The 1085032-nt window shown below is 37.0% G+C and overlaps 2 protein-coding genes and 1 non-coding gene across 5 annotated transcripts; 2 read left to right on the top strand and 1 right to left on the bottom strand.

The window, feature by feature from the left end:
- Positions 1 to 207661: 207661 nt before the first annotated feature.
- Positions 207662 to 918420, bottom strand: Plcb1 (phospholipase C beta 1). Of its 3 annotated transcripts, none has more exons than XM_047539543.1 (33): positions 917992 to 918420; positions 900704 to 900781; positions 692636 to 692704; positions 464516 to 464653; positions 435854 to 435933; positions 434032 to 434085; positions 432899 to 432974; positions 426485 to 426585; positions 425094 to 425260; positions 402016 to 402162; positions 391000 to 391157; positions 380100 to 380182; positions 372108 to 372192; positions 370677 to 370854; positions 366318 to 366385; positions 364243 to 364339; positions 361917 to 362001; positions 360346 to 360470; positions 357303 to 357457; positions 354640 to 354804; positions 353895 to 353994; positions 352524 to 352628; positions 351191 to 351300; positions 331199 to 331331; positions 329329 to 329382; positions 325685 to 325904; positions 317596 to 317776; positions 295492 to 295568; positions 295292 to 295381; positions 294770 to 294827; positions 293471 to 293557; positions 224780 to 224949; positions 210699 to 210830 (listed from the first exon to the last, which is right to left on the bottom strand). In XM_047539543.1, the coding sequence occupies exons 1-32, from the start codon at positions 918088 to 918090 to the stop codon at positions 224782 to 224784; spliced, it is 3591 nt and encodes a 1196-aa protein (XP_047395499.1). In that variant the 5' UTR covers positions 918091 to 918420; the 3' UTR covers positions 210699 to 210830; positions 224780 to 224781. The 3 variants fall into 3 exon arrangements, with proteins under 3 accessions (XP_047395498.1, XP_047395499.1, XP_047395500.1); XM_047539544.1 differs by lacking the exon at positions 224780 to 224949 and adding an exon at positions 282097 to 282218 and having other exon boundaries at positions 917992 to 918418; XM_047539542.1 differs by lacking the exon at positions 224780 to 224949 and having other exon boundaries at positions 207662 to 210830; positions 917992 to 918417.
- Positions 282671 to 282774, top strand: LOC124978419 (U6 spliceosomal RNA). The gene has a single exon (XR_007107440.1). It is a non-coding gene; the product is annotated as a U6 spliceosomal RNA (small nuclear RNA).
- A 124319-nt stretch (positions 918421 to 1042739) lies between the features above and the next one.
- Positions 1042740 to 1083950, top strand: Tmx4 (thioredoxin related transmembrane protein 4). Its single transcript, XM_047540467.1, has 8 exons — positions 1042740 to 1043103; positions 1052176 to 1052291; positions 1060721 to 1060766; positions 1062357 to 1062485; positions 1064204 to 1064249; positions 1072217 to 1072318; positions 1077321 to 1077384; positions 1078508 to 1083950. Exons 1-8 carry the CDS (start codon positions 1042928 to 1042930, stop codon positions 1078870 to 1078872), a joined length of 1044 nt encoding a protein of 347 aa, XP_047396423.1. The 5' UTR covers positions 1042740 to 1042927; the 3' UTR covers positions 1078873 to 1083950.
- Positions 1083951 to 1085032: the final 1082 nt, after the last annotated feature.

Genomic DNA, 1085032 nt, shown 5'->3' with positions numbered 1-1085032 from the left:
TCCTTGCCCTATGACAAACCCCAGATGCTTTCAAGTTACACTTACACTCAGGCCCTAACGGTGAAGGGTCTAGCATCACCCTTTGTGTGGACCCTAGCTAGGAGCTGCTCCAGGACTCCCAAAGGGTTCCCTCCTCCCCGGGGCTACTCTGCCTCCTCCTCTTCTCGGTCGGCGGCCACCAAAACCCGGAGACGTGGCACCTGCGCATTGGGGACTGGGGCCACCACGCTTACAGCTGTACTGGGCATGCTCAGCCTCCGGAGCAGGTCCGGCTGGCCAGGAGGAAAAAGGGCCTGACTGCGCGGGTAGCTTAAGAAATAGAGGAGCAATGTATGAGCAAACAGTAGTCCAGAATTGCAGTTAGAAATGCAAAGGCTTATTCCCCTAGTACAGTTTGGCCATTTCCAGGCAGTACTAAGAGAGGGACATCATCATCAAAAGTTAACCAACTGGGCACTCTTAAGCAGGAGGGGGCTGAAGGCCCACTGACCGCGCCACAGATAAACTACTAAACTGTAATTTTAGATGAGACTTGAAAAAAACTCCCCAGCAGCTGAGCCCGTCTGCCTGTGAGGAAGCCAAGAAAAATATCCTAGATCAAGTTTCCCTACAAGCCTGGAAAGGAAAAACAGATCTCAGGATAAAGCTGGTTCTTGACTGTTGAGGGGTCTTCAAGGTGCGAATCCAAGGTAGTAACGCAAACTAATAGGTATATAAATTGCCTGATTATCTTCTTAAACTGCAGATTTTTATTCAATTTAAATTCAGGTCTAGAGGAGAACCTGAGATTCTGCATTTCTAACAAGCTCATATCATGCTCACGTTGTTGGTCTTTGAATCAGACGGAGTAGAAAGAAGTTAGGGCAGTATTTGAGTTCTGTTCTTTCTGTATGAGAAAATGAAGGTTAAGAATGGTCCATGGTCATATGGCCAATAAGTAGTATAGTTAGGTTCAAACCGGATTCTCCAGAGTTTCCTTTATATGTTCTCATATTCCCCAAGTATCACCCATAGCAGAGAGCAAGAAGCTGCCATCCATGTGTCCTGACAGTTTCAAACAGCAGAACTTAGTACACAGTGCAGCCAAACATACTATATCAGTAAGTCTTTGCGGTGTAACAAGCATGTCAAAACTTTGTGACTTAATACAACAATTATTAATTAGTTCACAATTCTGTGAATCAGCAGTTGGCTGAAATCAGCAAAGCAGTTCTCTGCTTTTCTTGGGCCCATTCATGTTGCTGCAGATGTGTAGCCTCATCAGATGTATAGGATGACAGGTTGGTTTCTAAGAAGCTTCTTCATACATTGAATTCCTATTTCCTAACATCAAGAAAGGGTAAACCCCAGGTCAAAACAAGTGTTTCATGCCCACCTGTGTTATTGACCAAAGAGAGTTGATTGCCCATGTTCACAAATTCAAAGCATTGAGAAATCAACTTCATTTTTGATGGAAACAAATACAGTGGTGTTTTGTTCTTTTTCTAATACTGGGGATTGAACCCAGGAACTCTCCATCACTGAGCCATATCCCCAGCCTTTTCGTTTTTTCTTTTGAGACAGGGTCTCACTAACTTGCACAGGCTGACCTCCACCTTGCCAGTTTCCTATCTCAGCCTCCCAAGTAGCTGAGATTTTGCTACTGTTAGGTCTTCAGTCTGATACTGAGTTTATTAATGAATCTCAGTGGAGTATAAACAGTGGGTTTTTTTCTAAATCCTAAATTCAATTTAATTTCATATGAAGTTCCCTTTCCTTCCCCTTAATGACGTCTTAGTCATGCCCTCAACAAATATTTTTGAAACCCTTTACGTGCCAACACTATTCTTTGCCCAGGATACTAAGGTAAACAAAAGAGAAGCATTGCCCTTGTGAAGCTTGGATGCTATCAGAGGAGAGAGACAATGGAATTTTAAAAACATGTCATTTGAGTAGTGCATAAGGAAAAGGAGAATGCTCCCTGAAGTGAACTTCGGATGGCTACATTTGACAGGAGGCAGATGCTTTTCCAAGGACGCAACATTTGAGTAGAACCTGAATGAAAAGAGAAATGCAAATATCTGGGAAGCAGCATTTCCAGAGGAGCAAATAGCAAAAGCCCTGAGATGAGAAAGTGCTTGGCATGTCCAACAAACAGAGAAGAAGCCATAGTGGCCAAGAGATGCATGGAGTGAGCAGAATTGGAGTCCCAAAGGCAGGAAGAGACCAGACCCTGTAAGATCGTGGAAAGGACTTTGGGCTTTAGTCCAAGTGTGTTGTGAAAAACGCTGGAAGACATTAAGCAAGGTTGTAATAATGACCTGCTTGATAGTTTAGAGAAATTTCCCCTGAGATGACCTGTAGGAGCAAGAGTAGAAAGAGAAGGGGTATTCTTTTTTTTTTTTTTTTTTAACCATTCATGGGGATTGAATCCAGGAGCACTCTGCTACTGAGCTACATCCTCAGCCCTTTCCATTTTTTTTTTATTTTGAGACAGACTCTAGCTAAATTGTCCAGGCTGGCCTCAAACTTGACATCCTCCTGCCTCAGTCTCCCTCAGTCATGGGCCCCTGAGTCCAACAAGAGGTAGTCTAGTCTAAGAATATAGCAGTGATTCCAACTAGGGCACATTTGATAACTCTTCAGTATTAGAATTCAGAGTAGGTTAAATCCTCAACTTCAAACTCAACTTAAATTCAGTCTTCCCCTGTATCCATTGTTGGCCCAGTTAGGTCCTTTGTCCTTGAAGTGGTGGGGAGGATGGGATAGGATATAACCATTAGACACTTTCCTACACCCACTCTCCCAGTTTCCCATTCCTACACTTGGCCTTCATGATCTAGTTCCTCCAACATGTTGGACAGGAAGGGAGAAGAAAAGGGATGAATGTTTCTACCCTTGATCTGTGGCCATGTGATCCTCTGTAGGTTCACAGTGGCCAGGAGTCCAGTGCTGCTATCTCTGCCAGCTCTCTGCCACAGAAAACATGAGGAAAGACCCTGCAGGGACCTCTGGAACTCCACTCCTGGATTCTACTTCTTTTTGACTGAAATCCACAGTCTCAATGCTGTGGTTCCCATGCTTCATTAGCCATCCTATTGAATAGAGCATCTACAAAATAGTTAAGCCCACCTGCCTTCCTCCTGTGCACACTGAAAGTACAGAGAAATTTGCCTATCCTGGCCAGGCTAAAGGGTTGGCAGGGAGGGAGTAAGGTAAAATGGAATGGTTTCTGCCATAGGAGGAAAACTGGACCCAATTATGAAGGCTCTCTGTGCAATATAGGTCCCTGAACACCTCTCTGTGCCTAGTCACACACTCTACTTATCGGTTCCCTGGAAATATCTTGTTATTTAAATTAGCATTCACCACAGGAAAGGCTGAAGCAACCACCCATGTGACCAGTTCCTTACTTAGGTTTTATAAAGTCTTACTTCTTATTGTAGCAGAATATGAAAGTTGGATAGCAATGATGAGGATCTTTAAGAGAATAGTCTTGACCATATTAGCAGAATACCACAGTATATCCTTTTCATTTTTCCATTTTTTATTGTATAAAATGGTACAATTCGTCATTACATATTTCTGTGTTCTCATAACATAACAATATAATTTGGTCAATATCATTTCCCAGTATTTTCCCTTTCCTTCCAGCCTCCCTGCCCTAATCCCTTTGCTCTACTCTGCTGATCTCCCTTCCATTTTCACAAGATCCACCCCCAGCCCCGTCACACACCCACATCTTTCTTTTCCTTTTTTCTTTCTACCTTCCACATAGCAAAAAACATATGACCCTTGATTTTCTGTTTGGCTTATTTCACTCAACATAATGTTCTCAAGTTCCATCCATTTTCCTGCAAATGACATAAAATCGTCTTTCTTTATGGCTGAATAAAATGCACTGTGTATATATACCACATATTCTTTATCCATCCATTCATTAACAGACACCTAGACTGATTCTATAGTCTGGCAATTGCAAATTGTGCTGCTCTGGACATGAGTATGCTTGTATTGTTATACTGTGCCATACATGATATCCTTTTTAGAGAAGGACGGTACTTCTCTTGTCCGGATTTAAAGTGACCCATTAATCACAGCTTCCACCTAGCTCTTAACATCCTGTCCTTTGAAAATGAAGAGGTCACCAGTGGCCCATTTGTCCAGTCTGCTTTAATTAGAGACATACATCTTTGAAAATGAGACAGCTCACAGACAGGTCTGACATGAGTTGTCTGAGCCCCAAGGGATCCCCCTCCTTAACCTTGTGTCTTTGCCACTTGTGTGCCGGGGAACAAAAACGACTCATTGGAGGCACTGAGAACCAAAGAAAATTAAAAGAAGGAAAATTGCCCAAAGATTGAATTTATTTACACTTTAAATGCCTATGAGAAAAAAACCCCACGAAACTTTCTTATTAAACTGATTGTTGATTGAAGTGTGGAGAGAATAAAAAAGAAAAGTAAAATGAAGAAGATGGTTTTACTCTATTTCAAAGTTCTTTCTTTAGAGTAGAATTTTCTGTGTGAGACATGCTTAAGATATGATTAGACCAAAGAGATTCAAATATACTGTGATGATGATGATGATAATGACAGGATAGCGGTGATGGTGAGTGTTCTTATGTGTATATACCTTGAAGAATGAAAATATTAAAAGGGAGCTCAATGAATTTTCACTTAGAGAAACACTAATGTGATCAACTTCTGGATCAAGATGTAATACATTTCCAGCAACCCAGAAAGTTATTTGGGGCTCTTTCCCAATCATAGTTTACATCTGGAATCTCCCCCAAAATGTATTGAAGGCTGTCTCCATTGCAGCAGAGGTTTGGGGAAAGTGATTGAACCAACTAATCTATTTACAAGTTCATAAATGACTGTTGGCAGGTGGTGGAAACTGTAAGAAGTGGTGTCCAGTTAGAAGAAGTAGGTCACTGGGAGTGTAACTTGTTGTTGGTCTCTTCCTCACTGTTTTCTCTCTGCTTTCTAGTCACCATGAGGTAAGCAGCTCTGTTTCACCACACCCTCTCTTCCATGAAGCTCTGTCTCACCAGAGGCCCATACCAATAGAGCCAACTGATCATGAACTAAAACCTCTGAAACCATGTGCCAAAATAAATCTCTCCTCCTCTAAGTTGATTTTCTCAGGTATTTTGTCACAGCAATGAAAGCTGACTAACACACTACCCCTTCTGGGTATGCAGGCCCTGTTGCCACCACCACATCTGAGGTAAACAACATCCTAACACCATAGAATTGCTTTATCTTGTTTTTGAACTCTATAAATGAAATCATGCAGAATATACTCTTTTGTATCTGTTTTTTTTTTTTTTCATCATCAGTGTGTCCTTGAGATTCATCCCTATTTCAGCTTGTATGTGTGCTTTCTTTTTTTTTTTTTTTTGGTCATCTACTATATCATCATATGAATATAATAAAATTATTCAATTTATTATGATGGCAAAATGCAAGGATTTTTCAAAAGAGTACTGGAAGAACCATAAAAGTAGTCCCTATCCTAGTATGCTATGTCTTTGGTTTTCCCTCTTACTAGAACAACATAGTATGCTAAGTACTTAATGCTTCTGTTAATGGGTTGTTCTGTAGAAATAAGGGCTATTCTGTGTCATGGTAAAATGAATTCCTAAGCGTTTTATGCAGATGGCAAAAATAAAATGATGACATATGTCTGGATAAAATATGAAGGATTTTTCCAAAAGAAGTCAGCAGACAATTCAATCATTTTTCTAATGCCAAAATATTTGTAAGCCTTCCCTTGAAAAGTGAGGAATATGTGCTATTAGATCTAAACAAGAAAACCTTAAGAGTGGATGTCAGCATTTAACCTATGGGATGTGATTTATAAACAAGTGTGCTGTTTCTACTTACCTGATGTTTATGACAAGATTACATAAAATGAAATGAGAGCATATGGAGAATGTACACACTTCTTTAATGAGGCTACTCAACTTTTGGCCTAATTGCATGATTTTTATATTTCTCTCCATTTTTAAAATGTGAACAAGTCAGTTTTATAAATACAGTGATTCGTTCCTACCATTTCTGTTATGCTGCAATAAGATTAGAAAAATACATTAACTTACAATATAAATATCAATTGCACACTCCACAAGACTCAATGTTCTTTTCTTTCCTTCACTGACTCCATGTGGTTGGAATCACAACAAAACCACAATTCAGTTAAATTTATATTATTCCTCTATGTCTCAGGAAGCCCAGAATTTTCACCCACACAAAAATAATTTTTTGACCTTCCTTTTTCAGTCAATTTTGCCCTTTTGATTCTTACTGACCAAGATAAAAATAACAAGCTTTAGGCATAATGATACAGGCTTCTTATCCCATCTATTTGGGAGGCTGAGATAGGAGGATCACAAGTTCAAGGCCTGCCTGGGTAACTTAGTAAGACCTTATCTCAAAATAAAAATAAAAAAGATTGGGAATGTAGTTCAGTGGTGGAGCACTAGCCTAGTATGTGTAAGGCCCCAGGGTTATTCCCAATACTGCCTAATTATAATAATAATAATAATAGTGATAAATGCCTATAGCTTCTCACCTAGAAATGACTTAGAGGATCATGTGATCTAATCATTTCAATTACTTGATGGACATTTTAAGTCCCAGAGAGGCCATGACTTGCTCAGGTTGCCTTCCCAGATGATGTCATGCTGGGATTACACTTTCATTTTCAGAAATTATAGTCTCATTAGTTTAACGAAACCCAGGACAAAGAAGTCAAAGTAATTGAATATTGACAGAATTCTATAAAGTCTATATTTTAGCTCATGATCCAAAAAAGTGAAAAACATTTTTCTTATACTTTAGATGTGTCTCCTCAAAAAAAAAATTTTTTTTCTCTTACCTAGCTTTACAAAATGAGCTGTCAAATGCTCTAGCACTTAATCAATGAGGTGAATGAGTTTTTAGCACCACATGAGGTTCTGACACTAAACAAAGTCCTATCTAGGTTAAGGCGGGGCTACATATGTGGTTAGATTATCTACTGCACAAGGACACCCAGTCAATGGGGCAAGTGCTGCCTGAGATTTTCCCTGGTCAAGCCTTTTGTCAAACCCTGAACCGAGTCAGTGCAAAAGAAGGGGCGCCTTTCTCTACTTTATGGAAATTCATGACCTATGTGAGACTCCAAGGAGGAGATGTGGCCATCATTCTTCCCTCATACGTACATTTTGCTCAGTGTAACAGATTTGCAGATAATTAAGGGCAAAGGATCCATGGATAATCATGCTTTTCCCCCATTTCAAAATAATGTTAAGGCAACCAAAAATGAATGTGTCCATTTTGACTGGTTCACAAAGAACTTTATTCCCTTTCAGGCTCATGGCAATGGAGGAAATATTAGAGAAAGTATCAATACAGAAGCCCAATTCATGTCTCTCCTTGTGTCCCATCTGCCTAAAGCAAGTCACAGGGTTTAAATACAGCATTTAAGCATAGGCAAAGGGAAAAATAACAAATTTTAAATAATATATACATTTTACATATATATATATATATACACACACACATATACATATATACACACAAATATATAAATAAATTTCCCATGCTTGGAGGGGACTACATAAGATATGAAAACAAAAAGTGATGAATAATTGAGATCATCAACCATCAACCATGCCATATTATTAGACTTCACTTTCCTTGAGGCCAGGAACTATTGCTTATCTGACTTCTAATTTCCAGGGCTCGATATGGTGTTTGGAATATAGTGAGGCAGTGATAAACATTTGCTGAACTAAAAATGAATGGCCTTGGAATTCACTGAGTAGCTGGAAGAAAAGCCAGTGAGTCATTTTTAAACTTCTTCCAGGGTCTCACATTACACCCCGAGTCAGTCATTAAGTAGTATTGATTGACACTGTTTTATAAATATCTCTTAAATCATTCTTTCCATTCAAAACTCAGCTTCTCTAACCCTTTCAGGAGGAATTAAGACTCTTGTTTCTGCAGACCACAGGCAACATTCCTATCATAGAGCACTTGCCTCACCATTTTAGAATTATCTGTGTCTCACTTCAAAGGAGTGTTAAACTGTGGAGGGCAAAATCAGGATGCAAACTCAGTTTCTCCTTGCAAAAGAAACAACAGTATATATTGTAAAATAAGAAACACACACACAAAGTTACAAAATTCGAAAGTCATGTAAAAGGTGTACAGTGAGGATTGCCTCCCTTCAAGCATTCAAGTACAAAGAAAAAAAATCATATTCCTAGGCCTTATTTAGCTTGCCTGTGGGTGTGTTCCAGTGTGTGTATACAAATTTATATACATATTTTTTCTTTTTCTTCTTATACACTATTCTTTTAAAATTTAATGTATTTTAGAAATTTTATCTATACATGTAGAACTATAGAGCATCATGATCTTTTTAATACTATTTTATCATTGCATAGCTGTCCCTCACCCCCAGTTTTTGAGAAAGGTCATGCTACCTTTCTGACCTCAAGCTTATGGACTTAAATAATTATAGCACCTCAGCCTCCAAAGTAGCTGGGACTACATGGCTATGTGCGTGCACCACTCTATCTGGCTTTTGGATGAATCATAATACGTATCTGTAGGATTAAAAATCTCCTTTCAGTCTGGGTGTGTGTGTGTATGTATGTATGTACATGGGTCATACTGGGGATTGAACCCAGTCTACCACTTAGCCACATCTCCAGCCCTTTTCGTTTTATTCTGAGATGAGGTCTCAGTAAGTTGCCTAGGTTGACATAGAATTTAAGATCCTTCTGCTTCAGCTTCTGGAGTTGCTGGAATTACAGGTGAGTGCCATCACCCCAGGCCACAACCATTCCTTAGTATAAGGAATAATCTTAAAAAAATATATTTCCACTTCCTGCTTGCTCCTTTTCCTCCTTCAACATCCAAAATTTTAGTTGCTCATAACATTTTTTTTTTTTTTAGTATTTATCTTTTTAACTTTAAATGTCTCTTCACTTGTATTTCTTTCCTTACCTAGTTTCTGATAATACTTTTGATACCTGGCTAAAATTGATACATACACACACACACACACATATACACACACACATACATATATATGTGTGTGTGTCTAAAACTTACATATATAAATATATATATATATATATTTTTTTTTTTTAAATAAATAAAAAGGGTTGAAGATGTAGCTCAGTGGTATATGGCCCCTGGGTTCAATCCCTAGTACAACACACGTACATTCATACACACAGAGATTGAAAGGAGTGTTTTTTAATCCTACAAATACGTATTATTTTACAACAAAAGCCAGATAGAGTGGTGAACACATGTAGTCAGGTAGTCCCAGCTACTTTGGAGGCTGAGGTGCTATGATCATTTGAGTCCTTGAGTTTGAGATCAACAAGATAGTATGATCCTGTCTTAAGAACAGGGAGTGTGGAGGGCATCTATGCAATGATAAAAAAGTATTAAAAATATATGTGTGTGTGTGTGTGTGTGTGTGTGTGTGTGTGTGTGTGAGAGAGAGAGAGAGAGAGAGAGAGACTTTCCACCATTCTCTTCCTTCCTTACATTATTCTTACATTTTCTGAGTTTGACTGGCATTTGAATTAGTCTTACTCTTACCATTAAATGGATTCACTGATAGCCCAATTGCTGCATTTTCTCCATTTTTATCTTGATTTGCTGACATTTGGCTTATAATAATTTCTTTTTAGAAAGATTATGAGATACATATTCCTGAAAGAGTTTGGGTCAAGATGTCTGCCTGCTCACTCTATATTTAGATTATTGCTTGACTTTACATAGAATGTTTCTTTTAGCTTTACTTTTCTTTCCTTGAGGACATTATGAGCATTGATTCTAGAATGAAGTGTGGCTCTAAGGAGGAAGTTGAGTCTAGATTCATGGTTTTCCCCTTAAATATGATTAATTTTTTTTAAACCAAGATTCCCCAAAGATTCTTCCCTTATCTTTGGGGTAACATAATTTTACTGGAATATTTTTACATCAGCAATTATATTTAATGGTGAGATACAGCATGCCTTTTCATCGTTTAGATTTGAAGTTATTATGACACTAATATTTTCTCAGATGATATCTTTAAATATTTTATATTCTATGATTACATCTTTCTATTTCAGAGATGAATTACATGAGTATTTGGTTGAGGTTATTAGTCACTTTCTTTGTATTCCTTCTTAACTCTTTGTTCTTTTAAAATTTTATTTTGCTCACTCTTAGTTCTATCGGCCATGTCTGCCACTGTGTTATTTGAGGGAGATTCTTCTCTCCGTGTACTTATTATGGCCTTCATTTTTTGTGATATTATTTTATTCTTCCTGTATTCTCCCTACCTATGCTAATTTGTCTCCTGGTTCTGTCTGATGACATCTTCTTTAAGATCTTTGTGAAATAGGGTTGCATTTCTCTCTTTCCAGTCCCCAGAAAGGCAGCTTCAAGGCTATCCCCAAAGTGAGGGCTCTCTCTTCCAGGCTGCTACACTGAGAGCCCCCTTTTTACATAGATAGCAGGCCTGTGTGAATCATCAGCCCTGACTCTTTGTAACAAACTGTATTGGGAACCTCTCACTACCCATGATAATCCTCCTTCCTGCTGGCCAAATTAAAAATCGTAAGTAAATTCTAATCCCACTTCAAAAAAACCCCAAAAGTCCTCAAAAGTAGGTCATACTCTCTGGACAACTCTACTTTACTGTTTCAGCTTTAGATCTACAGCTACGGGGTTTCATCTCAGAATCTTCCTGGATCACTATTTGATCTTCATTGACTTTTGAAGTCCTTACTAATACATGTAAAGATTAAGGAGTCACATTTCTTCTGCTTGTTCTCTTTTGTTTTAGGGTGACTTGTAAGAGGGAAGAGGAGATATTTCTTCACTAGGAAATTTTATAATATAAAAAGAACAGTAACAATTTCCATCTTCTAGTTCATCTTTCATTAATTTTCAAGATCAAGCATGGAATGTACTTAATAAATATTTGTTAAAAGAAACTGAAAGGGGAAAATGCATTTGTTTTCTATTACTGCTTTAACAAATAATTTATAAACTTAGTGGCTTAAATCAACATATATTTCTTATCCATAGTTTTATAGATTAAAAGATTGAAAAACCAACAACAAATGAGTCTCTTTAGCTAGACCAGAGATGCTGGAAGGATAGTATCACTAATACCGCCTTTTGAACTATCTAGGGGAAAAGCCACTGATTTCTCCACCTTCTAGAAGCAGCCCACCTTCCTTGGTTCATGACCTTCTTATATCTCAAAGTCAATAATGCTGGTTTCAGGTCAAGTACTGCTCACATGGCATGGCTCTGATATACTTTTCTTCCTCTTCTTCCACTTTTAAGGAAACATGATCACATTGGGCTCCCTAGGTAATCCAGGATGATCCCAAATATCTCAGAATCTTTCATCACATCTGAAAAGTCCTTCTTGCTATGTCAGGAAACATATTTTTAGATTCTGTAGATTGCAATGTGGATGGTCTGGGACATTATTTGCTCTATCACAGAGGGACAATGAGGTGAAGGGGAATGTATATTACTTATTCTTAGGCTAATTTAATTCTTTATTACAACAGTAACATTCTATTCCATATTAATAAGAGCCCCAAATGTTCTTAGTGTTCAAGTACTTGGTCTGTTGGTGAGATAAGTGAAAACCTCATGCCTTACAGTGAGACTGAAATGATATTATGGCTCTTATGAATAGAAAGATGTTTTGATTAATCCTAGTTTTAGGAAGAATAAATATATATACTTTTTTTTTCCTTTTATATATTCATTATATTTTTACAGTGCTGGCATGGAACCCAAGGCCTTGTACGTGCTAGGCAATTAATACATCACTGAGTTGCACTCCTTTCTCCAAAATATATAATTTAAAACATTATTTGAAATGTATGTCTGTTAAGCATTTCTTAGAGGTACTGGCTGCCAATATAATAAATAGTATAAGAGATGAAACATATATATATAAAATATATATATATATATAATTAGATATAAATAAAAATAGTACTTATGGTTTAAATATGGATATAAAATACAGGTTAAAATATGCCATATAGAAGACAGAAAGGTATACAGATAGATGTAAAAAGAATTATATACACTAAACCTTGAGAATAAATGAGAAAATATTTCAAATGTATGATGATGAAAAGTGGCATTTTTAAAATTATGTGTTGAAATATGAATTTATTATGGGAAATAAGATAAAACACAGAAACTGATAACAGGCTTACAAAAAGTGTACACAGTGACATTCAGAAATTATGCAAACTAAAACATCTAGAAACTAGTTGTAAAATGTACTTAAAGAGATCAACTACTGATTACAACTTGAATTAACTCTCTGACACCCTGAAGAAATAAATAAATTTATTACTGGTAAAAAGACAATGAAAAATAGTTCTGGGAATTACCATGTAGTACATTGAAACTCTCAAAGAAAACCATCTCTTTGAAACTGTTTGCTTTTCTTGTTTTAAACCCTATTCAAAATGTCAACAGCTTCTGTGATGCTCCTTTAAAGTCATTCTATTGCTCTCAGTGCAAAATGCAGTTCTAGATCCTTGGAAATGACAACTGGATAGATAACATCCATTGCTCTCTGCTCCTTGATAGGTGGCAGACAGACATGAGCATCAGGAACACCGGGTTAAGAGGATAATTATGTAAATTGGCCTACTGTGCTGACTTCCACATGATTTCTTTTAAAAAGCAATTTATCTAAGGCCACTCAGACCCTGTCCTGGCTTAAGTCAATACGATGTACTACATTCCTTAGCAAACAACCTGTTAACTGCAGAAGAAATACAGACCCAAAGACTCCTCTCTCCACATAAGAAAAGCTCAAGGTACCCTGAAGTGGGGGTTTCTGTGACCTTTACACAGACCAGATTCCAGAACTCAGGGAGACAAGATAATTAGAAGCAAAGCCCACCATTCATAAACTCTAGAAGAACAAGTTCCAATTAGAACCACTCATCACAGACCAAGGTGATCCAGAGTTGCCTTTGGACCTTTAGTATATTATTAAAATAGTAAAATTTCCCCTCCATGGAATAAGATCATGTGTAGAGAGAACTTGAAAGTCTGATGTAATCCTGCTATCAGTCCAAAGTCAAAAGGTGAACCTGCATGGAACTCTCTGGAACTTTCCCAGAAACCCCAATAAAATTCAGGGGATAGAAGGAGGGACATATGATCCCTCCGGTTTCTGAGAGGAGCCATTCTCTCCCTTTTTCCCTAGAGGGTGTCCCCTTTCCTTTCTTCTTTCCCTACTTCCTACTACTGTATGCTACTTGCTTGAAATTCTTCAGGTCAGATGAAAAGACCCCCATGGTAACTTTATCTCTGTGATCAGATCTTGCCTCCAAACTCTCCTCACTACTTTTTATAGGGCACTGAAGTTTTTCATCTAGTTTCATCTAGTTAATGGCTTTGGACTCATTTTTCTTTTGCTACTTTAATGTCATTTCCATGAGGGCACAGCAGTACTTTTTCAGTGAACCAGGCCCAACTGATTATGGGCATTAAGCCTAGGTTGACTCAGTCCTTGTTCTAAATTTAGAAAAATAAAAATAAATAGAAGTAGAAATGAGTTAAGTGGAATTAAATGTAGGCATGGATGAAGGACTCACTAGTGCAGTGGAGTTTTCCAGGTGCAGCTTTGATGAATCTAGGTAAAGAACATCAAGGTGGTTTCTTTCATTTTAGTTTCTCCACAATTTTGTTAGATTAGGAGGAATAACATAGGTCCTTTAATTATAGGCCCAGAAAAAAGTTGAGCTTTATGGAAGGCACAGAGAACATGCCTCAACAAGATTTTATCCTTTATTTACAAACAATATTGCTGGACTGATTTTTTTCTCCTTGTAATTATACTGCAGAAGATTGAAAAGTTCCTTTTTTCCGCTTACGACCCCTCCCCCTACCACCCCTCCCCAAGAAGACACCATTGCAAACATCATAGGGACCTTAGGCAGGGTGTTATCCTAGAATCCTTGACCCACATACATTTTATCCCCACTCCCATCCTATTGAGTATCTAAAGGGAATGTCCTCTCTCCCTTCTACATTATCCCAGATCTTTCTTTCCTCTTTCATAGAGCCAGAAGTCACAGACCAAGTGATGCTAGAAATAAGCTCACCTGAGTCTCTTTCTATTTGTGTGAAATGAACCTTGGTTTACTCATCTGCAAAAAAAGAGATAATTCAATCACCTATTCATTGAGCTAGTTTGAGGATTATATGCTATAAAGTGCTGTATTACTTAGGGTTCTTTAGAGAAGCATATCAAAGAATGAGAGAGAGAAAGAGAGAGGGAGAATAAAGAAATAGGTCACATGATTACGGAGAATGAGAAGTCTCAAGATCTGTAGTCAGCAAGTCCAGCAAGCCGAACGTCCAGGAGAGCTAATGCATATTTTCAGTTTAATTCAGAGGACCTGAGAACCAGGAAAGCTGATGGTGTAACTCCAGCTTGGGTTGGAGACTCAAGAAGAGCTAATGTTTTAGTTAAAGTTCTGAGGTTGGAAAACCAATGTCCCAAGCTCATCAGTCAAGCAGAATGAGCTTCCTCTTACTCAAACTTTTGTTCTATTCAGGTCTTCTATTGATTGGATGAGTCCAACCAAATTACATGGGAAATCTGCTTTACTTAGTCCACCAATTTCTATATTAATTTCATTCAGAAACACCCTTTCAGACATAACCACAATAATGTTTGGCCAAATATCTGGGCATCACTTGGCTCAGCCAAATTGGCACATACAATAAATAATAATACACTCTTAGCACAGTACCTGGCACCTGTAAGAATTCAATGAATGGGAGCCAGGCACAGTGGCACACACCTATAATCTCAGCAAGTTGGGAGATTGAAGCAGGAGGATTACAGATTTGAGACCAACCTCAGCAACTTAGACCCTAAGGCACTTAGGGAGACACCGTCTCAAGATAAAAAAATCAAAAGAACTAAGGATATATCTCAATGGCTAAAATTTCCTGTGTTTAAACCCCAGTAGAAAAAGAAAGAGGAGGAGGTGGAGGAGGAGGGAGGGAATGCGATGAATGCTAACTCAGGAGTCTTTTCCTACTTATTTCTAGTCTCATTAATCTATTTCTTCCTCTGAACTTCCATAATGTTTAAGTGGTAGTACTATAAAGGAATTACTTTATATAGCACTTATTGCACTGTTGGGTGTTTTATTGATTATGTTGATATTGTTTTCCCAGAAAGATCAGAGAGAGGGAGAAAACATTGACATCCTTATTGCTGAATTAGCAGGGGGAACTACAACTTTGTCCTTATTGTTCATTAGAGAAGAGAGACTTTAGTCCCATGCATGTCAAAGAAAGAAAGATGCTTGGAGTAAGTCATTCTTAAAGATTTGGGTTTGCCCATCAGAGAGGGGACTGGCATCTCATTGGGCATCTAGATGGGAGATAGCTGGGCTACATAACATGTTGGGGCACTTTGTGGTATTATAGCTAACTGGAGCTTCAGGAGGAAGTTCTTGGGAGAGCATGAGATGTAGCCCTAGAGTTATGGAGGGCAGATGGACATTAAGTGTAATGCCTGCTTCTCACCTAGGAATAGATAATGTTGACAAGATCTTGGGCTGCTGGGGGTGGTAAAGAGGACTCATAAAGGAAGGGACTATGTTAGAGGTAGCTGGCAAGAAGATGGCAGCAGTCTTTACCACTTTCCATTTCTCTGAGTCTCTTAGAGGAATGTCATAGTTTGGATGGGAGGTGTCTCCCCAAAACTCCTGTGTTAATGCAGGAATTTCAGAAGGGAAGTGATTGGATTGTGAGAGCTGTGACCTAATTAGTCCACCCTAGTTTGAATGGACTAACTGGGTGGTAACTTTAGGCAGATGGGGCATGCCTGGAGGAGGTGGGTCACTGAGGATGTACCCTGGAAGGGTATATCTTCCCTGTGGAAGGTGAGGAGCTTCCATCCATCATGCCTTTCAGCCATGCTGCACCTTACCTTGAGTCCAGAGCAGTAGAGCTGGCCAATCATGGACTGAAGCTTTGAAATTGTGAGCCCCAAATAAACTTTTCCTCCTTTAAGTTGATCTCATCGGTATTTTGTTCACAGTGACATAAAACTGACTAACACAAGGACACATAAAAAGGCTTCAGCAATTCTCATGCATGAAGAAGCATAAAGATAGAAAAGAAAACAAACCAAATGTCTACTTCAAGGATTGCAATATTCAACCCACACAATGAGCCAGAGCAAAGGCAGACTTCCTTGCTGCTCTCCAAGGGATGCTTAGTGAGGCAGTGCCAGAAAATACTGAGCATCCATCTAAGAAACAGCACAACACCATCCTAATGAAGATCACCTCAAATAGGTGATCAGCAGCATCCCCATCCTGGGGAAGACTGGAGAACATTCCATTACTGAATAGACAGTCATATCTGTTTCCATTTTTCTTATTCTTCAACATTCTAATTAAACAAAGAATTTGGAACACAGCAGGTCGGAAAGAAAACATTCCTATTCTTTCTTTCCAAGTTCCTAAGTCTCAAAGTCAGGTGGTAGGAAAAACTCTAAACTTGGATTAAATTGAAACTGGAGATTTAATTGGAGTGGTGTAAATTATTCCCTTTTTTTTTTTTCTTTTGGTACTGAGGATGGAACTCAGAGACTTTACTACTGAGCTAAATTTCCCAGACCCTCCCTGTCTTTTTTTTTTTTTTTTTTTTTTGAGAAAGGGTCTCCCAAAGTTGCTAAGGAGCTCAATAAATTGACCAGGCAGTCCTTGAACTTGAGATTCTTCACTTTAAGTCTCCCAACTTGCTGGGATAACAGGAATGAGCTGCAGTGCCAGTTTGAATTCTTTTTAAATAACAAAGTGTAGAAAGACATTACTAGTGACTACAAATATCTAATTCTTCCCTTTGGGGCACACATAAATAGACTACATTTCTCATCCCTCTGGGAGTTGGGGAAAGCTGTGTATTAATTCTGGTCAATGGACTATGAGTAAGTGTTGTTTTTGAGCTAAGAGTAAAATCCATGGAGAAACTCCAGTGTTTTCTTCCTCTGTGGTGACCCCCTGAATGATATATATTAGATTAAACAGAGTCATAAAATGTAAACAGTCTGGTTCTCTGAGTCACCTTTGGGAAGGAGATGCCCTGGAATTTTGCTGGAACAAGAGCAGACTTTCCATGAGAAGGAAAAAAACTTGGTCAAGACACTGTGATTCCTGGTTAGTTCATAATCATGGATAATTTAATCTATTCTCATTAATAGAAATTGATACTGGAAGGAGGGGACCACCAAAATGGAAACCTATAATACTTGGCAGAAGCTTATCAGTTAGGTGGTGGGCAAACACGTGTCAGAGTCTGTAGAGACAGCGATGCATGTACACAGGGAGCAGAATATTTGTTAGAACTATTGTCAGAGATAAGTTGGGACATGCATTGAATTTCTATAACTGCAAAAATGAGTTAACACAAATAGGCCAAAAACAATGCAAATGCATTACTTTAAAGTTCTGTAGTGCAGAAGTCCTATAGGAGTCTCACCTACCTAAAATCAAGGTGTCAGCAGGCTGCATTTCTTTCTGCAGACTGCAGGGCAGAATACATTCCCTGGCTGTGTTGAGTTGTTGGCAGAATCCAGTTCCTTGTACTTGTAGGGCTGAGGTTTACATGTCTTTGCTGGCTATTGACTGAGGGCTGTTGCCATCTTCTGGAGGTCACCACATTCCTTGAGTTGTTGTCTCCTTCCTCCACCTAGCCAGGTCTTTTCATGTTAAATCTGAACAACTCTTCTGCCTCCCTGTCCCACTCATGGAACTCATGTGATTAGATAAAGCCCTCCTAGAGAATACAGGATCATTTCTCCATTTTAAGGTTATGTGTCAGGAAAAACATAAAGTAAACACTACAATCCGAACATTTCTATGACCTCAAAAGTTGTGGGGATTTCTCCTCATCAGCAAGTAAGCAATTGTGCAGTAGACACCAGTTTGGTGTCTTCTAAACCCATTAGTTCTGATACCATATAAATGAAAAGAGTGTCAGATCCAACAGGTGGAGGCCTTAGTCCCCAAGACTGCTCCTCCTCACATTTTAGATGTCAATTGCAAGCTCCAGGTTATTTTACCCATGCTTTTAATCCAAGGCTATACCTTGGGGCTCTTGCAACTTTCTCCTTGGGTTCAATTAGTTTCCTCCAGTGGATTACACAACTCAGGGAGACATTTATGTTTATGGGTTAACTGTAAAGAATATTACAAAGGATACAAATGAAAGGATGTGTAGGGTAAGGTTTGGGAGAAAAGAGCTAAAACTTCCATGTCTTCTTTGGGTGTTCAGCTGTGTGGAAGTTTTCTGTCCTTTTGAGATTTTATGGAGACTTCATTGAATGAACAACCAGGTTGAAATGAGATTAAACAAAATGGATGTGATCTAATGCTAATAGACTGAATGGGAAAACCCAGAAAGGCCTGTCTGTTCAGATTCTTCTTGACCTCTCTGTGCAGCATTCCTTCCTCCAGGGTACGGGACAGGACCCCTCTGGAATGAAGACGGACTTATGACCTACTATCAAACAAGGACACGTCAAAGAATCTCTTTATGCCCAGTTCCAAAACAGAAAGGCATGGCAAGATTAGCGTTTCTATGACTTGTCTTGGGGAAGAGAAATTATAATTTCTATGGCCTGATTTGTGGAGAGTTATGAGCCAAGAACCATGGATAAAAATTTATCTATCATAAGACATCACAAAAGTTAACTGGCAACAATCTTATTCCATCGGCAAACTTGATTCCCTTTTGCCATGTACAATAACATTCACAGCTTCTAGGGATTAGAATATAGGCATTTTCCAAAGCAATTAGTGTACCTACCACAGAATGTATAAGAATCTAATTGATTTGTATTCCAGAGGAGGAGTATGGAAAATATAATGTTAGGAGCTGATTGCTATTGGCTGCATTTGGCAAAGGTATTAAAAGACATAAGCTCAGAAAACTATTGCCATTTTGCAAGAAGAAATGAGAGAAAATAGAAAGGTTGTCGAAATTCAGACACTTGTGGGTTTGGAAAGCTCTCTGCTTCCAGTCCTCCCCAAAAGGGAGGAGGCTAAAAATAAAAAGGCTCTTTGCAACAAAATACACATATAATCTTTCAATTGGTTAAAGGACTCCCAGGCAAAGGGAAGACTAAGGGTAGGGTGTCCAGTAAAACTTTTTATTCAGATGGAATGACTCAAGGCAAAGATAAGTAACTAGGTTACCTTCTTTTGGAATGACTCTACTAGACTCTAGTTTGGCAAAATGAAATTGAAAATGGGACATGCCACCTGAATCACCCAAATGAAATAGGGCTTAAATATCATAACTAAGTAAGAGTTTTTTTTTTAATTAGTGCATTTTAATTATATAGAATAATGTATTTTGCCCTCCAACGAAGACCTTGATTGTGGTCATTGGTCACATGGCCACATGGAAGTGATTGAAAATAAATAGATTACTAGTTTGCTAGGTTTGGGGGAGAAACATATTGCCAAGCAAATCATAAGTCTCTTTCAGATATGGCACAACCTAAGGAGGGTCTTTTTCCAAACTCTGGCTTCAAATATGGCTGAAAGGATGATGGAATAGGAAGAAGCTCCAGAGTATAAAGCTCATGGCAGTAGATCCCATGGACAGGTTGCTGATCAAGGAGCATTTCCACCTGAGCATAGCCAGAATTTAAGGAGTGACAAGAAGGCATTTGCCTCAGGCACAAAACTTAAGGGGCCACCAAAAAATTCAGGAATCTGGATGATAAATGCTTTAATGCAATATTTTACAAAATTAAAAACTAAAGCCAAGAAACCCATGATAAATAAATCTTCAACTTTGAAATAAAGAGAATTCCAGGACTGGGATTCAGTGGTCAAAATGCAGGTCTCTGCCCCATTGGGAACCATATGTTGAAATGAAGGATCTGTAACGTGGAAACAGATGGATTAGTGAGTCATCTTTTGGACACCTGCTGCTCTGCAGTATCACCAGTGTCTCAAAGGACTTTGTATGAGGGAAACATGCACGTTTGATGTGCTAAGCCACTGAGATTTTAAAATTAATTATGTTTCTCCCCCAAACCTAGCAAACTAGTAATCTATTTATTTTCAATCACTTCCATGTGGCCATGTGACCAATGACCACAATCAAGGTCTTCGTTGGAGGGCAAAATACATTATTCTATATAATTAAAATGCACTAATTAAAAAAAAAAAGTTCTTACTTAGTTATGAGTGTAACTTAGCCTATTCTGACTGATCAGAAAGTACCAAGTTTTAGAATCTATCCAGGATGCTAGTAAGAGCAGAAAGTGTGGACTGGTGATGTGGCTCAGTGGTATAGCCCCTGCCTAGCATGTCCTAGCAAGGTCCTGGGTTTCATTCCCAGCACTGCAAAAAAGAGAGTAGAAGGAGCAAATATATATATATATATATATATATATATATATATAAAATCACTATAAAGTACATATTATTTATAAATATATATTTTCAGCCTGTATTTTAGAGAATTTTCAGGTTCATTGCAAAGTTGAAAGGAAAAGTACATTTTTTCCACCCATTCTTTGTCCCTACCTATGCATAGCCCCACTCATTATCAATATTTCCCAACAAATGGGTACCTTTATTATAAACAGGGAAACTAATACACTCATTAACACTCAACACCCATAGTTTACATTAGGGCTCACTCTTGGTGTTATGTGGGTCTGGACAAATGCTTTGATATGTATCTACCATTTTAATATATTATAGCATATTTTAACTACAGGAGAAATCCTCTGAGTCATATCGTCAACCCTTGAGTGGATTTTCTTTTTTTTTTTTTAAGTTTGATATCTGTTGATAAATCATTTTTAACCATTTTTTATTAAAATATTTTTTTATTTTTGCAGACACATTTTGATTCATTGTACACAAATGGGATACAACTTTTCATTTCTATAGTTATACACAATGTATATTCATGCCATTCATGTAATCATACATATATATAGGGTAATGCTGTTTCATTCTACTGTTTTTCCATTCCCACCCCCTGCCACCCCTTTTTCCTCTACACCATCCAAAGTTCCTTCATTCTTCTCTTCTTCCCGCCACTACCCATCGTTATATATTGTCATGCACTTATCAGAGAACACATTCGGCCTTTGGTTTTTTGGGCTTGGCCTATTTCACTTAGCATGATATTTTCCAACTTCATCCATTTACCAGCAAATGCCATAATTTTACTATTCCTTATGGCTGAGTAATATTCCATTGTGTATATATACCACAGTTTCTTTATCCATTCATCAATTGAGGGACATCTAGGTTGGTTCCACAATCTAGCTATTGTGAATTGAGCTGCTATGAACATTGATGTGGCTGTATCTCTGTAGTATGCTGATTTTAAGTCCTTTGGGTATAGGCCAAGGAGTGGGATAGCTGGGTCAAATGGTGGGTCTATTCCAAGCTTTCTGAGAAATCTCCATGCTGCTTTCCAGAATGACTGTACCAATTTGCAACTCCACCAGCAATGTATGAGTGTGCCTTTTTCCCCATATCTATGCCAACACTTATTATTGCCTGTGTTCTTGATAATAGCCATTCTAATTGGAGTTAGATGAAATCTTAGGGTGGTTTTAATTTGCATTTCTCTAATTACTAGGGATGATGAGCACTCTTTCATATATTTGTTGGTCACCTGTATATCTTCTTCTGTGAAGTGTCTGCCCAGTTCCTTAGCCCATTTATTGATTGGGTTCTTTGTATTTTGGGTGTAAAGTTTTTTAAGTTCTTCATAAACTTTGGAGATTAGTGCTCTGTCTGAAGTGCATGTGGAAAAGATTTTCTCCCACTCTGTAGGTTGTCTTTTCACATTATTGATTGTTTCCTTTGCTGAGAAAAAGCTTTTTAGTTTGAATCTATCCCATTTATTAATTCTTGCTTTTATTTCTTGCGCTCTGGGGGTCTTGTTAAGGAAGTCTGGTCCTAAGCCAACATGATGGAGGTTCGGGCCTATTTTTTCTTCTATTTGGTGAAGGTTCTCAGGTCTAATCCTAGATCCTTGATCCATTCTGATTTGAGTTTTGTACAGTTTTGTACTATTGCCCTATAGTAAAGTTTAAGGTCTAGTATAGTGATACCTCCTGCATCACTCTTCCTGCCCAGGATTGCTTTGGCTATTCTGGGTCTTTTGTTCTTCCAGATGAATTTCATGATTTTTTTTTTTTCTGTTTCTATGAGAAATGTCATAGGAATTTTAATTGGAATTGCGTTAAATCTGTATAGCACTTTTGGAAGTATGGCATTTTGATAATATTAACTCTGCCTATCCAAGAACATGGGAGATCTTTCCATCTTCTAAGGTCTTCCTCGATTTCTTTCTTCAATGTTTTGTAGTTTTCATTTGATTGTAGAGATCTTTCACCTCTTTGGTTAGACTGATTTCCAAGTATTTTATATTTTTGAGGCTACTGCAAATGGACTAAGCTTTATTTTATTTATTTACTTTTATGTGGTGCTGCGGATTGAACCCAGTGCCTCACATGTGCTAGGCAAGTGTTCTACCTCTGAGCTACGACCCCAGTCTATCCCTTGTCTGTCTTAACACCTAGCAAGCTATCGCTGATCTTTTTCCTCTCTTCATAATTTTGTCTTTTCCAGAATGTTATGTAGTTGGAATCATGTATTGGATAGAATTTTCAGATTGGCCTTTTCACTTGTGTTAGGCTTTTAAGATTTTTTTCATGCCTTTCATGGCATGATAGCTCCTTTCTTTTTGGAAATGAATAATATTCCATTGCCTAGATGTAACATGGTTTATTTTTCCATTCACCTGAGTGCTTTCCTTGTGAATCTCCAGGGCTCCAATGACAGTGAAGTTTTCTTGAGAATAAATCAGATGAGGTAATGCTGAATACCAGCCTCTTAATTAGTTATAAAATATACTGTCAATTAAGGAATCAGCCTGAGCAAGGTGGCGGCCAGTGTGACCCAACATACAACTTCATGCTGAGATGATTGAGAACATCACCTAGATTTTACTGCATTTCTTCAGCAACATTGTACATTTTCAACATTATGTAGCCAGTCAAAAATATTCATTTTTATTAAGTTTTTACCTTTGAGTTTCTTAAAAAAATACACACAGGGAACAACAGGAACTGTCATTCATTGCTAGTGAGAAATAAGAAACCAGGGAAGAAGGGCTGATTTTCCTAGTTTCTCATTGCTTTTCATTCTATGGATAATTATCCCTTGATATCCACTAATTAGCTATTAAACCCAGTATGAAGTTAACCCCTATCATCATCATCATTGAATTTCAACCCATAAGATCCAACTGAATCTACTTAGTGACATAATCCTGAAATGTTATAAAATTTGATTGTTTTGCTATCAAATCGTATTTATTTTTAGATGTCTTCTGTCTTACACAAGGTCAGCATCTTTTAATCTGGTAAATTACTCTCTTCTTAAATTAATCTGCCAAGAAGATAGAGCTATAAATAAATCTTTAAATACACCAGGGTAGTTAATTTTAAATCATTTTGTAATAGAATCACTGATCATGCAGAGTTTTTATTCTTCATGTTGTTATTATTTAGTTTTCATTTCATATACCCACAAGTTTTTTAAGACTCTCCTACAGGATGGGAATGTGACTCAGTGGTAGAGCATGTGCTTAGCATTTGTGAAGCCCTGGGTTCGATTCCCACCACACACACGCACACACACACACACACACACACACAAATACAATAAAGAATCTCCTAGTTCTTAGAAGTTCAAGAATAGTGAGCTACGTTGATGATTCCTAAACATTTGGTCACCTACCCATATAGCTACTCAAGATACACTTTTTTAAGGCTCTGAATTCAAAAAGGAAAAAAAAAAATTGAACTAAAAGGCTAACTTCTTTTTGATACACTTTTTCAATGGTTTGCAGGCTCTGAAGATATAAAATCTCAGGACTTTTAGGGGATGGGGATATTATGGTCTAATAAAGGAACAGGAATAGACAACTTGAAAAAATAAATAAATGGGAAAAGGTTCAGTCTCAATTGTGGTAATTAAATAAGTACAGATTTTAAAACAAGTATTTTTCAAGTCTTTGAATCAGCAAAGACATCCTTAAATAACCACAATTTAAAGTAGATATAATAGTTACTATCTAACCCAATTGAGAGTGTAAATACTCCTGAAAAGAATTTGTAATATTTATATATGCTTTCACCATAATTTACTCATATAACCTCTTTAACATATATATTTAGTTGTGCAGACAATGGCTTATATTTTAAAATGTTCATCTCAAAGAATAGTGAGCCCTGAAAAATAAAAATAAAAGAGCTGAAGTCAACATAAATGTCAAACTATACAAACATGGTTACATACATTATACACCAGCCCAGATTCTCAGAAAACATTGAGATTTTGGTGTCTCTCACCTAAATTCACATTCCAGCTATAAAACCTTGGGCGAAAAACTTATTCTCATTAAACATCAATGTTCTCATCTGAAAAATGACAATTAGAGTTAAGATTCAGAGATGTCATATGATAAAGTCCTTTCTATAAAAAAGATCTCCACTTTTGGTTTTCTCCAATCAGGCATATTTTAGTTTTCTAGATTTGTACTTTTCAAGAGTTATTTTTCACTTGCCACAAATAACTAATTAGTCATTCTAGCCATGCTTTCAGCAATCAGTAGCCAAATGTGGACAGTGGCCACCATATTGAAAAGCATATGTAGAGAATGTTTCATTATCTCAGGAAGTTCTTTTGGTTTATGACATTCTAGAACCTTATTGTGGTCACAATAAAAAAGCATATTGTGCCAGGAATAGTGGCACACACCTATAATTTCAGCAGCTCTGGAGGCTGAGGCAGGAGGATCACAAGTTTGAGATCAGTCTTAACAACTTAGTGAGACTCTAAGGAACTTAACAAGACTTTGTCTCAAAATAAAATAGAAAAAGGGCTGAAGATGAGGCTCAGTGATAAAGTACCCCTGGATTCAGTCACCAGTGACAAAATAAAATGCAATATAAAATAACTCATTGAAAGTGCTAAGGCAAGTGAAAGCATTAAATGACAAGGACACTTCTATTGTACATAAGATGTAAATTCTCAACACACTCTTTTATGCATATCTATACATATTTAAACATAAACCTTCATTTCTAAATGTTGTTGCTGACATTTAGTTAGGAAAAATAGGTTCAGTTAGAGCAGTATAATCACATTATAAGCATAGAAGCATAAATTTGTTAATAAAACTTCCATTCTTTGTCACTTGGGTTTCCTCATTTGTCTTAAGTTGCATTGGACTTAAGATTACCTTGTGGAGGCTGGTTCAACATACGGAAATCAATAAATGTAATTCATCCCATCAATAAGGACAAGACATAAGGACAAGAATCACATGATTATCTCAATAGATGCAGAAAAAGCAATTGACAAAATTCAGCATCCAGGGGCTGGACTTGTCACTCAGTGGTAGAGTGCTTGCCTAGCATGTGTGAAGTGTCAGGTTTGAGTCCCAGAACTGCATACAAATAAATAAAATAAATGTCCACTAAATATAAAGAAAAAAATTCAGCACCCTTTCATGCTTAAAATACAAGAAAATAATTGGGGTTGTAGCTCGGTGGTGGAGCTTGCCTAGTATGTATGAGGCACTGGGTTTGATTCTCAGCACTGCATATAAATAAGTAAAATAAAAGGTTCATTAACAAATAAAAAAGTATTTAAAAAACATTTAAAAAACTAGGGAGAGTGGGAACATTCCTCAACATTGGAAAAGCTATATATGGTAAAACCAAGGTCAATATCATTGTAAATGAAAAAAAGAAAGCATTCCACTCTAAAAACTGGAACAAGACAGGGGTGCCTTCCTTCACCACTTCTATTCAACATAGTCCTTGACCTTAGCCAGAGTAATTAGACAAAAGAAAGAAATTAAAGGGATATACATAGGAAAAGAAGAACTCAAATTATTCCTATTTGCCAACAACATGATTCTATATTTAGAAGACCAAAAAACTCCAATAGAAAGCTTCTAGAACTCATAAACAAATCCAGCAAAGTAGCAGAATATAAAATTAATACCCCAAAATCAGTTGCATTCCTATATACCAATGATGAATCAGCTGTAAGAAAAATTAGGAAAAATATCCCATTCACAATAGCCTCAAAAAAAAAAAAAACAAAAAACAAAAAAACAAAAAAACAAAAAAAAAATTTGGGATGCAATCTAACAAAAGAGGTAAAGGCTCTCTATATGTTTGGTGTTTCTTTTTAAAATTTTTTAGTTCTTTATAAATTTTGGAGATTAGTGTTCTATATGAAGTGCCTGTGGTAAAGATTTTCTCCACTCTGTAGGCTCTCTCTTCACATTGCTGATAGTTTCCTTTGCTGAGAAAAAGCTTTTTAGTGTGACTCCATTCAATTTATTGATTCTTGATTTTATTTCTTGCACTTTAGGTGTCCTAAGACTACATGATGAAGATTGGGCCTAGTTTTTCTTCTATTAGGTACAGGGTCTCTGGTCTAATTCCTAAGTCCTTGATCCATTTTTTTGAGTTGAGTTTTGTGCAGGGTGAGAGATAGGGATTTAATTTTATTTTGCTGCATATGGATTTCTACTTTTTCCCAGCACCATCTGTGGAAGAGGTTATCTTTTCTCCATTGTATGTTTTTGGCACCTTTGTCTATTATGATATAACTGTATTTATGTGGATTTCTCTCTGTGTCTTCTATTCTGTACCATTGGTCTACCTGACTATTTTGGTGTCAACACCATGCCATTTTTGTTGCTATTGCTCTGTAATATCATTTAAGGTCTGGTATTGTGATGCCTCCTGCTTCACTCTTCCTGCTAAGGATTGCTTTGGCTATTCTGGGTCTCTTATTTTTCCAAATGAATTTCATGATTGTGTTCTCTATTTCTATGAGGAACATCATTGGGATTTTAATTGAAATTTGAATTAATCTGTATACACTTTTGGTAGTGTGGCCATTTTGACAATATTAATTTTGCCTATCTAAGAACATCAGAGATCTTTCCATCTTTAAATTTTTTTAATTTTAAATTTTTAAATTTCTTTCTTTAGTGTTCAGTAGTTTACATTGTAGAGATCTTTCACCAAAAATATGCATAACCCAATCAATAAATGGGCTAAGGAACTGAACAGACACTTCACAGAAGAGGATACGCAATGGATCAACAAATTTATGAAAAAAATGTTCAATTTCTCTAATAATTAGAGAAATGCAAATCAAAACTACACTGAGATTTCACCTCACTGTAGTCAGAATGGCAATTATCAAGAATACAAGCAACAATAAATATAGGTGAGGATGTGGGGAGAAAAGTACACTCATACATTGCTGGTGGGGTTGCAAATTGGTACAGCCACTCTGGAAAGCAGTATGGAGATTCCTTAGAAAACTTGGGATGGAACCACCATTTGACCCAGCTATTCCACTCCTCAGTCTGTACCCAAAGGACTTAAAATCAGCATAGTACAGTGATTCAACAACATCAAGGTTTATAGTAGCTCAATTCACAATAGCTAAATTGTGGAACCAATCTAGATGCCCTTCAATAGATGAATGGATAAAGAAACTGTGGTATATACATATGCAATGGAATATTACTCAACTTTAAAGAAGAATAAAATTATAGATTTGTAGGTAAATGGATGGAGTTGGGGAATATCATGCTAAGTGAGATATGCCAATCCCCAAAAACCAAAGGCCAAATGTTTTCTCTGATATGGGGATGCTGATTCATAATGATTTGGGAAGGGGTAAGGGAAGAATGAAGGAACTTTGGATTGAGGAATTTTGGAATGAGGGCAGAGGGTTCGTAAAAATGATGGAATGAGACAGACATCATTACGCTATACACACGTATGATTACACAAATGGTGATTCTACATCATGTACAACCAGAGAAATGAAAAGTTGTACTCCATTTGTTTACAATGAATAGAAATGCATTCTGCTGTGAAGTATAACTAAATAGAACAAATTAAAAAAAAGGACCTGTACAATGAAAATTACAGAACACTAAATAAAGAAATTGAAGAAGAACTTAGAAGATGGAAAAATCCCATGTTCTTGGATAAGCAGAATTAATAATGGCCAAAATGGCCATACTACCAAAAGCACTATGCAGATTTAATGCAACTCCTATTATAATTCCAAAGATGTTCTTCATAAAAATAGGAAAAACAGTCATGAAATTCATTTGGAAAAATAAGACACCCAAAATAGCCAAAACAATCGTTAGCAAGAAAAGTGAAGCAGGAGGCATAACAATACCAGAACTTAAATTATACTATAGAGCTGTAGTAACAAAAACAGCATGGTATTGGCACCAAAACAGATATCAAGACCATGGTACAAAAGAAGACACAGAGACAAACCCACATAAGTACACTCCTCTCTTTCAAGACAAAGGCACCATAAACACATTGGATAAAAGATAGCCTCTTAGACAAATGGTGCTGGGAAAACTGGAAATCCATATGCAGCAAAATGAAATTAAACCCCTATCTCTCACTCTGCACAAAACTCAACCCAAAGTGGATCATGGACCAAGGTATTAGACCAGAGACCCTGCACTTACTAGAAGAAAAAGGAGGCCCAAATTGCCATGATGTTGGCTTAGGAATCAAATTCCTCAAACAAGACTCCTAAAGCACAAGAAGTAAAATCAAGAATCAATATGGCACCAAACTAAAAAACTTCTTCACAGAAAAGGAAAAAATCAAGAATGCAAAGAGAGAACCTACAGAATAGGAGAAAATCTTTGCCACCTGCACCTTAGATAGAGCATTAATCTCCAAGATATATAAAGAGATTAAAAAAAAACACTTAATACCCAAAGTGCAAACAACCCAATCAACAAATGGGCAAAGGAACTGAACAGACACTTCACAGAAGAAATATGAAGGTCAACAATATATGAAAAAAGTTCATTTTCTATAGCAATTAGAGATGCAAATTAAAATTACACTGAGATTCTATCTCACTCCAGTCAGAATGGTAGTTGTCAAGAACACAAGTAAGAATAAATGTTGGCAGGGATGTGGGGGAAAATGTACACTCATACATTGCTGATGTGACTGATCTACCACTGAGTTACATCCCCAGCCCATATCTTTCAATTGATTAATCAATTTTACATCTTGTATAATTATATCAAATAAAATTATACTTCTGTAATTTTTAAAATGAAGTTACTTTTAAAATTACAAAATAAATATAATTTTTGATTTGATAAAAACTCTAAACTCTATAGAGACTAGTGTTAATTCTCTAAAGAGCCCCAAATTGTCCTCTTTCCAAATTGGTTTCAAGTATATAAAATGGGACAGGCAGAGTATGGGTGTCAGGGGAGCACTTCCTAACCTAGCAATTTTCGTACAGTAAACCCAGCCTTGAGATTCAAATTGAGGTTGAAATTTAGACACAAGTTGAATTTATTTTTCTTGGACAGGTATGAAGTGTCTTTTCTTCTCTTCCCCCACTCACTTCTTGCCCATCCTTCCACATCCCTTTCCATCTCCAGTTCCTCCACATTGCAAGATCACTTAGTTTTACAGACTCACTTACTTGGGTTTAAATTAGGCTTAATCACTTTCTAACCCTATGACTTAGAGCAAAACTTAAATTCCTGGAGCCTCACTTACTTTTCTCCATCAATGGGATAATAAAAGTAATTGCTTGTGGGTTGTTTTGCAAATGAAATAAAAAAGTGCTTGGCATGGTTACTGGCACCTAAAAACTCAGTGGCAGCTTTGAGAATGAACCTTTCTACTCCATTCATTTCCAGCAGGCTACCATCTTGCTATTGCTTTGGTTTCCCAATGAGCCCAATTCCAGGAAGCAGGTGTGTTGACAGTCTTTAAAGTATTATGCACAGCAGAAAGGTCTCTTTCTCATCATACTCCTGTGAGTTTGGGAGCTATGAGTCAGTCCTTGAAGCCGATCTATTGGGTGCACAAGCACAATTAATTTCTGAAAATGTAAACTTAGGACCAGTCCTCAAAATAGAATAAGCAAATAAGACATGCACCATCCATAGCAAAGAGATTAGCCTCCCTAGAGAAATCCATTCTTTTCAGTTGCTTTAGAGTCAACACAGTAGCCAGATAGTTTTGAAATTCATTTACATCCATCTTCTCAGATGACGATGTCTTCCACATGCCGACTGATTTTTATTGTAAGGATGCCTCCACATTTACTATTTGCTATGGTTTGAATGTTCCTTCAAAATTAATTTTGAAATTTAATTGCCATTGTAACAGTGTTGACAAGTGGGACCATTAAGAGGTAATTAGGTCATAAGGGTTCTGCCCTCATGAATGGATCAATGATACTATTATAGTAGTGGGTTCCTTATAAAAAGGGTAAATTCAGCCCTCTCTCTGTTTCTCTCTTCCCCCATGTAATTTCTCCTTCCATCATCAGATGCAGTCCCTTGATCTTGGACTTCCCAGCCTGCAGAACCATAAGCCAAATGAATTCCTATTTATAATTTGCTTTATCTGTGATGTTCTGTTATAGCAGCAGAAAATGACCAAGTCACAATTAATCCTTTTTCTTTCAAAATGCTTTATATCGCTGCATCACAGAAGTAACTCAGGGAGAGTTAAATTTCAAACAAAACAAATCAAAACAAAAATCTTTTCAAGGCTAAAGGAAGCATCCAGAACCATTATCACTCTAAATGCGCCATATAAACAGCACTGAAGTTTCCCCTCTTGTCTCTTTCCCTATGGAACATAGTCATCTTTTTGACCCTCTTATATCACCATCTGGTGATCATTCTTTTTTTATCTTTTCCCTACTTCTATCAAAGATTGCTTTAAAGGGGGGCGGGGAATCCAATAACCTCATTCACATTAAGATGTAAATTAGCAATTCCCTGCAAGGCTTAATAGGGTCTCTCCCATGGGGAATTTATATTTTAATGTGACGCAAAGGACCACATCTATAAAAGTATAATTTCAAGGATCAGGAAGTTAAGTAGAGAAGGTCACTCAAGGAGGCAGTAGGCACTTCTCAAACCTATATATGTGTCAGATCCTAGGCAGTGGAGCACAGAAAGGTCCGTGAGGGAGCAGCCAGGAAGTAAGGATAAGCCAGGATAGTACGGATGCTCCTTGGTGAACTGGAAGTCAACGGTCCAGCTTCTCCAAAGGTCAGCATAGGACGGACGAGCAAGGGGAAGCTGGTGGGAGTTCTGGTAGACAAGGAGGGAGTAAAAGGCAATTTGCAGACATCTAGACAAAGACAAAAATATCAAGGAGCATGAATTCCACCAGGGTTGATTAAGGTAGGCTCAGATTTTTAGAGGACCAGGATGAGAGGTTGGTTATTTATTTATTCATTCATTCATTCATTCATTCATTCATTTATTGATACTAGGGATTGAATCCAAGGACGATCAACTATTGAGCCACATCTCCAGCCCCTTTTTAATTTTCAAAAAAATGTTTTTTTAAATTTTGAGACAGGGTCTCACTAAGTTGTTGAGGATGGCTTTGAACTTGCAATTTATCTGCCTCAGCATCCCAAACTGCTCGGATTACAGGCATGCACCACTATGCCCTGCTTAGTGTAATAGATTCTGAAGCTGAATTTCAGAGGCATGGAGGTCCAGATGGCAACCAGGCAAGGAATCACCATTGAAATTGGGACACCTAGGACATTAGTAATACATACTTCCAATTTCTTGGTTCTAGTGCTTATTGAAGAACAGATAGTATCCAGCTGAAATGGCTTCAAACAAGTGGGCTACAAAGTTGATCTTGACATAAACTTGCTGTCTCCTTTGCCTGTTTTCCAAGACAGACTTCCACTTGGTTCTCTGTTCTTTAGTGTGTGATCTCAGTGCTCACTCTTTCAGGGTTTTCACCTTCAGTTCTTATTGTTCCAGTCCCCATTCCTATGAGTACATTCAAAATCCTTGGCAGGCATGGTATAGATTACATCTTCTCACATTCCATTGACTGAAGTAAGACACATGGCCAAGCCTGAAGTCCACAGGATGCAGAATAATATACCATCATCATAGTGAAACGTAGTTCATTAGATAACAAAATAGAATTGTGAAAAAATAAAACAATCTACAATATTGACCTATATAGAGATAATGTAAAGATAAAATAATATGAGGAAGAAGAAGAAGAAGAGAAGCCAAACTTTGTTGGGTGCTTTCTTTGGGCCAATCAATCATCTAAGTACTCTATATATGTTATCTCATCCATCCTATTGACATATCTGAAATAAATGCATTTTTATTCCTTACTTGGTAGATGAGGAAACTTATGAATAGAAACATCAAGGAATCAAGTAAGAAACAGCAACAAAAATGACTATAAGAGATTTCAGTTATTGCACATTAAAGGTCTTTTTTTAACTATAAATTATAGAAAATTGAACTAAAGTTGTTTTAATCCTGCTATTAATTATGCATTGTGCAAGAGGTCTAAAGGGAGGGGATTCCACATTTGATTCCCTGTGGTTCATTATCATCCCTCAATGATCCAAGTGCTTCCCTGTGTCTATCCTGCTATCCTCAGTTGCTGGTATTGCACACCTCGCAATTTCGAAACAGTTGCACCAATTTCAGGCTTTGTGCCAATGGCAGCCTCCAAAACATCCCTATGGTGAATTCATTGTTAAAGCACCAACAGAGCCCTTCTCACATGCCATTGATCAGAATCACGTCACATATTTCTACCTAAACCAATCACTTGTCAAAAGATCAATTATGCATATTGACTTAGATGAGATTATGATTCATCAATTTGGGCTTAGGAAAATCCTGGTCTTCCTATCATTCGGGGTTCTCTGAAGCAAGTAAATAAAATTGGGGTTCTGTTAATGAGGAAGAAAGAGAAGAAAGGCTGGCTAAGTGATCAGAACATATTTTTGGTTCTCTTTGTGTCCACCATTGTTCTGAGTGTTGTACTTATATCCATTCATGGAATATGTTCAATGACCCTGGAATTTTTAAAGGTTGATTTTAATCTCAAAAATTTTAAGGGCTGGAGGAGATAGCTCAGCTGGTAGAGTGCTTGCCTTGCAAGCACAAGGCCCTGAGTTCCATCCCCAGTACTGCAAAAAAAAAAAAAAAAAAAATTTTTTTTAGATGTAATTCTAGAAGTTTAAAGGATTTTCTAAGACTATAATAGTAAATGGCAGAGCCAAAATTTAACCCTTGAATCAAAATTAACTTCCAAAGCCAGTATTATTTAACTATTCCAATATTACGTTGCTTGTATGATATATAATATCTTCCACATTTGAATCTCTCTGAAATTAGGATGCATCTAACAACCAATGATATTTTAAAGTCTTACTGACTGCATTTCTTTTCCTGTGAAGGTACATAAAATGATGCAATAAAATATTCTACAATCAAAGGCATAGCTGGCAAGAAATATTCAAATATTGATCACAACTGGGAATATGTGAAAGGACTGTCTTTGATTTGTCTCTTATTCCTGCTTAAGGGGGCACAGGGAAGTCTAGACACAAGTTACGGTTGCATACTATCATAATATAATCTTCCTTTTCTGAGTTCAAACCCAGAATGACACTCTATTATGCATGATTGTCTCCTACCTTGTATTGTATCTTGAAAACTCATGGGGAAAGAAGACAGGGAGCCTTGCCAGTTCTTGCTGCCCCCAGCTGGTCTCACTTGCCTGGGGACTATGATGCTGTTCATCTAGACCATAATTCTTATCAGAGCTGAATTTACTGTGACCACACAGTAGGTACACTAGCTGCCCAACCTACCAACACCATATTCTTGCCATCTGGTTAACCTGGAAGAACACATGAATCCCATCTTCCTATATAATCAAGGCCTTCTCTGTCCACCACCCTATTTGGGGGTCATGCAAATCAGGACTTCCTTCCAATTTATCCCTCTCCCTGTCCTTACAATCTCCATACCAATTGGGGTGAATTAGTCTCCCTTGATCCTTCTGCTTTGCACTGGGCTCTTGTGCCCAGCCCTGCTAAAAGCCAGGGGTTGGTCTCTAAAGCTACAGATAAGGCATTGTGTATTATCGGTATGTATCCTAAGGGGAAAATCACACACACACACACACACACACACACACACACACACACACAATTAATATTGGAGGAAGACACAGATAAAAGATACACTCTCTGAAGTAAGACATACATGCAAACACTTAACTACAATAAATGCAAAATACTAAGAATACTATAAGGGTCAAATCAAAGCAAAATGCTTTATAAACCTGGTTTGGCTAAGAGATGAGAGTGAGAATCTAGAAAGACTTTATAGAATCCTTTAAACTAAGCCAAGTTTTTCGAAAGCATTTTTAGTAGGGGTGTAATATGCTAAAACTATGATGTACAGAAAAGACTAGGGTTAGATACTTTGAGAGGTGGAGGATGAGGGTAATTTCCGTAGAATTCCAAAGCAAGAAATGACTATGGGCAATAGTTCTCAACAGTGGAAGGAAGAAAGGTGTGGGGAGAGGGAAGGAGAAGGAGAGGTACTGGGGTCTGAATTAGAACAAGACATAGTCCATGCTTGTATAATTATGTCAAAATGGATTCTACTGTCATGTTTAACTAAAAAGAACCACTAAAAAAAATTAAAAAGCCATAATTAGGAAAAAGAAGAAAAACACAGCTATCTGCTATTATAATTAATTAAGCAAAATTATTAATTTGTGAGATGCACAGTTATTCTTCTGGGTTTCTATTAGGTAAAATAATCAGCTACAGTCGTAGAAAAATTCATTATTAGGACAACTCAAAGAATAGCACAGCACTTAATGTATATTATTAATGTAAAGTAGCTTGAGAATATACAAGGCACCTAAGCTCTGGATACTTTTCTTTCATAAATCACACAATTATCAACAGTGTTGTCTTTTATGTAGTTTTATCTTTTTGTATATTTCAAATTACTCTTCTAAGATAAGAATTAATAGATTTTTTTTTTTAGCAGAGGGGAGTACCAGGATTGAACCCAAGGGCACTTAACCATTGAGCTACATCCCCAGCCTTTTTTATTCTTTATTTTGAGACAGGGTCTCTCTAAGTTGCTTAGGGCTTTCCAAAATTGCTGAGACTAGCTTTGAACTTGTGATCCTCCTGCCTCAGCCTCCCAAGCCCCTCTGGGATTACAGGCATGTGCCACCATGCCCAGCTAGAAGTAGTAGATTTTTTAACAATAAAAATGACTGCTTAAAAAAAAAAAAAAAAAGAGCAAGAGATGATTAAGAAGTATGATGGGGTAAAGATGATGCATTTGATTAGATTTTGTAGAAGAAGAAACACATGTTTTCAGGAGAAACTTTCAACATAGCACCAGGAGGAAGGGAAACAGGGTCCGTGTCAGCCCAAGTCTAGCCTCATCTGATTCTACCCCTGAGCATGAATGGTACCATAGTTGTTCTCCCTTAAAGCAAGGGAAAAGTTTTCTGCTTTTTGTTTGTTTTTCACTACCTTATCAGCCACTGACTAGGCATTCTAAGAGATAGCCCAGCTTCCCAGGCTTTTCTAGGTAAGGTGACTGGTGGTAAATGGCCAAGAGACAATTTTCAGCAAAGGGTGTCTATGAACTGTGGGCACATCATCTTGGTGTCTGGCTGAGGCACCACAATTATCCACAATAGAATAAGTTTTATAAGACCAAGAGGCCCAATAGATGTTGGTTTTTAAAAATGAGTTTCTTATGTTTATTTATGTATATTACAAATGAATGTATTTTTTAAACTATACGGTTACAAAAAAAAAATAAACAGAATGAGAAAGATTTACTTGCTTCATGTTAAAAAACAAAAACAGAAGACTACCTTCCTCTCTCTTTCCTTTCTAACAGACACATAGAATTTTGAGGACTTAAGGATTAGCTATGTATGTCAGGGAGGAAGTCAAGCATTTGACCAAGGTTGTCTATGTTAATGACCCACCTTGAATTTGCTTGAAAAAAAAGAAACCTATTGGTTCAGGTCACTAGATGGAATGAATTTGGAGTTAATCTGTAAGTTAATTGATACAAGACCCAAAATAAAGTGGACAAGACTCACTTAGTACCTCAGCACTTGTTCTCTATGTGTTAAGTTCCTTTATTAATTTGTAATGCAGTAGACAGAAGCAGTGTTGGGCAGGCAACTTCAGGCATATGCTAGCTAATGACCTCAGAATTTGGCAGCACTTACACAGCCCTTCAGCATAGGCAAACCCCAAGGAAGAACTTTGCCTTAGGTTACAGTCCACCATACAGACAAATCACTACGTAGTAGGGTACCTGACACAGACTGCTATGGGTTGACAAATATAATTTTCCTTTGTCTCCTAGTACATATCCTTACCTCCTTTCCCAACTTCCCTTGTATTTCGATGAAGCCATGTGACTTCATTTTGGACAAAGGAATATGGAATCATTCATATGTTCTGTCTTTCCCTGTGTGTTGGACAGATGCAGGGGACCAAGTTGAAGACTCTAAGGATGAAGGTACTAGAAGGAAGGAGACTAGGTCCCTGTTTGGCTGCAAAAGACTGCCTCCTGTCCAAAAATGTCTATCTTGGCTCCTACATGGTCATAAAACAAATTGTGCCTGTGTTAAGGCACTGAATACGGGGGGTTTGTATGTTACAACAGACAGCATTTCTTGCCCCAATTAACACAAGGAATATGAACAGCTTAACTAGTCTTGTGTTTAGCCTTGTGGACAGGTGTACAGATATCTGTGGCCTTTGGGGCCGTGTCGCTTAGTCATTGACTCTGATTGGCTTTTGATTGACTGTGCTTGAGTCACATGTTTTTGCCCATAACTTAATATCCCAAGGATAGATTACCAGTTTCAACTGGGTCTGAGTCATGGATCTTTTCTTGTAACCAAACGTATGGTACTCCGTGATTGATGGTACCTTTGAGACCATATAGAGGGGAGGAGGAACTGAGTTCCAAGGGAATAGGAGGACTGCAGACAAGGGTAACAATGTAATGACATCACGTAAAGTGAAACAGTCAATACTAACTACATGCACATATTCATAGATAATATGGTTGTCTTCAACCAGGTTCGATTCTTTAAAAATTTTGGTCAGAAAAAAAACATGTTGCCTTTCTGTATGTCTGAAAATAATCCTCTTAAACTAAGGGTTGGTTACTTCACTTTCTCTAAACGATTTTGTGTTATTGTACCCACCAATATGTACTCCCTGCTCCAACCAGATATATTCCCATGATGCAATTACCCCTATAGCTCTCGGGTAGTGGTTCTTAGCATCAGTATGCATCAGACTCACCTGAGGTGCTTGTGGAATAACAGATTCCTGATCCTCGTATCCAGAGTTTTTCATTCGGTAGGATTTGAGAATTTACATTTCTGGTAGCATTCCAGGTGATCCAGATGCAGGCTGGTGTGGGGATCAAATTCTGAGGACCACTGTTCAAGGCAAAGTGGCTGTAAAAGTCAGCATGTTTGTGTGGCAACCAGAGATGGTTTTTAACAAGCTATCAGAAGGCCACAGCAGGCTTAAACAAGAAAGGGGTGGTTTGAAAGCAAATATCACAGAAAATTAAAAGAATCCCTAGTATCAGGTAGCATCCTCACCTAGTAATAGACAAAACTGAGTTTTAATTAACAATGTTCTAGGGAGTCTTCATAGTTGAACAGAATGATTCAACCAGAGAAGAAGGTCAAATAAACAGCTTTATCTTCTTTTCCTCCTAGCTTATTGTCTCACATGTCCCCAAAGTAGCTGCCCTTACCAACAAACACAAAAACAAAAACCAAAGAAAGAAAGAAAGAAAGAAAGAAAAGAAAAGAAAAGAAAAGAAAAAAAGAAAAGAAAAGAGACATTGGGACAATGATACAAACTAACAAAAAACAGATTTCAGAACTATGTTTAGGATCAGAACTATGTAATGACGTGAGCATACTACATTTTTGAAGCACTTGCACTGCCAAAGAAACTGTGAGCCAGGACTGAAGTAGTTTGGGTTGTTTGAACTTTAAAACAACCTCCAGTCTATCTCCTTCACTAGAATATAAGATTCATGAGAAGAGGAGCTTGGTGTTCTTAAACTACTATACCCACTGGCTGGTTTTCACACAGAGTATAAGCTCAATAAATATAATAAATATGTATCAAGGGAAAAAAGCATCCCATAATAATACACTCTTCTGAGGTCTGAGATTTGCAGATAGAATCTGGCAAGGAAAGCTGCATACTCTCCCAGGAAAGATATAATCTCCACTACGCTCCTCAGGTACAGCTGTGGAGGTTTATGAACAAGAGAGAGATTCCTTGAGGAATCTGGGTATATGGGGAAAATGGACAAGGGAGTTTTTCCCAGAGAGCAGATTCAAGGTCTGTTCAGGAAGTTCCCCGCCCTCAGGGTACTCAAGCAGGGAGAGTATGACGTGCACTTAGCAGGATTTCGTAATCGCTTTGTGTGTCTCGGCATTCCCTTTCATGAATGGGAGATTTGGTTATTGCTGGATCATGCTGTATTGTGTGGTAGGGTACCTTTGGTCAGAGGGGTTTGCAGATAATAACTTTTTTAGATTATAGATCATAGGACTATGACTATCCACTCTGGATGGAGTGGTATGTGTCATCACCTGTGATCTTGTAATTGAGCTGGAGGTAGTGGTTGGGGAAAGCTTTGAATTAGCTTGTTTGTGACAAGATCATTCTAATCTTGAAGGCCAGTATCTTCAAATCTCTCTCTGTTCTGTCTTCATCCTGCCTTCTCTGCGTAAGGGACTCTTTCTCTGCCTCCCTCTTACATAGATACTTATGATGGTATTTAGTGCTCACCTGGATAATCCAGGATAATATCTCAAACTCAAAATTCTTAACAAGTATTTATTGAACATGTGCTGTTGTAATATAGGGTGGTAAAGGTAAAACAACCATATTAAGGGAATTCATAAATTGGTAGTAGATAAGCATAACTATGTAGACTGATAATATGATATGGTGCTAATAGAGGTTGTCTGGGATACAACATGCCATGGAACACATGGAGCCGATATGTAATAAGCTAGGCCTAAAAGAACTACTGTGGTAAAGAGGTGTTATGTTTTGATATGTCCCCCAGAAGTCCATGTGTTGGAAGCTTAATATCCAAATTCATACACACACACACACACACACACACACACACACAGTATTTGGAGGTGGGACCTTTGGAGAGTAATTAGGATTAGATAAGATCATGAGGTGGGGCCATCCTGATAGCATCAGTGACTTTATAAGAGAAGGAAGAAAGATCTGAACTAGCACACTTGCTCTGTCTCACCATGTAACACCTCTACCATGTAGTAAGGCAGTAAAAAGGCCCAAACAAGATGCAGGCACCAGGCTCTTGGATTTCCTAGCTTCCAGAACTGTGAGCTAAATAAATCTCTATTCTTTATAAAATTTCCCAGTCTGTGGTATTCATTTATAGCAACAGAAAGTGGACTATGACAAGGAGGTAGAGAGTGAGGAAAGAATACAGACAGGCTAAACAGAATGTGCTAAGGCATAGAGGTTCTCATGAGCACAGTTTATATAAGGAACTGTATGTAGGTGGCTTATGCGACTGGAGTAGATTGAAAGGGCTAGGGGTTTCCAAGGAATGCTGCTGGAGGGGTAAACCAAGGCCAGATCATTAAAGAAGGCCCTTGAAAACTGGGATAAGGATTTGACTTTATCTCGAAAGCAAAGCTGGGGTAGGGGAGGGGAGCACTCTGAAAGATTTTCAACTGAGTGTTACACAATCAGATTGGAACTTTGGAAAAACCATTGCGCTGTGCCCTAGAGCATGGAATTATATCAGCATGGTTGCAGGAAGAACGGTGAGGGGAAATAGCAGTGATCCAGGGAAGAGGTGACAGTGGGTGAAAAGGGGAATTGAGTAACTATCTTTTGCTTCCAGCTTCTCCTCTCTAGGCAGTCCCTGTAATGTTCAATGCACATGCTCAAGCATAGGGTAAATATTCAAGATGTTCGCGTTCAATGGAATCCCTGTAACTGCTCGAAGTTTGCCAAATTCCAGGACAAATTTACTCCATTTAATAGTAGACCTATATAGATACTCTAATTCTGTGTACTCATCCAGGATACTATTCAAAAGTAGATTAATTGCTATAACACAAAATTTCTAAAAACGAAGTGTCTTGACACACCCAATGGAGATTTATTTCTTAAGAGAGAGAACCATCATTCCCTAATGACTCAGAGACCTCCACTGACTCCTTTGAATTTGGCTGGCAGACAGAGAAGCAAGAAAACATGGACAATATTCATCCACTGATCTTCATTACCTTAATCAGAGGGAATCCCCATCCCTTGGCTCATGCTCCATTGTGAGAACTTCTTATGTGTCTTCACCTAATGGCAAGAGATCTGGGGAGGGTAGTAAAGCTGTGTGCCCAAGGAAAAAAAGAGAACATGGATATTGGTGAATATATGCTATCTTGGCCATGTGTGTTCCTATGCATAACTTTCAAGAGGACACTCATTTAATATTATATTTAATTAAAACACATCTTTCTGTTTTGAAAGTTTCTTATTGAGGTAATTGGGTAAGGAGTGTGTAGAGAGCCTGGTTTTTTGAATTTTAATGTTTTGCCTTTCTGCAATTGCAGAAGTCACTATGACCATATATAAAATTAATTCTGAGTCGCACATTTCTCTTAAAATTATCTTCTAGTCTCAGTCTTCTGATAGATTGCTTTCAATCATGTGATGTAAATATAAATAAGTGACAAAATTATAAATTTTGCAAAAGGTGCTAGATTTTATGCTGCTACTAAACATGATATTGATAATCTTTTTGAATTACACTTCCACCTCTCAATATGATAAGGAGTTTGATCAGGATTTTGATCAAAAATATACTTTAAAGATAGATGATTAGAATATCAAAAATTAAGAGAAGCCATTGGAAAATTTGGTGAATCTCTCAATTTGTTTTCAATTTTATTTTTAATTTGTCTTTTTGTGATCATGCTACAAAAATCAAATACAACTTGAAGGGTGTTATTCACACTTACAAAATTTCACTATACTACCTATACATAAAAGTAAACATTTCATGTATTCACATCTGGCATAAAACTGTAATTTTAATCTAAGTTTTAAAATATATTTAGATGAGACACACACATGCACATGCACACTAAAATAAATGATTGAATGATTTGTTTTCCTTTTATTTCTCAGAGTTATTTCAGTATCACACAACTTTCTCACTATTTCCAAAGAAATTTTGGTCATTACTTTAAGTGGGATTAAATTTTCAGTACCTAATGTGTCCAAATAGTAAGGTTCCCAGTCATGAAGAATCACTGTACTTGAACTGAGAAAGGCTCGGGGTGTGTTGGCCCATTTACTGAGAAGTGGAAAGTAAATCATATCTAATCTTGGTTTAGACTATCCAGTAGGCATGTAGAGTTAATGATAAATGCTCTGGAATATTGTTATGCATTGCAAGGGAAGCCATAGAATGGGCTCAGGTGTAGAAATGGTGGGTAAATGAAGAGACTATATGGCAAGACGAAGCCAAGGTAGGAGGAAGACAAGATTATCTTCACATGGGGTTGACCAGCAGCCTGACAGGCCTCTACCATTCCTCAAAAGTGTGAAGATGGTCAATGTACTTCCTGGGTATATAATGATACCCATTTATATTAGCATCTTCTCTTCAGTGATGAAGACAAAATGTCAGAATATAGATAAACTGTAAAGTGCTGTACAAACCTCAGGTGTGTTTTAATTTTAGTTGTTATTATCTTGGTATATAGTGTTAGAAGATTCCTCCACATGAATTTCTTCAGATCCTACTTCAATCAGTTAGAAATATGTTTTATTATTCTCTATGATTCTTCTTTGATCCATGGATTGCTTATAAAAACTTCAATTTATAAATATTTGAATTTTAAAGGATACATTTTAATCTAATTCCATCATGGGGAGAGAATATATTTTGTAGAATTTCATCCACTTGAAATTTATTGAGAGTTGTTTTTCTTCCTGCCCCCACTTCCTCAGCATGACTTATCTTTGTGAACCTACTGCTTGCACTTGAAAAGAATGTATTTTGCAGTTATTGGGTAAGATGGTCTATAAATATCAATTGGGTCAAGGTGGTTGATACAGACTCTTTAGTTTAAGAAAAAAATTAAATGTCTAATCATTTGGGGAATAGAAATTAAATATGGTAAATTCATATATAAGGCTATTTTTTTTTTTGCTGAGTACTCATGAATAATTGTATTCTGTTGACTTTCTCAAACGTAGAAAATTCTCTTCATTAGCTCAACATAACTTACTGCTTTCTTCCTTTAGAGAAATTTCCTGAGTGGAGGAGAATGACTAGACACAGTTGTTGATGCCTAACTATACAAGTCACAGAGAAATATTTATTGTCAGAACTTTTTTTTTTTTTTTTTTTGCGGTGCCGAGGATCAAACCCAGGGCCTTGTGCTTGCAAGGCAAGCACTCTACTGACTGAGCTATCTCCCTAGCCCTACTGTCAGAACTTTTGAAACATCACAGCACTATAAGCCTCAGCTTTTCAAGAATTTCCGTGAAGGGCTATTCAAAGTTTGGATGACCTAGGAAATCTGGAAATGTTTACATTGTTCTCTTCTTAATTGTGGAAGTGCATGATTTATTGAGTCAGCTAATTCCTCAAAACAAATAAGAAGTTCAAGGGTAGGAGCATTCTGACTTTTACTGAGCATTCTGATTTTTGACTATAAACTGTATTTTCCTCATAAACCAGAATGATGTCCCAGTGATCAAAAACACTGGAAAATAAGCATTTAAAATTGAAGAGTAGTGGAATATGCCACCCCAAAATATGTCACTTTGGCAGGAGGATTATGTGGAGCTGAAGGCAATTAAGAAAAGGCAAATAGAGGTAAAATTATTTACCTTCCCCCTATTTGCCTGTGTTGAGAACAAGGTGACATCTGTGCAGCCATGTTGTATGAACAAGCCATTTCGGGAACTGGCCCATAAAACCTCCCCCCAGGAAAGGGCGCACAGGTACTACCTTCAAGAGCCAATACAGGACAAACAGGACGTACTGGGCCCCCGGGGTTTATCAAGGCTGTTAAGAGATATCTGTCTGAGAAATGGGCAGCTGCCCGGAAACCTTATCTATCAAGGTCAGGGGAGGGGGCCTAGCCCTGACTCATCTCCTGCATAGTTCACCCCCTCCCTCCTCCCTTCTTCCTCCAGGACCATTTAGTTTTGGCAGGACCCAATGAGATTCAAATAAATTGGCAGGACCCAACCAAAAGAGAACAAATGTTTAGCTGTTCCAATGTTAACTAATAATGTACAGGTCTGTGTATGTGAATGATTGGAAATTTCTTAAGTAGAGAGCTTTCTCATCCCTCGGGGCCGCTCCCCACTCAGCCATGGTAGTGGTCTGAGAGACTTGTTGCGGTCCAGGCTCGAACTTGCAATAAAACCTCGTTGTGTGATTTGCATTGCCGTGTGTGCACTTTGACTCTCTGGGGATCGGTCGATATTGAACCCCAATACCTGAAGACAGGACCCAAGTTTGTAAAGGTATCCCCCTCCAGAAGTGAATACCAGAGACAACTCTAGACCCTTACCAGACCAGAGATGGCATCAGAGAAATGATGCCATCATTCAATAACAAACTTTGAAAAACTAGCTCTTATTACCATTAGTCTCCCCTTAAATTTAACTTCCCACTCCCAGAAGCTCAAAGTTCTTCTTATTGTCTTGTCACTTCTCTATAAACTTATTGTCCTTCTTCTGCTAAGATGAAGCCCAGGTTCTGATCATTCTTTTTGATCTCCCATTTCTGCCTGCTCACCTGCGTATGTGCAATGCACATTAATAAACTTCTTTTTCTCTTGTGAATCTGACTTTTGTCAGTCTAATTTGGAGAGCCACAACTACAGTCTCTAAAAGTGGAAAGGGGAAAAGATTTTTTTTTTCTCCCCTACAAAATCGAGTGAATTTTAACCTGATTGTTGCATTGCATCAGGCAGGACTTTTAGTTGCAAGCAATAGAAGTGAACTCTGGATAATTTGAGCTGAGAAAAAAACATTAGGAATAGTAATAGCTCACACAAAAACGGTAGGAAGAATAGACAGTAGGGTTTTAAAGTGTACAGAAAATAAGGTGAGTCTGAGATGAAGAACAGTTCCATGATACCACAGTTGTAGGGTCCTGAGGAAATTTAAGTGGTGGCTATATTGCCTCTAGAGCTGCTATGTAGAAGCATTGAATTAGCCAAGGCTGCTTACAAACCTACCAGCTACCAGGTAAAGTAGGGAAAAATATCCATCTGTGTTTTTTCAGCTTCTAAAAAGGAGTGAAGCTCTGCATTTCACTAAGCCTCATACAGAAGGAAATAACTCCCAAGTAGGGAAAGAGTTCATACAACAGCAGAAAAAAGGACAAACGCTTATTAGACATATCCTTTTTTTCAGTCATTATAATTGAATAAACTCACACCATATGGAAGAGTGAGGTTTTATTTTATTTTTTTTTATTGTTTCATGTTTTTATTTGTCTTAAAGAAGTGGATAGCACTTCAGTAATTTATTTTCTAATTTTATTTTTTGTGGTGCTGGACATCCAATGAAGGACCCCAAGTAAGTGGGTAAGGGATCTACCACTGAGCCACACCCCCAATCCATTAGTCCATTTTCTGTTACTATACCTGAATACCCACAGGCTGGGTACTTTATACAGGACAAAGCCTTATTTAACTCATAGTTCTGGGGTCAAGAATATCAAGTGCCAGAAACTGCTCAGCCTTCTAGTAAGGGACTTCTTCCTGCATCAGAACATGGTAGAAACACCATGAAGAGACAGCGCAAGCATTCCAGAGACACCTGCTTTTATAAAAAAGTCGTTCCTTGGATAACCAGTTAATCCACTAATGGATTAAGTCATACATAAGGGTAGAGTTCCCCAGTACAATCACCTCCAAATGGTGTCATTTCAAATGTCATTAACACATGACTTTGGTGGTTAAGTTTCTAATCCTTGAATTGTGAGGGACATGCATTCAAACGATAGCAGATGGTGAAAACTGAATGGTCACGTTGTGACTTCAAAGGTAATGCTGGTGGCATTAATTAATGGTATGGCCATGGACAATGAGAAAAAGAGAAGAGGCAAAGATGACAGAGATGATTTTGGCTTGGACCATTAGAAGAATGGAATTGCCATTCACTAAGGTGGTAGAACTGTGAATGAAGCAAGTTTGGGGAGCAGACCAGGAGTTCCATTTGGTGTCTAAATCCAAATCTAGAATGAAGAATAAATGTGCCATCTGCATCTTTCATCTCCAGCAATGGAGGAATCCATCATGACAGCAGAATGTGCTGGCTGTAGGAATCAAGAAAAGCACGGTGCTCTGGAGCTTGCTCTCCTGCTCTGTGAGGTTGTGGAGAATCTCCTTACACAACTCCTTTCCTACCAGAACCCCAGTTCTCTTAAATTGTTGATTTCCCAAAGGACAAAGCACCCAGCTATGCTGGCCACTGTTTATTCTGCCTGAAGGAAGCTGTCTAGACGATGTCTTTCTCTCCTTGCTAATACAGTTGTGTTTTTTTTTTTTTTTAATTTAATTTAATTTCAAAGTGATGAATAGAGAGAATACATTGTGTTTTTCCCCCCAAGGTACGTATCTTCCACAACTAGAAAACATTACACAATTTTAGCACAAAAAAGATGTTGATAATGTATAGCCTGGGAATGAAATATTAGCTATTAGTGAGAACATTTAAAAATAATTTTGTCTTTGTTTTAAATAAGTTTGTTTCAAACCAGAACAACATGATATAGAAAATAAATGCCATTAAACTTTGAAATGTGTTTAAAAAAACCAAATAACTGGAAGTTCCTTTTTTTTTTTTTTTTTTTTTTCTCTTTAACCTTGGAAAGGATTTTCCAGGTTTGGAACCTTTCAGTTTATGAAAGTCTGACAGTCTGGCATTGGTTCCTTCTTGGGTTGACGCCAACAAAATGAGATGTTTGTTATCTGATAGGACAGAAGGCCTCTTTGATTTCCTGGGAGAGCACAGATTTGGAGAAGACTGTAAAAAAAAGTAACTGGAAAGGGAAACCCCATAGAATTGGCTGCAGCCCTGCCAAGCTTTCTCTTGAAGGATTTACAGAACAAGGACTGCATTGTTAGGCCAATCAACTCCCCAGGATGTCTTCCTATTTTCCCCAGTAAGTTCCTAGCTGAGGCCCTATTTAGAGATTTGCTTCTGGGGACTAAATGTGCCCATATTTCTTCTGTCATCAGCAGGTACTCAGGCTTGCTGTTTGCTTTTCTTATAGCACCTCTCTGTATCTCTCTTGCCTGTGACTTCCAAGTCTCTCCTAAGTGCTTTGTATGGAGAGAGGTTTGCTTAGCAACCCACGAAGTGGGGACCATATTTTAAGCACTCTGTGTCCACTGATGTACCCATTCCTACTCCCAGTGGGTGATGTTGGTTTCCTGCTTAGGTCTCTACTATCCTGTACACTTGTCCCTCAGCTGCAGTGAGAGCCACTGCTAATGACTTATAACTACACCTTGTTATGAAGCATTGCCCTTGGTGGATGGCAGTCACTGGGTCTCAGATTAACACTCCATTGACGCTTTTAGATAACCCTGCAGAAGTCCATAGTCCCCCACCCTCAATCACCTGAGATTAAGATTACCCTTCTTTTTTTTCAAATTCTTAGTAATGATACCGCCATTTACTGGTGATGAGTTCTGCTTCCTCAAATGTTGAAGTTTGAACATTAGAGAAGCATGCCAAGGCAAACATATTAAGCAGGTTTTATTTAAAGGCAATAATACAGACTTCTCCCGAGAGGGAGAAGGGGGATGCGGCTGATGTTCTAGAGTCCCTAGAAGTGAGCACGCCCTACATCTTTTATAGGTTAGGGTCTTTTTTGTTCTGTTCTCTACCCCCTTATCTCTCCCTCCTGCTTATGTGACTGGGTCCAGGAGTTGCTGGTGACATAGCAAAAAAGGTAAGCAGCAGATGGCAGGGGGATGGTCAAAGTGATACAGGCAGGTAAGGACCTGGGGACATTAAGTAGCAGCTCCTAACCTGTAGTCCTTGACAAACGCAGGTAAATTTGGTAATCAATGGGCTCCAGAGATCCTTGACATTCCATTCTCCCAGGGGCAGTCTCCAACTTCCCAGACTCTGATGACCTCTATTTCCTCGATTTGACCTTATCTCCTGTTTCTACACTAATTGCCTGTCCCCACTTCTGGTTTCAGTAATTACACATCAATTTCATTTGGGAACAGGAAAAATGTGAAATTGCAGATAATCTTAGTAAAGTAATATGTGATATTGAAAAATTTTTTCCTACACAAATATAGGATTATAATGTCTCATTCTATCGTTCTTCCCATCTCCACCACCCTACCAGTCCCTTCACCCACTTCTGTATAATCCAAAGTTCCTTCATTTTTACCTACCCACTCCCTACTATGGATCAGCATCTGCATATCAGAGAAAAAATTTGGCCTTTGGTTTTTAGGGATTGGTTTATTTCACTTAGCATTATGTTTTCCAGTTCCATCCACTTATGGGGAAATGCCATAATTTCATTCTTCTTTAAGGCTGAGAAATAATCCATTGTGTATATGTACCACATTTTCTTTATCTACTCATCTGTTTAAGGGTATCTAGATTGGTTCCATAGTTTTGCTATTGTGAATTGAACTGCTATAAACATTGATGTGGCTGTACCACTGTAGTATGCTGATTTTAAGTCCTTTGGGTTTAAACCCAGGAGTGGGATAGCTGGGTCAAACTGATCAAAAAACATATGAAAAAATGTTCATCATGTCTTGCAATTAGAGAAATGCAAGTCAAAACTGCTCTAAGATTTCATCTCACTCTAGTCAGAATGGCAATTATCAAGAATATAAGCAATAATAAGTATTGGCAAGGATGTGGGGAAAAAGGTACACTCATACAATGTTGGTGGGACTGCAGATTGGTGCAACCCATATGGAAAGCAGTATGGAGAATCTTAAGGTTACCCTTCTTGAGACTACATCCTTGCTGGGCTCTTCCCCTTCTCTATCCTGCTTCCCTCTCTCCTGTAGGTCTTCTGATAATTATGTGCTTGCATATCTCTGGTTTCGGTTCAGCTGCCAGGGAACCCAAGTGAACATTCTCTTGATCCAAGAATGAGGAACACCTACTGTGATATCTTATCCTGGGGGAATTAACCCTAATATTTTTGATCCCATCAGATTTCCATGATGTGTACAAATGCAATGTGTAGTGAGGCTGCAGAAGATCAATGGCAACTGTCTTTTGTCCCTCATTGAATATTTGGATAAATGCCATCTACCTTTGACTGCAACCTGTGTATGCAATATATCCTTCAATTGCAAGGATTTAAAAAAAAAAAAAAAAAACTTTATCCTGCAAATGTTTTGATATTTTTGAATTTCTGCTAAGTCTTTTCATGATGCCTTATTTAAAAAATCAGTTCAATAACTAATCTGGGAAGAGTTCTCCAAATATAGTACCTAAACCCTTTTTTCTTCCAGTGTGATCCATGGGTCAGCAGCATTAGCAGCACCTAGAGGATTGTTAGAGATGCAGAATCTTGGGCCCCAAACCAGACCAGCTGGGTCAAAATTTGCATTTTTAGTAAGATTCCCCAGTAGATTCTCATGCTTATGAATGTTTGAGAACACTTACTTAAAAATGTCTTTTTGGCAGAATTTGCAAGGTTGTGATAATTGCAAAAATTTAACAGAGACAATTGAAATCCTTAAAAACCGTAACTCAAGGCAGAATAAAAGCTTAATCATCTAGAGCTTATTTATTTATTCTGTGACCAAAATCATTCATGACAGAGCCTAAAACTGGGAGGATACAAAAGATTGCTGAGGAACAAAAATAGGTGTCATGAAGTTCATAAACCAAAGTTCATCTTATAGAAAATCTCCTTGGAACCTTTTTATTTTTTAAGTTTTGCTTTTTTATTCATTTACAAATTAAAAAAAATTTTTTTGCAGGAAACTTTTTTTTTTTACAGACTGTATTTTGAATTATTGTACACAAATGGGGTACAACTTTTCATTTCTCTGGTCGCACACAATGTAGATTCACACCATTTGTGTAATCATACATGCACATAGGGTAATGATGTCTGTCTCAGTTCACTATCTTTCCTTCCCTCACCCCCTCCCACCCCATTTCCCTCTACACAATCCAAAGTTCCTTTAATGTTCTCTTACAGCCACCCGCCCCTCCCCCTTTCTTAGTGATGTTTAGTCATCCGGTTTTAAAGTCTTCTGGAAATTCGAAAGAATAAGTAAAAGAGGAAAAGTGATTTCCTGGAGTTTTCAACATATAATTCTGGGACCAGCAGCACCAGCATGCACTGGAGACTTGTTGGGAATGGAGAGCTTTGGTTTACCCTGACCTCCTGAAACAGAAATGTATGGTCCAACCATTGTTGGCTCTCAACCAGCCGTCTAGGTGATTAGATGCACACTCAGATTTTGCTTCCACTATCCTGGAGGAAGCAGAGTGAAACTGTAAAAAGGGAAAGGGCAAAGGGGACAGAGACATTTAATAACTTGAGGGATCATAGGATCATCTTGGCTTGATAAAGGGAAAAGTGAGCAGAGGTAGATTTCAGTAAAGAGGCACCAGTCTCTATAAAGATACAGTCATGAAACACTTCATTGCATGACCAGGGCATGGATTTTAAAGTAAGGTAGAGAAGATGGTAGAAATGTGAGGAATCATTGCAGGCTAATTAAAGGATTTGGCTTTTGTACTTCCAAGTTAGTTGGAACCATTCACCTCTAAAGTGGTTATAAACAAGGTTAAAAAAAAGTATAGTTTAAAGTGATTGACCAAAAGAATGAGAAGTTATACTCCATTTATGTAAGATGTGTCAAAACGCATTCTACTCTCATGTACAACTAATTAGAACAAAGTTTTAAAATAATGGGGAAAAAAGTGATTGAATTCCATTATCTAAAATTTTAATTTATCCAGGAGACTGAATAAAGGAGGCATTATTACATCGAGTCAAATCATGAATAATGCCACATATATTACACTGAAGACATAGATACAAAGTTCTGCTGTAGCAGGGCCCTATCTACCACTAATCATGTATCTGGAACTTTATTTTGAGATAGGAATTTGGTAGAAAATGAAAAGTGTCTCCTTAACATTTCAGGGCACTTTTTAGTGTTGCAAAACATTGCTCTTATCTTTGTTAAAAACAAACAAACAAACAAACAAAAAAACTTTTCTATTTTGTCCTGACAATATTTCTATAATGTAAATTGAGACCGACATCATTACCCTATGTGCATGTATGATTACACAAATAGTATGAATCTACATCATGCACAACCATAGAAACAAAAAGATGCACCCCATTTGTGGATGATGCAGTATGTAAAAATAAAAAAAAAAAAAATTGTGGTTTTCCATGTTCTCTTTATACCTTTGTGCTTTTGACCCAAACCATAGTCAGTTTTGATTTAAGGGGTGGGGGTAAGGCAAGAATGGAGGAAGGTTGGATTGTGTAGAGGGAAATGAGGAGAGGGGAGGGATCAGGGGAAGGGAAGAAGGTGGAATGAGACAAACATCATTACCCTATGTACATGTATGATTACACAAATGGTGTGACTCTACATCATGTACAACCAGGGAAATGAAAAGTTATACCCCACTTGTGTATAATGAATCAAAATGCATTCCATAAAAACAAAAAAAATTATTTGATTTTTAAGTAGATTCAAAAATTTCTTTAAAATATAAAACCACAATTACAATTTTTGTGCACACTATAGTGAAATTCAGCCTATGGGACACCCTGACTAGTAATTGAAGATGATTTCATTTTACTTTCTCACATTTTTATTTGTTTTTGATGAATTATGTAGACTGACACCAAACCATACACCATGTTGCTCTGTTCAAAATATCCATTAGAATGGAGTAATACAAAGAGTACATGAAGATGCATAATTATATGAGCATTATTCAGTGACTACACGGCTTAGTACTTTATGTTTCAATTATTGAGACATTAAAGAAAAAACTAGATAGTACCTGTGTGACATCAGGAAGTGAAAGTGTCTGTTTTAACCATGGATATGAAAGGTAATAACATTATTTTAAGATAGTTATGTTAATTCAAGGAGGACTTTTTCCAGGATGATGGAACACCTACTCTGCTATGCTTGGGAGAGCCCATACTTCTCTACTTGTTAAATGCAACTCTTTGGGTATTTGTTTATGTGTCATGACAACAAAAACCTAGTATAGAAAAGGCTTCCAGCTCTGATGCCTAGCAAAATCTCCATGTGTTTTAGTTCTCCCTGGTACAAATCTTCTTTAATAGTAAAGAAAGATACAGGTCACATTTGATGGCCTTTGCTAACACTTCAAAAGCATTCTTTAAAAATTCACAGAATGTTCTCTGCAGTTTTACTATCAATGGTGGTCTTTATTGCAAAATAGAACACCCACTTACATAACTAAAACAAATGAAAAACACATTACTGGAATTTTGTTGTAGTTGTGTAGTGGTTGTTACATAATCTTTCAGGAATAAGCAAATTGTTCTTTTTGTATGAGGTTACATAGAGACATGATAGAATTTCCTTTCATAATATAAAATACAATGTTTATATAAGTGATGTGCTGCATACAATTCTTGCTTTTACAATTATTATTTTATTACTTACAAATAAAACAATTTAATAATAACACAATTTGAGTCTGTTTTGCAAACCAATTCTGTAAACATATGTACATATATATATATATTTTTTTTTTTTTTCTTTACTGTCTTATTCTTGATCAGTTGGGATGTGCAAATGAGAGAGACTAAGAAAAAAGACTGGGCACATTCAATCCAAATTCACCTGCCCATCTTCCAAGACCACAAATCACCCTATCCATTCTGCCTGTGGCCAAGCAGAGTTCAAAACTCTTTTTATCCTGACCCCAAAGTTCCCTTGTTTTCCTGCCAAGAACTCTTCCTGGGTAGCATGCATGCCTAGGACAGCCAAATTTGAACACTACATGACCTTGGTGGGGTGGCAGACGTGGGTTCTCTGCCCTCATTTTGTCAGTCGAATGCAGACAGACCCAACTTGCATGAGTAGATCACTGGGCCGAGTGCAGTCCTTGGTGCTGAGAACAACTCACAGAAATACCTGTGCCAAATATTTTAGGTCAGGTGCAACTTCCATCAAGAGCACATGTGCGAGGAGATATCAGAACAATAAGAGTGTCTCTCCATGGCCCTTCAGATAGTTAGTCAAGGAACTCCCTGTCCCTTCTGCACAAACACAAGCCCCAATAAAGCCTTGTTTGCTTCATTCTATTGGCAGCTGTGTAATTTCTATTTTGAATTGAGCAAAGAATTCTGGGTTGATTGTCCACAAAAATATAGACTCTGATTCTAATTTGTGATCACATTTATCTTCACATAAGTATTTTTCCTTAATTTTTCTTAACAGTAAACTCTAAACCCTCTTTGCACTGGAAAGAATCTCATGTGTTGACACAATTTGAGATGCAAATTTGATTCAGCTTCTACTGTTATTTTCTCTGGCTAGAGCATTGTAAACTCTGACAAAAGAGGGTATTATATGTACCAAATCCTCAAGCCAAATATATGTGTCCTCTGAGTTTGGTATTGTGAGAATAAGATCAGTTATTATTATAAAGAATGCACACAGGTGGTGTATACTCAGTGCACGCCCTTCATGGGCAAGAAATTTCTTTGCAAAATTTTGTCTGATATTTATGTAAGGAGATCTGAGATGGTTTAGTTGTCAAAAATGTTCAACTTTAAAATTTTCCTACATGTTCCTAAGCTTAAAAATTTAGAGACCTCAATAGCTTTGCATGTGATCTTTTATGGTACTCACTTTTTAAAAATATTGCTCATTGACAAATAAGCAACTGTCCCCATGTTATAGCAGCCATCCTCCTATATCCTTTGACAAAAGATGGTTCCTACATTAAGGAACATGGCATGTATCTGTGTGCATTGCCAACAAAATGATTGCAGAAACAGTCACCTTTATAAAGCTTTCCCCCGCAACATATCAAGATTTACCATTCAGTACAGAGAAGCCATTGTTCCCATTTGATACACTAATAAACCAGAAAGCATGAAAACAGGGTCACAGGAGAAGAATCAGAGGGAGAGACGGGGAATGAAGTTTCTGGGGCTTCCTTTGGTTAAGCAACTTCTTTTTGTTCATCTGCTTTGTCAATTTTCAATAACAGTATTATTTTTGTCTGTACAATCCTCAACCCCAAAATAAAAAGCTAACCTTGAACATTGATAAAATCACTTAAAAGTCTATTCCACACAGAGATATAAAGCTATAACCTTACCAATTATCTGTGTGTAACTGCAGGGTTAAAATGTTGAATGAACTTCAGTGAATACACCATTAATAAATATGTCTGTTCTCCTCCCTTGGAACATGAATGTATAGAAAAACTTGTGAACAACACCTAACTGAGGGCCACTTAAACTCTTTAGCATTACTTGAGTAGATAAGGCTTTATAATCTATGCTTGCAGGACAGAATTCTAAAAAAAAATAATTTTCTACTGCTCTGAGTTGACCAATTTAAATGAAAGAATTTCACCATAGGCATAGATTTTGTCCCAAGAAAATGAAAGTTTTAATGTAATTCTCAAGGAGTGTATGGAGTGGGGGATGACAATTCAATGCCAGAAGAACGTGACAAAATGAGATCTCCAAGTTGGCAGCATCAGTATTATCCAATAAAATGAATAATGAAAACATGTTATAAAATGTTAATTATTACCTTAGGATAATTTAGCCATCTTCAGATGGCATTGACAGCCTGTTTTATCATGCATACATTTTGTTTGTATACTGTTGTCTCTCAGAATCTGTGCATTAATTCAATGGTTCCTCCATGCACCTGTCTCATGGTTTGGAAGATCTGTCCATTTGACATAGTGACTTGCATTTTCTTGGATGCAGATATCAAGTATCATAAAAACTATTTATCAGACAATATTTTCAAAGTTATTGAGTTCATTTATGTGGGCTACTTCATTTTTAGGCTTATTACAAAAGTATTTTCAAAACTATTCTTGTCTGACAAAACGGAATATTACAGAAGACAAGTAAATTGTCCAAGACCTTGCACTTAGGAAATAACAAAGTCATTTTGAAACCAAGTGGTCTGACTCTAAAACTGGTGGCTTGTTAGTAAGTCACAGATTTAAATCAGTTATACTTTATTTAAAATTTGAGGATTATTCCAAAGGAAATTAATCCTAATATAATTTGCTGCATTCATTGGATATCAAACATATGCTATGTTATAAGAAAATAGTTTTCTGATTTAAGGTTAATACTTAATTTTTCCTACAATACCAGCCAATATTCTGATTATGTATAAATTGCTCTATATGGGAACAACTCAACTTCAATGTCACAAAACCATTTATTATCATGAATATTTCTTGTTCTAGGGGTGGCTAGGCCTCGTCTGGGTGGTTTTCAGTTGCAGCCTTTCATGTGGTTGCAGTCTAGCAGTGGCTGGATGGTGGGGTTAAGGACAGGGCCAGGGCATCTTGCAACCTTCACCCTCATGCCTGGACTTGGGCTAAGAAGATACTGGCACCTGTGGGCTGGAGCAGTTTGGACTCTATATCTATTTTCTCTCTCCCAAATGGCAGGTTCAGATAGCCAGATTTCTTACCTGGTGCTTCATAACTCCAAAGGCACATGATCTGAGAGATCCTAGAAAGTCATGCAGTGTCACTTCTGAGCTGCATTCTCTTCATCAAAAGGGAGCTGCTGAGATCAGCCCCATTTCAAGGGAAGGGGAATTAGACTCCATCTTGTGACAGCAAGACTGACAAAGAATTTGCAGACATGTTTTAAAACCACTACAGGCAGGGTCATAAGCACTTTGCATACACTATTTCCTTTGATTGCCAAATTATCAATGCAAAAATAGAAATCATTATTATAGTGCTGTAGAGGAAGCACTCTCTCAGGTAGGAAGTGACAGAAATCAGATTTAAACTCACATCTGCCTGAATCCATGATACAACCTCGTTATCTTATCCACTCAATTCTAGACCAGAATATGATATATATGAAGTGTCCAGAAGAATTAAAACAGGAAATTTAGGAATAAAAAGCAGGATCATTTCAAGAGAAGGGAGTGAGTCAACAGTAGCAATTATTCACTCACTTAGCAAAAATGTATTGAATAACTCTTATGTACCAGGCACTAGGGATACAAGGGGATAAACATAGGATATAGGCAGAATTTAGATATAAACTTATGGATGGATATATCAGAACCAGAGTGTTTCCTGCATTTTCCCTATTCTTGTGAACTTCACTGTCTAGAGGAACTGACATTTAACAGGTAACCAAGACTTAACAACATTTTTGCAAACAGTAATAAGTGCACAGCAAGAGAATAAAGGGTATGATGAAATTTGTAATGAATGTTCCCATTCCACATGGTTCTTGAGAATTGACAATTATATTACCTTACTTACCCTCATAAGGAAAGTAATATAGCTCAGGCTAAGCCAAAAATAGTATCTCATTGCACTGGCAACAGTGATTGGTCCAAGAAATGGGCCTATGATTTCAGAAAAGCCCATCAGAATCCTTCCTGGAATGCATATACACACAGAGGAAAAAGAAGTTTCTTTCTACTGCAGTTGCCAAGATGGAAGAATATTTGTATGGGTCAGTAGGTAGTTATACTAAGTGTTATGGTTTAGATATGAGATGTCCCCCATAAGTTCCTGTGTTAAGCAGGAATATTCAGAGGTAAAATGACTAAATTATGAGATTTGTAATATAATCAGTCCTTCCTAATTTAAATGAACTAACAGGATCATAACTGTAGGGAGGTAGGGTGCAGCTGGAAGAGGTGGGTCACTGAGGGTATGACCTGGAAGGGTGCATCTTCCCTGTGGCCCTTCCTCTTTGCCTCTCTCTGCTTTAGGGGTGCCATGGAGTGGATCAGGTTTCCTCTGCCATGTCTTTCCATTATGATGTTCTGCCCTTTTGGGCCCAGAGCAATGGAGTTGACCCACCATGGACTGAACCTCTGAAACCATGAATCATGTAAATTTTTCTTCCTTTAAGTTGTTCTGGTCAGGTATTTAGGTCAAGTGATGAAAAGCTGACTAACATATTGAGGAAGCATATCTGGAAAACAGAGGAAACAAAGTCATGAGGGGTGGGGGAAAGGAGATCAGAATACAAGAAGGAAAAGAGAGACAGGAGAGGAGAATGGGGAAAGGAGAGAGAAGGAAAGAAACAGAGGGAAAAGAAAGAGAAAATGGATAACATCCATTGAGCTTGGTTTGGGTTACCATGGTACCATGGCATTGTTCAGAGTACTCTGTACTTGGCTTTCGCAGGATTGTTCTACAACTGCCTGTCACCCTTTTTTAAAAAGTGCATTTGACTGTGGAGTTGGTATAGGGCTTCTTTTGCCCACTGGTTCATTGCTGTCCTCTAAAAAAGTGTCTGGGCATAACTAGTGTCCAAAGAGTATTTATGTAATAAATAAATGGAATGAAATGTATGGATGAGTAAGTGAATGATTTGGGAAAGTAAAAAAACATACATAGGCAATTTATTTCCCTCCATCTAAACTCAGGGAAAGAATGCCTAGGCAAGCTGAGGAATCAGGTAATATTTTTGCATTTTCATATGTAAAATTACATTAAATTGCAAAATCATATAGTATTGATTCAGATACTATATTATCAATAAATAGTCATTATACAGGAATGAAGTGTTTAATCAAGGAAGAAGTTGAAATTTTTCTTCCATATGAATACAAATATAGCCAAATGTTCCAAATTTTTAAAGTACATATAAGTTTAGGGGTCAGCTTAGTTCAAGGAAACTAAATACTGACAGGTGGAACATAACGTTATGAGAAAAATAAGAGATCATTAAAATCACCATTCCTGGCTTCCCACCATTATACACTGCAAGTCTGTAAAAATAATGGAACTCCCTTCCAAATCAAATAGCAACTGAAGTTAGAAAAATCAGGGAAAACTCAGGAAGTCAGAGCTTCAGGACCAAAACATAACCAGACTGGATGTGCCTTCATGAAGCCTCAGAGGTATAATTTAAAAATTACTGGGTTAATTTGCTTTTCTATAACAAATGACCCCTGAAAATGCTAGTGTAATTTATCAACCAGGCAGGAGGATGAAAAGTTCCTGGTGGGCAGCCAGGCCTGGTCTGATCTCATAAATTCTCGAGTTGTGAGATTTCCTCCATTCTTGTTGAGTTTATGGACATAGTAGATTTCTGTGTTTTCAACTTTCAGTTCCAATTCTGGCAATTCCAGCCTTTCTATTTAAAAAAAAAAAAATCAGTACAAACATAAAAGCCAATCCATATTCAGCAACACAGCTTCTGAAAGAATCCAGTCATAGGAGAGGTTAGTGTTTGCTGTGACTTGTCATTATAGTTAGGTTCTTCTTCTTTTCCACTTAACTTGGAAGACCAAGATTGCCACCATCCATCCTACCCCAACTTCTTCCATCCTAACTTTTCTTATCCACACAACAGAACACATGATATTGAGTCACTACATTTCTCTTCCAAAGTGTTTAAGGAAAACTTAAAGATGGGGCATTGGGTTCTGATGGTGAAATCTCTGATATTAGTGAGAAGATAGAGGACATGTTTGGGGGTCCAATGGTTTTTTCCACATATTTATTTGGTATTGTGAAAGAGTAGGTTTTGAAAGTCACTCCAGATAGGAGGATTATCAGTGAATCACAAAATAGAGAATAATTTCTCTGTATTAAATTATTCATCCTTTCATATATTTCATCTATTCAACAAACACCTGGGATCCATTCTTGATTCTATTCCCTTTCCAACTGAATGAATTTGATAATTATGTAACCATTTTGCCTCACTTTCCTTTTCTATAAAGTGTGGGTGATAATACTTATTCAAGAGGGCCAAAGTGAGGGCGAATTAAGTTAATATTCATAGAGTAAATTTGTACTGATACCCGATGACAGAGTTCCAGATTCTTATAAATGATTGAGTGCCACTGGCTCTGCTAAGCACTACGTACAAATTAATATAATGTTATAGTTTTTCAAGTGCCATTATAAATGTTTTACATTTAATTAAACATGGATTATTTTTAGAAACAATAACAAAACAATACCTTTTAAAATGTTATTATTTTTAAGTGTGGTACACTGGAGAAAAATCCTTAAAATATGTACTGATGTATTTGTTAATAAAATAATGTAATAAAATAATGTCTATTTAGGATTAACTTTGGAATAATATGTCAAGTTTGGGATAAGGGCTATGAGTGAAATCATATTTGCCATGACTTGATAGTCGTTGATGTTGGATGATAGGTACAGCAGGGAAATTGTATTAACTTCTGTTTTTTAGTGTATACTTAAAATTTTCAATATTAAAAATTTGAATTAGCTTTTATAAAATAAAGGAAAAACAGATATTGGCAGAAAACAGCAATTTCTAACACATTACATATAGTCACTTATATCAATATCCATTTTACAAATGACAAAAATGTGACTTAGAAAAGAGAAATGGATCCAGTCTTAAGGTACACTAACTTGTAATGGAAAGAGTTAGATAAAGGAACAAAGAAGGAAGCAGAGATGAGGAACCAGTAGGAAGATTATGAGAGAATGCTCCCATAACAATTAAGTTTGGATTAAGAGGGAGTTTGGAAAGGAAGAGTCTCAGAACATAAGTTATCTGTTTTTTTTTTTTTTTTTTTTTTTTTTTTTTTTTAAGGAAAGAAAATTCATTAATCAAGCACTTTTAAAGAACATGTTGTTAAAACTCACTGACCATCAGGAACACACTTTAAGCCAAACAAAATGAGATTTATTTAGCTTGCTTCAGCAAAGGAGAACAACCCTCTGAGGAGTTGCTGGGACTTTTGGTAAGGGAGTTAGAGAGGTCTTCTTACAGGATTTGGGCTTGTCTTGGATGATGTCTAAGTCTGTTTGGGCAGCTATAGCCAAATGTCATAGATTAGATGACTTATGATCAATAAAAATTTATGGCTCACAGTTTTTGTGATAGATTAAGGAGCCATCAGATTCAGTCTCTTATGAGGGCTGTTCCTCTTTGCTAGGTCCTTCTAACTGTGTCCTCACATGATAGAAGGGCAAAAGAGTTCCCCTGAGCTTCTTTTATAATCACATGATCTAATCTCATGATTTAATTACCTCCCCAAAGGCCCCACCTCCTAATACTATGACCTTGGTGATTAGGATTCAATATATGAATTTTGGGGGGACACAAACATTCAGACCATAGTAGATGATGCTAAGGAGGGTGTTTTAGTCAGCTTTTCATCACTGTCACCAAAACACCTGACCTGAACAATTTAGAGGAGGCAAAGTTTATTTTATCTCATGGTTTCAGAGATTCAGTTCATGGGTGGCCAACTCCATAGCTCTGGACCTGAGGTAAGGCAGAACAACATGGCAGACGGGCATGGTGGAGGAAAACAGCTCAGGGCATGAAAACCAAGGAAAAGAGAAAGAGAGCTCCACTCACAAGGGACAAAATATACACACCAAAGTCTTGCTCCCAGTGACCTAATTCCTCTAACCACACCCTACCTCACTACAGTTACCACTCATTTAAGCCATATCAGTGGATCAATCCCATTGATTATATCACACCTCTGATAATCTAATCCATTTACCTCTGAACATTCTTGCATTGTCTCACACATGAGCTTTTGGGGGATACCCCATATTTAATCCATAAATGAGGGTTTAAGAAAATATAAGCCAATGGTTCTGGATTTGTTTCTGGAAGCTAGAGTATCTAAATAATTTTTCTTGAGGAGCCTGGAAGGTTAAAGCAGGGCTAAACATATGATTGGTAAAGAAGCAGCCACCAGTCATTAGTCAGAAGATGGCCACAGTTAATCACTTAGTGAGGGTGCCTAGTGCCTTTGTCTCTGTCCTGTTTATATGCTGTGAGCATTGTTTATGTTCACAGAGGAACATCATGGCCCAGTTGTCAGGAGGATAATTTTTCATTTTCTTAGTTCTCTATGCAAAGTTTTATGATGGGGTTGCAAACCTAGGTAGCAAGGGCTCTAGCTCCTGAGGACATCAGAATCAGCTTGTGGTTGCAAGGCCAATCAGATGGAGTTTAGGGAAGACATCTTAACACCTCACACTTGGGGAAAACTTTATTTATAATTTTGCTCTTTAAAAAGAGCACATATCTGCATCTAAAAATATAAGGGGGAAATGACAAAGACAAAAATATTCCCCAAATGATGTGAACAAGCATAAATCTCATAGCTATAAAGTGAAATGAAAATAGCTTAATCAATTACCCAGAAAATACCACACAGAGAGAATAGATAACCCATTAAAATAAAAAATTAAAAAGAATCTCATTAACAGTTAGAGCAATATTGTAGATTGTTTTAGAAACTGTTAACAGAAATCCAAGTTGTTTTTCTTTAATGTACTTCACACCATTAACTTTACATAAAGAGCAGCACCATCAAGAAATGAATGAAACAACTCAACTGGCACCAAGTGCAGGATTGTTCAAGAAAATCACCACTTAAAACGCAAAAACTCCAGATGCTTTTCCATTTATATTTTGGTATTGGCCATCTCAAATAATTTCAGCTAAAAGGAGAAAGACTAAAGTGATTAAAATGACTTTCCTTGACAGTGTAGGTAAGGGGACTATTTTTGTCATTTCCCCCTTATATTTTTAGATGCAGATATGTGCTCTTTTTAAAGAGCAAAATTATAAATAAAGTTTTCCCCAAGTGTGCAGCAGCTGGTTGTTTTTATCTTCTCAAATGCAGATGTTTATCAGATCGTTTTGTTCTTTAATTCATATGGGATATTCAAATTTTGTGATAGACAGATGTTCTGCCCATAACTGTTGCTATGGTCTGGATCTTAAATGTCCCCCAAAGGCTTAGGCCCTGGAATGGTGCACTTGGGAGGCCATGGAACCTTTTAGAGGTGAGGCCTAGTGGAATGCCTTCAGGTCATTGGGGTATGCCACTGAAGGGTATGATGAGAGTCCAACCTCTTCTTTCTCTCTTTTGCTTCCCAGTCATGAGGTGAGAGGTTCTGCTCTGCCATGTGCTTCTGCCATGATATGCTGTCTCATCACAGGCTTAAGAGCAACGGGGTCAACCAATGATGGACCAGAACCTCTGAGACAATAAGCCCAAAAGATAAGGTGATTATCTCAGATATTTGCTAGAGTAACAAAAGGTTCACAGATATGAAACCAATTCTAGAAGCTCCATGTCCAAAAAGGGACCCCCCTTTTCTGTGAAAATTCATATACTGACAATCCTAACTCCAGGTGATGGTATTAAGAGATTGAGCCTTAGGAGGGGATTGGCTCTGCCTTAATGGACAGGATTAGTGTCCATAAAAAGAAGCCCCAGAGAGTTCCCCTGCCCCTTGCAACATGTGAGTCCAGTTAGAAACTTCTGTCTATAAACAGGTCCTCACCAGATTCTATATTTGAACTTCCCAGCCTCCAAAAATGTGAGAAATAAATTTCCATTGATTATAAACCACCCAGCCTAATATCCTGAGACACCCTCTTTCTCCATGTATCACAGTGGTTGAACAAAGTCTGTCCAAGCTGGAGTTGGGGGTGGGCTGATTTTAGTCCAGGAGGGAACACTGTCCTTTCCAAGAAGGAAGAGCTGAGCTCAGAGGTCCCTGAAGTATGAGGCAGAGAGAGGTAGGAGAGGAGAGGGCAGAATGATTAGTAGAAAGAAAAAGATCACACACACACACACACACACACACACACACACACACACAAAGTGGGGTGGAGTGGGGTAGAAGAGAAATGGATGGAAGGAAGAAAAGAAAGGAAAATAGCAAGATAGGACAAGAACAAGAAAGAGCAAGAACTCTGAGTACCTTCAGATTTGCTATTCTCCTTAATTCTCCCCCAATCCCCTAAATTAGATGTTACTACTTGTAGTTCAGAGGAAATAGAGACAGAGAAAGGGTAACTTGTTCATGCAGTAGGTGACTGGGGTTGCTGGGAATAAATGGGTGGGGAGTTTGTGTTTTAATGACTTCTCGGCAACAACCAAGGATTGCAAACTCCAATTTCTAAAAGGAAGTAAGAAGGTAACAGGAAACAGGGATATGGGTTGGAAATTGGTAACTTATGGTCAAATGAAATATGTTTGTCCCAACTAAAGGCTCTGTAAAAATTTTAGCTCCTGTGCTGGTTTCACAAAGCTATTCTAGGTGCTAGTTGGTAGAAGTTCAGTTAAGACCTATGGATAATGCTGCTCTCTTCCTATTCCTGTCACTCTTCCTTTTACACACTCTCCCTTACTAGATATCCTCCCTAACCTTGCTTCCTTCTTTGTTCCTCTCTCTTGCCTCTCATCTCCAAATATTAATTTTAACTAGAAAAATTTCCTTAGTCCCTCTTATCCACCAAAATGCCTGGGCCAGTTAGAAGATTGAGAGATGCCATTCTCAGCAGAGGCCAGCTCCACATTTCTATAGCCAATACTATTTTCATCATATCCTCTCACTTAATTTTTCTCCTAATTTATATTTTTTAATGCTTCTGGTTTCTATTTTCAATTTTTTTTTTCCCACTCAAAACAAAACTCCTATGTCTCTATTTCTGGAGTAATTTCCAGAGTTGTTACTATCACTTACATCATCACAACCATCATTAATTATTTACTCTTAGTAAGGTGCCAGTAGCCAACACTCTCTCTGGATAAATATATTCCATCTGCTACAGTGTTCGCTATCCTTGTTGCCATGGAGTCCCCAAGCCATAAGCCCCTTACACCTGGCTACTTTAGCAGCAGGTGCTAAGAAAATAAGAAAACATCTGATCCATGTACCTAAAAAAGGAGGTAAGAAAGCATTTCTGTTAATAGCTTTTTTTCTTTTTTTCAGGGCTGGGGATGCAACCCAGGACCTCATACATCCTCAGTACACATTTGACCATACAGTTACACTCTACAGCCCTAGAAAGCTTTTTCATATTGTGCCCTTCTGGTAGTGGTAGGAGACTTTCCTCCCCTGATTTCTCTCATTCCCTGCCCATTTCTTTCTGGGAGAAGAGTAAAGATTGAACAATAGAAGAATTAAGAAGGAAAAGTTGATCATGCTTCACTCAATTCCTGCCCTGCAGGACCAGCTTGCTAGCAAACAGCATTTATTCTCAATGCTTCCATTATGTAAGCTTCCCTGGGAGAGGCTGGTATTTCCCCACGTACCAATAACTCATAGTAAGTTCTAGTCAGAAAAATCATATTAGAGAGCAGATATCAAGCATTTTCTTAAACCTAGCATTTTTTAGTCATAAAAGTTGTATTTTCATCTTTATCCAATCAATGCCTACATCTATCTCTCAGTTAGTTCAAAATCTGGGTGGACTCAAAAAAACAAAACAAAACAAAACAAAACCAAAAAATAACAAAAACAAAAAAACTAAACATTAACTTCTTAGAATCCCCATGAGTTTGTTTTAAAAGAAAATTTCCTATAGTCTAATTGTTGGTGTCAACCTCAATACATAGATCCTCAATTAGACCCTAGAATGGCTGGATTCCAACCTTTCTCCTGCCTCATGTCCAACCCCTGTCCCATAACATGTTAAATGCATGAATCCATGAACTTTATTAGGATTGCCACTAATTGGTGAACTGTGGTGTTCTGGATAAATACCTGTATCATGTTTTATTCATGAGCAGAGGGTCAAAGACTATTAAAGGGAGAAATATTACCTTCTTTGACCTGTGATACAGTTACTTATATAGCTATTCAACATATATGCATGCAGCACATGTTACAGGTACTCTGCTTTATTTATACCTTACATCCCCAAATTATGAAACCTAAATAGACTTCTGCTGTGCAACTTACTATAATAACTTTTGCTTTCATGTAAATAAATTCTAAGCCTGGCTGGTATTTCCTTTTCTTTTCCTGACTTGTTAAGTATGATACCTGGAAACATAGCAGGCATCTTATACCTATGAGGTTAATATAGTAACAATAATGATAATAATAATAATAATAATAATATTGAAATAAGATCAATCAAGAGTTAAAGATGTTAAAGCAACAAAAATAAAGAACTAAAATTTCTATTTCCAATTTATATGAATTAAAGCCACCAACTATCTACTTTCAGATTCTTGTTTATTTTGAGAAGGCAGGGAATAAGCCTTTATTTATGAAGGGAGACTCTACGGGACAAGTTATTATCACCTGTAGTTAAAATGCATTCCTGATATACTACATGAAATAATAGGGCATTGCTTTTTTATTTGGAAGCTTCCCAGAGATTAGAGTCATATTAATCTAGGTGAAAATCATTATGACAAATGATGGGGAGTATAAAGATGGGGAGTATAGAAATAGAAAATGGACCACTAGCATAGTCTGGTATGCATTTTCTTGAAAAGATAAATCCAAGATAAAACCTGAAAATAAGGAATTAATTAAGTATAGGGATGTGGGAACCCTCACAAAATATTTTTCTTTTCTTTTCTTTGCGGTGCTGGGGATTGAACCCAGGGCCTTGTACTTTCGAGGACAGCACTCTACCAACTGAGTTACATCCCCATCCCACAAAAGATTTTTCTGATGATTTACTATATAAATCCCTTAAGACTTCCTTAATGCCTGCTTGGGGTAATCCAGAAAACAAACTTGATCTCTGATGCTTAACATTAGATATCCTACTTAATAATCTTCTTTGAAAACATATTTTAGACTCAAATCTGCATTATATTTTCTTTGAAGGTTTCCAAACTTTATGTGTTCACGGTTCAGGGCTTGTTACCTGATGGTTGGGTGAATCCTGAAAACTATTGGTAACTGGACCTCTTGACTAAAAGGAGAGAAGGTGGAAACTCAGAGTGACCTGGTGAGTTGAGCTGAAACAGTAATTTGAGGAGTACCTGGATTGTCTCTTGGCTTGATAATGAATGATCCTTTCAGAGAGTCCCTTCACCATTCCACTGTCAGTAAGCATTGACTTTCACCTACTCATGATTGCTTAGCAAACTTCCCAAATTGAATGGTTTCAAACAAATAACATTTACTTAGTTCATTATATGGCAGGTCAGTTCTTAATTCTTTTTTGCCTCATCTTGGTTGGACTTACTCATATTTTTGTGGTCAGCAAGTATGTGGGTTGGAACAGGCTGCTTTTTTTTATGATCCTGGTTGTTACAGAGAGGTCAACTGAGGTCTTTTCCACATGGTCTGTCATCCTCTAAGCTGGTTCACACAGTATTCTCAGGTTCCAAAAGCAACAAATGAGCAAATTTCAAAGTATGAGCACTTTCTAAGTCTCTGCTTATGTCATGGTTGCAACTGTCCCATTGGTCAAAACAAGTTGCATGTACATTATCTGAAGGTAACAGACATATGTGTGTATGTGTGTGTAGAGAGAGAGAAAGAGAGAGAAAGAGAGAGAGAGAGAGAGAGAGAGAGAGAGAGAGAGGGGTTGGAGATAGAACCCAAGGTCTTGAACCTGTTTTGTAGTCATTTTACTACTGAGCTTTAAAATCAGTTGGGAATGATGCCTGATGCTTAGGCAGCACTACAAACCAATTATATCAGAATTTCTAGAAGTGGCACTTGGTATCAGCATGTATGTTTGTACACGTTTATATTAATGACCCATAACTTCTTCCAACTCTGGTCCACAAGTTTATAGACAGGAGTTAGATCCTTTGAGAAACTTACCTTAGAGTTGGTAAATTTTTCAAGAGTTCAGGACTTCTTTGTAAGCATCCACAAATGGTCCTGGTAGATTAATTCAAATAATGAAACCTGGTTGGTTTTCATAGACCAGGTTTCCTCAAACTTTAGAATGCATTAGAGTCACCTGGAGGACTGGTTAAAACAGATTGTTGGACTCCATCTCTGGAGATTTCCATTGAGTTGGTCTGGGTTGGGGTTGGAGAATGTGCATTTTTAACAAATTCTTAGATGCTGCTGCTCCTGTTGATTGGACAGTTTGAGAAATTACTCAGGGAGATGTTGCCTAAATTAAATATGGTCTATAACTAGCCTGGTGTCTTAGCCCTATAGAAGACCTGTAGTTTTTACTGAGAGCTAAAGTGACTTTTGCATTACTTCTCAAAATCTTTAACCCCCCAGGCATTTAGATACATATAGATAAAAAGCAAGTAATCCCCACCAGAAGGAAAGGTCCTTTGCTGGGGTCAGTTGCTTAAGACCATGAAAGTACCTCTACAGGATTTCTACTTAGCTAACAATTCAGTTCTTTGCTTTCCCTCCCAGATTCCTATTAAATGATCAGAACAGAAGAGGTTTTGGAGTAGCTGCAGTAAAGAAGCCTGAAGTCTTCAGTACTCAACAAAGAAGTCAGAGTTGTGACAGTGAACTCATGCATCCAGTTAACAACATCAATCAGAACACACAAAAAGGTCTCAGATGAATCCCTGGGGCATCTATGAGTGTGACTCTCTGCCAATCTGGAACTCCTAAGAATTAAAGATGAATCACTTGCTCTTTCTTAGATAAGAGCAGGTACTTTATAAGTACAGTATTTGCAGCTCATGCCTTGATCATAAGGAACTAAACACTCTGGTATCCTGATTATTAAAATTGTAAGGTTTCTTATCAGTACCAGCCAGAATATTATTTTCTATTCTTTTATACAATCAGACATCTATTTTAACACCCTCCATCTGAGCATTTGCACCTTCTAGGTAATAGGACTTCAATAGTTTACTAGACAGGTATCTCATACTTTTGGGAATTTCCAAAGAAGAGAAGGGTGGTTTTATATGACAATTTTGCTATTGCCTGACACTTCATTTTTTTTTTTCTTTGCTAATGATGATATTTCCAGCTTTGCCAGAGCTCAATACTTCAACTCCAAATCCAGTCTGATGAACAGGAAGCCTGGGCCATTGCAGTGATGCTGATCTATTCTTAAACTCCAATCATTTCTTCTCCTTGGTGATTATGGTTTTCTTCATTCCATGTGCACCTGAGTCTCCAATATTTGTTTCTCTTGCCAGTCAGGAAACATTTTCTTCTTCTAACTTTCACTTTTGAGAATAGCAGAGATGTTTGGGACTCAATTAATATGATTTTTTTTGGCTTTGCTATATAACCCTCTTTCCATATGTATAGGGATGGTCAAGTGTCACTAGTTCAAGCACACATTCATGTAACAATGAGAATGATTATTTTTATAATAGTTGGGAAGCATGAGAATGATATTCTTATAGCTGTCATGCTTTATAGTGAGTCAGTTTGTTTAATCTGGTAGCTAGAGATTACTATTTCCATTTTATAGGTGAGGAAATAAACACAGAGAAACTACTGGTTTCCCCATTTCCTATTTACAGAGTCTGCACACATCGCCTCCTAACTCAGACCTGCTGCCATTTTCTATATTCAGGACCAGTTGAGTGAAGGCTCTGATTTCAGACTCTTCTTCAATTAAGAAAACTATCTTCTCAAGATTTTTTTCTGATGTGTCATGATGAAATGGTGGTGTGATTTATGGAAAGCTGCCGACAAGTTCAGTTAGAGGTTGAAACATTGCTTTAAAGGCAAAGGTAGGGAAAGCCATGAAGATAGTGAGAGAAGACAAAAAACAACAACAACAAAAAAAACCACACAGAGTGCTCCTCATCTGAGATGCAGATTTCTAGAATTCTCAAGTCTCTATCAGAACAATCGATTACAATTCAGATCTCCCAATAAGGAGGGGGTTCCATCAGGAAGGAGAAGTCTATTTTTCTCTACCACTGGGCATTTTTACCCCTTCATCCTGCCTTTGGCCACACCCCCCGCCCCCACACACCTTTTCTGGAAACTGTTTGCTGGGTGTAGTAACTCAGACAAAAAAAATCAGTTCTTTCCCAAGTAAGTAAACTTAGACCACAAGGATTAAAGACTGAGTCAAGTTTAGCATCTCCCAGCAAGTTCAGGTTTAGACCAGTTTAGGTCCATTCTTACAGCACTATCATTCCTTGCCCCTATAATCTCCCTATTTCCCTGTGTAAGACTCTCAAATATTTGCATGTTTCTCATTTGTGAAGATTCACCCTAGACAGAATTCACATTGTTTTCTTCCTGTTCAGACTGTGTTGTATCCCACCGAGGCTTGTGTAATGGGGGGTGAAGGGCACAGTGTCAATAACCACACAGACACTGGGAGCTAGGTAAGAGCAGGCGAGAGCTGCTGACTCATTTATTGTGGAAACAGCACACTCTTTTATTTGGTTCCTATCCAATCAGTGCTTCAATCAGCGTGTCACATCACTTGAAACCACCAATCATTTAGTCTCCTAGAACCACCAATCATTTGAGGGTTTTGTATTTTGCATCAATGGGGATGTATGACTCCACAACACTGTGTCATATATACATTAGAAGGTGTGCCTAGATGCCAGTATGGAGTTAGGGGTGAGGGGAGGGTGTGGGGAAGTGGACTCTTGACTTACTGCTTCCTTAACCTCTGCTCTAACAGGGTCAGAAAACTCTTATGGTTGTTTTTTAAGAAATTGCCAGTCCCATAAAATGTGGGTAACCCAGAAATTAGGTCAAAACAATATTAGCATTGCTTACTATACACACCAGGTAAGTGACTATTTATGTGATCTGAAGGGAGGATGATCACTTGTAGGGAGATCTTGGGTGAATAAATGTTGGGACTAATGACACGTTAACTAACTCGGGCTGACTCCTTACTTCCTGGTGGGTGAGCAAAATCAAGGCTCAAAGGCAGTTTCAAAGGTTCATGACGATAAACCTGACCACCGTCAGGGATTGGTTAACAGCAGTTCCGCGAATGTGATCAGCTTGTGCTTGCCATATAGTCCTATGGGACTCTCGCCTGTGTGAACCCCCCCTACCTTGCTGACCTTTAAGCTGATTGGTTCCTGCCTAGCCCCCACCCTACATAAAAGCTGTGCGATTTCCTCAATAAATGAGTTCCTGCTGTGACTGGTCTCCCTGATGCGTCTGATTGTCCTCCACCTGGAGGGCTGGGTGTGGGCGGTCAGTCAGCCCTACCTATCCCGGTCTGACCTTGTTGGGGAGTGTCCCCTTCCCTTGTCGCTGGTCGAGAAGAGCAAGGGACTTAAGACCCCGACAAATAAAGAAACAAATAGGCATGATAGGGACATGTTTATCTGGAGCCAGTTGATTTGGTGTCAATTTAACATTTGGAATTACATAAAAGTCTTGTTGCATGGAATAATCATTAATACTGAGAAAATTGTTTTGAATAGGTTTTCTAGTTCAAAATTTAGTCAATTTCTTAAAAGAAAACATAAATAGCTTGAATAATTTACAAGATCTTACTTAAGCACACATTTCCTTCTAATATTGCTGATTCCATATTTATTCTCATTGTCCAATGATGGGGACCGTTTCCGTCATGCTGCTTGACAAGGTGCGAGCTTGGGGAAGGGCTTGGCAAGACCACCACTCCAGGAAATTGCTGCTGTCATCTCTCCTAGGAATTGGGTGTTTTCTCGTAATTATCATACTTATAACTATGCAACTACAAATCATATTCCCTGGATTGTTGTGATAGGAATTTAACCTCAATGAGTCTGCAGAACTTGGGGGAGGATGAGGAATGCTTTAAAAAATATACTATATCACACATAATAAGTTTAATGGTACAGAGTTTGAGGAGTTCTTCAGAAAACTACAGTTACAGGAATTGCTTGCTCCTATGCTGAGCACACCTACCCCAGTTAATGCTTTACCAGTAAAACAGCCTGACAAACAGAACAGAGACTTTTTGTCCCCACAGTGCAAGGACCACCCTACTTAGCTTACACGATTGGGGGACATTTGTGGTCTCCACCTAGAGGGAAACAAGCAAATAAGTATAAGGACCCACTTCCCACAGATCCACCTCTTCCCTATGGGTGTACAATGAAAATGGTGAATGGATAATTAATATTAATGGTAAATGGACAAATGTCCAATATTTGTCCTTTCTTCAAAGGCTTGAATGTCAAGGGCCACCCTGGAAATGTAGGACTAAAGAAAAAGAAACAGCATATGCAAACAACTAGAAAAATATTATCTTAAGGTCAAATGCCCTCATTGCATGTTAGTAGTTTATGCTGGTTTAGGTCTCACATGTGTATTATAGTAGGTAGAAGCTAAATCAATAACATAAAGAATATTAGGATAAAAATTAAGCACTCACACTGATTGTTTGGCAGTAAATAACCTAACTTAGTTTTAACTGAGCTTGTTTAGATAATAGAGTAGACCTTTAAGGTTAAATCAAAAACATAATAATATTAGCTAAAGATTAAGTGCATGTTTTGCTTAGCAGTTCAGTAAAATTAGCTTAAAACAAATAGAGTCATTATGCTGACACCAAAGGGTAAACAAAGACTAGTAGGATGAAAAGAGGAAAATATTTTTCACTGTAAATTGCTTATGTGAGTAATTTTAAGTAAATATAAAAAGTTGACCTTAATGTACCCGCTATGTGTTAGATACCTGCTAGAAAGTGTGGTTAATGATGAGTTTTGTGGTAATTTTTCTATAACTTGTATCTTGTTTAATCCTGCTTTACTTAATACTATAAAAGAAGAGCTAAAATAAATCTGAGCAGCACTTGCTTCAAGTTGCTCCAGGAGTTTGTTACCTTCCTCCACCCATCCTTCTGGGAACCCTCGATTTGCTGGCGCTGGCTCCTGGCAGTCCAAAACCAAATTCAGATGGAACCATGTGAATATTTGACTTAAAAATTTGATGATATTTTACAATATATTTACACTAATAATCTCCAGGTACTAATCTGAAGAGTTGGTACATTTATATTTACTGTGATTATTGACATAGTATTTTATTTCTGCCATATTAGTTTTTGTTTTCCATTTGATCTAGTTTTAATTTTTTGTTCTTTTCCTTACTGTTTTGAAATTATTTTCACCTGATTATGATATTTTTAAATTTCATAGTCTATCTTCTAAAAGAATTTCCTTTTATCTTGGCAAATACCCTAGAAGTTTTAGCATCACTGTTTAATTAAATATTATAACATGAATATTGAAATATTTTCCTGATTCTGAAAAGTAGTATAATTTTTAAATACTATAAATTTGATAATTCATCAAAGATATAAATTTTGTTGTCCAGAATTGTGGATCTATCTTGAATTTTAAATTCTTCATTTTTACTAAGAATATTTGCCTTTTTGCATATTTTATCCATTTCTTAATAGTTTCTTGAGTCTCAGATCTCCCTTTCTAGAATCACATGCTTTTTTCCTAAATGCATTCTATAGAAGTTTCTTTAGGAAGAAATCATTGCCAGTAAACTCACTCACCCTCCCCCACCTCATGAAATAGGATGCAAGAGTGTATATAATAAATATATGTAGTTTAAAGTATAACAACAATAAAATCAGCAACAAAAACCACTACCAGGTTTGAGCTTTCTGTTTTAGTTTGTCTGAAAATGTCTATATTTCATCCTTGTTCTTTAAAGATATTTTTAGTAAGTATAGAACTCTAGGTTGACCAATATACTTTCTTTGAAAATATCATCAAACTTGCTCCTCTCAGAACTGGGGGTGTAGCTCAGTGGTAGAGTGCCTAGCATGCACAAGACCCTGGGTTTGATCCCCAGCACAACATAATAGAAAAAAGCAAAAGCAAAAAACAAACAAACAAACAAACAAACAAAACCTTGTTTCTGTCTTCCAATGTTTTTAGAAAAAGTCAATTTTCAGTTTTATTACTATGAAAACAATGTATTTTTTTCTCCCTGTTTTTTAAGAACTCTGCTTACTGAAATATATCTAGTGGATATTTCTCTTATTTATGCTTTGATTGTATTGCATTTTATGAAATCTAACCAATTCTGGAAAATGATAATAAGCATTATCTCTCAAATATTGCCATTCCCCCATTCACTTGATTTTCTCCTGAAACTGAGATGTGTGCTGCCAGTTTTCATTCTATCATTGCAGCTCTTAACTTCTTCATAATTTATACCTTTTTGCTTTATTGTTTGTTTAGTTTGTTGTAGTTTCATTTTATTTTACTTTTTATTTTATTCATTTTGTTTTGTGGGTGGTGTTTGGGATCAAACCCAGGGCCTCACATTTGCTAGACAAGTTGTTCTAACACTAAATTATACCCTTTAACTGAGTTGCAGTTAGATAGTTTCTTCACATGTTTCCTTAATTGTTTCTAATCTGTTGTTTAATCCATCTGTTAGATTTCTTATTTAGCTATTATATTTTTTTACTTTAGAAGCGTCTAGGTGATTGTTCTTCTGCCTGATAAACAATCAATAACCTCTTGTTTATGTAAATTATCTTTGGGGGAGATAACAAAACAAATTTATCTCCTATTCCACATTAATAATATAAATATCTGCTATTTTCATGGATCTTATTCCAGTGACCTCTCACCCTTCTTTGTTCTTTGTCAACCCATTAAATAAAGATTGGGGATTCTCCTCCCTACTACTGAATTGAAGTCATATTTGTCCATGATACGGATCCAGCTGATTAACTTTAACACTTCAGCAGAACAGAGAGAGAGAGAGAATGGAAGTTCTCTCGAGGCAGATTTTGTCAAGTATCCCTGTCATATGGAAACAGAAAGCATGGCACCTGTCATACCTAAGTTATGGAATGAAAAGAGTAGTTAGAGAACCATTTGTGCCTGAGTTTAGGTGGTTAATGAAAAACAAACAACAAACAAACAAACAAAAAACAGAGATGGGATATCTACTTTGAAGAAACAATAACTTGGCCCACTAGAGAAACAAAATCACTTTCTCCTCAACTGAATGACTCAAAAGTCCTCCTTTGAGAAGAAGCAATGAGAAGAGCAGAAGATATGAAATAGCAGAGTCCCCTCTTCAAAGTGGCCTACAGAAGACAATTTTGCTTCCAGACCTCCTGGTTTCTTGACTAACCTCTTATTTCAGCTCTGCTGCTGTGGATAGTTTGTATGAGCTCAGCCCTGGGACTGACAGCTCTGTAGCTATTTTTCTGTCTTCCAGCTTTCTGCCTTGGAGCCTTACCTGAAGGCTCAGGGAGCCTCTCGGTCTTTCATCAAGATGGCAACACTCATCCAATGGGGAGGGAAATCTGGTGAATATTCTGGTCTTTTCTTTGGGAAATTCCCATGAAAAGTATCTTTATTTTATTTTTTTTCTCCTAATCTGATAGTATTCCCTAAAGGATAGTTCCTATTCTTTTTTACTGCTTTCCTGGTAGCTGAAGTGGGAAAAATGCAACATTCTCCCCACTCCCATATTAAATTTGTTTATGTCCTTTCCTGTTCTCAACTGGGAAATTGGCTACTATGATTACAAAAATCTTCCATGTCCTTATAATATTCACAAAAGACCATCTGTGGCCTCAACAACTAGTAATGAATAATTTCTAGGGGGGAGTTTTGTTGTTAGTCTCTGGGTTTCTGTGCACCACCTCAAGATATAGGCCCCAATTTTACATTACTGTCTTTTGAGATTTTAGCTTATCCACTGGAAAGATGCATCACATTTATTATAATCATTATGGAGGAAAGAATGGATTAAATAGAAACACAAATACATGTGAAAACATCATTGTTCTATCATCAAAATTAACTGTCAGTTGTGCTGACATTTGAAAAACTATTGTAGTTTGAAAAAATTCAAATGTTCAAAGAATAGTACAATGGACTCTCATGCATACTTCATGAAGATTCACCAGTGGTTAACATTTTGTTACATTTGCTTCCTCTCTCTGTCTCTGTCCCTGTTTCTTTATATTCCTCTCTTTCCCTGTGTGTGTGTGTGTGTGTGTGTGTGTGTGTGTGTGTGTTTGTGTGTGTGTGGGGGGGGGCGGAGAGAGAAAGAGAGGAGAGAGAGAGAGAGAGAGAGAGAGAGAGAGAGAGAGAGAGAGAGAGAGAGAGAGAAGTTCCATAGCTCAGCCACTGTATCCTTGGGTTCTGCATCTACAGATTAACCCACCATGGATTGAAAAATCTTCAGAAGAAAATTTTATCTGTACTTATTTTGTCATTATTGCCTAAACAGTATAGCAGCTCTTTACATATTTACATTGTATTGGGCACTAAAAGCAATCTAGAGACAATTTAAAGCATATTGGGAGGATGCATATAGGTTATATTCAAATGCCATTTTATTTAAGAGATTTGAACGTCCATGGATCTTGATGATGCCCTGGAACCAATCCCTAGTAGAAACTGAGAACTGATTGTGTATTTGCTGAACTATTTGAGAGTAAGTCATTGTTACAATTTTTCCCTAAACACTTCTACACGTATCTACAGAGACAAGTGTACATGTTCTTTTATAACCAAGTGCAAAGATCAAAATCAGTAACTTTAACATTAATGCAGAGTATTATCCAATATATATACATATATATTTCACATATATGATAATTCCTTTGATGTCTTCAATAGGAATTTTAAAAATCTGTTTGGTATTCTTTAATTTGGAAACTTTCATTAACCTTGGTTTTTCCTTTCATGACATTTATATTTTTGAAGAATACCAGACAATTATTTATATAATCTCTGACAACATTAAAGGAACTTTAAAAGTAGTTGATCTAAGAATGGGTATACTTCAAATCTATAGACATGATCACAATGTCAGATTGTGACTTGAAGTTTGCAAAACTCTCTCATCTCATTACCCTCAATGTACTCTGTGCTCTGTGTGTGTGTGTGTTTGTGTGTGTATGCATGCACTCGGTGTGTTCACGTGTATGTGTATGTGTGTATATGTGTGAGACTGCGTGTGTGTGTGTGTGTGTGTGTGCGCGTGCGTGTGTATAGAGTTCAATTAGGAGAAAATAAATGAACTTAGGGCTTTGAGACACTTTCTGGTATAATTGGGGTCAATCATTTGGTGCCACAAAACTGCGGTTAGAAATCAATGATCTACTACAAAACACGGATCACACAGATTTCAACATTTTAGCAGATCAATTACCTCAATAGATCTATACTAAGAAGACACACCTGAAAATAAAACTTATGGTAATATACGGAATTCAAAGTGTATCAAGAAAGTGATTTTTTAAAAAAAATATTTTTTAAAATAAAAATATATGATTGCCTAGTTAGAGAATAAGATTGGTAATTCTATACAATTTGCATGAATAATTATATATATATGTATATATAGTAACCTACTTTTAATGTGATTTCCCCTTAGAACTAAAATCCCAGTTATAATGAAGAAAAAGGATATTACTTATTAAAAAAAAATGTCCAATATCTAAAGCACGGAAGGTGAGCTACATTTATATATAGCAGTCTAGCTCCCTGAGCTTTGCCATTGAGTATGTTCCTATTGGACCAAAGCTCAATCGTTGTAATGTCATTGAGTAACAACCTGCAGAAGGGTTTCCCCTAAAGGTTTTTGATTTTCAGAACAAAATGAAAGAACCATGAATCCAAGATGGATAAGCAAAGCAAAGAACTGTCAGAGGTGCTTAGTCTCTGGACTCCTACAGGTTAATGGACCCAGAACCAGGAACTACTGCCATTGAGGACAACAGGTAAGTTTATTTATTTTATAAGCCTTGGGTTGTGTAATTTCCTTATTTGTTCTGTGCTGGGTGCAATTCGTGTATAATGTGATTAGAAAGAATCAGTCATCCATACCTGTCTTTGAATAATATTGAGCTCCAAAATTCCCCTGTAATGCTTCAGACACAGGTGATATTTGAACATTTAAAATATTTCTAAATTCAGTCATTGTTCTATCTTATTGATATTATAATAAGCGCATTATAATCACGTCTAACTTCAGAAAGCTTCTGCTTGGTTGCAAAACCATAGTGATTTAGTATCTCTGTTGAGTGCCTCGGTATTTGTTGCAGTTACTGATACCAATGTCAGGAAGGGAATGATCAAAGCGTCTGTTAGAATAAGAGAAGTGGAAACCTCTCAATAGTTTATGCAACATTCCAGATCAAAAGAGGGAAGGAAACTACTGTTCATAGGCATTACTCAGGAACATTAATATTCAGTTTGGTCTGAGATTACAGGAAGAGGCTATATAACATATGTTTGTAGAATGCACAATTTAACATGACATGCTATCATAAAGGGAAATTAGGGAGCTGGAAGTAGCTCCAGGTATTCTTATTAATCTTTTTGACCCTTTCTGCTACTGTAGCATTGGTGTTCTCTAATAGGAAGATGAGATTGTTATTTTTTTATGAAAATGGAAAATAGGGAAACCATTCACAACAGTGTAACATGTCTTAATGTGTGATACTTGCTAATGGGGACAGTACCTTCATGCAAGTGACTCTGTGGTCACATAAGTGAATAATTCATTTGTTTACCTCATTCCCATCCTTCCCTTTCTAATTGTAATCACACTAGAGAAACTGAGACATGACTTCTCATCCAGTGGATTTTGTACCTTTGAGTGAACTAAAAATACAAGTTATCCATAAAATATTTTTGGCTTGTCTGTTTGAAAGGAAAGAACTGAACTTGCCTTTTTTACCTTGAGAGATCAGAGATGAAACTCAGAAACATAGAAAGGTTTCAGATATATCACAAAGACAACATCAATAACAGAAACTCCACAGCTTCCCTTCGCTTCCCATTAAATGTTCTTCGTGTTTTATTTTTGGAGTCATTCTTCTTCCTGTTAGAGCAGCAGCATATAACTCAGATTAAGCTTTTCTATAATGTTTGAAAACTGAAGCTTTAGGAAAATGTTCAATGCGGTAAAACCCAAAAGACTTCTCTCCTGGAAAAGATGTGTGATTTCTGAGTTAAGAGTTGGAAAAAGAGTTGGGAGAAGGGCTAAAGATTTAAGAGATACTTTCCAACATTTTTAGTTTGGGACTCGCCCTGGTAAGTTAATACAGAAGTCTTTTTGCTTTTCTCATTGACCTTTCCTCTCTTTCTCACCTGCTACCTGATAGTACAGTGACATTAACAGGAAGGGTGTGCATATATACTGGTGAAAGAATGGGGTTGGTGGGTACTGCCTGGTGATTGCTGAAGCTGGAGTTTGTGAAGAAAAACAAGGGGAAAATGAGATTAGGATCTCACCTAAGAACTCTTCATCCCATAGGCCATGGGTTGGGGAAATACGGTCCATTGGCTACAACTTATCCTCACCTCCTTGCTTTTTTTTTTTTTGGAAGTAAAGGTTTAGTATTACATTGACACATCCATTTTTTTTTAATGTATCTTCTGTGGTTGCTTTCAGGATATAAGGGCAGAGTGGAGCTGTGCTTTGGAGACCATCTGGTCCCAAAATATTTATCTTCCTTTTTTTTCAAGCTTAAATTGTTTTATTGTCCTAAGAACACTTCACATGGGATCTACCCTCTAAACAGATGTTTAAGTGCATCATGCAATAATGTTATCTATGGGTACAATGTCATTCAGTAGATCTCGACAATATATTCATCTTCTTTATTGTGGAAAGAACATTTAACTTGAGATCCACCCTCTTAATACATTTCTCAGTGTGCAATATGTTATAGTTGATGCTAGGCACAGAGTGATGCAACAGATCTCTGGAGTTTATTCATCTTGCTTGATTAAATCTTTTCAGTCATTGAATAGTAACTCCCGTAACCCCTTCTGCCCCCTGGTAGTTGAAATTTACTTTTTGATTTGATGAATATGACTATTTTAGAGACTTTTTATAAAAGTAAGCATGCAGTATATTTGTCTTTCTGTAACTGACTTATTTCACTTGGCATCATGTCTTCAAGATTCATCCCCATTGTAGTGTATTGTAGACTGTCCTTCTTTATAAAGACTGAATATCATCCCACTGCATGTATGCACCAAATGTTCTTTATCTATTCACCTACTGATGGACACTTTGGTTGTTTCCACATCTTTCTAGGTGACTTGTGCTGCAATGAATCAAAACCATAATGAGATATCACCTCACACCTGTCAGTTGGCTATTATAGTTTAAAAAGTAACACAAAACAAACAAACAAAAAGTAACACAAAAGAAAATGAGTTTTGTGAGGATGTGGAGAAATTGGAACACTTGCACACCATTGCTGGCAAGGTACAGTGGTGCTGCCTCTAAGAAGAACAGTATAGAGATTCCCTCCAAAATTAAAAATAGAGCTACCATAAGATCCAGCAATCCTACTGCTGAATAAATTTTCCAAAAGAATTGAAATCAGGACCTTGAAGATAATTTAACACTCCTATGTTCATTGCAGCACTATTCATAAGAGCTAAAATTTTATTATCTGGCCCATGGTGGAAAGCATTTGCCAACAGACCCCAGTTAAAGCTAAGTGTTATTTCTCTGTTGGCTCCAGACAAGCAGATTCAGCATTAGAAATTCTCCTGTCTCATTCCATATTTGAGGAATAAAAATGTTTGGTGGTGGGAGCTTAGCAATCTGTGATTTAGCAAGCCTGTAAGTTAATTCTTATGCATGCTCAAGTTTTAGACTCCTGTATGTCACAGCATACTAACCAATGTTGCTAATGGGTTGTAGGTATATCAAAAATACTGGTCTATAGGCCGTGGCTAGTATCTTGCAGGATCACACATGTTCACAGTCTGGGGCAGGACATAATTTGAATTGTAGTTTTAAAGTTCACTCATGCAGATTAGTGATGATTTTCATACTGAATGAATTTCTAGTCCATCTCAGAAACTATTTTAAAATAACTAAAATGAACATTTGATCACATGTCATAATCTAAACAAGTTCTGGATGATCTCAAAAGGCATCCATCACTCCAAAATGTTGTTTTAGGATACTAAATACATCTGAATATAAGACATGTATCTACACACAACTGTTTATGTGTATTTAATATCTTGTTCTTCAACTAATTTAGATACCTTTAAAGTGGATTCCATAGATAGATATAAATTTATTTGTAAAATACCTTATTGCAACCCCTTTATGCACATATTATATATGAAAATATAGACAAGATGAGTTAGACCAGGGACCAAGATATCCAACATGTAGTTTACTTGTGATAATAATTTCCCTTCTTGCACCTAAATAGGACTCCACTGACACTGATGCATTTAAAGTCCTCTTTTAAGAACATTTCCATTGCTTTTGGCTAGATGTTCCTGTAGGCTCGCCAGTTTTTATCTGACAAGTGTATGTTTGAATGCAAACTAGAAAGTAGTAAATAGTGGCCCATTGCCCATCTATCATAGGATATAAAGTTTTGACTCCTTAGTGGTATGTAGAATGGAGCTAAAACAGGACCTTGACCTTGGGAACTGGGCCTGTAGCCTGTTGTTGCTAAGTATTTAGATTTCTATGTTCAAATATTTATCCTGGAACTTAGGCTCATAACAGGATCCCCAGAACTATCTTAAAAGAAGCCCAGAGCTAGATCTGTTGGATCCAGGTTCCCGTGAAAAACCTTGGTAGTTTTTGGGTATCTTTGGATTTCTGAAGCCCTAAGACTTGCTCAAATCTGGGCTGCTGTTAATCCAGTTCAATATTTGGGTAGACACTCCCTATTTACCTTGTCCTTTCCCGTGAAATACACATAGACACACACGTCAGCATGGGAGTGCTTGGGCATTTGCAACTTGAAGATAGTGTAGGTCATAAGACAGGAAACCCACCAAAAGATATGGGAATGCAAGATGGTGCTGTGGGCCCTCTCCAAGATAAATTGATTAGGTCTGTTTTGAACAATGGCACGATTGGGACACAACAACAAATGCAGCTTTGACTAAGCTCCCTCTGCTAATCCTGTCACAAAGAGGGACTTTGTACACACGTGCCCCCTTACCAGCAGGCATGCCGCTATTGGAATAGAGGTACATACACTACCAAAAGATCTTCTCTAGGGAGGACAGATTTGGAAAGAGACTCACATAGGTCCTGTTTAGGTATCTCAGGGCCCTTGGTGTCCAAGAAATTTAAGAATAGATGTGACTTCCAGGTGGAATGTCCTTTTGGCCTACATATGTCTTGCTCCATGGGGAGTCATAGAATTGGAGGAGAGCTAGAGTAGTCCCTTTCAAGTCAGGAGCCTAGGACAGGGGCCCAGGTAAACCAAGTCTACTCGTGGCACTAGGCAGTATTTCTCAACCTTATCACTAGTGACATTGAAGTAAGATCATTCTCTGATGTGAGGGCTCTGCTGAGCATTGCAGGATGTTTAGCAGCATCCCTGGCCTCCGCACACTAGATGCCAGTTGCTCTCCCATCACTGTGACAGTTAAAATGTCTCTAGGCAACATCTGGCAGATATGGCTAAATGTCCCCTGGAGGGTAAAACAGTTGAGAACCACTATTCTATACTAAATACCACTTAGTCCCAGCATGTGTTGGTCTCACCTGATTAACTCAGAATTGGATCTCCCTCAGTGGGTTTTTAAAACAAGAATGAAATGCAAAGCAAGGCAACTCTTTTATATTATACCCTGTGTCATCATTGTACATGATGGTGCTTCCCAGCCTTGTGAGAATTTGTTCCCCATCACAATTAAAAGGGAAAAGCAAAAATCTGTGTTCATAAATTTAATCAGCCTGATATTAGAGCCAAAAGTATCATGCAGGTGGCTTTTATCTCAGAAGCAAACACCCAAGAAAAATTGTCATCTCCTGCACAGATACACTCAAATGTATACAGTGAAAACATAGACTTCGATTCCATCAGCTCAAAGGAAAATCTATGTGCATTATAAATCCAAAATTATAAATGGAATGCAAATGTTCAGGATAGAAAAGCTACCACCAAAAGGCATAATGAGTAATGGATCTTGCATCCTATTCCAATTTTCAACATGTGGCTAACTCCTAGAGACTAGAGTCCACTTGAAATCATGTTTTTATAATCCCCACAAATAAAATAATATAAACAACAAGTCATCCACTTACTTCAAGCCAACCAGGTCTGTGTTATTGAGTTTTGTCTTTTCTTGCTTTTATTTTTTTTTATTTTGAAGTACATATTAAAGAAGAAATTTCATTTAAGCTACGCAAGGAAAATATAGAAGTTACATACGAGAGTAGTTATCAAACTATGTTTTGTGGGCCAAATCCATCTAGCCCCCTGCTTTGCAAGTAAAATTTTGTGGGAATATGGTCAAATTCATTTAGTTACATATTTTCTATTGGCTGTTCTCATGATAAAATAACAGATGTGAGGATTCACGATCAACCAAGATTGTATGGCCTGCAAAGGTGCAAATATTTACTATATGCCCTATACTTGAAATATATTTTTTTTTTTACTCTTTATACTCTTTATAGGAGATTTGGGGAAGTAGGGTGTAACCTCTGATGACTTTCAAATATTCCAATTCATGCTTAGGTTCTATACGCTTTGATAGAACATAAGTGCACATGTGATTCCTCATTTCTTGCAGATGAGGGTTATGGTAATCATGTTGGATAATTTTCTGGATATGTCATAATGTGAGTGAACTGATTTTTGTATAGGCCACTTGGGCACTAACCCATGGGTTGAGGGAGGATGTCGTAAATCTCAGTGGATGAATGCATGCTCTTTATGTCCTAGATCATTATCACAGGGGAATCTTGGTTAAATATAGTCATTACATTCTGATAACAATTAACCCTTATCTAGTTATATCTCCTCAAAGGATGTGTCAAAATGTATTAGGCATTAGAATGGACTTTAGAATCAAGAATTCTTTCTTTTTCTTAAAAGCTTTTGATATTTGCACAGTGTTCTTATTTTTTCCTTAATGCCAAGAAATGCTTTTGGATGGGTTCTTTGGCATGCTCATGTGGAAGGAGGAAAGGTGGCTGTTTTAAGGTCTATCATTTGTCACTACAATTATTGTCCTGTTACTTCATGGCATTTTAAAATTTTTATTTTTCCTTTCTCATCAAGGAAAGTCATTAATAGAATTCTATTATGATGCCTCTGCATGCTTATATCTGTCTCAAGCCATCTATAATCATTTGTGAATACTATGCTTGAGAGGATTGAAGAACTGTAGAAAACACTTAAGAATTAAAAAAAAAAATCTTAGAGCCCAGTTTACTTCTTGATACCAATTATAGGGCACTTACATATTGTAGTCATTTGGTTCTAGTGTACCTAATAGTTTACATTTTGTACTATTAGTGTTATAATAGGAAATGCAATATTATGAAACCCTAGTATTTTTGTGCATATGTTTGTGAGTGACTGTAAACTCCATGTACTTATGGGTGTGTGCAGGAATGTGTGTGTCACACAGAGTGAAGAGCAATAATTCACAAATAAAAGCGAGGTATGAACTTGAGGTAAGAAATGCTCATCAAGGTCATTTGTTTCTTTCTTGATGTAACTAGACTTAGTTATACTGATTGTCTTTGTGCAACTTGGAACAGGCCGATCGTGTAAAACAAAACACTCTTCAGTGCTCTGACTGCTTTTAACTATTAAAGATGGATTTCTTCCTTTCTTTTGCTTTTATTCCTGACTTCTTTTTTACTAACTCTCCAAGGTATGATTCATTTTCCCTAATCCCAACTGTTCCTTTTCAATGTTTCCAGTGGCGCCTCCCTATGAAGCCAGCCTTGGAGGCAGAATTCTGTTGCCTGCTCTTGGCTAAAGATGGAGTGTTCAGGCCTCTTCAAAAACACAACGGTCTGCTTTGCTTCCAATCTTATGTCTATTTGTTGACTACTCTTCAATAAATCATAGTCAGATCACTCTTAGTCACATGGAGGACAGAAAGCAAATAGCTAGAGACAGAGAACAGTCAGACCAGCCCCAACTCCATGCTGACAGAAGAGTTTCTCAAAGACAAGCCAAATGCTGATACCACCTTGTTTCTGATATGGCCCTTCTAGAAAAAGTGCCTCCCTCAGACCTCTAGTGTAGCTTCTTCGCTTATATATTCATTTTCCCCACCCACATTGTGAGCTGCCTGGGTCAGCTAATATCTTTATTATACTCAGAGAAGGCATCTGCACATAGTCAGGGACAGATGAATATTTGCTGAATGAAAAAAGAATACTTAAAAATGACTTTTAAATTCCTTATACCAGAAAGAGAGCTTAAGTAAACCATGGCTTCTGTTCCATGCCAATTCAACTGACCCAGTCTCTGATAATAAACTGTTATGTAGCTTTGAAACAATGCCAAACACTTAGAGCAGTGTGCCACATGGCATTTTTGTTTGGAGTGTATTCCCCCCTCCCTTTGAGAGCGTGACATCTTATCAAACCCTGTATATGAGAACTTGGAGTCAATTCTCCCTGCCCTCAGGAATGTTCAGTTAAACTTTATCAGACCCCCCAACATGTGAGTTATTGACCTCAGTGATTTGATTTCAAAATACATGTGAACTCAAGACGTTGACACTGTGAGAGCTTATCAGGGTTACATTCTGTCAGCTGCTTCTCACATGACCAGGATCATATGGTGTGACAGGTTGTACAGTGTCCACCACTTCTCTGAACACCCAGAGCTCAGGTTGTGACAGAGTACCCTGTCAGCCTTGGAAATTTGAAGTCTCACCTGAAAAACTGGTACTGCCCTCTAACATGAAGGGCTGTATGGGTCATCATGGACCTCCTATGATCCACTTGTATAAAGATAACACAGCAAACTTTCATGAGAATTGCTTTTCACAGAGACTTGCTTCCATCCTAACCTGAGCAATGGACTTAATAAATACATTTTGGAACTCATATGAGGCCAATGTACCACGTTGATCAAATATAATTCCTGTGAAGTTTGTTTGCATCATTATCTTCCCTTTAGAGAATTGTGAACCTAAGAAAGCTTCTCTTTGTATGGCAGTGAACCATGTCATTCATGAAATCATAATTTGATCATCTCCTTATTGCCACCATGTGTAACACAATATCTATCAGAGGTCATGGAATTTTGTAGCTGTAGTTGTCATCTTAACTGACTGTGGAGATGTGCGAGGCTAAGACAGGAAAAGACAAATAAGCATTTATTCAGTACCAACTATATCCTGGATCAGTGTTTGTAAGTATCTGATCTTCATGGTAATCTCATGCATACCTATTATTTGCTGTGAGAAATAGAAGCAGAATGTGAGAAATCGTGACATGACAGACTTCAAGTCACAGGCTCACATTTGCCAAACATGACCAGAGCTTGTGTAGGACTTCAAAGTCATGCTCACTCCCTTTCACCTTGCCCCCAATGTCCCTGTCTTAGTCTGTTTGGGTTGGTATGACAGAGCACCATAGAATGGGTGTGTCATCAATCACAGAAGTTTATTTCTCACTGTTCTGGAAATTGGATGCCTGAGACCAGGTTGCCAGTCTCATGGGGGTACTGTGAGAGTGAGTTTCCGGGTTGAGACCACTGATTACTTATTTCATCCTCACTTGGTGGAAAGAGGGTGAAGACCTCTCTGCTGTCTTTTTTTTTTGGTACCAGGGATGATTGAACCCAGGGGTACTTAACCATTGAGTCACATGCCAAGCCCTTATTTTATTTATTTTGAGATAGGGTCTCAGTAGGTTGCTTAGGGCCTTGTTAAGTTTCTGAGGTTGGCTTGAACCTGTGATCCTCCTGCCTCAGTCTCTGAGCCCCTGGGATTACAGGTGTGTGCCACCATGCCCAGTTGGTGTCTCTTTTATCAGTGTACTTGTCCCATTCATGTGGTCTCTAACTCATGGCCTAATCACCCCCCAAAGGGACCACCTCCTCATATCAACACAGTAGGTGTTAGGATTTCAACTTCTGAATTTTATTGAGGGAATAGGAGTACAAAATCCCTAAGTACTAAAATTGCATTGCCTGATATTAACTTAGAACCACATAAAATCTGGCTAACCATTTGTAAGAAACACAAAGATAAGAGAAATATAGTACAAGGTATCACAAGGAAAATATCAGCATTATCTAGAATTTGGGAAATCCTATAGAACAAATATAAACCACACGGAAAAAGATGAATGGAGACTATTATATAATAAGAGACTCAAGAGACAAGTGCAACCTGAGGACCTTAAATCCTGATTCATGAACCAGCTGTAAAAATAACAACAACAAAAAAAAAACTCGAGAAAACTGGGGAGATTGAACATGAGCTGATATTAATGCTATTAAGGATTACTGTGGATTTTTTTTAATAAAACTTTTATTTTGGTTAATTTTAAAAAACCCTTATGTGTTGAGATACAGAAAGTAATTAAGGGTAAAAACATGAAGTCTGGACTTACTTTTAAATACTCAGATGTCTTCCTATACTACTCAAGCAATTATTAGTTTCTTTGTTTTAAATTGTAATACCAAGAATTATTCATTTGGTTTGGTTTAAGTTCACATATCAGTTTTACCCTGAAGTCTGAGGCAATAATAAAAAGTTCCTCATACATGTTGAGAATGACTCCATGTTAAGACAAAATTAAATTTCTCTAAAATGAAAAGTGTGCATCCTGATCAACTTAGTATAATTGAAACTGTTTGCTCCTTTCCTGGGAGGTCACTCATTGTGGGGTTAGCATGCTCCATGCTCAATGAAAACCATCCAAGTTTATCTAAGATGTCCCATTAGGAGACATCTCTTCAAACTAAAGCAAGGTCATCTCCATTCTAAAGTGGCGTCAGAAGCTCTGTTGTGAACAAACCTATTGGCCAAATGACAACTTTTAAGAATGTAAAAGAGAATTGTGAGAATTTGTGATTCATTTACCCATCTCTTCTTCAATTTTCTTTTGAGAAATCTTGGGAGAAGAAAAGGAAATAAATGGCCCACTTCCTGCTATCCTCTACCCACAGAAGTATAGTTGCAAGCTCTTTTTGGAATTTAGAGACAGGAGTGGAGGACAGGGAGAAAAGACCTTCTCAGGCCACCACCATTTCAAAGGAGACCAGAAACTTCTCTTTGAGAGTAAAGACAGGGGATTGTTACTTTCTGCACCAAGAAATAATAATCTCCTTGTGTTCTTAAGGCAGTGCTTCTTAATCTGTAAGATGCATACAAATATTTTGGGGATCCTGTTACAAATGTGTTGTGATTCCACAGTGCTGGAGTGAGGCCTGAGATTCTGCAACTCTAATAAGCTTGCAGAGAATGCCCTGCTGCTCATCCATACACCATACTTTGAGTTCAGGGTTATGTGGTCACTTTATTTATTTGATACTGAAGATTGCACTGAGCAACTTCCTAGTCCTTTTTTTCTTCATTTCATTTGTTGACAAAGGATCTCACTAAGTTGCTGAGGCTGGTCTTGAATTTTTTATCCTCCCATCTCAGCCTCCTGAGTTTTTAGAATTACAAGTGTGTGTCACCAGGCCCAGCTAAGTTTTAGATGTGGGATAGAATTTTCTATTGTCTTGTTCTAGGATTAGGTCATCTGTGAAAACTAATCTGTTAGTCTTCATGTGTACTACCTGAAACTAAGTGTAACAATAACTTCATGTTACATAATTGGTGGCTGTTCAAAATGAAATAAATTAGAATCCTTAGAAAGGATAAGGGGAGGAAGTGCTGCACAGGGGCTGCAGAAGAACATTTATTAAATTCTGTGCTTTTTTAAATACTTTTTTTTTTTTCATTTAAGCCTGATGAGAGGTGGGGGTATGAAAAATGGTGGAATGAGACAGACATCATTACCCTATGTCCATCTACATGTATGATTACACAAATGGTATGAATCTACATCGTGTACAACCGTAGAAATGAAAAGATGTACCCCATTTGTGTACAATGAATCAAAATGCAGTCTGTAAAAATAAAAAAGTAATTAAAAAAAGAAACCTCCCTTAAGTGATTGCTATTGTCTGTATTTTATATAATAAAAACTGAACCTCTAACTCACAACCACCCAAAGTAAAATGTAGTAATTGTGGTAAAAATGACCCAATTTCTTAAAAAAAAAAAAAATAAGTAACATGAAAAAAGGAGGAGGGCTAGGAACTATCACAGATGAAGTGACTTAAGAGATGTAGAAGTAATACAGTATCAGGATCTTGTTGGAAACCTGATTTGACAGAACAAAACAAAACAAACAAACAAAAAACTTTAGTAGACATTTTTGAGACATGGGTGAAATTGAATATGGATTAGGTATTAGGTGGTAAGGAATTCTTGCTAATTTTGTTAGGTGTGGTTGTATTACTACAGTTATATTACGAAACAGTTCTTACCGATCAAAGGCCAAATAGTGTAATTATGTCCTGTCTGGGTTTGCTTGAAAATACATGCACAAAAAGGTAGGGAGCTGAGGGAGCAGAAAGGGAGTAATTAAAACAAGAATGGAAGACTGTTAATGTTAGTAAATATCATTTTTAAATCTTGTTATTTGAAGACTGAATCTATTTTGGAATTACAAAAAAAATTGTTCTATTTTTTTTAAAGTACAGTAGACTTCAATGCATACTGCTTAATTTTCCCTAATGTAACATTCTCTGTCACCATGGTATGATGATGGAAACCAGGAAATTAACAATGATAGAACACATTAACTGACCTTGAGATTTTATTCTTATTTCAGGCTTTTTTTTTCCTTCTAAGGTCAATTGTCTTTTCCTACATTGTATTATCATGTCTTCCGAGTCTCTTCTGGTCTGTGATTGTCTCTCAATCTTCCCTATCTTTCATGCCCTTGACATGTTTGAAGAGTGCTCATTAGTCATTTTGCAGGAAGTCCTTCTATGTGGATTTGCCTGATGTTTCAATGTAATTAGATTGAGGTTGTGTTGATAAGCATTGAGGCCAGGAGATGTATACCTTGATTTTCATTATACTTTTCTCTCTATATTTGAGTATATCTGAAAAATTTCACAGTATAAGTAAATTAAAAAAAAAAAAACATAACAGGGCTAGGTTACATAATTTCTTTAAATTGGCTCAGTCATTAAATGAACAGATTAGTTTGACTAAAAATATCAGCAACCTTTACATTATAAAAAGTAGCATGCAAAATAAGCAATCTTTAGTTTTTAGGGTTATATTCATGGGTGAGTCTTCAGAGAGACTTTTTACTGCCATGAACATAATCTACTTCTAATTTATGGACATCTACCAAGAGTGAGTATGTGAGGTCAAGATTGAATTATGTTTTGCATAGTGCCTTAATTAGAAATAATGTACTTTGGATGAGAAAATAAAACCCACACAAGTTAACAGAAATAAATATTAAATGTATGATGGTGGGGTGGGTCATGGAATTCAAAGATTGAATAGTCGGCTTCCCTTGGGAAAACAACTGAGGAAAAGAAAACCATTGACATTCCTTTCTCTGTATGTCTGTCTTTCTGTTTCTGTCTCTCTCTGGAGATGCATGAAGCAGATGATTTCCTGTTTTTTTGCCTTGTGTTTGCTCCATTGTCCTTCTTCAGTCCATAATCATCCTGAATCCTATATGGCCATAGGTTAGCAAATGTCTGTTTCATTTTGAGTCTGCATAACTTCAGACTTGGATAACTACTAAGTGATTTTCAACTTCTGGACTTCTTCATTTAAAATCCTAAATCATGTAATCCAATTTTCTTGATCTTATGGGTTAAATGGCCATACCGACAATGTGCTAAGGCCATGGAGAGTTGGGTCGAATAGGATCCACAGTACCAGGAGCCCACTCCTTCATCTATGGCCAGGAGAAGGGTTTGGGGAGAGGGTGGGATCAGACTCAGATAAGTGAAAGCAGGGACCTCAGAAACTAGTACCTCAGTTCTACAGAATCAGCTACTGATGAATTCTCCCTCTGCTTTCTTGATTGTAAATCCTCAGAAGAGGTAACAATTGCTGATTGAGAGGGAATCTGCTGTTGCAGAGGGAAATAAATATTCTGACACTAGGTGATAGAAGTTGCTTGAACACCCCAGTTTTATACTATGAGCAAGCCTGGTGCAAATCTTTGGGGAGGTTGGCATTATCCTTATTTTTGAGGGAATTAGGGCTTGTTAGAAGATAGAGATGTACAAGTGAAAAATCACAATGTGGTGTGACTAGTGCTGTAATGCAAGTGTATGCAGAGTTTCTGGGTTCATCATAGGAGGAAATGATGAGCCATAACCAAAGGGGGAAGGACAAGAATGTCTTAAAAAAAAAAAAAGACAACATCTGAGCAGGAATTTGAAGGTAAAGTTTGGAGGTGAAACACTCTTCTAAAATGACTCTTTATGCAGAATTGACCCTCAGATCTTGAATGTCCTAGGGTAGAGGGGCCCCTATTCAGTTCTCTCTGTTTTCTGCCATCTTAGTTGTTCAGGATTAAGTTGTGAGTATTATATGCATCATCTTTCCCAGGTGGTTGAGGTGTTTGAAATTCACTGTCATTGACTGAGCGTGTTTCTTCACTACTCAGAAACACCAATTTCGTTCAGCCATGAGCCACTTTGGATGGCACCACTGTTTTGTTCCATTTAGGGTTGTTGTGAACTGGCTTGCTGAGCAGTCCCCATGTTTATAGTGGACAGACAGGCAGTGTGGGTTGAAGACTCACTAGTGATTTCAGCTCTCTCTTACTTACATAGTAAAAATATCTAGGGTGAGAAGAGCTCTTTCATAATTAGATATTTTTATTGACTTTCCTGGTCTTAGGAAAGCAGACACAGGAAGAGAATTGTGTGTAGAAAAGTAAAGTGTATCTCAGATCACAAATTCTTAAGAACCACAGTAGTTGACATGAATTTTTGATTGTGCCCCAAAGCATCCAATTTAACCACCAGGTTGTTGAATTTCAGGGCGGAGGACAGATTTGGTCACTTATCAAGAGTGCTGGGTGGAGGAGGATGTGTGTATATAGATACCTACTACTTTTATTGTCAACCTGTGCGTAACCAGAAGTCACAGTGTTTTGCAGTATGGGAGAAACACAGCTGGACTGACTACAGAACAATGTAAGAGCCACACCTTTCTTCCTACAATTTGTACATGTGAAACTAGAAAAGTGCTAAACAAATGAAGTCAGAGTTTAAAATGGGCATGTCAATGTAGGATCCTAGGATCCATTGGCCATCTGGAGCATACAATAAAAGGAAACCCATTAGAAGGAAAGTTCTGCAACACTCAAACATTGTTAACTTGTCTTTGGAAGACTTAAAAGGAGAGGACAGCAGAACCAGTTCCTGCCTGGACTGGAGTTTGTTTATGCTGCATATTTGAAATCAGAGCCAATGACCCTAGTGATTTTGACTGACTCTCAGGGCTTCTTTGTTTTTGAACACTTGGCACTTGAGCTGGGCCAGGTTCTGCAAATGAGCCTTTTCAGATAACACAGGACTTTATTCTTTAGTTTAAAGGACGTTTAAAATTTCTGGGAACTAATTCCTGAAGCCATATCTTCTCTAGAAAGCTGCTGAGGGTCATGGAGAAAGAAAAAAAAAATTTGTTTATAACCATGTACAGGGTCCCTGCTGCATGAGGATAGGATGATTATTGTGTTGTGGAGTGGGGAAGAGATGTGAGAAGTAGGTGTGGGATGAAATAAATATAAAAAGAGTGACACTTAACCTCAAAAAACCCTGTGCTCTTCCAGGGGAGGCAAGTACATAGCCAAGTTGTGCATAGGAGCTTGCCAAAGAAAAGGGGAGAGAAGGGAAAGGATGGAACCCCACCGTTCAGCAATATTTCAATAGGAACATAACACCAGGAACAGTGCAGTTTTGCATCTCATCCCACAAACTGGGTAGCACAGGGTGTATTTTCCAGGCAAAGCACAGCTCATCCCAGGTGAGGGTCTAGTCATGCATTTTATCCTCCAGCATGGTCAGCACCTAAAGAGACTTAGGACTTAGGACCCTGGGCAGACTCTTGCCTGTCATGATGAGAGGATAGCTGAACATGTCCAGGGTGTCTGTGCTAGAAAATGGCCAAGCTGAGATTAAAAATCCAGATCTTCTTAACTTCAAATCACAGCCCCAGTTTTGGCACAGACACAAATCAGTGAGGGATTTACCCTCTGACCCTAGATTCTTCACTGGCAAATAAGAGACTTGGACTCTGTGGTTTGCAAACTCTTAAAACAGCAATGGAATACTTCTTTCACGACAAATATGACTCAAGCCCAAGATGGAAAACAGATCAAAGTAACACTGGTGTGATTGAAGGGTGGGAGCCAGAGGCATGATCTCTCTGTTGCATTATTGTTTAGCAAATATCCCTTCTCTCTTACCCTCTCCATGGGAGAGTATAATTTACCACTTCTGTAATTTGTTTTGGTCAATGAAATAGAAGCAGATGTGATATATTTCATGTTCAAGATGAGGCCTCAGAACCAAGATGACCTTGTACTGCTGTCCTCTGTGTAAGAAATATATATCCTAGCAATCTGTATTCTGTTAGACTGAAAGAAAAGACAATTGGAACATATGTATATTTTACTCTTAGTCTGGAAAAACTACAATGAATAAGAAGTAAATATTTGCTTTTGAAGGTTACTTAGATATTGGTTGTTATACAATCTCATCATAACAAAGACTGACTAATATAAGGTGCCCAAACATACTCTCAGAACCTATGTGACTCAGAACACAGATCTGATTAATGTGGAAAAGTGAGACTTTAGAACACTTAAAAAAAAAAAAAAAAAAACCAAAAGACTCATAATAACAACAACCCCAAGTGTAGTCAATTGAGTTCTTTTTACTACTTGGATATCTAATATTGCTGTTTTTCTGTCCTGTCTCCCAGACTGAATTTACAGAACCTAGACTATTCTGTGAGCTTCCTCATATTATTCAAATGAATTACTTTTTTAGTAAGTCATATGGAGGTGGTTTTTATTGGTTATAATCAAAGATCTCTAATTGACACATATGAGCCCACTGCTGTGGTCATACTGTACCTATGACTCAGTGATATGGGGTGACATTAAGTGGACCATGTGCATGATGCTCTTCCTACTCTGGAGCTCTTGTGGGATTAGGCTGACATCCAAATTCAGATTAGTCCACATCCTTGTTCAGCTCATCTTCTTTACCTAAGCACACCCTCAATAAATCACAGGCATCTGAATCCATGTCTCAGTCTCTGATTCTAGGGAAACAAAACTTAGACATTTCACTTTCTAAACACCAAATCTTTCTTCATTCCCATTAGTGTTGTTATCTCAATGCCTTGAATAATTTTTCAGGCAGGTATGTATCTGTTTTATAACAAAATTTTCAGGGTGAACAAGTGGGGGACCTGCACAGGCCATACAGAGTGATAGACACCTGCATGCTAACCCTGTCATTCGGCTGATGGTAGTATCTCAGCAAGGTAGGTTTTGAAAATGTGAGCACACAGCTGAAGAAGAGTGGGCACATTTGTTCATCTAATGAGCTAGTTTCACTTCAGCAAAGCTGGAATGGGTTCAGCCATTAGTGGCTCTTTCACTTCCAGGTCAAGAGGCTTCCATTATCTTGTTGCTGTGGGCTCTAATTTTCTCAAATACGTTCCAGAAACCAGTTTCTCACTAACATCTAAGCAGACCAGGAAGGCAGCTCCTGTATCTTCTCTGTCATTTCCCAGAAGCATTTATTGAACACCTTCTGGGTATATCACTGTACTGAACATTGGGAATGTAGCCATGAACCCAAACTGATATGTCAACATATGGAGTCAAACATTTTATTTTATAATCATCATCATCATCATCATTAGTATTTGTGGTATTGGAGATTAAACCAGAGCGCTTCACCACTGAACTACATCCCCAGGCCTTTTTAGTTTTTATTTTAAGATGGCTTCACTAAGGTGCCTAGACTGGCCTAATTGCTTCAGTCTCCCACATAGCTGGGACTACACGCATGTACCACCATGCCTGACCCAAAGATATTTCAGTTTAAGAATTACAATTATTTGAAAAATGACAATTGAAATAATGGCTTCCTATGGGAAGAAGAAAAGCATGGATCATAGATCATAGTTCTATAGTTCTATATAGGTCACACTTAATGTATGGGCACACAGTATACTCACCTCAATGGAATTCCTTCTTGTGAGAGTCCATAAGAATTTTCAGAATGTAGACCCAAAGGAATGAGTACAAATAAGTGTAGCCTTTTTGATTTAGCATTTAAAAACTGAATCCGTACTTAGGATTTTTAAGATTTTCCAAATGGCAGTGTCTTTGACATGTGTTGACATGTGTTGCTGGGAATTCTTTTCCTGTTCTTCTTTTCCTGTGAATGCTTCCTCATCCTCTGAAACCCTGTTCAAATAGTACCCACTCTGAAAGCTGCACCAGCTCAGTTAGGTGGACACATCATATTTTGTAAGGCATCACTTGGAAATTTTCTTCTTTTATGTCTCACCCTACAAATATCTCTGAGCCTCTAGGACAAAGAACAGCCTAAAACATAGAAACGCCAATAATAATAGATGTTTATTAAGCACTTACTGTGGATTATCTATGGTTCTGAGAACTTTACCCTAACTAAACTTCCCTCAAATTTTATTAAGCTTGTTTTGCAAATGAGGACTAAAGCACAGAAAAATTGGATAACTTGTCTGAGGTTACACAGTGATAAAATGCAAAGGTGAGTTTCAAAATGGGCAGAGTGTGACTTTCAACTCCAGTTCTCTATAGGGGTTCTTCACCTGGCATTCACCAAACCCCAAGGAGTCCAGGAGTAGAATTCAGGGATCACTTGTAAGGTATGCAAAAAATAATTCTGCCTTTCAGTAATATTTAACTAAATTGTAATATTTCCCTTGATTTTAGAAGTAAGCACCAAACTAAAGCAGATGTTTACAGAATCTGTGTCTTTGTCACCAGTAAACAGCATAGATATTTTCTTATCATGTGAGAGTTGCGGCTTACCTCTCAAAATATTGTTTACATTCCTCACTACTTAGCCATTATGGTACTTATTGTACACTCCACTACATGTTGTTAATTGTTATTTTAAGGACTAATGAAGTACAAAACAGAAATTTGTTTTTAAAAATATTTCAGCCAGGGTCTGGGGCTGTGGCTCAGTGGTAGAGTGCATGCCTAGCATGTGTGAGGCACTGAGTCTGAACCTCAGCATCACATAAAAATAAATAAATAAAATAAAGGTGTTTTGCCCATCTATAACTAAAAATATAAAAAAATATTGCAGCCATATTTTGATGCCCTTTTCTTTTTAAAGCCTATATCTTTTATCTTATACATATAAACCATTATTTTGAATAAAATTCTGATACATGCTAGAGCATGAATAGGCCTCAAAAATATGTTAAATGAAAGAAGTCTGTCACAAAATATATATTGCACCCTTCCATTATGAAACATTCAGAATAGGCGATCCATATAGACAGAAAATAGATTAGTAATTGCCAGGAGCTGAAGGAAGGGCAGTTAAGCAATGACTTCTAATGGGTACTGGGTTTCTTTTTGGGGTGAAGAAAATGTCCTCAACTTAAATTTTGTTGATTGTTACACAACTCCGCAAATATACTCAAAACCATTGAATTAGACACTTTAACAGACTTTATGACATGGAATTTATATCTCAATGAAACTGTTAAAAGCAAGTACAATATTATCATGAGAAGGGGTTCACAGCTTCCCCAAACTGCTCTTTGGGTCCAAGTACATAAAATCAAAATGCAGAAGCTCTGCCTATGTTGCCCTGAATAAATGAGAGGAGGTTTAGGTTTTTTTTTTTTTTTTTTTTTTTTTTAAATAACTATTAACTATTGTGGATTAAGTAACTGAATTTGTGTGGATTTATGAAGGAACTGACAGGACAGAATGTGAATAGTAGGGAAGATTTCCTGAAGGCGGTTAAGAGGACTAAAGTAACAAAGTCAAGAGACTGAAGTCCGACCCAAGCTCCTTATCCTGGGTATCAAATTTCCTTCCACATTTCTGATTAAGCCTCTGGTCCTCAGGATACACTAAGGGCAGGAAATGGGGACTTCCTTTCCTTTCCAGCCCACCCCACCCCACAAAGATGCCTGTGTCAAGAGTAAAGTAATTCTTTATAGGCCACTTCATGGAACAAACATCTTCTCCAGGAAACAGTTTATTTGTGTGACTTGTTCCATAGAATGGTTGGTAGTGAACAGTGAATGAAAAAATTGTCTTAGTGGCTTTACATCAGGTAGCTTCTCCTTCCTGCTTCCTCATCCTGTAAGGCCCAGCAGGGGGCTCACCCTCTCCACAGTCTTTTCTGATGGCCAAGTGCAGCCTGCCATGGAATGAATGATGTCATTCTCTCCTCCCTCAAGTCCTCTCTCAGGGCTCATTGGTACTCCCCAGGTTAGCATTGCAGGACACCCTGTTGGTGCCCTTCCTGTGGTCCTTTGCAGATTTGGGGGATGGTTTCTGTACTTGTTAATAGTTTTCTATATGGAGCACCTGGTACCCTACTGAACAGAGTATTTCCTAGGTCAGAGAAGAGTGGTTCAGCCTAGATTAAAGAGGGATTTAATGAGCTCAGGAATAAACGGCAGTCATCGAAGAAGAGCACTTAGTGCATTATTACTTTTATTTTCCTAACTCTTTGAGGGATTTGTTCTGCTGTGTGTTCCCAGGAGGATTCAGCTCCAGGTGTCCAAATGGTAATATGCTCATTAATACACTGTCACCTTTTCTTCAGTCCTTGTCTCACTCCATCACTCTCTCACTTCTGTTTGTTGAGATTGTCTCCAAAATAAACTACCAGTACCCAAGTTCTTGTCACAGGGCTTAACGTAGGGGAACCCCAATTTAGGTAGGCCTCCATGAGGTATGACTAGAAATAAGTACAATTAAGTGTGATGGACAGCAGAGAGACCCATCCCATATTAAGCCCAGGGCCAAGCAAGATCCACTGAGATACTGGCTTCTTATTCCATTAATTCTGCCATTACTCAATTGCTTGGGGACTCCTCTTTTAAAACCATTTTAAGCACCCATAGATTATTGGGTGATTATTGAGATCTCTAGTGGTATGAAATTTTCATTTGCTGAGCATTGAGTGAATTGGATGAAAGTTAGTCCAGCCCATATCTAAAAAAACATGGTTGACTTGAATAAGCAACAGAACTTACTTTCTTCCTGTGAATCAGAAGTTACTTGGGGAGGGGAGTTTTTAAGAATGGATTACCCAATATATAACAGCCTCAAGGAAGAAACAAACCAAATGCCACTCAAGTAATTAATGAATAAGTGAATGTGGCACGTCAATACAATGGAAAGTTTATTCATCCATAAAAAAGAATGAAGAATTGGTATTTGCTATGGTATATATGAACTTGGAAAACATTTTGTTAAGCAAAGAAGACAACCACAAAAGACCATATATTGTATAATTCCATTTATATGAAATATGAAAAAGAGGCAAATCCATAGAGAAATAAAGCAGATCAATGGTTGCCAGGAGGTCAGTGGAGGGGCAGAATGCAATTAGACCAGCTTATATGTTATGGAGTGTTCCTTTGAGTTGACAAAAATGTCTTGGAATTAGAGGTGATGATTATAGAGCATTGTGAAAAGCTAAATGCCACTGAATTATCTACTTTAAAATGGCTATTTTTATTTTATCTAATTTTTTTGTTACCGCCATTTTTTTTTTTTTAAATGTGTTACCTTGTAGTATGTCCTTCTCTCCCTTTCTTGCAGGCAGGATTGAGAGACAAACTATTTAGCAACCTTCATGCAGATCAGTCATGTGCTGGAAAGAAGGTCTGGCCCTGGCCCTCTATTGCTGGATCAGAGGGACCTGGTCAGCTGGGCATGAAGGAGGGGGTCAGGACCATGGGTGTTTACTGCCAGGAAGTGAAATATGTTAAACCTTAAAAACTGATGGTATTCTTGAGGGATCCCAGTTGAACCTCAGTTCTGCTCACAGGGGACATTCATGTAGTGATACCTGTGTTTGTTCAGTGGGGTCCAAAGTGAGGGCATCATTGTAGCTGGGCAGGGCTAGTGCCAGTGACCCCATCAGTGACTCACCTATATGCCATAAGCACAGATGCTCTGGAGCAAAGTGTCTACTCTCCCCTTCCTAGTACCACACACTGGAAGAATCCATATTTTGAAACCCATCAGAAGCACAGGTGGAAGACTGGACACCACCACCTTGCATTTCAGAGCCAGTCTGGTACCAACAACTTGAGTCTTACCTAGGAGCATGTCAGAAATGCAGGCACCTAGAAACTACCCCAGCCTTGCTAAATCAGGACCCAGGGAGGATTTCTATGCCCTATTTCAGAAGCTTGACTTTAGGAAGCAATCCCTTAGAACCTCTTACTATTTTGTCTCCAAAATGTGGGCTTATGTCTTCCTCCCTTGCAGTTCTCTTACTGCCAGGATTTGGAAAGAGCGTGTTTTAAAACTTTTTGTATAGTGTCCAGGGTTTTTCTGGGAAGAACCAAAATTACTTCATGAAAAGCCCACGATTTCTTTAGAGACTCTTGTTTCTTCTTAGAAATTCATGTGAGTCTTGTATTCAATTCCGTGGTATACTGATGTTCATCTTAATATCCAATTATTTGATTTTTACCTCCTAAATCTTTGAAATGAATTGATGCTTCAGGAAGAGGCAGCATATTTTTATTCCTCCAATGGCTCCTGCTAGGTTTTGGATGATTATCTCCCAAAGTCACACATGTTAAAAGCTGGTCACCAGCCTGTGGCGCTGCTGGGAAATGGTAGAATATTTAAGAGGCAGGGCCTAGTGGGAGAAAGGTAAGGGACTGGGGGGATGTCCTTGAAGAAACTATTGGGAACTCAGATGCCCCTGCAACTCCCCCTCCATTTTCTCTTTGTGTCGTGGTCACCATGAGGTGAGCAGCTCACTACACAATGTGCTCTTCGCTATGATGTTCTGCCTCATTATAGGTCTAAAAGCAACAGAACCAATGACTGAAACCTTGAAAACTGTGACCAAAATAAACTTCATCTCATTTCTCATTTTAAAGTGACTATCTCAGGTATTTCATACTAATGGGAAGCTGTTTGACATAGTCCCCATCCTCCAGCATCTCATGCACACACTAGAGCAGATGTGAAGGGACCAGGAAGTTAGCGATTCAACAAGGAAACAAATGACCACTTCAGACTCAGATTATTAAGGTAAACACAAAGATGCAGAAATTTAATTAGTACAGAAGGCCTTTCTTTGAATTCTTAATTCTTGGTACTGACCACAGAACAGGATAGAGATTCACATGATGTCTTCTCCTAAAGCAGAAAGAATTTAGATTAGCTCCATACTTTTTTTTTTTCTGGATTCAGTGACTGTTTTAGGTTGGGCTCTGTAGAAGCAGAGCCTGAGGCAAAGATTTGGTTGTGTGATTTTTGAGGGAACTCCTGATAGAAGGAATAGGGGAGCAGGAGGGGCTGGGAGCTGAGCAATGATGTAGCCTTAGTAAAGTCCAGCTGTGTCTTGAATCAGAGAGAGCTCTGAAGCATGAATCATACCACCAAGCAGTCTCCCTTGAGACCAGAGGGCCATCATTGTGTCTCCATGTCAGTGCATCATTAATGAGGAGCTGCCTGCAGAGGAGGTGGTCCATCTGGACCAGATGACTTCTGTCCATCTTGGGGTAATCTCTGGAGAAGAGGAATTTTCCTATTAGCAGTAAATCCTCACAGCAGCCTGGTAAGGAGACCTGGGAGGGCAACAACCATGTCCATCACAGCCTCCCTGACAGAATGGAACTTTGACATTCTCTTATGCTACTCTCTCACTTAACAGATTACATCCCGTTTGGTTGATCCCGTTAGTAAGCAGTCCTGTGCTGCTTAACCATAGGATACACTCTGAGAAGTGTGTTAGTTGATTTTGTTATCCTGTGAACATCATTGAGTATACTTATGTGAATTAAGTTGGCTGCAACATTACTAAGCAAAATAATCTTATGGAATCACAGTAGTAAAAGTAGTCCATCCACTGACTCAGTTGTAGTTAAGGGGCACATGCCTCTATATTGCTATCCTGTCTTTGCCTTTCCTTTTCTTCCTTTATTTCCAAGACTGGGTATTGACTCCAGTCCCTTGCACATGCTAGGCAAGTGCTCTACCACTGAGCTACAAGCCAGCCCTCACTTTCTTTTAAAAATTGTTGCTGGATATGACTGCTATGGACAGCTTCTGGTTTCTACTCATGAAAATAGAATTCCCAAAGGATCCTGGGGATTCCCACCCAGTACCTTGGTGAATTGTCACTTCATTCAGGTGAAGTTCCTGCAGTGGCTCCCTTCCTTCCCACTTTTGATTTCCATTGTGGTCCTAACCTGCACACACCCTTCAGTCAAGGGTGCTTTTTCCTGAACACAGAGTCCCAAGGAAATGACAAAAGGGCAGCCCTGGCCTTATCGTTCTAGTTGATTAAACAGCTGCCAAAGAGTTGCAGCTGCCTTGGCAAGAGTCCACAGTAAGGAAGGGGGTGAACCAGCATCTAATAGCACAGGAGCCCTGCGGTCACTGCGCAGGGAAGCATCCTTAAGTGTCGAGTGACTTTTAGACAAGAAGATTATAATTCTTTGAAATCACCTTAAATAAGATGGTGGTGGGGATAATGGTCTGCTTTTAGAAAAAGTTTAGTTAGTTCATAAACTAATCATTTTTGGTGATTATTAATATATGTTTGCAGTGTTATGTAAAAAGACAAAAGGGAAAAGCAAAGGAAAAGATTAGTAGTTAGCTTTTTAAAAAATCAAAGGGAAAGAAGTACAAAATCTGTAGTGTTAACTGAATACATAGATGAGTAACAATTACATTGTACCATGACAGTCATTATCTAGAGGTAAGTCAAGTACAATTCACTGCGATGTTACATACAGAATGAATATTGTGCACATGATGTTCACAATGCTTAGCTTTTAAAAAAATCAGGACTCTTAAGTCAAAATTACTAGGCAGAAAACACATTTTGCTTTTCTTTGTCCTCTCTTCTTCCTTTTTAATCCTGTTTTTTTTTTTTTTTTTTTTTTCCCTCTGTACATTTTCCACTCTCACTGGACTGAGACTGCAGAACCATAGCAGTTTTTTTGTGTTACATGAGTAAAACCTGGAATAATTTCAGCAGGCCTCCTCCAGGGAGTTCTGAAATAAGTCCAGAGAATTTACAATTAAATTTATTTCCAAAATAACTATTTTATTTTAGCTTTTATTTTTCTGTGCTGAGGATTGAACCCAGGGCCTCACACATGCTAGGCAAGTCCTCTACCAGTGAGTTCCATTCTTAGCTTTTTTTTTTTTTTTATTTTTTTATTATTTTTTTTTTAATGGGGGGACCAGGGAATGGAGCTCAGGGGCACTTGAACCCTGAGCCACATCCCCAGTTCTATTTTTTGTATTTTATTTAGAGACAGGGTCTCACTGAGTTGCTTAGGTCCTCACTCTTGCTGAGGTTAGCTTTGAACATCGGGTCCTCCTGCCTCAGTCTCCCAAATCATGCACCACCATGCCCGACTCTCATCCTCAGCCCCTTTTATTTATATCACTAAGTTGCTGAGGCTGGCCTCAAACTATTCATCCTCTTCCTTCAGCCCCCCAACTGGTTGGGATTGCAGGTGTGTGACATCATGCCTAGCTTATTTTTATTGCGCTAAAATCCTACTCTATATGATAAACAGTAAGTGTAATAAATCTAAAGAGTAGCTTTTTTTTAAAAAAGATCGTAGCAACTTCCACATTCCCAGCAATGTTGACTGACAACATGAACCCATGGATCTCTTGGGAAGCTTCCTTTTAAACACATAGGAATTGATGGTTCCAGAGTTCTTTTTCTAAGGGTGAAATCACAAGAAGTCGGAGTTGACAAGTTATTCAGCCTATAAGGATGTAGGTAGAGGAATGGCTGTATGGAAGTTGGGTGTGTTGCCATGGTAAGTGGTGGTATTGTTTTATGTTCTCCCAACAAATGTCTGCCAATGTTCACAGTAGTCCCAAGCACTTTCTTTATTGATATTGAAATTCAAAGACACTTTTTTTTGTTTTCCCTAAAGAGAACTGAAGTGATAAACAATCCAGTCAGTTTAATTCAGTGTTTTGTGTTTTGGAAAGTCACCTCTTGATGTCCTCAGGCCTGAGGAAATGTCACTTTCCCAAGTCTCCTTAGGGAAGCCCTTTGGTCACTCATTTCCTGAGGGGAACAGTATGTCTGAGAGGGTTTCCTTCTTCCTCTGCTTCAAAAGGCCAGTGACAACTGGGAAACTCAGTAACCTGTGCACAGGATCTGCAGAAATCTACAGAATGACAAGCTGGCCACGGAGGCCCACAACAGCCCATTGTCCGTAAGTTGTTTCCCAGGTTTTGTGGTTACATCAGCCATAGCAATGAGCATCTTTCACAGACTCCATGGCGGAAGTCCTGGGCTTTATGCCTGACATGTTGTGGTCAGGGTCTGAAGGAGATAGACAAGACAAGCACCAGTGAAGATGGATCTCAGCAAATCCCTGTTCTTCAACCCCACATGCCCCTTCACCTCTTCTTCAGACCTTTCCCAAAAGCTCAGCTCCCTCATCCTTGGGCAGAACAAATACTGGCAGGTCTGAGCTCTTGGGTGTTTACATGTTGGCATCCACATTTTTCTGTCTGGCCACCTGGAACAGACTAGGTATCTGGCCACAAACTAGAAGCTCTATTTTTTTTTTTTTTTTTTTTTTTTTTTTATCAGATGAGTGGAAAATATGCAGTGGTGTGAATCAGCAAAACCTGCTGCCTTTCCTTCCTTTTCTTCCCTTCCTTCCTCCTTCCTTCCTTCTTCTCTTCTTGAAATGCCATGGAAGCTCCAAGTCCATACTTCATGGAGGCTAATTGACATACAGGGGAATGGATGAATCTGCAGTGCACAGTTGGGTGGTGGTGGTACCATCAGGTCAATCAAGAGAACATTCCTGTCACCTCAGAAAGTTCCCTCAGGCCCCTTTTGTGCACCTACCTTCCACTCAAACTCTGGGAGGAAACCACTGTTCTGATTACTCCCATAGGTCAGTTTTCCTTGTCTTTGAATTTCATTTAAGTGTCATGCTTCTTTGGAGATGCAGAAGGCAGCTTTATATATATATATATATATTTTAATCTAATTACCTTGAGACCCCATGGCATTGGTCTGCGGGACATTCAGCTGAGTCAGCACTAGGCTTCCATCCCCTGCAGAATAAGGTTGTGGCCAATCTGGGTGGAGAGGAGGGAGAGCTCCAACTCAGAAACATCTGTTGAGTCCCCAGTTTTCCCCCTTCCACCTGGGTCAGTCCTATTATGCCCATTGTCTGATCCTGCCCAGAGATTGAAAATTGAGACCCTGGGGACTCCCTGCAACTGCTAAACCAGGCACCACTGCTGAGGCCAGGTCTGCAGTGTCTAGAGACTGGTGAGGTCTCCTCCCAGTCCTCCTGAAGGCTCTGCCTGGGTTCCTCAGAAAAGGGGACTTCAGATCTCCATTTCCTGTCCCATCTAGGGGAATCCCCTTCCCATTCTCCCATCCTGAGACACCTGTATCAGGCCCCCTCCCCTTCCTGTAACAAAAGCCAGGAATGAGATTTTTCTTTTTCTTTTTTTTTCCTCAGCAGCTTCTCTGTGTCTGACCTAGGCCTGAGACCAAAGAACACAAAGGCCTTCTCTGGTGGGTGCTCTAATCTCCTTGTTTGCCTTCCAAAGCTTCCTGTAATTTGACCCATCTCTCTCTTACTTCATTTCCTCTCACTTTCTGCACTCAAAGCCTGGTGGCTTTCTCTCTACATTCATTCCTTCTTAGGGCCTTTGCACTGGCTAGTCCTTTTGACTGGATTGCTCTTTTCTCTAGTCTTTGCCAGACTGACTCGTGTCATTCTGATCTTAAGCTAAATGTCACCTCCATAGCAAAGTCAAGTCACTATATATAAGGCCTCAAGTCTACCAGGTTTCTCCACAATTTCTCCACAATTCTCCAGTATCACTTACATCTAGCTAATTTTCTAGTTTGTTTATTTATTTGTATATTAATTCCATTATCTTGTCCTTCACTAGAATGCAAACCTGGGAGAACTAAGACTTTTTTCCTGTCACATTCACTGTGTGTATCAGTTATCCACTGACATGATAAAGCTATGTAACAAAACCCAACCTTTATGTCACTAACAAATAGCATTCATTTATCATGATTTTGGGGGGAGGGTTAGCATCTAGGCTATGCTTGATAGTACAGTCCTTCTGATCTTGGAGGTGCTCATATGTTTGGCATTGGCAGGTTGTCAGTTGTGATGATAACTGATGATTGGACTAGTGCAGCCTTCCTTGCAAGATGGTAAGAGGAATGCAAGAGTAAGAACAAGCCCTGAGGAGCTGGCATTATACAAGCCCCTGACTACGTCTTGGTTTCTAATATTCATTGGCTAAAAGAAGTCACGTTGGCCAGTCACAGAGGTAAAGCAGTTGGCCACTAGAAAGTTATAACAACTTGCAGGAACAGATAGGAGGGTGTAGTATGGAGATCACCAAAGTGTTCTATCTACCACATAAGGGTGTCCCTAGCCCTTGCTACTTGAAAAGCACTGTCAGTATTTTGTTTAATTAATGACTGGATTAATCTTTCACAAAGAACAAAGTAAGAAAACAGCTAGGCATGGTGGTGCACACCTGTAATCCCAGTGGCTCGCCAGGCCGAGGCAGGAGGATTGTGAGTTCAAAGCCAGCCTCAGCAACTTAGCAGGGCCCAACACAACTCAGTGAGACCCTATCTCATGGTAAAATACAAAAAAAAAAGGACTGGGGATGTGGCTCAGTGGTTAAGTAAGCACCCCTGGGTCCCAGTACCAACAAAACAAAACAGTAAACAACAACAACAACACAACTCACAAGGAAATGAAATTTTAAAAACCCTTCTAAAACAAAAACTCTAGCACAAAAAGTTGCAACACTATTATCCAAATGAAAAAAAAATTAATCAGGGAATTTCTGGATAGATTTCAGAGGGTTAGTGAATCCCTGAAATAGTATGTAAAATAAAAAAATAATATGAACCCTTAGCAGCTCATGTTAGGACCTTGGCTGAGTGCCACTGTGCAGTAGAGAAACAGTACCACTTTATACAATAATCCTGGGCACACATCTCAGGATAACTTCCAACCTTTCTCTTCTGTCTTATTGACTTTACTAAGGATTTTTCAAGTCTATTATTGGAAGAAAGTGAAGATTCATTCTAAATAGAAAACACTTAGCCACTTAATATTTGCTGGGATGACTTTTCCCCAACATTTACCTGAAAATCTATTTGCATCTTACTGTGACTCTTGGGAGAATAATTCTTCCAGTCCTGGACACAGATCAATTTGCCTCATGCTAAGGAGGCATCTCTGAACCATCAGAGTCCCAAATGAATCAGCAAATGCTTGACACAGTTGAGGTTACTACAGGAAACACCAATCAAATATAATAATGCACACTGGTCTCCCCAAGGACACCACTGGTACAAAGCATTTTTACACATTCACAAAGTCTCTCAAATGACTGATCCATTCCCAGGGAGGTTGCTTCAATAACATGTTTACATTATCATAAATGGACTTCATAAATGATGTAAAGACTTGACTGCTCCTTTATAATAAATATGTTTTTGAAACCTAACACTAATGTGGTTATTTTCAAGGTTTCAATAGAAAAGAAATCTGAACCAAGGTAATAGCACAAAAGTTGATGTTTCAATGAATATGGACTGTACGTCAGTGTTTTCATGGGATTCTCTACGTGAAGTCATGTCATAACATACTTTCTCTAAAAACGTTTTCTTTGATTGTTTGGAAGCTCTACATTTTTAAAAATCACAATTGTTCATATCACAAGAAAGTATAAAAAAGTAAAAGGCAAGAAAATGTAAGATCACTGAAAAATATACCAACTAGATTGTTAGTCTGATTTTCACACTGTTAAGTATATACAGATAAGTTTTCAGAGAGAAATATTTTTCTAAATGGTTTTATTCCTCCTGAGTTCTTCATGGCCCTGAAATAATTATGGCTATTGATCGTTCAGGAAGAATCTGGGGAGTTACAGAAAATCACTGCTTAAAATTTGAAATGAAGAGGCAAAGAGGAACTGGTTCTCTAGGGTCAAGAAGTGGATAATGTGTTTATGGACAACTTTCCATGAAGGACGACCAATGTGTCATGGAGATGTAACTTCAAAGGCATGGAAGCTATATTAAAACTTCCAGTGCTGATCTTGGATAATCAACCTAAACCCTTTTGTATTATTACAAGTATCCTATGGCATTAAATGCCTTATCTGAAATTCTAAAATTGTAGGTTATTAAAATTTTCTAGAATACTGACTTGGAGAGTAATCTGAAATTGGGGGAATAAAAAGTTTACATTTCTGCTTCAAGTTTCACATTTGAAAAGAGCCATAAATAGCAAAAAATATTGATAGACTTTGTCCTAGTAAGGGCTTCATCTCTGCAGAATTGCAGATCATTACCAGCAACAATCCATGTGACCAAATCTTCAATAGAAACATTTTGTCTGATAGCTTTGCTATTTTATGAGACAATTTTTCCAAGTGACACAAAATAATGAAAAGTTATCACAGAAAATCAATCTGCCCAGTTAATCTTGCCTGTTCCAAACTCAGAAGGAACTTGGTGACAACTTTTTTCTCAGCCACTCTGGCAGCCTTTAGAAGCAGATTCTTAGACATTAGGAGTTGGCAGGATTTTTTGATAAATAATATAGTAAACATTTTTGGCTTTCTGGAACATATGGTCTGCCTTCGTAATGTATAAGCCGTAGTAGCTAAAATGTAAATGAATGGATGATGACATGTTCCAATGCAATTTAATTTGTAAAAACTGTAGCAGCCTCTAGGCTATTGGCCACAGATTGCATATCTTTCTTTGAGAGCCCTCCAAACCAGGAAGGGGATGTGGCTCAGTGGTACAGCAACTGCCTAGTATGCGTAAGGTCCCACTCAAGAAACTGCAAAAAGGGTTCAAAAAGGGTTCTTCAGGCAAGCAGGCCAGTCTCAGGGGATTCATTAGGAAGACAGAACATTAGAGAATGTCAAATTAAGAGGATAAAGGTAAGATTTTTAGGAAATCCCCCAAGTAAACCAAAGAAAACCTCCAGAACTCATGTTAGTTTTATTCGAAAAATGGCAGTTTTGCAAACATTTTTTTAGAGTCAAGGAAATATATTTATTTTTCCTCAAGAGAACATTTGTAGGAAATCTCAGTGTATAAAAGAGTTGATAAAGGAATTGCTGTATTCAACAGGGGGAAATTGTTCATCATCTCCTTTGCCCTCTCAACAGCACCCTCATATATTTCTTGAAAACTGCAAGATCTACTAAGCAATTTAAAATTCACTGCTCTGGTGTGATAGAAAATATACCTTGTCTAACTAGGGTTCTAAGACTTAGCTAGAAAAATACAGGATGCTCAGTTACATTTTAATTTCAGATTGATTCATACTTTTTTTTAATAGAATAAGCATGTCTTTTTTTTATTATTGTAAACAAATGGGATAATGTTATTTCTCTGTTTGTACATGGCGTAAAGGCATACCATTTGTGTAATCATAAATTTACATAGGGTAATGTTGTTTGATTCATTTTGTTATTTTTTCCCTTCCCCCCACCCCTCCCACCTCTCTTTTCCCTCTATACAGTCCTTCCTTCCTCCATTCTTGCCCCCTCCCTAACCCTAACTCTAACCCTAACACTAACCTCTCCCACCCCCCATTATGTGTCATCATCCACTTATTAGCGATATCATTCGTCCTTTGGTTTTTTGAGATTGGCTTATCTCACTTAGCATTATATTCTCCAGTTTCATCCATTTGCCTGCAAATGCCATAATTTTATCATTCTTTATGGCTGAGTAATATTCCATTATATATATATATATATATATATATATATATATATATATATATATATACCACATTTTCTTTATCCACTCATCAATTGAAGGACATCTAGGTTGGTTCCACAATCTGGCTATTGTGAACTGAGCAGTTATGAACATTGGTGTGGCTGTTTCTCTGTAATATGCTGATTTTAAGTCCTTTGGGTATAGGCCAAGGAGTGGGATAGCTGGGTCAAATGGTGGTTCCATTCCAAGTTTTCTAAGGAGTCTCCACACTGCTTTCCAGAGTGGCTGCACTAATTTGCAGCCCCACCAGCAATGTATGAGTGTACCTTTCTCCCCACATCCTCGCCAACACCTGTTGTTGCTTGTATTCTTGATAATCGCCATTCTAATTGGGGTGAGATGGAAAAACCCTAAGGTGGTTTTGATTTGCATTTCTCTTATTACTAGAGATGTTGAACATTTTTCCATATGTTTGTTGATTGCTTGTATATCTTCTTCTGTGAAGTGTCTATTCATTTCCTTAGCCCATTTGTCGATTGGATTATTTGCATTCTTGGTGTAGAGTTTTTTGAGTTCTTTATAGATTCTGGAGATTAGTGCTCTATCTGAAGTATGATTGGCAAAGATTTTCTCCCACTCTGTAGGCTCTTTCTTCGCATTGCTGATCATTTCCTTTGCTGAGAGAAAGCTTTTTAGTTTGAATCTATCCCAGTTATTAATTCTTGTTTTTATTTCTTGTGCTATGGGAGTCCTGTTGAGGAAGTCTGGTCCTAAGCCAACATGTTGAAGCTCTGGACCTACTTTTTCTTCTATAAGATGCAAGGTCTCTGGTCTGATTCCGAGATCCTTAATCCATTTTGAGTTTAGTTTCGTGCATGGTGAGAGATATGGGTTTAGTTTCATTCTGTTGCATATGGATTTCCAATTCTCCCAGCACCATTTGTTGAAGAGGCTATCTTTTCTCCATTGCATATTTTTGGCCCCTTTGTCTAGTATGAGAAAATTGTATTTATTTGGGTTCGTATCCATGTCCTCTTAGAATAAGCATGTCTTATGCAATATTTGGAACCTGCAAATAAGTCACCTGTTGTTGATCTGTAATTCAAATTTAACTGGCATCCTTCATTTAACTGACTTCCCTATCTGACTTCTTTATTTAGCCTTTCTGTGTCTCTGTGTGCTTATCTGTAAAATGGGGGGAAATTATAGTACCTACATATAAGGATAGTTTCCAGTTTTAAAGAGATTAATATGAATATTTTAACTGATAAGTATGCATAGAAGAGATCCTGTCACAGTGAGGGCTAGCTTATTGCCTATGAACTATTAGTTGTTATGCTATTAGCTAATAAATATCAGTGGTGGTATTAGGTGTAAGTGATTGGAATACTTCTTCCTGACTTATGTAATTGGTAAGACTGAATTATGCCCTTCTATGATTTTATATGTCGGGACTCTAAGCCCCAATGTGACTCTAAAATGTAATTAAGGTAATATACAGTCACAAGAGCAGGGCCCTAATCTAATATAACTTGTGTCCTCATAAGAAGAGGCTGAGACACCAGGGACTGCAGAGGAAAGGTCATGTGAGGACACATAGAGGAAGTATCCATCTGCAAGCTGAGGACAGACGCCTTGAGAGGAAACAAACCCGCCGACACCTTGGGTTCCATGTTTGGTCTCCACTACTGCAAGAAAGTAAATTTCTCTGCTTAAGCCACCCACTCTGGGGTATTTCTGTTATGGCACCCCTACTTACAGTAACCATGGTTTAACCATGTATTTCCATTGGCCACTTCGGAAATCAAGATGTTCTTTAAAGTATGGGTTAAAAAGATGATATTAGAACAAATTAATATGATGATTCCTTTTCTTAAACACACACTAACAAATTTCTTGTTTTTGTAATTTTTAAATCTTATTTTCCCTGATGTTTTTACCTTATTACAGGTTTACTTCTGTTATTGTTTATTTTTTTATGTTTCCATAGATGAGAGAGAAATATCTTGAATAAGTAAGGCTTTGGTACAAAACAATACAATTCTAGTCCACAGATTAAAGTAACTTGTTGTGCATCTTAAAATTCTGTTTCTGTACCTTTTCTTTTTCTCTCCTTCTTCCTCTTATACCACTAGTTTAATAAATTAGATAAAGAGTGGGCATTTACTTTTATTTTGTGGTGGTAGTCATTATCCTGGCAAGACCAGGCAGTTAAATATAAAGCTCATCATTATTCGGTGGGAAACACCCATGTGCAACATCTTAGAACTGACTGCTTCTCATTGTTGTCAAATATGTGCTTGTGTTTTATTTCACGTTATTTTGACATTACAAGTACGTACTTTTTATTATTTTGCAAACTCTTTGAGGTCTAAATAATCCTCTATTTCCTGCAAAAGTATAGATTTTTTTTCTTCCCTTAAGTGACACTCATAAAATGCAGAATTTGCTTCAAAATAATATGGGGGCGAGGAGGAGTGAAGCAAGATTAGAAAAGAGGTGATAGGTGCAGCTTTCTGATAGGCACATGGGGATTTATTATGACATTCTGTCTACCTTGGGGCATGTCTACAGATATCCACAGAGTCATAGATTTCCAATCCTTCACTCCCTCTGAGTAACAGAATTATATATGCATGTCCTTTGCTGTCTGAACAGTGCCTCCTACTTTGCTAGGCACTGATATGTCTGTTTTCAGACTCAGTCCAGGGCTGTTCTTTAGCCACTGGATTGCGGGTAGACCTGATGATATGCAACTTGCAATTAAAAATATTTTTGCATTTGTATTTTTTGTTTATATGCAAAGAATATAATTTTTGCCTATTTTTAATATTGACCAATAAAAATTTATATCATTTATGGGATACAATATATGTATTTCAACACACACACACACATTGTGGATGATAAAATCAAACTAATTAACATAGAGATTTTAAATGCTTTTCCATGATTTGCCTTCATCTCTTGTACTTCATCTTGTGCCAGGAAAAGAGTGTAACCTGGGTAGATATGGTGCTTCAGTCTGTGTTCTAGAATGGAAACTCCGGAGCATCCTTAAACTTGACTTATAATTTGAAGTCCAGCCCAAAATGGTCTAACCACAGCCAACATATAGATAGTACAATAGAGGTTTTAAGCCACTGAATTATCATGGAGCATTATCACCAGAGAAACATGACTAACATACATACATAATTTGTGTGTGTGTGTGTGTGTGTGTGTGTGTGTTTGTGTGTGTGTGTACTGGTATTGAGGATTAAAACTAGGAGCATTTTACCTAAGCTACATCCCCAGCTCCTCTCCCCCCAGCTTTTTTTTTTTCCTTTTTCCTATTTTTTTTTTTTTAAATTATTTTTATTTTGAGACAGGTTCTTGCTATGTTTCTCAGGCTGGTCTCAAACTTGCAATCCTCCTTCTTGAGCCTCCCAATTAGCTGGGATTAGAGGCATGTGCCACTGATCCTAGCTAAAAAAACATAGTTTTTTCAAATAAAGAAATACATGCTTAAAACTTTACTCAACAGTGACAATCTTTTGCTATATTATTAGTTGGTATAATTAACCTCAATCTTAACTTGAACTGAATTCCTCTCTGGAGTTCATTAATATCTAATAAATTGTAGAGCTAGAAATGAATTCCACCACTAGTTCCTAGATTTCTGCCCCATCCATGGTAATTGCAAAGGTGACTTAGAATCTGTTTGGATGTTTTAAAAGCTAGAGACTTACTCAAGGACTGATTAAAGGCAGAAAGAATCCAGTGAAGATTTTTACCAAAATCCAAGGGCAGGAACCCTGGCCTAAATGATGCTTAGGGGAACAAGAATTGAAATTTAAACCAAATGTAAAGATAGAGTTATCACATATGGTTATGGAAAGTTCAGGACTTAAAATTACCTTTCACTTCTTAGATATTGCACATTTTAATATTTATTATAACATTTTTTGGCAGATGATAAACTATCTTGTCTTATTGAAATGTTTCAATAGATGAAAGTAAAATATTTTGAGTAAGTGAATCCTTTTTGAAATTTGGGAGAAAAAAATCATGCAATCTAATACAAGTGGTGTCATCTTGATTTCTTTCCTGATCTATTTGGTTTTCCCAGGTGACTAAAAATGGTTTTTCTCTTCTAACTTCAACTTGTGCTTGATGCATTGTCTTAGGACAAAGTTAATGGACTTTGAGAGAATGGTCATATATTTTCACCTAATCCTAAGTGTCTTCTTTTAAAGTTATCTCAAAAGGAGACCCTGAGAAAAAGACTTAGGTACAAGAAGTTTATTTGGGAATGGACTCTAGGAAAGTATAAGAGTGGGATGTAGGAACTGAGACAAACAAAGAAAAGAAGCCAATAGAGGGTGTGTCAGTGAGCATTTCCATTGTGGACAACTGGGATTACCTTACTGGGGACTGTCTGTGATGTTTCATAGAACACACTTCAGATTTGTTCTTAGAGAAATAAAGAAGCTGAGGTCTTTATCTATCAACTCCTGTTCCTTTTCCTTGGTTGAGGGCTGCTCCTGGAAGCATTAAAACCCTAACTTCCTGGCTTCATTTGCAGGTAAGCTGAACAAATTTCCAAGGCTCCACAGAGAGCCCTCAAGCAGTAAAAAAGAGAGAAGCAGATGACTCAGATGGGGAGTGATCAGGAACAATCCCCACACAGCTGCAGATGACGCAGCAGTAGGCTGAGGAGCCATGGGGTCAGACATACATCACAGCAGTATTAGTAAGCAATTTCACTAAGTCCAGAATGTATGAAATAAAGTGCATTACACTATATATGTCCTTTGCAAACTCATATGTTGAAATCCACCTCCAAGTTGATGATGTTAGTTGGGAATTGATTAGTCACGAGGACACAACCCTCATAAATGGTATTAGTGTCCTTATAAAAGAGACCATATACTCTTTCTGCCACATGAAGTTAGCATAAAAATAAAACAAAACAAAACAACAACAACAACAACAACAAACCCAGCATATATGACCCAGGAAATAGAACCTCTTCATGTAACATTGAATCTGTCAGTGACATGACTTTGGACTGCCCAGTCTCCCAAACTGTAAAAAATGTATTTCTATTGCTTATAAGTCACCCAGTTTATGATAGTTTGTTTAAAAAACCCAAATAAACTAGAATGTTATAAGAAAATGTTCTCTTATATATCACAGGCCCTGAGGAAAAAGGAAGAAGTACTGAAAGGTCATAATACAAAGTGGGAACATTTCATCCACATGCCCTATTCTCTCTCTCAGGGTCTCCTGTTGCCCTGCAGGAGCAAAAGAAAAAAAAAAAAAAAAAAACAGATTGAGGTAGGAATGTTTATGATTGACTGGGAGCATCTTTTGTGCCCAGACAGAACTCCTTCTTCTCATCTCAATGGTGGGGCCAAGTTTATATTATTTTACAATTAAGACTTTAAAACTTTTATCTTTGTCTCCCTCAGTTTTACTGCTTTCAGCATCTGTCATGCTGCCATAACATAATCTTGAAACAAAGAGCATCCTATGTATTTTAATATTCCCCCAAAGCTGCATTCAAAATATTTCCTTTGGAAAAAGATAATGTAGCCCAGAAAACAGAGAAGGGCAGAGGGTTATCTAGATTATCTTGTGGAAGGACTGCAAAAAGTTAATTTTGAATGCATTTCTTGTATGTGCAAACTTCTATAAACTCTGGAAGGATGGAGTAAAAATAGTACATAATATATTTTTAGTTAAAGAAATAGGCCCTACTGCCAGCCCTCCATAAATGGGACTTACCAGATGATTAGAACCAGTGGCTCCTTTGCTACTCCCTGCCTCTGCCCTTCTGTTTACAAATTTAAATTCCCAAGAAATAAATTTCTTTAATCTATACTATTAGGCTGGGTCACATAGGCTACTGATATGCCAACTGATGGACTGCTTTGGGTCAGACTAGGTGCAATTAGCTGTGCTTTGCAGAAAATGGAATTATATCAGATCTCTGACTATTTGCAATAACATTTCCCCAAAAGTCAAACACTGTAAGATTCACCTAGGAAAATAGATGTCCTGGTGAGATGGTATAGAAAGCTGATTTATGCAGATGGAATTATATTAAATTCTCAGATTTCTCCAAACTTCTCTTGAAGACAAAGGCAAGGTCTAACACTTGGGCTATCAGGAAAGAGAAGGCATTAGGTCAATCTCTTCTGTTCCCTAGTTGATGTACTTCTCTGAGTCATACAAAGATGACATCAAGGTTTTACTTCTCCCTGTAGCCACCTCCCTTTGTAGCAACTCCCATAGAGAGGTCAGCTCCCTATCTTTTGATTCTGGGCCTATTGAATGAAGTAGAAGAGATGTGCCCATTCTGTAAGCTTTCTACTGGACTTTCATGCTTCTCTCTTAGAAGTGTATTGAACTGCTATATTAACAGGTGCAGATTATCCCACTGGAAGATGAGAAATGCATAGTTCTTTTGACCCTATCAACCAAGCTAACTGTGAATCAACCATGAGATATATGAATGAGACCATCTTAGACCAGCCAGCCCTTCAAAGATGGACTTGCCAGCTGATTAGAACTAGTCTTTAGATGGCCTAGCCAGCTCAGCAGGGACCAGAATAACCACCCAACTGAACCAAATCCAATTGCTGATTCATAAATTGAGAGCTATTTAAATGGTTGCCATTTTAAATCACTAACTTTTGGATTGATCTGTTTGGAATAATCAAACAGAGCAGTGAAGAAACAGAAGTTTTCTGAGCAGCATTTCCCCCTATCTATGGTGCATTCTTTTATAGAACCACCGTTTCTCCATCTGCAGAGTTCAGAGAGACTGAGCGAGAATACTTTCTTGACTCCCAGGTGAAGAGAACCCCAGGATAGATCTAGGCCATAATGAAGGTACAGAGGTTTTCTGAAATGCTACTGCTGGAGTGGGCTGAGTGTCAGAGAGAGGGTGATGGGGAAGCAGGCCCAGGTGAGGGAAGCTGAGAATGCAGAGTTAACCCTGGAAAATATTTACTAGTCCAGGTCAAGCCAAAATGGAACCCAAGGGGTAAGATGTAGTGAAAGACACTTGAAGATGCAGATCCAAAAAACTGTTCCTGAGTAGATGTTGGCCAAAGAGTGCCACTTTAGCAAACTTAAGTGCTATGTCCTAGAGCTATGTCACATTATTTCAAGAACCTACTCATGGCAATAATTATTCTTTCTAAACCCAGTAGTTTCTACCTGTGTATAGACAAATGTTTTGATCTTTATAGTGTTGTATCCACCCGTGCTGTCCAGGAACTTCCCAGAAAGCTCTACAATTGGAATGCTCAATCAAGCCTGTGGATGAAGTCTGTCTGCATGGTGGTATGATCAGCAGGAGGCAGTTGTTGTCTCCCAATCAGACCACAAACTGGGATATCTGCTGCCAACTGGTTGGAAAGAAAGCTGCACTCAAAGCATTTCTGTCAGACTACACAGACGTTGCCTAAATGAGGTGTTCTTAAGAGCCACTCATATGTCAGGGTCTTGGCTCTGTTTTTTAATTTAAGAATAATTTGCTGAATTATTCAGAATGTACCATATGCAGAATGCAAAGTTCTTTTTGGGCTCTGGAATGGATTCTGCTTCCAGCTCCCATCCCAAGGGGCCCAGAGGCCTCCCACAGCTCTATCTCTCTAGTTATAAAACAAATTGCTCTGCAAAATTATTCCACAGTCTGCATGCAACTTATCCTGAAATGCCTGAGTCAAATTTCCAAAGTGAATGTTCCTCCAAGTCAAGATGGCAGGCTTTGATTTCTTCACTTTTATAGTAGTTGCCAAGAAAGAACTTGCCTAGACTTTTCAAAAGTAATTTTGAGAGGCAAGTAGGTTAAAGGACTAGAAAACAAGCAAACTTATAAGGTGCTGTAAACATATGAGATTTTATGGGAATTGATCACCAAAAGTATTCCTTTGGGAAGGCAATATTTCCAGGCCAAAATCCCTGCCACCAGTCCCTTCCCAGTGCCCACATGTTTGCAGAAAGTGTCCATCCACTTCTTCACAGGGTCTCTTTTGACATTAAGTATGATGGCAAATTTGGGTTGGTACCTCTGACAACCAAAGTAATACATTGATTTTTTGAGGTTTTGCTAAAACCTTTCACAGCCATTTCTCTAACAACCCACCAAAGTCCATTGTCTTAACAGATACCCTATGTATAGTGACGCTTAGAGTTGAAATGAAAGAAACTTAATGTCCATCTCTTATTTTCAACAGTGAAGCCAATGCCACCATAAATCAGGACTATCCTGCTCCCATAAATATGAGTAATAAGAATAGACCAGATGTACTCTTTGTTGTACATCGCTGTCAGTTATCCTTGACAAGAATGGTCAAGGGTTGGGATGGCCAGGAAAGCCCAAGTCAAGTTGAATGCTTAGTCCTGCCCCTTGTTTGTGTCATCACACTGACTTCTCACAGCAAACAAATAATTTGTCACACTAGATAGATCTTTCTTTACATTTTCTTTCATTGCCTCTGCCCTTTTTTTAAAAAAAATTTTTGTTCCAAGACAAAATGGGGTATGCAGAGGAGAGAAGCTATGGCAAGGGAATTATATAATTCAGAGACTTCCAAAAGAGTTGATGGAGTTACATGACTCTATCCTAATTATTTCCCCCTTGGGCTCCAATTACATGTTAGGAACTTTCAGCCTCTCCACAAATTTATCATTTTCAAATTCCCATGGATTATAAAAACCAAAAGGCCTGATCCCAAAGCTTAACATTGTTCCCAGTGCCAGCAGAAGGCTTAAAGGATTAGATCACAGGGAGCCCAGAGAGGATAGTTTCTGTCTTAAGTGGGTAAATAACAGTCTCAAATTTGGCTGAGGTTCTTTTGCTGGAAAATCTCCCCTTTCTCATCATTGTCAAAGGGCCTATAGAAATTTTATTTGTCATAATGGCATCATGATCTCTGTATACAAGGCAAAGGTTGCTAGTGGTCAAAAGTATTATATGTCCATACATGATTGACCACTTTATGTGAGTGTTTTTCTGGGTCTTAATTTTCTTGTCCTCTTTTGGTGTGTTTCTAAAGAGTTTAGGAGAAGTTAGGCTAACTTCTCTCAGTGTTTTCACTGTGGGGCTCATAGACACTTTCCTTGAAGTAAAACAAATCCAAAACAATAACCTGCTTGGGAATATTAGCTGTTGTTAACCAAGTGTTTATCAAGGACTACACACTATTTTCAGGTGGCAGAGCACCATTGGAACACTCAAAAGGGAAGACTGCAGGATGCTTTGTGAGAGACTATTTTAGGAAACCAAGATGGGATGTGGCTAACAAAAGTAAAGAGTTTTTTTTCCTTTTACCAGTCATTGGCCTGGAAGGGTGGCTTTCAAAGTTAATGAGAATTCTAGGAGAGGGCTACCAAACGGAGAACTTGGCAATGGCCAAACTGTGTTCTTCAAGTGTCCTGGATGTTCTCACTGGTCAAATTTAATAAGGAGTCAGAAGGCAAGAGAACCTTGTAGCAAAGCCATCAGAGATTTCTTCTATTCTCCACTGAGACTGGATCTCATTACTTTGTCATCATCATTATTTATAAGTGACTGACCTTGGGACACTCATGTAAGGAGTGGTAGAAGTGGGATTTAGACTCAGGGAATCTCTTCCTGGTGCCTGGACTCATAGTTGCCATACTATCCTGCAATTGAGTCCTTCTGGGCATAAAACGCTTAAAGACTTTCAGAGCACCTCTATATCAGTGTTTTTCTGATGATCACATTTAGCAACTGCATATTTATCTGCATGACCCTCAGTCCTTCCAATGGGTTCGAAGAGGTCAAGGACCCTTTGTCTATTTCATTCAGACTGAGTATCCTGGCACAAAGTACATGGGAGGCACCTACTTGTCATTTTATTTTTTTTTCTAATAAATGAATGAATTTGTGGAGCAGCCCCCATGTTCCAGCCTATGTACTAATTACTTCCATGATCCTTGTTTTAGGATGCTCATCAGTAATACAGTGCTATTGATTTGTCTGCAGGAATCACCTTTTCTTCAATTATATGTTCATCTTTTCAGATCTCCAGCCCAAGTGGGCAGGTGTTTGGAGTTTCAGGCCACGGCCATGAGACGATGGAATATAGGGTTCTAGGAGGCATCAAGTGTCTTCTCCTGTCCCCTAAACACCCTTTCTGCTAAGCACCAGCTGCCTCTTTCCCTCAAATGGACTGAGCAGCTCCTCTTCCTGCTGGCTCTGGAGCAGAGAACACTTGAGACTCAGACCTTTCTGATGTCCATCTCCAGTTTGCTGGAGTCTTTGCTTTCTACCTCTTTCACCCCATGTTTCCTTTTCTTGGCCTCAAATCTATGCTGCAAAATGAAGCATCTGACTCAGGCCAGGCCAGATTCATCTTTATTTCTTTATTCAAACTAGTTAGACCTTAACTTATTAAGCAATTGGACTCTGTGAATCCATGACTCACAGGTGATTGGTTGTATTTGTGGGACGAGGCCAGACGAGGTGGCAGGGTTTCTGGGGGCTGATTTATAAACCATGGAAAAACCATGTTTTATTTGTACCATGAAAACAGGAAGCACCAAGTAACACGTTGTCATTGGCATGATGTAGTAGACAAAGAAAAAGTCTGTAATGTGATTTGGCCTCACCCACCTACGAGATTTAAGGGAATAGCAATTTACATTGATGGTTTTCCAAATATTCTTGTGAAGAAAAATACTTTGTCCCTTGTTTTGCAAGAAATGTTTCGGTATCTACTATAGGATTTGAAAAGTTATGTGTGCATTTTTGAGGGGAGGACTCTTAACAAGTCATTTAGTCCATTTCCCTGTCACTGGGGGGACACTCCATATCATCCAAGATATGTGTATTTTTTTTTTATTTTGAAAGAATAAAGCATCCTAAAGATTTCTTTGCAGTCTGCATGATGAACTAACATTTTAGAACTTCAGTCTAAGCAATTTAATATGCTTAAAATCTGATTACCTCTAAAAATAATTTTAATACAATTTTTTCTTATGAAAATTTCCTCATATACACAAAGTAGAATGAATAGGACCATAAACTGCAATATAACTGTAACCCAGATTCAACAATTACCAAAAACTAGCCAAGCTTGCTTTATCCATTTTTTTTTTCTTGTTTTCTTTTTTAAAAACCATTTTTCTGTACCATCTGCCAGGTACAGATACAACGATTTCCATCTCTTAGTATCATAACATTGTGCCCTTTGAGATGTTGAGGTTTTCATAAGCTGCTTGAATCTACTTATTCAATAGTGCTTAGTTATATTCCATTAAAATGTCAACATATTAAAAAAAAAGTTTTATGGTGGAACCATTCTGAAACAAATGGCAGACATCATGTCACTCTATGCATATATATTTTAGCAAGCATGTACAAAAGCTAGGGTTATTGGCTTCTGTAGCATAATGCTAATTAGTAATACATTTTAACATAAGAAGAACTATTATAATGTTCAACAATTACATGCTAGGAGCTTTTCACATTGTTTCAGTCAGTGAGAGAGATTGAGTTAGTCAGTGAGAAGAGAATGAAGTTCATTCCTGCTGATCCTAAAAGAAGGGATTCTGCATGAATATCTCCCTGAACCAAGGGCAAAAAGGTAACCAGGTTGCACCCAAGGGAATGGAGTTAGAAAGTTGAAAGTTGTTAACATTAAGGGTTTCCGTAAGTTGCCAGGTGTTTCTCTGACAGATCCATATGGAGGGAAATCTTTGGTTCCTTCCCTGCTGTTCTCCCATAAGTCCTTGCATATGTCCTGTGTCTGCACAGCTATAGGAGGAACTCAGACTTCTGAGTTCAGGGAGTTGCTGTGTCAATCTGAATCTGAAGCTCAGTTTACAACAATATATTACCAGCCATGTCATACCGGAGACTTGTTCCAGACTTGATGCCGAAATCCCCAAATTCTGGTTTTATGTAATAGAATCATCCATCTCTGGGTGTAGTTGTTCTCTTTCTCATTCTTATTCCTCTGATGCCAGAGGATTTCAACTAAAAGGCTCTGCAGCAAATGCACAGAAGAAATAGTGGAATATATCTGGTAGCTTATCTGTAAAAGGAGGTAGATGTCTGAGGGTCTGAAATGTGCAGCAGACAGCTTGAGGAGGGAGGTGGACTTGTCTCCATGGGCAGTACTTACAACCTTAGACTGTATCATGAGCTGAGAACAGTTAGAGGAAGTCTCATACCCCAACTGGGAAAGACAGCTTTCATTCTCTTTGCAAAAATACCTTGCTGTGCCTTTGTTCTGCTACCTCTGCATGATAGTTCTTTCCTACCCTTGCTGTGGGCCAACCAAGTGGTGTCAGTCAAATTGCCTCAAATGGACTAACTACAGTTTCTATGTTTCACGTTCAATAATATTGCAGGGAAAATAAATCCACTTGGCCTAGGACAGATGTTGTGTATCAGTAGTTCATGCTTTGTCCAATTAATTGTGACAAAAAAAGGAGAAGGTAGAAAGGGGCTGCATGGAATGTCCTTGGTGGTGGGGGAGTGATTCTCAGATAAGTGATTTTCAATGAGCAAACACACTGAAAAGGTATCTATCTAAATTCAACACCATTCTCTGAGGAAGAAAATTTTATTCCCATTTTACAGAAAGATTAGTTGAGGCAGAGTATATTATTTTGACTAAAATTTCACATTTGGATGGCAGAACTGAATTTGAATACAGTTCTATATGAACCCAAAGCTCACACAGTCCTGCCAATCCCTAGTCTGCATGATTCTTATCTTAATATTGATATATTCATTCAACAACTTGCTGTCCCCATTTTGAAAACATGAGCAGTTTCTCTCCTTTATAGCCTTTATCTCATTAGAAAATAGCAGCTATTTCAATGTTTCACACGAAAATCAATTTAACCATTATGTTTCAGTCAGAATCTTAGAAATATACCCCCCATTAGTTGATGGGACCTCCAAAGATGATAGAAACCAGACTGTCTACATCAGGGGTCAGCAAACTTTTATGGTAAAATGGACAGATAGTAAATATTTTAGATGTTGTAGGTCACACAGTCTCCATTGCAACTAACTTAGATGTTGTAGGTCACACAGTCTCCATTGCAACTAACTACCTGATGTTGTTTTAGCAAGAAGCAGACAGATAATCGATAAACAAAAGGGCTGTGTTCCAGTGAAACTTTTTTTATGGACACCAAGACTTGGATTTTATATAATTTCATATTTTTGTTTTAATTGTTTTCCAAACATTTAAAAATGTAAAGCCATTTTAAATTCATAGGCCGTGCAAAAACAGGTCATGGGCCATATTTTTTTTTTCAGTTGGCTATGTAATTTGCCAATCTCTGATATGTTATTTTCAACCTAATATTCGTTTATTCACTAAAAATATGGAGAAGACACAGGCTATGTAGTAGGCATGCGGCAGGCTGTGCAGTGTGATGGAAACAGATTCAGGCCCTGCAGTCCTGAAACTGCTCATCTAGTGGGAAGACAGTGTTAATCATCACATCATCACACAGGAACTCTGGAGTGATAAAGGCCATGAAAAACAGCAGCTTGAGTATGTGTTGCAAGGGGAATTGCTCTAGTTTGAGGGTGAGGTCAGAGAAATTCCCTGTGTATTAAGTTAATATCTTCTAGTCTTGCCCATGAGCTCCTACCCCCAAAATCAGTATTTCCCACTATCACCCATCTCGTGGTGCTCATTGGCCCTGGGGGCTGTGTTAAGTAAGGTTGTGTCAAGTCGGTCTTGCCCACCTTTGCAGCTCTATGGCTTTTCATTGCAATGAGCCATCCTACATTTGTTCCCACTGCATTTTATCTCATTTCTAATGAGCTGTCTTTTTAATTTGCCTGGGATCATATTGAATTCTAGTCGGGTCCCTTGAGCCCTTAGAAACTCCATCTAGCTTCATTTTCCTTGCCATTCTAATCCTTATTAATCCTCAGTTCTTTCAGCCAGGCAATTGATAAAGATATTCTGCACCCAGAATAAAATGTCTTTTCCTCTCGGGTACATGGTTCTGGTGCAGTTCTAAAAAAAATCATTTATTCCTTTTTCTTTGATCAGAGAAGTAGGAGATACAGCCAAGTCCCAGTATTCATCAGGATTGGTTCCAGGACGCCCTGCAGATACTCTAAACCTGGATACTCAAGTCCCTTAGATAAAATGGCTTAGTGCTTGTATGTAACTTCCATACTTACACCTTAAGTCATCTCTAGATTACTTAAAATTTCTAATACAAAGTAAATGCTGCATTATATTATACTGTTTAGGAAATAAGGACAAGAAAAAGATTTGTTCATGTTTAGTACAGATACAATTTTTTGTCTGAACATTTTCAATCCCCAGTAGGTCGAATCTGCAGATGCTGAACCCATTGGTAAGATGAGTCCATAATACTTCCTTCTGTTGAAGCTAGATTAATACTCAAGAGGGTCCAATATCCCAGGACACAGTGACAGGCTGAAGATATACTCATCTCCAAAGCATCCCAGTTGCTGGTGTAGAATGTGTCTCTGGAATGACTGAGATTCATTTAAACTCTAAAATCTTGGAGATGTATTTGTAAATATTGGACTTAGATTCAGATTTTCTGTAAACTCAGTTTTTATCCCTGCAACTTAACAGGTAGATAACTGTTAAGCACTTCTAGATTTTAGTTATTTCAAAGAGAAGTACAGGGGTAGAGGTGGGGTGGATAAGACTTCTGGTGCAGAATTAGAGGAGCAAAGTCTAGAAAAATCTGTTTTTGTTAAATGAAAGCATCTTGTGGCTTCTTTGATAATAAACCCACTGGAGTAATTGTTTAGTTGATATGCATTTCTATGACCACATATGAGATTTTGAGTTAAGGCCCCCCCACAGAACCTAAGTATAACGGAACACCCAATTAAATTAAATGTGGTAATTGCACTGATCACATGTGGCAGTTTTTAAAAATGTCTGATATTCCTCCCTCCCATCAAGAGGTAGGGTCTAATCCCCTCTGATGGAATTTGATCAGGCTTGTGACCTGCTTGCAGAATTTGACAGAAGTAGGGCTCTGTGAAGCTGTGGAAAGTCAGACCCCCTGGGTTCTCAGGGAACACATTTTGGGGGGAAGGTAGAAGGTAGGCACCATGTAAGAAGACCGACTACCCTGGGACCAATATGCTGGGGAATCACATGTATGCACTTCAATAACCAGCCCCAGCTGAGCCCATCTGATGGTCTCCTCCACCTGCTGCCAGCCATCTGAATGAAACATCTTGTATGTCCTGCCCAGGGGAACCTTCAGATGCTTGTAGCCAGTCCACAACTGATTGCAACTGCTTGAGCAATCTCAAGAGATAAATGCCCAGGTCGGCTACTACTCAATTCCTGAGCTACAAAACCAAAAAAAAAAAAAAAAAAAAAGTTAAATTTGCTACTTTTGTGGAGGGGGGGAGTGGCAATTTATTATGTAGCAATAATACTAGCAATACTAGTGAGAACTAAAGTTATAACAGTTTTTTTGTATGTTTGTTGTTTTTTGGTACTAGAATACACTGAACCACATCCCCAGCCCTTTTTAAATTTTGAGACAGGGTCTCACCATGTTGTTTAGGGACTCACTAAATTGCTGAGGTGGGCTTTGAACTTATGATCCTTCTACCCCCCTGGGATTAAAAGTGCATACCGTGGCCAGTTAATAATGCTCTAACTATACCATGGTGGTGGTGGTGGAAATGCTGGTACTGGTAGAGAAACAATACACCTTCAGTTTGGTGTATACATATTGACTGTGACTTATTTGTGTCATTACAACCAAATCAAATGAGAAGCATATTGGAAGAAATGAGTTGAGGTCCAAGGCTTTGTTGCCTCTCATTCCTACTGAGATGTTGGAGATAACTTTTAAAGTACAGCATTTATTCTTTGGAGCATGTAATATTCATGACTGCTTAACATCCTCAGGCAAGGTTTGCTTTTACTTCTTCAATGATAATATGAAAAAGCCAAAGTGTTTTCCTAACCTCCACTCTCACACGGTCACTTCAATACAGAATACTTCACTTCTGGTCACCAAAATGTGTAGGATCCCCACCCCCCAGCCTCCAGCAGCAATCAATCAGTTCTCCATCGGATACCAGTTGGATGTCCTCTAATTCACCTCCATCCTGATACTCTACCTGGAGAGACTGTCTGATCCCGAAGTTTGAGGGCTTGGTCTCACAAGTCTGTCCCTGTCTCAGATGCCACTTGCAAGTAGTAGTTTGTCATCTATACTTCTGATGGGCTGGCTATAAATCAAAGTTGCTTGGGTTTAATTAGCTAGAGAGACTCAGAGAACTCAGAGAAACACTTTACTTGCATTTGTGGCTGTTGATAAAAGCGATAGTAAAGGATACAGATGAACAGGAAGAGATGCACAGGGCAAGTTTTGTGGGAAGAGTCTCAGAGCTTCCATACCTTCTCTGCATGGTACTGGCTCCAGGAACCTTCAACTATTTGGCTATGTGAGCCCAGTCCTTTTGGGTTTTTATGGAGGCTCAGACCTCAGGTAAGGTCTGCTTTTACTTCTTCAATGATAATATGAAAAAGCCAAAGTGTTTTCCTAACCTCCACTCTCACACGGTCACTTCAATACAGAATACTTCACTTCTGGTCACCAAAATGTGTAGGATCCCCACCCCTCCAGCCTCCAGCAGCAATCAATCAGTTCTCCATCGGATACCAGTTGGATGTCCTCTAATTCACCTCCATCCTGATACTCTACCTGGAGAGACTGTCTTACTTAGGCATGATTGATTAAATAATTGACCATTGGTCATCAACTCAACCTTCAGCCCCTCTCTTCTCTCTAGAGACCGGGGGTGAGATTGAAGGTCAGAGCACTTTAATCTTGCCTTTATTTTTCCTGTGACAAGTCCCCATCCTGAAACTACTTAGGTGACCCCAACCACCCATCATTTCACTTGCATACAAAGGACATTGCTCCAGAGATTCCAAGAATTTCAGAGTTGAATGCTGCGAAACAGGGACTATAACACTATAACACACTATAACAACTTTGAAATGTTATCTATGGAGCACAGATCACCTCTGAACCTGAACTACCACTTCAAAATGTGTACATTTTCTTAAAATAAAACTCAGAAGGTGAGTTAGGAAAGGGAAGAAGAGTTCAACCATAAACACATCTATTCAAACTTTATTTTTGTAAAACTGCTTCAACCTGATTGATTTCAATTGGCAACATATAACAAAATCCAAGATGGAATTTTTTCAAAAGGATTTGAGACATAATTCATGACCTGAGATTGCTGGACTCCGAGGGGTCTTCCCAGGGGTCCCTTTAGATAGTTTTGATGGATTTTTAAGTAAACATTTAATTGAGCTATAACACAGATGTACTAAATATTGCTGAACACTTGATGGATATTTTTTTTTTTTACAAGTGGAAGACACTTGGAGAATCAGAATCCAAGTCTGAAAACACAACATTACCAGTTCTCCAGGAGTCCCCTCACACCTTCTTCTAGACTCTATCCAACTTCAACTCTATCATTCAGACTTCTAACACAGTAGATTGTTCAACTTTTCTTCAAGATTTTATTTATTTATTTATTTTTGTAAGAGATGGGGTCTTACTAAGTTGCCCAGGCTGGTCTGGAACTCTGGGACTCAAGACATTCTCCTGCCTGAGCCTGATGAGCAACTAGGACTAAACACTTATGCTAGGATGTCTGGCAATTTGACCTGTTCATGAACTTTTCCTTTGCTCACTGTTATGTTTGAGAGATTCATACATGTGGTCCAATGTAACTCAAATTTGTGCATGTTCATCACAGTGTAGTATTACTTTGTACCATTATACCACACCTTTTACCCATTCTTCTACTGATAATCTTAATTGGTTTATAAAAGTCCATATGGCCTGAAGAGGAATTTGAAGCTCTAGTAGGAATCAGTTCCCTTGAAAATCTTCAGCATGTGATGTGGTAGCTTTAGGTTGAACTGTGCTCACTATGATCCTATTGTTTTTATCTCTCACTATGGAGAATCTCTGGCTACTTCTAAGAAGAATTTTTTAATGGTCAAAAAATTCTGTGCTGTTTTGAATCTCTACCATGTTAATGACTTGCATAAAGTACTAATATCTTTTTTTTATTAATTTTTAAAATTTTTATGAACTGCATTTTGATTCGTTGTACACAAATGGGTACAACTTTTCATTTCTATGGTTGTACATAATGTAGTTTCACACCATTCAAATAATAATAAATAAACATAGGGTAATACTGTTTGTTTCATTCTACTAATCTATCCATCCCCCCACCCCATTTTCCTCTATACTATTCAAAGTTCCTTTATTCTTCTCTTCCTCCCGCAACCCACCCTCGTTATACATTGTCATCCACTTATCAGAGAAAACACTCCATCTTTGGTTTTGGGGGTTGGCCTATTTCACTTAGCATGATATTTTCCAGTTTCATCCATTTACCAGCAAATGCCATAATTTTATTCTTTATGGTCGAGTAATATTCTACTGTGTATACATACCACAGTGTCTTTATACAATCATTAATTGAAGGGCATCTAGGTTGGTTCCACAATCTAGTTATTGTGAATTGAGCTGCTATGAACATTGATGTGGCTGCAACACTGTAGTATGCTGATTTTAAGTCCTTTGGGTAAACCAAGGAGTGGGATAACTGGATCAAATGGTGGGTCCATTCCAAGCTTTCTGAGGAATCTACATACTGCTTTCCAGAGTGGCTGCACCAACTTGCAACTCCACCAGCAATGTATGAGTGTGCCTTTTCCCCCACATTCACTCCAACACTTATTATTGCTTGTGTTCTAACTCCATTCTAATTGGAGTTAGATGAAATCTTAGGGTGGTTTTAATTTGCATTTCTTTAATTACTAGGGATGATGAGCACTTTTTCATATATTTTTTGGTCACCTGTATATCTTCTTCTGTGAAGTGTCTGCCCAGTTCCTTAGACCATTTATTGATTGGGTTCTTTGTATTTTGGGTGTAAAGTTTTTAAAGTTCTTTATAAATTTTGGAGATAAGTGCTCTGTCTGAAGTGTGTGTGGAAAATATTTTCTCCCACTCTGCAGGCTCTCTCTTTACATTTTTGAGCATTTCCTTGGCTGAGCAAAAGCTTTTTAGTTTGAATCCATCCCATTTATTGATTCTTGCTTTTATTTCTTGTGCTCTGGGGGTCTTGTTAAGGAAGTCTGGTCCTAAGCCAATGTGACGGAGATTTGGGCATACTTTTTCTTCCATTTGGTGAAGGGTCTCAGGCTTAATTCCTAGATCCTTGATCCATTTTGAGTTGAGTTTTGTACAGGGTAAGAGATAGGGGTTTAATTTCATTTTACTGCATATCTAACCAAAGAGGTGAAAGATCTCTACAATGAAAACTACAGAACATTAAAAAAAGAAATTGGAGACCTTAGAAGATGGAAAGATCTCCCATGTTCTTGGATAGGCAGAATTAATATTATCAAAATGACCATACTTCCAAAGGTGCTATACAGATTTAATGCAATTCCAATTAAAATTCCAATGACATTTCTCATAGAAATAGAAAAAGCAATCATGAAATTCACCTGAAAGATCAAAAGATCCAGAATAGCCAAAGCAATCCTGGGCAGGAAGAGTGATGCAGGAGATATCACAATACTGGACCTTAAACTCTACTATAGAGCATTAGTAACAAAAGCAGCATGGTATTGGCCCCCAAATAGGTAGACCAATGGTACAGGATAGATGACACAGAGACATACCCACATAAGTACACTTATCTCATACTAGACAAAGGTGCCAAAAACTTACAATGGAGAAAAGATAGCCTCTTCAATAAATGGTGCTGGTACAACTGGAAATCCATATGCAGTAAAATGAAATTAAACCCCTATCTCTCACCCTGTACTAACATATTTTCAGTCTCAGAATTCATTGGGATCCAGCTCTAACAACGCTGTTGGTTTCACTGAGGGTAGGTTTATGGCGAAGAAAAATGGAACCACCAAATCAAATTTCTGAATTACACTTTGCAGTTTTTTGTAGATTTGTGAAGGACAAGTTCATGTTTTCTTTATAAGCATGCCAGAAGGCAATAGTCCTTATGTGAGAATATCAAGTGAAATTAGACTCATGTTAGGAAATAGGGTTCATGCAATGCACACCTGCTTGTTAAAAAAGCAAACCTATTAACATTTTCCAGCAATATTGATGAATACTACAATAAACAAAGGGGGTCTTCCAGCAATGGCAAGAGTTTGAGACAAAAACAGCATGTGATATCTGGGTACATTTCAGATCTCCATCTGATTGGATGACCACCCCTGTCCCATTTGTTTAAACCGTGGGACTTTTGTGTTGACCTGAAGATTTTCTCCACATGATTCTTTATTTAGACACACATCTTTATGCAGAGCTATTTCAGGGATAATTATATCCCAGGATCTCTAGTTAATCAAGCATGAATTTTATACTTTGCCATAGGTGAATTAATTCTTCCAGGAGTTAGTATCTTAAAACCAAGTCATTTCTTGCTTGGGTCATCTTGTACTTTGTATAGGTAATTTTGTATGATTTGAGATAACATGAACTGAGGTAACAAACTTCTAAATATAGATGCTTCAACACAAAAGTACATTTATTTTTCTCACGAAGAGCGTAATGCTAATGTTTCTGGTCAGAATATGAAATATTTTTTTTTTTTTTTTTGCTTTTGCTGCATCTTCTCAAATTTAGGTTGCAATGAGTAGAGAGATTATAGAAGACACTTCCCACAGAAAAGGACACTTATCACAGTCTGTTGGTGGAAATGAATCACATGACTCTGCTAGATACAAGGGTTTCTGGAAAATGTAACTCTCGCTGGGTACCTGCTTTTTAGCTAGGCACTATGTCATGAAATAAAGAGCACACATTTTGGTGGAAAGCTAGCTGCCTCCTCTACAGAAATTGCAGATTATTATACTTTACCTTATTTTATAAGAAGAAATTACAATAACAGAAAATTTGGGGGGGTTTAATTAAAGTTCATGATTCTAAGGCTTCAGAATGAGGTTACAAAAATATAATTTAATTTCCTATCACTTAAAATAATCTGCATTTTGAAGCTCCATCCACCTAGTAGAGAATTATAGTTTAATGGTGTCTTTAAGGTGTTCCCTTCTCAGAATTTCTGTCTGGAATGAATTTCTGAAATTATGGGTAGCAGGGCAGGGATGTTATCAATTGATCTGTTGACACAGGTCCCCATGAGATGACCTTTGGTGCAGAGGTCACATGCTTTAATTCTAGTGATTTTGTTGTTATTTTCAGGGCTTGGGAATTTTTGTCTTTCCAAAAAAATGAATCTTCTAGAATGGAGACATTGAGGCATTCTTTGCTCTGAGATTCCAAATCTTTTTCAAGCACTATTCTCTAAACTCAATTCCAAAAGGATGCATGTAGGGGGAAATTTTAATACAGGATACTCTTCTTCTTTCAAGTTTCTGGCAAAGAAGGTTTGTTTATACCCCAATCTTTCCCTTTGTCTGAAATTTAGGTTGTTTCTCCAACATGCCGTATATTCCTGCACCCAGATCTTTTTATCATTAATGAATTTCAAGCACTTATAACAGGACTTGACACAAGGTTATCATTTCATACGTATTTGTAGGATGATTTACTTTTCAGACAGATATATAGTCATTATGCAAATGAATGCCAGAATTCAGAAAGTCTAGGAATCTTCAAATCTTCCAAAGCTAGTAGGTGGGAAGGTCAAGAATTCAACCCAGGTAGTCATTATACAACTGTATTTATTAAAATAATACTCTACCTTCTCCCAATTCATCTATAGGGCATTACAGAGAACCCTGGACTTGGAATGTGAAAACTAACTTATTTCATTTGTGACTCTGGGAAAAAATCACTTAATCTCTTTGTGTTTTGGTTTTATATTCGCTAAGTGGAAAATAATGACATATTTATCACAGATGACTGGGAGATTAGATGGTGATGAATTGAGCAGAGAAATAATTATGTTAGTTATCTGTGGTCACAACCATTCAGTCACATCAGTGTAACAGACAACCATATAACCATGTTGGCATCATAAGAAATTGATTGCCCTTATATCTGGGACCCAGCTAAGCAGTTATACTGATCTTGGCTGTACTTACTCACAAATGTGGGGTTAGACTGGCTATCAGCTGATCTGGGTTGACCTTGGCTGGGATGACAGGGTGACTCATCTCTATCCAATTTATGTCTCTTTCTCTTGGCTTGATCAGCCCAAGAATGTTGTCATGGTGACAATAAAGGCACAAGAGAACAAATGGAATCACACAAATTCAGATAAACCAGTTTGTAGAAGAACCACACCATCACTTTATTGCATTCTTCTTAGTAAGGAAGCATAGTTATGATTTTAGGGTGCAGGGGAATTGATTCTGTCTCTTTAGTTGAAATAATTGCAATGTAAAAAGACAAGGGGTACAGACATAGATATGGAAAATAATTAAGTCATTAATACACTTAATCTTCCATAAGAATGTACATTTTAGCTCAAACTGTTGTACATTTGGACATATTAAAACCGGGAGTCCACTTAAGAATCCTTCTGAAGTCAATTTCATTGATTTATTTTAACCTCTTCCTTTCCTGCTCCATAGGCTGAATCTATAGCTACCATCTGGAAAGGAGAAAGGTGGACAGAAACCCCTCAGACGAGACAGGCCTATTTTTAAAATGAAGACTGTCCTTAACCACTCAATGTGTACAATTAGTACTATTGTGGTTTGGATATGAGGAGTCCCCCTAAACCTCCTGTGTTAAAGCAGGAACATTCAGAGGTCAAATGATTAGATTATGAGAACTATAATCTAATTAGTCTGTCCCAGTTGAATGGACTAACTGGGAGATAACCATAGGCAGGTGGAGCATGGCTGAAGGAGAGAGATCACTTGGGATACACTCTGGAAGGGTTCATCCTCCCTGAAGTACCCCCTTTCTTTTTCTCTCTCTCTCTTTCTACTTCACCGCCACCATGAGCTGAGAAGCTTTCCTCTACTGTGCTCTTCACCTTGATGCTCTACTTCACCTTGTCCCTGAGCAATGGATTCTGATGACATGGACTGAGACCTCTGAAGCCATGACCCCAAAATAAACATTTCCTCCTCCAAGTTGATCTTGTGAGATCTTGTGGTCACAGTAATGGAAACCTGCCTAACAAAGAAATTGGTACTGAGTTGTGGGGTCATTGCTGTGACTAACCTGTGTGATTCAGAAGCTTTCGGACCTGAATTGTGGGAGGTATTTGGAAAAGTTTGGAGATACAGACTTGAGAAACCTTAGAAAATTGTAGGTGTTACTTAGTGGGTGATTCTGGTGGGAACTCAGAAAAATAGAATGTTGATAGGAATTTTGACAGTAAAAACTGTGTTCATCTAGTTTCAGAGGGAAGCAAGTACTGTATTGGAAGTTGGACTAGAGGCATTCATTTTACATTCTGGCAAAGAAATTGTCTACATTTTGTCCAAATTCTGATACTTTCTGTGAGGCTTAATTTAAAGGTGATGGACTAATTAATCTGGCTAAGGAAATTTTAAGGCAGCACAAGATTCAGGGGTGGTGGCATGGGTACTGTTAGCAAGTTTTATTCAGGGTAACTTTGAAAATCTGGAGAAATAAGCTGAAAGAAAAAAATTTAAAAAAACTTGTTATTTGACCATAAAAGTGCATGTAAAATTTGGGCCATGAAAGGTATGGTTTTTGAAGAGATTATCACCATTAAAGACAAGTTCAGGGCGATCCAAGATGGCGGCCTAGAGGGAGACTGCACCCCCAGTCGCTCCAGAACCCTGGAGTTAAGAAGGGGAGGCATTGAGAGACTCGGACTGAAATAGAGCCACGGGTGAGTCTGCCCACTGGGTAAAGCTCAGCCCGGGTGGCAGGCCCAGATAGAGGTGGCTTATCGGAGCCAGGCAGGGCAGCTAGAGTCATCCACAGGCAGCCCTGCGCACTCCGGCGATGGGCCCCGCCCACACAGCCAGCTTCTCCAGGTTCTCGGAATGGAACTGCCCCGCTAGTGAGAGCCTTTCTGACCAGAACAAGCTCCGAGTCCCGGAGCCACTGCAGCGCAGTGTACTCCGGCAACGAACCAGCGGAGAGCCATGATCCGCAAGCAGCCTCTGGGATTAGGGCAGGGCAGTCAGAGACCTCTTCGGGTGGCTCTGCCCACTCCAACTGCAGGCTCTCTTCACGGGGCGATCCAAGATGGCGGCCTAGAGGGAGACTGCACCCCAAGTCGCTCCAGAACCCAGGAGTTAAGAAGGGGAGGCATTGAGAGACTCGGACTGAAATAGAGCCACGGGTGAGTCTGCCCACTGGGTAAAGCTCGGCCCGGGTGGCAGGCCCAGATAGAGGTGGCTTATTGGAGCCGGGCAGGGCAGCTAGAGTCTTCCCAAGGTAGCCTGCCACACTCCAGCAGTGGGCTCCTCCCACACGGCCAGCTGCACGGTGCAGGCCCACAGTGAGAGCATTTCCGCACAGAGCCAGTTCCAAACCGTGGAACCAGTAGGGGGCTAGGGGCAGTTTTCTTCGGATGCACTGCATTATCAGATTCCTCCAAGACATCAGGCTACTGAAGGCTGGGAGGTGATACACTGGAAATCTACCGGGACACTATAAGCCAATAGCGGAAAACTGCAATATCTCAGGGTCCCACTGACAACTGACCAATATGAGAAAACAAGGGAAGAAAATGCCCCAAACAAACCTAGATACTACATCAATAAAACCCAATGACAGCACAGCAGAAGAAATGTCAGAAACGGAGTTCAGAATGTACGTAATTAAAATGTTCAGGGAAGCTAATGAGGAGATGAAAGAGCAAATGCAGACATTGAAGGAGGAGATGAAAGAGCAAATGCAGGCATTAAATGATCGCACCAATCAACAGTTAACAGAGCAAATACGGGAAGCAAGAGATCATTTCAATAAAGAGTTAGAGATACTGAAAAAAAAACAAACTGAAATACTTGAAATGAAGGAAACAATAAACCAAGTTAAAAACTCCATAGAAAGCATAACCAATAGGATAGAACACCTGGAAGACAGAACCTCAGACATTGAAGACAAATTATTTAACCTTGAAAGCAAAGTTGGCCAAACAGAAAAGATGGTGAGAAATCATGAACAGAACCTACAAGAATTATGGGATATCATGAAAAGGCCAAATTTAAGAATTATTGGGATTGAGGAAGGCTTAGAGAAACAAACCAAAGGAATGAACAATCTATTCAATGAAATAATAACAGAAAATTTCCCAAATCTGAAGAATGAAATGGAAAACCAAGTACAAGAGGCTTATAGAACTCCAAACATACAAAATTACAACAGACCCACACCAAGGCACATTATTATGAAAATACCTAACATACAAATAAAGACAGAATTTTAAAGGCCATGAGAGAAAAGAATCAAATTACATTCAGAGGGAAACCAATAAGAATATCAGCAGATTTTTCAATCCAGACCCTAAAAGCTAGAAGGGCCTGGAACAACATATACCACGCCCTGAAAGAAAACGGATGCCAACCAAGAATCTTATACCCAGCAAAACTTACCTTCAAATTTGACGATGAAATAAGATCCTTCCATGATAAACAAAAGCTAAAGGAATTTACAAAAAGAAAGCCAGCATTACAGAACATTCTCAGCAAAATATTCCATGAGGAAGAGATGAAAAACAACGATGCAAATCAGCAACAGGAGGCGCTAGCCTAAAGGAATAGCCAAATAAAGGAGAAACCAAATCATGTCAAAAACAAATATGAGTCAATTGACTGGGAATACAAATCATATCACAATAATAACCCTGAATGTTAATGGCCTGAATTCATCAATCAAAAGACACAGACTGGCAGATTGGATTAAAAAGAAAAATCCAACAATATGCTGCCTGCAAGAGACTCACCTCATAGAAAGAGACACCCATAGACTAAAGGTGAAAGGATGGGGAAAAACATACCATGCACACGGACACAGCAAAAAAGCTGGGGTATCCATCCTCATCTCAGATAATGTGAACTTCTAACCAAAACTAATCAGAAGGGATAAAGAAGGACATTACATGCTGCTTAAGGGAAGCATAAATCAGCAAGACATAACAATCATAAATATCTATGCCCCCAACATTGGCTCATCCACGTACGTCAAACAAATCCTTCTCAATTACAGAATTCAAATAGACCACAACACAATAATACTAGGTGATTTTAACACACGTCTCTCACCACTGGATAGATCGTCCAAACAAAAATTGAATAAAGAAACTATAGATCTCAACAACACAATCAGCAATTTAGACTTAACAGACATATATAGAATATACCATCCAACAAAGAACGAATACACTTTCTTCTCAGCAGCACATGGATCCTTCTCTAAATAGACCATATTTTATGCCACAAAGCTACTGTTAGCAAATACAAGAAGATAGAGATACTACCTTGTACTCTATCAGATCATAATGGATTGAAATTAGAAATAAATGACAGAATAAAAAACAGAAACTTCTCCAATACCTGGAGACTAAATAATACACTATTATATGATGAATGGATAACAGAAGACATCAGGAGGGAAATAAAAAAATTCTTAGAAGTAAACGAGAACAAAGACACATCATATCAAAATCTCTGGGACACTATGAAAACAGTACTTAGAGGAAGATTTATTTCATGGGGTGCATTAAAAAAAAGAAGTAGAAATCAACAAATAAACGACTTAACACTACAGCTCAAAGCACTAGAAAAAGAAGAGCAGACCAATACCAAAAGTAGTAGAAGACAGGAAATAGTTAAAATCAGAGCCGAAATCAACGAAATCGAAACAAAAGAAACAATTGGAAAAATTAACAAAATAAATAGTTGGTTCTTTGAAAAAATAAACAAAATTGATAAACCCTTAGCCACACTAACAAAGAGAAAGAGGGAGAAAACTCAAATTACTAAAATTCGGAATGAACAAGGAAACATCACAACAGACATGAGTGAAATACAAACATAATTAGAAGCTATTTCGAAAATCTATACTCCAACAAAACAGAAAACCTCGAAGACATCAACAAATTTCTAGAGACATATGAACTACCTAAACTGAACGAGGAGGACATACACAACTTAAATAAACCAATTTCAAGCAATGAAATAGAAGAGGTCATCAAAAGCCTACCAACAAAGAAAAGTCCAGGACCAGATGGGTTCTCAGCCGAGTTCTACAAAACCTTTAAAGAAGAGCTCATTCCAATACTCCTCAAACTATTCCATGAAATAGAAGAGGAGGGAACCCTACCAAACTCGTTCTATGAAGCCAATATCACCCTGATACCTAAACCAGACAGAGACACATCGAGGAAAGAAAATTTCAGACCAATATCCTTAATGAATATCAATGCAAAAATTCTCAACAAAATTTTAGCAAATCGCATACAAATATATATTAAAACGATAGTGCACCACAATCAAGTGGGTTTTATCCCAGGGATGCAAGGTTGGTTCAACATTCGGAAATCAATAAATGTCATTTACCATATCAACAGACTTAAAGTTAAGAATCACATGATTATTTCAATAGATGCAGAAAAAGCATTTGATAAAATACAGCATCCCTTCATGCTCAAAACACTAGAAAAAATTGGGGTAGTGGGAACATTCCTAAACATTATAAAGGCAATCTACGCTAAGCCCATGGCTAATATCATTCTAAATGGTGAAAAACTGAAAGCGTTCCCCCTAAAAACTGGAACAAGGCAGGGATGCCCTCTTTCCCCGCTTCTATTCAACATCGTCCTTGAGACTCTAGCCAGAGCAGTCAGACAAACCAAAGAAATTAAAGGGATACGAATAGGAAAAGAAGAACTCAAACTATCCCTGTTCGCTGATGACATGATTATATATTTAGAGGAACCTGGAAATTCCTCCAGAAAACTTTTAGAACTCATAAGTGAATTCAGTAAAGTAGCAGGTTACAAGATCAATGCTCATAAATCCAATGCATTTTTATACATAAGTGATAAATCTTCAGAAAGAGAAATTAGGAAAACTACCCCATTCACAATAGCATCGAAAAAAATAAAATACTTGGGAATCAATCTCACAAAAGAGGTGAAAGACCTCTGCAATGAGAACTACAGAACATTAAAGAAAGAAATTCAAGAAAACCTTAGAAGATGGAAAGATCTCCCATGTTCCTGGATAGGCAGAATTAATATCGTCAAAATGGCTATACTACCTAAAATGCTATACAGATTTAATGCAATTCCAATTAAAATCCCAATGATGTACCTTGCAGAAATAGAGCAAGCCATTATGAAATTCATCTGGAAGAATAAAAAACCTAGAATAGCTAAAGCAATCCTCAGTAGCAAGAGCGAAGCAGGGGGTATTGCAATACCAGATCTTCAACTCTACTACAAAGCAATAGTAACAAAAACGGCATGGTATTGGTACCAAAATAGACAGGTAGATCAATGGTACAGAATAGAGGGCATGGACACAAACCCAAATAAATACAATTTTCTCATACTAGACAAAGGTTCCAACAATATGCAATGGAGAAAAGATAGCCTCTTCAACAAATGGTGCTGGGAAAACTGGAAAACCATATGCAATAGAATGAAATTAAACCCCTATCTCTCACCCTACACAAAACTCAACTCAAAATGGATCAAGGACCTCGGAATCAGACCAGAGACCCTGCATCTTATAGAAGAAAAAGTAGGTCCAAATCTTCAACTTGTTGGCTCAGGATCAGACTTCCTTAACAGGACTCCCTTAGCACAAGAAATAAAAGCAAGAATCAACAACTGGGATAGATTCAAACTTAAAAGCTTTCTCTCAGCAAAGGAAACTATCAGAAATGTGAAGAAAGAGCCTACAGAGTGGGAGAATATCTTTGCCAACCATACCTCAGATAGAGCGCTAATTTCCAGAATCTATAAAGAACTCAAAAAACTCTACACGAAGAATACAAATAATCCAATCAACAAATGGGCTAAGGAAATGAACAGACACTTCACAGAAGAAGATGTACAAGTAATCAACAGATATATGAAGAAATGTTCAACATCCCTAGTAATAAGGGAAATGCAAATCAAAACTACCCTAAGATTTCATCTCACCCCAATTAGAATGGCGATTATCAAGAATACAAGCAACAATAGGTGTTGGCGAGGATGTGGTGAAAAAGGAACACTCATACATTGCTGGTGGGGTTGCAAATTAGTGCAGCCACTCTGGAAAGCAGTGTGGAGATTCCTCAGAAAGCTTGGAATGGAAACACCATTTGACCCAGCTATCCCACTCCTTGGCCTATACCCAAAGGACTTAAAATCAGCATACTACAGAGATACAGCCACATCAATGTTCATTGCTGCTCAATTCACCATAGCCAGATTGTGGAACCAACCTAGATGCCCTTCAGTTGATGAATGGATAAAGAAACTGTGGCATATTTATACAATGGAATATTACTCCGCAATGAAGAATCATAAAATTATGGCATTTGTAGGCAAATGGTCGAAATTGGAGAATATCATGCTAAGTGAGATAAGCCAATCTCAAAAAACTAAAGGACGAATGATCTCGCTGATAAGCGGATGAGGACATATAATGGGGGGTGGGAGGGGCTAGCATTAGGTTTAGGGTTAGGTTTAGAGTTAGGCTAAGGAGAGCGGTAAGAATGAAGGAAAGAAGGACTGTGTAGAGGGAAAAGAGGGGTGGGAGGGGTGGGGGGAGGGGAAAAATAAAATAAACATCATTATCCTATGTAAATGTAAAAAAAAAAAAAAAAAAAGACAAGTTCAGTATGTTGCAAAGAGACCATAGCAAAGATGCCCTGAGGGCATCTCATTTATCAGCAAGATCATATGCAACTCAGGATCAAGGGCATAAAAAATTCCTTTGAGAAGAGACCAAGGGTGCACCATGATCACACAGTGCGGGATAGGGATTTGTTTCATCATCTTCAGCCACCCATGAACTCAGAGGCTGCTGCAGCCGTGATCCTGGAGATGCAGTGACTGTTCAAGCTGGTGGTGTTGGTTCTTCAGGAATGCAGGAGTTAGGGGGTCATGGAGGCTTTCACTGATGTTTCAAGGAAGGTCTGGTAAACCAGGTAAATGGTAGCAGGATCAGAATTCCTACAAGATGCCTCTGTGAAGGCAATATATGAAACTATGAAGGTGAAGCCAAAGCTGGAATGGAGACCCCAGGAATTAAGAGATACCAGTAATGTGGACTATCTTATAAGGAAAGTTGATGACCAAAGATGGAACCAGGTTAAAAGAGAGGCCATATGGAATGCTACCAGCAAGGCTATAGGGACAGGGCTAGTCAAGCCTTTTGGAGAACACTTCTGTCAACCACATATCCAAGATTCCAGCATAGAGCTACAGAACTTGTTTTCCCAGCTGAATTTTGGTCTTGCTTTAATCCCATCACATTTTTCTATGACCCTATTTCTCCCTTTAGAAATGGGAAGTTTCTCTGTGCAGTTTTATATGGGTTATATGTAACTTGCTTTACAGTATTATAGTGACTCACAGTCACAAGTTGGCATTGAGTCTCAAATGAGACTTTGGACTTACACTTTGGGGCAATGTAGGAACTGTTAAGATTATGGGAACTCTTGATGTTGGACTAAGTGCATTCTGCATTGTGAGAAGTACTTGAGATTTTTGGTGGTCAGGGATGGAATGCTATGGTTTGATTATGAGAAATCTTCCAAAAGTTATTGTGCTAATGCAGAAATAATCCGAAGTAAAATGATTAGATCATGAGAATGGTAACCTAATTGGTATATCCACATTTGAATGAACTATCTGGATGGTCACTGTAGGCAGGTAGGGTGGGACTGGAAGAGATGGGTCCCTGGCACCATGCTCTGGAAGGGTTCATCTTCTCTGTGGCCCCTTCCCCTTCCTCTGGCTGACATGAACTCAGCAACTTTTCTCTACTATGTCCTTCAGCCATAATGCTCTGCTTCATCTTAGGTCCATAACAATGGGATTCACTGACAAAGGACTGAGAGTTTTGAAACTATTAAGCCAAAATAAACTTTTCCTCCTCTAGGTTGCTCTTGTTGGGTATTTGGGTCACAATGATGAAAACCCAACTAACACTAGTATGTTACCAATGTGTATTTCACTTTCCTTTTTTCTTCTGAAAAGTAAAGTCACTCTCTTTTCTCCAAATATGGATTAAACATTTCTGTAGTTGGGGAGTAGTAAAAATTCCCATTCTCTGGATGATATGCAATAGACATCAAGCTGTTTCTTGTACCACATGAAAGGCAACATCTCTGAGGATAGTGGACGACGCACCATAAGGGTTCTATGGATCTTTCTCATTTCCTAATCTTTCTCTGCCATGTTGGCCCTGAAGACAAAAATGGGGTTAAGGGAACTTGTGGTTCAATGAGAAAGGCAGGAAGAACTTTTTCTCTGGATTCTGGTTTGTTGTCACACAGAATATTTGAAATAAACACACCATACTTCATAAGACAGATTTTCCTCAGAAATTACCTTTGGATCCATGTGCATTACTCTTAGTCCTTCTAGTAATACAACTATGAGATTATTTTCCCCCCTCAAGTGAATAAATTTCCCTGGCCTATTTCTTGAAATAACATTTACCTGCTACCTGATCTTGGTTTTATTATTAATTTTTTGCTTACACAAACCTGGTTTTCTTTACAGCTGGGAGGTTGGTAAATAGTCTTTTATAGCCAATCCCCCAAATCCCTTTTCCTGCAGCAGGACTTTTATACTATGGCTTTCTATTTGAATCTTAACCACAGATTTTTTTCTTTATGTTCCTATTTTTAATCCTAATAATATATTCATTTACACATGTTGTCAGAAATTTATTTAACCAAGATTTTCTGCTCATCACCTAGATGTATTTTGATTTGTCATGATTAGGAAAATGATAAAGTGCTGAGTATCTTTTGTTCACAACAAAGTCTTACAAATGAAAAGCAAGTTAATACTTTACTGTGCAGGTGACAGATTTAAAAACTATTATTTTAAAAACTCTTATAACCTCTTATCATCCTAACCATCCCAGCTAAATCCTATGCAGAAGAGAGTCTTGACAAACCTACATCCACATGAGTGGAAGGGTAGGAAATCTCCATCCCACTTACGTTGGTCAGGATATTCAATAATTGTATGCATTTGACCCTACAATGGTGTTGTGAGTAGGAGAGATAGATATCATTATTCCCATCTTTATGAAGGGATTTCTGAAGTTAAATGCTTGATCCAAGTGACACTCCTATAAAGTGTTTTTGTGTGTTCGTGTGTGAATGGTCTGTCTTCACAGTGGGGACTTCTGACTCCCAGACTGTGGTTATCCATTTCAAAATGCCACAGGAGTTTATCTGTGATAACTTATCATGGTCACAGTCAGAACCAACTTTCATTGGACTTTGATTATGTGCTGTTTGGTGTTCTTAGTGCTTTTCATGTATTAATTCACTCCATTTTCAAAACAATGATTTCAAGTGATGGTTTATGGTATTATTATTACTAAGGTATCAGCTGACAGAGATTAAAGATTTTTCCAGGATCATGGGGGTGGTACATAAAAGAGCTGCAATTTAAATTTAAGAGCCCAAGTTCTTTACCACTGTAATATTTGGATAAATATGTACTGATAAACACAATTTAGGGCAACCAAAGATCAGCTTGAACCTTATCATCAATATGATTGCCATGTTAAATCCCAGTCAATTCATCATCTTTCTTCCCCCTTAATCCTTATGCACACACACACACACACACACACACACACAATATACATTATTAGAATGTTATTCAATCTGATTATAAGCCTAAGAATGATGTTTTTTAATCAACAAAACAAAATAATCATTCCATCTGTTTTGGAAAAACTTCCATCCACCTACAAGTACCTTTTGGGCCAATTCTCCTTCCTTTCTGTCCTCAGCCATAAATGAAATGTCAATTGCTAATCTGGATCTTATTTCTTGTTTTTTAAAATACTAATTTTTTATTTTCTTTTGACTGCAAAAGTAATACACAGTTATGGAAAGAAAAATATGGAAAACAGAAAAGTATGGAAAAGTCATCACCCCTTTGCTTCCCAGAGATCACATTGTTAACATTTCTGTTTGTTTCTAGATTTCTTTAGACAAGTGGTGATACCATAGTACCATTTCACACTGCCTCTTGTCAACTAGTACATCATGAACATTTCCATGTTTTATTGACTATAATTTGACCACTAACAACTACATAATACCTCATTGTCCTGATTAATATATTGATTTAATACACTCCCACAAGCATTTAGCACACTTACATGAGCATGAAACTTTACCCTTTCTAATAAGTTCTTCAGGAAAAATTCCAAGATGTGGCTTTGTGGGGCCTAAAGTATATGTTTATAGGCTCTGCTTTAGTTAGGTTTTTGTTGCTGTGATCAAAATACCTGACAAGAACAAGATAGAGGCAGACCTCCAGATGTTGGCTCCCCATCCATGAACGCAGATGCCCACCCACCATCACTGAACCGTCTGCAGCCGCTGCCTCAGCAGTTGCCTCCATCTTGGGATTCTGAGGTGGCCACCATGGTCACCTTGGCATAGCAGCCTCTGTCTTGGGACACGGGCCAGGGCCTGCAACTCCAACATTAATATTTCTTGCTGATTGCTACCCATTGCACACCTTTTGCCTGTTCACCCTCCTTTCACCTGCCCATTGCACACTGCCTGACATTCACCTGTTTGCCTGCAGAACATCAACCCTTTGCCCATGATTCACCTGCCGCCTGCTACTGCCTGGAAATCCATTTTCAGAATATCAGGTTTGGTTACATGTGGCTGCTGCTATCTTGGGACACCAGGCAGGGGTTGAGAGTTCAGGGCCAAGGGAACTGCAAGTTTGCCACCACCACCACCACCATCTTGGGTGATGGCCACCTCAGTCTGGGGACATAAACCAGGGTCTAGAGATCTATTGTCAGGGTGCCTGCAAGTCTGGTTGCACATGAGGTTTTCCTGCTGGCTGCCTCTTTGCAGGGTTGCTCCATTGTATGAGGGCATCCCTGTGGGTCTCTGTGCAAGTTGAAATGGTATTGAGATCTTGGAACTGCAGCAGGGCAGAGCCTGGGGAATCTGTAGCCTAGATCTATCAGATTGAAGTTGGGTCTGTGTGGGACTGTCTGGGCCTGGCAGGCCTATGGAAAGCAGGAAACTGGGGGCATCTCCCTGAGGGGAGCACAGATTGGCGAAACTGGAGGGAACGGGGCTCTCTCTAGCTCAGTGAGTCCTGAAGTACGCAGGGATAGAAGAAATTGACTACAATGGGTGAGAAGACTGGAAGAGGGTGTGAGGGCATCTTTCTATGGGCTCTCCCAACCAAACAGTCCTGCACCCACCAGACTGGAGCTACCATTAAACTTCAGACAACACCACTTATCCACAGAGAAGGGAAGCTGATATATATATATGTAATATATATTATATATTATATATATATTGCTACTGGAGATTGAATTCAAGGGTACTCAACCACTGAGCACATCCTCAGTCCTATTTTGTATTTTATTTAGAGATGGGGTCTCACTGAGTTGCTTAGTGCCTTGCTGTTGCTGATGCTGACTTTGAACTCACAATCCTCCTGCCTCAGCCTCCTGAGTCACTGGGATTATAGGCATACGCCACCATGCTCAGTCCAAGAAAATTTTTGAAAGTCAGTGAAACATTTGTTCAATTTTCCATTGAGACTTTCCTCTTTTTTGCCCTCTCACACCACTACCATCTTTGAATCCAAATATTTTTCCTTCATCGATTTATTGAGGAATGTGATGTCTGAATAGTATATTACAGTTTTGTTGTGTATTCTTGTATTTTTACTTTCTTAAAAAAATCTGTATATATTTTTTCTCTCACTTATCTGTCTCTTTGGATTTTCTTTCTCATGTCTCTCATGCTAATAGTCAACCTCTATTAATTCCTTCTTCACTCTTACTATAAATTTTTACCTATACCTTCTGCCCTTCTCACTCATAAATGTCACTTCATACACTGCTTCTATTCCCTCTTTGTCCATCATTTGAAATGGTAAGGTCTTCTAGCAAACTTACTTTTTATATTGTGGACAATAATTGAATACATCATTTCTGTTTATTGAGACAAAACTGTAGGCTCCTTAATAGGAGCTATTTGGTTTAAGGCTGTATATTGTTTGCATTGAGTGCTGTTAATATTGTCTCCCCCTTAAAGGTGAGGTACTGGAAGCCTTCAGGGACACTAAAAGACTACAGGGTAGAATCTGTACTACCTCAGCTCCACACCGCTAGATGGGAAGACACACAAACAACATAAAAAAACAAAGGAACAAAGTGCCTCAAACAAACCAAGATGTTCCAACTATAGAATCCATAGACAAAATAGTAGAAGAAATGTCAGAGAAATTTAGAATGTACATAGTTAGATTGATCTTCTAAATAAAGGATGGTATCAAAGATAAAATACAGGAAGTGAAAGATGACTTTAATAAAGAGGCAGAGATTATAAAAAGGAATCAAGCAGAAATCCTCAAAATGAAGGAAACAATAAACCAAATTAAAAATTAAATGGAAAGTATCACCAACAGACTAGACCACTTAGAAGACAGAACCTCAGGCAATGAAGACAAAATGTATACTCTTGAGAATAAAGTCGACCTTACAGAGAAGATCTATCCCAAGAATTACAGGATAACATGCAAAGACCAAATGTAAGATTTATTGGGATAGATGAAGGTGTGGAGATACAAACAAAAGGAATGCACAACCTTTCCAATGACATAATATCACAAAATTTCCCAAATCTAAAGGATGAAATGGAAAGTCAATTATAAAAGATTCGCAGGACCCCAAATGTACAAAATTATGGCAGACCCACACCAAGGTTTATTATAATGAGAATGACTAACAGAATAAGAATAGAATTTTAAGGGCTGTGAGAGAAAAAAACTCAAATTATGTATAGGAGGAAACCAACTTAGCACCAGGAGGTCCTGTAGTAATACATATCAAGTTCTGAAAGAAAATAGATGCCAACTCATAATTTCTTTTGATGGTTAAGATAGCAAATTTAATATCATGTATTTTTACAATTAAAACAAAACCTGTAGACAGAATCTCCACTGACAAATATTCCCAACCTGGTGTGTAATAACTCATGGATTTTAATAGGAAGATATGAAAACACTATATTCGGCACCATTTATTATTCTGCAGAATGATAAAAATTATGTGCTTTGCTTTTGAGAAATGTTTCAACAGCACCATTAGTAAACTGTTATTTCTCCAGAATGTGAAGATTGCAAAACCTTTTATAACTCTGTTCTCCTCAGAATATTATAATTATTATGTGCAGAAATAAAGATCCATATTAGTTATTTATTGCTACGTAACAACATTACCAGAACTTAGCTGCTTAAATAATACACATCTATTATCTCAAAGTCCCTGCATGTGAAGTGTCTGGGTGCAATTTAGCTGAGTTCTCTGCCTGGGATCTCACAAGACTGCAATGAAGATGTCAGCCAGGGCTGTGATCTTATCCAAACTTCAAATGGGGAAGGACCCACTTACAAGTTCACGTGGTTGTTGGAAATATTCATTACTTTGCAGGCTACTAGACAGATGACCTCTGTTTCTTGTCAGTTGTTGGTCAGAGACCATCATCAGTTCTTGCTATGTGAGTCTTCCCAAAATGTACTCTTGCTTCCTCAAAGTCTGCAAGATCAGTCTTAAAATTGTATGTAACATTATCATGAACATTTAATCAAGTATATTCCATCACCTTTACCAAAGTCTGCTGGTTAAAAGCAAGTCACTGATCCCTCCCATACTCCAGGGGAAAGCATGCAAGAACATGAATGTGAAGGCAAGGATGAGGGGAGCCACCCAGAGTCTGTCCACCTTGACTTGGAAATTAGGCACTGATATATCCTATTGGGAGGAACCATGTAGGGAAGTAGAAGAACTGACTTGCAAACAAGAAGAGATGAGAATTCGTATTTGTTGCCATTTATCAAGCAGCTACTATAAGCCAGGATCTGTGGCAGACTTTCTATAACTAGATTCTCTATAATAATCCTATTCAATCCTCTCCAAGTTCCTATCGAGGTAGTTATTGAGAATCCCACTTGAGATATGGGTTGTGGAGACATGAAAAACAGATCTGAATTTTAAATAAGGATGCATAGCAAAGACCAGTCTTAAACTCACCCCTTTACCCCAACCATATAATACTCATGTACAAAATACAATACATAAAAAATCCACAAGACCAGAGGTGGGTTTAAATGCAAAAACAGACAAGATATGAAAAGAAACACATATCTTTTTATAATTTTTGAGCATGAAGAGGTGCTGTATTTTATCAACTGCTTTTTCTGCATCTATTGAAATAATCATATGATTCTTAACTTTAAGCCTATAGATGTGATGAATTACATTTATTGATTTCCAGATGTTGAACCAACCTCGCATTGCTGGGTTGAAACTCACTTGATCATGGTGCACTGTCTTTTTAATATGTTTTTGTATGCAATTTGTCAGAATTTTGTTAAGAATTTTTTGCATCTCTGTTCATCAGAGATATTGGTCTGAAGTTTTCTTTCCTTGATGTGTCTTTGTTTGCTTTTGGTATCAATAGAATGAGTTTGGAAGGGTTACCTCATTTTCTATTTCATGGGATATTTTGGGGAATATTTGTATTACTTCTTCTTTGAAGGTTTTGTAGAACTTGACTGAGAATCCACATGATCCTGGGTTTTTCTTGGATGGTAGGGCTTTGATGTCATCTTCTATTTCATTGATTGAAATTGATCTGTTTAAATTGTGTATGTCTTCCTGATTCAGTTTGGGTTGATTATATGTCTCTAGAAATTTGTCAATGTCTTTGAGATTTTCTATTTTGTTGGAGTATAGATTTTCAAAATAGTTTCTAATTATGTTTTGTGTTTCAATAGTGCTGGTTGTAATATTTCCTTTTTAGTAATTTGAGTTCTCTCTTTTCATTGGTATGACTAAGGGTTTATCAATTTTATTTATTTTTTCAAAGAAACAACTTTTTGCTTTGTCAATTTTTCCAATTGTTTCTTTGTTTCAATTTCATAGATTTTAGCTCTGATTTTAATTACTTCCTGTCTTCTACTACTTTTGGTGTTGAGCTGTTCTTCTTTTCCTAGGGCTTTGAGATGTAATGTTAAGTCATTTATTTGTTCACTTTTTATTCTTTTATTGACTCAATACAATGAATTTTCTTCTTTGTACTGCTTTCAAAGTGTCCCAGAGATTTTGACATGTTGTATTGGTGTTCTCCTTTACCTCTACGAATTTTTTTAAATCTCTTCCCTGATGTCTTCTGCTATCCATTCATCATTCAATAGCATGTTATCTAGTCTCCAGGTGTTGGAGTAGTTTCTATTTTTTTATTTTATCATTGATTTCTAATTTAATTCCCTTATGATCTGATAGAATACAAGATAGTATCTCTATTTTTTTGGTATTTGCTAAAAGTTGCTTTGTGGCACCACATGTGGTCTATTTTAGAGAAGGATCCATGTGCTGCTGAAAAGAAAGTGTATTCGTTCTTTGTTGGATGGTATATTCTATATATGTCTGTTAAGTCTAAATTATTGATTGTATTATTGAGTTCTATGGTTTCTTTTTTAGTTTTTGTTTAGAAGATCTATCCAGTGATGAGAGAGGTCTGAAAAAGTCACCCAGTATTACAGTGCTGTGGTCTATTTGACTCCTGAAATTGAGAAGGGTTTGTTTGACATACCTAGATGCACCATTGTTTGGGGCACAAATACATATTATTGTTATGCTTGTTGATTTATGGTTCCCTTAAGCAGTCTGAAATGTACTTCCTTATCCCTTCTGACTAACTTTGGCTTGATATCTGCTTTATCTGATATGAGGATGGAAACTCCCACTTTTTTTATTGAGTCCATGTGCATGGTATGTTTTTTCCCATCCTTTCATCTTTAGTCTGTGGATGTCTTTTCCTATGTGATGAGTCTCTTGAAGGCAGCATATTTTGGGGTCTTTTTAAAAATCCAGTCTGCCAGTCTATGTCTTTTGATTAATGAGTTTAGGCCATTACCATTTGGGGTTATTATTGAGATATGATTTGTATTCCTGGTAATTTGGCTTACTTTTGGTTTTTAACTTGACTTGGTTTCTCCTTTGATTGGCTCCTTTAGTGTAGTTCCTCTCTTTGCTGACTTTCATTGTTTTTCATTTCCTTCTTATGGAATATTTTCCTGAGAATGTTCTGTAGTGCATACTTTCTATTTGTAAATTCTTTTAATATTTGTTTATCATGAAATGATTTTATTTTGTCTTCAAATCTCAAGTTTAGTTTTACTGGGTATAAGATTCTTGTTTGGCATCCATGTTCTTTCAGAGTTTGAAATAAGTTATTCCAGGCCCTTCTGGTTTTAGGGTCTGGGCTGAGAAATGTGCTGTTATCCGTATTGGTTCCCCCTATATGTAATCTGATACTTTTCTCTGAAGGCCTTTGAAGTTATCTCTTTATTTTGTATGTTAGGCATTTTCACTATAATGTGCCTTGGTGTGGATCTGCTGTAATTTTGTATATTTGGTGTCCTGTAAGCCTGTTGTATTTGATTTTTCCATTTCATTCTTCAGATTTGGGAAATTTTCTGATATTATTTCATTGAATAGATTGTTCTTTCCTTTGGTTTGTATCTTTGTGCCTTCCTCAATCCCAATAATTCTTAAATTGGGTCTTTCCATGTAATCCCATAATTCTTGGAGGTTCTGTTCATGATTTCTTACCATCTTTCTGTGTGGTCAACTTTATTTTCAAGATTAAATATTTTGTCTTCATTGTCTGAGGTTCTGTCTTCCAAGTGATCTAGTCTGTTGGTGATGCTTCTATTGAGTTTTTAATTAGGTTTATTGTTTCCTTCATTTCAAGAATTTTTTTTTTTAGAATTTCTATCTCTTTATCAAAATAATCTTTTGCTTCCTGTATTTTCTCTTTTAGCTGTTTTTTGAAATGGTGTTTTGTTGCCTGCATTTGCTCTCTTATATCATCCTTTACTTCACAGATCATTTTAACTATGTACATTCTGAACTCCTTTTCTGACATGTCTTCTACCATGCTGTCAATGGATTCTATTAATATAGCATCTTGATTTGTTTGGGGTGTTTTCCTCTATTTTTTTTTTTCATGTTTTTCATATATCTTCCCCTGTAGCTGTGTGCATCTGTGGTATTACAATTTTCCCCATATAGGTTTATAGTGTCCTTGCAGATTTCCAATACTTCACCTTTAAGGGGGAAATCAATATCAGCAGCACCCAATACAAACAATATACATCCTTAAACCAAATATTCCCTATTAAGACATTACCAGTATTGTCATAATAAACAGAGATGATGAGCATTACTATCTACAGCATAAACAATAGGTTTGCAATAAGGTCTACAATTTCTAATGGTGACAAAGAGGATGGGGGAGTGGTGTAGGAGGTCATGTTAATGAGATAAGAAGTGAGTATCTAGAGGTACTAGATCATAGGAAGAGTGAAAGAGGAATCAAAAGAAGTTGGTTGTTAGCATGAGAAAAGGGAAAAAGAGACTCTGCCACAAAACTGTAAAAAAAATTCAAACCTCCCAGTTTTCAGTAGACTGATGCATGAAAGGTACCTGATGATGAGCATCGAGTCTCCAGCAGGTATCCCAAGATGGAAGCTGCCCCAACTAAAGATGGTGGTACTGGTGGCAGTGCTGGGAATAATCAAAGATGGCAGCAGAGGCATTCCAACATGTTGGTAGGTGAGGAGCTGCAGCACAGTGCTGGAGATCCACACCCAATATAGAATTTCATATTTAGAGAAAAAATCTTCAGATTTGAAGATGAAATAAAAACCATCCATGATAAACAAAAGTTGAGAGAATTTACAACTATAAAGCCAGCACTACAGAACATTCTTAGCAAAATATTCCATGAGGAAGAAATTTTTTAAAAAAACATACAATGAAAACCAGCAAAGGGAGGAACTAATAATCTAAGGGAAAAGTCAATCAAAGGAGAAACGAAGTCAAGTTTATAATAAAAAATAAATCAAAAAGAACAGGTATACAAATCATATTTCAATAATAACCCTGAATGATAGTGGACTAAACTTATCAATCAAAGCACATAGACTGGCAGATTGGATTAAAAAAGAAGACCCATCTCATAGGAAAGAGATTCATCTCATAGGAAAAGACATTCACAGACTAAGGTGAAAGGATGGGAAGAAACATATCACTCAAATGGATTGCATAAACAAGAAGGGGTTTCCATTTTCATGTCAGATACAGTAGACAACAAGCCAAAGTTAGTCAGAAGGAATAAAGAAGGACATTTCCTATTGTTTAAGGGATTCATATACCAATAAGACATAGCATTTGCAGATATTTGTGCCCTAAACAAGAAGCATCTACACACATCAAACAAGCCCTTCTCAACTTCATGAATCGAATAGACCATGACACAATAACACTGGGTAAATTTAACACACCTCTTTCACTACTGGATATATCATTCAAGCAAAAACTAAACAAAAAAACTGTAGAACTCAATAATACAATCAATAATTTAGACTTAAGGAATATATGTAGAATATTTCATCCATCAATGAGCAAATACAATTTCTTCTCAACAGCCCATGGATCCTTCTCTAAAATAGACCATATGTGATGCCACAGAGCAACTTTTAGCAAATACAAAAAAAGTAGAAATACTACCCTGTATTCTATCACATCGTAATGGAATGAAATTAAAAATCAATGATAAAATAAAAAATAGAAACTACTCCAACACCTAAGACTAAATAACATGCTATTGAATGATGAATGGATATCAGAAGAAATCAGGGAAGAAAGAAAAAAAAACACTTAGAGGTAAATGAGAACACGGATACAACATATCAAAATCACTGGGACACTATGAAGGCAGGGTTAAGAGGAAAGTTCATTGCATTGAGCTCATTCAATAAAAGAATAAAATTTCAACAAATAAATGACCTAATATCTCAAAGTCCTAGAAAAAGAACACATCAACACCAAAAGAGCTTGAAGACAGGTAAGAATTAAAATCAGAGCTGAAATCAATGAAACTGAAACAAAAGAAACAATTCAAGAATCTGACAAAAATGAAAAGTTGGTACTGTGAAAAAATAAATAAAATCGGTAAATTCTTAACTATGCTAATGAAGCAAGCAAAAGGGAGAAAACTCAAATAACTAAAATTTGTGATGAAAATGGACACTATTGAAATACAGAATATAAATAGAAACTATTTTGAAAATTTATACTCCAATAAATTAGAAAGTCTCAAAGACATCAACAAGTGTCTAGAGACATATATATGATCTACCCAAACTGAATCAGGAGAACAGATCAATTTCAAGCAATGAAATAGAAGATGACATCAAAATCCTATCAACCAAGAAGAGCCCAGGACCAGGCGGAGGACCAGGTGGATTCTCAGCCAAGTTCTACAAGACCTTCAAAGAAGAATTAACACCAATACTCCTCAAATTATTCCATGAAATACAAAAGGAGGAAACCCTTCAAATTCATTCTATGAGGCTAGTATTGTGCTGATATGGAAATCAGACTAAGACATCTCAAGGAAAGAAATCTTCAGACCAATATACCTGATGAACAGAGACACAAAAATTCTTAACAAATTTCTGACAAATTGCATACAAAAACATATTAAAAAGACAGTGCACCATGATCAAGTGGGTTTCAACCCAGCAATGCAAGGTTGGTTCAACATCTGGAAATCAATAAATGTAATTCATCACATCAATAGGCTTAAAGTTAAGAATCATATGATTATTTCAATAGATGCAGAAAAAGCAGTTGATAAAATACAGCACCTTTTCATGCTCAAAACACTAGAAAAAGTAGGGATAGTAGGAATGTACCTCAACATTGTAAAGGCTATCTATGCTAAGCCCAAGGCCAACGTAATTCTAAATGGAGAAAAACTGAAAGCATTCCCTCTAAACCTGAAAAAGACAGGGATGTTGTCTTTCGCCACTTTTATTCAACATCATCCTTGAAACTCTAGCCAGAGAGCAATTAGACGAAAGAAATTAAAGGGATATGAACAGGAAGGAAGAACTCAAATTATCGCCATTAGCCAAAGACATGATTCTATATTTAGAGATTCAAAAATTACCACCAGAAAACTTCTAGAACTAATAAATGAATTCAGCAAAGTAACAGATATAAAATCAACACCCATAAATGAAATGCATTTTTATACACCAGTGATGAATACACTGCAAGAGCAATTAGGAAAACTATTCACGATAGCCTCAAAAAAAGTAAAATACTTGGGAATCAATCTAACAAAAGAGGTGAAAGACCTCTACAGTGAAAACTACAGAACACTAAAGAAACTCAAGACCTTCAAAAATGGAATAATCCCATGCTCTTGGGTAGGTAAAATTAATATTGTCAAAATGGCCATACTACCAAAAGTGTTATGCAGATTTAATGCACTTCCTACTAAAATCCCAATGACATTCTTCATAGAACTAGGAAAAGCAATCATGAAATTAATTTGGAAAAATAAAAGACCTAGAATAGCCAAAGTAATCCTTATTAATAAAAATGAAGCAGGAGCCATCACAATACCAGATCTTAAACTATACTACAGAGCAAGAGTAACAAAAATGGCATGTATTGGCACCAAGACAGACATGTAGACCAATGGTACAGTGTAGAAGACACAGAGACAAACCCACATAAATATGGTTATCTCATACTAGACAAAGGTGCCAAAAACTTACAATGGAGAAAAGATAGCCTCTTTGACAAATGGTGCTGGGAAAACTGGAAATACATATTCAGCAAAATGAAAAGCAGTACAAAGATTCCTCAGAAAACTGGGAATGGAACCACCATATGACCCAGTTATCCCACTCTTTGGTCTATACCCAAAAGTCTTAAAATCTGCATACTACGGTGATACAGCTACATCAATATTTACAGTAGCTCCATTCACAATAACTAAACTATGTAATCAAACTAGATGCCCAAACAGATGAATGGATAAAGAAAATGTGGTACATATACATAGAACCAGGAAAAGCAATCATGAAATTAATTTGGAAAAATAAAAGACCTAGAATAGCCAAAGGTGCCAAAAACCTTCTTTAGTCAGCCTTAAAGAAGAATGAAATTATGTCATTTGCAGGTAAATGATTGGAACTGGAGAATATCATGCTAAGAGAAATAAGCCAAATCCAAAAAGTCAAAGTCTGAATGTTTTCTCTCATAAGTGAATGCCAATCCATAAAGCATAAGGGGATTTTGGGGTAGGGAAGAATGAAGGAACTTTGGATTGGGCAGAGGGGAGCGAGCAGAGGAGAGGGGTTGTCGAGAACAGATGGACAGTGGAATGAGACAGACATTATTACCCTATATACATGTAGGACTACACTACAGGTGTGACTCTGCACCATGTACAGCCAGAGGAATGAGAAGTTGTGTTCTATTCGTCTACAATGTGTCAAAATGCATTCTACTGTCATTATAACTAATTAGAACAAACTTAAAAATGAAAAAAAGAAAAGAACTACATAGAAGCAGAAAAGTTCATTTTGATTGGGTTTCAGCCCATGGTAAGTTGACTCCATAGCTCTGGGCCTAAGGCAGAACATCATGGCAAAGGGGCATGGCAGAGAAAAACAGCACCAGTCATGGCAGCCAGGAAGCAGAGAGAGCTCTGCTCACCAAGGTCATAATATTAACCTTACAGGCACTCCCCCAGGGACCTACTTCACTCCCTGCCTATGGTCACAACTCAGTTAATTTCTACCAGTGAATTAATCCACCTATTAGGTTACAACTCTCATAATTCAATCATTTCACCTCTGAAAATTCCTGCTCTGTCTCTCACCTGAGCTTTTGGGAAACACCTCATATCTAAACCATAACGGGTTCTTGGTGACAATTGTCAAAATTTTTCCAGAAAGATCTACCAGCTGGTACTTCTATGAGTATTAGAATGGGGTACTTAAACCCTTTCTGAGCCTGCCTCTATCAGGACCTCAGTTGCATTGTACTCTCCTGAACTATACCTGTTCATTCCAAGCTGTGAGGATGAAGTATGTAGTTGCTATGGAGGCCACTGAAACCCAAGTCCACACAGGCAGATTAGACTCATCTCTTCTTTCTCTAAAGTCTGTTGATATCATTTCACAATGGCAAGAGCAGACCTTCATCTCAGGGAATCATAGCCTTCCTACAGGCTCAGGAAGTCAAACGTTTCCTTCCAACCACCTGGCACGTTAAACAATACCAGGTGAAGCTGCCCTCTTTGCTTCTACCTAGACCATGTGGTCAGCTTTTGTTTTCCTAGATAGGTTGCTCTGAATTCAACTTTTCAACAAGTTCAGGAATACCAAAGTAATTAATTCTTCCTAGAACCTGCATCAGTAAAGCTCTGCTAAAATGAAAGCTGGCAGGAAAGGTTTGGGTGTAAATGAAATTTCAGTCTTTAATTGGTTCTGTTCACTGCAATATGTATCTAGTCCCTAAAATATGCTAGATGGTAAGACAGGTTGTCCGCCCTCACAGAAGCCACAGTATAAAAGGGGAGTCTGACAATGAGACCAAAATAGTTAGGAATTGTTGCATAGGCTAGAAAATGGGGTACAGAATATTTGTGGTCATATTTGAATGTTAGGCAGTGGAGTTGAATGCTACAGAGAATCCAAAGAGATGCCAGATATATCTGTAATGGTTTTCTTCTCTAATCATCTTCCTATTCCTGTCCCCGCCTCCCAGCCTATATACAAAGAGTTAGTTGAACTTGTTGGGACAGAATTTCTAGGTGAAAAGTTACTTCCTCCCATAGGATATGGGGAAAAAATATGTCCCCTTCCCCAAGCCAGGTGAGAAGAACACCACGAGACTGGTTCCCTGGAAGAAAGAGGGGCTCTCTTTCTGTGCCTGTCTGCTTGGTGTATTTGCTGCCCTGATTGCTGGATTTTTTGAGGCAGACAAAAGTGACTGTAGGAGATGGTGTGGGAAGGGAGCACCGCCTCCACTTTCAAGGAAGGTTCTTGAGTTTCTGGATGGGTCAAATGGACCATCGGGGCCTGATCTTTAGCCATCTTTCCACTACTCAAAGCAGTCAGGAGGCAGAAGGAACAGCAGAAATGGGAAGTTCTGGAGTAACTCTGGGTGGGAAATGAGGGATCGAGAGAGAAAAGGGTATCTGCTGGGCTCATCTTGGAGCAGAGGGCTACTTCCTACCAAACAGTTGTGACTTTGGAAACGTTTTCAAAGGTGCCCTATGAGGATGGAGTATGTAGCTCCCTAAAACATGCAAGTAGTATCAGAACAGTACCTGGTAAGTGACCCTTCCTGCCTCCTCTTCCCTGGGAGTCTTCCCAGGGTGATCACTGGCTGTATTCCCTCTTCTTCTAAATAGACTGAGTATTTCTATGTCTTGTTCAAAGTTTTGGGTGGGGGCAGTGTCTACTTTACAAGTGCCCAGTTCCTGGGAAGAGCTTACCGTCAGATCCTAAAACTGCAAAGCTTTCCTTTTTGTCTCCACCGCTAATTACTTTGGGAGCATGTTCTTGCAAAAGGTGGCAATGAGCACATCTCTTGTATCTAGAAACATCACTCTTTGCTCTTTTTAAATGGCCTCTGACCTTGTAATTGACAATCTGTTTCATTTTGCAAGCCTCCGGCATCTTTGAAGGGTTGATTTAAATGGTAATTATGTGTGTGTGTTCCCCAGTGTGAACTGTGAGGAGTTACACAGTGATGTTACGATCCTTGAATTTGAAACAAAGGATATCTGTTGTCCAAATAAACAGATGACTATAGCTGAAGGCAGAATCATAAACCTGACTCTGATCTGTGGATTTGCAAAGTAAGCAAAGTTGTTATTTAAAAAATGGAGCCACAGTTTACTCTTTGCTATGGTTTGGATATAGTTTGAGCGTGTTTTCACAGGTTCATATGCCAGAAGCGTGATCCCAGTGTGGCAGTGTTTAGGAGTGGGAACCTTTAAAAGATAGAGCTCAGTACCTGGTAATTAGGTCACAAGTCACTATTCTCAGAAGGAAGCAATTCTGGTCTCCTAAAGTGAGATAGTTTTTGCAAGAACAAATTGCCATAAAGCCAGGCCATCCCTATACATTTGACTCCTTCTGCATGTGACCAGCTGTCTTTCCATTTCTCTACTATGTTAAGATACAGCAAGGGGTCCCTGTCTAGGACACAGGCACTATGCTACTTGGACATTCCTCAGCTGCCAGAATCATGAATCAAATAAACCTGTTTACTTTACAAAATACCCTGCCTCAGGTATTCTGTTACAGCAATGCACTAAGACAAGTTTACATGTATTCTTATGCAGAGGTCTCTGTAATTAGAAAGAGCCCTAATTTGTGGTGCTTTTTCTTAACTTTAACTGGAAAGTATTATCACCTGAAGCAAGTCAGGGAATCTTGGTAAGACTTTATTTATTTATGTGATTTTTATAACCAATGATGATTTGTTTGAAATTTCAAGGAATGCTAAAATATTCTTCCTCAGTTTTTATTTGGGCCACTGTTTGCTTATTGATTTGCTTGCTAGTTTCAACGGGCCACACCCTGAGGATAAAGGAGGAATGGTTCTGCCCACACAGAGCTATAGTCCGCAGTGCAAATGGTTGTTCCTATTACTATTAATTCATTAATTATAGTCTCAATAATCCTATAACAAATTATCATAAAATAGTGCAGCTTAAAATAACCATTTTATTCCTGCTCAGAATTTTATGTGTTTGGAATCTGGGAAGGGCTCTCTTGTGGTCTTTCACATGGTTCAAGTCAATTTGGCCTGGGCTGTAATCACCTGATGGCTTGATTGGGCTGGACATGTAAAATGGGCTCATAAAGCAGACAGAGAATGCTTGTCATCCAGGTATTTTGCTAGGCTCTTGGTGGAGACGCTTTCATATGTCCTTTTTGTCATGGTGCTAGTTGAATTCCTACATGATAACTGGCTTCAACAAATATTCAAAGCAAACCAGAAGTTGCATGGCCTTTCTGACCTAGCCTTGCAGTTACCCAGCATGACTTCTGTTGTATTCTATGGATTACAAGCAAGTTGCAAGCAAGGTTGGCCTAGATTCAAGGGGAAATACATAGAACTCATCTTCTGATGGGAGAAGTTCCAAAAAAGTTGAGCACATTTTGAAACCACTGTGATCAATATCTGAACGATTTTTTTCTGGTCTCACAAGATTTATGGGACTATTTAGGGAACATATTAGAGATAGGACTGAATCCATATTTGCACATGACTGGGATTTGAATCTATACCAACAAATCCTCCTCCGTTCTTTTTCTCCCAGCTGTTACAGCTCATTGATAGAATGCTTTCCTTACTTACTCCATTGGTTATTACATTTCATAATAGCTATTTGGGGATAATACCCTAAGCCATCACAACCATGTTGGTTCTTATACCTGTGGTGTATTAGAAAAGGGGGAAATTTTTCTTTGTTTTCTTTGTTTGGACCTGTCAGTGCAAAGGCAAAAATTGAGTATAATTACTTTTCATTCTAGTACAGAATTAATAGCAGAGAATTTGAGCTGTGTTGTAGCTCAGTGGTAGAGCACTTGCCTAGCATGTGTGAGGCACTGGGTTCAATCCTCAGCACCACCTAAAAATAAACAAATAATATAAAGGTATTGTGTCCTTCTACATCTTAAAATATAAATAAAAATAGCATAAAATTTAAGGGAATTAAGAATAGCTGGGGTCACATGTGTATCACCCTACAGAAACTATCCCTAAAGCATAATTCATTTCTACCTATAAACTTTCTCACTTCTTTAAGTGGACACTTCTTGCTGCCTTTGAGCTGCCTCTACTCTGCAGGGACTTTTATTAAAAGAAAGATATTCCCTGGCACAATTTGGAAGATCCTGTTTTCCCCCTACAAAAATCTTCAACATTTTGTAGCTCACAATTCTTTCTGAACTAGCAAAGTGTATAGATATCATCTTTGCCATAGTCCCTCTGAGCCAGAAGCCTCTTGGAATTTCTCTCCGTCCCAAATGGTCCAGATTTCTAGTGCAGATTTGTCACTAGCTCCGTTCAAAGGAGTCAGATCTATTCCCCCTAACCAGGCAGAGAGAGGACCCTTCAGAGGTCCCTGAGCAGTCTAAAGCATTGTTGTGGAACACAAGCCTATACGTCTCCAAGAACATCTGCCCACTGCTGTAGGATGCTGTTCTGAATTGTTTAAGGCCAGCCTCTGGGCATCAAATTAGAATTTGACAAAAGTTATGTTTGTTCAGTATTTATAGCAAATGATTTTAAGTGTGTGTGCATTTGTGTGTGTGTGTTTTGTTTCTTTTTTTTTTTTTTTTTTTTTTTTTTTTGATCAAGACCTTCAGAAGAAACACATTTACAACATGATACAGGATACACATACAGATGAAACTATGCAATGTTCTATCATAGCTGGAAACTGATTTCTCCTGATTTTAATGCTAATGGTGAGCTACTAAATTGATATTATCAGCTACTATTTGGTATTGACAGCAATATCAAAAATACAGGTTTAATTACAATGTTTAATTACTCAAACATTGTTTGAAAAGGTCACCATTGTGCTGTGGGGTCTGGATTTGGAAGGACTCCAGGCTTTGTCGGCAGTTGATCTGGAGCCCACCTGTCTATTGCTAACTTTTAAGTATTAATTACCTTTCAGGTGGGACTCTTGGGGAATTTGGTTCCCTTCCTTTTCGATGGAGGCTGATCAGGCTCATTCTAGATTGTCAGAGAATCTCCAATAACCTTGAACTTCTAAAAACATGGGTCATGACCTGATAACTTACCCTCTGGAATTATTCTTGACTCCAGTCAAATTTGCTCACCCGTTTTAGGGCAAATAAGCTACATACAAAAGGATTGAAGGAAGGGCAAATTTTGATCAAAAGGAAATAATGATATAAGGATAGTAATAAAAATATTCATTATGTTTTACTGTGTGCCAGGCATGGTTCTGAGTATTTTATATTTTGAAATAATGAAATTCTTACAATGATCTCCATTTTACCAATGAAGAAAGTGAGACACAGGCAGACAGTTTGCCCACAGTGACATTTTTTAGGAACTGGTGGAGCCAGGACATGAGTCTAATTAATCTGGCTCCAGATTTCAGTTTGTTAACTACCAAGACTCCTGTAACTGTGATTCTCAAAGTATGATCTGTATTACCCAATTTTCTGGCACCAAGACAAGATACCTCTAACAAACAGTTTGAAGGAGGAAGTATTTATTTTTGCTCATGGTTTTTGGAGGTTTCAGATCAAGGTCATTTTACCACAATGCTTTGGGTCTGTGGCACTTCAGTACATCACAATGGGAGTGCAAGATGGAGGAGGCTACTCACCTGATGACGAATAGGAAGCAGAAAAGGAGAAGGGGCCAGTGTCCACTGTTCCCTTCAAGGTCACTCCTCCAGTGATCTAGCTTACTACAAGGAGGCCACACCTCCCACTGGTTCCACCACATCCCAATAGCACAAAAGTTTTAACTCATGGGCCTTTGGGGGACATTTCAGATCCCATGATAGCATGGACCAACGACTAGCATGACTAGAAGCACCTGAGAGTTTGTTTGACTCTCAGCCACTCCCAGGGTAACTGAATCAGAACCTGCATGTTAACAAGATTCCCAAGTGATTTGTGGGCATAGTCATAAAGCAGAGTTTTTCTAGAGCAATGGATATCAGCTCACCTTAGATGCGTATAATCTCAAAGTCATCTTTCACTCATCTCTTTCTGTCATACCTAGCATCCAATCCACCAAATTGGATCAGCTCCATTCAAATTCATCCAGCAAATTCTGGCACCTGTTCCTTTGAGTATATTTAGAATGTATCACTTCTCATCATTTTTAGACATATGACCTTGTCCTAAGTTTTATCTCTTCTCCCTTAGCTTGTTAAGAGACTCCTTGTCTCTATAGTTTGTCTTCACAGCAGCCAATCAGTGAAGAAGGGGTATCGCTCTCCTCTTCAAATTGTCATGTGGTTTCCTAGTCCACTCTGAACAAAACTTGCACAGTGCCACATGATCATCCCCTTATGTCCTCACCTCTCTGACTTCTACATCACTTAACTCTTACACTCTGGTTTGCTCTACTTTGGCCACACCAGCTTACTTGCTATTTCAGGGTTTGCAGACCTTACTGCTGTCTCCTCTTCATATTTCCTGCCCACGTCTTTTTGGGTTGCTCTTGTATTTCTCTTGGGTCTTGGAAGGTCCTGCCTTCCTCTGTCATCTTATATAAAAGAACAAGTCTTCCTCCATGCCCTGCCTTTTAATCCTCTTTATTCTGCTTCCTTTCCTTCCAAATCAATTATCACCATTTGAATACTTTATGTTTACACTTTCACTTCTCTATTATCTCTTAAACACACTGAAATGTAAGTTCAATTCACTGCTATGAATTGCTCTGCCCATAGAAGAAAATTAGTTAAATTTGACTGAGTGAATGAAGGAATGAAGGGAGAGGAGACACTCAACTCTTGAAGAAAAAAATTAAAGGTAAACTGGAAATGGCAGCTCCTCCACCCCCCAACACACACCTTTTTTTTTGTAATAGTGGGGATTGAATCCAGGGCCTCACACACACGAGGCAAGTGCTCTTTCATTGACCTACTTTTCTAGGTCTTTAAATTTTTTTTTTATTTTGATAAATTACCCAGGTTGACTTTGAACTTGAAATCCTCTTGCCCCAGCCTCATGAATAGCTGAGATTACAGACATGCACCACCACACATGGCTCAGTTCCTCATTTTTAAAGATAATAATTTTATTTCTCCCTAGGCTCCTGTCTGCACAAAATGAAACAGGTTCCATTTTAGAGGGTATGTTTTGTTCCTTGCAAATAGCAGGTAATACTAAATAATGAAATGTTTTTGTCCCCCAAGACCAGATGAATAAATGGAATAATTAGCACTAAGACTGTGTCACCTAATCTGGATCTTGAAGATAGTGGAACAAAAGGCATTATGCAACTTTTCTAAGTCAACTGATCCAGTGAAGGCTATAATGGGTTGTGGTTGCTCATTAGAAGTAACCTGGTGACTTGTGACAATAGTGCTTTTGATATAGCTTATCCCCCAGGAGTTCATGTTTTGTAGACTTGAGCCTCAGTATGATGGTGTTGAGGTGGAGGAACCATAAATTATGGCCAAGAAGGAGGTCCTGAGGTTGCTGGGGTTCATCCTTGAAGGGGTTAAGGTAGTTCTCATGGAATCCCTGAGTTCTTATGAGAAGGATATTATAAAAAATGAGTCTGGTCTTTCCCCAGTCTTTTTGGTTTCCTGCCTGGCAATGTCATCTCTCTTGCATACTCCCTCCATGGGGATGCCATCTACAGTGAGGTCCTCATCAGAGTCGAGCCCATGATTGTGTTAGGCCCTCGAACCTCCAGAACAGTGAACTAAAAAACCTCTTTTCTTTATAGGTACCTAGCCTCTGATATTTCATTATAATAATGAAAAATGGACTAATACAGATGGCTACTGGTGATAAACTAGTTGTGGTTTCAGATTGAGCCCAGGTTGGCCTGCACCCCAGATCTTTTATGACTGCTAAATTACAGTGAAGCAAAAAACTCTTCTAAAACAACAGAAAGAACAAGGGCATTGGTACTAAACTTGGTTGGTATTTATTGAATACATGTTGAATACTTCTTATTTGAAATGCTTAGAACAAAAGTGTTTGAGATTTTGGAAGTTTTCGGGTTTGGGCATATTTGCATATACATAATAAGATATGTTGGGAATTTGATCCAAGTTAAAACATGAAATTCATTTGTGTTTCATATATACCTTATGCACATAGACTGGAAGAAATGTTATAAAATATTTTAAATAATTTTGAACATGAAAAAATGTCCTGATGTAGAGCTTTCTACTTGTATTGTCATGCTAAGTGTTCAAAAACTTTTGATTTCAGAACATTTTGGATTTTCGAATCTGGGATGCTGAACTTGTGTTTAGAATGTGCCTAGAGTTACGCAAGGCCTTCACATGGCTTTCCTCATTTAACACTTACAGTAACTCTATGAGGAAAGTTTCATCTTTGTTTTAAAGATGATAAGATTGAGAGTGCAGTGCAGCCTAAAAAAGTTGATGTAAGAATCCAAATTCTCCTTTTTTGCAGTGTATTCCCCCCATTCCCTTACTAATGCCTCGTAATGCTCTGTGAAGCATCAGGGGCATGTGCTGTAATCCCTGCTAGAAAGTGACAGTTAAAGATGGGAGATAAAAATAGTTCCCAAACTAGAGACTTGACTGAGATTTGGCACCATGTGGTGTGAGTCCTGGTGTGAGTCTCCTTTTGTCTCCATACTCTATACCTGAAATTCTATATCCACAAGAAGGCAAGCAAATACTCTGCCAATACTAAACTGCTGGCAAACAGATAATTGTCTTGCCTTGCTTAACAATGGGATAATCACAAGGATCTTTCATTAGGCAAATTCATGTGTGTGTGCACATCATAGAGTATACTTACACAAACTAAGATGGCTGCAATATCACCAGATGGTAAAATCTTATGGGATCAGGTTACATGTGGTACATCATTGAATCATATATGTTTATGTGGTGTATAACTAAAATAAGGCCATTCCCCAATAGCTTCAAATATAAGGCATTCATTACTTTGGATAGATTAAAATGACTGTGGACTCTGAAGTTCAAAAACCAGTGAGAGTGGATCCAATCATCCAGTGATGAGCTTCATTTGGACAGACCTTTTAATTTAAGAAACAGAGCTCTAAACACTAGAAATAAATATTTACTCTTTTCAACTTTCTCCCAGAGCACGAGTTGGAGGTTAAAGGATTGTAAAGATGGAGTGAGTTCCTATGCATGGAACACATCTTGTGGAGCCTGCCAGCAGTTTCCCAGAATGCAATGCTCAACCAGGAATGGGCAACCAACATCCAATGGACCAAATCCAGGAATGCCTATTCATTCCTGTACGTGTTGTCTTTGGCTGCTTTCCTGCTACAAATGTAGAGTTGAGAAATTGGGGCAGTGACCATATGGCCTGTAAAACTGAAATATTCACTATTTTTAGAAATAGTTTCCAAATGCCAGTAATAGTAGGTAGGGCAATGGCCAGGTCTCTCCTCCTGCAAGGTCCCAGTACTCTCCAATGTCAGCAAAGGATTCCTTTTGTGCTTGTAGTTGAATCTTAGGGAAATAGTATCTTCCCCCTTTAGCCTCTGTCAGATCCGAGACTATGGCAGAAGGATCTTTCCTGCTATAGCATTCTTGCTATGGCAGTAGGAGTTGTCAGTCTCTACAGGGGAGAGAATGTGGTGTAGGGTAAAGCCTTCATAATTCCAACCTGTTGCCCCACTAAAGCAAGGCTAATCGAGTCCCACCTCTCAGCAGAAGGAGCTCAGAGCAGAGAGCTGTCATCCAGGTCGGCCCCAGTTCACCACAGAGATGGGCTGAATCGCAGTGTTTACTGCCTGATAAGCCAGGATAGATCAATGATTTTTAAAGAGGAGAGTGACTTAGGGACAAGGTTGGTGAGTGGGGTATGTGCAAGTTTCTCCAGTGACAGCTAGCCCATTCTTGCTGAAAAAATCATTTATAATTTGGGGTCAGGAGTGAAGTGATAGCACCTAAATTCCTATTGCTTAGCTTCAAGGCAATGCTTGGTGTTTTTCAGGCCACAGACCTTGATCCGCCAGAACTCTCCCACCCCTGATGTAAGCTAACTTCACACTGGGCCAGGACCAGTCATTCCTTAGGATCCATATCATGAGTACCTTCCTCATCTCTAATCCTGAGGCATCCAGGAACTTAAAAAAAAAAAAAAAAAAAAAAAAAAAAAGAAAAGAAAACAAACTTTCAAACACAGTTAAACATTTTTTTTCTCCTTTCCTAGGAAAATTCAGCCAACAGACTTCCATGTGTATAATTAAGGATATTGCTTACATGACATTTTTTTTCTGAAAGAAGGAAATCTGATTTATGGTGTATTCAAGGGGTCTACTACTTAGACAGCTACAAAGACCTTTCATTAAAGAGAGTAAAATAACCAGGCACAGTGGTACACACCTGTAATCCCAGATGTAGTCAGCAGTGGAGTACCCCTGGGTTCAATCTCCAGTTACTGAGGGAGAGGGAGAAACTAAATTGTGATCTCTAATAGTCCATGTCTCTGATGAAGTCTTACACAGCTTCAAAATCTAAGTTGAACACTAGGCTGACTCCAGGAGAGTTAGTTCAGGTCTGTCATCTTCACACTTATTTTACCAACTTTGGCACAGTAGATGACATAGTAGTTACTCAATAAAAATCTGTCATGTAAATAAATAATCAAAGGGAATCAGAACTAATGGCTCAATTCTGGAAGATGTGGATGCCTCTGTCTCCCATGGCCGAAGTTCCTGTCCTGACGATGGGATACCCGTTCTGTGGACTACAACCGCAGGGTCCGCTATTACTGTAATCCATGGTATAAGGTGAGCAGTGCTAAGTTTTTTCCTTATAAAGTTAGTTTTGTGTGTGTTTCCTGTACTAAACTACTTTCCTTCTGCTTTGTACATCCTTCTTTTTGATATGTTAATACACTTAATCAAGTCCTCCTGCCCTCAAGCTAGTCTGTTTATTTCAATTCCAGTAGTAAGAAGGAGTTTCCTCTGGGGATCTGTTTGCTCAGAAGTGCACAGGAGAAAGCAGAATTTAGGTTTAGTATCTCAAGCAAAGCCTCTGAATAAATTTTAGGAATTTGCCAAAATTGTACATAATTTTGCCTGAGCATTTCTTTAGAGATAGATTGTAGATTTAATCAGATTCTTCAAGGGGTCACTGACTACAAACCAGTTAAGTTTATAGAAATCTCTTCTTTTCTATATAGTCTTCAATCTGTGGAATATATAGTGCTGCTTCTCATAGAAAAAAAATATTTTTAATAATCAACTAAAATAACCATAGAATCATATGGAATTCTACAAGTGATTTATTATTTCACTTCCTAGAGATTAAGTAAGCACCTACATTATGCCATTCACATTACTAGGCACTCATAATGAAGGCAAAATGGTATTGATAGATAATAGACAGATGTGAGCAATAGGTACATAAGGTTAAGGGGATAATTCTATAAACTAGAACTACCCTGCTGACCCTACACATTCTGTTTTAAAAAGCAGCCCTGCCTGGCTTAAGTCAACAGGAAATGTCATATTCCTCAGCAAACAACCTATTACCTGCAGGAAAAATGTGGGTCTTCCTTGTTGATAAGAACACGTTACCCTGAAAGATGTATCTGGACAGGGAGTGGGGGTTGTGGACTTTACACATACCAGATTCCAGAAATCAGGAAGACGTTATAATTAGAACCAGTCAACACAGGCCATAGTGACCAGAGTTGCCTCAGATCTTTACCATTTGCAGTGGGGACTTGGAAGTCTGCTGTGATCCTATTGTCAGTCAAAAGTCAAGACGTGAACCTGGGCAGGACTTTTTTGAAACTTCCCTAGGACAGTAAATCTGCAGGCAGAAGGAGCAAGCCATTCTTCTGCTCACTGAGAGGAACCAGTCTCTCCCTTGAGAGTAGCCTTTTTGCCCTTTTCCTGTCCCTTCTGCTAAACTCATACCTGCTACTCTGAGTGACATGTCTGAAATATTTCTAGCATGATCACAAGAACTGGTAACTGTCACAGAATCTGCCTCATCTCCAAGGTTGACCCTTGCTCTATAACACCATGATTGGTCAAGAACTTACACTCAGGTAGGGGATAGAAGCAAATTAATAATTGTTGCTCAGCATGCAAATGGAAAGATGTGTATGTTGGTGGCAAAAAGGAGAATCTAAGTTATATCAAGTCATCAGGGAAGGCTTTTTGGACGAATATTCTCTTGGGATAATCTTCTGCAAAACTACAGAACATCAATTATGCTGAGAGATGAATTTGATGAATGTAAGTAATTCTGGTAGGGGAAACAATATGCATTTAAAGATGGATCTGTGAAATGAAATGTCATGTTCTGATTAGAGCAGTGAAAGGTGAAGTCACACAGGTACCTTGAGGTTTATTCTCAAAGCCAAGATTAGCAGATGAGGGAGTAATAAGACATGAGCTTCAGCAAGTTCATTCTGCAAGCACTGTTGGATGGATTGATTGGAGTAAGGTAGAACAGAAATCTTTATCAATGGTGATGTGGGATGGCAAAGTAAAGAATGGAAACAATTATTGAGAGATGTTGATGGAGAAAGGGAAATAAATAGGGTTTAGAGATTAGTTGTGTATGGGTAAGAGGAAAGTTTGAAACTTCTGGTAAGTCCCAGTTTCTAGTCAAATAGTTTAGAAGATAAAGATCTTATTCACTTAAATAGGTCCTGAAAAAGATTGTAAGTTTAATTATAAACATGTTTAATGGGCTTGAGAAATTGTGGATATCCTGGTAGAGAGATATTCAATAGGTGTTTGCATTTGGGTCTGAAACCCAGGAAATGAGGGAGATCTAGAAATAGACTTGGGAATCTTAATGTATATGTAATAATTCAGTTTGGACAAAGGACCCAGTGAAAATCTATAGTGTGAGAACAAGCAATAACTAAGTAGAGAGTTATGAATAAAATGCAAAGGCAGAACACATCCTCTGTTAAGTAACAAGGCATCCCCATACCACTTAGCAGGAGCATTTTCTTTGGACTGATGGAAGCAGAAACCAGGCTGGAGATGGTTGGAGAGTAAATGAGAGATGAGATATTGGAGAGCGCTAAAATGCTTCTCTAGGAACAGAGGACAAGAAAGAAAGGACTATCAGGAGTGATGATGGATACATTACTTTGTGAATATACAGTATTAAAAATGACTGGAGGGGGGGTTTCAAGATGGCAGACTAGAGGGTGGCTGCATTTCATGTTGCTCCAGGACGCAGGATTCAAAAGAGGAGATAGTGAGAGACTTGGGACCAACTGAAAGCCGCGGGTGAGTCTCTCCCGTTGGGGAGGCGTCCCGGATGGGGCGGTAGTCCCGGAACGCAGGGAACTTTGTGAAGTAGAGTTGCTCGGCGAGACGCCCCTCCCCCCACTGGAGCGGTAAACACGGACAACTGGGATCATCGTAGAGGAGGCGGCTCAGCACAGCGCTTGGACTTGGAGCAACCACTGGAACTCCGGGAGGCTGCCTGAGGAGGAGTTGTGTGGCGAGCTGTTTGGACTCAGAGTGATTGCTTCTGAACACCCAGGGGCTGCCCAGAGGAAGAGGAGGAGCGTGGCGGGTCGCTTGGTCTAGGAGTGACTGCATCAGAGCTACAGGCAGTTGCCAGAGGAGGAGGCGAGTGGTGAGTTGTTTGGACCCAAAGCGACTGCTCCTGAACACTGGTGGCCTGACCGGAGGAGGAGGAGGGTGGGGGTCGCTTGGTCTCAGAAAAACCGCTCCTGAACACCCCGGGGGCTACCCCAAGGAGGAGGGGGAACAGGGCGGGTCACTTGGACTCGGAGTCACTGCCTAGGGCTATGGGTGGTTGGTGGGAGAAGGAGAAGCTAAGTGAGTTGCTTGGACTCCTAGTGACTGCATTGGAAAACCGGGCAGCTGTCCAGAGGAAGAGGTGTATGGTGGGTCTCTGGGACTCAGAGCTATTGTATGGGGCTCCAGGTGGCGGCTCAGAGGAGGGGACACATAGCCAGGTGATTAGGTGCAGAGCAGGGTCCCAGGACCTAGGCGGCTTCTTGCTGGAAGAGCTGCACAGAGAAACGCTTAGGGGCGGAGCGAAGGTTCCAGGACTGGGGGCAGATTCTCTGAGGAGAGGCAGCCTAAGGAGACGCATCTGTGAAGGGTGAGGCTCCCAGGCCCAGGAAGTAGGTCCGGGGCCCTGGGAACGTGGCAGAGAAAGGCAGCCCAGCCCAGGCGGTAGTTGTAGATTGAGGGGAACCTCTAGGAGGGGAACTGACCAGCGAGACCTTCCCACTAGGTAAGTCTTCCCTGCCGGGTGAGGTTTTCCCACAAGGACGGTAAAACCAGAGACACAGGCACAAACAGGTCTTGCCTCAGCTTGCAGCCTAGTTCCCCTTTGGATGACCACTGGTCAACAAGTGGAGGCACCTCTGCCCACTAGCAGGGAATATACCCCACCTGAAGGTCACCACCCCTAGAGTGGCAGCTTCCTTGTGGAGCACCGCATTATCAACTTCCTCCAAGACTTCAGGTTACTGAAGGCTAAGAGGGGATATACTAGCAATCTTCGTGACATTATAAGTCAATAGAGGAAATCTGCAACATCTCAGCAGTCCACTGATACCTGAACAATATGAGAAAACAAGGAAAGAAAATGCCCCAAACAAATCTAGATGTTCCATCAATAAAATCCAACGACAGCATGGCAGAAGAAATGACAGAAAGGGAGTTCAGAATGTACATAATTAAAATGATCAGGGAAGCAAACGATGAGATGAAAGAGCAAATGCAGGCATTGAATGATGAGATGAAAGAGCAAATGGAGGCATTGAATGATAGCACCAATCGACAGTTAAAAGAGCAAATACACGAAGCAAAAGATCATTTCAATGAAGAGTTAGAGATATTGAAAAAAAAAAAACAGAAATCCTTGAAATGAAGGAAACAATAAGCCAAATTAAGAACTCCATAGAAAGCATAACCAATAGGATAGAACACCTGGAAGACAGAACCTCAGATATTGAAGACAAAATATTTAACCTTGAAAACAAAGTTGTAAAAACAGAGAAGATGGTAAGAAATCATGAACAGAATCTCCAAGAACTATGGGATATCATGAAAAGGCCAAATTTGAGAATTATTGGGATTGAGGAAGGCTTAGAGAAACAAACCAAAGGAATGAACAATCTATTCAATGAAATAATTTCAGAAAATTTCCCAAATCTGAAGAATGAAATGGAAAATCAAGTTCAAGAGGCTTATAGGACTCCAAATACACAAAATTACAACAGACCCACACCAAGGCACATTATAATGAAAATACCTAACATACAAAATAAAGACAGAATTTTAAAGGCTGTGAGAGAAAAGAACCAAATTACATTCAGAGGGAAACCAATATGGATATCAGCAGATTTTTCATTCCAGACCCTAAAAGCTAGAAGGGCCTGGAACAACATTTTTCAAGCTCTGAAAGAAAATGGATGCCAACCAAGAATCTTATACCCAGCAAAACTTACCTTCAAATTTGAGGATGAAATAAAATCATTCCATGATAAACAAAAGCTAAAAGAATTTACAAAAAGAAAGCCAGCATTACAGAACATTCTCAGCAAAATATTTCATGAGGAAGAGATAAAAAACAAAGAAGCAAATCAGCAAAGGGAGGAATTATCCTAAAGGAACTGTCAAATAAAGGAGGAACCAAGTTGTAGCTTTGCAGTAAGTTTTGAAATAAAAAACTATTAGTTCTCTTTGTTCTTCTTTTCTAGATTATTTTGGTTATCAGGATTCCATATGAATTTTAGAACCTGCTTTTCTATTTCTGCAAAAAAGTTTATCAGGATTTTGATAGGAACTGTAATGAATCTGTAGATCAGTTTTGGGAGTACTGTCAAGTTTATGTCTTCTGAACTAGGCATATGGGGCATTTTTCAATTTATTTAGGCAGTTTTTAAGTAATTATAGCAACATTTACAGTTTATAGTACGCTCATGATGCACCTACTTGTATAGGTTTATTTCTAAGTATTTTATTCTTTCTGATGCTAGTATAATTGAGAATTCATTCAATTTTCAAAATGTCCATTCTGGTGCAAAGGAATAAATTTGACTTTGGCATAGTGATCTTGTATCCTGTAATCTTGCAGAATTCATTTATTAGTTATAATAATGTGTGTATATGTATGAGTATTCCACATGGTTTTCCAAATATAAGATCAAATCATGTATAAATACAAATAACCTTCCTTTTTCAATAAATAAATAAATAAATAAATAGATAAATAAAATTTTAAAAATGAACCAAATGACCAGGAATACAAATCATATCTCAATAATAACCCTGAATGTTAAAGGCCTGAATTCATCAATCAAAAGACATAGACTGGCAGATTGCATTAAAAAGAAAGATCCAACAATATGTTGCCTGCAAGAGACTCACCTCATAGAAAGAGATACCCATAGACTAAAGGTGGAAGGATGGAGAAAAACATACCATGCACATGAACTCAGCAAAAAAGCTGGAGTATCCATCCTCATTTCAGATAATGTGGACTTCAAGCCAAAGTTAGTCAGAAGGGATAAAGAAGGACTGCTTAAGGGAAGCATAAATCAGCAAGATATAACTATCATAAACATCTATCCCAAACAGTGGCTCATCCATGTATGTCAAACAAATCCTTCTCAATTTTAGAAACCAAATAGACTGTAACACAATAACACTAGGTGATTTTAACACGTCTCTCTCACCACTGGACAAATCTTCCAAACAAAAATTGAACAAAGAAACCATAGATCTCAATAACACAATCAATAATTTAGACTTAACAGACATTTATAGAATATACCATCCAACCAATAGCGAATACACTTTCTTCTCAGCAGCACATGGGTCCTTCTCTAAAATAGACCATATGTTATGCCACAAAGCTAATGTTAGCAAATACAAGAAGATAGAGACACTACTACAAGAAGATAGAGACACTACCTTGTATTCTATCAGATCATAATGGATTGAAGTTAGAAATAAATGAAAGAGTAAAAAACAGAAACTACTCTAACACCTGGAGATTAAACAATATGCTATTATATGATGAATGGATAACAGACGATATTAGGAAGGAAATTAAAAAATTCTTAGAGGTAAGTGAGAATAAAGAAATATCATATCAAAATCTCTGGGACACTATGAAAGCAGTACTTAGAGGAAAATTTATTTCATGGAGCGCATTTAATAAAAGAAGTAAAACTCAACAAATAAACGACCTAACACTACAGCTCAAAGCCCTAGAAAAAGAAGAACAGACCAACACCAAAAGTAGTAGAAGACAGGAAATAGTTAAACTCAGAGGTGAAATCAACGAAATTGAAACAAAAGAAACAATACAAAAAATTGACAAAATAAATAGTTGGTTCTTCGAAAAAATAAACAAAATTGATAAACCTTTAGCCACACTAACAAAGAGAAGACGAGAGAAAACCCAAATCAGTAAAATTCAGAAAGAACAAGGAAATATCACAACAGACACGATTGAAATACAAAACATAATTAGAAGCTATTTTGAAAATCTATACTCCAACAAAATAGAAAATTTCGAAGACATCAACAGGTTTCTAGAGACATATGAATTGCCTAAACTGAACAAGGAGGACATACACAATTTAAATAGACCAATTTCAAGTAATGAAATAGAAGAAGTCATCAAAAGCCTACCAACAAAGAAAAGTCCAGCACCAGATGCGTTCTCAGCCGAGTTCTACAAAACCTTTAAAGAAGAGCTCATTCCAGTACTTCTCAAAGTATTCCATAAAATAGAAGAGGAGTGAGCCCTCCCAAACTCATTCTATGAAGCCAATATTACCCTGATACCGAAACCAGACAGAGACACATTGAGGAAAGAAAATTTCAGACCAATATCCTTAATGAACATCGACGCAAAAATTCTCAACAAAATTTTAGCAAATCACATACAAAAACATATTAAAAGATAGTGCACCACGATCAAGTGGGTTTCATCCCAGGGATGCAAGGTTGGTTCAACATCAGGAAATCAATAAATGTCATTCACCATATCAATAGACTTAAAGTCAAGACTCACATGATTATTTCAATAGATGCAGAAAAAGCATTTGATAAAATACAGCACCCCTTCATGCTCAAAACACTAGAAAAAATAGGGATAGTGGGAACATTCCTTAACATTGTAAAGGCCATCTATGCTAAGCCCATGGCTAATATCATTCTAAATGGTGAAAAACTGAAAGCATTCCCCCTAAAAACTGGAACAAGGCAGGGATGCCCTCTTTCACCACTTTTATTCAATTTCGTCCTTGAAACTCTAGCCAGAGCAATTAGACAGACCAAAGAAATTAAAGGGATACGAATAGGAAAAGAAGAACTCAACCTATCCCTATTTGCTGATGATATGATTATATACTTAGAGGAACCAGGAAATTCCACCAGAAAACTTTTAGAATTCATAAGTGAATTCAGTAAAGTAGCAGGATATAAGATCAATGCACATAAATCTAATGCATTTTTATACATAAGCGATGAATCTTCAGAAAGAGAAATTAGGAAAACTACCCCATTCACAATAGCTTCGAAAAAAATAAAATACTTGGGAATCAATCTCACAAAAGGGGTGAAAGACCTCTTCAATGAGAACTACAGAACATTAAAGAAAGAAAGAAAACCTTAGAAGATGGAAAGATCTCCCATGTTCTTAGATAGGAAGAATTAATATTGTCAAAATGGCTATACTACCTAAAGTGCTATACAGATTCAATGCAATTCCAATTAAAATCCCAATGATGCACCTTACAGAAATAGATGAAATTCATCTGGAAGAATAAAAACCCAGAATAGCTAAAGCAATCCTTGGCAGAAAGAGTGAAGCAGGGGGTATCGCAATACCAGATCTTCAACTCTACTACAAAGTAATAGTAACAAAAACGGTATGGTATTGGTACCAAAATAGAAAGGTGGATCAATGGTACAGAATAGAGGACATGGACACAAACCCAAATAAATACAATTTTCTCATACTAGACAAAGGGGCCAAAAATATGCAATGGAGAAAAGATAGCCTCTCCAACAAATGGTGCTGGGAGAATTGGAAATCCATATGCAACAGAATGAAACTAAACCCATATCTCTCACCATGCATGAAACTAAACTCAAAATGGATTAAGGACTTCGGAATCAGACCAGAGACCTTGCATCTTATAGAAGAAAAAGTAGGTCCAGAGCTTCAAAATGTCAGCTTAGGACCAGACTTCCTCAACAGGACTCCCATAGCAGAAGAAATAAAAGCAAGAATCAACAACTGGGATAGATTCAAACTAAAAAGCTTTCTCTCAGCAAAAGAAACTATCAGCAATGCAAAGAAAGAGCCTCCAGAGTGAGAGAAAATCTTTGCCGTTCATACTTCAGATAGAGCACTAATCTCCAGAATCTATAAAGAACTCAAAAAACTCTACACCAAGAATGCAAATAATGCAATCGACAAATGGGCTAAGGATATGAACAGACACTTCACAGAAGAAGATCTACAAGCAATCAACATATGGAAAAATGTTCAACATCTCTAGTAATAAGAGAAATGCAAATCAAAACCACCCTAAGATTCCATCTCACCCCAATTAGAATGGCGATTATCAAGAATACAAGCAACAATAGGTGTTGGTGAGGATGTGAGGAGAAAGGTACACTCATACATTGCTGGTGGGGTTGCAAATTAGTGCAGCCACTCTGGAAAGCAGTGTGGAGACTCCTTAGAAACCTTGGAATGGAACCACCATTTGACCCAGCTATCCCACTCCTTGGCCTATACCCAAAGGACTTAAAATCAGCATACTACAGAGATACAGCCACATCAATGTTCATAGCTGCTCAGTTCACAATAGCCAGATTGTGGAACCAACCTAGATGTCCTTCAATTGATGAATGGATAAAGAAAATGTGGTATATATATACAATGGAATATTACTCAGCCATAAAGAATGATAAAATTATGGCATTTGCAGGCAAATGAATGAAATTGGAGAATATCATGCTAAGTGAGATAAGCCAATCTCAAAAAAACCAAAGGGACAAATGATATCGCTAATAAGTGGATGATGATACATAATGGGGGGTGGGAGGGGTTAGTGTTAGGGTTAGAGTTTGGGTTAGGGAGGGGGGCAAGAATGGAGGAAGGAAGGACTGTATAGAGGGAAAAGAGGAGTGGGAGGGGTGGGGGGAGAAGGGAAAAAAATAACAGAATGAATCAAACAACATTACCCTATGTAAATTTTTGATTACACAAATGGTATGCCTTTACGCCATGTACAAACAGAGAAACAACATGTATCCCATTTGTTTACAGTAAAAAAAAAAAAGAAAAAAAATGACTGGATTGTACACTTTAAATTAGTAAATTTTATAGTATGGAAAGTACAGTTTATTCTGTAATTTTAAAATGAAAGAAAAAGAAAGGGAAGGAAGGAAGGAAGGAAGGGAGGGAGGGAGGGAGGGAGGAGGAAGGAAGGAAGGAAGGAAGGAAGGAAGGAAGGAAGGAAGGAAGGAAGGAAGAAAGGAATTCACCCTGGTAGGAGAGCTCTTAGTCCTGGGGCAGGAAGACAAAGGAATATGAGTCACATTTTCCTATTGACAGGAGGCAGCCCCAGCTACATGATTTGCAGGACCCAATTCAAAGTATAAATGCAGGGCCCCCTTGATCACAATTATTGAGAATTTCAAGGGAAGAACATGGAGGAACATTAAATCCAGTTGGAACTTTTCTATATGTGGGGTCTCATAAGACTATACAGGTTGCACGTCCAAGAAGTATGTCCTACAGAAGGGAGACCTCACCTGATGAATTTTCTCATGGATGTAGGAAATGACAGGAGGGTACGGAAATGAGAGACTAGGTGAAATTTGGAATTGTCCTTGAGGGAATTGGAGAGAGACTGACTATTGACTTGAAAGAGATTTTCTAGTCTAGGAAGAACTCGTGGCATCATTTGGAGAGCATCAATTTCCATTAATAAAATAGCAATTTTTTTTAAACCACTGGTTCTCAGTAGACTAACTACCAAGATTAAAACAGTTGAAAGGTAGGTGTGAGGGTATTTTTTTTTTTTTTTTTTGCAGTGCTGGGGATTGAATGCAGGGCCCTGTGCTTGCAAGGCAAACACTCTACCAACTGAGCTATCTCCCCAGCCTGGTATTTTTTTTTTTTTTCTGGGCAAAAGTAACTGAGGATCAAAGGAGCAAAGGAATAAAATTTAATGATTGGACCAATTGGACTTAATAGATCCCTGTGGATGACTTAGGGGAATAATCACACTTAACAGGTGTTTATACAATGCCAGAAAGCATAATGTCCTAGGGAATCAAGATTTAAGTGAAATACAAATGACAAAAACTGGGAGATAGAAATGAAAGTAGAAAGATGGTGAACTTTGATAGGATTGTTGGAATTTTAGATTTTATGTGAGGAGTTCCTGCTTTTTATAAGTTCAGATTCATTTCTGTTCAGTTAAGTCTGCCTGCGATGAAAATGACTTGATTAGAGGGCATAAAGAATCAAAAACTTTAATCTTAAGATCTAATTAGGACACGTTATTCTCCTACAGGAAAGAATTGTCCTCAACTGCATACAGCAAATTGGGTGTTGATAAATGCTACTGCATATGGTGTGACAGATGGAGAAAGTCAGGGAACATGTTTTCCCCTTGTCACAGAAGTGTTTTCTCTTGATGGCTTTGCTCCTTTATGGGGATAACTGTGCTTCTTACAGTTGTCATCTCCTCTCGCCTCCACTACACAGAAAGGAGGCATCAGACACAGCAGTCCAGAGAGGATGTACCTGGTCAGCCTGCAGGTGTCCAAAAAACCACAAAACCATTTCTGTTTCAATTTCTTTAAATAACCTTCTTAGGATATTTAGCCTACATTAGTAAAGGTGCACAAATCATAGGCTCACATGACCTTGAGGCCAGTACAGATGGCCCCTGCCTCGCCTTCTAATAACAGCTCCCCAACAAAAGATAATGGGTGTCCTGATTAATAGCAGTGAAAATGAGTTTCACTGGCTTTTTTCTTTGCAAATAAAATCATACAGTATGTCCTCTTGGTATTTGACTTCTTTTGGTCAACACTATGTTTGTGAGATTCATCCTTGTTTGTTACATCAACTTCAGTGCATTTATTCTGAGTGTTGTACAGTTGTCCTTTGTTTCCCATGGGAGATTTGTTCCAGGACTTCCTGAGATTACAAAATCTGTGGATGCTCAGGGCCTCTATACAAACAGCTTACTATTTGCATATAGCATACACATATCCTCCCATATAGTTTAAATCACTTCCAGATTACTTACAATAATATGTAAATGCTATGTAAATAACTGTTATCCTTTATCGTTTAGGGGAAATCACAAGAAAAAGTTTGTACATATTCAGTATAGGTGCAATTTCTTTTTCCAGATATTTTCAGTTCATGGAGGTTGAACCAGTGGGAATACTGTATAATATTTCATTGCATGAATATACTATAATTTATTTATCCATCCTATTGCTAATGGAAAATTAGGTTGTGTAGTGTGGAACTACTTCAAATAGTTTCCTTACACATGTCTTTTATTGAACATAATTTCTATTTCTAATGTGTATATGCATAAAGTTGAAATGACTGTATCTTAGGGTATTGATGCATATTCAGCTTTACTAGTTACTGTGAATAAGATTTAGAAATTATTATGTTAATTTTTATCATCAACAGCTCTAAAGAGAGTCCCAAATGCTTTACATCTTTACTGACCTTGATATTATTATTTATCTTTTTAAAAAATTTATTCTTTTGGGTTGTATAATATTGCATTGTGATGTATTTTTGTCTGAATTTAATGTGAATTTATTAAATAACCCATTACAGACCTAGCACTGTGCTGAAGAAAGTACAACTGAGATATAGGAAGGAAGTCAAAGCAGGGACCTGAACAGAGTCTGGACTTTATCGGTCTTTTATCTCTTTCCTCTGAGTTTTACCTTCATTCTTTCCTACTCTAGATGAACTTCTTCACATGACTGAGCACATGGGCAATGGCAGGGTTGAGCTCTTAATCTAAGAATGAAGATGGGGGAAGTAGCACTTTATGATCAGTTCAAATGATGAGTACCCTGCAGAATATTCTTATTAGAATAGCTTGGGTTGTATGCCCATCTGTGACTCAGACTTGGAGGTCATTGTTGGGGGAATTAGGAAGGAATATGGTAGATAAATTACTGGGATTGATACATTTAAACATGAACCCAATCTTTACCTCATTACTTTGACCAAGGAGGCATTGATTATGGTGGAAAATACAAATTCTATTCTCATAACAAGAATTAAGGAAGAAGCAATTCCTTGCAAGGAGAAAGATAAAACATATGTGGTTCCTTGAAGAACTCTTAAGAGACTGACCAATGTTGTTTGGCTGCAACTATTCTCTCTGCATTCAAGCCCCTTTGCAATGTGACATTGTAGCTCCTTCTCTTAAGATAGTGTTTATATCCTTAGTCCTTAAATTTAGGTGGCCTGTGATTTTCTCTAATCAGCAGAATTCAAAGAAGTAGCACTGTCAGTCCTGAACCTGGACTCAGAAACCTTGCGAGCTTTCACCCATTCTTTTGCCACTCTTCCCAGATGCCACATGAGCAAGTCCAGACAAGCCCACTGGAGGAGGAAAGATCCTGTAGGTTATAGAAAAGTCTGTGCCTTTGTTCCAGCTGAATTCTCAACATGTGAAAGAGTTTAGCAAGATCAGTAAAGCCAACTCATGTAAGGGAGCCTGGCCAAGACAAAAGAATCATCCAGCCTAAATTAACAGCCCACGGAACTGGGAGCTAAACATATGTTTATTGTTAAGTCATTGTTGTGGGATTGTTTGTTATGTAACAATAGTTAACTGATAATTCACAACCTGATTTGTGAATACTATACAAGAAAATCGCATAATGTTTCTTTACCCCAGAAACTTACAATTTTGGTGAAAACAAAAAGCATTCACCAATGAAAATGTTAAAGAACTGTATGAAAGAGTGTCAATCAAAGTGTAAAGTGTAAAATCAAGTGCTAATGTAATGAGCATGACAAAGTTAAGTATGGATTGTTTAAAGTACTTCATGGAGCTATAGAAATTTAAGGATGCTTTTGAGGAAATGACATCAGGAAGTTCAGAGGAGGTAACGAAAGCCATTCCTGATGGGCAATCAAAGAACTCATGTTCAGATGTGGAAATGAGCCAGACAGTATGGAGACAAGTGCAAGATCTGCATGGAACTGTGCCTGGAGCTGGTGAATTAACAGCAAAAGGAGAGCAGGGGAATAGTAGGAAAGTAAAGCTCTTAGAGTGAGCACAGAAGAGGAAAGCACAGGTGTCCAAAGGGAGATAAATAATTTTGACCCATACCATTTTTTTTACCACAAACATTTTTAAATTAAAAAAATAAATAAGTCATTGTGGTATAATATCAAAATACTACTAATCATTTTCCCTTCCTGTAGGCTTTGTCTCCACGATGTAATATTTTACCTCTTCCCATCAATAAATGTTGTCAATTTCTGTCCATCAATCAGAGCTAGCCCTATGATTTATTTTCCACAATCGAATGCAGGAAAGAATGGTGTGCCAGTTTCAAGTTTAGGCTTTTCAAAAGGCCAAGGGTATCTCCATGTTTATTTGTTTTGTAGTACCAGGGTTTGAACCCAGGGACACTCAACTACTGAACTATATCCCTATCCCTATGGATTCAAGCTTTTTAGTTTGAATCCATCCCATTTGTTCTAAAATTTATTTTGAGACAGGGTCAAGCTAAGTTGCCCAGGCTGGACTCAAACTCGTGATCATTCTGCCTTACCTTCCTAGTAGCTGGGATTACAGCCATGTGCTACTTCACCCAGCCTCCACGTACTTTTGGAACGCTGTCTCCATTATTTGAAAAATTCAGGCTGGCCTGTTGCAGAATGAGAGAGATGTGGAGCAAAGATGGCCCATCAAACATCTGCCTCTCATCCCAGTCCAGCGTAATGGAAGACCAGATCCAACGTGAACTAAGGATCCAAAAAATTACTCAGACCAAATTGTTTTTTTTTTTTCCCTAAATTTTTTATAATGAAGAAAATACAGAAAATTATTTATGAAGTTGAAGTTATTAAAAACTTAAAAGAATGACCTTTACTCTGACCCTATGTCTTTCCTCCTTTTTTCATCTGAAGATGTCTTTTCTGTATAAGTGGATAATAATAATTGGTAGTTCTCGTGTGTTTTCTTTTAAGTTTTATTTGTTCTAATTAGTTATATAAGATAACAGAATGCATTTGATTCATTGTACATGAATGGAGCACAACTATTCATTTCTTTGGTTGTATATGATGTAGAGTCCATGTCATTTGTGCAATCATACAAGTGCCTAGGTTAATGATGTCAATCTCATTCCACCGTATTTCCTACTCTCCTGCCCACTTCCCTCCCTTCACTTCCCTCTGCCCAATTCAAAATTCCTCCATTCATCCCACCCCATTATGAATCAGCATCCACATATCAGAAAAAACATTTGACCTTTGGATTTTTGGGATTGGCTTATTTCGCTAAGTATGATACTCTCCAACTCCATCCACTTACCTGTGAATGCCATAATTTTATTCTCCTTTAAAGCTGAGTAATATTCCATTGTGTATATACGCCACAGTTTCTTTATCCATTTGGTACTTCTATTCAGGAGATGTGCTGAAGGGCATCTAGTTTGGTTCCATAGCTTAGCTATTGTGAATTGAGCTGCTTTAAATGTTGATTTGGTTGCATCACTGTAGTATACAGATTTTAGGTCTTTTGGGTATAGACTGAGGAGTGGGATATCTGGGTCAAATGGTGGTTCAGTTCCAAGTTTTCTAAGGAATCTCCATACTGCTTTCCAGAGTGATTGCTCTAATTTGCAGTCCCACCAGCAATATGAGTGTACCTTTTCCCCCACATTCTCACCAACACTTATTGTTGCTTGTATTCTTGATTATTCCCACTCTAACTGGAGTGAGATGATATTTTAGAGTACTTTTGATTTGCATTTCTCTAATTACTAGAGATATTGAACATTTTTTCATGTATTTGTCGATCAATTGTGTATCTTCTGTGGAGTGTCTGTTCGGTTCCTTAGCGCTCTATCTTAGGTGTGTGTGGTAAAGTGTTTTTTCCACTCCGTAGGCTCTCTTTTCACATTATTGATTGTTTTCTTTGCTGAGAAGAAGCTTTTTAGTTTGAATCCATCCCATTTGTTGATTCTTGATTTTCCTTCTTGCACTTTAGGAGTCTTGTTAAGGAAGTCAGGTCCTGAGCTGACATGATGATTTGGGCCTGCTTTTTCTTCTATTAGGTGCAGGGTCTCTGGTCTAATTCCTAGGTCCTTGATCCATTTTGAGTGTGTTTTGTGCAGGATGAGAGGTAGGGATTTAATTTCATTTTGCTACATATAGAGTTCCAGTTTTCCCAGCACCATTTATTGAGGAGGTTATCTTTTCTCTATTGTATGTTTGGGGCATCTTTGCTAGTATGAGACATCTGTATTTACATGGGTTTCTCTCTGTGTCTTCTATTCTGTACCATTGGTCTACTTGTCTATTTTGGTGCCAATACCATGCCGTTTTTTTTTTACTACAGCTCCGTAGTGTAGTTTAAGGTCTGGTGTTGTGATGCCTCCTGCTTCACTCTTCTTAATAAGGATTGCTTTGGGTATTCTGGGTCTCTTACTTTTCCAAATGAATTTCATGATTTCTTTCTCTGTTTCCATGAGGAAAGATGTTGGGATTTTAATTGGAATTGCATTGAATCTGTTTAACACTTCTGGTAGTATGACTATTTTGACAATATTAATTTTGTCTATTCAAGAGCATGGGGATCTTTCCATCTTCTAAGGTTTTCTTCAATTTCTTTCTTTAGTGTTCTGCAGTTTTCACTGTAGAGGTCATTTGTCTCTTTTTTTAGAGTGATACCCAAGTATTTTTTTAAGGCTATTATGAATGGGATAGTTTTCCTAATTTTTCTTTCAGAGAATTCATCACATACATAGAAATGCATTTGATTTATGAATTGATTTTCTATCCTGCTACTTTGCTGAATTCATTTATCAGTTCTAGAATTTTGTGTTGGAATTTTTTGGATTTTAGAGGTAAATACAGAATCATGTTATCAGCAAATAGTGATAGTTTGAGTTCTTCTTTTCCTATTTGTATCCCTTTAATTTCTTTCTTTCTTTCTTTTTTTTTTTTTTTGTCTGATTGCTCTGAGTAGTTACAAGGACAGTGTTGAATAGAAGTGGTGAAAGAGGGCATCCCTGTTTTGTTCCAGTTTTTAAGAGGGAATGCATTCAATTTTTATCCATTTAGAATAATGTTGGCCTTGAACTTAGCACAGATAGTTTTTACAATGTTGATGTATGTTCCTACTATCCCCATTTTTTAGTGTTTTGAACATGAAGGGGTGCTATATTTTGTCAAATGCCTTTTCTGCATCTACTGAGTTGACCATGATGCTTATCTTTAAATCTATTGATGTGATGAATTACTTTTTTGATTTCTGTACATTGACTCAAACTTTCATCCCTGGGATGAACCCCACTTGAACATGGCACACTATTTTTTAATGTGTTTTTGTATTCAGTCGAATCATTAACCAAACAAAAGATTGTTGCTTTAAGCTATTTTGTTTTGAAATGGTTTATTATACAGCAAATATAAACTGCTTCAGAGGCCAACATTGAAACCAGGTAATTTCCATAGAAATGTAGAGCAAAATCTTCCTTTGAAAAAAATCATTTGGTATGGAGATTCTAGGCTCACATTTTTGTAGGACAACAATTGGGATCTGGGTGGATCTTCTTCTCTTGGATGATAATCTCATAATCCAATTTTCTGCAATGCCCACTACTCCCTATTGTCTTATACCTGACCTAATTTATTCATTTAAACAAACTGAATAGCCTCTATCAGCATTAGTTTGCCACTGTAGTTTAAATGATGGGAATATTTTGGGGAGGATTTTGATACAATAGAAAGAATAAATGTAATTTTTGTGAAGGCTGTTTTTTGCTCATTTGTTTTGTTGAGGATTGGACTGGGGATGTGGAGACAGGAGGACTAAGAAGCTGAAAATTAGGGAAACATTGCAATGAAGCAATTCAAAAGATATTGCAAATATAGATTATCTGAATACCTTGAAAATTAAATGATTGGATATGATGAAAGCAAAGAAATTAGGCAGAGATGATCCCAAAGTGACTGGATAATTGAAATCACTAACAGTAGTAGAAAAATTGGGAAAAAAGGAGCTAGTTTTGAGGGTCAAATAATGTGTGTAGTTTACCAAGTCCAATAGCCCTCTTAGGAACTGAAGGCTATTGCTGTATGACCTAAAATTAATAACATCCACATCTAATGATGAATTAATTGTTCAGGACAGAAAATTTAGTTGACCTCTCAGGATCATAGGTTTTCTGCCCTATTAATACAGGATGCTGAATATTTTGTCTATTGCCTGCATAATAAATCACTGCAAAATTAATGACTGAAAATCATCATTAGTGTTTTCTTATTATGTTTCATGGTTCTGAAGGTCAACTGGGTTCAGGGTGGAAAGATCTCATAGTTCTTAAGGGAGGTCAGGAACTGCTACCTCAAAATATGGTGTCTTTTCATATGGAACATTCTAAACTGAAAGAATTTGAGAAACAGCATTCAGAATGCAACTCCAAACTTCTTCCATCTTCCTTCCTTGAAGGGCATCTCATGAGGTCCCATTGGACCTCTCATAGGGTCTTATGACCTTGAAGAAAGGAATGTCCTTATCTCCAAGACAGGGCATATTGAGACGAATCTGAACAGATAAGTCTTTTGAAAATTTGCCCCAGTTTATTACCCTTAGCTCAGATTCTTCTTTCTGATCTATCATATTTTACTAGGACGTTCCATTCTTCATTAAACCTACTATAAATACACTCAAGTTGAGCTACTTCCTCTGGTCTTTATTTTCTTATAAAGTCTTCTGTATCATGTAAAGCTCACATTAAATGAATTTATATCATTTTCTCTGTGCAGTCTGTCTTTCATTGCAGTGACCTCAGTCAATGGACCTATAATGAAGACAAAGAAATGATATTTTTCTTCCTCTACAGTTGGTAGTCATGCTATGACTGAGTTGGAGAGTTTTCTGCAGGCTTGCATATGGTAGTAGATGCTGATTGCTGGACAGGAGCTCAGAGGGAGTCATTGTCAGCTATAACATTGTATGGTGTGGACTTTGTCACTCCATGGAAGCTAGGTTCCAAAGGCAGATGTCCCAAGAAAACAGGGCAGAAGTGAATGCTGTTCTTTCTGACTTGGTCTTGAAAATTTCATGGTGTTACCTCTTCTGTACTCTGCTGGGGGTAATAGCAAAAGGTTTGCCCAGGTTCAAGGGGAGAGGTCATTGGTCTCACTTCTTGATGGGAGAAGTATCACTGTCACCATCACACTCTAAGAAGAGTATATGAGGAAGCAAGGTGAGGTGATGTGCACCTGTAATCTCAGCTACTCTGGAGGCTAAGGCAAGAAGATCTTCAGGTCGAGGTCAGCCTGAAAAATGTAGTGAGACCCCTTCTCAAAATAAAAATTTTAAAATAGGACTTGGAAAGTAGCTCAGTGATAGAGTGCTCACCTGGCACGCACCAGGCTTTGGGTTCAACTCTAGACTGGACAAAGAAGATGGAGAAGAAGAAAAGCATAGAGAAAGAGATTTGCTGACCATCTTCGAAAAATCTGCTGTACACGTACCTGAGGAACAATTCAGAAGTGGATCTAATTTCTGTTTCTTTATATTTCAGTGTGTTTCTAAGGATTGACAAGATTATGAGTAAGGGCAAAAGGAATGGACAATGGCAACATTTGAAATTTAGATTTGTTTTCAATGCAGTTTAACTTGTCAGCTTTGTAATTCTGTAACTAAACGGGTTTCTACCTCAGAAATAAAAATGTAAACTCAGAATTGTAGACTTACTGTAATGGACCAGGTTACTAGGAAGCATCTAACAAGTTCCTTTTTTCCAGATGAAACTGAATGAAGTACATTCCAAGAAAAAAATTTTTTAATCACCCTGCCTAGAATATATTCATACAAAGATACTCTCCTATGATAGTCTTTGATTGTGTATTCCTGGTTCTTTCAAGGAATTCGGGCCTTTAATTTTTAAATGTTACCAGTATTGATATTTCTGTTATCATAACATCTTATGATATTGCTAAAACAAGGCCTGAATCTGAAATATGCAGATTCTATATTCCTCTATGAACTTCAAAATATGCTTTAAACCAAAAGTTTATCATTATCTTAAATATTTCCTTTCCCCCAACATCTTAATACTAAGTATTCTAGTGTCTCTAATTATAGGACTACATTAGCAATCTAGGCTATTTAAATGGGAGAAGCTAATGTTCAAAGAAAATTAATTTTAGAAAATGATCTTTGGTCTTCCATAAAAGCAGATCAAAGCAAAGGTGATCAGATTTGTGCCCCCTGTCTTCTGGATCATAACCCCAATTCCTGTGAGTCTGCTGTGCCACTCAGAGCCTGAATCCTGCCTCTGTGTTGCCCCCAGGATTTGGGGATCCTGGTTAGAAGATCACTGATTACTTAGAATGCTGAGCAGATTGGTGAGAATGATTAGGAGGAGGCATTTGAGGCGCCCTCAGCATATCATTGCCATGACAGTCATTATCATTGTCTTTATCATCTCTAGAAACACTAAAAACTATATACTCATAGCACCCTGTGCAAGGTTGACTGTAGAGTAAACTAGTTACTTCATTCTAGGAAGGAGAGCCCAGGCTGACAAGGCATATGAAACAAAGGACAGGATGTAAGGGTTGCACAGATTCATGAAGGATCAATTTTTTTATTCATTCTATCCAAAGCACTTACTTTGCCTCAGTCAACAGTTCTGAAAATGGTGTAGGTTAGGAATAGCTGATATACCATACACGATAAATCCAAGCAGAAAGAGAGAGCTGAGCAGGGTTGGTGTGGATTCCCTTGTCCCAGGCAGTGGCTACCTCTCCAGGTGTAGTTCAGCAGTCCATCCCTGAGGTCTGGGAACCTGGTTTAACCAGTCCTGTAATCCAGAATCTTGTTAGAATGCAGATTTTGATTTGGTAGGTCTGGGGTAGGTACAACATTCTACACTTCTAATAAGCCACAAGATGATGTTTATGGAATATGCTTGGAGAAGAAATGGTCTAGAAAAACCTCTTTATTGCATTAGAAAATATGTATTTACCAGGTTATTTCTACCTGAATAGGAGAAACGATACTTGCAAGCTTCTGGTTCATTAATAAGAACAGGTGACAAATTTTGTCTCCTTCCCAATTCCTATCAGTGACTATATAAGGATATTTATGGATTTTGGTAAAGTATCAGAATGTCTTTGTGTGTGTGTGTGTGTGTAATAAAATACATAATATATACAGAGTAAAATGTATATAAAACACACACACAAATATATTATCCAGCAAAAATGGTTTATTATTATATAATAATGTAATATCACTGTATTATTACATATATACATATTATGTAGTTTATTGAATATATTGTACATTATTATATAAGAATCATAATTTGAGAAAACTTTCCTGTTATACTAGTGAAGATGAAATTTCACATTGCAGTTTGAAAATAAAGACATTGTGAAGTAGAGACTCAACTTTAGTTTACTTGTTCTTTAAACTAACAGTATTTATTGAGTGCCTATTACATCACAAGAAATAAAAAATAAGATAACAGAAAGAAATAAAATAATGTCCTTACCGTGGCATAGGGTATGGGATTCAGAATCTATCATAAGAAACAAACAAACAAAATATGTATATATTTTTTACTAATTTATTTTTTACTATTTATTTTTATTGATACATTAAAATTATATGCATTGGCAGAATTGTAAACGCACATGATATAACAATACCATTTGGCCAGTATCATTCCCTAGTATTTCCCTTTTCCTTCTCCCTCTCCTTTTCTCTATTCTATTGATCCACTTCAATTATCATGAGATTCCTCCACCCTTCTTTTCCTTTTTCTTCTCTAGCGTCCACACATGAGAGCATGCATATAACCCTTAACCTTTTGAGTTTGGCTTTTTTCACTTAACATAATGCTATCAAGTTTCATTCATTTTCCTGCAAATGAAATAATTTCATTCATCTTTACAGCTGAGTAAAATTCCATTTTGTATATACACCACGTTTTCTTTATCCATTCATTCACTGGTGGACATTTAGGCTGGTTCAATAGTTTGGTTATAAACATGCTTATGCATGTGCTGCTATAAACATGCATATGCTTGTATCGCTATAGTATGTTTCTAAGCAACATGGCAAGTTTGATAACAGATATCTTCACCAAATTCCCCTCTCATATTAAAGGAAGAGACTATTTATTATTAGTCATGAGAAGACATTTCAGTTTACAAACAGATTGTTGAAACTGTCAACAATGCAGGTCCAAAATGAGAAACAGTTCCTGCCCTGGTAAGCATCTGACTTCAACAGATGGTTGCTGTCTTAATAGAGGGGAATATCTAATAGTGGGAAGAAATCAGAACTCTAATAGCTTCAGTGAAAGAAACAAAACTGCCAATTCTTGACAACCTGCCAGATTGAATCTCCTGTAAAAACAAACTTTCATTGTTTGAAAATAGTATATATTTAACTTCTCTTTTTCAGAGACCCTTTTTTCTATGTGTAAATTTGCATTGTGAACAATAGCTATTTTTTTTCCCTCCTGAGTAGGCAATAGCATCTATGAGGTCTTAAAGTCAAGCAAGTATAAATCTTGTTCTAATAGTTATCAATTGCTTTCCAATTTTCTCAGATCAATAACTGGAATGTTTATCAAACTCCCCATAATGACTGCTGGCACATACAGAATCTGTTTTAGAATTGCACAATACAATACAATAAAGCATTTTGTCTAGGCAGTTGAGTTATAAAGAAGACATCTCTTCTGTAGAGCTGCAGTCTGGTGTCATGATTCAGGGCTTAATTTCATCCTCCACTACTCCCCTGATGGGTGCCACAGACCGTGCAAGCCCATACAGCAGTCCTGAACACCTCTTGGATCTGACACCGAGTTCAATAAGTGACGATCTAATTTGTGCTCCAGATAGCTTGGTGAATACTCTCGGGGGACCAGACATTTCAGAAACTGTTTAGATCGTCAGTGAAAGTAGGCAGAGACAAACTGAAGCTCAATTAAGTTTATAAAACCTACTAACATGGCAAGTCTACGAACAGGTGTCGCGGTGGAAGGTGTGTTCTTAAGAGCAGGTACCTGGTTCCTTGGGATTTGTCTCTCTTTCTTGGAAGCAGAAGATCTAAGGCAGTTCAATTCATACTCTGTCATCTCTTAAACTAATAGCCAGACATGGAAAGGACATCACCAATGCTCAGTGTCCTGCCTATAGAAATGATACCATTTCCCTAAGACACCACAGAGTCTCTCCTATGAGTCAATGTATCTTAATTGTTCAGGCGCTATAAAAACAAACAAAAAAATTAGGATAGGCTAATGGCATAAACTACAAGCATTTTTTTCTCACAGTTTTACAGGCTGGACATTCAAGATCAAGATGACAGCAGACTTCTTTTCTGGCGAGAGCCCTCTTCCTGGTTTAAAGACAACCACCTTCTTGTGTTCTTGCAAGGCTGAGCCACAATCTCTCTAGGGTCTCCTCTTGCAAGGGCCCTCGTCTGATCATAAAGGCAATACTCTCATTACTAATTACTTCCCTAAGCTCTTCTTCCAAATACCATCACACTGGGGAGTAAGGTATCCACTTATGAATTTGGAATCCAGGACACACAAACATTTAGTCCACAGCAGTCAGGAAGCCTTAATATATTTTTAAGGGATTTTTAATATATTTTTAAGGGATATTTTTAATTTTGAAAAAATGGCCTATCTAGGTAAGCCCTTTCCAACCCTGACTGTTTTTCAGAATTGGCATAGACTCATGGAGTCCTGCACTTGTGTCCAGATTTCATTTATGTTACATTATTTAATCTGAACAATAACACCTTGAAGTAGTGATTTTTATCCTTATTTTATAGGAAATCAGTTCATAAAAACAAAGTAACTCATGCAAATTCAAATAGCTAACTAGTGATGGAATTGAGATTTGATCAGAAGTCTTTAGCTTCAGTTCTGTTTTTTAACCACTGAGCATAACTTTGAATACATTGCCTGACCAGGGTGACTCTAGGCCCAATGGACAAGCCAATGCCCATCTGAAGCGTGAGAATTGAAGCAAGTTTGCCCATGGCACACATTCTGCTGATATGTAATCACTGACTCTGCATCTTCTAGGGTATAACCTGTTTATCTGTTCAGGTTCCAGGATTTAAAAATGATTTTTGGAGAAACGAATTGAAAACAATTGGAAGGAACCAATTTGGTTAAACAGCTGCCGTGGTATGGACAATTTTGAGAAGTTAGGGAAGAGAGGTCTGTCATATTATACAAAACAAACAAACAAATAAAATGAGTGCCCCTATTTTTGACATTTGTTTGAGTCTTCCTGGAAGATTTAAATTAATTTATTTTTGTATGTTTGATGAGAGACTTATATTTCTTTGGAATGTGGCCATGTGCTAAAATTGGCCACTAAGCAGTTCAACTATCTCTGGGTTACACAATTAATAAAGAATGAGATAATCTGGGTGGATCCATTCCTGTCTGTCCAGTAGTGACTGATATGCACTTTCCACGTTTTTTCATGCAGGTTTTTCTTGAATCTACTAAAAAAATATTAGGTAATATGTGGGGTTTGTCTCCACTTGAACTTAAAATGGCAACAGGATTACCTTGACAATTTATATGAGTTTGTGGTAGGAGGGCACAAGAGGATGTCCTTTGACCCCTGGTGTGTTTTGATACAACCTTAAAGAATACTCACTGTGACAGTGGTTGTTCTCTCTCGCCTTAGAAATCGTCAAAAGAACAAGAGAAAATAAGGTAATATTCCCAACGAAGAAATCGCTCAAAGGCACCATTTTTTACATGAAGTTGCCATCTGTTCATGTGTCTGGGAAGTGCGGACTGCACTTGTCACAACTGCAGAAGTGGCCCAAGGGTTGTGTTCCATGTAGAGCAGTTTGCATGGGAACAGAGACCCAAGACAACAAGAGGAAGGAGAGGCCTCAGAGGCAGGGCACAGATGGGATGGAAAAACCTCATGGTCACTGCTCCTGAGTAATTACTTAAACATCTTAAATGAGGCATTTTGAATGTCTTCAGCAAGGTCATTAGCTGTGTATGGAGCAAACGCTTATTTTTAAAGTTTTGACGTAGCTCATGGAATGCTTTGTTCCTAATTTAGAGCACTTGTCCTGAGAGTTCCAAGTCTTCAGCATCTGCTGCCACTCACCACGTGTTTTGTTCACAGCAGGCCAAAATCCACTTGTGGTAAAGTCCCAGAACCCAGCAGCTCCGCAGGGAGCCAGCAAGGCCTGGGAGAGAGTTTGTGTGGGGGATTATTTAGAAAAGAACCCAGCTTTTTAAAAAAGACAGCTGGGGTATGAAAGTTGGGATTAATTTCAATACGTATTTGATTTATTCTCCTTTCCATCATGGGTGGGGTTGACTTCCTGGTCTTTTTGAGTTTGGCCTTGAGTCTTGTTTAGCCAAAGGAATGTTAGCAGATATAAGGTGAGCAAAGGCCTTAATTGAACTCTGGGCAGTTAGACTTGCTTCTTACATTCCTGTGATGTGTCCTTCAAGGAACTGCTGCTGGTTAGGTGCAGCTTCTTCTCCCTGAGTTTTAGTAGAAATATACAGGGAGAAGAATTGAATTCAATCCATAGTTTAATTGTCCCACAGTCTAAAGCACAGCCGTTCAGCTGAGCCCAGCCTAGATTTGCCAACTCCCAGACCTGTGATTGTGATATTCTTAATGCTTATTGTTATGTTACTTGGATATTTTGTTATATAGCATTATTACAACAGCAACTGACTAATACGCGGAGTTAATCATTTGCATGTTTTTCTTCTTCCACATGGGTGGACATTTATGTAAATGAACATGGTAAAACTCTTTCAAACAAGGTATAGGAAGAGACCTTTAATTAGCTTCAATCTGAAATTCTGATGCAAGAGAAAAGAGTGTCTTATGATACAGTGTGATTCCCTGTAATGAAGATGACAGCTTCATCCAAAGTGAGTCTGTCTGAGAGCCAGGATTAGCAGATTCACAGGGAAGGTAGTAGCGTATTTACCTTAATTGATTTGGGCCTGGAGAGCTTACTGAAATCCTCTCATCCAAAGAGATTGCTTTTTAAAAAACAGTCTTAAAAGTTTTAAATTGAACTTGAAAATTTCATATTTTTAACTTACTTTGGGAAAAAAAAAAAACTATCAGGAAATGCCAAGACTATTTCTCTCTGATAATAAGTATGGGAGCTAAGTATTGGTTCCCTACTGAGTATATGCTTTTCCATTTGCTACTGTCCCTGCCATATTCTTCTATACATATTCAGCTGTCTCACGGTTATTTGCCTTATTCTTGGAGTGCTGAGGTTTCGTAAAATCTACCAGCTCAATGACTCACAACTCATTTTAAGGAAACTCACAGAGGCAAAGAAGAGCCCAGGTGTTTAGCTCAGGGTGAGCATGCATCAGTTTGACCTAGGACAATCCTAGTTGATACCTCCTGTCCTGGACTGTGTCTGACACCTGATATAGGTTCTCAGTGTATCTGTCAACTACAACATGTCACATGGCTCCTCCATGTGATCTAGGCTTGTGCACAGCTTTTGATCTATGGGTAGCCAGACTTCTTTTATGTGGCTTGAGTTTGATTCACACTTAGAAGTGACACCTATTCGACCAGTGACAATCCTGCCCAGATTGAGGACAGGGAAATAGACACTATCTTGTTTTAAATGATTAGGTAGTTAGCTGCCACGTCAAGACTGTGTACCCTGCTCAATGTTAATTCTTCAGTCCCAAGAGGCTCCACGTGACTCTATTCTTTATTAATTTTACCTCTCCATCTCTAATGTGTTAGTACCTGTGCATTCTAAGAGAACTAAGCCATGCATGGTCTATAGAAGGTCTTATAAAATCTTGGAATAATATGAAAAGTCTATTTTTTATGTATCTGTCAGAGTCCTTTGTTACAGAATTTAAACACTAATTGAAGGGCACTGGGTAGCTCACAGCATCTCTAAAGACTGAAATTCAGGCTTGGTAGCTACACAGTTAGAAGCAACTCCAAAGTTATACTGGTTTGTTCAGAGAAGACCCTGATGCTCCTGAATGGACACTGCACCTCACCCAGCTGCCAAAAAGCACAATGCACCAGAACCTCTGCCCACAGCCATCTCTGAAATCCCATTATCTCTGCCTCCATCCTAGTCAGAGCGGATCTGTGCAGTGCCTGCATCTTAATGTCATTTGCTTCCAAATAGATGTCTCAGGCATATGTACTTAAATGGTTGATCCTAGGCCATGTGTTTGTGCATGAGCTGCAGCTATAGAAAGTGAATTTTTGGTGCCTACTCTGTGGATGTTCGGATTAATAAGGTGTTCACATCCACTATCTGTGATTTTCTAAGTCATGTGTTCCAAGTTTGCACCTCAAAGAGGTCTCCAATCCCCACATAATAAGAATCACTGTCCCCCTCCCTTCAAAAAATCATTACTATTACATGGACTTCCCTGAATAAACCCAAAATGTGTATTGAATACCTTTGAATATGTGAATTCATTATACTTTTCAGAATGGAGAACTGCTGAGGTACAGTGATGTCTGCTCCAATAATATAACCAACTGGTAAAAAAAAAAATAACAGATGAATATTTAAGTGGCACTTTTTAAAGTGGTACTTTGGTTGCATTATTAAATCTCTGTTTTGTGTTCCTCTTTGGGATGATGATGTAGTATAGTACTCAGTAAGTCCTTGATTAACAAGGATGCTTATTTTAATAAATTTTGTTTGTTTGAATTATACTTTGAGAATAAAGTGGCAAAACAAAAGAAAACAAAAATCACAAAAACTCTTACTAAGGACTTATTATAAAATCATACTTTTAAGAATGACTTAAGAGTAAACATACATCAGCTCAACTTTCTAGCATTTCCAATACTTGATGTATAAACAGATTTCTTGGAAAATCAGAAAATGTTCAACTTTCAAAAAAATAACCAATTTTTGTCACTATTTATTAGGAGGGATGGTAAAGGAAAGCTTTTGGGGAGATTCTATATAATATATAAGATTAGAACTTAAAGGAACCTCAAATCTAAATCATAGACTGAAGTGTTTTATAGAAGATCAGAAAGCTCAGGACAGAGAATAGACTGAAATTGAGGTCTTCTGATTTCCAAGTGGGTGTCCTTTCCTCTTAAAATCCCTCAGAAATAATTGTAATGAAGATTTTCTACCAGTAATTTACTACTATATAACAAACCACCCCAAAACTTGGTGACTCAAGAGAATAAAACATGTATTAATACTCACATGTTCATGTATTAAATGATTCTGCTGTTTGGGCCAGTTCTGCTACTTAAGCTAGGCTCACTCCTGCATCCATGGTGAGCTGCTGGTTGGCCAAATGCCTTAGCTATTCTTGGTTGTGCTCCATTACATATCTGGTGCATTAGCAGGGAAAATGAGGTCAATTCTCCTTCTTAAGGTTTCTCACCTCCTGCATAGGACTGTCCTCGTGTTGATATCCAGGTTCCAAAAGATAGAGAACTAATTTGGGAACTGGAATAATGGAATACTCTTACTCTATGAGCCAGAATTCATCACAAGGCCAACCCCAAATCAAGTGTAGAGACGAGACAGCATTTCTTGGTGGCAGGATCTATCAAATCAAACTACAAAAATATAGGGAGGATGTGAAGAATTAGTGCCATTTTTGCAATCAGTCTATCACAGGTTAATTAATTTATTCAACCTTTCTTGATTGTCATACACTGTGCCTGTCCCAGTGCTACTATAAGCCCTGGAGATAAAATAAAGAATAATACTTGATTTTGTGCTTATTTTCTAGTGAAAAAATTATGTAATCCAAACATGTGTTTCCTAAGGTAATTTGGTGATTCAGGGTCAGGTTTTGTCTTGCTGTCCAAAAAACCATTAGTTAGTCCTTAAATTTGATATTATACCTTCTATTTAAAAGTCACACAGAAATCCAGGGTGCATAAATTAAAATTGGCTTTGGTGAGAATAATTGACTTCTCAGAGGTACAGCCAACAGGGAACTGTCAGGCTAGATGAGTTTTTACATATTTCAGAGAGAAATTGGAGCTCTAAGTGCTAAATTTAACTTCCAAGGATATCATATATATATATTTGACAACTTGAAGGTCTTTATAAAAGGAATTTTTACCATCTCTTTATGATATTTTCCTATCTAATTGCTATTTCAGCTGAGATGTGAATGAGGCTACAGAGTATTCCCAAACAATACATGAGCCACTTCATGTTTAGCTTTTGATTGGCTACTTTCCCCAGGAGATTGACAGTAAAATTTTCATGTTATCTAGTTGCAGGATCACGTCTGGGTAGTATAAAAGGTGTTCTTTAGGGAAATAGTTGAAATTTCAAAATAGAAACTGAGTAACTCTTCTGAGAGAACCACTAAAATGCTAGGTAAAATAGAAAACAAAAACTTTTCTTAAAAGAGAATGAAGAGACAACAAGATAGCAAGTAATTATCAGGCCAAAATCTAAAGGAAAGCTGGAAGAATGGTAATCAGAGTACTAATGCCAATTCATTTTGAGATTATTTACCTAACAGGTCAAATTTGGATTTCAATTTTGATGGTTTCATGAAAGAGGTAAAAATGAAAGTTTAACCAAGTTTAACCAGACATGGTGGCTTACACTTATAATACCAGCTAGTTTGAGAAGCTGAAGCAGGAATATCACAAGTTTGAGGCCAGCCTCAGCAGCCTAGTGTGACCCTGTTAAAAAAAGGGGAAGAAAAAAAAATATATATCTATTTTTTTTTCCCCCCAGTGTTCTAGACCCCAACATGGTAAGAAAAGAAAAGTCTAAGAGTCCATTTAAATCAGTGTAACAGGAAGCCCTTCCCCTGTTAAGCTGGTGCCCTGAAGGGCTTAAAATAAGAGTAAAGGAAAACCATAAGTAACTTATTCAGAGAAAGTTGCCTCGATTCTCATCTGGTGAGTAGAAATTTTCCCCAAAAGATCATAGCTACAAACTGATCTCACAAAATTTTTCATCCTTAAAATGGTCTATCACATACATTAATGGTTCAAAAACATTAGAAAAACAAAATGAAATAAAACAAAAATAAACATTAAAGGGGTTTGGGTCAGATACTCCCTTAGGCACCATGTAGAAACAAATGCCAGTCCTTTCTGTTGGAAGTGCCTTCTGTCCTAGATCCCAGAGAATGCTCAAAAATCATTGTTTAAGAAAAACATACAGTAAAAAATAGGCACACATAAAAATGAAACCATATAAGCAAAGACTGACAAAACAACCTGCAAAACTGACAGGTGTAAAACGACTTAAGAAAAAAAGAAGAGAAATACAAGTTAAAAAATGCAATGGCTGAAATAAAACAAACAATTCCATAGACAGATTTGACAGCAGATTATTTGCAGATGAAAATAGAATCAATGCACGGGAAAAGAAGTCAAAGGAACTGTGAACTAGAAAGATAGCCAAAAATGATAGTTTCCTCTGAGTCCGTTATAAGGTCAATGAGTTGCATGGGACAGGAAGGAATGTGGGAGGAGCAAAAAAGATTTGAGAAGGCATGGACAATTGAAGTAGCTAATTTAACACATGTGGTTAGTTGTTATTCCCTAGGATTGTGCAGGGCTTAGATAGATCATAATAAAATAAACAATGTGGACCATGATCCTATTTCTCTAGAATAAGAGTCCAGAATATGATAAGATAGAATAATCCATCAACCACCATGGGCTATTGGAATAGAAAGGGCAAAGTATGGCATCACATGCATTCAGGTGAAAATTCAGGTATTCCCTAGTCTCAGAAAAGAGAAGGGAAAATTTTGGATTAAGTGACACATTATCACCAATGTTTCAGGCAATGAGAAGGGGGATCAGTGGTCAACATGGAAACTTCTTAGGGAGATTTTTCCTGTCATGATGAATCAGTGGAACAACATTTTACCTTACATATCATAGAAGTGTGTAGTCCTCAGGTCATAAAGGACATTTTGGATACACTTGAACTTTTTGAGGATGCATGATTATCTTCATGAATTCAAAAGTTTTTGGTAAGGTGTGCATTATTTTTATATAAAGAAATTCATTTTTAAAACACCTATCTACTACAAACAAAGAAACAACAACAAAACAAAACTAAGCAAAACCCATCAGTTAATTACTTTCAGTTGCAGCTAAGTTTCTTACATACTTCCCATATATGACAGAGACAGATCCTTTGATTCTTTTTTTTTTGTTGTTGTTTTTAATATTTTTTAGTGGTAGATGTTCTTTTATTTTATTTATTTTTTTATATGTGGTGCTGAGGATTGAACCCAGTGCCTCACACATGCTAGGCAAGTGCTCTACCAGTAAGCTACAGCCCCAGCACCCCCTTTGATTTTTTAAAAAAAATTCTTTTCAAGATTGCATTTTGATTCATTCATTGTACACAAATGGAGTACATCATTTCATTTCTATGGTTGTGCACGATGTAGATTCATACTATTCATGTAATCATACATGTACATAGTGTAATGATGTCTGTCTCGGTCCACCATTTTTCATATTCCCACCCTCTCCTCCTTCTCATTTCCCCCTACATAATCTAAAGTTCCTCCATTCTTCTCTAACCCCCACACCCCCACTCCCATTACATGTCGTCATCCATTTATCAGAGAAAACATTCGGCCTTTGGTTTTTTGGAATTGGCTTATTTCACTTAGCATGATATTCTCCAATTCCATCCATTTATCTGCAAATGCTATAATATTATTATTCTTTATGGCTGGAATAATATTCCATTGTGTATATATACTACAGTTTCTTTATCCATTCATCTGTTGAAGGGCATTTTACTCCAATTAGAATGGCTATTATCAAGAACGCAAGCAATAATAGATGTTGGCCTGGATGTGGGGAAAAAGGCACACTTTTACATTGCTGGTGGAGTTGCGAATTGGTGCAGCTACTCTGCAAAGCAGTGTGGAGAATCCTCAGAAAACTTGGAATGGACCCACATTTTGACCCAGTTATCCCACTCCTCAATTTATACCCAAAGGACTTAAAATTAGCTACAGTGACTTAAATACTACAGTGACAAAGCCACATCAATGTTTATAGCAATTCAATTCACAATAGCTAGATTGTGGAACCCTCCTTTGATTCTTAATGTCATCATTCTATGCAGGCCTCTACTAAGACATCCAGTGTCCTGCCTTGTTACTATCTTCCTGGTCCATTTATATCCAATAGCTCTCTGCTTCATCCATTTCATTCTTGGGAGGCCTAGACTATTGCTGTTCCCATGTCATACTAGGATATAGGAATTTCTTGAGGCTCAGTGCCATTTGGTAAGGTTGACTGTGCAACCTCGGGGGTCTTGCTATTTCTTTGGTACTTAGCAAAAAGAGGCAAAATTTGTCTCTTGGGAACCTCTAACACTTATATTCTTAATACATCCCCTACATCTTTTATTTCTTTTGGATCAGGAAAAGGCTTCTTTGTCTACTGATTTCTCCCATTTTGCCCATAATCAGAATGCTTTCTATTCTCCTGAGTGTACAGGTTTTTGGATAACAAAGCCAAGGAGAAGGTTTATAGGCTTCTAGAACCTCACCTTGCAACTCCAGTTCCCTGAGACATGGAACACAGAAAGGTGTAACTTTTTGAATTAATGGAAGATCAGATGAAAATATTTGGGATGGGCAGGATACTACTTTATCTGTTATTTTAAAAGTTACTGGTTTCTTTTGTTATAAGTACTGCTCAGAATCTGGACTAATGGAGTGTTTGCCTTGGGTACCAGGCTGTGAGGGTCTTACTTTTTCTGACCATGCCACTCTCACAGAGAAGCATCTGCCAGGCCTGGGGTACATGCCAATCTATAGTCCTCATACACTTTTTAGATTGGTTTGGCAGTCCAGAATTCCATGGCTAAGTGTTCCCATGCCCAATTCTAGCTCTGGTACAATCCTCTTGCTTGGGTCCATTCCCCTGAGAATGGATCAAACTGCAATTATATTCACTTATAAGTCTCATAAGTTGGGAAAAGGAAACCTGGAGATTTAACAATTAAAGTTTTATCATTCTCTCTCACAGGTAGTTTTAAAGAACCCAGTTTACCTGATTTGTACTAATGGAATGGGTTTTTTATCCATGTGTTGGGTGCTAGGATGGAGACCTTAGCCTGCTCTACAGGTGGCCTGAGAATATTCTGTATCCACCTACAAAGTCCTTTGCTTCTCTGCCTGAAGGTGCTCTCTGGCCACAGGAGCTTGGTCATCATGTGGAAGAGACAGAAGTGCTAGGGAGCTACTGCCCCAGAGGAGACTCCCAATCAATGGGCAATGGGCACTGATGGATACATATGCCAGATGCTTTGCATCTTGCTGGGTTAATTGTGAAGGATGTTCCACGAGTCTTTTCAAGGGTGCCTTGTAGAATCTCTTTAAACAAGTGGATATATTTTATTTTCTAAGAAATAGAAGTTTGAGCTGTTGTGGTGTTGTATGCCTGTAATCCCAGCTGCTTGGGAGGCTGAGGCAGGAGAATGGCAAGTTCAAACCAGACTCAGCAACTTAGCAAGACTCTAAGCAACTTAGTGAGACCCTGTCTCCATATTTTTTTAAAAAAAATTTTTTTTAAAGGGCTGGGGATGTGACTCGGTGGTTAAGCTCCCCTGGGTTAAATAGCTGGTACCCACCTCTCACAAAAAAAGAGAATGTTCACGCAGGAGAGGGTGAAGCGCTGCTGCAAAGGTTAAAGACAGTTGACTAAAACAGGATAAAATGGAGACGAAGGTGAGTTCAAGGGAGATTTTGGCAGCAGATCCTTTATCTGTGGACAATCACATCCTGAGAAAGAAATGGAGAAAGCGGTTTTCAGAGATTTTGTGATGAAAGAGATCTTATTTGGCCCTTTTATAGACCTTTTTATAGGCCCCTTTTCAGTACATATTTGTCTCTTCTTTTGAGCTATTTTTCTGGTCTTGGGCTACGTTAATTTGAATACAGAGCTGTCTGGAGATCGGGCTTACTATTGGTTTAATAAATGACTGTACAACCTTGGGTTTTTATAAACCAGGGCCCTCTTGGAAATATTAAAAAGAACAGAAGTTATGTTCTTTCATTGATTCAAAGATACACTTTGATTTTAACCTTTCTGAAATTGGGATGCATATGACTTTATATTTGACAAGGAATCATAGTTTAATTAGCAAGAAACTTTTTCTTTGTTGTTGGTTCACTTCTTATTGACACGCTGAATTGCTTGACAGCATAAGTTGGAAAACATGTTATGAGGTTTGCTTTAAGTTTTAAAGGTCATGTGGTGAATATTTTCATTGCAACATTAAAAATTTTCACTTGTGCTCAATAAAATTCTATCTACTAGAGTCTTGTGGGATCCCAGTGAATTTCACTGCAACATTTAAAATTTTCACTTGTGCTCAATAAAATTCTATCTACTAGAGCCTCGTGGGATCCCACATTTATCAGTCATTTTGCACCCAGTTTTTTAGAACAAGAGAGAAATCTGGGAAAATAAACATTCAAAATTTAGTAAAATAAGTAGAAAAATGACTTCCTGGATTCACATAGAAAATAACTAGAATCAATTCTTGAAACACAGTTATTCAGTAGCCCAAAGAAGAATGATAACTGAGAGAGCTTTCCTTAGATCAGATTTTGGGATAGAAAGGCATAAATGGGACCAAGCCTACAAATCAAGAAAGAGGAACAAGATTTTAAAATAAATTTCTATTCAGTTAAAAATGGATAAATGACACAAACAGATATTTCACCAAGAAGATTATTCATATGATCTAGAGATACAACACCATTAGGAAAGTGCAAATCAAAATCACATTGAGATATGACTTCACACCCACTAGGATATCAGTAATCAAAAAAGATGAACACAAAAAGCATGAGCAAGAATGGGGAGAAATCAGAAGCTTTATACCTTGCTGTGAATTTAAAAGTGGTGCAGCACTGTGGAAGACCACTTTGTAGTTCCTAAAAAGTTAAGTACAGATGTTACCATATGACCCAGCAATTCTACTCCTAGGTATATAACCAACAGAACTGAAAACACGTTTCCACTTATATGCAAACATTCATAGCAGCACTATTCATAGTAATCAAAAGGTGGGAGCAACCCAAATGTCCATCAAGTGTGAATGAATAAAATGTGCATCCAATGTAAAATTATTCAAGTGTGAAAAGGAATGAAGTACTGATACATGCTATAACATGCATGAACCTTGATAACTTTATTCTAAGTGAAAGAAGTCACACACCACAAATGGCAACATCTCATAAAAATCTACAAAGACAGAAAGTGGATTAGTATTTTTAGGGGCTGGGGAGAGAGGAGATGTAAGAGGCAAGGCAATAGGGAGTGACTACTCATGGGTATGGGGTTTTCCTTTGGGATTCTGAAAATGTTCTGAAATCATAGAGTGACCACAGGTGAGCAACCCTGTGACTACACTAAAAACCACCAAAGAGTGTACTTTAAAACAGGGAATTTTATGGTATGTGAATTATAGTTCGACAAAGCTTTTAGCAGAAGAATAAATACCCAGAGAGTTCAAAGAAATGATGGTACATGAATGCCAGGGACAAGAAAGTCCTCTGCATTTTCTCTTGTGGGACAAAGAGTCTGGTTGGTGCCCCTGGGATCTAAAGTGTACCTTCCTTTCTCCAACAGTGTTTCACAACCTACAATCTGGTAACTGACCTCCTTTCATCAGTCACAGTTCTTTCATATTTTGGTGTCAGTGCCATAAGTCGATGTGTGAAATCTGTGTGGTTGGTCTCACTTGTCCTGCTAACATAGCCGGTACCTAAATAATACTGTACTTTGAGCTAATGACATACATTATTTACTTCTGAAGTGTTCATTTTCTCTGCCTTAAACACTAACAGCTAGATAGATAAATGAGCTTATTAATAAAAAATGTAGTATTTATCAAGTGATTACATTATAGTGAGTGTGGGTATTCAGTTGTGAATGAGAAATGGCATCTAGCAACAGAGGTGTCAGTGGAGGATGTATTTAAGAGGCCATTATATTGGAGTTGGCAAGTACTCTCTGTGGAAGAAAGTTCAGGATATTTGGTGAACTGGGGGCTAATTTCTCCCCTATAATATCACGCTCCCTCTGGCCGCAGAGAAAGACACGACAAACGTCTGAAGCTTTGGTAGTTTATTATGCACAGTCCCTCTCCTACACTTCTCTTACTCCCAGCTTCCGCGCACTCCCAGCTTCTCTTCTCTCAGTCTCTTCTTACTCCCAGCTTCCGCGCACTCCCAGCTTCTCTTCTCTCGGCTTCTTCTTACTCCCAGCTTCCGCGCACTCCCAGCTTCCAGCTCAGCTTCAGCCTCCGCCGCCTCCCTACTCTCCCACCCACCAGGCTTATATACACTTCAACCAATCAGGGGAGAGTACACGAGGTAAACGCGGACAGCTGCAAGCATAGGATAGGTACACGAGGGGGGGCATGCTCTAATCACATCGTTAACTAGCCAATCATTGGAATTCGCTGGTTGTTTACTGTATAGCTGGCCGCTTTTGGCTCAGCGTCAGGCGCCATCTTGACCATGCCCAAGGCTGGGGGTCCCGGGAACCCCAACATATCCCCCTTCTTTACTATTAAACTAAGGCTCGGGACCGTGTCTGTCTTAGGCTGAGTGGTCAGCATATGTCCTTACCCGTCATCAGAGCCTGCAGAGCATGCTGCAGCTCCTGTCTTAGGTTGGTACACAGCCACCTCCTTCATTACCCATCTTTGACTACCGGTCCAGCATCAAGAGCCATACTAATTGGGGGGCTGTCGGCCTTTAGGGTGGTCATGGCCTGATGAAAGATAATCTGATCTCTCTATTGGCTAGCTTGTAGATGCATGCCAAAACGAATGAAGAGAAGGAGTCCAAGGCAGAGGAGTACCACCATAGCTCCTAAGCCTGCCCGCTGTTTGACAAATCTATAAACAGAAGAAAAACCATATAGCCATATTAAATACAGAAACAATATACATCCCAGTAGTGTTACAATATGGGCAACACAAAACAGCTCTCAGGGAATAAACGCATCCCAGTCCCAAAAGTTCTTGCAAGGTATCCACTTGTTCTTATAATGAGTCCACTCTCTGATAGAGTCTCTATGGTCTGCAGCTGCATTCTCGGCCAAATGATCGTTGTTATGGTTGTGTCAATGCTGCTACTGCAAGGACTGTGATGACAATGATCACGGCTGTTGCAATGTCAAAGCCTCTCCTGTTTCTCGACAATAGCACTGGCAATTCTACATCTGCAACAGAAACTAGGACTGGTAGGAAAATAGAAATGTGCAAATTGCACGGGTGGCAAAAGAACCATTCCAGTATTGTGAGAGATAGCACACGGTTAGTGAACAGTTAAGAGGTGTTATTAGAAATGTTAGTTGGTAGAAACATAAAAGGGAGGAAATACACAAGCTGATGTGGGAGGAAAAGCAATATCACAGCTAGGGTCAGCAGAACGAGTTGCTCTACTCTGGGTCTGATTTGTAGTATGATTCCAACAGCAAAGTGCAAAAATTCCTCCTGTTAAAGCAAAGAAAGACTAGAGATATCCTTGTCACCAAAAACAGCACGACCTGAAAAATCATCAGTAGAATTGACAGGCTTGTAGAGGAATTGGTGAAAAACAAGAAAAGGAAGGATAAAAAATGTGTTAGTTAGAAGTGAAAAATATGGCCAGGCTAACAATGGCCCATAGGTTCCGGGTTTGCCTTTCCGTCTGAGTTTTTGTTATTGGAGGAAGGCTCAGACTCGCCATTGCGAGGAGGAGCAGCATCACTTGCATGCTGTAAAACTCTGATTAGCCTTTCTGGAATCCAGACTGGAGTCTGTTGATCCTGCGGGAAAATACAAACAGACCCTCGGACCCAACGAAGGACTGGATCCGGTCCTTTCCAACAACCTGTCAGGATATCTTTCCATTTTGCCCATACTTGAGGAGTATTATGGGGATTATAATGTCGATCAGCTGCAGAATGGCTGTCCCTATCCAGAGTTAAGAAATTTAGAATGAAAAGAACTAAATTAAGTTTATCTTTAGGAGACTTGTAGGAGGCTCCTATTCCCCCTTTTTGTTTATTTAGACAATTTTTTAAAGTAAGATGTGCTCTTTCCACAATGCCCTGTCCCTGAGGATTATAGGGGATGCCAGTGACTGATTGGATGTTAAATGTTTGTAAAAACAACTGGAAGCTTTTGGAAGTATGAGCAGGACCATTATCTGTTTTAATAACTTTAGGTATGCCCCAGCCAGCAAATGCTTGTAGGCAGTGTTGAATGACATCTTTTACCTTTTCTCCAGAATGAGCGGAAGCCATAATGACCCCTGAAGCAGTGTCTACTGACACATGTACATACTTAACAGTACCAAATTCAGAAATATGGGTTACATCCATCTGCCAAATATGACCAGGCAGGAGTCCCCTGGGGTTAACTCCAAAGGATTGTACTGGGATTAAAGGAGCACAATGTTGACAATTTTTTACTATTTGTCAAGCCATACATTTAGATATAGGAAATTTTCTGCTCAAAGTAGTGGAATTTACATGGAATTTTTCATGAAAGAGTTTTGCTTGTTCCTCTATGGAAAAAACAAAAATTGATTTGGTGGCCATATCTACCAAGTCATTAGCATTGGCCAAAGGTCCTGGTAAATTAGAATGAGCTCTAATATGTCCTACATAGAATAGATGTTTACGCTGTAGGATAAGGTTTTGTAGCGTAGTAAAATAAGAAGCTACCGTGGACATGGAAGAAATATGGGGTACCGTTTCAAGAACCTGTAAAGCGTTAACGATATATAAGCTATCGGATAGAAGATTGAATGGCTGATTATCTGCTAATTTAAAGGCTACTATTACAGCTGCAAGTTCAGTAACCTGTGCGGAGTTGGGTGGAACTATTATGGTGTGAAGTTGTTTACTGATAAGTACTGCACCTACTCCATTTTTGGAGCCATCAGTAAAAATGGTTACACAGTCTTTAAGAGGCTGGACACTAGTCACTTTTGGAAAAACTATGGGAGTATTTTTACAGAATTGAATCCAGGGATGTTGGGGATAATGGTTATCGAACTGAGCTGAAGTGGAACAATATAATACTGACCAATCATCATCATTATTAATTAGCCATTTAATTTGCTGAGTGGAATAAGGAGTTATAATAATAGACGGATGGATTCCAAAAACAGTAATGCATGATTCTACTCCCTTGAATATTACCTGAGCAATAGCTTGGGGATATGATTGCAATGTTTTAGCTGGAGAGCTAGGGAGATTTATACTTTGCAGAGGTCCTCCTTGCCAAACTATGCCAAAAGGGGTATGCTTCTCTGAGATTATGATTAAACTTAATGGTTGAGTAGGATCACAACGATCAACGTAACACTGCTGAAGTCTATTCTCTACTAGCTGTAAGGATATCTGTGCTTCGGGAGTAAGTTTCCTAGGGGAATTCAAGTCAGGATTACCTTTTAATATATCGAATAAAGGTTTTAATTCCCCTGTGGATAATTTTAAATAGGATCTGATCCAGTTAATGTCACCTAAGAGTTTCTGAAAATCGTTCAAGGTATTCAATTGATCTGTCCTGATGGTCAACCTTGTTGGTCTGACTGTAGTAGCAGTGAGCCTTGTACCCAGATATTCTTGGATCTCCTCTAATTGTAATTTTTCAGGGGCTATCGTTAGTCCTCTCTTTTCTAATGCTTGAGTTATAAATTGTAATGCTTCTAACAAAACTTCTTTTTCTGGATGGCAAATAAGTATGTCATCCATATAATGATAAATCAACAATCTCTTAAACTTTTGTCTAGTAGTTGTTAACGCTTTATCTATGTATATTTGACATATAGTAGGACTGTTAGCCATACCTTGAGGCAACACGGTCCATTCGAATCTCTGGTCAGGCTGAGTATGATTAAGAGAGGGCAAAGTAAAAGCAAATCTCCAACAATCATTTTTGTGTAAGGGTATAGAGAAAAAGCAATCTTTTAAATCCAGAATAATAGTAGGCCAATTTTTTGGTAGTGCAGTGACAAGAGGGAGTCGACATTGGATGGGTCCCATAGGGTACATTTGTTCGTTTATGGCTCTTAAATCATGTAATAACCTCCATTTTCCTGATTTTTTCTTTGTTAAGAATATTGGAGTATTCCAAGGAGAGGTAGAATGTTGTAAATGACCTGCTTGTATCTGCTCTTGTACTAACTTATGAGCTGCCTCTAGCTTCTCTTTTGTTAGGGGCCACTGTGGAATCCAGTGAGGCTTATCATCTTTCCATATTATAGGGATTGATGGTTTATCAGTGGCCCCTAGGAAAAACCCAATTCATGAGAATCATTTTTTGGTGGAAGTAAAGGCAGTGGTTGGGTAGATCCTTGACTATGTCTTCCTAATCCTTTTTTATCATCATAGTTCATATTTTGTAACATATTTCTTACAGGAGTCCCTTGGTAAGTCTGATCAGTGGTGAGTTTCATATCCATTTGCTGCAGGACGTCTCGTCCCCATAGGCTAATAGGAACATTACAGACATATGGCTGAAATATTCCTGTGTGTCCCTCTGTATCTTTCCACGATAATGAGGAAGCACTTTGATTGGGGCTTTCTGCTACTCCAAAGCCTCTCAAACTCTGAGCTGCTGTGATCAATGGCCAGTGCTTTGGCCAGACCATTGCGCTAATAATACTTTTGTCTGCTCCCGTATCTAATAAACCTGTAAATTCCAAATTTCCCACTTTTAATTTTAGGAGGGGCCTCTGTCCCATATCCATAGTAAGGTTTATTAAAGTGGTTCCTGTTGATCCAAAACCTCCTTGTCTTTTATTTGTATTTTTACTGGGCCACAAAGAATGTCGACTGGGCAATATAAGCATTTGTGCAATGCAATCCCCTGGAGAGATGACCATAATTTCTTTTGGTGAAGAGACCAAGGCTTTTATTTGTCCAGTGAAATCAGGATCAATAACCCCTGGGTGTACTATAAGTCCTTTTAGTGTTGAGGAACCTCTACCTAGTAATAGTCCTACACTGTTCTGTGGGATTTTTCATGCCAATCAGTATCAATCATCTGCACCCCCATATCTGGGGTTAGTATGAGTCTGGAGGTGGCTCAGATGTCCAATCCGGCACTTCCTGAGGTGGCTCTGCGCTCCCCTTCTCTGTGGGAGGATACCACCATCGGGGAACTTGTTGAATTACCCCGTATATTTGTTGCGGGCCCCGGGGAGGGCCCTGTCTCCCGTTTTTTTGAAGTTTAGGATTCAACCCTAGGAAATTATCCTCCCTAACTCCAATAGGCTGACAGGCACTATTCCAATGACTTCCTCTTCTGCATCTTGGACATAGCCCAGGTCCGGTTCCCAGGTTATTCTTTGTATAGATGTTCCCACCCCGGGCAAAGGGTGGCCTTTTGTTTGGACAAGTGGCTTTTAGATGTCCCTTCTGTCTGCACACAAAACATGATCCTAAAGACTCTTTATTAGTTCTTGAAGGGAACCTCCCCTGGGCTTGTGCAAGTGCGGCAGACAACAAGGTGGTTTGTCTGTCTATGGCTGCTACAAAGGCACTGCTCTACGCCGAAGTATCATTTACATCTCTACACACTTTTAAGTAGGCGGACAAGTCTTTGTTTCTCCATGGTCTTATGGCCTCCCTACACCACCTGTTAGCTTGTTCGTAAGCCAACTGTTTTACTAGGGGCATGGCTTGCTCTGCATCTCCGAAGATGCGTGATGCTGTCTGAATTAGCCTATCGACAAAATCCGCATAGGGCTCACTATTCCCTTGAGTTACCTTTGACAACTGGCCCTGCAAATCTCCTGCTCCTTGTAATGTTTTCCAGGCCTTGGTTGCAGCCACGGCAATTTGCGCATAGACTGCTGGATGATAATTAAGCTGTGCCTGAAGGGTTTCATAAGGTCCTACGCCCATAAGCATGTCCCTATCGACTTGGGGATTCCCCGCTGCTGCATTTCGGCGGGCGGTATCCGTAGATATTTCTTGCCATGATGTTTTCCACATAAGGTCCCCCAGACAGAGCGGCCCTAGCAAGATTAGTCCAGTCCTGGGGCACTAAGTTTAATGATGTCAAGGTATCTACTAAGGCTATAGTAAAAGCTGACTGAGGACCATCTGTGCTAACTGCTTCTTTTAACTGTTTCACTATTTTAAAGTCTAAGGGTTGGTGGAATCTTTGATTTTGAGCATCCTCAAAAACAGGATACGCTGCAGATCCAAGATGACTCCATTCTGAGTGTAATCCAAAACTGGACGCTTCATGAGGGGGTTCCCTATTTATGGGAGGTGCACTAGGCAACACGGGCACTAGAGGGGGCTTTTTATCTAGTCTTAATCTTTGTACTCTTTTTTCCAGTTCCTCTCCTGATAATTCCCCTTCTGATAGTTCCTCATCTGAATTAGTTCCTTTTTCTGAATTTTGAGAAAGATATGAACGTTCCTCTCTTATTTCTTCCAAAACCTGTCTTCCCTCAGCTAAAGGCTCGGTGAGTGAAGGTTTTTTGTTTTTATCTTGCAGACAGGATTTAATAAGAGACCAAATAGCCATAGTGCCTACTGGCAAAGGGTTTTGCCTATCCGCTATACGAAGGTCCTTCCCCAGCTGTTCCCACTGTAGGGTATTCAAAAGGCCCTCATCCAAAAACCAAGGGGAAATCCTTTCCACAGTATCAAGAAATACTTTAGCTGTTTTTTTCCTTTAATGGCGTCCCATGGTTTTTTAATAGCTCCCTGAGGGGTTGCTGCATTCTGAATTTAGACGTTTCAGACCCCATTGTTACTAATTTGAATAGCTTTAGTTATGGCAGTTACAATAACAAACAGTGGCCTAGCTGCCAGGAGCAACGAGATTACTGAAAGGGAAACTATCAAGTGTGCATTAGAATTTTTATAGCGGCTTTTCACGTACTACCTACACCCTAATTGGACCGCTTCAAGCGTGTTTCTACTTTCACTTTAATTGGACCGCGTTCCACGCGTCAGGACTGCTGATGGCGTATCCCGATACCTTTTAACCCGCGTTCTACGCGTCAGGACCGCTGATGGCGTATCCCGATACCTTTTAACTGGACCGCATTCCGCGTGTCCCCAGGACCGCTGATGGCGCATCCTGATACCCTTTAACCCGCGTTCCACGCGTCAGGACCGCTGATAGCGCATCCCGATACCTTTCAACCGGACCGCATTCTGCGTGTCCCCAGGACCGCTGATGGCGCATCCTGACACCCTTTAACTTTTTTATAACCGGTTTAACTTGTATATAAAAAAGATTTTTTAGGTATCTTACCTTGTTTTCTTTATAAGGCCTTCATCTTCCCGGGTTTCAGCACCAGTTATCGCGCTCCCTCTGGCCGCAGAGAGAGACACGACAAATGTCTGAAGCTTTGGAAGTTTATTATGCACAGTCCCTCTCCTACACTTCTCTTACTCCCAGCTTCCGCGCACTCCCAGCTTCTCTTCTCTCGGCTTCTTCTTACTCCCAGCTTCCGCGCACTCCCAGCTTCCAGCTCAGCTTCAGCCTCCGCCGCCTCCCTACTCTCCCACCCACCAGGCTTATATACACTTCAACCAATCAGGGGAGAGTACACGAGGTAAACGCGGACAGCTGCAAGCATAGGATAGGTACACGAGGGGGGGCATGCTCTAATCACATCGTTAACTAGCCAATCATTGGAATTTGCTGGTTGTTTACTGTATAGCTGGCCGCTTTTGGCTCAGCGTCAGGTGCCATCTTGACCATGCCCAAGGCTGGGGGTCCCGGAAACCCCAACACTATAACATTGTTACCTTTTTTCATTTTTTATCTGGGATTGCCTGTTGCTTTACTTTCACCAAAAAAAAATATGGTGAAAGTAATGGTGTCTGATTCTGAGGCCTTCACCGAGTTTGTGTGTTCTCTGGATCTTGTCTCTGAGGATCCAATATCATATGGAGCAGAGCCAAGGCAGCCCAGTTGTTCCAGTCAAGACCCTAGACATGTGAAAGACCCCAGCCAGGATCAGTCACCTGCCAACTTCCAGATTACAACAGATGCATAGACAAAGCCTGGCTCAGATCGTCAGAGCCATCTGCCCTCATAGACTATCCTTAAATAGTATGAGGTGGTTTTTTAAAAACACTGCAGTTTACTGATGTTTGTGATGCAGCTATAGATAACTGATACAGAAGACAAAGGGAGCGCAGAGAAGGGGTCTCACAGAAGTGTGGGTGGGTCAAAGAAGGCTTCCCAGGAAAAGTGACATTAATGTCATAAATGAAAAGATCAATAGGAGTTAGCCGGGATAGGAGGGAACTAAGAGAAACTGTGTGTGGTGGATGCTGCATGTGTTTTGGGCAAGGCATTCAAGAGGACACACAGAAGGACAGGTCTTATGAACAGAGAGAGTAGTATTTAAGAAGCCCATTAGGTGAGACGGTCCCTAAGGCTGTGGTGTGTTGTGTGAGGCATAGTAAGTCATCAAGCTGGACAGCTATGTAGGACCAACTGATGTAAAAATCTCAAACATTTATTTAAGGGTTGAGACTTCATCCTTAGGGCAGATGACTTTCAATACCATTAAATTTTGCTTTTGTGTTACTACTCCAGCTATGTATGGGGAGAGGGTTACGTGCTTTACAGATACTTAGGATAACGTTGAAAGGTGGGAGGGGTTGGTGGCCTGACTGAAGCTCTAGGACAGGAGATGGAAAACAAATGAACCTGACGGTTATACAGGGTCAGAACTGATCTAACCTGATGATCTATTGGAAAAGGGGTGAGGAAAAAGAAACTGCCAAGGATAATGTCAATATTTTGTCTTGGGTAACTGGATTAAAATGATTTCTATGGATGTAGGAAACAAAGGAGGTGGAGCAACTTTAAAGGGAACACAAATTCAGTTTGGCACCCACTACACGTGGCAGATTGTATTTGGCAAAGCTGACCATGACTTTGTGTTTGTTCCAACTGTTTGAGTCTTCTTTAGTGACCAACACGGGCCCATGGTGACATGGGGTCTGTGTTGTTCCCTCACCTTGAATCTGGGAAGGAGCAGTATCAGCTGAATGTAGAAAGTCTGGCATGAATGATGTCTGCAACTTCGAGGCTTGGTTATAAAAATGCTGAGAGTTCTTTTCTGGAGCTTTCAGGAGGCTCACCCTTAGAATCCAGCTGCCATATTATGAAAGCCCAGGATACATGGAGAGGGCATGTGTGAGTGTTCCAGCCAGGAGCCTCAGTTAGTCTCCAGGGGAGGCACCCTCCACCACCACCCGTGTGAGCAGATGCTAATCCCAAGCCTTTTAATCTTCCAGCTGAGGGCCTAGGTGCTGTGGAGCAGATACTAAGCCATCCCTTTCTGCCCTGTCTGAATTCCTGACTCCAATAAGTCAAGAGATATAAAAGATCATTCTTATTGTTTGGAGTCATCTGTATTACATAACAATACATAACAATACACAGCAATACATAACAGATATGCTGCACTTGGGGAGGCCTCTGGGACCTTGACCTAGAGCTCATATGTACATTTCTTTTCCTATCAAAGTTACAGCTCCCACCATCCTCCCTGTTTAAAGAAGGTTGACCCTGACCCCAAGAAATAACAGCTGGGTTGTGTTAAGAAATTTTTATTGTTTCCTTTGGATTTGTGATGAAAGCACATAAAATTACAAGTGGAAGAAACATCATGCCACAAAATTGCATAGAATTATTACAAAAATGTGGATTATGCATTTTAAATAATTGGAGATAGAAGAACCAAAATATGTACATTTTAATAGCTTCAAATACTTTGTCCTATCTCTTTTTTTTTCTTCTTAAAAGGCAAAAGTCACAAGGTCCAATCTGTCACGAACAATATTAATACAATGCACAAGTGCGACATTAAATTCAAAGGAATGCAAGCAATGGCCCTTTCTTTCAGAATTATTTAATGACTGCTTATCTATTAGAGGAGCATTAATTAATGTATGGTGGTACTGAAATGTGGAAATGAAATGTTAAAAACCAAAACACATGACATGTCATTTAACTTTGAAAATTGGTTTACAAGGCCAAAACCACACCATTCTCAGTAGTGTAAAGGTGTCAGGGACACAGTCTAATTTAATACACAACTCTACTTTCTATTATAGGAAAAACCACAGTACAGAGTTTCACACATTCAACAAAGAACAAGGCAAATACATAAAGGCACAAAAACTGCACATCATACAGACCCTTTTCTTTATCTTTTGTCTATTTTCAAGTAATATTAATATTATTAAATGATAATATCACTGTAGTAGTTTTAATGATGCAAGACACACAGTGTTACATACTACCCCACAACTGCAAAAAGTGTCGTTGTACAGATATAAAAATGTGATTACAGTAAATGGCCAAATACAAACGTATTGTAAAATGACTAGATTCTCTAAGAATGAAATCCAGCTACCAAAACAGTTTTGCGTAAGTCAAGGTTATTCAACCTTAGTCTATCTCTGGACTAAAAATGTGATACGGCATTCTGCAATAATTACCACTGTGTTTGGTTATGAATGCTATTATCAGTTCATTCTTCTTCAATTTTGACAGTCTGTAATTTTGTTTATAAAAATGCAGCATTCAATTTTGACCATCCTTGCCTCTTTATGCCTTTCTTTCAAAGTGCAAAGGTAGAATGATTTACAAAAGATTTCTCTTTCAGTGGAAGTTAAGTTTTATTAAGTATCTAATTAACACTCTAAATCCTTCAGATCAAAATATAATCATCTCCAAAGGGGATGTGATGTTGCCCCTCGTGTCTTACTAGATGTGTTTTCTTAATCAAACAGTCTTTCCTCATATCTGAAGTAAGCCTTCATTTTGATTAAAACTTAATTGTGATCCCTAGTTATTGCTTAAAGTTAAATAAAATAATTTCCATAAAAATATTAAATTTTTGAAACACAATTTTCAGGACACAACTGGTTTTTGCATTGTAAAATGTTTTTCTAAACCACAATCAGACAGGTGTTTTTGTTTTTTGTTTTTTTTTTAAGTAAAATAAAGCTGTGAATATTTTGCTTCTGGGCTTTATCTGCAATGTTCTTTGTATCACTCTTTAAATTATATTTTGAAATATAATTAGTCTTTCTTACTTTCAGTAATGGTTTTGACCAGTTTTACCATGATAAAATTTGTTTTTCTAATGCCACTTAAAATAGTAACTTAAAAGATACAGTTAAGTGAATTAAATGTACATACTAAATACAGAATGAAAGAATTTTATGTTAGAATAAAATTTAAGTCAATTAGAATTAAAATTATAGAAGATACTAATAAATTTCCACTTTAATGTTCAATACACTTTTGTATATTCTAACCATTAAAATAAGCTTAAAATCTGATACTTACATCCAATTTTTGATCCTGCAAAATATTTATCAAATTCATAGGTTCTAAATCTCCCTCAGTATACACCAACAACTCCATCAATTGTTTCTTAGCTTTTCCATATAATTTAATATCCATGTAATCTAAATATTTGACCCTTTTCTTCTCCAAACATTTATCCCTGAATTTGGTTTTAAGTCTTATGGAAGAGATTTGGGTCATTGCCAATTAATAAAGACACATCTATACTCATGCACACACGTGTGGCCCAGCACATACACAATAACATGGAGTTAATATATATATATGTATATATATATAATTTATACATGGGTCTGTGTATTCTTTTGATAAATATTCAATCTTCCTCTCTGTATTAAAAATAAATGAACCATAAAAAAATGTCAAACAGCAAAATAACCACTGGAACTTGTTTATTCTGGTTGAATTTCTGCTTAACATATATCAGCTCAACTCTTTTTGTTTAACAGAACAGACCCGTTGTAGCTATTTGATCATTTCAGGCCAACAGCCAATGAATACCCAGACTTTGAGTGCAAATAGTCAATTTGGATAACACACTGCCTGAAAATGTGCAGCCAACTTGCTCATGCAGCCAAATGTACAATCCATATTGCTAAGTCTTGGGATGGCTTCACTGGGAAAGGATACAATCAAATGATTTTGTTTTGCAAAAAAGAAAACCAGTTTACTTGAATCACTATGGTATCTAATAAAGCCATGTCAGCAACAAATATTGATGCCTCTATGATAAATAAATTAGCAAACTGCAAGCCACCGGTGCTTGCAAAGCAAAGGATGAAACCATTTAATATGCATGTGACCTTGAAGACATTGAGTTGAGGGGCAGATAGGAAAAATAAATGCTCAAAATTGGATGATCAATAGTGTTAAATAGTGCTATGCATTTCTCAAACTATTTCTATTACTTTGAAATACTTTACAGTGGAGCTTCAGATAAAAATGTGAGCTCAAAGTTTCTTCAAAGAAGACGCTGTCTTTCATTTAATGTTCCATAGAGCCTGGGAGTTGCCTGCTTTGAATTTACTATTAGAAGGAAAACAAAAATCCCACATACATGCATTCTTCACTAGTAGACCTGCAGTATTTTCTTTGTGACACCTGGAGCCTGGGCATGGGACCTCTGTATGGATCCTTCTGGAACTCTCCATTTGGTGTAGAATTTAGGTTAAGGGATGCTTCTCAGGGAGATGGTCCTGGGCAGTGATCTTTAGAAGAGAGAGTCCAATGGAGCTTGAGTGGCCATGCGTATCTTTCAGTTCTAGCAGAAGCAATCACAGAGGAGTATCAAACTCTTTTCCTGGGTTCTCTCCTTCCACCTCCTCACTGGAGGGGGGCTTGTGGTTCACTTTTCCAGGGTCTGAGGTCAGGGAGAGAGGAGCAGAACCGTGATTGCTGTCTTCACTGATCTTCCCTTTCATGGCTTCCTGTACAAATTCCAAAATCTCCAAGGGCAATCTTTTGAACTTGTCTTGGTATTCTTGCTCCAGCTCCATCTGCAGCTGGGAGAGAGCAAGAGAGGAGAATGATTTGAAATCATTTAGATGTAGAAACTCTTTGAAATAGATGTACGAAGAATAGGGAGAGGAATAAATTAATTTAAAATGTCATTCACTGGTCACCTATAGAGAAGATGAAAAGCAAAGTTTAGCTGGACATGCTAAATGACATCTGAAGCTGAAAGTCAAGTTTGATAGGGCTAAAAAATTTGGGCTAAGATAGATACATCTATAAACACACACTCACATATTCACATTTGGAAAAAGTTTACAGAAGTAATAAACAGTGATCTAAAATTATTACACTTAGAGGTTGCAGCCATGTATAGTTGAGAGCATCAAGATCAACCATGAATTGGGCTGGGGGACCTCAGAAGCTGACTGGGGTGAACAGAGTGGCAGAGGAGGCTTCATGGGCTGCTGCTTCAGCCAGATGCTGGGAAGCCAATGCTAGATGCTTTTGTTTTATTTTGTTTTGTTTTTTGAGTGCTAGAGATAGAATCTAGGGCTTTACACATACTAAGCATATACTCTGCACTGACCACATGGTTGTTCTTCAAGAGAAGTCTGAGGGCATGTTGCAGCTTAGCATGGTTTGGTACCCAACATCATACACACACACACACACACACACACACACACACACACACACACACACGGATAAATAAAAAATAAAAAGAAACAATGCATGTTACAAAGTGAATCCACTCCTGTAACCAACATTTATTTTTATTTTGGACATTTTTTTTTCCATCCTTATTGTGATTCCTTCTCATTATAGTTTTTATTTGCCTTAGAATGTATTAATTTTATGGCCTGGAGAATTTTCAGACTTTTGAACGTCAGGGAAATCTTTCTTCACATGCAGACTTGCATGGCAGCCCTACTCTTAAAATAGTTGCAAAGCTGGGGTTCCTGGGTAGAAGTGGGCAAGAATGGCTACTGGGAAGCCATGCTGTCTGAGCCCAAATGAAAACCCCTAATTTCAAACACAATTTGCTCTATGGATTGAATGATATGCAGGTAGCTTAATCTCAGAACATGTGAAACCACATGGTTTTTCTCCCCCTCTCATTAGACTTGAGGCAACTTTTCTTAAGAGATGTCCTTAATATCTCTAAGACATTTATCTCCATGCTTCTCAACAACAACACACTTTTCCATGCAACAAGATCTGAGTGTATCTTAAAGGTGTACATATGGGATCTTGGCCTTGATTCTGATTCAGGAGGTGTGGGTGGAGATTGAGGCCCTGCATTTCTTGGCAGCTCTGGGTGATGCTGATGCAGGTGGTCTATTTTGGTTATTCTGAGTATCTCCCTGTCTGAGTTCTACTTGAGGTCCCCAGTTATACTTTTTGTCTGGATCCAGGCTGTATATCTTCCACCAGCAGTTTGCAGTGTAGTCTCTGGGACTTTCCCTGACACCTGGAACATCCAGAGTGAAGCCAGTCCTCAGGTCATCTGCCCCTCTAGGTCTTGACCTTCCCCTGGACAGTGTCAGTTGCTGAACAATATCCTATAGTTTAACTCCCCCACTCTTGCTTCCACGCCAGAGAAATTTTGCCAAGTTATTTAAATTCTATTAATAATCTCTATAATTCTAAAATACCCAAATTTCTAAACCAGAAACTTTTAGTAAATTTGTGGCAAACTCAATGACATTAACTGATATAGGGCTGTTTATAGTCCTTATTTATTCTCCTTTTTGAATTATTCATGCTCATCCATCACTCTCCTTCCTCCCTCCCTTCCTTCCTTCCTAACTTCCTTTTTTCTGGTACAGGGAATTTAACCCAGGTTGCTTTACCACTGAGCTGCATCCCTAGTCATTTTCATTTTGAGATAGAGTCTCCATAAGTTGCTGAGGCCGGCCTTGAGCTACTGTGGTGGTCTTCACATATTTAATTGCAAACAAATTAATTAGTTTGATTAGGAGGCTTCTCTGGAGCCTTGTGCTCATGGTGCATGCATCATATTATCTTTATAAAATCAGAAAAGCTCTGAATTCTGAAAAACAGCAGTCCCCAAGAATCTCAGATAATGGATACTGGATCTTGTTTAAATTATTTTTTTCCCATTACATCAAAAGGTGTCTGATAAGAATATCTTAGCCTGAGTATTGAAAGATAATTATTCTCTTCAAATATAAAATGCAGGGTATTTGTGAATATATTGTGCTAATATATGACCCAAGGATGCACTAGGATACAAGACCCAAGGATGCACTAGGATACAAACAGCTACGATGGAGCAAAAGCACCATAAACACAGTCCCACCCTCTGTGTCCTGCTAAAGCAAATCACTGGAGACTCAAAGACAAGAATGCAATTGCCAATTTTTACCCCTGTCCCAACAATTTGGAAGGGAGTGGGGTTTTGACAATGTTTCCCCCTTTTGCATGAGTTTTGAAACCTCAGCCTGGTTTAATGACTCCCATTTAGTATTGTTCCAGCCTTATCTGTTTGCTTCAATTTCAATTCAGTCTTACATGTGATTAGTTTCATTTCCAAGGCAGGTAGGGAAATAGAGAAAAGCAAGGGAAGCTGTTTTCAGGACATGGTAGATAACTATTTTCATTTAGGTTGGATGGGGAAACTTTTAGACATTGATACATTGTATTTGACATAGCAGACAATTTCTCAAGGTTAGTGGTCCTTGGTGGACATGACCCCATGTGCTTGATAAGTGCTCTTTCTTTCTTTCTTTTTAAAATATTTTTTTAGTTGTTGAAGGACCTTTATTTTATTTACTTATATGTAGTTCTGAGGATCGAACCCAGTGCCTCACACATGCTAGGCAAGCACTCTACCACCGAGCCACAAACCCTGCCAAGTGCTGTTTCTTTTTCAAAGATTAAAAAACAAACAAACAAACAAACAAAACACTCAAACAGGAAAAGAATCAAATACCAAATTATCAGTTTTAAATATTTTTAGTAATTAAATTCTAATAAAGAAAATTTTGGTAATTTAATTATAATAATGATTTTTAACAATTTATAATCATTGACCCAATTTTGGCTAAATTATAACTTCGTTGGACTTTTCCTTTTATCATGAGGCATTAGTAGATTTCCTTGTATTCTAAACTAGGTCACTCTTTCATGGTTTATTTGAAATGCTGTACATTATATTCTTTTTAAAAAGTCATTCATTCAGTTAATTTCAAAATTGTATTTACTATTGGATGTCAAGTTAAAACTTTTGCTTTCTTTTGACTGTTTCTAAATAAAACAATTGTTCGTTTTAAGAAAATATGAAAATTATGCAAAGTAGTATCTAGCTCCATTCTAAAAAAGCCCTAATATCTAGTAGTGTAGAGGTATTCCAGCCCAAGTGTTGCAACCTCATGTTTACTAGGACCAGGAAAGTCATGAAAGTAAGAGCAGTAGAAAGTGTGAGGAAGTAGGTGTGGAGGAGATGGAGCTTCGAGAGAAGACATACCCTATCTGACACAGGGGTCAAAATATTCAGCTCTAGTACATGCTTGTTAGATTCTTGTTTTACAAGAAAAGTCAGAAATCCAAATTGTCACATAAAATCTACTGATTAATTTATCATTGACAATCAATTCAAGTTACACTCGGAACCCAAAGATGTTTTCTTGGCATGTGTGTATATTTATTTATTTATTTATTTATTTATTTTCTGTGCAGTGCCAAGGCTCAAACCCAGGCCTTGACCATACGAGGTGGGTAAGTGTATAACCACCCAGTGACACACCCAGATTCCCCAAAAACATTTCCAAACATTGAGCAATAATCTCATATTATCTATAAGAAGAAAAATATACATAGCTTTTGATCTAGAAATTCTACTCTTGGGAAATCTAGTTTATAGAAAATAAAAGGACCAACATATAAGGTTGGAGGTACTATGATAATTACATTCAGAATTTGCAGAGGAAAAAAACAAAAGAAAATCAAACAAAACAACCAGAATGAAACAAAACATCATCCCCTGAAAATAATTTTAACTTATTATCTATTATTATATTTTTTGTTGCATCATTTAAAATGTTTCAGATCTCATGACATTTCACTCATAAATACTATTGCACGCATGTAAAATAAAGATATTTTCTGACATGAAAACATCATAATTATTTAAAGGAAATTAATAACAGTTATTTAATATTATCTAACACTCATTCTTGTTCAAAATTTCCCAGTGTTATTCCTCCCAAATCTTTTCTAGCTTGTCTTTTTAGATCAAAACTCCAAATTAGTGTATTACAATTTAGTTGTTATGTCAGTCTAATTTTTCCCATGTGAACACATGAAATATTTACTGCTTTAAGTTTTTATGACTTGGATTTTAGTAAGAGGTTTGCCATTTTTCTTAGAGAGCACCCTCATTATGAATTTTTCTGATTATTTGCTTGTGCTATTGTTTAAGCTGATCCTTGAACCTTGTATTTCCTACAAACTACAAGTTAAGTCTATAAGCTTGATTAGGAGGTTAACATTTGTTCTGCTAAGAATGCTCAATAGATATTCTTTGACATCTCATATTACAAAGTGTTGGTGTGTGTATAGTTTCAGAGATGCTGTTTGATCATCTAGATAAAGTGATAAATCCAAGATTTTGATTTTGGTAAGACACAGTTTAGCTTTTACAATTGGCAATCATTCTATGGGGTCAAACTCTGGATCCATATAAAATTTCCTTCATGCCCTCACATGTAACTGATGATTCTTGGCTATATAACTGGGTATAAATGTTAATTTTCTAATTATTTCATATTTAACTCGTATTCTTCTGCAAGGAAGAGTTTTCCTGCATCTATGCAGATGAAATTAAATTATCTCTAAAAAGACAGGGTAAGTTTTCATTCTTTTCCTGTAATTACACATTTTTCTAAGAAAGGAGTTGGGAACATAATCATTTCAAAAATGACGAATGAGTTTTTTCACTTCTCTCTTTCTCTTGAAAATAACTACAGATAATATTTTTTTTACTTATTCCTTAGTTTTAAATCAGTAGCAGGCATGATTCTTTTTGATGTTCAAATTGTCTTGAGTTTGATCAGTGGGAGCCCATTCAGGCCCCAGGTCCTTTTGAAAATCCCCATTGGATATTCTGAATATTTCCTTGCTTTTTTGGTACAGTAAGATATCCCAGACACTTTTATATATATATAAATCATCTTCTTTTCCAAGGGACTCAGTTCCTTGTAGAGAAGTCATTAATAAATCAAGCCCTGGGTCCTAAAAGTGCTAATTGCTCCCAGGGCATCTCAGTGGACTATTAGGAAATATGCTTTGAAAAGTTCATGGTACGTATTAGTATTTCAAACTTAAATGTAATATTACATTTTTTCTTAACTTTCTTGCTTTCATATTTGTATACCATTTTCTTTCAATGAAAAAATTTTCTCCTTAACAGCATTAGCATGTTTACTCACATTTATGTTAAAATATACAGAAATAGTTTCAACACAGGGACTTATCAATAAAATAACCTTGTGAAGCTTAAGGGTTTTTTCAGGGTCATTTTATTTCTAGAACATATCCTACTAAGGATGTACAATTATATCATCTTGCTAAAATTCACTTGAAATAATAATCATATTTTTGTAAGGTTATGTGACCCTTTGATAGACATTTATGGTCACTTGTTTTTGTTTTCTCATTGGACATTTTAGATTATTTCACATTTTTTCTTCCTCTCTTCAAGCATGTGCTGTAAAAATTTAAAGTTTAATTTCTCAGTATTTTAACCATTTCAAACACTATTGCCTGGCCTTCAGAAGGTAGACATGATAATATATTACTATAATAATCTTGCTCAAAGTATTTTGAAATTTATTGGTAAAGATAATGGAAAACAGCAAAACAAATAAGCAAGCAGAAGCATTTCTATAAAACAAATAAGGCTTCTAGTTGAAAAAAAGGTTTAGCCAAATAAATGTAACCTAATAAATGGCTTCGAAAACAGGGAGAAATCATAATGATATAATATATAATATAGTTATCATAATAACAATGATAAATATAAAAAGGATGTCCACAGTTGTGTATATATTGTGATTATAACTGTGATTTTTTTTAAGAATTTAGGATTACTTTGAAAGAAAATACTAAAATATATAAACTGTGTTGGGATCATGTGTATTTTTATTTTTTTCTATTTCTTATTTTTTATGGTAACGTGACTTATTTTTAGCATAAAATAGCATTCTAAAGTGAGACAAAAATCTAATATTATTTTAAAACTACAAAAAAGAAAAATACAGAACTCTTAATGTGGGATAACGTGATCAGGACAATTCTGCAAAGAATTATTATAGGGACAATAGTATTTTAACCTCAACATCACCAGTGAGCTGAGTGGATATTTAAAACAGTGGGAAAAACATTTACCAAATACATTCATAGAATGGGTGGTTTCAAAATTAGCCTGAGCAACCTTGTAAGGCCTCTTCTTATTTTTAGAATAATCTCATGAATTTTTACTTTGACCAAGAATAGAAATAACAGGATCGTATGAAAAGGACCGAGGGAGGTTAGTCAAGTTACTGAGGATTGTTGAAAAGTGCCATGTGGGAAAATCAGACTATATTATATATCCTAACCAATCCAGTTTTTGTTTATTTGTTTGCCTCCAAGTTTCCTTAGAATTAATTGAGATGGGACTTTGGGTCAATATGGCTGTGTTTTTAATCCAAAAGCAGGGAAATCTGAATAAAATGGAACAAACATTATTATTTAAACTTATAGCTAAGTTTGAACATGAGAAAAGGAAATCCCTAAATCATGAAAATAACAAAGGAACTTAAAACTATGGGACTCCTGGGGTTGCAGAATAAATTCTTCATCCTGCTGGGCTAGGGTTTTATTGTTCTAAAGGTATGTGAGAGAAGGCATCAAAGGTCTGTGTTAAGAGTACCAAACTGAAATTCCTGCCTAAATCTGGGTGCCTCCATCTTGAAACAGAAGTTAGGAAAACTCTGTCCTTAAACATGGAAATGGGCAAGGAAGCTCTTAATTCTTGGGGCCAATTGGATAAAAAATGTTTGCCAGGGGAGGTAGGGAGGGAGGGAGGGGAGAAGGGCTGGGGAGTGATATTAGCCAAATTATATTGTTACATTGCGTGCATGTATGAGTATGTAACAATAAACCCTATTATATGTACAACTATCATGCTCCAATTTAAAAATGTGAAGTTAAACAAAAAAAGAAAAAAAAAGAGAAACATTTGCTAGGGGAATAGGAAGCTCAAACAAATACCAAGAGTTCAGTTTACAAGGTCACATGAGCCCTGTGAATTGAGTACCCAATGCCAGTAAGTTTAAGCAAAAACAATTCAAAAATTGACAAAATCCATAGCGTCTCAGCAGAGGCACAGCATAGTCAAACAGTTTGGATTCCCTCACAACCCAAGGCAGGAGGGACCCCTATAGATAAACAATTACCAGTGACCATGACTCAAGTTCAAAATGACAAACCACTCATGTAAAAGGCAGCTTTTTTTCAGCCTTGTACTTCCAGGTTGCCATTGACAACTGAAATCTAAAGAAAGGGAGTAAAGTGGTAATCAGTGTATTTCTAGGTCAAAGTTGGAAATACTACAGACCTAAAAGAAATAACTTGGATAGTTCATGCCAATGTGGAAGACTGCAGTCAAGTCACAGTGGGTATAAATTCCTGCTACTTTTTTTCAGGTGTTGGAGTATGGTGCAGGCTTATACTCTAGGAAGATTTTCCCAAATAACTATATTTGCTTGAAAATTAGGCAAAAATTAATTTTCACCTTGTGAATAAATATCAGCTCATAATAGGGTCCATTGCAAAGGGTTAAGAAAGCAACCATAAATTAACCTGTTGTCACAGAGATACACAAAGTAGATAATTCATTTTGGGATAGATAAGACGCTTCCTTTACATTTGGTATAGAACACTTGAATTTTACCAAGTACAACCTTAGGCAGTTTATTTAATCCTTATAATTCCAATCTTCTCATATATAAAAGGGTGATTACTATGCCAATTATCCCAGGCCATTGTTACAAAGTTTAAATAAGATCATGCATCATTTTTACATATTATGATTGCTTATTAATCAATATTGTATAATCATACTTCTAAAAAGAAAGACGGAAAACTGAATTTACATCTAAACACATCTGAAACCCTGTCTAATAAGTGGCCCATGTCCTTTCTAGTTATATCATTTGAGTCATTATTTGGTCAATGCGATATGATGATGGTGCTTGTGAGACCTCTCATTTTGAACTATGTTCTGGTTTGTTGTTGATATCGATGCATTTAACAATAAATAATATTTTATTCATTGGTGTAAGACCTGTATTTGGTCCTGTAGGGACAAGAAACGTATTTGGGGAAAATAGGATACTGAGCTGAATGAATGTTGCAGACCAAGATAGGCTACAGACATTGAAAATGAAGCCTGGATTGTCACCTTAGGGTGATATGGGAAATACTTTATGGAGAAGATTGGATTTAAAAAGTTGGGCCTTGAAGGATCTGCCTGTACCCTTGGTATTATCTTTTCCTGGGGCAGAAGCTCTCAACCTTTTCCTTTTTATATGGGACATATAATCGATGACATTCACTGGGGAGACAGTACTCTATTTAAAACTTCCCTTTTCCTTGCTCAGTTGAAAGGAGTGTGGTTTAAGTAGGTAAAAGTGATTTGAGACTGTGAAACTTAACCTTTGAGTCTGCTCTAATATATAAAAATTAAATCACTACTATATTTCTTTCATTTGTAATTAGCCATAGATCGTAGTGGAGATACCTGTACTTTGTGGTTGAGAAGACTTCTGTAAAGGATGGCTGTGTTCAATAACAGGATGTGCAAGCCTTAGATTAGCTTTTCTCAAAAGTCACTGTACATTCAAAGCACCCAGAGGTTTTGTCAAAATGCAGATTCTGGGGAGAGGCATGGAATTCTGCATTTCTATCTAACAAGCTCCTAGGAGACACAGATGTCACTGGTCTCAGGACCATACTTTGATACTAACACTCCAGACAAAGATCTTCCCAGCAGTTTTCTCCTTTTGTGAATCCTCTTCCTTCCTCACCATTATTTCAGGATATAGGTGTATATTAAATGATTCTTTTCTGTAGATGTTATCACTCTAGACCTCTGGATTTTGTAATATTCAGGTTGAGATTCAAAATGTTCATGGAAGTCTGCTGGGTAAAGGGCAGAATGAGGGTTGCTAAGTGTGCAGGAAAGGAAAGATGGAGGAGCCCAGGAAAAGGTAGACAAAATGCTAAGTAGATCCAAATACCGAATTAATAAAAGCGGAAAGACAGAAGTTAGAGATCATATGATTTACCAAGTGCAGCTGCTAACATGCATTTGCATTTTAAATTTTGAGTCAAAAGCCAAATGCATTCTGACATAACTCTAAAGTGTAAACTCCTCTGTACATCATATTCTCTGTGAAATTGTCATAGAGGAAATTTGCTTATAAAATCATGGAAAACACGATTCCTATGACTTTTCCCCTAGCTCCATCACCATTCCTTCCTTTGTGTCCCTTGGGTCTAAGGATGCTAAAGAGACTTATTTTATAATCTTGAGTGAGTAAACAGCCAGCAAATTATTCAACAAATCCCATCATTTGTGAAGTGAGGTAATGGAAGACTACCACTCAAGTGTTTTAAGGAGAATCAACGTCTGAACCCCAAACTCTTGCCTCCTAATCCAGGATTTTATCTCCACCATTCCAAGCTGACTCCTCACTATGAAAAATGTTAAACTTTCCTAATAGTCCATACCTTATACTTCTGAAATCTCGAAATATATTTCAAAATTTCTTTTGTGATTATCTCACAGACATTTAGAAATTACTGCCGAAACCTTGGAAAGGAATGTTAGCAATTATATAGTCTAATCTTCCAGGACTCCGAAGTTCTGGAAAAGGTTTTTTGCAATTAAATAGCCAAACTCTTTCCTTTGACTTAGTATGAAGCTGTGGCCCACAGAAATTAGTGGTTTTCCAAGGATATGGCTCACTAGTAGTAACACTAGAATCTAGTCAATGTTCTTCTTTGGAGATAAACTAGATTAATGGCTCAAATATTTTACCTTTCTCTAGATCCATAGCTTTTACGTATGACTCTGAGTTCCTTTTCCCAGGGTGCAAGTCTGTTTCTCTATCCTTTGAATATGAAATAGTCATATGACTTTACTTTGGCCAATGGGATGTTAACAGACAAGCCCATGTTTAGCACTCTATTTCCTCTGCAGGTCATGGAAATATGCTGGGAATAGTGTAGTAAAAGATAGGCCACATGGAACAGGGTTGAATCACCCCAATCATCTCAGCCACATATCCAAAAATCATCCTAGATGGTTTAGCTGATGCCCAGAAATGTAGAAAATTATAGACAAGATCCACAGAGACACCTATGTGACCTATAAGGAATCATGGATATATGAACAAGTCCAGCTAAGGCCAGCTGCAGTCAGTCAAGAGTAGCTGGGTACCACATTCTCACAAACTTGCATGCCAGGGAAGTTTTGTGTCTTTTGTGCAGCACTATTACAGCATGTCCCCATGACTCCCATAATATCCCTCAAAAGTGTGCATTAAATTCTGTAGCCTGGACTTAGAATTTATTGTTGATCATGTTCCAGGAGCAAGACATTTGTTTCTTTATTTATATACCCTGGTCATTCAGCATCTAAAAGCAACTTGTAACATAATTTAAGGCAATAATTATGCTACTCAGCAAGATAGTTCATCTCAGCTACTGTGTGGTTCTAGTACTTGATATTTTTGTGTCAGTGCCAGAGTAGTTTCCCTTTATAGAGATCTTAGAGCTTTCTATTTTTATTTAGGTGGTTTCAGTGGGAAGACTCAGCTAGGGTCTATGATAGCTGGGAATAAAAAGATTCTGACTAAGAAGAAAATTTTTGATTTCTCTAAAATCATTAACAATCCAGGTAGTAGTTAGGAGATACTTTGTCAAAAAGAAAATTACTATTTTACTTAAGTGCCTAAAGATTCCTTAACTATTTGAAGACCTGGGTTTTGGTCTAAGGATGCTAAAGAGACTTATTTTATAATCTTGTGTTAGTAAACAGTCAGCAAATTATTCAACAAATCTCATCATTTGTGAAGTGAGGTAATGGAAGACTACCACTCAAGTGTCTTAAGGAGAATCAACGTCTGAACCCCAAACTCTTGCCTCCTAATCCAGGATTTTATCTCCACCATTCCAAGTTGACTCCTCACTATGTAAAAGCAGGATGTATGAGGATCTCAGTAACTTGATATTATGTGTGTTGAGGAAAGAATAACAAATAATTCCAATCTATTTTCCTTGAATGTCTATGACTTCAAAGTTGCTTTCACAAAATATTTGAAAAGTGTTTTTTATTTTTCTTTTATTTCTTTTGGTACTAGGGCTCAAATTCAGGGATGCTAAACTATATCTCCAGTCTTTTTCATGTTTTTTTATTTTGATACAGGGTATCACTAAGTTGCTTAGAGCCTTGCTAAGTTGTTGAGGCTGGCCTCAAACTTGCAATTCTCCTGCCTCAGCCTCCCCAGTTGCTGGGTTGACAAGTATATGCCACCATGCCCAACTAAGGGAAGAGTCTCTTACTAAAAAGTGATGTTGAGAAGTGAAAAATATTTGGCCTAGATTTTCAAGGGATCTTTAGGAAGAGACTGTCTATGTTTCAAAAACCTGCCTTTATCTTACCAGGAGTGAGGCAAAGACTTTCTTCATTTGTTGAAGGACCAATTGTGTTTCCTGTTCTGGGAACTCTGTTTTACTTTTCCACCAGGTGGTTTACCTTTTTAGCATTATCTAGGGGTTCTTTCTGTTGTTGTCTTTTTGTTTGTTTGTTTGTTTGGCAGGGGTGGGGGATAGTGGTATGTAATCCTTTGCTCATAATGTGAGATGTAAATATTTTTTCCCAGTTTGTCTTTTAACTTTGCTTGTGATTTTTTTTTCAAAAATTTTATTTGTAAAATAAAACTACATCAATTGTATGGAATAATAAAAAAAAGTGATGTTGAGGAGAGATTCTATGGTACAAGGTCTATTGTTATCCTGTTCTTTTAATAATAAAGTATGATTTTGTGGAAAAAAATACTCTCAACCAGTTGCAATTAGCCCAATCTATTTCTAAACCTTCACTGGGATTTTCTATTTGTGTTTGTCTTGCTGGGAAGCTACTGGTTTTCCACTTCCCCTATGTAATTCTTCAGTTCAGGGCATGTTTATTTGGTCAGCTGGCTGTTTTTTCTGTTTGCCATTAAGTGTAGTCTAATTTAATTAGACTATTTCTGTAAAGAGTCCAATACTATAAGAAAAAACAAGCAAATGGAAAAATAGAATAAGGAAAGTCACAGTTTTTAAAAAAAAGAGGAAAATTACTTAGTCTATAAGCAATCTAGTACACATTACTAGTAAATATGAAAACAGAACCATAAAAATAAAGGTGGCAATATAATGACAGTAATAATTACAGACAGGTACTATTCTTAGTACTTTCCATGCATTTGCCAACTTAATACATGTACATTACTTCAGAATCTCTGAACACAAATTTCTATGGAGCTCAAGAAACAATAGGAATCTGTGAATTAGATTTAGTGAGGTGAAAGAGAAGTAGCAGGATCTGTGGTCAACTAATCGCATTTCTTATTTAAAGCACTCAAGTTTAGAAATTTTAGCATATACTAAGAGTCAAAGAAAAGGCACTAGTTTGTGGCTTCTTAATTACACAAACTATTAGGAGGAAGGGTATGACAACAAAGGGTGATTTATGCCCACTAGAGAGAAACTAAGACAGACAACACCAGACAAATCCCATTCTCTTCACCACATAAACCCTAAAACAATCAATAAGAAGCCTCAAGTCAATTGAAATAAAAGACAGTTCAAAGGCTAATTATTTTTAGATGCAGAATGTATTTCTTTTCAATCAAGTGGGATGCTACCAACAGGGAAGAATTGAACTTACATTATAAATTCTTATACTGAGTCATAGTAGAAGCAAATGTCAATAGCACAGATGGTGCATGCAACCAACTCAGAGAACTTGGAGTTCCAGTGAAAGAGCCTCCACGGGAAGTCTTGGGTCTCCAAAGGTTTTTGCACATGGAGGTCCCACCCTCAGTGCAGATCAGAGTCTTCTGTGCACAACTTGATGTTAATTTCTTTTAAGACCTAGCAATTTGAGCCCTAGCTGCAACCACTCTCTCTTGACTCAAAGCTGTGCATTGCATTTAAAAAAAAAAAAAGAAACTTGGCTTTGTCACATGTCCTAGAATGAACTCTACTCAGTCCCGGAGAACACCCTTCTCCTGATCACCTAAAATTAGTTTTGGTTTTACTTTTTCCTTTTATAAATGTATATTTCAAGAGTGGTAAGCTGTCCTAGGGTTTTATCAGGATAATTGATTTTGATGCTTAGGGAGTATGTTCTAATTATGTAACCACTCCTTCTAAACATGATGTTTATGGCTCCTACTTAAATTACTGTGGTTTTAGGTTGGCCATTTACAACTCGATATGAAGGGAAGTTAGACATTCCTGGTCTCACAGGTATTTTGAGAAGCCTGATTGTCAGGAGGCCTGAATTTTCCATCCAATATGAAGTTGAAAACTGATGGGATTTCTCAGGAAACTGAAACAGAGTCAGGTAGGAAGATATATGAGTGACAGAGGTTGAGTGGGAACTGTTGTAAAGGCAAAAGATGTGACTTGTGTTACAAATAGCAGCCACCCAAACTTGCCAGCTACTATAGTTGCAGGTCAGTGTACGCCCAAGGGTCACATCTGATTTTTTCAAAAGATGTCGAAAATCTGGATTTCATGTTAAATCTTCTGATTTGTCAGTATTGGCATCTAGATTAAAAATTTATACAACATCATAAAGGTCAATGTGCTACTTAAGGAGTATCTGAATAATATGTTCATGCCTTTTCCTTTGGACTTTAACGATACTTACCATCAAGTCCCCTGAGGCCTCTCCATGCAGGGACAGGCCTCTATTTTCTTCTTTGTTGCATAAGTGAAGACAAAACCACTTGTTGTGATGTCCTGAGTCTTTGTCAAGGTAACTGTCTGTGGGAGGAGGTGTATACTTTCCTTGTCCCTAGATAAGCCTTTGATCCTATTCTAAAAAAGAAAACAGCACTTGGCTGAATAATTTGAGACATCTCCCTCTTTTCCCAATCCCTCATTTATCAGATGAGGATGTTGATGTAACTGTGCTAAACTCACCAGGTTTGGAATGGGAAATCTGATAAACCAAGGTGTTTTGTCAGAAATACTCTTTCCTAAGTATTTATATTTATTTATAAGCATTATATATAATATCATATATTAACAATATTATTAATATATCAATAATATCATATATTAATAACATTACATAGCATATCAATACATTATATATTAATTAATTAAATTAATTAATTAATAATTAATTTATATATTAATATATTTAATATATAATTATATATTATATTAATATATATTAATATTATATACTTACATATAAGTATTATAAATACTTATATATTTATAAGTATTATAGCTCAGATCCTTCTGTTGACAGGTCCATTTCTTTAAGAGATCTATAGAGGTTATTTGGAATATAAATAGGTATAATATAATATAAACTTTGCTGACTTTTCCTTTAGGCTCTTATATGAAAAAAGGGCATCAGTTTAGAGTAATTCTACATTTAGAAGATTCAAATTCCATTATCTTGTTCCATATTACAAAAAATTGCTAATTATCTTCAAAATTAACAGTCACCATTCCATGGTGTCTACTTCACCTGACTAGCAGCTTCCTAGCCAGGGACAGTGTTTATAAGCTCTTCCCACTATGTTTATATCCAGTGGTGGCTGACTGGTTCATGCCAATGAAATATTAGAATATGGTGTTTTAAGAGCACAGGGGAGACTCTGTACTGTCTCAATACCTTTTCCAGCAAGATCCTAGGGAATGAATGTACCACATTATGAAATAAAACTGGTTTCTCTGAATCATCATGTAGAAATAAGCTGTCCACCAACCAGGAACATCCATGTTGGATTGTTATATGAGAAGAAAAAATTTCCTGTATGAAGCCACTGACATTGTGATGTGCTATTCATCATAGAAATTAGTGGGATGCTAACTAATACATTCTCATATATATAATTTATGTTGGATGATTTATATTGAGGTTAGGGGAATAATGAATCTCATCTAGATATTATGAGTATTTCTCTGATTCATGATTATTAACCAAATTTTTATACCATAATGATGACCTCTTAAAGTTGCTGGAAGACTTTTGGTATTCTAAACCTAAAACAGAATTAGAGAATAATCCTAACTATAAATCTTGAGTACTTACAGCTCCTTTTTGGCTATAAGACAAAAAGAACTAGTGTTATGAAACCCAGGGGCATTATTACTTTACATCAATCTCTATCTCTTTGTTCTTCTACAAGGAAATTATAGGAATGAAATAAAACTTCTTTTTCTTCCATTGTTATCATGGATTAAATATACAGCCCTACAGAGTATGACTATATGAAATTACTTTTGTAAGAACAGAAATGGGTGGCTTCAATTCAGTACTATGTAAATCAATTTTAAAGCATTATTTCTTTTTCTTCTGCTTGGGTGACAAGGCAGAGCTAGGAAGATAAATCCTACTTCTTGCTTCTACCTTCTTATCAGATAACTATATCTTGGCATGTATAATCCTGGGGCAGCTTCAAAAACTTAGGGAACTAAAGGCCTTTCTGATGAATCATAGGCATCCTTATTAATGCCGGGGTAAATGGTTTAAGGAAAGTTTCATCTTATCATACTGTGACATGAAAATCTACTAAGGTCTATGAACTCTGTCAAGTTCTCAGTTGATTGTGTCAACTGGAAAGTCATACTAACCTTAAATCATAGAATATAGCCTAATTCTCGGAATATTGAATGGGATGGCAAATGCTACTGAATCATAATTCATCCTCCACTTATATTTCTTTACTTTTTCTTTGCTTTTACCCCTTCATACATTCACTGTTTTATTCATTTGTTCATCCAAAATTTATTAGGTGTGCTTCCATGAATCTGGCATTGTGATACATGGTAGGTATGAACAGATGAGTGAGACACAGTCCTTGTTTTAAAGAGTGCACAGACTGGTAGGAGAACGTAAATGGTAAAACAGTAATGGGATGTGTTGACATAAGTACCATGATGAAATTATGCCAATGTACAACGGTAGCACAAAAGAGGGAACCATCACTTCTCCTTAGTATCACAGGATGGAATTAACCTAAGACCAGAAGTGCTGTACATCAATAAATGACAGACCTTTTGTACATCTGTCTACATAACAGACACTTAACTGCATCAAATACCCATCATATCACTTCCTTCTTTGTGTAGCATATTCAATTATATTCTAAAATATCTATGGGAGAAATAGTAAGAATTCTTAATTTTTTAAACAAATTGCATATTTTGTCTAATTGTATGCCTAGGAGAATAAGGCTCCCTAGAAGTTGAAAATATTCCATGTTCTAGCAGCAACTAATAACCAATCAACAATTTAAAGTCATTCTATGCATAGCTTTCCAAAGTGCTATATAAAATATCACTCAAAGAAACCTACCAAGCTAATTCTTATGTATGAGTCCTTACTGCGAATCACCATCTTTCAACATGTTAATAAAAAATGATAACAATGGTAGATTTTTCAACTGTGGACAGAAGAGTCTAACATGGAATCATCTGACTTCTTCAGAGGTGGAAAAGCTGGCTTTGCTAAACTCTTTCAGGAAGAAGTGAATTGAAAAATGCATGTCTTAACATTTTAGGCAAATAATCTGTTAAGGCCTCTGTAACTATTTCTTCTTTTGGTAATACAGCAATGGAAAAACACAGAAACCATCAGGGTAGGGCAAACCCAGTGTGTGATGTTTTACAGAGCAGAGATGCTCAAATTGTGATTCCCAGAACAGGAACTTCAGCATCACCTATCTTCTTAGTAGAAATGCAACTTCTTCCTGGGCCCACCCTAAACTTTACTAAACCAGAAGTTCAAAGGGTGGGGACTCAGTTATTTGTGTCTTATTAAACCCAATGGACAAATGGACAACTTTAGCTTTAGTATCCTCTGGCGTTCATATAGTAATGTTGATAATTTGAATTAATCATGTTTTACATTTAGCTTTCAAATAATTTTCTCCTTTGTGTTTCATTTTAAGTAAAAACAATCTTTTGCTAAGTTTCCTGAGATACTGATACTTATACACCTGCAACCATCATCATCCATTTGAACAAAGACTGTTTATCATATCTTCTGACACATTCTGGAAACCGAGGTTTTAAATTCACACTACGTGCATAGCTCCATTAGTCATCCTCTAAGACAAGGTCTACACGGAGTTTTTCTTAGGTATTTTCCCCACCTTTCCTGATTCATTCAGCAAGTATTTATTGAGCACCTCTTCTGTGCCACACACTGAGCAAGAGCTTCAAACAGGGAAGGAATTTTGAAACTTTGGTCTACACCTATTTAACGCCTTCCTTTACTTTATCTCAAGCATCACCTTCTCAGAGAAGCAACCCTGACCCCCTAATCTAGGTCAGTCATATTTGTTGCATAGAACTTCAGTCTTTATAGATTGAACTTCAGCTGTGAATAAACTCATGTGTTGATATAAAAAAAATTCTCTAGTTAATTTGGATGATCCCAGAGTTTGAGAGCGACTGATTTAGGGCTTGACAAAGACTTGCAGGTGATTCTCATTTACATGAACTGAGAATCATTCACATATTTAATGATTAAGTCTTCTCCCCTCCCCCAAAAAAGCAGAACTCAATTTGGAAATTATTTGTTCTACCCAAACATACTTGGTTATTAAGAGATATAAGGTATTGGGTTTACCGCTCCTGTAATTTGAATGATTGAGCTGGTAACATAATCTTGAGGGTTTTTTTCACTCAGTTCTGAAGCTCACTATAGCTTTGAGTCTCAACACTCAGCTTATAATCCTTCAGCCTAACCATTGTAATGCAGGTTGTCATCATTCCAATGATCTGCTTTCTTTGGTGGAGCACATAACTGGCTAAAGGTGGCAACCAGCAGTTGGTGTATATATATACCACAGCCACCTTGCCCTTTGTGAGGAATTTTCTAAGGTTCATATTCTACATCGTCTCCAAGAGTTCCCTAAAGGGACTGATAACCCATCACCCATAGCTGTAATTTGCTCATCAAGAACTACTCCTTCCACTAATTACTTTCCCTTTCTTGTACCTCTGGTTTCCTGGGATCTCTGCTCAGAAATGTGAAATGAACTCCAATCGTCTATTCCTGGGGAAACCCAAATGAAGACATTAAGTATTTAGCTTGCATTTTATTGACTGGCACCTCTTGGGGAAAAATTGAAGGATTTCCTTATCATTTTTGGATTGGTGTGCCGTGGCCCCTGATTTATCTTGATATTATTTGACTTTCTTATGAACTACTTGAAAGGAGAACTTTTCATGAATTGTCCAGTGACTATATTTATTTTGAAAAAATGATTTTTGCATTTACACAGATCTAACTGGTCTTGAAGAAATAAAATTCAAGCAGCAATCCAAGTAAATTTGAATTTGGATATTTTGGCCTCTACTTTATACATAGACCTTAACCTCAGTGATCACATATAGCACAACCAAAGTCTAAACTGCTGTGAAATTTCTTCTTATGGAGAAGAGAAATTGACATACAGGAGAAGACAGGCTGTGACTGAAATATACCCAGCATAGTGATAATGCTCATCCATTTTCCTCTTCATCTAGCAATATGTGGAATAGCTGAAAAAACTACAATGCCAGTTGGTCCTGGTGTTTTTGTTACATAACATTTCAAGTGTAAGAAAAGGTTGTCAAGAAAAATTATGCTGAGCATTGAAATAAATAAATCATGCATGACATGTGAGTATATTCAAAAGTACTTTATCTCAGCAAAAGAAAACCAATGTGTTCTACAAGAGGAAATATGTTATTGCACTGTATTCAATAGCAGATATATAATGGTATCTTTAAGAAAATAGTTTTTCCACTAAAATAATATTCAAGTAATTATACCACAGATAACAATGTATTTTAATGGAAAAGTTTTTCTTTTTCTTTTCTTTCTTTCTTTTTTTTTTTTTTTGTATGTGTGTATGTGTTACTGGAAATTGAACTCAGGGGCACTTTACCACTGAACTATATCCCAGCCATTTTTATTTTTATTTTTTATTTTGAGACAGGATCATGCTAAGTTACTGTAACTAGCCTGGAACTTGTGATCCTCCTGTCTCAACCTCCTGAGTTGCTGGGATTAAAGGTGTGATCTCTGTGCTCAGCTAAAGGAAAAGTATTTAGCATTAAAATAAGTATTGAATATATCCAGTTGTCACAATGTGTATTTTCAATATTTTTCCAACAAATTTTTCCAACAAAAATTCATTGGCATTTTTCCTTTTCACCCTGCCTTTTAACCAAATATTTTGTCTCAAAGACAATGACCCACTTTGGCAATGAATAAATCAGCCTTTATTTCTGTCTCAAACAAACATTATAAGTGTATGATTCTTTACCAATATTTTCTGCTTCTAGATCATGTCAACAGTGCAAACGCACATGTTAAACTTGTTTGCTTTATACAAGTATGTCTGTATTTCCTAATGCCAATCAAAATGTCAATCAGTCCAAATACCATCAACATTTTTTAAGTAAAAATGCCACTAATCAAGACATATAACTTGATTTAAAATATAGCCTTTTGAATTAAAATATAATCAGAAGGAGAAATGTTGATTTGGTTTTCTTTCTCCTTTAGTAGCCTGTAAATTTCTATTCATCTTATTCTTTTATGCCCTTAAAACATGCATTTGTGTTCATTTAGTAAACCATAGCCAACTGCTTCAGAAAACATGCAACAAAATAAAATTGCAATACTTATCTGTCAGATCAAACATGGACATAACAATGACACCAATTTTTTTGAGAAACTTGTGTCTGTCATGAGGTCAAAACAATGAGTGAAAGTTAAAAATTGGAATGACTTTGGTTTAAATTAAAACTCATTTGAAAAGTAATGAATGGTTGTTCTATCAGCATATTCATTTTTTCATGTAACTCCTCTTCAGACATCAGGGCATGATATTTCAGAAACAAGTTCACTGACAATAGACTAATTTCTCAAAGAGGAATAAGCCTCAAGATTCCACTCCTGATTCAAACAGTTGAGTCCCTGCGGAGTTGTACAGATTATTTCAATCAATCATTGAAATGACTAATTAATATTTATTGAACACCTACTAATGTAAATGAATGGCTCACTGGTATTTGGTGGAGGGAATCCTAAATAACATAAAACTGCTGTTGCTTAAAGATTAAACACTTAAAATATTAGTTGCTGAGCCAAAATAAAGTGAAATAATAAAATGAGTTAATCAATACAAAATTAAATGTCAAATCGGTGATGAACACAGTAAGAATTATGATCTGGCAATACAAATCACTAGTGAGACTTCCCTCTGAGTTCATCCACAAAGCCAAAGCCTGCATTTAGAACACATGAAAAGGAACTAATTATCAGTGTCTCAAGAACAAAAGTTTTCTTCCTCTAAACCTTTAGGGGGTATTGTGTAATAGTTATCAAATGACCATCACTACTACTATGAATACTTATTAAGCATTTACTATATGCTGGGTACTAGGTTAAAGACTGGCATGGATTATCTGCCTGAATTACTTGTTTAAATTCTCTGCCAGTAAGTACTAACAGCATCTTATGGTTAATCAACACAGTTGGTAAATGATGAAGTCAGAATATAGACTCAGTTCTTCTGACTTCACAGTTTCCGATTATGTATAATAATCTCTCTTAACAGGCTTTAGCAAGAAATGCAAACTATTTGTATTTCTTCAGTGACTCACTAGAATGGAAAATTGGTGGAAGTTTCCCTACACAATAAAAGAAGAATAAAAACAAATTGATATATATTATCATGGCAGGAAGAGTGGAGAAAATGATATTACTGTATGTCTTTTTTCCCTTCCCTTTCCTATTCCCACTGTGTTTTTCAGGACTCACCACATTCTAGTAGTGTTTATTCAGTTCAATTACCCATCACCTTTGAAGAGAATTAGCTAGGTCTAATAGGTTCTAACTTAGAGTTTACAATGGGAAAGAAACTTCAACAGTGAATACCTTAACAACCACCCAGCATTAGAAAGTGATTTTTAAATTGGCTGAGAGATATAAACAACAACAAACCAGATTTTCTGAATTAATAAAAGACTGAGGTAAAATAAAATTTAAAACATTTTGAAAGAGAACCAGAATACTATCTTTAGAAGGAGGGAATCTTTTAATTCAACTGTGCACCAAAGGAGAGGTTTGTAAAGCCTTGCTATTATTCCCCATGTGGTCCTGGGGCCAGCGTGGGCATCTCATCCCCACCCAACAGTGCTGAATAGAACTTGCATTTTAACAAGATCCCTGTGTAAATTTTGGATGCATGAGTTTAAAGATAATTGTTACGAATTTTCTTAATATGGATATGAAGCCGTAAGCTGAAAAACTTTAGGCTGTAGTAGTTTCAACTATTTTCTATTGGCCAGCAGATGTTATTTATAAGAATGTTCTGGATTTGATACTTCATTGAGATGAATTAAAGATAGTGATCCAATCAATAACAAGTTCACTGTTTCTCAGTGCTGGGCCTTTTAAGTGAATGAACCACTTAGGAATCAGCCACTACTTTCAAAGTAGAAACTTTTAGGGAAGAGGGAAGAGAAAACAAGTAGCAGGCCACTATCATGAGGAGTTCTTTTTATTTTTATTGTTTGGTACTAGGGATTGAACCCAGGGATGCTATACTGCTGAGTTATATCCCCAGCCCTTAGGTCTCAATAGGTTGCCAAGGTTGGTTTCAAATTTGTGATCCTCCTGCCTCAGTCTCCTGAGTCTCTGGGTGACAGGTGTGCAGCACCACACCCAGCTTATCATCATCAGGACTTCTGAGGTGGAAGCATCTTGGCCTGTTATCCTGCCCAGCTGATAATCTCAGACATTGCCTTATTCTTGCAAACATAAAGCACATAAACAGAACAAAGAGGAGCCAGAGGGTGTCTACGTGTGTATGTTTCAGAAATGAAATTACAGGTATGGGTAAGCCGAGTTTACACAAAGGTTCAAAAAACAGTTCAAAATAGAAAAAAAAAACAAAATGAAAGTGATAGCTTAAGGTTATTCAAAAAGAAAATTGAGGTAAGCAAGCTGGGTACTTAGGGCTTAAAACTCTTCTTACATGGGAATAAAAACATTAAAAATTTCTAAGGAAGAATAAAGGGTTTCTTGGTTGCTATGGTTTGGATCTTGAGTGTCTCACAAAGGACCACGTGTTCAAGTCTTGGTTCCCAGTTTAGTTTTATTGGGAAGGTGTTGGAAACCTTAAGAGGCACAATCTAGTGGGAGTGAATATTCTTGAAAGTCTTACATCATAATTGGACCCTGTCCCTTCCTTTTTCTCTTCTTTCTTAAACAACTGCCATGAGATGAATGGGCCTCCTCTGCTAGGCATTCCTGCCTGATGTACTGGGTCAACACAGACCCAAAGCAACGAGGTCAATAGGTCATGGGCTAAAACTCCCAAAAGTATGAGCTCCAGCAAGTCTTAACTTGATTATCTCAGGTATTTGTTACAGTAACTGTAAGTTGATCAACACAATAGCCAAGACATTTCTCAAGAAGAATAGGGAGGGACATTTTGCCACATACAGTTGCATTGTAGAGTTATAATATTCAAGAGATCCCTGTAGGTACAAAGACAGACAAGTTAACCAATGGGTTAGAACAAGGAGCCCGGAAACTGGCCCATGCGTTGGTGGAACTTTGATCTCTGACCATGGTGCCATGGCCGGCCAGTGTGAAAAACACAAATTATTTAATAGATAATGTTCAAAAAAGAGATAATCTTATGGTTATGTATGAAATTAGTTCCCTTCCATATATTATGCACAAGACAATCTCCAGTTACATAAAAAATTTGAAAGTCAAAACTTTGTCAGGTGCGATGGCTCACACCTATAATCCCAGTGGCTCAGGAGGCTGAGGCAGGAGGATTGCAAGTTCACAGCCAGCCCCAGCAAAGTGAGGTACTAAGCAACTTGGTGAGACCCTGCCTCGAAATAAAATACACAAAAGGGCTGAGGATGTGACTCAGTGGTTGAGTGCTCTTGATTTCAATTCCCTTTACCAAACACAAAACAAAACAAAACTAAACAAAAAATTTGATACTTCAGAAAATAATATAAATAAATATATTTCAGATGATGAGGTCATTAAGGATGGCTTAAAGAAGCTTCAAGTAAAGCTAACAATGAAAATTTCAATGGAAGTCAAATAGTTAAAATTAAGAAATCTGTTATTCAAACGATATTTTTAATAGAGTGAGAAGCAAGTTTTAAACTGGGCAAAGATGTTCACCACAAACATATCTGAAAAAGGAATAGTAAGGAGATACATAAAGAATTGCTAAGAAGCAAGAAGACAAGACCACCCAATTTGTTAAAATGAATAAAAGATACAAACAAGCATTTTACTTAAGAAGGAACATATGTGACCCAAAACAGAATGACAATAAACAGAAAAGAAGACATGCTGGTTGTCTTCACTGATTAGGAAAAGCCGAATGGAGACCACAGTCAGATGCCATTTTACGTCTGCCTTCGTGGGAAACATTAGGAAGTCTGACTTCAGTATCAACCAGGGGCAATGTCCAGATCAGGAAAGTCCCCACACATTGCTGAAGGAAGTGTCAAGGGCAATAGTTACTTTATTAAAAGAAAATTCAGCATAATTTTGCAAAACTGAATAGTCATATTCCTCCTGACACAGCAATTCTCCACGTTGGTATACAATCAAGAAGAAATCTCACATGGAGAGTGCACACTAGAAAGTACGTGTGGGCGTGTTCATAGCCCATCTCCTCATAACAGCAATAAAGTGGAAATCACTAAAATGCCCATTGACGGGACAATGGATAAAGAACCCATAATATACTTAGGGAACAGAATTGACATTCTGTCAACTTCTAAGTTGAAGTTACCACATCACCAACCTGTAAATAATAATGAGTACTTCTTGTTTTAAGCCACTGAGTTTTGAGATGGTATTTCTTATATAACAGCTAACTCACACAATAAATTTATGGATTTATGATTCTTTTTCACAAAGTAAATGCATCCATTTTATCCACACCCAGATCAATAAAGAGAATGTAACCAGAACTCTAGAAGTGTTCCTCTTACCACCTTCTGATCACCAGCCACCCATCCCCCGACAAGATAGCTATTAACTTCATATAAATAGAATAATAGTTTTGTATACTTTTTGTGTCTGAATCCTTTCACTCAGTATTTCATTTGTGAAAATCACCCATTTTGCTGAGTGACAAGGGATTTTTTTACTGTCATTGATATACAGGATTCTGTTGTATAAATGGATTACAATTTAATTTTTTATTCATATATCAGTTGATGGACATTGGGTTAGGTTCAATTTAGAGCTATTATAAACAGTGCAGCTATGAATATTCTAGTATGTGTCTTTTAGTTAATATATATACACATTTCTGTTGGGCTTAGCAGTACACTTTTAATGGAAATGTAGGTTCATGGAGATTATATACAGTATGATACTTCAGCGTGATAATTTTACATGCATTATCACACTTCAGTATGTACTTTTAACTTCGTATTATGCCATTTTACTCAGTTAAAAACAACTAAAACAAAAAAGTTATAGTAATACTGTTGGGGGCTATGCCATGCAGGCTATGCCATGCGGACTATGCCAAGATGGCGCCTGGCAGCCAGCCAGAAGTTGTTTTGATCACATCGGCGGTGAGGAAGTCGGTTAACATAGACACACTCAAGTGCTTTATCATTGGCCATATTCAAGTGAGTCCACGCACACAACGTGTGCACATGTATTCCTGAGTCCTCCTGCTCGGGCCTGCTCCTTTTGACCTTTGCCGTGATTGGGCAGCTGGCTCCTCGCCTGATCTTTGCTTAACTGGCGTGACCCTACCCTCTGCCTCCTGGAGGGAATATAAGCGGGCAGTAGGCAGAAGGCAAAAAGCAGCAGCAGCAGTAGGCAGAAAGCAGCAGGCAGATGGCAGATCGCAGAGCAGAGGACTAAGAACACATCTCTAGGTCGCAGATCACAGATCACAGTACGTGGGATGCACCACTAAGAAGCACCTCTGATAGACAGTACCTTTAGCATGCACCTCTAGCACGCACCTTTAGTTCGCAGGATGCAGGACGCACCTCTAAGAAGCAGCAGCAGAACTTTAAGAAGAAATAGATCTCTGGAAAGCATAGCAAGTCTCTTTTCCTCTAAGCAAAGTCTTTCTCCCTCTCAAAGCCTCTCTTCCTCTAAAATCAAGCAAGCCTCCTTTCCTCTATAAGCCTGAGAATAAGCAAGCAAGCAAGGAAGCTGCTCAGGAATAGAAGTAGTTTATTTCCAGTCCACCTCCGATAAATACCCACGCGATTGTTGCTGCAGGTGGTAACAAATATCCGTGGGATTGTTGCTGCGGGCGGTGACACAATACACATGTATATGATGTACATGTATGTCTATACCTTGTAAATAAAAAGTATAAGAATCATATATATGAGATTCAGATTCATGATTACTTTGGAGAATAGAAGGTGGGTAGAGAGCAGCATGGAGGGTTGACCCAGTATTCTAGTTTTTGCACTGTATAATTATTTCATGGGTAAATATTATAAATATACAAACATGGTCTTGCAATGACTAAGAGACATGTGTTTCCAGTTAATGATTTTTATATTTTTCCAAGTTTTAAAACGTGTAGGAATAAATGTTTATAACAGCTCAGTTCACTATAGGTAAGCTATGTAACCAACCTAGATGCCCTTCAGCAGATAAATGGATAAAGAAGATATGGTATATATACACAATGGAATATTAGCCATAAAGAAGACTGAAATTATGGCATTTTCTGGTAAATGAATGGAATTGGAGACTATCATGCTAAGTGAAATAAGCCAATCCCCAAAAAACTAAGATGGAATGTTCTCTCTGATATGCAGATGCTGACTCACAATAAGTGAGGGGAGGGTGGAGTGGAGGTTCACTGGATTGGACAGGGAAGAGTGTGGAGGAGGGAAGAGAGATGGGAATAGGAAAGACAGCGGAATGAATTGGACATAACTTTCCTATGTTCTTATATGAATACATGACCAGTGTAACCCCACATCATGTACCACCACAAAAATGGGAAGTTATACTCCATGTATGTATAATATGTCAAAATATATTCTACTATCATGCATAACTAAAAAGGACAAATAATTTTTTTAAAATAAAGAAATAGATAATAGTGGATATTTAAGATTAAAATATATTAAAGTTAATATCCCCTATTTCTTTTCACTCTTGTGTGACTACTAGAAAATTACAGATTACATATGTGGTTCATCAGGAGTAAGCAATAGCCCACAATAATAGAGTTTCAGAAAATACAGAGTGCTTAATAAATAATGTCTCAAACAACAAACAAAACAAAAACATGTGTAGGAGTATTCAAAGTAGGAAATTGGAACTGAAAGGTTCTGAAAAATAACCAGTACATGGGGTTAGATTTCACATATGAAAAGAACAAAGACCGAGAAGTTTAAGTGACTTGGCTAGAGGTCATTCAGAAATACTTTTGACATGAATTCTGTATGGAAAAAAAAAAGTATGTTTTAAAGGTAATTTTCCCCTGTGGTTTATTCTTGGAATAGATGGTTTCCTTACAAAAATGCTGTGTTCTAAGGTTGAAAATGCTATCCTCACACTCTAATGTCACAGGTCCTAGGCACCTCTTAAAATATCCCTGCTTTCTTCCACTTTAAGAGAATTCTCTCTTTGGGTAAGTTTTCTCAACTTTCCTATTGAATTTGCTGGAATGGGGACTGGAGAAATTGGATGGGGGGGGGGACTGTAATGTGATGAATGGAAGTACATTTCCAAGAACTCAGAGGGACTCCTGGGCTGGGAAGTCCGTGAGATTTTGGAAAAGGTTGTGTTGCAGCTGGGTGAACTTGGCCTTTGTAGACTTCCCACTCAAGCTGACACCAAGAGGAGGATTTGGTTGAAGAGTTACAATGGAAATGCTGGCATCGTTCTCCTATTTCTTATTTCTTACCTAAGAGTACAACTCAAAATACACTTGGACCTTCATTTCTCTGATGAGACACCCTCTAGAACTGGCTGGGGGTGAGTGGTGGAGAACTTTATCCTTCCTTTTCTGGCCCCATTTCTGAATTCTCTGCCTCTTCCTTGCAACCATATGCTCACGAGTGTCAGAAGGGAAAAGATTCACAGATGAATTCTAAATTTCAGTCACATCCCCTTATTAATCAGATGTTTTCACTACCTTCCACAACAGAGAGAAATTCTAAATTCACTGCGCACACATCGTTTAAAATTTCCCCTATTCCCTGTTATGTTATTTAAACTTTTCCTACATATCAATTAGTTTGAAATAATAAGTCTTTAGGCTATCCATTAATTGCTGCACTGTAGACATGATCTGTATTTAAAATTATGCAAGGAAAATTAAGCTGCAGCAGGAAGGAGTCTTGGCTAACAGTGAAGCCTTCTTAGCCCTTAAGAGCAGCAAAAGGAGATAACGAGGACAGGAAATACTCATGAGGCTCCTTCCCAAGTTTGTCATTCGCCAGTGTGAGATGTGAAAACAGACTGCTCCCACTGTAGATTTTCTTCCTCGCTTTTCAGTTTTCCTTTTGAATTCTTACTGTATTTGGTCATACCGAGACAGAAGAACAGGAGTGTCAGTCAATTGTCCTTCTCTAGTAGAAATTTATTATAAATAGTTTAAAGGCAACTTGGCTTCATAATTAATTTCCTTACTTTTCCTCCGGCTGCAAAAAAAAAAAAAAAAAAAAAAAAAAAAAAATCTCCGTTCTGTAATCTTGGTTAAGTTTGTGGGAATAGGGAGGGGCTGGACAGAGGGAGAGAAGAAGACAAAGAAGAGGTGTCACAGTTAGCATTGGTGCCTTGATTTCAGTAAACACCATGATTTTATCCTAAGAAATGTTACTTGTAAGCAAGAAGTCGCAGAACTCCATGTTGCTTGCTCAGAGCCCCTGGGGCTTTGGGTAGTTTCAAGATTCTTTATGCTGTGCTGAAAAAATGGACTGTGAGATCTGTCTGTCTGACCTAGTCCCAACCCCACTCAGTGGTAGGGAGAACTGTGATATTTATTTTTTAAAACCGGGAAGAGAAAGGAAAGATAGAAAGAGTGTCAGAAAGTGTGAGACATCTTCACACCCTCCTTACCCAGAAAAGTTAAAGTTTATGGATGTTGGTTTTGCTCTCTGGGTTCTCACTTATTTTTCCTCTGGCTTCTTGCTTCTGCCTCACCATGATTAATCATTTTGACCACAGATCTGACAGAGCTAAGCATTGTGGAGTCGCTCTTGCCCTCTAGTGGCGAAATAATGCATTGACATAATAGAAATGTGTTAAGTTCATGACACATTTATGTTCGGAGCTTAGGAGAAGCATTTTCCTTTCAAGAAAACGCTGTGCCCAGTGCCCACACATTCATGTAAAATGTCTCAGCCAGGAGAATGTTGAAGGGGCAGAAAGCATCCATTCTAGGTCTAATTATTTAGCAGATTCACGCAGAAGTAGGAGGATCTTTTTTAGGGAAATGTTTTCTCTGCCTTGCTTGCATTGAAGTTCCAATTTAGAAGCAGCTACCCTTAGTGCCTACATTTTCCTCCCTAGTATGAGTGTTCCTAGCAGCACTACTTATGCTAATAGTTAAAATCTGGAAATAACCTAGCTGTCCATCAATAGTGGAATGGATACAAAGAATGTGATGCATTCAAATACTCTCCGGCATTGAAAAACCCCAAAGACGATTATATTCAACAAAGGAAATGAAACCAAATGCAAAAGACTACAGACCGTACAACTCCATTAATATAAGTTCCCAAGGCAGTAACACAAATCACCCTGTTGACTGAAGTCAGAATGGTTGTTATTTCGGGATGGAGGTGGTACTGTTTAGAACGGAACAAGAGAGAAGGTTCTGGGGGTGCTGATAATTTCTGTGTCTTGATGTAAGTGGTAATTTCATAAATTTTGTAAAAAAGTTTCAAGCTGTGCAATCATGACTTAGGTGTTTAGTTTTCCTCCAGGCTATTGCCTGTGGACAGAAAAAAAAAAAAAAAAAAAAACTACTTTATTTTACATAGCTAATTCTCATGAGTAGACTATCAAATTTATTTCCTTATGAGCCCATCATTGCCTGGATAAATGCTTGTTTGTTTCTTTTTCTGGATAAGTCACTTTAGGAAACATTAACATGCCTATGTGTTTTCACTTCATCTTAGTAAAGCTGTCATTGGGGATATTTCTGCTCATCAGTTGGATGATGCTCACTGTCCCTTCATTTCCCCATTGGACAGATAGACTATCTCCATTGTAAACGGACACAGTGTAACTTCTGGCCAGCACAAAGGGGTAGAGAGAAAATCAGAGCTCATTTCCATGACACCTAGGTCATCCAAGGGCTGGTTGGATCTAATCATACTGTGCTCCCATTACCTATAATATGTAGCATTGGGGAGAAAAAAATAGATGGTGAATATTTTAAGAAAAGAATAAATACTACAAAGAGGAGAAAATCAGAGGAAAAAGAAAAACAATGTATGTGGAGGTTTGTGGTGACCTCTGGTATTTTCCAATCTAAGAATGGAAAAGTGACTATTCTTACTCTCAGCCAATCAATCCCCAAAAAAGTGTCCACACACAAACCACTTGTTCTGTGTGACTAACCCTCTGTTGATGTGGCTTCAGTGGATAAAGGAGTTGGTGAGCAGTGTGAATCTCCCAGGACCACTTGACCATCCTGAGAACAATAAGATATGGCCAATTGGGGTCCTGCACCTAGAAATATCTACACCACTTCCTGGGACAGAGTCTTGTTGTCTGTCTAGGATAACAGAAATAAGGTAACTGAACAGAGAAGGCCAAGTACTTGTTCACATTTCCAGGCGAGAGCTCAAGGGCAACATTAGACTCACACTGTGTTACAAAGAATTGGGTTTCCTTGGCTCTGTCCTAGAGGATTGCTTTATTGTTGATGAAGAGGAGCAATTTATAATGGGCAATTCCTCAAGGCCTTCTATTAGGAGTTCAAAGAATGACTGACCTCTATTTTGGAAGAACTAACAAGACGTATTCACTAATGTCAGTAGCTACAGTTTAGAAATGACATTAAATAACCCCAAATGTAGCTGAAATGACAGAATAATTGGGAGGTGGAGAGGAAAAACAAAATAGAGAACAAAGAAAATGAAGATGGAAGCATAGGACTGATGATTTCTGATGGACAGCAAAAGCTACGGTGACCATGGCAGGTAGTGCCAATCAATCATGGCAGTATTTCCAGTGAGATCACAAATCAAGCATTCCAGGTAACCTAGGTAGCCTTGGAATCCCTATCTGTGCAGTCTCCGGCACTTTGGATAGAGGTTATATGGCAACCCACTGCCATCCAGAATAAAGACTAAGAAAGTGAAGATTGGATGGTCACTCAAGATTACTTTGCGGCCTGCTATAGATACTGTAGTAATGACTATCTCTTAGGTTAGTGGCTGGTTGAAGCAAGGTTTATATAAGCAAATACACACATCATAAATCATGAAGGATGTTGAACAATAGGAGGCTAGTGTTTACTAAAAGGAAGACAGGTAAATGATAGGTAAACAACAGGTAAAAAACAGAGATGCCAATGGTGGTGTGTGGCTATAAGGCAACAACGAGCAATGGTGACCATGGCTAATTGGAGCACAGAAGTCTGTCAAAAGAGACTCATTCCTCAGGTTCAGTTAATTACTGCAAGTCCACTGGCACATGGACCTAGCATGGCCAAGTCTTATAGACTTTCAAAAATCAAGGAATAAAACTTCAACAAAAAAACTGATTTTTGAAGTTTGGAGTCAATTCATAAATAAATAAGCAATAAGAAATAAATAAGCAATAAGAAAAACACTGTAAGCATGTATGAGTCAAATTGTTTTTGCTAGTTATTTCAGCCAGGCAACCAATTTGCAACCTCTGGCTTAAGGACTTTTGTTTGGAATAGGATTGTTAGAGGATCCTGGAATAGTCTGATGTCTTAGTCTGTTCTTGCTACCATAACAGAGTGGGTAGTTTGACAATAATAGAAATTTATTCTTCACAGTTCTGGAAGCTGAGAAGTTCAAGATGAAGATGCATCCCTTTGCATCTAAGATGGCACCATCTTTCTGGGTCCACCATGGTGGAAGGGCACAGAGGATCAAGCAGCCACGGTACCAATCAAGAAAGAATGAGGAACATCTGTTGACCACTAGCACAAAGGAGACATTAACTAATCAAGCAAAAGTAGATCACACTGTATTAACACTAATTATGCACCACCTCTTGGCTCAACGCCAGCTGCCATCCTAGGGCTACTCAAACATGTCTCTGCACTCAAGTTCTCTTCTAAGGTTACTATTCTTCTTCTAACCATCTCACATTTTAATAGTATTTCATGAATTTTGAAAGAACACAAACATTCAAACAATAGTAGCAGTGAGATTTGTATTCCTGTCTCTTCAGATGTTCAAGGTGAGACTCTCCAATCTGCTGCCCTGGGAAGTTTAGTCTTTTACCTTTTCCTGACCAAAGAAGGGGAATCAAGTTTTTGTACATCTGTAATTCATACTTGTACAACTATGGACATTTATATAAGTGTATTTAAGTTCTGGACACGTTTCCTGGCTCTGTAAGCATAAGTAGAAAATGTACCTATGGGTATATTTTAGCATCTTGGTTTGCCCTGAAGCTACATGGGGTCTGCTCTGGCCATGACAAACATTAATATTTATAGTGTTATCTCCTTTCATCAAGGAAATATCTGCTAGGAATCATTCAGCTCTAAACTGAAATCTGTGGCACACTTACACTTATGTTTCAAAGAAGTAGTTGAGGGTAGTGGTTTAGGGAATATGAGTTTTAGGGCCAGGCTGCCTTTTCATGTCTTAACTCTGGTAGCGAATAGTTGCATGAGGCTGGGTCAGTGACCAATCTCTCTATCTCATTTTCCTTACATAAAATGAGGATGGCGGAGTTGGCCTCACAGATACTGTGGGAGATGGGAGGAAATAGTTCAGTACTTGGGCAGGAAGTAAGAACTCAATCAATGTAATCTCCCATTATCTCAAAATCTGAAGCCAAGGAAGGATTTACTTTTGGGCAGAACATCCAGATACAGGCAATGCCTACTTGAGTGTTTGGCTTCTTTGTATATTTCTAAGATGGCATTGGCATTTAACAGAAAGACCCTCTAAGAAGCAGAGAGTGCAGTCAGCCTAAATCCTTCTCCCGTTTTCTCAGCGCCTGCAGCTCTTCTCTCCTGGGATAAACCGTTTGCAGACTAAGTGTTTGGTTTCCAAAACTCCTAGAACATGATCCATCTGGAAAAGCCTGACAGATTCCTGGTTTGACATTCCATGTGGCTGCCAGGCTCTGACAAGTATCGAGAATTGTTAGACAGAAAAGAGAAAAGAGGAGGGGAAGCTTTTCTTTAGCTCTGATTCTTGTGAAGAGTATGTCTTTCCATGTTTATCCTGTGGGAGGTCTTCAATCAGAATCACTGGAAGACGATGGCAAAATGCAACTCTCAGGACCCATGACAGACCTCCAAGAGGAATGGATAAGAGGTGTCCATTCCTTGGACCTTCATGGCTCCCTCTGGCCCTCCTTCCTTCACATCTCTCCACATGGGGCAAGTAGTCTAGTCCATAAGTCACTCCCGCTCATCTAGAGATACGGTCTCTTTTATGCTGGGATACTCAGGTGTGGTATAATAAGAAATACATCTATTTTATGTCCTGAGTTCCTGACATGGAGCTTCTAAAACCCATAGAATTTCCAGAATGATATGAGTGTCTTTTGTTGTTCATAACGAATCTCTTTCAATCACATTTAAGTTTATGCTTATATGGTGATCCTGGTAGGGCCCCTTGATATCCTCAGGATAGGGCTGCTCACCAGAAAGAGAAGGAAGTAGAGTTGAAACTTTTAGCTCTATCTACGGACCTGGTTGGGGAGCTAAAGAGTGAATTATAAAAACCTTAAACAGTGACATCTGGAGAGCTTCCAGGTTGATATATGCATCCATGTGTCCAGAGGGAGGTGCACCCTGATTCACCAAGGACAGAAGTTTCTGCATTTGGAACTCCTTCTGAATTTGCCCCATGCTATAATTTCAGTGTGTCCCCTCCAGAATTCCAATGTTAAAACTTAATGACCATTGGGATAGCATTAAAAGAGGTGATTAGCCCATGGGGCCTCCTCCTTCATGAATGTGATTGAAACTCTTACAAAAGGTGATTCATGCAGCTTTCAGCTCTGGTGTCCTTCTACCTTCCACCATGTGAAGACACAGCACCCCTCCCTTTTGGGAGATGTAACCCTCACTGGACAACCAAATTTGCCAGTGCATTCATTCGGAGCTTCCTGGCCTCCAGAACTGTGAGAAAATAATAAATTTTTATTCTTTATACATTAACTAGTCTCAAGTATTTTGTTATAGCAACACAAAACAGACAAAGACACCTTATGTTCCTCTTCATGTGGATGATCATTTGTAGCCTTCACAATAAACAAGTAAATTGCCTTCTGACTTTTGTGAGTCATCCTAGCAAACTAGCAGAGCTGAGGAGGCATTGAAGGAACCCCAAATTTATAGCAAACGATCCAGGACTTGTAATTGATGAAAGCAGGGGGCAGGCAGTTTTGTGGGACTGAACCCTTAAGCTCCGGGGCCTGCACTAACTCCAGGTAGTATCAAAATTGACATCTAGTTGATGTTGGAAAAGTAGTTAGAATCAGAAAACACCCTACCAAGGCCCTCTTCAAGGCCCCTCTTCAAGGCCCCTTTTTGAGTCCTCACAACCTTTCTTCCCCAGGTGAATCCTCCTGAGAGCAAGTCTTATAGTCATTTTGCATATGTGTAAGTCCAAGGGATATCTAGATGTGGACGTTTGAAGGGAAATTAGACCATGTTGGAATGAGTGCTGGATTGTCCATTTCCATGCTCAGAAAATTCTTCATGGTGCAAGAAAAGGACAGGGTAAAGTGAGGATGGGAAGAGATGGGGAAAGGCTGTAGGCTGAGTTTCCTTTTGCCTGCAAATGTAGTAGTCCCCCTGACCCAGAGTTTCACTCTCTGTAGTTTTAGTTATCTGTGGTCAATGGCAGTCACATAAAATTGAATTGAAAATTCCAGAAATAAAATTTCCATAAGTTTAAAATAACTTTTATTGTAGTGTATTATTATTAGTTCTCTTTCACTATTTTTTGTCAATCTCTAACTGTACTTAAGTAATAAATTAAATTTATCATAAGGCTGTAAAATAGAAAAAAATAAGAAAAATATGATATATATAGGATTTTGTAATATCTGCAGTTTCTGGCATCCATTGGGGGACTTAAAATAGATCAGCCATTGAGTAGGGGGACTACTCTATCAGAAAGTCCTGATCTTCTGAGGACAGAGGCTGGGAATATTGCAAAAATGGTCACCAAGTTGATTTGAGCAGAAGTCTTCCACCTTCACTATATGTAAGAATCACCTGGAGAGCTTTAAAAATGCCCAGGTTTGGCTAGGGCATGCCTATAATCCCAGTGGCTCAGGAGGCTGAGGCAGGAGGATCAAGAGTTCAAAGCCATCCTCAGCTGAGGTGCTAAGCAACGCAGTGAGACCCTATTTCTACATAAAATACAAAAAACAGGGCTGGGAATGTGGCTCAGTGATTGAGTGCCCCTGAGTTCAATCTCCAATACTTCTGCCCCCCCAAAAAAATTTTCAGAGAAAAACGCCTGGGTTTCTCCCCAAACTGATTGCATCAGGATCTTTGGAGTGGGATCTAGGCATGGATATTTCTCAAAACTCTTCAGTTCCAGCATTTGGCTAAGGTTGAGAGCCTTGGTGGAAGAAGATGAAGAAGTCAAGTAGTGAGATGGATCATCAGCAGGTGATGGTAGAATACAGGTGAATAGAGATGACTGTGGAATGGAGGTGGGGCTTAGGCCAGCGGATAAATCATGGACTTCCTAAAGTTGACAGTTTCTACTCTGTTCCTGCCCACTGTTCCATGTATGGATCAGGCATGCTATGTATGTTAGCAAGATCTTCCCAGTTTTCAGGAGAAGTTTCAGATTCTTATGTGAAATTTCACACCTTGTAAACATTAGCAACTAATTTCACACTCTTATCAACAGGATACAAACCAGGTGAAACAGTTACTGACTACGTGGTATTCCGGCTGCTAGTTTGTGCTCTGGAGTTAGAATCCTTCTACTCAAAGTGGGGTCCATAGACCAGTAGCAGCGGTGGCATCTCCAGAAAGCTAGTAATAAAATCAGACTAGAGCAGTGGACTTGATATAAAGCCCACCCAGACCTACTGATTCAGAATCTGCATTTTGACATGACCCCCAGATGATTTGCCTGTATACTAACGTTTGAGAATCACTGGGCAGGAGATTTTATCAGTCTAATGCTAGTAAAATCCAAATTATAGGAGTGATTCCTTTGGGTGCTATCAGTTTTGCTCATTTCTTGAAGATGGAATTACAGAGCCCCTGATGTGTCTTCAACATCAATGCCTTCCCCCTAAGGAGACTTGGCACACTACTGTAGTTACTGATTGGTTCCCATTATGCAAATGACCTCATGGTCACATCTTCCTACCTTCCTGAAAGGCAAAATAAAAGGGAAGTTCTTTTTTCATTTATTAAAAAAAAATCATGATTAAAATGTTCTTTCCTTTGCACACTATCCATTGAAGACCTCAGACCATTTTAAATGTCATATCCCCTGAGTTCCACATATTCACAATTTTACTTTCCTTCAATATTCATCTCCCCCCCAACTCAGCACTTCTGTTACCTAATTATCCTCTTATCATTGTAATCCAATTAAGCTGATGAAAAACAGACTTTAAAAAAAATTGGGTATAATACAAAGGAATGGGTTTGGCTCTAAGATTAGCAAATTACAATTTTGAAGTAAACTTCTTCCCTGTGTACATTGGGGAGTACTGGGTGTAGCAGTGGTACTAGAGATTGAACCCAGGGCCTCAAGCTTGCTGGACAAGCACTCTCTCACTGTACCACTCTACCCATTTTTACATTTTTATTTTGAAACAGGGTCTCACTAAATTGGTGAAGCTGTCCTTGAACTTATGAGCCTCTGACCTTAGCCTCCCCAGTAGCTGGGATTATAGGTGGTGTACCACCACAAATGGCAGTAAATTTCTTTTCTCTGGGCAACAAATGCAATGAAGTTCATTATAGAGAAATCAGTCTAGTGGGGAATGGGATAATCCATTTTAATCATCGTTTTCAATACATAAATCAAATTTTTAGCATTGTTGACTCTTTTTTTTTTCAATTTTGCCGATTTCTTTCATTTTCAGTATGTCCCTTTGTCTGTTTTTCTGGGTTTAATGTGTGGTTTCTTTTCTAGCTTCTTGAGATGCAAGATTAGACCAAGGATTTTCATCTTTTCCTTTTTTTAAATATATGTACTTAAAGCTATGCACTTTTCTACAAACACTGCAGAAGTGTTCATTGATAGGTTTTCATTGTTGTTCAGTTCAAACTATATTTTCACTTTAATCTTCATTTCTTTTTTGACACATGGGTTATTAAGAAGTCTTTTATGTTCCAAATATTTGGGGATCTTAGAACATGCTCTCTATGACTTCAGTAGTTTAAAGTTTTCAGACTTGTTTTAAGTCTTAACACCTAGCCTATGTTGATAAATTTTCAATGTGTACTAAAATATGTGTTGTATAGTTGTTGGATGTTGTGTATTAAATGTGTGAATTATGTTGGCTAATCATGTTGCTCAAATTCTCTGTTCTTATTGATTTTATTTCCTTTTTTGTTTTTCTTTACTTTTTTTTTTTTTTAATTTCCTACTGCTTCTGTCAGTAACTAAGAGGGGTATATAAAAGTCTTTATCTGTGCTTGTGAATTTGTTTAATTCTCTATGCAGTCATCAGCCAAGAAATAAGTGGTGTGGTTGTCTTACTATCTGATGGAGTAGTACATTGTCTTAAGGCAGTGCTGTCTAGTAGAACTCGCTGTGATGATGGGATGTGAGGATGTTCTCTGTGCTATCCAAGCAGGTAGTCCTATGTGGCTACTGAGCTTTTGGAAGATGAGTAATAACAAGGAGGGTGTGAGTTTTAAAATGTATCTTTAATTAATTTAAATTTAAACAAGCAGGCAGGGATAGTGGTTACTGTATTAAAATTACTTTAAGTTCAAGAAGATAAAGGAGGAACATTTCATAAAAGATTGCTTTGCATCCCTGAGTCCCTGTATTCAATCCCCAGTGAGGCAAAAAACAAAACAAAACAAAACAAAACAGGACTAACAAATGCATATTAATACATAAATAAAAAGAAAAGGCTCAATTTAATAGGGAAACATAACAACATCAAATATCGTACTCAATAATTGTACTTCAATCTATGTAAAGAAAATTCACTGAGTCAACGCTTATAACATGGGGGCTTTGCAAATCTTTACTGCCTCCAAAATACATAACTTCCCAGTCACCCATGCTCTGTTTTCTTGAGAAGAAGTGATTTAGTGCCTTAAACTTGGGGTCTCCATGGAGGCATGTGTATGCTCAAAGGATATCTAGAGAGGTGGTCCACCAGGGTATAGGTTGAGAACACTGGAACTTCGACTCTTCAGAAAACTGAGCTTCAGTCATACCTATTTTAAATTTTTACCCTGGTGCCATATTGGTTTCTCAGATGGTGACAAAGGCCATACGGGGCAAAAGATCTTCTGAGCAAAGACGAAGGTCCCCCATCTCTGAGAGAGTACACAGTGGTATGCATGCTTACACAATGACTTTCAGTTTGCTGCAACTATTCACTTTACATGTGCCTAGTTTAGGTGGATTTATAGGATACCTTGTTTATTTTAAGCAAACAAACCCTCACGGAATGGACTAAACCTCTGCAAGGAAATGGAGATGGACTATATTAACAGTTATGCAAGAGGCAAACTAAAGAAAATGGTGGTTGACATTTTTGCCTTGCCTACATTCTCAGGTCAAAACAGTCAGACATCACAGGAGAATCAGTTTTAAAAATTAATTAAAATTGCAATTAAGAATATTTGAAATATAGGTTTATTTCCTATATAGCTAACAATGACCCTTGGTTTAAGTGTTAATGAAAGTTCACAGTCATGATAATTATCAGGACACTTAAAAAATATTAATCATAAATCAAAGTTTTGTAATTGGTGGAATAAATTAAATAAAAGGGATGTAATGATGTAGTAACCACAGAGAAAAGTGTACTTTTTACATTTCAATCTTCAAATCTGTGTGAAGCATCTTTTTTTTTTTTTTTTTTTTTCATTTCTAGCAGTGAAAACCATTAAGACCAGGAATTGAAAAAAACAAAATCTAAAATTACAGAACCAGATTTTTGGATTTCTCTATCAATGTTACACCAAGAGTTTTAAGAATTATGAAGTCTATTCATACACATATTCTCATTTTGAGAACAGAGTTCTTTTGTGTGTTATTAGCAAATAAAACCAAACATTATTTGCATCTTTATCATTTTTCAATTATATTTCATTATAATTTAAAAATATATTCATGTATTATAATTAATATATGATGAATGTAGATGTTGGTATAATAGTATCTAAAATGTATTAATAAATAAAAAAGCCTAGGACAGGGGGATATGTGTTCAATTTTTAGGGGCATGAAATTGAAACATTTGGATAGCATTGCCTCAAACTACTGGGTTAATATTTAATTTTGTTCCAGCAGGAAAGAAATGGTCAATGTGTTGCCAATGCAGAAATTTCATTTTCAGAAAATGAAATTTTCTGAAGCCAGGAGATTCTATCTTTGAGTACTGCCTTACAGGTGTTCTGTATATTTGTAGTGGAGAAGATCCTCAAAACTTCTGTCTAGATGATAGCACAAGGTCATGATTTATTCACAAGTTAGTAAAAATACATATGGGTGAAATATGCTCATTATCCAAGTTCAAATATTCATAGCTACATCTCAGTAGATTTTTGCATGTTTCATGACATTTTAAAAACTTAATGTGCAAGTTAACCTCAATTAAAGAACAAATATTCACAACACATACTCCCTCTCATATTTTAGTCTGTTGTTATTTTCAAGTAAATTTACTGTCAATTCCATGTGTAAAAACCTGCTATGTACTGAGGTTTATAAACTAGCTAATTCAAAATGAAACAATACAGAACTTTTCAGAAGATTTTGCATTGCATGAAGCATTTTATGTGGTTCAAAAACCACATTTCTGAGTGTCAGAAGACTACACTCAAAACCAATGGTCATTAGCAAGAAATTAATAACCGTTTATTTGATATAAAGAAAACAAAAACCAACAAAATTGACCAAATATTAAAAATATCATCATGCACTATATCTGCATTCTTATTGATTATTTGCTTGTCTCTGGCCATGACCACGCTCCTTAGCTTTAATTTTTTAGTTTTTAAAATGTTTTGGCTGTAAATGGAACCTAGGGCATTACACAGGTTAAGTACAAGGTCTACCTCTGAGCTCCACACAAAGCCCCTTATCCCCACCAGCTTCCAAAATATCGTACAGCATAGCATTTGCAGTGGTCAAATATCCTTCTATTTTGCACCAAGGTCATCATTTTCTCCTTTTATCTTAATTTTATTACAGTTTGCAATAGTGGCCAAATAAACCAAGATGCTTTCAAAATTGCAAGGCATGTTAATACTAATCACGATTGAGATTAACAATATCAATATTTTATTTACATTTACTTTTTCATTCCTGGGAAACAGAACACACTAAAATAACTAGCTCTGCACAAAGCCAAATTCAGTTAAGTTCCCTCCAAACAAATTTCACCTTTTTCTAAAATGATTTCAAGACGTCACCCCAAGTGTGAATCACAGCAAGGCCATGAGCTCAGAGTCAGCTGGGAAATTGAACTGCCAAGCCTGACAGTTTCTTTCCCAAACCTAAACACAATCAACATACATGCATAATTCAAAGTTTATTTATTTTGTTGGTATTCGATCTGGAATTCAAATTTTGATATCAATTAGCACAAGTATAAAAGCAAAGATTATAAATCAAGAGACACCTGAACATATTTAACCAGCAGGCCTGCTAGAGTCCCTTGCCAGCAAAAAGATTTGTCTTGCTGAAAATGAAAGGTAGGAAAGTAGAAAAACCTTGGAATTCAAGGGAGCACAGAATTAAGAAAACTGCTTATCTTCATTACTATGATTGTCCTAATTTCCTTTTCATAAAGATCTGTTTTAGAAGGAAGAAGACAAATAAATTACCCTTGAGAGTCCCACAGGGAGAAAACTATTTTGTATTTATAACTGTCATGACAAAGTGCTCTGTTCTTTAAAACGTAGTCATGGCTGAAGGCAAGAAAGGTAACAGTGACAAATGTGTATTATTTTTGAAATGACTCCGCAAAATGACTTAATAACCATTACCACACATTTTAAAGAAACTGCCTCATGAGATAACACCAGACAGTTTATAAACTGCAATTATAGAAAAAGCTATTGGTATGCGTTTTATTAATTTTTAACTTATAATTGTAGGATGCTATGCCTGCATATAAAATACCAGCTGATTCCAGATTTAGAATGAGAGGGCAGTCACTTACTACACTGGGGTGGCTCAGGTCACATTATTCTTGATGAAATTCAGTCTGAAGGAATCTACCAAATCAAAAATGAAAATGAAATTGATGGAGGGTTCTGGATTAAATTGATTCTTACAGGATTTATGATGCTATTGTCTCCAAAAATAAAAGCACATATTAACCAGCTGTAGTTTTTGTGGAATTATTACAGCATGGAACTTTGAAAGAAAGTGGCCACGGTTCACTCTTGGTTTGTTCTAGCCAATCCTCTGTACATTTTCTGCCTTTTCAAGGCCTCTGGCAAGACCTAACTCATCTTTGTCCACCCAATTCAACAAAGTCCTTACCTGTGGAGAATTCTCAGAGCCACAACGCCTACCTTTGAGCATCTACCTGTCACAGGACTTCACCCTTATCTCCTTTCTTCATTTCATTTGGTTCTATCACTTGAACATGAGTCCCATGGAACTGAAAGCAGGGTCTGTGACCTTTCACCTTTAGGAGCTCCTCTCGTTTCTGGATTGGGTGAGTGAACACACGATTGTGTCTGAAGTTTGGACTTGTCTAGGAAGAGACTCCTTAACACTGCTTCCATTCAATCTGTGAAATACTTAGGGACCCTGAAATGCATGAAAACATATGGCGATATGGAAATTGCTAAGAAAGAAGTCCCAGCAGTTCTAAGTGGAAAATACATAAAAAAACAAACAAGAAATCAATAATACATTCATTGGCCCTGAATATTTGGAGTTTACAAGTCATGTAGTTTTTATTGAGAAGTACTAAAAAACTTATAAGAGGAAAATTAAAAGAAGATAAGCTTGCTTAAGTATGTTTGATTCCTAGTTTTACCTATGTGTTGTGTGAACAGTTGCTGAATTGCTTGAAGCTGTTTCTTCATTTGTAGGATGAGTGTATGTTTGTGGTTGTATGGTGGTGGCAGAAATACCTATTATCCAGGTTTATGGTTATATGATACATAATATGAAACGTAGACACCACTAGATCTGTTGATCACATGACCTAAGTGGCATTGCAGCCCAGACCTATTTTTCTCCTTCCAGGGCCTGCTCAAAACCAGCAATTTTTTGGGTCACAGTAAGTGGGCTCCTGTTACACATCCAAATGAGGAATGTAACGCTTCCAAAATCCAAAGAGACCCCCCCACACACATTTCATCTCTTCATTTTTTATTGTAGGAGTGGCCAGATGCAATAACTTATATTTTTTATCTTAGAAGGGATTTCCCATCATTCCCCACACCACTGGAGTCCTAGAAATTAGAGTGAGATAGAAGGCCCCTGAACTTTTGTCAGATTTATTTCCTCCCCTCTGAAATGCAAATCTCAACAATAAGTTACTACCTATCACCAGGTTCAATTAACACAATGTCACTGATATAATGGACTGAAGTGACATTTTGTGCTAGGAAAAGGGAATCTAGATCCCTGGGAACTGAATTTGACATAGGACTAGAGAGTTGATTTATTACTGAGGTAAGACAATGCAGGTGTCTTGCTGGCCTTGCCAGATAAAAGAAAATTTCTTCTGGTGAACCTTATGGACATAAATGCAGAAAAAGGCATTTGCCAGATCATTAGCTGTGGGAAACAGGGGATGTGTTAATTTGCTCCAATAATAAAAACATATCTAGTACAGTAGCTACATTTGTCATTACTCCCTGGTTAAATTTAAATAATCTACTGTCACTCTCCAAGTCTGACACTTTTGGCATAGGCCAAATAGGTAAGCTGAAAGGTGATGAAAGCCCCTGCATCATTCATGTTCTTGATGGTTTGACATTAATTTTTGCCATCCAGCAAGAATGTGGAATTGCTTTTAGTTTATTATTCTCCTAGATACAGGAGGATCTAGTGGCTTGCACTTGATGTTCAATATATTTGTTGAATGAATGAACTTGAGAAGAAAGTACTAGTAAAAGAATTTACTAGCTTAATAGTTGCTTTGGATCAGATGTTTATTCTGAGCTTTGCAGATATCACACATATAACCCACAGTAGTTGTAATGGTCTGGATTAACTGCCATAGAGAATATTCCAGAAGAATATGAAAGAACATGTGAAGGAAAAGAATTTTCAGATATCTCACTTGGAAAGGCAGACATTAGAGAATTCCAACATATGGAAATGTGTTAGTCAACTTTTCATTACTGTGACAAAATACCAGAGAAAAACAGCTTAAAGGAGAAAAGATTTATTTGGGCTCATAATTTCAGATTTTTCAGTCCATGGTTGGCTAGCTCCATTGCAAAGGACCTATGGTGAGGCAGAGCATCATGGTGGAGAGGGCATGGTAGAACAGAACTGTGTATTTTATGGTGGTCAGGAAGCAAAAAGAGAGTGAGGAGAAGGGTTCAGGGACAAGATATAATCCTGATGGGAATGCCCAAGGTCACAATCCCTTCAACAAAAGTTCTACCTTATATAGTTCCTACCACCTCCTACTAATGCCTTCAGTTATGAATCCCTCAATGGATTAATCCATTGATGAAGTCAGAGCCTATATGATCCAATCACCTCCCCAAATCCCTGCTTCTGAACATTGACGCTTGAGGGACCAATTCTTCAAAACACAAGTCTTTAAGGGACACTTCGTGTCCAAACCATTATAGGAATGAATAGAATCAAGAGTGTATTAGTATCTTGTGGCTGCTATAACAGCTTACTAAAACTTGGACAGCCTAAAAAAAGAAATTCATTGTCTCACAATTCTGGAGCCCAGAAGTCTAAAACTTAAGTGTCATGAGATCCATGTTCCCTTAGGAGAATTAGTTCATTTCTTCTGCCAGCTTCTAATAGCTACCAACTTTCCTGGCTAAGACCTGTACCACTCCAACCTCTGCCTCTGTGGTGACTGCCTCCTCCTCCTCTGTGTCCAATCTCTCACTGCCCTACTCTCCTAAGGATACATGTCAATAGATTGTAAGGGTCTACAGGATAATCTGCAATGATCTCCTCAATGCAAGATTCTTACCTTTGCCACATCTTTGAAGATTCTTGTTCCATATAAAACAATATCCACAGTCTCCAGAAATTAGGATTTGAACAAATTTTGGGGGGGACCTCTACTTAACCCATTGAAGTAGGATAAAATACTGAGGTTTATTATGGTTCCCCAGTTTCAATCTTTGATAGTATTTTCTGACTGCCGACAAGGGGTATTTTCATGGACCGTGGGCATTTGTCCTCAAAATAACGAATCCTTCTTGGGGTTCCCTAAGGACTCAATTCATCCATTTGGTAGAATTTTATACAATCACTTATAGTAAAGAACTTTTCTTAGGAAGTCGTGTGCTGAAAGCAAGATTTAACGTTTACTTTAGACAAGGGAGTCATCTGCAGGTCACGCTTTTGATTCAAATTCTTTCCTTTGTTTCTCTCAATCTTATGATAGGGATTCTTATAATCTGCTCAAGAGTCCTTGTGTGCACTAATTCATGGAAAGAAACTGTGTTGTACTTTGCACTCAAGGTTTTAAAACATCAGAGCCCATCAAGATCACCTTTCAAGCAATGATGTAGCACAAGGACATTCCAAGGGATGCAAGTTCAAAGTTTCTAGCAGTTTTCCCTGGCGCTAATCTCTACAGCCCAGGACTGTATTTTCATCTTCCCCCAACATTCAGGAGGCATGAAACTTTTAAATGATATTTAATTGATTTTAAGGATTATAGTTGCCAATTCTCAGGATCAAATGTTCCACAATATATTTAAACATCCTGTATAACTCTATTTCCTTGAGTAAATATAAACAACTGTTCTACTGAAATTTTAAGACCTCTAAATGTTATTGCAGTCAGTAATAGTTTCTGTTAGAAGTAGAACCACACAAGTCTCAGTCCTTACCATTGTTAGGTCAATAAAATGTCTATTAAAAGGTTATAGACCAATGTCAAATGACACCCACTGGGTGATTTCAAAAGGTAAAACTCCTTGAAAATTATATTTAATTGAGAAAAAAAAATTAATGATGAAATTCATTTTAAAAATTAATTTATCAAAAAAATGACCAATTAAACTTTAATGTTGGGACTTAGCTCTCAGGAAAAGAGGTATATTACAACAGAAAATAAACTAGGCTATACTCTGATGCCAATCTTTGGATAGATTTTATTATAACTAATTCATGAATACTCATTCAGTAGGTTCTTAGGGGACTTTAAATTGAATAAACACCCACAAAGTTTAGCCTAATTTGAAAAGAATACTCAATTACCTCTGGAGCATGCACACAGTGATGCTGAGACTCTGTTTTATTATTAATGGGCTATTTCTTGGTCTAGCAGTTATAAATGAAGGAAACTGATAGGATAAGCATTTTTAAAAGAGACATAAAATTATATACATACATATATATCCATAATAAATGTGCATATGATATATATGTATAATATATATATAAATGTTAAGGCAATTACCAAAGACAGGCTAACTTCATTATACATTCTGACAGAACCATGTAATTAGTACTAACTACTCCATGTGGGGAAAAAAAAAAAAAAAAAACCTAGCACATTCAAAGCCATCATTGTGTGTATTAGGCTCCCAAGAAAAATTCCAAATTCATTCCATAATGCCTTTTTTAAGTGCCATGGATCAAACTCAAGTAATGCAATTTTTTTCTCTGAGTACCTTTTCTTATTTCTTTTAAATCTAATGGTCTGTACATTGCCAAAGAGTTTGCTCTACCCTCCCTATTCTTTAGTATTAAATTGAGTAAGCAGATACACGTCACTAAGAAATCCAAATGTCAACATGGCTGACTTTTGACTCCCTTTGGCAATGGAAGTGTCAGTCTCTGGATTCCTTCCAGGAGTCCGTCAGCAGAGCATTCTGTACTGAGACAGCCAGAAGTCCTCAAAACAACTTACAGAACACTCCTGAAAACATGTTTAGCCAAGAATGTACAGAAAGCACAAGTTCAAGTAGATGTGTAAGCATCAGGCTCAAAATTGTTTTAAAGACTGAATGTCCAAGTGCTCCTATTCTTTACATTACACTATGTTAATCTGAATTACCTCTGAGTGCCCATCCAGTGGAACAACCAGGCTGAAGTCAGTGGGCACCCCCTACTGAGTGGGGATTTGCATTTGTTCCTGAACTTAGAGCCATGCTCAAGGGATTGGATAGCAATCCCTTGGGCCAAAGACTTTTCCTGATGATTTACTCCTTTGAAGTCAGTTATGCTTAAGGCTAAAGCTGAGGAATTAAGAGGCCTGTAACAAAAACTCTGGAGAATTTTTTTTCTTCCAATTTTATTATTTAAGCCTTCAAACACTCATAACAGTAGAAATTATTTTACAAAGGACACCAGTATACTCACTACATAGATCCTGCTTACCCCTACTATGCTTGCTTTAGCATAGCATATGTCTGTCTCATTTAATTTTTGTATGCATTTCAAAGGAAGTTGCATACACTAAAACAAATACTTCAGTGTTTGTGTCATTAAGTAGGATTCATGAGGATCAGAAAGAGAGATCTGCAAGTGAAGCATGATTCATTTTCTCAAACTCAAACTCAACTGCGTCTAGGAATTCCTTAGAGGTTATTGAAGTGGGAATTCATACAGAAAAAAAAAATGGGCATTTTGACTTTTCCCAAATAACTACTTATAAATATATTAGGGAAGAAAAAGTAGGGAGAATGTTTATTCCCCCTCCACCTCCTGTACAACCTTTTCCATCAATATTAAATGGGTTCACTGGTCTCCTAGGGCCCTCTGTCATTCCTAGCCCTGCAGAAATCCTCAGTAGTTTTGTGGCATTTCTGATAGGAAAATATGACTTAATGAATGAAGTTCTTGCATGTATTTAAGCCTGACCCAATAAGAGATGACATATTATTAGTGGGGTCATTCTCAAGAGATGGGAAGAGATAGTAGTAATAAGAGCAGATTGATGCTGGGTTGGCTCAGGTCCCACTGCAAAATAATTTTTCATTGTCTCAGCCATTCGCCTAAGAGAAGGTTAAAAAGATAATTGGCATTGCTGTCAAGAGGGTAAGTGAATTTTCTTGTTTCATATTGTCAAACCTTGAGAGAACTTAATTTGCCTTTGACAATGGGGAAAATCATGGATTATAAAGAGAAGAATGCTTTTGAGAATATCATAAAAGAACTCTAAAAAGATAGTAAGAAAGCTGAGGTTTCAATGAGGCCCTCTGAATACATGGTAAAGGATACTACCAGTGTTTCTGGGGACTTTGGCCCAGTCAACCGTCAAATCCTATAATGCAAGGTATCCTATATCAATCAAATCAGGCTGTGAACTCTGTATACACTTTCCATTTGCTTTATTGATTTCATTTTCCAAAACTACACAGTGTTTGCTCTACTAACATAATCGGTGACACTGCTACTTTTCTTCTTTTAGCTCAGGGGTTGTAAACTTTTCTGTAATAAACCGGAAAGTAAATATTTTTGATGGGGCAGACTATACCATCTCTGTCACAATTATTCAGTTTGACTGTTGTATCATGAAAACATAAATACCTAAAGCAATGGGCCTGTGCTTAGTAAAACTTTATTAAAAGAAACTGAAATTTGGATTTCAAATTATTTTCACCTGCATTGAAATATTCATCTTCTTTTGATTGTTTATTAATCATTTCAAAATGTAAAACTCAATAACAGCTCACAGGCTGTGCAAAATCAGGCAGTAACCTGGATTTATCTCTGCTTTAGTTGAGCACCATTCAATAGAACTTTCTGTGATGGCAGAAAAGTTGTAAATTGGTATTGCTAATTCTATAGCCAGTAGCTGCATGGGACTATTGATCATGTGGGACATGGCTAGTGGGGCTGAGGAACTGAACTTTAATCAGATTAAATTTAGCTCATTTAAAGGTGAATAGTCATGTGGCTAGTGGTAACCTCACTGGACAGTAGAGCTCCAAAATCTTTCACATTAAGTAATAATAAAAAGAAAAATTCTTAAATTTTTGCTTACATTAACAAGAGAAAAAAATCCTTCCCTTTGCAGTACAAATTATACAGTTGGTGCTTCCTCTTGAGATACTATAGTCAATGTCCTTGTATTAAATATTACATTGCCAATACAGAAAGATATGTAGCAGATGCAAATATCCATAATACTCATACCTGTGCACACACCTACACATACTCACAAATACAATGCAGCTCTTTGCATCTCATTGCTATCAAGTTCTATGAACAAATAATTGGGGGAGTGGAGACATAGCTATAAATTAATGCAAATTATTTTGCTCCTATTCAACATATATGAAAACATGGAATATGAAAATTATTGCATAATGTCAGCTTTTCTGCTGCTGTTCTCAATTATTAATTATAAAATAAATATCTATATCTCCTTAGACAGTTCACAATAATGAGTATGCAAAAGTGACCCAGGAGATGTCACCTACTGAAATATGCGAAGTGATCATTTCCAAGTAAATGACAGTATGCAACCCCAGGTCATCTCAAATCAAATTTCAGTGCATCTATGCAAAGCACTCCAAACTGAGCTCACATGTCAAGGCCAAAGAAGCTGACCAGTTTTAAAACACAAAAGCATGAAATCACTAACATTTAAATAATTTTGGAACGAGTACATTTGGCATATCTATAAAGTCTTACTCATTAAAAACTGACCCAATTATATTCTTCATCTTGATTAAACCCTTCATAGTGAAATTTCTGTCATCACTGACAGAGACAATTGAAGGTTAACTAAGGAACTTCTAGAATGAGAGATGTGTGACAGTTCGTCATAGGTAAAACAAAACAAAACAAAACAATAGGGAAAAAGTTCAAGTTAATGGAAAAATAAAGACTTGCCCTTATGATCTTAGTGCTCTGTTCAGAATGACCCTGGCCAAGCTGCTTCTTGAAAGTTCTTCAAAGTTCCATGTAAGGCTCTCTTTTCTTTCTCTTGCTATATTCTTTTCCTTGAAAACTTGATTCACATCCATCCCTTTGTAATGTCCTTTCATTTTATATGAATGATTGACAATCTTTATCTCCTGCAAAGACTGCTCTCAATTTTAAACTAATATATGTCACCATCTATGTGACTTCTTTTTTTTTTTTTTTAATGGATTCTGCATTGCCCAGGCTGGCCTCAAACTCCTGTATTCAAACAATTCTCTTGTCTCAAACTCCTGAGTAGTTGGGACCATAGTCCTGTGCTACTGTAACTGACTTTGTGACTTCTTTATCTCAGATGCCTTAAAGACAACTCAATCACACTATGTCCAACATCCCTCTCATGACTTCATCCCACCCTTCCTAGCTTGATTGTCTTCTGCAGTTCTGTAGCCCAGTGGTGGGAGCCAATATCCACTTAGTCGAAAAACCATACATCCAGATAACTCCTCGATTCTTTCCTTTCACTGTACCTTACAGACAGCCCAGCCCCAGGTCCTGCCTCACCTGCTTCTATCTCTTTCCACTTCCATTGTCACAAGCCACGTCCATACTGCTAATGACTGTTGCCTGCATTAATTTAATAGCTTTAACTAATTCTATCTCTTTCCACTTCCATTGTCACAAGCCACGTCCATACTGCTAATGACTGTTGCCTGCATTAATTTAATAGCTTTAACTAATTCTTTTTGCCCCTTCCATAGTAATTTGATTCCACATCAATCAATAGGAATCTTCAAAACCTAAATGGGATCACACCACTACCTCCATCCAGGCTCTCATCACAATAAAAAACAAAATTGCCAGTGCAACATCCATGACTGTATTGACTTCATTTCTGTCTATCTTTGTAGCCCCATTTTATAATTTTTTCCCTTTCTCTCTGTGTCCTGTCTATCTATTGTAGGCTTTCAGGTCCTTTAACCCATCCTGGTTGCTCCAACCACAGATCTTTACAGGTACCATTTTCTATATCCGGAAGAGTTTCCCTCCATGCACACACTCCCGCTCAGTCCACCACATCCCACATCATTCGCCAAGTTCATCTGTCTTCAGCCTTCAGCTCTCAACTCAAACATCACCTGTCCTGCCTCATCTCTAGTCCCCTGTATCCAACCAACACAGACCAAGCTGTGTTTCTGGAATGAGTTCTTCCTGGCACCATGTCTCTTTCCTTCTGAGGACTTGTCTGAGGTTGTAGCTACACATTCCTTCATGTGATCATTTGTTTACTGCCTACTTTTCTCACTTCTCTGTCAGCTCTGCTAGAGCAGGAACCATGACTACTTTTGTAAACCATGGCTTCTCCAGAACCTGGCATGGTCCCTGGCACATTCATATATTCAAGAAAAGTGTGAATGGATAAATGAGTGCCACAAGGATCTGCATATAGTGTGAGTGAAGATATGGTGGCATCTGGGATGAGAAGAGGCACAATGCCAACTTTACTTGCAAGCTCAAGCTACTCCAAGGATGTTTCTCTTCTATGACCAACTAACACACAAGGTGTTATGGGGTGTGTTATGAGTGGTGTACGCCAAGATAACTGTCTCTAAGATACTTTTCTACTCTTATTTTTATTTCCCCTTTATCTCATATTCTCTGCTTGTTCTTTATGGATTTTCATCTTTCTGTTCTGCAAGCAATTATTGTTATTTGTGTTCCTTCATTTCTAGAACACAAATATCATTGAAATAAATAATATTTGTCATTTTAATTGTGAACCCTAATTCTTTTTGTTCTGCTAAATTTTTGAAATCCAGGTTGAAAACAAATCCTGGTGGCAAAAAGACAAACCGGTAGACTGCTGGATTTTCTTTGCATTGTCCTTTTCTGTTTTCTGCCTCAAGGCTACTTATGGTTTCCATCACCCACTCTTCCTCACCCAGGATTTCTGGGCATGCAATAAAATTCAGGTTAATACAGCAGCGCCAGAGACTATTCAGATTCTAGCCTCCAATTGAAATAACAGACAAAAGATAGAGCTCGCATTTAAACCTGCACTGTGATGTCTTTGAATTGACTTTGAAGATGTTATTCTGGGAGCAGGTACTGTCCTGGGGTCTGTGCCTGGTATATCAACACTTTTTCCCCAGGTCTCCTTCCTAGAGATTTATTTGTATCTATCTGACACTGATTCATGTAGCCAGATGGCAAAGGCCGGAGCTGGATCACTCAACACAATGTGTGACCTACTTACAGGTCTAACAATCTGTGGTTTAGTATTAAATGAAAGTATTGAGCTTCTGAGTTTTTATTTTAATGCAATTTTATTTGTTGGTTATTACATGGCATGGGCAGTCTGATCGCTGGATGTATAGTTCCATTGAGCCAGGAGGTAAGATGGTAAGCCCATTCCTCCAAAGCTGGATGGCAAGATGTGTGGTAGATATCACTACCAATCCAGGGAGGTGCTGCCAAAGCCTCTGAGAAACGGAAGTGCATCTTTAGGTATCCAAGGAACAAAATGTCACTGACATTTTACTACCTATTATAGGGCAAATATTTAGGCAAAACATACTAAGATCCCATAAAATTGTAGTGCTTGGGACAAGAACAGAGAGATGTGACCTGTGTGGAGGTCAGACAGGGAACCAACAAATGTGATAAGAGAGGGATGCCTGCTGAGAAGGTAGGTCTTTGTTCTACACCTCTGAGAAACCCACAGAGGGTTTAAGCAAGGTAATAGCTTAATCTGAATAGTTTTCTTTTGTACTTTTCATATATAATTAGAGTGAATCATCTTAATATAATGAAAAATGCTAAAGATGCTGACATATGCATATATTTTACCTCTCCAAATCATATTTACAATACATGAGTACATCATGGCTACTTTCTTTCTTCCTTTAAATAATATTGAATAGATAAAATGAAAGTAAAATATTCATAATATATAAAGAATCATGAGAGTAGAAGAAGGGAATTGAGAGGGAGGGAGAAGAGCAGGGTATGAGGAAGTACTGGGGAATGAAATCCACTAAGTTATTCCAAGTTCATGTATAAATATACCACAATGAATCCTGCTTTTATGTATACTTAAACTGCACTAGTTGAAAATAAAAATAATAGATGTGAGACCAGTAGAGTAGAGCAAGGGAATCAGAGGAGGGAGGAAGGGTAGGAAATGGGAATTACTAGAGAATGATACTGATCAAATTATGTTATGTGCATATACAAATACAGCATGATGAATCCTGCTATTATGTATAATTATAATGCACCAATTAAAAAAAAAAAAAGAAAGCAAAAGAGAGGCAATAAATACCCACCACCCAATTTTAAAAATTCTGTCTCCTCTGACTCTTCAGAGGTAAAAGCAATTTTAAATTTTTTTGATTTATCATTCCCAATTTTAAAATATTAATTTTACTATGTTGGTATTCCTAAACAATATATCGATCTTTTTGCATATTTTTAAACTTACAGAATTGGATTCATATTGTATATATTTTCCTGTCACTTTTTTTTGGACTAAATGTGTTTTTGAAATTTATCCAAGCTGTCATGTTTAGCTATAAGTCATATTTATTTAGTTGCTGTGTAATATATTTCAGTAGGCGTATATTCACACTGCTTCACTCTATTTTTGAAGTATGTATGGGTTATTTTCAACTTCTTTTTCTAACTAAAAGACCGTTGCTATGAACACTTTTGTACAACTGTCCTGATACGTATATAAAAAAATCTTTCTAGGAAGTTTCTACTTTGGTGATGAATTTCTGGCAACAGATCTTCAACTTATCTAGCTAATCTCAAATTATTTTACAGAATGTTTGTACCAGTTACACCTCCAGCAGTTTACAATTGACCCAGACACAATACTCCTTGTAGATTCCTTGTTATCATCAGACTTTTTAGTCTGAAGGTGCAAAATAACTTAAAACATTGCAGTTTAGATTTATTTGATTGTTAATAAGCCTGAATTCATTTATGTTATTGACTTTGTGCTTCTCCACATGAGGTGCATCTATATGAGTTGCTACTCAATTTTACTGTCTTTTCCTTATTCTTGATTTTTTTTTTGGGGGGTGTTATCAGGGATTGAACCCAGGAGTGCTTAACCACTGAGTTAAATCATTAGCCCTTTTTTATTTTTTGAGACAGCATCTTGCTAAGTTGCTTAGGTCCTTGCTAAGTTGCTGAGGCTAGTTTTGAACTTGTGATCCTCCTGCCTCAGACTCCTGAGTTGCTGGGATTACAGGCGTGCTCCACTGTGCCAGGCTCTTTTTCTAAATTCATAGAAATTTCATAGGTACTAATACTAGTAATAATACTATATGTACTAATATGAACAGGTTACTATCATGTATATTAAATAATATAATACCAATTTTTGGGAGGATTTATGTATGGCAATTATTTGTCTTTTTGTTTCCTTCAAAGTATCTTTTGATAACTCTATTCTTAGCATCAGTTACTGAAAAGCCCATTTCTCTGCTGATCTTTAGCGTCAACTGTTGAAAATCAACTTTCCATACCTGTGTGCATTTGTTTATGAAACATTTATTTGTGACAACATTCAATTTGACAATATATCATCAGAACCTTTAGTATTATATGTTCATATTGATTTTTGATGTGTGTAAATCTTTATGATCTATCAGGATCTACAATCTTTCAGTACTGTCTCAGTAATTATTGGGCCCTGCTTCTCCATATGCATTTTGGAATCAGCTGGTCACATTTTATGAATGTTGAGACTTTTTTCTCTCCTAATGGATTGGATAGGAAAGGACAATACTGAACATCTTTGTGAAAAGGAATGTCTTAATTTTGAGGATTTCTTTGAATTTGCTCTTGTTCTTTTGAGATCCATACATACAGACAATAGTAAAATTTCTAGTTGTGTTTTCTCTCATTCAAATTTGTATACCATGATGATATTGTTTTCTGGTCTGCTTGATACATCAATCACTGAAAGAAACGTGTTGAATATTTTTTAGTTTATAGAGGCAAAAGCAGTACCATCAATATTTTTGCTTTATATGTCATGAGTACATTACTGTAAGATTAAAATTTTTATATCCCCATGGAGAAATGAGTACATTATGTTAGCAGTCTTCTTTATTTTTGCCTTAAAATCCATCTTATTTGATATGAACAGAGCTAAAGCAGGCTTCTTTTGGTTAGTTTTTTGCCTGGTGTAGTTTTCCTTTTTTATATATAACTTTCTAAACCTTTAGACTCCAGGTATGTCCTTTCTAAACTGCATATTGCTAAATTCAAAAAAGTACCAGCTGACAATCTTTGATATTTGTAAGGAGAACATTTTTGCATATGTTGTACTTACTAATACTAATGGATTCATTTTTACCATCTCATTTTATGCTTTCTGTCTTACTTTTCTTCTTACACTTATTTCCTCGTTTTCTTTAATTTGGATTATTTTTAGGCTCATATATCCCCCTCACGATTGGTATAGTTACATACTCTTTTTATTCTTTTGGTGGCACTAAAAAGTTTTGTATTTTTCCTATTTTAGAGTTAATTCATATCTCTGCACTCTTATAATTATACTTTAATACTAATGATCTCATTTTGAATGATAAGGTTATTGCTTTATATCTTATTTCTATTTTTATTTTACCCCATAAAACATCCTGAAAACTTACTTTTTCTGATAACATTTCAGTTTCTGAACTTTCATAATGACCTATCTGAATATGGAATTCTTTAAAATATATCTTGCTTGAAATTCCTCAATTTATGAATTGGCCTCTTTCGTTAATTCCCAAACATAACCTCTTCAAATTTCTTCTGTTCTAGCTGGGCGAGGTGGCACACACCTGTTATTTAGCAGCTTGGGAGGCTGAGGCAGGAAGGTCTTGAGTTCAAAGTCAGCCTCTGCAGTGAGATCCTGTCCTCATTAAAATCTTAAAAAGGGCTGGGGATGTTATTTAGTGGTTAAGCACCCCTGGGTTTAATCCCCAGTTCCCACTCCCTCAAAAATTTCATTCTCATTCTCTCTCACCTCCTTTCCTTTTTTCTTTCATGCCCTTTATTCTTTCTGCTCAATTTCCCATCTTTTTGACACAGCAATATTCTGTGGAATGTCATAGCTCTCTTAAAATTTACTAATTGCCACTCTGTTGTGTTACTATTGCATTTTAAATATCCTTTTAGATTTATAGAAAATCAACTTGTTTCCCAACGTTTCTTCCCTTTTGTAGTCAGTTGTTCTTTACTCATATTGTCAATCCTAAGTGTACTTGCTTCACGTTTTCTCATGGTTTCACAATCTGTTTTGTAGAGTTCATTCTGCTGTCTTTGCATGTATTGTAATTGCTGTGGTGAGCTGATATTTTTGGAACTTTAACTGTAGTAATAGTTTCAGGAATGGTTTTAAGATTGGTTCTTTCATAAACAAACTAATTATGCCAGGAATCCAGAGGATTTCCAGGTTGAGACAGATTTATGCTAAATCTCGCATCTGTTAGGGGTGAACTCAGGCTTTATCCTCCATGAAGACTGACCTGTAATCATGATTTTTCAAAGGATTTTTTTCCTTCCCCTATTCTATATCCAACGATTTTCTTTCCTGTAATAATAGGCTGCTTCTTCCTTTTTTTTGGTTCTAATTCATGCATATTCTGAATTTTGTGTAGCCCTTTGGGACCCTGGCTTTAGGTAATGCATCTTTTATTAGACTCATTATGCTGACTTCCTTTCCTGTTTTTCCATTGCCCACCCACTAGGAAAAGAAAAGAAAACAAACAAACAAAAAACTGAGCTCAAAAAAACACTGAGCTCAATGTCAGCATGGTAGGTGAAGAGCTCACCTGCTCTGCCCACCTCTCTGGGTATCTGCTCCAGTTGGATCCTGTCATTTCTGCAATTCTTTCCCACTCCTTCATGCCTTTTATCATATTTTTCAGAAGCATCCAGGGTTTTTATTGGAAACGCAGGTCTCTTCAATTTTGTTGGCTTGAGTTTTCATATGATAAATCATATCAGAAGTAGATGTGGGATTTTATGTGGCAGAGAGAAACAGGTGATTTCAGGATAGCTTCAGAATCACTGTAATGCCACTAAAAACCAATCAAGTCTGAAATGCTCTTTAACAGAAATGTGATGATAACAAGGAACCATAATGGGTTCTTTAGCCTGAATTGGAGGTTTTATTATTATTTTTTTAAGCTTGAAATAGAAGGAGGGTACTTGAAAGAAGTGGGTCCAGATGAATGTTTAAAGTTCAGAATTTATAACAATCTCCCATTTAAAACTAACTTTCACCAATAATAAATCTTTACATTAAGAGTATTTTTGATCACTCAGATAACATTCAAATACATTATTCTGAAACACTTAGAAACATTAGGCAGATTGCTATAAACACCCTTTAGCTACATCCCCAATTCCAGCCTTGTCATCTAGGTTAAATTGGTATAGGGGTGGCATGTAAATGTTCAGAATTTCTCTATTTATTCATATTCATGCTTGTACAGATGCACATATGCAGAAACAAAGAATTTGTTTTGCATCTTAGAAAAATATATAGGTGGGCTGGTATTTTGCATGTCTGAACATGCTTTTTCTCCTACACTTTAGCTTAATTATCAGCTATAGAATTTTCCATTAAGTCATTTTAAATTTTTGAAGGCTTTGCTTCACTCTTCAATATTCTAGATTTTCTGCAGAAATGACAGATGATCCCATTCTAACTCTCAATTTGTGACTTACAGATTTTTTCCTGGTAATGTTTAAAATTTTCTCTTTGTTTTTGCTATTCTAAAAATTTCAGATTGGTTCTCTCCTGTGGGTCTTTTCTTTCTTGTTGCTAAGCACTCTGCTTGGCTCTTGAGTCTGATAATTAATGTCCCGCAGTTGTGAAAACATTTCTTATCCTATTTGATTGATTATTTTCCTGCCTCAATTTTCTCTTCCAAGCGCCCCTCTCATAGGGGGTCCTATGATCTGGGCACTTAGATGTACCCTTTTTTGATTCCCAAAACATCAGTTACCTCCCATCATTTGCTTTCTATCATTTAAATATTTACTGATCTCCTATATATGTTGTTTGCTCTTTTGGATTCTTTGTTTTATTTTTCTTCACTATCATTTTATGAGAATCATTAAATACCACTTCTTTAAATCTCTTTCACAGAAATACATAAGACTTCTTAAGAATAGTTATATACCTTGGTTATATATCTGTTCTATATTTTACAGTTTCTGTTGTTTTATAACACATCATTTTTTAAAAAGGCATAGATGTAGATATATGCATAGATATTACTGCTGCTATAGGGGAACACTATTGACTTTCAAACTTTAAATTGTAACTAGTAGCTACCTGAATTCTGTTTATTATGATAGCTTTCAATTATTTTATGAGAAGTATATACATTTTTTAATTTTTAATTTTTGGTACTGGAAATTGAACCCACGGGTGGTTTACCACTGAGTTACATCCCCAGTCCTTTTCTCAATTTTTTATTTGAGACAGGATCTCACTAAGTTGCTTAGGGCTTGGCTAAATTGCTGAGGCTGGCTTTGAACTTGCAATGCCCACCTCCTGCATTGGTGGGATTATAGGCATGCGCTACTGTACCTGGTCAGAAGTAGAAGCTTATTGAATGGTCAAATATTTCTAGATTTTAATTTTTTCCTCATGTTACATAGTCACCTGTCAGGATGGAACATGGTTGGAAGGACAGAGTGCCTAGAAGTGAGGTTGAGAGATCCAAGTAAGGAGGCTTGGATACTAGACTCTGGCCTGGCCCTACAGTCATTGGTAAGTAGATTCCTCTTGCCTCTTTCCACATCTGCTAAATGAAGTTGTCAACCTAATTTATGTCAAACTCCTTGCAACTCTTATTGTCTATGTAATTTTCCAAGAAAAACTATCTGGTTTGCCAGTGTTAGCAATAGTTCTTTTATCCCACCTTGAAATGATTATAAATTTAGCTTGTCCATGGCCCATCAACACATTTCTGTGTGAATAATGAAAATAGTAGAGCATGGCACTGTAGTCTGGACACCAGATGTTACCAGAGGTCCAATGGAAAAATCCTCTATTAAGGAAGGCAAGATAAATCCGGGAAAATGCCACTCTTGGACATTGAAGTTAATTAAAACAAAGCCCTCAGGGTTGCACAATCACTTTTTCAATTCATATGCTTCCCTCCCCCTTTTTAATGGTGTATAAATTCATAGCAGCTGAAAGATGAATAAAGGAAGGAACACAGAGGAAAGAAGACTGGAAAAAAATAAAGCAATACAGCAGCAATCCGGACACCTGCACAGTAGGGAAAGGAAGCACGTGATTTGAAATCAAATTGACTGAGTTTTAAATGTGGGCATTATACCTGGATAGCTAGTACAAAGAGAGCTGCGCAGAAAAGGCCCAGTGGGGTGTGCTCATTTGACAATTTGCTTGTTGGTTTCATAATCATGGGCTCACAAATTGCAGAGTTAGGTAATGCATGTGGTACAAAATTCAAAGACAGCAAAGATATTCAGCAGGACCCATCCTCCCACCCCTGTATTATAATATGCTTTTATTACAAAAGCTTCCAAGTAACAACAAAGATTTCTTTAGAGATTTGTATGAAAGCAATGTGGAAACCTGTCTCTTAAATATATTTATACATATGCACACGCGCACGCACACACACACACACACACAAAGTGTTTACATATCTATGGATAGAACATATTACATATTTTGGGAAAAAACTGCATCTATACCAAATATGTGCAGACTTTTTTCCTTGATAGTCATCCCTAAACAATACAGTAAAACTAATATTTATATTAAATTTACACTGCATTAGGTATTTTAATTAATCTAGAGATGACTAAATAATTAGTTAATATTTGTGGTACTGGAGATTAGCCAAGATCAGCAAGCACTTCACTACTGAACCACATCCCTAGGCCTTTTCTTTTTAATTTTTAAAATTTATTTTGAGACAGCATCTCACTAAATTGTGCAGACTGGCCTTAAAGTTGCTATCCTCCTGTTTCAGCCTCCCAAGTAGCTGGGATTACAGATGTGTGCCACTGTACTCAATTTAGAGATGATTTAGAGTATGCAGAAACTTGTGCATAGGTTCTATGCCAACTATATGCTGATTTTTATAAGGGACTTGAGCATCCACAGGTTTGGGTATGTATGGATGGATACTTTTAAATCAATTGCCCTCTAATTATAAGTGAGAGAATACTTATTTTCTATCATATTGTTTTATAAGTGACTGAGTACTGAAATACCAAGATTGGGAATCTAGATATGGAAATAGTTCTCAAAATGGCAGTTGACAGACACCATACATGCCTATTCTTCATCTTGGGCTTTTGCAAAATCTCACTTAATAGCTTTTGTCATATTGTAGTTTTGCCAGGAACACTGAAATCTATTGAGGAACTATAGAAGTGCAAATGATCAAGTTCTGACTGATACATTAAGCAAAATATTTAGGCACAAACCTTAAAGAAAAAAAGTAAAACATTTCTTCAACTTCCAGCTCAGCCCCAGTTCTAGCAGTCATTCAAGTCAAACAGGAAAAACTACAGATCACATAGAAAGTCTTGCTAACACTAGGCCTTTGAAGGGGCATGTGTTTGCCTATTAATATCTCTGTAGGTGAAATCTGCTGGAATATTACCAGAAAAAGTAACCAGGAACCAGTCTCATTTGTCTAGTGTGAATATTTTATTTATTAATTTTTAGCATATCAATCACTAACATTTTCTCTTCCTCCTTTATTAATATAAATGTGTGTATAAGGTGTAATATTCTACTTTAGAGTTGATCATATTAGGATATTCTGAGCTTTTAGGTATGAAACAGTCATTAAAAAAACAAACAAAAAAAATTTCTAGGCTGGGGTGTGACTCAGTAGAAGACCTCTGGACAAGCATACAGGATGCTCTGAGTTTGATCTCTAATACTGCAAGACAAAGCCAAACAGATTTGTGACTGTAAGTCAGCAGAATCAAGCCTTTCAGCAATGAAACAGCAAATATTTCTTCTAAAAAGTGTGAGTTTAAAGGCGTTGTCTAAAAATATTGCTGAAGCTTTCTGCAAGAATGCAAATTTGGTAGAGAAAATTATAAGAGAGAAGAGGAAAGGCTGGCCTCACCGAAGTCACTGTGCCTTTTGTTCCTGTGGGACCTGACATTCATGACGCTGCTTGTTATTCTCCTCATTACAAACATCTGTCTGTCACAGCAGGTGTTGGGTCGTGAGAGGACACAATGTCCAGGAAACCTGAAATCAGGTTAGAAAACTCCCAGGCAACCAATTCCCTTTCAATTGACTCTGAGTAGCTGGCACTGCCTACCACAGCCTCTGAACTGCCTGCCATGGGAAATGGCTATAATTGAAGTCACAGAGGAAACGCTTTCCAAGTCACCGTTGTCCCTGAAGGCGTGAGAGCCATGCTTAGAATGACAGGAAGGGAAGCAGCCTAACCTTTCTGACTATTAAAGGAAATAGACAATTCTCTTTTAGGTGCTTCAAAATTCCACTCCCCACAACATTGCTTTTAAAGTTTCTTGTACAAATCAGTCTCTCTGGGTAAAGTGCAGACATGGTTGACCTTCCCAATCTTCAGCTTTTCCACTTGGCACTAGAATCTATTATGTAACTCAGTTTGTCTTCAAAGGGGAGGGGCAGGAGGACGGGATGTAGACAGCTTCCCTCTATATCCTTTTAGGTCTCTGCTGTGAAGTGGCTGGTCTGGAATTCTCCATGGACGAATGATTGCTGGCCACTTAGGTTGACTGCTGCTCAGGCAGAGTCTGGCAGAGGTCACTCACTAGTTGAGTCCACAGTCGGGGCTAACTGACTCCAGTCATCACTAAAGGGGACCCTCTGGTCTTAGACTCCTACCTGCCCCCTCAGCTCATCATTTTCCATCACTGGTACTCGCAGGGACCTTCCTGCTCTCCCAAGACATACAGGATGTGAGGAGTTGTGAGCCCTGTTCATTCTTTTCCAGAGTTTAGCCTAGAAAGTAAAAGTCAGATAACTACATACAAATTCTCACCTCCTGTTCTTTCTCTCCCCTTCTTCCAATTCCATGGTCAGAAGGGGGAGGTTTCCATTATGTCTGATCCTGAGTTCTATCACCTTTGGGTATATAGTGCATCTCCATCCTGCTAGGCCTGACTTCTGGGTTAAAAGAAGCTACAGAGATTTAGAGAAATTCCTTCCTCTCTTGCAATCTCTGATTTTTCAGATTTCTATCCTGTAAATGAGGATCTTCTCCCTTAGGGATCCCCATCTTTTCCTTCCCTAGAGCTGTGACTCAGCCTTGGGAATAAAAATCCGACAGCTCAAGGGTGTAAAGAAAACATATGAGCTTATTATGTGCAAAATAATTTCCCTGCTACACAAGGTAGAGTGAATTCTAATTACAGAAAGGCAAGAGCAACAGTCGTTTGGTCTATAGACGCTTCATGTAGCAACCTGTGGTCTTTGATATCATTTCTGATGATCACAATGTAAGCCGTGAAATGTTTAGTAGCCTATCATTAATGTACTAAATAGGAGAAGCAAACAACCTAACATTCAAGTGGTGTCTACAGGAACCTTTATCCTTATTGTTCTTGACAATTTATTCCTCATGCTCATTCAGAATTTTGTTCTTTTATTGAATATTAATTCATCAGAGGAAAAAGCATCCCTGCCAACCTACCTCTTCTTTCTTTCTTGGCAATCATTTTATTTAGTACCTCATGATAAACTGATGTAAATTAGAAGTACTCATTAATCTCTTCTCATCTACATTTCCCTTTAATTTCCTATATTCTCTTCATCACTCTTTTTTAGAATTTGCTTCCCTTCAACTAAACTTCCAGAGTGTGTTGGACAAGCTACCTCCCATTCCTTGCTTCCTATTTATTCTACTCTTACCTGGTTCCTACCCCCACCTGTCCTTCACTAAAACAAAGGCCCCTAGTGATGTCATCTTCACTGATGCCAAAGGACAACTTTCTGCATCACCTAGTGGCTGTTATGGTTTGAATGTGCCCCATATTTCTTGTGTTGGAAACTTGGTCTTCAATGCACAGTGTGGAAGGGAAACAAATGGGCAGTGACTGGTCGTTAGAGCTCTGTCTTCTAGAATGGGTGGGTCCATTAATAGATTAGTGGGTTATCCAACAAATGCTTTGTTATGAAGCAAGCTCTCTCTGGGAAGCAGGTTCTGTCTTGCCATATTATGTTGTAGCAAGAAGGCCCTCACCAGGAGTAGAGCAGATGCTGGTGCCATGTTCTTGGACTTCCCAGCCTTCTTACCTGTGAATTAAAAAAACCTCAATCCCTTATCAATTGATCAATCTTGGGTATTTTTTTAATAGTCACAGAAAACTACCTAAGACATTAGCTTTAGACACTGTGGATCTTTCCCTTTTAATGGATGCATTGTTTTTACTCTGGGCTCCCCTAACAGTCTTCTCACCTCCTACTTTGTCCCTTTCCCCTTTATTGGACCTTTTGCAGTTGAGAATTATCTAGAACTATGTCCTGAGATTCCTTTCCTTTTTTCAACATGTGATGAGGACTTTATCCATTCCTATGCTAAAATTCCATCTAGATTCAATTTTCTCCAAGTTTTATGTACTGAAGTTTCACTTGCAGAAAGGGTAAAATTACTTTAACCTTTAAATTACTTAACCTTTCTGCTTGAATTCTTTCTTTTATAATCATCCTCTTAACAGCCTCATAAAACGTTATGATGATAAAATAAATCATAAATGAATAGGTCTTTAATCAAAAAACACATGTACAATGGCATAAATTTGAAGAGAAGGACTAAGGAAGGAAATCAAGTGCTGTCATTTATATTCCATATGTCTCTGGACAAGTTGCTGAAACTTCCTGGGCCTCAAATTTTAGAGGCCACGAGTGTGGATTAATTGTAGTTTTAGGAAAAGTCTGACTGTGAAATCTGCCAAATGGCATTTCAGTTTTAAAGCCTGAGCAACTTCTTACTTGTTTGGAGATGGTATAAAAGGTCAATACTGGATAGAAAATTTTCCTGCAAAAATAAAATTTAATCCCCAAAACTGCTATTTATCCTAGAATCTATTCTCTTGTACTTGTTGCTACTAAAAACTTTTAGAAGGGGAAAAAGGTGAATTTTTTAGCTTAGATTTAGCTGTGAGCTAGTAATAGCAGTGGGAGGGTTACTATGTAAAGCTGAGGCAATTTTCAGGTGGATGATTGCTCAGGGGGTTAGAAAAAATGTTCATGCTATGAGGTTTGTGTTTTAGGGGACTTTTCTGGTTTTTCCCAAAATATTTTATAATGGGTCCTGAGAGTTCATAGGCCATCAAGACAGTACCACCTTACCTCTCTGGTGTAAGAAACAGTGAAAAGTCTTAAAAGGTCAACAATTTCAGCACAAAGTTTTGTTTAGTTTTTCTATGATAGTGCTATGATTCGATTATGGTTTGTCCCCTCTGAAACTCATGTTGAACTTTAATCTCCATTATGAGATATTATGAAGTTGGGCATGAAGAAATGTTTAGGAGGTGATTAAGGACATACTTCATGGAAGTATTAGCCCATTTATGGAATTAATGAATTAATGGGGTAATGAGTTGTCTTGAGAATGGGTTTTCTGACCAGACTTGGGGGCACACACCTGTAATTCCAGCTACTTGGGGGGATGTAGCTCAAAGCTTGCTTAGTGTGTGAGACCCTGGGTTCAATCCCCAGCACACATGAAGGGGAGGGAAGGAGGGTAAGAAAGAGAGGAGAGAAAGCCAGACGGGGAGAGAGAGAGAGAGAGAGAGAGAGAGAGAGAGAGAGAGAGAGAGAGAGAGAGAGAGAGAGAGAGAGAGAGAACAAAGTCATTGTTGGATGTAGCCCCTCAACCCAGACCAGAACTAAGAGAAAAAATAAACCTCTTCTCTTTATAACTTACCCAGTCTGTGGCATTATGTTATCAGCTACAGTAAACAGACTAAGACCATGGATAATGTTTCCAACACTAGCAAGTCTCAACAGGAATTTTCTAAGTTCTGAGAAAACTCTGTGCCAGAAAACAGTAAGGTTTGTGCCAGTAATGTGCTGGCAAATGTTTAACACATGACTTTCTTAGGAAAGAGGAAAAAAAAAAAAAGAGCCCCATTTGTAGAGTTTGCTGTTTTTCACAGTATAAACACTTGCACCATGGCTAACTTCAAGTGACAAAGTGATGCCTTTGAACCAGGAGTTGGGGAAAGGTGCACAGAGTCACCATGCAGGTAGCAGAGATGTGAAGTACCTCACAAACACAGACAGTAATGGAAGCTATGAAATAGGAAGTGATGACTATTGAGTATTCATTACCTTTGCTTTCAATATAATTTGTTTACTTGTAAATTGAAACAAATTTTTAATAAGAACTCTGTTTAACAACTGGCTCATGAAATCCAGAAAAATATAAAAGTGAACTCTTGTGAGCTAAGACAGCCAGCTCTGGCTCATCACTGGTTTGTCCTTCAAGAACAAAAGAAAATGAATACTTGCTTAGGTAATAATTAAGGACATTTGAGACTTGTGAGGTGGATATATTGGCTGAGGTTGTTTTTTTAATACTTTTTTATATTCAAGAACTCTATATTAGCAATCAATATGTATATATCAAAAGCAGTGATCAAAATGACATGACAACAAATAGATCATAGTTTCCTATGTAATTTGTGTGAGCTGGGTATGAGAAATATATTTCCTTTTCTAAGGAAATCTAAGGAAATATTTGTTTACTGAATGATGTTTGTGTTGTGAGTTAAACTGGTCCCCTTGCATTCCTGTTGACACCCTGACCCCCATGTGACTATATTTGGAGATGAAGAGGGAGAGATGCCAGGGCTTTCTCTCTCTTTCTCTCTGTATGATACACAGGAAAGAGTTTAGGTGAGGACATAGCTAAGTTTCTATCTACAGGCCTAGAAGAGAGCCTCACCAGAAACCCAGCTTGGCAGGAGTCTTGATTTTGGACCTTCAGACTCCAGAACTGGCAGAATATAAGCTTCTGTTGTTGAAGTCACTCAGTCTGTGATATTCTGTTATTCTGGGCCAATTCGTACAACATGAAACAATGAGATTACATGCAGTTCCAGAACAATTCACCTGACACTGGCATCTCGGACTTTTTTTTATAATGTCATGAGGAATGCCTTTCTGGCTACTCTTCTGCCTGATAATCTTTGACTCAGGGCTGTGGGTCTCAGCACAAGAGCTGCCACCTCTGTGAAGCCCTCCTTGGTTTTCCTAAGTGTGTGTCAGTTTTTTCTCCCCCATAAATAGCCCTATTATAATGATGATCATAGTGTTTGCTCCACTGTAAATTCTTTGTAAAATGGTACTTTGCACATTAGATGCTAAGATTAAGCATAAGAATGTGGCTGTTTACATTTAAATTTAAATAAAAATTAAATTAAAAACTCAGTTCCTTGGTTGCATTAACCACATTTCAAGTAGATAATAATCACCTATGGTAGGCATAGTGATATAGGCTTGTAATCCCAGCAACTCAGAAGGCTGAGGCAGGAGGATCACAAGTTCAATGTCAGCCTGGGAAACTTAGAGAAACCCTATCTTAAAATAAAAAGGACTATGGATGTAGCTCAGCAGCAGAATGCCCCAGGTTCAATATCCCGTTTCATAAAAAGAAAAAAATAAATAAATAAAATAAAAATTTAAAAATACTTGTGGCTAGTCGTCTATTGCATACTAAATGCTTGGACATGTAAATCATACAACATTGTAGAACATTTTCCTTCAACCTCTCTAAACAGTATTAAATAGTAAACTGCTTGAAGTGAGGCAGGGTACATCTTTTTATTTCTCAACACCTAGTTTAGTGCTTCTATGCAGCAGGTATTCAATAACTATTGTTTGAATTAATAAATAAAAACCATGAACACTATCCAACCAATGGTAACTACTTAAACAATGCATGGTTCCCAGAGGCCACAGAAATAAGTAAACACAAGTAAAAAACTCAAAATAAGCAGTTTTCATTTTCCTCAGGATGAGAACACCAACATACTTCATTAAGATATAGCTATGAAATTCATCTCTCAGGCGTTAATACAGCAATGTATGGTTGTTAATTCAGAAGCACAGTATTGATGCCAATTTTTTTTCTAGGCCATCTCTGCTCCATTGTTCTATAAGTAAACCTATGAACTCATTAAATATTTCAGCATGATATTTATGCAACACTATTTAATGAGCCTTCCAACACCTTGAATTCTTTGGTTCTCTTATCTATTACTTTAATGACAAACTTCTGACTTCTAATTAATCATATCCTTCACAGACTCAAAGGAGATCCTAAAAAGGTCACTCAGTAAACAACCTTCTCCTGGTAGTTAGACTCTTTGTCTCCATGTTTAAAGATCTTCAAAGAGAGAGAGAGAGAAAAAAAAAAGAAAGAAAGAAAGAAAGAAAGAAAGAAAAAACTCCCAGGGATAAGTATGTAAATATTCCTACTTTCCTTATTTCTTGCTTAAATCTTTCAAAATTTAGCCCCAAGCAGTTCCCTTTACTCTAACTCCAGATAAAAAGGAGAACAGGGTCATTTGTCATGTGCTCTAGAGAAGCCCCTTCCAGCTCTATGACTGAGACTTAAGTTCAATTGTAAAGGAGATATTTCTCTTTCAAGATGTTTCTTTAGCTGTCTTGTATCCTCAGGGGTAAATACTGGGGTCTAGTAAATAGAACTTGAATGAATAAATGAAATCCAAATGAAAGACAATCATTGAACAAATAAAATCAGGCCTCTTGTTAAGGTCCATATATCCCCTAACCCCTTTCTTGTTTAATTCAGAAGGAGGCCTCACTAACAAGGATGTTGATGTAGGACTCAGGGAAGAGATGATGTTACAAGTGGGTAGAGGGAAGGAGGAAGGCAAGAAGATCTCAAGGGAAGCAAAACCAGTTAGTCTCTGGTTTTGACTCAGTACCTACAGCCATAGACTAAATGGCACATGAGAAAAGAAGAAAAGAGGGAGGGAAGAAAACTGAAGTTGGGAGTAGGTGGGAGTGAGAGTGCCCTTCCTCATTCTTCTGTTTTAGAGAGGAAGTTGTGAGTCTTCAATAGCCCTGTGTAGGAAAGGTTGTGTCAAAATCCTCTTGACCCACCTGTGCAGGCCATGGAGCCACCCATTGCCCCTGCTTGACATGGCTTTCCCCTGGATGTGATGGGCACAGAAGACAGCTGCCTCCCTCCCACCGATAGGAACCATGGTCAAAGGTGATGTCCCAAAAGTGAGTCTTGTTTTCACAAGTCTAGATGTTTTGTAAAATTTAGTCCTTCTGTCACAGGACAAGAGCCTTCCGGAGAGCTGAAGCAATCACAGCAGTCCTCTCTCACCAGTTCTTGGGATCATGACAAAGATTTCAGATATGTCACTCAAAGTAGCAGGCATGAGTTTATTAGAAGGGATAGGAAAAGAGAGAAGTGGATAGCCTCAGTAGAGAGTAGTTTTCCTCAGAGGGTAGAATGATGGTGCACCCCTCCTGTCCTCCAGTTTTATCAGGGGTCCCAGGAAAGATTTCAGAGAGTCCTTCCCAGGACCAGTTACTGATTTTTGACTGAGTGCAGGATGACATCAGACTTCCAAGTCCCCACTGCATGTGACAACTTTAAGTCACTTTGGCCTATGCTGACCAGTTCTAATTGGAACCTATTCTTACAGATTTTATGGTTATCCTTACCTCCCTGACTTCTGGGATCTGGCCTATGTAAAAACCACAAAAGTCCCCCATTCAGTATTTTTGGCTATGCATTCTTCTGCAGATAACAGGCAGGTTGCTGAGGAATGCAACATATCTTATTGACTTAAGCCAGGCAGAGCTATAGGTGAATTGCTTTTGAAAAGAAAGCATGAGGGGGGTCAAGACAGTGGGTCCAGATTTTAGAATTATTCCTTTAATCTCATGCTCACATCTGTTTGTTACCTATCACTGGGAACTGTTCTCAATGACATTTGTTAAAAACAGGTGATTTCTATCTTGTCTGTGTTGTTTAAGGTCTCCTGCTATTGTGACTGGCTTGGGGGTTAAATCTCTGGCAGGACTTGGTCATAATCTTGTGGAGGCTGAGGTATACCACCAGGAAATACAACTCATATAGGGATGGTGTCTGTTCTTCTAGTCACTCAAAGATCTGCTTCTTTAACAAAGGGACTGGTAGTGTCTCTGTTTTATAGACGGGTATAATAAGGCACAGATGATACACCAATATATTGCTTGCCTATCAGCATCAAAATAAGAAAGAAGTGTCAAACATGCTGAGATGGAGATCAGAAAACCATGGCTTCAGATGCATTAAAAAAAAAACCCTGAAGGACACAATGCATGTGGTGTGTGCAAGGTTTGGGACTTCTCCTGTGACCTTAGTAAAAGTTCATATAGTCAAACATACAACAGTGTGATAATGCTAGTTTTTGCTGTTTTTATTACTTTGTATCAGAAAGAAAGTTTCATATCCTTCTATGACCTTAAACTGAGTTTTATTAATTTAAAACATGTAGGTTTTCCATTCTTTTGTGCTATTGACATAGATATAATCTAGAACAAACCAAGCACTTAACAAATCCTTGGCATATGTCTATAATTTTCAGGGCTGGAGAGATAGGTCAGTTGGTAGAGTACTTGCCTTGAAAGCACAAGGCCCTGGGTTTGATCCCCAGTACTGTTAAAAAAAAAAAAATATATATATATATATATATATATATATATGTATATATAATTTTCCAATGCTATGTCATTGGTGTTTTTAGAAATTGGTACATTCTACATTTCTTTATCTAAAGGTTCATACATACAGGAAGTGAGCAAACATTAATTTTTGTTTGTTTCAAATCTCGGTGATTTGTAGCTATTAAAAATAGAAGTTATCAGGATTAAAAGCATGATTCACCTGTTCAGGTTCACCTAGTAATCTTTAGATGGTAAGATGGAGTATATGGGGCTGGGGAGATAGCTCAGTTGGTAGAGTGCTCGCCTTGCAAGCACAAGGCCCTGGGTTCAATCCCCAGCACTGCAAAACAACAACAACAAAAGATGGAGTATATGTTTTTAATCAATGAAGATTTTCACTCACATTTAAAAAAAAAATGTACTCTCAGGCTCAATCTTCTATCATGGAGAAAAATTATTTTAGGAAATGTGTAATAACTTTATGGATTTTTAATTCATTTGTTTTGTTTTCAGCTAGTGTATAAATGGGAATGTTGAATGAAAAAGTAAGCAAGAAGGAAAACATTTGCATAAACATTAAAATTGGTATAAAATCTATATTTCATATACTTCTATAAAAACATTTTGTTCTTTTTACAAACATAAAATAGTATAATTAGGTTTTTGTTCTCTCTTAGCAATGAGACCTATTTTTTCACAAAAAAGTGTGAAATCAATTTATTTTTATGTCACCTTTTACATGTGGGAAGCTAAACGGACTGAAACTAACAATGTGGTTAAAGATTTATGAAAGTAGAGCCATTCTGGGAATATTTGTATCTTTTTAAAATAAATATTTTTGCTAAACAGGAAGCTCAGTGCACATTCTGAAGGGAATACCAGCTGTGAACAGGCTATGACAAGCCTGAGAGAGCACAAGGACAACAATGTAACATTTAGTTTCTATGCATTTGTTTTGAAAAGCAAAACCCAAATCATGTGTTTTTAGGTCCATTGTCATTTGCATCCCCTGAGAAAATCCAATATTCTACTTATGGTTTGCAATGTTTCACAATCACTCTCCTAACTACCAGGGAAGTACAAACACAACAACAAAAATCCAAAGACACTCGCAACTGATGATTTGGAAGATAGCCTCAACATTTATATTCAAATGCAAAAGCGTTTTCAAGGTCTCCCTGAAGGCTTCCTGTAGAAGCGGGAAATCGATATCACATGGCCCTTTTCTGTGCCACCTTCCAACATGAGCTCTATTGCAAGGTCACATATGAACAAAATTGACACTGTTAAGAGGACTGGGCCTGAATTCATGGCCAGGCTGTGGCTCTGCTCTCAGATGGCATTCTCTCTCCCTCTTGGTACTGTTACAGTCAGGAGAAAATAAAAAGATATCAAAGGGTCAGTCTGTGATTAGGTAAAAAAATTTTTTTTTCTCTTCAAATAAAATAAATAGCACAAAGACAGCTTAATAAAACTCTCATGAGCCAGGAAGTAGAAATGTACTAGAATCCTGCCAGTCCAAATGTGGTCTGTGGAAAGTAGTAAAGTTAGTGTTAGTTAGAAAGGCAGACTGTCAGGCCCCACCAAGATCTATGCACTAAAAAAGGATGCCCAAATAACACACACATCCTTCCAAAGTTTGAAATATACCAAGTTTCAAACTCTAATGTAGAGGAAGTGGAGGAATTTATATCCCTTTCTCCGTAAAGGGTTGTTTTGCATAATCCTTTGACATTACGGTTTACAAACTATATTACTCGGTTTACAAACTATATTACTCGTTACAGATCAATAAATGCTTGAAGACAAAAATGCTCCAAGTCTTGCTATAGAACTCTATTTTCAATACATACAAGAATAGAAGCTTGCTATTTAAATTTTTTGTTTTACTTTATAAAACATTTTTTTCAAATTTTACTAACACACGATAATTGTACATATGTATAAGATATAGTATAATATTTCAGGGTAGCGGCATATCCATCATCTTAAACATGGATGGCTCCTTCATTTTGAGAATAGCCCAATCCTTTCTACTAGCTACTTTGCATCATACAACCAAATATTGTCAAACACAGCCTACTGTGCTACAGAAGTTTGCTTTATTTGTACTCACAAGAGTCTCTCTTTCCTCTCTGAAATACACACCTTTTGGAATGGCTTAGACCAGTTTTCTTATTAGTGAAAGGAATAGAGTAGATTTCATGATGCGTCTTCATTGGCAAGTTAAAGTCCCTCTCTAACTTCTGAGTGGCAGTTTGCTCCAATCAATAGCCACTGGCCCAAACATCCATATTGGTGAGCAATTTCCTAGACCTCTTGTTTTTTTTCAGAATCAGAAAATCAAGAGCTGCCCCCTTAATGCCATGTGGGAATAAAGTACATTACAAATTTTGTTAGAATTTCCAAAGGAGTGGTGTGGTACAATGAGTGGAGAGAATTGAGAAGACTCCCTGAGAGTTAATTTGATTCGACTGGGTTTTAAGATAATAGGACTATGGGGCCACAGGACAGTGAGAAATAGAAATGGAAAAAATGTTTCAAAAGTGGGAAGAATATTCTGAGTGCAAGAAAGATTAAGATCAAAATGGAATCAAGTTTTGCAAATAGAGAAATCAATACAGGAAAGAGGACAAAGATAATATGGAAGAATGGAAGTTATACAAGGAAGAGAGACCACAATGAGGAAGAAGTAAAAACCAGAATAAGGCAGGAAAGGACCAGAAACCATCGTGGGTGTGGCCAAGCACTTGAGCAGGGAAAAGATGGGGACATAGAGAAGGGCAGGTGAAGAGCCAGGAGCAAGTCCGTGCTGTCTGGAAACCGGATGGTCACACACCACCCTTCTCTCAAAAGCAAGCCCTCCCATCCAGTCCTACCTGGCCGGAAGGAAGGACGGTGGTCACCACTTGAGAGCTGGAGGGTTGGGGGGAGTAAACTTGGGGGAAACAGAGGGATCCTCATGGCAAGTTTCCGACAAGAATGAGGAGGAACCTTCCCCCTGTGTGGAAAAAAAGGGAGGCTGTCATTTTTTTTGGCAATGAAATTGCTTTCTATGTCACCTGGTGTTGTAAATTTTTTATCTGGGAGGACGCTTGGTGAGCCTTGTGGACTGGAGATGTAACACCTACAACTCCTACATCTCTCCCATCACTTCCAGTGTGACAGGGCACTGCAAAGGCAATGGAACCGACTACTGAGTCCTGCTTGGTTCTTCCCCATCCTTTCTAGGGATTAGATATCAAATATGATCACAACTACCCCTTTTGAAAAATTCTCCACAAAATCCCACTGTCAGTCATCAAGAAACCAAAGAAGAGATGATGCAGAATTACTGACAGCTCTGCTCTTGTTCAGTGGAACAATGGAGCCCAGTGAATATAACCTTAAGAGCTCTACTTTTGTAATGTAAAGTTTATGAGCTTTCTACATAAATTCTAAGAATATTTATTGGTCTTCCCTTTGGAAGCACATATACTAAAATTAAAATGAGGGACCTGAGCATGGTCCCTGAGCAAGGATGACATGCAAAAATCTATGAATCTTTTTACATTTTCAAAAATAAAAATATTGAAAAACAACTCTCTGTCAAGAATTGTTCTCGGGTGTCTGGAACTCAAGGGCACCAGCAAGCATCAGTGAAAAAAGCAGACAAAGCCTCTGTCCTTGTGGAACTTATACTCTAATGGGGAAGGACCAACACTGAATAATATTAGGAGATAAGTGTATAATCTAATGAGAGAAGGTGATAAGTACTATGAAAAACAGAAAAGTTAGAGCAGAACAGAAAGAAGAGGAGAGACCAGTGAGGATAGAGTGGTGGAGGAGGCTTGCCAAATTAAACAGAGTGATGGTGGAAAGCCTCTTTGAGAAGACAGATTTGAAAAAGACTTGCAAGACAGGAGAGAGTGGCCCAAGTAGACACTTGGGAGATGAGGAAACAGTTCATACAACAGCCCAAGATGGGATTGTGCTGGCTCACTGGGGCCAAGCAAGAATCCCAATACGGCCTCAACAAAGAGCAGATCATCAAGACAAGAAAAACGAACCTCAGCAAAAGAGTGTTGGCTCATATTGTATCTTTCAGCCATTACTCTGGGGAGATAAAAGCTCTGAAGGGCTTGAACAGAGGAGTGACCTGATTCAAAGCATTATTTTGACTGTTATGATGGAATGGATTGTAAGTGGATACACAGGGCAGCAGGGAGACCTGTCAGAAGGCCATTTTGAAATCCAGTGAGAGTTGATAGTGGCATTGACCAAGGTGGTTGCACAATAGTTGGTACCTTAACAATTATATAGCTATTTCAACTGCTTTATGATAGTTTTCAAGTTTTATAGTTTTCCTGATTCCATCTAAAACAAAGACCCAATAAGGAATTTAAGAAGTATAACAGCTTAAACTAAGAGTTACTTTTCATTTTTAGAGGGGGAGGGGTAATCTATAAGGTACAAAGAAAAAGGAAGCAAGGTTGGGGATGTAGCTTACTACAAATTTCCTATAATCACCCAGGGCAAAACCCATTTTTGAGGTTAAAATGGTTAAACCTGCTAAGCTGCAGGTGTTATAAAATTGAGTGTGTCACACATATGGGTGTGACCATGTGTTATATGTGACTCTTAAAAATGTGAAAATGTTGTCCAAGCCTTGGTTTCAGCTATAATTCTTGTCAAATTCAAAGATTCAATTAATGATCATAATAAATGCAGAACACTTGTGTCAGTTGATTTTGTATAAACAGGACTCCAAGTAATTGGTTTGTTAGATGAATTTGGCTTGAGGCATAATACTGGGAAAACAGCATAACTCTTGCTCTTAGCAACTGCTTTCCTATTTTGAACCAAAGCTTCCTTTAGTGTTTTCTCAGCCAACCGGCCCTGCATTGCACCTTTAACGACAGCCTGTTCTGTGACCTCTATACTCTGCCTCATCATATATTTCAAAACACCTAATATATTTTCCTTTCCCATTTTCTGCAGGTAAATATTTCTCTTAGATGGACTTTGGCTAGTCTTTCCCTTAAAATAGGCCATAGTAAAATCAGGTAATAGTGACCAGACATCAATTAAAGTTTTGTGTTTTTTTGCCTTATAAAGTGTTTGAGTTGTGTATGTGTTTGGCTATTTTCAATTAAAAAAAAAAAAAAACTAGGAATATACTGAAAATTAAAAAAAAAAAACAAACAAACAGGTAGTAGAAAAGTTCATAGAAATCATGCACAGTGATAGGAATACAGAACTAGAAGTGGAACCCACAGTTTTGTCATCAGTGGTTGAATGAACTTCTTTCATGTATGGCATGTGGGCAGATGAAAGTTAGTGGTATTGAGGCTGATCTCATCCTACTCCTAAGGTTAAATTCAGTGTGTGCTAAGGAACTCTAAATCCCACCAACCCATAACCCTCAACTTGTGCAGGTGGGGCATGTTTTCTCAGATCTTTGCCTTCTATCCAATACATCTATCATCCTGAGCCTACATTGTCTCAACCTCAGGGAAGAAAACTATTGAAAAGGATGTGGAAAGAAAGCTGACGGGGCCAAGAAGAGGATGAGGAATCAGTGGCATTCATATAACTCTAAGCTGCCATTTTATTTTCATCTCCAAATCTATTGACTTCTAGGGACCAATAGGCAACAGAAGTCCATGAAGCAGACTAGAGAGTACCATACAGGCCTAAGGGGTAGATACTTTGCAGACCTACACATTTGTTTATGTGTTTCTAGTAGAATTATACAGTCTAATATTATTCAAGAGAAATTCAATGTATTTTTTAAAATGAAAATTTCAACTTTTACATAATAGTGTAATAGTTTTGTAATGTGCCAACTTGGTTCAACTGAAGTATATTTCCCAGAGTTGCCTTTCTGTATGCTTTCAGTTCTAGTGGGTTTCATGGAGATGTGGAGGACTGATGAGAGAGGCAGCAGTCATTTTGTAGCACGCAGGCACTATTGCTGCTCTGTTGATTTGTCTGGTTGTTGAGAAGCAAGAGCTGGGCCTTCAGTCAGTTTCCCTTCCCCTTGGGTCATTGGTTGTTCCAACTCCTGGACCAGGTATGTGTGTGTATGTGTATGTGTGTGTTCAGTTCTGTGACAGAGTGTCAGTCCCTGCAGATTACCCAAGTCAACAAGACTACTTGTTAATCTTTTTTTTCCAAACTGCCCATCTGCTAGAGTCTAGCATTAGATGGAGAGACATCATTGTGACTGCATAAAGCCAGTCTCCAGGGTTGCACAAGGCAATCGACAACTCCCTATAGCACACAGTCTCCTACTCATTATGATTCTTTAGTTGAATCCCAAGTAATACAGATGTTAACTATTTTAAAACATTTACAAACACTGTTGTGGCGGGGCAGCTTTGTATTTCTTACAGTGGTTGGCTAGGTTGTGTTTGGACCATCCTTTCCACTGAAAGTGATTTAAAAAACTGAATTTGATAATTGAACTATCTCCTTTAAACACCCTAAGAACCATAAAGACCAAAAGAATGATCTGAAAGTAGCAGTGAGCCCTGACCTGTAATAAGCAAAGAATCTGTTCTGCCCTGATGAGTTTTTGCTAAAGCTGGAAACTTTGAATTCATCTTTCATCAGCCTCAATGGATGAGGACCCTATACGCAAAACCTGTTTATATGCAAAACCTGCAACGTGTATGACATACAGATTTGTAGATTTGAAAACAGACCAACTAGAACTTCTAGAAATAATATAAAATGCAAAACCTAAAGTTAAAAAGTCAGGATGAATAGAACAGCAATTTAAGCAAAGAGTACATCAGAAAAAGGATCAGAAAAAAAATGTCCACGGGACAGCACAGAGAGATAAAAAGATGGAAAATATGGAAGGGTTAAGACAGAAAATGAAGTAAGGTGGTCCATGTTATTTTATATGCAAATACATATATATGTGCATGTTACTCAGAACTCTAGCAGAGAAAGGGAAAAACTGTTCAGAAGCCATTATTTACTGACACGTTAGTGCAGAGTTTTTATAAAACAGATATGTTATCCATTCAGCCGCCTGAAACACATTTAAATACACTGGAAAATATATATGTATAAAATATAAAAATATGTGTGTGTATGTATATAAAATCCTAAATGCAGTCAAAGTGGAGGACAATTCAAATTATCCTCAAAATAACTAAACTAACAGTTAACTAAAAATAGAGGAAGTTAGAGAACAGTAAAGTTTAATCTTCAATGAACTAAAAGAATATAACTGCCAACATTAAATTCTATAACCAGTGACCATATCATCCCAGAAAAAAAAAAAAGAAAATAAATGGGTATTCTCATCCACATTAAACAAAAATAAGGCCATATTTGGGGGGAAAAAATAAAGGTAAAAACAAAAATATATAAACCCTAATGAGTTTATCACCAGTGGATCACATGAAAGGAACTTCTAGAGAAAATACAAGGCAATGTTCCATGTCTGAGACATGGAAAAATATGTAGCAAAGAAAGTTATGAACACATAGGCAAATCTAAATGAACACTAATGTATAAAATAGAAGAACAATCATTTCTTACAAGTTTAAAAGTCTATAGAATTAAAATAAATTTCAAAAATAAGTTTAGAGTGGACCAATGGAGTCAAAACTGTTCCGATATCTTGGTAATTCCAAGAAGGAAAGTAAACATGTCTAAGTTTTATACTCAAGAAAATAAAGGAATAACTAAATATTTTTTTCTAAAAAGGCAAGTCCACATTGATAAAGTTACAAAAAGAAAAATCTTGTGCAGAACAAACAAAAACCAAACCAACAGAAGGGTGAATCCAGATGTGATAATGAGCAAAACATAATGTACAGGTAGTAGTTACCACTTTGGGTCTGGTTTCCACAAGAAGGACCAATGGATATTGGCCCAGTGAGTCCACATCTCCCCACAAAGTAGTCAAAGATTAAAGAAGGCATAACTGAATCATTTAAGACAAAAGATTTCCCTTTAAATACCTTAAGTTAACCTTCCTGCCCCCAATCACTTGGGGGAAATACTAGCCATATTTAGGGCTCTGTCTCAGAGGCCAGCAGTAGATCTGACTAGAATAACTTCATGTAGAGATGAGCACTTGCCCTTTTGCAAAGATCTCAGAGAGGAAATGAGGAAAATTGGTGTATATCTCCCTGGTAGAGTTAAAAAAAAATATATAAGAAGAACCAGTAGCTACATGATGAAATGTTCTTGGGAATAAATTAAAATGCCCTGAAGCTTCCTGGAATTCTCTCTCAATGATGAGCTAAATTAAAACAGAAAAGCTGTGTCCTAAGAAACATCAAAGACAAATTAAGTGTCAGAGAAAAAGTAAATTACACATTTATCGACTGTTTTATGAGGTTAGGGAGACAGTTCATTAAAAAGTCCCCTCAAAAGATGATTCTTCTTGTAATGAGAGTCAGTAGATGTAAAGTGATCAATATTCATTGGAATATTCACAGCCAATTCAGGGCAACACCTGATTAATGATGTTTCAACATGTTAAAATAAATCTCTCTGAAGTGTTCAGGAGAAAAGCAGAAGGTCTTTTGTATAATGGATCAAATCAGAGCAGGAACAGAGGAGGCACAGTTTCTCTGCATTAGCAATGGGGTCCTTGAGTTGCTTCTAACACTTTTGAGACACCTAAATCCTCTCCTATTCACTTTGGCAAACCCGGATATGGAAATCCCAAGGAGACCAATTATGTCACTGAAGTGGGAGACTGGCCAGTGTTTTTTGTTATCCATTTTAAGAATTCTGCAGTTATGAGTTTCATAAAATATACACCTTAATTCAAACTGGAAACTCATACACTTAGGGACTGAATCAAATTTCTCACTGCTTATAAACATGCAACTGAAAATTTCTCCAGAATTTAGAAGTCTGCTGAAAAAGAACTGATTATTCCCTTTAAGATTGCCTATGGTTGTTTATAAATTAATAAATTTCAGTGGGACTTACATACAGCAATATATAAATTGATGGTGTTTCAAATTGAGGGTCAAAACATTTACCAGTTGTATAAGTTGCCCATAAGGACCACTGACCTCCGTTTTCTGCGATGCCCTCAAAAATTTCATACAAAAGAAGTGGATTTATTAAATCTCATTTTAAATGAGACCTTACATGTAAAAAGGGCCTTGTAAATGTCATGAAGTGAGACAATCTGAAATAAACATTCTCTCTGGGACTCTTTACTTGGTCCTCTAACAATACAGGTGAGTGGGACTAAAGAAGTTGGCCCAGCTCAGGTAGTAAAACAAATGATTTTAAGCCTGGTTTTGATGAGGTACATTCTCCTGGGAATGTTCTGTTATAAGATGGTAAAAATGTTGAGAACTCCACTTGATCGTTCTAGGTCATGGACTTAGTGTTGAGTTATATTTTAAATTAGTTTTTCATAGGTAACTTGCTTTAAAACTAGCAAGTGGAACAACTTCTTGCCAACAATGGACTCTTAACTTTCAATCAATGGTTTTTCAAAACTCTTTTGTTACAATAATTTTTATACTTGTCTGTTACTATTAAAGGAGTTATTTACCAGTATCTAAGAAAATTATGCATATATGACTAGGGTTCAAAATAGCTCAAAATAGTCACATCAGGAGAACAAAATGAAGTAGGAAGAGCCTCCTCCTTATTAAGAACAGGATCAGGAACATCAAGCACAAGATGACATTGCTTAAGTGGACAAAGAAGACATGAATTATTATATCCAATGTTATAGTGAAAGAACGAGAAAGAAATATGGTGTCATTTAGTAATTTATTTTTGCTATAGCTGGAAATCAACCATTATCGATTTCTAGTTAGAAAAAGTTATTCCATCTGTAAAGCACTTGAGGAGGAATGGTGCTGTCCTCATTAACATAGGGCAGTTTGCATACCTCCATCTTCCTTAGAAGGTTGCAATTGTCTTTAACAACACCTGCTGTTATGTCAGCTTAAATTCTTCATCCAAAACATGGAATAGTTCATGAATTTCTAGATGTTACACAATCACTTGCCTTCTCATCTTCCTGACTGAATGCAACGGCCTCAGTGAACCTGTTTTATAGATATGATTGATGAATTTTGATTTCTTGAGCTAGTCTCTTTTTATTTTGTTTCTGCTCATGTTGATTTCCCTCATTTCTATGTCAAGCTTCAAAGGCCATTTGATTTTGCATATGAAGAGGAACAACTTCAAAGCCAATTCCCTTCTATTTCTGGTCCATGTCCCACGGTTATAGGAGCATTGGTGACCAATCTTTTGGCTGACTTGACCACTTGTTGGTCTACAGTTGCTGCCCTGTGCTTTAGTCTTTCCCCCAGATGTTCCCTGCTTAATCTAATTGTTTTGTCCGACTGCTGAGTATTGCTCCTTGCTATAGTTTGGATCTGATCTGTTTCCCAAAGGTTCATGTGTTAAAGATGTGGTTCCCAGCAAACAGCACTATGGGGATGAGATGAAACTTTTAAGAGGTGGGGCTTGGTGGGAGGAAGTTAGGTCACTGGGTGCATCTCCTTGAAAAGGAAATTGGAATGCCACCCCTCCCACCCCAATCCTGCCTCTCTCTCTTTGCTTTCTGGCTACTAAGTAAGTGAACAGCCTTCCTTGGTGTTGTACTCCCGCCATGATGCACTGTGCCACCACAGACCCAGAGCACCAGGGCCAAGCAACAGACTGTTCAGACTGTAAGCTCTGAAACTGAGCCAAAATAAACCTCTCCTTTTAAGTGGATTATCTCATGTATTTTGTCAGTGATGGAAAACTAATACGCTTCTCCTTGTTATTGCTATTGGTATTTCCCTTCGCTTGCTATGTCCCAGACTATTTCTAACTTTTTTTAGTATTCAGGTCATGGTTTCAAAGTATTTTGTTTTGTTTTGTTTTGGTTTTGGTACTAAGAATTGAAACCAGATGCACTCAACCTCAGAGCCACATCTCTAGCCTCTCTCCACATTTTTATATTTCATTTTGAGACAGGGCCTCACTAAATTGCTTAGGGCCTTGCAAAATTGCTGAGGCTGGCTTTGAACTTGCAATCCTCCTGCCTCAGCCTTCCAAGTTGCTGGAATTACAGGTGTGTGCCACTTCACTTAGCTCAAAGCATATTTTAAAGCCCAAAGAATGCCCTTCAATAAATTCTTCAGTCTACATGGAATCGATAATTTTCAAGGGCAAGTTTCAAATTCATTTAAAATAAGATGGTCATAGAGCAACTTCCTGGATGAAAAACAAAGGGGAATTCATATAATTGCACCTATGTAGAGTAAAAAAATGAAGACATTAGAACTACTAAAAATTCATATTACCACCTCAGATCTCTTTCTACAGGACCAAGAAAGAAGAAATTAAAAATTGCTATAAATATGGTTGTACCACACACTGCTAATTACTGATCAAAGTACTGTTTACTCTCTGTTTAATGACAAAACATCAATTTTGTCCAGGTATCTGGTGACCATGGAATTGAGGAGAAGCTGGATCCTCCCTCCCCGACCTTTGTGATCACTCAAAGATAACCATGAACATTATATTCTCTTGCCTATTATTAGTTTAAGAATGAGAGCATGGCACCATAATAGCCAATAGGGGAAACTTATTGTGGGAATTTAGGAAGGTTTTTCCTCCATCCTACAAAGGGTTACAAAATGAAGACATTCCCTGTTTTGCCCTGGAAAAGTTTTATGTAAAGTTATAATGCATAGCCATTGGCAGGCATTTCATGACTGTGTTTCAGAATCTGAGGATGGAAAGAAACAATGGAAAGTGAAAAGTACCTGGCTTCTTAATGAGGTTGTTGAACCACTAGAGCAACCATCCCTAGCACTATGGACACCTTTAAACTTCCAGGAATGTGACTTAAAAGTTTACTTTGTTTAAGTCAGTTTTAATTGAGTTCTATAAAAGTATAGCTGATTACACTCTGACTGATAAATTGGTCCAAGTTGTTAGTTCCTACAATGGTTGTTTATATGCAGTGATGAGATTGAAAGGTGCTACAATTACACAAATGTTGTGACTCTACTTCGTGTACAACCAGAGAAACAACAGATGTACCCCATTTGTGTACAATGAACCCCATTTGTGTACAATGAATTAAAAAAAAAAGTGCTTCAACATCTCTGTTGATTTTAATCATGATGACCTAGATCAATCACAGGAAAATCTTTGTACGAGTTATTTATAGTGCATTATGCAATTTTAACAGGTTTATATTGCATTTCATCTATAACTAAGACGTTTGATATTGTTGGACCAAAATACACACAGGTGTGCCCATGTGCATGTGAACATGTGCATGTGCACACATACACACACACCCTAAAGTAAACTAAAACTGTGAAAATTATAATATTTTCCAAGATGGATTTTTAAAAAAATACAAAAACTGGCTCATAAGACATCAACTATGAGCAAATATATTACATCAGTGAAGTAATGACACTTTTAAAATTAGACAGCATGGATTGAAAATGTATGTATCTGAATATATCCACCAGGCACTGATTATTGAAGTATTTCTTAAAGTTTAGTCAAACCTGAGTGTTTTATTCCAAATATTTGAGCATTTAAAAATGAAGAAGCCTGAATGTAGGACTTTCCCTTATCCATGGAATCTGATCCAGGATACTTAGTAGGTGCCTGAATCAACAGATAGTATCAAACCCTATATATAGAGTATGATATTTCCTAGATGTCCCACGCATTGCCACAAAATACAAGTTACTCGGTGCCTCCATGTTTTATGCCCCGGTGCCTCTTTGCAACTACTCTTGAGTTTTGGGGCTATTATTAACTTTTAAAATATGGGTTATACAAACCCTGTGCTACATTGGCTGTCAATCTTATAACAGAGAAGCTGCTAAGGGACCAATGGGTGGGTCATATACATGGTGTGGCTACACTGCAGCAAGGGATGATTCACTTTTGGGGCAGCTGAAGGGGGACAATGACAGATTTCCTCACTCAGAAAGGCTTGCAATTTAAAACTTATGAATTAAACTTCTCGAATAGTCCATGCAATAATTTTTTTAGATCACTGTTGACTATCAGTATCTAAAATGAATGAAAACGAAACTGGGGTTAGGGGAGATGACTATATAGTAATTTTTCTAAAACTATGATAAAATATATTCCATTTTACTTATGGACAAGAAGTCTGAGAAGGTGGCTAAAGCTATCTAAATATTTATATGGGGAACATAAGAATTAACAACATCAAAATAATTATTAATCTTTGCTTGAGGATATATAGTCCTAAAGCCTTAAAGAACCAAAAATTTTAAATACATGTCTTATACACTAAATATGAAAACTGAAGAGCATAAATAAATATGACAATGTATTTAGAATTAGCCATGAGAAATCTCTCTGAAGTAAAGCGGGGAATTAAATATACAACTAAATACAATTAACACTTGAGCTTTGCTCAAAAAGCACTTGTGTAGAATGACACATTTTTTTTTAGAGTATGTATTTTGAACTACAGATAGATAGGAAAACTGAAGATTACACTTGTTTTTATACAGAAAATTATTTGGTGCTGAATCAAAATGGATGGAATATTCTAAAACAGATGCAGTCGGCTAACCTGGAAGTATTCGGTTTATAGAAATTAGGTTCAATTGAATATTCATGAGGTGATTAATTTTAACAAGCAAATAGCATAATACAATTGTTTTGTTTTACTGGTGCTGGGAATCAAGCCCAGGGCCTTGCATACAGTAAGCACTCACTCTGCCACTAAGCTCTATTTCCCCAGCCATACTATAAGTTTAAAGTGGAGTCCCAGTGAACTGCTACTGTAAGGGGAAAAAAAAAAAAATTGCTTTTTGGGGTTTTTGAGATGTTTTACTGGGTAAAAGCCAGGGTGATTTGGGTGCAGGGCATCCTCTGCTGGACAGAATCTGCCATTGCAACATTACCCAAGTTTCTTAAGCTGAATAACAAAGAAGCTTGGTTAGTCTTCAAGTGCATAATCAGCTTGGGTGGGGGCACTTTTAAAATTCCTGTGCCTGAGCCACATCTCAGACCATGAAACCAAATATCTAGAGGTGGGTTCCCTGTACTTGCAGTTTGTAGAAGCTCAGCAGTTTGTGATAAATGCTTTCAGAATATTGCTGTAAAGATTATTACTGTCTTTGTGAAAGATGAAAGTTTCACATGTGAGATCTGATCTGCAATGGTGTGAGGTACTTACGTGAATCAGGAAGGCTTTCTTCTTACTGAATGGAAATTAAATGAAATGATTTTGAATTATCGTTCAGTTCCCTTTACCTTGGGCTTCTCATCCAGGATTTGCTGGCGGATCTCCTTGTGTTTCTCCAAGAGTTTTTCTTGTCGTTTACTTTGTGCCTCTTCTAACTATAATGAAATTTAAAAAAAAAAAAAAAAAAAAAAGGAGGGGGGGTTATTTTCAAAAAAAAATCAAAAGCATTTATATTCTTTTTTAGAAAAAAAAAATTAAAATTTTTCACATCTATGGCATATATTTAATCATGTGGTACCCTGGTCAAGACTATCCCTTTCAGTTACATAAGACTAGATAAGCTTTGAAGTGGGGCAAAGGAAAGGGAGGGATGGGGGTTAATGGACTTGTATTTTTGTAAATGTCTGAACATTTTCATTCATAAAATTAAAAATTAAAAATAAAGAGTGCCCCTGTGTAAAAGTAGCCACTCCTAGCCAGGTGCTGTGGTGCACAATAATCCCAGCTCCTGGGGAAGTTGAGGCAGTATAATCACAAATTTGCAGCCAGCCTGGGCAATTTAGGGAGGCCCTGTCACAAAATTAAAAAAAATAAAAATAAAAGAGACTGGGGATGTGGCTCAGTGGTAGAGCAACTCTGGATTCATTCCCTAATAAAGAAAATAAAGGTAGGGGAGACCGGAGTTACTTTACCTTCCCCTTCCTTTGTACCTCCAAGAAATTACATGCCCTCCCTTTTGCCCAGTATTATAAATTCTAAAGAAAGCTGCAGCTAAGTGATTAAGATATTAACTACCGAATAATCTAGATTTACAGTACCCAAAACATCTGGTGACCTTCAGATAACAGAATGTGTAATGTCTCTCCCCAACCAGTAGTTGTGTGCAACAACAGCACAAAGCATGCAACTTGCAGGAAAGAAATATGCTTATTTAAAGAGAACACAGGAACCAGCTCCAGGAAGCCAAGCTCCATTGTGAGAGGAGAAGAGGGGGGGAAAATAAAGGAGACACAAGTCCCAGATGACAAAGATCCCACCTAGAGTAGCCTTCCCACCCATTGACTCTCTCCCCATAAAAGCCGTTTGTGTCTCTGAGTATCCCAGGACATTTCACATCATCTGTCTGGGCTCCTGTCTTTACAAATGATTCTTGCTTATTTTCAGATTAGCCCTTTTATACATAGAGTGTTTTGCAATAAACTTGCAGAAACATTGATTGTGGAGTGCCTACTCCCTGAATCAGCTCTGCTGGGTGCTGGTGATAAACAGATAGAACAAAAGCATGGTATTTACTTGCAGAAGCTCCCAATAAGCTCCTAAAAGGTTCACAGCAGTTTGCAAAGGATAGAGAGTAATGACCCACGTACCCTCTTGATGTACTGCACCACCTCCTGGATATAGGACCGGATCATCTCTGTCTTCTCCCTGAAGCAAAGAATTCATAGATCATTACACCAACTCATCTGGAACCTCAGACTTTTAGATGGAAGTTTATGAACTTTCAACGTTCTTATTCCTGCTGCAGAAGGCACCGTTTGTCAGCTGCTGGACAAAGGCCAGCTTCCTCCCAAGGCATGAGCTCTGTTTTCATGAGATGCTCTGAATGAAGGTTGTCTGAAATTTGGACAGTGGGCATTCGGTCATTTCCTGAAACTGTTTACTTTCTATATACAAGGTTCTGGATGTGCCTTAATATTTTATTGAACTATCCCTTGTTTGATATTTCACTGTGAAATCCCTTACACAGGGAACACAGGGATCATTTGAAAGGTTAATTCAAGGAGAAACTTCACAGAGGAGCCCTTGCCTAGTTAAGAACCTGTTACTCTGATGAGGAATAAAATAATTCTCAGGTGCAAGGTAGGGGAGAGTAGATCTTTTAAACTTACTCTTCCATCTGGCTTTTGTCTTTGGATTTAGCTTCTGTTATCTTCTCCTGCCTCTTTTTATCCATTTTCTTCTTTAATTCTTTCTTTTCTCTGAAATCAAAATAGAAGTACAAGTTTGTGGGGGGTGGGTATTAGGCAAATCAAATGGTAATTTCTGTTTAATAAATGTATATACACAAGCCATGGGAAAGAAGGCTTACTTCTCACAGATTTCTTTGAGCTTCTTTAATTGGTTGTTCTGACACTCTTCAGCAACATCTGTCAACTTTTGAATGAGCTGGGGAAAGAAAATGCCAGTTTATTGTTTTACATGATCATAAAAAGAGCTTCCTCCCCTACACATTATACCCCAAACAACAGCATCTGTGGTTAGAAATTCTGTGATGAATGTTGAATAATGGTTCAATTTGCCAGATAGCTAACATTGGAAAAGAGGACATAATTTAAAACTGTCATATTATTTGTGCCTATGGATTTTAATATGAAATTATTCTTTTTAACTGAACTGAATTCATTAGATTGTTGTGCTAGTTACAGCAGCCTGACTCTGGGAAATCATTGTGGAACTCACCATGTGGAACCATGGTCCTATCTCTACCCTATGATTTATTGAAGCTGGAATTTGGGAATAGGGCCCAATATTTTCTGAATCTACATTCTTGATTTTAAATGAGATTATCCCTGCATTTATTTTTTGGAGGTATTATCACACTTAAAAATGAGCATGATAAAAATATAAGTTATAATTGGCAGTGAATTATAATTCTTGGTTTCCAGCTATCATTCATTGTTCAAGGATGACATGAGTTGCCCCTTTTAGAAACGATGTTTCTGTCCTTATGTGAGTAACTTGCAGTTCATACAATGAGCATCAGGAATTCTCTTCTGTCCTTCCATTAAACTTTGCATCACCATGAATGCAATTACTGAGTGATTTCATATCCATTTGCATATAAAACCAAGATTCAAGAGGGCAATTATTGGTTCTTCATGTTCTTGGCACTCTATATAAGTCTGGAAAACTAGATGCCTAGTAAATGCTTATCAATTACATAAAGATAATTCCACACACCAATCTCTGTTGCACTATGAGAACTTTTGCAATTGCTCAAGTAACTATGGCCACTTACAAGGCTTCTTACTTAAAAGACAGTACAGATTTCCAATGAAAGGCCCTGTTGCTGTTCCCTAAAGGGAAGATTCTCTTTTTGATTGATCTTATAAAAGTGGCAATTATAATAGTGACAAGGAAGTATGCAATTGTCCCATGGTATTGTGGAGGGTTGGCCCCAGGACCACTTTAAGATGCCAAAGTCCATGGATGCTCCAAGTCTCTTACAGTAAATGGCATAGCATTTGCATATAACCTACATATATCCTCCTGTATTCTTAATTATCTCTACATTACTTATAATACCTAACATAATGTAAATGGTATGTAAATAGCTACCATAACATATTTTTAGGGAAAAAAGTCCAAAAATGTTTGTACACAATGCAGAAACAAAAGTTTTCAAATATTTTTGATCAATGGTTGAATCTGCAGATGTGGAAACCAATGATACAGAGAGTTGCCTATAATCATCATCCAGCAAACCTTCCCTGATAATTTATATGTACTATATATGCTAGGCACAATTTGAAGAGTTTTACATGCATATACTTATTTATTTCTGGGAGCTGCCCTATGAGTTGGTGCTATTTCTTCACTTGAGAATTGAACACATTGACACAGAGGGTCAAATCCTTGACTCAGGGCCCCATAGCTGGTAAGTGGCAGAACCCAAACAGGCTCTATGGCTCACCACTACTCCATACTGCCTTTTCATTATGGTTTTTAGAATTGTTTCAGAAAGTCATTGTCTAAGAGAATAAAAAAAGTAAAGGAAAAGAAATTCTCTTAAGAATTACAACAGAGTATCCGCATTCATTTAAAATAAATGTAAGGGCCTAGAGGTGTAGCATGGAGCTAGAGCATTTGCCTAGCATGTGTGAGACTCTGAGTTTGAGCCTCAACACTGCAAAACTAAATAAATAGTTAACCAATTAATTAAATAAGTAAATGAAATTTGATTCATTCATCTGTGAAGTGGATTAAATCTAAGCAAATATTACTGGGGCTTGGGCCAGCAGAAAGCTTATTGATCATTCAAAAGAGATTGCCTGACTGTCATGGTTAAAGGAATCATGAAATATTACAGGTTTGATTAACAAGAGGTTATTCACAGCTGCCTACCTTGAATACAACATCAGAATCACTTGGAGAACTTTCTGAAAAATGCAGATTCTAGGATCTGTTCCTGGGCTTATGAACTGCAAATATCTAGGGGTAGTGCCTGAGAAACAGCATTCTTGAAACCTCCCCAGGTGAGATGGATCCTTTTACAGACTTCAGGGGCATCTCAGTAGACCTTCCCTTTTCACATAGGGCACTGTTAAATCTCTACCAATTCATTTGAATTCTGTGATAATAACACTTCCTTTTCCATATTTTCACCTCCATTATTGTGCCTGACTCCAGAATGTTTTCTTCTTTTCTTGCTTATGTCAGCATCTGCTCATCTGTACTACTTTCCTCCAATCTAGAGTCCTCATTCTTAGTACACTGACATCCAGTCAACCAAACTACCAGACTTGAGACCTCACACCCTTTCTACCCACCCAGTTCTTTTATTTGGTTTGGTGTCGGCCTCCACACCACATTTCCTCAAATACATCCCTTCCTGCTGCATCCCCTAACCTTTCTCTTTGACCTCAAACTCACTACACTTGGTCTTTATCCTTTCCAGAACTAGTCCTGCCTCCTTTGCTCCCAGAACACATGCTTTATTGAAGCTATTCAATTCATCCACAACCCATCAAATATTGATCATCTATTAAAGACATGACACTCTTCTAGAAACTCTGAGCTGATGACTTAGCTTCTCTATTTGCTATTCAAAATGTGGTTCATCAACCAGCACCTTTGGCTTCACTGGGGAGCACATTAGAAATGCATACTTGTACCAGGGGTAGTGTCACACACTTGTAATCCTTACTAACCAGGAGGCTCAATAACTTAGAAATCCTTACTTAAAATAAAAAATCAAAAGGATTGAGAATGTAGCTTAATCCACAGTGTAGGGAAACAACAAAGAAAGAAAGAAAAAAAAGAAAAGAGGGGGAAGCAAGGAAGGAAGGAAGGAAAGAAGGAAGAAAGAAAGGAAGGAAAGAAAGAAAGGAAGGAAAGAAAGAAAGGAAGGAAGGAAGGAAGAAGGAAGGGATGAAGGAAGGAAGGAAGGAAGAAGGAAGGGATGAAGGAAGGAAGGAATGAAGGAAGGAAGGAAGGAAGGAAGAAAGGAAGGAGGAAGGAAGGAGGAAGGAAGGAAGAAAGGAAGGAAGGTAGGAAGGAAGGAAGAAAGGAAGAAAGGAAGGAAGAAAGGAAGGAAGGAAGAAAGGAAGAAAGGAAGGGAGAAAGGAAGGAAGGAAGGAAGAAAGGAAGGAAGGAAGGAAGGAAGGAAGGAAGGAAGAAAGAAGGAAGGAAGAAAGGAAGGAAGGAAAGGAAGAAAGGAAGGAAAGAAAGAAAAGAAAGAAAGACCACTGCCCATACACATCTCCCTTGCAGAGGTCAGGCCCAGCCACCAGGGCCACCACCCTCACACATCTCCCGCACCCAGCCTCATGCCCCAGGCAGTGGTCTCCAGAGTCCACACCCCTCATGGTCTAGTGCCCGTGCTGCAGCTGACCATCTATAAACATGTGAGGTCACTTCTACCCACTAGCATGGTTTATTCCCGACCTGGAGGCCACCATCCATAGTGGGACAGCACCCTTCTTGGGATACCACATTATCAAGTTCCTCTCAGGACTCAGGCTACTGAAGACTAGGAGGTTTGAATAGTAGACTATAGTTTTATTGTAGAAAATTTTTTCTTAGTAGTATTATTACAATTATTCCTATTATATCTACTATTATTCCTACTTTTTTGTTTTATTAATATTTTTCTCACTCTATTTTCCTCTTATCTGTTTCCTTGGAAACTTTTTCTCCCTTTTCTCATGCTAACAACCTATTTCTTTTAATTCCAATTTCAATATTCCTATGACATAATACCTCGGGAAGATACATGAACAGCATGAGAAAACAAGGGAAGAAAGTGTCCCAAACAAACCTAGATGCTATATCAATAGAATCCAACGACAGCATGGCAAAACAAATGTCAGAAAGGGAGTTCAGAATGTACATAATTAAAATGATCCAAGAAGCAAATGATGAGATAAGAGAGCAAATGCAGACAATGAATGATCACAACAAAAAAAAAAAAAAACATAAAAGAGCAAATGCAGGAAGAACATTTCAATAAAGAGAGATTCTGAAAAAAAAAAAACAACATAAACAAACAGAAATCCTTGAAATGAAGGAAACAATAAACCAAATTAAAAACTCAATAGAAAGCATAACCAACAGGCTAAATCACTTGGAAGACAGAACCTCAGACAATGAAGACAAAATATTTAATCTTGAAAAAAAGTTGACTATTCAGAGAACATGGTAAGAACTCATGAATGGAACCTCCAAGAATAATGGGATATCAAGAAAAGACCAAATTCAAAATGATTTGAATTGAGGAAGGCAATCAATTCTCTTCAATGAAAAGTATCAGAAAAATTCCCAAACCTGAAGAATGAAATGGATATCAAATATAAGAGGCTTACAGGACACCCAAATGCACAAAATTACAACAGATTCATACCAAGGAACACTACAGTGAAAATGCCCAACATGCAAAATAAAGATAGAGTATTAAAGGCCATGAAAGAAAAGTATCAGATAACATATAAGGGAACACCAATAAGATATCAGCAAATTTCTCAGCCCAGACCCTAAAAGCAAGAAGGACCTGGAACAACATATTTCAAGCTCTGAAAGAAAATGGATGTCAACCAAGAATCTTATGCCCAGCAAAAATTACCTTCAGATTTGATGACAAAACAAAATCCTTCCATGATAACAAAAGCTAAATGAATTTACAAATAGAAAGCCTGCCCTACAGAATATTCTCAGCAAAATATGCCATGAGGATAAATGAAAAATAACAATGTAAGTCAGCAAAGGGCTACTGCTTCAGGGAAGCATAAATCAGCAAGGCATAACAATCATAAATACTTATGCCACAAACAATAGTACATTCATGTACGTTAAACAAATCCTTCTCAACTCCAGGAACCAAACAGACCAAAATACAATAATACTAGGTGACTTTAACACATCTCTTTCAGCATTGGACAGATCTTCCAAACAAAAATTGAACAAGGAAACCATAGAACTCTATAACACAATTAATAATTTAGACTTAACAGACATGTATAGAATATTCTATTCACCAACAAGAAAATATACTTCTTCTCAGCAGCACTCTACAATAGACCATATGTTATACCACAAAGCTACTCTTAGCAAATATAAAAAAAAATACTACCTCATATTATATCAGATCATAATGGAATGAAATTAGAAATCAAAGATAAAATAAATAACAGAAACTACTCCAACACATGGAGACTAAATAAGGCACTATTGAATGATGCATGGATAACAGAAGACATCAGGGGGAGATAAAAATTTTTTTTGAGGTAAACAAGAACAATGATACAACATATCAAAATCTCTGGAATGCTATAAAAGCAGTAGGAAGAGGAAAATTCATTGCATGCAGCACATTCAATAAAAGAAGAAAAAGTCAATAAATAAATGACCTAACATTACTCCTCAAAGACCTAGAAAAGAACAGATCAACACCAAAAGTAGTAGAAGAGAGGAAATAATTAAAATCAGAACTGAAATAATGAAATCAGAAAAAAAGAAGAAATTCAAAAAATTTACAAAAGAAAATGTTGGTTCTTCAAAAAAATAAACAAAATTGAAAACCCTTAGCCACACTAATGAAGAGGAGAGAGAAAACTCAAATTACTAAAATTCGTGATGAAAAAGGAAATACAAACCATAATTAGAAGCTATTTTGAAAATATGTCCTCCAATGAAATAAAAACTCTCAAAGACATCAACAGGTTTCTAGAGCTATATGATCCGCCCAAACTGAATCTGGAGGACAAACACAATTTAAATAGATCAATTTCAAGCAATGAAATAGAAGAAGTCATTAAAAATCTACCAACAAAGATAAGCCCAGGACCAGATGGAGTCTTAGCAGAGTTCTATAAGACCTTCAAAGAAGAACTAATTCCAATACTCCTCAAAGTATTCCATGAAATAGAAGAGGAGGGAACCCTTCCAAACTCATTCTATGAAGTTAATATCACCCTGATACCAAAACCAGACAAAGACAAAAAGGAAAATAAACTTCGGACTAATATCCCTAATGAAAATAGAAACAAAACTTCTTAACAAAATTTTGCCAAATTGCATACAAAAACATATTAAAAAGATAATACACCATGATCAAGTGGGTGTCATCCCAGGGATGTAAAGTTGGTTCAACAACTGGAAATCAATAAATGTAATTAACCGCGCCAACAGGCTTAAAGTAAAGAATCATGTGGTTATTTCAATAGATGCAGAAAAACATTTGATAAAATACAGCACTCCTTCATGCTCAAAACATTAGAAAATATAGGGATAGTAGGAATATACCTCAACATTGTAAAGGCTATCTATGCTAAACCCAGGGCCAACATCATTCTAAATGGAGAAAAATTGAAAGCATTCCCCCTTAAAACAAGGCAGTGATGCCCTCTTTCACCAATTCTATTCAACATTGTCCTTGAAAATCTAGCCAGAGCAATTAGACAGACTAAAGAAATTAAAGGGATATGAATGGGAAAAGAAGAACTCATACTATCACTATTTACCCATGACATGGTTCTATATTTAGAGGAGCCAAAAAATTCCACCAGAAAACTTTTAGAACTCATAAATTAATTCAGTAAAGTAGCAGGATATTAAATCAACACTTATAAATCCAATGCATTTTTATTCATAAGTGATGAGCCCTCTGAAAGAGAAATTAGGAAAACTACCCCATTCGCAATAGCCTCAAGAAAAACAAATAAAATAAAATACTTGGGAATCAATCTAACAAAAGAGGTGAAAGACCTCTACAATAAGAACTACAGAACACTACAGAAAGAAATTAAAGGAAACCTTAGAAGATGGAAAGATCTCTCATGTTCTTGGATATGCAGAATTAATATTGTCAAAATGGCCATACTACCAAAAGCACTATACAAATTCAATGCAATTCCAATTAAAATCCTAATGATATACCTCATAGAAATAGAGAAAGTAATCATAAAATTATTTGGAAGAATAAGAGACCCAGGATAATGAAAGCAATCCTTAGCAGGAAATGCAAAGCAGGTTGTATCACAATACCAGACCTTCAACTATACTACAAAGCTGTAGTAACAAAAACAGCATGGTATTGGCACAAAAATACACAGGTAAACCAATGGTACAGAATAGAGGACCCAGATACAAACCCACATAAACACAGTTACCTCATACTAGACAAAGGTGTTAAAATACACAATGGATAAAAGATAGCCTCTTCAACAAATGACACTAGGAAAACTGGAAATCCATATGCAGAAAATGAAACTAAACCCCTATCTCTCACCCTTCACAACACTCAACTCAAAATGGATCAAGGATCTCGGAATCAGACCAGAGACCCTGCACCTCATAGAAGAAAAAGTAGGTCCAAATCTTCATCATGTCAGCTTAGGACCAGACTTCCTTAACATGACACCCAAAGCACAAGAAATAAAAGCAGGAATCAATAATTGGGATAGATTCAAACTAAAAAGCTTTCTCTCAGCAAAGGAAATGCTTGACAATGTAAACAGAGAGCCTGCAGAGTGGGAGAAAATCTTTGCCACACACACTTCAGATAGAGCATTAACCTCCAGAATCTATAAAGAACTCAAAAAATTTTACACCAAGAATACAAATAACCCAATCGATAAATGGGCTAAGGTAAATGAGAAGACACTTCACAGAAGAAGATCAATAAGCAATCAAAAGATATATGAAAAAATGTTCAACATCTCTAGTAATAAGAGAAATGCAATTCAAAACTACCCTAAGATTTCACCCCAATTAGCATGTCTATTATGAAGAATACAAGCAACAATGGGTGTTGGTGAGGATGTGGGGAAAAAGGTACACTCTTACATTGCTGGTGGGGTTGTAAATTGGTGCAGCCACTCTGGAAAGTAGTATGGAGATTCCTTAGAAAACTTGAAATGGAACCACCATTTGACCTAGCTATCCCACTCCTTGGCCTATACCCAATCAGCATAATACAGTGACACAGCTACATCAATGTTTATAGCAGCTCAATTCACAAAAGCTAGATTGTGGAACCAACCTAGATGCCCTTCAATAGATGAATGGATAAAGAAACAGTGGTATGTATATATAATGGAATACTATTCAGTCATAAAGAAGAATAAAATTATGGCATTTGCAGGTAAATGGATGCAGTTGGAGAATATCATGCTAAGTGAAATAAGCCAATCCCAAATAAACAAAGGCCATATGATTTCTCTGATAAGTTCTTGATGATACATAACAGGGGATGGAAGGGAGGCAAGAATGGAGGAAGGATGGATTACATAGAGGAAAATAAGGGATGGGGGGGTGAGGAGGGGAAGGAAAAATAATAGAATGAGACAAACATCATTACCTTATATACATGTACGATTACACAAATGATATGACTCTATTTCGTGTAAAACCAGAGAAACGATAGTTGTAGCCCACTTGTGTACAATGAATCAAAATAAAAAAAAATAAAAAAAGAGAAATAAAGAAAGAAAAAAAGGTAGGTAAATTCTCAAGTTTGATCCCAGATTAACTAAATCAGAATCTTCACACTAGAATTTGAGAATTATTGTCAATATCATTGAGGAAAATGGAGACAATCTAGAAGAAACCATTTCAATTTCTCTCTTTGTTTTAAGACCCTCACAACTTCAAACTCAAATTCCTCATCTCTATAAAGGGCTAATGTTTCGTTTGTTTGTTATTTCCAGAACCCCAGAGTGCTGGGGACTCGAACCCGGGCCTCCAGCGTGAGAGGCTGGCACTCTACGAGATGTGCTATATGGAGGGGAAAAAAAATAATGAATCAAACATCACTGCCCTATGTAAACATATGATTACACAAATGGTATGCCTTGACTCCATGTACAAATAGAGAAACAACATGTATCCCATTTGTATACAATAAAAAAAAAAAAAAGGCTAATGTTTGTCTCCTAGGTTTGTTATGAAAGTTTTAAGGAAAAACACAAATGCAATTCCCAATGACCACATTCTGAGTCCTTAACTTGGTTTCCTTGCTCTTTCTTCCAAGATTACTTTCTGTGCTGCTTTCTCTCATGTGTGACAGGACACATCAGCCATTGCATTTTCCTCCTCTTAAAGTTCCAAACTTCCTGTCTGCACTGGATAAACTCCCTCTGCATAAAAACATGTCCCTGCCATTCTGTCCTCTAAGACCCAAAACACTATATATGCACTATATATATATATATATATATATATATATATGCAATATATAGAGAGATATTCATATCTCTCTATATAGAACATATTTTATATAATATACAATATGATACTTTACATGTATTTTAATTTATCTGTGTCAGCGGGTACCGGGATTGAACCCAGAGGTACTCTTCCACTAGGCTATATCCCAGTCCTTTTTATTTTAGTTTTTTACTTTGAGGCAGGGTCTTGCCAAGTTGCCCAGGCTATCCTGGAACTTGTCATCCTCCTGCTTTAGTGTTCCGAGTAGCTGGGATAACAGGTATGTGCCACCTTGCCAGTTACTTGTTCTATCCTTGATCTGTTTCTTCCATTTCTGTGACTGAACAAATCCCTTCACTATCTCAATTTAGCTCCAAACCCTGGAACTCACCTCATTTTGCTTTTATATTTCAAAAACTGCTTTGTTATCAAACTTAATGGTCATTTTTTCAGGACTTAACTTTCATTATTCCAGAGGTTCCTAAATTTTCCAGATTCACAGAGCCTATAAGAACTCAATAATTTTTCCATGGCACACTTGGGCAAAAATAAATCAAAGAACAAAATTTCACTCACTAAATATTTGGATCCAAGCAACGAAGTAGTAGTAGTTTATACAGGGTTCAACAGGTGTTGTTTAGTTTCCTTTAAAAATCTAAAATATTTGGACTATAGCTCAGTGGTAGAATGCTTGCCTAGCATGCATGAAGCCCTGATTTCAATCCCCAGCATTCTCCACTCCCCCCCCCAAAAAAAAAACCCAAAACAAAAACAAACAACAAAAACAACAATAGCTCCTAAAAAATATCCCACAGTGCCCCTGAGCGTTCTATGTGGTACCTGAGTGTGCCTGGGTACCCAGTTTGGGAATCATGACTTTAATGTCTCCATAGAATGCTAGTGGCCAACCACTCACATGAAACTCTTTCTTTTATTCTCAAGTTCACAACTACTCCTCTTCCAACTCTATCAGGGGCTTCAATTGAGTTCAACATCTCTAACTGCCTGTTGAGCAATTCTAGCTGATAATGGCGCACCACCATCCCTATCTCAACATTTCTGCATACAAGTTCACAGTTTGTCTCACACCAGACAAACAGTCTATTTTTCCATTTTTATCAGGTGTCATGGTTCAGCTCAAAAGTGTACATTGCTTTGACTTCCCTTTTGGGGCCTTCCACATGCAGTGAGTTATGGAGATTTGTTCATTTCTCCTGTCACCGTGTATCTCATGGCAATGTGTTGACAGGACCCTGGTACTGATTCTGAATATGCCAAGGATTCCTTTCCTTCCCTTAGTCCCTCCTCAGCCCTTCTTCTTCATCCCAGATAGTCTTCCTTTTTAGATGTCCCAAAGACATAACTGGCTCTCCGTCCTCAAATATGATATGCTCCAGTTCTGAATTTCCTTTCCCACAATAACATTCATCACATTCAATAAAGTAGGTTATATTTTGCTCACAGAACTATACAGACACACCTAAGTTCATACTTTATCTCATGTTATTCCTTCCCCTCATTGATATTCCCTTGTGGGTGTGACACAGCTCAGATATAGATTATTCTCAAGATGGGAGAAAGTTGACTGCATTAGACGATGCTGCTATCAGTGTTTCTGACCAGGGAATAGACACAAGCCCAGGTCTCCTTTCATGTCCTTTCCTTTCTGAACCTACCTTTGGGGATTCTTACTCTTTATTGCCTGAATGACTCTAAATCTTGATCCTACAATTGACTTCTCTATAAGATATCAATTGCAGACACTTTTGTTATAAAAACTTTATTACTGTTCTCCAAGAGGACGTTACTCTTGCAATATCCCCCTCATTTTTTTTTTTTTTTAAATCTCAGGCTCTACACAAAATAGGCATTTGCAAATAATAATTGCATAGGAAATAACTGTGAACGAAATCTCCAATTTTCAAAGCTATACTGACTCCAACCTCAGAGTTAGCTATTGAACTTCACAACCATGCAATGGGGTTATCTTATTGGAGAGTTTTTGTTGTTGTTGCTGTTGTTGTCAATGGACCTCTATTTTATTTTACTTTATTTATATGTGAAGCTGAGAATCAAATCCAGTACCTCACACATGCTAGGCAAGTACTCTACCATTGAGCTATGACCCCTTAAAAAGTATCACAAGTCAGATTTTGTTCACATAAAAAAAAAAATGCCTTCATGTAAAAGCTAGATGTATTTTTAAAAACGTGACTAATGAAAATGGGGTGTCCCTAGAATCACAAAGAATATGTTCCTAAAGGATAACATCTCTGTTCATATGCAAATATGCAAATGTCTTAGTGTGCTTAGATCTTCGGGGTGTCCCCTACTTTCCCTCATTAGGGACCCTTCCCTGTGACATTCTGACTTTCCCAGCTATTTTTGTAAGAGATCATTACTCTTGCTGTAATTCTGTCCAAGCAGCATTCCTATTTTCATTTAAACTGTGACTCGTTAAGTTGCAGGAGACAAAATGATTAATATTATGGCATTGCTAAGAGTATGCCGCTGTTGTTAAACTCATATTAAACTGGCAATGAGGTTGTATATGTGCATCAATAATTGATCTCTTTCCTACCCTACAAAGAGAGGGTTCAGGACTCATTAGAGGTTTTCTCTATCCAATACTACTTCTCTGGGAAGAACTTCCTCTACTTCCTGACTCTCTGGCATGGTGCCAATGGGAGCTACAGTGTGTTTTAACTCCCATCTCTTGGCCAAGGTTACTGGTCCAGGGGAGGCAATCATCCAACTTGGGTCAGACATACTCTGCTTCTGGCTACGGGTGATTTCTCAAAGACTGCAAGCTTGGCCAAACATATGGACAAAATAAGGCTTTCCCCAAGATTTTTCCTACATGTCAATGGAGAAAGGAAGAAAACAGGTTGGTGCCTATGTCTGCTGACAGGAGGAAAGCCCATCTGCTGGTTTGGTAAAGACTGATGTAGGGAAAAGCAAAAGGTGGTGGGTAGGGGGAGGAGTGCTTAGGAGCTATAGAAAATCCTACAGAGTGGCACACTGTGCCTTCCCTTTCCTTGGTTTGGACAGTCAATCTCTTCTTACATGTTATACCTTGCATATTTTCTTCATGTATATTCTTCTTGCCTAAGTCAACCCAACCTGGGTTTTTGTCTCTAACAATCAGTAGATTCCTGACCAAACGAATGGATAAAACAAACAAACAAAGAAAAACTCAGAAATAAAAAAATTTCTCTACTTATCTCTAAATAAGATGAAGGAACATCTGAGTTTTGGTCCAAAGTTTACACTGCATGATATGTGAAAACAGAATCCGAAAGAGTGATTTTCACACAGTAATTGAAGTGCTTTTTAACTAACATAAGAGCAGAACACACTGACTTTTGATGCATTTATTAGTAGATAGACTTTAAAAAAAATGCCTGTTCAAAAAAACCACTCAATAATTTATTAGTCACAAAACTCACTGAAACTAAACTGCCAATTACAGATAGAAAAGAAGCAAAGATTAATTTAGAATTCCTAGGAAATAACCCAAGAGGGTACATGTTAAACTGAAATTCTGTAAAGAACATTAATTTTAACTTTTGGTATGATTTTTGTTTTCTTGCCCCAAAGGAACAGACACATCTCAATTACTTTGCTTATTTGTTTACCACTCATGACAACTCTCCTAGATAAATGTTCCAAACCTTTTAAGGAGTCAAAAGAAAAGCCTCAGGGAATAGAATTTTATGCTTATCAACTCCATGCTAAATTTCACTTGGTTTTGTCATTTGAGGGTGAGAAAATGGTTTCCATGGAAGACAATAACTCCCTGATGCTAAATCAAAAGGAATAAAAACTGTGTGGACAGAAGTTGGAGTATTTAGCTTCTCTTCTAAGAAGGATAATTTTGGAAAATGGGCACAAGGCCAAGAATAGACGAGTCACATTTTGGGCATAATGCATCTCCCTTCCCCATCCACTAATATCTAAAGAATGTCTCTTCTTTGATGCTGATTGGAGCTGCCACTCCCTAGTTTTCACTATAAATTGTTTGTCTTTTTTCTACAAAGAATTAATTCATAATGCATCTGAACTAAGTCATGATATAAAAATCAAACACATTACTGATGATTTATAAATAAGGTGGACGTTTACACTGGGGTGTCCCCTGACCATTCAAATTGAGACATGCTCATTCATTTATTCAATGAATATCTACTCAGCACCTACGATGTGCCAGAGTATTGAAGATTTATGAGCAGACACAGGGCCATGTTCCCATGGGGCTGGTTTTTTTTTCATTAATTCCCTTTTTTAAAGGAGAACATCATGGTCAAAAAGGGCAACCATCTTGATCATTCTCTGAGATTCTCTTTCATTATTTTTTCATTATTTTCATTATTTCATCTTTTCATTATTTTCCATAGCTATATAGAATTTAGGGTTTCTTATTTGAACCTAAATGCGCCCCCCCAAGCCATGTGCTGGGGAATTAAACCCAGAATCATTACATGCTAGGCAGCACTCCACCACTGAGCTACACCATCAGCCCTGCACCTAAATGCTTAAATGATCCTAGTAACATATTTTCCTTACTGGACAAGGAAACAAAAATGAAAATTTCATTGAGACTCCTACTCAATATAAAATAGGTTCATTTACTGAACTTATAGCATTTTAAATTATCTTTCACTTTTAAATTATGCCAATATAAATGCCAGCTCTTTAGCTTTCTGGGAGATGTAAGTGGGTCCATTTAAAATTCTTCCTTGAATGATATTTCCAATATTATTGTATGAGGCTATCAACTCAAAATATTTTAAGACTTTTAAAACATCAAGGAGTTGGAAAAAGGGAACTAGAGTTTAGGTGCTTTGTTTTATCAGCTCAGGTGATGCTTGGGTTGTGACATCTCAATGCTCTGAGTCTTGTTTCCTCATCAGTAAAATATCAGGACAAAATCATCTCTAAGAGTTCCTTTGTTAAGTTATAAAATAATGGAGAAAAGTATGGTTTTAGAATTCAATTATGGTTTAAAATGTTATGAAAATGATAAAAAAGCAGGCATTTGTGGCCATGAGATATTCACGACATATTTATTTTTATGTGATAAGAAGTGTCACTTAGGCTGGGGCTGTAGTGCAGTGGTAGAGAACTTGCCTAGCAGGTGTAAGGCACTGGGTTCAATCCCCAGCACCACATAAAAATAAATAAAAAGGTATTGTGTCCATCTACAACTAAAAAATAAAAAAAAAAAAGAATTTTCACTTAAAATGGCTTACATACAAGCCAGGCAAGGTGGCATGTTCCTATAGTCCCAGCTGCATGGGAGCCTGAGGGAAGTGGATCACTTGAACCCAGGAGTTCTAGACCAACCTGGGCAGAATAAATTTTTTTTTTTTTTTAGGGGCTAGAGTTATGACTCAGTGGTAGAGCGCTTGCCTGGCACATGTGAGGCCCAGGGTTTGATACTCAGCCTCATGTATAAATAAATACAAACGAAAGACTCATTGACAACTAAAAAAATAATGAAAAAAAAAACTTTTAAAATTTAGCTTTAAATAAGAACTTAGAATAGATCACAGAATCATCCCTTTGTTATTGAAAATGTTAATGAGGGTATTTACAAAAGTTATTGAAAAATAGGTGCAGAATTCACAAGTGATGCATTTATGAAATTTTGATTAAAATAGAAAATGAGAAAATGTTTGCATCTGATCTAATAAAATGAGCTCATATGTGATTAAAACAATTAGAAGAGAAAAGAACCTAGACAAACCATTAAATCTTTAGCGTAAGGCTTCATAATTCTAAAAGATGTGAAGGCCACTTAATTTAGAATAAATTAAGCAAGTATTACTTATCATTCAGGTGGAGGAAGGTAGCAATAATGTTCAAATGGAGATTTTTCAAATAATTAGCAAAGGGGATCTGATTGGAGACAAGACTTGGTTTGTTTTTTAAAACTAAACTGGGACAATAAATCATGGACTCTCAACAGTCTTATTTGAAGGATAGGTCCAGAAGAGTTGCCCATGAAGATAAATATTGTGTCAGTCATTTTTTTTCTTAATGCATCATATGCCATTTCAACATCCCTCACTTGCCAGATGTAATGCAATGATTCCTATAATTCCAGAGGGCATAAACTAAAAAAGTCAGGCTTGTGGATTTTATTTTGGAATTTTCCTTACAGCAGAATCTCTTTAGCTTCTGAAACTCTATTAAGTTGACACAAATCAAAGTTATTCTTTGTTTTGCCTTTGGGTTTTGTTCTATTTATTGCCTTTCCCCTTAATCTTCTCTAGTCAACAATTAACATAATAAAAATGCATTAAGATAATATATATTGTGCACAAAGAATAAAAAAAAGACAAAATTGGAAAAATCCATTGCTTTAATCTAAAATCCCAAATTATTATTTTAATATATCTGAGAGTTGGATCATCTCTACATTCTATAATTTAAGGGAAACTTGCATTACAGTCAGAGGAAAGGAGACTTTGCAAGTATTCTCAAATAATTAGTTTTGTTTTAGAAATAGTGATATAGACATTCAAAATGGTGAAATAATTTAAAGTTACATAAGTGAAAATAAAAATTAGGTGTCCTCATTCAAAATCCCTCACAAATTATTCTTTCATGAAGAATGAAGATCTTATTCTGGGCTTTTTGTTAAATTTCCATGGATGATTTTATTGATTCTCACATTCAAACTATGAGGGGCTGGGCACAGTTTTTTTTTTTTTTTTTTTTTTCAAAAGATGGCTCCAATTCTATACTACTTGTTGTATCTGCAAGCTTTTCATTGTGACTTAAGCTGTTCTGAACAAAAGATAGGGCCCATTTCCCTGGACCCTTACTCTGGGTGAGTTTTATGACTTGCTTCTGTCAATAAAATGAGAAGGAACTGATAAGATCTCTACAAGACCTTGCACACTTCCACTTGCTCTCAATTGGAATCCTTTCCAACTTCTGTCTGAATAAGCCCAGGTGGCAAGTGTGCTGGATGGTGAAAGACAGTGAATCAATCTCCTGCACTGACCCAGCTGATAGTTAACCATACTCCAGAAGCAGGGCCTGATGTGACTGGCAGCTGAATGAAAGATACAGGCAAAAGCCCAATCAAGACCCTAGAAACCATTCAGTTGTGTTCAGCCCAAATTGCTGACACACAGAATTGTGAGTTAAATAAATAGTTGTTTTAAGCAAATAAATTCTGGGGTGCTCATTATGTAGCAAAACTAACTGATAAGGATGGGCATACTAATAGCAGGTATGTGTGACTTTACAACCCCATTCTGAACCACTGTAATTTCCTGAGGAGGGACCACAATTAGGTCTGGGCCATAATGAATTCTTCCGCCAGTTTGTGGACACAATAGGCCTTCAAGAAGTTCTGGTGAATGAAGGGCTACATGAGCATACTTAACACTCAGTCTCCTAATAATGATAAATAGAATAATGCAGCATCAACCCAAGGAGACAATCCAATAGAAAAACAGGGAATGCATGTGAACAGGCCATTTGCAGAAAAAAGAAATGCAAAAAGCCAAGCACATATGCAAATACGCTTATCCTTGCTCGTAAGTAAAGCAATATAATTTAAGGTAAAGACAATTTTCAGCCATTTTTCTCGGGAATAAATTTGTTTTAAAAACATAAAACCCTAGAAGGGTATAGATATTAGACACTGCTTGTGATAGTACACATTGGCAAAACCTTTTTGGAGAGCAATTTGCCAGCAATTCTAGATAAATATTCTCCATAACATTATCATAATAACACCAATAGTAAAAGAGGCTAAACACAGCTCAAAATTATATTGGTAAGAAAGTGAATAAATAAATTAAACTATAATCATACAATGAAATAATACAAAGTCATTGAGCAACAACAAAAAGCATGACAGAAGAAAACTGTCCATGACATAATGCTTAAGCAAAAATAGTAGACTGAAGACAGTATATCAATTTGGGTGGTGTGTGCATATGTGTGTGTGTGTGTGTGTGTGTGTGTGTATGTATGCGTGTGTGTGTGTGTGTAGAGAACATCAATACCATTAGGATAATGATCAGGAAAATCCACAAATAGCACACAAGACAATTGCTTATTCTTAATTTCACTTCTAAAATCTTTTAGTCATTTGTCATTTTTCGTTTGGGAAACCTTAACCATTAATCTCTCAAGAAAAATGACCCTATGGTAAAGACAGAAAATCAGGAAGACAGATAACACTACCACACTATCAATACAGATACTGTCTGCACTGTGATTGCTCCTGGTACACATACTGCAGCCGGGTGGCCCCAAAAGGAAGAAACGTAAGAGCATTTCCCAGACAGCTGGAACAGCATGCAGGCTGATACAAATCAGCAAAGAAAGATGGCAAGTTCCCTCAAGCTGCAGCTGGATATCAATAACTACAAAATACACAAAATACACATTTGTATATATTAAGTATAAATTTATTAGCCAATTCATGTATTGTACCAAAAAGGTGGAGGTTTAGTAAAAACAATGTTTTATGTAATTTATTTTATTATTTCTCTTCTTTACAGTTTAAAGAGCTGAGAATGATTTCATTCTCCACTGGGCAGATGAGAACACTGAAGATCAGAATGGTCACATAACTCCTGCTCAGTGGGGGGGCAGTGTCCTAAAATGAGAACATTTGATTCTAGAGCCCTACTCATTGAGCTCACACCCTGATGTGCCATTTCATCCATAGGCCATTAGTATTTACCTAGAGATTTCTGTCTGAAACATAAAATAGTCTGCTGGGATTGGAAGGGAAATGGGCAACTCAGGTCAGTGGGTTCTAATGTTGGTTTGGAATTCTGGAATGATTGTTAGTGGACAGACAGGAGGATCTGTAATAAAAATACAAGCCATCAAGGTCAAGGTGAAGTAAGGGAGAAATGGATGGATTAGAATACATGGGCTGGTGATGTAGCTTAGTGGTAGAGTGATTGTTTAGTATTCATGAGGCTTTCAGTGTGATCCCCAGCACAGAGATAGAGACAGAGGTGGGGGAAGATAAGAAAGGAAAAGAGAGAGAGAATAGAAGAGAGAAAGAAAGAAAACAGAAAGGAAGGAAGGGTTTATTAATTTATAGCATTAGAAAATTATATTCATTTATATTTAGGAAATTTATAGAGTTTTCTCAGTTTATGAGGTTGGGAAAATTGTTGCCGCCATTTTTACTTTCATTTATTAGAACTATTAGTTACACCTATTCCATGAGTGTGGGTAGTGGCATGTCTTAAGTTTAACTCATTTTTATTTCTATCTCTCAGAATGTTGTACAAATATGAAGTGTTCAATAAACATTTGTTAGGGATATTAATGCCATGGCTTCTTTATTGATTCTTGATCTGTGTACACCAGCATTGAAATGTATAATCCTTAACTGAAGTATATTGGTATTTAATCCCCAAAGCAATTCTGGGAGATGAAATATCTTTTGCTTAACTTTTCTCATCACCCAAATATTCCTTTTTATCTGGGGCTTACTCACTTTTTAATTACATTTCCATTTGTCTGATTTAGCCTGAGAAATTCACTCTTCACTCAAAACCACTTCCAAAGAGATCTGACACTTCTGGGTGCCTTTAGCTTAAAAGATTCCCTGACAGATTAATTTCTACTTATTACAAGTGAAGCCGATAGGTAGCTCTAGTACACATGTAGCAGTTAAAAGCATGTAGAATAAATTGTGGATGCCCCCAAATAGCCATGAAATAAACTGTGTGTGGTTCTAAAACCAAAGCATTCCAACCTCTTTGCCTTCTTAATAAAGGTCCATATAAGTTTTTTCAAAAGGCACTGGGAATTTATTGAACCCCAAATCTGCAATCATAGTGGAGAAGAAGTGAGCACTTTGGATACATTGTGTATATTTTTTCCAAAGTTCCAGGCTGGCTTAGAAATTACTTTTTTGTCTGAAAATTCTTCTAAAATTTTAAAATGTACTCACATACTCCTTCATAGCAAGAAGGGAGGGGCGGGTCCTATTATGAAGACGCTACCTCTGGTAGGATTACTACCACCTCCTCTGCTCCTTGGGTTGGCTTTTCCCACTTATAAATTTATCTGGATCTTTCAACCAACCTTCTCCTTCAGGAGAAAACATACTTACTGAGTTGCTTTTCACTCCCTTATTAGTGGAATTCCATATGCTGCTTCCTACCTAGGTATTGTTCCTGGATTGTTGAAATTTTCAGCTCTTTTCTGTGATTTCTGCACCCCATTTCTGCAGCTCAAGATCCTTCCTCCCAACAGGCCTTCTTGGGAAGTTGAGGCTTCTGTTTTTATCTATACTCAGGATTATTATTTTGGGAATCTATGAATATTGGGATACCCTCTTACTCTGACACATTTTTTTCTGAATTGCCATGTTTCTTTTCTTGGGGAATAGAGTCTTGCCCAGGGCTTGGGTCCCTGAGGAAACTCCAGATTATTGTGGCTGGGTTTTGTAGACTTCTAAGTAACCTTCATTCTAGTAGTCAACTGGAGTCACCTGCTGGAGAATGTCAGGACTTCTCAACCTCTTGGTTACCATTGGCTTGAATTGTGTTTTGAGACTGCCCCTGCCTAGAGGACCAGTTCTCACCATGTCCTGGGCAGGACAGTCCCAGTGTGATCACTGTGACTTTAGATCATGCTAGTCCTCTGTTCAAAACTTCCAACAGTTCCCACCTCATTCCCACTGAAACACAGTGGCTTTAGAGAGGCTTAAATACCAAGAAGATATGTCTCCCAACCCAAAAGTTCTATAGCTCTAACCTGATGCCCTTATAAACTTTCTCAAACAGAACCACCCTGCTCTATTTGGCCTATTCTTAGCCCAGAGTCTGTGTGTGTCAAATCTCTGCCTAGAAAAATTTTCCTCCATATGTTGCAGGGGTCATTCCTTTGCCTCCTGACTCACATGTTGCTTTCTCAGCAAGTCCTTCCCCACCTACTTTCTTTAAAATTGCAAACCCACTCTTTATCCTTCCCCAGTCTCTACTCCAATATGCCTATTATTGATAGTTTTTTTTTCTTTTAAGCCCTTAGTAATAAGGGTTTTCTATTAAGGACTTAACAGAAAATTTATTTGTTATTATACTTGTCTGGGGACATTGGCATGGAATGTGAGTTAGAAGAGGCACCTACATAATGGTCATAAAGTGGGGACTTTAGCATCAGAAGACCAAGACTCAAATCCCCCAGAAAACAATTTCTAGTTGTTTCTAGTAGTTGGAACCTTGGAAAAGTCACTAAACTTTTCTATTTTCTCTATTTTTTTTAACACAAAATGGGCTGACAGTAGCACCAAAGACCAATGGTATGAGGATTGAGTTTCCATAAATGACTTAGTGAGTGTCCATAGTGAGTGTCCAATGGATGGTTGCTACTTTTATTCTTATTATCATTATATTCTAGAGTACTACGCATGGGTCACTCAGTGAAGAAAGTCAGATGACTGTGGTTATGACTGGATCTCAAAGCCCTTATCTCCCATTAAAACTGATATTGCCTTTCTCAAGTCTGTCAAGGCAATCCCTCCTTACACCTAAACTAAACTCTGTCCAACTTTTCTTTCACTGCTCCCATCTTATTTTAGAAGTTCAAAACAAAGGGAGTCATCAAAATTATGTAGAGATTGTTAAAAATAAACTCTGATACTCATTTAGATTATCAGGCAGTGATTTCCAAAGTATGTTCCTAGGAACAGAAGCATTTTCAACACTATCCCTACAAGACATCTGTTGAATTAATATTTAGGATGGGGCCTAACAATCTGTTTTAACAAACTTTCCAGGTTATCCTGACTTATGCTTATGTTGAGAATAACTGATCAAGTGGAGTCTGAATTTTGATAAGACAGTTACATGCGTCATTTGCATAGTATCATGGGATTGCAAGTACTCACAGAATAGCACTATAACTGACCCCCTTTCACACAGTGATGGCTGAACCATCTGCAGATTTCCAACCCTATAAGGAGAAGCAGCCTCAGAATTCTCCTGTGTGCAGACCCTTATCAAGAAACGGACAGATCATAGAAATGCCTCTTAGAACCCATTTCCTTTGGTTTCACTGCTTTAATTTCTATCAAGCTTACTCATCTGATTTGTTTTTGACACAAGCTTGTTTTCAAGGCTTCTTTATTGCTAAATTCATTTAATCTAGCTGTTTTTAAATATTAATTATGCCCTCACTATGTGTCAAGGCATCAACAACAAAGTCGCAATCCAGGAAAAAACATGAGGGATGGGGGTAAAACTGATCGTTATCAGAGAGGATGGTGTTTATCCCCATAGGGAGTCCCAGAAATTGGAAAGATGACATTTCCTATCAGTCCTTGGTCCTTTAGATGTTGACTCTTTAAAATATAAAACAGTGAGCTGTGTAATTATTTTTTTTTTCAGTTCTTGAGAAGCCCAGTGTTACAGAAAAGATTAGAATTTACTTGCAGCATGCTCTTTATTTTGTTAAGTAAGAATGTATGTACTTTCCTGTGCAATTCCAAAGATACCCCCCAAACTATTATAACCCCAAATGAGTTTGTGTTAAAAAAAACAATAAAGCATGCCTCATTGAGGGAACAGAGAAGAGCTTAGTGAAGATGATGGAATAAAGGGGTTTATAAAATATTAGCATGGTAGATATCGGATGGCTTCTGAAGCCTCCCAAGATGGTACCATTGGCACCTGCCTTGTGTCCTTTGAGTTATACAATAGCATTAATTATTTTCTGTAGAAAAGAGGATTTCAGCCAGACAAACATAAATCATGTTTTGTGGACTTACCAGTTTAATATGTTCTCGCTTCTGGTATTTTTCACTATAATATTGTTCTTGCCGAAGATTAAGCAGCTGCTGCTGTTGTTTGTCCTTCAAGTCTATTAACTTCTGGGTCATTTCGGCATCCAGGGCAGCAAGATCCTGCTCAATTGTTGATGAGCCATGGTCAGGACTGCTGGGTTCTGATCTGCAAAGACAGAAAGCTTGACTCACAAAGCATACAGGTGGTAATAAAGCGCAGGGAAGTCTGTCTCCCAGAGTTTCTCCTAGAGAAGCCTCTAGGAGAAATAAATATTTTGGAAATAAATATTTTGATAAGCCCAATATTGAATTCAATAATATTGGAAATAAATATTTTTGATGAGCCATTTGGTCTAGAGGAAGGTTTTTAAGGTTTTTACCCTGTTTACTTACTTGTTTTTAACGTGGCATGTGTAATGTCATCCCAGCTCCATTTTCTCTATAAAAACTTTTTACTATATTGAGTGGATTCTTTTATGGAAGGTTGAAGAGGTGCCATATTTTGCATATGGAGTGTTATGGATTTAAAATAGAGAGCACATACAGACATCCTGTGTAGGTAATGTTCCCAGCAAACTTCTGAGTTCTGTTTCTTAAGATTTTTAAAAGCAAGGACACAGAATGAAAGTACAATTGTTTGGTGGCTCAGTCAACTTAATTGATGTCCCTGAGGCCAAGGGACAAAGAGACAGTCAGTGTAGGTGATAAATGATTGGATCAGAAAGGTGGAGGCTAATTCAGGAGGAAATGAAGTGCTAATATCTCCAAAGCCTTCCCCCTCCTCCTCCACCTGTTGCCAAGGATACCTGCCTCCAGAGAACTGTTCTTCCCTGCAGGGAATTGTGGGAGTTGTTAATGAAGTACCTCCTGGGCAACTCCTTTCCTGCCTCTTGGGCAGACACAGAAAGGCATCCCTGGAAGGCTTCTTTCCCACCTTTGGCTCACCTTTGGGAACTTAGTCAGGTAGATAGGATGGGTAGGAAAGGTCATGAGAACAAAGGAATTCTAAAATGTATGCAAAGGGCAGGATACCCCCACTTCCTCGGACACCCAGCTCTGGGGCCCCTTCTCTGTGGAGAAATCTACCTCTGTTCTATCCTTTAAATAAAACTTGCTTTCTAAGCTTGCCTCAGTGTTTCTTGGGTGTTCAGTCTTCAACATTCTGGGGAAACGGAACTCGGCTCTGATTGATTTTCATCACTGGTGGCACCATCACTACCCAAATGGTACTTTCCTCAAAGTGCTTCAGTTTCAAGGGAAAGGAGATGCACAGAGTTCACACTGAGGGCTTATTCTGCAGAGAACTTTCTCTGCACTGTTTTTAGAGAATTAAACAGATCTTTAGAAGGTTAGGACTAGTGTTCCTTTCTCCTAGAAAGAGAGACAGATTATTGAGAACTAGAAACAGAGGAGGTATGCTGTTTTCTTTTATTTGGAGCTGCCTTCAGAAGTGGACGAAACCACTCATGGCATTCATCACATTAGACTTTGCCTCCATCTTCTTCACTAGCCATCAGACAGAATAGGAAGAGAATGTTTCTTAGACTCAGCTGTCACTAATTCTCATTGTATTTTTCTTTGAATTAGGTTAGCATCATTGGTCTCACATGAAGCTGGTGTTAAGATCTTAATGTGTCAAATAAAAGAGGCAGAACTCTCCCAAAAGTTTTTCTTTTTTGGCACTATTATGTGCAGGGCTAAATGAGAACAAGCACTCTCCCAGGCTCACGGATCCTTGCACTGAATTTCTGAGAAGGTCGCCATCTTGGCATAAATCACATTCATCATCTTGTGTTTTAGAAGTGAGTGTAGTCAGAATGTAAAGGTGATTCTTCAATCAGCTGCAAGCAACGCAGCAGAGGCAACTCTCATTTACTGACTACTCCATACGTGCCAGGAGCACTCACAAAGGCTTGCTATTTAGGCATGATCCTGTCTAGTTTTATGTGAGGTCCCTGGGTCTCAGTGAGACACTTTGCCTAGGGATACAGCACAGGGGTGCTGTGGTACACCTACCTGTGGACAAACATCCCTGGGAGGATAGCCCAACAACACCTGTACCTTTCACAACAGCACAGTATCATTGCATGCCATATCTGAACAAAACTTATCTCTGAGTAAACTGTTCTGCACATTATATGGAAAGCCCAATTGAGACAATGAATAATTTGAGTAAGAAAATAATCTAATGAATGTGATGCCAATTTGTCATTCTGAGGTATTTTCAGGATTTTATCATGAAATAAGGGAGATGGGAGACTGACCTAACAAAGACCTTGGTGGTTTCATTTCTTTCTTCTAATGTATCTTTATATAGTACATACGTAATTTTTCTGCTTGTTTTTGAAGGAACAGTATATAAACACAACTACGTGAACAATGTTTCCACATCTACAAAGACAGAGTTGGAGGCATTAGCCCCAAATGCTGCTTATATGAGATGCATGAAATAGATTCTATGGTAATTTAATACTGGGAAACATTTGTCTGTTTTGGAAGAACAAGTAAGTTTCCTTTAATCAGATAAGGAGAACTATCTGATCCTTATTTCCTTTTCTTAGGGAGTAAGAGGATAATTCAGTGTTCAAGGACAGAATTTACATTAAATGGGTTGTACTGTCCAGTGGAAATACAATGTGAGTTACACATGAGATTTTTGCCATGTAATTTAAAACTTTTATTAATCAACTTAAAAAGTAAAAATAAATGAGGGGCTGGGGGTGTAGCTCAGTGGTAGATGGCTGACCTAGCATTCACAAAGCCCTGAGTTCAATCCCTAGCACCACCAAAGTAAATAAACAAGTGAGCAAATAAACAAATAAATAGTAAAATAAATTTTAATAGTATATTTTATTTAATCTAATATATCCAAAGTATCATCAATTCAACATGCAGTTGAATCTATTTGACATTATTAAAGAAGCTATTTGACATTATTCCCTTAGAAAACTGGTGTGTATTTTTCCCTTACAGAATATCTCAATATTGACAAGCCACATTTTCATTGTTACTGGGGATGGAACCAGTGCCTTGCACAAGACAGGCACCTGCTCTGCCATTGAGCTGTGCCCCCTGCCCAGATGAGCCACATTTTAAGGGTTTAATAGCCACATGTGGACAGCAGCAAATATCTAGATAACAGGTTGAAAGCTCAGTCTGCCCATGTGTGTATGTGTTTGTACTGTTTCTCTCTTTTCATAGGATTTTTACATACATGTCACCTATGATGATATTTTGATACTCTATTGGAAGCTTACAGGATAAGACTTATAAGAAAATAAATAAGCTTACAGGATGTGACTCATAAATAAATAAATAAGCTAATACAATGTGACATAAGTAAATAAATGAATAAACAAACAGATATGCACATATCACTACAGGAGAAATTTTGGAGATGTCTTAGGTAAAGCTTTGCCTAAACGGGATTTGTAATTACAGGTAAATGTTAATGTCTTTAGCATTTAATTTCCTCCTTAAAAAAGTGATAAATTTCACCTAGATGGCTTCTAAGTCTGTTCCAGCTCTAAAGAAAGATGGTTTTGTTGCTTTTTAAATCTCAAGTACTGCATTTTGATTATGCTTTCAAGTGAAGCACACGTTACATCATATGTCACAATATGGATCTAAAACATGCATCTTACCTCTATCACCAGCCTGGTATCAAAATAAGATTATTCAACAAGTGTGGAAAGGAAGGATGGAATGCTGCCTGCCTTATTCCTGGCTCATATGTGATGCTGTTGCAGGTTAATTCATCACATTTTCAGTTAAAGAACAAAGCTTTATTTCTCAGGGGTGATTATTATATGTCAAGTCCCCCGAGAGATTCTTCAATGAGAAAGTCAATGATGATGTTTCCAAGAAACTGCACAGTTAACTCCACATATGATTTCTTAGAGCTGTGAAGGTCAGTGGATTATCTTTGACCAAACTGTGTCCATTCATTAGCCAATATATGGAAATTCAATGTATCTTATTACAGTAATTTGTATACTGTCTCTACAGAAAATTAAGCGGAGATGTTTTTAAATAATTGAAAAGATGTTTTTCACTAATGTAATATATAATTCGTTAAAATACCAAATATATATTGAGATAGAACTAACAGACACTTTAGCCTTTGAAAATGATAAATCTTCTAAACTACATATTTTAATATCACTAGTAACATTTTACTTTTAAAATGGTGTGTTACTGTTTACAAATATGTTTGAGCAATGCCTTATACAATATTCTATTAGTGTTATAAATATTTTTGATATTTAGCTTAAAAACCCAAAGGAAGACCAAGATTATCTGTGCCCAAAAAGGACAAAAATAAAATTAAAGATAGTGCTTTTTTATTTCCATTTCCCTAATTATTAAATTTTGAATATTTGAATGTAAAAATGAACCCTGTTGATTACAGAGCTATGCTTTGCAAAATATTATTCATTGCAATAAATTCATACTATCCACCTGCATAGGATGTTCAAAGAAATTCCAGGAATCTAAACTTAGAAGAGTAACCTTGTAAATTATGGGACAGTTGATAAGTAAATTTATTTATCTGGTATTTTAATTTCATACATCCATTCATGGTGTAAGACACTTAAAGAGGCAGTTATAAAGATTCCAAGTTTTTGTAGGACTCTAGGACCACCTCCAGGATGCAGGTTCTGATCCACTATCTTGCAGGACACAGGTGGGCGCTTGGCAAGGTGGGGATGGCTACCATGCTATGTCTGCCCTCTGACTGCAGCCTTGTGTGTTGCATGTGTTTCTGGCTGGGGCTCAACTTTACTGAGCTTGTTTGTCCAGAGTTGGTGATGCCTGTACCTACTTCAAGGAGCTGCTGTGGGAAATACATGGAACAGTGCCTGTAGGTGCTCAGTGCTTGCTCTGGGTTGAATGGTATCCCCTCTAATTTCATATCCTTTTAGAACCTCAGTTTATTCCCTTATTTGGATATTAAGGTAATAATTTCCTTATTACTTTTGGATAATGTACACCTGAGCAGAGAAAGTCTATAAGCTAAGGTATGTCAAGTATTTCCTACAACCACACAAAAGCTAAAAGAATTAAGGAAACTCCTCCCCTAGATCTTTCAGAGCAGGTGACTACTGATACCTTGATTTTGGACTCCTAGCCTCCAGAACTGAGAAACCATATATTTATTTTATTTTAAGGCACCCAGTTAGTGGTGCTTTGCATGGCAGTTCTACAAACCCCAAAGAGCCCACATGCCTGGCTCTTCCTTGACACTTAGTAGAGGGGCTAGTCTAGGACAGGAAACAGCTCCTTGCCAAAGGTAAAAAGAGTAGTCTGTGTGGTCAGCCATACCTAGTGTCCATAATGTCTGGGGTAAGCTATGATAACAACCCAATGTGGAATTCTATGAGCAAATGATATTTTGAAATTCATGTGGGAATCAATAATCCAGAAGTTGGGATTCTGACAATTGGCACACACCTTGGTTGGAGTTTAGAGGTAGGGCTTGCAGTCTTCATGCAAAAGATTTGCAATTAAAGTTCATGGTGCTGGAGAATCCTAACTATTTTATCATGGTGAGCTCTAAGTAGGAGCTACAGGTTTTTGTATGAAGCACTGGGGAATGAGGATGGGAAGGTAGAAGGAGACTGGGGCCCAGGAGTCCTTTAGGCCATGCTTCTATTTTTTCAATGACCTTGAAGGATTCTAGACCAGGGCCATGGATGGGAAGTGCATGGACCAGTAGCATTGGCAAACCCTAGGAACTTGTTAGAAATTCAGAAGCTCAGGCCCCACCCAAGGCCCATGAGACAGACTTCTGAGCCTCCAGTGTCTTTCTCAGTGATTCCCATGTACCTTAAAATATGAAATATATTGGTCTAGTCTTGATCAAGTCCATGAATAGATTTGGTCTGGAGTGACAGCATGAGTTTATTCTCCACACAGGTTGGTTTCCTCTCTCTTCCAGATTCTGACTTCATATCCTAGGCTCCCCTTAAAATCAAGTATTCATCTATTCTCTCCATGTCTACCACTATAATCCTAAACCAAAACATCATATGACATCACTTGGCTGGACTTGTGAAAAAGTTTCCCAACTGATCACCTGGCTCCCACATTGAGTCCTCACTTTAATAAGAGTGTTGTCCATGGACCAGCAGCATCAGCATCACCTGTCTTGGATCTGCTGAATCAGAGCTGCAATTAAGAAGATCCCTGGTGGCTGTGTCTATTTGAGAAGCCCAGCTAAGTGTCTTTCACTCACCAACTGGAATCTTTTCCTGAGAATAGTAGTTACACATAACAATTCCACTTATGTTTTTCTTGTTCAGTGGATTCATATTGTACTTACATAAATTCTGGACTATTCATTACTTGATCCAGCTCTGAAGAACTCAGTGGTACATTTCTCCCTCCCATTTCCCAGACCTCATCTTTTTTCTTTAATATTCTTATTTGTTCCAATTAGTTATACATGGCAGTAGAATGCATTTATGCCTTTTGATAAATCATACATAAATGGAGTATAATTTCTCATTTTTCTAATTGTACATCTTGTAGGATAACATCAGTCATGCAGTCATATATGTACATGAGGTAATAATGTTTCACTCTACTATCCTTCCTACCCCATGTCTGTTCCCTTCCCTTCACTCCCCTCTACCTAATCTAGAGTAACTATTCTTCCCTTGTGACCCCCCTCCTTATTGTGAATTAGCATATGCATATCAGAAAATATTCGGTCTTTTGTTTTATGGGTTTAGCTTATTTCACTTAGCATGATATTCTCCAACTCCATCCACTTACCAGCAAATGCCATAATTTCATTTTTCTTTAAAGCTGAGTGCCCAGACCTCATCTTCTTTACTCTACTCATGATTTACTCTGTCTCACCCACTTTGCCAAATTTACAGTATTTAGAACAAATTCATGTTTTCCTTCCACAGGGCCTTTGCATTGGCTGTTCTCTCATCATGGAATAATCTTCCCTCATTTCTTACATAGTTGACTATGATTTACTCTTAATGTATCAGTTCCTTACAGATTGACATGTCAAAAGGGCTCTACTGTTCCAAGTTATTCTCTATCACTTTATCCTTTTCTCGATAATCCTTATCACAGTCTGAAATTATTTGGCATATTTATTGTTTATTGCTTATTTTCCCTACATTACCTCATTAGCTATTTGAGAGTGAAAATTGTGCAGGTTATATTCATTACTGAGTCCCCAGGCTATAATATGCATTCAATAAATATTAGTTGAATGCATGTGTGAGAAATGCTTCTACCATCAAGGTCTGGATACATGAGGCTGCAGGGACTCCAGATCCAAACATAATGTAGGGCATTATGGGAGATAGGGCTACAAGAGTTGAGTCTTCTGTTTTCTATAAGACAAGTTGCCTCTTCAAATAGGTTCTAGGGACATAAGGCCATGTTTTTATATCTACCAGATTGCAGCTGTAATAAAAGCAGTCAGCAGACTAGTATTAGGTCCACAGGCAGAAAGAATTAAACGGAGGACTTGATGTCTCTTTTCAGAATTTGACTAAATAAAGTCATAGCTGAGCCCACTACTGTGCACCTATAGTCCCAGCTACTTGTGAGGCTGGGGCACTTGAGCCCAGGAGTTGAGGGCCAGATTGAGCAACAGAGCTAGGCCCTGTCTCTCAGGGGGGAAAAAAAGAAAACTAAAAGAAAAAAAAAATAAATTCTTCCCACAAGCAGGACTGATTCAAAAGCTATAGAGAATGGAGCCAGGTGCACTGGCACAAACCTGTAATCCCAGCAGCTTGGGAGGCTGAGGCAGGCGGATCAAGAGTTCAAAGTCAGCCTCAGCAATTTAGGGAGGCCCTAAGCAACCCAGTGAGACCCTAACTCTAAATAAAAAACATAAAAAGGGCTGGGGATGTGACTCAGTGGTTAAGCACCCCTAGGTTCAATTCCTGGTCAAAAAAAAGAGAAAGCTATAGAAAATGGAGAGTGCTGGTGGCTTTTCTTTTTAGTGGTAGGATAGGTCCACAATTATGGCACAAAACATCATAGAATATCAGTGACCCATGGAATTGACTGTCTTCATGCAGATACTCATTTAACTCACTTTTTCTTGCTGTCCTTTTTGGCTGTCTTTTCCAGAGCTGCCCTCCTCCTCAAGTAGTCATTCTGAATTTCATTGTATTTTGTAGTGTGTTCTTTGATCAGGTCAGTAGTTTTCTTGTGGTGTCTCTTCACCAGGTCTTTCATTTCTTTGTAGTGCTTCTTTTGAAGTTTCACAAATGATTTCTGTTGCTTTAGCTCTTCAATAGTCTGTGCTTCCACTTCTACAACCAAAGAGCATAAGAGCTAAGGGACAGGAAGGACTGATGGTCCAGATATACAGAGAAGCAGTAACCTGCTTAGTGAACAACATCTGTCTGATCTTGGCCAACTGAAACTTAAGAGTAAAGTTTGATGCCACTAATCTGCCTCTATTACTTGCTATTTCATGACTGGGTTGCCCAACTTCTCATCATTTGCACGTTTTTAAAAAAGGTTGGGATTCCCTAGAGACTGAGTCCAAGAGTGGATATTTAGGTGCATGTGATTTACTGAAGGAAGAGAAATGAGGGAGGCACATGGAGCAGGGCAGCAGCTGAACAAGGATGTGTCTCAGCTACTGTTGAGCTTCTGCCTGATCCAAGGGGAATTTAGGAGGGTGAACTGCACCATAGGCTTGGTCTCCTCATAGGCAAGAGGCTCAACTTCTTAAATCATTGTATAGTTAGTGGGTGGAGGCATAATCTTCTGGACCAGGCTTCCTTTGGGCTGAGGGCAATTTTTCAAAGACAGGGAAGCTAACAGTTGTTGGTAGCCAATCCTCTCCACAGTTGGGACATGGTGTACCAGATGTGCAGAGAATCTGGGCAGTACATTCATAGCAGCCACTTTAAGGGTTTATAACACTTGTACAAGTTTATAGGGTTGCTATGATGATGAAATAAAAGAATTCACAGAAAGCGTTTAATCATTTTTGACATCATATCCATAGAGGCTTAGTAAATAATTGTGTGAGTTCCACAGTGCCATCTCTAAGGGCCACCACTCACGGTGAAGACACCACATCTGTACATATATCTTGACAGGATACAGCAGTAACGTATCTTGAGGGAGGAACTTCTAATTCAGTTTGCAGGAAGGCATCCCAAGGGTTAGTGGCAGCCTATATAGCATCATAGTCAATATTGAGAAAACATTTATTGTGACAGAGCCTGACCTTAAAACACTGTGTACTTCACTGACATATTTCATAGATTCTAGAAACTGCATTTTCAATATATGTTCACGTTTCTGAAATAAAGATATATCTTATAGTCAATGGGCTACCAAAATTTTGTAGGATTTTTTTTTTTCTTAGCAATACATGAGCAAGGGGTGTCTTTCAACTGATGGTGTCTTAGCTGCAGTGAATTATCATTGACTTGGACTTAGTCAAAGTTCACATATTTCCATCCTTTGACCTGAACTTTCTGCTTCCGGGAACATAAAATGTTACCATAAATATTTAGAAATGTCAAGAGATTCAGAAAATAATATATGCCATGAATAACAACAGACATGAATAGAAAATGAGATACCTAGTGGATAAACACTAAAATCAGAAGCTATTTATGTTCCTAGATGCTAAGATCTTTAAGCATTTGAAATACATTTACTTCCCTTAAATGTGTCTATTCTCTTGACTTTTTTTTTTTTTTTTTGAGATAAAAGTCATGGAGAAAACCAGGTATATTTATTTAACAGTTTCCCTCAGGCCCAAACTGACTCATTATAGTTGCATAATAAATTATTAGATTAAGAATTTATAATCTCAAGGAATTGCTGCCTTTGGGCAGTAGATTCAACCCTGTTTCCTTAAAAATACTTTGCAGCACATCAGCTATGAATGGCTTAAAAAAGGAGATCCAACTTATAATAAAAATCTTCACATAAAATTCTGTAGTTTTGCTGGGCATGGTGGTGCACACCTATATCCCAGTAACTTGGAAGGTTGAGGTAGGAGGATCATGAATTCAAAGCCAGTCTTAGTAACTTAGTGAGGCCCTAAGCAACTTAGAGAGATCCTGCCTCAAAAAAAAAAAAAAAAAAAAAAAAAAAAAAAAAAAAAAAAAAATTAAAAATGGGCTGGGGATATGATTCTGTGGTTAAGTGCTGCTGGGTTTGATTCCTAAAACCAAAAAACCAAAAACAAACAAACAAAAATATATTTTAAAAGTATGTAGATGGAAGGTTATTCCTAGAATACATTATAAAGTATAAAGGTAATGACCATCTATATAGAAAAAAACATCCCTTCTGAATAAGTCACCAAGACATAATCATGGCTAATATATTGGCACAGACTCATTGTATTTTGTCTATGCATTTATGTATTTTTGTTAATTTTTATTTATTTATTTATTTTTGGTACTAGAGGTTGATCCCAAGGCACTTAAGCACTGAGCAACATCCTCAGCCTTTTTATTTTTATTTTGAAACAGGGTCTTGTTAAGTTGCTTAGGGCCTCACTAAGTTGCTGAGGCTGGCATTGAACTCCCTATTCTCCTGCCTCAGCAGCTGAAGTCACCTGGGATTACAGGTGTGTACCACCTAGCCCAGTACATTAATGTATTCTTAAAAAGCATCGGACACTTGTTGTATGCATCAATGTGGTACTGTTTTCTCTGAAACTAAGACTTGTAAGATATTTTGTTTGCTTTAATGCATTCCTCAAGTAATTTTCTATGCATATTGTGTGTATTTTTGTGAAATAAAATGCCCACAGAAAAGTACATCAATCATAAATACATAGCCTTGTGCATTTTCCTAAAGTTAACGTGCTTAAATAACCATCACCAAGGTGAAAATCAGAATATCACCAGCACTCCAGACACCCTCTTTGGGGTTCCTGACCTCACTAGGCTTAACCTAATTCTGGGTTATAATGGCATGAATGGGTTTTACCTGTCTTTGAATTTGTTGTAGATCAAACTGTGCTCTTTTGTGTCTGGCTTCTTGTTTTCTGCATTATGCTTATGAGTTTTAACCACATCAGCATCTGTGACTTTCTCATAACTGTATCCTATTCTACACTGTAAATATGCTACAATTTACTTATCTATCTTACTGTTTGATATTTGGGTTGTAGACATTTGGCTCTTCCCAGGTGCTCTTTCTTGTGAACATGTGTGTACACTGCTGTTGGGTCAAGTATTTTAAATATTTTTAGGACTCTACTACATATTGAAAATTGTATTGAAGAAAGTTTAAACTGATTCTAGGACCACTAGTTTATGTAAAACTAACCAAATATAAAATAATTTAAAACTGCATCATGGTTCTTAAATACTATGCATTTTCTGGTCACAAAAGAGTCACATTCTGCATATCTAAAATACTGTTAATTGTCGGCATTTTAGGAAGAAATGCATTACTGTTCACAGAGTCACACCCAATAGGAATCTATTCTTTGATTCTGAAATAGCTATCTTGTGGAAGTATATTTTAAAAGTATGCCACTAAGGTCCTATTTATCAACTATGGTTATTCCTCTGTGATTGCATCATATAATGTGCCCTATGTATCTGATTTTTTTTAAAGAAGAAATTTTAATGATATTATTTTTCAGAGAAAACGGTAAATATCTTTTTCTCTAAATACTTATGGTGTGTAATATTTAGCTACCAAATTTCATGGAGCTGCGGGGGGAGGGGGGTGGGCAGTATTTACCTGTTAAGACACTCTGAATAAGATCTTCTGTTTTGGCAGGTGCCTTGACAGAACCTGCAATAAAAAGGCAAAGTAAATAAACTTCTTACACTTCAAATTTTATTCTTCCTGCTAGGAGAAAAAAAAAATAGTGAATGAAAAATGTTGGTAGAAAATTATTTATACCAAAATTACTCTAAAGAAGTCTTCTTTTTGTATTTTTGAGACAAAACTAATTATATGTGTAATTATATAGCTGATTCATACACAGGGAGAGAAAAGACAACTCTCCACTTGGATTAAAATGACAAATTCAGTTTAGGTAATGCTAGTGCCACCTTTTGACCAAATCGGGAATGACACATGGTCTTTTAAAAATCAATGCAGCATTGCCTGCAATGCTGAGCATTTGCAGGCAAGAGCCATTCATGGATGTCAAAATCAGCTGCCAAAATTTAAGAACCAATGAGATATTTGCATAGTCTTGAAACATCGTCCCTCGGATATCAAAGAGGGGAAATCTTAACTTTCCAAGGAGAAAATACATTAACCAAGTGCTCCAAAATTGTGGCAGATGGAACATATCAGTATCACACCACTGATATGATGAACGGAGAAGGACACAGCATGACTTCTGTTATGTTCGTGCCCAGAAGTGCAGGAGTCAGTTTATTCAGGAGAAAATAGGCAGCCCAAATGGAGGGACATTTTACAAAAAATATTAGAATTCCTCAAGGCTATTAAAAACAGGAAGCACAGAGGGACTGCCATAGATTAAAGGAGACTAAGGAGACTTATAACTACAATGTGGGATCCCAACTTGGAATCTGGGACAGCTAAAGGACCTTAGGGGAAAGCAGCCAAAGTTCAAACAAGGTCTGCAGTTCAGTTCAGTGTATTGTGCTAGTGTTAATTTCCTGGTTTTGAAAGTTGCACCATGATCTTGCCACATGGTGACTTTGGGGAAAAGGGAGAGTTTTTGCCATGTATTCTGTGCCACTTAAAAAGTATTTTCTGTTCATCAAATTATTTGGAAATATCAAGTTTAAAAAGTCAAATCCTAGTACATGCTATCCTTCATCATGGTGACATACAAAGGAAGAACCCAACTGAAGCCTATCCTAGGAAGCTCACTTTCTATTACCAGAAATAGGACATTCATATGAGAAATGATTACATAAACCAGTGTAATATTAAAGGTCAAGTGAGCTACAGAGAAAACAAAGGCCTTTTTTTTTTTTTTTTTTTTTTTTTGGAGAAAGGAGACATGAGTATAATTTTGGTTGAAATATAAATGAAAACTATTGGGAACTATGTCTGTCCTGACATCAGTTTCCACTGGCTAAGTTGGTCCTCAGGAAGTACTGTTCCCCCTCAAAATTGCAGCCTATTCATCAGCACAAGGGGGATGATAATAGAATCTCCTGTGGAGGGCTGGTGTGAGGGTGAGATGAAATAATCCAAGTGAAGGGTTTAGCAGAGTGTGTAGCACATGGTAGACACTCAAGGGCACTGAAAAGCAAGCTGGAGTAAGAGGGAAAGGAGCTCTTGGCAGAGACTTAATGAAGTAGGACTAAGAATGTGCTTCTAAAGCAGAGTTGTTTATGAGTTGCTTGAAGAACTCTCCACAAACCCTGCCAGCAGATGGATCATAATCCACCACTAATAAAGACACAGGAAACCTGGGGGAGTTCTAAGTAGCCAGCAGAGCCTGGTGAGCACTTGAGCCCTCTTGCCATACATACATTCATCCATTCGCTCCTCTCTTAGATCTGTGCTATTTTCCTCACTTGAAATCACACAGCCAACTGAACCACGCTGCTCTCTGCAATAAGGGCACCAAAGCTCCACTCTTTCTCACCTGGTGCAGCTCTGCTTTGCTATCCCTTACCTGGAGCAGGTTGGCTGTGCAGAGCCTGGGAGGGTGGTTTGGGTGTCAGGGATGTAGTGTGATTCACCCCATTTTCTGCTGGGGTTGTCCTTGTTTCGCTTGGAGCCTCGGCTGGTGTTTCCCCAGGATCAGCCTGAAATCATAAGTAGCCTTTCATTTTCTACTCTTCCTATTGTACTTGCATTACCTTTCTAAACCTACAAGCCTATGTGTTTTCAACAACTCACTTGGAATCTGAAATACCTGATTTTAAACTGGAAAGAGAGATGAATGTATCAGAGTGTGGAGTCATGACTGTGACAGGTGGATGGAATTAAAGGCCTCCATTATTTAGACCCTTTTGTAGTGCCCTTCCTCACTGCTTCTGGACCTGACCCTGTGTTTTGCTTTCATCAAACATGACAGTAGTGCTTGGCTTGCCTCAGCAAGTTAGCAAGACCCTGAGGGATGTAGCGCAGTGGTAAAGCAGCCCAAGTTCCATCCCCAGTACTGCAAAACAAAAACACAAGAGAGTATCAAACTCTATGTAAGCAGAGGATCATAAAGACAGGTGTGATCTTCTCTGCTGTTTCTCAGACCTTCCCCACTGTAAGCAATCAGATAAAAGATGCTGTGTAGGGGACCTGAGTCACTCTGGCTGGCATGTCTGGTGCTTGCCAGTCCCAGCTCTCCACACACATATCAGAGAGTCAGCTAAGAAAAGCTGAGCCTGGTCCAGATCAGCAGAAGTGAACAAATGACTCTCCAAAAAAGGAGTAAGTAGTTCATAATGTAAGCCACTCACTTTGGGGATTGTTTGTTTTATGGAAATTACTAATTGATGTGGTGAATAAAAAAGAGCACAGATTTCAGAGCTAGACTTGTCTGGCTTCGAATCCTGGCCCTGCTGCTTCCTAGTGGTGATTAAGTGGATAAGTGAATTAAGTGATACTAGGCAAGTCACTTATTATTGGTGTCTCTGTTTCTATAGAGAAAGGATATACAAGTACTGGAGATCATATTATTATTTATCGTGCAAGGCTGTTTAGGGGATCAAATAGGTTAATATTTACAAAGTCCTTAGAATTCTTCATGACCCAGAGCAAATATGTGTGTGTTAAATAAATAAAACAAACATTTATGTTTATGCAACACCACCAATGGATGATAATAAAAGCATGAAAGCTTATGAAATCTCCATTCCACCTACTCCAGCAGCTGCTCCACCATACCCTATACAGAGTGAACATTTAATAAATGATTGCTGAATAAATTGTTATCCCGATAAAATAATTGCCTCAGTCATTACATACTATTCAGTGATGCTTTTCAATACCCTGAACACTGTGGCTCTTCATTAGAATTGCCTCCTGAGTTTATGGCAGGTTTTACTGACAATGAGGTTATTCTGATGTTCTACTTTGTAGTCCATTTATGAAATACCTTAGGAAATATATTTTCCAGATGGCATTAGAAGCTCAACATTGTGACATTTTGTCATATCATTACAGATAAGACTGTCATATGAAAATACTTTTATCAAAGGTAAGATAAAGGTGAAAATAGTGATGTTGATTGTCACAAGTGGTTTTTAATCCATCCACCAAAGCATCTTTAAAACATGAGTGCCAAAATGCTTTAAACAATGGCAAATTTACTCTATGTCAACACATAATCCCTGCCTATAAACCATGGACTATTCAGGTTGGAGGCATTGAGGTAAAAGAGATGGTCACTTTATTTAGTTACATCCATTAGGAAAATTCTCCCTAGAATCACGTGCCAAATGGAAGGATGCCAAATGTATTCGTTGGTCAGCAAGACATTGTAAACATGAGGCTACTTATCCAAATGCAGTATGTGGACTGTGTTTTCTTTGGCTCACCCAATGTTACCAAATTTTTCAGTGCAAGTTTTACATTTAAAAAATGGATTTCTTACTTCTTTTGAACAATCAGATTTGGCACCACTGGACCTATACACTCATACTGACTAGAACTGAATCATTTCTCCACCTTGTGGGATTATTTCCTCCTTTCTCACTTACGTTCTTGACCTGCCTGGCTCCTGTAGGCAACTGGGTTTGTGGATGACCCTGGAGAAGTGTGAAAAATAATAGATGCTTGGCAACAAAATTCATAAAAGAAATGCACTTGTGCTGCACAGATGGTCTGAAGCAAAAGGATCAACAGACAGAACACTGGGTCATTAGCAAAGTCAATTGCTAGCCTTGGTCTGTTGATTTCAACACAACAGGGTCAAAGCTTCCTAGCAACCCCCTCCCCCCAATGAAGGGGGTGTCCATGTTTACCACACTAGTTGCTTTGCCAGCAAAGAAGGAAGGTGTACTATCCCATGTGCATCTGAAGAAATGCTTAGTCAAGGGTCACACCTGGTAATGTCTCCAGACAGCATGGGCTGCACCCACACAGACCCAGGGGGCACTATTCACAATGTGTTTTCATAGGCAGTTGGTAAGCAAAGTGGATTAGATTTAACGTAGCACTGCCCAAAGCTGGAAAGAGATCTCCTACAAATGGGACAGTTGTTACTCAGTTTTAGCCTACTGCTACCCAGGTTTAGAGAAAAACTGGAAAATTGAATTCGTATGTGAACTCCCACTATTTCCAAGAGGCCAGACACATCTTCAGTCCATATTAGTCTGAAGCTGCCAATCTATACCCACTGTTCAAAGGAGCAGGGAATCCCGAGACTATCAGGTTAAGCAATGTATCCTTAGCTATCCTAAAGGGACAGGAGTGCTCTGGAAACTGCAAAGACAGTGAACCTGGAAGCAACCATTCACAGCTCACCGCTCCCCTTGTTCCCACCTGGCCAAACAAAGGTGGAGGGAAGAGGGCAGATAAGGAGGATATTAAATGCTGGACTGAGGAATTTGGGGGTCCTTGTGTAGTCGGAACTTTATAAAGGATTTCTTATGGTTTTTCTGGAGACAAACTTCATATGTTAGTTGAGTGAAAATCTATGATGGCAAATAACAGACTAATATTTGAAGAGTTTTGCTAAGGGCTGTGTATATAAATTTTAATTGACTACATTTACCTAATGGCAGTTGGTAATAAAAGCCATGGTAGATCAACATGTGCTAGATATTATTACGGGCACCAGTCCTATCTCAGACAGCTGGGTAAGCCACAATCTCAGCACCATTATAAAGCAAAGAAGTTGTTATCCAAAGTCTTTACTAAACACTTAATTAAAAGTCTTGTAATTTGCCAGAGGCAATACAGATGACCAGAGAACTGGTATTTGAATGTTTGCTGTCATCCGAATCCTAAATCTTTCAACTAGTAGTTCACTCTATAGTCTATGAGAATAGCAGCATAAGGAACCACAAGAATAACATAACTGAAAATATTGAAAATATATGTGAATTAGTAAAATAACATGTTCATATAAACATGAACATAATTCTCAAAGTGATTGCTCTGTTGCACTAAAAGAATCCATATATATAAAGTTAAAGTCAATAATATGATTAAACATAAGAGCTGAAAAACGAAAAAGCACCTATAGTAATGCAATACTATAACTTTTTGATATGATTAAAATGTAGAATAATTCTCAACATATGGACATATAAGAAGAAACATAAAAATAAAATTCCCTGTTCCACTCAAAAGAATCAGTAGAAATCAACACATGTGACTTTATTTCTCCCCAGGTTTTCCCAAATATTCACTTTTGTGAGGTTTAAATACACACAAAATCCTTTCATATGATAGTGGAAATTATGATAACAAAAGAACCAGAAGTGTGTTTTATTAATATCTGAAAGACTCTTAGGATCCAAATAAACACGGAAAGAAGGTTCAGAAAATGGGGCTTCAGTTTCCCTAACTAAATCTTGCATTTTAGGGTAGAAGAAAAAAAAAAAAAAAAAAAAAAAAAAAAAAAAAAGCACAGAATGAACCAAAGCAGAAGTGAGACCCTGCCCTCTAGTGACCAAATGAAATTATTACAAAATTATTGCAATGTTTTTCTTTAAAACATGGCAAAAATGGCTTTCTAAAAATAAAATTTTATAAAAATATTCTTAGTTTGAAAACTAACATGAGTGTCTTGAAAATATATGTAAATTAGTAAAATGATAACTGAAAGGCCATTTTTATAAGTTTTCTAGAAGGAAAAACATAATATGCTGATTTGTAAAGAATGTGCCATCCTGGGCACTGAACATTTCAATCTGATAATCAGACTGATGATATTGAGCATTTGGAGAATTTAATAGAGTGGTTAGCATGTTAAGTAAAGGGTCTCCCAAATAACAGATGTGCCACTGAGCTATTTCAGGTATTTGAGGATGCTGGCTTTGTCTGAGTCATCTGAAAGGTACAGTCCCTTCCACGTAACTAGTTAAGGTGATGGTACCTTAATCTGGTCACCAGCTGTTAAGGAACAAGCTCATTAGTTTTTTCCCCCCCAGAATGTTATAGATGAGACTTGTAATTTCATGATGCGGAAACCTAATTAGGACAGATGTGTACAGTGGCTGATTTTATTAGATTCAGAATTTCCCTCCAGAAAGATCTTCCCCAAATGTATGTACAATTTGTGCCTTACATTTTTGTTAGCTGAATAAAATGAAATAATATGTTCATCTTACATTTCAAAGAAATACAGGATTATTTCTTTTTTAAAAAGTTGTACCGATACATGTGTTCTCTAGTGTTTAGGAGTGAGGTATACTACCTGTTTGCAGTCTAATTTGAAATTCATTAAAACTAAGATGGACAAATAAATGGATAGAGGGTTATGCATGTGATAAGGGGAATGTATCAACACTTTAATTAGGAAATCTGAGTGGACAGATGGGTGTGCATTGTACAATTCTTTCAAAGTTTATGTATGTTCTCAAATTTTCATGATAAAATATGTGAAGAAAGACCCCTATATTTTGGAGAGTGTACATGATGAATTAGAAGTAAGGAGGTATTGGGAGGTATTGAACACAGGGGCACTTTCTCCGCTCAGCTACAACACCAATCTTTTTTTTTTTTTTTTTAAAGACAGGTTCTTGCTAATTTGCTGAGACTGGTCCCAGACTTGTAGTCCTCCTATCTCAGCCTCCCAGTAGCTGGGATTAAAGGCATATACCTGGCAGTTTTTAAAAGAAGTTTTGAATAAACACCCAAGAAGTAAAATAATTTTTTTGTTGTTTTTAAAATTAATTTCTGGCAAGTTCTTCTAGCAGTGATTGGAGCATGGCTGCAAATGATTCTTTTATTTTTGGTACCAGAGATGGAACCAGGAGTACTTAACTGCTGACCCACATCCCTAGCCCTTTTTAATATTTTGTTTAGAGACAGGGTCTTGCTAAGTTGCTTAGGGCCTTGCTAAGTTGCTGAGGCTGGCTATGAACCAGCAGTCCTTCTGTCTCAGACTCCTAAGCCGCTGGACTACAGGCATGTGCCACAGTGCCTGGCTTGCAAATGATTCTTAACCTAGCATGGCCATGTCATCATATAAAGAAATCATCAGCATGTACCTGTTGAACCATTATAACTAAAGTCCATATGTAGATTGTGAATTTTTACTAATGTTAGTTTCTTCCTTCAGATTATAAGGTCTATGAGAGCATCTCATAGTTCTCATCATTATATGTATGCATGTATATGTATATATAAATACGTACTCAGCTACCCAGCAAAGTGACTGGCACATAGTTGGGTTAAAGCAATATACTGAATGAATGAATAAAAGAATAAATCCACGTTTATTTTCCTGTTGGGGTACAAGCAGTAGATATGCTTTTAATGGCAAGGTCCAGAAACCAAGAACCAACTAAATATTATGCTAAAATATGAAAAATATTTTTACATGAATGAATAAATTAATGAACAAAAATAATGAAAACAATGTCTTTTTCTTTGAGTTAGAGAATATGCATTGGACTCAATTATACTAGGTTACTTAGAAAGCTATTGGAAGGTAGAAGACTGTAGCTCTGCTGATTATTTTACATAGGTGTTATATACAGTTGTCCCTTAATATGGGAATGGGATTGGGTCCAGGAACCCCTCAAACAGAAAAATCTAGGAAGACTCAAGTCCTTTATTTAAAAAATAAAATGGATGTAGTATTTGCTTATTACTTACACATATCCTCCTGCACACAGTAAATCATCTTTAGATTACTCATAATACCTAACACAATGAAGGTGCTATGTAAATAGCTGTTTTACTGCATTATTTAGGAAATAACAACTAGAAAAAAATCTGTACATGTTCAGTATAGTTCAACTTTTAAAATATTTTAAATTAGCAGTTGGTTGAATCCATGGAGGCAGGACCCACAGACACAGAGGGTTAACTGTAAAGGTCTGCCAACCTTGATACAATTTATAGAATCAGAAGGAATGGACTCTTTGCAGTTAGTAAGAAATCATGGATTCCTCTTCCAAAAGAAATCTTTCTGTCTAAGGAGAGGTCTAAAGAGAAAGTAGACCAACCAACTTTGACATTCATCTATTGAATCTGAATCAGTACTGTGTCAAAATGCCCAGATGATCTGAACATACATGATAATTGAGAAGTTCTACTTGGGAACAGAGTGAAAAATTACATCATTAGTCACATTTTTAAAAAAATACATGTGGGAATGGGTCTTGAAAATTAATTAATTTTACAAAGACTGTGATCAGTCATAGAACAACTTCCAGGCAATTATCAGGGAAGAGGGTTTCTACAGGAGCAATTCCAAGGTTCCTGGGACTAAGTAGGCACTTTAGAGTGGATGGAATTAATGGATTTCATCTGGGGAGAGTCATACTCTGGCAATAGACAGGGATAGGGAACCAAAGTAGTGATTGTCAGTGTGTGGTCCCTGGGCCAGCACCGCAACACAGAGAATTGTTGGAAAAGTAGGTTTTTGGATCCACTCCAGACCTATTGAATCAGAAACTCTGGAATGGGACCTATTAATCTGTGTTTTAAGAAGTCATCCAGGTGATTCTGATACATGCTCAAGTTTGAGAATCTTGCTACTCAAAATACGATCCATGAGCCAGCAGCACCAGCATCACCTGAAAGCTTGTAAGAAATGCAGACTTTTGTGGCCTCTGCCAGATCTATGGAACATGCATCTGTGCTGTAACAAGATGCCCAGGCCTACTGTAAGCACAATAAAAACTGAGAAGTTCTACTCTGGAGTAGAATGTAAACACTTATCATTTATTGAGAGTCATGATTTTATAATCCCTATGTTATTGAGTATGGCATGGATTACAATTTTCAAGTTTCTGAATTCATCCCTATTTTGGGAAGATGAACCCCCCCAAAATCTTTTATTATAATCTGTTGATATTTTTAAAAAATTATGAAGGAGATTTGTAAAAGCACTTGCATGGAACCAATCATTCACTCATTTCAATTCAAGTGAATTTATGGTATTCTCCATATATCTCATGTAAAAGATAAGATAGTTGTTCAATTTATTAGCCACTGATACTAGGCCAATCACTCTACCATTATGATAAGTCATTTCCTCTTCTAAAATGGGAATTGCTATGTTTGTTCTAGGTAGAACCCATTTTTATTGAGGGCATTCAATAAAAGTGCTTTGTCAATGCCAAAGTTGTACAGTATAGAAATGGAAGGGATGGTATCATTTTTTAAAGGTCATTTCCTAAAAAAGTAAACTTTCTCTTCTTACTTTATTGTTCAACTTAAAGTTCAAGGATATTTATAAACTATTTTTTCTATAAGTTGAGATTTTACAAACTCATTATTGGGGGAAGATGAATAGAGAAGGAAGAGTTTCATTTTAATGAGAATCCAGTATGAGAAGTAAACCTCACCCTTGAATTTAGTGCCAAGTTGTTAAACTGTGGACAAAGTGTCAAGCTTCTGTCTTGAAGAAATTAAGAGGTACCAAGACTTTATTCAGTCAAGCACTGTGAACTTCTGAGAGCACCACATTGAAATTCTTTTGCTGTTGGGCTATTTTACTAGTGAAATTCATGTCATTGTTCGAGTACTGTATCCCTTGGTGCCATACACTGAATTAGGAAATGTTTGCAAACTGTTCTAGATAAACTGGGATACATTTCACTTCACTCATAAAAACATAGGAAACTGACAATGTAAAAAGTAGATCTCTTGGAATAAAATAAATTTTAGTACTACAATGACTTTCCCTTTTCAACATTGATATTATGCTAAAAGCACACACACCTGAATGTGCATGATGAACACAGAATGATGTAGGGAATTCTTGTAATAGAAGAATTGGTCTTAAGGGCCAAGTGAGGCCTCGAACAGGTACTCTGTGGTAGATCACAATTTTCCCCGTGGAGGAAATGAATACTTGGTGAATGAATACCACTTTTGTAACTTGGAAGTACTGAAGAATCAGTCCTTACTAAAGGTTACCAGAAAATTACAACTTTGTTATGGAGGTAATGTGATATGGTGAGGTATAGATTCTTGTCACTCAGAGTGTGCTGCCAGACTGCCTGGGTTTCAATCTCAGTCCTTTTCCTTAATAATTGTGTGGCACTGGGTAGGGATTTAACGTCTCTGTGCCTAAGTTTCTTCATCTGGTAAATGAAAAGAGTAGTAACTAGGACATATAGATATCTTTTAAGCAAGGTGCTCAAATCTTTAATACTCCTACCTCGGTCTCCCAAGTTGCTGGGATTACAGGTGTGTGCCACTGTGCCTAGCTCAGTGAATGCTTTTTATGTTTATTTTTTTCTTCACTACTCTGACATGCTACACCTCATGTTCAGATATTGCAGTTTGACATTAATGTTGTTATGTAATACTTTCTCATCCATATATTGAATGTTTCTCTTTATATGTGTATTTTTTAAATAGGAAATAAGCTGGGTGAGGTGGTACATGCCTGTAATCCCAGCCACTTGGGAAATAGAGGCAGGAGGATCACAAGTTTAAGGCCATCCTGGGCAACACAGTTATACCTCTCTCAAAACAAAACAAAAGGCAGAAAATAAAAAAAAAGTCACTGATACTTCATTAGGCATTTCTGTGATTAAAGTATTTGAGTATGAAATTTTTAAAAAAATTGTAAAAGAAATATGTATAGAAAACATGCTAAAGGGCATATGGCAAAAATAATAGTATCTGAAGGTAACTGAGGGATTTTATCTTGTTTACTATGTTTATAAATTTTTTAAAATAATTTTTAATTTAAAGGAATAACTTTAGTAATTTAAATGAATAACTTATAAACAGTATAAAGGATTTGTTAGGATTCAGATGAGGTTCTTTTGTACAAATTTATAAATCTTTTCCTTTGAATTATGACTTATTTGAAAAATCATTTTAAGATCAAATAAATCCAGCAACTTAAATCTCTATTATTGCTTTGATTTCTAACAATTATTCATTTTATATATGAGTATTGTATAATTGAATATTAAAGTATATATGATATCTGACGAGTGTCTTGTCACATGATCAGAAGTAAATACCTATTGTTTGAACACTGGGAGAATAATTGAACTTTCCCACATATTTGTTTGAAAATTACCCTATGAGGATAACTGATTAGACTATTACAGTCTGGGAATACTTTACAGTACACTGAAGTCTGTTCAAATAGAAACACCCTTTAGAAGTGTCACGTTAAAAGGACCATACTGGGAAAGTCTTAACTGCTAAAATATTGCCTTCCAGGTCCTAGGCAGAATATCTTTTGAGAAAACCATAGGTACTTATTTTCAGTGGCCTCATTCAAACAAACTTACATTATTGCACAAGATAAAAGCCACACTGGTGTTCAAAAGCACAAAATGACTTTTCTTTCCCAATATTACAGGGTGAAGACAATTTTTTTTTTTTTTTTTTTTTTTTTTTTTTTAGTTTCAAAAATGAGGCCAGTTAAGGTTTAGACATTTCCAGGGGAAAAAACTCAAACGTTCTCTATGATACCAATATGGAATCTATGCAATTGAACACCTCTAAAATTATTTCTAAAATTGGAAAAGTACAAATATTCTTTAAGTTTAACCAGTTTTATACTTCTCTGAAAATTCCTTCTGATCACTTTACATAAAGGAGATACAAAAATAAGATTGACCTAAAACTCTACTTCTATAATTTTATGTCTCCTAGAACTCTGTTCTCATATAGCTTTTTGATAAGTGTAATCTCCTGCAAAAAGATGGCTTTCAAAGGACACCAATGTGAAAGAAGGTCTCTGTAATCTCAAAGGCCCTCCAACTCTTTCCCTTTAGAGTGACCTTTTTTCCCAATCATTAAAGAAACAGTCTGTCTGAGAGATCATCAACAAAAATATTTTATTATAGGACTTTCAACTTAATTGCTGTATTATAGCAGCTGAAATGTGTACGTGTCTGCAAATATTCTTTTAAATAAGTAATTACTCCTTGGAGACAACGGTTAACAAATAGGTAGTAGATGGTAATATATTGCTTCTAAACAGTGAAAATACAAATAATTTATTTGAGGATGCTTTCTTTCAACCTCTACTTAACTCTCTTTTTAATTTACTTTTTGGTACCAGGGAGATTGAACCCAGGGGGTGCTTAACCACTGAGCCACATTCCCAGTCCTTTTTATATTTCATTTATTTATTTTTTTTATTTTATTTATTTATTTTTTTATTGTATACAAATGGGATACATGTTGTTTCTCTATTTGTACATAGAGTCAAGGCATACCATTTGTGTAATCATGCGTTTACATAGGGCAATGATGTGTTTTTTTTTCCCCTCCCCCCCACCCCTCCCACCCCTCTTTTCCCTCTACACAGTCCTTCTTTCCTTCATTCTTACCGCTCTCCTTATCCCTAACCCTAAACCTAACCCTAAACCTAATGCTAACCCCTCCCACCCCCCATTATATGTCCTCATCCGCTTATCAGCGAGATCATTCGTCCTTTAGTTTTTTGAGATTGGCTTATCTCACTTAGCATGATATTCTCCAATTTCGACCATTTGCCTACAAATGCCATAATTTTATCATTCTTCATTGCGGAGTAATATTCCATTGTATATATATGCCACAGTTTCTTTATCCATTCATCAACTGAAGGGCATCTAGGTTGGTTCCACAATCTGGCTATGGTGAATTGAGCAGCAATGAACATTGATGTGGCTGTATCTCTGTAGTATGCTGATTTTAAGTCCTTTGGGTATAGGCCAAGGAGTGGGATAGCTGGGTCAAATGGTGTTTCCATTCCAAGCTTTCTGAGGAATCTCCACACTGCTTTCCAGAGTGGCTGCACTAATTTGTAACCCCACCAGCAATGTATGAGTGTTCCTTTTTCACCACATCCTCGCCAACACCTATTGTTGCTTGTATTCTTGATGATCGCCATTCTAATTGGGGTGAGATGAAATCTTAGGGTAGTTTTGATTTGCATTTCCCTTATTACTAGGGATGTTGAACATTTTTTCATATATCTGTTGATTACTTGTACATCTTCTTCTGTGAAGTGTCTGTTCATTTCCTTAGCCCATTTGTTGATTGGATTATTTGTATTCTTCGTGTAGAGTTTTTTGAGTTCTTTATAGATTCTGGAAATTAGCGCTCTATCTGAGGTATGGTTGGCAAAGATATTCTCCCACTCTGTAGGCTCTCTCTTCACATTTCTGATAGTTTCCTTTGCTGAGAGAAAGCTTTTAAGTTTGAATCTATCCCAGTTGTTGATTCTTGCTTTTATTTCTTGTGCTATGGGAGTCCTGTTAAGGAAGTCTGATCCTAAGCCAACAAGTTGAAGATTTGGACCTACTTTTTCTTCTATAAGATGCAGGGTCTCTGGTCTGATTCCGAGGTCCTTGATCCATTTTGAGTTGAGTTTTGTGTAGGGTGAGAGATAGGGGTTTAATTTCATTCTATTGCATATGGTTTTCCAGTTTTCCCAGCACCATTTGTTGAAGAGGCTATCTTTTCTCCATTGCATATTGTTGGAACCTTTGTCTAGTATGAGAAAATTGTATTTATTTGGGTTTGTGTCCATGTCCTCTATTCTGTACCATTGATCTACCTGTCTATTTTGGTACCAATACCATGCCGTTTTTGTTACTATTGCTTTGTAGTATAGTTGAAGATCTGGTATTGCAATACCCCCTGCTTCACTCTTGCTACTGAGGATTGCTTTAGCTATTCTAGGTTTTTTATTCTTCCAGATGAATTTCATAATTGCTTGCTCTATTTCTGCAAGGTACATCATTGGGATTTTAATTGGAATTGCATTGAACCTGTATAGCACTTTAGGTAGTATAGCCATTTTGACGATATTAATTCTGCCTATCCAGGAACATGGGAGATCTTTCCATCTTCTAAGGTTTTCTTGAATTTCTTTCTTTAGTGTTCTGTAGTTCTCATTGTAGAGGTCTTTCACCTCTTTTGTGAGATTGATTCCCAAGTATTTTATTTTTTTCGATGCTATTGTGAATGGGGTAGTTTTCCTAATTTCTCTTTCTGAAGATTCATCACTTATGTATAAAAATGCATTGGATTTATGAGCATTGATCTTGTAACCTGCTACTTTACTGAATTCACTTATGAGTTCTAAAAGTTTTCTGGTGGAATTTCCAGGTTCCTCTAAATATATAATCATGTCATCAGCGAACAGGGATAGTTTGAGTTCTTCTTTTCCTATTCGTATCCCTTTAATTTCTTTGGTTTGTCTGATTGCTCTGGCTAGAGTCTCAAGGACGATGTTGAATAGAAGCGGTGAAAGAGGGCATCCCTGCCTTGTTCCAGTTTTTAGGGGGAACGCTTTCAGTTTTTCACCATTTAGAATGATATTAGCCATGGGCTTAGCGTAGATCACCTTTATAATGTTTAGGAATGTTCCCACTACCCCAATTTTTTCTAGTGTTTTGAGCATGAAGGGATGCTGTATTTTATCAAATGCTTTTTCTGCATCTATTGAAATAATCATGTGATTCTTAACTTTAAGTCTGTTGATATGGTGAATGACATTTATTGATTTCCGAATGTTGAACCAACCTTGCATCCCTGGGATAAAACCCACTTGATCGTGGTGCACTATCTTTTTAATATATATTTGTATGCGATTTGCTAAAATTTTGTTGAGAACTTTTGCATCGATGTTCATTAAGGATATTGGTCTGAAATTTTCTTTCCTCGATGTGTCTCTGTCTGGTTTAGGTATCAGGGTGATATTGGCTTCATAGAACGAGTTTGGTAGGGTTCCCTCCTCTTCTATTTCATGGAATAGTTTGAGGAGTATTGGAATGAGCTCTTCTTTAAAGGTTTTGTAGAACTCGGCTGAGAACCCATCTGGTCCTGGACTTTTCTTTGTTGGTAGGCTTTTGATGACCTCTTCTATTTCATTGCTTGAAATTGGTTTATTTAAGTTGTGTATGTCCTCCTCGTTCAGTTTAGGTAGTTCATATGTCTCTAGAAATTTGTTGATGTCTTCGAGGTTTTCTGTTTTGTTGGAGTATAGATTTTCAAAATAGCTTCTAATTATGTTTTGTATTTCACTCGTGTCTGTTGTGATGTTTCCTTGTTCATTCCGAATTTTAGTAATTTGAGTTTTCTCCCTCTTTCTCTTTGTTAGTGTGGCTAAGGGTTTATCAATTTTATTTATTTTTTCAAAGAACCAACTATTTATTTTGTTAATTTTTCCAATTGTTTCTTTTGTTTCGATTTCGTTGATTTCAGCTCTGATTTTAACTATTTCCTGTCTTCTACTACTTTTGGTATTGGTCTGCTCTTCTTTTTCTAGTGCTTTGAGCTGTAGTGTTAAGTCGTTTATTTGTTGATTTCTACTTCTTTTGTTGAATGCACCCCATGAAATAAATCTTCCTCTAAGTACTGCTTTCATAGTGTCCCAGAGATTTTGATATGATGTGTCTTTGTTCTCGTTTACTTCTAAGAATTTTTTAAATTTCCCTCCTGATGTCTTCTGTTATCCATTCATCATATAATAGTGTATTATTTAGTCTCCAGGTATTGGAGAAGTTTCTGTTTTTTATTCTGTCATTTATTTCTAATTTCAATCCATTATGATCTGATAGAGTACAAGGTAGTATCTCTATCTTCTTGTATTTGCTAACAGTAGCTTTGTGGCATAAAATATGGTCTATTTTAGAGAAGGATCCATGTGCTGTTGAGAAGAAAGTGTATTCGTTCTTTGTTGGATGGTATATTCTATATATGTCTGTTAAGTCTAACATGCTGATTGTGTTGTTGAGATCTATAGTTTCTTTATTCAATTTTTGTTTGGATGATCTATCCAGTGGTGAGAGAGGTGTGTTAAAATCGCCTAGTATTATTGTGTTGTGGTCTATTTGATTTCTGTAATTGAGAAGGATTTGTTTGACGTACGTGGATGAGCCAATGTTCGGGGCATAGATATTTATGATTGTTATGTCTTGCTGATTTATGCTTCCCTTAAGCAGCATGTAATGTCCTTCTTTATCCCTTCTGACTAGTTTTGGTTTGAAGTCCACATTATCTGAGATGAGGATGGATACTCCAGCTTTTTTGCTGTGTCCGTGTGCATGGTATGTTTTTCCCCATCCTTTCACCTTTAGTCTATGGGTGTCTCTTTCTATGAGATGAGTCTCTTGCAGGCAGCGTATTGTTGGATTTTTCTTTTTAATCCAATCTGCCAGTCTGTGTCTTTTGATTGATGAATTCAGGCCATTAACATTCAGGGTTATTATTGTGATATGATTTGTATTCCCAGTCAATTGACTCATATTTGTTTTTGACATGATTTGGTTTCTCCTTTATTTGGCTATTCCTTTAGGCTAGCACCTCCTGTTGCTGATTTGCATCGTTGTTTTTCATCTCTTCCTCATGGAATATTTTGCTGAGAATGTTCTGTAATGCTGGCTTTCTTTTTGTAAATTCCTTTAGCTTTTGTTTATCATGGAAGGATTTTATTTCATCGTCAAATTTGAAGGTAAGTTTTGCTGGGTATAAGATTCTTGGTTGGCATCCGTTTTCTTTCAGGGCTTGGTATATGTTGTTCCAGGCCCTTCTAGCTTTTAGGGTCTGGATCCAAAAATCTGCTGATATTCTTATTGGCTTCCCTCTGAATGTAATTTGATTCTTTTCTCTCGCGGCCTTTAAAATTCTGTCTTTATTTTGTATGTTAGGTATTTTCATAATAATGTGCCTTGGTGTGGGTCTGTTGTAATTTTGTATGTTTGGAGTTCTATAAGCCTCTTGTACTTGGTTTTCCATTTCATTCTTCAGATTTGGGAAATTTTCTGTTATTATTTCATTGAATAGATTGTTCATTCCTTTGGTTTGTTTCTCTAAGCCTTCCTCAATCCCAATAATTCTTAAATTTGGCCTTTTCATGATATCCCATAATTCTTGTAGATTCTGTTCATGATTTCTTACCATCTTTTCTGTTTGGCCAACTTTGCTTTCAAGATTAAATAATTTGTCTTCAATGTCTGAGGTTCTGTCTTCCAGGTGTTCTATCCTATTAGTTATGCTTTCTATGGAGTTTTTAAGTTGGTTTATTGTTTCCTTCATTTCAAGTATTTCAGTTTGTTTTTTTTTCAGTATCTCTAACTCTTTATTGAAATGATCTCTTGCTTCCCGTATTTGGTCTTTTAACTGTTGATTGGTGCGATCATTTAATGCCTGCATTTGCTCTTTCATCTCCTCATTAGCTTCCCTGATCGTTTTAATTACGTACATTCTGAACTCCCTTTCTGACATTTCTTCTGCTGTTCTGTCATTGGGTTTTATTGATGTAGTATCTAGGTTTGTTTGGGACATTTTCTTCCCTTGTTTTCTCATATTGGTCAGTTGTCAGTGGGACCCTGAGATATTGCAGTTTTCCGCTATTGGCTTATAGTGTCCCGGTAGATTTCCAGTGTATCACCTCCCAGCCTTCAGTAGCCTGATGTCTTGGAGGAATCTGATAAAGCACCTCATCCGAAGAATACTGCCCCTAGCCCCCTACTGGTTCCACGGTTTGGAACTGACTCTGTGTGGAAATGCTCTCACTGTGGGCCTGCACCGTGCAGCTGGCCGTGTGGGAGGAGCCCACTGCCGGAGTGTGGAAGGCTACCTTGGGAAGACTCTAGCTGCCCTGCCCGGCTCCAATAAGCCACCTCTATCTGGGCCTGCCACCCGGGCCGAGCTTTACCCAGTGGGCAGACTCACCCGTGGCTCTATTTCAGTCCGAGTCTCTCAATGCCTCCCCTTCTTAACTCCTGGGTTCTGGAGCGACTGGGGGTGCAGTCTCCCTCTAGGCCGCCATCTTGGATCGCCCCGTGAAGAGAGCCTGCAGTTGGAGTGGGCAGAGCCGCCTGAAGAGGTCTCTGGCTGCCCTGTCCTGATCCCAGAGGCTGCTTGCGGATCGAGGCTCTCCACTGGTTCGTTGCCGGAGTACGCTGCGCTGCAGTGCCTCCGGGACTCGGAGCTTGTTCTGGTCAGAAAGGCTCTCACTAGCGGGCCAGTTCCGTTCCGAGAACCTGGAGAAGCTGGCTGTGTGGGCGGGGCCCACCGCCGGAGTGCGCAGGGCTGCCTGTGGATGACTCTAGTTGCCCTGCCCGGCTCCGATAAGCCACCTCTATCTGGGCCTGCCACCCGGGCCGAGCTTTACCCAGTGGACAGACTCACCCGTGGCTCTATTTCAGTCCGAGTCTCTCAATGCCTCCCCTTCTTACCTCCTGGGTTCTGGAGCGACTGGGGGTGCAGTCTCCCTCTAAGCCACCATCTTGGATCGCCCAGTGAAGCGAGCCTCTATATTTCATTTAGATACAGGGTATTGATAAGTTACTTAGGGCCTTGATAAGTTGCTTAGGGCCTCACTAAGTTGCCGAGGCTGGCTTTGAACTCGAAATCTTCCTGCCTCAGCATCTATGGCACTGTGATTACAGGTATGCACCAGCATACCAAGTTCAAATGTCTATTTCTTAGATAATGAAATACACCCAGTTGATTAAAGAGATTCCTATTCTAATTAGAGAAGAATGCTATGATTTATTTATATCTATGCAAACAATCTTTACCTTGAATTATACTTCACTAAATAAATTGTCTTTTACTCTAGTAAAAGAGGAGAAAAGAGAAAAGAATTCTAGAACTTCTGGGGATTTACGGAAGCAGATCTAATCTCATATTTATGTCCATAGGAGCAAACCAAGAAATTCATTCATAGACCTCTCTTGTCTTGTGTAAACTTTTTAAAAAGCCCTGGGAAAGAAAAGTACTATTATCTCAGAAGAAATACCAGAATCAAAGATATAACAATTGCCAAATCTTTAAATTCCAGTTCCTAAGCAAAATAATTCAGAGAAAGTACTCATTCTTGTATTTAATTATAAAACAGCAGGCTACTTAGTGCTGTTGGATTCCCTAGATGCAGACTTGGACATGGGGATTCTTCAGTACATGATTTATTCAGAGAATGCTCTCAGGAGGAAACCACAGGGAAGTGAGGCAGGTGGGGCAAGATGGGAAGAAGATCAGCTGAAATATGGCCTCCAAGTCCAACCTCAGCTGATGCCCCTGGGGGCAGTGGAGCCTGCACTGCAACACAGAAGTTGCCCACTGGAAGCAAGGCACCTGAGCTCCTCCTCATCTAGGTCTGCCAGTCCTTGGGCTTGGCTGCTCCCCTACCCAAGGAAGAACCTGCTAGGTATGTCAGGTAAGGTGGTACCTCTCAGCCCAGGCCAGCCCTCAGAGGAGTCTGCAGGTGAGGGCCCTTTGTAGTCAAGCCCTATAGCAATCCTACAGCAATGGGTGCAGCAGCTTAGAGAGGGGATCCCTATAGGTCTCCAACAGAGCCCCCTTCAAACAAGTAAATAAACCTCCTTCAGTAATCCCCATACAAGCAGCAAATACTAGAAATAGTCCAAGCAGGGGGACTAAATGTTTTTTGTTTTATTCATTTTTCTCTCTGAAAAAACTAAGCAGTGATATTAGAGGCAAATTAATTTTCAAAGCATGTATGTCTACTATTAGGTACAATTTTCGGTTAATATAAAATAAGCCTATTTTCTGCATACCACAAAAAAAATCTTTATAAAATTTTCCAGTCTAATTTTTAATTGTATCATACAGGATGTATCTGTTGGTCTTATGCATTATAATGGCCACGGTATAAATAAGAACCTAGAACTGGAGGTACAGCTTAGTGGTAGAGCACACACTTAGCACATTGAAGGCCCTGTATTCCACAATCTCTAGCACCAAAACAAAATGAAGTAAGAAACTGGCACGTTTTACCTTTAGGTTAAATTGCTTTCCTTCTAATTCATCTCATTTTCTCTCATGTTTAATGAACTCAACATCTAAAATCAAAAATTTCTAAAACTCTATAGAAAATAAAAGGAAATAATCCCAGATGGATTCAAAATGCATTAATATGTTTGTTGAAGATCTGATTAAATAGTGAAATATTGCAAATATCCAATAATTAGGGATTAGGTAAATTAATTATGATGTGACAAAAGACACTGAGCCACTAAAAGTCGTTTTGTAGAAGACAATTTAATGCCAAGTGTAGTGGCATAGACCCGTAATCCCAGCAATTTAGAAGGCTGAGGTAGGAGGATTGCAAATGCAAGGTCAGCGTGGGCAACTTAGTGAGATCCCATCTCAAAATAAAAAGTTAAAAAGGGCTGAGGCTATGGGATGTGGCTCAGTGGTTGAGCACCCTGGGTTCAATTCCTCTTACCCCCCAACCCACACACAATCTAATGACATGGACATATTATCAATATTATTCCATTTTTAAAAAAACTAATAATTGAGCATAAAAAGACAAGCTATATGTACAACCCATTTTCACATTGCTCTCTCTGAATGGCTCTGGTCTTCTCTTATTTTTATTTTGAAAATTTTCCATAATCCCAAGTAATTTTGGAAATATGCATTAAACATTATCAACTCTAATGGATTTGTTAATAGGCATACAAGGTATCCAAGCAATTTTTGAAGTTTTTTTCTTACATTGTTAGTTGTCCATTTTTCTTTTTCCTTGAAAATTTCCACTGATTATTCAAGAGAGATATAAAAAGAGTTAATTTCTATCATTATTCTAAATATTGATATCATCTCCAATAATCGTTAGATTATATTTTACTTTTTTAAAAATCAAAAGGGTTGCCACTCTATTTAAGCACTATATTTTTAGATTTCATTTGTAATATTTCTTCACCTTCAGTAATTAGTCTTTAGGTTGTTTGTGATGGCTTACTCCCATAATTCCAACTACTTGGGAAGCTGAGACAGGAGGAAGGTAAGTTTAAGGTCAGCCTGGGCAACTCAGTGAGACTGTGTCTCAAAATAAAAGAGGGTGGGCTGGGGTTGTGGTGGAGCACTTGCATAGTATGTATGAAACATTGGGTTCGATTCTCAGCACTGCATATAAACAAATAAATAAAATAAAGATCCATCAACAACTAAATTTATGTATATATAAAAGAGGGCCAGGGATGTAGGTCAGTAGTGGAGCCCTTACCTAGAAAGTGTGAGGTCCTGGGTTCGATCCCCAAACAAAAGATTATTCTTTACTTTGTGACATCTAATTTAGAATACTGTATGAATTATTTCAGGGACTCATAACTCATAACTATATACATATAATAATGGTAAACATTTTAGGGTCTATTACCACATTCCAGGCATTGTGTTCAGTACTTTCTATGTTGTAAGAAATTACAAGAGCATGTTGAACATCCTGCACTTTAAATTAAAAACAAAGGAAATACATGATTTGATTAACTTCATTTTCCTATGCCTTAATCACCTTTAATCAGTATGAAACCATCCAGAAACACCTGAAACAGCAAGAAGTGTACCGTTAAACGTGATCACAAGATAAGATGCTGGCGGTGTCCACAGAATACCAAAAGAAGATGAAATATGAACAGCTGAGTTAATCATCTGGATGTTTTGTGATGTGTTGCGGAACTCTATAAAACTGTGTTCCAATGTGTCATTTTTATTTTCTAGTTCTAAGATTTCTTAGGCGAAGTCAGAAAGTTGGTGTGGAAATTATGCTTCACACCATGCTACCATGTGAAAGGTTAGAACGCCCTCTCACCTCTTTTTTTACTTCTTCTTCATCCTCCAGTGTCAAAGCAGCCAGTTGCTTGGCTCTCTGCTCCATCAGATTCACATATCGGATTGGGTTTGACAAAGCTTCGATCACATCTAAACAGGGAAGAATCATTTTAGATTGAAGGTTTTGGAGGTATTGATTACCTATCATCCATCTAACCACCCATCCATCCAACCCTCCATCCATGCATTTACCTATCATCCAACTATCCACTCATCCATCCACCCACTCATCATCCATCTTTCATTCTTCTATCCATCTATGTATCTTTGCACTCATCAATGTAACATTTTGGAAATTGACAAGACTTGGGACTTGCTAAAACCTTAAGGAGACAGAATTCAAAGCAATTCAGCTCTGAAAGTCACCCTGGACTGGCTCCAACTCAGGATGCCACAAAATTCCACATTCTCTAGGATCTTTTTGAAGCTTCCATCCATTCCACAGTGGTCCCACTGCTTGTCTTATTTGCCCCAAATGATATTTCATAAACAGAGACATTTCATATAAAGAGCTCACTTTCCACACTGTTGGAACAATCCAAAGATTTGGCAATATGGGTCTCATTTGCACGGCAGTGGCTAGGAGGAGTGAATTATTGCCGCCATCTCTGGATGAGAGATATGCTCCAAGTCTGCCATAGTCTCCACCATTCCCCAGTGTCCCCCTGCCCCCAGAATGTTTGACACTGTAAGTATTTAAATGTGTGATTCCTGGTTAACATTGTCACAAATTTCTCAAAATTTAGGACTCCACACATAAAAAGGATCAGGATTCTTTTTTATTTTCTCTTGGGGATTGAACCTAGGGGCATTTTACCACTGAACTACATCCAAAAACCTTTAAAAAAATATTTTGAGACAGGGTCTTGCTAATTTGCTTAGGGCATCACTAAGTTGCTGAGGCTGGCCTTGAACTTGCAATCCTTGCAGCCTCCCAAGTCAGGGGGATTATAGGCGTCAACTCCATTCCCATCAAGATCAAGGTTCTAAAACTGAGGACAAATTATTGCACACACTGAGATAAAGAACTGTGGTGCTGGGTAGCATGGGTGAAGAATTTCTGAGCCCATGACTATAAGACAACCAGTGAGTAAATACACTCCAGACTAAGGCATTGAGATTCAAATGAAAATAAACTGTATTAAAATGTAATCACAAAGTTTGAGCAACTTACCTCTAATCATACAGACAAAAATAGAAGTGATTTGGAGGCTGCAATCTCCTACCTTTGTTTGGTTCAGTGGCTTCTTCCACTAAGCCACAGACCATGAGTGACCCCGAATGGAGACATTCCTTGGAGTCAGGTTGCTTACCTGCATATGTGTCTGGCACATAGTCTTTCACTTCTATGTAAACAAAGACAGCTGGCAGCATCAGCGGCTGGTTCCTTTCATTTCTCAGACAGATGTAGTGATAGCCTGGAGGGTGACAATAACACTGGGTATCACATAATGTCTTCCCAATGTTAGTTACGACCATGAACATTTGTGTGACGGAAGGGTTTATTTTAGGTAACTTTGGATGACAAACAGGTCACTTCTTTCTCATTTTAATTACATGGCTCTGAGTAATGAGGTCTTATATTCCGTAGTAGATAGGAAAACATGGTTGATTCTGACTTTTTTCCCTTTCCAATCATATTTTCCCCCCAAAAGAGAGAATTAAAAAATTAATGCCATGGTTTGAACTACTGGTCCGAATTTGCTCCTTATAATAGAATTATGCTTGATTTCTTGATTGGGGCTCAGCATATGGTCTACTGCCTTGATCAGTGGGATATTAGTACTGTGGCACAAGCAGAGGCTCAACATGCATATGCAGACTTAGACTTGTCTTTTTGCATTCTGGCGATCTTCCAAGAGAAGTCCGTATGCAGCTGCCATTTTCCCTTCAGCCTGCACCTCAGAATGAGCACCCTTGGAACATACTGGAACCCAATCAATGGCCTGAAACACGGTTATGCTGCTGAGGCCAGGGTAGATCAGTCAAACCTTGTACAATGGTTTGGATGTGATTTGTGCCTTAAGAGTTCATCTGCGGAGCTTGGTCTTTGGTGTGGTGATGTGAGAGGTAGTGGGAACTTTAAGAGGTGGAGCCAAGGGGAAGGCACAGGGGTAATGCCCTGAGAAAGGATTAAGATAGTTCTCTGGGACATTGAATTAGTTCTTGGGGGAGCGGGGGTATAAAAAGAGCAAGTCTGGCTCCACTCGGCTCCCTGGGTTCCCGTTAGGTAAGATGATCTGTCACTCCCACATGCACATGTCTGCCATGATGCCACCTACAATGAGGTCCTCACCAGAGGCAAAATTGACAGGGTTGCCTGATCTTGTGAGCTAAACAAACCTCTTTTCCTTATAAAGCAGTCTGCCTCAGGTACTTTCATTATAGTAGTGACAAAACAGACTAATACACACTACTAATCTTCAGAATCGTAAGCCAGGAACATAAATAGTTATGTACAAGTTTCAGATAGTTTACTACATAAAATTATGGTGACAAGAGTATATTATAGTGGACCACAAAAACAAAAAAACTATGAGATGTGAATAAATAATCATATATACCTTTTATATAGCAAAATTACAAAGCTCCAGATAGTTGCTTAAATCATGGTTTAATAATCATGCTAGGCAGTGACAACTCTTTTAGCTTTGATAAAGAGTTTCTCACCACATTATCCATACCTGGCCGAATAGCTTGCACTGGCAAGATCCGGTGACCAATAAATTTACCTCCTTCTTCATAAACTGCTATCCTCAAACAGGCCAGAGAAGGAAGAACCACCTATGGGGACAAAAAAGGGCACATTTGATGACAAGAATTGACTGCAATTCTAAGAAAGAACTAGGTCCTGCTTTTCCAAAGCCAAGTTGAAGTTTCTACTTAGCTCATTTAGATAAAAAGTTAAGCTCTTTCTCTATAAGTTCAATTTTCAGAAGGAAAGGACATGGGTCACCAATATTTGGGTTTCATCTGTGTTTTATCACCTCCCCATAGCAAGGTATATTACAAAACAGGCTGTTTTCTTTTGGCATGGATATTCTTAATGTGGGAAAAGGGGAAAAATACTCTGTTTAAACACAGCTAGTGGTCTTGCCATTATATGTTTAGTTTTGTGTTTTCAAAATACATTGCTTTTAAAACTTTTGAATTGTCAAATTAACCAGAAGTAATTGTTTATTTTTTCCCCTCACTAGAAAACATATCAAAAACACAGTTATGTTATCAAGAACATGAGACCCCCCTTTTTTTTGGTACTGGGGATTGAAACCAGGGTACTGTGCCACATCCCCAGACCTTTTTCCTTTTTTATTTTGAGGAAATAAAATAAAAATAGAATAAATTGCTGAGGTTGGCCTCCGACTTGCAATCCTCCTGTCTCAGCCTCCTGAGTTCCTGGGATTACAGACATGTACCACTGAGACCCACCTTTTTGAACACAATTGGCTCTTCTTCCCAGACAGGATTTACAGCATTTCCTTGGGAAGTCTTGGTCTTGAATGCTTTCCTCCTTGTGTCAACAGGCAAACCAAACATATCCACTTCAACGTACGTCCCAACTTTCTTATCAGAAAGAAACTGACCTGAAATAATCTAGATAACAAACAGCAACAAAAGAAGAAATCCTGAACAAATGAGTAACAAAGATGTAGGAAACTTTTTAGAGGGGTACAGATACTGCTGATGAGTGTTAAATTATAAGGAGAATGAAACAGAAACAAGATTAGCAATATGAGTTTCTCTTAAGAAGTTGGTGGAAGAATATTGACCATGGTAAGCTTAGGAGTTAATTGGTAAGACAGAATAGTGTAGGAGGAATAAATAAGGAATACCTACCATAAACCATCAAGACCAGTTGATCATTACCTCCAACCTCACCCAGTTAGCCATCCGCACAATTGTGAGCATTCTTTGTCTAACTACAGAACTAACCAACATTGTGGGGTTAAAGGAGATTTTAAGGTTAAATATTATTAAAAAGTCTCCCAAGTCTGCCTCTTTTTCTAACCCAGTTTTCCAAATTTGAGGGATCTTTCACCTGTCATTAAGGTTAATGAAGACAAAAAAGATATGTCTCTGCTCTATACCAGAAAGAAAAACAACAGCAGGAAGCAACAGATGAAGAAGCAAAGCCCATGCATCTGGATTATGTGCCTGCTGGTCAAGAGCTTTCGGAACTCTGTCCTTGAAAGGGGTCAGCATTTCCAAAATTAGGGCTGAGCCAGAGGTCAGACACAATGGTGGCATGGGAAGAGTCATCAGAGGCCACAGAAGGTCAAAGTTGGCTTCGTGCTGATGGGGTCAGAAATTCTGAACAAGAGAGAAAGTTATTCAGAAGGCTTTCTGAACTTGTTCTGGGACTATTCATTTCCCTTGAATGTTCTCCTTGGCTTGAGTGCACAGGATCTGCTAGGGACAATCTCTGTGTTCAACCTGAGGTTCCACATGAGAACCTCTCAGCAGGCGTTTTGAGATATGTTTGAAACTTTCAAATGATATGAGTTCCATTGGGAACTCAGATGCACCAAAGAGTTTGGATGCTTATGTTGTTGAATCAAAGCAGATACCTATTGTAAATTAATGGCATTAAAACACAGTGGTCATATCAGTAAAAGAGGTGGGTTCATAAGTCTATTCTGGAACTATGAGGATCAAAACAAGCTATGAGTGACAGATATGTGTTGCATCCAAGTCTAGCTGTACTGTTCAAGGTAGGTAGGAAGGGCTCCATTGCAGTGTGGTCTGTCCCTGATGGACAGCTCCGCAGCATTGTCTCCGATGGGAGCAGCAGGTTACAAATGCCTGGGCCTCCACTACTTCTTTAATGCTTGTTTTCCTGCCTCTGTGTCATTGTTTTATAATTGCTTATTCTGTCACAGTAGGATTTTCAAAATAACATAAATAAACAAGAAAACATAAAATAGTATGATTCTGTAAACAAGGCAAAATATTACTAGTTTGACTCAGTTATACTAAGCATTGACAAGGATTCTAAAATAGCATTTTAAGAGCACATGAAGCTTTTGAGTTGATCTTAATCACACTGGATGGGAATTTGACATCCTCTACGGAATACAGTTTCCTAAAATAAATATAAGTGTGAAGTTCAAGTTCTGTCCACTTCACTCTTGATATATGCGGTTTGTAATAACTTCAAAAGACAAGATATTTCACTGAAATTTTGTTTTAAATCTTTGATATAAAATGATAGAAGTTTGGGAGCAAAAAGGTGATCGGTTGCTTAGGTTAGATAGAAATTAGTGTAACTGCTATAAGGTCTCTTTTTATATAGTTTTCAAATGCTTTGGTTCAAGTCCAATCTGAAAATTGCATTTTGTGTAGTGAAAGTCTCTTAGTTCCAGAGTTATTTAGTATAACATAAAATAAATGATACTTTAAAAGAGCAAACAAAATTCTAACTTGTTTCTAACTATGAAGGACTTAGGGAATTCATGTAAAAACCTCTTTGTAAAAATAAATTTCCCTTTTATAGTATTAAAAACATTTTCTGACAACTCATAAAAATATCTTCTGTAACATCTATTTCAAAGACTGAAGAAAGTGCTTTTGGAATTAATGTTTTGGATCAGATACATATTTAGTAAAGCAACCCTTTGAGATTATTAGTGTGAATTTTAAAATCCCTGAATACCATGGTAGAAATTTAAAAACCACGGTAACCTGAAAGCTTCTGTTCAATATTTAATAATTTAGAGGATTTTTTCCCATTTAATTAGCTCAGAACGAATGGGAATTAGTCAGGGCAGAACTTTCCCATTTGGGTCATTTTTATGTAAATTTATTTATAGTTTATGTAAATTTAATGATGGGCTATTGACATCAAAAAAGAGGATTGGCCATGGTGGATCTCACTAACTCATCTGATTAGACCCTAGATTAAGAAGAGGCTCAGCCCCTTTTTCTCATTCATGTATCCTATAAAATTTTCTCATGAAGATTTGATACTTAAAAGGAAATAATATAGAAAGGAAGTGGAGCCTTTACTAGTTATTAAATATTTAATGACTTAGCAACTTCTTTATGCAAAATAGATAATATTTAAGACAAGTTTGTGACAAGGGTGTCCATACCTTGACAGATAAAGTGTTGGCCACTATCCCATCAACGATGCCTTCTGTAAATGGATCAAAATGCTTGTCCGGCCTCCTCATGAACTCTGGCTTCAACCTGTAACCGCTTTTCCCGTTGTATTCATACATTCCCATGTTAATTTGCATGGCCAGGTCTAAATATCAAAAACACAAACCTCGCTGTGAATGTATTTATGTTTGTAATGAGACAGTAAGATGGGAACTAAGATTTATTATAGCACATTCTTGTGACCATTCCCTTTAACCAAAGAAATAGTCATTCAATTCTAAAAATGAGGGAAACAAAGTACAGAAAAAAAATCCAGCTGTAATCCCCAGATCCAGAGACAACATTATCAGTAGATTGGTTTATAATTTTTTTCCACTTCAACTATATTTTTACTATAGTATATCAATTCCATTTCATATCTCTCTACTTTAATTTTGACAGCTATATAAAATTCCTTAGAGTAGTTATTTTGGGCATGTTAATATTTCTTCTCATTTTCACCATTCTATATAATATTTTGATGAACATCACTGTGGCAAAATCTTTGAAGACTTAATCAATGATTTTCCTAGGAGTAGAACTTCCAGCCAAAAGATATGCATATTGGAAAAGTTTTTCTGATAAGTCTTGCTAAAATGCCCTCTGAAAACTTAAACTGATTTATACTCCTCTAAGACAAATTTTTGATGATGGAATCTATATACTTCACTGACAGAGGATGCTATAATTCTTTGTTTTTTAATTTATAGGAAAAATTTTCATTTTTAAAGTTTTCATTTCTGTAATTAGCTTACAACCAATATCTAATTATACATTGATTCTTTTCCAGTGGATAAAGGTCATTGATCAAAGTTTCCCTAAGGTTCAATCAGTGCCATCAAATAAATGTTCACACTTATTGCAGTTGCTGGTAAAAGAAAAAAAATGTTGGGAGACTGAAATTGTAACTTAGCAGTACAGCACTTGACTATCATGCATGAGACCATGAGTTCAACCCCCAGGTCCACAAATATCATAAAATAATAAAATCATAAGGAATCTGGGAAAGTGTCACTGGTCTGTATTATTTGAGTCATGATTCATCTCTACTGATTTGAACAATAAGGAGGTGATGATGGAATTATTTCAAAGTTCCATGTAACAAATCATTTTTAATTTGAAAATTTATTTTGAAAATTTAATTTGAAAATTTATTTTTCATTTTATTAAACTTTTATAACTATGATATGAAAATCAAGAGAGAGAGAGAGAGAGAGAGACAATAATACACCTATCATATCTGAAAAAAATTAACTCCAAAAGTCTAAGGAACTACATTACCAAATCATATGCTCTAATCAATAAAGTTTAACAAGCAAGTAGTTTATCTTAGAAAAAAAGAATAATTACACATTAGGAAATCTTTAAGATATTATCATATTAGTTGATTATATTAATGAACATATGATCATGTTGATTGTTGTCCAAGAGAGATTTATTAGCATACAACATAAATTCCTAAACTACTGTTTGTCAGTTAGGACAACTATAATTTTTTTAGGGTTTTAAAGAATATCTGTCATAAAATCATAACTCAAATCAAATTCAATGGAATCAAAACATTAAAAGTCCTCTAAGTATCAGGATGAAGAGGAAGATGCTCACTTTCAATGCTATCACTTAATATTGTCTAGAATGATCAACCCAAAGCAATAAGGAGTAGAAATTAGATGTGATTAGATTAGTTTGTCTCAGAAACCAAATCAAATTTATTGCCTAAAACAGGCTATTTCAAGTGCTTAGTAAAATGATCACTTATAAAATGTATATGAAATAAATATGGAAATAAAATAAGTAGGAATAATATGTTAAAATGTAATTTTAAAAAGAGAAAGATTTCATCTAAAGGAACCAGACCTTTAATGAGGACTAGCAATTTTACTGAGGATATTAATATAAGATTTTTTTTTACATGGAGAGAAAAGCATTCTTTTTGTGATAGGAAAACTTGCAATTAGAAATGTTGATTTTCTTCAGAAAAATTTATAAATTTGATGTGATTTTAATAAAAATCTTTTTTAATGGTCAGAGGGAAACATCATCCAATTAAACCAATTAAATTAAATTCATTTGGAAAAGTAATTCCACTGGCAATATCAAGAAAAGAACAGAAAATTTATAGCAATGAAGAATTGCCACCTCCAGGTAGTAAGTCATATTCTTAAGCATAATAAAAAATGAATTATGGCACCTGGGAAGACAGACACATTTGTTAATAGAAAGGATATAAAGTGAAAAAAATTGGATTCGAATTAAAAAAAGGTCACATTGATTGCCTAATTCCAGCTCAGTGGGATAATTCTTTTTAAAGATATTTTTATTGGTGGGTTATAATTATAGATAATAGGATTCATTTTGATACATTCATACATGTGCATGACGTAATTTGGTCAAGTTCATTCTCCAGTACCTCCCCCTGCCCTTCCTCTACTCTACAGGTCTTCCTTCTATTTTCATGAGATACTTTCTTTTTTCCCCCTTTTTCCTCTCTAGTTTCTACATAAGAGAAAACATATGACCCTTGACTTTCTGCATCTGTCTTATTTTATTTAATAAGATGTTCTCCAGTTCCATCCATTTTTCTGTAAATGACATAATTTCATTCTTCTTTAATGGCTGAGGAAACCATGTTGTACATGTATCACATTTTCTTAATCCATTCATCTGTTAATGGTTCCATAGTTTGGCTATTGTAGACTGTGCTGCTATACACAAGGGTGTGCATGTATCACTCTAGTATGCTGTCTTCAATTCTTTTGGATAAACACCAAGGGGTGGTATAGCTGGGTCACATGGTGGGTCCCTTCCTAGTCTTTGGAGGAACTGCCTTACTGATTTCCATAGTGGTTTTACTAATTTACAATCCCACCATCAGTGTATAAGTGTTCCTTTTCCTCACATCCCTGCCAGCATTTATTATTATTTGTATTCTTGGACATTTGAAATGTGACTTTGAAACAGAACATTTGCACGAACATGAGCTGTGCTACTTACCCACGGTCTGGAAGTTAAGGGCCACCATCTGACAGCCTGCATTCCAGAAGAGCTGGGGCATGTAGTTGGATGAGTCCACACGTGTTCCTTTTGGATATATCCTGCTCAGCTGCATTTTGTTATATCTGGACCATCATGTTAAGTAGTGAATACAGTAATAAAAACAATGAGCCCCTGGTATGAACTGTGAGGCTAATTTCCGCCTGTCTCCATTGGAGAAATGCAGGGGACATTGATGATCACATTGGGTTAGGGAGTAAACTATGCAGAAAGCTTTCTGAATAAACAGAACAAGTGTGCTCTTATAAACTCAGCATCACCTTTGCAGAGCCTTGTGGGTGAAAACCAATGAGGTGGCAAAAAATGTCTGAGCCAAAGTCAATGTGATTGTGTGGAAGTTGTTAAGGACAATCTTAATGATTAAAGATGCGGCAGGAAGCTGTGTTGTGTTAAGTCATGTGAGAAGATGGTATAGTGTTTGGCAGACGCAGATAATACAAACTGCGCAGCTATTTTTGAAATGCTCTCTGCTCCTTTTCTTAACCTTCCCTGGAAAAGCTATTTGCCAAGACTGAGGTCCTCTTTATGATTGATAATGAGGTAAATATAGCCCAGAGGTTTCTGACCTTGCTTAATATTGTGTCAATTTCCATGCTGAGAACTGTGTAGCTGTTAAACAATGCACTATCTTGAAAAATGACTGACTAGTTCCAACTACCACAAAGGGTGGAGGTTAGCTAAAGTTATGAGCCACACAAAATGGACTGGAATCTTAACTCGGGGGACCTGCTGGCTGTGTGATCTTGGGCAAGCTATTTCACTTTTCAGTGCTGCAGTTTCCTTATCTATAAAGTCGACTTAGACTTCCTACATCACAGGATGATTGTGAGAGCAAAATGCGAGAAAACCTATAGCAAAAGATCTATTGCAAAGTCAATAATGAATACTAACGGTAGCGATTTTTATAATGTGACTTTATTTATGGAGTCTACATTAGTTTCCCCTCCTCTGTTGATGACTTTTAAAGGTGAGTTTTATTCTAGGAACTGCTTCATGAAATTGAATTCTTGGAGATAGTTAGCATTGATTTTATGAAAAAAATGATCAAAAGCCCTGTTTTCATTTTGGTTCAGGGACAATAATAAAAACTGTATGATGTCGTGTCCAGTGGAGCACACGTATGATTCCAGGGACTAGGGAGACATCATAAATTCAAGGCCAATCTTAGAAACTTAGCAAGACCTTGTGTTAAAAGAAAAAATTTCAAAAAGGCTAATCCAAGCTAGAAGCTTATTTCTGTCTGGAAATGAAGAAAAGCAGGATTCAGCAAATTTCCATAGGACACAAGACTGGACAGTGTGTGGCAACCTTGCACATGGGGGTTCCCTTACTCCAAAGCTAGCTCTCTGAGATGTAGGCCACCCTGCTCAGCATTGTATATGATCCCTGAGGCCATTTATTACTCCAGGTTACAACATAGGCCATTTTATGCATCTTTGAGCAAACAAACAAACAAGCACATGACCTCAGAAGGGTGTCAATTCCACAGACATTCGTCAAATCAAGGATACTCCACAAATTCCACCGGGGACTTCGTAAGTTGTTCAAGTCCTTTGGTTTCCACAAAGGAAGACATTTCAAAACTTTTGTTTCTTTCTGAGTTCAACAACAAAAACAGAGGTAAGGAACGAAATTCAATGTTATAAATGACAATGTCATTCAAGAAGTAGGTAAAGGTTCAGTGACATGGAGGGCAATGAATTCCCAACATGACTTTCATACTTGATGTCTTTTAGTGAACTATTTGCCAGTAATATAAGTTGAACCTTGCTAGTTCTCTTTTCTGTCTAGGAACTAGGTGAGGTATGCAATTCTGGTTGTGCAATTTAAGGGCATGAATGAATTTTAGAGGAGCACAGGTGACAATGAAAACTGTTTGGTCAAAAGAGCAGTGGCCCTGATCTTTTGCTTTAAATTCATTCAAACTGACTCCGTGGGGCCATGGCTGGGAATGACAAAATATACCATAGGAAGATTTCTGTTAGCACTGACTCTCTCATTCAGTCCCACATGATCAGCTGCTCTTCACCTTGGAACTACTAATGTGACATCAGAATTATGGTATTGCAAAGAAGGATCCTTGGAGATTTTCCAGTCTGGTGGCCTTATTGTCAGATTAGGTAACAAAGAACAGAAGGGTGAATGTGCTGAAGATCTCAATATCATTGAACACAAGAGAGTTAGGAAAACAGGTTTCAAAGTGAAATTCAAGCCTCCAGTTTGAATTGAGAGGAGAAAACTAAGTTATCTCAGTTCAGAAAGAATTGAGAGTCAATTTCTCCACTGTCTTTCCAACTGAAATCAATGCTTACTTATAGGACTCAGACAAGAGTGGTTAGACAGCTCTAAGTTCTTAAAACTGAGTGACTTTTGATGATTTTTCCCTCTCTGATCCCCCTTCACCTCCCTGCCCTCTTCAATTTACTCTCAGGAAAACCCTGGCTTCTCTTTTTTTGGTCCATCATAAAATTTAGTTTGAAAAAGCTAATAATTAGCCTTAAGGATGGCTGTTAAATAAAACTAAGTCAATATGATGAGTCTTTGTAAACGATGTTTGTCATTCTTTTTCTTTAAAAGGTGATGGAGTGATATGAAACACAAGGAAAAAGTACTTGTCTTGTTCATCTTACGCTGTCATTAGCGAGTTCTGAAGAATTTCAATGCATCCGCTTCTTCTACACTAGCTCCTTATTAGAAGGTTCTAACTAATGAATTGGGAAAACTCATTCTGCAGTCATTGAAAGTTACAGTCATCTAAATATAGCTAGAATGCTTCAAATTTAATGACTTATAAGAAATATCAGTAATTATATGGCATCGAGAAATGTGGAAATGTCTCTATACAGACCATATTGAAGTTAAAGTCTTTGTTGTAGATCTCTAGACACCAGATGGTACTAAGTTAAGACTCTGAGCAAAAATTATACAAATATAAATTTGTTAAAAGAGGCTTGGATTTTGCTACATCTTTACAGCTGTCCTTTTTAAGGAGCTCCTATGTTCAAGCAAAAATTCAGTTTTTAAGAGCACATCCATATAAGCATCTAGCAAGTTCCAGGAATTCTCTGAAGCTGATGGCATCTTTATGCAAATATAAGGAGCATTTTCATAAAAGAGTTTTTTCTCTTGTTAGAGGAACGGTGATTTTTTTTTCTTTGCATTCACTATAGATATGCAGTTGGAAAAAGAAAAAACACAAAGTGATGTAAAGTTAGTAATACATTCTTCTAGATATATGGACTGTGCCGGACAAATAGAATCTGGGTAAATCGGTTCTATTTTGAGTTACTAGGGTTGTTCAAATCCCTCCTACTTCCTTACTGGGAGGCAGGTAGCTAGTTCATTCATCACAATGAATAGACCCCACTGTACTGCTGCAAACCAAAATCAAATGTAAAACTCTCATTTTGCTGCCTATTGAACTAATATCTTTTGGAGAACCAAGTGAGGACTATAGCCCTGTTAAATATTTTAGGGGAACATTATAGAATAATGTATCATAGTCAATTTTATATATTAAAATGCATAGGGCTGTAGCTGTAGCTCAGTAATAGAGTGCTTGCCTAGCATGTGTGGGTCCCTAAGTTCCAAACCTAGCAAAAAAAAAAAAAATACACACACACACACACACACACACACACAAACACACACACATGCATGCACACACACAGTTTTACATATATGTTAAAGATAGCAAGGTAGTCAATTCATGCTTATAATAAGTCTTCACCAGCCCAGAAGATTTCTGTTAAGGTAACATTGTTGATCTCATGACCCCCTGTTTAAAATATATTCACTTTATGCTATATGAAGGAATTTTCTCCAGGGAAAACTTACTTTTTGAAATTTCAAATGACTCAAACTTGACAGGCTGAATATAGTTCACCAGGTTAGACATCTCTTCTGTGGCCATGGCCTCACTCCCAGCAGTCCCCTGGAAGCAGGAATTAAAAATAAGCGACATTTCCAGAGTCGGCATTATATAATCAAGGGTTATTTTCTCAGGAAAATGGTCAGATGACTCAAGCCAGTATTAAGTCATCCTTCCTCTTCTGAAAATGATTCTTGCCAGTTGAAATTCATTACAGGAGAAATAAAAGGCAAGGCAGACAGAGCAGTCCTGATCCAAAATGTGTGGGTCCAGATGTGTTTTGGATTTTTTTCGGATTTTGCTATACTACATATATTTAATGAGAGATCTTGGGGATGGGACCCATTTCTAAACATGAAATTCATGTATGTTTCCCATGCACTGGCTACATGTAGCCTAAAGGTCATTATTTATTTTGCAGTGCTGGGATCAAACCCAGAGCTTCTTGCATGCTAGGCATGGCCCCATCACCCAGTTACATCTGCAGTCCTGTACAGTATTTTAAATCATTTTATATGTGAAATAAAGTTTCATGGAAGCTTCCACCTTTGCATTCACTATAGTCTTTGCATTCACACATGTGGAGTCATGTCAGCACTCAAAAAGTTTTGGATTTTGGTTAAAGTTTGAGAAGCAACGACATCTTCAATAGGAGATGGTATCTAAGGTGAGTAAATCAAGAACTCACTAATAGTAAGAAAATTGTTACGTAGGTAACTCCTAGATGAACTTAAAATTGTTAATAATAACAATGTAAAAAGACTGCCTTGTGGAAGTGAGTGGGGGTGAGCCAACAACTTCTGCTTTTCTTCACTCTCTCCTTCTTGGTTTCCCAAGTGCCTAATAGGTAAGGAATATAGCACAGCATAGGATTAATAGCTCAGGATCTAAGGCCAGATGGACTCATTTTAAATACCCAGCACAATAGTATGAAGCTATTCAATCTTGGACAAGTTACTCAGCTGCTCTATACCTCAGTTTACTCATTTGTAAAGTTAGTCCCTATCAAACATAGGATCTTTGCAATTATCAACAAGTTAATTTATACCAGAAAGTGTGGAACAGAGTTTAGCACACAGTAAAATCTCATGTTACTTTAGCTATTATTGGATTTTGCCCATTCTTAAACACAGATTTTAATAAAGAAGAAATTCGGTATTGGAACATTGGCACAAGACAGGCCTCTATAGACTGATCCAATATTTTCTCCCATTTTTAGAATATAAAATGTACAGGGACCAGGCTCCTTTTGAAAAGGCCAGTAGAAACATTTAGGTTAAATGTACATTGGGAAATTCTCATTTGCAAATGCACAGTCTTTAAATGATTCGGAAGTACTGAATAAGATAAATGAACAATTGAAATCATTTTTGGCAGATATGGTTTACTGGGCATTGTAACAGTTCCTCTCAGAAATTAGGTTGAAATTTTGTTGGGGAACATAACAAAGAAAATATTTAGACTAAGCTGGGGTGGTGACACACAGGAGGTGATGCATTGGAGGAACATTTGAGCCCTCAAGTTTGGGAATAGCCTGGGTAACAGTGAGATGCATCTCAAATAATAATAATAATAATTAGACTATATTAATGGAAATTATTATAAGGAAAGAACATAAAAGTAAGAACAACCATTTATTTGTTATTTATTCTTAAGTAAACTTAAAAGATACAAGTACCAAGACAGGGATTCAGTACAGATCTTTTGACTAAAGCTCCTGACAAAACAAAATTCTAACATTTCCTTTGACCTGTCTCTGAATTGGTTCTAGGATCAATGTAATTAATATTCCTGAGCTGATGATGTTACTTGGGATGTTTAAGTTTATATTAATAAGTATCTCTAGTGGTTCTAAAATCACAACAATGAAATTAATGCTACAGCTCTGAATACTCTGAACTTTCAAGTTTGACAATACATTGTGGGCTGTTGAATGTCATGCATTTATTTCTTCTGCCACTAGATGGCACAAGATGACCATGGAATACACCCAGGAGTCTATACCAGGCCCAGCAAGTAGGAGAACAGGGTCTTTACCCACCTCATCCATTGAAGATTTTTTACAATCATCATCATCGTCATCATCATCACTTTCGGTATCAGCTTCCCCTGTCAAATTTTAATAACAGATCATGACATCAATATTTACATGTTCAAAACACTTGTCAACAAATGGACTACCAAAAATTGATTAGAGGGTTCCTTGGAAATTGACTTCCTGGTTTCTTTTTAATATTGTTGAGGTTGTTGTTGTTATTTTTGCTGTTGTTTTAGGAATTTAAATTGTATTAGTCATAGAGAATTATCCTGATATTTTGAATACAGAATTTTTCCCTTAATTTTGAGAATAAATATCCTTTACAATTCCAAGTTCTATAACAATTATATCTCAATATCTTTTCTCTATAACACACATATCATATTTAGATGTATACATCCTCTCTCAGGGATGTTAGACTCTATGATCCTAACATAGATAAATTATTCCCTCTTCATTTGTCCCTCCTTTACTAAGCCCAGGCTCTTTGATGGAAGGTTTGACCAATACCTGGCTTAGGTACCTTGTGTCAACCTTCTCCAAGGACGCAGAGGATCTCACAGAAGGCAAAGAAGGACTTATTAGCCAGGGCAGGAACTGTGGGGTGATGGTAACACAAATGACCACAAAACCAAAAAGTGCCCACCATATCCTAAGATTTGTCTGCAAAGCTTCTTTGATAGATGCACTGCCATTGAAACGATGCATGTATCTTAGAAAATGGTAACATTTTGTTTCAAAGGGCAGGATAAAATTGGCGAGTACAACAAAATCATTCTGATTGAAAATCAAATCCAGACCTAATTCAGTGTCATATTTAGCTAATATAAAAAGGTCATTCCCCCCACCCCAAGATCTAAAATCCTTTTTTTAAGGTAAAATATCCATACTTGTCTGAAACATGACATTTTTGTATGCCTACTGGATTTAGTCAGGCCCAGTAATATCAGTTGTATAAAAATAGTTTCAAGTAAAAAGTAAAAAAAGTATATTCTAAATCGATTTAACTACTATTTTTCGGGCTCACAGTATGCAATAGCAAGATCATGCCAGTAGATGGCAGCATGAGCTTGATAATGGGGCGACTTGCATTGCCAAGTACCTTCCCTACCCCAGCCTTCTGAAAGTTATGAGCCCTACTCAATCTATGTAAATGACACAGTGCCCACAGTACTGCCCTCCAAGAAGCTCATAAATTTTTCCCTTGGTTGACAAAGTTCAATCAATTACTGAAGACAGCAGTGAGCAAAGCATTCGTGAAATATCTGTAGAAGGAAAAGATTTCTGGTACCGATGAGGGTTGTTGATGGCTTATTTCTTAAAGCTCATAAAACTACTTTATGATGCCAATATTGTGTTAATAAGGTGGATCAATTACACTGAAAAGAAAATGTATCCTTTTATATTAGAGACACATTCTTTTAGGAGATTACCATTTAAATATTTTTTTATCTGCAAGTTTTTGCCCCAAGTTCTTCTTCTTACTTTTTTTTTTTTTTAATTAGAGAGGGGATTGTTTTAATCAAGTAAACTGAAAAGATGTTTCACATGACCTTTTACAAAATGTTTCATGGGACACAACAATACACCAGTCATTGCAAATACCCAAACAGGTCATTCTTTTCTTTTTGTGGGAAATAATTTGTCTCCCTCTACTGTAAGGGCAAGGACCTGGCTTTTCCTTCACAAGTTTATTTTTTAAAACTTATTTACTTGTATTTATTTTTTAAATTGGTACATAGTAATTGTACATATTATGGGGTTCCCTGATAAGTATTTGGAGGGGCCTCAGAGGAATCTTGTTAAACTATACTGATCTTGTTCTCTAAAACAAGTTTCTTGGCAGAGGGGTAGACTCCTGAAAGCCCTCTAGCCAACATAGGCTGTGATAAGTAATTTAGTTTTGATATAAGATCTATTTCATGTTTTTCAAGTTACTTGAGTTCCCAATACTGTGTGCATCTACAAACCAAATGGCAAATTAGCAGGAGTCTTTATGCAGGTGCTTACCTACATATTCACATGCCCCAAAATTTCCATTGAAATAAATAATGATTGCACAACAGATTAGGGACTAGCTTATGAAATCTACCGAATTACTAACAGATTGCTGCTCTTTCTCTGTATTAAGCAATAATGTTCACTGCCTGTAAAAATCGTTACTTGTGTAATACATCTAGTTAATAAGAGGGAAAGAGAAAACTGGTAGTAGGAAAGGCAGATGGTTAAAAAAAAAAACAAAAAAACCACACACACACAAGCACCACATGAAGAGGACATGGCCTGCTTGCTAGCATTCAAGGGAAATAGTATTTTAGGAAATAGACAGTCTCTAAAGATAATCACTCCAAAACTTCAAAAAGGACATTCTTATTGAGAATAAAAGTTATTTTTGTAAAACAAATCAGAGTTGTGTAATAATGCTTGAAATACACATTCGAGAGCTCCAAACCCTTTCAAAGAATTATATCATGTTGGCCAATAAGGATATTCATCTAAACAATAGAAGGCATTGGCAATTAAGACAGGAAAATATGAGAAAAGATAAGTCAGAGTCTTGGTCAACATTTTTTTAATCCTCTGATTGCCCTGAAGTTTATATTTTAATATCCACATTGTTTTCTCATCTTTTAATTAATGTGTGATAGAAACACAGAAAAATGCCTGTACTGTATGCATACAGGGCAATGAATTTTCACCAAATGAAGACGTCTGCGTAACCAGCATTCAGACCAAGAAAATGCAACTGGGCTCCCTTCCAGCAACTTCTTCTTCAAGGGTTACCATTAACCTATCTTCTAACAGCCCAGATTAGCTTTTCCTGTGTTTGCCGTATGTATAGATGGAATCCTATAGTGAATACGTTCTTGTATTTGACTTCTTTTGCTCAACATATGTTTATAACATCATCATAATTTCTATATAGTCATAGATCATACTCATTGCTGCATATAATTCTTTTGTGTGGACACAGCATGATTTTAATCTATTGATGGGCATTTGGTTGGTTTCCAGTGTTTGGCTGTTTTTAATTTTTTTTTATCATGTTTCTTTAAGTAATTCTGGCACCTGCCTCTTGGTAAACATAAATATGTGTTTCTGTCAGGTATTTACCTAGGAATGGATTTCTTGGAGCCTGGAATGGGGATTAGTGTGTATGTTCACCTTTTGTAGATACAAAATAGTTTGTTAGCGTGATTATGCCAATGTTAGACTTCTATTTCTTTTTTTGGGGGGGAGGTAGGGTGCTTCTGGGGATGGAACCCAGACTTCTCTGCACACTAAGCAAGCACTCTACTGCTGAACTACACTCTGCATGCTAAACTTTTAATGGAAGAACTTTCTAAAGCAAGTTTCAAGTTTTCTCCATTCATCACTCTGGAACCCAAACTTTATAACGCACTGTTTGGATGGTGAGACTCTGACTGAAGTTGCAAAATAAAGTAGACCAAATGACAAATCATCCAAAGGAAACAAGTGACAACTTTGAATTATTTTCTCATCAACCACACACACACACACACACACACACACACACACACCACACAGAATTCATTTCAACCTAAATTTAAAAGGAAAAGGAATGATAATAGGCATGGCTTAGTAGCTTTGATCGGTAATGTAAGTAATTTTGCCATTTCACATTTTCAGAAAGCCTCTGTTAGACAAGGAAAATTGAGGCATCAAGAGGCTTCACAGGCTCATCAAGGAGAATGTCTTTGCTCAGGATCTCTTCTACAGTCCTGTGTTAATGGATCCCTTAAGAAGCTTATCATGTGGTCACAACAAAGATGACCCACTAATGTGGAAGCCAGAATAATGTCCTCCCAAAGACGGCATTGTCCTGACAATACACTAACCTTGCAGAACAAAAGGGACTTTGTGGATGAGTTAAATGAAGGGATAGGCGGATTATCCTGGGATTTTCTGGGTGGGTCTGACATGATGACATGAGTCTTCGAAAGCAGAGGACATTTCCCAGCGGTGGCCAGAGGGGCCTGGGACTACAGAAGAGGTGCAACGCTGCTGACTTTGAAGCCAGGGAGGGGACCCTGAATCAGTAAATGTGGGTGGCCTCTAGGAGGTGGAAAAGCAAGGGAACAAATTCTTCCTTAGAGCTTTAAGAGAGGAGCGCCACCCTGTGGACACCTTGACCTAAGCCCCTGAGATCCCTGCAAGACTGAATCTAGAGAACTGAAGGATAAAATATCTGTGTACATTGACGCTATCAAGTTTCTAACAGCAACAGACAACTAATGCAGTTTGATACTGTGACCAGACAGGAATGTTGAAGTTCCCTGTAAATGAATTTCAGAGCGGCAATCCTCAACCCATATATCACAGGACACCATGGTCGCTCACCTGCTCCAGGAGACGAGGGCTCAAAGACGCTGGAGGAGTCGCTGTACGTGTTGGACACTTGTTCGGAGAGCTTCTTTTTGCCACTTCCTTCTGATGACTTGTGTGATTTCTTCTTGTTTTTCACCAAGATTTTATACATCAAATCCATAGGACTTGGAAGAGGAACTCCAGATTCCAACTAACAAAGGAAAAGCTAAATCATTCAAAATACTACTCCTTTCTTTTGGATGTCCTCCCTGAACTCCAAGCACAGTTCTGGATACCAACAGTGTCTAGATTGTTCTTTACTACCTTGGACATGACTCATTAAAATGTATTAAGTGTGTCCTGAACCGGTGCTGGTTCACAGCAATTTTTTTTTTTTCAATCAAAGATATGTTTTAATTACTGTATTCTTTATTTTTTTCACACAACAAAACCTATATAAATAAGACTGCAGACTACAGAAATGTACTGGTAAGTCTTAAACCTGAACTTGCATGAGTTTTCTGGTGGACTAAGTAAATCCAACCATCTTGATTCAGGACAGATAAGCAGGAAGACTTGGTAAAGTCAGACAGGAGCTTCCAAGTGAGACTGTGGAATCAGCTCTTCAGGTGCAGCTTAAAAACAGCCAAATTCTCCTCCTGGAACTAGATAGTGCAGCGACACATTTCCTCGGCATCAGTGGAGGCTGACTATATCGTCTCAGATTTCCTTCTAGCTGTGAGATTCTAGCTATCATCCTAGCAAACCTTATTCTACTATTTCAAGTTTGCACATCTAATGGGAAAATCAATTTCCCATGAGAGGTTTATTAGATATTATATCAGAGAGCACATGTGCAAGCCACAAGATGGGTTATTTTTAGAAAGTCTATTGAACTCCCCTAAGTTAGTCCTCTATTCTTTGTTTAGAATGAGTCTGGGGACTGACATGAACTCACTTAAGGATATTTGGGGACTGGGTTAAAGGATCCAAAAGGGAAGAGGCTACTTTCGGCTATTTCTTCTGCTTTCTTTCCCCAAACAGGGGTATGACAGCAATAGGAAGCTCGAGTTTTGCATCAAAGGTGCATGGAAGGAGCGGGCAGCAGCTATGAGAAAAATCATTGTGCCACTTGCAATGTCCCATTTTGCTTTTATCTCAAAGGGGTGTGAGGGGGCTCCCTGGGAGGTAAGCAGAACCCTGTCCTCTAGAACTTTCTCTGGGGGTTGATTGTAATTGCTGGGAATTCTGCACTCCTGATTGAGTCACATCAGGCAGCAAGGGAAGGAGAGCACTGTGGGAGGAGGAGACAGACATTGCTGATATCCTCCTGGTTAGAGAGTTCATTATCAACTCTGTTACTCGTAGCAAGCAATACGAACACAGGAAGGAAGGAAGTCTCCCCCAACCCCCATGGTAGATAATATATGCCTTCCTTCAAGGACAAACACCAAACCTGCTTACTGGATATTTTTCCAGTGGCTCCATGAGAAGGGCATCCCCAAAGATCAGTCGGCAGTACTCCGCCATCTTGGCTTGCTGCTTTGGGCTAAGGGAGAACAAGAAAGAAAGAAGCAAACAGGAAGGCTTCTTAAAGGAGCCCAAACAGGGTTACTTTGTTTTATTAATTACAAAAGAGAGGCAATTCCCTGAGTCTACCATTCAGGATCAGTTTTTATCATTCTACATTCCCATCTTGACTTAGGTGAATTTAAATAATACACACTCAGCTGGGTGGACACTAAAGGTTTGGGCTGTGTGAGGTTATTTGAAAGGTTGACCTGCATAGACAGGGAGAGAGGGGACAGCAGGCCATTGGCCTGTCACTGGAGCCTAAAAATTCCCAGGGTTAGAGATTCCATCCCTCTTATTTCATTTCCTGATTCTAAGTTAATTCAAGGTACTTGGAATGGGAACATTTCCATAGCTCCATGTGAATCCCTGGGTGACATTTATCAAACCTACAGAGAGTTGCAAAGGAGTATTTATGTGGAGGTAGGGGAGGAAAGAAAATTGAGGAAGACAGGGGCACAGAGAGGCATCAAAGGACGGTGAGTCTCAAAGGTAGAAAAGAAAGTAGAAGACAGTGGACTTGCGGAGGTGGTCCTAGAGGAAAGAGGAAAGCAGCAAGCACCTTGGGGACAGGTATCTGCTCTGCATCTCTGATGTGCATAAGAGGGAAGCAAAGGAGGGTAAGCCTGAGAGTGCTGGCAGCGGAAACCTGATCTGATGGGAAAAGTCTGGAGCAGCTGTGGCTTCTGGGAGCCCCAGGCTCCTGAACTGCTTTGGGTCTACAAAACGAGACAAATCACAACTGCACTTGGAGAGGGACAGAGGATGCTGAGAAGATGAAAAGCAATGGATACGAATGCCTTTGAAATGCTACAAGAGCAGGGCACATGTAAGATGATTCCACTGCTGGAAGGCGGCGTCTGCCAGCTAGACCAGACAAACTGTGCCTCCAGCCCTCGTAAACACACTGATAGCAGGGAACATCCCTACTCCTTCAGCACTCCTGCTTTGTTTGGCCTTTCAAACACAAGAAAATTGTTTTTTTCATTCTATGGAATGTTAAATATCCTTATGAGGCTTCCAATTCTGTCGGGGTTTATGGACTCTGATTTTGAGTTAAAAACTGTAGAACTTGATTCCCCATAGTTATGGCTACACACAGCAGTGATAATACATTGTAGAAGAACAGGGATGGACTGAGAATAATCAACAGGGATGAAAAGCCTGTTTTACCACCGTTCAGGTGGATTATAGAATGTGACTCTTATTTTTGCCCCCTGTTCCATGAATGTTAAGCCTGGATCATGGACTGTTGCCTCTGGGAAGGGGGCTTTTAGGGGTGTCAAACTATATTGCAATGGTGCACAGGAGAAAGTTCTCATTATATCCTGTTTTTTTTTTATTTTTATTTTTTAAAGCATGTGTATTAGGGGTCAGGTGAGTTATCTGGGGTTTAAATATGAACTTGCCAAGTTACTGCTTTCTTGGAACTGTAGGGGGAGTCAAAGGAGAGATTCAGAAAACGTGCAAAGGCCTTACTCCTCATCTGACTTTTGTTTGCTTGCATGAGATTTTACTCTGTGGCTGAAGCAATCCTCAGCAGTGTCAGAGAAAAGAAATCACTGCTGATCAGAGAAGTGACCCTGAAAAGCACAGGAGGTGGTGGTTTAAGGACAACTCCTTAGAAACTGTGTCGATGAGACCTTTGGGAGCAGGTAGAGTAGCGGCTGATCTTGCAGAGGTAGGCCCAGGCGATGTTCTTTGCCCCAGTGAGAACTTGTACAGGGGCTCCGCCAAGTCAGCCAGCTCCCTGCTGCAGCTGAGAATTAGACCATCTGTGCTGGGTCCATACAATCAGGTTGCACTTCAGGAAACTGCCCAGACCCTCCTTTTCCCTGTCACCGAATGATCCTATTGTATACATAGATCTTTTACTATGCCAAGTGTGGTCCATGGACAGCAGCATCAACCTCACTGCACTTGTTACGAATGCAGATGCAGAGCCAAGAGCGTCCAGGATTCTGCATCTTCACAAGTCCTCTTCATGCTGCTAATGCATGTTCAGACTTTAAAACCACTCTGATAGATTTCAGGGAGGTGATTCAGGTGTCCCTAAACAGGTGTGCTCTGTCAGGCAGTCTCCAAGAAGGATGGCACTGGAGCCATGAGCTTACTCAATTGAAGAAACACCTGAGCCATTAACACTGCAGGTGACGGAGCCAAATCCCATTTCACTGATTCATGGAATTGGGAGTAAAGCCCTGGAATCTGCATTTGAAGCAAGTCTGCAGGTAATTCTGATGCAGATGGTTATGGAAACACAGTGTTCAGAGCCTCTCTCAAGTACTTTATCCAAATCACTTGGAGTCTAATTGAAGTGAGATTCTGAAATATAATCCAGGATGGGGCCAGAATTGCCGCATTTCTAAGAAGCTCCCCTTGGGTGCAGACTGCTGGTCTCAGGATCATACTTTGAAAAACAAGGATCTGTGTCTAAGATGGAGAAACTAAAAGGTAGGTGTCCAAGAAAAAAGTGAAATGTACTATTTAGTAATCAAGCTATTCATGTTGTCAATAAACACACATGCCCACCTGACTTAATCAGAGCACAGAGAAAACTGAATACAAAAAGTGAGAGAAAAACAAAGCTAGTTTAATTACAGGTCAGAACTGCAAAAGTAAAAGGCATTAAAATTGCAATTAGAAAAAAAAAAGTCCTGAAATTTTTAGAGCATTGATATCAGCTACCATGGAAATAAAGTGAGAGAGAAAAATTCACAAATACATTTTGAGCTTCAGGCTATAGCAGATATTTCTAAACATATTAAAATATGCAGTCAGGTGCAGTGGTGCACTTCTATGATCCCAACTACTCAGGAGGGTGACATAGGAGGATTACAAGTTTGAGGCAATTGCAGGCAATTTAGGGAGACCTTGTCTCAACAGCACTGGGATATAGCTCAATGTTAAAGTCCCTGAGTTCAATCCCCAGCACTGTGAACATAGATAAATAAATAATTTTAAATCTGGCAAAAAGGCCAGTTGCTGTTAAGGAATGCACCTCTACTCATGGGTTTAAATCCCCCAAATTGAATTATGTTAATCTCCTTCCCTATAGATAAGGAATCTGCAGTCCATGGAAATAAAGAACCTTGTCCAAAATCTCACAGTTGTCTATGGCGGAACCAGGGCTAGAGGTTCCTTCATTTGAATTCAGTACAGGATTTGTTTTGTAAAAGTGCTAGTTCACAAATTAAGTGGACCATCAGGGTCATCTAGGGCTTTTTGTTGTTGGTGTTTGTAAAGATTCCCAAGTCTTTTCTACAAATTCTATTGGAGGTGGGAGAGCCCCTTAGGAATCTGCATTTGAGAAATCTGCATTCTCTATGGGAGCCTGAGGTATCAGTTGACTAAGTGGAGATCAGCTAATGGAAGAGTCCCCTTTGTCATCTATGAATTTCAAATATTTAGACAGAAACCATAAAATACAGTGTATTTGCTCCATTCCCCCCACCACAGTATGAGTTTAATTTGTTTGGGGGTCAAATTAGTGGGAACGAGAGCTCTGAATCTGGCACAGGAGGATAAAATGGTTCCCCAGAAGTGGCAAATAGGCTTCAAATGTTTTGAGGGTGTGCTCCTGGGTCACTGTGTTAAAGAGGATTCTGAGTAACATCAGGGCTCAGTGAGAAGGAAACAGTGTTGTGACTTAAGGAGTGATACCTGTCACAGGTTCAGAACTAGGTGAGGTGACCCACGAGTCAAGGATAGGGCTCTACCCAGGAAGGGGAAATCCATCAGCCTTCTTTGGCCATGTGATACCCCTCCCAGGAAAGATTTATGGCTAAACCATTTTCATCTGGAGCCGAAGGACAGAGGAAATGTGCAGCAAACATCTTCCCACAATGGGAGTCGGTCTCTCCGTATTTCACTGCCATTAGATTATCTAATGGCTTGGGAAGCACTCTTGGCACCCTGGGAAGGCTGTCTTCCTGTTTTCTTTTGTCACATGTGAATTATTAATGACACTTTTAATTGCTAAATTTATTTGCCCAGACAGGGCACTATTATGGAGTCAGTCACTTTGCTTTTGTTCTCAAAGTAGGGAGTTTTCACGCCCAGTTTTGGATCTCTGTATGATCAATGTGTAAGATTATAAGAAACATCCTGTGCCCCGGGCATGGTAGTGCACACCTATAATCCCGGCAACTTGGGGCAGGGGGCAGGGCTGAGGCAGGAGAATGCCAAGTTCAAGGCCAACCTCAGCAACTTAGTGAGGGCCTAAGCAATTTATCAAGATCCCATCTCAAAATTAAAAATTAAAAAGGGGACTGGGTCTTGAGTCCAGTAGTAAAGTGCCTCTATTTCAATTCCCCCATACTGAAAAGAAAAAAAAAAGAAAAAAAAAATATATATATATATCTCCTGTGGTTCACAAGCCACACAAGCATGAACATTTATAGACAGTTGCTTTGCAGATGCTCTGGTTGACTTAATTTGATGTTTGGGAGGCTCATGATGCTTCTGTGCAGGTGCAGGGAATGGTGCTTGTTCTCAAGCCCAGGCTAGCTAAATTTGAATTCCACCTCTGTTGTATTTTAGCTACATGGCCTTGCTCAGTTTTGGGATTTAGTTTCATCATCCATAAACTAAGGATAATCATCGCATTTACTATGAGGAGCACCTGGGTTCATGTTGAGGTTTGCATGAGCTCAGGCACGTAAAATAATTGGAAGGCTGCTGGGCACAAAATACACATTCAGTAAATGCTACCTATTGTTATTTTTATGGTCATGGTAGTTGCTGGTACTTCTTTGGCTAGCTAAAGGGAGAGTGCAGTATAGCAGGTGGGATAATCCAGAATAGAACCATAGTCTTTCATTTTGTCTAGTTTAATATTGAAGAAAGTAAGCACACTAAATGCTTTTTCTCAAAAATAGCACAAAACAAAACAACACAAACCCCACACATCAACCAGTCTGGTGACAACTGTGCCTGAAAGAAAATTAGCAAAGTATTGTGGGAGCCCACAGGCAAATGGATGGGCAGAGATGAGGAAGAGCTTTAGCAAAGTCTCAGGCAAGTCAGAGCTGTTGCCACGAAGGAGCTGTCTGACACAGCCACAGTAAAGGTGCCCCAAGAAACACAATGGGACAGAATAAATTCCATTCTCTTCGACCGACCCTCAGGAGTATTGGAAGAACTATGTGCAAAATGATTACAGCATTCATTGGACGATGTTTGAAAATGAAACAGAATCAAGGGTTGATGGATGTAACATGGATTGGATTTCCTGAGGGCAATAGAGGTACAGACCATTATAAAATCATTTATGTCAGAATAAGGCTTCTCTCTATGTATATATTAACAAATGTCCACATTTAGTTACTTGGAAAACTGATGGTGACCAAATTGCTTCTTTAAGGTTCAGTGAATTGTTGAAGAAAGAGCGAATGCAAGCCCATGTTGCAAATAAGTTAGACAAAGAACATCAGTGACCTGGGAAAGACTCTTGATTGAAAGGAGGAGAAAAGGAATTGGTAGCAGTGTTAGACAGGTGTGGTCAGTTAACTGGCTTGAGTCCTTGAGGCAAACAGGAGGGCTTCACAAATGGTCTTTTTTTTTTTTTTTTTCTGTACCAGGCATTGAACCTGGGGCACTCAACCACTGAGCCACATCCCCAGCCCTGCAGAAGACATGTTTGTGTAACCCTAAGATGGTGGCTGGCGTTGAGTTAAGAGGTGGCACATAATTAATGTTAACACGGCATGATCTACTTTTGCCTGATTAGTTAATGTCGCCTTTGTGCTAGTGGTCAACAGATATTCCTCATTCTTTCTTGATTGGTACAGAGGGGCGTGCCTCAATTGTGCTAATCCTAAGCTGATTGACTGCCTTAGGTATATAAGACACACCTATAGGAAGCACCACGGATAACCGGATAAGCACGGAGAAGCAGCACCTCTGATAGATGGCAGAATACAGATTGCAGAACGGAGAAGTAAAGCCACACCTCTAGATAGCAGAGTGAAGGACGCAGGATGCAGGATGCACCTTTAAGAAGAAGCAGCAGAACTAAGAAGTAGCATCTCTGAAAGTGTAGTCTCTCTCTTTTAAGCAAAGTCTCTCTTTCTCTCTTATGCAAAGCCTCTCTCTCTCTCCTCTCAAAGCCTTTCTTCCTCTATAAGCTAGGGAACAAGTGAACAAGCAAGAAAGCAGCGCACTAAAGAGAAAGATAGTAGAAGTAGTTAGTTTCCAATCCACCTCCGATAAATACCCGCGCAATTGTTGCTGCAGGTGGTAACAATCGACTGTTGCCACGGACGGCCACACAGCCCTATTTCGTATTTTATTTAGAGACAGAATCTCAACTGAGTTGCTGCGGCTGGCTTTGAACTCTTGATCCTCCAGCCTCACTTTCCTGAGCTGCTGGAGTTACAGGTGTGAGCCTCTGTGCCTGGTCACAAAAGGTCTTTTGAACAATGGTGGCCCACTAGGTGTTCTTCAGACATTGAATTGATTGCATTGATGGTAAACTTAAGTTCCAAGAATTTAAGATAGAGAATTTTTTTTTTTTTCTTGGTGCTGGGATCAATCCCAAGGCATTGTGCATGCTAGGTAAATTCTCTACTACTGAGCTAAATTCCAATCCCAGAGGACAGTCTTCTTGTGAAGTTCTTTAAAGTGACTATATGATAAATTAATATGCACATCTTAGATATAAATGAAAGCAAAATAGGCCAGGTGTGGTGGTAGTGGTGGTGTACACCTATAAATCAACCTGTAAACCCACCTACTCAGGAGGCTGAGTACTTTTTATTTTGACACAGGGTCTCACTAAGTTGCTTAGGGCCTTGATAAGTTGCTGAAGCTGACTTTGAACTTGCAATCCTCCTGTCACAGCTTCCCAGGCCACTGGGATTCCAGGTGTGTGTCAACTTAGCAAGAGCCTAACTCAAACTAAAATAAAAAAAAGAACTAGGTGTGTAGTTTCACAGTAGAACACTTGCCTAGCATTTGTGAGGCCTTGGGTGGAATTCCCAGCATCAAGAAAGAAAGAAAAGAAAAAAAGAAGGAAAGGAAGAAAGAAGAAAACAGGCAAAAATTAGTTTTTCTTTGTGTACTCAGTAATAAGTGCAAGTTTTTTCGAAGTAGGAGAATGTTTACGAATATTAACAAATGGGAAAACCAACAGGAAGAGGAAGGATGGAGCATTTGCTAGGCTGAGTTCTGCATGAGTACAAAGTGGCAGAATAGAATTTGCAGTTTTCCTTCCACCAGCCACAGGTAGATAACTGGTCATTTTAAGATGGTGAAACTGACTATAAATTTGAATGCAGTAGACGGAGCTGATGAAGGAGGGATATAAAATTGGCCCACTGCATTCCAAATCTATAAAGAAGATATGTGTTATATAAGAAAATATGTTCAATTGCATCATAAACAGAAGTCCTTAGTTTGAAAGTCATATTATGGCATGAAAATAAATTCCACAAGTCCAATGGACTTTTAGTGCTGATGAGATTTAAATGAATAAGTTCCATCATAAATGAATGAAAACATGCCACTTATTATATAGCATGATAAAATGATTGAACACCATTAATAATGTCAAACAATCTTTTGTTTTCTTAGTGCCACATATTGAACCCAGCAGTGCTTCACCACTGAGTTACTGAGCCACATCCCCTGCCCTTTTATTTTTTATTTTGAGACAGGGTCTTGCTACGTTGCTTAGGGCCTCAATAAGTTGCTGAGGCTGGCTTTGAACTTCTGATCCTCCTGCTTCAGCTTCCCAGGCCACTGGGATTCCAGATATGTGCCCCCACACCTAGAAATAATGTCAAATAATCTTAAATCTGATGAACAATTATTAGATTGTTAAATTATTTCATATGCCATACTTGGCGAAAAGACTCCTCACTGAATGTACTGAATACTTACGAATCCACGTGGTTCTCAAATGATAGAAGAATTGGAAAAGGTGAGGTCTTAAATGCACACTCTGCGATTGCTTCTATCACTTCCTAAAAAATGAGAACAGATGTATATTCAATATGCTGAAAATTTTAAAGTGCAGATTTTTTTCCCCCTTTGGGGTTAACCCTATTAATATGGTGGAGGGTTTTTTTTTTTTTTTTTTTTTTTTTTTTTCCCCCTTCTTTTCTTTGTTTTCCAGTGCTGGGGATGGAATCCCTCACACAGGGCCTCACACACATTAGGCAGGCACTGAGCTACACTCAGTCTATATGGATGTCTTTTTCATTCACAGAATTGTACTAAATAGTGAGAAGGGGCTGTGAGGGTGGCAGACTGTAACATATTTGACTCTCAATTATTCAAGGTAAAAAGAAGATTGGATTTGATGGAAGGGAAGACACAGTTGTAAAGGGGAATGATTCTTCTATTTATTAATTATATCTAACACTTATGATAATGAAAGATCTGATCACTGAAAAAATTTTCAATGATTCTAATTCTCACCCACAAATTCACTTTCTCAATGAACTACTGTTAGCATTTGGTTGTTTACTTCTAGTCTGCTTTTCATGTATTTCTGTGACTTTTATAGTACATAATTTGTATTTTTGAAAAAATATTGTTAAGACATACTGAGATTTAATTCAGCATTCAGAGTGACCTGTTAAATAGTTTTTAGTATATTCATGGAGTTATGCCAGCCTCATTCCGATCTTCCTCAGGAAACTTTTATCGCCCCCCAAAAAGAACTGTGTACCTACCAGCAGTCACCCCAGCCCCACCCCACCCAACTAGTTTTAGGCAATCACTAATCCACTCATGTCTCTATGGATCTGCCTATTCTAAATATTTCATATAAATGGAATCATGTAGTATGTGGCTTTCCTTTTGCAGGCTTACAAAGTTCATTTGTGTTGTACCATGTATCAGTACTTCATTCTTCCCTCTATATTTTAAAAAAATACATATGTCATAAACTTCAATATTTGTATAAAATTCTAAGCATATACAAGTATCCTAATTAATTTAACTATCCCTCAGCTGTGGAGTGAGTATGTTTTAAGAGTGGTCATTCAAATAAACCTACAAAGAATATCTTCATTTTTCCTTTATATTTTTCATGATTTTCTAGGAATGGGTTCTTGGAAGGGGAATTAGTGAAATAAAGAATGTGAATACTTCTATAGTCTCCCATGTGTCTCCAAACGACTTTTCATTTTAGATTGCCCAGAGAAATGCAGGAGGGACCAGATTGCAAATTGCATATTCACCAGTTTGGGACATTATTTTTTCTTAAATGTTTTTCTTATTTAACTAGTATTGTGGTGCAATCTCATTTATTGTTTAATTATGTCACTGTCAATACCACTGAAGTTTCACATTCTCATGCATTGCTTTTTAGTTGCTTTTATTCTTTACATGGTTTCCTTTCAAGTAAGAATTTCGACTCACTTTCTTTACTTCTAAATCTTTGCCACTATCTTCTCTACCTCCCCTATAGAACACGGAGCTTTCTTTATAGCTATGCCATTAAGCTACTTCCCTTGCTCTGGAGTATAAATAAGGCTTTCTAATTCCGTACTTCATTTGCATATATCCTCTAAGAAGGATTTGCCTGCATGGAGCAAGAAGAATCTCTCTCACTGTTTCTTAGAAGTGAATTCACAGATCGCCTTTCATACATAATCAATTTAACTTTTATGATAGTTGAGTCCATCAAAATAAGTGCACTATAAAAAGAAAGCAACATTTTAAAGATTTAAAATTCTTTATCTCATTGATTTTTGCATACAGGCTGTGGATTCAAACAAACTTAACGTTTGATTGCTATCTCTTAGACTCCCTAGCTGTGTGACCTTGGGAAAAACCACCTTATACTTCTGTGCATTGACTTGATGATCTGTAAAGGGAGAGCAATAAACTTCATTCCACAGATCTGTTGTGAGGATGTGTTGAGAGAGGGTGAAGGAGCTAGCCATGCTGAGTACATATTCTCAGGTCAACTGAGGTTACTTGCCTTGCTGGTGTTTCCTTCCCTGGGTACACTAACCCTTTTCTCTTAATCACTTACTAGTGAAAACAAAACCTGCCATTGGGTGAGAATTTGCTTTGCTCTAGAGAGGTATTTTATCCCATGCTGCTAACATTTCATAAGGAAAATATTACCCTCCATTGTACAGAATACGACTTTGTGGTTTAGAAATATTAATTGACTTGCCCAAGGTCACAGAGAAGAGAATGTGAGATTAAACCCCAGGAATTTTTTCAGGTTCACCTTTCTCAGTGCCCACTAGACTCCAAAGTCTGGGGTGTGTTTAATTTACTGCATAGTTTGGGCTTCTGGCACCTTCCTCCAGTTGAAGCAGATGCCAAGGGTTGAGCATGGAGGGCACCCACAGGCTCCATCATGGCAGCCTGACACAGGACTTGACTCCCCACCCTCATTTTGGCTTGATAGGAAATCCTTGCCTATATAGGAAGTGCCATGACTCTTGTATTTATAGAAAGAAGGCTAAAGTTTGACTTTTTGTATTTCAATTATGTCAGTAGCTTACATTTGTAGGGTATTCATGGCCATGTCATTTCTGTGTATGAAGTAGGGTTGTTGAATGTTTAGTTACAATGACCCTAGAAGGTATGTATTATTATCATCTCCATTTTACTGATAAGAAAGGAGGTTTGGATTGCTAAGAGGGAAGGTTTTTTTCACTCATGCATTACAGTGGTACATAATAGTGAGCTTTGTTGTTACATATTTGTATGTTCACTTGACATAACAATATAATTTTGCGAATATCCTTCCCTAATATTCTCCCTTTCCCTCCTCTCTTCCCTCCCTTGGTCCCTTTTTTCTATTCTATGAATGTCCCTTCAATTTTCATGAGTTCCCCCAACACCTTTCTTATTCTTTTCCCTCTCTGTCTTTTGCATTTGATATGACCTTTGACCTTGTGAGCTGGTTTATTTTGCTTACCATAATGGTCTGGAATTCCATCTATTTTCCTGCAAATTACATAATTTCATTTTTCTTTATGACTGAATAAAATTGCACCATATATGTATATATCTGTGTGTGTGTGTGATCTATATATATATATCACTTTTATTATCCATTCATCTGGAGATGGACACCTAGGCTGGTTTCATAGTTTGGCAATTGGGAATTGTGCTGCTTTAAATATGGATATGAATGTATACTGTCATAATTATAATTTTATTTAATTCTAGGATAAATACTAAGGAGTGGTATAGCGGGGCCATATGATGGATCCATGCCTAGTTTTTTGAGGAACCTCCACATTTATTTCCATAATTTAAAATTACACCGACCATGTGAAAGTGTTTTTTTTAAGAGGGAGGTTTTTAAGACCTTGTGGCCAGTAAATGGAGAAGCTGGTACTGGAACCCTGGCAGGCAGCTCCTGAGCAAGCACCCTTACGGTCTATATTTGCCTTTCTCTTTTCCACTCATCCTCTTTTCTCCAATCTGTGCCTCTCCTCATCTCTATCATAACTTTAACTACCAGTTTAGAAGAACTCTCAAACCTTGAAACCATGGGAGGGGAAACTATTTGCTGAAATTTATCAAATAATTGTAGTAGGAATCGACTGAAAACTCTGGAAGTTCTATCAGAGAACTTTTGTTCTCTTATGTCTTTGAAATAGTTTGCATGGTACACATGATCATTCAGGATGAGAAAACTATTTCTAGTTTTTTGGTGCTTTTTTTTTTTTTCACCAGTGATTGAACACAGGGATGCTTAACCACTGAGCCACATTCCTAAGCCCTTTTTTTATATTTTATTTTGAGACAGTCTGACTAAGCTGCTTAGGGCCTTGCTAAGTTATTGAGACTGGCTTCGCACTTTGGATCCTCCTGCCACAGTCTCCCAGGCTGGTGGGATTCCATCATACCCAGCTAGTTCTAGTTTTTAAGTTTCTTTCAGACATGCTATAATTAGTGGACATTGGATGTGAAAGTTTCTTCCTACTCAATTGCTCCTTATCGAGACAAAACCAGTTTCCAGAGACTTCTAACACTGGATTCAATAATCTATTAACCATATGGTTCCATTACTAACCTCCAATGGGGAAAATTGCCCTTGAAATCCTTTATCCTTGACAGACAACAGCAGGGTGTATTTGGATATCCATTTAATGTGTGCATTTCTGGAGTCATGAAATTGTATCCTAAATTATTATTATTTCTCTCAGGGAATGAAGCCCTTATTTTCAGAAATGCTCGATTTACCAATTTACCCATATTTGATACGTTTTTATCATGCATTTGTTTCACATTACCCATTTTTACATCTTGTACAATTACTGGTCAAAAGGGAGCTGCCTGAGGGAAGAAATAGGACCAGCCGGGGACAGAGTGGGCAGGGAGGGGGTGTGCAGTGTATGGAGGAAGGAGATTGAGTAGGAGCAGACAGAATGAGACCAAAGGGTGAATTACTACATCACAGCCATCAGAAAGACAATGAGGTGTAGAGACCAGAGAGCAGATATATGGGATAAGTTACAAATAAACCAGACTGCAGAATAAAAAGGCCTCCACAAGGAGACTGAATTACAGCATGTCCCTTTCACTGAACATAGCCTTTTATTTGGGCTTATACAATAAAGAGGCATCAAATGGCAGTAGGAACTCTTGCTTTGGCAGAAACATTGCACCGGCGTGTTCTGCTTCATATACACCAAAAGCAGATAAACTTGCATGACATAAAAATGATGAACTTTGCAGTTGCTATTGCTGCTGCAACATGCACTGGATCTACAGAATAGAATACGGTTTAATGGCTGTGAAGGTCAGGCCCAAGTGTAAGGGAAAGCCCAGGGTGGCAAAACTTGGGAGAATCTTTTTTATTGCCTACAAATATGCTATACATGGAATTTCACACACAAAAATGGAGAAAGAGGAAATTTACTTGTGTGATGCACAAGGGCTTAAAGACTAAAAGTGAGAGCTGTGCTATATTCTGTCTACCTGGTTTTGGGAGGGAAAAATTCATCCCAAACATTTATTGAGCACCGATTATGTGCCAGGTTCTGTTCAAAGTGCTTTGGACAGATGAGGACACAAAACAAAGACTCCTGTCTTTGTGGTGCTTCCACCACACTAGTAGTGAGAGATGCAATTAACAGGAACATAATAATGAACTGAAACAGGCTGTTAGAGGGTGATGTGGAAAAAATGTAAAGCTGGGGTTGAGAAAATTTGTATCTTAATGGGCATGGTAATGACAGCTAATGGGAGTATAAATAGAGAGTCCCACTAAGCCTCAAGGAGAAGGTGACATCTGATTAAGGTTCAAGGAGGTAAGGGAACAGCATTCAAGGCAGAGGGAATAGCCTGTGCAAAGGCTCTGAGGTAGGCCCTGCCTGGCATAGTTAGGGAAAAGCAAGGAGGCCGGTGCACTTGGAGCTGTGTGAGTGAGGGGGACAGTAGTAAGAATCAAGGTAATTTGGTGGGTGAGGGATGGATCATGTGGGACCCTGTTCCTTGTTTCTCTTCTGACACTTTCCTACAAGTCACTGTATACGCTGGGTTGTGGAAAAGCAGAGAACATGCTGATGATCATGCAGAGCAGAGCTAGAAAGAGGGTGAGGGAAGGGAAGTAAGTTATCCAAGTAGCAAATTTTAAGAGCCCTGCACTCCAGGTGCCTGCTGTGCACCAACATGATCCTGAGAGTTAGGGGTCTCCTTAAAGTTTGCCTGGTGAGTGGGTTACTTGTCCTACCTTAGTCTTGGTCCTGATGCAGAGACCCCTTGTTGCCTATTAATGCACAATTAGGCTGCCATTTCTACTTTCCTCACCCATTCCAACCCACTACCACTCACCCACGTCTCTACCAGGACTAATTATCCTGCCCGCGCACATGACCAGGAGGGATGACTGGACAAACCAACCACTGGAGAGATCATCTGGCCCTTCTCTGGTCACCTTCCCACCCACAATTCTAGCCCTCAGAGAGAGAAAGCAGGATTCTGGGCTAGATTTAGTCCTGAAGCCTCTAAACCTGTCAGCAAGTGTGTAGACATGATTGAGAAGCAGGACTTCCAGACACCAGGAAGGGATGTTCAAGGACTCCAAGACTCGGGATTACAGGTGTGATTGAAGAACCACTTGTTTGGTAAGTGCTTGAGGAGAGTCACTCCAAGCAAACTTGATGGCAAAGGGCAGGAAGCAGACGCTCTATATAAAATAAATATGCCTTAGAATGTGCTTGGGGTTTATTGTTACTCAAGGAACCAAAGAAACTAGAAGACTTCTTCTTTTTTTTTTTTTTTTTTTTTTTTTTTTTTTTTTTTTGTACTAGGGATTGAACCCAGGGTACTCTACCACTGAGCCACATCCCCAGCCCTTTATATATTTTACTTTGAGACAGGGTCTCACTAAGTTGCTTAAGGTCTCATAAGGTTGCTGAGACTGGCCTCGAATTTATGATCCTTCTTCCTCAGCCTCCCAAGTGGCTGGGCTTACAGGAATGTGCCACCATGCCCAACTGAAGTCTTTTGATTTACAAGAAATATATATTTGCTCCTCACCAGGACTCTGAGACAGATTGAGGGCAAGGTCTTCCTACCAGTAGTCCAAATGCAAGGGCATGCATCCCTCAGCCGCAACAAAATAAGCCTCTTCCTTTCCAGGACTATTTCCTGACAAGAGGCTCCCCAGACTGCACTGGCCCCAGCCCAGCATCATCTGCCCGCACTTCTTCTTAAGAAGCCCAATCACATTAGGCTGGTATCTTAAATAAATGACAAAGGACAGGGTCAGGGGCTGGGGGGAAGGGAAGACAATGGAAATAAAATAGAAGCCCATTGATTTTTTCCATTTAAGAAAATCCAAAGATTTTCAGAGTGGTAAATTTCAGGTACAACTTTTAAAGATTTTAATCAGAATTAAGGTCAAACCCATGTGAAACTGTATTATAAAATTTAATGAAAGTTGCCTCTATTTTCTCTAATCTCTGTATTACAGTCTATGTTTAATAAAGCATGAGAAATCAAATTTCCTAGACACACATAGCAAAATATTTTGAGGTGCTAATGATATTACTTCTGAACACGCGTTTTTTATATTGAATAAAGTACCTTTGATCAGAAAAATGCATTTGTCGAAACTGAAGCATGGCTGTCCGCTGAACATTGTTCCTGTTTTCCTAGATGATAAACTATTTTCTCACATTCCAAGTGCCCCAGGGCTAAAAACTGGAGTTTGGATTATTTTTCCCAAGATACTTCTGAAACATTACTTCTCAATCTTCTTTTTAAATAAATAAACCCCAGTTTTCCTGAGACAACAAAATCAGTTTTTCTCTTCCCTTACTTCTGCTGTCTATTGAGCTTCCCTTCATTTAGTAAAGGTTAACCAAGTGGTTGATTATCTTCCTCATTTGAGGTTGGTCACCAGTTTCAGAGATGTGACCATCTTATTCACACATTTTTGAGACTCTTGTATTCTCACCTCCCCACTTGCAACGGACTTGTCCCCCCTCACCTTAGCTACCCACACACTTGAGCTCTGTTCCCCTGGTTGCTTAGGGCAAGAAATGGTGATCCAGAGTCAGTTCTGTCCTGAAACACAGGCAGAGCCGGTAAGAACTTGTCTTCTATCCCTTTTCTTCTGATTTCCCTCCAAAGTGGTGAGAAACCTTAGTCATCTAGAAGAATGTGTTCCCTGAAGACTGCTCATTCACCTTCCACTTTTTTTTTTTTTTTTCCCAGTGCTGGGGATTTGAACCCAGGGCCTTGTGCTTATGAGGCAAGCACTCTACCAACTGAGCTATATCCCCAACCCTTCACCTTCCAGATTACTCCTTAGGTTCGTAGGATCCCAGATTTACGCACCCAAATGGCCCAATCTTCTGGGCATGGCTCTTTGTAGGAGATGTGGATATAACTTGGATATTTGGGTTTGGGTGTTCACATGTTACCGAATGCACTGCCTACATCAACTAGGTGAGTTTCTGCCCCACCCTAATCTTAACTCTGCACACCATATGCCTGCAGGCTGGAAGCTCCTCTCCAGAAGAGCTTGCCTAAAGCAGCTGGATTTAGGATGGTTGTCAGAGGGACCTCCAAACAACTTCTAACTGCATTATAATCCCATCTGCATGCTAAATGGCACCACTGCCACACACACACACTGCCATGACCACAATTGGAAAGAACCTTAAAAGAAGCAAAAAGAGGTGGCACCTGAAGTACCAGAAAATCTCCACCCATTCCCAGAAAAGACATGAATATTCTTCCCCTTTTGTTAGCCTGCTCCTTCCTCTTTTCTTTTATCCTCTATCTATGACTTCCCCAACCTCCACAGGTTGAAAAGCTAATCTATGCCTGGCATGGTGGAGCAAGCCTGTAATCCCAGCAGCTCAGGAGACTGAGGCAGGAGGATCCAGGAGTTCACCAGCCTTAGCAATGGCTAGGCACTAAATTGTATTGTCTCTAAATAAAATATGAATTAGGACTGGGGATGTGCCTCAGTGGTTGAGTTCCCTTGAGTTCAATCCCTGGTACCAAAAAAAAAAAAAAAGAGAGAGAGAGAAGGAAGAAAAGCTAATCTGAACTTCTCTCCTTACTTCTCCTTTTGACCAAGAATGAAACTTCCTGCACTCCTGATTGCTCATGTTCAGTCTCCTTTATTGTTTCTGTGATTCTAAGAGAGAAAAATAACCCAATTTGGGCCAAAAAAATGATAACACACGTGAATGTATAGGTTGGAGCCAAGGGTAGAAGGAAAAAGAAGCTTAAACACATCCCATTCCTCTTTAATAAGAATGACTGATGCTTCCTTATCATTAACACTTGTTAGCCTCGCCCCACAGAGGATTTATTAAGATCCCAATCTTAGTGGATCATGGTGACATATGCCTGTAATTCCAGCTACTCAGTAGACTGAAGGATGATCACAAATTGGAGGCCAATCTGGGCAATTTAATGAGATCCTGTATTAAAATAAAATACAAAGGGCTGAGAATGTAGCTCAGTGGAAGAGTGTTTGCTATGCATGCAAGAAGCTCTGGGTTCAAAAAGACACCAGTTAAAGGTTTATTTCTGCTTCTTGACAGCATCCAATCCACTGTGGAACTTAAACCCTCTAAATTACCTAATATAAACCCAAGTCCTGTAAGTTTTCTCTAACAAACATTTATGGAATCAATACTGTTCTCCATGGTATGTGTTCTACTCCTCCATGAGCAAATACACCCAACTTTGACTACAGGCATGTTCCTGGAAGTCTGACCAGTACACAGCAACATGCCAAAAGTTCTGCCACAGGATGGACTTTCATATAGGTCGAGCATCCCTAATCCGAAAATCTGAAACCCAAGTGGTCCAAAATTTGAACCTTTTTGAAAGCCAACATAATGTTCACAAAGTTTTGGGGACCTTTTGGATTTCAAGTTTCCAGGTTATGTTTGCTTAACCGGTAAAGGGTAAAGTCTACGGAAATATTCTAAAGCTCAAAAAACCCCCCAAAATTTGAAATGGTTCTTGTCCCAAGCATTAGGAGTAGTGGATACTCAATCTGTATCACTATTTAATTAAATAGTAGTAATTAAATCATCATGATAAATAAAACAAACAAGCTAGAAATATATGCAATAATATTGATGAATCTTCTAAACAATGAGTGGAAAATAAAAAGCAAGATACAAAATAATGCACCTATAGTTTTAATCAATTTATAGCAAGTTAAAGAATTGTGGGAGCTACAATGTTCAGGGCTGCACCTAAACTTACTTAGCTCTAAAATGCACAGAGTAGTGATACTGTACTATTCAAGATGGTGGTCATTTCTGAGGGTATGGGAGACCACACTAATGAGAATAGGTACATAGGGTGTTTCTGTTTTTTTTTTTTTTTTTTTTTTTTTTTCCCCAGTACTGGGGATTGGATCCATGGATACTCTACCACTGAGCTACATCTCTAGTCCTTTTTTGCTTTTTTCTTATTTTTTTGAGACAGGTCTTAAGTTTCCTTGGCTGATCTCTAACTTTTCATTCTTTTGCCTCAGCATCCCGAGTAGCTGGGATTACTGAAGCATGACAACACACCTGATTTAGATGGCAATTACATGGATATACACTTTGTTTATTAATTAAATTTTAGAAATAAATTGCTATACATATTTCATAATAATCAAATATAATATTCCAACTGAGCTCAATGGCTCACACCTGTAATCCCAGTAACTCGGGAGGCTGAGGCAGGAGGATCACAAGTTCAAAGCTAGCCTCAACAACTTAACAAGGCTCCAAATCACTTAGCCAGAGCCTGTCTCAAAATAAAAAAAATTAAAAGGGCTGGGGATGTGGCTCAATGGTAGAGTGCCCTGGGTTCAATCCCCAGTGCCAATAAATCAATAAACAGATGAAATAAAATGTCATAAAGAAATACTAATGGCAAATGGGACCAAAAAGATTATTTTTTTTCATCAGAAAATAGTTAACAGAGCCAGGCATGGTGGCACATGCTTATTTTCCTAGAAACTGGGGAGGTTAAGATAGGAGGATCACAATACAGGCCCAAGGACAGCCTTGGTAACTTACTGAGGCCTTTAGCTATTTAGTGTGACAGCTAGGCTGGGTATGTAGCTTAGTGGTAGATCTCTGGTCTCAATCCTCAGTATAAAAAAAAAAAAAGAGAGTTTCTTTTAGAGTTTGACTAGCATGCATTAATTTACCTGAAACCAATTAACCATGGATAAACTGCTTATTTTAATCTTCGATATTACAAAAATGACTAGTAGCCTGGACTTCATTGTGACTACTGGGACTTTGTGCCTGAGGGAGTTTTCCCCATAAGGAGTCAGGTCTCCCCAGTTCCCTTTCACACACATCCACTCTACCTTGAAGGATATTTCCGTCGTCATGGTGAATCCGTGGGTGATGACAGGTTCTTCTTCTGCAGTCCTTCCCTTCCAGCAGTCCAGCTCCACACAGCGACAACCAGACAGAAGCACTTGGCGATACATCTCGACAGAGGAGTTTCCAGCCAGCTGGCCAGCTGTAAAACACCAACAAAACGAACCCCAGAATCCCATGAATCCAGCAAGGTGGTGAATAGTGGCTTCCTAGAAAGGCTCTTTTAACAATTGGAAAACTAAGTGTTTAGGGCCGCAGCGGCTGGGCATGGGTGGCACACAGCTGTCATCCCAGCAACTCAGGAGATTTCGACCCCAGGATCACAAGTTTGAGGCCAGTCTGGGCAATTTAGCAAGACTTAATTTTTTTTTTTTTTTTTTTTTTTTTTTTAAGGGACTGGGGACGTGGTTTGGAGGTAGAGCACTTGCCTAACACGTGAGCTTGTGGGAGGCCCTAAGTTCAGAGTTCAGTCCCACTACGACACACAAAAAGAAAAGCTAGGGCAGTTCTTCTCAGTCTCTCTTCTGCCTTAACATACCAGGGATCTCAGATACAATCAAGGCTCCCTCCAGGTGGGTTGGGTGAAGAGAGAATAGAGAGAGTACAGGGAGGAGGGCTTCCTAACAGTACCAATGACACATGCTTATTAGGTGCTTACCATATGTCAATAATGGGTCTTTGGACCTTACATGTATTAAATATTTAATCTTAAAAAATATCTCTTTGTTATTTTATTTAAAATATAAACAGCACAAAGCAGTTCAATTGCCCAAGATTCCAAAGCTGGGAAGTAAAAAGTGCAGAACTCTGTTCATGAAGCAAAGTTTACTGTTCCCCTAGTTATCTGCAGACTCTCTACTTATCAAAATACCACCTGGATTTTCTTTTCTTTTTTCCATATCAGGGATTGAACCTAGGGCCATGCCCATGCTAGGGAAGTGCCCTACCAGTGAGCTACATCCCCAGCTCTTCACCTGACTTTTTATCTTTTTTCTGTTTTTTTTTTTTTTTTTTTTTCAGAAGTAGACAAGTTGATTCAAAACTTCATGCTAATCAAATAATCTTGAAAAACATTAACAAAGTTGGAAGAATCACACTTCTCAGTTTAAAAATTTGAATACAAACCTGTAGAAAACAAGGCAGAACTGTCCTAAGGGTAGACATAATGGTATAGAATTGAAAGTCCTAAGCAAACCTCCAGTTTATGGTCGGGTGGCTTTCAATAGAGTTGATAAGACAACTGAAAACAGTAGTCTTTTCATGATGGACCTGGGCAGGACAACTGAACAGACTCAAGCCAAAGAATGAAGCTGGATTTCTATTTCAAACTATAAACAACAAATTAGCTCAACTGGATCAAATTCCAAAATGTGAGAGCTAAAACTATAAAATTCCTAGGAGGAAACATAGGGGTCAATCCACAGACTTGGATGAAGTAGGGACTTTGTAGATCTGACGCCAATTTCACAATTTCACAAAAGAAAAAAAATAGGTAAATTTCATCAGAGTTAAAAGTTGTCGTGAGCAGAACTGAAATAACCATGTGAAGTGACCAGAATTGTAACAATCAAGGCACCTGAGGTCTTTGGGCAGGAACACACAGGACAGGAAAACAAACTACTCCTTTTCCACTTAAGAAATCAACAGGTTTCTTAATTCCTTGATAAGTTATTTTATTTTTAAAAGAGTAATAATAAAAAAAAAACTTCTACCAATCACACAAATTGAAGTCTTTGACTTTCCCTATTAAAGTGTTTCTTTGATTTACACTCTGTAAGTGTCCTTTGTTCTTTTTGTTTTTTAGTAGCCAGTTAAAACATGACATGTTGATGAAAACAGTCAAAATGACTGAAATGGACAAGATTTGCTCTGTGAAGACCCACAAGAGAAAAAAATGGGATTAAGTCTGCTGGTTAATTTTGGTTTTTATATGCGTGTCACAACACTCAACTATCAGCATAACAAAAGGATGACATTCTTGAATTCTATAGAGCCCTAGTAAATGAACTGAAGACTGATAAAGTAGGTTTGCATCATCACTTCTAAGAAAAAAAATAGGACATTTTAAATACACAAATACATTTGCAAAAACAGAAATGCTGACAAAACCACCTAGAAAGTTCCCCTATGCTAGATAATCAATTTGCCATTTACAATTGCCTTCAAGTGTATTGTCATTGCAAAAATGTACAGGGTCAAGGGGCAAGGGAACTTTGAGAGCAAGAGGGAAAAGATAAATATTTATGTTATTTCTAAACTTCAGGGAGGGCTATCCTAACTAAAGAAAGTGAATAAGTCAAATAATTACCAAGTTAATGTTTTAAAAAACATTTGTGCCTGCAAAAACTGGACTGCTATTAAAACAAAAGAGCAGATATTTTTTGCCTGTATGCTTCCCTGGGAAGGTTATTACTAACTTCACCCAACATTGGTACATATTGTGCAATTTCTGAGTCTATTTTATTTAGCCTTCATTGAATGGTAGGGTTGTTGTCATGGATTTAGACTCTAAATCAGGGTTAATGGTATAGTGAAGTAGATAAAGTTCTAACCAATACTAGTATGTTGTGTCAAGAGTTTCTGGAAACAATTATTTGGATTTGCTTGCAAATTTCTTTTGTTTTGTCACTTGAATGATAATTAGAAAGAATTTGAAATGCACTTTGAGTGCTGAACAGTCAATATTTTGAAAGGCATGGTAAAGTATGGAATTGGGTTTGTGAGATGCAAAAGAATCTGAAAAAAAACTAAGGTGTATGTGTGTTTATTGTCCAACACCTCAAACTAAGAGAATCCTTCCAAGATAAATCTATTGACCATTCTTATTTTTTTCAAAAAAATCTCTTAAATTTCTATTTATGTGTATATTTGATCATTGTTTCCATGTAGGCAAAGTTTTCAGAAATCGAATTACTCATCCAATATTTTCTGTCTCATAAAGATGTTGAACATACATTGCCAAACTACCGTCTAGGATTGACCTTGATTATTGGGTTTTCCAGTTCTTGTGTTCCCTTGACTGGTTCAGAATTTATTCAATTAGGTGATCCTTTTGATCATTCTTAAAATGAATAACTTTTATTAGAAATGGTAGTGTCCAAAATGACTATTTTGAGAAGACTCATATTTATCCATCATTTTCCTATTCCTTGAAAGGTATATTAGGTTCCCTGTATGTTTAACTTCATTAGGGAGGTTTTTGTTTTTTTTTAATGTAAGTGCATATAAAACCAACAATCTCCATTATTCTCTCCTTTTCTTCCTAAAGTCTCAAAATTGGCTTTATTTTTCTTTCCTAAAATTCTTAGCTTCTCTTTATTACGTCCCACCCACCAACTATATTTCTATTTGACTTGACTCAATAAATGTAGCTTCTGGGGCCAGGGATCGCCAGAGGTTGGGACTGTGATGTATCATGAGTCATTCAACCCTTGGTATTTCTGAAACTTGCATTTGACATCATCTCTGCCTGGCTTTGAACACCCTCTGGAATACATTCCAAACCCATGATTGAACTTGGAGCTGAAGCTCCATCTAAGATTAATTCATATTACTGCCTCCAGTCACAGCTCTGTAACTTCTCACTTGATTGCATTCATTTTTGGTAGCTGGTTACATTCACTGGAGCTTTGTCTCAGATTACCAGAGGCATCCAGGGAGCGAAAAGACCAGGAAATTGGAAATAACAATTTCTCATCTTGCAAAGGCTAATGAATAATTGCCTACATTCATGTTTATCATCAGTTGCTGTCTTCGTTTTCAACCTCCAGGATAAGAAGCTCCAAGAATGTGACGCATTTGTTAACTCCGTGGCCTTCTTCAATAAACATTGTCTCCTTCAATAAATGGAGATAGGGACTATTTCTCCTTGCTTTCCATTCTGTGACAACCATTTAGGGCATATAATCCCACAGCTATACCTTTGGGAACAGTTCAAAATACAGAGAATGTGTTGTTCCTCTTGACCAGTCCTAGAGGCATTAATTCAATCTAGACTCTTATTCCACAGTGTCTGCCCCAGAGAGCACATGAAACTTTCCTGAACATAGGTCCAACTGTTATGAGATACCTTAGCTGAGAAAGTGGGGGAAGGGCCTAAATCCATTCCCACTCTTGAGAAAACAACTCTAAGCATGTACCTTACCGATCACAAAATGGTCCCCATCAGGGTTTATATATATTCCCAAACACATTTTCTGTGGGAGGCAAAATACAGGTTGCTGGGATATAAAAATGTCATGAAAAAAATAAAAATGACATGTGACGTAGTCCTTACCTCAGCATCTAGGAAGGGAGGCAAGTAAAAATAAAACAGCAGGATCTCCTTTAGCTGTTCAAACTCTCATCCTGATCTTACACTTTTGGTCATCCTCTCTTTCTCTTTCTTCTTACTAATAGAGTATCATATCTAGAATCTGATATGCATCAGCACTCTCTCTCCCATTCCTGGCGTAAATCAAGAGTCTTCTAAAGCAGTGGGGGAAATTCCACGACCCATGGTAGTGAGTGAAGTGGGCTTTGCTGTGTGGTATGACCCTGGGGAATGTATAACAGGGCACAAAGGAAAGACTACTAGGTGGAGGTGCAGGAGGGGTGTTGGGGAACCTCTAAGGACAATTTTCTCAATCTTAGGGACACAAGACTGGGACTTTCCAGGTGCCACATATGGATCTTTGTTCATAGGAAGGCGACACTTGGAATATACAGTTATCTTGAAACCATAAGAGGACCAAAAAGAAAGCACCTGGGTGTTCAATGACATTAATGAATTCCTGGTTTAACCAACCTTAAACCACTCCTCCTCTGGAGGTCTTGATGGGTGAGGTAATAAATTCCTTAATCTTTAAGTCATTAAGTAATAATATCATATTACTTTCAGCCACAAGGATCCTGGGCATTCTAATTTATCTTCATTTTAAAAATACAGAAACCAAGGCTCAAAAGAGGTAAGTATGTAATTAAAGATAAATTTAAACTCAGACTGTTTATTTCCTAAAGCTCATTTCCTAAGCTCATTTTCTTTGAATTCTACCACCCAATTTTCTTAGGTCTCTGAAAACTTTAAATACAGAATAAATGATAAAAGGTTGTACACGCTGAGGACTAATGAGGGAGAAATATGAAGGAAGGGAATGAGTGACTTTCCAAGTATGAGTGGCTAGTGGGTGATTGACAAGGGTATATGACTAGGCCTGAATCATTGTTAGACATTTTCTGCAAACAAGAACATATAAATGGGGAGGGAAGTTGCATAATTATTTGACATTTAGTCAGATAATTTAATTCATCAGAATTATGGAGGATAACTAAACCCTCAAATCAATTTTTTTTCCTGTCAACTGAGTAAATAGGCTAATGCACACAGAGATTATACCGCTTTGCCTTGCCTTTATATGAAGCCATTATCACCCAAAGATTTTGAAGCAGGAAAAGTTTGGTGTAAAGAAATGATGCTAAGGTTTGGGCTGAGATGATTGCATATTGTTCTGTCCTGGGAGGATTCTTTTTTCTTGATTCATCAGTGTAGATTCCTCAAGGAAAAATAATCATTTACAACATAATCACTTCTGGGTGTACTGCCAGGACCATCCAAAACTCTTGAAAATGACCATTGTAATTAAAACCCAACTCATTCTGTGCATATATGTCTCTCATTGATCTGATTTATTATTCCTTCTGGGTATCTTGATATTCAACAAGAGACAATAATGAGTAGAAAAATAGACATAATAATATGTATTGCTAAATTGATTGGTTTTTCATACTGTACATTTAATTTTTACAGTCCCTTTGAAGTTTCAAAAGAAAACAGCATGCATATTGAAATTTTCCTCATTTGGATTTAGAGTGAAATTTCTCAGAAATTCTGTTCTTAAAATGCTCCAATAAAAAAAAAATAGAGTGGTGACGGGGGGTTATGCAGGGTTGTGAATGCCTTAGTGACTGTCCATCTCAGTCTTTTTTCCTATGTTTAACACACACTACAGTAGGTACTAACTTGTGTTTGCACTCAGCATTTCATAGACTTATTTGAATAGGAAACCTTTCCTTTTATCTATAAAGGGTCTCTTATGCAAAATAGGTTTCAATAGACAGAGTTTCCACTTGTTTTAGAAATGTCTGTGAAATATAAAATTGAACTTATTTCCTTGGTACTGATTTTAATTCTGTGGATTTTACTGGTTTTAACTTTAAGCATTATTAATTGGGTCTAGAGAGTTTTAATTTTTGTAGCAGAGATACCCAAATTTATCCAAAGGACTCTGAGAAACAAAGTTCTATATAAGTTTGATCTATAATTAAAACAATGATACTATGAAGTAAAATTAATTTTGGTCCATAAGTCAAGAGGACTTCAGGCAAAACCTTGAGAGCCTGTATTAACATTATTTTTGTGGAAATCTTTTCTGTATATGAAATTCTCCCTAATTGCCCTGCAGAAAAACAAAAGACTGGCTTCTACTTGAACAAGGTAATATTTTGAGAATTTTTTAATCCAATGCAAATCTATCTAATGAAAACCTTGCTATAATAACACATAGTTAAGAAAGGAGAGAAAGATAAACAGCAGAATAAGATCAATTTAAATCAGAATTGAATTTAAGAGAGTTCACATAGTTTTAAACATTCAATATTTGAAAACATGTACATTTTAATACTATTAGAAAAAATAATTTGATGGAGAATTAATCACAAATCATATTTGTGAGTCAGATACAGAAATTGGGAGATAACTATTTGAGTTCTTTCTTCATCAACAAATAATGTGAATCCTTCTCTTTCTTAATAGTGGAAAGTTCCACCTTCTGAGTATTGTCATCCATAATATGCTAACACCCTCAAATTTAAAACAACCTGATACAATGAAGTCAAACTCTCCATCACTTCCGTGGTTCTGAAGTCGCACGTAAACAGGGCATATTAGTGACTGTTAGGAAATTAATTTGACCGAAAATTCTTAATGAAACTCAGTTTCAAAAACTAAAAAGGGAAATTTGAATTATATTCCATAATTTTATTGTTTGCATTAGTACTGAATGATTTTCTTAGAACTAGTAGTATGTAATCAGTAAAACAAACAAGTAATGGTATAATTTGTTAGGCATCAAGATTGCAAAAGGAAATGCAGCTACAGAATCAAGAATCGAAGTTAGAGGATGGAAGTGGAAGCATCTTTGTGAACCAGGCCCTAAAAAGCAAACAAAACAACAACAATTCCTTGGTTTGTTCACTGAAATGATCTGGAAATAATCCTTCATAGTGCAGGGTCAAAATTGCTGTCAATTATACTATTCTTGCTCTACCTCACAAGGTACCAGAGTACACTGGGGAAACTTGATTCCATGTCTGGCGCATAAAGGAGTCAGGTGGCTCTGAAGATATTTATGTGCCAGAAAGCAAGAGAGTTTTCAAAGATCAGTGGGGCACATGGAGAGGCAAAAAAGGATTCCCACTGACCAAAGCTGAGACAATTTGAGCTTCAAAGAATAGTGGCTGTGGTTGAATGAACATATACAAAATCTGAAAATCCCAAGTCCATAATGATGTGCAAAAGGAGAAAGTTTAATATATTCCAAAAAGAAGTTGCAAACAATAGAATATATGTCCAATTGGTATTATTGCTCAATTGTTTTGCTATTCCTGACTCATTCATTATATCATATAGAACGTAATGAATATAAATATATCAATCTAATTGCCTTGCACCAATTCCCAGGCATTGTGTTCTTAGAAGGACTATTATAAAATCACACAGCATTGTGACTTTCAGGCAAATAAAATCTCATATCCAAAATTCAACTGGATAACTATTTAAATGTTTTTTGAGTCTTGTACTAAGTATATGATAAATGCAAAATTGTATTATATGCTAAAGTTTTTAAAGTCATACTTTGGATCCTATCAAGTCAAAGGTATAGCTTCTTAGCTTGACATTTCACAGATCTCCTTGAACTTGAAGGAGAAAAAAGGTTACATTTTTAGTTATAACATCTACACAGAATTTAAACATTCTCTTCAATTATAAATGTAGGTGACAAGTCACAGTAGTTTTAGCAGGATTTGTGACTGTTTTACCAGCAGAAATCACAGATATTTTTCTATCATATCCAATTGTGTCAACATATTGCTTATACTCATTTAAATTGGTTAATTAAAAAGATAAATATTATTTTATCACAAAATTGTTTCTTAATATTAGTTAAAAATATTTCAGTGAAATTTATTTGCTTTTTAATCCCAGGTAGTTTATTTTATGTTTTTAACATTCTGAGAAGGGTCTATAAGCTTTGACAGGCTGCTAGATAGGTCAGTGGCACCAAATAAGATTAAGAACCCTTAAGAAGAAAAAAAAAATCCCTCATAAAGGCTAATGAACTTGGATGGGAGTGAATGCTGCAGTTCTTGTAGCAGGCCTAAAGAACTGAATCCAAGGGGTGCCTAAGTAGACACTCTTCTCTGGAAATTACGCAACCTGTTGTAGTTTTAAGCAGGACTGAAAATTCTTTGTCACTTTCCCATTGAGAGATATGGTCAATGTGCCCTCTGAATGTAAGTGGAATTGTGACTCTTGACAAATACAGAAAGAAGTGACATTATAGAGCTTCAGGATTTAAGTGCAAAACGACAATTAAGCTTCCTTGTTCTCTGGGAGACTTGTTCTTGCATCCCTGAGCTGCCATATAAGAAGTCTACCTACCCTTGGGTTGCCATCCTCTGAGGAAGCCCAAGTTACACGGGGAGTCCTCTTGTAGGAAATTGGGTTCCTAGTCCTAACTGAGCCCAGTTGTTGGGTTATTCCAGATGAGGGGCCAGATATTCTGGAGAAGACTCCAGATAATTCCAGCAGGGAGCTCTTTGAGTCACCTCTTCTTCTCTCAGTCACTTCCTAGGTAAAAACTAGGACACCAAAGGAGCAGAGACATACAGTTCCTTGTATTCTATTCACTGTCAGAATTCCTGACTCTCAGAATATGGATCAAAATAAAATATTGCTTGTTTTATGATATTAAACTTTGGAGTGATTTGTTATATAGCAATAAGTAACTAGAATAGGGTTTAGTAGAAACCAAACACAAATATAATTTTGTGGCATGAGCCTTTCTAGAGAATGTCAGCTGAAATGACAAAATTGGGTATAAGTGATCTGAAAACCTTACAGTGCTCACAAAAAACATGTACATTGCAGTTCAATTGTCTATAGAACTCAGAGCATATGATTTTGTAGATGATCTCAAATTATGTGGAATCACCCTGAGATAGCCCATTCTGGCTGCCTAGAGGTAACATTGCTCTTCATCCAAGAATCATTTCTATTCTCAGTTCTTTTTCCCCTTTATGACATATTGGGTCAATACTAGACTTGATACAACAAAATGTGCATTTTAAGGCAGAATAAATAAATCTTCTTAAGAAATTCAAAAGAAGCAAGGCTTGGTGGCATACACCTGTATTCCCAGCAGTTTGGGATGCTGAGGCAGGAGGACGGTAAATTCAAAGCCAGCCTCAGTCAAATTGAGGTGCTAAATAACTCAGTGAGACCCTAGCTCTAAATAAAATAGAAAATAGTGTTGGGGATATGGCTCAGGGGTTGAGTGACCCTGAATTTAGTACCCCGTACTGAAAGAAAGAAAGAAAGAAATTCAAAAGAAAGAACTGTTTAGTTGCTTAGTTGTCAGACTGCTGAATCCTGTGGAATATTCACGGAAACCTTTATGGCTGTCCAGTGCCTGGATCTTGCTGGTCTTTATAGGCATTTTCACTGGTGGTCTACCCTGAAGTACAAACATACACCCCTGGACAATGAGGCAAGAGCATATCAAAACCACCCTCATGGCAAGGAGAGCATTTCTAAAGCACAGGTACCAAATGAGACCCAGACTTCAGTTGGGTTGTGTTCAATCTGGCCATCTTACATATGTGAGGACAGTGCAAAGCAAGAACTGGATGTGGTTTTCAAAAGGTGTTTTTCTTTCTTTTTTTCTCTCAGCATCCAGTTTTCTAGAAAGACTTTTTAAGGCTTGCCATTAGACATCTGCCATATAGAAAGTGTTTTAGAAGGACTGCATTTTAATTATAAAAATACTCTCAGCTAGTTAAAATCTGTATTAAAATTTTAATTCTAAACTATGATAAGACAACATGTATGTGTATTTGTTTAAATTATGTATATATAGGTATGTGAAATATATTCTAATATTTTCTTATTTAATCCATTTTGTCCCATTGTACCGGATATGCAATAGCTATAAAAACTTTAATATAATATATATAATGAGATAATATATGATAATACAATTATATTATAATAAAATAACTAATATTAATATTAACAAATATTAGCATAATTATATGTATGTAAGTATTAGATCATGATTTCCAACCCATTTTAATGTACCTATGTCAATTTCATTTAAATATTCACAGAATTAAGTGTTTGGGTTTTAATGGGTTAATGATCTCCCCAAAACCATGGCAGAACTCAATTTATGATCAATAAAGGAAACATATAGTTGTTTTTCTGTTTTATTATAATATTTACTATGAAGAATAAATTATTATTCACAGATCAATTTGTTTTTGTCTAACACCCTGTTTCACCTTGAAGAAAATCAATTTGCCTTCAGCAGAAGTTATTAAGGGCCATGGAGCCCTTACATAGACGAACACAGCCCAGAGAGGCAGGTGGTATTACAAGTGGCTTTCAACTGAAGAATTGATTCCATTATACAAAATTCCATTGGCCCAGGTCCAGTTAACAGGTATGGGTACATATAAAAGACTTGAAAATTTAGGCTGTGGAGAATTGATAATATTGCTTCACAAAAAGGGACATGGCTGCTTATGGGTGGAGACTTGGGTGGTGGAGAACCCCAGAGTTCCCAGAGGCATTTCTTAGGAAGCAGAAGAAACTTCTACACTTTGAAACAAGAGAAACTAGAGATTTTTGAAAATTTGGTGAGTCTGCTCAAAGTAACAGTCATAAAACTGCCAGTTCATACCTGTGAGGTAGGTGTTGTGTGAGGAATTAATGAAATAGTGAGACAGGGGCTGAGACATATCTTCATTCAAATCCAGTTTCTCAGGTGAAACGACTCCATTTTCTTCTCCACTTAGATAGCGCATAAATCCATCCACTGATATCTGTCCTGGAGGAAAGGAGATGGAAGAAGATGTGAATGTATTGTTTTCAAGTTTTGCTGGTATCATGTTACTTCCATTATGCCCCCACCCCAGAAAACTCTGGTGGCATTCAGGGTAGAGGCTACAGTCACAGTTTGATTCTTAATGTAGATTAAACAGGAGACTAGATTTATATTTCATTACCATTATCTGCCATAGATAATAAAGAAAAAAATGTAGGTTCCTGATCCCTGCTGATTTTACTGAGTATTTGAATAAACATCGACCTCCTTTTTAAAATATAAGAATAGGTACTACCTTAATGGATAGACACCAAAATGTTATAGAAGTGATAGAAGTTTTGGTGATTTTTCAAAATTTTCTTTCAAATGTTAGTTTTGAAATAAAAGTTATGCACAAGGGATTTTATTATTTAAAATGAAGTGACAGTGTTTTCAGATAACCTTTTTCTCTGAAACAGAAAATAAAAATGACCACAAATGAGTTTTTCCTCGGAATAAAAAATTGAACTCTTATAAAAAGGGAGGCCAATACATTTTATAATTTGAGTGATTTCACTTCAAATGGAGGAAATAATGACTTATACTTTGACTAAGATTTAGAAATTTTTCTTTCATTATAACTTTTTGGTGGTGACTATTGCTAAATATTGAGATAATGCTTTTATTTCAGCTTTACTGAGGTACAATTGACAGATAAAGGTTGTACATAGTTAACATGTACCATGTGATGTTGTGAAACATCTGAGACTGTTCTTTATCATGGAGATTTTTATAGATTCACAGAGACCCACCTTAACTTTTTAGATGGATTACCATAACCTTATCAATCAAAGCCTGGGAACAGCAGTGTATTTATAAGTAGTAGAGACATGACCGCTAACTGCTAGACAGTAGCATTTCTTTTTTTGAAACAGTTTTGTGTTAATTTAAAAGTTCACTGAAGCTTAAACTCTACTATAGAACAATAGTAACAAAATGGCATGGTATTGGCATCAAAATAGATAGGTAGACCAATGGTATAGGATAGAAGACACAGAAACAAACCCACATAAGTACAGTTATCTCATACTAGACAAAGATGTCAAATACTTACTACAATGGAGAAAAGATAGCCTCTTCAACAAATGGTGCAGGTAAAACTGGAAATCCATATGCAGTAAAATAAAATTAAACTCCTATCTCTCACCCTACACAAAACTCAACTCAAAATGGATCAAGGATCTAGGAATTAGACCTGAGACCCTTCCCCAAACAGAAGAAAAAGTAGGCTCGAATATCCATCACATTGACTTAGGACCAGACTTCCTTAACAAGACTCCCACAGCACAAGAAATAAAAGCAAGAATCAATAAATGTGATGGATTCAATCTAAAAAGCTTTTGCTCAGCAAAGGAAACAATCAATAATGTGAAAAGAGAACCTACAGAGTGAGAGAAAATCTTTTCCACACACACTTCAGACTCAGCACTAATCTCCAAAATTTATAAAGAACTTAAAAAACTTTACTCTAAAAATACAAATAACCCAATCAATAAATGGGATAAGGAACTGGGCAGGCACTTCACAGAAGAAGATATACAGGTGAGCAACAAATATATGAAAAAGTGCTCATCATCCCTAGTAATTAGAGAAATGCAAATTAAAACCACCCTAAGATTTCATCTAACTCCAATTAGAATGGCTATTATCAGGAACACAAGCAATAGTAAGTGTTGATGTGGAAGTGGGGAAAAAGGCACACTCCTACATTGCTGGTGGAGTTGCAAATTGGTGCAGCCACTCTGGAAAGCAGTGAGGAGATTCCTCAGAAAACTTTGAATGGACCCACCATTTGATCCAGCTAACCCACTCCTTGGTTACATGATATTAATATATAATCATTTGATTATATATTGTATAAATGAATATATAATATATACTTTATATATTTATGTACATATATAATTAACCCATTTTTCTAACTGATCTGTACATTAAGAATATTTTCATGTGAAAATAAATTTCATACAGATAAAATATCTGATTGTATATATTGTAGGATCACATCAGTAATGCAGTCATATGTGTACATGAGGTAATAATGTCTGTTTCATTCTATTATCCTTCCTACCCCCAAACCCCTTCCCCTCCCTTCACTCCCCTCTACCTAATCTAAAATAACTCTATTCTTCCCTAGTGCCCTCCACCCCTGTTGTGAATTAGCATCTGCATATCAGAGAAAACATTTGGTCTTTGGCTTTTTGGTTTTGACTTATTTCACTTAGCATGGTATTCTCCATCTGCATCCATTTACCAGCAAATGCCATAATTTAATTCTTTATATACAGATAGAAATATTAAAATGTACTATATATATAATTATATTTTATACATTAAAAATATAAAATTATAAAAAGACTAAACAATATTCTATTATCATTGATCATTATAGTTGTTTCTAATTTTTTCACTAGTACAAATGTTTTAAAGTTTTTAATGCAGATTAACAATATTCTTTCTGTTAAATGTCTGAAAGTTGAGTCTTTTATTAATTATACATCAAAGTTCTTGTTTTGTCTTTTTGCCCCTGCTACTCATAGGTAAAACATTTAACAATTCTAAGGTTTCTTGATTTGACCATTATTTTTTCTTGAATGGTAAATGGTATGCTATCTATAAGTAGCAGGGCTAATGCTATTTACCGTAGTAAAATTATTTTTCATTTCTAATAAATTTCTCAAGGTGACTGATGGCTACTTTTTCCATGTTCTGGAAATGTTATAGCTATATCACCTTTAATATTGCCCAAACATAAGTAAATAGAAAAGAAAGAAATTTGATTATTGATCGTTTTGATGCAAGTTGCTACTTAACAAAAGAAACATCTTTCTAAGTAAACTTTAAGTAGGAACAATTATTTGCACCATGGACTGCTTAGAAATAAACTCAAACATAAAACTTGATAATTTCAACAATAGTAAAAGGAGAAATGCTAAGAAGTTCTCTTCCTTTAGAAATGAATATGACACAAAAGTTTTTATATTGGTTCATTTGGATGTAACAAATTTTTAATAGATTCCATAGTTTATAATTCCAAATAACCAAATTTATCATCCTGATTGTTCTTCCACTGCAAAGGACATCTGGTTACTGTTGTCCATGACTTCTGTTTATGATGCTTTTATGGCAAAAAGCAAAAATCCCTTTGGACCAATATTGGTTTTTGGAAAATCAAAGTCAACTTAAGAGCCAAAGCTATTTCAATCAATGGTTCTAAAAATGCTTTGAAATATAAAACTCACTAAGGTAAAATTTTATTAAAAACCATCTAATTTCTTTGTAGTCTTCTTTTTCTCTGTGATAACTCCAACTCGTCTAGAACTTCTCAATCTACAGATTCCCTTTCTCCCACCTTCCCTCTTATTTTTTTTTTCTTTTCTCTTTCTTACTTTCTATTTGCTTAACAAAGATTTATTTAGCACTTACCAAGTGCTAAATACACAGGAAAATAGAGCACAAAAAACTCAGTCCTGCTTTCAAAGAGCTCATAATCTAATAGAAAACAAGACCATTCACCTCATGAAAAACAGTTGTGAGCACTCCAAAAGCATACGTGCATTTATATCTTATTTATTCCTTGGTGTCTACTGTGATGCTTCACACATGGTTAAATCACTTCTTTTTGCATGATTTTAGTGATTCAAAATAGAAAATAAGTTGTTTTGAAATGGGAAGAGCACCAAGGTCTGCATAATTTTTTTTTATCTTCTGATATGGTCAGATCATATGAAGTTGTTAATATTTGGTATTTTTAACCTATGCAAATGGCAATTTCATACAACTTAATCTCTTATCTACAGCTATTCCTTATTGGACAGATAGATAATACAAGTGTCTTCAGGGACTAAGAAAGGAAAGTAATGTGCCTGTAAAATGAACGTGTATACCAGGGAATATGGAATTATGTTACTAGTTTAGTGGAACCTTGGCAAGTGCACTTTACTTCTAAAGTCACACAAACTATGTCAGCAGAAGTTAGTGTGAACTAACTTACCATCTTCATGGTGCTGGATTTGACCCTATGGTTGTCAATTTGTAACTTTTATTTTGCAGGAATAAATATCTTTTAATCTGATCAGCAAGTTTCAAAAACAAGAAAGACAAACTACATGCCAACGAAGCAGAGATGACACTGAAATTTTAACTTTAGCATCAATTCCCATTGTTAGTAACTTCTGGGCGTTTGTGCTGATAAAGATTCTAAACTGTGCTTGTGAACTGTGTCATGGTAAAGGACAGAAAACAAAGTGAGGGTATACATGCTACAAATGTCATCCTCAAATGAAGACAGTATAGTCTAGATCAAAGTACAATTTGCCGCATGACAAAGTATGCATCAAACTTTACTAATTCATTTGTGACTAAATCTAGAAGATGACAAAACATTTCAAAAGACACTCGGAGAAGAAATCATATACATATATGAATATATTATTCAATATAACAAATTACATACATAAATATATTATATATTAACAAATATATATTTGTATATACAAAATATTTATATTTATATTAAATTATTTATATTTATACACATGTGACTATATATAAAATTTTCTTTTTTTGGTGTGAGGAATGAAACTCGGGGCCTTGTACATTCTAAGCAGGTACTCTACCACTGAGCTAAATCTCCTTATGTTTATTCTAAACACTATGCTTTATGTTTATGTTAAACATTATGTTTGACTTTAATTAAAAAGCAAGAATCAGATGAGTCAGTGTTTTTGAAGATTATTTTCAATAACATTAAGTAATTTAAAAATGCCCAGTGAAGGTAGTATCTAACTTGGAAACAACACAACGAATGAGTCTGGAGAGTGGTTCAGACAGTATAGGTCCATTGACTGTAGGCAATAATCAAGCATCAAATTTTCAACCCCAAAGCTTTGCCTTGTTGACAAAAGGAGCAAGTGCTCAAGATTTTTGGTGCATGAAATGACTTGGCAGAGATGTGTCAAAACCAAGAAAAGCCAATGTAAGAGTAAGGATAAGAAGTAGTCAGTGTGTAATCCAGTGTGTAGCTAAAGGGTTAGGAGCTCAATTGCAAAAACACAGATGCTTTGGTATAACAAGTTAGTCTGAAATATAGTTCTGATTAGTAAAGTCTTTGGGACAGAGAACAGACTCGGAGGACTTCCCTGGGTTCTGTATAACCTTCAGGTAGAAGATTGCTATTGCCATTGATTTAAGTGAAGCAGTCCTTTAAAAAATAATCTTGCACTGTATGTGCAAAATTGCTTATATATATATATATATATATGTATTTGGTTTACTAAGGAGTCCAGAAGAATAAAAAACCTTGAGAACTGAGATAGGAAAACAAATTAGTAATAGCACAAGAAATTCAGCTTCCACTCTTACCAGCAAAAACTGGTCAGGAAGAAATTCCCTAACCAAAGGATAAGTAAACTGTATAGACTCTGAAGTTTCCTCGAGTTTTAAAATTCTATGAATCCAAGCAAGCAAATATGTTATGGATGATTACAAGCTGAATTAAAACAAAATGTCACATATTAGAATGAGATTATGCAACATCAAATCACAGTTGTAAAGCGATGCTACAATTTTATGGAAGAAAAATCAACAAGAAGAAAAGTGAAGTTCGGAAGGATAAGGTCAGCTGACAAAGGCTAAAAATAAACTGCCTTACATATTTTCTTAATAAAGATCAGTATGCTTTCAGTTGGACATGTCACTCATATAATGTCATCTAAATGTCTTTATAAACATAGATATTGTCTGAACACTTAAAGCCAAAACAGGAAAAACGTAAATCCCTCAAGGAATGGAAAACAACCGCTGCTCTATAAAGTTGTTCAAAAGAAGTTCTAGTGTTCAGTGAAGAAGGAAACTGGTGTACCAAAAGGAGAACAGATCTGACTCAAATGGGGAGGAACCATTTGAGAGGCAAAATGGGGAGACAAAAGAGGAAAGTGGCATGACCAAATGATGATCCCTGGTAGTCTTATGTCTCCTCCTTCTTCAGCAGCATCTTTGCTGCAAAGAAACTCTCAAATGTCATGCAGCTCTGCAAAGCTATCATGGCCATCTATGGGATCCTCTATCCTTCTGGCCTTCTCCTTTCCCTGAAACAGATAATGGTTGAGACTTGGCTGATGCCTTCCTGAAGGTGTCAGGAAGACACAAATACAAAACCCTACTGTGATATAATGGTATCTTAAATCATGTTTTAACCACCCTGCAGTGTGTCCAGGGACACTTGGCTACATGAAGTACATGCTTACAAGTGCACACAAAGGTCCTGGAATATTTACTGGGATATGGGCTAATGCCTTCTCTGAACCAGGGGCCATCCCATAGACCTTTAGGGGCAATTAAGAATGAGGAAAATTTGTTTCCAGAAAATGGAGCTCTAGAGAATAAAACAAAAGAATGGTTTAGAAGAACTTTTTGGGTTGGTTCTTTCATTTTCTTGGGCTCTGACTCTCCTTATCTATTGGATTAAAAAAAAAATAGAACAAGGAGTAGTCAGTGTGTAATAGAGAAATGTCAGCTAGTGCTTTTGGTTTGTACTTCTATATCTCAAAATAATATGCTGGTATTGCTAGTGTTTGACTTCCATCTTGGAAGATGAGGGCATTGATCTTTCTTACCTCCACTCATGTAACTCATATACACATTCTTCTCACCCTTCTGAGATACTTAAGTGTTAGGTAAGTATTCAGTGTTTATATGATCATTACTATGAATTTTATTCACAAATGAGTTATAGAATACCTTATTTTTCTTTTCATGCATTATTTAAAATTTTCCTGAAGTTATTAAGTGTCTTGCTTTTGTCTTTTGCTAAATTTATTTGCAAGTGTGTCTAGTCCAACTCCAAACTGTCTTCCAGTTATCTACACCTCTTTGTAATATATTGAAACACAACTGTTTGCCCACTTACATTTTCTTTTAAAAGTATTTCTTGGAGCTTTCTGACTTTCTCCAAACTAAAGTGATCAATTTCCACTTTATTTATATTCTCTGCTAAGTATCTTTTATCTTTCTCTTTCATAGTTCACTTTCTTATTTTAGTTTGAGTACATTTATCAGTAGCTTCCTGGGTAAAGATTCATGAAGGTTAAGTTTCTTAGACATTGCATATTTAAAAATGGCTGCATGACATTTGAACACTTGGTTGTTAGTTTAGTTGGGTATAATATTCTAGATTGGAAAGTTTTTTTTTCTTTTGGAATTTCAGTTGGTCCATTGTTGTTCAGTATCCAGTGCAACTGTTAAAAAAACTTCAGTTTGACTATCTGGAAAACAGTTATGTGATCTTTTTTCTACTTTGTATAAGTACCTCTTGAAATTTTCAGCAACTGCTCCAGTTTCTTGAATTTTACACTGATGTATTTTGGTATAGTTTTATCCTTATTCCTTGTGCTGGGCACCCTTTGAGAAATATTAGTCTGAAAGCTATTGTCCTTCTGTTTGAAAATTTTTCATAAATTATTTCTATGCTAATTTCCTCTAGTCTCTCTTTCTGGACATATTTATTCATTTTCTCTTTTTTTCATTTGTTTGCTCTACTCTCTGGGATGTATTTTTAATTTATTTTCTCTTCTGTCAGTATTTTGTTTTTGCTACCCTATTTTTAATGTCTATGAGTCAGTTTATGATCTGACCCTTCTTTGTTTCACAGATGTAACATATTTGGTTATTTTCTTAAGGATATCAGCAACATGTATATATTTAAAGAATTATCACTACATTTTCATTATGTCCTATATACTTACTTTTTAATTTATTTCTACTTCTAACTTTTCCTCATATATCTAGGCACTATTGATTATCCATTTATATTTAAAACTGACAGAATAAAAAAATTGATTGGATTTTGAGACATTTGATGGCTTAAAAAGCTTGAGGGTAATTGAGACATCATTGTAGAGGGTTCCTGGCCCAATCAGAGTCCCTAGAGAAGTTCTCATTTTTCAGTGGGAGAGTATAAGTCTGGATCCCAGCATTCTAGGGCCAAATGAGAGAAAAGATTGGAAGTTTTCACATGTAGATTGCTGTGATGGCCTTACTTTCAAAATGGTAACCCTATCTCTTCTAGGTCTTGATCATCCTCATTTCTTCTTTTATCCTGTCTCCAGAGAGTAAATACTTAGTTCCTCCCAAGGAGGTATTTCTTAAATAGCTGTCAATCCCCCTAATTTTAGTCCTTCTCTCTAATTCCACTTCCAGAGGAAACTGGATTATCAATCCTGAAATCGTTAAGATTTTTATGGAGTAATTCAGATTGATTTCCCCATTTGTCATATAGATAAAATATGATTAATTCCTCAGATCTGTTATAGCTATTAACATATAAACAGCTATGGAAATTATAATTGTCTTTTATCCCACACTCTTGCTAGACTATACTTTTTAAAAATCTCTCTTATAATGCAGTATTAATGTGGACTCAAAAGAGTCTAATTGAATGAATATGTATGTTCAGTCTACCATTATTATCCTGAAGTTCCATGATCTTTCTACTATTCTATATTGCAACTATGTTTTTGTTGATAAAAGTTAAAAAGTCGAATTTTACAGTGTTACCATTGATGCTAGCATTTTTAGGCAAAATGCAATTACTTGGGAGGAACTGAAGTTGGCTTTTGCCTGGCCAGGAACTTATGATGGGGTTCCCTGGCTTTCTTTTATCTCTTTCTAATGAAAAGTATGCAGTGACTAATATCTCACCACAGATGGCACTGTTTGGACAATCTGTCTGTCAGGTTCTCTCAGGTGGAATGGAATCAGAGTTACACAGGTGCTGTTTTCTCTCAGGTGGAATGGAATCAGAGTTACACAGGCAGCTTGAACTCACAGGTATTCATCAGGTGAGAAGTTGTTCGGGCCCGTTGGTATCTCTTGCCAACCTTACAAGGATGCTTTGTGAAGAGGAGGCCTGGTAGTGTGTGAAAGAGTTGTCAACCCCTAAGTTTCTAAAGGGGTGATAAATGAATCAAGCTGGCCTTTGATGATGCCTTGTACAGCTCCTCTTATGGGGGCCATGGGATGTATCCCTTATGACTTCATTTGATCAGTATAAATTCATGTCTTCATTGGTAATTTTATTTTCTAAGTCTCTCATGTAAAGTTGTTGTTGGCATTCAAAACACTGCTGGAGATGTTACACAATTAGATCTAAAAACATATGAGGAAACATCTAGAACTCAATTCTAAGGCACTGAAATAAACTGTGTGTTTAATCCTGTCATAGGTAGGAGTATTTAACAGATGAGATATTTTCTCCTTCATCTTTCCAAAGTCCCTTTTAACTTTTCTCCAGAACAGTCCACATGAAAGCATTCTACTCTTTTTGTCTGAGGGAAGGGAGGGGTGGTGGAGGAAGGAGAGAAGGAGAAATAAGGGTACAATTCTTGCTTGGACCTGAGAGTACTCTAATATCAAAGCTTTCTTGTCCTCAAGTCTAGGAGAAGCCCCAGACAAAGTTCGCAGTCATCAAAAGAGAACAGAAGAAGGGGACTAGGATAACTCAGAGTAGGTAAATCATTCCTCGATTGATAAAAGAGTTGACTGTACTTCATTATATTGCACAGGACAAACTATTGCTCCATCAATTCACATTCCTCTGAACCTCCTTTTGTTCAGCTTCTGGAGAATTTCCTCTTAAGTTCACAGTCAAAAAGTATGAGAAACTTATGAATATGACTTTCAATAGACTGGGTTACACAATTGGATGTTCCTCATTTATAGTGAAATTCCTGAGCCCACTGGTGTGTCTAAACCACCATATTTTCATTATACTCCATGCCCCAGGGAAAAGAAAAAGTACACAAAGCATGGTAGAACTCATGACCCAATACTAAGGTGACTGGACAGTCCCCTAGTAAGGCTCTTTCCTGCTCCATATGCATTTTAACATGGCATGGAACTGCTCCTGAGTCGGTCCAAAAAGCAGATGTAAAGAAGTAGCAGTGAAGTACTATAGAAAAAGTTCTATGGAGCTTCAAGGAAAGAGAATATGATTGACCATGTTTATACACAAGACCCTTCTTTTTTATAATGCATTCTGACTTGAAATACATTGTGTAAGTGCAAACACGATAGGAAAGGAAGAAAAAGAGAGCCATCTTCTAAAGAGTTTCATCCGTTTGATCTATTTCTAAAGGTTAAATAGACCTTTTATTAGCTACTTACGGCATGCAAAATTAACTCATTTTGTCTTCATTGTAACTCTATTAGTGGGTACCACTTTTGTGCCTATTTTATAGAATAAAAAATTTGATGTAGCTTGCTCAGTCACATAGCTCTCAGGAGGTCAGATCTGGTGTCAAGTTTTGTGTTCTAGGCATTCACTATGCTGCAGTGATGAAGAAGAAACCACAACTTGTCTGCTAATAGAAGAAGGTAAAAAATAAGAACAGCAACTACGATAATAATAGGAGCTAACCTTACTAAGTACTGACCACGTGTCAGGCACAGAAATTCTATGAGAGAGGGACTTTTTATTTCCCATTTTCATTTAAGTAAAACCAAGACTCAGAGGTAAGTGCCTTGTCTGGGTACACAGGGGCAACTAGTATGAAAGTTAAACAGGAACACATGCTGAAGCCATGAAGAGACAGATGGTGGTGGGTGTGACTGATGATGTTTATCCACATAACTCCCAGCACTGGCCTGGATAAGGAACATGGGCGATGGAAGGGGGAGTGTTTTGCCTGGCTGGCAGTGGCTTCAATCTGGACACCCTGCATCCGTCCTAAAAATAGCCCTGGATGTGACCAAGGAAGACTTTCTCCCATGATTTACTTATCTCTCTGAAACGTGTTACTTTAATCTTTCTGTTAAAAGAAGCTGAGCACAGGCAGACAAATGACCCATCTGGCAGAGCCATGAGGATTAGCTCTTTGAATTGAATTTGTCTATCAAGGTCCAAAATTCTTTTCCAGACTTCATTTACATTCTAATCTCTGCATGTAATTTAAAGGCATCCTCTAGCATTTTTCTTTTCTAACCCATGATTCTTAACATTTAGGAAGAAAAACGAAATACAATTAAAAAAAAAAAAAAACCTTGTTATGCTAACATGAGGATAAGAGAAATGCTAAGCAGAAGAGGTGACATTGTTGTGTGGGTTTTGCAAAAAAAAATCAGGTTAGCTTGGAAAAATAAAAACAGCCAAACACATGCAAATAATATCTCTGAGACTTTACAGCACAGAGAAATTTTGCCTTGGAAGACAGATGGCCTATAAATCCACATAGAATCATCACACAGTGAAGATGGGCACACTGGACAGTGTCCGCCAGCTTGCATGGGCACCAGCCTCATTCTATTGAGCCAAATGCCAATTAAGCAGGATCTGGCACCCATATGTCTGGATGTCAGTGGGATTAGGTGGTTGAGAATCCATTCATCATCTTTCAATCTTCACCCTTCATGTAATGACACCAGAGCACACTGGAATGCTACCAGCCCAATGGCTTAGTGCCTCCTTAAATCACTTCTAAGCAGAGCATTGAGAAGTCATTCTTTGGCTTACATTTATTCCTGGCACTTTGACTCTTGTGAATTCTGCTAGCCCAGCTCACAGAAACAAAGTGTAGATGGCATTCATATAGCATGGCCCACCACAATCTATTTGCCTGCTTTCAGAAATAATCTATAAAATGTTCTCTTTCAATTATTGTTGCTTGGTCATAAATTTTGCTATTGCAAACTTTTGCTATTTACCATGATAGAGAAGCACACTTTGATCCAAAGAAGTTTCAAGAGTCCTTTTAAGTTGTCACGGAGGAACAAAGACAGAATTCAGAGTAGTACCCTTCTTTTGTGAACTTAGCTTTAGAATGTATTTGGAGCCTAGAACTCTGTAAGTACTGATTGATCCTTTAGAGTTAGAGGTTCTCACAGGGTAGGAAAAAGTTCCATTGCTATTTTCTTAGCGTCCTGTTACATTGCTTTATGAGAGCAGATCTTCCTCAATGTTTTTTTTTTTTTTTTTTTTTTTTCCAACCATAGTGCAAAGTAGACAAAAATGTTTTAAATCCTCAACCAGAATGTCATGCTCCTTAGTTCAACTGGACAATGACTTTCTAAGGGCAAGAGCCATAGTCTTCCTTTGTTTACATTTCTCCCAGTGTTTAGTACACAGGCAGGACAACAATATAAGCTCATTCATGCTTTCTGATGAACTTCTTAGAACATGATTTCTCTTGGTGTCTCAAATGCCACCTGACTCTAATCTGTACTTCCTCTGGGCCTCTGCTCTGAAGCATTCCTGAAGCACAGCATGGAATGTCAATTTGCTCTTCAGGAGCTTTCAGCACATCCTTACTCACTGTACTGACTAGCCAGGAGATTCTAATATATCAAGAGTATGCGAGGCTAAGAATGGTACCTTTCCATTTTCTGGCTCAAGGGCTGACACAGGCAGTAAGGCTCAAAAAATGTGTATTAAGTAAATAAATGAATGAATGAGCCAACAGTAGCATGGAGGCCGCATTCAGGCCACATACAGATACTCTACCCCGACTACCTCTCATTAAATCCCTCTCAAATAAGCATACGCTTCTGCCAAACTAGTCAAGTTCTTTGACCATCCAAAGACTCAGGTTTGTTTTTTGTCATAAAATGTAGATAATAACCTGGACATGAAGATTTGTTGTGAGGTTTATATGAGATCACTAGCAGAAATTGGAGAAATTCTTGAAACTTTCTAGAACCTCATTAAAAAATTCAACTTTTTCTCCAAACTTCCCTAGCACATAAAGAACACTCTGAAAATATTTGCTAGATGAATGAATATATGTATCTTGAATTATAATTATTCTACCTATATTATGTTTGGAATTGAATTATAATTATTTGTAATATCATCTCCCCTTGGAATTATAGGTTTCTCGAGAAACCTGTTGGTACAGTTTTTGGTAGTTCTTAAGTTAGGTGGGAAATACATGTTTGCTAGATTAAAATGTCCATTCGATTGAATCATGTATGTGTCAGAATAAAGAAAAGAGTATGATAAGAGTATTAGTCAACTCTCCACAGTGATGACTTGAAGAAATCAATTTAAGGAAAATACTTGAGGAAAAATCAATTTAAGGAGGAAAGGCTCATTTTGACTCATGGTTTCTTTCAGAGGTTTCAGTCCATAGCTGCTTGGCTTTGTTGCCTTTGGGCCTGTGGTGGCACAGAATATCATGGTGGGGAGTGCAAGGTGGAGGAGGTTCATTTACTTCATGGTGACTGGGAAGCAAAGAAAATGAAGGGTCAGTATCCTTATATCCCCTTCAATGGCATGCACCCAGTGACCCAACTTCCTTCTGCTCCTAAAGGTGCCACCACTTCTCAATAGTACTATAAGCTGGCAACCAAGACTTAGCATATGAGCCTTTGACGGACACTTGAAATCCAAACCATGTTTCAGGCTCCTTGGGGGATCTGTCCTTTGATATGCTGGAGATTCTTGTTAACATTGCAGAGTTGGATGGACAAATCCTTTTTATATGACTGTGACCCTGGTGAGCATTGTTTTGCTGGTAAGGAAATTGTAGCAGACCCTCTTGGTGCCCTAGGAGATATGGTTGGCTGGATTTTCATTTGCATCTCTTTGCCAAATTTATGTCCAACAGACTGGAAGTGCCTGAGAATGAACACTTCCTAAGCATATGCTCAAATATAGTGATGGGTGTTCTTCATTCAAAGAGTGTTTGCCCAAGGACTAAGCTCTGCTTAATCATGATGATAATTGGGTTGATAAGTCAACCTTCATCGATTGTCTTCATTCTTCCTTCCCTACTTCCTACTAGTGCTTCCTGAAATCTCCTCTCAAATAAACTTTGCTTTTGAATTCTCTCAGAGTTAGTTCCTGGGGGGATGCCAACAAAGTCATATAGCAACATTATTAAGAAGCATTTTTGGTTCATTTTCTATGTGTCAGGTAAAGTCACAGGTGACAAAATTGATTTTTGTCAGTCATCCTCAATGAAGGCTCTTCATAATGCCATCCCTAGTCTGGAGATAATTTTGTTCTTATGAAAGGAGTCCTAGAGACTGCAGTGTTTCAGAGTTGAGAAAGAGCTCCTAGGATCTCCATAATGCACTAATGAAATCATTGGTCACTCTCAGCTTCCTGGCAGTGTTCCCTGGAGGGGCATATTTTCCAGTTTTTTAGTTAAGTGTTAGAATGGATGGTCCACACCTCATTTGATTTGGTTTCCTCATGGTCATGGCTTGTTTCTCCCTGCATTTGACATATTTCCTTTTTACTTATTTGGTGTAAATTGACTATTTAATAAAACAAGACTCTGGACATGGCAGTGTTGGGGGTCTAGTGCCTACAGCTTGGTGACCTTCCCCCCCAGCACAATGTAACTTGCAAACTGTTTCTTTTGACCAAGCCAGAGTTCCCCCTGACCCCCACTGAGAAGGGCAAGTGATGAACAGTCCGTAATTGTCAATAAGATGTTATGCTGAGAGGTGACATTGAGGGGGAAAAAAAAATAACCATTCTCTGTTTTGTCCCAATAGCTCACACAAGAAATGGCAAGGCATCTGGGGTCTCATCTGACAGAGAGAGGTGTTAACAAAGTGTGGCAGATGGTGGAGTGGCTGAGACCACCAAGCACACTTCCCTACTCCTTAGGACTGGCATTTGACTTTAACTTTTACTATTTTTATTTTTCCTGTCTGGCTATTTTCTGCACAAAAGAATTTCAGTTGTGACTAGACATGGCTATAACTTTCTGGCTAAGCTGAGCTCCTGAGCAGACATTGAGGTCACCAAAAAAAAAAAAAAAAAAAAAAAAAAAAAAAAAAAAAAAAAAAAAAAGTGGCCAGAGGAAGAAAACACAGGGTTCCTGGGCCAGGGCTTTTGGCATTCCTGGGGCCCAGTCCCTGCCTCCTGGGAGACAAGAAAATGCAGTAATAAAATACCAGAAAGGAAGTTGCAAGTGAACTAATGAACAATGGACCAATTGAGGCTATCTTGATAAAAGTTTTTTTTTTCATTTGTAGACAATCTTTAATACTTCATAGATGTCTACAAACATAAGAAACACAAAGTTAAGAGGATTTTAAAATGTGCTCACAGACAACAATGCCATTCTTCTGTGACCTTCCACAGAGGCCAGAAAGTCAATAGGTGGAATTTAAATGGGATCCTAATCAATAAAATACTACGGTAGCTTTTGGCAGTGTCCTGGGTGTAGTCAATTAAGGCATGGAAAGAATTAACTATGTCATATAGTTTTCATCTGTCTTTGTCTTTTGGGAAGAAAAATCTATCTCTTTGAGTTGACTTTGTTCATTCGTTTTAGTTCTTCCATTTCCTCTCTTGCTATGCAGGTAATCTATATAAACATATTTAAGTGGGTGCCTCCTTGAATGTGAGGCAGATCTTTAAACCAATCAATACTTCTTCCAGTTGAGTGGTTTTTAAACTGAGCATCCTGCATCTCATGGGGTTTTGGCAAAGTGGCTGCAGACAATGGGTGGTTGTGGGGGAGATAGGTAGGGCTGTCATTGCCAGTGGAATTCCAGACTCTTCTCCACTCAAGTCAAACAGTGCTTTTAAAGGTTTCCCGTATGTATTGGCCTCTCTTGAAAGATGTTATTAGAAGAAGTGGACACCAATAAAAGGATGCTAAATCAAGGATAAGTTTGAGAACCACTGCTATTGATGATAATTACTAACTTTCAAATATAATGCATTTCTTGACTAAGCAAGTCCTGACAGAGGCTCCCCAAGGGAATCTAGTAGTTGCAATGGAACAAAATGGGCCTGGGTCACAATATTACCAACTTCCTTAGCTCCTTTTCTATGATCTGAGACTTTGGGTCAAATGGCTAAGTCCCTTGTAGACAGGAACTCCCATGAACTGAAGCCAATGACCAGGGCTTCACAAATGATAACTACTAAGATAATTATCTGACAACATGGGAGAAATGAGTTGTGGGCACAGTTCTTTTCCAATTTTGCTTTTCTCTTGAAGCTCAGCAACTCTTCCATTACTCATACTTCTCTTTCAACTCTGTTAAGACTGTCATTTATCCAAGTTTGGGGTCTTCCAAAAATTGACTATGAGAGTCAATAGTAGAGGAAAAGAGAAGTGAGGAGGTCATTGAGCAGCTTGCATTTGTGGGGAAATCAAGCTCAATACCACTGGGGGATTCTGAGAGAAAGCAGAGGCTATGCATCACAACTGTCACATGAGGGATAAGGAACTACTCTTGGAACCATGAAGTCCCAGGGATTGCATGATGGCTGTGGTTAGACTGGGAGAAAACTGGGGAGTTGGAGGATGCTGGTGTCTGGGTTGAAATGCTGGGCTCCCAGGGGTGTAGGAAAACTAATGTAATGTTGGTGTCACCCCATTTTATAGAGGAAGAACCTTTAGCTCAAGCAAGGAAAGTCACTTGCCTGAGGTTTAATGGCATAAATATGTTGCTGTAGCAAATTTTTGTTTAATTTTGTCATGTTTGATCTCTCAAGGATGCACAATAGAGATTGTTATAATAATCCTCATTTTTTTTTCTACTTAGAAAAAGAGACATGGTGTGGGAAAATATGATTTAAAAAAGTCTACTTGGAAAATTAAGTGATATCAAAGTAAGACTTAAGTGTCAATCCATACATTTTAACTCTAATGCTATCTTAATAAAATACATAAAAGAAAAACAAAGTCAGGAACATTTTGGCACAGATGTGACATGGAATATTTTTTCAGGTTTCATCATTAAATAATTCTAACTTTTTCTTAACGGTGAGCTAAGTCAAATAAGCCTGTTGAGTGGGGGACAGCCATATTTTGGAATGCCTTTGTCCAAAGCCCCACCTGTCATTTCCAGACCCATAAATGCTCAAAATAATTAGGTGTAAATAAATACCAATGATGACTTTTTATTAGTTCAGGTGAACTATCTCTGTTCAGTGGGCAGTCTTCTTTCTACAAACCTCATGCTTAATTTGTCCAACAGTCTTCACAGGGAACCAATTATTCCAAAGATGATAATACTATGGGTGGGGCTGATAAAAAGTCAATGGCATCCTAAGGTAATGTAAAGACGCATTAGATCTGGATTTCTGATTCAGTTTTAGTGGAATCTACTGTTTTTATATGTCCTGTGATCATTCCTCCTACATCCCATTTGAATTTTGGGTAATTGTCTCTCTTCTACTCTCAGTCCATGAGTCTTTAACACCTTGACTTTTTGCTTATATCTACCAGTAAACTCCCTTTATGTGCTTCAGATTGAGTTAAGTATCTGTCCTCTTTCAAATGAAGGAGTCCTGTCTAACACTATAGATTACAAGATTTTCAAGTCTAGAACTGTTTCACTCTGCCAACTTCTTAGGGTTGATAATAATACTACAATATAGTTCAACCATATCATTATTTTAAATAAAACAATATCGAAAATGCAATAGTTATTTCTTCTGATATCTTCATTATTAGCTTAGGTCTATCTGAAGGAAAAACATTTGCTATATATGAACTTCTGTTTTGCTTAAAACTAAATTGCTTTGCCGTTAAGAATTTGAGTTCATTTCAAAGATCAAACTATTCATTTGATGAGTTCTGATAAATACTAAATGGGATTATATAGCTGCCTATTATGATTTAATTGAAATAAAGTGAGGAATCTTTTAGATAGTTCTTCTGATAAAAATTTAAGAGAAAGAATGGATAATGAAAAGGGGAGGGGACATGGAGCTGAAACCTCTGCTAATATTTTAATCTGTTATATTAATTTGGTTATTTAACAAATACTAATGCACACCTGTTCTCCAAAGAACAAAAGCATGAACAATTTCAATGGTTTTCTTTTGGTTTGATGATTGGTTTAAGAAAAACTTAGTTTTCATTTATGGATATGTCACTTGAATTTTTTTTTTTTCTTTTATTGGTACCAAGGATTGGACCCAGGAGCACTTAATCACTGAGTCACATCCCCAACAGTTTTTATAATTTATTTAGAGACAGGGTCTCACTGAATTGCTTAGGACCTGGCTAAGTTGCTGAGGTTGGCTTTGAACTCATCATTCTCCTGCCTCAGCCTCCCAATCTGCTGGGATTACAGGTGTGTGCCACAGTGCCCAGCTATTAGTTGAATCTTGAAGTTTGGATTCTGTTACTGAAGTATCATCAATTTGGTTATTTTATTTACCATGCTAAATTAACTCACTCTCTTTTTTCTGAAGAATTGAAGTGATTAAAGAGACTACTCTGTTCAGGAGACATTAGTCTTCACGCTATCTATTCATGAACCTTTTGGTTTGGAATAAGTAGGGATTGTTGTGCATTTATATGTCAAACAGATTCAGGTCAAGGCTAAAAACAACTTGGCAAAGAAGAAATATTTGCTAACTTGGGGGGCACTGCATTTCTCACTGTGTGATTTTATGTTGTAAAAATAAAGCAATAAAACAGACACTCTTGAGAACAGTATCTTCTGAGACAAGATTCAAACTCTTTCTTTGTGTAACCCAAATATGAGAATATTTGGCTTAGAATGCACAGAAGTACTTGGATTATTTACAATCAATGTACAGATCTCCCAAACAGAAATTTCAGCATGGAAACATTGCCAACATGCTAACTAGAGCAGGCCCATCCTCTCTTCTGGATTTTCATTTCATACTTTGATGTGTTGCACATTTGGTCTACTATCTGATAGTCAGCTCTGACATTTAGGCTGTTGGTCAAATTAAAATTTCTTTTCATTTTAGGCTATCTTTTATTTGAAAACAATAGAAATGAATATTAAAACTAAACACTAACATATATCCACTTTGTGTGTTAAGACCTGCTTTAAAATATATTTCTTGACATCAGAGTATATATATATATATATATATATGCATGTGTATGCATTTAAATACATATATATTATACTACATATATTATGTATGTATTTTATGCTTCCCATTTTCTAACAGACAGACAATATGAAGTGTCTTTCTCAGAAAAATAAGTTTATGGATCAGCACTAAGATCAAAACTAATTTAATGTTTGCTTCCCTGCTTATTCCCTTATGTGCTTATTGACCAAAAGGTATTAAGTACTTGGCTGAAAATTTTAAACTCTGGTTTCTGGAAGAACATGTTGATATCAGATCTTAGGTAAGTCACCTGACTTCAAAGCCTTAGTGTGCCTCATTGCAAAGTGTTACTGTGTGTTTTATAGTCTCAAAATAAATGAAAGTTATTTCCTTGAAGATCCATACCACTCATTATATTAAAGTCAAACAAAAATTTATTAGCTTGTACTTTCTTGAAGCTTATTTATAAGGGAGACACAAAAAGGAGGTCCCCAAAATATCCTAAAGTCATACATCAAATGTTATAAATGGAAAAATCAAATTAAAAATTGATTTTTCACTTCATACTTCAAACTCTACTTATTAAAGAATTGCAATCTAACCCAGCAACTTCTTATTCCTCTAAATAAATTCCTAAATTGCTATCTTTTTGACTATGAAATAACAGTAACAAAACAATCTTCTCTAGTCTTCTTTGTTCACATAAAAACAGCAAAAGTTGAAAATAAAATCATGTGGTATGAAATAGCTCAAGTTCAACATAATTTTCTTACTTATGGTTTTGGGTTAAGAAAGAAATGCTGTGATTGAAAAATAAAATTTATTCTGGGTAGTTAATGGGAAACTTAGAAAAACAACTGCCTTGGCTCAGTATTCACATAGAGTTGCCTGTCCTCAGATCTTTTCAGACAGCTTGTAAATGTTGAAGCTTCTGTTTTAAATTTTGTTGGTGCTTAATAATGTGTGTTCAAGAAATGTTTGTTGAATGAATGATAGAATGCTATCCTCTATTCCTAGGTAATTTCTAGTTCATCCTTCATGAAATAAGCCCAGCCTGAATATTATCTCTTCCATGATCGTCCCTTCCAGGAAGATGTCTCTCCATCTTCCTTTTTGCTTCACTTCCTCTCATAGCCCTGCCACTAAGTATGCTCCCTGGCCCAGCAGCCTCAGCATCACCCAATATCTTCTTAGAAACACAAGATCCAGAATCTGCATTTCAACAAGGTCACAGGTGATTTGTGTGCACGTTAGAACTTGATAGTTATTTATATTCATATCTTATTGTTTTAAAAAGAATGCAAGCCTACAGTGGAACTGGCTTTGCCTTTGCATCACTCATAGCCCACTGCTTCTTGTCCATCACTAATGATTTCCTGAATGCCAAATTCATGAAAGATCAATGAACAGAGGTTTGCTTGTAAGCTTGAGTCTTCAGGACCAGAACACCAGAGATCATGTGCTTCCTCCTATACTAACATGCCCTGCTTTTAATAATGACAGTCATAATTTATGCCACTTAAGGAATGATTATTGGATGTCAAACTAAACATTAGCATACATCTTCTCACTTTATCCTTACAATAAGAGGTTATCACAAGTACATGTCTTCCAGCTGAAGTAACCTTACTAAGATATTTTGTAAATTGACTAGTTGATACCTGGAGAGGTAAATTTCTTTCACATGAACTGTATGGGGGAAAGGATGACAGATCTAGCCAGCTGGACCTGCTGAATTGTCTCTGTAGGTCCCCAGGGTGGTTGGCACTCTAGCTACATCCCAGGGGTTAACTCCAAAGCCCCTGTCCTTCCCTTGTTCTAGGTAAGACTTTCAGTGGAGATGACACGAAGAAAGTTTTTCTGTTTAGGGACCTCCAGGAGATATTCTCAAGTCAGAAGTTGGGGCACAAATATTTCCTGTCAGTTACTAGATCACACCTAAGAGTCTACATTAAGAATTGCATCTTGACCAGGTCTATCTTCTAGGTGCTGGGGAAATGAAAGGCCCAGTCATAATTGATCAAAATACCTGAAGAATTAAAACCAGCACACTACATTTCAACACCTCAAGGAAAGAGTTAAGACTTATCCATCCCATCATGTGAGCCACACACTCTCCTTTCTAAATACTTTTTGGCAGATATTACTTAATTCAAAACCACAAGCCAATCAAGAACTCTTATCTTCTCGATTTTGAAGATGAAGTAAGTAAGACACAGAAGTTAAGTACCAAGACCAGGAGACCAGTGAGGTGGATCCCAACTTTGAAACTCTGAGGGGTACCACCGTTCTTTGTTGCTTCTCTATATTATGATTAAGGGTTATAGAGAGCGTTCACATCAGTATCATAGTGAGTCATGAATAAATTTGTCTAAAAAAATGCACCTGAATTTTGTGTACCTGTTCTGATTGTGAAACTCATACCTCATATATTTATAAAATGGCACTAAATAATCATTCAAATATGTCGGGAGTTAATTTCCATTAGAGTTAACACTGGTTCTTCAAGAACCACGGGATTCTAGAATAACCAGTCATAGCTTTTCCCTTTGTACCTTCTACTTCGTCTGAGTCCTCAAAGAATGATACATAGAGGTATGACATAGCAGCTGAAGCATGGACCATCAGCAGTGTGGTGTGAAGGGAGACCAAAGGGCACAGTCCACGCTTAGGAGGCCTCATTGATTTTAAAAATGCTTTTTGTTTTCTTGGTGTCAAGGGCTAATCCTTTTTAGAAGTCATGCTGGATTTGTTACAATATCATGTCAGTTATTTTTGAAGAAGTTCGGATTTAATAAGGGTAAGGCCAAGCTATATATGCAGAAGCTTCTCCAGCAAGTTGCTCCCTGCTTAATGATGAGGAGAAATGATAGGGGTAGTAGGGAAAGAGGCAGGTGTGGAGGGGCAGGCCTGGCGCTGTCAAGCCACACTGTTGGGTCAGTTGCTTCCTTTGACTGACCTTACCTTGATGGCCGCAATGGAAATGAAGACAAAACAGAGCAAAATGCTCAACGAAGAATACAAACAACAATGAAAAATGTTACCTAGAAATTCCCTTTTAATAACATGCAGAGAAAATATTGTTTTATACTAAGCAAATTTATTTTATATTTAGAGAACCAATTGCAAAATAAGTACAATGAGTCAAATAACTTTTTAATCTATTTTTATGACTACCATTCTTATTTGTGACTGTTAAGCTTGGTAGAGCTATTTCTGTTACTTTATAAATTGCCCACAGATTAGCATGCAATTTATTCCTTTTCAATAACTGGAACTTTGCTGTCCCCCCTTGTAGAAAGGGAAAATTTTTTTTTTTGGCAATTTGCAATAACATGTTATAACACATTGATTTTCTAAGGGAAGAGACTTCATTATAGATGAGATTTAGTCTTCATGGTGGAGAAACAACCAAAGATCTTGTTTGGGGACAATGCTGCCATATATAATTCAAAACTTCCAGCAATTAGTTCTTTGTGATCATATTTTGGCAACTGATTTCTCCTGAATTAAAATGCAAATTTCTAAATAAATTCTATACAACTAGAGCTGTCTTATTTATAGCAATGTTTTGGACTAATGATTTTTCTACCAATACTAAATTTTTTAATAAAAGATTTCAGAATATTTTCCAAAGTGGGTGGAAAAATTTGTCAAATCATGTAAATTGCAATGAAAGAGTTTAGTAGACTGCATAGCCTTGTTGGTTTTGGAGATTTTAAAAAATGTCTGTAGGCTACTTCACAGAACTTTGTAGAAAGAGACCATAAAGTACAACCTTTATGTTAGTGAATTTCCTGTATGAGAAAAATACATTCAGTCACTGGGTAAATCTGAAGCCAAACAAATGATGAGAGATTTTAAAAATATATATTACATGCATACATAAAGCTAACAACAAAATAAATCACACACCAAAGTTAAAAAATAAAATCTACTTCGGGCTGAACAACCAGTGATTTTAGAAAGACAAGTAGGTATACAAATAGGGCAATCGATCTAAACAGTCTTTGAAGTCTTTGATGTCTCTAACTACCAGAGTACCACCCTTTCACAATGGGGAATGGGAGCTTCCCTGAGGTGTGGAACCAAGCATACTGACCTTTCTTGGCAAGGCTGTTATTGGGTTCATACTTCTCAATCAGTACTTGGACTTGCTCTTGTTTCAGAGGTGGGTAAAGTATTTCATTTAGCCGGGGATCTCGCTGCTTCAGGTTGATAAAATCCATCATCTGATCAACAGTAAGGTACGGTTTGCTTTTGGCACCACTAAAAGCAATTAAAACTAGCAATTACAATATATTCCCCATTAAGTCTTATTCATGAATTTACTTACAGAGAAGCAAAACCATTCCATACCTGAAAAGTGCACTCCTTGTAAATTCCTAGCTTGCCCTGAAAACATGGCGTGGCTCCACCATAATTTCTGTATCCCTATTGTCTGCTATCAATTGTCTTTTGTAATCAACACCACTAAATCCCAATATACCTGCAAACTGTCAAATGCCTTAAAAAATCCACGTTAGGAAAACTCTGCATAGTATGTGTACAAAGGCACTCTAAATTAAACAGAAGTATGGATTTTTAAATTTATAACACTAAAACTATGATTTAGTCATCAAACTCTTAAATCCCACTTAATCGTTTAAAGTTGAATTTTTTACTCATTCATTACTTTAAATAAACAACCTGCTTACGTATGTTTTTCATTTCATTAAAGTTAAGGTTTCTTAAGTGTCTGTAACTCATCTAATCATGTGACTCAAATTGCCCATTACAATTTTATTGACAAACAATGACAAGCTCAGTGCTGTAAATATTGGAGATATTCAACAAATATTTGATGGCAATAAACAACTCGAAGCAAACACACCTAATGTGTAATGTCATTCTCAGCAGGACTGCTTGCCTATCTTTCTCCTTATTTTGTTTACCAATTTTGGATTGTTTTTCTGTCTTTATGTGGATCTCAGTATATCAGGAAGGGTAAATTGCTACTTTCCCACATATACCTTGATGTTTTGGTTTATTTGCTTTTTCCTTGCATTTTTCAGTTTCTTTTAAAAAGTGATAGGCATATGTTTGTAATTTGTAACATAAAAAGCAAGTAATTTTCCAGTTGGGAAGGTTCTTGGTAATTCAAAGTTCTCCTTTCACTAATGTGGTTCACAGAGATCAAATAAGTGGTTTTCAGTTACAGATCTTTCTGGTATGTAAGTCTATCTCAAACTTAGCCAAGATGCCTCCCTGTTCTATCTTCAAACCACACAGAGCCACCTGAGATACTAAACTAACAGGAGTAATAGTGAATCTCTACTCATTAAAAGCAGTGACCCCACCACAGGACCAAGAATGTGTGGTCATGTCCAATGGATTGCTCAAGAGCACTGCTTTTAGACTTGGTGTAAAGTTTTCTTCCATTAAAATCCCACTCCTAACACCCAGTTATGAGTGCAAACTGGAAAAAATGTGGATTAAAGTGTGTCCTCTTACAATTCCGAAAAGATGTTATCAATTTCAGGGCGAGGGCAAAGATTGTTCAGGAAAACTCTGTACACATCTGGAGTGAAGTCCTCTTGAGGTATGGAATCATTCTGGGAAATAAAATGACAGAGTCAGCATATGGTCCCCTATCCTATTTCTTCTTTTTGTCTTTCTCTTCCCTTCCTCCCTTCCTCCCTCCTTTCCTGTCTCCCTCTTTCTCTTTTCCTTTCTTCTAGGAGGTCTGGTAAATATCTAGAGCACATCAAGGAGACCAAATGAAAAGTTCACTTGGACTCTGATGTGGGGTGTCAAAATTCTAATTTTCTGTTGCTTTTTCAGAGTTTAAGATTTGTCTTCTGCTAAAGGGGTGTTAAAGCAATTCCCTAAGTACATTTTCTAAGATAAGTTAGACCTAAGAAAGACAAATTATTTAGCAGTATTTTTATTTTTATTTTTGTTTTCTTCTTCCTTGTCTCCTTCTCCTTCTTTTCTCCTTCCTCTTCTTCTTCTCTTCCCCTTCCCTTCCTCTTCCTCTTCCTCCTCCTCCTTCTCCTCCTCCTCCTCTTCTTCTCTCTTTTGGCTTGAATATATTTCTTTAAAAAATTTTGTTAAACTATACATGACCAATTTTACCATGTAATCATTTTTAAGTGTGTAAAACAGTAGCATGAAGTATATGCACATTGTTATGATGTTTATCAGGTGTTTGAATGAACATTTTTTAAAGTGATGATCCTATTAGACAAAGACATTGTCAAATGAAAACATAAATTCAAGTAGTGTGTCTTTTTTTTTTTTTCAAACAATATTCCCTCTGGTTTAAATAATCTGATAAGTTGTAAAACAGTTTTCCTAAGTAGGACAACACCAGTCATTATTTTTCACTGATTGCTCCTGCCCTATTGTGAGGGAAGTAAGTCACTGATATAAAAGGCTACCTCTGTGGCTTCTGTTTTCTGTTTGTTTGGGCTGCCATGGAAACCGGAAGCATGTATTCAAGCCTTTGTTAACAGGAAGGACATTTTTCATGCAGTTTCCCTATTTCAGGTATATGTTTACATGATTATTTTTATTTTCAGGCTCTTAGACTCTTAAACCAAAGAAAACACCCTTCCTCTTACCATGTTCATGTTTTGAAATTTACTTTAATAGAAATTTTTGAAAATCTTGTCTGAATTATGGTCTGAAATTGTACACTGCTTGCTAACATAAGAAAACTTAGCTTACCACTGGATATAGTAGTAGCCCCATATTTGTGGAATGAACAAATGAAGTAATATTTTATTTTCTAAAATCCATTTACAGAGGGAAAAACATTTATGTTGCAAAATAGAATTTTTGAGAAAACCAAACAACACATCAGTCATTTTACATGGAGGCATGCTTTATAACATTAGGCTTAGCTACTTAGATTCAAACTTTGGAATCATGAACACAAGTCCTAGAACAATGGGAAATAAATTCTCATGGATTGTTGAGTGTTTTGCCATTCATAAAATGGGGACAAGGACAACCTGGAAGCAGGTCCCCAAAATTTCATTTGATTCATAAAAAATAAAAAATAAAAAATCCCATTGACTAGAGGATGCCACCCTCTCTGATTTAGACACACATGTCTCTTTACATAGTTTTGTTGATATACAGAAATGGTCTGGACATATCTACACTACTCTTGAGTTGTTAGACAATGGGGAAAAAAAAGGTCTAAAATCAATTGGGGAAAAAAAACAAAAATAAAAAAGCCAATGGTCCTGCTAGCCAACTTAAGGGCATATAACTTGACTGGATTTTTTAAACCCAAGTGCATTTTTGCATTTTCCCTTCTAAACAGAGTCCACTCTACTTCTGCATAAACTCATCCTGCACAGTCATAAATTCATTTTATCTAAGAATATCAATAACTGTCTTCTTCTCTTATGAACCCCGTTTTTTCTTCCTTCTTGACTTGGTTGGAAGGCTCTTTCTCTGGAAAGGCTTGCTCCTTTTTTACTGACTTTGGTCTGGTTTTTCTTTCCCAATCACACTTGCTTCTCTTATTTTTCAACATTTAGTTAACTGTACCATGCTCTCAGCCATACCATTCTCTCTTCCCTGCCAACCTACTCAAATACACAAGCTAGGGTTCATGTGATATTTGCAAATCACTCTAATTTTGGTGTGTAACACATAGTAGGTGCACATTAAACACTAAACAAATGGACATAATTTATGAGAATGGTGTCAACAGTGAGGGCTTGTGTGTAACATTTCTTGTGGAGCATCAGATTTAACGAGTTATTTATGTAAGAGTCCATATACAAAAATTTCATAGAACAAGATACTGTTCTGAAATCTAACCATTGTTTATTTACCAGCTGTGAATTAGGATTTTCCATTAAATGGACAAATTAATGAGATAATATGCATAAATGCAATAATATTTTCATTGCCTATTGAATATTAGCAAATGAAAAAAGATAAAGAAAATCAGCTGCATTGAAATTTTATCTCACTTTTGCTAAATTGATCAGGATTAAAAGTATATTAATTTATTGAAGTAGACTCCAATGAATAGTATTCACATGTAGATTTTTTTTCTTGACAATCCAGTGGATTCCTTCCAAGTAAATTCAGAAATTCAACCTATTTTTCAATATTTTTGTTTTAAAACTATAAATCAAAAGTTGAATGAGCCAGAGTTCATGAAATAATTACAAATAAATTACTTTTAATGTACTGGGTACTTAATGTGATTTTAAATGGAATTTTGATATTACTGAGTTTCAGAATCATGACTCAAAAATAATTAAGTTTCTTATTTATATTTAGGAAGAAATGCAATGAATTACAGTCATACAGAGAGGTTATTTTTATAAACTTTATTTATAGTATGACTTAGTAAAATATATAGTAGTCTTTAAATCCAAAAGCATTTCCCTTTGTAATATTTCTGTGTCCATCAACTGTAGTAAACTTCCCCCCCCCTAATACTGGACCTGAGGATGTTCTACCAATGAGCTACATCCTCAACCCTTTTTAAATTTTATTTTGAGACAGGGTTTCACTAAGTTGTCCAGGCTGGTCTTGACTTGCTATTCTTTTACCCCAGACTCCTGAGTTGCTGGGATTTACAGGCATACACCAATATATCTGGCAAACTTTGCAACCTAAAACAAATATACAGGATTGTTCATTATGTTCTTCATTAAAATGCACCCGCATAGGCCAATGTTATAGCAAGTCTACAATACAATTCCAAATGTCAGTGAGCTCTTTTCAAGTTAATAAGTTTAAAACCAAGGGAATTTGGTACAAATAAATTATTTTCAGTTCTCAGTTTGTGGGTAGAGTGGTCATTTTCTGAATATGGGAAGGTTTTCAGACATCTCTCTGGAAAATGTGTTTAGATTATTAATAGAAGGATAGTTATTACTTTGTCTCTCTTTTTAGGTGCAGTACTACTTTTTAACAATTAGGGTGACGTGAGTCTAGCAACTGTAATCTCCAAAGGACTACCCTCTAAAGGAATGTGTTATTCCAATGGATCATGTCAGTCAGGATACAAGTTCAAGTGCATTAATTATCCCTAACAATGTGCACAAAGATAATGTTTAAAAAATCTCGACAGGATATCCACTGTGTTTCTGGGTAATGTGTCTATTTACAGAACACAATTAAATCTAGTCTGAATGATGGCTGGCTATGAAATAGGTTCCAATTATGCCAAACTATCTTACCCTTTTATATAATCCTTTTATCGTGTGGAACGTTTGAAAGACCCCTTGTTAATGTATCCAGAATCTTTTTGCTAATTAGTGAACATTTCCTACATCCAATGTTGTGTAGATATGAAATTGCTGCAAGGATTTAAAAATATAGCTTTGATGTGCAATAGGCAGTTCACAGAAACATTTATTTGCTGGCTTTGAAACCATCTTTGGTTTAGATTTTTTAAAAAGGCATTCTGATTCTACAAGTTCTCCGAGTAAATTATACTTTACTATGAATAATGATCTTTCAAAACTACTATGGAGGCTGATTATATTTTTAAAATAACGTCACTTTGTTTTCAGAAAATTGTCATTACATTTAATTTACTAAAGATAATTTTTTTCCAATTTAAACATAACTCCTGCTATTTGAATCTCATTTACCTTTTTAAAGTGTCTCTAGTTGATATTGGTCAAAAAGTTTGAACCCATAATAGACATATTGGATTGCAAAGACTCAATTTATGTTTATTGACTGAATTGTCAGAATTCAATTGTTTAGAAAATTGCAATTTACAGAGAATTGATTGATGGATTTGATTTTCTATTCAGTTTCATTTTCTGTTCTTTCCCTTAGTTAGATGTATAATACTAAGTTAAAATTTTTGATCCTTGTATTTCACAAGGCATTATTTGGTAAAGGTAAAATCAGAAAGGATTGCTAAGGCTAAACATTCTTTGCATCTTTTATACTTTCTCTTTGGTTTTGAATGAGTGATCTTTTCTCTGTTGCTCAAATCCAGTAAATTCTTCCCAGCCTTAGCACACACTGCTTTCTTTTTCTAAAATGAGCTTCCCTTATTCTCATTCCCAGCATTCCATTTTCTCTCTCTCTCTCTCTCTCTCTCTCTCTCTCTCTCTCTCTCTCTCTCTCCTTTCTCTGTCTCTCTGTCTCTTTCATAGCACTTCTCTCAATTTACACATGCATTTGTCAATGTATTTATTGACTAGTTCCCCAGATGACTCTACAGTCCTTGAAACCCTAAACTTCACTTTTGTTCAACACTATATTCTTGGTGCCTACAGACACACAGTAAGATCTCTAGAAATATTTGGTGGGTCAATGAGAGGACCATCATTGCTATGTCTTTCCTACCCTAAAGCATCTAACAGAAGAGGAACGATAGGCAAATTCAACATTTAACTTTGCTTATTAAAGCAAAAATAACTTTGTTTTGTGGAGCCTTTGCACAGCTCTGCCCAGTTCAGGCAGCATCATTAGCCTTTCCACCTGTAGAGGAGTAGTGATGGTGGACAGATTATTCTGTAACCTACCAATGTTGTAAATAAACTTCACTTAAAAATTTTTTTTTCATGATAAAATTGACTAATGAATTTAATAAACAGCACTCAGTGCTTTTTCATAATTCAATCAAAAGTTTAAGAGTGGTTTCATGATTTCATTTAGTGCTTGCTAGTGTTTCAAGAGGCTTAGTTTCTGTAAAGCCACTGTTGTCCTTAAATAAGTGCTTACTGTTGCTTAGATACTAGTATAAAAATAATTTGGAATAGAAAGGAGAGCTCTGAATATAGTATGAGGGTTTTTGCAGTAAACTGTTCACCTAGAAACAATGCTAACACATTATTTGAGATTAACTTATGTAGAAATTAATTAAAATGAAAGCATATGGCTTTAGTTGGTTAACATATATGCAGTGGTATGTATGTATCAGGCATTTAATGAAAGCATTTCATCCTTGTCCTCTCACCTACTTTACCAACCATGAGCAAAGTGAGTTATTTGCAAACTTTTGCTCCTACATCACTCTTAATAAAAACGTTCTGGGCACAGCCTTGCAGAATACTAATATTTACTCATCAACATGTACTGCCATAATTGTATAGGCAACTTATACATTTTAAAATGAGGGATTTAAAAAGGATAAGATGAAAATAGTATTTCAAATATATTCCTAAACATAATGGCTTCACACTATCATTAGCTAATATTTAAGAGACATCAAGAAAGGGTTTAAATATAGGTTTGAATTCACAAATTGTCTTCTTGATAATGCTGACAGGTTTTTTGGTTATTTACTTATTAATTTTTTGTATTACATGATGAGATCAGTACACATACACACACATATATCCATTATATCCAAAGTTTGATGGTGGTACTGGGAATTGAACCCAGGGACACTCTAACACTGAACTATATCTCCAGCCCTTTTTATTTTTTATTTTGAGACAGAGCCTTGCTAAATTGCCCAGGATGGCCTCGAACTTGCATTCCTCCTGCCTTAGCCTTCTAATCACTGGGATAATAGGCATGCCCAGCATAACATTATTGATTTTTTTTAATCTACTAAGTGCAAGCTCAAATTTTTTTTCCTTTTTCTTTTCTTTTCTTCCCCTTCCTTCTCCTTCTTCTTTTCCTCCACCTCCTCCTCTTCCTCCTCCTTTTCCATCATGGGGAATTGAATCCAGGACCCCAGGGAAAGCATTCTACCACTGAACTACATCCCCAGACCTATAGAGGTCATCTATATTGAAAAATCAGGGTTATGGGAATTAAAGAATATAATAATGGTCTTATGCACTGCAAATATAAATAAGTTACAGGTTTTAAACTTCATAAAAATGTGTTCAAGAAACATTGGGGCAACATGTAATTAGTATAAATCATTAAGAGCTATTTCTCTGTGCTACATTAATGAGGTAAAATGCTCACCCTTGAAGATGGAAGACTACAAGCCTCTAATGCAGTTTCAACTCGCTTCCGGTCTGCTGAAAACAAGCGATATATGCTGTGGAGTAAAAACGATACAAATGAGAGATGTTTAAATGTCACTGGAATCACAGTACTTACAGATGATGCCAACTGGAAATATCCTATTGAATCAAACCTATTCATTATTCACCTTTACAGAATGAAAGGATGGTCATTCTTCCATACTTCATCTGTGTTCAGAAAGATCTTTGTGTGTGCTTTTAAAAAATTAGTGTCTAACACAAAAGCAATATTCTGAGACAATGCTGATGATTCAATTAAATACTAGTGCATCAAATAACATCTTATATTAAATACTAAAATAAACAAACTTATCAAACTTGTTACCTCATTGCTCCCCATGGTCCTAAGTGAGTATGTTGTTTTATTGATACTTCAAGTTTTTTCAGGAACAGAATCTCACTGATGGCTTATAAGTCAAGTGAAAGACTTTTGACTAGTATGTTCTAAAGATGTATTTTCTTACATCACTAATTTAGTTTAAAAAAAAGAATATAAGTGCTGGACAATTTAATATAAGAATTTGGATTATGAGTTCTATTGAAACTTTAGAAAATCTCCTGTCTGGAGGTTTCCAATCCCACAGGGTACATGGCACAGGTGAATTCTCAGTTCCCCTAGACTGGTTTTATAGTTAGTTTTTTACCTTCTCCTGCCATGGTTTTGTGATTTAAGTTCCTTGCCCAGCTTCTGTTGGCAGCTAAGTTTGAAAGTCCTGCTTTCAGATAGAGCCACCTTAGTAGAGAGAGGCTCCAAGGTCACCCAATTTGTGCTCCCAAAATAGATTGGATATCAGATGTTTTTTTGGGTTTAGCAATGAAGTTCCCTTCCGCTACCTCCCCCCATCCCACTTTGGTGTGTTTTAATAAGGGATGCCAGAGGAAAGGGGGACCCTAGGGAAATGCTATGGAGAAATCAGCTGTTCTGATATGAGGCATACATGCAAGAGGACAGGGTTATCACTCATTGCTGAGCTCCCACTTAGGCTGATGGAGAAATAAAGCAGAGCTATGGAGCAGATTCAAATCTCTGAGAAAAAGAAAATGAACAATGGAAACACTCAGGAGACTTACTTTTTAAGAGGAATGCGCCCTTCTGGAGTGACTTGCAGCTTAAGTTTAGTATAGCTGTTGACAAAACCGAAAAATAAGTCTTCAATTAAAAAAAACAAACAAACTTTTTATTGAGAGAAAAAACACAAAGAGCCTGTGCCAAGTGCAGTTTGTTGAATTTCACAAAATGCCCAAGTCTCCAAATCAATACCTACATGGAGAAATAGAATGCTGTTCCTTTGGTAGGTCCTAAAAGCTCCTTTCATACCTCCTTCCCAAAGGAACTGTTCAAAAATAAACTGTGATCCTGCCGTTAAATGACATAGATCATTGTTGACTGTTTTGCACTTTAACAAAATGGAATCATATTCTTTTGTGTCTGGTTTTTTTCACTTCAGTGTTGTATTTTTGAGATCCATTCACCTTTTGCTTATAGTTGTAGATTAATCACTCTCATTATTATTATGAATCCCACTATATGAATATGATATCTGTGTTTATCTCTCCAATTGCTTATGGACACAAAGGTAAAAAGAGCAACAGAACTCTCAACCATTGCTGATGGGTGTGTAAATGGGAAATGGTACATTAGGAAACCATACCCATCTACATCTAGGTGTACAGGCAACAGAAATGTTTATAATATATTTGCTAAAAGACATGTTCTAGAATGTCCAAAACAGTTACATAAGGAGACACCTATACTGGAAAAGACATTTGTAGCAGATAATGGTTATTCAGCCAGATAAAATATGCTGTTTCAGGTACAGCATCTTAATTCATATACCCCCTTCCATTAACACTGTCTGGAAGAACAGCTGTTCTAGAATGTTTGTTGGATGAAATATGGGACAACGACAGGAGCAAAAGAAAGGGGCAGAAAGGAAGGAAGAAGAGCCATGTTGAAAGGCTGCTTAAGGTAAAAAACTCAGGAGGGGAGGTGATCCCATGGAAAATCACTTATACGAGACCTGCGGGGTGCTGACTAAAGGTAAAAGGAAATCACAGAAGAACAAAAAGGAAATGTGCCTGGAGTCGGAAGCCTGGAATGGTGGGTATGTCTTGCATAACACGAGGGAAGAGAAAAAGCTCTTCAGTAAAACCCAGGATCACCTCTTAATGGTTCTATTTGTGGTTAGCATTTAGAAGTTTCCCAACCTCATGAATGGCCACAGAGGAACACAACCAGTCTTCTGCACTGTCCTGAAATATGTCATTACTCTCCTTGGTCAGATAATTTTTTAGAAAAGCTGTTGCAATTCCAGACTGATGTGCTAATCTGCTTCACTTTCTCTCCCTCTCCTTTTCCTTCTGCCCTTTCCTCTACTTCTTTTTCTCTTCCTCTCTTCTCACTAATACTTCCTGTGATTGTCTACAAGAGCCATCAGTTTATTGATTTAAGTAGGCAGGACGGTTATTGTAGCAGCCATCAGAGGGCCATGGCTCTAGAGAAACAAGGAACATATGCTGTTCGTTCTCTTCCTCAGATTAATAACAGAGGACACAGGCAGATGCAGGGCAGAGGGCTCTCTGAAATTAATAATTTCTATTTCTGAGCACAGCTGCCAGGACTTGGAAGTATCTCCTTATTATGTGTCAAAGGCATTGACATTCAGGCAAGCTCAGCCCAGGCGTAACATGGATGCACAGCTTGGAGGAAAGATCACTTGGAAGTCTTCCAATTCTGAACAGTGGAGGTATCAGTTCTCTAACAAATCCCAAAGGGAAATTTTTGTTTGTCAGTGTGAGAAGCCAGTGCAGCATAAACAAAAGACTCACAAAGGAGAAAGGAAACTGACTCAGAAGAAGCAACACCCTTAGCAATAAAATTAGAGTGACTTACGCTTTTTCCAGAAATGCATCCCTGGACATGTTTTGGGCCAACAGGTTTGTTGCCAGACTGAAAACCTCATTTGTCCATTCCTGAAAAATGTAAATCACACTTGCATTAGCTTAAATACTACAGTTATAAGACATCATTTTAACTCGGCTTCCAGGAAAGGCACATTAATTCAATTTGTATGCCAAAGTATACAGTCCCCCACCTCCTGCCCCCACCAGACCTTTTTTACTTCTGGTAAAACAAAAATAAAATAAAACAAAATAAATGGCACAATTAAATTCAAATCCCTGAGTGACTGTCCTAAGAAAATGTTCTTAACACATAAACAAAGATTTTTTTGTGTTTCTTAAAATGCCCATTGATAGAAAATTGCTATGCTGCCTTCAATAACTGAATGCTTTTGACTATTTTCCTTGAATTGTAAACAGATAAAGAGTAATAGAGAACTTTAAAATCTAATAAATATATTTTCAACAAAACTTCAAACATAATATTTCTACTTGACTGCCCATGCTTAAGCAGTTATGCTAGGGATATTTAAATTTTGACTACAGTTCCCTATATTAGTTACAGTTACAAGATCAAATAATATACAGTGTCCTCTCTCCTTCCAATTCTGTTAATCCCTCACTACCCTCCTAAACTTAATCCCTACCTCACACCACTTACTAGTGATCTCACTTGCCTTCCAAGAAAATGGACATATGAGTTAAGTGATCTATTATGATAGTGAACTTAAATTCCTTCTCAATGAAATAATATCCTGATGTCCCATGATATTAATATTGTAATCCATCTCACTTTTCAGATCTATTAATATTTGCTTTGTATATTTAGGCACTCCAATTTGGGGGCATATATATCAATTTGAAATGTTATATTTTTTTGATGAACTGATCCCTTTAACATAATATAATATTGATATGCTTTGTTGCTTTTTAATACTTTTCTCTTAATGTCTATATTGTCTGATATACCTATGGCCACTCTTATTCTCTTTTTTTATTTTTTAAATTATTTTTTAATTTTTACAGACTGCATTTTGGTTCATTGTACACAAATGGGGTATATCTTTTCTTTTCTATGGTTAAAACAACTCTAAGATTTCATCTTGTTCTCTTTTGGTCAATATTTGCTTGGAATACCTTTTTATATCCCTTCATTCCCAGTTTATGTGGGTCCTTAAGACTCAAGTGTGTCTCTTGGAGGCAGCATATTGTTGGATCTTGGTTTTGTAAATATATTCAGCTAATTCGTGTCTTTTGATTACAGAACTTAATCCTCTTACATTTGATTATTGGTAAGTGAGGATATGTGCTGGCATTTTGTCAAACATTTTTATTGTTTTATAATTCTTTTGCTCCTTCCAATTTTGCAGTCTTTTTTTGTGTTTGTTACGAAATAATGTTTTTCGTTCAATAGGTTTGCCACCTAGCTTTGTTATTTCTACTATTGATTTGCTGGTCTTTTTGTGCAGTATCTTTTTTTGTAAATCATAGATATTTGTTTTTTGACTTGACTTAAAGCACTGATAACATGTTTTTTGTGAAATGTGGTAATGTTGTTGACAGAACTCTAAGAACAGGGACCTACAGTGATGGGAAAGAGAAGAAAGATTTCTTGGCAGAGAAAACCATCTGGGAAAAGAAACAGAATTGAACAGAATTGAAAGGGAAAGGAAATAGTCTAATAAAATCAGAAAAGAGAGAAGAACTTGCAACAAGTAGATTTAAGGGAAGAGTATGAAGAGCATTTAATGTCTGTTCAGGTGCTTAGAGATAATAGAGCAAAATATGTGATCGCACCAGTGGTCTGGTTTTTGTTGTTTTTGTTGTTGTTGTTATCATTTGTTTGTTTGTTTGCTTTTTTCCTTCAAGATGGGAGGTAAGGAAAGCCAGTACTGTGCATTAGGGAGATTATCTGACAGCCGTGTTGAGGATGCATTCAAGGCTGAGAAATAAAGAGGAAGAACTCCAGAAGCTGCAGTAGTCCAGGTAAGAAATGTTGAGGCCTTGAACTCAACAACTGTTGCCAGAGGATTTAGAAAACACAACACCAGGATAGCTATGAGAGGAAAATAAAATTATCAACGTAAAACTTGATGTACACACAGAAAACAATCAGAATAATATTTTTTAACAGGTAGGAAATCAATTTCCCTCAAATTAGATAATTTTAAATATGAGTAATAACTACTGGTATGGTTTTAAAAATATTTTTTGGGCTAAGGCTTAAACTTCAGATATTTCCAGCTCCATGGCATCATTAGGTATTGGTAAAAGTATTTATAATTGAAGGCAATGTAGAGTTTTGTATGTTTATGGGAATCAATTACCACATCAGAAATAGGAACAGTGAAAGAATTTTTAAAAGTTGGGATTATTTAGTCTGAGCCCTTAGGTTAAAAGTTAAGGTCTTCCATGTATCTGATCAATTAGAAGCACAATATGAACCACATAAGCAACTGAGATTTTCTAGCAGCCCTAATTTTAAAAATGAAAATAAACAGGCAAATGAAATAATTTAACTAAGATATTTTACCATAGTGTGGTTCTGTCTCAAAATAAAAAAACAAAAGACTTGAGGATGTTGGTCAGTGGTTAAGTGTCCCCAGGTTCAATCACTGATGTATATATCACAAGTTGCACAACTCTGATCTGAAAATATAAAATCCAAAACTTTTTAAACAACTCCATGCCACCACAAGTGTAAAAATCACCTGACATCATGTTCTAGGTTGCAGTCAAGATGCAGGTGCACTAAGAATATCAAGTGAAATGACCCTCAGACTATGTGTATGAGAAGCATATGAAACAAACAAATTTTGTGTTTATACACAAAATTTATACAAATTTTGTGTTTATTTCCATACCCAAGATTTCTCCTTAGGTATATGAAACTATCCCTGAATTGACAGAATTAGAAGCACTTCTTGTCCCACAAATTTTGGACAAATGATTCTTAACCTGTATTAATCATATAATCAATTCAAAAATTATTCCTGAGATACTTTACATTGTTTTCATATGTAAAGCCTTTGAAATGAGGTGTGGATTTTATGCTTTATATTATGCAATCTCCATTTACACTGACACCAATTCCAACACTCAAAAGTCACAGTGGCTGTGGATGCCACATTAATCAGAAAGCCAGGTCTTCAAGGTCCTTAGATCTTTCTGTGGGTCCTTAATAAACCCAGCCAAGAACATCATCTTACCATCTTCACTGCACAGCCACAGTTAGCTCATTCAAAGTAAAGCATAATTTATTTTCATAACATTCTTAGAATGTGACCATCTGAACTCCCATATGTCCTAGAGTTCAATGGCTTCCTTCAAGTGCTACACAAGACCCAGATTGAATCACAGATTCAGAGATTATCGCAGTGGCCAAAGGAACTTTAGAAATAACTCAAACTCTTGACTGGGTGCTGATCTCAGGCTAAAAAGACACTTAGCTAAAATAGCATGTGTCTTAGTTCAGGTTCCCCAGAAACAAAACCTGAGATAAGGATTTATGCAGACTGTGTTTATTACAGTGTTTCCTGCCAAAATTCATGGAAGAGGGAGCAGGATAGGAAACAGAAGAGGTAGAAGGGAGAGATGCCGAGCAGTATCACAGAGGGCAATATTGGCTCAATCTCTCCATTTGTAGACCACACCTCAACGTTGAGTTTTTGGATCAGGGAGAAGGTAGCTGGAGTGTGGAAATCCCTGTACCTGTTCATTTTAGTTACATACTGCTGGAAGGGGATGATAAACTTTCAGGTACTTTCTTTCTATTCTTCTCTCTAGCAAACAAAGTGGATTCTAGCATCCAAAGGGAGGAGCCAATAGACACAGGTATGAGCTACTTGGAATGAAAACCCACTGAGGTGTTGTGAGAGAAAATGATAAAGGAACTGGAGGAAATGTGGGCAGAACACTGCTAGAGTGTATTGCAGCATAATAATTTGTGTTTCGGGACTCTTGGGTACCAAAAGAAGCCACTTTGTGCAAGTAGATGACATGCATCCAAGACTGGGAAAATTGGTTTACATATGTTCTAGGGAAGCTTTTCTCAAATTTTCATGTGCACATTAATCAATAGAGATCTGGTTAAAATACAGATACTAATTTGGTGGGTCCCCAGAGGAGACATATATTCTGCATTTCTTAGAAGGTCTCAGGTGAGATCAATGCTGGACCATGACATGAGTAGCAATATTCTAGTGTGAACTGGCAGCATTAACTAAAAACGTGTTAGAAATATGGGAATTGAGGTTCCATACCACATTTGCTGACTCAAAATCTGCACTTTCTTCAGGAAATCTTCATATTTTTTATGCATAGTAAAGTTTGAGCATTGTGCTGGGTCATGGAAAACATTTTAAGCAGCAAGGTATCCCAGGATCTGATTTAGGAAGCATTATTCCAGTCTTTGTTTAAGCCCTTCTCAAGCAAAAAAAGAAATTATTTTGGCTATTAGTTTTTGCATAACCAAATAGATCTTTCAGCTGTATTAAGAACAACATGGCTAAAGAGATATGGCCAGAGCAGCTTAAAGCAATCTTGGCTCTTCATGAGATTATGAAAGATGCTTTGTTGCAGGGAAGACAGCCTACAGAGGAGGTATTTTCATAAATCCAATGCTGAGCCTTGCTTAGTATGGCACTGGAAGGGCAACTTTTTATTTAATCGAGAGGATTTGATTTTTGCTTTTCTACTTTCAGAAACCAAGTCCTGATTGTCACATCACCTTGGGTACAGCTCTTTCTATTTAAATCCTGAAGCTTCTTAAGAGATTTTCTGTTCTTTGATCAATCTCTCCTCAAGAAGGGGACAACAGACCCCTAACTAGAAAAGATGGCTCTAAGTATCAACTTCCATGGTTCAACTGGAACTTAAATGTTCATGTTTGTTTATTATATATGCAAGGTTATTTCTGTAATTTCTTTCTTTTCTTTTCTTTTTTTTTGGTAGCAGGAATTGAACACAGTGATACTTAACCACTGAACCATATTTCAAGACCTTTTTATTTCTTATTTTGAGCCAGGGTCTCACTAAATGACTGAGGCCTCACTAAGTTGCTGTGGCTGGTTTTGAACTTGTGATTCTCCTGCCTCAGACTTCTGAGTTACTGAGATTATAGGTGTGTGCCACCACACCTGGCTTATTTATGCAAATCTTTCTCCCCACAGGTACCATTGCTATTACTGCCAGTCTTGACATCATCAGGGATATAGAGTTTTCCTACCATGTCACAAAGCAAGCATACTTTTATTTTTAAAGCTATTTAAGCTCTGGCATTCATGGCACATGTTTTTGCTTAATGTTACTAACAAATGTTTCATTATTATCATTTGTTCTTAAAGCTACTGCTTGAATGTTTACTATATTCTAAGAAAGTTCTTTGTACTCAATAACTTCACTAACATAACATTTTTTTGTTGTTGTTGGAGATAGTTAGCATACACATTTTATACATGAGGCTTCATGTTTCAAAACACTTAAAACTTATTTATAGTCTCAGAACAGATAAAAGTCATCTAGTTTAGGATTAGGTGACTGGTGTCTTGAACTTCCAAACTTGAAGTCCTAAATACTATGCTCAACATCACTTTGTTCTAGAAAATATGAATATAACTGATATATAAAATTAGATAAGATGAATCAGATAAATAAATCCACTTAATTGTGTTCTATATCCAGCACCAATTTAGCATTTGCAATGGACCAGGTCTATTTTGCAAATAATTAACTTATTTAATCCTCACAAACTACCCTATGAGATAGACTGTATTATTTCCACCCGATTTGATAGATGAGAAAGCTGAAGCACAGAGACAATCAATAAATGTTATAAAGTCACACAGCAAGTTATAGGTGTAACTGGGGTTTGAACTTCGGTTTTCTTCTTGAGTTGGAACACTTTACAACTCCCTTACAATAATGAAGTAAACAAAGTAGAAGTGAAGAATGATAAAATGTAGAAGTGTGAACTCAGCTGGAAAATGCAGGTCTAATCTTGGAGTTATGGTACAGTAGGTCACCAATTCAACTCAAAGTTGCTTTAGCCAATGTAAACAGTAAGAATCATTCATAGTATGATTCACAATTGCCCTTGATCCAAATACCACTCATGAAATAGTTCAATAAAAGTTCCTAGTTTTAAGAATGGAGAGAAGTTTCTCCCATTGAAAATTCAGATTATGACTGAAAGGGGTCTACAGACAAGGACAGTGTCTTCTGGAAGAAATACTAGAAGTGAAAGACCAGAAAGAAATCTTAGAATACCTATATTTATACTATATTTTTATCAGTACTGGATGCCCTTACTTGCTCACCAAAGTGGTACGGACACTCCACATTTGTATTGCCAGTCTAGGCAAAGCTTTATTTCCTGCCTTTTCAAAAACATTTCCTATTATCTGACATTCAGGAAAATCTTTGAAGAGCTAATGGATGCAATGTGGGATCCTGCATTGTCTTAATTGACATTTCAATTTACAAACATAGCTGAGCATGCTTTTGTAATTTGTGGGTTGTTCTACATTTTATTTTCTGCAAATTTCCTGTTTATATTCTTAACCCATTTTTCCTTTCATTGTCTTTAAAAGTGGGTAGGCCTTTTGTTTGGTTGAGGTTTAAGCTCAAACACAGGCCAGTTTCAGAACCAGTTCTGTAGGTGGAAGCAAATTACTATACAGTGGCTGCATGTTGTAAATGGTCCTGTGACATCATGGCATGTAAGGTACTCAGACCATGGCTGTGACCTGACCCTAACCAGTTGGAGTCACAAAAATGAACAACATGTATCCTTTACTTTCAAAATATATATTCATTCAAAGAGGTCTTTGGGGAAATGAAAATATTCTAAAAGGAATCTGCATCTCTCCATGTCTGTCTGTATGTAGATAGATACAATTGGGCATCTATGGTCACTGTCATAAAGAAAAAGGAATGACAAATGAAAATGGTCTGAAAGCACGTATTTCCAAAAAGCCTAACTTTGAAGCCTCTATTTACTGTACTTATGTTTTTATAAAGACTTTTTTAAAAAAAAGCAATTTTAGTATCACAATCTCTAAGTGAAAGGTAGAGATTTCCCATGTATTCCCTGCTCCCACACAAGTATAACCTCCCCCACCAGAGTGGTGCATTTAATACAATGAACCTACATGGAGACCTCTTTAATACTGAGAATCCAAAATTTATATTAGGGTTAACTTTTTGATGTTATATATTCAGAGTTTGAACAAATATATAATGATACATATTGACAATTATTGTATCATTCAGTGTAGTTTCATTGCCTTAAAAATCCTCTGTGTTCCACCCATTTAATTTTTAAAAGCTTTCTGGAATATGTAAAATTTAAAGTAAAGATTTTTAAAAATTTTTATGCATATACTTTCTTGTGGTACTGGGAATTGGACCCACAACCTCATGCATGATAGGCAAGCCCTCTGCCACTGAGCTATATCATCAGGCTTAAAATAAGGTATTTAATCTCTTTGAGACATATAATGATCTGAGATAGTTTTAAGGTTTTATATTCATATTCTATTTATTGGAAAAGTCCTACTGCTATCATTGGTAATGGTATAGCTCTGATCACCTTTACTTATAAGCGGGCAGGGAGGTAGTCTAGGATTTGAGAAAGTAGGAACACTGTGTGGATCATTCAGTGTTGCCCTGCCTGGCTGAACTCATTTCTCTCACTTACAGGCATGCATCAGAATTCATCCTGCTGGGCATTTGTCTTAATGACACAGTGAAGAATCTTTTCATGGTAAAAGATGGTATATTAACTGCAAAACCTTTTGTTAAAATCAGAAGGGACCATCTGAGAACTTACTGCATTTATGATACTATATAGACATACTTTTGGAAAAATTTCTGGTACAGTTTCTCTGTATTAGGTAGCAGTGAAAGTCTTAGAGACTATAGTCAAAATGTTCTCATTCTCACCTCCCACTCAAAGAAAAATGGTTGCAAACCATACATAACTACAAACAAATGAAAACCCCAAGCAAATAGCACCTGAGGACTCAATACCATAACTACTAGGACGCTAGCATGTCATATTACTCAAATGATGTAATATTAAGGGAAAGTCGTTTTTAGATCATTGATTCAAATACCTTTAGGCTACAGCTGACAAAAGCACAATTCAAACTAATATGGGAAATAGGAGATTTTATCAAGGGGTCTGTGTTACTTAATGTAATTGAAGGAGATATTGGAGAAATCGCAACAGAAGAATGTATTAATAAGAATCAACAAGAATCTGGAACCTGAATGCCAGTAGACTTTCTGGCTTGCTTTCGCATTTGTCTTTCTTCCTAGTGGACATGATTCTTTCGCTACTGATGAGTTCTTCTCCATGGCCACCAACTGTGCCGAGAGTTGTCACATACAGTGTTTCCTACCACCAGAGTCTGACCAATGTCTTCCAGTCCAGTATGAAAAGTCCTGGGAGTGGTCTGATGGGTCTACTTCTAGGAATCCCTCAGGCAAGCTCCCATCAGTGTCTATGAGAACCAGATCATTGGAAGTGGAGGAGAAGGACAGAGGGTTGCAGAAAGCATTACCTGTGTTCTTTACCAGGGAGTTCCATGAGAAAGGGCACAGGAGAAACAGACTGTCATCCCATAGCAAGTGTGGGACCTTGTCATTCTCTGTCTTATTCTTTCAGGCAATAAATTCATACTCTGAGTTGACTGCATGAATGAAAGTGCACATGAAAAAGACTAAATCATGTTTTTCAATTTTTGTCTTTTGAAATTAATCCAGGTCTCTTTCCTATAATTTTAAGTCATAATCACTGTTCTTAGCTACAGGGTTGGTAATACTGGCTTTGTATGTTTTCTATTGTAATGTGCATTAGGCTGGATCAGGTTATAAGAACTAGCAGGTGCTGGTTGTAACAAGAGGCTGAGGGAGCTCTCCAATAGATAGCATGGAAGCTTTGGTGTTGTGGCTTAGGGCATCTATATTGGCTACAAGGTCGTGCATTCTGTTTTATTTTATATTTTGAACTGTGTTCTGAAGAACTGTTGCCCAAGTCTTTCCCCAAGAAGCAAAGCAGTACTGTGTTAGGTAGGACCCAGATTGTCTAAGGAAACATTCACATGCCTGCAAAGTGCAGGGGATGTACGTGTACAAGGATCTACATTTTGAGCTACTTTTGAGAGGTGCCAGGTCTGGTATGTCTCCAATCCTCTTAATGTTTGTTTCTCATTCAAATGGGAAAAGTTGAATGTAGTGAAATCAAATTAAATCCATTTTTGGAGAATTCTTCAAAGGGATATACTAAATCCCCTTGCTATGGCTTGGGTATGGTTTGATCCCTCTGAAATTCATGCTGAAATTTAATCGCTATTGTAATGGTGTTGGGAGATGTAGTTCCAATGGGAAATGGGGTCATTAGGAAGGATCCATGCTGCTCTTGGGACACTGGGTTAATTCTTGTGGTAGCTGAGGCAGGTTTTGTTCTCCTGGGACTGAATTAGTGAGTCCCAGGAGACAACTATGAGTGGCAGTTGTTACGAAGAGAGGACACCCCTTGCGTTTTGTCTTTTCTGTGCACTCTTCTGCTTTGCCCTTTGAAATTCCTACAATTTTACATTATAGCACAAGGTCCTTGCCAGATGTGACTGCCCAATCTTGGACAACCAGTCTCTGCAAAAATCTTAAGCTACATAAACTTCTTTCCTTTATAAAATTACCCCAGTCTCTGGTATTCAGTTATGGCAACAGAAAATGAACTAAGGTACCCGTCAGAACAATAATATCCTCAGTCAAGTAAAAGGAAGAGATGTTTGTTTTGAGTTAAGTATTCACAATGGGAGGTTTGTAGCTTTTTTATTGTGATCCTCAAGTATAATTTTAGCATCAGCTGTGGAGCCCTCCTCCTCTTCCTCCAGTTAGTTTCCTGAGTCATTGCTCATTTGTACAACTGGGAAAATGTTAATTATCATCACACGTCGAAACCCCAAAGCTTCATTACTATGGCTTTCATGTCAATCTGCTATATTCTTGGAATGGCGGTCTCCAACAGTCTCATGTCATTTTCATAAAAATACTTGCTATTGTCCCTTCTAATCTTAGCAGTCTCAATGTTAATCATTACTTTGTATCCGCCTCAGTGCTGTGTACTACACACAATAAATGCATGTAAGCAATGTAATTATAATTGATATGACTGCTTTTTTTTTTGAAAAGTAATTCTATTTGAGGAGATCAAATTTTAAAAAGAAAACATTTTTTAAAGAAAAAAAAACTGGCAACTTCTTTAGATAGATGTGTTTCAGGCAGAAAAGGGAAGCAATCACCGTTTCTTAGGAATTAAGCTGTGCTGCTTACTTGCTAAATGAAATCTGGTAGAGGAAATTAAAACTGCATTCCTAGAAAACTGATTAGTGAACTACACACAGGTAGCTCTTCATTAACCTATAATGACGGAATTCTGCTAAAATATAATTTTCTCATTTGGAAATCAATTTGTTTTAAAATACCTTAATTGCACCTCCCAACTTGATTTTAAACCTTTTGACAAAGCTATATTCTTCTCCTTCAAGTGAAGAGGATTTGGCTCTGGGTAGGAGACCCGACCCTGTTAGGCCCTTCTCTCCCATGAGCACTATTCTTTGCCTTTGATCTTGATTGTTTCACTTTGGGTTACTGCTCACTGCCAGTTGAGGTCATGAAACAGTGGATCTTAAGCACATTTTTTTCTTGTCTTTTAATTTAAAATTAAAACGCAGAGATCAGGTTATCTCATGGTTGTTCCTGACTCATATGGTTGATTTTTCTTCTACATTATTTAAAAATATACTTCCCTGAATCTCAGAACCACACTCCACCACTTTCTAGTAGGGGACCCATGGTTAAGCACTATCTAATAACCACTTTCTCCTTCTAGAACAGAAATGCAAATGTATCCAGGTAGGTCTACAATATGTCTAACTGAAAACAACCTTTCCTGACTTTCTCATCTTTAGATGGGCATGTGCCACAAGGCCTATCCCATGTAAGCAGAAATTGGTAATGGGTTCTGGGAAAATGTGGCTTCCTGTTGTAGGTGCTCCTCTCTACTTTTGCAAAAACATGGGATGGCTGGGGCTGCAGGGGAATATTTGTCTATGAGGAAAAGTCTGTGAGAATCACAGGGTCCTCTTTTTTTATCATCCTTGAGCTACTGAATCATGCCAGAACCCACCTACCCTCAGATTTCTTGCTACATGAGGAAAGCAATACCAACCAACCCAAAATCCAAATCAAACAAAATACAAATAAATGATTCTTAATTTTTTCTGAGCTATTCTTGAATTTGATTTTTCATTACTTAAGGTCAAATGTTACTCTCGATGGACAGAATCATCTCAAACAGGTTTCTTTTGAATGTGTCTGATATTTACTTATCTTAAATGTTGGTAATAATAGGACTTACTTCACAGGTCTGTCATAAGAATTGAGATAATGCATATTAAATGTTTAGACCATGACAGGCAAAGCAAATGCTTACTAAGTGGTAGTAATCTAAAAAATATATTATTTATCAAAGAACATGCAGAAGGAGTTATAGTGAATAGCAATGATTGCTTCTGTACCCTGGTTCTGTTTTTTGACATTAAATTTTAGCATTTCTATTCTTAAGTTTCTGGGATTATTTCCATATTTCTAAATATACATGCCATTCTTTTTCTTTTTTTTTTAAGTGGGTACTGGGTATCAAACTCAGGGGCACAAGGGGCATCACTGAGTCATAACCCCAACCCTACTTTGTATTTTATTTAGAGACACGGTTTCACTGAGTTGCTTATCACCTCACTTTTGCTGAGTTTGGTTTTGAACTCATGATCCTCCTGCCCCAGCCTCCCGAGTCACTGGGATTACAGGCATGCACCACTGCACCCAGTTGCCATTCTTTTCCTTGATTGATTGATTTTCAAATTTTACCATTGATATTCTGCTCTGATTGACGAGGGTTTCAATCTGACTCCATCTCCCTTTTCTCCTTCGCCTGCCATCACTAGCTCCTCTATGATTGCCAGTGCTCTCTCCCCACTGTTCACCTCTGCAAACTCAAGAAACATACTTAAACCATTTCTTGATCCACCAATTAGAGACAGGTTAGCTTGGCCCTTCTGTTTGTGAAAGGAGGACATTTCCCTGTGAATCATTATCTCTAATTCTTGTTAGCTTAAACATACTCTTAAACTGTCAAGATTTTTATGTTGTCCACTATCCATAATTGACTTAAATTGTTTGCATAAAAATAGATTTTGATATTCTCCAATTCCATCCATTTATTTGCAAATGCCATATTATCTTCTTTATGGCTGAAAATATTCCATTGTAAAAAAAAAAAAAAACACTGATTTTGAAAGTTTAAAAGTGAAGCAATAAAATCTAAATGCAAACACAATTTTCTGTAAGGACATCTACTATATTAAAATTCTCTTTGCTATAGAGTTCCAACTCCAGGAATCATATGACTTAAAAGGAATCATTGCTAATAAGTGAATATGGTTTTTTTTTTGGCTGCTTCTCCAATTGCTGAAAATCTTGCACACTTTAGCAAAGTTTGTATCTGAATAACACATTTAATGTACATTTATTCCTCACTTTATCTTCTTTGGAGGAGAAGAAACTTCAGACTTTTTCATTTATCTATCATCTTCCAGTTTCCTACTCACATTGCCTGAACCTATTTGATACCCGTACTTGTTGTTTAACTTCAACATGCCTTTATTTAGCTCTCAGGTATTTTCTTGTATTATGTCTTTCTTACTTTCTTCTCTTTGTTTTCTCCTTTCATTAGCTATTGCACCATCTAGATTGAATATACCTTTATCTCATATTTTTTTCTCTCTTACTACTATCATTTTATCTCTTACTTTTGTTTAGTTTGTTGCGTTCATTGTTGTTTGGTTCCACATTCTGGGAGATTTCCCTCATCTCCTTTTTTTTCCATCATGAAGTAAATTTTTAATATTTTCACATTGAATATTTGTGTTGTAAAAAATGTTGTTTATCTTCATGGTTAATTACATATGCCACACATTTGGGCTCTCTGGTCTAAAAATTGGAGAAATAATATTGTATTATTCTATTCAAAAGGTCACCAAATCCTATCTTTTCTACCTCTGTCATGCCTGGGTAATTTGTGTCATTTACTATTGCCACAGTAGTATTGCCACAGTTTTTTGTTTCTTCTGTGTTGAAGACTTTTAGAACTATTTGTTCTACTTCCACTGTGACCAAAGTTAATTTTTCGTTTTTGTAGTGCTGGTGATTGAACCCAGGACCTCACAATACAAGGTAAACATTCTATCACTGAGCTACATCTCCAACCCTCAAAGTTAACTTTTTAGAGCATAGAACAATTTTCCCTCATCTCCTTTATAAACTGTTCTGTAGAATTTAAATTTTTATTCCATTACCTTATTTTCAATTTCTAATAAAACTCTCTTGCTCTTTTTAACTTTTTTGTTTCATAACACCTAGCTCTAATCTTACATTGCCAATTCTCTCTGAAGATGCTTTCCATTAGAAAAAAGAAATCATTCATTACTGGACTTTCCTGGTGTCTTCCATGATCATTTTATTGTTCATCTGGCTTCTCTTTTCATTCAATAGCATAGCCTTAAATAAAGCTTGTAGATTGTTTTTATTGTGCTCACATTTTAGACAAGGACGATAGAAGGGCTGACTGGGAGCTTTGAGTATGTGAGTGGGATATATCTGCTTGTAGACTTGGCCTTTGGCTGAGTACATAGGTGGCATCCAGTGCTTAGAACTAGAGGGGCTTTACTTTGGATCTGTAATTCCCATGTCAGCCCCCATAATTCTTTTCAAAAGAAGTTTGTTCAATTTCCTGAAAGATAAACCCTAAGATTTTTGTCCGAGGAAATAAAGCATTCTAAATTACTCCGCAAAAGAGCAGAAGGGCAGTGAGAGTTTTGCCTATATTCCTTTACTGATTTGCCCTTGCTTTTGTCCTGCGTGCACACATGTGGGATTGAACCGAGGGCTTTGCTCAAGCTAGACACGCACTCTACTACTCTGCTACACTTCAGCACCCAGTGCTCTTCTTTCCACTGCCCACCCCATGTTCTGCTGGGCTGGCAGTGCTTCAGTCTGGAGCTCCCTGAGTGGTTTCTGAGCAGGTCTGTGACTTCCTTGGCTGCCGTTCTCTCCATTTCATCAGACACTGTCCCCATTTCCTTCTGCAAATTTATTGAAATATGTCTTTCCTTACTGACTCATCTCACTGGGTATTTGTCATTGGGTGTTTATAATCTTTTACCATCAATTTCATAGCATTTTGAGACAGATAAGAGGTCACATTCATGCTCATTCTGCAGATGGGTGCTAACCCTATTTTTAGTTTTCTGTTCCAAACCCAATTTCTGGCTTTCCCTTCTTCACTGGCTTTCTAGCTCAATAAATGCAATTCCAGCATCCTCGCTCCCCTCTTGCTCTCATGCCATGCACTGTGTCCATCAGCACATGTTTTGGCTTTACACTCAAAACAGACCCAGACGCCAACCACTTGTTGCCATGCCCCACCCCAAATGCTTTAGTCTCCCCTAGTTTCTCCTTCTGCTCTAAGGCTTTCCTAACAAAATGAGGCACACCTGATCAATTCCTCAACACAATCTGTTGTCTGTATCACTCAGAGGAAAGCCAAAGTCTTACAGCAGCCAGGTGTGACCACGTGGCCACCCTCATCTCCTTTCTCACTGCTCTTACTTCTGCCCTTTGTTCCCTTTTGGTCAAACTGGCCTCTTTGCTGTCCTGCCACCATGGTGGGTTCTTGTGCCTCAGGGTCAGTTCTCTACTCAGATATCTTCTGAACTCACTCCATCATCTTCCTCGGGTTTTCCTCTAAAGGCATCTTCTCTTACACAAATGGTGTGAGGCTACATCGAGTACAGCCAGAGAAATGAAAAACTGCATTCCATTTGGGAAAGATGAATCAAAATGCATTTTGCTGCCATGTATAACTAAATAGACCAAACAATTAAAAAAAAATAATAAAGGTATCCTCTCAGTGTGGTCTGGTGTGACCAATTTGATGTAAACTTGAAACACATTTCCACTCTCCAGCACCTCCTGTTACCTGCTCTCCCTGGCACAAACACTACCTTGCTTATTTTATTGTCAATTTGCCCCCTATTCTTTTCATTGTCAATTTGCCCCCTATGTGTTTGGTTAGATCTGAACCTCCAGCACTCACAATGCATAGCACATAGTAGGCTGTTAAATATTTCTGGAATGAATGGCATTATTATATAATCATTAGAAAAATTAACAAGGCACTTAAAAAAAAGAACTTTTATCCTTAGTGATAACATATTCATTGGGAGTATTTGGTTGGTGATCAATTTCAGGGTCGATCAAACTGCTTCTCTCAAAGGATGTCAGGTATTTTGTTTTCCCCTGTATTTTACATATGAAGGAAAAAATATAAACAAGGAAGTCGGATTTTCTTAGGACTCTTCCTCCCGCCAAGGAAACCTTGCTGATTTTTTTCTTTTTGCTTATATTTTTATTATTTTTGTGCCTCCTTCACAGTGAGGCACACAGTAACATAATCAAGATGTATTCAGCTGCTGGGTGTCAGAAGCTAGAAAGACAGAGGAACAAGAGGGAAGCTGTTTGTCTCTGTATTATTGTGTGGATGGATGGAAGGGGAGATGCTACTGTCGAAGTAGTTTAGTGCCCTCCCATTCTGGGGTGAGGTGGGCTCATACAAAACAAATAGTAGACCACAATCTGATCAAGATCATTTCTGGGTCTCAAGATTCATGTTTTCCCTTTACTTTGACATTAATTCCTTTATGTGGCATCCTGCAACACTGTCTGTCTCCAAGGGAGTTCTCATTTTACAGATGAAGAAAAGATACCCAGCAGACAGAAGGCCAGAGCTACTTTTTCCATAATCACTAGAAAAGCAGTTACTGCTTCTTGTCTGTACAAGGAAAACAGTGCAGTGCAAGTTTCCTTTTTTTTTTTTTTCTTTTTTCATTATGAATGTTTATCTTTTGACTTTTGAACTTTTAAACCTTTATTTGGGTGTTCCAGATGGGTGGCATTTTTGCAATATAAAAATTTAGGATGTAGACCCTTCATCTGTTTGACACTCATCCAAAACTCAAGTGCAGAATGTGGGGTATATTTTATTTTCCAACAAAGGAGATCCACAATTATAAGACTAATAGTGCAATGTATTGATCTGGTAAGAATTTGACCTTTATTTACGATTGGGAAGGGGAATAGCTGAAGATGAGGTAGGACTATTTTGCAATATAGCAGGGTCAGAAGTAGCAACAAATGAAGATCTCAAAATATAACAACTAAATGTTCTACTTTTCCCCCTAGTACTAGGGATTGAACCCAGGGCTTTTCACATGCTAGGCAAATGCTCTACCTCTGAGCTATATTTCCAGCTCTTTTTATTTATTCATTATGATTATTATTACCAGGGATTGAACCCAGGGGAGCTTAACCACTAAGCCACATCCCCAGCCCATGTTATATTCTATTTAGAGACAGGGTCTCACTGAATTATTTAGGGTCTTGCTAAGTTGGGGAGGCTGGCTTTGAACTCATGATCCTTGGGCCTCAGCATCCCAAGTAGCTGGGATACCAGGTGTATGCCACTGGACCCAGCATGTGGTCTAACTTTTTCACACTTGTCAGCAGCATACATTTTGGTGTGTATGTATTCTACTCCCTCTGAAATCATGCAGTTTTCCATCATGCTCCTCAGTCCATGGCTGCCTCTAACTTAGGGAGCTGTTTTCTTCATCATTTTGTATTTAAGAAATCCCATTCATGGAAAATATCTTATAGTCATTAGGTATTTTCCACGAATTGGTCCTAAATTCAAAAGGAAACAAGATTCAAAAGGAAACCACACATTCTGTAGAGAAGATGTCAGTGTTTGCAAATTCTTACCTTAATGTATATCTTCCCAGAATTAAAAGAAATATAAGAACCTCATGTTTCTTGAGGTCAATTTTAAATATTTAACACTACTGATTTAGAGGCATGTCTAAGAAAATTCCCCAAGTTTTTGATGAATCATGTTCTAAAACAGAAGTGGCCTTGGCACGTCTCTTTACTTATCCCATTTTTATCTTCTGCTTTCCAAAGTCATTTCATAGACTATAATTTATTTTTCTCAAAAACAAAGTTCCCTCCATGTGACAACTTCTCTCATTTTGTTGGCCTGAAAGATGTCAAGTATTTGGTAAAGAGAAGTTTTGTTTCATTTGCTTAAGAAATCCTGTATTAGCTGATGGGTAGGGAGGGTGGCAGTTTTAGTTACTTCCTGAGTGAGAGCAAAGCTAAGTTTGGGAACGATGGGGAGAATGAAAGCCATTGTAATTAGTACTGCCCAAATCTTTCTACTGAGGATCTTGGCAAATTATGGAGAGACAATTATGCTTCAGAAGATGGAAGCAACTTATCAGCTAAGAGGACTCAATTTCTTCAACTCTAAAACATTGAGATTTAGACAGGATGCTAAAAATCTCTATAGTTCTAAAATTTTATGTAATCTATCAGTTATTTTTAAGAGTTCCAAAGCCCTCATTCCTCCTTTCCTCCATTCCGGCTCCCTCCCTGACTCGGCTGCTTTCTTTCCCTTCCATAAGAAATTTATTAAACACCTACTACATGACAATACCAATTCGATAGTGGAATCATGAAAATGACTGAGCAATTATTTTTTACTTTCAGGAGCTTGCAAATTTAGTGTACATTATCATATACACTGACAGGTAATTATAGAATAATAAATGCAATAGAAAATATGCTTGGGATTGGGTATGGTGAAGCATGCCTGATTCCCAAGTGGCTCAGGTGACTGAGGCAAGAAGATTGCAAGTTCAAAGTCAGCCTCAGCAAATTAGCAAGGCTCTAAGTAACTTAGCGAGACCCTGTCTCAAAATAAAAAAAAATGAAAAGGGCTGTAGATGTTGCTCAGGATTTAAGCAACCCTGAGTTCAATCTGTGGCATCAAAATAAATGAAATATGCTTGGTGTTCATGAAAGAACAGAGAAGAGAACAATGAGCTGTTCCTGGAATTCATGGGGTGGAAGAGGAGATGGATGAGCTATATGGCTAAGTCCTCAAGGAGTCCTAGAACTTTTCCTGGTGGACACACTGGAGAAAGGCACTGTAGAATAAAATGTACAATTATTATAAAGGCATTAAAATTATATATTATATATATATATATATATATATATAAAATTATATATAATCACAGGAAGTTAAGAACTGTTGGAGCAGAGGTAGGAGATGAGTGAACAGCACCAAAGGGTAGGCGCTATGTTTGTGTTGGTCACTGGGTCCCCAGTGCCCAGTGAAGTGTTTGGCACCTAGTAGGCTCTCAAGAAATATTTTTTTTTCACTAAGCACATGAATGAATGAAATAGACTTATTCTGTAGATAATAGAGAACAAAAAAATGTGAAGCATGATCAGATTTTACAGACATTCTTATGCAGATGGACAGGCAGAGCTGGAAAACAAAGAGAAGATTCTAGGAAAGCAGGGAGGAGCTGACAATAGGTGAGACCTGTTGAAGGTTTGAACAAGACAGCAGGAATTGGGATACGAGATCTGGTCAGGAAGCTCACAGAGCTTGCACGCTACCTGGATGGTGGACAAGCAACTGGTGTGGATGAAGTTAAGGGAAACTTCCAGAACACCTCACATCACACTCTTCAGATAACCAAATTAGATTCTCTAAGATGCTCACAGTTACAGAGGTCCCTTCTAAAAGTCAGAATTGCAGGCAGTCAAGACGAATGTTCAATGTATAGAAAGTATTTTTGGAGAGCTCGTTGATTCTGTGACAGCCACTTCAAAATATAATAAAGCACAGAGATTGCCTGCTAAAGATTTTTTTTGCATGCATGAAATGACATTTAAAAACTCAACTGACTCAACCAGCTTGGGAAATTCACCATATCTATCAAAGCAGAACATATGAAGATCTATGACCAGCAATCATACTCCCTGGTATATACCCTGCAGAGAGGCAGATGTTTGTAACTTCATTATTTGTAATACCCTAAATTGGAAACTGCCTGAATGTCCATCAACTATGGAAGAGATAGCTAAATAAATTATTATAATTACTATTTATCAAAGAGAAGGAAAACACCAAAACTACATCAAATAGGGAATAATATTGTTAAACTCATAAATGTAAAGCTGAATAATATAAATCAGATCAAAAAGGCTATGTTGTATGATTCCATTTACAGATTTTTTAAAACAGGTAAAACCATTCTACAATGTTAAAAGCCAAAATAAGAGTCTAGTTAGTAGGAAGATGCTTTGGGATCTTGGTGATGCTCAATTTTTCCACCTTGGTGCTGGGTATGTGGATGTGGTTCTTTTTCAAAAATCCTTCAGGATCTACAGTTCAGATATGTGCATTCCTCCATGTATACTGTATTTCAATAATGCATTAGAAAACCTGACTGTGTTCCCATTAGCACAGCTACACAATAAAAAGGAATTTGTTTATTCCTATTTATAAGTGCATAAGAGAATTTGTGTTTAAAGAAGTAAGGATTGAAAACAACAGAGTCTGCAGGTCTGTGTGTAGATAAGTAAAAACAAAATTCCCCCTGCATGACTGTCTTTAGACATCTTGATCTCAATCCCTGCTTACTGGTTCAATCCACTGCTTCTCATTAGATTGAAGCAGCATTTTCGCTGAAATCTGACAGAATGAATGGTGGTTGAACAATGTTCAGGCCCAGCTGCCCTATCAGAGTTTCAAAATATTTAGGATTTAATATCAGAGCCTGGATCTCAAGTCCTGTCTCTCAGGGTGACAGGCCACCTCACTAATAAAGAGCATTGAGCAGGGAGCAGAGGTGGAGCCAGGAGATGAGCTTCAGAGGAAGGAAGCAGCCACAGGGGCATCTGTTTCCAGTCTCATCACATATAAGACATAATCTTTCCAAGAACACCAGCTCCAGCCTTCCTAAAAAGGACTCCTGATCAGTTTTCATCAAGGATGATCAGAAAAGGAACCAGAACCCAAAGGAAAGACATGTTGAAAATCATTTTGGATTTTTAAAATGCAAAATAGGGAAGGCTTCGCCTTTCCTTCCTTGTAGACTGGCATTCTTCTGTGCTAAATCATGGGGCAGATTTCATGACTCGCAGAGATTCTCCAGGTAATGAGTGATCTCCCAACAACTGCACATCGGGTCACTGAGACCTGGAGGTAGACGCCAGCATATGGCAACCCTGGGAGCTGCTGCTTCTGGCTCACAGCGATCTGCCTTTTGCAACCTGCTTACACTGCATGCCATCAGGGGGTAGGATTCACACTGAGAAGTCTGTTTCTGTGCAGCACCTCCAGAGAAAAACAGAATACGGGAGAAAGACTAGAATGGAGTAGGTAGAAGAAAACTATTTTATCTCAGACGCATTTGCCAATTGAACATTTAATCTCATGAATCAGCTGGCTCAAAATAGCACCACTTTTTGTGGCTAGATGTGTATGATCTGTGTTTTATATTTTTTGTTAACCTTGCCAGCCAGATCTTTAAAGCGATGCCCTACCTAGTGCTGGAAAGGGCTTAAGAAATCAGTCTTTACTCTCAGTGAATGACTTCTGTCTCCTCTGTCACTGGGAAAAGCGAGGCAATCAGAAAAGAACTTCTACAATTCTCTCCACTACATGCACCACTTGTCAGCATTTTGATCAATGTTCCCCACTCTCCCTCTTCTTCTGGATGAAAGGCCCATTGCTCATGGCTAAGCCTAGCCTCTCTATGCAGTAGGATAGAATTGAAGTACTGTTTTCTGGTTAAGGATCAGATAGTAAATATTTTACACTTTTGTGGGTTACATATATCATCACTACTCACCTCTGTTATATAAAAGCAGCCAGAGACAATATGTAAACAAATGAGCATTTCTGTGTCCCAATAAAACTTTATTTATAAAAACAGGTAGTAAGCTGGGTGTGGTGGCACATGCCTGTAATCCCAGCAGCTTGGGAGGTTGAGGCAGGAGGATTGTGAGTTCAAGGTCAGCCTCAGCAATTTAGCAAAGCACTAAGCAATTTAGCGAGGTTCTGTCTCAAAATATAAAAAAGGGCTGGGATATGACTCAGTGATTTAAGTGCCCCTGGGTTCAATCCTGGTACCAAAAACAAACAACAAAACAAACTATAACAAAAAATGGGTCGTAGACTAAACATGGCCCCTGGGTTGTGATTTAACGAGCCCTGCATTAAATCTTATTCCTCTTGCCTGCTCAGTCATGTCCCTGGTTCAGCATTTGGTTTCCCTCTACAGGATCCTTCCCACCAGTATATAAACATGCTATTGTTTCTCCTGCCTTAAAAAATCACCTTTTGACTCACTTCCCCTTCCAGTTGCTTTCCCACATATCTGATGCTCTTTACATCAGAACTTCTCAGAACAGCAGTGTATTTTGATTTCTTTGTTTCCTGCAATGTTGCCAGCACCCACCACTCCTCTGAAGTTGCTCTAATAAGGATACCAGAGACCGCTGCATCATTGCAGCCAATGGCCAACTTTGGGCCTTCATCTTAGCTCACTATGGGCAATGAGAGACCCAGGTTATCATTCTCTTCTCCTTGAAATACTTTCTCCACCTGACTTCCAATGACACACGTTTGCCTGGCTGCTCCTCTCAACTGTATCTTTTTCTGGATCAAGACTCAAGCCTAGGACATGTTCTCTGTCTAGAGTCACTTCCTGGTTGATCTCCTCCAGTTTCATTAATACTATTTTATAATAGCCACTTATCTGTGATTTGTTAATACTATGAAATAACCAATGGTTCCCCAATTTATATGTTATATTTGGTGCTCAGCTCCAGGCCCATATAATCAAATGTCTACTCAATGTCTACACTTGAATATTTAATAATATCCAAATGAATTGAACTGAGTTTGAACTCAAACTAAACATGACCAAAATGGCTACGTACCTCCAAGCAAAAATTTACTAGATATTGTAGATCAACCGTTCCCCATCAGTAAGTGATGTTTTTATCTTTTCTGTCTCCTGGGCCAAAATTCTAAGGATAGCCTTGATTTGGTTTCTTCTATTAAGCAACATGTAGAGCATAAGCAGATGGTGTGAATTTTACCTTTAAAATACACATGCATGCGTTTATCTGTGTGTGTCTATATATTTACAATATCAGTTTTGATATAAAGAGCATCAGAGACCTAACCCTAACCTTAACCCCTTTTCATCTCCACAGCTCCACCTTGGCTCAAGTCACTAGTCACTCACTTAAAGTACATAGTTTTCTAAATAATCATTTGTTTTCACTAGTGTTCCTCCCCTGGCAGTCCATTATTGACTAAATGGTAAGTCAGATCATCTCTGTCCTCAGCAAAAAAAATCCTCTAATGGCTTCCCACTCACTCAATCATGATAAAAGTCAAAGTCCTTCAAAAGCCTACACCGCCCTGTGGAAATCGATTTCCCTTGCCTACTCAATCCCCACTGCTACTATCTTCTCTCAATCTTGCTCACTCTGCTCCTGCCACACTTGCCCTTTGCTGCTTCTGAACCAGACAATTCTTGCCTCAGGACCTTTGCACTTGCTGTTCTCTCTATGTGGAATATTCTCTCTTCATATATCCTCATGTCTTGCTCTCTTACCTGCTTCAGGCCTTTGGTTAAGTGTCACCTTTTCACAGATAACTGAATTGACCATCCTATTCAGTGTCCTCTGCTCCAGCAATCCCCACCACCACTTCATTTTTTGTTGACATCGCTGATTTCTTCCTAATACTTTACATGACTTACTTATTTGTTTTATTTATTGTCTCTCCCTCACTAGAATGTATGCACTACAAGGGAAAGGACCTTGTCTGTTTTATTCACTGCTTTAACCCCAGCACCTAGAACTTGGCACTTTGTAGAGAGCTTGATAATGTTTTGTCAAATAAACATAAGTCAATGAATTCGAGCTGTTTGTTTAGGGATGAATAATGTACCCACACTGTTGAGGGGCTTGAAGGTTCCCATCCATTTGACTGGAAAGTGCAGCTCAGATTTCTGATTTAGGCACTCTTTCTCCAATGCTCTCTTCCCTTCCTAGAGTCCACCTCAGGATTCATATTAAAAGCCCAAACTGAGGTCTTGCATGAGGAGATACTTCATTTGCAGCAATCATTATCTGCAGCAAGAGCATAGCCATTCCTGGTCTCCCCCAGCAGCAATATCTCAAAGACTTGGTTTACATTTGTTTAATGAAGGGGCTGAAAGATGAGCTTGTAGAACACTGTGTAGTGTTGATGTTCTTCCTGACTTTTAAATTTGGCCTGCTTAAGTCATGATTTGTCTTCCCTATTCTTTAATTTTTAAGTTGCATGTATAAAAATGGAGACTAGAGGCATCTAAGAGGTTTTCTTTTAGAGCATCCTGTCTCCCTTCCCTCTGTAGGGCATGGAGATGATATGGTTACGAATATGACCCAGTCAGAGGCACAGATAAGTGACTGTTATAAAACTTTTGAAAAATTCCCACAGTGACCATTGAGGAGGCAGGTGGCTCTCTATTTCTTCAAAAATGAAAAATGTCATGCAAAGAGGTCATATATCTTAGGCACCCAGAGGACTCTAGAAATGGTTTGGAAGTTAGAGAATGCAGGAATGCGCTAGGGATACTGATTCTACTCTGCAAAACAGCATTCCATGCTTTCTCCACTGTGCTTGGTGGTCAGGATTTGGGACTTCATTTAAGACAATGTTTTCCATTCTCAATAAGTATCTAGACAAAAAAGCTGCCAATTGGAAGGTTACATGTTATATTCAGTCCATAGTTGTGTCTTGCTTGGCTCACGTGCTATATAAAGACAATTTTTCACTAATATTTAACATTTTATGTGGATTCTTCATCTCTTTTGAAGGAAAATCCAAAGATCTGGCAACACTAAGACCACACTTCTCTAAGGACAAGGCCTTTAAGGTACAGTGTCAGGACCTGCAGTATTGGCACCATCTGGGAACTTGTTTGTTAGAAATGCAAAGGCTCAGGCTTCATCCCAGACCTGCTGAACCTGGAGCCTAACAGAGTTGTTTAATAAGCCACTCAGGCTATTCTTATCCATGCTTAAGTTTCCTACATATTGCTCTGAGACAACAATTGATAGGAGCAGAATAGCAGTTACACTGATTAGAATGGTCTATTGGATTTTTAGGTTGCTACAATTCCTCCACATCCCCTCTGCCTTACCTCTGTGGAATGCCTTTATGAACATATTCAAGGTCCTGTAGGGATGTATGCCAACAACCCTGAAGATAGACTATATGGTCTCTGAGAATCACTGACTGTCCTTGCGCCCGATTCTGTCCTAGGAGTTAACTGATGGGTGAAGAGGGGGTGGTAGGGTGGGGGATAAAGTACATCAGCACCCCTCATCGATGGGGAATCTCAATAGAGGCTGGACCCAAATTTGGAGGACTAAATGTTCTTCTTAGCCACTGAAAAAATCAGAAGACACAGTCTATGATGAGTTGATGCTTAAGACAGCACAATAGGAGGTCTAAGAGTTGTGTTCCTGTAGGCATTCAGGTCCAGGGTCTGCACTGGAATCTAACAGTCTGGAGCCAAGATGAAATTTACTGCAGTGAGCAGAGACACCCCCTGAAGGAGGCTAGTGACTGGCATTGTGGGGTTTTCAAGGAAAACCCAGTCTTGGAGAGAATCAGGAAGTAGTCGAGCAACTACGGTGTGTCCACTCAAGAATCTCTTGCCCAGGTTTCTCCTCCATTCCCTTTCCTGAGACCACGAGGCAGCCATGTTATCATGGAGCTTATTTTATCCCCACTTCCTCAGTTTTCACTTCTGCTGCTGCATCTGCCTCCTCCAACCCTACCATAAATCACATAGCCTTAAGTAGAGGACCATTGGCAATCAAGATGGGATGTAAAGGACTGTATGGAACGTTCATGGCCTCCCTTGCAGCTCTGCAGAACACCCCAGGGAGATGGACTGCTGTCTGGGCCTTCCACATGGTCACAAACACAGCAGCCCATGTTCTCAGGGTAACTGAGATTGCAAAGAGCGAACAGAAAATGAACCACTTATCTCCCAGGTACATTCAAGGGAGACACCCCACCCTCCACCAAGGAAGCAGACCAGGCCGACTCTCAGGGTACAGAAGGGCTGGCAAATCATGCAAGGGACACCACATTCATAGTCCAACTACAGAGGAAGACAATGAAAGACAGTTTCTTCCCCATGTCTGTCTCTGAAAGGATTCACTTGTCTTAAGAAATAAATTAAAAATTTAATTTCAAGTGATTCAGGAAAGAACAAAATGACATGCAAGTCTGGAATCCAATCTTTAGGAAAGTTTAAGTCTTAGTTCTGTTTTAAATTTCTCACTCATGCAGGAGAATTCTCAGATATCTATGATATTGTTGCAACTGAGCAACTTCCCTCAGATTTTCATTTTCTCTGACCAGCCCATAAAGAAGTAATTCTCCTCTTCTTCCATATTCACACTCCTTGTTCTCCTCTCTTCTTCCATGCAGTCCTCCATTTGAGATATGATATGTTCAAAACTTCATTGTGAGTTATCTGTTTATTTCTTCAAGAATACAGGCCCTTAAAGGGATTAGTTTTGTTTTTTTTTTTAAGTGATGTATCCCTAACTCTGGAATTGTGGCTAAAACAGAGAAGACACCCACCCAACACTGCGTGTTGAATGAATGAAAAAATGAGATAAATCTATTGGTATACAATCTCTTCTGGAGACATTCAACTTTCAAAGGAGTTTAGGTGTGTTAGTTTTCCATTACCATAACAAAGTACCTGAGAAACCAACTGTTATGGTTTAGATATTAGTATGCCCCAAAACTCATGTATGAGATAATGCAAGAAGACTTAGAGGTGAAATGATAGGGTTATGAGAGCCTTAATCCAACCAGTGAATTAATCCCATGATAGAGATCAACTGAGAGGTAATGGAAGGCAGGTAGGGTGGGTGTAATTGGAAGAGGTGAGTCCCTGAAGAACGCATTTGGGGTTTATATTTTGTATCTGGTTAGTGGAGTCTGTCTCTCTCTCTTTCCTGGTGTGATGTTTTGAATCCTTCCCTCCACCACCCTCTTTTGCCATGATGTTCTGCTTCACCAGGAGCCCCAAAGACTGAAGCTGGCTATCTATGCACTGAGATCTGAAATAAACATGAGTCCTGAAATAAACTTTTCCTCCTTAAAACTGTTCATGGTTTTGTGAGATCTTTTGGTCACAGCAATGAAAAAGCTGACTAAAACAACAAGTTAAGGGAGGAGAGATTTATTTTGGCTCATGGCTTCAGAGGTTTCAGTCCGTGATCAGCTGACTCCATGGCTATAGACTGAGGTGAGGTAGAATATCATGGTAAAAGGCTGTGTCAAGGCAAAACAGCTCACCTCATGGTGGCAAGAAAGGAGGGAGGGAGGAAAGGGGAGAGAGAGAGAGAGAAAGAGAGAGAGAGAAAGGAAAGTGGGCAGTGGTGGGGAGTAAAGGGGCCAGAGATAAGATGTAGTCTCCAAGGGCTCCCAGTAGAACAGTTAGCTATGAATCCATCAATGAATTAATCCAGTGATGAGATTAGGGCCCTCATGACACATCACTTCCCCAAAGCACTGTTTCTGAGCATTTGCTGCATTAGGGACCAAGTCTTCAACACATGAGCCTATGGGGGACATTTCAAATTTGAAATGTTACATTGGGTTTCTATTGGCCTTTCCAGACAATAAAAGAAAACCTGAATGCTGGTCCTGTACTGGGCGTAACATACACTGTCCCTGGAAATCGAAAAGAAGATGTAATGTTCTGAGATAAATAGTAACAATTAGAAGTACAGAAAATAAATCTGAAGAATAACATGGTGCTTACAAATTTTAACTTTCTGACTGAGCAATTTCAGGAGGGGAACGTATCCTACAGAATATTATAGCCAGGGAAGGCAAAACATGCTCCATGGCTTCATTAATTATAACAAGAATTTCACCTAACTGCTGGAGAAATACTTTACAGAAGCAGTCCTGTTGGAGAATATTACAGAGCTCAGAAATCAAAATCCCTTGCAAAACATTAGTGGGTGGGAACTAAAGGTAGGAAAAAATTAGATATATTTTCAATATAATTGTACAAAGGTTTAATGCAACTTAAGATATACCTATATTTACTGTTATTAAAAACCTCTCTGAAAGTCACTATCGTTTATTGAATATTTTCACTTGATATTTAGTGAATCTCATAATTGGTGATTTTTTTGAATGGGAATAGGGTTGTGTTTGGAAAAAGCAATTTAAAAAATATTTTGCAAATTGTAAGCATTTGTTTGTATTCATCCATCTGTCCAACAACCCAGCCATATTCTGGGAAACTAAGTATATAAACTGAACAAGGTACCAGTGGGACACTAGAATAATGAGTGCAGGACAAGCACAATGCTGTCACACACACAGTACTGAAATGTCTCCAAGTGTAAATTATGCATTAGAAGTAAATGGGTAGCTTGGTCATTTGTCAGAGAAAACAGATTAGGTTTGAAAACACTTGGAGAGAGTTTCTAAATACTTTAGAGTATTAAAACTCGTTGGCATCTTATTCATTCTGCTGTAAGAAATAAACTCAATGTAATGTAAATATTGGAAATAAACTCCTGCCAATAATAATTAACGAATTAAAGGTCAGGCTAGTATATCCGGTGTAGCTCATAAAATTGTCAGAACATCGAGGATTAGGCAATTATAGATCATAATGCCCAAACAATTCACACTGACTTGGAGTAACCCTGCCATTGTGATCTGTGAACATATATGTTATGCATATTTCAGAGTATTCTTACTCATATTCTTAACCCTTGAAGGAATTGTAGGAAGGACAAGGATCACAAATAGCATTCCATAAAATATAAACATGGAGAAAGAATGCTTTTTAGAATATGTCCTTTCCTCTGTGTGTGTGTGTGTGTGTGTGTGTGTGTGTGTGTGTATTAATGGCAATTGGGCATTTCTAGAGAAAGCATCACTTGGGGATCCAGCTTCTTGTCTGCTGTATTGTACTTGTATTCCAGTTATTTCTATATTATCTGAAAGGCCCTTTACCTTAGTAGAATAGCAATTCCTTAATGGAAAGGGCATATTTTACCTTCCTAGGCCAGAGTATAATGAATACAGTTATTATTATTTAAAAATATGTGTTTTTTTCTTTCATATTTTAATTAAATTACTACTATAAAAATGGTAGTAGGCTATGTGTTGTCCAGGGACAAAGAAATTAAGAAGGTATTGAAGTTGTCTGCCCTCAAGGAGAGAGTTGAAAGGGAGGTGCAGTAAGAAGAAGAAAGAAGCTGAGAGAATAACTTGGGAGAGGTGAAATGAGATGTGGTTTTATCTACATTTTGTTTAGCAAAGGAATTATGTCAGGTGCTTTTATTCCTAGGAAGAAAAAAAAACTCAAACTACATAAAATTATTTGAAAGCATTTGAATTATACTTGATGACCAATTTATATTTACTTGGAATTTTAGCACAAGTTAAATATGAAAAATTCAATGTCTTTCACAGGTGTTAGTATAATATCACAAGAATTAAGACTGAGGAGAGCATTTCAGAGGTTTCCAGCTACTGTACCTTGGCTACTTCTTCTTGGAAAGCCACAAGATTCAAATGGGAGATGTTCACTAGGTCAGGCCCATACACAACTGTTATCATCCGATGCTCCAGGCGCCCAATGTTCCCCACATCCAGAAGTTCTCGTAATTTGGGATCCTGGTAATAAATGTTTAAAAAAAAAATTAGTTTGTAACTAGAGGTTTCAAAATGAAAGCATAACTTCAAACAATTAAAGCTAGAATGACTTCAAAACAAGGTTCCACTGAAAATGGTATGACTGAAGGATTCCACCCTCAATGGCCTAGAGAGGTGAAGCAACTTGCCTAAAGGTTGTGGAAAGAGAATTTCCGGCTCAAGACCTATGTCCTTCAGTAAATTGCCCTTTCTGTCATACTGACATTCAGCAAAACATTTATACTGGTCATAATTACCCCTTTCTTCCCTTCTATCATCCCATGAACTGCATATCAAAATGAGAAATCTCCACCTCATTCCTTTATTCATGGACATATCAAGACAAAGAAGGTAGATCTTGAGGTGTTAAAAGTCATCATTATGCCTGTTATAGTTTGGATCTTAAATTTTCCCTAGAGGCTCATGTGTTAAAAGCTTAGTTATCAGCTTGGCACTATTAGGAGATGGCAGAAACTTTAAGAGGCAGAACTTAGTGGATGGTCTTAGGTCACTGGGGTCCTACCTTTAAAGGGATATTGGGTCTTGACTCCTCCTTCTTCCTGTCTATTTTTTTTTTTCACTTCCTGGTAATGAGGTGAATAGATTGCTATGCTATATGCTCCTGCCATGATGTGCGCCCACCTTGCACCAGAGGACTAGAACAATCAGTGTCCCTGATAATGGACTGAAATTTCCCAAACTATAAGCCAAAATGGCCTTTTCTCTCTGTAAGTTGTTTATCTCAGGTATTTGTAATGCCACCTAGGGCTGGAGCAGAACCTTAACCAAGGCTGTTCGAATTTGACACTGAGTAGGGATGTGAAAAATGACAGCACCTGCCATGAATAGGTTAATTAAAATGCCATCCTCAGAATGTTCTGGATTTGGAATAGAGGGAATTTCTGCCATCTTTTCAGAACAAGCTGCATTCTTTGGAACATCATAAGTGAGACTCCCTTGATGATACAGTCTTTCTGGGAAAGGGAAGTTTCCAAACTTTTAGAACTCAAAATAAAACCTAAAATACGGCTTAGTCAACTTGGCTGGATTTATTTTCCTCCCGCAGGACAGGCCCTAAAGGACTTCTCAGTCCATGCAGAAAATTAGCATCAAATCAATCACTTAGCAAATTTGCTGCCAGCTTCTGAACAAGGAATAAACTCGAATTCTTATTTATTTAGCTAAATTCCGGGCCAACAGGACCTGATTACTGAGGCTGGTTATTCTGACCTCCCTTTTGAGGTTTTTATATACACCATCCTTACAAAGAAAGAGCAAAATTGAAAAACCAAGAAAGAAAACAAACAAAATCTTTCCAGCTGAGTTACTTTATTTGATGCCATTAATTCTCTCTTTAGTTAATAAAACTTCTTCCTGTGTTTGGCTGCACAAAGAGGAACATTTTCAGGTAAGTTATGAAGTGAGAAAATCCCATTTGAAAGCTTTGCCCAATAAAACTGAAATCTCAACTGGACTAACAGGTTGAGAGCTTATCAAGTAAATTAGGCCTCCCAGAAAGATCAAAAGCTACTCAAATGCATCAGTTTTCATCACCCAGAAAAGAAGAGGTGTGTAGTAAAAGTTTTATAGAATAAACAGTAATAGCAAAAAAAAGAAGTTTTTTTTTTTTTTTTTTTTTTTAACATTCTAGCATTAATGAAAGATTAAAGGAGAATTTCAGGAAGAATAATCATTTTGAAAAGGCTAATTAAACAAGTACACCAGCTGTTCTGTGAAATGATTAATTGCACTGCAATTTTTGAACACAATTGAGGCAAGGTTAGGGAGAAAACATGCTTGATCAGTACTTAGAATTTTACTTTTTATTTTTGTATACTTAGAAGAGAAAAATTATCAGGAACCACCCAAAACATGTAATTATAAATCACAAGCTTTAAGTCAGTGTTTACAGAGTCCATCAATATCTCTACTTCTACATCAATATCCCCTCCTTCTATTTAAGGGGGAACTGTTTGGGAATAAATAGGCTCTGTACTTTGGATTTCTTTTCCTTTCAGTGAGGGCCATGGGAATTACCGTCTGCCTTTTTCTGTCCCAAGCATTTTCGGTTCAGTCTACTACTTTATTGTCTAATTCTCACGTCCATTCAAAACACTTTTGCTAGCAAGACATGGTGGTACGTGCTGGTAATCCCAGCTCCTTGGGAGACTGAGGCAGGACATTTGTGAATTCAAGGTCAGCCTGGGCAACATTATGAAATTATGAGATCTGTCTCAGAACAACAAAGGGTTGTGGGTATAGCTGAGTGGTAGAGTGCTTTTCCTAGCAAGCACAAGGCCCTGAGTTCAATTCCCCACATCACACACACCAACAAAACAAAACAAAACAAAAATAACAAAAACCCTTCTGCTCAAATTGTTGACTGCCTAAAGTGCTCTAGTTTTCAGCATTGCTGGGATAATTTGTGAGGTTTGCAGGTTCACTTGAATTATCACTGGGATATATAAACTAAAAACAAGTAGAGACCACCTGGGAGGGATTGCCCAGAACAGAAAATAATTCTGGAAAAGAGCTGGAATTCTCACTGTCCCTAATAATATTAGATACAGTCAACAAGAATTAATAAGATGATCAACTCTTGGTGGCATCTTTGTAAAGTTTTCCCACTTACAGTTATGTATCTATTTAAAATGACTGGGACTCGGGTTGTGGATCAGTGGCAGAGCACTTGCCTAGCATGTGTGAAGCATTGGGGTCGGTTCTCAGCACCACATATAAATAAATAAAATGAAGGTCCATCAACAACAAAAAAAATATTAAAAAAAAATAGAATATATAACATCAAGTCAGTATTTCATTATGGAGTACACTGATTTGAAACTCTTTTTTCGCCACCATTGATCATTGTATTTATCATTGAACATCATATCTTGTTTTCAACTATTTCATTTTTATCAACAACAAACTTGGCTATGTCAGAATTTTCCTTTAAGAAACAATTTCTTTTTTCTTTTTACCTGGACTAATACTTTTCAAATTTCAAACACAATTCCTTTTCGAGCATCATTGATATGTGAAAGATATAATGAAAATGATATTCATTTCTTCCCGAATCAAAAGTTGCTCTCAGTCTTTTTCAGATCTTCAGAGAATATGCAAAAGGGAATTATCTGGAATGATGAACTGCAAAAGCACCACAGATTTGGAGGTCCTCACAGATGGAAAGATATATTCATCATTTATGGAGCCATCTCAGATCTAAAAAAATGAGTGGCCATCTTCCAAACACAAATAAACAAAATCAGAATAGCAACAATAACAAAGATCTATAGACAATTTTCCTGTAAACTATCTTGTCCCTAAAATCTACTCTACCAAACCCTTTTATGTCTGCATGAATTTTCATGATTGAACCTGCCAATAAACTCCCAGAGAAGGAGTTGCCTACCTTGGTTACTAACAGAAGTAAATGCATCTCTCTGTCCCTACAATTGACATAAATGCTATGAACATTTAAAAAATAAATAAAAATAGAAAAGAAAATGAGCTAGCTCCACAACTCTACAAAAACATGCATTTTTATGTTGAAGAACACCAAAGTATACAGCTCAGAAATAAGTAAGAGGTGACACCAACTTGGAATTTTCTATTTTTTTCCTTATCTGTCACTCAAGGGTTGCTTTTGGCAGAGAATATACTAGATGTGTCTCCATGGTTGGAATTAATCATAGACCAACTAAGAATTCTGGCAGTTCTAATTTAACTCCACTTTTAAAGTTAAGTCCTAGATAATCTGAGGTCCCATAAGAGTTACAAAATAGAAACTAAGTAAATTCATTTTCTCTTAATGATCAGAATTCATGATTGAATTACTTCCTGTCTTTTGCAAAGAGAGTTGTGTTTGCTCTCTAGTGGTTCCCATTTCTAAGTAACTGCTACTAAAGAAGGTATAGACTGTTCTCCACACAAGAATGGAGTACTCAATTATGGCACATGTTTCTGTAATTCTAAAACATATCTTCAAATATTAAAGATTAACGGAAAGAATAAACACAAGCTAAGGAACAATTTTTCAATAAGTGTGAAATGCCAGTTTGAATCCACCTTCCTTAATTTGACTTTTAAAGAAAAGCTATTTTCTTTCATACATTTTAATACATTTTTGGAATGTATCTTTACTGGTTTTTAGGCTTATTAAAATTTTTTATTAGGTTAAATTTATGTGTGTGTGTGTACGAGTGTGTGTGTTACTGGGGATTGAACACAGGAGTGTCCTACCACTGAACTATATCTCCAGCCCTTTTTAAAAATTTTAATTATGATACAGGGTCTTGCTATATTACCCAGACTGGCCTTATTGTTATGATCCTCCTACCTTATCCCACTAGCCACTGGGATTACAAGCATGTACCATTGGGCCCAGCAGTCTACTTTATCTTTAGCCCCTAATACAGAATTCTCTATCTGTATTACCATTTTGTGGATGCAACTTCAATCCACAATTTATATGAAAGATTAGACACATGAAAGTCTTTCCATTAACTCTGTAAAACAACTGAAAATAAAAGAAATGGATTCCTAGCTGTACTTATGTGAGATCCATATAAAAATTGGCAAATATTTCAGTTGGTAGAATAAAAAATAAATCCGCATCCATCTGAGTCTTCTCTTGAAGTAGCCTTTAAGGTTGTGCGTTAAAAATATAAAATAATCCATATGCTAAATTAAAATAGGAAAGAAATAAGGTCTGATGACACCATTTGCTTTCCTAGGGAAGAATGGAAGCTAAACGGTCAAGTTTAATTATCAGTTGTACAAGCATCTTTACTAAAAGTAAAAGTGCATGAAATATATAGCAGTTTTTTTTAAAAGTAAATGGAGAAAGTATTTAGCTTCCACCTCCTTATCTTGTCAGTATCTCGTCAGTGTTTGTCAAACTTTAAAATTCTTAAGTATAGATAGCTTGTCACTCATGTTTTAAACTCTCCCCACCCTCATCTGCCTTCTTGACATATGCAACCACCTGACTGCCAGCAAAATTCCTAGGCACCTCTGCAGTGCATGCACAAAACCCACATGCCCTAGGGGGAATGGCATGTGTGAAGAAGGCAATTAGGGGGTCATATGCTCCTTCACATTTAAATTCCTGACAGGTGAAACACTACAGCCCTCTTCAGCTTTTAGGTGAGATCAGTGCTTCTAGGTAATTTTAAATATCCACCTGTCCAAGGTTTAGAAGCATAATGAGACTTGTTTGTTAAACAAAATACTTTTTAGGATTTTGCCTCATCTTCCTGACTGGTGATATTTTTTTTCTCCCCATTTTGTAAAACATCTACTTCCTACCAAGGATTTTTTCTTTTTTTCCTACAGTTAGATGTTACTGAGAGAGCTTCTAGAAACTCAGAACATAATTTAAAATCAAACATCAAAAATGCAGGACTGAGGATTCCCTAATAGTGACCAACACAAACAATATTCCCTGTGTTTGGGAAATCTGTGTTTGTGTGTGTGTGTGTGTGTGTGTGTGTGTGTGTGTGAGTGAATGTGTGTGTGTAGGCTTTTGGTAGGAGGCAGCAAAGAGTCTGCATTCTTCTTTTATGGCTTTGAGTTTTGGCCCTGTCATTTAAAGCAGTGTGACCTTGAAAAGTTTTATTAACCTTTCTGTGTCTTAGTTTCCTCATCTATGAGATGAGGACAATCCTAGTGTCTCCTTAACAAAGGCTTTGTGGGAAATAAATGAATCATTATACATTAAGTGATGAGAGCCTCAACTAAAACACTGTGAAGAGTCAAAGACTAAACCAACAGTTGGAAAATAAGAGACAACATGGGGGCATATACTGGATAATTTAATATTTTACAGGAACCAGAACATTTTAGTATATTCACTTACATATACTTTGAGATTTGTCAATTTGTATATATATTTGTGTATGAATTTATGTTTATATGGTTTGTCCATACTCAGCTGACTGTATTTTAAACACATGCACTTGTATTATATATTTCCCTTAATTCACTCTTCCATGGGAAATGGAATTTAAGGAGAGCTAAAGGAAAAGTTATTTCCAGAACTTTTCAGTTTCCAGTTCCTCCATTTAACTGGCTTTGAAACTTAGGCAATGTGTTTTCTCTGAGCTTTTTAGTCTCTGCATGGGGTAGATGTGGTGTTTCTGCATTAGTGTGGTGATCAAAATTAAACCTGGAAATGGTAATGTGCCCCACACACATGAAAAACTAATAAATTTTTGTGGAGACTGCCAGGATTACTTATTTTAAGGATGTCATGAAAAATTGCACTGAGATAAATGTTAGCTGTTACTTTCAACATTATAAATGCTTTTGCAAGTTAAAAAGAGGGAAATTTTCTCATCAATTCAATACAAATAATGAAGGAGTTTGAAGTAGATGGATAATTTATTTCTAAATGTCTAAATAGAGATGCATGTGTTTTCTGAAGGCTCTACAATATTTTAAGATTAATTATTATTTCATTTTCAGATTTTCAATTTATATCTGCTTTCTGAGTAAATATTTGATTTACAGATGTTTCTTTTATTTACATCTGTTTTCTAACTCTAGATATATGTGAGTTAACTACATTCCGTAATATATAAAGATTGATAATGTATCATGTCATCAGAATCTCAGGGACATAAATCACTTTACAATTCAAAGTCTTGAGGAGGTTTGATGTCTACTTTTATAAGGAATAACTATTAGCATCTAAATAAGTCCAGCCTTAAAAAGCTTGTGTGTGCATGTCTCTTTGAAAATAAGAAAATGTCTTCTAAAATTCCTTACAATTAATCCATCAAAATATTTATGCATGAAGACCAAAGCTGTCATCTCTAAGACCTCAACTTTCAATGAGAAAAAAGCATCCTGAGAGTTATGTGATTGTGACTATTCAGTAAGATTAGGCAGGTTAATGATGCCTATATGCCATAAAGAGATTACCAGAATAACTAGCACAATTCTAAACAGGGAATTTAAAAGAGTGTAAAATTTTCTTAATTTCACAAAATTTTTGCCCAAAATAGTAAGTATAGCCAGGATATTATTAGTCACTCCTTTGCATTTTACTCAATGAATTTTTACTTAATAAATTTTTAGGAAATTGTTTTTTTCATTCATTCTCAAATTTTATTTGTTCTCTTTTCAACTTTTTTTCCCTTCATTCACCTCTTTTCAGCCATCTTTTTCTCTTCCCTAGCAAAGTTTTTCCCAGGGGATTTTGTAAATCCATTGGAAAATGAGAAGTCAAGTGTTTTTACATCTTCCTAAAAATATGCCTTTTTTTTTTTTTTTTTTTTTTTTTTTTTTTTGGTACTGGGGATTGAGCCCAGGGGCACACTTCCACTCAGTTACTTTCCCAGCCAGACCTTTTTATTTTTCTATTTTGTTGAGGCTGGAAAATCTTCCTCCCAAGCTGCTAGGATTACAGGTGTGAATCACTGCAACCAGCAAAAGATATTTATTATATGAAATATATTTTAGGTCAAATGTAATAGCACCCAGATTCATATTAAGAGAATTCAAGGAATCACAATGTCAAAGACTGAATGAAATGATTCTCCTTCTTGACTCTAATTGATTGACTCACAGATTTGCAATATGGTTCATTTATGGCAAACACTGTCTATTGTTTACTCAAGAAGCCACAGTATATGACACAGGACCACGAGGGTACACATATTCTCCCTTTTTAAAAAGTAGTTTTCAATAAACACCTTTTTGTGAGATACAGTTTAGAAGATTAGAAGATTGGTTCAATCTTGTGATTTCATAGTATTGTCAGGTAATTTCAACAAAATGATGGATTGCAATGGGCCAAGGGTAAGTTGCCTCTTGTGGTATACTGGTAAATATTTAACAACACACTTTCAGACAAACAAGGGTGAAGAAAAACAACCAAACACTGAAACCCCCAAAGCCAGGTAAATAACATAAAAGCCGCGATAGTTTAAATTCTAGCATTTACTGATGTCCATGGGGTGAATACTTCCATCATTAGTCATTTCAAGTTATCCACGTGACACCACTGTATTTGGAGTTGAAAAGAGATTAGTAGTAGCACACTATCATGCAGTATTTAACTGTGTGGTTCTAAAAGACACAACAAGTCTCAAGATCATATATAATCATAACATTTAATGACATAATTAGGAAGTGATGACTTTGAGTATTTTTGAGTGTGTCTTTAATATAATTTATGTGGTGGAGTGGGTCTATTATTTAAGTTATAATGATGTCTGTGTTCAACCATCACTAGTGAATTTAGCAAACACTCAACTATTACCTGTCATGAACAGGTACAGCCTGGCTCCACATATCATACTAGTTGCATCTGTAAGTTAAAACTTACATAAAGAAAGAATCTATACAATCAGGAAGCAGGAAGGGGCCTCAATTTGAACAGCTCTACCCCAAATCTCCATGGGCATCAATTTTCCCACTTTAGCCCTCCTCTGATTTTTTTCTTCTGGGAAGATTACTTCATGATTGGATTGCCTGATTGTCACAAATCTCTCTTTCTTAGGCATTCTCTGAGATATGTAAGAGAATCCTACTCTGAGTACTTCCCAAGAATGGTACTTCTGGGCTGAGTACAGCTTCCTGTGCTGTCTTCCAGAAGGGGTGGTTTTGGGGCTATGATGTTAAAATTCAATACAGACCAACTTAAAGGGAAAGACACTTAGGGCATTTCCAAAGTATAACTGTACTTTCTTCTGGTAAAAGAATCTGTTCCTCGAGGAACAGTCTCCTCTGGACCAGTGCCCAAAGGCTCCTTTACAGAAGATTCAGAACTTTTCTTGTTTTTGTGGGCATCTGCCTCCTAGTCTTTAGTCATCTACTGAATGAATGTTTAAGCCCCTACTATTTACCTGTTATTGTGAAGTTGATGGAGTTGTACTGGTGAACAAAAATTGATATGATGCAACTTGGTGGCTTACAATCTGGTAAGGAAACAGGCATTAAAAGAATCAAAGAATCTCTTTTAAAAGAGCAAGAAAATATGGTAGGGAAGTCTAATAAAATTAATGGTATCAGAGAGGGCTAAAGAAGTGCTTGATGAACTGAAATTTGGAAAATGTGGAAGAGTCTTCATCAGATGAGGGAGTAGAAGTTAGAAGCATTTCAGGCAGGAGGGAAGTATATGTGAATGCCCTGAGGTAGGAGGAAGAGTAGTAAATTTGAAAAAGTCTAAATTATGAGAAGAGGTTGGGTCGGATGAAGCACGGGAAACAGATAGGAGGCCATACTACTCGAGGAGGTGCGATCTGTTCTCATTAAGGCATTTTCTAAGCCCTAGAGCAAGATAAGCCATTGAATAGTTTCAGGCCAGGGAAAGTTAGGATGCCACTGGGCAGTCAGGATGCCATTGGGTAGAATGTGACTGACTGGAGTGGAAGGACCTGCAGCATTTCAGGTGGGAGAGACTAGCAGTGTGGGCCTGGGATACAGAGGTATAATTGGACAGATTGGACAGCTATGTAAGAGGCAAAATAAGCTGGACTTGAAGTCGGATTGGGCATTAGGGTTGAAAAGGTGGATATGTCAGCAATAATTCCCAATTTCTGAACTGCACAACTGAGAAAACAATGGTATAGTCAAGAGAGACAGGTATACTTGGAGAAAGACTAGATATTTTTTGTGTATTTTTTTATTAAAATCTTCTTTATTTTTACAGACACATTTTGATTCCTTATACACAAAAGGGGTACAACTTTTCATTTCTATGGTTGTACGCAATGTAGATTCACAGCATTCATGTAATCATACATATACATAGGATAATACAGTCTGTTTCATTCTACTATCTTTCCATCCCCCACCCCTTCCCATCCCATTTTCCTCTACACCATCCAAAGTTTCTTGTTGGCAAGGCTATTCCTACTGCAGAAAATAAATTCCACTGGAAAGGTCGTATCTACCAGGAAGTGGCTATAGAAAACAAAACCTCTGATTTCATCTTTATTCTGGATAGAATTCTCAATACAAAAACAACCCATAGAGCAAGATGTCAAATATATTTGACACACATTTTCCTTTTCCATTGATTTCTGATCATTTTACTTTCATCCCACGATTATTACTATTTTTTGATTCTCACATTTAAGTGATTTTTTGTTTATCAAAATATAGCCCAGGAAAACCAAATGAAGTATAGGTTTTGTTTACTAAAGAATAGCTTCTAAAGAGACTCAGAGAAGTGACACATTTTGGCTAAATCTCCACAGAGGATAGATGTTAAAGATTTCTGTGCATTGTTGAATTCAGAAGTGAAAATGGACACTTTAATAATAAAGGCACTTCATCAAAACCATTGATTTCTAAAGCCATTGTGTTTTATGTAGGTGGTTTGAATAGTGATTTATAACTAACAATACATCTTCAAAGTTTGACAAAGTAGATGTTTCTCTACATATAACAAAAGAAGTATAAATCACTATCTTCCTGCAAATTTGAATTTCCAAAATCCAAGTGGTTTGCAAAATTCTTAAATATTTTAGTAGAATATTCAAGGCAGCATATCTCACAGAAATCATTTAATTACATAGGAACTGTATATAGCTTTTAAAAGTGAGTTTTATGAAGGATTTTAAAGGATAAGTTACAGCATGCATTGTAAAAGCGTTCAACTATTACTTTTCATAGTAAAAACATTAAGAACTTGTACATAAGATATTGATTATGTGAAGACAGAGTAAGGGAATGATATACAATATTAGTAGTGCTGATTTCTTACAACGTACGATCATGAGTGACTTTATTTCGGATGAAAGAAGTTTCTGATTGTGAATCTATTGCATACCCTTATAAAAGTTCAAGCAAATTAGAAAAGTATAACAGAATGAACAGAAGTTTGAACCCTGCCAGTCATAAGCAAGCACAGAGTACATGATGAAGAACATTTTTCCAGAAAAGTGCTGTCTAATGGAACCTATGGTGATGAGGGAAATAGTCTATGTCTGTGTCTTCAATATTGTAGCCACTAGACACATGTGACTATTGAATGCTTGAAATATTGCTACTGAAACTTGGAAACTGATTTAATTTGATTAAATTAAATTAAATTTGGATGTGTTTGGATTAGATTAGATAGCCACATGAAGCCAGTGACCAACTTGTTGAAGAGTGAAGTTCTAGCCATTTCTTTACGTAGCTACACATGCAAGCAAATAGTTTTTACATAAATAAGGTCAAATTTATGTACTTATTTATGATCTGTGTACTTATCAATATTATGATGAAAAGTTTATGAATATAGGAATGTATTTCTATTTTTTACTGTATATTTTATTTTTTTATTTTTTATTTTTATAGACTGCATTTTGATTCATTGTACACAAATGGGGTACAAATTTTCATTTCTATGGTTATGCACGATGTAGATTCATACCATTCTGTAATCATACATATACATAGGGTAATACTGTCTGTCTCAGTCTATCTTTTGTATTTCTCTTTTAACTGCTTCTGTAGTATTTCTTTATTTTTCTTTGCTAATATTTTTATTGGTGTGTTGCAGTTGTACATATTGATGGGATTTGTTGTTATATATTGGTACATGCACACAATATAACACTATAATTTGGTCCAAACATTCACTCTATAATATTTCTTTATATGGATGAACCATCACTTATTTAACACGTCTCATCATTGTATAGGTTTTACTATCACAAGCAATGTTTCATTGAACATCTTTGTGCACATAATCATATTTTTGACAGATGATCTACTTGGGATAAATCACCAGTATAAAACTGAAGAGTAAAAGGAAAGGTATTGATATTGCCACTTATGATACAGATGGCCTGATGTTCTCTGAAGAGTGTTAACTAGTTTATGTCCCATAAACAACATATGAGGTCACTACCATGGTTTATTGCCAAATTTTTCATCCTTAGCAGTCCATTGAAAGAAAAACTGTATCCTGTTATTATTTTCCTTTTATTTTTTTCAGTCAGAATCATTCTAGTAGAATATTCCCATTTTCTTAATGATTTAAGCAGTTTTTATTGACCTATGGCTTGGTGTACACTTACAATTTTATTTCCAAATGATACATGCATTAACAATACATCTTGTCGTGATGTAGTTTCTCTTTTAAATTGGAAATTTTTTGAAATTCACATCTATTGATTTTATTATAATTTTCTGACATTGTCACAAGTAGTGCTCCTTATCTTGACATTACAAAAACATCCTACTTAAAGAATTTATTTTCTCAATCCTTTTTATGTATTTTGCAAATATTTACATAGACCATGCACTTTTAGTACATTACTGTTCTGTAATATTAAGAAAAATATAAAAAGGAAATAAAGTTTTTTCAAAACAAAGAATCCATTGTTCCTCTGCACTAATGTTTTCTTTGCAGTGTACAGATAAGGATTTATAAATGCCAAACTGTTCATTTTATATTTTTTATTTATCCTGTTTAGATTTTTAAAAAGAATTTTGTAATATTGTCTGAAAATTATATACCAGCACAGAAGGAGACAGCTAATAGCCCATGTTCTGCATTTTCCTGGTAATGTTATTACATCACTCCCAGGTATGCTTAATTGGCACATCTAATGTCCTTGAATTTTAGCCCCCAGATGTTGTACATTGTTAAATTCCTCACTCCCAGAAGACCTTAAAATGGCTCTGTAATTGTCATTCTCTAATATCTGAGCACTTGAATAGAAATCCCCAGTGTTATGTTGTGTATAAATGAATCAATTTTGTAGTAAAGGTCACTTAAGTAAGCCCTTAATCAATGGCCAATGGTGTAAAGTTATATGACTGCTGTTTTGGCTAATTGCATTGTGCTCAAACTCCTTAATACACAGATAAAATTAGAAATTCAACAGTACTGAAAAATATTGAGTACTTCTTAAAGAGACTTTCAGTGTCTTCTTTTGTCTTTTAGAGAAATAAAGATCACTGTCATTATATGCATGAAAGATAATATCCACAATTCCAAACACTAAATCTTTATGGTTTAAAGGAAAGTAAGCACAATGTCCTTGGATGCACACATTTCACACCTCACATTTAATCCTCCTCTGCTTTACCTGTGTTGAAGCTGGGTCATGTCTGGGGGAAATGTTTAAATGTGGTTTTCCAGTTACCATCACAAATTCTTCCTGAAAATCACTAATAGTGTCTTTCTCCAAATCATCTTAGAAAATTCCTTCACACATAAGAAGTATGGCTGTATCATTTGTTAGGTTAATAGTTTAATTCTGTTTTTTTTTTTTAAATAATAAAAGCTCTGCTGGGGAAGGGGCTTTAAGCCTTCAAGCCACAGAAGAAGTGAAGGGAATCTAATGAATCTGGTAAATGAGGCCCAGTCAGTCACTGGGCAGAAGGGTCTGGGGTAAACCACTGCCCTGTGAGTTTTGGTGGATCCATAATATCCCAAAGCATCTACAGAACACCTCTGAAATATATACTCCAGAGCAAAACTGGGCTTTCTGGTGGGAACTCATGGATTTCTACTAGGGTCATGAGAAGAGAATTTTAGGATAATAGGCAAATAGTACCATGAAAAAATAAGACCTGAAATGCTTACAAAGGAGTGAGTTGAGGGGAGACAACTATCCTTGATATACCACACTTCCATCCACTTTACCATCTGGTGAATGGCAAGATGAGGAATTGAGAACTGTCTTCTTCAAAATGGCTTCCTGGAATTTTATATCACAGACTTTCAGTAAACTCTGAATGTTCACATGACCTTTACTATAGGAATTTGTTCACCTATATGCATGAATATTCCAGGAGCTCTACAAATATAGACATACTTCCTTCATCTGTTCGTTGGCTAGCTCCTTTTTAAATTCATCTGACAACTTTATGTGTTTATTGCCATTTTCTATAGTAGGGATATGTTTGTGAACATAATACCATCTTTGCCCTGAAGGTTCAAATGATCAAAATATATAGACCCTTTGAGCATAATCAGATAAGAGCTTCTGAAACTCAGAAGGTGTCCACCTGAATCTCGTAAGGAAGCTATAAAGAGTAAGATATAGGGCTGGTTGGTATTTCAGCAGAGAAAACTCAAGGTAAATTCATCTTTTAAAAGTTTGTAGATGCATGAATACTGTTAAAATAATGTTCTTAAAATACTACTGGAAACACTAGTAGAGTGCATCAAAGAGTCACTGAATATTTCCTGCACACTTAGGCAATAAAATTCCACGAACTATATTTGACCAATAAGTTCTTTTTTAAAATCAATGTTACTAGCTCTCTTGGTAATTCTAGACCTCCTAAAATTTTGGTCTTTTTATAGGTTTGAGAAGTTAAAATCAGGTGGAAGTCATGCTTTTAGAAATTAAGGAACCCATAGGTTATTTTTTATTATTAAGGGCATAATAGAAGCTTTTGACATTTTATATAACCAACTAAGCTGATTAGGTAATGATGTGAATGAACCAACTGCAGTTCTCATAGTTTGCATCTGGAATGTCCCTCAGAGGCTCATCATATGTTAAAGGCTTGGTCAGAACATCCATGGTGCTGTTGGGAGGTGGCAGAACCCTTGGGAGGTGAGTCCTACTAGAAGGAAGTTAGGTCACTGGAGGGAGTGTCCTTGAAGGGACTTATTGGGAACTGTGCCCCTTTCTGGTTTTTCTTTGGTTTCTGCTTACCATGAGGCAGGCAGCTTCCTCTGCCACAATCTTCTGCCACCATGATGTTCTGCCTCACTTACAGGCCCAGAAACAACAGAGTCAACTGACCACAGGCTGAAACCTTGAAACTGTGAGCCAAAACAGATCTTATCTTCTTTTAAATTGTTTATCTCAGGTATTTTTTATAGGGAGAAAAAACTGACTAACAGTAGTGGAAACTTTCCTTGGTGATCCCTTTGTTAAAGATACTGATATAAACTTAATTTTAACCTTCTATAAGAATTTTTGACATGTTTAATCTTATCAAAACCAAAATAATTTTCTATATTTGATAACTAAGAAACTCAAGAAGATGAGGCCTGGTGGCATCATTTTAGTTTCTTACAAACACATTTTGTTAAACCTTCAAATCACAAGGGTTTTTGCATTAAAAGAAAAATTTACATTTGCATCAAATTGGTATGTATATATACATGCATATGGGAGAAACCTCTATCCCACTGCCCTGTTTCATCCTTATCTTCTACAAAAATAAAAATGAAAGTATAAATTTAAGTTTAGATTTTCTCATAAATATGAATGTAGGTTGTAGGTTGTATTTTCTAGAAAACTTGAAAAAATATACAGTACTTTTCTAATATGCTTATACTAAACAGTTAATTTCAGTCTTTAAATTGGCAAAAACATTCACTTAAAATAAAACTTCTCATCACTTTCATAATGTAGTTGGACCCTTACCTCACACTAATATACAGAAATTAACTCAAAATGTATCATAGATCTAAATATAAGAGCTAAAACTATAAAGATCTTAGAAGAAAATATAGCTACACATATTTGAGATAATGGTTTCTTGCACAAAAAGAGCACAAGCAACAAAACAAAAAATTAGCTAAATTTGATTTTATCAAAAATAAAAAAAATATTAGGATCGGGGTTTAGCTCAATGGTAGAGAATCTGCCTACCATGTGTAAATCCCTGGGTTCACCCCAATACCAAAAACAAAAACAGAAAACTGAAAGTCCAACAAAAATAAAAACACATTGCATTGCAAAGGATAAAGAAAAAAAGATAACCAATACAAAAATGGGAGAAAATATTTGTATATTCTATCTAACAAGAGACTTATCAAAGGTACTGTTGTCGAGGATATGTAATGTGGTGAAAAGTTTGCAATTCCTTAAAGTGGCAGGCATAGTTACCTTCTGACCCTACAATTCCTCTTCAGGGTATATACCCAGGAAAAATAAATGCATGTCCACCAAAAAAGTTCGACATGAAAGTTTATAGTAATATTTGCTACAAGAGCCCCAAAACTGAAACAACCCACATGTCCATTAAGTAGTAAATGGATAAGCAAAATGTAAGCATATCTATTTAATGTAATATTTACCAATTAAAAAGTACAAAGTACCCATGGATGCTGGGAAGTGTATGAAACTTAAAAATATTATGCTCATTAAAGAAGCCAGTTACTGAAGATCCTGCATTGTATGATTACATTTATATGAACTTGCTACAATAGTCAGATCTATCAAGACAGAAAGGCAGAAAGATTAATGGTTGCAATGAGAGAAAGGAGGAAGGAGAGTGCTTGCTAGTGAGTATAGGATTTCTTTTTTAGAGTGATGAAAACATCCTAAAATTATGTATTAGTAATGGTTATACAGCCCTGAGTACTATACTAAAATATTGAATATAATAAAAAAATTGAACTGTATGCTTTCCAAAGGCTAATTAATTGGTATTCAAATGCAGATGTTCATGCTACCTGTGTATCTCCCTAATATGCACAGATACTTGGAAAAAAGTTGCTCCTGATCATATGTGTGAACCACAGAATTCAGTGTGTTCCAAGGAAACTTCAGATTGGTTTTCCTCTTGTTTGGTGATTAAGCTTTCTTGGCTTGATGATAGGTGGTGAGTTTAAGGGAATGACAATGATTACAACAGCAGATTCCGACTAGATAGATATGCTTCAGTCAACACAACATGCAGAGCTTACAAGGATACATTTAGCTAGGTATAAAGACTTTCCATGCTTAACTCTCTTCAGTTTTACCTTACTGCTTCCATTTCATCCAAATGCTGGGGAGTTTCCAAATTTTAACCTCATTCTTATGTATATAAATTAAAAAACAAAAAAAGTTTGAACTAGGTCTGGCATCTTTCAGACATGTATAGTTACAAGGTTAGTCTATTTAAAATCTGTAGCCTACGACCCAGTAGCTGACACTGTTTTGTTCTACTCTTCTGCTTTCTGTGTAAATGAATGAAACTAAATAGAGAATAAAGTTGAAGGAAAATAACACCTTCAAATCAATAAAGTTCTTTCTTATTTTGGCAGGAAATAAGAGAAGAGTATTTAACTTCTTAACTTAAAAAAAGTCGCAAGACCTGGCATAGGCCAGTTTTTTGGGGGCAATATTTAGAAGATTAACATTAACATTTATACATCTCAAAATATTTTCAGAACTAAAGATGCTGAACACAGGCCATTGCTGTTGTACCAATGATAATTATTGTAGTCTTCTGATTATGTTAAAATAAATATTGAATCCTTCCAAATATCAGAAACTGTAACTAAAATAAAGCTTTTTTGGAACTCAAATAATTACTTCTACTATTTTTATTTTTTACCCTCATGTATTCAGTTATTTATTCAGAAAATATTTGAGTTGCTACATGGTGCATATCGCTATGCCAACTGACTCTTATTTGTGTTTTTATAAAATACATTTGTGAAATATTTTTGTGAAAGGCATTAGTGTCTTAGACAAGAAACCACCCTATAAATCTAAGTATCATTATCTAAACATCAGGAAATGTTTTTTATTCTGATATTTAACAAATGTCATGTGGTTATAATGCCTGATTTAGGTGAGCTATGGAAGATCGCAGGAGAAAGTGTTTTTGAGCTGAAACAGATTGCTCTGGGGGCATACCCTTTTCCTTTAAGCCAGAGTTGATTACTAGCTTATTTTAAAGTCCATTTACTACCTTGAGTAAAGAGAATGATTTTGTTTACCAAACACATAATAGAGTGCAACATCTTTATAAAATCCTCAAGCTCATTCTAAAAGAAATTTTAAATTTACACGTGATGTCAGATCTGTTTTACTCCCCCTTTCCATTGCTGTGATTAAATGATCTGACCAGCACAATTATAGAGGAGGAAAGGTTTATTTGGGGACTCATGGTTTCAGAGGTCTTAATCCATAGAAGGCTGGCTCTATTCTTCAGGGCTCAAAGTGAGGTTGAACATCATGGTCCAAGAGTGTGGCAGAGCGAAGCAGCTTACATCTTCAAGAAGCAGAGAGAGAGACAGAGAGAGAGAGAGAGAGAGAGAGTGTGTCTCTACTCTCCAGGTACAAAATATATACCCCAAAGCCATGCCTCAATTCCCACATCCTCCAGTCAAACTCTACCACTTTAGTTACCACTCAGTTAATCCCTATCAGGGGACTAAATAACTGATTGGGTTAAAACTTTTACAACCCAATCATTTCTCCTCTGAACCTTCTTGCTTTGTCTCACACGTGAGCTTTTGGGGGACGCCTTGTATCCAAACCATAACAGAACCTAAACTATGTGAAAACAGAAACTTTTCAATTAGACATAAGATTTCAACATTGTCCTGTCCATAGCTATTATAAACATATGTTGACAGATTTATTTTTAAGAGATAACATATATACATTAAAGAGCAGAGTGCATTAGTTTAAGTGTATAGCTTGAGGATTTTTATATTTGTACACATTCTGTATTCACACACAGTTTAAGATACAGCACATTCCCAAATCCCCATATATCCTAGTCATTTAAAAATAATTTCTTTATTTACATGACAAGAAAAAATTATATATATATATATGCTATACAACATGATGTTTTAATATATATATATATATATATATATACATATACATGTGGAATGGCTAAATCAAGCTATTTAACATATACATTTCCTCACATACTTTTTTGGTCATTTAAAATTTTTGCCTTAGTACATTATAGTTATACATAATATTGGCGTTTATTTGACATAATCATATATGCATAGAATATAATTTGCTCCACTTCAGTCTCCAGTGCTTCTTCTTTCCCTTCCATCCTTCCTTCCCCTAACCCCTTCCTCTGGAAAACTGATCAATTTTACATCTAATTTTTTAAAGTTCTTATTTTTAAATCTATTAGACTCAGCCATTTTTCATCATCCTGGTTTCATCCATTCATTCACCCGTTCATGAATTAAACACATATTTAATAAAGGCATATGATAATAGTACTTATAATGTTTCTTTGTAGAAGAGCACCTAATAAACTAATGAACAAGAAAATTTCAGCGAGTGCTAAATCTACAAAGAAGATAAAATGAGGCAAAATTAAATAATGAGTGGAATGGAGGTAGAACTATCTTTAGATGACCACGAGAGAAGGACCTATGTGATGAAGCACAGATAAGGAGAAGAAGGAGCCATGCAATAGTTTGGGGAAGAATGTTCCAGGTAATGCTAATGCTCTGAGGTTAGAATGCATTGACTTGTTCCAGGAACATAAAGTTCAGAGAGGTTGGAACTTATCAGGAGTTAGGGACACTGGTTTGTGATGAGGTGGTGGGGTGGGGACAACCTCTGGATTAAATATTGTGGACTCTTATAGAGTGGGGTTTGAAACATAATGGAAAGCTCTTAGGCTTAATACAGGTTAGTGACAAAACTTGACTTATATTTTTGGAAGATCACTTTGTCTGCCATATGCAAAATGGGAAGCAGGGAGGCCAGTTCAGAGACTATTTCAATGTAGAATCTGTGGAGATGACAGAAGAGAATGTGCCCAGATGTAATATGGACATGGAAACAATAGGCCTTGCTAGGGGATGGCACACAGGGACAGTGGTTATTGGTGCTGAGGGACAGCCAGGGGGTTAAGGGAGTGAATTATTGATATCTACCTTCAGGCATGTTATCCCACAATTATTTTAGAAAAACATATATTTATGAAAATGAATTCAAAAGAAAGGTAATTTTTAACAAATCAAAAATCAAGAAATACTGTAAAATGGTTTTCAACATCTTATTTTAATTAAAGGGTTCAGGGCTCAGAAGGTATTATTTAGAAATTCTGTCAATCTATCATTATAAGGACAATTTATACCTCTAATAATACAGAAAAGAAAAGATGTAAAACTTTTTTTTTATTTTATGAAACTATAAAGTCCCTTGTTCAAAGTTTGCAAGGTTAAAATAAACAAAAACAAGTGTATTTTTAAAAAAGTTATATATGTTTAAAATTTGTTCTAATTAGTCATATAAGACAGTAGAATGCATTTGGACACATCATACATAAATGGAGTATAACTTCTTATTCTTCTCATTGTACATGATGTAAAGTTATACCAGTTGTGTAATCACACATGCACATATGGTAATAACCTCAGATTAAAATGTAAATATCTTTAAGGGAACACTTGCATACTGAGTTGGATAAATAGGGCAATAGTATAGATGTGTGTGTGTGTGTGTGTGTGTGTGTGTGTGTGTGTGTGTGTGTTTGGTACCAGGGATTGACCCAGGGGCATATTTACCACCAAGTCACATTTCCAGCCCATTTTATTTTTTATTTTGAGACAAGGTCTTGATATATTGCTCAGGGCCTTGCTAAGTCGCTGTGTCTGGCCTTGAACTTGCAATCTTTCTGTCTCAGCATTCTGAGTAGGTGGAAGTACAGGGGTGTGCCACCGTGCCTGGCTAAGGCAATAATTAAAAATAAATAGAAGCAATCATACTGCTAGTAGTAATGTCATGTCAATCAAGTTTTTATTCTGCATCAGGCACTTTTAAAAAACTTTCCTTATATTAGCCTTTTGAAATAGGTGCTATTATTTTATTTCAGAGGAAGAAACTAAGTCACACAGAGAAGTTAAGTAACTTGCTCTATTTATACACCTAATATGAGAAATTTGTTTTTCAAGTCTGTAGAGAAAGCAATGCATAATTAAATAAACAATGGGAAGATTTTTTTAAACTATTTGGAAAACAATGCTGATCTTTATCTCAGTAATATCATAGTTATGATTAAATAAAATCTATATATAAATAACAAAAGCATGATGATTAAATTGTAGGAAATTTTTATATACTATTGAGATAGGAAGATACCATGAGAGATAACACTTAATATAAAATAGATACACTAAAATTAAAAAGAATACAATATACTGAAAACATATGACAAAGAGAGAGGTTGATGATTTTAGTGTAAAAAGAGTTTACAAATTCTTATATTGGAAAACATAATCAGCAGAGACATAAAAATATATGTGCAAGGAAGTCAGTTACAGTGTTGTATGCCCTAATGAAAAATTGGAAGCAATCATTGTATTCAATTATGAGGAAATAATCAATTGATCAAGTGAACTAAAGTCCAGTGATTGGAATACTGGGTAATCCTTAAAACAGCCTGTAAGCAATTTCTTCTAAAACCTTATGAGCCCTGAGCCTTTTCTTTAAATTAAGATACTGAAAACATTTTCAGGTGTTTCTTGATTTTTGATTTGTTAAAAATCACCTTTCTTTTGGATCAGTTTTCATAAATGCATTTTTTTCTAAAATAATTCTAAAAAATTATTTTTTCTAAAATAATTGCCTGATAGTAGATACAAATAATCTACCTCTTTAGCACCCTGGCTGTCCCTCAGCACCAACAACCACTGTCCCCATGTGCCATTCACTGTTGCCTCCATATCCACTTTACATCTGGGCACCTCATTCTGTTCATCTCATCAAGAGGAAATATGAAAATCTGGTTAGAAGAAAACAGGTTGCAGAATGGAATGTGCTATTTTGTTCTTGAGCATAATCTTGCATGTGTGCTGTGTGTTCACACATATAAAAACACTCGCAATATACAACACATTTTATTTCTCAGTTGAGTAGGTAGGGGAATCATTTTCTTTTGCATATTTTTAAAAATTTTCCAATATTCTACCTTGTAATTCATTATCTCTCTTATTGGGTTATATAATAAAATGAAAGTTTACTTTAAGTCTTAATTGATTTGTTTTCCACATTTAGTGACACTTCATAGAATCTTTTTCTTAAAGTCTCCCAATGAGGCCTGGGGTTGTGGCTCAGTGGTACTGTGCTTGCCTAGCATGCGTGAGGCCCTGGCTTGATCCTCAGCACCACATGAAAATAAAAAATAAAATATATTTTTTAAAAAAGGTCTCCCAATGACATGAATAACAAATATCTTGGGAAACTAATAAATTCTCTATTTAGACAGGTCAATACTCCAGGGCCTTCTGCTGCACACCTCTAGTGGACACCCTCAGATCGTGCTATAAAATATAATATTCTGTATCAATAGTTCAGAGGGAATAAAATTCTACTTGTAGAATATGATAGGAATGTACCCTCCTGCATTGGGCACCGTGAGGGCAGGGGTGCTAGAAGTCATTTTCTCAGACTTAATTATGCTTTTGTTATTGATGTTTGTCTTTTGTGTTCTGAGGACTGAACACAGGTCCTGTGGCTCATGCTAGATACATACGCTACATCCCCAGCTTCTCAGAGTTCATTTAAAAAGCTTGGTTTTTCCTCTTTCTGCCCCTATAATAATCTTCACCCTAGCGGTGTAAGACAAATAAATAATAATTTGTCTTGTTTTGTTTGTAGTCAAAAACTATCGTTTGACCCATCAAGAAATTCTAATGAAAAACTTCAAATTACTAGCACTAAAGTCACAGTGTTACAGGCATTCTATTTTTGATGTATACTAGGGAAAATTTTAGTAATTGTGTAATTAAAATACATCATATCATCATATGTGCCAAAAATGTAAGAATATGTTTAAAATAAGACTGAATAAGAACCAGAAACATTTTTAATCTTGATATTTATTGTTTAGACAGGTTTGTCTAAATCACTTGAGGATTAAAGTGATTTCACATATATTGTATATTTTTAGAACAAGAGGTGAAATTCACATACCATAGAACAACATTTTAAAGTGAAGAATCCAGTGGTATTTATTAAACTTGCAATATTGTACAACCATATGTCCATCTATTTCCAAAATATGTTTATACCCCAAAATAAAACCCTATACCCACTCTGTCATTGAAATCATTCACTTTTACATGTCTAACACAAATGATCATAAAAATGAAAGCTGCCAATTTTAAATGGTGGAATTATTGGTTAGTATTAGGTTGAAAGAAGAACATACAGAATTGGTTCTCAGATTTAAATGTGTCTGAGAATCACTTGTAGGGTTTCTTAAAACCCATTGCTGGGCCCATTTTCTAAGGCACTGTTTGAGTAGGTTATGCTGTTAATTTGGACTCTGAATGTCCCCCAAAGACCTATGTGTTAAAGACTTGACTCCCAGCCTATGGCATTAGTGGGAGATGATAAAACTTTTAGGAGGTGGGACCTAGTGAAAGGAAGTTAGGTCATTGGGAGTATGCTCTGTGGGGGAGGTATTAGGATCCTGGACCTTCCTTTTTCTCTCTTCCCCAGATGCTACGAGGTGAGCATATTTGCTCTACCCCTCACTCCTACAGCCATGATGTTCTGCTTCACTTCAAGTCCAAAGCAGTGGGCCCAAGTGACCATGGATTGAAACCTCTGAAACCATGAGACAAAATAACATTTTAACCCTTTTAAGTTGATTATCTCAGTTATTTTTTAAGATCCTTGGAGAGCTAACACACACAGATAAGGCCTGGGAATTACATTTCCATCACATTTTTCAAGGAAGCTGCTGCTGCTGATTCAGTGATCACACTCTGAGAATCACTGGTCTATTAATTGAAACACAGCTGAGTTGACAAGCACTGACACTGTGATTAAGGATCCCTCCTCTTTGGGAAAAAATCAGTGGCCCAGTCAGAGTCAGTTGGTAAAGCTAAAATCTAGCTGGGATCATCCAAAAATTTATTTAAATTTCTTCTCAGAGTCTCACATTGGGGAAAGTACAAATGTTGACCTAAATTTGGATGGGAACTACTTTGATAATCTTATAGGTTGGACTTAACCATAGCTTTAGAGGGATTTATGCAAAAGAGAGCAATTTGATTCCTGAAATATCTTTGTAGTGACACATCCCATACACTGTGAATAGTTAATGAGAAAAGAGGATGAGGAGTAGGAAGAGGAAGAGGAGCAGGAGGAAATCATGGAACATTTATTTAAATACCAAGTGCACTTAGGAGACAAGTTTGTCAAGAAGAAAAACAACTAAAGAATGTTTCTTGTTTTCTTGGACAATAAATCTTTTATTTTCTATACTTTCAGAGACCCTTAATATAATGGAAATATGAACAGTGTAATACACAATTATTGAGTTTTATATATCAAAGACAAGTTGTGCTCAGGACAAAATCCCCACATAACCCCAAATCTTAGGTCCCTAACAGAGGAGCTCTCATTGCATCCTGCCTTGGAACAGCAGCTCTCTTCCAGTCATGCATTTAGAAAATCTCTATATCTAGAGTAGAACATGAACATTCTCAACGAAGACATCAGCTTTTAATTATGCTTCCAGTTTCTCTAACTTTCATAAGTCCCAGCAATTAAACTCATTTTTAAAAGAAAGGCCTGCATATTTGACATAATTATAGTATAACTTGCAGCACATGGGTTTTCTAAATCATCAGGAACAATAGATCAAGAAGAGAACAATTAAGCAAACTTCCAACACTTCTTTAAACACTTGTTCTGCTTGCCCTTTAAGTGATGGGAAATTTTTCTGTTAATATTCTTTGACCTGAATACACTCCTCTATTAGAATTTTGAAGAATTTGATTGGGCTTCAGCTAGAATCTGTAACCCCTAGTTAATCATCATGTATTACAGTTTGTGGATGAAATACTTTTGGACAGGAATAGATAAGTCTATTCATGTTAATTTAGCATTGACATTCAAGGCTTAATTCAATTTTCAGAAGTGATGATATCCCTGGCATTTCAGCAGGCCCATATTAATTAATATCTCTACACCTCTTTAAATACCATTCTGTATTTTATACGCCTGCTTTAAATTAAGGCAGTTTAAGGTCTGTCATAAAAGGTTCTATTCTAGGAATATCAAGAGTCAACCCTGCCTTTGTTTGATTAAAAAGAAAAAAGAAATTTGTGTCAAATACTCTCTTTAGTACAATGTTATGGGTATTGGAAAATTATGCTTTGTCTCATATGAAAAGCTTTCCAAACTAGCCTCACCATAGAACTTGAATTCATACCTGGGGCTAGAAAAGATGGTGCTCCACGTAAAATGTGTGAAATGACGTTAAGTAAACATGGTATCTTAAAAACTGGAAGTTATACAGAGCGAGGGGATGAAATGGTGATAGCGGTAGAGGTGGTGGTGCAGGCAGAAGCAAGCAAGACGGGTCTCAGGCAGAACCAGGAAAGAAAACAGCTGTGAGGCTTTCTAAACAAGCCTTGTCTCAAAGCAAAGAGAGATTACACCTGTGTAACACCAGCAGTTCTGCATGAATTTTCCATTTTTCAAATCTGGTTCTCCATCAAAGTCAAAAAGCTTTCCCACAAATCTTCATCCCTTTAGTTTACTCAGGTGCCTAGAAAGCTTGCTCAAAGACGTTCTAGTTTAGGGATGAACCACCTGTGTGAGTTCCTGGCTTCTCCACAAACAGTCATGTGTTATGGACAGTCACTGGGTATGTTAGTCAGCTTTTTAATACTGTGACACTAAACTTGAGGAAAAACAATGTAGAGAAAGACAAATCTATTTTGGCACAGTTTCAGAGGTTTTAATTCATGGTTTTCTAGTTTCATCGCTTTTGACCTGAGGTGAGGCAGAATTCATGGGTAAAGGATGTGGCAGGATAAAGTTGCTCAATTCATGAAAACCAGTAAGTACAGAAAGAAAGGAAGGGATCAGGGACAAGGTATACCCTCCCAGAGTATGTCACAGTGACCTACTTCCTTCAACCAGGTTCCACCTCCGAGAGTCTCCACTGTCTCCAGAGAATGCCATCAAATTACAAAGCCATTCATGGCATTATCTAAGATCTATATGTATATTACTCTTATGTAAAAATTCCCAGCCATCTTGGTGATAGAATACATATTATAAAATATAATACCTACTTTTAAAACAACTTAAAGGTTAATATAATAATTTATTCCTGAATTGAATGCCTTTTAAGCACCTAATTTGGGAAAAGAGCTCTGTAATCTAAGAATGAATCAGATATGTGCTTAATGTCTGATGGAGACAAGATGTGCCATATTTCTAAAGGAGGTAATTTATCAGTGGTGCTATTTATAAAATGTATTTAGAGCTCTTAGCTCATATTGATATTGTTTCTAGAAAGTGCCACACTTTTTGTTTCCTACAAATCAATGTCCACTACAGTGGATGGAGAATCAATTCTGTGTCCAAACTTTGTTCTTGGAAAACTTAGCAAGTTCCTTTTCAAAATGCATTTTGTGGACCAGCAACATTACATCACCAGGAGACAGGTAAAGACATAGCATCTGAAGCTAATCTTAGACCCATACTGTATTTAACAAACCCCCTGGCTACTTGTACACACATGGATGTCTCAGGATCCCCCATCTAAGCCAACATATTGTAACATGGTAGAAAAACCCAGGAACACCAGATACCAAGGTTAAAAATACAGATTTTTCAAATCCATTCCAGATTTATTTTCAGGGTCAATTTCAGAATTTTCAGTAGGTCAACAAATTACTTAATAGAGCTTTATTTTCAGCCAAGTTTGGAAAACACCAAATAGAGGATATAAACTGAAATTCTGAGATAACTTGAGTTTGGACTTGAAGATTTGGGGTGCCCCGTTGGAGGCAGAAAATCTTGGCTTCCTCATAGTAATAGAACCGTTCCAAAAAGATTGTAATGAAGTCATGTAAAGCCCATCAAAATCCCTCCTATATAAAATAATTGAATATATTCTTAGATGCTTTGATCAATTTTGTAATACTAGTAAAAATATTAGTTCCTCTTAGAATAATGCAACTTCTCATAAAAAAGCCCCCAACCCCACCAATAATAGTAAAGTTTGTTTTAAAGTGGAAATAATGCCATATTACTATTATTTTTGGGATCACACATAAAAGACTCCAAGAATTTTCAGTTTTCATTTAGTGGGCTAAAATTGAGTTGGGATTAAAAAAATGCATGGGAGAGACTGGGGTGAATAAGAATGAGGAAGGTAGGGGAAGAAGGTGCAGGAGGGACTGAGCGAAACTTCTCACTTGGCTGACAGAACTAACTGGTTCTGGGATCATTTAGAGCTAGGTGCCACCTTGGCTTGCATGCTGGAATCTCCAGGAAGCTTTAAAAATTTACCTGCCTGGATGCCGCTCCCCAGAGATTCTCTTTATTTGGCCTGGGTACAATCTCTGCTTTAGGATTTTTACAAGTTGCCCATGTGGCTCAGTCAAGGTTGAAATCAATGACTGCAGTGCCTACTCTATAGCATTAAAAAAAATTGTTTATAGAACCTGGACTTGTGTTTTATTATTTATAAATAATAAATAACTGGTGTTACAGACTGAGTTCTTTCTCCTTCCAAATTTGTCTGTTGAAGCTCTAATCCCTAATGTGACTGTATTTGAAGATAAAGCCTTAAAAGAGGTAATTAAGATTAAATGAGGTCATAAGAGCAGGGCACTAAGTCCTCCATAAGAAGAGGAAGAGACACCAGGGAGGTGTGTGCACCAGAAAGAGGCCACTTGAGGTTACAGCAAGAAGGTGGCCAGATGCAAACCCAGATGAGAGGACTCAGAAAACACCATGCTGTTGACATCTTGGTTTTGGACTTCCAGCCTCTAGAACCATGAGAAACTTAATTTCTTTTGTTTAAGGCACTCAGCTTGGCATTTTGTTATGAAGGCTGATCAAATGAATACATCTGGTTTTATGAACTTTCATGTTGTTTTTCTATTTGTAATACTGCTCTATCCCTCTCCAGTCAGCAAAGTGGAACATGATCTAGATAAAGACATTTGAACTTATTCCTTTCCTCTAGCACAAAACCCCTGACACAAATATCTGCCTAAAGAACACACATTAGATAAGTTTCTTTGGAGTGATGTCAGAATTCATGACAGGGGGACAAAAGAGAGACCACTGTGTTCATAAGATGCTGAGGAATGACTCCAAAGAGGCATCTGAGTGGAGTCAGGGGAACTTCCATCCCCGGCTCTGCATTTAGACTTAGCTTTCTCTTTCCCCATCAGGATAGAGAGAATGGTCCAGATAGGAACATGCTTTGAAAAACATTTCTCCATTTGCTGAACAAATAATGGAACACTGGGCACAGTTCTAGGTCCCATTGGGGGTCAACACAACTCCTAATCACTCTGGAATTTTATGCTCAAGGGGGATGAGGAAAACAAGACAGTTCCTACCTTTAAGGTGAGAAAGGATTTAAAACGTCACAATAATGATATCACAAAATTCTTTTGACTGGGGAAAAAAATGAGGCAAGAGAGAGCTGTCACCTGCCATTCTGACCTTGTATGGCAGGTTTCTGATGACCTGAAGATTAAAAAAAAAAGTAACCCCAGCAAAAAGTGTTCTCCTGGGGGATGGAGATGTGAGTCAACAACACAGCAATTACCTAGCATGCACGTGGACCTGAGTTTAGTCCACAGTGCCCCCATCCCCCCAAAAAGGCCTTTTCTTATTTAATGCAGTTTTCCTCTAGAATGTATAACATAAGACCAATGACCAGTCAGGGTGCTGAGTTATTCTTGTTGTCCAATGCAACTATAACAAGTGGATTGCTGTAACCTCCTTATTGTTTTAAAAATCTTTAAAAACCCAGACCCTTTACTATTTGGTGAGCGCTTATTCTGGGCAATTATACCTTGTGTTTTTTCCCCTGGGTGGTCATCCTCATTTTGGTTTGAATGGATTTTTGTTCTCATGCTCAGCATGCCTCAACTCCCCTTTTAGGTTGACATTTCTGGAGACTCTAGCAAGACCCCCCAATTGCCTTTCCTTGTTTCCCCAGTGTCTATTCAGACACAGCTATGGTAGCAGTAACGGAATTTATTGTGTTCTCTGGCTCCAGGGCTCAGCCAGACTTCGGGTGTGAGTCCTCTTGGGATCCTGTGTCTCCCAGATCTTTGGTTGAGTCTGGGTTTTATTTGAGTTGTTTTCCAACCCTTCCCCAGGAAAATTAGGATTAGTGTTCTATTTTTTATAAAATGTGTACTACTCTTCACCTTCATTTGCAGAAGGTTCAGGTCTTTGAGGGCAGGTTTTTGGGCTGAATACAAATATTGCTTTAAACCCTCCTTACAGAAGGTAAGTGTAGGATGAAGGCAAGGTTGCTTTCTGCTAAGTGTCCTAAGGATTTTTATTCAGCTAATTCAGTATAAGCACTGTGTAAACTGCAGTTACTAGTATTTTGATTCAGATCTACCATTTTCAATCACCTTCTTTAGTTTAACCCCAATAAAAACACTTGAGAATGAATCTTTCTTTGAAGAAAAATTAAAAGAAAAAATAAAAACAAATAACAGAGAGAGAGAGAGAGAGAGAGCGCCTTAATGGAAGTCTTGGTTCATGACATGTGACATGGTGACATATTGAAGTCTCAGAGGGACTTCCACTAGAAGAGTACTTTAGGAACTTTCAGCTCTAATGGGATGTGCATGTAATGTATGGTCACTGAGCACCTTAAGTTCCCTACCTACTATAAGACGGCTGGGTTTCTGAGATAGGAAAAAGAGCAAAATTGACTCAAGTAAGATACTTTGATGCATAAAGTTCACAAGTAGCACACTCGATCTAACACACAGCCCCAGCTTGGTCATACCTCAAAAGACTCTAAATTATGGAAAATTGCTCATCAAAGCCTGAGCAGTCCTTCCTCCAAGGACAGATAGCCTCCCTTAAAAACTCCACCTGGTTTTATGCATCTCACAGGCAGCCTCATCTGGCTGGTACCTAGGAAAATGGTCTAATCTAAGGATAATCTTAAACTCCAATGACTAAAATAGGTATCTTTTGAATTTCTAAAATTGGTACATTTGCATGCTCAATTGGGAAAATGCCGTTTTAAAACCAAAGAAAAGAGTGGGAGGCTCATTTTCAATGATACTTAAAAGCTTCTAAATACAGCTCAGAAAATAAATGTTGCCTTCCTCCCAAACATTAAATAAAAAACTTAAAAGACTGTTTTTGAACTAAAATTCTTCTAAAGCTGCTTTCCCCTCTATGCCTTCTCTCACCATTGCTGCTGCTACAGTGGTGGGCTAGGATTCAGCCTCTCCCTCCATGACCTGGGTTCAATCTGTGGTCAGAGAATTGTGACACTCCTGGTGACTTAGATAGGATGTCAAAGCTTCTTCCGTATGCAACAAGGACTTAGAGGTTGCTTTTGCTAAAAACACCAATTATTCACGTGGGACTGTAAATGTAAAATATTAGGTTTCTCTGCCTCCATTTTGCGTGTCTCTGTTGCTCTGAGTCACAAACTTGGATTCCAGATACAACAGGTTTGACCAATAAACATCTTGTGATGAGCTAAGACTCTCCCCCATGTTACCGTCACTTTCTTAGTGCTGACAAGGCCTAGCCTAACCAATTCTGAGCTAATGATCCATCAGACCACATGGTGACCAACCTTGCTTGACCAAAGTTGCTTGATCAACGCACACACTTCTGGTCATATTCTCCTACATAATCTGGCAGCTCATGTCAGTACAAGGCTCGAAATGCTGGTTCCCTGGTCTTGCCACCATTATACTGATTAAAATCCCTTTGCTGCTTTTCGCCATTATTTTTTCCATTTGGATTTTGGAGTGGTTGACAGACTTGATTTGTTGGGTTTATCAATGTGGGTCCTCTCGTGTAGGACTCTGGTAACACTTATACCCTTCCTTGTTTTTAAACTTTATCAAGACAACCCATCTAGCTCCAATAGGGGTTCTCTGAGGGTTTGCACATATTTCCCTTTTCTCTTACTAACACCTTAGGAGAAATTGAAATCTGTTAATGGAGAACAAACCATGGCTCTGAGAGAAACTGGCTGGAGTCAGTCTTTGGGTTCTCAACTGCTCCACTTTAAATTATCTCCTTCCTTGGAAAATATTTTAATTGTGAGGGTTTATAATCACCAAATGACTGTTTACAGTCCTAAGACATAATTTTCCAAGTGTGTCTTCTAGGCACTCACTTCTTTCTGCTTATCCCATTGAAGCGGGGGGACAAAAAGACAGTCAATATAGATAATAAATAATTGGGTCTGCTTGGGAACATGGGGGCTGATTGGAAAGAAAATCAAATGCTGCCCTTTCCCCCTTCCCAAGACTCCCCCTGCCCTTGCTCCAATCTCTTGCTAAGGTAACCTGTCCCAGGAATAGTTCCTCCCTGCAGGGAGTTGTAAAAGTTCTTAATTAATTCCTCTGGGGCTGCTGCTCCCTTCCCATCCAGGATCACTCCACCTTTGGTCCTTTCAGCCCAGCTGCTTCTCATCTTTTGGCTATCCCACCAGCATCTCCTGGGGGTCTAGTCATGTCTGGCATGGGGAGACATAAGATAGGGAAGAGGGTAGGAGAACAAAGAAAATGTAAAAAATATAAAATGTATAAAAGGGGCAGGACATCCACTTCTTGGGACACCAGGATACCAGCCCTGGCCCCTTCTTCTTCTCGGGAGAAGTCTGTGTTACTGTTCTTTAAATAAAATTTGCCTTTCTACACTTGCCTCTACACTGTAGGGAACATTCCTCAAGCTTCTCTGAGAGCAGTCGCTGACACCATGGTCTAAGTAAGCCAAACAGTCTGGACAGAGAAACTGAGGAAATGGTAAAGACTCGCCATGGAATGAAGGTCTTTGCAGCTGTTGAGGCTGAGTTAGGAGCTGAGGGGAGGCCTCGCTCTGTCAAACATCCCAGCAAGCTGTGATGTGAGCTTGCCTGTGCTGCCTTGCCTCATGATATGTGCAGGAGCTTACCATCCCCCCAGTCTTTTGTCTCAGACCTGTTGCTGGGCAGAATTACTTAGGCATACTTGGTTTGTTTACACTACCTCAATGTATAGTTCACCTATAGGCTGATTCTGTTATGCTTTAACAAGCGTGTTAACCTGATTGGATGATGTGCCTATATATGTCCTGTACAATCCTAAGTAAAATTGGATCTGTGCCTTCAGAGCTCAAGCTCCGATGACTGAGTGCACTAGGTAGACATTGTACGTCCTCACCCTCAGTGGAATCCCATCTCCGAACATCTACGCTACACTTCCCTGTTGTTCAAACTTCAACATTTGGGGAAGCGGAACTCGTGTCATGGGTTACCAGGGGTATCACCATTGTCATAAAAGTAACTTCTTGTTAGGAATTTCTTAAAAACTCATAACACACATTTCCCTCTTTCAAAAGATGAAATGCAGCATATGGTAGTGCATGCCTGTAAACACAGCTACTCAGGAGGATAGCAACTTCGAGGTCAGCCTCAGCAATTTAGCAAGGCCTTAAGCAACTTAGTGAGATCATGTCTCAAAAATAAATAAATACATATTGAAATTAAAAAATAAAAATGGGTTGGGGATATGGCTCAGTGGTTGAGCATACCTGAGTTCAATCCCTGGTACCAACAAAGGAACAGACAAAAGGTGAAATGCTTTTAAATCTAGAGCAATTAAGACAACGAAAGCTATCAAGACAGGTTTAGACTTCTATCATGATGCACAGACTCTAAAATTCCTTCCCTGCAAGATTCTCTTTCCAAAATGACTGAAACTTCTAATAAATTAAAACAAGAAAAGCTTTAGAAAACTCTAAAGAGGCTTTCCCAAATACTCCCTCTGGTCTAGCAGGCATAAAAAAAAATTATCTTTGCCCGATTCATTAAAAGGGCTAAAGTTAGGAACTTAAGTCTATTAACCAAATAGATCTCCGAAGTATGATTTTCTGACATTTGAGTTTGTTATTTTAAAACGCTTTATAAAAGAAATTCACATCTACAAAGGAAATTTCCATTTCTAAGTTTGACTCCCTCTCTGCATACTATCTCTTTTAAGAGAAAGACTTAACTCAAATCTGTATAACAAGCCTCACCCTTGACCATTTTATTTTAATTGGGCCTTTATCTATACCCTTTTTTGTCCCAGAAAATAGTGGTCTGGAGATCTAAGTTCTGTTTCTTTAAAATATAAATTTCTCTCCTGGTTTCACCAAAGAATTTTACCTTTAAAAATTCAAATTTAGGGTTGCCTAGTAATCAGAAAGATTGATAGTCTAAAGGAAAAGGAAAAATTAAAAAAAAAACTACTTAAAAGCTAGCAAGTGAAGACTCTAAATAACAATGGGTGTCTCTAGAAGTGATAAGTTGTTGTTGGTCTACTGGGAACTGGTTCACAATGACTATTGATTAATATATGGTAACTAAAAGTAAAAATAAGATGGGAAACAACACTATGTACTGAAGTTCTCTGAAGAAAGAGCATCTGCATTAAAGATCCTACTATGTGACCCTGAATAAAACATTGTGGAGGACTGTTGCAGGTTAAGAGCTGACATTATATTGGACTCTCTTAGGCTCTTTAATAGCCTAACATCTTGGGCTTGGGATATGGCTCAGTTGGTATAGTGCTTGCCTCAAAAGCATAAGGCCCTGGGTTCAATCCCCAACACCACAAAAAATAAACAAATAGCCTAACATCTTAACTCTTGCATCTGACCTGATGTTCTTGGGATAAATAGACATCCTTCTTGAAATGCATCACTAGGCTTAGCAGACCTCTAGCCTCACCCACTCTACAGTTGAGGACTCTAAGACCTATACCTGAAACTTAGAGAGGAGATCTGATGCCAATACATTGGTGAATGTACTGGTTTATGACTTTCTTTTGTCCTGTGACCACATAAATTCACATAACCTCTTCCATGTTGGAATACACCATTCAATGTAACTTGAATTCATATTCCCATGTCATGACCTCTCATATTTGGCTCAGAATAAAATATTTTCATTTTTTACTTTAAAGTAGAGTTGTTAATTTATGTTGACAACACTATATGTCAGGAGAGAAGATGTGTTTTATAAAGAAAGTTATGAGGATGTGTTTTTGCTAAAGCAAGTTAAAAGAGAAAGAATAATTTTTATTTGAGAAAGAATTGTATGTAGTCAATATGAGAAAAAAAGAAAACACTATTGGGCAAAACCAAAGACAAAAGCATGCTCTAAAATGTCTACGCAGGTTATAGAAGGTTTGTGAAAGATGAATCCCATGAAAGGAATTTTATGTGTGTTCAAATTGTCTAAAATTAAAAGAGGTTGATTTATAGTTTATGATTTTATATCAAAAGTGTATCAGCATAATACTAACTTGTAGTCACTTGTGTTAAAACAAGGTTTTCTTAGAGTATTGATATGCTTTTAATAAGAAATAATGTTTTTTGTTTTTTCCACATTTTAGGTTACTGGCCTAGAAAACTAAGATACTGTATTCTAACGAAATTCTTGTGGTGGTCTGTTTTTTATTAGGCCCTGAATCCTTAAAACAATTGAGTCTTCTCAATCATGAGAGGGCAAAAATTTTGTTATAACTTTATGTTTTTGCCTTTATGTTCTTTTATTTTCACTTAGATTAAATAGATAACCAAGGTCATCCTAGATCTAGTGTTTTAAAACTCTTGATAGTTTTAACAAACTTCCCAAAACCAAATGCTAAAATTCTTTTTGATCTAAAACTAACTTTAGAATTTTCATAGGGTCCCTGTTAGTCCCCAAAACATAGTAGATTTATAGTTGTACAAATGTGGTTTTAATATGTGTTCTAAAATTTAGGAGATTTCTATAGATATCTAATATGTCCAGGTATGTACTAGTCATAAAGTAATAATAAATTATTTTGTTCTACAGAAATAATCACTGTCCTTGTGAACTGTCATCAACCCCATGGCTATTTTAAGTATTTCTCAGAGTTAAGAGGTTTATTCTAATTCCTTTCTGGAAACACTTTGCAAACAATTATAATCCTATAAATTGTTGTGTCTTCAAGGAGGCTCACTGGAAGGATAGCAAGATCATTCCATTGAACTAACGATTTCCATAAGGATTTCCAGAACTCTAATGAAGAAACTGATTTGTTTGTGAGACTGCTCAGGGAAATCAGATAGAACAAGAACAAATTCACATGAGAGTGAGTGAGGTGCTGAGAGAGAGAGAGAGAGAGAGAGAGAGAGAGAGAGAGAGAGAGAGAGAGGAGACAGAGAGAGAGAGAGAATAAGAGAGAAAGGAGGAAAGGAGATAATATGTTATGGGTTTTCATGACCTTTCATTCGACCTAAGCCCACTGACTCAAATTCCTTAAGATAAAAGCAGACAGAACTTTCAACCCTGAGGAAATAAGGAAGCTACTTTCTCTCATCATTCATATTTCTTGGGAGGAACATCAATTCAAATTGGACCAAATTTATACTGGGTCTTAGTTGATACTGATGCCTCATTCTCTGTTTTAACCCTCTACCAAACGCCTCTTACTGAGTATACCTCAAGCTCCAAGACTCACCTATAATGTTTAATTGGTTATCTTCAGAAGTTCAAATTAGAGACCAGGGTTTCACATCTTTCTTGTGCTGATTACCATTTCCTGTTCGATTTTCTCCTTTTATAAATTGACTGTCTTTTGTGTATCTTAAGGTTCAGAACTGTAGGAAGAACTGTAATTATGGTGGCCCAATGATTGAACATAATTCAGGAATTTATTGCACTTGCAGGACAGAGAGCCAAGGGACCCTGTGTTGCAAACTATGATTTGGCCCTGGCCCCCTAACTGTAGACTTCTTTTCCAATCCTATGTGAGTCATGACTACCTAAAAATGAGCTTTCTTAACCACTTGGGACCTTCTGTTCTTAATCCCTGAGAGCCAACTGTCAATCATCAAGGTTTCCAAAGAAAGATCTGGATCAAAAAGGGGAAATGAGAATGGATTTACTAGGTCACAAGAATGACTTCATAAAATTCTTTAGCCCTGGAGGAAACATGAGACATGAGACTAGTCACCTAGGTCATTCTGACCCAGCACAGATTTCTGCAGACTCCCCGATGCCATGAAATGGAAAAAGCCATTTCTCCTTATGGCAGCTTTCACCTAGAAGGTACAATCTAAGTGACCAAAACCCAATAACCATACTGTGCTATTCTTGTCAAATGCAGTTATGACAAATGATTTGCTATCACCTCCTTCTTGCTCATTTAGTTTAATTTCTAAAAACTCAGACCTGTTTGACAATGTTTCAAGAAAACTTACTCTGGATAATAAAATTTGTGTTTTCTCCCCAGGTGGTCATCCTCATTTTGGCTCAAATAAACTGTTCTCACCCTTGGTGTGACTCAACTTGCCTTTTTAGATTGACAGAAGAGTTTGGCATCTTAGGGCAGATGGTTGCTGTTCAGTCTATTTATGCTCCTATAACACAATATCTAGACTTTTCATTTATAAGTGGCAAATTCACTTCTCAGAGTACTGGAGCCTGGGAAGTTCAACATCTAGGCAGACTTGGTGTCTGACGAGGTCTAATTTCCTGTCCGTATATGGATAGTTTGTCTTCTCCTGGCATCCTTCCATGGTGGACAGGGTGAGGGATCTCTGTGAGGTATCTTTTATGAGGGTTTTAACCCCATTTCAAGAGGACTCTCCCATCAATTGCCTCCCCAAAGCTCTACCTCTTAATGCCATCACCTTGGGGGTTAGGATTCCAAAATGTAAATCTAGATAGGGAGGAAGAAATAAAATTCAGCCCATTGTGGCACAAATTAAACTGATGATTAAAAAAATAATAAAAGTAGAGAAAGGAAAACCTGAATAAGGAATACTAGAAGGGCCTAGTAGGAACCTGGAGATGTCTGAGTTGAGGAATTTTTGAAGAATTCCCTTCTTTTTCTGTCTAGAGGGTAAGAAGAAAAACTCACCTATCATGAATTCTGCAATATTATCTTCTGAATTACTTCTGTTTTATTTTCAACTCATTATATCAATGTAAAACATATAAGCAATATCATTTGGGTTATTTTCAGCCCCTTTGTGGATGTTTAATTATTTATTCAACAATTAAAATTTAGTCCAGTAGAAAATAAAATTGATACAAGCCTTTTCTTTGTTCTTTTGTAATTTTTTTCTTGTTACTATTTCTATTGCTGCTGTAACAAATTACTTCAAACCCCTAAAACAATACAAATTCATTATCTTATTGTTCTATCAGTCAGAAGTCTGACATGGATGTTACTGTGCTGATTAGGGTGCCAGCAGGGTGCATTTCTTCCTGGAGGCCCTAGTGGAAAATCTGTTTCTTTGCTTTTTCCAGCCTCGGGGTTTGTCTGCATTCTTTGGATCCCTCCATCTTCAGGCTTGCAATATTGAGCTAAGTCCTTCACATCCTGACATCTCTCTGGTCTCTCTTCTGAATCCCTCTTCCACTTTGAAGGATCCTTTTGATTACATGGGCCCCTCCTGGGTAATCCAGTGTATCGTTTTCATTACTGTAACAACATACCTGGGTTAATCAATTTGAAAGAGAAAAAAATTTCAAAATTTCATTTTGGTTCACAGTTTTGGAGGTTTCAGTTCATGGTCAGTTGACCCCATTGTTTTTGGGCCTGTGGCAAGGCAGCACATTATGCTGGGGAGCGCATGGCAGAGAAAATTTGACCTCGTGGCCAGGATGTGAAAAAAAGAAAAGACCTAGGTCCCACAATCTTGATGTTGAGCATTGCCTTCAGTGACCTTAAAACCTCTCACTAGAAACCACCTTTTAAAGTTTCTAACACCTCTCAATAGTGGCAACCTTGGAAGCAACCTTTAACATGTGGGACGTTGAGGGACATTCCAGATCCAAATTATCCATGCAGAACAACAACCCTTTTTTAAAAAACTATGTAATGAGCATCCTCAATTCCCTCTGCAGCTTTCAAAGGGGCCACTCACCCCTTTGCCATGTAGTCTAACACATCCACAAGTTTCAACAATTAACACACAGAAACCATAGGGGTCTATCTACACCATGTTGGTTTATTTAATATAGTCTAATCACCAAGGAAGAAAATGTAAATAATAAACATAAAAGAAATCAACAACAACAAAATAATTTTGCCTGTCCTGTAACACTAGAGAACATAGAAAATCTAAGAACTTCAGTTTTCATCTTAATCATTTTAGTATGATTCCAGTTGAGAGGGTATGGTGGAAGAATACAGACTTTAATGGTATAATTCAAATTCAGTGCTCTCCTGTGTACAGTATCCAACTGTTGGTGACTGTGCTCACCTCCAGGGGCACCAGATGAGACATTATCTTTTGAGTACTTGCAAAAATACCTGCACCATAGAGGCCACCTGAGAAGGCCCACCTGAGAAGCATTTGTTTTTAAGCAGTTTTCTTACCTATCTTTGCCTCAGATGGTATACCTTTCAGGTACAGGTATTATGTATAGTACATCATATATGGTAGAAGGGTAACTGAGAAACAATTAATTGTATGCCACTTTATGGCCATCCCAAATATTATGGTAACAATAACTGCTCTTTTTTGTTATTGAGTAAAACAAAACATTAAGTAGTTGCCATATATTATCTCACTTGAATGTCACAAAATCAAGACAATTTATAACCATCATCTGCTGTAGAGATAGACCACTGCTATTCTTACCTCTTCCACTATTCCCCCAAATAATTTATTTCATTTCCTCCCTTCTCTGAAGTCCCCTACAGGTCATGTGTTATGCCAGAAGCCATGTTTTAGATATACTTGAGTTCTTAGTGGGGATTCTTGCATGAAGTAACACTCAACAGACCTGCCTGTATTAAATAATATCTTACACAACTATTAACAATGATTTATAGTAACTGAGAGTCATGGCTAAGCACCCCAACAACAGAGGACATTTCTATCACATGATATTCTGGTATAATCTGGTACAGATTTGGTTTCATAAAATTTTGATTTCAGTGGTGATTGTGATGTTCGGTGGTGTTCTCAAAGTAGGAAGTGACCTGATAAGTCACCTCATTTATCATTCTATTTTACAGTGGACTGCAAACTTCCAGAAATGTTTAATAACTATGGCCACTCAGCGAGGAAACACTGGAACTACTGCTCTTGACTGCACATGCTACTTGTCTCTTGGGACTTATTTATTATGCTACAATGCAAATCTCAGCGTGAGAATTTCTGCATTAATACCACCCTATAGGTGAGCATCCCTAATCTGAAAATACAAAGTCTAAAATGTTCCAAAACATCAAACTTTTTGAGCAAGCACCAACACTCAAAAAATTTCAGAGTTTGGAACATTTCAGATTTTGAATTTTTGGATTAGGAATACTCAAATGGTAAAATATATTCAAATATTTCAAAATCCAAACACTGAATTATGGAACACTTCTAGTCCCAAGCATTTTGGATGAGGGATAGTCAACCTGTACTTTGGAATTTTTAAAACTTCAAGCAAAGAGAGTTTTAAATTGAAACACACTTGCTGGATGTATATAACAGTGATAGATCTTTCCCATGCTACTTTAAAGGAATGAGTACAGGTGCTTTCCAAAAAAAAACAAAATAAAACAAAAACAAAAATACAAAACAAACAAACAAACAAAAAAACAAACCAAAAAACAAAATGAAGAGTAAGAAGAAAGAAAAAAAAAGTAAAGGGAAGAAAGTAAAATAAGAAAAACAAAAAGCCTCATGACACCTTCTATGAAGAAGAAAGGCTCTCACGGCTGTTTTTCTGTAACTTTGGAATGCCCCGGAGGCCTTTTTTGGATGGTTTAATTTATATTCTTGTGGAATACCCCTCACTTGGGCCATTATGCTGTTATTATATAAGAAAGCAAAGAATCAAACTGCTAGGCCCTCTCCTAAGAGGGTTCCTAGGCAGGCTACATTATAAATGGTGCTGTACATGATCTGATAATTGTTTTAATTCCTACTAATTAATAATAACCCAACTCATTTAATGAAAGTCCTGGGAGAATTCTCTGTTGGTACTGCTCAAAGCTAAGTAGATCCTATTAGATTTCATATCCCTTTTTGAGTTCTTATATGGCTTTTATATTTGAGAGCACTGGCATTAGTCTTATATAATAGCAAAGAAAGCAGATCATTTTTGATCTTAAAATTTTGGCACAATTTTACAAACTTAATAACACTTGTGATAAGTACAAATACCTTCATCTTCAAAAGATATTTTTAGGCTTGCAAATTCAATAAAAATATCATTGTTATATAACTTATCTTCAAGGCTTATCCTTTATACTGTCAAACTAAAACACATTATCTAAAGCTAGGAACCTATATATCAAAGATCCCATAGTGTATTTAAATGTGGTCCCCATTACTGTGGATCAGACTTTTAAGCTAATGATAGCTCTGGGTTTTGGAATTGAAAGTTATGTGCCCAAAGACACAGGAACAGAGTGGGTGAGGGTAGTAGTGTATTTGCAGAGTATGGCATACATTGGCAGGAATCTCAAATTCTCTTTTATTGAATGAACATAAAAACAAATTTTCCATAACATGTGAAAAAGGAGACCCTTCAAATTTGCCAATTTAATATTCTGAGTGCTTTTCCTATTTGTGTGTTACCACTAAAGTTCATGGCAGGTTGTGATTTTTACTGTGAGTATTTGCCCTATTAAGGTTCTATCAATGTAGGAAAGTAAGGTAATTTGCAAGCCTGACCCTGCCACTGGCCCAGTATCTACTTTTAAATTCAAATTTGTTTTTCTCTACTTACTGTGTTGATAACTTTACTATATCCCCAAACATCTGTGTTTTTTTTTGTGTGTGTGTGTGTGTGTGAAAAAATGTCCCTGGAAAGAAAGCCAAAGTCTAAAGTAGGCAAAGTGATTCAGAAAAATGAGGCTGTTTAGGCAGCAAAATCAGGTTCCAGAAGAATTACAGACAGAAATCTCCAACTTGTCAGTTACTTAGGTCCGTGACAGGAATAAGCCAGCCGTATACTTTAAGCAGAGAGAATGAAATGCTAATAGGATATTTTAGAATGAGATACTTCCTTTGTGATATCAAGGGCATGTCAATTCTATCGGTCTCATTTCCTTTCCAAAAGTCAGATTCTGTAACTAATACAACGAACAGTCTTGGATGCATTTTAACAGATGTGATTGATCAAAGAGTCTCACTAACCCACTGAAATCTGCATACGGTCACTCAGCAAGCATTGATTGAATATGGAGTACTAAAAGGGGGCTGAAGTGGACTAGAATCCAGTTTTGAATAAAACAGGATTCTCTTTCTCTAAGTGTTTTTAGACTAACAGGAAAATTAAAAAGTGAAAACCATCAAGGGATATTATCAAACCATTAAATTGTGTAGAGAGGAAGCAATGAGCTTCTTTAGAGAAAAGGTGAAAAGATTTCATGGAGATTATGTCTATATATAGATTTAAAAAATAACATTTGGACATTTGAAGCTGGTAAGAAGCAAGGACCACCTCAAATTTAGGAAATAGTGGAAGTAGTAAGAAACACATTAAGATTGGCGGTATAGGTCAGTGGTACAGCACATGCTTAGGATGAACAATGCCCTGGGTTCAATCCCCAGCATCAGAAATAAAGTAAAACAAAGAAAAAGAGGGATTTGGTTGAACTTGGGATTCTGCAAAATAAAACCCAGCTAACAATTGAGTGAAAAAAGGAAAAGCATCCTGGTTAAGAAAGGTTAAAATTTTGAAAGTTCTAAAAAAAAAAAAAAAAAAAGGTAATCATGTAATCAAATGCAGAGACACATCAATCAATGTGGCATACCAGGAACTAGAAGCTGTTTAATATTATTGGAATCAAGCATGCATAGAGCATCACAGAAGAAGAGGTTGCAGTTCTTCCTAACCCCATTTCATCTTGAACAATTTTGCAAGAGGCTGTTCTAGAAGAATGAGTCAAACTAAACTGTGCACTTAAGGGTCAATAACTGGCCATGGCAATAAAATGTGTACCTGCCACAAGGCCCTGGCTCATGGACTGCACTTGCTCCAGGGCACGTACAGAGAAAGTCTCTCCTCTGGCAGGTAAGAGATATTTGAAAAGACATACTATACAACTAGAATATACATCTAGGCATGGATACATATCTAGAATAGCAGGATTGGGAGTCTTGGAAGCATTTTTGCTCCCAGAAAGTGAACAGAATCTCTAAGGATCACATAGAGAACGCAAAAGTACCCATTAGGGACAATGTTGAAGTGAGTTCTTTTGATTGTAAGTGGCAAAAGACTAATGATTTGGAAGGGGTCATGAAGACCTAAAGAGATGCTAGAAATAGGAGGCAAAGGATCTGTAGTTAATGATTTCTGCTGCTAATCAGGGAAATATTTCTTCTACAGAGAAATAAAAATTCAGAAAGATCTATGGTGGAAGGTTAGAGTAATAGTTTCCTATAGCAGGGAGGTAATTGAGGAGACTTGTTGGGATACCAGAAATTCTCTATTTCAATATGGCTAGTAATTGGCTAGTAATTGTGTGTGTGTGTGTGTGTAAATTCATCACGATAGATACATAAGATTTATATACTATAAGTAAGTTATGCCTCACTAAGAATAAAACTTGAAGAAGAAACTGAAGGTGAGATGTTTTGAGTTCCGGATCTGAATCCGATGTCTGACATGATATTTGTATTTATGACATATTTCTAGAATTCCTACTTGGTGCAAACCACTATGAGTTGTTATTAGTTGCTGCTCCTTTACATTTTGGGCACTATCAAAATTCGCCCCTTGATTATAATCCTTCTTATATGATCTTTACTCATTTAAAAAAAGAACATAAGAAGTAAAAAGTAATTCAAAAATGATTGCTGTTAATAATGAAACTAATTCTAGATGTGTTCTTCCTGCAGTTAACGTACAAATGCTCCCAGAAGCCAATATTGTTTTTCTCTGCTAGAGTACTTCATTTCATTTCTCTAAGGTCCTTATTTTTGCCCCGGAAACACTCATTTAAATGCAGGTGTGAGGATGCATAAGCTTCTTAGCAGTGACTCAGAGTGCTGACGGGTCCCTTTTTATGATTTTTCCAGACAGAGAGGAATGGTTCAGCATGTTAAGTAGCTACAATGGTATAATTCAGTCATAAATGGCTGCTCCACATGATTGCCTACTGCCGTTCAATTTCTCCACCTTAAATGCCATGCTAATACACTGGTTCTTCTCTCACTTAGTTAGATAAAGGCAGATCCAAAGTTCAAAATGCAAAATTGAAAACTCCTCTTGAAAGCATTTTCCAGGTTTGTATTTGGTATGTAGAAGGAAATGGGGAAAATTACAAAGTGGTATACTTGTAAGCACAGGAATCAAAGGGATATTCTTTGCTCAAAGTAAGCATGCAGATCATAAACTGCCACCAGCTTAGTTAGAAAGTGAGATATATGTGCATTCTAAAAATTCTCCTGGGCCAGGTATGTTAGGTTAGTTTGTACAGAAGCAGAGTCTACTACAATGAAGATCCTAAAAAAATTAATTACTGAGAGAAGCTCTCAGCAGAAATATGGGGGGGAAAGGAAGACAGATAGTAAAGGAGAAGAGGCTAAGAAAGAATGTAGTTTAAACTGGAGCTAGATTGTGCCCTGATTTCAAGAAGAGTTCTGGAGTATGAGTAGTACCATCCTGTGGACTGAACTTGGAGGTAAGGGGCTGACTTTTGATACCACTGAATAAGCCAATCATAGGCTACTGACCACCAGGTCATTTTGGAAACAAATATGAAAAAATAATAACCAAAATGTTCTTAGCATTCTGTAGGAAAAAAACGATTGTATTTTAAATTAAATTAAATGCCACATCCTAAGAATGGGATCATGGACATATTTAAGAACTTGCTTTGTATTGTCCATGTGCCTCTGTACTTGTGATTAATGAGAAGCAATTAAATTTGAATATTGAGAACTCAAGGTGTATCAGTCAGGTACAGTTATATGAATGTATGTAATAAACTGTTCTAACATAAAGTGGCTAAAAATAATGAGTTCTTCAGCTTATACTTGTGTAGTTGCCTCCATGGATCTTCTGGTCTTGACTGAGATTGCATTTATGTGTGAAGTGGACTTGTTTTTGTCCCCTGGAGGGTGGACTTACCTGAGATAACTGTGGACACTCAGTTGTGTTCCATGCGTTCCTTCTCACAAAAGGCTAGTCTGAACGGAAGTATCAGAGAACAGTACTTTTTACGAAAGTATCAGAGAATAGTTCTAAGAGCAAGTCCAATTGCACCAGAGCTTTTACTTCTTTGTGTATGTTACATTTGCCAACATCTCATTTGCAATGTGAGTCACATTGTTGAGCCAGAGCAGAAGGCAATATAAAGTTATATGTCTAAGGGCATAGGTACAAGGAGATGGTGGTGATGAAGACCTGGGGCATAGAATATGATCAATCTTCTGACAAAGTAAATATCCCATGTAAAGTAAAAGAGGTGCTTTGAAAATAAGCAAGATTAATATTCTATCTTACAGTGAAATGCTTTGGAATCTAGCTCACATGGACTAAATAATTTCTATTGAACCAGTATTTGTTCCTAGCAAGATATGACTGCTCTAACAAGTGTCTTCAGGTCTATATATGAATATCCCTCTTGTTACTAATCTACTCACTTGTGATTATATGATAGGTTTAAAAAAGAGTTTGTATCATTGCTTCAATGAAAGGTGCTCTGAAACAGTGAGATTTATTTAACAGTAATTCAGGTCATGGTTGATTTATTTTTTTAATTATCTTGAGTGGCAATGGACAAGGAGGAGAGGTACAGTGTTTAAAAAGTCCAAAGAAATAACTGGGGGAAAAATCTTTTTCCCCCTAAGAACTTAATCTAATTTAACCCTGGATTTTCCTTTAAATAGCATTGGTTGGAACTAATTGCATTGGACTTTCTCTTTTTAATATATTTATTCTTTTTACGAATAACTTACATGTGTTCTCCATTATAACTTCTCATTATGGTTTTTTCAACCAGTCAACACTTATCCTTTGTATTCCATTTCTTATTTAGGAAATGTTATCTTTTGTTAATTCATTTTTATGGTCAACAATTATTTCTCTTCACTCACTGTTCTTCAACAGATTAAGGGTTATTCAGTTCTGATTATTTACAACCTTCACAGACTGAAATATTGCTATAATTCCTCTACAAAGAAGAATTATGCGTAAGAGGCTATCTCATGCCAATCAGTGGAAGTTGGCTTATTCAACAAACTATTAACAGCAGATATAAGATGTGCCAAATGCTAGGCTAGTGTCTATAAAATACACACAAGAAGTTTGCATAGTCCTTGCCCTTACTAAACTATTAATCAGTGAGGACAAAGAAATGAGTACACCAAAAATAAATTACAAAGGTTAACAAAGGTTAGAATTATGAGTTAATTGTCAGTAAGTTTTATTAGAACAGAGATGGAAGAGATCCCTATGGGCTGAAGGGGTCAGGTTTATTAGTTACTGAGGCAATTTTAAAAGATATGTTCACAAAGGCAAAGGCTCCACAGCCCACATACACGAATCCAGTTATAATGAGAATCTGGTATATATAAAAGCACAAATGGTTTTTACAACACAACCAAGCACAGGAAGCAGTAATGAGCTCCTTGGCATTTTAACATTGAAAACAAAATCAAACAAGAAAAATGGGGGTTGGAGAATTAAAAGTAATTAATAATTAGCTAAGAGAAGAGAAATCACATGGTTTACTGCCCATGCATTTACCTTTAGCATTTTAAATTTATTAACAGAATTTTTAAAATGTCAGTTCTCATAAGACCCCTTAGGTACTAAGGCTTATAAACTAAACTAGGACACACGTCATGGGGGAATATTTAAAGTTTGTATTTTTTTTTCTTTGCCAGTTAAGATGGCTTACATTAAAAAGTCATCAAAAAGTAAAATGGTCTTTTGACTTAACAAGGTTATTTTCAAGAGTCTGAAACACATTTATCTCTTACATGTCTATAAAAATACACTCAAAAATATGTGATTGGATTGCTGGAATTTTATTAATATAATTTATTAATGTAATTTATCATCAATCTCTCATTTTTCTCCAACCCCCAGCTCCTGTCTTGGGGTTCCCTACTCCCTTTGTACGATCTGTCACTATAGAATTAAGGTTAATCCTTCAGTTACTTCTGTAATTTCTGCAGTGTATGTAGTCTACTCTTATATGAAGGGCAGAGCTCACTCACTGTCACATGTGACCTGGAAATATTACAGGAATTTAGGTGAGGTATGAACTATGAGTTCATACCTCATACCACTTTAAAACAAAAAGATATGAAACACAACCCCACATTTAACTTTACTTCAGCTGGAAAAAAGTTTTACAAATGACAAATGAAGGCTTAAAAATCACTACTAAAAAGAGATGCAAGAAAGTTAACCTGCCTTTGAAAGGAAAAATGAATAAAGGATTGTGTTCTTCTTTATAAGATACATACTTGCCAAATATATTTGAAATGAGCTTGCATTTTTAGCAATTACATGTGAGTGTATACATGGGTGTTTATATACGTATGTGTGTATGGATATACACTTATATATGTACACACATGTGTACTTACATTAAAAAGTAAAGGTAATAAATTTAAACTATTATCTGGAAGTATCTTCTAGAAGTAAGTCAGTGTGAAGTGTTATCTCTAAACCTTTTGCTCCAACACAATGAAGAGGGATTCTTTAACTATTTTTAGAGTTAGGAATGTCTGGTCACAGAGTGTTCATTCCTTCTCCTTGGTCTCTTATTTATTGTTTTATAGTTTGTTTGTTCCAGACTGTAGGAATTCCATCAATAACAAAGATGAGCCCTTAGGAATGCCTCTAATGGCACAGCAGTCTCTGAGCTCCTCAGTAGCTTTTCTTTATTAAGATAAGAAATCAGGTTAAGTGCTTTCGGAGGAGAGGCTAAACTACTACCTTTATTGAAAATTAAGCAGAAATGCCCACCTATTATCAGAAGATCATCTTCAATTATTAATTTGGTCAATTGGGAAGTAATTTACAAAATTAAAGAAGAAATCCTATTTTCTTTATTTGTTTTTAGAAATTATATTTTCTAAGCAATTTTAAAAAGTGCTTAAAGCACTTTATTTGAATATATGTGAATATGTGTGATTTTTACTGTATATTTTCCTTTTGTCATTAGTACTTATGACTTTATTAATACCTAAATATTTGAAGACTGGTTTCCTCAATGAAGCAACAGGTATTATTTCTTACTTTATTTGATTGATCAGTTTCAAAGTGTGACTAACATATACTTTTAAACTCAATTCTGCTATGAAATAAAGGGACAAAAGAAGTAGCATAGACAATCCTGGATATGGGGTGGATATGGACTATTAGAGGTGTTAGACCAAACGGAAATCAAATTACAATTGTTTCAGGTTAGAATTCCACGCTGACTTCTGATCTGGCCTTGCCATGCAACCAAGTCAGATCAATCAACAGCCCTTGGATAGCACTCTTGGATGAACTGAGAAACAGCTAATAGTTTTCCTACTTAAGGTGAATCAAGCCTTAAGTAGGGGTCACTGCTTGATTTTGACCTAATGTGAAGAACAAAAGGAAGGCTCTGTCCACTTTGTGTGACTCTCCTTTGCCAAATTTATGTCTGAGTCAAGAAGAAAATGTGGGAGTCACATGGACCCTATCCTCAGACATTCTGTGGGAACAGTAATCTTCCATAATAAAGGGAAAACCATTGGAATCTTAATGCTGTCTAGCCTTGTGCCCTTGCCTGTTTCTGAGTCTCGTTGGGGAAAAGAATAAGCTAAGAAGTTTCCATTTCGAAATGTTTCCCTTGAATGTCTCAGACAGCTATTTTCTTCCTCTCCATCTAAATATTTAAAGATGCATGTTACTGATGTTCATGAAACTCACAGATTAATACATCATGAAGCTTAATTTCTCTACGACATTTGCACATCCTTGAGCAAGTCACTAAATGTCACTGTGCCTCCATGTCCTCATAAGCTAATCAATGGGTTGCACTAGATGACATTTTCTAAAAGAGCTGTAGGTGGTCCCCATTTGGAATAGTATCAGACACAGTTCTTAGAGGAGCTTTGTTTTAATTATTACTCCCAAGCTTCTCTTGGTTCTATGGTCATGTTATCCTTCTATTTTATGGCATTTGAACTTGACTACTAACCACAGCCTCTGTATCTTTTTGGTGGGGGTGATTTTTCTGTTGGCAAAGCCTGCTCATTGCCTAGCGGATTGGAAATGTCACACATTTGATGCCCCTCAGAAACAGACCTCAATCAATGACTAAAACAGCTGGTGGATAAATACCCAAGCTCCCTTGAACCTCAGGCAGGGAAACTTTTAGACTTAAATTGGTCCTGCCTCCCAGTTTCCAGTGGGATTGACTCTGGCTGCCCACATTAGTAACTGACTTGTAACATATTCTTTACTGGTTACAGCACTTTCCTGTCCCACTTCTGTATACCTTGAACACTATTTCCTGTGGACTCCTTAAAAATAAGTTATTTTCATTTAAATCCTTAATGTGGAACTAACATCTGGACAATCCAAAATAAGTTATCTCCCACTATTAAGTGCTTTTGGTGGAAAAATGATTAGGAATGATAATAACTTGTTATTTCTGTTTTTCTTTCCTAATAAATTTAAAAATTATATGATCTTAATGTACCATATTCTTAACCTCAGCATTTAAAAAAAATTGTTCTCTGGTCTGGATGTTTTGGTTGTATAAACTGATTTCTGAAACCTTTCGAGATCTAATTATATGCTTCAAACATGAATCAGACTTTTAAAAATGAAGTCTTAGAGGAAATTCTAAAGAGATCTACATTTATCTTATTCCTCTTTTGCCCATGGAATGGATGTCCATTAGCCACCAACTGCAAAAATGTAAATGTTCAATTACTCTGAAATAACAGGCTTAAAGAGGCATGGTATTCTTGGCTCTTTGTTTTGTTTTCATTTGATCATGGCCTAAAAGCCACAAAGGAAACTATCACTATAATCACCCATTGATACTCCAGAGTCCTGCTCAAAAAGGAACAACAAACAAAAAGAGAAAAAGAGCTTTTATGCCTTGGAGAGCTTAGAGTAAATCTTGATGAGCAGAGATCAAAGTGAAACCCAAAGTGAGGCCATTCAGAACTTGGGATTTTTGCAGAGGGGTTAGAAAGGTCATTTGGCCACATGAATGGGGATGTGAACAAGTCAACAAGTGGGGAGTCTTGTCCCTGCAGATAGAAGGGTCAATTGACAAACCCCTTTGGAAAACAGGTCTAAACGTACATATGCACAGTCATAAAAGTATGGTGTTAAAATGCACAAGAATCGTTAGATACAGTTCTGGTGTCCAGAAGTTTAGAAAAAGATAAATAAAACTTTTGGTAGGTTTAGAGAATAGAATTTTACAAAGCATTAAAGTGAATTATGGCATACCTGTCAATATCACTCCCTGGATGACACAGTTTTCTGCAAATACAGCCCCCATTTCTCTCCTCCTTTTCGTACTGAAAGTTCTAGGAGAAGTTTTCAACATGCTTTCTGTTTTCTCACTTCTGAATGTTCATGCAAATGCTGGTCCTCCTTCTCCAGAGAGACTGTTAACATCCAGGTCACCAATGACCTTCACATCACCATTGTCATCTTTGAATGAGGACATTCTGCTCTTATCTCGCTTGACAGCTCATAAACTTTCAATGTAAGTGACCCTGACCTTCTATTACATTTAATTATTTTTAAATTGTTTGAAAACTTGTGATGTGGGTTGAACCTGGGACCTCGTAGCCCCTCTATTTTAAATTTAGTCTTTAAATTTTTTTTAGGATTTTGCACTCATGTTTTCCTCCTATGAAACTGGCCTTTCCTTCTCAATACACCTTTGCTGGTCCACCCTCTATTATATTGCTTGAGTGTTCAGGGTTCTTTTTGGAGTCACTTCCTCCATCTCCTAACTGTAGGTGCTCTCATTCTGTCTGTATCTAAAATATTTTATACATAAATACAAATATTTCCCAAGTCTGTATCTTCAGTACAAAACTTTCCTTAGAAGTCCAGACTCCACTATTTACTTACTACACATTTTCATATGAATACAGAATCAGCTTCATGACTGTGAGACTTCTTCCATCACACGGGGCCCCTACTCACAAGAACCCACATTTGGATTAATGTTCTGGAGTCAACTGCTCTAAAATTTCCAATCTGTCTTTGAACCCCTGTTTTGTCCTGAAGTCCAATGGGTCAATGGAGAAAGCAGAGGAGATGTGTGCAAAATGCATACCCACGCTTCCTGGCTGCCCGTCACATACAGCATTTGCAGTGCTCACTGGCACAGATTTCCATGGATTCACAAGGCTTGAGTGTTCAAGGCCACACGTTGCAGTTCTGAGAGCCACATTTTCTGTTAGAATCAGAACTTGCCTCAAAAAGCAGAAAGGTGACAGCATTCAATAGGCCCAATCTTATTGGTGTCATTTTCCTATAATAGTCAACCATGGCACTAAAAATGGTGACACTGAAAAATGGAAATGACGGGGCAATGTGTGGTTCCTTTTCTTTTCAGTCCTTCCTTCCAAGGAAGCTGAAGGTAACAAGTATTGATAAAATGTGCATGTCTCAAGAAGTGAAATGAAAACAATTACAGTTAGTTTTTTCCAGCGTTTCCACCATCCTGTTAAGAACACAATACACAGACAGGCACAATCTACAAAATAGGAATTGCATACTTTGATGATTCATATACAACTTAAATGCTTTTCTGTTTGCTTTAAAATTGCAATTTAATCAGCATACTACAGTGATGCAGCCACATCAATGTTCATAATAGCTCAATTCACAATAGCTAGATTGTGGAACCACAATCTAGATGCCCTTCGATTGATGAATGGATAAAGAAACTGTGGTATATATACACAATGAAATATTACTCAGTCATAAAGAAGAATAAAATTATGGCATTTGCAGGTAAATGGATGCAGTTGGAGAATATCAAGCTAAGTGAGATAAGCTAATCCCCAAAATACAAAGACCAAATGATCTCTCTGATAAGCAGATGATGATACAAAACGGGGTGAGAGGGAGGAAAGAATAGAGGAAGGATGGATTATATAGAAGAAAAAGAGGGGTAGGAGGGATGGGGGGAAGGAAAAATAACAAAATGAGACAAACTTCATTACCCTATGTACATGTATGATTACACAAATGGTGTGACTCTACTTTGTGTACAACCAGAGAAACAACAGTTGTATCCCATTTATGTACAATGAATCAAAATAAACAAGGAAATAGATAATTGCAATTGATAACAAATGGTAAAAAAAAATGGTAAAAAAAACAAATGGTAAAAAAACATGCTGATGATATAAAATTTCAATTTTTCTTTACTTAGAATGACAGTAAGTAGTAAATTTTTAAAACTCCATGACACGTCAAGAAACAGACCACAGAACAAAGAAACAAACTTCAGATTTTAGTAACTTTAATGTCACTTTTCCTCTCTGCCCTTTGGAAAAGGGAGACCTCATTTTCATTTTTTGGACCGGGTGAGAAAATATGTAACTGGGTCTGCATAAATGACTAACAAACATCTCAAATTTCTATTTCTTAGTAATTTTATCCCCCTACCATATTTCTTGGTTTAATAATGGACGTGGAGCCCAGAAAGTAAAAATGAATTTTGGGATTCTGTTCAATGGTTGAGGGACAGATGTACTCATTCTTGACCCTTAATGTGATCAAAGCAGCGTCTGGTTTTCTAGTTCTGTTAGCATCAAAATTACAATTAAGAGGAGAATCTGCTTTAATGTGAAGTAGACATTAGAAGAAAGAGTAGAGAAAGAAAACGCAAGACGCTGAAGATCTCACTGAATTGTTGGATGGATCAAACCTGAAGCTCTACTGCTGGGCTTTCCCAGGAAATAAATTTCATTGTTTAAACTAATACAAGCTGGATTTTCTGCTACTTGAAAGTAAAACATTGTAACTGACACTGTCAATAAATTTTGATCACTGTTTTGGGAGCATATTTTCTTTCAGTAGCTTTTAATACTGTTAAAAATGAGATAGTTGTAACTAGAATGTGTTCTTTTGTGCATCATTTTATCTACTTATTGTTATAGTATGAACATTTATTTTCGTGCTAATATGTATTTTCACAACCACAATCTTGTTGGTTATGTAAATAAACAGTGATGATACAGCACAATTTATTTAACAATTTCCCTGTTTTCTGGATACCCAGGATGATCATTCTCCTCAGGTTTTCTTTCATTTATTATATGCTTATTTCATAGAAATCTAATCATTAGGTCTAATCATTAAGTCAAATGTGTAAGTTGCTTTAGCTATTGAAATGCAATGCCAAATTACTTTTAAAAATTATTCTAATATTTTTAATACCATCAATACTCTGCCCATGTTAGGCTTTACTACGATTTTATTTATTTATTTATTTATTTATCTTTTTTTATTTTTTTTGGTGCTGGGGATCGAACCCAGGGCCTTGTGCTTACAACATAAGCACTCTACCGACTGAACTATCTCCCCAGCCCCGTAATTTTATTTTTAATAAAAATTTGATAGCAATTTATTTTTTAATTTTATAAAAACTCCATAACAAATTTGCTATGCTTTAATATGGATTTCTCTCACTGCTAGAAATTTAGATAATTTCTCATATGTATTTTAATATTGCTATTTATCTTTAGGGGGATTATTTGTTTATCATATAGTTGGATTTTGTAGTTGGTTTTTCACTGTAGAAGAGGTAGTCAGCATCCAGGTAATATTTTTCTAAGTTTTCATTATTCCCATGAACTCAGACCAATGACTTTCAATGCAAAGAATTGAAACTCTGTGCATAATTGCTGGTATCCAGTAGAGCCAAGTATGGAATAAATAGGAAGAGGTTGAATGAAATGCTCTCTTTTACAAACCAGATGGTACATACAATAAAGACTAATAGGAGTTGGTAGATAAATACCCCAGCTCCCTTGTTACTCAGATGGGACACTAATAAGATGCATACTTCATACATTCTAAGTACCCCAGTGGAATTAGATTCCAGTTGCCCACAGTCTAACTTGCTTGTTAACTCATACTTTATCAGTTACTTTCCTGTTTCTCTGTTGTTCCCTACCCCAAAAATCATGACCCAGAAAAACTCTTCATACCCCAAACCTCCTCTCAGACACTGCCTCTGGGGAATCTAAATGAAGACACTTATCAAATGAGAACTACTATAAGTTAGTATGTTAGGCTTTTAAAAGTACTTACTGAACATTTGAAATCTTCCCTACTCTACATTAAAAACTTTTTTTCAAAATAAAGCAGTTGGCTTTTCTCTGGGAATAAACAAGAGTATTTTATACAATATACACTGGTCTTTAAAAACACTTTCAAGAAAGAAGCAAAAATAACTGATGTTTTGTGACTTTTAAGTTAAAAGGAGTACTATTCATTATATATGGGGCCTCAGAACTTTGTTTTTTTGGTTTCTCACTCTCACCACAGGGTACTTCTTACAACCTTTGAAAAGTACAAATTTCTTTCTCCTTAGGCTTTAATCATCATGCTTTAAGAAAATCTTTTGAAAGGAAGTCAGCATATGTTGCAATAACTAGGCCTTTTCATTAAATTTATCCCTTCAGAAAAGCCCACAAGGTAACTGATTTTTGACCTCAGTTCAAATAGAACCTTGGCTAGAAAATTTTCAGAGGTAAAATGTGGAGAGTAAAGGGATTTCTCATATTTTAAAAATTTCCACAAACCACAGTTTCAGTATACTCTATTCAGCATACATGTGGCTCGATGTGTTTGAAGTTCACTTGGAGTTCAAATGGTGCTTCATAGATGGCAGAAATATCTTGTGTTCCAAGCACACCTGAGTGTTAGTCAGCTTTCAGTTGCTATAACAAAAACCTGAGACAAATCAACTTATAAAGAGGAAAGGTTCATTTTGGCTTATTAGTTCAGAGGTTTCAGTTCATGGTTACTTGGCCATATTGCCTTTGGCCTGTGGAAGCACAGTATATGAAGGTGAGGAACATTGGACAGAGGAGGCTGCTTATTTTATGGCATCTGGGAAGCAAAAGAGACAGACAGGAAGAAGCCATGATCTCTTCAATGGCATATCTCCAATGACCCAACTTCCTTCCACTAGGTCCTACCTTTTCAAGGTTCCATCACCTCCCGATAGTGCCTCAGGGTGGTGACCAAGAATTTTAACATATGGGCCCTTGGAGGACATTTCAGATCCAATCTACAGCAAGCTGATCTCTAGTTTTAAAAGCTGACAATGAAAAAAAGAAATTCTTATTTTAAAAGAATATTTGTTGCTAAAATAATATCATAGCTGCACATCCATGTCCTTTCAAAATATTGCATTTTAGGACTTCTGACTTCTTCAGATTTTCATTAGGGTAGGAGATTTGAAAATTCAACTGATCATAAATTCCCTTTAAAGTATAAATTAACTTCAAAGCCACAGCTTTGGTTGCTAAGTCACAACTTCTAAATTATGTCTTTAAAATTTTTAGCAACTTCAAATAGACATTTTGACATTGCTTGCTTTTAAGCAGATTAGGAACATACCACCTTCTAATAGTGGTTATTACCAGCCCACTTTAAAGTACCACAAAGTAGTTTCTGATGTACGCCAGTGAAGTTAGTTTTACCGGCATCATGATGGTCACTCAAAATGTTTGCAATTTGCAAGGAAGACTTTCCCATCACAATTTAGAAAGATTTTATATCAAGATCCTCAAGTAACTGTAGAATACTAAATTTACGAACATTGTGTCCTCATGTGTCAGGCTGTCTGCAGGGGGAAAAATGAAGTGGAGATTTGAATGTCTGGAAAATTTAGGCTACAAACTATGAATGTAATTTGAGTACACAGGGTTCACAACTGAGGAGGAAATGGAAATAAGTCACCACAAATGTATATCAGAATGACCTACGTCATTTTAACATCCCTCCCCTTTTCACTTTAACTGCAGCACCTTTTCCAAACTGCATTGTTCCCAGAGTTGGCCCAATTTTCCTGGAGCTCAAGGTCAGGAACACAGAAATCAAGATGCTACCCCGGAGGTAGCTCTTCAGCTGCCTGAAAGTTCTCCTCTCCAAACTTTTTGGGACCAGTGCCCAGATCATCATCACACAATGGTTCAAAATGTCAATAGTGCCCAAGTGGAGAAACACTAGATGTGATCTGATCAAGTTGTTCAGTTTACTGACCCAGAGTCAGATAGACAGGTTCTGTGATTTTTCTTCTCCACCTGCAATTCTAAATTGCCTATTACAAACTGATGGTAGGAACCCCCATTTATAAATGACACTAGCAATATTGTAGTGTCAACATAGAATAAGCAGAAAGAATCTCATTCCATGACTGTATAGGTTTTTTTTTTTTTTTTGAGAAGTCACTTATATTCACAAGATTGCTAAAGCTAGGTAACTGAGGTCCAGAAAATCTAAAACTGCCTTCTTCACCAGTAGGTACTGTAGATTAATGGCCATGCATCATAGCCAATTGTGCACTAAATTTATGTTAAATCACCAGGAACATTCCAAGGAAATTCAATAACATCTATTTATTAAATTCAGTTCTATGATTACTAACCAAGCAAAACAAAGCTGAAATATATTCTGTGGAAAATCTAACTGCTTAAAAGGTGCCCAACAGAAATGTTATGTTTATTTGGCCATATGTAAATAATGACCATCATCTCATTTATATTCATGCACTTCTTAAGAAATGTTGTCTTTCACATTCCCAAGGATAAGTCACACATCATTTCCCAGCTCTCTTTGAATTTGAAGTGTTAGTTTCTGTTGTCATGTTTATAAGAAATCATCAACCTTTTCATGAGGTGTGCAATTGGTTCACATGCTAAAAAAGTCAACATAAGTTAGGATGCTTCATCCATCCATTCACCTGATACACTTTGCAGTATTCCTGATGTTTAAGGATCATATTCACTTCTTGACAAGGCATAGTTTTATCTGAACTGAGTACAGCTCATAAGCAGATGGTGGCCCAGTTTTAGTAGTTAGGTACATTCTATGAAATTTCAGAAAGTTTGGCTGCTTAGGGATAAATTAAAAAATTTAAAAGTAATAATCTAAAAATACACAGATCATTCTTTATATAATTGATAGCAAATACACAATCGGGTGAAAATTTTGAACTACTGATTTTTTTTAACACATAAAGATTAATTTTCTTTCATAAAAATTTTATGGTTTGGATATGAAGTGCCTCCCAAAAGCTTTTGTGTAGTGCAGAAGTAATTCAGAGGTGAAATGATTAGTTTTGAGAACCATAACCTAATGGGTGAATTAATCCTTTTGATGGATAATAGTCTGAAAGGATTCACTGAATGGCAACTGTAGGCTAGCGGCACATGACTGGAGGAGGTGGGTCACTGAGGGTATATCCTGGAAGGGTTCGTCTTCCCTGAGGCCTTTTCTTCTTGCCCTCTCTGCTTTCTGGTCTCCCTGAGTGGAACAGCTTCCCTCCACCACCACACCCTTGGCCATGGTGTTCTTCTTCATTTTGGGCCCAGAGCAAGGGAATCAGCCTACCACAGACTAAATCTCTGAAACCATGAGACATAATAAACTGTTCCTTCTCTAAGTTGGTTCTTGTCAGTTGTTTTGGTCACAGTGATGAAAAGCTGAGTAACAGTAGACACAAGCTCAGAGTGGGAATCCAGGGTTGGTGTGGTGGCTTCCATCACTAGAGACTCAAGTTTCCTATAAACTTCTACTCCCTGATTCTCAGCAATTCCTTCCAACTCCAAATTTGCTTCATAAAAGGGCAGCTGGAGTTCCAATCTCCATTGCTGCATTACAGGTATCTGGAAGGGTAAGGGAGGGAAGAGAAAACACAGGTCCCAGCTGTCTATACCATCTTGGAAAAAAATCTTCCTTACCATTTTTGCTAACATCTTACTGGACAGAAATTAGTCAAACTCAGTCTTTTGGCTGTTTATATGGCTGGAAAAGAGTAAGAAAAACTATTTATTGGTTGACAATCAAATACAAATGAATAGTCGAACAAAAGGAAACCTAGTAGAGTAGAGGTAGGAGAATGGGAGAGGGACGGACAATGGAAGGGAAAAGAGGAGGGCAAAGTGTGTGTGTGGGGGACCATGAACTGAAATGGAATTCCATGCATGTATAAATTTGTCATGATGACCCCAAAAACTATAACTATAAAGCTCTAATTAAAAAAATAATGCTATTTGTTGAGCAAAAATACTTAATTTTTTTCTGTTTACTCATTCAGAACTACTCTCCAACCTTCTCCACCTCATTTGGTGCCCAGGAGACAAGCTCCTATGTACTGCATCAAGTAGCCTCTACCCTCTCGCTTCCCTTTGAGTTTAGACATTGAAACAAACCAACAGGAAATTGAGAGGTGGGAGTAGGGAGATGATGATCGAAGGAACTAACATTTTTCAATTGAGAACTTTTCATTTAATTGATTTATTTTTCTGTTGTTTTATTTTTTTCCCAATTGGTAAAGCTATTCAACTCTCCACATCATTTTAAAAAAATTCAAACTTGCTTCCAATTCTTAAGTGAACTTTTTAGTTTGTTGTATGAATGCAAGCCTTATTTGACAATTCACACAAAGACTATTCCAACTGAAAATTATTTACAGATTGGTTACCTGCCTAATCTTTGATTTAGCATAGTAAGTATAATTTATTTGGCTCTCAGTCTCATCTCATAGGTCTACACATTATAAGTTTCCTAGGTTTACACTCTATTAACAAATAAGAATGTGCAATTTCATGCAAATGACAGAAGTAATGACATAAGGATCTACAGATTGATCAGCCACACATACTTCATAAAAGATGAGAGACGGCTTACTTCAAAAAGCCAGACCTTGATTATGTACTTTTCCTGGTTTAGAATTTGTTCTAGTTGGTAAAAATAGTACAGTCTTCAAAATCTTACTAAAGATAAAAGTTTGAGATTAGAAATATTTTAGCAACAAGTTCATTTCAGGCATTATTCATGTTAAGATTGTCCCCATGTGAAATCGCAATGCCACACCATTTAAGATTTCAGTTGGTCATATTTAAATTGGAATTATGTTTATTAAAAATATCAACTACTTAAAAAAAAAGTCATTAAGTCCATGTGAGAGTCAATGCACTGTTTAGCTGAAAGACTGCAAGTCATTCTGTTAGGCAGGCTAGCTTCATACAAACATTGGTTATTAGCAGTGGCCAGAAAAAACAAGATTTCTTTGCACAGTTACTACTGGAATAGACAACTTGCTTTTGGACAGAGCAGCTTTCCTTCCCTTTCCCTAAGTCTCCAAACACATCCTTGCATTATCTGGCCACAGGTAAGGCACTTCTAACTGTACAGCAGCTGCTGTCAGTCATGGTCACACATTGGGTCACCGAGCAGCTTTGTAAACTCTTAGGGCCCAGATTGCACCCCAGTTCAAGTATATCAGAATCCTAGAATGGGCATGGCCATTAGAATTTTTATGACATGCCAAGTGATTCCAATGTGTAGCCAAGGTTGAGAAACCCTGCTGTAAGGAGACAGGGTTCAAGTTGTGAGCACCATGTGTACAGGAGTGAGTTTTAATTTCTGCTTCTCACACAGGCAGCCCTCTGTACTTAGTTCTAGAATATGCCTAAGCAGGCTAGTGAATTTGGCAAAAATTCTCACTCCGGTTTTTTTTTTTTTTTTTTGCGGTACTGGGGATTGAACTCGGGGCCTTATGCTTACAAGGCAAGCATTCTACCAACTGAGCTACATTCCCAGCCCCCTCACTCCCTTTTATCTTTATTCACCCAAGGAAGATTTGGTGAAAAGAAAAGGGCAAGCAGAATTAGCTGGACTTCCTTCCTGGAATTTCTTGCTTCAAGAATATCATACTGACTTAGCTCTGTAGTTCAGGGTGATGGGGAAGGGGTGTCTAGATCTAAGTCTACACATGTTAACTGCAGTAAATTTTCTTAATTTTAAAGAAAAAAAGTAGTATTAACTGTCAGCTTAACTTCCTTTAAAATCAATTACTTCGATCATCTTTATGTCAATTAGTTTAGGGTATAAAGCAGATCTAGTCTATTAACTGCACTTTCTAATTGCATCTGTTAATGAAATTTAATCCTCCTGCAAATTGAGGCATCTAAACAAATGTGTTGAACACAAATGAGGAAAGGTAACAAGGAGGGGGCTAATTAAAAAAAAAAAAACTTTTATTTAGAATAATTCATAGCAATTCTTTCATTGTGATAAATCAAGACAGAACAGAAATGAGTTCTTGGAATTCTGTTTGAAATGTCCCACAGATTGCATTTCAAATCTCCAGTGCTTAGGACTTGGCATCCATTTAACTAGTTGCTCACTTCCCAGTTACCTTAGAATAGCACACTAGGAGTGAAGGTCTGATTTTTATGTCACCCCCTGCTCCAGTTGCAAACATTATTTACACAATCATAATGATATTCTAAATTCAATATAACAGATTGGAAATAGCAATCTAGTTCCATTCCATTGGGCTTGAAGATATGTCCACCAATCATAACAAACTTGTGAAGCAGGCCCAGGGACTCCAAGTCAAAGATAAATGAGTAGGTAAATCTTCCTACTTTCTCTCTCTCTCTCTCTCTCTCTGTCTCTCTCTCTCTTTGTGTGTGTGTGTGTGTGTGTGTGTACGAAGTTCTGGGGATCAAACTCAGGGCCTTACACACGTTAGGATGTTAGGCAGTCACTTTACTATCAATATGCTACATCCAGAGCCCTTGTATTTTATTTTGAGACAGGATCTCACTAAGTTGCTCAAGCTGGCCGTGAATCTGCCAACCTCCTGCCTCAGCCTCCTAAGTAGCACTAGAGTAATCCTCTGTACTCATGTTGCTCAGCATTGTATCTGAATCAGTCCTTGCCAACTCTCAGGTCACATACCCATGGCCATTTTTCCATCCTCTGTCCTGTAGATGGGACCCTGCTAATTTCTTCCATATCCTGCTAAATCTCCACATTCTCCCCTGGAATGGTTTAACTCTACCTACCAGGAAGACATCATTTTCCTGGTTCTGTTTAGTTCTTTGTTCATGGTTTCTTTTATCTCTTCGATCATATTTAAGAGTTGATTTATAGTTCTAGCTGATACATTCAATGTCTGTGCTTCAGCAAGGAGAGTTTCTGTTAATTTCTCTTCTTTCCTGAAAATGGGTCAGGTTTTCTGGTTTCTTTTCACACCTCATAATTTTTTGTTGAAAACTAGACATTTTGCATTTTATCATGTGATAACTATAGAAATCAGACTCTTCCCACTCCTCAGTTTGTTATTTCTATCTGCTGTGTATTAGAGTTGTTTGTTTATTATTTTTCTAAACTTTCTTTATTGTGGTAAAGTATAAATAACAAAATGTTACCATTTTAACCATTTTAATCATCTCTATATTATGTTGTATAACAATTACCACCATCTATCTATGAAACATTATCATCTTCCAAACTGAAACTCTGTACCCATTAAACCCTATTGTCTCCAAGTGGAAACTGCCCTTTTTTTTCTGTCTCTGTATTTATCTCCTTTAGGTACCTCAAATAATTGGAATGATAAAAATATCTGTCTTTTTGTTTCTGCTCACTTAGCACAATATCTTCAAAGTTTACCTATGTTGCAACATAAGTCAGAATTTCTTGCCTTTTTAAGGCTGAATAATTTTCCATTGTATGTGTATACTATATTTTGTTTATTAATTCCCTGATGGACTTTTGGGTTGCCTCCACCTTTCAATGATTATCGTGAAAGATGCTGCTATGTACATGGGTACAAAAATATGTTTGAGTCTTTTGATCATGTACTCAGGACTGGATTTGCTGGGTTACATAGCAATTTCTGTTTAAACTTTTGAAAAACCACAATATTATTTTCTGTGGCAGGTGCAACATTTTACCTACCCACCAGAAAGGCACTAAGTTTCCATCTTATTTCCCATCCTCAACAACATTGTTTTCTGTTAATTTCATTATTATTATTATTGTTGTTGTTATTAATTATTATTATTTGTGTACTGGGCATTGATCTTAGGGCCTTACACATACTAGGCAAACTCTCTACTACTGAGATACATAGTCAGTCTTTTCTTAAATTTTATTTTGAGACAGGGTCTCCCTAAATTGACTGTTCTGCCCTTGAACTTGAAGTCCTCCTGCCTTAGTCTCAGTAGGTGGGATTATAGATGTGTACCACCAAACCCGGCCGAGTCTTGTTTTTTAGTAATAGCCATTCTAATGGGTATGCAGTGGTATCTCATAGTGGTTTTCATATTCTCTTCCCTAATGATTAGTGATATGCATTGTTTCATGTGTTTTTTGTCCATTTTAATATCTTTGGAGAAATATCTGTTCAGTCCTTCACTCATTTTTCTAAAAAATTTTTATAACATTCTATTTTTTATTAACATTCTATTTTTTATTGTGTACTTTTGTGGTCTCTTGGGTTAACATGTTTAGCTAGTGGTTTGACAGAGATTTCTTTAAATACTTAGAGCTAACTTGCACACACACACACACACACACACACACATATACACACACTCCTCATAGTGTCTTTGCAGATATGATCTGTGCTAGGCATGTTTTCAATGCTTAGCCTGGTTATTTACTATTCTGTGTTAGCCTTCACATCCTGCTAACAAGCAGGCTTACATTTTTAAACTAAAAGTAAAAGCTTAAGAGTCTTCCAAAAACCTTTTATGATCATGAGCCCTATACTGGAAATAAGCATAACTTTTTAGATTCCCAATTGTGAAGGAGTTTTTTCAAAATCCTTGCCCTCCAAAAAAACTTTCTCCCAAGACTTTTCTTTCAGGATTTAGGCATGTCTAATGTTTATCTTTTGAACATCTTTTTGCTATAGGTGGCACCATCTTATTCATTTGCCTTTCCACAGTTTTTAAGAATAAAACCGAAAGTATGGCTGCTTTCTTCCCTGAGAGATTTCTAAGTTAGGCATAACAAAGGCAAGAACCTTTTGTTATTCCTTTTAGGGAACTCCCAAACAGGTCAAAAAAGGTAATCAGAACTCCTTGGTAATAAGGTCTACTCTGCTCCTTCCAAACCAGGTGTCCATGCTGGGAATGTGGGCTGCCATCTTTAAATCTTTTCATGCTGAGGAGGGGTGAAAGGCAATGGTAAGTTAAGAAATCACAGAACTCTCCTACCATGTTAAAATCACTTTTTTTTTTTTGGTTCAGCATTTGCTTGGATATTTACATCTTTGGCTATTTTCTAGTCTTTTGACATGGGTTCATTTTACCAGTTTTTACTTGCTTTATCATGTTTGGGGGGAGGAATGTGCCCTGGGAGTTTCCTCCTCTGTCATTTTTGCTGACTTGACCACAAACCTTTATGCTATTAGGACATACAACCCTATATCCTTTTTCTTAAACATTTTCTGAGGTGCTGGGGATCAAACCTAGGGCCTTGTCCTTGGTAGACTAGTGCTCTACACTGAGCTACACTCTCAGACCCCAAACTCTATATCCCTAATAGGACTGAATCAGTTTCGAATTGCAAAGCAGGCAAAGGGTCATTATGGTAAACCTATGAGCTTTGCAAACAGCTGATACAACCTAGGCCTATACTTTCTTTCTCTTGTCCCTTTCCACTCAACTCATCTCATTCAACCCAGAAGCATGAGGAAAACACCAACTCACACACTAAGACCTGTCAACCTGGGGTGGGTTCAGGTTTTTAATGATTAAACACCTGGGGAGACCACTTTGTATTTTATGTTTGGTCTTAAATGTCCTTCAGAAAGGGTCAGGGACCTCCATCTATTTTCTATAAATCTCTTACTCTAACTCTTATCAAATGTGGCATTCAAATAGGACAAATAAAATGCCAGTGGATACATTAGTTTTAATGATAAGGTAGAGACCAATGTGTATGTCAGGGTAGAATACTGCATGTGCTCTTATCATAAATGGTACAAGAGTTATTTGGTTGTCAGGGCTGCATCAAAAGCATCTGAAAATTATTTGAGTTGGAGGAGAACAGACTATAATTTACATGTCTGCTCCAACTACTCAGTCACTGACAACCTAGAAAATTCTTATCAGTAAAGATGGAGCCAATTTTCTCTATTCCATAAAAGTAAGCACGTTATTTTCAAAGAATTTTTGAAAATCGTTTTAGACCTCAGAAATTGCATGAAAGAAATACTGAGTCACAGCAATGATTTTTAAATGAAGAGGACTTTAATCGTGCATGAATGTCTATCGATGTGCTGGGCACCCTGTATCTGAATGGTCAAAGATCTATCCAGTAATAAGCTAACCATGTAGGTTAATACCAGGATTTGAAAATTCCTTCAGAGTTAATGGGTCTGATTATGAGTGCCCCTCATTTTTCCTCAATCTGATCCTCTGATCATATTTATGTATTCTTCCTGCAGTGTATTTTAATTTTCTCAACCTGCCCCTCCCACCAAGTTAGTTTCTATTAAGCAAAAGAGAGTTAGAGAAAGGTATAATGAAGAGAATTGTAGGATGTTCCACATGATGAAGATCTTTCTAAAGATTGACACAATATTCCATTGTTTAGAAAATATTTATTTAGCCACCCTGAAAAAATACTAAATATTTGGAAAGATTTTTATGTCAATGCCATAAGAGGAAACTACCACTATGAGATTCTACTAAATAAAGGATTTTTTGTTTTGTTTTTTACACAAACCTGGATAATTCTTTTTTCTTTTTCTTTTTTTTAAGGTTTGGCACTTGAAGGTGGAAACACAAATGTCTCGAGCATTTCCTTCAGTACAAGAGTACATACCCCAGTGATTTCACATGAATAAGTTCCTGTCATACACTAAATTTGAATTTAGCTTCTGAGCTAATGGAGTAAAACAACTGATTATATTAATATTGTCAAGCAGGAATTCAGAAGCTGGGAAAGAGCTTTTGTTTGTGTTAACAGCACTTTATTAAGGTATGACTTTTATACAGACAGTATGACTCTCAAGCATACACATAAGTGCAATCTGGCAATTGTATATGACCATGTAAACAGCACCCAGGCCAAGATACAAAACACTTCATCCACCAAGAAAGTCCTCCTTGTGCTGTTTCCCAATCAATTCCCTTGCACTTCACAGTCAACTACCCTTCTGGTTTCTATCATTAAAGAGTGCTTTGCCTGACCTTGACTTTAATGAGTAGAATTGTGGAGTATGTTCTCATTTGTATCTCTTCAGTTTTCTTCAGAAACATTCTTATTGTGAGACTCATCCATTTGGTTGAATGTATGAACAATTCATTCCTGTCTATAGCTAAGTAGGTAGTATGATATAGCTATAGCTAAAGTATGGTGTATTATATGAATATACCATAATGTGTTTATTTGTTTACAAGTTGGTATATCTTGGGGTTGTTTCCATTTTGAGGTTATTATGAATGAAGTTACTATGGATATTCTTTTACAAGTCATTATAAGGGTACATGTCTTATATCTTTTGAGTAAACACCCAGGAGTGGAATTGCTGGGTCATACTATAGGTAGGTATATATTTAACTGTATTAGATAATTTCAAAGAACTTTATCATGTAGTTATATCATTTTACATCACCCCTGTATGAGTTTCAGTATTCTACAATTTTGCCAACACTTGGTCTTAGCATGTGTGTGTGTGTGTGACTTTTAGCCATTTTAGCAATATAGGGTTCCATAGCTTTTGGTAAATAAGAAGTAGTTTTGTAAAGGCTTCCATTAATAATGATTTTTACTCTATGTTAATGTATGAATATGCAAATGATATGCTGTTACTCCATGTACAAACAGAAACAACATGTATCCCATTTGTTTACAATAAAAATAAATTAAAATAAAAAAATAATGATTTTTTTTGGGGGGATGATTCATTTGCTTGAATTTTTAAACTTGATTTTTGATCCTTTAAAAATTTCCACTCTCCAAATGCTATCAGCAGTCACCCATAGGAACATTATGTTCTATAAAGATAACTTTTACTGTATGTGTGTACAAATGTCAGAAACAGGAAGTAAGAATCTTGATTTTTAAAGATAAAGAGACTTCAAGGGCTCAGAAGTTGGTGGATCTTAAAACTTCTGGGCACCAAATGCTTGCTCTATTTTGAGAAACAATTCCACCTTGTACTCAAACCCATGACATCATTTACTGACCCTTGCTAACTCAAGTCTTGACACTCCATTAAAACTTCAATAGCAAATTTGAATAGTGAGAAACTGTTTCTTAATCCTGGCTTGCAACAGTAGAAACAGAAAGTAACCCTGAAATTGGACTGTTTCACACTTGTAAGAGTGTGCCTCTTGAACTTTGTGATTACTGTGTCATGAGAAACCATAAAACACGAACAGAGTATAAAATCACCCTGATTCTCACAACTGATTTACCTGTGGCCTACACATTGTCATTTGCAACAATGCTCAGCTTAGGATGCTTCACAAAGTCATGGATGTAAACTGGACTGTTTTGAGGCATCATCAAATGTATCAAAGGTACAGTCCAGGAATTGTTATCATTTGGACACTTGCTTTTTGTCCACTTACCCAAGCTTTTACTGAATTCTTTATAACTCCCTGAGGTGATTAACATGTAATCACCATGGAATCAGCATGAAAAAGCTATAACACTTACATCCTGAATAGGAATTTGGGAGCATGAGATGTTAAATGTCTAATATCCAGAGGTTGTAATGTAGGTAGTGGGACCTAGCAGCTGACCCTGGGCCTGGAACTTAATCTCCCACATACCTCTGGCCCTAACAGCAAACACTCATTATGAAATGTGTCTTTGTGTAACTCTTGGTTCTGTATTTCTTTCCTCTAGGACATTTCAAATCAAGAAAAAACAAAAAGCAATGGTAGAAATGTAAGCATGAAACAGGGAAGTTCAATGCAGGGCACCCTTGCAGGCATTCTTCTGGTTATGAGCACATGGTGTTATAATACAGGACAAAGCTAAACTACGGGGCCAGCCCAACTTAAAATGCTCACATTTTCCCAGAAGTTCATGTCAAGTAGAGATGGGTCTCTCTACTCTTCTCTTGTCTCTTCTACCCATCCACTTTCCTAACAATCTCCTGTGTATCAGGAGGACATCTTTGCAAAAGATCCCAAAGACTGAGTTATGGAATGCAAATTCAAGGTCTTCTTTGCATAATAATCAAAAGAAGAGCACTACTTTAAATCTGGGTTAAGTGGTTACTAGAGTAGCCATCAATAATATCAAAAGTATTTAACAACTTTCCTAGCATGCACTGTGACTATTCCAGTCAGATGGTGCCCACAGCACCAGAGGAGTGACTTCAAAGTCCCCTGTTGTGGCAAGTATTAACCCTTGTTTGCTGAATCATGGGAAGGAAATGGTGAGCACAGAAGAGGTCATGTCTTCTGGGTGTTTGGTAAGCAGCTATGCACCAACTGGCATAAAATCATTCAATATTTTATAACTGGTTAAGTATTATAGTCTTAAACACCTGTCTTTAAGCCTCAAATCTCACTTCAAAGACAGCCTTTAAAATACTAAGGCCTTCCCTCTTAGGCTGGGTTTCCTCCAGAAGCAGACTCCTTTCCCAAAGTAATTCCTTTTCACAGAGAAATCTGTATCCTGAGACAAGCATTTCAAAGGAAGTAATTTATATGGTAGGTGATCACAGGAAATAGCAGAATAGTGGAAAAGTAGAGAAGGGGAAAGGAAGAGATGGGAAGGATTAAATTGTTAAGCACTCAGTTCTGTGGCACTCTAGGGTCAGTGTAGTTAGCCACTTTGGGATGACGCAAGAGAACACATGTCTATCAACTCCCATTGATCATTGTTTGAGGGTTACTCTGGGATTGTTCACTTTCCAGCATTCCAAACAACGGTCTGCTAGAGAAAGACCTTTGGGAAAGGACATAGGTAAAGGGGCTAAAGACAGCAAATGTGCACAGGATGGTAAAGGCAACTCTCTAAATAACATTCCTCTTCTGTGCACTCAGAAAAAAGGATGGCCATGACAAAGGAAAGCTTAGTACATAATTTAGCCAAAGTCAAGGAGAAGAAGTATTGATGAACACAAAGTAGGCAGAAACCATTTCTCGTAAATCAGAATAGAAGTCTGAGAATATTTACTCTCTTCAAATCAGTCTGTGTTCCTCTAATCATTCTTTAGAAAGAGATATTAGAGTAGATCTCTTTCAGTGGTGCCTAATAGAATGTTCTTCTCCTTCATACTTTTGGTTACAGCCAAATGAAGGTAAAATTTCTATTCTCAGTTATACAAAATTAAAAACCCACAATTTAGCAAAGAGGAATTAATGAGTGATTTGTGGTGAAGCGAAGTCACTAATATTTTATAAATTTACACTCAATCCAATTATTCCTGCTAATCAGTGGAAAGTGTTGTGGTCAAAAAGGAAAATTGACTTCAGATCTTACTAGATGCAATTTATTCATGTCTGGTCTTTGTCCACTCTACTTGTCACTTCCAGATAAATCACTGAATTGCCAAAGTGATGGGCATAACTTTTAATATGAGAGAGGGAGAGAGAGAGAGAGAGAAGGAAGGAAAGAAAGAAAGAAAATGAAAGATGAAGAAGGAAGGAAGGAAGAAAGGAAAATCCCAGGTGCAGGAGTGTGTGGTGGTCAGAAAGGCTATGCTGAATCAGCACTTGAGTTGAGACCTGAAGGCAGAAGAAAAGAACCAAGAGAAAAGACAGAATAAGAGGAGTACATTGGATGGAGGGTACCTCTTCCCCACACAGAAGAGGAGAATGTCAATGAATGATCTGGGGCATGCATAACATACAGAGCTTTGAAGGTCACAATAAGGACTTTGATGCTACACCAAAAACAATGAAAGTTACCAGAGGATTTGCACTTTATATACTGGTTAACTGGGAAATATTACTCATTGTAGGGTGGAGAAAAGACAGGAGGGGAGCATGGGTGAGACCAGTGAGGAGGCTATTGTGAAACACCATGGCAGACTAAGTGGGAGCAGTTGAAAAAGAGAAGAATTGATGAATTCAAGAACAATAAATGGACAGAATTAATGCAGAAGTGATAGCTCTTGGTTGGACATGGGCAATAAGGAGGGAGGTATAAAGGATGACTCCCATGTTCCCAGGTTGTACAACTCAATCACTGGAGGTGACACCATTTAGATGAAGGAGGCAATTCTTTTATAATGCACTTGGTAAGGGTCCCCATGTGGGACTAATTTTCTGAGTCTCAGAGGCATTAAGAAGAATAACTGCCTGGTCCAAATCTGTGCTGAACAATTAGGTCATTCCTTTGATTATATCCACATTGGAAGGTGTAGTAATTGTTTATTTAAAAGAGAAAGAGAGAGAAATCCTAGAGTCTGCAGTAGAGTTTCAATGAACCTGAAAGCAAGCCGCAAACAGACAGAATGAGCGCAGAAAATAAACTGCTTGATGATTGGTAACCTGAAGAAACAATGAACTGGCTTTATTACAAGTTTGGGGAAATGAGAAAGTTCTGTGAAGTGACAGTCTGCCACACTGGATTCTCCAGAGAAGAATTTATGTTATTTTTCTGGAAATGTATGCATTTGTTTTATAAGTGGGTCGTTTCACCGGTTAGTGTTAATTAATGCAAAGCCTTGATTTCTGAAAATGAGAGGCAATTGTAAATCTTCAGATACATATAGCAGAAAAAAATAATGTTATCTGGAAAGAGCAGAGTAGAGATAAAGTCAAGCCACAGCTAGGAGATAATATTCAGAAAAGCACAGATGAATTCAAGGGAATTCATTTATTATGGCATAAGAAAACTTATTCAGAAAATAGAAGTGTGATTTTTATTTTTTTTTTTGGTCAGGAGAGCTTATGATACTAGTCATTTCCGACAAACACACAACTTGAATGAGAAACAGCCAGAACACAACAATGGTAATGGAGTTTATTATGATAGCATCAACTGATAATTTCAGCTGCAGATCTGTGGTCTATCAGCTGTGTGCCGAATATATTTATTTTTGCAGCAAGGTCTGTTTAGGGGAGTGATTATGTATTGAAACACTGGTTGCAATATATTACTTATCCCCAAGATCTTAAGTGTATGGTCTACATTTCCATGCAGAATCAGAGTGGCATTGTTAGAAATGTAAGAAAATTCTGAATCAAGTTGTACTCCTAAAATACAGCTTAGGAACTAACTTGTGAATGTATCATATATGAGCAAAATACTACTGAAACATTAATTGGAAGGATTCACTGGTGTCAGTTGGAAATGTTCACTGGGAAGAAATTTGTTCCAACATTTTATTAGAGTTAATAAGACTATGTGGACATATTTTGCAGTTTTTATTGTGTACCATAATATGTCACAGAAGGAAACACATTCATTTTCTTGTAATATCAATTAGAGCCACTGCATGGATGGTTCCTGACTCTGATTTCAGTTTCTCCCATCCAATAGTCTGATAGAATTTTTGCAAAGGTAATATACAAAGAATATAATATTTTGATTTCTTCTTGAATGGTGATTCTGCTGCCTTAGAAAATTACTTAACCTCTTAAGCCTCAGCCTTTCTCAGTCTAATATAGTCTTGTTCTTCTCACAGCACTGTTTTGAAGATTAAATAGGATAATATATGTAACCTTGCATAGTATAGAAGACATACCCAAATAACATTAGTTACCCCACTAGCCTCACTAACTCAGTGTGTCTTAAAAGAAAATCTGGTATTTTTCACCCACTGCTTTTCCTTTTGGTTGGAAATCTGAGAGTTATTGTTGATACTTTTTCTGTTTCAACACCCAACTGAGTTTTAAGTCCAGTCGATTTTTTTTTCTTTTAAATTTTGGTACTGGCTGTTAAACCCAGGGGCACTTTACCACTGAACCACAAAACCCAAACCTTTTAATTAATTGATTAATTAGTTTTTTTATTTTGAGATGGGGTCTCATTACGTTGCTTAGGGCCTTGCTAAGTTGCTGAGGCTGAACTCGAACTTTCGATGATCCTCCTGACTCAGCCTCCCAAACTGCATGGATTATAGGCATGCACCACTGTGTCTAGCCCAGCTTGTATTTGTACATACTTGCCCATCTCTATGCCTACTACACTAGTTGAAATCCTTGTCCCTTGCCTAACCATTGAGTTTGTTTCCTAATTAACCTCCCTAGCATTGGCCTCTCCCAACATGGGTACATACCCAACAGAGCTGCCAAAGTCATCTTCCATTGATATATTCTGAGTCACACCATGCTCCTACTCAGAAACCTCCAGTGGTTTTCCATTTCCAGCCAAAAAAGGCTGGCATGAAAAGGCTTCCATGGAGTTGTCCTCAATTCAACTTTGTCAGCCTGATGTCCCACCTCACACCAGTGCCCAAACATAAGTTCTTCCCCAGCCAAACTGGCCAGCACACCACTCAAGGAATGTCTTGGGTTTTCCTTATACCACAACATGCTCAATCTGTTCTTCTACCTGGGATGCCCTTCATGTTCTCTGCAGATTCCTACACTTTCCTTACCACTCACCTCCAACACTATTTTCTCAGGATTTTCAAGAGACCCATATTTTTAAAATCTTTCTTCCCATTCCATTGCCCTAAATTTTTCTTAAAATATTTTCCACATATGGCTTTGCATTCAAATTGCATTGGATATAACCTTTCTTCTAGATAGTTATCTCATTGACATGAAGACAGTTTTATTCATATTTGTGTATCCTTCCATGTCTTGCTCAGTTACAGATGCTCAAGAAAATGCTATTGGATAAAATAATACAAAAGTATGTATCAAATGTACCTAATTTCTTTCAATTTTTTCATGGCATGGTGGTGTGTGAGTTAGACTGAGGCAGAAAGATTGCAAGTTTGAGCTCGGCCTCAGTTACTTAGTGGGACCCTGAGTATCTTAGCAAGACCCTATCTCTAAACAAAAATAAAAATAAAATAAAATAATAAAGGACCGGGGATGTAGCTCAGAGTTAAAGTGCCCTGGGTTCAATCCTCAGTTTATATATACATATATATGTTGCAATTTTTCCATCATTTTCTCTTTGAGAAGAATGACTTTACCTGAAGGAAACACTGGACATATGGGTGCTGAACCTGTTTGGGGCACACTTCAGGATACATAATAAACAACTTTTCATGATTATCAGCAAAAGTTGCACATGCCTTGAAGTTATGACTAAATATGTTATGTTAGAAATATCCAGTAATTAGAGCCCTCTCCAACTTTCTTGGCCTGACTGGTAGGAATGTGACTTGGAGAAGGGAGTTTTAGCAGTCTTTGTAGGTATATGGCACCGTCTCATTTTCAAAGCATTTTCTCGGCCCCCAAAATTACTTGACCTTTGCATAGTAATGTGGAGACTGGGGCTCTAATTGCTACTTGAAAAAGAACATTGCCATCCCAAGAAAGATAGGTGACTTGTCCAAGGTCACAGAGCTAAGTAACAGTAGAAATGAAGGCAGAAGCATAATGTGTCTTCTAGCTCCTGATCTAGTGTGCTTTTCATTTCATTATTACTTTAAATTATCCACTCTTTTTTTTCACGGGGGAGGGGATACTGGGTATTTAACTCAGAGGTACTCGACCACCAAGTCTCATCCCCAGCCCTATTTTGTATTTTATTTAGAGACAGGGTCTCACAGAGTTGCTTAGCCCCTCCCTTTTGCTGAGACTGACTTTGAACTGTCAATCTCCTGTCTCAGCCTCTGGAGTAGCTGGGATCACAGGCATGCACCACTATGCTCAGTCAAATTCTCCACTCTTATTCTACTACCTCTGCAGCTCTGTGGGTCTTAGAATGATCTTATTGCTGTAAACAATCTTGCACATGCCCACGTTCACACTTCTCCCCTAGTCTGAACAGAAGTTGGGACAGATTACACTCTGCAGCAGTTATTCTCTCATCTTTTTTTATTTTATAAGATGGGGTCTCATTATGTTACCCAGGCTTATCTCAAACTCCTGAACCCTTCTGCCTCCAGTCACCTGACTAGATGTGACTATAGTTGGGTTACCACTTTGCCAAGTTTGCTTTATTTCTTTTCTGTAATTTAAGTGATACGCAGATTACATTGAGCTTGATTTTTTTCTTTACATTTTTAGGTAATTTGCATATAATAGGATGAATTCATTTTGAGTACAACATTTGATGAGTTCTGAAAAACTGTACACATGGTGTAATCCCACCCAAGTCAAGAAACAAAGTATTTCTAACATTTCCCAAAGTTCCTTGTGCCCCTTATAGCCTCTGCATATTTGTAGGCCACCATCTGTTCTCTATCTACCTAACATTGAAAACTGTGTCACATATGTTTTGTATGTAAGTCAGATAACACCATGCCAGGACTTCTCTTCCCATTCAGAGCAAATCCCATGTCCTTCAAATGGCCCACAAAGTCCTGGCACTCTGTCTCCAAGTGTCTTTCTTTAGACATCACCTACCAAATTCATCTAACCCTTTCTGTTTCTCTCTTAAACTTCATTTTCTCTATATCTTCTCTACTCCAATATGCCCACAAAATCAGAGGAGATATTAAGAAGCTATTCTGATTCAATAGGTCTGGAGTAGGGCCTGAGATTCTGCATTTCTATTAAATTGGTAGATAATACTGGTCTATTTTAACTAATAAGCAACTAAAGTACTTACCAGGAACTAAGGGCAGAGTTTTGATCTGGGCTATCTACCAGTATATTATCAGTGTCTTCCATAGAGTCATGGCTCAATAAATAATTGATGTTAAAATGCACACATTATGAATAGATTTTAAATAGAAGGCCACACAGCATGGCTTACTAGAGAATTTTTTATTTTCACTGGTTGACTTTGCAGACACCACTTGAGTGAGTCAATTAACTTCTCTGGGTATCACACAAAGGACCCTGAACATCACTTCTATGATCCTTTTCGGTCTAAAACATAATATTCCACGAAGAGTATGAGGAACAGTAATTCCCTAGAATCTGGAAAAACAATTTTTCCAACTAAATGAAAAAGACAAACAATTGTGTAAATGTCACGGAAGCTCTTCTATTTTTTCTTAAGTGCATTCTGTTTTTACTCCTGCTCTCAACAATTTCTCACAAAGAGCTCCTAACACGCGATTTCAGAACGGTTGTGTACTGGGAATTATAAAAGGGAAAGACAATGCCCAGACCATATTCACAGCCGCAAGGGATCTTAAATGAGTTGCCATAATACCCAGTGAAACTTTTGATAAGAATGGACAGTTAATGTGAAGAATGTGGGGGTAGCACACTTATTTAAAATGAGGAAATGAGTATTCACCAGCGCGCTCCAATCTTCCCACTGACCTTTGCTGGGATTCAAGAAGATCTACCATTTCTGTTTAGGCAAAGGCTCCAGGGGTACCTGGGGCACCAGTACATTGTTGCATGGTCAGTTCACATCTATGAAAGAACAAGTCATGGAAATGTGGGAGCCCAGGGACCATTTACTTCTTGGCCATTTATATGGCTATTCAGACAGCAAAGCATGGCAGGAAAGGAGGAAGGACATCCATCTGAGGCCATTAAACGAGTTAAATAAATGAGCACCTGAGTTGACAGAGTATCCTGGGCAACCACATCGAACCTGGTTTCAGTCTATTAAAATTCTTCTTCTGATTGGGAGGAAAATTACTCACAGCTGGGCAATGAAGTTCTGCATCTGTGTTCTGCACTAGCCAAAGCCACCTCATCCCTCTTTATCTGCTCAAATTGTTCTGCTATTTCAAAATCTTATGCAAATGAATAAAAGGGAGGGAAGTTTGAATGGAAAGTTACAACTCAGAACACTCTGTGGTTTCTAGATTCTAGACACTGCTGGAAGGTCTGTATTGATTCATTACTCCTTGATGGTTAAACCATTCAGTGAGTTATACTGCAAGTTATGTATTTTGTGCAGGTAATACTCAAAAAGGAATATAAATTATTCAAAAGAAAAGTAAATTATACACCCCAGTGAACCCTCATCCATCAGTCCACCTGTCTTCATTTCATCATCTTTCTTCTGTTTATGGGGTTTTTGGTCAATTCTTCAGTCACCACACTCCTTTACAGGACTGGTTGTGAGACTCCACGTGCGAGTCTTCTATGTGCCCAGGAGAAGTCAGTTCAGATTCCTTTCACATGTCCCCTTTGTATGTCGTTTTGAAGCATTTTGCCCACCATATTACCCCTCTGCCCCAAAACCTTCAAAGACTCTCTTCTATCTGTCAAAGAAAGTCAAAACATGTTGAAATGACATTCAAGCCTTCCTTAGTGTTTGGAAAAGTTAACATCTTGCCAGCAATCACAGAGCTACTACGTGGTCAAATCCAAATACCAAATCAGTTGGACTTGGCTCTGAAGCCTAAATTTTTAAGTTCTACTCATACAGCTCCTTATATAATCTATGCTTAATCCAGCCATGCTTAACTGGGGTGAGAGTCTCACTACTTAAAATAGGAGGGACAGTAGAAAAACAGTTATGGTGTCTTACTCTTCTCAGCTTTCATGGGAGAATTCTGTATGCTTTTCTTTTTGTGCCTTTGTGTGTATGCCACACACACACTGGGCACAGTCACATGTTGCAATAATAATAATACACCTCATCGGTGTGCAGTGGGAGAACTAGGAAAAAAAAAACTGAACAAATATAGGACATCAGGGCACTAAATCATTGGCTTAGAATAGCCCTGGAAAAAGGTTATATTTTCATAAGTCAAAACCAAGTCCTAACTTCAATAGATCAATTGTAGGTTTAACAACACTGCCTTTATTTGCTGTCTGTCAACAAGGAGAAGGTGGGAATAATTCTAATCATTAGTTATATCTGACACAACCTCAATCCTGCATTTCGTCAGTGGGAATCATGAAGAGGTGTGCTCCAGTGGTTTGGAAACATTTTAAAGGAAATATAAGATGTGGGGCAATTTAAAAGATGGGAGGGAGGAGTTGTCTGTTCCAAATAAATTGGTAGGAAGGTTTGTGTGAAAGGGCTCATTCAGGGTGACAGGTTTAAGGGGCAGACTTCTGAGATATAATGTGCCTCTGATTGCTGGCTGGCAGGGTATTTTCTTTTCTGTCTTCTAAAATATGCAGGAAGAGTTCCATGTTGTGATTTACAACTGGGATAGGTTTCATCCACCTGTGAGGCTCTGCAAACTTCAAGTGAGTTACCAATGGCAGGTAAGATGTTTTGCTAGAAGTTTCACCACATCAATAAAGCTAGAAAAATGAGAAGTCCTACTCTGGTTTCTGGATGAGATGGTTAATAAGAAAGCAAGAGAATACCAAGTAATAGTTCATTCATCAGTCATCAAGGCTAAAGGAGGACTCTTATATAAATAAATTTTTCTGATAAATGAAAAATAAAGAGCTGCAAACCTTCTTGTTTTCTTGAGTATACAATAATGTGCATTATTAACATTTTCCTGCGAAATTGATGTCATCCTTATAAGCATCAATGACTGTGTTGTCCTATGTGGAAAATAAAATCATTTATTTACTTATTATTATTTAAAATAACTTTTTGTTTTTGAACCCAGGGGTGCTTAACCACTGAGCCACATCCCAAGCCCTTTTTATTTTTTATTTTGAAACAAGGTCTTGCTAAGTTATCTAGAGCTTTGCTGAATTGCTGAGGCTGACTTTGAACTATCTTGTAATCCTCTTGCCTCAGCCTCCTGAGTCACTGGGATTATAGGCATGTGTCACTGTGCCCAGCATTAAATTTACTTTTGAAACTGATGTATAAAAGCAGAAAAATTGTGTATACTTATGGGGTTCAATGTGATGTTTCTTTTTTCTTTTTTTCTTTTTTTTTTTTTCAGTACCAGGGAATGAACTCAGGGTTGCTTAACCATTGAGCTATATCCTTAGCCCTCTCTATATTTTTATTTTGAGACTAAATTTCTGTGACTGGCTTAATCTTCCTCTCTCAGCCTCCCAAGCTACTGGAATTACAAGCATACTCTAGGATGCCTACCACCATGTGATGTTTTGATATAACTGTATGATGTGTAATATTTAAATCAGGGTAAATCATATCTATAATTTCAAACATTCACTATTTTTATATTAAACTAAATCATTTATAATGTTATCCATACTACTTGATAACTTTTTTTGTCAAACCACTGGGCTAATGCTGGAGGTTTAATGGGAAATAAGACTAACTGATAAAACTTCTAACCCCATGAGGGTTGTTACGATGAGGAAAGCCATTTGCTTAAACCTCTATAAGCTATGCTTTTTATGTTCTAACTTCCATTTACATCCAACAGCCTTTATGCTTTATTAATGCCACTCATTTAAACAAAAAATGAAGAACAGATAGATGGAAGGATAAAAGGAAAGAAGAAAGTGGGAAGAGAAAGAAGGAATAGGAGGGGGGGGAGAAGGGAAGGGAAGAGAAGGAAGGGACTTATACCTCATTTGTGCCAAACATAATTTTAGGCCCTATGGGATGATACACAGTCTAACAACAAATATGTCACATGAGTGCTTCCCTTTCCTCTAAGGGAAGGAATTTAATTTCCAAATTCTTTTGAACTCTGTGTTCTGCAATATTGGCATTACACATACCACAGTCCTTAAGTATGTATCCACTGGGTGACTGATCCAGTCTTTGAGTGAATGTGTGTGAACAGATATGGGCAGACTGGCAAAATGTATTACATAAGCTTGTTTGAATTGTGTCCCAAAACAGACACAACTAGTTCCATAAAATTATTTTCCCCAGATCATTTCTTCATTTTAGAATCTTCATGACATCAGTTCCTGGCACTCTCACAAATGGCCCCATTTGCCACATACATAAATGAAGAAATAGCTCATATTAAAACTAAATTCCATTTTTGCTACAGCTGTAATGAACTAAAAATGAGAATTAAGGGTATGGGCAAAGCATTTGATAACTTATTTTAGAGGCAGTGTAGTTAAGAAATTTATTATCTCATTTTCAATTCACAGAATTGGAGCATTATACCTCTGTATCAAGAAATAAGGTAGATTGATATCTTTGACATAAAAGGTAATGTATCAGAGAAAGGTAGTATAAGGAAAATAAAATAATGCCACATAAATACTGGATGAGTCATGGACTACTGTCATGCTTCTAATGAGTGTATTTTTAAATGTTCATATTGGTGCATCATAGTTATACATAATGGTGGGACACATACATTCATATAACAATTTGCTCCATTTCAATTTCCAGTACTTTTCTTTTCCCTCTCCTCCTTGCTTTCCCCTATTTCCTTCTTCTACTCTATTGGTCTTTCTACTTATTGTTTTTTAATTAGTGCATTATAATTATACACGAAGGTGGAATTTATTGTGATATATTTACCCATGCACATAGAATAATTTGGTCAATTTTATTACACTGCTCCTCACCTTTCCCATCCCATTTCATTCTCTATCTCCTTTCTCTAACTCCATTGTTCTCTCTTCCATTTTTATAGACATCCCCCTTTAAAAATTTCCTTATTGATCTTTAGCTTTCACCTATGAGAGAACATTCAACCTTTGACTTTCTGAGTCTGGTTTTTCAGATGTACCAGTAAATGATATAATTTCATTCTTCTTCATGACTGAGTAAAATTCTATTGTGTATATATACCACATTTTCCTTAAATATTCAATTGTTGACAGGCATCAAAGCTAGTACCATAGCTTGACTATTGTGCATTATGCTGTTATAAATGTTGGTATGTATGTATCACTATAGTATGCTGATTTTAGATATTTTGGACAAATACCAAGGAGTGGGATACCTGGATCATTCTTAGTCTTGAGGAATATCCATACTGCTTTCCAAAGTAGTTGTACCAATTTGCAGTCAAGTTGATAATATATGAGTTACTTATCCCCTACATCTTCACCAGAATTTATTGTTATTTGTATTCTTGATGATTTCCATTCTAAATAGAGTGAGATACAATCTCAGTGTGGGTTTGATTTGCATTTCCCTAATTGTTAAGGATGTTGAACATTTTTTCAAGTATTTGTTGGTCATTTGTATTTATTCTGTTGAGAAAAGTTTATTTAGATAATTTGTTCATTATTGTTGGGTTATTTGTTTTATTCATTGTTAATTTTTCCTGTTCTTTATATATTCTAGATGTTAATCAACTGTCAGAAGAGTAGCTGGCAAAAATTTTCTCCCATTCTGTAGAATCTCTTTTCAAGCTCCTGTTTCCTTTTCTGTGCAGAAGCTTTTTAATTTGAAGCCACCCCACTTATCTTTGGATAGACAGAATTAATATTGTCAAAATGACCATATTACCAAAAGCAATCTACAGATTCAATGCAATATCCATCAAAATACTAATGACATTCTTCATGCAACTAGAAAAAACAATCTTAAAATTCATATGAAAGAATAAAAGATCCAGAATAGTCAAAGCAATGCTGAATAATAAAAGTGATGCTGGAGGTATCACAACACCTGATCTCAAATTATACTATGAGCTATAATTCACAAAAACAGGTGGGCATCAAAACAGACATGAAGACTAGTAGAATAGAATAGGACACAAAGAACAATTGACATAGACATATTCATCTGATCCTGGACAAAGGTGCCTAAAAGATACATTGGTTAAAAGATTGCCTTTTAAACAAAGGCTGGGAAAACTGGACATTCATACGTAGAAGAATGAGACTAGATCTCTATCACTTATCCTGCACAAAAAATGTTCACTCAAAGTGGATCAAACACCTAGGAATTAGACCAAAAACACTGTCACCACTAGAAGAAAACACAAGGTCAAGACTCTAATACATTGACACTAGTACAAACTTCCTCGATAAGACTCTTAAAGTTCAAGAAATAAAATTAAGAATCAATAAGTTGGATGGTATCCTATGGAGTGGATTTTCTTGATAATGTCCTTCTAAACTAATATTTGCAAATATCTATTTGTAACACATGTGCGTATCTTAATTATCTTGACTATCTGCTCATTAGTCACAAGTAAGATTAACTAAATTCACAGACTATTAATCCCTTCATGCAAATAGTCTTGATCATTCTCTCTTGCATTTAGAAACAGAATAAGACTTAGCTATCTTTAGTTATCTGGCAAAGAAGAACAACATCCCTGATTAATTCAGTGCTGATTCAGGTGACCTCTAGTGAGTTCTGCTTCATTTGTTTCTTTATTTGCTTTACCAACTACTTTGTGATCCCGAAAGGATAGATATCTTGTATCGGGGCACCATTCTTCAGTAGAAGGTAGTGTGTATTTTTTTTCTTTTTTTTTTTTATTCAAATATTATTTTTAGCTGGTGATGGATCTTTTATTTTATTTATTTATTTATTTATTTGTTTATAAGTGGTGCTGAGTCTTGAGCCCAGGGTCTCACACATGCCAGGCAAGTGCTCTACCACTGAGCCAAAACTCCAGCCCAGTTTGTATTTCTTTAAAATTCCAATCTCTATATTAGTAATTACCTATTTTTAAAATGCACAAGATACTTTTAATAGTAGATATTTGAAACTTTAAGCCAAGTGCCATTATTCCTCTTGATTTTCATAATGGAAAATTATACTAGAGAATTTTAGGGTAGTCCATTTTTAAAGCATTTTAATTGTGAAAGTGCATCCTACTGGTAGTTGCCAGAAATATTTATTTTTTTATCCAGAAGTTCTGCATGCCATAGATATGGCCATGTCTTGATATCATTTGTTTGAGCATGCCATTCAATCTCATATTCTGCTTGCCCAATCTACCATGTTCATCAGTCAAAATTCCTTCTTCTGTTGCACTACTAAACACTTGGAGGGAAGAATTTCTGTGTAAGATTCTCCCATCTTTGTTTTTAAAGACCCAAACACTTTTAAAGGTTTACTCCTACGAAAGTACAACCCAGCATTTTGTGCAGAACAGTAAATGGTGAAGAGCTGTGGAAGTCATTTACTAGTGTAAGGGCCTTACTTTGAGAAAAGAGGAATGTGTGCAGTTATAATTGCTAAAGAAAATGATGTTTCAGAATGCAGACCATCTAAACTTAGTGAGAAACAGGAATGGAAGTTTGGTTTAGCACCCTAATCCTGAGTGCTTTTCTTAAGAAACTTCCCTTGGACTTAAGGAAGAGGAGTTTTGAATTCCACACACTTGCTGTGCATGGGTCATGACTTTCCGTACATGACCATGTCCATATAAGGGGAGGCATATTCAATACATCTGAATTTCTAGGAAAGGTTCTTTATAATTCTGACCTTCCATACCTTATGGTAGTCCTGGAATTCCAAATGTCTTTTGCTGTCATAACCCATGTTCAGAGTTGGCCAACAAGCCCTTCCTTTGCTCTATTGCATGGCACTCCCCATGTAGAAAAAGATTCTGTTCCTCCATGGTGCTCATTCTGGGCTGGCTTGGAACTGTGTTGAACCATTGCCTATGGCAAAAGGGATACTCTCTCTGTTTTGGATCTAGCTGCTAAGAGGTCTGGCACTTTCTGTTTCTTGCCTCCTGGAGTACTGAACTGTTGTGTCCAGTTTACATTGTTATCCAGAGGGGCCTGTCAGGAGCACTGAGGCTCTAGATATGTGAGTGACCATCCTTCTGGATGTCTAGCTCAGCTGAGCCTTAGATGAATTTAGTTCCACCCATATTTTACTGCAGCCATGTGAAAGGCCCCAAATGTGAAACCCAGCAGAGCCCAGCAAACCCATATGAAATACAAAATCTATAACCATATGAAACGATTGCCACACCTTAAGGAGTGTGTGTAAGTGAGAGATCCTGCAACTTAACTTTCACTAAATTCAGGGTATATCTACCATTGACTATATATAAATTTGTATCTTGCTATTTTGAATATATCAAATAATTTCCCATGCTGAAACCTAGTCTTTATAAATGGAGCTCTAAAGACTGCACATTTTAGCTGGGCCTGGTGACACATGCATGTAATCCCAGAGGCTTGAGATGCTGAGGCAGGAGAATTGCAAGTTCAAATGCAGGCTCAGCAACTTAGTGAGGTCCTAAGAAACTTAGTGAGATCCTTATTTTAATAAAAAATAAAAAGGACCGGGAATGTTGTTTAGTGGTTAAGCACTCCTAGGTTCAATTCCCAGCTTAAAAAAAAAAGAAAGGGACTGCACATTTTTCTGTTGAATCAGTATTCTCTAACAACTCCAATGCAGTTTTTGAAGCTTGGAACTATTGACATTTTGGGCTAGATATTTCTTTGTTGTAAGACACTTTGCTGTTTGACTCCTGGGGTGGGGAGCAAAGCCCCCCCACACACACACATCAGAGCAAATGCCTAGTCAATCCCCTCACCTGGTTACCAATATTATTTACTTTTTCATCACTGTGATTGAGACACATTTTTTATGCCTAAGGTTTTATTAAATTTTGAATCTTTTTCCTTTAGAAATGAATTACTATGTTAAAGGCAATGGCATTGACATGACTTTTGACATATTCGGCTTAACTTCCTTCCCCAAGAGACTTGCAGTCATCTGAAATGTAGGGCAACACACACGAACTGTAGGCTCAGATATATTCAATATATTAAAATATTATACTTACTTGTATTATAACAAAATAGTATATTTTACTTATATAATGCACGTAGAATACTATAATTAAAACAATGTATTTTGTTAATGAACCCTATTTTCAAAGAATGTAGCCTGATATAAAATAGTCTGATAAAGTTCGAGGTTCATTCTATCCACCTTTTGCTAATTTAAAAACTCTAAAAATTTAATTTCAGAATAGGATTTCTCTATTTCAACTGATCTGGAGAGGGGACCTGCAGACATTTTTCTAGATTGTTGTTTTTCTGCATGGTTCAGCCCTTCACAGGGAAATTCTATATTGGAATTAAGAAGCAAGAGGTAAAACTGTTTCAACATACTTCCCTTTGCTGGAGTGAGAAAGTTGCAGGCTTCCTGTGCTTTTCTGTGGTTCATGAATATGGAAGAAGACACACCAGGCTTCCTAGCCTGTATCTAAACCTGTCAGGGTGGGTTATTAATTGCAGCCCTCTTTTCTTTTAGTCATCTCCATAAAGGTCTCATTTATCCCCTTTCAAAATGAATCAAAGATCTCAGTAATTTTTATGTCTGCAGTAGAATCAAGTAAGATGGCTTTTTTGTTGTATGATGCCTGCTGTCCACATGCCCTCTCTTGGAGAGAAAGCTATGGACCCTCTCTCCCAGATGGCTGAAAACATTGTCTGCTGGGTGTTTTACATCAGTTCCTCAATGTCCAAGGTCAGAGAGGGGGAATCCAGGAGGCTTTGCCCTTCAGAGCTCTACAAGCCCCTCCTTCAGACTTCCTCTTCACTCCAAGCCAACTCCAGGATTGGGGGCTGAAGCTGTAAACCATCAGACCAGCAGGATTTATAGCTGCTGGAGAAATAGTTCAGGTAGCTGAAGAGGTAAATAGATATTTAATAAAACATCTATCACATAAGGAATATCCCATGAGAGTTCACATCCATATATAATATTTCTTAAAGATGACAAAAAGGTGAATTCCCTCCTTCCATTCATCCCTTTCTCCCCTTTTCCATCTTCCTTCCTCCTTCCCTCTCTTCCTTCCTTCATTCTTGCCTGCCTGCCTGCCTTCTTTCTTTCTCCCCAGGTCCCTATTTCCCTCCCTTTCTTCCCTCCCTCTCAGTTGTTCCATTTATTCTCTTTGAAAGTGTTTTAAACAAATTCCACGAAAATGGAGGTACAATAGGACTTGCCCAGTAATCCTAATATATTCTTACCACACTCTAAAATTTCACAAAGGGCTTTATGTCTTAAATTCCACAGATGGCTTTATGTCTTTGCTCTGTCTGTTTAATGTGAATCTTCAGAACCAGTTAACATAAGTCTACCATTTTTAGCTTCCAGAAATGTCCCTGATAAAAGCTGACGAAAAAATGCAGTGCTTATGATTGAGAAATGAAAAACAAAGAAAGGAACATGAGAACCTCTCCAGCAACAACCTGGGAAGTTTGGGGAGGTTGGCAAGAAATGCAGGTGGCATAAGTCACAGGTCTGAAAGGAACTGCTCCCCTAGCAGCTGCCTAGCAACCGAACGTGTACCTGACCTGGCTTTTAATGGGCAAGATTATGCAGTGCCTGCGCACTTAGTAACTGATAAAACTGCTTTCTTGCTAAAAGATCTGATATTTCCAACAGCTCAGAAGAATTCAATGGGTTTCCCATTTAAATGCTCATTATTTTTTCATTTAAATAGAAATACTCTCAAAATATAGGCAACATAGAACTGGCTCATAAAACATATGACATTGACAAATAAGACTTTAATTTTAGACCAAGATATGAAACAGAATACTAATGTCCTGAAAAAGGTAATAACCCTTTTCATACCTAACTTACCTATTACTTGGGCTTCCCTCAGTTGAGATTTGCATTTGCACTTATTATATGCAAAGTCTCCTTTAGGACAACCCTATCGATTTTTCTAAATTCTCTTTCTCTGGATCTCCTTCAATTTTCTGACTAGCGTTCATCCGTACATTGTTATATCAGGATTCAATTTTCATTTTCATTACTGGTTGTCACCTAATCAAAACTTCCATCATTGCATAAAAAGACAGATCAATGGAATATGATGGAAAGATACGAGTAAACAACAAGATAATAATTGGGTATGTTGTAAAATGGCCATAACAAAGAAAAAGCTATTGCTACAACTTGAGATCTAGAAAAACAGTTGGATAACAACTTCATACTCCAAATGTTTGAATATAAAAACTGGGTATTAATTATATAGATAATAGACAAGTCAGATTCTTTTATAATTGATGGGTTCAATGGTGAGGATTAGATAAGTTGAAAAATACCATTCATAGTTCTGATTTAGTGGAGAATATACATTATAATTGAACACGTGTGGACATTTGTAAAATCTGACCACATCTGAGCAGTAAAACTAATAAAATTTAAAATTAACTGTACTGGTATCATGCTGAATAACCTCTGATGACACTGCAATTTAATTTAAATTAATATTCAAAAAGTGACAAGAGATACCCCATTCTTTTATAAATACAAAATCACACATTTTTAAATGATGGAAAATTATGGAAATAATGGAAATCAGGATATATTTGTGTATCAATTATAGTAGACATTCTATGTGCCAAAGCTTGTAAGACAAAATTAAAATGAGACTTAGGAAGAAATGAACTGGTGCAGTCACTCTGGAAAGCAGTATGGAGATTCCTCAGAAAACTTGGAATGGACCCACCTTTTGACTCAGTTATTCCACTCCTCAGTTTATACCCAAAGGACTTAAAAATCAGCATACTACAGTAACACAGCCACTTCAATGTTTATAGCAGCTCAATTCACAATAGCTAGATTGTGGAACCAATCTAGATGCTCTTCAATAGATGAATGGATGAAGAAACTGTATATATACACAATGAAATATTATTCAGCCATAAAGAATAAAATTATGGCATTTGCATGTAAATGAATGGAACTGGAGAATATCATACTAAGTGCAAAAAGCCAATCCCAAAAAACCAAAGAACAAATGTTTTCTCTGATAAGTGGATGATGATAAATAATGTGGGGGTGGGAGTGTGTAGGGGGATAAGAGAAGAATGGAGGAACTTTGAATTGTGTATAGGGAAATGAGATGGGGAAGGGGGTGGGGTAGGAAAGATAGTGGAATGAGACCGACATCATTACCCTACGTACATGTATGATTACACTAATGGTATGAATTCACATCATGTACAATCACAGAAACGAAAAGTTGTACCCTATTTGTGTACCATGAATCAAAATGCAGTCTGTAAAAATAAAAAATAAATTAAAATAGGTTTAAAGAAAGAAGAAATGGACTTAAATATTTATATTATAAGTAAAACAGGCTTGAAATTGAGAAGTCTGCATCTAATTTCAGGGCATAAAAATACAACTGAGAAATACCTTGATCCAGATCATAGTATAAGGAACACTTTTTGAACCAATAAGAAAGAATAAAAAGCCAAATAGAAGAAATAAAATAAAGGGCAGACACTTGAATTGATGATGCAAAGAAGTAAAAACCTGAATGAACATCTGCAAAGATGCTCAACTTTGTTAGAATCATTTGAGTGCACATTTAGACCAGATTACAAGTAAAAAATCAGTAATACATTATTTTTATTCACTTGATTAAAAAACAGCTCTATTTCTCAGCAAGGATGTGGACTGGCAACAATCATCTATTCTCAGGGGGAATGTAAGGTAGTACTACTTCTTAACAAAACACTTAATAATTTCATTACTAGGTTAAAAATACCCATAACACAAAACTCAGAAAATTTATTCTTAGTTATATTCCAAGAGTTACAGAACTCAAAAATCAGGTGCACTGGGGATCACTGACAATAATATTCATAATAAGATTATTTAAAAAGTCAAAAAAGTAATTAGCACAACAATGCCTATCACTAGAATAGATAAAATAATTACCATGTGTCCTTGCAATAACACACCATGTACATGAAAATGAAAACACTACCATTCTAGGCATCAGCATGGATGATCTCAAAACATGATGCTCTGATGAAGAAGTAAATTACAGAAGAATCTATACAGTATGGGTCTGCTTACATGTGTTCAAAAATAATACGCTATTTAGGGATACATGTACATACATAGCATATACATATATATATATATATATATACATATATATATATATTCAGAAGAATCATGGGGGAAAAAGTTCATAAGTGAAAATTCTGCATTGGGCTTACTTCTTTTGGAGATGGGGAACAGTGTTGGAATGAGTCTGGGGAGGAGCATAAAGGGAGTATCAAGAGTTCTGATAACATCTTTTGTTAACTTACTGGCTGTAGAGCAAAGCTATGTTGACAACATCTACTAAAATTCCCCAAGCAGATTTCCTATGGATACTGCAAAAACAGCTCCACACAAGCAGAAATAATATATGTCCAAGGTTATTTATTGCAGCACTATTTGTCATAGTTAAATAGTGTAAAATAGTGTAAACATTTTAAATTTAATCAAGAGAATTGTTTGAATACACTATGTGGTTCTTCCATGCAATGGAATTCAATGGAACCATACAAGAGATTCCTGAAGCTCTTTATGAAGGGATATGTAAAGACCTTGAGAACATTGTGAAAATAAATGTACAGCATGCCAACCTTTATATATAAATAGGATAAAGAATATGAAATTAAATATGTGGATACATTCAAAATAATATATTTTAAAGTAAATGCAAAATTAAGAGCATTACTTGAGGGGAAGTGATGGGTTGGATGTAAGATATGGATAAGAAGGGCCTTCTCACTATCTTTAATTTCAATTTTCTTGTTGAACCACATGAAACTGTTATTTCCAAGGAAGAGACAGGATAGCTGGAGAGGAAGAGTGTGAGGGAGACTGGCATATTTATTCCTCTTGAATTCTATGATTGCAATAAAATACATATATTAACCATTGATAAAATAAATAAAATAGCATTAACAACCAACAAGATGACCGTTCAGTTCTCATTTCATTCAGGTCCTAGTAAGAAAGTAATCACGAACTCTGTCAATAACTAGTTGAATGTCATAGGAATGGCACTTTGGTAAAAGATGGAACTTTTACTTATTTGAAAAAACATATCCCACGAGGTGACAAAGCTATTTAAATTTCCTACGTATTCCTTGGACATATGTTGGTTGTGGGGGAAGTGTTGCTATTCATGCCTTCTTTGAGGGGGAGAAGTAAAATATATCTGAAATAACTTGGGAGAAAATTAAAATTGTCTACCTTGCATAGATATACGCAAGTGTTAATGTCATTAAAATTTTTTTTTGAAAATAATTTACAGATATAATTAAATGCAACCATGGAATTTATACAGATTAACATAAGTTCATTTCTCTCTCTCTCTCTGTTTTTTGTTTTTTTTTTAAGACAGTTCATTCTATTGTCAAGGTTGGTGATGGGTTCAAGAGATTCTCTCACTTCTACCTCCTGAGTAACTGGGACAACAGGCATGTGTCACTCTACCCAGTTATTACAACATAATCCAAAACATACCATTGGTATTTGTTGATATAGAACAAGAGTAAATAAATTTAAAAATTCAGTGAAATGTCAATATCAAATATGTGATTTTGAGAGATGATTGACATCGGATAGGGAAGGGACTGGCAGGATAGACCACCTACCCGAACACAATGAGATCATTAGGAGGCTGGTGTGTACCACTCTCTTATCACTGTCTAAGCATCCTATTCTCAGCAGCTTCTCCTCAAACCTTATCTCATATTTTATGCCCTTTGAGCATTAAAAAAGAACTGCCTTTTTCCATTTGGGAACCATTACAAGTATTTCAGCCTTTTTTAGTTTTCATAAAATGAGACTGAGAATTGGATGTATATTATCTAATTTTGATCATCTATATCCTTGATTTAGACATATTACCTCTCTGAGTTTAATGTTATTTTCTACAAAAGCTAACCTCCCTTCCAGGTCTATCACTCTGCTAATGCAAGTGTAAGGGAAAGGAGGCTTTTGGAATTCCTGCAGCTCTTGTTAGTAACTCCTGAAAAGCCTTTCTCTGAATTATCTCTTACATGCTGTTATCAGCTATCAGTGGAGCTTACATTCTTAACTGCTTTACCTTCTTTTACATAAGAAGTAAAGAAGTAATGGGTTCAGGCATTGGTTCACCAACCTGACAATTTTAAGACTGATATTTTTAATTTTATTGGGCAGATCCTCAATGTCACAAGATGGCTGTTGCACTTCCTGCCAAACCACAGGAAGACAATTTCCATCAATAGTTTCCTCCTTTCCTAACTAAGGTAATCACTATTCTAATATTCATCACCATAGAGTGATTTTTGCCTCTTCTGGAATTTCATATGAATGGAGCTGTACAGTTCATGTGACCTTTTACAGTATGCATAATCTTTTGTGTATGATTTCTTACATTGCACTTGTCTTGAGAGTTATTCATGTTGTTGTAATTGCTCAGTTGTATTGCATTATGTAAATATATCACTGTTTATCCATTCTCCTACTGATAGACATTTGAATTGCTTACAGTTTTTAACCATTTCTAGTAAGGCTGCTATGAACATTGACATACAAATCTTTGTGGACTTCATATGTAGAATTAGAAATTCCATACTGGAATTGCTGGGTCATAAAAGCCATGTACATTTAGATTTATAAAATACCACTGAGGAGTCTTCTAAAATGGCCAAACCATTCTGCATAGTTATTTTTAGTGGCATTATAATTCTGGAATTGATGCATTATCAACTATGTAATAATTCAACATTTAATTTATATTGTTTTCAATATTGTTTTTTTATATGAAAAATAAAAAATATATTTGTCTGATACTGTAATATTTCCTCTATTGCAATGTTTCCTTGAGAAACTAAGGGTTGGGTTATTTATTATGATGACTTCTCAATTTCACAAAGGTCTGTACTAGTTTATAACTCCTTATCAAATTTGAGAAAAATTACTGTTTTTAAGGCCTTTTTTAATGAGTTATAACAGAGTAATGTGCACAGATCTTAAATATTCATCTCAATGAAGTTTTACACATACCAAATTCAACAGTTATGGCCCAAATCAAGAACTAGGACATTTTCAAAATGCAGAAACCTCCATGTCTCTTTCAGATTCCATCACAAAGGGAACTAGTGGATTATATTTGTATTTAAATTTCACGTAAGCACAATCATACAGTGTATACTTATGTATTTTCTTGTGTAAGTTTGGAAAGACAAAAATAGAACTTTTATTCCATGCCCAATCTTAAATTTTGATAGGAAAGGAAATAAACTGCAGCACATGTAATCAGAAACAATGACCACCAGGAATGCACACCAGGTTTGACCTAAGGTGTTTACATCCATCATCCCATTGAATCTCTTCAATAACCCAATAAGACAGACTTCTTTCCATATAAGAAACCTCAGACTGAGAGAGATGCAATTACCTTGCCAAATCTCACAAGACTAGCATGGCTGAAGAAGAATTCGTACCCAGATGTGTCTGACATCATGCTGCTGGCTGCGTTATCTGACATTATCCAGCCCTGCCTCACATCGTCTTGCTATGTGTTTCATCATCTTGTTGGGTTTAACACCATTGCCCAAGCTTGAAATATTTCTGGAGTCTAGTCCTTTTATATTTCAAATGCTCAATCACCAGCTAAAATCTACACAAGCAGCAGAAGATGCTTGTACTAGCCCTGCTTTTCTCTTTTTCATAAAAGCTGAAGGCAAACTGCTAGAGATGAGGGGTCAAGAGCTGACTTGATGACAGATGTAATTGCCAGGCATGGTTTTTGGAATCAACTGTGCTCTTCCATCATTATCAGCTTTCCCAGCAAATTGAAACAGTAGGTGTATATTAACATTGCAGCCCACAGCTGGCTGTATTACTGCTAATCGGGGCCATTTTTTCATTAAGATGCAATCAATACCCCAAGACATTAAAATACAAAATTGTATAGAACATAATGAATGGAGCAGGCAATTCTGGAAACACCACATGGGTTCAAAAAGTATCTTGTGAGTAAAGACAGTGCTTACACTGAACATTTTATTCTATTGGAGGACAAGTGGGTTGTCTGCTGCCTAGCAAAGAATGATGAAAAGGTAAGTAAAAGCCAGAATTTACAGCCAAAGGCAGCTGGAAGCACAGATACCATTTAATCTAAATTCTTTTTTAATCCCAAATGGAAGGAAGAGATGAGATAATCTAATACATTGGAAATTGCAACTAGATTTTATACTGCTGATACACAGTCCAGGAAAAAAGTAACAGTTTCAAAGAAACATCAAATTAGATACATTTGATAAAAACACATGCATCAAAGAAACATCATCACCAAAAGGAAATGAGAGAGTCAGTCAGTGTTTGTATAAAATTTCAGGTCTATAGGAAAAAGTAAAGGAATCCAATGGTTTTAATAAACTCCTTTCATAAACTTCAAAAAAGTATAAAAGAAGTAGAACCATATGTGTGTAAATCATAAGTCAACAAAGTATTACAAATTTAACACAGCTTGGTACCTCCACCCAGATCTCAATACAAAATATTTATGGTGTCCCTGAAGCCATCCATATACCTTATGCTGGTTATTATCTCAATCCAAAGTTAACCACTATGTTGGCTTTCTTTTTAGGGATGACCATTTGTAGTAACACAAGGTTTCAAGTAAGCATACTGATGCTTCAGGAAAAAAGTTAGTGGAAATAGTTACCCAATCCCAATATGAGGAACTGAATAAGTATCCTAACAGCTTAATGGGGGCACTTACTGACTGAAAACTGCATACTCTAGCCCCCATGCAAAAGGACAAGTTCATTTTGTTCATTTTTGATGGCATTTTCTGAATTTCACTTCAGGTATTATTAATGGATAGTACAGAAGTGGTTTGCCTCTAAAGGTCTACTGTCCATTTGACAGTAATACCCGATTATTGGGGACATGTGAAAATGGAATCAATTTTCCCAGTGTCTTTGTAGTGATCCCCCTGAGGTCTGCTTTTCAAGATCTCTTTGTGCCCAAAGGCACGAGTTGGTCAATTAGGTTTGGAGTAAATGGTGTCCCTTCATTAGAGTTTTTATAGTGTGAAAGTAAGCTGCCTAATTGAAAATGATTGCCTGAACTGGCCTTATCAATATCCAAAATCAAATTATCTAGAATATTATCATAATGACAAATATTTGTGACATATCAAATAAAGGCAAATCTAGAAAATATTTACAAATGCTTGATACTAATCATAATTAAATAGAATTAATTTCTGCCAAGGTTAAACTTCTATTGTAATTGGTCAACAATTAGCTCCTTTTATCATTTACATATTTATTCGCATATATACATATATGTGTATGTGTGTGTATTATTTTATAATGAATTTGTTTTCCTCTATCTACCATCCTTCAATCTGAGATTGAAAAATGACTTACTTTTCTTCCTTTATGTAAATGTTATTGTCAACAGTTTCATTAGGGATATTGGAAAGCTCTGAAAAAGCAAATGAAGGGATATAAGCTGCCATTCATGATTGCTTTTAATATTTTAACATTTACATTTTTTTCATCTGAAAGCAAGTGGCTGGACATTTAACCTGTGCTCACACCTCTCTACATGTTCCTATTAAGTCCCCAAGGTGCCTGGGAAACTAAGCAGCCTAATTGAGACTTATTGTCTGAACTTGGCCTTATCAACACCAAAATCACATTAACTTGAATATTACCATAAAGACAAATATTTATGACATTTCAACCTGCAAAAAAGGCCAACCTAGAAAATGTTTATAAATGCTAGATACTAATTATAATGAGTACATATAAATAAATAAATAAATAAGCAGCTGCTGTGATGTCCCTAACCCTGGCAGTAAAACATTGCACAGTGTCTCCCTCTCCTGTATCCCAAACCCAGGGGACAAACAGTGAAGCTCTCTCTGGAGAAAAGGGAGAGAGCATGAATTACTCAGGGAGTATTTTTAGATGACTTCTGAACCTCGATGAATAAATCTTAGAAAGCAACACTGACTTAGACCAAACAAACCAACTCTGGCTTATAAATAGGGTCAAAGAAAAGTTTTTACATTCTAACACCTTAGATCATCTAGTTGACCCCTCAGTTTGACACTTGGGTTTACTTTTACTCTGTTTAAGTACCTAATTGCACTTATAAATATTTAATCAGATCACAGCCACCTGCTTTAAAAAAAGGGAAAAGAAACCCTGACAGATACTCTTGGCCAACCATGACCTTGAAGAGTCAAAACCATACTTAAATGTTAGTCTCATCCTGATTTGCAATTAAGGAGGGAAACAAGAGCCATAACAGTTGAACAAAATGTAGTATTAAATACCAGAATGACCCAGGTTTAGGTATTCTGCAGGGAGAGAATTAAAAAGCAAACCAAAAAAAGCCCTCAAATAAACCCTAGAGAGTTTCATTTTACTCATAATTTATTGAATTTTCTGAATTGCAGGAGCTATTTAGATATTTATAAATATCTCAATATTTATCTTTCACTAAGTATATTCTCTAATATTAGTTTGTAGAATATTATCATTGTGATTGACATATATGAATATAATAAATTTTTTTGCTTTGTGGATATGAAGGCTTTTCAAATAAGGCACTGAAAGGAATAGAGATTTTTTTTTCCTTATAATTTTGTTTTATTGCTGTTACTTTTATTTTTTAACTCTGACACTAAGTATTGAAATACATGTTGAGAGATTTGGGGTGTTTTAAAATTAGTTAGGTAATTCAACTATTAATGAGTTAATTATTGTAGAATCCTGAGTACCAATACTGCCCCGATGATTCCATCCTAAAGCATGCTCCACGTGAGGACCTCTGGGGTGCAGTTCTCAGTTGCTTCCTCTGTCTCAAGGGGCACCTCTCAGGCCTTAAGGCTCCAGGTGGCACCACAGACAAGGAGGTATAAGCATCTCCTGAAGGCCACTGTACATTTTTCTGGAGTCTTGACATGCTAGACTCCCAGTAAATTCAATTTGTCCTCCTTCAGTGAATTTAAAACTATAGCTTAATATCCAAATGATGTTACACTGATACAATCTCTGTGGCCCACCACTAGCTACAACTCACACTTAATTGAGACTTTCAATCAAACCCTCATATTATTCTATGCTCTTTGTTCATGATTGTGGGCTTTTTCCTTCCTCTCCCCACCTTTGAGGGTGACCTATTTTTCTTTCTTTCTGTGTGTGCACACGCGCACACACACATGTGCACATATACACACACCTGCGCATGTGCACATATACACACACCTGCACATGTGCATACACACATTTCCATATATCAGGATCATTTTCAAAATTTCCACTTGAAACTAATTTTTGTTCTAAAGGCTTGTTGATCTTTCTTTTGAATTCTCATTAAAACCCAAGCTTCCTGGGCCTTCTCTCTCCTCTTCCACACACCATTCCTCGTGCCTCAGTTAGTAACTGGCACCGAGAAGGCACTCTATAAATAACAAATGAAAGACAGTTTAGATGGGGAGTGAATGAACCGTAGTGAGATATCAGACCTACCCACTTTGTCCAAGGATTGTGGCACCTTTAAAGCTCTAAACTGTCAGGACTTCTAAGGTCATCTTATCCTCAACTGCTTATTCCTTTGAGGACCACAAACCATGCTCTGTGGCCAACATTCCATGTGATAGCTTGGCCTATACATTTTAGTCAGTTTAAAAATGCCAACATAATTGGCTTTGATTTGAGATATCTTCATTGGATATCCCCTAACTTTCTTGTCTCAGTGAGTATAAGCCAGGCATGATGGTGTACCCCTGTAATCCCAGCAACTCAAGAGGCTGAGGCAGGAGGACTGGAAGTTAGTGGCCAGCCTCAGCAACTGAACAAAGTCCCAAGCAACTTAGTGAGACTGTTACAAAATTAAAAAAAAAAAGACTAGGAATATAGCTCAGTGCGTAAAGCAGTCCTGGGTTCGAATCCCTGTACCAACAAAAATAAATGAATAAACAAATAAATAAATAAATAGATATCAAACAAACATAAGCCTTCATTTCATATTCCTATCTTAATTATATTCATGTGTGTGGGATAATGTACAGAGGAGGACTTTTTTTACATTTTTTCATGGTTTAGATCACATTGAGACAAGGGGGCTTGTGTTCTGTATCACCAGATCAAAGATTCTTTGCTTATATAAATTTTTCCCTACCATATGGGAGCAGTGACTCCTATCTCTCAAGGACAATCTCCCAGAAGTATCTTCAGGTTGGAACTTTAGTACCAGTACCGGCAGCAGTTGGCGATCCAGGCAGGACACCAATCACATCTGCTACAATTGAGAACATCCTTGTTAAGATTTTAAAAAGGGGTACATTTTGTACTCCTAGATTCAATTTGGTTTCTGTGTGGCTGAAACAAAATGTCACCCTTTCTTTAAGGTATTTATGGGTTTCCCGTTCCTTTTGATTGTCAGTTTTGGTCCAGGTCAGCTCAGTCTTTGAGCATCTTATTTTCCTAAATTTGTTGGAAAAGACTTTGATTGAATATATTAAGTGTTCTGAGCCCTTGCTGCTTCTCCTCTTCTGAATGATCGATTCTCATATTCCTGATAACCAGGATTCCCAGTTCTACACAAGCACTGATTTCATTCATTTTAAGACACATCCTTCTTTATGAATGCATTTTAAAAATTTGTTCTAATTAGTTATACATGCCAATAGAATACATTTATGCATTTTGATAAATCATACATAAATGGAGTATAATTTCTCATTTTTCTGATTATACATAGCATAGGATCACATCAGTCATGCAGCCATATGTACATGAGGTAATAAAGTCTGCTTCACTCTACTATCCTTCCTTTCATATTTTAACATCTCAGAGATTAGAATGTTTCATGCCTTAATATTTGGCAGCCTTTCTCCATTATTGTTTGCTACACAAATAGAGGGGCCTTTTACTGTCAGTGACTTTTAAAGTGAACTAAACAAGGCATATTAGAGACATAACAAGCTTACATGGACTATTCCGTAAAAGCACACAGTCTTTATATATCTATGTTTCAGTGGTAAAATAATAGTTAGAAGTGAACTTTCACAATGTGGTTCATGATTAAGTATACAAATGCATTTAAATTGGTATAGTACTCTACTGGATGTACTTGATTCTATGGACCACAATTCATTGAAGCATATAATTTATTAATATAAAAGAAAGTTTCCTGAACCATCAACCCATAGTGGAACCTCAGTACTTTTACTTTTTTTCTTTCTTCTTTTTCATAAGTCTTAAGATGAATACCCCAAATTCCACAAATTAATTTACACCTTACTAATTTGTACAAATGAGGAGGGCCTACTGGATTAACAAAATTATGAAAAAAAAATGAATTTTTGAAATTCAAGTATAGAACAAGTTTAATGAAGAATCACCTAGAACTGGCCCTTCAGGGAGCAGTCTCAATAAATGGAAGAGAATAATTTATAATTAGGTTTTTCCTTTTATACTTGAAAAGTATTTAAGATGAGCTTATTTATAAGGTTGGATATATCTTCCATTACCTGCAATTTTATTTCTATTTTTAATTTGCCTAAGGCCAATTTTCTTAGGAATTCTGTAGCTGACTTCACATAGTTCCTGCAGAGAGCAAGCAACATCTTGTTGTAATCAGAAAGTTTCAGGGTAACAAGTTTTACTTTAATCCTAACACTGTTTAAATAGATGTAGCTATATATTCATACAATAGTGACAGAAGTCCTAGGCCATCTTCAGTACTCCAGAAATCATTAAAAATGCATGGATTTTGAGTGAAACAAAGCCAGACACCAAAGACTATCTACTGTATGATTCTAGTGATAGGAAGTTTAAGAAAGAAGTTATGTGTAGTCATAGAAATTAGAGAGTAAATGCCTTTGGGGACGGGGCCTTTAGCTACAATAGGGCTGAAATGAACTTCTTGGGATAATAATTTTTCATATCTTCATCTGGATGATTGTTAAATGAGTTTACATATTTGTCAAATGTTTTTGCATTTAACATTTATGCATTTTACTGAAGTTAGATTGTTCCTTAATAAAGTATTATTAGGAAAATGTGTGTAGGTTCTTACTTGGACCTTGGATCCAACCTTACAGATGAGGTTAACACATGAAAAAAAGTTTGGATCTGGGTAATTAGGAGAAAAGTTAGATAATAGTTTATTACATATGATTTATATGGTTTATCCAAACTCCAGTCTTTATCGATTATGGTGGCAATGGCAATAATGATGCTAATCTTTAATTAATTAACCAACAGGATATTCTGAAATTCCTAAAATGAGATTCCAGAATAAACTGCTTCACCAAATCTTAGTTTCACCAAGGACTTTTCAACAGTTTTGCCTCTGTAGAGTTAAAAAGTTGAGAACTACCAACAGTTTTTCTACAGGTAAAGTGCTAATGGTCCCTAAAGGGACTTTTCTTATCACTAACACTTAAGTGTGATTTCTAAATAGCTTTTTTTCTGTGAGTGCCAGATTTGAGAAAAAAATTCTTTCTTGACTAAACATGGACTCTGAAGCATTGATGCTTTAAAAAGGAGACTATATTAAACAGACTAAATCAGAATGTGTTATTGTACAAAGATACATCAAATACTGGTTCTGACCAAATAGCACATGTTTTTACACATTATGGATCATGCATCTCCAATAATATATCAGATTAAACATTAATTAAAAGTAATAAAAAGACAGAAATTTCAAAGATAAGTTTTCTTCAGAATTTACTAAATGATGTCCTAATATTTTCTTAGTATTATTCAACTCGATGAGTGTTTAGGCATGTAAAATTAATGTTCATGTGAGGATTTGGTGGGGGAAAAGCAAGACGTAAACAGAAATATTTGCATATCATTTGATGATTGTTTCTGGGGTGGGATTATAAAGTTCTGTATTTAGCTCTTAATGTGTCTACCCTAGTAAGTAAATCACTATGTAATTATACAGAATGGAGGAAATTATCTAGTTTACTTTCACTCTTCTTTCAGATCTGAGCTGAACATCTCTTCCTTAGAAAAGCTTCCCCTTATCTTTTCCTCCATCCACACTAAGTGCACTTACACTTCTCTATTCCTCCTTTGCAGTATCCACCACAGTTATAATATCTTTCTTACTCTCCAAACTCTAAGATGCCAAGAAGGCAAGAGCTTGTGTCTACTTCTGCTCACTTTGTAACCCCAGCAGGTCTCTTGCTGGCATGTTGACATGTTGCAGTAAATACCCAATAAGTACTGAATGAATAAATATGTGAACAAACTAATGAATAATGAAACTGCAAGATTCTGAACAAGAACCACGTGAGGAGCATTAACTACTTCCTTTGCAGAGTGTAGGTGCCACCTTATGACCCTCAGTCTCCACCTGCCATTTTCTCTCCACTTGGGTTTTCTCTCTGCAGTCCTATCCTACGTCCCACATCTCTGAAAGGCTCCTTTGGAAGCTATAAGAAATTCCTATATACATAACTCTGTAATATTCCTAAAGCTGGGAGAAATAAAATGATAACTGAACTTGGTATTTCTGGTTTTATTTATCAGTGTAGAGTAATAATGCTAAGAAACAACTCCCAGATCGAATTGTCACAATTAAAGCTCATTTTCAGTATCACCTGATAGCCTGAATGAGCTGATAAGGAGTTGGTTTTCCTCTTCACAAAGTTATTCAGAGACCTCAACTCCTTCTATCTTTCCCCTCTGATCTCCTCCTGACGTTGGAATCCTCTACAATCCATCAGTGGTCGGACTGGGACTACAAATGGCTTAAACCATTTCTACTCATAGTCCCTTGACCAGGACTTAGACACTCAAGTCCCTGTTTACAAGGGATGTTGAGAAATGCAGACTATTTTGTTCCCAGGAAGGACAGGAGAGAACATGACTGTTGATGGAGCTGATGGAATTGTTTCTGCTACTTTGGGGTTGTTGGACTCTGTGTCTCCATTTCCTTCCATCCATCCTGAATCAGACTAACATTGCTCATAGGAGGACAGACTTTCGGTGGTTGTCAAGCTTGAGTGGCTCTGACTGATGACTGTTCTATTGTCAACCCAGCACGGATTCCTGTTTCAACTATAAACCACACCTCTCAGAGATACTGCTTTAGTTTCATGATTTCAGTAAATTCTGTCTTGCTCTTGCATCTCACTCAAGAGGCTCCAGGCTTACCTTTAGTACCCTCAGTCATGGGATATTGAACAGAAGGTACTAGACATAAGCAACACTTCTGCCATTGCTTGAGGCTCTCTGAATGCAGCATGGTGTCATCTCTATTCAGAATGCCTAAACCCTCTACTCCAGTGATTTTTTTTTTTTACCCTTCATCTGTCAAGATTCAGCTCTAGCATCCTCTCTTCTATCAGATGGTTGAATTCATTCCCTGTTAGAACAGGTACACCTGGTGTCTATGACCTAAGACCTTGTAATGAAGAGATTATCCATTTGTCTGCTAATATTGTAAGAACTGCAAAGCCTGGAAGGATGGTGAATTTTTCTTCACAGCCATAACAAAGGTTATAAAGAAAGCTTTGATGATTTTTTTTTGGGGGAGGTTGAGTGGATGCCCTTGCCACCGTGATCATGACTCCACTATATCCATCTTGCCTAAGGCTTTAGTTACCAGGATTTTGGAACTTAAACCCTTATATGTGACTAGAAGTATTCAGCATCAAGTTGAAAAGAAATACTTAAGAGTGGATATTGGAACCATAATTTCTCATTTTTCTATACAACCCTAGAATTCTAAAAGAAACCAAGCAATTCAATGCTTCTAATTTAGCTAAATAAAGTTGTGACTATTTTAGCATGTTGTGAAAACAGCTAACACAGATTTTAGATATTACTTGGATTTGCATGCATAAAGAGGATCAGTCTTTGGTAGATTCAAGTGTCATTCTGAATTGATCACTGATTGGCTTTCACTTGCATGGGAGGTGACCCTGCTCTGCTGCATTTATGTTGAGACTGGCCATGTGACTTGTTTTGGTCTTAACCATGAGTAGAATGAGTAGAGATTGGTCTTACCTGTATGATTCCTTTTTGGCCAATGTAACACTAGCAGAAGTGATCAATGGAGGCTTCAAATAGGCCATTGACAAGGGAGAACATGGGCTTAGAGGAGGTGCATGTCATACACATAGAGCAAAGCCACCTCGGCCAAGCTGCCTAGTCTAAGCACCCCTCATCAGGGGTCATAATCGATGGTTTACCATTGAAGTCACTGCACTTTACCATGTTAGTTATGCATCAATGTTTAATGTGTACATTTCTTGTATGAACTTTTCTTTATTCTGTGCTCCCCTGAAAACCAATGTATAACTAGACAGCAAATTACACAATGAACCAACCCAGATTGTGGGAGGGAGACAATGGGGAGGAAATTCTAATTAACAATTCTTGGAGCTAGTGACACAAGTTTCTGGACAGTCCATGCATCAGTTTGAATAATTGTATGGGATACAGGAAAACAGCTACATATTAAAGGCTTGCATATATATAACACAAGTTCACAGGGTCTATGTGATTGGAAGAGAGCTGTGGGAGAGGTAAATGATTATGTTAGAAATTTCTAATAATTGCATGCAACCTGAGTATATTTAGTGCCATAATTATAAATGTAATTTACAGTAATGGTGTCTTCATGCTAACAGTTATTAGTTTAATAAAACCGCTGCTATAAGAAAGCTGATTCTATTACTGAAACAGCTCTCTAATTGAAGGGCTATTATTATAGTCACTTTAGACTAGAAACAGTAAATAAGTGGTAGTGCTATTAAAAGTATGCAGCTGCTCTTCTGCAGGCGGATATATAGAAAATTCTATTGCTTTCCATGGAACAATATTTGAACCATAACTTTAACAATGCTTTTTTTTTTCCTTCTGACTCTCATAAGCTAATCAATGCATAGTCTGGATATTTTTTAATGTAGGAGTTTGTTGCTCAAATTGTAGTCTGCAGGCTAATGGCATCAACATGACCTGTACTTGTTACAAAAAGCAGAATCTCAGCCTCACCCTGAATGATTGCAGGATAAGATAGATGAATCTTAACAAGATTTCAGGTAACTTGCATGAATATTAAAGTTTGAGAAGCATTGATCATCTAAGATGATATTCTTTTGGAAGAATTACTTAACATAGGAAGCAAAAATAATAATATTATAATATTTTCTCAAACGTAGTATGTGAGACATACTATAAGAAACCTACTGTTTTATCATTTAGTCATAACTTTCTTTATAAGGCTAACATGATACTAGAAGATCATAGAATGAGCTTTATACTATGGGACACAATGTTGTTTAAGGCTAGGAATTTTTGTTTATAATGACCTTTTTCCTTTTTAATGATAAGAATGAAAATACTTTTATTATTCAGCTTTGGCATCCCTTTATCATTTCCTTTGTAAGTATTTTGGTTGCTATCTTTTAGGGATAACTATCCAATATCAGAAAATATTTCATGATAACCACTAAGCAAAAGGAGAGCAGAATTCTTGTGATAGTTTAGTGTGGATATATCTTTTTATTCCTATGATATAGGTCTTCATTTTGAATTGTTCAAGCTCTTCCAATACACTTGGATGCTGAAATGAAGGGAACTATTTATACCATAAGACAATGTAACTTACCTTATGGCAACTTATTGTGAAAATAGTGTCTGTTTACTGTGCTGTTGTCACTTGATAAATCATTTGTTGTTGTTGTTGTTATTACTGGAGATTGAACCCAGAGTCTTGCACAGACTAAACATACATTGTACCACTGAACTACACCCCAGCCCACAGATTACTTATCCTGTGTGAGAATGAATGAGTGCACATACGCTGTTCCTTTCTCTAGGACACTTGTATAGTAGGGGCTTTAAAAGTGACTGCATTGCTTATTAAATTTTTTTCACATCTACACCTCTATACCACCTTTACCTAGATGAAAGAATACTGTGCATTTCTGTGCAATAAAGGCAGTCCCACAAAGTGGTAGAAAATATCTGCAAACCACTGAAGGTTTCTCCTTTTGTCTTTGATTAATTTTGCTTTCTCTTGAACTTCATATAAATGAATTCACACTGGGTGTTCTTGGGTGTCTAGATTTATATATGGACACTTTGATTCTAATATTTAGAAAATGAAGCCATTATGCTAAGTAAAATAGAGTTAGGGACATTATCAAATATTGTAATATCACTTACATGTGGAATCTCAAAACTAATATTTGTAAAAGTGGAGAGAAGAATGTTCAATACCAGAGTTAGGAGATAGGGTGGCAAGGGAAAGAACAAATGTTGGCCAACGGGTAGAGTTCAGTTAGGCCGCAGGAATGTTCTGGTGAGCTATCACACAGCAAAGTAACTATAGTTAATATAGATAACTTTGGGGAAAGTGTATGTTTAAAAAGTTTCGATTTCTTCCTTAAAGAGAGAAAAGAAAACTAAAGCATTTTGGAATGCTAACTTAAGAAATACATAACATATATTAAAGGAGCCTAAGAATTATAAATATAGCACTATGCTTCACTTCTGTTTGATACTTGATATTGGATTATTGTCTTTTTGTAGCACATTTACATAGTTTGAGGTTTTTCCCATATTGCTACCTCAATGATTCAAAAATATACTAGAAGTGATGATTATATACCTAATTTTATAGGTCTCTGATTAAAACTATATCATTGCTTTAGTGCCCAAAGAACAGATCATTCAGTCCCAAGTTCAATAAATGTTTCATTTATAGTTTGGCAGGCTTTTTTAAATTTAATTAATTTTTAAAAATTTGTTCTAATTAGTTATACATGGCAGTAGAATGAATTTATACATACATTATGCATTTATACATTTTGATAGATCATGCAAAAAGGAGTATAATTTCTCATTTTTCCAATTATACATATAGTAGGATCACATTGGTCATGCAGTCATATATGTACATGAGGTAATAATGTCTATTTCACTCTACTATCCTTCCTACCCCCATACCCCTTCCCCTTCCTTCACTCCCCTCTGTCTAACCCACAGTAACTCTAATCTTCCCTAGCCTCCCCCACTTTATGTTGAATTAGCTTCCTCATATCAGAGAAAACATTTGGCCTTTGGTTTTCTGGGTTTGGCTTATTTCACTTAGCATGATATTCTCCAACTCCATCCATTTACCAGCAAATGCCACAATTTCATTCTTCTTTAAAGTTGAGTAGTATGGAATTTTGAAACATGAAACTTTTTCCTGCTTCTATTTAAGATAATAGTTGGGGTCTGGAGATATAGCTGGAATGGTGCTTGTTTATTATGCATGAGGCCCAGGGTTCAATTCTCAGCAATGCTAAAAGAAAAGGCTGTCCATGAGTCAATTTGAAAACTGTGCATTTCTGTGCAATAAAGGCAGCCCCACAAAGTGGTAGAAAATATCTGCAAACCATATCCCCCTCTCTCTTGCTCTCTCTCTCACATACACACACACACACACTTACACATGCACACACACATACACACACCTCAAAAAGCTTAATACCAAGAAAATAACCCATTTTGAAAATGAGCAAAAAAACTACACAGATATTTCTGAAAAGAAGACATACAACTGATCAGTGGGATGAAAAATGCTCAATATCACTAATCAGAGAAATGCAATTTAAAACTACAGTAAGATATCACTTCATACCTGTTAGAATGGCTATTATCAAAAAGACAAAAAATAATCTTCACTGTGTTGGCCTAGGATCTGACTTCCTTAACAAGACCCCTAAAGCATAAGAAGCTAAATCAAGAATAAATAAATGGGATGGATTCAAACTAAAAAAATTTCTTCTCAGCAAAAGAAACAATACTGTGAAGAGAGAGCATATGGATTGGGAGAAAATCTTCACCACATGTACTTCAGGAAAAGCATTAATCTCTAGGATATATAAAGAACTCGGAAAACTCAAAACCAAAAAAACAAAAAACCCAATCAATAAATGGGCTAAGGAACTGAGCACACACTTCACAGAAGATATCCAATCAATCAACAAATATATGAAAAAATATTCAACATCTCTAGCAATTAGAGAAATGCAAATCAAAATTAATCTAAAATTTCATCTCACTCAAGTCAGAATGGCAAATATTAAGAATACAAACAACAATAACTGTTGGCAAGGATGTGGGGGAAAAGGTACACTCATACATTGCTTGTGGGGATGCAAATTGGTGCAATCTTTATGGAAGGCAGTATGGAGATTCCTCAGGAATCTTGGAATGAAACCACCATTTGACCCAGTCATCTCACTCCTCAGTATATACCCAAAGGACTTAAAATCTATATATTACAGTGATGCAGCCACATCAATGTTTACAGCAACTCAATTCACAATAGCTAAACTATGGAACCAGCCTAGGTGCCCTTCAAAAGATGAATGGATAAAAAAAATGTGGTGTATACATAGATGAATATATATATAGTTAATATAGATAATATATATATATATATGTATGATGGAATATTACTCAGCTTTAAAGAAGAATAAAGTTATGGCATTTGCCAGTAAATGGATGGAGTTGGAGAAAGAATATCATGCTAAGTGAAATAAGCCAACCCCAAGAAACCAAAGGCAGAATGTTTTCTCTGATATGTGGATGTTAATTCTCAACCAGGCGGGTGGGGAACTAAGGAAATATATATTTATTTAGGATTAAACAGAGGGGAATGAAAGGAGGAGTGGGGGTGTGGGGATAGGAAGGATAGTAGAATGAAACAGACATTATTATCTTATGTAATATATGACTGCATAACTGATGTGATTCTACAACATGTACGATCTGAGAAATGAGAAATTATACTCCATTTATGTATGATTTATCAAAATGCATAAATGTATTCTACTGTAATGTATAACTAATAAAAACAAAAAAAAAAACTTTTGAAAAAGACAAAAAATAACAAGTTATGGAGAAAAGGACACCCGTGTACACTGTTGGTAGAAATGTAAATTAGTGTAGCCTATGAAAACAGTATGGAAGTGTCTTGAAAACTGGAAACAGAATTACCACATGGTTCAGCAATCCCACTCCTGACACAATATCCAAAGGAATTCAAATTGATATGTCAAAGAGATGTCTGCACTTCATGTTCTTGCAGAATTATTCACAATAGCTAAGATATGCAATCAACCTAAAAGTCTATCCATCTGTGGATGAATGGTTAGAAATGCGAGATATACACACACACACAGTGCAATACTATTCTGCTTAAAAAAAGGAGGAAATGGTGACAACATGGATGCATCATGCTAAGTGACATAAGCCACACAGAGAAAGACAAATACCACATGCTTTCATTCATATGTAGAAACTAAAAATAGTGGAACTTCTGGAAGTGAAGAGTAGAATAACGACTACCAGAACCAAAGGTAGAGATGAGGAGAAAATTTCAGTTAGAGGGAAGAAATGTTTTTGAGCTCTAATATATAGCATAGTGACCACAGTAAATAATAATGTAGCATATATTTCAAAATTGCTAAAAGTATAGATTCAAAATGTTTTCAGTGCAAAAAGTAATGTGATTTATATATGAGATGATGGCTATGTTAAACAGCTGTATGTAATCATTCCACAATGTATACATACATCAACACATAAATATAGTTATTATTTGTCAATTAAATTTAATATAAATTAAAAATAATGATGCTCTTATCTAAAAACGTTTATGGGAATATATGGTTAAAAATCCTTCTCCTTTAGAAATAGACCTGTTGAAGATTAATTACTTCTTTTGAACACTAATTAAAAGTTAACCCACTTCTGTGAGGACAGGAAATTTGCAGTTGCTTTTGAAAGAGATCAGTGTTATCCTCCCCTAAAAACACTTGGCCAATGAAGTTTTGGTCAATGAAGAATATTTATGCTAGATGTATCCTATCCCCAGTTCTAAAATCATTTGGTGGATGGAATAAACAAGTTTCTTATTATATTTAACACTTGATTCTCTCTAAAAAGATCAGATTAAATCTTTAAATCTGACACACAGTAGGCAATATGATTGTTCTTCCATTTTCAGAAAATCTTTTCAGAACTTTTATCCCTTGATATCTACAAAATCTATATTAATCAGTCAATCAATCAAGAAATTATGCAGTCTTCCACTGTTTGGTCATAAATTACAATCATTGTCAGAAATTGTGGTAGATGAGCATTCCATAATGCAGTCATGGAAAGAAATAAAAAAGAGAAGCAAGGTATCAAAAAAAAAAAAAAAGCAGAAAAAAGTAGACATCAATGGTCTTCTGTAAATGGCCAAATGGACAATTATTCCCACATCTTTATTCCCAACCCTTCAGAAACAAAACTAAGTTATAATCATGTCAATGTGTTAACTTTCTTTTTTTTTACCAACTCTCATTTTTTTTTTCTTTTTTCTTTTCTTTTTTTTTTTTTTTGAGTGCTGGGGATTGAACCCAGGGTCTTGTGCTTACAAGGCAAGTACTCTACTGACTGAGCTATCTCCCCAGCCCCACCAACTCTCATTTTTAATGGCTTTTATCATGCCTGCATCTTTAATAGAGAGTGTCATAGTCTAATTTCTAAAACAGCTTTGGATTCATCCACTGACATTCTCACTCTTCCATTACTTTCTCTTCACTGTACTTTAAAAGCATCAGGAAGAATCTATTTTGATGAATAACCATAACTAGCTTTTTTTTTTTTAATCATACAAACAAAATGGCCATCATCGATGCTCTCACTTTGTACCTCAGGTTGATGGGGTCTCACTGAAGGATTTTTCATGTGAATTTGAATGTTTTCAAAGCACATGGATAACATGTTCAATAACCTTCCCTGATTCTGCTGAAAATTATAACTTTATTTTCCAGTTGCCTTATGAGAATTCCTGTTCTGTTGCTCTCTCATGTGGAATGTCTTAAACACCAGGAAGCAAGGCACAGACATGGGCAGGGGACTTGGGTGATCTCTCTGTTACACAGCACAAAGACCTGAAATCTTACCAAACACCAGTCAAGGGTAAATGTTAAATTGTTACTATTTCAAAAAGGATAGGTTTTGAAGAGCAATATATTACAGTTTTTATTTTGATAGTAAAAGAAAGAAAATATAAATTTCAAGAAAGTTGGTTTAGACAATGGTGGGTACCAAGGGAAGGATAGGAGAGTGGTCTACCTTGGTCATAAGGAAATACATAATCTGAAAGTTTATTAGAAAATTATGTATGTAATATGTTTTTGTAAAGTAGCACCTTTCTCTGAAAATTCTTATATCAGTTGCAAAATGCTTCAAAAATCTTTAGTTAGTTTAAAAAATTGCTGGTATTACTGTTATATTTTCATTATAGATAATGAAATATGTGTATATGAATTAAAGCATGTATGTGCTTCAAATTAGCATATTTTTGTTACTTTTTTTTTTTTTTGGTGGTGCTGAGGATTGAATCCAGGACCTCATGCCCGCAAGTCAAATGGTCTATCACTTAACTACCTCCCTAACCCTTTTGTTAATTATTTAAAAATAACCAAAAGCAAGGTCTATTGGAGAACTCATACTTAATGTTGACTTCCTTTTTTTTTAAATATATTTTTAGATGTTGATGGACCTTTATTTTATTATTTATATGTGGTGCTAAGAATCAAACCCAGTGCCTCACACATACTAAGCAAGTGCTCTACCACAGAGCCACAAGCCAGTTCCCTTAATGTTGACTTCTGACATACAGTTGACATATACAGATTCAATGCCACATATTTTCTTACAGAACAAGTAAAAGGTTTGATATCAATTTTCTCACTTTGGTCAAAGATCCTATCTCCTGACTCAGGGATATTGTACACATCAGAGTTCAAAGAGCAGATTAGAAATAAGCAAAGATGCTATAGTGATGATAAAGATGAGGAAGTACACTGTCAGTCTTCAAGTCTTTAAGACAGACTTTAAGTCTGTCACTTGATGGGACCACTTGGTGTTTTTTCTGCATTTAAATTTTGAGAGAGTGAAGCAGTATGAACTTCAGGGTGTCATTTTTTTGGTTTGGGAAAACAAACTTCATATATGACTATATACACTGCAATTAAAGTTGTTATTTGAACTGAAATTCAAATATTATTTTAATTATAACACTCTCAAAATTAGCTTATTTATTAAAGTAGTCTCCACAAATCTACTGTAGATCCACTGGTAGAGATATTTCCAACCTGGAGTCAGGAAGCAAATATCCAATCATTTGCCACCTCTAAGTTGTATTAAGAAATTTTTATTTGTTGATTGTATAGTTTACTGAATTACTTCTTTGTGTGTGATGCTTTTAATTTAAACTGATTTTAAAACACTAAAATTAACTTGGACACCACAGAATATAGCTTTAAAAATATATCCAGTCTAATTATAATCCTATTCTTTTTGAAATTAATTGTTGTTAAAATTATAGAGACCAGCGTAGCACCTAGTGGGTAGAATGTTAGAAACTGCCAAGTCTACTTTGAATAGGCACATCACAGAAATCACAAATAAAAATAAACTGAAGAATCATGGCATTATAAATAGACATATAAAAATCTGATACTCGCCAGGCATGGTGGTGCACACCTATCACCCCAGTTCAAAGTCAGCCTCAGCAAAAGTGAGGCACTAAGCAACTCAGTGAGACCCTGTCTCTAAATAAAATATAAAATAGGGCTGGGGAATGTGGCTTAGTGACTGAGTGCTCCTGAGTTCAATCCCTGGTACCCCCCCAAAAGAATCCAATACTCAATATTTTATAACACTGTATTTTCTTATTCCATGCTTTTTGTATTATACTTAAGAATGCATCTTATTAAAACATACATTTTCAAATGGCCCATAGCTAATCTCTTTATAATTGCTGTATTAACATCTCTATCCAACTTTCTAGCACTGGTCTCTCCATTCCCTCCTTGATAAGAAATACATAAATACCCACATGCCTGCCCCATGAAGCAGCTCTGGAGTATAACCTTCCTGTTCCAAGTTTTTAGTTCCCTACATTTCAGATTTGCTATCTGACATCCATGCTCCTTGACTCACATTTTAGTTGGTGCGATGGGATCCTGTTAATGGCTACTGACCTCTGTTACTCCTACTCCATTTTGGCTTTGATCTTTGCTTACCTTCAGGTGTGGCACGTCGGAAAACAAGATCCTGAAAACTTTCACTATCCAAAAAGATTTGTAACTTTTTGTTCCCTTTGGTCTTTGCCCATTGATACTTCTCTGTTACTTTCTCAGATTCTGACAGTCATATAGCACACATGATTTATTAAAGTCAAATTTCTGCCCAGTGTCCTATGTGAGTTTGTAATTTAGGTTCCCATCATGACACTTGTGAGATTAAAAACTTTTTGACTTAAAAACTACTATTATAAAATCATTAGACCTATACAATAGTACTATTGAAACTATTTTTAAAAATAAAAATTCTACTCTCCCTACCATATGAGGATGGAAAGAAAAACCAAAGAGGCCTCATTTAAAAAAATGAATTGGCCAACACCTCAATCTCAGACTTCCCATCTCTGGAACTGTGAGCTTCAATTTGATCTAATGGAAGTCATTCAGAAGATATTTGCCTGTTCATCTGATGGAAAAATGAGTTTTTAATTCATGTCATGAAAATTCACATGTTGATGAGAAAAAGAAAAATACATTAAAATAATTTAAAAATTCTTACATTATTGACAGATATCTACAACCAAGCACCATAGAGAAAATATCATTTTTTGTTCTTATATGCATATAACCCATGCCATGTTAATGCATGCAAGCAAATATACATATTTGTATTCATATTATATCTAAGAATTATTATCTGGTTAACCTTTAAAAATAAAAGTTTCATTAATAATAACCTATTAAAAACGAAAAACCTGGGACAATTGATAAACTGAAAAACAGATGTCATCTGAAATTATGCCAGATAAACTGAGGAATAGTCAGTCTTGACAGGTATGATGGAACACACCTATAATCCCAGCGACTCCAGAGGCTGAAGCAGGAAGATCACAAGTTCAAAGTGCTCCTCAGCAACTTAGAGAGACTCTATTTCAAAATAAAAAATAAAGAGGGTTGTGGATGTAGCTCAGTGGTAGAGTGCATATGGATTCCATCACTGGTACTAAAATAGAGTCACTGTTTTTATGAGCAACCTGAGCTTACAAAAAGTATTTTTAGATCAGTTGTCGTGAGTTAGATGGATTCATTATTTCAACTCTATCCTTTTTGGAATTTCACCCCTATAAATAACTAACCAACATATGGAAACTCATTTACAATGGACCTGGTGTCCACTTGAACACATCTTCATTAAAGCTCTGATTTTTCCTGAGAAGTGATTTGACTTAATAAAATGTGTAATTTTCAAGTCAATATTCATAGAGTACTTCCTTGTGAATGGTTTGGTATAAAAATGTAGCATTTCCATATTAATATAGACTAAAATCAGATTGATATAGATAATTCCACATTAAGAAGGAATGAACTGCATTGAGAATGACTGAATTGCTTATAAAACCTACAATGACTTAGACAAAATTGGGTGGGGGCTATTATCAGACAAGGAAGTTCAAGTCCACAGAGCTAAGCTGACTCAGGATTGCTAAGTATTACCAAATAATTTTTTCATCAAATCTTTTTGTTTTAAGCAAATGATTGTTTCTAAGATTCTTGTAAACCAAAGAAAGAAACCCCAAAACAGAATACTGTGTTAAACCAAGTTATAAATGAACAGTACTTGAGTAAGAAAGGAAGAAGAAAAGAGAGCAGAAGAAGTACATAGACTGTAATGATCTCATTCCACATCCCAGCACTAAAACATCCAAAAAATCAAGTTAAATTCTCCAGTTATGCCAAGACCCATTCCCTCAAGAAACATGGAAAACAGAGCTTTCCCAGTTGACCATTTTGACAGCTCCCTCCAATAATAATAGCAAGTAATTTGCATGTAATCTAACCCGCCCTTAATTAAATTGTTACCCCATTCACTCTCTTAAAGGCCAACTTATTTCTCCAAACAGATGGGACATAATTACTTGCTCCAAGAGATTGCTTCTCCACTGAGCCAACTGTATTCTCCCTCATCTCTCTTCTAAATGCTAAAATTTCCAAGGTTCTCTTGGAGAAGAATTAATATCACTGAGCAACTCAACAATTTAACAAAATTGTCCATAGTATACTTAACAAAACAGGATACAGTTTATGGAACATTTCACTTGATAGCACAGTAATGAGAAATTTGTTACTAAAACGCTTTTTGTTGTTTTTTTTAAACAAATACCAAACTGACTAGTAGGTTGTATATTGCTATTCTTTCTACTCATTTCCTTCCCTGAGGAGAGGATATAAACCTTGACTGTTGCTTTATTCACCAATTGGATTAATTCAAGATGGCAGGGTAATGAAAACTAATACCCATTATCCATTTCCCTACATCCCAGTCTATGTTTCCCTGATAGTCACAGTGGGTTGGGAAAACTACTGAGTCTCAAGAGGGATTCCTGCTCAACTAGAGAGGAAGAAACTAAAGAAAAGAAGCCATCATGGTGGAACCACTGTTGGGAGTGTAGGGCACTTCTCTGTGTCGTCTTTCTTGGGAAAAGGCATATTGTTTATAACCGTAATAACTATCCAACCTCTTCCTTCTTGAGAGAAAAGTGACAAAATAGCACAATGCCCATTTATCAATGCCACATTGGCAATTCTGGATAATTCTGTGGTCCCCTATATTTCAACAACTTTAGGAACCAAATATTTCAGAGGCACACAGTTGTATTTGTGCTTTATTTTGGCTTGATTTGGTTTTCTGGTGATTTGTAGAAAAAAACGCTTTAAGGTTAAGGTCAGAGGAAAACATAAAAGCAGTAGAAAGGAAGAAAACAAGAACAGAGAGAAAGGAGAAAGAAGAAGTAGGGGGTTGAGGTATCCACCTCATCTGTTGTCTTCTAATTAAGTAACTTTCACATGTAACCAACCAGATTATAACTAATTGAAAAATTAAAAGAAATTCCATCCTTAGATTTCTTGGGGAAAAAAAAAATCAATGCTACTTTTTACTTTTTTACTTTTTCCAGTGCTGGTGGGAATTAAACCCACTATCTCATGTATGCTAATTTATACATGTAGCTCATCACTGAGCTACACACCAATCCCATCATTATTTTTGGTACTTTTTGATACCTGGGGTCACTGCAAGTCTCTGTTTACTCTGAAATTACATGTAGCCATGCAGTTTGTTTTGACCAAGGATATGTCAGCTAAAGGGGTCTGTGGCACTTCTGGGCAGACATTTTAAGAGCCTGTGTAGGATTTGTCACTTCCTCTTTCCTTCTGCTACTGCAATTGGCAACTTGGCAATAGGATCACTCAATCACTGGGCCTCAGGATGGAGGTGATACAGGGCGCAACCTGCAATGGAACCATAGCTGGACTACAAAATCCATTTTTTACTGTCAAGCTCATCTGCCAAAAACGAATGAAAGGGATGCCTTTCAAGTACAATCTCTATGTCCCTTGACTCTTCTCTCTGTCTCTGCTTCAACCTTAGAGACATCAAAAGTGTCATACTGAGTAACAGAAGAGGAATGGAAGGATAAAGAGGGAAAACAGTGACAACACCACATTTCTCTACCTCAAGTGTATGAGTCAGGTAATTTAGATATCAGTTGAGTGAATGAAACTTTTACATTGAACTTTCCTAGACTCTCAGGATTGTTCATCAAATGTTTACTATTATCTAAATTATTTTAAATACTTTAATATGTAGATGAGAAATTGTATTAGTCAGGGTTCTCTAGAGGAACAGAAGCCACAGAAAGTATGATTATAAATAGGGGATTTAGTAGATTGGCTTGCATGACAAGAACCTGGATAGTCCACAATGGCTGTCTGCAGCTGGAGAGTTGGAAGAATCAGCAGCTGCACAATCCAAGATGCAGAAACCCCAGAATAAGAGAGATCAAGAGTACTACCCTACTCTGAGGTCAAGGCTTCTGGAAACTCCCTGGAGAAACATTGTCAGAGTCCCATATCCTCAGATGATTAAAGCAGCAATCAAGAACCCATTCAAGAAGAGCCAAGCTTGCATCTGCATCTGCTTCCATGTTCTTCCAGCTTTTATTCCATCCTATTGGGTGGTGCTGCCCACGCTTAGGGAGGGTCTCCACTTCAGTTGACTATCCCACATTCCAGTCATTCCTAGACACACCCTCATGGACACACCCAGAAGCCTCTCAATCATCAGCATCTCTTAATCCAATCAAGTTGACAATTCAAATTAACCATTACAGAGATATATTCCCAGGATTTAAAATTCAGAAAGTACAAATCTTTTACAATAAAAAGTGTCCCTCCTACCCCTGATGCCTATCAGCCCAGATCCTAACCCTCAAATTCTAAACATTCTTTTTTTAGCATAGTCATGTATGTTTCCTGGTTTTCTTAGATGTGTATACAAGAAATACAAATATACACCTTTTATTTAATGATAGCATAGTATCTATACTGTCATATTTTAAATATTTTTTAAAAAGAAAGCTATTTGTAAATATGTGATAATAATCTAAATCACAGGAATTTTCCAAGAAAAGGGGAAAATAAATCAATAGAATTCAATTGAAAAACTGTGAAATGTGGAATACAATAACTCTCTGTTCTCACCAAACTCATTCGAAAATTATGCATGTGACCACATAGGATTCAGTAGGCAAAAATGCAAAAGCTGCTGGGCCCAGTGGTGTACACCTGTAATCCCAGAGGCTCAGGAGACTCATGCAGGAGGATCTTAAGTTCAAAGCCAGCCTCAGCAACTTAGTGAGGTGCTAAGCAACTCAGTGAGACCCTGTCTTTAAATACAATACAAAATAAAGCTGGGAATGTGGCTCAGTGATTGAGTGTCCTGAGTTCCAAAGTTCAATCCCCAGTACTCCCCCCCCAAAAAAGCGAGTATTTTTGAGCATGATTCTGTGGAGCATGGATCATCTACATTCACTTCACAGAGAGAAAGGTGTCTTCTGGCCCTTTCAGTAAAAGATAAGTAGAAAGAATAGGAAAGAAGAGACAGGGGTCAAGAAGAAGGAGATGATGCTGAATTGCTTATAGTAGAACAAAAGCATATTGCCAGCAATTTCAGACAAAGGAAAAATCATATGCAGTGTCTCTAAAGAAAGGAAGAAATGGCAGATCTAAGAAGCCATAGGACATGGTGAGCGATCTAAAGGTCAGTCTAATGAGTTCATATATCTTATGGATGTGTTGGAGGAAGTGTTTGATTAGATTAATGTTTACAAAAATAATTTTCTGGAATTCTGCTACTTCTGGGGTTCACTTTCTGGTCTTTTCCTATAATAACTAATTTGATCTTCACCTTAATTGCCAACTTGGATACTCAAATGTCACAGGACATACAGCTGTCCAGCAGAAGGATCACGCGTGCTGTTTTTCCCTTTAGTCATGCCCAGGATTGGTGAAGACAGATGATAAGCCAGAATAGAGAAGAAAAGGGGATTAGCCCTGTTCCAAACTTACAGATTTCTTATAATTTGAGGAAACAAAAGGAAGAAACTTGAGACGGAGATAAAATAACATTAAACTAATTTTGCAAATTTATCCTGCACTGGGGATTGTCAGTAGAATAGCAAAAAAAATATTACAAGGAACTGGGGTTTTATACAACTATTCTATCAGCAAGTTTTGTAAAAACTCTGCAAAAATATCTGCAGAGTAAACTATTTTCACCAAGCGTTGAAAAGTAGCAGTTAGAAAATGATTTAAAACCAAAAATGGAGTAGTAATTACCAATTCACCAATCAGCAAAACTGAAATTTTTTTTTTTTATCTATAAGAATGCAACTGTTGACAGAATAACTGGAACATGGAAATGTTTAATGAATAAATACACTTAGGTGAGGGCATAATAGATATGCACTCATTCATAATTTTTGAATGAGTTTGATGAGAACAGGGAGTTATTGTATTCCATTTTTCACAGCTTTTCAATTGAGTTCTATTGATTTATTTTCCCCTTTTCTTGGAAAATTCCAGTGATTTAGATTATTATCACATATTTACAAATAGTATTCTTTTAAAAAAGATACTTAAATTATGACAGTATAGATACTACGCTATCATTAAATAAAAGGTGTATATTTGCATTTCTTGTATATACATCTAAAAAACCCAGGAAACATACATGACTATGCTAAAAAAAGAATGTTTAGAATTTGAGGTAACGGACCTGGGCTGTTAGCATCAGGGGTAGGAGGGACACTTTTTAATTGTTTACCGTACTTAATTAAATGCAAGTCAATGTGTCATAAAGCATATATGCATTTTATTTCCTTGAAATGAGGATACAGGTATATGAATATCTTTGAAAATAATACAGTAAAAGATTTTGAACTGTAAACATACCCATCTGGCCTTGTCAATTGAAAATGTTAAAAAATTAATTTTCAGAAAATTATATGGCTATTAATACCACCTTTATCATTAACTATGACAGTGCTGACAGGAATAAGAGAAGATTTAAATGTCAGAGTAGTTCATGTCAAGTATTTTCCCTTCCTGGAAAGGTTTAAGAATATATATTTTTAATAGCTATGCTATCTTTAGAGCCAACTCGTGGAACACACTTAATTTTAGTTTTAAATTTATGTAACAGTATTTTAAAAATAAATACAATGCAGGAGTGGTCATTACATTAATAAGAATGGTAAATAATAGCAATAAAAGGTATATAAGTTAACAAAAGAAGTGAAGCTATTTATCATAAATATCATTTAAACTTCTTATTATTTATTTTTTGAAACTGCAGTCCTTCAAAGAAAGTATCAACCTTGGAAAAATGAAATGAAATATGGAAATCAGACAAGCAAGAAATATACATACTTAATAAAATGTTTTTATACTCATTTTATTAAATATATGTATTTCTAATATTATGTCTTATATTTTAAAAATAAAAATATATAAATGCATATAATGCATGTATATATGTATGCTTTTTAAAAATGGTTGCATATTAAATATATGTGTATGTATATATGTATATATGTGTATATATTCTTTTAAAAAAGAATATATATATATGTATATATATATATATTTATATACATTGGTTCACTTTCATTATCTTTTAAGGAGATAATTTATAAACATGTGTTAAGATTTTAAGACTGCTGGGTAAGTTGGTGCACATCTGTAATCCCAATGACTTGGGCAGCTGAGGCAGGAAAATGGCAAGTTCAAAGCCAGTGCCAACAACTTAGGGAGGCCCTAAGCAACTGAGGGAGATCCTGTCTCAAAAGAAAAAGACTAAGTTTACATACTAACAAGTCGCAGTTGCTGACTGAGGAGGAATTCTATTCCATGGAAGAACTGTGCACTGGGGGCCAAGACTACAGAACTGTTTCCTACAGCTCACTGCATGGAATTCATTATAGATTGACACTTTGCTTCCCTATCCTGAAAATTCAGGGTTGCTGTCCTCTAGTTCAAGGTGAACTGAAGCAAACTGGCAGCAGCTCCTCTATAGAGGTGTCCTCATGTGGTGGGCCAGGTTCAGCAAGCCCTCCTAGAAAGGTGCAGTGAAGGTGGGCTGGATGCTGACTGCTGCCCTGGGCCTTTGCTTCTACTACAGAAGGCACTCTGTGCTTTGTACCTTCCAGGAACACACACTGAGCATCTCTACCCCACCCCTGTGCATTTGGTGCTGTGCTGGGCACCTAGGCAACAGCAGTGTTGTTTCAACAGTGTCTCCCAGTCATGCTGACAGCTGGGGATGGAAGGAACTACTAAGTAAGTAAATGGAGCAATGAATTTGGAATTATAAATTGTGCCAAAAGATAGTAGCACACAAACCACAACTACAACAAGATAATATGAATTTAAATTATAATCCAAATTCCCTAAATGTCATGGACGAGCATACATAAAACAAATATCATTTTTTATACATTTCCTATCTGTTGGCTTTTCACTGAACATCTGATACAAAAGTATTTGGCAGTGAGTCTGTGTATGTCTGTGCCTTCCTATTGACGAAATAATTATAGTTATGAATTTGCCCCAAAGCAACTACTGCATAATGGTGTGCTCTATTTAATATTGTTTTGATGTTCAGCAGTCCAGGTTAATCTATGAGAAAACATCCCTACATAAAAGATACAAAATAAAGGAAAATACTATGAGAAAGCAATACTTGTATTTTTCTCAGAATATTGTTCTTACACTTACTTGAAATATCCCATAAGTACTGATCTGGAAGTTGACAGTATTCCCATAGTTGTTCCAACAGGTGTTAGCTCAACCTACATGAGCAGAGCAGTCCCACTGACCTGAACCCAAATGACAACTGGGTCAAACATGAGTTTGGGCTAGTTCATCATGCAGCAGAAACTAGCTCACTGTCCACAGGATTGCTACTTCTATAGTATCACCTTTCCCTGATGTAGCACAATTCAGGACTATCTTTATTGCATCATCCTTCCTTTGAGAATGTAATCTCTGTGACTACAAGGACTTTAGACATCTTTATTTTACCATTGTATTCCAAACTCATACAGGAGTTCATAGCTATTAGGTGGCCAATAAATATCTGTGAACTAAATAAGTGAATTTACTTTGTAGAATTATTCTGAAGGTTAAATAAAATGACGTGAATGCATATTTCACTTCTTGACTATTTAATTGACTATAGGAACAGATGTTTTTTGTTGGTAACATTATCTTCCGAAAAAATAAGCAATGACCAAGTAACTAAAAGATATTTAGAAAGTAATTATCATATACAAAGAGAGATGAGGATCTTAAGTACTTGAAAAAATATGTACTAGACCAGCAAATTAATGCAGTGATTAAAAATAAATACTCCCTAATAAATAAGGCTGGATTTCTATAATGAGTTCCTTGAATGTCTTCAGTTTATTAACTGATCTTAAAATTGCGTGAAGAATTCAAATATTTTTCCCATGCTTTGTTTGTTTATTCAAAACATTCTGTACCTTTTCCAAGAAAAATATTTTATTAATCTTAATATTTTTTTGTTTTTGTATTCATACAAATAATCATTGTAATCATCAGTATGTCAAAGCATGCTTTGATCTACATAAAATCATCTAAAACTATAATCCAGTAACCACAACCAATTCATTTTATGGTCAAATGCATGGTTAAATCTTTTATAATTAATTGACTTGCAACTGTCGTGAGCTGCCTTCACAAACTAAAAAATATTTGTCTTGTTTTTCAGAAAATGCCAAAGATGAGATGCACAATTTGGATAGCAATTTTCTCCTCAAAACATATTTAATAATTGTTGGCAGAATTGTCTTCAAAATATTATCTTCTGAGTTACTTTCCAAAATTAATTTTAGCCAGATTGTATTTACCTAAATCCTCATATATCATTTTGAAGTTCAATAACAAATATCAGATGGGTATTTTAAAAGTTCAACAATGCATTTAATAAATTTTTAAAATTTAAACATTTTGCTATTGATATATATGGGCAGAACTTATACCCAAAATAAAGATACAGATTTGTTTTTTACTTCCAAAGTTAAATGTTTTTTTTTCTACATAAAATGTATAAGCCTAAATAAAAATTTAGTAGACATTTTCTCTTCATTTTAGATCAATTAAGTTTATTAGTACATCTAATACATGATCATTTTGCACCTTACCTAACTACACATATATTACATATGACATTCACTGTAATCCTATCAGTCCTTTAAAATTTTGCCAATTAAGCTTCTAAAATCATCAAAGTTGTTCAGACCCAGCCTACAGAGACTCCATATATATTGGCTTGTCTTTAAGTATGTCCTGTATTTCTTTGATTCAGTTTCTCCAACTGTATGTGACATGATTTCATGCCTAACTTTCATTATAAAAATGAACAGAAAGGCTGATTTTTAAAGTATCATTAGAAATATAAAGGTTTGACATTAAGTTATACTATTAAAGAGAAGACTATATTTTGTGTGGAACACAGGTTACCTTGATTCATATAATGACTTATGGTCTGTATACCAGTCTTTCCCTGGTGTGATTTCTAACTATACCAGTGGAAGACAGCATTAGCGGGTTGGGAGTTTGATAGCATGTGCAAGGCCCTAGTTTCAATTCCTAGCATGCGAGTGTGCACACACACACACACACAAACACATCAAAGATCAAGCATCCTGGGAAGAAAATCTATCTCCCTAAGTGACTTTAAAGTATGGACTGCTGGTCTTATTCACCAGCAAGTCTTAACTATGAGAAAGAGAAAAAACTGAGAAAATCTCTAATTGTTAATTATTTTAGAGTGGAAATACAAACGAGCTATCCCACTATTTGAGAGAGTAAGTATTCTTTAAATGTTTCATTCTGGGGCACAGCTTCACCAAAGTGTAAAATTCAAACTCTTCATTTCACCTCATTCAGTTCACAGTGAACATTTATTACATGGGGGAGCAATACTAAGCACAGAGGATAATACTGCAAATACAAAGGCAATGTGCACACTTCATATGGCATGCATCTTTCAAGCCCAGTAAGAAAAAAATGAAGAGAACCTAATAAGTATAGAAGATAATATTCTATCGTTTTAAGAATTATGAATAAAGCAAACCCTGACTACACTACAGAGGCTTTGGGGGAAGACCTCTGTGTTACTTCTGGTGGTCCCAGAAGACACTGTGGGAAAGTGACAATTTTGTTGATCTGGGAAGGTCTAGAAAAATTGCAGAGACATGGCATAGTTAATAAAAAAGGACCTGAGGCAGGAAGGCATTTGAGTATTGAGGCCAAAGCAGGTCAGTGAAATGATTAAGTAGGAAAGTTGGGTAAAACTGAATCAAGTAGTGGCCTGTCCTGTTCCAAACAGCATCTGAGCTTAGAGTCAGTTTAGGGACTGAAGGCAGCAAGTTGAGGTCTGCATTATGACTTTATTACATAAGGACTGAATCTGTGATCTTGCCTTAATCTAAGACTTTGCTTCTGTAAGTGTAAAATGGACATATTTCATGGGATTGTGATGAGATTAAATGAAGTTATACAAGTGATGGTCTTAAAATTGTGACTTCCCATATTTAGCACTAAATAAATATTAATGTCATAAATTCATTGTTTTTATTTTCCTGCTAATGGATTCACCTCTCTTCTTCTTTTCCATAAGATTAAAATTTTTTAAAAAAGCAAGATATTTTGAATTAAATCTCAAAGGAGGAGGAAAGAAATCCCAGAGAAGGGCAGAAAAGTAGAAGGAAAAGGGGGAATATGTGTATTGAGTATTAAGGACATGATGTTTGGTCTTCTCGCACACTGAGTCTCAGTCATCCTCCAAGAACCTGGTGAAATGGGTATCTCCTGCATCTGTATTTTGCAGAACATGAACCTGAAGGTCAAAGGTTAAGTTCACATCCAAGGTCCAAAAGAATCAATCCAGTGGTAGAGCCAGTGTGTAAATCAGAGGTGCTGTAGAATGGAAGGGAAAGCAAAATAGAGGGAGAGGCAGGTAAGCAAACCAGGGGAAAGTGTGACTAAGTCCTCTCCCTTCACTTGATTTTAGTAACTTGCTTTTATCTCCGAGTTTAGAGGTTACAAAGCAGAGCCGTGTTCCCCTGTTAGCTTTGCTCTTCTTAACACCTCTGAAGTACAGGTCACTATGGTAATTGTTGTCTGAGTTGTTTTTCAAGAATTTGGAGGTCACTTTTGACTATCTCCAACCAGGTGAAACCAAGGACCCCTCCACAGGCCTGCACAAGTGTCAGAGGACTGGAAAACTCCACCCTCAGAGCACTCTGATATGCCGTTTTCTGAACATGTGTTCTACAAAGTGCCATGAAGTTGGATCATGCATATCAAGATTGTGATTACAGCACTGCCCCCTGCCGCTGATCACCTTATCCCAGGCCACCTACCACCTGATTCTTTACCCACAAAACCCCTAGAAAGTGGCTTCTAGGGAATAAACTCTCCTTTTTTGTAAAACTCTTTATTTCCAATTATTGAAATACCACATAGTAGGCAAATGGGCCTCCTTGGGTGATGGGGAAAATACAGTGGAGGAATAGGCAATTTAATTGTGTTGAAGGGAAGAGAATTATAGAACTTTCTGAGCAAGTAGAAACTTACATAAAAAACTGTCAGAGGGATCATTTTGACACATTTAGGAAGAACACTCAGAATTACAGACTGAGAAAAGCCTGTTTTCTCTCCTGTTTTAGTTGCTAAGGAATTTAACTCTCTTTGGTAGCTTGCTTTTTAAAAAAATTTCTGACTTAAGAGGAAGCTGGTTTCTGCAATGAAAGAGCATCCTCAAGTTCTTAAAATATATTACTGCCTTTAAAAATATTGTGATGAATCATGGCATTTCCCCACAACAATAATACCAGACCTATCTTGTCTAGAGTACATTCTCATGACATTTTGGACAAATTTCCTGGTAATTGTTGTTTTAGAATTCCTTAAAGACATAATTGAATCTAAAACAAATGTGAACTTCTACAGAAAAATCTAAAGAACGAAATGGAAAACTTTTAAAAGCAGAAGGAAAACAATGTTCTAGAATTTTTTCTTATAATTTTTCAGTTTTTCCAATATTCAAAATTTGATGTTTTAATTCCTTTTCAGAATCTTCCTATTTAGAAACACGGGTTTTGACAATCCAGGGGAAGGACTGCTACCTGAAACAGAACTGCCAATCATGCTAATGCACAGAACTCTGAAAACTTTATGAGACTTGAAGTATCACCACCTTTCCATTTCCTAGGTTCTGAAAACTATGGAAATTCAATAAATTTTCCAGAGACAGAAAACACACCAGAGTCTTTCATCTGTCCTTTGGAACCTGTCATAAAATCAAACCATTAGCTAAAATCCAATGACTTATAATCAACATGTTAGAATTTGATAAAATTAATTGCATAACCTAGACAAGAGAATTTAACCAATGATAAATTTGCTTTTGTTCTAAATGAAAACTGATGGAAACAAGTTTTTTTTTTTTTTAAATGTCTGTTCATTGTGGTCACTTTTCCAAATGATAAAACAAAAAGGTATGTCCTCGGTGATCAGAGATAGAGAAGTCAGTGAAAGATGAGATCATGTAGGATTGATTGAAATGGAAAATCATAGTGTAGGGATAGACTTTTGCAAAAGGAGAGAGCTGGCCATTAATATTCACGCCTTGAAGATGGAACGTATGAAATGCAGGAGATGATCATGGGACCACCATTAGGGAATATTGACACTGAAGATATTTCAGTGATCACCTCCAGAAAGAGAAAGAGATTGGAGATAAGAAAATGACAATGGGGGAATTTTATTTTATCTGAATTGTTTGAACTTTTCACTCTTCACAATGAGAATGTCTTACTGATGCATGTAGAGAATTAAAATTAAGAAACAAAAAATGAGCATATTTAAAATGAGCACATATACTATGTTGACAATAAATAATTAATTAACAATATTAGTATAAATAATATATTAATTTTATTAAAATAAACATTTAAATAAATATGTCATAATTATATACATATATAATAACTTTTGCTTTATAGAAATAAAGACATGCACTTTTCAAGTTCAAAACTAGGTTGATAAGGAAAATCTACTTCTGGGAATATTTGTGCTTGGGTTTAATCATGTTACATATTCCAAGACAGGTATTGTTCATTTCTGACTTATGTTTATATCCTGAGTACAGTCATTTTCTCCCACTTTATCACACTGACACTTAACTCACTAAGTTACTCAGCACTATCGCTGTAGAAGGAAATCTAACTAAAAAATATTTCCTGTCTAAATTGTTTAGCATTCTACCATGTTATTTTGAAAACACACACACATGAAAAGACATTTAATTATGCCAGAAATTTCCATAAAACTTTCTTTGAGGCAAACTTACAAAAGACCTATTTGAACAGTTTGTCACCAGAATTCCACTTGGAGGATGTAGTTAGCAATGCAAATTACATAAAAGTGAATGACTCACACATATAGCCAGATAAGTTCTCTACAATCCAGAGGAGCTGTATTCAAAAAACCAAAATAGTGGAACTCTATGTAAGTCAACAGGAAGTAGGTAATTGGATTTTATTTTTTAACAGAGAGAAGCTGGTTGGGGAAAAAATGATTAGCAAAGCAACCATTTATTAAAAAATGAGCATATTTGCTAGTAAATGATGAAGCCAATAAACATAACCCAATTTGACAAAAACTTCTTTAGCTCTAAACACCTTGAGCCAAGAATATGCACTGATTTCTGCATCAGCTTAGTCATTCCCACTTCCAGTCAGCATGGCATAAAAGGGAACAGAATTACCCTGCTACCTGAAAGAACAATAACAACAACAACAAAACAGCCAAAATACATTTAAAATTTTTTATTATATAGAATATCAGGCAACAAAGAATAGTGATCCTTGGGCAAAACTAAACAACTGAAGTGAATCTTATGCACAACCCAATATGTTGTCTTGAGAGACTGAATAGGGCAGGAAGAGCCCAGGAATATCCCAGGGATTCCCTGTGTTGAGGAGGTGGGGCTGAGAATCTGGGAAGACTGAAGCAGAAGGTACAGAGAGTACTGGAGAAGAGAGAGCTTTGGAGAGAAAGAACTCTGGAGATCTGCACAGAGTCCCACAGAGCATTCTCTGGCCCCTGGAAGCAGCCTCAGCAATGTACCAAAATCCTGTTTCAAAACAAAAAGTAAAAGAGACTGGGGGGTCTAGCTCCTGGGGTTCAATTTTTATATTGCAAATAAATTAAAGGCCTGGAAAGTCCCGGTAAAGGTGTGCTCTGTCTCTAGAGTTACTTCCTTACAGGGACATAGGGGCTTAATTAACCCCAAGTCTGAGGAATACTAAGAAAATTATAGAAAGGGACATGATAATAAAATTGCTCAAACTTGTGATATAGAGAAAATCTTAGAAGAATAAATAGAAAAAGAAATATTATGAAAGCAAATGAAAACAGAAAAGGAAGCATTAAAAATGGATGCATTTCTTGAAAGACATAAACTCCAAAACCTCACTTAAGAAGGAGTAGATAACCCAGACAACTCTATATCTATTGAAGAATTTAAATTGGTACCTAAAAATATTCTCACAAAGAACACTTCAGGTTCAGAGTGTTTCACTGATGAATTTTACCAAACATTCAAGGAATAAATAGTACCAAGCCTATACAAACTGTCCTGGAAAATTGAAAAAGTGGTAATATGCCCATCTCATTTTATGAAACCCTCCACCAACACCACAAAAAATCAGGGGAAAAGAAAAACCAGAGCTCCAACGTAGGTGTTGAATTGGAAATAAAATTTTATTGAACAGAATCTAATAATATCACAAAGAGCAAAACAGCATAACCAAGGCAGAGCTTGATTCCAGGAATGTATAAATTTTTATCACTCAAAAATTAATTGACATGGGCTGGGGTTGCAGCTCCGTGGTAGAGTATTTGCCTCACATGTGTGAGATACTTGGTTGAATACTCAGTACCACATAAAAATAAATAAATAAATAAATAAATAAAGATATTTAGCCCATCTATAATTCAAAAAATATTTTAAAAATTAATTGACATAATTCACCATAATGGCAAAGCAAAGGGGACAATCATACAATCATCTTGGTGGACGCAGGAAAAAGGTTTTAAGGAGATCTCACATACATTCCTAAAAATAACTAAATGAACAGTAGGAAGTTTCTCAGCCTGATAAAAGACATCTGCAGAAAGCCTCCATCTATATCATACTAAATGATGAAAGACTAGATGCTTCCCTCTGGATCACGAACAAGACAAATGAGTCTGATCATGTCATCACTATTCAACATTGCCCTAGATTAGAAAAAAAGAACAAGATGATCATCTTGTGGAAAGCCCAATCAAATATATAAAATTTAACTTAAAACTACCACACAAGTTTGCAAAATTGAAGGATTCAAAATCAATGCACAAAAATCAATTCCATTTCTACATATGAAATACCACCTAGGAATTGAAATAAACAATTGCATGAAGTACCTAGTATTTAGGAAAGAGTTTGAATAAAAATGTAAAAGATTTTTACTGTGAAAACTAAAAAAAGAGACTAAAAGAAATTCAAGAATTAAATAGAGGGACATACCATATGCAGGAGTAAGATAAATTATTTTTTAAAATAATTATTATCCAAGTTAATCTTAAATATTAAATGCAATATTAAACAAAATCTCTAATTTTTCATAGAAACTGTTAAATGAATTCTATAAATCATGTGGAAATGGAACGAATCTAGACTCAATACAATTTTGAACAGGAAGATAAATGTGGAAGTCCAGGATTACCTGATTTAAAAAATTTCTATACAGTTACAGTAATCAAGACAGTGCAGGATTGGCATAATGAAAGACAAATTGATCAATGGAAAAGAAAAGAAAAAGTTGAGAAAGAGACATACCTGTACAAGCAAATGGTTTTCAATAAGGGGTAAGGGACAGTTCAGTAAAGAAAAACCCGTGTTTCTGACAAATGTTAGAGGAACCTATTAAAAAGTAAAATAAAAAGAACCCACCTCACACCATACACAAACACTAACTCACTTTACCTAATGTAAAGTGTAGTATTTAAACTAAAAAATAAATTATTAAAAAAGAGGATAAAATCTTTAGGTAAGGCAAAGACAATATATAATACTAAAATCATAATCCCTATGGGAACAAATCAATAGCTATACTTGATAAAAGTTAAATATTTGTTTTCTTTGAAAGACAATGTGATGAGAGTGAAAAGATAAGACAGACTTGGAGAAAATATCCACAAATCATATATCTAAAAAATAATTTGTATTCAGACTATATACAAGTAGAAAAATCTTTAGAATTCAAAATAAGAAAACAACTCTCCTCTCCAACTTGGCTGATTTGGACAGTCACTTTTCTGCAGAAGGAACCTAAATGGTAATTAAGCAATAAAAAAAAAAATTCCTCACATCATTAGTCATTAGGGAAATACAAATAAAAACCATACTGATGTTCCGCTATCTACATAATAGAATGGCTAAAATGAAAAAGATCCTAGCATACCAAATGTTGGCAAGAAATTGGAGCCACTAAAAATCTGGTGTGAACAGAAAATTATACAACCACTTTGTAAAACAGTTTGGCAGTTTCTTAAAAAGCTAAACATAAATCTACCATATAATCCAGCTGAACAACTGCTTGATACTGATCTACAAGAAATGGAAACATACGTCTTTCCACAGGATTTATGGAAACTTTCATAGCAGGTTTTTAAACGATAACCCATAAACTGGAATTGAGTTGTTTTCCTCAACAGGCAAATGCTTCAGTAATCAACATAAAATACCAGTAGTTTATGAACAATGAACCTTTATTTCTTGCTTACACAATATCCACTGGGGTAGCTTTGGACCTTCACTCTGGACTCTGACTGAGAAACCTAGGAGATTACATGGCAGAACCTTTTAATGACTCTTAACTGATTTTCTTAGAAATAGATTACATTGTTGCCTTCATAATTCATTGTTCCAAGCAAGACACACAGCAATGGGGTAGGGAGGATCATTTTTTTGAGGGAAAGGCTTGGGATGGAAGGATAGGTGGGAGCTGCAGCAAATATTTTGACAATAATAAAACTTACCACAGTACTAGAGTCTTCTGTTCTCTGGCTTAAGATATATTTTTGGGTGGTGGGGAGTACCAGGGATTGAACTCAGGGTTATTCAACCACTGAGTCACATTCCCAGTCCTATTTTGTTTTTTGTATTTTATTTAGAGACAGGGTCTCACTGGGTTGTTTAGCACCTCGAAGTTGCTGAGGCTCTGAGGCTAGCTTTGAACTCAAGATTCTCCTGACTCAGCCTCCCGAGTTGCTGGGATTATAGGCATGTTCCACCGTGCCCAGCTCAAGATATTTTTATGCTGCATTCTACCTGCATTTTTCTGTCTTGCCCCAAGAAATAGCTGGATCACAGTGAGGATGCCCTCAGATACCAGCATGGAGGAAATGTTCTTAAATTAAATGAGCCAGAGACCTGATCCAATGGAACCAGTGGGGCCCGGAACTTCCTAGAGAATCCCAAATTTTAGGGCGACGACAGTTCTTCTTTAGACTGAGATATAGAAGTTTCCAGGGTGAACATGGTCAAGTTTAAAAGCTCATTTTCAAACCAATACTGTTAAAAACATAAGAACTTTACAGAATCATCTACTATGATTGGCAGCATGGCGTCTGCACTCCAACCAACCTTGTAGTGTGGCAAAGGTTGGTCAGAGTACCCTGCCTAGTCCTGTGCTGCCTCTATGGATTGGCCCTAACTCATTTTTGGAGGCAGTTATGATTTATCTCCAGCTTAACCCAAACCAGAACTTGTTACAATGTAAGCATTTTGAAGAATCTATTAAATTAAAGGTATCTTTCAGACTCCAAGAATTCAATGGAGGAAGCGTGGGGGCGGGGGTAGAAAAGGTGTGTAGCCATGTTATGTTTTCTCCAAAATGAGAAGTTGTATAAATATATGAAGGCATTTTGTTTCATAAGATTGTTTATTTCTCTAGGTCATTCAGCTGAAATATTTTAGCTATGTAATACTCACTTTTGATGAGAAAAATAATATTTAGCTTCCAAGGGAAATTTCCTCTGAAATCTCAGCATGTTGTTCATTCCACTGCAAAAGATATATCCGATATTCTTCCATGCTCTAGATGAGACTGGTGTACAGAAGTTTATTCATGGGGTCATTTATGGGATCAATCACAAGCCCTTTTTCATCTTCCCACAATAAACTGTATGTAGTATCCCCTTGGGAGCAGGATCTTTATTCTACCATTTTTGGTGCCCAGAAAACTCCTAGCAAAGTTGCACACGCTTTTAAGGTAGTCAATAAATATACAAGGAATAAATTATTTAATGTTATAAACTCTGCTTATCAGTACCACATAAAATAAGGTATTTTATTTAGGAAAATATTTTCTAATCTCCATTTGTCTTTTAACATGCCACTGCCAAGATTAAACAGGTCTATGAACCTTTGCCATGCTACATTTTTCATAATATAACCTATCAATTAAATGTTGATCTCCATGCCAGCACTGTTAGGATAACGTCATTAAGTCTGGCAAATTGACACAGATTCAACAAATTCCTCTATTTGAAGTTTTACTGTGTTTATTAGCAAAAGTAGAGTTACCAAATGCAGTTTAATGAACTGCATTAAATAATGTACAATAAATACTGATACTATGTTTGATAAGGCAACACATTTTCAAAATGCCCACTTGTTTTTTATAGAGCATTAAGTCCCCTTCCACCTGTTGCTGGGGATGGAACCCAGGGCCTTGGGCATACTAGGCAAGCACCCTACTGATAAACTATACCCCTAACCCATAATTAAATGTAAAATGATCTAAGTGGGTCTAGGAATGCAAATTCTAACCATTGCTTAAGTGCATTAAGTTTCCTGAGAAATTTCTATTAGTCAAAAATCATAAAGTAGATTATTCTGAGCACAGGTCATTTTAAGTATGAAACTTTAAGTTGAAAGGTAGCCTTGGCTATGTTCAGAGATCTGATATCTTCACATTTTTTACTTTATAATACTTAGGTTTCCTAGAATGGAACACAGAGATGGAAATTCTTATGGCTGTGATTTACTGAGGCAGAGTCTCAGGATATGCCTGTGAGGAAGTGAGAAAGGCAAGACAGACCAGGGTTAGAAGCCAGGCAAAGATTTGGAATGCACACGAAGCTGCTCCCTGGAGCTCTTGAGCAAAAATCCCATTTTGAGATAAGAGAGATGCGCATTTACATATTCCTAAGTTAGGAGAGCTGTTACATATTCCCTGGCATCTCAACAGCAAATCATTAGCAGCCGCAGAGTGCTGCGTGAACCAGTCTAGGAACAGGGAAAAGGGTGGAGCAAAAGTACTCAACTTTGTTCAGGCAGAGACTTCAGAAGTGAACTGTCAGGTATCATTTCATGGAAGAAACACTTTTCTCTAAACAGACCTGAGGTAACTATAGAAGGTCTCAGGAGTGTAAGAACAGATGGTTCTAGAAGCTTCACATATCCCCTCCCTGTCTGATCCAAGCCAATTAAGAAAGACTTGGTGTCTTTCCTGGTGTTGAAGAATTGTAGCCATTCCAGGGAAAGTAGAGGACAGCTAATCCTACATTGCGAAGTGTTTCTGAAAACCCTTCCGAACCTGGGTAATCAGTACAGATGATGATTGGAAAGCCAATCTCCTGGAGGAAGCCCCACTTGAGAGGATTTGGACTTATTTCTATAAACCTCAGAAGTGCTGATACAGGTGTTATTAGGAGACATCCACTCTATTCTTCTAGAAAGTCAACCAATTATGGCGAAACCAGTACTTTGTGGAAAAAATATACTGTTCACCATCTATTTTGCAAATTCTAGAATGTTTATGAAACTCTTCCAACATATCATATAGAAATATTTTTAAAAAATATAAAAAAATAAGAACAAGGGAAAAATAACTTGAGAAAAGCAATTTGTCTTTGGATTCTGTTTTGTAACTGGATAAGTTTTTGAATTCACACATACAGACATGCACATACACATTGATACAAATATGTATGGCTAATATTCAATAATACAAATAAGAGGGAAATAGTAGAAGTAATTTTTTCACATAAAGCAGTTGAAACATTCATCTCCCTGTCAAAGTGCAGACTGTTGCTTTTCTAATAACATTCAACTCCATGATGGAGATTTAAGGGGATGTGCCTCATGGAATACCAACTCTTGTCACATGCATTAAGATTGGATTAGAATTAAATGATATATTTCTATATTCACAGCAGAAATACAAAATTTTTAGAAGGTACTCTGATAGAAAATGTCAATAAACAAATATAGTCTAACTCCTGCATTCCTGACGAAGTATCAGGAAGTCTTAAAAAAAGATTTTGGAAAAAAAGCAATTGAAAGAAAAAAATGAAAACTATGTTTAATAAATGCCTGATAATTTATCATTTCTGAATTTCAAAAAATTTTCTGACTTGGAAGTTTAAAGTGGGAAAAGTAACTGGCTTTTGACAAATTTGTACATCTGAATGAGTTAAAATCAAAGATATATGAGGAATTTAATTGATGGAGTTTGTATTTTAATCTGCTTTATCTCTTTTGCATAAAAATTCATTTTTCTTAGTGTACTGAGACAGCTTGATGAGCTTATCACACTTTATCATGTGGCAAACAAATTATCAGTCAGAAACCTCATTCTCAGATTTTGCCACTGGTGCTCCATGGCCTTGATTTAGGTTCTGGGGATACCATAATAAACAAAAAAGATTGGGCTTGTATGGAGTGTATATTAGAGTGGTTTGCTCAAAGAAGATTGGGGTATATTGTTCAATTCCATAACACATTTTCCATGTTCCTACAAAACTATTCAGAACCTAAAAACAATGTGTATATAGACACTAGTGGACTATTTACATTTATCTCTTTGGAGAAGTTTCACTTTTATTATTCATCAAAAGAAAGATCATTCTAGATATGCTAATATATACAAACTTTAGGACTTAAAGTCTGAATTTCCTTTAATATTTAGAAGGTCTTTGGTAGAACTACAATAAACACAGTCTGGTTGTCTTTTCAAGTGCTCCTGGCTCTGGATTTGATTAGTCAATTAAATGTACTCCCAGTTGGTTAACATTGGCTTGGGAGAGAAAGGTACATCCATCAAGAACATTTTAAAGTTTATTTATTCTGTGAAAGGGAATAATAAATCAGTTTATTTGCTTATTACACAGTAACTGATGGGTAAATGGGAGCTATAAAAGGTTTGAGTAATATGGGAAAACAAGTTAGAAAAGATAGATTTGTTAAAGATAAAAGCAATAACTTGCATTTGAACAATCAAGATATTACTGTATTTGGCACCTATTCCATAGTGTCAGTTCACACTGAGGCTTATTTTCTGTTTCTTTTCCTTTTTAAAATATGGTACTGGGAATCAAACAGAGCCTCATGTATACTAAGCATACACTTCTCTACTGAGCTACATCCTCAGCCTCTTTTCTTTTTTAAACTTCTATGTATCTATGTATCTACATATCTATCTATCTATCTATCTATCAGCTATCTACCTATCTACCCATCCATCCATACATACAACTGGAACATAATAAATGTACATATTGATAGGGTACAGTGTAGGATTTCAATACATGTATATAATGTATAATAATGAGATTGAATTAATTTGTGTATATATATATAAACATATATATCACCTCAGACATATATCATTTTTTTCTGTTGGAAATATTCAAAATCTTCTCTATTGACTTTTAAAAAAATATTCGATGAAATAGCATCAATCATGATTTTCTTACTGTGTACATGGATGCTTCTTTTTTGTATTGATTCTTTTTAGCTATACATAACATTAGAAATCATTTTTACATAATTATAAAGCACAGAATATATTCCATGTTCTTATCAGTCCCCAGTACTTCCCCTTTCCTTCTCTGCCTCCCTCGCACTGTTCTTTCTCTCTATTGTACTGATCTCTCTGCCATTTACTTATAGTTTTTGTTTTGAATTCGTGTCTTGTGCATGTACATGATGGTGACATGCATTGTGGTATATTCATACATGTACACAGGAAAGTTAGTTCAGATTCATTCCCCTATCCTTTTTTCCTTATCCCATCCCACCTCCCTTTCCTTCATTCACCCATACTCCACTAATCTTTCTTCTATTTTTTTAATCCCCTTCTCCTTCTTCTTTTGGATTTCATATATTAGAAAAAACATTCAACCTTTGACTTTTTTGGGATGGCTTATCTCACTTAGCATGATAGTCTCTGGTTCCATCCATTTATTGCAAATGCCATAATGTCATTTTTCTTAAATCAAGACACAAGTCCTCTTATACTTATTTAAAAAATCATCTGCACCACCAACTAGCACAGTGTTATTTTACTTTAACGGGTGGATATTGCAAAGAGCACTTATAACTGCCAATTTTAAGAAATAAGTAACTGTCTGTAAATGGAAATTTCTTATGAAAGTTTATAACTAATTGTATTTTCAGTGGAAACAATGACTGTTTTGGTCTTACCCACTCCAGTGCTTCCTATCTGGCTTTTAATCTCAAAACCACACAGTAAGCTGCTGCCAATTACAAAACTATTATTATTCAACATAAAACAAAACAATATACCACCCAAGTCACCTAAAGTTTAAGACTGTAGAGGTATAAAGATGGTGAGTCAGGCAGTTAATTGGGAATTCAAGAATGCTCTAAATTATGTTCCTAATGAAAGAAGTGAAATATCAAAAACAAAATTTAGAACAAAACCACCCATTATTAATGACCAATCTGATAAGAAACATAAGTGTGAGAATAGTGGATTAGTTTTCAATTAGCTAAAATGCACTGACATAGGGGAAACCACCCCCGATAGAATGTTTTTCTGCATTAAAAGTACCTTGAAAATTTACAACAATAGGTGATTATGCAAGCCTGTAAAAACTTTGAGAATGTAGGTTTAAGGTGCAGTTACAGAAATGGGTAGGACAGAAAACAAATGCTAGCAACAATGGCATTCCCCTTGGCCTGGAAATGCTTCAGGAGTTTTATTTTCCATATAAAATGCTCCAGAGATTTTCATGTCTACAATGAAATTAATTTTTCTCACTCCTCCCAGTTTATCATTTCACTTGACACTTATAATTTCACTGACACTTATAAACATATGAGCAGATTGACATTTGAATTCCATTCAGTAAAGTTTATTTTTTATATTTTTCTTCCTACCACTATATTTCTTTTTACTTTAACAACCATAAAACCTCCTCACAGATTTACTTGAACAAAATTTCTATTTCCTAACACTGAAGCATTGTTAATTAAATTTTACTTTCCCTGTTACAAATGCAAATAAAAATAAACCAGTAATCAATGAACATAGGACTGATTATCTTGCCACTCCTATTTTATATACATCTACCAAAAAAAAAAATCTTTGAAACAAACTCTTCAAAGAAGGATAATTTTAGAAGTACTTCCAAATCATTTCACATAGCATTAACGGCACAGAATCAATCTTTTTATTAGAAAACTTTTCAACTCTTGCTTTCAATGTTGTGAACTAGAAAAAAAAAAAAAAGTGCTGCTAAGTCAAACTTTTCCTAATGCTTCTCTGGTTTTTTACAACTGTGATGGGCTGGCTGAAAAGGTTCACAGATTCTTTAACTCATTTCCCATGGAGAGGGTATTCTGTCTCCCTCAGTTCTGGGTGGGATCTGGCGTACTTGACCAATACAATAATACAGGGGAAGAGATGCTGATCTAACCCCAGAATGGGCAAGCCTTAGGTGATTGACAGCTTCTGCTTTCAGGATCCCTGAACACCTTGAGGTGCTGGAAGATTAACTCACTGGAGGTCACCATGTTGGAAAGGTCATTGGAGCAACCTTCAGACAGGTCAAAGACTGCAAGAGAAATGCTTGACTACCCGCAACTCTCCCAGTCCCCAATTCAGTGTGAAATGGCCACTATAGAGCTGAGATTCATTTTCTAACAGGGCTCTATTCATGACCATGGCAATAACAATAATAAAATGATTGTTTTAAGTCTTAAGGAAGTTTATTATGTTCAGTAGATAACTGAACCCTTCTGTCTTGGTTGGCATCACCTCTCCCAAATACTCATGTACATTCTGCATCTCAGTGCATTCCTCCAAGATCTAGGGAGGATTCTAGTAATATCTCTGTAGACCCCAAATCTGTGAGTCTGGGGTAGAGTGGTCTAATATTTTCAATACTTTCCATATGAGATTTACTTATATTCCATACCTGCTGAGTGGAGCTCCTTGCAATAAAGGTCTATTCTAATTCTGTTCAGGTTTTCAATTGTTTTTTCCTGTGAACACTGGTAAAAGCATTTTCCCTTCTAATTCCTCTCTCCTCATTTTGACTTCCAGAAAGCTTAGGGACAAATAATGACTTCATTAGAACATCTATTCTCTAAAACTATAAAGAGTTCTCTGGAATCCATATTCAAACCTGGAGGATGCCACAGTGAACAAGCTCTCTTGGAGCTGGTGAATTAGGGAAGACAGATAACACTTCAACACAGGAAGATACCAAGAAACTTGCCAATTTTGAAAATGTTCTAAAGAAAACAAAGCAGAGTGAGGTGACAGAAGGTGATTGAAAGCCAGTTCAGACAAGGTGGTCAATGAAAGTATCTCTGAAAAAAATGACATCTCAAAAATGACACATGCAACAACCAAGAGGGAGTTATCAAAAGACCTGGGAAACTGACTGGTCCAGGCATAGGGAAGGGTATGTGCAAAGGCCCTAATTTGTGAATCAGCTGGGATGTTAGGTCTGTGCATTTGTGTTTTGTTTTCTTTGATCTTGGTTTCCTAATTCATTTCTATTTTTGGGTTCTAACTCTTATATGCTACCATTGTTTTACTGTGTACAATAAGCTTTGCCTCTTCTCTTTGATCTCTTATAGAATGAAGCAAGATGGGCAAAAGAATTGCATGATTTTAACAGGAAACTATTATTTGCTTTAAGGGCTAACACATTTTGCAAAACATTTTAGAAAATTTAAATGATCTGGGGGTGCAGCTCAGTGATAGAGCATGTGCCTAGCATGCTTGAGGCCCTGGGTTCAATTTCCAGCACAGAAAAAAAATGTTAAAATTAATTTAAAATTATACAAATTTAGCATTTGAAGTTGGCCTCAACATAAGTAAAACAGGAGTCTTATAAAACTTCCTTTCAACTTAGGGGATTGGAGACTAAAAGTGTATATGGAAAAATTTAAAAATATTTTTGATTAAAAATATATTTTAGCATAATATAATATGATATTATCATATAGAACTATAAAGTGGCTAGCATTAGATTCTATTCTATTTCAGCATTGTTTTAACTCAAACTCAAATCAATTGCCCCAATATTGCTCAGAAGTCTAATGAGTTAAGATTTTTAATGACAAGGACGCTAAGGAATAACTTTTTTCAAATCCTTTGTGTTGAGGCACAGAAGAACTACTCAGGTAAATCATTTGGCCTACATTGAGAAGGACATTTCTGAACAATAAATCACCTCAAAAATGTGTTCCATATATTTTGAGGGTTAACTCCATATCACTAATGTTAATTGTAAATCATCTGATTAAAGAATCTGAAGCTGGTATGTTCACATGTGGTTAAATGGAATTATGAAAACCTATGTGTATTGATAGCATGTATACAAGTGCCACACTCAGAAGTAGTCAGATCAGAAAACACAATGTAAAACCTTTATGGAGGGTCTTCTATGGATAGTATTATTAATTGGTCATTAGCTAAGAGGATAAACTAGATGACTCAGGTTTGTCTGAAGAGGATTACAACAGAATTGAGGAGATAGAGTATGTCTTTAAATTTTTTAGTTTAATGTTTATTAGAGAGAAAAAGAAGGCTGTTAGAGAATTGAGCTATAATGTCAGCCTGGTAAATAAACTGAGGCTTTGGTCTCTCCCATGTCTTCTTATTTCCATGAATAAAGGGAGTGATGGGTGGTAAGGTCTCGAAATAAGTTGAAAATTTCTCCCACATCGTTCCCACTACTATTCTCTATCTCTAAATAACTACCCTTAATTCAATAGAAGGTATTCACAAAAAGACATAAAGAAAGAAGTAGGAAGGCCTATCAAACATCTCTTAGGCATCAATAACAGTCTCCCATTCTGACTTTCTGATAGTTTTGTACATAAGTTTGCAAATCCCACTCTATTATACACAATCTCACCTGCCAAGTAGTCTGCATTTTACACACACACACACGCCCCCACACACTTCTCCAATATAAAAAATTATGTCCTTTGTAATTCAATTGCCTATTATTTTTTTGTGTGAAAATGAGAACTACAAGAGGCATTTTCAAAAATAGTGGGACACTTTTCCCTATAATAGGGACTCTCCAGTGTTGGCTGGACAGTTAAGCAATTTTGAACATATTGCTATTATTACATTCCATAATGGGAAAATTATGGAATGTTCTACAAATACATATTTGAGAAATGTCCTTTTTATTCATTGATGTCAGTTAACGGGTATGTCAATTTGTGAAGCTGAACCAAATACACAAATTTCATCCTGAGATGATAGCAACAGTTTAATATAATTTCCTTCAAGCACAAACAATTTGAGCTGGAAACACAGATTTTATTAAACTCTAAATAAATAACAACTAAAATAATTCTTTAAGCTGTGGATGTTCATGAAAATTTCCATCACTATCAAATGATTTTTATTCTAAGCCTGAAAGTTATCCTATATCAGTATTTCCTTTTTTATATCAGAAGAATATCAGGTAGGCTCTAACTCCAACTTAGTAAAAAACAAAACAAAAAAATCCTTAGTCACAGAACACATCGACTTTCAATTGCTTTCATTACCTGAGAAGTTCAGATAAAAAATAAAACACATTCAAATTATTTATTAGTTCAGTGCCTATTTCATGATGTTCAGTGTTATTTTATTTAGGTGGTGATAGAGAAAAATTTAAATTTTAATACAATCTAGTGGGAAAAAACAACTTGTATCTGAAAAAAATTCCCCTTAAAATGGTAATGAAGAACTATTATATATAAGGTAGCCTATAATTAGTTTGGGGAAAATTAATTAAAATGAACCAAATAAATGTATAACCAAGGAAGAGCAGACATGAAATGTTTATTAAGCATTCAATTTAGTAAAATCAAATCAATCATAAACTAGTAGCAATAGGAAGTCCTACAAAGGGTGTATTTAATAATCATAAATAAATAAAAGATGTATATTGAATATAAATATTCCTGGAAAAAGTATTTTTAAAATAAAATATATGTATCAGAAATCATTCATTAAAAAATTCATAATAGTTAGAATTATCAAATTATTACTATTTAGCATTGGTCTTGCTTATTAATAATTACATCAGAAGCTAGTCTCTCAAGGTACTTTGAAAGCAAAGAGTTGAAGACTTTGTTTTCTCTCTGGTAATGACAGATTATAAAAATGTATTACTAAAGGTAAATAAGCTATGAATTTGATAATTAAAAATATATTATTTTTTTGTATGTAACAGTAAATTTTCAAATGTTCAAATTCAGTTCCTCAAGCTGAGAGGTAGTTTTATGCCTCCTATTTTAAATTTTGTTAAAGCCAGCTTTAAACCAGTCTTCATGGTGATTCTCAAACTGTCCAACTTTATTCTTCAGAAGGCGCCTTCAACAGGCTACTGTCAGGTTCCCTGGGATTATTATCTAGTTAGAACGGAGAGGACTTGATAGGAAATGCAGACTTCTGTGGAAGCTATCAACAGCTACAGAACCCTCTCAGTTTGTGACCCAGGCCACCCCAAAGGCTATAATCTGTCTATACTAGAAAAACAACCTAAAAATAAAGGCATGTTGGGAAACGCCTCTTCAAAGATAAATATGCCTTTCTCAGTGATGCCTTTCGGAACACCTCCTTCCTACTCCTCCCACCTCCATTTGCAGGTCCTGATGACATATTTCTCCTAACACTTCAAGTTTGTTTCCTACCCTTTCATTTTCTGTGAAATGAAAATTTTTTTTTTCTGGGATTACAGATTGTTAACCAGATTTGTTCTGGTGTTTTCTGATTCATTTGTGCTGGTGTTTTCTGGTTCATTTTATAGTGGTGGATATGAGCTTGACTACACCAGGGTTTAACCCTCTGCTCAGCTTGGGTGCCTGGCTTGTCACCCATGTAGGCACCAAGTCATGCTTGTGCAATATTTTGGTAAAGTGCTTGACCCTGGTGGGCTACGAAGCCATGTCTTAATGGTACTTCTTTGAGTCTCTGAACCACTACTTGGAGGACTCCAGAGATGAAAAAGGCTTCGGGTCTAGCCAACTCCTCCCTGATTTCTTGATCATCCCATCACTTGGAAAACCTGTAGCAAATAGTGTTGAGATATTTTAACACCACTGCCACATTAGAGCTCAGCTCCAGGGACACCCATACCAAGAAGCCCCAGAAGGAAGATAGTAAAGGAAACAGGGCAGGGACTTTGCTTGCATTGATGTATGTCAAGGTACAGGGTGAGTTCTGGTCTTTGTGTCTTCTCATTTTGGATCAAGGATTACCTGGGCATGTTTTTCTCATGAAGGATGGGAGAAGTCAGAGAACGAGTGGTTTCTATAGTACTGCATCCACTGACATTTTGGACTGTCTAAAGCATATCACAGCACCAAGTGCGTGGAGTAGACTGTTAAATTCACCCACACTCAGTCAAGGCAAGATGGAGAGCAAAAAAGAATTATGAATAAAAATACCACTTTTCACAGGTGCTGGGGTACAAATGTGAATGACATATGGCTATATTTTGAGGGAGCTGTTTCCTGTTAGTGGAAGTGGAGATATCACATACAACTATTTTCCCCTTACAACTTACCAGTGTCCATTAATAGTGGTAGATTCTACAATACTAAAAGTTACACAGCATGGGAATTACTTCATGTAAACTAATGTTTTACAAGATCTTGTAAGCTTTAGGATCATTGCATCTTCTGAAATACATTTCAGCATTATTTTATTGCCCTGTATTTATTTTTAGATTACTCCCTCTATAATATTTATCTAAAATGTTCCAAATTGGTGCAGCCACTCTGGAAAGCAGTGTGGAGAATCTTCAGAAAACTTGGAATGAATCTACCTTTTGACCCAGTTATACCCAAAGGACTTAAAATTAGCATACTACAGTAATGCAGCCACGTCAATGTTCATAGCAGCTAAATTCACAATAGCTAGATTGTGGAATCAATGTAGATGCCCTTCAACAGATTAATGGATAAAGAAACTGTGGTATATATACACAATGGAATATTATTTAGCCATAAAGAAGAAAAATATTATGGCATTTGCAGATGAATGGATGGAACTGGAGAATATCATGCTAAGGTAAATAAGCCAATCCCCCAAAACCAATGGCAGGATGTTTTCCCTGATAAGTGGATGATGATAAATAATGTGGGGGTGGGGGTGAGAGATAAATGGAGGAACTTTAGATTACACAGAGGGAAATGAGAAGGAAGGAGGTATGAAAAATGGTGGAATGAGACAGACATCATTACCCTATGTACATGTATGATTACATGAATGGTATGAATCTACATTGTACACAACCATAGAAATGAAATGATATATCCATTTGTGTAAAATGAATCAAAATGCAGTCTGTAAAAGTAAAAAAAAAATTTAAAACTGTTCACATAAAATATAAAATTCAAAATGGTTGATAACTATTCTATAATGGTGTAATTTGTTATCAATTAGCATTCTAAAATAGATATGGTTAAATTTAAAAGTATGATTGACAATAAAAATACAGGGTATTAAACAAATTTATTATTCTGTAATGTTTTGAACACATGAACTTCTTATGAACATCTTATACTGATTTTCTTAGAAAAAATATTTTCAAAATAAAATACATGTATATTTTGAAATATTATTTGGAGTATTAATACTCCAAAATTGAGAAGGTTTATTTATTTATTTACTTATTTATTTGTTTTGGTACAAGGGATTGAACCCAGAGGTGCTTAACCACTGAGCAACAACCCAACCCTTTTTAAAATTTTTTATTTTGAGATAGGGTTTCACTGAGTTGATTAGGGTCTTGCTAAGTTGCTGAGGCTGGCTTTGAACTCTTGATGCTCCTGCCTCAGTCTCTGGAGTGACTGGGATTACAGGTGACTGTCATTGTACCTGACTAGAAGGCTTAGTTTGATTAGGGTTGTAAATTCAGTTTTCCACATTGAAAAAAATTAATAGCAACAGAAATTCCAAACAGTAATTATCTAAAGAATTATGCATAATTGCCAGAGTGTAAAATTGGCTCTACAAACCATATAGTGAACCTTTTTTTTCAAGTATAATATGATGAAGTTTATGAAACACCGATATATAACATCCATGTAATTTTCACTATTTTTAATTTGTGGAAAAACACCTGCTAAAATTAGCAAGGCTTTAGGTCCTTAGTAATGGATTATATATTTTCATTAATTAATATTTCATAAAAACTTATGCTTAACATTTTGAAATTAGCAAAATTTCAAGGAAACACTATGCTTCATAACATTCAGGAAAAAATTATGAAAATTATAACACTTAAAAATGCTTATTTTTAAAACTGCAATCCTTTCTCCAATTTCCCCAATATATGTAAAAATTCTGTGTGCAAAATCAAGAAAACAAACTGAAAACTGGAACTATGTTCAGAAGAGTCAGAGTTAATTAATTTGTTCCCTGTTATCTCTGTGACTTCTTTTTTCCATGTCCTAAATCAACTCAAGTTCCATTGGTTCTGTGAAGCTTCAACACAAACTGACACCTCTCTTTACTATTTTGTTACTTTTCAGACTGTGTTCTATTTTTAAGCCCTATTTTCGGCTTTTCTGTATTTCAGAATGCAACACCCTAGTTGTGTGTATTATTTGTAAGTTAAATACATGCATCTCCAACAAGTTCCAAGCAGCAAACCCTTTATATTCATTACTGTATTCCTTTGCATGGTATCATGCAATAATACCATAAAACATTCATAAAACACTAGACCATTGGTTCCTGTGCCTGAGTTCTAGCCCAGTGGTATGGATTACAATCACTGCAAAGGAACAACAGGAACACCATTGTGTATTATGTGGTCTTTCCTCCCTTGAATTACTGATTCAATTTCCTTTAGGCAAACTTTTTACTCTAAATAGATTTAAAGCAGAAAGCAACCAATTAGAATTTGAGGGGGAGGAAGCTGAGAAAAAATAGTGACGAATCAAAGGTAAAGACAGATGGAAGAAAGCAGTAGTTACATGGAACTGAATAAATTTCCTATGTTTCTCCCAATTATTTTATACCATCCTGAATGACTCAGGTTTAAACAAAGTACCAGGTTTTGGATGGACCTATTACCACCCCGCTCCTCTCTTTCTCTCCCTTTTTGCCCAGAGTTTTTGGGTGGGGATCAAACCCAGTGCCTTATTCATTGTAGGTAATGCTTTTACCACTAGGCAACCCTCTTAGCCCTACCTGTCTTCTTTTGGTCCTAATATTGAACCCATGTATCAGGCAGAGGTCCAAACTACTAGACAGGAAAGGAGACTTAATATCTTACAATTAATTTGCTTGCTCAGTTATCAAGGCTTGCCTTCCACTCAACAGGGTCTCTCAAAATTGAAATGTGCTAGTACTGCGTGGGGATCTTTTTAAACTATAGATTCTGACTCAGTAGATCTGGAGGGGGCCTGAGATTCTATGTATCTCTCAAGACTGCAGGTGCTGCTGGTGCTTCTGGTCTAGTCTACTCATTAGACCCAGGCCGAAGAAGCTGATTTTGTTGATCTGGGGTAGATCTTGAACATCTGCTCTCTTTAGAGATTATTGCTGAGTAATCTAAAATAGATCTTAATTTCAGAAAAGCTGGAATGGTCCATCATCTTTCTGACAAAAATCCTTTTCCTACAGCTGGCATTTGAATAGTCCTTCATGGAAAGAAAATAATGCAATTGCAGATATCTTTTTTTAATCACTGGTCTATATGACGGGTTGGGTTCTTCCTTTCCATCATTTTGAGCTTTGCATGGTATGTAAATATAAAACTTCCTTAACATTTTGGACATCTCATACATACAAAACACAAAAGCCATTATAATTCAAGACAAGAGCAAACATTTTAAGTCCTCTCTATGAAGAGTGTTCCAGGAATTCTTTGCATCCACCTCATCTAGTATATTTTAAGAAATGCAAATTTTCATTTCCCACTCCCAGGCTCACTGAGCCAAAATTTATATTTTTAATAATATTCTAAGGTGATTTGTGGTTTCACTAAAATTTGAGAATCCTTGCTTTAATGAAGAAATTATCTTGCATGTTTTCAAAAGTTTTACACAGAAGCATTTGATAAAAGGGATAGTGTTAATATTCTGTCCAAAGCACTCAAGAAAATTAATGTTAGCAGGCAGCCAGAATGAATAATATAATGGGGGAAGATATTGGATCCTTTTGATTTATTTTTTTAGCAAGGCAAAATTGAGGTTACCCCAAGGAACAACATACTCATTCTTCAAGGTGAACAACAGCTTTGCCCTGTGAGGTCATGCATCATCAGATCAACATACTGATTCAGGCTGACACACTTGAACAGGGACTGAAAGATTGGTCTGTGGATTCTTCAAGAGTGAGCTACAGAATCTACTCTATAAAACTTTTATTTTTCATACTTTATTCCTTCTATAATCACTCCATACCTTCTTAAAATCCTGCAAGATGCTCTACTAGAAAGTCAGTTGTTGTAGTTTAGATATAAAGTGTCTGCCAATGTTCGGGTGTGAGACAATGCAAGAATTCTCAGAGGTAAATGATTAGATTTGAAAGTCATAACTTAATCAGTGGCTTAATCCCCAATATGAATTAACTGAGTGGTAACTGTGGGCAGGCAGGGTGTGGCTGGAGGAGGCAGGTGACTGGGGCTTTGCCTTTTGGGTTTATATTTTGTCCCTGGTGTGAGGCTCTCTCTGCTTCATGGTTGTCATGTCCTGAGCAGCTTTGCTCCACACGCCCTTCTGCCATGATGATCTGCCTCATCTGGGGCCCAGACATATGCAGTCAGTGGGGCATGGATTGAACCTTGGAAAGGGCCAGCCGAAATAAACTTTTCCTCCTCTAAGTTGTTCTTGTCAGGCATATTGGTCACAGAGACACAAAAGCTGACTAAGACATTGGCCCAGGAAACACTCTTGCAAAAGTAACAAACAGTAGGGATGGAGTCCAAATGACAGCTTGTAGGTTGGTGCCAGAATTGACAATAACATCCTTAAACTCAAATTTTGTCTCACAGACCTGTGGAAACTGCATCTCCTGGGAGCCTAAGAGAACTGTAGAATCTCAGGTCCCACCCTAAATCCATGAATCCTTCAGAATCTCCATTTTAGTAAGATGAGAAGCAGAGGTATATGATGCTTTGTTAGATATTGTCCCTGTCCAGGTGTGGAGGAGCAGCCATGTGCATAAATACAAGTCAAAGAATTATTAATATGAGGGCCATGGGTGGGAGGAAGACTTATTTCTAGAGAAAAGAATATGCATAGGGTGTTTACCAGTTTCCCAGTATTAATTACTCCTGTGTGATCACATTCTACCTTGAATTGGATTATCTGGTTAACTGCTTCTAGTATTGCATAAAACCATTGCTCTGCACAAGATATTAATTCTATCTTGGATGAGATATAGCCATCCAAAGACGGCCATATGGATTGGATTGTTTTATATATGCCAATTATCTGGAAATTATTAAAAAAAAATAAGGTGTAGGGGAAAGAATCACATTTGATTTCTAGTTGTATGTCACTAGCTACATGACTTTGAGCAAAGGCTAATCCCTTCCTTGCCTCAGTTGTCTTAGTTCACAAAATTGGAATAGTTTTGCCTTACTTTGTGGTTTCTTGCAATGATGTCTCTAGATTTTCATTGTGTCTTTAGTAGTACTGAGAAAATCTCACAAAATAGTTTTTGAACAACTAAAAGATTGCATGAAAAAAAAAACATATCTTCCTGGCCCATCATGGGTACTCAGTAATATTAGGTTGGCTATTTTTTTATCTTAATAATTTACCATGATCTAACTAAGACCTTGGATTACAAATATGCAATATCCCATTTTAAATTCATATACTGATCATTCCTTGCTCAATGTATTAAAAATGTGTATGTGCATGTGTGCAGATGATCTTTTGTGGACAACTGCATAGGAGATTTTGTTTGAATTAATATTTAATTATGCCTGGTGTACTTCAGGCCCAAACAAGAAGACGTTCAGGGATGGTAATGGTGGGGTATATATGAAGGTAGTCTGGCCCTTTGGGGAAGAATATTTGATTGCTGAATTTGTTTGGAATTTAAGCCTGGTTATAATAAAAAATAGGTACATCTTGGTGGCCCTTATAATTGTGCTCAAATTCTCTACAGACAATGGACTTCCTCATTCTCAATCAGTACCAATTGCTCCAGGCCCAGAAATGGCAAACCTGAGTTCCCAGGACCAATGCAGAATCCACAACCTCCACAGCCTCGCCCATCATGGTGCTCCAGCTGGGGTGGGAGCCCCAGGAAGGGCGGTCTAATGGATGCATGGACAGACCCACATATCGGTCAATCCCAGTATGTCACACACTTTGTTCTCAGCCCTGCTGCCTTTGTCATATTCTCTACCACTCTCCCTTTCACAAGTTTGCTAATCTTTATTTCTTATTCATAGTGATATAAAATGAGCTACTTTCTAAGATAGACACTGAAGATCTTTTTCTCCCATCTAACTATAACTTAGTACCTATTAATCAAACTTCCCTCTTTCTCCCCCAACGTAAACTTCCTGGCCTCTGGCAACCACCATTCTACTCTTAACTTTTATGAGAATAACTTTTTCAGATTCCACTTATGTCATGCAGTATTTGTCTTTCTGTGCTTGCCTTATATCACCTAGCAAAATCTCAGTTCTATCCATGTTGCTGCAAATGACAGGATTCCATTTTTTTGTGGCTGAATAGAATTCCATTATGTTTACATACCACTTTTTCTTTTTCCATTAATCAACTGATAAACATGGATATTTCCATTTTTTTGCCTATTGTGAATACTGCTACAATAAACATAGGGGTGCACATGATTTTTCAACATACTAATTTCATTTCCTTTGGATATTTAACTAGTAGATTGTAGGATCATATGCTAGCTCTATTTTTAATGCTTTTTAGGAACCTCCATAGTGTTTTCTACAAAGAGAGTACTAATTAACATTCCCACCAAGTGTGCAAATGTTGATCTTTAAATTTATCAAGTATACTTCTAATCCAGGGTCCTTTTTGCAGGGAGAGGGCAGGGGCCATGGATTGAAATCTGGGGGCGCTTAACCACTGAGCCACATCCTCAGCCCATGTTATTTTTTATTTTGAGACAGGGTCTCACTAAGCTACTCAGGGCCTCTCTAAATTGTTGAGGCTGGCTTTGAACTTGTGATCCTCCTGCCTCCCTAGCCACTGGGATGATAGGTGTGCACCTGGCCTGATCCACAGTCTTTGTCTTTGCTGTTCCCTGTACCTGTATTTCTTTCCTGCCAAACATCCACAGGATTTTCTGTCTTAATCCATTCATGCTTTGGGTCAAATGGCATATTCTTACACCACCTTTTCCATGGCATGCCACTTTTTCATCCCTTTCTAGCTCTTTACCCCCATATATCTTTCTTTCTGGTACTTAGCTTTATCTGGCATTAGGTTATGTTCTTATTTGCTTATTACTTACAATAAGATAAATTTTGTTTTGCTCAAGGCTATATCTCCAGCACCTGGATCATGACCAGGCATTTGGCAGGTTGCCGAATTTTAAATTTTAAATTTATTTAAAAAGACTATCTCAGAGTTCCACCCCTCTTTGCCACTGGAGCCTTGGAATGAGCTTGAAAGTTGCCTAATTTATAACACCAGGTAACAGACTGACAAGGAAGCAGAACTATAGCAGTCCTTAATGATCTTAAGGTTTCTTTGAAACATCAGTGGTGTTCTGCAGTGTGTGATCATGTCTTGATTTTAGAAAAAGCCCAACATGTTTCCATTTGAAAAGAAAGTAGCCATCTCATACAAATGAGAGTAAAGTACATCCCTAGGTTTGTGCACTCAGGTTGGCTCCAAGAATGAAGAGGCTGGTCTCCCAGACGGTGCGAGAATCCCGGAATCCGCTTCGAGAAAAATGACATCATGCCTTAACTCATCTGAATCACATTTTGCCCACTGAGCATTTCAGACAAAACCAATTACATGATGTCATTTTCTATTTTAGAAAAGTGGCCGGGCACTCAGATGGATATTTACTTCCCATTAGTGTCCTAGAGCTGAAGCAGGCAGCTCGATCTTCATGCTAATGGTACCTGTTGAAATTAAAACTAACGAGGCTGGGCTGTCAATATCCATTTTTTAGCTATACATGATGCTAAGCTACTCAATTTGATGTGCTAAGATTTGAGAGATATACATATGAACTGGTTATTTGTTTTTTAAATTGAGAAGAGATTCTTTGCTCAATAAAATTTGCCTCTCATTAATGCCCCAAACATCTTTGAACTAATTCGAAAAGATCTTATTAAGGAAATTAGCTAACAAGTTGATATATTAATTATTAGACTGGGATTTAAGTGTATAATTAATATGCAATATGTGCATGTGTATTTTTTTCCTTTGGAGGTGATTAACTCCATTGCATTTATTCACATTGATTTCAACATGATAACTATGAAAAAGCAAATAGGCAACTATATATGTCAGAGACACACAGGATCACAAAACCCCATCTATTCTTCCTTAAGTATATATTGTAGTATTTATCTGAGTGTGCCTGGTGACACCTAACCACATGTGACTGACATTTTGCCATTGGGGAAGAGATAAACTGTCTGTTCATAAAAACCCTTCATTGGTGATTATCCATGTCCTTTCTCTTTCTGGCTTGATGTAGCTTTGCAGAGAAATTGGAAATCCTCATTTGTAGAAGATTAACCTATTAAAGGGAAGAATCCTGTATCTATGAACCATGGTTTAAAGAAGAAAAGTCTACCAGAAGGAACATTTGGTAAAACTGAAAACAAAGTTCTACAGTGTAAGTTACTAAGATATGGGGTTTATTTTTTACAACATGTAGTAGCAGAGAGGGCTATGATCCTCATCCGAGACCCTCTCTTACATCACATATTTATATCTAGTACTTCTATCTATGATTCTTCAATTCTCCAAAATATGTAAGTGATCATTACAAGATCTCAGTGATGAAGAGAATCTTTTATTCCAGAGAGAGTCATTCTACAAAGTGATGGTGTATCTTGGGTCAGACTAAGTGTTATCACAAAGATTTGGGTAGTTGAGATGGCTTAACTATTATTTTGGAGCTTGGTTTGTACATCATATGACTTCTACTCGACTACTTGACAATAAACTATGTGACCACCAGAATCCCATAGCTAGTATTATGGGCAAAAATTAAAATGATTAATAAAATCTATAAAAGAAGATAAGTAAAATGAAATAAAATAACAGTAAAAGGACCATTCTTTTGAGTCAATGGTTTAATTTAACCCAAAATAGATTTGCAAAGGTTTGCAAGCACAATGCCTGTATAATCAAGTTATCTATGCCTAATTTCATTGAAATGAAAGTTCTGCTACTTCTCCAAAAATAAAAACTAAGAGCTAGCTAAATTTCCTAATGGTTACATTGTTATTACCCTTGGGGGAAAATTAAAATTACCTTGAACATGGAATAGTTTAAAAATCTTTTATATCTTCCACCAAAACAATGAAAACTGATACGAGCTGTATTTTTGTGGTTCTGAAGAGGGCAGAAAGGAGCCAGAAACAACTAAACTCTAAATTCCTATTTCCAGAAACAGTACCATTCTTCCACAATTGATGAGAAAATTGCAGGTTCCCAATATGTTCCATAAATGAGAAGCTCTCTAGAATTAAATCAGCTGTGCCAGTGACATTCCCGACTTTGATAGAGCTTGGGAAACATACCCAGCTAAAACTCACCCTTGAAAGGTTGGCTGATCAAAGCTTGCACCTTGAGGAGTGCCATTTGTTAAATTTAAAGCTTTTCAAAATACATAACAAAGAAATCCTGCAAAATCCAATTCACCTAGCAGGGGGTCAATTATGAACACTAATGAAAAATAAACATGCCAGCCAGCTGAGAAGAACCATAAACTATCTGCTTCAAATCTTCCTAGTTTTCCCTTCCTCCTTCTGCTTAATTAAGTTTTCTTTCAGTAAAATAGCAGGTCCCTCTCTTGTTAATTCTGACATTGTAATAGGCCACTTTTCAATTGCTCCCTCTTCATTGGACTTTCATAACTGTCCGACTGTCACAATCAGAGCATTCCATAGCAAGATACTCTCATGGAGAAACTGGTGTCTTTACATTAATGTTTCCCCTAGGGAGTTCTATAGAACACAAGTCCCAGAAGAAAAGTATTGAGGAAGTATTTTTCATATTCATGACCAGGCCTCTTCTTGAACACTTACAATGTTTGTTACATACTGAGGGTTCAAGGAAGTCCTTTAGTTAGAGCATTGCATTATATTCATTGAGCCTAAGGTTCCTGTTAAGGTTTAGATAGGAGGTGTCCCCAAAAGCTCATGTGTGAGGCAACGCAAGAAAGTTTAGAGGTGACATGACTACATTATGAGGGCCTTGATCTATTCAGTGCATTAATCCCCTGATAAGAATTAATGGATCGCAACTGCAGGCAGGTAGAGCGTGGCTAGAAGAGGTGGGTCCTCAGGGTCATTCATGCCTTTGGGGTATATATTTTGTCTTTGCTGAGTGGAACTCTCTCTCTGCTTCTGTGTTGTCATGTCCTGATCTGCTTTCCTCTGCCATACTTTTCTGCCATGATGTTCTTTACCTTGGATCCTGAGGAATGGAGTCTCCAATCTGTGAACTGAAACCTTTGAAACTGTAAGCCCCCAAATAAACTTTTCCTCCTTTAATTGTTCTTGTTCTGGTCAGGTCTTTTGGTTACAGCAGTGAAAAAGCTTACCAAAACAGTTCCCGGGACTTATTAAGCCATGTATCTCAGGGAAGAAAATGAAGAGATGACAGAGGTGTACATTGGGTTTTTAAGGAAGGGGAAGCTGATGTAGTTACATACCTTCTTGTTTTATTGCTGCTTTTGGAATCTTCACATGCATAATTTAGTATAACTTCAATGCACAATTAAAAATGTGTGTGACACACACACACAAACACATTAATATGCTGCTCTGAGCCAGGTCAGATTGTCCTAGAGAAAAGCATTCATTCGTAGACACCCCACTTTAAGAAGAAAATAAGCATAATCAACATAATTAGGTGCCTAGAAATCAGAGTCCATGAGACATAAATGAACAAACCAAAGTAAAATTTAAAAATTCTCCATTTACTCAAGGTTGAGGTAACATGGAAAGGTGTTCTTCTCACAATTCTTAGCCTTTTTATTCATGAGAGGAGATTCTCCCTGGTTGTTTTCTGCCTATTGGTTAGTCATAGGTTACCTGTTCTATTTGTGGGAGGTAATTAGGAAAATCAAGTGTTTTGCATCCAGGTCTGTCTGTTGAAGGAGGCAACAGGGAGGCATGGAACTCAGGTCAGGAGAATGTATGCCTCAATCTGAACCACAGGCCTGCTATAGATACTCAGGACTCACAAGAAACCGATTCAATTACGAGAGATTGTTAACATATCCTGTTGGCTCTTAGGTCTAACCAGATTGGTTGATTTACTTTAAAAAGTAATCTAGAACAAAGGTAAAATTCTATGAATCCTACAACAGTGAATGCAAACAGGAAGTTGGGTTAGCTGGAACATCAATTGTTAAACAGAGCATTTAAAATATTACAAGTCTTGTTTAAGAATATGTAAAAAATAGTTGCTGCACTATAAGCTACAAACACTTGAAGAAACACAGATCAATCTATTCTCCCTCAAAACGCCTTGATTTGTCTTAATCAATCATTCTTAAATGGTAAAGATCCCAGTTCAACCCATACATAAATCATGATTGTGTAAAGGTCATTGGATGACAGCTTCATGCCATTACTAGTAATTAGAGTACTGTCAATATTTTCAGAACTCACTGTAATAGCAAAAGAGCTTATGGTTTATTCAGCCTCAATGACAACTCTATGAGTTTATATATTTAAAGTGTTTAGTAGTGCTTTGCACACTTCCTAGTGTTAGCTATTGTGATTTTGTTCTGATTTTCATGAAGAAGGAAATGATTTATATTTTTTAAAAAATCTGTGTGTGTGTGAGCCTATGTGTGTGTGTGTGTGTGTGTGTGTGTGTGTGTGTGTGTGTTCATGTGTAGGATTAGGAAAGACAAAAATCTGCTCAAGAATATATTTTTGTTTTATCATTATAAAAGGAAGAAATGATGTATCTGAAAAGTTGGAATGGAGCGTTTTTGGATTTATAAAATTTCAATCACATTTAGCAAGGCATCTGTGAAATATTTTTATGAGAAAATTAAATCAAACCATGCAAAATCCTAGTCCCAAAATATTATGTTTATTTCCACATCAATTAAAATAAAATAAAATGTAATGAAATCAAAGAAATGTTATAAGACCTTTTCCTGGACCATTGTAACTGCATAGTTTTGGGTAATAGTTAATCCTGCAATTATATTTCAGTTGTGCCCATGTAGGGCATCATTCTATATTGTTCCACAAAAAGTATAACTAATTAGAGGAGGGAGAGATTACATACTGATGTAATCATAAAAGCTAACATTTATACAGTAAATTCTACCTGAAAAAAAAATGTGCCAAATACTTCATGTGAAAAAATGTAGCATTTGGTGAGGTAAGTATTACATTTCCATAATCATGATCACTATTTTGAAATGAGAAAATTGATGCTTAGAGGGATTAAGTGACTTGTCAGAAATCATCCTATAATTGGTAAAGGAAGAACTACTTACCTGCCATGTTTTGTAGCTTCAAAGTCAAATCTTTGTATTATTGGACAGTTCTATGAATTTGCCCACTTAAATGTAGACTAGATCTCTCAATAGGGAAGGCATTTATAATGTGCACATATCATTCTTGACATGTGCAATATTCTAGAAATACACCCCACAAAAGTTGATCTTACAGAAGTTGAGAGTAGAATAGTGGTTGCCAGAGACTTTGCAAGCCAGAGGAGGGAGTGCTGAGGAACAATATATCAGTGGGTGCCAAGTTACAGTTAGATAGGAGAAATAAGCTTGGGTGTTCTATTGCACAACTGGAGAGCTATAGATAATAATAATATATTTTGTATTTGAAACTGGCTATAATAAAGGAATTGAAATGTTTTTAGCATGAAGAAATTTAAAATATTTGAGTAGATATGCTTATCCCTATATAATGTCTACATGCACAGGAAAAAAAATCACGTATTATTCCATAAAAGGTACAATTTTTCTGTATCAAATAAAAATAAAGATTGTTTCAGAATAAGTAAGAAGAAGTAAGAATAAGTAAGAATTTCAGAATAAGTAAGAAGATGCACTGAGTTTGGTGATTCCCCTTCTCAAAACTGGGGAGAACCAATGAGTCATAAAGACCTTAATTAAGTCTTCCAGGATAGTCAAATATGCCAAGTAACTATTTAATGATAAATAATTAAACTAAGGAAAGCTAAATTTCAGTTCCTCAGATGCACTGGTCACATTTCAAGTGACCACACATTCAGTTAGCCACACATAGCATTGGGGCCACTGATTTAGATGGTGCAGACATCAAACATGCCCAGTATCATAGACCTTTGATTAGAAAGCCCTTGCTCTTGAACCTAGATACTCCAAGTGCAGGCTCACCATCACCCTCTTCATCCAGGAGTTAGTTAGAATAACAGTCTCCAGTGATCATATGTTACTTCAAATCTTAAATGGGGTGATTAAGAGAAAAGTTTCAAGAACTTTCCTAAATCTTTGACAACCAAGTAAGGTGTGTAGGCTGGTAGATAGAAGTTTTAGTCAGCATTTCCATTGCTGTGACCAAAAGACTTGACAAGAACAATTTTAGAGGAGAAAAAGTTTTTTGAAGCTCACAGTTTTAGATGTCTTAGCCTACAGACTCCATTGCTTTGGACCAAAGTTTCAGCAGAGGAGGCGGGTGTGGCAGAGGAAAGCAGTTCAGGACATATTGAACAGAAAGTGGGGAATGAGAAAGAGACAGAGAGAGAGAGAGAGAGAGAGAGAGAGAGAGAGAGAGAGAGAGAGAGAGAAAGAGAAACATCTGTGTGAATACTTGCTTACCAGAAGCACAATACCCCAAAGGCATGCCCCCAGTGACCTACCTCCTTAAGTCATACCCCACTTGCCTATAGTTACTGCCCAGTTAATTAGGTTGTACCTCTCATATCATAATCTAATCATTCTACCTCTGAAAGTTCTTGCATTGTCTCACACATGAACTTTGTGGGACACCTCTTATCTAAACCATAATAATAGGTATGACACAGTAAGCAGCATTTAGAAGAACAGAGAGAACTTTACATTCAAAATAAATACTAAAAAGTTAGTAATAAAAATAATGAAGAGAACTTTACATTCAAAATAAATACTAAAAAGTTAGTAATAAAAATAATATGGTCATATTCTAGGCATCACACAGAAACTGTGCATACATTAAAACAAAACTTATTTGGGACAGAGATACTTGAACAATAATTCATGTGACTAATGCATTGACCTTGTGTTTTGATAAATGGAAGAAGAGGTTTTCAGCAAAGCTAAATCGGTGGCAGAGTCTACAAGAAGAGTTAGTTCACGAAGCTCTGAATCAGATGCCTTAAGGCCATGTGCTTGAGTGGCAGGAGGTTTAGGGTCATGATTATAAAAGGAATACTCTAAGTCATGTGTAAAGGGTAGCTTCCCAGCTCTTAGATCGATGCTGAGAAAGTAGTCCTAGAGTCCTGTTAGAGACAAAGTAGAAGGTGTCAATGTGTAACTGTTGTCAAGAAGTCTAGAAAAATACAAGGGATTACTAAGAAATATTTTTTAAAAAATTAAAGAAAATGGATCTCATCCTTTTAATATTTCTGTCATCATCTCATTCCAGTCTAGAGTTTAATAGAACATTTCTATCAGTTTTCAATGAACAAAGAAAATATGTGCTAAAATCTTCACAAAAAAGTCTCTTCCATCCACAGAAACCAAACTGTTTCAGGAAAATAAAACATTAGCTACCAATTTCTAAGCCAGAAATTGCACTTAAATTGGCATTACAGCAGCACATGTTCGGTATTCTTATATTGACATTCATCATTTTGGTGGAAGATATTACACAGTAACTTGATTATATCTCTTCACAAATTCTGGAAAATACTATTGGTGAAAATACTGTCGTTCATCATCCCCAGATGATTAATTTCTAGAAGTCATACTGTGGTGCCCTTCCAAGCAGTGATTTGTGAAATGACCTTGGATACATTGGGCAAATGAAGAATGTCCTGGCCTCTCTGGTTGAGCACTGCCTGCAATGATGTCAGTGACCCGAGGTAATTTGAAGTTATCAGGAATAATCCCATTAGATAATTTTGTATGATGACATATTTTTGTGAGCATCACAACAATCACAGCAAAACTGTTAGTTTAAACATTTTATCCCTCTTCGGTATCAAGCATATTTAATTATCATTCTTTAATAATATTTGAAGTACTTCACTATATGAAAGCATTTGTTAGTGCCCTAAACCAAACCCACACATAAAATTCAAGTGATTATTATCTGGGAAAAACAATAAAGGCAGCAGCAACACACTTCAGACTAACAACTCAAGCATCAAGTTATAAAAGACCCAAATATAAGAAAATAATTAAGCATTCAACGTCAATAATATATTATTTAATGACTTGCCAAGAACCATATTAATCCCTTTACAAAGAATAGGACTGAAAGAAAAAGAATGATATTCATGCAGATGCATATTCAGATTCAATACAATTACTATGCAAATGCAGAACGACAAAATTAACTTGCTTAGCCAAAACTTTCCCTCAGAGATGAGGAGAGAGATTTCTGTGAATTTAGCTACATGAGTGTTTTTGTGGTTTCATGTTGCAACCCACTGTTTTTTCTGCGAAGACGGATATAAAAAAATACCTCCTTTCTCCAATCCAGTCCTACTCATCAGAAACTTTGCCAGAATCCAGCTTTTAAGTTGTCTGAAGACATCAATATAGCCCTGTGCCTCCACGTACAAGTGTGACAAGCAATTCACATTTTATTTTACATTGACTTTTAATTCTATTGAAATAGGATCTGAACATTTCAAAGAGTAGGCACCGTGTTATTAGAATATTTTGTGGAGTGTCAAACCCTGTACAAACATTATTTCATTCATTGGCATGATTTCTTTTCTGCAGTAGGTGGTGTGTTATTATTGCTGTTAAGTGGGAAAAGTTTGAAGGTCAGTTTCTTTACCTGTAAAAGAAGAACTTACACAAGAGCACAAAATGATAACCTCAAATATCTTTCATCCCCAAAAGGTAATGTAATCAAGATAGGCAGACCCAATTGGATACGCAATAGAAACGGACTAGGAAAATAAAAGAATGCACACCCCTACTGGTTTCATCTAAAGATGGTGACATCAGAAGGTGATTAAGGGACAAGGCTCAGGAAATTTCCTGGGGCAGGAAAATCTTTCTCTTGATATCACATCTAGACCTATGTGGAAGCCCCTTTTCCATATATTAATAAAGGAAACATAATTTGTTGATAGATCAAGAGGCTAGGACAGTAGCATTTTGTTATTAAGATGGAAGGGGATAGAATAAACATTGACTGAGATGAAATATTCATTTACTCACTCAACAAATATCGATTGCACATGAGAGATTGAATATGCACATGGACAATGGCCAGACAGTGTATGACAATAGAACTCTGACCACAGCCTCTGCAATCAGCCCAGACAGTCATGGTTTGGTCACTGATTCCCAGCCTCCCTGTTTCTTCTCCTACATCCAATTAAGGACCAGTAACTAGAGAAGGCCACATCCACCTCCCAAACCAACCTCATCAGAAGCCCACCTCTAGCTAGCTCAAGTCAACCTTCCCCAAGCCAACAATCTCCCATCGGAGTGCACTTGAAGCCATCCTTTTTCCCACCTCTCTATTTGCCTTACTTGTTCTTATTTGAGTCATCTTCATGCATTTCCACAAACACATATTAGAAACAATTTTACAAAATGATCCAGTAAGAGAATGGAAAGGATTTCTCAAGAAGCAGAAGCACTGAGGGTCAAGTATCAGCATGCCAGGAGTACTGCATGCAGGAGGCTGAGTGTGCCTGGAAGGCAGGGTATGAACGTGTTGTGTGTGTGTGTGTGTGTGTGTGTGTGTGTGTGTAAGCACACACCTGGGCATGTAGTAAGAGTATAAAGATGAGATAACTTTGAAGAAACAAGACAGGAAGATCATTAAGTAACGAACCTGGGAGCATACAAGTTTATTTTCTAGTAGTAATGTGCAACTGTAGAAAAAATTAATGGGAACTGAGAGGATCAAACTTGGAATTTTGGAATATCACACCAGCACACAATGGAAGATGGATGGAAATGAGTCTTCTTAGGACACCATAGCTGTGGGCCAGATGAAAGATGCTATTGATCTAGACATTGGTAGTAGACAAAGCAACGACACATGAGCAAGATGAGAAAAATGCTAAGGACACATGACTGATGTGATATGGGAGGAAGACAGCAGAAAAGCTGGAAATTACTCATGGTTTTTAGGTGGCATTGCTCACAAAGAATAGGTTAGGAAGTCATTAACAACCATAACACAGCCACAGGTAAGTGGTGCAAATGGGACAGGAAGCCTGGATGATGGGTGCAAAATAAGATGCCATTCTCAATGCTCATGCCACACTGCAGGTGGACAGAGACTCCACACAATATTAGAGAGAACTTCCCTTCTTGAACTGTCTCTCAGTGGGGCCTCTGACAGTAGTGAAGAAAAGCAATTTCATTAGAAGGCTAGTTAACAGAGATTATGTACACATACACACACGTACACACACACACACACACACACACACACACACAAAGCATGTTATTGCATAAAAGAGTGGTAGGTTAAAATAATATAAAACTTCTATTGAAGTCCAAGGGAGATAATTTTGGATACAATGTGTCTTAGGTGGAGAAGGTTGCAGAGGACTGAATATTTGTGCCTGCCCCCCAAATTTTTATGCTGAAATCCTAAACCCCAGGGCAATATTATTAAGAGGTAAGACTTTGGGAGGAGATTAGGTTATGAGGGTAAGAGCCCTCATAAATGGCATCAGTGATGTTACAGAAGAGGACCCTGAACTTGGCATACTGGTGCAAGTCTGTACTCCCAGCTACTTGGGAGGTTGAGGCAGAAGAATTTTTTGAGCTGAGGAGTTCAAGGTCAACCTGGGAAACACAGCAAGACCTGATGTTAAAAACTAAAAAAGTCCTCAGAGAGATCCCTTGTTCTTTCCTTCGTGTGAGGTTATAATGAGAAGACAGCTGCGCATGAGGAAATTGGCTTTCTCCAGACACCAAATTGGCCAGCACTTTGATCTTGGACTTTTGAGACTTCAAATCCATGAGAAATAAATCTCTCTATTTATAAACTACACAGTTTATGTTATCTTCTTAGAACAGCCTTAGCGAACTAAGGAAAGGTAAAATAATTCTTTTTCCTTGACTATATATATTAAGTCTACATTCAAATTTTGTTAATTTTACAATTAAAACTTATATAATTTTCTGCATGAAACTTTTGTGTTTATTAAAAGCAGAAAATATTCCTTTCAAAAGACCAACAACTCCCTTACTGGTACTCTGTAATTTAAGAAGACCAAAATATACTACCCCAAACAAAAACAACACAAAACCAGCTCCACTAAATAAACTAACAATTATTTCACTTTTCAGTGAAAAACAAAATAACTCCCAAACTGTTAGCTCACAATTCCCAGCAGCAAAGATAGAATCTACTTAGCACTATGAAGCAAAAAATGCATTAGTTCTTTTTGCTCATGCAGACTCATCTCCCTTATAAAGAAATTTTTGGAAGGTAGATAGTTCTTTCAGTACCACATAAAAACAAATACTGAGAGATTTTTAAAATTTTTATGTGTTAAAAGAGAGGTATAGTGAGACATTCAGCAAAATATTGCTGTATTAAGTAAGTATATAAGTATTAGCATGCTGTTATATAAAACATATTTATAATATTTTCCTCTTGACCATTTTTAAATCTTTGCTTTTCTGTGCATCATGCATCCAAGAAAGATCAAAGTCATTGACTAAACCATAACATGTATTCCTATAATTGACCACATGGTTTTGACTATGGTATAAAAATCTTTGATTTTGATGTATACATCATTTTGATTATTGCCCCTGGCTTGATTATGGTCTTTGAATTCAGATGGGAAATAATACTCCGTACAAAGATAGGAGCCCATGAAACTGCTAGAGAATCTGCATAAAAAAGTTTTTGTGTAACTGTGGTGACTAAATGGCTAAGAAAGGACAAGGTTGGGCTGCAGTCTCTTCCCACTTCTCCCCAACCTCATACCTGCTCATACACAGAACTAGAATCACAGGTATCAGATAATTTAACCTGAAGTATAGTAAAAGGTGGAAGCAACAGACTTAGAATAATATTACTAGTAATAATGACTGCTACTTAATGGAAGGCAAGATAATTGTCATTATATATGCTTTAGCTTTTTAAAACAAACACCAATGATCTAATAGTTATTTCCTTTGTTTAGTAGCCATCCTGACAGACTTCTTGAGGCCTTATTCCCTGTTTCAACCATCCATTCCTTTATTCCTGTATTCATCAAACATTCATTCATCATCATTTCTGTGCTAGACAGTGTTCTAGGCATCATGCACCAAAGAGCAGAGAACAAAAAAGACAAAACCACATGATTTCATGATGGACAATAGGTAGTAAAATATAGGATATTTTGCATGGGGAAAAATGTTATAGGGGAAAGGAAAACAGAGAAAGAACGTGATTTAAGTAGGCAGATCAGGAAAGGCTTGAATGCAAAGGTGACATCTGGGTAAAGACACGCAGAAGGGGAGACAGTGAGCCACACTGGTGTCTGCAGAGCAGCGTTCCAGACGCAAGCATGGAACGCCATCATTCATTTGGAGGCTCAGTCCAATAACCTGTGAGTCATCCTGACTCCTTTCTCCCCACTTCACATCCGATCCATCACCAAATTCTCTCAGTTCCATCTCCCAAATATCTCCCGATCCCTTCTCTCCATTTCAAGGGGGCTCATGCCCTAGTCTACCTAACCACTCTCAAGGCCACATTTTCTGGCCCACAGTCAATTTTCTGCCCATCAGGCACTCTGATCTTTTGAAAACATACATCATATCATTAAACTCCTTGAAGCGCATCCTCCATAACACCCATCCCGTTTGGCATAAAATTCTGACACCTCCTCACACCTAAGGTATCAGGGATCCTTCCTGGCAACTTCTTCACACGATTTCCCAGTACTTTCTCCCACCACAAACTCTTCTGCAATCATGTGCCAAGGTCATTCCATCCCCAGAGCCTGGAGTGGTTGGTTAGGGCTTCCTTTAATGAGATGCCATAGACTGTGTGACTTCACAGCAGGAATTTATTTTTTCAAACAGTTCTGGTGGTTAAAAGGAGGGTCCAGGGATGAGTTTTGGTGAGATCTCTCTCCCTGGTTTGTAGATGGCCACCTTTTCCATGTGTCCTCACAGGCTTTCCTGTATGCATGCAGAAATCAAGTGAGCTCTGGTGTCTCTTCCTTTTTTTATGATACCAGTACAATGGACACTTGTGACCTTATTTAAACTCAATTAACTCCCTTATTTAAGCCTTATTTCCAAACATAGTCACATTGGGATTAGGGTGTGCACATGTGAGTTTTGGGGGTGGGGAACAATTCAGTTCATAGAAGAGTCTTTCGCATGCTGTTTCCTCTGCTTGAAAAACTCTTCTTCCAGATGTGTTGCATTGTCTGCCCTGTTATTTCATGCAGGTACATTGGCTGCAATACTGTGACTTTCTCTCCCTGTCCATCTTTCTCTCTCTTTTGTTATTTTTCCAGCCCCCAATCCCTACCTGATATTATATTAAGTAGTTATTTGCTTGTTCTCTGAATTTCAGGAGACGGGGATAATGCTGTTACATCCCAAGCTCTAGAACAGTAACCTGTATAAAGCAAGTGTACAATCTGCCTTTGTTGAATAAAATTCTCATCCATTCCATCAAATAGGTATTATTAGCTCCATAATACAGATGAGGAAATTGAGCCTCAGAAAAGCTCAATACATTGACTTGATCCACTTAGAACCAGAATTTAAATCCAAATGAACACATGTTCCATCTACTATCATCTCTATTCTTTTCAACAGGCCTATGAGCTGGCTGTGAAAGCTACTGCTACTGTTGTTGCTCACCTTTGGTTGGAAGCCTCAGCACACTGGGCTGATTTGATGAGGGCAATGTTGGATGTGAGGGCCCCGAGTTTTCTGCCCAAGAAGTAGAGTTGAAGGGAGGCTCTGGAGAAGAACACCTTAGGAAAGGGATGCTATGCCAGAAACCATTGCCATTCTAATGTTGCATTATCCCACTCACAAACAGGGTAAATCAGCTCCATTTGGGAGTGGAACTTACAAATTATGCCAATCTAGCAGGGTCCAAAGAAAGCTGATTTGCACCTTGGTTTGAAGTGAATAGAGGAAGAATTCTCATAATTGGAATCCTGATCTCCATGACAGCTGGTGTACTCAGACAATTAAACAGGCAAGCAAACAAGGCACTGATGATTATAGATCACAATTAGGTCAACATATTTTCCATCTCTGACACTACATATATACCCTCCCTATGTCCTACAGTGATTTGACTAATGATTCCCCTACCAGGATGTGTTTCCTCTAATGTATTCATCTGATAAAATCCTATTCATCCTACAAAACCCAAATCAAATATCAATTATTCTTTTGATTTTTTTCTGCATGGTCTATTTGGACAGAAATAAAAGTTTCTCTTCCAGGGTTCACTGAACTTTATTAATAGAGTCACCCTCTGTAAAACCTGGCTCTATTCTTGCACACAAATCATCATTTACTTTAGCCCACCCTCTTCCAGGATGTTCTCCAAAGATGCTACCTATATGTTCTTCATTTTACATCCCTAGCATAGCAACATGTGCCTAGCACTTTGGAGAAGCACAACTAACACTTGGAAACTTAACTTCACTTTTCAAAGGAGGACCTTGACCTCCTCCACAGTTAAATAAGTGTAAAGCTGAGAAATTAATCCGAGTCTTATCCCAAAAGTCTCAGTGCTTTTCCAGCAGACTATGTTGTATCTTTTTAACTCATTTTACCATATGTTTTCATGTAACTAACAAATTCCGATGATACTGTGATCACCTTTCTTTTAAACATTGACTTTGGTAAAAATACTAAGAGATGAATTAAAAATTAAAATAGAAAAGGGGAAAAGAAGAATAGTTTCTTTCTCCCAGATAAAAGTCCTTATTTCCTAACAGAGACATTAAAACAGAGCTGTAAAGAACAGAATGATGCTTCACAAATTGAAATTCATCTGAAATCTGGTTGTTTCATGAATATTCCCAATTTAACAGAATATTTATAATTAAAATAGTTTCAAATGTTCTTAGAATACCTCTTATGATAGTTGATTTCAATTTTAAAAATAAGACATGATTTTCATGCTAGGTTTCAGGGAACTTTTTTTAGTGAATATCAAAACTGAAATAATGCACTCAAACACCTGTTACAGATTTTTTTAGAAATATGAAGCAAAGAAGAGAAGGAAAGGGAAGTAGGAAGAGAGGAAGAAAGGAAAAGAGAGAGGAAAGAAGGGAACAAGGGAGGGAAGAAGGGAAGAAATTCCTTATAAGGGGTAATTTAAAAATGCCTATTTAGAGAAGGTAATCTGAAATGAGTTCTTTGGAGGAGTTGAAATTAAATGAGTCCATTTACAATTTCTATACAGATGCAAATTGTCATTTTTCCCTTTGAACAAGTTATTTTGTTTCTTATCACAATGACAGTGAATTTTTAAAAAATGCTTAGTTGTCAATGAATCTTTTATATATTTGTACATGGTGCTGAGAATCAAATCTAGTGCCTCACACATGCTAGGCAAGCACTCTACCACTGGGTCACAACCCGATCCCCTGAGAGTGAAATTTTAATAGGCAAATCACTTTGTGACATGGTCATGTATGGCATAGCTGAATAGGGCATCAATGAATGAACACCATGTGGTTCAAAAATGAAAAATGTATTATAACTAATGACAAGTGAGTGCAATTTCCATATTATTGCAAAGACCAAACATACATCCCATTGCTATTAGAGTTTTGAACATAGCAGAATCTTGTCTTATTTTACTACTTGGTGCATATCTCCCACTGGAGCTGCATAGAAATTTACCAAAGGTCTTCATTTGGGTACAAACCCACTCTACACTTAGCAACGAAATGAAGTTTAGCTGATGTCTATTCTAACTTCATAATCCTTTCACAAAATTTTTGATGATTGCCCAGGGTAGCATGAGCTTATAAGAACCAATTTTTATTATTTTTATTATTGAGTTAATCATATGTCATGAATGAAGGATGGTAAGGATCCCTCAAATAAAATCTATAGAGTATGGAATTTGTAGTGGATCCTGCATTAAAAAGCAGAGTTCTTAAAAAGAGATTGTGCTTTCATGGCAAGGCTAAGGAAAAAGGCATATAAACTCTGGTATTCTGCTCAAGGCACTAAGCGAAGCCACTCAGTTGTTTGAAGAACAGAAACTGAAGAAATCAGAGATAAAAACAAAACAGAACAACAAAAACACAGTGCCCAGGCAGAATTCTCATTTGGAAATTGTCAGTAACTCAAGAACTGCACAGTTCTTACGAGTAAAATACCGTCTAACAATGCTCTCAACTGATGGATACCTCTGCCTGTCTATTCATTTAGGAAATTAAGAAGAATTTTTTTAAAAACTATGACTTTGTTCCCTGCATTCAGTGAAACCCTCTTTTAAATTGATGTAGTTATTTTAATCCATTCCAGTTAAATATGAGGTCGTGGAGTAGATGGAAAGAGATTTGCTGTGAGATTTTTCAAAAGGAATGTGAACACAACCATTACATCTTAATCTCTGACTCATCAAAGTCCACAAAGCAAATTAACAGCAGATCACTTCCAAGAGTGGACTGGAAGACTAGGAAAATGATCTCTAAATATTTATGACTTTTTGAAGACTTCAATGGGGTCATGTTACTGTGTAGTGAAGATTTCTTTTTTTACTTATTGAATAACTGAATTCTAAAAAGCAAATTTCAATATATTACCATTAACTTCCATCATGTAGTTAGAGATTTGATGCTACAGAGTTATTCTCAAATTAACTTAAGTTTTGTAACAGTCAATCCTCTGGTATGATAGACATTGTAGTAGGTTAGTGGAATTATGCCAGTAAAAAATATAGCAGTTACATAGTCTTAGGGACTGTCTTAATTTGACTTCCCTCACCAAACCATCACCTTAGACAAGGACTTGTATGCAAGAAATTTATGTGGGAGGTGATTCTAAGGAGCCAAAATGAGGTTGGGGAGGAGACAGAGAAGGAAGCAATATATTAAAGAGCATGCAGAAACAAGCTCCTTATCACAACTCTTAAGTGGGAGGTCTTCTCGCCCCCTGCTGGGGACACTCTGAGAAACTTTGCAGTATATGCCTTGGAACCACTCTGGTAAACAGTCAGCCTGGGAGTTTTCCAGAAAGTACCCCCTATCATTCCTTGGTTTCTATTCTATGTTAACCTCCTCATTCTAAGTGGTCCCTACTTCCCAAATGGACTTCCGGCTTCTCTTCACACATAGAATTGAAGAAAGTGAAGCACTGAAAATACGCGATAAAACATCAATGCTAGTTGCACTGGAATCTGGAGTCTGAAAAGATGTGGTGTCTGCTCCTGTCTGCTGTAGAGAAGCAAGACACAATGGAGCTGAGAAAGTGCTTGCTTAGTGTTAGCTTCATGGTACTACCATAAGTAGCTACATACTCAGTTTCCTCTTGCATGTAAACAGTGACATGGTAGAATGCATATTACATACACAATGTTTGATATGACACCTGGCATATAAAAGCATTCAGTAAGCATAAATTGCTTTCATTTTCTTATTGATAAATATCTTTTACCACCAGCAATGCCCATCAAACCAGTATTATATACAAATATATATATTTTATATATTTGTGTATATATATAATTTGTATAATATATATATGTATATTTTATATATATATAATTTGTCAGTCTAAATTTGCTTTGAGTAATATTCTCTTTCCTTTCTTGCTTCAGCTGGCATGTGACATAGCCAGTGGATGAGTTATGAACTGTCACATTCCCTCATAGTTTCTGTGATCATGGAACCATAGAATCTCAAGTTTGGAAGCGACCCCTAAGTTCATCTATTCAACAGGTAGCATCATGCCTTTCAGCAGATGGAATTTCTTTTATTAACCAAGAAACTGTGTTACTTTAAACAATCGAAGCTGATTCATGTGGGATTCATTTCTTTTGTCGCTGCTGCTTGTACAAACAGCTAAAATCCAGACAGAGGAGGAAGACACAGTTTGAAAAACTAAAAATATCCCTTCGAAAAGTCATATTCAGTAGAAAGGACTCTCATTTTTCAAAAATGAATTTTCCCTGAGATACTACATTGACATTTTCTCCAAATGTGCTCAGAAATGGTAGGCATTGTTATTTCTGTCTCAGTAGGAGCCCTGATTTTCAAACAAGTTTTTATAAGACAGGGTTTTTCACAATCTTGGGTGCACAATTTGTCTTTGGTGGCACCCTAGTACAGCAATTATTCTGCCAGCTCAGGCTTCTTCCGTTGCCTTCTAAACATAACACATCTACAGATTTAGTTAGAAGTATATCAGCCACTTTGCCACACAAAGGCTCTGCTCCCACTGAAAATGTGGCATATGCTGTGTATCTTTGAAAAGCTGTAATTATCAACTACTAGTGATAGAAACCGCCAAAGGCACAAGACTGGTGTGCATTTAAGGTTTCCAGAGCTAGTTCGATTAGAGTAAAAATACCTGACTGGGTGAACAGAAAAACACAAACACTGTGAGGTTCCTTTTCCTGAGTGAACACTTCATCCTGGTCAAGAAAAGACACATTTGCAAAGGGATTTATTCCAGAATACAGCACCTCAAAGTCTGCAAGGTCGGCAATACAGAAGTCACTGTGTACCACCAGTAAGTCTCTGGCAGGCAAAGCCATCTCAACAGGAAAATATATGTGGGATCATCAATACCAAGTTGGGACAACATGTCTCAGGACCATTGCCAAGGACTGATTTAAAAGACGGTAACATGAATACAAACAAAGCTTTTAACCATTTTCCTGATATTCTGTCCAACATACACATAAGAGTCCTAAATCGCACAGCCTGAGGGGAAATCAAAGGTCATCTTGTCACCTTTGCCCCTGTCCTTACCCTCCCCTCTTCAGCCTTTATTCAAAGAGTTCCTGCTAAAATCATCTCCACATAGTGACTACCTAGCCTTTGTTGACGAATGGCTGAAAAAGACATTGTTCATCAGACTGCTTCCTTGTTGGACAGCTCTGGAAATTGCAAAGTTATTTCTGATATCAGGCCAAATTATATTTCCCTGTAACTTTCATTGAGTGTTTCATTCTGACTTCCTGGGGCGATTCTCCCTTGCATTGTACAATCTTTCAAGTTCTAAAGAAGCCTCTCTACCCTCACTGTACCTTCTTTCCCACAAGCTAAATTGTCCTCAGGTCCCTGAACTGTTGTTACTCAGGTATTGTGGTTTCCAGACTACTCAGACCCTAATACTAATAACTACAATTCTAGTCATTGTTGTAGAGGATGTGGAATGTGCCAGACATCACTTTATGCATATTCTCTGCATGCATAATCCCCAAGCCTCAGGATCCCCAATTCAGAGTTGATGAACAAAACGTGCTGCTTGCCAACATTTCAGAACTTGTAAGGGAGAGGGATGAGAGTCAAACCCAGCCATTAAAATCCAGCACTTAAAATCCTGAGCTTGAAACCATTTGCCACACAGCTCTCCTGATGATTTACCTGTTCAAGGTCATGCTCCCAATGAACGCATTATCTCCAGATATGGTCTGACTGGTGCAGGGTGTTGTTGGCTTTTGATATTTTCTAATGATGCCAAAAATGCTATTAATATTTCTAAAAGGCAAATCACCACATTGCCTCATACTGGAGTTATGATTAAAGCAAATCACATGCCTGCATACTTAGGATTTGTGCTCAGCTTCAGAAACTCAAATTGTACACAATGAGAATTTCAAATCACTGAGACCTTTTTGAACCTGGATGATCTTATTCGATGAATTAATTATATCTCCAAATTGTGCTTCATTAGAGAAGATTACAAAACAATCTTCCATGATGGCTTCCTAGAATTTCATAATAAAAACAAAGGGTCAGAAGGAGAGGGAGGATATAACCTTGAGACATAACCATCAAAAAAAAAAAAAACAAAAACAGTTACTGGGCATGACTGTACAAAGAGCTGCTAATTTGCTGGACAATATATTCGATGCCAGTTGACTCCGAAAGCTCACAGTGTTTTTTTTCCTATGTGCTTCCAAGCCAGGGACTTAAAAATTCTGGATCAGTCAAAATCCTAACAACAAAACAAAACTGAACAAAGACAAACGTATTTGAACCATGTAAATTAAGTGAAGAGACTTTAATGAAGGGAGAACTCTGAAGTGTAGGCAGTCTTCGAAAACCAACAAGAAAATGACATACCCAGGAATTAGCCACTGCTGAGGTCTGTTATGACCCCTGAACCTGAAGGAGTGGGGCAGTGGTGGAAGGAAGGTGTAACAGAAATAGAGTCACTGTAACTGGTGAAAGCGGGGACCACAGAAGGATTGCCTGGTGGGAACTGTACCTGGAGAGAGAGCTACTGCCAGAAATGTGAGGCAGAAGCAGGGGAACAAGGGGAAAACACCTTCCATCTCTCTCCTCTTGCCCTCCAGTTGCCTGATACTATCCGTTGTTGGCTAAACCCAAACTGAGGTCAGCTGGTCATGGAGACTGAAAAATGCAGACCCTCAGAGTTAACATTCTTAGGGCAAGAAACAGGTAAGAAAATGGTGGAAACTGGAAGGGGTGGGAGCGAAAGAGCTGTGGAGCAACAAATAGGAAAAATAAAAAGCCTAGAGTCCCTCTTCAGGTTGGCTACTGGTCCACAGGTCTCCTTGCCAGTTTCTTTCCACATTGGTAAAAGTTATTTTTAAATGGATTTTGAACAGCATACTCTCCAGTACCAATCAGGGGGCCGCATCCTATCAGGATGGAAGAATTGGCCTCCTTCACACCAGCCACTGATTTTTATATTTGATAAATATAGAGCTCAAGGTCAGGAAAAGCTCTCAGGAGCCATTTACAGTGGATCTCATAAGACACCTTATGATTAAAATGTGAAATGCAGCTTTTTTTCCTACTCTCCAGAAACTTGGCTTTATTATCTTTTTGCGTTGTGCAAGTATCCAAGAGAATCACGATGAACTTTCAATGAATCAATAGTATTTATTATCATTTAACTATTTTATAGAAAACTAGTATTTTCCCAGCATGGTGGGTTTTCAGGTTTGACTGTTTTACTAGTTTCTATGGCATACCAAGGTAATTTAACCTCCTGGGTTTTATCATTCAACTAAAAAAATATTTAAATAGACTGTACAATATTTTTATTAAGCTAATTGTTTATCTGTGTTAGCCTATTAACCACTAGAACTTAGAAATATTACATCTGAATATTTGCTCAAAAGTGATATAGAATATAAACTGCCTATAATTACATGGTTTTGGAGAAAAATCATAAAAATTTTCAACATTATTTTTTACTTTAGTTTGGTATCCTTTTGAGTTATATTAATTTAAATTTCAATCAGCACACAAACATTTGGCCTCACAGTACTTGAAATGAATTACTTTGGAAATAGACATTTTTTTTAAAGCACTAAAAAGAGAGCATAACTAAGGCTGTTTAAAGTCTTTCAATGTTATCAGAAATATTGCAATATAGAAAACATCTGTTACCCTTAAAGTTTCAGAGTGAACTGATCTTCAGAAATTTTAATGCCATTAAAAGAAAACAAAAAGTCAAATAGAAAATATTGCTGCAGACATATATGATCTTCATCTATCACCACAGCTCCTCAGAGTAAGCAACTTTCTACATTTCCTAGGCATACTAGACTTTGAGCTTAGACAATAATCTAACCTGGTTCTTAACTATTCATCAAGTAGTATGAATATTATAAGGGTTTTCTGCTTCCCTTAAATAAATTCAGACGTCTCACCAAGGAGTAATAAGCAGATCCCACTTTAAGACGTTAGACTTTCTGGAACTGGCCCATCTATACAAAATTTTAAGAATTATGTGAAAGTGTGGAATCACTATTCTATGAAAACAGTGTGACAGATAGCATTGTAAAATTTGATTATCCATGTCAATAAAGTTCTCCATGAATTAATTTCAAAAGAAGATAAATTGGATATGAGGATTTCAGTGAACTTTTAGTGTATATATTCATTAACTTGGCTTTAAATTTTTCTAATTGTAAAGAATTTCTGGGGAAAAAAGATGATAAGGATGTAAAAATGAGGTACCTAAAACCTACATGGATTTTTCTAGAAAATTCCAAAAATAAAAATCAGAAAAATGTTACAGAATTCTAAACCATATTTTGTACCGATTTGCCCACAAAATAGATTGAATATACTAAATTACTTATTTGTACAAGTATTCTAGATCCATCTATTATTCAGCATGCCTTTTCCTGTTTTATCTGAAAGCAGAACTAGAATAAAACACATTCCTTGAAAATTTATTCCCTATTTTCTGTACTCATTTATCTTAATACAATCCTTTCTTATATTAAGTATATAATAGTTTTAAGGTGAAATGTCTCCTTGTTGCTTAGTAATATTCCTGGAATGAAATTTAAAAGGGCTTAAGGACATTTTCAGAGCTTCATAGTTGGAGAAAACAGACTCATCTATTATGGATTGGACCTTAACTGTCCCCCAAAGTTCTATGTATTAAAGGCTTGGTTGCTACTCTGTGGCACTATTGGGAGGTGGTAGAACCCTTAGGAGGTAGGACCTAGTGGAATACAGTTAGGTCACTGGAGTTTTCCCATAAAGGGGATATTGGAGTCCATCCTCTTCCTTTCTCTCTGTGTTTCCCAGTGCCATTACATGAGCAGCTTTGCTCCCTCATGTGCTCCCCACCATGATGCTCCTCCTTGCCACAAGCCAAAAAGCAACAGGCTAACTGGCCATGTATTAAAACCTCTGAAGCCAGGAGTCAGAATAAATATCTCCTCCTGTTAAGTTAGTTTTCTCAGGTGAATTGTGATAGCAGTGGAAAGCTGACTAACATATCATCCCTCTAAAGGAAATCATGAGAGAATTCTGCCTGCCTCCTCGCCATGTCTTCCCATAGGAATTCTTCTGTTAGATGAATAAATAATATCAGAGCTAATTTCTGTTGTGGTCAGTGACTGCTCATAACTCATATCTACCTGGTTCATTCAAAAGCAAACAGTATTTCTTTCAGTCCTGGTGTCCTGGTAAAACCATCTGTATTTTGATAAATATTAAGTCACTTGCAAACTTCCAGAACAAGGAGTGTTTATTATTTCTAATTGTCATGAATTGAAATTACATTGATCAAATTTCTTTTTTTTGTGATTGGATTATCTTGCAAACAGTAAATTAAAAGTCATCAAACATCTTGGCTGGAAGATGTGTTCCAAAGTAGTTCTTTCTTGTAGCAAACCACTCTACCTTTCAGAAATTAATATCATATTCAGAAATTCATATCATATTCAAAGTCTTTGACTGATGGTCTTTATAATCAGCAACTTTGCTAATATCCTGTTATGGTCTATATGTTTGTAAATGGGCACTTTCAAAAATATTTCAACCATATAATTCTCTCTCTCTCTCTCTCTCTCTCTCTCTCTCTCTCTCTCTCTCTTTCTCTTTCAGTGCTGTGAACGGAATAGGGCCACACACATGCTGAGCAAATACCTTACCATTGAACTTGAGTTACAGATAAAATTCTCAATCAAAGTCTGTAGCACTGACCACAGATGCTAGATACTAATGAATAAATGATTGTATTACTTTAACTGGAATGTTACCAGTTAGAAACAGTTTAACTTCAATGGTATATGATAAAAATAATTGACAAATTATCAAGAAATGTGGCTACTTATTTGCAGTTACATAAGGGATTTATTGTGATAACTTTAAGAAAGGTTTACTTTACTGAATGACAACAGTAAAGTCTCTTGAATTTGTTCTTTGAGTTCCTTTACTATAAAATTATGATGCTCTATTAGTTTCTTAGGTGTCTTCTGACTGTAATATACAAATTTTCCAGAAGTATGAAAATATAGATAGATTCTGAAGAGGCAGAATTGTTGGACACATAGACAGTATTTTTAAATGTGTTAAAATATGTGTGATGAAACAGTACTCAACAATAAATTTCTGCAGAAAGTTCAGGAACATATTAAATCACCAGGGGTCCACTTGATCTGAGTTTCCTTTCTCCCATCAATGATCCAGCTATAACAGTTTTCTTGGACAATAAAGTCTGAATGCTTTTAAAGAATAAAACCATAACAATATATGAAATAATGAAAAGAAGATATTGTTATTTCACATTACCCATACCTTCTTCATGTTTAAATTTACCTTTGTGTGTGTGTGTTTGTGTGTGTGTGTGTGTGTGAAAGAGAGAGAGAGAGAGAGAGAGAGAGAGATGAGAGAGATATCCTGGCTACTATTAAAATGATTTTTTAGCTTTAGAGATATATTTTGTAGCCATTGATTGATTGCTGGCTTTCAAGCTACCAGGTATTTCTGCTGAAACACAACTAGTTTAAACTATCCCATCTCATGGTGACCTTGATGTGATCAGCTGATGATGATGACCTTGATCTTGATGAGTTTGGTTTATATTTTAATGCCCTTGTGAAAGGAGCCCTATAAAATTCTGTCATTTAGATAGCTCATTATTCCTTTAGCATTTTTTAAAAGTAGTGTAATCTTTTGTATGAATTCCATATACTTAACAAGATTAAACACATGTATCTAGAAATAAACCTGCAAATTCTAAGATACTGTTAATTAAAATAAAATATAAGTAGAGATCATAACAGTTTCCTAAAAGGGCAAGGGATAGTGTAGTTAATGGAAGTTTCTAAAAATTTAAGAGTTTTGTTGCATAGTCAGAATCATTTTATAGCCAGGCCCGTAATACACACCTGTAATCCCAGGAGCTTGGGAGGCTGAAGCAGGAGGATCACAGGTTCAAAGCCAGCCTCAGCAAAAGCAAGGTTGTAAGCAACTCTGTGAAACCCTGTTTCTAAATAAAATGCAAAATAGGGCTGGGGCTGTGGCTCAGTGGTTGAGTGCCCCTGAGAGCAATCCCAAGTACCCCTGCCAGAAAAAAAAAAAAAAAAAGAATCATTTTCTAAGCCTATAAATAGGACAATCATCTGGGGTACAAAAAGAATTGAAATAAAATCTAACTAGTCAGAAAGGAAAAAGGAAAAAAGCTTACATTAAATATAAGGTAGCCTTGAAAATATATTAGAAATGATCCAAGTTTTATTTATAGATCTGCTATCCACATATTCAAATATCCTAATATCATCTGTCCAAATATCTAAATATCATAAATCTAAATATCTAAATATCACACAACTTTAAAGGCTGATAAATGCCTGTTTAGGATGTGGTGTGAATATTATGAGCTGTACAGCCCTTCTAAAATATTTCGTGTAAATTCCACCTTCCTTGGTTAAGTGTCTGAGTATTTCTCTACCTTCGTTTTTCTTATGAAATAGTAACAGTTTATGCTACTTATTTTATTGCTCTTAGGAAAAAATGCACCCTGTCATCCTTTTCAGCATCTAAAAGAATAGGTTTCTTTTTAAGGTACTGTTTGAAACAGCCAATGAAAGTATGCTTCTCAATCTTAACAAATATTTCAGTGTGCTCATGCCCTCTAGCCACCTCAAACCTTGGCATCTTTACTACAACTATTTAGCCACTGACCCTAAACTCTCTGGATGGAAAAGATGCAGTGATTGGGCAATTTGTGTTCCATCCAGTGTTTAATCATTTGCACACTCTTGCCAAATCTTTACTGAGTATGCACTCGGTGTAAAGTGCTGGGTGTACAAAGGTAGATTAAGGGAAGCTTACGATGTACAAGACTCTAAGGAGATGCTTACAGTAACTGAAGAGTGGGGTATTATAAGTGGCTGGCCTTTTGAGAACACTTCCCTTACTCTATCCCTTCAAATTTCCTTTCTGCAGTAAAGCAACAACCAAAGAACAAATAAGTGCCAGCAAGGCATGTGCAAGGTCAGGTATGCCTTAAATCACCATAGAAAAGCTAAGTTGATAGATTCCTTCATCTTGGGGCCAGGTGAGACAGCCTGTTACAAGTTTCCAAGGAGATACTCTTCTTCAAGCCTGGAATAAGGACTGAAGATTCTGAGGACACTTGGGTCAAGAAAGGGGAGGAGAATGAGCTGGACTGGGTGATTGCTGTCCATAAGCCATAGGGAAGTTCCTCATCCAGCAGAGCAAGGAGAACCTGGCCAAGAACTGAAGTCACTTGATTTTCAAAGCACCCTGAACACTTGACTAAGAGACAACTGTGACTTGCATCCTGAGATGCCTGAGAACATTGTTTCTGTTTAGCGATTTATGTGAGCCACTTTCATGTGTTAGGTATGACACATACATACCTGCTTTCTGATATATTTTATGAAAGTCCTACTTCATTCTGTGACTTATCTGTTCCCTTTTTCTATTGTGTTTTTTACAAATCAGAATTTTAACAGGGCTAAGTGGACAATGTCTCAACGTTTTCCTTTATGATTTCTGGGTTTTGTGTCATTTCTAGAAAAGTCTTCCCCTACTCTACTTTTATAAAAAAGTATTTTTTGCACATTTCATTTTTATGTACCCCAATGTTTATATACTTATTCCATTTCAAATTTATTTGCTTATATGGTGTGAGGTAGGGTGCCAATATTACTCAAGTCCAAATGGATATCCATTGTCTCAATATCTGTCCAGAAAATACCATTTGCCTACTACTTGGAAATGTCACTTATGCATTACATGATTAATAACCCCAAAGAAACACACCTTTTTGAAACCATGTTTAAATACATGAAAAAAATTGCAAAATAAAAAATATATAATAAAAACATAAATTAATAATCATATGACTGTCTAATACATAAATGTATAAAGTACAGTAATATTTATAATGATTAAGGGAATAAATGCCTCATAATGATATAATCCTTATGGCAATGTAGTCTCAGGGTTAACTTATTGGCAATTTTTTTCTCTACTTGTTAAATCTTTTTAGGCTGTAGTGATGTGTACATGGCCCACTAAATTTATGAAGATTTCCCCAGTACCTGACAAGCTACATAATTGGTAATGTTATCTGATATTTCTTTGATCACATCTTAAAAATTACCAGAACCCCAGTAAAGGTGGCATTTTAAACACTGAATTGGATATTTTCCTTTGCCACTCTTGACAACTCTAACACATTTTGATAGCCATCTTGGACTAAAAATGTTCAGGAAAATATAAAACGCTGGTAGAAATAGACCCAGCACTAAAAACAACATATAGATGGTAAAAATAATAAATTCAATGTCACTGTACCCTCCTGGATGACTGGTTATTTGAAAAACACATAATAACTGCACTGCTTAGTACAGTAATGGATTTCTCTTTATATTTTTTTTGCCATTTAATAAAAACATTTCTGAAACAATAACACTATAATGAAATAGCATTTCATACTGCCATTCAGAATGAGTTATGCCTGTCTGAACAGGTTCTAATCTCTTCTCTAACACTGACATAGTTATCTGTTCCTGTACTAATAGATGGATATTTTAAAGAGAAGCTTTAAAATGTTCTGTCTTCTAGCCAAAGTATGTCTACCTTCAGAATGATTCTGTTTGTTTCCTGACCTCAACCCCCAGGAAAACTCCCCTTTTTGGAAAGTTTCTCAGTATCAGACAAATTTCACCCATTTCTCCCTGTTTGAAAACAATTCCTCTGCACACACGGTTCTGAGATGTGGACTTTGCTTCTGGCACCTGAGCTGGTTCAATGATAGGCCCACTAATGTTTTCATTGGAATATGTGAAAACAGGAATCTTACTTGAATTTGAAGCAAGAAAGGTAAAATTGTAAAGCAAAGAGGGGCATTGCGTGGAAAGAAAACAAAAGATACCCAAACCCAAGAAATGATGAGAGAGTACTGGGAAAGAAGAGAGTCCTGGGAGAAGACAACCAGGGAGTTCTTACGTAAAAACAGACTTTTTAATTACAGATTTCTTACTGTGTAGTCAAAATGTAAAATGATTGATGGGAAGTCTTTATCTGCTTGTTTCTCTAAACATAAAAATAGTCATTGCTCAAAAGAATTAACATATGTACACACATCTCATATTCAACATTCTTAATGATGGAATTTCCAAAAGAAGCAGCAAACATGATTATATTCCCTGTGCAGAGAGGAATGTTAGTGTGTCTTTTCCAGGGATCACCTAGTATCACTGTAATCTCTCCTTAGAGATGCTTGAAATCTCATTACAGTTCATCTTCCCATCTGGAACAGTCATCCACAATAACACTATTTCGAATGGTGCTTCAACTAGTCACAAAAACCTTTTCAGTGTATCTGAGTATGAGAAATAGAATATTAGCTTCATTTAAAAAAAAAAAATTTAGATGTCATTAATGGAGCCACAGGGACAAGATTGGCAACTAAGCAGTCTGGTTAACCAGGGAGGCTTACAACTGCACACATATTGGATTTGAATGGCTATGCAATAAATTGCCACAAATTCAGGGGCTTTTTAAGGGCTTACAACAACTACACATTACCTCACTGTCCCAGTAGGTCAAATGCCTGGGCACAGCATTGCTGAGACTTCTGTCAGTGTCTCAGAAGACTGTAATTAAGGTGTCAGCCAGGTTGTGTTAACATCTGCAGGCTTGATTGGGGAATTATCTGCTTTCAAGCTCACTTAGGTTTTTGGTAGAATTCAATTTCTTAAATTGTATGACTGGGCCCTGGCTTTTTGCTGGCTTCCTGAGTTTCCAGAGACACCATGTTTCCTTGATATATGACTTCTCCAACAGGGACAGGAACTTCATCATCTCTGCAAGGACAGTCACCTTCAGAAGGGTTCAGTCCCCTTTTTAAAGGCTTTCATCTCACTGAGTCAGAACCACCCAGGATAAGATAATCTCCATTTTGATTTACCCAAAATCAACTGACTTGGGACTTGAATTAATCTACACAATTCCTTAACCTTTGCCACTTTTTATTGGAGAAAAGCAAGTCCTAGATTCTGTCCATACCCAAAGGGTAAGGAATTTGGGAGGCCCAAACACCAGAGGGTGGAGATCATGGGGGCCATCTTAGAATTCCATCTATCAGATCTATGTTCCATGATTTTGTATAGTAAAGATAAAAACTGTCTTGATGCTTACAGTGTATCTACATAAGACCTAAGTGTATTGAAGAGTGACAAACTCAAGTCACTGGGTGGTTTGTGTCATGCCCATTCCCAATAGGTCACCATTAAGCTCAGTTTATTTCTACAGGTATTCTATTGCAGGCATATTTTATGCTATGGTTCCAGGAACTACAGCTACAAGGTATTTGCACAATTCATACAAACTCTGGTTAGACTATGTGTTTATATGTGTGTGGGATAATTGTTTATGTGCACAAGGGGTAGCGTGGTATAGTGCAAAGTGTGCACGGTTTGGAGTCTTGAGAATATTGGTCTGAACATGGCTTTTACTAACCAAGTCCTGCCTTTGAAGAATCTCACTTTCATTATTCATCAAGTGGGGAAACTATTCCCTCACCCATCAGTATTAGGGCAAGACAATGTTATAGATGGAGGTATTGGTTAAGGGCATGGCTCTGGAGTTAGGCAGACCTGTGTCTGGCTCATCCTAACTATGTAACCACAAGCAAATTACATAACCAACTAGACCTCAATGTTCACATCTATTTCATAACATTAACAATTCTTTCTGGTTGATGGTGTTGAAATGTTCAGTACAGTGCTTGGAACACAGATATGAGTTGCTCAATAAACATTGTGTGTGTGTAAATGTTTATTGTATGTGTGTATACATGTTTAGCTTTGGGGACTGAATCCAGGGTCACTTTACCATTGACCCACATGCCCATCCCTGTTTAGGGCCTTGCTAAGTCAGTCAGATAGCCTGGAACTTGCAATCCTCCTGCCTCTGACTCCTGAGTTGCTAGGATTACAGGCATGAGTCACCACACTTGGCAGTTCTAATATTTTTAATATATGTGAAATGCCTACTATAATAATTCATTGAATGAATATTAATTGAGCAACTGATCTGTTCCAGGCACTGTCATAAGTAGGGAGAAAGCAGTTAACACGGCAAAAAGAAATTTCCACATTCCTGATCTTACATAACAGATATCATTTTTTAAAATGTTTTTACTTGTTGATGGACCTTTATTTTATTCATTTATTTATATGCATTGCTGAGAAAAGAACCCAGTGCCTCACACATGCAAGGCAAGCACTCTACCCCTGAGCCACAACCCCAGCCCCACAGAAGATATTATTATTATAATTTTTAAGTTGTTTCCTCTGCTATATGCTACTCCTCTAGAGGCAGAGACTAGGTCTGTCTTACTGTGATAGCCTAGTGTCTAGTGTGAGGCATTCAGTAAAGTTTTATATAAATGAAATAACGAAAAATAACACAACAGGGATGGTGCCTTTACAATTCAGAAGGAAGTGCAGGCACAACTAGAATGGAAACACATCTTAATCAATTGTCAGCAAACTTCCTGCCTCATTTGAAAACCTGCTACCCGCAATCACACCTATTGTGCTTTTTTTTGCTTGAGAATAGAAAACCAAATTCTTAAGAGTGGGAAAGAAATAAGCAGTTAGTCACAGAAACTAACAGTCATTGTGACTGAAAATCATCTTGTAATCTTCTGGTAATAAAGGAAAAAACAAAACTATGATGAGTTGACTAACTCATGTTTTTTAATAGAAAGAAGTGTGGCATTCTTCCAATTACAAAGCTCATCCCCTGGTGATACCCATGACTATTCTCAATGCCATACTGATAAAATTAAACATTTTACAGCATCTCTTTATAAACAGACTTCATTTACACCACTCTTGGGGGCGATTCACTGTGGTGCAGTGTCGCATGGCTCTGCCTAGTATCGGCTGGATAAAGCCAATCGATCACAATCATGATGTTGGTGATGGTGCTGTTGCTGCTGCTGCTGACATTCCCATGATGGACTGAACATTCATTCTGTGCCAGCTCCCATTTCACGTTCTTTTGACATTTTCTCCTTCAGTCCTTGCCACTTCCTTGTGAGGCAGTTGCCTTTAGCACATCCACTTGTAGGTGAGGAAACTAAGGCACAGAATCTTGCCAAAGGTCACACAGAGAACAGAACACCAACAGTTTCACTGCAGGACCTGCACTTTGTAATTCATAGTTCCCCTCTTTATAGAAGGTCTTCAGAAAGCATGGGAAAAAGCAGCTTCAACATTGCAAATCAAAATAACCATATTGTATCCAAATTTAAAATCTTCAACACTCTAATAACAATTTCTCAGATTTTTTTTCTAGAATCCTTTCTTTCTCTACAGTTATTAGAAAGTCAAATTTTACTTTACAGTTATTGGCAAGTTAAATTCCCAGATGTTTATGATTATGTCCCTGATTCTGTGGTTGGAGGTTTTCCTCTTGATCATAACATGAGCTAGGTAAGGACCAGATGCTGCAAGGAATTCGTTTCCTGTTGAGACCATCTCCCCTAAAGCTTAGTGTATTAAAAAGCCTTCCTGGGTCTAATTAGAACTTTGGTTAACCTCAGCTGATTGTGCCAATGATGCTGAATTTGTTTGCTATTGAAAATTGGTTCCAGTCAGGACTGATGAATGAATACCACGTGTGATAGGGAAACCTACAAATAGCAAAGCCAGTGGGGTTCACATTTTCCTGCCCCCAGTGGGCACCACCCAGAGAATCATCCAGGCATGGTGAGTTCAGTGTTAAATTTAACTCAGGACAGGAAATGTTTCCCACGCCAACTGGATTTCTAAATTCTGAGTTGTGAAGTTAGATGGATGAGTGATATCGCTCCTCCTTGTTCAGCTGGCAAAAAAGTCTGGATCTATCAAAAGGTTTAATACTGGCAACTGCAAATTCTAAGTTTCTGTCACTTTGATCATGTAGGAAAGAATTTCTCAGAAACAAACAAACAAACATGGAATTGAAAGAAGGCTATCTAAAAAGAAGAAAAAAGAAAAAAAGAAACCCTTCAATGAGCCACACAACATAATTATTTGGTAAAGTAATGAAAGTCAGTTTTAAATTTTAGAATCTCCTCCCAAAATTATATGTTGAAGCCCTAACCCCCAGTGTGACCATATTTGGAGATAGGATCCTTGAGAGGTAATAAAGATTAAGTGAGTTCATAAGGGCAGAGTCCTGATAGGATAGAAATAGGATAGAATAGGATTAATAGCCTAATAAGAAGAGTCACCTAGGAACCAAGAAGAGTGAGACCTACCTTGCCAGCACCTTGATCTTGAACTTCACAGCTTCCAGAGTTATAAGAAATAACTTTCTGTGTTGAAGTCACTCAGTCTAGGATATTTTGTTACAACAGCATATGCACACCAATACATCATCAAGATTTTACAACTCAAATTTTTAAATTCAATTTTGGCTAATATTTTGTTTGAAGACCTTCATGTTAAAACTCAGAAACTTCAAAGAAAATTTTGTTGACGTGCTAATTTAGCTGGAGAATTTTACAGCTACATATACAGAAACCCACATGTGAACTATCAGATATAACATTCAAGTTCTCAACATCATATACACCATCCCTTGCTCAGAATTCAGAATAAATTGACTGTTCAGATCACTACCATAATTAAGGCTTGTGTTTAACAGGCAACAGTGAAAACTGTCTCTTAGTTTTAACTTTAGAGGTTTGGTTAATGCACTAAAGACAATTCCATCATTGTGAATAGTGCCCGAAGCTAATTTTTCAGATGTTCTATTTTCCTTTGGAGCTTAGAATTAATTGAAGAAGATGGCAATATATTATTAATGTACATTCATTCATAATTAATATAAGTATACATTAATACATAACATGTAATAATCATAAAACTTTTTAGCTATCAAATCAATAAAAGGAAATAGATTTTCTAATTTCTATTTTTTTCTTCTCTTTAGAGAAAAAATAAAAATATATACATGTAGGAAATTTCCTTCATAATCAGCATTGCTATAGTTCTGTTGGCTTATTTTTTGAAAGGAAGTTCTTACATCACAATCAGTCTGAATCCTGACATCCTCCCAGCTAGATTCATTAAGCATACATCAGTGAGATTTGCATTTTCAGCCAGGAATTGGGTCCATCCTGTTCCCAGGCAGGGCAAAGCTGAGACCTGTAGTCTACTGACTCACTAGCTGTGTTAGTTGCTTTTTCTTCCTGTGACACAATACCTGAGAAAAACAACTTAAAGGCTTAAAGACGTTTTTGGGTTCACAGTTTCAGAGGTTTCAGTCCATGACCAGCTGGCTCCATTGCTTTGGGCCTGAGGTGAGGCAGAACATCATGACTGAGGGTGTGTGTGTGGGAGGAGGCTGCACACCTTAAGAAGGCCCGAAAGCAGAGAGAGAGGGAAAGGAGATGAGGATGGGACCAAGATATATCCCTCCAGTGTACATTCTCAGTGACCTGCTTCCTAAAACTAGGCCCCACATCCTACATTTTCCATAACCTCCATTAATTTATGAAGCCACCAATGGTTTCATCCATTGATGACAACAGAACCTTCATTCTCCAATTACTTTCAAAAGTCCCACCTTTGAACATGTCTGCATTGGGGACCAAGCCTTCCACATGTGAGCCTTTGGGAACTTTCCAGAGCCAAACTCTAACACCAGCTAGGCCTGTTGGCTCCAATTGCACCCTGTACCCAGTTTTCCTTAAACATCTCAACCTTAACACTGGGCCTAGGAAGAACCTCTTTCCTGTTCTCCTGTCCTCTGAACATATCCGTGTTTTGCATCCCCTGCAGCCTCATGCCTATCCTCTAGGGTTTTGCTGACCACCTCTAGCCTCTCTAACTGTGTGGACATTCTTGCAACTTGGGAGTCAACTCCATTGTTTCACAAACGTAACTCAAATTCACGGCTCCTTTTCCCACTTATCCTGTGGACTAATTTAAAGCCCGTCTTTTGGATTAACAATCCACCACAACCAAAATAACTCCTGATTTTCTTCAGTATTCAGACTGTGAGTCTTCATCACACAGCACGAGGGGTGTTTCCTGCTTTCCCCAAACTGACCTTCCCATGGAACCCTGACCAACACACTCCCTCAGGGTAGTTACAGCAGATTCAGGGCAGATCCTGGCATTCTGGAACAAACAACAGGGCAGCCTCAAGTTAGTTTATCTCTTAAAACTCCTGAGTGTCAAATCAACTTTTAAAACCACTGAAGGTTCATTCATAAACATATTAAAATATAATGCCTACCTCAGTGGGAGGCGACAAGTATGAAAAGACCTGTACAGAGTTGATCTTCAAATAATTCAGGGTTCTTCCTTCCTTTTACTAAAAAAACTGCATTGAAAATATTCTTTCCAGGCGTGGTGACACTTGCCTGTAATTCTAGTGACTTGGGAGGCTGAGGCAGGAGGATCTCAAGTTTGAGGCCAGCTTCAGCAATTTAGTAAGGCCCTAAGCAACTTAGTGAGACCCTGTCTCAAAATTTAAAAATAATAAGAATAATAAAAAAAGGGGTTGGGTGGGTATGTGGCTGAACGGTTAAGCATACCTGAGTTGAATCCCTGGTACCCACTCCCCTAAAAGAAAATATTCCTAAGAGAAATATATTGATGTTGATCCATGATTTTACATTTTTCTGATCACATCCCTCAGAAAGAAAAGCATTTTACATGTCACTCAATACACTCAAACATACCTGCATATATGTAACTGAAACAAAGACTAATTCACATAGCAGCATTTAACCTTATTACCTGTAATAAACTCTGATATTTTTATGTGCTGTACTTGATTCTATTATATTCTACTTCTTTTTTTTTTTTCAAGTTGTAGGTCCCAATCCACAAAATTGAATTCTAACTCACAAATAGGTCACAGCCTGAGAAGCCTAACAGAAAACAACCTCATTATATTCCCGTAGTCATTCATGGCAATGAAAAGAGCCTCTACTCAAAAGGAATACCACGAAATTCTCTTGTCTTCCCATCATGAGTTATTTCATTCAGTTTTTAAAGAGATAGAGAAGCAAAAAGGAAATCAACTCAGTTGTTTTTATTCTACAAATCAAAATCAAATTAGTTGGTGCAGTAGGCCCTCCAAATGAGTTGGTACAGTAGTCCCACCTCATCCATGAGGAATATTTCAAGACCCTCAGTAGCCACCAGTAACCTCGGATAATTCTGAAATATATACATACATACACATACATATACACACACACATATCTATGTACACACTATTACACACTGTGTCGGAACTTTTGCAGCCTAAAGTGCAAGAGCAAAACTAATTATCATGAATTTACTTTTCCTTCTTCACACTTTCAAGGATAGATTGGTTCTTATAGATCTTAGCAACCTCAGCATATATATGTCTTCTTTCCTTAAATTGAGAACTTTCACTTTTCACTTACAGGAAGCAATTCAGGGTTTCTCTTTGAATACCCAAACTACCAACATCACTCCTCCTGTGCCTTGGGGTCATTATTAAATTTAAAAAATGGTAATCATTGAACAAAGCACTATGATACCACAATAGCAGAGCTGATAACCAAGATGGCTACTAAGTGACTAATGGACAGGTAGTGCATGTGTTGGGGACATACTAGACAAAGAAGTAATTCAGGTCACTTGGGATTAGAGAATCAGGTCTAAATCTTCAAATCCTCAGAAGCCAGGTTTCACTTTTAGACTTCTGGCTGTGAAAGCAAACTGGGCCTTCATCTTTCATGAGTTGAAGTTACACATCTGGTATGTTATCTTCATTGTTATAAAATCATCTTGTTATAATAGTCTTCTTTCAATTTTTGGTCCTTCCTACCCTTACCCAATTCATTTTGTTCCTGTCTTCTGAAGATCTCAATCTATAAAATTTTTAAATAAATTTTGTGTATATTTGGGGTTCATGACAAGATGTTATGGGAAGTATATGCATATATATGAATATATATGTACACATACATACATATATATGTGCACACACATACATATATATGTGCACATATGTATGTGTTATACATATATATGATGTATGTGTTATACATATACAGCATGTATATACACATATATAGAGAGGGAGACATATAAATAGAAAAATGGTTTCTATCTTGAAGTAAAGTAGCATATCTACCATCTAACATAGTTATGTTTGCGTGTGACAAGTCTTATTTAACAAAAATCACAAATACAAAATGATTTTATTAATTGTAGTTCTCCTGTTGTACAAAGGGTCCCTAGAATTGTCCATCCTACATATCTGTTACATTGTCTTTTGCCCTAAGTCTCCCCATTTTTAAAAATTTGCAGCTCAGATCTCAAAAAAAAGGTGCTTAAATTTAAATTCCCTTTTGCTCACAGATTTGAATTCATGGTCTATGTGTGTGCATGTGCATAAACAAACAAAACTAGTTAGTTCATTTGATTTTCCATTAATAAAAACTGAATTGTAACAGATTTTCTATTTTCTTACACACCACTGGAAAGAAATAAAACATTTCTTCCTTTAGAATTGTGATTTATTTTAGGTCTTGTCCAGAAACTACTGGGAACTAAAGTAGCACATTGCTCATGGAGTTGGCCCTCAGTGAAGAATAATCACTGGGCTGCTTCATTTCTTGCCAATCATCCTTCCACATTTCAGGGAAAGAAATCACATTTCATCATGTCCCTGGCTCTTCCAGGCAGAAATGAAGCAGTGCTTCCTATGTTTCTTTCAACTAGGCATAAAAGCAGAATCTGCTGACACTGGTGCCAGAAAAGTGTCACCATAAAGCTCAAAGTAAGGAAGGGTGAGCTTAAGCAGGTTTCCCCACTGCTTGCTGCAAGATAACAGAAAAATGAGAAAGAAGTTTACAAACAGCACAAAAGTGCTTTCTCGGAGAAATTTTCTCAAAGTTTTTTTTTCTCCCTTCTACAAAACTGCATGCAGTGTGGACATAACATTGCAGTCCATTGCAAAGAAAATGAAAAAAAAAAAAATCAAAGACACTGCTTGTGGTCAATGATCATGAACATTCTGCTGACGGTGGAATAATAGTTTATTCTGCCCTTAGAACATCATAGCTGAGAATCTCTTCGTTGCCTACCAGATTTGTAATCACCCATTTCAGAGGTAAAGAATATGCAATTATAGTCTAAGACTGAGAACAATTTGCTGGAAAAATAAAAAGAAAAATTTTTTTAAAGTGAGATTAATTTGCCAGAATGGTCTATGGCATCACCTGGGGTCTTCTTAGAGACACAGAATCTTAGGATTCACATTCACCTTCAGAATCCAATTGATTTTTAGAAATACTCCCCAGGAGATTTGAATGCAAGCATAGTTTGAGAAGCCCTGTCATAGATGACTTGATTAGGGCTCTCTGAGCACAGGTAAGTACAGTAGTCCCTGTACCCCAGGTTTTACTTTCTGCAGTTTCAGTAACTTTTGGTCAAGTTCTACCCAAAAAATATAAAGTAGAAAATTCCATAAACAAACAATTCCTACCTTTTAAATTGCATGCCATTCTGAGATGTATGATGAAATCTCACACTGACCCAATCCATCCCACTCAGAAAATGAATCATCCTTCAGTCCAATGTATCCATGTGGTACACACTACTATTATATGCTACCCTCTCATTAGTCACTGGTAGCCATTTGGGCTATCAGCAGCTGAGTAATACAATGCTTGTGTTTAATTAAGCCTTATTTTTCTTAATAATGACTCCAAAGCACAAGTGTAGTGATGCTAGCAAATCTTATATGGCCGAAATAAGTTGTAGGGTGGGACCTTTGAATGAATAGGTGAAAGTTCTCAAGGCATATTCAGAGTTCAGTAACGTCCATAGATGAAGGGATTGAAACTGATCCCCGGAGCACAGGGAGGACTAGAAGGTTAAGGTGGAACATTTGCTCACTACTTAGTATTTCACTTGCTAAATAGTAATGGAAGAACATCCTTGCTCATCTGATTCCATAAAAATGGTCTTAGGGAATGTAGAAGGCAGCCGAGAGGGCTAATGTATTTTAAATTAGAAAAATTTCAGAATTGCAGGCCATAGAAGTTATCTAATAGATAAAAACACTCATCTGGTCTTGTATCTAGGATTCTTTCATTAAAAAGCTGAGTGAAGGCTGAAATAAGCCCCTCCACGTGAAAACGGTGCTGCACAATGGAAATGAAAGAAAGTCAGTCTCAACAAAATAACAGTGTGTAGTTACACAAACACCATGTTGGCTTTCAAATGCAAATGTGTGTTATCTGAGCCCCTTAGAAGTAAACATTTGAATTCCTGTCCTATGAATCAAATATGCATCTTCACCACAGCATATTTTGCAGTGTTGTAAGCTCTTGCCCCAAGCAATTTATCTTATAATAACCCATGGTACTTGAAGCAAATCCTTTATTCATTACATTACAGTATTACTGTGTGTGTGTGTGTGTGTGTGTGTGTGTGTGTGTGTGTGTGTAGTGTTTTGTGAAGTTAAATGATAATTTGCAGGTATAGCAAGGTTAATAAGGTATTGCAAACTACAAGGATTTAGCCCAAACTGGGTGGATGACTCCTCTGTCCTTCTAGTAGGCAGAGCCTTACTTTAAATCCTGGGTTCCAACCTCTGAGCATGAGTTGTGTGCATTCCAATTCAAACCATTTATCTGGATTTTGTATTTATTGTGCATCTTCAGTACAAGGTAGTCTGGGAAGCTCTGAGAGACACATAAATGAGTATCATTAGGTCTTAACCTCATGAAGTATGAAGCCAGGTGCAGGGGTTAATGGGAATACAGTATCTGCCAAATTTGAAGGTCGAATTTTGTCTGTTATTAATTTGGCTTACATCCCAAACATAGTATAAAATACTTAATCTTACTTGATCTACTATCCTAAAAGGAAAAAAAGAGAAAAAGTTAGCATAATTAAATGGTATATAGATGTTTCAGCTAGGTTTTTAAGTATTATGAAAAGCAGAAGGTTTATGATGTAAATATTGATATAGGAAATCTTCAGATCCTGGGACATGGTCCAATCATCTCTGGGCTTTGCAGTGGCAGTTCCCTCTTCCTCCAATATTCACATCTTGGGTTTTCTGAGTATTAGCTCCTTCCAATTATTCAAAAGACTTCTGTGATCCTATCAAAGCAGATACCTCAGTCCCAAAAGATGTTTGCCTTTTGCTAAGTGCACCTGCTGGGTATTTAATCGGCATTTTACAAAGTGGCGTTGATTGCATCATAAGACCTCTGCTTTCTTAAGAAGAGATTTTATTTAAATACCATTTACTCATCTGTTCAATGTGTTATTATCCATCTATTGTGTATCAGGCACATACACAATTATTAAATTATTAAAATTATCTAGTACCTCAGGATACAGTGATGCACAAAATGAATCAGTTTTTATGTTTTGGGGGTTCGTGAATTAGATGGGTAGTAAACTGAGAATACCAGGCCAAAAAAAAAAAAAAAGATTTTAAAACAGGATCATTTAAGTAGTAATAAGTACTGTTAAAGAAATACAACTGACTAATACTATAGTGATGGTTGTAGCTCATTTATTGGAGCAATTGTATTTGCCTCATAAACATTTATAGAGTGTTTTCTATATGCCAGGACTATTCAAAGTTCTTCACACATTTTAAGTAATCTGACCTTCAAAAAATCCTGTAAAGAACATTATTTTCCATCATTAACATTTTAAAGATAAGAAAACTAAGCCACAGGAAGATCAAACCACATGCTCTATATTGCCAAAACTGTAGCCAGATTTGAACCTAGACAGTGTGTATCTGCAGCCCAAGCTACAATACCCGATGCCATGCTATGTGGCTTCTCCAGAGAGCTGGTACTACTGACTGGGATGCCCACAAGGTCATGTAATAGCTACCTCCAATAGAAACCTCTCCATATATAAAGTGAAGGGTATTCACAAAAGCATATTTACATTAAAGTATTCTTGACAGACCAAATGACTGCATCTAATATCAACTGTACTCCAATTTCATAACACAAATGCTTTCCTTTTACAATGAGGTATAATTAATATACAGTGAGATATACAGATCATAAGTGAATAATTTATTGGGTTCGGTGAATGCATATCCTTATGTAACTTCTATCAGGATGTAGACCATATTGAATACCAAATGGGGAAGACTCCATGTACCCCTTTCTGGGTCAATTGTAACCAATTTAGTTGCTCCCAAAAGAGATATTTCTGCAGGCATTTTTGAATAATGAGAAGTATTTTGATTCCTCATAAACATTTCACCCATCAGAGCAAACCAATAGTCATATTTGAAAGTAACACCAATCACATTTTTCAACAGCAGGCTGCCATTCTGGACTTTTCCTGCCCTTTTTGTGTAAATGCAAATCTTCTTGAAGTGTTAGTCATGCTCTGATTTCTGCTAAATACCTGGTTTTATAAACTCTGCCAGTTGATGCTGTGTTTGAGAAAAGACACAGGCTCATTTGCTTGTGGGCCTGCTATTCGTAACATAAGAGTGTCATTACTCACAACACACCAGACTAATGGAACAGGTTGTAAAGAGTCATCCAACCTCCAAAAGACATCTACAGCTTCATAGAAACTAGAGAGGCAGCACACGCAGACACTCCTTGCAGGTGCAACTTGCCTGCTGTTCCCACATTGTTTAAATGCTCTGCATAAGATATTTCCTCAGCAGGTTCTTAGCTTCATGGAAGTGAAGGTGGTAAACCAGAATGAATATTAGACCTATGATTCTCAAACTTTGACATGCATACAAATCACCTGAGTATCTTATTAAAATGCAGATTCTGGTTTGACAGGTTTGGGGTTGGGTCCTAAACTCCACATTTCTAAGCCACAGAAGAAGTTGATTTTGCTCAACTAAGGACCAAATTTCCAGTGGGGAGGTACTAAGGATGAATTCTGGTAATAGTAAAGCAAGATTTGGGAGCATAAATAGGATTTAAAGTTAAAAAATCGGGGAGTCACTTGGCTAAAGTTAAAAAGATTTATTTAACACAGGATTGTTATGTTTTGGATCTGGAATGTTCCCGAAGGCTCATGTGGACTTGAACCTCAATGCAGCAATGATCACAGGTGGGACTTTAAGGAAGTGACTGGACCATGAGGGATCCCCATGAGGGATCATCATTACCTCTCCAAGAGCACTTATAGTACATGAGGTTTCACATATTTATTAGGTGGTGGAACCCTTCTTTGCAGAGCACTTAACAGATCTTGTGTCCCTCCCACAGAGTAAAGGGAACATGGAGGTATTCTCCCAGAGTGATGTTTGGTCATTCCCAAGGAAGCTCTCTAAATGGTTTCATTATCTTTAAAACAAAAGTAGGGGCTGGGTGTAGCTCAGCAGTACCACTTCCAAACATGCACAAAATCCTGGTTGGAACTCTTGCACCACACACACACACACACACACACACACACACACAAACTACAACAACAACCACTGAAAACCTAGGCTTTGTACTCCTTCTTTTTGCCTCTTTCTGAAATGGCAAGTTGCACAAACTTTCAGAGAGAGAAGGCCGAGTTTGTACACTACTTTTGGCAATGTATTGCCTAAGAAAGGTAGACAAGGTGGGCAGAAAACTTGTAACATGTAAACTGTAAGCAAATTCATCACACCAATAAGCCCTGAAAATAATTACAAGGTTCTGATTCATTTTCTCTGTACAACGACAAGGATGTTCATTCTTCTCACTAGCCTAACTGGGAAAGCTGATGCCAGTGTCTTATTTCTCTGAGTTTCATACTTCCCTCTTTATGTCTCTTGCTAGCAACATGGTATTTGTCTGACAGCTGAGTTTTCAAATTTCTTTCCAGGCTGTCAACCCAGTCTATTCCATCAGGGTGTTGAAAACAAAAACAGACTTTAAAACTAGGTATTTCCAGGAAGCGTAAGACATTCGGAGCAGCAATGGCAAATTTTCTTATTCTGATTTGGATCTTCCTGTTACTCTCACAGACACACTCGGAATTTTTCAAGTGAGGCCTTGCTTCGTGCTGTGGCATTCTGGCTGACTTATTTAGATAGAATGATCTGCCAAACGCACCTAAAGCTTTCAAAATTGTATTTATTGAAAAATAAAATATTAAGAAAATGCTTCTATAGCTATTTAGTAGGCTCTTGTTACTTTTAAATTTAATATTTATGGTTTCAAATAATCCTGAATAAGCTCAGTGGTTCACAGTACATTTAAAAATTACAAATTTGAGCCCTGTCCCCTGCAAACATATGAAGGTAGTTTAGAAGAATGAAAACAGCTCACAGAACTTCCAGCATCTCTCTTTTCTAACATGGCTTCTCTCATCTTCATTACAATCTTTACAGGAGAAATTAAAACTCATATTTTACAGGTAAGGGAATATAAAACTTTCTCTTATAAAAGTGTATAAGAGGTCTCTGCTGGATACATGCTTGGAACTGTCAAGAAGCAGCTCTATTAATCAGAATTGCTACTGTGACCTTACTTAATAATGGAACTTCAACAGGCACATTTCTAATATGTGAATCCCTTTATAATATTAATATAATAATAACCTGTTGCTCCTATACATATTTGAGGCCTCCAACTCAAGGACAGTGAAAACCCTATCACACCATGAAGACAACTAAGATAGATATCTTAACATTTCAAGCTTTTTAAGTAGCTTGAATACATAAACATTTAAGTTACAGGTAAACTATTCATTTCCTGCTATTACATCCATGTAAAATCGTCACAATAATTGCTAACATTTTTGGTCATCTTTCATTGGTCAAGTTCTGTTGTAAGCCTGTGACTCAAGACAAATGTCTGGAAACATAAGCAGACTCAATAAAAAGACCATTCCTAAATATGCATGTCGCATAAAAAATATTAGAGTTGTTAATCACTGTATGAAATTCAAAGAGTTCCATTTTATATACCAAAGACAGATTAACTTTGATTTTTAAAAGATCAAATGATATTATAATTTAACATCTTTTAAGTTTTCCACATGATCAGGGATGCTTACATAATCATTAGCTACAATAATGATGTGAATATTATATTAATGAGCTTTGGTGAAGTACACAAACAGTATTTTATACAAATGAGCTTAAAAAAATGATTCCTTGGGACTCTAAGAAATCTCAATGGCTGCCCTTCTCTGTGTAGGCAGATAATGATATGGGGCACCAGAGGAATTGGAGAAAGGGTACCATTTCATCCAGAAGGCCCGGTCCCTCTCCAGGATGGTTGGGTGACAATAAACAAAGTCATCAGTTTGTATGAGCCAATCCAGGCTTCTAGAGTATTCAGTTATTGTATGAAAGTAGAGTAAAATTAGATAAGAAATTCAAAGGCTAAAGTAGTTGTCCTCTTATAAAAATGTAAATATCTTGATTTTCACTCCTTTTAACATGAGTTTTCAAAGCCCAAATGATCACCTTTGAAAAGTAAAAAGCAAGATAGAAGATATTCATACTAAATAAACAATTTTGGAAGATACTTCTTTAGTACATAGATGAAGGACTACCCTTACAGGAAATTTCAGTAAAACAAGAATTCATATGTAATTGTTGCTTTGGTGTGAATATATCCCCTAATACATTATGTAATGTAAACTTAATATCCAATACAGATGTTATGGTATTTGAAGGGAGAACTTTTGGGATGTAATCAAATTTAGCTTCATGATGGCATTAGTGGTTTTATAAGAAGAGAAAACAAGACCTGAGGAGGCACAGGTTTGTTGTTACCCTCCATTGCATTAGGATGCAGAAAGAAGACTCTGACCCAATGCTGAGTAGATGCTGGCTTCATGTTGCCCAGCCTCTGGAACTTTGAGCCAAAAACTTATGTTCTTTATAAATCGCCTGCCTTTAGGAATTTTGTTATAGCAACACAAAATGAACTGAGACAATTGTGCATTCATTTCTGAGCCTAGATAGAAAAAATTTTGCACATTCTAAAGATATTCAAGTATGGATCCACATCATTTAGTGACTTAGTTTGAAGGTAACCTTAAGGTTTGGCCAGGCACCAGACTCTACTGTGGCTAGTACATGGTCAGGAAAGCAAAAACTCTCAGAGGAACTGGAATCAGGGTAACATGAAATCTGAGTTCATTATATCTAACAAAACTGTGAGAGCTGGTAAAGAAGTCTATGGAAGATAAGTGTTCTAGCATCTACTGGTGGAGTTCAACTGACTACAGGTTAGGGCCATCAGATGAGAATGAATGCAGGACACAAATCGAGAGAGAAGATAGAAAGCCAGATCCTAAGTCTGACTGTTCAACATTACCAATTCAGTTGGCATGCAGAGAATACTGGTGTCCTTCTGCAGGGAACCTTCCACAAGATAGGTCTTGAATGGCAACAAGCTGAAGAAAGAGTTCTAGCTAGAGCTGGAAGACTGCAGAAGCTGTCCTGGGCCTCCAAGTGAACCCAGATCAGCACCACCCTGTACCTAGTGCTTGACAGTGGCCTGGTTTTCTTAGAGACAGGTATGGGCCCACTAAGTCTGCATCAGGACATCATGCTAGACTGCATTACTATTCGCAAATAGAAGATGTGCTTCTAGAGTTTGACACAGTGGATTTTTCTCCCCTAAGATTTTTGCTCAGACATTCTGTCTCCTTACAAAGTATATGGGACTCAATTGATAATAGAGAATAGGAAGCAAATAGCAAGTCAATTAGAGAATCTAATTAGAATTAGCCTGTATATAATTCCATGGGATCTTTAATTATGACTTCTTATTTTGAATTGTATCCATTTGTTTACCTCTAGGGTGGATCCTCTAAAAGAATTCATTAATAATAAATTAATGACACAGTTTTTAAACAGAATTAAAAAGTAAATGAACCATGGGGGGCAATGGAGTCCTAAGGCTAAGAGTATGTGGTCCTGTAATGTGTAATGAAGATTAATTCAATGGTGGAGCATATATATGCCAGTGGTCCCATAAGATTATAATGGAGCAGAAAAATGCCTGTCACCCAGTAACACTCCAGCTGTCATAACTTCATATCGTAACATACTTCCCATGTTTGTGGTAATGATGGTGTAAAACCTGCTGCACTTTCAGTCACATAAAAGTATAGCACATACAACTGTCCAGTACATAACACTTGATAATAGTATTACACAACTGTTTCGGGTTCTAGTTTCTGATATATTCTTCACCATTATTTCATAAAAACTTACTGTAATACATACGTTACTCTGTTCCACTGGCAAAAACCTCATATACCTGTTGTTTCCTTGTCTCTTGATGACATCAAGAGGCTACAAGGAGTGATTGACTTGTACCATCTTGGTTTATGTAATGTACTTCGTAATGCTCACACTCTGTCATAAAATTTCCTAATAATGCATTTCTCAGACTATATCCCCATTCTTAAGTAGTGTCTATATCTCTATCATATTTCTCTATCAACATATTCCAATCTGTTCCAGAGACCCCATCAAGGATCATTTCCTTTGAGTCCTATGTTTAGTGTCATTCTGGTTCTTACTTGGCATTTGTAGCTATATCCTCTCTTATTGGCTAAATAATCTTCAGTCAGGTTATCTCCACCTGGTTTCCTAAACCCAACATGCTCATGCTCTGTTTCCATAATGCCCTCTACACTTAGCTCTCAGACTTCAATCCTTGGCTCAATTGCTTCCCTTTGAGCAAGTCATTACTAACCAGGTTAAATCCTGTGCTCTGTTTCACTCCAGAAAAACTACAGGACCTCTTGTAAGCCCTCTATAAACTGTGCTCCCTTGTAAATGTATTTGACCTGTTTTATGGGAATATACCTTTCTATTCAACGGGACACCAGGTTGCTTAAGATGAGTGAGCGTACTTTTTACCTTCTCCCTACTTTGTGCGGTCATGTCTCATGGATTTTCTAGCAGAGCCTTTAGAATTTTGTTTTGTCTAGGAAAGACAACTTAATCATTTATAACTAAATCTAATTTAACATATTTTTACATATAAATGACATTCTATGAGTAAATTCTTATTTTTGGTTCCACCCAGAGGTCTCTGAATTAAGCATTTATATAAGTCATTTGAAAATTGTGTCTGAGAAAAATATAAATAAATACGTACTATTGTGATTTAGGTATAAGATGTCCTCTAAAAGCTCACATGTGAGACAAAGCAAGGTTTAGAGGGGAAATGATTGAGTTATGAGGGCCTTAACCAAATCAGTGTGTTAATCCCCTGATAAAGATTAACTGAGTGGTGATTACAGGCAGGTAGGGTGTGGTTGGAGGAGGTGGGTCAATGGGGGCACGACTTTGGGGTTTGCATTTTGTATGTGAAGGGAGTGCTCTCTCTCTCTCTCTCTCTCTCTCTCTCTCTCTCTGCTTCCTGGTGCCATGTTCCCATCTGCCTTCTTCCACCACACTCTTCTGCCATAAGGTACTGCCTCAACCTAAGCCCCAGAGTATAGAGAGAGCCAGTTTATCCATGGACTGAGACCTCTAAAACAGTGAACCCCAAAATAAACTTTTCCTCCTCTAAAACTCTTCCTTTCAGGTCTTTTGGTCACAGGAACAAAAATCAGACTAAAATATACACAAAATACAGAAAATCTCCCTTGTCAGACCATATGTTCTTATGATTGTGACTCTAAAAATACCATTCAAGTACTCACTCTAGCATTTAGAAGTGGCTAAACACACAAGAGACAAATGGAATTTGAAACACATCATACTTGTGTGTTTTGGAGACTCCTAAGCCTATAGGTTATTCTTAGTGTATGCTATGGGGACAGGACTGAGAGAGAAAGGGCAAATTTCAGACAAATGAAATGAAGCTATAGATATCAGTAAGGAGGGGCGCAAAGCTGGCCTAGTGCAGGGAGTAACCTCTATGATTATGATGTCCAATGTCTCCATTGTACCCCTGTTACCCTGAGGTATTTACCCAAGTCAAATAATAAACCAATAGGAGAACTCAACCAAATTCTTGATTGAATTCCTGGTTCTCTCCTTTCTCTTCCCAAAAGCCTTGATAGCTTTCTAACCCACATTGAGGGTGGTATCTCATCACATAAGCACCTTCTCCTATGGTATAGGAGATCCTGCTCTTTCCCCTACCATATTGACTATCCAGGAAGACACCTGACCCTGATCTTAGGTGGACAGTTTCCTTACATGCTGATGTCTTCCACTTTAGCCTTTCATATGGTCCCAAAATGAATTATAAGACCCAGTAGCCCATATAATTGGTTCATTCATCAATAAGCCCTTTATTGATCTAATTTCTCTTCTTCATTCTCACCACACATTATGGTACCTCAAATGACTTCCAAATATATTACTTGTACACAAGTCCTCCTCTCTGAGTTGACTTTCAGAGGACTCCAAATTAAGACATATGATAAAGGACCAAATGTAATAAAACACTCTATCAACATCATTTTTCAGTTCTAACTTCTATGACATTTCCTTGCTTTCAAAATCTGTAATAATGATTTTTTAACTCCTGGCCTCAAGAATGAACCCAGGAATCTGTTCATTCCCTTCCCCTTCCCTTTGGCACAGAGAATTACAGCACTTCCTTGAATTCAACAGGAGAAGCTCCACAAAATCTCAAGCATACCTACCATGTAAGGACTTAAGTGTTTCTATGAATGAAGGAATCAGCATCTTGACCAAAGGGTTATGCTGTGTTCACATTTGAAAAGAGTTTAAGTCAACAGTTTGAGTACTATTACAACTTACTCCTGTTGCAGCAAATACTATTCTGTGGATAAAATTAATACATTGCTGATGTTCACTAGCCTAAGATAAAAATAGAGAATTCTTGGTATTTCTGAATGGGAGATTAATTAGCAAGTGAAAATTGCTCCAGGGTAATGTCTCCCCAACTTTCAGGAGCATGCCACTTGCCCAGAGATCTTGTTAAAATGCATATTCTGCAGCAGCAGGTCTGGGTACAAGCCAAGATTCTACGTTTCTAATAAACTCCTAGATGATGAGGATGCTGCTGATGTAAGACCACACTTCAGGAGGTAAAGCTGTGAACATATGCTGTCCCCTAAGGCAGCCACTAGTCTCATGTAAAATTAGAAATCCACGTCCTCAGTCACACTAGTCACGTTTCCAGTGCTCAAGAGCCACATGTGATTAGTGGCTACCATATTGGACAACAGGGATTGAGCATTTCTAGCAAGGCAGAAATTTTCATTGGATAGAATTGTAGAAATGTTCTCGACAATATTCACTTCTCTTTGATTTCTGACTCTTTAATTTTTCCATCCTGCTTTCCCCATTGTTCACACTTTTCCAACACTCCACACTGTTTATGGAGAATTTTCATCTTCTTTCCTTATACTTTCATACAGGATTCTGAAACAAGAAGGGGGAAGTGCTCTAAAGCATCTTGGGATATATTTCTTCTAAAATAGCTGGTTGAAACTCTGTGGGTTATCAAAATAATGTGCCCTTCATATCCATTCTTGTTTCTAGGTTTTCTTAAGTAAATTTGGTGAATTATGAATATTTATTTATAGATGGTTTAGGGCAATTACACTAAATTTGATACAGGTTAAACACTGTTTCTTAGTATACTAGCTATAGTAATAATCATTCTTGATTTTATTGACTGAATAAAAATATGTAGATTCCACTTAATATCAAGATTGAGAAAACAGGGCTCTTCTAATGCAAAACATATTTTTAGTGCTAATAGTGCTCTTTCAATTCACCTTTCTATGAAAATTACACTTTTTATTAACTCATATAGTCATTCATCTTTCCAATGATTTAAAATACCTTGGAAATGTAATGCTTATTTCCATTTCAATTATTTATCTGTTAGACTCTCAGGAAATCTGAACTAGTGATAGGATGGATACCATTCTTCTGGAAAATGAAGATATACCCAAAGTTCAAATGCAATATGATCTCTTACATCTGTTATAAATAAATATAACTCTGCTTAACAGAAAGTAGCACAGGAAAACTTATGTGGAAATATATTAGTTAGCTTTGTGCCACTGTGACAAGTAGCTGAGAATTACAACTTAAAAGAGGAAAGTTTTTTTATTTTGACTCATGGTTTCAAAGGTTTTGGTCCACAGTTGGCTGGGTTCATCACTTTGGTCCTGAGCCAATTTTATGGCAGAAGAGCATGGTGGAGGAAAGCTATTTACCTCATGATGGCTGCAAACAGTGTTTGGGAGCTTGGGGGAAGAGGCAGGGATAAGAAATAACCTTTCAGGGAACACCCTAGTGATGTATTTCTTCCAACCAAGCCCACCATCTACCATTCCTACCACCTTCCCAAAGTCCATTCAATTATCAATGAATTGATACTCTGTTCAGATGAAAGTCTTCATGAACCAATCACCTCCCTAGAGCCCCATCTCTGAATGCCACTGCAGTGGGGACAAGGTCTACAACAAATGAGACTTTGGGAGAAATTCCAGATACAAACTACAACAGGAAGACACCAGAAATCACATCAGTTCATTTATTCCAGCTCTTGAGTTTTTAAATCTAATTCCAGTCAGGGATAGTTGCAAAAATGGAAAGTTCAAAATAGATTGCTTCTGATATTGCAAATAGAGAAGGATCTAGAATTGAGCCATCTATTGGGTGTTCTTTATCTTCGTTTAATAAAAGTAATGGAATCCTTCTGATATTAGTCCTTTTGTATTTGGCTAGAGTATCTGAAAGGGTCTCTGAAAAGTAGTAATTTGTGATTAAGTTCACTTCAAGATCTGTAACCAACCAGCCCTTGGCCAGTTTTGAATGTTTTATAAATCTTGGGCATGCTAGCTACCAAAACTGCTGCTGGAAGCAGATCCTCAGATTGTAAAATGTCTTTACTTACTGTCATTGATAACTTGAGAAAGAAAAATCCAGACTGTTCTCTGTTGTATGTTCATGCTGTTAAATACAAGTTTCAAAGATTAAAATAAACCTGGAGGACCCTTCATGATATGCGGGTTTGTTATGGCAGCACACCCTCTTTTTTCAATGAGAGGAAATGAAGTAATAGTAGATAATTTTAAACAACAATAGGGCAAGGCAAGGGGAAAATGGATGACTTTACTGTTTATAGAATTTAAACATAGGTAAAATCAAAATAAAAATTATATCAATTATTAGAAGGTAAATTCACACACATATATTAAAGTATTTCTAGAATATTCTACAGTGGTATTCTTGAAAACAAAATAAACTTTAATGTCCATATAATTATCTACAGAATCTGGTCAAAGTCTTTAGCAAACAAAATAAATACCAGAGCTGAAATTCCTCAATTCGATATAATGCACTGGGTCAATTACCTTTTATTTGTCACAGGAGATGATCACTGTGGAAATTTGAGAAAACTCCAGAATGCATAAATGTAAAAAATACTGCCTAAACTCAATTATGCCAAAACTCAAATACAGGAACTATTGACATGTTATTACTTCCATGTTATTGTTTTTTTTTTTTTCAAAATACACATAAATATACATTCATGTGACCAAATCTTATTACACAGATTGTTCTGGGTCAAGTATAAACAAAGAGTTTTGGGTTAAAGTATAGTTCTGCATTTTGACTTTTTAAAAAATTGAAGTCCAGGTACATAGCTAGGGGGACATCTGGAGAGATATGGACAACAGTTATAATCTTTGTAATATTATAATATTTATGCATCACCCTTCACATGTGTGACCTCATGAATCTTCATGATAATCACAGAAAACACATAGTATTATCTCTGCTTAACAGTTGAGGAAGCACAAGAAGTTTAAATAAAGGGACTGTGTTCTCTACTAGACTATCATATCTTTTATAAGTCAGAGGCTCCCTATTTACTCACCTCTGACATCCCACTTCTTCTACTGCAGAATTTGATGACATATTGGATAATCAATATATGTAGACCTCTCCTGTCAGTTAGAAGAGATAAAACGGTGTTTTCTTGTACAGTAGATGGGATTAAGTCTCAACCCTACAGTCCCTCACTCTGGAACCCTACTGTGGGGTAAACAGGTGATATGAACATCATTGCCTCACTGACTCTGGGTTTGGCCAGGTGAATGGTTTTGGCCAAAAGGATGTGACCAAAGTAGAGCCAGTCATGGTGTCTCATGTCTGTAAACCCAGCAGCTTAGGAGGCTGGGGCAGGAAGATCACAAGTTCAAAGCAGGCCCTAGCAACTTAACAATACCCTTTCTCAAAATACGGTATATATTTAAAAGAGAGGGGTGGTGGTAGGGGATGTAGTTCAGTGTTAAGTGCCCCTGGGGTTCCATCCCTGGTACCAAAAAAGTAAAAATAAAAATTGCTAAAGTAGGAGTGTGCTGGATCTAACCCAGGGACTTACCAGACAGGGAGAGTTTTGCATAGCTTTTAAGATTCTTGGCATTGTTATGGGAAGACAAGTCCCAGGTAGGTGCTGGTTCAAGGATATTATGGAGACCAGAGGTGAACATCTGATTCCAGTTTGAAATTTGGAGCTCAACTCAGTCAGCAGACAACATCACTCAGTTTAACATAGGTGACATAACACTGCATAATGTCTGAACAGGAAAATAAATGCATTTTATTGTAAACTATTGAGTTTGAGGGATTTTTTATTAAGCTTTATTGGAATAGTAACTAATATACCTTACAGTGTATTCATTAGCATGCAATGCTTGGGTAAGCTGATTCATAGTTTTCTTATTATATTGAGTATGTCAGTTCCTTTAATGAGGGAATTGTCTTTCTTCTTAGCAAGGTCAGGAAGGCCTGGTTTGTCAGGTAACAAATCCTTATATTCTTTTGTCAAAAGGCTCTTCAGTATAATTTCAAATATTTTAACTACAGAAGTGGAAAACAGTATCTCTAAATTTGTACCCCAAACAATCTATGTAATAGGATTTGAAAACAGCAGCACAATAAATGTCTTTATTCTTTACTGGGTGAATAAAGACTAACAGGATAAATTTATGATGAGCTGACAGCAATCACTGTTATTACTCTAAACGTTTTCAGTGTTGTTTGTAGAGCAGCATGACCTAATAGAATTATAATGTGAGCCATCTGTATACTTTTAGGTTGTCTAGGAGCCACATTTTCAAAAATGATAAAACGTCGCAGGTGAAATTAACTCTAAATACTATAACAACCCAATATTTCCAAATATTATTAATATACAAAGCTGCTAATGATATATTTTGCATCTTTTTCATGCTAAGGCTTCAAAATTCAGAGCATTACTTTACATTCGCATACATCTAATTCAGGCCAGTGAAATTTCAAACATGGCTTATAGTTACTGTATTAGATCAGGTAGTTTGAGATGTGATAAACTATTTCAAAATCTTTGTTTCCTTGGCAGGGAGGGCTGCTGTAACAAATGGCCACCCATTCAGTGTCTTTAAACAACCGAAATCTATTTTTGTACTTCTGGAAGTCAGAAGTCCATATTTAAGGTGTCTGCTGGGTCATGCTTTCTCTGGAAACTCTAGAGGAATTCCAGTACTTATCCCTCTCAGGTTCTGGGGCTTCTTCACCTTGACTTTCTTCTGACTACATCATCCTGACCTGCCCTGCCTTCTTCCTGTCACCTCCTCCTTTTCTGTCTGTGTTGGTTCCCCTTGTGTCTCTCTCACAAAGATTCTTGCTATTGAACTTAAGTCCAGTCTAGGTAATACAAGGATGAACTTTTCAATCAAAATAATGATACTGCAAATCACCCTTTTTCTAAATAATACGATATTCATGGATTCTGGAAATTAAGACGTGGATATACTTTTCTAGGGATTATCATTAAATCCACTACAATTGAAAATAACAAACTAACACAATAAAAGCAAACTATGTAGACCAATGGGGTACGGGATGCATAGAAGAAGACTTATAAGACATGCATAAGACACACGTCAGCTTCAAAAAAAATTAAATAAATAATTCGTATTTAATTAAATAAACAACAATAAAAGCATAAACAGTTTGTGTTGCCACAGCACATCCACTACAAAAACATAAATTAAAAAAGGAACATTACCAATATTTGACCAGGATGTGGGAAACAATATCTCTTTTAAATACTTAGTAAAGTGCAAATAAGGGCAAACTCCTGTGAAAAATGTTTGTCACTAACGATCATACTCATTCCCCACATCTCAATAATTCCACTCCTGTGTGTCTGTGTTCACCAGGAGGCACGTGCTAGAATGTTGTGAGAGCAACACTGCTTGTTAGAGACCCCACTGGAAACTACACAAATGACTGTCAGCTGTATATTGGACACATAAATAGCAGATAAATAAGTTGTTGTATCTTCATACAAAGAAATATTCCCACAGCAAAGAGAATGAACACTCTATAATTATACATGACAATATGATTGAATCTCAGAAATACAATGCTGAATGAACAGAGCCAGACCAAAAGTGCATAATATGAATTTATATGAAATTACAATTTTTATTAGTTCTAATACTTTTAGCCTTCAGGGGAATGAATTCATGGTCATTTTTCTTAGTTGCAATTCATTATCAATACCACCCAAATACGAATGCATTAAATCAGCTTCAAGGAGTGGGCCTCAACTCCTATCATCTTTCCTAATACAGTTTAATATTTCTTCACAGTTCTTATTATTTTCTTAGTGAGTTTTGTATTCATTTGTTCACCTTGTTTACTGTCAACCCCAGTCTTAATAATATATGAGATCCATATGAAAGTAGCATGCATATTCTTCAGAAGATTAGTAATGGAATCACCAGGACACAGATATTCCACTCCTTAGTATTTATTCAAAGGAGCTGAAATCAGCATTTATAGTTATATCTTCAGTCCAATGTTTATCTCAGTATAATTCACTATAGACGAGTTATGGAACCAGACTACATGTCCATCACCAGATGCACTGATAAAGAAAATGTGGTATATATACACAATGGAGTTCTACTCAGTCAAAAAGAAAAAAATGAAATTATGTCATTTGCTGGTAAATGGATAAAACTGGAGAACAGAATGCCAAATGAAATAAGCCAGACTCAGAAAGTCAAGGGTTGAATGTTTTCTCTCATATGCAAAAACTAGAGGGGAAAAAAAGAATGGAAAATGGGTATTTTATGAAAATAGAAGGAAGAACAGTAGACTAGAAGGGGATTCAGGGGGAAGGAGGAAGGTTTGGAAAGAGGAGGACCTATGGAATAAAATCACACAAATTACACTATGTGAATGAATGAATATGCATAATGAAATCTACTTCTGTGGATAACTATAATGTATACCAGTTAAAAATAAATAAATTGAAGGAAGACCAATAGGGTAAAGGAAGGAGATCAAGGAGAGGGAAGAAGGAAGGAAAAGGGGAAGGCATAGGGATTGAAATTGGGCAATCTTTATTATATGCATTAAGGGATGTGTCAAAATGAACCCTTTATTTTGTATAACAATGCAATAAAACCATTAAAAAAAAAGATTCACATGAACAACGTCCCTGTCTATCTTCACAGAAGTTAAATTTGGTTCAACAATATGTTTGTAGGCCTCTCTGACTGCTTAATATGATTTCATTTGTACTGGGATATAAGCATTTCCTGAAGCATAGCAAGTTTCGTTAAGGCTCTTTAATTCTGTTAGGACCACACTTGTGCAGTGTCATAGCAGATATATGTCACCAGAGAAAAGTTCTTTCCCTACCAAGATAAAGCCCCGCACTAAGCATGTCTCTCCCCCAGCTCAGATTTCACATACATTGGGCTCTAGTGATCCAATCACTTCCCAAAGACCCCACCTCTGAACACATGAGATTGTTGGGGAACATTCCAGATACAAACCATAGCAAGTGAAATTTTAATGAGTCAGATTTGTGGGGAGAGATTATACCCACATCCCACTTGCCAAGCAGTCCCAACTAAGTTGGATCATCAGGGCCCTACCCTCATCAGATGACTAAATGGTGTGACCTAGTTGGAGAAAGTCAGTTAGAGGAGCTATGCCCTGGGAAGGTTTATCTCCTTTCTTTCCTCCTCTTTCCCTTTCCTCTCCCTCTGCTTCCTGGTTGCCATAAGCTGAGCAGCTTTCCTCCTCTGTATCCTTCTGCCATGATGTTCCGCCTCACCTCAGGCCCAGAGCAATGAAGCTGGCCAATCAAAAATTGAATCTCTGAAACCATGAGCCAATCTTTCTTCCTTCAAATTATTCTTGTCAGGTATTTAGGTCATGCAAATGAAAAGCTGACCAACACACTATTTTCTTCTAAAGAAATTAAAATTTCCATACTTGATAATATATAAAAATAGTGAGAATTCAATTTTATGTAAATTATACATTGTATTTCAGAGCCCTTATTAAAATAGAACAAGAAAGTTGAATATTAGTAATGAAATGACAAGGCTATTAGCACTAGAAGAATAATAATTTGTACAGCTGCTAGATATACATGGCTCTCAAGTGTCCTGAATTGGCAGCAATATGTGCAAGAATGGGCAGAAGGGTTGATGAAAGTGAGATGAAGTAATTTGTTTCAGATGCCACATATGGGTAGTGGCTCAGCTAGAAATAGACTCTAGCACTGTTGACTCTTTAACAGTGTGATTTTAGCTACTTAGACAAAAATGCTAATATGCTCAAAGGTATAAAGCTATCCACAGGTAAGAAGCATGGGCTTCCTTCAACTGCCTACAGCTGTACACTATAAAAGAGATGTATACACAAATATTTATTGCAAATTGAAACACCATAATATATCCCAGCATCTAATTTAAAATATAAGAAAATTTGCTATGGATAGCTTGTTATTTCAATATTAAAAATATAATAAACCTACAATTGATAATAGCTTTATACAACAACTATTTTAGATGTCTGTAAATATATATATGTAAATATATATATATATATATATATATATATATATATATGCACTTGCATTTGGAACTTGCAGAAGAACATTCTCCTATACTCCACATCTGGTTCCCCTTATTAATATAGACTCATTCCCTTATTTAGTGATGCACTTAAGTTGGTGTGATACACTTTTCACAACCTATGAACCTAAGTTTTTATATTATTCCTAATTAAATCCCAAGCTTTAATAGTAGTTCCTTGGTGTTGACCAATGTCCTGTTTCTGTTTCTGGATCCTATTCAGGATGCCAGATTATATTCACCATTCACATCCCCTTAGGCTCCTCTCCAATGTGTTTTTCAGACTTCCTATTTTTGAAGCCACGGTTTTAAGGAGTACAGTTCTCTTCTGGTATTTTGTAAAATATCCCTGTGTTTGGGCTTGCCTGATGCCTGTTATATGGTTAGACTGGAGTTGTTGGCTTGGTGGTAGGTAACCACATGTAAATAGCCATCTCAGCATCATGTCAGGTGTACATACTATTAAGCCCTATCACTAATCAAATTTATCACTGGTGATTTTAACTTTGATTGCATGGCTGAGGTAGTGTATGCCAGGTTTCTTCACTGTGAATTTGCTCTTTCCCCCCTTTTCTATACTGTGTTATTTGAAAGTTAGTTACTATGTGAACTCCTGTGACCTTTTAACTTATACCCATAATTGTCCCTCCTGAATACTTCCTAATTTTCTAGAACTACAAACCAGTCTAGGCTCACTTTGGAAATTCCCTGCACAGTTCTTGAATTAGCCATTTCACCAAGCCATTCTGGATTTCAAGAACTTGGACTTAGAACCCAAGTTCTGGGAACAGTATGTTTGTTGCTTCTTGGTCCCCTTAGTGGACAGAGCTTAGGAATATACACGGTGCACAATAACCTGCAGATAGACACATGTTTGTTATTATTTTTATATTTATTTATCTGTATCTAAACATGAGTTCTTCCTAATATCTCCTTATAATATTATGTAAGTCGCCCTAAACTCCTCTAGAAGTTATCTGTAACAATAAGAATATCTGGAGGTTATGAACTTCATAGACTCAGAAGTTACACTGTAAGTTAAGAAAATAATTTTCTTAGAGCTGTTAGAGTTTTGGAGGTAGAATGCTGATTCTTTAATTAGTTATCAGTCTAATTTTTTCTCACTCAGAAATATCATATCCTAAACATTTATCCTGAATTCTTATTTGAAAATACTACATTTCAATTACTCATCAAAGCACCCCTAATAAATAGATTTTAAAAACAAGGAAGAGCCAGACAAGTTGGCCTGCCACATAGAAGTGCTACAATTCTTGCTTTTTCTGGTAATCCATTGTAAAGGTGGTAAAACCAAAGAATGGAATTTGAGTAGTCTTCCTTTTTGCATTCTCTCCATTTTCTACTGATTCTTCAGTGAGATTTCTTTCTGAAAGGGCTGTCTGCTTGACAAGCTCTTGGGTAGCAGGAATGACCTTTTGCAGCACTGGAATACTGGAAGGCAAACGTCAACTCATCTGACTCAGAAAAACAAATAAGTCCTGGTCTCCACTAGCAAGGAGATAAAACACTGTGCTTCACTTGGCTTTTGTTGCTTCTCAAGACAAAATTCACCCTGAAATTATGGTGCTGAAAACACTTAGTATAAGGCAATTTTCTTCTGAATGCATGCACCACATTTTAATGACTGTGGCTCCTATTTAAAACATGATCTTCCTTGTCCCTTGGTTTTCCCTTAAGGTTAGTTTTGTACACTGACACTACAAAGCAGTATAAATTTATGTTTCATTCCAAGCAGTGGGATTTACTAAACAAAGAAGGAAACAGCTTTTGTTATCATAGGCCTTACGGCTTTTAAAATGTATGTTTACGCAATTTACTTTCTTTCCTCCCTTCATAGGTTTCCCGTCTTAAGCCAAAGCAATAGAGCATATACAAGTAAATAAGGTAAATCTGGAACTCAGGATGGAAAGTACAGCAATGACTTTGCTTAAGCCTTTAACTCTTCCATGATACATACAGTCAATGATATATGGGTAAAGGTTATAGGTAGCTATCAAAAAAAGAACCCTGATTAGCACCATTTGCTAATTTTAGTGGTGTAAATATTCCAGAGCCAATGGCAAGCTATTAGCATGATGTCATTGTGAAGATGGAAAGGGGTGATGCTTTTCTTCCCCATCATCAGTGTCACGGTTGTCATCTCTATAATGAAAGACAGATTAACAAGAAAGAAGCATAACAAATGTATTTTAACAAATTTTACATGACATGAGAGTCTTAAAATTGAAGACTCCCAAAACCAGGAAGAAATGCCCATTTTTATACTTAGATTCTATGGAGAATGGATGGTGTACTGAAATGTTACTGGGCCACAAAGATCTGATCTTAGGTTAATAGATTGAAGGGGACACCCAGAAAGGCCCATCTGTTCAGATTCTTCTTGTCTTTCCTGTGTGGCATTCTTCCTTCCGGGTGCAGGGTAGGGCCTCATCTGGAATGATAGTTTGATGATCTACTATCAGATAAGGTAGACAGAATTTCTTTGTGACCAGCTTTTACTCTGAAAGATACAGGAATATTTTTAGGTTTTATGGCTTTGGAAGAAAGGGGTTCTAGTTTCTACAGCCACCATGAGAAAGATGAATTCTGTTTCTGTGGTCTTCCTTGGGGGAGAGAGGGGAGACACAGAAATGAGGGCAAGAAAAGGCCAGAAAGAGAATTTGTTTTCTGACGATTTTCAGTATCCTTCAGCTGAAAGTTACTCTGCAAGCCAATGCTCCATACTCTGGGATTGTTTCAGAGTCCCAATGTCACTGAGCACATATTGGGGCAGAGATATGTAGCAGCACCTCATTATACAGCACTGCCAACTATTTAGATAAGATAGTTATAAGCAACCTTGAGAGCAGAGATAACAAAATTAACTAAGTAGTGATGGGCTTAATATTATTTCAATATAATACATTTCATTTTTAGTTTATGTGATTTAATAGCTACTTTGTAAGACTAGCTCCATGATCTGGTACAAATCAACTGCAATGATGTATACAGAGAAGTTTTATGGCTACTAGATTATCCAGGTTTCATCTGGCTTTAATTTTGGTGAAGCCATGAAGCCACTGACCTTTATAAAGATGAGACTAATTGCAAAAATGACCCTGATTCTCCACTTTCCCTGTATCTAACCCTTTTTCCAATGTGACTTTGCATTTCCTTCTATTAAGGAAGAGTTTCTTTCCTCACCCTTATATCTAGGCTCATATTGACACTTGTTTGGCCTTAAGAATGGTTTAATTGACGGAAGAGCCTATCTGGAGACTAGACCACAAAGGTTCTTGTGTTGTTACACACTTTTTCTGATTCTTTTGATTTCATCATGAAAATATAACTAGGGTGGATGGATTCTGAAGGAATGGTATGTGAAGCACTTAGAGAAAGGCACAAAAGTAAGACTTCAAATATCAAAGGAAATTGAGGGGACAGGTAGGAAATAGGGATTGAGAGATATAAACTGCTTTTTTTCTTTTCTAATCTGGTTACATGCAACTTTAAGAATTATGGTTAAATATATTATTTGGGGGCTGGGGATATGGCTCAGTCAGTAAAGTGCCTGCCTCGCTTGCACAAGGCCCTGGGTTCAATCCCCAGCACCACAAAAAAAAAAAAAAAAAAAAAAAAAAAAAAATATATATATATATATATATATATATATATATATTATTTGGACCCCCAAAATTACTTATCAGAAAAATTCTGCCACTTTTAAATGTTAAAATTATATTTCCAAAACATTCTTACCACATCTTATGAATTCAGTACTAATATATCTTTAAAAAGAATTAAAATTTGATTTTTTAAAATACTACTAATAAATAATGATATTTCTACCAGAGGATTATTAAAAGCATCTTTACATTTTAAAATATAGCATCTTCAAATCCCAGAGTGCTATCCTAAGCCATGTCACTTAGAAAAAAATGAAGCAATTCAATAACAAACTGATGTTTTCCCCAAATATTAGTTTCCCCAAAAGCACGATTTCCTGCTTTTCAGCAGAATAAGAGGAAAAGAAAAGAAAAGAAACATAAACTTCAGAATTGTTCCTTTTATCCTCCTGCTTTCAGGTCAATATAAGGAGAGAGGTGTTTAACACGAAGATAAAGGCTACTCATTTCAACATGTAAGGCAAAATTGGAATTGGTTAAAAAAGGTTCAGAATATAAAGGGAACCTAGGAATTCATGATCTCACATACTGATTTCTACATAATAGGAAACTGAGGAAAACTGATTTTCTTTTTTTGCTGCAGATATGCAGCTATTTGGCTAAAACTGTGAATGAAAACTTAGCTCAATTAATTCAGCACAAAGTATTCATCCCATGAAATCATAAAACCCATTGCTCTTAATGAAAGTTGGCTGTCAATATTCCTTAAATAAAAATTGTTTGGAAAGAAAAACTTATTTTATTCTTATAACAAAATCAATGTCACATTTTTCATGTAATAAAAATAGAAAAAAATAGGTAATTTTTGTCCATACATAAATACTTATGGACCAAAAACAAAACCACCAAAAAGTCTGATTTAATTCACTCTAGGATACATTATAAACAACAAAGTAAATTATATTTAACCCATTTTCAATGAAAGAGAAAGAATCGTCCTAGTTTCCAATAGAATAGGCATTCACATTTCAAAAGAAGACACACATGAATGCATGAATGAGTTACTAGTGACCTATTCTCATACATAGATAGTCTCCAAAACATGTTGCATGTCTATGAACATAAGTTATTTTAGGTGTTGAATAAAATTAAACTTCTAAATGTATTGTATAGATTTTCCCGAGGTCTACAATGGCCATTTCTTTTTTCTTTTTCCTTTTTTTTTTTTATTTGTAGATGGACATAATACCTTTATTTTATTTATTCATTTTGTGAGGTGCTGAGAGATTGAACCCAGTATCTCACAAGTGCAAGGCAAGCACTCTACCACTGAGTCACAATCCCAGCCCCTACAATGGCTACTTTTGAAATCCATATGCTGTTTTATTTACGAATATCAAGATTTCATCCAAATGCTACCTTCTCTGTGAAGACTTGTTCACCTTCTTCCATTCTGACCAACCCAACTCTGCACCCACTGGGCAAACTTAACATTTGTTATACTGAATACTTCTTTTTATAATCCACATACATTACTTACCACATTTGATTTTGCATTAGAGTCATTTTTATACTTCCTTTTACTTTTCTGTTTCAAGTGTAAGAACCAGAAAAGTCAGGACTCAGTTTTATTTCTCTTTTTATGTCATCTGAGACCTAAAGCAGTGATTTTCTTGTGGGAGATGTTCAATAGTTTTATTGAATTACATAGTTCCCGTCACAAAGAATTTAAAATCTAAGAAAACGTCATATGGAAGACTGTTTCATTTTTTTCTTAAATACGAAAGGACGAGCATTTTACCAAATTGCCAAAACATATATACTTAAGTACAAAGATAAAGAAAATAAGGATATCAGATTTGAATATGAGAAGACAAAATTATCTTTTGCCACAGAAGGTTTGGTTGTATACCCATGAAAGTGAAGAAAATCAACAGAACTATATAACAAAGAGATTCAATAAAATACCCGAATACACAAAGATATACCCAAAATTAGTTTTTCTTTATTTACTTATAAGCCATTAGAAATATAAATGAAAGTTGTATTTAAAACAGCATCAAAGAGGTAAAGTACTAGAAAAAAAACTTAACTATAAATGATCTATAGGGGATTGGGGTTGTGGCTCAGTGGTAGAGTGCTTGCCTAACAATGGCACTGTGAGGCGCTAGGTTTGATCCTCAGTCCCACATAAAAATAAATAAATAAAAATAAATAAATAAATAAATAAATAAATGGTATCCTGTCCACCTACAACTAAAACTATTTTTAAAAAGATCTATGGGATCTTTAAATATCTAAAGGGATGTAAAGGGTAATCTGGATAAACATAAAGACATTATCTACTTTGATAAAAAATTTCCAATGTGCTACAGACATAAACTCTTATTACATCACTCTAAACATGTAAAGTAATATCAATAAAAATTCCACATGGTTTTTAGAACAATAAAAATTGATTCTGAAATTCATATTAAACATTTTTAAGTACAAATAAAAAGTAAAGAGAGTAGAAATATCCCTACCAAAAATATTTGTGAAATATGAAACTATGACAATAAAAATACTTTATTAGTAGCCTCAAACTACATAAAAGGTCAATAATACTATAGTGGAGAATGGAAACACTATGAGGCTTTCAGTATATAATTAAGATTGCTTTTCAAATCAGTTAGAAAAATGGTTATTGTAATAATATTGGACAACTTGGTGGCCATCTAGCATAGAACACAATTGACTTTGTGGTAAACATCTTCTCTAATAATTGGTTCTCCTTTTTCCATTGGCATATGGGGCATATATTTCCTAACCTCCTTGCAACTCAGAAGGGCCATGTAAGTAGACAAGGCCAATGCAATGTGAGAAGACAGATATGTGTCACTCTCTCATGAGGCATTGACAAACCCCTGTTCATTTTAAAGTTATTTCTCCTGCTATAGCAAATGCAAATGCAAATGTTGAGATGGCAGAGCCTAAGGGAGAAATAATGGAAATTGCTGAGGGTATCATCTTGGAACAATTTTCAGACTCTCTGTAGACTGAGCAAGATATACAATTTTGATGTGTGACATTCGAGGGCTGTTTGTTATGATGAACTAACTTAGACTATCCTAACAAAGATTTCTCCTTGGTGACTGTCATAAAACAAGATCTAGGAAGCTCAATGATATAGCCATAAACACTGGAATTGTTGAAAACCCTGGAAGAAATTTTAAAAATGGTCTTTGATATTCAAACAAGCAGATTTACTATGCAGCACTCCAAGTTAAAAACATAACAGCTCAGGATTAATAAATTTGACTATACAAAATGCAATTTCTGGGCAGCAAAAAATACGTAAATTCAAATTAAAGTTAGAAGCTTAACATTATGTTTGTAACATGATAGATAGTTCTTAGTACATGAATACATCTCAAAAACAGTAAGCAAACAGTCCTTTGGAAAATGGGCAAAGGACATGGATAGAAATACAGGAAACACATGATGAAAAATTCCTTTCCAGATTGTAATAGAAGAAATGCAAATTTAAAAAACAAAGAACTACCAATATTTCCACCTACAACATTTACAAAAATCAAAATTGTCTGATCATACATATTATTGAGTGTGAAGAAACAGGTGATCTTGAATATGGTGGATGACAGTATGTTTGATACAACTTCTTTGCTGAGCAATTTGGCAACATATTTCATAATTTAAAATGTGCATTTGGACTTGGTAATTTTACTTATAGGAAATGCATATTTGTGCTCAAACCTATGCTTAGTGGGCTAGGCAAGGTAGAGCACACCTGTAATACCAGCAACTCAGAAGGCTGCAACAGAAAGATTGTGAGTTCAAGGCTAATGTCAGGAACTTAGCAAAGGTCTAAGCAACTTAGGGAAAACCTGTCTGAACATTTTAAAAATAGATAAATACATAAATACAAAGGGATGTATTTTGGTGGTAAAGTGCCCACAGTTCAATCCCCAGTACCAAAAAGAAAAAAATAGATATATTTAATGGATGTACATTAAAGCACTGTTCGGAACAGTAAAAACCTGGAAACCACAAAATGCTTAAGAAGTGATTCAATATGTAAATTATGGCACATCTATAAAATAAAATAGTGCTCTGCATTTCAAAAAAAGGAATGAAGTAGCTTTATGTGTATTGATAAGGCATAATTTCTGAGACATATTACTAAGTTAAAATAGCATTTGATGGCATATCATTTATAGACTTTCTGGGAAATGAAAACAGGAAACTACTATGAATTGTTGCTTCAGGGGCAGCAAAAAAGATATGGCCAAGGAGGGGAACATTTTTTTAAAGAGTTTTAGTACCTAGAATTTAGTTTTTAGTAGGTGGATGGATTGCTTCTTTTTGAAAAACAATGATTTAAACTCATTAAACCAGACTACTACCCTAAGGGAACTCATGTTATTTTAATTTTTCAGACCCCTCAAAGTCATAAATGTCAGAGTGACCATGTGCCTGGTGACCACTGTGAGGAAGAACTCTGTCTGGCACAAACAGACAAGTCGCAGACAGTAGCTACTTGTGACTTCTGTTTAAAGGAAAACTTACTTAACTTGTAATGCCCTTTTTTTTTTTTTTTTTTTTAATAAGTTCGGAAGTGAAACTGACAGTTCTCACTTTCCTTGGATAAAAACCCAATCAAGAAATGTGACATCTTCACCCACGTAATACAGCTAAGGTACTTCCCTATGCCACCATAAGCAGTTGAGAATATAAGAAAAGTTCTGAAGTTATGCAGGATTTCCATCTCATAAAATTGATAGACTTAAAAAGCACAGGGCAGATGCAGCATTAGTCTGCTCCCACATGCTTTATGACTATTTAAAGGGCCTGTCAACATGAATAATGCACAGGAGTTATTTTTACATAAAATTCACTCAGAAATTATAGAATGAACAACTTGATGGTAACACAGATTTCTGAGAGTCTGATTTATAAAGCAGACTAACCACAAGTGTCCTTGACTTATTCTGATTTCCTGGGATTTTGTGGTTAAATTTATAAGATAATATCAATTGATTAATCAGTACTGGTTTTGTTTTTCATTTATTAGAAATTTGAAAAAATGAAATTAAAAAAAAAAATTCCAAACTAGAGAATGGCATAGTGCAGGTTTGTAGGTACCTCATAACCTCAATCATGTCTCCTCTATGTCTTCTTGCGTTGTCTTACACATGAGCTTTTGGGGGACACCTCACATTCAAACTATATATATTTATATATATATATATATATATATATATAGTATATAATATATATGTGTATATATATATAACATATATATTATAAATATATACTCATATATAACAATTGCCTTGGGGGAAAAACAGTTTTTCTATGAAGGCTGGACATTGAAAGGAAACCAGAGAACAGTATTGGTCAATAAAATATGGTGACATTTGAAGTTTTGGGTCCCTCCTGAGTAGGAATCCACTTTTCCCTTATAGAACTTGATTTAACATATTATAGTAAACATTCATAGACAGACTGAACTGTGAGAACACATAAATAATCCAGAAATAGATCCAGGTCCATATGAAAAAACTGTCCATGAGAAAGGTAGTATTTCAATTCATAGGACCAAAGTTGAACTTCTTCATAAAGAGTGCAAAACAAAGACTTCTAAATAAATGATATTGGGACCAAAAAAAAAAAAAAAAAGGCAAAATTTAAAAGATACAATTGTATTTTTTTTCAGGCTTTTTCTCCACAGTTTTTTTTTTTCCTTTGGTACTTTATAGTTGTATGAAATGGTGGAATTTGTTGTTGTATATCCATACATGTATGCAATACAATATTAAATTATGGACATAAAAATAGTATTGGGACAAAAAAATAGCAAAATTAGAAAAATAAAATTATATTTTTAACCTCATAACAAACAACAGGAAAAAGTCAAGCTGATCTAAGATATAGATGTAAAAAGATGAAACTATACTAGAAAAAAATCTATGAGTACTTTTTTGTTTTAGTAAATTAACTATGGAGAAAACTTACTGACTGTTCTTCAAAATCCAAAAGTAATAAAAGAAGATATTGAAAAATTGATTGTATAAAATGAAAGCAAAATATTACATGACCAAAAAAAGCCAGAAGCAAAATCAAAAGGCAAAAACAAAGCAAGAGAACATTTTTGTACATCTATGATAAAGAGTTGATTCCCCAAAGACATAGAGAGATTTCTAAAATAATCAAGGGAAGGTAAAAAATGCCCAGTGGAAAAATATGCAAAATACATGAACAAGTATTTGGCTATGGGCTGAATTCCATAATTCATATGCTGTAGTCTAATCTCCAATGTGATGGTATTTGGAGATGGGGCCATTGGGAGGTAATGAGGTCATCCACAAATGGAATTAATGTCCTTGGAAGAGGAGACCTGGGAGCTACCTCTCTCTGTGTTCTCTACCACGTGAAGATACAAAGAGAAGGTAGCCGTTGGCAAACCAGGAAGCAGGACTTTGCCAGACACCAGATCTGCCAGGACCTTGACCTTGGCCTTCCTGGATGCCAGAACTGTGAGCCGTAAATGCTTTTGTTTCAGCCATCAGGCATAATAAGACAAAAGACACATATTGTTTCTCCCTCTTGAATAAAAGGAATACTTGCTTTCATGTGTTATTAAAATAAATGCAAATTAAAACTATATTCATAACATTTCTTACCATATTGGCAAACATAAAAACCTTGAAAATACACTTTATGGGGAAGTTGGGGTTGAAGGAATAAAGATCCTTTTCTATGTTTCAGGGAGAAGCAGAAAACAGTAAAAACAATCAAACAAACAAAAATCAAAGAAAAAGACACCCATAAAAATTCTATGAAGCTGAAATATTAACAAATCCAACAATTCTAGGAATTTACCCTGAAATGCCTTTGCTGATGTAAAGGATGGCATAATTTTTTTTTTCACTTCCAACCTTACACATCATAACAAGGTTTCAGAACCACCCAGCATGCTCATCCACAGCAGAGTGATTGGAAGACCAAGGGTATAACCATGTCATGGAATACTATGCAGTTTACAAAAGAATGAAGAATACATTTTTTTTTTTCTTACCAGATATGAAAGAATTGGATAGCTGGTGTTTGTCTGTGCTTCCTTAAGTTTGCAAAGAAAAAGAAGATGCAGAAGCACCAGAAGGTGGGCAGAAACTGAATGGAAAGGATATGGATGGGAATGAGAATTCTCTGTGTATTCTCATTTATATAATTTTGAATCATGTGAATATTTTACATTTTCAGAATGTCAAATTAACAAAAAAGAATAAATAACTGAAATCCTCAAAACCGAATATAATTTTAAGTAAATGAATCTAACTAAATAGTTGTTTAATAATATAACTACAGAAAATAATTTTAATAACCTTGGAGCATATATTTTTAGTGAGAAATATGCTAAGGGATAAAGAGAACTTCAAGGAAATGTTGAGTTTTCTCTAGTCGATTTGTTACTAGTAGCACACATATTTTTATTCTAGAATTCTTTTTGTACAGAGTATAACAAACAAGTGAATATATTAATGTAATAAGGAAACAGAATTGTCACTACCCACATGAAAGAAGAAATCATAAGTTAGAGCCCTGAGACAATGAATTGAATTTGATCTGTTTAGATCTATAATCGTACTACTAGGATTACATTTTAGAGAAAAAAACACCAAAGAATGCTGAATGAAGGCAAATAATGGCTTCAGAGTTACTAATAGTAGCAAAAATAAAGCAGAGGTTTTTAAACCACTCCACAGTAAGTAGATAAAGAACAGTTAATACAAATTTGAAGTGATAAATTTTTATTTAGCCACAAAAATGATAAATACGAAATAATATTAAGAATTATGGCCAGGCTTCCTATGTCAAGTCAGATGAAAGAACTTTAATATGTCATATATGTAAATACATAGTTGAACACAGTTTGATCTTTTGGGAAATAAACACATAACTTGGTGTATCTGGAATTATTCAATCTCTTAGGTAATTTATTTGGTTTACACTTTTTTTTCAGGAAAGAATTTTTTTTGTAGTAGCTTCAGAGGTTGACAAAATTAAAGACAGAATACTGTTCTGTCATTCTTTCCTCCTTGTTTTTAAACTGGCCTTTAGACAAGTTCTCATTTTTATAGACTGAACCCTCACTAAGGCAAAATTCAGAACTGGCCATGAAAATAATTAGCTTTTCTCTTCTAAGTCATACAGTCAGAAGGATTTATTTGGTGCCAAGGACGCAGAATCGTAGTGTTCCAATATAGTGCTAGGATTAATAGTGTGTGAAAATTTTGCCACATGCAACTAATACCAACTAATGCTACTAAAGGAACATGTTTTGTTAGGACTAGAAGAAATATTTTGAATCAGCTTGGATTCACTCCAGCCTGAGTTTCTGCCCTTCAGTCTGCAGTGCCAAACCTTATTAACTGGGGCAAGAATGCCACAGAGTCGGAGGACACTCCTGAACTTTCTACACCCCCCACTTCCTCTCCAGCTATATGGTCCTAGATTCATGATTTACTGTCTAACATCTTGTTGCCAGAGAAACAAGTTCAACTTAGAAAAAGCAAGACAAGATTCAGTTCAATATATTGTTTTTCTGTTCTGATTTCATAGTTTCTTAATTTACAGTCTCGAACTGAGTGTGAATATTGGTAAATTAAAAGCAGAATGTTTAAAGGACATGATTAAAAGTAGCTTGATGAGTTTCTAAATACTTGGAACATTTCTAAGAATTTACTTGAAAGAATTTAAGTCAAACTGTGGCATAGTTGAGTATCAGGGGAAAAATATTTACAGAGCAGAGAATTGATCTATTATGACTTTCCATATTGTACATAGTAGATTAACAATTTACTTTGTGTTTGTTTCTTTTAAACATGAAAAAAAAGCTCTTGTCACACTTACTCAGTATTTCAAATACTCTACAGTATCCTTATTCAACTTAAGAACTATCAACTCAAACCATGAAATTTTGAGCAGCTGACCATAAAATTAAATATTAATTCTAGTTTGCAAGTACTTGCACAATTTATTCTATAACATACTTTTGAAAAGTTCTATCAACCACTGACTCACAAGATCTATCCCACTCAATCACCCATTTTTATTTTGATATTCTGAGAGCAATTTTTTTCAATAGTATGTATGAGAATTTATTTGAAAGATTTATTGAGTTTTACACTTATATAAACATAAAATTTAGCTTTCCTTATTCAGTTATCCCACATTCTTTGATATCTTTGGGAGACAGAATTAATATGAGAGTTCTTAAATTAATTTTATTTAGATTTCCATATGGTATCCACATTTGTATAATGAAAATATGTAGACAATGCCTTCTAAGCAATCTTTAACATTCAGATAATATTGCAAGGACATGATTAATTCAGAAGCATGTTTCAGAGCCCCCCAAAATTAATCTCTCTCATTGACTCATTTTACAAAGTTAAGATGTAGCAAAAATAATCAGGTCAATTGTTTAGTTTCCCAGAATATCTGTGTGTCCCAACTCATGAAACTTTAAAAACTCTTATTAAATGCATATTATAGTACTATAAGAATTAAAGCCAATGCAATTAATATCAGATGAAAAATGAGCTACTTTTAAAATTTCAATTAAAGACAGCAAAATGTAACTTTCAGTAACATTTGTAAAGAGAAAAAATATATTTCACCACAATTTTTAACTAGGTTATTACAAATCCTGAAATAATCTAGTAAGGAAATGTTTAATGTAAAAATTTAAACATTATCTTAGTATTTTTGAAACATGAGCAATGAGCAAAACTTTTGAAAACCATATTATTAATGCTAGGCCTGGTGATGTGCACCTATAATCACAGTGACTCCAAGTCTAAGGTAGGAGAATTGCAAGCTTGAAGTCAGCCTAAGCAACTTAGTGAGACCCTAACTCAAAATAAAAAATAAAAAGGGCTGAGGATGTAGCTCAGTGGTAGAGTCCTCCTAGGTTCAATCCCAAGTACCAAAATAATAAATAAAAAGTTCTTAAAAGTATAATTAAAAGAAAAAAATTGCTGGATAGTGAGAATCCTACATAATGTAGATGGAAAATGCAAACACCTAAAGGAAAAATTTGTATAGTATGGCCGATATAGAAAAGTCTAAATTGTCAAGTAATGAAACTGACTTCAAGTCTGTTAAACATACATACTATCACTTGTGGTTTTAAGGATAACCAAAGTTACTACCTAAGAAACATATTACATCCTACAATCCTCACAATGACCCTGAGACATTGCTTTATTTGCTTTATTTTATGAATGAGGATACCAAGATATGAAGAAGATCTGTGACTTGACATGGTTACATGGGTAATCCTGGTGGAGCCTCTTTAATCACTGCTGTCCCGTGCCACCAATATGAGGTTATAGAATCAAAACTTTACTTTCAGAGCATTGAAATCAACACACATGAAATCAGAGTCAAAAATATCTCTCTCGCTTCTCAGACACACACACACAGAAACAAAGAATCTACTCCCTTTTAATATAACCTCAAATCAAGTTTTATGTTGACTTAAGATCATTCTGGGAAGGTCAAGTGATGTGATGTCAATTTTATATGTGACAATATGCAAATCCACAATATCTCCAGAAAAACTTGTCAGTAGGCATGAAATCTCACACTTAAGTGTTGGAGCAGGCACTAGGCTTACCAAAGTATCAAACTAGATTCTAGGTACCAGGGAAATGAATAAGGTTTTTGTGTTTTGGTAATCTATGGATAATGCTGATGGTTTTCTGTCATGAACCAAAATCTTAATTTGAAAAATGTTAATGCTAATGGTTAAGGTTTAATATTAAAAACAGTCGATGATATAATATAAGACAAAATTCAACAATATATTATCAAGAGAGTCAAGAAAGACTTTCTGGTTTAGATCACTTAAGAACTTGGTCATTAAACATTTTTCACTGGGTTGTTGCCCTATGTGAGAACAAATGTTCTTCCTAAAAACTGGTATTTCTGTTCCAAAGTGCTTAATTTCACAATAACTGACAATAGCAACTTTTACTAATGTGAATTCAAATTCAGCAGGAATGTGAGATACTTGTGACAAAAGGTCCATAGTTAAAAAACAAACAAACAAACAAACAAACAAACAAAAAACGGAAAATGACCCAAATCCATGTCTGACAAAGCAAGGGCTGTGAGAAATCCTGTAATAAAAGAATCCATCACTCCCCATACTTATCAACCAGAAAACACTTTTTATTTATTTATTTACTTTTGGTCCTGAATTCAGTCTCTCTCAAATGCTCTACCACTGACTTACAGCTACAGTCCCAAACACTTACGTAAAACCTATTAGTATGCCAAGGAATTTGCCTAGAGAACTGCTGAGTTATGGTCTTTAAAAAGTATTCTCTGACCCTGAGAAAAATGGAGTGACTCTTCATAGAGTCAGGCTCATGCCTGGTGATGGTGACAAGCAAATTCTTCCAATTCCCAAGGGACGTATCTGAAGTAGGTAATGCTCAGGCAAATTTACATATGAAGCAGTTTTTGGGTGTAGAAATATCTAAAGACACAAAGAAAATGTGGTAGGGGTATGGGGAGTAGGGTTTTCTGAACTATTCGGCCTAATGATTTCATGTCATAGTTTAGTTTAAACGCTGATGAATAAGTTGTTTAACTAGTTAGGCTAACCTATCTTCCCAAAATCTCTGTTGACATGAGTTTCAGCAGACTTGGGTAAGTATATTTCTGACATTAACAGATATCTTTCAAGGAGAAATTATTATACTACTTTCTTTTGATTCTTAATTGATTCTTTTTAGGTAAGATCAATGCTCTTTCTTTGAATATTTGAAATTTCAGTTTAGATGTTTAAGATTGTTAACTGTGTTCACATTCAGGAAAGGAAAACTATACAAAAAAATTATTTCATCCATGAAAGTACCTACTACTATGTGCCAGTTATCACATGCAAAAGCTATGATGTAGAATTTTACATTTTTATGTTGAATAGAAGGAATTTCAGAATTTTCAGAATAAACTACTACATACCCTTAAGTTTCTTCCAAGCTACCAACTTGCCTGGTGAATATTACTCCATCACATAATACTGCTGGCAAAGCTATTTGAGGCATATATATCATTTACGCCTCATAATAAATCAATGTGGCTATAAACATTATCTTCAGTGTCTAGAGATCATCTTGCTCATCCCCTTCATTTTTGTGATCAGAAAAGTGATGAGATGAGTCTTCCAAGGTCATTCTACCAACTGAAGTTCTCAAGCTCAAACCCAGGGTCCTAATCCATTTGTGCCACTGTAACAAAATACCTGAGGAATTCATAAGGAATTATAACTTCATTTCTCACAGTTCTAGAGGCCAGGAAATTCAAGATCAAGGCACCAGCAACTTCAAGGTCTCATAAGGGTTGCTCTCTGCTTCAAGATGGTACCTTGAATTCTATGTCCCATAGTGTAAGGTGGATGAGCAAAAGGGTGTGTCCCTTTGTGAAACTTCTTTTATGAGGGTCCTAATCCCCTTCCTGAGGAACACTCCTTACCTAATCACTGGCTAAAGGACCTGCCTCTTAATATTATTACACTGAAGGTTAAATTTGAACATGTATCTTGGAGGGATCACAGATATCCAAATCATAGCACTCACAGCACCTGAAAACTAACATGGCGTTCATTCTACTCTGAGTCCTCATGCTGAAAAGGAAAAGTAATATGTCTTGTATTTTCAGGGCAAATTCCCATTTTAAACTTTTCCTCTATTAAATCACATGTCAGACTACATCCCTGTATTATCTGCTATTAGCCCCTGTGCCAAATTACTTACCAAAATACTTTAGAACCTAATTTCCAAAAAGGAGGCAGTTCAAATAATGCATATGCATAATTATGTATCTGAATCACATCTTAAAGCAGGTAGAGATAAAAGCAGGTAGGAGCAAAGAGTGAGTTCCTATGGTAAAAAAATGATCTGTGTCTTACTACCAGCCAAAATGCAACTTGTCAGACAATGCTATCCAGCCGGGTATTAGCATCCGCAGAGGATCTAAGAGACATTTCTGAGTTCCCTCTGGTCATATGTGCACTGGGGTTTGAATCTGGGTCTCTTTGACCTCAAGTCTTGTTATTCCATTTCAAAATAGTACTTTGGGTTTTGTATCAATGGTTTCATAGTGAAGAAAAAGATATCAACATGTTCATAACCGAAAGTGAATTGCTCTAAAATTATTTTGATTGTTGGAAAAATCCATTTAACTGTTGGCAAATCTAGGCAGTTTTCTAAATAAGAACTGTAAGTCTTAATAAAATAGGATTGCTATAATGGTTCTCTGGAGGTAGGTGTTCAGCTGCAAAGATAAATATGCTTCAAGTTCATTTTTCTATAGTTAATATAAAAACATATTCTCATAGGTAGGCTTAAACACTAAAGCTACAAAAATATAAATTTCTCAATGTAAAGCAATCTATAGTAGAACATAAAATTCTATTAAACAGGTAAATTATGCAACTTTAATTTGCTTTTGCCTATTATGAAATATCCAATGAGCATCAATTTCCCATTTTATCTGTTTAGTAAAATCCATTAATAGTGACAACTAGAATATATTTGGGTCATAAAATGTGGTGAAAGTTGTGTTAATTCCTTTTCATGCACTTTACCTTTGGGTCATTACAGAAACCAGATGAGACAGACATGGAGATTATCCCTATATTTCAGATATAGAAACTAAGTCTCAGAGATATGGAATAAATTACTTGATTATACAGTTTATGACTGGTCTTGAGGTTTGGCTGTCTGACCCAAGAGTTTGGGTCTGTAATGACTACTCTCCATTAGGCACTTACAATGCACAGACACAGGTTGGTAATTCTAGGGTATACAAAAATGAATGCTAAAGATACAAAAACAACATATTGTGCAATAAAATCAATTCACAAAAGCAATTCATGTCTACTTCTATGATGATTCTTACTAAAAAATTCTATCCCCTTTGACAATCATTGATTATAAAGAAAAAAATCCACTTATCTTTATTAGATCAAGAGTGAAATAATCTTACAGTGCTACTCCTTACAAAGAAGTAAATCATAAACTTGGTTTTGTAATGTCATGAGGAAATACTCATGTGGGCTGAATTATATCTCCTCAAAATTCATACGTTGAAATTGTAACCATAGGAACTTAAAATGTAATTGTGTTGAGGGCTTTAATGAGGTAATTAAGGTAAAGCGAAGTCATTAGAGTGGATCCTAATACAAAATGATATGTTCTTCATCAGAATAGGAAATTAGAATATAGTTAGATACAGAGGTAGGACCATGTGAAGACACAGGGAGAAGAGGGCCCTCTGTAATCTGAGAAGGGGGGTCTCCAATGCAAACAGCCCTCCTGACACCTTGATCTCAGACTTCTGCCTCCAAAATTGTGACAAAATAACTGTTGTTTCCACCACTCAGTCTGTGGCACTTGCTTTTATGTCAGGCAGAAGAGACTAAGATAAGTATTACACATATTTCTTTGTATTAAATATAGTAGCCAGATTTTAAAGAGACTAGACGGAATCGTAGTCCTTTGGACAAACATATTTTTTAGAAAAATTCTCAGTGTCATTCTGCAAAAAAAAAAAAAATCCTATTTTAAAAAGGAGCAACCATTCATGTAAGCTGATACTCTTTTTACTCATTGTTCTCAATTGTGTCTGAACACCAGAAACTCAAAGGAGCTACAAAGAAAATATGGTGCTTAAGCCCACACCACACTTCAGGTTAATTGGCCTGAGTGTGGACTGAGTATCATGATTTTAAAAGCTCCCCACGTGTTTCTCCTATCTCTATATTAGAACCCAAGATTGAAAGCCATGGCTTAGAGAGAGGGTCACTATATAGAATTTAAAAATTGCTATCAGATATATCCACAAGATGGCGTATTTCTGCATTTGAAAAAATCAAAATTGAAAAAAATGTTTCCAAAATGTAACTCTGCACCATTGCATGTAAAACCAATCAGATTTAGGTGAAAATTACACGAGGTATAGGTAATGATAAAATGAATTACACACTTCTGAAGAGATCTGGGATTTAGTGAACTCACATTGCTAATCCTGTTTTCAACAAGGGGTCCACTCTTGACCACAATGAAAATGTTCTTGGGTGCCAAGTATTCACCATCACACCTTAGTAGAACTGAGGGCTTCCTTTATCTCTCTCTACAACCCCAGCAAGGACTTTTTGTCCTCTTAGGCTGTAGAGTACCAAGAATGCTACTTGCAATTATAAAAAAAAAACACAGAATCTTGATTCAACCACACCACATTTTCAGTTCATTGTATTTTACTGGTGGATACATATTATACTGAGTGATGTAGGCATTGCCCAAGTGCCCATTTAACAGCTGATAAGAGACATACCAATCACTTCTCAAATATGAAAAATTATACCAACATACCAGAAAAACTTAGCATACCTGAGATTGCTATGTGAAAGTAAAAAGCTTTGAGTTATTACAGAGGATATTCTATACCCTAATAGTAGCTTGGAAATCTTGTTCACTGTTGGGTGGCCTTGAGGGTGAGGGGCAAGTAAAAAAATCCAGAACAGTTTTAAATGCAAATATCCACCAAGGGAACCATTCCCTAACCACCACCCCCCAGCATCCTGATATTTCTTCTACCAAATCTCTGACTAGTTATATAAAGGTTTTTGTTTCCAAGGAAACCACTGACATCTATGGAATTTAATGAACATAAAAAAGAAACTATGCCATATAATTTACATCTAAAGATAAATTTGAATAGCTGTCAAAATCACCAACACACACATACACAGAGTTCTGTAAATTTTTTCCCTATTTTTCTCCTTTTGATAAAGATGTAAATAAACATATTTTATGGAATCAGAATGACAGAAAACAACCAACCAAAAAAAACATCTATTGCAACATGTTAGGTAAATTAAGAAATATTTGGAGTCAAGAATAAGGACCAAAGGTTGATCTCATCAGCAATTAAGTGAAAAAGGAAGAAAGTTTTATTTCGTTGCATAAAGTATTTTCTTTTTCTTTTCTAGTCCTCAAATAGCTAAATCAAATTTTATGTTTGTGGTTTCATACAATGGTAAAGAGGTTCAAAGTGAGGGAAATAGCTTATAATCAGCAAAAGGGGACAATAAATAAAGCACTCATTTCAACTCCAGTTCTCATAGATGATTCATTGAAACCACTGTTGTATAACATCCAAATAACAGCTCATTATGAGATTTATATGTTGGCATCCAGATTCTATGATGAGCTGTTTAAGATTCAACAACCCTTAAATAAATGGCCTACTCTGAGTATTAGCAAAAATGCTCGTGATATAGGAAACAATTTTAAAGTACATATATTCATATATACTATATATACATATCTCTCTATATATGTATGGATAGGGATATTTTCAATAAAATAAAAAGTGTGCAAAAGTGTTCAGTTAAAAAAAAGGCTAGAAAGAAATTCATTATTTGACCCAAATACACCACAGAACTCCCATTTTCTCAAAACACATTTCTAGGTACCACGTATATGATCTGTTCTGTCTTATCCCTCTTCACTGGCTGTTTCTTTTTTATTGTGGTAAAGTTTACACAGCAGAATTATCATTTTAAGTGTAAAGTTCAGTGGCATTAAGTAAATAAATGCTGTAGTACAACCATTGTCACCATCCATATCTAGAATTTTTTTCATCTTCTCAAACAGAAACTGTGTACTCATTAAGCCATAACCCCCTATGTTCCCCTCCTGTTGGGCCTGACAATTACAATTTTTTTGAATTAAACATTAAATTTACTTTTTTAAAAAATTTTGGTTCATTGTACACAAATGGGGTACAACTTTCATTTCTCTGGTTGTACATGAAGTAGTCACACCATTTGTATAATCATACATGTACATTGGGTAATGATGTTTGTCTCATTCTATTATTTTTCCTTCCCTCCCCCTTCCCCACTCCTCATTTTTCTCTATACAATCCATCCTTCCTCCATTCTTGCCTCCCTTCTACCCCCTGTTATGTATCATCATCCACTTATCAGAGAAATAATTTGGCCTTTGGTTATTTGGGATTGACTTATTTCACTTAGCATGATATTCTCCAACTCCATCCATTTACCTGCAAATGCCATAATTTTATTCTTCTTTATGGCTAAATAATATTCTATTGTGCATATATATATATCACAGTTTCTTTATCCATTCATCTATTGAAGGACATCTAGGTTGGTTCCACAATCTAGCTATTGTGAATTGAGTTGCTATAAACATTGACATGGCTGCGTCACTGTAGTATGCTGATTTTAAGTCCTTTGGGTATAGGTCAAGGAGTGGGATAGCTGGGTCAAATGGTAGTTCCATTCCAATTTTTCTAAAGCATCTCCATACTGCTTTCCAGAGTGGTTGCACCAATTTGCAATCCCACCAGCAATGTATGAGTGTACTTTTTCCCCCATATCCTCACCAACACCTATTATTGCTTATATTCTAGATAACAGACATTCTAATTGGGTGAGATGAAATCTTAGGATAGTTTTGATTTGCATTTCTCTTATTACTAGAGATGTTGAACATTTTTTCATATATCTGTTGATCAGTTGTATATCTTCTTCTGTGAAGTGTCTGTTCATTTCCTTAGCCCATTTATTGATTGTGTATTTGACCACTCTAGATACCTCATGTATGAATGGAATCATACCATATGTGTCCTTTTGGGTCTGGCTTATTTCACTTAGCATACTATTGTCAAGGTTTATTCATATAACATGTGTTAACATTTTATTCCTTTTTAAGGCTGAATAATATTCCATTTGAAGAATATACTACATATTACATATCCATCCATCCATTGTCTGACATCAGCATATAAATAACTGATTTTCTCCTTTCAATTCTTTAGGGTATGTACCATTCTCAGTTGCTTTTGTTGGTTCCTCCCACGTTTCTTCAAGGCCTCAGGGCTCATACTTCAGACTGCCTTCTTTTATACCTACATTCCTTAGGAAATCTCACCCAAATATCAAGCTTGAAATACTCAAAGTTATACCTCAGGGCCATCACCTACCTTGAATTTCAGATCTGATGTCTTATTGACATTATCAGTTAGAAGTCTAACAGGCATCTCAAACCTTAAATATCCAAAACCAATCTGGGTTTTTCTCTATTTAAATTTGTTTGTTTGTTCTCCCCTGTTTTAGGACATGGCAAATCAGTTCTCCTAATATCCCAGGTCAAAACACAAGCCATTGTTCTTCAATCCTTTCTTTTTCCATCACTTCACACTGACCCAGTGTCTCCATCTTCAACACACATTCAGATCCAGTCATTTGTTCACCAGCTCTGAAGTTACCATGTTGATCACAAGTCACCATTACCACCACCAAGGATGTCTGCAATAGCTAGTTGGTCTCCCTTGCTCTTTCTATGTCCTCTATAGTATACAATGAACATGGCCACTAGGGATGCTTTTCAGATGCTCAGGTCTTGTCACCCCCTCCTTAGAGCTTTTAGATGCCCCTCACTTCTGTTAGAGGAAAACCCCACATCACCAGCCTAGTGCATGAGCCCTGAACCCCACTGACTGCATTGACCTCTTTGCTATTTATTCCTCAAACAAGTTCTGCATGTTCCCACCTCAGGGCCTCTGCTCTTGCTATGCTCCCTGACTGGAGTGCTCCTCCTGTGGTCATTAACCTAGTTCTCTCTCTTGCTAAATCCATGTCCCTACTCACATGACTGCATTGTATCAAGATAACTTATTCCTGTAGGACTCATTAAAAAAAAAAAAAAAAAAAAAAACTAGCTTCTCCACATTTGTGGTCTATGGTCTCCTATCCTGCCTACTTTTGTCAGTAAGTCTCATCTGTCACCTGTTTTCTCCACCCTGGGAGTCCCTGGAACCTGTTCATAGGGTTACAAAGCCATGGTGTACATTGCTTTTCGACTCACCATTCAGTGATGTCAGATTGGAGACTTGAAATCTACCAGGGTATAAAACAGTTACCAGGGAAATTGGCAAACAAACAAATCAGGGGTTTCTTTTCTTTCTTTCTCTCCTTTTCTAAAGTCCAGTGTCATCATTCCTATATAGAATGTTATCTAAAGGGCAAAATCATTTGTTTATTGCTGTTTTCCCTGTACCTAGAAAAGTGCCTGGCAGAAATTGTCTCTCAATGACAAGTAAAAAAAAATCATCATTTTTTATGTAGGGATTGGGAAAGCAAAGCCAAATCAATTTTTAAAATTTAATTTTACTCTAATCTGCCTTTAGGGATTCTGGTGATACTATTTGCCATCTAGAATTTAATTGGAACCTAGATACTTACAAGGAGTCATATAGAAATTAACATTACATATCTGAAATAAACTGCCCTTCACCCATGGAATGAAAAAAAGGTCATCAAGTAAGCATGTGAATCTGTGTACTCTGCATGCACACACACAAACACAAAAGTTTATAAGTAAAACAGTGGATGTATTTATTCAGGTTACTGCCACATGCATATGTCAGCAGCGTGCAGTTTCATGCACTAAAGTTAGGGGATCCTTTGTAACACTGAGGTTGTTCTCTGTGGAGTGCAAAAGCATTTAGAATTGCATTTGAGAAGCTATGCACGAAGTTATGATATGAGGTTTTCTTCCTTTTCATCCGCATAGCATCTTACCTTGGTTAGATTGTGACCTGATTTTGTTTGCTTTGTTTTTTTTTTTTTTTTTTTTTTTAGTTCATCTGATTTGCCATGACCAAGAAGTTTTAGGTCATTTCAACTTGTTCCACACATCAGTTTTAGAAGAGGATGAGTCTTGGCTTGACTCACTTTCTGATTTAAAGGTGGAATTAAGGGCTGGCAGGAATGACACACCTAAAACTAGGCATGTACCCTGCACCTGCATTCCACAGAGGAGGAAGTGAAGGACCAGGCAGAAAATATAACTTCTTTGAGCTTAGTAATGGCAAAGGTGGCACCTGCACCTACATCTCCTCTCTGCTGGTTCATCCACTGTTCAGTACACCTACAGGAAAGTACACCCTACGAATGCAGAGGATGAAGAAATGATCTCTTCTCACAAGTACCTTTGAAGCCTTTCTCATATAGCACATAGTACAACAAAGTATGTATGCCTTGTATTGTAACCCAGAATATAGACTTATGCCCATGAGAAAAGTTTCAGGAACACAGTTGCTCTGCCCAAGATTCTGGTGTTTTTGATTTTAGTCAGGTCTTCATTTTATTAATGCTGCACATGAGCCACAAAATTGATCTGCTGGGTCAGGAACTACTAATAGATGAGAAGGTACAGTGATAAACACTCTTTTAAAAAGGGAAGATCCCTTTGAAATAACAATCTAGGGAGCACAAGTATATAGCACAGACAAGATGTAAGCACCTCACCCTTACATGCACTACATAAACCTTGGAAGGTTGGAAGAAGACACCAAGAATGAAAATATAAATACATTTTAGATTTCAAAGGATTCAATTTTTTTTCTCTCTGGTTTTTACATTTGGATTTTAAAAACAATCTCCCAATGTCTCTCCAATGAGAAATTTAAAAGCTAGTAACTTGAACAAAGGCTACGTATACAAAAGCTGATTTGGAATTGTAGGCATTGTGTTGAGAGTCTACATTTAAATTCATTAACAGGGCATCATGTGGAAGCTTTTTCCATTTCCTATAAATGCTATTTCCAATCACAGCAGGCATAGAAAACAGTTCATTTTCAAAGAGATGTTGGATTTTTATGTAATGAGATGCTGTGAAAAACAAAAATAATATGAATACATAGATAAATATTTGCAGGGTGCCTGGGTATTTTGATACATGCCCCACAAATATTTCCCTTCCTTTGTGGTCTAGAAGCTTCCGCAGAAAGTCTTGCACTCAATCTGTCTTCCTGTTACATTGCCTGTTTGTCCTAAGTTTCCAAGCTTTTCTCACTCTATATCTTTACACTTCTAATTTTCCACTGTAAGTCATGTTACTTTTGTTCTAACTATCTTAATGGTGTCTTATTTAGCCGTCCTCCTCCACCATGTCTTCTTTGACAAGGTATTCTACTGTAATCATTTTGGAAGGCTCTTGAGGACAGCTAGTCTCTCTTTCAGCCCACACTCCTTGGAACTGCTGTCAAGTCAAGAGCTACCAACGGTGATTTGCAGGGGCCAGTCACCATGGGTACCTGAGGATGGAAAGGGACCTTTTCTGGAACACTGGAAGCCAGACTGGTGGGAAAAAAAGGTGCCTAGTCCTTCCTGACATTAATTGAACAGCTGAAAGAGACTTTGCTGAACCAAGTACTTGCATTGAAATTTGCAACACTTTTTAAACATTTTATATAAATCGTTTTTATTTATCCAGTTTGAGTTCATATCGTCCTTGTTAATTTAAGATTTCTACTCATTTATTCTGCACTACTGGGGATCAAACTCAAGAGCATTGCATTCTACCGCTAGGTTGTATCTCCAGCCCTTTTAATTTTGTATTTTTTATTTAAGATAGGGTCTAAATTGCCCAGATAGCCCTTGAACTTGTGATCCTCCTACCTCAGCCTCCAGAGTAACTGGAATTAGAAGCTGTGCACCACTATCTCTGGCTGTACTAAAGAGTTTTAAACTGATATTCCTACAATCTTCCTTGTCTTGCCTATTAATGGACATAGGCCCTTTCAGGCTGGCCCCTCCTCTGAGCTTCTTCATAACGTAAACTTTTCTAATTTGAGTGAATGAAATAAAAATCGAGTTCCTGCAAATCAGATCTAAAAATTGTAATGATAATAACAAAAATAATGATGGTGGGCTGAGGGGGGTATAGTTCAGTGGTTGAGCACTTGCTTAGAAAGTATGAGGCCCTGGGCTCAATTCTCAAAATGGCAAAAGACAAGAAAAAATAAAATGATGATCATATCAGCAACAGTGGCTATAAGTTAGTCTTTTGTCCATGGTTATTAAATACTACCACAATTTAAGGTAGGCAAGCTCAAATTTTGCTGCAAATTAGTTTTCTAAAACCCTGATATCCATGCCACATCTGTGTCAGTTAGATTCATGTGGTACAAGAATCTTTGGAGGTGGGAAACAGGCAACAGAATTTTCTAAAGTTTCTCAGGTGATTCCATGAACAATTAAATTTGAGAACTCCATGCCAGAAGTTTGTTAATGAAATATTTCATTTGCTCCTTACAGCAATCAAATCAAGTACTTACTATTATCATCATCATCGGACCTATGAAGAAGTCTGATGCTCAGCAAAGCCATGTGGGTTAATATTCAACAGAACCAGGCTCTGATAATATTAGATTTAGGCTCTTGTACACCAGCAAGGAAGAGGAAGGGAAGAAAAGAAAACCCTGGGCAGGAATAATGCACAGAGGAAGCACTTTTTCCCTCAAAGAAAACGTTAAATGAAACACCAAAGTCAGAGTATTCTGGGTGTTAAAAGTCCATCATCAAGAGAAACATTTTAGGATCTAATAATGGTTTATCAGATGAGCAGAGCACAGATGCTACTTCTGTTCATTTATCAACATTCAATAGACATTTATCAAACTGCATCCACAAATGAAACATTTAACTAATAAGCTAGCTGTGAACTGCAATAAGAGAGACAGATTCCAGCCTGGAACTCTCCATGTGCCAATACACTTGACTTCGACTCCTGATGCCTGAAACAAAGTAGGCTCTGATGTGCTGCAGACAACCGTCTTTAGCCAATGTGGATACTGAAATCTCATGTTAGGCCAATAAGCTTTAATTAGAAGACCAACTTCAGAGCTATGTTATCGATACATTGTAGATGTTGGAACTAACAAACTTACATGAAACTTGTTGATGTGTTGTTGGGAGAAGAGGAAAAATATACACCCTTTCTATGTCAAAAACTGTACAAATTTTTGAATCATCAACAAAGCATTAATCATGATAAGCTTGATAGAACTGAAAGATCAAAGCTATTGAAATTCCCTATTACTAGGAGATGGATGCATATAATGGGCTAGTTTCACACAAAATACCTTTAGAAGCCCTCTGGAAAATAGTTCTGATTTTTCTTTCTAATATATTCGTTTTTCACATTTTATAGTGAACTGCTTTAACCCTTTCAGCCAAAACCCTTCATCTGTGCATTTTCTCTATGGCAGAATTTGCCAGCACCTACCTACTGCAATTTTATGTCTCTGAAGAATAACCATTACAGGTGTGATTTATTCCCCTCTGCAAATCTAAAGCAATCAGTCATTTTGGATGTCAAAGAAACTAATTGTGACTTTTAAGAGCTAAGACAAAAGTTGTAGGATGATTCTCAAAAAGAAAATCATCAAGTATTTTTATTTTCAGTGCTGGGGATTGAACGCAGCACCTCGCACATGCTAGGCTAAACATTCTACCACAGAGCTACATCCTCTGTCCTTTAAAAAATTATTAGTGCATTATAGTTATACATAATAGTGGGTTTCATTTTGACATATTCATATATGCATGGAATATAATTTGCTCTATTCTAGTCCCTAGTGCTTCTTTCTTTTCCCTCTTCCTTCTCCCTGTTCTCCTTCAGCTACTTTATCGATCTTTCTTCTATTTGTTTATTGCTTTAAACTGGTGCTTTATATATCATATATATGTGTGTGTGTGTGTGTATATATATATATATGTGCATATATATATGATAGAATGATAAAATTCACTATGATACACACACACACACACACACACACACACACACACACACACAGTATAATTTGGCCAATTTCATTCTACAGCCCCTCCCTTTTCATGTCCCTCTTCTCTCCTTGTCAATCCCCTTCCTCTGCTCCACTGATTTCCCTACTATTTTAATGGAATCCTCCCACCTTTTCCCCCCCTTATTTTGCTCCAGTTTCCAAATATGAGAGAAAACATTTGACCCTTGACTACCTGAGTCTGGCTTACACTTCACTTAGCAACAGGTTCAGAAAGTGTTTAAGTTGCCCACACTAGCCTTGAACTTGCACTCCTCCAATAGCTGTAATTGCAGGCCTGCACCACATCAACCAGCTGAAACTGTCTAGTTTTATATCAAATAGATAAAGAGGCATTGGGCTCCTAAATGGAAACTGTACTTCTATTTTTGCTAATACTCTGCTAAAAATGAAGTATTTAAAAGCACAAAGTTTTAAATATGATAAAGAATAGTTTTTGAATTTGATGGTGAGTCAACACATTCTGCTACTATACCCTACCAGATAATTTAAGTTAAAAAAAAAAAACATGAATTTTCTTCATCCAACAGTTTAAAATAATCTTCCAAATATAAATGAAATGCAAACACTTCCTTGATTATTTCTCAGCGAATTTTTCATGCCAAAACAAATGTCATCCCACACAACTGATCCCAAAGTATTCTGGTCTTCTCCAGTAACATTTTCAGAATTAAGAACTTACCTCTTTTAGCCTCACGAGTAGAATTATTTTAAATGTAGAACATTTGAGTTATGTAGACTATCCATTCATCACATCTAAAGGTCATGAGGTTCAAGAATATTTTTCCAAGTAATTTCAAGCACATCTTAACCACTTATAATTAACCACTGCAGGTTAAGTATCCCTTGTCTGAAATGATTGGGAAATGGAGGGTTTTGGATTTTATTTTTCAGATTTTGGAATATTTGCAAATACATAATAAGGTATCTTGGGGATGGAACCCACGTCTAAACACAAAATCCATTTATGTGTCAAATACATCTTATACACAACTTAAAAGCAGTTTTATACAATATTTTTAGTGCACCTGAATATTGACTGTGATCCATTATCACATGAGGTTGGGTATGGAATTTTCCATTTATGGTATCACACTGGTGCTCAAAAGATTGCAGATTCTCATATTTGGATTTTGTATTTCCAATTTCAGATTTTCTATTTAGGAATGCTTAACCTGTAACTTTGGCATTGTTATATTTTTTCTCAAACAAAAATAAAAGTCTAGGACTTAAAGCAAGCCCCAAGGTCTCATTGCCCATATGCTCATTCATTGTCTCCATATTTTAATAAAAGTGGAAGTGTTTAGGGCACACTGGCTGTTGTGTCTTACAATATCTACAACAGAGAAACTTTTAATTGGGGCAATTAATTGATATCATGACACAGATAAATAATCAAGGCAGCAGCTGGTACATGAACAATGCTCTACTTCCTACCTTGGGAGCTTTGGCATGCTTCCCACACCTGGCATCCTTGACAAGGCTGAGATCTAACAGCTCCGTCTCCTGGAAGGCAAAAATGTGAAATTGTTAAGTAACCACACAGATCTTTTTTCTTTGTTTTATGTCATTGACATCCCTTTTTTAAAAAAAATAACATTGTCTTGAGACTTGCCTGAAGATTTCTCTGTAGTTGGGTTATTTTCCCCTGCTTTAATCACATCTCAGCTGAAATAGGATGGAAACAAAAATATGGCTAACTGCTAACTGCTCAGTGTAACATATAATGTAACACATCTGGAAAGAATGAAGTGCATGTTTGAGTCCCCAGTCTCTCTTCCAAGCCATTCCTAAATCATGAGGAGTCAGTCCTTGTTCTACTGCTGAAAATAATCCTGCGAGTCACCAACTACAGGCAAAGGTATAAGCAGATGTCGGTGGGAATGGAAGATTAGGAGGAGAATGGAAGCTCACATGCATTATTAGCTCATCCAGCCGAGGTAAAGATATGGATCTGCCTCCTTCAATCTCCTACATTTTGCACATGGATCTCATGCCCTTGTATTTTTCTTTTGTGCATTACCCCTTATCAAACATCTACAAATGCAAGTTACTTTAAGTACAAGACACATAAGATGTGGTGCGTCCTTGGATCACCGTTGAGTAAAGAGGTAAGGAAATACAGATGTGCAAGACAAAGGAGAGTGCTTTAATGTCAAGTTCAGTCAACTGTCATGAGAGGTCAGCAGATGAAAGATAGTCTTCCCCCTAGAGGTTGGAAGAAAAGTTCATGGAGTCATTGAGCTTGGAGAAGAGAAGTGGGAGGAAGAAGGCTCATCCCCGCTGCAGGGTACACAAAAACCCAGACAAGAATGAACCAGAGGCTTGGGCTGAATCCTGGGATATTCAGTCTTTAGACACTTAGAGAACACTGCAGAGAAAGGAAGTCGAGAGAAGAAGCATCAAGAGGAACACAGGAGTAAAGAAGAGCAACACTCTGGGCACAGTGGCAGTGTGGGAGGGGATTCACATGGGGGACACTCAGGATTCCACTTGAGTGGAATGTTGAACATGTGACAGTTCAGCTAAGGACATTGAACCATTGAGTTTGTGACATACCTGCCATTCAGTTTTACAATGGACTCTGTCACTAGCCAGGTAGGGCTGGGGTGCCATGAGTAGAACTGTCTTACAGTGATTCCAGATGTCCAACCTAAGTTTTCTGGACAATGAGCCATGTGGATGCAGACATCTAGTCCCCTTCTCCCTGAGGAGGCACTGTGTCATATTTCAGTGTCCAACTGACAGGTCTTCAGGACAGGAATGTCTAACTTCTCCTAAACTGCAAGATCCCCAAGTGTCTGGACACTGGTGTTGCAGGTAGTTTTTTCAAACAGCTACCACCAATTCCAAAAGAAGTCTGGTGAAAAATGGTCTAATTATTTTCCTAAGGCTGCAGTACAATAGGGGTCAAATCAGAGGTAGAGTCCTTACCCTGAAATGCCAAAACTCACTTCTGTTCTGTTCAAACAGAACACTTCTGAGGAATGAGGGAAGTTACAAAACATTGAGTCTCTTCCTGTGCTCAACCCAATTTTGAGAGGTTCCTTTCCCTCACTTTAGAGGATTCCTTAGCCCATTCCACACCGTGTATGGCCCTGTGGAAGTCCTCCCAAGCCCTGTGGTTTGACAGGTGGAAACCAGGTAAAAACCTTACAGGATAGATATATAGTGCTACTGTTTCCCCCAAGGATATTCCATTCACTATACTGAAGGTACCTGATCAGTGTTAGAAAGTAAAAGTTTTGACCTGGAATTCCATGCTTCGCCTAGGCAAATGCATCACAGAACCCATATGAAGAAATTATGGGAAAACCAGTCATGAAGAAGTTGAGCCCAAGTTTCTTCCATCTCCACAGCAACAAAAACCAAACCATATGCAGGAAGGGTACCAAGGTGACAAAGTTTAATCTAGAAGATGAAACTGAGTGGAGATCTAAGAGACAAGATGAAGATACATAATAGGAAGAGACATGAGATAGTATGGTGTAGAATGGGACACAAGGACAGGGAGGGATCATAAACAGTGATGGAATTTCTGTCTTCCTCACTGGTACTTGCAATTTTGGACAAAATAATAGTGCAGTTTGGAGATGTTAGTCTGAGAGGTTTATCTAAGTGGAAATGGCAGTTGTTAAGTCACTTGAGCATTATTAATTAGGTGCTAACAACGGGTCAGGCATAGGATAATACTGAGGATTAAACATCAAAATGAAAAGACAAAATCTTTGAAAATGCATAGGCATAGACTCTAGAGGGCAATGACATTTTTTCAGCCAATCCACAAGGATGAGAAGGAGTCTGTCAGTCTGATACATTTGCATGGGGGGAGGGAACAGGTATTTGCAGAGAGAATAAAGAGTTAGGTGCAAATGCACAGAGGAAGAGCTGTGTACAGAAAACCACAAGCCACTCGGGATGTGCACTAGGGATGCGTGGAGTGTAGCAACAATCACCTGCAGATTTAGAGGACCTAATGTGACTGTCCTCTTTATCATTCTTCATCAGGCAATGCCATTAGTGTTCCATTCTATTTAAGAATGTCCTTCTCAGCTGAACAAACTATAGATGAAAGTGTTCCTTGTTCTATAATACACACAAAGCCCAAATTGAGTTTGCAAAGAACCTACATCACAGCAGGCATCACTACATGGACTTTTTTATTTCTGATAATGAACACTGTTTTCTACTTTCAGCTCCAAGGAAGCTTTCCACCCCCAAGCTACCAAGGGTAGTTATTCCCAGCTACCCTGGGGATTCATTCTGATACTGGAGGACTAAGAAAGTTCTCTTACCCATGTGTAAAATTGCACGTACAGGAAAACCACTGCAGGGCACCATGGATGTGGGGTGGGTAATGTGGCATGGGAAAGACCCAGGTGGAAAAGCTCTTCATGGACTCATTTAGCTAGAAAGTGATCATTAAAATAGCATCTCTCTCTCTCTCCCTCCTATTAACATGCAACAGCCACCCCTCTGAGGCTTAACTACATCCTTTTCTCTACTCGCCTAAGAGGAAAATGAGGAACCCAATGCACAGGATCACAACAATGTTATTTGTGTCATTGAAACTTTTTCTAGGTTAATTTTCTTTTGTGAATAGTTTCAGTAACCCATGCTCATTATTATAAAGCAGTGAAATGGTCCCTTTATCAGTTCATTTAAGAGTTACTGTTTTCTAGCTTTACAAAATTCACTACTACTTTGCTCCTTTCTTTAAGAGAGAGAAATCACCTGACATACGAACAGGAAAACTAGGCATAAGTAAGGGCCCTTTTAACTGTCATATGTTCAGTCGATCATTTTCCCGCACTGAGAATCAATTGTGTCATCTACTAAATGAGGATGATAACACCTTCCAAAGCAGTGGCTCTTAAAATATAGTATTCTGGAAAACTTGCTCCAGCATAGCTTGCTCCCATCAGAGTTTTTGGTTCAGTAAGTCTGCAGCAGACTTGCAATTCTACATCACTAATAAACTTTCAGTAATGCTGATGCTGCTGGTCCAAGGACCACACTTTGAGAAGTACTGAAAGATACACATTCACTGGCTGCTATAAGGTTTTTGGTGAGCACGATTGATAACATTATATAGTATTTATACATTACATGAAGAATCCATAACTGTTGTTTCTTTCTACAGATAACTGTCAAAGATATTATACCTACTACATGTAAAACTGTGCCTAATCTTGAACAATCCAGGCCTGGATTTAACTGAAGAAAAATGTCATCAACTTCTATTTTAAACTTTTTTTCCTTGTATTAAATACAAGGAAATAAATTTTATTCTCTACAAGTCTTTAAGTGTTAGGAAATTCAAACAATCATTGAAATTGTTTTATGTGGCAGAAAATACTCTACTACTTAGCCTTTGTGTTATTATTCACAATATTTAAAATGTCTTTAAAAAGCTGAAGAAGAAAGTTGGTTTTCTTTAACCTCTAAGCCCATCCAACAACCAAACGGGGAATTGGGTGCATAGTCAGGTGACCTGCTTAGAGGAGTAAAGGGAGACTGCAGTAACAGACCCCTTTATTTCAGGCCCACAATGACAACTGCAAAAATTGGAAATCACACTTTCAAGGACCTCCAGTACAGGTTCTGGTCTGTTGTGCTTTCTCCATTTGTAAGAATGGATAAAAGTAAATTAACAGTGATCAAAGGTTTTTGAAGATTGTGTGTTATTTTTAAATTTTGAATGAATGATGAGAAAACTGATACCTGCAAGCTAAGGGAAAACTGAATGGTCTCTGATGTTTACTATTCAGCAGAAAAATTTCAATCCATCAGCCTCAAGCCTACTGTGAGGTAGATGAGCCATGAAATCCACTGCAAACTCAGGAAAGAGTACAATTTAAAACTCGACTCTTTCCAGAATACAAATTTCTGTGCATTGTTACCAAATTCCATTAGTCACCCAATATAATAATGTGCTTCAAGTTCACACAATATATAATCACAGCAGCAATTACAGTCATGAGCTTTTCACACAGAAGATATTAATGGTTGGGTGTGTGTGGTGTGGTGTGTGTGATTATGTATACCTCTACATGTGGTGTATTTATTAAGTTGTTCAACCTCGATTTACCACAAGTAGAATACATTGATATATTTTTGACTGCCAAATATCCTTACAATGCACAGTTTAAAAACCCTGTTTTAGAGTCCATTAATGAAGGGGTTTTAATTTAAAAAGAAGCAGATGGACTTAAACTAAACTCTTTATTCCTTTATTTTGTTTTTGCGGGGGTGCAAAATGTAAGCAGTATAGCTCTTAAAAAAAAAAATCTCTGCCCTGTCTTCCACCTGGTCTCCTGTTTCCTTTGTTCCCTAGGCATGGTTTTTGTCTTTTATCCACAACCTATGATGAAATCTCAGCATAAGTAACACCAAAGGAAATGAGATTCACCAGTCATTAATACAATATAGCAGAGAACAGAGAAAGGCAACACATCTGGATTTCTTTATTTAAACATGCTTAAGTTAATATAATGCAAATTTCTAAAGCTAGGAGGCAGAAAGTCTAAGTTCTTGTTTGGCATTATCACTTGTCATCAATGCAGTATTAAGCAAATTACTGCAGATGTTTGTGTTCGCCTGGTATCCTTATCTGTCAAACACAGATGCAGATGCCAGCAACATCGTCCTTATTGGGCTTCTGCTTAATCAACTGAGATACTAAACTAAGATCTCCATTTGGCAAGCAGGGAACAATGCATTCATATAAATTCTTATGCTTGCCACGTGTCCCATTCCAAGTGAAAGGGAAAAGATCCTACTAGAAACGCTGAAAGCTGGCAGATAAAGCATCTAGAAGAAAAATGTGGAATACAAATGAACAAAAGAAAAAAATGTTTGGAAAACCTAGTACTGGAAAGATAGTTCTTAAAAACTTGAAACGTAAATAAGAGAAGCAACTTCCAGTAAAAATGATTTCATTTTTATGTTTTGCAATTAAATGCAAAATTAGACTAACGTTTGGCATGGAAAAAAAAAAAGTACAAGAGTTTATGTGTATGGGTTGTACTGTGCTATCTTGACATGGGCTTTCTGAATTTGCTTGTGAATCTCTTGACAAAATGAACTTGCTTTTTCATCTCCATTTCATCTCCATTGGAGGGTGTATTCTGTCCTGGTTTACAGAAAGAATGACATCCTGCTGAGGGCAGGAAGTGCTGACTTTAGCTCTAAGAAGAACACAGTATATAAAATATCAGTCAATTTCACCTTTACTCAGAAAACCAACTAGATATCTACTGTTACAAGCAGCCTAGGACATAAAAAGTTGGCCAACACAATAGTGTGACCAGACTCTCATATTCTCTTAAATTTAACAGAATAAATGACTTCAGGGGGAGGGGGGATCCAATGCTTTTGGTTGTTATCTCCTTTATACTGATGCCTGAAATATATTTGTGGCTCTACTTCCAAATTCATTGTCTTGGTGGCATTGGTAGGTACACGACCAGTGTGGCAGAAAATACGGAGGGTATTTGTCATTTTTCTTTTCTTTTATTTCTTCCTTCATTGCACCATCATGTTTCTTATGAAGATAAGAAATTCACCATGATCCAGAGTTTATGCATTCTTCAAAAGTGTCAAGATCGATATCCAAGATGAAACGACTACAAAACCTGGCAGTATCTCTGAATACACTTTTTAATTCACAGAAGTTTCTCAGCAAGGTACAGATTTTATATGAGTCAACTGGATAGAAAACAGAGATCAGAAAAGATGGTAAAGCCCAGAGAAATAGCAGGCAACTATAGTGACAATTCACAAAACGTCTAAGGGCAAGATGTGGTTTGTGGAAAACTTAAGGGCCTGAAAAACTCACGATCCTATGCTTTAATAAATTTTTACTGAGCACCTGAAATACAGCAGACACTCAGTTAAGAACTGGGAATATAATGTGAGTAAAAAGAAACCCAATGTGGACACTCGCAGAATAGACAGATTGCAATTTAGAGATGGCTTCAGCAAGTGTCAATTTACAACCAGGGTGAGTACTTAAGAGTTGGGTACCAGGTCCTGCAGCAATAGTCCCAGGCACAGAGGTCTCTCTGAGAAAGTTATGAAGAGTTAATTTATGAAAGAAGCATTAAGAGGAGCAGAAATGTTCAGGAAGAGAAAGATTCTGTGTAAAGGTCCTGGAAAAGGAAGAAACAGGATACTGTAAGACCAGAAAGAACAGCATACTAGAGTAGACAATATGGTTGATATCTAACCACATAGAGCATTGTGGCCAAATTAAGGATTTTTGCATTTATCCTACAAGCAATAAAAACTGTTGTACTATTTTGAGCAAGAGGTTAGCATGACCAGAGCTCACAGGTGTCCCTCAGTATCTATGGGGGATTGGTTCTAGGACCCTATGGATTCCAAAATCTATGGATGTTTAAGTCCCTTATATAAATGGCATAATATTTGCATTTAACCTTTGCACATCCTTCCATATGTTGTAAATAATCTCTAGATGACTTAAAACACCTAATATAATGTAAATGTTATGCAAATACTTGTTATATTGTATTGTTTATGGAATAATGGCAAGAAAAAAGGGCTGTACCTGTTCAATATGGACACAGTCACCTTCCTTAACAATATTTTTGATCTGAAGTTGTATGAGCCTGAGAGTACAGAACTCAGGGGTAAAAAGGCGTGATGTAGTTGGGAACTTAAATGGCTAAGACTTAGTGGCCATTTAGATATCTGGAGTGAAAAAGCATGCACCTTAAGGATGCAGAAAAGAAGCAGTCCAGGAGGTAGGGTATAAACCCATCATGCTTCCATCCCTCCTTTAAATTATTCTTGTCAGGTATCTTGGTCACAGTGACAAAAACATGACTGGCACAGAAATTGGCACAGAGAAGGGAGATTGGTGGAGGGCTTAACCTGACCATGTGGTTCAGAAGTCTTTGAAACTGGTTTGTGGTAAGAGTTTAGAAATTTGGGGGGATGTGTACTGGAAATGGCTTTGAGTGTTTTAAACAGAATTTAATGGGTAATTCCAGTGGTATCTCAGAAGACCAGAATGCTGACAGGAGTTTGCACAGTAAAAACTGTGCTCATGAGGTTTCAGAAGGAATGAGGACTCTATTGGAAATTGGTCATTCCTGTTATATCCTGGCAAAGAAGTTGTCTACATTTTGCCTATGTCCTGACATTGTATGAGGCTGAATTTAAAGGTGTTGAATTAAGTAATCTGGTGGGGGGAATTTAAAGGTGTTGAATTAAGTAATCTGGCAGAGGGAATTTAAAGACAACACAGCATTCAGGCAGTGGCCTGGGTATTACTGGCAACTTTTAGCAAAGTTTACTGTGAGAACTGAAAGAAAAAGCAGAGAGAAGAGATTTGAAAATTTTGCAGTTTGGTCAGAAAAGTGCATGTAAAACTGGAGCCAAGGAAGTTGTTGTAGAGACTAATACCATTAAAAAGAAGTTTATCACAAGTTCAAAGCCAGCCTCCACAACTCAGCAAGGCCCTAAAGAATTCAGTGAGGGCTGGGGAGATAGCTCAGCTGGTAGAGTGCTTGCCTCGCAAGCACAAGGCCCTGAGTTCGATCCCCAGTACCGCAAAAAAAAAAAAAAAAAAAAAAAAAAAAAGAATTCAGTGAAACCCTGTCTGTAAACAAAATATTAAAAAAAAAAAAAAAAAGTCTGGGGATATGTCCCAGTGGTTAAGTGGTCCTGAAAAAAAAAAAAATAGAAAATAAAAGAAAGAAAGAAAGAAAAATACGAGGGACGAGGAAGAAGTTGTTGACTACTATGCATAGAGAAAATCTTGAGGGCATTTCAGGAATTTGCAAGACCTCACCCTTTGCAGGCTTAAGAGTGTACGTGTAAAAATTGTTTTAAGAGAACTTGGGGACACCCTGCTCACCCAGGAGTGCCTAGAAAGTTGTTTCCCCAGTATTTGTTTCACCAGGCTCAGCTCCCCAGGCACAGAAGCCACTGAATCTCTGGTCCCAAGGGACCTAGCTACTGCTGAAGCTGGTAGCAGACTTTGGCATCATCCATGTGGTGCTGGTTCTGCAGGAAAGTAGGATGCTGGAGTTAAGAGGTCACGGAGGCCTTCCTACAAGATCTCAAAGGAAGTCTTGGGACATCAGGAAAAGTGCAGTAGGGTCAGAATCCCTGCAGGCAGCCTCTGAGAAGGGAATGCATAAAGGCTTGAGGAGGAAAATGAAGCTGCAGAGGATAGCTCTTGTATTTAGAGATGTCAGTAAGGTGGAATATCTGCTGAAGAAAGTTGTCGACTGAACGAAGCCAGTCTATGAGAGAGACCATGTGGGTTGCAACCACCAAGACACCATAGGGGTGGAGCTTCACAAGCCTTTTGGAGATCAAATCTTGCCACTCTATACACTGGATGCCAGGAATAGGGCTAAAGGACCTAATATTTGCCTAATTGGATTTTGGTCTTAATTTGGTCTTAATTTCTATGTCTGTCTCTCCCCATTGGAATAGGAAAGTTTATTCCATGCCAGTGTATATTAATCTTCTTTTTGTCTTACAGGGATTCACAACCAAGAATTTGCTTTGAGTCTCAGAGGAAACTTAACTTGGACTTTTGGACAATGCTGGCATTGTTAATACTATGGGAACTCTTAAAAATGGACCAAATGAATTTTGCATTGTGGGATGGACCTCATGTCCACCTTTTGGAGGTCAGGACCAGAATGTTATGTTTTGGATATCAAGTATCCTCCTAAAGCTCCTGTGTTAATTTTCAGAAATGAAATGATTAGATAATGAGAAATGTGACTTCATGAGTAGATTAATCCATTTGATAGGCTAATAAATTTGAAAGAACGACTATATTGGGTGGTATCTTTAGGCAGGTGGGGTGCAGCTGGAGGAAGTATGTCCTCCCTCTATCTGTTTCCTGGTTACCATGAGCAGAACAGTGTTTCTCTGCCGTGACTTTTCACCATGATGATCTGCCTCATCTCAGGCCCAGAGTAATGCAATTGGCTGACCATGAACTGAGTCTCTGAAACCATGATTCCAAAATAAACGTTTCCCTCCTTCAAGTTGTTCTTGTCAGATATTTTAGACACAGTAATGAAAACCTGCCAACAAACCTAGTGGGCAGAATTCTAAGATGACCAAGATTCTTCCTGCCCTATTGTAACTGTGTCTCTATGTAATCCTCTCCTTTTGAATAGGAACAGGATCTGCAACTTGTTTCTAACCAACAGCATATGGCAGAGGTGATGGGCTATCAGTCTCATGATTATGTTAGGTCATATGGCAAACAGGAACGGATTTTGAAGGTGACATTAAGATTCCCAGTCGAATGACTTAAGACTAACCAAGAGAGATATATCCTGAGTAAGCCTTTAAAGAGAGGACCTAGAAGCAGCAGAGACTCTAATCTGAAGACTTTCTAGTATGCTATCTAACAAAAGGAAGGCCTGAGCTAGGCACTGTGGTATATACCTATCATCTCAGGAACTTGGGAGACTTAAGCAGAAGGATCATAAATTTACAGCCAATCTCAGCAACTCAATGAGGCCACAGGACACATGGTGAGACCCTCAGTATTAAAAATTTAAAAAAGCTGGTATGTCCCTCAGTGGTAAAGCAACTTTGAGGTCAATACCCAGTACCAAAACAGCAACAACAAAAGGAGGGTCTGTATGTAACAAAAGTGTCAGCCCTAGAATTCACAGAATTGAATTCCAGCAAGAACCTGAAGCCCCTTGGAAACTAGAACTCCAGGTAAGCACACAATCCCAAAGAATTTCAATGCAAACTTGAGAGACCCTAAGAAGATATGACCATGACCCTCTGAAACTGTAACATAATAAATGTTTGCTGTTTTAAGACACCAACTTTGTAGTAATCTATAATTAAGCAATAGTTAACTAAAACACTAATCCCATTATTTCTAAGTTGTAGTGCATTTAATTAAAAAAGGAATGTGGATGAATTTGCATACCTTGATACCCTACCAAGCATACAAATGATTGCGATGCTATCACCATTATGAATACACCCAGCCAGAAACAATTACTATAATAGAATCAAAGACTTTAAAGCTGAAAGGGATCACAAATGAAGAAATCAAGGCCTAGAGCAAATATATCAATTGCCCAAGATCACTGAGATGGGGTACAGGTTAAAAAAAGAATCCATATATCTCTAAGTTAATTTTTTCCTAAATTATTTTTCAATACTTATAATGCACCAGGTGTACTGAGCAATTCAAAGGAAAGGAAAACCCAATTCAGTCTTTGTTCATGTACAAAGAAAAACAAAATAGTAAATAATAAGAATGCAGCAATACTTTTCAGAGGCTATATCTGCACAAGAAATGTGAAATATATTAGCAGTTATTTACTGTGTGTTCTTTGTAAATTAACACGTAAGATAATTTAAATCCTCATTGTTCAATAGCCAAATTGTTTCCTTAGTTCTTTCTTTAGCAACCTTACATACTCATAAGTTAAATGCAGCAAAACATAAAACTATATCCTCAGTACCAAGACATAAAATTAATAAAATCTGATCAGTTATAGCTTAACTGAATGCATCTATGATTCTGAGAGGGAAAACTGCCATACATGCTTCATAGATTCTAGGACACATTATATTTTTAAAAATATATTTTGGCAATTTTTCAACATGAAGAATGTAAGCCAGGTGACATTTTACATAATAGTAATTATGTCATTTTTACCATATTTGATTGCCATTATTACAAACTGAGGAAAAAATCCTCCATAATTACTGTGGAATATCTACATCTACTATAAAGTTGAATAAAATCAGGAATATATGAGATCCTTATGAACAGTATATTTTATCTTACTAATTCTAATTTATTATCTAGCATGTCACGGAGGGATTCACATTCTGGAGGACAAATGATACCATATTTTTTAAAGACTGGAGTTTTGAAAAGTAATCTCAATGATGATGACAAGATTCATTCTTACAATTTTATATTCCTGCCTGTGCTAAGCAGAAGTCCTCATTTTAGGCTAATCAGATTAACTAGAAATAGCATCCATCATTTTGCAAATAGTTTCAAAAGTGCTGAAAACCATCTTCATGAATATTTTGGGTGAGTAAAGAATCTAATTTCCCTAAAAGGTCTTTTGAAAAGAAACATGGAAATGATATAGATTCATCAGGCAAACAAAGCTGTTTCCACTTGAAAAGTCCAGATGATTTAAGTATAGCCAGATTGTCCCTTTGAGTCATCTAAAATGTTATCTCTGGTCTACACCTATTTCACTACGGCTGAACAGGTAGTCAAGTGTTTTCATCTGCCAGTGCAAGCTGCTCTTGTTCCCACAATCCTACCTTAATATAATATTTGGATACACCACTTTACTGCTTATATGACTTGAATTCCTTCATTTCTCCAGTGGTTCTCAAAGTGTGGCCCCTTGGTCAATGACAAATTTTTTCTTTACAAAGACACGCTTCTTAAGATCACTTTTGGCTTTCTGGCAAAATGAGAATCCAGTTGAGATTTTTCCAATGCTAATTTGTGCATTATGGACCTGGGAGTCTAATGGGGAGTAAGATGTTTAATGAATTTTCCTGAGCAGAACGTTCACTGTGGAACATAATAAAAATGCAAATTTTCTGTTGCTACCCTAGATCCACTGATTCAGAATATTTGGGTAGGGCTCACTACTCTGTTTTTTAAAAAATAAGCCTCAGTGTGATTCAGATGCAATCTGAAGTTTGAGAACCTCTGCCCTAGATCTTAAAGGGAGATGAAGGCTGCCCACAAAGAAGATTCATTAACCAGGGGTAGAAGTTTTAGGACATTGAAACAGTTGGATAGGCTACCTAGATTCATTTATTTAATAACTGCATCAAATAGGCTACCTAGATACATTAATAAAATAACTACCTCAGAGTTCTATGAATGAGAGAATTAGTAACCAAAGGGTTCAAGAAAGGTATTCTTTAGACCATTGTGTTTACCTGCAGCACCTATACCAATTAAAGCATCAATTTCTACATTGGACCCTTGGAGGCCAAGCAGAATCAAGGAGAAGTTCTAAGCATACCTGGCCTATTTCCAGATATTCCAATTCAATACTGTGCTGGCAAGTAACGTACTTCCTTTCCCCTTTACTCACCAAGTCATGGCATAGGGTGATTTCTGAATTTCTGAAGCATACATAATTGGCATTTATCCTTGCCTTACCTTAGTAGTCACTTTGTTCAGATAGTCTCATTTTTCCCTTCAATTATTTATTTCAAAATATACAATTAATTTTCCTTTTCCTATTAAGGCTTTCTCTGTGTTCTAGTACCCACAAGATTCAGATGAACTTTTCATCTTATATGACATTCTGAATGTGCAGGGAGTTAATCTATCTTCCAAAAGGAGATATTTTAAGTTGATAACATGTGCAAATTTTTTCTTTTCAAAGACAAGCTTCAACTTAAGATCACTTTTGGCTTTCTGGCAAAATGAGAATCCAGTTGAGATTTTTCCAATGCTAATTTGTGCATTATGGACCTGGGAGTCTAATGGGGAGTAAGATGTTTAATGAATTTTCCTGAGCAGAACGTTCTCTGAGTTGATCAATAAATCAACCCCAAGGTCCTTGTGAAGTGCTGTAAGTTTACCAGAAGTAAACTCTCGTTTTGACTCAACTGTTCATTAACCTCAACACTAATTCAAGTACAAGAAATGAGGCCAGCTATTCATACCATGAACTATAAATGATTTATATAAAGTAGACTAAATCCAGGGTCATTTTTCAGTTATTCAGGAAATTTGCTTTAAGTGCCTATAGGAAACGCTGTTGATGCTCACTTGGATTCCTGTTTGGCCCTTTGCTGGAGAGATACCATTCCCCAGTGCCTCTTTGCTTTGCTCTTAACAACTTGACTCCCTTTTGCATCCTGTAGCCATTTCACCCAGATGTGCAAATTCCATATACTTGAAACGTTATATCCCCCCAAGAACATTTGTAGCTGTTGATTGATAGGTGCAGGACCAGCCAAACCCAGCAACTTGCTCTGGGGTAGAACAAACTCCCAGGTATAATCTATGTTGTGGAACTCTTGGCAGGTTAGGCTGAGGCTGGAACTTCACCTGAAGGTCTCCCCTTGTCTGGATCTTCCCTCCCCTGTCCTGCTTCCTCCACTCTCTTCTCTCCTGGGAGTTCTTCCTTAAATCCTTTGCATATAAAATCTTGCATTGGTTCTGTTTGGAAAACATGATCCATTAACATGTGTAAATAATCAATAAAGAAAATAATGTTAAACTTGAAATTATTTTGAATCATGCACATACTATTTTTAAAAATCAACTTGATTGTTCTATTGATGATTTTCCTTAGCTTTTGGTGGATTTCAAATTTTTAGTAGTATACCCATTAAACAAGCATTCTTTGAGGCTGTGGATTCTTAGTCACTGTATTCTGTTTTACCTTGTATTATCTTTAATCAGATTTTTAAATATTTTGACCATTTCCTGTGAAATAGACATGTAGATACATCCAGCTAATCTAACATGCAAAGAATTTTCTCAAAAGCATTGTCACATCGCAATCTAAGAGTGCCTGAGTTTAAAGGAGAAATATTTCTTACTAAAAAAAAAAAAAAGAATTAAAAGCTATAAAAAGAATCAGTTTACATAATTCCCAATTCAGACTTAATTTTTGGTTTCAAAGCTAAAAAGAAATATGTTCATATCTACCATGTTTTACCTTCCTCTTGGTAAAGATTTAATTCATTTTCCACCACCTATTCTGGCTTCCCCTTCCTTAGAAAAAAGAAAAATAAATCTGTCCAAAATGGGATTTTATTCCAAAGATGAATAAGATTTATTCATTCCATCACATCATCAAAATCAATGAAAATGATTTAAAAGACCTTTATATAAATAATATTTTCTAGGCATTTTCACAAGCACTATTAACTTAATAAATATCGTCACTTCTTTGTGAATGGAGAGCAAGTAAGTGAAATAGGATAGAAGATTCAGAGTGGGATGAGGACAGATTTGAAATCCAACACAAGGAACAGTGTGCAATTAAAGAGTTACTGTGTATTTCAAAAATGTTAAAAGAATGAATTTTAAATGCTCTGAACACAGAGATGATAAATATGCAGTATATGGATAAATATTCCATAGCCAATGTAATACATGTATCTACATAATTTTACATTGTACTCTATAATTACATACAAGTATCATTTTCTCTGAAAATTAAAAAAAAAAAAAGTTACTGTTTTTGAGAGGAAAACACTCTAGGAAGAGAAAAAAAGAAAAGATCTAATAATCATTAAGGGATGAAGCTAAATATTTACCAAGGATAAAATTTAAGGACATAAAAGTTGCCCACCAGGAATCTTGAAATTACTCAGAGATGGCCCAGATTTAAAAGAGAGAGAGATGAAATTGGGGCTTAAAATTTTATAGGAAGACTCTAGCAGCTAATGTGGAAAGGAGGGAATTTTTATGACTTTTATTTAAGTTAATTAAAAACAGAAGCCTTTTAAAGTGAATGTGTAGAAGTCTAAGTTTATCAGAGTAAGGCGGGGACAGATTTGGGAAGTGGACAGTGGGTTCTTCCTCATGAAGAGAAAGTTTAAGTTAATAATCTCCTTGGAATTATTTAAATTCTGAATAGGGAACTTTGGAGCCATGTGCCTAAATGTTTCCCATTTGTACTCCATAACAATGAGAAAGGAAATGCTATTGTGTAAAAAATCTTTTACAAGGCCTGGTGTTGCTACGATCACTGCTTCAGAATAGCAAGACCAAGCACAACAAACAAGAGTAACTAATACAAGACATCTGTCTCTTCTCAACACATCCTTGACTTGACCTTCAGGAGAAATTCTCTGAGCAATTCTCACATCCACTCCCTCCGCTATGAAGGTTGAGAAGTGGCAACACAGTGCTGTGCATTTCAACAAATCGGCAAGGAGCATAGAACCCTTCAGATATTATGGAATAGAAAACTGGAAAATAGAAGAAGAGGAAGAGACAGACTTAAGGACAGGGAATGTATCTACAAGTGACAGAGACCAAAGACACTGAATAAATTTTCACCCCAAAGACAAAGGTATAGGAATGAAATGAGTTCTTGGGGCAATGCGAAAACATTAAAGAAAGAATGCTGAAGAAGGTATTTTCTTCTATTATGTTTTTTACTTTCCTGTTACATATGAAAAACACTTTTGGGAGGAAACTTAGGAAAGAAGGAGCAGGAGGAGGGAGGAGGAGCGATGGGGCATACCATGCCTGGTAGCTCTGCCAGCTTATGTTACTGGTGCTGATCCTCGGGTAGATAGTGTCAAGGTACGGTGGAAAACAATGTAAGTCAGGGAAAGGAACAGGGTGAGACTCCAGGGCTGCCTCCACCACCTCTCATGAAGGTGGACTGATGATGGTGGCACTAGGGGTGACATGAACCCCTGAACACTCACTTGGAGAGTGCTGGGAGGTGCACTTGATCTTGAGTCTCTGCCCCTACTTATGCATGACCTTCACCTTGTCAAAGCAAATGAGCAATCTAAGCACAGAGAAACCATAGAGGGGTGAAATCAACACAATCAGGAAAAAACAGAAAAAAAACAAAAAAACCCACAACAGCCCTTGAATGGTTTTCTGAAATATTAAATTGGGCCATGAAGTAAGAAGCAATTGACAGTGGAAATTTTCTCAAACAAAAAATTGCCAATGGCAAGGTGCAAGGAAGAATTGCTTTGCCTCCTCTCCTTCCTTCAAATCAAAATATGATCATTCTTATAACACCTCTTTGTAAATATAGTTGAGAAAAAAAATATTAACTGTATTAGAATTTTTCACCCAGGGCAAGAGAGTGGTAAGAATTAGTCACTGGCTTCTTCAGCTGCTGACATATTACCTTTCTGCTGTGCGAGATATCTTTTCACTATAGATCATCTCCTCAAAAATCAAACTACTGATTAATATCCTTGTTCACCTTTCGAAGTAAGACCAATATGTTCATTCCAGGCTACCTCAGACTTTCTAAACATGACTCCCATTTTGACATTTATTTGTTCATTTCACAATTTACAATGTTATGAAAAAAATTATTTATCCTCTAGGGTTTTGAACAACTGAATTTCATAATCTCTTACGTATCCTAGATATTGATCAGGTTCATTGTCCCTGGGTGTATCGTTTCTCTAAAAAACAACTCATGAATCCTTAACATAGACTTCAAGTGCCTGAAAGGACAGATCACTTTTTCATTATTCAATATATTTCTTCTTTCTCAGATGAAAGTAAACCCTAAAAATAAATCTCACTCAGAATTACTTCCCCTGTACTAAAAAAAAAAAAAAAAAAAATTAAATGCCTAGGGAAAATTTTAAATGCATTTAGCTCAGACTTTGGACTCCCATTCGGTGGAAATATTCTACTTGTTTTTATTTAAAGTTGCTGTGATTTTCTTGTTCTTTTCCTTAATATCTGGGCAAATTATTCCCCTGGGCACCTTTCACCCAGTCATTCCTAGTACTCTAATAACCCTTTTGTCTCTGTTTAGGCCTTATCACAAAAACCCATTGTGTCTCACAACCTGGGTAATTTGGGTTTTCAATCACAAGTCAGATGAATCACATTTGCTCTATGTGGGTCAGTCAAAATTAAGTACAGAAGTCTCCATGTACCAAAATTGGTACTATTCTGCCTTATGATTATGGAATTAAATTAACCTGAGTCTTAAGCACTGTATGTCTTTTGGCATTTTTTTTTTTTATTATTAAAAAAGCTGGGACACATCAAATAGTTCAACCTCAGAGACACTATATAGATTTGATAACTTTATCCTTATCTTCTTTGGTATGAATTGATGGACAGATAGGTGGTTTGCAAAATATAGTACCTAGAGCAGCAGTATTGGCATCATTTGCAAATTGGAAACACAAATTGCTGGTCCCCATCTGAGGTCCCTTGATTCAGAAACTCCAGAGGATGGAACTCAATGATCCCATGTTCTAACAAATCTACAAGTGAGTCTTTATACTCTGAAGTTTCAGAACCTCTGAAATGGACACTTAAAGACTGGTAACAAATGCCATGTGGCTATACCAAGGTTTCTCATTCTTAATAATTCCCTTACTTGTATATACTCACATAGCCTTGTAAACACCTGGAAAAAAGCATGTCATCCTACTGAAGTAAAATACTAGATGAATACAATGATTAGATGTTATTTTTAAGCAAACTATGTAACTGAAAATTGATATGCTGGAGAAAGAATGAGAATCAGAGAGTAAAAAAGAGAATTTTAAGTGCAAATACAAAGAAAAATAAGTTGCATACATAAGGGAGTCTCACTGTATATCATATCCATTCTGCAAGTCTTTTTTTGTTTTTATTTATTTTTTTCTGTGGTCCTGGTGGTCAATCTCAGGGCCTCAGGCATGCTAGGCAAGAGATCTATTACTGAGCTACATTCCCAGTCCTTTTTATTTTTTATTTTAAGAACGGGTTTCACTAAGTTGCTCAGTCTGGCCTTGAACCTGAACCTGCCTAAGTTTCCTGAGTAGATGGGGTTATAGACATATACCACCACACCTGGCATGAAAATTTAGTTTAAAAGTTAAGAAGAAACACAGGGCATGGTGTCACACACCTACAATTGTAGAGACCTGTGAGGCTGAAGTAGGAGGATTGCAAGTTTGAGGTCAGCCTCAGCAACTATGTGAGATCCTATCTCTAAGTATAAATGAAAGAATGAATAAATGAATGAATACAACTGGGGATGTTGCCCTGTCATAAAGCATCACTGGGTTCACTCTTTGATACCAATAAATAAATAACTAAATAAATAAAGAAAAATAAAATGTGAAGAGTCTCCTTGTTACATTAAAGGTCACTTAATGTTGGGACTCTAATGAGTTCTTTAATGTTATCTCAATCATATATAAGCATTCCCAAGTGTTTTCAAAACAATTTTCAATGGAATTATTTTTAAACCATTTAAAGGGCAGAGAGAATTGAGGGTTTAGCTGTCATCAGTACACTTGGTGACCACTGAATTAGGCCTTATTAGGATGTGTGTGGGTTTGCAGGGTTCAGAATTGGCAAGCCTATGCAGACCTTAGTAGAGGTGACCCACTCTGCCAAAATTTGCACTTTGCTTTACATAGTGTAGAGAACTGTAGGGAAATAATTTCCCTATCATGATCCATATTTCATGGTAGCCCTGGCATTTATGGAGGATTTGTGAGTGGTTCTCACAAATGGAATATGAATGGAAGAGAGAAAGTCATTTCTAGTCTTATTCTTTCCTCTTCTTCCTGTAAATAGAGGACAAAGAGACCCTGAGGCTTACTGGAATTATTAATTTGGACAGAGCCTACCTGAATCCTCAGTAGAAGAAAGCCATCTTTATATAAAAATCACCCAGGCTGGGCTCCTGAGTTAATGAGAAACACTTTTGATTGTATTAAGTCATTGAAATCCTGAAGTTCATTTTTTTATAGTACCTAGGATACTTCAATTAATACAGAACCTATATTATATCTGACCCCCACCTCTTCTTTAGGGAGGTTTTGAAGCCAGGGCTTTATGTATCCATCATAGATAAGCAACGTAGCATTGAGGCACATCCTCACCCAATATAAGACCTTTTTTTGAAGGGATGAATACTATTATTTCAGATTATTAAAAATATCATAGACATCATAAAATGAAAAAGAACCGCTGGGCATGGAGCTGCATGCCTGTAATTTCAGTGACAAGGGAGGCTGAGGCAGGGAGATCACAAAGTTGGAGGCCAGCCTCAGCAACTTGGCTCAACCCTGTCTCACAAAAAGGTGGGGAGGGGTTGGGGATGTACTTCAGTGGTAAAGCAAATCCAAGTTTAATCCCTAGTACAAAAAAAAAAAAGAAAGAAAGAAATAAAAGAAGGAGGAGGTGGAGAAGAAGAAAAAGAGAGAGAGAAAGAGAGAAAATGTTATAAACAAAGAATAAATTTTATCCCCATTGTTTACAGGGTGAAAATAAGACCCCTCCACAAGAAGAAGCTTGAGATCCCACAGCTAGTGAGTTGTACAACAAGAGCTCCATTGCAGGACAGAGACCACCTGGCTCACTCATTTTCCTGACATGGTAGACAGAACACCATTGCTGATTTACAGCAAGCATTCTCCAACATAAATAGGATCAGCTAGTTCACTTAAATGTTGCAGTCTCCTTGAAAAATTAGGCTATATTCCTATGTGGATGGGAATTTTCAGTGCCACTAATTAATGCTACTCAGTGACTGGAAAGGATGATCTCAAATGCCAGCTCTAAAGTGGGAAATAATGGTGCTGGTATCTAATGCTGTTATAAGGATTACATCAATATATAAAATAGAGATAGTGCAATGCTTGGATTCTGAGTGACAGTCCATAAACACAACATCTGGTTACTCTCTCCATTTGCCTCCCAGAGGGACAATATCTGAGGCCAAAGTACATCAGGGACTCTCCTTTTTGTTCTGTCTCCCCCGTTCAATACCAAATTTAGTTAACTAACAAACAAAAATTTGTTTTCCTTGCTTTCTGTCATAGGATTTGGTGGGAAGGTTGTGTAACAATTTAGAGTGTATACCCTGAGCACGACTTTGCCAATCCATAGGTGTTGGCAGGTGTTTCCTTTCCCGACTTAGTGATGGGAATATTTTCCCCTGTGGATTGTATCCATCTCTCCTTCCAACCTACTGCTTTCTCTATTTAATATTTTTAAATGTGGTTTTCAGTCCTTCTGAGGTTTCTGTTCTCTGATTTTCTTTCTTATGGAGGGTTTGGGGTATTTTTATTTTAATAAAGTATGTATAGCATACATATTGCTGTTTTAATCAGTTTTAAATGTACAAGTCTGTGACATCCAGTACATTCAATACTGTGTGTCTTTCATTGTCACCATTACCGTTCATCTTAGTTTTTTTTCCTTCTTATCAAACTGAAATTCTATATGCATTAAACAATAACTTTCCTTTACCCGCTCTCCACCCCGCGTTCTTGATAACCACCATCCAACTTTCAATTTTGGTCCTTTCAGAATAATAGTATGGCATTTGCAAATAAATGAATGGAATTGGAGAATATCATGCTAAGTGAAATAAGCCAATACCAAAAAACCAAAGACTGAATGTTTTCCCTGATAAGTGGAGGATGATATATAATGGGGGTTGGGGGGTGGGGAGTGAGAGAAGAATGGAGGAACTTGGATTATGTAAAAGGAAATGAGGGGGTATGAAAAATGGTGGAATGAGAAAAACATCATTATCTATGTAAATGTATGATTACACAAATGGTATGAATCTACATCGTGTACAACCATAGAAACAAAATGATGTACCCCATTTATGTACAATGAATCAAAATGCAGTCTGTAAAAAATTTAAAAATAAATAATTAAAAAAATATATACAATGCTGGTCTGAGATGGTAGCTGAGTGGTAGAGTGCTTGCCTACCATGTGAGAGGCACTTGGTTCGATCCTCAGCACCACATAAAAATAAATAAATAAAAATAAATAGAATGCTTCATTTGGAAAGGTTTTAGGCTCACAGAAAAGTTGTACAGAGAATTTCTTTATATTACACACCCCCACTTGACCCCATGGTTAATATCATGTGTCAGTATATTTGATATAATTGATAAGCCAGCATTGATGCTTTATATTAACTAAATTGCATCCTTTATCCATGTCTTTAAATTTACCTACTGTCCTTTATTTGCGCCACAATCCTATCCAGGACACCATATGACATTTAGCTCTCAGATCTTGCTAGTTTCTCTATACTGTATCACTCAATTTTTCTTTGTTTTTGATAACCTTGACAGATTTGAGGAGTGCATGGTTAGGTTCTGGGTGTATCATGTTTTAAACATGAGGCTATGGGTTTGGAAAGAGAAACTATAAACTATAAATGCCTTTTTTTTTTTTTTTAAACACAGGGAATCAAAACCACGGCCTTACACCTCTGAAGCAAGTACTCCACCACTGAGCTACACCATCAGATCCTACAGTGCTATTTGCATCCCATCCCCATCATATCACACATACCATCAGCCTGACTTAATACTGATGATATTCTCCTTAATCCCCTGACTCAGGTAGTGTTTCTGCTATGTAGAGTTACTCTTTATATCTCCCCTTTCCAGAGGCTGCTTTCTGAAAGGTCGTTCTATGCAAAGCCCTCATTGAGCAGGTAGTAGACACACTTCACCACATGGAGGGGCACTAGGTACATTAATTATTTTGGACTCTTCTGTATGGGGTAATTATTTGTTTGCTCTTTAATTGCTTAACAATTATAAAATGTCTTATGGGTATTTATGTTGTACCTTGGGTTATAATCCAATATTATGTTAAATAATTTGTTGTTCAAGTAGTTTCAGCTATTTGAGCTAGCTCCGTGTCTCTCTGACATGACTTTGTCATTGTGTTCTTTGAGTACTTACTTATGGACACAGTTAGATGCTCCAGGTTCAACTCGTAAATTTCCTTTCTCAGCTCTAGAATCAGCCATTTTTCCTTAAAGAGTGGTATTAGAAACTTAGTTCAAGGCAAGTGTGCTCATAGACACTGATGTATTATTGCTTCTAGGTCCTCAGTGGAAAAATTTGTGTATTTGAACATAGACACACACACACACACACCTAAATATATAAGATTTATATATTGATTCATTTGTATCTTTAATTAAAAAAAAAAAAAAAAAAACGCGAGTTCACAGTGGTATCTACAACTTTAGACCGCGACCACATAGATCGTTTTAGCCTCTTTCCCTTGCTCAATCACCACCCACTCCAGCAATGAGAAGTCACACTTCCACCAACTGCCATTCACATAAGTATTCAATTCCAGTATAGTGGTCTTAGATTGTTAACTCATGCCTCCGTGGAAAACAACTTTATCCACTGAGTCAGTTCTATTTGCTTTGGTTTCATAGATTCCATAGATTTCCAATTTACCTAGGTCAGTAACTTTGTCCCCAACTCCCTTCAGTAAAATTGTTTCGTACATTTGTGATAGAGTTCATTCTTTGGTCACACTCTGCAATTCATCTTGGGACTTCTTTGATGTCCTAAAAGTTTTTTTTTTTTTAATTAAATACACTAAGTTTCATTCTTGGTGCTGCAAAATTCTATGGATTTTTATAAATGCAGAGTAAAATTTCAAAGTACAATTTCAACATCATACAGCATAGTTTCAGCATCCTAAAAGTATCTTTGTGCTTCACCTTTTCAAATTCCCTCTATATCCATATTCCTTAGTAACAACTGATCTCTGCCATCTCTACGGCTTTGCTTCTTTCAGAATGTCATTCAAATGGAATCACATAAGATATAACCTTTTCAGACTGACTTATTTCACTTAGAAATATGCATTTGAGGTTCATTCATGGATGTGCATGGTTTGAGAGCTAATTCTTTTTCAAATCACTCAACAGCATTCCATTATATAAATCACAGTCTTTTTATTCATTCACTTTTTGAAATGCCTTATGGTTGGTTCCAGTTTGGGGATATTATGAGGCTTCTGTAAATACTTGAATTGCAAGGTTTTATGTGGACATAAATTTTAAAATAGTTGGATAAATACCCAGAACACAATTGTTAGATCATGTGGCAAGTTTATGCGTAGTTTTATAAGAAACTGCCAAACTGTCTTCCAAAGTGACTACACCATTTTGCATTCCTACTAAATACTATTGCTGTGTATTCTTGCCAGAAATTGGTATTGTCCTTTCTTCCTCCCATTTGGAGGGTGTAGTGATATTTCACTGGGGTTTTAATTTGAATTTCCTTATGACAAATGATACTGAACTTTTTTCATATGTGAATTTGCCATTTGCTTATTTTCTTTGTGAGATATGTGTTCAGATATTTTGCCAAGTTTTTAATTTAGGTTGGTGGTTTTATTATTGTTGGATTTTGATTGTTCTTTGTATATTCTGGATATAATTCTTTATGTGAAAAATGATTTACAAATATCTTTCTCCTGGTCTGTGTCTTTTCCTTGATTCCTTTAATGATTTGTAAAACCCAAGTTTTCAATTTAAGTGAAGTCTAATTTATCAAATTTTTCTTTCATGGATCATACTTTTGGTGTTTATTTAGAAATACACCTAGAAATCCAACAGCACGAAACAATTTTCCTTTCTTTTCTAATATAGTTTTATTGGTTTGCATTTTACATGTATGTCTATGACTCATTACACTTTAATCATGACTTAATATTTCATGTGAGGTGTGTCTAATATAGATACCCATTTGCTCCAGAACTATTTGTTTAAAAAACTATACATTCTGCGTTGAATTTTTCTTGAAATTTTGCAAAAATAAATCTGTTGAAAGTACTTACGTGGGTCTGCTTTGGGGCTTTCTATTATGTCCACTGATCTACATGTCTATTCCTTTTATAATTCCACTAAACATTCTGGATTACTCCAGTTGTAATACCAAGTCTTAAAATCAGACAGTGTGGCTCCTCCAACTTTGTTCTTCCATTTTGGTATTATGTTGGCTCTTCTCAGTTTTTCGCATTATCAACTATCATAAATTTTAAAGCAAGTATGCCAACATTCAAATCAAAATTTTCTGGGATTCTGGTTGGGATTGCATTGAATCTACAGTTTAATTGGGAAAAACTGACATCTTTATATTAAACCTTCTAATCCACAAATGTGAGATAACTCCCATTTCTTTATTTCTTTTTTGGCTTATTTTGTCAGTGTCTCATACTATTACACATACAGATTCCAAGTATTTAATTTTTGGTCCTAGTTAATGAGCATTACTACAACAAAGCACCTACCATTTTTAAAAGTCCTTTCTAAAAAAATTGTGAAATTGACATTTCAAGACAATGTTCCATTTGTCTTTTCCCCCTCATCATAAACTGGAGAATTTTAATTATATAAAACACTTGCTTTGACATTCTTTTCTTTTATTCTATAAATAGCAAAATGCAGAGGTAAAACACATTTGTTTCTTTTAATCAGCATATTCTTAATCCTTTCCTGTTTATAGCTTTATACAGGAACCTGTTTGGGGCTGCTTGGCTGCTTAGCATCAAAGCTAGGACTATCCTGGGAGCCTGGGCTATTTATTTCCATAGTTGCTATATTTAGCACTTGGCTTTGTTTACAGTCATCTCTCCTCCACCCCACAAATGTTTAACAATACCCATTTCTCTCAAAATTCTGTATCCTTCTGTCTCTTGAGCCAATCGGCTTTCCACAGAGCTCCATGTTAAGGAGCTGTGTGTTTTACTCTCTGTGTTCACTTTCAGCTGATTCCTGTCTCTTTGATTCTTTTCTGGAAAGGAAGGGAACTTTTTTTTGGAACTGGAGAAAGCCTTCCAGGTGCAGAACTTCCACTGCTACGACCTGTGGGATTTCATGGGCCACTCTGTTGAATGCCATTTGATCTTTGGGGACAATACAAGATTTTTCACCCTAAATGTCAGTGGATACATTTAAGGGCTCATTGAAAAGTGAATATTAGTTCTGTTTTAAAGTAGATTAAGTGTACTGGGAACAGAATTTTGCTTGTTGCTGCTTTGATGAATAAAAACAACAAAATATAAGACAAAGAAGATATGTGTTTAATAGTTCAAATAATAATTAATGATTACTTTGGGAAAAGGTACAATAGGGGCTAAGTCAACTAAAAAAAGAGACTGCTAGGAAACACTGTAAATTAAATCTTCACTAACCTAGGGGCCTTGCTCTGCTGCACTTCTTCATTGACTTCTCGAGACTGAGCAAGAACAAGGTGAACATAACATTCTTAAACGTCAAAATCACAGCTATTAATGACCGAGCCTTGGAAATCAGGTTTGCTTAATTATCTGGATCATGTGTAGGCTTTCCATCATGTGTAGCTATGAAGGATAGAGTGGCATAGGCAGATACCACCTAAGGGAGAGAACATGTAAGGGAGAAATATGTTCACAGGAAAAGGATGAAATTAATTTAGTTGGGCCTGTGGTCTGGGGGTAACATTTCAAACAGTCTCACTCTTTCTTTCTTTCTTTTTTCTTTTTTTTTTTTTTTTTTTTTTTTTTGCGGTGCTGGGGATTGAACCCAGGGCCTTGTGCTTGATAGGCAAGCACTCTACCAACTGAGATATCTCCCCAGCCCCAGTCTCTCTCTTTCTATCGTTATAATGTCATGAAGTTATAGTCAACAAGTGTTCTTTTAAAAGTTGTAGTAGGGCTGGGGTGTATCTCAGTAGTATAGCACCTGGTCAGCATGCATTAACATTCTGCAACTTGCCAGAATCTAATGTCAAACAGGGATATCTTTGACTTCCCCAACTTATGTCAGGACCATTCGCAACCTTATTGGACTCTTCAAAGTGTAAAGCAATGCTGTCTTCCCTCTTCTGCCATTTTAGATGCTTGCAGAATACATGCTTGAAATTTCGGGGCTGAAACAGGGCAAAGGGAAAGTGGTGATGTGAAAAGGGAGACGTCTCATTTTGCAGAGTATTTCTACTCTCTTTGCACTTGGATAAGTCTTAGGGATCTAAGATTTTCCCAGGTTCCCTACAGATCAGTGGATCTGAAGTGGTGGTGGAACTTGCTGCCCACTCCTCCCTTCCTCTTTTCTCCTTTCCCAGCATTAGACCTTTGGCAAAGTCTGGCACATTTTGGTTGTCACCCTGATGCATGCTCTGGGCACCTAATGGTTAGAGGACAGCACTTGTAACAGGAGGAGAACACCATAGTGACCTGGAAGGGGATCTGGTCAGGCACTCACATCATTTGAGACTGGAGGTTTTCAATTCCACAGCTCTGAAAGGGAGTTGTGGCCCACCAACATGTACATCATCAACCACCAACTCTTCTTAAATATCAGGCTAGGCTAAAGGATTTTTGGGTCCCTTTTAGGTTGAGAGTCATTTAAGTAGCATTCTCTAACAATATCACTGTTCTAAAGCCAAGGCTTTTACCCTGACGTGAATCGCAATTATACATAGAGACTATAATGTCCTTTTATTTATTTGTTTATTTTTTGGTGCTAGGGATTGAATCCAGGTCTTATGCATGCTAAAACCACTGTTAAGCTACACCCCAGCCTCTGAAGAATATAAATTGCCAATCAACAGTACAGATGGGTGAAAATATAAAAGGAAACAAATTGTAAAAGAAACCCAAGTTTCCAACTGCAACCTACCTCAAATCCTTTAATTGTATCCATGTCAACACATAAGAAGATAGAGAACAAACAGCCTAGTTCTTTCACTTGTCCTGCTAAGGCACCCTGAAGAGTGGAAGAAGAGCAGATTTCGACTGTTTTGAGGTTTCTTTACTTTTTAAAACCTCTCAAAATATGGTGAGTATATAGTGTACCAAGTATACTAAAAATAATTGTCAGTTTGGGTAGAACACTTTTCTGTTTTTAATTGCTTTAGATCATACTTGCAAAAAGAAAACAGAGATCATTAAAGGAGCAAAAATTCCTTTCAGCATGCCAAATGCAGCTTTTACCAGGCTTTAGGTCCCTTCTTCCCTTAACTATCCTGAATGTTCCAACATTTGCCTGCAGCAAATACCTCCCCTCTCCCTTACAACTTTCCGATGAAACCAGACAAAAGAAAAACCAAAATGAGTTAGGTCAACTGTCTTTGGGGACACAGCAGCTGATTTTCATTGGGTTTAACGAGATTTAGTTTAAGATCTGGATAGTACTGCATATGAGGACTTAACTCAGTTAGGATTGGATATTAGGAGAGGATACAAGAAGATTTATTGGGAAGAGATGTGATGCTTAATCTTGGTTTTCAACGTGACTGAGAGACACATGGAAAGTTGGTAAATGATGCTTCTGGATGGGTTGGGAAGATGTTCCCAGAAATGATTGGCATGTGGGTCAGAGAACTGAATGGGGAAGGCCTACCTTGAACTGGGTGGCCTCATCAATAGGCTGGGGCCCAGAAGGAACAAACAGTGGAAGCGGGAGGCATGCATATACATGCACAACCCATTCTTCTTGAGCAGGTGCAGGTTTTGCTACTGACATTGCCAGTAAACACCTGACTCCAGATTCCTCAGCCTTTCAAGTAAACTTGCACCAGTGACTCTCCAGGGGATTCCAGGTCTTCTTCCTTGGACTTGGACTGCATCCTTGGTTCCTCTTACTCTGCGACTTCTAGCTTCTGACACTGAGCAACGATTGGTTTCCTCAGTCTTCCTCTAGTCTGCAGGTGGCCATGACGGGGCTCTTCAGCCTCTGATCATATATCCTAATAAATCCATGCATATGTGTGTGGGGGGGGTATATTTCTGTTCCTCTGGAAAACCCTGACTAATTCAGAGGGAAGGAAGAAAGAAGTAAGGAATGAAGGAAAGAAGGAAGGCAGAAGTGTTTACTTGGGGATGGCTGGAGTACATGTGCCACAGTGCTAGTGGGTGAACCTAGAAAGGAAGACCAAGGCTCCAAAAGGCTCAAACACCACCAGAAGACTAGAAGAACCCAGATATGAAATAGCAATATAATAAAAGATGTGGTTGTATATAGATAAAGTCAGAGCATCATGCAATAGAGGAATCTAATTTTAGCTAAGACCCCATAAATAGAGTGACTGTTCCCACCCAAGGGAGTAGAATAAAATGTTCCCTTTTTATACTTGCAAGCAAAGAAGAAGGTGGACTAGGGACATGGTGCTCTGTTGGCACAAACTTCAAGACCAAACAAACCCACAAAATCCATCTCTTGGGTTGGTTAGTAAAGCTGGAAGCAAGCATCTGGCAGTGCATTCTGGAGGCAAGTCAAGCCTCTTTATGGACTGCACTTGGAGTATTTACAGATTCAAAGAAAAAGAATTAAGATCAAGAACCCCACAACAAAACAAATCTCAGCAACAACAAATAACCCTTGCATCTAGTAGCCTGTGAGAGAAATAGCATGAAGTCTCACAGAAGAGAATCAACAAAACTAGGGCAGACCAAAGTGCAGTTTAGGTCAGAGTAGGATGGAACAGCTTCTCCTGGGTGATACTGGCCAACTCTCAAGACACTGAACTTAGGACTTGATAGCAGGATCTTCCTAACATTATGATGCTCATCCTAACTTTATAGTTGACATTAAATCTCAGTTACAGATTACTAAATCTTTTGTGAATATCATTGTATGGATATATTTCTACATTCTCAACAAATACTCCTATAGTTAAATATGTGCCAGAAATAGAGAATTGTTTAAGGAACCAGTGAATCAGATATGTGAAGTTTATCTCACATTTATCCTTAAGATAGCCAGAGAGGCAGGTCCCTGCTATGATGTGGATATAAGATGTCTCCCAGTAATCTCATTTGATAGTACAGGAATGTTCAGAGGTGAAAGGATTACATTATGAGAGCTGTAACCTAATTAATCCATCCTACTTTGAATGGAATGACTGGATAGTAACTGTAGGCAGGTGGGGCATGGCCGGAGGAGGTAGGTCACTGGGGGCTTCATCTTCTCTATTGCCCTTTCCCCTCTCTGCTTCCTGACTGCCATGAACAGAACAGTACTCCATGTTCTGCCTCACCTTGGTCCCAGAGCAATGGACTCAGCTGACCATGGACCATGAGCCAAAATAAACTTTCCTCCTCCTCTAAGTTTTTCTTGTCAGGTATTTTGGTCACAGTGATGAAAAGCTAACACAGCCCCTGACAAAATCCTGTCTTTGAGATGCTTATTTCTGTATGTTACCATATGCTAAATAACCTAGAAATGTATTCAGTGGTCCACCAAGAAACATGAGCAGTTTCATAAACAAGAAAGTGTGTGAAATAATCACTTTTACAATTTTAAGGAATAATTCTGGCGATAGTGATATAAACAAGTAGAGGTGGTAGAGACAAAGTAGAAGCTACTACAATCATCTAGGATGGTGGATCTCAAAGTATGGAGCACAGACCAGCAACAGCAGCATCACCTTGGCACCTGTGAGAAATGGGCCTCATCCAACACCTGCTGAATCCAAATCTCTTGCCATCAGGCCTAGAAATATGTGAGTTTTTGTTTTGTTTTGGGTGGTGGAATTGAATGCAGGGTCTTGGGCATGAAAAGTATGTGCTTTACCATTGAGGTACACAGCCAGTCTAGAAATCTGTATTTTAATAAGTGCCCAGGGAATTTTGGTGCAAGCCATGGTTTGAGAAGGGCTGGTCCTAAGTTTTGCTATGCAATGTGTGATGTGATGGACCAACGGCTTGGGCATCCCCTGGGAGTTGGTCAGAACCGTGGAATCTCAGGCCCCATTCCACACTCACTGAACTAGAATCTATGTTTTCCAGAGCTCTAGGTGCTTGGTAGGAACATTAAGACAGAAAAAAATGACTCGAAGATGAATAATAAGATCCTCCAAAAGGGAGTACTGTTTCTACAGGGAGGAAGAACAGACTAAAGGAACATTTGGGGCAATTATTAAACAGCTCCTTCCTCCAACATTTGATTTAATATCCAGTGGCAAAAATTTACTCCTGGCATACCCACATGGACTGAATTTACTGGTCTGTTGGAACTTGAGGGTCCACATTTGTTATAAACTACTCCGTGAAATATTATTATATAGACACACACATACATACATACGTACATACACACACACACACACACACATAAGAATCCTGGATATGGATAGTGATATTAAAAATTAAAAGTATGTAGAAATTGAGGCCAAGTGATCAAGGAAGCTTTTCTGGGTAGGATGATGCAGGACTGGGAAGATCTCTGCATGAGTCTATTCTTGTTGAACAATCAAGACTTTTCATTCTTTGAAACTATATGTCTGCCTTTCTTAACTGTCCTCTTCCAAAAAAAATTATAAATGTTTATGAGTGTGTGCTACAAATGAAGTCATTTATATAACATACCCACTGAGTTTTTGGTCTCCCTTTTTGTGAAGTCACAGACAAGGGATGAGGGTACCTTGAGAGAGGTAAATATAGGATGTGTTGAGAACAGGTTAGATGAAAGTTCAGAGGTTCTACAGGGTTGGATTTCACCCAGGGCAATTCAGGCTTGCCAGCAACAGATCCACAGTTGACAGGAGTGCTAATGAGCTGGGGGAATGAGCTGTGGACTCCTGGAAGGAAAAGTTCAGCCCAGGAGACAGAACCACACAGGTGGGAAACAACTGCTGTCTCTAGCCACAAAACGTACTTAAACCTGCTTTCTCCTGCCAGAAATCTGTGTAGATGGAGGCATCAAGGGAAGAGGAGAGTCCAAGGGAGGGAAACAGGAGTCAGCTCATCTTCTTTTAATTGGGAACTAATTGTAGTTCATCCAGATTACTGATTGGTTAGTGAGTTAAACTAACATTAGCTTGTTACTGGTAAGTTACAAGTTTCAGACATGTATATTCTTACTCAAAAATTTATACTGCTCATGATGCATTTCTGTATCATTTGAAGTTCTGTTTGCCACACTCAATACAAAATGATATGAGTACCTTGCTGTGTACAGGGTATGAATCCCTCAGTCATCACAAAATCAAACCTTCATGTTCTTAATGCTTCAGAGGAAACAAAATGCTAAACCATTCCCAGTTGGTGTCACTGAGGAAGTTCTCTCTGACCACGCTTTTTTGTGCTCTTGTAATGCATGGGGAAGCATATTAATTTGGTGTTTTTTACCTCAGTAATTTCTACCACAGATCTGAGCATCAGAATAGGCAGTCCAGTGTCCTCACTGTACTTGGTTTTTGGACCAAGGACAAGTTATCTAACCACTCTGTATGTCAGTTTCCACATATGTAAAAAGGAGATCATAGTTTCTACTTGATTAGATTACCATGAATATGAAAATGAGTTAGTGCATAAAAATAGTTTATGTCAATGAGTAGCACTTAGTAGATCTTTAATAAATGACAATTATCATTATTGCCAAATGTGAAATTTGTTACAAACTACTCTGTGAAATATTATTATACACACACACACATACACACACACATAAGAATCCTAGATATGGATAGTGATATTAAAAATTAAAAGTATGTAGAAATTGAGGCCAAGTGATCAAGGGAGTTGTTCTGAGTAGGATGATGCAGGACTGGGAAGATCTCTGCATGGAAGTTAAATCCATGGGAAGGGGCATTGTCATGAAGACCTAAGAGAGGTCAGATGAAAAAAAAAGAAGAAGAAAAAAGAAATCCCAGCAAATACAATGCCTTAAAAGCTAGGAGAGAAGTACCAAGAAACAGATAGGTCTGTTAGGGATGCTAATGGTCCAACAAGATGAACACAGATGATCAGGTGTTGGACATTGATTGGCACCACTTTCACCCCAAGGTCGGGGCAACAGCCCTGATGGAGACTGTTAGGGGTGAGAGTGAAGGACAAGGAAGAAGGGAGTAGGAGTGAAGACCATTGTCTAGAGAGAGTTTTGTCGGGATAAGGAAGAGCAAAGCCAGGGAATGAGTAGTAGAGAGTGATTTTGAGTGGTTAAAACTGAACTACTAACCAGAGAGAGGGGTGAAGTGAGTAAAGGCATATAAAGAAGCAGCTTTGGGATAGTTGTGTTGGTGTGGGGGCAGTGCAGGAAAAGAAGGGAGGTCCATGTGCTGGTTTATGTTACCTAAACCTGACGACAGAGCAACAGGCAGCTAGGATGAGTGTAAAGAGCCAGCCCAGTGAAAGGGCATCATGCTGAAAACTCCAAGATTAAGATCTTGGAAGAAAAGGAGCAACTGTTAGATGAGACAATTTAAGACAATGACTTTTCTCTTCCCAGGTGTTATGGTTTGAATATGGGGTGTCCCCCAGAAACTCACATATGACACAACGTGAGAAAGTTCAGAGGTGAAATGATTGGGTTATGAGAGCTTTAACCTAATCACTGGATTAATCCACTGGTAACTGGTGGTAACTGTAGGCAGGTAGCATATAGCTGGGGGAGATAAGTCACTGTGTGCCTTGGGGTTTATATTTTGTTCCCAGCGAGCAGAGCTCTCTCTGCTTCCTGGTGGTCCTGTCCTGAGCTGCCTTCCTCCGCCATGCTCTTCTGCCATGATGTTCTGCCTCACCCCGGATCCAGAGCTATGGAGTCAGTCAATCATTGCCTGAGACCTCTGAAACCAGGAGCCAAATAAACTTTTCTTCCTCTTGTCCTGACCTCTTTTGGTCACAGCGATCAAAAAGCTGACTAAAACGCCTGGGTATACAATGTCCTTTCTGTGGGTAATCAGAGGTCACAGGGACATTGGAAATGGAAAATAATAGTATCTGGCACTCGGCATGCAGTAACAATTTGTTTTGAAAAGGGAGATAGTTTTTAATGTGTTAAAAAGTATAATCTAACAATAAAGTAAAGCTCTTGAAAATGCATAATGATCTATTTTTAGCATGCAATCTTTAAAAATTAATCCTAGGAAGTATGGGAAAAGAAATCCAAAGAGTCCCAGATCAAAGTAGCAGGAACTTAATGCCTGAAGTAGAAATGGTGATTGGTTCATCTTCACTATGTCTTAGTAACAGTCAGTGGCTGAGCCTTGGAAAGGGAGGAATCTGGGCAAAACTGTAAGGACAATTCCCAGGAGGGGCTTATTTTGAATATAAACAGTTTAAATTTATTGTTCTTAGTCTTGAAGGCTAGGAAGTTCAAGTACAAGATGCCAGCAGACTTGGTGCCTGGTGAGGGGCTGGTCTCTGCTTCCAAGACAACGCCTTAAATGATGTGTCATCCAGAGGGGACAAATGTTATGTCCACACGTGGCCAAAGGGCAAACAGGGTCAAGCTACTTCACTCCATTCCTTTCATAACGCACTAATCCCCATGAGGATCTTATACTAGAATCAACCATGAAAGGAATCTGGGTGGGGTGGAGATTCAGACATTTGTAAGAAGTACAGCAAGTGGGGGGTGGTGGTGTTAGCTTTTATTGAGCACATGCTATGTGCCAGATCCTGTGCCAAGGTCTTTGCAGGCCTTAATGGTTGCATTCACTTTGTAATACTTACAGCATTCTGTTCCTCATTTTGCAGGCCAGACAACAGAAGTTTGAAGATTTGTATCTAGCCCAAAGTTATGCACCTATTTAGGGAGAGAACTCATGACCACACAGCTTCAGTGAAAAGAGGAGCAACCAAGCAAATTACCAAAAACAGAAGAAGGGAGTTTTTGTGAAGCTGGATGAATAGAATGTGGGTGTGCAGAGAGAACAAGCAGAGATGAGGTCAAGGTGCAGGTGGGCTGAAAGCCAGTCCCGGAGTTAATTCTGTAACGCCGCCAGTGGCCATGGTGTAACTCCTAATGGAAGGTTGGCAGGCGCTGCCAGCTGACGAGCAGTTCTGAGAGTAAATGAACTTGTCCCGCTGGCAGGAGAGGGACCCATTACCTCTCCAGGGCACCAGCTCTGTAATTCCATCACCGTCAACCCCAGCCTATTAGTCTTTCCCACTCTTTCCAGTGGGAGAGAGTAATACCATAGAAAATGTCCTCCTGAAAGGTAGACGACATTCCAACTCTGTGAGCACAATCATCCCTGTCCTCTCTCACACCTGGTGGGAGTAGGGATATAACACTTCAGAAAACTAGAAGCTTCTAATACAGTTAAACAGACACCTCCCTATGGCTCAACAAGTCCTCTCCTAGGTAATTCCCCCAAAGAAATGAAAACACACACCCACAAAAAAGACCTGTACAAGATTGTTCATGGCAGCTTTATCCATCACAGTTCTAAACTGGACACAAACCAAACACCCATTAACTGCAGAAGGGATAAAGTCATAAAGCTCATGGCAAAGTCATTAAGGGAACTACTACACGGCAACAAAAAAGAGCAAGGCAGTGTGTAGCAACCTGGACGAATCTCTAAATTGCTGTGTTGAGTGACACATAATTATGCAGAGCTGGGAGTCAGACACCCAAAACACATCAGCTGATTCCACTTAGCTTAAGGACAAGAGTACATAAAACTCAGTGTAGTGATAGAGCAATAGCTGTGATGGGTACTTCGTGTGTGTGCAGGGGTAGTAGGGAGAGGAACTGACTGAAAGAGGGGAGAGAAAAGCTTTCTGGGAGCATAAAAATGCTAAGTAATCCACACTATGGTAATATAGGCATATTCATTTGTCCAAATTGAAGATGTGATAGTCTTGAGATTTAAGCATTTTTGTATATAAATTATATCACACAGAAGAACCATTAGTGTACAAGCTAATAATTTCATTAAACTTCCCTTGTTCTGATAGCTGGGTGAAGAAAACCTCTTCACTGAAAACCTCTTCATTGATAAACCTGTATCATCACCCTTGTCTCAACTTTGCTAGTTAGAGGCTGGGCCAGCCATCACTGGGCACCACGAGATGCACAAAATGCAAGAAAGAGAATCCACACCAGAGCTACACTTGCTACTCAACAAACACACAGGTACCAGACCCTTTTAATGCTTTCTTCCTGCAAGAAAGCATTAACAAAAAGATATACTTCCCACTAACAAAGAAGTATTAAGGCTCCACTGGCAGAACATATTCCCACAGAGGAATAGGACAATATCTGAGCTTTCCTCACAACAGTGCCAAACTCCATGAAAAATTAACACAACTCTTGTGGTTAAAATCCTGTCCCTCATATTTTTTGAATCAAGAGAGCTACACTTCTTTTATGTATAAAGTGAGATATTAATAGTGCCTAGTTCATAGATCTGTATTTTAGATTAAATATCTTCATGCCTGTAAAGCACCTAAAGTAGTGCCCAGCATGTAAGCTGTGCTTAATTGCTTTTAGTCATTATTATTGACTATTATTTTTGTTCCTTCTATTAGAATCATCAGGGACATCACTTCCATGTAATCCTTATGTTACTATGGAAACTAACTTAGACACATAGAAAAGATACTAAAATATATATGCATAAATATTTCTCAAAATAAAGATATATGGAACCTGTGGAAGTTAAGGATTAGAACACTGGTGTTAAGTGTTAAAATATACAAGGTTTATAATCAGTTATCATAGTGTTGTAGCTGTACTAATGAAAAAACAGAAAAAGAGACTGATGACTAGTAGCAAAATATGAAGAGAGCTATATAGACTCAACATTGTATATTACATATAAGTACATATATACAGATATATAATATATATGTACTATATATAATATGCATGTGTGTGTATATATATATATATATATATATATATATTTCTCCATGTGTGTATATATATATATTATCTTTCAGACAAATGAAAACCTTTATGTTATATGGAAACTTAGAGGAACCCAGGAATGCATTCATTCTAAGCATCCGCAGAGATGTTAGCAAAGTTCAATCAGACCCTAGGAATACCATTGCCTGGATCTTGTTAGAAATAAAGAACCCCTCACCCCACCAAAATCTCCTGATTCAGAACCTGCATTTAACAACATCCCCAGCAGACAGGCATGAATATTAAAGCTGCAGATGTGCTCGCCCGTGCTGTTCTAATTACCTGAACTCATATTAAGCTCACTACTACTGTTATACCCCTAAATATTTCCAGTTCTTTGAAAGTCTTTAATATATGGAATCCAAACTAACTATGTAAGCCATTATTCCCTTTATATAAAATATGCATAAACATATACTCATGATATAAAATATTTATGTATATATGTGGGCATATAGATTTAGATTTACACTGAAAAACTTCTGCAAGAATAACCCTTGACTGTTTACACTCGTAACCAATTTTTGTAGGTATTCTTTTTTTTTTTCACATAAGAGAGTTTATTAAGGAAACAGCAGAATGTCTCCCTGCAGGGTAAGAGAGAAAATGAGAGAAAAAGAGAGAGAGAGGGAGCATGTGAAAGAGAGTGAAAAGTCAGGAGAAGAGAGCATGAAAGCAAGGAGGAGAGAAAGAGAGAATGGTGGGGAAGCTATTCTTTTTTTATTATTTATTTTTTATTGTAAACAAATAGGATACATCTTGTTTCTCTCTTTGTACATGAAGTAGAGGCATAACATTTGTGGAATCTTACATTTATAGAGGGTAATAGTTTTTGATTCATTCTGTTATTTTTTCTTTCCCCCACCCCTCCCACCCCTCTTTTCCCTCTATACAGTCCCTCCTTCCTCCATTCTTGCCCCCTCCAACCCCCCATTATGTGTCATCATCCACTTATCAGTGAGATCATTCGTCCTTTGCTTTTCTGAGATTGGCTTATCTCACTTAGCATGATAGTCTCCAATTTCATCCATTTGCCTGCAAATGCCATAATTTATTATTCTTTATGACTGAGTAATATTCCATTGTATATATATACCACAGTTTCTTTATCCATTCATCAACTGAAGAGTATCTAGGTTGGTTCCACAATCTGGCTATTGTAAATTGAGTAGCCATGAACACTGATGTGGCTGTATCTCTGTAGTATGCTGATTTTAAGTCCTTTGGGTATGGGCCAAGGAGTGGGATAGCTGGATCAAATGGTGGTTCCATTCCAAGTTTTCTAAGGAGTCTCCATACTGCTTTCCAGAGTGGCTGCACCAATTTTCAACCCCACCAGCAATGCATGAGTGTACCTTTTTCTCCACATCCTTGTCAACACCTATTGTTGCTTGTGTTCTTGAAAATCACCATTCTAACTGGGGTGAGATGGAATCTTAGGGTAGTTTTGATTTGCATTTCTCTTATTACTAGAGATGTTAGAAATTTTTTCATATATCTGTTGATTGCTTGTACATCTTCTTCTGCGAAGTGTCTGTTCTTTTCCTTAGCCCATTTGTTGATTGGATTATTTGTATTCTTGGTGTAGAATTTTTTTGAGTTCTTTATAGATTCTGAAAATTAGGGTTCTAAATGACGTATGAGTGGCAAAGATTTTCTCCCACTCTGTAGGCTCTCTCTTCACATTGCTGATAGCTTCCTTTGCTGAGAGAAAGCTTTGTAGATTGAATCTATCCCAGTCATTGATTCTTGTTTTTATTTCTTCTGCTATGGGGGTCCTGTTAAGGAAGTCTGATCCTAAGCTGACATGTTGAAGATTTGGACCTACTTTTTCTTCTATAAGATGCAGGGTCTCTGGTCTGACTCCAAGGTCCTTGATCCATTTTGAGTTGAGTTTTGTGCAGGATGAGAGTTAGGGGTTTATTTTCATTCTGCTGCATATGGATTTCCAGTTTTGCCAGCATCATTTATTGAAGAGGTTATCTTTTCTCCATTGCATATTTTTGGTACCATTGTCTAGTATGAGAAAATAGTATTTATTTGGGTTTGTGTCCGTGTCCTCTAATCTGTACCATTTATCTACCTGTCTATTTTGGTACCAATACCATGCCGTTTTTGTTACTATTGCTTTGTAGTATAGTTGAAGTTCTGGTATTGTGATACCCTCTGCTTTATTCTTCCTGCTGATTACTTTAGCTATGCTGGGTTTCTTATTCTTCCAGATGAATTTCATGATTGCTTGCTCTATTTTTGTAAGGTATGTCTTTGGGATTTTAATTGGAATTGCATTGAATCTGTATAGGACTTCTGGTAGTATGGTCATTTTGACAATATTAATTCTGCCTATCCAAGAACATGGGAGATCTTTCCATCTTCTAAGGTTTTCTTTAATTTCTTTCTTTAGTGTTGTGTAGTTCTCATTGTAGAGGTTTTTCACCTCTTTTGTGAGATTAATTCCCAAGTATTTTATTTTTTTCAAGGCTATTGTGTCTGCAGTAGTTTTCCTAACTTCTCTTTCTGAGGATTCATCACTTACGTATAAAAATGCATTAGATTTATGAGCATTGATCTTATAACCTGCTACTTTACTGAATTCATTTATGAGTTCTAAAAGTTTTCTAGTGGAATTTCCCAGTCCCTCTAAATATATATAATCATGTCATCAGCAAATAGGGATAGTTTGAGTTCTTTTTTGCCTATTCGTATCCCTTTAATTTCTTTGGTTTGTCTAATTGCTCTGGCTAGAGGTTCAAGGACAATGTTGAATATAAGTGGCAAAAGAGGGCATCCCTGCCTTGTTCCAATTTGTAGGGGAAATGCTTTCAGTTTTTCACAATTTAGAATGATATTGGCCATGGGCTTAGTGTAGATGGCTTTACAATGTTAAGGAATGTTCCCACTAGCCCTATTTTCTCTAGTGTGTTGAGCATGAAGGGATGCTGTGTTTTATCAAATGCTTTTTCTGCAGCTATCAAAATAATCATGTGATTCTTAACTTTAAGTTTGTTGATATGGTGAATTACATTTTTATTTCTGGATGTTGAACCAACCTTGCATCCCTGGGATAAAACCCACTTGATCATGGTGCGCTACCTTTTTAATATGTTTTTGTATGCGATTTGCTAAAATTTTGTTGAGAATTTTTTCATTGATGTTCATTAAGGATATTGGTCTGAAATTTTCTTTCCTGGATGTGTCTCTGTCTGGTTTAAGTATCACAGTGATATTGTCTTCATAGAATGAGTTTGGGAGGGTTACCTCCTCTCTTATTTCATGGAATAGTTTGAGGAGTATTGGAATGAGCTCTTCTTTAAAGGTTTTGTAGAACTCGGCTGAGAACCCATGTGGACTGGACTTTTCTTTGTTGGTTGACTTTTGATGACTTCTTCTGTTTTATTACTTGAAATTGATCTATTTAATTGTGTATGTCCTCCTGGTTCAGTTTAGGTAATTCAAATGTCTCTAGAAACCTGTTGATGTCTTTGAGATTTTCTATTTTGTTGGAGTATAGATTTTCAAAATAGCTTCTAATTATGTTTTGTATTTCTCTCGTGTCTGTTGTGATATTTCCTTGTTGGGGGAGCTATTCTTAAGCAGTCGAATTCCACGGACTAACAGGAATAATGGAGAACAACAATAATGGAGAAGGATACTTGCAAGCTGACTGATGAACCAATAGCTAGCTAGGATGTTCAGAGACTGCCAAGCTAGGTTGTAAGTTGGGAGGCTGGGAAATGGCTGCAGTGTTAACGGCAGGGGAGCAGCTTTATATTATAATATATTCCCCCGTTTTTGTTTCTATAAGAAGATCTTTTGTTCTCCAGTTCTCTCCCCGCTTATCTCTCCTTCCTGCCTACATGACTAGGCCTTGTTTTGCAGGTGAGATGTTAAAAAGTAAGAAGGGGATGGGGTAGCGGTAGAGCCAAATCAATTCAGCCAGGCAAGGGCCCAGGGGGCATTAATTAGCAGATCCTTACTTCTTTGCAGGTATTCTTTGCCTTTTTTTCTGTGAGTACCATTTTTACCCTTTAGACTTAGTTCTGTTGACTGGAGAATTAAGCATCAGTTTTATGGCTTCCTGCCTCCCCTTGAACTTCTTTTCTCCAGTCTAAGGCCCCAACTGTTTCCACTGGCTCCTGCTCCTCTGTTACCCTGCCACCCTTCTGAATTCCTCCATGCTGGACAAGTCTGTGAGAAACAGGTCCAGAATCCAGTTTCCCCGACCAGCATTGTAAGAACAATCAACTGTTCTCCAGGAGTGATTTCTTCTTGATCAATAACATGTTCATTTTAAAATGTCATTTTTAAAGTCACAGAAGAGCCAAGTGCCATGACCCATGCTTATAATACCAGCAACTCAGGAGGTTAAGGCTGAATGATAGTAAGTTCAAAGCCAGTCTTGTTAACTTAATAAGACTTTCAGCAACTTAGCATGACACTGTCTCAGAATAAAAAAAAATACAAAAGGTTGGGGATGTAGTTCAGTGGGAAAGGGTCTGTGGGTTCAATCCCCAGTATCAGGGGAAAAAATCAAAGGATAAATTGGTTCCTAAGTCACATAAATCACTCTAATACTTGTTTATTCTGTAATGGTCCAAATGTGTGGGGGATACCAGGAAGAGGCCTACATCTGTCCTGCAATGGCATTAATTGCACAGAACTCAATCTTCATTCCTGAAGTTAAAGAGAATAAATATACCATGTACTTCTTTGAAGACAATGAAGGGGCATTGGGCAGTTCCCAAGATAGAAGGAGAACAAGCATGGGGGGAGGAAAGATTTACAGGCAGAGACATCAAATGTAGGTCAAGAGAGAGAAACCTGCAGCATGAACCATGCTCCTAAAGGTAAAGTGACAATTGATGTAACAATCAAGTCAATAAAATTAAAGGCTAAGTCTTGAGTGGGGACCTTCTAGGAGGTCAAGGGTGAGAAAGAGGTGGTATAACTTTGTGTTAAATTTTCCTTTTTTATGGTTCAGTGCCAAGGCAGTCTATAACAGTTTCCCAGCAAGTCAGCATATCTTGTATAGTTGAAGAAAGTCTACCTAGTCACTTACCCTTTCACATGACTGATAAGGCAAGAGCAATACAGGATCCCAGCTGGTCACCTCCAGCACCAAGAGGTCTACATATACAATATATTTTTTCTATATGTGATGTGCCACCCAAAAAAACAAATATTTAAGAACTCTTATAAATCTCATCTTTTTCTATTAACATCCAGGACCTGTATGTATTCACAGCCATGGAGCAAAGAAAACACCTTTCCAGGCAATAGGAAAAGACATTTATAGGGCATCACTGATGTGTAAATCACCATTCATTAAGTCTATGCATTGCATTCACAGATGTAGCAACCATTTGTATGAAAATAGCTATGGGAAAAGGGGATATACCGCGAAAAGTGGATGAAGATGCAGACATTCAGTTTTGGAACTTTGAACCATTGCAAAGAGCACCTGAGAATGTTCTGCCATGGCATGTCAACCTTGACACAAGAACATAAGCAGCCACACATGGAAGAGCATGGAATGGAAGTAAGCGCAGGACACAGACTAGTCAATGCTATGAGAAACAAAAGATCACACAGAAATGGAGTTACCACAGAATTAAAAAACCTGCACCTGAATAAGAATAATATTTCTCTTAAGTTGCTGCTGGAAGAGGGCTCATCAATTCTTTGTCAAGAAAGAACTGGAATTAAAACTGGGACTATTATGATTTTGAACTGAATATCAATCTTAACTGTTGTTTTGTGCCTTTGAGGAAACCAGTTATTTCTTCAACCAGTAAACCAAACATACTTAAATGTATGGGTCAATACATTATGCCACTTTTTCTTACTTACTGCACTGAATGGATTCATATCTTGTTAACAAGTTATTTTTGTCAAATTTTTGATGGTCCTGGGAAGGAAAAGAATATTTGTACTAGGTACCTATTATATGCCACAGATTATATTAAATAGTTTATGTATATCAGTAATTCTATTTACCACTCATAAACCTATGAGGTTGTGATGTTATTTCTATTTAGAGATGAAAGAAGTAAAGCTTATGGAGCTTCCTGAACTTGACCAATTCATACAGCTATTCACAGGAAAATCTAACTTTAAAGCCAATATTTTCTATTCCATACAATGGTCATCCCTCCACAACATGATACCTGGGAACCAAGAGTCTTGCTGTCAAGAGCATGTCTACGGAATAATATATCTAGTAAACAGTACCCAACACAGAGCAGGGCCAGATAAGTCTTTACCCTTGAAGAGAACTTTATGGCACAAGCACACTACATTGGTGTTCATGTCCATGGCTCCAAACCTATTTCAGGACAGGGTTTCTTAATCTCAACACTATCAATGTTTTGGGTCAAACTGTAACAGTAAGTCATAGGTATTGTAGGATGTTGAATAGTATCCCTGGTCTCTACCCACTAGATGCTAGTAATACCTTACCCCAGGTGTGACCAAAATATCTTCAGATATTGCCAAATATCCCCTGTGTATGGGAGGAAAAATTCCCCACAATTGAGAAACTTTGCTCTAAGGTCATAAAAAATATTTTTTTCTTTATTGAAGAGTAGCATAAGGCATTAAGTTCAGTGACTTGCTCAGCAACATAATGGATAGATAACAAAAAGAATCCTCAGTCCTGTACTCTAAACTAAGATTAAAGCAACACCACCTTTGGACTGTGCTTCAGGTAGTAGTAAGGTTAAATCACACTAGCTATTATAACCAAAATCTCTGCCTCTGTGTCTTAAATCAGTGCATGTTCCTTGTTCATGTTACAATACAATGTGGGTATTCCTGGTCAGATGACTTTGTTAAAGGTGATCATTCAGGAACTCAGACTCCAGTGTTTTGGGTTCTACCATCTTCAACATTTGAAAGGCATTTCCTCCATTCAGACAGGGAAAAAGACAATGTTATGGTTCACATATATCCCCCAAAGATCAAATGCTGGAAATTTAATCCTCAGGGCAACAGTATTGAGGTGGGAACTTTAAGAGGAGAGTAGGTCATAAGGGCTCTATCATCATGAATGGATCAATATAATTATCATGGGAGTATTTTTGCTATCCCAAGAGTGTGTTTGTTATAAAAGTGAGTTTGTACCCCTCTCTTCTTCTCTCTTCCATGTGAAGTTTTCCACCTTTCAGTATATGATACAGCCAGAAAGCCCTCACCAGACGCCAGCCCCTTGATCTTGGACTTTCCAGTCTACAGAAGTATAAGAAATAAGTCTCTGTTCTTTATAAATTACCCAGTTGCAGGTACTCTGCTATAGTAGCTTAAAAGGATTAAGTAAGAAAGGTAGATCTCTCTCTGTAACCACACCAACTTAGAAGTAACACACATCACTTCTCACATTTTGCTGGAGAGAGCTGGTGATATAGACCTTCACCGAGAAGACATTTGCCAGTAATAATCCAATGGAGGAGTATATTTTATTGATCTTCTAGACATCTGTGCCATAGCTCTGCACCTTTCAAAGCACCTACATAAATATTTCAGCCTCATAAAAACTGTATAAGTTAGGCACATATAATACTGAAGAGTTATGGAAAATAATATTCCTAAAAGACAGTTCCCCAAGAAAAACAGAGGGACAGAGTAGGTCTGGAGGAGGAAGGGGAAATTGGCCAAACATTAAGCCTCTCCCAGCACGCCCTTTCCTAATAACAATGGGCCCTAAACTTAGTCCTTCACCCATTGAAAATTAGCCCTAGATGGAGGCACAGCAAATACTGAAACTCTGGGAAACAATGAATCCCAGAGAAAGAACAATGAGTTTCAACCTTTTTACAACCACCCTCCTAAGTTAAAGTTTTAACCTGTACCACTAGCCCCTGATGGTCAAAACCGCACATACACAGCCTCCAATGATTACATCATTGTACCCTATAAAACCCTAATCCCCTCTGTAACTGAAGGCCATTTTCCCATCCAGAAAATGGGCCCCAACAGCGTTCGAGTCAGCGAAAGAATAAAGGCTTCTCTGACTCCATCAAGATCTGCCTCCAGTCCTTCTGCATTTACAAATACCAGTTATGCTTGGGTTATTTTCCCATTTTATACCTGACAAAGTTTGGATACAAATAGTTCTTATGACATGGGATTGACCTCCTGGATCCAGAACTCCATCCAGCGTTTGACTCTGAGCTAAGCGTTCCTACCTCAGAAGGTGGATAGGGTATATCCAGAACAGACAGCGTTGCCATCAGCCAGGGAGAGGGAGAACATGGCAGTTATAAGCATTGTTGCTGGAGTCTGACTAAGTCCAAACATTGACTTTGCCACTGAGTGACTGAATGTGACTTAGGCAAGTAATTTAGTCTCTCCATTGCTACCATTTTCTCACCTGGAGATAATCAGATAGGTTGCACTAGAGTTGTCATGGAGTTTAAACGATACACACATAGGGTGCTTAACACAGTGACCAATAATACATTTTGGTTATTAATATGGTAGGGTAAGAGAAAACTAACACATAATCTATTCATTAACTGAATTTTCTGGCTGACACCTATCATACTTAAGTTCTATCTATTTCAAAGTCTGTTTAGGTTTGTCCACTCAAGTCAGATTACAAAGAACAAATAAACTCTGTCATCGACTTTGGCAGATTCGCTCCACTCTATGGTAGAAACTGGGAGAGGCGACATCTGGGAAAGTAAGTGTGGATGAATCAGCATAAATCCTTCCCACAACTGGAAAGCAGCCCAGAGTGCAAGTCCCACTGACAGCAAGTCAGGAGAGTCATGTTCATTTAAATACCAAGGGCAGCACTGTGCAGTATGAAAGACGGAAGCAAGGTCAAATACCTTGTGTTCTCCTGCCAGTTCAGCGACCAGAAATGCTGGGGCCAAGAACAGAAACCCAGCACCCAACCACACCTTCCGGTCCACGGTCTTGAGTCACCTTGTTTTACAAATGAGGAGACACAGATCCAGAAAGGCCAGTGGCTAAATGGAAGACATTATTCCAAAACTCCTATTTACTAATTCTTGGACCAAGTATCTTACCTGTGCTGTTTTCACATGTGTTGCTTTATATGTTTTAATTCTGCACAGTGAAGTGATAATCAGCCATCTGAGACAAACACAGAAAGTCTACAGAATGTCCTTTTGTAAGGTGCCAAGTTTTCCAGGGCACAAAAATCTCTTTAAGAAATAGTTTCCCAAAACGTAAAGTGAGTTTCTATTTTCTCTGAGCACTTTACTTTTCATCTCTTTAATACAACAAAAAAACTCTGTACTCCAAAAAGGACTTTGGTTTAGGATCAAAATACCTTAAAGTCCCTATTGCTGTCAGGTGCCTAATAACTAAAGATGTAATGGTTTGGTGAACCCAGACACCACGCTTCAGTAACTTCTGTCAAAAAGATGACATTTGAAAAACTACTCATATCACTGTGGCAAAACCATGCCCCAAGCCATAAAACCCTGCAAAAGGCTTCAGCCTTCACCTTCAGCAGGGTAATATTAAAACAAAACATAACAAAACAACAACGAAAAAGTCAAACACATCTCAAGATGTCAGCCTTAGACAATAGTCTTCCAATTTTAATATAAAAACTTTCCCACATGTTGAGTCTCATTCTTTCAAAGTATAATTTTTGTCTCGAGAAGGTGGTGGCAGGTATAATATTTCAAAAGCAAGACTCTGCCTGGGAAACATCCTTTTCTTAGAGAATCCTGAGAATGGGTTCTCAGGGTCACCCCCTAATTTCAAGTGTGTAAGATTTTAATATCCTCTGAAAGTCAAGCAAAATTCCACTGGGTAATTTTGAGCTTCATCTATTTGTTTTATCAATGGAACTATTAGCCTGAATATCTTTACATGTGTGTATGCACATGAGTCTGTGTACATGTGTGTGGATGACATTTCTATTTGTCCAGTTTTTGATCTAGAAAAGTAGTATTTCATGTTCAATCTTATACATACCAGAAGTGCCCAAAGCACATTAAATATCTATTAGTCACTGAAAACCTAGTTTATGCCCTGAAAGGATATGACATCACACTTCCTACCTCTCTCCTTCACAGTTCATTTTATTTTACATCCATTCTTTATCACGGAGTAGAGGTCCCAGATGCTCTTGTCATAGGTGCCAATGACATGCCTTTAAATCGACCAGTGATGAAAGCCATGAAGATGTTCAGACACAGCCTTTCGGAATCTGTTATAAGTCAGTGTCCTAAAGTACACTGGCAGAACATTTTGTTGACTTTTCAGGATCCTTTGAATTCAGTCAAGAACGTAGGAATCCTAGAGCTATCCTGTTGTAAGATGCTTTCCTAGGTTGCACCAGGCCCTGCATTTGATCATCAGTACCGCAAGACAGACAAAAATAATAATAAAAGGAAGAGGGAAGAAGGAGGAGGAAAAGGAGAAAGAGGGAAGGTTAAGGAGAGGAGATGAAATCCAGAATTTTTAATGTCTTTTACAGAAACACAGACATTTCATAGAGTGATGCACATTCATCAGAATTTCAGAATTGAGAGTGGTAGCTGGGTGTGAATACGAGTGCTGGCGCTAGAGAGCAGAGGGTGTGTAAGTCAATGTAGAGAGTTAGTGTAACATCTAAAAGCCTTGAAAGGAACTGTATAGATGTAGCATTGCTCTTCTGTGGCTATGAAATGCAGCTTCTTGACCATTTACTTGCAACACTTGGCCAAATCATGTCCTTGTTGTGATGGTTAAGCATACAGGTTCTGGAAGCAGACCAACTGGGTTCAAATTTCAGTTTTATCAGTTACAACTGTGGGACTTAGAAGAAGTTACTTAAATTCTCTATGCTTCAGCTTCCCATCTAAAAAGGAAAATGAGAATACTATCTACCTCCTTCATCATCTATAAGGATAAAGTAAGTTAATATACTATAAAGTACCAAGAACAAGGACCAACACATAACGAGCAATTAATAAATGTTAGCTATTATTACTGATCCAATGTCATTGCTTCCATTCATTTTTTTTTCCTATTTTTTTTGATAGGGTCTCACTAACTTGCCAAGGCTGGTTTCAAACTTGAGATCCTCCAGTCTTAGGCTCCCAGATTGCAAAGATTAGAGGCATGGGCCACACTGCATAAGGCATTCCAATTATTTGAAGACCCTATTGTTTTATGCTACATTTTTCATCAGAATAAGTGGGAAAGGATCTTTACCTTAGTGATTGTTACCCCAGGATAAAAATTAATTCTCAAGACTTATTTGCAACTTATCCATTTTAAAATTTTCAATTGTAAAACATGTAAGTATTTAAGAGGAAAACCAAAAACATAGGTCCTTTACAAATACTTAAGACATGCTTATTTTAATTCACATTCCTTTCCCATAGATTTCATGAAATTCATAAGAAAAGGTCCTCTTGAAACTGCTAAACTGTAGTGAAAGAGACACAACTCTGATTTCAGAACCTACTGAGCCATAGCTTTACATATTGCCTAGGTAGACTCTGAGATGACCTCTAAAAGTAAACCACAGTCCAAATCATAAAATTAATGAGAGCAGTGCTGAAAAGCCTCATCATAAACCTGACTTAGGGTCCCCCTAGCAGTGGAAGACACCATGCCATCTATAGCATTATCGCTGCACGTGGAACAAAAAAACTGTGGAAACCTCAGAGTGATCTGGGATCAGTGAAGGTTTGACATCTCAAAGAAGGGAATATTTAAGTGGTCTGCATGCAGGGGTGAAAAGGCGGTTGATAAAAACAAGTCTTCCTTTTAGGCCAAAAGGTCAAAACGTTGCCCAAACTCAAAGACCTAAGGAATGTAGTTGAGAGATTTTTAATCATTTCCCAGTACATCTTGTGGAAAAGCAAGGATTTAGGATTCCCCTGCCACCTGCTCAGTATTAGGGATGGAAGCAGGAATGCTTAAACCAGTCCTTTTAGACAGGTCTCTCCATTGCTAGGGCCTCACTAAGTTGCTGAGAATGACTTTGAACTTGGTGATCTTCCTGTCTTAGCCTCCTGAATCACACTACAATTACAGGTGTGCACCAACGTGTCCCAGCCAGAAGTTTTTTCTGAAACAAGCTGAGATTTGTTTCAATTCATAGGAATGCATGTAAAACCATTTCACTAAACTGCTACCTTTATAGAATACTGAATATAAATATAGCAACACAGAATTAGATTAGAATTAGATTTTGTCATTTAAGGCCCCCCAAAACAAATGTGTTGAGAAACAGTAGTGGGTTAGGATCATCATTTGAACCTTGCATTCTTATTGGACACTGGACAACACTTTCAGCGTCAGGTATTGATACTTGAAGATATTTGAGCTGTTTAAGATTAATAGCTTGTCTTGATCCTATACCCAGTGCAATGCCTTACACACAGTTTCTCAATTGACTAGGTGTCTGGGATTAGTTGGCCATAACATAATATTATTATTAGGTTACATGTGTCTTTTCTGAGCAATCTCCCACCCCAGAGAGTCTTCTAGGAACCCCAGATCAGAAAGAACTCAGATATTTTATTCTGGGTCATCTGTCTCAGAGCATATGAAAATTCAAAGCAGCATCAACTTTGATATGCCCCAAGGAGCATATCAGTAAGCTATTGTCTTATATGCACAAATGCTTATTTAGATTATAAAATTATGTGACTTATGTATGAGAGTGCATAAAATATGTGTTAGTCATCCAGGAATAAAGCTCACCAATGAAACACAGCAGTGGAAATGATGCAGGGTAACTAAAATTAAAATGTAATGGTTAGGGCCTCCATCTCCCAATCCACCAGAAAAAAAAATTTAAAACTAGTCATGTGCTTAAAAATTAAGATAAGAAAAACCAAACCAGTGATGAGAAAAGCTGGCTGCAGACACCAGCAATTCCTGCATCTGCCTCCTCTTTCCATTTTAAGCACTCTGCAGAAGCAGCAGAATTCAAATTTAAGCTAGGATAAAAGGAGTTCAGCAAGAAAAAGAAGAGGAAAAATGATCTGATGAACAATATAAGAAAAATTACCCCGATCATGTTTTTGGATGTGTGTGTGCGAATGTGTGTATGTATGCATGTGTTTTATATGTGCATATATATATATACACACACACACACACGTATATATATCACAACATATGCATATATAACTATATCTGTGCACATAGATATAATACATATAACCTACCCATATGCATATTTTTCAATTAGTGAAACAAACCAAAATATAGTCAATCATATATGGTGGCAACCAAAATATAATATAATTTTTTAATCATGTATGAAATAAATCACCAACCAGAAAAGCATCATAAAAATGCCTGGGGGTTTCAGTGAACCACAAGTTAATTGCAACAGTGGAATATAAAACTGGTGTAAACTAAATTTGAAAGACCTTAATATCTACTAAACTGAACTAGGATGAATAGACCTTCTATGCCAGGGACTGCTCATTCTCCTGTTATCCACATTTTCTTTCTTCTGAATGTTGGTTGAACTTGTGTCTGCTGAGCTCCATGGACATTTCCCATCCTCCTTCAGAGCATGATCCTCTGAGTTGGTTCTGGCCCATAGGATATGAACTTCAGACATTTATTAAAGTTATGTATCATGTCCTTAAAAGAAAACTATTTCCCTCCACTGATATCTCCCTTTCCTCTGGTAGAATGAGAACATGGTGCTGTGACCCATGTCCAGCCTTGTGAATACTCTAAAGCACACAATGGGACAATATGAAACAAACCTGGAAACCTGAGCAATCACATGGATGAGGATCATCTTAATCTGCCTACTGGTTTAGACCTTAACATGATAAAGCAATAAACCCTCCATCTTGCTTCGGTCACATTCATCTTTATCCTATAAAAACAGACCAAAATTATGGCACATATCAGCATTTCAGAGCTATGTTTCAGTCTTAATAAGCAAGTATACTTTAATTTCTGGAAGGTCATAAAGAAAAAAATTAAAATGAAAATGCAATTAGACTAACAAAAGAGAGAGGACTTTCTTTTTATTTTATTTTTTTTCTTTTAAAAAGTAAAAGGAGACATTAAGGGTTGGCTACCCAGGCAGATGATAAAATTAGTGAAACACATTCTGTTGCTTCAAAGATATCGCAGGTGAGTTATTGAACTAAGCCACCAGAAAAACTTTCTGAAGATGTAGATCACTTACCTCAGAAACAATTTTGTAAGATAGGAGGAAAAGAACGCATTTTTGTTAAGACTGGGTAAATCACAGGCCAAGGAAAGTCATAAACTATAATTCCTAAGAAGCTCAAAGACAATTGGAACTGGCCTACGCTTTGGTTTGCAGGTTCAGCTATGAAAACTGGGCTGAAACTTGAACCTTCCAACTCCAAAATCTTAGGCTCAGGATACGGGTGAACATGGATAAATCAGAAAAATGATCAGCAACACAAAATTAAAACCACTTGGGTAATTAAAAGTCTATTCTATGGAGGTCAATATCACTACATAATTTCTCAGAGAATTAATATTTAGTACAAAGAGTTAGAAGAAAATGGAAATAGGATTCTTTCTGTCGTCAGAGAGACACATGTAAACACATTAGCAGATATTTACACTTCCAAGTAGGAACACTTAACAGAGAGCAAAATATTTACTTAGACAACCCTAAAGGGCAAATCTATTTTAAAAGAATAAACTTTTAATTACTTTTACCTAGATGATAAAAGGGGGTAGAAGTATTTTTTAGCTTCATAGAGAGTTTCAAAATATTCTAAAAAATTTTGATCCCTAGAAATAACAACTTTTCCACAAGGCAATGCCTTTTCTAATTGGGTCAATGGTATCCTCTACAGAGCTTTCCAGTTCCCCAGGTGAAGTGAAGACCTTTATCCTCTGTGCTTTCTGGCACTTTCTGAACATTCTACCAAACCTCTAACCCTGTCATTGTTGGTTTTCCTACCTCTCCTGATTTTCTAGGAACTCCATGAGAGTAGGTGAAGGTGGAGCTTCACTTATGACCAAGAGTATGAACAAACAAGGTTCAAGTCCATACACATGTGCCCTTAGGCATGTTACTTTACCTTCCTGAGCCATATCTCTATAAGGCACACAATTATTAAATGGGTGACTGTGAGGATTTCATGGGTTAACACATGATAAATTTCTCAGTCCACTACCAAGAACACAGTAAGTACCATAGGAATGTCATGTCAATTTCTGACTCCATAACTGCCTGTTGAAATCTTTGAACAAAATCATGGTGTAACACCACAGCAGACCAAGATTACACATGATATGAATCTCACAAACAAGAATTGCTTTAAATTAAAGAAAAAATTCCAATGAACATATAACTTCAGAGAAGCACTGGGGAGATCACAAATCAACAAAATTATCTATAGGTGTCACAAGAGAAGATTCGGAAATATGAGTCTAAAATGCATCAATCTTAATTAAGAGTGGTAGTCTCCTCTTTGAAGATATGGAAACTGAAATCTGAACACTATTTTTTGGAATGTTCTTTACCTTATCTAATAAAACAGATTCTATAATTCTATGTCATTAATTACAGAGAATCTCTGAAATGTAGCTTCTTTTCAGAGTCTCCCAGTAACTTCCACTATTCCAACTAGTGTCAATAGTGGGTAATTTCTAACAATGAGTACCATGATTGGTACAAGAAGCAAACTTCAATTAAATGCAAAATTTCATAAGAAAAGTACCCAAAATTCTGTTTGTACATTTATTGTGTCAATACTTAATATGGTCAGCACTTGTTCAACCAGCAACTGATGGAAAATGCAATTAGGCCTACAATGACTATGTCTGTACTGAAAATGAACAGAATTTTTTTCTCATTAGTATTTCCTAAAAATCACATTATAGCATCTACTTATACAGCATTTGCATTGCATTAAGTAGTATATATGATCTAGAGATCACTTAAAGTATGTAGGATGATGTGCATTGGTTTTATGCAAATACTATATTTCTATTTGAGCATTCATGTATTTTATCATTTGAAGGGTTCCTCCAACCAGTCCCCCAGAGGTACCACCATATTATCAAAACCTTTAACTAAATCTTTTCTTCCTTTGAAAATTATATATAGAGATTCTTTCCATGTGGTCAGTCCATATGATTCTGTCAAATGTCCATCATGGTGTCTCAGTCTATATTTTCCCAGAAGCAACAACTGTGGCAAGGATTTTAGCTCAAGTAAATTTTTTTTAATTAGTTTGGGATGTTAATGTGTATAGACTCATGAGACCAAAATAACACCAAAGACCAATGAGAAATACCTCCTGGCATTAGCTTACACTTTTATAAAATAAAGTGAGGGACAATTAATGGGTTCGTTCCCATTTTACAACTCAAATGCTTCTACTTTACAATAGTTCAGAAATCCCCAGTTCCTAGATTCCTGCTCTTGGAGTCCCCATATCAGAGAAGTCCTCACAATTGTACATATTTCCCAGTGATACTTCATAACATCTCATTCATTCAACAAACATTCACACAATATTTATGATTCATAACTCCTAATTTATAGTAAAACACTATCCATCTGATTATTGCCTAATACAATCAACCCCTTTTGAACATTTTATATACAAAGCTGTTGCTTAAAAATCGATTTGGATTGATTATTGATTTGGGGGAATGTTGGGTATGGTTGCCTGACCCTTCTTCAGAAAATCAAAACTCAGTGAGCTCTGTCCCTAATTTTAAAACCTCCTGTTCTTAGATGTATTCATCATAGTAGCTCAGCACAGGGTTATACATACTACTGTCATTTTGTAGACACAGGTTGAGTTCAAGAAAAAAGCAATAGTGCATAGTTTTTCCTTATTTAGAAGTCAACATCTTACTTCTCAATCTCTAGTTCTCTCACTTTACTGTTGCTCTAGATGAATCCATTTTAAAGAATAGAACATAAAAATTAGCAAAAGTATTGCTGTATTGTAATGTTTGATGCATTAAGTTAGCCAAATTTTGTTTTTCAGCAATGACTGAGCATGGCATTAGGGTAAGTGCACTGGGATTATAAACACAGTTAAATCCCATGATGATGAAAGAGAATTCAATGTAGTGGTTTAGGAAAAGAAGTGAAAATTCCTTGAGAATCCTTCCATCAAGACATGGAGTCATCTCTTTTCCTTCAATAGGGGCTGCCTTAGTGATATGCCTAGACCATAATGGGCAACACAGGCATTGCTCAATTCTCCCTCTTAGGACATGAATCTTTGGAACCTAGAAGGACCAGTGAGAAGTCCAGCTGTCCTGAATCTATCCTGCTGCAGAGATCATATGTGGAGAGTAGATAGAGACAGAAGTAGATCCTCAGGAGTCCCAGTTATTTGAGTTTTTACACCCAAAACAACAGATATGTGAGAGGACAAGGGATAATTCTAGCCTCAGGCATGCTCCCTGTGCAGATTCCTGAGGTCACTGCTGAATTAGGCCAAGTTGACCCTCAGAATTATAATAGACAATATCAAACAATGTCCCATTACTGATTTTTTTACCACTAAGTTTGAGGGTGATATATTACTCAGCAATGGATAACTGGGGCATTATGTACTTTATAAATGAAAATCTTATGCAGAGCTTAAAGTATCTGTGACTATATTTTAGGAAGGACATACATAAAACATGTCAGAAAGACAATAGCCAAATTTTGCAAATGTGTGCGCAACAAAGTTTACATTGGTTAGTTGTATTTCTCTCTCTCTCTCTCTCTCTCTCTCTCTCTCTCTCTCTCTCTCTCTCTCTCTCCTCTCTCCTCTTTTGAACTGAGGATTGAACTCAGGAGCACTTAACCACTGAACCACATCTCCAGCCCTTTTTTGTATTTTATTTAGAGACAGGTCTCACTGAGTTGCTTAGGGCCTCAGTAAGTTACTGAGGCAGACTGAACTCGTGTTCCTCCTGCCTCAGACTCTCCAGCTGCTAGAATTACAGGTGTGTAACATCACACCCGGGGGTTGTATTTCTCAAACAATGTGTTAACTGGGCTTGACTGGAAAGCCTTTTCCTTCAGAGAGGGAGATCTGCCACAGTGGCCATTTCTCTGAAGACCTTCTCTCTACTGAACAGGAACTGTTATTCTCAATGCTAACACAACATGAGGTATATTTTTTATGTCAGTTCTGTCAAACCTTGACATGCAGTACAACCCCATGCAATTCAACACATGTCCAGTCAGTTACAGCTACTTATTTTTCTTTGACAGGCCAAGTCAGCTGCCCACTCTCAAGTGAAGGAGAGTTCTGGTGAAGTTTTCCAAATGTATACTACTTCTGTCATTTTCAATTCAAAACTTACTAAATAAATTGTGAGGTTCTTCTACTTTCTGAGAAATACCTTCTGTTGATCTGGATAAGTACTTTTCTACTCTATGTCTGATGATGATTTAAAGCTCTTTAAATACTAATTTCAGAAATGCTTGTAGAATATCTCCTATCTTTTTATTCTATTTTTATAACCATCTTCTATATTGGGGTTTAATAAGTTTTTTCCCTCCTTAAGGGCACCATCCCTAAGAACTATTATGATTCTAGTGCTGAATTCAACTTATTGATTTTTTCATGTTATTAAATTATACCTTAGCTGGTGTGCCGGGAACTTGACCTTGTAAGATAGGGCATTATAACCTTGGAAAGAGAAATGGAGAAGGTTTGAGAGAAGAAAGGGCAGAAAAAAATATGATAAAATAATTAGAACACCTTTAGTAATGCAGGGTTCCCCAGAAACACCCTGAGGTAAGGGCTGGATTGCTAGTTTATCCAGGAAAGTAACTCTAGGAAGCCAGGATAATTGAGTTAGTCAGCTGCAGAGGAGAAAAAGTTTATTTAGGGGCCTAAGGTTTCAGGGTTTCAGTCCATAGGCAGTTGGCTCCATTCCTAGAGGCTCAAGGTGATTCTTAACGTCATGGCAGAAGAGTGTGACAGAGGAAAGCAGTTCACATGATGATCACAAGGCAGAGAGAGAGAGAGATCTCCACTTGCCAGATATGAATATATATCCCAAAGTCATGCCCCCACTGCCCCATCTCCTCCAGCCACACCCCACCTGCCTCCAGTTACCACTCAATTAATCCCATCAGGGAATAATTCACTAATTGGGTTAGGGCTCTCACAGTCCAATCACCTCCCCTCTGAACCTTCTCACATTGTCTCAGGTGTACTTTCTGGGGACACCTCACATCCAAACCTTAACAGGATGAAAGGCAGAGAAAGGGAGAAAGTCAAGGTAAAGTAGGTTAACATTTGGATTACTGTTTCTGGTCATGGGCGTTTAATCATGTAGAGGGATTTTGGAACACTGAGAAGAAAATGCCTTTGATCTGGGCCAAATAAAAGCTAAGGGACATGAGATATTTTTCTACCAAATCTCTTCAGTCATGGGTGGAGGGCTGCTTCCACAGGCATTGATTTTCTCATACTTTCAGCTCATCCAGCACATGGCTGAGAACATTCAGAAACCATAGAAATCTCTTGGGAAGAAGATCACAGTTCTTCTAATAGGAAGGTCACCATAGATTGGACACCGAAGCCAAATCAAAGGGACATTGCATGTCTGCAGTTGAGACCGAAGCTCTTCTGCACACCACTCTAGGATGGAGTGGCTTTTAGTTTGGACTTTTACTTATGTGTAAACATTTTGGTGACCTAGTAAAAGAGTTTTAGACCATGTACTATTACCTAAGCCAGTACACCTTTGTTGTTGATTTTATACCAATCCTGTTTTTATAAGTCATTCTGAGAACTATAAAGTACTGATAAATTATCTGAAGGACCTTTAGCCCTCTTTGACTTGCTTTCAAAAGACAAATCTTCCCATCTCAGGACATGGATCAACCCTCCACTGTCTTCAAAGTCTCTCCTGACCTCTAGGGCAGCAAAGATGCTTATTTAAAATGTTACTTTTCATTAACACATAGGCAAAGGAACACGGAAGTTTATATGATGAAACACAGCACTAAAAAGCAAAATTTTGAAGTGCCTGGAACATGACAATAAGGGATTTGATGAATAACAATTTGGAGAAAGCAAAAGGACCTCGTGGTTTAAAATCTGTTTTGAGTTGGAATTTTTCTCACGTGTTTATATCTTGCTACGAAAGGGAACCATGCACATATCCATCCAAATAAAAACCACCAAGCAGAATAGTTTTGAGAGCTGATAGTCTTATGTACTCTTTTTTGAATACTACAGAATTAGTTCACTACCTTAACAACTTATTTCAATTTCATTTACCAACAGAGAGTGTGATGGATTGATGAAGCAAACATTAAGAATGACAAAAAACACTGCAATTCATTTTCTTCTCCTTCTCTTCCCACTTCTCCTTCTTCTTCTTGCAGTCCTGGTGATAAAACCCCAGAACTTGTATATCCTAGGCAAGCACTCAACCACTGAATTACAAATTTAGTCCCCTTTTTCCCTTTTTAAAAATATTTTTCCTCTCTCTTCCTTCCTTCTCCTTCCTTCTTCCTCTTTTACTTTGTTCCCATTTCTTTTTATGCTTTCTTGTTGGATAATATTAAAACTTCTCATTGACACTATTTTGCATCCCTTGACAATGTGGGAATGATTAGCAAAGGGAAGTCTTATTAGAAGCATACTAGGTGGGTGTCAGGACCAAGTCAGAGTTGGATGAAAAACACTTGTGGGATGATATGCAAGTCATGGTTTGGTTTCCTTAAGAGTTGATTTAAAGGATGGAAGCCAAAGTTACAAGGGTGACCACAGATGGAAGCTCTAACTGAAGTCACAGCTGCATAGCAGTGATTCAGGGGTCTGAGTCTAGAACTGTCCTGTCTGAAGCAAATCTTGCCATGCTCCTGTATTAGCTGTGTGACATTGAGTGGGACATTTAAGACATTTGGTGAATGAGCAGGATTTTATGAATCTGAATTACTTCACATACAAAATGTAGACATTCGTAAGGTCTAATACCTGCTTTCAGAAAGCTAAATGGCTAACAGAAGGGAACTCTTGGGACAGAGTCTGCAGTATAACAAGTAGCACCTGTTGACCACTGTTATGTGGACTCTCAGGTGTTTTGTGATGGGAACTCACAGTCCTCTGTTTTACTTGCATGAGTATCTATTTTCTTATGAAATGTCCTGATGGTGAAAGACACAATTGTTAATGACAACACAATAACAACATATAGAGAAGCACATTCCTTCATTCATCATATACTTATTGAATAAATCCTACATGTTGTGGAAATCTGGGATATAGAAAAAGCCATCATGACACACATCAGACCTCAACTATGTCAACTCCTTCATCCCAAATCTGGTACTAACACTGCAATGTGGCTTCCAGTTTCACCAAAGCATAGCACAGTAACACTATTTATGCTGGCTCACTCCCATGCCTTGGTTATAAGTGAGGAGAACCTTTATTTCACCAGTGTAATGCACCATCCCTGGGATCACCAAAAGGAAAAGGAAACTGTGAAAATGTTTCCTTATTTGGGGTTGATGAGGGGGGAACTGAGAGAACTGCTCAAAGTCAGCTTAGAAACAGCTATGGATGATTGAATAAATGACCCCAATTCACTTCCCTCTCTGCACCATTATGCTTTGCCTTAAAGAAGCAGGCGTCTAGTCCTCCACTTCTTCACTATGGCTAGTTTTGCAATTTTCTTTGGTACACAGAATGCACCAGAAGCAATGGTATATTGTGTTGAGGCTAGGACTCAAGGAACTGTATGTTCTTCCTTTCTCCCTCTCTATTCCTCTGTGCATCCCCCTCTCCACCTTCCCACCTGACCAACCATCATGAGAACTAGCCAGGGCTAGTCTGTTGCATGATGAGAAACACACAACCCAGTCACTATGTCATTAAAATCAGCCCACTGCCTGACATGCAAGTGAATCAGACTGAAAGAATGGCCCAGTAGAGCCCAGTCTAAATTTCCAACCTACAGACACATAAACAACAAATATGCATTGTCTTAAGCTACTGAGTTTGGGGGTAATTTATTATGCAATGTTATTTGGCAATAAATAATTAATGCAATAATGGAGGTAAGATTTAAACACTAGGTTTGGATAGTGACCAGGTTACTCCAAGACCCATGTTTATGAAGCTGTTAAAAAGTCACTACAAAACGAAGATGTATATGTGTGTGCCTATATAATATATATTCACATTATAAAAATGTGTGTTGAGTAGGTGCTGATATAATACAGCTATTTTAAGTGGGGGCAATTAAGTGTGGTAAGGAGTGGTAAAAATATATCACTTTCATAAACAGTAAAGAGTGATGATTTCATAAAAATAAGGGAGCACTACTTTTAACACATAATAAGTTATAAATCATTATTTTAAAGGATTTTTCTTTATGATTCTCATATTATTTGAAAAGAAGTCTACAAAAATATACATAAGGTAAGCATCTTTTTTTTCCTTAATGGGTGCTATGGTTTGAATGAATACATTAATGCTGATTGTCAAGGAAGTGGGTTGTTATCACAGAAGAGGGCTCCTTATAAAAGTAGGAGTTCAGTGTCCTTGCCTCTTGTGAGCACACTGTTACACTTCCACCTACACCCACGGGGTGACATAGTGAGCAGACCTTCATCACACATGGCCTCATGATCCTGGACTTTCCAGTCTCCAGAACACTAAATTAAATAAATTCTATATAAATTACCCAGTCACCAGTATTCGGTTATAACTGCACAAAACTGGCTAAGACAGCTGGTTTTCAAGAAACAAAAATGTCATGCAAAACCACAAAATAAACACAAGAAAAAAGAGTTCCTTTGAATTAAAAAAAAAATAGTCAACTTTATCTTTCATAATCTTGAATGAACATTTATTTTGCACATATTATGTGGAAGAATTGTGCTAACTTCTAAGGATCCAGGAATGAATGAACCGGACTCAGTCTTTTTCCTTGTGTTGAGGTCATCTGTACAACTGAGAAATAACGTGGATGATGATTTTTTTTTTTTTAACGAGTAGGCAATTTCTATAAAATAACATTTAGCTTAATATGATAAGAATGTTCTGAAATGAAAGGGTCAGAAGATAAAAATCGGCACATTTGACAAGTCAAAATGGTTATAACTTAGGTCCATCATATTCATTTCAACTTTTATATCTCCATCCTGCCTCAGGAACCCAAACTAGGAGTTAATGAATTTGAAAGACGTAAGATCAGAAAGAAAAACGTGTATCTCTGAAGTACCTAAAGAACTTTTTAAAAAGCCTAAAGGTCATACAAGATCATAAGCTCTATAAAAATTGACAGAACTGCTTATGAAGAAAAACCTAGTGTGGATCCTAGGATGTATCATGGAGATAAGGCTTAAGAGAAATTAAAGTCTGGTCATAACAGTTATTTTACTTAAGAATTTGATGCTCAATATTCTCTATTTTTATATGAACATCAAGATTCTTGATAAACTTCAAAACAAGGAAAAAAGAAACAGTTCTTAACAGACATTCTCAATGGAAGAAAAACATGGGTAATCGTGTTTAGAGAAAATAATTAGAAACAATAAGTTTTAGTTTTAAACAAACTAAAAGAGGACAGATGAATGGCTTCTTTAATCATTGTCTTCAAAACCGTGAAGTTTTACTGTCACAAGGGGAATACTAACACACTTTTCTTTATTTCCACAATGGCCAAAATAACTAAAAACCTTATTAAACTAAAAGGAGAAGGGTAAATAGGTGAAAATTGCTTAAAGAAATAATTATCCAAATGAGACTTTGGTCATGAACCTTCAAAATCAGACATTCTCACAGTGGGGCCTGGGAATCTGTGTTTAAACAAGCCCTCAAAGGGAATCTGATGCAACTTCAAATTGGAAAACTTCATGTGTTTTTAAGGCACTCCATGCATTTAATTTCCTCAAACTGTTAAAATCTATCAGCTTCTCACTCCCGTGCTTCCATATCGCTCAGCTTCTATTGCTGCTCAATTAACATTGGGGTCCCAGCCCCCCAACTGGCCTCCCTGCCTCTGTTTTCTCTTTCCCTCATGCATTTATTCATTTAGTACTGCTGCTCAATTAACATTGGGTCCCAGCCCCCCAACTGGCCTCCCTGCCCTCTGTTTCTCTTTCCCTCATGCATTTATTCATTTAGTACTTATCAATGCTCACTATGTGTCTGCAATGCATAGCGAGGATATTTTTATTTGTGGGATATTTCTTATTTGTGGGTGTGTAGGCAGTGGGGTAGATACAGACGGAAAGTAAGCAAAGAATATAAAAATAAAATAACTGAATAAATCATAGGAGACAGAAGGTGACAGAGCAGTGGGAGGATAAAAACAGGGCTCATGTCCCCAACAGGGCCTGCTGATCTATACTAACTGAGCTGCTTTCATCCTCCCAACAAGACCATTTTATAAATGAAAAAAAAAAATAAAATAAAAAGAGAAAAAAAAAAAAAAAAAGAAAGAAACTCAACTTCCCAAGATCTAAAGAGTTAGTAGGTAGCTTCCACCCCAGGTCTTTCTGCTTCCTAAACTTTGATCTCGCTCCATGTCACTGCAGTTACAGCTTTGATTCCTTGGAAAAATAGACTCTGAAATAAAAAATTTGTATACGAGCATTTACTGCTGTGGGATCAACACCTAGAGAAGAAAGGGAGGTGAAGGAAGAAAGTAGGGTCAGCAGGAGAAGTTAGGCTGTGATAACGTTCCTGAAGAGGTCTCAGGCAATCGCCTGGGAGCCCTGAGTTGAGCCAGTTCTGCAGAGTTGTCCTGAACTGGAATGAGAGGACTAGGTCTTATATACTGGAAACAGGAGTCACTGGATGCATGCTGTTTGTGGACAGCATGACTGAGGGCAGGATGGCTCTCTACAGGCAAGGTTAAGTCCTACTAGAGAGGGAATTGTCAATCAGTGATTGTGAACCTGTGCCTACTACCTTACAGGACTGATTAAATCATCAGTTTGGGGGTGCAGATGTGGGTAAGGGTGAAAAAAAAATCAATTTCCTTTAATTTTCATGGAATCTTCCAATTTCACAGTATTCAGTAATAAAACCTTCCCCCAGAATGCCCAGCAAATGTTGATTTGCAGCTCAAGTACTTTGTAGAATTAGCAGTGTCAAAACTCTAAGTAAGGCTTAACATGGAGAGAGTCCTCTCTGCCAGATATCAATAAAGTGTACAAGTGCTATTCAAGGCAAGTAAAACTGCCAAGATTATAATTGCTTGTAACTGGAAGTAGGCAAAGAAATTAATGTTGCTGGATAGTGTGCAAACCCCTGAGAGCTGGCAAATTTAGTCAAGATTGCATATCGTTAGAAACATGGGAGGAAATATTCCAGTCAATATGGTCGGCTTTCTCTGAAATCCATGAGTGGTCATGGTTAACATGGTAAATATTTAATTCCATCACTTATAGTTGCCCTTTGCCCCAGCATTTGCCTTTGGCAGCTCTGAGAGCTTAGGCAAACACCCAGAGTCCTTTCATCTGCCTAGTGCTCATTCTGGCTTAGCTGACTGCCTTGGGACAAAATCACAGGGAACAGGTAAGCAAGACAAGGAGACAGAAGAAACTGAATGGAGATAGGAAGTTAAGAGAACAAAATTAAAGACTAAGAACTGAAAGTGATCCTAAAGGATGAGAAAGACTACCCTCCTTCTCTGTTTCACACATGGGAAAATTAAAATCTGAAACCCAGAAAGGTTAAGTGGTTTTGCCTAAGGTTATATAGCCAGAGCTGTTGATTTGAAGGGCAGTTCTCTTTCTGTTGCACCACATGGTCAGTAGAGGTGAATAGGGAACCTTTAACGTGTCAGCTTAACTTGGCCGAAGATTTCCCAGAACGTCTGATTGGCAGGGGGAGGGTGCAGCAAGAGACTGTCTGCAGAAGAGTTGGAAGGAGGAAGTGAAATGGTCATTACACTGTTCTTCAGTGTTCAGTGTTCTTGGATTACTAATCCAAGATGGATTAGTAATTCTTCAGTGTTCTTGGATTACTAATCCAAGATGGCACCCGTTCCGACTTTTCTTGGTTATGAGTTCAGACCTGTTCTCAATGTAGTCCTCCCAGGCAGCTGTTACTAATGGACTGAAGATGACACTGAAGATCAAGACACTTTATCAGATTTAAAGGGAAGAGAATGTAGGGAGAGATGAGGAAGAGAAGATTAGCACAGATTGTGGAGAACAGAACTAGTCAGTCAACATATTATTAAACTCTTATTATTTACTACAACCTTCACTCAGAAGGTTGGGGCAGATGCCCACTGTCATTTATTTGATGTATCATTTATTTGTCATCCAATTGTCCAAAATTTCCTACCCTCTTATAGTCTTCATTTCCCTGGTCAGACACCTGCTCTGCTCTCTGATGAAGAGTGCCAACTTCTTCTGCATGAAAAACTGCTTAGCCCAAGTTTGATATGAGTGAACTGATTAGTTTCAGTCTGCTCTTATGGGGTCTTGCCCATGCTCCTAGTCTTTGCTTGTCTTTACTGCCCATTTTATGTCAATCTCACCTTCTCTGCAGACAATAAGCTCCGGTCTCAAATGTGAAGACAACAGATTTGCAAGATGGTTTAACATCTCCCACTATTGCATAAGGTCAAATCCATGTAATGAATTTTTATTCATGGTTCTGCATCTGTAGTTGATCCTGAATGAACTGAGGTGCCAGTAGTTGCTTAAATGATTGCTCGAATTTGTTCCTGGTTGTCTTGAGAATAGACTATTCCCCTGTTAGAGCCAGGGTCTTTAACCTCCCATTATTGTCATCAACTGCCTTTATCTAATATTTCCAAATGAAAACATTACATTTTATTTTAATTTTCAGGATGTATTTTACTTATTTGTAATTTTTATCACTGCTTTATAATAAAATGGAAGCTAGCATTCATTCAGTGCAAATTATGAGTCAAGAATAATGGAATATTACTCAGCTTTAAAGAAGAATGAGATTATGGCATTTGCTGGTAAATGGATGGAGTTGGAATAATCATGCTAAGTGAGATAAGCTAAATCCAAAAAACCAAGGGCCAAATGTTTTCTCTGATATGCAAGTGCTAATTCACAATAAGTGGGGTGGTGGGTAGGGAAAAATAGAGTTACTTTACAGTAGGTAGTGGGGAGTGAAGGGAAGGGAGGAGGCATGGGGGTAGGAATGATAGGAGAGTGAAACAGACATTATTACCTCATGTACATATATAACTGCATGACTGATGTGATCCTACAATATGTACAATCAGAAAAATGAGAGAGTATACTCTATTTATGTATGATCTATCAAAATGTATAAATGCATTCTACTGTCATGTACAATAAATTAGAACAAATTTCAACATTACCCTATGTAAATTTATGATTACACAAATGGTATGCCTTTACGCCATGTACAAACAGAGAAACAACATGTATCCCATTTGTTTACAATTAAAAAAAAAGAATATTGCTGTGTATTTTGTGTAGATTAATTCATTGAACACTTAAAATGGTCCTGCCATGGTACCATTTCTGGCATATGAGGAAACTAAGGAAACAAAGATTACCTAGTCTATCCAAAATCACCAAGTTTAGTAATGAACAGAACCAGATTTTGAAGTCCAATGGGTTGACCAAAAGCCCTACTCTTAGTTCTGCACTGCCTCTTACTGAGAGATTCTGTTTGAATATCTGGTTGCTTACATATCTTATAATAATTGCCACCACCATCATTTCCCTTCAGTGAATAACCCTACAGAGCTTATAAGATGGAGTGCCTCTTTAAAAATTAACAGTTGATTTGGTGCCCAATACAAATGATCTATCCACTCCTGCATCCATGATAGGCATTACTAATCCAAGATGGCACCCGTTCCGACTTTTCTTGGTTATGAGTTCAGACCTGTTCTCAATGTAGTCCTCCCAGGCAGCTGTTACTAATGGACTGAAGATGACACTGAAGATCAAGACACTTTATCAGATTTAAAGGGAAGAGAATGTAGGGAGAGACGAGGGAGAGAAGATTAGCACAGATTGTGGAGAACAGAACTAGTTGGTCAACATATTATTAAACTCTTATTATATGCAATAAGCCATCTTAGGGAAATAAAATAAGTGACCCTGACTTGAAAGAGTGATAACACTGTCATACATATAAACATTAACATAAGGTAGCATGTAAGTGCTGAAAATGACAAAGGTTTCCAAGAAAGTGTAAATTTGAAATGCTTAGAATTAGGTAGAAGAGAAAAAAAGATATTTCAATGAAGAGAAATGATATGTATAAAATTTCCAATGACAAAATAGGAAAGGTCAAGGTCAATGAGTAGAGGCAGGAATCTAAATAGAAAAGATAGAAAATATGATGTTACAATTGGAGCTTTAGGATTCCAGCTATTGAGTTCCATGTTTTACTTGATAAAATTTCATATACAGTTTATTCCCCATATCAGTAGTTCCACATCCATTCATACAGTCAACCACATATTAAAATATCTGGAAAAAGAATTTCATCTGCACCAAAGATGTACAGTTAATTTTTCACTATTCCTATAAAGTACACTCTAACAACTATTACATAGCATTTACATTGCATTAGATATTATAAGAAATCTGGAGATGATTTCTGTATATAGGAAGATTTATATAGGTTATATGGGAATACCACACCATTTTATATAAGAGATTTGCTCATCCTCAATTTTGCAATCCACAGGGTTCTGGAATTAATCGCTCACAAATTCTGATAAATGACTATATTTCTTTGTGTGTGTATGTGCATGTGTGTGTGTGTATGTGAACATGCACAAGGCGGATTGCCTCAATGTTTTTAATTCTTGTTGCCCCCAGTATTCACACTTGTGATCATTAATCTTGTGGTGTCTTATCATGACCCGATGCTTGACTACATATGGCACTCTTCAGTCAATGAGATCTTAGCAAATATGACACAAGTGAGGAGTTGGAAAGGGTTTGGTGAAGTCAACTTGCTTGCTCTCATCTTTACTGTTCGTCACCTCCAGAAGAACATGCTCAGGATAGCCTGTTGAGAAGAGGTGTATGGCTCAGTTTTCCCCATTTTCCTAAATAGTTAACCACCAGGCACATGAATGAGTCCCATTGGGACCAGAAGAACTGCCATTGGAGCCCACTCTATAGTGGTGGACCACAGATTCCTGAATTAGTTAAAGTAATTTAATTTGAGGAGGTTTGTTACAGAGCACTATTTTGCAAATAGATAATTGATACATGTCTTTTCTGTTGTATTTCCTTATTTTAAAAAATACTGGCAATTTCTCTTTTATATAAACTACTGCTGCAGGCAGATTGAGAAGCCCTGAGGGTATCAAAATTTTTCCATAAAGATAAAGAAATAATTTCCTTTCAAATTTCATTAAATATCAATGCACATAAACATCATTTTCAACATAAGCAAGTACCCAAATAATTACACTGTTTTCTGACTCTATAACCCCAGTTATTTTGAAGAGAATAGCCACTCTTCAAATTGTCACAACATTCAAATGCAGGAGAGTCAACCTATGGTTGAAGCCATTTATTTTTTTTTTATCCCAGAGAGAAAACATGGAGGCTCTTGAATTCCAGGAAATAAAAAATCTCTAACATATTCTACATTTCCTCTCTATTTGTCCCTCCAGTTAAAAGTATAAGCTATGACCTTTCAGGTGAGGCAAGGAAAAAAGAGGAGTAAAATGTTAAAACACACACACACATGCTTTTCACCACTTTTCCCTCTTCCATATTAATATGTGGGAGGCCAATGACTCTTGGTTCTCTTGCAGACTGGAAGAGTTGTAGTCTCCAACGTAACATGCACTTGGTTTCAGGGTGAGCAAACACTGAAATAACCACTACCTAATTAAAAGTACCCAGATACTTACATGTAAATTCTTCTTAAAGGTAATTACTGATCCTGCCTAAAGATGAACAACTTTGGTCTCTTTGAAGTTCTGTTTAGGTTCTCTACCACCTTCATAAAGAAGACAAATAGGAGGACACATTTCTGAGTACTCTTTGGCCTGATCCCACAGAAAGCTCTGAAGCATTCAACACACCACTGAGTCATCTTTCATCTCCAGGTTTGTTGTCTAGATTGTAGGGTAGGGGGCCAGATCTGTAACCTCTCTGGCTGGATAGCTTCTACCAGCTAAGGTACTTCCCTGACAAGTGAGGCAGCTGTACACCTTCAAAATCAATCCTTAAAGCAGTTCCAGATTAAGGGAATCTGTATCGACAAATCACAGTGTCTTCTATAAAGCACTGTATCTGCAAGAGTCAGTGAAAACGACTTGGAGGTTAAGTGGTGAGCGGATAGGGGGACATCAAAGGAGAAGACAGCTCACAAAGCAGGTAATGATCAAAGACTCATTCTCCTCCTAGGAAGATGTTAGTTAAGGTCTTCTGCACTGCTCAAAATTGAATCCCACATCTCACATTTGTGTATTTCTATCAATTGTGTGATATGAATCAACCATAACATCAGGGCAGGAATTGGCAGCCACCTTCCACATGATTTGACAGTCAAGGTTTCACCTCCTTAGCTGCCCAAACAAGTTCAAGTGGGAATTGAGTAAAATCAAAGCATTGGTAAGGGCTGAAGATCACTCCAGAATTATAGGAGCATTTCTGTGCTACCCCAAGGGGTTTTCAAATCTTGACAGGAAAAACTTTTAAAAGATAAAGCATTTGATAGAGATAAAACTTAAGCTTGCCTATCCAATGTCACCCAATCAAAGACATGATTGTGCATATTTTTTCTCTCAATATTTTAAAAGGGAAAAGGGACCAAGTGAAGTCCAAATTGATAGGTAACAAAGATGGTGGAGGGAACATGAATTTAAGGGAATGATTCTGTGAACTTGGTCCACAATATTGGCCCCACATGCTTTCATTTGAAGAGAAATTTACCTTCAATCCTTCCATGTCTTAAGTCAATATGATATGTTACATTTCTCAGCAAACAACCTGCTACCTGCAGAAGAAATGCAGACCCAAAATTCTGGTAAAACACAAATTATCCTGAAGGGGGACATTTTGGTTACCTTTACCCAGACCAGGTTCTTGAACTCAGGGAGACAAGGATAATGCCCCCTAACTAAAAAATCTGTAAGAACAGATTGCAATTAGAACTGGTCAGCATGGGCCAAAGTGACTTAGAGTTTTCATGTGCAGCAGGGACTTGGAAGTCTAATGTCATCCTGCTGTCAGTCAAAGATCAAAAGGTGGACTTGTGCAGGACTCTCTGGGAAACTTCCTCTGGACCCCAGTAAAACTAGAGGGTAAGAGGGATCTGCTGTCCTTCTTCTCACTGAGAAGACTCACTCTCCTGTGAGAGTGCCTTCTTTTCCTTTTTCCTGTCCCTTCTAATGCCAGCTACTCTGTGTGACATGTCTGAAATCTTTCTGGTGGGACTGCCAAGAATCTATGAGGCCATGGTGGCTTTAGTTCTCCAGTAGGCCTTTGCCCTGTAACACAAATGATCCTCTTTCCAACTCAGTCAAAACCCTTGCTGACCACATAAATCCATGAATGAAGGCAGTGCTAGTGCTTTCTGTAAGCAGACATCTCCCCATAGGGATCTAGAGATTCAGATAAAGATCAAAATAAGAGAATAGATATAGCCACACATAATTTCCAAATACCACTGCCTGATTTGCCAAGAATCATATCACTTTTCATCAGTTTTTTGTTTGCCTAAGTATCTGATATAATCACCCTGGATTTAGCAATGGAACTTCACTTTTACAGGTTTTTTTTTTTTTTTTTTCTTTTGAGGTAAAATTTATATAAAGTGAAAGGTATACACCTTAAGTGTACAGTCATGAATTGGGATACTCACATAACCCAAATCCCCTTCAAAACGCAAAAGCCTTCGAAGTTACCCTAGACAGCCCCATACTCTTACCAACCAGTCCCCACTCCACCACCCAGGGCAACCACTATTCCTTTCTATGCCATTATTAATTTTCCCTTTCTAGAATTTCATCTAAATGGAAGATGTAAAAGACTCCTTTCACTCAGCATCTGTTTCTGAGACTGATCCATAAAGTTGTGATTATCAGTACTTCATTCTTTTGTCTTGCCAAGTCTACTCAGTGGAGAGTTCTAAAAACCAAACATTTTGAAGCTTTAGTTCTGATGGTTAAATCTGATTAAAATGCCCATTTAGATAATGTGGATCATATCTTTTTCAAAGCATGAGTTTTAAGGAAATATTCCTAAATGAATGGGGCAGATCTTTTCCACTGAAGAGACCCCACAATAACAAAAAACAAGCAAAACCTTAAGGTAAAGTTCCAGAAATCCATTACTGCTCCACAACAAAATGATAGAAAAAAATCTCTATTTCAATCTTTGGGAACTGCTTAAAAGGTAGTAATTTAAAAAAAAAAAAAAACATAAAAACATATGCTACAGATTTCACCTCAGATATTTTAAGAGTCACTGCTGACCTAAGAAAACCATCAACCATGCTGTCAGTTCTTAGGCAAAGCAGCAGCAAAATAACCTGAAGAGTAATTCCCTGGGTGCTTTATTTCTGGCAAACTCCCTTAATTGGCTAGCATGCTAATCCCTTCTTAGAAGAACACTTAGCACTGGAAATGTGTGAGGCAAACACAAAAATACAAGTCCTGGTTTGGTATGCAAACTAGCACCATGGAAACCAGCATGGCCTTGCTGAGCTCAGACCATAGGCAGGGAGCAGATGAACCATGAATCAAAGCCTGAAGAAAACCGCTGTCAACAGGATTATGGACACATTGCTTCTCACCCTGTGGCTTCCTTTAATTCTCAACTAGAAGATTTCAACTTGACACTTCAATGGCTTAGATCGCCATGGGGCTTCTATTTCTCATTTATAGCCCAAACAAACCAAACCGTTAGCTATTTACAATACAGACTTCCAAGTGTGACATTGTTTTAGTTACTGTTTCCAACGATAAGAAATATATTCTTAGAAATTTTCAAAATGTATGTTTTCTCATTCAAACAATAAAATAAATGCTTATCTTCATCAGTCATTATGTGGGCAAAGGCAATTGTCTTGTCCTTGGTTCTATTTCCTGACCCACTCTAGGCTAGTTAGATCTTGAGAATTCTTCTGGGGGCAAAAGAGAATTTTCCTCCTAATGCATATATGAGTTTCAAAGTTAGGTATGGTAAGAGAAATCAGTGTGGTTTGCTCTAAGGGTAGAGAGTAGAAACTGAGAAAAGCACAAAGAAACTTTCCAAAGTGACAGAAATGTTCTTTTGGTTTGGATGATGTGACATTGATTCGTGTATCTGTCACAATTAATTGAACTATATTAAAGATTTTTTTTCATTTTCTTATATGTAAATTTACCAAGATAAAGAACTGAAAAGCTAATACTATTATAAGAGTCCATGGACTTCACTTGACAATGAGGTTATAGCTCAAAAGAGGATATAAATCTCTGATTAGCTAATAGTAGCTAAAAACTGCAGGCAGACTAAACCAACACCATACAAACCCTTGATTTGCCACCCATTACTCATAGTCAAGGCCGGTGTTCATTTATTGTTCAGTCTCCTAGATTCTCATACCCTGAGAATCTCTCCAGGTTTCCTATCCAGTTAATACATCCATGTGGACAATCCCAACCAGAGCCCAAGATACACATAAGAGGCACTGTGCCACCAACTACACTGCCCGACAGATAGAGGAATGTTTGAATATTTTGCAAGGTTTTGATTGTTAGTGGAAAACATGTCCCATGATCCAAGACAAGGTGACATCTCATATTAAACCAGGATAGCAGCAGAGCTCCCAACTCTGCAATGGCCTTTCCCACCTCTCTGCTAATCTGTGAAATAATGGCAAGAAGCATTTCTTAACTGCATTCCATTCGACCAAGGTTGTCCTATTCTGCTTTCTAAGATCAAGTAACATGTTAGGCTTATCTTAAAAGTCAATCCAACACCATCTTTTATACATGAGGAAACTGAGCTGAGACCACCTTAACAACTAATCATCAGTTGCATGAGGACAAACCCAGGCAGTACCTATCAACCATCCATCTTTTAAAGACAGACAGCTTCTTCATGTCAAAGAAGCCAATAGATCCTGCACTTACCTTGTTACACATTCTATGGAAAAAACTCTTAAGCTGCCTAGGGAATACAGAAAGACCAAGGACATCTGCTGACTTCAGACTTAAAGCACGTCCTTGGCCCATCTTCTAGGCTGTGACTTCTGAAGCTATTTCAGGAAAATGGCCCAGCAGAGAGGCTGGATAGAAGCTGGGAGTCAGAAGCACAGGAGCACGGTTGCTAGCAGGACCTGTGGACTTCTGGTTCAGACACTTCCTCCTCCATCTCAGACTCCTCAGCTCCAAAACTTCAGGGGTAAAGAAAATGCTTTGTGCCTCCCAGCCTCAACAGTCGACCTCATGGAGACAACTTGCAATGTTTGCTCCCAATAACACCCAATTCCAGATCCATAGTGTGTGTGTATTCTATTTGGACTTTAATTTTAAAATCACCAAACTTGAGACTATGTGTCTCAAAGAATCCATGAGTTCTTATCTAGACATTATAAACGCAAAAGAAGTACAAAGCTAATGTTGGTAGACTTTATTATTATTATTATTATTTACAATTACATTTAAGAGACAAGGACCAAAAATACTGGCAGAATGTTGATTGAGTTCATGGACACTACCTGGGTTTTAAAATTCTACCTTGCTTACTTATTAATCATGCTGATCTTGGGCAAGCTACATAACCTCTCTGTAATTCAGTTATATCTCCTCTGAAATTGGAAATATTTGTAGTACTTTCTTCTAAAATCATTATAGGATTAATTAGCTACTAATTGCAAAGAATATAAGTTAATCTGACAGATGGTCAATACAATATGTGCATTTAGTAAACAATAAATAATAGCAAGTGTTGGCTCAGAAGAATCAAGTGAGTTCTTCCTGTCTCATCTGGTTTTGATTTCAGACTATGAAAATCTTTCCCTTACTAAGAGAACTTTTCCTGTACAAAATGGTAATAGATGTTACTGTTCAACCCAAGTAAAAAGTTTCTGATAATATAGACAATCTAGAAAAGAAATACAGTACCATGAGTCAAATATGTGTGTTCTTAACTCACGACGTAATTAACGATAAATGGGAGTGGAATGAGGGAACTTCTGAACTCAAAACCCAAAACAAAACAGAAAAATCAAAACCTCATTAACACGGAAATACCACATAAACACTAAAGAAGAACAAGCAGGTCTTTGACAGATTATTCTAATTGTATTCCATTGTAAATCAATGGATTGCTTAATACATCAACCAGTTTTATCTCTGCAGAGTCAGTGTCTGTAATTCATTTGAAGCTGACACTAGAAAGAAATGGAAGGTCATTTGTTTCATTTTTATGAACCCAATTAAAGTTGAATCCAGAGACAAAGGAGCCTTTAACTGACCCTTCAAATGTCCCTGCCACACCCACACATGCCCATTTCTCTTACTCTCCCCAGACCTTGACCTCAGGTCCAAAGCATGTTGCCTCTACAATAACCACTATTTTTAGCCACCAAAACCTGGAAGCTTTTGTTAAGTCTATTTAGAGACCATGCAGGATGCCAGCTAAATGTCCCATTTTACATTATCCCTTACCAGACCTGATGGTTGGATACACTTAGTTCTGCTCTGCTTCCATTGTGTTTCTGAAATCATTGAATGATTAAATCAGAGATAAGCATTTGCAAATGAGCTGAAGAAATAAAGACGTGTCTGAAAACTCCAAACTGCTTTGTTCAGAAAGCACTCGATTCTAGTTAATTCTTGGGGATTTGGCTAGTGCTTATAAATTGCAGCAGCAGTTCTTCCCTGATGGTAACATTTCATTAAAGAGTCCACTATGTCCAAATCAAGTATTTTAAAACTATCTTGTTAAAGATTCCTTATTCACCTAAAAAATAGAAGAGGAAATTGAAGGAAAGAGTAGCTCTTCATTCACTTTTCAATAAATTCATAATCTAACAAAGATTAGTTAATTAAATTTAATCACATTTTAATGAGCATTTATTATGGTCATGTTAAAAGATGATGTCAATCCCTAAAATAGTCTGGAAAAAACTATTTTTATCCCTGATTTGCAGATTAAAAGATTTAAGGATCACCAGACATTAAGGGGTTTTCCCAAAGGGAGAAATGGTGCTCAGAGTCAGTCCAAACTTGAGTAAATTTGGCCCGAAGTAACAAGTTTCCTTCTTATATTTGATTTGTGTAGAATATTCCATGGTTTGACATCACCAGTGAGATGCAGGGGGTATTTCTGAGGCACTTCTCCCAAATGTCTCTGGATTCCACTGGGAACTACCAGTCATAATGAATTCATTTCAAATTGAATGAAAAGGGCAGAGAGAAGACTTGTCTGAACACTGAAACTTTGATCCTTCCAACCTTTCCTGTTCCTAGTTTTCCAAAAAATCACTTATTCCCTGCAGCCAATCTCTGTAAAGTACAACCCAAAGAAACAATTCCTACTATAATGAGAATTGTCTGCCAGCTTAACATCCTTTGAGTGTTTAAACACTGAATGAGGAATGCATTAATCCCAACAAATCCTTAAGAACCTCATGGGAGAGAGATGTATAGAATAGTCCCTCATTATGCTCCTGGAGCTAATTACAAGTAGCATCCAAGCCCACCCTCTATGGATGCCCCCGGGTGCCACATGCATGGACTTAATTTATTTTAGTAGACCACAGGTTAAGCCTGTCTCTTGACTCTGTCTCCTCTGTATGCATCTATAAAAAGCAAAGCTAATCCCTTCATTGGCACAGAACTGAGCAGCTGGGTACACAATTCTAAACAGTCCCTTAAGGCTGAATCTACATTGTAGCAGATGTGGGTTGAGGGTCCCAGACTTGAGGAAGAGATACAAGTAGCAAGGTTTTGTGACTATTTGGCCTCTGAATACTTGAAGTCAAACCATAAATCAGAACTCACTTCATCTTTTCACACCACTAGTGGGTGCTAGTTACATATAGCAGGACTTTTCTAGGAATTTGGTCCCTCATTCATTTACCATGGGTTGCTGGTGCCTACAGAGACTCACCTGGTTACATCCCTCAAGGTGAGCTGTAAAAATGGAAACTCTATGGTTTTGACCCAGAACTAATTGGGTTCAAGTCAAAATTCAACTGCTTACTATTTCTCATCAGGAAAAAAAGGTCAAAGTTTGCTGAGTGTTGAGAGGATCAGTTGGGACAACATATCTAATATCCCTAGTGTATATCCAGTGTGAAACAGATGACATAAATGGCAGCTTCCCAAAAGAAATGGAAAGTGGTTACATCTTCAGGAAGGATATGAGATGCATTAGAGAGTTAGAATTAAGAGCCTGGATTCTGGATTGAGATCCAGTGGGCAAGGTCCTATTCTCTCTCTAGATGCCTCACTTTTCCTCATCTGCAAAACCTGATAATCCTACGAATTAGTTGATACAGTTATTGTGAAGATTTTGTGAGCACTTAGAAGACTGCCTGCCCCACTGTAAGCACTGGATAAGTATTTGTTGTTAGAATAACAAACTATTGTTACACTGAGCCAGTGTATACACACACACACACACACACTATGCCAGGGAAGAAAGTTGAAAGATTTTTTTTTTTTCCCCATAGAAGAGGCCCCTCAGGGCATATGAGACCTGCCTTCCCCCTTTATTAAAGAGCTTTTCAAGCACAAGATCATTTTTGATGCATTGGTCCTTGGGATAAACCAGTCCCGAAGGACCAAGCAGCAAGGAATTCAATTTTGCTCAATTTTAAGAAGAAACGGGAACCAGTTGAGTTGCTCAGAGATAAAACAGGCCTTGTCTTTATGGAGTTTTTTTGGACACAAGACGAGTCCAAATAGCACCTGGACACCATTGGCAAAGTGGACTCAATATACAACAACCTGCGTGAAGGTACTCCCAAGACTGAGGTTTGATGATTTCATGAGAAATTAATAAAGCCAGTTAAACAAGTAGATGCTCCATAAATATTGCACGCTATGTGCTGGGCACACTGACAAAACGTCTTTGAGGTCATCGGATTTGGTCCCTATTTTCTCCTGGGTCACTTCCTGCTATGCACTTGCCCAAACCATTCACCCCCTTCCAGACAGACAGCTGCCACAGGAGCTTGCTCACCTCTCAGTCCGAGGTGATCTTTCAAGAAAACAGCAAGAAACAGCTATTCATTTGAGATGAGAACCTGGCCTTTGGTGCTTTGCTCCATTTTAATTCATGGCTTATTGGCAATCGCTCATCTCCTGCTGGAAATTAATTAAGGCTTGTGTTCAGTAGGAGCTGGTATTTGCTTTGAATCCCAGACCCTACCGCTGAAATTCTGAAATGACAAAAACACATCTCCAATTTGGGGGCTCAACGAGGCACATTTGAAGAACCCCCTGTCGTTTTCTCGGCTATTCTGTTCTGAACAATGTGCTATAAATGTTCTCGGCAACAATGCACAGGGTGGATTTCAGCCACCTGGAAGCTCCTGCTGATTTTACCAAGGGGAAAAAACTGTAAAATATTCCTAAGGACTGGACATAAAGGGCCAATTTGTGGGAGGAAAAAAACTAGTATTTTCACTGTTTGGAGATTTTAGCATTGCCTTCTTTATTGTGCATCTCTGGTTATTTTATTAAAGTGCACAATGTATAGGGAGAATTCCAACAAGTCATGGAACTAGTCTGCACCATCCAGTTCATGAATGTTCTTTAAACAGAGGGTCATCATTTATCACCCTTGAATTTCTTTTGTTTCTCACTCAAATCCCCTGAAAAATCTATATTGTCTCTACAGCATTTCTTGCTTCTATCTGATAAGGAGAACAAGTATAGCTCTTGGGTATTAGTGTCAATAACTAGCAGCATCCCTTGCCATAAAGGCAAAGGAGACCTGCAAACCAAACAACTGAGAAGATGGAATCATGAACTTTACTTTGAAAGGCCAGATCTCTACAAAGAGTAAGTTAACAAAAAGGAGACAAGAAGTCTTCTTTCGTCAGAGAGAATCTTCTCATGTTTTCCAGAGCTGTTTATGACAGCAAAGCATCTACTTCTGGGACACACACAGGACATCCAAGATGGAATCAATTCTGCCTTTATTAGGAAAGGCAACTCTTCACATCTCTCTGTCCTTTTGGTAGAGATCACCATTCTCTGTAAATAAACCAAACTTTGAAATTGATCCCTACCTCACAGCATAGCAGCAGGTGTAGGCAAGGTGATCTGTCAGGATTTTGTCCATTCACCTTTGATCTTATCACGTCAAAACTACCTTTCCCATTGTCAGTGCTTCTTCCCAGTGCCCAGATACTATATTAATGATATAATGTTTGATACATGAAAAAAAATTCCTTGGAAAATAAGAGTTTTTCTTCAGAGAAAAATAACCCATCTCCTGACCTACTTTGTTGTAGTTAAATAAAGTGGCAAGATAAAAAATAAAATTAAAAAAATTAAAAATGGGAAATGGGAATTAGAGCACACAACTTATAATTTCTACAATCAGTGGTGATTGGAATGATCTTTAATCAAAAGGGGGGGAAGCTAGATATTCACATTCTGAACATGCAATGAGAACACTGATGGTTTTCTATTAAATTTCTAATTGAGAGCCAAAGATTTAAATAGCTGAAGCACAACACTGACTCCTGACATTAGATAAAGTATAATTAAAGGGCTAATTTTGACCCAGTCAGACCTATTTAAATTGGACTTGTAGCTGACTTAAATTGATCACATATTTGTGCCATATTATCAAGTGCCAGGGTCTTGAATAACTGTCATGACATTTGCAGATGATATCATGAAATGGAGTAGCTTCCCAAATTAGAAATTGGCATGTATCCCTCTCTAAAAGAAACTAATTTAGCTTAGGAATTTTCATTGTTTTCTTGACAAGTAACCAATTTTTCATGTTACATCAAATCTAGCTAAAGCATTAGGTTAAAGGTTTTAGAGAATACAGAAAGAAGGGTCTAACCTCTCCACTGGTAGCAATAGCAGCAAGAAAAGGAGGGAAAAAGCTAAATAATGTGAACACATCTGAAAGCAAAGCAAGTGCTTGTGTGTATACTAAATTCTTATTGGACACCAGGCACTCTTCAAAGCATATCACATATACTGGCATTTTTAAAATCTTCCCAATAACTATGGAAAGTGATTGCTAACATTAACCCTTTAGTTTTAGGCATGAAGTAATGAAAGCAAAGAAATGAAGTGATTTGTCCTAGGTCAGAACACCTAGAACGTAATGGAGCCATGGTGTGAATCCAGGAAGAGTGACACCAAAGCCACATTGCTGACCCTTAAATTCTAACTCCTGGAGGTGACATAAATACTGTTAACATTCTGATGTATTGCTGTGCAATCTCAAGGCACAGTTCCAATTATTTATTTAGGATAAATCCTTCAAAGCAAAATTACTGGGTCAAAGCAGGTGCACATTTTAAATTTATACCTAGTGCCTAATGTTAAGTAGAACCTGGTCTGTCAGGGAAGGTAGGGGAGAGAATTCCAGATGGCAGAAACAGTGTGAACAGAAGGGCAACGGGGATGGTGATCCAGCAGCAGCAGGAGTTCCATTTGTCTAGTGTGTGGAAAATAGGATGGCTGTGTAATGGTGGGTCTTGGTGGAGTGGTAGGTGGGGGCTTTCTTATCAATGTTCTGGAGGCCTTTTATCTCAAAGGATTTATATTCCCCTTGAATCCATGCAATTGCATTAAATCACGCTAATGGTGCTTGCACTTGTTATTTGGTAGAAAAATAAAGTATTATGGATTTTCCGTGCTTCCTAGTTTTAAATGAATTATACTGAATGTCTTTACAATAGACAGTAGATCATTGGACTATTGATTTGTGAGGTACCAAAATCAACTCTTTGAAAAGAGCCTGTTTTCTTTGCAAAACGAGAAAGTTTCAACAATAGTGCTGCCCTTTGCATAGAAGTGATACTGAAGAACATTCCATTAGCAGGGTATACATCACCTTAGGTTCATCCTCGAAGGACAGTTGAATTTCCAGGGAGAGGGTAGGTTTTCTCCAGCTCCTTTGACTGGGTCTTAATATTCTAGGCAAGAGTCTAACCATCAAAAATAGATACAGAAGGCTCCTCTGAATACCAGTGTTGAAGTATTGCCTTATGTCCCCAATTCTGGTCCAGTTTAAGGTGCCTCACAGCCACAGTCAAGGGAACTGGGCATTTCTGAAAAGGCTCATTGAAGCTAGACATGCTGGTGCATACCTGCAACCCCAGAAACTCTGGAGGCTGAGGCAGGAGGATTGCAAATTTGAGTCACCAGAATCAGTGACTTTGTGAGACTCTGTCCCAAAATAAAAAGGGCTGGGAATGTAACTCAATGTAGAGACCCTTGAGTTTAATCATCAGCACCACAATAAATGATGATGATGATGATGATGATGATGATGATGATAATAATATTAATAAAAGACTCATGGATACAAGAAGTCTTATGGTGGATGGGTCACTTTATTGACCAGAGTCCATATCTCTATCCACAATTGTAAGTAGAACCCTATCCTGGGCAATGGTGAAGATTAATCACTTGTACCGTGAAACCTTTTCCCTGTGATATTTTCTGCATTTAGTGAGCATGTATAAAATGAAACAGGCACTGTACTAGGTTCTGCAAATGAATAAATAGAAAAGCTCCTTTCCCTCTGCTCTCAGGATTTACAGCTTTATAAAGTACACAGTCCGTAAAAGCAATCACCTCCCAACAAATAGCTATGAACTAATAAAAAGGTACTGTGAGGTAGTGTAAATGGAAGTGGGGATCTAATTTGAGGGGAAGGACCTTTCTGAACTGGTGGTACACTGATGGCTTCAGTGGTCCCAGTTCACCATCTTCCATGTCCCTATCTATGAATTTATCAGATCTCCCACTCAAGAGGAAAGTATAATCTCCTGCCCCTGGACCCTAGCTAAGGAGTGTGAGTCACCAGTATATTAAAGAAAACACTTGGTGCCCTTACTTGTGCTCTCTGTCATACCTAGGGGGACACATCCTCTGGCTAGTCTTCTTAAGCATGAGACACGTGGAACATATTGAGTCTCCCCAGTCTTCCAAGCTGAACCCTTCCCAGATCAGCATACAACCTGTTGGTCCTCAGACAAGTGAGTGAACTCAGCCAAGACCAGGGGAAGCTCACCCACAAATGTGTGAGCAACAAATACCTAGAGTTTTGCTGTATGCCAGAGACGTTTCTGTGACTCTTAGTGTAGCATTATGGTGGGAAGAGATAACTGATGCCTAAGGCAACATTAACAACATGGGGAAGCACTGAAGAAGAGTCAGCCAGGTCAAGTCCTTGAGCCTTGAGAAGGTGGAAATTGAGAATAGCAGATGGGTTCACATGGAACATGGTTATAAGCTAGGTAGGATATGGGTCTTGACAGGTAGCCAAAGATGGCACTTTGGCATCCAGTTTGGACAAATAAGTGGAAAGTTATGGAATTACTAAAGAGGAAGGATAGAAAAGGGTCAGTTTGAGGAGGTTAAGAAAGCTGAGAATTTACTGCAGTTGAGGAGGAGGAAGTAGGAGAGACATGTAAGTGGAGAAGTCAGACAGACACCTTGAACAGACAGGGCATATGGAAGGAATGGTAATGTGAATTTGGGAGTGGTAGGCAGGTATATTTCCATTCAAGACACTGAATGATATGCCCTTCACAAGAATGCTGACAGAATGGCAGGGCACTGGGGCCTAAAGTAGCTTGCAGGCAGAGGCATATGATAAAATGTAGGTTTATTATGACTTCACCAAAAACAAAACCAAGAAACTGAAAGACACAGCTTTAAAGCATACTTATCAGGTTGCTTGGTTGCTAATCCTTTATGGGGTTGATCAGGGCAATGGGGTAGAGAGAATAGTCAAGAGTCTAAATTGATTTCTATCAGAAAATTCACGAAGATGTTCCTTGAAGAAAAGAGATTCAGAAAGTAGTGGTGTGGGATGCAGCAAGTGAAGGGCACCTGCTGGAATGAATGGCACTTGGCCTGCAGAGGTTTTTAGAAAGTTCTGTAGTCTCCCTTTTGCTATGTTTTCAGGAGCAGAGACATCAATGAATAAAAGACTGAATCTAGTCTATCTACCTACCTATTGACTTAGGCTCTACCTATCTACCCATCGATTCATCATATCAATACATGCCCAAGAAGCAGCATTTCCCATTGGCAAAATACATGCCCACACATCTGTTTGGTTGTATTTTGGATGCTCACTGCATTTAAACTCCTGGGAGTCCTGTAATACCATCAGAACTCTGAATACCAGAAGGGCTGAATAAGTACTTCTGAAATTAAAGAATACCAAAAACACAACAAGATTTCAGTATTTTTAAAAAAGAATCATTGGCTGATTCCCTTTCAAGAGAAAAAAAAAAAAAAAGTCCAGGTCACACACTTCTAAATGGGACACTTTGTTCAAAAGTCAGTGAATAAAATTTTTTCAGTACACTGAGGTTAGCCCTTTAAAAATAAATAATAGAAATATGACCCAGGTGATGTTTGCTAGAATAGCAAGTAGCTCGAGGAACAAGAATGCAAAATGTGTTGGTTTTTCCCTCAGTACCGGTATTCACAAGGACTCTTGAAAGGACACGGTAAACTCTATCATTGCCTCTTGTGGGATTTGAGATTTAGGAACTTGATTAAAGTTCTTGCTTCATCTTATTAGACAGAACAGGATTTGGTGGAACTGTGTTGGCCAAGCGGTAGCACGTGAGCCTGCAAAATCATGCAGTGAGGCCACTGGCCACAGAAGGGAAGAGCAAATGTCGAGGATTAACAGCAAGGGGGTTGCACATCACATAGGCAGGATTCAGTGAAGCTAATTGTTTCTGTCTGACACAACGGCCAGAAACCGTCTGAAAAAAGTCTTACTTTCATTTCTAATCGTGGGGTCCATTTCTCACCTTTTAAACCCTTCCTATAGCTATGTATTAATGGGAACAATATCCTCAGAGTCCCAAGAAAGCTTTCCTTGGACAATCAATATGATCCGCCCTCAGCCATCCCTCTGTGGATATGATTATGATTACTTGACATTCAATTGTCTTTTCCCGTTTTCCTCCAGTTCTCTTCCAAGACTTTTATCAATAAACAATTAAAGAGGCCATGTTATTTAGTGACTTTTCCCATACTATTTTTGTATTGACCATGTTGGACATCAATGTACAGCTAATCTCTGAATACTGAATATTATTACAACTAATTTGGCTAATCACCTTTTCTGAGAGTAAATTCATCTTTTCTGTAGAAAGAGAATGGTGAAATGGTTTTATTAGAGAAGAAACTCAAGTGGTATATTTGCATACCATGGTCATTTTTTCCTCAATTTTATACATATAAGTCTATAAATATAGACACACATATATGCATGTATTATCTACCTATAGATATGTGTGTGGATGTTCATATGCACACATATGGGTAAGCAGGTATATATGTGTATACCTATATTTATATACATACATGTATGTCTATATGTCTGTAGACATACAGATCTATATACTCACTATTATCCAAGTTTTTTCCAAGCAGGAGAAAAAATATATTTATTAATGTAGCACAGATTATACTAAGTAGGAATTATTTTGTATAAAAAAACTATCTTTGGAACACTAATCTTCCAAGTAAGAGTTCACTTAAATAGATGAAAGCTCACCTCATCACACAGAAATAATGTCAGAATGAAGTTACAGCATGTGAAAAGCCTTCTGCGTTTTAAGAACCCTTCTCTAGAGCTGTTCTACCCTTTTTTAAAAAGTATTTCCAAGTCTCCAGAGATCTGCATTTGCACCACAGTGAGCCAGTGGGAGAGTAGGACCAAAAAAGGTCAGACACCATCGTGGCCAGCTTAACAAAACACCCCAAGGAAGGGACTCAAGACAAGGGGGCCTAATTGGAAGGAAACACCAATCCATATGCTCCCTGCCTCTGCTCCATCCATTCCCTGGGACCACCCTTCCCCAGGGCCTCAAGAGAACTGTGGAGTTCCTGGGGAAAGCAATGCAGAAGACATTTACCAGGTCAGAAGACTTGTGTTATTACCTCCACTAGCAGAAACAGAGAGCTCCCAGGTGCAGGAGAGACACACGCATTCATCCCTATCCCCCACCGTCATTGCTATATTAAAGTTTAAGAGGTGCAGGGTACAATCTGAAGGGAATCTGTACAACTCCCGAAAACCCACTCACGGGCTATGGGAATGACTCTACATAATTTCAGAGGACAGATGGACACACACACACACACACTCTTTAAGACAAGGAATTGCACTACACACACTTGTAAGTTTATTATGCAAAGATACAGTAAGGCATAAAAATGGAAGAGATTTTTGAGGCAAACTCATTCAATAAATTCAGTCAAAATTGGTTTAGTAATCTTTCTATTTAAAAAAAAAAAAGAAGTTTATTCATTCCTAGAGTGAGCAACATATTAAACCAAATAAAAAAGGCCATTCCTTTTTTTTTTGTATGTATTAGTATGAAATACAATCATCACAATATTAACCTAAATGCCAAAATACGAAAAATAATTGAAGAATTTATGAACAGGTTATCATGACTAAATTCTCTTCATCTAATGTCCTCGGGTCAAAAATGTAAGTGAAAACTTACTAAATTATATTGGTTATAGATCAATCCAGAAAGTAGATTCTATTTATTCATTTATTTTGACTGGTTCTTTTTCATTAGCAAACACAGATTTGGTGCATAATACAGCCTAGAAATTTTTTTAGAGACAAGATATAAGCATGACTAAAATAAGGTGTCTGCTTGAAAAGCTCTCATAATTTATTGGGAAACACACATTTACAACACATACAAAAATTACAAAAGTTACTCAATCTGGAGATCAAAACTTAAGAAGGAAACTTTTTCTTTCATCATAGTTCTAACTTTATTTTATCATAAACTAATAATACAGAAAAATGTGTATATCATTCCTGTGTATACACTGTCTTTATAATAGAAATGGAAATTTATTTACCTCCTTATTTAAAACATAGAAGTTCTTCCCTATCACTGTGTTGTCTTATATAGTCTTTCTATATCACATCTTTTTTTCTACACACCCACCAGGAGAAAACACTTTCTTAAAAATTCTGAGCTATACTGTATTCCTTTTTATTCTTGTATAATTTTTATCAAATAGGTCTATAACCATTAAAACTATTTTTTAAATTATCTTGGCATTGATCTTTTTAAATATTGTATCAAACTCTCTAGATTCATCCAGAGTTCTGTTTTTCCTTAAACTTGTATTTCTATGATTTCAATATGTCACTTCTGACAGTAGAAGCTTATTCCTTTTCACTGCAGTGTGATATGCCAGCAAGGAGCTGTCTCACTATTTATCTACCAGTGGTTATTCAGGCTGCTCTCTACTTCCTTTATCTGCCATTATCAATGAACTTCTAGCACCCTTCTCTTACAGGTATATTGGCATAGTTAGATTTTAGGCAGAGTATATCTCCAAAACCGAATTTTCTGAATTACAGGGAATATAATGTTCAATTTCACAGGATAGTGTGAAATTGTTTTCCCAATGGTGGAGTCCAGTTAATTTCCCACCTCAGTCATGCACAGTTGAGAAACCACATTGTCCTCAATCCTTGATGCTGTCAGTCTCTCTAATTTTCTTTAGTCCATTGAATGTAAAAGATCTCACCATAATACTATATTTGCATTTCCCTAATTTATGGTGAAGGTTAGAATGACTGTGTTTATTAGTATGACTAGAGTTGAAGGATGGAATAAAAACTCTGTCATTGTGTGGAAGCAGGAAGGACAGTGCCATATTTCATAAACCAGGTTGCTTTGAGAATGTCTCGTGATGCATTGGGTTCATTTTTTTCCTAAATGTGTAATTTAGAGTCTCCTCCAAGGAAGCTTAGAACTGCACTATGAAAACAACTATTACATGAAAAAAATTTCTGTTTTCCCCAGCACATGGTGAATAAGTCTTGAATGAACAATTGCACACGATGTCCTAAAATAAGCAACTCAAACAGGATCACTTACAGGCAGACACCTCATGCTCCAAGATGGAACCTTTCTTGTCTATCACAAACCTACTCTTTGCCTGTTCCTCTCCTTCTCTTCAGTGGAATCTGTGCCCACTTACTTGGTTGGAGAGGAAACAAGATCTTCGTGGACTCTCTATCCCCTTCAAGCCTCCATTCATAAATGGCAGAGGCCCGCCACTTTGACCTTCTGTGCATTTCTATAACTCTGTGATTCCCAAAGCATGGTCTACACATCTCCCCAAGCCCTTTCAGAGTGTACCTAAGGTCAAAGTGATTTCATATGAGCACTCCGAGGTGAGCACCTTTTATATTCTGATGACATTTGCACTTGGCACAAAAGCAATGATGGATGCAACTGTTGGTGTTCTCACACAGAACAGGAGAATGGCACCAGAAGCCATCAAATTATTCATTGTCACACACTCAACATGAAAAGCACGCTGAAGAACGTCCTTCTTGAAGTAGGAAAAGTGATGGACGTTATTAAATCTTGATCCTAACAACATGCTTTTAAAATATATCATCTCACTCCAGTGAGAACAGCAATGATCAAGAACCCAAGCAACAATAGGTGTTGGTGAGGATGTAGGGAAAAAGGTACACTCAGACACTGCTGGTGGGACTGAAAATTACTGCAATCACTCTGGAAAGCAGTATGGAGATTCTTCAGAAACCTGGAATGGAACCACCATTTGAACCAGCTATCCCACTCCTCAGTCTATACCCAAAAGACTTACAATCAGCATACTCAGTGATGCAGCCACATCAATGTTTATAGCAGCTCAACTCACAATAGCTAAACTAACAACCAAGATGTCCTTCAATAGATGAATGGATAAAGAAACTGTGGTATATATACACAAAGGAATATTATTCAGCCTTAAAGAAGAATGAAATGATGGCATTTGCAGGTAAATGGATGGAGTTGGAGAATATCATGCTAAGAGAAATAAGCCAATCCCAGAAAAAGCAAAGGCCAAATGTTTTCTCTGATATGTGGATGCTGATCCATAATGGGGGTGGGCAAGGGAAGAATGGAGGAACTTTGGATTGGGCAGAGGGGAGTGAGTGGAGGGGAGGAGGCAGGAGGTAGGAAAGATGGTGGAATGAGATTGACATCACTACCCTAAGTACATGTATGATCTCATGGATGGTGTGATTCTACATCATGTACAACCATAGGAATAAAAAGTTGTGCTCCATTTGTGTACAATGAATGGAAATGCATTCTGCTGTCATGTATAACTAATTAGAACAAATAAGACAGGAGGTATTCATAAAATACTTCTGCAGTCTATGACACACTTATGGGATTGAGTTTTGAGCTGAAATAGTCAATCTTCCCATTTTTACTTAAAAGAATGACGGACAGGCAAAGGGGTTTATTTAGACTTGGGTATGTGGTAGACATTTTCTTGAAAATCAATAAAGTGAACCTGTCACTTCAAGGAAAATAACTACCAGTATGTGTCACCAATGATAAAATTCAAGCTTCTGAGGCTAAATCAGAATTTAGAAAAAAATCTGTGTCCAGCACCAGGAGTTTGATGGACCCTCAGTCCTTGTAGAACTTTCTGAAGAGATCAGTGGTAACATTTATGAATGTGACCACGTAGTACATTCACTCATATGGTGGCCAAATAACATGTCCAAGGAACAAGAAAATCAAACAAAATACAATACTTTCATATGAAAAATTCTTCCCTCCTTTGGGATATTGTGAATCCATTCATCAATTTAAAAAATATTTATTGAGCATCTACTATGTGCTAGGTTCAAGGATAGACATGAACAGACAAAAATTCCAGACACAGACCTAGGAATTTTGGACATCTTAATGAGCTTAGTGCTCTTAATAATGTTAGGAAATAAGCAATATCAACCTCATTTTGCAGTTGGGGAAATGGAGCCACAGTGATGTTGAATAACTTGATTAGGGTCACCAGTTTCCAAGTACTGCAACCAGGCCCTCATCATACCCATTCATGGTGGGAGTATTATGCTAGACAAAACTCCAGAACATATTAAACTGTAGGATAATAAGAGTATTTGACATCCAGAGCATGCTCGCTAAGGGTCAAGCACATTATAGTTGTCTTCACACTGAATCAATCTTCACATTGACTCTATAAAGCCAGTACTGATTTTCTGTCCATTTTATAGATTAAAAACTGATGACTTATGTAATTTGTAGCAGTTAACTACCCAAAAAGAGGCTCTGAGTCCAACTCAGACCTCCTGCTTCTTTTCTTAACCACTAGGCAATTCTTCCTTGAAAACCACAACTGTGCTTGAGCAAACATTTTCAAGGAAATAAATAAATCTACTACAAGGCATTATGATTCAAGAAGCTTGATGTGAAAATAGGAAAGGATCAACTTTGCAGGCAAGCATAAACTGCTTGATTCATTCACCCAATCCTCCCTCAGTCCTGGGGAGTTGATGGCTATCTTAGAAACTGCCTGATTTGAAAGTTCCTTTCTTCAGTTAGCCTGTGTTGCTCTAAAACTTCAGCATCTTTATAATCACCAGAGAAGCTTATATACATAAGCCCACGAGGCAGGACTTTGGAGGTGTCTAAAAGCAATCTCAATGGTATTTTTGGCTCAGTAGCATTTTCTCCATGCTGTGCTGACTTAACCCAGGGAGAATGTCAATCAAACTTTTAATACATAGTGAAAAACATCCCTAAAGTCACTTGGAATAGAAACCTCTTAGGAATAAGAGAGAGAGGCCCAAGAATTAGTCAAAGAGGCGAAATCAGTTGATACATATTCCCATCAGTCTCCATGTTACCCTCATGATAATGCTAACATGATGACTTTTTTTAGTACCTCAGTTTCCATATCTGTAAAATGGGGGTTAAAAGAGCACTTTATATATGCAAAATCATGAAGACAAGAATGAGATTAATTGACCAAGTACTTAAGATACTTTCTTACACGTGAGAAAAACTATGCTTTGTTGATTAAAATAAAACAAAAATGAAAATGTCATTGAGTGACACAGCAAGTCGACACTGTTATGGTTTGGATCTTGAAGGCCACCCCAAAAGCCCATGTGTTGAGGGCTTAGTCCCTTTCTTCTAGAACTACTGGTAAGTGGTAGAACCTTTACCAGTTAGGAGAAAGTCAGGTCACTGGAAGTGTGTTCTTGAAGGGGACCTTTGGACCCTAGGCCCCTCCTGTCTACCTCTTTGCCTTTGGAGTACCATGAGGTAGGCAGCCTTCTCTGCCACATGCTCCTACCATGAAGTACTGATTCCCTACTGGAAAATGAAGCCAAACAACCATGAACTGAAACCTCTGAAACTGTGAGCCAAAAATAACCTTTCTACCTTATAAGTCGATTTATCTCAGGCATTTGTTATAGTAACAGAAATCTAACATGTCATATGTTTCCCAGTATTAATGAGAAAATTAGGATAGGTACTGAAATCATCTTCCTGGTCTGTAGCGTCTACAAATTCACATGATTTCTAAGGAAATGGGTAAGGGGAAAAGGTGAGTAAGTGGTTTTCCCAACACCTGTAAGAGAAGCTTCATGATGGGGACACAGAACCCAAAGGAAAAACCTTTTTTTGAACTTCAGCCGAGTGTGCCTGACCCCGCTGTTTTTCTTTTGTTTTCCTTCCCTCTCATAGCAATAAGGCACACAGGTGATCAAACAGCAGCTGGAACTGAAAGGTAACCAGAAGGCCTGCACAGTGTCAGATGGAAAACCTAGGTAATGACACCCTGTGGGCAACAGAACCTGGAGAGGAGCCGATTTTATTTCTCATTGGCCTAAAATCCATTTTTATTCCTCCTTCACTTTTGACAAGGCCAAATACAAATGTCAACTTTCAAGATTAAATTTTAATCCCATTCGAAATTACTGCCACATGTAAGCTTCTATTCAATTTTCAGTTTTGCTGGGAACTCTTCCCCTCCAAAAAATGGTTTCTGCAGGACCTCTATGAAGTTCAGTCATCATAATGGGCATTCTAAATAAACTGATGGGTAAAATCCCAAAGTACTTGAAAGTCTAACCTCATACGTACTTATAATTTATGGTTATAATATATAATTGATAGATATAATTCAATGTGTAAACTTCTAAATAGGGGCAGAGGAGTGTATTATAAAATGTAGGATGGATGACAACTTTAGTGCAATGTCCCCAAGTCAATGGCAAAGGTGGTCTAGGTTATGGACTCCATAGAAGGCGAGGAGAAAGAGGCTGGAAACTGGGGCAGGGGGTGGGTAGCAGGTACACCAAAGAAGGACAAGGGGACATGACTTATGTTTGGACACTGTGCATGGTAAGAGATGCTGTAGGTGTCCTGCCCACATCCACTGGCATTTACCACCCCCATATAGAACTAACCGACTCTACAGCTCCAAGTGCATATACTTCTGCTTCTTTTCTCTGGTCCCCTTCACTTGCCAGTCCTATGCCCAGAACTGCCAGGTTTTAATGTGACACACTTACAGGGCCAGCCAGTAATCTATGGATGATGGTGGCATGTGAATAAATACCCCAGATACCTTGCTCCTAGGTTGCAATAATTCTGAGATGCAAAACCTTCACAGTCTCTCAGAGAACTCCAGAGACTGAATCCCAGCTGCCGGTGGTGGTAGCTAACTTGCTAATGCACCCCCCAGTGGCCTTTTCCTCTCCCTCTCTCAAATCCCCAAAGGGTCCTCTGGCACAGCCTTCAGGAAAACCATTTGTGCTGAAATCTTTGTCTCACAGTCTCCTCCTAGGGGAACTCAAACCAAGACAAGAGTAATCCAGGGTCTTCTGTTGAGTTCTGGAGTCAATTTTCCTTCTTTTTGTCTGGACCTCAACAGAAAAAAAATCGATTCCTATTTACCTACTGACTCTCAATTTTTCATCAACTGGTGATACAGCTGCCTTCTAAACAACTTTTAGGAAGCCTACTGCACCATTTTAGGGCACACAGTTAAAACTAATTAGACCCAAGGAAGCCAAGAAATCAATTAGAGTGAATCAGGTTATAGATCTTCAGTTGCCTGCTATATTACCATACGTGTTGAAATATCACAAAAGACAAATCAAATGATCTTTGAGAAATTCTAATGGCTGTCATTCACCTCTGTGGGTCTCTGGCACTGAGTCATTTACTGTGAAGCCACTGGGCAACACTGTCAAACCGCTGCCAAATGTTCCAGAGGTATAAGTGGTTCAAAAAGAACCCAACAGTGGAACAGCTCCTCTTTATGACACACTCAGCATCCTGGGGCAGTGTCCAGTCTGGATTCACCTTGAGATCCATGACAGGGACCTACTGTGTTTCAGTTTTTGGTCCTGTCAGTCTTATTTAGAACATCAACTTTCAATGGAGACCTTTCTTCAGAGCATGTCAGATGATACTTTCAGGAGCCAGGCTACCTGGGTTCAAATTCTGGTTCTGCTTTTTTCCAGCTATGCAATTTAGAGCAAACTGCTTAGCCTCTCTGTGCCTCACTCTCCTCATCTAAAAATCAGAAATAATACTAGAATCTGCTTCACAGAGCTGTTATTAGGACGGGTGGGTAAATCCCTTACTATTGGTATGTTGGTCTGGAGACCAGCAATATCAGCTTTCCCAGGGGGTCCTGGGTAGAAATGTTCCTCATCACACCCACTGAAACAGAGTGTGTAGTTTAACAAAATGTGTGTATGTGTGTGTGCACATTAAAGCCTGAGAAGCACAGACATAACATGACTCATCTGCTTACAACGGAGCTGGACAGGCTGAGAGTGCCTAATCAATTTCCACTAGTACTATCTCAACTAAGAGGACAGTTCCCTCAGAATGACTTCAGTGGTCTCCAAAAGTCAGCTAAGTGCCTTCGGAATAAACTGCAACATTCTCTTGGGGCACAAGCCTCAGTCATACTTAGATTTGATTTTGTAGTTACTGATCCACATCTTTCTCATTAGATGATGTCACAGATCTGATTTCCCAGAAGAAGACCCTGAGATGCAGGGACATCAGTATGTAATGAATTGACACAAAGCACACCGACAAAACAGAGGGGCAGGGGAAAGGGACAGGGAAGAGAAAGAAGCCAAGAAGTCAGGATCTCAGACATGGCCCTAGTGTAAGCCTGATCTTGTAGGGAACTCTAAAGTGGAAATGATGCCTGCTTCCAGTCATGAGGAGAAGACGAACTTTCCAGTCCCACCTGCATCAATCAATGCCTAAAGACCTGGCTATGAGGAAATACTCACACCCTCCTGATTCCCCAAGTGTGCCTTCTGAACAAGGGAGCTAATGCTGTCAGGAGTAAATCATGCAGAAGTGAGAAAAACCAGACCCTCTATAAGTCACTTGAATGAGAATTTTCATCTCAAGTTCTGTTCCAAGAGAACCCAACACAAGATAATCAGTTTTCCTTTACTCTTGAGAATTTTCTTTCTCTTCCAGCATTCCAGGGTAAGAGATGCAGATCTCAAAATGAACAACACTTTCTCATTTCTTCGTAGCCTCCTGGTCCCTTAAGAAGAAACTGGTGTTGGGTGTGTAGATCAGTGGGGGAGTGCTTGTCTATCTAGCTTGCCTAAAGCCCTGGGTTTGATTCTTGATATCACAAAAAAGCAAAATAAATAATTTTGTTTTTAAAGAAGCAGCAGTTGGGTAACAAAAGGCCCCCACCCAAGTTTACTTTGGGCTTTGAATGGGAAGTAAGAGTAGAATAAGCCCTAAAACAGATTTCAAGATCTGCCAAGAATTCCCAATATACAGGTTGGGAGGGTCCTTTGCCACTCAGTCTCTGGCAACTAGCAAGAGTCACTGGGAAATATACAATAGACAATCACATGTCAAACAGAGAAAGCCTACATTTATAAAGTTTTTTTAAATAAGCTGATGCCAATCATAAGCATCAAGATGGCTAACTCCAGCATATCCCCATCCTCTTATGAATAACAAACTGAATTCTTCTTAAGGGTGGTGTAACAGTTACCTCAGTCCTCAATGCTTAAGCTGCACTGGTGATGGGCAGGTTTTTGGCTATTCATGGTTCCTTAAGTATCTGAGGTGTTAATGAGGCAGACAGTTGTCACAGGTAGATGCCCTAAATTCCTAGTAATTACTAGTCTATGTAGGTGAGGTGGAGGTGATGAACAAGCCAAGAGGGTCCATGCTGATTCTTTGTACACCCATCAGACACATGCTATGATTCTGTTGGCTTAATTATCACACCTTGTAGAGATGAATGGGGGGAACATGTCTGCCTTGTCAGCAGCCTCCCAGGGGACTGGTACCAAGTAATTGCTTTCCATCCCTGCCGGAATCATCGACTTCCAGCCACAAGCACCATCTGGCTCTCCATCCCTCCCCCACATGCCTCAGCAGGTCTCCTGGGGACAAGACAAGGTACTGGGGGTAACAGTTATCCATAGCTGGTGACGTCTTATCTTCTTCATTCTAATCCTAAATTTTATGTTACTAATTATCCCTGAAACCTGAAATATTGGACCAAATATCTTTATAAGTGTCTATATTTACATTTATGTGTTATACTATATTATAATGTGTAACTTATAATAGAGTATTATATTAAATAATTACACATGATTGAAAATATTAAGTATATATATTTATCATTGAGGTATAATCCTTGGAGGTTATAGGGTGAAGAAAGCCACTCATAAACTGGAAAGAAATATGTAATTAACAGCACCATAAAAATTGGCTTGTTTTCCAAGGAAAACACATTCATTTGAATCTCACTTATCACAAAAAATTCAAAATAATTTCCTATTGGATTAAAAATAAACTGTTAAAACAAGAGATGAAAATATGGAACTATGTATCAGTTTTATGATGACTTGGTGGTCTTTTAATACACCAAAAAATGGAGGAAATACGGGAAAAAGCCCACTGATAATTCCAATAGTACTATGTAAGTAAGACTTTCTAACTTCTCTAGGCCCAAACCTTGCATATACTCCTTGCATATACTTACAAGGAGAAGATGAAACTAGAAAATATTGTATTATGAATATAATTAAACATAACAGATAAAATAATATTTACTTTATGACATCCTCTCTTTAATATAAAGAACTGGGAAATGAATCCCAGAGTTTAATTGACAGATGTGTTTTAGAAATAATCAAGAGCTCTAACACGTAACAGACAACAACTAGTTGTTGAATTAATTAGCAATAAATTAACAAAAAAGGTAAAGGGAAAAGCACTCACACATACAGTTCACAGGGCAGGAATGTAGAGGATCATTACTCTGGATGCTCTTGGTGCCCTGCTGTCAGTGCAGCCTGTATCAGCTGTCAATGCAGCCTCCTCCCATTCCTGGGAGTGTTGGCTGCTACTAGTTCCTGGGAATCTACCTAGGAACCTATCCACCATCCCTGCCTAGGGCCAAACTCAGCAAATAACTCTCATGGGCAGGTATGGAAATATGTGCATATGTATGATATTTACATGATGAAACAGTAGGAAATCATTAATACTATTTTGCCAGAATATCTATTACCTACTATAAGCATTCAGAAGGCAGAGAACTATACATCATCTACCTTCATGGCACTAATATAAACCTGATACAACCACTTAAAATGGTAGCCTAAGAAAACAATCCTTATTCTCTTATAGTATACCTTCTGGATCCGTTCCAAAATGACCCATGGACTACAACAGGTAGATATTAACATATCAGCCCACAAACAACACAAACAACATTTTAGAAACATAAAACTTTGGCTAGATATTACGGAGAAGAGATACTATATGAAGGAATATACCAAGAAGTATTCTGCAAGTGCCCACATTGAGAAATAAATACAGATGATTAGAAACAATCCTTACAGTCTGGATGTGGTGGTACAAACCTGTAATCCCAGCTACTTGGGAGTCTGAGGCAGCAGAATCACAAGTTTGAAGCCAACTGGGGCGACTTAATGAAAAATCAAAAGGTTGGGGGTGTAGCTCAGTGATAAAATGCTTGCCTGGCATGTGTGAGTCCCTGGGTTCAACCTCAGTACTGCAAATCACAAAACAAAATAAGTCCTTGGAAATCTTCCCAGTTGGTGGGTGCAGGAGAGAAGGCCACGAGAGTCCCTGTTGAGAGGCTGAGTTCAATAAAGTAGATGCCCATGAAAACTTGTGATGATCTTCCTGAGCTGGAGTTTCATTTCAAGGCAGGCAGCCAGGTATGGTCACATCAGGCTCTGATACACCAGTCCATGCCAGTCCACAGTCAATACAGAGAACTGTCACTGAATCAGCAATATTAATACATTTCTAGGGTTTTCTTTACTCTATATCCCAAAGGATTATACCTCAATGTTAAATATATGTGCTTGATATACATTTATATTTATGCATAATTATATAATATATAATGTGCTACATGTTGCATATTACACACTTTTTTTGTGTGTGTGTGTGGTGCTGGGGATTGAACCCAGGGCCTTGTGCTTGACAGGCAAGCACTCTATGAACTGAGCCTTATCCCCAGTCCTGTTACATATTACATACGATGCATGTAAGATAAATGTGTATTTATAAATTCATAAAGTTTTTTAGTACTGTGCTTTAGGTATTAGGGATATTTAGTAATATAAATTTTATGACTGAATTAAGGAGAAGATAAGTCTTCACCAGCTTATTGATGGACATATGATATCCACTATTTCAAGTTAAGAAATGAAATAAAAGGGGATTCTGTGTGTGTGTGTGTGTGTGTGTGTGTGTGTATAGTAGTAGTAGTAGTAGTAATACTAGAGATTGAACTCACTGTTTCTCTACCACTGAGCTACAGCCCTAGCCCTTTTTTAAAAAAAATATTTTTTGAGAGAGGGTCTCTCTAAATTGTCTCAATTGGACTCTAATCTGCCATCCTCCTGTCTCAGTTTCCCAAGTTGCTAGAATTATAGATATGCAGCACATCACTCAGCAAGAGGGGATTCTTAAAGAAAATGCTAGTATATAAAAAGATCCAAGAATCCAACCACTAACATTTCAACTTATGGTCAAAACATCATTCATACTTCATAGACGCCTCCTTGTTAAAGGATGAATAAATACAAAGAATAAAATGTTTCAAAAGCCAAAGGCATATATATATGTGTGTGTGTGTGTGTGTGTGTGTGTGTATACCCACCCACACACACACACAGCATATTTGGGAAAATACCAGAGCAAACGCAAGTAAGTACACAAGTTGAGCATCTGCTTTAGGGAATCGATAAATTCCTTGACACTCTAAAAACTGTGAGGAGTCTTCAACCAGAGAATGAGATGAAACAGGAGGTAAGACATACAGAGAAACAAGACAAGAGCTGAGTAGGCTAAGAAGACAATGTCAAGAAACATACTAGCACATTCACAGTTTGATTAAAAAACAGGCACAAAACTGTCACAGCAGAAAAATCAAACCACTGATTGCAAGAACCCACGTTCTTAACTCTCCCAGAATGAAGAAAAAGATGGATTAAAAATAAGAAAGAAGACCACTGAAATGAAAAGCAAAACCACAGAGGAAGAGATCAGACGGCCCCAAGAGAAATAAGAATTAAGGGCAGAGTGAAGGAAACACTTCCAAATCTATTTAAAGTGCTTCCCCAGATTCCAAGAAAAGTTATGAAATGTTATCAGTGTCTATTCATAGTACATTGAGTCTATTTTTTTTTTCATATTTCAAAAAGAGAGAAAAAAATTCTTGGAGATTCCGGAAAGATGAAAGAAAAACAGCAACAATATCTCAGAAAGAAATAAGAATTAGGCTATTCTTATACTTTGAATCAGAAGATGGGGTAACAGTTTCAAAGGGAAATAACTGTAATGAAGAATGGTATACATTCTATGTAGGTACTCAATGGGTAAAGTCAACAGAATATTTTCATATGCATGATCACATCAAGCATAATATGCATGAAAGTTCTCTCAAACTTCTTACTAACAATATGCTCTAGTCGACCAAGATACAAACCAAAACCTAAAGTTTCAGAATGGGGGAGACCTGATCAAAAAAAGCAAAGGATAGCATTAAGCATTAAGAACGGGGAAATGTGGTAATCAACCTAATCGTTCACTTTTCCAATCATCTATTAAAGAAACATCTATTGATAACCCACCAGACATAAATAAATATTTGTTCTAATTATATTAACAGAACAAATTCCCAAGAATAGAAACACTTATTGAAGCAGAAGGCTACTTCCAAGCTAGGAAAATAGTAAAACATATTTTAAAATAAATTATATCGTTATCATAGAGCCTTTGTAAATCATAAATAGAAAAAAAGTAACAATCATATTTAAGGTTTGAGTCTGAAAGGTACCCCCAAGACTCATGGGTCCTCAATGCAGCAGTTTTCAGATGTGGGGCTTTTGGGAAGGTGACTGATAGAGTGATTCACAGCTTGATGGTTGGGGTGAAAGCTTTTGTTTTAATAGTAAGCTCTCTCTCTTTTCTTCCTGATTTCAGTGAGCTCAGCAGCTCTCCTCTGCCAAGTTCTGCTACCACAATGTTCTGCTTTACCATAGGATTGAAAGCAACTGGGCCAACCTGGCACTAAAACCTCTGGAACCATAAGTCAAGATAAACCTTTTGTCCTTTTAAGTGATTTTTCTCTGACAGTTTGACACAGTGATGGAAAGCAGAATGGCACAGGTAATACAGGTGAAATTTAAACCAGATCATAGATAACCAAGAAAACCAAGAATGCTTTTAAAATGTTTTATGCTATTCACAAAGAAACAGGAAGTAAAATAATAGAATATTATTTGTAAACTATCAAGTATATACTCATCTTAAATCTTCTATTATTTTGTAATGGAAAAGATCTGATATGACAAGTACTCAGAGGCAGCTATGGGTGTATAAGTCAGACAGCTACTAAAATACTTTTAAACACGGATGTCTTTAGAACATAGATGAAAATCTAAATACTCAAAAGTATGAATTCAGTTAAATATATTATGTTTCATGGATAGTATGTAACATTAGTCATTATAATAGTATTTCAAAGGATGTTAATAAAAGTATTGTAAAAAGCATTGGAGGAAATGTTCCAATTGTCTTACTAAATTAAACTGAAACAGAATATTATAGTGCACAGTATACTTCTTTTGAAAATATTTAATATATTAAAGTAATGAAAGTAAGCATGGCAAAATTTAAAGATGACTGTATTTAGGTAGTGAGTTTATGGATGATTCTCACTTTCTTCTTTATATTTTCTATATATAATGGCAATGACTGTCAGTTACCTTCCAATATTCAGACTTACTTTCTGTAGTAATAGAACCACCAATTTTAGTTGAGCACATAGCTACCTAGCATTAAGACAAGATTTCCCAGTCTCCCTTTGTTTGACTGCACGTAGACTAATGGAATTTAAGTAGGAGGAAATATGTGCACCTTTCTGGGAATGTCCAGAATACATTTTTGCTTTTCTCCTTCTTGGTAGAAGGTAGCTGTGAAGGCTGGAGTTGAAGCAGCCATCTTAGATCATAAGGTGGAAGCAAATTTGAGGACAGCAGCATAATATAATGGAAAGAGTCCAAACCCTTGATACAAAGGAGCACTAAATCTAACCTTGACCATTTATCTAATTAATACATGCTAGAAAAAATTTCTAATCACGATATACTTAGACCCTTGCTAGTGGAGCTAGACTCATATCCTAACTAATACATACACTTTAGGAAAGTTCAATCATGATCTCCTATTAATTTTATGGAAGAAAATAACATTCAAAGGAGGAGAAATAGGAATTTAACTGACAATAGTTGGAACAAGGCCAACATGGAGGCTCACAGTAGAAAAAAAAATAAGCCCTAAAACTCTTTTGATTGATTATTTCCCCTACTTGTTGTGCTTATTTTTTAAACAAATTGACTTGAGGCATTAATATCTGTTTGTATCCTGCCTTCATATTTCATCTGCCATTTTCTTTGCTGATATAACACAAAATGAAGATTACCTCCTTACTGACCAAAATCTGAACAAATTGTTGACTTAAAAAAGCTCTTTCTCGGGATCTAAAGGAGCACAGAATTATTGGTTATTTCCCCTCATTGTCTCCCTAATGCAAATTTAAAATGTTAGATGGCTTAAAATCTGAGGACCAAAGAGTCATCTTTTACTGAATGCAGCCAGCTGACCTAGCCCAGGTTTAATAGTGAGGCTGCATAACCTTGTTCCCCAATGAGGCAATAAAAGTCAAAATTAGGATCACAAGGAGAGGAAGCATGATTCATCTCTGTGCTCTTCTCCTTTGTATTAAGAACTAAAATCAACAGGCAGAAGAACACTAATGCTTGGCATACCACTGGTCCCCGCAGTAGGTATTACTCATTCCATCAGATAAAATGCAGCATATACAAATAGAGAGTACATTCTAATACAGGGTTACTGTGACCCATATAGACACAAAGCAATACATAATAGTCGCAAATATGATATGGTATATAGAATATATGATCTGTGCATTCTAACATGATATGCATGTGTGTGTGAATACATAACCATGCATGTGTGAATGCGTGTGTATGCATGTGTATATACATATACATGTATGGGTTATATATGCACATATATGTGTATGTGTGTATATATATGGGTGTGATATATATGTGCATACACAGACACACACGCATACATATGGGAGCTTTCAAATTATTAAAAAATACTCCTGGTCATAATTTTATGATAGTTTATCCAATGTTTTCCTTTCAATGAAAAGGATAAGTAGCTAAAAAACACAGGAGACTATACGAAACTATACTGCAAAGATAAAATGAAAAATCACACATTCCTCGATTTTTTTGCTACTAGGCAGTCAGCATAGAGAATAATGCCTGTTAATATAGTAAATGTGTTATACTCATCCTACTGTAGAACTGTAAAGAATATAAAGAAAGGAGACTTCTTAATGGAAGTACATATTTTTGAATGATAAGCATATTGGTTACTATTTCTAATTAAACAGGAAAATGTAAAAGACAATAATTAACATACCACCATACCACTACAAGAAGATCATAGAAAATCACACACTATGAAACCTCTTCCTATAAACTCTACCTATACTTTTGAGAACATTTGTCAGATCAAAATCATAAAGTCTCAGTGGAAAGAAGTGAAGAAGTCACCCAACTGAACAGTTTGTATAGTGGATCTTTGTTCTATGGTATGTAAAGGTGTATTATTCAAATGAGTCTGAAAATTTAACTAAACCTCCTGAAGCAACAGGTTCATTTTTTCTGAAATTTAAAAATAAAAATCTGATGTTTGCTGTAGAATTATTTATCAAATATTATTCTTGCTATCTATGTTAAAAAGATTTTTTTAAATAATTTAATCAAACAATAGCACAAGAGAAAAAAATAGGGAAAAGTGCTTTATAATAATTCTGGGTTTACTTACATGACATTTTTGACACAAATAAAAAGTCCCAGTGATTTTAAGTGAAGAATGGCTACCCAAATAGAAACCATGACCTCCCAAATCATACCTTTCTCAGCATGAATATATCTGATAAGCTGTTTTATAGATCTCCAAATTGGTATTGCTTTGAGTGCTAAAAGCATAGCTTTGAAAGAAACGTGCTGACATTGTTTACTCCCATTTTTTTTTCAATTCCCAACACCATTTTACCCACAAGAGTCTTTTACTTTGAGAAAGATTATTAATTTCTTGTGGAGCCACCGAGAAGGCCATTTGAAGAAGACACGCATCCCAGGAAATCGCCAGCGGCCCAATGGCCCGGGGAACAGTGGATAGTCTCAACATGGAACCGTAATCTTCTTGGTCGCTAATGCTTCCTGATCCTTTCTGAGAAAATGGCATTTTTCAGAAATTTAATGTATGACCCAAAACAGGATGTTAATTTGGCTTGTTGCAAGGCTTTTGTTTGGCCCCTGTGGGGAGACTGATACCCTAATCCAGGCCTTGGCCAGTTTTTAGTTTGAAATGGAACAAACAAATCCATTTTCCTTTCTTTTCATCTTTATTTATCATAAGTAAGTGTTATTTAATGATCTAAGTCAAAAAGCAGGGTTTCAAAGCACAACATAATACAAAATACCAGACTGAAGAAAAATCAAATCTAATTCTCACATGGACAACAAAGTCATTTTCATATTTATATAAAACAAAGTCTTCAAAATCATTTTCCTATTTATATAAAACATAGTCTTCAGATGTCCTGGAATCCATATAGATTAAGCATGTAATATCAAAACTTCTTGATGTTATCTGATCTGAATCATTTGATAGTTTCCTGGAACAGCAATTTGCATCAAAAAATTAAATGTAATGAAACTTACAATTAAAGAAAATAGAAAACGGCATGAGATTGAGAATCAAACCCACAATATCCTCGCCACATAACCAGTGTCTTGCTATTCAGACCTTCCAGCCACTAAAACTGCAAGCCAAAAATGTCTCTTTTCTTTAACATGCACATAGCCTCCACTATTTTGTTATACAAACAGAAAATGGACAAAGACTCATACCTATATCAATTCCTTCCTTGCTCTTTTTTTTTTTCAACTTTAATGCCCTTTAGTTGCAACCCCGTAGACCATAGATCAGTTTTATCTATTTGTCTTTTACATAGATGAGCTTACCAACACTTAATGATATGCATTGTTTTATATTTGGTTTCCTCTATTCAACATTTGAGAGAATTATCATGTTGATTTATCCTGTTGAGTGTACTTACTTCTTATTAAAAATAAATATGGTGTATTTATTTTTGTGACTGTACAATATTCTTTTAAATGAACATACTATAATTTGCTTATTTTTATGACAAAATATATATAACGAAAATTCATCATTTTAACCATTTTAAATGTATCACTTGGTGGCATTAAGTTCATTTACAATGTTACATAGCCATCACCACCATCCATTTCCAGAACAGTTTCATCATCCCAAACTGAAACCCTGAACCCATTAAATGGTAATTCTCCCTTCTCCCTTTCCCTCCCTATCTCCCTTCCCAGTCCCTCATAACCACTGTTCTATTTTCTGTTTTTATGAATTTTCCCATTCTAGGTACCTCATGTAAGTGGAATCATATACTATTGGTCCTGCGTGACCAGCTCATTTCACTTAGTATAATGTTTTCAAGGTTCTTCTAAGTTCTAACAAATATCAGAACTTCATTTTTTTAAAGCAGAATAATACTGCATTGTATGTGTATAAAACGCATTTTGCTTGTCCACTTGTCTGTGAATGGACATTTAGCTGTTTCCACTTTTTGTCTATGGTGCATAATCCTTCCAGGCACCCTGGCATACAAGTATCTGCTACAGACCCTGCTTTCAATTATTTTGCAAACTGTATCTGTGAATAGAATTGTCAGATAATATTGTAATTGCACATTTAGCTCTGATGAATGGCCAAACCGTTTGACAACAGTTACACTACTTTATATCCACACCATCAATGCATACATGTTCCAATACTTGCCAATGCTTATTGTTTTCTGTTTTTTAAAGTATAAAAATGTTTATTTTACTGTTACAGGATATTGGGTTATTTTTAGTCTGTGGCTATTGCAAATAATGCCAATAAAAGCATTCTTGAGTTGGTTTCCTAGTGCACAGAGAAATACATTTCCAGAGGGCGCATACCTGGGATTGAGATTGCTCAGTCATAAGAAATGTGCAAGTTCAATGTTAGTAGGAAATGTTGAAGAATTTTTCAAAGTGTTTAGACCAATTTTAACCCCATCAGCATGTATCCAATTTCCTGGTTTACTTGTTAATATAAAGATTTTTAATTTGGATAGTTATAGAGTGATAGGATTTTTTTTGTAAGAATTTGCATAACTATTGATGTTGAACAACTTTTCATAGTTTATTGACTGTTTGAGATCTCTTCTAAGAAGAGTCAATCCAATAATTAACAGGCCCCTCAATAAGTACTTTTTTTTCCCCAGTGCCTTAACTATCCTTTTCTTATGGAATTTTATTAGTTCAATTTATGTCCTGGATACCTTTTCTTCCATTACATGGATTGTAAATACACTGTGTTCCTCATATGTGATTGTAGAGTTGTTTTGCATAGATGCCCATACAGGCTAATTTAAATAAATGATAGGCTAATTTAAATATATATATACACACACACATATATATAGGTTTTGTCTCTGTGTACACACAAAAATATAATATAGACATTTTCAGCACTTCCATCTTTTCCTTGACCAATATTCTTTGAAGAGTATTTCTAGTTACTATAAAGAGAAATTTCGCATTATTTTGAAAAGCTATATAATATTCCATTGCATGATCATACCATTGTTTATTGTGCCGGTCCTTCAATTACCCTTAAATGACCTACATTTACAACTAATGCCATGATGAATATCTTTGCACATATATCATGTTGCAAACATATTTGTGAGATGAATTCCCAGAAGTAGGATTGTTGAACTAAAGGGTAGACTTTTGATAGATAGGCCAAAAACCCTTAGGGATTATACCCATTGTTCCTCTAAATTCTACTAATGCTATTACCTGTTTCTTGACAACCTATAAGTATATTAGCATCTCTCAATTTTTACCAATCTATTAGGAGAAGATTGGTATTTGGTTGTCAGATTTAGACTGCATATTTCTTTATGAGTTGGGAGTACCTGTTTCATATGTTTTTATATCCATTTTTCTCTTGAGTGCCATGACTTCCCTATCAAGTCTCAGTCACATCAGCATTGTGACATTAAACATTAATGTGTGTGTGAATTTCTGTAAGATCTTGATAAAATGCAAATTCTAACTCATTAGGTCTGGGTTGGATCCTGATATTCCTCACTTCTGACAAACTCTCAGAGCCAAAGCAGCACATCTAAGGAATGTATTTGAGAGCATGAACGGTATGAAAACATTTGCAGCAACTTAAGAAATTCAAAACAAATCATCAAGTAAAATGACTATGGATGATATGGTATCATTGCATCTTCTGATAAACATAACTCCACAAATAATTCTCCTGTGTGCAAAGGAAATCAAACATTTGGAGAAGTACAATGTAAGAAATGATGCGCTTCACAGAGATGGGATCTAGATGCAGATCAAGGCTATGACCATCAAATTCTTGATTCTAGCAACATTTCTCATGGAGAGAAGAGAGATCTGCTGTTGTATATGTGGCTTCCTTTATTCCCAGAGCCTGGCGAAACCAAGCTGAGGAGACCATTGGTGGAGAGGTGTGAAGAATGCACTTGAGTCCTATCTCCATCACAGACTATTAGCTTCATCTATATTACATTTTAACCAACAAAATGACATGCCTGGACAAAACTCAATGTAAAATCAGTAGAGTTTGTAATTCAAGCATCATGTCAAAATTTCATCAAAGAAAATGTTTAATGAAAATGTCCATTGCATGGTGTAACAATACCAGCAGCAGCAGCCACAGATAACATTCATTACAGGTTTACCAAGTGCTTTCTATGTATTTGTTCATTTAATCCTCACTATCACATTATGAAGCAGATTTCTCAAACAACACTGTATATAATAAAGAATCCAGCAGGAGAATTGAATATCATATTATTCTCACATGTGAACACTCACTGTGTGCACAGAAAGTCAATGTATTCAATTAATAACATTTGCAAGTAATTCAGAAAGCTAGCTCTTTATCTCATGATGTGGACCTGATGCAATGCTATCTTTCAAATTGGGAAGAATTCCTAAAGAAACACATTTTGTAATGGAAAACACTTTCATATAGTAAGAAGAAAGTTTTGTTAAGTTTTGGTTTCAAAACATTAAAGATGCTGGAGTTCTGAACAATCTAGGTAGTACATATGATCTAAAAGTCTCTCTCATTTTATAAACATCCTCAGAGCAAGGAAAAATAAGAACATTCCAATAAAAAGAAAGCCAGTGAGGTGTGAATATTCTTTCTTATTCGGCTTGTAAGCAATGACAAAAAAGAAAGGAAATATATGGTACTTGACATTGACAAGAGTTAAGAGTAAAAAAAAAAAAAATTAAAAAAATAAGCCAGTAGGTGTTCAGTTAAATACCCTTTTGATAAATATAGCTCATATCGGCGGTTCAAAACTTATAGACAACTTCCTTACAGGGACCACAAACCACCTTCAAAAGCAAGAGGAACAACTCTCTGTGCTTAGGGTCTGGTGCTGATTTTCAGGTTAAACACTGAAGGAGGATGCAAACTGCCTCACAGAATACATTACATTTAAAAATGAGCAAAATCATTATAAAGAAGACAGAACAAAAAAAAAGAAAACAAGAAACAAAGCTTAACTCAATGCAATAACTCTGACAGCTAAGAAAATAACAGAAGCAAATGAGGCAGAGCAGAGTAAGAGTTCCTGACTCTAAACACTGATCCCTCCTCCAAGCCAATGGGTGAGTCCAAACTTACTGAGAATTTTTGTTCCTTACTTGGGAGATGAACAAGTTTAACAGGTGTTCTTATCATTTTTCTTGTCAGGGAAATATCAGAAGTGGAGGATAATGATTCTCTTTGAAGAAAAGGATGAAGCTATCCAGAGTTTCGGGATGAATCAAGAAAGACAACAGAAGTCTGAGGATGTTTCTTGTAGGAATGGGAAATACCCATTTGCACATGCACATTCATTCCCCCCCACACTTCTCTTACTCTCATGTAAACCTGGAGTATGACATTTTACAAAATGTCAGAAGAAAAAAATAGACCTGATCTAAGAATGTATATGGCATTGGTAAACTTTCATCCTCCCTTCTCAAGAGAAGCAAAGAACTTGAAACAATCAGCTCTTCACACCACAGCCAGTACATGGAAAGCACTCTGGTCTCATAAAGGAAGAAAGTCAAGAAGTCACCAATATTTTATTAGAAAACACAGAATGTTTAAAAAGGTCATCCAAGCAAGATGAAGAAAGGGCAAAGGAACTATGCAGAATATTCTAGTTCAGAGGAAAATAAAGAAAATAATTTCTTTAGCATCCCAACATAAAAAGCAAATAACTCATCACAGGGAAAGAACAGAGTCTTCTGAAGCTTCTGCACAGCATCATTTAGTGGCAGAAGACCATGGAGCAAAGGCTATAAACGTGACCTAAGCATAGTACATCAACTTGCACTGGCAAATATGGAGACCTCATAAGACACCCACACCTATGAGCCCAGCCTATTCTTTTAAATAGCCCTTGACAAGGAAAGAGTCAAGTTAGAGAAGAAGCAAGGCAAATGATTTAGGAATGCAAACCCATGGCAAAAGGTGGATGGAGAACACTCATTACATTTAAATATGGCACTGGTAGTGATCAAATAGAGAAACCATGGTTGCAGAACAACATGAATGTTCCGAGCATTCACAACATGACATGCATCACAAAAATGAAGACTTGAAGTCAGGTGGAGGGGACTTTGTAGAAGGTGAATGTTATGAATGTTATCGCAGATCACAAAGAAGCAATCAATACTAAGACTGGAATTTAAAGACTTCATGTTAAAATAGTATCTATGGAATTATCTCAATTTTTTTAAAACCACTTTTATTCTTTCATCCATATGAATACCTGTATATATGATTAGAAATATATTTAGAATGATATTAAACTGATATTCTGGGTGGTAACGTTCAAGGTGATTATTTTTAAACTGTGATTTTTTTCTACATTATTTAAATGGCATGTATAAATACATACATACATAAATATGCAAGCCTCAAAAAAAATAATGTCATACTTAGAAAATAAAAGACTGAGAGCAAACATGGAAAACTGCTCACAGTGGCTACCCATCATTTGAAATAAGTTCTTTACTTGGAAGTACCTGACCAATTTATCTTATCCCCATTCATCTTATCTACTCATATCAATAGCATGATATTTCTGCCCTATTCCCCTTCACTATTTTCAACAGTGTTTAGAGATGGAGACATGTGCATCTTCTACATAGTTATCTTTGTGAACTATTATCACCTGAATGTTACAAAGCAGGAAACAGCTTTGGCCAAGTACACCTTATTTAGAAGAGGTGAGGTCAGAACCCAGATCCAACTCAGGCCAGACCCTATGTTATCTACACCATAACATTTTAGGGAAGGTTTATTTTCTTACTCTGTTTTTTTAAAAAAAAAAAAAAAAACTAATCCATGCAGAAGAGTAAGGCCTTTGAAGTCCATTGGGAATCAACTTCTAAAAATAAATGCAAATTGTTACTGCAACTAAAACTCCAATACTTTGAAAGAGTTTTGAAATTCATATCAAGGGGAGTACATGTGCACCAGTTCTTTACACCAGCTCAGCCAGTGGGGTTAGGTTTCCTGCTTTAAAAAGTCCTCAGGCTGTGTGCTTTGAAGCAGCAAGGCAGGGCAGTTTCACTGATGAGGTGCCTGCCTAAATTTCACCAAAATGGCAATTGAGTTTTCAGCATAAAAGTTTACAAGTGAATTATGGCTGCCAAATGAGGTATAGGTAACATCTAGCCTCTGTCTAAAGACAAGTAAAGTTAACAGTCAGAAATGAGTTTAAAAAGCAGTTCATCTTGCCAATTTCAAGACATTTAGATTTAAGCCCATCCAGAACCCAATAGCAAGTCTTCATTAGTTCATACTAATGAAATGAAAATCCCAGTCATCAAATCAGAAATACTATGAAACGATTCAATTACCCACCAAATGTCTTAAACACAGACTCAGTTATCTGCCAACTTCCTCTGTTAAAATTTAGTGCATCCAATATCCATGAGAGTTACTTTTACAGGGTGGAATTGGAGGCAATTTTTCTCATCTCCTGGACTATCTTTGTTGTCTGTTTATTATGCATCTTTAACTGCGAACAGCCAGTGTCTTGGGAATGGGTGGTAAGTGTTTATTGTCAGTGCTTTACTATAAGATTCTATTATGATTGCATATTTCCACTGAAAACACAGAAGTCAGACCCACAGGCAGGTCCATCACTGGATGTTAGGCACTCAAAAGGAAGCACAAATACAAGCAGAGGCAGAGGGACCCTACACCGAAGGCCACGTTGGACAGTTTCAAAAATTACATTTAACTTCTTTTATTTCTTTAACCACAGGTTGGCCCCCAAATTTTAGATAAACCAATGGCACTAAACTTCTGGATGTAATAGAACTAGTAAAGGGACATTTTCCATTTTCCTAGCTGTCTCAAACACTCTTAACACTGGAGAAAACAGGAGAAAACACTCTAGAAAACTGGTTTGGGGTTGAATTTTCCAATTTGTGTGTACTCAGTTAGCAAAATACACTTCTTCAGCAAGAATTACTATTGTTTCAGATTTAATAGCATGGGGTGAGGAACATCTTGTCAAGACTGTTGTTGAACAGGTGAAATGGAAACAACTGTACCGGTGGTGGTAGCAATGATTTCTGATCTATTTAGCACTCCTCCAATAATCACCGATCAACATAATGAGGCTCTTTGTTACTGTCTTGCTTCTGCATTCTCGCCTTTGTACCTCACCATGACATCGTTGGACAAGCAGAACATACTGCATTATCTGTCACAGTGACAACATAATATTAGCCCAAATTCTCTGACTCAAACATTGCAAAGCACAAAAGATGTGCTATCTATAGACCTGATCATTCTGCTTACCAATATTGAAAATGATCTTTCCAAATACACATATTCTTAATTAACTGTTGCTGACTTTTCTTCCTGAGACTCAGTTCTTAAGGGGCAAATTTATCACATAATTCCCAAGTCACTGAGCTCTAAGATTGGCTTGACCAAAGTCTTTGAAGGATCAAACTGTACAGGTTATTAGGTACCTGAGTGATATTATGCATGATACTAAGGGAAAAAAAAACAAATTTTGAAATGATGACACCAATGTACAACATATCAAACTGTTCTTACTCATTATTCCTTAGAAATCCTTTCCTCCCCACTTCTTCCGTCTTTCTTCAGAGGCTGTGTAGGTGGAATGTGCGACTTGATAAATGCAGTCTAATTATATAACCTTGCTTCTTCTTTTACAAGATGTTATAACCAGGGTTACCTTATTTTGTCTCTGTTATGTAATTGGGTTGTAGAATGCTAAAGCCCATACACCTACATAAATATTAATTTTATTTCTGGCGTGTTTCATTCCCAGAACTTCAGGCTCTAATTTTACATACGTATAAGGGCAACATTGGCTTTGACAGGAATCTCTGGCTTGCCTCTTGTCCCTATTAATCAAACATTTTATAAGTCAAATTCTTATGTTCCAGTTATATTATATATGCTATACTTCTTCGATGAACTGAGGCAGCTATTCTGCTATTTAAGATCAAGAGACAGTCTTAAAATAATGTAAGGAACAAAGAACAATCGTGAATTTAAAGTAATATAAATTGTTTTCCATAAAGTTAATTTAATCTGATTTTAAAGTTTCCATTAACTTTAAAACATGGACTTTAAATTCTAGCAGAAGAGAAATGAAACAATGGGATTTTGTAATTATACTAGGGAGGGGAACAGAAAAAACTTCATCAAGTCAGAGATGGCCAATCGTTTTAATCACAGTCAAAGGACCAACAGTTTCAATCATATAACCTACTGTTGAATGACTTAAATAACAATATTATAAAACCAACAAGGCACTATGAGATGAAATGAACCCCTAGGATGAAAAATTGAAGGAAATCAAAGTGTCATTTTCCCCATTTCTTTTATTCGCACATTTATTCTAGACAAACCAAAAACATCTAAGTGAATGAGGTCTACAACTTTCAATGAAACTTAAAGAAAAAATTTAAAGTAGCAAATAAAACACAGCAGCACAGGCAATTAACACACGAATCCGGCTGAAGAATGTTCAGTATTTTCAGTTTCAGTTTATGTACAACAATTCTTTCTTCTGAGTGGCACGGGGGTTGGTAACTGCTGTGGCTAATTTCTTCCATATTTGCGTAGGTTTGTTTTGCTATATCAGCAAAAGGGTACAAGATGGGATTGAAGCCAATTATATAATAGCAACTCTATAATTTTTAAATGCTGCTATATGCCTGAGGCATTTAATCAAAAGTGAGATTGCAGCACATACTCTTGACAGAGATTTATAAGAATCTTGACTGATTTTCACTTTAAAAAGCTGAAAGGAAAAAGTTGGATTTTAATCACAAACATCAGGATCCACACACACTAGAGATTCAATGTGAAGGCCCAGAAACTGAAGAACCTTAAGAATTCTCACAATTGGGTTTTCTTTGCAGAATTCCATCCTCTTATTTTTCCCCATACTGACCAATAATCAGCCTACCTTTCAACTAAATACCTATTGTTTTTCCTCAATAACAAACATGTTATAACTTAAGTTGAAAATTCTCCACATCTCATCCAGTATCAACAATCTTATTTCTCATTCCCCTTTATTAAACACCCACATTACATCATAATCAGTGTCAACCTTCACTGGAATCTGTCAGCTTAACATTTTCCCCTTCCCTTGGATTTTTTAAATTCCTGAAGAAAATATCTTTGAGAAACAAAAACAACAAAAAAGACAAAAAACAAAAAAGAAGTCTTTGAGGAAGAAAATGCAGTGTGTGTTTTGGCAAATTGAAGGGCAGGAGGAGGAAGAAAGGAAGAAAGTCAATGCAGTGTACTTAGACAAGGGAGTCGAAGAGAGGGGCCTTTGCACACGTTGGAACCCTGAGCATATGTGTTAGTCTAGATCAGAGTGCAGAGGGTAAAATCCTAAGTGTTTGATTTTCCTTAAGCAGAAATGCTTGTTCAGGTGGCAAATGTTTGGTAATCATTCTGACTCTCATGCTAAGTTCAGTTTAACCCTGAACTGACCTAAAATATACGTGAATTTTATAATGGATATGGTACTAAAGAAATAACATTTCCAGCTTGAATCTACAATCCGCCAAATATAATATACCAAAATTGCTAAGGCACAATAGAATAAATAAAATTAGCTGAGTTTTTAAAAGATAGTCATCTCCATTTCACAAATAATATTTAAATCATTATTTATTCCTCAGAGCTTACTAATTTTGAAAGTTGATTTTGCCATATGCCTGACATAGCATTTAGAAGAAGAAGTCAAAATATAATGTTAAAATGAAGTGAACATTCTTTTGTCTTACTGTGCTGTTGTGATGGAAGCCAAAAATCTGTCTTCACGTCCCCTGGATAGAGATACAAAACTTATGTTTCAATTTTGACAAAATGATAAAAACAGTGATCAAGAAAAAAAATTTTAATAAAGTGATTAAAAAAATTTTAATCAGTGTTACTGCTTCACTCTATTTTATTGGCATCCAATAATATTTTTTTTATTTTTAAAAACTCTGAATTATAAAAAAAGTACAGTCTACAAATAAAAGCAACTAATCTATAGTCCAGCCCCCTAACAAAGTCCTTTCACATACATTATCTCATTTAATTCTATTCTCAACATTATCCCTTGAGATTGTAATCATTATTCCCATTTTTACATATGAGGATATTGAGATTCAAGTTGAAAGATATAACACATATCTCATGAATGCCATCTCATTTGGTATCTGTGAGGTCTTCTCTATTTTTTCAAGTCAATGTTAAGTTAAAAAAACTACATAGAGACAGGGCATGGTAGCTCAGATCTTTAATCCCAAAGGTTCAGGAGCCTGAGGCAGGAGGATCACAAGTGCAAAGCCCTAAGCCACTTAGTGAGACTCTGTCTCAAATTAAAACATAAAAGAAAAACAGGGGCTTGGAATTGTCTCAGTGGTTAAGTACCCCTGGGTTCAATCCCTGGTGCCAAAAAGTACATATAACATCATAACACATGTCTTAGGTTGGGTTCACCAAAACCAGACACTGAGACAGGAATTTGGAGACTCGTGACTTATTGAGGGTGACTGTCAGCATAGGGGATGGAGGGGAGCAGATAGGGAAAGGGAGAGAGTTGAACAAGGCAGTGGTCTATCCCAAGCCTGATCCCAAAGCAGTGGGAACTTAACTGTACCACAGGGGTGGTTCCATCTTGAGGCAAAGTAATTGGGAGGAGGGTACCTCAGACCCTTGGACTAAAAATAATTAGGGAGGGGTGAAGGGGAAAAGAAAGGGATAAGGTAGGGGAAGCCAGAAGCCAGTACTAGAAACAGCTGAAGAAGCATCAGCCCAAGAGCATCTGGGCACTGCACCAACATCATCCCATAAGGTATGATTTCTATTCACTGGATATTGATAAGTCACCTCTCCTCAGTCATTAGAAGGTCTTATGAGGCATCTCTCCATAAAGCCAGGTGGCTTATACTTTAGAATCATGGATTATTCTTTGCAGTGCCGACAGGACACGCCTTTTCTTTAAGGTAGCTGTAGCCACATTGATATCTGATCATCTCAGGTACACACATTCCTAATAGCACATTCCAAGCAGAGGAGATGATAGGGCATCTGGAGAGAGAGGCTATTAAAGAAGTCCAGTTGGGGAAGTCCTTCAGAAAATTGGTGGTTTCCATGTGAAGTGGATCCATCCCATCTGTGGGAGACTGATTTCATTAACATTTCATTTAACAGCATCCATGCAACTACCAGCTTTCACCCCGTAACTTTGTAACTCCCTCCTATTCTGCCTTTTGGTTTCACCATGGACTTGCTTGGGCAAAAGTTAGTTGACTTGATACAAAAATATGGATGAGCATTTTTCCTTCCTGTTTTTGCTGATTTGTGATTGCAATGCAAATATGACTAGGTTAGCCTGCTGGAGCAGAGCTCAGTAGGCTAAGCTGAGACCCCATCCATGTGAGGGCCCATGCAAGTTCAATGATATCACCTTGCTAACCTGCAGCAACAACAGTCACATGAAGAAGCCCTTAGATAAGCAAAAATGCAATCATATTGCAAGGGAAAAAAAAGCGGTCTTTTAAGCCGAAGTTTGAGGTAACTTCTTATACAGCATTCCTTTGGCAATATTATCTGATAAACAATTCAAGTTGTCACCTGCAAAGACTCAATATTGGCTTTGACTGACCAAGCAGAACCCAGAGGCTCAGCAGCACATTAACACAGCATTTAACCAAATAAAGTAAGGGGCTCCAAAAAGAAAGGTAATCTTAAAATACATCTTCAGATCAATAAGGTTACTCTTAACATAAAAATTTAATTATCCACCTAACTGATGATTTATTTTTCCAATGACACTTATATGATTCCTAACAGTGATGGTAGAAAAAAATAAAAATAATAAAACAAAGGTCTCACAAAGCACTAAATACTATTTTGACTCTCCTGAAACATGCTTTTTATTAAATAACTATAGACAGTAAAAACACTATGAATTTGTTAATAATGTTATTATGACTTAGATGCATGCATTTATGCTCCATATTTTTTTTTTAGAAATGACTGAATTTCATGTGGTGCAGAATCAAAAATAAGAATAAGACAACATTAAATGTAAATTTGAGATATACACACAACAATAGGTGATGCAAAATCTTTTTTTTAAAGCTAAATGACAGAATAAAAATTCATGCAAATGCTTTTTCCACATTCTTGAAAGTTTCCTTCTAGTTAAAAACCTCAACTTACTTAGAAATGATCAGTGATATCATTATTTAGATATTTAATCGCTTCCCCACCCTTTGGCAAGTATTAAATGGTACTTTGTCATTCCCTTGTGGAATGAAGACTTTGAATTAGATAATTCCAACAATAATAAGTAGCTATCATGTGCCAGGTTCAGGATCAAAAGTTTTTATAGAACATTCACTCATTTAATCTTCACAATTGCCTTGTAGGATAGATACTGCTATTCCCATTCAACTGATGAGAAAACTGAGTATGTCCAAAGTCATACATCTAATGATTGGTACTACTGGTGCATACCTGCCACCAAAGCCTATGATTTCAAACACTGGCATTATGTACAATATGAGACAAATGACAAGCTATTCTCAACATTTCCAAGTCCTGGACTTATGAGTAATTTCCTCTCTGAGATAAGAGATGGAGAATCTGGACCCAAGCCTCAGGCCTTCATTGTTAATCATCCTCCTAACCTCCAAATGCAACCCCAAGCATTCCCGCTGGAAGATCACATGGGGTGTGTTAGGGGCAGTTTCGGTTCATCAATAACTCCCAGAAAAACGCTCCGCAGACACAGGTCTCACACGAGGAACTTTTATTTTATGTGGACGATTTGCGTCTGCTCGGGGGAAAAGGGAAGAAGGAAAAGAAAAAGATGGCGCAGGGTTTCTCCTCATATATCGGAATTTTGCGGGCTGGGAGGAACCAATCCGGGAGAATTATTACAGACTGACTGATGTGGTAATGTGGGAGGCAGGAAGATTACCGCAACGTAAGCCGGAAAGTCCTGTAGCGGGAGAGGCGAGCTAAAGCAGATTGACAGGTGGTTAGGAAGCCAGATTCCTTACAGGGTGAATGTTTGTGTCATCTAATACTCATATGTTGACACCTTAGTCCTCAATGTGATGATATTTGGGGGTGGGGCCTCTGGGTGGTAATTAAATTTAGATGAGGTCATCAGTTTGGGGTGCCCATGATGGAGTTGGAGCCCTAATGGGAAGAGGAACATCCCCACTCCCTTCCTCTCTCTCGACCTCCCCTGCCTGCCACACCTTCTTCTCATCTCACACACAAACTAAAAGAAAGATAGGTGAACCTGTTTTTCACAGCAAGAGGACAGCTGTACACATGTCAGGAACCCCTCAGCTGGGAATGAAATCTGCCACCACCATGACCTTGGGCTTCTCATTCTCCAGAATTGCAGGAAGTGTGACAGTTTTTTTGTTTGTTTGTTTGTTTTTTTGAGTTGCTCTTTATTTTTTTTATTGTAAACAAATGGGATACATGTTGTTTCTCTGCACATGGCGTAAAGGCATACCATTTGTGTAATCATAAATTTACATAGGGTAATGTTGTTTGATTCATTCTGTTATTTTTTCCCTTCCCCCCCACCCCTCCCACCCCTCTTTTCCCTCTATACAGTCCTTCCTTCCTCCATTCTTGTCCCCCTCCCTAACCCTAACTCTAACCCTAACACTAACCCCTCCCACCCCCCATTATGTGTCATCATCCACTTATCAGCGATATCATTGGTCCTTTGGTTTTTTGAGATTGGCTTATCTCACTTAGCATGATATTCTCCAATTTCATCCATTTGCCTGCAAATGCCATAATTTTATCATTCTTTATGGCTAAGTAATATTCCATTGTATATATATACTACAGTTTCTTTATCCATTCATCAATTGAAGGACATCTAGGTTGGTTCCACAATCTGGCTATGGTGAATTGAGCAGCTATAAACATTGATGTGGCTGTATGTCTGTAGTATGCTGATTTTAAGTCCTTTGGGTATAGGCCAAGGAGTGGGATAGCTGGGTCAAATGGTGGTTCCATTCCAAGTTTTCTAAGGAATCTCCACACTGCTTTCCAGAGTGGCTGCACTAATTTGCAGCCCCACCAGCAATGTATGAGTGTACCTTCTCCCCACATCCTCGCCAACACCTGTTGTTGCTTGTATTCTTGATAATCGCTATTCTAATTGGGGTGAGATGGAATCTTAGGGTGGTTTTGATTTGCATTTCTCTTATTACTAGAGATGTTGAACATTTTTCCGTATGTTTGTTGATTGCTTGTAGGAAGTGTTATAGTTTAAGCCACCTAGTCTATGCAATTTTATTTTATGTTAGGCTGTGAAAGCCTAACATAAGACTAAACCACAAATGTGAGGGAGGAAAAAAATTCCAAATTGAAATAAGGCACTTCAACATTTAAAACAGCCAGTCACACTGAGGGTATTCCAATGAATGAAGGCAATTCTAAATTCTACACAAATGCATATAATTGTTAAACTTGTGCAACCACAGTCTCATACAGACAAATTTACTCTGTGCAAAAGAGACCTACATTTTAAAGATGGAAAAAAATAATGTCTGGCTTAGTAATAAACATATTATAACACAATCCAAAATTAATATTAATTAAAGTTTAAAAACATAATCTACTGATATTTACTGATGACTGGAATTCCTGCTCATTTTGCACTTGCCAGCATTAGTATCCTAAACTTATTTTCTCTTCAGAAATGATTATTTTAAAACTGATACATTTGTATTCATAATCAGTTAACTATAATTTATGAAATTAGATTATTGGATCTATCTAGCACTTGGAAGGGAAGGGCTGAATTCAAGACCCATTTCTTCAATGAGTGAATGAAATTCATACACCAAACATTTTCCTATCATGTAACTCACTACTTCTAAGCTAATGTAAATCCACACAGGACAAGGGATGGGACCAAGTCAAGAGTAGCCTGGTAGAAGCAAAAATCTTATGGTACTGACACACCCTGTTCTCCAAGAAAGCTCCATAACCAACCACCACTTTTAATGTGGTCCAGGATCTATGGGGAAAAAAAATCCTGATCACTTCCTTTTCTTCATGACAGAATTCAGTTAATATTAAGGTTGGCACAATTTCAGAGAACAATTAGAAAATGAAAATGTGTATGAAATGATATTGGCCAACTAATATCATTAAATTTAAATTGTGGGCATGTATGAATATGTAACCATAAGTTCTACCATACAAACAAATATAATGCACTAATAAAAATATGGAAAAAAAGAAAAAATGAAACAATTCATTACATTTAAAAAAATCTGAATACCTGGATACTACAAGAGTGAAAAATGTATCACCTTCTTTAAACTTACTATATTCTTCATACATAACAAGTTCCTCATTTTAAAAGCACATGTAACATTTGGAAATTTCTGTATTCAGAGAAACAGAGACTAGCTGTGAACTTAAGTAAATCCAGATAGTTCAACACCTTTTAGTTAACAGCTTAAAAAAGCATGCATATGTGCAACCATTTTCTAAGAAACAAGCAAGTCTTGTGGGCATTCTGAATGACCTTCAGGTTCCATATCCCATTTACGGGTGACATCACCAGCTATGCATCCAACTGTGTGATAAGGGGTGATCACCCAACACTTTGAGCCACTTGTGGTTATTGCGCTGGTCTTTTATCTCTGTCTTCTGGTCTCCAGAGCAGGCACACAGCACATGAATTCAAACAAGTGTGGAATGAGTCATTGAGAATGCATGAAAGCTGGAATAAAACCAACTGTCGCACTGACAATGGAGTTACTGTACCACCATGTTCTAGTCACTGTCCTGTGCATGTCACACATACGTACTGACACAATCCTCAAACAACCTTATGAAGTAGAAGCCACTATTATGCTGCATACAGCGCACAAAGTTTCAATATGGGATACATATGTAAGGCATGATGGAGCTTTAATTCAAACCCAAGCAGTCTGTCTTGGGAGTCAGCCCCCACAAATTACTTTATATTACCTCAATATTTATCTTAGATTACAAAATTCACAGGCAGGATGGAATACACAAACACCACTTTTAGTTCACTTTTACCTTATAAAATCATAACTATGTGAGTAGTATTTCGTACAGTCCTTTCTAGTTTCCCTTCTAATTTCCTCTAATTTTCTTCCTAATTTGTTCAACAAGAGACAAACGATTATGTAAAAATCACCCTCCTACCTGGTTATTTCTAAACTTAGTTGATGAAACTATTCTCAACAGATTATATTCATTTTTATCTTCAGGCTTTAAATGACATGTTATTAGCCTTTCTGGCCCAAGTTTTGAGCTAAATATAGCAATTATGTTCTACAGGTAAAGATTGCTTTGGGGAACAGACGGTCTCAAAACTAGGACTTTTAGAGACATCTATGGAAAGAGAACATATGTAAAGGAATCATTTTAAACTGAGGGCTCGATATACAAAATTTGGTTTGATTTACAATTCTATTTACCCACACCCTTTTAAGAAAGCATTTGTTCAGTAAAGCAAGCTTCAGAATGTTCTCAGAGCAAACACAATCCTTCTGTTAGCAATATTAGACTCTTAAAAGCATAATATTTATTATAATCAAATTGAGAGAAAAATTGCCCAGTTTAAGTAAATGTTCTACTTATTAATGCATGGATTAGATTAATTTCCACATTAATCTTCTCTTTACTATGAGCTAAGCCAGAAGCAGGAAAGAGGGTCCTTATGTGAATTTGTCTAACAAATTCCTTTATATTGCTCCAGTGAAAATTACAGGGAGGAAAAGAGCCGCTGGTAGGCTGGTTGCATTGATGGCCCCAATTAATGGTCTTCTGGCATCTCTGTCCTTTTCCTTTTGGTTTTGCCACTTCTTTCATCAAGAGAAGAGTCTACTTCACCCAGGTCTTAAATCTGGGCAAGCATGTGACTTGCTACAGCCAGCAGGATGCAGCCAAAGTGGTACTGTACCAGTCTGAATTTAGGACTCAAGATGACTTCCACACTTCTGCTCTCTCTCAGAGACCAATCTCTGTCCCCTGAACAGGCCGTGGGTATTCTGTTGAGGATGAGAAATGACCAGGGTAGGGGAGAGCTGAGGTACATCAGCCAATAGCCACCAACTCTCACTACCAGAGTGGCTCAGTAGATCCATGGCTGACCAGACACATAAGAGAGTCAAGGAGATCAATGTCCCTAAGGAAAGTCCAGCTTAGACTGATGGGCCACAGAACTGGCTCTAAATACATGGTGGTTAAGTCACTTGTTTAGAGATGGTTTGTTACACAGCAATAGTTAACTGTCTCTGTTACAGAAAACGTATGTAAAATTAATTCAGATAATATTTTAAAATTTGTATCAGCCTTTAAAAATAACTTATTTATAGAACACTTTTGTCCCACAGAAGAAACTAAATTGCCATTTAACCTAATGTAGACTTATATACTTTTCATATATTTTTCTTGTTTTATGTTTCATATATTCTTAATTCTCAATAAATGTGTAGACTCAAACTGACTATCTGGTTATCCTTAATGACTTCACTCTTTAAAAGAAGAATCCTAATGGTTAAACCTTTAGGCTCTATTTGGATTCAAGAATGATCAACACTTGATATATAAAAGCCTTAACATTCTGTGTTATATTAAATTTTTGATAACAGCTAAGCCTAAGGATGACTATCATGATCTCAAACATTTTTTAAACAATGACCAATGAAATGACACATTATTGAAACTGGTTTGTTTTTGAGCAATGAGTCACAATCAGAACATTTGGAAGTATATATGTTTTTATACATACATGTATACCCAGAAATCTTCCTCAAACAACATTTATCCTTACTATCTTTGATGCTTTCCACTATACGCATATTCCACTCTGTTTCTTTCTTTCTTTTTTTTTAATGCTGGTCTCCAACCAATAAACTGATTTCACAACTTACTCATAGGTCAAGACCTCTAGTTTGAAAAACACTGGAGTTAGTTTTCATCTGCTATGAATCACAGTCTTTAGGAAATGTTTTGATGATAAAGTACTTGCCTAAGGGTTGAGCTGTTCTTTGCTCACCCTTAAGACTTTTTTCTCCATTGTGAGTGGCCACAGGTAGTTTTTCCAATATAGTAATGACAACGATTAACAGCTGCCTAGTGTTTTTCAAATTACAGAGCATTTTTCATATATATTACCTCAGACCTGCACTGGGTTAATTGGCAAAGGAAATACAATATTGTGCAATTAAGCTCAATTCTAGGTAGATCAGTAATTTTATTATTCAAGATAAAGTGAACCTTCAGCAACTAAGACACATCACATCATTTTCCTATATCCTGGTAACTTAGTTTTGAATGCATGATACACAGGATCTTCTGGAAAAGACACATGTTACTTGAGCCAAAAACCTTCTCAAAGCTCTATAAAACTAGTCAACCCTATTAAATTGTAGTTTTCAAGTTGTTTATAATTTACCCCTTTGAAACATGGTCAAAAGGAATTACAAAGTCCAAGAACAGTATTCAGGAAACAATTATATAAGCCTGTATTTAAGTACAGACTTTTCCCTCCATAAGCATTCATCAGAAAAGAGGGACAAGATTTGTAGCCAGGAAATGAAAAAGTCACTCATGTTATCAGTGTTTTTTTTAATGACTTTATTTTATACAACAGAATGATATTTGAAGGAGATACACTAGTCCCAAATTACCTTTATTAGTCTTAGTTTGGAACTTTTAGAGGTTCACAGAAATAAAACTAGTATATCAGAAAGTTTTTTTTTAAAAAAAGAATGTTTAGCAATTATTCCCAGTAATCACATAATTGCAAATGTTACATATATAAAGAAGTTTTTTTAAGGTTCACTCTAAAAATCAATACAGTAAGTAGTTTTGGAGACACTACAGTATGCAGGATTGATGGTTAAAAAAAAAAACTATCCTAATTTATTCCAGTGATACTGTAACATGGAATAAAATTTCCAGTTTTCACATCACATAGGGATCCTCAAAATGCATTATCTCAAGCAATATAAATAGAAGTTCTGAAATAATTGGGGAAACTTGATTAGATGACTTCCAAAGATGCTCCAACAATGTCCTAGAGTCAGGTGAAGATTGTGGATGAGAAAAATGTCTCTATGAAATGAATAGGGTTAAAGCACTATTCAGAAAAAGCATGGCTGCCTATAATATATGATATACTATATGTCTGGAAGACACTGTTGGCTGTCAACTCCATATAAATCCTTCTTATAAATAAAACCCCAAATCCATTTAAATTAGCAATGCATTTGGCCATGGTTTGAAGCAAAGTATATCTAAACTGAAGATTCTCAGTTCCGAAGGCAAATTCCAGTAACCTGGGGATAATTATGGCAGCCTGGTATTGGTATAAGGGTAGGTCAATGGATCAGAAGAGATTCCAGAACTAGATGCACACATATAAAGCCACTTACCTCTCGTTAAAGATGCCAATGAAGTGGAAAAGGAAAAGAAAATTTTCTAAATGATAGTGCTGGAGCAACTGGATACCCATAAGAATAAGCAAATGACACTGACCACCAATGAAGATCAGTAAGTAATAGGCTGAGGGATGCTTTTGGCTGAGGAGGGGAGTAAACACCCAATAATTTCAGTCTACCTAGTGAGAGGGTCAAGAGTTCCTGTGATGTCAGGAGAACATTCCATAACATGTTAACAGTGTCAACAGGATACTGATAAGGTTAGATCTGAGGGATATGAGTAGAAAATTGACTGCATCTACTACAGGAGACCACATAATTTTTTGTCCAGGATGAAATACATTAGAGAGTGAAAAGGGCACTATTAAGAATTCATCCAGAACACAGGCATAAAACTGGATTGATCCAGATAAACCTGTGCATGGCCATCTAAATATAAGCAATGCATAACAAAGCTATAATGTCACTGAAGAAACTTTTATCTCAAGTCTATTGAATTGATACTAATATATCATATCTAAGAGAGGAAGACATGGCATGGATGAAGACTGCTGCCTTTATTAACATTTCTATCAAATCCTGAGTGAACTGGTCAGTGAAATTCTACACTCAGTGCTCTATATAGCCAAGATGAGTGAGAAATGAGGGGAGGGCTAATCAGTGGGAATTCAATTTGCCTTGGTGTGCTAATGAGGTAAGATTAAAAGCAATCTGAGGAACAGTGTGGTCCAGTGGTATTGCTTATGCAAAGAACACTAAGTGATAAAGTTGAAATTTTCATCAAAATGAAGCTCATGCTTATTTGAATGTTATGTGAGATCACCGGACAGAATTAGCCATTGCCGGTTTCTAGAACTTGCTTTTCATCATCATGTCTTTGACCTTGATACTCAGCATGGATAACAGTGTTCAGGGTTAGCAACCCTGCACAATTCCAACACAGGATCTAAAGATATGTAGGCAATTTTCAAGTCAGTATTTTCACACCATTTGAAACACTTGGAAAGTTGTGCACTGCAGACAGGAAAAGAGTTATCCTCTCATAGAACTGGAGTCCAGCAGCTTCCTGGCACCTAGCAAAGTCCCTTAGGAGCAAAGCTTGGCCAAGAACTTTCATGCAGGTGGGACAACAGGATCTGGAGTCTCCAAAGCTCCTCCCATGAGTTTCTTTCTTTCTTATCCAGTCTCTGATGGATAAACCACTCCAACCTCCCTCTTTTATTACCCATGTTTTTTTAATGCCTATCTTTGTGTCTTGACCATCTGAAGAACTTCTTGAATCCCCAAATAGTAACATCACTGGATCTTTTCAAAGAGATTGCAAAGGGAAGTTGTCAGTATTGACCTACCAGTGAGAAAATACTAATGACCAGGACTCTAAGTCCATAGCAATAAATATCTTTTCTACATGGGCATTCTCATTCAGTGGTCTTTATAGTAGCAAGCAAGTGATGTCACCACAAACTTTATCATCATATAATCTGCTCCAACTCTGAAGGCTTTGAGAGCAAGCACATCTGGGGTGTGTGTCCCACTTATAGCTGTGTAATCCATATCGTTGAAAACTTCCCTCTCCTTTTCCCTTAACCATAACAGATGCCTCATAGAAGAGCAAATTTCTTTCTAATAACTGGCAGAAAATAGAGGAACCACTTTGAACAGCACATCCAGGTTCTTCATGATCTGATGCCTCATAGCTGTACCCACTCTTTGACTTATATGTCATTTTCCAATAACTCAGAGTCCCTGATTGATTCTAGAAGCTCTGGCAGGCCTTTGTGCCTGTACCCATATTTCTTCCCAATTTCGAAAGCACCATGTCTCTGATCTTGTTCCATCTAGCAAATGTCTCTGTGCACCAAACCTCAGCTCCAAGCTACACTCCTTACTCTTGCTAGTAGAAGCAAAGGCATTTTGTTTAAGAATTTCCATTGTACTTGGCCTAGCCTTCCATCAGTACTGGGGTCTGAATATTGGCAGCCCCCACTCATGGGTTGAAACTTAATCCCTCATGTAATATTATTAAGAGGTAAGGTCTTTGGGAGGTGATTGAGTCATGAAGGCTTCAGCATCATGAACGGATTCGTGACATTATGAACCTGGTTGGAGAGAGGTTTATTGTCCTTCTGCCTTGTGAGGATGCAGTTTGAAGGTACCATCTATAAACAATGGGCCCTCATCAGACACTGTTCTTGTACTTCCCAATGTAAGCAATAAATTCAGATTTTCATAAATTATCCAGTTTAAGACATTTTTGTTACAGTACCGTGAACAGACTAAGACAATTAGAGTACATATCTTGTGTCTACTACATTGTTTTTGTTTGTACATTTCAATTAATTCTGGGAATAAAAGGAACTATATCTTTCCATCTCTGAATCCCCAGCTGCCAGTAAAGAACCTGGCATAGTCTTGGACTCAATAAATATTTATGGACTGACAGCCGCAAAGTAAGATGAAATGTATCATGGCTCTTGTCCCCTGACCCCTCAGCCAACAATGCCCCTGATATATTGGTGAAGCTCAATAAATATTTGCTGACAGACAGAAAGGAAGATTAAATGCATCAGTTTACTAAAAGTTTGAAAAGGAACTTCTGTAAGTATACTTTATTGGTAGTAGTTTCTACTTAAACTACAGATTGAGCAATATAAAGACAAAGATTAAAAAAGGCAACTCAACGATAACAAAATATATGATGAAGAATAGCTACCAAACACCTAACAGATACAAAATGATTTAAAGCATGAGGTCACAAAACCCAACAAATCAAAAAGAATGAAATAAAAAAAAAAAACTATTGTAACACAGAAGATATAGCTATTTCCAGTAGCAATTTATGCTTCAAGATTATTAAGTGATTTTTTTCTCTTTAATCAACTAATTAAACTTGAAACTAGTAAGTGGGGAATAAGAAAAAAGTAAGTCTGCTTTTGTTACCCTCCTTGGAACATTCTTTAAGAGCCTACATTCACATCTTCCAGGTCAGATTTTTCTCAAATACAGATTGATGCCCATCAGATAGGAAATGATAAGCTTAAACTTGAATCCCAGTTTTCAACAACTCCCTATGTGTTTGATTTCCTAGCTATGTTGAAGAAAATGTACTCATTCTCAGATAATTCCCCCACTAAATGTACTAAGCCAAGAACTGAAGAGACTTGGCCTGCCTGCTAATATTTTGCACCTAAAACAATGATAGTAAATCTCTAATAGCAGACTTAATGCTCAATTTTTCAGGCTTCTAATCCACTGTCCTTAATGGTCATAAATTCCAAATGGGTAACACTGGAAGCATGGATTATTAGGGGAGAGCATAGTTAATATGTTCAGTCACATCAGAGAACAGAACAGACAGCGATCTGCCAATAATCAAAAGAAACAAATTGTGGCTCAGGGCCTTCTGGTTATGAGACCGACTGGAATTCCACACACAGAGACACAGAGATAGGCTGTCTTGTCTTGTTCTTTGGGGCTGACATATATGAAGACATGACTTTGATGGAGGCTCAGTTTTCACATTGGTCCTGACCTAAAATCACAGGGAAGCACACGGCAAAGGGAAAGTGAATTCTCCATTACGATAAGTGCTGTCCATCAAAGTAGGTTAAAATATGCAACATCATTTCAAGAGCCTTCATAATTAATTTTGGAATCTTGCCACTACTCAACATTTAAGATTTTGGTTCTAGTTCTCAAGTAGCTTCAGGCAAAGTTGTCTTTTCAATTACTTCCAATGATGGACAGGTCCTTAACCCAGGCAAGAATAATATAAGAATAACAAGAAGCCATGATAGATAGAATATTTTCACTTATCTCCAAAGCATTCAAAATTGCTTATCAGCAATTTTTAATTTCTCGAGAGACCCCAAAAAAGGCACAATACAAATAATGACACCTTGAAATAGATCACTTTTTCATGAATTTTTTTTTAAATATGCCGAAGACCATTAATGACTTTTTTAAAATTTTCTATTTCTTATTTAAAAACTATTTCCTTCCTTTTGAATTTTGAAATTTTCCTAAAACTTTCTTTGCTTAATTTCTATATTGTTCTTTCCTAATGCTCTAGTTAAGATGCAAAGACTACATTTCTTCAGAAGTAAACCTGCAGTTTAATCATCCCTTTTGAAGGAACAGCCTTACATATCTTTTAATGACCAATTGTTTCCTTCTGCAAGGGACTATGTTAAAGCTGCACACCAACTTCCTTTACCCAGTAATGCTCTGACCAAATATTCATAGTCATACTCAGACTGGGCCTGGCAGAAGTTTAACTGGGGAGACTGCAACTTCAGACAGATTTTCTTTAAAGACAGACCTTATTTCTGTTGATTGATACTGTTTTACTAGCTGCTCACAACATAATGGGTAAGGCTGACCTAACTGGTAGGCTTGTTCTTCTATCAGAGGGCCACCATATAGTACGAGATTTGTTTACCTGGTCCCCATGAACCATGACAGTGTTCAGTGGTCACTGTATTGCCACCAGATCTGCCACGTCCATCCCTTTTGCTGGCTCCCTGTGCCCACTCCCAGCTTCTGCATGCTTTGTTTCCAACCCCTTGAACCTAGGAGCTAATGGTTAGAAGAGCTGGCAGTGACTGGGAAGTTCAATTCTACCCACAATCAGTGCAGGAGTCTGAAAGGCAAGCTGCCTTGCCTCAAGGCAAGACATATTCGGAGGTCCGTCTGTGTTTCATATCACCCATGGGGTCATACTAAGTCTGGGACTTCCCCCAAAATGGAACCCATATTTGGCTTCTTCCCCTTCCTTGGCCTGTTTCCACCACTCCTGCTAGTGTCTCCTAGGATTTTTCCCTAATAAATCACCTTCATGTTCATCCTCTTCTCAGGGTCTGCTTCTAGTGCACCCAGCATAAGACAGAGGGCTAGTTCAAGAGCTGTCCAGTTCCCATGAGGAGAGTCAGTGAAAGAGGAAGGAATCTAATATTTGCAGAGCACTTACTCTTTCCAGACCCTGTGTTAGGCACTGTGCATGCATTATCTCATTGGCTCTTACCCAAGGGTAATTCATGCACCATCTGGACACTTGAAAGAAAACCCTAAACTAAAGAGGAGAAATACAAGGACATCTGCACAAGTGATCCTGGATCATGTGCCAGACACTCCTGATCTGATTGAAGATGGTCAATTCCTATGCTGCCCTTTGTTTTCAAGATTAATAATAAATATTTACTGACCATTTACAACTTTGCTCCAGGTATTAGGTTGGTGTGTATGTATTAATAAATTGATTAAACTATCTAAGTTTATACATGTTAAAAATGGTAGAACTGGAATTTGAATCCCACACAGCATGGCTAACTCTTGGATCCATGCTTTTCCATGTGACTAAAAACAAAAGTAAAAGAAGTATTGGTCACTACACTCCTAATTTAACATAGTTCTGTAAAGTTCTCTTATACAAGGATACCATCATTTCTATGACAGTAGAAATCCTAGAAGAAATGCCACTTTGAATGGATGAGTTAAACAATATATCTTTTTAAGTCTTCAAAAGAGAAAAATGAAACAATCTGAACATTTAAATTAGACAATTATACATTTGTGGACCAAGAAGTAGAGAAACCTTTGCATCTCAGACAATTAACCCTGTATTAAACTGATATTTTCCCATACCTCTGTTTACTGATTTGGTAAATGTGTGTCCTTCATTAGCACAGACAAGGATTCTGGGAACTGAGAGAGGATGCTGAAGGTGTAGAAAAGATTCCCATTTTGGAAGGGAAGTCTTACAGTGTTCCTTATAAAATTTCCAACTTACATGCATTTAAGTCACCTGAGTTATGACTGCTTTGGATACCTGTCTTATATAAAACAAGAGTCCTACTGATTTGAAAAGTCACAAATCATGTCCTGTCATTTGGCTACCTGATGCAGCTCAACTCACGATAACTGTGGAACCAACCTAGGTATCCTTCAACAGATGAATAAAGAAAATGTGATATATATATATATATATATATATATATGTATATATATGTCATATATATGTCATATATAATGTTATATATCACATTTTCTTTATTCATGATATATATGTATATACATGTACATATATGAAGGAATATTACTCAGTTTTAAAGAAGGATGAAATCAAGGCATTTGCTGGCAAATAAATGGAGTTGGAGAATATTAAGCTGAGCAAAATAAGCCAAATGCAAAAGATGAAAGGCAAAATGTTTTCTCTGATATGCAGATGCTAATTCACAATAAGGGTGGGGGGTCACTAGGGAAGAATAGAGTTACTTTATATTAGGTGGAGGGAAGTGAAGGGAGGGGAAGGGGTATAGGGGAAGGAAGAATACTAGAGTGAAACAGACATTATTATCTCATGTGCAGGTATGATTGCATGACAGATGTGATCCTACAATATGTACAATGAGAAAAATGAGAAATTACACTCCATTTATGTATGAGTTATCAAAATACATAAATATATTCTATTCTCATATATAACTAATTAGAACAAATAAAAAATTTAAAAAAGAAATAGGAATTATAATCATTGCAGACAGAGAGACTTGTAATTCAAGAGCACAAGTGTACCTATGATTTGTGGAGAGATTTAATTCAGCTTAGACATTCAGAGCAAGCACACCACTATCTTAGAAAGACATGCCACAAGAAAAGAAAACTAGTTTTAATTTGCAAAGTGAAGGATAAATACATAGGAGGCATTCTAAGGAAAAAGCACACATGTGAGCACACACATAAACACACAATAATAATATATAAGGGCCAGGATTCTATCACATGAATTAAATAACTTATTTTTATTTGATTTCCATCCTGAATAAAATAGCAGCAACAATTCATCATCCTCTGTCTTTGCTTTCTGCCATGTGACTTGCCACTATGTCCAATGTGGTTGAGTCCAGGCCAGCCTTGTGGATCATTTGGACTTGGAGAATGTGATGGAAACCATGTCATACCAGTTCTGAAGGTAGGCCTCAAGAATTTGTTGTTTCCATGCTTTATATTGAAACCATACCACCACCATTTACACAACCCTGGAAAAACCTACTGCAGGCCTCACAGTTTGACCATCTGTATTATCCCAGCTGACAGTTCATCTCCAGAGCAGAGCTGCCATACTGACTCAGTAGCTAACCACTGATGCTTGAATAATCTGAGACCAAGCAGATGAACCACCAGCTGAGCCCAGGTCCCACTGCCTATCCACAGAAGCAGAGCCTAAGTCATGTTTGTTTTTCAAAGTTACTACCTTTTTAGGACAATTTCTTTTTTTCTTTTCTTCTCTTCTTCTTCCCCTCCTCTTCCTTCCTCCCTCCTCCTCCTCCTCCTCCTCCTCCTTCTTCCTTTCTCTCTCTCTCTCTCTCTCTCTCTCTCTCTCTCTCTCTCTCTCTCTCTCCCTCTCTCTCTCTCTCTCTCTCTCTCTTTCTTCCTAGTACTGGGGATGGAATCCAGGAGTGCTCTACCAGTGAGCTGCATTCATTTTTTAACAATTTAATTTAATTTGATTTTTATTTTGAGATTGGTATAATTTGCCTAGGCTGGTCTCAAACTTGCAATACTTCTACCTCAACCTAGTAGCTAGGATAACCATCACTCCTTGGCTTAGGATGATTTCTAAAGCACACAAAAACTAGTTATTGAACAATGAAGCACTTACCTAACATGGGTGAATGGTCCAATTCTCAGTAAAACAAACAAAAGTTATACAATGCACATGTAGTCTTTGATTTTTAAATTTTAGTGTTGGTTATGATTGACAACATAATGACATCAATTTCCTGAGAACCAGTCATTGCACATTATCAATGAGTACTCATGGGTAAATAAAAGGTAGAGTAAACATCATACTTGAGAAGTAATACTGTATGGTAGATCAAATAGCAAGCTCTCATGTTGGAAATCCAGGATCTGAATCTGAGTTTCTTGTTAACCCTGGGCAGGTTACCTCAATTTTTCTTCATTTTTTTCATCTGCAAATTGGGTAAAAAAATAATACACAGTGCCTCGTTTTGTTATTTTAAAGATTCAAAGAACACACTACGAGTCCTTGCAATGGTTCCTCACACCCAGTAAGCATAACACAAGCAAACTACTGTCAACCATGGCAGAGTTCCTCACACCATACCGAACACATAGACTCTTAAATGCCATTTTCCTCATTTAGTGAGCAGTCAGGTATAAATTTATCACCCTTTGATGAAGGCAAGATGCCTTGAGGCATTCAGTGTCAAACCTTGACTGCTATTTCTAAGTCCAAAACTTTCTCACTGAAGTACTCTAAAGAGTTTGCCTAGGGGCTGGGGTTGTAGCTCAGTGGTAGAGCGTTTGACTAGCATGTGTGAGGCACTGGGTTGGATTCTCAGCACCGCACATAAATAAATTAAAAAAAGGCCCATCAATGACTAAAAAAATTTTTTTTAAAAATCTACATAATACTTAAAAAAAAAAGAAGAAATTGCCTAACAAAAGCCCATGAAAAAAAGAACTGGTTGAGAAAATTGTGGTCTAGTTACACTACGGAATCCAAGGCCATCGTGATATACTCATTAACTTTCAGGGATTTCTGTGGAATTTTATTAGCTGAAAAAAAGCAAGATGAAGGAAAGTATATAATAAATGCCATATCTTTTGTACAAAGAAACGTATATGTGGATGTGAGATCGTGGAGATATATACATGCACACACATACATATAGAAGCTCATGCCTTCACTATGGTTTGGATCTGATTCATCCCCCAACATCTTAGTCCCCAGTGCTCAGAAGTGGAACTTTGGGGAAGATTGAATCATGAGGGCTTTAACCTCATCATGGATTAATATTTTAGGATTCATATTTGAGGGCATTATTGGAAATTGGTGATAATAGAAGGCACGGAGGTCTAATTGGTGAAAGCAGCTCACTTGGGTCTTTCCCTAAAAGGGCATATCTTGCCCCACCACCCATAGCTCCTTATTCTTCTCTTTCTCTCCCTTCCCTCCAATTTCTGGCATCCATGAGCCAAGTAGCTTCATCTGCCATGCCTTTTCCACCATGAAGCTCTGCCTCCCACAGGCCCTTAGCAATGGAGCCAGCTGACCATGGACTGAAACCTCTGAAACTGAGTCAATATCAGTATTTTTTTCCTTTAAAAGTTGTTCTCCTCGGGTATTTGTTACAACGACAAAAAGTTACCTAACCCAGCCCTATTATATGAACATAAATAAAAGTAGGTAAGATATACAGTAGGTTATTAAAATAAAGAGTTTAAGGTAAAAAAGGTAGAAAAAAACAGGAAAGACAAACAAAAAAGACTACACTAAAAAAAAATCCACAAGCATGCATATGATCCTATTTCCATGAGAGACTATATAGATACATACATAGAAAAATTTTAAAGAACAAAAATCTGCTTAAAATTGAAATTATTATTTTTCGTTTTTAATGTTGATAATAGTATGGCATAAAACATATAAAAAAGTATCTATACAGGGCCCCTCCAAATGGGACCTCTTCTTGGCCACACTATTTTACTACTTTCACACGTAGAACAAATTTATTTCCTTGCAATAAGCACAGTGAAGTTCAAGTCCCTTTGTATTTGCTTGGATATTTAAATTGCATCATCTCCTCCTCACTTTGGCCCAGAATCAACTTTTTGTGCTACACTTAGCCTCTCCCCTCTCTGTGGAATTTGAAAAAAGAAGAAAATTTGTTGTGAATCATTTTGAGGCATATAACATATATTTAATACATTTACTGACATACATTTTACACACAGTAAACTACTCAGGCCTCACATTCAAATTGGATGAGTGTTTAACATGCACATACATCCTGAAACCACCCAGAGCAAGGTCTATGACATTTCCATGTCACTCCGAATTTTCAGGTGCCCCTTTCCAGGCACTGACCTCCCCAGAGGAGTGGGATCCTATTCTGATGTCTATCATCAGGGATTCGGTTTGCTTTTCTCAAACTTTGATAGTAGGAGTCAAATTTATCTTTTGTTTCCCACTTCTTTCATTTAAAATAACATTTATGAGATTTCATCTGCAATTTCAGCATGTATTAATAGTTCATTCCTTTATTGCTGAATGGTATTCTATATTGTAATTTGTTTATCCTTTCTCTTGATAGATGACTGGGTTGTTGGTAGTTGGCTTCTATAAAGCAGCATGGTCATTTTTTTAACCATCTTTGGAAGGACATATATAAACACCTCTCTTATGCCTTATGTAGTAGACACCTGTATAGCTTTCAATAGACACTTATAAACAGTTTTCAGATTTAACCAATTTGTACTCCCACCAGCAAAGCATGGGAGTTCTGCTATCTGTATCTTTTCCAAATATTGGTATTGTCAGTATTTTCAATTGTCATTATTCTGGTGGTCTAAATTATACATTGTCATATAATTTTTTATATCAATTTTTACTACAACAATTCCCTGATACAAAAGAATACCATTCTGCTTTTAACTGGTTAAATCGGTTCTTCCAAGTCTTCAAAATTTGAGAACCACATTTAATTCTGAGGTAATGCATCAAAGTGATGAAAAATCTGAAATTATATGTATAACAATACAAATACATTACCAAGAGCACACTACTTTGGGGGTATTAGATAGCATTTGTTTTCAATTCTAAGAGAACAGCCAAAACCAGTTATTATAGGCCCCTAGCATTTGACCTTATCGCAAGTTTTGGAGAGGAAAGTATCCTTGGTTTCTGATTCCACAGCCAAATTACAAAGCATTCCTATGTGTATTGCATATCCTTAAGGAATAAAATAGGGTAGTTTTTAGGAATTAATGTGCTTGTAAATCAGATCTGGAGTTAAATAAAATAACCACTGCAAAACATATGGCTTATTTCTTTAAGGATTCTATTTATATCTAAGGGATGACAACCATTAGGAGGTACATAGTTGCCTTAGCCCGAGTTATAGAGTACTAAAAATATATTTCCTGGCTTCCACCAGGAACTGGCAGGGTCTCAAGAAGGAGTTCGTGGTTTGGCCAAAACACAACCATTCTTTCAGACTAATGTTGTCTGCATTAGGGAATGGATAGGTCTTATTAGTGCAGGAAGAAAAAAATATTCTGTCTTGTGTTTGAAAATTTAACCTTTTCCTGTTTGCATATGCATCCTAACACATGTTTGGGAATCACTGGAAATCTGCAAGTTCCAGCGTTATTCTTAATTCACAGTGAGCACTGGATTTGCTTCCAGAGTTTTCCCTGCTAGAAAAGACTCATCTATTATCACTGTGCCTCAACAGGTCCCCAAATCTTATTTTTCATGTGTTTTACCACCTGATAACCTGACCTAACCATCTAAAAGTTCGTTGAAATTTTGTCACAAACCCCAAAATAGTATGCCCCACAAGGATGCAAATTAAGATGTAAGGCTATTGGCCACTGACTTCCTGTTTTCCTGCAAAGCACCTCCACCCCCATTTCACAAACTTGTAATTAGCAGGGCTTCCACTTAACTCAATTCACTTTGTACACTCCACCACTCCACTGGTAGCCTTATGGCTAGTATTCCCCTGATGCAATTAAACCTGAGATAACATTCCCTAAACCAGGCATACTCTCTCTCTCACACAATTAAGTTCCTCCTTGTTTTCCTTCTTTATCTCCCAAAGGCACACAACCCTGTCCACATGCCTGGAGCTGAAAGGTTCCTTTTCTTTAAAACCACTCAATAAATTCTGCTTGTCCTTTTAAAGTACCTTCTTGTCTTCTCAGCAGTTGCCATTCCTCTGCCATATCCCTAAGTCTAGCCATTATGCCCTGTGCCTATGTTATTGCCATTATCTCTTAACTCATTTCCATGCCTCAGTCTCTCCACCCTTTCAACTTGCCCTCTACCAAATCTCTTACACTTGCAAGCTTTCACCTGTCAATTAGAGGCTCAAGTGCAAGCGGTTCCACTGGCCTTCAAGACGCTCCATAAACAGTCTGACCACATTGCCCTTTTACTTCCCTTGTTCTCTGTGGTTCAAGTGTCAATTAGTTCCTTCTTAGAAAAGCTGGCTATGCCAGGCTATCAAAAAGCCTACTCCCACACCTAGGTAAGTGAACCCTCAAAGACATTCTCATCACAGGTAATTGGGCCAGAGATGGATATCTGGCCAGTGGAATCCGACATTAAGGTTCGCTAAAGTTAGTGTATCTCTGCTACTCTGCTACAGTTGGGTTGACCACACTAAGTAGAGAAAACAGATTATTTTGGAAAAAAAAAAAAGCATGTAACAGGAAGTTCAAGAGGAGAAAAGAGGCACTGAGTTCTCTAGACAGACACAAGAAGTCATCTTACCTCCTGAATCCTAATTTCTGGCTGCTGTTCTTTACGAGGCCCCACTGGATTTCTTGCCAAAACCCTTTATCCTCCAAAATTATATTTCCTAAAGTCAGTTCAACAGGGTTTGCTCCTCTCAGGTAAATCTGGGTGAACAGCATTTGAACACCATGCTGTCTTCATCTGAGTGTCTTTGCTTAAACTCCAATGTTCCTTAAATGCTAGCTCCTCCTCTCTCTTCATCTAAATCTTGCCCACCATTTTGGCCTTGGCTCAAACCCCACTTCTTCCAAGAGGGCTCTCTTTCCTCCAGCTTCCACTTTCTGCCAAGATGGGTGGCAGGATGATGGGGAGATGTAGAAAAAGCTAGGGAAACTGCATTAACTACTTGTGTTTCCTCCCTCTCTCGGCCTGTATTTCCTGATACAGAAATCAAGTCAAATAAAACATACCACGCACATGGTTTCTTCTTAGCATGTACTAGACAACACATACAAGTGCCTCACCCAGCTCCCTGCCCAAGGAATATTTCATTGCATTTCTTATATTTTTTTGATTTCTACAGAAGTCTGTTTGAAAATCAAGCTGACATTAAGTGGCAAAAAAGACACATTACCTAAAAATGATTTGAGCCCCATTCTTATCAGAAAAGAGTTAAGTGATATGCTCTTCCAGGTCAAGAACTTCCCACTTCTCCTACACCAAACTAGCAAACGAGTTAAGTCAAATGCTTAGTCCAGATGCTCAGAGTATCTCCCAACCTGACCCTACAACATGGTAGGACTCATGAAAAGAAACCCTAAATTCATTAAGATTATTTTTTCTTGCCAGGCATGATAGTGCATGCCTGTAGTCCCAGCAACTTGGGAGGTTTAGGAAGGAGGATGGTGAGTTCAAAGTGAGCCTCAACAACTAAGTGAGACCTCAAGCAACTTAGCAAGATCGTGTCTCTAAATAAAAAATACAAAAAAGGCTGGGGATGTGCCTCAGTGGTTAAGCGCCCCTGGGTTCAATCCCTGGTACCAGAAAAGAAAGAAAAAAAAGATTATGCTTTCTAAAGGTTTAATTTCAAGTAGATAACTAGTATTTTTTTAATCAATTCACTAGGCATATTTTCTTACATTTGGAAAAACATCAAATGAAGAATAAAAGATGATTTTGCCGATATGTTTAGGACAATGAAATTTCTAAACCAGGAGAATTTCAATTATATTAGGAAATACCCCAACCATGGAAATTTTAGCAGATGTGAGATCACAGGATCACACAACCTAGAAAAAAAAAATAACTTAAAACAGACAAGAATCTTGTGTTCAAAAGTTTCCCATAACCCATAATTCAATAACTACATGTTTGTTATTCTCCAACTCATTAATTTAAACAACCAAGCAGAACTGGATTTAAAAGTTGATAAAGAATAGGAAAAATATAAAACAAACTTCCATGGTATCTAGTGTAACATATATTCCTTTCTTATAAATTTAGGGAAAAAATGGTGTAAATAGAAATCTATAAAAGAGACAGGATTCCGTTCTATGACTTTTCAGATCACCCACCTCTTCTTTGGAAGGAGTCAGTTCCTTGCCCACTTGACTCTCATGATAGGTCTGAGAAATGGGTGTTCTTCATCTTTCCAAGGGTTGATCCTAGCCCTCCTATTTTGATCCAATCATACTCAGTTTTTCTCAAACCCCTCTGTTTAATCAACCATCCCCTCTTGTTCTGGTACTTTAAATATAAGCCAATCCCAAAAAACCAAAGGCCAAATGTTTTCCCTGATAAGTGGATGATGATATATAATGGAGGTGGGAGTGAGAGAAGAATGGAGGAACTTTAGATTACATAGAGGGACATGAGAGGGAGGAGGGGAGATACAAAAAATGGTGGAATGATACAGACATCATTACCCTATGTACATGTATGATTACACGAATGATATGAATCTACATTGTGCACAACCATAGAAGTGAAAGGATGTACCCCATTTGTGTACAATGAATCAAAACGCAGTCTGTAAATATTAAAAAATAATTTTAAAAAATTTCCCTCTCCTGATTGCTTTTGTTCCACACAGAAACAAAATCAATTTTCCCTAAATGTAAATAAAAGTCCTTTTATCAGTATGATACACACTGAGCCCACCATCCTCCATTTCTCCCCAGGCACCAGCTTCTGCTTCCAGATGCCTTGAGGCTCTCTTCCCCTTTATTCAGGAGACTGCACCATCTCCAAGATTATCCATTTCTATTGACTTTTAGGCTTAGTGGTCTGTCTCAGTTCTCACTGCTTTAGTTCTGTCTGTATCATTTGAAGTCTGGGTTAAACATATCCTGAAATGTTGCCCTGTATCATTTTTCCTTGAATTTGCCTTCTTTCTTCTCCCCACCCACATCCCCATACTGGGAATTGAACCTAAGGGTTCTTTACCACGGAGTTACATCTCCGGTCATTTATTTTCATTTATTTATTTATTTTGAGACACAGCTTCCCTAAGTTGCTTCACTCCTTGCTAAGTTGCTGAGGTTGGTCTAGAATTCATGATCCTTCTGCTTCAGCCTCCAGAGTCACTGGGATTACTTGCCCACCTGGCAAGTTTGTCCTATTTAATCTACCTTCCTTTTACCGCTTGTTAACTCCCCACCTTCACTTCATCGGGCACATATTAATGTAAGCCATTGTCCTTAATTTCTTCTACGTAGCTCTCCTGAGAGACCTCATCTCCAGGTGCCATCTTGCACAATGGAGGACTGGAAGGGGCAGGTGTTCTAATGTAGTTTATGTGAGTGATTTGCGCCGGAGTATAACTCCAAAGGAGGGTATGAGGAGAGAGATCTCTGGGGATTGAGGCTTGCAACCAGGGGGCTGTGAACTCACCTGGAATTCAGGCCTTCACAGTGTTTCTGCTGTCAAATTGAGGTAACTGATTCCTACATTGGCAACATCATTACTGTAAAATTTGATTCAATGATCAATTCTGCCTTCCCAATGATCTGATGGGTATTTCCACCTGAGTACCCTTCCAATTCCTCCAATCATCTTACATAAAATCTCAGTGTTACCTAACCCATTCCCACCAACCCCCAACAAGTCACCTCTCATTCGAGTTAAGTTTCTTGATAATAAAAATAATTACAGGTATATTTGTTTAACTCCTGGGGATTCATGGAAAAGATGTGGAATTTTCAAACATTTCATTCTCTTTTCTGAGGATAGTTTAAAATTCTTAGAGAAGAGTTATCGAATTTAAATCTGTCTGTCTTTCTCTCCAACTTATATATTCTGAATCTTTTCTCAGGATGTTACACAATCTTTTTACAAATCATCAGGATTAATTTTTTTAAAGATGGTATTTTAAGAAAAGGACATTCTTGCAGTTGTAGTTTGTGAAACTGCAATCTGATTTATGTAATTACTTGGCAAATTAATTCAATGTTTAGTGCCTGATTATATTGTGAATTCTATTTGTGTCTACATCAGAGTAAATGAAAAAGTAGATTACTCAATTTACTAGTAATGAAGAAACCAGTGAATTCCTCCCTCAAACTTTGAATTAATAAGCAATACTAATCATTCCATTTTCATTTATGTTTTTAGAATACAAAACATGTTGCTTGTAAAATAAAATGAAATATGATTTTATCAAGATAAATGATGAAAGGAATGTATGTTCACTTTAGAAAACAATTGCCAATGTGAGGCAATTACAAATGAGTAAATTAAAATCATTCATAATGCACCGTCAGAGAAAATCACTGTTCTTTTGGTGCTTATCGATATACTTTTTAGGCTTTATTCTATTAAAAAAAAAAACTTATTGTTCATTTTACTTTGTAATCTGCCTATTTCCCTCGACAGTAGAGCATGCAAACTTAATGTGATATTTAATTAGCAAAGTCATTTTAATGCCAGATTATTTTTCACTACAGACACATATCATGATTATTTAAGTGACTTCCTATTGTTGCACACTTACTGTTTAGTTTTCGATTTATCATAATATTGATCCATGCTGCAATGAATTTCTTTCTAATGTCTCCTCACTTTCATGGTAATTTCTTTAGAGGAAGGCATTAAAACTAAAATTGCTGAATTGAAGGGTTGAGGACTTTTGTGCTTTTAATAAATATGCTAAAAGCGACCAGAAAACTGGACCAATTTAAAATATTGTCAACACACTGTATGTAGAATGATGTTGAACCCCAACATGGCCAACCATGGGATTAAGTCTTCAGAAAAAGAAGAAAACTTAACAGTGAAAATAATGATTGCCTTAATTTATATTTTAGTTAGTAGAGAAATTAATGATTTCTGTATATTTATTTATACTTACATTTCTTCTTTAATTGCTCTTTATGTATTATTTCATTTTTCTCATACATTATCAAGATTAAGTTACAGAATAAGAATTTAAAGCTACTAAATGTCATCTGTTTTGGAAAAAAAAAATTCTTCATCCGTTCTGCTTTGTCTTTGCATTTTGTTTTAACTTGTACATTTTTTTATGTAGAAGTGTTTTAAAATAATACTTAAAAATTTATATTTCCTTTTGTAGATTGACTTATACTGAATAATCTGACCCAAGTGATTTAGTACTTTCCTTACATGTTAATTTTTATAGTACTTGGTGAATTTATGAACTGTGTGTTCAATTTTACTGAGGTGTTGATTTCCATGACAATGAAATGTTATACCTCTTTTTATACTATGTCTGAAATTTTGTTGGACAGAGTTCACTCAATAACTCTCCAGTAGTTTCTCAAAAAAAAAAAAAAATTAAGATCTACCCAAGTAATTTTCTAAATTTGAAAAACAACGTTCTAACTTTGTTGAATGTGTATAATTTTAATTTGAAAAAAAAGACTAAAAATACAGAAATATAGTCTCTTCTATTTAAAATTACTTTTGATTGCTTTGAAAATATTCATATCTTTTGAAATAAATGGATCCTATACATTCATTCCCTAAGATTTTAAATATGTCCATATTTTATATTTTGGGTTGAAGTTTTGAGGGTCAGCATTACTAATTTTGATTACCAAACCTAAGAAAATGAACCATTTTCTTTTTATTATTATTTATTGTACATATTTATGGGCTACATCATGATAATTTGATACATGTATGTTGGGGGCTGTGCCAGCCAGAATGGCGCCTGATCACATCGGCAGTGAGGAGGTTAATTGACATAAGCACACTCAGGTGATTTATCACTGGCCGTATTCAGTTAAGTCCACCTGCAAATGTGTGCACAGGTGTTCCCGAGCACGCCTGCTCGGGCCTGCTCGTTTTAACACTTGCTGTGTTGGGGCAGCTGGCTCCTCGCCTGATTGCGACTGGCGTGGCCCCGCCCTCCGCCTCCTGGAGGGAATATAAGCAGGCAGTGGGCAGGGCCCGACAGTAAGGAACAGCAGCAGTAAGAGCAGCAGCTAGCAGAAAGAAGCGGAGTAGAAGCCATTAGCAGAAAGGAAGAAGAAGAAGCGGCAAGCAGATGGAAAGCACCTCTGAAAAGAAGCACCTCAGATAGAAGCACCCTTAGTTCACAGGATGCAGGACGCACCTTTAAGAAGAAGTGGCAGAACTAAGAAGAAATAGATCTCTGATAAGCGTAGAAGCCTCTTTCTCTAAAACTTTCTCTCTAAGCAAAGTTTCTCTTCCTCTAAGCAAAGTTTCTCTTCCTCTAAGCAAAGTCTCTCTTCCTATAAGCAAAGTTTCTCTTCCTCTAAGCAAAGCCTATCTTTCTCTCAGGGTCTCTCTTCCTCTATGAATTAGTGAATATAGGAAAAATAGTTTATTTCCAGGCCCCTCCGATAAATACCTGCACAATTGTTGCTGCGGGCTGCGACACATGTATATAACATGTAATGATCAAATCAGAGAAATAATTTCAAAAATTTAATTTGGAAAGAAACTCCTTATTGAACTCTTCATTAGGATGAATTTTAAGTTGATCTGTGCCTTCAGGATAAACATCCAAGGTATATGTAAATTGTAAAACAGCTTCTTTTTTCTAATATTTACCTACCATGCTTATTTCATTTTATTTAACAGTGTTCAATAATAGAACTGACAGTGAATAACCTTGATTTCTTCTCCATTTAGCAGGAGAGCTGCAGAACATTAGTATTGTGTGGGTTGGGAACATTTGTTTGAGATAGCATTCTAATATTACCATTTGAAAGAGCTTTTAAAAATTATTAGGAGTAGAACTTTATTGTATGTCTCTGTCATTTTATCAGTACGAACATGCAGTTTCTCTCCTTCTATCTGCTGACATTCACATAACCACATGGATAAGTTTTCTAAAATTAAAATACCTCTATATTTCAGGGGGTCAATCTCTACTGTTTTATTTTTATTTTACTGCTATGTTTTATCTATATACACCTTCCACCTTGAGCACCCACAGAATAATTCTGAAACACATTTCAGGAAGAAACTGTAATGTGAGTTACTCATAAGTAACATATAATTTCATTTTATGCAAGCACCACCTATATTTCTATATGTCTGGAACAAAGACTCTGAAAGTCATCTCAGATTGATGATTTTCAAGAAAATCACACAACCAGTCCTAGTGGCTAATGCCTGTAATGCAATCAACTCTGACTCAGGAGGCTGAGACAGGAGGATCACAAGTTCAAGGCCAGTCTCAGCAATTTAGTGAGGCCCTAAACAACTTAGCTAGACCTGGACTCAGAATAAAAAATAAAAAGGGCTGTGGTCTAATGCCGAAGTCATTGATTCATTTTGAGTTGGAGTTTCATGCAGGGTGAGAGACAGGGATTTAATTTCATTTTGTTACATATGGATTTCCAGTTTTCCCAGCACCATTTGTTGAAGAGGCTCTCTTTTTTCCAGTGTATGCTTCTGGAGCCTTTGTCTGGTATGAGATAACTGTATTTATGTTGGTTTGTCTCTGTATTTTCTGTTCTGTACCATTGGTCTATGTGTCTGTTTGGTGCCAATACCATGCCATTTTTGTTACTATGGCTTTGTAGTATAATTTAAGTTCTGGTATTGTGATGCCTCCTGCTTCACTTTTCTCACTAAATACTTCTTTGGCTATTCTGGGCCTCCTAATTTTCCAAATGAATTTCATGATTTCTTCTCCTATTTCTATGAATAACGTCACTGGAATTTTAACAAAAATTGCATTAAATCTGTATAGCACTCTTGGTAGTATGGACATTTTGACAATATAATTGTCAAATTATTGCCTTGGATAGGCAATAATTGTCAATTATTGCCTTGGATAGGCAATAATTCTGCCTATCCAAGAGCATGGGAGACCTTTCCATCTTTTTCAATTTCTTTCTTTAGTGTTCTGTAGTTTTCATTGTAAAAGTCTTTTACCTCTTGTGGAGATCGATTACCAAATTTTTTTTTTTCAGCTATTGAGAATGGGGTAGTTTTCCTAATTTCTCTTTCAGTTGTTTCATCACTGATTTATAGGATTGCAATTGATTTATTCATATTAATTTATATCCTTCTACATTTCTGAATTCATTTAGGAGCCCCTGCAGCTAACAGAAGAAAAAGCAGGCCCATATCTCTATCATGTCAGCTTAGGAAACGACTTCTTTAATAAGACTCCTAAAGTGCAAGAAGTAACTCAAAAATCAATAAATGGGATGGAAACAAAGTTTCTTCACAGTAAAGGAAAAAAAATAACATGAAGAAAGATTATAAAATGAGGAAAAAATCTTTGCCACCTGCACCTCAGGTACAGTATTCATCTCCAGGATATATAAAGAACTCAAAAAAAATCTTAAAACCAAAAGAACAAATAACCCAATTAATAAGTGGGCAAAGAAACTGAACAGATACTTCACAGAAGAGGAAATAAGATTGGTCAACAAATATGTGAAAAAGTGTTCAACATCTCTAGCAATTAGAGAAATGCAAAGTAAAGTCAGACACTGAGATTCCATCTCACTCTAGTCAGAATGGCAATTATCAAGAATACAAATAACAATAAATGTTGGCAAGGATGTGGGGGAAAAGGTAAGCTCTTACATTGCTGGTAGGACTGCAAATTGGTACAACCATTATGGAAAGCAGTATGCAGATTCCTCAGAAAACTTGGAATGGAACCATCATGTGACCCAGTTATTCCACTCCTCAGCATACACCCAAAGGACTTAAAATTAATGTACTACAGTGACACAGCCACATCAATGTTTAGAGCTGCTCAATTCACATTAACTAAGCTATGGAACCAACCTAGAAGCCCTTCAACAGAAGAATGGATAAAGAAAATGTGGTGCAAATACACAATGGAATGTTACTCAGCCTTGAAGAAGAATGAAATTATGGCATTTTCCTGTACATGGATGGAACTGGAGAATATCATGCTAAGTGAAACAAGCCAATTCCAAAAATCCAAAGGCCAAATGTTGTCTCTGATATGCAGATGCTAACACTCAATAAGGTGGGTGGGGGGAGTTTAGGGAAGAATAGAAATACTTTGGATTAGACCAAAGGGAATGAAGGGAAAGGAGGGGAAATGGAAATAGGAAAGATAGTAGAATGAATTGGACATTACTTTCCTATGTGCATATACGAATACATGACCAGTGTAATTCCATATCATGCACAACCAGAAGAATGGGAAGTCATACTTCATATATGTATAATATGTCAAAATACATTCTAACATGTAATACATGTACAACTAATAAGAACAAATATTAAAAAGGGCTTCAGATGTGGCTCCATGGTAAAACAGCCCAGAGTTCAATCCCCAGTAGCCCCTGCCCCCACACAAAAAAGAGCAAATCACAGAGAGCATAGATTCAGACATGTCCCAATAAACAACAGCACAGTAATTTAAAAATGAGGCTACATGAATTTGGCTGGGCAACATGGTACACCTTTGTTACCTTTAGGGAAAAATAACTTTAAAAAATAATTCCTCAACATCTCAACTCCTCAGGTACACTCACTATGCAATTCTGAACCCACCAACCTGGATTCTTGCAAAGGGACAAATGAATTTCAATCATAAGCAAAAGTGGGTTCAATCAGTCAGTGTTATGTTCTGGTAATACTTAACATTGTGATTAAAAATAAAAACAAAAACAGACACATTATCTCTTGGGACACTGATAATAAACCCAGAGGCCTATTTTTAGTCAAATACTGTTTTTAATCTAGTAATCCTCTCCTCCAAAACAATTTATCAACTGTTGCCAGATCCACAAAGTCAAAATAAAGACAAAGGAGGGGGGAAAAGTCTGGATATTGAAACAAAGAATTTCATGTTCACTAGATCCTCCCATGGTAATGACTATGTGTGTGTCTTTGAACAGGAGTAGCATTTTGAAGTATTATATCCAGTTTTAGGAATGGGATTTAATAGGGTGTGAAAATTTTACAGTTGACCTTTAAGGTGGTACTGAATTAAGAAGAAAGAAGTTCAAAAAGGGGAAAGTGTTACATTCCATTAAGTAGCTAGAAAGTTCAAGAAAGAATAAGCAAAGTGAACTCATGACAAGATTTCCAATTCACACACACACACAAAGAAAGGAGAAACAACCAATGTTGCCAATCACATGCTGCATAGTTCTGGAACACTTTTCGCTGCTTCTTTTTATTTTTATTAACCCTCTGGATAACTCCTGTCTACTCAAACCTTAGGACCACAAAACCACTTTGGAAAATTCGTGCTATCTTTTAAAGTTAGACCTATATACTCCCTTTAACCAGCAGTGTGCTGAACCAGTTCCCATCGGCTGTGAGCACACAGTGTGCTTCTCTTTCCTATTCTGCATTCACCACCGCCTGTCTCTTAGCACTTTCCCTTGAGGTACATGTTCGGCAGACATGCTTACATATGCATAAGAAAATATGTACGTTAGAATAATATCTATAATATCTGTAACAATACTATTAAGATTGACTCTAAATTGAAAATTAGCCAAGTGACTATAATAGGAGGAGAGATAAATAAATGTTAAATACTCACACAGGGGAATATTATACAGCAATGAGAATTGCTGCTGCATGTAACAATGTGGATGAATATCATAAACATGACATTGAGTGAAAAATCCCCAGACATGCACATAAAAGAGCACATGCTGTATGTTTCCACTGATGTGAAATACAAAACTAGAAGTTCATCTATGCTGTGAAAGTCAGAAGATTACCCTTGGGTGGATGGGAAGAAATATCCAGAAGGAAGGTGGAGGGTGCAGTTGAGGGGCTAGCTGTGAGGACCCTAGGATGCTGGGCATGACTCCTTTTTAATCTGATGTCAGAGAGCTGGTTACATGGGTATGCTCAGGTGATGAAAATTCAATGAGTTGAGTTATGTCTCACTATACTATTCTAACTATATTTTATACCTCAATAAAAAGTAAAAAAGAAAGAAGAAAATGCAGAGAAAAAATAATTAGCTAAGCCAACATCAGTTTCTGAGGAGGGTTTCCCCCATCCCAGACACCTGTCCACCTACCTCACCAAGTACCTGTGAGACTTTAAGTAGATATGGAAGTTACACAAAAAATAACAAGTACTTTGCAAAAACACAAAGACGCAAAAATGTTACCAAATAAGTTATTCTTATCATCATTCTCTGACTCCCCCTGATCTGTGTCACTGCCTCCTTTTTTACATTCATTTCTTCTGTACCATAATCATGTTTTTGCTTCATTTCTGCTCCCACTGAATGATCAACAGCTAAAGGACCTGGCATCTTGTTTATATCCACAGGGAAAAGTCCAGAGTGGGCATTTGATAAATATGTGATGAGACTGAACAAATGACTGTGACAAAGCTTCATGACTTGGCAAGTAGTAGGCTCCTGGGTGATCTGCTGGTCATTCTCCCAGTCCATCTAACTGGTTGGGTAGTTGAGCTGTAAATGAAGCTGAATGTAGCTGCTCAGGGCTGTCAGTGCAACAGGGCTGAGACAGGCACATTTTGTGCTGGGAGAGTTGCTGACCTTGTGATGAGACATACAGAAGTCCCCTTTAGGAGTGGTTTCCCCTTCTATGATTTCAGTTACCCATAGTCAACTACCATCCAAGAATATTAATTGGAAAATTCCAGAAGTAAACAGTAAGTTTCAAACTGCATGCTCTTCTGAATAGTGTGATAAAAACTTGCACAGTGTCCTGCTGAGGTGTCGATCATCTTTTTTTTTTCCTGCATATAGCAAATGACCATTGCAGAGTAGCCATCTCACTTTTCAGGTCAACTGCTGTGGTACCATGATGCTTATATACAAGTTACTCTTGTTTTACTTAATATTGGCTTCAAAGCATAACAGAAGTGATGCTGGCAATTTTGATATGTGCAAGAGAAGACCTAAAATGTTACCATTAAAGTGAAAAATAAATTACATCCTGAGGTTGCTAAGACCTACAGTAAAAATGAAAGTATGTGTAGGATTCCATATTATCTGAAGTGTCTGGTATTCACCATGGAATTTTGGAACCTATCTCCAAAGGATAAGGGGGATTGACTCTATGCAGATTGCCATGCAGAGTCCAGTACAGCATGGTGTCAGTGCTGGAAGGGTGTGTCCATGCCTGCTCTGGGACTCTAGCAAGGCTTTGGGGAAAAATGCCAAACCCAAACAGGAGAGAGAACACAATCACCTCACCTCCAGTCCAAACCAAGAGATGGGCAATATCTTGACAATGAGAGACAGGTCTGGAAAGACACAGCAGGAACCTCTGTGCAGAAATGGTGACTAGCAAGAAGGACAAATATGATAAGATCCAGGTTTTCAGGGTAAGTGTGCAGGATTAGTTTTCTGAGAGAATTATATAAAGAAGGAGTAGAAAATTAGACTCCAAAGCTGTTGCAGACGTGGATGATGGATAACTTGAGTCTTTTATACTTGCCTGGAGGAGTATGGTAGAGCTAAGTTGGGTACCCTCCCATAATCACACTAGTACCAGGGAACTGCCTGGGGTTGGAGAGTGGCACACTGCAAAATTTAGGGCTTCCAGATCAAGTTCCATTATCCTATAACTCTCCATTTGCTTGGTAGTAATGATGGGACCTGAAAAATCTATGTGCATCCGGATGCTAATGATGGCTGGAGTAGAAGTTATCAAAAGGGTTCATCTATAGATAAAGAGGAGGAATCTGGAACATACAATCTTTCAGTTTCCCTCTAAATTCTGAAATCCAGTGATGATAGTTGTTTGAGATTGATAAGCTTGGCAATTCTGACTCACAGCTTCCACAAGGAAGCTATTGACTCTGATCCACCCCCATTCCATCTCCACTTCAGAAGGCTAAAGGCTTTTTCCATCTATCTACTGTGGCTCATCCAGACTGCCCTGGAAACGCATCTGTCCAGCAACTGTCCTTGTTGTAGGTCTTCTTTCCTGGTCAGAAGACTCACTGAAAAAATCAAATTAGATGTAAGCATATGCAACAAAATGAAATTAAACCCTTATCTCTCACCCCGCACAAAACTCAACTCAAAGTGAATCAAGGACCTATGCACTGGACCAGAGACCCTGCACCTATAGAAGAAACTGTAGACCCAAATCACTATCATGTCAGCTTAGGAACTGAACTCTTCAACAAGACTCCTAAAGCATGAGAAGTAAAATCGAGAATCAATAAATGGGGTGGTATCAAACTAAAAACTTCTTCACAGCAAAGGAAATAAGAATGCAAAGAAAGAGTCTATAGAATGGGAGAAAAATCTTTGCCACCTGCACCTCAGATAGAGCCTTAATTTCCAGGATATATAAAGAACTCAAAAAACTTAACACCAAATAACCCATTCAATAAATAACAAATAACCCAATCAATAAATGGGCAAAGGAACTGAACTGGCACTGAACTGAAGAAGAAATATGATCAGTAAACAAATATGTGAAAAATAGTTCAACACCTCTAGCAATTTAAAAAATGCAAATTAATACTACAGAGAGATTTCATCTCACTCTAGTCAGAATGACAATTATTAAGAATACAAGTAACAATAAATGTTGGCAAGGATCTGGGGGAAAAAGGTACACTCTTACATTACTGGTAGGACTGCAAATTGGTACAACCATTATGGAAAGCAGTATGGAGATTCCTCAGGAAACTTGGAATGGAACCACCATGTGACCCAGTTATTCCACTCCTCAGCATATGACCAAAGAACTCAAAATCAGCATACTACAATGACACAGCTACATCAATGTTCATATTAGCTCAATTCACAATGGCTAAGCTATGGAATCAGCCTGGGTGCCCCTCAACAGAGGAAAGAATAAAGAAAATGTGGTATATATACATAATGGACTATCATTCTGCCATAAAGTAGAATAAAATTGTGGCATTTGCCAGTTAATGGATGGAACTAGAGACTACCATGCTAAGTGAAATATGCCAATCCCCAAAAACCAAAGGCCAAATGTTTTCTCTGATATGTGAATGGAATGCTAACACTCAAAAAGGGGGTGGGGAGGGAAGAATAGGAGTTCTTTGAATTTGGCAAAGAGGAATGAAGGGAAGGAAGGGGGAATAAATATAGGAAAAAGAGTAGAATGAATCAGACATTACTTTCCCATGTTCATATATGAATACATGACCAGTGTAATTTCCCATCAGGTACAACCACAAGAATGGGAAATTATACTCCATGTATGTATAATATGTTAAAATACACTCAACTGTCATGTGTATCTAAAAAGAACAAATTTTAAAATGTCGAAAAAATTTTAAAAATAAAGGGTGGTGGAAACATTAAGGCTCATTATACTTTTGTGTCCTTGGTGGACAATAGACATTTCCACAATAAAGAGGTGTTTGAAAAACAAATGTTACAATCATGACACAGATCTCAAGAAGCCCAACATAAAAGAGTATCTAGTCGATGATACAATGCATAAAAAGTTCAAAACCAGGCAAAAACAATCCAACGCATGGAAATCAGAAAAGTGGCCTTCATTGCTGAGACTGGGTCATGAGCAGAAGCAGCAAACTTGTAGATCAAGATAGTGTTTATACTGAATTGATCATTTTGTGAAAAGTAGTTTGAATTGTACACTTGTACTTCTTCTTGTACTTTTCTGTGAGTCTGTTATAGCATCATAAAAAGTTTTTTTTAACTGACATACTGATTGATAGTTACATAAGTGTCTATTAATATTCAATTCATTAACTTAATGCATTCATGGTTCATGCCTGGTACACTTTTCACAATACAAAGATTTCTAAGTAGAAACTCAATTATCTCAATGTATGAATGAAAGCTACACAACCTAGAAGTTATTAGTCATAAACAAAATGCTTTCATTTTTTGGTCTTCCACTCTCAAAGTCAAAGTATTTATTGAATAGCCCTTAGGTGGTGGATGAATTGCTAAACCCTAACCCACCATTACAGACAGGTATTATCATTTCTACTTTATAGACAAGGAAATTGTGGCTCAGGGGAGTTAAGGAACTCACTGAAAGCCACAAAGATATTCAGCCAAGACTCATATCCACATCTACCTGGCTCAGAAGCCTATGTGAGTATTTCCATTTTACCACAATGATTTCCAAAACAAGCATCCAACAAATGTGCAAATTAAGTTACATGTTTATTTTACATTAAGCAGATTGTTTTGTTTAAATTTTGGTTTCTGTTTTTAACCAAAATAACTAAAAATGAAAACAATTTGAAACTGTAAGCAGCAATTTACTTTGAAAAATTCCATTAACCTCACATATGCCAAATCTTGTTATAATTCATCTACTGAGTCTATCCCTCTTGTATTTTCTAGATCACAATTGCCTCTCCTTGAGCAAGAACTTTAGGAGTCATGCTAATACTTCCACCTGAAAATAAAGCATATTATATTCCAGAAGAATGGGAGGGTTTTGCAGCAAATTGGAAAAAAAAAACACATTTTCAAAACTATAATGTAAGATGCTTCCTTGAGAGAGCATTTAATCTACATGCATGTATCTGAATTCAGTCACTGCTAAGAATATACGCTCTTTCTGAATTCTACAAGTATTTGGCTGAATGTTTATATATCCAGAACACAATCTTTTCCCATGGAATTTAACCAAGATTTTATGCCCTGGGAAATGAAGAGACCTGGACTTATTTCAACAAAAGCAAATGTGCACAGTAAAACAAATTTAATGTTCAAATGCTGAATTTCAAACATTGATAGACATGACAATCAATAGCAAGCAGTAATTCTTCTTTAGAGAGAAGGAGAAGAGGAAAGGAGAAGGAGAAGGAGGAGAAGGAGAAGGAGGAGAAGGAGAAGGAGGAGAAGGAGAAGAAGGAGAAGGAGAAGGAGGAGAAGGAGAAGAAGGAGAAGAAGAAGGAGGAGGAAAAGGAGAAGGAAAAGGAGAAAGAGGAGGAAAAGGAGAACGAGAAGGAGGAGGAGCAGGAGGAGGAGGGGAGAAGGAAAGGGAGAGGTCAAGGCTGGGACTCTCCCAAGCCTTCAGGCTTGACTCTTCAATCTGGTTCCTCCAAATGGCTGGTTTCCAGGATATTTTCCAACATGCTGGTAAGAACGAGTCTCTAAGTCTCACTCAGGACAGAGAAGTCTTACAGCCTATTCTAAACAGAGCTGTGAGACCATGTAAATGTTCAAAGAAAGCCAGGGTTTTAGCAATTGATTTGAAGCACAAATTCCCTAAAAGGATGAGATTCCTGAGCACTGCACTATGGTTTCTACAATAGAAATGCAACCAAGTCCTTAAATGGAACACAGACAGGACAGCTTAAAGACATTGGGGCAGAAATAGAATTCCACTTAACAGAGGTGCTGCCAAAAGTTACAGAAAGGTTAGAACATTTACCTATCAATGGAAATTTGCTTGTCATAAATGGACAAAGCTGTTTGATCTAGAAGAGCTAATGGATTTATGTGAGTAAAATAGTAATATAGTTAACCAAATACTGAACGATAGGAAAGTTTATATAAAGGCCAGACATACGTGTTTGTTGGAGAGTTGAACAGTGTTCATTAAAATAAAGACCCATATAAAAAGAATATACTAAAGGATTGGATTTATTTCAGAGAGACTACTAGAGGTTGAGAAAGTCAATTTGTTGTTTGTTCATATCTAATTGCAGCATCAAAGAAGTACATTGTATAAAATTATTAAAAATAATTCAATAATTACAATACAAAAGTATAACAAATTGAATTCCAAAAGAAATGAGAAAAAAGATATTTGAAGAAATGGTCAACATTTTTTCAAGTTTTATTTAAAGACACAAATTTACATATTGAAAAACTCAGCAAAACCAAAGTAGAGTAATATTTTTTAAAAATTATGTATAATAACAGGTGTAGTGGCATACACCTGTTTTAGGATTTAGATATGAGATGTCCCCAAAAGCTCACATGTGAGACAATACAAGAAAGTTCAGAGGTGAAATGGTTGAGTTATGTGATCACTACCCTAATCAGTGGATTAGTCTACTGGTGGATCAACTGCATGGTAACCGTAGGCAGGTGGGGTGTGTGTGGAGGAGATGGGTCACTGGGGACAGACCTTCAGGTTTTACCTTTTGTCCCTGATAAGCAGAGCTCACGCTCTCTCTTCCTCCCTCTTACCATGTATTGAGCTGTTTTCCTCCATCATGCCCTTCCACCATGATGTTCTATGGCACCTTCAGCCCAGAGCCATGAAGTTGGCCATTTATGAACCGCAGATTTGAAACCATTACCACCAAATCAACTTTTCATCCTTCCAGTTATGCTGGTCAGATCTTTTGGTCACAAAGATGAAAAAGCTGACTTACACAACCTGTAATTCCAGCTAAAGCAGGAGGATCACAAATTCAAGGTCAGCCTGGGCAATCTAGTGAGACTGTCTCAAAATGAAAAAAAAAAAATGCTGGGGGAATTGGGGGAGAGACTAAAGAAGTAGCTCAGTGGTAAAGTGCCCCTGATTCAATCCCTAGAACAAAAAAGAATAAGCAGCATCTAGGTTCATCAACGTCTAAGTGTTGAAAACCAAAGATAAAGAAGAAAATCTTGAAAGCTACTAGAACAAACCAAGGTATTACCTCCAGGTGGACACACAATTTAAATGATCACTGACAGTGAAGACAAGAAATAGAAAAACATCTTTAAAGTTCTGAGAGAAAACAGATATGTCACCCAGAATTCAATATCCAGAAAAAATATCAGTCAGAAATAAAGGTAAGATGGAGATGTTTTTAAATGGAATAAAACGAAGAAAAATCATTCACCAGTACAGTAGCAAAAGCTAAAGGAAGTTATTAAGGCTGCAGTAAAATGAAATGTGGATCTTGAGGAATAAACAGCCAGCACTTTAAGTGGTAAATATATGAGAAGGACATGTATTTCTTTAAAATATATATTACTGTTTAAAGCAAAAAATAATAACACTGTCTTGTGGAGCTTGGAATATACATAGATGTATTTAAGCAGTCTCTGGAAACAAGGAGCAGGCAAATGATTTTTACATGAGATACATGCTGTTTTGAAAAATTTCATAATAAATTGTTAGAAAAAAATAAATGAAAAATCAAACCTAAATTTCCAGAAATGTTGATCTTTTTTTGTCAATTCACTCTAAAATCTATGCCAGGAGACTTTTGAGAAGTACAGTTTAATAGAAAAGTTTATGGAATGTGTAAAACTTAGATCTGTTTAAATGTTCAAACTCTTTGTGGATTTTACCATTGACCTTGAACTTCCCTTCTCTGAATATTTCTCATAACACCTTTCTCGTTAATGCATTTAGATGGCTATTTGAGACTTTAAGCCTAATGAAGAAATATTTATTGATCAGTTACAGGAGAGCCCAGGCTGAGCTCACAGAAGGCAATGATATTGTGTGAGGAGAGTCCAGCATGTTCATCTCTCAATTAAACTTACTGGCAAAAAGCCAGAATGAACCCTTCCCAGGGTAGCTGATATTTAAAACCTTGCATTTACCTTGAAACATATGCACAGTCTATAAGACAATTTCAGGGCTCAAGGACTTTTTCCCAACTTTCTACTTCTGAGTTTTTACTAAGAACTGGCATAAAGTTGCAGTTACTTTAAAAAAATAAGTAAAAAGACACCTAACCATGAGAATCCAAGTCAGCCAAGTAAGGTTCATCTATCAGTTTTGGTAATTGTCACTGTGACAAAGGCAAATTCAGACTCTGATAAGAAGAGGTGGTCAAGAGTCCTGAATCAAGGTGGAAAATATCACTTTGTTTTTAAAAGTTCTTGACTCAGTCTTGTAAGACAGAAGAAAATGAAACCAGAGAATGATTGCCTCAAATCACCAAGTTTATAGTAATAAAAATACTTTAGAAATTTAGTAATTAATACTTTAGAAAGTATTAATCCAAGCCACATGTATACATATGCTTAAGATACATATATCATCTCAGGTACTCTTCAAAGCAATGAATGGGCTAGATACAGCTATTATCACTGGGAGTTGACAGATGGGAACTGGGGTGTGGCCAGCCTCCCAGAGTATGGACAATGGTGGAACAGAGACCCTATATACGCCTGCCTCAAAAGCCAGTGCCTGCAAGTTATGTGCTGACCAATAATGTCAGGACACCAGGCACATTTTCAAAAGCAACAGTTCACCTCTGAGCCAGCCCCTTTCTTCACAGGAGGTAAAAAAATGATTATTCCTCATATGAGTTCCCCAGGGCTGCCTAAGAAAATACAGCAAACCAGGAGACCTCAAAAAACAGAATTTATTCTCTGACAGTTCTGGAAGCAACAAGTCCAAAATCAAGGTGTCAGCAGAGACTTGTTGCCTCGCTAGGCTCTAAGGAATAATCTGTCCTTGCCTGTTCCTAGTTTCCAGAGGCTCCTGGCCATCCTGGGCATCCCTTGATTTGCAGCAGTAGAACACCAGCATCTGGCTTCTTCTGCACACAGCCTTCCTCTTTGTGTCTCTCTACATGTCCTCTCTTCTCATAAGGATGCTGGTCACAGAATTGTAGGGCCCAAACTAATCCTGCATGACTGTATCCTATAAGGTTACATTCTGAGGTTCCAGGTGGGCACATCATTCATCCCGCTAAAGCCTTAATGAATGCACCATTCTTCTCTGAATAAGTCAAAATCTGATTTTACACTTTGTAGAAACTGTTAAATCTTTCATTTCATTAGCATTTTGTGGATTTTATCTATCTTCTCTCTTTAGATTAATGTTATACATAATCTAGGCATGTGTTAGTAATCTGAGTCTGGGTGATAAAACCAAAATTTTAAATAATTTACCCAAGTTTGAAATTCAGTTAAGTGATAGATTGAGAAGTGGAACCTAGGATATATGATTTCAACTCGGGTTACTTTCTTAGATGCACCACTCTCACATTAGGGTTTCTTCATTCAGTAAAGCTGTGTTATGCTCTTATTCTGTCAGGCACTGTTTCAGTTGCAACCTAGGAAAAAAAATCACTTATGAAACTCTCATATTGCTTAAGTGGACCAGATATACTTGTGTGTGTGTATGTGTGTATGCATAGATAGGTACACATACTTAATATGAATAACAATGTATCAAATCTGTGAACTAACTTTTGAACATGTCACACACACATGTATGCACACATACACACACACACACACACACACACACACATACACATAACTTGCAAGTTATCACATAATTTGTAACTATTGAGTTAATATTCAAACTCTTATCTGTTCCCCCAGTAATGTTATGGTCATGAATGGGTAAAAGGAGTCATGGAATGAGTACTCTGTTGTTAGCAACTGAGCTTCACTCCAAAAGTCTGCAAGAATGTGAATGGGTTTGGACATAATTCAAGTCGCTGGCTTAGGTATAGCAAATGTTCTTCATCAACCTCTACCTTGTTTGTAAAGGTATAAAGAAAATTGTCAATACCCTACCTCAATAAAGCTGAACTTGGTAAGCTAAGACTATACTAAATCCCTCAGGTGATAGACTGATCCCATCTAAGGACTGCCTCCCTTTTAAAAGCAATCAATGGCTAATCCCTACTGGTTGCCTGGTCTCCTTACCTCTGACTGACACCTACCCCAGGGCCCTAGCTTGTACCCACTATTCCCACCCATTTCAGTCCCACCCTGCAACTAAGTTATGTGATAAACTAAAATTCGCTGATACAGTAACCCACCCAACCACTGGTACAGTTTTAAAAACTAACATAATGCTCTCATTGTTAATATAAAGAAATAAAAGAAAATTATTCCAACTGCATATGAATCTTAATATATTATGCTTGAGCACAGGTCCACAGAAGAAATGGTAAAGTCTTCAGATCCTTATACAAACAAGAAAGATCACAGTGAGCACTGCACACTGGTACATGTGCATTACATCAGGACTCAAGTGCCAGAATTGGTGTTGTAACTGTGACATTCTGAAATGGTGACTAGTTCCTGGTAACAATCTCAATAAAACAAAGTACAATCATCCCTGAATTTATAAGGCAACTGCATTCCTGGAAATTCAGCGTATAATAAAACTCAGAAACACCTAACCGAAACCTATAAAAATCTAAAACACCTTATTACATGTAAGATGGTGTGATATATAGTTTCAGATATTTTAAGTTCTTCTGTCATGTACATGAATGTCTGCAGGGGATTTTAAACTTGTGCAGGACTATGATTCCCCAATAAGTGAAACAACCAAACCCCCCTGAAATTCTAAAATATACTCTAGGAGTGGTACTACCCCCCAACCCAGAGACCCACTGGTTCATGCTCTCTGTTGGAGACCCATTAGTTCATGCTCTCTGTTCCTTATCAGATTCTGAATTGGAACTAACTGCTGATTTTTATTTACCAATACTTAGAGAATATTTACTGTGTGCCAAGATAATTCATAAATATTTTACCTTCAAAATAACTCTGTGAAGTAAGTGTTATTATTCTTATTCCAAGTTTACATAAGAGAAAATGGAGAGAGTAAAGAATTTTCCCAAAGTCACAGAACTTAGCAAGTGGTAGAAGCTAGAATTTGAATGCAGTTTTTCTTACCCCAGAATTAATCTCTATGGTGCTTCTCACTTACAATACACACAAAGACTTCTACCTCCAAAACTCTCCCAGGGGATCTGGATGCTACTCATTCATATACCAGTCTCAGAACAGCAAGGTCCCATGCTGTATTCCTCACTGATGAAAACATGACTACATCTGCCTGCATGTGTTCCTAGCATAGCTTTGGACAGAAGATGAAGAGCAAGACAAATATTGTTAGATAGCTGGATGAATAAATGTGAATTGAAAACCCATTTCAAAATAAGCCAATCAATTTCCAACTCTCCTCATGATCCTCCACTCTGTATAGTTCTATGAGCAGATCTCTTCATTTCTTACTTCAGTTAGAAGTTCAAGGTCATTGATATCAAATTTCCACAAATTCCTTTCTATATCTTCTCTCATATTGTATATCTCCACCTTCTTTCCACCCTGAAGACCCTTTGTCCTATCCCCTCTCCCTCCATCCTCAGGGATAGATAGATCTACATCTCATATTTTTCTTTTGTTTTCTTCTTCTTCAACCCCTTTCTTTCTTCTTGGGCTTTCTTTCCTGATGGCGAATCCATCTGTCCACCTCTCCTTCAACTCTACCATCCCCTGAGACTCTGACCCAGCCTCTGCACACACTTTCGAGGGAGACTCTATTCTAGCCCTAATTTGAGATTCTTCCCATCCAAGAAGCCCTTTGTTCAGAACTGCAATGCACTTTTGCTTCTGTATTAACAGTGATGGGTGCATGGGATGTGTTCTGGGAATGACTGATAATCATGTCACCATCAGTAAAGTAGATTAAAACAAGGGTTAACAGAGGCAAATGAGGGCTAGTCACTCGACCTCAGGGAAACCAAAATCTTATAGAGAAGTGGGGGTGAGTGCAGGCAGGCTACACAGGACACATTTGGGATAATGTCTAGGCAGGCAGGAGGACCGGGGACTCTGCCACTTGTTGCACTGTGCCAGGGAAATTGGCTTACATGATCTTTTTGGCTTGTTCTGTGTTCTGAATACTCATAAGTAATAGACTAACAGCTCTAAGTACATAGGTTTCTGCACAGTCATGTCGATGACAAATATTTCTTGCATTTCTAATCTGAATTTCTCTCTTTTATGCTACCTCACTTTTTGTGAGGTTCTGTCATTCATCTTTGAATACGGGAATTTGTGGGGCCTTTCTCTGACCTCTTGAAGGACAAGGATCTTCTACTTCCCAGGAAATGACCTATTAGCTGAGTGGATGCTATGAATCATGATCAGATTTCTATTTCTACTTAAAAATATCCACTTTCAGTATTTACTTAGAATTATATTTTTAAAGTCAAATTCATCTCTGAACTCTGTCACTTTTTCAGAAGTCCCTCTCACTGGACACCAAAACAGAACACAACAAACTGTGTCTCAGTTCTGTGAAAGAGAACATCAGAGTCCCAGCACCATTCCAGATTTGAGTTTCTGCCCAGCCTTAGGAGTAAATCCTGCTCAGAGATCCATAGTGACCTTTGGTCTATATTTGCACTCTCCATTTTTTTCTCTAACCTGACATTCCATATTGCTTAATAGTTTTGGAAAATTCATTCTGTGATTATAAGTCCATGTACCAAGTATAATGGGTGCTTGTAATTCTCTTATAAAGACTCCCTAAGTAAACAACATGCAGTTTACATTAAAGTTTGCCAAGGACTCCCAAATATGGCAGCTCTTCAACTTTGAGGGCTGTCCAGTTTTCCTGAACTTATGTCCCCATGTCCTATAATCACGTAAAATGTCAAAAGGATCTTAAAATGCAATCTAATTTTAACAAACTTCTCAAAATGATATAAATAGCCTTGATAAATGAAAAAAAAGAAAAAGAAATAAGGTATTATTGAATTAACTCCGTATAAAGTTAGATCTCTCTCTTATTCATAGTGTGTGCACTGCTCCATTCTGTGAACTAAATATAAGTATATAGGTGTGTGAACAAGGAAATAAAAATTAAAGTATGGCAAACTATCTAATACTTTACCCTATTTGAGTGCTTCTTGAAGTTCTTTGGACGGTCTTCTAAGGCTGATCTACTTGTACAGGATTGGGTTCAAGCCCAGAAACACTTCGTCTACACAACCAAAATAATGCTGGTGGTCTCAGAGCATTCAACTAATTCATGTTTGTCAAGACAGACCCAAAACTCTCAATGTTCACAATCCAGTCTTAGCCTCAAACTAGGACTGTTGTGGTAGAATTCCAAACAAATTGCATAATTTCTAGTTGTAATACTCCTACAGGGGCAGGGCAGTGAACTCTAAACTATTGAAAGGGAAAAAAAAAAAAAAAACCCGACCTGCACCACCTTAAAAAATATACCATGACTCCCAATTGGCTATCATCCAAAGCTATCCTGTATCTTGCTGGGCACCATGACAGCTGCTTACTCTAATCCCTCAACCAACCACAAAGTTGTTCTACAAACCTCTTCTCTTCCAAGTCATCCAAGAATTTGTCTCTAACTTTTTTGTTTTTAATTCCCCCTGCTAGCTACTTATGTTTTCAGGTTTTCATGGCCTTTCATGATTCACAAGTTGATTCAGAAGTTTAAGAAGTGACAGAGTCAAGTGGGTACCCCTGGGTTGGCATTTACTTATAGTATGGAAGGTGGGAGGAGAAAAGGCTGATGGGAGCTTTCAGGAGGTCAAGAGAGCAGAAAAACAAATAATCTTCTAAGTGACTTCCAGCTTACATGGTAAACACTGAGTTTCTACACTGTCCAGCTACATAAATCGGACCATAAAAACTGGTGTGGAACTGGGAAGGAAAAGAGAATTTCTTTTTTTAATCCATATAAAGGGAAAAGACAGTAAGAGACATATTTCAGGAATAGGTGGGAAAATACAGGAAGAGATATATTTCAGGAATAAGTCCACCATTTTCCAGTTCACTTTGCCTTTCTATATCAGGCTGCCCCACAGACACATTTCCTTAAGCAATAAAACACAAGCAAATAACTTGAGAAGAGTGCCTGGATCCTTTTCTATTTGAAAGTGAAAAATGAAAGTTAAAAAGCACAAACCTCCTCCAACCACCACCCTGAACCCCAGAACTCTGTGATTGCTTAATGGGCAACTCAAAGGCCACATCAGAGGATATTATCACATAAAAAAGGAAGGAGGCAACCTGAGTCCTTGACATATAAGACGACAATCCTAAATGGGAGGAAAGCAAGGGTGTGAAACACAGTTAGTGGGCACAATTTGGTAGCCTTTTAATGAGTAAAGACATAGCTACTTTCATCAGCATAGACTAGCCCCATTTGTATGAAGCTATTATTTGTAAAGCATTCTCAAAGCTGAAATCTTACATCCAAGATTGCTCTTTGCCACCTCATTTGCTCCTTTAGGTACTTTTATGGTTTGCATCTCTAATATCTGCTGAAAAGCTCATATGCTAGGCAATACAGGAGTGTTCACAGGTGAAATGATTAGAGTTGAGGACTATAACCTTATCAATAGATTAATCCATCTAATGGATTAATAATTTTAGTGGGCTACTGGCTCGGTGGTAACTGCAGGCTAGTGGGGCATGGCTGGAGGAAATAAATCACTGGGACCATGCCTTTGGGGACAATATTTTGCCCCTGGTTTCTTTCACTCTGCTTCCTGGCTATCATGAATTGAGCTGTTTTCCTTTGCTACACCCTTCCACCATGATGTTTGGCCTCCCTTGGGCCCAAAGTGATGAAATTGGCCAACCATGGACTGAACTTCTGAAACTATAAGCCCCAAATAAGTTTCTCCTCCTCTAAGTGGTTCTCTTTGGGTATTTTGGTCACAGCAATGCAATGCTGACTGACACAGGCACCTTCATGAGGATTTTAAAAGCACATTTTCTATTGTCCCTGCTTTGGTTGAATAGTTAAGGATTAAATTATTCAGAAACTGTTAGCTGCAGATGCTAAATTGAACTGGGACTCTCCGCCCTGTAGGAAAATGACTTTATTAGTATTTCCTTGCTGAATGCTAGAAAATAACTTCATTATTGAAGGAAATCACCTCCAAAAGAATTATGAGCTATCTGCTTCCAGGAGTAACTGGTACAAGATAAGCAAGATCATCATTTTTTAAAATTTAATTTGAATTAATTTTTGTTAATAAACATCCAATCATGATAATTTCCTCACACACACACACTGCACATGCACATATGCACACAGCATCAGCATCCCTATTTTCACTTTTCCTTAAATTCTTCACTGGCTTCCCATTGCATTTCAGATGCAATTTAATCAGACCAATAGGGAAGGCTTTATTTTAGCCCCTATTTCAGCTTTACTTTGGACCAAACTTCTCCCTGTGATCTGGGCTCAGCCTCATGGCCTGATTTCAGCAAATCAAACTTGCTCTGCTACTTCCTGCCACAGCACCTTGGCATGTCCAATCTCTTCTCATTACACAGTTCTTCTCCCCAGCACAAGTATTACCATATTGCTTTGGGCAATTAGCTCTTACTCATCTTAAGAAGTATAAGTTACTGCACTGTGAGCTCTTCCCTAGAGCCCCTGTCCCACCACACTCAGTCCCTGTCAGGTTCTTCTGTATTCACAGGGTTCTCGAGTCCAGCAATGCACAAGCATCCCTGCCATTGTCAACTGAATGATTTTGTCCTGACCAACTAAACCTTGAGCTCCATAAATATTGCTTTTGTTTACCACTGTAGCCTCAGGCTCCAGGGCAATACCAGGCCAAAACAGTCCTTGGATGAATTACTAAATACACTTTTTATTACAATCTAGTTTGGAGGCAATACAGTTGTGGAGTCCCAGCAGAAACATGAGTGCAATCTAAAAGGTACCTGGAGAGGGTTTAATTAAGTGGCAATTTACAAAAACAGAAGAGACCCAAAAAGGGAAAAGAGGAAGAAGGGACCCAAGAAGGGAAAAAAACTTGTTTTTACACATTCAAACTTGCACATATTTTTTCAAATCTTCAGTATCCATTTTTATATAATTTTTATGGTAGCAAAGGTAAAAATTTAGAAGTTCATATACTTTGACGCAACAATTTCATTTATATAAATTCTAAAATATGTACAAAAATGTTCTTTGGGAGTCTCTGGATGTGGAATGAAGTTAAAACTTTCAAGTGCCCCCCAAATATGTCCTTTAATAAGGGAATAAACAAAGGTGTATTCGCGCAAGGCTATGTCTTTCAACCATCAGCAAACAGTGAACAGTGCTTTTGGCCAAGGTTTGAAATTGCAGATATGAATTTTATTTACAGTGAAGGCATATAAAATCTGCAGATATTTATTTTTGAAGGAACTACATATAATTGATAAAATGAACCCAACATTCAGGTGCTCCATTTGAACACAGTCAATTAAATTCTCACTTTTTTACACTGAAAAGATTTTTATTTTCTTAAAAATAAAGTAGAAATAAAATTCAGATTTTCCTAAATGTACCCCTGAGTGTCCCTGTGACAAGTCTTGAATTTTGCTGCAATATAAAACATAGAAAGCAGATATATCCATGACCAGAAAAAATAAATCCAGTTCAGTAAATATAGACATGTTGGGAAATTTCTTGTGCCTGTGTTTGTTAGAAAGTAGGCTGCTGACATCAGTGCAAAATCACCAAAAATAATTCAAATGTCAATTAATATTCAAAACAATGACATTCATGTTTAAGCCACCTGCAGTTGCTAATAAAGGAAATTAAAAGTCTTTTAAAATGAAAAGGATATTAATAGCTTAATGAAGATTGACCTAGAAAGTGTAGTTTTATTTTAACCCAGGGTAGAATGATAGATAATGAGCTGCTTTTGAAGATTTATTTTAGGACAAATGATATACCTAGAGATTTTGCAATCTGTTGCAATCCTAATTCATGGAAGAATTGCATGATGAGGCATAAAGAATCTAAAAGTTCAAATCAGTAGCATTTTTACATGTCTATCGCTGGCACTTTCACTCAGATTGGCCAATTTACCGTTCCACTGAAATGATCTAGAATGGCGTCCCTCAAATGGAGATGGGAGTGGACACCTAAATTTTCCAAAAGAAACATGAATATGGAGAGTTTTAAGGGAATGAAATTAAAGCAGATGTTTCTAAACCTGATCTATGTTTCTAAACTGGATAAACACAATGTTTCTAAACCTGATCAACACAAGAAGACTTCTGAAATACTGCTAGCTGTCCCCTTGCCTTTCTCTGCTGCCCTTCTCAGCTTTACAAAGGAAAGACCTGCCACTCATCCAACCAGAATCTTGCTAAGGGGCATTATCTTAGGAAGTAGAATCCTTCCAGAAGCGAAGTATAACAGAGTCTCTTTTCATTCAAGGCAATATAAGCTGATAGTGGTGTTTTAGGTCTACCCTGAATCATATATACATTCCAAGTGCAGCTATACTGCAGAATGAAGCATTGGAGGAGCTAAGAATTTTCATTCAACAAATGTGCTTCTTACATCCTTCACTCTTGAAGGCATCCAGCTGAAGGGAGAGTGCTATGAAGACACATGGGAATGAGGTGGAAGACATCTTAATCACAGCACAACACATGGAAGACCTTTGTGCCTCTTCTCTCTCACATACACAATTCAAAATAAAATATGGATCACAGGAGTGTGCATTAGCATGCTTATCTGAACTGAAAATGAAATCAGGTTTTTTTCTAACAATGAGGGCTGGGTTTTCCAATGAGATTATGTCAAGAACATGTTCCATGAATTAAATGAGTTAAGACAACAGCTCCAAGGTTGGGACAGGCATCAGTTTATGATAAAATCATATCTGATAACAAGACTGACCTCTGGATGGGTCAGGGAATAGAAAGAAACACACTTTTTATTTCCAATATTTCTGTATCATTTGGTCCTTCTTTACCAAGACAGAAATTATGACACTGGAATTGAAAAATCATCAAATAAGTTCAATACTAAGTACTATTTTGTGACATTAAAAAATAATAAAGAAAACGCTTTTAAGCTTAAGGGAATAAAATAACCTTTTTAAAACAACATAATATACCACAGTAAAATTATCATAAGATTACGTACTCCTTTCTTTTACTAAATTACATTTTACATGTACCCATTGTTTGAAGACAATAACTAGCTCCTCTGAGAACAAATTCTACATTTGCCAAGAAAAGTAGTTTCCTACTTTCACTTACAATGGAAAAGTCATTTGGTTACTGAACTGAAAAACTGCTTACTGGTTTCTTCCACAAATGTTGACAAATCCCAAGGTTAAACACATTGTGTAACCTCAATACTTAGTTTGAGGGAAAAAAAAAAAAAGTCCCTTACTCCTGCCCTCAAGTTTAATTAAAAAAGCAGCCAGAATTCCAATGGTCAGGGTGGCTGCCCCTGGAAGACCACAGTTTTTCTGTAACGTTATCTCTACCCCTATTAATCATTCTCTCCATAGAGAACTTCCAGAGAAGCATTTTTAGAAACACATTAATACCATCTTGATTATCTGATCAGACTCTTCACTATGAGAACCAGGATAAAAACTGAGCAAAATTTTAATATAGTTCAGACAAAACATTTCTTCCATTCTCTATAATATTTAACTAATCACTCTGTAGCTTTGGTGAAAAAAATTTAAATCCATCAGTAAAATCTTTAACGTGCATACTACCTTATCTTAAAGAATTGTTTGTTCATTTGTTTTTATTGAATCATACATAACCCTATGGCAAGGACCTGATTCTTTCATTTATTTTGGTTCTAATTAGTTATACAAGACAGCATTTTGACATATCATATACAAATGGAGTAAAACTTCTCATGCTTCTGGTTATACATGATACAGAATCACACTGGTCATGTAATTATATATGTACCTAGGGTAGTAATGTCCAATTAATTCTACTATCTTTCCTACTCTCAGATCCCCTCCCCTCCTTTTGCTCCCCTCTGCCTAATCCAAAGTACTTATATTTTTCCCTAGCTAACCCCTATTGTGAATTAGCATCCACATATCAGAGAAAACATTTGGCCTTTGGTTTTTAGGTATTGACTTATTTTGCTTAGCATGATATTCTTCAGCTTCACTCATTTACTTCCAAATACCACTATTTAATTCTTCTTTAGGGCTTAGTAATATTCCGTTGTGTATATATACCACATTTTCTTTATCCATTCATCTGTTGAAGGGCATCTAGGTTGGTGCCATAGTTTGGCTATTGTGAATTGAGTTGCAGTTTTTATTAAATTAGTTCTAATAATCTCACTAAATAAATGACAAAACATTGTTTTAGTCCTCATCTGATAATTTGATTTACAAACTTCCTCATGCACATGCATCAAAAAGTATATGTAAACAACCATTATGGATGGAAATCAGAATGAGGGTTCTTCAAAAGACTTGGAATGGAAACACCACATGATGGTCATCACACTAACTACAGTGATACACGCATATCTGTATTTAGAGCAGTACAACTCCCAATAGCCAAACTGTTGAACCAATCTAGGTGTCCATCAACAGATGAATGAATAAAGAAAATGTGGTATGTGTACACAACAAGTTTTATTCAACCATAAAGAAAAATGAAATTAGTCATTTTGCGGGAAAATGGATAAAACCTGAGAACATTCTGCTTAGTGACATAAGTCAAACTCAGAAGGTAAAGATTTGTATGTTTTCTCTCATATGTGGAAGCCAGAAGCCAGAAAGGTGTTTGGGATCTCATGAAAACTTAAGGTAGATCAGGAGAATAGAGGAAAGAGACCATGGTGTGGGAGATCGAAAGGGAGTAGGGGAATGTTGGGGAGGGATATTGGTCAAATTATATTGTTATACTATATGTCTGCATGTAAAAATATGAACATGTAACAACAAATCCTACCAGAATGTTCGCACTACTACAATGCACCAATTTTTAAAAATGCAGAAAGAAAGTGCACATGAATTCCTGAGGGCAGGAACTATATAATGATATTCCAATAGCATAAAACACGACAATCATGAAAAGATGTAATGATACCAAATATATTTCTATGTTTTATTAGACTTCTGTGTGTTTAGTATAACAATGCTTGTTAAGCACTTTAATTAATTTGAAAAATGCAACACATAAACAAGAGAAAGGGTGATGTTTACTTTCCAGGAGCAATTTCCTACTGGTGGAAAGAGCAAAACAGGTCTATGGTTTATTGTTATGCAGAAAAATGATCACCTCATTCCTTTTCCTTCCATTGCCAGCCCTGATCAAAGATCATGTCCATTTTCTGTTTCAAAACCAGTCAGTTTTAACATGTTTTCTAATTTTGACTTAACTGTGTAGTAAATGGTAAAAATAACAAGCTAAGAAAATACTACCCAGTTACCTAATTGTTTTCTTCTGACTCCTTTTGCAAGAAAGTCTAAGTCTACAAACCAAATCATCAGAACCCTAGAATAGGACCTACTGTATCTCTGATAAAAAAACAAAAAGAAAAAGCCCAAACAGTTATTGATGGTTTTGTCCAAACACCTGTCTATATTTTGTGTTCTTGACAACAGGAAGCAAATCTCGAGATGTACTAAAAATGCATCCCATTGCAATAACCGCCAACAAAAAGCCAACCTCACCCTCATGCAAACAGCCTGCAAGAACCTAGGGAGAGTTGACTTGATGTTGAAAACATTTATCTGCAATTTAAAGTAGCATTACAGCTGGGGAAAGGAGGCAGTTAATGAAAAAAGAACACAGTATGGTACAGAAATAAAATGTCACACTCTAAAAGAAAATACCACCTTGGAGACTCACCGATATTCAATAAAGAATCTCAATGGCTTCCCTTTGGACTTACTGTAAGTTTGCAGAAGTGCCCCCTTGGGACCAGCACTGTAGTGGACACTGAATAAAGCTGATTTTCATAGCAAAGCAATGATTTTCTTTTTTAAGAGTATAGGATTTCCAGCACTATTCCCCTTTTCTGTTGAAGGAGGGCAGAGCTATGAGATGCCCTTGATGCCACTAAACCAAACTAGACTTTAAAATATGTGGCAGTTCCTGGCAATTTATTTGTTGTATTCATTAGGGCTAACAAAATGTATCTTCCATTTTCTTCCCTTTAGAACTGCATTTTCAATATAATTAGAGTTTTTCAAGACAGAATTAATTTTTTTTGTTCTCTGTGCCTTTTTAAAAGTTTTATAAATATCATGATAACAGAAGGGAATTTTAAAGAAAAAATAAATCACTCTTAATACTAATGCTGTAATGCAACAGCTGGTTTCATTTTTAAATATTCTAAAACTAACATGTTTTACATAGTTATTATTAGAGTGAAGGCACAATGTTTTTCTGTGCTTGTATTTTCCCTAATTTTCTATATAGTTTTCCATATTGCCTTATCTTTTAAATTTTATGTCCCATGATAATTCAATAATTCATGTAATTAAAATGTCATGATTCACCTATTTACTTTTTATAATTGTTTATCATTCAATGTTTTAGTCCTGGAAGTATAATAGTGACTATCTTTGCATCATTTACTCTTTTTCATTTCAAATATTTTCCTGGGATATGTTTATATGATTCAGCATAGTAATTCTGATATCTCTTCATGCTTAACATTTTAGAAATAAAAATAATTTAAAACTCAGTATGTTAACAAAAATACAGCCAGAATTTTACATTCCATATTAGTTTTGGCAGAAGCAAATCTAGATGCAACTCCAAAATATAAATTTTATCATTTTTGCTAAACTACTATATGAAAAACCAATAATTTCTAAATCAGATTGAAGAGATTTTCTTTAAAAATGTAACAATGATGAAAATGATAATTGATGGTCACTCTCTAAGGCTTAGAAATCTTACTAAAATTTTTGGCACTATTCACTAATGATTAAAATTTCAAGAAGGATAATAGGAGGATGGGAGAAGGATAGAAAATGCTGGAAAAATCTTTACCTAACCAAAAAAGTTAACAACACTGGACAAACATCTATACAAATCACAGATAAGGAAAAGAACATACACAGATGTGTTCTTTTCACATTCTTTTCTTTGAGCAAAGGTCAAAACTGAATTTGCAATGAAGCTTATCCTAAGAAGATTTTAACTGACTCTTGACTTGCTTAACCTTCTATGAAATAGATGAATTTAAGAAACCATGCAACTACACCACAAAAAGTTTTTTTTTAACAGAAAAAGAAACCATATTCTCTAGACATACTAAAGGCAATCCAGTATAGCTATACATTATTGGTTTAACACTTCTGGGGTTTTTGTTATTATTTATTATTGTGTGTGTGTGTGTGTGTGTGTGTGTGTGTGTGTGTGTTACTGATTATTGAGCCCAGGGCCTCACACATGTTAGACAAGCACACTACCATTGAGTTATATCCCTAGTCCTTTTTTATTTTTTTATTTTGAGACAAAGTCTCACTAAGATACCCAGGTTGATCTCAAATTGAGATCCTCCTGCCTCTGCCTCCTGAGTAGCTTGGATTTGAGGTGTTCACCACTGTGCCTGGCTAACTTTCCTGCTTTTGTGATAGATAATTTTCAACATGCATAGGAGTAAACCATATAGCATAACAAGAGCTCAGAGTCATAATCCAGCTTCAAAAAATTTTGCCAGTAGCCCTCTACCTCCCTTGCACTCTAACTCCTTCTTGTGCTCCCCTAGTTTATTATAATCAAATCCAAAACATCATATCATTGTATCTATGGGTTAATTAGAATGTATCTCTAAAGGTGTGGTTTCCTTCTTTTTAACATAACCAACACAAAATTAACAATAATTTCTAAATAACACAAAATATTCAATGTTCAAACCTGTTCTAAGTGTTATATTATTTTTTTAAAATCCCAACCTAAATAAAAGCTGTACACTCAAATGACCCATACATATGCTAAACTATAGTACCCACTTATCTTATTTTTTTCTTACAATTTACTTGATAAATAAAATACGTTAAAATCTTGAATATTTTCCTATTTCCTATAGTATAGTACAAAATGAGGGCATCCTCTATCATTTAGTAACATGTTCTCTTAGTATTTCAATAAGGTAGTTGATCTACAGGCTTGATAAATTTCATGATTTGATATTTTTGTGGGGGCAAGAGTCCTTTACATGTTATCTATCAAGAAGAAAAATTATATTAATATATGCATGCTAATAAAGTTAGAAGCCAGAGAAAAACCAGATAAAAATCAGAGAAGGAAAAAAATTCATTTTGCTCTATTTTCAGCAAGTTTTAGAACCTTAATTACCTCCTCAAGAGTCTGCTATATTTCATGGCAACATTATTAAGTAGACTGTCTTAAATATTTTTTCCTTTGTCTTTCCTGATTATTATACTCAATGGATTTTACCACAAAAATTTTAAGGAAACTTCAAGATGGAAATTGAGTTTAAATTCAAAACACATTTCTAGGATAATAATTAATTATCAGAGATGTCAAAAACAGACCCAAATTAACTGAGTTCAATGTCAGAAAAACAGAAGTCACTGGTGCGTCAATCATTTAGCAAGGGGAAAAAAATGACAGAATAGGACCCTAACATTTAAGACAGAAAATCACAAGTGTGGCACATGGTATGTGCTTTACAAATATTTGCTGAATGAACAATGACAACATACTTGGAATGAATGGACTATATGAGGTGAAGAGGTGTATGCTGGATCGACAACTCTCTTTCCTTGGGAAATGATCAAGACTCACCACATCACAAATACTATGTGAATTTATTCCACTGTCTTCACTTGTGGTTCAGGTGGTGAAAAACCCCAAATCCTCCAACTCCAACTCCTTTGAATATTTATTTCTTATTCACTTACTTCTCTACTCCATCACTTCCAAGTTCTCTCTCTTCATTCTCTTTCTATTTCACTCCAATTCTACATTCTTAGGCAGGAAAAAACAAACTTCCATTTTGTCTTAGGTGCGTTTCCCCCAGAAGTAGACCATGATGCAAGGATTGGATTCCTCTGGTGACACCAGGGAGCACTCAGAGGGCAGTTGAGAAGTAAGACAGATGGAAAGGGAGGCAATGAAAGCTTTCAAAATGAACAAGTTACTGTGGGCAACTGTGGCTGACTCCTACCTGGGACCTCTGGAGGACTATGTGGAATTTACTTCAGAGTTGTACCAACTGAAGGTCAAGGAAACGAGGGCCCTGATTAAAAAACTCCTAACTTATTTGTTGGCTATTCCTTCTAGGAACACGTGTCCCACAATTTTCAAGGAAATACTGTCCAAGTTTTCTTCCTGCATCTTCTTGATCAAGAGGCTGGATCTTCTAATCAAATCCCTTAAAAGTTTCTACTTTTCAGACTCTGCATTTCTCTCTGGACAAACTCATCCTCTCCCTCATCTACACCCATTACCCATGTTGTGGGGACTTCTGGTAACATCTATTTATCACCCTTTTCAGAACAAAATTCATTTCCCTATGTAGACTGACATTTCCACTTAAATACTCCTGCAGGTGCCTCAAACCCAGTGTATTCAAGACCAAATCCACTACCTTGTTCTCTTAACCACCACATTCTAAATCATTTTGAAATTGAATTAAATATGTCCTGATTCTCCATTCCACTGATGAGACCCTTCCATCTAGGTACACAAACCAGACCAATGAACATCATCTTTGCTTTTTCTACTTCTTCCTTATTTCCTCTATTAAATTTGTCATTAATTTTGTCTCTGGTGTCCAATGATTTCATTCCTACCCCTGTTGCTTAGATTCTGAACTACATCCTCAACTATGCAAACTTAACTTTCCCCAGGCTCTGGATGGTCCTTTATACCACTGCCAGCTTAATTGATATTAAAAGGAGGATGGGGAGTACTTCCATTGCCACCTGTCCTGCTCCACAAATCACCACTGCTCATATGCTCTATTATTTGTGCTTTCCCCAAAGAGCAAAGGTCCCTTATGATTCAGTTCTTTGGTCCCTAAAAAAATAAGCCCTTTCAAAAGTAAGCCCAAACTCTATATTCTCCATTTGCTCTTCCTCATCTCTCTTCCCGCATTCACCACCAATCCCCTGCAACACAAATTTCTTCCTTCTCTGTGCTCCCTCTGCAAGTTATTTATGATACCTGAATATCAATCATTATATTGTCTAATGTGATTGTTACAGACAAACCATCTTCTTCCTTTTAGTAGGTCTTTATCCCTGTGTGATACCACAGAACACCATGCATTGTTTGGCACTCACTGTACATTCAATATACATTGAATTACATTTTTTTTTTTTAAAAAGCAACCTCTTATGTGTGATACTAGAATTATCCAGTTTACAAATAACTGAATGTCTCCTGCATTCGAATGGGTATTGTTTTAGTCAGGTTTTTTGCTCTTGTGATGAAAAGATCTGACCAGAACAATTTTAAAGGAGGAAGAGTTTATTTGAAGGCTTATGGTTTCAGAGGTCTTAGTCCATAGAAGGCCAGCTCCATTCCTTTGGGCTCAAGGTGAGGCTGAATATCATGGTGGAAGAGCTTAGCAGAGGGAAGCAGCTTGCAGCATCAGGAAGCAAACAGAGAGACAGAGAGAAAGAGACTCCACTCTCCAGATTCAAAATATATACTCCAAAGTCATGCCCAAATTCCAATCTCTCCCAGCCACATCCCACCACGTCAGTTAATCCCAGTAGGGATTAATTCACTGATTGGGTTAAGAATCTTACAACCTAATCATTTCTCCTCTGAACCTTCCTGCATTGTCTCACATGTGAGCTTTTGGGGGAACCTCACATCCAAACCATAACAGGTATCCACATACAGTTATCCACACACAGATATTACTTAAACAGACTCTGTAGCATATGCAAGCACATGCATGCACACACACAATACATACAATGGATGAAGTTCAAATAGCATAGTATTGACATTAAAAAAATGGTAAGTCAGTCAATTCCAAAAAGAACAGAACAACCATCTAAAAAGTACAGTGTTCCTGAATATATTGACTGAGGTATAAGATTACTATAAAGATAAACTGTCTAAGAAACTTTCATTCTGATGTGTTTCACAGGTAGGTAAGAATCAAGAAGAAACTATGACACACAGCACAGGCAAAACACTGTGCTCTTTCCTTCAGGCTGTACTATAGAAGTCTCTGCACATGCAAAAACAGAACGTTTTCCCTTTAAGTTTATTCAATACTAATTTTATAGACCATGTCATCAAGAGCATTATTGATTGAGAAGCTAGAGGAAATTCTGCTCCAAAGGTGGAAGCTTTAAAACATTGCTTTTATGGGGAACAGGGAGATGTCTCTCTCCCTGGCTTCAGTATGCCTGAGAATCCCACCTGCTAGTTAAAGTAAATCCTTAGCTCTGGCTGCATGATGGCATATATGAGTTGGAAGGATTCTCAATTTAAATTTCCTTCTCTCATTATATTTTGAGATAAAGGCTCACTTCTGCATTAAGGATGGCATCATATTGTTGAATTAAGTAGAGGCTTGGGTTTATTTTAAGCCCAAAACCTATAGCAATTCTCTTGGGCACCCCAGCTGGTACCAAGAATGATATATTTGAGACTTCTGCTAAAAACAGCTTGGAATTTTTTTTCTTCAGTTTTAAAATAAAAATCTCATAACCCTATCTCAATCATGTATATGGAAGAACCAACTCTAAGATATTTATTTAAAATTTAAAGGTTAAAAAATACAATATCTAAAATATTAGAAAAAAAGAGGTAATTATTTTTATAATATAGAAAATGTGGCCTTCTTTTCAGATAACTGCAATAAACAAGACAGGGACTAAAAGTAAATAATTGAGAAGAACTGGGAACATAAGGGAACATTAAATACCCGATAAAGAGACAAATAATAATATTTATCCAACTTATTTTATGAAGCCATATTATCTTGATATTGAAACAAGGAAAGTATAAGATAAAATAATCCTAGGCCTGTCTCACTTGTAAATACAGAAGTAAAATAAAATATTAGCAAGCGGATGTTAACAATGAGCAAGTAGGATTTATCCTAAGGTGAGAGAAGGAAAGTATATTTCAATACATGCAGAGGAGTCATTTGCCAATACTTAACCCTATATATGATCTTCCAAAAGCCCTTAGTAAATCAGGTATAAAAGGGGGACTCCTTCACCTTTTTAGGAACCTTCTAAAGATCTAAAGCAGATATCATACTCAATGACAAAACATGGGAAGCATTTTCTCCACCATCAGAGAGAGGTACAGGCTGCAGCTCATCTTTTAGAATTTTGCCAGAGGCCCTGGATAATTCAAAAAGACAAGAAAAAAAAATGAAATGGTAAAAAGGTTTGAAAACTATTTGATTGTGTATACATTATGTATAGATCATTTTTCTACACTGAAAATCCAAGAGAATCTTCAGAAAAACTATTAAAATTCAAAAGAGAGTTGAGCAAGGTTACTGGTTACGAGATCAATATTTTAAGATCCAGGGGCATTCCTACACAGTAAAATAACCAATTTAATACCAATTCGAAAAGGTAATAAACAAAATGATTTCATTCTCCATAGTAATAAAATTTCAAAAGCACCTAGAGATATAAGTAAAATATGAAGTTCAAGGCCTTAATAAAGAAAGTTATATTAATAAATGTTGCTGAGGCTGTATTTTTTATAACAAAATAAGTATAACAAAGTTCCTAGACACCAATTTCAACATACAGTCATGCTCTGAATGTCAAAAATACTAATTTGAGATTCTTAAAATACTGGCATCTATCTTTATGGCAAAAAAATAAGAATGGATTTCCTAAGCTAACTATAAAAAAAATTTACTGAGCAACTGGATCACATTAGTATGGTCACTGCATACTTCTGTACACCAAAAGACAGCATAAACAAAATTAAGAGTTTCAAGAGGAAGAAACACTTGCAATGCAAATTATTTGATAAAGATTTAATAATCAGAATAAAGAGATCTGTAATCAGTAATAAAATACAGCAGCAAGAGCACACATTCCAAAGTCAATTTTCTGGCTTGGAATCATAGCTTTTTCAATCAATTGCTACATAAGCTTAAGTAATACATTCTTATCCTATCCATCATCCTTTCCTATTTATTTTATTTTCCTAAATTTTTCTCAAATATGTTGACATTTTGCCATCCCCTCCACTCCCTACAACTCCCATTGTTTATTCTCCCTACCAATTTCTGGCATCTACTCTGAGTGACTGCTGAGACTCTGGTCTCTCCCATTCCACTCTGTCTCTTCACAGTCTTTCAAGGGCTTCCCATCGACTTGAGGATAAAGAAGGAAATCCTTAAGGCCTGAAATTGTCATGCTCAGCCTACTTCTACCTTTTACCTCACTGTCCCTTCTTCTTGCCCTCTAAGCTGAACTTCCACCCTTGCATGGGAAAGTTCTGAAAAGTAGGACAGATAAAGTTCCCTCACATTGCAAAGCTCTTTAGAATTCACAGAAGACCAGGTGCAGCCAACCTGTACCCACATTTTGCTAGAACTCAGCTGCCACTTGCTCAGGACTCTGAGCCGACAGCCTGGATCCACTACCGTTGAAATGCACTCTCCCAAAATGGCCTACTCACCCTCCACAACACCTACCTTAGTTCTTAATTAGTAGTATCTATTGTGGAATTCATTCATTGTTAGACTCTTCTACAAAGCTCTGACATCAGGGACCAACTACTACCTGTAGTTCTGTGACCTTAGCACAAAACAGATGACTAATGAATGTCTTCTGAATAATGAGTACATAAACGAATGGATAAAGAATACATTTAGTGTAAAGTCCTCTGTGTCAATCATTGCACTGCAATTATTAATGTTTTATATTTCAATCTACAAGGAGGAGAAAAAGTTAATCTCAGTCCATTTGGGCTGCTAAACCAAAAACAGAGTAGATGGCATGGCTTATTAACAACATAAATTTATTTCTCACATCTCTGGAGGCTTGGCAGTACAAAATCCAGGCACCCTGGCAGATTTGGTATCCTGTGAGAGTTACTGTCTGATTCACACAAAGCTATCTTTTGTTCCCATAGCAGAATGGCCAAGGGAGCTCATTGACTGCCTTTTCTAAAGGAACTCAATTCATTCACTAGGATGGAATCCTCCCAGTCACCTCCCTAATCACTTCCCCAAGGTCCAACTGCAAACACCTTTGCATTGGAGAGTAGTTTCAGCACATGAATTTGCAGGGGGGTTGCATAGGACTCCCTTCAGCCTATAGCAGAACCTTATCTCTAATAACATCAAAAAAATTCCTGTTCTGTCTTCTAAGCCTCTCTCAAAAAATGTATTTCCTTTGGAACGGTTTATTCTTTACTTTCCTGAAAGATTTCCTACTAATAATGCATGGGAAAGTCCATCTCCATAATGTAGAATAATTATGTAAAAAATTCCTTTGGAATATTATTTCCACTTAACTCAGAGAAAGAGGCTGCTAAATTGGGTATGCAAATTAGAATCAGTATAAGGGGCCTCAAAGAAGTCATCCTAGGTCAAAAACAGATGTTACGCAACACCAGACAAGTTCGTTTGCTTCTGCAGTCTATTAAGATTATGCTTTATTAATGTTATCCACTGCTTTTCAGTGAACAAAGTTGGCTTACCCATTTAAGGATAGATATATACACTTGTGCAACCACGGATGGAAATTGCTTTTCCCTTCCAATATGAAGAAGGACAAGTCTTTGAACAATGAGACCAGGATATATTTTTTACTACCAAATCTTTTTAAGAAAAAGGTTAATGTTTATTAGTAAATCTAGTTTATTAAAGTTACATTAATAGGCATCCTGGCTGAAAATACATCAGCATATCAGCTCTCCAACTACCACCTCCCATGAAGCTAAACAAAAATTTTCATTCATGTTTCCATCTTCTTTTCCCTATTACTCATCATTCTTTATTTTTGGACTGAATTTTAAGTGTGATAATAAAGATGACACATACCTTTTCTAAAATCAATGTAATTCCACATCTTTAAATCCATGATTGAGAATCTGAGCATTTATTTTGACACAAGAAGCATGGTGATTTTAACTGGTTATGAAATATTAAACATTAAGCTGTACAGCTACCTGAAGAAGAGAAAAGACAGGATGCCCTCATGGGAGTTTTTCCCACACTGGTACTTTGGACTGCAAAACACAGCAACAGACAGTAGCCATGTCTTGATTCTCCAGTAATACTTAGCTGCAAACCATGGTTACAAGAACTCCAAGATTTGAAGAAGTTAGGAAAGAATCTAAGTGTCCAGCAAGGTTCACAAAAGAAGAGATCTTAAAGGAAAACACGTTTCAAATTGGGGGCCAATACTGGCTTGGATGCCAATATCTAATCAACACCATTAAGATCAAAATAAAAGTGAAACACACAGGATAGAAGCTGTTTTTCGTTCATCTAAGAGAAACCAGGGAAGAGCCACTAGGTTTGCTTCCCAGTGGCATCAGAACTCATGTTTCTTTCTGCTCTGTCCTCTTAGCCCAGGGCTTCCAATATCAAGTTCCCCTCCTGGTCAAGATATCTGCTGAGGCTCTGGACATCAAATCCATATTCAGGAGGATGAAAGCAAGGTACAAAGGCCTTTGGGATTGACTGGATATATTAAAAAATATCATGGTGTACCACAAAACACTTCTCATTGTGTGTCACTGGTCTCAGAGCTACATTTAGCTGTGAAGAAAGCTGCAGGAATATGACTTTAATCTAGGGAAAGATACTCTCATGTAATATCAAAACAACTGGGAGAATAGATGTTGGGGTGGAAGATCAGCCTTCCTTGCAATTCCTATAAGAACACAACAGTCCTCCAGATTTTTAATTAACTAGTACATGAACACAGCTGAAAAAAAAGTATAAGAAGACTTACCCTGCGAAGATGTTCACACCCACCCCAGTCTCCATCTGCCAGTTTCCACCCACCACAAAACACTTTTCTTCATTTTTCATATCTCTTTCTAGTTTCTTTAATGCAAATATATGCAAAGGAGACTATTCTTGCCTTCCCTCAGGAGATATTTCCAAATCAGCATGTACAGCACATTCCTCCTCCTCCTCCCCTTCTTCTTTTTATGTTCCCTTTTACAGCTGCATAGTATTCCATGGCTGGATCTACTAGAGTTATTTGACCTGTTTCCATTTTCAAATATTTGGTTTGGGTTTCAATCTTCTATTTTTACTGCACTGTGCATAAGTTAATCTATAGGATAGATTATAGAAGCTGTACTTCCAGGGCAAAGGGCATATTTGCAATTTTGATAGATATGGATATTGTAATACATGAACATGCCTGTCTTCCCATAGCCTCTTGTATAAAATATGTGACAGGTTAGCAGTCATCTTTAATCTGGATGTTCTTTGTCACTCTCTAATCATATCCTAGGACACATGTCATTAAGCCTATATATAAAGGCAGAGATCCCTGAGCTAGACTTCATTATTATAAGATGTACATGAACATGTCTTAGCAATGTTACAGAAGTAATTGGATGTTGGAAAGTCATCTACCCATTGGGGCAGCCAATGGGTAGTAAATGCCATTTCCAATGGATAGCAAATGCCATTTCCAATGGATAGTAAAGGCATGGATCCCATTTTTGTGAGAATTGGCAACAATTCTCCTTTTGGAATTGGGATATCCCTGAAACACGCATTAGTTCCCCCATTGTCTCTGGCCACCACTCTGCAGCTATCTGCTTCTTTGCAGCTATATATTATTATTTACACAATTCTTGGAATGTTCCCTTCCTCTTTGCTACATTTCCAATTTCTCCTGAGTTCTGTCTCCAAGATATCATCTCCATTTCCTGAATCCTTGGGTAGCTACACTGGGGCCAGTTAGTTGGCATTTGTTAAATAAGCTGAATAGCTTCTGAGAATTTTGTAACTTTTAATTTTGACATAATTTTGAATGTAACAGAAAATCTGTAAGGGGAAAAAAAGGAACGACTCTACAATGATTAGGAATGACGTGCATCCTCCCTCCAAAACTGACCAGAGGGTGCAGGCGACATTGAATTCTCTTTTGTAAATCTCAGGGGTTGTGAGGCCAAAATTCTCAACTATGCTGTCACACCTTATAGGCGAGCCATGCTACTGGTTCCCCTGATCTTTATATTGCTTTTTAGTGTTCATCTTAACCCCCATGTAACTGTCTGCAGTTCACCCTGAGAACACATCTTTTAAATTAGCTTCTTGGACACTAGAATTCAACTGACCTAATTCCATCCATTGAAACATCAACTATAAAAAATGATCATGAAATAGATGACCATAGATGACCCTAAAGGGCAAGCATCCCCCTAAAGTATTCAGGAAAAGAAATTTAATGGTTTTAGTTATTGCTACAACAGTGTCCATCAGAAAATCTCAGTAAATTGATGACATTTTAAAGAATCTAAAATCTGAATAATATGTCTTATCTTTATTTTCTGTTATTACACTTACTCATGCAAAGTATGATAAGAGTTCTCCTTATTTTAGGTGTATTTTGTCAGCCTTTATCCTAATTATATTTATATTAAATTGTGTATGCAAATCCAGAAATCCAACACTCTAAAAGGCTAAATACTGAGGCCTAATAATCTGTTCCAATGCAATTAATCTATTTTGGAATTGCATTAATTTTTCTTTCCTTTTTCTGTCTCACCATATACAACATAACTTTTTTTTTTTTTTTTTTTTTACGTTTACATAGGGTAATGATGTTTATTATATTTTTCCCCTCCCCCCACCCCTCCCACCCCTCCCACCCCTCTTTTCCCTCTACACAGTCCTTCTTTCCTTCATTCTTACTGCTCTCCTTAGCCTAACTCTAAACCTAACCCTAAACCTAATGCTAGCCCGTCCCACCCCCCATTATATGTCCTCATCCGCTTATCAGCGAGATCATTCGTCCTTTAGTTTTTTGAGATTGGCTTATCTCACTTAGCATGATATTCTCCAATTTCGTCCATTTGCCTACAAATGCCATAATTTTATCATTCTTCATTGCGGAGTAATATTCCATTGTATAAATATGCCACAGTTTCTTTATCCATTCATCAACTGAAGGGCATCTAGGTTGGTTCCACAATCTGGCTATGGTGAATTGAGCAGCAATGAACATTGATGTGGCTGTATCTCTGTAGTATGCTGATTTTAAGTCCTTTGGGTATAGGCCAAGGAGTGGGATAGCTGGGTCAAATGGTGTTTCCATTCCAAGCTTTCTGAGGAATCTCCACACTGCTTTCCAGAGTGGTTGCACTAATTTGCAACCCCACCAGCAATGTATGAGTGTTCCTTTTTCACCACATCCTCGCCAACACCTATTGTTGCTTGTATTCTTGATAATCGCCATTCTAATTGGGGTGAGATGAAATCTTAGGGTAGTTTTGATTTGCATTTCCCTTATTACTAGGGATGTTGAACATTTTTTCATATATCTGGTGATTACTTGTACATCTTCTTCTGTGAAGTGTCTGTTCATTTCCTTAGCCCATTTGTTGATTGGATTATTTGTATTCTTCGTGTAGAGTTTTTTGAGTTCTTTATAGATTCTGGAAATTAGCGCTCTATCTGAGGTATGGTTGGCAAAGATATTCTCCCACTCTGTAGGCTCTCTCTTCACATTTCTGATAGTTTCCTTTGCTGACAGAAAGCTTTTTAGTTTGAATCTATCCCAGTTGTTTATTCTTGCTTTTATTTCTTGTGCTATGGGAGTCCTGTTAAGGAAATCTGATCCTGAGCCAACAAGTTGAAGATTTGGACCTACTTTTTCTTCTATAAGATGCAGGGTCTCTGGTCTGATTCCGAGGTCCTTGATCCATTTTGAGTTGAGTTTTGTGTAGGGTGAGAGATAGGGGTTTAGTTTCATTCTATTGCATATAGTTTTCCAGTTTTCCCAGCACCATTTGTTGAAGAGGCTATCTTTTCTCCATTGCATATTGTTGGAACCTTTGTCTAGTATGAGAAAATTGTATTTCTTTGGGTTTGTGTCCATGTCCTCTATTCTGTACCATTGATCTACCTGTCTATTTTGGTACCAATACCATGCCGTTTTTGTTACTATTGCTTTGTAGTAGAGTTGAAGATCTGGTATTGCAATACCCCCTGCTTCGCTCTTGCTACTGAGGATTGCTTTAGCTATTCTAGGTTTTTTATTCTTCCAGATGAATTTCATAATTGCTTGCTCTATTTCTGCGAGGTACATCATTGGGATTTTAATTGGAATTGCATTGAATCTGTATAGAACTTTAGGTAGTATAGCCATTTTGACGATATTAATTCTGCCTATCCAGGAACATGGGAGATCTTTCCATCTTCTAAGGTTTTCTTTAATTTCTTTCTTTAGTGTTCTGTAGTTCTCATTGTAGAGGTCTTTCACCTCTTTTGTGAGATTGATTCCCAAGTATTTTATTTTTTTCGATGCTATTGTGAATGGGGTAGTTTTCCTAATTTCTCTTTCTGAAGATTCATCACTTATGTATAAAAATGCATTGGATTTATGAGCATTGATCTTGTAACCTGCTACTTTACTGAATTCACTTATGAGTTCTAAAAGTTTTCTGGTGGAATTTCCAGGTTCCTCTAAATATATAATCATGTCATCAGCTTATTAAAAACATACCAACAATTAGATAATGGCATGTATCATTTTAAAATTTCCTGACTTTTATAATTATTCACCATAGCAATGTTAAAAAATGTTCTTGTTCTTAGAATACATACAATGAATTATTCAGAGATGGAGGAAAAAATTCTTATAAAGTTAAATTCTTGGTAGATAGACTGATAGAGCATACTGGAAAAATTAAAAACCTCTGTGAACCTCTGTGAAGAATAGAATTGTTCAATAATTTTAATCTTGCCAATTTTCCATTCAATTTGAAATTATTTCAAAATTAAAAGTTAACCTAAATTTCACAAAAGATGTTCAGCTCAAAACTCTTCTGCATACAAATATGCTCACACCTAATGAAGTTGTTTTATCATAACTTAGATTTATTCTGGCTTCTCTGAACTTCTAGTACATCTGTGGATCCACATTTTCTTGCCAGAATATAGTTATTATGAACTTGATTTACTTACTAGATACTAGCTGACCACAAATAACAAGTCAGCCTGCTTCCCCACTGGACCCAGCTCACTCACTCAGGAAAGGACATTAAATATTTGAAACCATGCAGTGACCTTCGCTGAACTGCACCAGTAACAAAACCAGGGCATTTAGAGGAATAGACAATCATCTGCAGGCCCCTAGTTACTTATTAAATGGTTCTGGTGACCTACTAGAGTTAATGTTCGCCCTTAAGTACCCAACTTACACCAGCAATGACTTAGGTGCTGAGGATAGAAGGCAATCCGGACCATTATGTACTTATTAGGTTGTCTGCGGACATCTCAACATCCGGTTTGCTTTGCCTGTAAACACAGCAGCCAGCTGACCCAGAGGCCCAACTGCCAAGTTAATTGTCTGAAATCTTCACTGTGCTCTCCCTTCATAAAGGCAAAGGTTATATGCAGGTGTCAAGCTCACTAGAACTCCAAAACATAACTTATCCCTGATGGGGAAGGTGAAGGCATTTCAAACCTCCAAATCACAGTGGTGGTATTTAGGAATAATTAGGTTTTCTTTTCTTTTCTTTTTTTTCAAGTGCAAAATTGAACAGTTCCACATAGTCAAGCAAAAATAACACTAACCTAAGTACTTTAAATAGCACAAAAAGATATCAAGAAACTGCTTATCTGAGAATTTCAGGTAGTTTATACACTCTGACCTTCTTAATGATTAACCAGGTTTCACGAAAAGGGCACTAGGACTGTATACAATGAAAGAAATGGGGGAAGAACATACTTCAATAACACACGTGGGACTGGTGTCACCTGCCATTTGAATCTACTTTTTCAGAGACTGAAATTTCCATCAGAATTTTGACGTTAGTAGTTTCTATGGAATCTATGTATCTTCCTGTCTTTATTTGCTTTTTATTATTTATTTTAATTTTGCAGAACTGGGGGTTGAACCCAGGGCCTCATTCATGATAGGCAAACACGACGAGTAAAAACAAAGCCCAAGGTCCCAATGTGTGCATGTGTGTGCAGGGGTTACCTCAGGCCAATGGAACGGGAGTCCCTAGGGTGGGTCCAGTACAGGTGTTCTTTCCACTATTCCAGATCATTCCCCAAAGCAACCAGGGTCAAGAGCCGCTGCCCTTGAACAACCAGCCGGCCCTGCAGCCACTGAGCTACAACCCTGACCCTATTTCTCATAGTTTTTATATATTAGTCTGTAAAGAAAAGAAACCCAGTGAAGCCACATGTTCATTATCCATTCAAGTTATTCTGAAAAGTTGCTGCCTAGTCTCATATCATGACCTGGAGAACCCTGAATACTTGGGTTTAAATGATACTTTTTTTTCCTTCTCTTCCACACTTGTGCAAAATTTTTCCTAGCAAAATGTTCCCTAAGTGTTGAAGTTTCCAAGGAATTCTGCAGATGACAAAGAGCAAAGAGGTAGAAGTTGACAGTTCTTAGATTGTCCCAAGTTGAACCAGATAAATTTCTGGGATAAATTTCGAAGCGAATAATACAACCAGTTGCGCAAAATTTGGGTGACTGAAAATTAAAGACATTGTCATGTCCATGTATCTTGATATACGGATGATAAATATGTTAAAGTTTTGACAAATTTTGCAATTTAACAGAAAATTCCAGTACATTGGACCACATGTTCCTCAAGTTTCTTGTGAGTGGATAATACTGTGCCTGCCGACATCTTGGTCACAAAAGGGAAACAGACCCATTTTCCTTGTTCAACATCTCTGCTTCTATATAAAATCTAAGTGCAAATGTGTTTTGTTTATGTGTTCAAATAAAATCCTTCCTATTATTAGTAAACATGCATGATGCTTATTTAGGTAATGCTATTTTTAAAATAAATTTTACTGTATATATTCAGGGCCCACAACATGATGTTATGTAATACATATAGAGTAAGATGGTTACTATAGTAAACAAATAGCTTCACAGTTACTTATATTGCTCTTTCCCCCATGGCAAGAGGAACAATGATCTATTCATTTAGCAAAAATTCTAAGTACCAAAGCTGAAAGACATTATGTGAAGTGAAATCAGGCAGAAAAAGAAATAAAAGTATTGTGTAATCTCATTTATATATGGAATTAAAAAATACACAAAGAGAGAGAATGAGAATGAGGATGGGCAAAGGTAGGCAGCATTAATTTCAAATATTGCAAGTAGTCACCTCACTTCTCATTTGATTTCTAAAGCATTGGCTTCACAGAATTCTTCTCTTACAACACACAAAATATCTGAATTGCCAATGAAATCACAGTGTCACCAATCTAACCAACTAACCATCAGTCAACTATACAACAGTTTGAAAATTATAAATTTATATTCTCGGTTTCCTTTTTTTAATATACTCAATGCTCCTGTGTTGATTTTTGTAACACCCAAATAAAACTAGTTGACTAATTTTGGAAAGTGAAAAAATATTACAAAACTTTGCTCTTTTTTCACTGCCTCCCAATCCTGCCACACTCACTCAGGATTAAACCCAGGGTCTCTTGCATGGTTGGCAAGAGCTCTATCACTGAGTTACATCCCCTGTTCTTTTTTTATTGTTTTGAGACAGGCTTTTGCTAAGTTGCTAAGGGTGGCCTTGAACTTGCCATTCTCCTGCATCAACCTCCTGAGTAGCTGGGATTATAGGCATGGATCACCCTGTGCAATACACTTTCATTCTCTAAACAGGTCAGGGATTACAAATGTGAATGAAAATGGACAATTTCCAGTAAGTTTCTGAAAACTTGTGAAATTTGTTTACAAGTTGGTGACCACTCCGCATGTTAGCATATAATAATGCCATAAATCTCCTTTCCTCTGTAAATTCAAAATGCCCTTCCTTTACTTACCAGTTAGAATTCAACAGGAAAATCCCTCTCTTCCCCAATTAGAATGAGAGATACAGCAGGAAAGGCATATACCCACATACATTAGAGTCCAAGATTTTTTATGATTATTTTCTTTTTAAACAAAGCACTCACTGATTGCATTTTTGTTCCCAATATGTCACCCCTCCCTGTGTCCACTTCTTTGGGGGTTCCTCTCACTAGACCCTTTGATGTTGGCTCAACCATGTCACTTGCTTCATCTGAAGGAACATTAGTGAACAGGACAAAAGCAGATGCATCAGTGAGCTTGTAGAGGAGCTTTTGCTGTCTTGAGTTTCAGCCATCCACAAGAGGAGCCTTCTCTAAACGGCTGGTGGCTGAGAAGCCTGGGTCTCACACTGAGCACATGTTGGGAAGACCAGAGTCTGGTTCACACCCAGAGCCTGAAGCAGAACAGGCCTAACTCAGTTTGAAATGAGGCCCACAGGAACCAAGCCTACAACAGTCAAACCCCAGCAGAACCACATCTCCATTTTAAATTTTTTAATTATCAAGAAGAATCTGTGAACCAAATTAAAATTCCCACCATAGAAATGGGAGGAGGAGCTAGAACTCAGAATTCTAGATATACCCAAAGGACAAGTTAACTGGCTGGATATTTGAGGTGTGGGGGAGGAAGGCAAGGCGTACAGATGACTCCAAAACTGTTACCGCTGGAAAGAAAAGGAGGAGGATGAAGACAGGGGTAAAGAGTGAAGGAGGAGTTTGTGGTGGGGTGTCAAGTTTGGAAAGTCTGCAGGATTGAGAGTGGATATTTAGAAGGCAATGGGAATCTAGGTTTGGCATGGCAGATAAGATAAGAATCAGGACTTCAGACTGAGAAGAGGTGGAGTCCAAGTCATGGGATTAGATAAGATCATCCAAGAGCAAATATAAAGTTAGAAGAGCCTCAGTGTAAGTCTTTGAAAATTGAACTGTCGAGTAGAGAGGTCTTAGTTGACCTAAGGCTCATCCTGCTTGACTCCAAAAGCCATCACCACATTTATGCCAAGGCCATGACCAATACCAGTGTCCAGCCAATGACTAATTCTAGCAGAAAGAAGTAAGCTGGCCCATTCTGGGGAGAGCCAGGACTCCTCTGATGGTTGCTTGTCAGGACTCCAAGACTCTCCTTTGATTTCCTTAAGTCACATGCCCAACCAGGACACTTCCAACCAATCTTCCTTCCCTCTCTACTCCACTGAGGTCAAACTTACACTATCTGGAAGCTCTTCAGCTTCTTCCAGCATCTTATTTCCTTGTTTGTTTGTTTATTTGTTTGTTTCTTATTCAGTGCTGGGATGGAACCCAGGGCTTTCCACTTGCTAGCTGAAATCTCTACCACCGAGCTACATCCTCAGGTCTCCCCTTTCTTTACTCACATGAGTGTTTCTCCTAACAAAATCTTCACATGTTTAATCCCATCTTGGTTTCTGCTTCTCAGAGGACCTGGATTATGGGGAATACAAAGAAACTGGACAGTGTGCACAATATCCCTCCCTTTTTGGTTTCAATTAGATTGTTTTAGCATCATTGAGGTAAACTCATTGTCAAAGCATTCTGTACATTCTACACAGAGAACATCTTATCTACAAGGCTTATATCATAGTTAATATAGATTTTAAAAATTACCAACTTTCCTATTAAGGAACACACATATTTCAAAAGATAAGAAGTATGGTAAAAAGTTCAGAAAATCAACACCAATTTCATGGTTTATGCAATTAAAACAAGCACAGAATTTCAGATTATTCTTATATGTAATTCACATAAAAGAGAATTATATATTGTCCCATATATAATGCAATCATGTGGAGAAAACATAAATAATTTCATAGAGAAAACTTTTTGTCAAACCTCTCAAGAATTAAAATATAGCTCTGAATATATTCTACAGTGCAACATCAGAGATAAACCTAACGATTCAAAAACAATACAATGTTAAAAGATAAACTAAAAAGAAATCCAACCTGCAGGGTAGGACTAGAGAGTACAAGTCATTTGTCACCAACTCCTCCATCTGAAACAATAATCACCAAAGAAAGCAAAGTAGATGAAAAAACTCCACTTTGGTGAAAATGCTACAGTCTCGTTCTAGAAGATACTAGAATGATGGTAATAAAATTTTCAGGTATAATAAAATAAGGGCAAAAAGTTTGAGAGGTTTTCAAGTGATTCCCACACAAAATTGTGATACATATTCTCCCTCATGCAGAAATTTGGAAAATAGCATATTCATGAACCCTTGAACATTAACTACCTGACAAAATCCAGCTAACCAAAAAGTGAATCAAATTAAAGTCATGAATGGGGAATCTGATACAAAGGAGTGCTGTTGAGAATTGAATCCCCTTAATGTTTGAACTTTATTTCTGCAGTAAGTAATAGCCAATGATTAATGAATCAAAACCATTTAAAGAGATACAGTAAACAATCCACAGGTAACCTTTGTGTCTTGTCCTTTCCAAACCCAGTCAAGCACCTGTTATTTTAATATATGTCCTTCTTTATGTAGATACGAATATATTCTTATTAATTCCCTGAATTGCTCATTTCTGGACATGAACATTTTATTGATCAATATGTCTCAGAGGTCGTTTTACATCAATACAAAGAACTCTCCTTTCTCTCCCTTCTTTGCTCCCTACTCTTCCCTTAGGTGCAAAATATTTCATTGCATGAACATTCCATAATCTATTCAACCCATTCCCTACTGATGAACATTTACATTGCTTCTAAGTTAGGCTTTTGTAAGCAACAGTGGGATGATTCACCTTGGACATATGTCATTTTTTCCATATGCAGATATACATAAAAAGGGTAAATACCTCAAAGAAAAATTGCTGGGATGCAAGACAATTGTATTCATAGGCCTGGTAGTTATTACTACATTGCTCTCAATAATGGAGGACCAAGAGCACTCTTACCAGCAATGCAGGATAAGGCCTGTTTCTCCAGCCTTTCCATTAAAAGGTGTGGTCAAAACTTTAGATTCCTGGACTGGGGATGTAGCTCAGTGGGACAGTGCTTGCCTAGCAAGTGTGAGGCACTGGGTTCAATTCCCAGCACTGCATATAAATGAATAAAATAAAGGTCCATTGACAATTAAAAAAATATTGTAAAAAATCGAGACCCCTGACAATCTCATAGGGAAGATGTGGAAACTCAGTATGGTTACAATTTGCATTTCTACCTATGAATGGGTTTGGATTTCCCTTTTTATAACTAAGGAGTCTTGGCAGTTTGTGTTTCAATTGATTGCTGTCTTTCTGACAAAAATAATTAAAAACCAATTCAAGAATTATTATCACAGAGCATCATACAATGATAGAAAGCCTAAAAACATAATATTATAATGAGCAATTGAGGGGACGAGAAGGTAAAGTGGAATAGGAAGCTACATAATCTACTTCCTTCACCTTTCACAGCAAGAATTAGATACAAATATTGGTAAAATTATAGGTACATAAAAAGTGACTTAAACTTCAAGTTCTTCTTGATCATTTAATCTTAAATTTTAGAGGGATCCTTTAAAAAGGACATCCTACAGTGAAAGTGTTATCTAGAGTCTAACCATTTAGATTGAATTTAGCTTCATTTTAATGCTGAATTCAAGTGATGTTGAATCTAAAAATGTTAATTAAAAGACTTTGTATCATAGGTTCCAGTTCTAAACATATTCCTGTTTCTACATTATCTCCCTTTGTATATCTATGCACAGATTGATACCTGAAATTGTATTCTTTAAAAGTTAAGTTTATGTTTCTGGGTAAAGGTTTCTGTAGTAAATTTTATTTTATTTTATTCACCTATAATTTATTATTTCAAATTTCATAATAACTTTGTATTATTATTTTTAAAAGAACCATTATTTGCAAAATAGGAATATTCATAACATTTTCCAGTAAAGAATGCAATTTGACAGCCAAGACAAGAGAACCACTTTCCCTTTATGAAAAGATAAGGATAAAAAGTCATATTTTTTTATTATTCTAATAATAATGGGTAAGTATCTGTAAATATCAACAGTCAACTTTTATCTCTATAGCAGCAAATAATTAATTTTGATGATTTAATTTGAGAAATTCTCTCCTATATTTCAGAATCACACAGGTCCCTGTAGTCTGTGAATCATAAAGGTCCAAATACATTTTAAAAGAGACAATTCCCCATTAGTGATCTCTCTGCTTACACCCTTACCCAGTTAGGGCAGGCAAACTTCACTTACGGAGTGTATGTGGTTCGCACCCTGATATGCCTAAAGACTGACATTTATACTTGACATTCTTGAACTAAAATCTGTGCCCAAGTAGGCTTTGTTCTACTTTAAGACGTATACTTTTAGCCATTTTACCATAACTAAACAAATGTTCTTCTTCAGCAAATTTCAAATTCACTGTAAATGTATCAGAGAATATCAAACCATGCCTGGATTAGTGGCACTAAAAACAATATTTATGTTCATTTATTTCTTTGTTTTATTTAGTAGCGAACAGATCAAGTACATTGGAGAAAACTTAAATGTGGTATATTCTTGTAAAGTGGAGAGTTTACATTAATCTAAATTTGCATTGTACTTCACCGATAATAAACACATTTATAAATATTTCATTTCACTCTAACAATTCTGTGAGTTAGACAAAAATATTTTGTTTTCATTTTACATATGCCATGCTGAGAGGTTAAAATGAAAGTCATGCAAACAAGTTAAATGAAACCAAAGACTGGAACCTGGGAGGCGACATGGCCTATCATTTTTCTATAATAGAGGAAGTGAGATGTAACAGTTATTTGTGACAATAATAATGCTACATAACAAATAACAGAAAACCTCAGGGTATGTAATAAAGGAGCATATGGGCCAGATTCATGGCTCTGCTGATCTGGGCGAGACTGAGATGAACTCAGTTTGGCGCTCTCCCACACGGAAATCAGCTTGCAAGTGGAGTGGCACCTGGGAGCTGGATGGGGCGGGATGACTCAAGCTGCTCATGTTCTTTCATCTTCCCTCAGGCCAGCCCGAGCTGTTCTCTCAGAGATCGGGGCTCCCAGGATGAAACAGAAGCACAAGCGGCTGCTCGAAGTCTAGGCTCAAGTATGACCCACCATCACATCTATCACATTCTCCTGGACAGGTATCTATCTATCACAACCCGCCCAGATCCAAGAGCTGTGGAATCAGTCTCCACCTCTTGATGGCAGGATCTATAAAATCAAGTTGCAAACAGTTGTGCGACAGGAAAGGGAAAGATTGGGGTCACTAACCTTCCATACCCGACACCAGAGCACCACTGCATGCTTGGCTCACCTGGTTTTATTTACTAGCGATGAATAGCCTTTTATCTAAGTTTCAGAATTACATGGGGTTGCACGCTGTGAATGTTATTGCTTCTGTGTCTCATAGGTCACCAAAAGAAGACACGGCATCATCTTCTTTATGGTGACACATTGGGGAAAGTTAGTAGGTCTTAGCTTCAGTGGTAGGTATTAGCAGCGATGGTAGCCAACACTCTGCAAAAGTTATTCTGGTTGCTCAAATCAACACTGAAAACTTTTCCATGTATTGCTGGGAAACTCAGAGCCAAACTGTAAATCTCTCTGATTTTTATGATTTAGAAAAAATTAGGCATATTACTATATTAGTTCTATCACCATTTTCATGTTTTTTATCATATCCTAAATTTTTCCTTTGCTTTCACTTCTTTTGCAATATCTCTATCTGTATGTATGTATGCATGTGTTATTATATATTATTATATATTATTTTCCAATTTTAAAAATAACAAAGTCATCAAAACAAATTTGAATATACATAAGGGCATAAAGAGGATAACATTTTCTACCCATGTTCCTATCAATATCCAGTGAAAAAGCATTATTAACATTCTGGAATATATTCTTCATGTCTTTATTTCTTCATTTTGTGCATGTGCACAAACACTTGTACACACACCTTTACATTATTGATATGTATATGCAAAATGCAAGTTTTTTTAAAGTATAACAATCCTTTTTCCATGGTACCAACAATTCACTCACAGCATGAATTTTTAAGGTATCAAGGTGTACACAAACCATAATTTAATCAATCCCATTTTACCAGAGACTTTTATCTCATTTTTTTTGTTTTTTAACTTTGTTTTATATATATACATATTTTTATTGTTTGCTCTATTTAGTTAAACATGACAGCAGAATGCATTTCGATTCATTATACACAAATGAACTACAACTTTTCATTTCTCTGGTTGTACACAATGTAGAGTCACACCGTTTTGTAATCATACATGTACATAGGGTAATGATGTTTGTTTCAGTCCACCATCTTTCCTTTTCCCCTCCCCACCCCATTTCCCTCTACACAGTCCAAAGTTCCTCCATTCTTCCCTTAACCCCTCCCCTCACTGTATGTATCAGCATCCACTTATCATAGAAAATATTCAGCCTTTAGTTTTTTGGGATTGGTTTACTTCATCTTCCCTCAGGCAAACCCAAGTTGTTCTCTGGACACAGATCAGGGTTCCCAGGATGAAACGGAAGCACAAGCACAAGCACAAGAATATCAGCATGATATTCTCCAACTTCATCCATTTATCTGCAAATGCCATAATTTTATTCTTCTTTATGTCTAAGTAGTATTCCATTATGTATATATACCACAGTTTCTTTATCCATTCATCTATTGAAGGGCATCTATTTGGTTCCATTGTTTAGCTATTGTGAATTGAGCTGCTATAAACATTTATGTGGCTGTGTTACTGTAGTATGCTGATTTTAAGTCCTTTGGGTATAACCTGAGGAGTGAAATAGCTGAGTCAAATGGTGGGTCCATTCCATGTTTTCTGAGGAATCTCCATACTGCTTTCCAGAGTGGCTGCACCAATTTGCAATCCCACCAGCAATGTATGAGTGTGCCTTTTTTCCCACATCCTTACCAACACTTATTGTTTCTTATATTCTTGATAATAGCCATTCTGATTGGAGTGAGATAAAATCTTAGGGTAGTTTTGATTTGCATTTCTTTTATTACTACAAATGTTGAATACTTTTTCATATATTTGTTAATCAATTGTATATCTTCTTCTGTGAAGTGTCTGCTCATTTCCTTAGCCCATTTATTGATTGGGTTATTTGTTTTTATCCTATATATCACACGTTTTTGTGAGTCATCTTTAATACTCATGTGAAATAAAAAGGAAATGGACAATTACATTTTTTAATGAGATGTACATCAAGTTTCAAAAAGTGTATCACATACTCCTATATTTCTCACTGGGGGTCTATGGTAGAGTTTAGCCATGGAACACAATCACCAATACAAGGATCCCTCGTGTTGTCCTTTTAAAAACACATCATCCTCCCTCTTAGCCTGCACCTTTGCCTAATGGCTAGCAACTGCAATTATCTCCCCATTTCTAAAGTTCTGTCATTTCAAAACTCCTATGTTAATCGAATCATACAGAATTCAGCCTTTTGGGCTTGGCTTTTTCAACTCAACATACCAGAGATTCATCCAGGTTGTGGATATTAACCTTTTAATTGATGACTTGTATTTTGTAGTATGGACATGCCACCTTTATTTAACTATACACTCTGTGAGGGGCATCTGGCTGTTCTCAGTTTGGGGCTATTGTAAACAAAGCTACTATGACCATTGCTTACAGATTTTTTTGTATGAACAACCTTCTGATTTTTTCTGGAATATATAAGAATAGAATTATTGTGTCAAGTAGCAACTCCAAGAAACTGCCACACTTTTCTCCAGAGGTCCATACCACTTAACATTCCCACTAGCAAGGTACCAATGTTCTAGTTTCTTCACATCCTTGCAGTAATTGATAATGTCACTGGTTTAACTGTAGCCATTTGATAGGTGTGTAGAGGTACCTCACCAGGGTTTCAATTTGCATTTCCCTAGTGGCTAATGATGTTGGCTAATGTGCCACCTGAATATCATCTTTGCTGGACTTATTCCTTTTGTCAGTTTTCTTAACTATTTGAGGGTTAGTTGAACAATTCTTTTAGGATTCCACCTTTATTTCTTTATGCTTTTTTTTTAAAGTATGAGTCTTTATGTAATTTTTCTAGCAGTTGCTCTGCTTCTTATAATATGTGTGTGACTTAGCATAGTGATTTTATCTGTTCACAAAACTGTGGAAATAATTTTATTTATATTTGGGTTCCTTTGCTCTACCCCCACCACATTAAACAGAATTGACTATCAGATTGTGATATCATTTAGTTTCAACTGTCCAATATGGTTTGCAAAACTAACAAGGCAAAGGATTACCCACTCATGTTTCTTATCCTTCCATTATTTTCCTTTCTTCCAGATTCTTTCCTTTCATCAATGAAAAATTCACAGTTACCATCTAGCCTCCGTGTTTTCCCGTGAGAAGTCACTGTTACTTGAATTGGTGTTTCCTTATATTTAATACAATACTTTTTTGACTTTGTGTTAGTTCTTAGGAGTTTAAACCTGGTACATCTTGATGGCGATTTCCTCAGATTAAATCCTGTTTGAGATTTGCTCAGATTCTTAAATCTATAGGTTTGTGTCTTTCACCAAATTTGGGAAGTTTTCAGCCATGATTTGTTTGAGTATTCTTCTTCAGCCCAATTTTCTTGTGACTCTTTTAAGATGCTAATGACACAAATCTTGATTTGTTATCATTTCACACATGGCGTTTGTTCTTTTTTTAATGAATTTCATTTCTGTTGTTCAGATGGAATGAATTCTATCAATCTGTGATTAAATCACTAAGAGCATCTTCTGTTGACTCTGCTCTCTTACTGAGCCCGTCCAGTGAGCTGTTTTATACTGACCATTGTGATTTTCAGGTGTTACCCTATCAAGTTCTTTTTCTAGGACTTCTATTTATTTGTTAAGGTTTTTTTTTTTTTTTTTTACTATTACTTTTTTTTCAAATATGTTATAGCTGCTTAAAAAGCATTTTATGGTGGCTGCTTCAAAACCCTTTTCAGAAAGTCCTAACATCTGATTTGTCTTGGGGTTGGCTCAGCTGCCTCTTCTCACTCCAGTGTGGTTTTCCTGGTTCTTGGTCTGATGGGCCACTGTCACTGGATATTGCATCTACTATGTTAGAAGACTCCAGATCCTACTTCAATCTTTTATTTTAGCAGACCATCACCCTGGTTTAAATTTGCAAGGTGAGTTGGTCTACTTTCGTGGGCTCTCATTCCAATGACAGTTCAGTTTCCAGAGCCTTTGCTGTGTCATTTTGGTCTGTTTAGTTTAGATGATGCCACTGGGGTACCCACAGGTCCCTGTGCCTGAGAGGCAGGGGGTGTCTTCAGTCTGACCCTCCTGTGTCTGGTGGTGGAGGGGGTCTGGGTCTGAGGGGACAAACAGGCTTCCTGGGCCAATGGCTGGTTGTGGTTGAATCCTCTTACTGGTGTCACAGTCCCGATGTCTCTGGGCAGCAGATAGGAGCCTCAGGCCTATGGGACAAGAGTCCTCCCAGGCTGGGCTGCTTATTGTGGTGGGCTCCCTCCTACCTACCCATGGTATGTCTCTTCTGGAGAATGGCCACTTACTGGCAACTGAGTTCCTGAATGATTCCATCTCCAGGGGTGCTGGGCTCCCCTGGTGACACTGGATGGATTCTCTTTAGATCCACTGAAGAAGGGAACTCTTCTGGGCCACCTTCTATTGTGGGGTCAGGGGTTGTGAAATGGTGGGTGTAGGTCTCCTGTTTGCTGGGGACACATATAATACCACTGGGTTGCTCCTGAATCCATTTGGCCTTCCTTTGGGCAACTTTCAGAGTTCCACACTGGTGCCTCTCACATTATTTTCAAGATTTGTCACTGTACTCAGTAGAGAAGAACAGAGAGAACAACATCTATACCATCTCGTCCGATAGGAACTCGAAGAGATCCTTTTTAATTTTTTTTTAATAAAAGTCTATGCACATCACAAATTTGTTCAAAATGTTATAATGGCTTCAAATTTCATTCAGAGAAAACCCCACAGCCTTATACTGGTTGAAAAATCCCCTAACAGAATTTGCCCTGCTTTCCCTGATGTTAGGGCTCCTCACCACCTTTGACTCAGCTCCAGTCACTTGGCCTCTCTGTTGTGCATCAGAACATTCCAGGAGCCAAATGGCTTCACACTTACTACTTCCTTTGCTGGAATATTCTTCCTCCAGATAGCCACCTTTAAATCTCTGCTCAAAGGTCAGATTATCAGAAAGGCCTTCCTTGAGCACCTACATAAAATAGCCACTCTGACTCCCTCCCTGAGTTCTTCCCATTCTCTCCTCACTCTCCACAGCAGTCCATCTGACTTGCTGTGTGGATAGGTGGTTGTATATTATCTGTGATATATCTGACACAGAAGAGTGCCTGACACTTAGTAGGTGCTCAAGAAAACCATGCTGAAAAAAATGGATGGATCAGAGATTGCACATTTCCATCCACAGATGCAGTCTTCACTTAGGGGGGTTTTGTATAGCTATGCCAAACTGTTTCTTGGGAAAGAACACACCTGAAAAGAAGTTAGACTGGAACACATAAAAGGCAGTAGTAGACGGGCTAGTTCCCAGTCATGTAAACACTAAGGGGTGGTTTACTTCCACCAACCAATCCTCACAAAGTGCGAACTGATTAGGAAGGCTCTTTCTAGAAGGGTCACCTGGCTGGAGCAGACTTTATGTTGATAAAGGGACACTACCAGGGCTGAATTTCTGGTACTACAAGAGAAGTGGTAGTTTCTCACTTTCAAAGAAAAGGAGTCATTCTCCAGATGGCTCATGTATGTATTTCATAAAGGAGACTATAACGAAAATAATACTTATTGCTTCCAATGAGATAAGCACAGATTCAAATACATTACATTCATTCAGGCAATCCCTACCAAAAATCTTCGAAGAAGTACTATCATTACCCACTTTTATACATGTGAAAACCAAGGTACAGAGAGGTTAACTCACTTGTCTAAAGTCACACAGTTGAGGAGCAATAGAGCTGAGATTCAAACTCAGATAATAACACAGTCTGTACTTTCAACAACCACCCTATAGTGCAGAAGAAACAAGCTAAGTCAGTTTCTTTCCTACATAACAACAACAACAACAACAAAAACAGCATAACACACAAGCAAATAAAATGAAAAATATATGAAAAATTAACTTAAAGTTTATTACCCCAACCTCTAATTTGAGGCTACCTTTAATCAAAAGTCATATTTGCACTCATTTACAGGCATATAACTAAACATGAGAAAACTATACAGACTATTGAAGGTAACAGTCTCTAATGTTATAAATAAAATGAAATGCACCAAATACTACTATTTTAGAGTAAAATCGTAGTTGTTAAAAATTGAGCAGTTATCTCATGTTTGCACTTCAATGTCAAATTCTAAACTGTTATCATTAGATGGACAATTTAGCAAAAGTAACACTGTGGCTCTTTCAGAATGATTGCATTGCCTGACTTTTTAAACTTGCCTATATTTGACCCATTTTTACCTATAATTACAGCAATTTCACGTGGTTCAACCTAACAGAATCAAGCCCCCCACCACCATTGTTCCTTTTCTGTCTGTAGTTTTTTGTTGTTGTTGTTTGTTTTTTTATATAAAGTCACAGACTAAAGGTCAACAAATGTGCCCTCCAGGTCAAAAAGCAGAAACCTAACAATGCCTGTTTCTTGGCCTATTTCCCCAGTTCTTAAATTTCTTCTCCTAAGAAATTCAAAGCAATAATTCTCTTTTTACCCATTCAGAATGTCAAATCTAAAATTTTAGATAATTCTGCCAATGGCATTATTTCCTACCCCAATGTTCCCACTTACATTTTGAATCAATGATTTACTTCGAAGATATACTTCCATGTGCTTCCCCCATTTTATGTCCATTTTTAAATAAAGTTTATTAAGTATTTTGGAAACATCCAAGTGTGGCTACTTTAGATATTACAATCTTCTATAAAATATAAATACTTGCCATTCTTTCCCACAGTCGATAAGATTTTCTATTTGTCCTTACAACAAATAAAATAATTTATTAATGTAAATAGGCATGTCTAGCTGGAGTTAATTCAACAGTGTCAGAGCACATTACTGGTACTCAAAAATACATGGAATGGGTGGTACAGAAGGATCCAGGGAACCTCAGTGGAACACTGGTCTTGACCAGTATAGGGACCAAGTCAGTGTACTCTAATTGATTGCCTCAGGCCATCCTGATTGAGCTCGTAATGCCATCTTAATAGAAGATGTCTTGCTAAATGCCGCCAGAGGCACAAGGGAAATCAGACATGGGACTTGTTTTCACAAAGGTCGATATTCAATCTCATACTCCAGAACCATCTGGACCATCTTGTCTGAAGGCTTAGGTTGAGTGCAAACTATGTCCTTCCACTCAGTCTTCCATTACTAAGGTCCAGTGGGTCAGAGGCAACTTTAGACACAAAACACATGAACCAAGTGCTTTCTTAGTTCGGGCTATGATCAGAGGTCCTGGGAATCTGAGTGGACACCTTAGTTCGTAGGTGGTCCTACAATCACAGAGCATTTCCACAACTTGTATTTCCATAACTGGATATATTGGTATTACTTTGAGGTACTAGTTTTTCTATTGAATTAGGTATAAAAAGATGTAGAGCCAGGTGCAGCAGCTCATGCCTGTAATCCCAGCAGCTCAGGAGACAGGATTACAAGTTTGAGGTCAGCCTCAGCAACTTAGGCCCTAAGCAACTTAATGAGATTCTGTCTTAAAATTAAAAAAAATACATAAAGGGCTGGAGATGTAGCTCAGTGATTACAATGTAGACCCTGGATTCAATTCCCTGTACCAAAAAAAGAAAAAAATGTAGAACAAGAATTAGAAATATCTGAATACCTTTTATAGTTCAAATTCATACAATATGTATTCAAATTTATTAAAAATTTTCACTAAAATCAGCCAGCACCCATGGAACCTTTACACTGTGTGCTCTGTGGAGTGTTTCAAATGTGTTATCTCATGCAATCCTCACAAAAGTTCTATGAAGTATATTCGTTATTCCCCTTGTGTAGAAGAGAAACCTGGAGTATAGACCAGTTAAATTTTGTCCTCAGAGACCCACAGTGTTTGATCCAGGTTTTGAGCCCAGGGAAGTGGATATCAGAGTCTCTGATCTTACATGGGGTACCTTACAAAAGAACAATTATGGAGGTCATGAATTAACTCTACACAGCACAAAGTGAAGAGATGATGATAAACTGAACTTTTCAACCTCCGTGGTTCTCCAGCCCAACATACATCCACCAGATAACAGCCTTCCTTCCCATCCACCACATGCCCTGTTGGCTTCATTAGATATAAATACGCTGACGCCTGCATCTTCCCAGAGCACACTCAGCTTAAAAAAAGATGAGCTCAGAGTAAGGACTGATCCCTCCCCATGCCTCATTGACAAAACCTACTGAACTCGCCCTCAGCCAAACGCATGTGTTTCTCATCCCAGAAAAATGCATGTTGTAGACCCAGGCTAGAAGAAGAGGTCTGGAATGATTTCCATCTCTCTGCTATGGAAAATTCCCCATGATCATTTCTCAACAGTGGCGAATCCTGAGGTTAAATATCTACTTTCCCTGCGTTCTTGCAGATTTTGAGTAATTTCCATGTTCCCAGCACAGGATACAAAAAAAATAAAAAAATAATTTTCAGTTACTGAAAAGTCACTAAAAGAGAGGGAGGCAAAAAAAAAAAAAAAAGGTACAAAAAACAAGAGACTAGTCACAACTACTTCAGTTTGGATCTTTAATGTCCCCCAAAGGGCCACGTGTTAACGGCTTAGTCGCTGGCTTGGCACTATTAGAAGATGATGGAAACTTTAAGAATGAGCCCTAGCGGGAGTGCTTCATGCCATTATGGGTGTCATCAATAAGGCACATACCATTCTCTTCCTCTTCCTCTGTTGTTTCCCAGTCACGAAGTGACAGTTTTGCTCTGTTAAATGCTCTAATGATTGCCACCTGGCACCTTCAGTAGAGGTCTAAAAGCAAAGAGTCCACCTGTTTATAGACTGAAACCTTTCAAATGCTGAACCAAAATAACCTTTTTCTCTCAGTTGATTATCTCAGGTGTTTGTTATAGTGACTGACAGCTGGCTAACCCAATAAACAGAAAGCCTCAAAGAGCTGTCTCTCTATTGTCACAATAGTCCCCGCCCCATCTCATTCTTCAGTGACTGTGCCAAAAACTGGTTTTAATACCTATTGCTCAGAGAATCCTGCCTGAGCACTAGGTTGGGAGGTGGATTTACCTCCCTATGACCTCAGAGGTACTTTTTCCTTCTAGAACATCAATTGAGGACGTCTAAGTCCAGGGTGTGGAGAAACAACCTACCTCAGAGAAATGCAAATGCTCTAATTTGATATATACAATTAACACAATTTCCTGGCTGTGGTTTCACATTGCCTCAATATTTCTGAAAGATGAGAAAGCCATTGATCAGTTCTGCTCCATGGAAACACTCCACTATCATAGAGGGAATCTTCTATTGATTTGAGGGGAAAAAATTGTTTTGTGCATTTGATTGTAAAACTAGTCATAAATTATTCCCCTTTGTGGACCCAGGCTATTTACAACGTAACTCTGCAGGGCTTATCATCAATTCATGATGTCTATTTCCTCACTTGATGAATGGTTTAATTTGACATATAATACATGGCAGAGATACCAGTACAGCAATTCCTTTTCTTGGGCCTTTCCATTTCTATTCCCTGGGAACTCTGCCAGTATCCCACAGAAACAAGCTGGCCCAGCCTTTTGGAGCAGAAGAGACTACATGGACCAGGTACAAGCCAATCAGCCAGCCTTGCTAGCTGAAGCCTCAGACTGGAGAGCACAGTGAGATCAACAGAACCACATGTTCATGCCACAAAGAACCGCAGAAGCCAGAAGGAGCTGTCTGAGAGCAGGAAAATGATCCACCAGAGTTCACGCCAGATTGTCAACCCATGGAAAAGTGAGCTGAATATATAGCTGTCACTTTAGGGCACTAAGTTTTAGGGCTACATACCAAAAGCTGATGAATTATTTTCATTCTATAAATAACTGCATCAGGAAATTAAGAGGGGAAAAGATAAAAAAGGAAATCCATCTTAATAAATAACAAATAACTCTAAAAGAATAATTTTTTATCCCAAGGCAAACTGATTTAGATGTTCAACTGCATCACTAATAACAGCACCTGAACTAAATCATTAGTAAAGGAGATATTACTTTGTGGAGATTTTTATTTTTTTTAATGACAATGTGCCATAGTAGAGTCTTGGTTGGAAATTAAGAGATAAATTTTAATTTGGACACTTACAAGCTAGCTGGGTGATTGTGGTAGGCTCTACTTCTTGACCCTAATGCTAACAGAAAATTAGGGGATTGGATGTAATAAATTCTAAAGCCTGGTCTTATTCTAAGATGGCAGATTTTATGTCATTCCTATCTGAAATACTACCATTTTTTTTGCCTACAAAGTTAAGTGGAAAATAAACTGCATTTATCCCTTTAACGAATGGTCACAGAGAAGCTTCCATATGCTAAGCAAGCTGTGAGAATACAGTAGTGAAGAGGAAATGTGCATCTGTCCCCTAGATGCAATGGAATGAGTATGCATGCTTATGAAAGCCAACTAACGGTGCCTTCTTTGCCCAAGTCCACGCTCAGTCACAGAGCAGAAGTATCATGAAATCAGATACAGCGGGGATATTTGCAACATGGAAATCAGCTAATGCCACAAATCATTTTCCCTGATAGGAGAACCACTTCTTAAACACTGACCAGAACAATACTGGACTCCACTCTTATTATCAGTCTATCAAGGGAGCTAGATATTATAAAACTATGTAAAAATAATTGATTACAACTGTGAAAACAATGGCCAAGCAAAGGAGGGGTTAATTTAGCATGAAAGACGATATATATTCCAAGCAAAGGGAAATTACTGTGAAGACTTAAATTGGAAAAGAAGGTACCACATCTGGGAAAACATCTGGCAGGACTAATGTTAGTTTGCGTGACCAGAGCACAAAATGTAAGGGGCCAAGAGATTGATGGAAGGTAGAAAAGATGTTAGGGAAGCCTTCCAGGGTTCAGGACTGGACAACTCTGAGAAAGGTGTACCTAGGATGGCAGGAGGACCAGGTCAGGCATGAAGGGAGGAAGGGCAGGGTAACAATCATGGAAATGCTTGGTTTCAGTTATCTCAGGGACAGAATATTAGATAATGATGTTAAACTGCAACATTTAAGTGCAGTCAAGAAATTAGAATGTCTCAAGGAAATTGGGGAGGTCAATAATATAATATCCTGGTACAAGATCAAGCAGCAAGAGAGTTAAAAAGGGTCAATATATTTCGAAATGTGGAAGTCACTGGTGACTTTAGAAAGAGTTGTTTGGAGAAGGGACAGGAACAGAATCCAGGATATGAACTGAGGAGTAGGTGAAAGGGACAGGGTGAGCAAGTCTTTCCAGAAGTTTGCTGAGAATGAAAAGAAGATAAAAATGAAAGCAAGCACCAGGGGCAAGAGAGGGTGTAGGGTTTCTATTTAATATAGGAGTGGCATGTCATGTTAAATACTTATGTTACAGATCTGAAATATTGTCACACACATAATGAGAGAAGAAATAAATGTTAGTGTAAAATCACAGAGAAACTAGGGTCCAGGACCAAAGTGGTAGAAATAGGCTGGGAACAGAGGGACAGGGGACGGAGCAGCTGCTGTGCCTCTGGGACTTAGAGCAGAAAGCAGATGGGGATGCCCTACAGAGCTTTCCCTCTTCTCCAGGAAGTAGAAGTTCACCCAAATTGCCAAGAGTGAGGCAGTGGAGATTTAACTAGGAGGTTTTAATGAATGAGCATCGTAGGAGAGAGCATTGGCTTCGGACAGATGGGGTTTTCTACCACTTAGTGACCCATAGCTTTAGACAAGTTGTACAGCCTTTCTAATTCATTTGACAAACACTGATTGAGCAATTACTGTATACTAGCAGCATGCCAGAAATGCCAAATGAATTGGGTAATGTCCCTGCATTCAAGGACTTCATCCTCTATTGTGCAAGTAAAAGCAGTTAGACAAAATTAACATGAAGGTACATGTGCTAAGGTAAAAGAAAGCCGGTGGTATTCCTGGGCACAGAAGAAGAGGACTTCATTCTAAACGGTTAAAGTTAGAAAGAGCCTTCCAGGGAAAGAGTTACCCAACCTGTAGCCTCAGTTTCCCTAATACAAAATGGGAAAACCAACCAAATTATGCATCAATAAAGTAAGTCCACCTAAAGCACCCTGGCACAAGGTCTATAACACCAGTAAGTTCTACTTTCCTTCCTTAAAAATCCTCCTGGTACATACACAAATTGCCAAAACCTTATATTATCTTTGCAATTTTCTCCATGATTTTAAGACATATCCTTCCCTTGGTATAGTTAGAAGTTGATAAAATTATCATTAATACTAAAGTCCAACTTAGAAAAATACATAAGACAATGATGTCTTAGGCAAGAAATTGTCGCCACTGAGTATATAAATTTTTCATAAATTTCATCCCCTCTTTTATTTCTCTTTTATGTTTATGGGGCAGATGAAGCTGAATTCTTAATATATGGGTCCCTACCTTCCTTCAAATAAATGAATGTCCAGAGTATCAGTTTGCAATCTTGACTGCAAAGTGATAAACAGCTTATCTTAAACTGACTTGGACAATGAAGGGATTGGTTAGCTTATGGAATTAAAATGGAAAATCTGGCATCTCACATGATGTAACCAACTACTGGGTCTTCACTGGTGCTATGATTTGTATATGGTTGGCATGTATCTCCCAAAGTTTCATGTGTTGGAAGCTGGGTCCCCATTGTGGCAATGTGGAAGTAATTGGACTTTTAAGAGGAGAGTCCTAAGTCAAATTAATTGGGTCACTAGGAGCATCATCCTCTGAAGGGATTGGTGTAGTTCTAGCAGGAGGGAGTGAGTTCTCATGAAAACTGTAATAAAATAAGAATCCTCCGAAAACTTGGAATGGACCCACCTTTTGACCCAGTTATACCACTTCTCCGTTTATACCCAAAGGACCTAAAATCAGCAAACTACAGTAATACAGCCACATCAATGTTTATAGAAGCTCAATTCACAATAGCTAGATTGTGGAACCAACCTAGATGCCCTTCAACAGATGAATGGATAAAGAAACTCTGGTATATATACACAATGGAATACTATTCAGCCATCAAGAAGAATAATATTATGGCATTTGCAAATAAATGGATGAAATTGAAGAATATCATGCTAAGTGAAATAAATCAAGCCCAAAAAACCAAAGGCCGAATGTTTTCCCTGATAAGTGGAGGATGACAGATAATGGGGGTCGGGGGGTGGGGAATGAGAGAAGAATCGGGGAACTTTAGAATATGTAGAAGGAAATGAGAGGGAGGAGAGTATGAAAAATGGTTGAATGAGACAGACATCATTACCCTATGTACATGTATGACTACACAAATGGTATGAATCTATATTGTATACAACCACAGAAATGAAATGATGTACCCCATTTGTGTACAATGAATCAAAATGAAGTCTGTAAAAAATTAAAAGCTAAATAAAAAAAATAATTAAAAATAAAAAAAAAAACAAGGACACCCCATGCACTTGGCCCCTTCTGCATGATGTTAGTTTCATTTCTTCACTATGTTGAAATGCAGCCAGGGGTGTCCCCCACCAGGACACTAGTGCCACAACACTTGGACCTACCAGTTACCAGAATTGTAAGTCAAATACATCTCTTTAATTTATATAGTACCCGGCCTCAGGTATCTTGCTACAGAAACACAAAACAGACTAAGGCAACTGGTTTGTCTTCTGCAGGGTTAACCTCACTCTTCTGCTCTCAAAGCAGTGCCTGAGCTATCCCAGCATATTCTTCCACAGAAACAAAATAACAAAGGCAGGTCCAGATAGCACATACTGGTAGACCAGGATCCAGCAAAAGAGAAAATAGTTCTTTCTCCATCAATTCAATGAAACTTCTTATTGCAAGGAAAGTGCACTGGCTCTGTAGAGTCATTCCCAATTCAATCTCTGTGCAGCAATGTCCAAAAGAATTTTCCACCATGATGGAAGTATAACTGTAACTATCCACAGGTGGCTCTAAAGCACTGAGAATATGACTCATATGAATGAGAAACTGATTTTTTAATTGTATTTTATCTTAATTAAAATGTACACAGGTCTACAAGATACGGTACAGAAAGCACAGCTCTATGCTGATGGAAGCAGGCCACACTGGTTGGCTATACCAGCCAATGTTCACTGCCTTGAGCTGCGGTTGAACATAATCCCCTTCATTCCACTAAATGAAGTATTCTGCCTGGTATCCCAGAGCCCACCATTCTTATTTCCCTTAGATTAATGGCCCAATTCAACTTGAAATCCTTTGCCAAGGAGTTATATTTATAAATCTTACCTAGTACAATGCCATGTGAAAGTTGCTTTGGAATAATAGCCTTTTAAAGTGGAGAGGGACCTCAGGGCTCGTACACTTCAGATCCATATTTCACAGAGAAGAAGAGGGCCTGGAGCATCAGTTGCTTATGGCACTTAAGAACAAGACCTGGACACACTGACCTTCAGCCATTTTTTCCACTGCAAAACTCAGTCTTCATGCCACAGTACTCCAATAGGTTCACTGTGACAGAATTAACTACCTTTCACATGAGGCTTTGTAATCGTTAGCTTACTGCAGCTTCCAGTACAGGATATTACCACAGAGGCCTCAAATTTGCACCCAAGCACCTAAGTTGGTCATATAAATTAGGTGGGGTTGCCAGGTGGGGAATTTGGTACCAAACTCCATGTCTAAAGCAGGCAGCTGCTGCTCTACTCCAGTTAAATGTGGCCATGGGGGTTTGTTGGTCAAGGTGGGCATGCCTTCTGATCTTTTAGAGAAATCTAGATTTACTTATTAAATCACCAGATTTTTAAATGCTGAAACCCCATGTTTAGGGGTTTAAGGCATTGTGCAGACTAAGCAAGATCTGTTTATGAACAGGTTTGACCTCCAGTTTGCACCCTGGCATACAGATGTATAAAGTCTGATTTAATGATAATTACAGCCCCCAGATATCCATTGCTGGTGAAGCCCATGTATTCCTACACATGCCAACTGACAGCTTCCACGTGCAACTATCTCTGAGGGCTTTCTCAGAACCTGGGCCTCACTTGCCTAGAACCCTTTGGGCCACCAAGAGAAGCTGGCAGAAAAGCTAAGGCAACACCCCTGAGAGAGCTGCCTTCAGTCACTGACTACAGGGAACTGGGAGGTAAATGCCACAGTTCCCTCACTTCCCTGCGCTGTCTACCAGGTTCTCAGTGGGGTGGAGCTTCCTTTGTCTACATGTAACTCCCCCTGATAACTCACCCTATACTAGCTGCCTTCCCTTGCCTGTCTCACTTCCCCACTGCCCTGCCCATGTTTCCTAAGGTCATCTCCAGAATAAACCACTTGAGGCTCAGGGATCAGCTGCTGGAAGAATTCAACCTACAAACACCAAAAGCTGTTTTGGTACTTTGTTTTTCTTAATTTATTTTTTTCTCTCTAATTATAAATTATGTCGTGACTCAAATTGATGCAAAAGTCACAACATATCTAAGGTCACATCTACTCTGGATTCTAATACCTCAATATTCACAATATAGCACTTGAATTGCAGTCCTCTTGCATAATGAAGCCATGCAAGAGGAACAAATGTTCATCTAAAAATAGAATCCATTATGTATAGCAGCACAGTCATTAGCTTCTCAGTATAGCAACTAGTTCTGCCCCATAAAACTTTTCATTGAAGCATTCATTCACACAGGTGCGTGGATTGTCATGAGGATTGTCAGTTTACAGACACTGTCCCTAAGGAAGAAGGGAGTTTGGACACAATACCAGAGGGAAATCTCATGCAAAATCATTCTCCTCACAATCCACATTCCCTAAAAAATAAAAAAAATAAAAAAAAAAACAGAGTGAAAATCAAACATTGTAATGAGAGAAATGTGCATTTCACTTTTATCAAATGTATGGCGCAGAGGTGACTTAAAGGCAAGCTTCCTATCACACCTGCAAATTATTCTCTGGTTTCTCTGGTTGGGTATATGTGTCAATAAAGGAAGAGTTTCTACAAATGGATAAAAAATGGCACAACAGATGTTAAGATAACATCTGTCTTTCTATTCATAAGTAAAAGTTAAGTTATAAGGTGAAATAATTTTTTAAGTATTTTGTATGTGTTTATGTGCACACATGTGCTAGGGACTAAACAAAGGACCTCGTGCATGCCAAAAGTATGTGCTCTACCATTGAGCTACACCCTTAGCCCTTTCAGGTCATTCTTAATTCCATATTCCTTTATTCAAAAATGCAGTTAATTTAATTAATTAAATATGGGATTTAAACAGTGCCTTGATCTAACAGAATCTAGGAAAATAAAACATAAAGGTTCACAAACAGGACTTCAGTGCTGAGGACGTGTTTGGTAAAGACAGAACAAATGGCTAATACCTGGAGCATTCAGGGAATGGAAAATCAAATGAATTTTAATGAACTGAATATAACCGAAAAATCTATTTTGATTCACCCTTGGATATTGAGAAACATTCTAAAAAATTCTAGTAATTTCCTGCCTTATTAAGTACAGTATAGGGAATATTATGCAATCATTGGCAAATAATTCAGAATCTAGCAGGGCCTGTGGGTACTTACATGGAGGATTACTTCAGCAGGAAAATAGGCCATGCCATGGACAGGAAAGAGTGTGTACATCGGTTCAGGAAGTTTACTGAATTAACGAGAACCCCTTCTGCATACAGTTTGCCTCTTCCAGGCAAAAGTAGTATGCCTACTGAGGTTTCTTTCTTTTTTGAACAAATTTAAGGAAAAAAAAAATCCTACATGGAAACAAAATTACACGGTAATCAGATTCTTTAAGAAGAAATAAGTAAGAGCCAGGATACACAGCCAGGTTACCCTGTTTTAATTCTACTCCTGATTCTGCCACTAACTAATAGTAGGTCTTAGGGTCAGAACATAACCTCTGTGTGCACTTCAATTTACTCACTTATATATATGGGGATAATTAGAGCATTGTCCTTCACAAGCTTATGGAAATGATTTAATAGTATGTATGTATTACAGTATAGTTATGTATATTACAGTATAGTGTGTACATAAATAATGTGTATATATATATATTACTGTACACACATATATTTATGGATAGAGGTACACTATAAAAGTATACATATAGCATATATAGATGTTACATACACTATAAATATAGGCTCTACAAACCACATTTCTGCACTATGTAAATATATATTTTAGATATATACACTACATATATGTATTAATGATATCTGGCATGCAGAAAATACCATATCTGTGTTTGCTGTTAATGGTACTCATGACAAGGACAATGACAATAACAATAGTGAGAAAACATGTGCAAAATGAACTACTGAAAGTCAAATCCTTCCTAGACTTGAGAAACTTACTTAAACCTAAGTACTGATTTCCCAGTAAATTAGTTATTAAATTTGCCTTTTTGACTTTTTAAATCATTTAAATGAAACTAACAATGATAAAATATGAAGAATTAGAATGAAATAATGAAGCATATTATTCATTTGAGTCTCTTTGTGTGTGTGGTAAAAGCTCACATAACTCAACTACTGATCTAAACTTTGTTTTACCAAAAGGCAAAAAGAGGTTTATCTTCTGATTCAACATAGAAAGAGCTCCACATGACCCCATCAGTAGGATCAAACAATCTGGAATTGGCAAGAAAATAAACCTGAGAGCAACTAAATCAGCGTACTCTATCTACAACATCTGTAATTCAGTCAGGGAAGAAAACCTCCCACATATCTGGAAATTCTGTTCACTATAAAGGACAATGGATTTTCCCTGTGGCAAGAAACAAAAATTATAAACAATGCATAGATGAATTTCCTCCACATATTCTTCCAATTCAATGTTTCATACCATTATTTTTTGGTATCAAAACGTGCTAACTGATGAATAGAGACTTGTTCCTAGCAATCTGACCCACATGTGTCTAAACTGTGCTCAAAACCACTGAAAGGATCTAATCAGTAGGGAGGAGAAAGAGCTGCCTGATGCCAGTGTAACCATAATAATCCTGAAACAATTATCTTAGGAAATGAAGACACAGACAACCATGGTGGCATTTAATTCTTCTTGTGAATAATACCATTTTCTCCTATCAAAGTCATTTAAATCATCTTAAAGCTTGTTCCCTAAGATGCTGCAAGTTCCCCATGGCCTAAGAAACTTTCACCTATGATGGAGTATTTATTAGCAAATTATCCTCAGAGGAAAAGTCTTTTAAGCAATAAATCCCTTCTTTTGCCTTCCATGGCTCTGTTCCCAAAACACATTATGAAATACATAAATAAACATCTTGTTTGCCCAAACAGATCTAAGCTTCAGTGCTCTAGATCAAAAGACCACAAGAGTCTAAACAGAAAACAGGTCACTGTTGCCTTGAAGAAAGAAAATTAAAAAAAGGGAACACAAATGTACACATAAATAAATAATCACTTGGTTTTCAAAACAGCACATTTGTGGTCCCTAAGAATTAGTTATAGACAATTGTTTAGTTGGAGACTAATTGTTTATTATATAGCAATATCAAAAGCCAGCAGAGAGGAAGGAGAGTTTAGAAAGTAGTTTGTATGATGCTATGCACTTCATGTTTTATATTTAACCTTTATGACAACTCTATGCAATGCCTATTTTACAGATGGAGAAACCAAGGCTTAGATTGTCCAGGAGATTTGCTGAAGATGAATCATTAAAAAGACAGCAAACCCAGAATTCAAACTGGGTTTCATCTGCTACAACTTCAAAGCTTGTTTTCATAACCAGTTTCAGGCTTCCCAAATTAGAACTGTTTTAGGAAAACCAGTCCTGGGTTTAAACAAAGTATTCACCTAATATGTTCCAGTGCCTCTTACCCAAGGAATTCCTTTACATCCTTAATCAGGAAATATCTCTCTTAAGTTATTAAGTATTATGCATCCATATTAAGAACCCAGACAAGGATTCTAGTAAAAGTAGTTTATCTTAGAGGTGGTTTTAAGACACATGAGTAGTGAGGAAGTAGGAAGGGAAGGATAACGTAGAGGGTAACTTATCAAGCCAGTTACCATAAGGGTAACAGGCTTCATTCCACAGGCATACTCTGGGCAATGCCATAAAGCATACACCTCTGAGTTGCCCCACCTCTTGGTCAGTGTGAGGGTTAATTGCCAGGAAGTTCTGAGCAGCTGCATGGGAGGCAAAATGAGCTCTAGTGGCCAAAAGAGCAAAAGAATGCAGGAGCTGGCTGGTCACTGGTGTCCAGTCAATGTCTTATGCAGCAGTAAGGACAAAGGCACAGACATGACACTGAGCCTCTTCTAGTTATTTATACTGCTAATAATAGCAAAGGAAATGCAGGGAAGGTGAAGGAAAGGACTTCGTCCATAGATGCTCCTGGTCAGTCAACAAAGACTGGTATTCTGTTCCAGGCCAAAGAACAATCCCAGCCCTCACAAAGCAATCTTCACATGAATTTTGCTGCTTCCCAAGGTAATTTCAGTTATTGTTCCAACCTTTGGGAATAGCTAACAAATAAAAATAAATAACTTCATCTTCTTCATTCATAACCATACCATTATGCCTCAAGCACACATTCAACCCTGGAGTACTCTATCCTATTTGCCTCACATAAGAAAGACCAAAACTGATGTTTCCGGAATACACCAGACAGATAGGTCCCAAAGAGGAAGCTCCACTGCTAAATGACCATTCATGAAATGTGTGCTCAGTAGTTCTGGGTAGAGGCCAGAGCATTTTTTAATAGGAAATCACTAGTTCTTCTTATAGAGGCTCATGACACATCAATCAAAATATTTTTTGAACTCTGGACTCATGCTGAGAAACATCTCTGTGACTTAGGTAAATATTTAACTTTTAAACTTTGTTTTTGAACTCTGTATAGAAATTTAAGGTTAAGAGAAAGAGATCTATAGTTGCCATTTATGGAAACTTAATCATGACTCTGTACAAGAATCCCAAGTGGTGTCTCATGCAAAATCATAAAGCAGAACAGGAGAGCAGATGGAGCAGATGGTAGAGCCAATCCCTCCTGTCCTATGTCCCTAGAAATGACTAAATACACAGGTATAAATTTATGTCTTTAATCTAGGATCATGGGTAAACAATAAGGTTTGCACTCGTTGAACCAGAAAGTATAAAAGGCAGAAGATAAATAAGAATGAAGTAGGAAATGACAGTACAGAAGTCTACAGGCATTGAAATGCAGGAAAGACTCTGTGGCCATCAAACCAGGTGGTACTAGGAACCATAAGGGAACATTGGCTCAGACCTGCCACTGCAGACCCCACCTCCCCCACCCTCATACTCCAAGCCAGGAAGAAATTCACAAGAGAGGGGGATGCTCGGATGCTCGCTGGGTATGGTCACGCCTGTAATCCCAGCCACTCAGGAGGCTGAGGCAGTAGAATTGCAAATTAGAGGCCACCCTTGGAAAGTTAGTGAGACTCTGTCTGGAGATAAAATCGGAAAAGGAGGTCAGTGGTAGAGTGCCCTAGGTTCAATCCCAAGTAGTGAAAAGAATAGGTGGTGGTGTGCTGTGGGCTGCTACCACAGTTGGCTACAACCAGAAGGTATAAGAAGCACCAACCTGCAGGACTACCCATTTGGAATTAAGTTTAGAACTCTTATCTCCCACCAAAATCTATTGCACATAGATTAAAAACCAAGATTAAGGGCTGGGAATGTTGCTCAGTGGTTGAGCGCTTGCCTAGCATGGTCCTGTCTTAGCACCACAGAAAATGAAACCAAACCAAACTCAGACTAATAATGATGATAATAACAAGCACAATGAGTATGAAAGTGGCAAAGAAAGGTTAAAATGTGACTGCATGAAGTTTAAGGCTCTGAGCCATCTTTTGTCATGCATGAATCTGATGTTAAGAAATTCCAAACAAGCCAGACAGGAAGAAGTTCTTTGCAACATTTATAACAGTTAAAGGATTAACATCTAGAATACAAAGAGAAATACCATCACCTAGGCAGGAGGTATAGGTAGACAATCCATGTAAGAGGGAACAGAAATGGCCAGTCAATACATGCAAGAAAATATAGAGTTGACCAGCAAATCAGGTTGTGGCAGCTTAAAACAAAGATACAAATGTTGTATCAGATTGGCAAAAATCAGAATGTTTCCTAGCAGTACTGGTGGGACTTGTGAAAACAGCTTCTCTCAAATTAAGATTGATGGGGTTATACAATGCACAGTCAATACGTAGAATTTTGGATACGTATGGACTGCAATCAGCAATTGCACTTCTAAACATCTCCCTTAGGGATCCTCTGGACCCGTATACCCAGAAAAGTGTAGACAAGGTTATCACTCTGTATTACAGTAGCCCCAAACTAGAAACAAACATCAAAAGTCCACCATTTTAATTAGTAAACAAAAGTTAGCAATAAAATGAAACATTTCCATAGTTATGCATGCACAGATTCATTAAAAGGAGACCCAAGCTGGCATGGTGGCACATGGTTATAATCCTAGCAAATCTGGAAACTGAGGCAGGAGGATTACTAGTTTAAGATCAGCCTCAGCAACTTAGCAAAAACTTGTCTCAAAGGAAAAAATAAAATGAAAGGGCTAGGAACGTAGCTCAGTGGTAGAGCAACCCTGGGGTTCAATCCCAGTACCTCAAAAAATAAGACAAAATAAAAGTTTAAAAATTTTAAATAATGAGACCCAGAAAGAAACCAAGAAGCTATTAACCAGTTCACGTTGGGAAAAGGACTAGGATTGGGGTCCCCCATAGGCCCCATTTACACTTTTATACTTTCTCCCCAAAACAAAACAAAATAAAAGAGATATCTGTATATTACCTGCAAAATTAAAAATCTATAACAAATAAAGTAGTAAGAATCCTTCATTGAAAATGTGTGTTTTTCCTCCTTTAAAATTTGTTATGAATTTCTCCTCCTTTCCTCGGAGCTCCTGTTTTATGGACACAAGGAAGGTTTACCAAACTAGAGTGAAGTTCTGATCTGAACCAGTAGCAACTAGTTTTATTTTTACACCAACCTTGGCATACAAGCAAGGCATCGAATTGCAAGGAGGAGGTTTAGTGCCCTTCATATCCTAGCAGATAGGTGTTAGCTCTTTCACATTGGCTCTCTTTCTTCTTTAGCCTTTCCTTCAAAACTCTGCTGCAGAATCTTGTTGTTCACATGCTTTTCATGGCTGACACTTCCAGATATGGTTTCTGGTGGCCACATGGCATAGATCCAAGAAAAAAAGTCATATCCTAATTCAGCAGTTCACTACTCAGGCTAGACAGGAGCCCCTTCTCACCCGTGGCTTAGAAACAAACTCACCCTCTTCATAAAATCTACATTTACACCAGAAAAACCACCATGCTCCAAATAGTCATATTCAGAAAGCTGCATTTGCTAATTATATTCAATAAGATTTACAGAGCCAACCATAAGCAGAAAGAATTGTCAAAATAAGTCCAGAGCTGGTACAATGTATGAACATTTCTTCCTAGAAATGATGTTCATATTTATCTATTTCTACCAACCCCAAAAATCCTGTCAGTGCTTCTCTGAAACCCATTTCAGTTACCTAAAAAATGACTTGCAAGCTCTGGTTTTTAATTCTGAAATCTATCATCTGTGCTGACTTCTTTGGCACCTATCATTTCTATGGTGTCATATCAAAGAAGGGTTGGGGAAGTCGACATGTCACTGTCTATGGAGGAAAAATCAAAAGCTTTGGGTGGGGGGAGCTCAGGTAAGGTACAATGTAGCTGTGAGCCGAGAAGGACAGGAGTTAGACATTACAAATGGTGGGGGTTTTCTTCAAATACCACAAAAAGAAAGTTCTTTTTTATAATGCTCTTTAGCAAGGCCTTCTTAACGCCACTCAAATCACTGTGAGCATGCAAGGCTTAGGTGATTGCTAATCAAAATGCTCTGGTTTAAGCTTCATGGACCCAAGAGGGGAGATGTTATGAAAAAGGTCAAAAACAGAAGACAAGAGAGGCATATGATAATAAATACCAATGAGAATTTCCCAGCCAATGGAAAACAAGGGTGAAGCATCAAAGGGCGAACAAAAGCATTACATTTGTTTTTTCTGAGATAGGATCACTATAACAACACGCAATAGAGTCTTAAGAATACTTGCCAGGAAAAAATATATATATCATAAAGAAAATACTCCTTCAATGGCATTGGGATTGCACAATCCACCATTAGATGATCTTATGCAAAACACTGACTACAAGCTTGATGTCAACCTTCATTGGCTGCACCATTTCTTCTAGTCTACATTTGCCGGAACACATTCCTATAGTATTCCATCTTCTTTACAAGTTGAAAGTGCATCTCTTGTCCTGGTTCCAGGACCAAGTGCAAAGCCAGAAAGAAAATGACAAACTCAAAAGCATATTAAAATTAATTTTTCTCTTACATCTCCTCAGATTTTAGATTCTAAGATATATAATCATTGACCAAAAAGTAAACTTCTGAACTGAAAAAGGACTGAGTAATGAATTATGTATCTTAAAAGGAAAAGGGAAATGTACCATCTCTATCTAGAACTGTAAGATTAATATTCATGAAAAGAAATAAAAGGAATTGCTGCCAACATTATTTGTTTCAATTGGTCAAATACAGGACTAGAACCAAGAGAAAAAGGCTGGTGTAAAAAACTGAAAGAAAATTTCCCATATTTGAAAATGAGCATGGGTCAAAATATCGAGTTCATGGAACAATAGAAGTGCATCAAAGAACCTTTGGATCTAAACCCTTTCTCTGAAGCAAAGAAATATTTATGATTGGTCTTCAAGGGATGCTTAACTGAGTCTCCATGAATTATTTAAAAATCCCAAAATATCTTCTCTTGCTTTTATGGAAGCTTGATTTACAAGTTGAAAAATCAAACTGACAGTTTGGTCTCTTGTACAAATACCCAACATTTAGAAAAGCTCTAGGCATTATAAATATATCTTTCAGGAATATAGCTCCAACAGCTCTAAAAATAGTCTTTTGGAGGAGAAAAAAATAAAACACAAAAAACAAAACCTCTTTCAAGCCATTGTTTTATACATAACAGCAGGAAACCAAACAGAATGTCTAAGCCAAAGTGATTAACACACCCAGTAATAAACATGAACATTAAGTATGAAATCTTACTCAGACATAATTTTTGACATTAGTATAGTCTATGGTTCAGTCCCACATCTGTGGCCACAGATGGTTGTGGGATGCACATACAGTATTTAGAAAATAACTCTAGGACCACAAGGCTGAAATCTGCCTTTTGGGTGATGTGTAAACAGGCCAATTGAGGACTGGCCTTGGGGCCAGACATTACTTTCCAGTACCCTCAAACCTTTCCTCAGGGTTCATACTATCCTGCACCATTGCCAATGCACAGGGCCATTCCACATCACTGCTCACAGGTGTAACTGATGCTGTCCCAAGGGTGGAAGGTGAGATTGACAACTCCAGGAACTTTGGATACCATGGTTGTAATGAGGAATTATGAAAGAGTTAACATTTTGGACACTCTTCACCAGTAATCGTGGCTCTCTCAGATATTCTAAGGTATTCTATTGCTATTCTATCAGTTTCAAAATGTATTTAGCACTCTCAAAACACCCTAACCCATCTCTCCAAATATCAGTATTCAGAGGACCAAAATATTCTGTATTTGGTGCTTCTCAGGTTCAAGTGTAGTATTACACCAATAACTTTTGAAATAATAACCACTTTCTTCAAATATTCTTGTCTAACTGCCCATTAAACCTCAAATAAATCTTATGATCTCCAGACATTCTACTTTTTTAATAATTCACTATGGATCATCAATTGGTTTCATAATAAATGAGATATTAAATTCCTGGTATTGTGGGCACAAAGCTAATTTGGAAACATTCCTAAAGACTGAAGGAAAAGGTTAAAGGACTCTTATCCTTGATTTTCTAACATGAGCAAATTAATCAAGGCCAAATTCCTGTTAGTGCTGGAAGAATTCTTAATGAACAGGGGACAAGGGAGGAAAGAAAAAGTCAAGGCTATGGCCATTGGGTTAAAAGTAATTTTCTCATCATTTCTCTTCATTCTTTATTGGCAGGGACTTCGATCAGTAACACTGTCTAACTATGTTCTACACCAAATCTAGTTCATAATTTGCATATTCATGTCTTACCAAATAAAGTAATTAAAACTGAAAAAATCAATTATTTTAGAATTTTGCAAATCTAATATTTCAATCAGTCTCCTTGAAAAGTCCTAAGACATTTGACTTCAGATGTTCTTTGGAAACAGAATGTATAAACAAATTGCAAAGTGGCACCTGTGAAATGGATGTATTTACATAGTTAAATTAAGTAAATATTTTGCAAAGTAACAATAATAGGAAAATTATGAAAGACATATTTCATTTCTTACCTTATTTTGATCTGTCCAGTAAAAGAAAAATCCCTGAGGGTCAGTCCTCAAAATAATTGGAGTAACAATAGTGGAGTCCTAAAAATGAAAGAAGAAACATGTATGTCAACACACATTACTATGGAAAGCACTACTCAGGAGTTACTGATAAGAGATTCTCCAAGGTCATCAATTACTAAGATAATTTTGAAAAAAATTTAGGCATGATATTTTTATGACTTCATAGGATTATTAACCATGTGACCAAGATCCTTTACCAATAATCAGAATATTTGTACATAACTTGTAAAGGAAAAGGCCAATGAAACATTTATTGATTGACAAGTTTTTAAAGGCATTGACATGTTTTCTATTTAAAAAGCTATATTTAGTTTTCCACATAATTTTAACACTAACCATCATTACCTATTTCATATGATTAAAGTTAATTAAAATCCATGCTTGAGGATAATATTTTAAATTACATTTGCTCCATAAAATGATTTTTAATTGTACTAAAGAGAATAAGCGTAGCATTTGGGCTGTGCTGTTTCCAAGGTAACAGTAAATAAGGCCATCTTCTACATATTTGGAAAGATACACACAAAATTGCTGCAAATTTAAATTTCACATGCTAAAACATCATAGGCAAAGAGTCTCCTGAGTTTAATGCATGCATATCATAAAGCAAAAATCACATGTATTGTGATTACAATAACAAACATTTCTAAAATATGTGTTCTTTTCTTCTGGCAATTTTCAGAAAGACATACCATCTGCACAAGAATACGGATTGTCACAAGATACGGATTTTTCTGCTGAAATACTCAGGCCTTGCAGGAATTTTATTTTTCAAATAGACATAAATTGCCAGTTTTTGCAATTTTTCATGCATATTATAACTATAGTATGCCATATCCTCTATGTGATCAAAAGAGCTTGCAATGAGAATTGGAACTTGCAGAGATAATTTTGGAACATAGATTTTCTTTTTTTCCTGATTGGTAAAGCAGTAGTCATTTTTTTTTTAATCTACTCATTAACTTTTTTTTAATTAGGTTTTTTTCAGTACTAGGGATCCAGCACTTTGCACATGCTAGAGAAACTCTACCACTGAGCCACATTCCCAGTGCTTTTTAAAATTTTATTTTGGGATAGGGTCTTGCTAACCTGCCCAAGTTCACCTTGAACTTATGAGCCTCCTGCCTCAGCCTTCCAAACATCAGAGAGTACAGATGTGAGCCACCATAAGAACTCAGCTCTATCCTTTTGAGTTCAAATTCTTGACTGTCCTTTCTTGGTACTTCAATTTACAAAACTAAAAATAAGGGACAATAATCATACCTACCAAAAAGGATATCATGAAACTTAAACAGGATAATTTGGGGTAAAGCACTTGGACAAATACTTGCCATATAAAGATGTTCATTATTATTATAATTGATTATACTTAAGAACAGATCACTAAAATATGAAAGTTTGATATGCCTTCTTTGGTAAAACATACCTAATGTAATATTTATCAGTTTTAGGTGCACAGTCCACTAGCATGAAGTACATTCACACAGGTGTGCAACCATCACCACCATCCATGCCCAGAACTTTTTCCTCTTCCCCAGCTGAAATTCCACAGCCATTTAACACTAACTCCTCATTCCCTCATCCCTGTGGAAACCACCAATGTCTGTCTGAATTCAACTAGTTCATATTCGTATGACTGGGATCATGCAAACATGTTCTTTGGTATCTGGTTGATTTTATTTAGCATAATGTCCTCAAAGTTCATCCACGGTGTAACACGTATTAAGTCTCCCTTCATTTTGAAAGCATATTCCATTTTATGTATACACCATGTTTTGTTTATCAATCTTCTATCAATGCACATCTGTGCCATTTCCACATTTTGGCAATTGTGAGCAATACTTGCTAAGAACATAGGTGTGTAAATATCTCTCTCTCTCTCTCTCTTTTTTTTTTTAATCTCTTTCAGTTATTCTCAGTATTTCTCCAAAAGTAGAACTGCTGGATCCTATGGCAGTTCTATGTTTAATTTTTCAAAGAACTGCCATCCTGTTTTATCCTGATATTCTTAACTTACATTCTTAACATGCAGTTTGAAAAATATCTTTTATGAGAACTGTCCTGTTAGGATTTAGCACAATTGTGCTATGATTTTAAATTTTCAAGATTACTTTTAAATGTCAAGAAAAAAGACATTTGAAAACAAATCTGATATTCTAATGAAAGAGTAATTCAAAGGTTGTTTTAGGATTCCTCCATAAGATTGCATGCACAGCAGTTCACATCAATATTTCCAATAAATTGCAGCAATATTTTTGGTCCTGTTTCATCCCTTACTCTTCTACAGGTGGAAAAAATAAAAGTTCTGGCAGCCTGCACACATCCCCACTTCTAGATCAACTGGAATTAACCTGTAGGTGTAACATCATTTTCAGGTCAGTTTCTTTTCTCTACCAGAACTTCCAAAAAGTTCTAATCAAAACTAGGTGGCAATTCATTAAAAGGATCCCAATCAAATATTTAAGTAAGCACAGCAAACTTGCTCAAATTTAGATTTTGGAACACTATATGAGGTTGCCTGGTTTGTTTCAGATACTGCTATTTCTAGCTTATTCATTCTCCTCCTTCAAAATTAGAGCTCCTTTGTTCAATATTTTCATGACCCCACTCTTCCGGCCACAGTTCCTCTGCTAAATGATCATTTATCTGGGCTCCCTGCCTGCTTCCTCTATAATCACCTCTAACATTCCAAGATCAGCTGGAACTTGGCATTCTTGCCATGCAAGGCAGGATTTGACCCAGAAATATACAAATCTCCATTTTCAATTTCACCTGCTTTTCTTCCTACCTCCCACATAGCTGCAAGAATCTATATTCTCCCCATACCAAAGTAGCCGCACAACCCAGATCTCAAGTATTCTACATTGTCAGAACATATGCCAAGGTATGACCTTTGAATTATAGATTCATCCTTCATTCCCAAGGGAACTGCAGATGGGTACAACTCTTGAAGCAATTTACTACGAAGGATGGAGTCAACCTTCAGAAGGTCTGTGTTGTATTCTTTTACTCTCCATTAATATCAAGAAGATGTGTATTCCATAAAATGGTCATTTTAAAATTTTCAGAACCATCAGATTCACTGAGCTGTTAGGAAAACAATTTCCTGGGCCCTTTCCCCAGTCTTCCATTTACTAGATCTCAGATGGAGTCTGAGAATCTGAACTTCTAATAAGCTAAAATGATGCTGATGTTGGTGGCCCAGGGACCACACTTTGAGTACCACTGATGCAGGCCTACTTCAGGTAAGCCTTTGGGTCTGGACTACAAAGATATAAAGATTCAAGGAACAGTGAGCTTAAAATGTAGGCAAAACTTGTCTTTTAAGTACATTGCCTCTAAGAACTGAACTCTTGTTTGCCTATTTAAAGTTACAAGGTATTTTTTCCAGTGAACATCTGCCTTAAAAAAGAATATAATAAACACAACTGTCTTAAGTTAGTAATAGTGGATTATGTAATTTTACACTTACTATTTTTTGTTTGAAAGTAACAAGTTTATTACCATCCCCATCAATAGCAAAGACTCATATAATGATAAGAAGCTACTATTTATAATCTACTAAAAGTAGATTGTAAAAAAAAAAAAAAAGTCTTTAGGCCCATAATTGACAGTCAAGAAACAAAGAAAAACAATTCCTGAATTTTATACTTTTTATGTTATTGATTTGATCTATTAACATATTTTAAAACAGTATTCTTGTATTCCTGTAATAGCTCCTACATGATTACAGTCAATTATTCTTTAAAAGTACTATTAAATTGAAATTGTAATTTATATAATATTTCACCTCTATATTAAGAGGTCAGGGTGACTACAGTGTTCTATCCTAGAATTTTATGGAAATAAATCTTTATCAAAAGTTTAGGGGCTGGGGTTGTGGGGTAGAACACTTGCCTAGCATGTGGAATATTGGCTCCAATGAAACTCCCTGTGGCAACCCTGTAGCTATTGAGCACTTGAATTGTGGCTTTGGAACTAAGATATGCTGTAAGAGTTCAACGAGTGAGAATGAAAAGAAGAATGTAAAATACCTCACTAATCATTTTTGATACTTTTTGCACATTAAAATATATACACTGAGTTAAATAGAATATATTCTTAAAATTCACTCCACCTATTTCTTCTCTTGTTGTAAGAAAATTTTAAAAGTGTCCTTGGTGATTTGCATGATCTTTCTATTAGATGGTACACCTCCTAGCTGAAGACTCTCTTTAACAGGGAAACCTTTCTCACAAAGCAAACTTAGTTCTCCTCAGACAATTCCAACTGGATAGTTTTTTTTTTTTTTTTCCCCATATATGCAGCTCTCATCTAATTTTTAACATCTAAATATTACAAAATAAAACTAGTTGCTTCTTTAAGTTTCCATTCTTCAAACATCTCATACAGCCATCATATTACAGGCATCTGAGAAACACTTTACCAGGCAAAGGAATGCTAGGAGTTGAACTGTGTCCCTCACTACCAAGTCACAGGGCCAAGTGTTAGAACTTCAAAGTGTGGCTGTACATGAAGATAGGGTGTTATGGTTTGGATAGGAGGTCTTCCCCCAAAGCTCCTGTGTTTCTTCAGAAGTATTTAATAGTTAAATGATTGAATCCTAATTTTCATTTTTATGTTCCTTGTTAAATCCACAATGTTAGTTAGTTTAGAAGCACATGTCTATGAGTTCTCTTATAATCATATAAGGACATGAGAATCACTGTGAGGTCAGAATTGTGGTCAAGCTCGGCCAAGAGACCTCTGACAGAGGCACTAAGGAATGTGCTGTGGATTTGTGGATTGATTCTTAGATGGTTCTTATGCTAAACTGACTCTGTGGTAACTATAGGCAGGTGGGTCTCAGCTAGAGGAGGTGGATCCCTGGGATGAGTCTTAGAAGGGTACCTATGCCCTGTGGTTGTTTAAGCCGCTCCCTTCCCATGCCCTTCTCCTCTCCATCTCTCTCCTTCCTCTTCCCACGAACTGAGCAGCTTTCTTCCACCGGGTACTTCCTCCATGGTCTTGGACCCAGACAAATGGCATTGGCCCTCTATGGACTGAGACCTCTGAACTATAATAAACTAAAATAAGAAGAGAGAGAAGTCAGCCATCTACAAGGTAAGAAGAGAAGCCTGAAATGGATCCTTCCCTTGTGGCTCTCAGATGAAAGTAACCCTGTGGACACCTTGATCTTGAACTCTGGACTCCAGAACTATGGGAAAATAAATTTCTGTCAATTAAGCCACCCAGTCTGTTATGGCAGTCCTAGTAAACTGAAACAAAGTATAACTCTAGACCTCAAATCATGTCAAGGATCAGTCTCATTCCTTAGCACCACTGTCAGAGGTCTGTTGACCAAGGTCAACCACAATTGTGAATTCACAGTGAAGTTTATGTTTTAATGCCATTACAAAAGAATGGATATAAATAGACGTGTGTTTCTAAACTAATTAATATTACAGACTTAGCAAGGAAAATAAAAATCTTGGAATTGCCCAAGATTTACATTAGGAAGCATTAAGGAAAATATGGCAAAGGAGGGAAAATGCTATGTAAAGGAAGAAGTCTAAAGGTAACTGAATATCAAAAGGGATGCCAATCAAACATGAGCAATACGGCACTGACCATGAAATAACAACACAATGAGGGCTGAGTTGGATATTAAACTAGAATGCTGCGTTAGGATCAGTGAGGTGAAATTTCCATATGCATCAAGATCTATGAGCATTTTACTCCAGGGGTGTGTCTAGTCTGAAATTTCCTAAAATAAAGGAAACCAGAGGAGGCAAGAAAGTCCAGAGTAGAGGATGCAAAACACTGGAAAGAAGTGTCATTAAGATGCTTGCCTTTTTCTGACAAGGATAGAAATTCTTTTAACAGAATATGGGGAAAAGTCAGAAGAATGGTTCTTTCATTGCCATGCCGGGTACATCGGATACCAAACCAGGGAATGAATTTAAAATCCCTGATCCCTGATCAACCAAGCTGCTCTTTGTCTCAGGAAGCCCTGGGGGGCCTCTGGATGAGAAAATTGGCCATTTCACTGAGACATAGCTTTGGTGGGTGTGAAGTGGCATGTCACTGTGGTCATAATTTGCATTCATCTGCTAACTAATGATGTCCATGTATTTACTGGCCCTGTGTATGTACCTGTGTGTGCGTGTGTGGTCTGTGTGTGTCTGTGTGTGAGAAAGAGACAGTGAGAATGAGAAGTAGCCTGATATTTAAAAATCACTTGAAAGCATATCCTATCATTTTAATTCTGGGAGCAATTTTGCACCTTGGGGAACTTTTGCTAATGTCTAGAGGCAATTTTGATTGTCACAACTGGGGATTTTACTGCTGGCATTGAGTGGGTAGAGGCCAAGGATGCTGTTGAACAGCCTGCAGTACACAAGCTGGAACCACACAACAAAGAATCGTCTGGCTCCAAATGTCAGTGGTGTCAAAACTGAGAAATACAGGCTTAATGGTCTCCTGTTAATGTTATAAGTCCAAAAACCTGCTAGGATCGAGGCAATACACAGGCAGTCTCTTGCTATCCACATGGCATTATCTGAGCAGCATGCCCCACTTGGCTTATCCTGCTTCAGCCTCCAACGTCCTCTGCTCCTTGCCGGCTTAGAATGTTCCCTCAGCAGGACACATTTCTTTCCTTATATTGGCCCAAGTCCTACTTACAATTCAGGTTTTTCATAAATAGAATTTCTCCAAGGAAACCTTCCATGGTTCTTATAATCACTTGTACTTTTTAATTTATTTTTTCTGTACCACTTAGCACAATTACAATAAAATATTTAGACCTCTATTTGTCTAGCCTCTATCTCCCTTGGTGAAAGACAAACTCCATGTGGACAAGAACCAAACCATTTATCATCATAAATCCATAGCACTACCATAATCTCTTGTAAGAGGTATCATACATTTTTAAGGTATGAATATTGAATGGGTGAGTGGATGGGTGCAAGAGTCCTGCAGAAAAAAGAAGCCAGGTAGCCTCCAAAAAATATCAGTCGCCATTGGCACCTAGCGAGTTATTACACGGAATGGCAAGAGCAGTTTCAAAGTCATTGTAAGAAATGGCAAGAGCAATTTCAAAAAGTAGCAGTGAGGGGAAAATAAGGCTTGGAGGGGAGAAAGAGTGAGTAGCAAAGAAAATGAGATAATGAATAGAAATTACACTTTTGTTGTCGAGGATAAAAGAGAAAGAGGGCAGGAGGAAGAAGGGTTGGGGACCACTCTGATGGATTTATTTTGGGGTTTTTATGAATAATGACATTGCTATAATTTGGGTCCAAAAGTTTCCCAAAGACCCATGTGTTAAAGGTTTGATCCCTAGAGTAACCCTTTTTGGGATATGATGGAGTTTTCAGAAAGTGGAGCTCACTGGAAAGTCATTTGGTCACTGGGGTATTATGCTCCCAAAGGGGACCGTGGAAGCCTACTCCCTTTCCTTCTCTCTTTTGTGTCCGTGAGCTCTGCCACATACGTACTCCTGCCATGATGTGGTGTTATCCTACCCAATGGGGCCAATCAATCATAGATGAGCCAAGATAAGTCTTTTCTCTTTATAAGTTGGTTATCTCAGATGTTTGTTATAGTACTACAAGGCTGACTAATGCAGGCATAGTACTGTGTTCTCTGGAGGGAAAAAACAGGTACTGTCAAAAGAAAGAGAGGTGGTGATGGATAATAATGAAGCCAGGATTCAGAGATGCCAGGAATGATGGCTCCAAACATAAATAAAGATGGTAAAGGGCTCTCTCAGGACAGGGCAGGAGGAAAGACAGAGTGGCCCAAGTATAAGGAACAAGGAGTGGGAAGGGAGGAGGTTGAGTATTGTCCCATTGGCTTCCATGATGTCTGTACACATGGAATAATGTAGGTGGAAAATTTATTATAAGTAAAGCTATAAAACTATAGGCCCTTTCTTGCTATTTTTCTCATTTTAGCTATAAGAGTGACACATTCATTTTTCTTTTTGTGAATCACTGTTGTGATAGAATGCTCTCATTCTGGTCATCAAAAGATTCTGGTCAATCTTTTGTTCTGATACTCTCAACACTTCTGAATTTCTTGAAGGACAATTTTCATTGGGTCTATGTAAGAGCATCTTTTTTAAAGAAAACTGGAGTCGCTGGTAAGATTCACAACAAGAAAGGTAAATACATCAAACACCATAATTTTCAATTCATATAGAATCACCATTGAGTACAGATTCAACCTTATGTTGTATTTAGGCCTCAAAGGAAATTAGTACTATGACAGCAGTTAACGCTGTGTTGCCAGTGAACATTTTCTTTCTCAAACACACATGGAGAAACACTATGTAAGAAGGTTGTAGAGACCCTCAGGATTCTGGGACATTTCATTTGCATACAAAGGTATGTGCTCAGCTTTCCAACCAAAATCGCATGCCACAGCAAAAGTCATGAAGGTCTCCTGTCAATGTGACCACCCTCTAAGTCTACCTCAAGGCTGCATGCTCTACTATGTGCACCCACTGTGAGCCAGACACACACCAAACCACTCCTTCGTTCCACAAAAGAGAGAGAAAACCAGTACCTACTAAACCAGACTTATGGTTCCCCTGGGGAAAGTAGATAAATAACATGATGGTAGAGTCTCCCAGGAGACCTGGAATAGGTGTAACATAGACAAAGCATATTCTACCCCTGCACTGGCAATCTAGATCTGTTCTCCCAGTTGCCATTATGTTGTGTTCCAAGTCACTCTACACCTTGCCTGGGAGCAAGGGACTGATCCTCTGTACTTCCTTAGGTCTACCATGTTCCTCAATCCACGATTTCCATAAGAAGCCACAGGACCAGCCTTAATAATCCAGCAAAAAGACAATATTTCCAAATATGTTGGAAAATGTATAAAGTGTCACAGCATACATAATAAGTGTCACTTATTAAGCAATGAACAAAAATAACATTTGTTTTAACACCATTCTCCAACATCTATCATTCCATAGGCATGCTTCCACACTGACTGATGTAGAACATCTGTAAAGACTCTAGATCATGCACTGGTCTCTGAATCTCAAAGCAGCAATGAAGTTTTCCTATGTTCCCAAATCCTGCATAGTGTTCACAAAAATGGACTTTGTGTACATATGCCAAAGAGCTATTTTCGAATGCACTATCCACTCTAGGTGAGTATATAACCATTAAGCTTCATTTGTATAAATCCTAAACTCAGGGGATTTTTTGGAAAAGTCAATGAATCTTTCAACTTGTATTCATTTGAATTCTATGTGTTCTGTTACCAAAAGTAATGTTTGGGGACATCATGGTAGATGGCAAAGGATTTTGAATTTAACTCTGAGACCTAGGTTTCAAATTTTGATTCTGATTCTGATAGTTGTGTGTCACAGCTCACTGTGTCAAATTATAGGAACACCTACTTTTTCCCAGCACCCAAGGTGGGTTCCATAACTGAATGGTATGAATGTAAATAAAAAATAGTGCTTTACAAGGATAAGTGCCTGCTATGAAGACTCATCTTCCATACTGAATTGCAGAGACAACATTATAGCAAAATTCCATTTTACCCAAATGTAGTATTGTAGGAGAGTTATATAGGTTGTTTAGATGATTACTGTCATGCTAGGACTAAAAGTCACGAAGTTCTAGAGCCACAGAAGGCCATATCCTGCACAGTTTAGATGCAGGAAGCAGAAACTGTTCTTGAATTTTGAACTTAAAGGGACTTAATACAGTCAATTGTACATGGGAAGGTTCCAGAAATGGACTTTAGGTTAGGTCTCTTTGAATGACCCCAGAATATCACAGCTCTGACTTTTAAGGAGAGCTCTTACGTCCACCACATTCGGGAAGATGAGAAATCAAGAAAGAACTACCAGGGTTCAAAAGAATCTCAGGAAGAGTAAACTGAAAAATAGGGAGTAGCCACTGTCATGGGAGGCTCTTGGAAGCAATGAAAATTTACTACAGAAGACACTAGTTCTTCAGTATCTCACATATCTGCAGAAACAACCCAAAAGATGGAGGAGAGTGGCCTCTTTCACATCCCTGTGCCCTCCAAATTCCATGCCCAAGCATCCATTTGGTAGGATTTAATTTGCAGTTTGAATATTAGCCTTAAGGGATTCTGGTAAATGGAGCTTTAGATGTTCAGGGTTGTTTTTATAAATAGTTCTAAGAAGATGTAGGAATAGATGCAAAGACTCAACCACATTCAACACAGCACAACCAATTGCGGACTTATTCTGTGGGTTTCCAACTCCCTTTTAAACTCATGTGACTTTTTTTTTTTCTTTTCTTTGGTAATGGGAATCAAATCTGAACAATATCCTGTCTTTTTTCAAAAATATTTTTGTAGTTGTAGATGGACAATATGCCTTGATTTTTTAATTTTTACATAGTGCTAAGGATGGAACCCAGTTCCCTCACGTGCCATAGCTAAGCACTCTGCCACCGAGATACAGCCCCAGGCCACCAGTCCTTTTTAATTTTTTGTTTGTGACGAAGTATTGCTAAGTTGTTGAGGGCCTCACTAAGTTGCTGAGTCTGGCCTTAAATCTGTGATCCTCTTGCTTCAGCTTCCCAAGTGGTTAGAATTGCAGGCATGTGCCAACACTTCCAGTTCATATGGCCTCTTTAAAGAAATGAATCAAAACTAACATTCTAATATATATTTCATAGACGAGTTCCAAAGAAAATTTGATTTTTAATGACATAATAATATCTTAATCTTCTAGGTATTATTGCTGTGTATAGACAGAGACCATGATTTATTCAGGTGAAAATGCTTCCTTTGCTAACTAATCCCTTCTTCCACAAACTTCCTTATAAAACTTCAGTGCAATAAAAGGAAACAAAACACTAAACTAAGAAAGCCCTCAAAATGAAAAACAGATGCAGGATGTTTTTAATTCTGTCTTGTACCAAATACCTATTTTTTTTTCTCATTTTATATGATAGTATACTTCTGAATATATAATAATTTAGTTTCTTGATAAATATATGGATTTTTTCAGTATCAATTAACATCTATACCTAAACATTTTTTTCAGAATACAAATTAAATTAAAAATTTATTAAATAAAATTAACACATGGCAAAAAGAAAATCAAATTTAGATCTTAAAAGAGATCAGAGGGAAAATAGCAAGACTCTTAAAGAGCCTAAGCATCCTCTATATCCTGTTTCAGTTAGATTTCTACAAAAATTGATGGCTTTTTTAAGGATCATATGAGTAAATAACCCAGAAATACATCTCTAGTTCCTTGCCTACTGAGACAGAGGGGCACATGGGTCTGATTAGGAGATCAGACATGGAATAGACGGAGAAAGGATTAGGTGGAATAGACTGTGAGATCTGTCTGAGCATATGGAATTTATGATTGGATCTGAAAGGCTGCACAAACCTAACAGAAGGTCAGGTAACAGGAAAACTAACGTTTTCAGTTACCAAGGATTTGTTATTTAAGTGGAGACCCACAGCGTTAGTTAACAATTCACAATCAATCCCATTCCATTTCTGCTGGTACTTATTGCTCATGATAACAGGAAACAATTCTGATAAGGAAGCATTTAACCACAGGTTACCAAGTTCACCATAAAAAAAGCAAAATGTTCCTGTTCCATTTAAATATCACTGCAGGTAAATATAATTTGAAGCTATTTATTGATAGGCTAAAATTGCAAGGGAAGCATTCAAGATATGCTAATAGCCAAAGCAAATTACCTTAATGTATCATAGGTAGGCAATGGTCTCCATCAGGTGTTTTGGAGCTGGATGGGGATTGTTGTTAGTACAACAGTGTAAGTGCAGAAGATGCCATTATTGAATTCTATTTTTACATTAAAATGATTAATTTTGTGTTAGGTGAATTTCACTTCAATTTTTTTAAATGTAAAAATAGTATTTAAACTGAATTTTTATAAAAAGGGCTGGGGGTGTAGCTCAAGAGTAGAGCATGTGCTTACTTGTTTAACATGAACAAGGCCCTGGGTTAAATCTTCACCAAAAAACAACAGCAAAAAGAGAGAGAGAGAGAGAGAGAGAGAGAGAGAGAGAGAGAGAGAAACTCTATGGGAGAAAAGAATATTCAGGCAGTGGCACTATACAAATCTGTGAATCTGCTGTACCATGCCAGTAACAGCCTGCAGGCATAACAATTCCTTGCTAAATCACTAGAGCTTTGCTTAACCATTTCCTCCATTGGGGCATTTACTTCACCTGCTGTACCTCCCACACTTCACCTTAGCACAGATAAGAAGGACCTAATCAAGGTCCATCTAATCCAAAAACAAGTCACTTCTGTAGTTACTGTTCCAGAGGGTTAATTTAGCAAGAATAAAAATGCTTTAGACTGAAGAGGTTTGGTTTAGTTTTCATTCAACATAAAAACAGGCCTATTAGATTAAAAACAGGCAAAACAGATGTTTGAGTTAGGTGTCGGGATAAAGGTGAATGGGGGAGGGGGGAAGGGGCTGGAAAGGAGCACTGGGTGACTTCTGGTTTCTTGATCTTGTGTTGGTGATGCTGAGTGCTCACTTTGTGAAAACTGATCCTGTTGGACACACAGCTGGTGCCTTTGGCTGTACACATGTTATACTCTGATAAAAGGCTTAACACACCTTTATTGTCTCAGAGAAACTTATATTCTTGCATTTAGATTACAGTAATTACTGACTGTCAATAAGAAATTCCCAAAACTCTTTGAACATGGACATATGTGAGTATATTATTTAAAGTGGCTCTTTAGAAGGCACCGGCTAAGTTTCCAGTCAAAAATCTGCCTCTGTGGGTACCCCAATCTGCATCTGCCCACTAGCAATGTAGGCTGTCTGTTCCCTATTTCCCATAACCTTCTCAAAGGGAATGCTGCAGAATCCCAACCTCAGGAACCCTTCCCCCCCTCTGCTCCCTTCTTAGTCTCAAGTCAGTATCATCTTATCTTGTCATCATTTTAGAAATCAGAACAGCAGATACCATATAATGTAAAATTTCTAACTAAGCTTTTGAGTAGAATGCTGCCTTCCTCATTTTTTTCTTTTTCAATTAGGGGAAGGGGTTACTTATTTCAAACCCTCAGGGCATTAGTGGAAATCCAAACCTCTGAACTTCTTCAGACTTCTCAAACTACTTAATCTAGCAAGTATGACTTTTGAATGTTAGATTATACTTGAGAAACAGGAAATACAATATAAGGATATATATAGGTTATGTATGTATGTGTGGGTACATATGTACACAGAGAGAGAGATATGCAGGTAGATAATTTAAGTAGAAATAAAACTTCTAGATAATTTGTAAACTGACTGGCTTTAAAAAGAATGGGTCCTGCTTTGAATGAGGTAGATTCATTTTCTCTGACACATCTGAAATTTTTAAAGGGGGTAAAAAAAACTGATTAATTTTCTCCACATTATAAACTATAAAATCAAAATACAAATTAAATGGAATGGAAGAAACATCTGAATCTTCCCATGTGTAAGTTAAAAGCATCTAACACTGACCACCTAGATAAAAATTCATGTATCTCTTACTATTGGGGGACGATGACCTTTTAAAAGAAGATTTTATTGAAGGTTTCCTGTGTGTTGGGCCATACACAAAGTGGTATACATGCTTTTGCTCCTTAAACCTTAACAATTGCTCGGGGAGGAGGGAAATATTGCAATCTACATGTTATGGCTGCGGAAACTGAGGTGGGGATGCGTGAAGCAATGTGCCCATAACAAGAGCTTAATTTGGAAAGTAAAAATGGAGAAGAGAAAGAAGAACAAACAAATGAAAACCTTCCTCTACAGGGTGTGGGGTAAAGAGACAGGGTCCCAGTCATGGAAAGCAGGGGCAAATCAAGGTTGGCAGGCCTTGTACAGTTTGGGGTCCTTTCCCTTTTCTTCTAAATCCCATCCAATCCAAAGCAAAGCCAAGGTCCTGAAGAGAAAGGGGCCAGTCTCATATTTTCCCAGGCCTCTGCCTGGGTTGGAGAAAGTAACTCTCCTGTCCACTGTCTATCTCATTAACACTCTCCCATACAGCCCACAGTCTTTTATACCCACCTCCTACCACCAGAGCCTGATAATATAAAAAACATAAAATTAAAGCAAGGATATAAAGTTTCTTCCCTTAATATCATTAGTGAAACAGGAAGTCATGATAGATCGATTCTTTATCTACTTGCCAAGTTCAGGTTTTGTTAGCCTCAATGTTGACACCATCTACACCATTATTAGTTTTAAGACTTTGAAACATTCCAAATCCCCCACCCATCTACCCCAAAATCCTGGGGACCTCAGACCTTGCCACAATCAGGAAACAAAAGGGTCAATGCCTGCCTAGTACAACAGCGCTCTGGCTCCTGCTCTTAGCCACCTGCTGTTGTGACTGGTCAGCGCCTGTGTGAAAGCTTTCACTCTCACCTGTGGTTACAGCCTCACCAGGACTTTGATACGGAGCCAACAAATTGTGCATAGCATGGCACCCTCCGGGTGACATCTCCCACTCGTTATGGTAGTCAGGACCATGATTATAATGCTTTCACTTAAGGAATAAGAAATAATCTCTAATTATCCTAAGTAGCCCCAAACACATCATTTTCAAATGTCCTTTTATGTGTGATGCTATGTAGTGGGATACTGAGAATCTGTTTTATGAGTTTGCTTACCCTTCCTCTTATGGAACAGAAAGAAGGATTCTCCAGTTTTTAAGTGGGACCAGGTAAGTGAAAGATTGTTGTTCTCAGCATTTACTTAACAATTAAATGAATTTTTCAATATATACAGAGATAAAATTAAATTCACAAACCAGCCAAAATTGACAACAGGCCAAGGAGACTGTGCTGTTTGTCAGAGTTTCCAAAGTCACACATTCACAGCGGACTGACAAGAGTACCAGGAGGTAAACCCAGGCCTTTGACTCAAGATTTAGTTCTTTTGTCTTCAATGCACAATCTCATGAAGACACAATAATGATAGCCAGATAGACTAAACTGGCTTGATTCTGATGCCGAGAGTTGAGTAGATGACACCTCAAGAGGATAAAGGCAATCTTTAGAAAGTCTGGGTCCCTTTTAGTCCACAGGTCATGGAGATTAAGGGAATCAAAGCACCTACAAAATAGTTTATCACAGTCCATATAACTTTTCTCCTGGGTGCCGTCTGGGTTTCCTCTTTAAAAAGACCTGGGATTCTACTGGCTCTCTCCTTAGTATCTACCTCCTTCCGATAGTTTCCCCAGAAACACTGCTGCAAGACTTGGTGAGCCTCCTTTCACCTTTTCCTTCTTCCAGTGGAGTTTCACAAGGGATCCCTCCAATATTCTCAATGCATCACTCATAATCTCTTTCTCCTATTTTTGATCATTTTTGTCTCTTCTACCTAGTATGTAAGGTCCCTTAATTGCAGAGATTTTTTTTCTAATCTCTTCACCACCCCAGAATGAAGTCCAAAGCTGGCACTAATAGAGAACAATTAATAATTGTTACATAAATTCACATATTACAAATCATCCACCTGAAGGTTTCAAAACGTGTTTTCGTAGAACACCTTCCTTCTCAAAGCAGCATTGGTTAATTTCTCCCAAACAGGAAATTTTGGAGAATTACTTAAAATAGAGCTTAAAATTACCACTGTAAAGAACTCCAGAGCTTATGCCCAAACTCCCATTTTTATTCTTGAAAATATCCCCCCTCACCCTCCGCCTTTCTCTTTCTCAGTAAATCTGTCATCACATTATTTCCCTATGTAAGGATCACAAGATAAGCAAGATTGTTTTATTTCTAGAATTACATTTTATTTTATTTCCCCTTTGGCACAAAGCACTTAACCTGTGTCTGAATTTACTGTTTAGAGTCTATTCTTTTCACAAAAACATCCGGTTCAATTAGATTGGAACAGAAAAGAGAAAAGTGCAACATCCATGGTAAAAAGATGCATATTTACATCCTTGCCTATAGCATTTAATAATTGGCACAAGCTTTCAAGGAAGCTGTGGCTCATACTGCAAGTTCTGTTTGCGCTTCCAACTGGACAAAATATAGACACAGACGCACTCAGCTAAGTAATTGGATTCGCTACCTGGAATATTTAAATTGTTTTCAGACACTGGAAATTGGCTTAAGAAGATTAAAGAAAAATACCCTGGAGGATAAGAGGCTATAATTTACTAGGTGGAAAATCTTTTCAGCAAGAACAACGCCTCATTCTCCTATAATTCCTTCTGATTAAGAGATGTATTAGTCATTTGGACCTAAATTTCCTTAGATCCTGACAACTGGGTTTATTCCAGTGGGTTGTTCTTATCAAACCCTTTGAATGACACCCAGGACAAAAACTGATACCATAATGTGCAACTCCAAATTCACATGTTTTCAGCTGGTTTTGTTCATTTAAATGTTTTGAAAGCCGCTGGGGTGAAGGGGAGAGAGGTCATTTAAAGTCCTGGGGTCTGACTGCATGTGAAGTCCGGAGACCTCGGGACTGGGGTAGGTTGTATCCAAGCTGGTAAAAGATACCTGTAATTCTTGGAGAACATCTTGATATGTCTGCTTCAAACTTAAACTCCAGCCAGATCAATTCTAAAAAATTAGCCCTCCCCACATACCTGCAGGCCCACTAAGCCTTCCTCAACCCTTAAAGGCACCCTTCTGCTCCTAGCCCTTCCCAGGTGTGTCCTTCCCCCGCTCTTCGCAGGGCCCCTTACTCTGGAGCCAGGCGCTAAAGTTTGGCATCAACGACCACCTGTCGGCTGGACCGCTGTGTCCTCTGCCGCGTGGCTCTCAGAAAAGCGCTAAGAGGGTAGCAATCACTAAACATTTTCTGACTTGGGGGCCATTCCTTCTTCAAAAGGGGCAAAACAGATAATGGGGTTGTGCCTGTGGGAGGAGAGGGGCGCGTCTGGTCCGTACCCAGAGAGTTCCAGCTGGTCCCAACTTCACACTCCCCACACTCTAAACTCTCTGGACCCGTCACCAGGCAAAGCTTTCTTCTTTTCCATTGAACCCACAGACAAGACCCTCAGAGGGCGCTTGCCAGACCCAGTAAGGATGTCAACTCTAAACCTGGAGGACACAGGAGCGCGCGTAAAGCTCCAGCCCTTTTGCGGTCCACCTTGGCAGATGACAACCTGTGCGCCCCGAGACTGCCCCTGCCCGTTCCCAGTGCGCCCATTGCATAACGCGCCCCTCGCCCCACCCCCACGCAGCCCGCCCTGCCCGGTGCCCGGGCCATCGCCCCGAGTCTGGCCGCCCCAATACTTACATCATCCCACTTGACGAATTTGGTGCCCTTCTTGAGGCTGTCGGACACGCACACGGGCTTGAGTTGCAAGGCGTGCACTCCGGGTTGAGCCCCAGCCATCTGGGCTCATCGGGGCTCCGGGTGGCCCGGGCGAGCGCGGCAGGGACGGGGCGCGGGCTCCTTTCTCTGCTCCCGAGGCGCTCGACTCTGCTCCCCCGCCGGCCTCCCCCGGCCTCCTGGCCTCCGCACCTCCCTCAGGCGCCGTTTAGCAGGCGGGGCGCGCGGGGGCGCAGTGCCCGGCCATGCCCCGAGCGGGACGCGGGGTCGGAAGCCCGCGGTGGATGCCGAGCCTCGGAAGACGAAGAGAAGCCGAGCCGGGCAGCCAAAGCTGCCAGCCACCGCCGAATCCTGCTCCTCCTCCGCCACCGCCTCAAAGCGCACCATTCAGCACATCCTCTATACACAGAGGGAGAGAGCGAGTGACACACGCTCGGCGCCCCCCTCCGCTCCTTCCCCTCCTCCTTCTCCTCCTCCCGCCCCCCCTCTCCGCCACCCTCGCTCGCTCGGTCCTTCCTTCCCCCCACCCGCGCTCCCAGCCCAACTTTGCGCGCTGGGTCAGACGCCTGGAAGCGGGGACGCAGCGGCACCTCCCGGCTCCTAAGGCCCACTGCAGCCAACGCCGGCGCCTCCCTCATGCCCTCTGAGCATGCCCGTGCCTGGTTGCATGGGTGCAAGGGGTGTCCCGGAACATTGGGATTCTTAGGGTTTTCTGGGGAACTTGGGTAGGAACGCGGGAGCATCTTTGGATCCTAACGGGGGAAAAGGGGAAGGTGTTGGGAGGGAAGATAGAGGCAACCCAAAGATTGCTGATCCGGCTCGAGCTCTCCAGCATTTTTAAAAAGAGAATTATTATTAACATAAGAGAGTAGTTGAGAGGTTTGAAGTGAAAGTTCTTTGAAGAAACCTTGCTGCTCCTTAAGGAAGTTGAAGTCTGGCAAACAGTTAAGTTGTGCTTTTGAGATTTAAAAGTTCAACTTTAGGAAAGCAAAGATTTTCTTCCCAAGGAAGACAGGAGTTCCCCTCATACTATTCTGTCAGTGTGTGTGTGTGTGTGTGTGTGTGTGTGAGAGAGAGGGGGGGGGGGAGGGGGGGGAGAGAGAGAGAGAGAGAGAGAGAGAGAGAGAGAAAGGTGTTTTATTAATAGAAACTTGCTCATTTAGGTGCATAGGACTAGGAATGTTTGTTTTCGCTCATTTAGCAAGCATGTCTCACTGGGGGAAGGTAGGAGAAAATCATGGATAAGACTTTAAAGACTAATAATATCAAGCGTTGGAGAGGACTGTGGAGCAACTGGAACTCATCCATTGCTGGAGGGAATATAAAATGGTAAAGTCACTTTGGAGAACAGTTTCTTGTGAAGTTAAACATTTATTTATAATACAGTCCAAAAATTTTACTCCTAGGTTTTTGCCCAAGAGAAATGAAAATAGACTTGCACAGAAAGTTAATAACTTTTTTCATAATACCCCCAACTGGAAGCTGAGAATGACAATCAACAAGTGAATAGATACACAAATGTGGTTTGTCCAAATAATGGAATACTATTCCACAATAAAAAGGAAGGAGCATGCAATGACATGGGTGAATCCTCTAAACTTTAAGCTTAGTAGAAGAAGTCAGACATAGTAGACTATATACTACATGATTCCCTTTGTAGGGATTGTTGAATAGAAGAGCTATTCTATGGTGACAGAGAGATCTGTCAAAGACTGACAGAGAAGGGACACCAGGGAACTTTTGAGGGTGATGGAAATATTCTATAATATGTGCTAAATTTGTCAAAGCTCATAAAACTGAATATATAAAATGATTGAATTTATAGTTAAGTTACATCTTATTTTACAAAGGAGAAAACAGGCTGTCCTCTACCTCCAGGAACTCTACAGGACAAGTAGAAAGATTACCAACAATCTGATGGGGGAAATTTGCTATTTAATATTGCAATGCATTCAAAAAATGTTCTGATCACTACCTACATGCTTGGCACTATTTCAGTCACCATGGGCAACCTGGTGAACAAGACCTATGGTACCTTGCCCTTGGAATCCACTTGCCACCAAGAATTTCATTAAAGATTTTCATTCGAATCCTGCATCCCTAGACTATAACCTGAATCTGCCATTTGTATTCCTTCTATCAAGTGACCTTGACCTGCTAGTTACCTCTCAGAAGGCACCAGTCAGGTTCTCATATAGATTACCTTCACCTGAAAGATTGAGACAAAACCATGCTTCTCAATTATCCTTACCATTGATCCTACCAGATTGTTTTGCTCAGTTTCTTTCCTTTTTTTTTTTTTTTTTCCCTTCAATTATTTTGTTGTCCACTGGAAAGCCTATTGGGGGAAAAAGTTTTCACCTATCAGAATGGCTTAGGAAGGCAAGACAAGACCAAAGAAAGGCCCACTGAAAGAGGAATTTAGAGAACCATAAATGAGCTCTAAGCAAAATGAGAAGGTAAATAGGCTCCTTGCATCCCTGTTCTCTGTTCTGTGCCCTCTCACTGTATGCATACATCTTGCTTGTGAACATTTAGATTCCACTAAGACAGACTGTATCTGTTCACCCCAGTGTTGTTGGACAATGTGACTTGCTTTGACCAGTGGTATATTTAAAGGTGTGACATGAGCAAAGGCTTGAAATATGCTTCTGAGGTGGGGCTTGCCCTCTTAGGTTTCTGATCACTCGCAGGAGATAACCAATCATGTCTCAGGGAGCCTTTGATCCAAGGAGACACATGTGTCAGTAGACCAAAGCCCAAATTTGCAGTTTGGAGTCAAGCCCAGTAGAATTCATCCCAGATGGGCCAGAACCCAGCCAACCTGCAGACCCCTGAGCATGATAATAAATGCTCTTCTTTGAATGCAGCAGAATTGGGGGTTATTTGTTATGCACCATTATCACGGGAATGGATGGTTGAGTATTTCATCAGGCATTCTTTATCCCTCCCAGCTGTTGCTATGAATGTGAATGTAAAAAGGAGAGTAGAGCTATAATATTCTGCATAGAGATTGGTTTCAAGAGAAACTTGGGCTGCTGGAGTTTTTGTTTTTGTTTTTGTTTTTTTGTTTTTTTACCAGCAAAATAATGAAAATGATGCAGCTTGATACAGGAGGACTACAGAATAAATCCCTTCAACCAACTTGGGAATGACACTTGAGGCAGCTTGGTTCAGCTCCCTAGTTTTCCACACCTTTTGTTAAGGATACAAGGTAGGAAATTTTGTTTATTTATATGCTTGTTTTTTATATGCCTGTTTTGTTTTTTAAGTGTGGGGATTTTTGTCATGCAAAGGGACCTACAAGACCATTCAAAATTGTGTGAGTCAGCTTCATGATCCATGGAGTTCAGCTCTTTGTTCTGTTTTTCTTTTTTTGAAACAATAAGAAGGTTTGTGTTTTATGAGAGCACAGAATTGCCTTTGGGAATGTCAGCCTCTGGGAGTTGGCAAAGTTAACCTCTATTGAGCACTCACCAGAGACCAGAGCACTAAGTTAAGCACTTCCCAGACAATCAACAGTGTAACCCTTACTATTCATCAGGCCTCTCCACCCATTTTTTCTTGTAAGCACACCCTGATTTTTTTACTCAATATTGCTCAGGGAAAGTGGCCCCTTCCTCTATCCAGGAAATGAACATGATTGGTCTAAACCAATTAAAGTAATTTCATTCTCCTTTGTTTTTAACTGGTTTAGAAGGTACATGTAGGACCCAGATCTGACTAGTGTGTGGGGGCGAAGGTGTCTCTCCACATTTCTCTCTGTCTCCCTCTCCCTCTCCCTCTCTCCTATGTAAAGAGCACAGCTGAGTAGAAAAATGCAAATAACCTCATTCCTTTCTACAATCCTTAACTCTTTGCAGGATCTCTAGACTTCCTGATAAGTATAATAATAGGTATCTTTATTGGGTAAATCTTAGAGTTACTCTCAGCTAGTCTGGGGGATAAAATTGTTACTCCTTATTTTACTGATTATAAAGCTGAGACTTGGAGAAGTGAATTAATCTGAAGGTCATATAAGGTGGAACTGAGATTAAGATCTAGAAAGTATGAATTTAAAGCCTAAATTCTTAACCATCATGGTTGTCCTTTATAAATTTCTCTCTGCTTTTTTACCATGATAACATGTAAATATTCCTAATACCCCTAGAAACTAGCTTGTGGTATCAGTTCAAAACTTACTTAAGACCTGCCACCCTGGAAGGACAGGTGCTTTCATTTGAATAGATGTACCTTCTAAGGCTAGTTCTATCAGTACCTAGCTGTGTGACCTTGGGAAAGTCTCTAACTCTTTCTGGAGTACAATATACTGATATAGGTAAATGGGGAAATAGTGATGATGATGATGAAAGCTTATTATTTACTTGGCACTGTTCTAAGAATTTTTCTCTTAATTCATTAGTCTTCATAACAATGCTATGAACTTGGTTACTGTAATCTATCTTTATTTTATACTTGAGAAAACTGGATAAAAAAAAAAAGTGTTAACTGGTTGCAGCAAATTTTCCAGCTAGTAAGTGAAAGAACCAGAGGTAAAAGCCAGGCAGTTGGACCCACCAGCCTAAAGAATTAATTGCCACACTAAGTTAACTTGAAGAGTGATTATAAAGATCAAATAAAATCATGTATGTAAGTCACTGTCACATAGTTAGTGTTAATCAATAGTAATTAACACACTTATAATTATTCTAAAATTATACTCTATTGCCTATATGTGCACTAAAATAACTTTCAGTTCTTCTGTGGTCTGTGATTTATTCAACTTCTTTTTTGCCCGCATTGATTCTGTAAACTTTAATCATATCCATTTTTTTTCTCTAACCTAGAATTGAAAGGCTCTTCTCCATCATGAATAAATGAGTTTTGATTGCATCTAAGCACTGGGTTCCTTCATCTTTTTTTTTTTAAATAAAGGAGATACATAAATAAAAACTACCCACAACCAGATACATCTGGGTTACAGCAAATTATCTTTGGCACATAAAACCCTCTGTGTGTGCTGCTCCCCACTCTCTCACTGCCTGGCTGACTGGGATGCAGATAATCTCCAGGGTGACCTTGGGAGCCACGTGTTGAAGAAGGCAGAGATTCATTTAGCCAGAGTCCATGAGTAACTCTACAGAAGAATGTCATTCTGGTGACTTGTTCACCTGCCCAGGATGATTCTGAGAACTTGAAACACATTTGTAGACTATTGGAGCCAAGAAATAAATGTCATCAACATCATAATTATCATTTCATTTCACATTAATATAAGAGATAAGGTTTATACATCTTAGATGATAAACAAGAAAATGCATCATGTGAAGTGGCCAAGTTCTGACTCAGTGAAGTTTGTTATCCAGTGACACATGGAGACAGGCAGAGCCTCAATAGAAGACAACTTAAAATTATCACCAGCTCCTTGAAGAGGGCTATACTCTTTCTTGCTGGAGGCTCATATTTGAACCCTTTCTTAATAGCATAATGTATTTCCCTGAATTCTTTCACACAAAAGACAAAAGCTCTCAAACTGTTATAGTTACAAAAAGGGTGTTTTTTTTTTCTTTCTTTCTTGAATAAGAAAAATGACCTTATATTCTTTAGAGCTCTACTTTACTCTTCACTTAAAGCAAATGCTTTCATTGAAATTTGGCTGATTGCCTTAAATACAATTTTGAAAAGAAAATTTGGAAGCTCAGATGCAAAAATGTTTAAGGAGAGGAACTCTCAGCAGAAGCTGGATTTTCAGAAAATGCAGGTATTGGGGAGGAACAACTACAGATACCATGCCTGAGGACTGATCAGGTTACCTCACCCTGTCTCCCTCCCTGCTGTCTCTGAACCCTCAGACATAAAGATGGAGACACACAAATATCAAAACAATCTTCATGAGTCAGTTTATTTTCTAGATATGTATCTTCCCTTTTCTACAAAAATAAACGTCAGCACACCCTTAACTCTCTTCAAATTAAACCACCACGCTTTGGGTGTCCTCTGATGTCTATGGTTATAGGTAAAAGAACCTAAAGATTTCTTTTTCATGATCATGCTTTTGAACACTAAGAATGGATTCACTTTTTTAAAAAAACTTTTTTGCTTTTTCTGCGTTCTTCAAGTTAATTTGAAATTAAATAGTACATTTTTGTACCTTCACTTCTGGTGCAAAGATTTCAATCACCATTAGTACTACAGTTACACCTTAAAATATGTATAAATACCCACTAATGTTTTTTGCCAGGATTTTAATAAACATTGACATGACTTTGCTTTAGATTAGAATGTCTCTCCAGATTAGCATTCTGTCATTGCACTACTGTTATCCTACCTTAGGGAAAAAAGAACCAACTCCCTGACTGTATCATTAGCTAAAATGATTAATTCTTTAAAATATACAAAAGAGGTGTAGAAAAGTCACTTTACAAAGAAGCTGTGTTAGAGATTTCTAGCCGCCATCCAGGTTCCATTCTCCTAGTGTCCATTAGGAGCAGGACTCCTCCTCGATTTGGAGTAGCAATGTGCTTTGTCCATGGACACTTCTTCCATCCTCTTGCCTGGAATGCCCACTTGATAGCTTAAGCTAACCATGAGATGACACTGAGAACAGAAACAAGGAGAAAGACTATAAAAGCAGAAAGATGAAAAGCTATTCGGTGGCCCAGCCATGACACCACCCCAGATCATATAGATTTTGCTTATTTATTTATTTGTTTGTTTATTTATCAGTGCTATGAATAAACCCAGGGGCATTCTATCCCCGAGTTACATCTCCATCCCTTTTTATTTATTTTTTATTTTGGAACAGGAGTCATTACCAGGCTGGTCTTGGACTTGAGATTCTCTTACCTCATCCTCCCAAGTTGCTGAGATTGCAGGTTTGTGACACCACACCTGGCTCACAGAAGAGAAAGGAATAAATTTCTCTCTTGTTTTAACCCCTAAAATTTGGGAGTTTTCACCCGATGCAACCACAACCAACCCTAACAGATTTAGATGCAAGCAGCAAATACCAGAGTCTTGTAACTTCTCATGCTTTGGATTTATCCCACAAATTCTCTAATTGTCTCCCAATACTCTGCCAACAAAGTAAGAAAAATGTCTTTTGTTTGTTTGTTTTTCCCACATATTTCCCAGGGTTCTGTTCTTGGAGAATTACTGATTCTCAGTTATTTTACCAAAATTGTAAATAACTTTGTCTTGGTTTCCCTGGGATCCATATAGAAACCCTGGCTTCCTTGAAGAGGAATAGTACTTAAAGCCTTTGTGAGACAAAGTGGAGAGGTAGATAGCAGAGTGATGCATTTTATGAAACAAAAGCCCAATGCTACTGTAGTAGCAACATAATTAGAGTAGATCTCACTATGTCAATCTGTGATGATTTATAGACACTATGAGATTTTGCTTTTTCTCACTTGAATATCATTTACATTCACGTTGATATTGCAATGTGCAAGGAAATTGACAGAGCAATGTCTTTAGACAATTTCATTCTTCATTTAACTAATTATCATGACTCCAATTTCCTCCAGATTTTAAAAGCTGAAAAAACTAATAATCCTACATCATTGACCCAGTTTTGTGATGCCAAACTGATTCTTATGGAAAAAAAAAAAAAAAAAAGTAATGTTGAGTTGCGGTTTTGCAGACATAATGAAAGGTACTCACAGTTAAAGGTACTAAGCTTTGAGTCTACTGAGATGAATTCAATTTGTACATTTTTATGTTAAGTAAATAGAAATATTTTATAAAGATACCTGCATGTTCCTATTATATATTTCCCCCATTGGTGCATGTTAAATATCAGATGGACATATACAAACATGTACAAAGAGCAGGAAAGAACAGCTAAATCAAGCAACAGATGGCAGTGATTATATTACAAATAGAAAAAAATAATAACCTGTAAAATGGTTTTATTAAAATTATGGTAAAATTTTTCAAATCATTAATATGAAGATAGAAAAAAAATCTCCAATTTCTTGCCTATATAGAAAGAATAAAGGATTTGCTTTAAATGCAAGTAGTTACATTCATAGTCATGGTTAATAAAAGAAAAATTAGGTTGCACATAAAAACAATGAAGAGAAAAATTCTCCTTCTCTAACAAATGATACTGCTTTTTAAGCTGTGTTACCACTGTATCTTCCAGAATGAAACTAGGTAAAAATTTGCAACTTTCTACAGTGTAATTCTAATTTTACCAAGTGAAGTCTATGATGCTAGCTCCCGATAACTTTTAAAATTCAAGAACACAATCTTTAGTTGCACAGCAAAGAGAGGTAAACATTTTTGGCAAAGATCAGAGAGTAAGTATTTTAGGCTGCATAAGTCATGTGGTTTCTATCACAGCTACCCAACTCTCCCTTTGTAGATTGAAAATAAACATATCCACTAGCTCAATGACAAGCTGTGTCTATATCTCAATAAATCTTTATTTACAAAACAAAAAAAAAGATAGCAGGTTTGATTGATCCAAAAAAAGATAGCAGGTTTGATAGCAGGTTTGCTATCATCTGCCAGTCCCTCATTAATAGGAAGAAATCATCTAACATTTCTTGAAATTTTTGTTGTCTCCCTTAAAATAAGTAAGCATTTATTGCCTTATAAAAGTGTCACTTATTTTTTCTGTGATATGAAATAGGTGGCCTTAATTAATCCCACTGTGACATAAATAAATAAGCAGATCTGAAGCAGGATGTATTTTATACGTGAAGACAATGAACTGACTTAACTAGGTAAAGGTAAACTAATATAGTTTGGACCCTTCAGCTGTCGCCTCCCTAGGACCAAAATACCCAACAAGAAAACCACTTAGAAAAGTTATTTGGGGCTCAGGGTTTCAGAGACCTCAGTCCACAGATGACAAGACTCCATTGCTCTGGCAAAAGGTGAGGCAAAACATCATGGTAGAAGGGTGTGTTGGAGGAGTGCTGCTTCAATCAGGGCAACCACAAAGCAGGGAGAAAGAAGGGGGAAGGGACCACAGGAAGATGAACCTTCCAGAGCACAGCTTCAGTGACCCATCTCCTGGAGTCATGCCCACTTGCCTACAGTTATCAACCAGTCAGTCTATTCAAACTAGGATGGACTGATTAGGTTACAGCCCACATAATCCAATCATTTCACCTCTAAATATTTCTGCCTTAACGGGAGCTTTTGGCGGACACTTCATATCCAAATCATAACAGGCCCATAACAAGATGCTCCAACAAAAACAACCTGACAATAGGAAACCCGTCATAAAGAAAAATCTAAAGGAAATTCCTTCCAAAATACATGTTCCCCCCAAAATATATGAGCTAATTTGAAACTGTGCAAATTAATCTTCTCCAGAACTATGCTTGAAAAATTCATTTATTAAAATAGTACTTCTTATTAGCATTACTTATATAAATGAAATTTTAAAACTGCCAAACATACATAGATAATTGCCTAGCTCTCATTAAATATGTCTATATGGCTAAGAACTGTTCTGTGAATTTTCTTTTTACCCCATACCTGTCCAAAGATAGCAAAGTCACCCAAGACATATTGAGTTCCCAATGTGTAACAGGTAATCTTCTGGAGTCCATAATTGAATTTCTCTCTTTTGTGACCTAGAAATCTAGTAAATGGGAAACTATTGGTATCATTTAGCACCTTGCTGTTTGATGTGTGATACACAGACCAGCAACATCAGCATTGCTTGGGAGCTACGCGGGCAAGAGAATCCTTGGCTCCATACCTAACCTACTAACAGAGGGTATATTTTATTCAGAAGCCCAGGGAATTGGTACACACCCTGCAGTGAAGAAGCACCTGGGCAATCTGTTACTGCCACAGTCAGGTAAGTGACTGTCTATTGTCCTGGAATCCTGGTTTCAAATTCCTTGGGATCTAATTTCTTACCAAAGAATATCTTGGCATTTAGAAGAATGCAAACATGTTGTTGACATAATATAATCATAGGGCCTTCTAGGCATGTTTCTGAAGCCTCATTTCTTAAAATGATTACTCTTCACAGAATAGCTGAGTTCAATTCTGTGCATGGAAAAACATGCTGACTTTTGAGGGACTACTAAAGTTGGGTTAAAAAAATCCATGTTGGGTCCTGGGGATATAGCTCAGTTGGTAGAGTGCTTACCTCAGGAGCACAAGGCCCTGGGTTCAATCCCCAGCACTGCAAAAAATAAAAAAATAAAAAAAAATAAAATCCAGTTTGGTATGATATTCCATGAGTCACTTACCATGTTGGTATGATAGTCTGTGAGTCACTTATTGATCACCTACTTACTTATATAAAAGATGGTTTTATGTGCTACGGTCAAAAAAATCAAGATTAAACCACATAATAAAGCTAATATATTGCTTAGTTTCTTTACTAGTGGTTTTTCTTTTTTTTTTTTTTTTTTGCAGTGCTGGGGATCGAACCCAAGGCCTTGTGCTTGTAAGGCAAGCACTTTACCAACTGAGCTATCTCCTCAGCCCTCTTTACTCATGTTAGGGAACAGACACGTGAGGATGATGGGAACACAGAATAATTCTATAAGATGACTCCACTGTGCTGACCCTCACATGCTTTCTTTTCCAAGAAGCAATTTACCTGCAACCTTGCCTGGCCTAAATGGACAGGATAGGTCACATTCCTCAGCAAACTGTTAACTGCTGGAGAAATGCAAAACCAAGATAATGTCAATGGGAAGAACCCAGGAGACTTTTGTGATCAGATTATGAAACTCAAAGAGACAAGAATAGTCCCTCCTAATTATAAAATCTGTAAGAATTTATGGTTAAGAATTCCATTAGAACCTGTCAGCAGGGGCCAAGGTGACCTACAGTTGCCATTACAGTGGGTTCTCCAAAGTCTGATGTCATCTTGTCAGTCAAAAGTCAAGTGGTGGATCTGGGCAGGACTCTGAATACTTCTCTGTGAAGCCCAATAAAACTGGGATGTGGGAGAGGCACTCTCTGCCTTGAGTGTCCCCTTTCCCTTTTCCTATCCCTTCAATAAACTCCTTCCTGTTACTCTGAGAGACATGTTTGAAATCTTCCTGACTTGATCACAAGAACTGGGATCTTCAAGCTGCCTCAGTTTCTCAGAAGACCCCACCTCGGCCACATTCAGAAGTGCCTTCTCTCTTCATCACTGAATGGTGAGAAAACTGATTTTTATCCTCATGGTACAATGACAGGTGCTACTCAGGAAAAGGGCACTATGTGATTAAAAGTTGCTAATGATTGATATTTCAGCTTTAAAATATTGTGATTAACAATTTACAAAATTATTTGACCCTTTGTATATATTTAATTTCTGATTTGTGACTTAAATCAAGGTTTTCATACATTTTAATGAGACCAATTAAAATGGTACATATTTAGAAGCATGTTATTTTTTATGTATAAAGTCTATTCTAATTTTATGCTCTTTTATTTCAGGGGAAGGAGACAGAAGGAGGTTTGGTCACTGCTTTCTTGCTGACTGGTGTTTGCTGGAAAGTTGCTTAACAGGTTTGGGTTCTCAAGAATGTGTGATAAAATCTGCAGATAAAGGTTAGACAAAGAACTGCAGTACTCAGAAAAAAAAAAAAACATGCTTCACATCCAGAAAATTGTTGCTTGGTGATGGTGATGACGTCAATATGTGTGCAAACGTAAGTGCGCGCGCGCGCGCGCGCGTGTGTGTGTGTGTGTGTGTGTGTGTGTGTGTGTGTGTATACACGTATTCATGGTTAAAATCTTCCACCAAACTGTTTATTTTTGCAAATATTTGTCTTCATTTTTCAAATACTGAACCAATAAGTAATTTCATAGATACATTGTTTTCAACATTTAGATTTTATTTTCATCAAATTATAGAAACACTTAGTTTTAAAGGATCAAATAACTCTGCAAAGCTTTTTAGGAAAAGAAGCCAACTCCTGTCCCACCCTCATCCAATTTTCTTCTCTTCAGACATAGGTGCTTTCAACTGTTTCCATTGATTCTTACAGCATTTAGCCCCATGTCATTAAATACTGCGTTTGTATTTGTACTTATTGATTCACTCCATCCTGTGTTGACATCTCAGCACTAAAGGTGAGGAAATTGCTTTTATCACTGCCCCCTCCCATTTTCCCGTGTTCCCAGTATCCCACCAGGAACACAGACTTAACTCTGGTGAATTCAATAGTTCACCTTTTTATTGCTATTATATATATCCATAGTTGAGTGTGGACTATGCAACTCAGCCAAACTTGGTTTTCATTATTCTCTGCAATTTTTTCTTCTGAGAACTTTGTTTTATCATTTGATCAGCTTGTTTCTGTACTTACCACTAATTCAAAACAGATAATAGCCTCGATTGTTGAAAAGCTCCCAGTGATGTGTGCGGACTTGTTGAGTGTTTTTCTCAACCTTTTCTTCTACAAGGGGTCTTTTCCAGAGACTTCTGCATGGATCCAGTCTGGATTCTACCCCACAGACTGTAGGAGTTTCCCCTTCACCATCAGATCTGGAGTTCTGCGGAGTTCTGCCTCCCTGTGTCAGAACTCTTAATTCTTGTCTTAACTGTTTTGTTGAACTCTCTTGTTCTCAAGGATTTTATCTTGATGTGGCTTCCTGAGAAGGTATGCAGGGAAGTAAATGGTTTGAAAACGGACATGTATGAAAATGCCTTTATTCTGCCCTTCAGGATTAATTAGTAGGTTGGCTAAATGGAAAATTTCTAGGTTAGAAATTAGATTCTCTTCAGAACTTGGAGGGCTTACTCTCTTCCATTATCTTTTAGCAGTATTGCTCTTAAGAAATCTGATTGCCTTTCTTCATCCTTCATATGAAAACTATTCGTTTCATTTTGTTTTATCTGGGGAAATTTATGGAATCTCCTCTTTGCCCCCCAGGGTTCTGAGTTTGTGTGACTTTTGGACTTTGGTTTGGGTCATATTCAATTACTATGTTGAACACTCAGTGGGGTCTTTTAATTTAGGAAATTATGTCTTACAATTCTTGGAAATGTTCTCGAATTATTTTTCTGATTACTTCTTCATTTGCTCTCCTTCTGGAAGTCTTCTTATTTGGGTTATCCAGCCTCCTAAATTGGTCCTCTGATTTTCTCATCTTTTCTTTACTCTTTTCCATGTCTTTATCTTTTTGCTCTACTTTCTGTGGAATTTTCTAACTTATCCTCCCAACACTTCTGTCTCAATTTTCATCTATGCTGTCATTTATTTTTTTATTTATTTTGAAGACTTTTTTTAAAAATTTGTTGACAATCATTTTCATAGCATTCTGGTTTCATTGGCAATTCCTTCCATAATGTTAATCTACTTTGTTTATTTTTAAAGTCTTCTAATAGCTGGTCTGGTTTTCCATCTGGTTACTATTTCCTGCTGGCTTTGTCGCCATTTTTCACATTGGACAATTCACAAAAATATCTGATGATCTTTGGCTGCCAGTTTATCTTAACCTATGGAGTAAGAGAAAGGTAAACAAAAACAAAAACAAACAAACAAACAAAAAAACAAGGATTGAAAGCTATAGATGCATGAATCAGGCTTATAAAGTATAGTTCATACCTTATGGTAATCAGACTGAGCTATTCAGTGTGTTACTTCAATATTAATATAGTTTAGATTTTTCTTTTATCTTGGCCATGTATCCCAGCAAAAAACTTCAATGAGTTAGAATATTGGTGCATCTTAAGTGTGACCTCTGGCTATCATGATTTATAGAGTGCTTCCTACAGGTTAAATTTATGCATGTTGCCCCATTGTATGATCATAAATACCCTGTGAGACAAGTAACATTACTATATCCAATTTAATGGTTAGAAAATGGGGTTGAGGGAGGTGAACCTCGCCTTATCATGCTATTAGATATGTGGTGACCAGAATTTGAACCCCAAACTCATCATTCTCTAACATGGATTGTTAAAATGACTATTATTTTTAAATGTTAAAATATCCCATTTAAATATATACATGATTTTAATGAACAAGTTGTTAAGATAGACAATCGGGAATTTTGGACAAATAAAAGCCAATGGAGAAATCATAAACTTAAGATTTGCACAAGATTTTAATGTCCACATTTAGCATGAAGATTGGGATAGGACTTTGGATTCCAAAGCAAGTCAGCAAGCTGAAGAGATGAAAAGTTGAGAGAAGGAAGAATTCTAACTTGAACTTTTTTTAATGAACGTCTGAAGTAACCACAGTTTTTCCATGTAACTACAACTACATAAAATTCTCTGATGTTTTAAAGCACAACTAGATCTATTAAAAACATTGCAGGTTACAGGATAACATTTGAAATCATTTTCCCATTTCAGGACTTGCTAGAAACTATATACTCCTCTGCATGCATTACTACTGTATTTTCTCATTTCAATCCACCTCTTAGGAACAAGCATTAGCTGAGCATCTGCCTATGCCATATTCTGAAATATCTAAAACAATCAATGACAGGCCTATTTTTAGTGCTGCTCCTTTTCCTTTCAAAGGGGTTATGGTCACTGTTTTCTTAATTAATTAATTTTATATTCTCTGTAGTGATTTCATATTTTCCCAATAATATTCTTTAATTCTATTTTCTCAGTATTTGGTATTTATGTAAATGAACAAATTAAAAATCCAGGGTTTGCTTCTACTTGACTGAAGTCACTCCAATTATGATTTTCATTTGTTCTTTTGAGAAACCCTAAAACCAAAAAACTCTTCGTTATTAATAAAGACCAAACAAAAAGATGTTACTATCATTGACATAAATTCCTCCTTGGAGCTCTCTGTTTAAATGAAAAAAAGAACAACGCAACTCTACAGACACTTTTCATATTGAAAACGTCAAGTAAATGTGGTCTTTAACTGCTCTTTGTATTGGGACACATATTTCCAAACATGGTTAGGTAAAGAACTTTCTTCCTTCTAAAAATATGATACAAGTGCAATGGAAGCTTTCAAAAAATGACATAGGTTTATTCTGTAAATCAAATCCAATAGGTAATATAAATATGAACTTCAGAATTGTGCTGTTAAAAGAATGGGTGAGGAGCATGTCACACCACTAGTTACTACATTAGATTTGGTTGCTCAAGTAGCACAAGTGGGATGTTTCAGATATTAGAAAATGTATGTCAGCCAAACTTGTACATTCATAAAAATAGTTGGCATGTCTTATAGATCCCTCTAAGTACAAATTTGGCTTGCTTGTTGTAGTGGCATGCTGGAGTAGCAATGTCCAAATTTCTGAAGCTTCCCAGATGTTTATAAGCCTTCCAGAATTGCTCATGTGGAAATTCAAACAGAATTCTGTGCTAGACTGAATGCGAAAGAAAAAAAGGGACAGGGGGCATTTCTCTAGAAGTATTCGCACCCTTGGCAATGTGACTTTGCAGCTTCTCCTATCCAGCAGTGAAATCTCTCTGCCTACGTTACAAATATGGGCTGGTCTTGGGACTAAAAAATTAGTGCCAAAGTGAAATATGCCAGTTCCGAGCCAAAGTATCAACCATGCCTAGGTACCAAGAGAAATCGGCCCTGGCTATGCAGATGGAGGGATGCACAAACCAATGGAAAAAAAGCTGTCATTCCAGTTACCCATCCTAGACCAGCTTAGAGCCAGATAAGGTCAAGAGAGCTGCCTTTCAATCCACAACTGACTGTGGAAATCTGGGTATGTTCATTTAGTAACAAAGGCATTCTCTAGATGATTCGCATAGTCACAGGCAGTAACATTCTGAACCAGAGTTTTGGGGTAGCTTATAACACAGCCTTGTTGTAAAAATAGATAAATGATATGGATATGAATATCCCAAACTATTAAACTCAAAACTGACCATATTTTAAAGAGATTTATTACTATTTGTAATCAGTTCTTTCATGTTCCTTTTGCAATCCGGGGTTTCCTCCCACTTGACCAAAGTTATTCAAATTATGACTTTCACTTGTTCTTTGGGGAAACCTGAAAAAATTCCATTTCCACTGATTAGGCTTCTGACTCTAACTTTAGTCAAGATTATCAAAACACTATTTATGTAACATGAAATAATTTGACGTAGCAAACATAATGACTCACTACCAATTCTAACCTTAGGAATAAGTTTCATGTTTATGACATTTGATGTTTTTTGATTGCTTATTCTTTTCTTTTATTCTAGAGAAAGTTCTGGGGGTAAATATTCTCACCATTTCTCATACAGGAAATTTGAATCATAAACTCGGTGTATGACTTTCCAATTTTCATGTAGCTTTTCACAATATGATGAAGTAAAAACATCTTTTCTCTAGTCTATTTAGAACATGCTACCTCACAAAACCCATGAACTATTCCACAGAAAATAAAGGCAAATAGATACCTTTTGGGATATTTAATATGTTTGACAGCTATATATTATGTGATTATAATATTTCATAATTAGGTAGCACCTTAGAGATTTCAAGATTCTGAAGAAGAGAAATTAAATGTCTCTCTCTTTCCTTTTTCATTTTTTGGTGCTGAGAATCAAATCAAGTGTTTCATGCATGCTACCTGCATACTCCATCACTGAGCTACACCCAAAGCCTCAAATGTCTCCTTACCTAAATGGAAGTACCAAATTCCAGAGGGTTATTGAACACACCACAGTCAGACAATGAACCAGATGTGGTTCATCAGTTTGTGGAACAGACACCTGAATCTGGTCCATTACTTGCAAGAGACGTATTCAGGTCATTTCCTTGATATTCTATGTGTACAAGTTGCATGATTCAGCTGAGGTCATCATGGCCCCAGAGGAATAAGCCATGCCAACTAAGTTAAAGGGGAAGACTAGTGCTGGCTTAGCCAGTATGAGCAGTGTGGAGACTATGCAAGTAGGACTTACTGTGACACACCACACAGAGGAGTCTATTCATGAAGAAATAGACCCAACAGATTTACTGGCTTCTGTTTTATGTGCTGTTTGGAATTCAGAGTTAGAACAATCTTTGAATCAGTATTTTGTTCTCTCCAGAAAGAGGGGATAAATGCACTGTCACAATCAATTAATGAAGAATGTGCTTTGATACTTGCAGTATGGATAGATTGAGCTTGCATTTACTGTGCAAAGAGTGTGTCAGTTGTTTTCTGGAAGATCTTGGATACAAACTCTTGCCTACAACCCTCTGGAACCCAGGAATGTAGTCATAATTTATAGCTGCACACAGCATAAGTGGTGAGTTAAACCATGGATCCCATCTGTTTATGCTTCTTGACAAAAACAAGCTCCTCTTCCAAAGAATGGCAGCAGTTCTGTGAGCATACCAAGTTCTATGAGCAAATAAACTTCCTCAGTCACAAATCAAGTGTTGGTTAAGTAGTTAAGTTGGTTTTCACTGTATCTCAAGGATTGGACCAGGTAGGATGTTTTCTGTTGGCCCCTCAAGAGTCATTCCTATCATTCTCTTCCCTACTGTCCAAACTGGTCCCTGGAACACAAACCAGGATGGATTCATCAATAGGGGTACCTTGCTCTGTTTTCTGGTTGGTCTTAGCCACAGGATATATTAGGATGAGATGGGAGGAAGGCAAAGGATAAAGTTAGAATATTTGTTCTCCTGGTTCCTTTCTTACTAAATCTCAAAAGGGTAGCTGGTAGCCTCTATGGCTGGTCCACTTTCGTCAGCTTTCATCTACAGCTCTTTCCATGGTCTGAGAAACACTTCTCCTTGTGTCTTCAGGTCTAGGAGTGGAGGTAGCTCCCTCCTACTAAAACTAGGCCCAGCGTCACACAGCACGTCTGTTTTCCTACCTAACTTTTGCAATAGTTCTTTATTAACCTTTCTCAGTCACACCCTGAGTGTGTCATCTCTCCTGTTGGGACCCAGAATTTAGTATGTCCGATGGCATCTCAGTAGCCTCGCTCTAAGTTATTGTGTTTTCTTATTTAAAATACATGCTAAATCCAAGGCCAACCTCATTCTAATTGGAGAAAAACTGAAAGCACTCCCTCTAAAACCTGGAACAAGGATGCCCCGTTTCACCAATTCTTTTCAACATAGGTCTTGAAACTCTTGCCAGAACAATTAGACAAACGAAAGAAGTTAAAGGGATACAAATAGTAAAAGAAGAACTAATGATATGAGTCTATATTTAGAATATCCAAAAGATTCCACCAAAGAACTTCTAGATCTAATGAATGAAAATTCAGTAAAGCAGCAGAATATAAATCAACACCCACAATCAAATATCCCTATACATCAGTGATGAATCCACTTAAAGATAAATTAGGAGAACTAGCCCCTTCACAATAGACTAAAAAAAATTGAAATCAATTTAATGAAAGATGTGAAAGACTTCTACAATGAAAACTACAGAACACTAAAAAAGAAATTGAAGAAGGCCTTAGAAAATGGAAAGACCTCTCAAGCTCCTGGATAGGAAGAATTAATATTATCCAAATGGCCATACTACCAAAGCCTTATACAGACTTAATGCAAGTCCTATTAAAATCCCAATGACATTCTTCATAGAACTAGAAAAGGCAATCATGAAATTCATTTAGAAAAATAAGAGACTCAGAATAGCTAAAGCAATCCTTAGCAAGAAGAGTGAACCAGGAGGCATCACAATTCCAGATCTTAAACTATACTATAGAACCATAGTAACAAAACCAGCAGGGTATCGGCACCAAAAATAGACATGTAGACCAATGGTACAGAACAGAGACAAACCCACATAAACACAGATATCTCATACTAGACAAAAATGCCAAACACAGTCATTCGAGAAAAGAGCCTCTTCAACAAATCATGCTGGGGAAACTGGGAATACTGTGTAACAAAATGAAATTAAACCCCTACCTCTCACTCTGCATGTAACTCCACTCAAAGTGGATCAAAGACTTTGGCACTAGAATAGAGACCCTTCTATTAGACTTAAGCCTAATAGAAGGAAAAGTAGGCCCAAATCTCCACCAGGTCAGTTTTGGAACTGACTTGCTTCACATGACTCCTAAAGTGCAAGAAGTAAAATAAAGAATCAATAAATGATGAGATGGAATCAAACTAAAAAGCTTATTCACAACAAAGGAAACAATCAATAACGTGAAGAGAGAGCCTACAGAATGGTAGAAAATCTTTACCACATACACCTCAAATACAATATTAATCTCCAGGATACATAAAGAACTCAAAAAAACTCAACACCAAAAAACTAAATAACCCAATCAATAGATGGGCTAAGGAACTGACTGAACAGACACTTCACCAAAGAAGAAATAGAATTGATCAACAAATATATGAAAACATATTCAATGTCTCTAGCAATTAGAGAAATGCAAATCAAAACTAATTCAAGATTTTATCTCATTTCAGTGAGAATGGAAATTATGAAGAATAAAAGCAACAATATATGTTGGCAAGGATATGGGGAAAAATGCTCATACATTGCTGGTGGGCCTGCAAATTGGTGCAACCATTGTGGAAAGCAGTATGGAGATTCCTCAGAAAACTTGGAATGGAACCACAATTTGACCCAGCTATCCCACTCCTTGGTTTATACCCAAAGGAGTTAAATTAGCCATACTACAGTAACATAGCCACATCAATATTTATAGCAGCTCAACTCATAATAGCTAGACTATGGAACCAACCAAGGTATCCTTCAACATATGAATGGATAAAGAAATTGTGATATATAAAAAAAGGAACACTACTCAACCTTAATTAAGAATGAAATTATGGTATTTGCAGGTAAATGGATGGAGCTGGAGAATAATGCTAAGTGAAATAAGCCAATCCCCCAAACCCAAAGATGGAATGTTTTCTCGGATATGCAGATGCTAATTCACAATGGGAAGGGGGCTAGGGAAGAATAGAGTTACTTTGGATTAGGTAGAGGGGAGTAAAGAGAGGGGCGGGGTTATGAAGGTAAGAAGGATAGTAGAATGAATCAGATATTATTACCCTTTGTACGAATATGACTACATGACTGATGCAATTCTACATCAAATACAGTCAGAAGAATGAGAAATTATACTCCATTTATGTATGATGTGTCAAAGTGCATTCTACTGTCATGTATAACTAGAACAAATAAAAAATACATGTACTGCATTTAACAAGCAATCTACATGCTATATTGAAAAGCACAAGAACTTGATTTTTATCACAGCAATATGTTACTTAGCTTTGTGACCACAGGCAACTAAAATACATTTTGGGGAAAAAATTATTTTTCGGTCCAGACACTAGCTAGCATCTGGAAATAAAAAAATAAATAATATAAGATATCTGTCCTCATGTAGTTCACAATTCTAACATAAATAGAAATTTATAATATAATATGATAAAAGTCATGTGGTTGTATGTATAAATGTCATATTTACCTATAACGACTTCACTTTTCTTTTTTTGTAAAAGAGCATAATCATATATATCTGGCTGATTTTATGAGATCAAATACCAAGTGATTATATGATGGTTAATGAAAATATTTGGAAATGCTTAAGGCTATTCAATAGCAAAGTTATTATGAGTAAAGTATTACTGTCATGTCATTATTATATGTTTCTTGCTTTAGTCCATACCTTTATAAAATGAATTAATTATACTGTTTGTTCCTTCCTGGCATTTTTAGCAATGTAGGCATTGTTGATTTTCAGTAAAAATTTGGCTTAGCATGGGTTTAAAGAAATGAGAATTGATGTCTTGAGCATCTAATCATATAAATTTAATCTCATTCAGCAAGTGGTATTTATGACAGACGATGCAAATTAAGTCACACAGTTAATGGAATCCTGATGACTCCACTGAGCCATAAATAACTGCCCAGATAAGAGTCTAGTGAGACTTCTACTGGTTTAAAAAGTGATTAATAAATAGTGAATTATTTGTATTCAGGTGGGTAACCCTGAAGATAAATTATTTTGTACTTTTTTTCTTTTAATCTAACATCATAGCTGAAGATATCTGATGAAAACAAGCAAGAATGTTTTCTTTTCCTCAAAAGGTACAGAGATTGTCTGAGGCACAATTTTTGTCTCCCTTTTTCTTACTGGGATAAATATCTTTTTCTTTGGGGAAACAAACCATGTAAGTTAGGTGATGTGGTTCATCTTTTTGCACCTTGGGAACATGAGACCCAAATTAGTCATGTGACAGAAGCCAGGCCAATCAGCATCTTAGTTGGAACAAGTGTCACTGGGGTTTGGTAAACTGACAGAATGGAAATCTTAGGCCACTGGTAGCCATTTTTCCAACCACAAGGAGAGTATCTTTCCAAAGGATGAAGAATGAGATACATGATTCAGACATAAATAAAGACAGATGCATCCATGGACTTTTCAATTACATCAGCAAAAGAAGAGAACAAATCCTTTCTTAGTTTGAGATAATTTGATTTATTATCTGGCACTGATAAGTCTTGATTATGGCCCAATGCCATAAAACTTAAAATGAAAATGATTAAATGAATTAGAAATTAGGATTCACCTTTTCTCTTAAGAAAATTCAAGGAAATAAAAAGAACTTGGAGACAGTCTAATCACTATTTTCAGAGTAATAGGAGATGATTTTGCAACTGTAAAAAACAGGAAGTAATTAAGGAACAATTCAAGAAAAAGAAAGAGTTCAAGTAAGTTTTAGATAGAAGAATAAGATGTTTAATTGAAGAGCTGCAAGAAAAACAAATCATTTAATTTTCCAGGACATGAAGTCATTCATTCAATCTGTGAACACTAATGTAATACCTTTTATGTATCTGGCCTTGATACTATATACTAGGTGATTGAATTATACTAGTGAACAAAGTAGGCACAAAATCCCATCCTTTAGAGGTTGACCTTTGAGATACAGGAGACAGTAAAAAATCCAAACATCATAAACAAGAGACAATCAGAATATGTTAGGCAACAGATAAGAGAGCAGGGAAATAGATATGATTCATTATGAACAATGGAAAGGAACAGAATTTGAAATTAAAGGGGACTATTAAGGTCAGCCCCATTGTAAAATTAGGATATAAACAAAGACTTGAGAGAGATGAGGGACTGTGGTTAGGAGTATCGGGGGAAAGGGTTTTCCAGGAGTAGAAAATAGCTTATTAAAAATCTGTTTGGGGCTGGGGATATAGCTCAGTTGGTAGAATGCTTGCCTCGTAAACACTAAGGCCCTGGGTTCAATCCCCAGCACCACACACACAAAAATAGATAAATAAAAATAAATCTATATGGCAGGGCTGGGGTTGAGCATTTGCCTGGTATGTGTGAGGCATTGGGTTTAATCCTCAGCACCACATAAATATAAACAAAATAAAGGTTCAATGACAACTAAAAAATATTTTAAAAACATTTATAAGGCATTGATCTTATAACTTGCTACATTACTGAATTTACTTATGAGTTCTAAAAGTTTTCTGGTGGAATTTCCCGGTTCCTCTAAATATAAAATCATGTCATCAGCAAGTAGGGATAGTTTGAGTTCTTCTTTTCCTATTCCTATCCCTTTAATTTGTTTGGTCTGTCTAATTACTCTGGCTAGAGTTTCAAGGACAATGTTGAATAGAAGTGGTAAAAGAGGGCATCCCTGCCTTGTCTCAATTTGTAAGGAGAATGCTTTCAGTTTTTCACCATTTAGAATGATTTTGGCCATGGACTTAGCATAGATGGCCTTTACAATGTTAAGGAATGTTCCCTCTATCCCTATTTTTTCTAGTGTTTTGAGCATGAAGGGATGCTGTATTTTATCAAATGCTTTTTCTGCATCTATCGAAATAATCATGTGATTCCTGGCTTTAAGTCTGTTGATATGGTGAATGACATTTATTGATTTCTGGATGTTGAACCAACCTTGCATCCCTGGGATAAAACCCACTTGATCGTGGTGCACTATCTTTTTAATATATTTTTGTATGCGATTTGCTAAAATTTTGTTGAGAATTTTTGTGTTGATGTTCATTAAGGATATTGGTCTGAAATTTTCTTTCCTTGATGTGTCTCTGTCTGGTTTAGGTATCAGGGTGATATTGACTTCGTAGAATGAGTTTGGGAGGGTTCCCTCCTCTTCTATTTCATGGACTACTTTGAGGAGTATTGTAATGAGCTCTTCTTTAAAGGTTTTGTAGAACTAGGCTGAGAACCCATCAGGTCCTGGACTTTTCTTTGTTGGTAGGCTTTTGATGACTTCTATTTCATTGATTGAAATTGATCTATTTAAATTGTGTATGTCCTCCTGGTTCAGTTTAGGTAATTCATATGTCTTTAGAAACCTGTTGATGTCTTTGAGATTTTCTGTTTTGTTGGAGTATAGATTTTCAAAATAGCTTCTAATTATGTTTTGTATTTCACTGGTGTCTGTAGTGATATTTCCTTGTTCATTCCAAATTTTAGTAATTTGGGTTTTCTCTCTTCTTCTCTTTGTTAGTGTATCTAAGGGTTTATCAATTTTGTTTGTTTTTTCAAAGAACCAACTATTTATTTTGTTAATTTTTTCTATTGTTTCTTTTGTTTAATTTTCATTGATTTCAGCTCTGATTTTAACTATTTCCTGTCTTCTACTAAATGGTGCTGGGAAAACTGGAAATCCATATGCAGCAGAATGAAACTAAACCCCTATCTCTCACCCTGCACAAAAATCAAATCAAAATGGATCAAGGACCTCAGAATCAGACCAGAGATCCTGCATCTTATAGAAGAACAAGTAGGTCCAAATCTTCAACATTTCGGCTTAGGACCAGAGTTCCTCAACGGGACTCCCATAGCACAAGAAATAAAAGCAAGAATCAATAACTGGGATAGATTCAAACTAAAAAGCTTTCTCTCAGCAAAGGAAACTATCAGCAATGTGAAGAGAAAGCCTACAGAGTGGGAGAAAATCTTTGGCACTCATACTTGAGATAGAGCACTAATTTCCAGAATCTATAAAGAACTCAAAAAGCTCTACACCAAGAATACAAATAATCCAATCAAAAAATGAGCTAAGGAAATGAACAGACACTTCACAGAAGAAGATCTATAAGCAATCAACAGATATATGAAAAAATGTTCAAAATCCTAGTAATAAGAGAAATGCAAATCAAAACCACCCTAAGATTCCATCTCACCCCAATTAGAATGGCGATTATCAAGAATACAAGCAACAACAGGTGTTGGCGAGGATGTGGGGAGAAAGGTACACTCATTCATTGCTGGTGGGGCTGCAAATTAGTGCAGCCACTCTGGAAAGCAGTGTGGAGACTCCTTAGAAAACTTAGAATGGAACTACCATTTGACCCAGCTATCCCACTCCTTGGCCTATACCCAAAGGACTTAAAATCAGCATACTACAGAGATACAGCCACATCAATGTTCATAGCTGCTCAGTTCACAATAGCCAGATTGTGGAACCAACCTAGATGTCCTTCAATTGATGAATGGATAAAGAAACTGTGGTATATATATATACAATGGAATATTACTCAGCCATAAAGAATGATAAAATTATGGCATTTGCAGGCAAATGGATGAAACTGGAGAATATCATGCTAAGTGAGATAAGCCAATCTCAAAAAACCAAAGGACAAATGATATCGCTAATAAGTGGATGATGACATACAAAGGGGGTTGGGAGGGGTTAGTGTTAGGGTTAGAGTTAGGGTTAGGGAGGGGGGCAAGAATGGAGGAAGGAAGGACTGTATAGAGGGAAAAGAGGGGTGGGGGGGTGGGGGGAAGGGAAAAAATAACAGAATGAATCAAACAACATTATCCTATGTAAATTTATGATTACACAAATGGTATGCCTTTACGCCATGTACAAATAGAGAAACAACATGTATCCCATTTGTTTACAACAACAACAACAAAAAAAGAAATGCAAATCAAAATTACCCTAAGATTCCATCTCACTCCAATTAGAATGGCGATTATCAAGAATACAAGGAACAATTGGTGTTGGAGAGGATGTGGGGAAAAGGGTACACTCATACATTATTGGTGGGTTGCAAATTAGTGCAGCCACTCTGGAAAGCAGTATGGAGATTTCTCAGAAAGTTTGAAATGGAACCACCATTTGACCCAGCTATCCCACTCCTTGTCCTATACCCAAAGGACTTAAAATCAGCATACTACAGAGATCAGCCACATCAATGTTCATAGCTGCTCAATTTACAATAGTCAGATTGTGGAACCAACCTAGATGTCCTTCAATTGATGAATGGATAAAGAAACTGTAGTATATATATATATATATATATATATATATATATATATATATATATATACAATGGAATATTACTCAGTGATAAAGAATAATAAAATTATGGCATTTGCAGGCAAATGGATGAAATTGGAGAATATCATGCTAAGCGAGATAAGCCAATCTCAAAAAACCAAAGGAGGAATGATCTCGCTGATAAACGGATGATGACACATAATGGGGGTGGGAGGGGGCAAGAATGGAGGAAGGAGGGACTGTATAGAGGGAAAAGAGGGGTAGGAGGGGTTGGGGGGGAGGAAAAAATAACAGAATGAATCAAACACCATTACCCTATGTAAATGGATGATTACACAAATGGTATGCCTTTACTCCATGTACAAACAGAAACAACATATATCCCATTTGTTTACAACAAAAATAAATTTAAAAAAATTTATAAGGCAAATGTTTGTCTTGTGTGATGGAGAAAAAGCAAAGAGGACCTATAACTGAACTGAATGAGTAAGGTCAAGAGTCCTAGAAGATGAAGCAAAGAGTTTCCAGTGTCAGATGATGCAAGATTTTATCTGCCATTCTAAGGACTTTGGGTTTTCTTCTCAAGTGAACCGGACGATGCAGGGTTTGAGTGAATGTCATGATCTGACATGTTAAACCCTGCTCACTCTGGCTACTGAGTTGGGAAGAGACTACAAAATGCCACATATTGAGAGAAAGAGGGAAACAAAGAACAATTAAAATCATCAAGGGTCATTTGAGGAGGCATAAGAGCCACATCAGAGATGTTCCAGAAAGAGAAAATAGAAATTGGGGTAGTAGGGATTAGAAAATGGTATAAATAACCATAGAAATCATAGCAGTCCATTTCCTATTGCTAAACTAAAATAATCTGCTGCCCGATGTCTCATAGACAGCTTGATAAGTGAAAAAGATTCATCTCTAAAATCAATTTTTTAAAAAATATTTTTGTCAATGGATTTATTTTATTTTATTTATTTATTTATTTATATGTAGTGCTGAGGATCAAACCCAGGTCTCACACATACCAGGCAAGCGTTCTACCACTGAGCCACAATTCCGACCCCCTGAAATCAATTTTTAAATTAAGTACCTAACACCTTTCAAAGAGATAAAAACACTAATATGGTGATTTTCCAAGAAATCAGAATGAGAATGATATCAGACTTCTCAATAATAACACAGAGCCCCCCAAAATGACATAACAATAACTTCTAAATGTGGAGAGAAAAATATTTGGAACTAAGAATTCTGTACTCAGTTCAGCTATCAATTTCATAAATGTAAGGGGAAAGTAAGTATTTTTTTTAAATCACCTACCATGTTTCCAGCATTGTGATTGGCACTTACTGATTGATTAGTTAATTAATTAATTTTTTCAAGGTACATACCCAGGCCTTTTTAATATTTTTCATGTATTTTATTGGTGCATTAGCACTCTACATAATAGTGGATTCATTGTTATATATTCATGCATGCACACACTATAACAGTATAATTCAGCCAATATCATTCTTCAATATTTTTCCTCCCCCACCACTGTTCCTTTCCTCTACTTTATTAGTCTACTTTCAATTTTCATGAGAATTCCCCCCAAACTTTCTTTTTCCTTTTTCTTCTCCAGCTTCTACATGTGAGAAAAACATGGGACTCTTGACTTTCTGAGTTTGAATAAACACATTTTCTGATACATAAAGATTCAACTAGATTTTCTAAAAATTCTACTTGAGAATGTAACTCAGCTGAATACAGAAGAAATTTAAGAACATTGAGGACACTGGAAGGAAGAAATATTAAAAACAGAGAACAAGTACATTATTTAAATTATAAAGATAACTGAAAAAATAACTTAAAATGATAGTGAAACTAGCAAAATTTGAAGCATATCAGTTAAATGTTAGTTGTACCTTCATATATGTTTATATATATAAACATATAAATATACACACACACATATGTGTATACATATACATATATATTTATATGTTTCAGTTGTAAGGATAAAACCCAGGGCTTTGTGAATGTTAGGCAAGTGATCTGCCACTGAGCTCCACCCATAGCCTCCCTACCTATACATTTCTTAACTTTTTGAGATAATTGTAATTCATAACCAATTTTCAGAAATAGTGTGAAGGATACTGGTGAATACACTACTTAATTAACCTCAAGGGTACCATCTAGAAAAACAACATGATATCACACCAGGATATTGTCACTGACATTATGAAGACATAGAAGATTCATCCTCTCTATAGTCCTACCTGTGTCATTTTGTAATCCCACGCACTTACCTCTTGTCACCTCTCTTTCCTTAGCTTTGGCGACCACTGATCTGTTTTCTGTTTCTATAATTTTTTCATTTCAAGAATGTTGAATAAGGACTGGGGATGTAGCTCAATAGAGTGGAATGTCTGCCTCAGTATGTACATGACCCTGGGTTTGATTCCCAGTTTTCTTTTTTTTTTTTTTAGAGGTCGCTACACAAATGGAATTATATAGGTATCAGCTTTTGGGATTGGTTTTGTCCACTCAGCAGAATACTGTGGAGATCCCTATAAGTTGTTGAATGTATGGACAGCTGGTTTGTTCATTATTCTTTCACGATATGGACATATCAAACAGTAGTTTATCTCTCCATCTGTTGAAGAACATCTAGTTTGTTTCTAGCATTGTTATGTTATGAATAATGCTATAAACAATTATGTACAGTTTCTTCTTATGCAGAGGATCTTTATTTCTCTGGGATGAATGCCCAGAAATGCAGTTGAAAGGTTGTATGGTAGTTGCACGTTTCATTTTTTGGGAAACTGACAAATGGTTTGCCAGATTGCTTTATCATTTTATATTTCATTAAGTAACATCTGACTTATCCAACTTCCCTACAACTTTGCCAGCATTTGATATTATCAGCATTTAAAATTTTAGCTATTATGTAGAGATAGCTTTAAAAAATTTTTGAAAATATATATATTTGTTCTAATTAGTTATACATGACAGTAGAATGCACTGTGGCACACCATACATAAATGAAGTATAACTTCTTCTTCTGGTTGTACATGCTGTAGAAACACACCAGTTGTGTAATCATTTATGTACACAGGGTAATAATGTCCAATTCATTCTGCTCTCTTTCCTACCCCCAAACCCCCTCTCCTCCCTTCACTCCCCTCTGTCTAATCCAAAGTACCTCTACTGTTTCCTAACCACCCCCTGCAGATCAGAGAAAATATTTGACCTTTTTTTTTTTGGATTGGCTTATTTCTCTTAGCATTATATTCTCCAGCTCCACCCATTTACCTGCAAATGCCATAATTTCATTCTTCTTTAAAGTTGAGTAATATTCCATTGTGTATATATACTGCATTTTCTTTATCCATTCATCTGTTGAAGGGCATCTAGATTGGTTCCAAAGTTTGGCTACTGTGAATTGAGCTGCTATGAACATCAATGTAGCTGCATCACTGTGGTATGCTGATTTTAAGTTCTTGGAGTAAAAACCAAGGAATGGGATAACTGGGTTAATTGGTGGTTCTATTCCAAGTTTTCTGAGAAATTCCCATACTGCTTTCCATAATGGTTGCACCAATTCGCAGTCCCACCAGCAATATATGAGTGTACCTTTTCCCCCACATCCTTGTCAACATTTATTATTGCTTGTAGTCTTGATCATTGCCATTCTGACTGGAGTGAGATGAAATCTTAGAGTAGTTTTTATTTGCATCTCTCTAATGACTGGATATGTTGAACATTTTTATACATTTGTTGACCATTCATATTTCTTTTCCTGTGACGTGTCTGTTTAGTTCCTTTGTCCATTTATTGGTTGGGTTCTTTTGTTTTTTGTTTTTGTTTTTTTATGGTGTTGAGTTTTTTGAGTTCTTCTTATATCCTGGAGAGCAATGCTTAATGTGAGGTGCTTGTGGTAAAGAAAAGTGACAAAAGAGGAATCACAATACCAAACCTTAAAGTATACTACAGAGCCATACTAACAAAAACACCACGGTATTGGTACCAAAATAAACATGAGACCAGTGGTACAGAATAGAAGACACAGAGACAAACCAACATAAATACAGTTATCTTATACTAGACAAAAGTGCCAAACACAGTTATTCGAGAACAGGTAACCTCTTCAACAAATGATGCTGGGGAACTGGGAATCCATGTGTAACAAAATAAAATTAAACCCCTGCTTCTCACCCCGCATGAAACTCAACTCCAATTGGATCAAAGACTTAAGCACTAGAGTAAAGACCCTGTATCTAATAGAAGAAAAAGTAGACCCAAATCTCCACCATGTCAGTTTTGGAACTGACTTCCTTCACATGACTCCTAAAGTACAAGAAGTAAAATAGAGAATCAATAAATGGATGGAGTCAAACCAAAAACTTTCTTTTCAGCAAAGGAAACAATCACATGAAGAGAGAGCCTACAGAATGGAAGAAAATCTTTACCACACTTTTACCACACCTCAGACAGAGCATTAATCTCTGGATATATAAATATAATGATATCTTATTGGGATTATAATGTTGAACATCTTTTTACTTCTGAAGCTATGTCTCATCTGTATATCCTTTTTGGTGAAACAGGTTCATGTCATTTAACCATGTTTCAATTGCATTGCTTCCTCTTTTATTGCTGAGTTTTGATTGTTCTTGATATTTGTTCTCGATAGTAGGCCCTTCTCAGATATGTGGTTTGCAAATATTTTATCTTGTTCTATCAATTCTCTTTTCACTGTTTTAAAATAAATATTTTTTCTCTATTTTTGTCATAACATCATTAGTAAATTGTAATTATATGTAATATTGGGGTTCATTGTGACATGCACATAATTGTTCCATTTTCTTACCCAGTACTTCCCCTCTCTCTCCCCTTCTCAATCCCCTTTCTCGACTTTTCTAGTTTCCCTTCTATTTATTTTTTTAAATGGGTGCATTATAATCTTACTTAAAAGTTGAATTCATTGTGATATATTCATACATACACAGTATAATGTGGTCAATTACATACCCTAATATCTTCCCCTTTCTATCCTCTGTCTGCTCTCTCAATCCCCTTTCTCCATTCTATTCTTCTAAGGGAATTTTTCACAGACAAGTTTTTAAATTAGATGAAGTTCAATTTAGGGATTTTTCCTTTTTTGCATCATGTTTTTGATGTCATTTATGAGAACACCTTGCCTCGCCCTGGGTTCCAATGATTTTCTACTTCAATTCTAAAATTTTGTAGATTTATATATTATGCTTAATTTTGATCAATTGAGTTAATTTTAGGAAAATGTGTGAGATTTAGGTTGGAGTTATTTTGGTTTTTCTTTCTTTTTTTCCATTTGACCTAATGGATCTCCAATTGTTTCAATGTCACTTTGCCATTTGTTGAAAAAGCTGTTTTTCCTCCACTGAATTGCTTTTGCAAATTTGTTATAAAATCAGTTGGGTTTATTTGTGTGTGGATCTATTTCTGGATTTTCTATTTTGTCCCATTGATCTATGTGTCTGTCCCCTTGTCAATACAACTGTAGTTATACAAAAATTCCTGAAATCAAGTGTACTAATACCTCAAATTTCCTTGGCCTTTTATATACTTTGTAGAATAGTCATGTCTATGTCTGCAAAAATGTGCTAGAATTTCAAAAAGAATTGTGTGAAATTTGTATATAAATTTGTGGAGAATTGATGTTTTGGGAAGAACTGATGTTTTTACTAAGTCGAATCTACCAATTTATGAACATGGTATAGATATTCAGTTAAATCTTTAAGTTTCTTCATCATATTGTGAAGTTTCAGTTTATGAGTCCTGTACATGTTTTATTAGATTTACTTCTAGGTATTTCATGTTTTGAGCAATTATAAGTGCCCTTATATTTTTAATTTCAGTGTTTATATGTTTTTTGATGGTAGATAAATATAATGAATTTTTATATATAATCTCTTATATGTGACCTTACTGACTTCAATTATTTAGTCTACTTTTTTATAGGTTATTTGGTATTTTCTACAGAACCATTATGTCATTTGTAAATAGAAAAAATTTTGTTGATTATTTCATATCTCTGTGTCTTTAATTTCCTTTTCTTTATTGCACGGGCTAGAATTTACAGCACTATGTTAAAATAGACTTAAAAAAGCAAATGCACTTGCCCTGTTCCTGATTTTGGGGGAAAGCATTTAGTCTTTCATTATTTAGTATAATGTTACCTGTAGGACTTTTGTAGGTAAAACTTTCTGAATATTGAACTACCCATCCAGTCCTGGAATAAATAGCACTTGGCCATTTTATGATTTTTTTAAATATATTTCAGAATCTATTGATGACTCTTTTGTTAGGGAGTTTGTGTCTTTGTTAGGAGGGATATTTGTCTTTAACTGTCTCTTTCAAAAAAATTATCTGCCTGATTTTAATATAAGACTAATACAAGTTTCATAAATGAACTGGGAAATGTTTTCTTCCATTTTCTGAAAGAGACTGTACAGGATTTTGTATTAATTCTTTAAATTTTTGCTAGCATTCTGTAGTAAGGCCATCTGGGCCTGAAGATTTCTATTATAAAAATTTTAAAATTATAAATTCAATTTTCTTTATTACTATAAAGAATTATCTACTTCATATTGGGTTAGATTTTGTAGCATGTTTCATTTTAGGGATTGATTTATTTTATCCAAGTTGTCACATTTTTGTTTTAGGAATGTCCATAATTCCCTTATTTTTCTTTTAATGCCTTCAGGGTCTATAATGATATCATGTGCTTATTCATATTGGTAATTTGTGTCTGGTTTCTTTTTTTTTTCCTTTCTTCATCAGTCTTGGTAGAGGTTTATCAAATTTTTTTGATCCTTTCAAAAAATTAGCCCTTTGTTTCCTTAAGTTTTCCTGTTCTTTTTCTTTTTTCTATTTTATTGAATTATCTTCTGGTCCTTATGATTTCCTTCCTTCTTCTTGATTTAGCTTTGACTTACTCTTCATCACCTACATTCTGAAATGGGAACTCAAGTTACTGATTTGGACTTTTTCTTTATTCTAAGGCATGCAAATAGTACTAAAATTTTTCTTTGAGCCTTGTATTAGTCATCTCCCATAACTTTTGATATATTATATTTTCCCTTTGCTTCAACCCAGGATATTTTTTAAAAATTTCTCATCATCCTGTGATCCATAGGTTAGGTGAAAATATATTGCTTAGTCTCTAAATGTTCAGAGATTTTCTTGTTATTTTTCTGTTAATGACATTTAGTTTGATTCCAGTGTTTTTGAAGAATACATTCTATAAAATTTCATTCTTTCAAGTTTGTGGAGTTTTGTTGGCCCAAGGTATGGTCTATATTGGAATATGTCCCATGGGTGCATGAATAGAATGTTTGATCTGCCATTTCTGTCTTTAATTGGTATATTTGAACCATTTAGAGTTAGAATAATTATTAATATGTTAGGTCTTCCATTTTTCATTTTATAGTTTTTTTATTCTTTTTTCTATTTCCTTCATATGTTTCTCCATTTTCTCTTCCCTGCCTTTTCGTAGATTTATTTTTTCTTTCTAGAATTCCAATTTAGATTTACTTGTATTTTTGAGGGTCACAAGTTTGAGCCTAGCCTGGGAAACTTAGCAAGACACTGTCTTAAAATAGAAAATAAAGAAATAAAGTTTGGGGATATAATTCAAAGGTGACTTAAGAGTCAATAATAAATAATAATAATGAATATAAAGTGTAATACTTTCTTTTTGCCTCACTGAATCATCTTGCTTACTTGCTTACTTGCCTCACATTGAAGATCCTGTGGTCTAAATAAGTGAGACTCAGAATGCCCCTACTGAAACTTTAAAGGTAGATGATATTCATTTATGAAATGTACTCTTATGAATGGACCAAAACTTTATGCACAATTCCTAAGACACTTGCTGTAATTATACCGCTTTCTCTCCTAGAATTTATGTTACAACTCGAAAAATAAAAGCGATGTTTTATGGTAATAACCACACAATCAATATTATGCACACTCTGTTGGGAATTAAGGACTTACCTCACACTTCACAACTGATAATGATACAATGGCATCATGACACAAGGTTCAGCAACTGTTATTTGAAGTACTGTTATACAGCTCTGATATTGATCCCTTATCCTGGAATTCACCTCTTTGAAAAATTTGCCCCAGATGTTGAGTTATGAATGGATAGTGAATGGTGAATGGATAATTTCTTTTCAGTACTGACATTTGAACTCAGGATCTCCTGCATACTAGATAACACTGTACCACTGACCTACCTCCCAGCACTTTTTAAATTTTTACTGAGAAAATTCCAGCAGAGTAGTAAAAAGTAAACAATGTAGAGAATTTCAAAGAAGCAAGAAAGTAGAGGAAGAGGTAACCATGGGGATGTAAACCCTCCATGGGACTTTTGGAAATCTCAGAAAGGGCATGAACATTTGTTGAGGACTCAGTGTGGGGATTCAAGCCAGTTTTATATTCTCAAAGGACACAATGTAATGTTTGGTTACAGAAGTATAAAGCTAGCAAAAGGGTTGACTGGCACTCAGCCAAGAGTCCAGTTTCCTCCAGTTCTTGTTGGCAAAGAAAAAAAGCCCAGCTCGGCTGCCTCCAGAATGAGAATAGAAAAATCTGCCACACCACAAAAATGGCCAACTTACAGCCTTAGAACAAAGTCCTAACAAATCGGTGCCAGTCTGTAGCATCACCACTCTGTCTCATGCATTCCCCACCATCACACGAGTTCTAACAGGAAAAACTTCCTGTCTCAAATGGAATGCACACCAAGGAATGTGCAAGATGACCTATTGTAACACATCAAGAATATATAACAACTTCTGTGTTCTTTTACTTTTATTCATGTTTTAAAGTATATGGAAAGCATTAGTACAGAGGTACATAGCTATCATTTATAAATACATACATCTTAAATATGGCATGCACAAATTATTTTTTAGTGATGAGTGCTTATAGATTCAAATGCTAGATATCACAGATTAAGAGGTTCAGGTATGATTTTAGGGCATGCGGAAAACAAAAGTAGAGCTGAATCAGAGCAGGCTACCAGGGTAAGCTAGCAGAGTCAAAGAATCTGCTGAGTGTTACATAAACTCTCAAGTGTTCCTCTAGTTTTTCTATATATCCCAGGACAGTTTGTTGTCTAGAGGATTGTAATGAATTAAGGGAAGAAAAGGTTGAATTCTGAAAGTCCCTTGGAAAAAAATCTGCTCAGAGAGGACAAGAATCCTTATAATGGTAAATTAGTCCATATGCCATCACATGCTAAATATCCTGGCTGATAAATACTGATACACCTTTGATTTCTTTACATTTCACAGGTAATAAGAATGAAACTCACAGTATGACATTTATCAAAAAAAAAAAGAGAGAGAGAGAGAAGGGATTGATATTTATTGTCAGGCATTGTACAGATGTCCATTTGGTACTCATTACAACTCTGTAAAAAATTGTTGATATTACTCGTGTTTTATAGAAAATGAACCAGAGCTTACTCCATTTGGCTAATACCCCATAAGTTTGAAGGGAAGAATTGACACTCAGATGCACTTCTCTTAACCCAAATGTCCTGGTCTTAGACTGTCTTGGTCCTTCCCCTGTGACTAAAAAGAAGTTCTTTGAAGTCCTCAGATTTCTAGAATGTATTGTTTTCCTTGTCTAGAGGATTTTTTGGAGCAAAGAAGAAGCAATACCCTCTGGTCTAATATTTTTAAATGGAAAGAGACATGTTTAAAAAATGTTGAAATTCATTTTAAAAAGAGAAAGTGAGATCATTAAAACTCTGGTCATGCTATTTAATTATTGACCCCTGAAGGATTTGTGGAGCACACTTTGACACTCACCAACTGAATGTTGAATTAGAGAAATGATAATTGGAAAAAGTTAATTGTCATTTTCATCTCATTAAACCAATTTTGTGAGACAATTCAAAAGAGTACATGGCTATGCAATTTCCATGCATCATTTATTCACTGAATCACTCAGCTTTGTATACCATTAATTTTTAAATTCAGAGCTAAATACATATATGATAAAAATGGGTTTAGAAAAAGGGTCCATGTGAGTTTGATGAAAAGGGTCAGTGGGGGCCCTTTCTTAGCACCATTGGACAGAGAGCATATCTCCCCAGAAAGTGTATACACTACAAAGCATGCTATTAAATGATAAGAAGAAGGAGGGCAAAAAATGTAATTTCTCTAGAATAATTTTTGCAACTACAGAAATAGCTTGCACCAATGGATACTCAATTCTTTGCAAAATTTACATTGCTTTGGCCTGTGATAAAATATTTAGAGTATGTAAGAACCTGTGTCTCCTGGGAGTTGCAGATAACAAACACATCACTTCCTATTTCTGTTGTCTGGAAGGGTGAAGAAAAAGCAAGAGAACCTGAGATGTGAATCACTCAATGCACTGGGCTTGAAAATAAAACTATTAATCAATTGCAAAAGAAAAGAGTAAATCTCAGTTGAAAAATTCCATGGGAGATGGTGATATATTTGAAAGTAGAATATTTTAAAAGAAAAAAGCAATAGCCAGTTTATATTTACTGTTTAAAATTGATAATGAATGCAACTATTCCATTAAATATTTAGGTATTTTACATACTCAATTCCTAACAATAATGTTCAGTTGCAAACTTTTTTAAAAAATTGGGAACATCCATAAGTAAGTTAATATAAAATTGCTGCAACTAGCTGGAACTACCAAAGATGGGGAAAGATGATAATGGCAGGTATGTTTATGCTCCAAGCCTGCTTATCTTTTATTCTGAAATATCTGTCTTAATTCCCCTGTCCTTCTTTTCCCCAATCCTGTTGAAACTTTTTGTTTTGTGTTTCTCCTTCTTAATTTAGTAACCTCAAAATCCTCTTGAAAATGAAGACTGTCCTGAGAGTCAATTGTGATGATGGTTAACCACACTTACGAGTTGAGATGGTAGTTTACCTCCTCATTTACAGAGCCTTTGGATAAGTTGTGAACTTGAACTTAACCAGACCAAATTAATTGGTTGCTTACAGTCTTCATTGTTTCATTTACATTTCCTACCCACTTCCTATTTCTAGGTGAATGCAGAATTATTCTGAGTGCTTTGCCACACTTCTTTTCTCCCATTCTTTCTTTCCTCACATCCTAACCTTATTTTCTCTCACTCTCAATAATATTTTTATCCCCCACCTCAAATTTCTATTCATAGGAAGTTAGAGGACCAGTTATTAGATACCTATTCTATCCGGGGAGCAATGTCAGGTGTTTCATGCAAATTAATTCTAATATCGGTTGCTTTGAGGTAGACTGGGCAGAAAAAGAGAAATTATTTGAGTATTTTTTCCCACTTCGAGGTTTGCAATAAACATCACTCCTTCAACTGTCAAACGAATGTTACCTGGCAGCTACTATAATCCATGAGAAATGGTTAGAATTAATTAGCAAAATCATAGGTTTGGAAGGAATTGTAAGATGTCACTTCTGGATTTGTCAGCCTTTGAGTATGTGTGTAGAAAGACTCATATACACTTTTAATATCCGGCAGAAAGAAAATGCAAACATGCCCCATTCTAAGAATAAAACAAATGAAAACAAATATGACAATAGACTTCCTTTTCCTCCTTAAATGCTGATACAACTTTTGCTTTATCATCTGTGCTATTCATTTGCATGATCTTTAGAAAGTGAATTAATCACATTTCCCATGAAGCAGCCTTGATAAAGTTCAAGTCAGTGGCTGAAAGGAAAGTTTTCATTGGAGAATAGTCTTACCAATGTGTACATGTATATCTGATTCACAACTTTTTGAAATCCCAAATAAAGTGTTCCAAATTGTTCCAGAATATAATGTCTTAAAGCCTAATCTCAATACACTGTGGATTTATATCCATTTTTTTCTTGCTCAAATTTAGCTATTTGAAACATCTATTTAATATCTGTACTTAAATGTTTGTCTTTAATGTTATTAGTTTATGTGATCTAGAGTCCATGTGTAAATAATTTTACTTTAAAAGGAAGCTTTTGGTTTTCTTTATATATATTTTACTTACATAAAAATTGATATAATATTTTTGCTTGGTGCAATGGTGACGTGTGCCTATGATCCCAGCAGCTCTGGATGCTGAGGGAGGAAGATACCTAGTTCAAAGTCAGACTCAGCAACTTAGCAAGACCATGTCTCTAAATAAAATATAAAAAAGGGCTGGAGGTGTGGCTCAGTGGTTAAGTGCCCCTGGGTTCAATCCCTGGTACAAAAAAAAAAAAAAAAAAAAAATATATATATATATATATATATATATATATATATACTTCATGTAAATAGCTTTGTTTTTATCAATAATACATAAGTAAATAGTATTCATTGAGTTCTAATGAGGAGGTAAGTACTGGAATGTGATTTGCATAAACAGTAGAAAGTAGTGGTCAAGAATGAGTGCTCTGGAATCTCAAAACCCATGTTTGAATTCTGACTTCACCACCTAATAGTGTGACCTTAAGCATCATACTTTTGTGTTTCAGTTTACCTATTTATTAATTTGTAATAAAGAGTTTCAGGGCACCTCTGATTCCAGCAATGATGGAAATAGGGACCAGATTTATCTTTCCATCTGAAACTACACAACAACTGGACAAAATATATGAACTATAGTTGTTAAGACACTGGACATCAAATGCCCAAGAGTCGAAATATCCAAGATGTACAAAGTCAAGTGTACGAGCCTTATATGGCCTCAGCTTATGATTTGGAGGGAATTTCCTTATCACGGAAAAGGGGAAGTTTAGGGACAGTCCTGCAGACTCTATGAACTGTGAAGAGAGAACAAATTGGCTACAGTTCTCTCTACAAAGCTTTAGAAAAGAGAGGGCTGAATAGAGAGAGAACTCCTGAGATGAGCTGGAGGTTTCCTTCAGCATTCAGCAGAGCACTAATCAGCTCATGCTGGTAAAGAAATTCCCTGAGTGTCGGCAAAGAATCATGGAAAGGATCAGAATGAACATTGCCTGGCACTCATGCAGGGCTGGGGATAATGGCTGTATCAGCTGAGTAGACTGGAAATCTCAAAATTCAGGGGCTAGACAGGGCCCAGAAGGTAACTCAGTAGTGGAGCTCAGCAATGGGTAATTGTTACCTCTGGATTAAATATTCTATGGACCCACTGAATTAATTATAAAAGCTAGACCCTAAAGGGCCAAAATGTTTCCAAGTAAATTAACTCTCTTCCAGAACAGAAGTGAGACATATGTATAGTGATATAAAAGCAGTTAGCACTCAAAATGGTAAAATTTTCAGCCAATGCCAGATATTCATCTAAACTTTATGAGACATAAAAAGAAAAAAATAAATAAAATTCATGATGAGGAGAAAAATCAATTATTTGGACATGATTTAGAACTGACACAGATATTTGGTTAACAGACAAGGACATCAGAGGAATTCCCATACATTCAAAAAAATAAATAGGTAAGTGAACATTTTTTAAAGACGAAATAGGAATGAACAGAAGGGCGGGGGATGGCAATTGGAAAGACATTAGAATGAATTGGACATTACTTTCCTATGTTCATATATGAATACATGACCAGTGTAACTCCACATCATGTACAACCCCAAGAATGGGAAGTTATACTCCATGTATGTATGATGCATTCTACTGTCATGTATATCTAAAAAAGAACAAATAAAATGATGAAAAAGAATATAAAACATTTTAAAGATCTATAAATGAAAACTGTAGTGTCTGAGATGAGTACTACACTGTATTTGATTAATGACAGATTAAACATATTCAGAAAAATTGTTGGAAAATAGGAAGGTGGAATAAAACTCCAGAATGAAATGACAAGAACTATGTAACAACTTCAAGGGGAATACTCACACATTTAAGTAGAGATCTCCAAGTGGGAGGCTTTTATTAAATAAACAAAATACTGAAATTTCCTCCAAATTGATGAATATTTTTAAAAAAAGGATACAAGAAGTTCGATGAATACCAAATATAAGGAAAAATTTAAAAGCATGCCTAAATACCACATAATAAAATTGGTCAAAATCATTAATGAAAGAATCATCTTAAAAGTAGCAAGAGAGAAAAAGACATTCCACATAGAGGAGTAAAGAAAATGTGATTTTCTTTAGAATCCATGCAAAAGGGAAGACAATGGAATAACATCTTAAAGACACTGACAGTTCTGATGTTGATTTAACTTACAGATTTTTGGATTTATGATGGTATGAAAGTGAAGAAGATTCAAAAGGAAATAGACTTAAAGTAAACAAAACTGTAATCACATTACATGCACATGATTCTAACATTTGAACTAAATGGTGAACAGTACCATATTAAAAATTCATCAGGATCCAACTGCATTTTGTGTAAAAGAAACAAAATTTGAATTTTATGTGAAATACATAAATTAAAAGGATGAAAATATGCCATGCTCATCCTACTCAAAAGACAACTGAAGAGACTATATCAATATCTCAGACAAAGGAAAAAGTCATTACTTAAGAGGAAAAGACAATCCTAATAACAGTTTGAACATACATGAATGAAAACGGACAGAATTGCAGAAAAAAATTTAACATTCACAATTATAGTCAGAGATTTCAATATATTTCTTTCGGAAAACAATAAAACAAAGCAGATAGTAAGTTAATAAGAATAAAGAAGAATTGACCTAAATGACATTTATAGAACTCTATCCAATAGCAGAAGAAAACACATTCTTCTCAAGTGAATACAGAACATTTACTCAGATAGACAATATTCTGGGCCATAAAACAAGTCTCAGTGAATTAAAATGGAATCATGTCATTCAAATAATATTCTCTGTCAACAATGGAGAAAAAACAGAACTTATTAACATACATGATCTCTGAAAAGTCCACAATATTTGGTAATTAATATATGTCTAGTAATCCATTATTTAAAAAAGAAATAAAGAACAGATTAAATCAAAAGTTGGCAAATCAAAGGAAATTTTACAAAAAGGGAAAAATATGCTGAAAACTAATGGAATAAATTAAAAATTTTTATCTGATTTAAAAGTGCAACTCTCTAATAAATTGGTGGCAGCTGAACTTACAATCTAGGTACTTGGACTCAAGTACTTTATTTTAAATTATTTAAAGTATTTAAAAGTACTTGGACTCAAGTACTTTATTTTGGTGGTAAGTATAAGAAAACACTGGTAGTGGAGCAGGAAAATAAGAAAGGATAATCAGACCATACATGCCATATTATCTAGTAGTTACCACTGTGGAGAACTCTTTAGAAATATTGCCAGAGGGGCTAGGGTTGTGGCTCAGTGGAGAGTGCTTGCCTAGCATGTGTGAGGCACAGGGTTTAATGCTCAGCACCACATAAAAATAAATAAATAAAATAAAGGTATTGTGTGCATCTACAACTAATTTATATAACATATATAATATGTATATAAAAATAAATACATATATATAAATAAAAATTTTAAAAGTGGTATGGGAATTCTGGGAGAGATTAGAACATAGGTTGGAGTTTTGCCAACAGAACTACAAAGAAAGATGGTGCTTTCTTTCATCCAATTTCTATTCCAACATTGATTGAAGCTTGCATCCAGAATATTATCTTCCTTCTGGCAATTCCAGTTTTCCCTGAGAGTGGGTCAGAATTAAATCTCACAGTGAGAGAACAGCAGGTGTTTGCAATAAGCAGCCTTCCTAGTATATGGGTGAGCCTCAAGTGGATAAGAATGAGATATCAATATCCTCAGCTACATTTAAGTAATCCAGGAATGCAGTCATTTTTCAGTTGTGCTTGCCAGTTGAATTATCGTTAGACTTTGTTAAAGTCGACTAGTCTTTTGCAGCTGCTATTGAATGGATTGCTTCATCCCATTTGAGTGTATGACTTCAATTTGTTACTAATGTAGTTGGGAAATGTGGTGGAATTTCAAGATGGGCTACAGATGTCCCATGATTACTATTAACAAAGAACAGTTCATAAAATAATTTTATGAGCTGGATTATCATTGTGAAGGTTTTCTTCCTAAAGAAGTCAGATCACTGACATGTCTATGCAATTCATCAGATGTGTTTTGTCTTTCAAAAAAATACTTGTGGGTATTTATTACAACTGCAGTGATAATCCATTTTTCACTCTTTATCATGGTCTTGGAGCACAATTATGTTGACATTTTCCATTTCAATTTTATAAGATGACATGTTTTATACAGGAAACTTGACTAAGGAAAGAGTCATTAGATTAGGCATGATGACCCATTCTGACATAACCTACTTTCTCTTTCTCATCCGTCTTAACCAATGATATAATTCTCCTTACTGAGAAGCAAACGTTAATAGGAGTTGATCAGAGTGACATGAAAATTCATCACTATCAAGTAACTATTACAACGGAAATTTCCAAACCCAACTGAATATTAATTGTGATTAATTGTGGGAAAATATTTCCATCATGGGAGGTGTGCGAGTGTGCCTTGACCACCATTAGGATAGGAGAAGAGTCCCAAGCATTCAGTGTGGCATGGATCTAGTTGACTTTAAAGTCTCTTTTCATCCTGAGGTTTTATGATTCCTAAAATAACCACAGAATGTTCTGTGGCAAGGTGGTTTGTATTAACTATACGAGCAGGAGAAAGGACTACCCAAAATTCAGTTATACAGAACAACAAATTAATTTTTATGTCACAGATTTCTGTGGGTTAGAAATCTGGTGTGGCTTAACTGTGTATTCTACCTATCTTGTGTTTTCAAAGGTTGTAATCAAAGGAATGTTGCAGTGAGCTTATGGTTTCACAGGAAGAGAATTCTTTCACGTGGTGCTGAACCGGACTTATTCCATCATTGGCTGGAATCCTCCTTGAGTTCTTTTTCATGTGGATCTCTTTATAGTGTGGTTTTAAAACATGGCAGTTGGCTCACATTAATAATGAGCAAGAGAGCAAAGATGGAAACCAGTCTTTGCAACTTAATCTTGAAAGTGACATCCCACTACCTTCGCCATATCCTGTTTGTGTGACATGAATGAGTCATTAAGTCCAGCTCACATTTAAGAAAGGAGATTACATAAACAAACAAAAACCCAGTGGTAGGGATGGCTGGGAGACATTTAAAAGGCTACCACAGAAACTGGAGCTCTTCCTGAGACAAAAGCATCTCTCCTCCCAGGTTACCCCAGTAACTGAGATTTTCAGGGACTTTTGAGAAAAGGGATTTCTTTTCAAAAAATCCCAACCACCTTTAGTAAATTTGTTAAAGGCACATGTATTGTGCAGGTGTTATATGTCCAAGACCACCTATGATAGTCCAATGTGGATGGATTATCTTTAGACTCAATATACACATGAGAGAAGCTATTTCATTTGTCTCTGGAGGTTGAGAAGTAGACAAGAGTATTTAGTATTTCTGGAGGGTTCTGAACACCAAAGAGTACAACTACAAGGTCAGCACAAGGACACCAAGTACCTCTGGGAGAAGAGAAAACTCTGAAAGTTCAGTTAAAGCCAGGTTTTTGTCTAGGGCAATTCTGTCCTCAAGGTTTCCAGAACCATTGATTCATTGAAACGTGTCTTCCTTCTGCTTAAACATTTTCTAATTTCCTTTAAATATATATAGCATGTAATCAACTTCTTAATCATTTAAAGTGTTCTCAAAACTCAGTCTAGATTACTTTTCCAGCCAATTCTCCAATGGCACGTCTTTTTTTCCCCATTTCTGTAAAACTGATATATGGAAATGATCAATGTCATAAAAAACAATTTTAAAAAATGCTATGCCAATTTGTGTGTTCTCTAATTTGCACTTCCATAATGACAGTCACAGTCTAGCACAATCTTTCCACATCCCAATGACCTGGTCCCTCAAATTGGCATAGATTTTATGGTTTATCCTATTTATTTGAAAAAATGTTGCCTTTTGTTTATTATTCTTTTTGTCTAGGTAAATCCTATCCTTTTAGTTATTTATGACTCTTTCCCCAGACAGGTTTTAAATTTGGAGCAGGGAGGAGGACTTGCCAAATACTTTTTCGGTAGTTTTAGATGTTTGCATATTAATTGTCTTTGATGTGATATTTAGAAGTGGATCAGTGAGCTGGGACTTTAGCTCAGTGATAGAGTACTTGCCTAGCAGTTGTAAAGTCCTGGGTTCAAACTGTTTACACTTGACATCTTACAGATGAGCTGTTTCATACTCTCCCTTCCACCATGTTGAACACAAAAGCACAAATGCAGGTACCTGGCTTGTTTTGTTCATGCTGTCTCCCAGGTCTTAGAATTGTGTTATGGACACATAAGAGAAACATTGTTAAATGACTGAAGATCATAATTGCTGCCAGTAATAAGTTTTTGATATTTATACATGCATAATTTTAAAAAAATTAGATGGGACAAATTAGGCACACGTGTACATCAGATGACACCTCCTGTTCATGGAGGAATGAAATATTCACCATATGACATGAGGACAACAGGTTTTCCATCTGGAGAAAAAAGTTTAAATCCTGTCTCCCCTCTACAATTCACAAAAATTATTCCAGATGTTTTAACATATAAATATATGAAAAGAACCTTAACAGAAATGAAAGTGTCTTTATGACTTTCGAAAAGACCTGGCAATGCTATAAGGAAAACAGATGCATTTCAATCTTACAGTTTTGAAGTTTTATATTATAAAATACAGCCTTATTAATGTTAACAGACAAGTTGCAAAATGGGGGAAAACACTTATAACACAAATTAAATAGAGATTCAAGATATATAACTTCTTCAATTAAAAAAGAAAATATTTTCACAAAATATAACTAGACGATAGGTAAAAATAATAATACAATATACATCAACATAATCACTGTATTTCTTCATTTGAATTTCATAGAAAGAAAATTCAAGGTGGGAAATGCAACAGAACAATAACTGTATGGAAATATGTTTAATTGCACTTGCCACTCAGGCAACTGAATTTCAAAAAGTTTGATGCAATGATTTGCATGAGTTTGGCAAAAATTTAAAAACTTGTTAACCTCCATTGTTGGCCAGCATAGGAGATACATTAACTTTTTCACATGACTGGTGAGAATCATTTAGCAGAGTCATTCTGAAGGAGAATTTGGCAGAATTTCTTTAAAATTAGAATTAAAATATGTATCCCTTTGAACAATTCTATTTCTGATTATGCTAGAAAAATCTCACAAATATGCAAAGAGGCACCCACAGGGAACAGTTAAATAAAACCTGTTAAATCTCCTCTGTGGAACAGACATCCAGCACTTAAATAAAAATTGGTGGCTTTATATGTTCTGACAAAAAAAGATCACTAAAGCTTTTTTAAGTGACTGGTACAATGGTACAACCATAAGAAACAATACATCTTTATAAAAATACCTATATATTTATAGGTCCTCAAGTTTCCCATTTGAATTTCAGATAGGGCATTCATGGAGGAGGTAATGGACATAGCCAACATATGTGGAAACTCAAGACTTATGTTTTAAGCAGTGTATGAACACATTCACATACAACCACATACCCTCACATGCCTACCACACACAAAAGAATTCAAAGATGCCTATAGTTTGAAGGGACTGGTATTAGAGGGCTTTCAAGAGCACCTTAATTATATTTGCTATTTTAAAATTAAATTTGGCAAGAGAATTCCCGTATAAGTTCACATGATAAAAGAAATAAAGTTAATTTAAAAGCCATGGGGGAAATATAAATGAATAATTAACCAGAAACATTATTCCTACCAAACATATTTGAAAATCCCTATTGCTTCTTTTCCTTCCAGGTATGCAACTGGGAATCAGACAGGAGTTTATAGAAAGCAGGAAAGATGTGGATGCTCACATCAGATTTTTTTCACTTCTAGCATTTAAGGTTCTTGATAACTGTCTGTTAAAGATTCTGACTTTGCTCAGTGATTTCATGGGGAGACACAGACAAAGGAATGCAGTCACTTGACTTCTCTGAGAGTCAAAGGGAGTTCATGACTAGCATGCTCCAACAGAATTTGTCATGTCCAGTAATTAATGAAAATTATCTGTTTTCAGAAATAGACTGGGAATGCTGTCCTTTCAACTGAAGCTCTATTTTTAAAAAAATTATATAATAAACAAATGTCTTTTCGATCAATGACAAAAAATTATTCTTTGTAATGACTCAATTCCCAATATTCCTATTGTTTCCTAGAAAAACACATAAAAACAGATGTTTATGTAGTCAATGATTAGTTTATTTTCATCCCAGAAACTGATCCTGTTGATTTTTAAAGTGACTTACAGGAAATATTTTAAACCATGTATTCAAAGCCCTTCTGAAAATGCAGAGCAGACTTAATGCTTGGCATCCTAAAGATTACTGCTCTTCCTGATCATATAAGTTTGCTCATGGTTGGTTGTGTGCAAGCATTTTTATATTTTTATCAATTGTACCAAGTGTATTAATTATTGGTGATTAATTTCTAACAGTTCCCAGATCCTAAAGTTTGTGAAATAATTCCTTAAATGTTGGAAAATGAATCTGCTTTATGATTTGCATTCTTGTATGATGCCTCATGTTTTCTAAAAGTGTTAGGCATATGCTTTTAAATAGACTGCTGTGCCTCAGGACTTTAAAATAATGATAACAGATTCTTTCCATATTTCAAGCATCACTCCAGTGAGTAGAAGGAAAGTTATTATTTTCTAATATCATCAAAGAACTGATGGACTCTCCATAGGAAATTCATTCTTTCTCTCTCTCCTTTCTATTTCTCAGTCTCTCTTTCTTTGGGTCTGAGTACGAATCACAGAAATTGGTAACATCTTATGTTTCAAATTACTGAAACAGAAATGCTGATGCCCACTTTTCTCTATAGTTATCATATCTCACTCAAAGTAAAATCATTAAGGGGAAGAAAAAGAGGGAGAAATTTTTAATAATACTTTTAGTTCTGAATGTGACATCAGTTGAAAGAACATTCCATCCATTAATAATTATTTATATGGAGAATTTCCAAAAATATAATTTAGAAAAGGCACAACCAATGAGGATGAAATAGAAAGGATCACTGCTAAACTTGAGTTCTGCTTTTTCTCTAAAATGGCTGCTGCTAGATGACATTTATAAAATTTACCAACATTGAAGTTATAAAACTTACAGTTCTTGATAAGGAAAATATGTTTCAACCGAGTCTGTTGGCCATTTATAACTTTGGCAAAATCACAGTCATCTGAGTTGTATCAAAAGAAAAAGTCAGGAACTGACTAACCTTGGTTATCTCTTCCAAATATGTATGAGGACTGCTTCTGATAAATTCTATCCTGAAATTTTATTTAAAGAATGTCAAGAAGGCCTAAAAACTGCTTTAACCTTGTGAATTCCACAAAAATTGTTCATCTTCTTAACTCTAAGCTCTGAAGATGAAAAAAATATATTTATATTTTGTGCAAAGTTACACAGTTATATTGATAGCAAAGTGCTCATTTTTCTTCCCACAGCTATTCGTATCTAAAAATCTAACCAAGCTTAGGAATGGCCACCAGGTGATGCTTGCTTACCTGCCTCTAGTGCCTGACACTGTGTCAAGCACAAGGGTAAATACTAAGATACTGATGAAATGGTTGTTCATGAGTGGATTGTATATGTGTATTGTTTCTGAGTATTCATAGTATTGTCTATCATGTGTGTTTTTTTAGTGCATGGAGTATGGACTGGGATTTATGAGTGGAAATGTGAGATCCCGAATCAAGCCCTTTCAGTTCTCTGAAGGTTGTGCCCTTACCTCCAAAGAGTCTGCCACTTGGTTTCCTTGGCTAATGCAATGACAGGAGTGATAGAAATGTTTGTTTTACATATTCATCATTTAGGCATATTTGTAATGTTCAAAGGAAGATGTAACTGGAAAGGAATTGCTTTGTTGCCAGAGCTAATCTCACCTGGAGGAGGCAAATCAATTCGTATAAGGAGACCTGGACCTTCTGGGAAGAAGGAATATAACTGATTTCTGATAAATGAGATTCAATATTAGATTCATACACTTGAATGACAGTGACAACCCCTAAGACCCAGTAGCAGGGAAGGACTAGAAATAAGTTAAAGTAAAATTACAAGTTTGGAGAAAAAAGTCATCTCCAATAATTGAGCAAAACAGAGGACCAGTGGAAGAATCGTGCTTTCTGAGATAAGAGTTACTTAAAAGAACCAGGTCTGCCTCAAGCCAGAGAAATCACTGTGTATGATCTGAAAGGACTGGTCACTGAGAATTCTAATAACCAGGGTTTATGTCATTTCTCAGTTGATCTTAACAAGTCAAGAATGTTTTTAGCCATGATTTTGATGGTAACAGTTTCCTCATCAGGCTTCTCCCCAATCAGCAAGGATGCTCTTATTAATGTGGATAGCCTCTCACTTGCCTGGAGGGCATCCTTTTTCAGAAGGTTAGCAACAGAAAGTCTAGTAGCCCCTGGAAGCTCTGTTACATTGCAGTCTGAATCTCGATCAAAGAGCTACCAACAGCAAAGTACCTCTCCATCATTCTGGGGAAAAATATTTTAGATGGAACTTCTTTCCACAGTTGGCTCCCCTCCTAGACTATAAGGTCAAAAAGGGACTGGAAAGCTGTCATATTTTTGAGCACTCATGGATTCTTGCTCTCTAGTGCAGTAGAACAGAATGGTGGAAAGAAGTAAACTCTTCGTAAGTACCTCTTTTATTGACAAATGGGAAATGAAATATAGCGATCTAGGAACTGACCAAGGAATGTTATTTGTACAATGAATAATATAGAATTACCAATTTAATAATAATATAATTTTCCCAAACTTGGCCATCTTAGGAAATTTAATTATAAGAACTATGACTAAAACCATGACTGATTTTAAGTATTATGGTAGACTGGTTGTATAAATGTCTCAAGTTTTTCATACCCTGGCATCTACACACCAGTAGTGGACTTCTGCACTGATTCTGGCCTTGAATAGGTGAGTTGACTATATGAGCTTTGAAACAGCACTTGCTACCTTCTATTTTCTTTCTTATACTCCTGCCACTACCACAAGAAAGTGTCTGGATTACTCTGTGGAGAATGAGTCACATGTGGACTGGGTACTAACTGTCTCACTGAAGCCAGATTAGATCATCCAGTCTCCAGTCACCCAAAACCTGATGTGAGATGTTGTGAATAAGCCTGGCCAAAAACTAAGAAAACACTAAGCTCAGCCATATACCCATGAGAAATAAGAAGTGGTTGTTGTTTTACAACACTGGGATTTGAAGGAGTTTGTTGCCCACTGGGAAGTGATAATAGCACTTGATCAGGTTACAGTAATTCAGTGTGAGAATGTGAGTAAAAAGAGAGCTGATGCGGAGGATTATTTGTCTTTGAATCTGCATAAAGAAAATGACCATATTAATGTTAAAGAGCAAATATTCATGTGTCACCTTTCCAATCTGACGTGATAAGTGATAAAGACTTTCAAGCAAGCTTTTCTTGTACACAGTTTAACAGCAGTCAGAAACGTCGTCACACATTATTTTAGGCACTTTTCTGGAAATATCACAGTGACTTGTGAGTATCAATTTTTGTAATACAGAAAATAATGGCTACATACAAGGAATTTTATCTTTAATACTGTTTTTATTATGAAAAATAATACCTCACAAAAAGGACCAGGATAACCGTCTTTGTGCCACCATCCAAAATCTAAATAAGTTTAGATGTTGTATACATAATTATAATGAATCAAAGGAATAAAATAAAAACAATAAAATAGATATAAAAATTAAGTAAATAAATTTGTTTTCACCCCAAGACCATCATTCTCATCCCTTTGCAAATGTGATGATCACAATGAGTTCATTTTTTTTATCTTTACAAATAATAAAATCATTCAGAATTAAAATTATTATATCAAAGAAGTTATTTGGGAAAGAAAAAAGAGAAACAAATGGGAAAAGAAGTAATTATGTAGTTGAAATTTGTGGATGCAGCTATTCTCATTTTATTTTTATGAAGTTTGTTAAACCTAAAACATACAATTTAAAAATTATTTGGTTGGCATATGTATTGTTTTAAAATGTTGTTACATATTATACTGTCTAATCCATGTTATTTTGAATGGTTCTTTAAAATTCCATACATAATACTATGCCATGTATCATGAACTTTAACTGACTTTTATCCTTTTATCTAAATATTATAGATCTAACTTATTCATTTTATTTGCATATCACTTCAAAGCATGACTCTACTATTCCAATACTGATAAACATTGGGGGTATTACTGCAAAAAGTGCCAGAGTAAATATCCTTGCTCATATTTTCCTGAACATATACCTAGAAATGAAAATGCTGAGTCATATGTATGTATCTTTTAATTTTTATAAGGTGCTTTTCAGAGCAGTTGTGACCATTGATACTTTTACCAGCAGTGCATATGTATAGCCCTCACACCCAGGCTGTACTAGACTTTATCGGACTGTTGAAGATTTTGTCAATCAAAGAGTTGATATAAAATGTATTCTTTAAATGTTTGTTTCTTCAAACACTAGTGAGGATAGCCACTTTTTAATATATTTATTATCAATGGAAGCTTCTGTTTTGTGAATTGCCTGATCATTTCATTGGTCTGCTTATTTTTTTAGAATGAGTTATCATTTTATGTTCATGTGCAGGAATTTCTTATGTTATCTTGGTACAAAACCTATGACTGTAATATGTGTTGTAATGACTTGTTACCCTCTGACTCTCATCTACTGATTCATGATGTCTGTATTAGTTTATCTACTGCTGTGAAGCAAATTACCAGAAACATAGCAGCCTAAAACAACACACATTTATTATCTCACAATTTCTGTGAGTTAAGAATCTGGAGATGGCTTTGTGAGTCCTCTGCTTCAGTGTCTTTCATAAGGATGCAATCAGGGTGTCACTCAGGACACAGGCTCATTGGAAAGATCAGTTGAAGAAGATAGCTGCTGAGTTCATTTATGTGGTTTGGATAGCACTGAGTTCATTTTGAGAGATATCTAGTGCCTTACTTCCTGGCTGTTAGCAAGGCAACAAGGCAACATGCTTCATTGGAGCAAGCAGGGGAGAGAGTGTGCAGATAAGAAGATAGTCAGCACCTTTGAAATCTAGTTATGGAAATGATATGCTCTCTATGTTGAGGCATTCTGTTGGTTGTAAATGAGTTACTCCATGGGAAGGGATTAACCAAAGTCATGAATTCTAAGAGACAGGAATAAAAGTGGACCATCTTAAAAACTGCCTATCACAGTGTCTTAATTTATATAAGAAAATATGATGAACACTGTCTTATTTACTTATATTGCAATTCAATGTATTTTTTTAATTTGTGACAATAACCTCTGTTTATTGTTTTAAACTTTATTTCTTTGTTCAAATATCTTTCTATATTCTGAGATAGTAAAGCTAATGGACTATACTTATGTCTCATAGCTCTACTTTTTAAAAAAACTCATCTTTATCTAGTTGTATTTCATTTTATAATGTGAATTACAGATCTTTTTTCTATCTGGAAAATGAAACATCTCAGTACCACCTGGCCCCCACATATGTGAAGTCCTTTTATTTTAATATGAAATGCCCCAAGCATCATTTTATCTTTTTTTCCCTCTTTTGATCTGTTTCTTTATTTGGACCCTATCATTATGACCATATTTTTCAAAATATGTTCTCTTAGTTATTACAGCTTTATCATGAATCTTGATAACTGGTAGGAAAATAATTCTTCTGCTTTTTCCAAAACAGTCTTGGTTATTAGTGTAGTCTTTTCTCTTCTTGGGAAGATATGTTTCTCATGTATATGTCCCAAAAACCCCAGTAGATGCCTGAAGTCCCAGTTAATATCCTACCGTGTGTGTGTATACATGTATACAGACATATACGTATATTCAGACTACTTTCCTATACATACATGTCTATGAAAAAGTTCAATTAATATATTTGGCACAGTAAAGTATTAAAAGTAACAAATAATAGGATAGAATCGTGATAATATTCTATAATAAAAGTGATTTAAAACTTACGAATTGTTTATTTCTGAAATCTTCACTTTAATATTTTTGGACCACAGGTAATTAAGGATAACTCAAACCATAGAGAGCAAAATGATTGTAAAGAAGGAATACTGTATACAAACTTCAGAATGAGTTTGTCACATTCTTTGATAAATTTTGTTGGCTACTGGAATTTAATGAAGTAGGACAAATTATGATATGTGCATTTATGAATATAATATATGCATATATCACACATATGCATATATGAATAAATTCCATTTTATGTATAATTATAATACTCCAATTAAAAACAAATAGAAGAAAGACAAGTAGAGTAGAGGAACAGAAAAAAGGGGAGGAAGGAAGGGAGGGAAAGGAAAAGTATTGGGGAATGAAATTGATCAAATCATATTTTGTGCATGTGTAAATATGTCACAAGGAATTCCACTATTAAATACAATAATAATATACCAATAAAAACATAATTAGAATATATTTCCTATTATGGGTGGAATGGAAAAAAATGACACCTTTTGTTTTAGTATGTGACATATCTTACCATTTATTCAGGCCTTCTTTTGGTCATTTAGTAACTTTTGAAACAATTTTTCTTCATAAAGGTCTTACACAACTTATTTTTAAGATTTAACCTTAGGTAGAAGTTTTTGTTACCACTATAAATTATATTGCTTTATGCATATGTAAGTGTCTATACATATATTTATATATACATATATACTTGCCTGTATATTTATACATGTTTACTACTATAAATTATATCTTTTGCTTATGTATATGTACTTATATAATGGTTTCCAATGTTCTATATGGAAAACCTGGGTTTTTACATTAATAGATTACAAAAATGGAAAAGAGACATTGCATGAGTAAGTGTCAACTCTCTTCAGTTTTGCTTAATTTTCTGGTATGGCCAGACCTTATTCAACATTACTTCACCTATGTTAACTTGATAGGAGCAGACATGAATTTTCCATGAAAATGTACATGAAAGGAGTATCATTGTAATGTAATACCGGAATGTGCTTTAGGTTCTTTCCAAAGGTGATCCAACATCAAATTCTTATGGTTCATGCAACTGCCCACATCTGAGCATTCTTGGACTTGTGGGGACTTTGGTAATCAATCAAGTGGATAGCAGACTTCTACTCTGGGGTGGATAGGAATAGTGGTCTTAAATGCTAGTTCAATTTTTGAGTATTGTTTCTCTTTGATGCAAAATGTGCCAAATATTTTGAGATGTCTGCCATTCTTTTGCTGATTTTGCTCAACCATGTCGTGATTCTGATTCTCTACCCTTTGAGCTCAGATTGCACACAGGATCACTTGGCATAGGTCTCTGAAGATTCACAGGAGCCAGCCCTTTTCTCCAAAGGTCCTGGTCTATGCTAAAGTGATCAGCTACACATATCTACCTTTTATAAATCTCTAAACATCTTTCTCCTATCTGTTCAGTGAGTTACAGAAAAATATCACTACTCTTTTTCTTTTTTAGTTTATTTTTCATCCTCCAAGAATTCATCAGAATTCCATCAAATGTCAAAACATGATTTGATGGTCCAAGTGGACAAATCTGCCTTTACATGTACTAAAGATATGTCCACATTTCCAAAAGGTGTACCCATTCTTGATGATTGGCATTTCCTCACTCAGTCAAGCATACACTGAGATCTTTCTGCTACACCACACATCCAAGTTCAGAAACAGATGTCATTGCATTGTTTGTTAAAGTTTTATTGTTCCCCATTTCCATGGATGATAAATGATTTAAAACCTTTTAAAAAGAGGACTAAAGAATAACAAAAAATAGCATGAAATGTCAGAAACAAAAGCCCAGAGTCCAAAGAAAGCTTCTTCTTATGGAAGGTTGAATCAGCTTCTACTCAGAGATACCCATTAATTCTCTTCTTTTATTTTGAAATGTTTTGCAAAATATTTGGGAATCTTTACTATCAATGATTTCTTATTTTAAAACCTTGAACCAACATAAGGTAAGGACATTGTTACTACTTTTACAGATGAGGAAATTGAAGTTTTTCAACAGATGACAAATCTGCAGTGAGACAGTTAGCTTAAGAGAATGAATTCAGAATGAAAACCCATGTCTCTCTGACTCCAAAATCCATGCTCATGAGCATTATGTCATGCTGTTCCCCTTGCTGATAAATACTTACATGCAAAGCATGACTGTATTAAAAATTATAGTGCAATTTTTTGTAGTAGGATCTTAATTTCTCAGAACTGGATTAATGACAAACTTTTTTGTGATACTCTGATTTAAAGTTCACTTTGTGGTCCGATTAGTTATTTAAGTTGATATTTCATATAATGTCTTACATATTCACTCTCCAACACAAAAACTAAAATATTGAAAGGACCTATCAAATATGGTTCCTTTTTCTTCCATCCTTACCTCTTGCCTCTGTAGATAGCTATCATCCTGTATCCTATGTTCATAATTTCCCTTGTTATCATTTTGTAATTGAGTATCTCAAAGATTTTTATCTATATTTTCAAAATTTTTAAAACTTTTAAGACTTTACTATGATAGGAGTTATTTTTAGTATGTGACATGAAATCTAAATTCATTATTTTCCAAATGGGTAAATGCCTTTCCTAGTTCTTTATTGAACAGCTCATTCATTTATCTTTTGTTAGAGATCAAAGTTTATTACTTACTGAGGTCTTGTCTATGATTCTGTGGAATTTCTTTATTTCATAGTTTTCCTGCCATGTCATTATCTTCCTGACTTAAATTCCATGGTTTTATAGCTTGTCTGGATTCCTGGTACAGCAAGTTGTTCCTCCCTACTTACTACTTCAAAAGGGTCTTGACTATTCCTAGCATATACTTCCATGTAAATTGTATTATCATTAGCAATTTCTGATGAAAACTGTTGGTGTTGGATTGAAGTGGCATGGAATCTTTAGGTCAACTGGGGAAAAATTGAGACATTAATAATATTAGCTCTTCTTAATCATGAAAATCTATTTATATTTTCTTTAAAATCTCAATGCAATTTCATAATTTTCCCCATTGAAGTCAGACATCATTTTTTTATGTTTATTGTAGGCACTTGATATTCTCTGATGTTATTATATTTGATGTTTTTATTTTATTACATTTCTAAGTGTTTACACTCTTGTATAAATAAGCAAATTACTTTAGATTATTTGTCTTATAATGACTTTAACAAATTGTATTACATTTAAGAATTTAAATTATTTATGTTTTCCAAGTCAACAAAACTCCCATGGAAATAGGGATATTAATTCCTATTTTCAAATCCTTATGCATCTCCTTTCTTTATCTTTTTTTGTACTGACCCAAACCTTCAATACAATTAGTGAAAGTGATGATGGTAGAGATCCTTATAACCAATTTTTAAAAGATTATTTTAAGTGTTTCTCCATTCCCAATGATGCTTGTTTCAGTTTTTAAAATTTTGGGCAGACATAAAATTTCCTTCTATTTTAATTATAGATAGATAGGTAGATAGATAGATAGATAGATAGATAGATAGATCTCACAACCCTTGGTATGTGATATGCTCATTTATAGCTTACTTTTGTGGTTTTATTTAGTTATTTAATTTGTTATTTTATAGACTATCTTACATACTCTGCAGATAACACAAAAACTAAAATATTGAAGTGACCTATAAAATATGGTCCCTTCCCCTTTCCATCATATCTCTCATGAATCCTATGTTCATAATTTCTCTTGTATAATAGATATAGAGTTTGCAATCACTTATCCTTGGCTAGGGATACAGCTCAGTGGTACAGTGCTTGTCTAGCATGTACAAGGCCCTGGGCTCAATACCCAAAACCTCCAAATACCATTTGCTTATCCTACAACAATTAAATGATAATAGGTATTTAAAACTCATTATAACTTGTTACCAGTTTTATACAGATTCAATTTGCATATATGTTGTTTAGGATATTTACATCTACTAAGAATCAAATGGGTCCATAATTTTTCAATGTTAATCATTCACAGAAGAATTTACCAAAGTAAGCTCATGAAACATTAGTCTTACAAGATGTCGTCATGCTATACGGGTTACGTGCTCATCTCAGTATGATCATTTTATATGTCATTTCATCCTTCTTGGTGTTGGAAAATGTACAGTAATAGTAGTAAAAAGTCCTTCATGAGAAACACATGAATCTTATTGATTTCTTTCCCAGTGTGCCTCCAAAACATTGTCTTCCTCCTGTAAATTGTCCTGTTCAAAATGTTGAGAAATGCTTAGTTAATGGAAACAGAAAATTACTCACAGAAAAAAATATTTACTCTAAACTGAGTTTCTGGTTTTGGTGCTTAAGACAACAATTCCAAGTGGGGTAAAATAGATTTACCTTGTTTGGGCTTAGGTAGTAAATCCAGAAGTTCAGTTAACAGTACCAGTGTTAACGGTGGCATCGTCATGTAGAAAGCTTATTCTATACCCTTAATCTTGATTGGGGATCATCATACTATAGTAGACTCAGAGCTTGGGCCAAATCCAGCCCTTTCTGCAATAAGACAGCCATACTGTGTTTCTTATTTAACCAACAGCTGGATAATGGGGTGCAACTGACTCCAGATGTGAACTGTCACACGGACATGTACTATCATCTCTTACATGTCTATATAGGTGCTGTAGCTGCCCCTGACTCCAGACACATTCAAATACCCTTTACTGGTACTCAGTCCCAATCCCTCTGTTTTTATGGGTCTCATTCTTAACAACATACACTGAAACCTTCTTCAAAAGACTACTACTCTAGAAAAAACAAACCATAACTGTCACAAAAGTAAAAACCCATTTCCTTTGTCTGGAAGTGGGACCAATTCTAAGGTATAATTTATGCGCCAGAATTCCCCTGAGGGTCAGGCTGACATTGGGACTTCACTTGAACTCAGTCTTGGCTGAGCTTCCTCCCCTTCCCACTTTTTCTACCTCATCCTTACTGGTTTCCTCTGGGAACAATCATTTAATGAATCATTTGCGTGCTTTCAGGGTTTACTTCTGAAGAACACCATCTAAGACCTATGTTATAGGGCCAAATGCTACTAATAGGATCCAGTCCCAGTGTCTGGTTTATAGGCCCTCTGTCATTTGCCGATTCTATGCCTGAATCTTGGATGGGTTTCTTATTCTTGTGACTGGACTTCCAGGACTAGGAAAAAAAAATTTGTGAAAGTTCTTGGAGAAGTATTCTATGAAACTACTCTCAACTTTAATGACGTTAGTGTTTTCCATTCCTTGATGAATATGTATTTACACTTAGACAAAGTTACCAGAGTTTACTAACATTTTCATACTGTTTTAATCAGTAGATTTGGAATAATATGACTGTAGTAAATCGTTCTTTATAGGATGTAAATGATATCGTCGAAAGATTTACAATACGCTATGGCTGATGATTTTTTCTCAGTTAATTTATACTTCAAAGATATTGCCAAATAAACAATGGAAAACAAATAATAGTGAAACTGTAAAAAAGATGAATTACTGTCCCTTTCAATGATTAGATTTTATCACGGTCATTTCCTTAACATGAAAAGTCTCATATGATCAAGTGATGTTTTGGTTGAAGATTGACCTTAAGTAATGAAAGGTTGCTGAGGAGAGGATTTCCAAATTAAGATTTTCCTCACTTATTTGTGTTTCCTTCTAAATATATAAAGTTGGCCACAGAACAAAGACACAACAAATAACATAAAAATATGTTCATATTTTCAAAGGCCAAATGTGTGCTTTGAATTTTTATTCTTTTCATAAATTTGAGAATGGGTTATAAATGGTGAATAATTGAAACTAATCTAATGAAATTAAGACTGGTTTCTTTTCTGTTCAAAAGAGTTGTCAGCCCACAAAGGCAGTATCTCTCCTTCCTAATCTCAACATCTCCCTTACACATTAGTAGAAGATGGCCCATTCTTTCTGGGTCCTCTTCTTCCTTAGCTACAGCAGTGTCTTAAGAAAAGGCAGTTTCTAGATCCAGACCGAATAGGTTTGGAAGAGTTTAACTTCTGTGAGATCGAACTAGAATTAGTAACTTGAAAAAACTGAACCCCTGAGAGACCCTGTTCACTCCTAAAACTAATTAGGTAATTATGCTGCATCAGAATTCCTATATTTGAAAATTGTTTCTTAACAACTTGATATAATATAGACATTATATTTCTTCTTACAGAGGAGGCAGGCATCTATCCAATTTCTGAGAGGAGTGTTCTTGATGTTCTGGAGATAGGAAGGGAGTTAGTGGTCTCTCCACAGGTCAATTTTCTACCCTTTTTGAGAACAAACTCATATATATAGATATAGATATAGATATAGATATAGATATAGATATAGATATAATCTGTATACATATATATGTATATATGTGTATATATATATAGGCGATACATATATATGTATATATTTGTGTATATATATATTTTTTAAACTTATCTTGGTCATTTTAATGGGTGGTCCATTTTTTCAGCACTTTGAAAGTCTATTTCTTCTTACTCTTGAGTGCACTTGTGGTAAGGGAAATGCAAGATGTTGGTAATAAAATGTCTTGAGAACAATGGAAGCTTTATTCCATTAATAAACATATTTCAAGAATGTAGTTTTATGGGGTAAAACACAAACTTTTTAATTCATTGTATTTTGTCTAGATAAGTTTATTCATTTTGAGAAAACCATTAGCCAAGTTATAATTCTTAGATTAAAAGGCTATTTTCTGCCAGTTATGTAATCTGAAATCTGTGAATAGAATTAACTACAGCTAGGCTTTTTTTTCTCATAGATATGTCCCTGTAATAGCTTCTGCCTTTATTTTTGTTTCCTTTCTCCTAATTTCAATATGAGGTGAAGGAATATATTTTCACACACATAGGTATACATCACCAGAAATCCAGTTGCTAAATGGAAAAACTACAAAATTAATCTGAAGCATAGATGATGGTTTCTCACTCAACCTAGTGGCCCTTTTTCATCAACAATTAGGATTTATATCTCCTTTAGTTATCATATCCCACCATAAGCTTAGTAAAATGTGAACCACAAAAGCGATGCAAGTGAATTATAATTTTTCAGATATTTTTGTATATGTATTACATTTTTCTTCATCTTAAAATCACTTGTAGATGGTTTCAATTTTATTAGGATGTGCTAGAATGGAATATCGAGTGGAAAATAGAATATTCTTGATTTGTTGGTAAGACTAAAATGAGCCCCAAGCATCTTAAGAGAAACTGATAGAAGTGTGACTCGTTTGCATTTCAACAAAGTCTTTTCTTGTCATTCCTATCACTTATAAGCACACACGTGCATAATTTGCAGTGATAGTCAAACATGATTTTTGGCTAACAAAGAATATGTTACATGTATCCCCTCTGTCTTTGTTTAGGTTCCTACACTAGCAAACTCTGAGTGCAAAAGTTGATCTGGAAGCTGTCCAGGAGGTATCAGTAGAGGAGTGGGGAAGTGGGAGAAGGAAATGAATAAAGTTGATTTGCAGCATGCTATTAGGCAGGTCACCACTATTAGTTCACTGAAACCCATCCTTGCTTGGGAACTCTGGAGAACTGCATGGAGCTCACATCCAAGAATTAACCCACTTGATGACCAAGGAATTTATATACTAACTCCTTCTGTCATTGGTTGAGAAGTGTTTCTGAAGGTTGTTTATTCCTTTTCATTTTGGCCCACCATGCGTATGAGCAGTTAAATAGAAAGAACATCAGCAGCTTTGGAGAAAGCTCTCCAATGAATTAACACAAGTGGGGACTAAAAGTGAACCAGCAGACACAGAAGTAATCAGGTTCGAGGGTGACAGACAGGGTGCTGATGGCCTTGACTCTGTAACCCAGCCAAGTCCTATGGCATCCTCAGATAAGTACAAATGAGATTACAATATGGGTCACGAAAATTTTAATCCCACAGGATCATTCCTATTAGTGATCTTAAAAATCTTATATATATATATATATATATATATATACCTCTATAATAAAAGTATCTCAAAATTCAAAACTTGTACATATGCCTTTATCATAAAGTAATCACAACATTTTAACTATTTGTTTTCTCTTCAATCCCTTCGCATTAGTCTATTTCATAAGATAGTAGATCTTATTCCAAAATCCCTTCATATTTTATTCCAGTTTCTACATTCTAACTAGTAATCATAATTCCTATTTGTTTGGGGTAGTCTTTGTTTTTTCTTATTGGCCTCAGAGAAAAGTTAAAGGCTTTGCAAAATCAGTGTCTGAAAAAAAAAGAATAAACCACAGCTTACTTTGGAAGTCATATCAGAACTGTACATGCTAGTTTCTGTAAACACATTAGCACTTTCTACCTCAGTTTACATCTTTATTAAAAGAATTTCATGTTGTGGCTATTCTCTGATTAGGTCTACTAAATACTTTCGGCATAGGTAGTAGTAAATCTATGTAGAGGAACACAAGATCCACTTCAGATTTAATTGTCCTAAGAAAAGTCATGCTTCTTTTTGTAAACCTTAAGTCTCCTATTGCCTACAAAATAAAACTCAGATTCCTTAGCTAAGAAGTACAAGTAATTCAGCCACCCTCCCATGAGTCCATGATAGAAATTCTGCTTCTCAGTGCTTCTGTACCCCAAACTAGTGCTGGAATCAAAGTGTTCCCCTTTATTCTTCTGATTTGGCTTATTGCTTTTTCTACCTGATTTTGCTCCACTAAATCTCCAACTGAAATTCTCTAGCATCTAACTCTTCCATAAATATCCTATTAAAGAACTATTTACTTCAAAATTATTTTCCTGAACCCACCCTATTTGAATTTATCTTGATTTTGTTCTTAATTCCCAAAGATATGTGCCCATTTCTTATGCACTCAAATCTTGAATAATGGGCTCTCAGTATCCATAAGGCATTGGTTCCAGGACCACTTCCCCCATGCCAAAATCCATGAATGTTTCATTCCTTTGTATAAATGCATAACATTTGCATATAAATGTATGCACATCCTTCATATGTTTTAAGTTATCTGTAGGTTACATATTTTAGATATTGTATCTGTGTGAACAGTTACACTGTGGTGTGTAGGGAACAGTAACAAGAAAAAAGTCTGTGTATTTATACATATATATTCAGGCCAAACACAATTTTTTAAAGTATTTTTTACATGCCAATAGACCTTTATTTTTTATTCTTTTATTTATATGTGGTGCTGAGAATTGAACCCAGTACCTCACACATACTAGTCAAGTGCCCTCCCACTGAGCCACAACCCCAGTCCCAGTGATGACACAATATTTTTTCCAAGTAGTTTCATCCACAGTTGATTGAATTTATGGATGTGGAACCCATGGATGGAGGGGTGGCTGTAGTTCCTATTTCATTCACTTTGGTAAGTTATGTGAATGTCCCAAGTCATTGCCTTTTATGGTGTCCATGCCCTTTGCCTGGGAATCTTGTGGAACTCTGCTATTCTGTGTCTGGTTTGATTTGCTTTCACCAGTGAGATTTTAGTTAGAGTGACATATCAAAAACTTGGGCTAGTCTTCAGACTTGTTCCTCCCAAAGGTATGAAAACTTGCCTGAGCTGACTTGCTGAAGAATGAAACATGCCCCAGTTACATGGGTGATGGTCATCAGCCAATAGCCATCTTAACACACAACAGCATACTACAGCACTACAGCACACTTAACCTGTAGCTGATCCCAGACTCAGGAATAAGCCCAGGTGAGAGGAACTGAATCCAGCCTGTATCATCTAAAATCACAAACTCATGAACTAAACAAAAGTTTTTTGTTGTAAGTCACTGAGGTTTTATGATTAGCCTTATGCTGCCTTATTGTGGCAATAGATAACTGATGAGCTTACCAATCTCTACGTGCTTTTGTGCCATAGCCCTGTTTATAGTTGTTCCCATGGTGCTCTGTGGATTTCCTAGCATTTGTGAGGTACTTACGAAAGGTTTGTTGAGTGAATGAATGACTGTTTGCCACTTTAGAATACCACCTCTGGCTTCCCACCAAACCCTTTCTGATTGCCTGACCTCAAGAGATTACACTTTTAACTTTGTATAGTACTTATTTTCTGTACCAGCTATTTGCAATAGCTGTATCCTATCTTAAAATACTACTCATATACTTTACATCCATTTTCTCTGACTCTAGTGAAGTGTTGATATAGACTTCAGTAAGCAAGACAGCAATTACTGAACAGTCAAAAACATTTTGTTTACCTTACTATAAATGAAGAGAATGGTGGACTCCTAAAGTTTAACATCTAAGAATCACAAATTTAGGTTTCTTTAATTTTTATTAAAAAATACAGAGGAAGCCAAAATGAAATTAATATCAAATAGCATTAGAAACTTCTTAAAAAAAAGCATATGTTCAAAAATCAACAAGGCAAAGATATATTTTGAGCTACATATTATTCATTTAAAGTTTCTAAAGTAATATATCTACGATTAACTCATTATATTTTCCTGTATATGTTTCTAGTTAAAATTGGAAAATGTATTTATATTTAAATCTCACTATTTGCTTCACAGATTTACATCCCATTGGAAGAAAAGCATTCCCCCTCAATTCTTAATTTTTAGTTATGGTATCATTTTATGGTTTTGATTTCCACACTAATAAACAGCAAATCTGAAGGTCTCTGTTTAATGTGATACAGTCGAACACTCAATGTTATGGCTCTCAGAGACTGTGATATAAGCTTCCCCAAGCCACGCCCCCACTGGAAAGCCTAGACCTTCTCCAGTGATGGAGCTCCAACAAACAACCGGATGGTTGCTGACTTACATCTTGCACCCTGAGTAATGGTACCCTCGCAGGACTTACAGAGTGTTGAATTCCTTTCAACAGTTTCCATCAAACAACATGATTATTTACATAAATAGGATCATTTTAGTTCACTCTTAAAATCCAAAGACATTATCAAAAGGTACATGCCTCTATATTTTTTTCCTGCTATTCTAAACAACACATGAAACCAACTTGTTTTAAAAGACCGTGGAAACTCTGGTCACATGACTGACTTGCGCTATAAGACATACCAGCCTTGTTCATCTCTTGGTGGCTTATTTTTAAAGAGGTTTGTTTATATCTTGTAGCCATTCCGTAAAGTGATAAATAAATTTAGAACTTTGGCACAGTGCGAAATAAACTTTGAACTACAGTAGAGTGAGAAATAAACTTTGACCTTCAGTAGAGTGAGAAATAAACTCTCATTCCTTTAAAAAAGACATGCACTGTTTGCCATGCAATCAGAATCTACAGACATGGTGTGCCTATAATCCATAGGGTGTTCTATGAAACAGAAAAGTGCCTACAAACTATCTTCATTATATGTTTTGAAAAATTCAGCCAACACTACCAATAAAATCTCGAAAGTATACTACCTGAAAAGATTGAAGGTCTAACCTAAAGTTTGTGGAATATGTAATGAAATGAAACAGATTATGTAGTGAATGTATGACTAACTTTGAACTATGGATATAAATTCCTTTCATATGGAACACACGGTAGAAGAAATTTTCATGCATAATCATTTTAGCAAGCTACCTTCTTTGTAATCTTATTTTATGATTTCCCCTACTGGAACTTTTTTAAGAGACACTCGTCAGTGTTCAGAAAAAAAAAAAAAATCTATTCATTTCTTTTTCTTTTATTGTCTTGACATAGTTTTGTTTAAAACATACCATCTTGGGACTTCGTGTAGATTTTTAGTTTTCTTCATGTTCTCTTAGAGGAAAAACATATTTCCAAGCATCTGTAAAATCTATAAATACAATGGAACAGAACCTTATTGCACAGAAATGATGCCCACTCGAGGTGAGAATATCTTCCTAAATCCCAGACTTCTTCCAGATGGCTATTTTGACATGTTTTGCTTGGTTTCAGTGATATTTTAGAATTTCAGGAAACATATATCTGTGGGTCTTCATGTTCTGGCACGAATTTATCTCAATGAAGTGAAGAATTATGTTAAAGCAGCGAAACATAAGTAACAATACAATGAATTTTCAAAATGAGATTGATAATACGTGGGGCCATACTTCAAATGGGATCAAATAGGATCAAAACATGTGCAAATATAATTTTTTAAAATAAGTATTTCCTCATCTGTTGGTAGTAAATATATTTTCAGTTTTAATGACCAGTTGAGGAAAAGCATTTTGACTTAGAATCCTGGGAAAATTTCTGGAACCAAGATAAAATATCAGCCAGTTTTAACAATATGAGCCAGCATTATATAAGGGAGTTTTTCATGATGAGGAATGTCCTCAATGCTTTCTATTCTATGATTTAACTCTGTGAGATTCCAGATCTCATTTCTAAGGGGAAATAATAGTTAAAAGCAACAGTAGGATTTATTTTAAAATATGCCTTTTATCTTTGCAGAATGGAGACCACTGAGAACAAGATCTATTCTTAAAAGATGGAAATAAAGAAGCAGAAATGAGCCAAAACCTATTAATACAATGAGTACATCCAAATTTTAGCAGTGACAGCAGAGCTAGTTCATTCAGAGGTTAACTAAATAATTATTTTAAGGACTCACTGTCCTTTCTGAGAAAATGAACTGCAATAGCAAATGCTCTCAGGATATGAAAAATTAGAACAGTTATGCACGTGGATTAATATCTGTTCTCAAAACATGGACTTCACTTACTGAATTACAGGAGGCATATTTAATGTTTATTTGGCATTTTACAGTTAGCAGAGTTGTGTTTGAAATCATAATACCACTTATCTCTATTAGACAGGTGTCTCTTGGCCTATCACAATTGCCAAGCCTGATTCAGGTTATTTGTTATGATCACGGGTATGTTTGGCTCCCCTTGCCTTTGACAGGGAAGGGGAAAGTGAGTAAACAGAGAAATTGCTGTGAGTTTGGAGCAAGGCATTACTTTCTGCACAACCATTAAAAAGTTCTTGAGAAGGATTGAAATTTGGGGTCTGTTGTGTACTCTGCTAATACCATGGCTTGGAGTGGTCCCTGAAACTTAGCAAAAATTTAAAACAGACATATTTTGAATAAGTGAATCTGAGTAATACAAAAAAGTTGACCAAAGAGTAACTTAAGAAGACAATCCATTTGGAAGATATCTTTTCTAATTATAAGAGTATTAAAAATATGAATGTAAGCTAATTATTATGATTTCTCAATTATTCTTTCATTGTGGTGCTGATGATTCCTCATTTGGGTTAAATTAAAATGAAGATGCCTAGAGGAGAACATGTATACTTAATCAAATATATGTACTAAATTGCTTTGATCTCATCATAATTGTATCAGCCATAAAAAAAATATCAGTTTATTGTTTCACTCTCCAATGTTTTTGTCTCATAAATTTACCCCACAGTTGTGACTGTCTATCTCTTTGTTCTATCCTCTAATTTATCTTTTCCTCTACAAAAATTTCAGGCATAATCAAAATTGCTTTCACCTTTGACCTTCCATTAATTTTAATTACGATCTGCATTACATTAATGAATGAAAAAATTAAAACTATGAACATCAAAATGTCCCAAATTGAACTCATGGTCTTCTTTCTAAATTTGGTTTGTATTCCAATAATACTATCCAATAATACTTTGTAGAATTAGAAAGTACTAGCATTATCTTGAAATCCTCAATGCCATCTTTGACCATTCTTCAATTTTCTTCATCTGACAGTTTTATCAAGTTACATTAAGTGTTAGCAAATCTTTTTCAAAATATATTTCAAATGAATCATCTCTTTTGCCCTTGCTCTATTATCACCTACAATCATGCTCTCATCATATATAACAACTTTTGCAAAATCTTTAGGGATTTTTCACTCTGACTCTAAAGTTACTTCATCCATAATGGATAAGATTCCTAAAGCTACCTTCCCAGAATATGGGTATGTCATTTCTCGTTTCTCAATTCAGAATCATTTCACAAGTCCCATAAGGCTACTGAACCAAATCTAGCACAATGGTCATGATCCATCAAAACAGAGATTCCTCTTATCTTTGCAGGCTATGTTGCCTCTATTTACATATTGCCCATCTGTATTTCTGGACATCATAATTCCCTGCACATAACACATGCAATATTTTTTTCAGTTATTTTGTGGTTATTTTAAGTTCTTGATATGCACTTCTTACCCTAGACTCTAAAAAATTCTCCTAATACCGGCAAGTTGAGACCAGATGCGCACTTCTGGTACTATCATTCTACCATATTGATTTCTGTTTCCTCTATCTATTTGAGGGGTTGGCCTAATTCAGTTCAAACACCACTTAATGACTCAACTGATAGGTAATGGTGAATACTGTGAAAACAGACCTCAGATGAATTTCACTGACTATAACCAGATGCATTTTATCTATCTTTGAAGAACATGATTTACAGATCAAAGATGAAGATCTACTCCATGAGATATGTCAATATAGTTACACCAAAAGTATATATGAGCAGTGAAATATAATTACTTTTCCATGTTATCAATTTGACCTTCACTTTGATGATTAAGACTAATAGGAAATGAAAATAATGCAGCCTTGGAAGTTATTTGGATATTTTATTTCTGTTCCAGTACCATTTTTTTTCTATTGGTTCTATCAGAACAATTCATCTTTCTTTGTCTCTACTCAGAAGTGCCTTTGGATTTCCTCTTCAAATGAATCCTTAGCACCAAAGATCATCATATTTTTCAGGCTATTCTTTGTTTATCCCATTAAAATAATAATACCTAATATTAATTGAGCTCTTACTCTCCTACACATCACATTGAATGTTTTTTATTATTATTTTTTTTATTTTTACAGACTGCATTTTGATTCATTATTCACAAATGAGGTGCAACTTTTCATTTTAATGGTTGTGCATGATGTAGAGTCATACCATTCATGTAATCATACATGTATGTAGGATAATGATGTCTGTCTCATTCCATCTTTCATACCCCTGCCCCCTCCTCCCTCTCATTTCTCTCTACATAATCTAAAGTTCCTCCATTCTTCTCTCACCCCCCACTCCCCCATCCCCATTATGTACCATCATCTACTTATCAGGGAAGACATTCAACCTTTCATCTTTTGGGATTGACTTATTTCACTTAGCATGATATTCTCCAATTTCATCCATTTATCTGCAAATGCCATAATATTTTTCTTCTTAATGGCTGAGTAATATTCCATTGTGTATATATACCACAGTTTCTTTATGCATTCATCTGTTGAAGGGCATCTAATTTGGTTCCACAATCTAGCTATTGTGAATTGAACTGCTGTGAATATTGATGTGACTGCATTACTGGAGTATGCTGATTTTAAGTCCTTCGGGTATAAACCAAGGAGTGGGTTGGATTCTTTAATGCAATTATCTCCCACTTTATGGTGTGGGTATTGGTACTATCCCCTTTTATAATTTCCATAACCACTTTTGGACTGACTTATAAGCTGTTTTTCAAGTATACATATTTAATTTCCAGAAAAAAATAAGGTGCGAAACTCACGTCAAGGGAATATAAATTAAAATTACCAAATTAAGGCCTCCACACAGAATAGATAAAATGAAAGTGACAGACAATACTGAAACTGGAGAGGGGGGTGCAGAAGGACAGTGTAGGTAATGCATGACTGAGTCAGGAAGCCGGGGCTGATTCAAGAGGAAATAAAATGCTAATACCTTCAGAGCACTTTCCCTCCTCCACCTGTTGCCAAGGTTACCTGCCTCCAGGGAATTGTTCCTCCCTGCAAGAACTGGTTAATGAGTGGTCAAGGAATAGCCTTGGGTGACCTCCTTCCTGCCTGTAGCCCTGGGCAGCTATGTTCCTGTTCTTGAATCACTTTACCTTCTGGCTCACCTTTTGGTCACTAGTCAGCAGGCAGGATGTGGGGAGGAGAGAACCTGAGAACAAAGGAAATCTAAAAGGTATAAAAAGTGCAGGACACCCCCAGTTCTTCGAACACCCAGCTCTGGGGCCCCTTTTCTTGGGAAAAGTCTTTCTCTGTTCTATCCTTTAACTGAAACTTGCTTTCTACACTTGCCTCAGCATTTCTTGAGTCTTCACATCTGGGAAATGGGACTTGGCCCTGATTCTCATCACTGGTATGGATACCAGTTATCTGAGATTCTCATAGACTGCTGATGGGAAAAAATTGGTAAATCATTTTAAAAACTCATTTAGCATCTACTTAAGCTAAAAAGATCAATGTATTTTTAACCCAGCAATTAGACTCCTAAATATCCACAAAAATATTTACACATGCTCACCAAAATACAAAGACAGGATGCTCCTAACAATGCTATTTGCACTGGCCCATACTGAAAAATACTAATGCTCACCTACATCAAAATAGACATATAAACTGTGGACTATCCAAAACATAATTCACACCCAGTAAAGACAACTGACAAAATGCAGCTACATAGATGGAACTTTTAAATCTATTGTTCAGCAAAAATTACAGATGCAAAAGAACACATGTTGATTCCATTTATATAAAGTTAAAAAAGAAGCCAACAATACATGATATTAGAAGCCAGAAGACTGGTTTCCTTTGAGAGGTAGAATAAAGTTGTATTTCTTGATTTGCATATTGGCTATATGGATATGTTCATTTGTAAAAATTCACCAAGTTGCACACCTAGGTTTTTTGCACTTTTAAATATGCATGTTGTTCAATTAAAATTGTATATGTGAAATTAAACCTTTGCTGCTTTACCTAACACTGTGACCTGAGGCTGGAGCATGGCAACCATCTTGTGACCATGAAGCAAGTGAATCACAAAATGCCACTTTAATTAATGCACAATTGTCAGATTAACTGACTTGGAGTTAAAAAAAAAAAAAAAAGATTTAGAAATTATAAACTTAAAACTTCACAGGATCCCTCCCTGGTCCCATCCACCATTTTTTCTCTTCCTCATTAAGTTGAACCTGAGTCTCCTTGCTGCTGCTCAAACACACAGACACGTTCCAGCTTCAGAGTTTCTACCCTGAACTCTTTTAGCTACTTCAAATGTTCATCCTCCAGAAAAATTTGCAGAGCTGTCTTCATTTCCTTTAGGCTTCTGCTCAAATATCATATTAGAGAGGCTTATTTTCACCTCTGTATTAAAATAGCATCACTTCTGTCCATCCCCTTACCTACCTTGATTTTCACTTCTCATATTAATACCTATGTCATTTTCAAATTTTGCTCATTAAATTACCCCTGTTAAAACAAAAGCTCTACCAGGACAGGGATTTCATGATGTTTGATTCATGGTAATAACCTCAGTGCCTAACCTAGTCCCTGGACATGTATGATAGCTGTCCCAAAACTATTTTTGATTGAATGATATTAACATATGACTTTATTAAAGTCACTGAAAATCTCTAGGAAATCTGTGTGTCCCTTGTTTTTTCAGGTTAGTGGAGAAATATGGTTGAACAAATGTAATGTGAGAAGTTCCTAGGTCCCCAACCCTCCCTTCCTCACTCTGCAGTTTTCACTGAGCATCTCTCTCACAACATGGATGCTCAAACAGCCTTTTCTCTCTTAAAAAAATCCTTCTCTCAGAAATCAAATCCTCAACATTTAAACACAGTTTTAAATATAGATTTATGATTTCCAAGTTCCCAATTTGTCTTTTTCAAGTCACCCATATCTTCTGTATTTTCTCTTTTATACTTGGGTCCTCAGGGAATGAAGATCCTTCTCCTAACGGACAGGCAGGCCTTCAGACTGATACAGGAATGGCAATATGAGGGACAGGATCTCTCAAAATATTCAAATTATATCCTACCACACATGAATGCACACATGTGATCACTTAACTTATTCAATGCATATCTGTCCTGTATTAAACATATGTCCCGCACTGGAGGGGAAGGGGTGAATAATGATAAATATTACGGGCATTTCCTGCTTTTAGTGGAGCTTACATTTTAGCTGAGGGAGTGAATTGGGGTTGATTTTTTTCAGAAGCAAACCTTGAAATAATTATGAAGGCACAGATGACTTTTTTTTTGCGGAGGGCGGTGAGTGCTAGATAATGCAGATAGAAGAGGAGAAAGGGAAAGTTAGGAAGGAAATGCTAATGTGTTGAAGAACTATTATTATTATGGGCAACTGGGGTTCCATGCTATTTGAGGATCACTGGGATATTTCACAAAGGATACCTCAGAATTGTCCCACACAATGGTCCATTAACTTTGGGACATCATTGGATGAGGGCTTCTCTTTATAAACTCACTGGCACTCTGACCTGGACCCTACTGCAGGCTAAGAGTGAGCCTGTGGCCAGAGAAATCACCTAGGCAGGAAATAGCAGGTACAAAGAGTGGGAGTCACTGACTTGAGAGGGAACAACCAGGAGTGAGAAGTGTTTACAGTGGCACCTAGAGTTCTGCCACAGGAAGGCAGGTAGGATCCCGGTTACTAACAAAGTAAAAAGCAAGAAAAACATGAGAAGTGAGAATGATTGCATACCTATGGTAAATTGGCCAACAAAAGTTATTCTAATAGTAAGCTGCAATGCGCAAGACAAGAGAGACCTGGTATTGCTCACATCAGAGAGAGAATGTTTCCTGTGGTCAAGAGGACATCTAGGATAAAGATGTGGATGCGGGAATTAGTTCCAGGTCCTTAAAATCCAACAGGAGGTCTATGAAACCTAAGTACAAAGAACAAGGGAGAAAGCAGGAGATGTGATCAGAGGGTGAAGGACCTGGAGAAGGTACCATTGAATGGGAAGCCACAGGGGTTTTAGTCATGTGAGCTCCATGAGCCTTTCATTATAAAGTTACATATGTATTCTATGTATGCATGTGTATATGTGTATTTATCAGACATGCATTTTGCAGATTTATACATATTTACTTTATTATTTATATGTACTATATGTGTTTATTTGCACACACTACTTTAATAGGTAATGAAAATAATAAAAAATTGGGTCACAGTTTGGGTCGGAGGACAGAGCACCCTCTCTGGCTGACTTTCCAAGCCTCAAGTCCTCAAATGATGCTGTGGTTTAGGCAGTCACTGACTTTTTGCTGGAGGGACTAGGAACAGGCAAAAACATTTGAAGGGACCCTGAACAGGAAAAAAATGCATATATTTGCTTTTTCCATTGCCAATTCCCAGTCTTTGTGCAAAAATGATCAGTGTAGACAAATAAGTATGTATTTTGTGATTCTGGTTGAAGTAAGTATGAATAACTCTGAAAATATCAAGTTGTCTAGTTAACCAGGATCCTGATGGTGGAAATTACTAAGAAGTTAGTACTAGTGGGGGAGCTAAGGGAGAGAGGATAAGGGAAAGCAGGAGGTCGCCATGTGAATGGAAGCTGATATTTCATTTTTCAAAAGCAATTTTCTTAAGAGAAGGATCATTACAAAATGAAAGGAACTGGAAACACAAAACACAAAACAAAAACAAAAAACATACCTTGAGGCTGTAAGTGTGATAGAACACTTCATTTTTCTCTTTCTGTTATTTTTCTTCTTTTTATAAATATTGACTATTGCAAAACCAGAGAAATATAGAATTGAATGATTCATTCCAGACCTCAACTCTCATTTTTTTCCCAGTTCTTTCTTTTTAAAGATTGAAAGATAGTGAGAAAGGCAAAAGGATTACTTGACTTAAATTCAGTATGCATTGGCATTACTTACAGGGATTTTGAGAACCTTGTAACAAAGGAGAAAAGATTGCTGCATTGACAGTGAAATTAGAGAATTGTGCAGGCATATTAAGTTGAGCTGGCAATTAAACGTCTGTGGCACACCTGTTTTTTGCCAACTGATACAATAGAAAGAGAAAATCAGCAAGGCTACATTGTTCTCAGTTGTTTTAAAGGAAAGGGTCATGGAGACAATGCTGATACAGTGTCGTTTTAATGGAATTAAAATTAGTTTTAACCTTCTGAAATCTTACTCAGCATGTGCAATGACTTGCTTTGAGTTATTGTGAAGGAACAAGATAATGGGGGAAAAAAAACAAGAGAAATATGCATTTTTTTCCCCTCCAGGGTGCTTCCTATTGTCCTTGCCTGTTCACATTCCATGCTGCAGAAGGTACAGGACTGTCTAAACAATAGCATCCTTTGAAGACCTGAGGCTTACACATCAGTTGAAGAGGGTGCTCCATCCTCAGATCCAACACTGAACTCCATTCTTTAAAGTTATGCACTTAAATAAACCTTTGGTCATCTAAATATTATGACGATTGCTATCACCCATTAGAACATAATCCTCTTTCAACATTCTCCATAAACACGTTGATTGAGAAACAGGAGAAATTGCACCAAACCAGAAGGACTTCAGTGGGAAAACAATTGATTAGAATGAAACCATTGCTCCTCCCAAACTTGCATGATTCCAGTCAAATTGATGACTTACAAAGTTTGTGAGTAAGAAACTTGGAAGGACCTGAAATGTGAAGAGATAAGAAATTCAAGGCTTTGTGCTCAGATTCATTTGTATCCATTTCTACTTATTTAAAACAAAATGTTCTGTGTTGACATCAACCCAAAAATAGTTTGGCAGGTAAATGGACAAACCAAATTGCGGTTCCTTCATACAACATATTATGGTTTATATATGAGATGTCCCCCAAAAGCTCATGCGTGAAAGAATGCAAGAATTTTTCAGAAAACAAACAATTAGATTATGAAAGTGTTAACCAATCAGAGAAGTAATCCACTGATATGGATTAATGGGGTGCTCATTGTAGGTGTGTAGAGTGTGGTTAGAGGTGGGCGCTGGGGGCATGCCTTTGGGGTATATATTTTGTCCTTGGTGAACAGAGCTCTCTGCTTCCTGGCTGTCATATCCTGAGCTGCTTTCCTCTGCCGTGCCCTCAGCCATCATGTTCTGCCTCACCTTGGTCTCAGAGCTGAGGAGTTGGCCAACCTATGAAACTGAACCTCTGAAACTCTGAGCCAAAACAAACTTTCCTCCTCTTAAGTTGTTCTTATCAGGTCTTTCAGTCACAGTGACAAAAAGCTAACTAGAAAAATAAAACAGAATACTACTCAGAAATAAGAGATTGTGTGATTGACAAAAGCAACAACATAAGTAAATCCATGAGACCTTCTGATGTGAAAAACACTGAAAGCAGCATATTGTTTGATTCTGTATATATGACCTACTGGAAAATTCTAGATTGTCAGAGGAAAAATGAGATCTGTAGCTGCCAGTGGCTGGTGGTGGATTAAAATAACTGATTATAAAGGCAGAGTAGAAAATCATTTGAAGTGAATGGAATTATTCTTTATCTTAATTGTAGTGGTGATAGTGGTTATGTAACTATGCATATATACTGTTTTTTGTTAAACTCATGGAATAGCCTGCCAAAAAGAGATGAATTTTACATGTGCAAAGTATACATTGATAAACCTTGTTTTAAAAAATGTTGTTGATTGAAAACTAGCTTTCCTTCTAATTTGTATTTAAAGAATAGCCATCGAAGATGGCAGACTAGAGGGTGACTGCATTTCATGTTGCTCCAGGACTCAGGATTCAAAAGAGGAGATATTGAGAGACTTGGGACCAACTCAAAGCCACCAGGTGAGTCTCTCCCGTTGGGGAGGCGTCCCGGATGGGGCAGTAGCCCTGAAACGCAGGGAACTTTGTGAAGTAGAGCTGCCCAACGAGACACCCCTCCCCCTGCTGGAGCAGTGAACTCGGACAACTGGGAGCATCATAGAGGAGGCCGCTCAGCACAGCACTTGGACTCGGAGAACCACTGGGGCTCTGGGTGGCTGCCTGAGGAGGAGCTGCACGGCAAGCTGTTTGGACTCAGAGCGACCGCTCCTGAACACCGGGGGGCTGCCCAGAGGAGGAGGAGGAGCGCGGCAGGTCGTTTGGACTCAGAGTGACTACAACAGAGCTACAGGCGGTTGCCAGAGGAGGAGCTGCACAGCGAGCTGTTTGGACTCAGAGCGACTGCTCCTGAACACCGGGGGGCTGCCCAGAGGAGGAGGAGGAGGAGCGCGGCGGGTGGCTTGGACTCGGAGTGATGCACAAGGGCTATGGGCGGCAGCCCTGAGGAAGAGGCGAGTGGTGAGTTGTTTGGATATAAAGCGACTGCTCCTGAACACCAGGGGGCTGCTGGAGGAGGAGCGCGGTGGGTCACTTGGTCTTGGAGCGGTCGCACCAGTGCTCTGGACAGCTGCCCAAAGGAGGTGTGCGGCAGGTCGCTTGGACTCAGAGCAACCGCTCCTGAACACCCGGGGGGGTTGCCCGGAGGAGGAGGAGGAAAGGGGTAGGTCACTTGGACTCAGAGTGACTTCCCAGGGCTACAGGCGGTTGGCAGGAGGAGGAGGCGTGCAGTGAGCTGCTTGGACTCCTACTGACCATGCCGGAATACCGGGTGACTGTCTGGAGGAAGAGGCGGGCGGCAGGTCGCTGGGACTTGGAGCGGCTGTACAGGGCTCCAGGTGGCTGCTCAGAGGAGTGGCTGCATAGCCAGGCGATTAGGTGCAGAGCAGGGTCCCAGGACCTAAGCGGCTTCTTGGTGTAAGAGCCGCACAGAGACAAGCTGAGGGGCGGAGCGAAGTTTCCAGGACTGCAGGCAGATTCTCTGAGGAGAGGCAGCCTAAGGAGACTCGTCTGCGAAGGGTGAGGCTCCCAGGCCCAGGAGGTAGGTCTGGGCCCCTGGGAACGTTGCAGAGGAAGACAGCCCAGCCCAGGCGGTAGTTGTGGATTGAGGGGAACCTCTAGGAGGGGAACTGACCAGCGAGACTTCCCCACTGGGTGAGTCTTCCCTGATGAGTGAGGTTTTCCCACAAGAACGGTAAAACCAGAGACACAGGCCCAAACAGGCCTTGTCTCAGCCCGCAGCCTAGTTCCCCTTTGACCATTGGTCAACAAGTGGAGGCACCTCTGCCCACTAGCAGGGAATATACACCACCTGAAGGCTATTACCCCTAGAGAGGCAGCTTCCTTGTGGAGCAGCGCATTATCAACTTCCTCCAAGAATTCAGGTTACTGAACGCTAAGAGGGGATATACTAGAAATCTTCAGGGACATTATAAGTCCATAGAGGAAATCTGCAATATATCAGCGGTCCACTGATACCTGAACAATAGGAGAAAACAAGGGAAGAAAATGCCCCAAACAAATCTAGATGTTACATCAATAAAATCCAATGACAGCATGGCAGAAGAAATGACAGAAAGGGAGTTCAGAATGTACATAATTAAAATGATCAGAGAAGCAAACGATGAGATGAAAGAGCAAATGCAGGCATCGAATGATGAGATGAAAGAGCAAATGCAGGCATTGAATGATCGCATCAATCAACAGTTAAAAGAGCAAATACAGAAAGCAAAAGATCATTTCAATAAAGAGTTAGAGATACTGAAAAAAAAAAAAAACAAACAAACAGAAATCCTTGAAATGAAGAAAACAATAAACCAAATTAAGAACTCCATAGAAAGCATATCCAATAGGATAGAACACCTGGAAGACAGAACCTCAGATATTGAAGACAAAATATTTAACCTTGGAAACAAAGTTGAACAAACAGAGAAGATGGTAAGAAATCATGAACAGAATCTACAAGAACTTTGGGATATCATGAAAAGGCCAAATTTAAGAATTATTAGGATTGAGGAAGGCTTAAAGAAACAAACCAAAGGAATGAACAATCTGTTCAATGAAATAATATCAGAAAATTTCCCAAATCTGTAGAATGAAATGGAAAATCAAGTTCAAGAGGCTTATAGGACTCCAAATACACAAAATTACAACAGACCCACACCAAGGCACATTATAATGAAAATACCTAACATACAAAAACAGACAGAATTTTAAAGGCTCTGAGAGAAAAGAACCAAGTTACATTCAGGGGGAAACCAATATGGATATCAGCAGATTTTTTAATCCAGACCATAAAAGCTAGAAGGGCCTGGAAAAACATTTTTCAAGCTCTGAAGGAAAATGGATGCCAACCAAGAATCTTATACTCAGCAAAACTTACCTTCAAATTTGACAATGAAATAAAATCATTCCATGATAAACAAAAGCTAAAAGAATTTACAAAAAGAAAGCCAGCATTACAGAACATTCTCAGCAAAATATTCCATGAGGAAGAGATAAAAAACAAAGAAGCAAATAGGAAAGGGAGGAATTATCCTAAAGGAATTGTCAAATAAAGGAGGAACCAAGTGGTGTCAAATAAATAAATAAATAAATAAAATTTAAAAAATGAACCAAATGACGGGGAATACAATCATATCTCAATAATAACCCTGAATGTTAATGGCCTGAATTCATCAATCAAAAGACACAGACTGGCAGATTGGATTAAAAAGAAAGATCCAACAATATGTTGCCTGCAAGAGACTCACCTCATAGAAAGAGATACCCATAGACTAAAGGTGAAAGGATGGGGAAAAACATACCATGCACATGGACTCAGCAAAAAAGCTGGAGTATCCATCCTCATTTCAGATAATGTGGACTTCAAGCCAAAGTTAGTCAGAAGGGATAAAGAAGGACATTTCATACTGCTTAAGGGAAGCAAAAATCAGCAAGACATAACAATCATAAACATTTAAGCCCCAAACAGTGGCTCATCCATGTATGTCAAACAAATCCTTCTCAATTTCAGAAACCAAATAGACCATAACACAATAATACTAAGTGATTTTAACATGCCTCTCTCACCACTGGACAGATCTTCCAAACAAAAATTGAACAAAGAAACCATAGATCTCAATAACACAATCAATAATTTAGACTTAACAGACATTTATAGAATATACCATCCAACCAAGAGCGAATACACTTTCTTCTCAGCAGCACATGGATCCTTCTCTAAAATAGACCATATATTATGCCACAAAGCTAATGTTAGCAAATACAAAAAGATAGAGACACTACCTTGCATTCTATCAGATCATAATGGATTGAATTTAGAAATAAATGAAAGAGTAAAAAACAGAAAGTACTCCAACACCTGGAGAGTAAACAATATGCTATTATATGATGAATGAATAACAGAAGATATTAGGAAGGAAATTAAAAAATTCTTAGAGGTAAATGAGAACAAAGAAACATCATATTAAAATCTCTGGGACACTATGAAAGCAGTACTTAGAGGTAAATTTATTTCATGGAGCGCATTCAATAAAAGAAGTAAAACTCAACAAATAAACGAGCTAACACTACAGCTCAAAGCCCTAGACAAAGAAGAACAGACCAACACCAAAAGTAGTAGAAGACAGGAAATAGTTAAACTCAGAGCTGAAATCAATGAAATTGAAACAAAAGAAACAATACAAAAAATTGACAAAATAAATAGTTGGTTCTTTGAAAAAATAAACAAAATTGATAAACCTTTAGCCACACAAACAAAGAGAAGATGAGAGATAACCCAAATCACTAAAATTCGGAATGAACAAAGAAATATCACAACAGACACGACTGAAATACAAAACATAATTAGAAGCTATTTTGAAAATCTATACTCCAACAAAATAGAAAATTTCGAAGACATCAACAGGTTTCTAGAGACATATGAATTGCCTAAACTGAACGAGGAGGACATACACAATTTAAATAGAACAATTTCAAGTAATGAAATAGAAGAAGTCATCAAAAGCCTACCAACAAAGAAAAGTCCAGGACCTGATGGGTTCTCAGCTGAGCTCTACAAAACCTTTAAAGAAGAGCTCATTCCAATACTTCTCAAAGTATTCCATAAAATAGAAGAGGAGGGAACCCTTCCAAACTCATTCTATGAAGCCAATATTACCCTGATACCTAAACCAGACAGACACACATCGAGGAAAGAAAATTTCAGACCAATATCCTTAATGAACAACGACGCAAAAATTCTCAACAAAATTTTAGCAAATTGCATACAAAACATATTAAAAAGATAGTGCACCATGATCAAGTGGATTTCATCCCAGGGATGCAAGGTTGGTTCAACATCAGGAAATCAATAAATGTAATTCACCATATCAATAGACTTAAAGTCAAGAATCACATGATTATTTCAATAGATGCAGAAAAAGCATTTGATAAAATACAGCACCCCTTTATGCTCAAAACACTAGAAAAAATAGGGATAGTAGGAACATTTCTTAACATTGTAAAGGCCGTCTATGCTAAGCCCATGGCTAATATCATTCTAAATGGTCAAAAACTGAAAGCATTCCCCCTAAAAACTGGAACAAGGCAGGGATGCCCTCTTTCACCACTTCTATTCAATATTGTCCTTGAAACTCTAGCCAGAGAAATTAGACAGACTAAAGAAATTAAAGGGATATGAATAGGAAAAGAAGAACTCAAACTACCCCTATTTGCTGATGACATGATTATATACTTAGAGGAACCAGGAAATTCCACCAGAAAACTTTTAGAACTCATAAGTCAATTCAGTAAAGTAGTGGGATATAAGATCAATGCACATAAATCCAATGCATTTTTATACATAAGTGATGAATCTTCAGAAAGAGAAATTAGGAAAACTACCCCATTCACAATAGCATCGAAAAAAATAAAATACTTGGGAATCAATCTCAGAAAAGAGGTGAAAGACCTCTACAATGAGAACTACAGAACACTAAAGAAAGAAATTAAAGAAAACCTTAGAAGATGGAAAGATCTGCCCTGTTATTGGATAGGAAGAATTAATATTGTCAAAATGGCCATACTACCAAAAGTGCTATACAGATTCAATGCAATTCCAATTAAAATACCAATGACGTACCTTACAGAAATAGAGCAAGCAATCATGAAATTCATCTGGACGAATAAGAAACCCAGAATAGCTAAAGCAATCCTTAGCAGAAAGAGTGAAGCAGGGGGCATCACAATACCAGATCTTCAACTCTATTACAAAGCAATAGTAACAAAAATGGCATGGTTTTGGTACCAAAATAGACAGGTAGATCAATGGTACAGAATAGAGGACACGGACACAAACCCAAATAAATACAATTTTCTCATACTAGACAAATGGGCCAAAAATATGCAATGGAGAAAAGATAACCTCTTCAACAAATGGCGCTGGGAGAATTGGAAATCCATATGCAACAGAATGAAACTAAACCCATATCTCTCACCATGCATGAAACTAAACTCAGAATGGATTAAGGACCTCGGAATCAGACCAGAGACCCTGCAGATTATAGAAGAAAAAGTAGGTCCAGAGCTTCAACATGTCGGCTTAGGACCAGACTTCCTCTACAGGACTCCCATAGCACAAGAAATAAAAGCAAGAATCAATAACTGGGATAGATTCAAAATAAAAAGCTTTCTCTCAGCAAAGGAAACTATAAGTAATGCGAAGAAAGAGTCTACAGAATGGGAGAAAATCTTTGCCAATCATACTTCAGGTAGAGCACTAATCTCCAGAATCTATAAAGGACTCAAAAAACTCTACACCAAGAATACAAATAATCCAATTGACAAATGGGATAAGGAAATGAATAGACACTTCACAGAAGAAGATCTACAAGCAATCAACAAACATATGGAAAAATGTTCAACATCTCTAGTAATAAGAGAAATGCAAATCAAAACCACCCTAAGATTCCATCTCACCCCAATTAGAATGGCGATTATCAAGAATACAAGCAACAACAGGTGTTGGCGAGGATGTGGGGAGAAAGGTGCACTCATACATTGCTGGTGGGGCTGCAAATTAGTGCAGCCACTCTGGAAAGCAGTGTGGAGATTCCTTAGAAAACTTGGAATGGAACCACCATTTGATCCAGCTATCCCACTCCTCGGCCTATACCCAAAGGAATTAAAATCAGCATACTACAGAGATACAGCCACATCAGTGTTCACAGCTGCTCAATTCAAATCGCCAGATTGTGGAACCAACCTAGATGTCCTTCAATTGATGAATGGATAAAGAAACTGTGGTATATATACAATGGAATATTACTCAGCCATAAAGAATGATAAAATTATGGCATTTGCAGGCAAATGGATGAAATTGGAGAATATCATGCTAAGTGAGATAAGCCAATCTCAAAAAACCAAAGGGACGAATGATATCGCTAATAAGTGGATGATGACACATAATGGGGGGTGGGAGGGGTTAGTGTTAGGGTTAGAGTTAGGTTTGGGGGGGCAAGAATGGAGGAAGGAAGGACTGTATAGAGGGAAAAGAGGGGTGGGAGGGGTTGGGGAAGGGAAAAAATAACAGAATGAATCAAACAACATTACCCTATGTAAATTTATGATTACACAAATGGTATGCCTTTACGCCATGTACAAACAGAGAAACAACATGTATCCCCTTTGTTTAAATAAAAAAAAAAATTAAAAAAAAAGAATAGCCATCATTCTTGATTTTCCTCTTAGAATATTTTGCAATGTACAATATGAGGTGCTGCAGTTCAACATTCCTTCTGGGTTATAGGTGTTATGTGTGGCTTTGATTTGGTGATGTGAGTAGGATGATTTGAAGGTCATAACCTTTTTCTTCAGCTATAAGGGGTAGTAGGTTTATTCAGGACCTGCCTGCTTGTTACCAGCACAGCATACTTAAGAGTTCAACATAAAAAAAGAAACTTTTGAAATATACTCCTTTATTTTGTAGAGCCTTTTTAGTTTTAACAGAAAACTCCACCAAACTAGAAATAGAAAAGAAAAATTGGAAAGCTAATAGGATAATTTGTACAGGGCAACAACATGATATGAAGGTTAAACACCTATTTAACTGGCCTGGATTCTTCAAAGAAATCAAGGTTATTGTAGTGGTTGTAAAACATGGTAGTAAATTCTTTCACAGTATTCCCATTAAAGGATGGAGCACTTCTGTGTCCCCTCTTCTGTGACTGCTTTGTTCAGTGTAGTAGAGCAAAAGGGGAATCTTGTGACTTCTAACACTAGATTATTATTAAAGGCCTATCAGCCTCTATGAAGTAGATAGGATTATCAGCCATGGAACCCCAAGCCAACATATAAGAAGTCTAACTACCCTAAGGCTGCCACGTTGTGCCAAGGCCACATGGAACAGCCTTTGGTGGCAGATAATCACAACTGAACCCAGCCTTGGAGTTGCCCCAGCCCAGGTACCAGACAAGGGAATGAGGAAGAATGAGAAAGCATCCAGATGATTCTGGCCCCCTGCCTTTCAAGTCTTTGGCATGGGGCCTCAGGGAGAGAAGACAAGCCATCTCTATCATACTCTGTCCATTTTTCTGACCTGCAATATCTTTGGCCATGATAAAATATTTTTTGTTTAAATGGCATTAAGTCACCAAGTGTTTGTATAGCTTTCATGCAACAGTAGATAACTGAACAGGATTGGAACAAAAAGTCAAAAACCAACACAAGGCAAAATTCAGGTATAAATTTACCACAGTAAATTTCAACTTTATGTATACATAAAAGCAGAAATTAAAAATAATAAATAGAAGGAAGACCAGAAGAGTAGATGAAGGGGAACAGGGGGAGGGAGGATAGGGAATGAAGAGGCACTGGGGACTAAAGTGAATGAAGCAAATTAAATTCATGTATGATTATGTCAAAACGAACCCAACTATTATGTTTAACTATAATGCACTAATAAACATTTTAAAAAGAAGCTAATTCTGGATGAAGCTCAGATGAAGCCCAGGCAATTTTAAAAAAATATTAAAAACCTCAGGGACTATTTTGGATTAAAGGAGTCTTAAGCAATCTGACAACAAAATACAATACATAATCTTGATTGAATATTTGGGGGTAAACTCTAAAGAAAATATTAGGAACAGAGGAGGGAATTTTCAAATACAAATTTGTGGGCACAATGCAAAATTTAAATAAAACTTAAAAAAAAAAAGAGAGAGAAAAGTAAAGAACAAATCTAGGCTCCTGAGTCATTCAATCTGGGTGCGGATTGGTGCTCTTCAAATTACATTAGGAAGCTAAGCTATGCCTTCATAGGTAGGATTGCCAAGAGTCCTTAGTGGTCTGGCTTTTATGGAGATTGAAAGAAACAGTATGTCCCATATAAAGTGGTTAGGACAGTTCTGGCCATACTAGGTGTTCAACACGTTATTATGCTAATTGTGATTATTTTTGAAAACAATGGAAAGCATTATGAAGCCAAGTAGCTGCTTCCTGTCTCCCTCTCATCTTCTGACTGTGCATCTGCTTTAACCTTCCCCTCTTGGTACAGAATGGTTCCCTCTCCTGATGCACAGGTCTACCTTGACTGTCCAGTCTCTTTAGTTTCTGTGTTCTCTATTTAAGCCAGCTCAGACTCTTTAGAGTCTCTCAATCTCACTCCAAATCACCAGAAGAGATATTCTGATTAATAGATCTTGGTTCATGTGACTACACAGATCCAATCAGCTTTAGAAGCAGCTTACACAAGGTCCTATAGTACAAACATGGTTTCGAAAGCCCAAGCTATCTTAGAAAGGCAGCCCTAACAGAGATGGATGGGTTGTGAAGACGCCTGCTTAATTACAAGGTGATGCTAATGTGAAATGGCTGGAGAAAGAAAATTATTTTCACTTCAGAACCACAGAAATAATTTTAATAGTGGAAATTTGTAATCTCAAAAGAATGTAAGAAATGGCCTGGTGAAACAACTGTTGAATTTGTGAACAATTCATTACAAAACAATAATAAAGTGAAATGATCTTTTAAAATTATTTCAAGTGCACAAGTGTTACAGGAATATATATTCTTACAAAAACTCAATACAACTTTGAGAGTCACAAATCAGATGTTACAAGCAAAAATCTCTATTTTACAACTGTGCAAATTTTCCTAATTTCAGATGATCTATTTTTACTTATTGGAAAAAATCGCTTCTAGAGGATTGAAGGATGTGGCTATAGCTAAACGATATTTTTAACCAGATAGCTAAATGATCCCCCCAACATGTTAGCAGTCCTTGTCAAATTTCCAATTCCCACTCATTACAGTGAATGAGAATATCTGCTTCCCCAATACTTTGCAGAAGAAGGTGCCTCGATTCTCTTTAATTTTGACAATTCAAGTGCCAATTAATTTCTATTCTGGTGATCATCGACTTGTAGTACCCAGTCTTTCTTTTTCTTTTATAAACTATGAATTCACTGCTGTTTATATGTTCTGGTATTAATTACTTTTATGTTACTTGGAGTGAAAGAATGCTTTCAAAAAGAACACCTTTGAACTTAAAGCAAGTAAACAACCTTTCCCAAAAGGGGTTGAGAAGTAGGGCAGGAATTTATAAGGGATTCTTAGGCATCACTCTGCCCAGTGAGTTCCATCCCTGTTCCGGCTCATGTTCCATGTATCCTGGACTTGTTGGTCTCCTCACATCGAGAGAGCTACGTTCACCATGGCATTGCAAATGGAGCAGAGCACACTGCTGTCTGCCTCTTGCTGAAGATGTGTAGACGGTGACAGAGGAGCAGGTGAGAGTGAAAAGGGATGCATCTGGGAAGTAAGTGTATTCCCACTCCCGGTTAGTCTAGGAGCATGGGAGTCTCTCCTAACTGTTCCCAAAACCGTCCTGGAAGACGTTGGGACTCTAACAAAAAAAATCTGAGGAGTGGTCCATCAGCTAACTAGAAGTATGAGCCAGAGAGGCGTGAGTGCTCTGGGGTTGAAAGGACCACTAGGATCTCCAAAGACCTCATCAAATTTCTTAGGGGGGAGTTGCCTTTACACACCAGCTAGGCACAGAAAATGAAGTCAGCTATGACCATTCCATCCCCAGCTAAGTTGGAACTTTCCAGCTCTGTGTCTTTACCTCTCCTATCTTCTCCTCAGCCTTTTCTGCCAGGCAGGGTCTAAAACCACAGCTACCAAGAGGGCAAGAGGTGAAAAGAGATAAAAGAACAAACGGAAGTCAACCACATCCCCTTCCCCAAATGCAATGCAGAGCTGGGGGAAGAGGAGAAATTTTGTCTTAGAAGGGAGTTTGAAGTGTTGATTAATCTCTTGGACTAAAACCAGAATGGATTTCTGACTTAACATGAATATAAGACAGAAGAGTCATGGGGCCTTACTGAAGCTTCTGCTTCAATAAAGTTTAGGCTGTATTTAGGTAACCAAAAGTAAAGTTACTTTCTGTTACATTCCATGTGTCGTCATGCATTGATTAAAACACATTGCAGATATTTTTTTCTCCATTGGCTTTATGTAATATGTTTAAGAACATTCTTGATTTTTTGTGTCATGAACTCCATCTATTACTTAAAATAACTTCTTATTAAAGATGATAAATACATTCCACTATATTTTTTTATTCACATCCCAAATTTTATCTTCCTACCATTGTTTTTGAATGCATCTGGCATTCACGTCATTAATGTGGTGTCAAACCTCTTGGCAGGGGTCAGTGACTGTGCCCAAGTTCCTACTCCTTTCCTAGAGGCAACCCACATCCAGTGCTTGATCCCATGAATGATCCCTGATCCTAGGGATGGACAACTCTAAAGGAACACACCAGCCTCATACCCACCTTGGGGCTGGCTAACCCTCATCCAATTGACTGGCTTACAGCTCAGCTTCTCCCTCTGCCTGTGCTGCTTCCTACACATCGCCCTCAGAGGGTTATCTCAAGAATAAATCCCCAATAGCTTCCTGCCAATGAATCTGTCTCAAAATTGGCTTCTTGGCAATTTTTAAAAAATTTTTATTTTTTTAATTTTAATTTTTTGCTTCTTGATGATATTGATCTGCAAAACATGTGCAGTGGTTAACTGAATTTTTTCTTCCAAGTGCTGAATATGCAATCTCTGTACATTTTTCTGAACAATACACCTTTTACTTCCCCTTTAAAATACTATCTGCATCATATACTCAATTTCCCATTGGACATAGGTTTGTATCTGGCCTATTTAATCTTTTTTTCTTTCTTTTTCTTTTTCTTCCTAGCACTGGGGATTGAACTCAGGGCCTCACATAGGCTAACCAAGCACTTCAACACTGGCTACACTTCCAGCTCTGTAGCTGGCCTTTTTAGAATAGTTTCTTCGCTTATATTTTCTAAACTTATTATCACATGTTTCAATGACTATAGATCTAGAAGAAGTTATAATGCCATTAGTTCAGACAAGTTATTCAAAATCAATTGTTTTCTGTGATAAATGTATAGCTTTTCATATGTTTGGATTTCCCTTTCCAGAGAAATTTAAGTAGTTTCTCAAATCCATATAATAAAATCCAATGTGGACTTTGTTATTGCATTACGATATAATTTCTGGATACCTGAAATATTTATAATGTTGAATTTCCTCACTTAAGAATTATGCACGTTTCTCTATACCCATTTTCTTTTACTTATATTTACAAATGTTCATAGTTTTCTTCTTATATGTCTTCCACTTGTCTGTTGATGGGTTTATTTCTAGATATTTTAGAATATTTATTGCTGTTTATATCTTACATTTTTATATGTACATTTCATATATTTTATATCTTACTATTTTGATAAATTCTTATTAGTTCTAACAATATATTAGTTTATACACTGAGATTTTGCTGGTCAGATGATATCACTTTTAAACCATGTCAGCTTTGGTCAATTCCTTTCTAATTGCTGTTCCTAATTTCTTTCTTGTTTTATTACATTGACCCTGATAGTAGCTTTCCTCTATTTAAGACTTTGGTAGAAAATCCTAACATAGTTCACCAATAAGTATACTCTTTTCCCAGATATTTATGGTAGATACTGAATATCTACTTAAGGCTATGACTTAAGGGTGAGTCATCTGCAAGCAGGTGGGAAAATAATAAAAGAGGTGAACCAGAAGTCAGAGAGGGAGTGATAGATTACCCTATGCACAGGTGGCTCCTAGCAAAAAGATGACTTCTCCAGGAAACACATGGAAACTGTCTAATTAACTTGCGGAGTAAATCAATTAATTAAAGATGTAAGAGGATTCAATAATAAGGCATGAAGTTCTTTTTGGAAATGAAAACTGAACATTTTATAATGCAGGAGATATATTGAAGGGAGAGCAGACTAGATACATCAGGCAGAAAGACCCTGTCTAATAAATATCTCTAAACACAAAACAAATTTCAGAGTTTTGTAAATTACAAGGTAAACCAAAGGCAATTTGGAGAGCAACTCCAGGAACTCTAATGTGCCATTAGAGACAAAAAGGAACAGATGGAGGAAAGACAATATTACAGCAACAGAAGAAATTTACCCTAAGTGGTGGAAAGATAGATTCTTCACAGTGGAAGGACATAATGAACTTCTGACAGGGCTAATGAAATGAGTCTTGGCACATTGTGGTAGAATTCCTAAACTTCAAGAATAAATTTGGGGAAGATTTAAGAAAGGAAGAAAATATTTCTTCAAGAAAAGGAGAAATATTCATAATGACACTGTGCTCTGAAGCTAACAGAAAAAGAACACAAGTTTTACAATATCAGTGGTAGACCAGAGAGAATTTATGTTGAAAGCATTAACAGGACAAAGAAATATTATGGAAGATGGAAGGTGTGATTAATGAATGACTTACAAAGATTGCAAACCAATGACCGTGTCATTTAAATATGCTAAACAAAAATGATCAGAAGCAAAGGGAGAGTTTAACAAAAAATTAGGCTCTAGTGAAATTTTTTAAAATGCATTTTTAGTTATCAATGGAAACAATACCTTTATTTTATTTGTTTGTTTTTTATGTGGTGCTGAGGATTGAACTCAGTGCCTCACACATGCTGGGCAAGCACTCTACCACTGAGCCACAACCACAACCCTCCAGTGAGATATTATAATATGCTAATTTAATTATTAATAGGAGCTTGAACAAGAAATGAGTAACCCACCAAAAATTGATTTTGTGAAATAGCAGATTGTCATATGTGTAGAATAATATGAAGTTCTCTCATATATTAATCATGTAATTGGCTCCCCTAAAACTGAAAGACTAGAATTTATTACCCATATCTTCTGATCATTGTCTGTAAACAAACAATGTGCAAAAACTGAAAGTTATTAAATTTAAACAATGGATTTATCAGAGAAGCAAAATTAACATGAAAATCTACATAGAAAGGATTATTAACATTTCACATCAATTGTCATATAGGTAAAGCTATAGTCAGGTGACAACATATAAGCTGAAATGTCTTCATTATCAAAAGAGAAAGAGAATAATACCTTAAATAAAAATTTCAGTACTTCAGTGTTTATTACATGCTAGATAATATTTCTAATTCTTAAATATATGTCACATTATTTAACTCTCACAAGAATCTTATGAGGTCATTATTTTTCATCTCTATTAGATAGATAAGGAAATTAAGGCACAAAGCTTGAACAGTTTGGCCAGTGTAACACAGCTAGTGACTTAAAAGGCAGAGAAGTTTGGTTCCATAGCTGTAACCATTATCCTTTAAAATTTTTTAATTATTATTATTTTTTATTTTAAAGTATTGTCAAAAATTCCATATATTCAAGATATACAATGTGATGATTTAATATATATTTTTACATTGTGTAATGATGTCTGTAATTAATCCATATACCCATCACCAGCCAATTGTATATAACATCCCCAAAACTTGTTCATTTTGCAACAGAAAGTTTATGTCCTTTGACAATAGAACTCATCATAAGAAATTTGAAAAACATCTAAAATATAAATGAGAGTGAGAAAAAAGGAATGAATAAATATGCAAACTGAAATTAAGAAACAGAAAGTAAAACGATGTAGTAAAATGGATACACCAATCTTCGACCTAAATAGATCAAGATGATTAGTGGATGAAAGCATATACAAAAAATATTGAGTGGTAAGAATGCAAAAAGAAACTATATAGAAGATATTAAGGAAATGAAAAGAAGTGATTGCATGTAATTGAAATAAAATCTAAAAAGCTAGAAAAAATGCTTTCTTAGAAAAATCACAATTAGCAGAAGTGACCTCCAAATTAGTTAAAAAAAAAAAGGAGACCAGTAAGAGGTTGAGAAGATATTCTCTTAAGAACATTGACATAGCACTAAAACAAATGAGTGATTGTAGTGTTTTCAGAATAAACAATTTTAACATTATCTATAGTAGAGCAAAATTCTTGAAAACTATTTTTCTTCATTTCAGGATGTCAGCAGGTAAAAAATACACTGAAAAAAATAGAATGGACTTCAGGAATGCTCACATGGTACAGGATAAGAAAAATCTCTCAGTCTATTAAGTCAACTACCTAAAGAGAGAAAAAAAAAAACATAAATGGTAGATATTGAAAAGAAATTCGAGAAACTTCAGCAGCTACTGACAATAAAAATCTAAATAAAATAGGAAGAAAAAGAAATGACTTAATATTCTCAAGCTTCAAAAACTAATGACCAACAGTGCACTAATGAAGCACTAAATCCATCTCCATTAAAATAAGCAATAATACAGGGAAGTCATTATTGTCATTATTATTCACCATTACTTTAGTGATTCTAGTGAATTCAATAAAGCAAGAAAATAATAGTTTTCAAAGAATAATGAGTTAGAGCCTGTCAAATCCTAAAGTCTATTCTAAAGCCACTATCATGAAAAGAACACATAGAATGAATCAAATTGCCCAAATATATCAAAATGTACATAGGAAGTTGACATATGAGAAAGATTGAAATGACCATTCACTTATATGCATTTTAAAAAGCGGTCATGGGATACTGACGTTGTTAGAAACGATGAGGTGCACAAGGAATCAAAAGCAGGTGGGCAAAGCAAACCTTTACCTTTCTCTTGCAAGCTGAACTTGGCTAGCAAGCAAGTTGTTGGCCTATTTATATGCCTAAGGCACCACTGCCCTTCGCCCTGATTGGCTGAGTTTAAGATTAGGGCAAGCAAAGAGAAGGGCTCTAACTAAAATGGGCACAACTGGATCCAGTTAAGGCTGGATACTATATTCAGAAAACAGACCAGCAGACTTTCTATTTCTCACAACATGAACACATCTGAAAGACTGCAGAATGGACTCTATCGCCACACATAGCCAAAGTCAATTCCAGTTGAATTCAAAGCCGAAATTTAAAGAGAAGTTTAGGAAATAATTTGGAAAATAAGAAAGGGGAAGGAAGATAAACCTATTTTAGTATATGAAAATTTAAAATGTATGTAGTTTTACAATATATAATATCCAAAGGGTTATTATGCATTAGTTAAAATTCCTAGGAAAACAGACTGATGGTATGAAAAGGTATATTTGGATGATCAAATGTAAATGAACAATAAATATAGAAAAATGCTCAATTTTTCCAGTCCTCAGGGAATGGAAATGTAGGTAACAGCATTACTTTATCACTCTCAGACTGGAAAAAGTCACAAGTGTGTGTACACCTGCTATTTTATGTGTTAGTAAAATTTTATAATTTAGTAAAATTCAAAATACACATATTTTAGTGCCTGAAACCCTACTTGTAAAACTCTATACCACTGAAATAAAAAGACTGGTATATAGAATGTGCATACAAGTGTGTTGTAGTAACGATATCCCCATCAGTGGGGAAACTAACAAATTGAGGTACATTAAATGTCATACACTGTCCCATGGCTATTAAAAAATAAGAATTCCCTAGTTGACACAGAGGCATTTCCACATCATGTTGTTATGTGATTAAAAAAAATTAATAGAATTGTACATTTTATCACAGTTTTGTAAACTATGCTAAATTTTCTAATGTGTGTATTTGTACATAATTAGTTGAATTGGAGTATTTCATTCTGATGCCTTAGAAAGCAGATGTTAAGTGGGCTTTGGAGTGTAAGAGATTTTTTTCAGGGATTGTGCTCAATAAACATGAAAGGGGAGGAAGTGAAATAGAGAGAGCCTGAGATTAAAACTGGATTTGTCAGTTTTGGCATCTTAATGGGAGGCATTGGAGCAAAGATTGCCCACTGGAAGACACTCACATGGGGCTCAAATGGCCACTTACTATCCTCACTCTGCTCAGTCATTAGCTGTGCTTGGCTCCAGGAAGAGTGTGGCATCAGCTCCAAGGTTGAGATGGAACCCAAAGAGGCTGGGCACTGAAGGCTGTCAGCCAAATGCATTCCTCTCAGCAGAATGGTGATTTCCTTCTTGATGGGAGATTTAAGCAGTGGATCTTCACAGCTGTCACAGTATGAAAGGACATTGTCAGGGTTTTATAAGGAATGAAAATGTAAGCTAAAAGAGAGGGGTAAAGTACAGGTAGTAAAACAAAGGAAGGAAAATAATGGTGCTTTATTATTCTCTTGCTCTAGTTTATGAATTAAAATGCAGTTTGTCTTGTAAAAATGGGATGTTGCCAGGTGTGGTGGTGCGTGCCTTGTAATCCCAGCAACTCAGGAGGGTGAGGAAGGAGAATCTCAAGTCCAAGGCTAGCTCCATGAACTTAGCAAGACTCAGAAACTTAGCTAGACCCTGTCTCAAAATAAAAAAATAAAAAGAAGTAGGGATGTGGTTTAGTGGTTAAGTGCCCCTGGGTTTAATCACTAACACACACACCCCAAAAAGATTCTCTTTTTTATTTAAAAATGGGGTGTTTTTACTCACATTTTTGCAACCACTTTTGTTCTTCAAAAATATTTATAAGCATCTATGCCAATAGAGTTTATTCCTTTTCTCAGCTGTTATTGTCTTGTTATGATGATACCACAGATTATTTCCCTGTACTCCTGTTGATGAACAAGGGGGTTCTTCTCTCTCACAAGTTCTTATGAATATTCCTGTGCATTTCTCCTGAGGTGTGCGGACAAAGGTTTCTCCAGTATGACAATCTACAACTGGAATTGCTGTGTCACAGAATACCTGACAGGTGCAAGTGAGGCAACATAAGGTTAAGGGAATAATTCTATAAAATGGGCCCACTGTGCTGACCCCCAAATGCTTTGTTTTCCAAGTAGGAATTTACCTGTAATTTACCCTGATTGGCTTAAGTGGACAGACAAACTGCCTGTTATCTGTAGGAGAAATGCAGGCCTGAAAAAATGTTGATAAGAGGAGCCCAAGCTACCCTCAAGGGAGAGACTTTTGCAACCTTTTTCATTGACTAGATCCCAAAACTCAGGGAGATAAGGATAATTCTTCCTAACCAAAAAATTTGTAAGAATTTATCGTTAATTAAGAATCCAATTAGAACTGGTCAGCATGGGCCAAGGTAACCTAGAGTTGTCATGGCAATGGGAACTTGAAAGTCTGATGTCATCCTGCTGTCAGTCAAAAGTCAAGAAGTGGACTTGGGTGGGACTTTCTGAAAACTTCTCTGGGATCCCCAGTAAAACTGGAGTTCAGAAGAGGTGCACTTTCCCTCTCCTCTCTGATATGACCCTCTGTCCCTTGAGAATGTCCCTTTTCCCTTTCCCTATCCCTTCAATAAACTCATGCCTGTTACTCTGAGCAACCTGTATGAAACCTTTCTTACTTGAATGTAAGAATTAGTTTTTGAAGGGTGTGTCTTAACAACTGCCTCAGTTTTCCCAAAGTCTCCCACTCTGTAACATATTTTCATGGTCATCTTTACAAGATAATGCCAAATAGTTTTATGAAGCATATTTTTAAAAATTTCTATCATAAACTTTATGGAAAATAATGTAAATGAATATGTTCATAATGATATTGGGTTTAATGAGATTTCAAGGAATTTTTACTATCCTCCATATATTTGATGTGGCTTTTACTTTTTTTTAAATAAAAAGCAAGTATTGTTTAAATAATATGGAGAAAAGCTCAGGAAAGGTGGGTTCATTATAAGAAAACATTTGAAACTTCAAAAATACAGTAGCCATGGCAACTTACACAGTATAATAAGAAAAGCAAGATAGGGCATCTCATTAAAGAAAACAAAACAAACTAAAACTGAGCTGTCTACTGAACTCTGTTAAGTAGTCTAAGAAATGTTACAGATAAACAGAGGGCACCAAAATAGATAAATCATAATCCTTGACTCTTAATCCCAGGTAATTTAATTTTTCTCTGACAGAATTCCTTTCCAATTAAGCTATGGCTGCTCTTTGAAAAAGGCAAGCTGTAGAATGAAATGTGATGTCTAATTGGTTTCCTTCAACTCTGAGAAGCAAGACATTTTATATAAAATACAGTGTATTACTACTAATTTCATAGACAATGTAATACAACTCCTTAAATTATTCAATTCTCTTTCACTATTATATCGGATACTGTTGCTTTCCATTTCAGGGTTAAAGCTTCTCCTGTGTTTTGAAGTCCTTGAAATGTATTTTTCTAGTAAGTTTAAGTAATAATATTTATAAAAGTAAGCTTTTGCTGTAGAATCAAGGCAGATACTTTGAAAAAATAGTTGAAATGTTGGTTAGATCTCTGTGTTTTTCCTATCCTGTCATCAGAGGACTCTTATTTTTGAATTAAAGATAAATGTTAACTAAGGATTAGTTCACTTCTTATCATCTTAAATAAGAAAAATACAAAGGGTTTTTGTCTGTTTGTTTTTGGTACTGGGGATCGAATCCAGGGAGTACTTAACCACTGAGCCACCCACACAGTGCTTTTTACTTTTTTATTTGGAGACAGGGGCTTGCTAACTTGTTTAGGGCCTCACTAAGTTGCAGAGACTGATTTTGAACTTAGATGCTACTGTCTCAGCCTCTGGAGCCACTGGGAGTACAGGCATGTGCCACCACAGTTGGCCTATACCAAGATTTAACAGAGAAGATTTGAGGGGCTAAACAGTCAGTGTCTCCTGAAGGGATAGAAACCATACCAGTTTCTAGGACAGTAGAAATTTAATATAAGGAAGTACTAACCTACCCTGAGGAGATAAAGTGCACAAAAAGTTTGTCCACTTAAGCCAATCAGGGTAAATTGCTACTTGGAATCAAGGAAACAACTACCTACCACCTTGAGAGCTGAGGGAACAAAGGCAAAGTGCTGGACCAATTAAAATGAGAAATGTAAAGAAGGGACCCCTACAAAGGGATTGGCTAGGAGGAGGAGCCCCAAGGGATTGAGAGCCAGTCCTGGAAGAAGGGCATTCACAACTGGTGTTGGTGTCTCCAAGCTCAGAAGACAGTCCCCCTAGAGTGAGAAGAACACAGGCACATATTAAAGCAAATCCCAAACACTATGGAGATGCTTGAAAAAACTAAAAATAGAACAACCATAGGTTCCAGCTATATCACTACTGATTTTATACTTGAAGAAATGAAGTCAGTAAGCAAATGAGACAGCTGAATCCCCAGGCTTATGGTGGCACTATTCACAATAGCCAAGATATGGAGTCAGATTAAGTGCTTACCAACAGATGAAGGGATAAAAAAAATGTGATATGCATATATATATGACAAACTATTATTCTGCCATGAAAAAATGAAATTATGGCATTTGGAGAAAATGGATAGAACTAGAAATAAGCCAAACACAAATAGGAAAATTATCATGTGTTTTCTCTCATCTGTGGAAACAAAAATGACCTGGAAGAAGAGGAATTATGGAAGGGGTCAGGAATGGACTGGGAGGAAGAGAGAGAGAGGCGAGAGAAAGATAGCAGGGAGGGAGGATATGTTCAAAGCACAATATATGTGTGTATGGAAATGGCACACTGAAACCTATTAATTTGTACAATAAAGCTGCTTTAACAATTGTAATAAAAATAATAAAGTTAATTTTGAATTTCAAGACTAGGTCAGAAAGGGACTGTTCCCTGAGGATGAAAAGACAATACAGGAAATACATAGCTGCTAACTGAAGATATTCTACACATTGTCCACATAATTAAGTGGGCCTTTAAAAATTATATGGTGATTGAGTGGTTTTGAGTGACTTTCCCAAGTTACATGGGAAGTCACAAATGCCCAACAGATTTGGAAATTGTTCCCTGTCTTCTCAGCAATCACGTGCTTCAGTTCAGCATCATATATTAGGCATTTAAAAAAAGTATATTTTTCTTTTCTGGATTACAACTAAATGTATATAATAATTATACTTAATAAAGAATAATTTTAAATAAATCAAATGATTGAAAGAATAATGGAGAGTTGAAAAGATTCCATACCCTGCAAGACTTGACAGTGCAGTTATGAACTCCATCGCCACCTAGTGGCAGAAACCTTAAAATCAGAAACAATGAGCTGGAACAGAGTTCCACCTGCCTGGAAGCAGGTAACCTTATTCTCCAGAACCAAATACCAGGACATGGGAGTTTCTAATTATTCAGCATGCAGTAGAGCAGGTGATAGGATGGGAGTTAATATATTAGTTATATGTTTTCTTATTTAGACTCCGAAAGAATTGTATGGTAGGAAATCATATTAATAGAATATAAAACATGTCTCCATCTCATTTTTTAAAAATCAAAGCCAAAATTAATTGTAGTATGTTCTATCCCAGAGATACCAGCTATCTACAAATTTTAAGAATTCTACAACCAAAAGGCCCTGAGCAATAAAAGATTGGAAACGTCAATACATTCACAATTTTTTAAAGTTTTAGCCAGTGGAATAAAGTATTCAATTCTAGTATTATAAAACACATCAAAGTAAATTCTTGTTTTAAATTATCACTGGCTTTCTCTTTTCCAGTTACTTTAAAAAATATTTGCTGTACTTCAATGTCATTTATATTTTTAAAATTATTGCTTTCTGCTGTTGCTTGATTTTTTTCTCTTCTCAGACTCACCCTTTTCCTGTGTGCCTCACACAATATATCATCTCTCTTTTCTTTAGAGATTAAATCTCTTTTCTTTTAGAATAATCACTTGTCTTTTATAAATCCTACTCCTTTTTTACTAACTGCATGAAAATCCTTTTTATTCTACATTTTAAAATAAGAAAAAAGAGATTTCATTAAAAACATACAAGGTGAGCCTCAAAGCTCTCATGGTACCAGACAGTAGGGAAATGCTTAGAAAAGAACGTGGGTTTGTCAAAAGCACAGGTGAACCAATTTGAAAAGACTCCCTACCCCCAAAGCCAGGACATACAGAGCAACTAAATAAACAATGACAGCCTTGGAGTATAACCCAGAGATTAAAAGAAATATCCTTTAATTCATGCTGAAAGAATGAATAGTTGAATAAATAAATAAATGGGTGGAGAATGGAAAGCTTCACTTTGAGAATATTCTAATTAATAAATGTGGAAGGAGGAGACTAGAAAATCACCACCAAGCAAGCACCAAAGAGAATCCTGTTGCAGACAGATCCACTGATAAGTGCTACACTTACTAGGCATAACCTTGAGAAACAGTGCATGTGCATTGTCTTAGAGTGTCTTTCAAAAGATCTGACTTAAACACAAAAGGAAAAAATTGCAGTTTTACAGTGCTAAAACCTGGCAGACACCACCTTCACCAAGGGACAGGGGTGATATCCTCTGATCATAAGACAATTTCACTGCCAACACCCTGATTGAGTGCACTGAGAAGGACACAGCATCAGGTCTGTTGTGCTCATGCCAAAAATGCATAATTCAATCTAATCATGAGAAAATATCACATCAGCCCAAACTGGGGGATAACCTACCTGCCAAGGTCATAAAGAAACAAAGACAGACTGAAAACTATAGCACACTGGAGGATACTAAGTGGCATAACAATACAGACTCTTGGATTGGATCTTACAACAGAAAAACAAATGTGAGTGGAAAAAAATCAAAGAACATCAATTAAGATGGTTTTGTTAAAACAAGTTGAGTATTCCTTATCCAAAATGCTTGGGACCAGAAGCATTGTGTATTTCAGATATTTTCAGATTTTGGAATATTTGCACATACCTAATGAAATACCTTGGGAATGGAACCCAAATCTAAATGTGAAATTAATTTATGTTTTACACTTACCTTATACACATAGGCTGAAGTAATTTTATACAATACTGTTGGTGTGCCTGCAGTTTAACCACTATTTGTCACATGAAGTTAGGTGTGGGTGTTTGCACTTGTGGCATCTATCATATCGTCATTCAAGGAGTTTTGGATTTGGGGGCATTTTTGAGAGTTAGGGATGCTCAACCTGTAGTATTCTACCAACACTAATATCCTTGTTAGGATAATGGCAAAATGTTAGCATCAGTAAAACCTGGATGAGGAGACATACAGGATTACTTTTGAAACACCTCTGTAAATCTAAACTTATTTAAAAATAAAAGTGTGATATGTGGGTCCATATTTACTAAACATTGATTCTCTCTTGGTTTTGGAGTTACATTTTATGGTGGTGTTAACTTTTATTATTTTCACTCACCAACCAAGAAAAGAATGCTCAGTTTTTTTATGCACCTTAAACTGAACTCCATGTTTGTATTTCAAAAACAGGAGCAGAAGCAGCAAGCACTACGAAACACTAAGACTTTTTGTTTACCTTTCATATCATCTGTGTGGGGAGCACAGTTTCTTGCCCATGCCAGAGAACTAACAAGTTCCGTTTTATGGTTGCCTTATTGCCTATCAACGTTTCAGAAGCTGACTTTAAAAGTAAGAAGAAAAACATTACTCATCTCTCTCTGAGTGGGGCAAACTCCACCCTTTTCCTGGCGAGTGACTTCTTGTTCTTTGGTGGTGGTTTCATGTCAGTTACTATGCTCAGAAAGCGTTGGGGTTAAGCAAGTCAAACACTAGAGACAGAGAAGACAGAAGCTTCTGGCAGGTGGGAGACTCTTGAACTGAACATCCATTTAGTAGTTCCATTTGGCTGCACCAACTGCCTCTGTGCTGCTAGGTCTTCTGGTGTCCACTGCTGCACTTGGAGTGAAGACTTTATGTCCAGTAGGTAAGAATTTCCCCCTCAGCTTCTCTTGAGTACAATAGGCCACTTAGGTAAAATACATGTCGAGTATTTCCACTACCACCTGCTGCCCAGGAAACATTTGACAAAATTTGGAAATATTTTTGGTTATCAGGACTGGGGAGGTGAAACTGATGTCTAGTGGACAGAACCAGTCATAGTAGTAAATATCCTACAATGAACAGAATTATTCATTCCAAAACATCAATTGTGCTGAGACTGAGACTCTCTGAATGTTACAATGACAGTTTTGTCCACATACTAGTTAAAGAGCTTTACCAATTTTCTTTAGTCCTTAGGGAAAACTGCCAGTATCATCTACATACATACACAATATATATTATCACACTACTAACTTCCCTTTCACCATGTTCATGTTAATAATGATGTGACTTATCCATGTTCTCAGGCTTCTTTTATCAAAACAATACCAATAACAATAAGTACTATTTATATAGAGCTTTAAACTGTGTCAAGATTTTCCTAATGTTTTACCTCCTTTGAGCTTTGGTTTACAATGCTATCACAGAGAGGTCATTCCAGGATAGAGGATGTCAATCTTGTCTGGCAATATTCAAGTTCATGTGTCTAGGGGTCATAGGACAATCCCTGCTTTCACAGAGGGCATCAGGGTACACAAGTAAATTGATATTCTCAGAACCAACCTTCAAATTCCATTGTACCCTGAAATAAACAGAGAAACTATTAATGGCCTTGGATTATGTATCTGATTAAATTTGGGATAATAAAAGAAAACTAAATTAGACTGTTGCCATGAAGTGTCACAACAATGTTCACTTTGATTTTCCATTTTGGGAAAAGTCAAGAAAAGAATTAGGACTACTGCTCAGAAAGAAGCTATTTTATGGCTGAGTTTTTTTTTCAGTATAATTTAGTCAGATTTATTATACTGTGAGAGAAATTTTATTATCATTCTGCCATTTTTTTAGCTATTGCTAAATGCTAATGGTCCACAAATCTATATTTCCACTGTTTGACATCAAATGACCAATAGTATGTAACCATCTTAAAGTCAGTGTCATTAAAACCTATCAAATGTCTCCCTGTCCTCTGCTTTGTTTGCTCTGTGTTTAGAGTACAAAGGGTCCCACAGTCTATGATACCTGAGAGGAATGCTCATCAATCTTCCCTCTTGCTTGTTGAAATTAATCAAAATATCTCAGTAATCACTTTTTTAATAATCACTTTAATTGTGAAGGTAGATAGGTGACATAAAATATTCTGGTTGGAAGTTGGTGGGTTTTTTTGTTTGTTTGTTAAGACAGGATCTTGCTATGTTGCCTAGACCAGCCTTGAATTTACAATCCTCCTTGCCCCAGCCTCCATAGTAACTGAGATTACATGGGAGTACAGGTGTGCACCATTGCAACTGATAAGTTTTTAAATTTTGTCTTGGCATTGGGCATTGAACCTGAGGCTCGGGCAAGCACTCTATCACTGAGCTACATCCACAGCTCTCTATTTGAATTTTTATTATTTTTTCATACCAGGTCTTGAACCCAGGAGCACTTAACCATTGAGACTCATCCTCAGCTCTTGTTTTAAATTTTGAGACAAGGTCTTGCTAAGTCACTTTCAGCCTTACTAAATTGCTGAGTCTGGCTTTGAACTTGGCAATTCTCCTGCCTCAGCTTCTGAAACCTGAGATTATAGGTGTGTGCCACCATGCCTAGCTCTATTTGGCATTTTTTTTTATTAAAATATTTTTTATTTTTACAGACACATTTTGATTCATTGTTGAGTGAATAATGCAGTGCCATTAATTATATCCACAATGGTGAGCAACCACCACTATTATTTATTTCCAAGACATTTGCATTATCCCAAGCAGAAACTTTTTACCTATGAAACAAGTCCTTTTTTTCTTTCTCAGCTCTTTCCATCTTTATGAATTCTCCTATTGTAGTTGTTATGGTTTAGATGTGAGGTGTCCCCCAAAAGCTCATGTGTGAGACAATGCAAAAAAGTTTTAGAGGTGAAATGATTGGGTTATGAAAACATGAACCTAATCAGTGAATTAATCTCCTGATAAGGATGAACTGAATAGTAACTGTAGGTAGGTAGGGTGCGGATGGAGGAGGTAGGTCCTGGGGGCAAAACTTTCTGGTTTTTATTTTGTACTTGTTGAACAGAGCTCTCTCTCTCTGCTTCCTGGCCGCGTCCTGAGTCACTTTCCTCCACCATACTCTTCCACTACGATGTTCTGCCTCTCCTCAGGCCCTGAGAAATGGAGTTGGCCATCTGTGGATTGAACCCTCTGAAACCATGAGCCCCAAATCAATTTTTCCTCCTCTAAAATTGTTCTTGACAGGTGCTTTTCTCCCAACAACAACAAAAAACTGACTAACACAGTAGTTATTTCATAATAGTGGAATTCTACAGTAATTATTCTTCTGGGTTTGGTCTATCACTTAGCATAACATTTTTAAGGTTTACCTGTGTTACACCATGTATCCGAAGTTCATTCCTTTTGTGCTTGAATAACATTCCATTGTATATATTTATATGCCCACTAGAATTACTGAAATACTAAAATAATTCTTGTGCATTGTTTATCAGGATGCAAACTGGTGCTGTCCCTAGGGGAAAGAGTTTAGCAGATGCCTATAAAGTTGAACATACCCGTACTGTTTGACTCAGAAACTCCATTCAAAACAAATGAAAACCTAAATTCCCACCAAAACCTATACCTGAATATTTGTATTAGCTTTATTCAATGTTATTGCTCAAAGTGAAAATAGTGCAGGTATCCCTTAGATAGGGAATACAGATAAAAACAACAGAATATAATTAGTGATAGAAACACTACCAACACACTGATAAACTTGGATGAATCTCAAGTGTACTATGTTATTTGAAAGAAGTCAGACTTAAAAGACTATATATTATTCCATTTATGTGACATTCTAGAAAACAAAACTACTAGACCAAGAGTTGATAAGTAGTTTCCAATATTAAGGATGGGAATGAATTTGACTACCTCTTCTTAATTAAAAACAGAAACTTCTGCTGGGCATTGTGGCTTACTCATGTAATCCCAGCAACTCAGGAGACTGAGGCAGGAGGATCTCAAGTTCGAGGCCAGTTTGCAATTTAGCGAGATCCTGTATCAAAAAAAAAAAAAAGAGGAGTCTGAGGATGTAACTCAGTGGTAAAAACCCTGGGTTCAATTCTCAGTATCACAAAAAAAGGGAGTTGGGTACAGGGTAGACTACTACAGGACAAAGGGCTAAGTTTCTTCCAATAAATAAATGGTAAGATATAGATGGTTACCAATTTATAATAGTTAGACTTGTAAGTTTTCCTGTTTATGATGTGGGAAAATGAATGATAGAAACTATACTTTGAATTTTTATCTTTTCCCAGGCTGGTAATATGTGGGAAATTCCTGTCTCTGATGGGCATCTCTCTGTCTCACTCAACTGTGTGATCACGAGGGTAAACAACCCTTTTTCTACAGTATGTTGTCTTATGAGGCTATGGTGCTCAGAAGGTTAGGTGTAGTAAAAGCATTTTTGACTTAGAACATTTTCAAAATGGGGCATAACCTTACTATAGGTTGAAGATCCTCTGTAGTAAGTATGGGAAAGAGAACTGCTACTGCTTAAAAGAAACTTCAAAACACATCGATCAATTGCAATACATTGACCTTGTCTGTAATCTGATCCTGTTGACAGGCAGAAGACATATTCGAGAAATTAGGAAAATTTGAATAGTCCATGCATCAGATGGTGTTAGGCATTCGAGACATTCATGCCATGCCTACTCTGCTCTGGCTTATGTTTCTTTTGTCTCATGAGTGCGGGAACCTCCTTCAAGGCCACTGTAAAGCACCCAGAAAGACTCATCTGGAATTCAGGCACCTGAAAACTTCAATGAAATGTCACATCACAATAGTCGGGTTGTGGCAATCCAAGAGGCAGGTGAAGGAGCCAGAAGATGCCCACGAGGAAGTATACTTCAACTTAAATTTGGAGCAAACTTTGGCTCCTTGAGAAGGAGGAAATATGTGAATCTCAGTTAATGTATTCCTTCTTCCTCCATAAAAAGAACTGATCTCACACTTGGGTTCACTTTCTTTCAGTACTGGGGACTGAGTTCATTGGTGGTCTATCACTGAATTACCTCTCCTTTCTATTTTAAGATGGGGGTCTTGCTAAATTGCTGAGGTTGACCTTGAACTTGAGATCCTCCTGCCTCAGCCTCCTGAGACACTGGGATTACAGGTGTACACCACTGTTCTTGGCTGGATTCTTTTTTCAGCAATCTAGGAAATCCTGTGCAAGGTGGACATATCTGCAGGCGACTATGACTCTTTATCTCCATTGGCCTCATGTCATCTCTTTCCCTTAACTCCTAACTCGTACAGCTCCAGATTTTCACCTTCCCACTCCCACTCTCCAATTGAGTATTGGTACTTTCAACCTGGCCCCAGGCTTTGCTCTCTCTCGAGAATCTGGGCTCAAACAGTTGGCATTGATATTCCCTTTTTACAGATGAGGATATTATTGGTGAAATTCAAGGAAACCTGAATAACTTTGATATCACATAAATAGCAACTGTCAGGCCAAATCCAGCCCAAATCATACTATATCTGCACATCTAAACTAAAAGAAAACACACACACACACACACACACACACACATACACACACAGACACAGTTATGTCTTGTTAAAGGCAATAAAGTGACAAAGACAGGATAAGTACAATAATGTCCTGAAGCCCAGACATCATTTCTGAAAGAAAAAAATTTTTTTAAAATATGGTCAAACCTAAAAATGACAATATCATTAATACATTCAGAAAGTACATAAAATCTACTAATGTATTTCGGGAAAGAGAGAAAAGGCTTTTATTAGGCAGTGTTCCAAGGATATGTGCTGTTTTTAGCCAAAGGACTTTAATATTGTCACATTCTCTAACTTGGTCACAATCTTCCCTATGCCAAATATCCCATTATCAAAATTAAATTGGCAGTGTTCAAGTATGGCAGCAATGCATTTTCCATGATTATGGGCAAATAGCGATCCAGAAATATCATTTCTTTGATTATAAGTTGCATGCTTTGACTTTACTTTTGCTAATTGTATTTATTTAATCATTTAATAATAGTTAAAAGATTCACATGAACCACAAAGATACTTAGTTGAAAATCCCCATCTTACCCTGTCCCTAGCCACCCAGCTTCCTTAACACCTTGCTCTGTGTCCTACTGGAAGGAAGGAGTTAAAGTCATTTCCTGAGAGTCACTCACTTTATTTATCAGGGTCCTGCCCTCCGGATAAAGGCAGAGGATCTGATCTAACCTCCAAGTCATTTGGACCTCCAGGTAAATAGACAGATTGATTTTGAGAGGAAGAGGCATTAACTTTGAAGGGCCCTTGGAAGACAGTCCCTGGATAAAGAGCCCACAGTCATCAGAACCCAGAATCACTGAGGTGAGACTCCTTGCAGACTATCAAGTAGGCTCAATCTGAGTACAGAATGAAGCTGCTTCACAGTTCTTTAAACCTCACATTGAGAATGCATCTCAAGGTGATGGGACCATGGAGCCACCAAGACTTCATAGACATCTATTTCATCTGAGCATTTTGATTGTCATTCTTAATAAAGCTTAATAAGAGGAAATATGTCTCTGATTTGTGGCACTGTGAGTATTATCTCAGCTTCTAGGATTTCTATGCACATACATAAATACATCTAACTTATTTTTACATCAGTGGTGGTAGACTATAAACAATGTTCTGAAACTTGATTTCTTTTCCAGTTAATTTGAAAATCTAAGAAAAAAATGCAAAGAGAAAAGAAAAAGACAAAAGGGAAGGGGTCACTTACAACATTACCAAAATAGTTATCTGTGTTTCTTACAATAAGCAAATTTTGTAGGAAAAAAAATAAAAAAATAAAGTAAATGCAAACTATATTAGAAGTGTGGAAACTGGCAATGTGCTACATTGCTTCTGGGAGCATAAATTGAGAAAATCTCTATGAGATTTATTGAGAACCAATGCTATGGAGCACTATGGCTGTCAAAGTAACAAATATGTATTTTCTTTAAGGTAGAAATTCTGCTTCCAGGAAACAGTTTTACAGATGTACTTGCACATATGCAGCACAGACCAGGCAAAGAATTATTTGCTGCAATGTTGTTTACAAGAGTGAAAGTTTGGAAATAGCCTGAATGCCATCAGTGGAAATCTCCATAAATACATTATGCATAATGTATTATGTATAAATACATAGAAATTGTTAAAAATGAGAAAGTTCATGTTTATGGGCTGATGTGGTATTATCTCCAACTTTTATTAGCTTCAGTTAGACATCATAATACTTTTTATTAACCACTAGGAAGTTGATGGTGTATATCCTTCAAGTGTTTTTTCTTTTCCTTGTGATCAAATAGAGTTAAGTATTTTCCAAGATAAAGTCATACTGCACATGCTATTGTATAAGCTAATTCATTACATATTCCAGTATAGTCAGCATTATCTCATGTTAATAAACCTCAACAAGATGAAAATTTTAAATGCTTTGATTAAAGTAACAGACACAGAGAAAAGTGTACAAACCCCAAATGTAAAGTTCCATGAATCAACACAAGGGGAGCACACCCATTTCAAAACATCCAGGGCAATCTCTACCTACTGTCTTTTGACTTGTTAATGAATTCTTCATCTGTCCTCTTCGAAATAGAATCACATTTTAGCAGCTGGAAGTGCTCTCTATATATTCTAAATCTTACATTTAGAATATATAGAGATTACAGAATATTTCCCATTAGCAATAGAGGGTGAGTTATGACTTTCATTCTTGACAGTAAATCACCTGCAACTTATTTTTCTGTGCTCTTCTTATTAAAACCTCAATTGATCATTTATAAATCTGAACCTGGGAGATGTCTATAATGTGACATATGTGAAACTAAAATTATCCATATGAATTCACATATCTAAGGTCACAAGGTATTTAACAAAATTAGGACACAATTTCTGAGTAGCTTTTTATGTGATTGACACTGGCAACAAATTGCCCTATTTAGAACACTTTTAACCAGGACATCTCTAAGTCAACTTAAAGATGGTGACTTGAAAGAAATGATTATGAAAGACATCTAAAAACAAGGTGATGTTTTTAAAAGAATGGCAAATTTTGAGACTTTTGTTTCTTGGAAACTTAGTGTTCCATAGAAAACTGATAGAAAAACTAGCAAAGAAAACAATCAGTCGCAGGAAAAGTTTTTCTTAGAAAATTTTCACAAATATAAGTAAAAATGACCAAATGTGTACACGTAACTGCTCTTGTTAGCAAGTCACAACTTGCTTTTTGTGGATAGTGTCCTCTATCAATGTATATCAGGGAGCCCATGAAGCTCATGACTTATCAATGCCTTTCTAGACTTCATGTTGTTTTGCTTAAATAAAGCTAAACTTGTCTCTTCCATTTTCTTTTCCTCTTCCATCCTTGAGTTTGTTAACTTTAGGGGTTCTTGTTAAAAGATCTAGGGTGAAGAAAGCCAAGGTCAAGGAAGATTTTATGTTTTTCAGATGTGTGTGTGTGTGTGTGTGTGTGTGTGTGTGTGTGTATGAGGGAGAGACTTGAGAAGAGTTTTGATCCCTTGGGTTTTGGATGGGAAGAATTAGATTTGATGCTTATATTTCTTTTAATCGTCTTCTTCTATTTTCCTTTTAATAAGAAGCATTATGGCTTAAATGTCCCTTTCATAAATCTTGAGAAATATAAGCAGGGTTGTTTTGACATTACTTTTGAATGTGGCATTATATTCTTGCTCCATAACTGAGCTACATGGTGTATACTTTTCTATGCATCACAAATGAAAAAATTCTGAGCTTTAATATCTAGGAGGTGTTTATCAACAAACAGATATGCCAATCAATGTTTAAAACTGGCATGCATTTGTCTTATCAGTCAGAGTTTAGAGTATATTATAAAACACTATGCTAAATGAATGCTTTCCCTTGGATCTTTGAATAAAAGAAAAAGTCTTAGGTTAACAAAACATAACTCTCACAAATTAAAATTGAAGAAGCATTTAGTGGTCAAGTAAGTTTAAGGGGCTCTGTTTTACAGTCTTATTTGATCTCTACAGACATGTTTTTACAATGCCCATCAACTGAAAAAACAAGTTTAGCTTGCTATACATGGGTGTTTCTAATCATTAGCATAGTTACCTTATTTATCCTGACAACCTCCAGACACTACATTCAAGTCTTCGGTAGTCCTTCTGATTTAGATATTTTACCACTCATTTCTAAAGTATATGGGGGGGGGGAACATTTCAGTCTTATACAGTGCTTTCAGAGAATTCACTGCATGAGACTAGCATATTCTAGATATGAAAACACTAAGGAGAAAAAGAAAATTATGGATCATCTTAAGTCATTAACAAGGATGATGCCAAATCTTACCCAATGTTGTCAAACTGAATCCAGAAAACTATAAAGATACAGTACCACGACTAAACTGCTTTTCCTACCTGCCCTCACCCAAAATCAAAGCTTGCTTTAATATTAGAATGTAAGTTAATATTAAAAAATCATGTTTTAAAGATACAGGAAGTATTTATACAGGAACACTCATTACTGGCAAAAATTTTTGCAAACTAGAAATAGAAAAGAGTTGCTTAATCTAGATAAGAGTATCTATAAAAATATCATATTTAACACTGAAACACTGAACTGTCCCTTTGCTAAAAACACTAACAAAACTAGACAGTCATGCCAATACCACTGTTTCTAGTCAACTTTATTTTGAAGGTCTTAAATAAAGTTGCAGTAGGAAATAAATTGCTTGAGGACAGGAAAGGAAAATAGGAAACTCTCTTTCCCTTAGAAAAAAATTTGTGTCATGTTAAAAAATATAAAATCATTGTGTGTAACAAATTAGCACAAACCTGGTAGCTTAAAACAGACACATTTGTTATTCATAGCTTCTGTGGGCCGCAAGCCATGACTTAGTAGGGTTTTTGACTTCTATTCTCAGTTGACCCAGGTGTTCCCATCTGGTGCTCAGGGACTTTTTCCAAGTTCATTCAGGTTGTTGGCAGTAACCAATTTCTTGAGGTTGAAGAATGACGTCCTCAGCTGCTGGAAGCCAGTCCCTGGAAGCCAGGCCCCTTCCAGAGATGCTTCACCCTCTGCCTGCTTGCTTCCCAAAGGTTAACAAGAGAGCATCTGTCTCTGTTGAAAGAGCCTCACCTCTGAGTTTTTAAATGATCAGACTGGGCTCACCTGGAGAAAACTCCACTTTGAGAGCTAAATGATATCTGCAAAATCACTTTACTTTGCCTATAACCTTACTTAATCATGGGTTATATCCCACAACCCTTCACAGGCCCTACCCACACTCTGCAGCCTGCATACCAGAAGGCAGGGAGCCCAGGTGCCATCTTAGAATGTGTCTTGCCACAGAAGTTTAATTTTTTTTTTTGTGAATAAGAGTTTAGCCAGTTAGAGGTATACAAAATTTATAGAGAGTCATTTGTGATTTTAAGTAATAGAGACACAAATTTAAAAGACACCATTTAAGACAACATTTAAAAATGGAGTAATTAGCTAATACAATTAAAAAAATGCAACCTCTATGGAAAAGAATATAAAAATTTAATGAAAGATATTAAATATGTTTTAAAAAAATCTTTTTTGGTACTGGATATTGAACCCAGGTTCCCAATGTAGCTTTACCACTGAGCTACATTCCCAGCCCTTTTTATTTTTTATTTTGAGGCAGGGTCTTGAACCTGTGATTCTCTTGCTTTAGTCCCCTGAGTTTCTGGGATTACAGGTGTGTGCCACTCTCCAGGCTTAAATAAGATATCTTTAAAAAATGATATATATTGTTGATAGATTGAAAAACTCGTAACTGGTTAAAATGTCAGTTCCTATCAATTGATTTATTGACCTATGGTAATCCTTTAAAAAAAATCCAACAGGCTTTGTTTTTAGGTTTGTTTGATTGGTTTTAGGATTGGCCAGAATTAAACAAGTCTAAAATGTATATGGAAAAATAGAGAAACAAGAACATTCAAGGAACTCATGAAAAAAGGTAGATGAGGGGGGATAATTTTCTCTACCAAATGTCAAAATGTATCATAAAATATACTAATAAAGCAGGATCGTATTAAGTTAGGGAATAAAATAGTTCAACGCAATCACTTTGAGCTATTTACACTTAGCTTATGATTTACAAATGTACATATAATCTGTGACACACAGGTTAGTACATCAGATCAGTAACAATAGTATATTATTTCTGAGACCACTGGAGAACCATATTGAATTGAATTGAATTAAATTGAACTGAATTGAATTAAATCCCTACTTCACAGCATACAAAAAAATTAAAAAGTGTAAAGGTCTAATAATTAAATGAATAAATAGATAGCTTTTAGAGGATAATATAAGAAAAACAGATTTGTGACTTTACATTAGAAGACAAATTCCTGAATAGAATTGTGAAGGTATTAACAAAAAGGAAAACACAGGTAAGGGTATTATAAACTTTGGGAAACTTTATTAATCAAAAGACACCATGAAATTAGTGAAAAACAATCTAGGTATAATGACAAAAGACTAATTTTAAGAATATATAAAGAAATCCTACAAATAGATAAGAAAATTTCAGATAACCCAGTAAAAAACAAGTGAGCAAAGTACCTGAGTTGGTCCTTCATTACAGAGGAAAAATTGACAAATAAACTTTTGTAAAAACTCCTTAAAATATCACTAAAGATTCACCAGATAGGAAATTCTTACAGTAGAAAATACTGGAAGCTGGGTCTGAAAGTACCCAGAAAACCACTCTGGGCACAGAAACTAGTACAGAGATTTTAATAAGTAGATGAACAGAGTGTCTGCCCTTAAGGGTGAGAGAAAGAGAAAGAGCACTAATAGCAGGGGAACTACCCTTAAGTAGTGGAAGCCCACAGGCTAATTGGACCAATAACTAACTAGGAAGTTAACAATCTAGATTGAAAAATAGTATGTGGGGAGGGGGCAGAATCAGGGGAGAAATGACTACAGCCTTGACCTTTCATTCTAGTTTTTGTTTTTATAAGAAGATACCTTTTGGGGCTAGGGCTGTAGCTTAGTGGTAGAACGCTTGCCTCACATGTGTGAGGCACTGGGTTCAAGCCTCAGCACCACATAATGATAAATAAAGATATGGTGCCCATCTGCAACTAAAAAATACTTAAAAAAAAAAAAAAAGAAGATCACTTTTGGTGTATGGGCAAAGATCCATCTTCAGTGGCTGCTTCCTACTAGACATAGGTATAGAACTGACTCAGGGGAGTAAGATGTCATTGCAGTAGATGGGGATTAGGGACTGGATAGTTCCCCTAGGGAGTACACTTTTAGCCAGGCTGTAATTCATCCTTTATAAGGTCCTGATAGTCCTGTAATACAAGCTGGACAGATAGTTAGGAAAATGGCAGACAGGGAAAATAACAGGAAAAGGCAAGAATGTAGCTGTCAGTCCAGTCCTCATGACTGGGTGTAGTTGTCTGGTGCCTCGGTGTTCTGGTCCTTGGCCTCCAAAATGGGAAGGAGGGTGGAGGTCTTGATGGCCTTCAACCTGAGGTGGAGAGGTCCCACTGGGGTGGCCGAGTATTGGTTGAAAGAAGCCTGAGGATTAGAAGCTGAAGAGGAGTTTTTGGATTGAGAGTAGAGCTTAACCCAAGAAATGTGTAGCCATCCCAGTAAACCTTGCACTTTGACAGCCGTTGATGTAACCAGGATCACTGTATGGGGTCCCTGCCATTTGGGAGATAGAGGGACTGTAGCCTCCTGAGGAGGAGAAATAAGAACTTGGTCTCCTATTTGATGAGGTTGAGCCAGGGGTCCAGACAAGGGTCTGGGCAGGGAGGAGTTGGTGTAACCTCATAGGAATGCCCAAGTGTGGTTTAGAAGAGGAATGAATATGAGAAGTAAGGGGCAATAACCCCAGGGGAAGGATGGGACAACCTTATATCAGCTCAAAAGGGGAGATATTGGCAGGTTTCTTTGGGAGTGAACAAAGATACAGAAGATCAACATGCAGGAGTTTATAAAAAAAATGTTTGGTTAAGACATTTTTAAGAGCTCGGTTTATTCATTCTACTTTGGGTGAAAGAGAATATGAAAATGTTAAGGGACTCCAAGAGCCTCGACAAGTTGTTGGGAAATGAATTCAGGCCCATTATCTGACAGGAAGGAGGTAGGCACTCCAAGTGAGGAATGATTTCATGAAGGATGAAGGTAGAGACGGTTAGTGTCCTTTTGTTGGAGGTGGGGATGGCTTCAACCCATCCCAAGAAGGTGTCTATCATAAACCAAAGGTATTTAGATTTTCTACCTTTGGGCATGTGAGTGAAGTCAAGTTGCCAATCTAACCCTGGAATGGCACCACAAGTCTGGTAAGTTGGAAAAGTAGGGGGGTCTACAGCTGTAGGATTGGTTCGTAGACAAACTTCACATGTGGAGGAGAGCTCCTTCAGAAATGAGATGTCAGAGGAGGATGGCTGCAAATAACTCTTAGTGGAATTGAGAGTGAAGAAAGGTTGGGGTGGAATAGACAGTGGAGGTAGGAAAGGATCTCCCTGTTGGGGGGCAGAGTCATGATGGGGGCTTGTATGGATGATAGGACCGCTCTTCTAGCCTCCTCATCTGCCTTGTTGTTGCCTGAAGAGATGAATGATTGGTCTGTCTGATGAACTTGGCAATGTGCAAGGCCTATGATTGCTGGGAGGTTAAGAGCCTCAAGGAGGTTTAGGATGTAGTCAGAGTTGGGGATGGAGTTCCCCTTTGTGACAAGAAGGTCCTTCTGTTTCCAAATATTGGCATGGTAAAGGATAATGTAAAAAACATATTTAGAGTCAGTGTAGATTGTGTGGAATTCTCCCTTTGAGAGGGTGAATGCTCAAGTGAGGGTGATTATTTCTGCCTGTTGGTTGGTAGTGTTGTTAGGTAGTGGTCCTGACTCTACAACCTTTTCCAAGGAGACAATGGCATATCCAGCCCACTGAATTCCTTCATAGATAAAAGAGCTCCCATCAGTGAACCATATGAAAGTAGGGTTGTTTAAGGCCCCCTCCTGAACATTGAAGGGGCAAGGAAGTAGCTCTTCTAGAATCTCAAGGCAGCTATGGGTTGCTGAATTATGCATATTGGAAAGGGGGGGTAAGAGGGTGGTTGGATTTAAAGGAGGGCATGTCTTAAAAGAAATGGAAGAGTCCTCAATAAGAGCAGTTTGCAAAGCTAACACCCGACAGGGCAGTAGAGTTTGCAGGCCCTTATAAGTAAGAAGCTTGGACAGATGATGTGAGATCTTCAGTGGGAGCCCCACAGGAAAGATTTTTTTATTTCTGGGTTAAGACAAATGTTGCAACCAATACCCTAACACATGGTGCCCATCCTCTTGCAGTGGGGTCTAGCATTTTTGATAGGTATGCCACTGGGCCAAAGGTAAGACCGAATATGTGTCTTAAGACCCCCAGAGTGAACCCACTTTTCTCAGAGACAAACAGAATGATCTGGTGATGTCAGAGAGGTGTAGGGTTGGGGCTTGAAGAAGGGCTTTCCTTAGTGTCTGGAATGGAGTTTCCACCTTGTTGAGAAGAGGTTCAGTGGGAGTTCCCTTTGAAGCCTCATACAAGGGGGCCACCAGGATGGAAAAATTTGGAATCCAGGATCATAACTATCCTGCTAGTCCTAAAAAGGGAAGGATTTCTTCCTTGGTAGAAGGAGTGGGCGTGTTCTACAACAATGCTTTTCTCTCTACTGTGATGGCCTTAAATCCAGTTGAGAGGCTGACTCCTAAGTAAATAACCTGAGGTTGGGAAAGTTGTACCTTTGCTGAAGAGACCCTATAACCTCTGTCAACCAGAAAATTTAGAAGCTTAATGGTGTCTCCTTGGGAGTCCTCAAAAGAGGGACTGCATAGAAGCAGATTATCAACATACTGTAAGAGAGAGGAAGAAATGAAACTAAGAGAGGCAAGAACATGAGACAGTGTTTGGTCAAAGAGGTGAAGGCTGTCTGTCCCAAAATCCTTGTGGGAGAACTGTCCAGGTCAGCTGAGAAGAAACTGGAGTGAGAGGGTCAGTCCAGGTGAAAGCAAAGAGATCCTATGAGTCAGGATGAAGAGGGACAGTGAAAAAAGTGTCCTGCAAATCCAACACAGAGTAGTATGTGGTGGAGGAGGGGATAGAAGAAAGCAAGGTGTAGGAATTGGGCACAATGGGGAAGATGAGGACAACTGCCAAGTTGATGATGTGGAGATCTTGCACCAAATGGTAAGATCCATTAGGCTTTTTAACACCCAGGATGGGAATGTTATAAGGCGAGTTGGTGGGGAGCAGGAGGTCTTTATGCCTTAAATCATGGATGACTGGTTGAAGCCCTAAGAGGCTACTTTGAGGAAGGAGATATTGGGCTTGGGCTGGGTAGGATGTAGGGTCCTTCAAGCGAATGAGTACAGGTGAGCATGTGGCTATAGAGGGTGTGTGGGTGTCCCAGACCTTGGGGTCAACAAGGGAGGGAGGAAGGGAATATGAAGACTCATGTTGGGTTGTATGTTCCTGCAAGGTCATGAGCAGAAGAATAGCAGAGGAGTCTCGGTGGAGGCGCATGGTGGGTGAAAAGGTAATAAAGGCACCCAATTTGGTTAGGATGTCCCTTCCCAGGAGAGAAATGGGACACATAGAAATTATCAAAAATGAACTGAATCAGATAAAGAAATCTCCAATTCCTGGTTATTTGGACCATTGAATCATCATGGACTGTGTATTGCAATCAGATTATTTTCTTTTTAGACATTCTTGAATTATACCAAAGAACCTGAAACTTGATTTTGATTAAATTATTTATTTCATACATTCATTTTATTTCCCTTTTTAAGGTCTGGATGAGACTTTTTTGGGGAACTTCTGGCTTCTAAGTGCCCCGTGACCCACAGTGAAGAGCTTTTAGAAGTTCCCCAAAAAAGTCTCCTAAAAGCTCTTCACTGTGGGTCACAGGCACTTAGAAGCCAGAGCGCTCCTCCTCCAGGCTCCTTTCCAGTACCTTAGGAGCTCCCTAAGGTAGTGCAGAGCCAGCCCAGGGTGCCAATAGGCAGGCCCTAATTAAGTTTTAAAAGTAAAATAAAATAAAATAAACTATTTATTTTAGAATCATGTCTTTCTATATACTAACTTGGAGAAGAATATCAGTTGATATTTAGGATATAAGATTTGAGGTGAACCATCTTCCAAAAAAGAAAAATAAAAAAGTCCTGACATAAGAAAGTACAAGTAAACTGTACATCTTTCTCCCATGGGTTTTAGGAACTGTAGTAATGTGGTTTAGAAAGTATAATGGCCTAAATGTCTTCAAAATGTAAGTTCCTGTGGAGAAGAATTTTGTTTATTTGGGGGAGGGGTCCTTAGGTTTAAAATAGAATGTATGTCACCAAACTGATTTAAAAGGCCTTTAATTGATTTGTTTTTTTAACCCACCCTCCTCTTCTGATGAAGAAGAATTGAAGGGAGGACACTTACTTGTGTAAAATTCCCAAATTGATGGTATTGACTTCTCAGCTTGAACCTTTCCAGACCTGATTAAAATTTGGTTTATTCTAATTTCTGTATCATATCATCATCTGAGGTTTAAGTGGTTACTAGTCTTATAACATGTATGTATCATATGTTTGTTCATCTAAAGCTTTTTAATCCAAATAAAAATGGAGTTTGCAAAGTGGGGAAAAAAAAATGAATGAGTGAAGCAGATTTGTCTGATAGGGGTGGTATGGTTTTCCCTCTACCCTGACAATATAGGATTTGGGAGGGGAAGTGGGTCCCCAAAACTCCTGCAGTACTGAAAAGGTGACTCTAGTATCTATAAGGAAAGGAAGCTGCCTGCCTGCCCACTGTAAGGGTCATGTGGGGCTCCTGGACAGTGATAGTCATTGGGTGTAGAAGTCCTGGGTCCCTTCAGTGATCCCTTGCCAATCCCAGTAAGTCACTGGGGAAAGGGGATGAGGGTGACCTGGTACTTCTCTGAGCACCAGGGCACCACTGCCCAATGTCCCAGTTGGTGGCATTTTGGACAAAGACCTGGGGGCTTCCAGGGGTTGGGCAGTCTTGTGCCCAGTGGCCCTCTTTTCTGTACTTGAGGCATGGGCCTGGAGGTCTTCTGGGAGCTAGGGTGCCCTTAGTAGTGGCCAGCTGAGCAGGTCTAGCTGGTTAAAAGGTTTTGGCTAGCACTGTTTTTTGATTAGCATTTTTTTTTCTTCCCTTCTGTTATTCACCCTGAATGCCACTGCTACAACCTCTGGCTATGGGGTAAGGGGTCCCCTGACCAATCTCCTCAATTTAGCCTTTATGTCTGTGTAACTTAGGGAAAAAAATTAAGTCATGAGTAGCTGTCATCCCTCTGGAGTTTCAGGGTCCTGGTTAGTATATTTGAGCATGGCCTTTGTAAGGCGACTCAGAAAGGTAGATGGGTTTTCGTTTTGTCCTGTATTACTTCCTGAAGTTTATCATAATTAATGGGTTTAATGGTGGCCTTTCAGAGGACTGCAAGTATGCAGGTTTGGAACTTGTTCCACTGCAGACGCCCGATTCCTGTATTTTAGTCCCATTGGGGCTCCCTATCTGGTACTGCTTCAGCCCCACTGGGATGGGTTGGGTTCAATTGGTGAACCTCATCTGCATAATTGCATGCCTGTTCCCAGACTCTCCTGCACTCTTTAGGGGTCAAGGTGTTGGACATGATCATATAAATGTCACGTCAGGTAAGGTCATAAGACTGAGTGAGATACTGAAATTCCGTAATGAAGTTTGAGAAGTTGGAGATGAAGGAACTTAGTCACTTCTCTATCTGGGAAAGATCATGGAGTGAAAAAGAAATAGGAACTCTGATCACTCCCTCCACACTGGCCATCTCCCTTAGGGGGGCTAAAACATGTGCACGGGACCACAAGGTGGGAGGACTAGGTAGACTTGGCAGGGGTAGGTGGAAGCAGAAATAGAGCAGGGCAAAGAAGATGGAGGGGCCGGAGGGACCTCTGCTGAAGGGGACCAGTATGGGGGTGGTTCATTAGCCAGGCCAAAGTTGGAGGAGGAGGAGAGATTAGAAGGGGGAGTAAAAGTCCAAAGGAGGTGTTTGGGTTTTCAGGAAGACCAAAGATCGGGTTTAGTGCACAAGAAAGAAAAAGCTTGAATGTAGGGAAATCTCTTTCCATTTCCCCGAGTACTCTCAGAAGGTGCCATTTGGTTTGAGTTCTGGGGTGAGGCAGTTAAATTAGCTAAGAGGCAACCCAGGGGGCATGGGTAGGAATTGAGAGTGAGTTGCCCAGTGTGAGAGAGGAATTGGTGAATGTAGAGGCAAGATATCCCTTGGCCCTTAGGAATCACCTGAGTAAAGGACGGACTGGAGGGGGGTTGTCACCCCCACTAGGTAAGTGTCGAGCCTAAGCCCAATAGCATGCCTGGGTGCCTGGCCCTGGGACTTTTGTAGAGACACGAATGTCATAGAGAGAACTCAGCACTGGAAGTAGGTCTCACAAGAGGCAATCCTCTCAGGAAAGACTCCCCCATCAGTCTGGAATTTTTCCCCACTTCTCAGGAAAGAGTCCCCAATCAGACAGCAGCTCTCCCTCAGCAGTCAGGATAGGGAGTCAGCTGTAGTTGCAAGAACCGTGACTGGGGGTTTCCCCAACCCACAGAGAGCCTCAGGGGTGCCGGATGATCAACGGTCACTTCCCAGGTCTCACGGGTCATATAGTCAAAAGCCAGGGAAGGATTCACTTACCAAATGAGGCCAGTGTCTGGATGTGGAGGAGAGCATCCGGGCAAAAGGAAGGTAAGACCAGCATCTAGGGGTCTGGGGCATCAGATGGGATTCCACTCCCTAAGTGGCAGTAGAAGAGCCCATCTGAGTCACAGCACCAATGAAAGCATCCAGAAGACCACTCCAGATGTGGGAACTCACACAAGAGATTTTAATAACCAGACTAAGAGTGTCTGCCCTTAAGGGCAAGAGAGAAAAGGCACTAATAGCAGGAGAACTACCCTTAAGTAGTGGAAGCCCACAGGCTAATTGAACCAATGACTAATGAGGAAGTTAACACTCTAGATTGAAAAATAGTGTGTGTGGAGGGGGCAGAATCAGGGGAGAAATGTCTACAGCCTTTTTCCTTTCAGTGTTCAGTGGTATACAACTGTAATTCCAGCTCCTTGGGAGGTTGAGGCAGGAGGATACCAAATTCAAGGCCAACTTTAGCAATTTAGCAAGACCCTGCCTCAAAATATAAAATGAAAAGGACTGGGGATGCAGCTTAGGGGTGAAGAGCCTTTGGCTTCAATTCCCAGTACCAAGAAAGCAAAGGAAAAGAAAATACTGGAGACCATAACCTGGAACTCAGGGATTTTTGTATACTATTATAGCAGTATAAATGGGTACAACTATTTTGGGAAAGAATTTAGTACTATCTGGTAAGGTTGAAAATACATATACCCTGGGATTCAGTATTCCAATCCTACGATGTCAAGCTATTGGTAGATAAGTGTCCCAGTGTTCATATACACACATGGTCCCACCAGAACTGTCTGCAGTCCTCTCAACCTAGAAACAATCTGAACATCAATCTACCTTAAAGTGGATGAGTCATATTTTGTTCATATAAGCAATTGAGTACCACAGTGTAAATAGAGAGAGTACAACTACATTTTCTGAAATGCATAAGTCTTAAAAACATAATAATGGATAAGAGGAGTATTATACTAATGATTACCTAATATATAAAAGGATGACAGTCACCTGAAAATTCTATGCACAAAATATTTAAGACAGGTAGAACTCTTCTCCCATATTCAGTGACATGAGTTGTAACATCAACTGTGAAGGTAGGCAAGCAAATAATTGCCACATAAGTTGAGACAGAGATCACCTTCAAAAGAGATGGAGGGCTTTGTGATTGGGGAGGATCAACTAAGGGACTTCACTGGTGGTGGAAATGTCTCATTTCTTCACCTGTTTGATTTACATGTGTGTAAATGTTCAGATAGAATACAAGGTTTCTTTTAACATTTTGACTTTGTATTGTGAGGTTAGTTCTGTCATTATAAGATATTTAGTAGCATCCTTTGTCTCAGTTCACTAGACACTACTAACATCCCTCCATCTCCCAAGTTTTCTAATTACCCCAAAGTCTCCAGACAAAGCCAAATGTTCCCTGAGGGACAAAGTCACTTCTCACCCTCTGTTAAGAACCACCTGTACAGTAGTTTTCTAATGAAAATCTCTGACACAAGACTAGTTGTTACATTTGAACATTAACCAACACCATTTTGACTTGACCCCATTTTTTTTTAACATAGTAGACATTATATACCTTGTCCCAGGAGTTCTCTACTGCTCATTCAAATCCTGGGTATGAGATTGCTTCTCTTCCTTAGTTCCTCTAAAGTGAAAGCTTTAGAGGCCTTTACTTTATAGAAGAGAAATAGTTAATCACCTTGAATGATTTGATGAAAAATCTTTAATTTACATGGCACAAAAATAAGAACAGTAGAGAATGTGCTTATATTTTCAAAATAAATATCTTAAATGAGCCTCTTATTTCTGCTCCATTTGCATGGGAAGACTAGTATTTTTAAAAGCGAGGCTTATATTTATTTTTGCTGGTTAAAAAAAGGGTAGAAGTGAAAACTTGACAACACAGCACATGTTTTATGTTACAGATGTTGTAAAGTACATGCTGTCTTTTATGTAAATATATTTTGACAAAAAAATAATGTGATTCATTAGGGTTCAGGCAGCACTGTAATTTGCCATGGAACATAGCAAAAGCCTCATTTACTTACGTTAGAATGTTAGAAAGAGGATCATTGGGCTAGAGATACAACTCAATTGTTAGAGTGCTTACCTTGCATGCACAAGGCCCTGGGTTCATTATCCCCAGCACCGTCAAAAAAAAGAAAAACAAAAAGAAAAAAAAGAGGATCATTGCTACAGCCCAAACACCTGTACTAAATCAAGTTATATAAGTACTCAAGTGTGTATTTGTTTGTGTTGAGCAAGTGTGTGAGTGCAAGCAAATGCAGTCACTCAACACAAGTTGCATTCCTATATAAGAATTCACTTAACAATATGTGTTCTTTCGTTATGTTTTAAAGCCCTTTTAAAAGAAAGACATTTAAAAAGTGCCGAAAAGCGTAGGATTAAATCAAGAACCGTATTTTACGTTCATAAATATTCAAGATGCACACCTGTAATCATATATTTTATATGTGTATTTAAGAGTTTTCAATTTATACCATTAGCACTCAGAACAAGTAGAGGGTAAGAATTTTGATAAGTGGTGGTATACTATGATCAGTGTTTATGGTGTGGATCTGGAGTAAACTTGCACCCAGCTGAAAGAACCAATGGATAAAATTTAGAAATTTCACTAGTTAGTGAATATCAAGTTGGTAGTTTAAAAATCAGACATGGGAGGATTCTTAGGTCATAGAAATTGGCAAACTCAATAGATTAGGACTTTTTGGTCTCTGGAATGTGGGTTTTAAAATATTTACTAGCATACCACATGTGCTCAGGCTGAGTGCTGTAACATGGACTGCATCTTACTATACTTAGATTTATTAAGTATTGTGTATATGCTTTAGCAGTAAATTGTAGAAGTGATTCATGAAAAATATGAAACTTTTGCCAGACATAGTGGCACACACCTTTAATTCCAGTGACTCAGGAGGCTGAGGTAGGATTGTTAGTTCAAAGTCAGTCTCAACAACTTAGGGAGACATGTCTTAAATAAATAAGTAAATAGATAAATAAATAACTGACTGGGGATGTGGTCAATGATTAATCTTCCTTGAGTTCAATCCCTGGTATAAATAAATAAGTAAATAAACTTTATAGTTGTGTTTTCCCTAAGATAGTTTGTCTTTAATGTTTCCTCAGCTTCTATCAGTTGCATAGAAATCACTGCCCAGCAATTATCCCAATATATTTTGTTGGGCAAAATGCAAAATATTGAATTTTTGGCATGCATTATCTAATACTCTAATGTTTATATGTATCTAACTTTGGATTTTAAAATTTTATATGATGACAAAGGGAGAAGAGATTGAAATATGGAAAAGAATTTTAAACTGTAAATGTAAAATTAGGTTTACTACACAGTGAAAATTTGATTTCTACCTTTATTGAAATGTAAACACAACAAAATTTTAAAAATATGACTAGAGTATGTTCAGAAAGATTTGACTCAAATATCAAGAAATAGTTCCTAAAATGAGATCTATCAAGTAAAGTAAATTCTTGCTAGAACTGATGGCTTAGTTGGCATGTCTTATTTCCTTGGAACAAAGCAATAAACTCAGTGGACATCTGTGTTCCTTTCCAGTTTCTTCTCTTCAATAAAAATAAATCTTGCATAAATGTGTCCAGTGCAGAAATACTGATCCTGATTTCCCAACCTTCAAATGCCAAAACACAAGCACAAATATTTGTTCATAGTAAAAGCAGTTGAGATTTTTTTGTTTGATTTTAGGTTGAATGTTAAACTTCAAAATGTTTTCTTCTTTCTTTTGCAGTGCTGGAAATTGAATGCAGGGCCTTTGGTATGCTAGGCAAGTGCTCTCCCTCTGAGCTACATCCTTAACCCAACATAAATTCTCTCTCTCTCTCTCTCTCTTTTTTTTCTTCTTCTTAGTACTAGGGATTGAACCCAGGGTCACTTAACCACTGAGTCACATCCCCAGTCCTTTTTATGTTTTATTTTGAGTCAGTGTCTCACTAAGTTGCTTAGCACCTCTCGCTAAATTGCTGAGACTGGCTTTGAACTTGCAATCCTCCTGTCTCAGTCTCCTGAGCTGCTAGGATTACAGGTATGTGCCACCATGCCTGGTTATTTTGTTGTCATGGCATTTTCCAACCTGAAAATTTCTTTGCCCCTCTTCTCCATCTGTTTTCTTCCTACCTACATATCAGAATAGTTCTGAAGTTCAATATCTTGCATAGTGTATCCTCAGCCTTCCCATTCTGAAAGGTTCTAGATCACTGAACACTTTAGAATATGAATAAACTAATTTAACCTTTTCACAATATCTTATATAGCATCTTTTGGGTTACTAATTTCCAAACACTGCTGAAGTATTTTTATTTAACATGTTATTGATTAATGCTTGGTCTCATATAGAACAGAGATTCACATCTCCATTGTCTCACAAAACTTAGTACAAGTTCTGTGTACCATTTGTGTTTTATGAAATTTGTTCAATAAAATGAAGATACCAGCTCATGTGTTCCAATATTCAGGGCCTGGTGAATACTGGAGAGCACCCAATATTGTAGATAATTTTATATTTTATACATTTATTTCCTTTCAAGTATGATTTCACATATTTAAGGTATGTGACTGCTATTGAATAAAATTTATGCTCCTTCTTTTTCAGTTTCCATTTAGTTGTACTTTGAATTGATATACACATGCCAGATTCCCAAGTGTCATGTAATCAGGGAAAATTATGACTGGAGTCTGCTGACGATTTACAATATTGGGGTGTCTAGTCCTAATAATAGTTACTTGAACCCTAAAAAGAATCATAGAGAAGCATCAAATAAACTATTAGTAACTTCAAAATATAGTTATCTGATAAGCAGTATGCTCGAGCAGCTTTTTGTAATCATCTTGTTACTTTTTCTTCTCTGGATAGTTGTAGTCTTGTAGTTATGTATAATCTTGTTATTATCCTATTGGATTTCATACTTTCCTTATTTATTTGTAGAACTTCTTCAACTTTATAGTTATTAAACCTTTGTGTGCTATAGATATTTCAGACCATTTCACTCTGTTTGGCTTTGCTTTTTACTCTTATTTTTCATTGTGTGGCCAATTTCTAGAGCAAAAATCTCTTGTAGCCTTATATTTCTGTGTCCTGCAATGATTTTGGAGAAAGTCTCATGTTAAGAGAACAATCATAAGATTGAAGCAGTATGTATTGTGTACACCCTGCCTGGTGTACAGCTTTCCTGGAGAGTTTCTTGAGTCCTTAGTGAATTTGTATCACAGGGAAAGGAGATTTGTGAGTTAAGCCTCTGTGTTTGTTATTGTAGCTGAAGTCTACCTTATCCTAATATGTTACATATGTAAATATATATATATATATATATATATATATATATATATATATACACACACACTCACACACACACACACATATATATGTAGTATGTTTATTTCTTGGGTCTCAACTATGAACCATTGATCCACTTGCTTCTTCTTATGCCAGTATCTCCATCTACCTATTTTATTGTAACTTTATAGTAGATTTTAATACCTAAGAGGACCAAGACCTACATAATTGTTCTTTTCAAAATCCCATTGACTGGTCATAAGAATGAAGACATGTAAAATATTCTTTTTTTAGAATTCTGTTAAAAAAAAGACCTTGGCTGATTTTCAAATGGCACTGCATTATATTTATAAATTATTTTGGGAAAATTTACTTATGTGCCAAATAAAGTCCTTAGCATGTTTCCTATGTCTCCCATGTTTCTTTTAATTTTTTGAAAATAGTTTTTGTTACTATTGTATAGAATCTTTATCTATATTACCTTTTTAAATGAATTCCTACTGATATGTAGAAAGAGAATTGATTTGTGTATCTTTCTCTAATATGAGGCTACTCTTTTCTTGGGCTTATTTATTAGTTCTGAAGAAACTTAGTTGATTTTCTTTCTTCAGGACATGGTCCTAAAGTTATTTCTTAGAGACTTATTGAGTGTCCTTCTGGATTTGTTTCTAGTCACTAGTCTGGGTACACTTCAGCTTATTTCCATCCTTCATGATTTCTTCTGCCATCTGTTCTAGGACATATTACTGTGTCCTATTTAAATTTTCCTTCCACCTCTTGTTCCTGTAAGGCATTTAGCAAATCTGTTTGTGTAATTAAATTCCTGTACTATTATTACTTTATAGACTAATTTTACAGCGTTGCTTCACTTATTTAATATTTCCATACCAGTTTCACCACCTGTAATAGGAAAACCATTGTATATCATAATTTCTATAACTTATAATTGTAGATATTTTTGTGATATGAAAGCAATCTCCTTACCTCTCGTTGGTTATCTACCTAATATCAAGTCCTATGTTACCAATTTTATTGAAGTCTTTGGTTGGTAACTCTGTATTAAAAGTTTGTAGGTTACAAATTAGAATATAAGATTTTATTTCTCTTGAAAATTGTTTTTCTACACCCATTATACAAGCAAAAAAAGGTTTCTGAATACAAAAGACATTTATCATATTTTCTCAGATTTGTTCATACAAACCTCACCATTTTTTGGAATCTTTTGGAACAGGTTTAACAAAAATTTTGTGAAGTTCTATGGGTACGCAAATACCACACTGTCAAACCATTTGAATTTAGTAGGCTTGAAAATCATTCTCTAATATGTTTTGCCCAAATCAGCATCTCACAGTCACCTACCCACAAAAGATAAAAGGGGAGAGGGAGTTCCCATTCTGTTTTGTAGAAATATCATCTTCTTTTCCCTTAAAACACCCAGCCTACTACTGAATAAGTCATTAAAAGAAGCAGAGGATCAGTCAGAATTGGCTAAATTGTGCTTCAGTGATAAACAATCCCAAATGTTTGACTTTTTGGTAGATTAATGATAGCCACAATTGCTGGATGTGGTAGTGCATGTCTGTAATCCTGATGACTCAGGAGGTTGAGGCAGGAGGATCACAAGTTCAAAGCCAGTCTCGGCAACTTAGGGACACCCTAAGTAACTTAGTGAGACTCTGTCTCAAAATGAAAAAGGGCTTGGAATATGTCTCAATGGTTAAGTGCTCCTGGGTTCAATGCCTGGTACCAATACTTAAATACATACATACATACATACATACATACATACCAAAAAGGTGGCCAAATTTTATTTTGCTGCTTCTTGTTAAGTGATAAAGTTGAATCCCTCTTCTTTCCACCAGACTGGCCTTTAGTGCTTGTTTGACCACTGGAATGTGGTACAAGTGACCTTTTCATATTTTTGAGTCAAGGTTTTAGGAAGTAGTGCAACTTCTAGTTGTGTATGGGAACTTTTGCTGGAGAGGAATTAAGTAGAATAGCACCCAAAGTGCCATGCTGTAAAGAAGTCCAAGCTGTCTACATGGAGAGGATGTAGGATAAGAGAGATGCCTGATCAGTCTCTCTAGCTTTCCCATCCTATATCAGATTCCAGATGTGAATGAAAAGACTTTGACTCTGGCCTTAGCTCCAAACATCTGCCACCACATGAACACACACACACACACACACACACACCATTGTCGTCATCATCATCATCAATCCCCAGAACCATGAGATGTGTTTTGGGGTGGTTAGTAACAGCTAGGTTAAAGAGGCTATCATAATGAATATTTATATCTTGCCTTTGTGAAGTGTGTTAGCTTCTCCTCATTGTGACCAAAGTACCTGACAAGATCAATTTAGAGGAGGAAATGTTTATGTTGGGCTCACAGTTTCAAAGGATTAGTTCATGATCAACTCATTCCATAGCTTTGGACTTAGATGAGACAGAACTCTATGGTGAAAGGGTGGTGTCAGAGGAAAGCTGCTCACTTCATGGTGGTTGGGAAGCAGATGGGCAGGGGCCAAGGGGACACAAGGAAGGTGAAACCTTCCAGTCCTACCTCCTCCAGCCACAGCCTACCTGCCTACGTTTACCACTCTGTCAGTCTATTCAAGCTAGGATTTACTGAATAGAATATGGTTCTCACAATACAGTCATTTCACTACATTAACACAGGAGCTTTTGGGGCATACCTCATATCCAATCCATAACAGTGGAGTCTATAGAGAATTCAGGGAAGAAAGCAGGGCACCTGTTCTCCATGATACAGCTCAGCAATTCAGGCTACTCTGGGCTAGTAGACTCCTAGATCATGAACTTTGCTCTGAAATATTCACAGTAGGAGAAGGGAACACTGGAGTATCTTGCAGCAGTGAGTACATACTTCAAGTTGGAAGTGATACATAGTCATCTCTTAATGTTTGCAGCTGGTCAGAACTATTTACATTGTGGTGCCCAACCTCAACATGGTATTGAAGCATGGTTTCTATAGGCTAGGAGAGAGAGGGGAAATGGATTTATGTGTCTACCTAATTCTTCCCCTCTCTCTTGCTATAATGTCACTTCATTAAAGTTCAAGAGATTCCTCTTCCTATTAGGAACCATGTATTTTTGTGTAAACATAAGTGCCCCACAGTAGCAACATTACAAAGTACTCTGGGGACAGAATCTCTTTCTCCCAGTATCACTCTTCATTCAAATGAAAAACAATCCTTTACATATGAAAATAATGTGCATGGCAAATTACTCCAAATCTTGGTGGCTTAAAACACCAATATTGATTGTGTCACAGTGTCTGTGGGTATGGCTCGGCTAAACTGTGTCTTCTGGCTTTGGGTCACTCATCAGGCCCAGTCATCTCATGTACACTGGGGAAGGATTAACTTGTAGGTTACTCACATGATTATTCCCAAGATTTTGGTTTTGGCTGACTGTTGGACTGAGGCCTCTGTTCCTCACGGGATGTTGGCTAGAGGCCTCCCTTAGTTTCTTACCACTTGAAGTTCTCCATACAGTGTTTCTGTGTGAACAAGCAGTAGGGAGAGCTGGAGCAAGATGGAAGCTGTAATTTTTTGTAAACTTGTTATGGAAGAGCTCTCCCATGACTTTCATCATGTTCTATTATTTAGAAATGAGTTTTTGGGTCCAGTTCACACTCAAGAAGAGAGAATTACACAAGGGCCTGAACACCAGGAGGTGGGAGATTTTGAGGGTCGTGTCAAAAACTGTTTATCCTAAGTACTGCTATGAGAAGGGTATTATGCTATTCTGGAGATGCAAAGATGCCTAAGGTAATACTCTTAACTTTGAAGACTATCTAGTAAGGGTTATAGAAGTGAGGTGAGAGGGTGATAACTAGGTGTAATTGTATTGAATATAAAAGGGATGTGGTAGAGTTACACAGAAAAGTTATTGAATCTGAAAGGAGATAGCAGCTCATTTTGCATTGGAGGGACACTGTGAGCTACATGACAGAGGTTGAATAATGCCTCATTAGGCAACTAGAGAAGAGGAGTGTTTAAGCAGAATGAAGATGCAAGGTGGTATCAAAGTATCAGTGTGCCTGGGGAATGGAGGGTAGTTTTGTGTTACTGGAGCAAGGAGGATTGTGAGAATGGTAGAATGTAAGGGGGTAGACGTGAAGCTGGGTGTCAAGGACATTGTGTGTCTTTGACTTTAGGAAAATCAGAGGACCTTGGAAGCATTATAGGATATTATTGCCTCTAAATAATAATAACCTGTTCTGAGTTATACCATGTCCTAGGTATATCAGTTTCACAGTCACCCTTTAAAGCATTTATATCAGCTTCACAGTCACCCTTTAAAGCAGGTTCTACCATTACCTTCATTAAACAGAAGTTGAGTATAAACTTGTTTTAGCCCCAATCACATGACTAGGAAGTGTCCGGGCTGAAAGACCATCACAGTTGATGAGAGCAGCTGCTCCCTTAGGCTGCTCTATGCCTCCTCAAGACAAAGTCCTTCCCACACATTCTTGCTATATTGCTTCCTACTAGTCTTCTCTGTCCTCCTCCATCTGAAGGCCAAGAAATGTAATTCCTGAGCACACAATTTGTACTTGAGATAGGAGGTGCTTCAGCAATGAGTTTCTTTTGTGCCTGAGATGCTTTCTCTCTCTTGTTAACGCAGTAAACTATTTTCTATTGACTGTAGGATTGGTGTGTACACAGTAATAGTGAGTCTTAGTAACATTCATTGCAAAGACATTTTTCTAATTTACAATAGTTTGTAAACTCTTTACTGTTATATTTTGATGATAAGAGCTGGGTCTACATAGGTTTTATCTAATACTAATTAACACCTAATTCAGACAAGCTCTTTTCTGCAAGCAAAACTCATCTTTCTTACTTATTGAAGATTGATTGCAGGTGCCTGAAGTATTCTTAGTGTCTAAGCAACCACATCTTTTTCAAGATACAGTGACTACACTACTGAGTTTTATGCTTTGTACACCTAGTAAATGCTTATAAAGCAACTCTGAAACCTTCTCCCACCCTCTAATTGTAACCAATCTTACATACTTAGGGTGTGGTGATCCCAAGGTACAGATTCATTTAATGTGTTAACTGCAAAGAGATTTGGAAATCATTTAAGACTTCAGCCTTATTTTGTAAAATTAATTGTTTATTTTTGGCACAGGGGTTTGAATCCAGAGGCACTTTACCACTGATCCACATCCCCAGTTCTTTTCATTTTTTTAAATTTTGCGACAGGGCCTTCCTAAATTGCTAAGGCTGGCTTTGAACTTGAAAACTACTTTACTTTCATTTTACTACGCCAACAAAACTGTAGCTGAGAGAAACACAACGTTCATTGTATTCCCAATGGCCATGCATATTCTTAACTGACGTATCCATCTGTTAATGCCCATGTTTTAATTTTCTATAAAATTGTTTTTTAAAAATTATATACAATCTCATCGTCTAGTTTCATCATCATCCCCAATTAGGCGGTGATGCTTCAATGTATACATGCAGAAGCACTTAAATTTTTCAGCGAGAAGCCGGCCCACCTTGTCCCTCCAGTTTTCAATGACCTTAAGATTACTCCGCAGTCCACTGCTGCTATTTTTGCTACCACTGGAGACAACATGGATTTGAAACGACCGACTACGTTTCTCTTTAGAGAGACGCACACGCGCCAACCCCCTCTTTCAGGGGCCTGAGCCATGCAGGCACTAACTTAAACAACATTGGGTCATCTGTTTATTTTCAGAGTGGCAGTCAGGAAGAAAGGGCGGCTGTTGCCTTGGCAACCGACACCCCGGGCAACGGCAAAGCGAGGCGGGAGGGGGCGTGGCCTCGGAGGACGCAGGCCGATAAGAGGCGGTGCCGGCCGCCCGCCGGTGTCGTGAGCGCGGTCTGAGTGCACTGCCCGGCGGAGGCGGGGCGGCTCGCCATCTCCTCCGACTACCTGGCAAGGCCCAGCTGGGCGGGCGGGCGAGCGAGGCCGCGGCCCCGTTGTTCCCCTGGCCCACACCCGGCGCTGAGGAGCGTCGCTCCGCGCCCAACATGGCGGGCGGGCGCTGCGGCCCACTGCTGACGGCGCTCCTGGCCATCTGGGTCGCGGGATTGGCGGCGACCGAGGGCTCCGAGCAGGCCGCGCCGCCGGCGGAGCAAAGTCGGGTCCAGCCCATGACCGCCTCCAACTGGACACTGGTGATGGAAGGCGAGTGGATGCTGAAATTGTGAGTGTGCCCGCCCGCCCCGCACGCCACATTATCCTCGCGGGCGCCACCTTCCCGCAGCCCGCGTGGTCGGCTCGCAGTGCGGTCCAGCTTGGCTAGACCTGGGGCCAGGTACCGGCCCTGCCAGGGACCTGCGGCGCTGGGCCGACCCCTTTGCGCATGCGCGCACGTCTGTCGGCCCTGACTGCTGCGGGTGAAGAGCATCCCTCACTTTGTTCTCTCTTTGCATTAGGGGAACCTGTTTCCCGGATAGAGTACGCAGCTTACCAAGGGAAGGAGAGTGGAGGGTGGAGGGGAGGAATCAGCATGAAAACCGTTGTCTTCATAGGAGTATACATGTACGGGATAATTGGCAATCATTCAGTGACATCATATACAGTATGAATACGGAGCAAAGGATAGGTAAAGATTTGTGTTGACTGCAGAACTGTGAAGGCAAACCGATTTGTACCAGTGTCTCAGTTTTTCTTTTGAAGAGCTTGAGATGTCATTGTGAGAATAAAACATTAACAAGGGTGCATTTTAGTTTTAAAACAAGATTACAAATAAACGCTGATATTACATAATTTTTAGAGGTTGAACTTTTGGGTGGATATAATTGTGCTGACGTCATAAAGTAAAGGTCATTAATAAATTGTCCCTTTTGAACAACAGAAGGTAAATGTTGGATACTGCTTTTGCTAGAAAGGGATGGGCAACTCTTTTTGAGTTAGAAGACAGGGGATTTGTTGGTTGTAGCTTTCAGTTAACTGAATAGTAAGGAAGTGATCGTTTGAAAGAAGACTTGAAGTTGACAGAGGACAGTTGTCTGAATAGACTTGAGAAACCATCAAGATGAACTTTTAGGGAAAATGAAGTTCTGGAGAAATAATTGCTGAGACTGCATCTCTGTACCCTTTGGTTTCAGGCCATATATATATATATATATATATATATATATATATATACATGATCCCTAATATTTGATAATTAATTATTCATTCAGGACATAAACACTCTTGAAATTGTCTTTATCCAAGACCAAATTTTGATTCTTTCAATTTAGATTACAAGCAGATGCCTAATAGAGTAAAAGCAGTATGAGATCAGGGCCCAAAGTTACTCAAAGAAATAAGGCATATTGTCCCTTCAGATTTGCATTTAGCTTTTAGTTATAAAGTAGAGAATATTTAGAACTCAAAACGAATTCCCTCTTGATCACAAAAATATCAATGAAACTGTTAAAGCTAGAGATATGAACAACTTATTAAAATAAACTGCTTAGCTACTTTGGAAGGAAGTGGGGAAGTCATATTCTATTTAAGAGAAACTTTTAAACCAACTAGAATTTTATGTTAGGAAAGCCATGTTTGCAATAACTTTAAGAACTTTAAAGAAACTGCATTTTGCCAGCTAATACTACAGAAAGTTCTTTTTCGCAGTGGGTTCTTACCCCATGTTTTTGTTTTTTTTGTTTGTTTTGTTTTTTCCTTCTGGATGTTAATTTTCTGGTTAAAACAGTTTGTGTATGTAGGTGATGACAGTCACAGAAGACCCTCATATTTCAACTCCTCAACTCCTTTATGGTTCCTTTTGGAATTGCTGGTTTTTGTTTTTGTTTTGTTTTTGTTAAGTCAAAGAACTAAGAACACTAAATCTATGATGAGTTTAAACCCCAGTAAACTTCTAAAATTGAGCGACAGCCAACATCTCCTATATTTGTCTACATTGATTGTTGGTGGTTCACATTTTACCTTTTTATAAATGTACAAGCTTAAATTGTAGTGATCACTTGCTGTAAACTTGCCATTTGTTCAGTTTTCTGGTGTATGCTTGAACTGTGATGCAAGAAGAGTCTTGTAACTCTGAAGTAAGTTATGTACACACTTGAGATCATTTTAGTAGAAGTTCTCATTTCATGGAGTATTCTGCAGAATTGGTATATAGGAAGTGACTGGAAAGGAAAGGACTTAAGCCATTACATCCAATTTCTGCATACCAGAACTGCTTCAGAAATGCTTCCTCTGAAGAAATACTGTGGCTCTTGTCTATTTTTTATCTATTCTTATATATTATTAGATGAAAATCTAATAATTTTTTTCCCTTTGGAAAAAATCTAACACTTTAAAAAATATAAAATTCATTATATCATCAGTATCACTATAGGCCTACAACTTTCTAGGAATTCAAACATTATTGGGTTTTTGTTCTGATAAGAGAAAAACAAAATGTGTTTATGCTACCTCCATATAAACATTTTGTTTAAGTGGGCTGGTTTTATAAATGGAGATTATTAGGAGTCTGCCAACAATGTATTTAACTTCCTATAGAAGCAGTGTTGGGAAACTTTCTGATGGTAGTAAAAGTTTGATAAGAATTTAACATCACTTTGAATGACAGTACTTTATTTGTTCATTTGCTTATAACCTACTTTTCTTCTGAGAGTCTGCTCTTCTATATCTCAAGTCATATAAAGCTCCTGTAATGCAATTCATGGTTATTTTGGTGAAGATAATTTAATTTTAAGGACCTACCAGTGTTTTGCCTGACTGAGACATGTAAAGTTCCTAACACAAAATTTAATTTGTGTTAATATCTTTCAAACAGTCAATTTTGGGGATCGTCGCGATTGAATTTCCAGTTTTAGAAAAGCAGTGCTATGTTAAAGAGAATTTATCAGTTAAAAATATATTTGCAGTAATTCATCATTTCTCTTCTGAAACCTTTTTACAAATCTGAAAAATTATTTGCTTACTACTTATATTTTCTTTAATGCTAAGGGCTTATTCTATGCCTTTTTTGTTTTTTTGTTTTTTGTTTTTTTCAGATCTTCCCATGCTTACTTTTCCAGTGTTTTATACTATGTTTCATTCCGTTGCTTTGCAACCTTTTGCTGTTTTAAACACTTGCTTGACTCCCATTATGTCAGTCCTTGAGAATACCACTTTTATTCTTTTGAAACACAAAAATATGCAGTATGATACATTCTGTGTAACTGTTCTGGTGACTTTTTTCCTGTAAAATAAACAAGCAGATATCCAAGTAGCTTATTTTTGACCTGCTTATCTTTAAACCAAAATGTAGATTAAAAAGATAAAAAGTAAATCTTTGAGTTAAATTACTTTGCTTCTGTAAAGCAGATCAGATTGATTTTTATAAAACACTTTTTCTGACTTTGTTCTTGGGCTGCACATGTTTCAAAACAGGTTAGTCACCTGGTGATGGAGCAAAGCCTCATTTATTTGTCTAGGACCTCTAGATTTTGGTATTTTCTTTCCAGAATCCTTCTCATACCTGGAGGAAATATATTGAACATTATTTCCTTATCTGTGTCAAGTAGTAGTTATTTCCTGCAATTTATAGATTGTCTGGATTTACTGATTGAATGTGAAAGAGGTAGCTGCTAAATTCTTGTATGCCAGTTTCAGGACTGGGGACTTGGGAAAGTGGAGATGAATGAGCTACAACCTTGATTTTAAGGGCATTTTATCAAGCTCTGAAGAAAATAGCATAAGTGACATTCATCTGATTTAGCAAATATTTGTATGTATCATTGTCCTTCACATTTCTATCAGTGTAGTAGGAAATACTAGTGAGATTGGAGCTGAAACAAAAGAAAAATTGTACATTTTTGGTGAATAAAAACTTATTTTTAATGAAAAATCCAGAAAATAAATTTAACTAACTCCTTCCTCTAAAATGTTTACCTAATAATCTCACATTGAATTCGATGACTTCATGCAATAAAAGAATCAAGGTCATTTACCACCATGCATCTAGCAAAACTTCAGTGTACTTTGTATATGAATACAGTCATAGATAACAAAAGCACAATATTGAATTTGGTTCCCCAAAAATGATTAAAAATATTAGACTTATATCCAGCTTATGTAATTTAACAGCATTTTGTTATCTGAAACATATCAGATGTCTTTATGAAGTTTTGTAATTTTGTAATATCACTGTGACCTGCAAAATGTTTTAATAGAAAATATGCTGACTTACAGTTTCCAGAATTATAATGATACTAATTTCCCCATAGAGGTTCTTAAAGAGGATTAAATTATGTGTAAGAGACCCATTTATAGCAGGTCAGATTTTTTTTACAGTTCTTAAGAAAAGACTGCCACTATGAGGTAATTTTCTTTGTTTTTCAGTACTGGGGCTTGAACCAAGGGGCTAGAAAATGCTAGGCAAGCCCTCTATACACTGATCTGCATCCCCAGACTTTTAATAATTTTTAAATTTTGAGGCAGGTTTTCCAAGGCTGGTTTTGAACTTTTCGTTACAGACATCTGCCACTACACCTGGCTCCTTGTTTTAAACAATGTAACAAGAAAGACCATGTTTGGTTCTTTCCGATGAGTTTTATTTGTGCCTATGTGCGCACTCACATAAATAAATTATATTTATATGTATATATATATATATAAAATTTATATATATGGGGAGGGAGGGAGGGGAAGCAAGAGAGAGAGAGACAGAGACATGAAGATCTCTTGAATTATCTTTGTATTCATTTTACCTCTGGCAGTGTTTTGTTTATAATAGGTTCTAAATTCTTGTCTAAATTATTTTCCTTTAGATACCAAAAAATACAGGAATACACATAATTTTAAAGCTGTGGCATCAGTGGACCAGTTAACCCAGAACTGGCTTATCTCCATCATTGAAGGAACATGTTGGTGCATGGACCACAACTAGCTCTGACCGAATCTTAGATATAATGGCATTGACAATCCATGAAGCAGTGGGTAGTAGCAATATAGAAAATGGAATAGTTAAAATCACATCAGTGGCTTATCTGATGGTGGTGTATCATAATTGTATATCTGAATACCAATTTCACCAAAAAAACAATTTACATAACAGTCTAGCCAGAGTTTAGGGACTTGATTTTTTTAAAAATTATGTTGCATGATTTAATAATTAATAATGTAGCACATGTATGAAAAGACAGAGTCCTAGAGAAATTAAGCAAAGAACATCTGAAATCCATTAAATTATTCTTTAAGAGTTTTTCCTTATTTTTGGTACATTCTTTCTTATGCCTCTTCCCTCTTTCCCTCAGAGTGTTGGTGTTGGTATTGTCCTTTTGTTGATGTTGTGTCTTGAAGATTTTTTTTTTTAATCACATAGATACCTCCACCTGTATTCCTATTGTAAGTGGTCTTTGATGACCTTAAGCAAGTCTCTCTAAACCTGCTCTCTCTCTTTGTCGGTGAAGATATAAAGTTCAGATGAGCTCAGGTACCATAAAAATGTCTTGGAAACCTAGCAGAGTATTTTAAATGTGGTCTGTTAATGATTGTTCTTACTGTGTGGTTGCTTTGTATGTGCCATCTAATCTTCCAATAACCTTCTAAGGTAGCTACTGTTATTATCTCATTTTACAGTTGAGGAAGCTTAAGCATGGAAAGATTATTAGTCTTCCCAAAATCATATGGGTAATTCATGGTTGATCTTTCTGTTTCCTGTGGCAGAGCTCTTATCCAAAATCTTGAAATACCTATTGAAATATTCTGAATGACTTAGTGTTCCTTTTTCTCTTAAGTTTGCCATCTGCCTAAATCTCATCTGCCATTTGGATATTTAGAAATTATATAGAAAATAACTGCTTTTTGTCATGAAAAATAAAATTTTTATTGAAGTTTATACATTTGCTTATCCAGCATTCATTTATAGATCGCTTGCTGTGTAGCTGGAATATACTTTGCCTTGGAAATAGAGATAAAAGTAAAAAAAAAAAAAAAGAAAAATCCAGGTTCAGAAATGTTATGGAATTGTTTTCATGCCCATGTCTCTTGTCTCTGTAATGGAAAGACTGATGAACTTTTAGAATGATCTATGGATTAGCTAGAATACTGTTTTCTAGACATGGAGTTAGGAAGAGTGAACATCAGAGTTTTGCTGGTCTTGCTGCTTCTGGGACCTGATTTGAGAAAGATGTGCCTTAGGTTTGGACATCCTGTTTCTTCTGATCTCTGCTTGATTGCTAGTATTTTACCTAAAATAAATGTACCCTTCCCTCTAGTCTTGACTTTTTAACATCCTTCCCCTACCTTTTTATAATGTGAAATACTAAAGTCTTTTCTGATTTCTTTTTTTTTTTTACTTTTTTGTTGTTGTTGTTGTTAAGCAAAATGTATGTTTATCATTGCTTTGTTGGTTTGAATGGAACTTTGCACAGTTCAAGATTACAAATGGTTTGAACTTGCCCTCCTCCTGCCTTAGCCTCCTGAGTCAGCCTCAGCAAAAGTGAGGCCCTGTCTCTAAATAAAATACAAAATAGGACTGGGGATGTGGCTCAGTGGTGGAGTGTCCCTGAGTGCAGTCCCCTGTACCCCAACCCCCCAAAAAAGATTGCAGATGGTGATCTGACATTCCTTTAAGCCTCAACCTTGTTTAAGAATTGAATCAATTTACCACTTTTCCCCCTTATTCTGTTTCCTTTCCTAGGGCATGGTGTATGTATGTGTTTTGTCTGTTGGCAGGCACTCTTTCCTACTTTTTTTTTCTCCCCTGCCTCTTCCCTCCCTCAGTGTAGAAATAACTTTTTGTAAAATCAATTCTGTAAAAACAGTTTTTGTAAAACAGTTTTGTAAAAACAATTCTGGAATTGAAAACATAATAAATTGAGCATTTTATAATGCTCATCCAAAATTTGGTGTCTCTTTGATCAAGTCTTTTTAAAAATATTATAAAAAATCTTAGACATAAAAATAGAAGGTGTGTAATAAATCATCATTTTACCCATCATCCAGTTTTGGCAGATATCTATCTCATCAGTTTTGTTTCATGTATACTTTCTGCCCTTTATCCCTTGGTGGTATAGTTTTTATACTGTGAGACTCATTTCAGTGATCAATTTAGTGATATCAGTTCTTTTTATGTCTTTTATTTATTTCCTCAATATGTTGACTTGCATTAAAGATATTTTTAAAAGCTTAAGCAGATTTAAAAAAATATGTTTAGTTTTGGTGGCATCCTGAAATGTTATTTAAAATATGCCTGATTATTTACTTATTTATATTTGCCTGGAGTATCCTGTTCTATTTTGTGAGCACTAATTATTTTATTTACTATCCTTCTGGGAAGTATTAAGCAAGACCAAATGTTTCTCCACTTGTTCCAATGTATTTTTGTGTCATTATTCTGAAAATGTTAATTTTCCTTTTAATTTTGTCATGATAGTATTTTGGAATGCATTTCCAGCATATGGTATTGTTTGTTCACAATATTTTATATTAAGCATAATGCTGCAAGCTTTGTAAGTTTCTATACAACTTGTTTGATCTAATTCCTTCTACTTTCAAAGGATATCTTCCTTTCTGTATTAGTTTCTTTAATCTGCTATCACAAATTAGAAACTGGGCGATTTTAAATAACAGGAATTTATTTTCTCACCTTTCTGAAGGTACAATTTTGAAGGTCAACATGCAGCAGGGTTGGGGCCCCCAGTAGGCTCTGTAGGAGTATCTGTTTGGAGCCTTTATGAGAGTTTCTGGTGGCTGCTGGCATCCCTGGGTGTTCCTTGCCTTGTAGGTGTATTACTCATTTCTTTGCCTTCATTTTCACATGATCTTCCGCTTATTTATTTGTGCCAAAGCTCCCTTTTCTTCCTCTTCAAACAACTGTTATTGGATTTAGGACCCATCTTAAATCAGAATGATCTCATCTTGGGATCTTTAATTATATGTGCAAAGTCTCCTACTTCAAGTAAGGTCATATTTGTGAGTACCAGGGCTAGCACTTGGACATATCTTTTTAGAGAATATTATTCAACCCACAACACTTTCTAAGCAGCAGACTTCTCTGGATTCCCATCTTAACACTTGCCGATTAAACCCTGAACAAAGTTCAGAACTTTGTAGAATGAGTCTTTGATGATGTTTTCCAGGACATGGGAGGGCAAGGTGAAGCCACTAATGTATTGCCAGGATACTTCCTGTCCCTTTGGTTTTTTCTGTTTGAGTCCATTTGCCTTGCCTAATCCATATCCACCGAGCAATCACTTTAGGTTTTTTTCAAGATATAAATCCCATCATAATTCTCTGACCATTTTAGGACCTACCATGAAGCTTTGAATAAATTCCTAACTCCTTCTACAGCATTTTTAAAGGCTGTGGATGATTTCCACACCCTCCCCTCCAGTGTTCTGAGTCTTCACACATATCCTTTTCTCTGCTAAGGGTAGAACATTCTTTGACCCTTCCCTGGCAGTTATTCCTGATTTAGATCTTTCTCTGTGAGCCTTTCTGAGGTACCCCAGCTCCTCAGTATCTTCACAGCATCTGTTCAGCACTCTCAATCATAGCATTTGTCACTTGAGTTGTATTTACCCCTGTCTCAATCATAGCATTTGTCACTTGAGTTGTATTTACCCCTGTCTGTAACTCTCTTCATCTCTGAATAATACAGCCACAAGGAGAAGAGACAAGTAGTCTACCCATTCACTATTGTGGACCCAGCTTTTAGCATAATGCTTAGTGTTTAACGAATGAAAAATATGTGTAAAAAGGTGGGGTTCTGGCTTGAAGGCCCAGGCATTTTTAACTCCTTTTCCTTTTAAAAAAGTGTTGGATAGAGCTTCTCCTTTTCTTCTTGGAATGTTTCAGAACACAGATATTCAGATGTTTGAAAACATGCTTGAGGACCCAGTAATGACAGAGCTTCTGGCCTCTCAGTATATCTATAGCTTTGATGGATCAGAAACTGGTTTGGCATAGAGGTTTCTTGTGAAAACTACTTTCCTTTAGTGGGGCACTGAAAGACCATTCACCCTCAAAGATCAAAATGTATTTAGAAAGTAACAAAGTTTTGTTTAAGTGTAAGAATAGTATCAAAACATTTTATATATAGCAATAATGCCTTAAACTTTGACTAACTTTTTCCATAGAATCGATATTCACATATTAAATCCTAGAGGGAAAATATGCTTCTGTTTTTCTATATTAAATGACTTTGGAAAAGCTTGATTTTATATTTCCCTTTAGTGAAGAATTTATTTTTTAATTTAAATATTCTATTTCTCTATTTTGTCTTATAATTTTTTCCATATATTTGTGCTAATTAGCTATTCTTCTCTTATAGTTATGCCCCATGGTGTCCATCCTGCCAGCAGACTGATTCTGAATGGGAGACTTTTGCAAAGAATGGCGAAACACTTCAAATCAGTGTGGGGAAGGTAGATGTTATTCAAGAACCAGGTATTGTAAATGTCGAACATAAATGCAAAAATTTGTTAACTTTTTATTTTGAAATTTTTTCAAGCTTGTAGAAAAGTTGGGAGACTAGGACTACCTTTGAATCAACAGATTACATTTTAGTATATCTGGGTCGATTTTTGTGTGTTTACACATACATTTGTGCATGTGTATTTTTATTATTATTTTTGCTAAGACATTCACAATAAGTTGTGGACATCATGATAGTTCACCCTTCAATTCTTTAGCATGTAAAATCTTCCTAATTGTTCCCCATGAGTCAGGGGGAGCCAGTCAGAGTTTGTAAGCTGCATTTGCTTGTTCTGTGATTTTAGTCTCTCTCAATTTAGAATAATCCCCATTTTTTTTTCATGACAATATCCTGATGAGGACAAGCCTGGTTTACCTAGGTGAATCCTTATGGTGACATTTAACTTACTCTTGTATTTTATGCATTTTCTGTAAACTGGAATTTTGATCCAGAGTTACAGTTCAATTCTGGCTAGACATTTATGGCAATAGTACTTCACAGGTGGTACTCTGACTTTATGTTGCATTTCAGCAAGTATTATCACCATTAGTGGAGTTAAGTGTGTACATTTGGTTAAGGGGGTGACACTATATACCTAAAGTTTTTAGAAACAGCCCACTTATTGGCAAATAATTAGTAGAATGTTACTTTGGGATTTTAAGATCCATGATGATCTTATATGACTCAGTGGATTCCAAAATGGTGAATATTTAATTCTGTCATTCCATCTATACTTATAAGCTGTGAGGGCTATAATTTTTTAAGAGAAAGAATCACTTCCCCAAAGAGTAAAAGTGAATACTTTATATTTCGAAAAGAATCTACAATAAATTTGTATTTGTAGTTTTAAAATAACTTTGTGTGTTATATGTAAGTTGAGAAGACTATCTGGGCTCTTATGATCTAAATCTCTGAATGTGGATATTTTCCAAAGTTTATCAGTTATATTTTCTTATCGAAATTCAATTTCTAGCTATGACATCACTTTGTAAGTGAAAAAGAAGTTAAGCATGGATAGGTAGCTATTTACCCTTCTGTGATAAAAGTGAATTAAACAACTACTAAGTAATGAAATACCATTTATTTGGACAACAGAATGGATGGTGCATGTTAATATGGACATATGGAGAAATTCATGGGGAAATTTTTTTTTTTATTATTAAGCCATGTAAGCCATGAGTCTTTGAGGTTCTACCTTTTAAGCATTGCAACAAAGTCACTTCTGTTCATCCTCTACTTAGAGATGGACAATTGTAATTATTAGTTCTTGGTTTTTGCTGTTATGAGTTACTCTGTTTGGAGATCAAATCATTGTAATTACAGTTTTGCTGAATACTTGATTTTATTTTTTAGTAGTGTGAGTCCAATGAGAACTGGTGTAAGACTTGTTAAATAGTAGACACCAGACACACTCATTTTATTATGGTTTTTTAAAAATGCATCCAGCCTATTCACATTTCAATCATTTGGTATCCTGTTGTGAATTCATAGCATGATTTGAATTAAAAGGGTTTAACAGCCTTCAGGTGAATTTATTAATTTATAAATATAGTCTTTCCATATATGTAAACTTAAAGCTGCTTTTTCCCACTATGAATGGATCAAGAATACAGTAAGATAAATTGCTTTGAAGAAATATTTTTAAAACATTTATTGTTGTCTTTAAAGTTTTATGTAGATGTAAACGAAATATATTTGAAATACATAAGAAAAATTACTCTTTTATCTGGTATTTTACAGGAAAAACAAAGAAAGTTCAATGAACTGAAAGTATTTTATGTTTTTGGGACAAATTTTTAAGGCAAAGGTTATAAAATTCTTTTAAATGATAAAAACTTGAAAACTGCAACTCATAAATACAAATTAAGAGACAAAGTTATTGCATGATTGTTTGAATGGCCTAGAGAATACAGTCATGGGCTACATCATCATGTTTTAGGCAAGGAAAGACTGCAAATATGACTTTGGTCTCCAAAGTTTCTATTGCCTAATGATGTAGCCACCTTAATTGTGCAAGTACATTTTATGATGTTCTCACACACACAAAAAACTGCATAATGATGTATTGGCAGAACATGTCCTAATCTTCAAATCATGCATGACTGTATGTTTCTGACTTTATGTTTTAAGTTTATAATTTTACTTGAAACTGCAAACTTCATGCTTTCATTAATCTTTCAATAAGTCTTAAAAATAGTGTGTTCATTCAACAAATATTGAGTTTTTACCAGGCACTAGGCTTGTTCTGGATACAGGTGATACAGGGGTAATTGAGGAATACAGAAGGTTGATTCTTCATTGAGCTTACATTCTAGTAAAGGAGATAAATAGCAATAAATATAACATGAAAAATAATGTTAGATAGTGGTAGGCGATAAGAAGATAATAAAGCAGGGTAAAAATACAGAAACTAATGGGAGAAAGTTTTTTGTTGTTGTTGTTTTTGTTGTTCTTTGATATGACGGCCAGGGAAGAAGTCTTTAACCAGACGTCTTGATATAATGACAGTAAACTTCAATAAGATTGGGGCAGGAGCATTGCAGGTAAAGCGAACACTATGTACAGGTAGGAATATCCCTGGCTTTTTTGAGAAAACAGTAAGAGAGCCAGTGGAGTACTAAAGATGAATGGGAATAGAGAGGTAGCTAGGCACCAGACCATGGAGGGTCTTTTAGGCCATGGCAAGGAGTTTAGGTTTTATATGAAGGACAATAGGAAAAAAAAAACTACTGGAAGGTTTGAGTAGGGAAGTGGCATGATATAATTTGTTTTAAAAGAATTTCCTTTGACTGCTATGTGGAAAAAACTGACTGCAGGGAGCCAGAAATGGAAGTAGGGAGATCAATTAGGAGATATATGTAGTAATTCAGAGTTGAGAAGATGGTAGTTTAGCCTAGAAGCAGTAATGGTTAAGTGATTGAATTTGAGAGTAGGATTTCCTAATGGATTGTTTGTCGAATGTAGTAGGGAGACAGGAGGTAGGTCTGAGGAAGAGCAGGTTTGGGACAGTTCATACTGTTAAATAAACATCCAGTTAGAAAGGAGCTAGAGAGATGTATTTGAGGATCATCTGTGCAGATGTTTGAGGCTAGGGAAAGAAAGAATTGAGATTACCTAGGGGATGTGTGCTAGAGAATGAGAATATTGGGCATTCCAATATTTGGAGAAAAAGAATTTTTAGGAAAGAAAGGAGCAACTGGTGAGGCAGGAGAGAGAAGCAGAAAAGTGTGAAAGCCAATTGAGAAAAGTGTATCTCACCTGGTACCAACTCTCAGGCAAACTTCTGTGGCAGCTTGTCTCCATGCCTGGAAGCAACTTGACTATTTACTTATATAAAATCTATTATCTTAAATGAGTAATGGAAAACCATGGGAATGTTATTGATTACTTTTCCCCACAATTGAGCACTCTACTAGATATTTTTCTGTGCAGATTTCTACTTGGTTATAGAGCTTTATTTGCATATTCTTTCATCAAGACTGCCTTGCCACAGGCCTGTTAGTCAGTAGTAATTTCATTTTTCTCTGAAAGTAAAATTTAAAATCAGAGGAAAGCAAAAATTTTTAAGTGTTCATGCATAAGAATATGCATTAGTTATGCCCATGACACTTCTATCAGTATATCTTATTAGAGATTCCTTTATGTATTCTAAATAAAAATTAACTTCAGAATGATCAAAACAGGCATTATAAACGTTGTGTTTTTATAGCTGAGATGTAGAATTCAAGGAAAGGATGAGCCTTAGATTAGGTTATGTTATATTGCCTGTTTAAATACTGCATAGATAGGGTGATGTTTCAGTTGAGTTCTCTTTTTGAAATTAAATTTAATGAGTATGTACTTGAACCTTCTGTTCCATGCAGATGAGCTTAGTTGCCAGGAACAGGAAAACAGCAGCTGCTCATACATCACCAATGGGTGGTGGCTATGTCACCCTTCTGTATTAGAAGAAAGCCAGATCCTACCTCAACCAAGAATAAACATTGTGTGTAAACCACAGTTTAATGCAGTGGAAGTCAGTTTAGTTTGCTGTACTTCAATTAGTCGTAGTTTTAGTTTTATAATATAAAAATCTAGTATTTATATTCTATTATATTGGCAATATTATTTCAATCTCAAAAGTGAGGTTAGTTCTACTTTTTTTAAATTGTTTTCCTTCAATTTCTGTGGTAATAACTAGCATTTAATAATACTTTACTTTTGTCAGTGATTGTGTTAGGTACATGCATTTTAGCTTTATACTAACCCTGTGAAGAATGAACTGTTTATCTTCATCTTACTCAGAAAACTGAGCCTCAAACAGGTTTAGTACCATGACCAAGATATCTCAGATAATAAATATAGAACAAAAACTATTAGCTTTCTCAATACTGAACTTAATTTCTATAGTTTTTATGTATATCGAAACATAATTTTTTTCTCTAAACTTTAATCTTTATGTTTTCTGATAAGAAATTTAAAACTTTGTGTATTCTGGATTTATACCAGTCTTACTTTGTGCTGTAGCCTTTACTTTAAAGTAGAAATCACCCCTAGAGTAGAAAAGGCATGTAGAAATTTTGGGAGTCTGGTCAGACTTTGAGTTTCAGAGTGCACTAGTTTCTACTTTTCAAAGCCTACTGCAGTGAACCATATGTGCTCCTGGAAATGGCTGCTGCCATGCTGTTCTAATTCTTTGCAAAATTCACTTTACTTTACTGGTTTTAAACCATGAAGGCACAATCTCAGATGGTTTGTATATGTTCCAAAGCACTCATGTTTTAACTTTGCAGATAATGAAAGATGTCTCTTCCTATCTTATAGCATCAGTGTGAAAGGTTAGAGCATGTTTGGAGCACTGACATGGATTTCCTATGATCAGATCTCCAAGGGTTTTAATAGTGTGTCACACTTCAAAGATAATTTTGACTCTTCTAGATTTTGTTTTTTGTTTTACTAAATTCATCCTCATTGATGATATTTTTTCTAGAATAAACTGAATTCATATCTACAATCCTATTATGCTGTAATCCAATTCTTAATATTCCACGTGGATTATCATTTAAAGACAAACTGACAAAGAGGTGTAAATGAAAGCAATCATGAGGTGATACAATCTAGTAACAGTAGTCTTTATTTTAAATGTATCATTTTATGGCCTTCTAAATTGGTACAATTCAGCAATTCATACCAAGAGCCATCACATTCTCATATCTTTTAATCTAGCCATTTTGACCATAGGTGTCTATTATACCCTGTAGCCTGAACCAGAAAATTGCAGAAAAATTTTACAGATCATCTGTTACTTGTTTCTTTTTCTTATTTTCTTTGTACTCATTTATTTTCATAGATTCATTTATTTGAATGGCCATAATTTACATTTTCCAGAATGATGTGCAGTTTACAAAGAACTTAAGACAAAATAAGTTTGTGCCTATTACATCATCTTATTTAATCAGATTTAAATATGGAATATCAGAGCTAGCATTTATTAATATTTATCATATGTCAGGTACTGAATTCTACACGCTTTTAAAATATAAACAAAATCATTAATACTTAAATGCTATGTGATAGAAAATATGGTACCTACCTATAAAGAAGAAAACCGAAACCCAGAGAACTTTAAGTTATCTGTCTCAGATTAAAAAGACAGAAGTGGGATTAGATCCCAGGCATGCTGGCTTCTGAATTTGGAGGTATTGTTCTGTATTGTATAAATGTTAGTAAATAGGAAATTTTTTGTACTTATTTATTTACTTATTTATTGCTGTCACTGATGATGACTAAGCACATAAGAAGGCTTTTAAAAACAGGTTAAGAAAATTGCTGTGATACATAATATTTATTAGAAATTCCATTTATTGTGACAAAATCTAAATAAACTTTAAGGATAAGATACTGTTTATTTTTTATTCCAACTAAAAAACCATATAAGTGAAATGTACTTCCCCAACACTGTAAATCTCAGATAAAATTTCAGAATAGGCATAAGAATTAATATCTAGGAATGAAGTGAGGCATGACACTATTTGTAATTATTTTAAATCAAAAGCATGTTATAATTTAAGCACTTAGAAATACCAATACACTTCCACCTGGCAATTTAGAGTTGAAATTGTACTGCAGCAGAGATGTCCTTGCTCTTCATTCTGGTGGAATTCCAAGTAATGTCAGAAGTGAATGCCCTCAGAGGTGCTTGTCAAATTAAAATCCTCATTTGACCTCTCCTTGGGTCACTTGCATTTGTATAGCTGACAAAACAATTTTTTTTAAAAAAGATACAGTGAAAAATTTTTGTAGTAAATGTTTCTTTTTGTGACATTGACTTTTACCACCCCCACAATGCTGTGTTTTCTTGAGTTTTAGAGTCCACTTGGCCTGTTAAGAGAAGAAATAGAAAATCTTCCTTTAACAAGACTCATCATTAATCAATAAAGTATTATGTTGAATATGGATTTAATTTATAAAATGAGTTACAGTATATCTCCCAAGTAATTAAAAGTAAAACTTCAGTATTTTAAATTTCAGGTGACTTCAAAGATCTAATATTTGAGCAATTTCATTTGAATAGTTATTTCATTTTGTTCAGATTGTTCTGGAATTGGAAAGGTAGAAATAATAAGAAATATTTAAAATGATGTTTCTGTTATTTTTCTATGCTGTATCCTTTTTCATTCTTTCTCTTTACTCATTTTTGATGCCCTCATTAATCTAATTTATTTGTAAAATATTATTTTTGTAAACATCTGAAGGGTAGGGATCTGTTCTCTACTTCTAGTCTTATTAAGGTTTTCTCAATATCATCTGTCTCTGTTTATAGTCATGATTGTGACTGTTTGATTAAATTTTTTCCCTGTATCTCTAGATTGCATAGTTTCTGGAACAAATAAGGTTCTTAGTAAATATTTGCTGAAGTTACTGAGAGTTTTATTATCTTTGCCTTTACATATGTGTAGTATAGCTTTTGATAGGTATTGAGTGTTCAGTAATGTTTGCTAAGACAAATTGAAAAAGCATGGTTTAGGTGTGTATTACACACACACACACACACACACACACATTCCCTTTATAGTACTCGGGAATTTTATAAATGTACAAAATTATTTGTGATCTTAAGTATTTACTGTTATTTTTAAATTGATAACTGATATAATATTATCTGTAATCTATTGAGTTCCTCAGTTTGTATCAGGCACCAGACTAAGCTCTTAACATCTTGATCTAATCTAACTTCAGAATAATTCAGTTAGGTTTTATTTATTTATTGTATTTTATTTTTTGGTACCAGGAATTTAACCAAGGGTTGCTTATCCACTGAGCCACAGCTGCAGCCCTTTTTATTTTTTATTTTGAGACAGGATTTTGCTAAGTTGCTTAGGGCCTTGCTAAGTTGCTGAGGCTGGCTGTGAACTTGTGATTCTCCTGCTTCAGCCTCCTGAACCACTGGGATTATAGTTGTGTGCCACCATGCCCAGCTCTCAATTAGTTTTTTTTCTTAATTTAAAAAAATTTTTATATTTACAGATTGCATTTTGATTCATTGTACACAAATGGGGTACAACTTTTCATTTCTATGGTTGTACATGATGTAGATTCATACAATTCCTGTAATTGTACATGTACATAGGGTAATTATGTCTGTCACATTCCATCATCTTTCGTACTCCTGCCCCCTCCTCCCTCTCATTTCCCTCTACGTAATCCAAAGTTCCTCCATTCTTCTCTTACCCTCTACCTCATTATGTATCATCATCCACTTATCACACCTATTTTATGGAGCAAGTGAATGAGACTTAGAAAGGAACATGTATGAATATACCACAGTGAATCTCACCATCATATTCATTCACAAGACATTAATTAAAAAAAAAACAACTAAGTAAATTGCAGAAAGATCAATTGAGTAGAGGGAAGGGAACAGTGGGTTGGAGGAAAGGAGGGGAAGGGGAAGTACGGGGGACTGGATTAGAATAAATTATATTTCATGCTTAGAACAAAGTATACTCTATTGTCATGTATAACTAAAAAGAACCATTAATACAAGAGAAAGGTTAAAGAATATATCTAAAGCCATAAAGTTAGTAAATAGAAAGTTAGTATTTAGCTAAGATTGTATGACTCTATAACTATCCTTTTAGCCTCTGTACATTTCCAAGTGATAAACAAGCTAGACTATTCCAGGGTAACACATGGAGGATAAGCAAGTTGTATGTCAGTGACTGGAAAGTGTTATGTAAATAAAAATATGTAAAAATATTATTTCTTTAAGTCAAAAAAAGTAATAAATGTGATTCAGTAATCTTAATTATTTTAATAATTGATTATAAAGATAAGTTCAAGAAAGCTTTTTCTTAGAACTTATGTTGCTTGGTTTACTCTGAATTTGACTTATAACCCTTTTTGTTTATGCTTCTTACAGGTTTGAGTGGCCGTTTCTTTGTCACCACTCTCCCTGCATTTTTTCAGTAAGTTTAAATATTTTTTCTGGTCTTGCAAAGATTGGAAATCAGTAAATGTATCCCAGAAATTTTGAGGTGTTTTTCATGACCGCCACCAGTTTGGCAGAGTGTTTGAGGAGAGGAAAACCTGCATTGTTCTGAATGATAGCTGTTGAAAGAGAAGGTTACCCGAAGTGCTGTGAAGAAACAGGACCTAGTATCAGACAGGGAAAAGATATGAGTAGGGGGTCAGAGAAGATTTTCTTATGATATAAAAGGCATGATGATTCTTAATAGATAAGTAGATATGAATTAAACCAACAAGGTAAAGTCTTTCCAGATAAAGGAAATTGCATAAATAAGCTCAGAGAAATGTGACACTTTCTGAGAACTATAACTTTCTGTATGGCTGGCCCACAAATACAGTTGGATCATGTTAGGTGATGAGACTAGAGAGACTCAGGTAGTAGCAGGGGAAAGAGAAAGGAAAGAATGGATTTCAGAGATGCTTAGAAGGTGGGTTTATTGGGATTTGACTTATTATCTATGGAAGGAGCAGTCTGTGATGACTACTAACAGGTTATGTAAAACTAGCATATGCTATTGCTGGCCTACAAAATGAGAAACCCTTAAAATAAGGTGAGATTTGGTAAGTAGAGACTGGAATGGAGAAGATAGTGTGTATGTCATTCCAGATGAAAAAGTTCCAGTGGCAGTTCTATGTCAGGATCTAGAACTATGAAGAAAGATTAGGCTGGAAATACATATTGGGTATTCCTCAGGCTTGAGGTAGATAACAATTGAAATATATGTATATGTAGAACATATACAATGTGAGGAGAAGCAGGAGAAAGATAGAACCTGGGGTTGACAAAGATTAAGACATCTGCCAAAGAAGACAGTGACTCACGAAACTGAGAAGGGATGGTTAGATTAGTAGAAAGTCAAGCTAAATGAACTGGGGGCATGGCTCATTGATGGAGCAATTGTGTAGCATGTATAGGACTGTAGGTTTGATTCCCAGCACTCCCCACAGCTCAAAAAAAAAAAAAAAAAAGGCAAGTTAAAGGAGAAAGGAAGGGGTGTTCAGTAGTTGACAGGTGAAAGAAAAGTGCTCCATCCTCATGGCACTTAAGAGTCATTGGAGACTCCCAATCTGAGCAGTTTCAATGGAGTTGTAGGAATAGTACCCCCTGATTCTCACTGAGTGGTGAATGAGTAATGAAGAGAAGAAAATTAAATTAGATGTTTGACCATAGTGAGAAGGTAGGAGGGAGGGAAGACTAGGCGGATATGAGTTTCAGCAGTTTTTTTTGTTGATTACAAGGGGATGGACTTGGATCCTATAAGTTTAGAAACGCGATAATAATGTCTATTTTGTAATTAGGACAGAAAAATTGAAATATTTGGTAGCAAAAGTAATAAAAAGTAACTTGTCAAATTAAACACTGCCATGAACTTTGCTTGAGGTTACAAATTATACAGTGATAAAGCAAAATGTTAAATGCTTTCAGTTTTAGAATTCTCATGTATGGCCAATAGTTATTTTGATTTTTATGATCTGTAACCCCAGTTATTTTTATTTATTTATATTCTACTTGTTTCTTTAATCTGTAGTGCAAAGGATGGGATATTCCGCCGTTACCGTGGACCAGGAATCTTTGAAGACCTGCAGAATTACATCTTAGAGAAGAAATGGCAATCAGTTGAGCCTCTGACTGGCTGGAAATCTCCAGCTTCTCTAACGTAATTTGTTAATTTTTTTAATGATAAAGTGTTAAAAACAAAACACTAGGTAGCAAGTTAGCCTCTGTAGAATCCTATATTTTTCTTCATATTTACTTCTGGTTACTCAGAAAACACACATGCCCATAATTGGCTAATGTAGTGTTTCTGGTTTTATTATCCACTTGTATTTCAGGTAGATCTTAGTCTATTAGAAACTGAGTAGCCAGATTTGTATGGGTTACAGAAAGCCTCCTCTAGCTTTTGCATGTTGACCATTTTCTCTTTACAAAATATGGTATTGAATGCCAGTTGCTATTCTTTGTCCTTTTTATATTATTGGTAAGAAGGAGGAGCTGCTCTTTCCTGAATTACAGTTTATAAAGAAACTGCTATTGTATCTTATGTGAAAATAAAACCTGTGTGGTTTTTGACTGCCTGGCAGAATATTACTGGAAAAACTTTTGACCATGATGATAAACTATATAATATTTGGCAAGGAAGATAAGGCCAGATGATATTTTTTTCCATAGTTGGTTTTAATTTTGAATGGTCCTATTTTATAATTAATTTTATTTTAACATATGTAAGAAACAACCCTACTAACTTAGGAACAAATCGTATAATGGTTCAGGAACAAATGGTATAATGGTTCAGGAATAAATCATCTAGTAGCCTCTGTATTAATGTTCAGGAGACATAGCTTACCGTAAAAGCAGCTTACCTCTAGTCTTTCGTTCTATAAATAATTAAGCACTAATCTTATGCAAGATATTTTTCAAGGTGCTAGGTTTATCAGTGAATGAGACAGACATGATCCCTCCATTCTCTTCAGGTAACTCAAAGTGAGTAAGATTAGAAAAATTGGAGATATCAAGAATCATAATCTATATAAGAACTGTTAAAAAACAACATACTTCGTTCAGTTCCTAGCACTGCAGAACAAAAATCAACCAACCAACCAAACAAACAAACAAACAAACCTGTACTTTGCTAGGACAGAAAAAAGCTGTGGGGTTCTGGGCCTACTAATTTAGATGTAGAGTGTAGGAGAATTTGCTCTGAGGGAAGAACTAGAAGTGAGATCTGAGAGATGGAAGGCACTAACCCAGGTAAAGAGCAGGGCGAAGACTATTCCCAGCAACAAGTGTGGCATGAATGTAAGCCCCAGTTTGGGAAGGAGCTTGCTGTACATGTGGAGCAAAGTGGTAGCCAGAGTGGAGCACAGTAAAAGGGAGAAGAGTAGCATTAATTTTACAAGTAAGAGAGGCAGGCTGAAGCCAAATCCTACAGGTCTGTGACCCTAGGGATGAACTTGAAAGTTGTCCGTCCTGCAATGAGAAATAAATGAATGAGGAGAGACTAGTTAGAATTATCTCATAGCTATTATCTCAAAGCCTTTAAAAAATGTCCTGAGTCCAGGTGGAACTGAGTATTCCCTTAGGCTTGGGGGTCAACTGTGCATGTGATCTTTCCCCAGAGACATTCAGTTGTTCATGTTTGGGATTTTGCCAGGCATGTACAATGAAGGGAGAAAAAGTCAAGAAATTGGAATGTATTTAAAGCAGGCAGATTCAAATGATGGCCACAATTGTACACTCCTAAAGAACAGAAGTAAATCCAGGAAAGAGAAAATATGTAATTGGATCAGTCCTTCTGACCTGAATTTGTTTTGCTTGTGTTCCCCCTACCCCTTAGTATACATAATCAGTGTTTCTCTTCTCTTCTTATTTTTTAAGGATGTCTGGAATGGCTGGTCTTTTTAGCATCTCTGGCAAGATATGGGTGAGTAATCTTAAATAAAATCATTATATTTGCAGAGAGATTTCTAAGAATAAATGTATAGCTTTTAATCAAAAAGAAAATTCTTTTATAATTCTGCTTTTCTCCTTAAGTCATACAAATTGTGTTTAGAAGGGCATAATTTGAACAGGGACTTGTCCCAACTTTGTCAAAGTTGCACTTTTATTTTTGTTTATTGATAAAATACTTATCAAAACAAAAGAGCTTGTATAGTTCTACTTTATCTTATTTTTGCATTGGCAAATATCCCTACAGATCAAAGGTTATCTAAGCATTAGGGTAGTAGTGTATGCCAAAGGTCACCAAAATGTAGCCTATGGGTAGGCCACTGTTTTTGTGAGTAAGACATTATCTGAACACAACCATTTTCATTCCATATTCATTATCTGTGACTGCTTTTACATTATAGTGGTAGAGTTGAGTAAATGTTACTAACACACAGGGAGCTGTGGTCCATTATGATCGCCCACCGCTGGCGGGGACGATCACAACGCGTACGCTCTCCTTGATCACAGGAACCAAAAGAACTTTATTCCACAAGTCTCAGACTTATATTGAGAACATCAGCCTATCAGAGAGTAGACTACCAGGAAAGTCAGCCTATCAAGGAGCAGCCTCCAGGCAGATACCAGGATTGCCTCATATACAACAGCCAAACCAGAGTTACTTCCTAAAACTTGTATATGAGTGCAGCTATGTCTGGCAAGCTGCCAGGTGCCATCTTAGAGATCAGGCCACGGTGCGGCTCTGGGGCCTTCAGAGCCCGCCCCTGACAGTCCATGAGCTTAAAATATGTACTATCTGACCTTTTAATATTTGTGGACCCTTGCTACATGTAATTATGTAATTTTACTTAGTCATTTCAGTGTACTAGAACTGTTGTTCAGGTTATAATGTTGAACTATTATTTAATCTTGACTCTGTCCCATGACCTTTGGATTCCCTTCTCTCTAGAGGGGGCAAAATTCAACATATTTAATGAAAGTGCTCTGGAATTAATAAAAGCTCAAAATACATAAGTATATCTTTAGATATGAATTCCCATGTTATGTCTTTTCCTCTAAGTTATGATTGTAGGTCATAGTATCATGTTTGGAACTTAACATTTAAAGAACTCATGAAGACTGTGTTCTTATACACATTGGTATATGTTGAGGGAAATTTAAATACAGCCTTTCATATGCCAGATTCTTAGTTATATATACTGCCTTGTGAGATAGATATCTGTTTCATTGTTTGGTTTTTTTTTTTGTTGTTGTTGTTGTTGTTGTTTGTTTTTTACAAGAGGCCAATCAGAGACTTGGGATTCAATCTTTTTGGCTAAAATCTAACTGGTGTTAAATTTTGGGTATTTTAAAAATCACATTCAACAATAACTAGTATTTTTTTCTCTCTCCAAATAGTTTACGTTTCATATGGTTACCTTCTGCTGATTTATTAACATTGGTGAGAAGTTTAGTCAAAAACTAAGAACTGTGAATTGCAAACTGAAAATTGAGAATAAGGGATTTTGCCTTTTGTAATATGTTGACATTAAATGTTGATAATCATATCTAATAGGTGTCTGAGCCTTGTAGATTTGCTGGATATCAGCACTGGGAGCAAGATCTAAGCACAGAACCTATGATATAAAAAATAATAGATGAATTTGTCCTGCGGGTTGAGAAGAAATGGGTCACCCTCATGTGTTGTTAGAGAAAAGTTTTACTTTCAAAGACTGTATCAGGAAAGAGATATATTTAGTGCCTTGTAATAGCTCTTGACTTCTTGTTTACAAGATGTATGCTCTCTGGCCTGATGGGACCCAATCCTTGACTTCCCATCAGGTACCTGGTCCCCATTTCCACGTCTTGGCACTGTCTGGCTTCTTTGCCCTTACTCAGCTGTCTTAGCTGACTGTCCTGCCTGCTCAGTTAACTGGCTTTTCATTTTGCCCAGGAGCCTTATGTCAAGGTTAAATATATAATTGTCTCAAATGTCATCTGTTTTTAACTGATGTCTAGATAAAATAAAACTGCAGTGCAATCATATTAACAATGAATAGAAGAAACACTGCAAGAAAGAAGTAATGTGGCTAATACTGGAGAGGAAAGATTGGTGATGCCTATCCACAATCTTTTTTATCCTATTGAGATTTCATGGCTATGTATACAGATAGAAGTCAATCTTTCCCCAGCAGTCAACTTTCCTGCATGACTAGCTGGTTAGAAGTAAATATTTTTCAAGAGAAAGATGGAACTTATTAATTGGGGGGAGAAATAACAAAACATTAAGTATCACTTATGTAGAAAAATGCCTAGAGAGATCAAATAGGTTATTGATAATGATTTTCTAATACTGGAATTATGACTGATTTTTAAAGACCCATTTTTTTCCCTGTAATCTCTAATTTTTCTGTAAAGAAAAGAAAACAATGAAAAAAATTTAAACATCTAGAACATCAGAGCCTACTAACCTAGTTATTCTTTCAAGTCCTTGAATTTTTATTTTAGGAGTGAAGTGAACTTGCTTGTCTCACATTTTGGAGATAAAACCTGGCCCTTGGGATTCTAGGGTTGCATGGAATCGTGATACTCACTTAATTGAATTCCTGTGAACTCAAGAGATTTTGTTTGGTTTGCATTTGGCCTTTTTAATTTTACGTCAGCTTCCCCTGTGTTCTTGTTTGAAGTGAACCCTGGAGTTGGGTAGTCACTCAAATAGCCTTCCTGCAGTTACCTTGAACCCTAGGATTTTTTTTTCCTTTTTTGTAACAGGAATTGAACCCAGGGGTACTTAACCCCCACATTCCCAACCCCTTTTTTTTTTTTTTTTTTTTTTTTTTTTTGAGACAGAGTCTCACTAGTTTGCTTATAGCTTCATTAAGTTTCTGAGACTAACTTTGAACCTGTGATCTTCTTGCCTCAGCCTCTTGAGCCACTGGGAATACAGGCATGCTCCACCATGCCCAGTGGAACCCTAGGAATTTTTGATAGGTAATTTTTACTGCAACGTGGCTAAGAATAGATGATCCCCAATGTTCTCTCCATTCCCAAATTCAAATTGTCTTTCTAATCCTGCTATGAGGACATTCATCTATGTACTTTAATCTTTGTATAAACTCATAGAAGTAGTTGCGATATTGGCTATAATCCTATCCTCATGTCTTGACATTCCACATGCCTCATTCACAGAAAGAATCAATGAAGCCTAGGAGGTGAACAACTTGAGGAGTTTCTCAGAGAGGAGACATCCTCAAAGTCCAGAATTGACTCTGATTTTCGAATGCAATAGCAATATAAAAAAATTTTAAACTTATTACAACATAAAATGACTCAACTTAATGCAATGTTAGTACTCCCAAGGTGGTACAGGGTGAGGTGAATGTCATCAAGGTGATGTGAAGAAGACTGCATTTTTGGAAGCACCGCCATTGGCTATAGCACCTGCTATAGTCAGGATTAGGGTTCCCCAAGCCGAGATTTTGTCTGATGGCACGTGTGTGGAGAGAGATGTCTAGTCTTTCTGTTTTCTCATCTCTCTTTATGGTTGACTGCCATGTTTCAAAGGCCCTATCCTTCTCATTTTCAGAAACACAAGGCATCTTTTCCAACCTTATGTTCATGTCTCTGAAGCTTTTTGTTTTCCCTGACATAGACTGTTGTTACCAGAACTCTTTGAATGTTTAGCATAGAATCTGGTGCCTATAACATACTTGATAACTACTTTTTGTTATAGTTATTAATCATTGTTGTCTTCATTATCTTATTTTCCCTTTCTGGTTTTTGATAACACAGAACACTTTTTTTATTTTTTATTTATTTTTGTTTATTTTTAATCAAGACTAATTACAGACTTAAAACAGTTGTGTGGCACTTGTACAAAGAACATGCTTTTGCTAACTAGGTTTAATGTTTAAATATATTTAAAGCATTATTTGATTGGATTTGGTGAATTACTGAGAGTAATATAGGATATAACTTATGTCTCCTAAATGTCACTGTTGTTATGAAAGGGTATAGATATATGGCATATTTTTGCTAAAATAAGGTGTGCTACATCTTGGGGAAGACAGTCTGTTTGATGAATATCACCACTTTTGATTAGAATAGCATAACAGAAAATTTAACTCTTTATAAATATCCAAGAATGAGAATTAAAGGTCTTGAGTGTTTAGATTGTAAAATAATACTATTTTAAAACTTGAAAACATTCCCTTGTGATTTAACTATGTCTCTTGTCTTACTATGTTTTTTCCCTTCTTATAAAAAAGTCTAGAATGTTTTGTAGAATGTTACAATGAGATGGTGCCATTCACGAGGTTTCTTTCACGGGCCCTACAAGAGACTGCAAGTCTATGTCTCCTTGCAAGTGTTGGGGGTGGAACATGGCAGTGGGGTTGAGTCCTTGGCTACCACTGAGTAGTCCTTCCTAGCTGCTTGCATGCAGGGATATTTTGGGGATTCTGATCTGTGTAAGAGGGATCAAGCTTGTCCTTGAACTCAGAGTATATATCCTGTGATACAGGTGAGTTCTAAATCCAAAGATTCTCTGTTCTTCAGGCCCAGTGCATCTTTGAGTGAGACTGTGTAACATTGGTCTAGATCAACCTGCAATGGTTCAGACTTGAGGAGGGGCTCCTGACCTTCCAGGAAGGAAAGTTCTGCCTCTGACCATAGGAACCTTACCTGGGTTCCTTAAATCCAGTCTGCTGATTGGAAAGTTCTCATTTATTTGGTTGTAGTGATGTTTTTCATTTAATCTCCTCAACACAATTATATATTTAGCCAGAAATTAGCTCTGAATCAGATAATATAATATGTAATGGTATAGGGTATCATGTACATCAGGTGACACTTTAGTGCATTTTCAGTAAATAGCAGGACACTTTCTTGTAATGAGAACATGTAATATTGAACCAAAGATCAGAATTTCTCACAAATGAAAACTAGTATTTAAAGAAACATGAGTAAAGAAACAAACATGAAAATCTACAACTAAATCATATAAGAGTTAGTTGTTACTTTGGATGCACATACGTGCACACATGCACACATGTACTCATAGGCAAGAGGGACCAAAAAAAATCTTTCATGATGGAAGAAAGGACTAGCAAAACAGTTTTATCAGAGTTCTATCCAGGTCTCGAAGCAAAACTTCAAGTACGTAATACTCTGAATTCTAACATTCACAGAGGGTCCCTAAAGCCATTATGATCTCAAAGTTAACAGATAAAGATTCTGCAGTTGTGAAAACAACTTGATTAATGTCTTTAGTAATAATTACCTGAAAGACCACAAGATGGCAGAATTTCTTTAAGAAGCTCAAATTGCTTCAAGACTGGGTTGCTTCAAGAATTGATGTTAAGCTTATTAAATAAGATGATTTGAAACTGCTAAAAAGTGTCAGACTCAGAATGCAATGATTCGAAAGCAAATAACTTACTGAAATCTAAAAATTAGAAATTTTCTTGATAGTTACAATCATTTATTTTGTAGAAAGGGCATAAGACACATCCATAATGACCCAAAACTATACATTATTCATCCAAAAACTTCAATTTAAGTAAGGCATATCAGAATATATTCACAAAACAATTCTAGAATGCATCCCTAAGTCAGCACTGAAGCAGATTGACTTCCACTCTCTTAATTCTTTGGCCATTTCAGGGCTTAATCCTGATGATGGCACTGAGTCATCAAGAAGATCATAAATTGTTCAATAAACATTACGTTCTAAAGTAGGAACTGTATAATACCTTTTTGAACTTGCATTGAAAATGTTTGAAACTACCCTTAATAAGCAATTGTTCTGACCGAGCACAGATTGATGACAAGTTCCATCAACAAAAGACAGACGGCAGCTTTACAAATTAAGAATTTGTTATATTTCCTGTGAATAGTTCAAGCATTTGGTCTATCTTTTCCTTATCCCACAAATGTTGATTGAATACTTTGATTACATGTGTTAGTGCTTAAAATATTTGCTGAGTCTTTATTTAGATCTATCAGATTGTATGAGATCATTTAACCAACTTTTTTTGTTTGCTTGTCTATCATTCAGAATTAAGCCAGAGTAAAATGTATTATTAAATTGCCTAAAATAAACTAGGAAACCAATTGGAATGATTTAAATTTTGAGAAATATGAAACTAAATAAAAAAATTGGACTCATTTTCATCTACATTATCAGTTCTAGGCAGATCTTTGAGTCATTAACTCAGCTTGTTGGTTATATCTAACTTGGAACCATTTCACCCTGTGTTCAGAAATTGCTTGGATTATAGTTGATGGTAATTTATGAAGCTATAAGGATCTAAACAATTGACTAAATTACCATGAGAAAGCTTGAGCTCTGCAACTTCACATCTAAGTGGACCTTGGCGTTAAATGAGCAGGTTCATGTCTGAACCCTGTAAGAGTTAGCATGTAACTAGTTCCTAGCTAAGATTGTGTCTCTGTACTCATTTTTAAAGTGTTTATCATTACAGTCCCAGAGAACAGTAAGCATAAGATGATGTATGCTCTACTGAAAGACTGATGAAATCTCATTTGCTCATAATAAATTAACCAAAAAAGAAAAACCCATTTCTTCTGCTCAGTATTACATCTTTTGGTAGTGTAATAAAGTTGTTAAGGGGTAGAATAATAAGTCATTATAAAAGTAAATATGGAGACATTTTATTTTTTTTTTTATTTTTTATTTTTTTTTAATGATGTTTATTATATTTTTCCCCTCCCCCCCACCCCTCCCACCCCTCCCACCCCTCCCACCCCTCTTTTCCCTCTACACAGTCCTTCTTTCCTTCATTCTTACTGCTCTCCTTAGCCTAACTCTAAACCTAACCCTAAACCTAATGCTAGCCCCTCCCACCCCCCATTATATGTCCTCATCCGCTTATCAGCGAGATCATTTGTCCTTTAGTTTTTTGAGATTGGCTTATCTCACTTAGCATGATATTCTCCAATTTCGACCATTTGCCTACAAATGCCATAATTTTATCATTCTTCATTGCGGAGTAATATTCCATTGTATAAATATGCCACAGTTTCTTTATCCATTCATCAACTGAAGGGCATCTAGGTTGGTTCCACAATCTGGCTATGGTGAATTGAGCAGCAATGAACATTGATGTGGCTGTATCTCTGTAGTATGCTGATTTTTAAGTCCTTTGGGTATAGGCCAAGGAGTGGGATAGCTGGGTCAAATGGTGTTTCCATTCCAAGCTTTCTGAGGAATCTCCACACTGCTTTCCAGAGTGGTTGCACTAATTTGCAACCCCACCAGCAATGTATGAGTGTTCCTTTTTCACCACATCCTCGCCAACACCTATTGTTGCTTGTATTCTTGATAATCGCCATTCTAATTGGGGTGAGATGAAATCTTAGGGTGGTTTTGATTTGCATTTTCCCTTATTACTAGGGATGTTGAACATTTTTTCATATATCTGGTGATTACTTGTACATCTTCTTCTGTGAAGTGTCTGTTCATTTCCTTAGCCCATTTGTTGATTGGATTATTTGTATTCTTCGTGTAGAGTTTTTTGAGTTCTTTATGGAGACATTTTAAATAGTGTGTTTGGTAAAATAGTCATTTAGCTTTACATAAAAATTGCTAAAGGACCAAGCGATTTCATTTTTAACAGATGCCATATTTTGATTAAACACTGAGTATGCATAATTATTAAGCATGAAGGACCAAAAAAAAATCTATCATGATGGAAGAAAGAACTATCAAAACAGTTTTACCAGAGTTCTTCAGATCCAGAGCTCTAGGGAAGGATAACTCTTAGGTATGACCTTGATAATTACTTTGAGCTTTTCAATGCTGTAAAACTTGACTTGTTCAGTAAGAGTCATTTGGGTATATAAACTTTTGTGGATAAACAATTTGCAGATTGGAGTTAGAGAAAGAGATTGAAATATTTTTGGTGCTTATTACAAATAATTTATATTTTCTTTTGATTGCAGCATCTTCACAACTATTTCACAGTGACCCTTGGAATTCCTTCTTGGTGTTCTTATGTCTTTTTTGTCATTGCCACTTTGCTTTTTGGCCTCCTCATGGGTCTGGTAAGAGATAAAACCAATCTTATTTCTTCTTTAAAGAAATGTGGGTTTTGTGTAAAACTCAGAGAGGGACTAAGAAAGAAAAAACACAAAACCTCTTTTGCATATAATTCAAGTAGATAAATAGCATTTTCTTGTTTAGTACTGCTTTCAATGGTAATGTGAGATATAATGGAAAATTAAATTATTGTTCCCTAACCTATCCCTTAATTATTCTGAAGATGTGTATTGCCCAGAACATAGACACTCATGAAAGAAGAAACAGAGACCTGACTTGAATTGATAGTTTCCAAGAAAACTGAGTTGACTGTGGTTTTTATACATTGTCTACTTGATTAGACTGTGGTGGTGATGAAGCCAAAGTTGTGAATTTGTTCCTTACCTAGATCAAAGATTGTTTTCTTGTTCATATCCTCCAACTGAACCTCTGCTCCTGATAAGCTGCTTATATATACACTCTGGTTTTCCTGAGGTGGATTTTGTAAAGTAATGTGGATAAAAGAACAGTCATTATTGTGGGGGTGGGGGGGGGAAAGATTCAGAGTAAATCACCTTGTTCTTTTTGGACATGAAAATCAGTATCCAGTAGGTATCTCAGCATTTTCTCCCTAGGTGTTTCAGGTGAGAGTTGAAATAATAAATTTGTTTAGTTAATTATATATGCAGCTATAAATGTGTCAGCATATTTTACTCTTTGATACAAATTATTTTTATCTTTCTCTTAACCTGCCCTTGATCAACTTGATTCCATGTTGAATTCTAACAAGTTCTGAAAAGCCTTTTTGCTGTATGGTAATTACATAGCAGCTAACTACTCCGTGGTGAGAATAATTAATGATTACAAAAGTTTTATATTAAAGAGGAAACTTTTAGGTAGGATTGTGTACATTTTTTTTTAATAAGCTTAAATGATTAGCAATTGACTTGATAATAGCCACAACCTGGTCTGACAAATAAATAACTCCAAGGAGACTCTTGGTTTTATTTTTCTAAGAGCAATCTTTATTCACATTGTGGCTTATCTTTGAGATTCACTATTGGTGTTAACTTCAGCGATAGATATGAATCTTAGCAATCTGAATTAATAATTAGGTCCCTGGTGTGTTATATTCTGTTATATTAATTGTATTGCTAGTTAACATGTCCCCACTGCCCTCATTTAAAGGGATTTGACTTTGGATTTAACTAGGATAAACTGTGCTTCTGCCTTGTATTATTTAATGTCAGATTTTTCTAGCAGTGTGAGGCTTTTGTAGGGAACAGTGTGAGGTCCTGGATAATTCAGAGATGGAGATAAAGGAGATGTGGGTTATTGTGAACCTGTTGGAAAACCAATGAAAATTCTCAGCATAAAAAGTTTTAGAATTTTATCTTTGAGGCTAATTTTAAGTCTAAGAAATTGAGTCAGGCCTGCCTATGCATGAGGTTCATTTTGAAACTTAGATTGAAATTACATTACAGGAAGGTTATTGAAAGTCTTGGCCTGAAGAAAGAAGAAGGTTGATTCCAGAGTGTTTAAGTGATTAAGTGAATACTCTGTCATTCCTTTATAAGAAATTGGGAAGATAATGCTATTTTGTAAAATAATCTATTAATCAGAAATAGTAAATATGTCTTTCAAATTGCCTTTTTAAAAATCGTAAAGTTCATAGATTTTTTGCCCTCAGAAATCTTTATTTTTTGTAGTTTTAAATCTTATCTTTGGGAATTAGTTGTACAATTTGAAACAGCTGCATTCTTTCAACTCTTTTGAAATTATATATTCCAGAATGTTTTCAACAACTTCTCAGATTATAGAGGGTGCATTTCTCAATTGTTTTCACCTCTTAGCCACAGAGATATAATGTAGCACACTAGGGAAAAGTGATGTTGCTGCTGAACAGAACCCACTGAGACTGCCTCTGAATGGCCCAGAGAAGCAGCTGCCACACATCTTGCTCACATTCCCAGGGGAATAACACATCTGTTGTGAAGCCAGGATCTAAAGATGAGTAGTTCAGATAGAATAAATCTGAGGTAAAACTGCTGAGCATGGAATTTTCCAAAATAGAAGAATAGGAATTGACTGAGTACTCAAAGGAAAGAACCTTTGAAATGCTCTGTTTCGCCACCCTCTCCCCAGAGAACCTTCAGCCAGCACAGGCTTTGTGACTCACATGCCTTTCTGCTGGACACAATCAGGATTAGAGGCCAGAGCTTCATATATGAGTTTCAGCACTCACTGACACCTCTGCCATTAACAGGCTAAAAGTCAAGCCCCAGCTTTTGCAGACATGTGAACTTGGTCCTGATGACTTTTGAGATGTTCCTTCCTCCTGTGTGTCTTCATAGTAGTAGGAGGGCAAGATACTTTCCATAAGAAGTATTCTCTGTCATCTCTTTATTTAGCTTGACTATTGCATTTATTATTTTTTTCCCTAGTTTTAAAATATGGAAAATGAAAACACATTCACTGATTTGATTTTTGTTTGTTTTCTTGATTGAGCCTAGTGATGGTTGAAGTATTTTACAAAATATTATTTTTCACATGTAAACAAAGGCTTCAGTTTTAGTATCAAGTACATATTTTGCATTTTTAACCAACATTGGAGTGATCTTTAGTTCACAGTCTATAGATCAGATCACTGTAGCAGCATCACATTCTACTGTCAGTGACTGAACCCTGAAGGGTATAGATGGCAAAGTTCTAGAGAAGCAGAAAACCCTGCAGAACATAGACTGTGATGTCTATGTTCTAAAGTCTATGTTCTAAAGTGATGATAGGTCTAAAGTCTTTTCAGTTCAGATTGATCATTCACAGAAAAATAAAAGGCTCAGCTTACTTTCTCCTCTCTTGTAACTATTTCTGTTGATGTATATAGGCCCTATCCAAATTCTGGTGTATAGGTAATTATTTTTCTAGATGCTGATGACCAGTGTCTATTCTGGGACCTTCCACAGAGGAAGGTCTCCAGTGTTAGAATCATTGATGTCACACTCTGTGAAAAAAACTTCATCTTTCAGTGCATCTCTTCATTTTGGAGCAGGGCTACCTGCATCTATTTGGGTACAAGCCAGACCCTGTTAGGGTCATTGTAGAAGATCAAGAGGAAGGTGCCATTTTCCTATCGACTATTTCTAAAATGTTCTCTAGACCAGAAATTAGATCTTGAAGTAAAAGAATCTAATGAAAAGATGACAGGGTTTCCTCCTAGTTTCTGAGAAGGAAGACATAAGGATTATATAGTGTTAGACAAAATAGACCTTAATGATAGGCTAGCCCAAACCTGTCCTTTTGAGCACAAATGAGAAAGTAATTAAGGGACCTAAGGTCATTCAGCTAATGCAAGAAAGACCAATGTGGGACTGGTTCCCTGTGAGTCTTTTTTCTAGTACCAGCCAGTCCTCTAGTATCATAAATGCAAGTTTCTCCCTTGCAGGTATTGTTGGAAATACTTCTATTGTCACTGGAAGATGTTTCTTCATCACTTGTAGTATGTTAGTACTTTGTTCCTCCTGGTGGAAATGAGAAAGGAAAAAAATGTCACTAGAGGCATTATTTCCTAAAAATAGCTAGTGAACATATAAATATCACATTAAAAACATAACCTTAGTCCTAACACACAGAAATGCTTTCTCTTTGCTGTTAAGGGTGTTTTAATGACTTGAAGCTTATTGTTCCCCAACCCACAGAGCCTTCCTGAAACCCATTACCTCACCTCATGGGTCTCCTGAACCTGGCACTCGTGACTTTCTCAGGATCCAGGAGCCTCAGGAATCCCAATAGGTGCACCTTAGAGCAGCTAGGTAGTGAATGTTTCCCATGCTGCCCTGGCCTTAATGCCTTGATCCTTCTCTACCTCATACCTGGTGAATTCTCTTTATCTCTTAAGTATCATAGTTCTTTATTGATTGTTTGTATGAGACTCGTTTTCCATACACTTGCAGTTTTTACCTCTTTGCCACACACTCCCCAGATGTTAACATGCATGGTGCCTTGAACCTAATGAATCAAATATCTAGCAAAGTAGTAAATGAATATATGCATAGTAAAAATCCTAACACAAAGTAGAGTATTCATATGATGTTTATAAAATTGAATCAAAATGACTATGAATTTGACTTATTTAAAATTTTAGAGCACATGTAGAACAGCATACATAGCACTCTTCCTGTTTTTAAAGACTGGGCAATTATTCAGAGAGAAGTTGTAGTCTAAGCATTAGATATAAGAAGAAATGTATAGCCTTCTAAATGGGCAGCTTCCTCCATCCTTGGATCTGTTTGTGTTGTGCTGTAAGGGGAGGGAAAAGTTGTATGTGGAAGGTGTCTCCCAACTTGTTCTGTCAACAGCAGACTCTGCCTTGTTGGATGTAGTCATTCATATCATCAGTTATGGCCCATTGCTGGTCCCTGGCCATGGCACATGGATCCAGCCCTTAAGGAGCTTGTAGTTTATCAAGGAAAAAGACATGCTTATTATGGTAGAAAGTAACTTATGCTTCAGTTAAGGTCAGAGATGAAACTAGTGCATCACTGCCTAAAATAAGATTTAGTTTACATTTTTGAGAAGTTTTCACACAGTTTATCTGTAGAAATTCCTTATGATATTCCTAAGAATTCCAGACCCTTAAATGTTCTTCCACAAAATCAAGGGTTACCCATTAGCGTGGGGCAGCTCAAATACAGAGTGGTTTGTTTGTTTGAAATAGCGTTTTTAAGGAGACCATTTTAGACTTAGCTAGTAGAGCCTGTTTTCTTATACCTGTTTGATTCATCTATTTATAGTGGACTCTCTTTAAGCTTTTGGCGTTGTGGCCCTTGTTCTAAATTTTAAGTATTTTCTTATGTTATATCACATTTGAAAGTAGGAAATTCTTAATTATATCCTTATCTTTTTGTAGATTTTGATCAGCTGTTAATTATTTGACTAAGAATATCTGGTTATATAGGAGCAAGGCCTAATTTTGACACCCTTTGGTAATAGCTGTCCTATGTACTTACTATAAAATCACTTTTCCTCCAGGTCTTGGTGATAATATCAGAATGTTTCTATGTGCCACTTCCAAGGAATTTATCTGAACATTCTGGTAAGTCTGAAAAGTTCATGTGGTAGAGTATGTTTGGAACTTTGTGGTGTTCTATGATTTGGAATTCCCTTTTGTGCTCTTAGAGATAGTGGGTTTCACCCTGATTTGTTAGGTGAACAAAATATTGCCATTGCCAATTTTCTTAAAATATGTTCTCTGGATGTGTTTGAAAATAAAAAATCCTTTTTTCCCTTCTCAAGTTGGAGAATATTTCATATTGGTAATTGCTTTTTTCCTTTAGGTTTGTGCCCTTTATTAATCAGTGGACACCTTTTAGGAATGAGAGAAACTCACTTTTATTGTCTACTGTATGTTACTGTCCTTTAAGGAAGTCTCCCTGAATCCTTGTGTTGGTCCACACTACTTTTGGAATTAAGTGGCTCTGGATTTGAATGTCTTTATTCATGGCTGTTTTTGAGACTTTGCATAAAGACTTTGTAATTTTTGAATTTTATTTGGAGTTTAAATAAATTTGTATTTTCATTCATGAAATTTTTGAGGCTTTGAGACTTCATAGATAGTTGAATAATATATGTTATCCTTAGAATTCTTAAATATAACAGAAAACCAAAATAAAGCATCTTCAGGGGGAACATGAATATTTATTAGCTCACTTATCTGTAAAGTCCAAGGGTGTTCTGGCATCATGCCCAGCCTGAGTGATGTTGGGTTTCTGTTTCCCTGGTGCTCATTTAGTGGCTGTTGGTAGTCCCAACTGACATCCACAGTTTAACCAGTGATAAAGAAACAGGATGGCCTTTCTTCCTGACTCTGACCCAAACTCCTGGGGATTTTTCTGATTGGTTCAGCTCAAGTCACATTTCTGAACCAATTGCTATGACCAGTGGGCCACTGACCCTTCTAAAAGCTACAAAATACAGAACATGAAGGAACATTTGCCTTCTGTGCCCACATGCTCTGTCAAAGTCAACACAGAGACTGAAGGCTCTGAAGAGGGAAGGAGAAGCCCTGGGTAGGGACTAGCATGCCTAGCAAAGAATTGTTCTGTATGTGACATGAAAAGCTTCAAGGTGGATAAAGCTGTCACTTCACCTGTTTTTTTCATTTCATAGCTAAATACCATCATTTATTTGTAGGACATTTTTCTCTCTTCTCTCCACAGAGCAGAATCGGAAGTCTGAGGACGCTCACAGGGCTGAACAGTTGCAGGATGCAGAGGAGGAAAAAGATGATTCAAATGAAGAAGAAAACAAGGACAGCCTTGTAGATGATGAAGAAGAGAAAGAAGACCTGGGCGATGAGGATGAAGCAGAGGAGGAAGAGGAAGAAGACAATCTGACAGGTGGTGTGGATGAGGCGAGAAGTGAAGTCAATGACCAAGGGCCCCTGAGAGAGGGCACTGTGACCCAGGAAGAACCTGAGGAGGCTGAAGAAGACATCCCTGAGCAGCCCCATTCAGCTGACACAGAGGTGGCAGAAGACTCACTGAGGCAGCGCAAGAGTCAGAATGTCAGTAAGGGGCCATAGACAGGATCAGTGATGCAGTTTCCAACAGTGCAGGCCAAAAGAAAATGTCATCTTCCCTCTGGTTTGCCGTTTAAACCAAATCCTTAATTTTTCCTGACTGAGCAAGATTCTCCCTTAAACGATGATCTCTAGTGGTATGGTGTCATAGGTGTAGGCCTCATGTACCCTAAGGACAATCTTTTCGGTCGTGACAATCAGGAGACAAAAACAACATGGTGTTAAGATCTGTTTGGGGGACTTGAATGGGAACAAGTTCATTTACTTGGGGCTAGAGAGTCTTAACCAGAAGAGGCAAACCCCAACCCTCATTAGTACCTTCTAGAGCAAAAGCTACAGATCCATAAAATGAAGGCAAAGCAGCCTTTACTTCTGAACATCCTCAAAGAATAGCAGAAGTCTTGCTTCCTTTCATGTGTTAACTATTTATTTTGTGAAACTAAGAAACATCAGGTACCACAGTGCACAATACTTGTTTAGAGATAGAAATTGAGAGGGCCCTGGATACAGTTTTAGAAAAGAACTTGGAAATATGCCAGCTCTCTACTCCTTTGTTATACTTTATTTCTCATTTTTAATTTCTTCAGTTTTTCCACTATGAGCCTACAGATTCCCCACACTCTTCACAATTATTTCTCAGTGAGTGAACTCAGCAGCCAGGTCTACTTCCACCATGTTTATTGTCCTTGAAGGTTCAGATAATCAGTAACCACAACCCATAAAGCCCTGACTGCCAAGTATCTCAAATGAAATGTTGTAACCTTTGGAATTTGAAAAGGAAGTAGGGATTTTACAGGATAGATTTTAAAACATTTTTTGGGCCAACCTGTAGTACTTTTCTTTTTTCAAAAAGTTTCTTTAGCAATGCTTTTTATTTTTTTGAAGCCAGAAGTGATCTAAGCCCTGCCAGTACAAGGTAGCCTTGTGAAGAAAACTTGAATACTGTGTCGTTTTGTTTCCATCTCAGGGGGTTCCCTGGCTCTTGAAACACTTTAATAATAACTGGAAAACCATTTCTAGTTTTCCTTCACTGATGTGCTTTTGGTGAAAAAATTAATGAAAGTCAATATCAGGAAGTGAAAGATTTGATTTTGTTTCCATCTTCCTTAATCTTCTAGAGAATTGTATCTTTGTAAATCTCTCACTACTCAATCTACTGTAAGTACCCAGGGAACCCAGTTTCTCTTAAAAATCCATCCATCTACTTCTCTCTTACCTGATTTATGTCTTAGAATAAATTCATAAAATTAGATTCCAAGCATATGAAAGATGCTTAAAGTCAATCTTATACCCCTTGGGTCCAGACAGAATAATGAACACAGGTTTATGAAATTCAAAAAGTTTCTGTCATCTTTAAAAAGGAAATGCAGTGTATTTCTGTCTGACTGTTTAGATAACCCTTGCCTTGTATTAACTGTGAACACGGGGTTCACTGGTGGGGGAGGTTCTGAAACTCTTTGCCCTCCTGTGGTTGATTGAGGCTGCTGCAAACCTTGCACAAAGAAGGTTTTTATTCTGATAATTGATTTTCAGAGATGGTTATTTTTCATCTTTCCAACTCAGCTCACAGTCTCCTCCCCTACTATTTTGAAGTTGTTAAAAGTAGCTGGTACTTGTGCTCTTCAGACCATCACAGAAGTAATATACTGGGAGGGAGAACTTTGTCCTGACCTGTGCCTATTTTCTCCCCTCCCTCCAGTTCCTGCCCCTCTGATACACCTTCACCCAAAGTACCATGGTTCTTATGGGGGCAGTTCCCACTCCCTGACACCAGGATGCTTTTCTGGATCCTCTCAAACTAGGCTGTGCCTGTCCTTCTGTCACTGGATTAGGTTCTTTTACAATCAACTGAAGCAAAGATCTCAAAGAATAGTGAGTTCAAGTTCAGAGTTATGAAATAAGAAAAGTTTCATAGTTTGGCTCTTCTATATAATGCCCATCCCCAAGTAGAATTTTTTTTTTTTTTAAGTGGAATATTTAACTAGAGGGAAAGACATGAGGAAGGAAACACAACCTTGTTTTTTGTTGTTATTTTTTTAAAGTGTAAGCCCAATTTATAGCTGGACCCCAAATAAAATCTAATTACATAATAAGAAAACATATATTTTCTTTTTAAAAAATGGAGAGTGGGAAGAAAAACATTTTGGAAAGAGGATCCAGTAAAAATTTAAGTATCTGTCTGTAGGAACCAGTTTTCCTGCTTTTCCCTTTTTTAACCTCCTGGCAAAAGATAGCTTTTCTAGTAAACGGCCCGATAGGTACACATCTAATTTATTATCTTTCTGCTTAAATTTCGAGGTTTGTTTTTCAATACTTAATATAAAACAAAAGAAAAACATCAACCCAATCTTAAAATTAGATCAGCATTTCAATTGAACTTTGTGGATTTTTCCTATAGATAATATATTTAATCCAGGAATTAAATGCATGGAAAACATAATTTTGGCTTAAAAAAACTTAGTCATTTGTTATTGGTTATTTAATTACACAATAGTATTTTATGTTAATTCAAATTAAGAGAATGAAGTAAAAGTAATGATTGTGGAGTTCCAGTATATAGCACCTTATGTGCAGGTAGTTGGAGCAGGGTGCCTTGTCACTGATTAGAAGGAATATGCGAAACTTCTAGTTACCCTTTTGTTGATTTATTATTCATCTGCTAGAGCTGCTAAAACAAGCCCACTTGCTTAGAGATCTCATTGAAGCAATGACAGGCAATGCCACTTTCTTTCCCTTTGAAGTATGATAATTGAATGGGTGAGGAGGGACAGTCCTGTTCAATTCACAGGGCATTGCACTGTGTGGCACATACTTGCAACCTCATTTTGTGAATATGATCCCTGTTAGCTAAAAATAACTACACATAACTACCTATAAAAAGTAAATAGGCTTTAGACAGGTTGGCTTTTGACAGCTATGAAAGCCACATTTTGATTTTTTATGACCCCAAACCCTGTTGATAATTTGGAGTTTGTTACATGATTTGAGTGCATGTAAGTTTGCAGACCTACATCCTGTACCTCCTTTGGGGTAGATGATAAAAATGCTATATAAGGGAAAACTTGTCCCCTGACTTTATTAGCAAGTCTTTTGGGACTTGAGCTGGTTATGTTGCTTTACAGGATGGGAAACATTAAAGGATCCAAAGTAAAATATAAAGGTAGAAAAGGGTAAATTTCAGTGTAAAATCTTCAGCATGAAGTGAGAGAAAGAAGGGGTGCTGGTGCTTTTCATAGTGTTTAGCAGTAGGTCCTTCATCTCAGTGTTGCAGTGTTATTTCTTCCAGTATTATATGTGTATGGTGAACCCATCCTGTCGAATATATCAACGTTTTGGACGGTGTTCATGTAAATCTTTTGTGCCAACAAAAAAGTTCTTCTTGTGTAGTATCTCTTTACCTCAGTCTTACATTTTGATTCTCTTGAGAAGATTATAGCTTGTCTTGCAGAAGCCAAAAGTAGAGTCATCAAATCTGATGAAACCTGATGGGGCTGTTGAGAACAGCTTTCTGGAAGCAGCAGAGGTTCCGTTGAAACTTTGAAAGCTTCAGCCCAGGACATGGCCTTCAGATGGCTTATTCTCAGTAAAGTTTTATGTAGACTGTGATGCTATATATATGTGACATGTAAAACTATGACATGTTTTCAGTATAGTTAGATCATATTTGTTAGTAGATGCCTTCTTTGTGGAAATGCATTTTTTATACTAAATACACTGCTTATTTGTACTGTCATGCATTACAAATTTGTTATGTATATTCTCTGTAATAGTCTTGATTATTTAGCCCTGTTTAGTTTTCTCTTTATCCATGTGTTCTTTACTTCCTTAAAAAGCATCTTTGGCAAGTGAAAAGAGAAATCAAGATATTGTTTCATGCAGTACATTGCCTGAATTATAGATCATCTGATCACAGAATTGTATATAATTCTTGATCCTATATGGTTTCATTTTATTGTAAATTTCCATTTATGTCAAAACCCACGTGATGACTACATAGAAGCAAAATGGTGTATTGCTTTTCATATAAGTATTTTCACAAAAACCATTTGCCTAGGCAGTTAAAAATATTACTTTGTTAAAAAAAAATTGCCTGTGTTTGTTATCTGTCTGTTCATTCCCCACCTCTCCCTCTCCGACTTGGTAAAACCCAAATTGTGAGCCCTTTAGCTGCTCAAGGACAAGTTCAGTGGTCCAAGAGCTCCTCCTCATCATAGCCAATTGTATTGCCTGTACCAAATCATTGCACTCACCTCCCAGGTTCACTTTGTCCTGAGGTCTGGGGGTGACAGGACTGGAGCCGATGGCAAATGATGCTGCTCTTCTTCCAAGACACTGTGAACTGACCTGGTCTCCTAAATAAGACATTTGGAAAACTCTATTCTACACTTGGCTCTCTCATCATTATTTCAGTGGAAAAGCACAAAGGAGGGGAGACAATTTTTTAACACTTTCAGATCCTGATGTAAAGGAAGATTTGATTTTTCTCTTGGAAGATGGTAGTAGGATATGTAGTAAAGTTATTAGATTGGTGTGCCTCTAAGTCCCTCCCTCAGAGTAACTAACTCTTAATCTTATTTGCTCATACAGAGAAATATGTCTGGTAGCTTTGTCTCAATCTATATAAAGTTAGTTATCCTTGGTAGATTCTTTGCTAAACCAGCAAGATAGATTTTGGCCCTTATTTTCTTTTTGATGAGAAAGTGATGAATTCAGTTTCTCACTAGTCTTTACATCAGTGTTTTCTCCTATTTCAATATCTGATACCCTACAGTAATTTGTAGACTTAAGTATTTCTAAATGTGATTCTGGTTAGTTGACATTTGATTAATCATGTTAACTTAAACATTATCCTTTGGAAAATCTTCATCAGAATTCATTGTGTACTACTGTCACTAATGGAGCCCTTTTCTAAAATTATTTGTTGTAGTTACTTAGGTAGAGGCCATAGGATAGAGAATATTTGTGTCCCAGGACAATCTTCTGTGTTTACAAAATTACTGAGCTGTTATTCTATGGGATTGCTCTTCAAACAACTTCTCTATGCATAGGTTCTGAGCATGAATCTCAGTCTAATAAATAGCATCAAAAACCAGCAGCTTATAAGTTGACTACTCGCTTTTAATTATTTTGACTAATATTATTGTACAAGGTATTCTAATACTTTCCATATCCTTGACTGTCCATAGACGGGAAGCCTCTCTCTACTGGTGGGAAGTATCATACTACTGCAGTTGTGGTGAGAACCAGGTGTAGAATGGAGTTTTCCAAATGTATAAGTTAGGAGGCTAGGTCAGTCCATATATAATACTATGGGCCAAACCATGGGATTATAATTTTGGCATCAAGACATTTGACCCTTATTTCAGAGTCTTCGTTCTATAGACTCTGGAAAAGTAGAAATTACCTTCTAACAGAGCCAATCACCTTTAAAGGTCATGAAGTAAGATTTTTTTTTTTTAACATAGATCAACAGTATTGACATTTGCTTTAAAACTGTAGGTCAGCTTTTATGCTATAGTAGGAAGATAAGCCCCTGTCTTGTGATTCAAGTCAAGTAAATGACTTCAAGAAATCAGTTCATGGCTATTCTTGGGCTAGGAAAAATGTCTCATTTATAAAATGCATAAAATGATGATTTATAGCTCAACCCAAGGAGAGATTTTTATGTATGGTATGTCAAAAAGAGTTTTTGATCAAAGGAATTTTTTAAATGTCCTCTAATAAGCTAATAATGTAAATCTTCAAAGAGGAGTTGTCTCCAGCATTTCTAAAACATACTTTTCAAGAAACATGGTGGAAAAACATTTGAAAGCTCACTACAGAAGCTAGAAATCTTGACTAAAATATAACTGATATCTCTTTAAAGGCAGAGTTGATTTCAAAAGAATATGAAGCTGAAAATTTACTGTGAAGCAAATAAATATGAACTAGTTCTAGTACTATATCCCAGTGATGGTGATAATGGTGGTGGAAAGCTACCGCCCTAGGAAATCACGAAGTATGTGTTTTATTGGCCACATAGGTATAGGATAAAAAGTTTTGGCTGTCACAAGGTGGGATATTGGAGTTCAAATAATATCCCATCTATATACTTAAGACAAAGAGTCTCTTCACTAGCACGTGAGGACTAAGAAAGCATCTCTCAGCCTGGTGTATGTGTTAA

The sequence above is a fragment of the Sciurus carolinensis genome, chromosome 2 (genome assembly GCF_902686445.1).
Source record: "Sciurus carolinensis chromosome 2, mSciCar1.2, whole genome shotgun sequence".
Taxonomy (NCBI): Eukaryota; Metazoa; Chordata; class Mammalia; order Rodentia; family Sciuridae; genus Sciurus; species Sciurus carolinensis.
Note: the sequence above shows the minus strand (reverse complement) of the source record. Positions and strands in the feature narration are given on the sequence as shown.

Bases quoted from the DNA above. Each gene is read 5' to 3' on its own strand.
- Plcb1 (XM_047539542.1), bottom strand. From the start codon at position 918,090: ATGGCTGGGGCTCAACCCGGAGTGCACGCCTTGCAACTCAAGCCCGTG. The intron at 426,586-432,898 runs GTGAGCATTTTA...TTTATTTCCCAG, and splicing joins GTAGTCTTCCATCTTCAAGG to AATGATTCCATACCTCAAGA. The intron at 402,163-425,093 runs GTCAGTATGCTT...CCTTTCCTCCAG, and splicing joins TAACAGCCTTGCCAAGAAAG to GACAGATATCAGTGGATGGA.
- Tmx4 (XM_047540467.1), top strand. From the start codon at position 1,042,928: ATGGCGGGCGGGCGCTGCGGCCCACTGCTGACGGCGCTCCTGGCCATC. The intron at 1,062,486-1,064,203 runs GTAATTTGTTAA...TTATTTTTTAAG, and splicing joins AAATCTCCAGCTTCTCTAAC to GATGTCTGGAATGGCTGGTC. The intron at 1,064,250-1,072,216 runs GTGAGTAATCTT...TTTTGATTGCAG, and splicing joins GCATCTCTGGCAAGATATGG to CATCTTCACAACTATTTCAC.